The 1,153,433-nt window shown below is 45.4% G+C and overlaps 4 protein-coding genes across 33 annotated transcripts in view; 2 read left to right on the plus strand and 2 right to left on the minus strand.

Moving 5' to 3' along the window:
- snap91a (synaptosome associated protein 91a) overlaps positions 1 to 26,026 on the plus strand; it is a 312,251-nt gene extending 286,225 nt beyond the window's left edge. For 23 of the 26 annotated variants that reach the window (XM_085997458.1, XM_085997464.1, XM_085997457.1 and 20 more), the window contains 8 exons: positions 477 to 611; positions 3,902 to 3,932; positions 5,594 to 5,708; positions 6,796 to 6,819; positions 18,593 to 18,652; positions 18,894 to 18,998; positions 21,279 to 21,377; positions 24,495 to 26,026. In XM_085997458.1, coding sequence (XP_085853584.1) covers positions 477 to 611; positions 3,902 to 3,932; positions 5,594 to 5,708; positions 6,796 to 6,819; positions 18,593 to 18,652; positions 18,894 to 18,998; positions 21,279 to 21,371 — 563 coding nt within the window. In that variant the 3' untranslated portion in view covers positions 21,372 to 21,377; positions 24,495 to 26,026. Of the gene's footprint in view, positions 1 to 476; positions 612 to 3,901; positions 3,933 to 5,593; positions 5,709 to 6,795; positions 6,820 to 8,330; positions 8,421 to 18,592; positions 18,653 to 18,893; positions 18,999 to 21,278; positions 21,378 to 24,494 lie in introns of those variants that run through there. The other 3 variants (XR_015079572.1, XM_085997467.1, XM_085997462.1) reach the window with 3 other exon arrangements.
- An 80,389-nt stretch (positions 26,027 to 106,415) lies between these two features.
- Positions 106,416 to 123,630, minus strand: prss35 (serine protease 35). Of its 2 annotated transcripts, none has more exons than XM_085997484.1 (2): positions 123,162 to 123,630; positions 106,416 to 110,614 (listed from the first exon to the last, which is right to left on the minus strand). In XM_085997484.1, the coding sequence occupies exon 2, from the start codon at positions 110,593 to 110,595 to the stop codon at positions 109,456 to 109,458; it is 1,140 nt and encodes a 379-aa protein (XP_085853610.1). In that variant the 5' UTR covers positions 110,596 to 110,614; positions 123,162 to 123,630; the 3' UTR covers positions 106,416 to 109,455. The 2 variants fall into 2 exon arrangements, with proteins under 2 accessions (XP_085853610.1, XP_085853611.1); XM_085997485.1 differs by lacking the exon at positions 123,162 to 123,630 and adding an exon at positions 121,279 to 121,456.
- A 72,346-nt stretch (positions 123,631 to 195,976) lies between these two features.
- Positions 195,977 to 728,065, plus strand: me1 (malic enzyme 1, NADP(+)-dependent, cytosolic). 4 transcript variants are annotated; one of them, XM_085997488.1, is made up of 15 exons: positions 365,392 to 365,467; positions 374,028 to 374,098; positions 376,090 to 376,160; positions 377,943 to 378,092; positions 423,727 to 423,802; positions 426,739 to 426,900; positions 477,021 to 477,124; positions 562,572 to 562,681; positions 615,395 to 615,492; positions 619,666 to 619,779; positions 639,886 to 639,991; positions 642,430 to 642,572; positions 686,686 to 686,859; positions 723,085 to 723,183; positions 725,950 to 728,065. In XM_085997488.1, the coding sequence occupies exons 4-15, from the start codon at positions 377,956 to 377,958 to the stop codon at positions 726,115 to 726,117; spliced, it is 1,491 nt and encodes a 496-aa protein (XP_085853614.1). In that variant the 5' UTR covers positions 365,392 to 365,467; positions 374,028 to 374,098; positions 376,090 to 376,160; positions 377,943 to 377,955; the 3' UTR covers positions 726,118 to 728,065. The 4 variants fall into 4 exon arrangements, with proteins under 4 accessions (XP_085853612.1, XP_085853613.1, XP_085853614.1 ...); XM_085997486.1 differs by lacking the exons at positions 374,028 to 374,098; positions 376,090 to 376,160 and adding an exon at positions 195,977 to 196,510 and having other exon boundaries at positions 365,334 to 365,467; XM_085997487.1 differs by lacking the exons at positions 374,028 to 374,098; positions 376,090 to 376,160 and adding an exon at positions 295,991 to 296,090 and having other exon boundaries at positions 365,334 to 365,467.
- A 39,186-nt stretch (positions 728,066 to 767,251) lies between these two features.
- Positions 767,252 to 791,499, minus strand: LOC147112820 (G protein-coupled receptor family C group 6 member A-like). Its single transcript, XM_085998225.1, has 6 exons — positions 791,220 to 791,499; positions 776,245 to 776,548; positions 773,095 to 774,057; positions 771,684 to 771,887; positions 770,641 to 770,761; positions 767,252 to 769,692 (listed from the first exon to the last, which is right to left on the minus strand). The coding sequence occupies exons 1-6, from the start codon at positions 791,411 to 791,413 to the stop codon at positions 768,608 to 768,610; spliced, it is 2,871 nt and encodes a 956-aa protein (XP_085854351.1). The 5' UTR covers positions 791,414 to 791,499; the 3' UTR covers positions 767,252 to 768,607.
- Positions 791,500 to 1,153,433: the final 361,934 nt, after the last annotated feature.

Raw genomic sequence — 1,153,433 nt, forward strand, 5'->3', positions numbered from 1 at the left:
ACTCTGTTCTTGTAAGGTACTTTTTAAAATTCAAATTAACATAAAATTTCAAACCAATGCCAGGCTACCTTTTTGCACTGATGTTATCAGAATGACACCAAATGTGCTCGACCCTAAGTTCAAAGCAGTCAGAATATCCATTATAATTTGCCTTTCAGCCCCAAAAGTTCAAGGAGCGATGCTTTGATTAGTGTATCCATCTTGTGCTTGGGTGTAGTGCACAGTGCATATTTGTATAGTGTTTCTGAAAGACAAGTATTTTTAAGATATAAGATTACGGTAGAGTCATATTTTTTCTTTCTGTGATTGGTTTACTATCTAGTCTTAATATGGTGCAGGTGCGTTTCCAGGATTGTATCTATGTTAAGTGGTAGAGCAAAAAGAAATCATATTTATAGATACTGTACTGCTTACTGAGATTTCCACTCCTACATATTAATTCTTTCGTTTTGTTGCCAAAGTTTTTGACGGATTAGGTGACCTTCTTATGCCCACTGTGGCATCACAGAATCAAGCAATACTTTCAGGAATGCCAACAGCAGGTGGAACGCAGCAGCCAACGAAAGGCCTGGGGAGTGATCTTGATTCCTCCCTTGCAAATCTCGTAGGAAGTAAGTTGATCAGTTTTTTGGAATATAGTTTGCAAAACTTTTATTGGCACTACTGTACTTTATACAATCCAACTTGCCTTAGTAGTTCATGCTTTCAAACTGCTATGAAACATAAACATATCAGTAACATCTGAAATTGTGTGACTCTGCGCAAATAATTTTGCCTACAGACAACGCTGGATAACTGGTTACTGCCGATGGTGATTAAAATCTGAAATTGCAAGAAGCTGGATGGTGCTGAACTTTTTACATGGTCCATTATTGTAAAAATGTTTGTTAAATTAAATCAACTGTTGACAGGACTATTTAAAACAGACAAGCATAGATAGAATTTGAGAGAAAATCCAGAAATTGAAAATAACCAGATTTTTCCAATTATTGATTGAATGCAAGTGTTGTAAGTTTGTGGGTAACACTGTTGGGTGCAGTAACCAATATGTGATAATTCAAAGGGATTTTGATAGGCTAGGTCAGCAGGCAGAGAGGTGACAGATAGGGTTTGATATGACTATGTTTTCAAGTAGAGAGATTAGATAGACGTGACAGTGTGTTTTGTGTATGGACCTTCAAAAGGCATTAAAATGCCATATTTTTAGCAAAATTGAAGCCTATGGGATTAAAGGGGCAGCGCCAGCATAGATACAAAATTGGCTAAGAGACTGAAAACAAAGAGAGTAGCAGTGAATGGTTGTTTCAGTCTGGGAGGAAGTAATACAGTAGTGTCCCCCAAGGGTCGCTATGGGGACCACATCTCTTTTTAATGCCCATGGGACTGGGATCTGGCAGACTGCGGGAACCCGTGGGGCTGGGTTCTGGCCGAGTATGGGTAGGCATAGGACTGGGATCTGGCAGAATGTGTGAACCCATGTGTCTGGGATATGGCCGAATGTGGGAACCCGTGGGACTGGGATCTAGTAGAGTGCGGGAACACGTGGGACTGGGATCTGGCAGAGTGTGAGAACCCGAGAGAAGGGTATCAGGCAGAGTACAGGAACCCATGGTATGCGATCTGGCAGAGTGCGGGAACCCATGGGACTAAACTTGGGTATAGGAGGCATAATTTCAAAGTTTGCAGATGAGACAAAATGTGGAAATGTAAATAGTGCGGAAGATAGTAGCAGACTTCAGAACGACATAAACTTGTGATATGGGAAGACACATGGCAGATGAAATTTAACGCAGAGAAGTGTGTAACGTGGTGCATTTTGGAAGGAAGAATGAGGAGAGCCAATATAAACTAAAGGCTGTAACTACTTGTAAAACCAAAGTTCTGATTGGTCCCCTTGGAGGGCAAGACGAGATTTCTGATTCCTCCCGTTGGAGGACAGACGCACCCAGCAGTTTGTCTGGAATATGTAATTGGATCCTGCCTGCCTGAGTAATCGAGTACTTTGCAATGTGTAATATGATCCATTCATTGTGACAGCCCGCTCCAGAGCTCAACAGTGCGGTTAGGAGCACTCACATTGCTGAGATCAGATAGGAAGGGGTGAGCCCATGGAGAAATTTTAACATGATAAACATTTTAAAATCAAGGTGTTGGTGGACAATGTTCCCCCTAATACAAAAGCAAAATACTGTGGATGCTGAAAATCTGAAATAAAAACAGAAATTGCTGAAAATACTCAGCAGGTCAGGCAAGCATCTGTGGGGAGAGAAACAGAGTTAACGTTTCAGGTCGATGACCTTTTGTCAGAGCTGTTCTGATTGGGAGATCGGAGGGGTGAGGAGAGAGGATCCCTGCCCCTACACTTGCTTAAGATCTGTTACATCTCTAACTTTTTCCAATTCTGACGAAAGGTCATCGACCTGAAACGTTAACTCTGTTTCTCTCCTTAGAGCAGAGAAGGCTAAGAGGAGATTTGATTGAGGTATTTCAAATCATGAATGGTCTAGATAGAGTAAATAAAGAGAAACTGTTTCCAATGGCTGATGGGTCGATAACCAGAGAGCACAGATTTAACGTGATTGGTAAAAGAACCAGAGGTGACATGAGGAAAAACTTATTTACACAACGAGTGGTTAGGACTTGGAATGCACTGCCTGATAGGTTACATAGGATATATGGCACGGAAACAGGCCGTTCGGCCCAACCAGTCCATGCCGGCGTTTATGATCCACTTGAGCCTCCTCCTGTCTTTCCTCATCTAACTCTATCAGCATACCCCCCTATTCCCTTCTCCCTCATATGCTTATCTAGTCTCCCCTTAAATGCATCTATACTATTTGCCTCAACCAGTCCCTGTGATAGCGAGTTCCACATTCTCACATTCTCCCCACTCTCTGGGCAAAGAAGTTTCTTCTGAATTTCCTATTTGATTTCTTGGTGACTATCTTATATTAGTGGCCTCTAGTTATGCTCTTCCCCACAAGTGGAAACACTCTCTGTATCTACTCTATCAAAACCTTTCATAATTTTAAAGACTTCAATTAGGTCACCCCTCAGCCTTTTTTCCAAACGAAAAGAGACCCAGCCTTTTCATCCTTTCCTGGTAGGTATACCCTCGCATTTCTGGTATCATCCTTGTAAATCTTCTCTGCACCCTCTCCAGTGCCTCTATTCTTTTTTTTAATATGGTGACCAGAATTGTACGCTTTACTCCAAGTGTGGTCTAACCAAGGTTCGATACAAGTTTAGCATAACGTCACTATTTTTCAATTCTATCCCTCTGGAAATAAACCCTAGTGCCTGGTTTGCTTTTTTAAATGGTCTTGTTAACCTGTGTCGCTACTTTTGTGTATTTGTACTCCACGATCCCTTTGCTCCTCTACCCGACCCAGACTCTCGCCCTCCAAGTAATAAGTGACCTCCCTATTCATCCTACCAAAATGTAATACCTCACATTTATCTGTGTTGAATTCCAACAAGATTGGTGGAAACAGATTGAATAGTAGCTTTCAAAAGGAAAGTGGATAAATACTTGAAAGAGAAAAAATTGCAGGGATATGGGGAAAGAGGCGGTGAGTGTGATTAACTGGATTGCCGAATGGCCTCCTTCTGTCCTGCCCTATTCTATTTCTTGTGCTGAGAATCTTCTATGGCTAAAAGTCTCAAGATGTGCACTTGAGTGGACATTCTCGTAGGATGTAGCAAAGGTGGGTGTTGTGGCTTTATAGAAAAAGTAACAGTGATAGTCACCCTTATTTCCTGGTTCTACTATTGATGTATTTATTATGAGGTATATTTAGATTACTATAGCCAAAGACTTGTCTCTAACAATGCCACATAAAATAATGGTAGTTTAATGTCTGGTCTGGTTAGTCTAATATTTATCTCTTTCTGTTTGTAGACCTGGGCATTTCTCCTGCTCCAGGAAAGAAGTAAGTAAAGTTATAATTAGAAGCTTGTTGACGTACAATATATATATAATGCAGAGTTCTCGGAGGGTTGCTGGAGGAGGTTCAGAGATGGCGAGACCACGAACTGATTTGAACATAAGGATGAGCATGTTAATTTGGAATTTTTGGGGGACTGGGAGGCAATGTAGATCAACAAGCACAGGGGTGATGGGTGAGTGGGACCTGGTGCAGGTTAGGATACGAGGAGCAGAATTTTGGATGAGCTCGAGTTTATGGAGGGTGAAGAATGGGAGGCTGACCAGGAGAGTACCTGTATTGAAATAGTCAAGTCTGGAGGTGACAAAAGCATGAGAGTTTCCATGTGAAATGGGCTGAGACGGGAGATGTTATGGAGGTGGAAGTAGGCGACCTTTGTGATGGATAGGATATGGAGTTGGAGGTTCAGCTCAGGGTCAGATAGGCCCTTGAGGTTGTGAACAGTCTGGGTCAGCCTGAGACAGTGGCCGGGGAGGAAGATGAAATCAGTGGCATGGGTGTATGGCATTTATGGAGGAGGGGGTCAAGTCAGTGGCTTCAGTCTTCCTAATGTTTAACTGGAGGAAAATATGGCTCTTCAGGACAGGATGTCTGACAAGCAGGCTGACAATAGAGATGCAGTGGAGGGGGTCAACAGAGGTGAGGGAGAGGTAGAGCTGGGTGTCGTCGGCACACATGTGGAACCTGACGTCATGTCATCTTATGTCACCGAGGGGGCAGAAGTAAATGTGGAATAGGAGGAGGTCAAGGATAGATCACTCCAGAGGTAATGGCATTTTCCAATTAGTATATCGAGACACGATATGTGTGGCATTATGGTGCACGGCACAAGGCATCTCCATCTTGGCCCTTCATCTGGTGGGAGGGAGCAACTCGAGGGTGATCTCTTCAGTCGCCTTACTGTCTGTCTACACAAGTTAAAGATCCATTCTCTGGTAATTGAAGAAATATGCCACAAGTGAGACTGACTGGATATCGATTTGCTTGTGTCCTTAGAGAATTATCAACTCTCCTGGAAAAGAGACTCATCAGTGTGGAAAAGGGACGACCTATCTTTTTGCTGAAAAGATATGATGCCATCCATGATGAGATGGCAAACTATTAATGTCTGACTTTTTTTCCATGCCTGGTGTTACTCAATTAATTTTTCATTTACACTGTTAACACACCACATAGTCTTGCATTTCAGAAAAATCATTATTGTTCAAGTTTAAAATTGGTATTTATCGAAATCGAAATGAAACCACTTAGCGCAAGTTATTTAAACTGATTTTGCCAATCAATCTGGCTGTGTCATTTGTGCCTTTTTTGTGGGCTGGAAGACTATACATATTATTGAAAATTAAAACTCCTTTTTAAGCCCATCAAACAGACGTTATGCTAGTGCAACTTGTAAAATATATGTTTGGCAATATTTACAACATTACAATATAACTTGTTATTGCAAAATTAACTTAATAAGAAAATTGGAGTTGAGTTTATGCATTTTGTCACGTATGGCTACGTATAGTAAATATAGTTAAACTTTCTGGATTTATTGTCTCAAATATTGAAGAAAAAGGTAAACCATTGTATGTGAATAATCAACACATCCCCAAGAGGAATAACTGAGTTGCATATTTTTAACAAGTTTACTGTAATTATAGGAGTGACCTTCAATGGAATGCCTCTGAAAAGAAGTTGACAGGAGGAGCAAACTGGCAGCCTAAGGTTGCTCCAACTACCGCTTGGTCAGCAGGTGTTCCACCCAGCAATCAAATGGTACTCACATTTTTGCTTTACTAAATAAACTTTCAAGCTTTTTACTGTTTTATGATGATGTTGATTCAACACCGTTTGCTTCTAGAACCCTATGAACTATTCGTGATGTGGGCCTTTCAAACTTGTCCTCACTTTCCTGTTAGAAGTGTAATTAAATAATACATGATCAACCTGTTAGTTATTCAGTATCGCCTACTCATTGAATACGTATATCCGACAAGATTCTAATATGTTTTTGTTGTACCATAATTCACACTTTAAAAAAAAAAAAAAAACCTCCTTTGGTTTTAGCTTTCATTTACAGCATTTTCCAGCCACGAGGGTAGATAGGACACCTGCTCACCGTTCTCTGCCAATGTAACTCTGTAACCAGCCTCTAGAAGATGCACAATAGTATGTCAGGGCAACTTGCCCTGAAACTTTTTTCTCCCTCCCAGGACGTGAGTGACTTTTTTGTGGTACAGTACATTGGTATTTCAAAAGGGTGAGGGTTATTCGTGTTGTGCAGGGAGTATTGATTCCAGAGAAATGAGCTGCAGTGATTCTATCATACCCATTGTTCTGTGTGCACAGGGTTGCTGTTCTGATCTGGAAGAATCCCTCCGTATGATTGAAGTGATTCGAGGACGATACTAGTGTAAATGTCAAGTGATTTGGTGGAAATATGGTGTTAAAACAGTTGAGTTTAGGAACAATCTCTTCCTCCCAGAAACAATATGAAATAACTTATTGAAATTTGTTATTTGGGCCACTCCATTGGCAGAAAGGTAGATTGATGGGTCCAATAAGATGGACACATTTATAGCAGTGCTTGCTGGTATGCTATTTTTATTATAACCACAAGATTGAGTCTTTCAGCTGCTATGACATTGCAAGTGTGAGTAGTTCACTAGCATAATTCAGTAGAAGTGTTCAGTATGTTCGTATGAATCATGCAATTTAATGAGAGATGTTCATTCTTGCATTGTTAATTATTAACTTTTAAATACAACTTTTATTAAGTTATTACATTTATATTGTGTATAGTTATTAGAAATAATCAAATAGTGAGAAGTAATGTATATTTAACTACAATTTTCCTTAACAGAATGGTTGGCCAGTCCCAGGTTATGTAAGTGAGACCTATTCTACGCTACAGCCTTTGACAGCGTTACTAACCATTTTCTTATCGGCATTCTTTAGCAATATTGACTCTGCAAAAAGTGTTAATCTTTCAATTTTAACTGCATGATAGCTGACAGAACTCTTTTCCCCCCCCCCCCCCCCCCCGCTTCAAACTGGTATGAAACGGCTTATTAAGAGACAAAGGTTGTAACACAGGAGGGAGATGGAGGTAGGAGGCAAGAAGTGAAAGAGGGATCAGCTATACAAGACAATAAGGTTTTTCCTGTATGATGTCTAGGAGTGCCATATGTGTTTATCAAGATTCTATTTAAGTAATTCTTAAAAAGAACAGTCACATAGCCTACCAAGGCTTTACGGTGATCAGATCATTTTTACAATCTCAACTCTCCATTTTCATTGCCTGAAATGTTAGATAAAACAAAGTGCTTTTTATAAATTAATTTTACTCAAATATGTAACTGGAAACACATTGGCTCGCCTACTAACCTGCAGTAATACATCTTATTAGCACTTTTGTTACTACTGTTTTATAATTTGGTCAGAATGGTCAACTGGCTGAAAAGTTTGCCTGCCTCTGGCATTCATAGTTGATATAAACCAAATACTTTGTCATTTAATTTTGCACTTTTCCCTTTGCTTGCACTCTGTGCTTGGAAATTAGTTCTCTTTGCAAATGGATAAGATCCTTATTCACATTCATTGTTCTATGCTTGTAATGTTATATGAGGATGGTGGAACTTACATAATTCATCATCAAAAAAGCTATTATGACATCCGTGTGTCACTATCGCAGGGAATGAAATAACTGACATCCATGTCAAAACTCTTGAGCTGAGAACCCAATTAAAGCTAGTAAAAAATTATTATAATATATATAATCGATGTTTAACAGAGGGTTACAGCCACTGAGCTTTGCTGTTAAGCTAACTGCTAGATTTGACCCTTGTAGTTTGTCATCATTTGATCCACTTAACTAATTATTGCTTCATGGTGTACTGAACCAGCATATAGTCTCATGATGGGTAGTTTGTAGTACAGGTTGAGCGCCCTGAATCCGGCAACCTCGGGACCAAGGCCGAGCCAGTTTTCGTGTTTTTCCGGACTTCGGAACGTGTTTCTGATGTCCGAAGTCTGGAAATATCGCAGCCTGGGCTCTGGCGTTTCCAGACATCAGAAACACGTTCTGAGTCCGGAAATGCCTGGGCCCAGGTTGCGGTTTGACAGGGTGTCCGGATTCCGGACGACCCTGCCACCAATCGTCCCGGATTCCAGAACTCCGGATTTTGGACGCTCAATCTGTAGTACTTTTTGTATGGTGTGTAGTGCAGTTCTTCAACCACTTTGTGGATTTGAAATGTTTCTGTGCATTTGAATCTCCAGAGAATGAATTTTCTTAGAAGCAGTTCCAAAAAAGAAGTATGGGTTATGTCTTTGGTTTAAAGATACAATACTGGATCTTAACATTTTCTTTTTACTTGCACCTCTGATTGTTTTCAGATTCCACAGAAGAATTGCTGTGAATTTTGTTCAATTTCTATTTACCAATAATAAATTAATCTGCCCAACAATTCATATTATTGCTGTTCAGTTAAGTTACTCCTCTCTCTGCAGCCTTTGGCATCATATGGCATCCAGCTCTACTAATCTAAGCTAATGAGGAATTCATTTGTATGCTTTGCTCCATCATGGAAATTGTAGCAAAATGGGCTCAAATACAAGAAATATTAACATTTTAAAAGAATCGGATTATGCTCTGTAATATTTAATAATTTTACACAGCTCTTTATTAACCTATTATGAAATGGATATATTTTGCAAACTGGGAAGACATGCTCAATCCTCTAAAGAACCATCAGAACTAACTGTTTTCGTAGATCAGTTTACTCCTTTCCAAAAAATACTACTTGCATTCTAACCAGGAATTTATTTGTCTTCCATTCAAGAAGAATTCAAAACTTACTAGCTGTGCGAGATCCACATTATGCCCCCTCCCATTGTTTCCATGTTGTTCAGATGGCCTTCCTTAATTTGTTTTTTCTTTGCAGTGTTTTGCTGTTGCCATTTTATATATATAATATATATTTATATTATCACATAGCCTTTTTGGAGTAAAGAACATTGAGGATTTTTTTAAATTTTGTTGCCACCTTTTAGTAGACAGTTGGATCCTTTTGCTGAATACAGAAATTACAGAGGAGTTCCAAAAAAGGGAATAAGAGGGGCAAAGAGAGAGTATGAGAATAGATTAGCGTCTAACATAAAAGGGAACCCAAAAGTCTTTTATAAACATATAAATAGTTATAAAAGATAGTCAAAGGAAGGGTGGGACCGATTAAGGACCAAAAAGGAAATCGTCTTGTAGAGGCTGAGGTGCTAAATGAGTACTTTGCATCAATCTTCACTAGAGAAGGGGATGCTGCCAATGTAGCAGCAAAAGAGGAGGTAGTAGTGATATTGGATAAGATAAAAATATATAAAGAGGGGTTATTTTAAAGGTTGGCAGTACTCGAAAAGTTACCTGGTCCAGATGAGATGCATCCTAGGTGACTGAAGGAAATAAGGGTGGGAATTGTGGAGGCTCTGGCCACAATCTTCCAATCCTCCTTAGATATAGGGGTGGTGCCAGCAGACTGGAGGATTTCAAATGTTGCACCTCTGTTCAAAAAAGGGGAGAGGGATAAACCCGGCAATTACAGGCCAGTCAGCCTAATGTTGGTGGTGGGGTAACTTTTAGAGACAATAATCCGGGACAATTAATTGGCACTTTGAACAGCGTGGGCTAATGAATGAAAGTCAGCACGGATTTGTTAAAGGCAAATCATGTTTGATTAACTTGATTGCATTCTTTGATGAAGTAACAGAGGATTAATGAGGGTAGTGCGGTTGTTGTGTCTATGGACTTTCAAAAGGCATTTGATAAAATACCACATAATAGACTTGTTAGCAAAATTAAGTCCATGGGATTAAAGGGCAAGTGACAGCGTGGATACGGAATTGGCTAAGGGACAGAAAGTAGGGAATAGTGGTGAAGTTATTTTCCAGACTGGAGCGAAGTATACAGCGGTGTCCCCCAGGGGTTGGTATTAAGGACCACAGCTCTTTTTGATGTATATAAATGACCTGGACTCAGGTTTACAGGGCATAATTTCAAAGTTTGCAGATAACATAGCACTCAGAAATGTAATGAACAACGAGGAGCACTCGGAAACGTAACGAACAATGAGGAGGTTAGTAACCAACTTCAGGAGGATGTTAAATAAAAACAGAAAATGCTGGAAATACTCAGCAGGTCAGGCAGCATCTGTGGAGAGAGAAACAGAATTAACATTTCGGGTCGACGACCCTTCGTCAGAACTGGAAAAAGCTGGTGATGGGACAGGTTTTTAAGCAAGTGCAGGGGTAGGGAAATGGAGCGGTGGAAAGAACAAAAGGGAAGGTCTGTGATAGGATGGAAGGCAGGAGAGATTAAGAGAAAAAAGGATGATGGTGCAAGGCAAAAGGAGCTGGTAATGGGACAAGTTAAGAAACAAAAGATAGCTCTAGATGAAGTGTAAATGGCACTGGCAGAATGAAAGACAGCTGCCATGTGAGAAAAATGGGGGGGAAAAATTCAGGAGGATGTAGACAGACTGGTGAAATGGGCAGACACATGACAGATTAAATTTAATGCAGAAAAGTGTGAAGTGATGCATTTTGGTAGGAAGAATGAGGAGAGGCAAAATAAACTAAATGGTACAATTTTAAAGGGGATGTAAGAACAGAATGATAACCTAGTTGTTGTCTAAATAAAGGTCTTCCTCTTATTCTCAGTCCCTACTGTGTTGAGGATTATTATTAACATAATTCAGGTGTGCATTTGGCAACCATGTGTAGCCTGCTGTTCTCCTATGGAGAGTAAAACAGTTGATCAACCACTCGAATCGTGGTACACAGAAGATGCATGGCAGCTCAAACCACCAAACTGAAACTTTGTTCTCAACAAATATAGGTTTGCTCTTTTTCAATGTGGTCTAAAATTCTCTCAATTTACCTTATCTCAAGAAATTATGGTGCCATATTTTACCTGACAACCCATTCCTCTAAGATCAAACCTAGATTTCACTAAACTAATATTTAGCAGTACTTGCCTTACTGTTCAGACAGAAACAAGGAAATATGCCAGCCCAGGCGACTGTTTCCTTTGAAAATAAAACTTTAGGTAAACCTGCCTTCATGTATGTTCTAGCATGGGTTGTAGAATGTATTAATTTGTTATTTTGCTGGTCATGAACCATCATGCAGAATAAAAGCTTATTTCACTTGTATGTCCACATTAAACAGATTTTCCTTAGTTTTATTTGCAAGCTGTCTACTTGGAGCAGCCTTGATGTCTTTTCTAATCATTGTTTGGACCTTTCTGCTAAGGAGAGATTACACTTTGAAGCCTCTGGACCCCAAGATGGTCTTAACATTAAAACAAAATGATCCTGTTCCACTTTATGTATCTGGTGTAATCTTTGCATATAGAAAGTAAATGAGGATGAAAATAAAAATACCTTCCTTTGGTGTAGCTATCTGCTCTCTGATTTAAAATGGATCCCCCTGTATATAGCGCTCTCAGACCGAGGCCCCGTCTGCTTTCTCAGGTGGATGTAAAAGATCCCACGGCACTATTTCGAAGAAGAGCCAAGGAGTTATCCTCGGTGTCCTGGCCAATATGTATCCCTCAACCAACCTAACAAAAACAGATTATCTGGTCATTTTAACATTGCTGTTTGTGGGAGCTTGCTGAGTGCAAGTTGGCTGCCGCATTTCCCTGCATTCCAACAGTGACTCCACTTCAAAAGTACTTCATTGGCTGTAAAGCGCTTTGAGACGTCCGGTGGTCGTGAAAGGTGCAATATAAATGCCAGTCTTTCTTTCTTTCTTTCTTTCTTTCTTTCTTTCTTTCTCTCTGTACTGGTCTCACTAGACGTGCTCCTATCTAGTTATCCAGCCAGCTAAACACTCATTCAAATAATTCCTCGACAAGCGGGTTTGCTGTTTTGAAGCTTTACTTGAACAAATTTGTGAAACTGTAAACAAAGACAAAGTATGTTTTGTACATAGAATTGAGTACTATACATTAGATGTTACATAAGATATAAACATATTTATAACAATAGAATAAACTAATTGTATAACTAAATAGCACTGGAGCTAAACTTCTGTAGCTAACAACTAATAACTTCTTCTAAACAAAGTATTGTCAAATACTACACTGACAAAGTTGCTATCATGTTAACAAACAAAGATGCTCACAGACATTGCGTCCTGCCCAACATATAAGATGAGATGCCACAGGATTGAGAATCCCTCATGGGAGATTATCCATTACTCAGTAGGTTCTTTCTGGAATACTACTTCCGGGTTAAAACAGGAACAAAGTCAAATGGCCTACTGAAGTATACTAACACTGCTATACACTAACTACCACTAGAGGGTGCTATCTGCATGTAATAAGTCCAGAACATGCCCCATCTGGGGTCGTTAGCAACTCCACATAATCCTAACTTTACTTGTCACTGGAGTCCTCTGGCGACAAAAGAAGGACCACCTCTGAGAAGTCCGTCTGTGTCGACGATAGGATGCAGCTTCCGTAGACTTCCGAGAGGGGGTAGGTTGCGTTCTTCTGCTATGCACTTCAACTCTTCTGAGTAACACTCATGTTGGACGCTCTTCATCACAAGGATTTTGGCTCTGTTGAGCTCCTCTTCAGAGGGACTCTTAGACAGATGTGCCACCCATGGCAGCTCCTCTCTTGTGTAGACTGGGAGAAGGTACGAGCTATGTGGGTTAGGCGTGCTACTGTCTTTATGAGAGTGTTCCATTTGGAGAAACGCTCGAAGCGTTTGGTGATCATCAGGTCCTTAGAGATTTGAGTAACGTTCGCTGTGACTTGTGGGCGTATCTCAGAGTCAGAAACAGGGTTGAGGAGGTCGAATGACTCATTGAGTTCGGAGGAGTGCAGGGACTGATCCTGAAGAAAAGCAGGTCCTGACAGCCAAGTCGTGCTGCTGAGAAGGGATGCTGTTACAGATCTAGACCCATGGTCAACTGGGTTCAGGTCTGTGGGGACATACCTCCACTGGTCGGGGGATGTGTACTGTCGAATACGTTGGACCCTGTTGTTCACGTATACGTAGAACCGTCTACTTTAGTTATGGATGTATCCTAGTACCACTTTGCTGTCTGAATAATACGTGATGCTGTCGAACTTCAGATCAATCTCCTCTACTATGAACTCTGCAATCTCAGCTGCTAATACTGCTGCGCACGGTTCCAATCTGGGTATGGTGAGGTCTGGCTGGGGTGCCAACTTGGCCTTACCAAAGACGAAGCCGACTTTGCTTAGTCCATCTTGAGTGGTGACCTTCAGATAAGCCACACCTGCGATGGCCTTAGCGGATGCATCTGCAAAGACACAAAGTTCTTTGAATTGGGCATTTGAGGGAGAGAAGGACGTATAGGAGCGAGGTATTCGGAGCTCCTGTAAGTCTTGAAGTGAGTCTGTCCCACTCTGCTTCCATCTCTTCAGGGAGGGGTGAATCCCACTCTTCAGCGCGTGTGGAGAGTTCCCTGAGGAGCAGCCTGCCTTGTATGGTGACGGGCTAAGAAGCCAAGAGGGTCGTATAGGCTGTTGACTGTAGAGAGCACTCCTCTACGTGTGAAGGGTTTCTTGTCATCTAAGGCTTGGAACGTGAACGTGTCTGTTGCTATGTTCCAAGACACTCCTAGGCTACGCTGTAGGGGGAGGTCATCAGTGAAGAGGTCAAGATCCTTGACGTCCTTAGCACGATCTTCAGGGGGGAATGCCTCCATCACTGCTGGTCTGTTAGAGGCTATCTTGTGTAGCCTGAGGTTGGATAGTGCAAGTAGTTCCTGAGCTCGTCCAAGGGTACTGATGGCCTCTGCTTCGGTCGGGAATGACTTCAGTGCATCGTCGACGTAGAACTCTCGTTCGATGAACCCTCTCATCACTGCCAAAGTCGTCGTCTTCTTCCTTGGCAGCCCTCCTTAGTCCGTATATGGCGACAGCAGGGGACGGGCTATTCCCGAAGACATGGACACGCATTCTGTAGTCCACAATGTTTCTGTTGGGGTCGTTGTTGCGATACCACAGGAAGCAAAGGAAATCTCTGTGGTCTTCTCTCACCACAAAGCAGTGAAACATAGAAACATAGAAGATAGGAACAGGAGTAGGCCATTCGGCCCTTCCAGCCTGCTCCGCCATTCAACGAGATCATGGCTGATCATCCAAACCCTAGCACCCGGTCCCTACACCGACAGCCATCCCACCCAAGCCGTAACCCGGTAACCTCACGTATTTAATCCCCCCTAACACTAAGGGCCAATTTTTATCATGGCCAATCAACCTAACCCGCACATCTTTGGACTGTGGGAGGAAACCGGAGCACCCGGAGGAAACCCACGCAAACACGGGGAGAATGTGCAAACTCCACACAGTCACCCGAGGCCGGATTTGAACCCGGGTTCCTGGCGCTGTGAGGCAACAGTGCTAACCACTATGCCACCGTATATCGGCAGTGATGGCGACGGGCTCTTTCCTGAATCTCATGAGTACCCCCAAGAGGCGGCTGTTGAGGTTGGGCCCGAGGAGTATGTCGTTGAGAGATTTCCCTGATATGGTGCACTGGAGTCGAACACCACGCGAATCTGTTCCGGATTTTTGGGGTGATAGACTCCGAAGAAAGGGAGGTACCAACACTCTTGGCCTTCCTGGAGTGGAGGAGCTATCTCTGCATGATCGTTGACAAGCATTTTCTTGACAAACTCTAGGAAGTGTGCTTTCATCTTCGGCTTCTTCTCTAGTGTGTGACGGAGTGAGTTAAGACGATTATAGGCATACTCCCTGTTGTTCGGCAGCCGTCGTCTGGGGTTCTGGAAGGGTAAGGGTGCAACCCAGCTGTTAGAGCTGTCACGAGAGACCTCATTGTCCATAATCTGGAGGAATCTCATGTCGATCGATGGAGCAAGTTTGTGGTCATTGGCGGTGCGACAGAAGACTGACTGACCCGGGTTCTCGCCAGTGAGCGTCATCTGTGTGCTGTTTGTGGAGATCAGCGCTGGGGGGTTCTGAGGCTGGGCTGTATGACTGAACTTCTCTGTCACTCTGATCTGACTACTGCATGGGGTAAGGTAGCTTGGACGACCATTCTCCAAGATGGAAGTCTTGAGTGTGCTCACCTGAGATGGCTTGTGAGTACCCTTGAGACATTCGTCTCCAACAATGACCCAGCCGAGGTCTAGCCTTTGGGCGAAAGGGGCGTCATGTGGACCGTTGATCTGTTTCCTTATCTTATGTACCCTCAGGATGTCCATTCCCAACAACAGAAGTATGTCTGCGTCTGCATCAAGAGGTGGGATCTCGTCTGCAATGCGTCTCAGATGACGGTGGTGATGAGCTGCATTTGGAGTGGGAATCTCAGAATGGTTGTCGAGGACTTGATTACATTCGATGAGTGTAGGAAGGGGGAGACTAATTTTCCTGTCGGCTGACTCAACAACATAACCACAGGCCCTCCTGCCGGCTGTCTCTGAAAGTCCAGCACACGTCTTCAACGTGTAAGGCGACGGACTTCCTTTGACCTTGAAGATGTCGAAGAACTCGGATCTTGCTAGAGAACGATTGCTTTGTTCGTCTAGTATGGCATACATCTTTTCAGATTCCTGGCGACGTCCTACAGGGTACACATTAACGAGGCATATCTTGGAGCATGCTCTTGCGCTCACTCCTTCTCCACACACCTCGGTGCACTTGGATGTAATCTCCAGATCGGCAGCTCTCCCTCTCTCCCCGCCGTGCTCTGAGGCGGGAGGAGGCGACTCTGACTTCCAAGGAGCTGGGCCTGGGTGGAGTGCTGAAATGTGCCGATCACTTTCACATTCTGTGCATTTTGCATCTACCTTGCCGTTCTTGGCGAGATGGTTCGTGGAAGAGCAGCACTTGAAACATAGAGTTCTCTTTGAGATACTGTTTGCGATCTTCCAGGGACATCTCCCTGAAGCCTCTGCACTTCTTTAATGGATGGGGCTTGTTGTGGATGGGGCATTGTTTGCTCATATCCTCAGATTTCTTCTGATCCTTCGTGTTCTCGGTTGAAGACACTTGCACTTTGTGGACAGATATTGGTGTCTTTCCATGTCTGTCAAACTTATCTCTCCTGGCAAGTGCTGTGTGGGAGGAGAAGAGGTTGAAGCTGGGGTCGGTCCTGGCTTTGGCTTCTTTATGGATGAAGTTGGCAAACACAGAGAATGGAGGGAAGGTAACGTCGTGCTTTAGCTTGAACTCTTACCTGAATGATATCCACTTCTGCAGATTGAATGGAAGCTTCTCAATGATGGGACTTACCCCTCTGGAAGTGTCTAAGTACGATAGGCCGGGTACGTAGCCATCCTGCGTTGCGGCTTTGAGTTCCGACAGCAGATCTCCAAGGCCGCGGAGCTTCTGGGGTTCCTTATTTGTCAACTTCGGAAAGTTCTCCAACCTGTCAGAGAGCCCTTTCGATGGCTTCGGGCGAGCCGTAGCTTTCTTCCAGCCTCGCCCAAACCATCTTCAACCCCGCTGGTGGATGTCCCACATTGACCGCTTTTATCCTGCGTGCCTGTCCGGCGGACTCTGGGCTGAGCCATTTGGTAAGGAGGTCGAGCTCTTCTCCTGCAGACAGGTCTAAGCCCGATATGGCACTGTGGAAGGAGGACTTCCAAGCCCGATAATTCTCTGGCCTGTCATCAAACGTGGTTAACCCTGTAGTCACCAGCTGGCTGCGTGCAAGGTATTTGGCAAGGTCGTAGGTGCTGGGACCTGTGTCAAGGTTGCCTTGAATAGGGGCTCTGATGGTCTCAAGGAAACGAAAGGGGGTTTGCTGCTGACTTTCTCTCTTCAGCGTTCTATTCCTCTGCACCGTGCCTTCTGTTTTGCAGCGGAGGATCCTGCGACTTGAGGCACGCTGTCTATTTTGACCTTGGTTGGCGACTTGGGGCATGTTATATGAAGAGATTGCGTCTGTAGAGATGTGCGGGTCTTCATCCCGCTCTCTCGTAAACTGTATGTCGGCTTGGTCACTCACGTAATCTCTGGTGCGCTGTCATCGCCTCTGCCGCGGAACAGGAATTAAAGGTTTGTTAGCTGTCTCAGGATCAGCTTCCACTAAAAATGCCTCGAATACTTGTGCCTCAGCTAATGCAGCATCTATCTCTTTTTGCTGCTTCAGAGCGTCTAATGTTGCTTGGAGATGGGCCTGTTCAGCTTGGCGTCCTACTTGGAGACGGGCCTGTTCAGCTTTGAGACGGGCCTGTTCAACTTTTATTTCTATTTCTCTGTCGGCATGCGCAGCTCTGGCTTGAGCTGCTTCTAACTTAGCCTGTGCTTTGGCGATGGCCATGCTTACCCTAGAACCACCTGATGACCATGAACCAGCTGATGACCGTGAACCAGCCTGCGATCTAGAACCAGCTGATGACCGTGAACCAGCCGATGACCGTGAACCAGCTTGCGATATGTAGTAACCGGAGCTTATAGACCGATTGTCATATTCTACAGTTTCATCTAACTGTTTAAGGTTTTCTACTCGCCGAGTAGCGTTTTCGGTATTATCTTCTGACATGTTGATGTGAGGTAAGTGTGGTGTACAAGGTGAAGACTTAAGCTGGCTCTGTCGTGATGGCCTACTCTGAGTTCCTGCTGCTCCACTCTTCACAGCTAGCCGTATTGCTGTCTTTTCACTGTACTAGTCTCGGTGGACGTGCTCCTACCTAGTTATCCAGCCAGCTAAACACACATTCAAATAATTCCTCGACAAGCAGGTTTGCTGTTTTGAAGCTTTACTTGAACAAATTTGTGAAACTGTAAACAAAGACAAAATATGTTTTGCACATAGAATTGAGTAATATACATTAGATGTTACATAAGATATAAACATATTTATAACAATAGAATAGACTAATTGTATAACTAAATAGCACTGGAGCTAAACTTCTGTAGCTAACAACTTCTTCTAAACAAAGTATTGTCAAATACTACACTGACAAAGTTGCTATCATGTTAACAAACAAAGATGCTCACAGACATTGCGTCCTGCCCAACATATAAGATGAGATGCCACAGGATTGAGAATCCCTCATGGGAGATTCTCCATTACTCAGTAGGTTCTTTCTGGTATACTACTTCCGGGTTAAAACAGGAACAAGGTCAAATGACCTATTGCAGTATACTAACACTGCTATACACTAACTACCACTAGAGGGTGCTATCTGCATGTAATAAGTCCAGAACACACACACTTTCTTTCTCTTTTTCTCTCTCTCTCTCTCTCTTACTTTCTTTCTCTCTCTCTCTCACTTTCTTTCTCTCTCTCTCTCCACTCACTTGGTCTCTGTGCTGCTGTCTGGAAAAGAAAAGAGAGTAGGCTAGAACACAAGACCATTTATTCAGTAAAGGAGCTAGGGAAGCTGTGTGAATATAACAATGCTGGCAGGTTCTGATTTTTTTTTTTTGAATGGATGATCTCGAGGGATTTCCCTATTCTGTACTATGGCTAGTCCTGTTGTACATGATAGATAAATCTCAAAGAATGAGACCCTAGCAAAGGTAGCTAATTGTACTTCCTCATTTTTCATCTTCCAAATAATAAAGATTTATTTTCACTATAAAAGCAAGTTTAAGTCAAAGTAATCTATACCAATATACTCACACCTGTTGTTCTATGAATTGTTCATAGGGAGCTGTTCCACCTGTAGGGCCCCCACCTAATGCTCAACCGGTACCAGGATTTGGGATAGTAAGTAGTAGAAGATTCATGATAACTTAGCGTACTGCTCTGATAGTTAAGTTCTATAAGATTGTTTGTTTTATTTCAACAAGTATTGTTCTAATTTTAAATTCATAATTTATTCTGCCACCTTGCGAAATGTAATCTGATCGGGCAACTTTGCTAAGACTGTAAAAAATCACATTTTCTTTAACACTTTTTTTTAAACGACTAATTCAAGTACTCATGTTAAGTATGCTTTTTGATTAAGCCACCGACAAGTGCAGGTGTACCCATGATGCCGCAGCAGCCAATGATGTATCCTCAGCCCATGATGAGACCAGCATTTGGAGCTGGAGCAGTTCCTGGAGCACCGGTAAGCTTTGTTATAAGAATGTAATATTACTGATCAACAAGATCATTGTTCCTATCCAAAGACTAGTATGAAAAATTTGTTCAAATACGTATAAACAAGACAGCCTGGCATCACTGGGTACTACAAGTTCAAGTCACACTGCTGCCTGGCAGTTGAGCTAGTCACTGCTAGTTGGGTTTACTCCATTCTCAGCCAACGTGAGGCAATGGCCCAGAATTTGCAGTCAGCAGCGAAGCAAAGGCGTCGCTGCTGGCCCCGAAGTACGCTTTGCACAAAGATCGTGCAATCCCTGTGTCGTGAAATTCAGGTTTTCCGACCTTCAATTCGATCAACAAACTATAGTGGGGGATCCCCTTGTGTGAACTGCTGTGACGTCAACAGGCTGTCTAAGCAGCCAATCAAAGCGCAGAATTCTCAGATACGGCGAACAAGGAAGTGGGTAAACCCTTAAAATTCTAACTTTTTAAAATCGTTAGAGAGAGCAGAAGAAAGTTTGGGGCTCTCGCATGGAGGGAAAGGACCCGCCACCGACCCCGGCTGCACCGGACCCGCCGAGGTAGGGGAAATCGTGGCCAGGTCTCCACACTTGAGTCTGATTGGAGCAGCAGTGGAAATTTGTAATAGATCCAGATCGCAAAGGGGCGACATATGGATAATTTTATTTTAAACATAATTCTGTAGGACAGAAAACTTATCCTGTGACCTTTTCAGACAGGAAAGGGAAGAATTGGTGAACGTTTGAGATGCTAGACATTTTATTATTGCAATGAAAGTGATGTAATGGGACGGGGTGGAGAGCTTCAGATAAGCATTTCCCATAATTCTTAGGAAAATTGGCATGACAACCCTGTTGACCTTTTTAACAAAGAGAATAAGAAACGAAGACGTGAACAGAAAGGAATAAAGGGGGTAAAAGTCATCTTGAGAAGTAGCATTGCCGTTTTGTGCTACCGTCCAAGGCGAATTTCAGCCCCCAAAGTATATCTAATAAAAGGGGTTTGGAGTTTAGTTTCCTTTCTTTATACATAATTACAAGCTGCCTCTTTACTACTGTGATTGCTGTAAGCATACTTGTCATTTCTTACTGTAAAGTAAGCTGATGTCTGTCATCATAGGTATAGTTAAATGTTGAGGTAGTGATTACATTTATGATTGAAAGAAATGTAATATATTCCTCCAATGTGTTGTGCAGTTTAGAGGGAATGCTTGCTGGGATTTACAGTTCTACATTATGCACTTTGTGAATTTTTTTGAAAATATAAAAAAAAGTTGGTTTCAAATTCAATTCATATATTGTTATCTCTTGGTGTTTGGTATATCAGAAGAATTGAATCCTGCATCCAAATAGTAGGGATACATCTGATTGCCAGTTGCCTCAACTTAATAAGACACTTTGTTATTTGTTCATTATCGGTGATTTCAGGTAGATGTGGCGTGGGTATGAAATGTACATGACCCTCTGCCATTAAAAGGGTAACGGCACTTATCAGAGTTAAAACAATCCTACATGTTCGAGAATGATTTAGCTATTGTTCCCACATGTTTCAATATTGGGGTTTGTTGGAGAAATATTGTTTTCCACTTGCAACAGTTCAGTTTTTAAATGCAAGTTGTGGGAACACTGGAAGACTGAGCCCTTTTACAAAATATTTACTTTTATAACATTTAGGATTATGTGACATTTCAGATGGCACTTTTAATTATTCAGAAACTTGATTTCTGCTCTGAGGAGCATTAATTCTAATGGTGCCATGAAGAAAAGTTGAAATGAGCAGGACTAGGTTGGCATTAATATTTCTATTCTACCTATTTCTGCTACAGAAGAACTGTTGTCACCAATAATGGTTATGGGTGTAAATAGAATTAGGTTGAAACCATTCTTAGTTAATAAATTGTTATATTTAATCATATAATAATTAAAATGTGAAACTTGAATATATCCCAGACTACAGTCAGCATCTAATTGAGTCTGAATATGGAGGGATTGGTTTTTCTGTGGCGTATTTGAGAAGTATTTCTTTGTGCAGTGTACGGGCTACTGTCCCTTGCCAGAGTCTGTGCTCAGTATTGTTGCTAGCTCTTTCACTTTTCTTGCCTTCATGAATATATTTTAAAAACTAAACTACAAATAAAGCGCATTTTGTGTATTTTATCATGTTTGAGATCAGGTAATTGTTGCATGAGCAGAATGTGCATGTAAAGTATAATTATATCCTTTCTAATCTCTCGGCCTCACTTTGTTGCTGCTTTTTCTGCCTTCTTTGGTCTCTGCTTTGTTAGCTGTCCCCAAGCCCAACGCCTGCCACTCAGAGCCCCAAGAAACCTGCAACAAAGGACCCTCTAGCAGATCTAAACATCAAGGATTTCTTGTAAACAAAGGTACACTCCAGGTTCTATCTGGAAATCATTTTGTGTGCTGAAAGTTAGAATTGCATGGATAGTGTGTGGGCTTGTGAGTGATTGATAGAAATATTAAAGGTAGATTGCACAAGTTTCTACTGGAGGGATTTTCTAACGCAGTGAAGGATATCATAAAGGCTTGGTAAGTCTTCAAAAATGTCAGCTATCTGGCCTGTATATGAAAAGCCAATTGGAATAAGAATAAAACTCTCCTGGAGTTTAAATCCTAACTCAGTTGCTGAATACAGAACAAATAAGGAGGGCTGATTGGTGTTTCACAGCATACAATGAAATCAAACTATCTTTTTACATTCTTTATTACAGGTGTTTTAATTTCTTGCCAATTTCCCCCCCTCTCCTCCTTCTGAATCTGTTGCATTCTTGCTGGCGTGTGATTCCAGAGGTGCTAGCTGCCCTCTGGAGTGGTGCCTAGCCCAAGTGCGTTATTCGTATTGAACTGTAGCAGTGAGCGTAGGGAAGCAATTCGACTGCAGGGGTATTATAGCCGAGCCAGATTCATCCTCGCCAGTTTCCCCACATGCACCTTTCTTATAGCAGTTGCTACAATAGCAGTTAGGAGCAGGTATTCCCTTCTGTACCCGGGAGTGCGGCACCTATTGAGATCAACTCTGCGCAGACTGGGGAATTGAATCTGGGATCTCCACTCACTCCACTCCACACAGCTTCAGGAAAACCATACAAGTATTCTATTAACCAAAAGTATTTAGTTCAAATTGAAACAGTTTTTCATTTCTGTATTTTACTGTATATTTGTTTGCCTTGCCAAAAAAAATATTTTAACACCAGACACTTAAACTACAAGGAGAGACTACAGAAACTAAGTTTGTTTACATTAGAGAAGACTGAGCGGGGATCTTACTGAGGTATTCAAGATTGTTAAAGCTATGACCATGTGAACCTGAGAAAGTTTACCATGGCCACAGGAAATAACACAAGGGGGTATGGGAGGAAGCTCCGAAGAGGGAGATGTCTGGACAGACATCTGGTCGGATATAACTATTTCACACAGATGATTGTGATTGTTTTTTCAAAAAGACAACTCTGGTAGATAGAGGTTGATAAAGTCAGTAATGCTCAGAGGGAGTTAGACGGGCATTTAATGAGATATCAGTTGAGCTGTAGGTAGTTGAACCATATAGGTAGTGAACTGTATACTCTGTTCTTGAATTCTAGGAGTGGTCAGATGGATGGAATTGGTCTCTCTCTGTCCTGTACATTCCTATTTTCCTATCTGAATCTTGCAGTGACCTTTTTGCACATATTGTAACCAAAATGGGCGTCAATTGAAAATGAGTACACTTCTCCAGCGTACATTTTTATTTGAAGCCTGAACCTTGAGCCTAAGCACCATTCCTAAATTAACAAAGGGATCATTAAAATTAATGGGCCATAATTTGCTGTAGCAGGGCAAGGAACGGTGTCCGCTGTTAGTTAAACTTGCCCCTGCACGTTTAGGTTTTTAAATTTTTTGTATGGCATGTTGCTGAACGTGCGAGTTGATAATGTCGCAGCGAGAAACCGGGCATCTGGGACCTGAGTGAACAGGGCAAACAACAATCTGTCTGTTTAATCAATCAGATTGAAGGATTGTGAAATTAACAGCAAAAGGACTGAGGAGGAAGTGTAAATTAGAGTGGGTGAATTCAATGTCAAATCTGGTACAAAAAAAGAAATAAAGGGTTCGGAAAGATTGAATTAAGAGAGAAAAAAGACAAAGGAAAAGTTTTTTTTTAAGTTTAAATTTTACATTTTTAAAATCTCTCAACAGTAAAACCTGAAGGAATGAGACTCCACACTGGTATAGTTAATTTTCAGTGCCAGAGAGGTTGGTTGGCAATAATTAACACTCATTATGTCGTTAAAAGGGTACTTGGACTGAAATGGACAAGACTTTCTATGGCGAGTTTAGTTCGTATCTACCACGCAAATACAGCAACTTCACGACATTCAGTGCATTTTAATGGTGAGGCAGACAGTGGGATGCCATTTTCACAAAGCAAATGGCGGAGCGACGCAACTCAGACAGCAACTTTTGGATTTCCGAGTTTAACTGCGCATCTGCCCTCGCCTGAAGTTGCTGTAGCATTTGCACATAAATAACGGAAAACACCATTAGCCTTGCCATTATTTTGATAGCAAATTATGGCCCATTATCTTCTGTTGCATGCTTTTATCTGTCATGCCTAATACTTTGTGTCAGCCTTGGTTCAGTGGTAGCACTATTGCCTCTGAATGAGGAAGGTGTGAGTTCAAGCAGCGCTCCAGAGACAAGCACATAATCGAGACTGACACACCAGTGCAATAGTGAGGGATGTTGCACTGTTGGAAGTGTCGCCTTTCATTTAAGGTATTAAATCGAGGACCCGGCTGTCCACTTGGGTGGATGTAAAAAAAAAAAGTAAGTGTTCTCCCAGTGTCCTGGCCAACCTTTATCCCACAAATAACATTGCTAAAGCAAATTATCTGGTCATTTATCTTGCTGCTGTTTGTGGAATCTTGCTATGTACAAATTAGCTGCCATGTTTCCCTACATTACCACACTTCAAAAGTACCTCATTGGCTGTGAAGCACTTTGGGACAACTTGAGTTTCTAAAAGGCACGATTTCTTTCCTCACTAAATTTGGCAAGTGGACCATGGCAATATATGTAGTAAATATTGTGAACAAAATGTGTCTGTCTTGATTGTGCTTATTTTCCTTAACATGGACTAATGATAGAAATGCACTTAGTAATTGTTGAAAATATTTCAGTTGACTTTTTTAAAACAAAGCCTCCTCTTTTAAAGCGATTTCTCCCCCCCACCCACCCAATCATTCTGCTGCTATTTTTGCATTTGAAAGAAAAAAGAAAGACTTGCATTTATGTCATACCTTTCGCCACCTCAGGAAGTGCCAGAGCGTTTTACAGCCAATATGCATGTGCAATGTAATCCCTGTTGTAATGTAGGAAATATTAAACACCCCCACCATCACAGCAATAATATTCTTGTTCCTGACTTGGATTAGAGCTCATGAAAATAGCAATTTATTGATAACAGTCTGATGGATCTCATTTATTTATGGCTTACCTTTCAGCTACAGTTCATGCGATGATGGGAACGCTGAAGCTGACAACAGTTGATATTCAATACTCCAAGCAATCCACCAGTCATGTTTCAATGCTTATTCAGACTTCCATATTGTAAAAGGTGTAGCACAACTGTGAAAGTAACCCTTAGAAATGTGTACTTTTTGATGTTATGCCCTAATTTATCAGAAGTTGTGCATTTTGGATTGTGTTTTGCAACTTGAAAGATGGGTGTATGTTACTGATGCCTTTTAGTGCTTCTCTGTACCTAACTTAATAGTTTAGGTTGCAGATTTGCAGCTGTTGTGTGATGAGCCACTTGGAGTAATGTGTTTGTATTCTTGAAAGTGCAAATGTATATAATTTCATTGCAGAGCATAGGATGTCATGTCCGTTCTGTATACCTATTAGCTTATAGTCATGATTCTGATAGCAATTTGCATATAAATGTGCTCACACCCTTCAAATCTTCCAAGTCTGAAGTTCTGTTGTCTGAAACCATTCACAGCTGCAAAAATTGGGTTAAACATGCTATCAAACCATTTTTAAAAGAAAAAATTGTGCATTACATTCAGAATTATTTATAATTCTTTAAAGTAATATAAAATTTGATGTTAAACTTCCATAGTCTGCACTGATCTTGGCTTAAAGAAGGTATTATTTGACAAAAATGTATGCTGTATGCCAAGACAGAAAATGTTATCTAAATAGATCTCATATTTATATCTATCAGTATGTTAAATTGTTGTATTTAATTTCTTTATGTTACGTTATGTATTCTTTGTTTAATGGACCAGCAGTAAAATATTGGACACAGTGTGAGAATGCATATTTTGGAAAAGACAATAATGGATTGATGTTCTCTGATGTGTCTTCACTATAAGGGATCACAAACCAGTCCAAAGCACTTTTTTTGGTCCAGTACCAGCTTTCACATCTCTTATTCCATTCAGCAGCATATCATATTTGGCGTCTGTTTTTAGTTGAAAGTACTTTTGTCATTAAAGTGTTATCAGTAAGTTTTTAATAAGCAAATGGGTAGTCTCAAACGTTGCCCAGAATCTCTTCTACATCCCTCCACCTTTAAAGAAACTACATGTACTGTGTGATTCCCAGGGAAATGTCATATTGTTTGCGCAAACTGCTTGGCAAAAGGTGTAGGCACCAACAAAGGAGGTCACTGTTGATCAGTGGGATTAGTGTTCTCAGGCATGGCAGCTGTTTTGTAAAAATGCTATGCAGTTTGAAAGTGTTTCATTTATGTCTCTTCAGATCTATCAGTATATCTATATATTGTACCATTCCAAGTAAGTGTATCTGGAATTAATGTGGGAAAAATACATTATATTTAAAATATTACTTTTTATTTAAATTTGTTTGATTTTCTGTTTATGATCCAGTGCATGTATGCCCTTTGAGATGCAATAAATGCATTGAACAAAGTAAAGATAGAAATGTTTGTTTTGCTGAAATAATCATGTGTGATGTTTTTGTGTACATTTAAACAGTGAAGTCTCTTAACTAAAGCTGTTGAAAACAACATTTCTTTGCATCTAGTTGAAGTACTGTTTCTCTTGGGTTACATCAGGTCTCTGCCCCCATTGTGCTATCCTGGGAATTCATGGGGCTTCGCCGAGCAATGTAAACTTGACCTTTGTCTGTAGTAGGCACAGGACCAGTGTCGTCATTTAAATGAGGCAGGAGAGGGTGGTTTCTGGCTCCCACCTCATTCTCTACAACCATTTGGTCAGCATCCTATTGAAGAGCCTGTCAAAAGCTAGCACAAGAGCTTGCCCTTAACCCTGTGCTAACCAGAGGGTATGCAGTGGTCCCAGGGGCAGGTTGAAGAATTCACAGGCAAGTGGGGATTTTTTAGCCTCCATCCCAATTTTTGCCATGATTACAGACCTCCGTTACAACCCAAAAAACTAAATGGTATTAATGTCAAATGTATTAAAGTTAAATTACAACATTCTTTTATAAACTTGTCCCTTACCTGAAACACTGCTGCCCTCTTTCCCCCACACACACACAATTATTCCAAGTCAGATTGAATCAAATCCTTTTGTGGAAAGGTTAGCACCAACAGGGTTCAATGTGCTGCATTGAACACCTGCTGAGCAACACTGAATTCCTACCTGCAACTTTGTGATTCTAATCACAGATCACAGAAATCACAGAAACCCCACAGTGCAGATAGAGGCCATTTCGGCCCATCGAGCCTGCACCGACACATATCCCACCCGATCCCCGTAACCCCTACACCAACACATATCCCACCCTATCCCTGTAACCCCACGTATTTAATCCCCCTAACACTAAGGGTCAATTTATCATAGCCAATCAACCTAACCTGCACATCTTTGGACTGTGGGAGGAAACCGGAGCACCCGGAGAAAACCCACGCAAACACGGGGAGAATGTGCAAACTCCACACAGACAGTTGCCCGAGGCCGGATTCGAACCCGGGTCTCTGGCGCTGCGAGGCAACAGTGCTAACCTTTATCAAAAGAAAACTTCCAGTATGCCATGTGCCAATGAAAACCGCCCCCTCCTTAGGGAAATCCACCAAAGTATGGGTTTTAACAATACCCAAAAATATAATTTAGGATGCAAAGGAGCCAATCTATCCATTATATGTTTGGGAGAGTACAATTGCGGCATCTTATCACCTTGTATAAAGGCACTACTCAGCTTCTTCAGATTTATAAACACCTTAGCTAAGACATGACATGGAATTTATTCCGAGAACATTTATTTTGATTTAGTTCCACTCTACTTTCAAAAGGGAGCAGCCTTGATCAGTTCCTCTTGGAGCTGTGAAAACAAAGCTTTAATTTGAAATACAAATCCTTAACATAAAATAAGAGCCAAACATGATTTTATGAGGGGTATATTACAGAAATTAACATTCTGCACAGTTCGAAGGCTTTTTCTACATTCTGATAATACTGCCCTAGAGCTCTCGTAAGCCCAGCTAGTCCACTTGTGTGAAAGCCTGAGCAGAAAAATAGCAGAGCACAATTCATACCAAGGGCTTGAGAATAGGCTGACCCCACCACAAGTTTCAGGGTTAGCCTAACTAACAATAATGGGGCACTCCTGGTGTTAGAAATGCCAATCTTTTGAGAGTTGTCATAGGGTAGAGGGAGGAAGGGAATTAACGTGATGTTGCAGTATTTAAAGGCCTGCAGCAGTTTAAAGGGGCCACAACACACACACAATTTTGAATGTAGAACAGAGTTTTCTCTTGAAGAACATCTAGGATGTTTGCAGGGGTGCCCAGAGCCCACAGATGAATACATTCCGATGCTGAAGTTCATCTGTATGAAGCCAGGTAGCACATATGGGCCCTCCCACCACCTTCCTCCAACATCTGCACCTGGCTGAAAGGGCTGCCCTTTCTAAGTATTTCTGGACACCTATTGTATTCAGCCCTGTTGGAGCAATAAATGTTTGATACCAACATTTGGTTGTATGGTCTGTCTTCAATCTTAAGTCAACTAGGTCACCCCTTTCAGGTTCCAATACAATGCTTATGGATCCCCATAAGAACCACCATCAAGCCATGTGGATCAATTGATAATCCCTATGATATTCTACAACCTAACACAGTGCAATTGCTTTTAAATTGCAGTGTTAAATGTTGTCTGAATACACTCCTGTGAAGCCCCTTGGATGTTTCACTATGTTAAAGGCATTATATAAATGCAAGTTTGTTTAATTCATGAGAAAATTATGAATATATCTCATTTTTAATTTGCGATCAATAAGACCACCACTTTCAAATTAGTTATTAGCCATTCAGTCCATTGTGCCTGTGTCGGCTTTTTGACACAGCTATCCAATTAGTCCCACTCCCCTGCTCTTTGCCCATAACCCTGCAAATTTTTCCTTTTCAGGTATATATCTAATTCCCTTTTGAAAGTTACTATTGAATCTGCTTCCACCACCCTTTCAGGCAGTTCATTCCAGATCATAACTCGATGCATAAAAAAAATTATCATCTCCCTCTGTTCCTTTTGCCAATTAGTCCTCTGGTTACTGGCTCTCCTGCCATTCTATTAAAACCCTTCGTATGGCGATGTTTCCTACTGTATGCCTGCAAGACCTTTTGATCAGAAGTTTTCTAACTTGTTCAGATATTTTAAAACGAGAGAAACGAACAGTCTCCCACTTTTAACAAGCCAAAAATCATAATTTACAGCATGTTTATATTGTGTTAATGACATAAGTAGCTTTTTAACCTCATTTAATTTTATGAACGCTTCTTGGTTATGGCTGGGGTTTTCCATTTCAAAAGGAGTAATAACGCTGGTTTATGAAAGATTTCTGGTAATTTCATGTTTCTGTGGATGCTACATACATGCATGTAACTATGACAATAGGACAAAATGGTTTTGAGTCTTTTACCTTGATACGGTATTTTGTAGCCATTAAGTCTGGCTGCTAGAGTGAGTGATACTGAAAAAGAAACTGTTCAGATGTGATAGCTCTTATTAATGTTTGTGAACAAATAGGTATTGTTATGAGAAGCCAGTTTCAAAAAGCCTCAAGGATAATTATAAATGACAGATCAAATTGTTGATAATTATATTGAAAGTTATAAGAAGTCATATAGCTCAGTTGGCCTGCAAGGAAAAATATTAAATAATTGTTTACAGAAAGAGATTTAGATGTACAGGTTGAGCGTCCAAAATCCGGAGTTCCAGGCTGTCCCAAAATCCGGACTCCTTGACGATTGGTGGCAGGGGTCCGGAATCCGTAAAATGTTCCGGAATCCGGACACCCTGAGGGAGGCTTATCAAAAACCGGAAATATCGCAACCTGGGCCGAGGCATTTCCGGACTCTGAACGTGTTTCTGATATCCGAAGTCCGGAAATATTGCAACCTGGGCTCGGGCGTTTCCGGACTTCGGACATCAGAACACGTTCCGAAGTCCAGAAAAACACGAAAAGCAGCTCGGCCTCGGTCCTGAGATTGCCGGATTCGGGACGCTCAACCTGTACTAAACAGACGATAGAAATTTCATTTTTAAAAATCTACAAAAGAAAGAAGAATCAGGTGGTTGATTTGCTGCGGTATTTTACCACAAGTATTTATAAGATTTAAGGTGCCTTGGCTCAGTCTTGTCTTTGAGACAGAAGGTCATGGTTCAAGCCCCGTCACCCCCTCCAGAGACTTTGAACACATAAGCCAGGGTGACACTTCAGTGCCGTACTGAGAGAGTGGTGCCTGTCTGAGGTGCTGTCTTTGCATGAGACAAACTGAGGTCCTGTCTGCCCTTTCGGTTATGTAAAACATCCCTTGGCACTATGCAAAGAAGAGCAGGGGAGTTCTGATGTCTAGGCTAACATTTATCCCTCAACCAACATTACTAAAAGCAATTATCTGGTAATTTTATCTCATTGTTATTTCTGGACATTGTCCACATTGGCTGCTGTATTTCCCAACATTACAACAGTGACTACACTTCAAAATGACTTAATTTGCTGTGAAGCGCTTTGGGATGTCCTGAGGTCATGGAAAGTACTACATAAATGCAAGCTCTTTTGTTCTATGTCAAATTATTCCTAGAAATAGTATAAATTTTGTACATTGTTGCTTTCAAACATTTTCTGAGGCTATACATTTGTGAGATGTTGAAGTGTAATATATTCAACAATAGATTCAAAATTGTTCCCCTTGGCCAAGGTTTGCTGACTATGGAAGGTCCTGGTATAAGAACTTAACCATGAGCATAAATATCGGGTTTATTCATTTGGCTGCATGACAGTGTTTACTACCGGGTACAGTAGTGTAGTGGTTATGTTACGGGACTAGTATTCCAGAGGCCTGGTCTAGCAATCCTTGATGTAACACTCTTGTCAAATGCTTCCTTGATGTCGAGGGCAAAAGTGAGAGTTCAAATCCCACCATGGCAGTTTGTGAATTTGAATTCAGTTTATTAAAAAATTGCAATTAAATGAATCTGGAATAAAAAAACTAGTATCAGTAATGGTGACCAGGAAGCTATTGGATTGTTGTAAAAACCCAACTGGTTCACTAATGTTCTTTAGGAAAGGAAACCTTACCTGGTCTGGCCTAATTGTGACTCCAGATCCACTCCATGTGATATCGAGAAAGCAGCTGAGCGCACTGGATGCAGTAAAGGCTATGGGCCTGACAACAGCTCGGCTGCAGTGCTGATGACCTGTGCTCTAGAACGAGCTATGCCTCTAGCCAAGTTGTTCCAGTACAGCTACAACACTGGCAACTACCTGACAAACTGGAAAATTGACCAGGTATGTTGTGTCCACAAAAAGTAAAACAAATCCAATCCGGACAATTACCACTCCATCAGACGTCTCAATCATCAGCAAGATGTCAGCGACAGTGCCACTAAGTGCTACTTGCCAATAACCACCTCACCGTGCTCCAGACCTCATTGCAGCCTCGATCCAAACATGGACAAAAGAGCTGAATTCCAGAGGTGAGGTGAAAGTAACTGTGCTTGACATCAAGGCAGTGCTTGACATCAAGGCAGCATTTGACCAAATGTGGTACCAAGGAATCTAAGTAAAACTAAAGTCAATGGGGATCGGGGAAAACTCCACTGGCTAGAGTCATGCCTAGCACAAAGGAAGGTGGTTGTTGGAGGTCAATCATCTCAGCCCTAGGACATCACTGCAGGTGTTCCTCAGGACAGTGTCCTAGGCCCAACCATCTTCAGCTGCTTCATCAATGATCCTCCATCATAAGGTCAGAAGTGGAGATGTTCGCTGCTGCTTGCACAGTGTTCAGTTGCATTTGTAATTCCTTGGATAATGAATGCAGCAAGACCTAGACAACATCCAGACTTGGGCTGATCAGTGACTAATAACATTTGCGCCAAGCAAGTGCTAGGCAATGACCATCTCCAACAAGTGAAAGTCTAACCACCTCCCCTTGACATTCAATGGCATTACCATCATTGAATCCCCCACCATCAACATCCTGGCTGTTACCATTGACCAGAAACTTAAACTGGACTAGCTATGTAAATACTGTGGCTACAAGAGCAAGTTAGAGGCTGGGTATTCTGCAGTGAGTATCTCACCTCCCGACTCCCCAAAGCCTTCCACCACCTACAAGGCACAAGTCAGGGATGTGATGGAATACTCTCCACTTACCTGGGTGAGTGCAGCTCCAACAACACTTGAGAAGCTCGACACCATCCAGGATAAAGCAGTCTGCTTGATTGGCATCCCATCCACCACCTTAAACATTCACTCCCTCCACCATCAGCACACCATGGCTGCAGTGTGAACCATCTACAAGATACACTACAGCAACTTGCCAAGGCTTCTGCGACAGCATCTCCCAAACCAATGACCTCTACCACCTAGAACGACAAGGGCAGCAGCAGCATAGGAACACCACCACCTCCAACTTCCCTTCCAAATCTCACACCATCCTGACTTGGAAGTATATTGCCATTCCTTCATCGTCACTGGGTAAAAATCCTGGAACTCCCTCCTTAACAGCACTGTGGGAGTACCTTCACCTTAAGGACTGCAGCGGTTCAAGAAGATGACTCACCACCACCTTCTCAAGGGCAACTAGGGATGGGCAATACATGCTGGCCTTGCCACCGATGCCCATATCCCATGAATGAATACAATAAAAAAAAAATCTGTATATTTATCCCAGGACTAGCATGTGGATTCAGACTAATGCAATTTATTTTTTTCCACTGTACTCGACTTCAAAGCACATACCAAATGGTAAATGTTGAGAGCATTTTGTGAATAATACCTAGTTGATTTTATGCAGTGGAAGTACACAGGTTAACATGATTCTGAGAGGACTGAACATTGAGCTGCTGACCGTGAACAGAACCTAACAAGCAAAAATTCAGGCAGATCTTTTGGAGCTGAATTTATTGACTATTATGCACTTAAGTGTTTATTTTGATGTTATGTACAGAAGTTATTTGGACTTCAGTATGACTATAGTTTTGAGCAGAAACTCAAACTATATTGGTGTGTGAGACGATCAGATGGTCTGAAGTAACGGGGAGGTTTTTGTCGTAGATTTCAGAAGTCCAAAGAGAGTTTAAAACAAAGCCTTTAGATAGGATTATTAAATTGTTGTCAAGTACAGTTTAGAGAGAAATCCAACAGTGGACATGGTTTTATTAAAAGAAATGTTGTAACAGTATATAGACTTGCAAGGTGCTAACTGTAGTTGGTAGAAGGGATCTGCCAACAAAGCAGGAGGAAAGAGGACTACAGACAACTCAATGAAAATGTACCAAAGAGCTGAATACAGAACACTGCAAAGGACAGTGAAACAGTTTTGACATAGCAGTTAAACAGTCACTAGGTCAAAACAATTATCTGTTTTAGATTATCATCCAACATATAAACTCAAACAAGAGCATGATTGGTACCCATTACCTCACTATATAAACTAAAAAGGCTAACTTTGTCTACTCCATACTGTAATACTCAAAATTGAAAATTACTAATAGGCTACATTAAGTTGAACCAGCTAAGACTAATTCAGAATTGAATTATATGATTAATTTGAACATAAGTTAATACTGTATTTAAAGCCAAGCTATTCAGTTTATAATAATTAATATGATAATTATTCTATCCTTGACTGAACAGAAGTAGTGTAAGAAAATAGCTTATTAGTTGTACCTCAAATTGTTTCTTTCTTACCTCCTTGATTTGTTTTTGGGTGTGGGGGGTGGGGGTTGTCAGCATTAAAAGGCAGCTTAAAATCAAGTCAGTTTACATAGAATTACATAGGCTATACAGCACAGAAACAGGCCATTCGGCCCAACCAGTCCATGCTAGCATTTATGTTCCACTCGAGCCTCTTCTCATCCTTCCTCATCTAACTCTATCAGCATAACCCTCTATTCCCTTCTCCCTCATATGCTTATCTAGCTTCCTCTTAAATGCATCTATACTATTCACCTCAACCACTCCCTGTGGTAGTGAGTTTCACATTATCACTACTCTCTGGGTGAAGAAATGTCTTCTGAATTCCCGAGTTGATTTCTTGGTGACCATCTTATATTGATGGCCTCTCATTTTTCTTTTCCCCACAAGTGGAAATACTCTCTCTGTGTCTACTGTATCAAAACCTTTCATAATTTTAAATACCTCTATTAGGTCACCCCTCGGCCTTTTTTCAAGAGAAGAGAGACCCAGCCTGTTCATCCTTTTCTGATAGGTATAACCTCGCAGTTCTGATATCATCTTTATCTGGTATCATCCTTGTAAACCTTTTTTGCCCTCTCTCCAGTGCCTCTATATTCTTTTTGTTGTGTATGTACCTTTAAGAGAAGAACTGATTCTATACTGCAGTACCGGCAGTGACCACCCCTGTATATAAAGCCATAGCAGGCTTCTGTACTTCAGTCTTAAGTTACCCTCTGTTCAGTAAATACCTGTTATTATTGTTCTCCTGCAGTCCGTGTATTATTGATACTCGGACACTACACTGGCGACGAACAGGTTCGAACTCACCTGCAGTACTGCATCACCTCACGGGGATCTTTCCCTGAGAAGAAGCTTCTTGGAGGTCGAAGTCAGAGCAACGGGCGTCGACCGCGGGCAACCGCCCAAGGATCCATCGGAGTTCGGAGAGTTGCAGGAGAGGCTGTGGAGAGCTGGGCTTGGCTCCCCAGTCAAGGTGTTCCAGCAAATCGTGCTGGTGGCAGGTAGTGCGCTGACCCTTCTGGACTGCGGCGGGCTCGAGCTCGATTGAGCGGCTCTGCAAAGGGGCCGTGCAGCGTCATCGGGAGGAAAAGAGAGAGAGAGAGAGGGTGGAGCGCACAAGAACCGGGCAGCGTAGCAAAAACAAACGAGGGGAAGGAAAAGTGAGACGCGCTGAAGCCACGGGTCACCGCCGTTACCCTGTAGAACGCTAGGAGCAGCGTGGCAGCAAGGGGAAGAAGGAAAAGCGCGGGAGGCCCCATTTTATTCCATTGGGGAAGAAGGAAAAGCGTGGGAGGCGCCATTTTAAATCACCCAAGATGCCAAAAAGTGGCAGTATCACTGCTTTCGACAACGAGGTAGAAGACTGGACCACGTATGTGGAAAGAATTGAAGTGTACTGCAAGGTAAATGAGGTGGCCGATGGAAAGAAGGTGTCGGTATTATTAAATTTGATGGGCGCGAGAACGTACGGCCTATTGCAGAATTTAATTACCCCAGCTAAACCAATGGAGAAAAGTTTTGAAGAGATTGTCAATATCTTACAGGAACATCTAAACCCTACACCGCTGCTGATAGCAGAAAGATTCAAGTTCCATAAAAGAAACCAGCACAAAGATGAGAGCAATGCTGACTATCTTACGGAACTACGCAAGTTACTTCGGAGCAGGACTGGCAGACACCTTACGGGATAAGTTTGTCTGCGGGCTCCAGAGTGAAGGAACCCAGAAACGACTACTTTCGGAAAAGGATCTGACGCTAGAACAGGCTTTCAGCGTGGCAGTGTCCTACGAAGCAGCAGCACGGAGCTGCGGAAATACAACAGAAACCACAAGAATACAGCACTAACGAAATGGCATATGGAGCAGAAAAGTGCTATCGCTGCGGCAGAACAACCCATGATCAGAAGGACTGCTGGTTTAAGGACAAAGTATGCAGGCAATGTGGGAAAATGGGACACATAGCAAGAGTCTGCAGGTCGGGAAAGAAAACCAACACTACAAGAACTACTGAGGAAAAGTACAAGAAAGTAAAGAAATTGACAGACAGTAGTTCGGAAGATCAGGAGAGTGATAATGGCTCTGGGAGCAGGAGACTAAGTTGTCTAAAGTTACACAACGTGATCGCAAAGGAGGATCACCGAACCATTTGGGTCACCCTCATGATAGCCGGGTCCCCAGTAAAGATGGAATTGGACACAGGATCAGCCCTAACTGTCATGAATCGACGAGACTATGAGCGGCTATTCTCACACATACCCTTGAAGGACACGTCCATTGTATTGAAGACATACACGGGGCAAAAAGTCTACCCCAGTGGAAAAATAAGGGTGCCAGTTAAATACAACGGCAAGGAAACGCAGAAACTGTATCTATATATACTACAAGATGGAGGACCACCATTATTGGAATGTGAATGGATCCGAAAAATACAATTGGATTGGCATTCCATTCAGGCGCTAACTGTGACTCACAAAAAGGATGATGACGTCACACCTGGACGACTCAAAAATTCTAACTGACACGAAAGAGGTGTTCCAGCAAGGACTTGGGACACTAAAAGGAGTAACGGCAATGATAAAAATCGAAGATAATGCAAACCCAAAATTTTTTAAGGCCAGACCGGTACCTTACGCGATCCGCCCAGCCGTTGAAGCAGAGCTGGAGAGTCTGGAGCATTCAGGTGTGCTGTCCAAGGTGGATTGGAGCGAGTGGGCCACACCCATCATTCCTGTAATGAAGAAATCATTGAGCAGCACGCCTGGTGAGCCGAAGAAGGTTCGCATCTGTGGGGACTTCAAGGTAACTGTGAACCCAGTCCTGCACACAGTACAATATCCACTTCCATGGATAGAAGATATTTTCGCCTCACTATCTGGAGGGAAACGCTTTACAAAGATTGATCTGGCCCAAGCGTATCTACAAATGGAGGTGGAAGAAGCATCTAGGAAATACCTCACGATAAACACTCACAAAGGCCTTTACCAGTACAATCGACTGGTATTTGGGGTAGCATCAGCCCCGGCTATTTGGCAGAGGGCGATGGAACAAGTCCTGCAAGGGATCCCGGGGACCCAGTGTTATTTGGACGACATCCTGGTTACGGGCGAAAATGACAGTGAACACCTTGCCAACCTGGCGCAGGTGCTCACGAGATTACTGGAATATGGGCTACGAGCCAACCGCCCCAAATGCGAGTTCTTCAGGAGACAAATCTCGTATTGTGGCCACATGATTGATGAGGAAGGGTTGCATAAGTCGCCGGACAAGATTGAGGCTGTAGTCAAGGCTCCAGCACCGGAAAATGTGTCGCAACTGAGGTCGTTCCTCGGATTGGTGAACTACTACCATAAGTTCTTGCTGAATTTATCTACAATTCTGCACCCACTGAATGCCCTGCTGCAAACTGGAGTAACATGGAAATGGAGTGATGAGTGTAAGCGTGCCTTTCAAAAATGTAAATGCCTAATCACTTCAAAAGAAGTATTGGCCCACTACAATCCAACACTACCGATTCGGTTAGCATGTGATGCGTCTCCCTACAGCATCGGAGCGGTGCTGTCACACAACTTCCTTGACGGTTCAGAGAGGCCAATAGCCTTTGCGTCGCGCTCGTTAACCTCAGCCGAGCGTAACTACGCCCAGATTGACAGGCAGGCCCTCAGCCTGGTGTGGGGGTGAAGAAGTTCAATCACTATCTGCACGGGCAGAAATTCACCCTACTGACTGATCATCAGCCCCTGGTCTCCATTTTTAACCCAAAGAAGGGCGTTCCGGTGATGACGGCGCAACGGCTGCAAAGATGGTCACTTTTTCTAGGGGCATATCAGTACGACATAGAGTATAAGGGCACGAAACAGCATGGAAATGCTGATGGGCTGTCGTGCCTACCGTTGCCTACGGTAGAGGAAGCACCTGCAGTGGACCCTGTTGAGATATTCCATGCGACCATAGTCGAATGTCTACCTGTTACAAACTCAAGTATAGAGAAGGAAACCCGAAATGATCCGACACTCTCTCGGGTCTATGATTTGACGGTGAAGGGATGGCCAGCACATGGCGACTCACTGTTGCCAGCATTCTCGCCAAGGAGAGAACAGCTGTCAGTGTGCCGGGGGACCTTGATGTGTGGATCCTGAGTGGTAATTCCACCCAAGTTGAGAGATAGAGTGCTCAATGAGCTTCATGAGGGTCATCTGGGAGGGGTAAAAATGAAGAGCCTAGCCAGGGCGTTTGTGTGGTGGCCGGGAATCGATAAAGAAATCGAGGATATGACCAAGAGATGCACAGGATGCCAGAAGGTCCAAAACGCTCCACCACAGGCCCCGCTACATCCATGGGAGTGGCCCTCATCTCCATGGCAACGGGTACACATTGATTTTGCTGGTCCATTTATGGACTCAATGTTCCTAATCGCCGTGGACGCCCATTCGAAATGGCCAGAGGTCATCAAAATGTCCTCCACCACCACAGAGAAAACTATTGCAGTCCTACGGACCATCTTCGCCAGGAATGGCTTGCCAGAACAGATTTGCTCCAAAAATGGGCCACAGTTTGTGTCTGAGGATTTCCAGAGGTTTCTGAGGAATAATGGGGCGAAACATTACACATCTGCCCCATATCATCCAGCCACAAATGGATTGGCTGAGAGGTTTGTTCAGACCTTTAAAAAGGCAATAAAGGCGATGTATAACAACGACATACCACTACAACACAAGGTGGATAATTTCTTGTTTGCTTACCGGAATGCGACACATGCAGTCACCAACCAAGCTCCAGCCATAATGTTCTTCAACCGAAGGCTAAGATGTCGCCTGGATTTGCTCAAACCAAACATAAGACAGGATGTTGAGGATAAGCAATTCCAGCACATAAATGAGAAGCCAACCAGAAGCTTGAAGATAGGGCAACCAGTCTTGGCCCGCGACTACCGAACAGAAAAATGGCAGCCAGGAACGATATGCACACAGCAGGGACCACTAATGTACACAGTGGATGTTGGAGAGAGCATCGTGAGACGCCATGCTGACCAGATTCTAGAGTCACAGGAACAAGCCAAACCCATACCACGAGCAGGTGCACCTGATAATAAACCCGAAGGACAGATTGCGTCTGCCTCAGAAGCAGTGGTATTGGAAGCTGACGAACCAACCAATGACAATGAGCCAGAATCAACTCTGCCGCCAGAACAGGATACTCGAGAAAGGCACTATCCAGTCAGGATCAGGAAGCCTCCTCAAAGACTGAACTTATAAATGATGATTTCAGTTGATGTATATAGTACAGCGAAAATTGTAATTGTAATTAGTTATTATTTAGTTGTTAAATGAATGTTATGTACTATTTATCTAAAAGGGGAGGAATTGTTGTGTATGTACCTTTAAGAGAAGAACTGATTCTATACTGCAGTACCGGCAGTGACCACCCCTGTATATAAAGCCATAGCAGGCTTCTGTACTTCAGTCTTAAGTTACCCTCTGTTCAGTAAATACCTGTTATTATTGTTCTCCTGCAGTCCATATATTATTGATACTCGGACACCACTTTTTATAATATGGCGAGCAGAACTGTACATAGTACACAGTACCAGAACTCAGCCTCTCTTTTCTCCTTTAAGATGCTCCTTAAAACCTACTTCTTTTCATCCGCCCTAATATCCCCTTATAGAGTTATACAGCACAGAAAGAGCATACAAGTTTAGCATAACTTCTCTACTTTTCAATTCTATCCCTCTAGAAATAAACCCTGATGCTTGGTTTGCTTGTTTTATAGCCGTATTGACCTGTGTCACTACTTTTAGTGATTTGTGTATTTGTACTCCCAGATCCCATTGCTCTGCTACCCCATTTAGATTCTTATTTTCCAAGCAATATGTGACCTCCTTATTTTTCTGACCAAAATGTAATGCCTCACACTTACCTGTATTGAAATTCATTTGCCAATTATATACCCATTCTGCAAGTTTATTATTGTCGTCTTGTAATTTGTCTGAAGTTCTGGTATCCTTGTAAATCTTTTTTGCATCCTCTCCAGTGCCTCTATATCCTTTTTATAATATGGCGACCAGAACTGTACACAGTACCAGAACTCAGCCTCTCTTCTTTTCTCCTTTAAGATGCTCCTTAAAACCTACTTCTTTTCATCCGCCCTAATATCCCCTTATAGAGTTATACAGCACAGAAAGAGGCCCTTCGGCCCATCGTGTCCACGCTGTCCATCAAGCCCTATCCTAATCCCATTTTCCAGCACTTGGTCCGTAGCCTTGTATGCTATGGCGTTTCAAGTGCTCATCTAAATGCTTCTTGAATGTTGTGAGGGTTCCTGCCTCTACCATCCTTTCAGGCAGTGAGTTCCAGATTCCAACCACCCTCTGGGTGAAAAAGGTTTTCCTCAAATCCCCTCTAAACCTCCTGCCCTTTACCTTGAAACTATGCCCCCTGGTTATTGACCCCTCTACTAAGGGGAAAAGTTCCTTTCTATCTACCCTATTTATGCCCCTCAATTTTGTACACCTCAATCAGGTCCCCCCTCAGCCTTCTCTGCTCTAAGGAAAACAACCCCAGCCTGTCCAGTCTCTCTTCATAGCTGAAGCGCTCCATCCCAGGTAACATCCTGGTGAATCTCCTCTGCACCCTCTCCAATGCAATCACATCCTTCCTATAGTGTGGCGACCAGAACTGCACACAGTATTCCCGCTGTGGCCTAACTAGTGTTTTGTACAGCTCCATCATAACCTCCCTGCTCTTATATTCTATGCCTCGGCTAATGAAGGCAAGTATCCCATATGTCTTTTTAACCACCTTATCTACCTGTCCTGCTGCCTTCAGGGATCTATATACATGCACACCAAGGTCCCTCTGATCCTCTGTCCTTCCTAGGGTCCTACCATTCATTGTGTATTCCCTTGCCTTGTTAGTCCTCCCAAAATGCATCACCTCACACTTTTCAGGGTTAAATTATGTGGCAAATTTTGTTTGATAACGCTCCTGTGAAGTGCCTTGGGACATTTTACTACGATAAAGGCGTTATATAAATGCAAGTTATTGTTGTTTGTTGCAGTCTTCTTCAGTATTGATTATCTCCCCCCACCCCCACCCCCAATTTGGTGTCGTCCGCAAATTTAGAAATTGTGTTTTTGATTCCAAAGTCTAAATCGTTAATATAAATTGTGAACAACAGTGGTCCCAGCACTGATACTTGTGGCACCGCCTCTAAATATCTTAAAAATAAACTTAAATCATATTCCATTAACCCATTACAATTCATAAAGGAATCCAAAACTATTATACCATGCAACATAACCCATGGAACATAACCTATAGGGTTCGGGGACGAGAAAAGTGCCTCATGAGGGATTTGTGCTCAATATTCCTGGAATAATTAGAGTGGCCAAAAGCTATGATAAATTAGATTATGGTTGGCTTTGATTGGTTTGGCGTGTTGGCATTCAGAAATGTACAGCAATCTATTTGTACTGTTATGTAATACCGAGGCACTTTCACCTATTGCTTTAATACTTGGTTTACAGATATGTTTGAGAAAATTATTTTTTTTGTCCATTACAAAGCATCACTATCCTTTTAGGAAAGTCGTCATGCAGTGAGTATATAATGCATGTTACCATCAAAAACACAACCCAAAAAGAGAATAAAAAGCCCACAAATTAAAGTACAGTTTTCAAGGGATATTCACAAAATTCTTGGTATATTATTTTGTCATATTTGTAAACAAAATATGCAATGACACCAGTCACATCTGTGCTGAACAGAAGTTTAGTATTTAAAAAAATATATATTGAGTGTTTCCCTCAAAAAAAACAAAATTCAACAATTTAAGCTGCAGCAATTCTCTTTTTTGCCAGCAATCACCATAGCAGCTGTTCTAGAAATTGAGCTTATCCAAGACTGCAGCAATGTTCCTTTGATTATTAACGAAATACAATTTTTATCCCATTGCTGTGGGGACTGAATAATTCACCAACAAAGTTGTGTGAGTTTTCATCAGCCACAAATTAGAATGCAGAGCATAGCGGTAACTTTACGAGGCCCTCCTGCTGGTGGGGAGTCTCACGCACTTGCAAATTAAAATAAATGGTTGGAAAAACATAGCAATGTATGCCTGAATTTCTGATTTGCACTGGCTCTGGGTGAGGCAGCCTGGTAAAGCAGGTTCATAAAATAACACCCACTCCCCCACCCCCCCCCCCCCATCCCATCCCATTGCTCATCAGTTTTACTCATATATTCTATTAATAACATGCTTCATGTAGGAAATGAAAAGATAGATGCAAGTTTTCATTTTAAATGGAAACTAGACAGATTTGTAGATTGAAAATTGCCCCAGCAACACCACTCTGATATGTGTTCTCGCTGGGCCATCTGTTCACAGTTGTTGAGTCATCTTTCTGTAATGCCAAGATGTTTCCTGGAAACATCACACCTCTTTAAATCTGTGCTTCTGTTGATTTTTTAAAAATGAATAATGTGCGAGGATTGCAAAGAAACTGGGCTCCATCAGCAAATATAATTGGAACGGAGAGGCTACTGTGAGTAAGCATAGTCATCAATTGTTGCTACAGCTGCCAGATACTAATCCCTGTGTGGATGCTCGCACCCCAGTTTTTCCACTACATGATTCAACAGAATGTCTTTGTACTAATTGACCTAGTTAGTCAATCTTAAATTTGCCCATCTCTGTAATCATTTTTGTTCAAAAAAGATTGTGAAAGTATCTTATCTGGAGATAAGTGTGGATTTGAGTGCAGGAATCTAGCTCATACATGGTAGGATACCATAATTACAGTCCATAAATTAAAATAAATAACTTGCTACAATGTAGGTTATCATTTTTATATCAAAGTTTTGGGGGGGAGGGGATTACATCTTATAACCTCAAAATGCAATGGTGAGTGCAATTTTACACGCCAGACAGTCGTGTCGTTTTGGCACAAAGGGAGCCCACCAACGTATGGAGGAGGAATTTCGGAGCATTTTGCCACTGTCCCGGGGGAGCCACATTCCAGACAAAAAACAAAGATTTTTTTTTTAATGAGCGAGTTGCCGGTAGCCGGTCTTGACAGTTTCAAGGCATATCTTAATGGTCATAAAGCTTGAAAATGAAGGTGAAAATCCTGGAAACGTTCGTGGGAAAAAAAAATGAATGTTACAATGATGCAATGTAAGCTCTTGCGGGATGGATAAATTGAAGTGGACTGCATGACCTTCCTCATCTGTATTTAGCTTGTAATCTGTTGAGCACTAGCTCCAGAGACGGCACAAGACATATCATTATGGCACGCTTGGCTCTTAGTTACAACAATGGTACAGCTGGTGGGGGAAGTCGCCAAACAAAGCATAAAAAGCAACAGAAGTGTCACTGGATCATTTTTTTTGATAAACAATACAATAGTTATTATTTTAACAAGTCACAAGAAAAATAGAGGAAGGAAAATGTTTATAAATTTCCAATTCTAAGTGATAAAACAATGTCAGTGTTTAACAATAATCCTAAACAGAAAGTCTTAATTGAACTGGGGAATCTAAAAAAAAATTATAATGATAACACACTTATAGGGGCTCGGATTTTGCGGTAGGAATAATGGTGCGGCTATCAGTCCTCACCATTATTAAGGGGTATATCAGACAGCAACTTCTGGTGTCTGCACATGCGCAGTTAAACATGGAAATCAGGCAGTTGCTGTCCGATTCAAGCACAAGAAATTGTGTGAAGTTGAGGTACTTACCCATTAGATACCCACTAAACACACCAGAAAAAGTTAGGGCTTGTCCATTCCAGTGTAAGTGAATTTTTAACAGTGTAATTCTTAATTACTGCCAAACAACCTCTCTGGCACTGCAAATTAACTTTTTTTAATTCATTCACGGGATGTGGTCATCGTTGACAAGGCCAGCATTTATGGCCCATCCCTAATTGTTCTTGAGTGGCTTGCTAGGCCATTTCAGAGGGTAGTTAAGAGTAAACCATATAGCTGTGGGTCTGGAGTCACATATAGGCCAGACATAGAAACATAGAAGATAGGAGCAGGAGTAGGCCATTTGGCCCCTCGAGCCTGTTCCACCAGTTAATGAGATCATGGCTGATCATCCAAATTCAGTACCCTGTCCCTGCTTTCTCCCCATATCCCTTGATCCCTTTAGCCTTAAGAAATATATCTAACTCCTTCTTGAATATATTTAATGAATTGGCCTCAATTGCCTTGTGTGGTAGAGAATTCCACGGGTTCACCACTCTCTGGGTGAAGAAATTCCTCCTCATCTCAGTCCTAAATGGCTTACCCCTTATCCTTAGACTGTGACCCCTGGTTCTGGACTCCCCCGCCATCAGGAACATCCTTCCTGCATCTAGTCTGTCTAGCCCTGTTAAAATGTTATAAGTTTCAATGAGATCCCCTCTCATTCTTCTAAACTCTAGCGAATATAAGCCTAATCGACCCAATCTCTCCTCATACGTCATTCCTGCCATCCCAGGTATCAGTCTGGTGAATCTTCGCTGCACTCTCTCCATGGCAAGAACATCCTCAGATAAGGTGACCAAAACTGCACACAATACTCAAGGTGTGGTCTCACCAAGGCCCTGTACAACTGCAGCAAGACACCCTTGCTCCAGTACTCGAATCCTCTCGCTATGAAGGCCAACATACCATTTGCTTTCTTATCGCCTGCTGCACCTGCATGCTTACCTTCAGCGACTGGTGCACAAGGACACCCAGGTCTCGTTGCACTTCCCCTTTTCCCAATCTATTGCTGTTCAGATAATCTGTCTTTCTGTTTTTGCCACCAAAGTGGATAACCTCGCATTTATCCACATTATACTGCACCTGCCATGCATCTGCCCAATCATCCAACCTGTCCAAATCATACTGGAGTTTCTCAGCATCCTCCTCACAGCACACACGCCCACCCAGCTTTGTGTCGTCTGCAAACTTGGAAATATTACATCTAGCTCCCTCGTCTAGATCATTAATATATATTGTGAACAGCTGGGGTCCTAGAACCGATCCCTGCGGTACCCCACTAGTCACTGCCTGCCACTTGGAAAAAGACCCGTTTATTCCAACTCTTTGCTTCCTGTCTGCCAACCAGTTTTTTATCCAAGTCAGTACCTTACCCCCAATCCCATGTGCTTTAATTTTGCACGCTAATCTCTTATGTGGGACCTTATCGAAAGCCTTCTGAAAGTCCAAATACACCACATCCACTGGTCCTCCCTTATCTATTCTATCAGTTACATCCTCAAAAAATTCCAGTAGTCAAGCACGATTTACCTTTTGTAAATCCATGTTGACTTTGTCCGATCCTGTCACCGTTTTCCAAGTGCTCTGCTATTACATCTTTTATAATGGACTCTAGCATTTACCCCACTACCGATGCCAGGCTTACTGGTCTATAATTACCCATTTTATCTCTACCACCTTTTTTAAATAGTGGAGTTACATTAGCTACCCTCCAATCCATGGGAACTGTTCCAGAGTCTATAGAATTTTGGAAGATGACCAGCAATGCATCTACTATTTCCAGGGCCACTTCCTTAAGTACCCTAGGATGTAGATTATCAGGCCCTGGGGATTTATCGGCCTTCAATCCCATCAATTTCCCTAACACCATTTCCCTACAAATACTGATTTCATTCAATTCCTCCCTCTCATTAGACCCTATGTTCCCCAACATCTCTGGGAGGTTATTTGTGTCCTCCTTTGTGAAGACAGAACCAAAGTATGTATTTAATTGGTCAGCCATTTCTTTGTTCCCCATTATAAATTCCCCTGATTCTGACGGCAAGGGACCTACGCTTGACTTCACCAAGGTAAGGACGGCAGATTTCCTTCCCTGAAGGACATTAATGAACCAAATGGGCTTTTACAACAATCCGATAGTTCCATGGCCACACTAGATTTTTATTCCAGACTTATTTAATTAAATTTAAATTCCCTAGCTGCCGTGGTAGGATTTGAACTCTTGTCTCCAGATTATTAGTCCAGGTCTGTAGGGTTACTAGTCCAGTAACATCACCACTATGCTACTGTTCCCTATGCAATGGAGTCTTATTCATATGATATTCGACACAGAAACAGGCCATTCGGCCCAACCATTCCATGCCGGTAAGTAAGTAGCATGGAGCCCAGTTCAACGGAGTACTGCTTCTACAGAGTACTAAACTCGGAATTTGGTGAGTGAGGGAAATTTAAGGGTTTTAAGGGTCGATCTCTTTCTAATATTTAGTTAAGTTTTGCATTTAGCATTTAACTTAACTTTAACCTTAACTTGTAGTTTCTTTCACAGTGTTTTTTTTTAATTTGAAATTTGAAAATTTTATTTACTGTTAATTACATTACAGAGCTCAAGTCTCAGCTCTTTGTACAAAGTCACAAGCCATCATTCCCTACAAGGCAGGGTCCCAGTCTCTTCAAGTTGGTGATGTGATCTCCAAGCTTCTTGTCTTTCACAGTGTTAGGCAATGGTAAACAAGCTGCCTGCTAATGGCAGTTGCACAGTTAATTAGGTGGCTAGCTAGAACTGGTTACCTGGTAATTACTGTCAGCAGGGGCTGACTCAGGTCTCTGGAATTTCTGCTGGTTTAAATACAGGAGGCTTTTGCTAATATATGCAGTCCAGTTCAACGGAGTACTGCTTCTACAGAGTACGAAACCCGGAATTTGGTGAGCCGAGAGCGGGAGAAGCTGATTTAAAAAGAGCCGAGAGCAGGAGAGGCTGATTTATAAAGAGCCGAGAGCGGGAGAGGCTGATTTAAACCGAGCCGAGAGCGGGAGAGGCTGATTTAAACTGAGCCGAGAGCGGGAGAGGCTGATTTAAAAAGAGCCGAGAGCGGAAGAGGCTGATTTAAAAAGAGCCGAGAGCGGGAGAGGCTGATTTAAACAGAGCCGAGAGCGGGAGAGGCCGATTTAAAAAGAGCCGAGAGTGGGAGAGGCCGATTTAAACAGAGCCGAGAGCGGGAGAGGCCAATTTAAACACAGCCGAGAGCGGGAGAGGCCGATTTAAACAGAGCCGAGAGCGGGAGAGGCCAATTTAAACACAGCCGAGAGCGGGAGAGGCCGATTTAAACAGAGCCGAGAGCGGGAGAGGCTGATTTACACAGAGCGCTGAGCGGGAGAGGCTGATTTAAACAGAGCCGAGAGCGGGAGAGGCTGATTTAAACAGAGCCGAGAGCGGGAGAGGCTGATTTAAACAGAGCCGAGAGCGGGAGAGGCTGATTTACACAGAGCGCTGAGTGGGAGAGGCTGACAGAGCGCTGAGCGGGAGAGGCTGATTTAAACAGAGCCGAGAGCGGGAGAGGCTGATTTAAACAGAGCCGAGAGCGGGAGAGGCTGATTTAAACAGAGCCGAGAGCGGGAGAGGCTGATTTAAACAGAGCCGAGAGCGGGAGAGGCTGATTTAAACAGAGCCGAGAGCGGGAGAGGCTGATTTACACAGAGCCGAGAGCAGGAGAGGCTGATTTAAACAGAGCCGAGAGCAGGAGAGGCTGATTTAAACAGAGCCGAGAGCGGGAGAGGCTGATTTAAACAGAGCCGAGAGCGGGAGAGGCTGATTTAAACAGAGCCGAGAGCGGGAGAGGCTGATTTAAACAGAGCCGAGAGCAGGAGAGGCTGATTTAAACAGAGCCGAGAGCGGGTGAGGCTGATTTAGAGAGAGCGGGAGAGGCTCTCCAAGATTCCTTTGTTCCTCTACCCCACCTAGACTCGCACCCACCAAGTGATGTGACCTCCCTATTCTTCCTACCAAAATGTAATACCTCACATTTATCTGTGTTGAACTTCATTTGCCAATTATATGCCCATTCTGCAAGTTTATTAACGTCTCCTGAAATTGTGTTTTAATTCCAAAGTCTAAATCGTTAATATAAATTGTAAACAGTAGTGGTCCCAGCACTGATCCTTGTGGATTCCTTCAGATTTAAATTATTGTTGGAAATTTTTAAATATTTAAAAAGAAACTTTTTTTTAACTTTTTCTTCCTGTCTCTTTTATCTCTCTCTCTCTCTCTCTCTGAATCCTATCTTTCTTTCCTTCTCTTTATTTCACTTTCTGTACATGATTTTACATTGAATTAAATATTCTAACTTCCTCTTCCTGGTTCAGACTCTGCATGCCGCAGTAAGGATTCTTCAATCTGATTGGTTGAAGAGACACTCTGCTGCTTGGCCTGTTCACACAGCTCTCAGATCCCGCGCAGAGGGCACTGCGCTGTTTTGGCTGATAACTGCAATGTAAAATCTGTGGGCAAGTATAAGCGTAATGAACGGCAAGCACCATTTGTTTGCTGCTGACAGCAAAATCTGGGCCCCTGTAAAATACAAAAGAAGATAGAAAAAATGAAGCAAAGATATAGGGCCAGTAATTCCTGTCCCAACGCGTGAGTACGGTCGGGGTACTCACGCGTCTGGCCGGAGGAAATGCCGGTTTTCAGCATGCACAGCGCATGCGGGGAAAACCGGCATTTCCTGTCCTCTGAACAAAGGGGTTCAGAGGCAGAACACGCGCGACTGCACAGGCAGCGCGTGCGCAGTAAAATTCCTTTTTTTTTTCAAAGTTGCGCACGTGTAAAGGCCTCCGGTCTTTACGCGTGGAAAAACAAGACGTAAAGTACAATGTAGAAATTTTTTTTCCACAAGTTTGTTATTTTTAAAGAATTTACAGGATGGTAAGTTTAGTTTTAGACCCTATTCTTTTTTTTTTAAAATTTCAAAAAATTGATTAATTGTTTAAAACATTTTTTAAAACATTTTTATAGTTATTATAATCAGTGGGATGTTTTTTAACATTTTATTTAAAGTTAAAGTAGTGTTTTGGCAGCCCATGCTTTTCATGAGTTTGACAGCTCTTACTGTCAAACTCATGAATGAGTTTCCCCTCCCCTGATTGGCTGCACAGTGCTCACCTGATCCCAGCCGGCACATCGCACTAACTACGCCGCTGGATCAGGTTAGCACAGCGTGCCGACAGCTGAACCGGGCCTGTGACAGGAAATGCAAGCAGGCCCGAGCTTCAGATGTCGGCGCGCAGGGTGAGTGCAGATCGGGGGCTTGCAAGCGCAGCAAGCCCCCGATCGAATTTCAGGGCCATAGAGAACAAAATAGTCTCTCTGAATCTGAAAACGGACCAAACACATTTACGCTGAATTTCCATTGGCGTTGTCCCAATCTCCAGCCATAACTTTGGTGGGAGATCAGCAAGACCCCAGACAAAATGGCATAAACAGCCGTTTTTGCTGTTTCTTTGGGGATTTCACTGATCTGCAGCTGAAACTACGACAGGACAAACTTTTAAAAAATTCAAGGTTATTGGTACTAATGATAGAAAACAAATCCACTCCAAAGGGATATCTAGAAGGTGTTTAAACTGTTCTTTTAAATCTTTTCCCAGCATGTGGGTGACACTGGCAAGGCTGTATTTATTGTCCATCTCTAGTTTTCCTGAGAACACTTCAGAGGGCATCAAGTGTCAACTATGTAGTGTGGATCAGAAGCACACATACGGCAGATTGGGTGGGGGCAGCACAGAGGTGGGGTCGGAACTCATAACTTCAGGGTTACCAGACAATACTATAACCATTACACAACCCAATCTTTCACAAGGCATTTTGAAATATTAGTGACTTACCTCCACACAGAGCTCTTAACGTCTGTCTGCTTGAATGCAACTAATTCACTGTCCAACCTAAGATCTGCCCATCCATCTCACAAGATGCAACCTTACTTAGCAGCCTCTGGCGTGGCACATTATCAAAGGTGTTTTGAAAATCTACTGGACTTCCATCATTCACCAACCTTGTAATCTTTTCAAAAAATTCAATAAAGTTGGCGAGACAGGACATCTTTTTCCAGGAACCATGCTGGGATTTGCTCTGATTTCTGCTCTTTTTTTCGGCAGTCATTTATTTAACATGCTTCTTTAACAATACCTTCTATCAACTTGACCATGACTGAAGTTAAAATAATGGGCCTGTAGTTTCCTGGTTCTGACGTACTACCAATGTTCCCTTTAAGCCGAGCAGCACTCTGGAAGACCCACGCAGCCAGATCACCGGCTTTTAAATGCAAAAATCGTGCATGTGCGGATTTTTGAATGGGCCACACAGCCTGTTAAAGGGGCCCCGTGGCCCCCCAAAAAATTAGGGAACATTGCTTTTAAATATAAGCACTGCATGGACCTCTCTCCAGTCTAATTATCATAGCAATAGATTGTAAGTATTTAAATACAGGAGTGGTACACAATCCCTTTGGATTGAGCTGAGGAACATTGAGGGGGCAGCCACATTACTGGGAGTACATTCAAGACTGAACCATGGAAATAAAATTGAGGGTGAAATTTGTAGGCACCTGAGAGAGGTATGTGTTAGCAGCAGTTAAAATTTCTTAACATAGAAACATAGAAGATAGGAGCAGGAGTAGGCCATTCGAGCCTGCTCCGCCATTCAATGTGATCATGGCTGATCATCCAAGTTCAGTACCCGGTCCCTGCTTTCTCCCCATACCCCTTGATCCTTTTAGCCTTAAGAAATATATCCAACTCCTTCTTGAATATATTTAATGAATTGGCCTCTACTGCCTTCTGTGGTAGAGAATTCCACAGGTTCACCACTCTCTGGGTGAAGAAATTCCTCCTCATTTCTGCCCTAAAAGGCCTACCCCTTATCCTTAGACTGTGACCCCTGGTTCTGGATTCCCCAGCCATCGGGAACATCCTCCCTGCATCTAGTCTGTCCAGTCCTGCCAGAATTTTATAAGTTTCAATGAGATCTCCTCTCATTCTTCTAAACTCCAGTGAGTACAAGCCCAATCGACCCAATCTCTCCTCATACGTCATTCCTGCCATCCCAGGTATCAGCCTGGTGAATCTTCGCTGAACTCCTTCCATGGCAAGAATATCCTTCCTCAGATAAGGCGACCAAAACTGCACACAATACTCAAGATGTGGTCTCACCAAGGCCCTGTACAACTGCAGCAAGACATCTTTGTTCCTGTACTCAAACCCTCTCGCTATGAAGGCCAACATACCATTTGCCTTCTTAACCACCTGCTGCACCTGCATGCTTACCTTCAGCGACTGGTGCACAAGGACACCCAGGTCTCTTTGCACTTCCCCTTCTCCCAATCTAGTGCCATTCAGATAATAATCTGCCTTCCTGTTTTTGACACCAAAGTGGATAACCTCACATTTATCCACATTATATTGCATCTGCCATGCTTCTGCCCAATCACCCAACCTGTCCAAATCATCCTGTAGTTTCTCGGCTTACTAAAATCTAATCAACATCTTACTAGACATTGTTCATTTCAGAAATAAAAATATTGGATAGGTTCATGCACCTTCATGTGGATCCATAAATGAGGTAGGAGGAGAGAGCATATTAAGCTTGAATTGAGATACTTCAACCACTAGGTTGGAGAATAGTTAGTGGCTGTCAATCTGATGAACCCTGCCTTCCTACCTGACCGGTCACAAAAACTAGACCTGCACTAGTTGTGAAACATGCACTGCAAGATGAAGGTGATAATGAAGGCAAATAAGTGTGGGAGATTAATTGGCAGTCAGTTCTACAAGATGTGAGTCACAGAGTGGAGGGTGTAGAATATGTAAGCATATGTTAGTTTCATGATCTACTAACACTTGCAGATTGGAGATGCCTCATGTATGAGTCACCCCAATAAGTTGAGTTTGAAAGGTGCCTTAAATAATGTATCAGATAAACTGAAGCAAATCTAAAATATCTCTCAAAAGACACTGGCCCGGATTTTGCTGTAATAATAATGGCGAGGCTAACAGTACTCGCCATTATTACAGGGTAAATCTGACAGCAACTTCTGGCATCCACATATGCGCAGTTAAATGGGGAAATCCAGAAGTTGCTGTCAGAGATGCCCTGCTCCTCCACAGGGAGCGCTGTTGTAGTCCTCGCCAAAAGATGTGGCACTGAAATCACTGTAATGGCGTGAACCTAGGATAATTACCGACTAGTTCCGCACTAAAAATGGCTGGAAAAGTTAGGGCTGGTACATTTAGGAGTAAGTGAGTTTTTAATGGTGCAATAAGTGATAATTCCTGCTGAACAACCTCTCTGGCCCTGAAAAATTCATTTTACAAATGTGGTGTCTCATTCCATCAGAAGAAAATTAATGTTGCAGATTTTTAAAAAACAAACTAAAAATTTGTTTAATATTTATATTTTTCTCTTTTATCTTTCTCCCTTAATCCCATGTATATGTCCCAATCTTTATTTCACTTCCGGTACAATGATTTAAATGTAATTTATATTTCCTGTTTTTTTTACTTCCTGGCTTGCAGTCTGCATATCTCAGGGACGATTCTACCATCTGATTGATTGAAGAGCCTCCCTGCTGCTTAGCCTGCTCACATGCACCACAGATCCCCTGTAGAAGGCGCTACACTGGATCAAAAGTGGGATTAGTAGAAATATACACTGACAAGCATGTGAAAAGTCTCTGGGCACTTGTACATGAGGTGAATGGCGGAAGCCATTCCTTCGCCGCTGAGAGGAGAATCCGGGCCATCGGTTTCTTTCATGTGAAAGTATTAAATATTAAATATTTGGGGTTTGATTGCCCTTCCTCTTGATGGAATCCAATTAAAGTGGCAGGGCAAGATAATAAGGCTATTTAAAAAGCACATGGGATCCTTGGCTTTATAAGTAGTGGCATAGAGTACAAAGGAAGGCAATCATGCTAAACCTTTACACATAAGAACATGAGAAACAGGAGCAGGAATAGGCCACTTGGCCCCTCGAGCCTGCTCCGCCATTCAATAAGATCATGGCTGATCTTGGGCTCAAAGCCACTTCCAAGCTTGCTCCCCATAACCCTTCACTCCCTTATCTTGCAAAAATTTGTCTATCTCCACCTTAAATGCATTTAATGACCCAGCCTCCACGGCTCTCTGGGGCAGAGAATTCCACAGATTTATGACCCTCTGAGAGAAGAAATTCCTCCTCATCTCACTTCTAAAAGGGCAACCCTGTAATGTATGTGATGTATATATACCTTAAGGGAGAGAACTACTTTTTACAGCTCCTGTATACTGTAGTACCAGCAGTGACCACACCTGTATATAAACCCTGAGTAGTGATCTGTACAGTTAGTTCTAGAGTAACCCTCATTCAGTAAACACCTGTTGATCATTCCCTGCAGTCTGTTGCCTGATTATTGAAGGACACAACATTAAGATACACGGATATAACATTGGCGACGACGCAGATTCGAACCTACCTGCAACTCTGCATCACCTCCCAGGGATTCGCTCCTGGAGAACAGTGGAAGGAGGTCGAGTCCAGAAGCACGGGCGTCGATCACGGGCAACCGCCCAGTCATCCAGCGGAGATTTGAGCATCGCAGGGGAGGCTGTCGAGAGCCAGGCTTGGCTTTCCAGTCATGGTGGTCCAGCGAAACGGGCTGGCAACAGGTACTGCGCAGACCCTTCCCGGACAGCGGCGGCTAGAGCCGACCAAGCGGCACAGAAAAAGGCCAAGCAGCGTCGACGGGGGAGAGAGAGAGAGGGCAGAGCGCACAGGGCGCAGCCGGTGTTCAGGACCGAGCGGCGTCAACGGGGAGAGAGATGAGAGAGAGCAGAGCGCAGCTGGTGTTCAAGGGCCGAGCAGCGTCAACGGGGGAAGAGAGGCGTGCAGGAAAACGCAAGGCGCTGCCTGTGGTAAACCACTGTTGTTCACTCCACTGTTGTTCACTTCACTGTTGTTCACTCTTGCCCATTGTTGTACCTGTCTGTGCATGCCTCAGCTGGCTCCGCCCCTGGCTCCACCCATATGCCCTGGTATAAAGGCGGCTGCTCTGCAGTTCCCCAGGCATTCAGGACCGGCCGACCACTAGAGGCATGCCTTCGTTCTTTAGCTAATAAAAGCCTGTTTGTTACTCTCTTAACTTCCAGTCTTTCTCAGTAATTGATAGCGCATCAATTTTATTAGCTAAACTTTTTTTTCGATGGAGCAAATCCTCAAACCAGCATGCCTGGAACTAGACCCTCAAGAGGCGGATTCATCTACCAAGTTCGCACACTGGCTGCGATGCTTCGAATTTTTCCTAGAAGCCTCCATCGAAACTGTTCAAAACGATGGCGACAAACTAAAAATTCTGACCTCCAAGGTGAACCACCAAGCTTATTCGCTCATCCAAGATGCAACTACCTACAAGGGTGCTCTCGACCTCCTTAAAGAACAGTACGCACGCCCGATAAATGAGGTTTAAGCCAGACACCTCCTGGGGTCCCGCAAACAGCAACCCGGGGAATCGATGGAGGTATACCTACGGGCGCTGAAGGTGCTCGGCCGGGCCTGCAAATGTAAAGAGGTGTCGGCCGCGGTGTACACGGAGGAACTTGTCCGGGACGCCTTCGTCGCGGGCCTCCGGTCCAACTACACCCGGCAGAGACTGTTGGAGCAGGGCGAACTCGACCTGAAGAAGGCCACGGCCCTCGCACTCTCGCTAGACGTGGCCTACCGGAATATGGACGCCTACTCCCCTGACCGCGTGGCCGCATCGTGGATGGCGCAGGCGCCGCCATCCTGGGACACGGTAGGACCGCCACCCTGCGCTGCGCCACCCCCGTCACATCCCGCCAATGGCCCAACTTCTGCAGCGATGTCCCGGGTCCCGAAGTGTTACTTCTGTGGCCAAGCCAAACACCCCAGAGCGCGCTGCCCGGCGAAAAACGCTACTTGCTCTGGTTGTGGGAAGAAAGAGCACTACGCCAGCGTCTGCAAGGCTAAACCTACCCCAAACTCCAGCAGTGCCGCGTGTGGGCCGAGCGGGCCGCCATCTTGGATGCCGCCATCTTGGACGCCATCTTGTATGCCTCCAGCCGCGCGTGGATCATGGGCGCCGCCATCTTGGATGCCATCTTGGACGCCTTCGACCATGGGTGATCCGTTCCGGCCGCCATTTTTGCAACGGGCCCCCGACTCACCCACCGCCTCACCTGATGACTGCAGCGACATGCCTGACCCTACGCTGGCCTCCGTTACACTGGACCAATCTAGACCTCACCAACTAGCCAGGTCCATGATGGACATTAAGGTAAACGGCCGCGCCACGACCTGCCTTTTCGACTGCGGGAGCACGGAGAGCTTTATCCACCCCGACACGGTGCGGCGTTACTCTCTCCCGGTCCTGCCAGCGCGCCACCGGGTCTCTATGGCCTCCAAGTCCCATTCAGTGGACATCGGCGGCTACTGCGTGGTGACCCGGTCGGTGAGGGGCACAGAGTACAGAAACTTTAAACTGCTTGTCCTGCCCCATCTCTGTGCTGCCGTTCTACTGGGGTTGGATTTTCAGTGCCACCTTAAAAGTGTCACATTAGCGTACGGTGGACGCCTTCCCCCACTCACAGTCTGCAACCAGCAGTTTTCAAATTGCCCGCCGCGCACCTTTTGCAGCCTCTCCATGCTTAAAGTCACCCCCCCCCCCCGCCGTTGTTCGCTAACCTCGCCCACGACTGTAAGCCCATCGCCACCAAAAGCAGGCGATACAGCGCTGGTGACAGAGTTTTTATTAAATCTGAGGTGGAGCGGCTCCTGAAGGAGGGGATTATTGAAGCTAGCACCAGCCCCTGGCGAGCCCAGGTTGTGGTCGTCAAGACCGGCGAGAAGCAGCGCCTGGTCATTGACTACAGCCAAACAATTAATCAATATACCCAACTGGACGCAAACCCCCTCCCCCGCATATCTGATATGGTCAATCAGATCGCACAATACCGCATATTCTCCACCAATGACCTTAAGTCAGCATATCACCAACTCCCTATCCGCTATGAGGACCGGCAGTATACTGCCTTTGAGGCAAACGGCCGGCTCTACCACTTCCTTCGGGTTCCCTTCGGCGTCACCAACGGGGTCTCCGTTTTCCAAAGGGAGATGGACCAGATGGTCGACCAGAATGCGTTGCAGGCCACTTTTCCCTACCTGGACAATGTGACCATCTGCGGCCATGAACTGCAGGACCATGACGCCAACCTCGACAAATTCCTCCGCACTGCCCAACTCCTAAACCTTACGTATAACAAGGAGAAGTGCATATTCCGCACAACCCACCTCGCTATCCTTGGCTATGTTGTGGAACACGGAGTCATCGGCCCCGACCCCGACCGGATGCGTCCCCTTATGGACCTTCCCCTGCCCCACTGCCTCAAGGCCCTGAAGAGATGCCTGGGGTTTTTCTCCTACTACGCCCAGTGGGTCCCTAATTATGCGGACAAAGCCCGTCCACTTATCAAGTCCACCTCTTTTCCCCTGGCGGCAGAGGCCCGCTTAGCCTTCCACCGTATCAAAGAGGACATTGCTAAAGCCACCATGCACGCGGTGGACGAGTCCATCCCTTTCCAGGTGGAGAGCGATGCATCCGACTTTGCCCTGGCCGCTACCCTTAACCAGGCGGGAAGGCCCATGGCCTTCTTTTCACGAACCCTCCAAGGCTCCGAAATCAGACACTCCTCTGTCGAAAAGGAGGCCCAGGCCATTGTGGAAGCTGTGCGACATTGGAGGCATTACCTGGCCGGAAAACGATTCACGCTACTCACTGACCAGCGTTCAGTTGCTTTTATGTTTAATAACAAGCAGAGGGGCAAAATCAAAAACGACAAGATTTTGAGGTGGAGAATTGAACTTTCCACCTACAATTACGATATCTTGTACCGGCCCGGGAAACTCAATGAGCCCCCGGATGCTCTATCGCGAGGTACATGTGCCAACGCACAGGTTGATAGACTGCGGGCCCTCCACAATGACCTCTGCCACCCGGGGGTCACCAGGTTCTTCCATTTCATCAAGGCCCGCAACCTGCCTTACTCCATCGAGGAGGTCAGGACCATGACCAGGAACTGCCAAGTCTGTGCCGAGTGCAAACCGCACTTTTATAGGCCAGACAGAGCACACCTGATAAAAGCCACTCGCCCCTTTGAGCGCCTGAGCGTCGATTTTAAAGGGCCCCTCCCCTCCTCTGACCGCAACGCGTACTTCCTCACTATCATCGACGAGTACTCCCGTTTTCCGTTTGCCATCCCCTGCCCAGACATGACCAGTGCTACGGTCATTAAATGCCTGAACGACCTCTTCGCCTTGTTCGGTTTCCCCAGCTATATCCATAGCGACCGGGGCTCATCGTTTATGAGCGACGAACTCCGCCAGTACCTGCTCGTGAGAGGTATTGCCACGAGCAGGACCACCAGCTACAACCCCCGGGGGAACGGACAGGTAGAAAGAGAGAACGCGACAGTTTGGAAGGCCACCCTGCTAGCCTTAAAATCTAAGGGCCTTCCAACCTCCCGCTGGCAGGATGTCCTCCCCGATGCGCTCCACTCCATTCGGTCACTGCTCTGTACTGCCACTAATGCCACCCCTCACGAAAAAATGTTCGTCTTCCCTAGGAAGTCCACATCGGGGACCTCGCTACCACCATGGCTGATGTCTCCAGGGCCCGTCCTACTTCGGAAGCACGTGAGGACCTATAAAACGGCCCCCCTGGTTGAGACGGTCAACCTCCTCCACGCCAACCCTCAGTATGCCTACGTTGCGTACCCGGACGGGCGGGAGGACACAGTATCCATACGAGACCTCGCACCCTCGGGGGCCCCTGAAATCAACATCACCCACTACCCACTACCATTGCCCTTCACCGCTACCCACAATGCACCGGCGGCAATGGACCCATACCTAACCCCGGTAGACGGCACGCCGTGGCCCCGTGACCCGTCATTGATCACCAACCAACTCAACACCCATGAGGACGACACGCCAGTGCTCCGGCCCACGCGGGACTCGGCGTCGGAAGCTGCACTACCTCAGCCGTCGCCACGACGATCACGACGGCATACAAGACCCCCAGAAAGACTTAATTATACGAACTTTTAATACACTTCACCCCGTCGGACTCATTTCTTAAGCAAGGGGTGAATGTGGTAAACCACTGTTGTTCACTGTTGTTCACTCCACTGTTGTTCACTTCACTGTTGTTCACTCTTGCCCATTGTTGTACCTGTCTGTGCATGCCTCAGCTGGCTCCACCCATATGCCCTGGTATAAAGGCGGCTGCTCTGCAGTTCCCCAGGCATTCAAGACCGGCCGACCACTAGAGGCATGCCTTCGTTCTTTAGCTAATAAAAGCCTGTTTATTACTCTCTTAACTTCCAGTCTTTCTCAGTAATTGATAGCGCATCACTGCCATTGCCACGAGGACCGCAGAGAGCGGCATTGGCAGCAGCGCAGGAGCAGCGCACGAAACCCACAGGGCGTTGCCATTTGCCACGAGGACCGCCGAGAGCGGCGTTGGCAGCAGCGCGGGAGACGCCATTTTAAGCCGCAGCGGGGAAGAAAGGAAAGCGCGGGAGACGCCATTTTAAGCCGCACCGGGGAAGAAAGGAAAGCACGGGAGACGCCATTTTAAGCCAGTCTAACCACACCCAAAAATGCCGAAGAGTGGCAGTATCACAGCGTTCGACAATGAAGTCGAAGATTGGACGACATATGTCGAACGCATAGAAGTATACTGCAAGGCGAATGAAGTGCCAGATGACAAGAGAGCACTGCTATTGTTGAATTCAATGGGTGCAAAAACGTATGGCTTACTACGAAACCTAGTAACCCCAGAGAAGCCAGTAGAAAAGGATTTTGAAAATATAGTGTCAATCCTACAGGACCACTTAAACCCCACACCGCTGCTGATAGCAGAAAGATTTAAGTTTCACAAAAGGAACCAGCATAAAGATGAAAGTAATGCTGAGTATTTAACGGAACTGCGCAAGCTATCGAAACACTGCCAGTTTGGAACGGGACTAGCAGATACTTTAAGGGATAAGTTTGTGTGTGGGCTTCAAAGTGAAGGAACCCAGAAACGGCTTCTATCAGAAAAGGATCTTACGCTGGACAAGGCTTTCAGCATTGCAGTATCACACGAAGCAGCAGCACGGGGCGCTGCAGAGATACAATGGAGACCGCAAGAATATGGCACAAATGAAATGTCATACGGAACAGTGAAGTGCTATCGCTGTGGCAGATCAACACATGACCATAATGATTGCTGGTTCAAGGACAAATTGTGCAGACAGTGGAAAAGTAGGACACATAGCAAGAGTCTGCAGGTCGGGAAAGAAAACCAGCAGCAAGAAATCTCCACAGGAGGAGTACAAGAAGGTACATAAGGTGACGGAGAGTAGTTCAGACGAACAGAAGAGTGATACAGACTCCGGAAGCAAGGAGCTGGGTTGTCTGAAACTACATAATGTGATCAAAACGGAGGATCACCAAACTATCTGGGTCACGCTCAAGATAGGAGTCCAAGTGAAAATGGAATTGGACACAGGATCAGCCCTAACAGTCATAAACCGAAGGGACTACAAGCGGCTATTCTCACATATACCCTTGAGAGATACAAAGATTGTCTTGAAGACGTACACGGGGCAAAAAGTTTACCCCAAAAGAAAAATAAGGGTGAACATTATATATAACGGCAAGGAAACACCAAAAATGGATCTCTATGTATTGCCAGATGGAGGACCACCACTACTAAGACGTGAATGGATCCAGAAGATACAGCTAGATTGGCATTCCATACAAGCACTGACTGTAGATGCCAAAAAGGATGACGACGTCACACCTGGACGACTGTCAAAAATGCTAACTGACGCACAAGAAGTGTTCCAGCAGGGACTCGGAACACTAAAAGGCATAACAGCAACGATCAAAATAGAGGAAAATGCAAGCTCAACGTTTTTTAAGGCCAGACCGGTACCTTATGCGATCCGCCCAGCCGTTGAAGCAGAGCTGGAAGGTTTGGAACGTTCAGGAGTACTGTCCAAAGTGGACTGGAGCGAGTGGGCTACACCCATCGTTCCTGTAATGAAGAGGTCATTGAGTAATACGCCTGGGGAACCAAAGAAGGTTCGCATCTGTGGGGACTTTAAGGTGACAGTGAACCCAATCCTTCACACTGTACAATATCCGCTTCCGCGGATTGAAGATATTTTCGCCTCGCTATCTGGAGGGAAACGCTTCACTAAGATTGATCTGGCCCAGGCGTACCTGCAAATGGAGGTAGAAGAAGCCTCAAAACAGTACCTCACGATCAACACTCATAAAAGTCTCTACCAATACAACCGGCTGGTGTTCGGGGTAGCATCAGCTCCGGCTATTTGGCAAAGAGCAATGGAACAAGTCCTGCAAGGGATTCCAGGGACCCAGTGTTATTTGGACGACATCCTGGTCACGGGCGAAAATGACAGTGATCACCTCGCCAACCTGGAGCAGGTGCTCACTAGATTGAAGGAATATGGGCTCCGAGCTAATCACCACAAATGCGAGTTTTTCCAGAAGCAGATCTCGTATTGTGGCCATGTTATTGATAAAGAGGGGTTACATAAGTCCCCTGAAAAGATTGAGGCAGTAGTCAAGGCTCCAGCACCGGAAAATGTGTCACAACTGAGGTCGTTCCTCAGGCTGGTGAACTACTACCATAAGCTCTTGCCGAATTTGTCTACCGTACTACACCCACTGAACACCCTACTGCAAACGGGGGTACCATGGAAGTGGAGTGACGAAGGTAAACGAGCTTTCCAGAAGAGCAAAGCATTGATCACATCAAAAGAGGTGTTGGCTCATTTCAACCCAGCACTACCAATTCGGTTAGCGTGTGATGCATTACCCTATGGCATTGGAGCGGTGCTGTCGCACAAATTCCCGGATGGCTCGGAGAGGCCAGTAGCCTTTGCGTCTCGGTCACTAACCTCAGCCGAGCGTAACTATGCCCAGATTGACAGGGAGGCCCTCAGCCTAGTGTGGGGAGTGAAAAAGTTCAATCACTATCTGCACGGGCAGAAGTTCACCTTGCTGACTGACCACTAACCACTTGTCTCCATCTTTAATCCAAAGAAGGGCATTCCGGTGATGACTGCGCAACGGCTACAAAGATGGTCCCTTTTTCTAGGGGCGCACCAATATGAAATCGAGTATAAGGGCACAAAACAGCATGGAAACGCTGATGGGCTATCACGCCTGCCACTGCCTACTGTGGAGGAAGCACCAGCAGTGGATCCTGTCGAAATATTTCATTCGACTATAATTGAATGCTTGCCAGTAACTAACGCTGGTATAGAGAAGGAGACCCGAAATGACCCGACACTGTCTCGGGTATATGATTTGACGGTGAAGAGATGGCCAGCACATGGCGACTCACTGTTGCCAGCATTCTCATCCAGAAGAGAACAGCTGTCAGTATGTCAGGGGACCTTGATGTGTGGATCCCGAGTGGTAATTCCACCCAAGTTAAGGGAGAGAGTGCTCAATGAGCTTCACGAAGGTCATCTGGGAGGGGTGAAAATGAAAAGCCTTGCTAGAGCTTATGTGTGGTGGCCGGGGATCGATCAGCAAATCGAGGACCTGACCAAGAGCTGCTCAGGATGCCAGAAGGTCCAAAATGCACCACCACATGCCCCTCTACACCCATGGGAGTGGCCCTCATCTCCATGGCAACGGGTGCATATTGATTTTGCTGGTCCATTCATGGACTCAATGTTTTTAATAGCCATGGATGCGCACTCGAAATGGCCTGAGGTGATCAAAATGTCCTCCACTACCACGGAGAAAACTATTGCAGTCCTACGGACCATTTTTGCCAGGAACGGCTTGCCAGAGCAGATCTGCTCTGATAATGGACCACAGTTTGTGTCCGAAGAGTTTTGAAGATTTATGAAAAGGAATGGGGTAAGGCATTACACATCCGCCCCGTATCATCCAGCCACAAATGGATTGGCTGAGAGGTTCGTACAAACCTTTAAAAAAGCAGTAAAGGCCATGTGCGATGACGACATTCCACTGCAGCATAAGGTGGACAATTTCCTGTTAGCCTACAGAAATGCGACACATGCAGTCACCAACCAGGCCCCGGCCATGATGTTCTTTAACCGAAGGTTGAGATCTCGTCTGGATTTGCTCAGACCAAATGTACGAAGAGATGTTGAGAGTAAGCAATTCCAGCACATCAATGAGGAGCCGACAAGGAGCTTCAATGTAGGGCAACCAATCTTGGCCCGCGACTACCGAACAGAGAAATGGCAACCAGGAACGATATGCACACGGCAGGGGCCACTAATGTACACAGTGAATGTTGGGGAGAACATTGTGAGATGCCATGCTGACCAGATCCTAGAGTCACAGGAACGAGTCAACCCCATGTCTCGGCCATACGCACCTGGTGAGGAACCCAACGTACAGGTCGCATCTACCTCGGAAACAATAGCATTGGAAGCTGATGAATCAACTGACGACAGGGTGCTAGAATCGCCTCCGCACCAAGAGCGAGACACTCGGGAAAGGCGTTATCCAGAAAGAATCAGGAAGCCTCCCCAGAGACTGAATATATGAATGGACTATTTTCATTAAAAATGTTAATTGTTAAATGAGTGTTATGGTACTGTTAATCTAAAAGGGGAGGAATTGTAATGTATGTAATGTATATATACCTTAAGGGAGAGAACTACTTTTTACAGCTCCTGTATACTGTAGTACCGGCAGTGATCACACCTGTATATAAACCCTGAGTAGTGATCTGTACAGTTAGTTCTAGAGTAACCCTCATTCAGTAAACACCTGTTGATCGTTCCCTGCAGTCTGTTGTCTGATTATTGAAGGACACAACATTAAGATGCACGGATATAACAGACCCTTTATTCTGAAACTATGCCCCCGAGTTCTAGATTCCCCCATCTACCTTGTTGTGCCCCCTCAGTATCTTGTATGTTTCAATAAAATCACCTCTCATTCTTCTAAATTCCAATGAGTATAGGCCCAGCCTGCTCAACCTTTCCTCATAAGTCAACCCCCTCATCTCTGGAATTAACCTAGTGAATCGTCTCTGAACTGCCTCCAATGCAAGTATATCCTTCGTTAAATAAGGAGACCAAAACTGTACGCAGTACTCAAGGTGTGGTCTCACCAATACCCTGTACCCTGTAGCAGGACTTCCCTGCTTTTATACTCCAACCCCCTTGAAATAAAGGCCAACATTCCATTTGCCTTTTTGATTACTTGCTGTACCTGCATGCTAACTTTTTGCGTTTCATGCACAAGGGCCCCCAGGTCCCTCTGAACTGTAGCATTTTTTAATCTCTCTCCATTTAAATAATAGTTTGCTTTTTTATTTTTCCTGCCAAAGTGGATAACCTCGCACTTTCCCACATTATACTCCATCTGCCAAATGTTTGCCCACTCACTTAGCCTCTCTATATCCCTTTGCAGATTCTTTGAGTCCTCTGCACAACTTGCTTTCCCACCCATCTTTGTATCATCCACAAACTTGGCTACATTACACTCGGTCCCTTCATCCAAGTCATTAATGTAGATTGTAAATAGTTGGGGCCCCAGCACCGGTCCCTGTGGCACCCCACTAGTTACCATTTGCCAACCAGAAAATGACCCATTTATCCCAACTCTCTGCTTTCTGTTAGTTAGCCAATTCTCTATCCATGCTAATATATTACCCCAAATTCCATGAGCTCTTATCTTATGCAGTAACCTTTTATGTGGCACCTTATCGAACGCCTTCAGGAAATCCAAATGCACCACATCCACTGGCTCACCTTTGTCCACCCTACTCGTTACCTCCTCAAAGAACTCCAGCAAATTTGTTAAACATGATTTCCCTTTCATAAAACCATGCTGACTCTGCTTGACTGCATTATGATTTTCCAAATGCCCTGCTATTGCTTCCTTAATGAAGGACTCCATCACTGGTAACAACTCAACTGGAGTATTGTGTCCAATTCTGGGCACCACACTTTAGGAAGGACATCAAGGCCTGGGTGAGGGTGCAGAGGAGATTTACTAGGGTTGACGAGCTTCAGTTATGTGAAGAGATTGGAGAAGTTGGGATTGTTCTCCTTAGAGCAAAGAAGGGTAAGGGGAGCTTTAATGGAATTATGATAGAGTAGATAAGGAGAAACTGTTTCCACTGGTCGGGGAGTCGATAACCAGAGGACACAGATTTAAGATCATTGGCAAAAGAACCAGAGGGGAGATGACAAAAACATTTTTACAGAGCAAGATGTTATGATCAGGAATGCACCCCCTGAAATGGTGGTAGAAGCAGATTCTGTAGTGTATGTAACCGTTCCACCTTTAAGAGAACTATTTTAAGGGTTGCACTACTTTATCTTGGCTGCTGTATACTGCAATACCGGTGGTGACCACACCGGTATATAAGTGCTGTGTAATGATTTATTGGGCAGTTCCGCCCTGACCTTCAACTAGTAAAGACCTGTTAAAGTTTACTCTTGTGGTCTGTGTAGTAATTCTCAATATAACACACAGACTTAACAGTGGCGACGAGTACGATCTTACCCTGCGGCAGAGATACATCCAAGGCAGTTTAACGGGCGTCGAGAGGAGGCATCCGCCCTCATCATTCTGCTGAGAAAAGACTCGGGTCTGCAGAGCAAAGGAAGAAGTGTGGCGACACGCCACCACTGGACATAATCCGCTCACGGCGGCACGGACAGTCTAAGCAGAAGCCCCCAGCCGGGGGCCCTTTCCTCCAGCAACTTGTTTCCCGCAGGGACAGGCTGCCGGGAGCACTTCCTGTCTGGGAAGTATTTAAGTGGATGCGCGGGCTTTTCTAGTTCCTGTTTACCATGTGGTGAGAATAAAGCAGTTGTGTTTTCAATAGCTCTGGTCTCGACTCCCACGTTTGCCGCGGTATCTCAACACTGGTGACCCCGACGCTCAGGACGAATCCTAAGCTAGCATGGCGGATACAAACGCAGTCATGGTTAAATTACCAGACTTTTGGGAGAACCTCGCTGAAGCCTGGTTCGTTCAAGCTGAGTCCAGATTCCGGCTGAAAGGCATTACAGTCGACGCCACGAAGTACGACTACCTCGTCGCCTCGCTCACCTACGCTACAGTCCCCAAGGTTTGGGCAGCGCTGCAGGATCCACCAACGGATGGCAAGTACGAACATCTGAAGGCTGCGCTACTTAAAACATTTCAAACGTCCTCTTACCAGCGCCACTGCCAACTCCTGGACCTCCCCGGCCTTGGTGACGCTTCACCATCAGACCTGCTCTCCCACATGCTGTCCCTCTCAGACGACAAAAATCCCGTCGCCCTTTTTCGCACGCTTTTCATTCGGCAGCTCCCCGCCAGCATCCGCCCGCTCATTGTGGAGTCTGGCTCCACGGACCTGAATGATATAGCCGAAAAGGCCGACCGGCTGCTCTCTGCACAGGCCGCTCGCGACGTCGCGCCCGACCTCACGGCAACGACCACGCGGTCTTCCCGGCCAGTTAGGCCCGACCGCCCTACCACTCCGGGTCACTGCTACTACCACACCCGTTTTGGTGCTAGGGCTCAACGCTGCACGCCGCCGTGTACCTTCAAAACCCCCCCCGCACCGGCCCCCGCGATGGCCGCGGGGCAGACGGAGCCCCTACTGTAGGTCACTGACGACAGAACCAACCGCCGATTCCTGTGCGACACAGGGGCCCAGCACAGCATCACCCCCGCCTCCGCCCTCGAGATCCAACGCGGCACACGGGGTATCACACTGGCTGCAGCCAATGGCTCTGCCATCCGCACATATGGCACCCGCATGGTCACGCTCGACCTCGCGGGCCGCCGCTACCGCTGGGAGTTCCTCACAGCCAAGGTCCTCTGCCCACTCATCGGCGCCGACTTCCTACGCGCCCACGGCCTCCTCGTCGACATTCCGAGGCACCGCCTCGTCGACATCAACACTATGGCCCCCATCCCTGGCGCCTTTACCCCGGCCCGTTCGGCCGGCCTGACGACCTACTGCCTCGCCAACGCCACGGACGACTACTCGGCACTCCTAGCTGAGTTTCCCGCCCTCACTAACCCGACCTTTTCGGCCAAAGCCGCAAAGCACGGTGTGGAACACTATATCCCCACCACCGGCCCCCCAGTTTCTGCCCACGCCCGCAGACTCAACCCGGCCAAGCTGGAAATCGCGCGGGCCGAGTTCGCCACCATGGAACAACTCGGCATCATCCGCCGCTCCAGCAGCCCTTGGGCCTCGCCCCTCCACATCGCCCCCAAGCCCGGCGGAGGCTGGCGCCCTTGCAGGGACTACCGCCGCCTCAACGACGCCACCACCCCCGATCGATACCCGGTGCCACACATCCAGGACTTCTCGGCCCGACTGGCCGGACGAACCGTCTTTTCCAAAGTCGACCTGGTGCGCGGTTACCACCAAGTCCCCGTACACCCCGCGGACATCCCCAAAACGGCCGTCATCACCCCATTCGGCCTGTTCGAGTTCCTGAGGATGCCCTTCGGCCTCAAGAATGCAGCACAGGCTTTCCAGCGCCTTATGGGCTCAGTCCTCCGGGACCTGAACTTCCTATTCGTCTATCTAGACGACATTCTCGTGGCCAGCTCCTCTAAACAGGAACACCTCGAACACCTTCGCATCCTGTTCGGGCGCCTAGCCCAACACGGGCTCATCCTCAGCCCGGCGAAGTGCCAATTTGGCCTCACCGAGATCGGTTTTCTCGGTCACCACATCACCCCTGCTGGGGCCGTCCCCCTGCCCAACAAGGTGCAGGCCGTCCAGCAATTTCCCCGCCCACAACCATCAAGGGCCTCCAAGAGTTCCTCGGGATGGTGAACTTCTACAACAGGTTCATCCCCAGAGCTGCAGCCCTCATGAAGCCCCTATACGACTCCCTCCGAGGAAAATCCGGCAAGATGGACGTAGCCTGGACCACTGACACGGCAGCCGCCTTCGACGCCACCAAAAACTCGCTCGCCGACGCCACTCTGCTCGCGCACCCGAAGGCCGATGCCCGGGTCGCGCTCACCACAGACGCCTCCGACCACGTGGTCGGGGCCGTGTTCGAGCAGTGGGTCAATGGCGCGTGGCAGCCACTTGCCTTGTACAGCCGCCAACTGCGCCCTCCGGAGGTCAAATACTCCACTTTCGACCGCGAGCTTCTCGCGCTCCACCTGTCGGTCCGCCATTTCAGGTTCCTCCTGGAAGGCCGCCACTTCACCGCGTATGTGGACCACAAGCCACTCACGTACGCGATGGCCAAGCACACCGAACCCTGGTCTGCTAGGCAGCAACGCCAGCTCGCGGCCGTGTCTGAGTTTACTACGGACATCCAGCACGTCTCCGGTAGAGACAACGTGGTCGCCGACTGCCTTTCCCGTCCCGCCGTCTGTGCGAATCACCTCGCGGTCGACTACGCACAACTAGCAGCGGCCCAGCTCACAGACCCAGACCTCCTCTTGGCGGCTACCAGCCTGCCAGGGCTACGCCTAGCCAAGGTCGCGCACGGGCCCGAAGCCATGGCAGTCACTTGCGACGTCTCACTCGGCCAACCCAGGCCGGTCGTCCCTGAGACCTGGCGCCGCCGCGTTTTCGACGCGCTCCACGGGCTCTCTCACCCGGGTTCCCGCGCATCCGTCAAACTCCTCTCCAAGCGCTTCGTCTGGCGCGGCCTCAGCAGAGATGTTCGGACTTGGGCCACCTCCTGCCTCGCCTGCCAACGGGCTAAGGTACAGCTGCACACCAAAGCACCCCTGGGAGACTTCGAGGTACCCAGCCGCCGCTTCGACCACGTACACGTCGACATCGTCGGTCCCCTGCCGCCATCGCAAGGCCAAACTTATCTCCTCACGATGGTCGACCGCTACACACGCTGGCCTGAGGCAGTGCCGCTGACCTCCACCACCACAGCCGACATCGCCAGGGCGTTCGTTAACACCTGGGTTGCGAGGTTCGGCGTACCGGCCGACATAACCTCCGACAGAGGCGCCCAGTTCACCTCCAAACTCTGGACGGCCACAGCACGCAACCTCGGGGTGACGCTCCACCGCACCACGGCGTACCACCCGCAGGCCAACGGGCTTTGTGAACGCTTCCACAGGTCACTCAAGGCCTCACTCCGCGCCGGCCTGCAGGACAGTACCTGGACTGACCGCCTACCGTGGGTGCTACTCGGCCTACGCACCGCGGTCAAGGAAGACCTCCAGTCCTCGGCAGCGGAGTTAGTCTACGGACAACCGCTGCACGTCCCAGGCGAATTCCTCCCGGAGCCTAACAAGCCTTGGTCGGCCGAACAGCAGCGGCTCAACTCTTTCTCTTCCGCTCAGCAGTTTGCCCCACTTCCGGTCAACCGACACGGCGAACTCGCACCTCACGTCCCGCCAAATTTACAGCAGGCGCGCTTCGTCTTCGTGCGACACGACGCGCACCGCGGGCCCCTGCGACCCCCGTACGATGGACCATACGAGGTACTACAAACCGGGGACAAGGTCGTCAAGCTGCGACTCGGCGACAGGGTCGACACAGTCTCCATCGACCGGCTGAAACCAGCACACACAGAACCAGGGGAACAGGTCCCCGTGGCCCAGCCTCCAACTAGAGGCCGTCCCCCCGGCAAGCCAGCACAGCCGGCGGCGAACCGCCCGACCCAACCAACTAGACCGGCGACCACTCAGAGCCGCTGCGGCAGAACCATTAGACCACCGTCACGACTCGTCCACTCCTCCTAAGCGGATTCTGGAGGGAGCTCTGTGGCGACACGCCACCACTGGACATAATCCGCTCACGGCGGCATGGACAGTCTAAGCAGAAGCCCCCAGCCGGGGGCCCTTTCCTCCAGCAACTTGTTTCCCGCAGGGACAGGCTGCCGGGAGCACTTCCTGTCTGGGAAGTATTTAAGTGGATGTGCGGGCTTTTCTAGTTCCTGTTTACCATGTGGTGAGAATAAAGCAGTTGTGTTTTCAATAGCTCTGGTCTCGACTCCCACGTTTGCCGCGGTATCTCAACAGAAGGAAGGATTCTGACACGAAGCCTTCCATCAGCAACAGGCAGTGATCGTCCCTTCTATCACGGTGGTGGGTGAGCCGATCAGCGACGAGCAGCAAGTCGGCCACGTTGACTGTGAGTAGGGGAGAAAAATTTTTAAAAAACGGAGGATATAAGGGCGGAGAACTCGACCACGGCCGGGGACAAGAGCCGGACAGAAGTCGGGGCCAGAGGCGCTGAGACTGGGGCAGCGTAAGGCACGGAAGCCGCGGTGACTGCAAACGCAGCCGGTATGAGAGACCGGGCTGCAAGCGGGCGGGGAGATGCAACAGCGTCGAGAGAGAGCTTGACCGCGACCGGTGAAAAAGGCCGGGCAGCTACCGAGGCCGCGAGGCACAGCGACCGGGACGATCGTAAGGCGCGGGAGAAAATAAAAATAAAAAAAACGCAGAGAACTCAGCCGCAGCCGGGGGGGGAAAGGACCGGACTGCAAGAGGGGCTGGGAGGCACGATTGCAAACCGCTGGGGAGGGCGAACGCAGCAATACGGCAATCGCCATTACAGCCAGCGGGGGAGAAAGGCAAATGCGGGAAGCCGCCATTTTCGTAGGCGGGGGAAGAAGACGAGCACGGGAAGGAGCGCGGGAAGCCGCCATTTTCGTAGGCGGGGGAAGAAGACGAGCGCGGGAAACCGCCATTTTGTGAAGGAAAAAAAAAAGAAAAAATCATTCTTTTGTTTCTCAAGAAGATCGCGAGGATGCCTAAGCGTGGTAACAGCAACGATTTCGATCCCGATGTGGAAGATTGGGCCACGTATGTAGAACGCATAGAGATATATTGTAAGGCAAATAAAATATCAGATGAAGATAAAGCACTAACCTTACTAAACTCAATGGGTGCGAAGACATACGGGCTATTGAAGCATCTTCTAGCACCAGCTAAACCGACGGATCAGACTTTCGCTAATATTGTTGCTGTCCTGAAGAATCATTTGAACCCCACACCGCTGATGTTAGCGGAACGATTTAAATTTTATGCGAGAACGCAACTGAAAGAGGAAAGCAACGCGGAGTATTTAATTGAACTGCGCAAGCTAGCGAAATACTGTCAGTTTGGGGAAAGCCTGACAGAGGCACTGAGAGACAAATTCGTGTGTGGACTGTCGAAAGAAGGAACACAAAAGCGGTTGCTTGAAGAGAATGATCTTACACTTGATAAGGCTGTCACTATTGCAGCATCGCACGAAGCCGCAGCGAGAGGCACCGCGGAAATGCAGCTGAAGGCAGCGGTACTCAGCGTAGCTCAAATGGCTTCGGGTACAACGAAATGTTATCGTTGTGGGAAGACAACACACGATCAGAACCAATGCCGGTTTAAAAACCAGGAATGTAGAAAATGTGGCAAGCTTGGTCACATAGCTAAAGTATGCCGGTCAGGAAAGAAGACCAGCAACAAAAAGTCACCACAGGAAAAGTAGAGAAAGGTACATAAGGTGGCTGAGAAGAGTTCGGATGAACAGAATTCGGATTCAGACTCCAACGGCAAGGAACTGGGTAGTCTGAGAATTCACAACGTGAGTAAGGAAGCTGACCGACAAACTATCTGGGTCACACTGCAGATAGCAGGAGTCCAAGTGAAGATGGAATTGGACACCGGATCGGCGTTGACGGTCATAAATAAGCAAGATTACAAAAAGTTATTCAAACATATTCCCCTACGGGATACGGAGATAGTATTGCAGACATACACGGGGCAAAAAGTATACCCCATCGGAAAGATAAAAGTCAAGGTGATACACAAGGGCAAAGAACACCAAGGAATGGACTTATATGTACTACCTGAGGGAGGTCCACCACTTCTGGGACGGGAGTGGATCAGGAAAATAAATATGGACTGGCACTCCCTAAACGCAATAACGGTAGATTCCGGAAAATAAGATGTCAAACCTGAACGATTGTCCAGAATATTGGATGAGGCTAAAGAGGTGTTCCAACAGGGACTGGGAACACTGAGAGGAATTAAGGCAAAAATCAAGATTGCAGAACATGCAAACCCAAAATTTTTCAAAGCCAGACCGGTACCGTATGCGATACGACCTGCTGTGGAAGCTGAGCTGGAAGGGCTGGAACGTTCAGGAGTACTGTCTAAGGTGGACTGGAGTGAGTGGGCCACGCCCATTGTTCCCGTCATGAAGCGTTCATCGAGTAACAAGCCAGGGGAACCAGGGAAGGTCCGCATCTGTGGAGACTTCAAGATCACAGTTAATCCGGTGCTTCACACGGTGCAATATCCGCTTCCGCGGATTGAGGATATCTTTGCTTCATTGTCTGGTGGGAAAGGCTTCACCAAGATAGACCTGGCGCAAGCGTACTTACAGATGGAAGTTGAGGAAGAGTCGCGCCAGTATCTCACAATCAGCACGCACAGAGGCTTGTATCGATATAATAGACTGGTTTTTGGAGTGGCTTCGGCTCCGGCAATTTGGCAGAGGGCCATGCAGCAGGTATTACAGGGAATTCCAAGCACTCAATGTTACTTGGACGATATCCTGATTACAGGAGATGACGATGAGGAACACCTTGCAAATTTGAAACTGGTGCTCACCAGGTTGAAGGAATATGGCCTTCGAGTTAATCGCCAGAAATGTGAGTTCTTTCAGAAACGGATCTCGTACTGTGGTCATGTCATTGACCAGGAGGGGCTGCACAAGTCACCTGACAAGATCGAAGCTGTTGTGAAGGCTCCCGCTCCGGAAAATGTATCCCAGTTGAGATCGTTCCTAGGGTTGATTAACTATTACCATAAGTTTCTGCCAAATCTATCCACGGTGCTGCACCCGCTGAATGCTCTTTTGCAGAAAGAAGTACCATGGAAGTGGAGCGAGGACTGTAAGAAGGCCTTTCGCAAAAGCAAGACATTGATCACCTCAGAGGAAGTGTTGGCTCACTTCAACCCAACGCTACCTATTCATTTAGCTTGTGATGCTTCCCCTTATGGTATTGGAGCAGTACTCTCACACAAGTTGCCAAATGGCTCGGAAAGGCCAGTCGCATTTGCATCCAGATCATTGACCTCCGCTGAGCGCAACTATGCTCAGATAGATAGGGAGGCTCTCAGCCTGGTGTGGGGAGTAAACAAGTTTCATCATTACCTGCAGGGCCAGAAGTTTACACTGCTGACAGACCACCAGCCGTTGGTATCCATATTCAACCCTAAGAAGGGTGTTTCCATTATGACAGCGCAAAGGCTACAGAGGTGGTCCCTTTTCCTAGGGGCACACCAATATGACATAGAATACAAAGGATCAAAACAGCATGGGAATGCTGACGGTTTATCACGCCTACCGTTGCCAACGGTAGAAGAGGCGCCTACAGTGGACCCAGTGGAGATGTTCCACTCAACCATAGTGGAATGTCTACCAGTAACAAATTCTACGATCGAAAAGGAAACAAGAAATGACCCGACTCTCTCACGAGTCTACGATTTAACGGTGAAGGGATGGCCAGCACATGGCGAAGCACTGTTGCCAGCATTTTCGCAAAGAAGAGAACAGCTGTCAGTGTGCCGAGGAACTTTGATGTGTGGATCCAGAGTGGTGATTCCACCCAAACTCCAGCAAAAAGTGCTAAAGGAGCTTCACGAGGGGCATCTGGGTGGAGTGAAAATGAAGAACCTAGCCACAGCGTTCGTGTGGTGGCCAGGTATCGATGGAGACATCGAAGAAATGACCAAGAGCTGTTTAGGATGCCAGAAGGTCCAAAACGCCCCACCACAAGCTCCTCTGCATCCATGGGAGTGGCCCTCATCTCCATGGCAAAGGGTACATATCGACTTTGCTGGTCCATTTATGGACTCAATGTTCTTAATCGCGGTGGATGCCCACTCCAAGTGGCCGGAGGTAATAAAGATGTCCTCCACCACCACGGAAAAAACCATCACAGTGTTAAGGACCATATTTGCCAGGAATGGGCTGCCGGAACAGATCTGTTCTGATAATGGACCGCAATTTGTGTCCGAAGAATTCAGGAAGTTCTTAAAAAACAATGGGGTTAAGCACTACACGTCCGCCCCATACCATCCCGCCACCAATGGATTAGCTGAAAGGTTTGTCCAGACCTTCAAGAAGGCCATAAAGGCCATGGGTAATGAAGACATTAATCTACAACATAAGGTAGATAACTTCTTGTTGGCGTACAGGAATGCAACACATGCGGTCACAAGCCAAACTCCCGCCATGATGTTTTTCAATAGAAGACTAAGATGCCGGCTGGATTTGATCAAGCCAAACATCAGAAGGGACGTAGAGAACCGGCAATTTCAAGGCATGAATGAAAGGCCAACTAGAACCTTCCAGATAGGTCAACAAGTTTTGGCCCGGGACTACCGTACCGAGAAATGGCAGCCTGGAACTATTTGCACACAACTAGGACCGCTGATGTATACTGTGGACATTGGTGAAAGCATAATAAAGCGCCATGCTGACCAGATCATAGCGTCATCCGAAAAGGGACAACCTACACCACAACTCTATACACCTAATGATGAAGCAGAGATACCCATTGTATCTACCTCCGATCCGGTGATACTGGACCCAGATGAACCCGACACTGACATTCCAGCCGAATCGACCTTGCCAAAAGAACCTACTACACCACCGAGGCGTTATCCGGACCGAGTCAGGAAGCCTCCAGAGAGACTGAATCTGTGAACTGTTTTACATGAAGTTGTGTATATATGTTATGATGTTATGTTTAATGGGAATATATACTGTTAACCTAAAAAGGGAGGATTGTAGTGTATGTAACGGTTCCACCTTTAAGAGAACTATTTTAAGGGTTGCACTACTTTATCTTGGCTGCTGTATACTGCAATACCGGTGGTGACCACACCGGTATATAAGTGCTGTGTAATGATTTATTGGGCAGTTCCGCCCTGACCTTCAACTAGTAAAGACCTGTTAATGTTTACTCTTGTGGTCTGTGTAGTAATTCTCAATATAACACACAGACTTAACAGATTCAACAGTAACTTTCCAAAGGGAATTGGATAATAACTTGTAAAGGAAAAATGTGCAGGGCAATGGGGAATAAGCAGGGAATAAGTAGGTCTAATTGGATAGCTCTTTCGAAGAGCCACCACAGGGACAATATGCTGAATAGCCGCCTTCTGTGCTATATAACTCTGAGTCAATGATATGAGGATATTGTTAAAATTTTAGGAGAAATGAAATGTTGGTATGAATTGTCATTGCCCAGTCTGTGCTATTGATAGAGTCATAAAAGACATGCAACAGATAAAAAAGGAAAAGGGGGTACAGTATTCAAGTTTAAAAGAATCAGGAGGATTATGCAAAATATTTCAGCAAGGGAGGAATGTACTGAGTACTTTGAAAAAGCAAAATATTGAGAAAGAAAGAGAAGACAGAGCAGTTCAGGCGAATTGCGCAGGAAGTATAAATACACAAATTACTAATAGTGAAAAAACCCACCTACAAATATTTACATACCGGTTTCTTCAGGAGTGCTTAAGCTTTTTGTTGCATGGGCTATTTAGGTGAATGCCATGTAACCTCGCAGGTCACGGAGCCTTGTAGACCACATATAAATCAATGTTACCTTTAATATCTCAAGCATGATACTTACAGATATTGGTGGTCTGGTTTAAATTGTATCTATTAATGAGGCAACAGCACCAATGCATCCCTTTCAAAACCTCCACACCTACAAAATCCCAGCAGTGTTAATCAATATTTAAAGATAAATGTTTAAAATGTCTTATGTGGTGGAACACCATTGAAAATAAATGAATGTAGCAATCATAAGAATTTACTCCATTTTAACTCATAAAATCATAGAATGGTTACAGCACAGGAGGAGGCCTGTTGAGCCGGTGCCGGCTCTCTGCAAGAGCACTTCAGCTAGTCCCACTCCCCCACCCTTTCCCTGTAGCCCTGCAAATTGTTTTCCTTCAGGTACTTAGCCAATTCCCTTTTGAAAGCCCTGATTGAATCTGCCTCCACCACCCTCTCAGGCAGTGCATTCCAGATCCAACCACTCGCTGCGTTTCCTCATGTCGCCTTTGGTTCTTCTGCCAATCACCTTAAATCTGTGTCCTCTGGTTCTCGACCCTTTCGCCAATTGGAACAGTTTCTCTCTATCTACTCTGTCCAGGCCCCTCATGATTTTGAACACCTCTATCAAATCTCCTCTCAACCTTCTCCGCTCTAAGGAGAACAACCTCAGTTTCTCCAGTCTATCCACATAACTGAAGTCCCTCATCCCTGGAACCATTCTTGTAAATCTTTTCTGCACCCTCTCTAAGGCCTTCACATCCTTCTTAAAGTGCGGTGTCCAGAATTGGACACAGTACTCCAGTTGTGGCCGAACCAGTGCTTTATAAAGGTTCATCGTAATTTCCTTCCTTTTGTACTCTACACCTCTATTTATGAAGCCCAAGATCCCGTATGCTTTGTTAACCGTTTTCTCGTTGGATCAGGTGGATGCGGGGAGGATGTTCCCGATGATGGGTGAAAATAGAACTAGGGGGCATAGTCTTAGAATAAGGGGCTGCGCTTTCAAAACTGAGATGAGGAGGAACTACTTCACTCAGAGGGTGGTAGGCCCATGGAATATGCTGCCCCAAAAAGCTGTAGAAGCTACATCATTACATAAATTTAAAACAGAAATAGACAGTTTCCTAGAAATAAAGGGAATTCAGGGTTACGGGGAGCGGGCAGGAATTTGGACATGAGTCTAGGTTCGGATCGGACATGGCCCTGTGGGTAGCGGAGCGGGCCCAGGGGCCGTGTAGCCTGATCCTGCTCCTATTTCGTGTGTCTAATTCTGTTAGATTCAGGAGATGGTTCTGTGATAGTAGATTAGCGGTTAGGATCAGATCAGCCATGATCTTATTAAATGGCGGAGCAGGCTCGAGGGGCCGATTGGCCTACTCCTGCTCCTATTTCTTATGTTCTTATGTTCAACCTGCCCTGCCACCTTCAACATATAACCCCTGGTCTCTCTGTTCATGCACCCTTTAGGATTGTACCCTGTAGTTTATATTGCCTCTCCTCATTCCTTCCTACCAAAATGTATCACTTCACACTTTTCTGAGTTGAATTTCATCTGCCACGTGTCCGCCCATTCCACCAGCCTGTCGATGTCCTCTTGAAGTCTATCACTATCCTCATCACTGTTCACTATACTTCCAAGTTTTGTATCATCTGCAAATTTTGAAAATGTGCCCTGTACACCCAAGTCCAAGTCATTAATATATAATCAAGAAAAGCAGTGGCCCTAGTGCCGACCCCTGGGGAACACCACTGTGTACCTTCCTCCAGTCCGATAAACAACCGTTCACCACTACTCTCTGTTTCCTGTCACTTAGCCAATTTCATATCCATGCTGCTACTGTCCCTTTTATTCCATGGGCTTCAACTTTGCTGGCAAGCCTATTATGTGGCACTTTATCCAACATCTTTTGGAAGTCCATGTACACCACGTCAACCACATTGTCCTCATCAACCCTTTCTGTTACCTTATCAAAAAACTCAGTCAAGTTAGTTAAACACGATTTGCCTTTAACAAATTCGTGTTGGCTTTCCTTAATTAATCCACACTTGTCCAAGTGACTGTTAATTTTGTCCCAGATTATCGTTTCTAAAAGCTTCCCCACTACCGAAGTTAAACTGACTGGCCTGTAGTTGCTTACACCCTTGTTCAAAAAAGGTTGTAACATTTGCAATTCTCCAGTCCTCTGACACCACCCCCATATCTAAGGAGGATTGGAAAATTATGGCCAGTACCTCTGCAATTTCCACTTTTACTTCCCTCAGCAACCTAGGATGCATCCATCCGGTCCTGGTGATTTATCTACTTTAAGTACAGCCAGCCTTTCTAGTACCTCCTTCTTATCAATTTTTATCCTATCCAGTATCTCAACTACCTCCTCTTTCACTATGACTTCTTTCTTGGTAAAGACAGATGCAAAGTACTCATTTAGTACCTCAGCCATGCCCTCTGCCTCCATGCGTAGGTCTCCTTTTTGGTCCCTAATCGGCTCCACCCCTCCTCTTACTACCCATTTACTATTTCTATGGCTATAGAAGACTTTTGAATTCCCTTTTATGTTAGCTGCCAATCTATTCTCTTACTCTCTCTTTGCCCCTGTAAAACTATATTCATATTTTTGCTCCCTGGTAGTTTATAAGTTGTACTCGGTTACATTTTGTTTTAGTGAACTGAATTATTGGGCAATAAAACATTGCATTTGATGATGGTCAGAAGAGTTATTTGTGTTTGCTTTTAAAGTTCATACATATATTGGACCCATAAACAACATGTTAATGAGCATGGGCCTTCCTGCAGCCATAAAATCATATAAAAATCACTGCAGACTGAGTCTGTAGCAGTGCCCACACACTAGAGGTTTTATTTTCCTGTTTCAAGTGGCTCCAAATTGGCCCCAGGTCAGTTTGAAGCACTAGGTTCCATCAAAACCAGTGAAGCCTTTCAGGCATGTCGGTTGCCTCCATAACCTGGGAACAGATCAAGCGGGGGGGGAGGCTGTAGAAACCTAAAATGGCAGGACTTCATTAATCTGAATGTAAGATCACAAGGTGAGATATCTCCCAAAAATATTGTGGTGTTATTTTTCAAAGACAAAAGGGAATAATTAGTACTCCCTCAGTCTATCTTGCCCCTTTAAGTACCTGAATAAGCTATATTTGGACACTGAATAAATCCACCAAATCCTTGTATTACAAAGATAGCTTGCAAGAAGGTTTGCTCCACAGTTGAATGCAATTTGCCAGGAACAAAAGGAATTGATACTACATCCACAAAGTGTATTACATATATATAAAAATTTTGAGAGTACCCATCACACTTCAGAGAAAGTCAAAATGATCCCAGTCCGAAAGCTGAAAGATCGCCATTCTCGCTGTTGATATAAATTCTGCGGAATTGAAGGATATCAAAGCTGTGGAGTGATTTCTATTTATTATCCTACCTTTGTTTTTAAAGTTTTCCCTAAGAAAAGATAAAGGGCTAGAAATTCGTCTTGGGCGGTGGCGCAGAGCGGGCGGTATCAGATCGGCCGCCCATTATACGCAGTGACTGATATTCAGTTCTATTGCAGTCAGGTGTATAATGGGCGGCCGATCCAGTACCGCCTGTTTTTCACCACCCGAGACGTATTTCTAGGCCATAGACCATGAAATTTATTGGCACCTAAGCATCCAACATGGAGGGGAGGATGCGTGCACATTCTGCACTAGAAGTGTGCCGCCCGCCATATTGGTAAAGGCTCCTGTATAGGTGCCCAGGGCTCATGCCTGAAACAGTAATTATTCCCGTTGCATATGCAAATAGGGGGGGGCAATGTCTGTTTGAGGACTCCTTCCCAAAATTGGGCTGGCCTGAACGCAACTAGCACCGGGTCTGCTGCATTCAGGATAACAAGGTCTACAGGTGGCATAACCGGCGATCTTTAACAGGACCACTGGAAGCCGCCGCCGGAATGGTAAATTTTGTAAAAGGTACCTGAATGTGGAGCTGGGTGGTGGAGGAGTTCTCCCTGTGGCTCTACAGTGGTCCCAAAGACCATTGTCAGCCTCCTCCCCCATCTCTCAGACCCAACTGAGATTTAAATGTGGCCTGAGGGCCAATTTTGATCGGCCCTCGGGCTTATAAGAACATAAGAAATAGGAGCAGGAGTAGGCCAATCGGTCCCTCGAGCCTGCTCCGCCATTCAATAAGATCATGGCTGATCTGATCCTAACCTCAAATCTACTATCACTCTCCATCCCACCCGAACCCATGTGATCTCCCGGGAGAGGCAAAAAACCAGATAAAAAACCCAATGGCCAATTTGGGAGAAAAAAATCTGGGAAATTCCTCTCCGACCCATCTAGGCAATCGAAACTTGTCCAGGAGATCACTCTGTCCCTGTATTTTCTACAGTACTTACCTTCTGTAAAGGCGATCTCCACCCCTTACCTGTTCCGAAGCAGGGATCATTCCCTTAGTCCAGTTTCTATCCTATTTCTAAGAACAGAATTTACATCTGTTATGTTTTCTATAGGTTTGATGCCAACATCAATTCAAAACTCAAAATTGATATTAACAGGAGGTATCCCAATGATTTTGGCAATTGGTGGGGCACTTGTCACCATATACTGTAGTTTGTACATCAAATAGCTACACTAATATATTGTAACTTATCTGTGTATACTCTGAAATGCCACTGGAGGGCAGACGTGATGTAATTACCATTCCCAATAGCTGCAGTTTACAAGCTAATCTAATACAGTTAACATTTTTTTCCCTAATTTTTAAATAATTAATTCTGGGAATTTGGGTGTTGCTAGCAAGGCCAGCATTTATTGCCCATACCTAGTTGCCCTTTGGGATGGTGGTGATGAGCCGCCTTCTTGAACCGCTGCAGTCCATGTGGTGAAGATATGGTTAGGCAGGGAGTTCCAGGATTTTGACCCAGGAAAGAAGGAATGGCGATATATGGCCAAGTCAGGATGGTGTGTGACTTGGAGGGGAACTTGGAGGTGATGGTGTGAATGCAATTCTATGTTAATTTAATAATTTAACGGTTTTATCCTTTTAGTGCTGGAAGAGAGCAAAACAGACATTGGTGGCATTAACTTGGGAAGTGAGGATCAGTTGATGGACTGTACAAATTGTAACTTGATTGCAGTTTTTTCTCTACTGTATGTTCTGCATTTCTTAACTGACTTTCGGCTACATATTAGGCATATAATTATTATTTTTGTGTAGAAGATACACCTTCAAGGTTGCATGAATTCAGGTAAATCGTGGTCCCATTATTCCCTACCCTTTAATCCCACTTCACCTGAAGCCTACATCTGAGGTTTCCAATTTATACAGTCTTTAATGAACATAACTTTCATATAAACAAATAACCTCATAAAGGACTTAAAACTTCAGCATGTATGAAATTTTCAAGCTTTTATATTTAAAAAATCCTTAAGACTCAGAATGTTTTAACTGAATTTTTAACAGCAATAAATAGTAATCCATTCTGTATAAACAATCATTTTCTTTTCTAATCATCAACAAAAATATTATGATCATGGGTTCTTTTGTTCACATGTGCTTTTCCAGGTAGTGGTTGTCTGTTAGGAGCTCTTAACAGAAAAGCACACTTTGTAATACATTTGTATAAATGTCATTCACTTTCCAGAGGGGAAAAATAGCATTGAGAATTCATTCTCTGGTTCATAAGTCTTTTGGAAAGAGCAAAGCAAGAAACCGTGATCGCAGGTGCTTCTGTTGATGTGTGTTGTTTACAACTATTGTTTATGTATGTCAGCTAACTCTCAAACCCTCACAAGCTGAGAGGACACACCCTTCCAACATTCAACTTCTGCTGGTGCATAGTTTGCAATCTGGGAAGTTCTGCAAACTGTACATGCTCAGAAAACACAGATGTGCTCGAAAGCTCTCTAACTGTCATGGGGAAAATATCTAGTTAAAGCGCAAGCTTTTGAAATAGGCTGAGGCCTTAAAGTAAAAGCTAAAAAACATAAAAGGCAATTCAATTAATAAATTTAATTATGTTAGTGTGGAATATGCATTTTTATTTTATTTTGGGCATTAGATCGTTCAGTTACTGAGAAAAAAATGGCAGACAAAATTTATTTCAGAAAGCATTCTGAATGACTTGAGGGGAAAAAGATAGTCCAACACTACATGGTGGTGTGAGAGAGATGTTTGTCAATATTTGCCATCAGAGGCTGTGCCAATGAGAGAGGCATGTGCGGCTTTTGCATTTAAAAGCCGGCTCACCGGCTGTTCTAGAGCAGCAGCTTAAAGGGAATGTAGCTCACAGTGCATATAAACACTTGGGCGGGGGGGTAAAACTCGATAAGGCCTGAAAACTGGCACGGGGATCACGAGGCGCGAAATTCGTGCTGCCTGCTCATTACCATGATTGCAGCACTGAGCTCTGCGCTAAACGCACTGCTGGTTGGCTCAGTGCTCAACTGGGGCCCAATATCGTGTGGCGTCTGCTCGCTATTTAAAATTTGCCTGTAGAATCAAAGGCTGTTCTGCACTTCTTAAAGGGGAGGTGCTTTGTTACAGAAGTACCTCGTTGTTGCTGGAGCTGGAGCAGTATGTCTCAACAGGGGAGAGCACATGCACCCCATTTCACAGACACAGCACTGGAGGTCTTGGTACAGGGGGTGTACAGGAGGGGACAGGTCCTCTACCCACAGGGCGGCAGGAGGCTTTCCAGACACACTTTGCGAAGGCAGTGGGAGGAAATCGCAAAAGCCGTTAGCACCAACAGTGTCATGGATCCAGTGCCGCAAGAAGTTTAATGATCTCACACGAGTGGTCAAGGTCAGTGAATGCATTTTCAAAGGCCATATTCCACCAACTGCACCACTAGCCTCACACACTGCTCAATGCACCACACCCCCATCACTCACCTACCAACAATCTCTAGGAATCACGACTCATACCTCACAATCATAGCTTCACCTCACCCTCACACACTTACCACTGCTGCAAGTCTCACACCCACATCTCACACCTTGCACACGATGCCAGCTATTCAACCATGACAGATACATCACCCAAACACATTAAACCACACTCACTGACACTCTTCCATTTCTCTTGCAGGCCAAGGTGGCTCATAACAGGAGAGAGCAGGAACAAACAGGCGGGGGCGAGCACAGCTGCATAACCTGACTCAGCTGGAGGAAACTGTGCTGGAGATCATTGGAGGGGCCGTCACTGAGGCCGTAGCACTGCACGAGGCTGAAAGCATTGATGACACTATGCTCATGCCTAATCCTTCTTCTCACATCCCACTTTCCCCTCATCCCACAATCTCTTCTCACTTACAAGCTGCTGATGGTGTAAGCATGCACGTTGTGTTTTCCCCCGTCCCCTCAGCACAACCTGACCCTTGTGCCTTTGTCCTTTCAGATACCCAAGAACTGCCAGCAGCCCAATCTGTGCAGCCAGAAGTAGTGGAGAAGAGTGATGGAGAAGAAGAGGCACCAGCACTCGATCTGACACACCCAGGTACCAGCTCAGAAAATGACACTGTGCGCACTTTAGAGGGTAGTATAGAGGCGGGATCTGAACCTGGTGAGTCACCGGGCACGAGTGGGCTGTGTAAGCTTTTTATTTCGACTGGCATTAAATTGACAGCAAGACCAATTCATTTGAAACAATTTGGAATAAGTTTATTAAACACACACACATGCACATCAAAACAATCAGTCTACTGGTATGATAGCAAAATACTGCAGATGTTGGAAATCCAAAATAACAACAGAAAATGCTGGAAAAACTCGCAGGTCAGGCAACATCCGTGGAGAGAAATTTGAGTTGACGTTTCGGGTCGAACCCTTCTTCAAAACTGGAAAGAAAAGAAATTAGATCGAAGGCAGGGCTGCGATCGGATAAAAGAAGTGAGAGAAACAAAAGAGCTAGACGAGACGGTAATAGGCTGAGATTAGGTGTAAAGTGTACAAGAGGCCCTGCCAGTACACTTTACACCTAATCTCAGCCTATTACCATCTCGTCTAGCTCTTTTGTTTCTTTCACTTCTTTTGTCCGATCGCAGCCCTGCCTTCGATCTAATTTCTTTTCTTTCCAGTTTTGAAGAAGGGTTCGACCCGAAACGTCAACTCAAATTTCTCTCCACGGATGTTGCCAGTCTATTGGTATCCTATGGACTTTACTTGATTACAGCAGGTAAGGTAATGGGTTACAGATTTAAACAGACTTATACTTCCCTTTGAGTCAAGCAATGCATGCGGCCTTCTTCCTTGCTTCTTGGTCTGGTCGGTAGAGGGGGGGCTTCCTGCTTTTCTGCATGGTCATCGAGAGAGAGAGAGAGAGAGAGTATGAGAGAGCGAGAGCCTTTGGGTTCCTTCTTTTATATCTTTTAAAGTCCATTGTCTCTAGTATAAATTGCTAAACCCGCAGGATTAGGTCTTAGTTTCATGGCAGTTCTTGATTGGCTTTCCTTACTCATGTGCCTGTCTGCAGCGGCTGGTGCCATTTCTTGATTAAGTTAATTGTTTGTTAACACCTTTTTAATGGCTTTTGAGTTTCGATGGGTTTTCGATGTTGTCTCTGTGGGGGTTATCTTGTTATGCAGGTTTCTTTTGTTAAGTTTCATGCCGTTGCCTTGAGCTCCGCTCCCAGGGAAGATCCATACACATTAAATTCATCTTTATTACATACATGTTATATTAATAGTCTCGAGTCTATCACACATCATAATTTTGAAAAACATACATTTTTATTCTTACAGATTCAACCAGGCCAGGGGGAAACGGTAGAGCAGGTGCCAGCTCCCTGGAGGGTGAGGACGCACACGAGATCTGCTGCACAGGACTCAGATGAGGACTTCGATGGGGCGGTCTTCAGAAGAAGGGTGATGGGCATGCACACACAAATGCTTAGTGCAATGGCAAGGCTGCCAGAGAGCCTCTTGTCACTATCAAGAAGCATGGAGGAGTCTGGCTTCAACATTGTACGGGGTTTTGTGCAGAGCTTGGAGCCCATGATTTCCAGGATGGAAGTGATGGGTAACTCCATTAGAGAACTTGTGGACCGAACCATGATGCTGGGTGAGATGGGCGATGTCTCAGCTTCCATTGCAGCACAAGCAGAAGCGACCCAACATCGGAGTGCTGCAGTGGAAGCTTAGACTTCTGCCATACAGGCTCAGCTTGCTGCCACGCAAGATCAGACTGCTGCCATCGTGGCTGGCTTTACGAGTGTGGAAAGTGGCTTGCAGGGTCTCAGGAATGCTAAGGCGCCGCCCTGGGGGAGTGGCAATGTCTCCGTGGAGCAAGAACTTGCTGTGCTCTTTCAGGATGACAGCATTCGTACTTCCAGCACTGCCACTCTGCCAGTACCATTGCAGCTACCTGTCAGCCAGCCAGCCCAGACTGCTGCCATCCATGCCAAGATGGTAGTCTATAGTGTTGTGTATGTACCTTTAAGAGAATAACTGGTCTCAGACTGCAATACCGGCAGTGACCACCCCTGTATAAAAGGCGCTAGAGAGCCTCTGTTGGTTAGTTTCGTTTCTGCCTTTCACCAGTAAAGACTTGTTTGTTTCTCTCCTGCTAGTCCGTGTCTCAATCATTCACGGACTTAACACTGGCGACGAGTTAGAAAGAACTTACCTGCAACTCAGCAGCAGCTCCGACGACGTTGAAGGTCGGAAGAAAAAAAAAAAAATAGAGTCCATTGAAACTCGAGGAACGGGCATCGACCGTCAATCATCGGGTTCAAGGCTTTGCAGGAGCGACGTTCCAGAGCCAGGCTGGGTTCCTCGGTCCGTGGTTTCCCAGCTAATTGGGCTGGTGGCAGGTAGTGCTCTGATCCTTCCTGGGCTGCAACGGGGCCGGGCAGCAAGTCAGGAAGCAAGGAGAGAGAGAGAGGGTGGAGCATACAGGGCGCGGCCGGTGTTTCGAAGCTGGGCAGCGTTCGGACCTCAGAACAGGGAGGGAAGTGTTCCAGAGGGTCCGCTCCACGACGGGAAAATAATAAAAGAAAAAGAATACGCGCAAGAAACCGTGGAAAGCAGTGCTAACAACAGCGGGGAAGAAGGAAAAGCGCGGGAGGCGCCATTTTGTTAAATCAGAGAAGAAGGCAAAGCGCGGGAGGCGCCATTTTAGATTTGCAAGATGCCGAAGACTGGCTGTATCACTGCTTTTGATAATACATTAGAGGACTGGACCACGTATGTGGAAAGAGTCGAGGTATATTTCGAGGCAAATGAAATAGCGGAGGGGAAAAAGGCATCAATATTGCTAAACGTAATGGGCGCTAGAACGTACGGCCTATTGCGGGATCTGATTACTCCAGCCAAACCGAAGGCGAAGAGTTTTAACAAAATTGTTGCTGTTCTACAGGAGCACTTAAACCCTGCACCGCTGTTGATAGCAGAAAGATTTAAATTCCACAGGAGAACTCAGCACAAAGATGAGAGCAATGCTGAGTATCTTACGGAACTACGCAAGCTATCAAAGCACTGCCAGTTCGGAGCAGGACTGGCAGATACCCTACGGGACAAATTTGTCTGTGGACTCCTGAGTGAAGGAACACAGAAGAAGTTACTCGCAGAAAAAGAGCTGACGCTAGATAAGGCTTTCAGCGTGGCAGTATCGTATGAAGCAGCAGCCAGGGGAGCTGCAGAAATTCAACAAAAACCACAGGAATACGGCACCCACGAAATGACACGGGGATTTGCAAAATGTTATCGCTGCGGCAGAACTAACCATGACCAGAAGGACTGCTGGTCCAAAGACAAAATATGCAGACAATGCGGGAAGATTGGACACATTGCACGAGTTTGTAGGTCTGGGAAGAAGACCAGCGACAACAAAAAGGCTACTAAGGAACCGTACAAGAAAGTACAAAAGATGACGGACAGTAGTTCCGAAGACCAGATGAGCGATAGTGAATCCGAGAACAGGAGATTAAGCTGTCTCAAACTTCACAATGTAATCGCAAAAGAGGATCACTGAACCATTTGGGTCACCCTCACAATAGCAGGGTCCCAAGTTAAAATGGAATTGGATACAGGATCAGCGCTAACCGTCATGAATCGACGAGACTATGAGCGGCTATTTTCACACATACCCTTGAGAGAGACATCCATCGTCTTGACGACGTATACGGGGCAAAAAGTATACCCCAGATGAAAAATAAGGGTGCCTGTCGAATACAATGGCAAGAAAATACAGAAATTGTATCTCTACATACTGCCAATTGGTGGACCACCGTTATTGGGACGGGAATGGATCAGGAAGATAAACTTAGATTGGCATTCCATTCATGCAATGATGGTGGACGGTAAAAAAGATGAAGACGTCACTCGTGGACGATTGTCAACAATCTTAGCTAACGCCAAAGAGGTATTTCAACAAGAACTGGGCACGCTTAAAGGCGTAACCGCCTCGTTAAAAATAGAAGAGAATGCAGTTCCCAAGTTTTTCAAAGCGAGACCGGTACCATATGCAATTCGTCCAGCCGTCGAGGCAGAGCTGGAGAATCTGGAGAAGGCGGGCGTGTTGTCTAAGGTCGACTGGAGCGAGTGGGCGACACCCATCGTTCCTGTCATGAAAAAAACGTTAAGCAAGAAGTCCGGAGAGCCAAGGAAGATTCGCATCTGTGGGGATTTCAAGGTGACGGTGAACCCTGTCCTTCACACAGTACAATATCCTCTTCCAAGGATAGACGACATCTTCGCCTCACTGTCTGGAGGGAAGCGTTTTACAAAAATTGATCTAGCACAAGCATATTTGCAGATGGAGGTTGAAGAGTCCTCTAGGAAGTATCTCACGATAAACACTCACAAAGATCTTTACCAATATCATCGATTGGTATTCGGAGTAGCATCGGCTCCGGCGATATGGCAAAGAGCGATGGAACAAGTCCTGCAAGGGATTCCGGGGACTCAGTGTTACTTGGACGACATCCTTGTAACAGGTGAAGATGACAGTGAACACCTTAACAACCTAGAACAGGTGCTCACTAGACTACGGGAACATGGGCTGCGAGCCAACCGCCCCAAGTGCGAATTTTTTAAGAAACAGATATCGTATTGTGGCCACGTGATTGATGAAGAGGGGTTACATAAGTCCCCTGACAAAATTGAAGCGGTTGTTAAGGCCCCAGCGCCTGAAAATGTGTCGCAACTGAGGTCATTCCTCGGGTTGGTGAATTACTATCATAAGTTTTTGCCGAATTTGTCGACAATTCTGCATCCACTGAACGCCCTGCTACGAACGGGGGTAGCATGGAAATGGAGCGATGATTGTAAACGTGCTTTTCAGAAGAGTAAGGACTTAATCACTTCGAAGGAAGTATTGGCTCACTACAACCCAGCACTGCCAATCAGGCTGGCGTGTGATGCGTCTCCCTACGGCATTGGGGCGGTACTGTCACATAAATTCCTTGATGGTTTGGAGAGGCCGCTAGCTTTTGCGTCACGCTCGTTAACTTCTGCCGAGCGTAACTACGCCCAGATTGACAGAGAGGCCCTCAGCCTAGTGTGGGGGGTGAAGAAGTTCAATCACTATCTGCACGGTCAAAAATTTACTCTACTAACCGATCACCAACCTCTTGTCTCCATTTTCAACCCTCAGAAGGGCGTACCAATAATGACAGCACAACGGCTGCAGAGATGGTCCCTTTTCCAAAGGGCACACCAATATGACATCGAGTACAGGGGAACTAAACAGCATGGAAATGCTGATGGATTGTCACGTCTACTGTTGCTGACGGTGGAAGAAGAAGACCTTGCAGTGGATCCAATGGAGTTATTCCACTCGACCATAGTCGAATGTCTCCCTGTGACGAATGCAAACATAGAAAAGGAAACACGGAATGACCCGACACTATCACGGGTCTATGATTTAACGGTGAAGGGGTGGCCAGCACATGGCGAACCACTGCTGCCAGCATTTTCGCCAAGAAGAGAACAGCTGTCAGTGTGCAGAGGAACCTTGATGTGTGGATCCAGAGTAGTAATTCCACCTAAGTTGACGGATAGAGTGCTCAATGAGCTTCATGAGGGTCATCTGGGTGGGGTAAAAATGAAGAGCTTAGCCAGAGCGTTTGTGTGGTGGCCGGGAATCGATAGAGAAATCGAAGAGATGACCAAGAGCTGTGCAGGATGCCAGAAGGTCCAAAACGCCCCACCACAAGCTCCTCTGCATCCATGGGAATGGCCCGCATCTCCATGGCAAAGGGTGCACATTGATTTTGCTGGTCCCTTCATGGACTCGATGTTTTTAATTGCGGTGGATGCACATTCAAAGTGGCCAGAGGTAATAAAAATGTCCTCAACCACCACGGAAAAAACTATCGCAGTTTTACGAACCATATTCGCCAGGAATGGGCTGCCTGAACAGATTTGCTCTGACAATGGACCACAGTTTGTGTCTGAAGAGTTCCGGAGGTTCTTAAAGAACAATGGTGTTAAGCATTACACATCTGCCCCATATCATCCAGCCACTAATGAATTGGCCGAGAGGTTCGTTCAAACATTCAAGAAGGCTATCAAGGCAATGTGTAATGAAGATATACCCCTACAACACAAGGTGGACAACTTCTTGTTTGCCTACCGGAATGCGACACATGCGGTTACCAACCAAACTCCAGCCATGATGTTCTTCAATCGAAGACTACGATGCCGCTTGGATTTGGTTAAGCCAAACGTCCGAAGAGATGTGGAGAACAGGCAGTTTCAGAATATGAATGAAAGGCCGACCAGGAGTTTTAAGATAGGTCAACCAGTTTTGGCCCGGGACTACCGCACTGAGAAATGGCAGCCAGGAACGATTTGTACACGACAAGGACCTCTCATGTATACCATGGACGTTGGGGAGAGCATTGTAAGACGCCATGCTGACCAGATTCTAGAGTCACTGGAAAACGTCAACTCCACACCACGATCTGATACACCTGGTAATGAAATCGACGTTCCAATTGCAGCTACCGCAGAACCGGTAATATTGGAAGCAGAGGAACCAAACAACGACATTGATTCCGACTCAACATTGCCAGAAGAACCTGATACTCCAAAGAGGCGTTATCCAGACAGAATCAGGAAGCCTCCTCAAAGACTGAACTTATAATTGCTTAAACTTAACCAATGTATCTAGCAACAGTAATTGTGATTGTAATTAGTTATCATTAGTGTTAAATGAATGTTATGTACTGTTTATCTAAAAGGGGAGGAATTGTTGTGTATGTACCTTTAAGAGAATAACTGGTCTCAGACTGCAATACCGGCAGTGACCACCCCTGCATAAAAGGCGCTAGAGAGCCTCTGTTGGTTAGTTTCGTTTATGCCTTTCACCAGTAAAGACTTGTTTGTTTCTCTCCTGCTAGTCCGTGTCTCAATCATTCACGGACTTAACATATAGCAGGGCCTTCTAGACCCAGAGCTGCTCAAGGTCATCCTACAAGCCCATCTGCAGTCTCCCCCATTGAAAGTCAGCAGCCTTCCACCAGCCATGCTGCAGCCACTGGGGTAGCACTGCAGAGGAGCACTAGAATAGGCAAAGAAACACGAAAGGCAGACAATAAGGGATGCACAAGGATGATTAGTTGACTTTGTAATGTAATATTGGAATTAATCATTCATAAATTATGTTTGGAATGATTGTTTTGTGCTGGCTTTCATTTCAGCATTGTGCCCAAGAGGGCGCTGTGATGTTCTGTGACAGAGGGATGGTAAGGTGGGGAAGTGTTGAGCAATGGGGATTTGATGTTTCAGTCAGGGGAGCTGGAGTCTGATGCTGTGCTCACAGACAGCCCTCTTCCCTTCCTCCTCCTCTTCCTGAGGTGGTTGCGGAACCCGTAGTGACAAGGGCTGCGCTGTTGTGATGGCCAAGTTACGAAGGATGCAGCTGACACCCGCCCCGGCGAGTACTGGAGGGCTCCTCCCGGGCGGTCAAGACAGCAGAACCGTTGCTTCAGCATCCGATCGTCTGCTTGACGAGGTTCTTCGTGGCAATGTGGCTGTCATTATATGAGTGCTGGCCACGAGTGGTGGGGTTGCGGAGGGGAAACATCACCCAGGTATAGAGCTGCTAGCCCTTGGGGGAAAAATTCGGTATCGCCCTGTTTGGGGCGCTAGTATTGGCTGTGCGCAAAGTTTAGCGCCAGGCGCAAATTATCGCCACCTCCAGCGATATTGGGTACCTGCGCCCCTGAAGGTGATTGCGGCACTAAATCAGGCGCTGCACAACAGTCTTAAGGTGCTAACCCGGCGGCGCGACGCAATATCTCCGCGGGCGGGCGCAGCGCAGGTGCTGTCAATTATCGAGTGCAGCCAGACACACTGGCGCCGGACAGCTCTTAAAGGGACGGATCGATCATCATCTCCAGCCGCACCCTGCGCATCGTAGGCCTCAAACTCGGCGGTAACCTATCTGTGGCGTCGACAACTGCCTGAACATGGAGAGGGCCAGGGAGAGAGCACAGCGCTTCAGCGAGGGGGCATTGGATGCTCTGGTTGGCGCGGTGGAGCACAGGTGATCTGTACTCTACCCAGAGAATGGCAGGAGGCCTCAGCACAGCGACTATCGCAGAGCTTGGAGGGAGGTTTTCAACAGAGTCACCTCCAGCAGCATGGTTCCCAGGACTCCTGTGCAATGCAGGAAGAAGTTCAACGACCTCACTCGGGTTGTCAGGGTGAGTGCCTTTTTCAGAATCATCTTCATCCCTCCATCTGGACCTCCCTTTATGGCCAGAGGGTGTGCAAAGCCCCAATTGCCAGCTGTCATCCAGCACCCATGGCCCTTTCTGGAAACACACACGCACATTCAGCTCTGTGCATAATGTAAGGGCTCCTGGACCATGGGAGGCATGTCATCCCAGATCAGGGCAGCATAATGTAAGGGCTAATCGACCATGGGAGGCATGTCATCCCAGATCAGGGCTGCATAATGTAAGGGCTAATCGACCATGGGAGGCATGTCATCCCAGATCAGGGCTGCATAATGTAAGGGCTAATCGACCATGAGAGGCATGTCATCCCAGATCAGGGCTGCATAATGTAAGGGCTAATCGACCATGGGAGGCATGTCATCCCAGATCAGGGCTGCAGGTTTCCTCACACCCCGTCCTTTCTCTTGCAGGCCAAGCTGGCCCATAATAGAAGGCAACAGCATTGGACTGGAGGAGGCCAGCCTCACCTGCAGACCCTCACAGACCTGGAGGAGCGAGTCCATCGGATTGTGGCAAGCCGGATGATTGGCCCCGTCGCCTCTGGAGATGCCGACCCCATTGTGGACAGCAATGGTAAGGTCATCACCTTTTTGACCTCTCTCCTTCCACTTGTTCCCCACATCAGCAAGCTTTTTCACTCTCGAGCCAACTCAGAGCATTGCAGCACTCATGCATCCCTTGCTGCCACCCTGTCTTTTCGCTGAAGCCACTCTTGAACCTCCCTGCTTTCAGATGCTGCATCACCAGCTCGGGAGGCGGGCCCTCAAGCTGCCAGTGCGAGTGACACTGGAGACGAGGAGGAGGAGGAAGCCGGACCATCCGTGCCACCCTGGAGGGGAGCGGGGGGGAATGGTCTGAGGAGGATGCAGCTCCAGGACCCAGCAGCCTGCAGCAACGCGAGGGGGGGTAGGGAAGCTCGGGGGCACGCGTCTCCCCGGAGGGCGAGTTGGGCCATGAGTGCTGCTGCACAGAACGCAGATGAGGTGCGTGCCCTTGCAGAAATGAGCGCCCAGGCTGGACAGAGGCACACTGAGCTCATGGCTACAGTGGCAAGGATGCCCGATTGCATTGAGACACTGGCAAGGTGTGTCCAGGACTTCGGCGCAGCACAGGCAAGGAGTGTGCAGGACTTCGGCGAAGCACTGGCACCTGCCACGCAAGTGCTGAGTGCTGCCACGCAGTCAGTGGCTGACCTCATGCAGACGCAGATTGAGGCCATGCGAGCACTGACTGCTGCCACCCTCGCTGGATCGGGCAGGATTCCCCGGGGCCCTCGCTGCACCACAGCAGGCCAGCAATCTGTGCACCAGCCGATTGCTGCGCATGCTGCGGTGCTGCCCCGTCAGAGTGCCAGTATGTCGGCCGACCAGGGAGCTGCTGTCCGTTCTCAGGATGACAGCATTCCTGATGCCACCACTGGCACTTCTCCACTGCAGCTGCCACCATCTGTAGGACAGACTGCTCCCGCCCATGCAGATTTGGAGCAGTCGGCAGCCGGGCCCTCCAGGCCCAGAGCTGGTCCAGGCCGTACCTCAAGGGCATCTACGGTCTCAGTTTCGGACAGTCAGCAGGCCTCCCCCAGCCTTGCTGCAGCCACTGGGGCCCCATTACGGAGGAGCTGCAGGGCGGGAAGGGGGCAATTCCGCAAGGGAAGCAGATCACCATCGAGGGGCAAAAAGTAGGAGGTGTTGCTAAATTATGTTATTTCTTTCATTCAAGGCCGAGGATGCTGGTCTGAATGTTGGTTATGTTTTGGACATTGTCTCCAGGGTGTGAGAGCCAGTTATGTTTTGGACATTGTCTCCAGGGTGTGAGAGCCAGTTATGTTTTGGACATTGTCTCCAGGGTGTGAGAGCCAGTTATGTGGCAGTCTCTTTGTTTTGGTGTTTGTTTCCATTGCTTTGTCATGCGGGAAGGATACACAATTTGTTAAATAAAGAAGTTTATTTATTCACAATGTCCATGTCTGTTCTTTGCACAAATTGTTGCCTTGACCGGCTTAGGGGTAGCAGAACGGTTCCATTCATGTTCTTGGAATGGCAGAAAGCATTCCCTCAGAGGGGCCTAGAAGCAACTTGCTATAAGCCTCTGACGGACGGCCCTTGCAGTTTGTGCCTCCCTCCCGTCTTGGTGCTGCTCCTCCTCCTCTGCTGGTGCTTCAATGTCTGGTAGCATTGGCTGGGTCCTGAGGATTGCCAGGTTATGCAGCATGCAACACACAACCACGAAGTGGGAGACTCGCTCAGGTGAGTACTGAAGGGCTCCTCCGGAATGGTCCAGACAGCGGAACCGTTGCTTCAGCATGCCGATTGTGTGCTCCACAATGTTCCTGGTCGCTTGATGGCTCTCATTGTACGTTCTTCAGCAGGGGTGCTGGGCGAACGAAGTGGGGTCATCAGCCAGGGGCACAGAGGATAGCCCTTGTCCCCGAGAAGCCAGCCTCGAAAAGATCTGCCACAGAAGCCTGGCACAGGATGAAGGCGTCGTGGCTGCTGCCTGGAAAGTGGGCATTGACAGCGAGTATCAGCTGTCGGTGGTCACAGACCAGCTGCACATTCAAAGAATGGAACCCCTTTCGGTTGTGGAAATCCTCCGCATTCTCTAGAGGCGCCCGCAAAGCCACATGCGTGCAGTCAATGGCGCCCTGCACCATGGGGAAGTCTGCTATCCTTGTGAAGCCCTCTGTGCGCTCTCGCTGCTTGTCCAGGGTCATTGGGAAGGAGATGTACTGCCGTCTCCTTTTAAAGAGGGCATTAGTCACTTGACGGATGCAGCAATGCACCGCGAACTGTGAGATGTTGGCAATGTCCCCAGCAGCGGCCTGAAAGGAGCCGCTGGCATAGAAGTTTAGAGCCACAGTGATCTTCACAGCCACCGACAGAGATGTCCTGCACCTTAGTTGAGGCTGTAGTTCTGGCTGAAGCAGGTGGCAGAGCTCAGTGACCACCTCCTTACTGAAGCACAGCCTTCGGAAACACTGCTCCTCTGACATGTTGATATACGAAAACTGTTGGCAGAAAACCCTGGCAGCGTAAGGTCTCGTGTGCCAACGTCTGTTGGCCCTCCTCCGTCTGGCCATGCCTGCCACTCTATCCCTGCGTCTCTGTGCCCTGTCAATATGATTGAGAAGGACGACGTTCCCATCCAATGCAGCCCTGCGCACTGAAAGTTATGCCGGTTGAGAAGCTTACCAACTGCAAAGTTATGTTCAGAAGGCTAAAGTTCCTCAGGCAGCGCTGGCTCACTGCAGAAATGGCTCTCCGTTTGTCTCTGAGCAACTCTCTCTCCCTCTTACAGAAGGTGTGGTCCAAAAATGGCTACCACTAATAATCCAGGAAGCGTCCCCTTTAAATAGCACCCCCCCAGCCTGACAGTGACTGGGAAACGTTCAAGGTAACCTGTCGTTGGTAGCGACAGGCGGAACGGAGGGGGGCGCCACTGAATTTCCGGTCCGGGGTTCCCCAAGGGCGTTGCACACTGAAATGACGTCATGATCTGCGTGCGCCGGTGAGCGGGCGCTACGGTTTAGCGCTGGTGCTAAATGCCCGCTCAATTTGGGAAGAGGCGCAGGGTTCACTGCGTCCGGGCACTAGTTGGTTAGCGCCCCACTTCTTGACTTCTTTAGATGCTAATGGGTGGCGCGACCAACCAAATTTTTCCCCCCTTGTCTCCGAGTAGCCACCCTCGGGTTTGACGTGGTGGCTGGAAGATTGCTGGCACAACTGATTAGTGCAGGATGAAGGCATCATGACTGCTGCCAGGATATTAGGCATTCACCATCACGATGTACTGGGCGTGGTCGCACACCAACTGCACATTAAGAGAGTGGTACCCTTTGCGGTTATGGTACATCTCAGCATTGATATGTGGCACCTGCAAAGCCATGTGTGTGCAGTCAATGGCGCCCTGCACCATGGGAAGGCCCAATATCCTGGCAAAGCCACATGCATGCTCCTCCTGCTTCTCTCTGTTTAGACAGAAGACAATGAAGTCCCTTCTTCTGGAGTACAGCGCCTCTGTGACCTCCTGGATGCAGTGATGGATGGAAGGATGTTCTTGCCATGGAAGGAGTGCAGCGAAGATTCACCAGGCTGATACCTGGGATGGCAGGAATGACGTATGAGGAGAGATTGGGTCGATTGGGCTTGTACTCGCTGGAGTTTAGAAAAATGAGAGGGGATCTCATCGAAACTTATAAAATTCTAACAGGACTAGATAGACTAGATGCTGGAAGGATGTTCCCGATGGTCGGGGAGTCCAGAACCAGGGGTCACAGTCTAAGGATAAGGGGTAAGCCATTTAGGACAGAGATGAGGAGAAATTTCTTCACCCAGAGAGTGGTGAACCTGTGGAATTCTCTACCAAAGAAGGCAGTAGAGGCCAATTCATTAAATATATTCAAGAAGGAGTTGGATATATTTCTTAAGGCTAAAGGGATCAAGGGATATGGAGAGAAGGCAGGGACAGGGTACTGAATTTGGATGATCAGCCATGATCTCATTGAATGGCGGAGCAGGCTCAAGGGGCCGAATGGCCTACTCCTGCTCCTATCTTCTATGTTTCTATATTTCTATGTGATGGTCACTGAATTGCGATATGTTAGCTATGTCACCTGTTCCAGCTTGGAAGGATCTGCTGGTGAAAAAATTCATGGCCACGGTCACCTTGAGAGCCACTGGCAGCGCAGTCATCGCCCTGCTCTGAGGCTGCAGGTCTGGTTCCAAGAGGTGGCAGAATTCTGTGACCACCTCCTTGGTGAAACAGAGCCTCCAATCGCACTGCTCCTGGCTTAGGTGCAGGTAGGAGAAGTGCTCCCTAAAGACCCTATGTGGGTAAGGCCTTCTGCTGAGAACCCTCCTCCTCCTCCCTCTGTGAACAGCTTGTTTTTGCTGCCTCTGCTCTATCTTCCTGTCATGCTGCAGTGTGAGAGGGACTGAAGTAGAGCCCCCATGGCTGGGAGCAAGTGGTGTAATCAGAGACCTTTCAGTTGCAGCCAACACCTTCCCAACGTGCAGCAGCACTCCCTGCACACTTTAACAAAGTTATAAATGTCTTCCAGCAAGCCAGTATTGATATAAACTCTGCAAGAGCCAGTACAAGAGAAATAATCAACTTACCTGCAAGTTAGATGTTTCCCTTTAAATAGCGTTGGTGTGGGATCCCTCGTGCAGCTGAATGCACGTGTGTGTTTCGGAGAGGGCGTTGATTGGAATGCTGACATCCAAAATGGCAGGTTGTGCATCAAATCAGTTTTGCACGCTGACTGCCATCACAATCTGCTGACTCTGAATACTGCCAGCGCATGCACGTCCCGCCCACGCTATCGCCCTTCCCAAGATGGCGACCAGCGCAGGCTGCGCCGGAAGTGGGCGAAAGCGAGGCAGCCACCATTTTTTGAGTCAAACCGGCCATAACAGCCAGCACAAAGGTGCCAAATTTCGCAGCGTTGCTGTTTATTAGCTCCAATCTCCACCAGCACTCCTTTATATTGATGGAAAACTACTGGAGATGAAAATTCTCTTGAAGCATTATTAACAGCAGTTAAGGCCATCTATATTTTTTGTATAAAGTAAAGAAAAAAGATAAACCATGAACTCAATTTTTCTGAGATCATTTTGAAAATAAAAGGTGAATACGTTCTTGCTGACCTCCCTTAAATACAGTCGATAACTACTGAATGAAAACCAAATACAGGTACAGCTGAGGGCAAAACCAGTGCCTGGGAAAGCACTTGGACAAGAATGACTCACAGCAGATATTTATTGATGTAAGAAAAAGGAGACTTACCATCAAGTAACTTTAAAGTAAGCTTTAAGTAACTTATAAACACAGTATATACACGAGAGGTCTTTACCATGCCTCTGGTAGAAGCCTCTTACAATACTGAACAGACCAGTATTTATACCAGTCCAACAGGAAGTGACATATGACAGGAAGTGAGGTATGTACACAGTTCATAGTTCACAGGAAGTGATGACATAACTTCCCGGAAGTTATCATTTTTATCGCATTTATATTTTGTAATATACTCTAATTAGTTATTATATTCGTTACTGCCTTTCTTAATTTATTTATGCTTAGAAGTCAAAAAGCTATTGATCATAACATAAGAAGTAGGAGCAGGAGTAGGCCATACGGCCCCTCGGGCCTGCTCCGCCATTCAATAAGATCATGGCTGATCCAAACTTAGGCTCACGTCCACTTCCCTGCCCTCTCCCCGTAACCCCTTATTCCCTTATCAGCTAGGAAACTGTCTATCTCCGTTTTAAATTTATTTAATGTTGCAGCTTCCACAACTCTCTGAGGTAGTAAATTCCATAGATTTACTACCCTCTGAGTGAAGAAGTTTCCCCTCATCTCAGTTTTGAAAGGGCAGCCCCTTATTCTAAGATTATGCCCCCTAGTTCTAGTCTCACCCATCAGTGGAAACATCCTCACCGCATCCACCCGATCAAGCCCCCTCACAATCTTATATGTTTCGATAAGATCGCCTCTCATTCTTCTGAATTCCAATGAGTAGAGGCCCAACCTACTCAACCTTTCCTCATAAGTCAACCCCCTCATCTCCGGAATCAACCAAGTGAACTTTCTCTGAACTGCCTCGAGAGCAAGTATATCTTTTCTTAACTATGGAAACCAAAACTGTACACAGTATTCCAGGTGTGGCCTCACCAGTACCCTGTATAACTGCAGCAAGACTTTCCTGCTTTTATACTCCATCCCCCTTGCAATAAAAGCCAAGATTCCATTGGCCTTCCTGATCACTTGCTGTACCTGCATACTAACCTTCTGTGTTTCATGCACCAGGACCCCCAGATCCCTTTGTACTGTAACACTTTGCAGTTTCTCTCCATTTAGACAATAACTTGCTCTTTGATTTTTTCTGCCAAAGTGCAGAACCTCACACTTCCCAACATTATATTCCATTTGCCAAATTTTTGCCCACTCACTTAGCCTGTCTATGTCCTTTTGCAGGTTTTTTATGTCCTCCTCACTCACTGCTTTCCCTCCTATCTTTGTATCGTCGGCAAACTTGGATACGTTGCACTCGGTCCCTTCCTCCAAATCGTTAATATAGATTGTAAAGAGTTGGGGTCCCAGCACTGACCCCTGCAGAACACCACTAGTTACTGATTGCCAACCAGAAAATGAACCATTTATCCCAACTCTCTGTTTTCTGTTAGATAGCCAATCCTCCACCCATGCCAGTACATTGCCCCCAATCCCGTGATTTTTTATCTTGTGCAGTAATCTTTTGTGTGGCACCTTGTCAAATGCCTTTTGGAAGTCCAAATACACCACATCCACTGGTTCCCCTTTATCCACCCTGTTTGTTACGTCCTCAAAGAATTCGAGCAAATTTGTCAAACACAACTTCCCCTTCGTAAAACCATGCTGACTCTGTCCAATTAAATTATGCTTATCCAAATGTCCTGTTACTGCTTCCTTAATAATGGACTCCAACATTTTACCAACCACAGATGTTAGGCTAACTGGTCTATAGTTTCCAGCCTTTTGTCTACTTCCCTTCTTAAATAAGGGTGTTACATTAGCAGTTTTCCAATCTGCTGGGACCTTTCCTGAATCCAGGGAGTTTGGGAAAATTACCACCAATGCATCCACAATCCCTACCGTTACTTCTCTCAAGACCCTAGGATGTAAGCCATCAGGTCATGGGGATTTATCCGCCTTTAGTCCCATTATCTTACCGAGTACCACCTCCTTAGTGATTTTAATCGTGTTTAGCTCCTCCCCCGCTATAGCCCCCTGTTTGTCCAGTGTTGGGATATTTTTAGTGTCCTCTACTGTAAAGACTGATACAAAATATTTGTTCAGCGTCTTTGCCATCTCCATGTTCCCCACTACTAATTTCCCGGTCTCGTCCTCTAAGGGGCCAATATTCACTTTAGCCACCCTTTTCCTTTTCATATAACTGTAGAAACTCTTGCTATCTGTTTTTATATTTTTTGCTAGTTTACTTTCATAATCTATTTTCCCTTCCTTAATTAATTTTTTAGTTATTCTTTGCTGGTTTTTAAATGCTTCCCAATCTTCCATCCTCCCACTAGATTTGACTACTTTATATGCCCTTGTTTTCAGTCGGATACTATCCTTTATTACTTTACTTAGCCACGGATGGCTGTCTTTTCTTTTACGCCCCTTTTTCCTCACTGGAATATATTTTTCTTGAAAGTTGTGAAATATCTCCTTGAATGTACACCACTGCTCATGTACCATCTTACACTTTAATCTATTTTCCCAGTCCACTTTAGTCAACTCTGCTCTCATTCCTTCATAGTCTCCTTTATTTAAGCTTAGTACGCTGGTTTGAGATCCAACCTTCTCACCCTCTAATTGAATATGGAATTCAACCATGTTATGGTCACTCATTCCAAGGGGATCCTTTACTAGGACATTTTTAATTAATCCAGTCTCATTACACAGGACCAGATCTAAGATTGCCTGCCCCCTGGTTGGTTCAGTTACATACTGCTCAAGGAACCCATCCCTAATGCACACTATGACCTCTTCCTCAAGGCTGCCCTGCCCAATTTGATTTGTCCAATCAATATGAAAGTTAAAATCCCCCATGATTATAGCTGTTCCCTTATTACAAGCCCCAACTATTTCCTGGTTTATACTCCGACCAACAGAGTTGCAACTGTTAGGCAGCCTATAGACTACGCCCACTAGTGACTTTTTCCTCTTATTGTTCCTTATCTCCACCCAAACTGTTTCACTATCCTGATCCTTTGACCCAATATCATTTCTCACTATTGCAGTGATTCCATCCTTTATTAACATAGCCACCCCACCTCCCTTTCCTTCCTGTCTGTCCTTCCTAATTGTCAAATACCCCTGGATGTTTAGTTCCCAGTCATGGTCACCTTGCAGCCATGTTTCTGTAATGGCCACCAGATCATACTCATGTGTAGTTATTTGTACCATCAATTCGTCTATTTTGTTACGAATGCTGCGTGCATTCAGATAAAGAACTTTTAAATATGTTTTGTGACAATTTATTCCTGCCTTTACCCCTTTTACTACTCTACCTTTATCTTTATACATTCTGTCCCTTCCTGACATGCTCTGGTTTTTAATTCCCCCACTGCTACCTTGCTCTATTGCCTTCTCCGCTGACATTTTTATTTTTCGCTCTCTTGAAACCTCCCCCCCACTAATTAGTTTAAAGCCCTCTCTACAGCCCTAGTTATTCGATTCGCCAGGATTCTAGTCCCAGCACTGGTCAAGTGAAGTCCGCCCCAATGGAACAGCTTTCTCCTGTCCCAGTACTGGTGCCAGTGTCCCAAGAAGCAAAACCCATTTCTCCCACACCAGTTTTTGAGCCACGCATTTAACTCTCTGATTTTATTTACCCTAGCCAAATTTGCTCATGGCTCAGGTAGTAATCCAGAGATTATTACCCTTGTGGTTCTGCTTTTTAATTTGGCCCCTAGCTGCTCATACTCCCTCAGCAGAACCTCTTTCCTTGTCCTATCTATGTCATTGGTACCAACATGGACCACGACAACTGGATCCTCCCCCTCCCACTCCAAGTTTCTCCCCAGCCCAGAGGAGATGTCCTTAACCCTGGCACCGGGAAGGCAACACAGCCTTCGGGACTCTCGCTCTCGGCTGCAAAGAACCCTATCTATCCCCCTAATGATACTATCCCCTACCACTACAACATTTCTTTTTACTCCCCCCACTTGAATGGCCCCTCATTCCACGGTGCTGTGGCCAGGTTGCTCATCCTCCCTGCAGTCCCTGTTCCCATCCTCACAGGGAGTAAGAGCCTTGAACCTGTTGGACAAGAGCAAGGGCTGCGGCTCCTCCAACACTACCTCCTGGATCCCCGTACCTGCCTCACTCATAGTCACACCTTCCTGTCCCTGACCACGGAATACATCTGAATTAGTTAATCTAATTGGTGTGACTACTTCCTGGAACACAGAGTCCAGATAACTCTCCCCCTCCCTGATGTGTCGCAGTGTTTGAAGCTCGGACTCCAACTCATCAACACGGAGCCGGAGTTCCTCGAGCAGCCAACACTTACTGCAAATGTGATCACTATGAACATCAATGGTGTCCACCAGCTCCCACATATTGCAGCAGTAACACATCACCTGCTTTCCCATTCTATGTAATTAATTAAATTTATTATTATTATTTTTAAATACCCTCTGCCCCGATTCTAGATGATGAATATCGCACCTCTATTTAATTGAACTTACCGACTTATAAAGGTTTAAAAGGGAAGGAAAAGTACTTACCAACCAGCCAATCACGTACCAGCTTGGCTGTGATGTCACTTTTGAATTCTGACCTCCCCTTGGAATGTTGCCTGTGGAGCCTGTTTAGGCTGCCTCGCCTCGCTGCTCCAACTCGGCACCCGCTGCTGCTCCCAGCTGCCTCGACTGGGCAGCGAGCTGCTCCGCCTCTGCGATGTCTGCTAATCCTGAGACTGGCAGGAAAAACAAGGCCAGAAACAAAACAAAAACAGCACCTAACACCCCACTTACCCAAACTCTCAATGGCACTCCATTATATTGTTCATATAAATGAATAGTTCTGGAAGGACTATCAATATTCAAGTTTGGAGGGTGATTCGGAATAAAAATACTGAGTTAAGCATATATTTAAATAAAATGTTTTATATTGTTTTGGAGATATTTGGTAAATAATGAAAGGTACAAATTAGTTTATTGTTTTCTTAAGTTTTATGTATTTCTCTGCATTTTTTGTAGCAATTTATTATTTAAACAGATGGAAGGTAAAATTGAAGAGCTGCTTCTCCATATTATACGCAGAGGTTTGTTTATTAGTCTACTTGCAGGGGTAAGAAAGCTCTGTGGCCCTGAAATTCCATGGGGTTCTCACAATCATTCATCATAACTTTGGCAGAAGATCAACTGTGAAACCCTGGAGAAATTGTGCAAGTGGTTGTTTTCAGTAAGGGTAACATAAGGAAACCCACAAAATGTTAAGCAGTTGTGAATAAAATCTGTAGTCTTACTTATAGAACTTCCCGTACAGTGCTATAAATCCCTGGACAATATTTTCTTTAAGAGACCTGTGCCAAAGACCTGCAGAGGTTTAATTCGGTGTAGTTGGCTGCAGTGCGGATTATTGGATTGGTCTATGCAGATCATTTTTCTGCAAATACATTGGTTCCTCTTGATACGCTGCAGTCATGCTAATCAGTCATTCTCTTCATTTTGGCTCCAAAATGCAGGTTATTGATTTCTGCCTTTTGCATACCATTCACAGAAGACGACCCATTTACAAAGCATGTTGTTGGGTAAGCCCATCCACCAAGAGTACTTGCCAGTTCACATGCTCAATCAACCTGTCTAAATACTTCCTTGTCCACCTCCCTAAAGTGTTTCCTGAGCTGCCTGCTTTCTCTCAAGTATCTCCTGCCCACGACTTGCCCATTATGCCCAAAAATTTCCCAGTCCACCTACTCCCCTGCCTCAAGTGCTTTCCAACTCGGCACTTCCGCCTAAGCAAGTGCTTCCTGATCTACCAAAATATGAAAGGTGAAGGAAATAAAGGAGGAGAGTAAAGGATAGTGGGTATTGGAAGAGAGGAGCAAAAGTAAAAGAAAGCAAGATGTGAATGAGAAAAATCAATGAATTGCAGGAAAGTGAGAAAGAGAAATGAAAGAATCTGCAATTCTATCGCATTGTATCACATCACTCAAGGTGTCCCAATGTGCTTCACATACGATGAACTTTGAACTGCAATTATTGTTGTTATGCAGGTTATGTAACAGCCATTTTGCACAAATATCAATGGGATAAATGGCCAATTGATCTATTTTTAGTAGAGTTGATTAAGGGAAAAATGTGGGCAGGACACTGGGAGTATAGTACCTCGGGATCTTCAGTATAGATTTCTTAGGTATATTTCAGAAAATAATATTTCATATTTTGGGATACAGTATATGAGCACTTTGAGACCTGACCTGTGGTAAGTGTAGCATATTTGGAAGGAAAAAGCTGACTTTAGGTCTATGGTTCCCAAAGCTTTCCACCACTGGGACTTTTCCTTGCCTCATGTCTGGGTCTGTTGTAAACTAATTGTTAGAGATTGATTGGCAGGATTAGTCAACAACTCCATTATCATTGTATCATGCGACTACCAGGATGGTATAAAGCAAATTAAATGGACCTTGGTCTTTTTTCATCTAACGATTCCTATGTTAACATACACTTGAACAGACAAACCGTACCTCAGTTTAAAATCTCATCCAAAGGGTTCATAATGTTTCAGTACTGCACTGAAATATGAGCCTAGATTATTGCCAGGAATTTCTTTACAGCTGCTCTTGCTCCGCTGGGTAAAGTGGTTTTCCGCCGCATTTCCAGCAAAGTAACACCGGCGGAGCGGGAGGAATTCAGAGGAATTTCCCAGCCTGCATTATTAAGTCCTAGAATGGGGATTGAACTGCAATCTTCTCACTATGAGGCAAGGGAGCTGCCAATGACAGTTATGAAGAAAAACAGAAACAAATTGACAGAGAAAGAGAAGACCCTCTTTTGGTAGATTTACCAGTATCAGTATCCTAACTAGAGGGTTATAGGCACCTAAAGTTTTTTGATAAAGTCCAACCCCCAAAAAGTATGAAAAATACTGAATTATAGTTTTTGGTGATATTGTTAGCATGCAGCATCTATCTTGTATTCTTAGCCACTGCTGTGCTCTGTTCCTAGGTTTGGCCACTCCTGAATCTGGCTAATATCTGGTCCTGGCCATCTGTTATCAACTTCTTCCAGACTATATCTATCATGCTTCCAGCCTTTATTTCCTCCCATAATGCTCCTAGACCTTGTATGTGATTCCAATCTCTATCTTATCCCCACTGCACAATGCTCCCAGATTCCCTTTCCGTGCTCCCTACAATCTAATCTCCTTACAGTGCACATAGCCCAGTGCTTCCACACATCAATCCACTCCACTCCACTCTTCCCTTGGCTTTGTGATTCCACATTTCAGCCCCATCCAATGCTCCCCACTCTCCAGTGCTCAAAGCTCCCAATGCCCTAGAACAGACCCCAATGTCTCACAGTTCTTCAGGATCCCCAGCCTCCTGAGACTTTCCAATTTCCAGGCTCCACTTTTATTAATCCCATCCAGACACCAGCCTCCTTCTGCAGTGCTGTTGGACCTTGCAGTGTATGCCATAAATATGTATTCCCATGTTCTAGCAACCACTCCCATGATTGCAGCAAGAGGCCTACTGGCCCCAAGCCCCAGACTGCATTCCCATTGAGTGTTCCCAGATCCCAGCACTCCCAATCCCCATGACTACTTGCATGTCCAGACCTCCTCCAACTCCAAATCTGTGCCCTCTCCCTTCCATCCACACTTCAACCCCTTACTTCCACCTGGCTCCCCCCAATCCCTACTCAAACCCCACCTTTTATGTCAATCTCTGAGGCTGCAACTCTTCAACTTCACCCCCCACCTTTAATCAGGCATATGTTGCCTCCCAATTTCCTGCATATTTTGAGCCTTGAAAAAAAGTAAGAAAAGTACTAAATACATTGGTGAAGGAAACTGTGTGAGTGCCACAGAAACACTGGAAACATGCAGAAGAAAGAGACAGAAGGGAGGGCAGAATTACAGAGAAAGAGTTGGACAGAATGATGAAGACACAATAGTGGGAAAAATATGGGACAGCATGTGAAGTATTCAGACTGGTTGAGTGAGCCTGCAAACTGGCAAGTACTCTTGGTGGCTAGGCTTACAAACAGAGAGGAATAGGGAGAAAAAGATCAGAAAACAAGACAGAGAAACTGATACTTTGGGGGGAATTTATACCTGAAAAAATGGGCGGATTTGGAGCGTGGGGGTAGTTAAATTGTTAAAAATTGGAATCCCGACCTTAACCCACCTCCAACCCGCTCATTTCCGGTTTTAACAGAGGCCACAATGCTTACTTCCTCACTTCCCCCAGCCAGATGATGGCCGGCCATGATTATTCTCACCACCCCCACCCTGCCCTCCACCCCCTGGTCCCTCGACGGCCACGATCGTCCTCACCGCACCCCCCCCCCCAAACCCAGTCCCTTGATGGCCGCGATCATCCTCACCTCCTCCCCCTCCCCGCCGGCCCCCACCCAATCCCTCCCTCCTTCCTCTGTGCGGCCTAGTGCAGCCTACCCGCCTACAGCCAGCCCGCTTCTCCATCCGGCTGGCTGTGGGTGGGGAAACAGAGGCTTCAGATGCAAATCAGGCCCTGCCGTTCTCCCGGGTTTCCCGCCTGCATTGGAGCACCCCCACCCCCAACCCACCTTCCCCATGAAAATCCAGCCATAAGCTTTAAGAATGGGAAACGGGCAGAGACTTACAGGAAACTTCCAGATTACAGGAAAAGAGATATTTTTGGTTATAACTAATGCAGTGAGAGATCAACTATAGTATGTTGTGTGTTACATGTGTTATAAAATAGCACGTCCTTGAGTATTGTGTGCAGTTTTGGTCGCCTTATCTGAGGAAGGATGTTCTTGCCATGGAGGGAGTGCAGCGAAGATTCACCAGACTGATACCTGGAATGGCAGGAATGACATATGAGGAGAGATTGGGTCGATTGGGCTTATATTCGCTGGAGTTTAGAAGAATGAGAGGGGACCTTATTGAAACTTATAAAATTCTAACAGGACTGGACAGACTAGATGCAGGAAGGATGTTCCCGATGGCGGGAGAGTCCAGAACCAGGGGTCACAGTCTAAGGATAAGGGGTAAGCCATTTAGGACAGAGATGAGGAATTTCTTCACCCAGAGAGTGGTGAACCTGTGGAATTCTCTACCGCAGAAGGCAGTGGAGGCCAATTCATTAAATATATTCAAGGAGTTAGATATATTTCTTAAGGCTAAAGGGATCAAGGGATATGGGGAGAAAGCAGGGACAGGGTACTGAATTTGGATGATCAGCCATGATCTCATTAAATGGCAGAGCAGGCTCGAGGGGCCGAATGGCCTACTCCTGCTCCTATCTTCTATGTTTCTATGTCCTCTGACTCACCATGAGCAATGCCATGGGACATGCACTAATCTTGAAGAAAAGCAGGTAATCATCTGCTTTTTATTAAAAGATAACTTTACATGTGCAGAAGTAATCTACTTAAGTTGATTAAAAACATGAGTCAATGTAATTCTTGGAGTTCAAGCCAGATATAGGATGACACTTGAAAGATCTTCAGATTAACTCCAGTGCACTTCCATATTTTAATACAAAAATAAAAGATGAGGAAATTACATATACTTTGAATGAGGAAGAAAAATGGAAATTAATACATTAATGGGAGGTTTAAAGAGAACTTAATAATGACCAGTTTCTTAGACATAACCAAACTAAGCAATCTCCCAAACCCACTATGGTACTGAAACAAACAAACTGGAAGGTCTATTTCTAGTTTGTACTGAGTAGGTTAATCTCAACTGGGGTAGTTTAGACGCACTACAATTGCACTGTTACCCTAGGTTAGGAAGTGGAAAAATCAGCCAGGGTTCTGATTTCTGACTGCTATCCAGTAACACCTGCAGGAAACTGCACATATGTGGGTGTGGGTGAGAAAGGATAGGCTCAGCTGTGATGTCCACATGGCCAAATACTCTGTCGACAGACATTTACACATGAAGAATGGCCACCTTGGCAAGGTTCTGGAGCGATGCCGGCACCCATTGAATCAGAGTCTAATTTTTCTGAGTCCACCTTCGCGGGGAATTTCCAATATGCAGTGGCAGTAGGCAGAGTATGTCACTGTTGTGTAAAATTTACCCCCATGCCTCATGCTGAGACATCCCCATCAGAAACGAAATTGAGAAAATGAGAACACTGGATAAAATAAAATCACACAATCTAATGACGCAAGAGCTGTTGAAAGTGAACTTTAATATGGTCAAGTGCACGTATATTTATTTATTATGTGCAAGTGAATTCCAAGACAACTGAAGAGTTCAGCTGACATCACAAGTTGTGTGAGCATCATTGAAGTGTCAACCTCAACTACTGGATAGTGTGTAATTGCTTTGTAATCATTTCTTCTGATTATCATTTTATATAAAGTTTACTGTACAATATTGGGCCGGACTTAAGTAATAGTGAACGAACAGCATTTGCTGTTAATACCCCTTTGAAACTGACCGCAACTTCAGGATGTAGCGCATACACATCCAAACACGAAAATCCTGAATTTACGGTCAGCCATTTAGTGTTCCGACACTGGCTCCGCTGTGCCCCCCCCCGCCCCCCCCCCCCATAGCCGGCAATCAATGTCATCAGGAAAATCAGTGAAACTGATGATAACTTCGGCTTTTCCGTGATAATATCGCTGTTAAATACCCCATTAAAAGTTAAGAGCCTTTGGATTAGGTGTAACTGGGGTTTTAGCAGTGTATTGACTGCGAAACAGCTGTTATGGCCCTGAAAAACTCATGTTAATTTTGTGGAGTGTCAAATTTATCAATTTTCATAAAAATTACAATTTTTCCAAAACTTTAAAAATTATGTATTGTTAAAAGTTTGTTCATCTTTATTTCAGGTTTGCATTTTCTTCATGTGAGAGCCCCAATCTTTGTTTTGCTCTCTAACATTTTAAAAAAGTTGGAATCAAAGGAGCTTCTTCACTTCCTGGTTTCGCGTCTGTGAGAATTCTGCATTGCGATTGGCTGCTTAGACAGATTGTTGATGTCACAGCAGCTTACGTTAAGTACACTGATTTCAACTGCATGTCGGAAAATTGAACTTCTCGCCACAGAGAGCGCAAGATTTTGTGGGAAGCTGACTTCGGGGCCAACGGCGAACGTCTTTGCTTCGCCGCAGGCCGCAAATTACAGGCCAAATAACTTTTTTACTCCCTTGAGAAACAATCTATCTATCATCAGAGGTCAGCAGATTTGCTTGTGATGATTAGCAGCCATTATAATGCAGGTTGCTGTGTAAGTGATTGCATGAATTATAGAAAATAATTACTATGCTATCTAGATAACTTACAGGATTGTTGTCTGAATAAATGAATGTGATAGTAACTGTGCTTGGATGTAATTGAATACATAGCTGAGCATGTATAATAAGCATCAATAACATATGTATGCAGAATGTGTAACTATTTCCTGTGATAAGAAAAACACAACAGACAACAAAAGACAGAAAAGGTCTGTATTTTTCTGCTGAATATACAGTGAGGTTCAAAGGAGTAGTTCATGTCTTACAGTATACAAGAAATCAGTGAATCTACAAAAACGGCACTTTCCAAACATACGTTTCACAAAATTCTTAAAAACGACAAAAGAGCAAATATGCAAAGCAACCTGTATCCTGCCTGAAGCAAACAAAATGATCAGCGCTCACTTATTTCCCCCTTATATGAATTTTCTTTGATGACCAATGTCAGTCATGATCCAGCCTGGAACATTTTTCTATAGGGATCTATTTGGGTTCAGGGGTTGCACAACTATCCTGGGCAGACATGTACTCTTTATACATTTAAAAGTAATGCAAAATATCAATAATTTTGTTGGAAATTTTTCATCGACGTTACTTTTTAAAAATAAATTTGTGTTTTTTGTGACCCTGTGATTGGCCTAAAAGAATCAGTTTGGTATTACTCTCTATTTTTTAACAATTGTCATCATTTAAACTATGCATCAAAGAATTGCTCAGATTTTCTTGCCACAGCTGCTGTGTTTTATTTGAGTACAGTTACATTTCATTTTAAAGAGTGAAAGATTTGACTAAGCAGAGTGAGCCACTTTACAGTTCTTAACTAAATACTTTTTCTATTCTATCTTTACAGTTCTGATATATGAAAGTTAATTAACATGCAAAGACAGTGAGTGTAGCAGACAGCATAGCACCAGTGCATTTAAAGTGGTAGAACCTTTCTAAAACTCCTCATTTACATAATTTTCTGCTTCACTCAATATATTTGTACTTCCAGTGATTTTAATGCCACTGAAATATATGTTTCAAGACATGCTGGAGTACCAAATAATATGTCAGTGTTTATTTAGGAAAGCATTCTGTAATGCACTTTAAAGAACTGTATTTGCTACTAAATGTTTAGCTCTTAACTTCTCTGCCATAGATATAAGGTCTGAAACATGTTATCGGTTTACTTATACTTTTTTTAAGGCAAGTCTGCAGATCTTAACCATTGCTCTATATATAAATAAGAATTGTATACTGTTAGCACAACAAATGAGTAGACTGGTACTTTAAGCATTAGTTTCTAATTCTATTCAGATGGCTGGATGCAATTGAATAAGATAAGTCTCTGACAACTCACTTTTAAAGAGATTGTTCAGATTTTCTGAAAAGAAAAACTGCTCTTGGTCAGTTATAACATTATTTTCCCACGGGCACTAATGTTCATCACAGTGAAGTAGTTACATTTGTTTTTGACCTATCACTGACTCAGTATTTTTGGGGGGGGGGGGGGGTGAAGAAAGGAGAGGTGGTTGAAATTTGAACATTTTTAACTGGACGAATCACCAAATTTATTTTCTCATTCACAACATCCAATCAATAACCTCTTAATGGTTACACTTAACATTTTAAAGGATTTGTTCTATGAATTCTATAATAATTTGTAACAGAACAACAAACCGCAGCATTTACTTTTCTTTAACTTCACTAAACTTTGTCGCTACTATATTGATGAGAGCCATTACTTTATCTTTGCTGTATTGATGAGCTCTATCATAACAGTTCATTTGTAAAGTGGTATACATTGGTTGAGGTCATCAAAAATGGAACATATCCACAATTCCTTTCAATGGAAACAAGATATGAAGAACGCCCATTATGAACCTCCAATTCCAAATGCTACAATGCTTGATCAGTACAACTGAGACAAATGATAAGACACAACGGGGGAGAAATTTATTATAGCCCCGTTTGGGGCGCTAACTTTTAAAAGTTGAGAAAATTAGCGCCAGGTGCTAATGTTTCTCAACTTAAAAAAAAAATCGGTTTTGCGCTCCAGGAAGGAAGTAGAGCACTAAATCAAGCGCTCCACTTCATTCCTGGAGTGCAACAGGGAGCAGGCGGGGCGGTAGGTGTGCAGCGCTGCTGCATTGGAAGGCTCCTCAGCTCCCTTAAAGGGAAGGGCCATTGCTGCAGGCTCTGCAAGGAAAAAAACGTATCTGGTCCCCGATGGCAGCCGCGATCCCGCCCGATCAGCCCAATGCACTGCAGCAGAGTGCCGGGCTGATCGATCGCTGGCGACCCAAAAAAAACCCCACAAAGAGCATATCAGATTTTTTTTCACCTACCTCGGCCACCTCGCCTTTAAGTCTCGCCCCCGAAGCACCCGGCCTCCCGATCAACGCCTCCTGCAACCGTTGGTGACATTGCCCGGCGATGCTGCAGGGGGCGGAAATGAATTTTGGGTCCGGGGCGATGCACAGCCAGATGACGTCACAATCTCCAGGCGCAGGAGATTGTGGCGCTTGGGGTTAGTGCCGCCGCAAACCGCCAGGTGAATTTCGCAGGCGGCGGTAACATCGCTGCGCCCAGGTGGTAAGTCCTTAGCACCCCGTTATCGCCCCCTGGAGGCGCGAACGACAGGCGCTAAGGCACCAATGTGTAGCCCAACTTCTCTTACACAAACTACACCAAATTCAGTTACAAATGACATGTGTTGATAGCTTTGTATATTTTGTTACTAAAACAAATTGTCATACTTTAATAAGTGAAATTGTTTAAAATCTGGGTGTATATTAGCGTTTATGTATACAGGACAAATAATGAAGTTCTGGAGATCGCAGCAATGTATTTTTCAACCCCTTAAAAATAACTTTAGAAATGAGAATAAGCAAACATTCTCTATTTTAATACATGTATCTTTCAAAATCATTAAGTAGAATACTTATTGGGCTATTAATCAACCTTGAATAATTTGTTCCTGCAGATTAATTATTACAGTATAATACTGAATAACTAAACATTTTGAACAGCAATGTTACCCAGCCAACAATATACTCTGAAAGGCTCCCGTTAATTTTACATTTTATATACTTAAATTAGAGCACCCTGAACAGATTCTTTTAGTCGAGATGAAATTGCACATATCTTTTCAATGTGCCTTGATGGAACACCATCATTCATTTCGTATGTGAAGGACCAATGTCTGCACACAAGTACATAGATGCAGACACGGGTAATATGTTTAATGAATTCCATCAACCATCTCTGCAATCCGCATAGTTCCCATGTATCCAGAAGCATATCTGTGCATATTTAAGTGGAGTAATGCGCACAGCCACATTGTAATCCTGTTGTACGCCATTGATATCCACCCACTGATGACCAGAAAAGACTCCAATGATCTTGCGTTTCCAATTACGCTTGTCTGGCTCCTTAAGACGAATGTAAATACCTGAGCCACTTGATCCAGGCTGAGCATCACAATATTGATAGAATAGATCATTGGATTCATCAGACACAGTGCAGAAACGATATACCAACTTCCCTGGTCTGTCATTATCGAAGCCTGAAAAGTGAATCCGGTTGCTTGGCATATTCTGGACAGGGGGGCTAATTCCTATCTCCATGTACTTGTGTTTCTGAGGTCTCTTTAATTCAAGAATAGCATAATCATAATCCACTGCAATATCATTAGCCACGCCTTTGAACCAGCCCTTTGGTACTTGGGTACGCTTTACTCTTGACCACTGGAAAGATGGCTTATCATTTGTTGACCGTTTATTCCTCTTAGATCCTTTCCTTTTTCCACCCCCCTTGGATCTCATCTTTAAAAATCCTACTCTTAGCCTTTTGGCACCTTTCACATAGTCTTTACCATCATGAATGCAGTGAGCTGCCGTTAGCACATGTTTTCGTGACACTAGAATCCCAGTACATCCTGTGGAGATTTTCACTGCTGTATTAAAAGGGTAGCTAGTTATGAAATGCTTGTTACCAATGCTAAATCTACTGTCCAACCCAAAGACCTGCCTCTTCCTCCTAGAATGGCCTCTTGTCTTAGCAGACTCAAATTCATTTTTCAGCTCAAATTCTCTGACATCTACCTCAGTCAACGTACGTGTCCCATTGTTGTACACTGTTTCATATGAAAGGTAATTCTGAAGGTCAGACACAGTTGGCAGTGGTAGTTTCTTTTGGCAAGCAATCCCACAGGTTGAGTTTATCAATAATTTGGTTTTAGCTTCAAATCTTGGAGGTTCTATGGTTATGGTTCTTCTGTCCAACACTCGGGGTGCTCTTTGTAAGTGCCAGGTATAATCTTCCTCAGTGTCAATCCCAAAGGCAAATGTTAACGTGTTCATGGAGAGTAATAATAAAAGTGGTATAGTTCCCATTGTGAAGCCAGATATTTTTCTGTGAAGAAAAGAAAAAAAATGATTTAATATAAAAATCCTACTTTTAATTCTGCAATTTACATATCAAAATTATTAAAAGTTATCATCTAGATAACATAATAGAACTTGGAACTGTAATATAATTTTGAACCAATATTTACTGCTTGAGAAAGAGAAGATGGACACATTTATAATATAGAATCATGGAATTTTGCAGCACAGGTCATTCAGCCCATTCGCACTATGAAGCACTCGGAAAGAGCCGCCTATTTAGTTCCATTCTCCTGCCCTTTCCTCGCAACCTTTATTTTTTTCTTATTCAAAATAGAATCAGAGAATTGTACGTATGCTTATGAGCTATCTGTAATCTTGTTTCGGAGATCTAGAAGAAACAGTAGTAACAAAACACATTTCCTATGAATGCTGAAGAACGCAAACTATTTTGCAAGATAATTGGGTAGGTCCCACCAGGCCTTTTCTTTACCCATTTCATTTGATGCCAGGAGACTGAGACAGTTCAGGTCATCGACGTTTCCCACTGATAGGAGCTGTGTTGGTAATGGAGAAAAATAAGCCACATCACAAAGATAAGTTAGGGAGGCCATTCATAGAAATGTATGACTAGCTCATCATTCCATAGAAGTGTACGGTCTCTCCCTGCCCTCACCCCCATTATAGAAACTAACTGCCTCTTGATTGATGCCAGAATGTTTACCTTCCACTGCCTTACTTGGAATACGATTCCAGGTATTGATTATTCTTTGTATGAAGAAGTACTTCCAGACGTCAGTGGTAAACTTGCCACAGTGTCAGCCTCAGCTCAGTGGTAGTAGTACTCTCATCGCTGAGTCAGAATGCATGGATTCATGCCCACTTCAGAGACTTAAGCACATAAGTTAGGCTGACACTTCAGTGCAGCACTCGGGGAGAGCTACACCTTCAGAGATGCTGCCTTTCGGATGAGATGTTAATCCGAGGCTCAGTCCGCCCTCTTGTGGTGATTGGGCAGAAACATGGCAAATGCACTATAATGTGGATAAATGTGAGGTTATCCACTTTGGTGGCAAAAACAGGACGGCAGATTATTATTTGAATGGCAATAGATTGGGAGAAGGGGAAGTGCAAAGAGACCTGGGTGTTCTTGTGCACCAGTCGCTGAAGGTAAGCATGCAGGTGCAGCAGGCGGTTAAGAAGGCAAATGGTATGTTGGCCTTCGTAGCAAGAGGGTTCGAGTACAGGAACAAGGATGTCGTGCTGCAGTTGTACAGGGCCTTGGTGAGACCGCACCTTGAGTATTGTGTGCAGTTTTGGTCGCCTTATCGGAGGAAGGATGTTCTTGCCATGGAAGGAGTGCAGCGAAGATTCACCAGGCTAATACCTGGGATGGCAGGGATGAAGTACGAGGAGAGATTGGGTCGATTGGGCTTATACTCACTGGAGTTTAGAAGATTGAGAGGGGATCTCATCGAAACCTATAAAATTCTGTCAGGCCTGGACAGACTAGATGCAGGAAGGATGTTCCCGATGGCCGGGGAGTCCAGAACTAGGGATCATAGTCTAAGGATAAGGGGTAAGCCATTTAGGACTGAGATGAGGAGGAATTTCTTCACCCAGAGAGTGGTGAACCTGTGGAATTCTCTACCACAGAAGGCAGTGGAGGCCAATTCATTAAATATATTCAAGAAGGAGTTGGATATATTTCTTAAGGCTAAAGGGATCAAGGGATATGGGGAGAAGGCAGGAATGGGGTACTGAATTTGGATGATCAGCCATGATCTCATTGAATGGCGGAGCAGGCTCGAGGGGCCGAATGGCCTACTCCTGCTCCTATCTTCTATGTTTCTATGAATGGAAAAGATCCCCGGGCATTTTTTGAAGAAGAGCAGGGAGTTCTCCCACTGTCCTCAACCAACAACACCAATACAGGTTACCTGATCATTTATCCCAATGTTGTTTGTTTGTGGGACCTTGCTTTGTGTCACTTTTCCCCATATTACAACAGTGATTTCATTTCAAAAGTTCTTCATTGGCCTGAGATCATGAAAGGTGCTGTATAAATGCAAGTTATTTCTAACCTGTCTGTGCCTATGTCTCCTACATTCATTTAAGGTACATGCTAATATTTTACTTTGGGCTATATTGTCAAGTGGTAATTTATCATAGGATAATACATGCAAACCCATAGATAAGTATTCATTCTTTCCACATTTACTTGTTTAACAAAACTATGCTCCCCCCGCCCCTCAGGGATCAATGCTAACCTTTTTCAGCACCTGCCTTGTTAAGTGCTGAAAATGCTTAACATGCCCAAGGGCCTGTCTAATCTGCTTAAATTCATAGGGGTAGATTTTTTACTTGCCACTTGGGCAGAAAACTGGTGTTGTGGATTGGCTGCCCATTGCAGATTGACAGTTTTATGCCTGGATGGCAAGTTGAAAATCTACCCCATAATGTCTGGAGAAGGTGGTTGGAAGATGCATGGAGTTAGCACACTGTACTTCCATCTCTACAACCTAGGTCTGCATGTAGCCCAGGCTGATGGGATGGAAGTCTACCCTCTTTGCTGGCTTTAAGAGTCCTATGTGAACTAAGTGTGGCCAACCTCAACCCAATTACTAATGGATGAGGTCACAGAACAAACCTGCATATAGCTCAGCATTAAATAGAACGAAACTGGAAAATCTAGTTCAGAAAGGCCATAAGGCTGACGGAAGCTAAAGTGACACCCACTTTAACCCACCCCCAATAAATCATCAAAAGTGAATTTAATTTCTTTGAAAACAAATCTCAATTAAAGACCTGGGTTCAAATGTTCCTGGAGCTGTGGGATATGCAACTTGGGATACCAGGACAATCGTGTCGACTCCTTTATAACTTGCCCTCTGACAGTCCATGTCTCTGGTCAACATCTCCCTGTGCTCTACCACTGACTTCTTCTCCTGTTCCCATTCTCCATGCCTCTTAAGCATCTCATCCATAATCTTCCTCTTGCCTTTGACATTGCTTGTACATACCTCCAATGAGCCTTGTACTCTTCATGCTTGATACCTTCCCTGTCTATATGCCTATACACTTTTAATGTTCCTCATATATCTAGTCTCATCTTCTTGACTCCACCTCTTGACCTTTCATTGTATCTTCTCTAACCCTAGCCACTCAATGTCTGAGTCTTGATGCTTCCCTTCCTACTTAAAGTGTCCCCATTTACGTCATCTGTACACTTTTTTATTAAATGTCTGTTTCCGCTCTGATCTCACTGACACAGAAAGGTTGTCAGGATACTTTACTGGGGTGGTTGTATTTCAGTTTCCTCTGTGATGCGAAAACAGTATTTCCTTGCAGTAAGGATAAACTAGTTCTACATTACAAGGGAGGTTGTAATAGCCATGCCTCACAACATTCCCCTGACTCTCACTGCAAGAATAGAATTAAACAGATTTATTTAATAGGGAGACAGGAGAAGGATGGATAGAGCTTCCAATACACAATGGGAGAGAATGGAGAACTCAGATTCAGAAACACATTGAGCAGACAGGAGAGGGTCACATTACATGGGCTGCAGGTGAAAGGGAGGAAGATCACCAGTTGCTATTGCAACAGCTTTAGCATGCAGTTGAATAACAATACATGCGACAAAGTGAGAGGAATATTATTCAGCTTCTGTGTACTCAGGTTTGCATAACACAGCAATGGCTACAACAGTACTGACTGACTCAGCTTTAGAAAGATTTGCTTTGTTTATGAACTCGCCAGGTGTTTGATCATTATATGCTGCAATTGTCTGCATGTGGATTTGACTGTATTTAATTAAGGGGTCGTATATCTTTGAAGTTGCTATATATTGTCACCCGTGGTAAATTTCAAAGGATACAAATTTATAATGCAGAAAATTACAAAGTAGAATTAGTTGAGAAGGTAATACAAGTACAACATATACAGACACGCAGCTCCCTTTATTTGGGACAGTCTCTGCACTTTTAAAGATTCGATGTTTACTGTGCTGCAAAATTGCTTCCATTTTCCTCAAATGGTCAATTTTTTTAGAGTAATATAAAAACAGGTTTCATGAGAATAACATGGCATCAATACATGTTCATGTTATTCCTCTCTAAATGTATTACATATTTGAATTTGTTATTTGGCATTACTGGAGTAACTCAAAGACATGGAAAAACAATAATTTTACCTAATTTATTTTTGAAATGTACACAGGAAATTTAATCATATCCATCTTTTGAATGAAATGTTAAACTGAGGCCTCGAGGGGGGGTTTAACATAGGTGAGCGGGTGGGAGTGGGTGTGGGGGGGAGTGGGTGTGGGGGGGTTAAATGGGGGAAAATTGGACGCTCACTCCAACCCGCCAACTGCATTTATTCAGGCGGAACAAGGGTCGGGCAGCCAAGCCGCTCCCAGGAGGCGGGTTGGCTCATTATATATGATAATGAGGCTGAAAGCCTCGGATTTAACCTGCTTTGCAGGTTTTACTGTGGCCGGCCGGGTTTCCTGGGCTTCGGGAATCCCAGCAGCCGCAGCGAGGCGAGGACAGCCTCGGGTAGAACTCCTTGTGGGTCGGAAGAAGCAGGAATGTGTCCTCCCGGCCCACCAAACTCCCCCAGCATCACCCCCCACCCGCATACAAACCTCCGCCCCCACCCCGGGAACGGACCCCCACCGGGGTCGGGGATTGAATTCTAACCCCCCCACCCGGGGTCAGGGTTCGGACCCCCACCACCAGGGTAAGGGATCGGAACCCCCCCAGGGGTCGGGGATCGGGCCTACCTGGTCCTGCGGCCTCCTCTGGAGCGTACCCCACCCGACTGGAAGCCAAACCTGTCAATCAGGCTGACTTCCAGGCGGGAAACCTGTCAATGACGTCAGATGCATGCTGTGGAGTTAAATCTCCACAACATGCTGGGAAACCAAGACTTGCTGGTTTCCTGCACACTACCAAATCCCGCCGCTCCCAGCGTGTCTGCAGATAAAAGTTCTGGCCCTCATCTCCACTCTCGGATGGACGTTAAAGATCCCATGGAACTAGTCGAAGAAGAGCAGGGGAATTTTCCTGCTGTCTTGGCCAACATTTATCCCTCAACCAACATCACTGAAACATATTTTCTGGTCATCCTTATCTGAGGAAGGATGTTCTTGCCATGGAGGGAGTGCAGCGAAGATTCACCAGACTGATACCTGGGATGGCAGGAATGACGTATGGAGAGAGATTGGGTCGATTGGACTTATATTCGCTAGAGTTTAGAAGAATGAGAGGGGATCTCATTGAAACTTATAAAATTCTAACAGGACTAGACAGACTAGATGCAGGAAGGATGTTCCCGATGGCAGGGGAGTCCAGAACCAGGGGTCACAGGCTAAAGATAAGGGGTAAGCCATTTAGGACTGAGATGAGGAGGAATTTCTTCACCCAGAGAGTGGTGAACCTGTGGAATTCTCTACCACAAAAGGCAGTTGAGGCCAATTCATTAAATATATTCAAGAAGGAGTTAGATATATTTCTTAAGGCTAAAGGGATCAAGGGATATGGGGGGGAAACAGGGACAGGGTACTGAATTTGGATGATCAGCCATGATCTCATTAAATGGCGGAGCAGGCTTGAGGGGCCGAATGGCCTACTCCTGCTCCTATCTTCTATGTTTCCCATTGCTCTTTGTGGGATCTTGCTGTGCGTAATTGGCTGTCCCATTTCATTACATTACAACAGTGACTACATTTCTAAAGTTCTTCAATGGTTGTAAAATGCTTTGGGACATCCTGAGGTCGTGAAAGGTGCTATATAAATGTAAGTTATTTCTTTATCTTTCTTACTCAATAAAAAGGATATTTTAATGAGATCAATAAGTGTGCCAGGGCTAATAACTCTTGAGAACCTAATTGAGAGTGGATTATCTTCATTAAGATGAAACAATTTGCTTATGCTTGTATAAGGCACCTGAAGCCTATTGAAGAATTTAGATATATTCAAGAAGGAGTTAGATATATTTCTTAAGGCTAAAGGGATCAAGGGATATGGGGAGAAGGCAGGGACAGGGTACTGAGTTTGGGTGATCAGCCATGATCTCATTGAATGGCGGTGCAGGCTCAAGGGGCCGAATGGCCTACTCCTGCTCCTATCTTCTATGTTTCTATGTTTCTATTAAAGCACTCTAAAACACCATACTATCCCTCATTTCCGAACAATTAGCTTCATTTGTTAACATACATTTACTTATCTCATTATTTATTTAACTGTTATATTTTGTATCAAACAGAATAAATGAAGTTAAAACTTCTGGAGATTTAAAGCAGCTAATGAACACCAACAACTCTGGTTACATCTTTTGCCTTGAGCACTTGGCTAAATGTTTACCCTCATAAAATATTGCTCAAGTGTTTGCGTGGGTTTCCTCCGGGTGCTCCGGTTTCCTCCCACAGTCCAAAGATGTGCGGGTTAGGTTGATTGGCCATGATAAAAAATTGGCCCTTAGTGTTAGGGGGGATTAAATACGTGGGGTTACGGGGTTACAGGGATAGGGCTTGGGTGGGATGGCTGTCGGTGTAGGGATCGGGTGCTAGGGTTTGGATGATCAGCCATGATCTCGTTGAATGGCGGAGCAGGCGCGAAGGGCCGAATGGCCTTCTCCTGCTCCTAGTTTCTATGTTTCTATGTTTCTATGTCTGGAATACAAATAATAAGACTGTCTATCAGTATATCAATTCACAATATACCTATGTTACAGATAGATAGATTCACACTTGGGGTACTGCATATAAGTCTGGTCACCATATTATAAAAAGGATATAGAGGCACAGGAGAGGTTGCAGAGAAGATTTGCAAGGAGGATACAAGAAATGCGAGGGTCTACCTATCAGGAGAGGATGAACAGGCTGGGTCTCTTTTTTCTTGAAAAGAGAAGGCTGAGGGGTGACCTAATAGAGGTCTTTAAAATTATGAAAGACTTTGATAGAGTAGACACAGAGAATGTTTCCACTTGTGGGGAAGAGCAAAACTAGAGGCCATCAATATAAGATAGTCACCAAGAAATCAAATAGGGAACTTGGAAGAAACTTCTTTACCCACAGAGTGGTAAGAATGTAGAACTCGCTAGTGGAGTGGTTGAAGCGAATAGTATAAATGCATTTAAGGGAAGGCTAAATAAGCATATGAGGGAGAAGAGAATAAGAACATAAGAAACAGGAGCAGGAGTAGGCCATTCGGCCCCTCGAGCCTGCTCTGCCATTCAATAAGATCATGGCTGATCTTCTACCTCAACTCCACTTTCCTGCACTATCCCCATATTCCTTGATTCCCTTAATATTCAAAAATCTATCGATCTCTGTCTTGAATATATTCAATGACTGAGCCTCCACAGCCCTCTGGGGTAGAGAATTCCAAAGATTCACCTCCCTCTGAGTGAAGAAATTTCTCCTCATCTCAGTCCTAAATGGCTGACCCCTTATTCTGAGCCTGTGACCCCTGATTCTAGACTCCCCAGCCAGGGAAAACATCCTCCTTGCATCTACCCTGTCAAGCCCTGTAAGAATTTTGTATGTTTCAATGAGATCACCTCTCATTCTTCTAAACTCTAGAGAATAGAGGGTTATGCTGATAGAGTTAGATGAGGAAAGACGGGAGGAGCCTCAAGTGGAGAATAAATGCCAGTATAGACTGGTTGGGCTGAATGGCCTGTTTCTGTGTTGTATATCCTATGTAATATAGATAGATATATAGATAGATAGATATCTAAAATTTAAAAATCTTGCATATGCTTGCACTTCTAGTACACAAACTTTTTTTCCCAGTGGCCATGATTTTTGGTAACAATTTAATGTCAACGTGTAATATTTAAACTGCCTATGTAAATATTTTATAATGGTACATTGCTATGTAAACAGTTGCCTATCATGGTTTGTTGATGAACCAATCAAATCACTCAAAATGTATATGAAAGAATTTTCATCTTGCATTTTTTCCTTAGTATTTGAAATTTATAATGACCAGAATAAGGTTAAAGCAAAATAATATTGTCAAAATATTGCACATTTCCCAAGAACGTGTTTAGAATTACCCAATTTGAATTGTCTTTTGACACCTTTTAATCTTTTACTTCACAATCTCAGTCTCCTTCAAAAGTCTGGACATTTACCGCAGAAATGTTGCTCAGAGCTTCCAACCACATCTGTGCATTCTGAGCACGTACCATTTGTAGAATTCCCCAGAGTGCATTAGTAGGCTCCTAGGTTGAACAGAAAGAGAGTTCTGGTATCCCGTGAATATTTGTGAATTTCTTTGCTTGTTTCAAAAGACTGCCAAATAAACTAGAGACTAAATACTCAAAGATTATTTCAGGTAGTTCTCATGTAAAATATTAACAGCTTTTCTACTATGAAGTGCTCAGTCAGACATATGATTAGCAGCAGTTGTAGTTTTGTTAAAGGTGCTATATAAATACACTTTTCCAACAGTCAACAAAGATTGAATATTGAAAATTGATTTTTTTCCCCTAAATGTTCAGTAAAAAAGTTATTCTCTTCTAAATGATTCTTGGAGTTTAAGGGAAATGTTTTAAATTAATATCTGGGAAAGTGTGTAAACAATGAACTTTTAAGTGTTTTATAAGGTAATTTTGTTTTTTATGAATTTTTTTTATCAAAGACTGTAAGTTGGCAAAATCACTTTTACAGGTACTAATTACTTTAAAACAGAACATAAAGACAGCATGGGAGCAGGTCGCTTGCCTGGCCTCTCAGCACAGGAACTGTGTGTGGTCTGGGAAGGCCTGAAGGTGGCGGAAAAATAAAAAATAAATATTATTGTAAGGCAGCACCAGCACATCTGTGTTTTATGAAGATAATCAACTCGTGTTGCATATCACCAGAGCTCAATAAAATCTCACCGAGGCAGGAGTATCAGGTGCCAATAATGATGTATCAACGTACTTTGGCTCAGTGGAGGCAATCTTATCATTAAATCAGAAGATTGTGCACTCAAGCCCCACTCAGGAGACTTGAACACATAATCTAGGTTGATACCTCACTGCAATACTGAGGGAGTGATGTGCTTTTGGATGAGATGTTAAACCAAGGTCCTGGCTGCTCACTCAGGTGAATGTAAAAGATTCAATTGTCACTACTTGAAGAAGAGCAGTGGAGTTCTCCAGTGTCCTGTCCAACCTTTATGCCTCAACCAACGTCAACAGAATGGATTATCTGATCATTTATCTCACTGCTACATATGGGACCTTGCTGTGGGTAAAGTGACTGCCAATTTCCCCTATGTTACAACAGTGACTACATTTCAAAACTGCTTTGTTGGATGAGAAGTGCTTTGGGACTTCCTGAGGTCTATATATAAATGCAAGTTTCTTGTTTGGGTTTCAAAGTTTCTTAGAGGTATTCTTGTATTAGTTTTTGCTACAGTGAAAATAACAGCAAGCATATTCCAACGGCAACCTGTGGCTCTTTGCAAATATACAGTTTACTTTCCCAGCTCTTGACCTTTGAAAGGCAGGCCACACCTAGATTTCCACCACTGCAGCTAACAAGTTAAACTAGCGAAATGAAAACAGAAAATGCTGGAAATACTCAGCAGGTCAGGCAGCATCTGCGGAAAGAGAAACAGAGTTTACGTTTCAGTCGATGACCTTTCGTCAGAACTGGAAAAAGTTAGAGATGTAACAGATTTTAAGCAAGTACAGAAGCAGGGAAAGGGGGGAGGAGAGGAAAGGACAAAGGGAAGGTCTGTGATAGGGTGGAAGGCAGGAGTTAAACTAGCCTTTCCACCATTTACAAGGCACAAGTAAGGAGTGTGATGGAATACTCTCCACTTGCCTGGATGAGTGCAGCTCCAACAACACTCAAGAAGCTCGACACCATCCAGGACAAAGCAGCCCACTTGATTGGCACCCCATCCACCACCTTAAACATTCACTCCCTCCACCACCGGTGCACCGTGGCTGCAGTGTGTACCATCTACAAGATGCACTGCAGCAACTCGCCAAGGCTTTTTCGGCAGCACCTCCCAAACCCATGGCCTCTACCACCTAGAAGGACATGGGCAGCAGGCGCATGGGAACACCACCACCTCCAAGTTCCACTCAAAGTCACACACCATCCTGACTTAGTATATCGCTGATCCTTCATCGTCGCTGGCTCAAAATCCCTAACTAACAGCACTGTGGGAGTACCTTCACCACACAAACTGCAGAGGTTCAAGAAGATGGCTCACCACCACCTTCTCGAGGGCAATTAGGGATGGGCAATTAATGCTGGGCTTGTCAGCAACGCCCACATCCCATAAACGAATTGAAAAAAAGCTACTGTAATGCTGCGTGTTGTTAACTCGCCACTAGGTGGCAGAACACGACAAGAGAACTTTCACAAGTTCTTAGTCCTGCAATAAACCAAGACACTAAAATACTTTATATTGTTACAAAATACTAAAAATAAAAACATTTGTTTTCTCAATTTGGAATATTTATTGGCAGGTATTTAAATATCAGATACTGACTGTTGCTTTGATAGCTGGTTCTTCGTTTGTTTATATATATAACAAAATAAAGATGTCTTCAAAGTTCAGATCGCTTTATAAGATTTCGAAGTTCCACCGTTATAGCAATCTACTACACCTCACTTGTTAATTATTTTACATTTGTATGTGCAACAAACAGTATGAGGTTTTGCAAACTTACCCGAGGACAGCAGGATTAATCTGGCAGGTCAGAGGGTCTGGGTTAACTCTTGCAGCGTTCTTTATTTACTCCGCACAAAGATTATCTCACGACTTCATATCATTTGAAATAAAATATTCGCGCGATGCCGAGCAGGCGCCACATCATACAATATTCTACAGTATTCCCACCTTTAAGTTGAGACGCCGGCTAATGTGGGGGGGGGGGGGGGGTTGCAGTATTTGTGCTTCGCTCTACCTTGTGCACCCTGACACCAGGGCCCCCGCCAGGAGGATCTCCCCCGGGTCCTAACGACAATAGTTTGATCTCAGATATATGAAAGAGTATCTTTCCATCTCCGATTAATGATAACGGCTTCTTTTAACGTGCACTCCATTCCTCTATTTCCCACTCCTTGAGATGCCATTCGACTTCTTTACATAGGGTGAAACTGTACTGATGAAAAGTCATCGACCTGAAACATTAACCCGTCTCTCTCTCTCTCCCTCCACTGCCTGACCTGCTGAGTGTCTCCAGCATTTTCTGCTTTGATTCTGTATTTCGCTCTCCTCTGATCATTTCCAATTCTGTGAACCCCCCTCCCCCCCACAGCTGACTTGTTTCCCCCGCAATCTCTGCTGAAAGGTCCGCGGTGTCCTCGGCTGTTCCCATCTTATCCAGGTAAAGCTGGTGTTCTTGGATTGTCGGCGCGTTATATTTCAAGAGGTGCGCTGAACAGATTGCTTTTTTAAAATACCTTATGGAATCTGGAATGACTTTCCAAACTGATTAACTGCAATGTTTTTACTTTATTCACACCCACAGTTGAAAAAGCATCTATAATATTTTTAATTCATTTGACTAAGGAGTCTTCAGTGTTTCAGTTTAACGTGTCATCATGGCAATAAAATGAAGCTCAGGAGAGGCAAACGGAGCTGCACAAACTCAAGTGGCAACGGCACATCCCGTGGAATTAAAATTAAATCCTGGAATCCTGCCGAGCATTGTGGTTTTCAGGGAGATGATGGAACCAAACCACGTATTGGCTTGGCGGTGTTAAGACCCTGGGGAAGTGTGTGTCTGTGTGTTTTAAATTGCCTTCAGTCAAGTCATTCAGCCCATGAGCGTTGAGGATTTCACACAAATGAAGGATCGATGGGCCAGGGAGCAGCCGCCGACAAAGGGTTGGGAGCCGCTGAGAGCGCCACCTCCTCAGGGAGCAGCGCAGGTTCCCCCGCACACACTGCCTGGCCGGGAGCTGCAGACCCAGCTCCCCGGCACCACTCCCCTCAGACAGCAACTGCAAGACTCTTCGCCTTATCCTGCTGACCTTGTTTTTAGAACTGTCTCCAGGATCAAAATCAACGGCACACAATAAACAGGAAATCTGGAGATTGGATTTTTATTTCGACATCATTTAAAAATAACGTCCACTCCCAGTAAATACCCGACTTAGAAAAAAAAGTTGTATTTTAACAGACTGGTCTTCACCAGAATTAGATAAAAAGCCGAGCTCCAAATCCAGATATATGAATTAATAATAAATATATATATTATTGTTCTGTGAAGTCAATAGAACCTGGGCAGTGTTAACACTTTGGTATTTGGACAAATAACAGACTTTTGATTAGTTTTGAAATGAAGACTAAACAAAGCTCTCGTTTTGTCAGGTACTTCTCTATAGAAATTGGGAACGCAGTCTTTTTTTACATACTTTCCTATCCGAACCAGCTCAATCCAATCCACTAATCGATTGGCGTTACTGGCCCAGGTTGGCTGCCCTTTGCCTTTCTTTCCAACAAAGCAGCTGGTCTGCTGCAGACGGTCCAATCGCGCAAGTTCCGGTCCCAATGAAGGCTCACCTACAGTGACCCTAACCTGTGTACGCACTGATCATTCCTTACCTGTAACCATCCGACAGGGGAATGCTGCACGACCCCCTCTCTCTCTCAAGGTATCACTCCTGGCCCCTCACATTGCATGAGGGGGCTTGTATCCGTACAGATCCTCTGGCGTTCACATTCGACCTCGAATATCAACGCAACGCTGCCGAGCAAGCCTCGCCTGCACAGTGCACTTGATGCTTTTGAAAGAAAAAAAGCCAAAACCTTCCCGTTTCTTCCCAGCCCAAGGGAACTCGGAGGGGTGTGTCCAATGGGATCAGCAGCCCCGCACGCTCGCCTGCCTTTCTCCCAGCCTGAAACGAACTTTTTGGCAGCTAGTCACATCAGACACTGTACTATTTTGTTTCCAAATTACTGTTTACAAACCGATCTCTACACTAAAAAAAACACAACCAGGCACGACTGGAAACAAAAACCTGTTGCGAACCACCAAGGACTCCTCCCCCGCCCCCAGATCATCTCCTCGTTACTGCTGGAGAGAAAGTTTCAATGTATGTTCCAACATGCCAGAGAGAAGGTGAAACAGAGTGTTAGCAACAACTTATTACACCTGGCGCACTGACATCGCGCGGTAATGTCCCGGGTCTGTACACGGACCGTCTGAACACTGACTCCTGGGCCTCTACACGGACCATGTGAACACTGAGTTCCAGTGTATGAACGTACAGCGCCAAGAATAATCTTCGGAGTCTATATTTTTCTGCCCAATGCATTCTTCTTTTGGCCTTTTAGACAACAAAATGAGCGCCACCAGCAAAAGATACCCACGTTTAAATTGGAACTATTTTTGTAAACTGGGCATTCGCATAATGCCCATCTTTTGGTGTGTTCTTAAATAAACCAGAACATGTGATAGTTTATGCATTCGACTGGCGCAGAATAGTTGGTGCCAGCACGGACATTATTAACAGATCTATTTTTTTAATATTTTGGAGTAATTTCTTATTTGCTTGGAATCGCAAACCATCTTCCCAACTTTGGGAAGCATAAGATTCAAAAGACAAATGTTTTGGAGGGACTTCTAGACCCGAAGAGAAAATGGTGAAAAATAAGACTTCAAGCTTGTGTCTAAGTGACTGGAATATACTTTGACATCTTTCCACACACCAGTACCTGTATGAGAATTAACCCGTGAGCATAAAGGCCAACAGATAGAACCCAATGGCCCAGAATTTGCGGTAGAAATCACGGCGAAACTGTCAGCGTTCGCCGTCATTACAGCTATGAATCTGACAGCAACTTCTGGCGTCCGCACATGCACAGTTAAACACGGAAATCCAGAAGTTACTGTCAGTCAGTCCCTGCTCCTCCACAGGGTACTCTGTTGAAGACCCCTGCAGCCGGCAATCAATTGGAATCACTGAACTGACGAGCACTTCAGCTTTTCCGCTCTAATATCGCTGTAAGAAACCCCCTTGTTCAATGAGGTGTAACGGGGTTTTTTAACAGCATATGATTCTATACTGAGCCATTACTACTGCTGAGCAACCGTTCTGGCCCTTTTCACAACTAATTTTATAGTTGTGGAATGTCAATTTTTTCCATTATGATAAAAATTCCATTGTTTTAATATATTTTTTTTAAGTTTGTTTATGATATTTCAGCTTCTTCCTTAATCCCATGTGTATGTCCCAATCTTTATTTTGCTCTCTGTAAAATTTATAAAAAATGAAGGATAATCAGTGCTTTTTACTTCCTGGTTTGCTGTCTGTGAGAATTCTTTAATGTGATTGGCTGCTTAGCCACCTTGATGACATTACTGTTGCTGGACGCTGGAGATCCCTTATTGATGGTGCCAGAATGAAATTAACATTGGAAGAAGTGAAATCGAGGCCACAGAGATCGTTAGACCTTTGTGGGCAGCTTTCTTCAAGGTCAGTGGCGAACGCCATCACTTTGCTGCTGACCGCAAAATCTGGGCCTTTGTATTTCACATGACACCACCTCAGGAAGGCGATGGCAACAATATGGATGCAATGTAAATCAAAAGAAAAAAACCCAGCAGATTCTGAAAATCTGAGACAAATTTAGAAAATGTTCAAAGCACTCAGCAGATCAGTCAGCATCTGTGGAGTGAACCAATAAATATATAAGCCATGCACAGATCGACCATGAGAGGTGTAGAATAGCAAGAACTACAGCACTGTGACTGTCGAATCTGCTACCTCTTGTGATAGTTAGATAATGGAAGGGCTAAATTACATGTAAGAAAACAGAATGGCAAACAAAGAAGGGGAAAAAAGAAAACATGAAGGGGGAGAAATTCGGTTGGTAGCGCCACCGATTAATGCCTAAAGAGGCCGATAAGTGGGGCGCTAGCCAATTTCCGGGCGGGCGCAGGGTGCCTAGCGCCTTGCCCCATATTGACCATGCATTTAGCGCTGGCGCAAACTCGTAGCGCCCGCTCATGGGCACAGGCAGATTATGACATCATTTCAGTGTGCAACGCCTTTTGGGCGCCCCGGACCGGAAATTCAGTGGCGCCCCCCTCCGTAGCGCCTGGCGCTATTAGTGACAGCTTACAGGGAACATTACCCAATCGCTCTCGGCCTGGGGGGGCGTTATTTAAAGGAGACTGGTGTGGTTTAAAAACGGCAGCCTTTTCTGGAGCACAACTTCCTCGAGAGCTACAAAGAGTTGCTGAGCTGCACACTGAGAGCCATTTGACCACTGAGCCAGCGCAGGCAGACGATCTTCAGCCTTCTGACCATCACCTTGCTGTTGGTGAGCCTTGACAACGGGGAACCTTCCTGTGGGCACTTATTATGGGGGCTGCATTGGAGGGGAACGTCCTGCTGCTGAATCATCTGGAAAGGGCACTGAGACGCTGGGAGAGGGGGGGTGGGCATGGCCAAACGAAGGAGGGCCAACAGACGTCACCACAGCAGACCTTACGCTGGCAGGGTTTTCCGACAGCAGTTTTCCTACATGAACATGTCAGAGGAGCAGTGTGTCAGAAGGCTGCGATTTAGAAAGGAGGTGGTGACTGAGCTGTGCCAGCTGCTTCAGCCAGATCTGCAGCCTCAGATAAAGTGCAGGACATCTCTGTCGGTGGCTGAGAAGATGCCTGCTGGCCTGAACTTCTACGCGAGCGGCTCTTCTCAGGCTGCGTGTCAGAGGCTGATCAGAAGTAGCTTCTAGGCCCCTCTCACGGAATGCTTGCTGCCATTCCAAGAACAGGAATGGAACCGGTCTGATACCCCCAAGCCTGTGAAGGGCAAGATGCATGTAAATAGCAGGCATGGCCATTGTAAATGAAGAAAGTGTTTCATTACACAAAATGTGATTCCTTCAAACATGAGAAAGCTATGGCAACAGAAAGCAAAACTAATACACTGACATATAACTGCCTCTCACACCCGGGAGACTGTCCAAAACATAAATCACATTCCGACCATCTTCCTTGGCCTTGATTCCACTGCACCAACCAAAGCATCCAATGCCCCCATCAGTGAGGCGTTCCGCCCTCTGCCTCACCCTTTCCATGTCTTGCTAGGCTGGTGCGCCACAGGTAGGCTCCCACTGCTTTGAAGGCCTACAAGGCAGTGAGTGTGTCTGGTGATGCCAATTGACCTGCCCCTTTAAGAGCTGGCCGGCGCCAGTGTGTCTCAGGGAAAGTGATTATTGACAGCACCTGCGCTGCGCCCCACCGTCGTTAAATTGGGTTGCGCCGCCGGGTTAGCGCCTTAAGAGCCTCGTGCAGCGCCTGATTTAGCGCCGCAATCACCCTCAGGGGCGCAATGACCCAATATCGCGCCAGGTGGCGCTAAATCGCGACTGGCGCTAGGCTTTGCGCTTCGCCAGAACTAGCGCCCCAAACGGGGCTATACCCAATTTCTCCCCCGAAGAGTTGGTAGGATTAAGAAAAGGAAAGATGCAAGTTTGGGGTAAACTGGGTTGATATTAAGCTGATGATTCAACTTGTGCAAAAATGTTTGAAAAATCTATTCTCATTAGTTTACAAACACAGGCCACAATGACCTAACCCTTTTAATCTATTTCGTTTCCTATGCTTCTTCAGTCTTGACAAAGGGTTTTCACCCAAAACGTTGACTCTATTTTCTCTCCACGGATGTTGCCTGGCCTGCTGAGTTTTTCCAGCATTTTCTGGTGTTATTTTGGATTTCCAGCATCTGCAGTATTTTGCTATCGTACTAGTATTTGGTTCACTGCCACACCTCTTCTAGGAATGCCTACCTTGAAGAAGTTCTGCTCTTCTGTTCGACGGGATCTCCGTTTGGCTCTTCAACCTTGTTCATCTTCATTACTTTCAGTTTCTTCACTTCTCTTTTGTTTTCTCCCAGCCCCCACTGGCCTTTTAATCTATTTCATTTCCTATGCTTCTTCAGTCTTGACAAAGGGTTTTCACCCGAAACGTTGACTCTATTTTCTCTCCGCGGATGTTGCCTGGCCTGCTGAGTTTTTCCAGCATTTTCTGTTGTTATTATGGCCTAACTACCTGTGTGTAATGTCATGATGAAATCAACCCATGCCTTTCTGGCTCTCCTTCCTGAACAAAATTCCACACTTATTAATGAAGATAGGGGGTGGGTTTTTCTGTCCGTTATGCACCATCGCGTGGCATCTCCTGGTGGGGTGGGGGGTGGCGGGTGGAGGACATAATCGGCAAGTTACACCTGAAAGTATGCACATTCGAGTGTCCATTTTGCCGATGTCTATTTACACCCAAATTTCTGGTGAAACTCATTAACATACACCTTACCATAAAAATGGGCTTTAAAACAAACAGAAATCAGCGTAAACAAGTGAGGCCTGAGGAAAACGGCAAACATACACCATTTTACAGCTGTCTGCTATTTACATAGAAACATAGGAATGTACAGGACTGGAACAATCATTGTGCTCTATCTGGCTGGTCCCAGTGTCTAGGACATGTATCCCACAATGTCTCTTATATTTATCATATTTCTAGGCCTTTATACTACAGTTGTATTCAGTCATGTGTACAGCCATATGCAGTGGATATTCAGTGTGGAAATTAAATCTTGAAGGGCTAGGTGAAGTCAAAGTAATGATTTTAAAGGACACTTCACAGGTGGTTTGTGCTCCCCCCCCCTTAGATTTTGGACTCACTAAATTGTTCTGAAGGCTTTGTGCCATGCAATCTGGCACTATTTTAGCAATGTGGATAATGGGATTTCCACAATGTTTATATTTTCTGGAGGAAGAAGAGGAGAAGGACTTCAGGGATTTCAGCTAAGTGAGAACACACCAGCGAAGGGCTGTGGTCACTGCCATTACTTTCCAAACCGCTACTACAAGGAACATATCTCTGCAGGCTAAGAATACTCAGGGAGGCTGTGAGAGAAAGTATGTTAACATTTCAAATCGCCCCGGGCTGGTTTGCTCAAAGCTGCTTGCAGGCTGTCTGTGTTGTTCCAGACCAAGACCCAGTCCTGGACACCCTGGTAGTTTCCAGTTGCGCCCTGTCAATTGATCTCGACATTGATATCTTCCAGGCGCTCAGATTACTGGGCACACAGGAGATTTGGAGATGCTGGAATTCCAGTGGGGGATGCCATCCCATTAGCTACACCTCCTTCCTGATATCCCGGCCTTGTCTGGGGTGGACAGAACTTCTGTCTGCTCCAGCTCCCAGTAGGAATTCCATTCTGTTGACGGTTGGGAGGGAAGCACAGCAATGTCAGGTTCAGTATGGTTTATCACCCCCTCTGACAGCCAGTTTACCCCCGGAGAGCACCCCGAGGAAATTTGAGACCTCTTTCTCATGTTCCATATTTGTTGTGCAAGCCACTACTTTGCCTCAATCGACCTTGAGAAAGGTTTAAGTAGGCATGAAAGATACTGTTAGTCTTTTGGAAGGTTAACACGATTTCCCCCCCATATGCAGCCACTTACCTTTTCATCAGTGAGCAGCCCTTTAAGAGCCAATTCCTGCTCCCATTTGGTGAGTACCCAGCACCAGGCCCCGTTTATTAAAATGATGCTCACCGTGGCGGTTTCGGCTGGGCCAGCCCTCATTCGGACAGGGGGTGCCACTCCCATTGTGCCTGCCAAGTTTGCACACAGACACAAAAATCAGGCTAGTGACTCTTCAAGCAAAGTAAAAGTGTGAAACAATCAACAGAAGAAATTAAAATAAATGTAAGAATATGCCAGACACAGGAAGTAAATGGTAAAGTGAGTTCGCTCATTCACCTTTGGGAGATGAGCTCTAATCCCGCCCATTCCGATGTGATGAAGGTCTCCTCACTCTACTGTCTGTAAAGGTTCTATGTGAAATGGGTTTGCCAGTCTTAACCCAGTATCTAATGAATGTAAACACAACAGCACAAAATGGTCCACAATTTGGTACTGATTGGCACAATATTGGCAATTTAATTCAAAGTGGACGTAAGAGAACATTTTTGCGAAAGCCGTATCAGGGTGCTTTTCTCTGACTGAGTCTAAAGCACATTGTTGTGGCAGAATAAAGGGAGCTTTACTCTGCAGATAGCTGTGCTGTGCGTACTTAATCACGATAATGCTTAATGCTGACACTGGGTGATAAAAGTGGGAAAAGAGTGTTCAACTCCCCAGTACTGACAATGACCAATACAATGTTTTTTTTAAGATTACAGACAGTATATGCTTGCTTATCTCTGTTGAGTTGTTAGACAGTGCCTTGATGTCTGAAAGTTTTCCCAACCAGAGAAATATTCTGCTGCAGACTGACTCTTGTCTGACCTGCTGTAACACAGATAACAATGAAGAGTTAGGAGCTACTGAAAATTTCAGATCAGACAGTGTTTGTCTTTTTAAATGCTTATCAGTGAGTGCCCCCTTTCCAGACATAAAGCCCACTTCAAATATGCACGCGTCAGGTCATTTTGAAGCAAGCAGAGAATTCCAGTGTATCCAAAATACTTTCTATTAATTCTCATTGCATAAACGTTCTGCTTCAGGGATTTTTTTTATGCCTTCATAATAAATATCATGAATATAGTATAGGGTACCTAAGGACAGCAGTGTGTGTTCACTTTTTAATCTTCAGCATATTAAAGAGGGGACTGTCTTCAATGCTGGGGAAGGAAGACTTCAATTTTTATTATGATGATAAATGCAAATGATGATGATGATGTTGCCAATACAATGGTGTGTCCTAACACAAGTCGCATTTGGCAAACAAATGAGAAAAGATTTGCAAATACCTCTATTTGAAGACACTGCTCTGATACTAGTTTCTTGTAGATAATACTTTATAATATACACTGATGCAATTACTTTATAGCATTTGAGTGTTAGTCACTAGACAGGTTTGCAGTGATCACATCAGTCATAAATCCCTAAGTGTAGGTTCACTGCTGATGTCCACTGTTACAGTGACATTCGCATAAAAAACCTAAAACTGAAGACCTTTGAGCTTCATGGTATATATCACAGAAGTATTGGAAAGTGCATGGGATTCTATGGGATTCTCACAGAAAAAAATCTCCCAATTTCCCAGATGGCCAGCCTGCCCTTGTGCTTTGTAATCTCTCTCAGCTATGGACTGTTCTCTATTTAGAAGAGTGAAACATTTCTTTAATTTTAGATTCTGTTGCCGAATGAATTGATTCATGGTTTGAAGAACACATATAGAAATCTGGTCTTCCTATGGACTCTATAGAAATATTCTACAAAAAAAGACACAGCTGTAGATGGGTGGGAGATGGATTCTGTTGGGCACACCCATCAAATGATTAAACGGTGCAGATCATTGGTTGCCCAAAATTATTATTGATGTAAACATTTCAGTTTGATTAAAGGAACACAACCCAGAGTGGTGAAGTTAGTCCTTTCATTACATCGATCACTTGCTTTTCATTTTTACTGCTATACTTTTTGCTGGTGTTTCTTCTTCCAGTGGTCAGAACGCAATGTACTGGCTTCAATAGGCCTTCCCTGTCACTGTGATATTTGTTTCCCTCCTGTGAATTTTAGGTATATGATGTCATTGAGCACTTACATTTTTTGTGTAAAGAATATCTATTACAACTTGAGTTTTAATGCCTGGTTTAGAATGGTTACTGTGAAGGAAAGTCTTTTTACAAGAAGTAAGAGTGCACAGTGACATTATAAACAAGAGCCCATTGATAAAAGAGCAGAAAATGTGTAAAACAACATAAGGACTGACTTCAACACTGATAATTAGATCAAACCCGTCAATATTAACTCATTTGGTTGAAAACAGGTGGTTTTAGAACTCTACTTTATTAGCTGTCATGCTCACAGAAGTATATGTTTAAAAAGTTAATAATGTCATACAGAGCAATCCAGGCTATATGACAAATTGGAGGGATCCATCTGAATATTGGCCCATCCTGAAGTGAGGATCCTGGATCATAATCAAACCTTTCCTGCATACCAAAGATTTTTAACACTGCATTTGATATTTATTTTTTATTTTATGGCCACAAAAGTTAAATGCAGAAAAAAGGAAGCAATAAAATTGTTTTTCTATCTTTCTGAATATTGAGCAAGGAAAATAGTTATACTTGGATGATACTAGCATAATTCATAGTGCCATTTTTTCAACGGCCCCAATCATTGAAAATGACTATAAAGTGCATTTTATATGGGCCTAGAAATTCAGTGGCCTGCGCCACCAGTTTGCGCCCAAAGAGGACTTTTGCGCCACTGTGCAAACCTACCGCGATATTTAGCGGGGCGCTAATGGCGGCGTTAGCCAGTAGCGCTGCGCCGCCACCGATGACGTCATCGGTGTGCGCAGTGCCCCGCTATCGCCCCGCTGGCCATATTTGGTCGCTGCCGCCTCCCCCGCGCCGGCCGCCAACAGCGACCGGTACACGGGGCCTACCTGTGCCGGTAGTGGGGCGAGTTAAGGTGGAGGTGTGGCCGGCCGCTTTTTCGGCGGCCGCCTGCCCGCACCTCCGTCCCCGGCCTCCTACACCCCCCCCCCCGCGGCATTGCCGGCTGTTTCCAGAGAGCCCGGCACTTCTCCTTGGTGCCGGGCTCATTTGCCGGCACTCGCGAGCGGGGATCGCGCTGTTGCAGGCACCGCCCCCTTAAGAGTGAGAGGAAGGCCTGCAGTACCGCAGGCTGCCGTGCCACAGCGGGTGGCGCTGCGGCACTTTGCACGCCGATATTCAGTTTCAGCGCCCCAAGCGGGGCGCCGAAACCCTTGTTTAGCGGCCGGCTTCCACTTGGGGCGCTGAAACTGAATATCCCGCTGGCGCAAGTGGCTCCGCGCGCAGCGGTAATTCCGGCGCCCAGGCGAGCTGGGCACCCCTAACTGAATTTCTAGGCCATAGTGTCTTATCATATCATCAAAATGTCCCAAAGCAGTCTACACAATGAATTACTTTTGGAGTGCAATGACAATTGTTATGTAAGAAAACACGGTAGCCATTCTGAGCCAGCAATTCCCACACACAGCAATGAAATGAATGATCTGTTGATATCGTTTTATGGTGATTTTGGTCAAGAGCAGTCTTTGGTGATGACTTATTCCATCCCAATGGAAGATGCATTGTCGCTGACTATTCAGATTCATATGCCTCAGTTTTAAAATCATTGCAATCTGTAGTTAGCTATAATTGGGACAACTTCTCCTTGTCTTCCCTCATACCCATATATGTATATACAGGAAACTTTTCTTGTAAAATGCAAGACATTCTATGGTTATGGGATAACACAAACCTGAAATCTCATTTAAACTTTCAACCCCATAGAGGTCACATTATTTTCGGAAGCAAATCACTCAAACACAGTGGAGGTTTCCAGCGTGTCTATGATATTAATGCTGCTCTGTGCCGTGCAAGGAATTTATTAAATTACTTTCCCAACACATGACCTCCATTTTCATTTCCATCTAAAATCAGTGGGATATTCCTCTCAGGGTTTTATACAAGCTGTTAGGAATCTCCTGCTTTACAGTCTGAGACAACACTGAGATCAAACAGTTGGAGGTTTTACTCCTAAGCTTGATCAGAGTAAATAATACCAGGGGCCCTCTTCTCTGCTACTACTTTGAGCTAGTGACCACAGCTGACTCTAACCCCAGCAGAGAACAGTGACGTTTGATTTAGTAGCAGCAACGGCTGCTGTGCACGGCCGTTGGAGTTCTCCAATGGCTCCAAATTGGAGCAACAATCTTTAGTGGAATTTATTTTGCTGCAACAGATTTGTTAAGCCCAATTAAGCACTACTTGTTACAGAATTGTTTCCACTAGCATTGCCCTCTGCTTATCGGTGACAAAATACTCCTGACCTTCCTGCCCTCAGTTTCAATTGGAATTGAAATAGTGGCGGTGCAGCTAATGGCATCCAGTTACTAGGGTAAGCAATGTTGCAAACCTTTGTATTTATTGCTTAAGCGCAGGAGACAGAGGGCTGAGAGGGACCAGGGGCCGAGAAATTGGATCGTGCAGCACCCATTTTCAGGCAGAAAACAGGCACTAAAGTGTCCAATATGGCCTGTGCCATGTGCGCTCGTTCCATGCCAGGTATGCACCACAGGTCATATTAGTTAGGGCGCCTGCCTGAAACAGCTGTTGGGCCCATTGCCTTTGCAGACAGAGTGGGGGCTAATGCTTATTTCAGGCCCATTCCTGAAACTGGTAGGCACCTGACCACGCTGCGATCAGTTTCGCAAGGCACAGAGTAGCCAAACCAGTGGACTGTAAAGGGACTGTTGGAGGCTGCCACCAAAAAAAGTAAAAAATGTTTTACTTACCTAAATGTGGAGCCAAAAGGAGCAAGAGTGCATCTTCTGGTTCCACATTAAAACTCCACCTTAAAACTGCAGCTGGCCACCACTCACCCCCTCCTGATCCCCATGTTACTAAACTCACCGTTGCTCCGGCCGATCTTCATCCTTTTCGCAGCCAGCACAATGCTTCTTGGGCATGACTGGGGTCCCCAGCATGCCAGTCACGTCCTGATGACACAAGGGAACCAATGGCTCGTTAGTTTAGGTGCAGCGGTTCGTGTTTACCTCTGGGTTCATGCATGAAGTCAGACACAAACCAATTTCTAAGCCAGGGACTCAATGGAACTCTGGTACATCCTGGGATCACACAAGCATAGGATTGTGTCTTATGGCTCAAAGTCAACTACCTGAATACGTCTGGACACTGGATATCCTCTTTGATCTTGCCTGATGATACCAGTCACCATGACAAACAAGGTAGAGGAGTGTTACAATGACCCCAATGCCAAAATGAGGGTGCTTTAGAGCTGTATTTTCCTCTGTTTGGCCGCCCATTTTTGGCATATTTGGCAGAGGAAAATCCGTGGGAGGAGATGGTTGAGATCCAGGGCTGGATTTTACCAGCCCCAAGGAAGCGGGTATGGAGACGGGACTGCCGGGAAAGTGGCAGAATTTGGGGGCGGCTTCCCGCCTCTGTGCCCTCTTGCCAGGAGGTGGGAAGCCGTCCCACGCCGGGTCCCATCTCCTTGGAGGCGGGAAGGGATTAAAGCCTATTAACTGCTTTTTAATAGGTAGTTAACAAGCAGAAAATAGGATTATCTCCATTTTTCGTCCTGAAGTGCGGGCTTCCCGACCTGGGGGAACCCCGCCGGGGTGTAGGAGGCGAGTAGGAAGTTTGCGGTGGTCTGCGGGGTCTGAAAGTGTGATGTAGAGGTGAGTGATGGGTGCAAGTGTGGAGTGGTAAGTATGTGAGGTGAGTGTAAAGTGTTAGAAAATGTTCACTTACCTTTGTTTCTTCCTATAGCCTTCAGCCGCTGTAGAGCTGGAGTCCATGACATCTCCATTGTAGATATCACAGGCTGGCTGTTGCATCCTCCGATACAACAGCCAGCTGATTTCTGCAAAGTAGAAAGGTTCGATGAGTCCGGAACACAAGGACTCATCAAACTACACAGAATGTCAGTGTTTGGCAGTTTCACAGAGCTGTCAACTGATGACCTTTCTTCTTTCAAAAATTCTTGAAGATGACACGTCATACGTTGACGTTCTCTGTCACTGACTTCCCCCTAATTGGCCTGCTGAGCCCGCTGGGTGGGCATAACAAGACTAATCAGGGGAAAATCCCGCTGGTTGGCCAGAAGCTGATGGAGGCAGGTCTGAAACCTGGCAAGCAGCAGTCCCGCTTCCAACACGTCTCCATTCATAAAATCCAGCCCCCAATGTCAGATCTCCAACCCAAAAACTTATCAGCAGATTTTCCTCAGGTCCTGCTGGGGACAGACATCTTCGTCCACACTCCCTGTTGTATGTAAATGACAGCAGGTGGGCAGAGTTTGCTACAGGGTCACATTTTCCTCAATTACCATCCTGTAGCCACTGGTGGTAGAGAATGCCTCAAGGAAAGAGGTATTGAAGCCAGCTTATGGTGAACAAGCCATAGGGATTTAGTATGGACCATTTTCAACTATTGGACGCCCCTTTTTCACCTGAAAAGTGGGCTGCTAGCAGTTAAACATTGGGGAGGGGGGATCTCAATCGCCCCATTGATGCCCAAGGTCCACCTGATGCAATTTTTAGGCAGACCTGTAAACAGGCAAGCACCAAGACTGCCTGCTTTGTATCAGGCAGTGAGCGGCCTAACCAACTGTCCTTACAGGGACCATTGGTGGCCGCACAGGAAATACTGCAGCCCTCTGCCGGACCATGATTGATCCCCTCTGGGACGGGCTTCCCTTCCTCCCAGGCTTGACCTTCCAGCAAGCTCAGTGTGGGAGCCAGCCGATCTCAGCTGGTAAGCTGAAGTGGGGCACCTGTTTGGTGTCCACACCTTACCGGTGACATTCAAATGAGCCTCGAATCTGAAAATTGAGATTGGGATGGGAACATGTTGTTGGGCCTTGCCACAGGATTTTACTGTTTTGTCTGCTGCTGTACTGCCTAATTTGGGAGCAAGATAGAGGAGGAAAATCCAGCCCATATATGTGCAGTTCAAATGCATGGAATGGTGATAATGTTTGACAGCTTTTACTGCTGGATATTTATTCCAAATAATGGATCAAACTTGAAATATATACAAAGTAGCGTACAGGTAGTTTTCAAAAGTCTATCCAGGATGTTATTGAAATTCCTAGAAGACCATATATGACTTAATGAAACCTATAATACTGATACCTGTGTGTGGTGTCTGGGTCATTAGCATAATACATGTTTCTGAATACATTTTGCTCCTTGCCCTGTAGATTAGAGGAAGTGGTGTGAACAGTTTTGCTGTTTCACAATATGCCACCTCTCTAATCTGCAGAGAGAAGGGAAAAAAAACAATTATGAAACATATTACAAATCATCAATGCATTTGAAATACAATTACTAATAGCCACAAATACCTTTAGTTTTTTTTATAGTTAATGATCCCTCTGCACCCCCTCCTACTAGCCCATATTGGGCAATCTGTGCATTAGAGTAGTTAATCTTTATTTACTCTTGATAAGCACCGCATGGCTGGGAATAGAGTGGTCCAATTTTCATTTATTGTTTTTATACCATACAACAATCTAAGTACATAGGCTTCGTAAAACAAAGTGACTATTCTCGCTTATGTTGGCGCTTTACAGGTGCATAAAACAGCACTACCAAATAAAGTATTTGCTTTTTGTGATCGCGTTAACTTCTTTTGACCGTCATGTTTGCATCAAAGTCATTGCTAACTATAACCTGGACATTCCTGTTTGTGGGCCAAGCGACAGTTACTGAAAGCTTTTGGGAAAATTTCCTCCTCCTGGTTTATTCCCAATTTTCCTTTATTTAGTCTGTGAGTTGAAACTGTGAGAAGACTCTCTCCCACAGTGGGCCAAACACTGATAAGGGAAAAGTACTAAATCATCTAAAGCAGCTGTGAGCTGCAATCAGGAGCCAGTTGAGCACTGGGAACAGCTCAGTATGCAAAGACAGCTGATCACACACCAAACTGCAGATGTGGGTATTATTGACTGAGAAAAAACACTTTGATTGGCCAGGAGCTGCAAACTCTTTTGCAAGAATTCAGACAGACAAGGCACACACTTAAAAGGTCCGATGGCCACCCTCCAAAAACAAGCATAGGAGGATAAGCTTAAAGCCGGCAACACCAGTCAGCCAACATGGTCCCTGAATGTGGATGACTGATATGCAAGGCTCTGGCAGTGAAGAGTGCAGGGAAGTCAAAGATAACCAGAATCCCAGCAGGCTCCCAATGAACCTTGCAGCCAGTCAACACACTCATTTCTTCCACTGAGAAGAAATAATAGGCTGGATGTCAAACATCTGAAATGAGGCACAAGCACTGAGGAGCAGCATCATGCCAACTCAAGTAGTCAACATTCATACATTACACATAGAAACAGGCCATTCAGCCCAACTGGTCCATGTCAGTGTTTATGCTCCATTTGAGCTTCCTCCCACCCTACTTCATCTAATCCATCAACATATCCTATTCTTTTCTCCCTCATGTGTTTATCTAGATTCCCCGCAAATGCATCTATGCCATTCGCCTCAACTACTCCTTGGAGTAGTGAGTTCCACATTCTAACCACTCTCTGGGTAAAGAAGTTCCTCCTGAATTCCGTATTGGATTTACTAGTGACTATCTTATATTTATGGTCTCCCTCACAAGTGGAAACATCTTCTCTACATAAATGGTCCAGATTTTGTGGTAAAAATATCAGTGAGGCTAACAGTGCTCACCGTTATTAAAGTGTAAATCGGACAGCAACTTCCGGAGACCGCACGTGCACAGTTAAATGCGGAAATCTGGAAGTTGCTGTCTGAGTTGCCCTGCTCCTCCAGAAGCTTTGCTATATCGGTAGCTCTTTCGGTAGATTTTCATTATTGTTGGAGATTTAAAAAAATTAAAACATTTAAATAATTTTTTTTTAAATTCTTCCTGTCTCTTTTTTCTCTCTTAGTCTTATCGTTCTTTCCTTCTCTTTATTTTGCTTTCTTTGAATAATTTGGCATTGAATTAACTATTCCAACTTACACTTCCTGGTTCAGACTCAGCGCTCCTAATTAGGAATTCTTCAATCTTATTGGCTAGGGAAACACACAACTGTCCCCGATTCACACATATACCAGATCCCCTGTAGAGGGCGCCGCTGAAATGACTTTCTAATCACAGCAAGTTCCAGTGCAAAAGCCCATAGAAAATCTGTGGGCAAGTGTAAGTGTAATGAACTGCTGGTGCCGTTCGTTTGCCGCTGACCGTGAAATCTGGGCCAATGAAGGAAAAAAAATGCCCTGCATTTGCCTTGAACATTGTGTTAAGCATTTATTTGTCATTGGTTACAATATAGCAGGAGGAACAGGAGTAGGCCATTCGACCCCTCGAGTCTGTTCCACCATTCAATGAGATCATGGCTGATCTGTGATCTAACTCCACATACCCAACTTTGCCCCATATCCCTTAATACCTTTGGTTAAAATTAACAATTGATCTAGCTTCAATTGCCATTTGCAGAAGAGAGTTCCAAACTTCTACCACCCTTTGTGTGTAGAAGTGTTTCCTAATTTCACTCCTGAAAGGTCTGGCTCTGAGTCCTAGAATCCCCAACCAGCAGAAATAGTTTCTCTCTATCGACCCTATCTGTTCCCCTTAATATCCTGAAAACTTTAATCAGATCACCCCTTAACCTTCTAAATTCTAGGGAATACAACCCTAATTTGTGTAATCTCTCCTTGTAACTTAACCCTTGAAGTCCGGGTATCATTCTGCTAAACCTACACTGCACTCCCTCCAAGGCCAATATAACCTTCCTAAGGTGTGGTGCCCAGAACTGCTCACAGTACTCCAGGTGTGGTCTAACCAGGGTTTTGTACACCTGCAGCACAACTTCTACCCCCTTGTACTGTAGTCCTCTAGATATAAAGGCCAGCATTCTATTAGCCTTTTTGATTATTTTCTGTACCTGTTCATGACATTTTAATGATCTTTGGACATCCACTGTTTTTAGCTTTTCACCATTTAGAAAGTACCCTGTTCAATCCTTTTTAGGTCCAAAGTGGATGACCTCACATTTGCTTACATTAAAATCCATTTGTCACAGTTTTGCCCATTCACTTAATCTATCAATATCCCTTTATAATTTTACTAGGCTTTTTTGTAGAATGGCAGTTTGCAGGGCTGCGCGGTTGACAGCTGGCCGCTGCCGCTCCCCCGCTCTGTGTCTCGGGCCGAGCGGTTGTCAGGCCCGGCCCGGCCTGAGTGAGCCCAACTCACCTCCCGCTCCGGCGGGCCGGGATCGGGATACTGTGCCGGAGCCGCAATGTGGGGGTTTGTTGTGCTGGTGCTGTCGCTGTCGGTATTAAAAAAATGGCGGCGGCGTTTTGGGAGGCTGTAGGATTAGGCCCGCCCACACATGGAATGAAACACCCCCCGTGACGCACTGATTGGTCAACCATCAGGTCACTGAACTGTAGGATTGGTCAACCATCACGTCACTCAACGCTAATGAGCGGTAGGATTGGTGAACCACTAATGAGAGGATTTTTGAAAGTTTTTTGTATACTGTCCAAACAATTTTTGTCTGACCAAAAAGTAAATATGCCTATGACACTCCCCTGATCATCAGCTTTCTTTTGATATAACATATGTGTAGGTACGCTCTATAACTTTTAAGTGTATAGCGGACAGACAGACAAACATACAGACAGACGGACAGACACCACTATCTTTTTATATATATACTAGCAGGGGAGCCCCGCGTTGCGAGGGCTTTTTTGGGGCTGGTCGATGTGTGGGCCGGGAGCATGGGACTGGATTTGGGTTGTCGGCAGTTTCCAGGGCTTTTTTGGGCCTGGTGGATGTGTGGGCCGGAAGCCTGGGACTGGATTTGGGCTGTCGGCAGTTGGAGAAGCCTAGGCCCGTTTTGCACTGTTTTTTTAACCTAAACATTTCTAGCTTTTAATACCTTCAAAGATGAAAGTTAAAGTACTTATAAAACATTTTTGGTAAATCTTATTTTTTTTTTAAAAAGAAACTGACCTGGATTACGAAAGTTTTGAGCTGCCCTGGCTGCTGTATAATGGCTGACAGATCCCTGAGATGAAAATGATTAGTCCCGCCCACACACACAACCATCAGGTGACTGAACTGTAGGATTGGTCAATCATCACGGCACAGGATTGGTCGACTTTGACGTCAGTCAATGCTAATGAGTGGATAATGAGTGGAATTTTGAAGTTTTTTTGTATAATGTGTGAACAATTTTTGTCCGACCAAAAAGTAAATACGCTTATGACTGTTCTGGAATCGTAAGCTTTCTTTTGAGGTGACGCACGTGCAGGTACACTCTATAACTTTAGAGTGTATAGCCAGACAGACAGACGGAAGGACAGACAGACAGATCGATCCGTTTATTTATATATATAGATAGATAGATGCTTTCATCAACACTGCTAACAATGCCGCCTATCTTTGTGTCATTGGCAAAGTTGGATATATGACTTTCTATGCCCAGCATGCGAGTTCAGCATAAGGTAGCATTGAAGAACTGTAGGACAAGTGGGAGGCCAGGAACTAATTTTCTGTGCTGCATTACCAGTACTAATGCTCATTCTTCATTGGTATTTTCGCCCTCTTATTCAGCCTTGGCATTGCCATCCTGGTCATCAAGCTGCAGCTGAGGGCTCTTTTTAGGGTGAAGTGGTGGAGCACGCAGCAAACAACAATTATTTTGGAAACCCTGCTCTCTTGGCCCCACAATTATAACTCAATACTTACCTTTTCTGGGTCTCTACAGCTGTATCACCAGTAAAACTGGGCAGAGAGTACACACTGCTCATTCCAACCGTTTTGACATAAAATGGCATAGGACCCCAATGTGCATCCTAAAACAGTCCTCCCGCCTGAAACAGGTGATTGCTTTGGGTGCCCAATGGTAGGCCACTGTAAAAATGGCAGTGCAGTGACATTGGACAACCAAGTCATGCTCCTGGTGCTAGTCAGTTACAAAGGATAGGAAATAACTGTTATGCTGACTGATGCATCAGTTACCTGTTCTATACATCTGTGGAAATCATATTGGCTGATTGTGTAAATGATACCTATGCTGGAGTGGAAGGAGGCCAAGGCAAAAAAGAGGAGTAAACTGGTAATCTTGCCTGTCACTGACAGTGCTGTTCCAAGGTGTAGGTTGGCTACAGGTTGATGCACTATCAATTGCTACAAAAGACTGGAAGTTGAGAAAGTAACAAACAGGCTTTTATTACCAAAGAACAGAGCATGCCTCTTGTGGTTGCCTGGTATCCAAAAGGGCCGGGGGCTGCCGAGCAGCCACCTTTATACCCAGCCATGAGGGTGGAGCCAGGGGCGGAGTCAGCTGAGGCATGCACAGACAAGTACAACAATATGCAAGAGTGAACAACAGTACTAACAGTGAACAACAGTACTAACAACAGTGGTGAACAACAATACTAACAACAGTGGTTTACCACATTCACCCCTTGTTTAGAATTGAGTCCGGCGGGGTGAAGTGCATTAAAAATTCGTGTACTGAAGTCTATCAGGAGGCCTTGTAAGCCGTCCTGAGCGTCGCAGCAGCGGCGGTGATGGTGCAGCATCCAACGTTGAACCCGGTGTCTCGTTCAGAGGAGGTGTAGCAGGTGGCGGACCCTGGGGCTGCTGCATGCCGTCTACAGGGGTCAGAGCACGGGTAATGGGAGGTAGCGATGGTGGTCTCTCAGAGGCACCCGAACGTGCGAGGTCTCGTGCGGGGACTGTGTCCTGGGGGTAGGCAGGAGTAGCGGTGGGTGGCGAAGAGGGTGTTTCAGGAGCACCCGCAGGTGCGAGGTCTCGAATGGAGACTGTGTCCTCCCGCCCGTCCGGGTACACCACGTAAGCATACTGCGGGTTGGCGTGGAGGAGGCTCACCCTCTCGACCAGGGGGTCCGCCTTATGGGTCCTCACGTGCTTCCGCAGTAGGACGGGTCCTGGAGAAGTCAGCCATGTTGGTAGCGAAATCCCCGACGTGGACTTCCTGGGGAAGGAGAACATTCTCTCGTGAGGAGTGGCATTGGTGGGTGTACAGAGCAGCGACCGAATGGAATGGAGCGCCGCAGGGAGGACCTCCTGCCAGCGGGAGGTCAGAAGGCCCTTAGATTTTAAGTTTAAAAGGACTGCCTTCCAGACTGTCGCATTCTCCCTTTCCACCTGGCCGTTACCCCAGGGGTTGTAGCTAGTGGTCCTGCTTGTAGCAATGCCTCTCGCGAGCAGGTACTGCCGAAGTTCGTCGCTCATAAAAGATGAGCCCCTGTCGCTATGGATATAGCTAGGGAAACCGAACAATGCGAAGAGGTCATTCAGACATTTAATGACCGTGGTACTGGTCATGTCCGAGCAAGGGATGGCAAACGGGAAACGGGAGTACTCATCAATTATATTGAGGAAGTACACATTGCGGTCAGAGGAGGGGAGGGGCCCTTTAAAATCGATGCTCAGCTGCTCGAAGGGGCGCGTGGCTTTGATCAGGCTCGCTCTGTCTGGCCTATAAAAATGCGGCTTGCACTCGGCACAGATCTGGCAGTTCCTGGTCATGGTCCTGACCTCCTCGATGGAGTAGGGCAGGTTACGGGATTTGATAAAATGGAAGAACCTGGTGACCCCCGGGTGGCAGAGGTCATTGTGGAGGGTCTGTAATCTATCAACCTGCGCGTTGGCGCACGTACCACGTGATAGGGCATCTGGGGGCTCATTGAGTTTCCCGGGCCGGTACAAGATATCATAATTGTAGGTGGAGAGTTCGATTCTCCACCTTAATATCTTGTCATTCTTGATTTTGCCCCGCTGCTTATTATGAAACATAAAAGCTACTGAACGCTGGTCAGTGAGCAGGGTAAATTGTTTTCTGGCCAGGTAATGCCGCCAATGTCGCACGGCTTCCACAATGGCCTGGGCCTCCTTTTCGACAGAGGAGTGTCGAATCCCGGGGCCCTGGAGGGTCCTTGAGAAAAAGGCCACGGGTCTCCCCGCCTGGTTAAGGGTTGCAGCTAGGGCAAAGTCGGATGCGTCGCTCTCCACTTGAAAAGGGAGGGACTCATCCACAGCGTGCATTGTGGCCTTCGCAATATCGCTTTTTATGAGAGTGAAGGCTGCACAGGCCTCTGCTGTCAGGGGGAAGGAGGCGGACTTGATGAGGGGTCGGGCTTTATCCGCATAGTTGGGCACCCACTGAGCATAGTAAGAGAAAAACCCCAGGCATCTCTTCAGTGCTTTCTGGCAGTGGGGGAGGGGGAGCTCCATAAGAGGGCGCATTCTATCGGGGTCTGGGCCGATGACTCCGTTCTCCACTACGCAGCCAAGAATAGCAAGGCGCTTAGTACGAAACATACATTTGTCTTTGTTGTATGTGAGATTCAGCCGCTGGGCTGTCCGGAGGAATTTCCCTAGATTAACGTCGTGGTCCTGCTGGTCGTGGCCGCAGATGGTGACGTTGTCTAGATATGGGAAAGTGGCCTGGAGCGCGTTCTGGTCAACCATCCGGTCCATCTCCCGTTGGAAGACAGAAACTCCGTTGGTGACGCCGAAGGGAACTCTGAGAAAGTGATAGAGCTGACCGTCAGCTTCAAAAGCTGTGTACTGGCGGTCCTCAGCCCTGATGGAGAGCTGGTGGTATGCCGACTTCAGATCAATCGTCGAGAACACCTGGTATTGTGCTATCTGATTGACCATGTCAGATATGCAGGGGAGTGGGTATGCATCCAACTGGGTGTAGCGATTGATCGTCTGGCTGTAGTCAATAACTAGGCGCTGTTTTCCGCCAGTCTTCACCACCACCACTTGTGCTCGCCATGGGCTATTGCTGCTCTCGATAATCCCTTCCTTCAGGAGTCTCGCTACCTCGGATTTAATGAAACCCCTATCCCCGGCACTGTAACGCCTACTTTTGGTAGCGATGGGCTTACAGTCGCGGGTGAGGTTAGCGAACAAGGAGGGGGGGGAGACTTTAAGGATGGAGAGGCTGCAAATGGCGCGCGGCGGGCGATTTAAAAACTGCTGGCTGCAGACCGTGAGAGGGGGGAGGGGTCCACCGTACGCTAAAGTGACACTCTTAAGGTGGCACTGAAAATCCAACCCCAGTAGGACGGCAGCGCAGAGATCGGGCAGGACCAGAAGTTTAAAATTTTTGTATTCAGTACCCCGCACTGAAAGAGTCACCATACAGTAGCCACCGACTTCCGCTGACTGGGCTTTGGAAGCCATAGAGATGCGATGACGCGTCGGCAGGACCGGGAGAGAGTAACTGCACACCGTGTCGGGGTGTATAAAACTCTCTGTGCTCCCGCTGTCAAAAAGGCAGGTAGTGGCGCGGCCGTTTACCGTAATGTCCATCATGGACCTGGACAGTTGATGCGGGAGAGATTGATCCAGCGTCACGGAAGCCAGCGTATGTTCAAGCGTGTCGATGCGGTCGTCCGATGAGGCGGTGGTGGAGTCCGGGTCCCCCGTAACCGAAGTCGGAGGCGTCCAAGATGGCGGACAAAATGGCGGCGCCCACGGTCCCGATCCCCACGCGGCTGGGGGAGCCCAAGATGGCGGGCAAGATGGCTGCGCCCATGGTTCACATGCGGCGCTGCTGGCGTTAGCGGTCTTCCCTTTGCAGGCACTAACGTAGTGACCTTTCTTCCCGCAGCCGGAGCAGGTAGCATTCTTCGCGGGGCAGCGTGCTCTAGGGTGTTTAGCTTGGCCACAAAAATAGCATTTTTGTGCCTTGGACATCGCTGCAGCAGTCAGAGGTGGCGGTCCCATGGCCCAAGATGGCGGCGTCCACGGCGCGGGGCGATTAGGGGAGAAAGCGTCCATATTTCTGTGGGCCGCGTCGAGCGAGAGCGCGAGGGACACTGCCTTTGTCAGGTCTATTTCACCCTTCTCCAGCAGCCTCTGCCGGGAGTAGTCGGACCTTAGACCCGCAACGAAAGCGTCTCGTATCAGTCCCTCCGCATGTGCCGCGGCCGATACTTCCTTGCAGTCGCAGCCGCGTCCGAGTACCCGCAGTGCCCGTAGGAAGGCCTCCACCGATTCCCCGGGCTGCTGTCTGCGAGATCTTAAAAGGTGCCTGGCATAGACCGTGTTAACCGGGCGTGCATACTGCCCTTTCAGTAGGTCGATAGCCGCCGCGTAGGTCGTCGCATCTTGGATTAAAGTATAGACTTGGTGGCTCACCTTCGAGGCCAGGATTTTCAGTTTATTTTCATCAAGAGTCACGGTCGAGGCTTCCAGATATGCCTCAAAGCAACGCAGCCATTGTGCGAATTTAGTCGACGAACCCGCTTCTTGGGGGTCTAGGTCCAGGCATGTTGGTCTGAGGGCTCGCAGCAGCGCCTGCTGCTCAGCGTTTTGCGCCATCGGTTGATCAGCATTCACAGCCAACATTTAACTTTGGTAATAAAATTGATGCACTATCAATTGCTACAAAAGACTGGAAGTTGAGAAAGTAACAAACAGGCTTTTATTACCAAAGAACAGAGCATGCCTCTTGTGGTTGCCTGGTATCCAAAAGGGCCGGGGGCTGCCGAGCAGCCACCTTTATACCCAGCCATGAGGGTGGAGCCAGGGGCGGAGTCAGCTGAGGCATGCACAGACAAGTACAACAATGTGCAAGAGTGAACAACAGTACTAACAGTGAACAACAGTACTAACAACAGTGGTGAACAACAATACTAACAACAGTGGTTTACCACACAGGTATCCTTGCAACAGGAGGCACAGATCTCCAAGTGCTTGCTTGCTCACTAGGGTGCACTACAGAGCCAAGTCCCCATGGTCATACAAGGTGTTCATGCCATGCCTGCAGGTATAGTTAGTGACATCGTGGTGGGTCTGTGAAACTGGTTTTGGTGCTGCTGACCTCCTTAGTATACCTTCTTTCATTTAGTTCCATTTCAAGCATGACATAACGTGATTGCAGTGCTTTCAAAGCATTCCTGAGTATTATGATAACTGACTTGCCAAAGTGCATTCACTTGTTATACTTTCCAGTTAGATGCCGTGGCACATCCTGGGTGGAATGAATGTTGGTGTTATCCATAACAATAGGTTGAGGTTAAGTTTAATAATAGTAGAATGCTAATTTTTAATTTTCACGTGGCTGGTAATTAATACAATTGCTGGCTGGTTATTTATAACCCAACATAAAAACAGCAGTATGCTCCAGTAAAAGTATTGTAGATAAAGTCTAACATAGTGAATAATGCTAACTTATTAGACCAACTTAAATACACAGTATTACACACCAGGATTGGAAACCATTTGGCCACGTTGTATTAACATAAGAATATTAAGATTAGAAGCAAGAAATGTCTATTTGGCTGAATCATCTCAGTCTGAATAATTTGTTTATTCTGAATAGAATAGTTTAACTCCTCCTGTTAGAAATCAGGGGTGTTCAAAATGTGTATGGTTTTTTGGATAAAACTGTGACGCGAGTAATGGTATACTTGCATGATTGTATTAGAACGAGCGACCGAAAGTCTCTCAGACTAGTCTTAGAATAATTAGATAGATGTGTAGAATCTGCCTGTGTTTTGGTTCCCTGCGGATGTTATAGCATTCTGCAGTGTGACGGTCATAAATAATCTTGTTTACAAGTTAGTATTTCAACCTTGTAACAAGGGCACAGGAGTCATCATGGGTGACTTTAATCTACATATAGATTGGGCTAACCAAATTAGTAACAATACTGTGGAGGAGGAATTCCTAGAGTGTTTAAGGGATGGTTTCCTGGACCAATATGTCGAGGAACCAACCAGAGATCAGGCCATCTTAGACTGGGTATTATGTAATGAGAAAGGATTAATTAGCAATCTTGTTGTACGAGGCCCCTTGAGTTGGAGCGATCATAATATGATCGAATTCTTCATTAAGATGGAGAATGAAGTAGTCGAATCAGAGACTAGGGTCCTAAATTTAAATAAAGGAAACTACGATGGTCTGAGGCGCGAGTTGGGTAGGATTGATTGGGGAATGTCACACAAAGGGTTGACGGTGGATAGGCAATGGCAAACATTCAAAGACCACATGGATGAACTACAGAATTTGTTCATCCCAGTTTGGCATAAAAATAAAACAAAAAAGGTGACTCAACCGTGGCTAACAAGGGAAATTAGGGATAGCATAAGGTCCAAGGAGAGGACATATAAATTGGCCAGAAAAAGCAGTAAACCTGAGGATTGGGAGCAGTTTAGGATTCAACAAAGGCGGACAAAGGGATTAATTAAGAAAGGGAAAATAGAATATGAGAGTAAGCTTGCAGGGAACATAAAAACTGACTGTAAAAGCTTTTATAGATATGTGAAGAGAAAAAGATTGGTGAAGTCAAGCGTAGGTCCCTTGCAGTCAGAATCAGGGGAATTTATAATGGGGAACAAAGAAATGGCAGACCAATTAAATACATATTTTGGTTCTGTCTTCACAAAGGAGGACACAAATAACCTCCCAGAGATGTCGGGGAATATAGGGTCTGATGAAAGGGAGGAACTGAAAGAAATCAGTATTTGTAGGGAAATGGTGTTAGGGAAATTGATGGGATTGAAGGCTGATAAATCCCCAGGGCCTGATAATCTACATCCTAGGGTACTTAAAGAAGTGGCCCTAGAAATAGTTGATGCTTTGCTGATCATCTTCCAGCATTCGATGGAATCTGGAACAGTACCCATGGATTGGAGGGTAGCTAATGTTACCCCACTATTCAAAAAAGGTGGTAGAGGGAAAACGGGGAATTACAGACCGGTAAGCCTGACATCGGTAGTGGGGAAAATGCTAGAGTCCATTATAAAAGATGTAATAGCAGAGCACTTGGAAAACAGTGACAGGATCGGACAAAGTCAACATGGATTTACAAAAGGTAAATCGTGCTTGACTAATCTACTGGAATTTTTTGAGGATGTAACTGGTAAAATAGATAAGGGAGAACCAGTGGATGTGGTGTATTTGGAATTTCAGAAGGCTTTTGATAAGGTCCCGCATAAGAGATTAGCGTGTAAAGTTAAGGCACATGGGATTGGGGGCAAGGTATTGACTTGGATAGAGAACTGGTTGGCAGACAGAAAGCAAAGAGTTGGAATAAACGAGTCTTTTTCCGAGTGGCAAGCAGTGACTAGTGGGGTACCGCAGGGATTGGTCCTTGGGCCCCAGCTATTCACAATATATATTAATGATCTAGACAAGGGAACTAGATGTAATATCTCCAAATTTGCAGACGACACAAAGCTGGGTGGGCGTGTGTGCTGTGAGGAGGATGCCGAGAAACTCCAGGATGATTTGGACAGGTTGGGTGATTGGGCAGAAGCATAGCAGATGCAATATAACGTGGATAAATGCGAGGTTATCCACTTTGGTGGCAAAAACAGGAAGGCAGATTATTATCTGAATGGCAATAGATTGGGAGAAGGGGAAGTGCAACGAGACCTGGGTGTCCTTGTGCACCAGTCGCTGAAGGTAAGCATGCAGGTGCAGCAGGCGGTTAAGAAGGCAAATGGCATGTTGGCCTTCGTAGCGAGAGGGTTTGAGTACAGGAACAAGGATGTCTTGCTGCAGTTATACAGGGCTTGGTGAGACCACATCTTGAGTACTGTGTGCAGTTTTGGTCGCCTTATCTGAGGAAGGATGTTCTTGCCATGGAAGGAGTTCAGCGAAGATTCACCAGGCTGATACCTGGGATGGCAGGAATGACGTATGAGGAGAGATTGGGTCGATTGGGCTTGTACTCGCTGGAGTTTAGAAGAATGAGAGGGGATCTCATTGAAACTTATAAAATTCTGACAGGACTGGACAGACTAGATGCAGGAAGGATGTTCCCGATGGTCGGGGAGTCCAGAACCAGGGGTCACAGTCTAAGGATAAGGGGTAGGCCATTTAGGACAGAAATGAGGAGGAATTTCTTCACCCAGAGAGTGGTGAACCTGTGGAATTCTCTACCACAGAAGGCAGTAGAGGCCAATACATTAAATATATTCAAGAAGGAGTTGGATATCTTTCTTAAGGCTAAAGGGATCAAGGGGTATGGGGAGAAAGCAGGGACTGGGTACTGAATTTGGATGATCAGCCATGATCGCATTGAATGGCGGAGCAGGCTCGAGGGGCCGAATGGCCTACTCCTGCTCCTATCTTCTATATTTCTATGTTTCTTGTTTATGTTTCTCTAATTTGACCAACCAAGGTCCAACGTTATATTTCTACCATTACTGCTAATAACCATATTATAATGCTAAGTTAGGATTTTGACTTTGTTTAACAAAACTGCTTAAAAATGCATAAGTTAACCAGTGTATTAGAATGGAATAGAAGATATCTTTGGGAATTTAATGATTCATTCCATGGTACAATAGTCTGATAATGAAATAGTTAATTTTGCAAGCTAAAGCTTCATGAACAGCATGAACCTAAATAACTGATAACAAGCAGTTATGAACATCTGATGGCCGAGAATGAAATGTCCGACTCCAAACTAGGGAGGATAGAGACAAGCGAGATAAGACATGAATTCCAAAGGAAGAACCTTCAGAAAGATTAAACAATAAGACAAATTGAATGAGGTAATGAGACCCCCTTTTGGGGAGGGCTTTCATCCAAGAACCAAGACAAAGAACTTGAGGTGTCATTGGGTGATGAGATTTTAGAGGAACCTCTATAGGTTAAATGGTCTTGTCAATAACTTGGCCTCAGGCCCACCCCTAAAAAGAGAATAAAAGTGACACCCTGAGTGCTTGTCCACACAGACGGTGGAGGGGAGAGCCAGACAGATGTTGGGCTGGTCGAACGCTCTTTTGAGAGTGATCCCACGCTCACCAACTCGAAGGCCCGAGAGAGAGAGAAAGAGAGAGAGAGGCCGGAAGCCAGAGAACTGTTCACGCACGTCAGCCGTCTGTCCGATCGGGACTGGTACCAGCTGCTTGTCACGGTTGTATGTTTTTGCTGTATAACTAGCATGTTATATTCCATCTTAAACTCTGATTAAACACAATATACCCACCATATTGGTTTGCTGTCGATCTTGATTCTTGTAAAGACTAGAGATAAGCTACTAATTGGCCTAATCTCTACACCCCCTACCCAAAGGCAAGGTTATGTACTTCTCCTTTCTAGCCAACCTTTCCTCCCCTTGGGCAGTATCTCACCTTCACTCAGTGCTTCCCAGAACCACCAAGATGAATTTTGAGTGTGATCTCAGGTCTTACCATAACTTGATTCATTGGTCACCCTCCATTTCTAATTTTAAACACCAATGAGATCATTTGTTTCACAGCCTCCTCTTGGCTGACTACCCTAGCCAATCAGTTATCTTATCCTGCTCGAATTAGCCCAAAACACGTGTAAAACGATGAACTTATTGCTGCCCAAACCTAAATAATAATTCTCTTGATAGGTGGTGTAAGATTCGCAAAATTTCTACATTTTCCCAAAGGTTATTAATAAGAAAAGGGTACCCAAAATGGCATCCGCGCCTCGTGGCAGAAAGCCTGTAAGATTTTAAAATGGACTCTGCAACGCAGACAGCTTGTGGATCGAAACCAAAGCTACGGTTTCTGTGAAGAGAGACTTTGTATTTTGAAACCAGACAGGACTTTGAATTATGTATTAGATCGAATTGGAGACAAATCTAAATTCAGTTAGGCCTATAGTTAAGGCCATCAAGCAGTTTACATATATAATCGACAACAGATTAAGGAAGCCATCGAGGTTGGACAGGCCCATCAAGGTACATTCATGACAATACAAGTCAATTATTGGGCCGGTAGATGTGATTACCGGCCATCTAAAAACAGTTAGTGTGGATTGCTACCATTATTTTAAAAAAGACCGCCAAGATTAAGACAAAGAACTAACCTGATTTGGCGTGCAGATAAGGGTTCTCGAAAGGAGTATAATTGAAGGCCCCGGGTAGCAATCTCTCTCTCTGCTCTGCTCGGCTCTTCCGCCCCTCGCCCTCGTGGCTGTCGCTCTTTCCCCGCCCCGCGCTTACCCCCTGGCCTTTGCCCGTGCCTTTTCCCCACTCCATCTGGAACTTGCCCAGGCACTGCATCGGGCGGACACGGACAATTCAGGCCAAGCGAGGCGGGACGCGACGAAGGGAGGAGGGAAGACCAACTGAAGAAGACCAACTGAGGAGACGAACTGAGGGGAGGCTTCGAATCATCGGGCCTTCAGCCTTAGCCAACCTGCGACTATCTCCATACAAACTTAAACTGTCGGCCAACGACGAAGAATCATCCCTGCAAAGTAAAGTACCCAAACAGAGACTTTAACTTTGGGGTACTCGAACCTGGACAACACCCTTGCAGCACCCAGAGACCATGTGACGACGGCAGGCTCCAGAGACCACCAAGAGCGAACCCCGAACCTCACCGCTGTTTTGAGTCCAACAAACCCTTTTGATTGGTGAGCATGAAGTTCTGACCCCTCATAGCTTGATCTAGTTAGGCACAGGGGGTGGGATAAGGATAAGGGGATTGTTAAGATAGTTTGTTTTCCCTCGATGTGCCGTGTGTTCCCCATTCCCTGTATAAGTATATAGTTATTCTTTCTTTTGTATTTTTGTCTGTAGAAGTGTACACTAGTAATTTTCCATAAGATTGTGTCAATTTTTCCTCTTCAATAAAATCTTGGTTTTTGTTTACATCCAACCACCTGTCTACTCGAGTCTTCTCTGTACCACCGCCTTGTACCTAAGTCCGCTAGAACCAGGGGCGTGGGAGCGATTCAAACCGCTCACAAACAGTCAGAGGCATAACTGGCTGGGCGCACGCGCCACCCCACAGGCCACCCCCTACAGTGGAAAAAAATAGGCATTGAGACGAGTTCTCAATGAAACAAAAATAGGCTTTAAACATGTTATTGTAGTGGTTGTGGCTCTAGAGTTCAAATTCATCCCCACGGAAAGGTGCAAAATTGAATTCAATAGGTCTGATAAAGTGTGGGGTCGCACTAGAAAAAAAGACCATAAAAACTATCAGATTGTCATACAAATTAAATTGATTCGCTACTGCCCTTCAGGGAAGGGAACCTGCTACCCCTACCAAATCTAATCTACACGTGGCTCTAATCCACACGACATCGTTGACCCTTGGGAGTGAATCTCTGCGAGGAGTCTCCCAGTTGTCCACTATAACTTCAATGGAAGAGCTGCAGAATTCCTGGAGAAATGACACAAACCTCCTGAAAGCCTAGAAAGCCAATCATTTGTTAAAAACAATTGATGCACTAGTGGCCTGACAGGTGTGAGCATGCTTCTCTCTTAGGCAGTCCCTCGGAACCGAGGATGACTTGCTTCCACATTAAAAATGAGTTCGCAGGTGACTGATGAGTCCATTGCAGGACTTACAGTCTCTGTCACAAGTGGGGCAGACGGTGGTTGAAGGGGCGGGTGGGTGGGGTGCTTGGGTTGACGTGCGCTCCTTGCGCTGCCTGCGCTTGGCTTCCGCTTGCTCCCGGTGAAGAGACTCAAGGTGTTCGGCGCCTTCCCGGATGCTTCTCCTCCACTTTGTGCGGTCTTGGGCCAGGGATTCCCAGGTGATGGTGGGGATGTTACCCTTTTTCAAGGAGGCTTTGAGGGTGTCCTTGAAGCGTTTCCTCTGCCCACCTGGGGCTCTCTTGCCGTGCCGGAGCTCCGAGTAGAGCGCTTGTTTTGGGAGTCTCGTATTGGGCATGCGGACAATGTGACCCGTCCATCGGAGCTGATTGAGCGCGGTCAGAGCTTCGATGCTGGGGATGTTGGCCTGAGCAAGAACACTGACGTTGGTGCGCCTATCCTGCCAATGGATTTGCAGGATCTTGCGGAGGCAGCATTGGTGGTACCTCTCCAGTGCTTTGAGGTGCCTGCTGTACATGGTCCATGTCTCTGAGGCCTACAGCAGGGCAGGTATCACCGCTGCCATGTAGACCATGAGCTTAGTGCCGGTTTTGAGGTCCTGGTCTTCAAACGCTCTCTTCCTCAGGTGACCAAAGGCTGCACTGGCAGACTGAAGGCGGTGTTGGACTTCGTCGTCGACGTCTGTCCTTGTTGACAGTAGGCTCCCGAGGTATGGAAAGTGATCAACGTTGTCCAAGGCCTTGTCGTGGATTTTGATAATCGGGGGGCAGCATTGTGTGGTGGGGGCAGGTTGGTAGAGGACCTTTGTCTTACGGATGTTTAGTGTAAGGCCCATGCTCTCGTATGCTTCGGTGAAGGTGTTTACGATGGTTTGGAGTTCGACCTCCGAGTGAGCGCAGACGCAAGCATCATCTGCATACTGTAATTCGATGACAGAGGATGGGACGACCTTGGATCTGGACTGGAGGTGACAGAGGTTGAACAGTTTCCCGTTTGTTCTGTAAATTAGCTCCACTCCAGTGGGGAGCTTACTGAGGGTGAGATGGAGCATTGCAGCAAGGAAGATTGAGAAGATCGTTGGTGCGATGACACAGCCTTGCTTGACCCCGGTTTGTACATGAATTGGGTCTGTGGTGGAACCGTTGGTCAGGATCACGGCTTGCATGTCATCGTGAAGCAGGCGGAGGATAGTGATAAACTTTTGAGGGCAGCTGAATTTGAGGAGGACACTCCACAATCCCTCACGGTTGACAGTGTCGAAGGCCTTTGTGAGATCAAAGAAGGCCATGTACAGTGGTTGGTGCTGTTCCCTGCATTTCTCTTGTAATTGACATGTGGTGAAGATCATGTCCATTGTGCCCCTTAGTGGGCGGAATCCGCATTGCGACTCTGGGAGGGGCTCTTCGGCCACTGGGAGAAGGCGATTGAGGAGGATTCTTGATGACTTTCCCTGTGGAAGATAGCAGGGAAACTCCTCTGTAATTACCACAATCGGACTTGTCACCTTTCTTGAAGATGGTCACAATTACGGCATCTCTGAGATCCCCTGGCATGCTCTCCTCCTTCCAGATAAGAGAAATGAGTCCATGAATTTGCGCCAGTAGTGCTTCTCCGCCATGCTTTAGTGCCTCGGCGGGGATTCCATCTGTTCCTGGGGCCTTGTTGTTCTCCAGTTGTCGGATGGCCTTTTCAACCTCATGCCGGGCTGGGGTTGTGCTGAGATGGTGGCGGGTAGCATGCTGTGGGATGGAGTTGAGGACACTCGTGTCGAAGACAGAGTCATGGTTAAGGAGATCTTCAAAGTGCTCCTTCCAGCGGGCACTGACTGCTTCCCTGTCCTTGATGAGTACCTCTCCGTTCTTGGCCCGCAGTGGGGAAGGGCCTTGGGTGCTTGGGCCGTAGATGGTCTTGACTGCGCTAAAGAATCCACGCACGTCGTGGTTGTCGGCTAGCTGCTGGATCTCCTACGCTTTCTCCACCGACCATCTGTTCTTTAGGTCGCGAGTTTTTTGTTGGACCACGGCCTTCAGGCTTCTGCAGAGCTGCTTTCTTGCTCTCGAGTTTGTTGTGTCTGTGTATAATAAGACACAGACTGCAGGAGAATGGTATAACAGGTGTTTACTCAATGTGGCTCACACGGGAACTGATCTGTACAGAATACTACTCAGTGTTATATACAGGTGTGGTCACTGCCGGTACTGCAGTATACATGAGCTGTAAAAGATAGTTCCCCCCTTAAAGGTATATACATTACAATTCCTCCCCTTTTAGATTAACAGTACCATAACACTCATTTAACAATTAAATATCAAACTAATTACAATTAACACCTTTAACATGCAACATTAGCTGAAAATAGTCTACTTATATATTCAGTCTTTGGGGAGGCTTCCTGATCCTTTCTGGATAGTGCCTTTCCCGAGTGTCTTGCTCTTGGTGCGGAGGCGATTCTGGCCCCCTGTCGTCGGTTGGTTCATCAGCTTCCGATGCTACTGTTTCTGGGGTAGATGCAACCTGTACGTCGGGTTCATCACCAGGTACGTATGGGCGAGGCATGGGGTTGACTTGTTCCTGTGACTCTAGGATCTGGTCAGCATGGCGTCTCACGATGCTCTCCCCAACGTCCACTGTGTACATTAGTGGGCCCTGCCGTGTGCATATCATTCCTGGCTGCCATTTTTCTGTTCGGTAGTCGCGGGCCAAGATTGGTTGCCCTACATTGAAGCTCCTTGTTGGCTTCTCATGGATGTGCTGGAATTGCTTACTCTCAACATCTCTTCGTACGTTTGGTCTGAGCAAATCCAGGCGAGATCTTACCCTTCGGTTAAAGAACATCATGGCTGGGGCCTGGTTGGTGACTGCATGTGTCGCATTCCGGTAGGCGAACAGGAAATTGTCCACCTTGTGCTGCAGCGGAATGTTGTCATTGTACATAGCCTTTATTGCCTTCTTAAAGGTTTGTACGAACCTCTCAGCCAATCCATTTGTGGCTGGATGATACGGGGCGGATGTGTAATGCCTTACCCCATTCTTTTTCAAGAACCTCCGGAACTCTTCGGACACAAACTGTGGTCCGTTGTCGGAACAAATCTGTTCTGGCAAGCCATTCCTGGCAAAAATGGTCCGTAGGACTGTAATCATTTTCTCCGTGGTGGTGGAGGACATTTTGATGACCTCAGGCCATTTCGAGTGCGCATCCATGGCTATTAAAAACATTGAGTCCATGAATGGACCAGCAAAATCAATATGCACCCGTTGCCATGGAGATGAGGGCCACTCCCATGGGTGTAGAGGGGCCTGTGGTGGTGCATTTTGGACTTTCTGGCATCCTGAGCAGCTCTTGGTCAGGTCTTCAATTTGTTTATCGATTCCCGGCCACCACACATAAGCCCTGGCTAGGCTTTTCATTTTTACCCCTCTCAGATGACCCTCATGAAGCTCATTGAGCACTCTATCCCTTAACTTGGGTGGAATTACCACTCGGGATCCACACATCAAGGTCCCCCGGCACACTGACAGCTGTTCTCTCCTTGTCGAGAATGCTGGCAACAGTGAGTCGCCATATGCTGGCCATCCCTTCACCATCAAATCATATACCCGAGACAGTGTCGGGTCATTTCGGGTTTCCATTTCGATACAAGCGTTAGTTACCGGTAGGTATTCAACTATAGTCGAATGGAATATTTCGACAGGATCCACTGCTGGTGCTTCCTTCGCAGTAGGCAGTGGCAGGCGTGATAGCCCATCAGCATTTCCATGCTGTTTCGTGCCCTTATATTCAATCTCATAGTGGTGTGCCCCTAGAAAAAGTGACCATCTTTGTAGTCGTTGCGCAGTCATCACCGGAACGCCCTTCTTCGGATTAAAAATGGAGACAAGAGGCTGGTGATCAGTCAGCACGGTGAATTTCTGCCCGTGCAGATAGTGATTGAACTTTTTCACTCCCCACACTAGGCTGAGGGCCTCCCTGTCAATCTGGGCGTAGTTACGCTCGGCTGAGGTTAGTGATCGTGACGCAAAGGCTATTGGCCTCTCTGAGCCGTCCAAGAATTTGTGCGACAGCACCGCTCCAATGCCGTAGGGTGATGCATCACATGCCAACCGAATTGGTAATGCCGGGTTGTAATGGGCCAATACCTCTTTCGATGTGATTAGTGTTTTGCTCTTCTGGAAAGCTCGTCTACATTCGTCACTCCACTTCCATGGCACCCCAGTTTGCAGTAGGGTGTTCAGTGGGTGTAGTATTGTAGACAAGTTGGGCAAGAACTTATGGTAGTAGTTTACCAGCCCAAGGAACGACCTCAGTTGTGACACATTTTCCGGTGCTGGAGCCTTGACTACTGCCTCAATCTTCTCTGGGGACTTATGTAACCCCTCTTTATCGATAACGTGGCCACAATTCGAGATCTGTTTTCTAAAAAACTCGCATTTGGGGCGGTTAGCTCGGAGCCCATATTCCTGCAATCTAGTGAGCACCTGCTCCAGGTTGGCAAGGTGATCACTGTCATTTTCGCCCGTGACCAGGATGTCGTCCAAATAACACTGGGTCCCTGGGATCCCTTGCAGGACTTGTTCCATTGCCCTCTGCCAAATAGCCGGAGCTGATGCTACCCCGAATACCAGCCGGTTGTATTGGTAGAGACCTTTATGGGTGTTGATTGTGAGGTATTTTTTTGATGCTTCTTCTACCTCCATTTGCAGATACGCCTGGGCCAGATCAATCTTAGTGAAGCGTTTCCCTCCAGATAGCGAGGCGAAAATATCTTCAATCCGCCGAAGTGGATATTGTACGGTGTGAAGGACCGGGTTCACTGTTGCCTTAAAGTTCCCACAGATGCGAACCTTCCTTGGTTCCCCAGGTGTGCTGCTCAACGACTTTTTCATCACAGGGACGATGGGTGTAGCCCACTCGCTCCATTCTACCTTGGACAGTACACCTGAATGTTCCAGACTCTCCAGCTCTGCTTCGACGGCTGGGCGGATCGCATAAGAACATAAGAACATAAGAAATAGGAGCAGGAGTAGGCCAATCAGCCCCTCGAGCCTGCTCCGCCATTCAATAAGATCATGGCTGATCTGATCCTAACCGCCAATCCACTATCACAGAACCATCTTCTGAATCTAACAGAATTAGACACACGAAATAGGAGCAGGATCAGGCTACACGGCCCCTGGGCCCGCTCCGCTACCCACAGGGCCATGACCGATCCGAACCTAGACTCATGTCCAAATTCCTGCCCGCTCCCCGTAACCCTTAATTCCCTTTACTTCTAGGAAACTGTCTATTTCTGTTTTAAATTTATGTAATGATGTAGCTTCTACAGCTTTTTGGGGCAGCATATTCCATGGACCTACCACCCTCTGAGTGAAGTAGTTCCTCCTCATCTCAGTTTTGAAAGAGCAGCCCCTTATTCTAAGACTATGCCCCCTAGTTCTAGTTTCACCCATCATCGGGAACATCTTCCCCGCATCCACCCGATCCAACCCCTTCACAATCTTATATGTTTCAATAAGATCGCCTCTCATTCTTCTGAACTCCAATGAGTAGAGTCCCAATCTACTCAACCTCTCCTCATATGTCCATCCCCTCATCCCCAGGATTAACCGAGTGAACCTTCGTTGTACTGACTCAAGAGCAAGTATGTCCTTTCGTAAGTATGGACACCAAAACTGTACGCAGTATTCCAGGTGCGGTCTCACCAATACCTTGTACAACTGAAGCAATACCTCCCTATTTTTATATTCTATCCCCCTAGCAATGAAAGCCAACATTCCATTGGCCTTCTTAATCACTTGCTGCACCTGCATACAAACCTTTTGAGTTTCGTGCACCAGGACCCCCAGATCCCTTTGTACTTCAGTACTTTCCAGTTTCTTGCCATTAAGATAATAACTTGCTCTACGATTTTTCCTGCCAAAGTGCATAACCTCACACTTTCCAGTATTGTATTCCATCTGCCAAATCTCTGCCCACTTACTTAGCCTGTCTATGTCCCCTTGCAGGTTTTTTATGTCCTCCTCACTCACTACTTTCCCTCCCATCTTAGTATCATCTGCAAACTTTGATATGTTACACTCGGTCCCCTCCTCCAAATCGTTAATATAGATTGTAAAGAGTTGGGGACCCAGCACCGACCCCTGTGGAACACCACTAGTTACTGATTGCCAGTCCGAGAATGAACCATTTATCCCAACTCTCTGCCTTCTGTTAGATAGCCAATCCTCTATCCATGCCAGAATATTACCCCCAATCCCGTGATTTTTTATCTTAAGCAATAATCTTTTGTGTGGCACCTTGTGAAATGCCTTTTGGAAGTCTAAATACACTACGTCCACTGGTTCCCCTTTATCCACCCTATATGTTACTTCCTCAAAGAACTCCAGCAAATTTGTCAAACATGACTTCCCCTTCATAAAACCATGCTGACTTTGCCCTATTAAATTATGATTATCCAAATGTCCTGTTACTGTCTCCTTAAAAATGGACTCCAAAATTTTACCTACCACAGATGTTAGGCTAACATATAGTTTCCAGCCTTCTGTCTACTGCCCTTTTTAAATAAGGGTGTTACATTAGCAGTTTTCCAGTCTGCCGGGACCTTTGCCGAGTCCAGGGAGTTTTGGAAAATTATTACCAATGCATCCACAATCCCTACCGCCACTTCCCTCAAGGCCCTAGGATGTAAGCCATCAGGTCCAGGTGATATATCCGCCTTGAGTCCCATTATTTTACCGAGTACCACTTCCTTAGTGATTTTGATCGTGTTTAGCTCCTCCCCCCCTTTAGCCCCCTGTTTGTCCAGTGTTGGGATATTCTTAGTGTCTTCTGGAATTGGACACAGGATCAGCCCTAACAGTTATAAACCGACAGGACTACGAGCAGCTATTCTCACACATACCCTTGAGAGACACAAAAATTATTTTGAAGACGTACACGGGGCAAAAAGTCTACCCCAAAGGAAAAATAAGGGTGACCGTTATATATAACGGTAAGGAAACACCAAAACTAGACCTGTATGTATTGCAAGATGGAGGACCACCATTACTGGGACGTGAATGGATCCGGAAAATACAACTGGATTGGCATTCCATACAGGCACTGACTGTGGCTGACAAAAAGGATGACGACGTCACACCTGGGCGACTGTCAAAGATCCTAACTGACGCGAAAGAAATGTTCCAGCAAGGACTCGGAACACTAAAAGGCATGACAGCGACGATTAAAATTGAAGAAAACGCAAGCCCCAAATTTTTTAAGGCCAGACCGGTACCTTGTAAAATGTCCTAGTAAAGGATCCCCTTGGAATGAGTGACCATAACATGGTTGAATTCCATATTCATTCAGTGTTTTTGCCATCTCCATATTTCCTACCATTAATTTCCCAGTCTCATCCTCTAAGGGACCAACATTTGCTTTAGCCACCCTTTTTCTTTTTATATAACTATAAATACTCTTACTATCTGTTTTTATATTTTTTGCTAATTTACTTTCATAATTTATCTTCCCTTTCTTAATCAATCTTTTTGTTATTTTTTGCTGTCTTTTAAAGTTTTCCCAATCCTCTATCCTCCCACTAGATTTGGCTACCTTATATGCCCTTGTTTTTAGTCGAATACTATCCTTAATTTCTTTACTTAGCCACGGATGGCTGTCTTTTCTTTTACACCCTTTTCTTCTCAGTGGAATATATTTTTTTGGAAGTTGTAAAATAACTCCTTAAATGTACACCACTGATCATGTATCGTCTTACCCTTTAATCTATTTTCCCAATCCACTCTACTCAATTCCGCTCTCATACCTTCATAGTCTCCTTTATTCAAGCTTAGCACGCTTGTTTGAGATCCAACCTTCTCACCCTCTAATTGAATATGGAATTCAACCATGTTATGGTCACTCATTCCCAGGGGATCCTTTACTAGGACATTTTACAAGATACCGGTCTGGCCTTAAAAAATTTTGGGCTTGCGTTTTCTTCAATTTTAATCGTCGCTGTCATGCCTTTTAGTGTTCCGAGTCCTTGCTGGAACACTTCTTTCGCGTCAGTTAGGATCTTTGACAGTCGCCCAGGTGTGACGTCGTCATCCTTTTTGTCAGCCTCAGTCAGTGCCTGTATGGAATGCCAATCCAGTTGTATTTTCCGGATCCATTCACATCCCAGTAATGGTGGTCCTCCATCTTACAATACATACAGGTCTAGTTTTGGTGTTTCCTTACCGTTATATATAACGGTCACCCTTATTTTTCCTTTGGGGTAGATTTTTGCCCCGTGTACGTCTTCAAAATAATTTTTGTGTCACTCAAGGGTATGTGTGAGAATAGCTGCTCGTAGTCCCGTCGGTTTTTAACTGTTAGGGCTGATCCTGTGTCCAATTCCATCTTTACCTGGACTCCTGCTATCTTGAGAGTGACCCAAATGGTTCGGTGATCCTCCGTTGTGATCACATTATGTAGTTTCAGACATCTCAGTTCCCTGCTTTTGGAGTCGTTATCACTCTTTTGTTCGTCTGAACTATTCTCCGTCATCTTATGTACCTTCTTGTACTTTCCTTTGGTAGGTTTCTTATTGCTGGTTTTCTTTCCCGACCTGCAGACTCGTGCTATGTGTCCTGCTTTTCCACACTGTCTGCACACTTTGTCTTTGAACCAGCAATCATTCTGGTCGTGTGTTGTTCTGCTGCAGCGATAGCACTTCTCTGTTCTATATGACATTTCGTTTGTGCCATATTCTTGCGGTCTCTGTTGTATCTCTGCAGCACCCCGTGCTGCTGCTTCATATGATACCGCAATGCTGAAAGCCTTTTCCAGCGTAAGGTCCTTTTCAGATAAAAGCCATTTCTGGGTTCCTTCACTTTGAAGCCCACACACAAACTTGTCCCTTAAGGTATCTGCCAGTCCCGCTCCAAACTGGCAGTGTTTCGATAGTTTGCGCAGTTCTGTTAAATAATCAGCATTGCTTTCATCCTTATGCTGGTTCCGTTTGTGAAACTTGAAACTTTCTGCTATCAGCAGCGGTGTGGGGTTTAAATGTTCCTGTAGTATCGTTACTGTGTCTTCAAAACTCTTTTCCATTGGCTTCGTTGGGGTTACTAGATTTCGTAATAAACCATATGTCTTTGCACCCATTAAATCTAACAATACCGACGCTTTCTTGTCATCTGACACATCATTTGCCTTGCAGTATACCTCTATTCGTTCGACATATGTAGTCCAATCTTCGACTTCATTGTCAAACGCGGTGATACTGCCACTCTTCGGCATTTTGGGTGTGGTTTAAAATGGCGTCTCCCAATGGCTTAAAATGGCGTCTCCCGCGCTTTCCTTCCTTCCCCGCTGCTGCCAACGCCGCTCACGGCGGTTCTCGTGGCAATGGCGGCACCCTGTTGGTTTCACGCGCTTCTCCTGCGCTGCTGCCAATGCCGCTCTCGGCGGTCCTCATGGCAATGGCGGCGCCTCGCGGGTTTCTGCGCGTCTATCTCTCCCTCTCTTCGACGCTGCTCGGCCCCTGAACACCAGCCGCACCCTGTGTGCTCTGCCCTCTCTCTCTCTCTCCCGTCAACGCTGCTCGGCCCTTTGCTGTGCCGCTCGGTCGGGCTCTAGCCCGCCGCTGTCCGGGAAGGGTCTGCGCACTATCTGTTGCCAGCCCGTTTCACTGGACCACCTCGACTGGAAAGCCAAGCCTGGCTCTCGACAGCCTCCCCCGCAATTCTCGAGTCTCTGCTGGATGACTGGGCGGTTGCCCGTGGTCGACGCCCGAGTCTCTGGCCTTGACCTCCAATCCACTGATCTCCAGGAATGAATCCCCGGGAGGTGATGCAGAGTTGCAGGTAGGTTCGAACTTGCCTTGTCGCCAATGTTGTGTCTGTGTATAATAAGACACAGACTGCAGGAGAACGGTATAACTGGTGTTTACTCAACGTGGCTCACACGGGAACTGATTTGTACAGATTACTACTCAGTGTTATATACAGGTGTGGTCACTGCCAGTACTGCAGTATACATGAGCTGTAAAAGATAGTTCCCCACTTAAAGGTATATACATTACAGAGTTCTGTTGCTGTTTCCAGATCAGAAATGCCTTGCGCTTGCAGCTTATTAGCTCCTGGATCTCCTGGTCATTCTCGTCGAACCAGTCTTGGTGTTTCCTGGTCGAGTGACCGAGCGTCTCTTCACAGGTGCTGATTATGGAGGCCTTGAGTGCAGACCAGACGCTGTGGGCACTCTGTGTCTCTGCATCATTGGGAGTCGTCAGGTTGTTTGTGAGGCGCAGGCTGAATAGGGCTTTCTTAGCGGGGTCTTTGAGTGCTCCAGCGTTAATTTTCCTGTGGCATTGTTTCTGTTGCCGCCGCTGTTTTGGGGCTACATTGATGGAGATGACAGAGCGGATTAGGCGGTGGTCTGTGGGGTAACATTAGCTACCCTCCAATCCATGGGTGCCGTTCCTGCTGGTAGTGTAGTCACCAAGGCCAGGCACGGTGAAAGTAAGAAATAGATGGTGTGACTGTAGTTGTTGTGTTAAAATATAAAAATGACAAAAACCTAGGCCACTAGGTCTTTGACTGTCTTTTAAAATTATATCCCTCTCTTCTGTACTTCTTTGTTTTTTATTCTTAATTTCTATTTAATTTGCCACTTCACTTTTGGGCCTAGAAATTCAGTATAGCCACTTTTGGGGCACTAAAGTCGGGCGGCCGCTAAAGTTTGCGCCCGGCGCCAAGTCGCGCCCCCTTCGCCGATATTCAGTCGCATCGCCCCAAGAGGTTGCTGCTGCGCTAAAACAGGCGATGCACGACTATCTTTAGGCGCTAAGCCGGCGGTGCTGAGCGATAGCCCCGAGGCCGGGCGCAGCGCCGGTGCGGCGAGTTCTTGATTGACGGCAGACACTCTGGCGCCGGTCAGCTCTTAAAGGGGGAGGGTCGATTTGTTTGCCTGCCACGCCCTGCACACTGCAGCCCTCAACCTAGGCCTGACCACTTCAGCTTCACCTGCACAACGCCCAGGGCTATGGAGAAGGCCAGGGAGAGAGCGCAACGCTTCAGCGACGGTGACCTGAGGCTGCTGGTTGGCGGAGTGGAGTGCAGGCGCCATGTTCTGTTTCCAGAAGGTGGCAAGAGGCCGCTGCCCAGCACCTACCGGAAAGCCTGGAGGGAGGTCTCCAACAGGGTGTCTTCCAACAGCATGGTTGCCAGGACTCCTGTGCAATGCCGGAAGAAGTTCAACGACCTCACTCGGGTTGTCAGGGTGAGTACCCTTTCCAGTGTCCTCCTCATCCTTGCATGTGCACCTCACTTTATGGGCAAAGGGACCTGAAAGCCCTAATGGCCAGCCCTCATCCAGCAGCTATGGGACTGGCATGAAAATCACTTGCACATTCAGCACTTTACACACTGTACAAGCTCTTCGACCATGGGAGGCATTGCAGACAAGATCAGGGCTACACACTGTACAAGCTATTCGACCATGGGAGGCAGTGCAGACAAGATCAGGGCTACACACTGTACAAGCTATTCGACCATGGGAGGCAGTGCAGACAAGATCAGGGCTACACACTGTACAAGCTATTCGACCATGGGAGGCAGTGCAGACAAGATCAGGGCTACACACTGTACTTAGAGGCCGTCCTTTCTCTTGCAGGCCAAGGTGGCGCACAACCGGCGCAACCGAACTGAGACCGGGGGAGGCCGTCCTGACCTCAAAGAGCTCTCCGACCTCGACCAGCGTGTGGAGCGCATTATGGCAGGCCGGCTGATTGGCCCCGTCGCCAGTGGAGATGCCGACCCTGTTCTGGGCACCAATGGTAAGGGCATCACCTTTTGGACCTCTCTCGTTCCACTTGCGCATGAGATCACCATCCTTTGCCACTGTCCGACCAATGCGGTGAATGGCAGCACTCATGCCTCCCTCGCTGCCGCCCTGTCCTCACTCTAAAGCTACTCTTGTGCCTTCCTGCTTTCAGATGGTGAATCGCCAGGTGAGGAGGCGGGCCCTCAAGCTGCCACTGTCAGCCCTTCGGAAGACGAGGAGGAGGAAGAGGAAGCTGGCCCATCAGTGCCACCCTCAGCCGCGCCAGCCCATGGCGATGTAGGGGACACGTCTTCCCTGGAGGGGAGCCGGGGGGAAGGGTCGGAGGAGAGTGAAGCTCCGGGGCCCAGCGGCCTGCAGCAATGCGGGAGGGGTGGGGAAGCTCGGCGGACTTCTCCCCAGAGGGTGAGTGCGGCCTCCAGTCCTGCGACGGTCAGCGCAGAGGAGGTGTGCCTCCTAGAGGAAATGGCCGTCCAGGCTGAGCACAGGCACACTGAGCTCATGGCTGCAGTGGCAAGGATGCCTGACTCCATAGAGTCTCTGTCAAGGAGTGTGCAGCAATTCGGAGCAGCACAGGCCAGGAGTCTGCAACAATTCAGTGCAGCACAGGCCAGGAGTCTGGAACAATTCAGTGCAGCACAGGCCAGGAGTCTGCAGGACTTCGCGGCAGCACAGTCGGCTTCTAGCCAAGTGCTCAGTCGTGCCGTCCATTCACTGGCTGGTGTCATGCGGACACAGACCAGGGCCACACGGGCACTAACTGCTGCCACCCTCGCTGGATCAGCCAGGCATCGCCAGGGCACCCGCCGCGCAGCAGCAGCCCAGCAGTCTGTCCTTCAGCTGTTTGCTGCGCATGCTGCAGTGCTGGCCCGTGCGAGTGCCACTCTATCAGGCGACCAGCGAGCACCTGCGATCTGCCAGGTTGGCACCATTCCTGCAGCCGACACTGCCACTCTGCCATTGCAGCTGCCACGAGCCGCTGGACAGACTGCTGCCGCCCAGCCAGAGTTGGAGCAGTCAGCAGCCGGCCACTCCAAGGCCAGAGCTGGTGCAGGCCGACCCCCAAGGGCATCTGCCATCTCACCATCTGCCCATCAGCAGCCTTCCCCCAGCCTTGCTGCAGCCACTGGGCTACCATTGAGGAGGAGCTGCAGGGCGGGCAGGGGCCAGGCAAGGATGCGAAAGGCATCGCCCTTGCAGGGCAAAAAGTAGAAGGTATGCTCAAATGCCTGTTGTGTTTTTGTAAGGCCGAGACTGGTGTCTTTCTTTCTTTTTGTAAGGCCGAGACTGGTAGTTTTGTGTTTTTGGAGGGGGCTTCTCCACATGAGGATGTAATGTGGGAAGGGCAGAGGTTTGCAATAAATTATTGTTGTTAAATTGCAGTGTGCATGGTTTTTTGGTTAAGTCCTGGTTGCCCTGCTCGGCTGAGGGCTTGTGGAGCGGCTACATTCATCTGCTGACATTGGCACAAGCCATTCCCTGAGAGGGGGCCTAGAACCGACGTTCAATAAGCCGGCGACGGGCGGCCCTTGCACTTTCTGCCTCCCTCCTGTGCTGGTCCTCCTCCTCCTCCTCCTCCTCCTCCTCCTGAGGTGGTCCTCCAATCTCTGGTGGCAGTGCCTGAGTCCTGCGGATAGCCAGGTTGTGCAGCATGCAGCAAACGACCACGAAATGGGAGACTCGCTCCGGCGAATACTGTAGGGCTCCACCGGAACGATCCAGACAGCGGAACCGTTGCTTCAGGACGCCGATTGTTTATTCGATGATGTTCCTGGTCGCTTGACGGCTCTCGTTGTATCCCTCTTCAGCAGGGGTGCTGGGCACACGGAGCGGGGTCATCAGCCAGGTACACAAAGGATAGCCTTTGTCCCCGATAAGCCATCCTCGTGGGTGAGGCTGTGCCTGGAACATGTCTGCCACAGAAGTCTGTCGCAGGATGAAGGCATCGTGGCTGCTGCCTGGAAAGCGGGCATTGACAGCTAGGATGAGCTGCCTGTGGTCACACACCAGCTGGACGTTCAGCGAATGGTAGCCCTTCCGGTTGCGGTAATCCTCGGCATTCTCCAGAGGTGCCCGCAAAGCCACATGCGTGCAGTCAATGGCGCCCTGCACCATGGGGAAGCCCATGAATGCTGCAAAGCCCATTGCACGCTGTTGCTGCTTGGCAAGGGCCACGGAGAAGGAGATGAACTGACGTCTCCTTTTGAAAAGGGCATTGGTCACCTGGCGGATGCAGCAATGCACGGCGAACTGGGAGATGTTGGCAATGTCCCCAGCAGCGGATTGGAAGGAGCCAGTGGCATAGAAGTTGAGAGCCACCGTCACCTTCACTTCCACCGACAGAGACGTCCTGCTCCTCAGCTGTGGCTGCAGATCACCGCCAAGCAGCTGGCAGATCTCTGTGACCACGTCCCTTCTGAATTGCAGCCTCCGAACACACTGCTCCTCAGACATGTTGAGATAGGAGAACTGCTGGCGGTATACCCTGGGTGGGTAAGGCCTCCTTTCCCGACGCCTGTTGCCCCCTCTCCGTCTAGCCAGGACTGCCACTCTCTCATGGCGTCTGTGAGCCCTTTGGATGTAATTGAGAAAGCCAGCGTTGACACCCATTGCAGCCCCCATAATATGCTGGCAAACAATGAGATGTCAATGAAGGCAAAGACTAGTGGAAAGCTGTGGCCTGAAACAAGAAGTACCTGTCCGAGTGCTGGGCCAATGCAGAAAGCTATCTACCTTGGTCTCTCTCCAAAGATCCGTTTCTCAAGAAGGAGTACTGCGAAATGGCAGCCTTTTATAGTGCAGGAGGAGTGCCCTTTAATTTGTGCCCCCCGCGCCCCGCATCGGCTGAGCACCGTTCCACTCTAACAGTCGCTAGGGGCGCCAGGCGCACAATGGGGCGTTGCCACTGAAGTTCCGGTTCGGGGCACACAAAGGGCGTTGCACGAGGAAATGACGTCATGATCTGCGTGCGCAGCTGAGCGCGCGCAAAGACTTTGCGCCGCCGCTAAATCTCTGGTGAAGTTGGGGCGAGGCGCAGATCGCGCTGCGCCCGGGCGCTAGCCGCCTAGCGCCCGACATCTACTCCTCCTAAGGCGCTAACGGCTGGTGCAACCAACTGAATTTCTAGGCCTTGGTTCCATGAACTTTCATCTTTGCCATATACTTTGCAAGGTGTCTTAACAGATACTTTCTGACAGTCACAGTAAACAATATCAACCACACGTCTTTTATTCAAGAACAATATGCTGCTCACCATGCTGATTGTAAGGTTTGTAAGGAGCTCCTGATATCTGCTGTCTATCTAGTGAGGGGTCAAACTTGCACTTGTCAGTTATCTGACAATCAACTATTGACTGTCCTTGAGGTTGAAGTGGTTTCATGATGACACTCCTGATGGTGGAAATTTGGAACAAAGCCAATCGTCTGATACCTGAACCAGCTAGGTTTGCAGTACTCCAGAGCACTGATGATGAATGGTGAATCAGTCTGGCTCAGTAATAGAACACGGAGGGATAGATTTGTCACTGAGGGCTGAGATTCTTCCCACTGGATAAAGTGGCCTTGGCTGGACATACAGTGGAGAGCTTACCTGTAATCTATACTGGTAAATCATGATTTTAGCTGGTTAATCTCCAGCACACTGGAGGACCTTAAGCCTCGGCTCTGCCAACCTGCACCTAGGCTTTCTGGACTTAGGTAGGTGGGGTATGTCCGAATGGGAAGAGAATGTACAATTTATATCAGGTGAATACAAATTCTACAGTTGTAGCTTGATTCGTGACTCTTGAACACAGTAACAGGTTTTCATACATGTCAGGTACCCAGATGAATAAAAAATACATTGCCTGCATTCTCACAGGTTTGAACAAATAAATCCATACCCACCTTCAACCCCTCCAAACTGATAAGTCTTTAGGGGAGAAATTCGGTGGGCTGCACCACCAGTTAACGCCTAAAGAGAGCACTCAGTGGCTTTAGCGCCACTGGCCACGCCTCCCGCGATATTTAGCTGGGGCGCTAATGGCGGCGTTAGCCTGTTGCGCTGCGCCGCCACCGATGACATCATCGGTGTGCGCAGCGCCCCGATCGCGATATTTGGCAGCGCCCGCCTCTGTAGCGCCGCTCGCTAATCGCGCCCAGTTCACGGGGCCTACCTGTGGCGGTAGTGGCGCAAATTAAGGTGGAGGTGCGGGGCGGCCGTTTCTTTCGGCGGCCGCCTGCCAGCACCTCCATCCCCGGCCTCCTGTTCTCCCCCCGCGGCATTGCCGGCTGTTTTCCGAGAGCCCGGCACTTCTCCTTGGTGCCAGGCTCTTTTGCCGGCACTCGCGATTGCTCATCGCACTGGTGCAGGCCCCTCCCCCTTAAGAATGGGAGGAAGGCCTGCAGTACCGCAGTGCGCCGTGCCGCAGCGTGTGGCGCTGCGGCACATTGCGCTGCGATATTCAGTTTCAGCGCCCTAAGAGGGACGCGGAGCGCCTCGAGCCTTGCCCCGTGTCCCTCTTGGGGCGCTCAAGCTGAATTTCTGGCGATCGCTGCTGCTTCGAGCGCAGTGCAAAATCTGGCGCCCAGGCGAGCTTGGCGCCCCGTTTGCGGCTCAACCCAATTTCTCCCCCTTTGTTTCCCTTGCTTTGCATTTATGTTTGTCTTTTTTTCTCTCTGTATGGCTCTTTTGCACTTTCTCCCATTGTTATCTCTCTGGTTTTCTTTGCTCTTTTCGCACTTTTTCTGTTGGTTTGCCCTTCTCTCGATCTCTTCCCTTTTCTATATGTCTCCTACTTTCTTTGTGTGCCTCTCAGACATTATCATTTACTGAACTGGAACCTTTTTTAAAGATCTGTGCATGCAGAGTGATGACAGCCATTGTGTACCAGTAGAGGCCAAGGCTCCGCAGGGAGAATTCATCTGAGAGTTGCTAAAAATGTGTGGGTGAGACATTGGGCCAGAAATTCCAGGCCAGAAGCGTGAGTACGGTCGGGTTACTCACGCATCTGGCCGTTGGAAATGCCGGCGTTCAGCAGGAACAGCGCATGCGGGGAACGCCGGCATTTCCAGACCCGAGGTCTATTCACAGCGCGTGCGACTGCACAGGCAGCGCTTGCGCAGTGAACTTTGTAGATTTCACTGATGGATTCAGTGAGGGTAAGTCCCTAGAACTTGCACTTAAAAAAAGCAAGTGTAAAGTTGTTCATTGGCTGGGGAAGGAGATATATTTTATGGAGGAGCTTATGAAATGCAATATTTAAGTTTGGGAAAGGGAGGGAAGTTATTTTAAGAAATTTTAACTAAGTTTTAAAATTTAATTTTTTTTTTTTTAAACGGGTTTTCAGAACGGTAGGTAGAAGGAGCAATTGTGGCTGTGTGAATGGAATGTGAGAATGAGTTATGTATGTATGTCCACATATATTCCTTTACGTATATGTATGTATGTTTTATATTCCTTTACTAATGTGTATGAATGTATATTTTTAATTATGATTTTCCAATAAGTTACTTTCTCTGAAAGTCATAATTAAATAATACATTCATACACATAAGTAAAGGAATATATACATAACACGCAAAGGAATATATACAGACATACATACTTTCAGAAGCTCCACGATAAGAAATATCTTCCTCCGCAGCCTCTGGAGCAACTGTACCCATGCTTTTTTCATGTGTAAGTTGTAATGGCTGGACCTCACTGAAAGCATTAATGAAAGCGGCGAATTATACTGCGCACGCGCTGCCTGTGCAGTCGCACGTGTTCTGCCTCTGAACCCCTTCATTCAGAGGACAGGAAATGCCGGTTTTCCCCACATGCACTGTGCATGCTGAAAACCGGCATTTCATCCGGCCAGATGCGTAAGTACCCTGACCGTACTAGTGCATTTGGAAGGGAATTACTGGGCCAACATTTTACATGTCAATAAAATAAAAAATTTAACAATTGCACAACTTGCCCCCTCGCATCTGCGACTGAGGGTCCAAGGAGGTGCATTGCGCAAGAGGTCATCATCGTACGTATCCTCACACTGTTCCCTTTGGGGAACTGTATGAAGTGGTGGAAGGATTTATGGCCGTGATTAACGCTCATTCCGTGACCGTAACCATCTTTGAACCAGCCATTAGGGTGGTTAGTCCTATGGCGGGCGGGTTTTACGGGCTCCCACAACCCATCTGAGGGGGGGGGGCCACCAACACCCACGGACGCAGGCATCCCGCTGGATGTCCACCCAGAATTTAAAGTTGGAGCTCCGACTCCACTTGCCGGGACTGTCTGGAGTGGGGTTCAAAACCCTACTCCTTCTGGCCCAGCGGCGGGGATGCTTACTGCTACGCAAAAGGCCCACTCCGCACAAAAGGTGACACCCATACGTTTCCTGCGCCCTTTCCCTCCCCGTGACTGGAGCCCTATGCTGCCATTTCACGTTGCTAATTGGATTGGGCCTTTGTCATAGCGGTAGGATCCCCGCCGCTGGGCCAGATCAGGGTAGGGTTTCGAACCCTGCTCCAGACAGTCCCGGCAAGTGGAGTCGGAGCTCCGGCTCTAAATTCTGGGTTGACATCCAGTGGGATATTTGCGTCCGTGGGTGTGGGTGGCCCCCCCTCCTTGTATAGCTTGTGGGAGCCCGTAAAACCCTCCCGCCATAGGACTAACCGCCCTAATGGCTGGTTCAAAGATGGTTACGGTCACGGAATGAGCGTTAATCATGGCCATAAATCCTTCCACCACTTCATACAGTTCCCCAAAGGGAACAGTGTGAAGACACGTATGACGACGACATTGCTAAATAAATAAATGGAATTAAAAAAATTCTTTTAGGGCTTTTATAAGTCTTTAAATTGCTTTAATTCTCTTTAAAACTACTTCAGATTACTCAAAATAATGTAAACATTTAAAAAAGTTTATGAAAGTTACCAAAATCTTCAAAAAACTTCCAAAAACCTATTTAAACTGCTGCTTTGCATGTAAAAATGGTTAGCAGCTTGACAGAAACATTGGGGGCGTGTCCAGTGAAACTGAGACCTCAAGGGGCGTGTCTCACTTGCACTGCACGCTCCTGACTTCGCGCTGGCTGCACTCCTGGGCGGCGTGACGTCATACGCTGCCCGGGATTCTTCTTCTGGAAACACCAATTCCAGGCGTCCCTGGAGCTGATCGGCAGTAGCGCGGGGTAAGTGTAAATACGGGGCTTGCACGCGCTGCAAGCCCCGTTCTGGAATTTCTGGGCCATTGAATCATAGTCATGATTAACATTCACTTTAGGTTAGCCATGGGTGTGTTTCAAATCCTGGCTGTGTGTCTGGGGGAAAGAAAGAAAAGAAAGAACTTGCATTTACATAACACCTTTTATATCCATTAGTTTGCCCGAAGTGCTTCATAGGCCGGTATTTTGCCTACCTGGGTAGGTCTGGTGCGGGCGGTGGCCATGGCTGGTCGCGACCCCACTGCTGGCTCCATCCTGCTGCTGAAAATGATTTTCCCTTAACAGGGCCTATTAAGCCCACCCTGCGCATTACCCGGCCCAATTAAATGGTGCGGGTCTGGTGACGTCATCGATGACGTGTTTTCAGCCAGGGTCTTTAAAGGGGTCATGGCCACATTGGATTTGAATATCAATGTAACATAGTGCGGTGAGTGCATTGCAGCAATGGAGTGCTGCAAACACTGACAATGACTGCACAGAGTCAGAGGGCTGCACCCAGGTTCTCCGATGACTCCCTCCATATGCTTATGGAGGGAGTCAGAGCACGCAGGGAGGGCCTCTTCCCTTCCAATGAGCGGAAGAGATCTCCTCAGAACACCAAAACAGGCTGGTTGGAGATTGCGGAGGAGGTCACCAGCAGGGATGTGGTCAGGAGGATCTGGGTACAGTGCCACAAATGTTTCAATTATCTCATTAGATCAGGAAATGTGAGTACAAAGCTACACTCACCTTCATTCTGCTGTGCCTCTCATCACATCCATATCACTCAGCCTTCCCAACCCTATTCCTGCACATCCTTACTCACACCAACATACCTTGCACCTCCACCCATCCCTCTCTCTCTATCTACATTATCACATTCCCATCTGACTCACCACCCCTCACATTCACCCTCATCCTCGTGCAATCCTCGTGCAATCCTCACCAACTAACAACACACAAGGAGGCCACTTGGCTTTGGCACTCCACTCCATCATAGTCACCCTCTAAAGATCTAACCCTTACACTCATTCCATCACTCTCACTCAACCTTCTCTTCTTTCCCTCTTTGCAGGAAAAGAGACCCTAAAATAAGAGGGAGAACCGGTGGTGGCCCTCCATCATTTGCAAACCAGCAGAGGAGGCTGATTTAGAAATATCTGGAGTCGCCGAGCAGCTGGAGGTGTGAGATGGAGAGAGGGGGACATCTCAGCAATCTGGTGACAGAACTACATATTGTAGGAACGGAGGTTCCTAGCTGAAGAATTGAGATCGACGCAGAGAATCAAAAACAATAAAATTTAATGAACAAACGAAGTTAAACAGTAAACTGCTGGATACAATGCAAATAGGTCTGGTCTGGTTGAAAGCCTCTCTAGAACTGCTAGAAGGTTCCGAGCACTGACGTCATGACGTCATCATGTTCTTCCCACCGTTGGGGGAATCACGTGACAGGCGGTATGACGTCATCATGCAGAGTAAAGGAAAGAAGCCATAGTACAGTTAACAGATACATTAAAGGTGCAGCCCCTGGTTCCACTACATTGCTGTTAAAGGAATTATAAACAATTGTCCTGAATCCCCTGGTGGCTGTGCCACATACGCCCCCCCAGAATTGTCTTTAACAGAAAAGGTAAGATGAGAAGGGTGTCTGACGAGTCTGTCCAACCGACTGCGATACTCTGGCAACTGGAACGGAGCGCTAGAAGACGAACTGGCAGCTGGCCGTGGTTGGGATGGTGCCACAGGCGTAGGAGAAGAAGTGGCTGGCTGTGGCTGTACTGGACCGACGGTCGGCGGTGCACGCCCACAACGAGGCGGTTGAGCGGTGATGACTGGCTCGCTCAGATCCAGATGAGCCGGTTTTAACCGGTCGATGGAGATGTGGTCAGGCTTACTGCCGACGTCGACTGTGAAAGACTTGTCACCTGACGAGATGACGCAGAACGGACCAGTGTAAGGCGGTTTGAGTGGGTCTCTGTGAGCATCTTGACGAATGAAAACATATTCGGCGCTCTTAAGCTCCACCGGGACATGGGAGCGCTGCAGGTCGTGATGAGACGTAGGCACTGGGATGAAATTCTTAGCCGCCTCTTGGTGGCTGACGAGCTGCTGAGCTGCGGACCAGGGTTCCGTGTGAGGAGGAAGAAAATCGCCAGGAACTCTGAGTGGTTGGCCGTAAACCAGTGCTGCAGAAGAAGATTGCAGGTCGTCCTTAGGAGCCATGCGAAGACCCAGCAGCACCCAAGGGAGCCTGTCCACCCAACCAGTCCCACGAAGACTAGCATGCAATGCAGCTTTAAGGAACCTGTGAAATCTCTCGCACAAACCGTTTGCCTGTGGATGATAGGCGGTGGTGCGATGAAGCTTGGTACCCAAACCCTGAGCCACGGCATTCCAAAGTTCTGAGGTAAATTGAGGTCCTCGGTCGGAGGAGATGTCGGCCGGTACCCCGAACCGAGCCACCCATGACAAGATGAAGGCTCTGGAAACGTCCGCCGCTGTGGTGACAACCAAAGGAATTGCCTCTGGCCACCGGGTGGTGCGGTCTACCACGGTGAGGAGATGCGTGAAACCACGAGAAGAAGGGAGAGGGCCAACCAGGTCCACGTGAACATGGTCGAAGCGACGCTCTGGAACTGGAAAAGTGGCCACTAGGGCCTTAACATGGCGTTGGATTTTGGACTTCTGGCAACTCACGCAGGTATTGGTCCAGTCACGGACGTCGAGATGCATGCCTTTCCAGACGAACTTCTTTGCCATGAGTCGTTGTGAAGCCCTCATACCAGGGTGTGACAAACCGTGGATTGCGTCGAAAACTCTCCTGCACCATTCGACTGGTACAATTGGTCGGGGGACTCCCATCGAGATGTCGCAAAGGAGTGTGGTCCCTGCGGCCTGAAAACTGACATCAGCCACTTGTAAGCTGGAAGGTGCGGTCCGGTATGCCTGCACTTCAGGGTCTGCCATCTGTTCTTCTGCCAAACCAACATAGTCGATTCCCAGGTGGACTGCATGGACCGGGGCATGGGAGAGACAATCCACCACCAGGTTGTCCTTGCCAGACGCATGTTGTATGTCTGTTGTAAATTCTGATATGAACGTAAGATGACGTTGTTGCCGAGCCGACCATGGTTCCGCTGTCTTGGCCATGGCAAACGTAAGTGGCTTGTGGTCTACGAAAGCCGTGAATGGGCATCCTTCCAGTAAGAAGCGAAAATGGCGGATGGCTAGGAAAAGTGCCAACAACTCCTTATCAAAGGTACTGTATTTGCGTTCATTTTTTCGCAATTGGCAGCTGAAGAAAGCCAGTGGTTGCCACGTGCCATTGACCAATTGCTCCTGCACTGCCCCGATGGCATAGTCAGATGCATCTGTGGTAAGGGCGATGGTTGCACCTGGAAGAGGATGTGCTAACATGGTCGCATCAGCCAAAGCGTCCTTAGTGTTGAGGAACGTCTGGTCCATCTGGGGTGTCCAGCCGATGGGGTCTTTACCCGATTTACCTTTTAGAGCTTCGTACAACAGTTGCATTAACAAGGCCGCCTTGGGGACGAAACGATGATAAAAATTGACCATCCCCAGGAATTCCTGGAGAGCCCTGACGGTCTGAGGATGCGGGAACGAGGTAACTGCCTCCACCTTCATAGCCAGCGGAACGGCGCCTTCTGAGGTGATTCTGTGTCCCAGAAAATCAATGCTTTGTAAGCCAAACTGGCACTTGGCCAGGTTGATAATAAGGCCATGCTGGCTGAGACGAGAAAAAAGGGTACGCAAGTGCGTAATGTGCTCTTTCTTGCTGGTACTGGCGATGAGGATGTCATCGAGGTAGACGAAGATGAACGGCAGATCGCGCAACACAGAATCCATGAGACGCTGGAAGGCTTGCGCTGCGTTCTTCAACCCAAACGGCATACGAAGGAACTCAAAGAGCCCGAAAGGCGTGATGACAGCAGTTTTGGGGACGTCCTGAGGATGAACGGGCACTTGATGATACCCCCGGACAAGGTCTACTTTGGAAAAGATGGAATTCCCTGCCAGGTGGGCCGAAAAATCCTGTATGTGAGGAATCGGGTACCGATCTGGAGTAGTAGCTTCATTCAGGCACCTGTAGTCGCCGCATGGTCGCCATCCGCCGCCTGGTTTAGGAACGATGTGTAATGGTGAAGACCAAGGACTATTCGATCGTCAAATAATTCCCAGGCGCTCCATGGTATGGAACTCCGCCTTTGCGGCTGCGAGTTTACCGGGTTCCAGCCTTCGAGCCCGTGCATAAACTGGGGATCCTGTCATGGTAATGTGGTGCGCCACACCGTGCCTCGCGACTGAAGAAGAAAAAGTGGGCCTGGTGAGCTCCGAAAACTCACCGAGAAGACGAGAGAACTCATCTGGAGATGGGACTGCACAGGCAACTGACCAAGACACAGCGGTGCTGCGGTGCTGCGGTAGCAGGGGACCGAATGAAAGGTGGCTGCATTGATTAACCAGTGTCGACGAGAAAACCATTGGCGCAAAAAAAATCTGCCCCCAGGATGGCCTGTGAGACTTTCGCCGTGATGAACTGCCAAACTAAATGCTGGCCGCCAAAAAGCAACTGGACCCTACGCTTTCCGAACATGCAGATGGCCGCACCATTGGCTGCCTCGAGGGAGGGACCACGACCGCCGGATTGAAGATCGAGCTTCGACGCTGGTAGGATACTGCACCGGGAGCCAGTATCACAGAGAAAACGTCGACCTGACAGGGAGTCTGTGATATAAAGGAGTTTTCCTGCGGAACCGACGGCCATCGCAACTCTGGCATGTCCCTCAGGCCCTGTCGCCCTTCTCAGAAACCGTTGGTTTGAGGTAGGTTTTTTTGGGGGGAAAAACTGCAGGGAGGACGGCAGCATTGGGCTTTCGCGCCAAAACGAGCATGGTATGCACACCAGCCTGCTGGCGGAGGAGTCGGCTTCGCTCTTGTGGGGGATGGGCGCCTCGTGGCCGCACAACATTGTTGTGTGACGGTGAAAATTTTATCTGCTTCTGCAGCGAGTTCAGCCCAGTCCGTGATCGCGGAATTGGCCAAGGCCGCCTGTATTGGCTCTGGCAACTGGCAGAGAAACAACTCCCGGAACAGAAAACATTCCGATTCTGAGCCCAAGAGCGTGAGCATCTGGCTCATGAGCTCTGATGGCTTTGAGTCCCCGAGGCCGGACATGGAGATAAGTCTGCGAGCGCGCTCCGACTTGGACAGACCGAAAACCTGCAGTAACCGTGTTTTTAAAGCTTCGTACTTGCCATCGTCCGGAGGACTCCCGAGGAGGCTGACGACCTGCGAGGCCGTGGCACTGTTGAGGGCGGAGACCACGTAATAATAACGGGTCAAATCCGCTACTACTCCACGGATTGCAAATTGGGCTTCCGCCTGGAAAAACCACGCGGCTGGTTGTTGCTCCCAAAATTGCGGCAGTTTGAGGGTGACGGCGTTCGTGTCCATGATGTAACTTCAACGAAAATTGTTCGAAGAAATCGGGGTCACCAATGTAGGAACGGAGGTTCCTAGCTGAAGAATTGAGATCGACGCACAGAATCAAAAACAATAAAATTTAATGAACAAATGAAGTTAAACAGTAAACTGCTGGATACAATGCAAATAGTTCTGGTCTGGTTGAAAGCCTCTCTAGAACTGCTAGAAGGTTCCGAGCACTGACGTCATGACGTCATCACGTTCTTCCCGCCGTTAGGGGATCACGTGACGGGCGGCATGACGTCATCACGAGGAGTAAAGGAAAGAAGCCATAGTACAGTTAACAGATACATTAAAGGTGCAGCCCCCGGTTGCACTACATTGCTGTTAAAGGAATTATAAACAATTGTCCTGAATCCCCTGGTGGCTCCGCCACAATATCATACAACTATGTGGCATACATCAGTCACTCATATGGGGACTAATATCGGCAGCCACTGAATGGTCATCATGTGCATAATGGTATCTGCACCCATTCTTCATATGACACATCTAACTCATCTCTTTACACTCTCACAGGTCTATTAAGAGGCACCCCCCCCCCCCCCCACTGTCCAGGAGGAAGAGGAAGACGACTCCTCAGAGGAGCCTCCAGCTTCTGAGGGCGTAACATCACCAGACATGAGCGCACCCAGCATCAGCGCAGACACGCACACCTCGGTGGGTCCACCACGAGATAGAGTAGTGTTGTCACCTGGTGTCTCACAACTCACAAGTGAGGAAGAGCAGATGGTGGAGACAGGGACAGCAGTGGAGACTCCTCACTGGAGGGCGCAGGACGCTCCTAGCTCTGCTCAGCTGCATGCAGACACTGAGCCTCGGGGGCCATCCAGAAAGAGGGCTATCCTGGAGGTGCAGGAAGAAGTGACAGGTTTTGGGGGCGTGATGTCTGCAAATGTTTAGAGAATGGAGGAGTCCATCTTCAACATGAGCACCACTGCATCGCAGGCGATGGCGAATGCCGGCTCCTCCATGGATAGGATGGCCACCTACATGGAGCAGCTAATGTGCCACTCACAGGAGCACACGGTCTCTATGGAGAATAGATGGCTATCTATGGAGAATAGATGCCAGAGGTTCATAGACCTCCTCTCTAGGAGGGATGTCAAAGTAGATGTGGGTCCTCATGGCCCCATTAAAGATGCCCTCCAGCTCCTTGGCAGCAGGGAAGTGAGCATGCTGCCTCTACCTCTGCTGAAGCCCCTTGTAGAAGCACGCGGAAGAACAGGATGACACACAGGTAGATTCACAAGGGTAGCCACTTGGGTGTTAAATCGAATGTTTATGTAAAGTTTCCGTTAATGTGCTGTCAAACATGAAAATCTTTATTTTCAACAATTTCCGGTCTTGGACAGATTCGTGTGCACCTTTGGAAGTGGCTTAGTGAGTTGCAGTGAATGGTGAGACATAACAGTACCTCCAGCAATGGTGGTGAGTGTTAAAGGAATGGCTTGGTCATTGCAGGGATGCTTTATGGTGTTGCTGTGGGGTGGTGCTGACTTGGCATATCATGTGACAGCCAGGGTGTACAGCGTCAATTGAAGTAAATCTGGCCATGAAGAGGCCATCCCTGGCCTCCCGGGCAACAATATGATAGGGCGCTGATGCCCTCTGTCCTGTGCCGCATCAGGTGATTGAGGAGAAGGTTGGTGTTGTTGTTGGTGCTGTTGGGGTGCCTGGTGCTGCTGGTGTTGGGGCTCATCGTGGTCAGATTCTGAGGACCAAAGTGAGACACTATAAACGGCATCCATGCTGATGGAATAGATGGCAGGTGAAGTGGAGATGACAGAAGCAATTTGTCAATGGTGAGTGAGGTTCTTCCAATGAGGTGACATTGGATGGAGACTTTGCTAGAAAGACTGCAGCCTGCAGAACCTGTGCTGGGAATGCAGTGAGAAACAGCTTCTGCTGAGGAAAGAGATCATCTGTCAGGTGGGAGCTTTTATAGTACATTTGATGCTGTCAACTAATCAGCTGGAGCAATGGCCACTGAACTCCTGCCTCAGGTTGACAGACGTGGTTCCCGAACAACGTGCTTCCCACAGCCATCCAGTTAAATTTAAAAGGTAAGGTTAAAACCACTCTTAAGGGTCTGACAACTAGCTACTAATAATTTAAATTGGGTTGCCTGCCACTGCCGGTCAGGTCGGATCCGCGCTGACAGATGCGCCTGAGGGAAAGGCGCGTGGGAGTGGGATGACAGCGGGTTCGCAACCTGCTCCCCAAAATAACAACTTTCCCACCCGACCCACCTCGGATCATGCCCGCTACCACCCTGGAAATTTCTGGCCATAGCCAATGAAGTACTTTTGAAGTGTAGTCACTGTTGTAACGTAAGAAAACATGGCAGCGTACAGCAAGGTCCCACAAACAGCAATGTGATAAATGATCAGATAATCTGTTTCAGTAGTGTTGATTAAGGGATAAATGCTGGCCAGTACACCGGGAGAACTCCCCTGCTCTTTTTTGAATAGTGCCATGGGATCTTTTATGTTCACCTCAGAGGGCAGACGGAGCCTCAGTTTAATGTCTCATCTGAAAGATAGAACCTCCGATAGTGTAGCACTCCCTCAGTACTGCACTAAAATGTCAGCCTAGATTACTCTGGAGTGGGGCTTGAAATCAGTACTCAGGTAAGAGTGCTATCACTGAGTCAAGGTTGATACCTAACAAGGGATGAGAAGGGATGGGGAAAAGAAGGGACAGGGAAGAAAGAGAAGGGAAACTATTCATGGATGTGTCCACTTCTACACACCAAGAAGCACATGTATAATTCTGCAAATGGAATTCATATGTAAAATAAAATATTCTAAATACTGTTATATTCTGGTGTAGTCTTTTTAAAAATACAATTATATGTAGGTTATGCTAGATCTTGAAGCGCAAAATTGAGTCTTAAAATGTAATTATTCATGTTCAAATAGAAATTATGATCCAATGTGCAGCAAACAACTGAATTGATGATGTAGCAAAGGATGATATGAAAGACAGGATAGATAATCAGAAAGAATGGCAATAGTATCGTGATGTCATTATTCGCCTAAACTTGGATGCAGGAATTACTGTGAAGTGCAACAATTCTAAATAAGTTTATGTCAATTGATATGTTAATGAAATGAAAAGGCTGAAAAACACCAGATTCTACTATGAAGATAAGGTAAACTTGTTCTGACAGGGAAAGAAATTACTCTGATCAGCGGAATGTAGTACAATTTTCAAACTTGCAATGATGTCATCATCTGAGCAACATGCCTAAATAAAACGACTTTGCCTCTTGTTTTACTTGTGACAGGTATAAAGTAAAGTGACGTGACAGCAACTGAGTTCTTTTCCTTGAAATCAATGAGACCCAAACTTCTGGCACCATTACAGTCCTCTAGTGTACCATTGATATTTTCCCGGTCATGACTTGTATTGTCTCAATTTTTTTGGCAGTCACTAGAGAAAAACACAAATTATAGATTAAGAAGAAAGAAGATGGTAGAGGCAGAAACGCTCATCACATTTAAAAGTACTTGAATATGCACTTGAAGTGCTGTAACTTACAAGGCTACGGACCAAGAGCTGGAAAGTGGGATTAGGCTGGATAGCTCTTTTTTGGCCAGCACAGACACGATGGGCTGGATTTTCCTAAGCCCCTGGAGTCGGGTTGGAGGCGTGCGGGCGATAAAAATCGGAGATCCGGGGGTCCCGACCCCATCCCGCCTCCAACCCGCCTCCATGTCAATTTCATCGGAGTCGGGTTGCCGACAAGTGCTGGAACCCGACTCCCAGAGGCGGGAAGGGATTAAAGGCAATTAAACTGCCTGTTAACAGGCAGGTAGTTTTTTGCCTATTCGCGATTTTTATTGCTGGTTTGTGGGCTTCCCGACAGCTCCAAACCACGAAAAGTTTTCGAGGCGGGACGTGGGTCTGAGGTCTTGGAGGGGTCGAGATGCCCAGTGTTCAGGTGAGTGAGGGGTGCAGGAGTGCAAAGGTAAGTGTTTTGCAAGTGTTTAAAGTGTTTAAATAAGATTAACTTACTTTTACTTACCTTTACAGGAGTCCTGCATTCCGGTGTCGGGAGTCGGCTGCAAGAACCACAGAAGCTCCGATTTTTTAAAAAAAATCAGCTTCTTGGTTTCTGCAGCAAAATGATTTTAAAGTTATCCTGAGAAAGGACTGAGGCTGAATTAGCAGTTTTTCAGTGCTTGACAGCTTCAAACAGCTGTTAAACACTGATATTTCATCTGCCAAAAGCTTTTGACAGATGAAATGTCAATCTCTGACGTCACCTGTTGCCGGGTGGCCCTTAATTGGCCTGCTGAGCCCACAGGGCGGGCTCAACAAGGTCAATCAGAGGAAAGTCCAGTGGGTTGGCCACATCTCCATGGAGGCGGGACAACAAGCCTGAATGTGGGTTTCCCACCTCCAACCCGCCCCCGTAGCAAAATCCAGCCCGATGGGTCGAATGGCCTCCTTCTGTGCTGTAAATTTCTATGATTCTATAAGACAGATGAAATAGGTTTCAAACTAAATGGAAGATAGAATCAGAAATGGAGAAGATTGTTTTCTAACATGTCATCACATACAATCTATGATATGAGATGAATTCATGCAGCAGCCTTTCTCTTAATTTAACATTAACCCATGAGTTTCTTTGCACCAAGCTGTGTGCCCATATGTTCATCTGTGAGTGTCAAGGTTCTTTTATTCAGATGTGATCGGTATCGTTGGTGTTGATCTGGTTTTTTTCTGAGCTGCTGGAATCTTTGCCAGTTTTTTGTACTTCCATTTATATCTGCCTCATTCCCCACCTCCTTCAACTATTCATATGTTCTCTGTATCTCACATATTTCTTACATTTCTTTTATTTTTCTCTCATTATGCCTTTTATTACCTCATGCTAATATAATTTCTGCCATTTAACCAGTTCCTGTTTCCACTTAAGCCCTTTACATGTCATTCTATTTACTTTCTTGTGTGTGTGTATTTCCTCTCTCCCTTCGCTATGTTCTGTCCCTTTATAAATGCTGTTCATTTGTAATATCCTGCAGTTTTGATCAAGGGTCCAGACTCGAAACGTTCACTCGTCCTTTCTCTTCACAGGTGCTGAATGACTTGCTGAGTGTTTCCTGCATTTTCTGTTTTTGTGATGGATGTCTTTTTGATTCATGCAACCAATTTTATATTCTTCTACGTGGTCTTACATGCTGCATTGCATAATGCCAATACCTGCATAAGTTGGAAAGGATTTCACTCTCTAAATTTCAACTCATTTGCAACCATCAGTGTGAGATTATACATGTCAATGGTCTCTTCACAAACAGCTAACACAATGTTTTCATTTTAAGACAGTCTCTGGTCCCACCAGTATTTGACATCCAAAATCAAGTCTCAAGTTGGTGATCAAGGCTATCCTGTGGAGCCATGGGTTATGAGGCACCTATGGTAACCCAAGACACCAGCTGAACAAATATATAATGAGGTGCATGCATTCATCCAAGTAATCATTAAGTATACCTTTGGAATGTTGATGAAACACTTCAGGTGCCTGAACAGATCAGGTTCTTGCAATACAGCCTTACTGAGGTTTCAAGTGTGCTGCATGCTGTACAACATTGTCTTGCAAAGAGGCTTCATCAAGGAGGCCCTAGTGGAAGAAGACGCCTCTCCACAGCAGAGAGACCAGCAGAAGGAGCTGGGGAAGTTGGAGAAGAGAATCTAGTTCCAGCTGTGAGAGCCATACAGCAAGATCTCAAACAGGAGGAATTCTAACATTAAATGCTATCCTGTCTACATTTCTCCCACTAATCAGTATTCATCTTTAGTACCTTAACTACCACTGAACTCCCAAGATTCCCATTGATGCCAGCTACTAAAACTGAACCAAATCATTAGAAAGAATGCTCTCCGTACACAATTCAACTGCAGTGTAACCAACTTTTTTATTACCCTACATGTATCTGAGCTCTACTGTTTTTTTCCTCCAGTGTTTCCCCTTGGTGACAGTGTGTGACACGGACCCTCTTAAACCTTATCTGGTGCTTCATCTTGGTGCTATCTCAGAGGCAGAAGTTTGTGAGGTGGCTGTTTGCTATGTCCATAAGGGCCTCTTTATTTTAAGGTGACTTTGCATGCCATATGATTGAAAATATGTTTTGGATTTACTTTTCTTCTTAGGCAGTATTGGCCCAGAAATTCGGGTCGGGGGCTTCCCGTGGGTGTAAGCCCCCGACCTGCACTTACCTTGCGCGCTGGCCGTTGAGCTGTGGGCCCCCATGGAATTCTGATCCTGGGCCTGCTCCAACTACCGGCACACAGTGCTTGCGTATCCCAGGGGTGCAGTTAGTTCGATGCGTCCCCTGGGATCACGTGGGCCATGGGGAGCAGGGAATGCTTCATTCATAAGTTTGTCAGCACTTCCTGTCAAACTTAGAAATACTACGAGCCCCAAAACATCACTAAATCTTCAAATAAATTTACAAAAAAATCACATTTTTTAAATAAACTATAAATTACATGAAATAACTATTTTAAACAATAATTTAAATTTTTGAAAAAAATAATTTTATTTTCTAACGGGGCTAAAAATAAACTTACATTTCTTTAAAGTATTTAAAAATAATAAACCTGTGGAAAAAATGTTTTAATTTTAATTAATTCACCACTTACCTTGTAAAAAGCAGGCCTTGCGACTGCTTTTTAAATGTCTAACTTCTGGAGACTTACCCTCCCGGGAAAACCTGCAAAAGAAACGTAAGTTCCATGCGCATGCGCAGCCTCTCCTGCGCACGCATTCCACCTCTTAACCCCTTCGTTCAGGGGAACGGAAGTGCCGGTTTCCTGCGCATGCGCAGTGCATGCAGGAAACCGGCACTTCCATTGGGTCTACGGGTGAGTACCCCGTGCGTACTCACCCGTGGAGACCCGAATTTTTGGGCCAAATTAACTTGTTTCAGAATTTTCATAATAATATGAGGGAGCAGAAATTGTAAATGTTCCTAATTTGTATTTTTCTTGGTACAGTCAACTTTTATAAGTGGGAACAAGGTTGACAACTGACATCTCATGAGCAATATGAAGGTTGCTGACTGCTGCCCATAGCCTAAATTGCATTCACCCATCATCCTGTGTTAGCTGACCTACATTGGCTCCTAGTCCGGCAACGCCACAGTTTTAAAATTTACACCCTTGTTTTCAAATCCCTCCATGATGTTGCCCCTCCCTATCTCTATAACCTCCTTCAGCCCTACAACCCTCAGAGATCTCTGCGCTCCTCCAATTCTGGCCTCTTGCGCATCCCCGATTTTAGTCGCCCCATCGTTGGCGGCCTTGCCTTCAGCTGCCTAGGTCCTAAGCGCTGGAATTCCTTTCCTAAACCTCTCTGCCTCTCTACCTCTCCCCTTTTAAAATGCTCCTTAAAACCTACGTCAGTGACCTCCTGCTGATTGCCACCTACCGCCCTCCCTCAGCTGATGAATCAGTACTCCTCCATGTTGAAAACCACTTGGAAGAAGCACTGAGAGTAGCAAGGGCACAGAATGTACTCTGGGTGGGGGACTTCAATGTCCATCACCAAGAGTGGATCAGTAGCACTACTACTGACTGAGCTGGCCAAGTCCCGAAGGATATAGCTGTCAGGCTGGGCCTGTGGCAGGTGGTGAGAGAACCAACACGAGGGAAAAACCTACTTGACCTTATCCTCACCAATCTACCTGTCGCCAATACATCTGTCCATGACAGTATTGGTAGCAGTGACCACCGCACAGTCCTTGTGGAGACAATGTCCTGTCTTCACACTGAGGACACCCTCCATCGTGTTATATGGCACTACCATCGTGCTAAATGGGATAGATTCAGAACAGATCTGGCAACTCAAAATTGGGCATCCATGAGGCACTGTGGGCCTTCAGCAGCAGTAGAATTTTATTCCACCACAATGTGACCTCATGGTCTGGCATATCTCTCACTCTACCATTACCATCAAACCAGGGGACCAACCTTGATTCAATGAGGATTGGAGAAGAGCATGCCAGGAGCAGCACCAGGTGTACCTAAAAATGAGGTGCCTACCTGGGGAAGCTGCATGCTACAGACAGAGCTAAGCGATCCCACAACCAATGGATCTGCAGTTCTGCTACGTCCAGTCGTGAATGGTGGTGGACAATTAAACAACTAACGGGAGGAGGCAGCTCCATGTATATTCCCATCCTCAATGACACGAGTGCAAAAGAGAAGGCCGAAGCATTTGCAACCATCTTCAGCCAGAAGTGCCAAGTGGATGATCCATATTGGCCTCCTGCTGAGGTCCCCACCATCACAGAAGCCAATCTTCAGCCAATTCAATTCACTCCACGTGATATCAAGAAACGGCTGAGCGCACTGGATGCAGCAAAGGCTATGGGTCCTGACAACATTCCGGCTGTCGTACTGAAGACTTGTACTCCAGAACTAGCCATGCCTCTAGCCAAGCTGTTCCAGTACAGCTACAACACTGGCATCTATCTGACAATGTGGAAAACTGCTCAGGTATGCCCTGTCCACAAAAAGCATGACAAATCCAATCCGGCCAATTACCGCCCCATCAATCTACTCTCAATCATCAGCAAAGTGATGGAAGGTGTCATCGACAGTGTTATCAAACAGCACTTACTCGCCAATAACCTGATCACCGATGCTCAGTCTGGGTTCCGTCAGGACCACTCGGCTCCAGACCTCTTTACAGCCTTGGTCCAAACATGGACAAAAGAGCTGAATTCCAGAGGTGAGGTGAGAGTAACTGCCCTTGACATCAAGGCGGCATTTGACCGAATGTGACATCAAGGAGCCCTTGTAAAATTGAAATCAATGGGAATCAGGGGAAAACTCTCCACTGGCTAGAGTCATACCTAGCACAAAGGAAGATGGTTGTGATTGTTGGCGGTCAGTAATCTCAGCCCCAGGATATCGCTGCAGGAGTTCCTCAAGGCAGTGTCTTAGGCCCAACCATCTTCAGCTGCTTCATCAATGATCTTCCCTCCATCATAAGGTCAGAAATGGGGATGTTTGCTGATGACTGCACAATGTTCAGTTCCATTCGCAACTCCTCAGATAATGAAGAAGTCCATGCCCGCATGCAGCAAGACCTGGACGACATTCAGGTTTGGCTGTTAAGTGCCACACAAGTGCCAGGCAATGACAATCTCCAACAAGAGAGAATCTAACCACCGCCCCTTGACATTCAACTGCATTACCATCGCTGAATCTCCCACCATCAATATCCTGCGGGTCACCATTGACCAGAAACTTAGCTGGACCAGCGACATAAATATTGTGGCTACAAGAGCAGGTCAGCGGCTGGGAATTCTGCGGTGAATGTCTCACCTCCTGACTCCCCAAAGCCTTTCCACCATCTACAAGGCACAAGTCAGGAGTGTGATGGAATACTCTCCACTTGCCTGGATGAGTGCAGCTCCAACAACACTCAAGAAGCTGGATACCATCCAGGACAAAGCAGCCCACTTGATTGGCACCCCATCCACCATCTTAAGCGTTCACTCCCTGCACCACCAGCACATTGTGGCTGCAGTGTGTACCATCTACAAGATGCACTGCAGCAACTCACCAAGGCTTCTTCGACAGCACCTCCCAAACCCAAAATCACTACCACCTAGAAGGACAAGGGCAGTAGGCGCATGGGAACACCATCACCTCCAAGTTCCCTTCCAAGTCACACCATCCTGACTTAGAAATATATCGCCGTTCCTTCATCGTCGCACCTGCGAACTCATTTTTAATGTGGAAGCAAGTCATCCTCAGTTCCGAGGGACTGCCTAAGAAGAAGAAGAAGAAGCTGGGTCAAAATCCTGGAACTCCCTTTCTAACAGCATTATGGGAGTACCTACACCCCACGGACTGCAGCAGTTCAAGAAGACGGCTCACCACCACCTTCTCAAGGGCAATTAGGGATGGGCAATAAATGCTGGCCTTGCCAGTGACGCCCACATCCCAGGAGCAAATAAAAAAAACTTTTGGTCAACAGACCTAGGGGGAGAAATTCGGTTGTTAGCGCCACCGATTAACGCCTAAAGAGGCCGAGAAGTGGGGCGCTAGCCAATTTCCGGGCGGGCGCAAGGCGCCTAGCGCCTCGCCCCATATTAGCATGCATTTAGCGCCGGCGCTAAATCTTAGCGCCCGCTCATTGGCGCAGGCTGATTATGACGTCATTTGAGTGTGCAATGCCTTTTGGGCGCCCCGGACCGGAAATTCAGTGGCGCCCCCTTCTGTAGCACCTGGCGCTAATAGTGACAGCTTACCTGGACCTTACCAAGTCGCTCTCGGGCTGGAGGAGCGTTATTTAAAGGGGACTAGTGTGGTTTAAAAGCGGCAGACATTTTTGGAGCACAACTTCCCCGAGAGCTACAAAGAGTTGCTGAGCTGCACACTGAGAGCCATTTGACCACTGAGCCAGCGCAGGCAGACGATCTTCAGCCTTCTGACCATCACCTTGCTGTTGGTGAGCCTTGACAATGGGGAACCTTCCTGTGGGCACTTATTATGGGGGCTGCATTGGAGTGGAATGTCCTGCTGCTGAATCATCTGGAAAGGGCACTGAGATGCTGGGAGAGGGGGGTGGGCATGGCCAGACGGAGGAGGGTTAACAGACGTCGCCACAGCAGACCTTACACTGGCAGGGTTTTCCGACAGCAGTTTTCCTACATGAACATGCCGGAGGAGCAGTGTGTCAGAAGGCTGCAATTTAGAAAGGAGGTGGTGACTGAGCTGTGCCAGCTGCTTCAGCCAGATCTGCATCCTCAGATAAGGTGCAGGACATCTCTGTCGGTGGCTGAGAAGATGCCTGCTGGCCTGAACTTCTACGCGAGCAGCTCTTCTCAGGCTGCGCGTCAGAGGCTGATCAGAAGTAGCTTCTAGGCCCCTCTCACGGAATGCTTGCTGCCATTCCAAGGACAGGAATGGAACCGGTCTAATACCCCCAAGCCTGTGAAGGGCAAGATGCATGTAAATAGCAGGCATGGCCATTGTAAATGAAGAAAGTGTTTCATTAAACAAAATGTGGTTCCTTCAAACATGAGAAAGCTATGGCAACAGAAAGCAAAACTAATACACTGACACATAACTGCCTCTCACACCCGGGAGACTGTCCAAAACATAAATCACATTCCGACCATCTTCCTTGGCCTTGATTCCACTGCGCCAACCAAAGCATCCAATGCCCCATCAGTGAGTCGTTCCGCCCTCTGCCTCACCCTTTCCATGTCTTGCTAGGCTGGTGCGCCACAGGTAGGCTCCCACCGCTTTGAAGGCCTACAAGGCAGTGAGTATGTCTGGTGATGCCAATTGACCTGCCCCTTTAAGAGCTGGCCGGCGCCAGTGTGTCTCAGGGAAAGTGATTATTGACAGCACCCTCGCTGCGCCCCGCCGCCGCGAAATTGGGTTGCGCCGCCGGGTTAGCGCCTTAAGAGTAGCGTGCAGCGCCTGATTTAGCGCCGCAATCACCTTTAGGGGCGCTGCAACCCAATATCGCACAAGATGGCGCTAAATCGCAACTGGCGCTAGGCTTTGCGCTTCGCCAGAACTAGCGCCCCAAACGGGGCTATACCCAATTTCTCCCCCCTAATATCTTCTTATGTGACTCGGTGTCATTTTTTTTTGTTAACACTCCTGTGAAACACCTTGAGATGCTTTACTATGTTAAAGGTGCTATATAAATGCAAGTTGTTGTTGTGGTATGGGTCTTTCATCGTTAAATTTTGGTGTAGTGAGGCTCTTTATCATATTTCCACCATCATTAGTTGAACCAGTGTGTTCATGACATTCTGCTGCCTGTTGTTGTTTAGCATTGTTGCTGCACTGAGAGTGATATCAATTATAGGGTGGAATTGACATCTGCTGAGGAAAGGGAGTTTGGTTACATGGGGTGCTACATCAAAAGAGGAGCACCATTAATTGGAGAATTTTTTTTTTTTGCTGTTACTATCCAGGCAGCTTGCCAGTGCTCTTTATTCGTGTTCACTGCAAACGTCATCTTTCATAGGCAAACCATGAAACAAAACTTTTTCCTATGAATGACATATCTGGGATAATGTGGCACAGAATGAACAATTTTTCTGTGCGGATTCAGACCATGGCCCTGGTGGGGACCATTACTACCACTTGGCGGGTTGGTGCACTTGACCTCACTTGATCCTACATCGGGCCCCTCTGTGGGTCAGCGATGTGGGAACTCCTACGTCGGGAATCCAGTTCCCTCCTACTTCAATGGTCATGCAATGAATAGGCAGAGACTCCACCCCTTCCAAGGCCTCACAGATTCCCCCAAGTAAGGCCAAGACCCAGTGTATCCATGGTCTGACCAAATTTCCGGTCCTTTCGACACAGTCCCACCGAAGTTACGGTGGTATTCTGCAGGAAGAGCCAAAACCTTTTGCCTCCCAAATCTTCAACTTCATTTCAGCACACTGACAAAGATTTTCCAAAAGGTCTGAACTTCATCCTTTTGAAGTTAAGACCTGGAAAAATCAACAACAAAAAAAATCAGTAAATGTACTACATTTGATGGAATCTGGAACAGTACCCATGGATTGGAGGGTAGCTAATGTTACCCCACTATTCAAAAAAGGTGGTAGAGGGAAAATGGGGAATTACAGACCAGTAAGCCTGACATCGGTAGTGGGGAAAATGCTAGAGTCCATTATAAAAGATGTAATAGCAGAGCACTTGGAAAACAGTGACAGGATCGGACAAAGTCAACATGGATTTACAAAAGGTAAATCGTGCTTGACTAATCTACTGGAATTTTTTGAGGATGTAACTAGTAAAATAGATAAGGGAGAACCAGTGGATGTGGTGTATTTGGACTTACAGAGGGCTTTCGATAAGGTCCCACATAAGAGATTAGCATGTAAAGTTAAGGCACATGGGATTGGGGGCAAGGTATTGACTTGGATAGAGAACTGGTTGGCAGATAAAAAGCAAAGAGTTGGAATAAACGGGTCTTTTTCCAAGTGGCAGGCAGTGACTAGTGGGGGTACCGCAGGGATCGGTCCTTGGACCCCAGCTATTCGCAATATATATTAATGATCTAGACAAGGGAACTAGATGTAATATCTCCAAATTTGCAGACGACACAAAGCTGGGTGGGCGTGTGTGCTGTGAGGAGGATGCCGAGAAACTACAGGATGATTTGGACAGGTTGGGTGATTGGGCAGAAGCATGGCAGATGCAATATAACGTGGATAAATGTGAGGTTATCCACTTTGGTGTCAAAAACAGGAAGGCAGATTATCTGAATGGCAATAGATTGGGAGAAGGGGAAGTGCAACGAGACCTGGGCGTCCTTGTGCACCAGTCGCTGAAGGTAAGCATACAGGTGCAGCAGGCGGTTAAGAAGACAAATGGTATGTTGGCCTTCATAGTGAGAGGGTTTGAGTACAAGAACAAGGATGTCTTGCTGCAGTTGTACAGGGCCTTGGTGAGACCACATCTTGAGTATTGTGTGCAGTTTTGGTCGCCTTATCTGAGGAAGGATATTCTTGCAATGGAAGGACTTCAGCAAAGATCCACCAGGCTGATACCTGGGATGGCAGGAATGATGTATGAGGAGAGATTGGGTCGATTGGGCTTGTACTCGCTGGAGTTTAGAAGAATGAGACGGGATCTCATTGAAACTTATAAAATTCTGGCAGGACTGGACAGACTAGATGCAGGGAGGATGTTCCCAATGGTCGGGGAATCCAGAACCAGGGGTCACAGTCTAAGGATAAGGGGTAGGCCTTTTAGGACAGAAATTAGGAGGAATTTCTTCACCCAGAGAGTGGTGAACCTGTGGAATTCTCTACCACAGAAGGCAGTAGAGGCCAATTCATTAAATATATTTAAGAAGGAGTTGGATATATTTCTTAAGGCTAAAGGGATCAAGGGGTATGGGGAGAAAGCAGGGACCGGGTACTGAACTTGGATGATCAGCCATGATCGCATTGAATGGCGGAGCAGGCTCGAGGGGCCGAATGGCCTACTCCTGCTCCTATCTTCTATGTTTCTATGTTTCTAACGAAAACTGATGTCTAGGCTTATATCAAGTGCCATGAAATATTACAGCCCCAAATTATCATTGGGTCAGTGGAGCACTCCTGGCATAAGTTGGCTGGACATGCTGCATGGCTGCGGGAAGATAGGCCAAAATACCTGATTACATCAGGTACCAACCCAGATAACCAGTTTCGGCCACCTCCCCAGAAGCAGGCACCCAAAATGTGACCTTACCAGTGCAGATACCCAGTGACTGAATGTAAATGTACTGGCCCCAGGTATGCTAGTGGGGTTGGGAGAGAAGTTTAAGCAGTCCCCACTCCATTGCACTTACGGCACAGAATGGTGTCATGAATTTTTGTATCAGTGATGATGCAGCTATCCTACACCCAGATAATAATCCAAGTACAAAAGCAAAGAGAGGTAAGATCATAAATGCATTTTATGCATCGTGCTCTTGCTGAACAAATTTTGCCTCTGCTGTGATGAATAAAATATTGATTTGGTATAGGACAGATAATAATCAATGTATGATATTTGCTTGGGTGGTGGTATCATACCTAAAAACTCCTTGCTTATTTCCTCCACAGATTTACAACCAAAAAGGGCAAGGGTCCTCTTCTCAAATTGTGTCAGCTGCTTAAACATGGCTGGCCTGCCTCCTGCCTTGGTGCTATCTCTGTGGTTGTGTGTTGCCTTGATCAGGAAGCACATGAAATTTATAATGATACTACAAGCTGCCTGTGCACCCCAAATGCTACCCGTATGCACAATCTATCGGCAAGCAGATCCCCAATTGCAAACTCGAGGATTTCATCGCAGTGTTGATCAGGAATAGCTGGCTGTCAATGGGACATGGATCTTTGAAAGGCTGGCCACCTCTCATCTCAATTATGCACTGAAGTCCTGTTTGGGGCTTCAACTCACAATCTTCTCAAACAAGGCAAGAGTTATACCAATTTAGCCAAGCCAAGCTGACTTTGAACAGCAGCTTAATTTTTGTCCCAATAACTTGTAGAAGGAAGGATGGCGGTGAACTGTAGTTGCAAGTACCAGATTTGAAATTGTTGGAATGAGGTCAATTAAGTTTGAAATTTGGAAATTGGTTCGCAGTCTGCTTCAAGAAAAGATCATCACATGGAATTAAGGGGGACAAATTCGGTTGCTTTGCACCTCCTAAGAGGGCGCTAACGGGGCGCAAAGCAACTAGTGCCTGGGCGCGGCGCTGCCAAAGCCTCCCTCGAAATTCAGTGGGAGGTTAGCGGCGGCGCTAACCATTAATGCCCCGCGGCACTGTGCCGCCGGCGATGATGTCATTGCCGCGCGCAGAGCCCCAATCACAATCTTCGGTAGTGCCCCTGACTTACCGCCAGACGCTATGTCTGATGGGGTCAGGGGGGCCTATCTGCGGCCGTGGCGGCGCTATTTAAAGGCGAGGTGCCGGGCGGACATTTTTGTTGCTGGCCGCCTGCCAGCACCTGCCTCTGCTCCCGTCCCCGGCCTCCTGACCCGCTCCACCATGGATTGCCAACTGCGCTCCATGAGCCCGGCACTTCTCTTGAGTGCCAGGCTCTTTTGCCGGCACTCTGATCCCCGGTGGCCCAGCTGGGCCCCGGATCGCGCTGCGCAAGGCCCCTCCCATTTAAGAAGGGGAGGAAGGCCTGCAATACCGCGGCGCAACATTCCCTCGCAGCACCCCAAGATGGAGGCAGGGCGCTTCCAGTAGTGCCCTGCTTCCCTCTTGGGCGCTACCACTCAATTTCGGCCATGGGGGCGCTAATTTTTCCGGAGCGCTAGTGCCCCAAAGGGGACGCAACTTAATTTCTCCCCCTAAGTGTTTAAGTTTTCAGTTTAAGATAATTAAATTAATTCATTTTGCCTTTATTTATCAGCTTTAACTTTCTTTAAACTGAGCCTGACAGACAAGAGCTGCAATTTAGCTGTGGATTTGGGTCATCAGACCAACAATGCCATTTCATATTAAAAATAATGCCTTATAATGTATAAAGACTGCAAAGTAGGTTCAATCTCTAAATGAAGGTCACATACTGTAATTGGGCATTTTCAAGTTCCTCGGACAGATGTGAAATAACTAAAACCAGCATAAGCACATTTGGTTGTCATTTTTCTTTAACTTTTTGAAATAATAAATTTTAACAAAGAAAATCTGATAATAACAACAGCCATATTTTGCCTGGCAAGATATAATGCCTGTTGGTCACACGAGAGAAATGCAAACTGATCAGAAGTCTGACATGACAGAACAGACTTTTCTGAGAATATTCAACGCCTGGGACTTGCTGTTTGGGAGGACTGAGTTTTCAGGGTAAACTGGGATTATTTCTATTTTTATTTCTACCATCGTGGAAATGTTTTGTGCAATACACAGATGGATTAACAAAATATTTAGCATTAAACGATCAAGTGGCAATTTAGCTGGTTGAAATGTGCCAAAGGAATTTTGATTGGCTGGTTACTTTCATTACAGCTAATGCATTTGTATTACACATAAATTTTAGCAGCAAAGTTATGCACATCCACTATTTTGTTTTTGTGTTTGCTATTTACCAGAATATATGAGTAATTAAATGTTTATTTGGAAAAAAGAGAATATGCCTCTCAGATAATGTACACAGAGAAACTAACGGAATTGAATTTGTTTTCATTGGAGAAAGGAAAATTGAGAGGAGACATGATACAGGTCTTTAAAGTACTGGGCTATTTATCTTGGATGTAAAGCAAAGCAATAGAGGACACAAGTACAAAATTAACAAGCCTCAAGAGAGACTAATTTTTTTCCGACAGTTAATGTTGTGCTAATGAAGCCTTTAAATAAAAGCTGAATCTGTTAGGAATGGTTTTAAAGATTATAGCGATAAGCATATTGAGATGATCAAATGCTGCACGGAATACAATGTGCTGTTGGGGCCACAAGATTACATCTGTGGAAGGCAACCAGTTTTTTGTGAATAATAGAACTGTAAGCACACATGCTCTGGGGCCCAATTGATACTGTTTCCACTCCAGGGTTTTCCCCGATCCCCTCTTTTCCTGACAATATTAGGGCACACTTTTCTCTTATTCTGCTTGGGTGTAAAGGGTCGCTTAGACACAGTACCTAGAAGAAAATCGGGCAGGATCACATTAACATAATGGAGCCATTCACAACTCCTCAGATAATGAAGCAGTCCATGCCCGCATGCAGCAAGACCTGGACGACATTCAGGCTTGGGCTGATAAGTGGCAGGTAACATTCGCGCCACACAAGTGCCAGGCAATGACTATCTCCAACAAGCGAGCGTCTAACCACTGCCCCTTGACATTCAACAGCATTACCATCACCGAATCCCCCACCATCAATATCTTGAGGGTCATTATTGATCAGAAACTTAACTGGACCAGCCACATAAATACTGTGGCAACAAGAGCAGGTCAGAGGCTGGGTATTCTGCGGCAAGCGTCTCACCTCCTGACTCCCCAAAGGCTTTCCACCATCTACAAGGCACAAGTCAGGAGTGTGATGGCATACACTCCACTTGTCTGGATGAGTGCAGCTCCAACAACACTCAAGAAGCTCGACACCAAGGCAAAGCACCCCGCTTGACTGGCACCCCATCCATCATCTTAAACATTCACTCCCTCCACCACCGATGTACCGTGGCTGCAGTGCGTACCATCTACAAGATGCACTGCAGCAACTCACCAAGGCTTCTTCGGCAGCACCTCCCAAACCCGCGACCTCTACCACCTAGAAGGACAAGGGCAGCAGGCGCATGGGAACACCACCACCTCCAAGTTCCCCACCATCTTGCTGTCCAGAGGAGGCGGGAGTCCCCAATGGAGGGCTCTTTACGTGGGAGTCCTCCCTTTATCTATTGGGCATTCGGCCTGGAGGGTGTTGCACAGAGCAGTCCCTTGCAATAAGTTTTTAAGTAGGTTCACGGACTCCCAGGCCGCCTGCCTTTTCTGCGGCCTGGAAGAGTCCGTGTTCCATGTTTATATGGATTGTGAGAGGTTGCAGTCCCTCTTCCATTATTTGAAGGGGCTGCTCCTCGATTTTTGGCTGCACTTCACTCCTGATCTTTGGTCACCCGGTGCGGGGGCGGAACGGGCTGGTTGGGGGACCTCCTCGTGGGACTGCTCCTGGGCTTGGCCAAAGTAGCCATTAACTGGTCCAGGCAGCGGGCGGTCGAGGGGGTCGTTCGGCCCGACTGCCTGCCCCTCTTCCGCGGACACGTTCGCGCCCGGGTGGCCCTGGAGATGGAGCACGCGGTGTCCACTGGCACACTCAAGGCCTTCCGCGATCGGTGGGCACCGCAGGGACTGGAGTGCATCATCACCCCCGGAAACCAAATTTTAATTTAATTTGTTAAGTTTCATTTGATTTTTGTTAAAGTTACAGTTTTTGTTTATTGATCACACCAAAAGAGCACCTCCAAGTCACACACCATCCTGACTCAGAAGTATATCGCCGTTCCTTCATTGTCGCTGGGTCAAAATCCTGGAACTCCCTCCCTAACAGCACGGTGGGAGTACCTTCACCACACGGACTGCAGCGGTTCAAGAAGGCAGCTCACCACCACCTTCTCAAGGGCAACTAGGGATGGGCAATAAATACAGGCCTTGCCAGCGATGCCTACATCCTATGAACAAATAAAAAAACCATAATGGCGCCAGCCTGATTTTCTGTGCGTTAATTTAAATGGGTGGAAAATCAGGCTGGCTCCCTTCCAAGTATGCACTCCTCCCTGCCCGATTTTCCTCCATGTGCTACTTCCAGGCAATCCTTTATGCATAAGGGAAATACGAGGCTCCACCCTATTGACCCTTTGCTGGGATATAGTTCCACAAACATCAGGTACCAACTGGTCCTTCACCCAGGCGCCAATTTTTCATTTGTGAATCTTGACAGTGAGTGGTTAGGCAAATGGGGGTTGAGGGAGTATCACAGTGGAGTTTGATCCTGTCTTCACCTGACATCCAGACTTCCAGCAGGGGTCACTGCACAACAGTCGGGAGCAGGAACCACTTCCTGTTCTGTGGCTCTTAAGCCAATTATCAAGCCTCTATCACTGCCCCTGCCCCTGCCCAGGCTAACTCAGCCCTGGGCCTTACTGGTCTCTATGGTTCAGCTATTCACTGCTTAAACTCCATCTTGGAGCCATATACTGATGTCTAATCTATACATGAAATATGATATACCTGGCTAGAGCTTCCGATTACCTGAATCTTGCAACATAGTTAAGATTTACCAATATCTGTGGGATGGTTTCGCTGATCATTGATTGCTTAATTGATGCTTTTCTAACCAAGGTTTATAAGCCAGGTTCGGATTGGAACAGTGCTTATATCACTTGCCAATTAAGTTGGACAGCTATACATAGGCTTTGAAGTGGCGGATCTCGCGTTGTGCCTTGGCTGTCTCGCGGTAGAATTTGACCCCGGTTCAGGTTTCTTGAACGAGTTTCATTTTATATCTTCGCCCTCCGACCCAGAATCCTAAAATGGCCAAAAGTTCAACCGGGAACGAATCCCCCACCTGGGAGCTGCAGAGAATGGAGGGCAGCCCCAAAGCGTTGGTTTACACCAGGAGAAGGGGCTATGACATCACCCGGAACCCGCACCTCAACAAGGTAAAGACACCAACGCAGCAGCGGAGGGCGGGGAGGCCAGTCACTGAAGGGGAGGGACAGACAGGAAGACCCGGGATGATCCGGACCCCGGGGGCAGACCAGACAGACCCGGGATGATCCGGGGGCAGACCCGACATATCCCCGGACGCCGGGGGCAGACCCGACATATCCCCGGACGCCGGGGGCAGACCCGACAGACCCCACCCCGGGGGTAGGGAGTCCCGACAGACCCGAGATATCCCCGGACCCCGGGGGTAGGGAGTCCCGACAGACCCGAGATATCCCCGGACCCCGGGGGTAGGGAGTCCCGACAGACTCGGGACAAGCGCCTTGCTTTCAGTGGAAAGGCGGCGTGTTTAGCGAGGAGTCTGCTTGTGCTCCCGGAGCTGGGGGTTGCTTTTTTAGAGACGTTCACTTGTTTATTGTTTTGCTCTCCCGATACGGTGGTGATACAAACTGGCTGATTTTTTTTTAATAACTGAAACGTCCTGGAAGGGAAATCAGTTGGACTGCTTTCAGTGGTTTTTTTTTATATAATAAACTTCCACCGCACTTCAGCAAGGCGAATGACTGGAGTTGTAGCCCGGGCTTGGTGACCCTTTTTTGGGATATAGAGACACTCCCTCCCCGAGGTCAGATCTGTGGCCTGGGCTCTTGGCTGTGGGGAGAGGGTGTGCCTGCACAGGCAGCAACGTGGGAAACATTTTAGTTAGGAGTGACCTTTTTATCAAGCGTGATTGTAAACTCATAAATTCATTGAGATATGGATGTAATTTAAAGCATTCAGGCAGAGTGTAGCCACTGGTTTCAGTTTGGAGTGGGCGGACACGAGTTAATGCTGCAGTGAGGTCCGTCACAAAGCCGTATATGTGCAGAGTTCTGTGACCTAATGTGGCTTATTTTTTTAATGTTGAGTGGATATTAAACCTTCTAGCATTGTGAAATTCAACTTTTTATAAAATGACTAACCGATCTATTGGATCTGCTGGGCACCTTTTTAAATGTAACAGGCTGAAGCTTTAATGTCCTCCGGACTTAAATTGCTGACCTGTTTCCAGTTATACCTACCACACTGCAATTTCTTTGTATGGACGTGAAAGTGATAGTATGACTGCACCTAATGATGTGCATGGGGCAGGTCTGAATTTTTGGAACGTTATACTAGCACCGACTGAATATCTAAATGAGTAATCATGCTTTTCTTGTAATGTGTCTTGGCGGTTTTAACCTTTTTTAAAAATCTTGGGATGGATCTATATTATGAACTCAAAACCGTGCCTGCCCGTGGTTTTGGCCTCCTGGGTTGGCAGGGCGTGCCACACCTCTGCTTGGGAGTTTCTGGAGTTATAAATGATGCCTTAAATCACTGCGCTGAAGATAGTTGCATGTTTTCATTGCTTTGTTTTAAAAAGCTGGTTGCATAGAATTTTGTTTTGATTCTTTTTGTGGCGTACCAAAAGATTTACAAAACAATTAACAAAAAAATGCACCAGTAACTTTCCTTCTGACTTTCTGTCTTCACCTGTTACAGAAAGGGAATAGTTGTCCCTCCAACTCTACAAACTTCTGAACTTTGTTCCTCCAGTTCTGGCCTCTTGTGCATCCCTGACTTCCTTCACCCCACCATTGGTGGCTGTGCCTTCAGCTGTCTAGGCCCTAAACTCTGGAATTGCCTCCATAAATATCTCTACCTCGTCTTCTTAAAACCTGCCTTTCTGACCAAGCTTTTGGTCTTCTGTCCAGATGTCTCTTTCTTTGGCTCGGTCTCAATTTTTGTCTAATTATGCTCCTGTGAAGTGCCTTGGGCTGTTTTACTACATTAAAGGCACTATATAAATGCAAGATGTCATTCTTGATTGACCATATTAAGTTGTAAACTCGGACACACTTTTATTTAGAAATATAAAGATGTGTAAAAGTACTTCATGTTCATTCAAACAGTATTAAAATTAACATATGACAACAGCAGTTTCCAGTTAACTAGAGAGCCCTGAAGATTTTGCAGAGTCAAGTATGCTGAAAATGGTAAATCTGGTCATTTGGATGTATGTTGACCAATTTAACTGTATAAATCTTGATTAAAATTAAATCAATGTTTTTCCTGATGTGTGGTTGCTTTAGGATATTGTGAATGATATATACTGGTCTTGTCTGTAATAAGCATGGCACCTTTGCTTACAATGTAGATTATTTTATATAAATGACTTGCTAAATAAATAATCTACTTCAGCCATTGTTTTTTTTTTAGTCATCAAAATCTGATCTGTATATATTGTAGTTAACTATACAATTTGAATAAGTCATGGGTTCGTAACAGTTATTGTGCTGCGAAGTTTTTTGTTTTAATGCTGTTTGCAGGTGATTATGTAGAACTTTATTCATTTCCATTGTTAGTAGCACTTTGTTCAATTGCATTGGTTGCATCATTATTTCTGCTGACATGGATTTGAGATTGCCAAACACTCTCTTGCAATGAAAGCTTGCTTCCATTCTGCTGTTGAGCAAGGTTTAGTGGAGTCATTTTGGAGGATGAAATTGGACTCCTGACACGAGGTTTTTATGCTGCTTTGCCTGCGTGAACTGTCATTCTAGTATTTGTCAGTTTTGTTGCAAAATAATAGGACTGTTGGCAGAAGCCTTTGATCACACTACATTTGTTTATTGTTGCCCAAAATCATTCTGTACTGAGAAATCCCTTATTTTTCATTTTAAATTCTGTAGTTAAACCAATATTGGGCTGGTCTGTCTGTTCTTTAAGGGCTAGGTAGCATTTCCAGTTGGTGTAAAACTTTAAAAGAAAAGTTACACTTGCTGTTATAGTTGGACAGTTGCTTTATCTTGATTGATTTAACTTGTAGTTCACTTAAGTGCACTGACTGAAGTGGAATGCCAGCTCGGACTTGGGTTTTATGGCTAGATTAATTGCCCATTTTGAAGCTTTTGTTTATAATACTTGGTTAAAATTTAACCATTCATTCCATTGAGATTCTTGGGCAAACCCTGAGCACCTTTTACTTCATTCATCCTAAAGTTCCAATGGTGGCTGTTGAAATCATTGTTTGCACTTTTTAGGCAGTGATCTTTGCGGAGGAAAGATAAACAAATGCAAAGGAAGTGGGGATATTTAATCTGATTTGAAAATAGCTTTCAGATTTTGAAAACCGATAAAATATATTGACTAACTTCCTGAGGAGTACTGTACCTGGATCCTTTTTAATGAGGCAGATTGCATTACGTACAAGGACACCTGAGGTTACTGAAGGTGGTAATACAATTAAGCTCCTGGTAACTTGTTCTCCCTATGCACCCCACTTTAAAATGTTGTGATGTTGCTTAGTATAGTGAGGTATTCTGTAAATCAGAAAATATAAAGGGATAAGCACTGAAACCTTTAATTATTTAGTGCAGCACAGATGAAAGGGCATCAGTGCTTATGATTGTCATTTTTTTTTAGTGTACTTTATTTTATAAACTTGCTGTTCATTTCATGCACCTGCCTTTTGAAGCTATTGTGCAACAGGTTATGGGGTGGCGTGTGCACTGTTTCTTGTGTGTGTTTTCAAAGTGCCTTTCTACTCTTAACTAATTTCAGTGAAATATTTTACTGTAGATTTGATTTTCAAGGTACAGTATCTGTCACCTTGGTCATGCACAACGATTATTGGTTTATCTTAACTAATCGCCATTGTCCAAATGTAATATTTCCAAGTTTGCTGATGACACAAAACTAGGTGGGGTTGTGAGGAAGATGCAAAGAGGCTTCTAGGCAATTTTTAGACAAGTTGAGTGGATGGGCAAATACGTGGCAGATGCAGTATAACGTGGATAAATGTGAAGTTATCCACTTCGGTAGGAAAAACAAAAGTAGTCTTATTGAAATGTTGATGTACAGTGGGACCTGGGTGTCCTTGTACACCAGCCACTGAAAGCAAACATGCAGGTGCAGCAAGCAGTTAGGAAGGCAAATGGTATGCTGGCCTTCATTGCAAGAGTATTTGAGTGCAGGAGCAAGGATGTCTTGCTACAGTTGTACCTTGGCCTTGGTGAGACCACACCTGGAGTACTGTGTGCAGTTTTGGTCTCCTTACCTAAGAAAGGATATACTTGCCATAGAGGGAGTGCAGCAAAGGTTCACCAGACTGATTCCTGGGATGGCAGGACTGTCTTATGGGGAGAGTTTGGGTCGACTAGGCCTGGTATTACTAGAGTTTAAAAGAATGAGAGGGGATCTCATTGAAACGTATAAAATTCTGACAGGGCTAGACAGACTGGATGCAGGGAGGATGTTTCCCTTGGCTGGGGGGGTCTAGAACGAGGGGTCACAGACTCAGGATACAGGGTAGGATATTTAGGACTGAGAAATTTCTTTGCTCAGAGGGTGGTGAACCTGTGGAGTTCTCTACCACAGAAGGCTGTGGAGACCAAGTCACTTAATATATTTGAGGAGATAGATTTCTAGACGGAAAAGGCATCAAGGGGTATGGGGAGAGCGGGAATATGGTATTGAGATAGAGGCTCAGCCATGGTATTGAAAGGCCTACTCCTCTTATTTTTCTGTTTCTAGAACCATCATTCTTTTCTGTGTGTATTCTCTCTCCCCTCTGTTTCATGAGTCTTAATGGTTTTATAACTAATCTGAAATCCACATTGTGTACCCTGATGTAAGAAAACTACTAAGCACTTGATTGGAGTTAAAACAAGGCTTTAATCAACTGTTTCTCTCTCTCTCTCTCCCCTCCCTTTCCCCTTGTTGGCTTTTAGATTTTCAACAGTTGGGTGTGTGGAAGTGGTACACATTGGCTTGCTTATATTATAACATCTGCATGTATTATACAGTGTGGCTGACAAGTTTCATTATCATCAATGAAGTGTTTGATTTCACTCATTTTTCCTAGATTGCTAGCTTATTAAATATATTGTATACTGTACCTGTCAATCTCTTAGAGGTTTGGGTTGGAGGTGGGGTGTGGTCTCGCGGTCTACTCCGCTGTACTGGTCAATTTAAATTTTAGCGAACTTTCTACTATTACAATATTAAGAGGATATCGGTAAGGGAAAGCATTCAGTGGAGACTCTATGGTTAGAATTGAGGAATAAGAGCGGACATAACGGTAATGGGAATTGCAATAATGAAGTGGCAGAATGTATTAATTCAGAGATGAGACCGGCTTGTAGCAAAAGCAGAGTTTAATGGGAGATTTTAATTTTCATAGATTGGGAAGAGCAGTGTAGCTCAAGCCAGAAATGTGAATTTCTGAGTGCATTCAAGATAGTTCTAGAACATATAATTCCAGAAAACTATCAAGAGGGCAGGCCTCTTGTAGATTTAGTAGGGTTGCAAAATTCCAGGAATTTAAGAGGAAACTTTATGGGAATTGAGTTTTTTTGCACACTGATGGTTTTTTGCCTCTGACCCTTATTATCTTCAAAATAGACATACTGTTCCATACAAATAAAAACAGGCTTTCAAAACTTTATTGAACCCCCACAAAAAATACCCATCTTAAAAAAAAAAAAGTCAGCTTAGTTAGCCTGTAATTTGTCCTTATTTTGTCCCTTTTTTGAGTCTTCTACTCATCATTGCTCCTCCTGATACTCTGGCTCTGATGTGTCCATTTCCTCCTCTGTCACTGTCTAGCTGTGTGGTAGACACTTCTGTATCTGGCTCAATAAGTTGTAGGTTTGCCCGGATAGCCACCAGTTTCTCCACTCATCCTCAATTTAAATAAAGGAAACTACGATGGTATGAGGCGCGAGTTGGGTAGGATTGATTGGGGAATGTCACTCAAAGGGTTGACGGTGGATAGGCAATGGCAAACATTCAAAGACCGAATGGATGAGCTACAGAATTTGTTCATCCCAGTTTGGCATAAAAATAAAACAAAAAAGGTGACTCAACTGTGGCTAACAAGGGAAATTAGGGATAGCATAAGATCCAAAGAGAGGACATATAAATTGGCCAGAAAAAGCAATAATCCTGAGGATTGGGAGCAGTTTAGTAGTCAACAAAGGAGGACAAAGGGATTAATTAAGAAAGGGAAAATAGAATGAGAGTAAGCTAGCAGGGAACATAAAAACTGACTGTAAAAGCTTTTATAGATATGTGAAGAGAAAAAGATTGGTGAAGTCGAGCATAGGTCCCTTGCAGTCAGAATCAGGGGAATTTATAATGGGGGACAAAGAAATGGCAGACCAACTAAATACATACTTTGGTTGTGTCTTCACAAAGGAGGACATAAATAACCTCCCCGAGATGCCGGGGAACATAGGGTCTGATGAAAGGGTGGAACTGAAAGAAATCAGTATTTGTAGGGAAATGGTGTTAGGACAATTGATGGGACTGAAGGCTGATAAATCCCCAGGGCCTGATAATCTACATCCCAGGGCACTTAAGGAAGTGGCCCTAGAAATAGCAGATGCATTGCTGGTCATCTTCCAGAACTTGATAGACTCTGAACAGTACCCATGGATTGGAGGGTAGCTAATGTTACCCCACTATTCAAAAAAGGTGGTGGCGAAAAAGCAGGGAATTATAGACCAGTAAGCCTGACATCGGTAGTGGGGAAAATGCTAGAGTCCATTATAAAAGATGTAATCGCAGAGCACTTGGAAAGCAGTGACAGGATCGGACAAAGTCAACATGGATTTACAAAAGGTAAATCATGCTTGACTAATCTACTGGAATTTTTTGAGGATGTAACTGGTAAAATAGATAAGGGAGAACCAGTGGATGTGGTGTATTTGGACTTTCAGAAGGCTTTTGATAAGGTCCCACAAGAGATTAGCGTGCAAAATTAAGGCACATGGGATTGGGGGGCAAGGTATTGACTTGGATAGAGAACTGGTTGGCGGACAGAAAGCAAAGAGTTGGCACAAACGGGTCATTTTCCGAGTGGCAGGCAGTGACTAGTAGGGTACTGCCAGGATCGGTCCTAGGACCCCAGCTGTTCACAATATATATTAATGATCTGGACGAGGGAATTGGATGTAATGTCTCCAGATTTGCAGATGACACAAAGCTGGGTGGGAGGGTAAGCTGTGAGGAGGATGTCGTGAAACTCCAGTATGATTTGGACAGGTTGGGTGATTGGGCAGAAACCTGGCCAATGCACTATAATGTGGCTAAATGTGAGGTTATCCACTTTGGTGGCAAAAACAGGAAGGCAGATTATTATTTGAATGGCAATAGATTGGGAGAAGGGGAAGTGCAGAGACCTGGGTGTTCTTGTACACCAGTCGCTGAAGGTAAGCATGCAGGCGGTTAAGAAGGCAAATGGTATGTTGGCCTTCGTAGCAAGAGGGTTTGAGTACAGGAACAAGGATGTCTTGCTACAGTTGTACAGGGCCTTGGTGAGACCACACCTTGAGTATTGTGTGCAGTTTTGGTCGCCTTACCTGAGGAAGGACTTTCTTGCCATGGAAGGAGTGCAGCGAAGATTCACCAGGCTGATACCTGGGATGGCAGGAATGACGTATGAGGAGAGATTGTGTCGATTGGGCTTATAGTCACTGGAGTTTAGAAGATTGAGGGGATCTCATCGAAACCTATAAAATTCTGTCAGGCCTGGACAGACTAGATGCAGGAAGGATGTTTCTGATGGCTGGGGAGTCCAGAACCAGGGGTCATAGTCTAAGGATAAGGGGTAAGCCATTTAGGACTGAAATGAGGAGGAATTTCTTCACCCAGAGAGTGGTGAACCTGTGGAATTCTCTGCCACAGAGGGCGGTGGAGGCCAGTTCATTAAATATATTCAAGAAAGAGTTGGATATATTTCTTAAGGCTAAAGGGATCAAGGGATATGGGGAGAAGGCAGGGACAGGGTACTGAATTTGGATGATCAGCCATGATCTCATTGAATGGCGGAGCAGGCTTGAAGGGCCGAATGGCCTACTGCTGCTCCTATCTTCTATGTTAGCCTGTTGCGCACCTTTTGTATGTGTATTCCCAAAAAGTGACCAGTTTCGTTCAGAGGCTGCTGATGAAGGTGGGATTTGGAGTATCACCGATGCAATGGGTGACAGGGCCTCAGGTGCACAAAGTCCCTTCCACCAGGTATGTGCACTGATATGCTTGCACGATTCCCATATCCTGTCCCCCATTCCAAAGACCTTGCTTGGTAGAGAACTTTTGCCAGATTCCCAGAACTTTGCCCATGTCCAGATTGAGGTGATGTGAGAGGGTAGAAATCACACTAAGCGCTGTTGATCTGTTCTCCAGAAAGTATTGGTCTCCCAACATGCTTTGGGTCCAGCATGTATGCTGCAGCATGAATCGGCTTGACTCAAAATTCTTGACGCGTCTGTATGAATTGAACAATTGCCTTCTCTGCTTTGAGCAGCAGGGATGTGGGTAGGGCAATGCTGATTTGTTCTTTTAAATCGGCAAAAAGCCTGAACATCTGACAAGACAGTGTCATCTCCTTCAATCTGAGCAATTGCAGATGCTACTAGTGGGAGTAGTTTTAAGGCTGCGAACCACTCTCTCTCCCAAAAGACATCATCTAGTAGTATTTTCTTGATGGTGGTTTGCATATCCCCAGACTGGGATATTGCCATTCCTTGCAGCGACTCCTTACCCTCCAGAAGGCTGTTGTACATGATGACAACGCCACCCCATCTAGTGTTGCTGGGCAGCTTCAGTGTGGTGTTCTTGTTCATTGTTGTTTGCTTGGCGTTGTAGGTTGCTGCAACTACCTGTTTTCCCCTGACCTACTTAACAACTTGCTTGGCTCTCTTGTACAGTGTTTCCATGGTTCTCAAACCCATGATGTCCTTGAGGAGCAGGTTGAGCCCATGAGCTGCACACCCAATAGACATAATATGAGGGTAGGCCTCCTCCACTTGAGCCCAAGCAGTCTTCATATTCGCAGCATTGTCAGTAACTACTGCAAAGACCTTTTGTGATCCAAGATCGTTGATGACTGCTTTCAGCTCATCAGCAATGTATGTGCCTGTGTGTCTGTTGTCCTTCGTGTCTGTGCTCTTGAATACTGGGAGAGAAGTGGAGACGATTTAGTTTATGATGCCCTCCTTGTACATTTGACCACCTATCTGAGATAACTGCAACACAGTCTGCTATCTCTATTGTTTCTTTGAGCTTTCCTTGGACTCTGTTATACTCAGCCTCCAGCAAATAAGTAGGCAAAGCATGTCTGGTGTGAGGACAGTATGCAGGGCGAATAACATTTGAAAAATCTCTTCCAGTACACATTAGCTGTGAGCCTGTCGCATATACAGCTTGAGCAAGGCACTCCTCTGCATTCTTCTGGATATGGTTGTCCATTGTATCAAAGAACCTTCCAAGTGGGCCAGGAGTTGCTGCTGATGAGGAGCCTGATGCTGAATGTGAACTATCATCATCTTGAATGGAAGCAGAGGAACTCTGGGCTGACTGCTGTGAGCTTTGAGTGAAGTTGTTGCATTTGGATAAATGCTGCTGCATCTTTGTGGCATTCTTTACATATGGCTTTGTACAGTGTTTGCACATGTACGCAGTCTTTCCATCTTTAATGCCTGGGGTAAAATGCTTCCACACATCTGACAGTAAACATGGCATTGTTCTATGCAGAGAAATAAAGGGCATTCATCTGTCGAACTGCAGTCGATCAGCATGATTGCAACAGGGTGAGTAAATTTTTCCTGATGCTCCATGTGACAGAAGCATGACCTGTGCACGCATGACACTACATCACCAATAGAGGGAGCTAATAGCTTATCCACTCATCCAACTGATCGGACACATTTGTTCACATCACACACACAACTTGTAATTATTAAAACAAGCCAAGTAAGAGAAACATATATTGATTAAGAAATTCCTTAATAATTTAAGATTCCATCTCTATTACAGGTAGACTATCCTTTATCCGAGCTTCCGAAAACCAAAACCTCAACAGTTTTTTCGTTCAGCGTAAGTCGTGCGCACGACATGACCAGAGTGGCGCACAACTTACGCTGAGCAGGGCAGAGGGTCAGAGTTCCCTCCTGGGTAGGAGATTGCAGGCCGAGCCAGGCAGTGTGAAGGAGGTACTGGGAGAGTGAACCCAACAATACAGCGGCACGTCCGATATTCTCTTCTCTTTTTCCCCCCCGGACCCGAACTGCGGCCCGTCCGATATTCTTTTCTTCCCCCCCCCCCCCCCCCCCCCCCCCACCCGACCTGATTTGCGGGCCAGCTTAGTAGGAGTCAGCCGATATCCGGCTTTCCAGACAAGCAGGAAAGGGAATATGAGACAGAACAGTCGCAAGAGGTAGCCTGAACTTTTAAAATTTATATTAAATACAAATTTCCCAATCTTATAATAATACCTTCTGAATTCCGAAAACCAAAACGCAGCTGGTCCAAAGGCTTTTGGATAAGGGATAGTGTACCTGTAGTAATTTTGAGGTGGAAATGAAAAATGCAATTTTTTTTTTTTTTGGGCAAAATTCCCAAACTTCCCCTTTGCAACCCTAAGATTTAGATTAACAAAGTTTGGTTCATTACTAACAGTAAGTAAGGGAACATTTATCCAATAGTGATCATAATATGATTGAATTTGATGTTGGGTTTGAAAAGGAGAAACATGTTACTAAGATTTTTGGTAAGGCTAACTTTCTAATGGGATGAGATAGAGACTGAGAACAGCAAACTGGTCAAAACTATTACCTGGTAAAGTACAGATGAGCAGTGAGAGGTGTTCAATAAAGAATTTAGCTTAATACAGTACCAGTATATACCCCTAAGGGGCAAGAGCTCTACTCGCAATATGAAACAGCCATAGTCAATAAAAGAAGCGAGAGATGACATGAAATAAAATGAAGGTTCCTGGAATTGAAAGCAAATTATTGACTTGGTTAGGCAGTAGAAGATCAAGTAGGGTTCATGGGTAAGTACTTGAATTAGAAAAATGATTAATGGATCTGTGGTTCCTCAACTATTCACTATTAATGATTTAGATAACAGCTATATTATCCAAGTTAGCTGATGATGCAAAGATAGGTGTAATGTAGACGGGAGCATAACACTACAAAAAGACATTGATTGAGTGGGCAAAACTGACAGATGGATTTCAATGCAAGTAAGTATGAGGTCATCCATTTTGGACATCAGAAAGATAGACAATGGTGACAAGCTAGAAATAGTGGCGGTCCAAAGAGATTTAGGGGTCCATGTACACAGCTCACTAACGTAGTGGTCAAGTACAAGAAAAAAAATCAATAAGGCAAATTTAAAAAAAAAACTTGCATTTATATAGCACCTTTCACAGCCACCGGATGTCTCAAAGTGCTTTACAGCCAATGGAGTACTTTTGAAGTGGCGTCACTGTTGTAATGTGGGAAATGCAGCAGCCAATTTGCACACAGCAAGGTCCCACAAACAGCAATGTGATAATGACCAGATAATCTGTTTTTGTTATGTTGGTTGAGCGATAAATATTGGCCAGGACACCGGGGATAACTCCGGCTAGCCTTCATATCTAAAGGGCTAGAATATAAATGGGAGGAAGTTATGCTACAGCTATACAAAGCCCTTGTTAGACCACATCTGGAGTACTCCGTACAGTTCTGGGCACTGCACCTCCAAAGGATATATTGGCCTTGGAAGGAGTGCAGTGCAGATTCACCAAAATGTTACTAGGGTCCCAAGGGTTAAATTATGATGAGATGCATAAACTAGGCTTGAATTCCCTGGAATATAGATGGTTAAGGGGTGATTTGATTGAGGTTTTAAGGAATTGATGGGGTAGATTGAGAGAAACTTTTCCTGCTAATGGTGGAGTCTAGGACAAGGGAACATAACCTTAAAATTGGAGCCAGGCCATTCAGGAGAGAAGTTAGGAAAGACTTTGTGCAAAGGGTGTTACAAGTGTGGAACACTCCATTAAAAAGCAGTAGATGTTGGCTCAATTAATAATTTTAAATCTGAGATCGGTAGATTTTTGCTAGCCAAGGATATGGCGCCAAGGTGGATGGATAGAGTTAGGAAGCAGATCTGCCATTCAGCAGAACAGGCTCGAGGGGCTGAATGGCCTACTCTTGTTCCTATACCCTTTTTGTAGTTGATCTATTCACACTTGGCACCCATTTCCCAACAGTTGTGTATGTGACTGACTTTCTTTAGTGCCAGTGTATTGCTCCCAATATGCTGGGTGAGTGTGTAGTCCACAAGTGTGGTACGCAAAAGCCTTAGTTTCCATAATAGTGTCAGCTGTGGCTCAGTGGGTGCACTCTTGCCTGAGTCAGAAGATTGTGGGTGCAAGTGCAAGTCCCACTCCAGGGACTTGAGCACAAAAATCTGTGCTGAGGGAGTGCTGCACTGTTGGAGGTGCCATCTTTTGGATGAGCTGTTAAATCGAGGCCCCGTCTGCTCTCAGAAGGATGTAAAAGATCCTATGGCACCATTTTGAAGAGCAGGGGAGTTATCCCCGGTGTCTTGGCCAATATTGATCCCTCAATCAACATAACAGATAATCTGGTCATTCGATTGCTGTTTGTGGGAGCTTGTGTGCAAATTGGCTGCTGTTACCCATGAGACGTCTGGTGGTTGTGGGAGGCGCTATATAAATGCAAGTGTTTCTCTTTTAATAAAAACAGAAAATACTGGAAATACTCAAGTCAGGCAGCATCTGTGGAGGGAGAAACAGACTTAACATTTCAGGTCGATGACCGTTATGAGGAAAGGTCATCGACCTGAAACATTAACTCTGTTTCTCTCTCTACAGATGCTGCCTGACCTGAGTATTTCCAGCATTTTCTGTTTATTACAGATTTCCAGCATCTGCCCTATTTTGCTCTTGTCTTAGTTTCCATAGGTGTCTTTGTCAATTGGCATATTACTCCAGTGTTTGAATGGTACTGCTACAAAAGAGACCCTGCTGCTCACGATGCCCATTCTATTTAAATCTTGTTGTCCAGCTAGATGAAAGTACTGCCCATCAACAAAGGTGGTATATTTTTTTCTGTTCTGAGTTGGCTGCTGATTGATTGAGGCATCATGTTAAATTTTCATATTGTGACTGCTTACTGATCGTGCAGCCAATTTTAAGCAAAGTTGAGAAACAAAACGTCCAGTCCCAATGATATTTCAGACGATGTATGGCACGTCAAAGCAAAGTTCGACAATACAAGATTAAAAAATTTTCAGAGGCAGGACTCTGATCTCTCTGCTCCCTGAGTAGAATACAACCAAGCTGAATACATTTAGGCCTAGAAATTCAGTTGTTAGCGCCAGCCGCCAGCGCCTCAAGAAGGCGAGAAGTGGGGCGTGAAGCGGCGTGATCTGCGCCTCTCTCAAACTTCAGTCAAGATTTAGCGGCGGCGCAAAACCGCAGTGCCTGCTCAGCTGCGCGTGCAGATCCTGACGTCATTTCATGGTGCAACGGCCTTGGTGCGCCCCGAACCGGAACTTCAGTGGTGCCCCCCCCCCCCCCCCCTGCGCCTGATAGAGGGGAACGGTTCCCAGTCGCTGCGGGGGGCGCTATTTAAAGGGGACTCCTCCTGCATTATAAGTGGCAGCGATTTTTGTGCCAATCCTTCTGTTTGAGATATATTTGGAGAGACAAAAGGAGAGAGCTTTCTGCTTTGACTCAGCGCTCGCACAGGTGCTTCAGGCCAGAGCTTTGCACTTGGATTTAACTTTGTGCCATAGCCTAGAGTCGCCACATATAATGGGGGCTGCAATGGGTGGAAACGTTGGCTTTCTGCATTGCATTCAAAGGGCTCCGACGCTGTGAGTGCCAATCATGGCCAGACAGAGAAGGGACAACCGGTGTCGGCACAGGAGGCCTTACCCACCCAGGGTATACTGCCAGCAGTTCATATCTGAACATGTCTGAGGAGCAGTGTGTTCGGAGGCTGCGATTCAGAAGGGCGGTGGTCACAGAGATCTGCCACCTGCTTCGCAGAGATCTGCAGCCACAGCTGAGGAGCAGGACGTCTCTGTTGGTGGCAGTGAAGGTGACAGTGGCTCTCAACTTCTATGCCACCAGCTGCTTCCAATCCGCTACTGGGGACATTGCCAACATCTCCCAGTTTCCAGTACATTGCTGCATCCACCAGGTGACCAATGCCCTTTTCAGAAGGCGATGTCAGTACATCTCCTTCCCCATGGCCCTGGACAAGCAGCAAGAGCGTGCAATGGGATTTGGAAGAATAGCAGGCTTCCCCATGGTCCTGGGTGTTTAACTGTTGAACCAGCAATGGTCAGGGCTGCAGTGTGCAGGGCGTTGCAGCCAAACAAATCGACCCTCCCCCTTTTAAGAGCTGACCGGCGCCAGCGTGTCTGCCTTCAATCAGCAACTCTCCGCACCTGCGCTGCGCCCGCCCTCGGTGTGCTTGCCGGCTTAGCGCCTTATGATAGTCGTGCATCGCCTGCTTTAGCGCAGCAGCAACTTCTTGGGCCGATGCAACTCAATTTCGGCGAAGGTGGCACTAAGTTGCGCCAGGTGCTAAATTTTAGCGAACGCCCGGCTGTAGTGCCCCAAACATGGCGATACTGAATTTCTAGGCTGATGTGCCTCAATAATTCCGAGACTCGATGTTAGCGAAACAAAACAAGGCTTTTATTAACTTAGAAGATAACACGCAGTGGAGAGAGGTATCTTCCATCTGGAGATCTGCAGTACTGGATATGAGGCCAGACTGCTTGCTTACATAGGGGCCAGGTATGGGCGGAGCCCTACACACAATGCATTCCATACATTCCAATATACAATACAATGGTGAGGAGAAACCTGAAACCGACCACAGTCACAGGCAGTGATGAATGGAATATTTCATCACATTCACCCCTTCTATAGATTTAGTCTGTCCGGGGGTTTGGTAGTCCTCTGCGACCGACGTGGCTGATGTGGTGTCGGCTGGGTGTCCCCGGGGGCCTCCTGGGTCTCTGCCGGGGGTGCCGCCAGGGTTGTTGAAGGGGTAGTTGGTGGGGGTGCCGTTGGTTGATGTTCTTCCGGGGGTGATGAAAGAGTAGTGGGTGGGTAAGGGTTGCTGCGATCGTTGTCGCTGCTATCGCCGTGGTTGTTGTAGTTACCGGCTGGGGCGACGTCTTTTATGGACACTGTGTCCTCCCTTCCTTCCGTCGGCATGCCGGACATATGCGTATTGGGGGTTGGCGTGGAGTAGGTACACTGGCTCCACGAGAGGGTCCGTCTTGTGGCCCCTCGCATGCTTTCGCACGAATACCGGACCTGGGGTGGAGAGCCATGACGGCATGGATACGCCTGAGGTGGATTTCCGGGGAAAGACAAACATTCGTTCATGAGGCGTGGCAGTACACAATAGCGACCGTATCGAATGGAGCACATCCGAGAGGACTTTCTGCCAGCGGGAGATAGGGAGGCCCTTGGTCCTTAGAGCTAGAGTGACTGCTTTCCATACTGTCCCGTTCTCTCGCTCCACTTGGCCGTTACCCCGGGGGTTGTAGCTGGTGGTACGGCTCGTGGCGATCCCCCTGGACAGCATGTACTGGCGTAGCTCTTCACTCATGAAGGACGCCCCCCTATCCGTATGGATGTAGCTCGGCATACCGAACAGGCAGAACAGGCTGTTGAGGCATTTAATGACCGTGGCACTGGTCATGTCTGGGCAGGGGAAGGCGAATGGGAACCAGGAGTATTCGTCCACAATGTTCAGGAAGTAAACATTGCGGTCGACGGACGGGAGGGGGCCCTTGAAATCTAAGCTGAGCCGCTCGAAGGGCCGTGTAGCTTTGATTAAGTGGGCTCTATCTGGGCGGTAGAACCGAGGCTTGCACTCAGCGCAAGTGCGGCAGTTCCTGGTCAGAGACCGAACTTCCTCAATCGAGTAGGGTAAGTTACGGGACTTTATGAAGTGGAACAGCCGCATGACCCCTGGGTGGCAGAGGTCGTTGTGGAGGGTCTGTAGCCGATCCCCGGTGGCGCTGGCACACCTCCCTCGTGAGAGGGCGTCAGGGGATTCGTTAAGGGCCCCTGGCCGGTAAATGATGTCATACTCGAAGGTGGAGAGCTCGATCCGCCACCTAAGAATCTTATCATTTTTAATCTTCCCCCTCTATTATTGAACATAAACGCTACCGACCGCTGGTCGGTAAGTAGGGTGAAGCGTTTGCCGGCTAGGTAGTGGTGCCAGTGGTGCACTGCCTCCACGATGGCTTGGGCCTCCTTTTCCACGGAGGAGTGTCTGATCTCGGGCCCTTGGAGGGTCCTCGAGGAAAGCTACGGGTCGCCCCGCCTGGTTGAGGGTGGCCGCCAAGGCAAAGTCAGACGCATCACTTTCCACTTGAAATGGAGTGTTCTCGTCCACTGCCTGTAGCGTGACCCGCTCAATATCCTGCTTAATGCTTTTGAAGGCGGCGTGGGCCTCAGCAGAGAGCGGAAAAGAGGATGCTTTCAAGAGGGGGCGGGCTTTGTCAGAGTAGTTGGGGACCCATTGGGAATAATAAGAAAATAACCCCAGGCACCTTTTCAGGGCTTTGGGAGTGTTGGGCAGGGGCAGCTCCCGTAGGGGGCGCAATCGGTTGGGGTCTGGTCCGATTTCCCCATTCTCCACCACGCTGCCTAGTACGCAGAGGCGCGTGGTGTTGAAAACGCACTTGTCCTCGTTGTAGGTGAGGTTGAGTTTTTGTGCGGTTTCCAGGAACCCCTCGAGGTTCGAGTCGTGATCCTGCTGGTTGTGACCGCAGATGGTGACGTTGTCGAGGTAGGGGAAGGTTGCTTGCAAGTGGTGGTCATCGACCATGCGGTCCATCTCCCTCTGGAAGACCGAGACCCCATTCGTCACCCCAAAGGGGACTCTGAGGAATTGGTAGAGGCGTCCGTTCGCCTCGAAGACGGTGTACGGGCGGTCCTCTGGTCTGATAGGGAGCTGGTGGTACGCTGACTTGAGGTCGATGGTGGAGAACACCCGGTATTGGGCGATTTGGTTCACCATTTCTGATATGCGGGGTAGCGGGTAGGCGTCTAGTTGGGTGTACCTGTTGATCGTTTGGCTGTAGTTGATCACCATCCGTTTCTTCTCGCTACCCCTTACCACTACCACTTGGGCACGCTACGGGCTGTTGCTGCGTTCAATAATGCGCTCTTTCAGGAGCCTGTCTACCTCTGTCGCGATAAACCGCCTGTCCTCCCAGCTGTACCTCCTGCTTTTGGTCGCTATTGGCCGGCAGTTAGGGGTAAGGTTCGCGAATAGCGAAGGCGGCTTTACCTTCAGGGTAGCCAGACCGCACACTTTGAGGGGCGGCTGGGACCCACCGTACTTGAGCGTGATGCTTTGGTGGTTGTACTGGAAATCCAGGCCCAAGATCATGCTCGCACATAGGTTCTTTATGATAATTTTAAAGTATTAATCATGAACAGTTCCGTTAACGGACAATTGTACCGTGCAGTAACCCAGAATGGTCGATGTTTGGGTTTTATCCGCCATAGAGATGGTACCCTGAGTAGGGACCACCTTTAGGGAGAGTTGTTGTGCCAGTTCAGGGTGGATAAAACTCTCCGTGCTTCCACTGTCAATTAAACATTTAACCCTGCACCCGTTTACCTCGATGTCCACCATTGATTTGGATAGCGGGTGCGGCCTGGTCTGGTCCACTGTGACCGATGCCACTGTAGGGCCCTGATCGAGACAAGATGGCGTCCACGCTGTCTGCTCATAAGATGGCGGACCCCACGAGGTCGGGCAAGATGGCCGCTCCCACAGCGCGCACGCGGCGGTGGCGGGTTTTCCGGCGGTTGGTTTTCCGGCGGGGTTCCCTCTGCACACCTTCCCGAAGTGCCCCTTCTTACCGCACTTAAAGCAGGTGGTGCCTTTCGCCGGGCACAGGTTTCTGGTATGCTTTGGCTGCCTGCAGAAGTAGCAGTTGGGTCCCCGACGCGTCGCGGCTGTCGTAGGGCTTCTGGGGGGAGAGCGGGGCCCCGACGCTGCCGGGCGGGGAAGATGCCTTCCAAGATGGCGGCGCCCTTGGTGCACACGTGGCGGCGTGGACGGCACGGGCTGAAGAGTAGGCGTCCGAGTTTCTCTGGGCCACATCCAGGGATCGCGCGGTGTCCGCAGCCTGTTTCAGGTCCAATGCCGTTTTTTCCAGCAGTCTTTGCCGGATGTAAGTGGAGCTGAGGCCTGTGATAAAGGCATCGTGAACAAGCTCGTCGGTGTACACTGCGGCTTTTACATCTCGGCACTTGCAGTCTTTGCCAAGCATTTTCAGGGTGCCGAGGAACTCCTCCACCGATTCCCCAGGTCGCTGTGCGCGAGTGGCGAGCAGATGCCTAGCATACACCTCATTCGTAGGCTGCTGGTAATGCGCCTTTAAGATGTCGCAGGCGGCCAGGTACGTGTCGGCGTCTTGGATGAGGGGGTAAACCCGGTGGCTTACCCAATTCCGCAGAATTCCGAGTTTCATACTCGTAGCGTCTTTGACGGCTGCGGAATTGTCCAGGAAGAATTCCATACAGACAAACCAGTGTCCGAAGCGTGCTGATGCGTCCGGAGCATGCTGATCCAAATCCAAACGTTCGGGTTTCAGGAGTTGATCCATTGTGTTGAAAAATAAGTTAATAAAATTGATGTGCCTCAATAATTCCGAGACTCGATGTTAGCGAAACAAAACAAGGCTTTTATTAACTTAGAAGATAACACGCAGTGGAGAGAGGTATCTTCCATCTGGAGATCTGCAGTACTGGATGAGGCCAGACTGCTTGCTTACATAGGGGCCAGGTATGGGCGGAGCCCTACACACTGCATTCCATACATTCCAATATACAATACAATGGTGAGGAGAAACCTGAAACCGACCACAGTCACAGGCAGTGATGAATGGAATATTTCATCACATAGGCCTTAATCTTTAAACATGTCTTAAGATTCTTTTTTTCAAGATATTTAATTGGCATAGCTTTGTTTTCAGGATATTTTTAAAAATTGGTTTGGTAGACTTGAGGTATAATCTTAACTAGATTATTTAGGAGTGAAATCTTTCTCGCACAGGGTAGTGACTCTAATCACTTCAGTGCCTATGAATAAAACTTTCAGTGCTGCGTGAAAATAACATTGGATGCTGATTGCTGTTAAAATCTGTGCTGCGGTTTACTGAATACTGTGGGGAAAATTAAAATACAAAGTGAGCACAAATCTCCCTATTTCATGGTGTATTTTTTTTTAATGCTGCATAGTCTTGGAAATGGTAAACGTTTGGTAGATGCTCCTCCACCTATCTACATGCCTGCATACATTGGCTGGTACTACTTTGTGTAATAGTGGGTGAAGACATTTTAAACCTGTAATTTAAATTAATGTGAAAGATCATTAATTTTTTATTGCCCTTTTTTTCTTGATTTCAAAATCTGGTGTATGGTTTAAGCCATGCTCATCTAACAATTGCAGTGTTTGTAAAAACATCTTGGGCAGGAACTACTTTTAGATGCTCTAAATGGAAGGCCTTGTGGTGCAGTTATACTGCACTCTTTTGTTGCCGAGGTGAGACCACCCAGAGGAAGCAGTCTTGCGTAGCTTTAGCTTCAAGTTGGTTGTAAATGAAACTGGTGCAAAGCCAACTTTTTCTTGAAAGCACCCGGTGGTCCACTGAGTCTCTCCTCTGGAAACTGACTACCCTGTCAGATCATTGCTAATGCTGAAAATTTCAGACAGTTGACAGACTTGTGCATATGTTGAACTATGTGCTCCGAGCCCTGCTTTCTTTGAGATATTGTATAGTTCAGTGCTGTCCCTAGACTCTACTATTCCACTGCTCTCCTGGCCTGCCTCTCTCCTTGCCTCCTCCGTAAACTTCAGCTGATCCAAAACACTGCCCATTTCCTAATTTGCACTAAGTCCTGTTGACCCATCATCCCTGTGCTCGTTGATTAGCTCCTGGTCTGGCAACTCCTTGGGGTTTTAAAAAAAAAAACTCCTCGTTTTCAAATCCCTCCATGGCCTCACCCCTCCCATAAGAACATAAGAATTAGGAGCTTGAGTAGGCTATACGGCCCCTTGCGCCTGTTCCGCCATTCAGTAAGATCATGGCTGATCTTTGACCAAAAATCTCTCTCTCTCGGCCTTGAATATACTCAACGACTCTGCATCCACAGCCCTTAGAGGGTTGAGAATCTTTGGAATTCTCTACCTCAAAGTGAAATTTTTTTTCCTTATCTCAGTCTTAAAAGACTGACCCATTATCCCGAGACTATGCCCCCTAGCTCTAAACTCTCCAGCCAGGAGAAACAATCTCTCGGCATGTTTCAAATGAGATCACTTCTCATTCTTCTAAATTCCAGAATATATAGACTCACACTCTCTCCTCATAGAACAACCCTCTCATCCCAGGAATCAATCTAGTGAACCTTCATAGCACCACCTCTAAGGCAAGTATATCTTTCCTTTCGTTAAGGAGACCAAAACTGTGCACAGTACTCCGGGTTTGGTCCTGCCAAAGCCCTGTACAATTGGAAACCTAGAAAAATAGGAGCGGGAGTAGGCCATTTGGCCCTTCGAACCTGCTCCGCCATTCAATATGATCATGGCTGATCCTCTATCTCAATACCATATTCCCACTCTCTCCCCATACCCCTTGATGCCTTTTCTGTTTAGAAATCTCTCTACTGTATCTCCTTAAATATATTCAGTGACTTGACCTCCACAGCCTTCTGTGGTAGAGAATGCCACAGGTTCACCACCCTCTGAGTGAAGAAATCTCTTCTCCTCAGTCCTAAATGTCCTACTCTGTATCCTGAGGCTGTGACTCTAATGATATCAGCAAATAGTGATGTTATTTGCCTGTTTGATTATGATGCCTTATCAGCATGTTTGCATGTATTGATTACTTATGCCTGACCAGCAGAGGTCATGTGACCGAGACAAGCAAGGCAGTTCAAGTTAGTTTCAGTTTCGTTCTAGATGGATTACTAGCATCTTGTCTCCTGTAAATGCTGTTAACAAGAGTTGAACAGACTTTAGATTAAAAGACATTCTCTTTCATAAATGTCTCGTCATTGAACCCACAAAGAAATCAATACAGTGACCACCTTCCCCCCCCCCCCCCCCCCCCCCCCAAAAAGCCAGGGGAAACATTCTCCCTGCATCCAGTCTGTCTAGCTCTCAATGTTATATGTTTCAATGAGATACCCTCTCATTCTTCTAAACTCTAGCAATACAGGCCTAGTCGACCCAAACTCTTCTCATACGACAGTCCTGCCATCCCAGGGATCAGTCTGGTGAACCTTCGCTGCACTCCCTCTATGGCAAGTATATCCTTTTCTTCGGTAAAGAGGCCAAAACTGCACACAGTACTCCAGGTGTGGTCTCACCAAGGCCCTGTACAATTGTAGCAAGACATCCTTGCTCCTGTACTCAAATCCTCTTGCAATGAGGCCAACATACTATTTGCCTTCCTAACTGCTTGCTGCACCTGCATGTTTGCTTTCAGTGACTGGTGTACAAGGACACCCAGGTCCCTTTTGTACATCCGCATTTCCCAATCTATCACCATTTAAATAATACTCTACCTTTCTGTTTTTCCTACCAAAGTGGATAACTTGTAGCAAGACTTTTTTTGTTTTATGGGATGTGGGCATTGCTGGCAAAGCCAGCTTTTATTGCCCTTGAGAAGGTGGTGGTGAGCTGCCTTCTTGAACTGCTGCAGTCTGTGTGGTGCAGGTACTCCCACAGTGCTGTTGGGTAGGGAGTTCCAGGATTTTGACCCAGCAACAGTGAAGGATCGGCAATACACTTCTAAGGCAGGATGGTGTGTGACTTGGAGGGGAACTTGGAGGTGGTGTTCCTATGTGCCTGCTGCCCTTGTCCGTCTAGGTGGTAGAGGTCGTGGGTTTGGGAGGTGCTGCTGAAGAAGCCTTGGCAAGTTGCTGCAGTACATCTTGTAGATGGTACACACTGCAGCCATGGTACGCCGGTGGTGGAGGGTGTGACAAGGTGGTGGATGGGGTGCCAATCAAGTGGGCTGCTTTGTCCTAGATGGTGTCGAGCTTCCTTACTCTTGTGTTCCAACCCTTTGCAATAAAGACCAACATGCCATTTGCCTTCCTAATTGCTTGCTGTACCTGCATGCTAACTCTGTTTCCTGTACCAGGACACCTAAAATCTCTCAGAACACCAACATTTAATAGTTTATTACCATTTGAAAAATAGTCTGTTTTTCTATTCTTACCAAAGTGAATAAACTCATTTCCTCACCATTATACTCCATCTGCCACCTTATTGCCCACTCACTTAACCTGTCTATATCCCTTTTCAGGCTGTTTGTCCTCCTCAAAGCTTACTTTCCCACCTAGCTTTGTATTGTCAGCAAACTTGGATACTTTACATTTGGTCCCTTCATCCAAGTCATTAATACAGATTGTAAATAGCTGATGCCCAAGCACTCATCCTTGCAGCACCTCACTTGGTTATAGTCTGCCAACCTGAAAATGACCAGTTTATTCCTACACTTTTTTTTTTTTTTTTTTCCTGTCCATTAACCAATCTTCTATCTGTGCTAATACAATACCCCCCCCCACCCCATGAGCCCTTATCTTGTGTAACAACCTTTTATGTGGTGCCTTATTGAATGCCTTTTGGCAATCCAAATGTACTACATCTGCTGGTTTTGTTTATCTAACCCTGCTAGTTACATCCTCAAATACTAAAATTTGACAGACATGATTTCCCTTTCATTAAACCATGTTGACTGCCTAATCATATGATTTTTCTAAGTACCCTGTTGCAACTTCCTTTAAAAATGGATTCCAGCATTTTCCTGATGTCCAACTAACTGGCCTGTAGTTCTGTTTTCTCTCTTCCCCCTCTAATAGTGGGGTTACATTTGCGACCTTCCAATTCACTGGGACCATCTGGAATCTAGAATTTTGGAAGATCACAACCAATGCATCCATTATCTCTGCAGCCACCTCTTGGAACCCAAGGACGTTGGCCATCAGGTCCAGAGGCTTTGTTGTCTTTTAGTCCCATTAGTTTCTCAGCACTTTCTCTACTAATTAATCACCAAGTTCCTCACTCATTAACCCCTTGGTTCCCCACTATTTTTGGTATGCTTTTTGTGTCTTCTACTGTGAAGACAGATGCAAAATATTTGTTTAAAGTCTCTGCCATTTCCTTGTTCAATATAATTTCTCCTGTCTCTGCCTCTAAGGGACCAATGCTTACTTTTGCTGCTACTCTTCCTTTTTACATACTTATAGAAACTGATCGTCAGAGCTTCTACATTTCTTGCTAGCTTACACTCATTCTATTTTTCTCCCTTATCAATTTTTTTGGTCATCCTTTGTTGGTTTCTAAAGCTCTCAATCCTCAGGCTTACTACTGTTCTTCAACATTATAAGCCTCTTTTAATCTAATACTATCCTTGGCTTTAGTTAGCCACGGATGGATTGCTTTTCCTGTGGATTTTTAATTTCTCAATGGAATGTATACTCGTTGAGAATTTTGAAATATTTGTTTAAATGTTTGCCACTGCTTATCTACTCATACCTTTTTTAATCTAATTGCCCAATCTACCTTCAACTCTCCCCTCATACCTATGTGATAGTCTTAAACTTAAATAAAGCCAAATTTCAGAATTAAGAATGCCACTCAAACTCAATGTGAAATGTTATCATTATGATCACTCTTCTGAGATTACAAATGAACCTTGTCTCATTACAAGATCTAAAATAGCCTGTTCTCTGGCTGATTTCATGATGTATTGTTCTAGGAAACTGTCTTGAATGCATTCCATGAACTCCTCCTCCAGACTACCTTTGCCAATTTGATTTGCCCAGTCTATATGAAGGTTAAAGTCCCCTATAATTATTGCATTACCTTAATTACAAGCTCCTATTATTTCTTGATTTAATACTCTGTCCAATGGTATAGCTACTGTTAGGGCCTACAAACTACTCGCACCAGTGTTTTCTGCTCATAGATTCAGTATGGGTGGAGATAATAAATATCAATCTCCCTATCTGTGTAACTAACTCTGATCTCTGTGTAACTAACTCTGGCCCTTCAACCCTCCCAGATCGCCACTCCTCCAATTCTGACCTTTAGTGCATCCCTGATGCTATGTATTTTTTAAGCTGATTCTAGAACATGACTTGGGTTTTTGTTGGGATCTATGCTGCATAATTAAATCTGGCTCCCCATTGCATGAGACTTTTTTAGTATCTAGCTTTGACCCTCAAATTAGGTAAGTGAGCCAAGTACTGAACTACAGTCCTGAGTTGGCCCAAGGCTCTTGCCTTCCAAGTACCTTTTGCACTCATTGCTCCATATATAAGAAAACTGCTGTTTGCTGTTCCAGTGCATTTTGGCGGTGAGAGTTCCTTGAGTGTGTCCCTTTTTGATGCCCTCCCTGTTCCACCCCACAGAAGTTTGTATACTAATGAGCATCTTGCTTCAGGGCAGAAATAAAAACTCTGGCTTTCCACTCCACTAAAGTAACTAAATAGATATTGAGTTGGTATCTTCATTTCATTTATGTTTTGTAAACTTGCACAGCAACCTTAATATCCTGGGGGCCGGGATCTCATTAGTGGCAATCCAGACTGTCCCAGTATGCTCTCGTTGGCAGGGATGCATGCAGTATGTGTTTAATTGTGAAGGGTGATGTACTGAGAATTGGTTGAATTGATGGAAAAGGAAATGAAGGAAGGGGGGGGAAAATATTAACGCAAAGGAACATTGGGGAAAAATCTAAGATTATAGGTCTGTTTTCCACAGCCCCTCCTGCCCCATGCCCCCCAAAAGTGCAGATTTTTAAATTTAACACTTTTTTTTAAATCTGAGCATAGAATGAACATGGGCATCGGAGAGTGATCAGTTTCTCCAGAAGACTGGGAAGGGGGAAGTGTGCTTGGTGGCAGGATTGTGTTGTAGCTGGCAAAAGATGACCTGATTAATGTGGAGGCTGGTCGAAATGAAGTTGAGATAGGGGGTATCAATGTAGAGACCCAAGAAATGTGGTGGACCTTTTCAAGAGTGGAAACCTTAGCTGAAGGAAAAAGTAGGCTTTTTCCATAAGATCTGAGCTACAACATATATGGCCAGTAGCCAAAGTTTTGTGCAATAGACCATCACCCATAAGGAACTGTGGTTGACTTTTTTTGTTCCTAACTCATTTCTGACAAGATCCTTTACTCCAGTAGAGAGAGGACGTTTTTATCTAATCCAGCTGGACTGGTTTCAAATCCAGGTGTCCGAGGTAAAAGTGTGCAAGGTTGCATTTCCAAAGCACTTTAAGCCATGTTCTGATTTTGCACATGGTAGATGTATTTAACTTGATGCTCTTACGCTGGATTAATTTTTTGGTATAAATTAACTTTTAATACAAGATTTGTTTAGTTATCTAAATGGTAACCAAACTTTGGGCCATATTATGTAGAAGTACATATTGTTGGGCCTCTGCTTGAAGATTATTTGCAATTTTAATTTGTTTTTTATAATTGAATCAAATTCTCTATTTTTGCACAATTCTTTTATAGATATCACTGCTATTTAAAATCAGCACTTCACAAACTTTATCACAAAGAATTTGCATTTATATAGTGCCTTTCATGACCCCTGGATGTTCCAAAGCACTTTACAGACAATTAAGTGCTTTTTGAAGTGTAGTCACTGTTGTAATGTAGCAAGCACAGCAGCCAATTTGTGAACAAGTCCCACAAACAGCAACGAGATAATGACCAGATAATGTTTTTCGTGATGTTTGTTTAGGGTATTCATATTGGCCAGGACAGCAGGGAGAATTTCCCCGCTGTTCTTCAATAATGTCGGGGGATCTTTTACGTCAACCTGAGAGGGCAAACAGGGCCTCGGTTTAACGTCTCATCCGAAAGACAGCACCTCCAGTATTGCACTGGAGTCAGCCCAGATTTTTGTGTTCTGGTCTCTGGAGTGGGATTTGAACCCACAACTTTCTGACTCCGGAGAGTGCTACCACTGAGCCACAGCTGACGCATACTTTTTCATGACATTGCAGCTTGTTTGAATTGTGAAATGTAAGTATTTCTACCTTAAACCAGTGCTGGTGTGTAGGTCTCGCTAGCAACTTTACTGGTCTCATGACTGACTGACAGTAGATGAAACTCCGTTTATCTTGGGTTTCCCAATCTGCTACCAGAAGAATAACCTCTCCCTGCTTGCCTGGTAAATGTTTGGCACTGCACCCAGTGTGTTTGTGTGGTGATGTAAAAGTTGTCATGGAATAAGTCTGCATAATGCAACTGTTTTTGAGGTGGTTTTTTATTTTTTAAATTGCAGAATCCAATTGCCCATTATCCATTGCTCTTCTATAGGCCTACTGGTCTGTTAAGAGGCCAAATTGGGAAAAAGCTGATCTTCTGTACCATGTGTGTACATATTATTTTCAAAATCAGCAAAAATTGTCACTATCCCTATAATTCCAATGGAGTAAATTGTGCAGAGAATAGTGCAGCAAAATTATGCTGCCTGAAGAGAAAACTGTCCAAGAGCAATTGATCAAGCATTAGGTTTGTAACTACCAATGAGTGAGATTTCAATATAATTGCAAAATACTGCGGATGCTGGAAATCTGAAATAACAACAGAAAATGCTGGAAATGCCTGGCCTGCTGAGTATTTCCAGCATTTTCTGTTATTTGAGTGAGATTTCAACTTTGACCTCGTGAATGACATTCATGAGCAGGAATCCTAAAAGGGGGTGTTTTTTGTTGTTGCGCAGGGACCTCTAGAAAACTACCTTGGGAGGAGGGGGTACTTCCTGATGGGTTAGCCAAGGAGCAACTGTGATTGAATCGAAGATGCTGTACACTGATTGGGCCATCCAGCTAGTCTAATAGAGTACGATGATATGGGTGGTGGGGGGGAAAGCAAGCCTAGGAAAATCTGGATTTTTAAATTTAATTTTTGAAGTATGCAGAACCTGTTATAAACTAAAGCTGTACCTTGTTTTTTTGTAAATATTCTTTCAGTATGCTGTAGCCTAAACAATTTGGAAATTTTATCTGAAGGTCGAGTTTACATAGAGCAACAGTCTGAGCTATAGTGTTCTTTGCTACATACATAGACAGTGAGCCAATTGAGCATTCACCAGCTGTGCACACTTGTAGAAGACTAGTTTGTGCTTTTCACATTTTAATCTTGACCTTATAACTCGAGCATTTGAGGGTCATACTTTGGTGTACTTGGAAGAGCTAGAATGTCAATGAGTCTAAGATTAATATATTTTTTAGTTGTGGATGTGCACACTGGTCAATATTCTGGTTTAGTGCTTAGTTTTCATATGGAACCACTTAACTAACCTGCAATTTCCACCATTAGCCTATTTACTGATCTCCTTTGTATACTGGATGACATCTTGTCACAATGCTTGGTGGGTTTTAAAGTTGCAAATCAAACTGTACATTTGGAAAGCTTTTATATAAAGTATTCCACGCACTTGTTTATGGGCCATTTAGGACAGAAATGAAGAATTTCTTCAGAGTGGTGAACCTGTGGAATTCTCTACCACAGAAGGCAGTAGAGGCCAATACATTAAATATATTCAAGAAGGAGTTGGATATCTTTCTTAAGGCTAAAGGGGTATGGGGAGAAAGCAGGGACCGGGTACTGAATTTGGATGATCAGCCATGATCGCATTGAATGGCGGAGCAGGCTCGAGGGGCCGAATGGCCTACTCCTGCTCCTACCTTCTATGTTTTAACTCTGAATGTAATGCAGTTGGTGCCATAGAACATTATAGTGCTAGATTATAATTGGTACTGATGAACCTGTAGGCAATCGTGGCTGAATTGATTGCAAATAAATCCATGAGTGAGATTAGTTTAGTTCTAATTAAATATCAGAAGTCAGGTATTCAGCATTAAATCAATATTCCATTCCGAGGTGCTTCCTTGATGAGGGTAAAGGAATAATCAGAGAAAATGTTACTGGGTTGCTCTTGTGTCATTTTAAGCAGTCTGCTTGACTGCTATTGCAATACTTGACTTCACATTTATACGTGATAAGTGGCTATGTAATGTTTTGCACTGTTCCCTTCAGTGACTGACTTGTGTGGGCAACTACAGCACCCATTGAGCACCAGCAGTATTCCACAGAATGAGATGAATTGGCAGCTGATTTTTTTTTGTGTACGGTATTGGCTGAGGGAGAAATATTGGTAGGGATAATGAACTCCTGCTCTTTGAATAGTGCATGTAGCACCCTTGTCCAAAGGATGGTACCTCCTTATAATGCAGCATTAGCTTTGTGCTTAATTAGTTTGTTGGCATAGATTATGTACTCAAGGTCTGACGTGGTGCTCAAATCCACAATCTTCTTACCTTGAGACAAAGTGCTATCAATTCAGTCATGCTATTGACTAAAGCCTAGGTGCAGATTACCCCATGTGTAATGGTGTGAGCTAGTTGCCCCCTACACTGCTGTTTGGGTGTGTGCTTGCTGGAAGTACCAAAAGGAAGAAATTTAAAAAGAAATAGGCAGGGAATAAGACTGCACCTTGAGTGGTTAACTGACCCTTTTAACTACCTGCATATCTTAAATGTTACCACATTGACTCATTTAGTTCCATTTCATCAATCCTTGGTGGCTAGGCTGTTCAATGTAAAGTTTTACCTCCTGGAAGAGCAAAAAATTGCTTGCAATTTTCAGACTGCACCAGCCATTTCTTCTGTGCTTAGCACAAATTCACAAAGGAATTCCTACTCCCTATGTTGCCTTCTACATGCAATATTTATAAAGTAGTATTGAACTGAACAGGCATGGAAGGAGTGTTAATGCCATGGCCTGTCAAACTGTTAATCAGTTGGTGAATCCTTCTGCTTCCCACTTCCCCAAGGGAACAGCGAGAAGACATGAAAATGATGTTGAACTGAGCACCTCCTGTTTGTAATTTGCTCACTGGAAATGAGACAAGCCGCCTTGTTAGTCTTCGCATGAAGTCTAATGCAAGGATCAACACAGCAGATTCCACTACGCAACAATATTTAACTTGTATAAACATTTCATGGTGAAATATAGTGCTTCACTAATGCCGCTTAACGCCGACCAGCATCTGGCACAAAACTTGGACATGAGTTTTGTGCCTACAACAAGGAGCTGTCGGTATTCACGTTCATGCCAATAAAGGCATTAGTATTGCTGAACCAGCCAAAAGCTGCCAAACGCAGTTCCCTCTCCTCAAAGACACCCTGTGCAACATCCCCCTGCTGTGAGAATCTTGTCCTTAAGTTGAGGTTTTGGAAGCATTAGAGATTGAACTATCGCCCCTCTTTTTTTGTAGAACATAGCTACTCTGACTCAGAAATAATATGTTCCAAAGCATCCAGATCTTTAACATCTTGATGTTGGTCTGGGGAAACAGTGATTTTTCTCATGGGTGCCAGCCCTAACAAAGGGTTTCTCCACTCCCACTCCCTCCCTCCCTCTCTCTCTCTCTCTCTCTCTCTCTCTCCCCCCGCCCCCCTCTCCCAACACCTCCATCTCATGCCATTTCGTGTTGTTTTCTTGATCTTGGATAAACTACCTCTTAACCTAATCTGTTATTTTCAGTTAACTTTGTGCAATTCCCAATGCTTGTTTATGAGGGCTTTTTTCATTATCACTGAGCAAAATCAAAAATGAATTACCTAGTTTTGTGGGATGTAGTTGATGAAATGTGACTTGCACTGGTAGAGTTTGCAATTCCAGTATTCGTTCTTTGTGTTTCAGCAGACTGTTCCACAACCTAGCACAATGTAATAGCCTTTGGAAAGACTTAACTTTCAGCACATGTGGGAATGGCAGATGTGATGTACAATAATGGGAAAGTCTACCATCTGTTTTGGATTTGCAGTTGTTTGCAAGATTGATAAAATTGCTCATTGGCTGCGAGAACTGATGGGGTTCTTGCACATGCAGTTGGAGTTTTAAAAATGGGTTAAAACTTCCACTGTCCTAGGTAATAACACACTATTCACCAGTTGATATAAAAGGAACCTTTTTTATTATTGTACACTTTTTTCTTCCCTGGTTCTGGAGGAAGCTGAGTTAGAGGAACTCGAGCCTTGACAAATGTACCATTTTGGGCTGAAGAGAATGTAATGATGGGATGTGATTGTAATTCTACTTCCTCAGTGAACCCATTTAAGAGTACTGAACAAACGTATGATTTTTAAATTGTGTGACAACTAGCTGCTGAGTGCAGAGGTCTGCACATGGGTTCCAGTTAGACCTTGCCGTGTGCACTAACAATACCGACTATGCATTGCAGCCATTGGATATAATCTGTCTCGGGCCATTAACTGCAATCAGTTATAACTGAAGAATGAGTGCTGACATTTTTAAGTCTAATTCTCTTACAGCATACAAGATGAGAAAACTAATGTGCTGCATGACTTTGATTTTTTAAAAAAAAATTACATGACTTGCTTTAGTTTCTCATTTGTTGCTTAAATGAAAGTAGCATTTTCCAACCTCAATTACTGTACTTGTGGCTTTCTCTCAAGTATCCACTGTGAATGTATGCTTAGAGTTCATGTAACTGTACCACTGCTAAATGTTGTGTTGCCCTGCTCTATTTTTAAACACATTGCTGCTGGCAAGGCTGTCTCAAAACATTTTGTCTGCTGGGAAAGTATTTAAATGTCGCAATTTCAAAAAATATTTGCTTGCTTTGAAAACACAAGGGGCAAAAACCTTAATCTAACCTTAATCTTCGTGAGCGAAGGCGAGCAAGCATTTTCCCAAGAAGTTGCGCTTTTATTTAATGTTGTAGTTGGATCTATTGACTGTACTTCTGCACAATTTATAATTTGTTCAAGTAATTTTTCTAATCCAGAAATTGCTGCCTTGGAAAATTACCTTCCATTAACTATGCTATTGTTGGCCTTTATTGCTAGTCTCCTACCAGATGTATGCAATTTGAGACTGATAAATGTAGACTAAACCATTTTAAAGACCAGTTCAAAGGGGGAGTGTTGTACTTGCAAAAATGCTAGCTCCACCTGTTGCCGATGTAGCATCATTTTCACAGGTGGGACAAATCTACGATGTCTTGTAATACCTCAAACATTTCTCCTAGAATGTAATGTTTTGTTCTGAACTTGGATTTTTTGTAAATGAAGGTTGATCTTATTTGCTTAATGTTTAATACTTCGCAATGATTTTTCTAAATGGAAAAGAAAAAGCATTAATATAGGGCCTTTCCAGACATCCCAAAGCGAATGAAGTACTTTTGTAATGTAGGAAACGCGGCAGCCAATTTGTGCACAGCAACACTCATAGCAATGTGATGATGACCAGATCATCTGTTTGTGATGTTGATTTGAGAGAGAAATACTGGCCAGGACACTGGGGATAACTACCCTGCTCTTCTTCAGAATAGTGCAGTGGGATCTTTTATGTCCACATGAGGGAGCAGGTTTAACATCTTATTCGAAAGATGGCACCTCGACAGTGCTGCACTCCCTCAGCACTGCACTGGAGTGTCAGCCTCGATTTTTTTGTGCTCAAATCTCGAGTGGGATTCTGAACCCACAACCTTCTGACTCTGAGGTGAGAGTGCTTCCAACTGAGCCATAGCTGACACTGAAGGTTGCATCAAGTGCTTCACAACCACTAAACTCAATACTGTTTGCTTTGCAGGTGTTGAGATTCAAACATTGCTGTTACTTTCTTGAAAGATACACTTCTAGTCATTTGATGGGAACATATATTTCAGCAGAAACATTTCTGCTAATATTGTAGACAAGTGGTTACCTAGTGAAAGCCTATTTTCTTTAATTGTTATGACCAAGAGGTTCTCAATTTAGCATTATCACTAGGAGTGAGAGGGGTTAGGAGAAACTTCTTTATTCAATGAGTGCTTTACCACGGGGAGTGGTTGAGGCAGAGACAAAGGCCACGATTTTACAAACTAGCGGGTCCCAACCCCGCTGCTGTCTCCGTCCCAGCCTCAAATAAATTTCCCTTGTTTGGGCTTGTTAAACCTGCCCACTGTTTCCCAGGCCAATTAGAGGAAGCGGGTCTGGTGACATCATTTGATTCGTCATCAGCCGGTTTCCTTAAGACCCTGGCCAACTTTCTTTTGACATTTGTGCTGTCAGTGTTCTACAGCACTGAGGTGCTGCAAACACTGACCATCACTGCAGAGGTGCAGGGCTGCATCCAGGTTCTCCCATGACTCCCTCCATATGCTATGGACAGAGTCACAGCACACAAGGAGGTTCCCTTCCCATGGGTGGAAGGGACCTCCCCAGGAGATCAACACAGCCTGGTTGCACATTGCAGAGGAGGGCACAAGCAGGGATGTGGTCAGAGGACCTGGGTGCAGTGCCGCAAACATTTCAATGATCTCAGTAGATCATGGAATGTTTGTAGAAAGCCACGCTCAACCTCATCCTGCTGTGCCTCTCATCACATCCCCATCACTCTCTGCCTTCCCTACCCTACTCCTGCACATCCTTACTCACACCAACTTACCTTGCACCTATCCTTCTCTATCCACATTATCACTGCCCCATCTCACTAGCCACCCCTCACATTCACCCTCATCCTAGTGCAATCATACCAACTAACAAGGGTAGGCACTTGGGTGCTTTATGCAATGTTCATGTAAAGTTTCTGTTAATGTGGTGTCAAACATTGAAACCTTTTTTTATTTTGAACACTCTGTTCTTGGACAGATTTGTGTGCACCTTTTTGGAAGTGGCTTAGTGAGTTGCAGTGAATGGTGAGACACAATGGTTCCCCTGCAATGATGAGTGTGAAAGGAATGGCTTGGGCATTGTAGGGATGCTTTATGGCATTGGTGTGGGGTGGTGCCAACCTGGCGCATCATGTGGCAGTCAGGGTGTACAGCATCAAGTGAAGTAAATCTGGCCATGGTGATGCCATTGCTGGTCTCCTGTTGGGTGCTGATGCCATGTGTCCTGTGCAGCATCAGTTGATTGTAAAGAAAGGTGTTGGTCTTGGTGCTGCTGGTGTTGGGGCTGATTGTGGTGGTATTTTGAGGACCAAGGTGAGATCATTTCAAGGGCATCAATGCTGATGGAATAGATGGCAGGTGAAGTAGAGATGACAGAAGTGATTTGTCTATGGCGGGCGAGGTAATGAGGTCGATTTGGATGAAGACTTGCAGCATCCTGAATCTGTAGTGGAAATGCAGTTTAGAGAAGCTAGTGGTTAATGGAACAGATCTGGGAGCTTTGACTTGACATTTGAAGCTGTCAACTCATCAGCTGATTCAATGGCCACTGACCTCCCACCTCTGCTTCACAGACGAGGCCTAGGCACAGCGGGAAACTGGTGGGTGACCTGTCAAATTCAAAAAGCTGGTGTAAAAAAGTGTTGTGGCTGTAAACAAGTCACTAATTTTAATTACCTCCCCCTCGGCTGCATGTTGGGTCTGCTCAGCATTGACGGACCGAAAATTTGGTAAAGGCGAAAGGCAGCAGGGTCCCGATCCGGTGGGGTGGGGGGTGGAATTCACTTTCCCATTTGACCCACCACTGACTCCTGCAAAATCTAGCCCATAGATTCAAACAGTCTAGTTGAGCATGAGATGGTAGCTGAGGAGGGTAATTGATAAGGGTATGGAGTTACTGTGGTACACTTGAACGTAACCTTGTATTAGTTCTGTTAATATTTACCAAAGTACCTTTTGTACTCTTGCAGCATGATAACCTGCTGTTAGTTGTGTTATCTTAAAATTTGTTAGTAAATGCTAGTTCATGATTTCATGGTCTGACTTCCTCTTTGATTTTTTTCTTGTTGAAGTCCATCACTCAGGAGCTTGCATGTATTGTACTAGGGTTGGTAGTGTAAATTTTAATATAATTTTAGACTGGTAAGTGTAAGATGGTTCAAGTGAGCCACATTTAGGCTTCTAGTATCTACCTAGACATGATGGAAGATTTTGAGAAGTTAGGGCAAAGGGGTTAAGGAATTGCCTGCTGCCATTTATATATAAAAAAAAAAAAAAAAAAAAAAAAATTGTTTACTTCGTGATCTGTGTTCTTGCATCGTTGCACCTGATAAGTTGCCGAATATGGTTGTACACTCTTGTTTCAGTCTTGCACTTTCTCTTCTAGTTCTGTCAGTTGATTCTCTCCCCTTAACTTTTTTTTTCTTTTGCTTTTCTCTTTTTTTCAGGTGTTGGGGAAACTGGCTGCAGTTGGGGTGGGTGTTGTGTGGAAAGATGTGGCTCCAAGTCTACCTGGCCACATGCAGTCCCTTTCCTACTACCCCTTCTCACTCTCTCTCTCTCTCTCTCTCTCTCTCTCACTGCCCTTATCACTTCCCTTTTGAGCATCCCACTCAACCCCTGTATCCTCTCCTTCCCCTTTGCTCTGCTTTCTCTCTTCTCACCTGTAACCCTTCATTCACTTTTTTTCCCCTCCCACCCCAGGGCGGGTGCTGAAACCAGTTTTTGTCTTTAAAATGTAAATATAAAAATGTATCCTGTTGAATTGGATTTTTTTACAAATGAAATTTTGTTGCATTTTTAAAAAAAAAGGGAACTGGAGCTGTCTATTTTCATGTTGGGTTGCTGGAAGTGGGGGAAAACCTGCTGATCTTTTACCAAAGCAAGTACTCAAAAAGTAAACACTGGCGTTAAGCTCAAGATCTCTGTAGCCAGCATTAACCAAAGTGATCTTGCATAGTGTGTTTTCTTTGTCTCGCAACAAGTTGTGACAAAACATTATTTTAAGCTTGGACCTCGGTTGTGTTTGTAATGATTATCTGGGTGTTGATGTATGCTGCTTTTGTTAAAGATCTTTACATTTGGAGAGAAATGTTTCAACTTGAAAACTGCAAAAAGGAGAAATTGGGCATAGACTTTAAATAGTGATCTAACTTGCAAATTACTCCAACTTTCTAACATTATTCCGTAGTACTTGACAAACCATTTGAGACCATTTGTAAAGCCCTGTTTTTATGCAGAGTTTGTTCCTGAATGTGGCTCAATTCAAATTTGTTACCTCCCATTAGGATTATGAATTTAAAGAATTTTTAATCTGATTCTGAAATTTGAATAACAAACATTCCTTTTACAAGATTACTGCTTGGATTTGTTTTCAACAGCACATGTTTATTACTTGTCCACATCTTGGCTCGGTGCATGTCCTCATGAATGACATTGCTTGCTTGACCAGCTTCATCTGCTCGGTACATAAGCAATTAGATTATAGTCTTAAACACTACACATTAAGTGCACATGAATTTTTTTTTTCTTTGAACAAAAATTTAAAATTTTGCATTGGAGTAAAGCAGAGAACACTGCTGCAGAAATTCAGGAAGATGGATAGTGGTTTTTGGAATATACAGGAAACTTTCTGGTATCCGCCACTGACTGGACCGAGCTGGTGCCATACCATCAAAACTGCTGTAGAAACCAGCGCTAATGTTAAAACTTGTATGGAGCTTTTGAGCTCCGTGTGAATCAACAAACCCTGTTCAAAACAGTCGGCCGCAGCTTAAAAGCGTCTCTGTAGCTAAGCAACAACTTCTTCAGCTAGACCTTGCAGAGCCTGACCTGGGGGGGGGGGGGGGAAAAGCAACGAGAAGTAAAAAAACTTGGAGGAAACGGCTCCTGAATTTTGCCGGTAGATAGAGCGTTCCGGACATTTAACCTCCGGTTAAACGAAAGTTTCCTGTACTGGTAGGGTTCTTGTTTCCAAATTGGGCCGCAGCTGTGACCGCCACCTTAAGATGGACCTAGATTCTAGAAGTTTAGAACCGTGGACATTTACGACACAGAAGGAGGCACCAAAACTACACCATATTCTAGCTGTGGCCTAATTGATGTTTTATACAAACATTTTTTATGTTCTGTATGTGGGCAGTTGTGACCTTGCCAGCATTTATTTCCCATTTCTTGTCCTGAGAAAGTGGCAGTGAGCTGCCTTGAACTGATGCCATGCTTGTTCTGATAGTGTTAGGTAAGGAATTTCAGGATATTGACCCAGTGAAGGAACAGCAATTATATGTTTAAGTTGGGACGGTGTATGTGACTGGAGGTGAATGGTGTTCAACAAGATTGTTGCTTTTGTCCTGGGGGGTGGGTATAGAGGTCACTGGAGAGAGGTGCTATCAAAGTAACCTTGGTGCATTTAGGCCCAAAGCTCTGGGATTCCTCCCTGGACACCACCTCCTTAGACACTCCTCCTTAAAACCTACCTTTTTGACTAAGCTTTTGGTCACCTGCCCTAACGGGCTGTAATTTGAGGCCGCTACGGGTGCGTACGAGGGCCGTGCAAGTTCCAGATTTAGGTATGCGTGAAAGATCGCAAGCTCCAGTTTGTCAAGAATCTTTTAGGGTTAGGGATCTTGACAGATCCAATGCATCCCTGAGAAAAGGGCATCTGCGGGCGGAGGGTTCTGCCCAGCGAATGCCCGTGTAATTGTTACACCGGGTAAAAGCAAACATATGGCCTGCTTTTACCAATGAGTTTTTTTGATTAATTTATACATTTAAAAACGTGAAATAAGGTATGTTTTATTTTTAGCCTCTTTAAAACGAGTACATTTTTCAAAATTAAATCTTTCGTTTTAAATATTTAAATGCCATTTTAATTATTTTTAAATGTGTATATGTATATAGGTATTTTGGGGGGTATTCCCATTCATACTTGTGCGGGTTTCCATACATACAGAATTCCCATAAGCATGAATGGGGATTCTCTTCTGTCATTTGTTGGGCTGGCCCACATGATCCCAGGGACGCTTGTGATCCACCCGAGATACGTGGGCCTCTTCCAGGACTGCGAGTCTCCATACCTCCTGGACCACCAGGTAGGCGTGGATTTTATTTGCGGATCGGAGGCATTTCCCCACTGGAAGCCACCGACCGCAAATTCAGGGCCAATATTTCCTCTTGGCTCAGTGTCAATTTTTGTCTGACTCTCTCCTGTGAAACAGCTTGAGATATTTTGCTACGTTAAGTGCTATACTAAATGCAAGTTGTTTTTGTAAACCAACTTTCTATCTGTGGTGCTACATTTGCTCTTTAACCATTTCCTTGAATTTTTCTAACCTGCATTTTGAGCCACTTTATTGAATGCCTTTTTGAAAATCCATATTCACCACATCTACTGCATTTGTTACCAATCCATATTCATTACATCTTTGAGGGGCGTGGCAGGGGGAGAACTGTCAAAAAATTACTTGCTTGTCACAAATCTCTGCTGGCTGTCCTTGATTAACTATGTATTTCTGAAATATCTTAAGTCTCAATCTAGAAGGCTATGAAGATAATATTGTGGTATGCATTTATCACCATGAGAGTTTCTGGCAATTATATTTGACACTATCTGGCATGATTTAACAGATCAATGTTCAAAGATAATTGATATAACTACTATTGGTGCAAAATTGTTCTTCTACACCTTTTTGAACTTTTCACTAACTCTCTATATATTGAAGTTCTGGATGTACTTCATGCTCCAACTGCAAGTGATTTTTGAACAAATTGGTTTTCTCAGTAAGATAATGGGGTTTCACATTTTACATGTAACTTGCTTAATCATGACAAACTCTACACTTTCCAACTTTAAGCAAAAATTCATTTAAAACCCATTAATTCTGAGGTACCGAGTTCCTGCTGCAGCATTTGAAATGGTTTTTCCAGTGATTGTAGTGTATGGGCAAGGGGGTTAAGTGATCATAATCTACAGGGATGGGTGCCAAAACTTCACCAATTATGATGCATTAATCAGCAAATTTCTTAAGCTCACTGGCTTATCATGGGCAATAGTGATATAAAAATTAAAAAAAAAAAAAAAAAAATTCTTAGCTTTGGCGAGAGACCATTTGAATACTTGTTTAGAAATGCGCAGTGTCAGACCTCGTCAAATCAAGGAAGACGATGGATGATTTTTACCAAATGTAAAAGAGCAGAGATGTGTGACAAAAGCAAACTTATCAGTTGTGGAATAGAAATGCTGCAACCATACATTATGCCTCAGAACATGTCCCTTTCCCATGTCCTCTTCAATCTCCTGCTCCAATCCATCTTTCCTTCATGAAAATTGTGTCTATCCTATCCCCAGGAAAGGTGAATCCCTCTTGTAATTACAGTCTATTAACCTTGATGGGTTGTGTGAGATCCTGGGAACAGCAGTGTAGTGGTTGTTACTGGGCTAGAAATCTAGAGGCCTGGACTAATAACTGAGTGTGAGTTCAAATCAAGTGAACAAAGCAGTGATTGTCATTAAAAACCCAACTGGTTCACGGATGCCCACATTGGTGTGGGACTGTAGTCCATATAAGGGGAGCAGCTTTCCTTCCATTAGTGAACCAGTTGTGTTTTTGCAACAAATTGACAGCTTCATAGTTGCATTTACTGATTACATATTTTTATTCTGCATTTTGCACACTGAATTCAAAGTCTCAAACTACCATGCTGAGACTTGAACTCAAGTTCTCTGGTGTATGTCCAGGCCTCTGGATTACTAGCCCCAGCAACATAATCACGGCACTATTGTACCCTTATTAACTATTTTTGGTGCATCATTTGCCTTTTTGGGCCTGTTCTACATCATCCAAATCTAGTAAATTCATAGTGCTTCACACCACTATCCCTTTTGTGTAATGACTAATCAATTTTTCATTGCTGCCTTCATGCCCTTTAATGGGGAAACAGAAATCTTATTCAATTCTTCGAAGATGCAGTTTCTTGCATGCAAAGCCAACAGCTGCCACCCCAACTTTTGATGTCTCCATTATTAGTCCGACATCATTGACCTTGCTACCTCTTGATCGCAACTGGAGCACCTTCCCTCCTCTCCCTCTTTTGCTGTGCCCAACATGTAGTGTATGTGCCTTTTAAGACAGAACTACTTTTACAACTCCTGTATACTGTAGTACTGGCAGTGACCACACCTGTATATAAGCTTTGCGCATGCCTCTGTGCCCCCAGTCTTGAGACTACCCTCCTCCAGTAAATACCTGTAAGTTACAGCATCCATGTGGTTATTCAATAACAGCATACCCTCAGAATCATGGATCTAACAGTGGCGACGAGTGTCGATTCGAATCTACCTGCAACTAAAAAAAAAAAAGTCGAGGCCAGGAACACGGGCGTCGACCACGAGCAACCGCCCAGTCGTCAGGCAGAGAGTGAACATCGCAAGGGAGGCTGTGGAGAGCCGGGCTTGGTTCCCTAGCCACGACGATCAGCAAGAGACTGACTGGTCTAGTGCAGACCCTTCCCGGGCAGCGGCGGCTGGAGCCGACCGACGGCGGAGAGAAAGCCGCGCAGCGTCGACGGGGTAAGACAGAGGGTGCAGGGCGCAGCTGCGGGTTCAACACCGAGCGGTGTCGAGAAAAAGAAAACAAACTGGAGAGAGGGATCAGCCCTAACAGTCATAAATCAAAGTGACTACAAATGGCTATTTTCACATACCCTTGAAAGCTACAGAGATTGTCTTGAAGATGTATATGGGGCAAAAAGTCTGCCCCAAAGGAAAAATAAGGGTGAAAGTGATATATAAAGGCCAGGAAATACCTAAAATGGATATATATGTATTGCCAGATGGAGGACCACCACTGCTAAGACGTGAATGGATCCGGAAGATACAATTAGATTGGCATTCCATACAGGCACTGAAGGTTGAGGCCAAAAAGGATGACGACGTCACACCTGGACAACTGTCAAAAAATGCTAACTGACGCAAAAGTAGTGTTCCAGGAGGGACTAGGAACGCTATAAAAGGCATAACAGCAACGATTAAAATAGAGGAAAATGCAAGCCCAAAGTTTCTTAAGGCCAGACCAGTGCCTTATGCGATCAGACCAGCTGTCGAAGCAGAGCTGGAAGGGTTGGAACATTCAGGAGTACTGTCCAAAGTGGACTGGAGCAAGTGGGCTACACCCATCGTTCCTGTAATGAAGAGGTCGTTGAGTAATACACCTGGGGAACCAAAGAAGGTCTGCATCTGTGGAGATTTTAAGGTGACCGTGAACCCAGTCCTTCACACGGTACAATATCCGCTTCCACGAATTGAGGATATTTTCGCCTCGCTATCTGGAGGTAAACGCTTCACCAAAACTGATCTAGCCCAGGCGTACTTGCAAATGGAGGTAGAAGAAGCTTCGAAACAATACCTTACGATTAACACTCAAAGGTCTCTATCAATACAACCGGCTGGTGTTCGGAGTAGCCTCGGCTCCAGCTATCTGGCAAAGGGCGATGGATCAGGTCCTGCAAGGGATTCCAGGGACCCAGTGTTATTTGGACGAAATCTTGGTCACGGGCGAAAATGACAGTGATCACCTCGCCAACTTGGAGAAGGTGCTCACCAGATTAAAGGAGTATGGGCTACGAGCTAATCGCCACAAGTGCGAGTTTTTCCAGAAACCGATCTCCTATTGCAGCCACGTCGTCGATGAAGAGGGGTTACATAAGTCCCCTGACAAGATTGAGGCAGTAGTCAAGGCTCCAGCACCGGAAAATGTGTCACAACTGAGGTCGTTCCTTGGGCTGGTAAACTACTACCACAAATTCTTACCAAATTTGTCCACGGTATTACACCCACTGAACACCCTACTGCAAACAGGGGTACCATGGAAGTGGGATGACGAACATAGACGAGCTTTCCAGAAGTGTAAAGAATTGATCACATCCAAAGAGGTGTTGGCCCATTTCAACCCAGCACTACCAATTCGTTTGGCATGTGATGCATCACCCTACGGCATTGGAGCGGTGCTGTCGCACAAATTCCCAGACGGGTTGGAGAGGTCAGTAGCCTTTGCGTCTCGGTCACTAACCTCAGCCGAGCGCAACTACGCCCAGATTGACAGGGAGGCCCTCAGCCTAGTATGGGGAGTAAAAAAATTCAACCACTTTCTGCATGGGCAGAAGTTCAACTTGCTGGCTGACCACTGTGTCTGTGTTGATAGAGACACTGAAGACAGGAGTTGGTTTCATAGGTGTTTACTAAACAAAGTCTGGAGGGGAACTAACGGATACAACACAATATACAGGCTTATATAGCCCGAGTGGCCATTACTGGCATTACAGTACACATGGGGCTCTTAAAGGCACATACACTACAACCACCAACCACTTGTCTCCATCTTTAATCCTAAGAAGGGCGTTCCAGTGATGACTGCACAGCGGTTACAAAGATGGTCCCTGTTTCTAGAGGCGAATCAATATGAAATAGAATATAAAGGCACGAAACAGCATGGGAACGCTGATGGGCTATCGTGCCTGCCACTGCCTACTGTGGAGGAAGCACCAGCAGTGGACCCTATCGAGATATTTTATTCGTCAATAATTGAACGATTGCCAGTAACGAACGCGGATATAGAGAGAGACCCGCAATGATCCGACGCTGTCTCGGGTATATGATTTGACGGTGAGGGGATGGCCAACACATGGCGACTCACTGTTGCCAGCATTCTCATCCAGAAGAGAACAGCTGTCAGTATGCCAGGGGACAGTGATGTGTGGATCCAGAGTGGTGATTCCACCCAAGTTAAGGGAGAGAGTGCTCAATGAGCTACCTGAAGGTCATATGGGGAGAGTGAAAATGAAAAGCCTTGCTAGGGCTTGTGTGTGGTGGCTGGGAATCGATCAACAAATCGAAGACCTAACTAAGCTGCTTAGGATGCCAGAAGGTCCAAAATGCACCACCACATGCCCCTCTACACCCATGGGAGTGGCCCTCCTCTCCATGGCAACGGGTGCATATTGATTTCGCTGGTCCATTCATGGACTCAATGTTCTTAATAGCAGTGGATGCTCATTCAAAGTGGCCTGAGGTGATAGATGTCTTCAACCACTACAGAGAAAACGATTGCAGTCCTACGGACCATATTTGCCAGAAACAGTTTGCCAGAGCAGATTTGCTCTGATAATGGACCACCGTTTGTGTCAGAGTTTCAAAAATTTGAGAAGGAGTGGGGTAAGGCATTACACATCCGCCCCGTATCATCCAGCCACAAATGGATCGGCTGAGGTTTGTACAAACCTTTTAAGAAGGCGATCAAGGCCACGTGCGACGATGAAATTCCACTGCAGCATAAGATGGACAATTTCTTATTAGCCTATCGAAACGCGACGCATGCAGCTACCAACCAGACCCCGGCCATGATCTTTAACCAAAGGTTGAGATCTCTTCTGGACTTGCTCAGACCAAATGTGCGAAGAAATGTTGAGGACAAACAATTCCAGCACGTCAATGAGAAGCTGACAAGGAGCTTCAATGAAGGGCAACCAGTCTTGGCCCATGACTATCGAACAGAGAAATGGCAACCCGGAATGATATGCAAAGTCAGGGGCCATTAATGTACACAGTGGATGTTGGGGAGAATATTGAGACGCCACGTCGATCAGATCTTAGCGTCACAGGAACGCGTCAACCCCATGTCTCGAGTATCTGGGGATGAACCCGACATACCGGTAGCATCTACCTCACTACCAGTAGTAGTAGAACCCGATGAATTACCCGATGGAAAAGGGGTCAGAATCGCCTCTGCACCAAGAACAAGAACCTCCGGAAAGGCGCTATCCCGAAAGGGTCAGGAAGCCGCCCCAGAGACTGAATCTATAAATGGACTATTGTTGTTTAATGTACGTGTTAATCGTTTGAATATTAGGGGTACTACTAATCTAAAAGGGGAGGAATTGTAGTGTATGTGCCTTTAAGTCAGAACTACTTTTACAGCTCCTGTATACTGTAGTACCGGCAGTGACCACACCTGTATATAAGCTTTGTGCATGCCTCTATACCCCCAGTCTTGAGACTACCCTCCAGTAAATACCTGTTTGTTGTTAAGTTACAGCATCCGTGTGGTTATTCAATAACAGCATACCCTCAGAATCACGGATCTAACGCAACAGATTTTAAATTGCCACCCAATCGCTTCCTGAAGGTGCTAATCCATACTTGGATATAGTTCCATGGGCACCAACTGATCGTTAGTGAATCATCAGAGTCATTTACATATATTTAACTTTGAAAGACTTCAGTAAAATTCACTCAATTGCTTTGGAAATTATGGCCAATTAATTCAGTTTAAAATTAGTTAAATGCATCTTAAAGACCTGATCAGGGTGTTTAGTTGGTTATAACAGAATCTAGTTTCTAGTGGCTCATTGGGGTTTTCCACTTCTGCACTTGCCAGCCCACAATTTTGCATCAGTTGAGATGAATGGCTGGCAAGTGCAGCAGCAGAAAACCCTGGGCAGAATGGCAGCAGATGCCATTAATTATATTACAGCTCCGACCCATTCGTCCTCCATCTACAGTCTCTCTCTGTTCTATCTCCCAGCAAATCCAAGCTGAATTCTGAAAACTCTGCCCAAAACTTGCATTGCAAGTTTAGCGTGAATTTTTTTCACCACCATTTGAACACTGAAAACAATTCTAACCATTTTGCAAGGGAACTGGAATGACCAATGTAATGCTGCCAGATGATATCCTTTGCAGCATAATATTTTATTTGCAAAGTTACTTTCAGATTTTGAAGTTTTTTTAAAGTTCTTTGCTACTCCAAACCACACTACTTTTTCTCTTCCAGCACCCTCCCCCTCCCACCCTGACTTCCTGCCCACCAACCTGCATAGGTCACCTAGGGATTCCAGCAGTAACAAAGGCTTCAAGGCATTCAATATGCTAAAGACTGTTCGTTTACTTCACTGTATCCATGCTCTTTGGCTGTAGAACGAACCACAATGGAATTGAAAAATATAATGTTTACCACCATGTAGCTATAAATTTGTATGGATGGAAATCTCAGCAACCCATCTTGCAAAAATATTACATCATACAAACAGATTTGCAGTTTTGCAACAGCTCTTAAAATGTTTTCCTTAATTATGCGATTGAAGTGTCAGTAAATGCAAGTACTGTATTTGGTTTCTGTATGGGTGAGCTCCTCAGCTTAGCTGACTGGAAAGTGAGCTTTTTTATTTTTGGTTTGTACTGAGCAAATTAATGTAATTAGCCTATATTTTTGTAATCAAGATTCTAACTATCCTTGGGGCAATTTACTGTAATATGTTAAAGGTGCTATATAAATGCAAGTTGTGGTATTACAACTTGGATTTCTGGAAACTACTTCTGTTCAACATTTCATTGTAGTTATTATGTCCGTGTATAATTGAGACACTGACTGCAGGAGTTGATTATAACAAGTCTTTACTGAATGGAGACAACCTGGAAACTGAAACTACAGAAGCCTGCTAGGGCCTTTTATACAGGGGTGGTTACTGCAGTCTGAGACCAGTTATTCCCTTAAAGGAACATACACAACAATTCCTCCCCTTTTTAGATACAGTACATAACATTCATTTAACAACTAAATAATAACTAATTACAATTACGGTTGCTAGATACATTGGTTGAAGTTAAGCAATTATAAGTTCAGTCTTTGAGGAGGCTTCCTGATTCTGTCTGGATAACGCCTCTTTGGGGTATCAGGTTCTTCTGGCAAGGTTGAGTTGGGATCAATGTCGTTGTTTGGTTCGTCTGCTTCCAATATCACTGATTCTGCTGTAGATGCAATTGGTACTTTGGTTTCATCGCCAGGTGTATCAGATCGTGGTGTGGAGTTGACGTTTTCCAGTGACTCTAGAATCTGGTCAGCATGGCATCTTACAATGCTCTCGCCAACATCCACGGTATACATTAGGGGTCCTTGCCGTGTACAGATCGTTCCTGGCTGCCATTTCTTTGTGCGGTAGTCCCGGGCCAAAACTGGTTGACCAATTTTAAAACTCCTGGTCGGCCTTTCATTCATATTCTGAAACTGCTTGTTCTCCATCTCTGGACATTTGGCTTAACCAAATCCAAGCGGCATCGTAGTCTTCGATTGAAGAACATCATGGCTGGAGTTTGGTTGGTAACCGCATGTGTCGCATTCTGGTAGGCAAACAAGTTATCCACCTTGTGTTGTAGGGGTATGTCTTCATTACACATTGCCTTGATAGCCTTCTTGAATGTTTGAACAAACCTCTCGGCCAATCCATTAGTGGCTGGATGATATGGGGCGGATGTGTAATGCTTAACACCATTGTTCTTTAAGAACCTCGATCTCTACAGACACAAACTGTGGTCCATTGTCAGAGCAAATCTGCTCAGGCAGCCCATTCCTGGCGAATATGGTTCGTAAGACTGAGTTTTTTTTCTGTGGTGGTTGAGGACATTTTTATTACCTCTGGCCATTTTGTGCATCCACCGCAATTTAAAAACATCGAGTCCATAAAGGGACCAGCAAAATCAATGTGCACCCTTTGCCATGGAGATGAGGGCCACTCCCATGGATGTAGAGGGGCTTTTGGTGGGGTGTTTTGGACCTTCTGGCATCCTGTACAGCTCTTGGTCATCTCTTCGATTTCTCTATCGATTCCTGGCCACCACCACAAACGCTCTGGCTAAGTTCTTCATTTTTACCCCTCCCCAGATGACCCTCATGAAGCTCATTGAGCACTCTATCCTTCAATTTGGGCGGAATTACTACTCTGGATCCACACATCAAGGTTCCTCTGCACACTGACAGCTGTTCTCTTCTCGGCGAGAATGCTGGCAGCAGTGGTTCGCCATGTGCTGGCCATCCCTTCACCGTTAAATCATAGACCTGTGATAGTGTCGGGTCATTTCGTGTTTCCTTTTCTATGTTTGCATTTGTCACGGAGACATTCGACTATAGTCGAGTGGAATAACTCCACTGGATCCACTGCCAGTTCTTCCACCGTCGGCAACGGTAGGCGCGACAATCCATCAGCATTCCCATGCTGTTTAGTTACTTTGTATTCAATGTCATATTGGTGTGCCCCTAGGAAAAGGGACCACCTCTAGCCGTTGTGCCGTCATTATCGGTACGCCCTTCTGAGGGTTGAAAATGGAGACGAGAGGTTGATGATCAGTTAGTAGAGTAAATTTCTGACCGTGCAGGTAGGGATTGAACTTCTTCACCCCCCACACCAGGCTGAGGGCCTCTGTCAATCTGGGCGTAGTTACGCTCGGCTGAAGTTAACGAGCGTGATGCAAAGGCTATCGGCCTCTCTGAAGCATCAAGGAATTTATGCGACAGTATCGCCCCAATGCTGTAGGGAGACTCATCACATGCCAGTCTTATCGGTAGTGATGGGTTGTAGTGAGCCAATACTTCTCGAGTGATTAGGTCCTTACTCTTCTGAAAGGCCCGCTTACATTCATTGCTCCATTTCCAAGCTACTCCCGTTCGTAGTAGGGCGTTCAGTGGATGCAGAATTGTGGACAAATTCGGCAAAAACTTATGGTAGTAATTCACCAATCGGAGGAATGACCTCAGTTGCGACACATTTTCAGGCGCTGGAGCCTTAACTACCGCTTCAATTTTGTCAGGGGGAACTTATGCAACCTCTCCATCAATCACGTGGCCACAATACGATATCTGTTTCTTAAAAAACTCGCACTTGGGGCGATTGGCTCGTAGCCCATGTTCTCTTAGTCTAGTGAGCACCTGCTCTAGGTTGGCAAGGTGTTCACTCATCTTCACCTGTCACTAGGATGTCATCCAAGTAACAGAGTCCCCGGAATCCCTTGCAGGACTTGTTCCATCGCTCTTTGCCATATCGCCGGAGCAGATGCTACTCCGAATACCAGTCGATTATACTGGTAAAGACCTTTGTGTGTTTATCGTGAGATACTTCCTCGAGGATTCTTCAACCTCCATCTGCAAATATGCTTGTGCTAGATCAATTTTTGTAAAATGCTTCCCTCCAGATAGCGAGGCGAAGATATCTTCTATCCTTGGAAGAGGATATTGTACTGTGTGAAGGACTGGGTTCACCATCACCTTGAAGTCCCCACAGATGCGAACCTTCCTTGGCTCCTCAGACTTATTGTTTAACGTTTTCTTCATGACAGGAACGATGGGTGTCGCCCACTCGCTCCAGTCTACCTTGGATAACACGCCGGCATTCTCCAGATTCTCCAGCTCTGCCTCGACGGCTGGGCGAATTGCATATGGCTTGCTTTGAAAAACTTGGGAATTGCATTCTCTATTTTTTATCGAGGCGGTTACGCCTTTAAGCGTGCCCAGTTCTTGTTGAAATACCTCTTTGGCGTCAGCTAAGATTGTTGACAATCATCCAGGAGTGACGTCGTCATCCTTTTACCAGCCACCGTCAGTGCCTGCATATTTTGTCCTTTTGACCAGCAGTCCTTCTGGTCATGGTTTGTTCTGCCGCAGCGATAACATTTTGCAAATCCCCGTGTCATTTCATGGGTGCCATATTCCTGTGGCTTTTGTTGTATTTCCGCAGCTCCCCTTGCTGCTGCTTCGTACGATACTGCCACGCTGAAAGCCTTATCTAGCGTCAGCTCTTTCTGAGTAACCTCTTCTGGGTTCCTTCACTCAGGAGTCCACAGACAAATTTGTCCCATAAGGTATCTGCCAGTCCTGCTCCGAACTGGCAGTGCTTTGATAGCTTGCGTAGTTCCGTAAGGTAATCAGCATTGCTCTCATCTTTATGCTGATTTCTCCTGTGGACTTTAAATCTTTCTGCTATCCGCAGCCGTGTAGGATTTAGGTGTTCCTGTAGGATAGCAACAATTTCGTTAAAACTCTTCGCCTTCAGTTTGGCTGGAGTAATCGGGTCCCGCAATAGGCCGTACGTTCTTGCGCCCATTAAATTTAGCAATACCGATGCCTTTTTCTCATCGGCTATTTCGTTTGCCTCGCAATATACCTCGACTCTTTCCACATACGTGTTCCAGTCTTCTATTGCATTATCGATGGCAGTGATATCGCCAGTCTTTGGCATCTTGAAAATCTAAGATGGCGCCTCCCGCGCTTTGCCTTCGTCCCCGATGGATCAAAATGGCGCCTTCCACGCTTTTCCTTCTTCCCCGCCGAGTTAAGATGGCGCCTCCTGCCGCTGCTGCCAACGCTGTTGCTGGCGATTTATATTTATTTTACTATCCTGTAATGGCGACGCCCTATGGTCTTCGCGCCTCCCCGATCGCTGCTGCCAACGCCGCTCTCCGCGGTATTTTTCTATCGCGCTTCAATATTTGCTCCGTTAATTGAAGAACCGTTCCCGTCGTGGAGCGGACCTTCTGGGACACTTCCCTCCCTCTTGGGTCCAAATGCTGCCCGGCTTCGAAGCACCGGCTGCGCCCTGTGTGCTCCACCCTCTCTTTGCTTCCTGACTAGCTGCCCGGCCCCGTTGCAGAGCCGCCCGATCGAGCTCTAGCCTGCCGCAGCCCAGGAAGGATCAGTGCGCTACCTGCCACCAGCCTGATTAGCTGGGAAACCACAGACTGGAGAACGAAGCCTGGCTCTCGACAGTCTCTCCTGCACTTTTCAATTCGATGATTTGGAGGGCAGTTGCCCACGGTCAACGCCCGTTTCTCGAGTTTCTTTGGATTATTTTTTTTCTTTCTTCTGGCTTCGACTCTCGATAACGTCGTCTGAGGTGCTGCCGAGTTGCAGGTAAGTTCGTTTCTTACTCGTCGCCAGTATTATGTCCGTGTATAATTGAGACACGGACTGCAGGAGTTGATTATAACAAGTCTTTACTGAATGGAGACAAGCTGGAAAATGAAACTACAGAAGCCTGCTAGGGCCTTTTATACAGGGGTGGTCACTGCCGGTACTGCAGTCTGAGACCAGTTATTCCCTTACAGGAACATACACAACAGTAGTCAACATGAAAATTAACTTCAAGATTACTTTCCTTTCAGGCAGAAGTGGTTTTGCATTGTCTTTGGATATTGTTACAGCTGCTGTCCCCTAACTCCTTATTTAGAATTTTTGACTTAACTTTTTAGTCTAGACATTCTGGAAATTATGTATGGAAGTATTAATCTAAAGATATATTATTTTTATAAAGATAATTTGAACCACAAAGACTTCTGAGCTTATATTAAGTGGAGCTTTATTTAAGATGTCTGGTTTAAGAGTGTTGTCAATTTGTTCCACCCAAATATATGTATTGTAAGTGGTTGAATGTGTGTTTTTAAAAATATATATTTAGTCATGACCTTAGCAGCTGTTTCCTGTTCTTCAGATAGTCAGCAACACTGACAACTAATATTTGTTTTATGATTTCAACAATTAATGGAGTTCAGGTTTTCAGTAATGTATTGTGGGTTGTTGCTGAAATGCTGCTGCTTGCTGTCTCAAGTAGTGTTTCCCCCCCCACAAGCTGTAATAAGATAAAATTGGGCTTTCTGCTTTAGATCTTGGATGAATGCTTCTCTGGCACTGTTGTATAAACCATCATTTGGTCAGTAATACATTTTGATGTAAAGAATGTATTCAGAAGTCCACTTAATCTTGTTTGTTTTCTTACTGTGTAGATGCAGAATGATTATTGCAGTTCTTGATAGGAAACTTCAGCCAAAAGCAACACACAAAAATGCAAAATACAAAAATAACCAGAAAGAATTTAGTATAATGGTCTGTAAATCCATCAGCTGTACTTGTGTAGCTGTCTCAAAGCTACCAAATTTCTGCAATAAAAAATGCTGTAAGTAATTATCACAAACTAATATAGTAAAAGCAGTCCAAGGTGGGAATTTTAATGTTGCATTTGTGTTCAGAATTTGCGAAAGAGAAATATATATTTTCCACTCTGTTGGTTTTCCAAATGATTCAGTACCTACAGCATCTCCATTGCATATACCAACTAATTAACCAAATGCTGTTCTTTCCTATCGGTGCACAAGAAATCCATCAAATTTGTTTTTATAGCCTTTAAAAATATAAAGTTTAAGATGGTCTTGATGGGGAAAATAACTTTAGTTTTGCTTTTCTTCATTGACCAGGTGCATACACCATTGTTCATCAAATATCTTTCTGTTCCAATGTTTGTTTTTTTTCCTCCTCTTCCTTTCCTCTTGGACAAGTTCCATGCTGCTAATACACCCTCTTCAGTGCACTGTGTCTCTACTAAAAAGCTATACCCAACAGAAGTCGAGTGGCAGGGTTGACCTGTCTGACCTTTTTGCTCTGAGGAAGCTATGTATTTCTGTTCAACTGCTCAATTATCCTTGAGTGATAACTCACTATCTGGAGAACCCTAGCGAACCCTAGCTCTACAATTCTGATGCAGTATAATATGCCCCTGTTGTGTTTACTTGCCATTGCATACCCAGTTACTCGATGAAACTGCTCCTGATGCATTTGATCAATAATTGGCTAGACCAGAGAGAGAAGTGGGATCCATGTTTGGTTGGGCTGTTGCTGTTTAGTGGGGGAAGGTTTCAAATGGGAAAGGCAAACCAAATAGAGGTACTTAGGCTGGGAAGGTGGACTGATAAATGGCAATTAATGTGGTGAAATTAAAAGTAATGAGACTAGGGAAGAGCAAGAATACAAACTAAGTGTCTGATATTTACAAGTTCTAGACCCAAGGTTTTTGTAAAACCCTTTACGCTAGATTTGTTTGCATCTTGGATCACTCTCCTAGGCGAGTCCTCACCTTTGCCTTTAAGCGTATCTTCACTAGACTTATTGAGGTAATCAACAACAACTTGCATTTATACAGCGCCTTTAATTTAATAACATAGAAGATAAGAGTAGGCCATTTGGCCCCTCGAGCCTGTTCCGCCATTTAATGAGATCATGGCTGATCATCCAAATTCAATACCCCGTCCCTGCTTTCTCCCCATATCCCTTGATCCCTTTAGCCTCAAGAAATATATCTAACTCCTTCTTGAATATATTTAATGAATTGGCCTCAACTGCCTTGTGTGGTAGAGAATTCCACAAGTTCACCACTCTCTGGGTGAAGAAATTCCTCCTCATCTGTCCTAAAATGGCTTATCCCTTATCCTTCGATTGTGACCTCTGGTTCTGGACTCCCCTGCCATCGGGAACATCCTTCCTGTGTCTAGTCCTGTTAGAATTTTATAAGTTTCAATGAGATCCCCTCTCATTCTTCTAAACTCCAGCAAATATAAGCCCAATCGACCCAATCTCTCCTCCTACATCATTTCTGCCATCCCAGGTATCAGTCTGGTGAATCTTCGCTGCACTCTCTCCATGGCAAGAACATCCTTCCTCAGCTAAGGTGACCAAAACTGCGCACAATACTCAATGTGGTCTCACCAAGGCTCTGTACAACTGCAGCAAGATATTCTTGCTCCTGTACTCTCATCCTCTCGCTATGTGTCCCAAGGCACTTCACAGTGCAATCAGACAAAAATTGACACCAAGCCAAAGATGTTGGAACAGGTGACCAAAAGCTTGGTCAATGAGCTTCATTTTAAGGAGGGTCTTGAAAGAGGCGTGACATAGCTTTGGCCTAGACAGCTGAAGTCATGGCTGCCAATGGTGGGGTGAAGAAGTGGGGGATTGACAAGAGGCTGAAGTTGGAGGAAGGCAGAGTTCTGAGGGTTGTCGGACACTGAGGTTCTAGAGCTGGGAAGGGATGAGGCCATGGAGGGAATTGAACACAAGGGTGAGCATTTTAAAATTGAGGCTTTTGGGGACTGGGGGTCAGTGTAGGCCAGTGAGCACAGGTGTGATGGGTGAATGTGATTTGATGAGAGTTGGGACGTGGGCAGTAGTGGTTATGGAGTGTAGAGGATGGCCAGGGGAACATTAGAACAGTTGAGGTACGGAGGTAATCAAAGCATAGATGAGGGTTTCAGCAGCAGATGGGCAGAGGTGGACACTGAGGTTGAAATAGGCGGTCTTGTTGGTATGGGGTCGGAAGCTCAACTGGGGGTGGGGAGGTTGCAAATAGGATGTCCGTTTTGCAAGCAGTCTGGTTCGGCCTGAGACGGTGGCCAGGGAGGAAGATGGAATTTGTGGCTAGGGAGCGGAGTTCATCGTGGGGGGGCCGAAGACCATGGCTTCAGACTTCCCAATGTTTAATTGGAGGAATTTTTGCCTCATCCAGGACTATGTTGGACAAGCAGTCTGACTACAAAACGGTAGTGGTGGGGTCAAGAGGTGATGGGTGATGTAGAGCTGGGTGTTGTTGGCATACTTGTGGAAACTGATGTATTTAAGACTCTGCCCAGGATAATGAACAGTAAATCCTGCTGTTAGTTTAACCTACTAGAATTTTTGTGCCTGCAAGCTAATATCTCTAAATCTCCCAGTGATTGAGCATCACATCAGGCTTTGTTCTAGCTTTTAATGATTAATCATGTACAAGTGAGTATGTAACTGTGTAATATTGAGTTCATTGCTTTATAAATTCCTATATCCAGTTCTGTCGATGGTAAAATACATTGGGCCAGAATTTGCTGTAGCAGTTCCATTCACAACTCCTCAGATGCTGCATGCAGGCATGGACTGCTTCATTAAGACCTGGATGACATTCAGGTTTGGGCTGATAAGTGGAAAGTAACATTTGTGCCACAGAAGTGCCAGGCAATGACCATCTCCAACAAGTGACAGTCTAACCACTGCCCCTTGACATTCACTGCATTACCATTGCTGAATTCCCTCACCGTCAACATCCTGGGGGTTGCCATTGACCTGGAACTTAACTGGACCAGCTACAAGAGCAATACTGAGATTGGGTATTCTGCAGTGTCTCACCTCCTGGCTTCCCAAAGCCTTTCCACCATCTACAAGGCACAAGTAAGGAGTGTGATGGAATACTCCACTTGCTTCGATGAGTGCAGCTCCAACAACACTCGAAGCTCGACACCATACAAGACAAAGCAGCCCGCTTGATTGACACCCCATCCACCACCTTAAACATTCACTCCCTCCACCACTGTGGCTGTAGTGTGTACACGATGCACTGCTGTACCTCCCCAAACCCATGACCTCTACCACCGAGAAGGGCAGCAGGCGTTTGGGAACACCATCACCTGCAAGTTCCTCTCCAAGTTGCACACCATCCTGACTTGGAAATATTTTGCCGTTCCTTCATCGTTGCTGGGTCAAAATCCTGGAGCTCCCTCCCTAACAGTACTGTGGGTGTACCTTCGAACTGCAGAGTTTCAAAAAGGCAGCTCACCACCACCTTCTCAAGGGCAATTGGGGATGGGCAATAAATGCTGGCCTTGCCAGTGCCGGCCACATCCCAGGAACAAATTAAAAAAATAAATAAAATAAATAAATAATTTAAAAAAATCTAACGGCATCTGCCGTTAGTTAAACTTGCCCCTGTACCCTTCAGCTCCAAAAATGTTTGTCCACAAAGTGTGAACTGATAATGGCACAGTGAGGGGGGACAGGGCAACCAACAGGGTATCTCCTTAACCAATGAGATTTAAGGATTGGGAAATAAACGCAGAAAGGATTTAGAAAGGGGATGAATTCCATGTCAAATCAGGTACAGAAAGAAATAATGAGGGGAAAGAGATTGGATTAAGAGTGATAGAAAAGAGACAGGAAAAGTAAGAACTTTGACATTAATAAAATCTCCCTGGGGAAAAAATAAAAGCCAGAAGAAATGAGGCGCCACACTTGTAATTAATTTTTGGCGCCAGCGAGGTGGCTTGGCAGTCATTAATACATCGCATTGTTAAAAGGGTACTTGTAACGACGAGACTTATCTTTCTGTGGTGAGTTTAATGGGCAAATGCAGCAAGTTCCCAAAGGGACGGTTAAGGGCAAGATGCCGTTTTCGCGAAGCTAACAACTCAGACAGCAACTTTTTAGATATTCACATTTAACCATGCATCTGCTCCTTGCCTGAGGTTGCTGTACCATTTAAGCATAAATAATGGCAAGCGCCATTAACCTCACCATTATTTTGACAGTAAATCCTAGCCCATTATTTTGAAGTTTCATCATTTGGATGCAGTAACATTTATACCTGTAGGTGGCCATGTGATTGACATTTGCAGTGCAACTGAGCATTCTGCTCTGGACTAAGTTTACATGACCCACTCCCTTTTATCTATATCCTATATTGATCTCCTTTTGTGGAGTAGGCAAGCCTACTCCATTTTAATGTTTTAACATACAAGCCATTTATTAAAAAAAAAACCTTGTTTCTAAAATTGTAAAATCTAAATTTGGAATCTCGTCTCTTCCACCTGTCTTGTGGATATCCATGTTATAACCAAGGGTTACAGTCTAAGGATAAGGGGTAGGCCATTTAGGACAGAGATGAGGAGGAATTTCTTCACCGAGAGTGGTGAATCTGTGGAATTCTCTACCACACAAGGCAGTTGAGGCCAACTCATTAAATATATTCAAGAAGGAGTTGGATATATTTCTTAAGGCTCAAGGGATATGAGGAGAAAGCAGGGACAGGGTACTGAATTTGGATGATCAGCCATAATCTCATTAAATGGTGGAACAGGCTCGAGGGGCCGAATGGTCTACTCCTGCTCCTATTCTCTAGGTTTCTAAATAATATAGGATTGCTGCATAAATATGTCGCACAACCACTGACCAGCAACCCATGAATCAATTTACGTCCAATCTCTGTTGTCGCGACAGGAATAGGCCATTTCTACTACAATGCTCAATTCCTCTCCTAGAACCAAGATGCACCTTTTTTTCTGGCAACCCCTGTATCTCCCATCAAAGATTAAAACTCTGCCTCATTTCCAGTGCTGGAAATGTAGAGAAAATTCTTTGATCCTAATTGGGTTGAATGTGGTTTTTGTGGTGGTTTCCCATGGCAGTGTATTTTCAAATCCCCACTGCTAAAGGATTTCAATATTTTTCCCATTTTAGAATGTACACCACTAAGCATATGTGGGGAAGATGCACAATTTGGGCTGAATTTCAACAGCAGGACAAAAAAATGACTACACACTAAATGCTGGAAAATACACCAAAAATGTCTCCATTATTTCCTTGGGGAACCATGCAACCAACTCTCACCACCCCCCCCCCCCCCCCCCCCCCCCCCAAAATAAACAAATTTTATACCACCAAGTCTCATTTCTCCCCTGGACCCTTCAGCAGTTTTTAAATATGCTGGTATTTATTTATTTATTTTTTAATTACCTTGTGCACCTTTTTTTTTCCTGCCTGTGTAACTGATGGAATATTGGGTATAGCTGCAGCTTAAGTCACATGTTCATGTCCTGCTGCACTCTCTTCATGTGTCACAATTCAGTTTTTTACAACAAATTGTGGCATATGATCACAAAACTCTTAATCCAGAAATCTAATATTAAATAGAATTTCTTATTCCGTCGTCTTGGTTATAGGCTTTTTATTTTAGATCTGTTTTCAATTGTATGGTTTTGTTGTCGGCTATATTTGGGGCTGTCTGCTTTTTGGAAGCAGTTTGTCAGCTTGTGGGTGTGTACACTTGTACTGATTCTGGAACTTGTGTGCCATTTCTTAATAGGAATTTATCCTGTCTTTAAGAAAAACAACTCTGCCTTAATTTTCTGTTCCATCATGCCCACTGGTAATCTCTTCTACAATCTAAACCCCTTTTTTGCCATTTGGATGGGATAGGTTGTCCACTACTGATGGTGTCCTTCCTCTCTCTGCCCTGAGGAAATTCTTGAATTGGTAGCTGGTCCTGGTGTTTAACTTGTCCCATAATCTAGTGAGGATGGAAAATTGAGGAAAAAGCTGGGAAACCACATCCATGTGAAGATTGAACAGAATCCAGGCTTTGGCTGCAGTCACCACTCTAAACCAGTGTTCCAAACTGTGAGCCTATTACAAATGTGCCACAAAATAACTTTTAAACCCCAAATCTTTGTCCAAGCTATGTTACATAGACTGGAAGTTGCTGAAAGAATGAAAGAAAAAATAAAGGGAAAGAAAGTTTTGGGTGCATCTTGCTTTGCTTTTATTCTAGATTATTTTGATTGTTTCAGTACTGCTTTATTCTTTGCTGTGCAACTTCCCTCCCTCCCCCATTTACCCTTTGCCTTAGTGTGTTGAACTCTTGGGGGCAGTACCATTGTTGGCTACTCAATGCAGTACAACAATGGAATAACTATTATGAGCGCAATGCTTTAGTTTTTATCGGATGTGTTTAAATTGGTAGGCAAAATCCTGTAGGTTAATAAAGGCTGTCATTTTTCAGCCTGTATCTTGGTTTTTATAATAATTGGGAGTTGTGATTAATTACTGGAACTCCTATAGCTGCAGGAATTCTGAAAATTGAGCACGTCCACATAAAAGCTTCTATCATTCTTGCCCAGTTTTCTGCTTAGCCATACACTTGTGCTCACATAGTAAAACTAGACAACAGATTTTTCAATCCAAGTATGTTCATATCACTGAAGTGATGGCTATTTTGCTTTGCTCACCTATTTGATAGAAACCAGTCGCACTATTCGGAGTTCCCTTTTTGTAACTGATACAAATTAACACTAATTCATGCACCGTATCTGCTGGCCTTTTTGTGCTGCTATATTCACAAGCTATTCAGAATTTGCTAAAATTAGTGCATAAGTTGCACATTCAGTGCACTTTTAGCAAGCCTGGGGAGCACATAGATAATTCTGTGATTGGGGAATTGATACCGAGATTGTGACTAGCTCTCTTTTAGTACAAGATCAAAGCCTCCGGTATTAGTGGTAATATATTGAACTGGATTGAGAACTGTCTAGAAGGACGTAGGCAGAAAGTAGTTGTAGATGGATTTCAGTCAGCAGTAGTGTCCCGCAGGGATCAGTGGTGGGACCGTTGCTCTTCATTATTAATGATGTAGATGTTGGGGGCATGAAATGCAAGTTTACAAATGATACTAAGATTTGTGGAAGGTTCAGGACAGTAGACGATGTTTGACTACTTCAGGCAGATCTTGATGCATTGGGCTCGTGACTGGCAAGTGGAATGTTATGCGTATGGGCAGGGTGAATTTTAAACGTGCTTCTTCTTGGGCAGAACCGAAGATGACTTGCTTCCACATTAAAAATGAGTTCTCGGGTGACTGAGTCCAATGCGGGACCTTCAGTCTGTCACAGGTGGGGCAGACGGTGGTTGAAGGGGTGGGTGGGGTGCTTGGGTTGACTTGCGCTTGGCTTCCGCTTGCTCCCGGCGAAGAGACTCAGTGTTCGGCGCCTTCCCGGATGCTTCTCCTCCACTTTTGTACGGTCTTGGGTCAGGGATTCCCAGGTGTCGGTGGGGATGTTGCACTCTTTTCAAGGAGGCTTTGAGGGTGTCCTTGAAGCGTTTCCTCTGCCCACCTGGGGCTCTCGCTGTGTCGGAGCTCTGAGTAGAGCTCTAAACATGCACCCTTCAGGGAAAAGCGTTAAAGCAGGTAGAGAAAGAAATCTAGTTCTGGTGCATAGATCTTTAAAGATTCACAAGCAATGTCCTGAAACGATAGCTAGAGTGAATCAATGTTGAGGAGGTGCATTTATAGGACAATTGACTAAGTTGATGCATACTATTTCTAGAGGGATAGAATTGAAAAGCAGAAGTTTGTTAAACTTGTATAGAACCTTGGTTAGCCCACACTTGGAGCACTGTGAACAGTTATGGTCTTATTATAAGGATATAGAGGCACTGGAGAAGGTTCAAAAAAGATTTGCTAGAATGATACCAGAACTGAGGTAATACCATCAGGAATAATTGAACAGGCAGGGGCTCCTTTTCTCCAGAAAAAAGACTGGGGTGATCTGATAGAGGTTTTTAAGATTATGGAAGAGTTTTATAGGGTAGACATTAAGATGTTTCCACTTGTGGTGGAGACAAAACTAGGGGCCATAAATATAAGAAATACTAATAAATTCAATAGGCAAGTCAGGAGAAACTTCTTTACCCTGAGTGGATAGAATGTGGAACTCTCTACCACAAGGAGTTGTTGAGGCAAATAACATGTATACATTTAAGGGGCAGCTAGATAAGCACATGAGGGAGAAAAGAATAGGAAGATATGTTGATGGGGTGGGAGGAGCCTCGTATGGAGCATAAACACTGGAATAGACCTGTTGGGCCAAACGGCCTGTTTCTATGCTGTAAATAGTTTTGAGATTTGTAATGGTTTCTGTCCTTTAGAAAACCTTGGTCAGGCCTCCGTTAGAATATGGTGTCCAGTTTTGGTAGTCTCACATGGTGGGTGGTATTGAGACTTTGGAAAGCTGCAGGGGAGGGCCACAAGGTTAATTCCCAGTTTGAAGCATCTTCGTAAGATGGCCTCTACACTTTAGCAAAGTGTAGACTTGGGGGTGATTTGATCAAACTTTATGATGATAAAGGGAATGAATTGTGTTCGAGTAGACTGTTCCAATAAAATAGGTTAGGGAGGACCAGTGTTCAGAGTGTATAGGACCAGGTCGAGATTAGATGTCATGAGGTGGGTTTTGAATATTGGATCTCAAACAGGCTGCCAGCTGGTGCGGTGGATGTGGATTTGCTGAATTCGTTCCAGTGAGCTTGACCTGTTGTACAAATATTAGGTACTGCAAGGAATTATTGGGATCCAAGTGGTGATCTGGATTAGTTTTGATTCCCTAAGAGGGTCAGATGAATTTCCCAGATTTTTCTTTGCAAATTGTCCTGGTTTTTCACACCTCCATAGAAACATAGAAGATAGGAGCAGGAGTAGGCCATCGGCCCCTCGAGCCTGCTCGGCCATTTAATGAGATCATGGCTGATCATCCAAATTCACTACCCTGTCCCTGCTTTCTCCCCATATCCCTTTTTAGCCTTAAATATATTGAACTCCTTCTTGGAATATATTTAATGAATTGGCCTCAACTGCCTTTTGTGGGAGAGAATTCCACAGGTTCACCACTCTCTCTTGGTGAAGAAATTCCTCCATCTGTCCTAAATGGCTTACCCCTTATCCTTAGACTGTGACCCCTGGTTCTGGACTCCCCTGCCAACGGGAACCTCCTTCCTGCATCTAGTCTGTCTAGTCCTGTTACAATTTTATAAGTTTCAATGAGATCCCCTCTCATTCTTCTAAACTCCAGCAAATATAAGCCCAATCGACCCAATCTCTCCTCGTATGTCATTCCTGCCATCCCAGGTATTAGTCTGGTGATTCTTCGCTGCACTTCCTCCATGGCAAGAACATCCTTCCTCAGATAAGGCGACCAAAACTGCGCACAATACTCAGTGTGGTCTCACCAAGGCCCTGTACAACTGCAGCAAGACATCCTTGCTCCTGTACGCGAATCCTCTCGCTATGAAGGCCAACGTACCATTTGCCGCCTTAACCGCCTGCATGCTTGCCTTCAGCGACTGGTGCACAAGGACACCCAGGTCTCATTGCACTTCCCCTTCTCCCAATCTATTGCCGTTCAGATAATCTGCCTTCCTGTTTTTTGCCACCAAAGTGGATAACCTTGCATTTATCCACATTATACTGCATCTGCCCAAGAAAAATCTGTCTTTTTTTTCTTTCCCCACCCACCCCACTCTTTAACTCCCATACTTTCCTACCAACTGCTCCTGGCCTGAATACCCCACCCTCCACCACAGTGCTTCCAGGCTCCAGTTCTACCAAGTTACTTAAACCCAGGACAAGTGCACCCCTCCTGACTTCCCACTTTTTCTATTAGTGTGCAACCTATGTGGAACTGTGAACATTTTCCTGTGTATTCTGGACCTTACAAAAGGGCAGATTAAAAAATTTGGCATGATAAAGGGACATGATGATCAAGACCACTCATTTTATTGTTTTTAACTAGGGAAAAGTCTCAAATTTGATCCCAACAGACTGCAATAAATCCTAGAGTAACATACAATAAATATGGAGTTTCACACTCCGGAGCTATAAATCAGTGACCCTAAAAATGCACTTTGTTACATGGCATTAACTGTTCTGTCAAAGAACTGTATTTCCCCCAGTATTTTCCCCCCGAATCGCACGTTTCAAAGGTGCCACACTTGAAATTTTGGCCTGGGGGTGGTTTATTGCATTTCAAACTTTCACAGGGCAAAAAAAAATACTGATTTTAGCTGAAATGTGCACTTAACCTGTTGCTACCAAATATTCGGACTTGAGTAAATGTGCGCAGCTCCTGAATGCACCAGTCCTATATTTTTCTGGCGTTGGTGGGGAACTTGCAGGCAAGCACCTGAAGTTCATGCCATTGTATTGATTTTGGTGCAAAGTCTATTGGCAAGGTACTGTTACAGTGCAATAGAAAATGCTGGAAAAAAAACTCAGCAGGCTAGGCAACATCTGTGGACATGGTGTGGAGATGCTGGAGTTGGACTGGGGTGGACAAATGTAAGAAGTCACACAACACCAGGTTATAGTCCAACTGCTTGTGATTTCAAATAAAGCTGTTGGACTATAACCTGGTGTTGTGTGACTTCTAACATCTGTGGAGAGAGAGAAATAGTCAACATTTCAGGTCAAACCCCTTTGTCAAGACTGTTGCAGTGCATCCTGTAGAGGAGCAGGGTATGTCTGACAACTTCCGGATTTTCACGTTTCTAACTACACCAGTGCGGACCCTGGAACTTGCTGCCTGATTTACTCCATTATAGCGCTGTTAGCCTCGCAGTTATTATCTATTCAAAATCTGGGCCAGTGTTTAGTGTGTCTCCTTGGAAACTCCTTGAAGCAGGCGTCGCATCGTGATATCATCACATGAACATAAATAGGAGCAGGACATATGACATTGTGTATAGCAGGCAGATCGAGGTCACACGAAGGCGCCTGCTATAAGTGGTGGGGACTGTACTGCACGGTTGGCTTGTGAAATATGGCTTACTGAAATTAATCCTCATGTCATTGAACTATATAATCCATTGACCCTTTTAGGCCTCTGGGTTCTTTAGTGCTCTCTCAACTCTATTTATTTTTTCACTAAAATTCCAGTGCAGGGTTGTTCCTCCTGTGCAGCATATAACCCCTTCAAGAATGTTTGGAAAATTCCCCACATAATTAGTACTGAAATGCAAATATAAAAGCAGTCCAACTTGCCTACAATAATGTACTTGAATCCACTTTAATGTCTGACCCTATAAACAGTTTATACTTTACAATTTGAAGAATGAAACAAATTATGTTGGCAATGAATGACAATGCTACAAGTAACTTGGCCTTTACAAAGCAGATGTATGCAGAGAAGGGCTTTCATTTCAAAGTGATCCCTTCCTGAGGTGAACAGGCTGGAATTTAAAGCATTTGTGCTATTTTAAAAACTGAATTTTGTTAGAAATGGGGATCTCTTTCTTCGCATACCCCCACTTTGTGCAATATAAATATGATGGTCTGTTGTCAGCTTTGAATAATGTAACAAAATGGCATGCTGGTATTTAATTATCCTGATTATTGGCTTTTAGTGTTTTTAATGGGTAACCAAGTGCAATGACTTCTAGTAAAGGATTGTCTTGCAGTGCTTCCCATGTTTGAACTACAGTTGGAATTTACGCTAGTTCTTGAAGCAGTTAATTTAAAGAACTGGTATGGTTTTTATCTACGACATTTCAAGCAAGCTGTTTTGTTATTGCCCATCCCATTACAATTCAGTAATTTTCTTTTTTCTTGAGGTGGGATTAAAATTTGAAGATTAACTAAATGTACATTTTGCCCATTAGTTTTGTGGTACTGAATCTTGAGGTTTGAGAAACGGTCACACACACGGTTCTTTTACAAAGGTGTTGGAGATGTTTTGCCTGAGGCATCCATGGAAGAAGAACTTTAAGCCATATTGTTTTGGCAACAGATTTGTTGATTTTGATTCTGACGGTTTGAGTTGGAACTTCTCCTTGGTGTTTGTAAATCTATAATGAAGACTCGATTAACACAAGTGGACAATTATCATGGCAGTTAACAAAAAATCCCTAGTTCTTGAATTCAGAGTCTGTTGGCAGTGATCGAGTTTGTTGTAGACAGCCTGTAAAACAGCTGTATGAGAATACAAAGAAAACCTGTAAAGGTTGAAAATTTGAAATGGAAACAGAAAAGCTGGAAATACACAGCAGTCAGTACCTGAAGAGAAGACAATTGAGACATATTTGGGTGTGTAGCCTTGCAGAACAAACATGGGCATATTGAACCGTTATTCCATTCCAGTGCACAGTGGCCTTGCCTTGCTCCCACATTTCTTGTGCATCTGTTTTTAAAAACTTCTTGTTACGTCTGTGAATAATTGAGACACGGACAGCAGGAGTGAACAAAATAAGTCTTTACTGGTGGAAGTCAATCGTGAAACTAAAAACGGGCTCACTAGTGCCTTTTATACAGGGGGTGGTCACTGCTGGTACTGCAGTCTGAGACCAGTTATTCTCTTTAAAGGTACATACACAACAATTCCTCCCCTTTTTAGATAAACAGTACATAACATTCATTTAACAACTAAATGATAGCTAATTACAATTACTGTTGCTAGATACATTGGTTAAGTTTAAGCAATTATAAGTTCAGTCTTTGAGGAGGCTTCCTGATTCTGTCTGGATAACTCCTCTTTGGGGTATCAGGTTCTTCTGGCAATGTTGAGTTGGGATCAATGTCGTCGTTTGGTTCATCTTCCAATATTACTGGTTCTGCGGTAGCTGCAATTGGAACGTCGATTTCATTACCAGGTGTATCAGATCCTGGTGTGGAGTTGACTTTTTCCAGTGACTCTAGAATCTGGTCAGCATGGCGTCTTACAATGCTCTCTCCAACGTCCATGGTATACATGAGAGGTCCTTGCCGTGTACAAATCGTTCCTGGCTGCCATTTCTCAGTCCCGGGCCAAAACTGGTTGACCTATCTTAAAACTCCTGGTCGGCCTTTCATTCATATTCTGAAACTGCCTGTTCTCCACATCTCTTTGGACGTTTGGCTTAACCAAATCCAAGCGGCATCGTAGTCTTCGATTGAAGAACATCATGGCTGGAGTTTGGTTGGTAACCGCATGTGTCGCATTCCGGTAGGCAAACAAGAAGTTGTCCACCTTGTGTTGTAGGGGTATATCTTCATTACACATTGCCTTGATAGCCTCCTTGAATGTTTGGACAAACCTCTCGGCCAATCCATTAGTGGCTGGATGATATGGGGCAGATGTGTAATGCTTAACACCATTGTTCTTTAAGAACCTCCGGAACTCTTCAGACACAAACTGTGGTCCATTGTCAGAGCAAATCTGTTCAGGCAGCCCATTCCTGGCGAATATGGTTCGTAAAACTGAGTTTTTTCTGTGGTGGTTGAGGACATTTTTATTACCTCTGGCCACTTTGAATGTGCATCCACCGCAATTAAAAACATTGAGTCCATGAAGGGACCAGCAAAATCAATGTGCACCCTTTGCCATGGAGATGAGGGCCACTCCCATGGATGCAGAGGAGCTTGTGGGGAGTTTTGGACCTTCTGGCATCCTGCACAGCTCTTGGTCATCTCTTCGATTTCTCTATCGATTCCTGGCCACCACACAAACGCTCTGGCTAAGCTCTTCATTTTTACCCCACCCAGATGACCCTCATGAAGCTCATTGAGCACTCTATCCGTCAACTTAGGTGGAATTACTACTCTGGATCCACACATCAAGGTTCCTCTGCACACTGACAGCTGTTCTCTTCTCGGCGAGAATGCTGGCAGCAGTGGTTTGCCATGGGCTGGCCATCCCTTCACCGTTAAATCATAGACCCATGATAGTGTCGGGTCATTCCGTGTTTCCTTTTCTATGTTTGCATTTGTCACAGGGAGACATTCGACTAATGGTCGAGTGGAATAACTCCATTGGATCCACTGCAAGGTCGTCGTCTTCCACCGTCGGCAACGGTAGGCGTGACAATCCATCAGCATTTCCATGCTGTTTAGTTCCTTTGTACTCGATGTCATATTGGTGTGCCCCTAGGAAAAGGGACCATCTCTGCAGCCGTTGTGCTGTCATTATCGGTACGCCCTTCTGAGGGTTGAAAATGGAGACAAGAGGTTGATGATCGGTTAGTAGAGTAAATTTTTGACCGTGCAGGTAGTGATTGAACTTCTTCACCCCCCCCCCCCCCCCCCCCCCCCACACTAGGGCGCCTCTCTCAATCTGGGCGTAGTTACGCTCGGCAGAAGTTAACGAGCGTGACGCAAAAGCTATCGGCCTCTCTAAACCATCAAGGAATTTGTGTGACCGTACCGCCCCAATGCCGTAGGGAGACGCATCACACGCCAGCCTGATTGGCAGTGCTGGGTTGTAATGAGCCAATACTTCCTTTGAAGTGATTAAGTCCTTACTCTTCTGAAAAGCACGCTTACAATCATCGCTCCATTTCCATGCTACCCCCGTTCGTAGCCGGGCGTTCAGTGGGTGCAGAATTGTCGACAAATTCGGCAAAAACTTATAGTAATTCACCAATCCGAGGAATGACCTCCGTTGCGACACATTTTCAGGTGCTGGGGCCTTAACCGCTTCAATTTTGTCAGGGGACTTATGCAACCCCTCTTCATCAATCACGTGGCCACAATACGATATCTGTTTCTTAAAAAATTCACACTTGGGGCGGTTGGCTCGTAGCCCATGTTCCCGTAGTCTAGTGAGCACCTGTTCTAGGTTGTTAAGGTGTTCACTGTCATCTTCACCTGTTACAAGGATGTCATCCAAGTAACACTGTCCCCGGAATCCCTTGCAGGACTTGTTCCATCGCTCTTTGCCATATCGCCGGAGCCGATGCTACTCCGAATACCAATCGATGATACTGGTAAAGACCTTTGTGAGTGTTTATCGTGAGATACTTCCTAGAGGACTCTTCAACCTCCATCTGCAAATATGCTTGTGCTAGGTCAATTTTTGTAAAACGCTTCCCTCCAGACAGTGAGGCGAAGATGTCGTCTATCCTTGGAAGAGGATATTGTACTGTGTGAAGGACTGGGTTCACCGTCACCTTGAAATCCCCACAGATGTGAATCTTCCTTGGCTCCCCGGACTTATTGCTTAACGTTTTTTTCATGACAGGAACGATGGGTGTCGCCCACTCGCTCCAGTTGACCTTAGACAACACGCCCGCCTTCTCCAGATTCTCCAGCTCTGCCTCGACGGCTGGGCGAATTGCATATGGTACCGGTCTTGCTTTGAAAAACTTGGGAACTGCGTTCTCTCCTATTTTTAACGAGGCGGTTACGCCTTTAAGCGTGCCCAGTTCTTGTTGAAATACGTCTTTGGCGTTAGCTAAGATTGTTGACAATCGTCCAGGAGTGACGTCTTCATCTTTTTTACCGTCCACCGTCATTGCATGAATGGAATGCCAATCTAAGTTTATCTTCCTGATCCATTCCCGTCCCAATAACGGTGGTCCACCATTTGGCAGTATGTAGAGATACAATTTCCGTATTTTTTTGCCGTTCGACAGGCACCCTTATTTTTCCTCTGGGGTATACTTTTTGCCCCGTATACGTCGTCAAGACGATGGATGTCTCAAGGGTATGTGTGAAAATAGCCGCTCGTAGTCTCGTCGATTCATGACGGTTTGCGCTGATCCTGTGTCCAATTCCATTTTAACTTGGGACCCTGCTATCGTGAGGGTGACCCAAATGGTTCGGTGATCCTCTTTTGCGATTACATTGTGAAGTTTGAGACCGCTTAGTCTCCTGTTCCCAGATTCACTATCGCTCATCTGGTCTTCGGAACTACTGTCCATCATCTTTTGTACTTTCCTGTACTGTTCCTTAGTAGCCTTTTTGTTGTCGTTGATCTTCTTCCCAGACCTGCAAACTCGTGCAATGTGTCCCATCTTCCCGCATTGCCTGCATATTTTGTCTTTGGACCAGCAGTCCTTCTGGTCATGGTTAGTTCTGCTGCAGCGATAACATTTTGCAAATTCCCGTGTCATTTCGTGGGTGCCGTATTCCTGTGGTTTTTGTTGCATTTCTGCAGCTCCCCTGGCTGCTGCTTCATACGATACTGCCACGCTGAAAGCCTCATCTAGCGTGAGCTCTTTCTCCTGAGAGTAACTTCTTCTGTGTTCCTTCACTCGGGAGTCCACAGACCAATTTGTCCCGTAGGGTATCTGCCAGTCCTGCTCCGAACTGGCAGTGCTTTGATAGCTTGTGTAGTTCCGTAAGATACTCAGCATTGCTCTCATCTTTGTGCTGAGTTCTCCTGTGGAATTTAAATCTTTCTGCTATCAACAGCGGTGCAGGGTTTAAATGCTCCTGTAGGGCAGCAACAATTTTGTTAAAACTCTTCACCCTCGGTTTGGCTGGAGTAATCAGGTCCCGCAATAGGCCGTACGTTCTAGCGCCCATTAAGTTTAGCAATATCGATGCCTTTTTCCCCTCTGCTATTTCGTTTGCCTCGAAATATACCTAGACTCTTTCCACATACGTGGTCCAGTCCTCTCTTGTATTATCAAAAGCAGTGATACAGCCAGTCTTCGGCATCTTGCAAATCTAAAATGGCGCCTCCCGCGCTTTGCTGCCTTCCCCGCTGTTGTTAGCGCTGCTTTCCACGGTTTCTTGTGCGTTTAATATTTTTTTTCTTATTATTTTCCCGTCGTGGAGCGGACCCTCTGGGACACTTCCCTCCCTCTTCTGTCCGAACGCTGCCCGGCTTCGAAGCACCGGCCGCGCCCTGTGTGCTCCACCCTCTCTCTCTTTGCTTCCCGACTCGCTGCCCGGCCCTGTTGAAAAGCCACCCGATCGAGCTCTAGCCCGCTGCAGCCCAGGAAGGATCAGTGCACTACCTGCCACCAGCCCGATTAGCTGGGAAACCACAGACCGAGGAACCCAGCCTGGCTCTGGACAGTCTCTCCTGCAAGTTTTCAATCCGACGATTTGGAGGGCGGTTGCCCACGGTCGACGCCCGTTTCTCGAGTTTCTTTGGATTTTATTTTTTTCTTCTGGCTTCAACCTTCAATAACGTCGTCTGAGGTGCTGCCGAGTTGCAGGTAAGTTCGTTTCTTACTCGTCGCCAGTGTTACGTCCGTGAATAATTGAGACACGGACAGCAGGAGTGAACACTGTGGCCTAGAAATTGGGTTCTGGCGTAGGCAGGGCTTTAGCGCCGGAAGTTAGTGCCGGCGCTAAGTCCCCCTGCGCGCGCCAAAAATTCAGTAGTGCCGCGCCCAAACGGCTGCCGGCGCTACTGAAGGGTCGTTGCGGCGGTACATCGGCGCTAACTGCCATTTCGCGCCGCAATTCCGGCGCTGCGGCACCCGATGCGGTGCGGCAGGCTGGGGACGTGCAGGCCTCCTCCTCCCGTTAAGGAGGAGCTGCCTGCACCCGGCCGCGGCCCGCGCAAATCAGCTTAAAAATGAGCCCGGCACCTCGGACAAGTGCCGGGCTTGCATCTGTTCCCGGGGGGGGGGGGGGGGAGAAGTCCGGGGAGGGAGCTGCGGGCAGGCAGCCGGCGGGAAAGTGGCCGGCCGCCACGGGGCCTTTAATGCGCCGGCGCAAACTGGAGTAAGGCACCTCTGACAGAACGTTGCTTGTGGCTGCCACGGGCGAGGCGGCCGCAACTCAATTTCGGAGTTCGGGCGGGTTACCACGGCAACCAGGACGCTGCGCACACCGATGGTCATCGGTGCCGGCGCAGCGCTACCGGTGCATACGCCGATTTAGGGCCCCAGGGAATTTTTAAACTGGCCATAACTGGCGCTAGTCCCTCTAGCGCCTCAAAAGCGGCGCTAAGGCAACTGAATTTCTAGGCCTAAGTCTTTACTGGTGGAAGTCAATAGTGAAACTAAAAAACAGGCTCACTAGCGCCTTTTTATACAGGGGGTGGTCACTGGTACTGCAGTCTGAGACCAGTTATTCTCTTAAAAGTACATACACAACACTTTGAAAATACTTGTGTGTTTGTATTTACATATTTTCTCTACTAGGCATTTTGCGTGTAAGGGATTGGTGTGAAGTTACAATAATGTGTAGACCATCTGTATTGAAGAATAAGTGTGAATGCAGTGGGGGAAAAAATGTAAACTATCCATTGGTTGAATTCTCAGCCGAGTCAGAAGGTGATGGGTTCAAATTCCACTTGAGCACATAATCTAGGCTGAAATGTCAATGGAGTACCGAGGGAGTATGGCATGGTCGGAGGTTCCATCTACTTGTTTTGTGACCATAAATGATCCCTTGGGTTGATTTGAGGAGCACCAGGGATTTCTCCCAGTGCTCAACTAACACCACCAAAAAGAAAGTCACTTATTTCACTTTGTGGGACCTTGCTGTGTGCAAATTGGCTGCTGCATTTGTCATTGCAAGTAATTGCACTTCAAAAATAATTCATTGGTCGTGAAGCATTTTAGGATTTGCTGCAACAAAATTGAAGCATTTTTGTCTACGATGGATTCTTTCCTGGTGCTGATTCCTCAAGCTGCAGACAATACGTACTATCGCTGGTGAAGGAGCTCATGGACTTGATCCAGAAGCTCATGCCTATATCCCAGAGAAAGCAGGAGATTGATTCAACCACACCATTTTTATAAACTGTCGTATAAGCTGGAAACACTGCTAAACACTGGCACGTAGATGTTAATCTATCCAATAGACTGGCTCTCCAAGGCTGTCGGCTATCTAAAGATTTACTCCTTAAAGTAATCTCACCAATTTGTAATAGTCACAGACACTGATCTCCGCTATACTTCAAATGCTCTGCATCTGTTCGTGCTGAATTACAGTGATGCACTGAATTGCATTTATAACCTCTAGCTTATTTTGTTAAGTAGCAGTCTGTCAATTGTTCAAACTGCTGGATGACCCTGATGCCATCTATTAATCATAGCCATTAGTTGCTTGTACATTAAATATTTTACTCAAGTTTGGATTTTTGTAGTGAGTAAAACATTGTTGGTGACTGACTGACTGACTTGTTTTGAATTAACCCTTTAGTGCTAAATCAAAGAAGCTGTTCACTCAGTAACTTGTGGGTATCTTAATTGGGGGTCGTTAAGGTGAACTCCATGAAACTGGGTAATGTTTGATGAGCTGACTCGGGCATCATTCTCTAGGCTTGAGTTTTCCACTGCTTTCTTTGCAGGCCTCAAACTCTCAGCTCATCCAGAACTGCATCACATGCCAATTCCCACTCCGTTGCCATCCCTCTCCTTGCTACTGATCCCCTTTCCCTTTGCACTTATTTCAGAATTTTTGTTTCTCTTCCAAATCTCCCTTCACTCCTCCTCCCAGTTTATCAATTATTGAGCCCAGATTACACTGAATTTTACCCCCCCCCCCCCCACATAATTTGTATTATGTAACTATCATCCACTCACTGCCTTTTGCTGGAGAAATCACTGCTTTTACTGGGAGATGTTGCTGCAGTTTGAGTTCTGTTTGCTGCAGTTTGTGGAAACACTTTTAAATAGACTCTAAATAAACAGTGTATAAATATATTAATAAACACTGTTTGCGATAAGTCCTGCCCCACCTCCAGTCATTGGCTGACAGTGGTGTCAATAGACACTGCACAGAAGTTAGATCTCTGGTGCAAAACTTACATATTTTAAGAACTAATCCCACTAACATTTTTTAAAGTATGCTGATTCTATTTTTTGAGCTTTATAGTGATTTATCCATCGCTCTTGCAGCTTTAAGAGCTTGCTTGGAATTGAATTAGTTTCTGTTGAAATGATCAGTAATGTGATGCGCATTAAGCTGCAGATGTTTTTTATTAAATACTATGTTTTATTCATCTGCTTATGTGGCATCAATACGTAATATAACAAAGGGTCCTTTTCAAAATGTGTTACAATAGGTTTTTGGACTTTGCATGTGATTCTATTGTCTCTGGGCAGTCGACTAATCCTTGGATTTCAGTGTTTAGATTTGATGCTGTCTGCATATGACTTTTCTGCCTTTTGAATTATTATTTGCTGATTGAAATTTATTTTGCATGAGCTTGTGCACACAAGTCTACTTGCTTTTGTCCATTTACTTTGGATAAAAATGAAGAAGAATTAACATTTGTGAAGTTGAAACCTCTTCAATACAGATTAGGAGTTGATCAATTACTGTATAATGGCTTTTGTTTCAAAATTGAAATTTTGCCATTTGAGGAATGCTTTTTAATCCAGACCAGGACCAAAAGTGGGAGAATGTTTCATTCTCTGCTTGGGAGAAGATCAAATTGAAATAACTGGGCTGAATTTTAGTCCTTAAATGTATTTGGTAGATTGTGGGATTTCACTGCCTATTCAACTGCCAATGAATAAAACTGCTTTTTTATTTGAAAGCTAATTTTATTGTACTTGGGTAATTCAAGCCATGCAGTAAAAATCATGATAATGCAGCACTGCTACTAACTTAATGAGCTGGGATTTAACCTTTAACAAGTGTAGTGATGGGACATCCTGAACAATAACCAAGCAGACCAAAGGGATAGATTATATTGAGCCAGAAGTTGATGCACTGCTAATGTACAGGTAGGCAGTCCTGTTTGATATTGTACAGAAGTGTATACTACTGGGGTGTGGCCTAGAGGGTGACTTCAGATAATGCACCTGAGTGGTCCTGCATGAGCGCTCTCAACATGCTTGAATAGAAAGATGTACAGTCACAAAGGAAGAGATTCTGTCTATTGGCAGGTATATGGAGGCACTGGAAGGAGCCTGCCTACTAGCAGTGATTGACTCTCAGCTAATGAAAATGCAGCTTAATTGGTCTCCCTAGAAACTGGAGTATGTAGAGGGAGTTTATATTGGTGACATCACTGATTTTGAAAATTCCATCCACAGATAGAACTCTGCAAAGTATTGCACTACAAATATATAACTCTTAAACTTTCCTTTGTCTCATTTTATATTTGAACATTGCCCAACATATGCATATTTAATCCTACTGATTAGAAATTTGCAACTATTTGAGAATGGAAGTAGTACTTTGTGTAATTTGAATTGTCCCACATAGCTTACTGTAGTTGTGATGTGCAATGCACTATGGGAAATAGTGCATTAAGCAGAAGAGATTCTTCTGGAAGTAAAGATGGCTGTTAACTGAACTCTCTCTCTCTCTCCTGCGTACTCTTATAATTCTTCTACAAGCAAGGTTATAACCTCTTGAGACATACTTGACCTAAATGTCTCCCAGAAACCAGGTATTTACTGCCTGGGTTATGTATTTTAAAAATGGGCAGCCGGCCCACGAAAAGGACAGGTGGCACCTGGGACAGAGGGAGCAAAATCGGAGGGGGATGATCAGTTGGTGAGGCGTTACAGCCTGGTTGTGAGCCATGAGAAAGTGGTCAGTGGGTAAATAAGTGGAGGAAGATATTGGAGCCTGATTTCAAGCTATGATCAGTTATTCTTTCATTCTGTTTGGAAAAGGTGATGGCGGCTAAAATGAATCCCTGGCGTCAATGGCGCTTGCCTTTCTTTGCTCTTCCTCCTACCTACCCACGCACGCACGCACTCGTGAGGACTGTACTGCTCTGTTGGACTCCACAGTATGCCTTGGCTGCTGAGACTCTGCTCTGGCCATGCAATCTCCAAGTTTAATGTCATTCATTCCGACCAATTTATTATCTGTTGATTTTTATCTAATGGGCCTTCTGGACTGCTGGTTCTCTGCTTCGCTGCTCTGTTGGGTCCTGACCAGAAATCTCTTTCTCCTGGGCTGAATCCTGTTTCTTGGCTGGCCTCTGGTTTTAACGTGACCTCCATCCTTGCTGACTTTTTAAAAAAACTGAGATTATTCTCTTGTTGGAATACCTGGCCTGCTCTTGTGGGCTTAGCTTCTGTTCCTCCGCTGGGACTTTTCACTCTACGCTGGGCTAGCGCGGATCTCTCTCTTTTTGTGCTAGTTCCCATCCTGCTCTGGATGCTGCTGAATGATCTTTGCTTTGCTGCTATCTATTTTCTTCCTGTTGCTACAGACTCTGCATTGCTTCCTAAAGCTCATACTACTGCTCCTGACCTTGTGCCCCTTGCCACCTGACAACTGTTCCTCAGACCAACTTCCTCCTCTGCATCAATTCTGTGGATTTACCATTCACCCTCCCTTAGCTCCCTGGTCTTCACTGCTGTGGAATGGTTCTAATCAAAGTCATGACTGATCTTCGGTGACACTGAACCTGGTGCATTATTCCTCCTTGATCTCCATGCAGCTGTTGACGACATGATTGACCACACCACCCTCCTCCAACGCCTCCCTCCATTGTTCAGGTTTGTGGAATTACTCTTGTTTAGCTCACTCTTGCCTTTTCCAATGGTAGGTGGAGCACTTCCACCAATGCGGTCTTCCTACCAGGCATTGCCTCAGAAGCCGCTCCTTTGTCCACCTGTGTGTTGCCTTCTGGTGACCTCTGCAGATATAGGGTCAGCTTCTGCCTGTATGCTGGCACTCTGCTTTGCCACCTCCTGCTTACAGGCTGTTTCTCCAGTGTCCAGTCTTGGATGAGCCACAAGTATCTCCAGGTAAACCTTGAAGACAAAAGCCATAGTCTTCGAGCCCAACCATAAACTCTGTCCTCATCCCCCTCCCCGACCATTGTCTCTGAACCAGACTGTTTGCTGTCTCTGCATTCTGTCTCTCATCCATACCTTTGTTGCCTTCAGGCTCTACTATTCAATGCTCTCCTGGCAAGCCTCCAATCATCCACCATCTATAAACTTCCAATTTATGTAAAATGCCATTGCCCATATCCTGTCTTGCATCCTAATCACCTGTTATCGCTGACCTACATTGGCTTGCAGTCACCCAGAGCATCTCTATCTCTCTAATAACAGAAAATGCTGGAAAAACTCAGCAGGCCCAGCAACATCTGTGAAGAGAAAATAGTAAATGTTTTGGGTCAAACCCTTTGTCAAGACTGGAAAAGCACAGGAAATGAAATGGAGACGCCAGGCTGGGAGAGAAGTGAAGAGACATTAAGAGGTATTCAAAACGAGACGAGATGGTGATAGGACTAGTGGAGACAAAAGACAGCTCTAGATTAGGTGTGAAATGTGCTGGCAGAATGGGAGACAGCTGCCATGTAAGAGGGAAAAAAACAGGGGGGGGGGGCGCAGAAAAGGGCCAAAACACAAGTGTGGATAAAAAATAAGTAAAAATGTAAGGGGGGTGGGGGGGGGGGGGTGGTGAGGTTATGATCTGAAATTGTTGAACTCTATATTGAGTCCGGAAGGCTGTAAAGTGCCTAATCGGAAGATGAGGTGCTGTTCCTCGAGCTTGCGCTGAGCTTCTGTGGAACAATGCAAGAGCCCGAGTACAGCGAGGTCTGAGTGGGAATGGGGCAGCGAATTAAAATGACAGGCGACCGGAAGCTCGGGGTCATCGTTACAAACTGAATGGAGGTGTTCTGCAAAGCGGTCACCCAATCTGCATTTTGTCTCCCCAATGTAGAGGAGACCATATCTTGCAATCTAGTATACTGTATTTGCTGCTCACTAAGCACAAGTAAATTGCTGTTTCACCTGGAAGGGGTGTTTGGGGCCCTGGACAGTGGGAAGGGGGGAGGTGTTGCATCTACTGCGCTTGCACGGGAAGGTGCCAGGGGAAGGGGTGCTGGGGGTGATAGAGGAGTGGACTAGGGTGTCTCGGAGGGAGAGGTCCCTACAGAATGCAGAAAGGGGAGGGGAAGATGCATTTGGTGGTGGGATCACTTTGGAGGTGGTGGAACTGGCAGAGGATGATCCATTGAATGTGGAGGCTGGTGGGGTGAAAGGTGAGGACAAGGGGGAACCCTATTGTGGTTCCGGCAGGGGTGAGGGTAGAAGTGCAGGAGATGGAACCGACACGGTCGAGGGCCGTGTCAACCACGGTAGAGGGGAATCCTCGGTTGAGGAAAAAGGACGACATGTCAGAAGCACTAGTGTGGAAGGTGGATGCGGCAGAGCAGGAGAAACTGAGAATGGAATAGAGTCCTTGCAGGAGGTGGGGTGGGAGGAAGTGTAGTCCAGGTAGCTGTGGGAGTCAGTGGGCTTGTAGTGAATGTTGGTCAATAACCTATCCCCAGAGATGGAGACGGAGAAGTCGAGGAAGGGAAGAGTCGGAGATTGACCATGTGAGGGAAGGGTGGAAATTGGAGGCAAAGTGAATAAAATTGTCTAATTCAGGGCGAGAGCAGGAAATGGCACCGCTACAGTCATCAATGTACTGGGAAAAGAGGTGAGGGAGGGGACCCAAGTAGGACTGGAACGAAGTGTTCCACATATCCCACGAAAAGGCAGGCATAGCTAGGACCCATGCGGGTACCCATAACAACACCTTTGATTTGGAGGAAATGAGTGGCGTTAAAGGAGAAGTTGTTGACTGTGCGAATAAGTTCAGCCAGGCGGAGGAGTGTGGTGGTGAATGGGGACTGGTTGGGCCTCTGTTCAAGGAAGAAGTGGAGTGCCCTTGGGCCATCCTGGTGGGGGATGGTGGTGTGAGGGATTGTACGTCCATAGTGAAAAGGAGGCGGTTGGGGCCAGGAAACTGGAAACTGTTAAAATGGTGGAGGGTGTCCTAAGAGTCGCGGATGTAGGTGGGAAGAAACTGGACAAGGAGAAGAGATAGTTGAGATAGGAAGAGAGAAGTTCGGTGGGGCAAGAACAGGCTGAAACGATGGGTCTACCAGGGCAGTCCTGTTTGTGGATCTTGAAGGAGGTAGAAGCGGGCTGTGCAGGGTTGGGGAACTGAGGTTGGTGGCCGGGGGGGGGGAGCTCCAGAGGAGATGCGGTCAGTGACGGTCTTGGAAACGGTGGTTTGATGTTTGGTAGTGGGGTCATGATCCAGGTGGAGGTGTCTGAGTTGGCGTTCAGCTTTCGCTAGGTAGAGGTCGGTGCGCCAAACAACAGCACCACCCTTGTCAGCAGATTTAATGACAATGTCAGGGTTGGAGCTAAGCGAATGGAGTGCTGCAAGTTCAGAGGGAGGTAGGTTGGAGTGAGTGAGGGGAGCAGAGAAATGGAGACGGCCGATGTCACGGCGGCAGTTAGCGATGAAAAGATCTAGAGAGGCTGAGGGGTCCAGGTAGAACTGGAATTCTAAAGGGGGGAGAAAGGGTCAGCCATGCGGGGGAAGACTCCTGGCCAGAGAAGTGGGCACGGAGATGAAGGCGGCGGAAAAGGAGCTCTACATCGTGCCGAGCTCGCAATTCATTGAGGCGGGGGTGTAAGGGGATGAAGCTCCGGTCTTTGAGGACTGATCGTTCGGGGTCAGAGGGGAAGGTCAGAGGGGATAGTGAAGATGCGGCAGGGGAAGATGCAGATGGGAGAAGGGGGGTCAGAGGAAAGTGAAGGAGGTGGTGGTTCCGGAGGGGCGTTGGTGTTTAAGAGTTGATGAAGCTTACGATCCTTGACATCGGAAAGGAAGAAAAGTTTTTTGTTGAAGCATCGGATGAGTCGAAGGATGAACATCTAACCTACTGCAGCCTTTCCCTCCCCCCCCCCCCCCCCCCCCTATTTCTCTGTTCCTTTAACTCTGGCCTTTTAATTAAAAAAAAAAAAAGTTCTCGCCCCTCTTTTGCCTCACCCTTGGCAACTAGTCCCCATGCTCTGGAATTCCTACCTAAACCACTTCAAATCTACACCTCCCTTTTTTTTTTAAGACACACTTTTTTAAGCCATGTCTTTGACCAAGCTTTTGATTGCCCCGTCTAGTATCGCCTCCTATGGCTGTCCATTTTTCTGCCTTGTGCCATGGAACATTTTTCTACACTAGAGACATTCCTTAAATGTCTGTTGTTAAGCACTAGTTGCATGTGGCTAATTAGACATCCAGATGTGGCCATTTGCATTTCTGATTAAATAAAAAGAATAATAAACTATTGTCTATGTATATGCATTTGTATTTAACCTTTGTGCGTTCACTGGTAAAATGATGAGACAAAAAGCAGAGTGTGCGAGTGTCATTGATCTTTAAGTGCTTTACTTCCTTGGTTACTGAATAGTGATTGATGTTTAAGTAAATATACACGTGAATATTTATTTACATGTATTGAGTGTATGTAAGGGATTTTCTACTAAAATCTGCATGTGGCTAAAACGGTATCGCCATGGTCACACCTGTGGCTAGTGAGCAATTTCTATTGGACAACATTGTTGTAAAAAACTAGCTGCCTTATTGAAAAATATTGACCATTTAATGGCTTGTTATTTCAAATGAGTAATTAAAAAATTTATTTTGTACTTGCTAGATTAATTTATGAAGTAGTTCATTGCCTAAAATATCTTTTACATAATGAAGGGTGGTTGGTATTTAACAAAATCTGGCATCGTTTGATTTGAATGGAATAGAATTGATAGCTCACTCTTGTGCTCTTCTGCTATCTCTCTAGCTCTGAAATATTCACAAACTAAACTTACTGTGTTATTCTTTGACATTCTGTTTGATCAAATTATAACTCAGTGGGGACCAATACTAGAATGGATGAATGTTCATGGTTTTGGGGGGGGGGGGGGGGAAATTTCAGACCTGTTGTCATTTGTACACCTTTGGGATCTTCTGCAATGTAAGAACAACAGAAGAGGAGAATTCATTCAGTAGCAAAATGTCTAATTTGTGCTTGGACTCGAGTAGGCCAGGCCCTTAAAGTGGATCGCATTTGTTCAAAAAGAACTCTAGGAATAATTTCCCACTGGATTAGTCTGAGGATTTTTTCAACTTATTCCTTTTGAACTGGTTTTTAAAATATTTTCCTGTCTCCTCTCCTGAAGATGCTGACTCCTGAGTACCGTACCAAAGACACCACCTGCCATCCAGTACCACAGTCAAATGGACATTCCTAATGGGTTAGCTTTAGTCAGTTCAGCAGGCTAATTAACTGAACCACATCCTGTCTTTCCATTGGCACATGTGTGTACTAGATGGCAGAAGCTGAAACCCTGGGTAATGGGGCACAATGGGAATAAAGTAGTTTGTATTACTTGGCTGTAAACAATAGTGCTATTAACAACGGTGGGGTGGGGAGGAGAAGGAGGTGAAAGAGCTGGCTTTGAAGGACAATAGTACTTTGTAAGTGCATACCTTTATTTACCCTCCCGTGTTCAAATCAACAGCAGGAATTTTCCATTTTCCTGTTGAACAAGTAGTGTGCTGGAGATCCACACATCTGGACTCTTAGCTGGGGGGATAAATAGTGTGCTTGATGTGGTGAATGCATCTTTGGTCAGCTGTCATGTACTGGCACTCTTCCCAGTCTGGGATCTTGGTGCTCAAGTGCAGTTGGAGTTTAGTGCTTACTAGTACTTGAATTCTTATGCATTCACGGGATGTGGGCGTTGCTTGCAAGGCCAGCATTTTATACCCATCTCTAGTTGCCCTTGAGAAGGTGGTGGTGAGCCACCGCCTTGAACTGCTGCAATCCGTGTGGTGAAGGCACTCCCACAGTGTTGTTAGGTAGGGAGTTCCAGGATTTTGACCCAGTGACAATGAAGGGATGACGGTATATGTCCAAGTCTGGGTGGTGTGTGACTTGAAGGTGGTGGTCCCATGTGCCTGCTAGGCACTCGTCCTTCTAGGTGGTAGAAGTTGCAAGTTTGGGAGGTGCTATTCTGTGCTATTAAACTTTTAAGTTATGTTGGCAAAGGTTGTTCTCCTCTCTTCTCACTGACCCCACCCCAAAGCTAGGTCTGTTTTTCCCAGTCTGGGGTTCTGACCTGTCTTGAGGGAGATACTTTCTCATTGTATGATGGTGAATTTCTATTTTTCAATGGGAGAAATTTTAGTTTTTAGTCATTTTGTGCTTATTTATTTCTCTCCTCCTTGTTCTACAGCAGAACATTTCTGAATGGGAACCTGGAAATGCAAATCTATATGGCATTGTATGAACTAGTTATGAAGCCGCCTTGCTTCTGTGCTGTCCCTTGGCTTGAACTCAGGATTCCTGATCAAGAGCTGTTCCCAAGCTCTGTTGGTGTTTACCTGTGATGATTTGAGCTTTGTTTGTAATGGACCAATATAGTGATGTAGGCATTTTACTTCCTTTCTTTCTCAAAGTCAAATGTTTTGCACCTGTGAACTTAACCTGGCAAAAATTTGAAAGACTTAAATCTAGCAGACAATCTTTGGAAACAGAAACTGCAAACCTCTAAGTAAATCTAGTACTGTTGCCACCAGATTGCCAAACTGCCCATTTGTAGAAAATGGAGTTCAATAGAGTGTATTGCTTGTCTGCCAAGTATCTAAGCCTTCAGGGAATGTAGCTTTCCATTTGGAGTCTTGCCTTGGATAGTCTCTTGGCACTGGCCAATATCTAGTTACGTGATTGGGTAATCCGAGGTGTCACCAGTGTGATCTGAACCAGATATCAACTTTTGTACATGATGATTGCCATATGTCTGAAAATAACAGTGTTGAATTTACGCTAGTTGCACCCAACAGGGATGCAATCTGTGCAGCCATTGTGTCCTATACATATTTTATTGCCAAGTCACTTCAACAGTAATCTTTTTAGGAAGTTGAACTTAACCTCACATACATTACCCCAATGTGTGTGTTTTATTGAAACTGTTGGCAAATGTACTATTCAGTCTTTGGGGCAACAGCTTCAATGCCTAGCTCATTAGTATTTTTAACCACCTTTTTTGTTTCTGCTTGTTAAACTGGTGAACACGCTTTTGCTTTTTAAAAACCCAACATTTAAATGCAACTCTTGCAACTGTGGGGAGAAAAATGGTCAGAAAATCCTGAGATGTGGCATATTTTGAAATGCTATTTGTATAGTTCTGGCATTGAGAATATTTAAATATTGTTTCAGATCATGGTCTGTTCTAATGTACTATTATGGGAATTGTGACTGGCAATAAAATACATATAGGACATAATGGCTGCACTGATTGGTTGCACCCAACAGGGATGCATAGTGTAAATTCAAAACTGCTATATTCAGACGTATGGGTCATTATCAAAATATTTTTGGTAGTGTAATCGAAACATTGAGGATGTGGGAAAATGAGTATTGCCGTTCCTTTACACCTTGCAATATTCAGCTCACTTGAAAACTATAATCTGTAGCTGTTTTTTGATTTGTTGCATTGCATACATGCACCTTAAAATATAATATCCTATCTTTTTTGTGTATCTTTTTAATCTTGCAGTGCACACCATGTTAAAACGGGTGTCTAGGTAGACCACTCCTAGTAGTAATATATTGCAACAAAATGGGGGCAAGCCAAGTTGTTTCCAGTCTGGTGCTGGTAAGCAACAAGGTAAACTATAGAAGCAAAAATAAACAATTGATTTAGTAAATCCTTTGAAACCACATTTAATTGCTTCAATTTCAGTTATCAAGCATTTTAGCTACACAGTGTAAGTTAATTGAACCTGTACTCCAACTTCCTTTTAATTAACATGAACAGATGTTAACAAAGTATTTGAAATAAAACAAAACGTTCAAGTCAAAAGCCTTTTGAAGTTATTGGCTTGTTGTGGAGGTTCCCTGAGAAGCAGCTAGGGCACTGGCTGAGTGTTGGTTGCCTTAACTTGGCAACATCCTGGAACATAATTGATGCCAAGTTGTGCTTTCAGATTTGAAAATCTACAGCATTACTGTGAGGGCATCCTTTGCCAAATTCTGCTGAGATGCAAACCGGTACCAGTTACTGGTAAATGCAGCTGTCGTTTTCGTTCAGTTTATTTTTGAGACAATTACAAAGCAAACTAATTAGTGCAACATATGAATCTGTATGTAAACTTCTGAAATTTCTTAGTTGTTTAAGACAACTGAAGCCCAACAAATGAAGCTGCTGGTTTTCCTAGAGTCCAGGACTATGAGGAATGACCATATACATGCATTGACCATGCATAATCCGGACCAGTTTTTAAAATTCCATTTCTTTCTAGACTGGGGTTATGTGGGGGGGGGGCGGGGGCTTCCTTTCAAACAGCTGCTTGATCTTTAAAATGGGACTGTGCTATGAGTCATGGTTTCCTTTATTATTTTAAACTGCAGTTTGTACCAAGTTCTTAATGTTTATGATCCATTCTTAAAAAATGGTTGCATAGAGTGCTTAATGCATTTTTGGACAATGATTCAGATTTTCATTTCGAACTAGGATTAAATGGTTTGTTTAGCTTGGAATCCAGTGTTACAAAAACACAGCAGTACTTATTGCAAAGTTAAATGAACCTTTACAGACCATTTTTAATTAACAGATTGAAACTGTTTTAACAATTGCCTATGTTATGTTAGGATTTTAATGTGAAACTTGCACCGCTACGAGTACAAATCTAGCACAAAATTGTTTTAGAGCAGCAGAATTGTACTGATTTGTCTGTTCTACCTGGGCCAGTAGTCCTCTGGGTATGTTTTTTTTGGAGTGTGATTTTGGTGAAGTAAGATATAGCTGCACACCAATTAGTTTCCTCGTAAACTGAGTACCAAAAGCAATGCATGATACAGCAATTAAGTGTGCTCTAGAAATTTGGTGTCAACAGCGATGTCTGTGTGGCAGGTGGGGGAATAAATAAATATAACTTGGTACAGGTGTAATAAATGTTGCTTCACATTACTTGCACTGAACTCTGCAGAGCTGCATTTGCATTAATGACATTGTATGGCACAGATGTTGACTGAGACCATTCCAAATAAACTTTCTATTAATGTGTGAAACCTCTTTCTACATGCACCTTTTGGATATCCATAGGATACAAGAAAAGGCCATTTGGTCTGCTCCTTCCAGATACCATGTATTATGTCTGTGTAATTGAGACACGGACTGCAGGAGTTGGTTATAACAGGTCTTTACTGAGTGGAGACAAACTGGAACTACTATGCAAAAGTTACTACACAGGCTTATATACAGGGGTGGTCACTACTGATACTGCAGTATACAGGGGCTGCAGAATATAGTTCCTTCTGCAAAGTACATACACTACAATTCCTCCCCTTTTAGCTAAACAGTACATAACATTCAATTAATAAATAAATAACATATTTACAATTACAGTTGCTAGATATATTAGCTGAAGTTAAGCAATTATAAGTTCAGTCTTTGAGGAGGTTTCCTGATTCTGTCTGGATAACGCCTCTTTGGGGTATCAGGTTCTTCTGGCAAAGTTGATTTGGGATCAACGTCGTTGTTTGGTTCGTCTGCTTCCAATATCACCGATTCTGAGGTAGATGCAATTGGTACTTCGGTTTCATCACCAGGTGTATTGGATCGTGGTGTGGAATTGACGTTTTCCAGTGACACTAGAATCTGGTCAGCATGGCGTCTTACAATGCGCTCTCCAATGTCCACGGTATACATTAGGGGTCCTTGCCGTGTACAGATCGTTCCTGGCTGCCATTTCTCTGTGCGGTAGTCCCGGGCCAAAACTGGTTGACCTATCTTAAAACTCCTGGTCGGCCTTTCATTCATATTCTGAAACTGCCTGTTCTCCACATCTCTTCGGACGTTTGGCTTAACCAAATCCAAGCGGCATCGTAGTCTTCGATTGAAGAACATCATGGCTGGAGTTTGGTTGGTAACCGCATGTGTCGCATTCCGGTAGGCAAACAAGAAGTTGTCCACCTTGTGTTGTAGGGGTATATCTTCATTACACATTGCCTTGATAGCCGCCTTGAATGTTTGAACGAACCTCTCAGCCAATCCATTGGTGGCTGGATGATATGGGGCGGATGTGTAATGCTTAACACCATTGTTCTTTAAGAACCTCCGGAACTCTTCAGACACAAACTGTGGTCCATTGTTGGAGCAAATCTGTTCAGGCAGCCCATTTCTGGCGAATATGGTTCGTAAGACTGAGTTTTTTCTGTGGTGGTTGAGGACATTTTTATTACCTCTGGCCACTTTGTGCATCCACCGCAATTAAAAACATCGAGTCCATAAAGGGACCAGCAAAATCAATGTGCACCCTTTGCCATGGAGATGAGGGCCACTCCCATGGATGTAGAGGGGCTTGTGGTGGGGCGTTTTGGACCTTCTGGCATCCTGTACAGCTCTTGGTCATCTCTTCGATTTCTCTATCGATTCCCGGCCACCACACAAACGCTCTGGCTAAGTTCTTCATTTTTACCCCTCCCAGATGACCCTCTTGAAGCTCATTGAGCACTCTATCTTTCAATTTGGGTGGAATTACTACTCTGGATCCACACATCAAGGTTCCTCTGCACACTGACAGCGGTTCTCTTCTCGGCGAGAATGCTGGCAGCAGTGGTTCGCCATGTGCTGGCCATCCCTTCACCGTTAAATCATAGACCCAGGAGAGTGTCGGGTCACTTCGTGTTTCCTTTTCTATGTTTGCATTCGTCACAGGGAGACATTCGACTGGTCGAGTGGAATATCTCCACTGGATCCACTGCCAGTTCTTCTTCCACCGTCGGCAACAGTAGGCGCGACAATCCATCAGCATTCCCATGTTGTTTAGTTCCTTTGTACTCGATGTCATATTGGTGTGCCCCTAGGAAAAGGGACCACCTCTAGCCGTTGTGCTGTCATTATGGGGACGCCCTTCTGAGGGTTGAAAATGGAGACGAGAGGTTGATGATCAGTTAGTAGAGTAAATTTCTGACCGTGCAGGTAGTGATTGAACTTCTTCACCCCCCACACCAGGCTGAGGGCCTCTGTCAATCTGGGCGTAGTTACGCTCGGCTGAAGTTAACGAGCGTGACGCAAAAGCTATCGGCCTCTGAACCATCAAGGAATTTATGTGACCGTACTGCTCCAATGCCGTAGGGAGACTCATCACACGCCAGTCTTATCGGTAGTGATGGGTTGTAGTGAGCCAATACTTCTTGAAGTGATTAGGTCTTTACTCTTCTGAAAGGCCCGCTTACATTCATCGCTCCATTTCCATGCTACTCCAGTTTGTAGTAGGGCGTTCAGTGGGTGCAGAATTGTGGACAAATTCGGCAAAAATTTATGGTGGTAATTCACCAATCCGAGGAATGACCTCAGTTGCGACACATTTTCAGGCGCTGGAGCCTTAACTACCGCTTCAATTTTGTCAGGGGACTTATGCAACCCCTCCATCAATCATGTGGCCACAATACGATATCTGTTTCTTAAAAAAACTTGCACTTGGGGCGATTGGCTCGTAGCCCATGTTCTTAGTCTAGTGAGCACCTGCTCTAGGTTGGCAAGGTGTTCGCTGTCATCTTCACCTGTCACTAGGATGTCGTCCAAGTAACACTGAGTCCCCGGAATCCCTTGCAGGACTTGTTCCATCGCTCTTTGCCATATCGCCGGAGCTGATGCTACTCCGAATACCAGTCGATTATACTGGTAAAGACCTGTGTGAGTGTTTATCGTGAGATACTTCCTCGAGGATTCTTCAACCTCCATCTGCAAATATGCTTGTGCTAGGTCAATTTTTGTAAAACTCTTCCATCCAGATAGTGAGGCGAAAATATCTTCTTCTATCGTATTGTACTGTGTGAAGGACTGGGTTCACCGTCACCTTGAAGTCCCCACAGATGTGAACCTTCCTTGGCTCCTCAGACTTATTGTTTAACATTTTCTTCATGACCGGAACGATGGGTGTCGCCCACTCGCTCCAGTCTACCTTCGATAACATGCCTGCATTCTCCAGCTCTGCCTCGACGGCTGGGCGAATTGCATACGGTACCGGTCTTGCTTTGAAAAACTTGGGAATTGCATTCTCTTCTATTTTTATCGAGGCGGTTACGCCTTTAAGAGTTCCCAGTCCTTGTTGAAATACGTCTTTAGCATTAGCTAAGATTTTTGACAATCGTCCAGGTGTGATGTCGTCATCCTTTTTACCAGCCACCGTCAGTGCCTGAATGGAGTGCCAGTCTAAACTTATCTTTCTGATCCATTCACGTCCCAATAACGGTGGTCCACCATCTTGCAGTATGTACAGATACCATTTCTGTATTTCCTTGCCGTTGTATTCGACAGGCACCCTTATTTTCCCTCTGGGGTATACTTTTTGCCCCGTATACGTCTTCAAGACAATGGATGTGTCTTTCAAGGGTTTGTGAGAATAGCCGCTCATAGTCTCGTCGATTCATGACGGTCAGGGCTGATCCTGTATCCAATTCCATTTTGACTTGGGACCCTGCTATCGTGAGGGTGACCCAAATGGTTTGGTGATCCTCTTTTGCGATTACGTTGTGAAGTTTGAGACAGCTTAGTCTCTTGTTCCCGGATTCACTATCGCTCATCTGGTCTGCGGAACTACTGTCCGTCATCTTTTGTACTTTCCTGTACTGTTCCTTTAGTAGCCTTTTTGTTGTAGTTGGTCGTCTTCCCAGACCTGCAAACTCGTGCAATGTGTCCCATCTTTCCGCATTTCCTCCATATTTTGTCCTTGGACCAGCAGTCCTTCTGGTCATGGGTTGTTCTGCCGCAGCGATAACATTTTTTCAAATCCCCGTGTCATTTCGTGGGTGCCGTATTCCTGTGGCTTTTGCTGTATTTCCGCAGCTCCCCTTGCTGCTGCGTCATACGATACTGCCACGCTGAAAGCCGTATCTAGCGTCGGCTCTTTCTCCGAGAGTAACCTCTTCTGGGTTCCTTCACTCAGGAGTCCACAGACAAATTTGTCCCGTAGGGTATCTGCCAGTCCTGCTCTGAACTGGCAGTGCTTTGATAGCTTGCGTAGTTCCGTAAGGTAATCAGCATTGCTCTCATCTTTATGCTGATTTCTCCTGTGGAATTTAAATCTTTCTGCTATCGGCAGCGGTGTAGGATTTAGGTGTTCCTGTAGGATCTCAACAATTTCGTTAAAACTCTTCGCCATCGGTTTGACTGGAGTGATCCGGTTCCGCAAGAGGCCGTACATTCTTGCGCCCATTAAGTTTAGTAGTACCGATGCCTTTTTCTCATCGGCTACTTCGTTTGCCTCGCAATATACCTCGACTCTTTTCACATACGTGGTCCAGTCTTCTATTGCATTATCGAAGGCAGTGATATTGCCAGTCTTCGGCATCTTGGAAATCTAAGATGGCGCCTCCCCGCGCTTTCCGTCTTCCCTGCTGCTGCTAGCGCTGTTGCTGGCGTTTTATGCCTTGATGGCGACACCCTATGGTCTTTGCGCACTTCCCCCCCCCCCCCCCCCGGCGCTGCTGCTAACGCCGCTCTCCGCGGTTCCCGTGGCAAACTGCAGCTCCTCGCAGCTTTCTGCGCTTCTAATTTATTTTATTTCCCCGTCGTCTGAGTAACCCTGCGGGACACTTTCCTCCCTCATCTCGGGTCTGTACGCTGCCCGGCTTCGTAGCACCGGCCGTGCCCTGTGTGCCCCTCTTTTTTTTTTTTCTCTCTCTCTCTCTCTCTCTCTCTCTTCTCCCTCCTTCTTCTCCTTTTCTCTTTCTCTCTCTCTCCTCTTCCCGACAACGCCGTTGAAAAGCCACCCGATCGAGCTGCAGCCCAGGAAGGATCAGTGTACTACCTGCCACCAGCCCGATTAGCTGGAACACCATCGACAGGATAACCAAGCCCCGCTCTCGATAGCCTCTCCTGCAAATCTTCAACTCCGATGAATCCGAGGCGGTTGCCCACGGTCGACGCCCGTTTCTTCTGTTTGATTTATTTATTTTGCTTCCTTCTGGCCTCGACCTCTGACAACTTCGCTTCAGGGATGGATCCCCATGAGGTGGTGCAGACTGTAGGTAAGTTCGGATCTGCTCGTCGCCAGTATTATGTCCGTGTGTAATTGAGACACGGACTGCAAGAGTTGGTTATAACAGGTCTTTACTGAGTGGAGACAAACTGGAACTATGCAAAAGTTACTACACAGGCTTATATACAGGGGTGGTCACTACTGGTACTGCAGTATACAGGGGCTGCAGAATATTGTTCCTTCTGCAAAGTACATACACTACACCATGTATCCGCCGCTACTTGTTTTATCTTTAGGGAAGTTCCACAGATTTTTTTAACTCTCAAATCAGGTAAAATTCTAGAACCTATTCATCTCTGCTATTGACCCTGTCTAGACCTTTTCCCATAGATGCTATTTCCTTGATTGCAGCAGCAGAGGAATGACCATCCATGGTTCATTTGTGTTGGTGTTCAAATTTTATTCTTGACCAAATATTTCATTTAATCTTTAATGGGGTGCTGATTAACTCTCAATCTTTTTCAGCTTTGCTAATGGAAATTCCTTTGTGTATATTTAAAGTTCCATTTACTGTCATGAAACCATATTAATCACTTTAGCCAGAATGGGCAGTAGCACAATATAAAATCAATTTGTTTTGAGTGTTTAGCTTTCCAGTACCTTAGTGCATGCTTAAACCTTGCTAATGCAGAAACCTGAGACAACTTTTCTAAAATAACTACCTCTGCTTCCTATCTCTTCACTTTTCAGAAGATTAAGGTTAATGTATATAGACAAACATTTTAATACATGCACACAGACACGTTGCAAATATTCTTTGTAAACTATATCCAAACACTGTTGCTTATGAGAAGCATTGGTGATATTTAAGGTATAGTTTACTAACTACAAAAATAAATGTTGGTACATACCATTAAACTGCACAACCAATTCAGAAGCCCAGTGTTTAATGGGGGGGCAGGAGAAAAAGTTATTGTTCTCTTGCACTTGCAGATTGCAGGTGGTGAGGTGGGAAATTTATGCCAGAACATTATACAGCCACTTCATCTAATTGAATAGGCAGGTGTTGACATAAACTACAGGATTCCATTAACCACTGATTGATCAGGATTTTAAATTAACATTTTGCTTTTTAATAAAGTCCTCCTCTGAGCTTCTGCTTGCATAGCCTTGGTCATGAGACTAAGTGTTTGTCATTTGCCTTGTGATTGAAAACATGCTGTCCTTACACAGTCTGACCTTTTTGAAGTCACTCTGTTGTATCAAACTGCTACAATGAATAACCAGCGGTTCGGGAAGGTGGCACACCACCACATTTTTCAGAGCAACTAGGCATGGGAAATCAATGGCAGCTTTTCCAGCAATGTCCACATACTGAGAATAAAAATAAATCTTTCCTGGTCTCTAATGTAAGTATCAGTATGATACTGGTGCATTTTCTGTGAAAGAGGTCCTGATGCTGCAGACCATGAGGTCAACTAGCCCAACCAGACTGGCTCCTTGTGGTGGTTTGTGATGGTTCCTGGTTCCTATAACCAACCATGTGTATATATAATTACTTGTTTTTCTCTAACTTTTACTGAAGTGCAGTAATATTTCATGACATTGAGTGAACCATCTTTATTGCACTACAAGCAAGCTGCACCACTTCCAGCTCCTTGCAGGTATCCTCCTCTGTCTTGGTCTCCTCCAGTGACATCAAATGGAATAATTGTGCACAATTCCAGGTGGGTCAGTGCTCCAGGGTGCCTTGCCATGTAGAGATGGGACATTGGTTCACTCCTGCAGTGAGCTGCAGGCTAAGGTCCTAATCTCTGCCATGATATTAGAAGGGTAGTAGCTAACTGTATCCTAGCAAAGGGAAAATATCAACAAATTTGCTTCAGAATCTCAATTTCCTAGTGACTTGTTCAAATCTAGTCTTGGTGCCCACAAGCAACTGATCAATTGCCTACCCTTTTAGGGATCAGAATGATGCATGCCTTAAAGGGACCAGAATGAGGAGGAGCCTAAAAGGGCAAACCATTAAAAGTAATGTGAATTATAATCTAACATTTTGCAATAAACTTACCAGCAAAAAATCAGTTAGAAATGGGGCTGAAACATGAATTAACCAATTAAACTACAATATTTGGCCTGTTGCATAAATTAGAGAACTGAACTCCACCTACAGTATGAATTTATTTTGAATCCTAGTCTTCGATTTATAATCGCAATTGTGGATTAGTTTTTTGATGGATATTCCAGCTACTGTTGAATGGAAAGCTGTTTTGGGTTCCTTCCTGCACACTACTTCCTGCAAGTGCAATAAAAGTCATACCTTTGGGAGATACCAGCTGGCTATACTGATACCTTTCAGCAGTGAAGATGGTGTACATGGGTGGGACAAGCAGCAAATGGGTGGGGGGGGGAGGAATGCAACAAAAGAAAAAATTGTAATTTAATTGCTTGAATTGAAATAACTAGCTAAGTGTATTCAGAGCTGTGAAACTTTTTAAAATTGTTGAGGCTGTCCATCCATAGACAAACTTTCTTTCTAAATTTAAGCAGGTTACTTTGACAACTGGAAGTACTTGGTCTCCACCCACCCCCCAATCCCAATGGCGTGCAAGGCTCCACCTTTCTTCACAAAGAATGGATCATTTTAGTGACCGACTAGAGCATTGTTGTCTGTTGGACCATAATCTTGTGACCCCACAATTCAGCCTAATGCCCAGCTGCTATACATTTTGCTTATAAAAGTGAATTTTTTGGAAAGACATCAGGGTGGAATTTTAATATGTACTTTTGCACAGGTGCTCATTTTTAATTGACCGGGTGAAAATAATCTGCAGCGTCAATCACTCTGTGCAGCATTTAAAACCTGTACTGATTAAGTACATTGCCTGGAGGATCAACTGTTCCTCCTGGATTAAACCTGGAAGGATGTAGGCAGGAAGGGCAATCCTTGGGGATAAAATGGGGGCAGGAGGAAGCATGGTGATGAATTGTGGGGGAAATAACAACTAGAATGCAGTAGCACTATTGTAATTCTACCCTCTTAATAGATTTACAAACCGGCCCGAAGGAGTGACTTCTAGAGTATTGAAGGCAAATAATGAACAATCAGTTGCTGCAGTGGGTGGATATCAGATCACTGGATGGATGATTTATAAATGGGCCAAATAGCCTTTCTCATTCATAATTAACTTTTGATTTTTAGAATAAAGGCAGATCTAATTGATTTTTAGAAGCTAAATATGTGCAAAAATATTTGTCTACAATATTATTTTGTTTCTGATTTAAGGTGACTGCCAAGTGTTGCTTAAAGAAAGCAATTACTGAGCTGCAGTCTAAAGTTAAAAGGGATGTTTTTAGGTCAACACCATATGTGATCCATCTGGATTATTGCAGTTTTCTACGTTATAACTGAAACTGTATTCAGTTTGGCAATTGTGTACCATATGCGCTTCACATTTCCCTTCAATCTTGCATAGAAGCTAGGAGTAGGCCGTTCGGCCCCTCGAGCCTGCTCCACCATTCAATGAGATCATGGCTGATCATCCAAATTCAGTACCCTGTCCCTGCTTTCTCCCCATATCCCTTGATCCCTTTAGCCTTAAGAAATATATCTAACTCCTTCTTGAATATATTTAATGAACTGTCCTCCACTGCCCTCTGTGGCAGAGAATTCCACAGGTTCACCACTCTCTGGGTGAAGAAATTCCTCCATGTCAGTCCTAAATGGCTTACCCCTTATCCTTAGACTATGACCCCTGCATCTGGGGTCCCCGGCCATCAGAAACATCCTTCCTGCATCTAGTCTGTCCAGGCCTGACAGAATTTTATAGGTTTCGATGAGATCCCCCCTCAATCTTCTAAACTCCAGTGAGTATAAGCCCAATCGACCCAATCTCTCCTCATATGTCATTCCTGCCATCCCAGGTATTGGCCTGGTGAATCTTCGCTGCACTCCTTCCATGGCAAGAATGTCCTTCCTCAGATAAGGTGAACAAAACTGCACACAATACTCAAGGTGCGGTCTCACCAAGGCCCTGTACAACTGCAGCAAGACATCCTTGTTCCTGTACTTGAACCCTCTTGCTACGAAGGCCAACATACATTTGCCGCCTTATACACCTGCATGCTTGCCTTCAGCGACTGGTGCACAAGAACACTCGGGTCTCTTTGCACTCCCCCTTCTCCCAATCTATTGTCATTCAAATAATCTGCCTTCCTGTTTTTGCCACCAAAGTGGATAACCTCACATTTATCCACATCATTTGCCATGTTTCTGCCCAATCACCCAACCTGTCCAAATCATACTGGAGTTTCACGACATCCTCCTCACAGCACACCCTCCCACCCAGCTTTGTGTCGTCTGAAAATTTGGAGATATTCCATCCAATTCTCTCGTCCAGATCATTAATATATATTGTGAACAGCTGGGATCCTAGGACCGATCCTTGCGGTACCCCACTAGTCATTGCCTGCCAGTCGGAAAACAACCCGTTTATTCCAACACTTTGCTTTCTGTCCGCCAACCACTTCTCTATCCAAGTCAATACCTTGCCCCCAATCCCATGTGCCTTAATTTTGCACGCTAATCTCTTGTGGGACCTTATCGAAAGCCTTCTGAAAGTCCAAATACACCATATCCACTGGTTCTCCCTTATCTATTTTACTAGTTACATCCTCAAAAAATTCCAGTAGATTAGTCAAGCATGATTTACCTTTTTGTAAATCCATGTTGACTTTGTCCGATCCTGTCACTGCTTTCCAAGTGCTCTGCTATTGCATCTTTTATAATAGACTCTAGCATTTTCCCCACTACCGATGTCTGTATTGATTTCTTTGTGGGTTCAATGACGAGACATTTATGAACGAGAATGAGTTTTAATCTAAAGTCTGTTCAACTCTTTATACAGCATTTCAGGAGACACCCTGCTAGTGATGCATCTAGAACGAAACTGAAACTAAACTCAACTGCTTGTCTCACATGACCTCTGCTGGTCAGGCATAAGTAATCAATATATGCAACTATGCTGGTAAGGCATGATAATCAAACAGGCAAATAACATCACTATTTGCTGATATCATTACATCTCCCTTAAAACAAAAGTATTTATTTTACTTTTAACTAAACATGTTTTCTTTGTATTAATCTGCATTTTAACTAACACTTAATGAACTTACATTATCATGAGCAAGGTTTTTTAACCTTGCTTTGTGTGTTCACATGAAATATGTCAAAACACTAGAACTTGAAGAAAGAATAAGATAACATTACTTCCTTCTATAACAATAGTCCTTAAATTTGCTCAATGAGTCTCTCTCAGGAGGCTTCACGTGTCTTGAGGATTTTCTGATTGATTGTCCTTGAATCTGAGTTGTTGCCTCAGATGATGTGTTCTCAGCTGTGTGATCAGGTTGTTCAACAGTATCAGTCTCTTGACCTGCTGTGGCTGGTCCCATGAGAAGATCCTGACGATTTCTTCTCAGAACAGCACCCTCATCTGTCTGAATGGTGTATGATCTTGGTTGAACTTCACTCAGGACTGTTCCCTTCTGAGTCCATGTGTTTGTTTTGTCTTTCAACCTTACTTGGTCACCAGTGTGGAGTTCAGGTAGGTTTTGTGTTCCTCTGTCATAGTAATACTTTTGCTTTTCTTTCTGTTGTTCTTTGAACTTCCTCACTTTCTCCCCCTCTTTTTTTGTTTTCAGGAGGTTCTCCGGGATGGGTAGGTTTGACCTTAGCCGACGTCCCATCAGGAGTTGGGCTGGTGACTTACCACACTCGAGCGGCGTTGTGCGGTATACAAGCATGCTCTGGTAGAAGTCAGTTCCACTGTCTTATGCCTTGTACATCAGTCTTTTCACTGTTTGCGGGCTCTCCTGGGTCAACAGCTCTAGACAACGTGTCTGCTGTATACATCAGCTTACCCGGTGTGTACGCAACATTCAGTTCATCATAGACTGTCTCTCCTTTGCTTTCCACAACGAGGACTCTCTTTACCAGGTTCAGTCTCTCGCAGGCTTTTAAACCTAGTATGGCTTGCACATCCTTTGGAACCACGATTAATGCTAGCGTGTGCTCTCTGTCCTTGTGTGTTACTTTGACAATGCATCTTCCTTTCACTGGTATATCAGTACCTGTGTATCCTGTCACTTTCACTTTTATTCCATGTATCTTTGGTCTGGGTCTAATTTTCTTAATCAGTCTCTGATATCACATTAACGTGCTCCAGTATCCAATTTAAATGGAATGTGTATGTCATTCACTTTTAGTGTCAACATCCAGTCTCTTTTTTTGTTTTCAGACACAACATCTACATTGAACTCCTCTATCTCGCTTTCGTCTACTGCATGGACCTTGCTTTGTTGCGCTTGGTTCTTGCAGCAACGGGCATAATGGTTGTTCTTGTTGCAACTATTGCATGTTTTACCATATGCTGGACACTTTCTTGGTGGATGCTGTGTACCGCATCGACTACATGACTTTCGATTGTCCCTTTCATTTTCGTTCGCTGGCCACGCCTCTTTCACATTGGCGCTCTTTTTGTTAAACGGTTTGTGTCCGTTCATTCTCACTGCATCCACGTTGCAGCTATTGTCACTGAACAGCTCCTTTGCCTGCAACTTCACAGTCTCTGTAACCCTACACAGTGCTATGGCTTTTCCCAGGTCTAGATCTTGCTCTCTTAGCAGTCTTTCCCTTAGACCATTATCTGGAATACCACACACCAGTCTGTCTTTTATCAGCGAGTCTGTCAGTCCCCCAAATTCACACGATTTGCTTCGGTTTCTCAGTTCAGTCACATACTGATCAATAGTCTCTCCCGTTTTCTGTACACGTGAAAAATCTGTGCTTCTCAAACGTCACGTTACATTTAGGTATGCAGTAGGCCTCAAATTGTTCCATTATTTTATCTAGTTTCATTTTGTCTCCATTAGCAGCAAATGTGAAGTTATTATACACCTCCAGCGCTTCATCACCCACGACATTTAAGAACAGTGACGATTTCTGTATTACTTTTCTCGTCAGCTCCGATTGCTGATAAATACAACCCCACACGTTGTTTGAATCTCCTCCAATTTTCAGCCACATTACCTGTCAACTGAAGCGTCGCCGGTGGGTGTAAACCTTCCATTTTTTCACTTCGTTAGCTATTCTCCAATGGTAAGCAACGATGTTCTCTTTTGGCTTGCTAATTTGTGGAGAGCTGATTTAACTTCAGATTTTTTCTCCATCTCTTTCAATCCCACTTCTGACACCATGTATTGATTTCTTTGTGGGTTCAATGACGAGACATTTATGAAAGAGAATGAGTTTTAATCTAAAGTCTGTTCAACTCTATACAGCATTTCAGGAGACACCCTGCTAGTGATGCATCTAGAACGGAACTGAAACTAAACTCAACTGCTTGTCTCTCATGACCTCTGCTGGTCAGGCATAAGTAATCAATATATGCAACTATGCTGGTAAGGCATGATAATCAAACAGGCAAATAACATCACTATTTGCTGATATTACAATGTCAGGCTTACCGGTCTATAATTCCCCGCATTTTCTCTACCAACTTTTTTTGAATATTGGGGTAACATGAGCTACCCTCCAATCCATGGGTACTGTTCCAGAGTCTATCAAGTTCTGGAAGGTGACCAGCAGTGCATCTACTATTTATAGGGCCACTTCCTTAAGTACCCTAGGATGGGGATTTATCAGCCTTCAGTCCCATCAATTTCCCTAACACCATTTCCCTACAAATACTGATTTCTTTCAGTTCCACCATTTCATCAGACCCTATGTTCCCCGGCATCTCTGGGAGGTTATTTGTGTCCTCCTTTGAAGACCGAACCAAAATATGTATTTAGTTGGTCTGCCATTTCTTGTTCCCCATTATAAATTCCCCTGATACTGACTGCAAGGGACCTACGCTTGACTTCACCAATCTTTTTCTCTTCACATATCTATAAAAGCTTTTGCTGTCAGTTTTTATGTTCCCTGCAAGCTTACTCTCATTCTATTTTCCCCTTCTTAATTAATCCCTTTGTCCTCCTTTGTTGAATCCTTAAACTGCTCCCAATCCTCAGGATTATTGTTTTTCTGGCCAATTTATATGTCCTCTCCTTGGATCTTATGCTATCCCTAATTTCCCTTGTTAGCCACGGTTGAGTCACTTTCTTGGTTTTTATGCCAAACTGGGATGAACAAATTCTGTAGTTCATCCATGCGATCTTTGATTGTTTGCCATTGCCTATCCACCGTCAACCCTTTGAGTGACATTCCTCAATCTATCCTACCCAGCCCGTGCCTCAGACCATCGTAGTTTCCTTTATTTAAACTTAGGACCCTACTCTGAGTCAACTACTTCATTCTCCATCTTAATGAAGAATTTGATCATATGATCGCTCCGACCCATGGAGCCTCGTACAACAAGATTGCTAATTAATCCTTTCTCGTTACATAATACCCAGTCTAAGATGGCCTGGTCTCTGGTTGGTTCCTCGACATATTGGTCCAGGAAACCATCCCGTAAACACTCCAGGAATTCCTCCTCCACAGTATTGTTACTAATTTGGTTGGCCCAATCTATATGTAGATTAAAGTCACCCATGATGACTGCTGTGCCCTTATTGCACGCTTCTCTAATTTCCCTTTTAATGCCATCCCCAACCTTCACATTGTTTGGAGGTCTATATACCACTCCCACTAACGTTTTCTGCCCCTTTTAGTATTTCTCAATTCTACCCATACAGATTCCACATCAGAGCTAATATCCTTCCTTACAATTGTTAATCCCCCCCCCCCCCCCCTTTTTACTGTGGCCACGTTTGATTTAAACTGTTGATTTCTCTGACCGCCACTTTTGTTTTTCTCCTTCCTATCTTTTGCTTTTATCCTTGTTTCCCTTTCCTCTGTCTCCCTCCTCAGGTTCCCAACCCCCTGCCATTTTAGTTTAAACCCTCCCCCAGAGCACTAGCAAACACTCCCCTAGGACATCGGTTCCAGCCCTGCCCAGGTGCAAACCGTCCAGTTTGTACTGGTCCCACCTCCCCCCCCCCCCCCCCCCCCCCCCCCCCCCCCCCCCCCAGAACCGGTTCCAATGTCCCAGGAATTTGAATCCCTCCCCCTCGCACCATTCCTCTAGACACGTATTCATCTGAAGTATCCTTCTATTTCTACTCTGACTAGCACGTGGCACTGGTAGCAATCCTGAGATTACTACCTTTTGAGGTCCTATTTTTTTAATTTACCTCCTAACTGCCTATATTCCACTTTTAGGACCTCATCCTGTTTTTTACCTAATATCGTTGGTGCCTATATGCACCATGACAACCCTCCCCTTCCAAGATGTTCTGCAGCTGCTCTGAGACATTCTTGACCCTTGCACCAGGGAGGCAACACACTATCCTGGAGTCTCGTTTGCGGCCACAGAAACGCCTATCTATTCCCTATTACTATAGCTCTACCCCTCTTTCCTCCCGTCCTGTGCAGCAGAGCCACCCCTGGTGCCAGGAAGTTGGCTGCTGCTGCTTTCCTCTGATAAGCCAGCCCCTCCCCCCAACAGCACTGTGGTTTATCTGTTTGAGAGGGGGATGTCCACAGGGGACCCCTGCACTACCTGCCTGCGCCTAGTACTCTGCCTGTTGGTCACCCATTCCCTTTCTGCCTGTCCAACCTCTACCTGCGGTGTGTCCAACTCCGTAAACGTGCTATTCACGACATCCCGAGCATCGCAAATGCTCCAGTATGCATCCAATCGCAGTTCCAGTGCTGCAATGCGGTCTCAGTAGCTGCAGCACAGGTGCCACTTTACTGGGTTGCATCTAGTGGAAGGGTCTCGACGGGAAATGCTTGCCTGTCTGTTCCCTTTAGTGCTGGTGGACTTGTTTTTAGAGTGTCTTGCTTTTTATTCCTGTATCATTTGCAATACAAGATTCTAGATCAGAACCATATGCATTCTTCACATCGTAGACCTCTGGTTGACTGTGGTTAAGTTTCTTTTAATGTTCACTACCAGATTTTGTCTCTTAGGTCCAAGTTATTTTAACATTTTTTCTTTCTTTAATCAGTTTTGCTTGTGCAGGGTATTGTACTTGCACCAGGTACAGATATGTAACTATTTCAGCACACATGTTTTCCCCCTGTGGTTGAGTCAAATTGCAACACTTGTTATGGGCCTAAAGTGATTGATCAGAGTTCAGGTGGACTTCCTATTCCATGGCTAGTTCTCTTCAGTGGCTAAGCCAAGAGGTCTGCACTGATCCAAAACTGGGTCCAGCTGCAGGGTCACTTTTCTTTGAGAAGTCGTCTTAGTTTATTCAGACTTGTCCAATAAACTGTCATCTCTATCTGATCTTACAAGGTTGCTTTAGAATGACATGTTGCAAGTTAGGGTTAGGATTTGTACAGGGAATATGCCTAAGGCTTTGACTTTCAAATCAATACAAGAATCCACCATGGTCACTGTTTCTTGGGAAGAAGGGACCAAAATCAGTTCCTCTGGGTAGTGTCTAATGTTGTAATACATTCCCAACTGCAGGACCTGTGCAAGTGCTTTATACGATTAAGGACTTGAAGACCCTGTTACTTCCCATCCCAGTTTTAAACTTATTTTTGGAAAGAAGCTTTGAAGCTGTGCCCTTGTGTAATATGGATTATAACTGGAAACACAATACTCTAAGTCTGACTATTTTGTTTACACAATGATCAATTGCAGTAAATCAGACTGAAATGATTAATGGATCTAAGAGTTCTCTACAGTTGAATAAGCAGTGACCGTTGTCTAAGATTTGACCCGAGTAGGTTGAAACGTAGCTGGAGCTGTGTATCCAGGTAGTTTCTTTTGGGGGAGGGGTCAGAGTAGGGGGTGCGGGGAAGTCTAGATGCAGCGTGCGTTATAAATGTGACCCTATAGGCATATGGAAATAATGAGTTCATACTCACTGCAGACTACAGCATAAGCTTGTTGTCACACTGCACGATTTTTGATGAATTTTCCTTCATGGAAAGGACCTGGGAATGAGCTATGTTAATGTGTTCATTTAAAATGAGGTAATTTTGCACAAGTTTTTTTAAATGGTGGGGGTGAAGATGGAGAAAGGGGGGAAATAGTGAAAGAGAAGGAGGTAACTGGTTTTATTGTTGGGCCTACTGACCACTGCGAGAGGAGGCAGAGGAACAACTCTCCGATTGCCCCTCCTTTTCTGCATAGTCAATCGGTCAGATAGCTAGGGCAGGGGAGAAATTCTTGTCTAGCAACAGGCTCACTCTCCTCCAGCTGATCAGAATCCAAGACTGACCAGGAAAAGTTAAGTGAGCTTGCCAATGGGGGTAGTGTGCTGTTTTTTTTTAAAAAAAAATAAAAAAAATAAAAAAAATCTTGCTTGAGCGTTCTGTAGTGATTTGATTACATCCTTTACGATGTTCGCCAACTCTCTAAAATAAAGTAGCTTAACTATTTATTTGTATCGGATCTTGTCTCCAGTGTTTCAGACCGCCTTCAGAAAGTTTGGCGGAGAGTATGTGTGCGCGACGTGATACTCGGTTCAGATCACAAGGAGGCCCTACTGTTACACTTGGGTTAAGTTTTTGTATAATTAGATATTGGCAGTACGGGTACACTCCAACTCCAGATGCTCTGACCACTTGATGGAGCGACCAGCACCACTGTACTCGACGGAATAGCTGATGCACTCAACTTGCAACTTTTGTACCCCAGATGGATTAAAGGCTGGAAAGCATTCATTAATGTGAGCATTAAGCCAAAGCAAAATTGGTCAATATCCACGCAACAAAGAATCTACTCCTTGTAGAATTGACTTGACTTATTTAATCATTGGAATGTGGATTTCCTTTCCTCTTCCCACCCCCTTTTCCCCCTTCTCACATTTTTGGGAAGGATTTGTCCTTCAGCCATATACTGGGACATTAATTGTAACCTGTTTTGGTTTGTAAAACCAGGCACCTGAAGGTGGCAGCGTATTGGATGTGGGAGAACTTCAGACCTTTTTGGCAGAATGTTCTGTGGACAGGTTCTAAAATTCGCTGCACTTGCTAGTTACCAGTGGAACATGCAGCTGGAATTGTACCTCGAGTATGAGCAACAGCTGAGTGTGCTAGAAATTATGTCCTAAAAAGTTAGCTTTATTCTGACAGTTGGCATTGCTGCTGTAGAAAGGGGTAAACAGAATACAGGGCAGTATTCCCACCTAGGAATGTGCACAGTTTAATTTGCATACTTGTATGTTCAGGTTAGACAACTTTTGTAGACTTTAGCACTAGGTAATGGAGATGGAATTCAGAGGCTGCTGGTGGGTCTACTTTTAACGCTTAAAAATTGCTGGAACGTTGGTAGTAACGCTGTTCTCACTTACTACCAGCTGCAAAGTCTGGTCCCACAGGTTTTAGCCATTCCTGTTCCTAAATTCAAAAGAACTTTTGTAATCGGGGTTTGGACTACTAGGATGAGCAGTTCTGTCAACTGCCCCAGCTAAGTTGCATTATGTGGTTCAGCATATCTTTGTGATGACGAACTGCACAGCTTTAAAGTCGCTTGAATAACTTGATGTATTGACCCAGTGCTGCCATGCTAGGTTCTGTTTACCTTAATGCATTCTGTAATACAGAATGTTTTGCTTTAAGAACTATTTATTGCTTCAGAAGTCTTAAATCCAGGACATTGGATTCTGCAAATGCATTATGGCTTTGGAGGACGACACTACAAACACATTTGTTTGTGTTAAGTACAAGACTGTTCAATTATCGCTGTAAATGTTATATATCTCTTTCTGTAAGATAGACAGGGAAGAAAACATTTCATATTTTGAACAAAAGGTACTGTAGTGCTTGTCTGGATTTAATGAGACACAGCAAGTGGTTAGATGTAGGAAAGGATTGAGTTATGGAAACTTTTTTTTTCAATACATCAAGGGTTATTTGTCTAAGATTAAAATAGTTTATACATGTATTTACCCAATGTTGCCAGGGCAGGGAGTTACTATGTTTTATTGTGGAAATAAAGTGTCAGCCAAGTCGCCCACTAGGAGATGGATATTTCTGGAACTTGCCCAAGCCACATGCATGTGGCTGTACTTGCATGCTGAGGCTGCCAATGTTGCCCACAATTTCCCACACTGAGAATGCCAAGCCATCCTTCAGATTCCCCTGCCTCCTGAATGTGTTCAGACTCTGACATGGGATTTCTGCTCCAGTAAACTCCATTGTCTCTTTTCAAAGAAGATTTAATGACGGTTGGTTTTCCATAAGCCTTGATTACGTGAACACATCCTTTTTAGTAGTGACTAATAAAATAGGGAAAGGACACAAGTTGTTCAGTTCTGCCACCTCGGCATGATCCCGCCACCAAACACATCTTTCCCCTTCCCTTACCTTTCAGCATTCTGTAAGGGCTGTTCCCCTCTATCATGCCCTGGCCCTACCACCCGCAACAGGCTGTTCCCCTTCCCATGGCACCTTCCCGTGCAAGCGCAGGAGATGCAACCTGTGCCTTTTTACATCCACCCTTCCCACTGTCCAGGGCCCCAAACACTCCTTCCAGGTGGAACAGCGCTTTACTTGTACTTTCAATTTAGTATACTGTATTCGCTGCTAATGATGCAGTCTCCTTTTACATTGGGCGAGACCAAACGCAGATTGGGTGACTGCTTTGTGGAACACCTCTGTTCAGTCCGCAAGCGTGACCTTGAGCTCCCAGTCGCCTGTCATTTTAATTCTGACCTCCTCTGTCCTTGGCCTCCAACACTGTTTTGATGAAGCTCAATGTAAGCTTGAACAGCACCTCCTCTTTCTATTGGGCACTTTACAGCCGTCTGGACTCAACATTTGAGTTCCACAATTTCAGATAATAACCCCTGCCCCCATTTTTACCAGACGGCAGCTGTTGCTGATTCTGATATTTCCATTTATACCTCCTCGACCCATCTTTTTGTTTCTTTTACTTGTCCCATTGCCTTCTCCTTGCACCATCATCCCTTTTTGTCATTTCATCTCCCTGCCTTCTATCCTATCGGACACCTTCCCTTTTTTCTTTTCATTTTCCCTCCCCCCGCCCCCCCCCCCCCCCCCCCCCCCCACCATTCCCTACCTCTTCTTCCTGTTACATCTCTAACTTTATCCATTTCTGATGAAAGGCCATCGCCCTGAAACGTTAACTGTTTCTCTCTCCTCGGATGCTGCCTGAACAGCTGAGTATTTCCAGCATTTTCTGTTCTTATTTCAGATTTACAGCATCTGCAGTACTTTGTTTTTGTTCAGAATAAACACGTTCTAAGGACTCTGTTTATAGCTGCAATAAATATTTATATTTTATGAATTTCATTTAGGCCATATCACTGTGTAGCTCCTACCGCTGCTTTCTTTCTATTCCCTCTTCCCCGCTCTTTTCCCCGCCCGCCCCCAACCACCACCACCAAAACACCCTGGTTTAATTTTCCCCCGCCACTGTTCTCCATCAGGCGCTGGACAAAAGTGGAGTTAGCGAATACAGAGACGGTTTCTACACACTGGGATTAGTGGTGGGTGAGGAAGAGTGGCACTCTCTGCTGCTACATGAATAAGGTGAGTGACGGCATTCAAATTTTTTTAATGCAGCAACAACTTGTATTTATGCAATGCCTTTAACATAGTAAAACACCCCAAGGCACTTCACAGGAGTGTTATAAGACAAAGAAAAGTGCAGACGACAGTGGGAGAATGGGATGTTTACTGTCTGCTGCACTGCCACAATGTAAAAGCCCTTTGTGTTTCTGCACCGCAGAGAGTTCCTTGGAGAACCTTTGCCAGCAACAGCAGACCAGCTCTGGCAGAAAAGAGGCATCATTGAAGCATTGTGCAGCAGGGGAAAGTTTTACCTGATAGTTTGAAAGCGGTAAATTAATCCCTTCTGGTTTGTTTCTAGATTTTTTTTTTTTTTTTTAAATCTACATTTCTAGTCCTGTGTATATTTTCTGCAATGAGGAAACTACATGACTTCCAGTGCTGCCAAATGGTGCAATTATTGGCCCTGGATTAAACTATCTTAAACTTGGATCATGAAGGGTACTGTAGCCCATTTGTGAAGAGACTGGTGCAACTTTTTTAAATAGTTAATCAAGTATTCATGCTTGTGTATAAGATAGGCATGAGATGAAGCCAAGTGGATAGAGTTTGTGACTATGTTCCTGGTAAGCTAACCAGTGGAGTGATTTGGCAAGGGATGATGCAACATCTATCAATGATAATCACTACAGCAGAAGAGGGAATAGCAGAGGCAATATGTGTAGAAATTAGTAATAAAGGCAAACGAGACAACTGCTGTCTCGGGGCAGAAGTACAATTATTTTCTGAGTAGTCAATGACTGGGTTTTTATCCTTAAACTGCTGATGGGACTGAGGAAATTCATTTAAATGTTGAACAGGAAACCCTGACGAGCTTCAACTGCAGGTAGCCCATTTGCTCAGATATTAATGCTGGTATCACCAATTCAGAGGCCTTTTTTTGAGGTGCTGGGAAACTGCTTTCCTTCTTTAGAGATCTCATTGGGTTTTCCCTTTTTCTCTGCAGAGTATGTTGATGACATGAGGAGTTCTTGCTCCTAAGATGATTCTTGGGCCCTCTAAGACCTAAGCATTGGTGCACATTTCATTTGAAGTGTCTATTATATTACACCTATGGTCCAAATAGCCACAACACAAGGCATTGACGCACATTCTTTCCAGGTATTGTCCACACACTTCCACAGTGGACTAGTATTGGTTTTTTTGCTCTAAGGAAATCCCCAAAATTGGACACCTCCCTTGAAAGCTGGTCTATATCTTAAAAATGTGAGGTATCATGCGCATAAGATGGTGGTTTGTCCCATTCACCCCTGTGTTTAACATTCAGCTGTTGCATGTTGATTTTTCAAATTTAGTTTGTTTCTGACACTTTGTACTCTGTTCAGTAGTTTACTGTTGGTTCAGCTGTTTTGAGTTGTCTAAATCATGCCTTCAGCACAAAAATGGGTGCTCTTAATGTTGAGATGCATGATTGGTGTTTCTGATGCCTGTTGATGAAGCATACACCATGTAGTGTCAGATGTCTTGACTTCTCCTACAAAATGAGCCCTAAAGTTGATGACTGGTACTACATAGGATGTGCACATACCTGTCAGCTCTGACTGTCATTCCACTTCCACCTTCCCTCCTTTGCATTACCTGTACCTAGCACTCCTCTGCTTTTGAGTCTACTGCAGTACTGACCGAGGCACTGCAAGCCGAAGGATAAAAACCAGTTTTCCAGGCCAACTTCTACCAAGCATCACACTGTCTAAAATGATGAGGGACATAAAGGGTTAAATTATGAAGACATGTTGCATAAACTCTGGTTGTATTCACTTGTTTAGAAGGTTGAGCGGTGATGTAACTCTGGTGTTTATAATTAAAGAAGGGTTTGATAGCGGCAATACACAGAAGCTATTTCCTCTGGTGGGGTAATCCAGAAAAAGGGGACACTGTCTTAAAATTAGCTAGGTCATTCGGGAGTGAAATCAGGAAGCATGTTTTCCACACAAGGAGTGGAAATCTGGAACTCTCTCCTTGGTTCATATCCCTTTGTCGTTGCCTAACAAAAGTAATCAAATTTCACACACATAATGAGAGCCTTCATCCCTCTCCATTGTAGATGGAAAAACAGATGTCAGGACACGCTACAATGGGTCTTTCAACATCTCTGAAAACAATTAGCTACTCTACTCCCTATTAAAATCTATTCTGGTTAAGATGGAAACTTTAGAGAGTAAAAGGAATCAAAGATTTAAAAATAGAGATCTACAACTCGAGCAGAACAATTTAAAAGAAGCTTGAAGTACAACACAATTCTAAGGAATTTGTATAGCCAAAATGCAGATGTCCTAATTCATTTAAACTGTGACTGCTACACTGGATTTTGAAGAATTTCACATCCTATTTTAATGTCTTCCATTTAAAATATTTGAATCGCACTTGCGGAATCCTGCCAGGGAACCTCAGACAGTCAGCACTGCTAAAGACAAAGTTACTTTGGCAATTTAAAAGGCTTTGACAGAGGGAGGAAGGAAGGAGTATATCTTTGGTTATCTTAAAAACTGAACAAAACCATTAAAACTGAAGCTGCCCTCCCTTACTAAGGTTCAAGTGCAGAATCGCAGACACTTTATCCTAATTTGGGTCTTCATGTTCAGAAACCATTCAGCTCCTCAACCCTGTTTTGCTGGCTGATCTGTACCTTAACTCCACATACCCAGCTTTGCTCCATATCCCTTGATACAATTACCTAACAGAAATCTGTTGATTTCCAATTGATCCAGCATCCACAGCCTTTTGGGGAGTGAGTTCCAAATTTCCACTACCTTTTTTTTGTGTGGAAAATGTACTTCCTGATTTCACTTCTGAACCGCCAAGCTCTAGTTTTAAGATTATGCCCCCTTATTTTGCATTTCCTTACTGGAGGAAATTGTATATATCCTATTGAATTCCTGTTATTTTAAAGTCCTTAGTCAGATCAATCCTTAACCTTGTAAACGCAAAGGAATACAAGCCAAGTTTATGGAACTTGTCTTCATAATTTAACCCTTTTAAGCCCTGCTATCATTCTGGTGAATCTGCACTGTATTACCCACCCCACCTCCTGGTCAATATATCCTTCGAGTATTAAAGCTTAAAACTCAACACAGTACTCCAAATGGGATCTAACAACTGGAGCATCAAATCCTCACTTTTTTTTGTTTACTTTTTGTACCTGTGCACTAGCTTTTAGTAATTTGTGTACATGGACACTTCAATCCCTTTGCTGCTCCACAAGACCTAGTCTCTGACCGTTTAAGAAAATATTCTGATTTGTCTTTCTCGGCTCCAAAGTGGCTAATCTCCCACTTCCCCACATTGACATCTGTCTGCCATAGTTTTACCTACTCACTTAATCTATACCCCTTTGTAGCTTCCTGCTCTCATCTGCACAACTTGCTGTGCCTCCTAACTTAGTGTCAGCTGCAAACCTGGATATACAACACTCTTTTATCATTGATATGGTGAAAAGCTGAGGCCCCAGTACAGATCCCTGGGGCTACCACTTCAGTATTGACATTCACTGCTTTCGCAGTCAAAAGTTGCTTTGGTAGCTCAAACCGCTTTAGATGTGATTGATACTGATAGTGACGGACAAAGTCATTGGCGAAAAGAACTATTGAGAAGAATCACTTGCAGCTTCCGACAGAAATTTCTCCTAGCAATATCCAGACATTGGCATGTCCCATTGCCTCACTAGGTGCCAGATCTGCAGGTTTTTTGTTTACTTGAGAAGAAATGGTTAACGTGAAAGTACCACCATTGTAGAAATCATAGCTGTGGCTGTTGAACTTAATTCTGGCAGAACCGTGTTAAGTCTAGGTGAACTGGAATTCATGACGTCCATTTGCAATATCACATCTCAAAGTCTATTGAAAATTCTGCTGCTGGTCAGAATCTAAAATATTGTTCTGAAAAGGGTAACCCCTGATTTCTCTCCAATGTAAGTTTTAAGAAACTTGCAATGTCTTGGCTTATGCCTATTCTGGAAAGACTTTTTTTTAGAAAATGCTACTAGCTCTAGCCTGTTTTGATGGCTTTACTTGACAGTTCCTGTAACCAGTCTTGATCATGGTTTTTCAGTTAGTATATATGTCCCTTTGTCCTACAATCATGGTTCAACTAGAAATACTCCTGGATCAAACTTTTCTATTCCACTTAGTATCTTGTATACATCCTATATTGGGTTCCTCATTTGCCTTTTTGAGCTTGAGCAGCAAATTTTTCTAACTTTCCTTGCAAATTATTTAACTTGGAATCTGTGTGACTGAAGCGGAACACTGTATTGAGCCTTAAATGAGTCAAATTACAGTAACGACTTCCAATTCTCTTCTGCTTTTGGAAATTTCTGTTCACTGAGTCACCATACAGCAGAGTAAAGCACTGATTGGTCAAAATGCTGGCGATTTTAAAATTTCAGGAACATCGGTGCCTAGGTACATTGTGACTTCAAGTCCTGTACAAAAGAGAAAATGATTTTATTTAACCAATACTTAACACCAGACATAGTTCTATAACAATACTTTGAGGAGAAAACTAAATATTGCTTCTAAGCTGTTTAGCAATATACTAATTTTCCCTGTTAACTGCTCCTTAAAGAATTGTTACTGAGCTGATGGCTGTACCTGATTACTTTTCAAAATGAGTTGTGCAAGGAATCCCATAAGATCCCTTGGATCAGATTCTGAATTTTATTTAATAGTGCAATACTTTTTTATTTGGTCTCCGAATGTGGGCAATGCTGGCAAGCTTAATTTACTGCCCAGCTAGTTGCCCTGAGGGCATTGAGTCACGTAGAGTGGGACTGGAGCCACATGTGGGCCAGACTGGATGGGGTGGTCGGTTCCCTTCCTTGACAGACATTAGTGAATCAGGTTTTTTTATGACCATCTGGCAGCTTTCATAATCATTTCATCTCTGGTGGTAGGCCACAAATTACAAGATTTACTGAATTGAATTTCCCAACTTGTCATGGTTGGATTTGAACTCAACCGCTGGCATTCTCGTCCAGTACCATAATCATATAAACTACCTTCACCTATAAACTACTTCTGTCGCTGTATACAAAACATTTGTATTTAGTTTTTTTTTAAAGTAGGGAATGTACCACATTCAAGCTAGGGAGAGTAGATAAACTTCCAATAAGGAACGAAGTATACATGAAAATCAATCCGCCATGGGTCGCCAGCAACCGGTACCAATAAAGGTGAATAAACAAACCATTCCAAATATTTTTTGAAAATCCTTTGGACTCCTAAATTGCTTTCTCCTCTTCAAAGGAAAACTGTTTTCTGAACAGACTACACCTCTTCGCCTGCATCGAGCATATAAAAAAAAAAAAAAATAGAAATTTTTATAATTAACAGCAAGGGTAGTCATTCACAGAACATGCCAGGGCAAGCAATTTGCCATCTCCCCTTTAGTGTGATACATCAATGGAAAATTACTGAGAGCAGAAGCCATTATTGGAAGCATTAACTGCTAATAATGGCTTCTGCTCTCAGTAATTTTCAGTCATTTGAATGTTTTTTGTCTTCAAATTTTAGAGATCTTTAAAAGTATAAAAAATGCACATACTGTATACTAGTTTGGGGATGTCCAACCTTTGAGTGACTGGGTCTATTCAGCCCCTCAAGCCTGTTCCACCATTCGATTTAGATCGTGGCTGATCTGTACCTCCACTCCTTACCTGCCTTTCTTTCATATGCGTTAATATTCTTCCCTAACAAAAATCTGCCTTTTAAAATTTTCTATTGACTAAGTCTTGATAACCTGTCCACTAGCTTTTGTGATTTCTGTACATGGGCCCCGAAATCTCTCTGCTCTTCCACAGTTCCTAGCACATTGCTATTTATAAAATATTCTGATCTATCCAAGTCCAAAGTGTATGACCTCACACTTTCCCCCACATCGACCTCCATCTGCCATAGTTTTGCTCACGCACTTAATCTATCAATGTCACTTTGCAGCTTTCTGCTCCCATCTACACTGCTGTGCCATCAAATTGGAGTGGTATAGATTGTGCACCTTTAAGATTGCAAAGTTTAATTGTTAACACTGGGCTCGCACAAGGTTCAGTTAAGAGGCTTCTGCTATTAAATAAATACTGGATAAGTTCATACAGATGTTAAGACTGTTGAAATATTGGCTTGGGTATTTAGTGTTCCTGGATTTTGTTCATTTTCTGCAATGCACGTCAAAGAAAATTATAGGGTGCAGGAGCAGTCATATCATTTATTATATAGGAAATGTGTGACACATTTGTCTAGTGAATGCAGTGGTCTGTTGCTCTACAGGCTTTGTCTTGAATGCAAAATACATGTCACACTTGCACCTGATCTGAGATCTGATTCAATCAAAATAAGGCAGGAAGTGAGCATACCAAATGAAGCTAGAAAAGTGGTCACTTCTAGTAGCAAACCACTATTGTGGAGCTTCAATCTGGCCGCCTGCTGGCTGCAGACTGATTGATTGGATTAAAGCAATCTTGGATATGTTATTCAAAATCCTTTTTGAAGATGCATTAAAAGCAACTTGCATTCATACAGTACCTTTTTAATACAATAGCAAAATACTGTGGATGCTGGAAATCTGAAATAACAGAAAATGCTGGAAATACTCAGGCTAGGCAGCATCCATGGAGAGAGAAACAGTTAACGTTTCAAGTCTGAGACCCTTCAGAACTGGAACAAGCTGGAGATGTAACATATTAAGCAGGCGCAGAGATGGGGGTGGGGTTTAGGAGGGGAGGAAGGAATTGAAAGAACATACTGTGAAAATGTTAGAGGCAGGAAAGATAAAATGTTGCAAATGGGAATGGCAAAAATCATACAGCATGAAAAATGGGGGCAGGGATTATTATCTGAAATTGTTGAACTCTGAGTCCGGAAGGCTGTAAAGTGCCTAATCGAGAGGCGCTGTTCCTCGAGCTTACGTTGAGCTTCATTGGAACAATGTAATAGGCAGAGGACAGAGATCAGAGTGGGAGTGAAACGGAGAATTAAAGTGACAATCTCAGGGTCCCCCTTATGGACTGAACGGAGGTGTTCTGCAAAGCAGTCACCCAATCTGCATTTGGTCTCTCCAATGTAGAGGAGACCGCATCGTGAGCAGCGAATACAGTATATTAAATTGCAAGAAGTACAAGTAAATCGCTGTTTCACCTGAAAGGGGTGTTTGGGGCCCTCGACAGTAGGAAGGGAGGAGGTAAAAGGACATGTGTTGCATCTCCTGCGCTTGCACGGGAAGGTGCCAGGCGAAGAAGGGCTGTTGGGGGTGATTGAGGAGTGGACCAGGGTGTCGCAGAGGGTGTGGTCCCTTCGGAATGCTGAAAGGAGGTGAGGGGAAGATGTGTTTGGTGGTGGGATCACGTTGGAGGTAGTGGAAATGGTGGAGGATGATCCGTTGAATGTGGAGGCTGGTGGGATGAAAGGTGAAGACAAGGGGAACCCTATTGTGGTTCTGGGAGGGCAGGGAAGGGGTGAGAGCAGAAGTGTGGGAAATGGAACGGACACAGTCAAGGGCTGTGTCAACCACAGTAGAGGGGAATCCTCGGTTGAGGAAAAAGGAAGACATGTCGGAAGCACTAGTATGGAAGGTGGCATCGTCCGAACAGACGCGACGGAGAAACTGGGAGAATGGAATAGAGTCCTTACAGGAAGCGGGGTGGGAGGAAGTGTAGTCCAGGTAGCTGTGGGAGTCAGTGGGATTGTAGTGGCTGTTTTCAAAAGCTGATTGCCAGAAATGGAGACGGAGAAGTCAAAAGGGAAGGGAAGAGTCTGAGATGGACCATGTGAAGGTGAGGGAAGGGTGGAAATTGGAAGTAAAGTGAATGAACTTATCTAGTTCAGGGCAAGAGCAGGAAACGGCACCAATACAGTCATCAGTGTACTGGAAAAAGAGGTGAGGGAGGGGACCTGAGTAGGACTGGAACAAAGAATGTTCCACATATCCCATGAACAGACAGGCATAGCTAGGGCCCATGCGGGTTCCCATAGCAGCACCTTTTAATTTGGAGGAAGTGAGTGGAGAAGTTGTTCAATGTGAGAACCAGTTCAGCCACGCGGAGGAGGAGGGTGGTGGTGGATGGGGACTGGTTGGGCCTCTCCAAGGAAGAAGCGGAGTGCCCTCAGGCCGTCCTGGTGGGGGATGGAGGTGTAGAGGGATTGGATGTCCATAGTGAAGAGGAGATGGTTGGGGCCAGGAAACTGGAAACTGTTAGTGACGGAGGGCGTCTGAAGAGTCACGAATGTAGGTGGGAAGAGACTGGACAAGGGGAGGAAAAAATAGTCGAGATAGGAAGAGCTAAGTTCCGTGGGGCAAGAAGCGGCTGAAACGATGGGTCTATCAGGGCAGTCCTGTTTGTGGATCTTGGGAAGGAGGTAGAAGTGGGATTGGGGGGACTGAGGTTGGTGGCCATGGAGGGGAGATCTCCAGAGGAGATGAGGTCAGTGACAGTCTTAAAAACAATGGCTTGATGTTTGCTGGTGGGGTCATGGTCCAGGCGGAGGTAGGAGCAGGTGTTGGAGAGTTGGCGTTCAGCTTCCGCACAGTAGAGGTCGGTTCGCCAAACAACAACAGCACCACCCTTATCAGCAGGTTTAATAATGTTCGGGTTGGATCAGAGAACGGAGTGCTGCAAGTTCAGAGGGAGGTAGGTTGGAGTGAGAGGGGAGCAGAGAAATTGAGACTGCCGATGGTAACTGCCGATGTGACAATGAAAAGATTTAGAGAAGGCAAGAGGCCAGAAGGCGGGGTCCAGGTAGAACGAGAACTTAGAAAGCGGGAGAAAGGGTCAGGTGTGCGGGGGGGGGGGGGGGGGGAAGACTCCTGGCCAAAGAAGTGGGCACGGAGACAAAGGCGATGGAAAAAGAGCTCTGCATTGTGCCGAGCTTGCAATTCATTGCGATGGGGGCATAAGGGGATGAAGCTTGGGCCTTTGAGGACTGATCGTTCGGGGTCAGAGGGGATAGTGAAAACCTGGCAGAGGTGAGATTGGAAGAAGGGATGGGATCAGAGAGGAAAATTACTAGGAAGGTGGTTCCGGAGGGGTGCTGGTGTCCAAGAGTTGACGAAGCTTGCGATCCTTGACATCAAAGGAAGAAAAGTTTTTTGTTGAAGCGCCGGATGAGTCAAAATGTTTGGTTTTAAAACCAATATCCCAAGGTGCTTTACAAATATGCATAATGAAAATGGACACACAGGAGTGAGAACATTAGAATGAGGTAAACCAAGCAGAGTTGAAGAGATGAGCTTTGAGATTTTTAAAGGTAGATTCACAGAAGCGAAAGGGTTTAGGAAGAGTAGGATTGATATAACTGCAGGTTTTGCCAACAGTGGTGGGGTGAAGGGAGAGGTTTACACAGCGACTAGAGTTTGAAGGATGAGATTTGTGAAACTGAGTAACTGCTGGAGCTGGTTGCAGAGATAAGGTGAGGCAAGGCCATAAATGGATTTATAGATATTTTGAATTGAATGCATTGGGGGACTGGGAGCCATTGTGGGTCGATGGGTGAATGGGAGTTTTAGTGCAGGACAGGATATGTACAGAGTTTTGAACAAGTTGAGTTTCTGGAGTTTGAAGGTGATGGTCCTAATAGGGTTTTGGGAGTGGAGTTGGGCAGTCTTCTGGCATTCACGGCACAAAACAAGGCTATTTGGCCATGGTGTCTATACCAACTCTGTTAATGCAACCATTCACCATTTTTAATAGACATATTTGATTTTGATATCTTTGACTAAATAAAAGTAGTTGTTCTGACGAGGATAATTTATATGGCTAATTGTGTTTTTCTTTGAGTAAGGGAGACTTCTAACGCAATGCTATGAGCTTTGATTTTCTGGTTTTTCAAAAATTTCTAGTCTAGAAAGTGGGTAAGTGACTGTACATTGGCCTAGAATTTGCTGTCCGTGGTGACGCAAAGGAGTTTGCCTTTGTTGACGTGCAAGTGATTTCAGCACAGCATAATGGGAAATCCCTAGTGCAATCTGCTGTGATGCCAACAAGTTGTCTAAGCAGCCAATCACATTGCAGAATTCTCAGATTGGGAACTAGGAAATGAAGCTGCTTTTATTCGGATTTTTAAAAAATGTTAGAGGGCAAAATGAAGATCGGGGCTTTCGCATAGAACTTGAAATATCATGTTACAAACTTTGAACATTTTTTAAAGCTTCTTGTAATTTTTATCATAATGGAGAAATTTCACACTCCACAAAATTAAATGTTTTTCAGGGTCATAATGTTTGTTTAGTGGTCAATACGCTGTTAAAACCCCAGTTACACCTAATCCAACAAGGCCTAACATTTTAATGGGTTATTGATCAACAATATTACCGTGGAAAAGCCCAAGTTTTCATCGGCTTCACTGATTACACTTGCCGGCTATGGGTCACAGCGCAGCCAGTGTCTGAGCAGTGAATGACTGACTGACTGACTGACTGACCACAACTTCAGGATGTCTCTGTGGATGCGCGTGTTACATCCTGGAGTTGCGGTCATTTTCAAAGGGGTAATAACTGAGCGCTGTTCATTCGCTGTTGTTACCCACCCCAAATTCTGGCCCAATATATTAATCATTGTGGCTTATATTTTACTTTTAACAATAGTTAAATAGTTAATTCGATAGACTTTGGAACAATACCCATGGATTGGCGGGTAGCTAATGTTACCCCACTATTCAGAAAAGGTGGTAGAGAGAAAACGGGGAATTATAGACCGGTAAGCCTGACATCGGTAGTGGGGAAATGCTAGAGTCCATTATAAAAGATGTAATAGCAGAGCACTTGGAAAACAGTGACCGGATCGGACAAAGTCAACATGGATTTACAAAAGGTAAATCGTGCTTGACTAATCTACTGGAATTTTTTTGAGGATGTAACTGGTAGAATAGATAAGGGAGAACCAGTGGATGTGGTGTATTTGGACTTTCAGAAGGCTTTCGATAAGGTCCCGCATAAGAGATTAGCGTGTAAAGTTAAGGCACATGGGATTGGGGGCATGGTATTGACTTGGATAGAGAACTGGTTGGCAGACAAGAGTTGGAATAAACTGCTCTTTTTCCGAGTGGCAGGCAGTGACTAGTGGGGTACCGCAGGGATCGGTCCTTGGACTCCAGCTATTCACAATATATATTAATGATCTGGACGAGGGAACTAGATGTAATATCTCCAAGTTTGCAGATGACACAAAGCTGGGTGGGCGTGTGTGCTGTGAGGAGGATGCCGAGAAGGTCCAGTATGGTTTGGATAGGTTGGGTGATTGGGCAGAAGCATGGCAGATGCAATATAATGTGGATAAATGCGAGGTTATCCACTTTGGTGTCAAAAACAGGAAGGCAGATTATTATCTGAATGGCAATAGATTGGGAGAAGGGGGGGGGGGAAAGTGCAACGAGACCTGGGCGTCCTTGTGCACCAGTCGCTGAAAGTAAGCATGCAGGTGCAGCAGGCGGGTAAGAAGGCAAATGGTATGTTGGCCTTCGTAGCAAGAGGGTTTGAGTACAGGAACAAGGATGTCTTGCTGCAGTTGTACAGCGCCTTGGTGAGACCACACCTCGAGTATTGTGTGCAGTTTTGGTCACCTTATCTGCAGAAGGATGTTCTTGCCATGGAAGGAGTGCAGCGAAGATTCACCAGACTGATACCTGGGATGGCAGGAATGACTTATGAGGAGAGATTGGGTCGATTGGGCTTGTACTCGCTGGAGTTTAGAAGAATGAGAGGGGATCTCATTGCAACTTAAAATTCTAACAGGGCTAGATGCAGGAAGGATGTTCTCGATGGTTGGGGAGTCCAGAACCAGGGATCACAGCCTAAGGATAAGGGGTAAGCCATTTAGGACAGAGATGAGGAACTTCTTCACCCAGAGAGTGGTGAACCTGTGGAATTCTCTACCACAGAAGGTAGTAGAGGCCAATTCATTAAGTATATTCAAGGAGGAGTTAGATATATTTCTTAAGGCTAAAGGGATCAAGGGATATGGAGAGAAGACCGGAACAGGGTACTGAATTTGGATGATCAGCCATGATCTCATTGAATGGCGGAGCAGGCTAGAGGGGCCGAATGGCCTACTCCTGCTCCTAGCTTCTATGTTTCCATATTTTGATTTTTGTTTAAGGCTTTAATCACAGTATTTTAAAATACATCCCTGGACTTTTTTAGATATAATTTTCAAAAATATGCTTTTGTTTTTTGGGGCAGGAAAGGACAAGAGCAGCAACTTCCTGTGCGCCTAACTTCCAAGTCTCAGACTTGAATATGTATTGCCTTTCCTTCATCATTGCTGCACCAAAGTTCTGGAATTCCCTCCCTAACACCATTACTACAAGGACTAGAGCAGTTCAGGAAGACCCTTCACCGCCTTTCCAGGGACACCTGGGATGAGCAATAAATTCAACCTTGTCAGGGTCTCCCACATCCAGAGAGCAACTTAAAAAAAAGTAATAATTGGCAGATACTTGTCTGGAGCTATCAAAGTGAGGTTCTTGAACACTACAGTTCTTGCTGGTTTTGGTGTAACATGTAACCTAGCACAGAATGGTATGCTGCATGCATGTATGATCTGCCATACACTTAAAAACCAAGCAAATTAGGTTTTAGTAAGTTGAATATTTGCCTCTAATTATCTAATCTACAGATGCTAAAATGACACTGATTTGATCTCTCCTTGTCGTCTTTTGCTGTTTTGCTCTAGCTGTTCTGCCACATCTTACTCCTTGCATATTAAAAATGTTGAGACTGCACACCTGACAGGATGGGTGAATTGGAGAATTTGGCATGGTGGTCAGCATATCTGATTCATGGTGCTCTGCTGATGTGGGATGACAGACATAAGTGCTTCTGTACCGCAAAACTGATTATCAACTTGATTATTATCTACTATGTAAGTGGTTTTAGCAGCGTGCTTCCAAGCACCATGCTGGAGCTGTCTAACCTGCTTTCAGAACAGTTAGTTTCTGCTCGCCCTCTTTCCATTCCCTTGTATAATGTAAGTTTACTATTTTTTTAAAAATAGGTGGGTGTGGAGGGTGCAATCTTTCATATGCCACCACTGGAGGTTGCTCTTACAGCCGCTTTTCGTCCTACTTGCTTTTGTACATCTTGGCCACATTCCATGGAACATTTCCCAAGTAGCTGCTATGCAAATTGATTTGTGTATGTGAATCATCTTTGATCAGCATGAGAAAGCAAGTTTATTAGTAGAAACCAGCTGTTTGTTATTCTAATCTGGTAATGATGGCTATGTGCACCAATGGAAAAACTGTTGCATCTTAAAGTAAAATCAGAATATGCTGGAAACTCTCGATTTAGGTCAGGCAGCATCTGTGAAGAGAGAGAGTTCAGATTGATGAACCTTCCTTCAGAATTACTTTCTTTCACAGTTTAGGAGCAAAGTATTGAAGTATTTTATACCCCTGTGCATCTGTTTTTAAGTTATGTGAGATCTATGGCTTTCTTTCTGTACTCCAGCAACTCCATGGTTCCATTTTGTGGCATGTGGGTGCTTGACTATTCCAACACACCTGGTCTGCCTCCTATTCTGCACCTCCACCATCACCATTGAGCACCTCTATCGGATGATCATCTAACTTTCTCTGCTCTAACAAAAATGGCCCCCAATTTTTCTAATCTCTTCTTGTAACTTTTTTGGAAGTGTAAGCAGAGGGAATTCTAAACCTACAGAAATCATTACTTAGGCCACATTTAGAATATTGTCAAAGTTTGCTTGCCCTACAAAGATTCCAGGGTCATGCAGAGTGTATAAAAGATTTAGTTATGATACTAGATAGGTAATCTTGCTTCATAAAACATTATGAACAGAACACGACACCATGGAGTAGATTTGATGGAAGAACTATGGCCCCATTATTATCTCTGAGGTGCATTCTGTGTGGGTGGGAGGGGGGGAAAGGAGTTATGGACAGGAAAACCAGAAGTACACTTTTTTTTCCTCCAGGTTTCCAACCCCCACAGCCAGCCTGATTGACTGACTGGCTGCCTGTCGGACGGGGGTGTGGGTGGTGTGTGTCAGATGGTGGTGGGGAGTCTGATCACTTGGGTGGGTGTTTACAAGTAAGCTTGTTGGGCCTGGAGGAAACACTCCTCCTCCTGGCCCACAAGCAGTGCTGCAAAGGCACTTGCCTCATGGATTTAGTCCTTCTCGCCTCCTTTTACCTGCTGGGTTTCCTGAGGCTTGGGAAACCCAGCCAACTGTAGCGGAAAAATAGAAACACTGTTAAAATGGAGGCACACAGCCTCCTTTTAAAAGGTTTCAATGACTGACCTTCCTCCTGCGGGTGGATTGGTTGCCTGCTCCTCATCTTGCCTCAGTTAAAACCGGAAGTGGGGCGTGTTCGAGGCGGGCTAGGTTCCTGTTTCAGATTTTTAATTTTTTAACCTCTCTTGAACCAAACCCGCCTGTGTTGGGGGTTAAAATTATCTCTCATAAATCCACTATGGAAAATAAATGGGAAAGAAAAAAGATCTTAAATGTGTAAATAACAGGAAAGGGAAGGAATGTTGAGGGAAGAATTTAACAAAAAATGAAATACATGTATCTTAAGCAAATAAAGCAAATTTACTATGGAGGCAGAGCAGAAATATTTACAGTATAACTTGCATGTGACTAAGTGGAGAGCTTTGTTTTGAATCATGCATACTATATTCTAATGTGCCATTGTACAAGTTTGTGTCTTGGACTTTGTTGTGATCTCTTTTAAATTGTTTACTGCTGGAAGCAGCCAGTCTAGAAAAATGCCACATTTTATCTGGAGTATGACTCCCACCATGTAGGGCAAGCTCATTCAGTCACATGTACCAGGTTGTAAGAAGATGGTGGGTCAGCAATTTTAAACAATCGGAGTGGAAATCTGTTGTAGCAGGCATTGCCCGGGGTATCTGCTGCTGTTGACGGATAATTCAGAACCTGCCTCACAGAAGTCGGAGTCTATTTCCAGTTTGAAAATTCCCTTGTTTTATACTTCCACATGAGACGAGACAAACTGAGGAGTCTCAGTTTGTCTGTCTTGTAAAATCATTTCATTTAAAGATTGCAAATTGTTTAAAGTACTGCTAAAGATTTTTTTTTTGGAAGTATAGTAATCTAGTGACATTTCTGTTTGCCCTTTTGTTTCTGTTCAATATTATTTAAACTTCATTTAGTTTGTAGCCTGAGGTATGCAGTCTGTCAGCCAGAGCGATCAGGATCTTGTAGTGGTAATCCTTATTTCTATCTGTACCTAATTCATGAAAGGGTTCCTTATTTATCCTGTGGCCTACTATTATACTGATGTGTGAAGTATTGCTACATTGAGGTTGTAGTGGCACCATGGTAAGCATTGAAAATCTGGATAACCTGTGAGCAATGCCAAAGATGATGTATTAGTACGTTAATAAAATAAAAATGGCTTGACACTTCAAAAAAGTGTGCCTTGGCAGTTTAAAAAAAATTAAAACATTATATTTTGAGTAACATGTAGTATTCCCAGTCCCATTTTTCCACATTTGTTATCTTGATGTTTGTGGAAAAATGATTTATTGGTACAGTACTGCAATGACTGTCAGAGAGCCTACATCTATAATGTAGACTGCTTTATAATACAATACATTTCACTTTTTTTAAATTGACAGGTAATTTGAGGAAATCAATGTCATGCTGCATTGTAGATGTACTGTATGTAGTTTAATGCAGGTGACAATGTTGTGTAGATATGTCTAGATAAATGCAGCTTTGAAGAATATCTTTCTAAATTCTGAAAATAAAATGTGACACTAATCCTTACTTGATACAATCCTACAAAATCACTTTGTGAAAATTGCTAACTTTTTGATTTGACAATAAATAAATCACATGATTTAAGTAGGATTTTGAAAGAAAGCTGCAGTACATTATATGCCATCTGAAACTTTAACACATTTTAAATAGATTTCACAAAAGCCTGTTTTGACATGTCTGTAAATTCTCATTCCAGTGTGGCCTTTTTATCAGAGCATCATTCCAGAAGTTTTGAGCTTTGCAAAGCAGCTTTCAACTAATACCAGAAAGTCATGCATATTGCAACATTTTAGTATTTTTTAACCAACATCCATGTCTAAATCAAATTATTTCTTGAATAAAATCAGTATTAAAAAATAATCCTACCTGATTTGGAAGAATGTTGTCTTGTTGCCTATAAAGATTTTCTGCTGCATAAACACCAGATTAAATGACCCAGTTCCTCGACTGCAATATTGGAATTAAATGCTGAGCATTCAGCCCCTGGTTCATGTAGCTTAGCTATACTTAACAGGTATACTTGAAGCCCTTTTACACAGAATAAGAGACAGATGAATTATCTCAGTAATTTGTAATTTTATGAATAAATTGGCTAGAAGTTAATCATTTTGATTAATTACATTTTGGCAATTAGACCTAAAATTTGTATGACTGATTAAATAGATTACTTCACAACCAAACTGCCACAAGTTAAATTTGAAAGCAACATTCATTACACAGATCAAATTTGCTTAGATCTGATTTGCAGATGCACTCAGGAATTTTTGCTGTAATTTGAGATCAAAAGATAAAAACGGGTGAGAAAGACCATTTCGGCCTAACCTTGGTTCAATGATCCATAAAGACCCTACATTTTTCTCTCCTTTCTTTCCCCCCCCCCCCCCCCCCCCCCGCCCCGACAAATCGGTGATTAAGTGATGGGATTCTTACCCCCATGACCCAGAATTCACTGAGTGAAGAACTAATCCCTGAAGGTAGCAGGACAGGTAGATAAGGTGGTTAAGAAGGCATGTGGGATACTTTCCTTTTATTAGCCGAGGCATAGAATATAAGAGCAGGGAGGTTATGCTAGAACTGTATAAAACACTAGTTAGGCCACAGCTAGAGTACTGGGTACAGTTCTGGTCACCACATTACAAGAAGGATGTAATTGCACTAGAGAGGGTACAGAGGAGATTTACAAGGATGTTGCCAGGACTGGAGAATTTTAGCTATGATGAAAGATGGGATAGGCTGGGGTTGTTTTCTATGGAACAGAGGAGGCTGAAGGGAGACTTAATTGAAGTGTATAAAATTATGAAGGGCTGAGGGAGTGGACAGGAAGAGTTCAATAACTAGGGGGCATAGATTTAAAGTAATTGGTAGAAGGATTAGAAGGGAGTTGAGAACTTTTTTTCCACCCAGAGGGTGATGGGGGTCTGGAACTCTCTGCCTGAAAAGGTGGTAAAGGTAGAAACCCTCATCACATTTTAAAAAGTACTTGGATATACACTTGAAGTGCTGTAAACTGCAAGGCTATGGACCAAGAGCTGGAAAGTGGGATTAGGCTGGATAGCTCTTGACTGGCGCAGACATGATTGGCCGAATGGCCTCCTTCTGTGCTGGAAATTTCTATGATAACCGCTTTCCAATGGTCCTAAATTTGCCATTTGCTAGTTTGAACCTGTTTCCACTTGCCCTGTGCTTTTATCTTTAGTTCCTTTTCCATACTGTTTACTAGCTTGGATACCTGTATCATATAATTTCTCAGTCACTTGCTTTTAAGGAAAAGCACAAGTTTCTCCAGTCTTTAATGATAACCCAGCCCTCTGACTAGGGATCAGCTTGAACCACCCCCAGTTCTTTGTCTTGATGATCAGAACTGGACACTATATACATGAGTGGTTTGGCTAGAGCACTCTAGTTTTGGCATGACATCCTTTGACTCGTACTCTACTGTTTTTGTGATATAACTCAGCATTCTGTTTGCTGCTCAACATTTTTGGATATGTTGAGAGTCTACCAGCACCATTAGATCTCTCTTTCAACTTCATCCTTGGCTATTTTCAAATCATTTTATGGAGTACTTGTATTATCTTCTCCCTCCACCCCTGCCCCCCACTCCCCTGCTCGTGTGCTGCACTTTATGCCTCCCCCATATTCTGTCACTTGCCATTGTTTAGCCCATTTATATATTTTGTCTAATTTATTTAGTAATTCTCAAGCCACATCTTCAAATTTAACTGCCCTCCAAGTTTGGTATCCTCTAAGCTTGGCCAGTTTGCATTGCATTAAATTTCTGGAAATGGTGTGGCCATCTTAGAAATGAAGGATAAACTGCTCCATCTATCAGGAGAAAGGTCCATTATTGGATGTACACTTGTGGTTCATGAGAAGGAGGAGGACATGGACAAAGGTGGAAATGAGAGCTCATGAACTGGAAATGCTGGAGGATGTTTAGCTTGTGGTGTGATTGGAATCACTAAATGAACTAAATATATCTGGGATGGTGTGAAGAATTGACATTGAAACAGACGGTTGGTGGTTTTGTTTGAAAAGACATGACCGCCTGCACGTCGTTGACACGGGTGATGAAAAGAAAGATCTGCTCCATAAAGGAAAATTGAAGCCTCTGCAGATCGACCTAATTTCAGATAGTTCTGATCATCAATTTAGTTACTGTGAATTGTAAAGTGTAGAAGCCCTACCATCAATGCCAAAGATATCCTACTCCACGTTGTTTCAGTGACACGACTAACTCCTAACAAGTACCTACTGCTTCTATTTCTAACTATACTAGGTCTGCTTCTGTTGAACTTTGGGCCTTGTATTGAAGCACACCGAATAACTGTGTTGGTCACTAGCTTGCTGTCACCAGTTGCTTGCTTTCCCCACCTTTAATACATAAGTAGGTACAATGCTAAATCGGCTGTTAATTTGTTTAGACAGAATAATGATTAGGATTGTGTGACTAACTTCAAATAAATTTAGTTGTCGGCCTGTATATAAGCAATAGGCATATTTTATGTTCGTTTTACCCCAGTGGTGGTGCCAATTTTGCCACTGATGTTTTACTGCTAGCTGTTTATAGCATACTGACGTACTTGATTGGTGCCATATGGGAACATTGCAGGTTTCTTTTTTACTGTCAAAATTTGTGTGGAATCCAAACCATAATGTCTATAGTACATTCTTTGACACTAAATTGCAAGGTATTGAAATAGTACTTTAAAGAGTGATGGAAACTTTGGGGTTGAGGTTTGTACCAAAGCCAATAATCACCTCCTGACTTGGAAACTTTAACTACAACCATACTGCACAAGTGGGCCTATTATTTTCTAGTATAGTTTAACTCTTAGCATGCTGAACAAAGAAATATTTATGTCCTAGTCTGACCACTTTGGGTAAAAATATTCAAATGATATGGGAATAATTCCCATAATAGCGCTACTCAAATGTCAGGAATAGCTTTATTGCTAGCATTTTATGCTATAAAATACAGTAACAATTGGGAGACGTCCAAGTACTCTCTCTCGCCCTCTCTCGCCGCCGCCATGAGCATTATTTTCAGTTTTGCTGCATGATGGATAAGCTTACTTGTCTGGGCGAAAATATATCTGAGAAGCTGCTGACTTGTTTACTGTTGCATGGTACAAAAACAAAATTTTCCGATTAGGCACTTTACAGCCTTCTGGACTCTATTGAGTTCAACAATTTCAGATCATAACCTCGGCCCCTATTACATTTTTACTTATTTTTTATCCACCCCTGCATTTCGCACCTAATCTAGAGCCGTCTTTTGTCTCCACTAGTCCTATCACCATCTCGTCTCATTTTGAATACCTCTTAATGTCTCCTCTTCTCTTGTTCTCTCCCAGCCTGGCCTCTTAATCTATTTCATTCACTGTGCCTCTTTCGTCCTGATAAAGGGTTCACCTGAAACGTTGACTCTAATTTCTCTCCACGGATGTGGCCCGGCCTGCTGAGTTTTTTCCAGCATTTTCTGTTATTTTGGATTTCCAGCATCTGCAGTATTTTGCTATCATCAAAATATTGTGCATGTTGGAAATCTTAAATTAAAACAGAAAATACTGGAAGTGCTCCTGCTGAGTACTATTGCATGATGATATTGTGTAGCATCGGACACAATCGTATCAATATTCACACTTCTTTTGGCATTAAGTTAAAAACTAGCTTCAAGGATAATTTTTTAATGTCCTAGTCTTGCCACAGTATTTATGTGGCTAGTCCAGTTAAGTTGCTGGTCAATGGTGACCCCCCTCAGGATGTTGATGGTGGGGGATTTAGCGATGGTAATGCCGTTGAATGTCAAAGGGAGGTGGTTAGACTCTCGCTTGTTGGAGATGGTCATTGCCTAGCACTTAAGTGCCAGGTAACATTTGCACCACACATCAGCCCAAGCCTGAACGTCATCCAGGTCTTGCTGCATGTGGGTATGGACTGCTTCATTATCTGAGGAACTACGGATGGCACTGAACACTGCAGTCATCAGCAAACATCTCCACTCCTGATCTTATGGCGGGAAGGTCATTGATGAAGCCGCTTAAGATGGTTGGGCCTAGGACACTACCCTGAGAAACTCTTACAGCAATGTCCTGGGGCTGAGATGATTAACCTCCAACCACCACAAGCAGCTTCCTTTTGTGTTTGGTATGATTCCAGCAAGTGGAGAATCTTTCCTCGCGACCCCCCCTCTTTTTTTTCCGCCCCCCCCCCCCCCCAAAACCGATACCCATTGACTTCAGTTTTACTAGGGCTCCTTGATGCCACACTCTGTTAAATGCTGCTTTGATGTCAAGGGCACTCGCTCTCCCCTCACCTCTGGAATTCAGCTCTTTTGTCCATGTTTGGACCAAAGCTGTAATGATGTCTGGAGCAGAATGGTCCTGGCGGAACCCAAACTGGGCATCAGCGAGCAGGTTATTGGTGAGTCTCCCCACCAGCAGGACAGACCCACCAGGGGCATAAGAACAAAACATAACATAAGAAATAGGAGCAGGAGTAGGCCAATCGGCCCCTCGAGCCTGCTCCACCATTCAATAAGATCATGGCTGATCTGATTCTAACCTCAAATCTACTATCACTCTCCATCCCACCCAAACCCATGTGATCTCCCGGGAGAGGTGAAAAACCAGATTAAAAAAACCCAATTGCCAATTTGAGAGAAAATCTGGGAAATTCCTCTGACCCATCTAGGCGATCAAAACTCATCCAGGAGATAACTCTGTCCCTGTATTTCCTACAGTACTTACCTTCTGTAAGAGGTGATCTCCACCCCAGCCAGGAACAGACCCAATTTACTCTTGAAGGACTCCTAGCTGGCAGCCTGTTCCCGAGGTCTCCACTAATCCCTGTGAATAGAACCACCTCCTAAAATCTAACACCGAATTAGAACACGAGAAGTAGGAGCAGGACCAAGCTACACTGCCCCTGGGCCCGCTCCGCTACCCACAAGGCCATGACCGTTCCGAACCTAAACTCGTCCAATTTCCTGCCCGCTCCCTGTAACCCCTAATTCCCTTTACTTCTAGGAAACTGTCTATTTCTGTTTTAAATTTATTTAATGATGTAGCTTCCACAGCTTTCTGGGGCAGAAAATTCCACAGACCTACTACCCTGAGTGAAGAAGTTTCTCCTCATCTCAGTTTTGAAAGAGCAGCCCCTTATTCTGAGATTATGCCCCCTGGTTCTAGTTTCACCCATCATTGGGAACATCCTCACCGCATCCACCCGATCAAGCCTCTTCACAATCTTATATGTTTCAATAAGATCGCCTCTCATTCTTCTGAACTCCAATGAGTAGAGTCCCAATCTACTCAACCTCTCCTCATATGTCCATCCCCTCATCCCCGGGATTAACCGAGTGAACCTTCTTTGTACTGACTCGAGAGTAAGTATGGACACCAAAACTGTACGCAGTATTCCAGGTGTGGTCTCACCAATACCTTGTAAAGCTGCAGCGATACCTCCGTTTTTATATTCTATCCCCCTAGCAATAAAAGCCAACATTCCATTGGCCTTCTTGATCACTTGCTGCACCTGCATACTAACTTTGAGTTTTGTGCACCAGGACCCCCAGATCCCTTTGTACTACAGTACTTTCCAGTTTCTTGCCATTAAGATAATAACTTGCTCTACGATTTTTCCTGCCAAAGTGCATAACCTCACACTTTCCAGTATTGTATTCCATCTGCCAAATCTCTGCCCACTTACTTTAGCCTGTCTATGTCCCTTTGCAGGTTTTTTATGTCCTCCTCACTCACTACTTTCCCTCCCATCTTTGTATCATCTGCAAACTTTGATATGTTACACTCTGTTCCCTCCTCCAAATCGTTAATATAGATTGTAAAGAGTTGGGGACCCAGCACTGACCCCTGCGGAACACCACTAGGTACTGATTGCGAACAAACCATTTATCCCAACTGTTTTCTGTTTGTTAGCCAATCCTCCACCCATGCCAGAATATTGCCCCCAATCCTGGGATTTTTTTTATCTTAAGCAATAATCTTTTGTGTGGCACCTTGTCAAATGCCTTTTTGGAAGCCTAAATACACTACGTCCACTGGTTCCCCTTTATCCACCCTGTATGTTACTTCCTCAAAAAACTCAAGCAAATTTGTCAAACATGACTTCCCCTTCATAAAACCATGCTGACTTTGTCCTATTAAATTATGTTTATCCAAATATCCTGTTACTGTCTCCTTAATAGACTCTAAAATTTTACCAACCACAGATGTTACACTAACTGGTCTATAGTTTCCAGCCTTCTGCCTACTACCCTTTTTAAATAAGGGTGTTACATTAGCAGTTTTCCAATCTGCCGGGACCTTTGCTGAGTCCAGTGAGTTTTGGAAAATTACCAATGCAACCACAATCCCTACCGCCACTTCCCTCAAGACCCTAGGATGTAATCCATCAGGTCCAGGGGATTTATCCGGCTTAAGTCCCATTATTTTACCGAGTACCACTTCCTTAGTGATTTTAATCGTATTTAGCTCCTCCTCTCTCTTTTTCACCCCCCCCCCCCCCCCCCTGTTTGTCCAGTGTTGGGATATTCTTGGTGTCTTCTACCGTAAAGACTGATACAAAATATTTGTTCAGCGTTTTTGCCATCTCCATGTTTCCCACCATTAATTTCCCGGTCTCATCCTCTAAGGGACCAACATTTACTTTAGCCACCCTTTTTCTTTTTATATAACTAGAAACTTTTGCTATCTTTTCAGATTATGAAAGTAAATTAGCAAAAAATATATCTTCCCTTTCTTAATCTGTTATTTTTTGCTGTCTTTTAAAGACTTCCCAATCTTCTATCCTACCACTAGATTTGGCTACCTTATGCCCTTGTTTTTAGTCGGATACTATCCTTAATTACTTTACTTAGCCACGGATGGCTATCTTTTTACACCCTCTTTTTCCTCTGGCATATTTTTTTGGAAGCTGTAAAATAACTCCTTAAATGTACACCACTGATCATGTACCGTCTTACCCTTTAATCTGTTTTCCCAGTCCACTCTAATCAATTCCGCTCATACCTTCATAGTCTCCTTTATTCAAGCTCAGCATGCTTGTTTGAGATCCAACCTTCTCACCCTCAACATGGTTGAATTCCATATTCAAGTAATGGTCACTCATTTCAAGGGGCTCCTTTACTAGGACATTTTAAATTAATCCTGTCTCATTACACAGGACCAAATCTGGTGTATACAGTCAGGAAGTAGTGGCCCTGGGAGTCCTCAACATTGACTCTGGACCCCATGAAGTCCCATGGCTTCAGGTCAAACATGGGCAAGGAAACCTCCTGCTGATTACTACCTACCGCCCTCCCTTAGCTGATGAATCAGTACTTCTCCATGTTGAACACCACTTGGATGAAGCACCGATAGTAGCAAGGGCACAGAACATACTCTAGGTAGGGGACTTGAATGCCCAAGAGTGGCTTGGTAGCACCACTGCTGACCGAGTTGGCCGAGTCCTGAAGGACATAGCTGCCAGTCTGGACCTGCAACAGGTGGTGAGAACCCACATGAGGGGAAAAACCTGTTTGACCTCTTCTTCACTAATCTCTGTCGTAGATGCATCTGCCCATGTCTGCATTGGTAGCAGTGACCAATAGTCATTGGAGACTAAGTCCCATGTTCACACCGAGGACACCCTCCATGTTGTATGGCACTACCACCGTGCTAAGTGGGATAGATTCAGAACAGATCTAGCAGCTCAAAACTGGGCATCCATGAGGCGCTGTGGGCCATCAGCAGTAGCAGAATTGTATTCTGCCACAAAATGTAACCTCATGGTCTGGCATATCCCTCACTCTACCATCTCCATCAAGCCAGGAGACCAACCCTGGTTCAATAAGGAGTGTAGAAGAGCATGTTAGGAGCAGCACCAGGCATACCTTAAAAATGCAGTGCCAACCTGGGGAAGCTGCAACACAGGACTATATGCATGCTAAAAAGCAGAAGCTGGATGCTATAGACAGCTAAGCAATCCCACAATCAACAGATCAGATTAAAGCTCTGCTGTCCTGCCTCACCCAGTTGTGAATGGTGGTGGACCATTAAACAATTAACTGGAGGAGGAGGCTCCATGAATATCAACATCCTCCATGATGGTGGAGACCAGCACATAAGTGCAAAAGACAAAGCTGAAGTGTTTGCAACCATCTTCAGCCAGAAGTACCGGGTGGATGATCCATAGCGGCCTCCTCCTGAGGTCCCCACCACCACAGAAGCTAGTCTTCAGCCAATTTGATTCACTCCACGTGATATCAAAAAGCAGCTAAGCGCACTGGATACAGCAAAGGCTGTGGGCCCTGACAACATCCTGGCTGTCGTGCTGAAGACTTGTGCCCCAACACTAGCCGCATCTCTAGCCAAGCTGTTCCAGTACAGCTGTAACACTGGCATCTGTCTTATGTGGAAAACTGCCCAGGTATGTTCTGTTCACAAAAAGCAGGATAAATCCAATCCAGCCAATTACCGCCCCATCAGTCTACTCTCAATCATCAGCAAAGTGATGGAAGGTGTAGACGACACCTATCGAGCAGCACTTACTCACTAATATCCAGTTTACCCAGCAACTCTGCAGGAGCTGGCTTTTACACTTTGTATTAACCTAAATAAACAATCTACTTCACCAGAGCAAAGACGAGCCCCTTTTTGAAGTAGATACAAAAGTTAAAGAAGAATGCTGCCATACATACATACATTTTTGCAAGTGATTTACAATTCTCCTTGGTTTTTTAATCATTTTTTCTGTTGCTGTACGTGCCAAAACATGGAACCTCAAACAAACCAACAACACAGGCTATTTACTGAATGTCTGAGCAGCAGCTAGTGCTGCTTTAAACACAAGCAAATGATTGGATGCGGAGGGAATTGCACTTAATGTACCTTCCGTTGGGTGCACCATTTATGGATATCTTAGTGGATGATTCGAAAGGGATTGACTGGGCTGTAGGAGGAGTAACCTATTCACCCTCATAATCGTAGAATTGACATTATGAGGGAGTCTCAACTTTATATCCAACTGTGTTTCAGATTAGTAGATTTATTGTTTGGTTGCTGTTTTCTGATGTGCAACATTTTAAATTCCTACCTACAATGAGGCTTTAAATACAAGTGCAGCAAATTGAATTTAAAGATGCCAAAAAAACAATTTAATAAAACCCAAGACTTCACTGATATCTGACTGATCTTTCCACAGCAGCAGTTTTTTTTCCCCCCTCTAAACATGGGTCCATTTTTGCACACTGAGCTTTAGGGTAGAGATTGTTGTATTTTTGCATTCAGAGCTATTATTTTCACCTTACATTTACAGATCATTGAAACTATTTGACATGCACATAAAGCAGCATTGCACAGGATTTAATTTTGTGCAGTTTGAAAACCTTCAAATCCTATATTAATGTGGTAAATTTTTTTTTTTACTTTTGACTCGCTGCTAGTATTTGTAAAGCTGCCATTTTTATGCGGTTTTAAATTTCTTATTAAGCTTCCCTATAAACTATGCTTTGAGCTGCTTTCAACCAAGAATGTGTATGGTGTGGGAGGAAGAAGAGGGAGGACAGATTGAATTGTAGTTTTGGGCAGTGGTGTGCTTCCTGCTGGTTATACATTGTGTTTCTGTTCTGTTGCGTAAGAGAAGTGTTATTTCCTCCAGAGTTACTTGAGAAAATCTGTTGATGGCCAAACTTGCTGTTTTGAACTCGCTATGGTGATGGGGCTACATACAAATTTTTAGATGTTGGGTGGTCACCTTGTCAGATATGTTATCTAGATTTCTGACCACCTGCATGAAGTATGCAAGAGATGACCAGTAAGATTACCCTGTAACTTTTTTTCTTGCACATGCACAACACCAGCTGCAGTCTTGTGCAATGAGCAAAGGACTTTCAGTGTAATTGTGATGTAAACCTGATGACTGATGAGGCTGACGGCCCTTTATTTTTTGCCATTGACGAGATTGTGGATGAAGAGGGAAAATCAAGTAGTGATCACTTTATTTAAAAAAAATCAACAATGTTACAGTAGCCAAGTTGATAGAATACATTTTTGTAACAATTGCTGCTATTCAGCAATGGGGATACTTGGGTGGGAAATGCAAAGGGTACAACCCAGTAAAGGAAAGAGTATTGACAATGAGGAATCGATGTATAAACTGGAATATTGGATCAAATTTGAAATTTATAACACAATTCAGTGCGTACAGGTCAGATAATAAACAAAAGCCAGGACAGATATATGAAGGATGTATAGGAAAGCTATAAAAAGGGAGATTAGATTGTCTAAGGCAGAGCATGGCGGGGGGCGGGGGGGGTGGGGGGGGCGGAGGATGAAGCAACGAAACAGGAATGGTAATAAATGGCACATGGGTTACATCAGTATAAGATGGTAGTGGTAGGGCTTTCAAACAAAAAAAAATGAATAAGGCAAGATTCTCAGTGAGGGACTGGTAGAGATATTAACTAAGTACTTGGGCTCAGTTTTCAGAGGAGATGGATAACCCAGAGGCCATTATAAGGGATAACATTGGTATTCACTTAGAGTTCTTGGAGAAAACAATGGAGTGTATTGATGAAGAAAAAGCAGTGGATGGATGTCATGCACATAGATGTTGAGGTGTTAAGATGCTGATTAGGAGCCTTGTTAAATTTAAGGCACACTGTATCGAAGGGAAGTGGTAGTATGGAAAAGTCAGTTCCTCTTGATTCTCGCTTCTCTTTCTTTTGCTTTTTTTCATCTCTCTCTCTCTCAAAATATTGCGGATGCTGGAAATACTCAGCAGGCCAGGCAGCATCCGTGGAGAAAGAGTTCATGTTTCAGGTCTGAGACCCTTCCTCAGAACTGGAAATGTAACATATTAAGCAGGTGCAAAGGCGGTGGGGGTGGGGTTTAGGAGGGGAGGAAGAAATTGAAAGAACATACTGTGAAAATGTTGCAAATGGGAATGGCAAAATCATGCAACATGAAAAATGGGGGCAGGGATTATTATCTGAAATTGTTGAACTTTGAGTCCAGAAGGCGGTAAAGTGCCTAATGGAAAGATGAGGTGCTGTTCCTCGAGCTTACATCGAGCTTCATTGGAACAATGTAATAGGCCGAGGACAGAGATCAGAGTGGGAGTGAAGCGGAGAATTAAAGTGACAGGCGACCGGAAGCTCGGGGTCACCCTTATGGACTGAACGGAGGTGTTCCACAAAGCGGTCGCCCAATCTGCGTTTGGTCTCCCCAATGTAGAGGAGACCGCATCGTGAGCAGCGAATACAGTATATTAAATTGCAAGAAGTACAAGTAAATTGCTGTTTCACCTGGAAGGGGTGTTTGGGGCCCTGGACAGTAGGAAGGGAGGAGGTAAAGGGGCGTATGCTGCATCTCCTGCGCTTGCACGCGAAGGTGCCAGGAGAAGGGCTGTTGGGGGTGATTGAGGAGTGGACCAGGGTTTCGCAGAGGGAGCGATCCCTTCGGAATGCTGAAAGGGGAAGATGTATTTGGTGGTGGGATCACGTTGGAGGTGGCGGAAATGGCGAAGGATGATCCGTTTAATGTGGAGGCTGGTGGGGTGAACGGTGAGGATAAGGGGAATCCTATCGTGGTTCTGGGAGGGGAAGGGGTGAGAGCAGAAGTGCAGGAGATAGAATGGACCTGGTCGAGGGCCGTGTCACCCACAGTGGGGTATCCTCGGTTGAGGAAAAAGGAAGACCTGTTGGAAGCCCTGGTATGGAAGGTGGCATCGTCAGAACAGACACGGAGGAGACTGAAAAACTTGGAGAATGGAATAGTCCTTACAGGAAGCTGGGCGGGAGGAAGTGTAGTCCAGGTAGCTGCGGGAGTCTGTGGGCTTGTAGTGGATGTTTGTTGAAAGCCGATCGCCAGAAATGGAGATGGAGAAGTCAAGGAAGGGAAGAGTCGGAGATGGACCATGTGAAGGTGAGGGAAGGGTGGAAATTGGAAGCAGTGAATGAACTTATCTAGTTCAGGGTGAGAGCAGGAAACTACACTGATAGTCATCAATGTACTGGAAAAAGAGGTGAGGGTGGGGACCTGAGTAGGACTGGAACAAAGTGTTCCACATGAACATAGCTAGGGCCCATGCGGGTTCCCATAGCGACACCTTTTAATTTGGAGGAAGTGAGTGGAGTCAGGGGAGAAGTTCAATGTGAGAACAAGTTCAGCCAGGCGGAGGAGGGTGGTGTTCAAGGAAGAAACAGAGCGCCCTAAGGCCGTCCTGGTGGGGGATGGAGGTGTAGAGGGATTGGACATCCATAGTGAAAAGGAGACGGTTGTGGCCAGGAAACTGGAAACTGTTAGTGACGGAGGGCGTCGGAAGAGTCACTAATGTAGGTGGGAAGAGACTGGCCAAGGGGACGAAAAATAGTCGAGATAGGAAGAGAAGTTCCGTGCGGCAAGAACAGGCTGAAACGATGGGTCTACCAGGGCAGTCCTGTTTGTGGATCTTGGGAAGGAGGTAGAAGAGGGCTGTGTGTGGTTGGGGGACTGAGGTTGGTGGCCATGGAGGGAAGATCTCCAGAGGAGACGAGGTCAGTGACAGTCTTGGAAACAATGGCTTGATGTTTGCCAGTGGGGTCATGGTCCAGGCAGAAGTAGGAGGAGGTGTTGGAGAGTTGGCGTTCAGCTTCCGCATGGTAGAAGTCGGTTCGCCAAACAACAGCACCACCCTTATCAGCAGGTTTAATAATTTTAGGGTTGGATCGGAGAGAATGGAGTGCTGCAAGTTCAGAGGGAGGTCTCTGCACCTGCTTAATCTGTTACATTTCCAGCTTTTTCCAGTTCTGATGAAGGGTCCCAGACCTGAAACATTAACTCTTTCTCTCTCCACAGATGCTGCCTGGCCTGCTGAGTATTTCCAGCATTTTTTGTTGTGCTCTCTTTTCCTCTGTCTCTTTTCCCTTCTCTCTCGCCCTCCCCCCCTCTTTCTCTCTCTCTCCACTATATTTTTGCTGTCCTTGCCTCACCCTTTCTCGCCCCCAGTGCCAGTTTGCCCCTGTATAGAAGGATGAGTTGGATGAACTGGTTCGCCCCTCATTTGTACATGTCTTTGTTAATAGAAACCTAGGAACATTCGAGGCAGTGTGGTTTCTGATCACACTTGTGCAACTGTTGGCAGCTGTTTCAGATCCACATTGGCAAAGGTCTGAGAGTATGTTGGTGCCTGTCCTCTGCACTGTAATTGTGGCCTGAGCGGATGCATGAGTGAACTGCATTTCATGCAAACAGTCAGTATTTTGGTGTTGTCTGCTTGTCTATATTTGCAGACTAAAGTTAGAACCACTCCCAGATCCTACCTGCTGCTGCTCCAAGAAATTCACCACTGCTGCACGCAACGTGTGGAAATTCTTGATGGTTTTGTGAGGTCAGGAATTCATGTCCCATGTTCGAACAGTAGCAGCTGCTGTGAGGGGAAGAAAGTGCCAGCATAAAGTGCAAGAAAACTGCCAGCTTTGAACATGGTGGGGCGGGTGAAACACACAGCCAGCTTTGGGGCTGGGAAGGCTGAGGACTGCCTGCTTTGAAGGGAGGGTAGGAGAAGCGTACCTGTAATGAAGTGGCTTTTTAAAAAAAGACTACCATGTTGAACTGAGGTGTGATGTAGGGGCAGAAGAATAATCCCAGTTTAACTTCGGGAGAGAAGTGCCAGCATGAATTGTGGAACCAAAGGAAAAGTGTGCTAATGCGCACTGGGAGGAATAGAAGAGTGCCAATGTGGACGGGGGAAAAGGATAGAAAGGGCGTGCCTCTGTGAATTCAGGAGGAAAGGGGAGAAAAGTGCCCCATATAACTGTACAAACTGTTTGACAAGTACAAACAATTAAAGTCCGATTTGGCAACAGAGTATCAATACATATCCACACTTGCCCACAATTTATTTTTGGAACGTTGGTGATGCTGACGAGGCAGTTTTGATTGCCCATTCCTAGTTTGTGGGCTTTGAGTCAACCACTGTGTGTGATATCCGAGTGGTAAGGTCAGAAACTGAGATAAGCCAGACTTCAGGAACCAAACTCAACTGTTTAATTATACATATGTAGCAGAGAACGTAGCTCTTATAGCTGCAGGCAAACACACTTCCAATTGTTACTGTGTGATCACCAAGATGGAGGATTAACCTCTGAGTCATACCCAGAATGCAATGCCACTACCTTGATAAGTGGTGTGCCAGGACATTACCTTAAACCTTGAAAATGTGATCCCTTAATATTTGTCTCCATCTGGTGGATAACTTAAGCATTACATTCCAGATTACTATAGTGTGGAACTGGAGTCACATGCAGGCCTCCCTGGACCAGTTGGGCTTTTATGACAATCTGGCTGCTTTCAGAGTCTCTCTTTCTGGTGCTAACCCACAAAATACCAGACTAATTCAATGGTAGGATTTGAACTCTGGATTGCTAGTCCTGTACTATAACCCACTAGGTTACTGTGCCATCCAGTCTTCTGCTATACACGTGATGAAATGCTGGATGTATCTGCAACCTAATTAATAGCAAGGTAACGTAACTATATATCTGAGCTATTTTTGAATTGTCTTTTTTTTGGAGGTTTTATTAGGTGTCTGCGCTTCAGTTTTCCTGGTTGGCATGTATGCAGATGTGGGGTTTATATCTTAATTAGCAAGCACCTATTTGTAATTTTCAGTTGCCTGCATGCTGACCTCTTGCAGGAAAAATCAAACTAATTTTCCCTCCAGTTTGATTTGTAATGATACAAATTCATAAAATAGTAAATGGAAATTTAGTAGGAATACAACAGTATGGAAACTGCTCAAGGAACGACTTACTTTTTATCTTTAGGCATAGAAATGATTCACATCAGAATAAAATGAACTGGAGTAGACCATTCAGCCTGTTGAGCCTGTTCCACTGTTCAATTAGATCAAGGTTGCTCTGTACCTCAACTCCATTTACCCTCCTTTGTTCCATGTTACTTAGCCAACAAAAATCATCTCTTTTCCAGCAAATCTAACTTTTGGTAACGGAGTTGATCAAGTGCAGTAGATGTATATAAGGACTTTCAGAAGGCATTCGACAAAGTGCCACACAGGAGGCTTATTAAGATGATGGAATTAAGGGGAAAGTCACGGTATGGATACAAAATTGGCTCTGACAGGAAGCAGAGGGTGACGGTGGATGGATATTTTTCAGACTAGGAGGTGGTTTACAGTGGAGTTCCCCAAGGGTCAGTTTTGGGTCCATTACTCATTGCAATTTTTATAAACCACCTAGACTCTGGTGTAGGGAGCAGCATTATAAAGTTTGCAGATGATATGAAACTTGGCAACATAGTAGATAGTGATAGTTTTATAGGCTTCAGGATGACGGAGGATGGTGAAATGGGTAGAAGTATGGCAGATGGAGTTCAATGAAGTGTGAAGTGATGTACTTTGAGAGGACTAATATGGAAAGACAGTATACTATAAATGGCATGATTTTGAAAAGTGATGAGCAAAGAGACTTTGGTGTCCATATACACAAATCCTTAAAGGTGACAGGACAAGTTGATAAAGTGGTCAAAAAAGCATATAGGCTACTGGGTTTATAAATAGAGGAATAGAATATAAAAACAAAGACCATGCTAGAACTTTATAAATCACTACTCCAGCTGAGGCTGAACCATTGTGTACTATTCTGGGCACCACACTTCAAGAAAGATGTAAAGGCCTTCAAAAGGGTGTGGAGGAGGTTTACCAGGATGTTACCAGGGATGAGAGACTTCAGTTATGAGGAGAGGTTGGAAAAGATGGGACTGTTCTCCTTGGAACAGAGAAGGTTAAAAGGTGACCCAATAGAGATTTTCAAGATGATGGGTTTCAATTCTGAGGAGGAGGAATTCCTGGAATGTTTTTGGGACGGTTATCTGGACCAATATGTCGAGGAGCCGACTCGAGATCAGGCCATTTTAGACTGGGTATTGTGCAATGAGAAGGGACTTATCAGCAATCTTCTTGTACGAGGCCCCTTGGGTCAGAGCGATCATAATATGATCGAGCTCTCAGTCGAGATGGAGAGTGAGGAAATTGAATCAGAGACTAAGGTCCAGAACTTAAATAAAGGGAATTACGAGGGTATGAGACGGGAATTGGGTAAGATTGATTGGGTGGTGTTTCTGGGGGGATTGACAGTGGATAGACAATGGCAAGCATTCAAAGATAGAATGGAAGAATTCCAGAACATGTTTATACCGGTTTGGCATAAAAATAAACCTAAAAAGGTGACTCAACCGTGGATAACGAGGGAAATTAGGGACAGCATAAAATCAAAAAAAAGGGCATATCAACTGGCAAAAAAAAGCACCAGACCGGAAGATTGGGGGCAGTACAGGATACAGCAAAAGAGGACAAAGGGATTAATCAGGAAGGGGAAAATAGAATACGAAAGTAAACTTGCAGCAAACATAAAGACAGACTGCAAAAGCTTTTATCGGTATATCAGGAGGAAAAGACTGGTAAAATCCCAAGTCGGTCCCTTGCAGTCCGATTCGGGAGAATATATAATGGAGAATAAGGAAATGGCAGACCAATTAAACTCATACTTTGGTTCTGTATTCACAAAGGAGGACACAAATAACCTCCCAGGAATATCGGCAAACATAGGGACTAATGAGAGGGAGAAGCTGACAGAAATTAGTATCTCTAGGGATATGGTGTTGGGTAAGTTGAGGGGACTGAAGGCCGACAAATCCCCGGGGCCTGATAAACTACATCCTAGGGTACTTAAGGAGGTGGCCCTGGAGATAGATGCTCTAAGGATCATCTTCCGGAACTCCATTGACTCGGGAACAGTACCCGTGGATTGGAGGGTAGCTAATGTTACCCCAATATTTAAAAAGGGGGGTAGAGAGAAAGCAGGGAATTATAGACCAGTAAGCCTTACATCGGTTGTGGGCAAAATGCTAGAGTCCATTATTAAGGATAAAATAGCGGAGCACTTGACAAATGGGGAAAGGATCGGACAGAGTCAACATGGATTTACAAAGGGTAAATCGTGTTTGACTAATCTGCTGGAATTTTTTGAGGAAGTAACTGGTAAAATAGATGGGGGAGAGCCAGTGGATGTGGTGTACCTTGACTTCCAGAAAGCCTTCGATAAGGTTCCACACAAAAGATTATCATGCAAAATTAAGGCTCATGGGATTGGAGGCAAAGTATTAATGTGGATAGAGAACTGGCTGGCGGATAGAAAACAGAGAGTTGGAATAAACGGCTCGTTTTCGGAGTGGCAGGCAGTGACCAGCGGGGTGCCGCAAGGATCTGTCCTGGGACCCCAGCTGTTCACAATATATATAAATGATCTGGATCAGGGAATTGGATGCAATATTTCCAAATTCGCTGACGACACTAAACTAGGAGGAGGGGTGGGCTCTGATGAGGATGTCAGGAGGCTACAGTGCGATTTGGACAGGTTGGGGGAATGGGCGGATACGTGGCAGATGCACTATAATGTGGATAAATGCGAGGTTATCCACTTTGGGGGTAAAAACAGGAGGGTAGATTATTATCTAAATGGCAATAGATTGGGAGATGGGGAAGTGCAGAGGGACCTGGGTGTTCCTGTGCACCAGTCACTGAAGGAGAGCATGCAGGTGCAACAGGCGATTAAGAAGGCAAATGGTATGTTGGCCTTCATATCAAGGGGGTTCGAGTATAGGAATAGGGATACCTTACTACAGCTGTACAAGGTGCTGGTGAGACCGCATCTGGAGTATTGTGTACAGTTTTGGTCGCCCCATCTGCGGAAGGATGTTCTTGCCATGGAAAGAGTGCAACGGCGATTCACCAGGCTGATACCTGGAATGGCGGGAATGACCTACGAAGAGAGATTAAATAGTTTGGGCTTGTACTCACTGGAGTTTAGAAGATTGAGAGGGGATCTCATCGAAACATATAAAATTGTGGCAGGCCTGGACAGGCTGAATTCAGAGAGAATGTTTCCAATGGCCGGGGAGCACAGAACCAGGGGCCACAGTCTAAAAATAGCGGGCAAATCATTTAAAACAGAGATGAGGAAGAATTTCTTCACTCAGAGTGGTGAGCCTGTGGAATTCCCTGCCACAGAGGGCTGTGAAGGCTAATTCAAGAAATATTTTCAAGAGAGAATTGGATATATTTCTGAAGGCTAAGGGGATTAAAGGTTACGGAGAAAAGGCGGGGACGGGGTACTGAACTGGTAAGATCAGCTATGATCTCATTGAATGGCGGAGCAGGCTCGAAGGGCCGAATGGCCTACTCCTGTTCCTATCTCTATGTTTCTATGTTTCAATCATGTGGATAGAGAAATGATTCTCGCTGGCGTGTGGGCCAATAACTTGAGGTCATAGATTCAAAATCATTAGCAAAAGATCTAGAGGGGAGATGAGATGTTTTAACTCGCCACCACAACAACTACTTGTATTTATATAGCGCCTTAATGTAGTAAAATTTCCCAAGGCGCTTCACCGGAGCATTGGCAAACAAAATATGACCGAGCTACATAAGGAGATATTGGGGCAGATTTGGTCAGTGGTAGGTTTTAAGGAGCGTCTTAAAGGAGGAAGGAGAGGTTTAGGGAGGGCATTCGAGTTTAGAGCCTTGGGAGCTGAAGGCACAGTTGTCACTCGTGGAGTAATTTTTAAAATTGGGGATTTTCAATAGGCCAGAATTGGAGGAGTGCAGATATCTTGGAGTGTTGTAGGGCTGGATGAGATTAGAAATAGGGAGGGGTGAGGCCATGGAGGGATTTGAAAACGAGGTTGAGCATTTTAATAATCAGAGTTGCCAGGATCTGGAACGTGCTCTACCTGAAAAGGTGGTGGAAGCTGATTCCATAAATTTTAAAAGGGCTTTGGACAGGTACTTTATGAACTTGCAGGGTTACGGACAAAAAGCAGGGATGTGGGAATAAGCATGACTGCTGTTTCAAAGAGCCAGAATAGGCGTGACTGGCTGAATTACTTCCTTCTGTGCTGCAAGTTTCTATCATTCTATGATGTCTGTCTTTGAAACTTTCAATCAACCTAGAATCTACAGCCTTTTGGGGGTGAGAGTTCCATATTTCTACTCTCCTTATTTCTACTCTCCTCTTGCGTGAAGTGGCAGCATAAGAAATAGGAGCAGGAGTCGGCCATTCGGCACTTCGAGCTTGCTCTGCCATTTAGTAAAGTCATGGCTGATCTTTTACCTCAACTCTACTTTCCTGCACTATCCCCATATCTCTTGGTTCCCTTAATATCCAAAAATCTATTGATCTCTGCCTTGATTTATACTCAACGACTGAGCATCCACTGCCCTCTGGGGTAGAGAATTCCAAAGATTCACCACCCTGAGTGAAGGAATTTCTCCTTATCTCAGTCCAAAATGGTTGAACCTTTTATTCTGAGACTGACCCCTGGTTCTAGACTCCCCAGCCAGGGGATTCACCCTCGCTGCATCTGCTTTGTCAAGTCCTGTAAGAATTTTGTATGTTTCAGTGAGGTCACCTCATTCTTCTTAACTCCAGTGAATATAGGCCTAGCCTACTCAATCTCTCCTCATAGTACAATTCCTCCATCCCAGGAATCAGTCTAGTGAACCTTTGTTGCATGCCCTCCTAAGGCAAATATATCTTTCTTTCGGTAAGGAGACCAAAACTCTACACAATGCAGGTGTGGTCTCAAGGCCGTATATAATTGCAATAAGACATCTTTACTCTTCTGCTCTAATCCTTTTTGTAGTAAAGGCCCACATACCATTCGCTTTCCTAATTGCTTGCTGTACCTACATGTTAACTTTTTCAGTGATTTGTGTACAAGGACACCCAGGCTGCTCTGAACACCCAACATTTCTCAATCTCTTGCCATTTAAAAAAAAAAAAAAAACTTTGCTTTTCTATTTTTCGTATCAAAGTGGATAACTTCATATTTCTGCACATTATATACCATTTGTCATGTTCTTGCCCGCTCACTTAGTCTGTCTATATCCCCTTGCAACCTCTGCATCCTCCTCACAACTTGCATTCCCACCTAGCTATAGATCAGCAGCAAACTTGGATATATTACATTTGGTTCCCTCATCTAAATCATTGATACCGATTGTGAATAGCTGAGGCCTAAGCACTGATCCTTGTGGTACGCCACTAGTTATAGCCTGCCAATCTGAAAATGGCCTGTTTATGCCTACTCTTTTTTTTGTCTGTTAACCAATCCTCAATCCATGCTAGTATATTAGCAAGAGATTGATTTAAGAGGGGAAAAATAGAGTATGAGAGTGAACTTGTAAAGAACATAAGCAGATTGTAAAAGCTTCTACAAGTATGTAAAAAGAAAAAGATTAGTGAAAACAAATATAGGTCCTTTACAATCAAATGGGAGAATTTATAATGGGGAACAAGGAAATGGCGGAGCAATTAGACAAATACTTCAGTTCCGTCTTCAAGGAAGAGGACACAAATAACTTCCCAGAAATGTTAGGGAACCAAGGGTTTAGTGAGAAGGAGGAATTAAAGGAAATTAGTATTAGTAAAAAAATAGAACTGGAGAAATAAATGGGCCTGAAAGTCGATATATCCCCAGGGCCTGATAATCTGCATCCCAGAGTACTAAGAGGTAGCCATGGAAATGGTGGATGCATTGGTTGTCAACTTCCAAAATTCTATAGATTATGGAACAGTTCCTGCAGATTGGAGGGTGGCAAATGAAACCCCACTATTTAAAAAAGGAGGGAGAGAAAATGGGGAACTACAGACCAGTTAGCCTAACATCAGTAGTAGGTAAAATGCTAGTCTATTATAAAGGCTCTGATAACAGGACACTTAGGGCCAGATTTTCAGTGTGCTGTGAGGCGGGCTTTCAGGCGTGCGGGGGGGGGGCAAAAATCCCGAATTCGGGGGTCCCGACACCATCCCGCCCAAAACCCACCTCCACGTAAGTTTCAAGGGAGGCGGGTACCTGCCCCGCACTGGGACCTGCCGACCCAAGGCGGGATGGGATCAGTGCCAATTAACTGCCTGTTAACAGGTAGTTAACGGGCAGCTTTTAGCCTAATCCCTATTTTGAGGGGCGTCGTGTGGGATTCACGACCGCTCCAAACCACGCCAAGTTAGAGGAGGCGGGCGGTCGGGTTGAAGGACTTGGAGGGGTCATGATGTCGGTGTTCAGTGAGTGGTGGGTGCATGAGTGCAAAGGAAAGTGTGTAAAGAAGTTTTACTTACCTGTACTTGCCTTAACAGCCTTTCTTCCTCTAGGCTGTGGGAGTCCATCACTCAGCTGGAACTGAGCTGAATGGCTACGATCTGTCAAGTGACAGCCTTCAGCTTTCAGTGTCTGACGGTTCTAAATGAGTGTGTAGAAGGACTTGGGTTAGAAGCCAGACTGTCGGTGTTTGACAGCTTCAAACAGCTATGAAACACTGAGATTTCATCTGTCAAAAACTCATGACAGATGAAATTTCAGTCTGTGACGCCACCTGTTGCCGGGTGGCCCTTAATTGGCCTGCTGAGCCCGCTGGCCGGGCTCAACAAGGTCAATCAAGGGAAAATCACGTCGATTGGCCGGACATCGATGGAGGCGGGACTAAAACCCGAGTAGTCCCGCCTCCTTCGCGACAGCTTAAGGAAAATCAACCCCTTAGAAGATATCAACGGGATTAGACAAAGTCGATGTGGATTTATGAAAGGGAAATCATGTTTGACAAACCTAGAGTTTTTTGAGGATGTAACTGGTAGAATAGATAAGGGAGAACCAGTGGATGTTGTGTATTTGGATTTTTAGAAGGCCTTTGATAAAGTCCCACAGAAGAGGTTAGTGTGTAAAATTAAAGCACATGGGATTGGGGGTAATATACTAGCATGGATTGAAAATTGGTTAACGGACAGGAAACGGAAAGAATAACTGGGACTTTTTTGGAGTGGCAGGCGGTGACTAGTGGGGTACCGCAGGGATCAGTGCTTGGGCCCCAGCTATTCACTATCAATGATTTGGATGAGGGAACCAAATGTAATATTTCCAAGTTTGCTGATGACATGAAACTAGGTGGCGTTGTGAGGAGGATGCAAAGCGGCTTCAAGGTGATTTAGACAAGTTGAGTGAGTGGGCAAATTACAATTACAATTTTATTGGTTACAAGAAATGTAATCTAGTCAGTGAAATGTTTTTTTCTTGACTAGCCGAGAGCACCAAGCAGCAAGAACACTTAGCTGCCTGGTACGCACGGAGCTCGCAAGGACGGCAGCCATCTTCATCGGCGCCATCACAAAAAAACACATACCGACATATACACGCATACATACTTTAAATATAAATAAAGCAGACACAAAATAAATAAGACATAAAAAGACAGCACATAAAATGAACAAGCAATAATGTAAAAAAAAGTAATTTCTACAGTAATTACATTGATATTTCTACCCAGGCTTCTAGAATAATCTCTCTGGTTACAGGGTGGCCGCACTGGGAGAGTATCGTGAGGAACTCACAACTTAATTAAATAAATTTAAATAATTAATTAATAAAATGAAATAAAGAAAGTGCCCCCCTCAGTCTTTCTCGATGTTTCCATCTTGGTCTCTCTCAATGTTTCCCCTCTCTCTCTCTCTCTCTCTCTCTCTCTCTCTTTTTCCTCTGTCTTTCTCGATGTTTCCTCTCAGTTTTTCTCGATGTTTCCCCTTGGTTTCTTCCACACACCTGGCCTGCACATTACCCCTGGCTGTCCAACTTGGCGTCCTGGTAACCGGGTTCTGCTCCAGCTCTCGACCTTCAAACTGTCTGCTCCAGCTCTCGACCTTCAAACTGCTCACTCCAGCTCTCGACCTTCAAACTGCTCACTCCAGCTCTCGACCTTCAAACTGTCTCTCCAGCTCTCATCCTTCAAATACATGGCAGATGCAGTATAACATGGGTAAATGTGAAGTATCCACTTTGGTAGGAAAAAACTGAAAGGCAGAGTATTTAAATGGTGGTAGATTGGGAAATGCTGATGTACAAAGGGACCTGGGTGATCTTGTATACCAGTCACTGAAAGCAAACATGCAGGTGCAGCAAGCAGTTAGGAAGGCAAATGGTATGTTGGCCTTCATTGCAAGAGGATTTGAGTACAGGAGCAAGGATGTCTTACTTTACAGTTGTACAGGGCCTTGGTGAGACCACTCCTGGAGTACTGTGTGCAGTTTTGGTCTCCTTACCTAAGAGAGGATATACAGGAAACTCTTTGGTATCTGACACCGACTGGACCGGCGTGTTGCCGGTTGATCAAAAATTCTAGATGACGGAGAGAGTTATCTACCGAGGCTATTTTTAAACAAATAAAAATCAAGAAATGTGCAGTACACAGTAATTGGGTACTCACCTACAGAATGTTGTTAAATGGATGGTGGAAGATGCTTGATTAAGTACAGTACTGCCAGTTGAAGGTAATGCAATGCAATGACTACCAGCAGCGTGGGAGACACACAGTACCCCTGTAAAATGGCGGATCAGAAGAGACTACCGGCAGCGTGGGAGTCCAACTCCTGTTACAGGGTATTGAGGTCTTCTGACAGCGCCAAGAAGCCGAGTAGTGGCAGTTTGGAGAACTACCCCCACTGACCAACTCGGCCAACGCAGGAGACTCGGACTCTGCAACATTGCCGGTTATTGAAGTGTTTTTGGAGTGAGAATTTTGCCGGTTAATAGAGAATTCCAGATATTTAGGTGCCGGTTAAACAAGAGTTTCCTGTAGTTGCCATAAAGGCAGTGCAGCGAAGGTTCACCGAACTGATTCCTGGGATGGCAGGACTGTTGTATGAGGAGAGATTGGGTCAACTAGGCCTGTATTCACTGAAGTTTAGAAGAATGAGGGGATCTCATTGAAACATATAAAATTTTGACAGGGCTAGACAGACTGGATGCAGGGAGGATGTTTCCCTTGGCTGGGGGGGGGGTGTAGAACATGGGGTCACAGTCTCAGGATACAGGGTAGAACATTTAGGACTGCATAGAGTCATAGTCATGAAAGAGGCCCTTCGGCCCATCGTGTCTGCGCTGGCCATCAAGCCCTGTCTATCCTAATCCCATTTTCCAGCACTTGGTCTGTAGCCTTGTATGCTATGGTGTTTCAAGTGCTCATCTAAATGCTTCTTGAATGTTGAGGGTTCCTGCCTCTACCACTCTTTTTCAGGCACTGAGTTCCAGATTCCAACCACCATCTGGGTGAAAGTTTTTCCTCAAATTCCCCTCTAAACCACCTGCCCCTTACCTTGAAACTATGCCCCCTTGTTATTGACCCCTCTACCAAGGGGAAGATTTCCTTTCTATCTAGGCCCCTCATAATTTTGTACAGCTCAATCAGTACCCCCCTCAGCCTTCTCTGCTCTAAGGAAAACAACCCCAGCCTGTTCAGTCTCTCTTCATAGCTAAAACGCTCCAGCCCAGGTAACGTCCTGGTGAATCTTCTCTGCACCCTCTCCAATGCAATCACATCCTTCCTATCGTGTGGCGACCAGAACTGCACACATTATACCAGCTGTGACCTAACTAATGTTTTGTGCAGTTCCATCATAACCTTCCTGCTCTTGCCTTCATTAGCTGAGGCATAGAATATAAGTATCCCATATGCCTCCTTAACCACCTTATCTACCTGTCCTGCTGCCTTCAGGGATTTATGTACATGCACACCAAGGTTCCTCTGTCCTTCCTAGGGTCCTACCATTCATTGTGTATTCCCTTGCCTTGTTAGTCCTCCCAAAATGCATCACCTCACACTTTTCAGGGTTAAATTCCATTTGCCACTGTTCTGCCCATCTAACCAACTCGTCTATCGTCCTGTAGCCTGAGGCTTCCCTCCTCGCTATTTACCACTCCACCAAATTTCGTGTTATCTATGAACTTACTGATCATACCTCCTATATTCAGATTTAAATCATTAATGTACACGACAAACAGCAAGGGACCCAGCACCGATCCCTGCGGCACACCACTGGACACAGGTTTCCAGTCACAAAAACAACTTTCCACCATCACCCTCTGCCACTAAGCCAGTTTTGGATCCAATGTGCCAAATTGCTCTGGATCCCATGGGCTTTTACCTTCTTGACCAGTCTCCCATGTGGGACTTTGTCAAAAGCCTTACTGAAGTCCATGTAGACTGCACTACCCTCATCCACGCACCTAGTCACCCCCTCGCAAAATTCAATCAAATTGGTCAGACGTGATCTCCCCCTGACACAGCCATGCTGACTATCCTTGATTAATCCTTGCCTCTCCAAGTGGAGACTAATTCTGTCCCTTGGAATTTTTTCCCAATTTCCCTACCACTGATGGGCTCACTGGCCTGTAATTCCCTGGTTTATCCCTATTGCCCTTCTTGAATAATGGTACTACGTTAGCTGTCCTCTGGCAGCTCCCTTGTGGCCAGAGGTTCTGAATTTGTGTCCGAGCCCCTGCAATCTCCTCCCTTGCCTCACACAGCAGCCTGGGATACATCTTGTCTGGGCTTGGGGATTTATCCACTTTTAAGCCTGCTAAAACTGCTAGTACCTCCTCTCTCTCAATGCTAATTTGTTCAAGTATATCACAATCCCCCTGCCTGATTTCTATGCCTACATCATCCTTCTCCATAGCGAACACAGATGCAAAATATTCACTTAAAACCTCACCCACATCTTCTGGCTCTACACACAGATTGCCACTTTGGTCCCTAATGAGCCCTACTCTTTCTCTGGTTATCCTCTTGCCCTTAATATACTTATAAAACACCTTGATTTTCCTTTTATTTTGCCCACCAGTGTTTTTTCATGCCCCCTCTTCGCTCTCCTAATTTTTTTAAATACCCCCCTGCACTTTCTATACTCCTAGGGCTTCCACTGTTTTTAGTCCTTTGTATCTGCCAAAAGCCTCCCTTTTTTTCCAAATCCATTCTTGTATATCCCTTGACATCCAGGGTTCCCTGGACTTGTTGGTCCCACCCTTTTATCTTTATGGGAACATGTTGGCGCTGTACTCTTTCCTTTCTGAAAGATTCCCACGGCTCTGATGTGGATTTTCCTACAAGTAGCTTATCCCAGTCCACTTTGGCCAGATCCTGCCTTATCATATTAAAATCAGCCTTCCCCCAATTTTAGAACCTTTATTTCCAGTCCATCTTTGTCCTTTTCCATGACTACCTTAAATCTCACCGAATTATGGTCGCCGTCACCAAAATGCTCTCCTACTGACACTTCTACCACTTGCCCGGCTACATTCATTAGAATTCGGTCCAATACCACCCCATCTCTTGTAGAACTTTCTACATGCTGGCTCAAAAAGCTCTCCTGGATGCACTTTAAGAATTCTGCACCTTCTAAGCCTTTCGCACTCTGACTATCCCAGTTAATATTGGGGAAGTTGAAATCCCCTACTATTATTACCCTATTATTTCCTTCTGAGATTTGCCTACATATCTGTTCCTCTATCTTCCCCCTGACTGGGGGCCTATAGTACACTCCCAGCAAAGTGCTTGTCCCCTTTGTTTTTAAGTTCTACCCATATGGCCTCATTAGAGGAACCTGCCAAGATATCATCCCTCCTTACAGTGGTAATTGACTCCTTGATTAATATTGTGACACCCCCCTCTCTCACCTGAAGATTCTATACCCTGGAATATTGAGCTGCCAGTCCTGCCCCTCCCTCAACCATGTCTCTGTGACAGCAATGATATCATACTCCCATGTGTTCATCACCTTCAATTCATCTGCCTTACTCTCAAGACTCCTTTCATTAAAATAAATGCCATCCAGCCTTGCCATACTCCCTTGTGCTGTTACATATTTGCTCTGCCTTCCAGACTGACTGACTTGTTTTTTCCTCTCTTTGGCTGGGCATCACCCCCTAATATAGCTCCACTCCGTACCCCATTCCCCTGCCAAGTTAGTTTAAACCCCTGCAACAGCAGTAGCAAACCTCCCCACAAGGATGTTGGTTCCAGTTCAGGTGCAACACGTCCGACTTGTACAGGTCCCACCTTCCCCAGAAACTGATCCAGGAAACTAAAGCCCTCCCTCCTGCACCAACGCTAGCCGCGCATTCATCTGCTCTATCCTCCTATTCTTATACTCACTAGCACATGGCACCGGGAGTAACCGAGATTTCAACATTTGAGGTCCTGCTTTTTAATCTGCTACCTACAATTCTTGTTGCAGGACCTCATCCCTCTTTCTACCCATGTCGTTGGTACCAATGTGAACCATGACCTTTGACTGTTCGCCCTCCCCCTTCAGAATGCCCTGCAGCCGTTCAGTGACATCCTTGACCCTGGCACCAGGGAGGCAACATACCATCCTGGAGTCACGTCTGTGGTCGCAGAAACTCCTGTCTGCACCTCTCACTATTGAGTCTCCTACCACTATTGCCCTTCCACTCTTACTCCTGCCCCCTTGCGCAGTTGAGCCACCCACGGTGCCGTGAACTTGGCTCTGGCTGCACTCCCCAGAGGAACTGTCACTTTCACCGTTTTCCAGCACAGAAAAACGGTTGTTGAGTGAGATGCACTCTGCAGCTTTTCTGACTGCCTGCCCCCCTTCTGACTGGTGGTCACCCATTCCCTCTCTGACTGCACTTTCTTAAGCTGCGGGGTGACCACGTCTAAAAACATGCTATCCACTTAACTCTCAGCCCCGTAGATACACTGCAGTGCCTCCAGCTGACGCTCGAGCTCCGAAAACCGGATCTCAAGTTGGCCAAACCGTTGGCACTTACTGCACATATGGTCATCCTGACTGCAAGAAGCGTCTAGGAATTCCCACCTGCTGCAGGCCGTGCAACACATGGGACTGAGGTCCCCTGCCATACTTTTAATTAAAAAACTCTTACCTCAAATTTAAACTCTTGGATTCTCGCTCTCCTGAACTACCTTAACTATGAACTACCTTAAAAGAAATAAACTTAAAATTGAAGAAAAGAAAGTACTCCCCAATCAGCTGCTTCCTCTGCGCCGGCGTCCCTTTCTGTACTGTGACGTCACGCACTCATTCTCCCGCTGCTTGACCTGGTCCTGAAAATCATCCGACCTTTATTTTCTCCCACAACCGCTGCTCCCTCGCAGGAGAAATTTCTTCACTCAGGGTGGTGAACCTGTGGAATTCTCTACCACAGAAGGCTGTGGAGGCCAAGTCACTGAATATATTTAAGAAGGAGATAGATAGATTTCTGGATGGAAAAGGGATCTGGTGAGAGAGCGGGAATATGATATTGAGATAGAGGATCAGCCATGGTGTTAAGGAAGCTAAAGGGATTGAAGGTGGACAAATCCCCAGGGCCTGATAACATGCATCCTAGGGTACTGAAGGAGGTGGCCCTAGAGATAGCGGATGCACTAAGGATGATTTTTCAGAATTCATTAGACTCGGGAACAGTGCCGATGGATTGGAGGGTAGCTAACGTTACCCCACTATTCAAAAAGGGGGGTAGGGAAAAAACAGGTAATTACAGACCTGTAAGCCTTACATCAGTTGTGGGCAAAATGCTGGAGTCCATCATTAAGGATGAAATAGCGGAGCACTTAGCAAATGGGGACAGGATAGGACAGAGTCAACATGGATTTACAAAGGGTAAATCGTGCTTGACTAATCTATTGGAATTTTTTGAGGGAGTAACTGGTAGAATAGATGGGGGAGAGCCAGTAGATGTGGTGTACCTGGACTTCCAAAAGGCCTTCGATAAGGTCCCACATAAAAGATTAGCATGGAAAATTGAGGCTCATGGGATAAAGGGGAAAGTTTTGGCGTGGATAGGGAACTGGCTGTCAGATAGAAAACAGAGAGTTGGAATAAACGGCTCATTTTCTGAATGGCAGGCAGTAACAAGTGGGGTACCACAGGGATCTGTCCTGGGCCCCCAGCTGTTCACAATTTACATTAATGACCTGGATCAGGGAGTCGGATGCAGCATTTCCAAATTTGCAGACGACACTAAACTAGGAGGTGGGGTGGGCTCAGAGGAAGAGACCAGGAAGCTCCAGAGCGATTTGGACAGACTGGGCGATTGGGCGGATAAATGGCAGATGCACTATAATGTGGACAAGTGCGAAGTTATCCACCTTGGGTGCAGGAACGGGAGGGCAAATTATTATTTAAATGGCAATAGATTGGGAGAGGGGGAAGTACAGAGAGACCTGGGTGTTCTTGTACACCAGTCACTGAAGGCGAGCATGCAGGTGCAACAGGCGGTCAAGAAGGCAAACGGTATGCTGGCCTTCATAGCAAAAGGGTTAGAATACAGGAACAGGGATACCTTGCTGCAGCTGTACAGGGCACTGGTGAGACCACACCTCGAGTACTGTGTACAGTTTTGGTCGCCTCATCTGAGGAAGGATGTTCTTGCCATGGAGGGGGTGCAGCGGCGATTCACCAGGCTGATACCAGGAATGGCGGGAATGACCTATGAGGAGAGACTATGTAGTTTAGGGATGTACACACTGGAGTTTAGAAGATTGAGAGGGGACCTCATAGAAGTGTATAAAATTCTGACAGGTCTAGACAGACTGGATGCAGAAGGAATGTTTCCCTTGGCGGGTGAGAACAGAACTAGAGGACATAATTTAAGGATAAGGGCTAAACCATTTAGGACAGAGATGAGGGGGAATTTCTTCACTCAGAGAGTGGTGAACCTGTGGAACTCATTGCCACAGAGGGCAGTGTACGCCAGCTCATTAAATATATTTAAGAGGGAATTAGATATATTTCTACGGGCAAAAGGGGTTAAGGGTTACGGAGAGAAGGCGGGGACGGGATACTGAATTAAAGGATCAGCCATGATCTCATTAAATGGCGGAGCAGGCACGAAGGGCCGAATGGCCTACTCCTGCTCCTATCTTCTATGTATCTATGTATCTATGTATGATCATATTGAATGGCGGAGCAGGCTTGAATGGCCTATGTTTCTATTACCCTCCAATCCCATGAGCCCTAATTTTGTTTAATAACCTCTTGTGTGGCACCTTATCAAATGCCTTCTAAAAATCCAAATACACCACATCACTGGTTTCCCCTTATCTATTCTGTTAGTTGCAACCTCAAAAAACTCCAACAGATTTGTCAACACTATTTCCCTTTCATAAATCTGTATTGACTCTGCCCAATCCTATTATTATTTTCCAAGTGCCCTGTTACCACGTCCTTAATAGATTCTAGCATTTTCCCTACTACTGAATGTCAGGCTAACTGGTCTATAGTTCCCCATTTTCTCTCTCCTGCTTTCTTAAATAGTGGGGTTACATTTGCTACCTTCCAATCTGTGGGAACTGTTCCAGAATTTTGGAACATGACCAATGCATCCACTACCTCTAGCCACCTCTTTTTTAAAAACTGTAGGATGTAGGCCATGTCCAGTGTATTTATTGACTTTCAGTGCCATTTAATTTCCCCAGTACTACTTCCTTACTAATGCTCATTTCTTTCCGTTCCTCATTCTCACTAGACCCTTGGTTCTCCACTATTTCCAGAATGTTTTTTTGCATCTTCTTCCATGAAGACAAACAAAGTATTTGTTTAATTTCTCAGCCATTTCTTCCCCATTATAATTTCTCCTGTCTCAGCCTGTAAGGGACCCATGTTTACTTTTTGCTAATCTTTTCCTTTTTACATACCTAATAAAAGCTTTTACAGTGTGTTTTTGAGTCTCGCTAGTTTGCTCATTCTATATTCTGTTTCTTTAGAATTCAGCAAAGGAAGACCAAGAAATTGATAGTCCTCCCAACCCTCGGGCTTATTATTTTCACAACATTATAAGCCTTTGATCTAATACTATCTTTAGTTTCTCTTGTTAGCCACAGGTGGATCATTTTTCCCATGGTGTTTTTATTCCTTAAGGGAATGTATATTCATTGCAAATTATGAATTATTTCTTTAAATGTTTGCCATTGCTTTTATATTGTCATCTTTTAATCTAGTTTTCCAACCTGCCTTAGCCAACTCTCCTTTCATACCTTCATAGTTTGCTTTGTTCAGATTTAGGAACCTAGTTTTGGACTTCACTAAATCAAACTCGAACACAACATAAAATTCATCATATGATCACTGCTCCCCAGAGGCTCCTTTACTACAAGGTTATTAATTAGCCCTGTCTCATTGCATGGATACAAAATTGGCTAAGTGACAGGAAACCGAGCAGTGGTGAATGATTGATTGTTTTTTGGACTGGAGGAAGGTATACAGTGGTGTTCCCCAGGAGTTGGTACTTTCTTGATCTATATTAATGACTTAGACTTGGGTGTACAGGGCACAATTTCAAAATTTGCAGATGGCACAAAACTTGGAGTATAGTGAACAGTGAGGAGGATAGTGATATACGTCAAGAAGACCTAGACAGGCTGGTGAAATGGGCAGACACGTGGCAGGTGAAATTTAATGCAGAAAAGTGCAAAGTGATACACTTTTTGGTAGGAAGAACAAGGCGAGGCAATATTAACTAAAGGGTACAATTCTAAAGGAGGTGCAGGAACAGAGACACCTTTGGGGGATATGTGTACAAATCATTGAAGGTGCAGGGCAGGTTGAGAAAGTGGTTAAAAATGCATATGGGATCCTGGGCTTTATTAATCGAGGTATAGAGTACAAAAGCAAGAAAGTTATGATGAACTTTATAAAGCACTGGTTTGGCCTCAACTGGAGTATTGTGTCCAGTTCTGGGCACTGCACTTTAGGAAGGATGTGAAGGCCTTTGAGGGGGTGCAGAAAAGATTTACAAGATTGGTTCCAGGGATGAGTGACTTCAGTTACATTGATAGAAACGGGTTGTTCTCCTTTGGAGCAGAGACGTTTGAGAGGAGATTTGATTGAGTTGCTCAATATCATGAGTGGTCTAGACACAGAAGCTATTCCCATTGGCGGAAGAGTCGAGAACCAGAGTTCACCGATTTTAAGGTGGTGGGCAGAAGAACCAAAGGTGACCTGAGGAAAAACCTTTTTTATGCAGCGAGTGGTTATGGTCTGGAATGCACTGCCTGAGAGGGTGGTGGAGGCAGACTCAATCGTGGCTTTCCAAGGAAGTTGGATAAGTACCTGAAGGAAAATAAATTGCAGGACTACGGGGAAAGGGCGGGTGAGTGGGATTAGCTGAAGTGCTCTTGCAGAGAGCCGCACAGGCTCGATGGGCCGAATGGCCTCCTGTGCTGTAACCATGCTATGAAATGCTTCCTCATTTTCATGCCTAAATGAACTAGCTCTAAGATTATGCCTGCTTGTTCTGGATTCCCCCAACAGAGGAAACAGTCTCCGTATCTACCCTATTGAATCCCTTCTTCATTTTAAACCCCTGGGCTGATTCACTGCTCAAACTTCTAAGCTCAAGGGAATGTGATTTTGTGCAACCTGCCCTCATATCATTTAATCTTTTAAAACCTGGTATCATTCCAATGAATCTGCTCTCTGCCTCTTTCAAGGGCAGTGTCTTTCATGAGATTTGGTCCGCAAAATTGAATGCAGCACTCCAGATGGGGTCTGACCAAAGCTCTGTACAACTGAAGCATCACTTCCTCACTCTTGAATTCCACCCCCTTGAGATAAAGGCCAACATTCCATTTAAATATATGTCTAGCTGTTGCATATCTGTCTCGAGTAATACTTGAAATGGTGATGGACATCACCAATATATTTACAATGCCCTAACTCTCTCAAAAGAGGTTCTTTTGTTCCTAAGAGGTGAAAGGCTGATGTCAAACTTCCTAAGCCACCTGTTTTCCTGCTGGGAGTTGTAAGTGGACCTTTGTTTATAGCCATGCAATCGCAAGCACAACCACCTTTTTGTATCTTTAGTGGCATTTTTATGTGCATGGAAGTCTGTTTGCATTTGCTGTACTTGCCTTGCATGTCTGGAAAAAATAAAATTGTTCAGCATAAACAGTGTAGAAGTTGGTAGTGGTCACACATAGAAATACATGGTACAATTTAAGATAATGCATGGCAGGATTGAGAGTAAAATACATTCTACAGCTAAGAACCATACTATTTTAGTGTTTTCTTTTTATCCCTCGGAGACCTGGGGGGGTCGGGGGGCGGGCGCGGGGGTGGGGGCGGGAGCAAATCTATCTTTAGATAAGAAGAGTAAACCATGTATCTAAAGGGAACTAGGAAATGAAAATGTGTCGTGAAAAATCATCCAAAACTGACTGTTTTCTGTTTAAATGCTGAAGGAATTTTTAAGAGAATATAAAAAAAATTCTGGGTTCAGTAAAATGCAGATTAAAATAAGTAACTGCAATGGAATTGGAAATCGGTAAATGAGCAGGTGAAATGGCAATGTGCTAGTTTATTTTTTTTTAAATTGTGCCAAACAATTCAAACAAATTCTTCACTGATGTTCTTAGATTAACAGTGCTGATGAAATCTAGGTGGTGAGTTACTCTGCCACTTTTACTTCAACATAATGTGGTCTTGGTTATGCATCAACACAAGTGGTAGTATAGAGTAACTTGAGAAACCATTCCCAGTGTGGCTTCTAGAGCATTAAAGCCAGGAAGCTCTGGTGTCTATTTGGTGCAGTAAAACTGTAGCCCAAAGCTGCATTTTAAGACCAATAGATTGTCTAGTAACATTTGGAACTTTTTTAATGCTGTACTAAAGTGGGCAATTGGTCAGTGCTTCCCTAACATGAAAAAAGTATTGTCTGCAGAGAAGAGATCTGTCCATGTGTCCAAGGATGGTCTGCTAAGTGTGTATTTTCTATGCACTGATTTTGAGACCATGGACTACAGTAACTGCAGCCCTAAAACTGCAAATAAGTTACCAGGGAAGGTTTTTGAAGTAGACCATATTAATGGACTCAAGACAATTTGGGTATGTTTGTAACGATGGAAGGGATTGAGGGATACAGTGAGAAGATAGTAGGAAAGGGACAGGCTTGTTGGTCCTAATGGTTTTTTTCCTTGTTTAAATTTTCTCATGTATCTTCAGAGGCAATTTTTAAAATTACTTTTCCTTTGAAAAATTTCTTGAATAACAGCTAATTGAGTATGAATGTATCCTTTTTTTTAATGGAAATACACTAAGTAAGAAAGAACTTTTCATTTATATAGCACCTTTTCACAATCTCGGGATGTCCCAAACACTTTACAGCCAATTAAGCACTTTTGAAGTGTTGTAATGTAGTGGCAGTCAATTTGCGTACAGCAAGATCTCACAAACAGCAATGAGATAAATGATCAGATAATCTGTTTTATTGATGTTGGTTGAGGGATAAATATTGGCCAGAACACTGGGGTGAACTCCCCAGCTCTTATTTGAAAAATAATGCCATGGGATTCATTTATGTTCACCTGAGCAGGCAGATGGGGCTTCGGTTTAACGTCTCATCTGAAAGACAGCACCTCTGACAGTGCAGTACGCTCTCAGTATGGCACTGACGTTTCAGCCTCTTATGTGCACAAGTCCCTGGGGTGAGACTTCAATCCAGTCTTCTGACTCCAAGGTAAGAGTACTACCACTGAGCCACAGCTGACCTAGAACAAGGGAGCTTTCCTGGCCATCTATCTTGGACCAAAAAGGACAGATCTGAGTATTTAATTGGTGAAAAGCTAGGAACAGTGAAGGTCCGAAGAGATTTAGAGGTCCATGTACACAGATCACTAAAATTTAGTTGTTGGGTACAAAAGTTAGCCTTTATATCTATATCTAGAGGGCTAGAATATAAAGGAGAGGAAATTTAGCTACAGCTATGCAAAGACCTGGTTAGACCACATCTGGAGTACTGTGTATAGTTTCTTCAAAAGAATATATTGGCCTTGAAAGAAGTGCAGTGCAGATTCACCAGAATGTTACCAAGGCTCTAAAGGTTAGATTATGTTCCTACATTACAACAGTGACATACTTCAAAAAGTACTTCATTGGCTGTAAAGCGCTTTGGGACGTCGGTGGTCATGAAAGCTGCTATAAATGCAAGTCTTTCTTTTATGAGGAGAGATTACATAAACTAGGTTTGTATTCCTGAGGATATAGAAGATGAAGGGGTGATTTGATTGAGGTTTTTTGGATTTTGAAAGGGTAGAAAGAGAGACTTTCTGCTGGTGGGGGAGTCCAGGACAAGGACACATGGGGGTCGATTTTCATTAAGATGTCGGGAAGGAGGCAGGACTACAACTTTCGGGGTTTCGTCCCGCCTACATCGACGTCCAGCCAATCCATGCGATTTTCCCTTGATTGACCTTGTTGAGCCCGCCCAGCAGGCCAATTAAGGGCCACCCAGCAGCAGGTGACGTCAGACTGAAATTTCATCTGTCAAGAGGTCGTGACCGATGAAATATCAGTGTTTCACAGCTGTTTGAAGCTGTCGAACACTGACCGTCTGACTTACATAGAAACATAGAAGATAGGAGTAGGCCATTTGGCCCTTCGAGCCTGCTCCGCCATTCAATGAGATCAAGGCTGATCATCCAAATTCAGTACCTGGTCCCTGCCTTCTCCCCATATCCCTTGATCCCTTTAGCCTTAAGAAATATATCCAACTCTTTCTTGAATATATTTAATGAACTGGCCTCCACTGCCCTCTGTGGCAGAGAATTCCACAGGTTCACCACTCTGGGGGAAGAAATTCCTCCTCATTTCAGTCCTAAATGGCTTACCCCTTATCCTTCGACTATGACCCCTGGTTCTGGACTCCCTGGCCATCAGAAACATCCTTCCTGCATCTAGTCTGTCCAGGCCTGACAGAATTTTATAGGTTTCGATGAGATCCCCTCTCAATCTTCTAAACTCCAGTGACTATAAGCCCAATCGACACAATCTCTCCTCATATGTCATTCCTGCCATCCCAGGTATCAGCCTGGTGAATCTTCGCTGCACTCCTTCCATGGCAAGAATGTCCTTCCTCAGGTAAGGCGACCAAAACTGCACACAATACTCAAGGTGTGGTCTCACCAAGGCCCTGTACAACTGCAGCAAGACATCCTTGTTCTTGTATTCGAACTCTCTTGCTACGAAGGCCAACATACCATTTGCCTTCTTAACAGCCTGCTGCACCTGCATGCTTACCTTCAGCGACTGGTGTACAAGAACACCCAGGTCTCTCTGCACTTCCCCTTCTCCCAATCTATTGCCATTCAAATAATCTGCCTTCCTGTTTTTGCCACCAAAGTGGATAACCTCACATTTATCCACATTATAGTGCATTTGCCATGTTTCTGCCCAATCACCCAACCTGTCCAAATCGTGCTGGAGTTTCACGACATCCTCCTCACAGCATACCCTCCCACCCAGCTTTGTGTCGTCTGCAAATTTGGAGATATTACATCCAATTCCCTCGTCCAGATCATTAGTATATATTGTGAACAGCTGGGGTCCTAGGACCGATCCTTGCGGTACCCCACTAGTCACTGCCTGCCACTCGGAAAACGACCCGTTTATTCCAACTCTTTGCTTTCTGTCCGCCAACCAGTTCTCTATCCAAGTCAATACCTTGCCCCCCAATCCCATGTGCCTTAATTTTGCACGCTAATCTCTTATGCTGCACGCTAATCTCTCAGGACTTCTAACCTGAGTCCTTCTACACACTCAGTTAGAACTCTCACCGGCAATGAAAGCTGAAGGCTGTCGCTTCAGTGCTGGCTGAGTGATGGACTCCTGAAACCTAAAGGAAGAAAGGCTGTTCAGGTAATTTAAACTTCTTTACACACTTCAGTCACACCAAGCGCACTTACCTTTGCACTCATGCACCCATCACTCATCTGAACACCGACACCGTGACCCCTCCAAGTCCTTCAACCCGACGGCCCGCCTGCTCTAACCTGGCGTGGTTTGGAGCTGTCAGGAATCCCACACAACACCCCTCAAAATAGGGATTACGCTAAAAACTGCCTGTTAACTACCTGTTAACAACAGGTAGTTAATTGGTACTAATCCTTTCCCGCCGCGGGTCCCAGTGCGGGGCGGGTACCCGCCTCCTGTGAAACTTGCGTGGAGGCGGGTTTTGGGCGGGATGGTGTCGGGACCTCCGAATTTGGGATTTTTGCCCCCCCGCCCACCTAAAAGCCCGCCTCATGGCACACTGAAAATCTAGGCCGAGATCTTAAAATCAGAGCCAGGCCATTCAGGCGAGAAGTTAGGAAACCCTTCTTCACACACAGGATGGTGGAAGGCAATAGATACTAGCTCAATTAATAATTTAAAATCTCAGATCGATGAATTTTTGCTAGATGAGGGCATCAAAGGATATGTAGCCCAGGCGGGCAGCTGGAGTTAAGATACAGGTCAGCCATGATCTCGCTGATTGGCAGAACCGGCTCTCGGGGCTGAATGGCCTACTCCTGTTCCTATATAACCATTTTACATGGGGCATGGTGAATGTTTGGAATGAGCAGTCCATGGAGACAATAGAAATGACATTGGTTGTTGAAGGTACTGAATGTTACACCAGTGAATTACTTTTGAAGTACAGTCACTGTCTCCCAAAGCAGTCCATGTATGCAAAGCAAGATCCCACAAACTGCAACTGAGATGAGTGGCTAGTTAATCTGTTTTGGTTGGAGACTGGGGGAATTCCCTGCTCTTTGGCTAGTCATTTGGGATATTTTACGCCCACCTAAACAGATGGGGGTTGGGTCTCTGTTTTATGTACATATCATCGGGCATAAATGTTATGCTGAAGCCAAGGAGTGGAGCTTGAACACCTAATCTTTGGATTTGACATTCCAGCTAACTGTCACAGTTTTGAGAAGGAGTTGGACAGACATTTAAGAAAAATCAATTGAACTGCGCATTTGGTTTTTGAACTGGTGCAAGCTGGTTGGTGCTATACATTCTTGTGCATACAGCTCTGATAGCACATGGGGAATTTCTGGAGATTTTTTAAATGTCTTCACATGCTATGAAAACTACACAGCTGATTCGACGTTTTAAAAAAAAAAAGTCGAGCAAAAAGTTTTCATCCCGTAAATGTCATCTTTTGCCACCTGCAGCCCTCCGGGGCTTCCTGATTACTTATAGTTCTGTAACTAAATGCTTTTAGCCTCCACCCTGATCAGCCACATGAACTGAGTGCATAAAGGTGGTTAAAAAAATTTACGTCCTAACCTCTGGATAAATTCCAAAGTACTTAATTTTCATAGCTCACAAAATAACATGTTACATTTACCATGAATAAAACTAGTCTTTAGTTCATTTATATCAGTAAAAGAATTTTGAATGCCACTTACAACAGTAGCAAATTGACTTGATGCATGACTAACAGTAAAACATACAGTAACTGAATTCACTTTTTTGCATTTTTATAGTATGCTGATTACTTCTGGGTCACTTAAAGTGCATGTGGGCTATGGGTGGTTCATTGATTTATGTTTTGCATGTGAGCAGAACTAAATTTGTTTAAAAATTAGATACAGCAGCTTTGAACGTAATTGGAGATGAACACAAAGAAATGCGAAGTTGAGTGGGGGAATGCTGCAGTGATTTACTGTGATCTTTCACATTTGAATGTAAAATTCAATTTTTTTTTACAAGGGGTGAGTCTTTGCAATGTGCTGGGTTAGTGATTCACAAATATGACAAAAGACTTGGTTGGGGGCTGGGGGAGAGATTGGGGCTGCTTTCGTAGCAATAGAGAAGATTAAGGCAGTAGAGAAGATTAAGGAGTGATTTGATGGAGATATTTCAAGTTATGAAGGGATGGGACAACAGATAGAAATTGCTTCCAGCAATTGAGAGGCCAGGAACAAAAGGACATAGATAGATATAAGATGAAATGCATTACTGAACAGGAGAATGTTGGGAGGCTATGGAATGCACTTCGAGTTGGTAATTGAAGCAGAGACCATGTCGATGTTTAAGAGCAATGGTTCTGGGAAAGGCGATAAAAGAATATGGGAACAGAGCGGGCACATGCGATCAGGACTACTAATCCTGTGGAGTATAAACAGAAGTACGGACTGGTTGGGCTGAATGACCTGTTTCTATGGGTAATTCTATGTAATTATGTAAATCAGTAAGTAGGAACGATTGTGTATGCTAATTGCCTGTGATCAGCATTTTGATTCCACTAACTAGAATGCACCATTTATATAAAAAAAAAAAAAAATTCAAAATTGTCTGCGCACATGCCCCCAGGTACGCTCCCTGTAGAAATGTGGCACCAGTTGGTACAGGACTGGGGTGGGTGTATATTTAGAAGGGTTGGATGCAATTATAAAATTGCTGCCTGTGATAGATATATGAAGGGTTTTTTTGCTGCAAGATGATCTTGTCCTGCTACATGCACTGTATAATTGGTGCATAGAAATTTTTCTTATAATTTGGCTTGAACTTTTTTACCACCGTAATACTGACCAGATGAGGTAATCATGAAAAACATACACAGCAAGAGAATATATTTGTATTTAATTGTGGTTTTGGTGGAAAAAATGTCCAAATCTAATATCTACTCCATGTAAAATAACAGTCAGAAATTAAGTGAATTCAGTCTTTTTAGACCATGGGATCTCTGGAGAGTGTGTTTTCAAAGAAGCCTTCCAATAGGCATCTCTTGTACCAGATACATTTAGTGCCAATCTGTACAGTAGGTCCTGGGAGGACAACTGTTCCATTTCAGCCTAAGGCTACCAAAGGTTTTTGAGTGCAAACAGCTGACCGTTTTATGAAGCAGCTTTACTTGTACCCGTAGAATACCATATTTGTGTCAGAAATTGTAAGTGATTGAATTTTGCTCCTCCTTTCTATTGTGATTTATAGTAGTAACTCATTAATATACTAAATGACAATTCTTCAGTTTTAGTGGTGCCGTATAATCCTCTGAAACCAACTCAACCTGAAGTAAACTGTTTCTCTCAATTGTTTTTTAATAATTAGAAACAAATGTTGAAAGTAGTACTTTTTTTTTTTTGAATCCTTGCAGAAGTACAATACATGACTACAAACTTTGCTTTTACAATTATTCAGCAAGTTCGGGTAGTTGAGTTGCAAGTTCTTTCCGGACAGGCAACTGTTCCTACAAAAAACATGTTTGGACTCTTTTTTTAATTACAAACTTTTTTTTTACCATAATGCCAAATAAAATAATGCTTTGTCACTGATTCCTAGAAAGTGAAACATTACTTGAAAGCAGAAGTTGGTTATTTTGCAGAATCCCTTTTACTTTAAACTGCAAAGCTGATCTTTATTAATCCCTGAGGCTATAGTTCTTGGGTGATATTACAGTACTAATTAGAACAAATTGAGAATTTATAAAGTCCAGTACATTCCTGCCCCCAAATTATTTTGAATGTTTAATTTTGAGGTTATCCGGGGAATAATTAAATATGGGATAATTGAGTAGGTAAGAATGTACCAGATGTGGATGCAATCTCAGTATTTTCTACCCAAAGTTTTCACTTTTTAAACTCTCTACAGTTGTGCAGGCTGGAAGGCGTTCAGTGTTTTAGCCAAGTGGCCATTAACGGTGGCCGGTTATTAAGTGGAGCATCCTAGCCAAACTACATGCTATCCATGCCTGACATTTGCACATGTACTTTCCAACATTGGTTACTTGAGATGGTCTAGTACCACTTGGTCGAATTTATTGTGCCATTAGAACGATTCCTTTACTGCAGGTGTAGCTGTGTTGTGTCCATGAAATGCAAATGCTGCTTTTAATTTTTTGCTCGGCTAGTTGAGAAAATGGTGCACCCCAAGAACATGGTGATGTAAAACAAATTGGCTCATGTTCCCCCTCCCCATATTATTGTAATCTTTCCAAAGGGAGCAAGTTTATTGCCCCCTTGCACAGTAGTACAGTATTGGGAGCAACACAGCAGTGCTAAAGTTCATGGAAATGTAAACTTCTGTCTCTCTTTTGTGTAATGTTTTTTCTGGGGTGGGTAGGGAACAGGGCTCAAATAGAGACCCACGAAGTGTGTGATAACCACTAATTAAAAAGTGGTTTCAATCACACGACAACTTATTTGAGATGTTAGTTATGAGATTGACGGACACATTTTGTGTTTTCCAATGGTCTTCTGCAGTGAAGACCAGTTTGGCCGGGGGTGGGCGGGGCAGGGAAATTGTAGGCTTCTAAGCTCTGAACATCACTTCCCAAGATGCAAGGACTATTGACATCTGTTAGTTTACTTTAAGTACATAATGGGCGTTACAGGAAAGAAGCCCATTAGTTCTGGCTGCTTGTTTACAGTTTTGGGCTAAAAGCAACAGGCTCGGTGAGTGAGCTGGAACTCATGATTCACAATTACAACATCTCATCCTGTAGTTTTATGAAGGAAACGAGCTGTGTTTGCATCTGAAAGATCTGATGCTTGTCCGACTAAAACATCTTTTGAAAAGGGTATATTAGCCGCTTCTAAGAATTAATCTACTGATTTGAGCTTTATTGTTTTTAATTCCAATGCTGTTAAAATATATCTTTTTTTTTGCTTCTGTATATTTTACCTGTGAATAAATGGACCAAGTAGTTTTAGCCTGTACACTGTGTTCTGTTGATGTGTTTCCTACATTTTTTGAAGGTGATTGGAGAACTTGGGCATCCCACATGTATGCAGTTTACCCCACTTTAGGGTTAATTATTAAATCTAGTCACGATATACAGGTCATTGCAGCAAATAGATGTAGGTTTCAGTTCATAAGGGACTCTGCCTGGTTCTGCAAAATTCCATCTAGTTATGAATAAATTGTGGGGAAAAGGACCACATGATGACAATTAGCAGGAGCACAGAATGGAGCATGAATGCTCATGGAGTGAGACAGTTGTTTTCATTTTCTTCAGCCACCCTTACTGGAGGTTGAAGTTGGTAGGATAGCTATGCCTGGATGGTACCTTGTATCCCTTGGCAGTGAACTGCAGGGGCTATTGGTGAATCTCTGAGATTGCAATATTGGCAGTAAAGGCCAGGCAGACTGAACAGCCAGTAGAAAAATTACCAGAAACCAATCAAGCTTTATTTCAGTGAACCAAGTGCTCTATCTTTCTGTAACTATCTTCTTGTCTTGTACTCTAATTTATTACCTTTTTGGTTTTCTTCTCATTCTCTCCCTTTCTTTCAATGTATGGCTCTCACTTGCTCTCATTATCTTGGCATCTTGCCAATTGGCTTTCCTTTTGAGATTAAGTAGGGTTGAATCCCTCGTGCCAAAACCTAGTCTGTAGAAGGAGTATGCTTCCCCTCTATTTTGCCCAAGAAGACAGTGATAAAACCCAGTTCTCCTCCATACTCCTGAAATCACTGTGTAGTAAGTCTTTGGTGACTTTCCCTCCAATTTTTTTCCCTCTCTCTCTCTCTCTCTCTCTCTCTCTCTCTCTCTCCCTCTCTCTCTCCCCCTCTCTCTCTCACCCCCCCTCCCTCCCTCCCTTCTGGAGAAGTAATTGGTAAAGCTGTGATCAGTAATTTTCCATGTGGAAAATGCAATTGTAAACCTACATCCTTCAAGTTTAAAATTCTCTCACTTGTGCACCATTATGCTGCATCTGAAATAGCTACATTTTCTGTAAAGCAGGTTATTTTAATTGGAAGAGTTTTCAGATTTTCAAAAATCATGTTAGTAAATGGGAAAGTGAAATTAAAAAAAAAGTGTAATGGAACAATTTACTATATATATAGTTCAGTATAGTAAATTGTTCCATGACCTCTTTAGTGAATTACACTTTTTTAATTTCACTTTCCCATTTACTAACATGATTTTTGAAAATCTGAAAACTCTTCCAATTAAAATAACCTGCTTTACAGAAAATAAAAAATCTGTGCTCCTAAGTGCCAATATTTGATTACGATGAAACCCTAGAGTGTTATGTGTACCTTAGTGCAAATGCCTCATACAGTGATAGGAATGTAATACAGCAATAAATGTGAAGCCATAATGTTGAACTGTTAAAAATAAATAAATAAATTGTGCTGGAGCATTTAAAAAAAAAAAACCTTTCCTGGATGTTTTGCATTGGCATTTTGTCTTATCATTAGAGGGCATTCATTTCAGAAGTGTGCACAATGTTTATTTCTGTGACCCATTTTGTTTAGTACTGAAGAAAGCAGTCTTCTGAGTAAATCTTAAAAAAAAAAAGTTACATTTCTGTCTCCCTCTCCCTATTTCCTGCCACTGTAGTTGAGCTCCACTTTTTTGGGCCACCTCCCACTACATGCCCATCTGTAGTGAGCGGTTCATTGGGTGGTGTGGGCAAAGTATGTTCCTAGTCTACGTGACGTAAGTGACCAAGCAGATGATGCCAATTCTTAATTTGTTACCCTATGATGGGATATTTTCCTTCCATGAGACACTCCATTAAGTGCAGTATTTGATAACTATGGATACTGAGGAAGGAACATTTGTCACAGCCAGACATTGCTAGTCTAATAGCCAACATATTGATCTGCTAACCACGATATGGAAATCAAATTCCTTCGACACTTCGGGTTCTAAGCAGTGCCTTGGCCTTGGTACCAAGAACTGACTCTTGATTTGATTTTCTTATATAATTTGCAGTTTGGGGAAGAAGCTGAACCTTTCCACAGGAGATTAAATTGGTTCTGTGGAACCCATAATGGAGCAGATTGTACATGGCCTGTGGAAGGAATTAGTTTAACAGATTGTGTGGTATTTCCACATTCCATGATTCCTTACGATAACTGATTTCAAAGTGAATATTTTCCACTTGGAGAGCAGACATTAATTACTTTGGAAAATTTTCTGGTATCTAGCACAAAATCTGCTGGATAAAAATACATTTTAAAATAAAAACTGTTAACTAAATTGAAAAGCACAATGTTTTCATTTTGTAACAAAAGTATATAATTGCCAATGATTTAATTTGAACATTTGATGTGTCCTGCAGTTAAATAGTATGATCCAACAATGGGTCACAAGACTAACTTATGTAGGCTTCAAATAGTTTACTTTTGCAAGAAAATTGGAAACACAAACTTTTTAAAATAGGATCCCAATTAGGCTTGCCATGTGCCGATGGCCACCACGACTAATCTATGTCCTGATATTATCTTTAGTTTAAAAAAAAATACTTCAAATGTTACCCCACTTATAACATGCTTCTAGGGGAACCTAGCTGACCCTTAAATTATGCACTTTTTGGTTTGGGGCCAAATTTTCTAAATGCTTGTGCTGGCACTCTCTCCATTTACATGCTTGTTCAGAATGCAGACGACAAAAAAATGTGTTCAAGGGGAACTAATTTCCTTGGGGAAAATTGCATATGTAGTTTGTATGAACATTCAAAATGCACTGGGTGACAGCTTTCCATAAATCAATCTAATTACAGTTCTGCCAATTGTGGATTTTAATGTCTTTTCCAGTTGTGGGATAGATGCCCACTAAACAGCACGATTCTTCATCTTGCTACTGGTCCTTTTTTTAAGTTCACTCGGTGACACCTAGTATAATTGTGCCTACTTTCAGATTTACTGATGCAAATGTACAGTCCAATCACCACAGAATACTGCAGGGTCTTTTTATAAATCTACATTGTAATTAAGAAAAGTTGGGTTACTTTCAAGATATTCTAACTGATTTCTGATATGGCATTTCCCTTTCAAAAGGAATATGACAGACTTTTGCATTTGTAGGGATTTGGGGGTTAAACCTGGAAAATCGGGATCGTATTTATATTCTGCCTTAGTTTGAAAAATTTGAATACAACAAAGGGTTCACTAGGAGGTAAGAAACTTCGGTCTCTTTCCTTCTAGTTTTACAGAACCCCCAAAAATGATCCGTTTCTGAAAGTCAAAAGGATTAGGCAATCAAATTGTGTTTACTAGGATATTCAACGAACAATGCTGTTTCATGGCAATCCACAGTAGGTACTGATCGTAATCAGCTTTGTGTGCCACTGAAATTGTGATGTGGAGAAAATTGAATTAGAAAGTTGCATATTAGAAAATGATGGGACATTAAAAATCCCAAAGGTTATATCGCAAGACAGTAGATGCTGATGTATTTTTAAAAGTGGATTTTGCATGTTTTTTGTAGAAAGCAGTGAAGTGCAGCACATGTATTAACTCTGGCAGGCTTTTAATTACAAGGGCTATTCCAAGTGTTTCAAATTAACATACAGCTTGGGAAGAGCGAATGTCTGCTAATGCATTACACTACTGGTGCAGACTATGATTAATTATTCCTGTCCTATGTAACTCTTATCTTGTTAATTATGGCTGAAATTTCAAAAGGTGCTTTTAATATTAGCCGAAGATTGATCATTTCTTTTAAGGGAAGAAAACGTTTGCTTTCACTAAACCAGGAAACGTGGATGTGCTACCCCTCCTATTTGATAAAACCCTTTGTTTCGGTGTAGCTACTTTGAACCGTAAATTGCTGCAGGTCATGACTTTTTTTCCAATAGATTTATACAACAGACCTTAAGTTACAGATTATTTTGTGATCTGCTTTTCTCTGCATAAGACATTTGTGAGCTATTGAGCAGTGGGGAGTACATTTTGTTGCTTGAATTAGCAATCATTTTTACATAGAGCCAGATCATGATGGCACAATTGAGCCCTGAATCAAATCTGAAATCTAAACTGGACTGGTTTAGATTCTTTTGGGTGGGGGGAAATGCTTTTTGGCACAGGTCAAGCAATGCAGATGGCTTTCCCTATGAAAAATAGCAGCACACGTATACAGTGAAATGCTTGCCACTTTGTTTGCTCTAGATAGGCAGAGCACCATGGATGGCAGGATCTTTATGTTGGAACATCTTTTGGTGGTTAAATGGGAATATGATTTTTTTTGCACCATTTCTCTGGTGTGAGCCTGAAAGATATAGTATCAAGTTACTAAAGCAAAATACTGTGGATGCTGGAAATCTTCAAAAAAAACAGAAAATGCTGGAAATACTCAGCAGGCCAGGCAGCATCTGTGGAGAGAGAAACCGAGTTAACGTTTCAGGTCGATGACCTTCTGTCAGAAACATAGAAACATAGATAGGAGCAGGAGTAGGCCATTCGTCCCCTCGAGCCTGCTCCGCCATTCAATGAGATCATGGCTGATCATCCAAATTCAGTACCCTGTCCCTGCCTTCTCTCCATAAGCCTTGATCCCTTTAGCCTTAAGAAATATATCCAACTCCTTGAATATATTTAATGAATTGGCCTCTACTGCCTTCTGTGGTAGAGAATTCCACAGGTTTACCACTCTCTGGGTGAAGAAATTCCTCCTCATCTCAGTCCTAAATGGCTTACCCCTTATCCTTAGACTGTGATCCCTGGTTCTGGACTCCCCTGCCATCGGGAACATCCTTCCTGCATCTAGTCTGTCTAGTCCTGTTAGAATTTTATAAGTTTCGATGAGATCCCCCCTCATTTTTCTAAACTCCAGCAAGTGTAAGCCCAATCGACCCAGTCTCTCCTCCTATGTCATTCCTGCCATCCCAGGTATCAGCCTGGTGAATCTTCGCTGCACTCCCTCCATGGCAAGAACATCCTTCCTCAGATAAGGCGACCAAAACTGCACAATACTCAAGGTGTGGTCTCACCAAGGCCCTGTACAACTGCAGCAATACATCCTTGTTCCTGTACTCTAATCCTCTCACTACAAAGGCCAACATACCATTTGCCTTCTTAACTGCCTGCTGCACCTGCATGCTTACCTTCAGCGACTGGTGCACAAGGACACCCAGGTCTCGTTGCACTTCCCCTTCTCCCAATCTATTGCCATTGAGATAATCTGCCTTCCTGTTATTGACACCAAAGTGGATAACCTCGCATTTATCCACATTATATTGGGCAGAAGCATGGCAGATGCAATCACCCAACCTGTCCAAATCATCCTGTAGTTTCTCGGCATCCTCCTCACAGCACACACGCCCACCCAGCTTTGTGTCGTCTGCAAACTTGGAGATATTACATCTAGTTCCCTCGTCCAGATCATTAATATATATTGTGAATAGTTGGGGTCCAAGGATCGATCCCTGTGGTACCCCACTAGTCACTGCCTGCCACTCGGAAAAAGAGCCATTTATTCCAACTCTTTGCTTTCTGTCTGCCAACCAGTTCTCTATCCAAGTCAACACCTTGCCCCCAATCCCATGTGCCTTAACTTTACACGCTAATCTCTTATGCGGGACTTTATTGAAAGCCTTTTGAAAGTCCACATCCACTGGTTCTCCCTTATCTATTCTACCAGTTACATCCTCAAAAAATTCCAGTAGATTAGTCAAGCATGATTTACCTTTTTGTAAATCCATGTTGACTTTGTCCGATCCGGTCACTGTTTTCCAAGTGCTCTGCTATTACATCTTTTATAATGCACTCTAGCATTTCCCCACTACCGATGTCAGGCTTACCGGTCTATAATTCCCCGTCTTCTCTCCCACCTTTTTTGAACAGTGGGGTAACATTAGCTACCCTTCAATCCATGGGTACTGTTCCAGAATCTATCGAATGTTGGAAGATGACCAGCAATGCATCTAGTATTTCTAGGGCCACTTCCTTAAGTACCCTAAGATGTAGATTATCAGGCCCTGGGGATTTATCGGCCTTCAATCCCGTCAATTTCCCTAACACCATTTCCCTACAAATACTGATTTCTTTCAGTTCCTCCCTTTCATCAGACCCTATGTTCCCTGACATCTCTGGGAGGTTATTTGTGTCCTCCTTTGTGAAGACAGAACCAAAATATGTATTTAATTGGACTGCCATTTCTTTGTTCCCCATTTATAAATTCCCCTGATTCTGACTGCAAGGGACCTATGCTTGACTTCACCAATCTTTTTCTCTTCACATCTATAAAAGCTTTTACAGTCAGTTTTTATGTTCCCTGCAAGCTTACTCTCCTACTCTATTTCCCCCCTCTTAATTAATCCCTTTGTCCTCCTTTGTTGAATCCTAAACTGCTCCCAATCCTCAAGTTTACTGCTTTTTCTGGTCAATTTTATATGTCCTCTCCGTGAATCTTATGCTATCCCTAATTTCCCTTGTTAGCCACGGTGGAGTCACCTTATTTGTTTTATTTTTATGCCAAACTGGGATGAACAAATTCTGTAGTTCATCCATGCGGTCTTTGAATGTTTGCCATTGCCTATCCACCGTCAACCCTTTGAGTGACATTCCCCAATCAATCCTACCCAACTCGTGCCTCATACCATCGTAGTTTCCTTTATTTATTTAAATTCGGGACCCTAGTCTGAGTCAACTACTCTTCATTCCATCTTAATGAAGAATTCATCGTATTATGATGGCTCCGACCCAAGGGGCCTCGTACAACAAGATTGCTAATTAATCCTTTCTCGTTACATAATACCCAGTCTAAGATGGCCTGATCTGTAGTTGGTTCCTCGACATATTGGTCCAGGAAACCATCCCGTATACACTCCAGGAATTCCTCCTCCACAGTATTGTTACTAATTTGGTTAGCCCAATCTATATGTAGATTAAAGACACCCATGATAACAGCTGTGCTCTTATTGCACACTTCTCTAATTTCCCTTTTAATGCCATCCCCGACCTCCGCATAACTGTTTGGAGGTCAAAATACTGCTCCCATTAACGTTTTCTGCCCCTTGGTATTTCTTAGTTCTACCCATACAGATTCCACATCATCAGAGCTAATATCCTTCCTTACAATTGTGTTAATCCCCTCTTTTTAACCAGCAATGCTACCCCACCTCCTTTTCCTTTTTGCCTATCTTTTCTGAATATTGAATACCCCTGGATAGTGAGTTCCCAGCCTTGGCCACCCTGGAGCCATGTTTTCGTAATCCCAATGATATATTCATTTACTTCTATTTGTGCAGCTAATTCATCCACCTTATTGCGAATGCTCCTCGCATTAAGACACAAAGCGTTCAGGCTTGTTTTTTAACACTCTTGGACCTTTTTAGAATTATTATTTACTGTGGCCATGTTTGATTTAAACCGTTTTCTCTGACTGCCACTTTTGTTTTTCTCCTTCCTGTCTTTTGCTTTTATCCTTGTTTCCCTTTCCTCTGTCTCCCTGCTCAGGTTCCCAACCCCCTGCCATTTTAGTTTAAACCCTCCCCCAGAGTACTAGCGAATACTCCCCCTAGGACATCAGTCCCGGCCCTGCCCAGGTGCAAACTGTCCGGTTTGTACTGGTCCCACCTCCCCCAGAACCGGTTCCAATGTCCCAGGAATTTGAATCCCTCCCCCTTGCACCATTCCTCTAGCCACGTATTCATCTGAAATATCCTCCTATTTCTACTCTGACTTGCATGTGGCACTGGTAGCAATCCTGAGATTACTACCTTTTTTGAGGTCCTATTTTTTAAATTTACCTCAACTCCCTATATTCAGCTTTTAGGACCTTGTCCTGTTTTTTTACCTATATCGTTGGTACCTATATGCACCACGAGAACTGGCTGTTCACCCTCCCCTTCCAAAATGTTCTGCAGCTGCTCTGAGACATCCTTGACCCTTGCACCAGGGAGGCAACACACCATTCTGGAAAAAGCTGGAGATGTAACCGGTTTTAAGCAAGTGTAGGGGCAGGGAAAAGGGGGAGGAGAGGGAAGAACAAAAGGGAAGGTCTGTGCAAGGGTGGCAGCGGGAGAGATTAAATGACAAAAGGGATGATGGTGTCAGACAAAAGGAGATGTTAATGGGACAAGTAAGGCAACAAAAGATGGGTCTAGAGGAGGCATTTTCCCTACCCCTCTCCGCAGTTGCTGCCTGACATGAGTATTTCTAGCATTTTCTGTTATTATAGTAGCAAGCTTATGTTCCCATCATGGTTCAGGATGGGGAGGCCATGGTTTTTTTTGTGGTTGGGGCAGCAGGGGGCATCTGAATTAAGGGTCCACATTAATCCAAAATCTTATGTACACTGTTTTACTTTCATTTTCCTCTCCTGCTGCAGGTGGTAACTTTTTTGAATGGCGTATGGTTCCACAGGTGCTGGTAGCCTTCTGATAATTTTGTGTAGGCTTCATATGGGAACTTAGACATGGAGTGAGGTGGAAGATTAGACAGTGATTGATGTGATATTTGAGGGCAGAGGGGATTTGCAGTCCAGTGAACCAAGTCTGGGATCTTTCTGGACTATATGCCTTCAAGTCACAGCCAGTGAGCCACCGAGGGAGCTAATTAATAATGCTTTTATTTTAAATGTTGTGTCTTGTGCATTCCTAAATCATGTAAGGAAAGAAAGAACGAACGAACTTGTATTTGTATGATTAGCACGAGTTTAAATTCTGCTTAAGGGTTCCCCCACAGAGCTGCCTCTTAAGATCCATCTTAAACACAACATGAGAAGTCAACACCCAGTGTGACTTCTCATCTTCTGCAAAATCAAGTCACTTCTTTAGTTCCATCTCTCTTGGAATAATAACCATCACTAACTTTGCCATGCCCACCTAATGGTGATTCTACAATTTCAGTATTCCTCCTCTGAAAGCTGAAGCAAAGCGCTCCTGCCTCTTGGACTCTTTTTCAGCAGATTAACAATCAATGGCCCCCTCTGCATTTCCTTTCAGAATGTTTGCTCGCTCGTGAACAAGACCCTTGCCATTGATGACCTTATTGTGAACTATTACATTGACACCGTCACAAACTGAAGCCTCCCTGCCTGGTTATACATTCCATCACCTGCTCCACCCAGACTGCTGTGGTGGCAGTGTGGTCCTTACCACCACTCTTCCTTTCTCCCCACTCCAGCACCTTTTTTCTTTCAAGCACCTCATCTTGTTTCAATCCTCTCTTCAAAAAATATCATTCTCCACTATGCCCAACGCGCCCCCCCCCCCCCCCCCCAGCCAAAGCCTTATCCTGAATTTATACCTGAGATTTCCTCCCTCAGCCACTGCACAGAAAGGCTTATTCTTGGTGATTTCAATCTCCATCTCAACTCCCCTTGCCCTGTGACCTCCATTTTGCTGTCCTCCTGTCTTTTTTTAACTTCTCCCTCCATAGGTCCATGTTCCCTCACCAGCAGCTGTGTAATCTTCTGAGACGACAAAAAATTACTGGTGATCATGATGCTTGGTTGCATTGTGACTGTTTGGGACAAGCTCAATGGACCAGCTGGGCTTTTCTTGTCTGTCTTTTTGTATGTTCCTATGTATATGAGGTCGTGCTTCTCCAATCTACCGCCTACAACAGCAACTTGGATTTATATAGTGCCTTTAACATAGTAAAATATCCCAAGGTGCTTCACAGGAATGTTATCAAGAGGCCGGAAATAGAGGAACGCAGATATTCCTGAGGGTTTTGGGGCTGGAGGAGATTATAAAGATTGGGAGGGTGAGGTCATGGAGGGATTTGAAAACGAGGATGAGAAATTTAAAATGGAGGCATTGCTTAACTGGGAGCCAATGTAGGTCAGTGAGCACAGGGGTGATGGGTGAACAAGACTTGGTGTGAGTCAGGACACGGGCAGCAGAGTTTTGCATGACCAAGTTTATGTAGGGTAGAATGTGGGAGGCCAGCCAGGAGTGTGTTGGAATAGTCAAAACTTACAAAAGTGTCAATTTCAACCCCTCTGGTCAAATACTGGAATTGTCACTCTAGCTAGAGCTCTTCCGAATTCTGCTACTTGATCAAATTAAAGGCTTAGTTTCCCCTGCTGGTGGAAAGTGATGTGTGATAATAATGCAATAAGATAGGCTGAGACAAAGTTGAGCAAAACTTAAACCAGTTGGAATTTGCTGTGTCCGAAACCAGGATGTCATTTATGGAATCTATCTGTTTTGTAATTGATCCATTCTGGATTTTTTTCAGCTGAATTGTTGTAAATGATATTGCTAATTAATGTATATAATTTTAAAAATCTCCAATTTTAGATTGATAATTTTGTGCAAGTATATTAAATCCAAAAAGCAGACTACTGCAAGGGATGTAAATAGTGATCTCTTGGGTATGCAGCTTTGTGAGAACAAAATGAAAGAGATGCAGCTCCTGGATCATGGGAGACAAAGCTCACTTACGGTAAAGACTTTTTTATAAAAGCAGTTGAAAGTTTTCAAATTTCCTGGAATACCACATCGTTCCATTTTTTTTTGGGGTGGGTGGTGATTTCTAGGGAGCCCTAATTTTAACAATTAGCAAGCATTATAGTTTAACTCTTTTTCTATGGTACAGTAGAATCTTCATGACACTTTACAGGCCTTGATCTTAAAAACAAACACATATTAACTGACGATCAGAAAGCTGCCGGAAGCTTCCAAGTTCAACAGACCCCAGATATATTTGAACCTGGGCTAAAATTAAGTGAGAACCTGCTGCTTACTTTTAATAATTTTTGTTTTTTGGGCAACTATTTTAAAAAAGAAAATGTAATTAAAACTTTATTCTCCCAAAAATATAATCAGCTGTTAGTAGAATAAAAATCCTAATTAAAATTAATTCCTAATGGTAAAAGAGTAGTTTTCAATGACATTGAGCAAATGCCTTTTCCTATTTAAGATTATTTTTTAAATACAATGGCCCCTGTTCATTGGAGACTCAAATACTGGAAAATGTATGCAATAAAGTGTCAGTCGCCCAAAATTGCCTAGGAATAATTACTATGCCTTCAAAGCTTGTATTTCCCAAAGGCTTTCATGTACTTCTAGTACATTTCCTCTAATAAGAGTTTAAGGAATGTTGGGTACACCAACAGCTATTGATATAGGCCCATGTTCAATTAGACTGAGTGCAAATTCTTGCTTTTGCATGTCATAAGCTTATATTAAGAGTTGTTTCTCAGTTGTCAGACATTCAAGGTTGTAACGGCATTTTTGAAGCTGTTGCTAGTTTTCCAGGCTGACTGTTGGTACCTGAATTTTTTTTAAATTCAAAGTCCTATCTGTGGGATGTGGGTGTCGCTGGCAAGTCCAGCATTTATTGCCCATCCCTAAAGGCCCTTGAAGGTGGTGGCTCAACCACTGCAGTCCGTGTGGTGAAGGTGCTCCCACAGTACTGTTAGGTAGGGAATTCCAGGATTTTGACCCAGCGACGAAGAAGGAACAGTGATATATTTCCAAGTCAGGATGGTGTGTGACTTGGAGGGGAACTTGGAGGTAGTGGTGTTCCCATGCACGCTGCCCTTGTCCTTCTAGGTATTGGTATTCACAGGTTTGGGAGGTGCTGCCGAAGAAGCTTTTACAATAGCAAAGGTGAGAAATCTAACACATCTTGTCACCTTTTTCTAGGGCATGGCCTTCACATTGGAGGAGAGACTACAACTGGGTATCCACGGCCTACTGCCCCCCTGTGTTCTTGGCCAGGATGTTCAGGTTCTTCAGGTGCTGAAGAACTATGCAATGAGGAAAGATGACCTTGACCGGTAAGAATAGCCGAACAAATTTACATATACATTTAGTAAGACTGTGTTGCCTTAAATCTAACCAGACAAAACACGTCCAGTGCCAATTTACATTTCCAGTATTGGGTTGCCTTAATCTTGCAATTAATGTTTTTGAAATTGTAATATTGAAAAATATTGTTGCAACCATACAGAGACCCCTTTATCTAGTAAGATTATTTAGCAAGTTAAAGCTATCCAATGAACAGAGTATGATGAGCATTTAATGCTATTTAGGTATATACACCAGTCAGTAGGCATCTTGTCAATGAGTGGTGCTCGGGGATGCCCATCCTGCGGTCCTGGAACCACATTAAACCTGGGGCCTGGCAATTTGGTCTGAATCACTTAGTCCTATTTGCTTGCATTTCTTATTTGTTGGTTTGCCTTGTTTAGAATTTTATAAGCCAAAAGGGCTGTTTTTAGCACTATTGTCTTGGTGGTGGATAAATCTTAAGCACAATATCAGTAACTTGATGTATGCAAATTAATGGAAATAGTGATTTTAAATGTTACCCTTGAGGCTCAATTTATGCTGGAACAACGTGTGACCGTTCAAGCACCACGCTAACTTCGTGCTACCTACTGATTAATGTGATTGTGGCGTGCAGCCAAAAAAATCGGGCACTACGGAGCCAAATTTCAAGCCATATATTTGAATCCCTTAACCTGCTTTAAAATCTGTTCCTTTTCCTGCTTGTTTCCATTTCTGGCGCAAGGTCATTGACCTGATACGTTAACTCTGTTTCTCTCTCCATGGATGCTGCCTGGCCTGCTGAGTTTTTCCAGCGTTTTCTGTTGTTATTTGAATCCCTTGGTGTCCCTATTCATCCACACCTTGCCTTTCATTCAGCGTTACTTCCATTCTGTGTTAATTTGATTCCTTTTATTTCCTCCCCCAAATGCATTATCTCGCTCTTCTACACATTAAATTGCATCTGCCATCTGTTTGACTATTCCACTAATATGTTTATATACTCCTGAAGTCTTTCATATTTGCCAACCCCCTTCCCCACTTTTCTTTCATCAGTAAATGTCCAAGTTGTGCTCTCTTATGCCCATTTCCAAATTAATATCTCAAAATTGGATTTCCTCATAGCTCATTGTTTACACTTGGTTTTCTCAGACCATTTTCAATAGTTGTCCTTTTGTGGCACGGTGACCAGAACCAAACACTGTCCTCTAAATGTAGTTTGATTAGTGCATTGCAAATCCACATCACTTTTGAAATCCCCGAGAGCATTGAAAGGCAAGTTTTCTTTTGATTAAGTGAACATTTAAAAAAGTAATCCAATGTACTGTTGAGCACATAGATTGAAGTTACGCTTTCTCGTCTAAAAGTTTGTTTCAAAGTGGCAGAAAAAGTTATACATAAAACTAAGTCTAAAGAGATGCTACTCAACTTTACAATTTGAGTGGTTGGCTTTAATCGATCTGCCATGGATTGAAATTCATTGCAAAATCCAGGTCCTCAAAAGACTTGTGTAAATGCAGATGTTCTCAGAGCTTGAAACTTTGACTGCCAAATGCTCCATTAGCTGAAACTACAAAAGTATTCGTGCTGTAACTAAATTTTTGTCCTATTTACTAAACACTGTATCATTGAATGCAGATGCTGTGAAACTAATTGTGCCTAATGGATATCACACAGGGATGGGGTGAAGGAGAAGGAACTCTGGAAGCAGCTGTTTGTGGATTATCTGTATCCGCTTTTTAAAAGTTCAGTCAGGAGTGTGTGCACCAGGCAGCTTTAGTTTCCTCTTTACCATCTTGCAAAGAAATCAGAGTGATGTTATGACTAAGTTGTTAGCCAACACATTGTAGGTCCACACAAATTACTTTGAATTCCTGTCTGTCAGTAATGTACATGCTGCTTTGACAGACATGCTTGAAATGATAATTTTACACACTCCCTATCTTTTTTGTTTGAAAGGATTGTTGTCTTTGAAAGCACGCAGAGGAATGTTTTAACAGTAGCAGTAAGAGTTGAATAAAGATGCAGTTGAATTTTTAAAAAAAAATTCAGTTTCTGGATTAAAAATTAGTACTGTACTTGTAACTAGTTCATCAAATCTACAATCAATGCACAGACTAATTGTAATGTTGCATTGGAGACAGCTGAGTTTAGAGCTCTAATCCTGTTTGAAGAAGGTGGTGGTTTCTACCCTAAAGGAAAGAGGAAACCTTAACATATGACGACTATTTGTGGCAGCCAGTGAATGTGACGTTCAGTTTAGATTGTCTGTCTTGATCTTCACCTCAGTTAAAGGGCTGTACCAATAGCAAATCCTTCTAGACTAGTTTTTGCTGTATAGAATATCAAATTAGTTAAAAGGAGCAAAGCAAAGTGATTGGCGTGCAGCACCAGCATATGAAACATTGTCCCAGCTGTCACTGAAATGAACTAGAAAATGGGGCCACAGGGGTTAGCTGTTGGAAGTGGCTCTTGACCTTGGCACATTGTAAGGTCAGGTCACGTAAATATTTCAATGATGCTCCCATACTGGCCAACTCCATGAGAGCAACATGAGGCACAAAGTGAAAGTGTTGAAAATTGCTGAAAACAATACATGTAGGATTTCCCTGAGCCTTATGACTTTCTGTGAACTTGTATAAAACCATAACTTGCCTGTGTGCTCCTCACAAGTGAAATCCAGCTTTTTTTTTCTTTTTTGATTAGTTTGTAGACCTCCCATTGATGTATGTGCTGGGGCCACTTGGATAAACATCTTAAGAGCCACTGTTTGTGGGACCTTGCTGTGCCCAAACTGGCAGCTGCATTTCCTTACATTGCTTCAAAAGTACTACAGTGGCCTTGAGGCACTTTGGGACATGCTAAGGTTGTGAAAGGCATTATATAAATGCAGGTTTGTGATGGAACCACCAGAGGATTACGGACAATTGTGTATATAATTCCTTTTACAGCAATGTAGTACAGCTGGGGGCTGCACCTTTAATGTATCTGTTAACTGTACGAGGGCTTCTTTCCTGTACTCCGCATGATGACGTCATGCCGTCCGTCAAGTGATGTCATCACGTTCTTCCTGCCGTTGAGGTCATGTCAGAGCTCAGAACCTGCTAGCAGTTGAGCTCGGAACCTGCTAGTAGTTTCCAGAGAGGCTTTCAAGTAGACCAGACCTATTTGCATTGTATCCTACAGTTTCCTGTACAGCTTCGTTTGGTCATTAAATTTGATTGTTTTTTGATTTTCTGAGTTGATCTCAATTCTTTGGCTAGGAACCCCAGTTCCTACATTGGTGACCCCGATTTCTTTGAACAATTTTCGTTGAAGTTACATCATGGACACGAACGCCGTCACCCTCAAACTGCTGCAATTTTGGGAGCAACAACCGGCCGCGTGGTTTTTCCAGGCGGAAGCCCAATTTGCAATCCGGGAGTAGCAGCGGATTTGACCTGTTGTTATTACGTGGTCTCCGCCCTCGACAGCGCCACGGCCTCGCGGGTCGTCCGCCTCCTCGAGAGTCCACCGAACGATGGCAAGTACGAAGCTTTAAAAGCACATTTACTGCAGATTTTCGGCCTGTCCAAGTCGGAGCACGCTCGCAGACTTATCTCCATACCCGGCCTCGGGGACTCAAAACCCTCAGAGCTCATGAGCCAAATGCTCACGCTTTTGGGCTCGGAATCGCAATATTTTCTGTTACGCGAGCTGTTTCTCTGTCAACTACCAGAGCCAGTACAGATGGCCTTGGCCAATTCCGCGATTCCGGATTGTGCTGAACTCGCCACGGAAGCAGATAAAATATTCACCGTCTCGCAACAATCTTGTGCAGCCACGAGGCGCCCACCCCCCCCCCCCCCCCCCCCCCCTACACGAGCGAATCCGACGACGACTCCTGCCGGCTGGTGTGCATACCACGCTCGTTTCGGCGCGAAGGCCAGAAATTGCCATCTGCCCTGCAGTTTCTCACCAAAAAAAAAACCTACCTCAAACCAGCGGTTTCTGAAGATCAATAAGGCCTAAGGGATGCGCTGGAGTTGCGATGGCCGTCGGGTCCGCAGGGAAACTCCTATACATTACAGACTCCTTGTCAGGGAGACGTTTTCTCTGATACTGGCTCCCAGTGCAGTATCCTACCAGTGTCGAAGCTAGATCTTCAATCCGGCGGTCAAGGTCCCCCCCTCGAGGCAGCCAATGGTGCGGCCATTCGCACGTTCGGAAAGCGTAGGGTCCAGTTGAGTTTTGGCGGCCAACGTTTTGTTTGGGAGTTCATCATGGCGAAAGTCTCAGGCCATCCTGGGGGCAGATTTCTTCTGCGCAAACGGGTTTCTCGTTGACGTCCGAAACTGCCGGCTAATCAGTGCCTCCACTTTTCACTCGGTCCCCTGCCACCGAAGCACCACGATGTCTTGGTCAGTTGCCTGTGCTGTCCCATCTCCAAATGCGTTCTCTCGTCTTCTCAGTGAGTTCCCTGAGCTCACCAGACCCCCATTTTCTTCTTCAGTCGTGAGGCACGGTGTGGCGCACTACATTACCACGACAGGATCCCCCGTTTATGCGAGAGCTCGAAGGCTGGAATCCGGTAAACTCGTGGCCGCCAAGGCGGAGTTCCATATAATGGAACGCCTGGGTATTATTCGACGCTTGAATAGTCCTTGGTCCTCGCCTTTACACATTGTTCCTAAGCCGGGCGGTGGATGGTGACCACAGACGCCTGAATGAGGCTACCACACCGGATCGGTACCCAATTCCTCACATTCAGGATTTTTCGGCCCATCTGGCAGGGAATTCCATCTTTTCCAAAGTAGACCTCGTCCGAGGCTACCAAGTGCCCATGCATCCTCGGGATGTCCCCAAAACTGCCGTCATCACACCTTTTCGGGCTTTTTGAGTTCCTTCGTATGCCGTTTGGGCTGAAGAATGCAGCACAAGCCTTCCAACGTCTCATGGATTCAGTGTTGCGCAAACTGCCCTTCATCTTCGTCTACCTAGACGACCTCCTTATTGCCAGCAACAGCATGAAAGAACACATTACCCTTTTTTCTCGTCTCAGCCAACATGGCCTTATTATCAACCCGGCCAAGTGCCAGTTTGGGTTACACAGCATTGATTTCCTGGGACACAGAATCACCTCCGAAGGCGCTGTCCCGCTGGCCACGAAGGTGGAAGCAGTCACCTCGTTTCCTCTTCCTCAGACCGTCGGGGCCCTCCAGGAATTTCTGGGAATGGTCAATTTTTATCATCGGTTTGTCCCCAAGGCGGCATTGTTGATGCAACCTTTGTACGAGGCCCTCGGAGGTAAATCGGGCAAAGACCCGATCGATTGGACACCCCAGATGGACCAGGCTTTCCTCGACACTAAGAACGCTTTGGCTGCTGTGACCATGTTGGCACATCCCCTTCCGGGCACAACCATTGCCGTTACCACCGACGCATCTGATTATGCCGTCGGGGCAGTACAGGAGCAGTGGGTCGACGGCACATGGCAACCACTGGCTTTCTTCAGCCGCCAATTGCGGAAGAACGAACGCAAGTATAGTACTTTTGATAGGGAGTTGTTGGCATTGTTTCTGGCCATCCGCCATTTTCGCTTCCTACTGGAAGGACACCCATTCACGGCTTTTGTAGACCACAAGCCACTTACTTTTGCGATGGCCAAGACAGCAGAACCATGGTCAGCATGGCAACAACGTCATCTTACGTACATATCCGAATTTACAACCGACATACAACATGTCTCGGGCAAAGACAACCTGGTGGCGGATTGTCTCTCCTGCTGCCCAGCTCCACGCAGTACACCTGGGAGTCGACTATGTTGGTTTGGCAAAAGAACAGCAGGCAGACCCTGAAGTGCAGGCATACCGGACCACGCCTTCCAGCTTACAAGTGGTTGATGTCAGTTTCCAGGCCGCAGGGACCACACTCCTGTGACATCTCGATGGGCGTCCCACGTCCAATCGTTCCAGTCGAATGGCGCAGGAGAATTTTTGACCCTATCCACGGGTTGTCACACCCTGGCATGAGAGCATCACAACAACTCATGGCAAAGAAATTCGTCTGGAGGGGCATGCATCTCGACGTTCGTGACTGGACCAATACCTGCGTGAGTTGCCAGAAGTCCAAGATACAATGCCATGTTAAGGCCCCAGTCGCCACTTTTCCGGTTTCGGAGCGTCGATTCGACCATGTGCACGTGGACCTGGTTGGTCCTCCCCCCTTCCTCTCGTGGGTACACTCCCCTCCTTACCGTGGTAGACCGCACCACCAGGTAGCCAGAGGCAATTCCTTTGGTTGCCACCACAGCGGCAGATGTCTCCAGAGCCTTCATCTCGTCGTGGGTAGCTCGGTTCGGGGTACCGGCTGACATCTCCTCCGACCGGGGGCCTCAATTTACCTCTGAGCTTTGGAACGCCGTAGCTCAAGGTTTGGGCACCAAGCTTCATTGTACCACCGCCTACCGTCCACAGGCGAACGGTCTGTGAAAGATTCCACAGGTCCCTTAAAGCCGCACTGCATGCTCGTCTCCGTGGGCCTAGTTGGGTGGACAGGCTCCCTTGGGTGCTGCTAGGTCTTCGCATGGCGCCTAAGGACGACCTGCATTCTTCTTCAGCAGAGCTGGTTTACGGCCAACCACTGAGTGCTTGGCGATTTTCTTCCTCCTTACACGGAACCTTAGTCCCCAGCTCAGCAGCTCGTCTGCCACCAGGAAGCGGCTAGGAATTTCATCCCAGTGCCTACGTCGCATAATGACCTGCAGCGCTTCCATGTCCCGGTGGATCTTAAGAGCGCAGAATACGTGTTCATTCGGCAGGATGCTCGCAAAAACCCGCTCAAAGCACTTTACATGGGTCCATTCCGCGTCAGCTCGTCAGGTGACAAGTCCTTCATAGTCGACGGTGGTAAACCTGACCACATCGACCGGTTGAAACCGGTGCATCTGGATCTGAGCAAACCAGTCGTCGCCGCTCAGCCGCCTCGTCCTGGTCGTCCACCGTCGACTGCCGGTCCAGTACAGCCAGTCATCCGCCGAGTCGCCAGTGCCCGCCTCACCGGGTCGACCACAGCCGGCCTCCTCTTCTCCGCCTGCGGCGTCATCCCAACCACAGCCAACGGCCATTTCGTCTTCTCGCGTTCCGTTCCAGCTGCCGGGGTATCGCAGTTGGTCGGACAGACTCGTCAGACCCCCCTTCTCGCCTTACCTTCTCTGTTAAAAGCAATTCTGGGGGGGCGCATGTGGCGGAACCACCAGAGGATTACGGACAGTTGTATATAATTCCTTTTTACAGCAATGTAGTACAGCTGGGGGCTGCACCTTTTAATGTATCTGTTAACTGTACTAGGGCTTCTTTTCCTGTACTCCGCGTGATGACGTCATGCCGTCCGTCACGTGATCTCTCAACGGCGGGAAGAATGTGATGACGTCAGAGCTCGGAACCTGCTAGCAGTTTCCAGAGAGGCTTTCAAGCAGACCAGACCTATTTGCATTGTATCCTACAGTTTCTTGTACAGCTTCGTTTGTTCATTAAATTTTATTGTTTTTTGATTTTCTGAGTTGAACTCAATTCTTCGGCTTGGAACCCCAGTTCCTACAGGCTCTTCTTTTACCTATAAGTTTCTTGCCCTCTTAAATCTTTCTCTTAGGCTTGGAGCTTGAGTCTTGTAGGTGGGGCTTATTTTGAATCCCCTGCTGTGGCCGCCTTCTGAAATGATGCTCTTGGTTGCTCTCTCTCCCTACTTCAGTATTGCCAAACTGCAGAGTTTTCTCCCCGCCTCCATTGTGGCCTCTGACTCTCCATGAACAAAGCCATAGGAAATTCAAAACTGCACGGAGACTGTATTGCAGCATGACATTGTTTTTTCAATTAGTTCATACTGCTAACGTATAAATGCCGATTTAATTTTTAAAAACTTAGTGATTAACCTTGTACCTCTTCAACCTTGGTGAGTTGATCAGTTTTCTCAATTAAAAGAAAACTTGCGTATTCTTATTAATTTAAATTTATCAAAAGTGTGGTCACTGTTTTAAAGTTTTGGATTCCTTTCCTATATGTATCCGTTGTGATTCTCTTCCCACTCCATCTCCCTGGCTTCCTAAAATTAGGAAGCGAGCTGTCAATGTTCTCCCCCAACCCCCCTATAATTGGCCAACAAGAAATGTCAATTTTCTACCAGACTTTTCCATTCTCCCAGCTTCTGTTATGAAATTATGAAGCACTTGCTAGTAATTGAGGACAAGTGAAATTCAGCTAGTGTATAGTTTTAATGACTGTGTTTAGCTGGGATTTCTATTTGAGCCCAAATTTTAAGCCATTGAAAGTAACTCTTGAAAGGTCCTGCATGTTTCTATTGAGACTTGAGTAGCTTAAAAGTTAATTTTGAGTAAATATAATGGGTCAGAAATTCGGGTCCCCACGGGTGAGTACATGCTGGGTACTCTCACGTAGGCCCAATGAAAGTGCCGGTTTCATGCATGCACTGCGCATGTGCGGGAAACCGGAACTTCCGTTCCCTTAAAGGAAGGGGTTCACGGGTCGAACGCGTGCAGCGCGTATGCCTGGAACTTCTGTTTATTTTTTGCAGGTTTCTCCGGGAGGGTAAGTCTCCAGGAGCTACGCTTTTAAAAAGCAGTCACAAGGCCTGCTTTTAAGAAGGTAAGTGGTGAATTAAGTAAAATTAAAACATTTTTTCCACGTTTATTATTTTTAAATACTTTAAAGAAAGGTAAGTTTATTTTTTGCCCTGTTAGAAACTGTAATTTTTTTCAAATTTAAATTATTGTTTAAAATAGTTATTTTATGTAATTTATAGTTATTTTAAAAATGTGATTTAAAAAAAATTTATTTGAAGTTTGTTATGTTTTGGGGCTGAATTGTATTCATAGATTTGACAGGTCTTCCTGTCAAATCTATGAATACAGATTCCCTGCTACCATTGGCTCTCCAAGGCCCACGTGATCCCAGGGGACACTTTGAACTAACTGCGCCCCTGGGATACGCAAGCACTGCACGCCGGCAGTTGGAGCAGGCCCAGGATCGGAATCCCACGCGGGCCCACAGCACAACGGCTGGCACGCTAGGTAAGTGCAGGTCGGAGGCTTGCACCCGCGGGAAGCCTCCGACCCGAATTTCTGGGCAACAACTTGTATTTATATAGCACCTTTAACGTAGTAAAACGTCCCAAGGCCTTCACAGGAGTGTTGTCAAACAAAATTTGACAGCGAGCCACATAAGATATTAGGGCAGGTGACCAAAAGCTTGGCCAAAGAGGTAGGTTTTAGGAGCGCCTTTAAAGGAGGAAAGAGGTGGAGAGGAGGTTTAGGGAGGAAATTTGAGAACTTGGGTTCTCGGCAGCTGAAGGCACAGCCGCCAAAAGTGGAGTGTTTTTTTTATTTTTTTAAATAAATCGGGGATGTGCAAGAGGCCAGAATTGGAGGAATATAGAGATCTCTGAGTGTTGTAGGGCTGGAGGAGGTTACAGAGGTAGGGAGGGGAGAGGCCATGGATATGTAATACCCACTGGAAATGTTATGTACGCTAAGTATGGTTATCAATCTTTAACTTAGACACTATTATCATTGTTATAAATCCCTGGGTTAAAGTTGCCCATGTGAAGGTACGGCAAGAACTTTTAAGGACACAATGTGACTAAGAGCAGACTTTCCATAATTCTGCACCAGTATCAACTGTTGCAGACAGTGAGGCTGCGCAGTCTCCAGGCAGAAACCCCAGGAGGAAGGGGTGGAGTCGGGTTTTTTCGAGCAGGGAAAAAGGAGCGACTGGAAGAGAAGAGGGCAGGAGTTCTGAAAAGAGGGCTCGGGAGGCAAATGGCTGCCGCATCCCGTCCCGGGTTTCCAAACTCGGCCGCCGCCCTTCGTATTAGTAGCTCTGCATCCAGAACTCAAAGTGGGATTCAGTGATCGTGAAGAGAATTCAATGAAGGGGTTCGGAGTCGTAAGTCTTGCAGACATTATACATACCATGAGCTCCAACTTAAGCGCGCCAACGAAAGAGTGCACTCGAATTTGGACACAGGGACAGATTCTCCTTTGAATCCATGTAAATGGAGAATGTATGTTTATTATGTCTAGATTCATTCTAATGTATGCAAATGTCTAATTTAGATCATTGACCCGTAATCATCTTATACTGTCTGACGTTAAAACTATAAAGTAAGATAATTGGAATTAAGCCATTGTAGTAGTGATCTCCTTACTGGACTATAGAATACTGTCTACAACAGAGACCACATCTCTCATATATCTAGAGAACCGTGAAGGGGTTACAGATAGATTTGAAAACAAGGTTGAGAATTTTTAAATGGAGGCGTTGCTCAACTGGAAGCCCATGTAGGTCAGCGTGTACAGGGGTGACTGGTGAATGGGACTTGGTGCAAGTTAGGATACGGGCAGCAGAATTTTGGATGAGCTTAAGTTTATGGAGGATGGCAGTCTGACCAGGAGTGTGTTGGAAGAGTCAAGTCTAGAGGTAAGAGGCATGGATGAGCGATTCAGCAGCAGATGAGCAGAGGCGGGGGTGGAGTCAGGCAATGTTCTGGAGGTGGAAGTAAGCGGTCTTGATGGCGCAGATATGTAGGTTGACGAGGAATGGTATATTTTTAAAATGTGTGTTTTATTTGCATTCAGGAATAAAAAAAAATACCATTAAACGGATACTCAACTTCAGTTTCAGCCACATGCATAATATTCCATTAGAGGTAGGAAATATTCAGCAATCTTGACTTGTGGTCAAAATCAAAGTTGAAGTGCTTCAATTACAGTGCAGCAAAGCATGTGTATTCTAAATAACTGTTTGTTTGACATCTTCCTTTTATGCCAATTTTGTATTCCAATTTCTAATGAAAATCTTCATGCAACCTTTTGCCAATGTCAGTTGTAAAATCCAAGAACGAAGGAAAATATTGGTCAATGGTGCAGTTGAACACTTGGAGCTTCAAGTTTCTTTTGTTACTTTTTTGGTGAGATTCCATTATGTCCCAAGATACCCAAACTGACCAATTTCAGCTCATTTTTGGTGCTCCTTTTAATGGAGTTTGGGCTCATGCAATGGTATTCTCAAATGAAGAACCAAGCCTCAGATTTACATCTTTGGCACCACATTTTCAGCACAGTAGAATTCACACAAAATGATTTGGCTATAGAATTTACAAAAATGTTAGATTTTTAGTGGAAAGAAGTGTTTATGTACTAAATGGACATTTCTGCATTCTTTGACGATTCGCTTCTCTCTGCATTCATGGCCAAATGCTAAAAGCTCATTCAGCTGGCTTCCATTGTCAACTTCAGAGGAGTACTCCCTTGGCAACCTACTGCAGTAACATTGGAACAATTTCATTATTAGTAATGAAGAGATATACAAGATGGGCAGTGAATCTGTTGTTACTTCCAATATTGTTCTATTCATCCATTTGGGCAGTGGTAGGGAAATGAAGGTAGGTTTCACAGCTGGTCTGAGATATCCTTGCCAGGCATCCACATAAACATATTGCAGAATAACAACTGGGAGTGGAATGAATGTCTCGTTGCTGTTCCAATTAAGATGAACTATTTGAGCGTAAACTAGGGATTGAACGCTGGACTTTACCAGTCTCTGTGCCTTCACTACAGCTTGAACAAAATGGGACGCTGCACAATATCTAAAGTGGCAAAGGCCACAAAGTTCATAGATATTTTGAAGAGACCCACTTTGCTTAAAGGATATCTGTATTCAAAATTAATTTAATGATTTTGAATTTATGATGGCAACATCAGATGAAGTGCAGAATATTGTAGTATAACTCTTGTTGATTGTCATTTAAAAAATTAAAAAAAAAAAAAGTGTTTATGCTCTCGTATAGATGCAAGTTCACATTAGACTTTACTATTGTAGCCTTGGTAGTGAATGCTGCAAGTTAAATGACTGAGATTCATTGTGGGTGATTCCTGCAACTTGTGATTTTTGTTTTCGGTTGACATCTGAAATATTATGGTCATGGAGTAAATGTTTTATTTTGTAATTGGTGAATTTGACTGCTCCTGCTGTGAATGTGTGTCCACCAGGAACAGGAGTAAGCCTCTCCAAACTCACTTTAAAGCTACCATACAATAGACCTGTACCCATAAATATGGGTAGGATTCAAGTCCAGATTCTCGAGTTAAAAATTAAGTGTTCAAATTTACTATGGCAGCCACTTATCAAAAGATAATTGAATTAGATAGTGCACATCTTACAATCTTCCATTTTATATTTAGCTTTTAAAACCTCAGTTGGCAAAACTTTTGTCCATTTTGCACGTAATTACAAGAATAAAGCAATAGAAATTAGAGGAAAATGTTGTCCTAATTGAGTTCACATTCTAGTGCAGCAACAGGTTTAAAAAGAATCACATGGTTTAAAAAATACTAGCATTCTGTTTTTTATAATTGGTATAATAGAATGTTTCAGCTGCTTCGTTTCAGTGCTACAAATTTATTTTTTCTTGTACTACTTTCGTTTTAAGGTACATATTTCTAATGGCCCTTCAAGACCGAAATGAAAAGCTTTTCTACAGAGTGCTGACTTCAGACATTGAGAGATTCATGCCCATTATTTACACGCCAACTGTGGGCCTGGCTTGTCAACAATATGGACTTGCACTTCGCAGACCAAAGTAAGTGACTGTCTTCACAACGGATGTGTGTCGCGGTGCATCAATCGGTCATTCAAACTTAAAACTAAAGAAAATGTATCTACATTTTGCAGTGGCATTCACAATTATAGCTGTTATCAATGTGTGTTGGGCACCAATAAGTTTAATAACAGATCAGTGACTATTTGAGTGCACTATAACAAGTAGATGCATTCTGGTACCAACACTACCTCAGTGTTGCTTGTTAAACCCCCCCAAAAATTATATGGATGTTTTCACACTTCCTAAAACAAACTGGGCCAGATTTTCCGACCCCCCCCCCCCCCCCCCCACAGGTGCGTGCGTAGGGGCCGTGCAAGTGCCAGTTTCAGGCATGCAAAGCGCATGCGCTGAAAACTGGCACTTGCGATCTGTCAAGAATTCTCCGCCCAAGATGAAGTGCCTCTGCGGGTGGAGAGTTGCACTTTTTGCACAACTTCTGCCCACGGACGGACGGACAAACAAAGCATCAAGAGGCACCACCTTCACTCATTTCCCTTCTGAAGACAGGCCCAGCTGAGCCCCAATTCCTTGCCTATACAGCAGAGGAAAGCCTTTGACTGTGACCCTGGGCAGCTTCTTGCTGTTCCTCAGCTGCCAATTCCACCTGCTTCATTGTTTTCACCCAGTACTCATTCCTTAAACCTGCTATCTAAATGCTCCAGTGTGCTTGGATCTATGCTTACGCCAAGTGGTGTGTATGATCAAACCTACTGACTGCCTGACTGCCATCAGATGATGTAAACTTATCTTTGGAATACCCTATAGGAAGAATAAAGGAAAATCACAGAATCCCCACAGTGCAGATAGAGGCCATTTCGGCCCATCGAGCCTACACCGACACATATCCCGCCCTATCCCCGTAACCCCACGTATTTAATCCCCTAACACTAAGGGTCAATTTATCATGGCCAAATCAACCTAACCCGCACATCTTTGGACTGTGGGAGGAAACCGGAGCACCCGGAGGAAACCCACGCAGACACAGGGAGAATGTGCAAACTCCACACAGACAGTCGCCCGAGGCCAGATTTGAACCCGGGTCCCTGGCGCTGTGAGGCAACAGTGCTAACCACTATGCCACCGTGCCCCCCTAATATGTTGCAATGGTTTCAGGATGTAAAATGCCTACATACTGTGTGTCATTCTATTGTGCCATTATTTGCCTTTTTATGTTAGTGAGTATATGCATAAGGTAACAATGTTCAGCTGTTTCATCAAATCTGGACAGCACTCAAATTCAGAGGACCTCGGTGGCATGACACTGCTCCTGAGAGTTCTGTACAGTTTTCGCCTGGAAGCAAGAACTCATCCAGATATTAGAAATTAGCAGAGTAACCAAACAACCATATGTCCAGCAAGTCCACATCCCACCTTTTGTGTACAATCCAATGCATCATATATGTAGGGTTGGATTTTGCCAGCCCTGGGGAGGCGGGTTTGGAGGCTGGACTGCCGGGAAAATGGCAGAATTTGGGGGCAGGTGCCCAACCCACCTCCATGCCATCTTGCCAGGAGGGCAGGTTTTTGGCTAATCCCTATTTTGAGCCCTGAAGTGTGGGCTTCCCGATGGCTCCGAACCTCGCCAGGGTCAGCGAGGCGGGCCGTCAGTCTGCAGGGGTTGGAGGGGTCGAGATGTCCGTTGTGCAGGTGAGTGATGGGTGCATGTGTGCAGAGGTAAGTGTGTGTAAAGTGTTTTAATTTTTACTTACCTTTTACTTCTTCCTGCAGGCTTCCTCCCTTCAGGTCTCGAGTCCCTCCGCTCACCGGCACAGAAAGCAGAATGGCTGCTGAACTGTCAAAAGCTGCACCCTCTGCTTTCTGGTCAGGAAGGCAGATGAAACGGCACTGGCTTTCCCTTAATTGGCCTGCTAAGCCCGCTGGGCGGGCTTAACAAGGTCAATCAAGGAAAAATAGCGTGGGTTGGCCACAAGTCAATGGAGGTGGGACTAGAACCCAACAAGTGGGAGTCCCGCCTCCAATAGCTCCCCATTGACAAAATCCAGCCCGTAGTATCTTGTGGCAGTGCTGCTTCAGAGCACACCTTTTAACATGTCAGTGTAAGCTACTTACGTGCCCCACAGTGTTCTCTTCAGATTTTAGTTATCTAAAACAGTGCATGGAAAAGGGGGGAAGAAAGTGGCTCTGTGCTTTACCTGCTACCTCCTCGAGCATGTTGTGACTTAGAATTTTTTGTTTGTCATGCAGAGTATGTTCTAATTGTTTAAATAAAAAGGCGAAGTTGCATACCTTTTACTTTGGCATTGGCCTGATAAATGTGTAAAAATGCTCAACTGGGGAAAAGCTCATTTCAGTGATTTTAAGAAGGCAATTGCCAGATAAAGCAGCAATGGGGGGCGTTCAGGTACAAACTAGGCATATTCCTTTTGAAGGGAAAAGGTAGAGCATCCAAAGCTAATGCGCCCTGGATGACAAAGGATGTAAAAGTTAAAATAAAACAGAAAAAGGAGGCTTATGGCAAATGCCAGATTCAATTAATAACCAGGAAGATTATGGAAGTACAGGAGGGAATAGAAAAAGTTAATAAGGGAGGTGATGAGGAAAGATTAGCAGGCAACATTAAATTGAACCCTAAAACTTTTCATAAACCTCTAAAGTGTAAGTGGTTTGCTAGGGGAATAAGTTGGGCCTATTAAGGACCAAAGGGAAATCTTCATGTAGAGGCAGAGGACATGGCAAAATTATTAAGTGAGTACTTTGGATCTGCCTTCACAAAGGAAGTGGATGATGTGAAGGTTGCACTAAGAGGAGAGGGAAGTTATGAACAAAATAATAGATAGAAAAGATATGCTAAAGATTAGCATTACTATAAGTTGATAAGTCACCTGGTCCAGCTGGAATACATCTGAGGTTGCTGAAAGAAGCAAAAGTAGAAACAGCTGTGGTATTGGTCATAATCTTTCAATCCTCATTGGCTATAGGAGCAGTGCCAAAGGACTAGAGGGTTGCTAATGTGATCACTATTCTAGAAATGGGAAAATGATAAACCAGGAAACTACAGGCCAGTCATCCTAACATCGGTGGTGGGGAAGTTATTGGAAACCATTATCGGACAAAATTAAACTTTCAATTGGAAAGGCTTGTGTTACTCAGAGCCAGCATGGATTTGTTAAAGGCAAATAGTGCCTGACGAACTTGATTCAATTCTTTGAGGTAACAGAAGGTTGATCAAAGTATTGTAGTAGATGTTCTATATATGGACTTTTGGAAGGCATGCGACAAAGTGCCACACAGGAGGCTAATTAAGATGGAAGTCCATGGAATTAAGGGGAAAGTGGTGGTATAGATGCAAAATTAACTCAGTGACAGGAAGCAGCGGGTGGTGGTGGTGGATGGATGTTTTTCAGACTGGGAGGTGGATTTCTCTGGTGTTCCTCAAGGGTCAGTTTTGGGTCCATTACTCTGCAATTTTTATAAATGACCTAGACTCTGGTGTAGGGAGCAGCATTATAATGTTTGCAGATGATCTGAAACTTGGCAAAGTAGTAGATCATGATGAGTATCATTATAAGTTTCAGGGTGACCTAGACAGGATGGTGAAATGGGCAGAAGTATAGCAGATGGAGTTCAATGTGGAGAAGTGCTTTGGGAGGACTAATATGGAAAGACAGTGTACTGTAAATGGTGTGATTTTGAAAAGTGTAGATGAGCAGAGAGACCTTGGTTTCCGTATACACACATCCTTAGAGGTGGCAGGGCAAGTTCAAAAGCATATGGGCTACTTGTCTTTATAAATGGCGGAATAGAATATAAAAGCTAGAACTTTATAAATCACTGATTAGGTGTCAGCTGGAGTATTGTGGACAATTCTGAGCACCACACTTCAGGAAAGATGGAAAGGCCTTAGAAAGGGTACAGAGGAGGTTACCAGGGATGAGGGACTTCAGTTATGAGGAGAAGTTGGAAAAGTTATGACTGTTCTCCTTGGAACAGAGATGGTTAAGAGGTGACCTAATAGAGGTTTGCAAGATGATGAGATAGTTTGATAGAGTAGATGGGGGAAAATATTCCTTCTGGCGAGTGGGGGAAAATATTCCTTCTGGCGAGTGGGTCAATAACCAGAGGTCCTAGATTCAAAATCATTGGCAAAAGATCTAGAGGGGAGATGAGAATTGTTTTCGCTCCGTTGTAAGGATCTGGAATGCTCTGCCTGAAAAGATGGTGGAAGTTGATTCCATAAATAATTTTAAAATAGAGTTGGACAGGTACTTGATGAAGAACTCGAGTTTGGTCAAAAAGCAGGGATGTGGAACTAAGCGCGACTGGTCTTTCAAAGAGCCAGCACAGGCACGATGGGCTTAATGGTGGCCTCCTGTACTGTAAGGTTCTATGTATTTTATTGTCTTGGCTGAAACTGGTATAGAATCATAGAAATTTCAGCAGAAAAGGAGCCTGTGGCAGTGCTGGTTCTGTATTTCAGCTTTCTGTTCTAATCCCATTTTCCTGCTCTCTCGTGCCTTTTTATAATATTTTACGTCAAATTTTTTATCTAATTCCATCTTAAATGTCATTGACCTGGCTTAAATAGCCATTTATGTTGAGACATTCCAGACTCTCTCTCTTTTGCGTGGATTCTTAATATTGTTACAGTTCGTATTGCCAGAGTAATTTTGGCTGCAAAAAAAGCGGACACGGCAACCAGTATATTTTCTAATGTCCGCTCCAGGGGTAGTCAAATATATAGCTCCCATTTGAACCAATTAGTCGTGACTTATGACTGAACGTGACTTTAGCAGTCCAGGTGGTTTGGGCAGATAATAAATGATGGCAACTTTTTAGTCCAATTATAAATTCACTTAGATTTGTTACATAAATGAAATACTCAAATACAAATAAATACTTTATCCATTTTCCCAATAAATGTTCTGTTGTGACAGATATGTCATCTAGAAGGATCACTTGATTGCCCTTTCTCACGATTCCCTGATTCTTTTATGTTCTTCTGTTGTGAACTGGTATATGTTTATCAAAATTTGACATTACATGTTGACAAGTTGTCGCTAATGAAAGATTAGATTCGCTATGAACCACCAATTGCTAATGTGCATTCTCTAACCAGTGCTATAAATACTTGCCAAGAACTAGCCTTCGACCAGATTGTGAAAGAGCTGGCACTAAAAAATAAAAAATAAAAAAAATAAAAAATAATGAAGTCAATCATTCCTAGTCCTAGGATTCTGGTATCCGTTGAAAATGCATAGGTTTCTTAGCTTAATTACTTGTTTCTCACTAACTAAAAGCTCTACAAATGATGATTAATAGAGTAGTACAGAAGGAGAGAAACACCAATACATATCCATGGCTAAATAGTCAGATGGAATGATGATTAATTCAAACATGAACAATAACCGGCTATATCAACTAAACAGGGATAGAAACATATTGTAACTTTGCAACCTGCTACTGCACACTGTGTTGCTCTTTTGCTAAAAAGCAAACTTCATTCGAATGAATGGATTTTACTTGTGGAACCACCGTAACCGCAGTCCAAGGAGAAAGCCCACTACCACCTCCTCGGCTACTAGGAATGGGCAATAAACACAGCCTTGTCAGAATTGCCCACATCCAAATAGCAATTAAAAAAAAAAAAAAATTTAAAAAAAAAAGTTCCAACGTGCATTACAACAATGAATTATTGTTTAAGTTGTAGGCAAACACAGCAGACAATTTGCACTGCAAGGCCCCACAAATACCACTGAGATAAATGACCAGATCATCTATTTTGATGGTGTTGATTAAGAGATGAATGTTGGCCAGGATGCAGTGAGAATTCCTGTTTTTCCTTCAAATCATGGTGATGGTATCTTTTGAACAGGCAGATGGGGCCACAGTAGGCAAGAAATAGGCTTTGAGTAAATTGCATTTTTTTTCCATGTTCCATTTTGGATGCAAGTAATTTGTAATGCCTTGTAAATCTATTTGTCGGGCAATGCCTCCTTTTGTTGGTATACAATTTCTGCTACAGTAGCAATTTGAGTGGGAGGCATTCCTTTGAGCACTTTTGTAGGTTTCCACCATATCGAGGCCAAATTGGACTCTACAACACAAGGAATTAGCTCTGCAATTTGTGATTGTGAATTGTACAGGGATTTGCTGTTTCACCCCTAATTATGAGCTGAATTGGCTGTTGATCACTGTAGTATAAAGAATTACCACTGGTGATTGACGCCAAGTGGATATCCTGAAGTAGCTGTAAATATAACGAGTGCAATTTTTCCCCAACACTTAATGTTACAGCTAATGCGGAGAGTCAAATATGGTATCTAGAACTCTCGGCATCTGAATTGTTGACCTGTTATGTTCATTGATATTATGCTGGCTTTGCCATCATCGATCCAACATTTTATTCGTTGCAAAAGAAAAAATGCAGACAAATGGAAAAGTAGCATGTTGGAAGAATTTTTTTAAAATGCTACTATAGTTTAACTAAATGGTTGCACAATTTTAGAACTGTTTGCACTGCACAATTCTGAGTATCGTGCAAAGGTAACTTGATCAGGATTTGTTTTCCCAACCTATATTTACAGCATATTGATACTTCAGGATTTATCACGCAAGTTATAAAACTTTATCATGTAAATGAGGAATCTTTAACAAATTATTTCAATTAGGAATTTCAATTCACAATTGTCTTTTCATGAAATTACCAAAAAACAGTGACTCATGGAAAACCATGTATTTAGTACCTTCAAAAGAACTTCCCTTAGAACGTTTTATCTTTATACTTTGGCTAGCTGCATGGAAAATGATCAGCTGAAGCTTTTGTGTATGCACTTCTAAATGTTGTTTAAATTTACAGTTGAGCAGCAGAGTGCTATAATATGTGTCCCTCATCCATGCCTTTTTTACCTCTTGACTATTCCAACGCACTCCTGGCCGGCCTCCCACATTCTACCCTCCGTAAACTTGAGCTCATCCTAAATTCTGCTACCTGTGTCCTAACTCTCACCAAGACACGTTCACCCATCACCCCTGTGCTCGCTGACCTACATTGACTCCTGGTTAAGCAATACCTTTTAAAAAATTCTCACCCTTGTTTTCAAATCCCTCCATGACCTCGCCCCTCCCTATCTCTCATCTCATCTCCAGCCCCACAACCCTCCGCTATCTGCGCTCCTCTAATTCTGGCCTTTTGAACATCCCTGATTTTAATCGCTCAACCATTGGTGGCCATGGCTTCAGCTGCCCAGGCCCTAAGCTCTGGAATTCCTCCCTAAATCTCTCCGCCTCTCCTCCTCCTTTTAAGACGCTACTTAAAACCTACCTCTTTGATCAAGCTTTTGGTCATCTACCCTAATATCTCTATGTAGCTTGGTGTCAAATTTTGTTTGATAATGCTACTGTAAAGCACTTTGGGATATTTTACAATGTTTAAAGGCGCTATATAAATACAAGTTTTACTTTCCTCCTTTCTCTTTTTCCTCTTTTTCTCCCCTCGCTTTTCATCATAAACACTGCTCAGTATGTTACATGAGTATCTGGAGTATAAGAGCACTGTTTTCACCCCCAATTACTTGAACAACTTCATTTGGTTATGTTGACCGGGTATATATATTCCCTTTTTCTGTATTTCCAAGTGAGTTATTCTTCACTGACGAGCCAAGAGTCTCGGCTGTGGTAAGTATTGTTCTTGTAGCAGAAAAAACATTTCTGAAAAGAAAATAATGTATGTGATTTAGCTAGAATTTGTTTTGGTTATAATTTGTAATTATGGATGAGCTCTTGCTTTCAATAACAAAGATGTTCATCTAAAAGCAGGTGGCTGGCCTTGAAATTTCTCAGATCGTGTTCCCGGCATACCTGCCAGGGTGGTGCCATCCAGCACTGCCCTAATCGGAGTTTAGTGGTGATTGGGGAACACCTGACTAGTGTGGGTCAGGTGGGTACAAGCGCCGCTTTAGTTGCATCTCTGACACTGACGCTGCTTGCCTGTGGTTTTTACCTGGGAGGGGTGGCGGTGAGGGGTTGCCAGATGTCCCTTCTGACCCTGGCAATGCTCCTATGACTCATGGAGGAGGCCCAGCTGCAGTGATGAGTGCTTTGATGTCCAGGCCCTGAGTGGACCCACATGCACATTTATGGAGGCCGGTATGTCTCCGCTCACTTGTCACAAAAGCTGGCACTATTACACTGGGTGTACTTTCAGCTCCAGTTGCAGGAACTAAGGGAGATAATTCCCTGAACTCTACCCATTAGCTGCTATTTGCCTCTTAGAAGGCAAAAAGAAAGTTCCAAGACTGACACAACTGGGTCCCTGCCATTTTCCTGGGGGTTTCACTGTTCTCATGCTGGAATTGGGATACGGGATTCCCATGGAATTCTGGACATACTATCACTGGGAATAGTTTCAGTGCAGTGGGCCACATGTTGGGCAATCATGTCCGATTAGAGTTTATAATTGGGTCGTTTCTGGAAGATTGAGAACTATAGTCTGCTGCATTTAATTATAGCTGCTTATCTGTCAAGGCATTAATAGACATATTTACATTAAAAAAAAAAAAAAAATCATGTTCGGATACTGGAATGGAATGGTGAAAGATTTCAGCCAAAAGTTTGTGCTGTATTTCAGTGAAATATTTAATATTTCTGTTTTATTCGTGGCCTTGAAGGTACGTGAACCTGATTTTGGGGGGGTGGTGGTTAATGAACTGCCATATCAGACAACTATGAATGTTGGCTTTGTGAAAAATGTAATCAGTAAGGTGGTCTTAATGTATAAACATTTATTTATAGATTGTACTGATTAAACTTGCATGTTGCTGAAAATAATTGCAACAGATTGATATAAATAAACCACAAAATGATAAATTCATTGTTTATTAAATGGTTTGTAAGAAGCCTGTATGAATTGAGGCTAGTCATAAGTATTTTTGGGAGCTAAATGTTGGGAGCATGGCAATGTTCAATTTTGAAAGGAAAAACTGTTGTATTTCGTGCCCTTGTCAATTGTGTGAATGGTTTATTTTCTATAGTATATGGGGAATGTGGTGGAGTTTAAGCTATTACACACACATTTTAAAGTCAACAGTTGGCATATGTTGTCTGCAAACCAAATTTGCATTTCTCTAGTGTATGTTATATTGAAGCTACAGAGAATTTGCATGTTACATAAATAAATAATTCTGATGACTAATCTACAGCTAGTATTTTGTTTGACATCGTAGGGTACGTCACTCCTGGTTTTTTTTTTTTAACCTGGGGGGTGCAGGTTGTAGGGAGAATGCTTTAAAGAAAATCAGTGAGTATGCATTGTTTTTTTATTCATCCTAACTCGCACCAAGTCCCGTTGGCCCATCGCCCCTGTGCTCGCTGAACTACATTGGCTGCCAGTTAAGCAGCGCATTGATTTCAAAATTCTCATCCTTGTTTTCAAATCCCTCCATGGCCTCGCCCTTTCCTATCTCTGCAATCTCCTCCAGCCCCACCCCCCCCCGAGATATCTGCGCTCCTCTAATTCTGCCCTCTTCAGTATCCCTGTTTATAATCGCTCGACCATTGGTGGCCGTGCCTTCTGTTGCCTCGGCCCTATGCTCTGGAATTCCCTCCCTAAACCTGTCTGCCTCGCTACCTCCCTTTCCTCCTTTAAGACACTCCTTAAAACCTACCTCTTTGACCAAGCCTTTGGTCACCTGCCCTAACTTATCCTTATGTGGCTCTGTGTCTAATTTCTTGTCTTACAACACTCCTGTGCAGCGCCTTGGGACGTTTTACGACGTTAAAGGTGCTATATAAATACATGTTGTCGACAGCCAGCATTTATTGCCCATCCCTAATTGCCCTTGGGAAGGTGGTGGTGAGCTGCCTTGAACCACTGCAGTCTCTGTGGTGAAGGTACTCCCACAGTGCTGTTGGGGAGGGAATTCCAGGATTTTGACCCAGTGATGGTGAGGGAATGGCGATATAGTTCCAAGTCTGGATGGTGTGTGACATGGAGGGGAACTTGGAGGTGATGGCGTTCCATGCGCCAGCTGCCCTTGTTCTTCTAGGTGGAAAAGGTCGTGGGTTTGGGAGGTGCTGTCAAAGTCTTGGCGAGTTGCTGCAGTGCATCTTGTAGATGGTACAGACTGCAGCCACGGTACGCCAGTGGTGGAGGGAGTGAATGTTTAAGGTGGTGGATGGGGTGCCAATCAAGTGGGCTGATTTGTCCTGGATGGTGCTGAGCTTGAGTGTTGTTGGAGCTGCACTCATCCAGGCAAGTGGAGAGTATTCCATCACACTCCTGGCTTGTGCCTTGTAGATGGTGGAAAGGCTTTGGGGAGTCAGGAGGCGAGACACTCGCTGCAGAATAACCAGCCTCTGATTTGCTCTTGTAGCCACGGTATTTATTTGGCTACGTCCAATTAAGTTTCTGGTCAATGGTGACCCCTTCCTCCCCCGCCCCCCCCCCCCCCCAAGGATTTAGCAATGGTAATACTGTTGAATGTCAAGGGGCGGTGGTTTGATGCTCTGTTGTTGGAGATGGTCATTACCTGGCACTTGTGTGGCAAAAAATGTTACTTACCACTTATCAGCCCAAGTCTGAATGTCATCCAGGTCTTGCTGCATGTGGGCATGGACTGCTTCATTCTCAGAGGAGTTGCAAATGGAACTGCATTGCTGATGACATGAGCACAGCAACATGGCAAAACTGAATGACGTTGTTTCCCATATCTCCTTTTTAAAAAAAAAAAAAAAAAAAGTGTGCGCATGCACTCTTATTTCTGGTCTCCAATGTATGGACCACCATTGATGGCTTTTAATGTTGACATGCCCAATTTCAATGCATTCTGCTAGTGTGGTAGTCTTTGCAGTGAATGTAGAACCACTAGTTCATCCATCCCTTGATCCATCCTTCATTTTGAAGAAGGATTGACATTCTTCCTACTCTTGGACTTTAGGTTGTCGTGTTCTAATTTGATTAGTTTTGTACTCTGGCTGATGCTGAATATATTGTGATAAAATGGAGTACAAGGGTCAATCTACAGAACTTGGATGGATGACTGCCCATGCTCAAATTAATGAAAGCTGGCACTGATGGACCTACTGCATACCTCAATAGGCCAGCTGTTTGAGCTAAAACTTAGCATGATTTGTCATTAGCAGACTTCCCAAATAGGCAAATCCTTTTTTAAATAGTCACATTTTTGGGAGGCAGTGCTTCAGATTACAAATATTTTCCCTTTGCTTTTCCCCCTCTTCTCCCCCACAAGAAAATGCATGTGCATACTCACTCGCACCTCCTTTCTAAATGCAGGCTATTTGTGCAAATGACAATATATTATGAAGATCTGATGAGTTTTCGTTGGCCCCAGGTAGAAATTTTTTTGAACATTTTTCCTTAAAATATTTAGCTACAAATCTTAGATTGCTGATCATCTAGCCATAGGGGATATATCACATTTGCTGCATATGCTCTTGCCAAATTTCAAATCTTACAGGAACCTTCTTGAGGAAACCGTTTGATGTAACATATGGGTCGAGTATTATTTGACATTTTAGCTGTTTGTTTTGACAAGTATTCAAATATATCACCGATGTTTAGCATTTGGTTTTGAAATGTTGTGCAAGGAGTTAATCCATTTCCTTTCAGAATAAAAGCTACCATTTTTGACTTTGTAGATAAAACAAAGTTTTTGTTGACATTTTATAGAAGAAATTTTAAACAGTTCTAATGTTCTATCTCGGCTGTACCAAATAAATACTGTAAAGTCAAGAACATCAAACTGAAGCCCTATTATCATTTGAACTCTTTATCCATAGAGTCTCCCAGGGACCTGCATTTTTCCCCACAGGTGGATTGTTAGTGCTATGGTTTTCATTTTGTTAGCATAGCAATGGAATGATCACATTCACTTTTCGTGAAATAGTCATGAAGGATAGTGGTGCTCTTAAATGTCAACAGCAAACCTGAGGACAATTTTTTGCCAACTAATCAAACATAAGGTTGATTTTTGTCAATGGAGGCGGGACTGCTGCTTGTCGGGTTTCAGTCCTGCCTCCATCGACTTGTGGCCAGCCCACGCTATTTTCCCTTGATTTACTTTAAGCCCGCCCAGCGGGCTTGGCTTAGGCCAATTAAGGGGAAGCCGGATACAGAGAACGTCAGCGTATGACGTTTCATCTGTCAAATTTTTGACAGATGAATTGTCATCGTTTGACCGCTCTGTGAAGCTGTCAAACACTGACATTCTATGTTGTTTGAGTCTTTGTATTCAAGACTCCTCTCTTTTTAGCAGAATTTAGATGGTTGTTGCATCGGAGAATGCAGCAGCCATCTGTCATCTCTGCTGCGGAGATGCGAGACTCTCCACATCCCTAACTGTTGAAACCTGCAGGAAGAAACGCTTTCCACTCACCTCTCATACTTATCTTCACAGTGCACTTTTGCACCCCGCAGACCCACTGCTCGCCTTGGTGACCCTGGCGGGGTTTCCCAACATCGGGAAGCCCATGCCTCTGGTGGCAAAATGGGGATAATCCTTTTAACTGCCTGTTAACGGTGGTTGTAATCCCCTTCCTGCCTCCAGGACATGGGACCTGGCGTGGGTTGGCTACTCACCTCCTGGGAAGATGGCATGGAGGCAGGTTGGGGGAGGGATGGATACCCGCCCCCAGATTCTGCCATTTTCCCGGCAGTCCCGCCTCCCCATTTTCCTGGCAGTCCTGCCTCCCCAGGGCAAGATCGTGCCCAAGGACTCGGGTGTTATGTTGGCACTGTAGCAAGAGAACTGGTTTATTTTAAGCATATGATCCATTGTCAAACTTATCCAGTCTTTCAGCACTGAATCTCCTCTATCCCATTCCTTTTTCTTAAAGAATGAGTTGATTATTACTGTTTGACGTGTTGATGAGCCACTTAAACTTGTCTACAATGATTGCAGACATTAAGCAATTTGTTACCTCCTCTCTGGCCTAACAAACCAACCATTTCTATTCATGCAAGTCTAACATGAGGTGTCTGTTGAGGATATCCACGAAAGAAGGGGTCGTGGGTTTAGTTGGCCGGCCTATAAATGCAGGCTGTGGCTCAGTTGGTAGCGCACTCTCCGGAGTCAGAAGGTTGAGGTTCAAGTCTCACTTCTGGGACTTGAGCACATAAAGCTAGGCTGACACTCCAGTGCAATGCTGAGGGAGTGCTGCACTGTTGGAGGTGCCGTCTTTCAGATGAGATGTTAAACCGAGGCCCCGTCTGCGCGCTCAGGTGGCTGTAAAAGATCCCATGGCACTATTTTCGAAGAAGAGCAGGGGAGTTATCCCTGGTGTCCTGGCCAATATTTATCCCTCAACCAACATAACAAAAACAGATTATCTGGTCATTATCACATGCTGTTGGTCACATTGCGTTTCCCACATTACAACAGTGACACCACTTCAAAAGTACGTCATTGACTGTGAAGGGCTGTGGTCGTGAAAGGCGCTATATAAATGCAAGTTCTTTTTTGCTGCGTGTCCCTGTGCAGGCAGGGATTTGGCGTCCCTACCCTTCCACTTCCTGTGAATGGTCAGAGGGGCCCCTCCCATTTCTTATCTACATGTTGCCCCTTGGCGACATCATCTGAAAACCCAGCGTCAGTTTCCACATGCTGACAACACCCAGCTCTACCTCACTACCTCTTCTCTCAACCCCTCCATGGTCTCTAAATTGTCTGACATATAGTTCTGGGTGAGCAGAAATTTTCTCCAATTAAATATTGGGAAGACAGAAGCCATTGTTTTCAGTCCTGCCACAAACTCCGTTCCCTAGCCACTGATTCAGCCCCTCTCCCTAACACCTGTTTGAGGCTGAACCACACTGTTCGCAACCTTGGTGTCATATTTGACCCTGAAATGAGCTTCCAACCACATCCGCAGCATAACAAAAACCGCCTCCTTCCATCCCCATAACATCGCCCGTCTCCGCCCTTGCCTCAGCTCATCCGCTGCTGAAACCCTCATCCATGCCTTTGTTACCTCTAGATTTGACTCTTCCAACGCACTCCTGGCTGGCCTCCCACATTCCACCCTATGTAAACGAGGTCATACAAATCTCGGCTGCCCGTGTCCTAACTCGCACCAAGTCCTGTTTGTCCATCACCCCTGTGCTCACTGACCTACATTGGCTCCTGGTTAAGCAGCTCCTCGATTTCAAAATTCTCATCCTTGTTTTCAAATCCCTCCATGGCCTTGCCCCTCCCTATTTCTGTAATCTCCTTCAGCCCCACAACCCCCCGAGATATCTGCGCTCCTCTAATTCTGCCTTCTTGAGCATCCCTGATTATAATCGCTGAACCATTGGTGGCCGTGCCTTCTGTTGCCTAGGCCCTAAGCTCTGGAATTCCCTGCCTAAACCTCTGCCTCGCTACCCCTCTTTCCTCCTTTTTAAGACGCTCTTTAAAACCTACTTCTTTGGCCAAGCTTTTGGTCACCTGCCCTAATTTATCCTGATGTGGATCGCTGTCAGTTTTTTTTTCTTTTTAAAATACTCCTGTGCAGCGCCTTAGGATATTTTACTATGTTAAAGGCGCTATATAAATAATTGGTGGTGGTTTTAAAACAGTTGATGCGAGGTCCAAACCTGGGCTCAACTGGAAGCAAATATGCAGATCAACAGATTATCACTAAGTTGTTAACAAAGAAAGGTAATAGCAAAGACGGACAAGTCACCTCATGCAAGTGACGGGGTGCATGGTTTGTCTTTTTTCTTTCCAAAGTGAGATTAATTAAAGAAGTGGAACTTTCTTTGTGTAAAGTAAAGCAATTAACAATTTGTGTCTCATTCCTTAATGAAAGAGTGGAGAAGTGCATGTGAAACACATGCAGAAGACTGATCACAAGGAGGTCCTCTTATTACACCCCTGGGTAACGCTATGGTATAATTAGATATTATGCAGTATAAACCACTTCTGAACACGATGCCAGGAGTGCTCATGGGATGACCAGCAATGCTGTAACTAAGAGAATCTCTAAGACAGACCTGAGACTTGTGGCACTTGTGACCATATAGGACTATATACATTCCCTGTATTTTGTGGTCTGACGGGGGGACATCTTGGCTATGTGGATAAGTGTTTGTTTAATATGAAAAAGGATCTATCTTTTTCCTCACAACTTGGTTGTTTAAATAAACATTTAATTTTTAAACGCTAGTATAATTGCTTATAACAAGGTGCTATTGATTATATAGGCTCTCTTCATTGGAAAACATGAATCGGATGAAGTGCAGTGTGTGAAACCACATCACGGTTCACACAATTCAGTAATTAAATGCATTTGTTTCTGGGTGTTCTGTACAATTTTTCATTGTTTTTAAAAAGTAAATTTAACTAAACATTCTACTCTCAGCACACCACCAACCCTTGCACTACCAATTGGAACTGAGGAGACAACAGGACCCAAAAAAGATTCTGCAGTCTCTGGCCAGTGCCATAAACTAATATCCTCAATTTCTTACTCCCTTAAATACTTATCCAATTTGCTCAGGTGTTCCACACTATTTGCCTCCACTGACTCCCTGAGCAGTCAGTTCACATGTTTAGGTAGTTAAATCTAAACCATTCGTACACCTTCCCTTTTGTAAGCTTGAGCCTGTGTCTCCTGGTTCTAGACTTTGTTGCGACTTCAGAACTATTATCCGGACTCCCTTTATCTCCATTTATCTCTTCCCTTAATGATCCTTAATATTACCACCTTCACTCTGCTCTTCTCCAGAATAAACAAGCGCTTCAACCTGTTGCTCAGCTGGAGTAAATATGGGATGCCCCAGTTTTGTCATCTCGGAATACAGACAATTACCAGGTTAAATCTGACATAGGCTGAGACTACTGTCCAGATTTAGTTACAGGTTAAAATTGTATAGAAAATTTGAAGGTTGGTAAAATAAAATTCAGCACAAAAAGTTGCACAATTGCAAATTAAGTTGATGGTTTAAAAACGAAGCCAGCATCAATTATTCTTTCAGCTTCTCTCAACCTGTTCTTAGAAATGCATCCTAGGACTTTTCATGAGATGATTTGAGTTACAATAACCACTAGCTTTCATAAGAGGCAAGGTAAATAGAACACTGGCCCATTACAGGTCCCCAGATTTTAAAGTGTCTTTTACATAGAATGTACAGCACAATAACAGGCCATTTGGCCAAACTGGACCACGCTGGTGTTAATGACTCTCACTTATGGCCCCTAGTTTTGGATTTCCCTACCAGTGGCAGCAACATCTCTACATCTAACCTTTCAAACCCTTTCATAATCTTAAAGATCTCTATCAGGTCACCCTTCAGCCTTCTCATTTTTGCAGGAAACAAGTCCCAGCCTGTTGAATCTTTCTTGATGGTATAACCTCTCAGTTCTGGTATCATCCTTGTAAATCTCTTTGCACCTTATCAAGTACCTCTATATCCTTTTTATAATATAATGTGGCTACCAGAACTGTGCACGATACTCCCCAAGTGTGGTTTATATGGGTTTAACATAACTTCTCTGCTTTTTAATTCTATCCCTCTAGAAATGAACCCCAGTGCTTTGTTTGCTTTTTTTTAATGGCCTTATTAATCTGCATCGCTACTTTAAGTGATTTGTGTATCTGCACCCCTAGATCCCATTGCTCCTCTACCCCATTTAGACTTATTTTCCAAGGAGTGTGTGGCTCCTTATTCTTCCTACCAAAATGCATCACCTCACACTTAATTTTTAAATAAATGGGAAAGTGCCTCTGATATCCCTTCCTAACTTTTAATATGCAAACCATCCGGACTTGGGGTTTTATCCTCTACATTTGGTTAGTTTATTCATTATCTTTCCCCTTTTTATCTTAAATGTCTATCTTTTTTGATCTCTTCTAATGTAATTTCCACCTTGTTAATCTCCCTAACAAAGTAATTATTCAATATTTCTGCCATTTCATGGTCATTGCCTTTTTTCCTTTGACTAACACAGAACCTGTCTTATTGAAGATGGTAATTAATAAACCACATCCAAGCAGGCATCCAATGAGTTAATCATCTGGGAGATGTGTCTCCTCTTGATGTTTTGACCTTCCCAGCTCAATAACTGAGGTTTAAATTTGAGACATCTGTCACCATACATGTGTTCACACAAAGTATCCTTATGGTCCATGGACGCAAAACCGACTGCATTTGGGGTAGCCTGACAAAGAAAACATCTTGAATAAGTTGACCTATTGAATGTGTATTGGCCATCTACACAGCAACTTGGCCATGAAATAGAGAACATCTGACTCAGACATTCCATAGTTGGCTGAAGATTTTTTTTAAAATTTGGATTGACCTGATCTAATCATATAAAATAGACACAACTTCTTATGTTGTCACAATTTTGAAAATGGGGAAGATCTGACCTTTAGTTATTGGACTAATTATAAATGGGCCAAACTCTCAATGTTTGTTGCTTTTCTTTGTACAGCATTAAATAGAGAGACACAAGATTTGCTGTCTAAAAAATTATTGGCTCTGTTTTCTGTTTTTGTTAATTGAAAGCCAGAAGTTCAGAATTCTTTTGTACAATATTCTAGTAGATTAAATTTTTTCCAAAATCAGGCTGTTTAAAATACTCCTCCTGGGACTTTCTGGGAACAATATAATTCCATCAGAGAAAATATTAAATCCGGGAAAAATGTAAGCTCTTTTTACAGAAGAAAAAATAAACAAGGTGACTATGCCTAGAAGCTGGGTTTCATTCTAGCTCCAGACTGATTGTGTTTTATCTTTGCCAGCATTAAAGGCTTGTATGAAATGAGTTTGGACAGTCTTAAACCAGTTCTTAGTGGGTACTGATTTGCCTCATAAACTGTCCATAATTCAGTATTTAATTGGCAGTCATTTTCAGGCCACAAGATTAGCTGGTATGTAAAGAGAAAATTGCTAATGGGAGCAGTAGGAATTTTTAAACTTTGTTTACAAAGTTTCCAGTTTATGGGTTGTATAACTTGCTTTCTATAATCTGCCTACCTTTCTGGATCCTACCACTTATCTTCACTTACAACTACTTTTAGGTATATTTCCATTTACTTTCACTTCCTTCAGCCTTCACTCAGTGGTAACACCCTTGCCTCTGAGTCAGAAGGTTGTGTGTTCCAGACCCACTCCAGAGACTTGAGCACATCGAGATTAACATTTTAGTGCTGCACTGTGAGGTGGATGAGGCATTAAACAGTCTGCCTTCTCAGGTGGATGTAAAAATCCCACGTCACGGCTTCTCTCTCTATTGGTACGCTTTGCTGCCTTAGCATTTTGAATTGGTTGTTTTCATACTTGCCTAAGTTTTTCACTAGAATTGATCATCTTGCTTTTCCCCATGATCGATTTGGTATGTTGACCACCTCTTCAGTTTTGATCTGTTACTATTGTATATTTGAGATTTGAGCCACTCCAGCACAAGTGTGAAGCATACTGTGCATATGAAGTGATACCGAAAGTGTGACGGATGCAGGCAATTCTAGATACAGGTACATTGTTTTAGAAGGGCAGGAACATTATACCATGTAAAGTAGAATGTGGGTGTGTGTTTCTTTTAAGGCTAGGTGTAACTGCTGTAGATTTTTGAAATAAATGCTAAAGTTAGTTATAGGTCAAGCTGCCAATCAGACCCCTGGCTTTGTTTGACGGATCAATTAAGAATTTATAGACCATGTGATGCCAGTATGCTCTGGGAGGGAGCTGAAATCCACAGCACTTTAAGGTGGCTTTGAAATGGTTAAAGGAAGCCACATACAAGAGGCAGATGTTGTAAATTTATAAGAATTTGGAGTTCTACCCCCATTCCTGTCCCCTCTTGCACTGCTGGCTAGAGTGGGCAGAAGTTCCACCCATTACAAGGCTGAGCAGGTAGCCGCTCACAAGGTTAGGCCCTGGCTTGAATTTTGCTTATTTTGGCACACTCCTGCCAGAGTTACAACAGGAGTGTGCTGGAAGAGCTGAGATCTTGGCCCCATCCTTTTTACTGCTCACTTCAGTGACTGACCTACAAATACTTGTTTGTAAATCAGATCTGATGTGGTTAAATATTCTGCTGTCAAGGAGTCTCTAATGGTGTGCAATTGTGGACAACTTTCTCAAGACTGGCTTTTCAATAAGGCTGTAATGAGCACCAAATGGCCTGTTAACTAGCTGCTTGCTAATATTTATTAATTATTTTTGCAGATATAGGAATCCAGACTTGTAAAAAAAAAACTAGCAATAGAGATATAGCTACTTACTGCTTTCTGCTGCAATTCTGCCACTTTAACAACTGTGGTATGTTATAGTGTCTTGACCATGAGAGGAAGGTTGCTCCCTCTTTGTTTTAAGCTGGGCACTCTCCTCATCCCTGCAGAGAGCTGACACCACTTTATCAAAAGAGGAATCCCATGGTGATCTAGTGGATTGATAACTTGGCAAACACGTTGCGCTCCAGGCTTACCGTGTGGTTTTTGGCAGTCTTTCAAGAATGATGCTTAACCATTGCCATTGACCTCTATTATTCATCTGCTAGAATAAATTAATTCTTGTATCTTCTGTTTTCATCAAGTGCTGTTGTTTTGTTATCTGCATTTGCACTTACTTCATACATGTTTCCATATCAACCTGCTGCGATCAGGTCCTGCTTAATCATCAAAAAAGTCTTGCCTGTAAAGTGGAGTTTTTTCTGCACTACTTTGGTGTATTTTGATGGCCATTTGTTAATTTGTAATTATTTCATTGTGGTTTCAATAAAAAATGTTCCATTTGCGTAGTCAAGATTATCTGCTGTGGGTAACATTCATTAATTTGCTCATCTTCGCTATTCCAATAATGTTATACATCAGAATGTTGTCAAATATCAGTTACAACCACACGGGCCATAAATGTTAAGTAAAAGTAGTGCGTACAATGCCATCAGGATCTTGTTATATTGGTTGAGTAGTACACAAATATACTTGTTTCTCAAGTTTTTGAAGATGTATCTGGTAGAATAGATAAGGGAGAACCAGTGGATGTGATGTATTTGGACATTCAGAAGGCTTTCGATAAGGTCCCGTATAAGAGATTAGCATGCAAAGTTAAAGCATATGGGATTGGGGGTAAGGTACTGCCTTGGCTAGAGAACTGCTTGGCAGACAGGAAGCAAAGAGTTGAATAAACGGGTCTTTTTCCGAGTGGCAGGCAGTGACTAGTGGGGTACTGCAGGGATCGGTGCTAGGACCCCAGCTATTCACAATATATATTAATGATCTAGACGAGGGAACTAGATGTAATATTCAAGTGTGCAGACGACACAAAGCTGGATGGGCGTGCGTGCGTGATGCAGAGAAACTCCAGTATGATTTGGACAGGTTGGGTGATTGGGCAGATGCATGGCAGATGCAGTATAATGTGGATAAATGCGAGGTTATCCACTTTGGTGGCAAAAACAGGAAGGCAGATTATTATCTGAACGGCAATAGATTGGGAAAAGGGGGAGTGCAACGAGACCTGGGTGTCCTTGTGCATCAGTCTCTGAAGGTAAGCATGCAGGTGCAGCAGGCGGTTAACAAGGCAAATGGTATGTTGGTCTTCATAGCGAGAGGATTTGTGTACAGGAGCAAGGATGTCTTCAGTTGTACAGGGCCTTGGTGAGACCACACCTTGAGTATTGTGTGCAGTTTTGGTCGTCTTATCTGAGGAAGAATGTTCTTGCCATGGAGGGAGTGCAGCGAAGATTCACCAGACTGAGACCTGGGATGGCAGGAATGACGTTTGAGGAGAGATTGGGTCGATTGGGCTTATATTCACGAGTTTAGAAGAATGAGGGGATCTCATTGAAACATATAAAATTCTAACCGGACTAGACAGACTAGATGCAGGAAGGATGTTCCCGATGGCAGGGGAGTCCAGAACCAGGGGTCACAATCTAAAGATAAGGGGTAAGCCATTTAGGACAGATGAGGAATTTCTTCACCCAGAGAGTGGTGAACCTGTGGAATTCTCTACCACAGAAGGCAGTTGAGGCCAATTCATTAAATATATTCAAGAAGGAGTTAGATATATTTGTTAAGGCTAAAGGGATCAAAGGATATGAGGAGAAGGCAGGGACAGGGTACTGAATTTGGATGATCAGCCATGAGCTCATTAAATGGCAGAGCAGGCTCGAGGGGCCGAATATCCTACTCCTGCTCCTATCTTCTATGTTTCTATGTAATTTGGGGAGGGGGAGTTGACAAGCGGTCACCCTTGTCCTCCAATTAAAAGCAGCAAATTCAAACCATATCTGACCATTTATGTGAGCAATTTTACATTCAGGTAAACATTAAGTTAAGAGACTTCTGACTTGCTTTTCATTTTGGTTGTTCTGTAAAACATTTAGGTGAAAAAGTTAAATGCTTTGGTTTTAATAGAACAGGGGTGTAATTTAAACATTTAAGGAGGTAATTTTTAGGAACATGGAAAAAGCTATTCAGGACGACAACAACAACTTCCAATTCTCAGAGAAACCTCTCTATCTGGCCTTCTCGGCATAAACCTCAATCTTGTCTATTTTGCTCTAGAAATGCATACAATTATCTTATTGGCTGCTTAAATCTCTTCCACTGGTAATTTATTCTGTAACTCCATTAGCCTTTGAGTCCAAAAGTTCTGCCTGACTTCCCTTTATGCTTCTAATTTCCAAAAAATGTTTTGTGCCTTGTGGATGGTGGAAATGTTTTTGGGAGATGGGCAGTGAGTCACTCACCACAGAATACCCAGCCTCTGATCTGCTCTTGTAGCAACAGTATTTATGTGGCTGATCCAGTTAAGTTGCTGGTCAATGATGACTCCAAGATGTTGATGGTGGGTGATGCAACAATGGAAATGCTGTTGAATATCAAGGGGCGGTGGTTAGACTTTCTCTTGTTGAATATAGTCATTGCCTGGCACTTAAGTGGCAAGTAACATTAGCGCCACTTGTCAGCCCAAGCCTGAATGTTGTCCAGGTCTCGCCTGTGGGCATGGACTGCTTCATAATCTGAGGAGTTGAACACTACAATCATCAGTGAACATCCCCACTTCTGAACTTATGAGGGAGGGAAGGTCATTATTGAAGCAGCTGAAGATGGTTGGGCCTAGGACACTGCTGAGGCACTCCTGCAGCAATGTGCTGAGGTGATTGGCCTCTAACAACCACAACCATCTTCCTTTGTGCTAGCTATCACTCCAGCCAGTGGAGAGCTTTCCCCTCTCTCTCTCCCTCCCCCCCCCCGCGTGATTCTCGATTTTACTCTGGCTCCTTGATGCCACACTGTTAAGTGCTGCCTTAATGTCATGCTCTTCTACACTCCTCATTGAACCAGGGTTCATCCCCTGTCTTGATGGTAATGGTACAATTGAGGAATATGCTGGGCCATGAGGTTGCAGATTGTGGTGGAATACAATTCTGCTGATGGCCCACAGCACCTCACGGCTGCCCTGTTTCGAGCTACTAGATCTGTTCTGAATCTAACCCATTTAGCACAACAATGGAGGGTGTCCTCAGTGTGAATTGCCATTGCAGAATCTTATCAAGAGCTTCCTCACAATCTAGGTATCGAGCAGCAGTTGTATTTCGTCTGTCCACTCTCCGTGTCCCTTTGGAAAAACACTAGCTATATAATGAAACACGAGCTCCTTCTCTTGATTCCATGTTGACTGTCTTTTAACAAGTTGTGCATTTCCAAATGTTTTCTCTCTAGGGATAAGAATTCTTCCTACATGTAGTGATATCATACGATAACAAAATACTGCAGATGCTGGAAATCCAAAATAACAGAAAATGCTGGAAAAACTCAGCAGGCCAGGCAACATCTGTGGAGAGAAATTAGAGTCGACGTTTCGGGTCTAACCCTTTTTCAAAACCAGAAAGGAAATGAAATAGATCGAAAGGCAGGGCTGCGAGAGCAGGGTTCTCTTGCAGCCCTGCCTTTCGATCTATTTCATTTCCTTTCCAGTTTTGAAAAAGACCCGAAACGTCGACTCTAATTTCTCTCCACGGATGTTGCCTGGCCTGCTGAGTGTGGTAAACCACTGTTATAGTTATCACTGTATATTGTTCTCACTGTTCTCACTGTCACATCACTACACGAGGTCGCCTCTTGTCGCACTGTTATACCTGGGCTGACCACCTCCGACTCCGCCCATTACCTGCCCAGGTATAAAGGTAGCTGACTGGCTAGTATTCCTCCCTGTTGGATCGGATCACCCACGAGGGTGGGCTCTGTTATTTAGCCAATAAAAACCTTCAGTTACGTTCTTAACTCGTCGCCTTTTATTGGACTAATTGATAGGCATATCAATTTTATTGGCTAAATTTTAAAGATGTCTGATAATGAACAGCAACAGCAAGGAGCTCACCCAGCAGCACAGCAACAGCAGCCTCCAGACAACGGGCCACACCAGCCGGCTTGGCTGCAAGCCTTGAAACCACCATACCTGGATCTAAACCCACAGGCACCAAACTCAGCCAACGACTTCAAACACTGGCTGGACTGCTTCGAATCGTACCTGGAGGAAGCCGTCGTCCCTCAGAGATCCAAACTAAGAGTCCTGAAAGCCCAAGCGAGCCCGAGAGTATATACACTCATCCAGGACATGACTACGTACGACGACGCCATCAACCTACTGAAACAGCAGTACCGGAGCCCGGTAAACTACATGTACACTAGGCATCTCTTAAGATCTCGCCAGCAACAGCCAGGAGAATCGATAGCTGAATTTTCACGAGCGCTGAGACAACTCGGCAGGAACTGTGACTTTAAAGCGGTGACGGCTACTGCGAACATGGAAGACAATGTCCGCGACGCCTTGGTGAGAGGCCTACGTTCCGACTACACACGGCAAAGACTGCTTGAAGCTAAGGACATAGACCTGGACAAGGCCGAAGCCCTCGCCCTCACCCTAGAGGCCACCCAGCAAGACCAGGAAGCGTTTGCCAGGTACTATTCGCGACCCTGGGACTCGGGCCCGACCCCCACCCCACCACCCTTCACAGCGCTGCCCCCGGGACCTACCTCAGCGTCTGCATCACGGATCCGACCGGGCCCGCTAGCCCCGGTACCGGCCCCGACATCAGGCAACCCCGATCGGGCCGCTGGCTGCTTCTTTTGCGGCCAGGAGAAGCATCCGAGGTCGCGCTGCCCAGCCAAAAACTCGACCTGCAAAACCTGCCTCAAGAAAGGCCACTTCTCCAAGGCCTGCAGAAGCAAATCCTCAGAAGCCAGCAGTGCCTCATGCGAACCCTGGGGGCGGCCATCTTTGTGCGGGGCAGCCGAAGCCTGCAGAGCCTCATGGGAAAACCAGGGGCGGCCATCTTTGTGCGGGGCAGCCGAAGCCTGCAGAGCCTCATGGGAAAACCAGGGGCGGCCATCTTTGTGCGGGGCAGCCGAAGCCTGCAGAGCCTCATGGGAACAGCAGGGGCGGCCATCTTTGTGCGGGGCAAACGATTTAAACAGAGCCTCATGTGAACTACGGGGGCCGCCATCTTCGCCGCCATCTTGTCATGACAACGACGCGCTCATCTACACCCTAGCTTCCGTGACCCTGGATCAAGCCCGCCCGCACCACCTGGCCAGCTCAATGATGGACATCAAAGTCAACGGCCACGCCACGACCTGCCTGTTCGACAGCGGAAGCACGGAGAGCTTCATCCACCCAGACACGGTGAGCCACTACTCCCTCCCCGTCCTGCCAACGCGCAGCCGCATCTCGATGGCATCGAGGTCGCACGCCACAGACATCAGCGGCTACTGTGTCGTGACATTGTCGGTTAAAGGGACAGAGTATAAAAATTTTAAACTCCTCGTACTCCCCCAGCTGTGCGCTGCCGTCATACTAGGGCTGGACTTCCAATCCCACCTCCAAAGTGTAACCCTAGCATACGGTGGACCCCTCCCCCCACTCACAGTCGACAACCAGCGAAAGTTAAACCGCCCACCGCGTAACACCTGCAGCCTATCCACCCTCAAGGTACCGCCACCTTCCCTGTTCGCTAACCTCACCCCAGACTGCAAACCTGTCGCTACTAAGAGCAGGCGGTACAGCGCTGGGGACAGAGCCTTCATTAGCTCTGAGGTGCAGCGACTCCTGAAAGAGGGCATTATTGAGGGGAGCAGCAGCCCCTGGCGTGCCCAGGTGGTGGTAGTCAAGACCGGCGACAAAAATCGCCTGGTTATCGACTACAGCCAGACCATAAACAGATACACCCAGCTGGACGCATACCCCCTCCCCCGCATATCGGACATGGTCAATGAGATTGCACAATACCGCGTATTCTCGACCATCGACCTCAAGTCGGCCTACCACCAACTCCCCATCAGCCCGGAGGACAGCCAGTACACCGCCTTCGAGGCGAATGGCCGCCTCTACCAATTCCTTAGGGTCCCCTTTGGTGTCACCAACGGGGTCTCGGTTTTCCAACGGGAGATGGACCGGATGGTTGACCAGAACGGACTACAGGCCACTTTCCCCTATCTCGATAACGTCACCATCTGCGGCCGCAACCGGCAGGACCATGACGTGAATCTGGAGAAATTCCTCCGTACGGCCCAACGGCTGAACCTCACCTACAATAAGGAGAAATGCGTGTTTAACACAGCGCGCCTTGCCATCCTTGGCTGTGTAGTAGAGAACGGAGTCATCGGCCCCGACCCCGAAAGAATGCGCCCCCTCATGGAGCTACCCCTCCCCCACTGTCTAAAAGCACTTAGGAGAACCCTGGGGCTTTTCGCCTACTATGCCCAATGGGTACCCAATTATGCGGACAAAGCCAGACCCCTCCTGAAAACCACATCCTTCCCCCTCACGGAAGAGGCGTGCGCGGCCTTCTCCCTCATTAAGGGAGACATAGCCAAGGCCACAATGCACGCAGTGGATGAGTCAATCCCCTTCCAAGTGGAGAGCGATGCATCCGACTTCGCCCTAGCCGCTACCCTTAACCAGGAGGGTAGGCTGGTAGCCTTCTTCTCAAGGACCCTACAGGGCCCCGAGACCCGACACTCGTCGGTCGAGAAGGAAGCCCAGGCAATTGTGGAGGCAGTACGGCGCTGGAGGCACTACTTGGCAGGCAAACGATTTACCCTCCTCACCGACCAACGCTCGGTTGCCTTCATGTTTAATAACAAGCTGAGGGGCAAGATCAAGAACGACAAAATCTTGAGGTGGAGAATCGAGCTTTCCACCTATGATTATGAGATCTTGTACCGGCCCGGTAAACTGAACGACCCCCCTGATGCTCTTTCACGCATTACATGCGCCAGCGCGCAAAGTGATAGACTTCAGACCCTCCACAATGACCTCTGCCACCCCGGAGTCACCAGACTCTACCATTTCATTAAGGCCCGCAACCTGCCATACTCCATCGAGGAGGTCAGGACCATGACCAGGAACTGCCAGATCTGTGCTGAGTGCAAACCGCACTTCTATAAGCCGGACAGAGCAAGCCTGATCAAGGCCACCCGCCCCTTCGAGCGTCTGAGCATCGACTTCAAGGGGCCCCTACCGTCATCCGACCGTAATGTGTACTTCCTCAACATCGTTGATGAGTACTCCCGTTTCCCCTTTGCCTTCCCCTGCCCAGACATGACCAGTAACACGGTCATTAAATGCCTGAACAAACTCTTCGCCTTGTTCGGGTTCCCGAACTATATACATAGTGACCGGGGCGCCTCCTTCATGAGCGAGGAACTCCGTCAGTTCCTATTGGAGAGGGGTATTGCAGCAAGCAGGACCACCAGCTACAACCCCCGAGGGAACGGCCAGGTGGAAAGAGAGAACGCGACGGTATGGAAGGCCACCCTCTTAGCCTTAAAGTCTAAGGGCCTCCCAACCTCCCGCTGGCAAGAGGTCCTCCCGATTGCGCTGCACTCCATCCGGTCACTACTTTGCACTGCCATTAACACCACCCCCCATGCCCGAATGTTTGTCTTCCCCAGGAAGTCGACTACGGGAACCACCCTACCAACCTGGCTGACCTCTCCGGGACCCGTCTTGCTGCGAAAGCACGTGAGGGCCCATAAAACGGACCCCCTGGTCGAGAAGGTGAACCTCCTGCACGCCAACCCCCAGTACGCCTATGTGGCTTACCCAGACGGACGGGAGGACACTGTCTCCTTACGAGACCTCGCACCCTCACCCCCCCCCTCCCAACCCCCCCGAGTCCAGCCGAGGTAGACGGCATGCCGGAACCCCACGAGCCTTTGCCGACTACGCAGACACCAGCTTTAACACCGGATAATGTAACACCGCCGCTGCGACGATCGGAGAGGCTAACGAAGCCTCCGGACAGACTGACATACCAGAGCTGGTAATACACTTCACCCCGCCGGACTCTAATCTAAACAAGGGGTGAATGTGGTAAACCACTGTTATAGTTATCACTGTATATTGTTCTCACTGTTCTCACTGTCACATCACTACACGAGGTCGCCTCTTGTCGCACTGTTATACCTGGGCTGACCACCTCCGACTCCGCCCATTACCTGCCCAGGTATAAAGGTAGCTGACTGGCTAGTATTCCTCCCTGTTGGATCGGATCACCCACGAGGGTGGGCTCTGTTATTTAGCCAATAAAAACCTTCAGTTACGTTCTTAACTCGTCGCCTTTTATTGGACTAATTGATAGGCATATCACTGAGTTTATCCAGCATTTTCTGCTGTTGGTGATATCATACATTTGACTCAGATTTTGTTCAGTATTTCTGGTGAATATACTTTTTGAAAGGGCATGTTTAAGATTTTCTGAGAAATAATGAACACAGAAAATCTAAAATGCATTTACAACAATGAGAGCAAATTTCATCCCTGGTTCTCTGAACTATTTCAAAACCACTACTGTTTTCATCAATGATTTTTGATTCATAAACCTAGAGCAAAATGGTAATTTTTAAATATCAAACTAGGAGGGGCAGTGGAATTGGAAGAGGCACTTCAAACTACAGACAGAGTTGGACAAAATATGCAAGCAGTAAGAATGATGCAGATGAAATTACTCCCTAGAAAGTGGAGCACAATATATTGCAGTAGAGTTTTACACACATTTGATAATGTTGCGAGCCCAGACATTGAACAGAAACATTTATTACAATATTTAGCTTGCTGGATTTGTCCTGTCCCCCCTCGTGGCATCCGAGAGTTTGAAAAACAGTAGCAGGATCAGGATCTGGCTATAAACTACAGAACAATTCAAGCAGTAACGAAAGACAATGCAACAAACTACAATAGTTAACAGAACTTCACTTACATCACTACTGTAATACAAAAATAAGAAACCATGTGATTCTTTACTAATTCTCTTAATAATACAAGACCTGGATGAAGGTCCATAACAGTACTACTTCAGACCCAAGGAGTTTCAGTTCCTAGCTCGATGGCTTAGAAGAGCTGTAACAAGTGTCTGAAGTGTACTTTAAAGAAAATCACCCATATCTTTTCAAATAAATCAAATAAAGCTGTTGAGATTACATAGAATTGGGGATACACAATGCTGCAATCTGAGAGACTACCTTCTGGCGTGTCAACAGATTCCATCTAATAAGTGTTGGACACTAATCCATTTGTCACCTTGCTGCAAATACCATTTGACTTAACTACCCGTTACTCATTTGTAATACAAAGCAATTGGCTATCCCAAAAGTGTTTGTGATGAAATGAACCTGACTGGTCTCTTTGCAGTCAACTTGTCTGAGTGGATACACCGGCATAATGAAATATTGGCCTGGATTTTACGGGGCCTATGATGCGTACGCTGTGTCATAAGTGCCCCACAAGTTCCGGATTTCTGCACGCGATGCGCAGGCGTGAAAACCGCGATCTGTCAAGTGTTTTAACCTTTAGGTCAATTTTTGTCTGTTAAAAATGTTTAAATTTAGTTTTCAAAAAATTTAGCTTTTGTTTTAAATGTTTAAATGGTATTTTAAGTAATTTTGAACCAGTGATGATTTAATTTTTATTTCAGTGCTGTGAAAATGTATTTTTTTTTTTTTAAGAGGATTCCTATTATGCTTATGGGGATTCTGTATGTAAATGGAATTCCCATAAGCATATTGGGAATCCCGCTTTGTCATTGGGCCGGCCCACGTGATCCCAGGGACGCTTGCGAACCACATGCACCCCTGGGATGCGTGGGCCTTTATGCAGGCCTACGCCTGCAGGCCCAGGACTGCAAGAGTCTGAAGCTCCGGAGGTAGCAGGCAAGTTCGGAGGCATCTCTTCTTTTAGGCAGTCCCTCGGAACCGAGGATGACTTGCTTCCACACTAAAAATGGTTTCGCAGGTGACTGAGTCCAATGCAGGCCCTACAGTCTCTGTCACAGGTGGGGCAGATGGTGGGTGGGTGGGGTGCTTGGGTTGACATGTGCTCCTTGCGCTTGACTTCCGCTTGCTCCCGGCGAAGAGACTTTAAGTGTTCGGCACCTTCCCGGATGCTTCTCCTCCACTTTGTGCGGTCTTGGGCCAGGGATTCCCAGGTGTTGGTGTGGATGTTGCACTTTTTTCCAAGGAGGCTTTGTGGGTGTCCTTGAAGCATTTCTTCTGCCCACCTGGGGCTCTTGCCGTGCCGGAGCTCCGAGTAGAGTGCTTATTTTAGGTGTCCGCATGCCCGATACGAGACTGTGACCCGTCCATCGGAGCTGATCGAGCGTGGTCAAAGCTTCGGGTTTGGCCTGAGCAAGAACACTGATGTTGGTGCGCCTATCCTGCCAATGGATTTGCAGGATCTTGCAGAGGCCGCGTTGGTGGTACCTCTCCAGTGCTTTGAGGTGCCTGCTGTACATGGTCCATGTCTCTGAGGCATACAGCAGGGCGGGTATCACTGCTGCTCTGTAGACCATGAGCTTAGTGCCAGGTTTGAGGTCCTGGTCTTCAAACACACACTTCCTCACTGCTGCACTGGCACACTGAAGGCGGTGTTGGACTTCGTCATCGACGTCTGCCCTTGTTGACTGTAGGCTCCCGAGATATGGAAAGTGGTCCACTTTGTCCAAGGCCTTGTCATTGATTTTGATAATCGGAGGGGGGGGGGGGGGGCAGTACTGTGTGGCGGGGGCAGGTTGGTAGAGGACCTTTGTCTTACGGATGTTTAGCGTAAGGCCCATGTTCTCGTACGCTTTGAAGGTGTTGACGATGGTTTGGAGTTCGACCTCTGAGTGAGCGCGGACGCAAGCATCGTCTGCATACTGTAATTCAAGGACATACGTGGGCGGCAAGCCTCCGACTGCAATTTCCAGCCCATTATATAACTTTCTTTAAAGTATACCTGGTTTTAACTCAAACGACTTTGAAAACAGAATAAAAATACATATGTGACAAAATACACTTGTCACAGGGGAGGGGTGTTGGTGAATTTTTTTTTTCTATGAGGCTTTTTAAATTTTTGTTTGAGGGACTCTAGTGTCGATGTGAATAGTGCACATAGTGTTACTAACATTGAAATCCTGTGATCTTTGGAAAAGTTGGAGTCATGTGGATAATAAAACAAAATCCACAAATTACTGACTCTCCTGAAATTCTCTCCTATGCTTTGCTACTTGAATCCCTGATCATTTAAAGATAGCTCATAATCTGCTTTTTTGACCATGGCTTCACCTTCCCATCCTAGCTTCTCCTTTTGCCATGCTCTATGTCCATTACATCCTTTTTTTCCCTTGTAAAGTGATGAGATATTTTCCTGCACACGAGGAGCACTCTAAATGTAAGTTTGTAGGAATGTCTAGTTCCTATCCAAAAGACTGAGGTCCACTCAGGCGATCAAATAAACGAGGTTTAATGAAAACTAACAGAGTTTAACGGATAACTACTGGAGAACATCGAATATAGGTCTAGTCAGTTCGGAGGCTCCACGAGGACTGCTTGGGCGGTCCCGTGGCTGACGTCATGACGTCGTCATGTTTTTCCCGCTGGTGGGGGATCACGTGATGAACAGTGTGACGTCATCGCGTTTACCCGTGCTATTAAAGTGATCGCGCTCTGTACATGTAAACAGTGAAAACAAAGATACAGACTCAGGCTGTAGCTAACATTATTAAAGGGAATTATATACAATTGATCGGAGTTCCTTAGTGGCTCCGCCACAAGTTGTTGATTTTAGTGAATCGTGAGCCATCTATGAATCGTAAAGTTGAGGTTTCAAGCCTCACTTCAGGGCTTGAGTACAAAATCTGGGCTGAAATTCTATTGCAGTACTATGGGAGTGCTACATTGTTGGAATTAGCGGTGTTGCCTTTCGGATGAGCTGTTAAACCGAGGCCCTATATTCCCTGTTCAGCTAGGCATAAAAGATCCTATGACACTATTGGAAGTGTTGTTTTGGTATCTTGTGCACAATTTGGCTGCTGAGTTTGAATTGTTTGTCTGTAAGGCACATGTGTTATATTCAAGTTCTAATCATGACTTTTTGGAGAACAGTGCACAGTTATTGTCTTGCTACCAAAATGTAACTTCAGAGCATAAATAATGGAAACGATGGGCTAGAATTTGTTGGAGCGGGGCATCTCGTGGCATGTGCCGTTGGTTAGTATTTTTGTGCACCCTACAGCTCAATTTTTTTTTTTGCCCTGTAGTTTGCTGGACGTGTGAGCTGATACACTGTAGCTGTTGCTGCTCAGTTATCTCCTTAACCAATGAGGTTTAAGGACTGAGGAAAAAAGCAGGAAGGACTGAGAAGGAGGATGAATTAGTGGGTGAATTTAATGTCAAATCTGGTATGGAAAGAGATTGGATTGAGAGCGTGGGAGAAGAGGCAGAAAGGAAAAGCAAGATTTTTAAAAAAATGAAAATTTTACATTTTAAAATCTCCCAACAATTCACCACCTGAAGGAATGAGACGCCACAGTTTTAATTGCTCAATTTCTGGGCAAGAGATTGATTGGCAGACATTAACAATTATCACGTTGCTAAAAGGGTACTTGCGCTATTAATTACTAGGCTCAACTTTCTGTGGGGAATTAATGTCCAAATTCAGGAAGTTTTTAAAAATAACGAGGAAGCTAAGTGCGAGATGCTGTTTGCGCAAAGCAAATGGCAGCGCAATGTAAATTGACCACCAACTGGAGATTTGCCATTCTTGCTGTATCTCTTAAACCCCTGAACTTGCTGGCCTACTTGCACATTAACAATGGTGTGTGTCGTATTTTTTCCCAGCAAATTCCAGCCCAATACAAATGCATTAGACATGCACAGTAGTTGTGCAAATGGTGTTTAATTCCTATGTAGAAATATGACACTTTTGAATACCTATTTATATTTGCATCGTACATTATAGAACATAGACTAGTCATCTTCCTTTTTATGGAACATTTCTGTAGTCAGTTCAGGAACCATTATGTTCCACACTGCATTTTCCCCCTGTATCTATACTTTGTTGTAATTCCTAAGCAGATACTTGTCCAGATTTTAAAGGTATTAATTGCACATGTTGCCATGCCTTCTACTGCCAAATACTGCTCGAGGCTGGTGTAACATTTGCATATTCAATTATCATTGGCCCGCAGGCATCTGTAAAGAATACCTATTATTCACATGTGATGACCTGCTGAGTTGTCATTGGCCTGCAGGCATCTGTAAGGACTACTATTGTTTTGAAGACCCAGGCTAGGGGCCCTAATGCCAGGCTTTTCCCCACTGACCAGCTTGGAGTAAGATCAGACCTAATGCTTAATAAGAGTTAAATTGTAATACTCCATTGTCCTGCAATTTATTATTTTTGTACAAAGTGTGCAAAACAAGACATGGTGTCAGAACAGGGATTTGAAATGGACATTGTTGGAGCTCCCTTACCCCGACTGGATTGAGAATCCTTGAACTTAGCTCGAGAATGGCGCAAGTTCATGCAACACGTGGAGTTGATGTTCTCGGGTCCGTTGAAAAGCAAAGGGGAGGAAGAAAGATGCAGCTACCTACTCCTGTGGATCGGAGAAAAAGTGAGACATTTTTAGCACATGGTCTCACCGCGGGTGAAGCAAAGGTACTGAAAAGTTATTTTGACCGTTTTGAATCATATGTGATGCCCAAGACAAATACAATATTCGCTAAGTACAAGTTTCAGGAGAAAGTACAAGGAGCTAGTGAGTCATTTGAACAGTTCGTGACTGAGTTAAAACTGCTGGTAAAAGACTGAATATGCAGATAAAGATGAGATGGTCAGAGACCGCATCGTGTTTGGAATACATTCAGCTGAAGTGAGAGAGAAACTTTTGAATGTTGGGTCCGGGCTAACGCTGGACAAAGCTATGGACATAGCTAGATCGCACGAGATAGCCCAAGCACAGTTGAAAACCATAACCGGCGCCACGAGCAGTTCGTGTGAACAGACAGTGCAAGCAGTTAATAGACACACACCAATGAACACCGCCCAGAGAGCGTGTTTCAGAACAGAAAGAACAGAGTTCTAAAAATGAGCGACAGACATAAAACGCTTCAAAAACTCTGGATATTGTGGAAAAAAGATGCATGGAGAAAAGGAGCAATGCCCTGCCAAAGGAAGGCAATGTGGTAAACTGAACCACTTTGCTGAAGTTTGCAGGACTGTTTTGGAATAGCAGTACACAGTGGGTGACAGCCAAATGCCAGATAGAGAGCCAAATGCAGAGGAACTGTTTATTGATTCTGTGTCACAGAAAAAACAGATTTCAGAGACTGAGCAAGCCTTTGCAGATATTGAGATAGGAAAACAGGGCAAAGAGCTTAAGTTTAAACTAGACACTGGAGCTCAGGTTAATGTAATTCCTCTGAGTGAGTATCGCAGCTTGAAGGATGAGTGTGAGCTACAACCCACCTCACGCAGATTGACCGGCTATGGGGGTGAGCAGCTCATTGAAAAAAGCACATGCGTGATGAAATGCAAGTACAAAAAGTGACGTGATGTTGGACTTTTACATTGTTGACACTCTAGCACCTCCAGTGCTAGGTCTAAAGACATGTTTAGACATGGACCTTGTCAAGCTAGTGCTATCATTGACAGCACCAGTTGAGAAGCAGACAGTCATGGAGGAGTTTGCTGACGTTTACAAAGGAATCTGACTATTCTCAGGTGAATGCACTATTCACCTTGACCCAGCAGCAACCCCTGTGGTTTGCCCACCGAGAAGGATACCCCTTGCTCTATGTAGTCGTCTGAAGGAGGAGCTGCAGAGCATGGAGAATACAGAAATCATCGTCCAGGAAACAGAACCGACAAGAGTGGGTCAACGCGTTAGTAGTGGTTGAGAAACCACGTACAAGCAAGCTGAGCCTGTCTCGACCCCAGAGATTTGAACAAGGCTATCGAATGCCCTCGTACCCTCTACCAACGCTAGATGACGTCACACCCAAGCTAGTGGGAGCACGTTACTTCAGTGTAATGGACGCTTGCAGGCATCTGTAAGGACTACTATTGTTTTGAAGACCCAGGCTAGGGCTCCTAATGCCAGGCTTTTCCCCACTGACCAGCTAGGAGTAAGATCAGACCTAATGCTTAATAAGAGTTAAACTGTAATACTCCGTTGTCCTGCAATTTATTATTTTTGTACAAAGTGTGCAAAACAAGACTGCTGGTACTTGCCATCTAGTCCTCCGCTCGCAGTTGAGTTTGGGGAAACCTCCTTGCATCTTCATCATTGGTGCTTTTCAACCATTTAAAATCTGGATAATGTCCCCTCGGGTCATGACAGGTACTTGCCCTCAGAACAGTTTTCTATTCTATCATGGCACATTTTTTTTACATTTATTAAATTGTTCAATTGGGATGTTCCTACATATAATTAAAAAATAGCAAAGTGGTTAACATTGATCAAACCACTTGCAATTCATCTGACAGCAGCTGTGTTTTCCTGATGCGACCAGCTTTCCTGGATGCTGCAGGAGCATTCCATTGCTTCTTTGTAGCTGAGGATATGTTCTTCTGAAATGTGAAGTCAATCTCTGTAATTCATGCAGTGTTGAGGATACCTAGAACTAGCAGTGAAGGGGTATCGCCACATACTTTAAAAAAAAAAAGAAAAATGCTCCATTCTCCAGTCTTCTAGCCTGTGAGCACTGAAGACCATAAAAGGAAAACAAATCTTGTTGCATAGCTTAGTTCTTACCAGTTCAGTAATTTAATTTGTCAATCTTCTGCTAAAAATACATCATCAAATCCCCCAAACACTGATTGCATTTTGATTTACTTTTCAACCAGCCCTGTCCTCACTCGAGACTTCTCTTTTTATATGTAAGCTGAATTCTACCTACCCACTGACACCTCCTTTATCAGCCAGATTGGATTGCACTACTGGTTCAATATAATTGTTTTTGGGTATGTGAGGGAGTGGCGAGAAAGCATATTAACAAAGAATTTGTTATGGCAGATTTGTGGAACTAGTTGTTCTATTAAGGTGCAGAAGCATCAGTTGCATTTCTTAATATTGAATGAAGGGAGGAAATTTAAAACCTGAAGGAGGAACATGATGTAGGGTGAAGTAGTTTAACAAAGTATGTTTTAGTTTCCTCCTCTGTCTCCATCGCAGGGTAGACATTTGTAGATTTAATTGCTTTTTTTTGTTGCTTTAATTTGAGTGCTCCCATTTTCAATCTCTGCGTTTTAGCCCTGATGAATACTAACTTTAGCTTTGCAGCCCTTCTGGATTGCGTGAAGGTGGGGAAAAGGGAGCTTTGGTCTTGTCTTTCTTTAAAGGTTAAGCTTCAGGCATAAAAGACATGTGTCCAAACAATTCCCCTTTTGTGGTTCAGAATTCCCTAGGCGTGCAACAGCAAAGCTTTCTCTAACTTATGTGCAAGATCTAAGCTGTGAGATGGATTTGTGGCAAAAAGCAAAAATGGTTACAGAGATAGAGGGCTCTGGCCTACAGTGGCTACTATGGAAGGGAAGTCAGCCTCCTGGAGGATAACATCTTTGTTAAATCTCCTCGGTTGGATCAAGCAGTTGGTGCTGAGTGAGCCTGGATCTGAATAACTAGAATATTAAGGCAGCTGGCAAGCTGCCCTCTAAGTTCTTCCACTGCACTGAAGGCAGATATCTGTTGAGCACACCCAGACTTTGAACAGCAGTTGCTTGAAGGTGTTAACTAGAGACTGGATATGAAACGAGCAGCCAATACCTAGTAGCCAATGCCTACCATGATTAAGTTGGAGAGAGCCAAGCAGCTGTTGCTGAAGCTTTAACGCTTCAATTGGTGAGGTATGGTGTGCTTTTGCTGTTACCAAAAGGGTGGTTGCAATGTACTAGTGCAGTTTGTGATGAGTTGTGCTGGTTACTAAAGTGTTCAGGAGATCCTGGTACCTGCTGTCTGCCTAATGAATGCTCAAACCCCTGTCTGACAACTGTCTAGTGGTCAACTGGTGACGGCAGGGGGAAGCAGTGTTTCATTGGGATCAAAGTGACTCCAAGATGACATACCTAATGATGGAATTTTAGAACCAAATTAATCCTCTGTGCCAGATTTCAAAATGATATCTGAGCAAGGCAGATCCGCAATACTCCAGGGCATAATTGATTGACCAGATAGCCTGGCTCACTAATAGGACATGGTGGGGTTGACCTGTTACTCAGCTAGGATTTTTACCAGTGCTCTGCGCTGGTGGGCTGCTTAGTTTTACATAGTTAAAGGCATACTTGAGGCCCCTAGGTCACTGCTCTGCCAACCTACATCAAAGCTCTGTAGAGCTGAGTAAGTGGGGTGTGCTGTACAAAAGTGTACGCTCCATATAGGGCAACCAGAAATGTTATCTGGATTTTGCAGTTGATTGGTTTGTGGAGTCTTAAACATGGCCAATGCTTTGGGCACCTGGCTGACCAAAAAATAAGCATTGGCTCATATGCAGGGGAATCAGCTGATAGTTGTGGGAATGGGTCACTGATTGGCTTGCTTTCTGGTCTCGGTTGCTGGTTTGTAGAGCCTGAATAAACATAAGAACATAAGAAATAAGAGCAGGAGTAGGTCATATGGCTCCTTGAGCCTGCTCTGCCATTCAATACAATCATGGCTGATCATTGACCTTATCTCCAGTTTCCTGCCTGATCTCCATATCCCTTGATTCCGCTAGAGTCCAAAAATCTATCGATTTATCTCAGCCTATACTCAAAGACTCCAGCATGCACAGCCCTCTGGGGCAGAGAATTCCAAAGATTCACAACCCTCTGTGAAGAAATTCCTTTTTATTTCAGTCTTAAATGGCCTACCCCTTATCCTGAGACTATGCCCCCTAGTTCTTGACACTCCAGCCAGGGGAAACAACCTCTCAGCATCTACCCTGTCAATCCCCTTCAGAATCTTGTATGTTTCAATGAGATCACCTCATTCTTCTAAACTCCAGAGAGTATAGGCTCAATCTCTCATCATAAGGCAGCCCTCTCATCACAGGAATCAATCTAGTGAACCTTCGTTGCACCGCTTCCAAGGCAAGTACGGGAAACTTTGTTATATCCGGCACCGACGGGACCGAGCTGTTGCCGATCTACCAAAACTGCCGGACATACAAAGTTAATGTTGAAGCATAGAGGTTTTCATCTCTGTATCTGACAACAAACACTGTTGCTTAGCAACAGCTTGTAAACAGTCGGCCGTACCTTGGAAGCATCTCTGTAGCTTAGCAACAGCTTCAGAGAGACTTTCCAGAGCCCGACTGTTGAAAACAAAGCCACGAGAAGAAAGAAAACCAAGCCACGAGAAGAAAAAAAAAACTAACAAAACGGCTCCTGATTTCTGCCGGTAGATCAAGGTTTCCGGACATACAGGAAACTTTGGTTTATCCAGAGGTTGTATGCCCTTTCTTGGATAAGGAGACCAAAACTGTGCACAGTACTCCAGGTGTGGTCTCACCAAGGCCCTGTACAATTGGAATAATACTTCCTTACTCTTATACTCCAATCCCCTTGCAATAAAGGCCAACATGCCATTTGCCTTCCTTACTGCTTGCTGTACCTGCATGCTAGCTTTCTGCGTTTTTTGCACGAGGACACCCAAATCTCTCTCAACACCAACATTTGAAAGTTTCTCACCATTTTAAAAATGCTAGTTCTCAGCAGCACGTACTGAATTATCCTGGATTGGATGTCTCCTGATCTGCACCCAGGAAGGTGACCAATGCCAGCCAATTTTTCAGAGAAAGGAAACTCAAAATAGAAGCTCCCATAGGGAGGACAAAGAAAACTAATAATTTGCTATAAGAGCAGAAATGTTACCTAGCTAGACAAAGGACATTTTCTTCTCATTGAACGTACATTAGAGTGCACGACATGCAAAGAAAATGGGGCGGGGGGGGGGAAACTGACAGCCCTCTTTCTTCCAGTGGATATACCCTAACACAAGGGGTAATGATGGCTTAATAACAAAATTGAAACATTTTGGCTGCTTTGCTTTTTAAAAAAAACATTCAATTAGAAATCTTGTATCTATGCACTCTTCCTGTCTACAAAATTTTACTTCCTGTTTTAAACACTTTTGTGTTTTTTGCCATTTATAAATTCCTGTATCTACATTTACCATCTATGTTGTCACCCTGTAATTCCACCAGCAACGCTGAAGTACCTTCCTCACAAATCACTTAATGCTTTCATGCACTTTCTGGCTAACTTTTTTTTCTTAGTAATGAAATTTCTAATGATTTTAAACAGTTTATTAAAAAAAAATCAAATGTAATTTGATAATTTTTAAATTTATGAATTGAATGTGTCTTTAAAATGCCTTTTTTGTTAAAGTTTTTACTTGAAGCACTCCATCTCTCCCAAAAGTCTGGCCTTGAACTTAATCATTTTCCTCAACTCTGCTGTGAGCTGAATTTGGATTGTGTAGTCTGAGCATATGTAGTGTAATCTACAGCAGAACCCTTTGGCCAGTTGTACTGGTGGAATATTTTTCTTTAGCATCTAGCAGTTTTGCTCTTTTTCCCCCGTGTAAACAATCTAGATATGAGTTAATCCAAATGATATTTTCAGATAAAGCTTGCTTTTTTAAGGGGTTAGTTTCTCAGGACAGCCCCACATGGTGTGATAAATCCAGTCAGACAAAAGGCGTTTAACCCACGACCTTCTGACTTCGAGGCGAGAGTTCTGCCACGGCTGACCATGCATACCCAAAAGACGGAAATATTCAGCCCTCATCACAAGGGGATGCTATTGTTTGTTCCTTGGGTTACACGATCAAACAGGCATAAATAGGACGGTATGAATCAACTCTCATAAAAGTAAGACACTCAAACTGCATACGGAAGTGTGTGACACTCAACCCAAAAAGGAATCTACGGCAGACACAAATTTGTTAGTGCCTGATTGTTTTTGTTTCTGGCTGCATTTGTATCAATACACATACATACTGCAAATTATATAAGTATTGAGCATCAACTTCTTCCATTTAATAATGCTGTTAAAGATGCTGCTAAACTACTGTACATTAAGAACGATGAAAAATGCTGTGTACACTGTACAATATTGTGCAGTTAAGACTGACATTTTATTGGCAGCGTTTTTCAGCACCAATTGCTGGAACTCCAAGTTGGTTAGGTTAGGTTAAGTTGCCCAATGGATATTAAGACATCTGCACTAACTACCTGTGATGGTAATGTTCTATGATGCACAGAAAGAGGGGTTTCAGTGAGTTCTTGGACAAAGACAGAAGTCTTAATTAAATCTCTTTGACCTTTTCTACTCCAGTATCTCCCGTCTCCTCAATTATAAGTTTCTCACCCCTGAGCGTGTGAATCTATGCTGTATGTCCTCCATAGTTTTATTGTCCTTTCTATAAAGCGTCACCCAAAAATGTCCTATAAGGTACACTCTTACATAAAAAACGAGGGGTAGTTATCTTTGCAATAAGGAGGATGTGGTCAGTATTGGCTGGTGCTCTGTGCCTCTCTAAACCTGTTATGATTCAACAATGCTGCGATTCCAGACCAATATGTGGTCCAGCTCCTTCCTGTTCAATGCCATAGCATTTTATACTCCACATTTTAACACACTTTTATCGTGGATGCATCTGTTCTTTTTGTCAACTATATATAATCATCCATGCATGTCTGTGCACAAACATCAAAATGGAGATTTACTTTTGAGTAATCATAGGATTCTGGACTTGTATAAACCAATTGAGTTTTGCTTTGGTGTTTTATGATGCAATTGGAATTCCTTGATTATGTTGAGCCTCCGAACATGCTACTATCTGTCATAATGGATAAACTATTGTAAATCAAGAGTGATAAAATGCTGTGTACACTGCTGTACAATATTGTGCAATTAAGACTGACATTTTTTGGGCAGCGTTTTATTCCTCAGTTTGTACCACGAAGAATGGTGCTGCGATCTGATATTGAGGATTTAAACACAATTATAAATCTGATTTGTGCTAAAAGTTAAATTGGCACAATCTACTAAAGGGTTTTTCTAGTTAATCTCGCTCTGCTGTAGAGGGCCAGATTAGTTTATTTTTTCCACAGTGCAGGTACTTGTTGGAAATACAAGTATTATAATCTTTCCTTCCTTTTACGTGTTAACGCTCGTTTTCTTGTGGATTGTGTGTCACCTCTATTGCTTTAATTGTGTCATGCTGATTTCCGCAATGGTTCTTTGGAGCTGGTTGAATAATTAGATGATTAATGCAATGAGTACAGATGAGGAAAGTCCATAATAGCAGAAAATGCTGGAAAAACTCAGCAGGCCAGGCCACATCTGTGGAGAGAGAAATAGTCAGCGTTTCAGGTCGAAACCCTTTGTCAGGACTGAAAAAACACAGGAAATGAAACAGATTAAAAGGCCAGTCTGGGGGGCTGGGAAATGGGGATGAAAGAACAAAAGAGAAGTGAAGAGACATTAAGAGGTATTCAAAACGAGACAAGATGGTGATAGGACTAGTAAAGAGATAAAAGACAGCTCTAGATTAGGTGTGAAATGCGCTGGCAGAATGAGACAGCTGGCATGTGGGAGAGATGTGGGGATGGGCATAAAACAAAGGTGTGAATAAAAAATATATATAAAAATGTAATAGGGGCCGAGGTTATGATCTGAAATTGTTGAACTAGATATTGAGCAAAGTCCATGATCCTTACTGAGTTAGCAAATAACCGCTGGTAGGGTTAGAGCACTACAATTGGCTTTAGCATCCCTGGGCTAGGGAGCGTAAATCATACTTGCCAACTGTCAGTTTTTCATGCGCCTACCATCCCTTTGAGGCCTGTGTTTGATCATGTAGTAGTGCGTATGGTCCCTTCTCTTCCCAGTCTTGCTTCTCTCGAGTCCAGTGCCCAAAGGACCAGAACAAGCACAATCTCATCCTAACCCAATATTCATGTATGTGGACCGCCAGCAAGGGTAGCTGAGTAGTGATCAGGAATGGGAACCCTTGACAATTTTCATTACCTGGCAGTCTGGAAAACTAGCAGAAGCTGGCACAGGCCTCAGTAAGCTGACAATGAGTTACGTTTGAAGTACAATGCAAGTGTTTTGTAGGCATACTGGAGCAGCCCTCTGTACCAGAAATATCCCACAAACAGCAGTGTGATGAATTAATTAATAGTCTTGGTTGTGGGAAGAATGTGGCTAGGATGAAAGATAAAAACCAAAAGTGCAAAGATTGGCAATTGGAAATAAAAACAGAATTCACTGAAAATAGACTGAAGGTCTATTTTGATTGGAAAAGAGAAAAGCTGGGTTAACAATTTTGGTGTATGCCCTCCATCAGAACTGGGGGTAATTGTGGTCATCTTCGAATAGTGCCGTCGGATTTTTAATGTCAACTGAAATACTAGAGTAGGCCAGCAGGATTTTGGTTTAATGTCTCATTCGAAGGAAAGGACCGCTGATGTTTCAGCATTCCCTCTGTATTGTACTGAACTGTCAGCCTAGCTTATGCATTCAAGAAGAAGATAAGCTAACTTTTCCTCACCCATGCCCTTGTTAGCTGCACACTTGACTTCCAATAATCTCCTGGCCTTCCTCCTATCCTCCACCCTCCATAAACTTCAGCTCATCTGAAACTCTGCTGCCTGTATCCTAATCGAAGACCCACTTACCCATCACCTCTCTGGTCTACATTGGCTTCCAATCCCACAACACCTCAAATTTAAAATTCTTATCCTTGTATTCAAATCCTTTCACGTATTTGCCCCTCCCTATCTCTAACCTTCTCCAGCCCTAAACCCTTCCAGAACTCTGCATTCTCTTGTACGTCCCCCATTCCCTTCACCCCGCCATTAGCAGCATGCTCTGAGCCATCTAGCCTCAAGCTCTAGAATTCCTTAACTAAATCTTTACACCTCTTCTTCAGCTCCCTCTCCTTTTTAAAACTCACCTTAAAACCCACCTCTTTGACCAAGCTTTTAGTCACTTCCAAATTTCTCCTTCATTTGCTCGGCATCCATTTTTGTCTCTATGCCTTTGTGAAGTGCCTTGATACATATTTTTGACACTAGGTGCGAAGTAAGTGCAAGTTGTTTGAGTAACGCCACAGAAGATCGATACTCACTGGGAGCAATGCCAATGACAATTTAATGTATTCAAATTCATATAGTTGTACTAAACATTTCTAATTTTTATTTGTTACATATCTATATTTAGTCCTTATATAATTTTTAACACCTACTTTATATGGCACTTCAGCCATCACCTCTTACAAGTTTAGAAACTGCTTTGGATGTTCTCTTGGGTATAATGGTGCTGATCACTCCTGTAAGCAGTTTGAGCACTTTATATTTATATTTCCTGCACGTCTCCAATCTTTTTAAAGGCAAATTGAAACAGGCTGGGTACGAATCATTAAGTTACTATTTTTCTACTTCATTGTTGGGATGTGTGCAGTGTAGCCAAAGGTAGCATTTATTGCCCATCTGTAGTTGTCCTAAGTGGTGGTGGGCCTCCTTTATGAACCTGTTGCACTAGCAATTTGATACAACTGACTGTACAGAGACCTCTTCAGCGAGCAGTTAGGTGTTAACCACATTGGTGTGGAAATGGAGTCTCATATAGGCCAGACAGGATATGGATGGCAAGCTTCCTCCCTGAAGGGCATTAGTGAGCCAGTTGGTTTTTTAAAGACAGTCCAATAGCTTTTTGTTTCACTTTTTTATTTCCAGATTTTTTTCTTAACTGAACTCATTCTCAAACTGCCATGGTGAGATTTGGGTTCTCTGGATTATTAGTCTAGACCTCTGGATTACTAGTCCAGTAACATACTCCACTGTCCCCATAGTTGGAGCAAATTCCATTTATTAGCTCAATCTTTTTTCTCTAATTGAAAATACTATGCATCTGACCTCTGACTGACTGACTTGTTTTTACCATTGCCCTTCCTGCCGACTACTACTAACTGCAAAAACTATTGGCCTGTATTGTTAGTCCACTGCGTTGGGCCAAGGGCTGTGTTTCACAATCCTCTATTCAAAACGACTACCTGCCCATTTGTGTCTTTTTTCTCTGTATATAACCAGGAGATGGTTGTGGTTCTTACTTCCTCCCCATTAGTGACTTGCCTGTAGGCTTGTCAATAAAGCTTGGCTCCCTCTCTCCTCCCTCTTTTCCCCCCCCCCCCCCCCCATTGGAATATGGGTTGCAGAAAAACATGTGCTCTCAAAATATTGGGGGTTTTCTTGGCTAATGTGCATGGGATGAGATAGTTGACCTTTTTTTGGATCAGTTTGAAGTAGACTGTAAGCAGTGATCGTTCATGAAATGGTCTGTCTGGTTTCAATGCACATCTTCAATGCATGTCTTCATAATATTCATAAAACATCAGCAAATCACAGTTGGAACAGGGAGGAATGGTCCAATCCCAAATGAGCAAAGGAAGGCTGTATGAAAGCAACCAATCAACAATGGGCAGTTAGCAAAAGCTGCCAAGAAAAATTAAGTTGGTCCAAAGTTTCTTTTTATAAACTTTTTAGTTTCTGTTGACTTACTAAACTGAGAAACTGTTCTTTTTCAAATCTTATTTCCAGTACTAAGACACACAAGGTTATAAAATTTACAAGAAAATAATTAAGCTTACCTATACAGCAGTATTTGTGCATTTAAAATGTGCCTAACGATGCTTTCCATTGGAAGCCTGTGCCTCTGAGAAGCTTAGGACTTGAGTTAATTGGGCTTATCAGAATTATCACTGTAAACTATGTACAAACTCAACCAGGTACAGTACATATAAAACCAAAGTGCAGTGATTTTTTTTTTTTTTACATTCTACAATTCTAGCTGTACCTTAAGTAGAGTGGTGGTGGGGTGTCACTTTTTGCAGAAACACTCTGGGGTTGGGTGAACTGTTCTGCCTTTTGGCAATACTGAAAAGTAAATTCAGCTATTTTATTTTTCTTGGGTAGATTGTAGCTTTGTTTCCTTGAATGTTAAAACTCCTCTTATGCTTATGATGCACTTGAGCCTATCTGAGATGTAGCAAAGCCACGGTCCGTGCTGCTGTTGTACATGACTATCCATAACAACCCAGCTTTCAGAGTCCAAAAATCTCTTCTAGGGAATGCTGATGTGAATCAATGTTTTGCCACTCTGTAATGCAGTGTTCTGATATGACCGCAATTATGTTTACCAATAATTATTTGGAGAGTTTACCCCTTTGGGTAGTAAAGGCATTGACATGGATGTTAGTAACTATGAATAGAATGATTAAAAAATGACTAGCTAAGCTATGACTCTCAATACTGCTTGTTCACTGGAATGGAAAAAATGTGCTGTGAAGCATCTTCAGAAATTAAAAGCAGTTTGTCTCTGGACAATAGAATTTAATTGAGATCAGCAGTCCAAGCATTCCCATTGTGACATGGAAAACTTTAGGTAATTTGACAGTGTTTGAACCTGCAATCCTATCTAGTGAGGCTGGAAGATATTGCCTCTGAAATTCGGCAGGCTTTCATTGGGAGACTGGGGAAACCTCTGTGAAATTTCAGGGTCGCTTTCATTGAATTTAAGCCAGCTTTGTTTGATTTTTATTTTATGTATAATGCTTCATAGTTTCATTTACTGCTGCATATTTTTGGAGGCTATCATGACTTTCTAAAGCATACAACAAATCCATCACACTGTCATTGTAGGTCCACCTCTGTACAAAAGAATGTGCAAGTGAGTATAAATGCTACATTGGCCCTGAAGCAGTTAACTACACTGCATATTGTACTGGCATGTTTCCATATGTCAATGTAATCAACACTTGTGTGTCTTTTAAACAAGTACCAGACACTGGTATGGATTGGATTAATAGAAGTGACTTCTTAAATTAAGTAGTCTGGTCAGCTTGTTGTATCTGGCACAAAGACAGCTCGATCCATGGCACTGTATCTGCTTTTTGAAATATGTTCACATTTTGTGTGCTACCAGGTTCACAACCTTATTTGAACCTCCTTGCTGATTAGAAAAATAAATTACTTACACACATTACATATTTGTTGGGAAATCCTAACAAAAAACTTAACCTGTCTTAGGAAATTAGTGTAGAATACTTGTCTGACAGGTACTATGTAGGTACTGTATGGTGCATGTAAATACATTGTCACTAAAGAACCATGATAGTGTTTGGTCCTATTATTTTTGGATCTGCAACATACCAAAAATAATAATTTTATTGTTTGAACTTGGCAACTTTCTAGGTACATGGTGTACCAATTTATAGTGCTGGAGTCTTCTTCATCTCTTGGGATTGACCTCGCCCTACTTGGATGCTTGCTGGTTAAATTGTGATACAATTTTAATGAAAACCATGTAACAAAACCATTTTTAATCTTTTAGGGGTCTTTTTATTACTATTCATGACCGAGGACACATTGCTACACTACTGAAGTCCTGGCCTGAGAGTGATATTCAGGTATGTTTGAATTGCTATGTGCCTACTGAAACCTTGTGTTCTGTTGGAACATGTGTCAAAATACATTATTTTTGAAATATCATACATGTATACATATTGTCCCCTAGTTTTCTCCTCCTCTGGTTTGCCCAGATGATGCTTCACACAAGGCCAAAAGGTCAGGCAGGCAATCTGTCCCCAGATCTCAGCTAATAATGCAATGTAACACTAAATTCACACAAGGAGAGTGACTTGTCCACTCATTGCCCCTGGTAGGCAGACACTAGGGGCAGGATTTTACCTTAGATCGGAGGTCGAGGCAGGACTGCTGGTTTTCAGGTTTCAGTCCTGCCCCCAGCGACATCTGACAAACAGACGCTATTTTCCCTTGATTGGCTTTGTTATTGATTTCCGACATCGCGAAGCCCACATCAGTAGGCACAAAATGGGAAAAAGCCTCTTGACTTATCTGTTAACTATCTGTTAACAGGCATTTAATTGGCTCTAATCCCATTCCCGCTGCTAGGAGACGGGTCCCTGTGTGAATTGGGGACCCGCCTCCCGAAAGGATCATTGAGGTGGGTTGGGAGCACTATCCCCTTGATTCCCTTAATATCCAAAAATCTATCAATCTCTGTCTTGAATATACTCAATGACTGAGCCTCCACGGCCCTCTAGGGTAGAGAATTCCAAAGATTCACCACCCTCTAAGTGAAGAAATTTCTCCATCTCGGTCCTAAATGGCCAACCCCTTATTCTGAGACTGACACCTGGTTCGAGACTCCCCAGCCAAGGGAAACATCCTCCCTGCATCTACCCTATCAAGCCCTGTAAGAATTTTGTATATTTCAATGAGATCACCTCTCATTCATCTAAACTCTGGAGGATATAGGCCTAGTCTACTCGTCTCTCCTCATAGGACAATCCCAGGAATCAGTCTGGTGAGCCTTCATTGCACTCTCTATGGCAAGTATATCCTTCCTTGGGTAAGGAAACCAAAACTGTACACAATACTCTAGGTGTGGTCTCACCAGGGCCCTAATATAATTGTAGTAAGACGTCTTTACTCTTGTACTCAAATCCACTTGTAATAAAGGCCAACATACCATTTCCTTTTCTAATTGCTTGCTGTACCTGCATGTTAACTTTTTCAGTGATTTGTGTACAAGGACACCCAGGTCCCTCCTGAACACCAGCTTTTCCCAATCTCTCTCCATTTAAAAAAAAAAAAAAGTACTCTGCTTTTCTATTCTTCCCACCAAACCAAAGTTAATAACTTCACATTTCTCCACATTTATATTCCATTTGCCATGTTCTTGCCCACTCACTTAGCCTGTCTATGTCCCTTGAAGCCTCTTTGCATCCTCTTTGCATTCCCACCCAGCTTTGTATCATCAGCAAACTTGGATATATTACATTTGGTCCCCTCATCCAAATCATTGATGTAGATTGTGAATAGCTGAGGCCCAAGCACTGATCCTTGCGGTACCCCACTAGTTACAGCCTGCCAACCTGAAAATGACCCGTTTATTCCTATTGTTTTCTGTCCTCAACCCATGCTACTATATTGCCCCAATCCCATGAGCCCTAATTTTGTTCAATAACCTCTTGTGTGGCACCTTATCGAATGCCTACTGAAAATCCAAATACACCACATCCACTGGTTTCCCCCTTATCTATTCTGCTAGTTACACCCTCAAACAGATTCATCAAACACTATTTCCCTTTCATAAATCCGTGTTGACTTTGCCCAATCCTATTATTATTTAAGTGCCCTGTTTACCACGTCCTTTAATAGATTCTAGCATTTTCTCTACTACTGATGTCAGGAAGTGCAAAATCAGCCAGGATTCTCACTCCTGATCGCGATCCAATGATCCCTGGTGTAAAGCATGTTTGTTTGGACATTGGCTAAGGACGAGATTAGGTTTATAGTGAAACCGTCCCATGATTCAATAGCCTGCTAAAGCTCATTGCCTTTCACACATGAGCCTAAGCTGTCATTCAGATGATGTGCTAGAGGGTTGCTGACCCCTATGGAACTATACCCGAGCGTGAGTTAGCAGCAACTGGGAGGGAAGAGGAAAGTTTATAGAAATTAAATTGAAACTGGAATCCCATAATAGGAAAGTTTGTAGTTTAAAAGTGCACAAAAATCCACGGCCCTAAATTTTTGTAAGTGCTTATTTTAAAATTAAAATTGGATCAGCAACATGGTATTTTAATTAGAAAGTTGATTTAAACTGAGTGTAATAGTCACAAATCCCAAGATAATACCTATTTTTTGATTGCATATCCAGCTTCAAGCACTATTTGAGTAAAATGAACACTCTTCCATAGCTTTGTGCCAACTGTAATGATTTGTGTCAAAGGAATTCAACCACAGGGCTCAACAACTCTATTTTCAATTTTAAAAAAGCATTAATATAAGTTTTCACTTGAGCTATTAACTAAAACTTTGCAAGGTGGGGGGGGGAAAGATTTTTGCAAGCTGAATTACTAAATCACTTTCTACTTTGTTTATCCCCTCACCTAATCTTGGCCCTGAGATTCTTGAGTTGCATCATAACTCCACAGGTCACCACTGGAATTCTCCGGGAAACTGCTGTTTTGAGCTATTTCTAATGGATTCTCCTGGTTCCCTGTCAGTTATGGCAATGGCCCCTGCAGAATTTCGGTGCTTTTTTTTCCCTCCTCTCAATCCTCTTTTCTAAACAGTAAAAGCGCAAGCGCTATCAGCTGAATGTACAGACTTGTTGCCAGCTGCCTCTTCCAGCGTTCGTCAGAGCCAGCAATGACCTGCATTGCTTCTAACTTCCCCTCTCTAACCATATGGCCAAGATCAGGAACTCCGCATGTGGGTAATTTGATATCTTTCCCCTTATTGATGAAGCATTTTGGTGCTGTCTAATTATATGAATCTTGCTGCTGTCTAACCTCTTTGGCATTTTTTTCAGGCTATTGTCGTCACAGATGGGGAACGTATCCTGGGTCTTGGTGACCTTGGGAGTTATGGAATGGGCATTCCAGTGGGTAAACTAGCACTGTACACAGCATGCAGTGGAATGCATCCCCAACAGTGTTTACCAGTGATGCTAGACGTTGGCACTGATAACGAGGTAAAGAAACTGACCCAAGTTCAGGATTTACAACATTACACATTTTTCAGACTTTGCTTTTACCAATGCTCTGCTATCTCTGTCAAATAGTAATAATGCCATTATTTTGTGTGAAACAGTGCAGCAGTATGTCCTTCCCAGGGAAATATTTCCCCCCACCCCCCCCCCCCCCGGCCAAGTGAGATGTGCTTTTTTTTTCAAGCCAGTGTTTTTTGGGGTGCAGCATTCGATTCAGTTTAATAAGAATTTCTCTAATGTACTGTTTAAAGTGGGCAGATGAGCATCGGTGCTCGGCTAGCGAGTCCACCTGAAAGAGGTGCTTGTATCAGTACAGAAGGTGATTTGGCTGCAGTATAATAGATGGCAATGATTTCTGGGTCAAGGGGAAACGAAGGAATCTATAGAAAGCCAGAGTCAGAGGACCACAAGTTATGAGAATGAATGTACAGCTAGAGCAGGTTTCAGAGCTGGGGTGAAATGAGGCAATGGAAACATCTTAAGATGAGGACACAGACTTAAAATTTTCCCTGGCAGCGTGTTATGCTGGGATCAGAGGGGTGGAAGCAGGAGTGTAGCTGCAGGCTTGGGAGGTCTGCGCTCCAGGCCATCACTGCAGTGTAAAGGCCCCATGGCACACAGATGGTGTCAGTTGAGTGAGAAAACAAATTCTGGTGTTCCATTATGCCAGCATGCTCTTTTTTGTAACTAAAAAGTGCTGACTATCTAGTCAATATTTTTCCAATCATTAATCATACTGGCAGGTGGAGGCTGGATGGCAGCTTTCCTTGCACATGTGTGTCTGCCTGCCTGGTCTCTGCTTTCCTCAGCTTCATAGTTGGGGGGAGGGGGGTGGGGGGGGAAACTTAACCCATGTTTGGGTCACAATGAAAATAGAACTGAATTGGCAATTTCTTTGCTAGCTTGTCTGCAGCTCTTCAATCGATTTTTTTTTCAGGTTTATATCTGTGACTTACTAACTTGTCTTTAAGACTCTAATCTGTTAATATGTTGTGCTTCAGCTCATTAGTAGTAACTTGTGTCAAAAGGGATTTGGGAATTCAATGGGACTTGCTTTCAGCTGGGCATTTCCCCCACATTTTTAGATTGTTGTAGTGGGCCAGCAGAGTTCAGAGAAACCAGCTGAGCTTAATGACAATTGGATAATTCTGACTTCTTACAATAGTCCCCCTCTTCCTGCTATTAATAGCTAATGTCTTGTCATTGATAGTGCAGGACTACAGGCAGTCCTTTACTTTGAGAGGTTATTTCTGGTGTACTGTTGGGTTAGATGTTCCCCCAAGGAATATAACCTCGGCAGCATACATTTAGTGTTGACTACCTGAAATCCACTGGCAGTTTAAAAAAGACTTTATATCCTTGACCAGAAAATGCTAGGCATGGAGATTTCTTTATGGAATTGGTAATGTTTTTTATATGCCCATCTATAGGTCCCTACATTACATTATTCAGTAATATTACAATATTAGTGTGACCGATGAAGTATCAGTACAATCACTACTGAAAATCACATGGGTTTTAGTTCCCCACTGTTTCAAGGTACAGGAAACTTTTTTAAATCCGGGACCGATGTGGTGCCGGTTCATCAAAAATTCCGGATAACCGAAAGCTATAGTAAAAGATACGGAGAGCTGAGAGCTCTGTATAAAGCAACAAACCCTGTTGCTTAGCAACAGGTTCAGAACAATGGCCACCAGTTCCAAGTATCTCTGTAGCTTAGCAACAGCTGCAGCCACACCCTTGCACAGCAACAGATCGAGGAAGGCAAGTAGAATATGAAGTAAAACTTACCTGAACCTACTCCTGAATTTTGCCGGTTAACCGAGATTTCCGGTTATTTAGGTGACAGTAAATCGAAAGTTTAATGTACCTAGTTTCAGCCAGTGCATCTTTTGGCAACTTGCCCAAGATCAGAAGCACACGATAAATGACGTTTGCCATTCAGTAAGCAATTAGGAAGGCAAATGGGTATGTTGGCCTTTATTGCAAGCGGGTTAGAGTATAAGAGTAAAGATGTCTTGCTGCAATTATATAGGGCTTTGGTTTGCCCATACCCAGCGTACAATGTATAATTTTGCTCTCCATACCTAAAGAAGGATATACTTGCCTTGGAGGTAGTGCAACAAAGGTTTGCAAAATTGATTCTTGGGGATGAGAGGGTTGTCCTATGAAGAGAAATTGAGTAGAATGGGCCTATATTCTCTGGAGTTTAGAAGAATGAGAGATGATCTCATTCAAACATATAAAATTCTTAAAGGGCTTGACAGTAGATGCTGAGAGGTTGTTTCCCCTGGCTGGAGAGTCTAGAGCTAGCAATCATAGTTTCAGGATAAGGGGTCCGCCATTTCAGACTGAGATGAGAAATTTCTTCATTCAGAGGGTCGTGAATCTTTGATATTCTTTACCCCAGAGGGCTGTGGGTGCTTAGTTCTTGAGTAAATTCAAGAATGAGATTGATAGACTTTTGGACATCAAGGGATAGGGTGGGAAAGTGGATTTGAGGTGGAAGATCAGCCATGATCTTATTGAATGGAGGAGTAGGCTAGAGGGGGCCAGAAACTTGGAGGGGTACAAGTGGGATCTCCAGGCCGCAGTCACAGACAGACAGGCCCCAGAACTGAGACATACATTTTTTGTCCTTGGCCCTCTTACAAAAAGGGGGCAAATTAACTGGATAGCTGCATCTTTTGGTGGGGGCTAATCCATGTGCTGCCCATGTGGCTGTGCAGCAGCGCATCTATCTCCCCTACCTAAACCAGGCACTTGAGATGCACCCATTATTGGTGTAGGCAACCGCCAGGAGTATTTTAACCAGCTTACCTCCATGTATTCCAATGGCACAATGGGTCCACAGATTTTCTGCCCCAGTATTTTTTAAACTAACTCCCATTAAGTAGTGCATATTGCATTGGACACTTCTGAAACTGGTTTAGTTCATATTAAGCTCATCAGAAACAGATGTTAAACAATTATTTAAATTAGTATTTTTTTTTTAAAAGCAGCAATGTGGGAGAATTATATGCAGGTGAAGATAGATGTATCTCATTTTGGGAAATTTGTCTAATGTTTTATAATGTCATTGATATGCATTGGCTGGTTAAAGGGTTAAAAGGTATCGACCTGTATGAGAGTGGCATTGTGCAGTCATAGAGAAGCACTGACCATAGTGTGAAGTTGTTTTTCAGCTTCGTGTCAAATTTTCCTCTACAATAAACTTCACTACTTAAATTCCTGATTGTAAGTCACTAAATCATTTCAGCTTTCTCAGTTGATTAGCAATGATGGATTAAGCAGACAAGGAATGAAAATGTAGCCATTTATCAGTCCTCTATCCTATAAGAACAGCTGGCCTGGCGTGGTGTGGGTGCAACAAGGGTATTCAACATGATCATTGTCTTGAGTTCTAGTTTGCCAAACAAGAATTACCTCCGATCAGAATGTGAATAGAGTTAAAGTACTTTGGAAAGTTACAGCCATGATTGGTTAGGAGCACTACTGTAGCTTCTAACCTTGACCCAGTTTGTAATGTGGTTGCATTCAGTTTCAGAAAGAGACAAAATAAAGTTAAAGTAACTGGAGACCAGCAGCAGACTGAAAAGTATACAGCTGATAGATAAGCAATCATAGCTGTACGATCTGTTTCTGTGGTGTACTTAATCCATTAAAAAAAAAGGCAGTGAGTTTTAAATCCAAAGAAAAAATGTACTTGATTTAACCTGAGGCTGTAAACCACTCTTGTGATTGAAGCAGTAGGATTAGTAATGATTGATTAGTTTTGATCTCTCTAATTATTCCAGGCAGTAATTGGAGATGTTGAAATGCTAGAAAACCGTGGAAATAGGTGTGAAAGTACCCAAACTGTAACTTCCTTTACCTTCCACTTCTCGATAATGTTGTCATGCATTGGCATGGAAATGATTTGGAGTAACTATTACAACTGCACAGCTTGTAAGATGTTATTGTATGCGATTTTTAAGGTTTTCAACTGTTGATTATGGAACTGATGACATGGGAGTTATTATTTTCTTGATATAAAGTTATGAAGAGGAAGTACATCCCGGGAGTGGAAAATTAAGAACAATCCTTATTGTAGGATTAAATGATTTGTGGAGTGTGGGTGTAAAGAAGGTACATTAATTGCATCACCAATGCTTCACTTTCCATAAATCACTGATTAGCTTTTTTAGTTTTAAAAAAAAAAAATCCCAATTTTTTTTTTATCATCTCCTTGAAGGTTTTAATTTGGGGTGGCATCTTTGCTGGGGTATTTGCACCGACCCTGGCCACTTTGTGGCACCAGGGTGATTTGCATATGGGAGATGGGCCACCCAGCTTCTGTCAAGAGTCCAGTCAGTATTGGGGCAGAAATCAGTAATGGTAGGCAGCAGATGCCTGTTGCTGTGTGGGAGTGCCGATGACCTCTGAGCTGCTGGCGAAAGGTTTAAATAAAGGAACAATTTTTGCCCGATTAAAATGTACCTATCTGAGGTAGGTACTTGGAGTAAGCAGTAACACCTTAGATTTAAACCTGCAACTTTGCCTTGCTACTGAACTGCTCTGCTATTTATACAGCAAATTTGGTAAATGTGCCATTATTCCGATGTTGACCACCCCATACGTCTAACCACCTTACAGCCATATGACCAACAGGTTACTGCGGTAGTTTGTAATGAATCAGAAAGGATCTGGTTGATTGCTATCTGTATAAAATCAACATTTTAAAATTGCTAAATTATATTCATGTCAACAGATGATCTTGCATGCCATATTGATGTGAATGTGGTAGTCTGATTGGTATATTAGTATGTTAGCCCTCTGGTTATCAGTGCTGAAAAATGAACTTTTGATGTGTGATGGAGTTGTGGACCTTGGTTTTTTAATGTTAATTGTCTTTATGTTCATACTGTTGGCTAACGTATACTAGTTGATAGTTTTAGAAACTCGCATGGTACTGTATTTAAGATCATGTCTCCTTCAAGCAGCATTTATTGCACTTTCCCTCATAGTACTTGCTTAAGCTGATTTGTTTTTGCCATGGTATCAAGATGGGAATGGATTACATCATCCCCCTCCTTTAAATCCGTGCCGTTTCTTGTAGTAAATCGGTTGGAACTAACAAATCGCATGAATGTTAGCAGCTTTTAGTTGTGTGAACTGACGGGCCTTTCTATAGTCCGATTCTTAAGAATTGCCATGTGATGTGTCCTGCTAGCTGCAGTCCTGCCCCTGTTGATGAAAGGATTGCCACTGGGTTTTCAGGCGTGTGATTAAATATAAATCGCTGAAAATTGTGGTCTTAATGTTCAAGCAGTGTTAATTTTGCAAAGGCTTGCTCACTGACCTCTGTCAGTGATCAGTCATCTTTAGGGGCAGATTAGTTCATTCAGAACTGTGCCGATGAGGTCATTCCTTAGAATTTTAACTCTGCATTTTGGCTAATTCTTTTCAGTCAATTCAGAACTACAATAGGGGGTGTCCTATTTTTTTCCAACAGTTAAATGGTCTGCTAACATACAGAAAACAAATCTGTTATTTGTATTGGCCTAGTCATTAATGATTGCTATTTAGGACAAGGGGTGGAGTAATTAAAATCCATTTCCATTTATTCCTTTAAACTGTAATAATCTGTATCCTGGTGCTGTCGATTTATGAAATACTTTTGATAAACCATCATATTTGTATGCGACCATTTTTGCTATTGTGCAACTTTTTTAGTAACCTCAATGTTTGCTTTTTAGTATGCCATTGTTAGTGATTTTGTTTCTTCACTGTTTTACTTTCCTCCATTTTACTTTCCTCCATTTCTTGTTTCCTCAAAGTAAACTGGAAAAATTGGCAAGGCATGAATTTGCCATTTTTAAACAAAAACGTATTTATACAAATTTAGGTATGGCTATGAACCTGGAAAATGTGGATCTAGCTTGATCTTATACATGATACTTTTAGAATAGCCACAATTCTACTATTGTTCATTCTAAATGGTTCTGTCTTAAATAGTTACAATAGTGGCTTGAAGGGTAAGTGGCTTAAACATTAAAATTAGGTCAAGATTACTTGGTTCCTATGAGTTAAGCTGCATTCAGCTATTGGAGCATAGCATTGCAAAGTCTCTGTTTCCATGGTCACGGAGCAGTGGGAAAATATGTGGCCTGCAGCATGTTAGACTGCTTTAGTCTACAATCCTGATGGTCTCCCAAAGTGTGGGCCTGTTGCTATGTATATAAATCTTATAAATTTGGTATTACTGACTGACCTGATATGCTTGTTTTAGGGTTCTATTCTCTCTAGCTATGGTGTGATTTTAACAAATAAAATCAATACTGTAGTAGAAACTAACCAGACAAGAGGACAGTTAACCTCTGAACCTTGAGCATGTGGTTAAGGTCTGAATGTGAGTTCTGAAGGTCCAGTGAGTTTAACAACACTTGTATGATCCTACTTGGTCTGCAGAGAACTGCCCTCTTCAAAGATCTAGGCCAGAAGCCAAGAAATTAGTTGTACTTTTACTCCCTTGTTTTGTCAGCATTGATTGAAACTTAAAAGACTTGTGCTACAGATATTTTTAGATTGCTTTTCCATGTTTACAACTGAGTCTGGACAGCACTACTAGCTCTTGCAAGTTAAACTTTAAATTATATATAATGTAATATTTTACTACATAGTTTGAAAAATAGTGGGTTCCTGCAGCGTAAAATGGTCTTTGCAAATTCCCACAGTTAATGTGGTGAGGAGGAAAATGTGGTGACAGATGAAGTAAGCAAAGAAGTAATATTTGCATTTAATTAAAAAAAAACACTCCATGGAGTGATGCTGGAAATGATGTCAATCACAGCCCAAAGGACAAGTAGTTTATATCTTCCCACATCAAGCGCTGGAGTATTTTCCTCAATTCACTGTTCCCAGGTTGATGGTTTCATTGTGCTAAATGTCAGTGTGATTCAGACGTTACAAATATATATTGGTGATTCTCGTGGGGGGCTGAATATTTTTTTAACATGTAATGTCACTGCTGCTTATAGTCCCTGGTGACCAGAGAGCTGTTTTAATGTTGGGGATGTAACTCTTAATCATTTCAGCTGTCATCAGTATTGCTTCCAAATTTTTTTTAAAAAAAATGTAATCATTCTAGAGATTGTGCCTGTGTGCTGTTACAGCCTCTTCATCCAGTTCACGTGGTGTTTGTGTGCATTACGTTACAACTGTAGAATTAATGTAGAGCAGTTTCACTTTGCATCGCTACTTAGCAGTTAGTGTAAATGTGGCCTGAATCCATTGTTGAGCCTGATCTCTCCTCTGACTGCGGTGGAATGAGACTCCCTGGAAGAGGATTTGCTTTGGGCCATCACACCTGATTTACACTCACCGATTTACACTCAACAGGTTTAGTATTGTTGCAAAGCCAAAACTGCTTCTCTCTAACGTTGAACTTGTCGTCATTCATTTGCCTTAACGCTCGTTCAACAGCCAATTCCTTCCTTCATGGAAAATCCTTACATAAAGCTTTTTTTAAAAACAAAAACAGATTTCCCCATTAGCCTGTACAAACCTACAAACAGCCAGTGTGCAGTATAATAAGCATTTAATTTTGGGATTCTAAATACTTCAGGAGTGGGTCATGATTGATATGAATTAGTAGAAAGATGAGTACCCATTCAACAGCTGACTCTGATGAAGCCCTTTCTTACCCGTCCCCTCATTCTCCTCCCAAGGATACAATTTTTTGTTGTTGAATTTTTTTTTCAAAATAGTTCTTGGGATGTGGGCATTGCTGGCAAGGCCAGCATTTATTGCCCATCCCTAATTGCCATTGAGAAGGTGGTGATGGTGGTGGTGAGCTGCCTTCTTGAATTGCTGCAGCCCGTGTGGTGAAGGTACTCCCACAGTGCTGTTAGGGAGGGAGTTCCAGGATTTTGACCCAGCGATTACGAAGGAATGGTGCTATATATACAAGTCAGGATGGTGTTCCCATGCGCCTGCTGCCCTTGTCCTTCTTGGTGGTAGAGGTCACGGGTTTGGGGAGATGCTATCTAAGAAGCCTTGGCGAGTCTCTGCAGTGCACCTTGTACGGTTTAAATTCAGTTAATTAAATAAATCTGGAATAAAAAGCTAGTATCAGTAATGGTGACCATGAAACTACCAGATTGTCGTTAAAAAACCCCATCTCGTTCACTAATGTCCTTTAGGGAAGGAAATCTGCCATCTTTACACAGTCTGGCCTATGTGACTCCAGACCCACTGTGGTTGACTCTTAACTGCCCAGCAAGCCACTCAGTTGTATTCAAGAAGGTGGCTCACCATCACCTTCTCGAGGGCAATTAAGGATGGGCAAATAAAGATCCACGGTGCGCTGGTGGTGGAGGGAGTGAATGTTTAAGGTGGTGGATGGGGTGCCAATCAAGTGGGCTGCTTTGTCCTAGATGGTGTCTAGCTTCTTGAGTGCTGTTGGAGCTGCACTCATCCAGGCAAGTGGAGAGTATTCCATCACACTCCTTACTTGTGCCTTGTAGATGGTAGAAAGGCTTTGGGGAGTCGGGAGGTGAGACACTCACCGCAGAATACCTAGCCTCTGACCTGCTCTTGTTGCCACAGTATTTATGTGGCTGGTCCAGTTAAGTTTCTGGTTAATGGTGACCCTCAGGATGTTGATGGTGGGGGATTCGGTGATGGTAATGTCAAGTGCGGTGGTTAGACTCTCGCTTGTTGGAGATAATCATTGGTGCCACAGAAGTGCCAGGCAATGTTACCTGCCACTTATCAGCCCAAGCCTGAATGTTGTCCAGGTCTTTTTGCATATGGGCATGGACTGCTTCATTATCTGAGGAGTTGTGAATGGCACTGAACACTGTGCAGTCATCAGCGAACATTCCTATTTCTGACCTTATGTTGGAGGGAAGGTCATTGATGAAGCAACCTGAAGATGGTTGGGCCTAGGACACTGACCTGAGGAACACCTGCAGCAATGTCCTGGGGCTGTGATGATTGACCTTCAATCACCACAACCGTCTTCCTTTGTGCCAGGTATGACTCCAGCCAGTGGAGAGTTTTCCCATGAATCACATTGTCTTCCATTTTACCAGGGCTCCTTGATGCCACACTCGGTCAAATGCTGCCTTGATGTCCAGGGCAGTCACTCTCACGTCCCCTTGGAATTCAGCTCCTTTGTCCATGTTTGTACTAAGGCTGTAATGAGGTCAGGAGCAGAGTAGTCTTGGCAGAACCCAAACTGGGCATCAGTGAGCAGGTTATTGTGAGCAAGTGCTGCTTGATAGCACTGTCGATGACACCTTCCATCACTTTACTGATGATTGAGAGTAGACTGATGGGGTGGTAATTGGCCGGATTGGATTTGTCCTGCTTTTTGTGAACAGGACATACCTGGGCAGTTTTCCACATTGTCGGATAGATGCCAGTGTTGTAGCTGTACTGGAACAGCTTGGCTAGAAGTGCGGCTAGTTCTGGAGCACAAGTCTTCAGCACGATAGCCGGAATGTTGTCCGGGCCCACAGCCTTTGCTTTATCCAATGCGCTGAGCTGTTTCTTGATATCATGCGGAGTGAATCGAATTGGCTGAAGACTGGCTTCTGTGATGGTGGGGACCTCGGAAGGAGGCCGTTATGGATCATCCACTTGGCACTTCTCGCTGAAGATGTTTGCAAATGCTTCAGCCTTGTCTTTTGCACTCCCGTGCTGGGCTCCACCATCATTAAGGATGGGGATATTCATGGAGCCTCCTCCTCCTGTTAGTTGTTTACTGGTCCACCACCATTCACGACTGGATGTGGCAGGACTGCAGAGCTTTTATCTGATCTGTTGATTGTGGGATCGCTTAGCCCTGTCTATAGCATGCTGCTTCCACTTTTTAGCATGCGTGTTGCAACTTCCCCTGGTTGGCACCTCATTTTTAGGTACACCTGGTGCTGCTCCTGGCATGCTCTTCTACACTCTATTGAACCAGGGTTGGTCCCCTGGCTTGATGGTAATGGTAGCGTGAGGGATATGCCAGGCCATGAGATTACAGATTGTGGTGGAATACAATTCTGCTGCTGCTGATGATCCACAGTGCCTCATGGATGCCCAGTTTTGAGCTGCTAGATCTGTTCTGAATCTATCCCATTTAGCACGGTGGTAATGCTACACAACACGATGGAGGGTGTCCTCAGTGTGAAGACAGTACTTCGTCTCCACAATGACTGTCATGGACAGATGCATCTGCGACAGGTAGATCGGTGAGGACGAGGTCAAGTAGGTTTTTCCCCTCGTGTTGGTGTTCTCACCACCTGTCGCAGGCCCAGACTGGCAGTTATGTCCTTCAGGACTCGGCCAGCTGTCAGTAGTGGTGCTACTGAGCCACTGTTGGCGATGGACATTGAAGTCCCCCACATTCTGTGTCCTTGCTACTCTCAGTGCTTCTTCCAAGTGGTGTTCAACATGGAGTACAGATTCATCAGCTGAGTGAGGGCAGTTGGTGGTAATCAACAGGACATTCCCTTGCCCGTGAGACTTCATGGGGTCCGGATTTGGTGTTGCTGACTCCCAGCGCCACTCCCTCCCGACTGTATACCACTGTGCCTCCACCTCTGGTGGGTCTGTCCTGCCAGTGGGACAGGACATACCAGGAATGGTGATGAAGGAGTTTGGGACATTGGCTGAAAGGTATGATTCTGTGAGTATGACTGTCAGACTGTTGCTTGACTAGTCTGTGGGATAGCTCTCCCAATTTTGGCACAAATCCCCAGATGTTAGTCAGGAGGACTTTGCAGGGTCGACTGGGATGGGTGTGCCATTGTTGTGTCCGTAGCCGGTGCCGAGGTCGATGCCGGGTGGTCCGTCCAGTTTTATTCTTTTTTTACAACTGAGTGGCTTGCTAGGCCATTTCAGAGGGCAGTTAAGAGTCAACCACATTGTTGTGGGTTTGGAGACCAGACCAGGTAAGGAAGGCAGATTTCCTTCCGTAAAGGACATTAATGAACCAGATGGGTTTTTATGACAATCCAGTAGTTTCATGGTCACCATTACTGATGCTGGCTTTTTATTCCAGATTATTTAATTAACTGAATTTAAATTCCACAGCTGCCATGGTGGGATTTGAACTCGCGTCTCTGGATTATTAGTCCAGGCCTCTGTTACTAGTCCAGTAACATAACCACTACGCTACCGCTCAAAGTAGCAGCCTGTTCCTTTTGACAGAATTAACAGCAGTGTAACTTCAAATTCTATCAAATTTTAGCAAAAGGCATTTGGAGAGACTGAGGAGAGGGGGAAAAAATGTGGTTATTTGGGGCATGAGGAAGAGAAAGGAGGAGAGATAATCCCTCCACTCACCAGAATGGTACAATAGCGGTTTCCCTTATACTCTGGGCAAGCCCCTCGTATTTAAATTGCATGGTCAGTATCTATTTTGAATAATACCATTACCTACATTACAACAGTGACTACACTTCAAAAGTACTTCACTGGCTGTAAAGTGATTTTAAAAGTATAGAAAGCAGTTAATAAAGCTTTAAGCCAGTTCCTCAAAAGTGCCAGGAATGTGATTTGTTCAACACAGGTTTAGGCCAGCTTTGGCTTGAGGTCCAATTGGTTTGGGGCAAGGGGAAATCACATCAGTAACAGGAAGGGCAGGCAGCATTGTTTTAGAAGTTATATGGTGAATGGCACTGTGAACATGGCATCTGTATTGGAGATAGAGCTAGGATGTCTGAGGTAAGTTCAAACGGTGCCACCTATCTTGGAGGATTTAAGAGGTTATCTAAACTTATCGATTCCTAACTTTCTTTGGTCTCGATAAAAAGAAATCAACTGGTATGACGGCAAAACTATGATGGCAATGGAATGACAGGAAAGTTTTACTGGATGTGACGTATAGCAAACTTAAATAGTTGCAGGAGTTGGCCATACGGCCCTTCGAGCCTGCTCTGCCATTCAATAAGATCATGGCTGATTTTCGACCTCATTCCACTTTCCCGCCCTATCTCCAAATCCCTTGATTCCCAAAAAAAAAAAAAAAAAAATCTATCGATCTCAATCTTGAATATACTCAACGGCTGTGCATCAACGGCCCTCTGGGGTAGATAATTCCAAAGATTCACAACCAACTGAGTGAAGAAATTTCTCCTCATCCCAGTCCTAAATGTCCGATCCCTTATCCTGATACTATGGTCCTAGTTCTAGACTCTCCAGCCAGGGGCAAACAGTCTCTCGGTATCTACCCTGTCGAGCCCTTTAAGAATTTTATATGTTTCAATGAGACCATCTCTCATTCATCTAAACTTGAGAGTATAGGCCCATTCTACTAAATCTCTTCTCATAGGACAACCCGCTTATTCCAGGAATCAATCTAGTGAATCTTCGTTGCACCCCCTCTAAGGCAAGTTTATCCTTCCTTCGGTAAGGAGACCAAATCTTGTACATAGTACTCCAGGTGGGGTCTCGCCAAAGCCCTATATAATTACAGCAAGACTTCCTTACTCTTATACTTCAATCCCCTTGCAGTAAAGGCTAACATACCATTTTCCTTCCTAATTTCTCCTTGTACATGCATGTTAACTTTTTGTGATTCATGTACAATGACACCAAGTTCTTCTGCATACCAACATTTACTAGACTCTCTCTCTCTCTCTCTCTCTCTCTCTCTCTCTCCCTCCCCCTTTATATAAAAAAAAAATTCTGCTTTTCCATTGTTCCTACCATAGTGGATAATTTCACACTATACTCCGTCTGCCACCTTCTTGCCCACTCACTTAACCTATCTACATCCCTTTGTAGCCTCTGTGTCCTCCTCACATTTTATTTTCCCACCTAGCTTTGTATCGTTAGCAAACTTGGATACATTACACACTGTCCCTTCATCTAAGTCTATGTACATGCACACCAAGGTCCCTCTGACCCTCTGTACTTCCTAGGGTCCTACCACTTATTGTGTACTCCTTGCCTTATTTGTCCGTCCAAAATGCATCACCTCGCACTTTTCAGGGTTAAATTCCATTTGCCACTTTTCCGCCCATCTGACCAACTCGTTTATATCTTCCTGTAGCCTGAGGCTTTCCTCCTCACAATTTACCACCCCACCAATTTTCGTGTCATCTGCGAACTTACTGATCATACCTTTTACATTCTCATCCAAATCATTTATGTAGATCACAAACAGCAAGGGACCCAGCACCGATCCCTGAGGTACCCCACTAGACACAGGCTTCCAGTCACAAAAGCAACCTGCGACCATCACCCTCTGCCTCCTGCCACTCAGCCAGTTTAGGATCCAACGCGCCAAGGCACCCTGGATCCCATGGGCTCTTACCTTCTTGACCAGTCTCCTATGCGGGACTTTGTCAAAAGCTTTACTGAAGTCCATGTAAACCACATCCACAGCATTTCCCTCATCCACACACCTAGTCACCCCCTCGAAAAATTCAATCAGATTTGTCAGACATGATTTACCCTTGACAAAGCCATGCTGACTATCCCCGATTAATCCTTGCCTCTCCAAGTGGAGACTAATTTTGTCCCTCAGAATTTTGTCCAATAATTTCCCTACCACAGATGTTAGGCTCACTGGCCTGTAATTCCCTGGTTTATCCCTGCTACCCTTCTTGAATAATGGTACTACGTTAGCTGTTCTCCAGTCCTCTGGTACATCCCCTGTGGCCAGAGAGGTTCTGAAAATTTGTGTCAGAGCCCCTGCAATCTCCTCCCTTGCCTCACAACAGCCTGGGATACATCTCGTCCGGGCCTGGGGATTTAGCCACTTTTTGGCCTGCTAAAACCGCTAGTACCTCCTCCCTCCCGATGCTAATATGTTCAAGTATGTCACAGTCCCCTTGCCCGATTTCTATGTCTACATCATCTTTCTCCATAGTGAACACAGATGCAAAAAATTCATTTAAAACCCCGCCTACATCATCTGGCTCTACACACAGATTGCCACTTTGGTCCCTAATGGGCCCTACCCTTTCCCTGGTTAACCTCTTGCCCTTAATATACTTATAAAACATCTTAGGATTTTCCTTTATTTTGCTTGCCAGTGTTATTTCATGGCCCCTCCTAATTTCTTTTTTAAGTATGCCCCTGCACTTTTTATACTCCTCTAGGGCTTCCTCTGTCTTTAGTCTTTTGTAACTGCCAAAAGCCCCCCTTTTTTTTCCGAATGCATTTTTGTATATCCCTTGTCATCCAAGGTTCCCTTTGCTTGTTGGTCCCACCCTTGACCTTTACAGGAACATGTTGGCGTTGTACTCTCTTTCCCTTCTGAAAGCCTCCCACTGCTTTGATGTGGATTTTCCTATAAGTAGCTGCTCCCAGTCCACTTTGGCCAGATCCTGCCTTATCATATTAAAATCGGCCATCCCCCAATTTAGAACCCTTATTTCCGGGCCGTCTTTGTCTTTTTCCATGACCACCTTAAATCTCACCGAATTATGGTCACTGTCGCCAAAATGCTCTCCTACTGACACTTCCACCACTTGCCCGGCTACATTCCCTAGAATTAGGTCCAGTACCACCCCCTCTCTTGTAGGACTTTCTACATGTTGGCTCAAAAAGCTCTCCTGGATGCACTTTAAGAATTCTGCACCCTCCAAGCCTTTCACACTCTGACTATCCCAATTAATATTGGGGAAGTTGAAATCCCCCACTATTATTACCCTATTATTTTTGCACTTCTGAGATTTGCCTACATATCTGTTCCTCTATCTCCCCCTGACTGGGGGCCTATAGTACACTCCCAGCAAGGTGCTTGCCCCCTTTTTGTTTTTAATTTCTACCCATATGGCCTCATTAGAGGAACCCGCTAATATATCATCCCTCCTTACAGCAGTAATCGACTCCTTAATTAATATTGCAACACCACTCCCCTTTTACACCCCCCTCTGTCTCTCCTGAAGATTCTATACCCCGGAATATTGAGCTGCCAGTCCTGACCCTCCCTCAACCATGTCTCCGTGATAGCGACAATATCGTACTCCCATGTGTTCAACAACAACTTCAGTTCATCCACCTTATTTGCAAGACTCCTTGCATTAAAATAAATGCCTTCCAGCCTTGCCATATTCCCTTTTGCCCTCACATTTTCTCTGCCTTCCCAGCTGACTTGTTTTTTCCTCTGTATTTGGCTGTAAATCACCCCCTACTATAGCTCCACTCTGTATCCCATCCCCCTGCCAAGTTAGTTTAAACCCCCCCCAGCAGTGCTAGCAAACCTCCCCGCAAGGATATTGGTCCCCCTCTGGTTCAGGTGTAGACCGTCCAACTTGTACAAGTCCCACCTTCCCCAGAAGCAGGCCCAGTGATCCAGGAAACTAAAGCCCTCCCCCCTGCACCATCCCTTTAGCCACGCATTCATCTGTTCTATCTTCCTATTCCTATACTCACTAGCACGTGGCACCGGGAGTAATCCAGAGATTACAACCTTTGAGGTCCTGCTCTTTAATCTTCCACCTAGCTCCCTAAATTCTTGCTGCAGGACCTCATCCCTTTTTTTTTTACCTATGTCGTTGGTACCAATGTGGACCACGACCTCTGCCTGTTCACCCTCCCCCTCCAGAATGCCCTGCAGCCGCTCAGTGACATCCTTGACCCTGGCACCAGGGAGGCAACAAACCATCCTGGATTCACGTCTACGGCCACAGAAACGCCTATCTGTTCCCCTTACTATAGAATCCCCTACCACTATTGCTCTCCCACTCTTTTTCCTCCCTTCCTGGGCAGTAGGAGCACCCCCAGTGCCAGGAAGTTGGCTGCTGCTGCCTTCCCCTGGTGAGTCATCCCCCTCAACAGTATCCAAATCGGTATACCTGTTTGAGAGGGGAATGGTCACAGGGGTCTCCTGCACTACCTGCCTGCTTCTATTGCTCCGCCTGGTGGTCACCCATTTCCTTTCTTCCTGTGCAACCCTTCCCTGCGGTGTGACCAACTCACTAAACGTGCTATCCACGACCCTCTCAGCATCGTGAATGCTCAACAACCCATCCACCCGCAGCTCCAGCACCTCAATGCGGTCTGCTAGTAGATGCAGATGGATGCATTTCCTGCACACGTCATCGGGCAGTGTCCCTGAATTCCCACATAGAGCAAGAGGAGCACATCACGGGGCTGGGCTCTCCTGGCATGACTTACCCTTTAATTAATTTAATTTAAATTAATTAATCACCAATTAAAGATACCTCTAAGGCGCTTGTATAGTCTACCTACAGTCCCTGCTACACCAGAAAAGACCCTAGTCACTATAAACTACAGAGTTAAAGTCTAAAGAAGAGAAATACTCACCAACCAATCACTTACCTGCTCCCTGGTGACGTCACACAGATTACTTTTTACCTCTCTCCTCTGCTGTTGATTTGGTGTGCCTCGCAACTGCCGCCGGTTTTTAAGCTGGGCTCCTCACTGCTCCCTGCTGCTCCGAGTGGTCGGGCCTCGCAACTGCCGCCGGTTTTTAAGCCGGGCTCCTCCTCGCTGCTCCCTGCTGCTCCGAGTGGTCGGGCCTCGCAACTGCCGCCGGTTTTTAAGCTGGGCTCCTCCTCGCTGCTCCGAGTGGTCGGGCCTCGCAACTGCCGCCGGTTTTTAAGCCGGGCTCCTCCTCGCTGCTCCGAGTGCAGCGGAACAGGTAGATAAGGTGGTTAAAAAGGCATATGGGATACTTGCCTTCATTAGCCGAGGCATAGAATATAAGAGCAGGGAGGTTATGATGGAGCTGTACAAAACGCTGGTGAGGCCACAGCTGGAATACTGTGTGCAGTTCTGGTCGCCTCACTATAGGAAGGATGTGATTGCTTTAGAGAGGGTGCAGAGAAGATTCACCAGGCTGTTACCTGGGATGGAGTGCCTCAGCTATGAAGAAAGACTAAACAGGCTGGGGTTGTTTTCATTGGAGCAAAGAAGGCTGAGGGGGGACTTGATTGAGGTGTACAAAATGATGAGGGGCATAGATAGGGTAGATAAAGAGGAACTTTTCCCCTTAGGGGGGTCAATAACAAGGGGGCATAGATTCATGGTAAGGGGCAGGAGATTTAGAGGGGATTTGAGGAGGAACTTTTTCACCCAGAGGGTGGTTGGAATCTGGAACTCTCTGCCTGAAAGGGTGGTAGAGGCAGGAACCCTCAACATTCAAGAAGCATTTGGATGAGCACTTGAAATGCCATTGCATAAAAGGTTATGGACCAAATGCTGGAAAATGGGATTAGACTGGACAGGGATTGATGGACGGCGCAGACACGATGGGCCAAAGGGCCTCTTTCTGTGCTGTAAAACTCTATGACTAATAATGTAGATTGTAAATAACTGAGGCCCAAGCACTGATGGGCACCCCACTAGTTGCAACCTGCCAACCCAAAAGTAACCTGTTTATTCCTACTCTGTTTACTCTCAGTTAACAATCCTCAATCCATGCTAATCTATTACCCCCAATCTCATGAGCCCTAATCTTCTGTAACAACCTCTTGTCTTGAATGGCACCTTATCCGAATAGGTTTTGGAAATCCAAATATACTACATCCACTGGTTCCCCTTTATCTATCCTGCTAGTTATACCCTCAAAACTCAAATAGCTTTGTCAAACACAATTTCCCTTTCATAAAACGTTGTTTACTCTGCCTAATCATATTATGATTTTCGAATTACCCTGCTGCCACATCCCTAAATAGATTCTAGCTTTTCCCTACTACTGATGTCAGGCTAACTTTATGCTTTATGCAGAAATGCATGCTTTATGCAATAGATCCCCTGTAGCGCTGTTCATTGGAAGTCCGAGGATATGCCATTTTCTAAGAATGAGTGTGTTTCTCCACGTAACACACTGTGCAGTGTTATTAGGACTATTCACTCATGATTGAGTTTCTGGGATTTAGCTCAACAAGTGACCATTTATCTGAGAAAATTGTAAATCAATGGACTTGATTATATCTTCTATTACCTTTGTACCCAGTTCTTATTTTGGCACCTTTTTGAAGTGCAGGATTTTAGGGAAGGTGTAGTTGGTTGAAGGTAAGTGCTTGCAGGTCAGGAGCATGGGGGTATTATGGATTATTACACCACCCCCTCTCCCCCCCACTACTGTATGTAGTGGGGGGAAGGATATATTAGACAAATTCATACATAACATCAGCCCATTAACTTCCGAGGAGCATTTTTCGTATGAAGAGAGAAGGCAAACTTCAGATAGTGCCTTATTACGACTCTCTGAAATGCCTCAAAGCACTTTATATAAAGTAGTTATAAAAGTCGATGCAGCAACCATTTTGTGCATAGCAAGACAAAAAGCATAAAAAACTGACAATCCTGATTTGTATAAGGAATGATAATTTCTTCAAATGCCATGTCTTTTACCTAACTTTCCCTTTTGTAATGTAAAGAGAATGATCTTTATCCTGTAACATGCCTGTTTAAGCAAGTTCTTTCACTTATTATAATTTGAGCACTAATTACTTTGCACAGTGAAACTTTATCACTTTTGTTCTAAGAAGTAATTATATTATTTCAGGTGAAATAAATTTGACAGTACAAATTAGAAAGCCAAAATGAGCAGCCTGCCCTAAACAGCTGAAGAGACATGTCCATAAATTTTATCCAACAGTTTTGTTAAAATAAATACAACTTCAAAACTTCAAACAAAAATTATTAAACAGTTGGAGGTCTGGCATAAAATGAATGAGCTGCATGTATAATAAGAAATGATACCATCTGATGAAATGGAAACATTGAGGGGCCTATATGTACATCAAATCCTTCACGTCTATATAATTTCCTGTATAGTATTATACAATTTACTGTCTTGTCAACTGCCAAGTGTGGCAAATCTTGTTTTAATCTTAGCATTATAATACCAGTGGGCTCCAGAGTGCCTCTTTTGAGCTTATGGGAATCAAACGGTTCAAATTTCTCTTTTTTCAGATAGGCAAACATGGCAGCTAATGTGCACATACTAGACCACACAATGGCAAGTGAGATGACTGATTAGTTATTGAAATGAATTTGGCAATTCCAATGTTGTAAGTGTGTATGTCACTAAAATATATTCTCAGACCCCATTGTCTCAAATTGAAGAGGCATGCAAGAAATACAATTCTCAGACACTTTGACCACGATTTTCTCTGGTGCTGGGATGGAGTGGCAGGTCAGCTGGTTTCCGGGTTCCAGTCCCGTCCTCAGCTCTGCAGACGTGATTTTCCCTTGATTGGCCTTGTTAAGCCCATACTGGCCAATTAACAGGAAGCGGGTCTGATGACGTCATTTGCCGGTTTCCTTAAAGGGACCGTGCACTTTTATTTTGACAGTTGATTTTTCAGTGTTTGACAGCATTGAGGTGCTGAAAACACTGACAATCACTGCACAAAGGTAAACTCTTGTACCCAGGCTCTCCAATGACTCCCTCTATATGCTTATGGAGGGAGTCACAGTACGCAGGGAGGTTATCTTCCCTTCCAAGGGCGGAAGAGACCTCCCCAGGACACCAGCTTACCTTGAACCTCCACCCAACCCCCTCTATCTACTTTATCTCTTCCCCATCTCACTAGCCACCCCTTACACTGCCCCTCATTCTACTGCAAGCATACCAACTAACACACAAGGGTGGGTACGTGAGAGGTTTAGCCAATGTCCATATGAAGTTTCTGGTAATGTGTTGTCATACAGTGAAATCTCTTTTTCAAAAAGTGCCCCTTATTGGACAGATATGAGCGCACATTGAGAAGTGTCTTACTGCGTTTCAGTGATTGTTCAGTCATAACTACCCCCCCCACCACCATTATAGTGATGTGTGTGCATGGAATGGCTTGGACATTAAAGGGATGCTTCATGGTGCTGGTGTGGGATGGTGTCAACCTGGCACATCATGTGGCAGCCAGGGTTTACAGCATCAAGTGAAGAAAGTCTGTCCATGGTGATGCCATCGCTGGCCTCCCGGACAGCAATTTTATCAGGGGCTGATGCCTTGTGTCCAGTGCAGCATCAGGTGATGGTGGCGGAGGTTGGTGGTGTTGGGGATGATTGTGGAAGGATTTGGAGGACCAAGGTCTGATTGTTTCATTGGCTCTGATGTTGCTGCAATAAATGGCAGCTGCAGGTGAGATGACAGAAGCGAACTGTCACTGGTGAGAGGTTCTCCCAATGAGGTGGCACTGGACATACAGTTGGATTTAAAAACTTGTAAGCTAAAGAAATCTGTATGTATTAAAAATGCAGTAACCAACATTTTCTTTGCTCTGAAACCCACCATGTGCAACATGGCATCCTTGACACCACTTCTGCAGCTGTCATCTTTTCACAAACATTAGACCAGACTCTCAACATGCCACACTTACCTGGCGTGTTGTCATGACGTCGTAAAACCCAACCCAGAAGCTGGAAAATTGAAAGACCGTGAAAAATGCTCAAGTACCTGTTAATAGGCAGTTAATTGCCTTTAATCTGTTTCCCGCTGCTAGGTGTCAGGTCCATTTGCAAATCGGGGAACGACATTCTGGAAGGTTGTGTGGAGGCGGGATGACGACTGGTTCAGAACCCACCGTCCATCAGAACGACTAACTTCTGACCTGCCCTGAGAGCTGGCAAAATCGCAGCCTTTGGCTGGCTGGCCTCTGGGTCAAACACTGTTTCCTAAATAGCTTGTGTTGCATGGATGTCATCCCTATATGCTGAATTTAACTTAATAGCAACACCTTGATACAAGTTATCCCAACATTCCTTCTCTGTTAAATAGTCAAAAAATCTCTGACAACCCATCTTTTGTAAAACCTAGGACCCCATACAGTTTTATGAACTTTTCCTCCTACTTTTAAATATTTGTGTGTCTGAACCCTTAAGTGTCTCTGCTTTTCTACTTTTTGAAGTGTTATCGTTTAGTAGATATTTCCTCTCCTTGTTCTTCATAAAATGTATCGCCTCACATTCGCTGCTTTACATTTTAAGTAACCTATCTGCCCAATTGACTAACGTGTCTATGTCCTCCTGAAGTTGCTTGGAGTCCTCCTATACCATTGTTAATGCTCCATATTTTTGTATTCACTGCTAATTTTGATACTGTTTACAAATTCTTTGGGGGTGTAGTGAGGGTTTTTGATGAGTGCCCATTCAGTAATAGACACCCTTGCACTTATGCCTTCTGCAATTAAGTAGTCATGCATAACGGAGATGGTTGGATGACCTAGGCCATCACTGCAAGGTGCTGACTGTGGTGGTTGCCCTCATTTCAACTCTGTCTGTAAGCCAAGATCCTGCCATTAGGAGCAGCTTGGCTCGACCACCAACAGAGACTGGGAATTAATCTTGCTGTTTTTTCTCAACAGCACAGTGTATAAATGCTTAATGCTGTTAACATCTTGTAATTATGTTAAAGTGCTCACAAACTTGAAATCAAATTGGATAAATGTTTTGGGCACAGTTGTTGACTGCTCTCTGGTCTGTTAATACACTCTTTCCCTGCTTAACACAACAGCACGTTTAATACTCCATTTGGTATATCAGCTGAAATTATTCAAACTTGTTACTCAAAGAATAGAAGCAAGCCAGTTGATTAATGCAAATTCATGTGCGTAATATTTTCCGGGATGAAATGGAAAAATGGTGACGGAACATCCCGAATACTACATTTACTGAAGTTGTATTTGCACCCGTTGGGAAACTCAGTCAGTATATTGTTAACATTAACAAAGTGACGAGAAATGCAGAGCACTGTGGAAAATTAACCAGAAACTTAAAATGTGCATCAAAATAAAGTACACAATTTCAAATTCTCAGGCATCAAATAAGGCTACAATTTACTTGAAGATATGAGATTAGTGAGAGGGATGCTAAAATTGGCCTTGGCAAATTTTCCCTTCCCAAACCCAGGGATACTAAGATTGCGACTACTGGCTGCTATATAGTAGCCACTGCTAGAAATGGATGTTGAATGAGGACATGATAAAAGTTTGGCTATAATCTCCTACGCACAGCCAAGGCTCTTGCATAATGGACACTTTGGTTGGGTACCAGAGGGTGATTGCTTCTCTGGAATTGGACCTCGTACGGATGTCGGCATCTTCAGGAGTGGAGGAAAGAAAAAAATACATTCCATTGCACTGCCACCAATGGTAAAAGATGGGGTCTGGAGATTGTCCATTGTGATTTGTTGATGTGAATGGCCTTCAGATGGCTTCTATATAGGCGATCACTGAAAGCGGAGAAAATGTTCCAAGGTAATTGTGGATGAATGGTTGATAGATTGAGTGTTTAGCCTGTGTAGTGGAAAGAAAGTGAGACAGAGGAGTATTGTGTAGTAGAAATGCTATAGTGCTATTCAGTGCTTCAAGTACTTCAACTTTGTTACTGAATGCACTAAAGAAATTAGATTTATAACTTAAATTTGACCCAGAATCAGAAAGTAACATTTTATTTGATTTTTTTTTAAGAAAAACGCTTGGTTTCTCATTCAGTTTCCTAACACATTTGGCAACAGTATTGTATCGCCTATATCATGTCATTTTTATCTTTTCAGCAAGATACAAAGGGACCTAAGTTGTACATTTGATTGTTCCCATCACTCTCAGATGCTTGTAAATGCAGCAACATTTTGCTTTCACAGGGAAAGTCTATAGAAGAAAGAGGTTTTCAGGATTGTAAATTGACCACAAACGCACAATGATTTAAAAATAAATTGTACTGCCGTGTTGTTGACATACTATGACTCCGTTCCTGTAGCCAGTTCTTCATGCGTCATTACAAGTAGATGCACTGTATGTTGGCTGGAGACAGATTTATTGTAACAGAGCAGATAATGTGGTTTAGTGTTTATCATTTGAATGCATTTGCATTCCATAAAGCTAATGGTGTCTTTTTTTATTGTGTGAGAATGTTGTATAGAATTTTATATAAAGATTGCAAGATTGTTTTGTACCACTTTATAAATATTTTGGGGACTTTTTTTGCTCATTGCTCTGGGACATAAAGCTCTGTGCAAAGAGGAAAATTGGGTGGGGAGAATCGCACATGTAATGGAGGCCACTGGATATTCTGTCCATTTTAAATGAATAGGTGAAAATTGAGCTGGCTTTGCCTTGGGTGTACAAAACTCGCTTGCCCAGTTTTCCCCTCTGCGCATTGCCCTGGTGATTTAGAGAAAATCTACCCCATTGATTTTTTTGAGCACTGTTGGTGCACCATTTTCCACATTAAGTGTACTCTTACAGCTGAGTCTTAGTTGCACTTCATTTTTCTTGTCCATTTTCTGACAACTGAAATTTATATTGCAGCTGCAATGTTCCTCCCATTTTCTCCCTCCCTCTTGTACTGACTCGTACTGGGTTACAGTTCAGTGTGGTCGTCCACTGCCCTCCCATTGCTTAACCAAGTGCTAGTTCTTCATGTGTGAGCCTAGATAGAGTGCCAGTGGGTTGTTCAACTGTGGAGGGTATCATGGTTCAACCCGATTCTGTTCCTTGCCTCTTGCCCACAGATGCACCCTTTCAGCTGCAGGCAAACAAGTGTGAGAGCCATGGATATTCTTTTTCAGCCTCCCTAGACTATGATTCACTACTCACTGCTAACTCTCCTCCACCCAGAAATCAAACTTTAGATTCTGTAGTCTCTGTGGTTTAAACAAAAAATTTAGATCACTTAGTAGGATTTTTAAGATCATTTTGTTAGATGTACAGATCCATGTGCAGTGTAATGTCTGAATTAAACCCTAGTTTGCAGCCAGAGGCTTGATAATGTAAATGGCACAACATGGGTTTGTGTTTGAACTTCTGATCAGGAAAAAAATAGCATCTTTTGAGAGGAAATAAAATTAAGACTTTCTGCATTGTGAGCGAGGAAGAATTACAAATTGACAGCTCACGGCATATTCACACATCTCCCAGCGACGTGTGCAAGTATGCTGTTAACAGAAACTTGGGAGCAGATCTGCCTGTTGTTTAGGGAATGGTGCAAGCAAGCATAGCTGTCCTTTATTGTGTTTAGGGGTTGGGGGGGGGGGGCATTAAATTGTAAAAAGCAGCAAAAAGAAACCTAAGTTTTAATGAGCAGTATTAAAAAGAAGCAAAATTCCCACAAAGTAATTATTCCCCCTTTGTGCTAATTTGAGCATGATGTTGTAGTTTCAAAGAGTTGGATAGATATTTGTGCCAATTCTATGCAACTTATTTTGTGCTGCTTTTGAAAAGGTTAAATTGGGAATGCGCAAGCGGCCAGAATTGGAGGAGTGCAGAGATCTCAAAGGCTTGTAGGGCTGGAGGAGGTTTAGAAATGGGGAAGGGCGAGACCGTGGAGAGATTTGAAACAAAAGCAAAATACTGTGGATGCTGGAAATCTGAAATAAAAACAGAAAATGCTGGAAATACTCAGCAGGTCAGGCAGCATCTGTGGGGAGAGAAACAGACTTAACGTTTCAGATTGTTGACCTTTCGTCAGGGATTGGGAAAACAAGGATGAGAATTTTAAAATGAAGGTGTTGCCAGACCAGGAGCCAATGTAGGTCAGCGAGCACAGGGGTGATCGCTCAACGGGACTTGGCGTGAGTTAGGATACGGACAGCAGAGTTTTGGATGAGCTCAAGTTTATGTAGAGTGGAAGATGGGCGGCCAGCCAGGCGAGCATTCGAATTGTCAAGTCTAGAGGTAACAAAGGCATGGATGAGGGTTTCGGCAGCAGATGAGCTGAGATGGGGAGGGGTCAAGTGATGTTACGGCGGTGGTAGTAGGCAGTCTTGGTGAAGAAGCGGATATGTGGTCGGAAACTCATCTCTGGGTCAAACACAACACCAAGGTTGCCAACGGTCTGGTTCAACATCAGACGATGGGCCGAATGGCCTCCTTCTGTGCTATATCATTCTATGATCTGGGGATGATCTTTTAGCATCTCCCTCACACTCTTGAATAAGATACAGGAAAAACATCCAGGGCAGGAGTTTCCGCTAAGTTGTGCTGGTTTTTTTCAGTGCAATTCACCTGAAATAGCCCAAACCAGCGCAAAAGATCGAGGAAATTAAAGCATAAATCCGGTCCAGTGCAAGTAGAGTTTCTGTGGTCTTGTGTTTAGTTTAAAAAAAAAAATAATTGGAAGCTGGCCCCGCCCAGAAAACTGACCAAGGCTTCCCAGATCGATGTAATCACCATTGCATGCTTTCGCTGATTACACCCATTTGCGGACCTTCGAGGAGGCTCTTAAAATTGAGCCTTTTTTTTTTAGGTGCAAGGACACTAATAGGCACCTTTTTTTAAAGCTTTAAAAAAAAAAATTTTTTAATTTACTAAAACTGACTACTGTACACCAACGTAACTAGTAGATGGTTTTGTACAGTTTTAAAAAAATTTCAGTTATTTAAAATCTGGTTACTCACGTGGTGGACCAGACACTGATTAAAAATGCTTATTTTTTTGTGATCAACCTATTTTCAGCTGTATTAATAAAACTGCACCTAGTTAGCAACCTTAAATATATCGAATATTTTTTTATTGCAAATTTTTTTCTCTAATTACGTTCTAAAACGCTGCCCGATTGCGTTGGCTCATGGAAGATTTTCCATTCGGGGATATGCAAATGAGTTTGAGGAGAAACCTGAGCAGGAAAAAAAATCACTTAAAACTAGTGCAATTCATGTCTGGATCGCCGATTGTGCCCAAAGTGGAAACTCTTGACCAAGGTCCTTAACCTCTGTCTCTCCATGCAGCCTCTTTTGTCTATCTCTGTTATTGGTGATACTATAGTTAGTGCTTCATTGTACACTCCTTTCTTGTTTCTCTTGAGTACCAAATATGCCATCCAACAAATTCTCCTCTTGTAGATCCTTGCTATGTTAAAATTAAGATTCATTCTTTCCAGGACCTCATTATCCTCCTTCATTTTGTTATGCCCAAAACTAGGTGCCTTGTCTCTTCACCATGTCTCCATTTTTAAAAGATTCCATGCATTATTTCTATAAATATAGAATTTCACATGTTTGGTAATGAGCTTTGTAGTGTATGTAACCTGTACCACCTTAAGAGGATACCTTAAGGGATGGACTACTTTTTGATGGCTCCTGTACATTGTAGTACCGGTGGTGACCACACCGGTGTATATATATAACCCTGTGGAGCAAAGTGTATTCCAGTTCAGCCCTGACCCTCAATTACTAAAGACCTGTTTAATTATTTCTGTAGTCTGTGTCCAGTTATTCAGCATAACTACATTGGGAAACACAGACTCAACAGTGGCGACGAGTCTGATCTTACCTAGCGGCAGTTGCATCAAAGGAAGCTTCGCCTCTGGAACGGGCATCGATCAAGGACATCTACCCTCAACATCCTGCTGGGCACTGCATAGCATGGGAGGCAATCGGGAACCCGGGTTGGTTTCTGGCCACGAAGTCAAACATCAGTGAACATCCCTTCGACGACAGCGGCGGGTAAGCCCGATCGAGCGGCACGGGGGGAAGTCGGCCGAGTTGTCAGTAAGAGAAGGGGAGGGAAATGACAAAGGGCGGAGAACACGACCACAGCCGGTGTCAGGGGCCGGACTGCAATCGGGACAGACGCGCAGCAGCCAGAAAAGCGTTTATGTCCACAAGGACCGCGGTGGGGAACAAGAGCAGCAGCGTAGGGGAAAATGAAGGACCGCTGGGAGGCGAGAACGGCAACAGCGCGGTAATCACCATTTTGAGTCGGCGGGGGAAGAAGACAAGCGCGGGAAAAGCCGCCAAGCGCGGGAAGCCGCCATTTTTTGAAAAAAATAAAATAATAATCATATCCGAAGGAAAGGAAACTCGACAAGGATGCCAAAAACGGGTAACGTCGCTGCTTTTGATAGTGATGTGGAAGATTGGGCCACTTATGTGGAACGTGTCGAAGTTTACTGTACAACGAATGAGGTACCGGAGGATAGGAAAGCACTAACCCTATTAAACTTGATGGGTGCGAAGACGTATGGGTTATTAAGGAACCTTGTAACACCAGATAAACCGGTAGGAAAGAGTTTCGCGGATATTGTTACTATCCTGCAAGAGCATTTAAACCCCACGCCGCTGCTGATAGCGGAACGATTTAAATTCTACAAAAGAATTCAACTTAAAGAAGAAAGCAACGCTGAATTCTTAATCGAACTGCGCAAGTTATCAAAGTACTGTCAGTTCAGTACAGGACTAGCAGACGCACTGAGAGATAAGTTTGTGTGTGGGCTCCTAAGGGAAGGAACCCAGAAGCGACTGCTAGAGGAAAAGGATCTTACACTGGACAAAGCTTTGAGCATTGCAGCATCGCACGAGGCAGCAGCACGAGGCGCTGCAGAGACACAGCAAAGGCCATTGGAATTCAGCACCAATGAAATGGCATTGGGCGCAGTAAAGTGCTATCGTTGCGGAAGGACAACGCATGACCAGAACCAGTGCTGGTTCAAAGATGAAGAATGCAGGCAATGTGGCAAACTTGGTCACATAGCGAGAGTATGCCGGTCAGGAAAGAAGACCAGCAGCAAAAAGTCGCCGCAGGAGAAGTACAAAAAAGTACACAAGGTGACAGAGAACAGTTCGGATGAACAGAAGATGGATTCAGACTCCAGCAGTAAGGAACTGGGTTGTCTAAAAATACATAATGTGGGTAACACAGCAGACCACCAAACTATCTGGGTCATGCTTCGGATAGCAGGAGTCCAAGTGAAGATGGAATTGGACACTGGATCGGCATTGACGGTCATGAATAAGCAAGATTACAAAAGGTTATTCTCGCACATTCCCCTGAGGGATACGAAGATTGTATTGAAAACATACACGGGGCAAATAGTACACCCCATCGGAAAGATAAAAGTAAATGTGGTCTACAATGGTAAAGAAAGTCAGGAAATGGACTTGTATGTGTTACCTGATGGAGGTCCGCCACTACTGGGACGGGAATGGATCCGGAGAATAAATGTGGACTGGCATTCCATACAAGCACTAACTGTAGATTCCTGTAAAGAGGACGACGTCAAACCTAAACGACTGTCCAAAATATTGGAGGATGCTAAGGAGGTGTTCCAACAGGGACTGGGAACACTGAAAGGAAGTACGGCAAACATCAAGGTTGAAGAACATGCAAACCCAAAATTTTTCAAAGCCAGACCGGTTCCTTATGCGATACGACCTGCTGTGGAAGCAGAGCTGGAAGGGCTAGAACGTTCAGGAGTACTGTCCAAGGTGGACTGGAGCGAATGGGCCACACCCATTGTTCCTGTCATGAAGCGTTCGTTGAGCAACAAGCCGGGGGAACCTGGGAAGGTTCGCATCTGTGGCGATTTCAAGATCACTGTTAATCCGGTTCTTCACACGGTGCAATATCCGATTCCGCGGATTGAAGATCGCTTCGCTGTCTGGCGGGAAACACTTCAAGATAGACCTGGCGCAGGCGTACCTACAGATGGAAGTTGATGAAGCGTCACGCCAGTATCTCACGATCAACACACATAAGGGCTTATATCGGTATAATAGACTGGTTTTTGGAGTGGCATCGGCTCCAGCGATTTGGCAAAGGGCCATGGAGCAGGTATTGCAGGGAATTCCAGGCACACAATGCTACCTGGACGACATTCTGATTACAGGAGATGATAAGGATCACCTCGCAAATTTGGAGCAGGTGCTCACCAGATTGAAAGAATATGGGCTCAGTTAATTGCCAGAAATGTGAGTTCTTTCAAAAGCGAATCTCGTACTGCGGCCACGTCATTGACCAGGAGGGGCTCCATAAGTCACCTGACAAGATCGAAGCTGTTGTGAAAGCTCCTGCTCCGGAAAATGTATCCCAGTTGAGGTCGTTCCTTGGGTTGGTTAACTATTACCACAAGTTTCTTCCAAATTTGTCCACGGTGTTACACCCGCTGAACACTCTTTTGCAAATGGGAATACCATGGCAGTGGAGCGATGATTGTAAGCGGGCTTTTCAAACAAGCAAGGCGCTGATCACCTCAGGAAGTGTTGGCTCACTTTAACCCAACGCTGCCTATTCGCTTAGCTTGTGATGCTTCTCCATATGGTATCGGGGCAGTGCTCTCAAGTTTCCAAATGGCTTGGAAAGGCCAGTTGCGTTCGCATCCAGATCATTGACCTCCGCAGAGCGCAACTATGCTCAGATAGATAGGGAGGCTCTCAGCCTCGTGTGGGGAGTTAAGAAATTTAACCATTACCTGCAAGGCCAAAAGTTTACGCTGCTGACAGATCACCAGCCATTGGTTTCCATTTTTAACCCTAAGAAGGGTGTTCCGGTTATGACGGCGCAGAGGCGTCAGAGATGGTCCCTTTTCCTAGGGGCACATCAATATGATATTGAATTCAAAGGTACAAAGCAACATGGTAATGCTGATGGGCTGTCGCGCCTGCCACTACCTACAGCAGAAGAGGCACCGGCAGTTGACCCTGTCGAGATATTTCACTCGACCATCATCGAATGCTTACCAGTCACCAATGCGGGTATTGAGAGAGAGACCCGAAACGACCCGACACTGTCTCGGGTCTACGATTTGACAGTGAAGGGATGGCCAGCACATGGCGACCCACTGTTACCAGCATTCTGAGCCAGACGAGAACAGCTGTCCGTCTGTCAAGGAACATTGATGTATGGAACAAGGGTGATTATTCCTCCTAAATTAAGGGAGAGTGTCCTGAAGGAATTGCATGAAGGTCATCTGGGGGGAGTCAAGATGAAAAGCCTTGCTAGGGCTTGTGTGGTGGCCAGGTATCGACAAACAAATAGAGGATCTGACTAAAAGCTGCTCAGGGTGCCAAAAAGTTCAAAACGCACCTCCAATTGCACCGCTGCATCCGTGGGAATGGCCTTCAACCCCATGGCAACGTGTGCATATCGACTTTGCAGGTCCATTCATGGATTCCATGTTTTTGATAGCAGTAGACGCACATTCTAAATGGCCAGAAGTGATTAAGATGTCGACCACTACCTCTGAGAAGACGATCGCAGTTCTAAGAACCATATTTGCAAGGAATGGGTTGCCGGAACAAATATGTTCAGACAACGGACCACAGTTCGTGTCAGAAGAATTCCAGAAATTCATGAAGAATGGGGTGAAACACTACATCTGCCCCATATCATCCGGCTACAAATGGGTTGGCCGAGAGATTTGTACAAATGTTCAAAAAGGCGATAAAGGCCATGAGCGAAGACCATATTCCACTACAGCACAAGGTGGACAATTTCCTGATGGCATATCGAAACGCCACGCATGCAGTGACAAATCAAAGCCCTGCCATAATGTTCTATAACAGGAGGCTGCGGTCCCGGTTGGATTTGTTAAAAACCCAATGTGCGAAGAAGTCGAAAACAAGCAATTCCAGCACGTAAATAACAAGGCCACTCGGAGTTTCGAAATAGGACAACCAGTGTTGGCCAGGGACTATAGGAATGATAAATGGCAATCCGGAACAATTCGTGCCCGACAAGGACCCTTGATGTACACGGTAGACGTTGGAGAGAACGTAATACGACGTCATGCTGACCAACTTGTGGAATCGAGAACAAGGGTCGGCCCCATGTCTACGGCAGAGACACCAGTTGAAGTTATTGAGCCTGTAGCATCTACCTCAGACTCGAACGTACATGATGATGTTCAATCCATAGGAGATCAAATGGATGAGTCACCCCAGCAACGAGAACCAGAGACCCCTGAAAGGCGTTATCCGGCCCGGATCAGGAGGCCTCCTCAGAGACTGAATCTTTGAACAGTTTTGTGTGAAAGTTGTATATATGTTATCCATGTAATGTTTAAATTGGGGTGTACACTGTTAAGCTAAAAGGGGAGGAATTGTAGTGTATGTAACCTGTACCACCTTAAGAGGATACCTTAAGGGATGGACTACTTTGATGGCTCCTGTACATTGTAGTACCGGTGGTGACCACACCAGTATATATATATAACCCTGTGGAGCAAAGTGTATTCCAGTTCAGCCCTGACCCTCAATTACTAAAGACCTGTTTAATTATTTCTGTAGTCTGTGTCCAGTTATTCAGCATAACTACATTGGGAAACACAGACTCAACAAGCTTGGTGTGTTGCTTTGCAAATCACAATTCCTATTTATCGCCAATCAATTATAAACATGTTATTTTGCCTTGCTGTAAATGACTGCTTAAGTTTTCTTTCCTTCTCTGCTTCTATGTCTCCTCGTGTCAAGAGGGTGAACAGGCTGCTGATGTCTACCAAATCGCAATGTAATTGGCTACATATAGAAATGTCCAGGCAACAGTTTTGTTTCAGTATCTCTAACTGTGGAGAGCTGCCTGATCTCTGATTTGGCATGGTGGAGTTTGGAAATTCACCATGTGGCAGGACTGTGGGCAACCCTTGTCCTATCATGACATAGCATAGTGAGTTGGGGTTCCAATGCCTCTGCCATTGTGAAAGAATTTGTATTCATGTTGCACCTTTCATGTCCTTTGGCTCTGAAGTGCTGTGCGATGAATTACTTTTGACGTGTAGTCACTGTTGCAATGTAGAGAAACACAGTAGCCAATTTGCACCCAACAAGGTCCCACAAACAGCAGTGAGTGGAATAACCAAGTCCACGTGCTTTTGATGATGCTGACTGAAATGTTGACCAAGACACTGGGAGAACTTCCCTGCTCTTCAAATAGTGTTTAGGATCTTTTACGTCCACGTGTGGCCAGATGGCACCTCGATTTAATGTCTTATCTGAAAGACCGCACCTCCAACAGTGCAGCATCCCTCAGTACTGGACTGGGGTGTCGGCCTGGATTATGTGCTCAAGTTCTTAGTGGGGCTTGATCCCAGGACCCTCTGACTTAGAGACATGACTGCTGCCACTGAGCCAAGGCTGACACTACCCAAAACCATCAGGTCTTTTCTTTTGTAACGCAACTTTTGACAGATGGGATGATTTAAATGAAGATTATTAACATCTCTAAGTTGCCAAAAAAAACTATCCGTAATGATTATAAAACAGTGTAGCTATGCTATTTAGATGTAGTAGTCTTGAGAAAATCACAATTTATGTAATTAAAAACAGATTAATGACTTGTATGATTCTATCATTCCTGTCTTCACATAGTTAAGCAGCAGTTGAGAACTGATATCTGGAAAAGCATACACTATCATCTTGTTTTCATTTGCACTGGTGTGAAACTGTTGGAGAATAAATAAGTTAATCTTTCAATGTGTTTGAACAGATTTTTTTTTCTTCCCACCTCAATTCTATTTTGCGTTGGTGATTTAATCGCAGAGCTGAATAACCGGATGATGTGCTTAAGCAGCTTTCTTCGCTTCTCATTGATCCTCCGAATTTGAGATGTGGTACAATTGTTTGCCACTCGTGGCTTTGAAAGAATGACTGTTCTTGTGAGTCACCACACCACAGGACTAATTCGTCTTAGTTCAGCTACCCATTGATTTTCACTCACCAAAAGCAATAGCGGTAACTACCGAAAGAAGTATTAACGCATTTCAGAGAATACAATCCAGTTTGGAGCTTTGTTTGTGAATACAGAAGACTGAGCAATATGGTTACTGAATGTGTGCTATGAAAAGAGGCTGTTGTCATCTGTGAGACACAAATATTCCCTGGTAATTAAATAACAATTAAATTATCTGGTTTGTAGCCACAACAGCTACAAGTGTCTAATTATCCTTTGTTTATGGGAAACCATTCACTTAATATTTACTAAAAGTGTCATGAGTTTCTACTCGGCACTGGAAATCAATAAGTTTTTCCAGCTTGTTTTAGCAGATTATCTTGTACCAACCTGTTCTAATGCAACAATAAATCATGTGCATTGCAGTCGTCTCGTTCTATGTACACAGGGATTTCTGTATTTGGTGAAGGATATCAGTTGAGCACAGGAATGAACAAAACTACAAAATCAACACCATTTTAGGATCCCAATTTCCAATTGGCTGCCTTGTGTTTTTTTTTCAGAATCTAAAATATTACTGTTGGCTGTACACATTATGGCCCCAATTTTGGAGTTCTCTGCCAGGCAGGAATGGGGCAGTAGCACCCTGAAAATCGTAGTTATCACCCCATTCCTGTTCCTGATCCGCTGGCTGCCTTTCCCTCCCCTCCCTCCCTTCCCCCCCCCCCCCAGGTCTTCACTAAGGCAGCCCAGGCACCCACTTGTTTCAGGCCAGAGCCTACTTTTAATATGCAAATCAGGGTTCTACACCAGTTGACGGACCCTGATGCAATTGAGGTACCAATGGGCAAATGTACACTGAGCATGCTCCAACCATTGATACTAGGCATTAAAGGGGCCATGGCAGGCTGCTCGGATAAAGGTAAGTAGAAGTTTTTTCAAAAATATTTGTGCAGCCAGGAGCAGCAAGCATGCTTCACCAGGCCCTACAAAAACCTTCCAGTCTCCGCCCCTCCACCTTGCGATTGTTTAGCCCCCCCCTTAAGTCTCAACTTCTGATGCTGGATTCTTCCTCCCCGCCCCCCTATCTTCTGAGTGGTGAGATGCCAGTGAGAGCTGGTAACATGCTTGGAGTTCATGTATTTGTAGGTCCTGCCCTCAAAATGGCTGGGGTCTCGTGGCAAGAACTTTAGGCGGGCGGTTCATGTGCTCCTCTCACCCAAAGAGCAAATCGGCCCCACATTTCATAGCTAATTCACTGAGCTAGACTTAACAGTTTGATAAATTAAACAATTCTGTATTTTCATATTTCAGTCCAAGAAGAAAAAGAACACTAGGGATGAACAGGAACAATTTAAGAAAAAGCTACAGTGCACGGGAACAGCTTGTTTGTGATCTTAAAACACAAACTGTGACTTCCAAAGTATTTTGATGGGGTTAGTGTATTTACCACTAATATATGTGGGTAGAACAAATGAAGGACAAAGACACCACTTGCTAGCTTATGAGCTTGCTGCACTAGGCCAGAGTGAACTGAGCATGCTCATACTAAACCATGTGACAAACCATGTGATAATACATTACACTGCTTTCCTCTTTAAAAACAATAAATAAAAAATGCACATATTCCCACCCCCCCCCCCCCTCAAATACAACAAAACTATGGTTCCACCTTTCCAAGCATTATATGTAGCACATAATTGTTAGATCCGTGATTCTGAGAGTATGATGTTTTTCAATAACCACACAGATGCTGTAACTTAATCAACAGGTATTTACTGGAGTAGGGTAGTCTTCAGACTGGGGGTACAGAGGCATGCTCAAGGCTTATATACAGGTGTGGTCACTGCTGGTACTACAGTATACAGGAGCTGTAAAAGTAGTTCTCAAAGGTACATACACTACAATAATAAACACTTCTAGCTTATTTTTCTTTTAAATCAGCAACAAATGAGCTACAAATCCAGTTTAATAACAGGTTTGCAGAGCCTTCCTGATCTCCTTACAAAAGGAACCAATCTTCAGGCTGTTGTTCTGGTTCCAAATATGTTTGAACCTGGTACTTCAGTTTCTGAAGTCTGAATGGAGTCAAACTCACGCATGTGTTCATGATCAAGTGGTTCAAGATCACGTCTTGGTTAATCTGTAGCAGAGATCATTTGATCTACATGAACACTTTGGATGTTGTCACCAAATATCTCTTGGTTCCACCAACCTCTCACAGTTCCTATATCCACTTGTGTGAACTCAACTTGCCAGGGGGACTGAACACAAACACACACATTTTTGTCTGAAACTGCGTTATTTCCAATTTTGCTGTCGTAACGTTTCTGACTCAACTGTTTCTGTTCAACTCTTGAGGCCAAATTTGGTTGAACAAGACTCCATTGTGTTCTCAATCTCTTCATCAAGAGTTCTGCTGGGGTATATCCAGTTGTAGTGTGTGGAGTAGTTCTGTACTTCAGGAAATTTGTCAAACGTTGCTTCATGTGGAGTCCTGAACAACCCTGCAACACTTGCTTTTTGAGAGCTGCTTTACTATTCTGACTGACGTTTCGGCTGCTCCATCTGAAGCTGGATGATATGGTGGAATGAGTGTGTTTGATACCGTTCCATTTAATGAACTCTTGGAATACAGCAGAACGGTACAGCGGGCAATTGTCAGAAAGAAGCTCTTCAGGTAAGCCATGACATGCAAAGGTAGACCTCAACTCATCTATGGTATGTTCAGTTGTAGTATTTGGACCCATTTCTACAAGTACCAGGAAATAATCATTTGCTTTCTCACAGAAGTCTACATGTACTCTCTGAAAAGGTCTACTTGGCCATGACCAGGGTTGTAGTGGAGTTTTGGGTGGTTTGTTTCTGCAATTTTGGCAAACACTGCATTTGCTGACAAGTGATTCAAGATCACTGTCCAATCCAGGCCAGTAAACAAAACTTCTTGCAATTGGTTTCATACTGACGATCCCTGGATGTTCAGTATAAAGTTCAGCCAGAATTCTATCAAAGTAGGTACCATCACTCTGTTTCCCCACTTGATACAACCTTGCTCACAAGACAATTCAGAACAACGGTTATGGAATGGTATCAATTCTGTGTCCGTGCACTTATCAGTCCATTCATTCAAGGTGTTTTCATACACTCTTTTCAGTACTGAGTCCTTTTGAGTCTCATCGGCAATCTCAGTTGCATTTAAGGGCAAGTCTTTGTCAACTGCGCATAGCGTGAAAATCGCATGTTCACTCCCAACACGAGTCCTCATGTGGCAACCTGGACAAGGCATTTGTGATTGAATATCGCACTTCAAAGCAAAACAATCATGTCATATTGTGACAACAATACTGCCCAATGTTGCATTCTTGATGCGGCCATTGCAGGGATGACCAATTTGGGCCCCAATATTGCTCGAAGCGGTTTGTGATCGGTTATTAGGGTAAACTTTCTGCCGATCAGGAACTGTTGGAATTTCTTGATTCCAAACACCATGGCGAGTGCTTCCTTTTCAATTTGCGCGTATTTTCTTTCACTTTTTGTGAGGGTTCGTGATGCAAATGCGATTGGTTTCTCTTGGCCATCATTCATTACGTGGCTTATGACAGCTCCCACACCATAGCTAGAAGCATCGCATGCTAACTTAAGCTCACTCTGTGTTGTAGTGCATCACTAGAGAGACTTCTCTTAGAAGTGTCATAAGCTTCCTGTTGTGTTTTTGTGAACTTCCACTGGACATCCTTGAAGAGCTCGTGCAATGGAACTAACATAGTCGCTAACTCAGGTAAGTAACGTGCGTAGTACTGGACCATTCCAAGGGAAGATCTTAACTCAGACACATTCTGTGGCTTTGGAGCATTGATGACAGCATCAACCTTTTTCCTTCACTGGTCGCAAGCCATTTGCATCAACTTTCAGACCAAGGAACACCACTTCGGGCTGCACAAAAGCATATTTGCTCCTTTTCAATTTTACATTGTGGGAATTCAACCTTTTAAAGCACTAAATCTAACGCTTCTAGATGTTCTTCCTCGCTGCTTGTCACGATTAGCACATCATCTTGATTGCATAAGCAATTTGGAGTTTCTTGCAAAATCTTATCCATCGTAGCCTGGATGATTTTGGGGGAGGACTTTACACCATATGGCAGCTTGGTGAATGAGTATAGTCCCTCGTGTGTATTGATAGTGAGATACTGTTGACTCTCTTTGTCAACATTTAACTGAGCGTAAGCGTGCAACAGGTCAAGATTGGAGAAAACCTTTGACCCAGAGAGTGCTGCATACAAATCTTGGGATGTAGGTAATGGGTACTGCTCATTGTCAACTGCTTGGTTGATAGTAATTTTGTAGTCACCGCACAAGTGTACAGTTTTGTCTGCTTTGGGCACTACCGCAATCTGGGTAGCCCATTCACTTGTCAGTTTTTACTAGCACTCTGTTCTCTGTTTCTGTAGGTCTTCCTCCACCTGACTTTTCAACATCTAGGGGTCCGGCCTTGCCTTACAATAGACAGGCTTCGCGTTGGACTTGATGCGGATATGTGCATCATACCCAGTGATGCCCTCATTACTGACTGAGAACATGCTTTTATACTTGTTCAGCATTGTGTCGAGTCGCTTCTTTGAAGCATCTACACTGAAGATGTTTTTCCAGTCTAGTTTCAACTTTCTCAACCAGTCTTTGCCCATGAGGGTTGGCCTGTTGTTGTAGCTCGCTACAATAATAGGCAGCTTTACTGACTGGCCATTGTGCTGAACTGTACATTCCATTTGTCTGGATTTCTCCGGAGTAGGTTTTTAACTCTGCGGTACTCTTTGTAAGTGGCACTTGATTAAACTTACTCTCGTGTCCTTACGCATGATAGAGCAGCCTGCTGCTGTGTCGATACACATCAATATATTGATCATTGATCAAAAGTTTTGTACAGAAGTCTTTCTCCCAACTGCTAGCATTGCTGTTAGTGGCATCGATTCTGTAGATGCCTAGTTCTTCAAATTCAAGTGTGTTCACTTCAATATTGTGAATTTTTCCCTTTTTGTTGTCACTGCTTTGCATTGCCACTAGAATGGTTCTTCCTTCCTGCTTTCGATCTAGCTCTGCAAGTTGTTGAAATATGGTCTTGCTTCTGGCAGTGAAAACACTTCGCATTTCTGTATCGGCAGGTCTGTGGTGAGTGATTTCTATTGCAGTGACAACAATTCACTGAACTGCTCTCACTGACATGCTTTTTGACTTGGTCGCACAGCTTTAGGTTTGGCGATGGCTTTGTGACTGCAGACCTCAGCTGCACTGGTCACGAGTTGGGCAGAGCTATCTAGCATTCTTAGACACCATCTCCATAGATAGGGCAATTTTGCATGCTATACCAAACATTAGGTTTGGAGTGTTCAGTAACTTGGACCGTCCACACACACTTATCGCGCAACGCACAATCCAAAAATGTGCCAAAGTTACAATGTAAAGACAGGTTTTTAAAGAGCTACAATGTACTCACTGATGGTTTTGGGTTTCTGGTACCAAACTTACAGCTCTCTGCTATTTCTAATGGCTTTGGATCGAACTGGTCCTTAAGTTTCTCGGCAATGTCTTCAAATGACACACCCTTCACTTTCCCTGACACGAATAAATTTGCCAACGATCTGTAGACATCTGGCCTGATCTCGGTTAGAAAAATAGCTTTTTTACGTTGACGAATTACTTTATTTTGAGCTTGAACATTCTCATCTGTACCTTCGGTCTCAATGTTACTGGCATTTAAAAAAAAAAAAAAAAAAAAAAAAACCTCCATCCGCTCAATGTAAGAACTGAGCTCTGTCATGCACGCTGAGGCTTCCGATGAATCCCGCAGGCATGGCCATGATTGTCCCGATCCCGTCGAACAGTGACTCGGCACGCTACCTGTGTAGCTGAGAATCAACACCACTGTTGCTGTGTATACGTACACGCAAAGGCAAAGCACAGACAATTCTGCATCCACATGAACAGTAAAACATTGCAAAAAAATTCAGTTTAGGTGTCACAAATTCACCGTAAACTTTTCCACTCTAAGGTTGAACACTCTGTCCTTCCATGATCCCTAAAAATGGCTTTGGGATCCTATCCTCCTCTCCGAAATGTAATATATGTGGGTAGTACAAATGAAAGACACCAGTTGTTAGTTCATGAGCTTGCTTTACTAGGCCAGAGTGAGCTGAGCATGCTCATACTGAACTATGTGACAATACATTACAACCACTTTTTATAGTTCCCTTGGCTGTAGCTCCTTTAATGCTATTTACTTTCATCTTCTCATGGTCGGTGAATAGTTCAAGTGTTTGAATATTTTGAGAAATCCAGCATAAAGTACACACACAATGTTGCTGATAACCTAGTTGAAGTTTGTGCTGTGACAACTGTAGAGTAGGCTGTTAGCTTGCCTGCCTGCCCACAACATACATTGCTAACCGTTCCAAAGCAAATTCCATTTGCAGACAGCTTGATTATTGAGGTTAATTGCATTGGGATTCTTTTCAAAGTATGGAAAATATTTGATTGGAAATTGCCAACAATTGTTCAATTCCAGCATTCTCTCAGAGCAGACCTGCTGGCCATTATTCAGCACTTCTATAGGCTGCTTCAAAGCAAATCTCATCAAAACAGATCTCTCTCCCACATGGCAGCTGTCTCTCATCCTGCCAGTACACTTCACACCTAATCTGAGCCGTCTTTTGTCTCCACTGTCCTATTACCATCTTGTCTGGTTTTGAATACCTCTTAATGTCTCTTTTACTTCTTTTGTTCGATCGCAGCCCTGCCTTCGATCTATTTTATTTCCTTTCCAATTTTGAAAAAGGGTTTTGACCCGAAACTTCAACTCTAATTTCTCTCCATGGATGTTGCCTGGCCTGCTGAGTTTTTCCAGCATTTTCTGTTATTTCTTATCAAAACAGACCTGTTTCAGGCAGCTTATAGAGTTGATAGGCTCACAGTGCTATCTGATAACTGAAAGATAAAATATCTATATGCAACTAAGGATTCCTGTAATATGTGGATCATGTATGGTTTTGTTTCATAGAGCAAAGTAACAACTGGCGTGAAACAACTTCTGCATTTGGCATAGAATAGAAAGCAGCCTTCTGTGTCTCCAGGCACTGAACTGCAAATTGTGATGAGTGAGCAGTGAAACATTTTTGTACTTGTCTTGGTTAAAGCCATGCACCCAAATGGAGGCCAGCACAGGAATCACACTGCCAAATAAATGATTAGAATAATTGGGCAATAGCTTCAGATCTCGCTTGCATTTTTTGTTTGGTGGTGGTGGGGGGGGGTGGAAATTAGTTTTTTTTTTAAAGATGGTTTTTATGCAAAAAGATGGATTATTTATAGAACAAAATATGTCAAGGTAACCTTGTAAACCACAAATAAATGGGTATTCCTTTCACAAAAGCAAAATACTGCAGATGCTAGAAATCTAGCAGAAAATGCAGTATCCGTGGAGGGAGAAACCGTTACCGTTTCAGGTTGATGACCTTTCATCAGAACTTGGAAGTTTATAAGCAAGTACAGAACTAGGAAAAAAGGTGGTGTGGGGAGGGGAAAGAACAAAAGGGGAAAGTCTGATGGGGTGGAGGGCAGGAGTGATTAAATGACTAAAGGGATGATGGTACAAGGCAAAAGGTGGGGTGATAATGGGACAATAATAAACAAAAGATGGGTCCAAAAGAAGGTTCCATTTAAGATAAACAGAAGGGAATTTAAATAAAATACAATGGACAGTAAGGGTCGAACTTTATTCTACGTGCTAATTGAGGAAGCCTTTCAGTGCAGATAGGCTCAGAAATATTCTATTGAATGGCATTAAAGTGCCATCACAGCAGCTCATTAGGGAGACTTGAGCTTTTTTGTGTTGGTGTGGTAGAATTAATACAGGGCGCCAAAGAAGAAGCATTCTCACGTGGTGTAACAGTAAAAAGGTCAATTCTTCCTAGATATGGAAAGTGGCAACCAAAATAAACAAACCAAATGGCACTTACGTCATTTGGAAACCATATCACCCAGACATTTTAAGTAGAATTAATTTTAACTTCTGTTTAGGGTGTTGGGTAAAACTCTCAACTATTATTCCAAACTCTAGAATCTAATGCTGTTGATTTGTCAGCTGCAGATTTCACATGCCATGTGCACTTGTGGTTCCATTTTTAATTTAGTTTTTAAATGTAAAAATGCACCAGTTACTTAAAGTATAATGCCAATTCTTCAAAGCCCATCGATTATTATTTTCTTTCCCCAATTTGTGTTTTTTCATTTCATTTCCACAGAGAACATATGGAGTAGTTTTTTTTTAATGTTTAAAGCCTTTTTCCATGTTTAATCCATTTAATTCCTGAATGCACAGACCACATACAAATTATTAAAATATTCAAAAATGGCGTGATGGATTACATGAGCTGAGGCAAGACTCTGCCAACAGCATAAACTGCATGTGTAAAACCAGGTGCATGACTTCGCTGGCAAGACTGCTTTACTCCTTCCTAAAGGCATTTGGCTGTTATTTAGGGTACAGGTCAAACTTTTTTTGACTGAGCATTTCAAAGAATGGCTGCCAAGTGCTGCCTTTTCCCACAACCATTACTTTTCCTGTGCTACACTTGCATTTAAAGTGCCAAATAGTTTCAGCAATACAATGAGCACCTACAGAAATTGGGAGCGTGGGGCCCACTGTGTCCACTCCCTTACTGATACTTTGGGAGTAATTTTAACCCAACTCTCTGGGCAGGAAACCAGAAGATTGTATGGAACGCTGGTTTTACACAACAGCAAAAACAACTTGCATTTATATAGCACCTTTAACATAGTAAAACATCCCAAGGTGCTTCACAGGAGTGTTACTAAACAAAATTTGACACTGAGCCACATGAGATATTAGGGTAGAGCAGAACTTGGTCAACGAGGTAGGTTTTAAGGAGCATCTTAAAGGAGATAGAGAAGTGGTGAGGTTTATGGAGGGAATTCCATAGCTTAGGGCCTTGGCAGCTGAAGGCACGGCTGCCAAAGGTGGAGTGATTAAAATCAGGGATGCGCAAGGAGCCAGAATTGTGGCAGGCGTGCAGATATCTTGGAGGGTTTTAAGGCTGGAGGTGGGGGGACAGGCAAGGCCATGGAGGGATTTGAAAACGAGGATGTGAATTTTAAAATCGAGGCGTTGCTTAACCGGAGCCAATGTAGGTCAGCGAGCACATGGGTGATGGGGGAACAGCACTTGGTACAAATTGGTATATGGGCAGCAGCGTTTTGGATAACCTTAAGTTTATGGAGGCTGGAAGATGGGAGGCCGGCCAGGCGTGTGTTGGAATAAGAACATAACGTAAGAATTGGGAGCAGGATCCACAGCCCTTTGGAATAGAGAATTCTAAAGATTCACAATCCTGAGTGATGAAATTCCTCCTCATCTCCCTCTTAAATGGCTGACCCCTTATCCTAAGACTATACCTCTAGTTCTAAGCTGTGTTCCTGGGGAACAATTCGAGGAGGCTACATCCTCTTACGGAGTGAAGTAGCTTCGGGGTTGCCTGTCATGGATTCCTTCCAATGGTTATACACGACCTCGGCCTGCAAGCAGAACACCGAGAAAAATGAGTGTGGAACTTTATGGAGCATCTCTGACCACACCGCCTCCCTCGGTACTGCACTGAAGTGTCAGCCTAGAGATTGTGCTCTCGTCTTGAGTGGGACTTGAAGCCGTCACCTTCTGACTCGGGCAAGAATGCTACCTGCTGGGCAAAGCACTTGCATGCCTGCATTCTATCCACTATGATATCACGTTGGACAGAAAGGCAAAAAAAAATGGAGCGGGCTAGGAGCAAACTTTAAACAACGCAACATAGCATCGTGTAGTTCAGAGCATTTGGCATAAAATCGTGTTGGTTATTAGGTTGGGTTGTGTTCCCTTTTAATATTTTGTTTCAAATGGCTCATGGAATAATGTAGCTATGGTTTCATTTTACCAAATATGTGGACAGTCTAATGTGTTCTGAAATATGTCATAATTAAGTTCATGCCTACACACACTGACCTTCATAGTGTACATTAGGCCTAATGGGCTGCTTCATCCAGACTGATGTATGCCATTTTACTATTATGTTTTCTATAACCGAACAAAAGCTGTCTGTTAGGCATGTTAAACTTATTATGGAGAGTTTTAACTTCCTCCACCCAAAACAGTCTGTCTGAGTCACTAGAAAGGTATGCTAATTGCCATACTTTTAACAATTTCACTCTTAAGAAAAAACCTGCATAAGAACATTATAAGATGCACAAGAAAAGCAATAACTAAGTCAACAACTCTCTTTACATAGCTGCTGAGCTGACAAAGAATTTTCAAACTTTAACATTGCTGCCCGAATTCATTAGTAAAAAGGAAATGATATGAAGAGAAGGCAGTAAAGAAAATTTCCTAGATAGTTTTCTTGTTATCTATATTTGAAACCTATTGTAATTTATATCAAGAATAAGAAGCATAAATACAGATTTGGCTTAAATATATAGAAAATTCTAGCCTGAAAAGTGAATTGCATGAAGGAGAAGCACTGGATGATGATTTTGCCAAGTTGGGCACGAGTGAGAAACGAAGTGTTGGTTCAAAAATGTGTTGTGGAATTTGTGGGAAAAACAAATTGCTTTTTAAAGAAAGATTGTCTGTAATACGACCATGACTCGTGTATAAGGAAAGTTGTTCGGACAGTCAGTTTGTAGATTTTTTTTTTTAAATTGAGGGTAATGGCACTTCACCTAAATAAATGTAACTTAATTTAATTAGTATAAAGTTAATAACTATTGCTGAATGATCCATTTGTGTTTGAAGATTTAAGTTCTTTTCCCCCTCCCTTTAATTAACTAAGTATTCCAACATCAATGATCTGTTTTGGCAGCAGTTTTGAGAGAACTGTTGTGTTGATGAAGCAGGTGTAGGTGTTTTCCCCACAAACTATCAATGCAACATGTTCTGTGTCACAAGGCCTGGTGATTCTGTGGAATGGTGCGGTGTGTGTTAGTTATGTGATGAAAGAACCTGCATTTATTTACCACCATTTACATTCTTTGAACGTGCCAGATCACTTCACAGCTAATTAAGGTATTTTTAAAGTGTAGTCACTGTTGTAATGTAGGACAACTTTTATGATGTGCTACACTACAAGATTTTTTTGTTGCCCAAGCAAACCTGAAAGAAAAGTGAGATTTTCTCCCATCCCTGGGCAAAAGGCCAGACAGATTGACTGGCTGTGTTCAGACCTTTGTAGGTCACTCTCACTCTGCAATCCACAATATAGTTTGTGGGAAGCACAGTTATCATTCCTAAAATATCAGATGAAAAAAAAAAAGTACAAATTCTGGAAATGCATGTTAGGTCCATCTATGTTAAGAGAGGTCAATATTTCAGTGTAATCATCGGAACTAAAGAAACAGATTTCCACTAAGGCCAAATTTGCACTTAACGTAGGTTAGATAATGTAAATTATCAGATGATAAGGTAATTTTATATTTCTGCTGCCCTTGCAAAAAAGCTTTTGCTGATGGACTGTATTTTGTTGACACAATACTATAGAGCCTAGTATTTGTTGATCATATAAGAATTCATGCCTTATCAGACCATAATGTTCCCACAATTACTGGTGTAGTCTGGGTTAGGATTGTTGCATATACATACTTGCAATTACTTCCGGTTTTATGATGGGTTGGTCTACTTTTAGAAACCTTTGAAAATATTACACGAGAAGAAAATTCTCCGTGATTCTTCCTCTTGAATTGGAATAGCTATTTGCTAGGGTGAAGTATCTTTGAGAGGCTTGGATTTAGCTCCTTTCTTTCAGGGGGATTCAGACACTTAACATTTAGCCTTCAAGCCCAGATTTTAAGTGATGGTGTAATTTTCCCTCTTATTCTGAGCATGGGGACTAGGAAAGACTTGCTTTATTTCCATAGTTCTTTGAGGATGGTCACAATAAAACCCTCTCGTATTGCACAAAGAATGAAAGCTAATTAGCTATGGACATATTTTTCTTCAGCCTCAGGAGTCTGATTCATATCTAGTACAATGGTTTACTTTTTTCCCAGTTCATTCGGTAACCAAATAGGCCACCATACATTTCTGAGTTATCTTCCCCTTTTTTCTGATGTGCCGTAAAGGGCAACCAGCCTTCATATGTAAATCGCTTCCACAGTACATTTAGTACACAAGTATTCTCTTGATAGTAATGGATAACTTTGCACAGGCTACTGGTAGACCCAAAGGATTCAAGCAGATAGTCAATGTTGGAATACTTTACCTTTTCACCTTGTAGACTAGAGTAGAACTAATGCAAATTAATTTAATTATCCATTGAACCTACTTGTAGCACACATTCTGTCTGGATTAGATTGATGAGACTAATTATGAAAGCAATTTGGGAGTTGGTGAGAAATCTGAATCAATTTTGCTAAATTCATACTAGCCTTGACAAAATAACTCCAATTATGGATCAAGGTGACTTGGCAACCAGAGATTCAGTTGTGAGATTTTAGAGCAGCTTCTTGTTTGCAATGAGCTTTGATTTGATTCACTGATCCTGGTTTACAGTTATTAGGGGTTGATTTTTTTTTAATCCTTCTGATGGATTGGAACAATGTTTTGCTGCTTTACACTCTGAGGATAATGTCACCTGACAAGTCTAGGAAATATAAGCCATGGAGTAACTAGCTGTATGTATAGGGCTCAGAGAACTTAAAAAATGTACCATCAGGGTTAAGTTTAAGGAGATGTTCAACTTTCTTTTTCCTGATCTTGGTCTTTTGAGTTGATGTATTTCAATTGGACTTTTGATACCAGATCATGCTTAACAGATGACTTTTCAACTAACATGGTGTTCAACTTTAAATGCATAATTTCTGGTATTGTAGTGTTGCTGACTGGTTGAGCAGAAATTCTTAATACTGTAATTAGTTTACTGAATTCCCATGCACCCTGTCATCCAGTGTTATCTTAGCTCAGTGGTAGCAAATCAACCTCTTGAATTAGAAGGTTGTGAGTTCCAAGTCTCAGTATAGAAAAATAGGAGCAGGAGTAGGCCATTCGGCTCTTCGAGCCTGCTCCGCCATTCAATATGATCATGGCTGATCCTCTTAACTCAATACCATATTCCTGCTCTCTCCCCATACCCCTTGATACCTTTTGTGTCTAGAAATCTATCTATCTATCTCTTAAATATATGCAGTGACTTGGCCTCTACAGCATTCTGTGGTAGAGAATTCCACAGGTTCACCACCCTCAGTGGAAAAAATTTCTCCTCATCTCAGTCCTAAATGTCCCACCCTATATCCTGAGACTGTGACCCCTCGTACTAGACCCCCCAGCCAGGGGAAACATCCTCCCTGCATCCAGTCTGTCTAGCCCTGTCAGAATTTTATACATTTCAATGAGATCCCCTCTCATTCTTCTAAACTCTAGTGAATACAGGCCTAGTCAGCCCAATCTCTCCTCATACGACAGTCCTGCCATCCCAGGAATCAGTCTGGTGAACCTTCGCTGCACTCCCTCTATGGCAAGTGTATCCTTTCTTGGGTAAGGAGAACAGAACTGCACACAGTACTCCAGGTGTGGTCTCACCAAGGCCCTATTTAACTGTAGCAAGACATCCTTGCTTCTGTACTCACATCCTCTTGCAATGAAGGCCAACATACCATTTGCCTTCCTAACTGCTTGCTGCACCTGCATGTTTGCTTTCAGTGACTGGTGTACAAGGACACCCAGGTCCCTCTGTACATCAACATTTCCCAATCTATCACCATTTAAATAATACACTGCCTTTCTGTTTTTCCTACTGAAGTAGATACCTTCATATTTATCCACGTTATACTGCATCTGCCATGTATTTGCCTACTCACTTAACTTGTCTAAATCGCCTTGAAGCCTCTTTGCATCCTCCTCACAATCCCACATAGTTTCGTGCCGTCCGTAAACTTGGAAATATTACATTTGGTTCCCTCATCCAAATCATTGATATATATTGTAATTAGCTGGGGCCCAAGCATTGATCCCTGCGGTACCCCACTAGTCACTGCCTGCCACCCCGAAAAAGACCCACTTATTCCTACTCTGTTTCCTGTCTGTTAACTAGGCGGTTAAGAAGGCAAATGGTATGTTGGCCTTCGTAGCAAGAGGGTTCGAGTACAGGAACAAGGATGTCTTGCTACAGTTGTACAGGGCCTTGGTGAGACCGCACCTTGAGTACTGTGTGCAGTTTTGGTTGCCTTACCTGAGGAAGGACATTCTTGCCATGGAAGGAGTGCAGCGAAGATTCACCAGGCTGATACCTGGGATGGCAGGAATGACGTATGAGGAGAGATTGTGTCGATTGGGCTTATACTCACTGGAGTTTAGAGGATTGAGAGGGGATCTCATCGAAACCTATAAAATTCTGTCAGGCCTGGACAGACTAGATGCAGGAAGGATGTTTCTGATGGCTGGGGAGTCCAGAACCAGGGGTCATAGTCTAAGGATAAGGGGTAAGCCATTTAGGCCTGAAATGAGGAGGAATTTCGTCACCCAGAGAGTGGTGAACCTGTGGAATTCTCTGCCACAGAGGGCGGTGGAGGCCAGCTCATTAAATATATTCAAGAAAGAGTTGCATATATTTCTTAAGGCTAAAGGGATCAAGGGATATGGGGAGAGGGGAGAAGGCAGGGACAGGGTACTGAATTTGGATGATCAGCCATGATCTCATTGAATGGCGGAGCAGGCTTGAAGGGCCGAATGGCCTACTCCTGCTCCTATCTTCTATGTTTCAATCCATGCCAGTATATTACCCCCAATCCCTTGTGCTTTAATTTTGCACACTAACCTCTTCTGTGGGACTTTATCAAAGGCCTTCTGAAAATCCAAATACACCACATCCACTGGTTCTCCCTTATCTATTCTACCAGTTACATCCTCAAAAAGCTCCAGTAGGTTTGTCAAACATGATTTCACTTTCATAAATCCATGTTGACTTTGTCTAATCCCGTTGATAAAATAAGTGTCCTGTTATCACATCCTTTATAATAGACTCCTAGCATTTTCCCTACTACTGATGAGCTAACTGGTCTGTAGTTCTGGTTTTCTCCCTCCTTTTTTAAATAGTGGGGTTACATTTGCCACCCTCCAATCTGCAGGAACTGTTCCATAATCTATAGAATTTTGGAAGATGACAACCAATGCATCCACTATTTCCATGGCTATCTCTTTTAGTACTCTGGGATGTGGATCATCAGGCCCTGGGGATTTATCGGCTTTCAGTCCCATTAATTTCTCACGCACTTTCTTTTTTACTAATACTAATTTCCTTTAATTCCTCCTCACTAGACCCTTGGTTCCCTAGCATTTCTGGGAAGTTATTTGTGTCCTCTTCTGTGAAGACAGAACCAAAGTATTTGTGTAATTGCTCTGCCATTTCCTTGTTCCCCATTATAAATTCTCCCATTTCTGACTGTAAGGGACCTACATTTCTCTTCACTAATCTTTTTACATACTGGCGCTCATAATCTAAGCTGACCCTTCTGTGCAGTACTGAGGGAGTGCTGCATTCAGATGTGCTGACTTTCAGAAGAGATGTAAGAGAGAAGAATCAGCTTGTTCAGATGGGTTTAAAAGGTCCCATGGCTTTTGCTTGAAGAGTGAAGATTTTTCCTGTGTCCCTGATTTATAATCGCTCAACCATTGGTGGCCGTGCCTTCTGTTGCCTAGGCCCCAAGCTCTGGAATTCGCTGCCTAAACCTCTCCGCTCCTCTACCCCTCTTTCCTCCTTTTAAGATGCTCTTCAAAAGCTTGGTCAAAGAGGTAGTTTTTAGTCACCTGCTCTAACTTCTCCTTATGCGGCTCGGTGTCAATTTTTTTTCTTGAACTCCTGTGAAGCACCTTGGGATGTTTAACTACATTAAAGGTGCTATATAAATGCAATTTGTTGTTGTAACATTTATTCCTCTGCCAACACCACCAAAATAGATAAACTAGTCATTCATCTCATTGCTGTTGTGGGCCCTTGCTGTGCAAATTGGCTGAAAACAGGGAATATTGGAGAAACCAGGTAGCTCTGCCATTCATAAAAGAACAAATTGGCCAATGGATGGGCACAGACACGTATTGATGTTTTCTTTTGAAGGGTTCACATCTGAAGTGTCAACCTGTCCTCTACCCTAGATGTTAAGAGGCCCAACCCACATTACTAGAGCCCCTTACTAAGAAAATGAGTGAGTGCAATGTTAGATATTTGGGTCCAGGAAACTGCAGACATATGTGTATCACGCATGGGGGTACCTGCTAAAGGTACCCGTGCAGCAGGAGCAGGGCCTAGGGGTCATAGTTGATGAATCATTTAATGTCGACAAGGAGTATGATGAGGTCATTGGGAAGTCCGGTTTTTATTTGAGGTGGATATGGGGTGGAGTTCAAGTTACAATGGGCATAGATGATTAACCAGTTAATCTGTTAATTTTGGTAGTGTTGGTTGTGGGAAGAATTGTCATGGGATCCTTTAAATGCACTTGTGCATTCAGAGAGAGTTTCAGTTTAACATCTCAGCAGACAGATAGCACTTCCTTTGATGCAGCTCTCCCTCAGTACCACATTGAAGCGTCAGCCTAGATTATGTGCTCGAGTCCAGGAGTGGAACTTGAAACCCACAAACTTCTAACTCGGGCGAGAGTGCTACCACTCAGCCAGATTGTCATAATAACTACGGCCATTGCTTGCTAACAAAGAAAGATCGAGCTGTTTGTTCCATATGGTTTTGTCACTTTTGCCTTCTCTTGTGGCTGTATTTTTTAGTCTAAATGAAACTGCTAAATATAGAGAAAATACACAGGCAGTGTCTCGACCTGTCTTCTCTCTGTTCAGACCCTACCCTACCTGCCTTTTGTAATTTTAAATAACACAAGTGCGATGTCTTTAATCATTTTGGTTGCCTGCTGTAATATAGATTGCAGTTGTGCAAGACAATATTGCAATAATGTATTTAGAAAAAGACTGAAAATCTGAGGCAAAAACAAAAAACTGCTGAATGCAGGTCGCCCAGCATCTGTAGAGACCTGATGTAGACCCTTTTGCTCTTCACTGAGTGGTGAGAATCTGGAACTTGCTACCACAGGGAATAGTTGAGACGAATAGCATGGATCCATTTATGGGGAAGCTAGATAAGTAAATGAGGGAGAAAGGAATAGAAGGATATATTGATAGGGTGAGATGAAGTAAGGTTGGAGGAGCCTTGTGTGGAGCATAAACACCAGCACAGACCTTTTGGGCCGAATAGCCTGTTTCTGTGCTGTACACTCTGTCGTTCTATGTTCTGACATTTTCTGTTTGATATATATGTTTTAAGATTGTTTTGGCAACAGTATATGTTTTGGCAAAGTTAAGTATTTCCCATTTATTGAGAACATTCTTTTTAAAGGTATATTTTGACCTCAAAGTTTTCCCTTCAGTTAAGGATGATGCATGGTTAGGGAAAATGAGCAATCTGCACCCAGGCCTCGCCCAATGTTTCTGAAATCGGCCGCTAGGCTTTAAAACACTGTGTGGCAAATGCTGCGGAGTTGAAGACCATTTTGTAAAAGCATAAAGCATCTTTGAATCTATTCTTCATGTTCTGAGGGTGCTGAATTTTCAGTAACACCTCAATTCCTTATCACATGTTAGGAGTGCGTACTAAAGAATGGGGATGATCTATTTGTTTGAAGGCATAAGAATGAATATATTGGTTCACAGAAAAGGGCCTGTTGTATTTTATTTTTTAAGTTTTGACTAACTAAAACTCTTATGCTGTCTTTTTGGCAGGAGTTGCTGAAAGATCCTTTGTACATTGGACTAAGACACAAGAGAGTGAGAGGTCAAGCGTATGATGATCTTGTGGAAGAGTTTATGCAGGCTGTGACTGAGAGGTACACACATTTTTGTATATAAACATGCATTTCTTTCCACTTGGTATATGGGGGATTACTGTGCTATAGTGATTTTGTTCCCTCTGTACTGCCTTTCATTAATTTTGGTTATTTCTGGTTAGAAATAGATGTTAGTGTTACTTTTGGGTTTTCTCCTGAAGCTTTCCAGGCATTTTTGGAACCTGTCCAGAATTGGGTGAAAATGTTAGACTTGTGGTTTTTTTCTTCTCCTCTTCATGTAACTTAATCAGTCCTTAGTGGCGTTCTTTCATATGGATCAAATTCCATTATAGTCTGTTTTATGTGTCGGAAAACTTACTCATCCGTCTGTTTTAATGGTCTCACCCACAGATTCCTGTTCATTGTACTGAGATTCAGTTCCTGTGTGGGTGAAAGGGTTTAATGTGATGTTTCAAAAGTGTATTGCAAAATATGCACTGGTTTCCTGATTCTTCAGTTCAGATGGGCCATATTTAAATTTTTTGTTGTACTATTGCAATGACTATTGATTTTCATATTTCATTTCAGGAGCACACAAGTTAAATAATCTGCAAAACGGGGACATTTTCATTTGGAAACCGAGTTTAAAATACTGTACATGGTTTTGTTGTCTTTTGGATTGATTGCAGCTGGCCCATTACTGCAGTTCAAACATTTTCCTACACGGTTTTCTGCTTCAAATGACCTAATGTTAATTTCCATGAGTGCCCCATGCCCCTTTGATCTGAAATCAGCATTTTTCACTTTCATAGCCTGGTTCTAAGCTTTTTAGTGGTGAATAACTTACTGGAATTTACATAGAATTCCCTCAGAAAATCTCACCCTAAACAATTCAACTTCATTTACAATTGAATGAATAATGTACAGGCGCAAAAATAGTAGACACATACTATACAGTACAAGTAGGATTTAGAAATGTATGTATCTAGAATTTTCAGTTAACAATCCAGATATTCAACTTGTCTTAATTTATTGGAGTGGAACAGTCTCTTGGGTTAAGATAGAATATCAAAATTTTTCAACTCTTGGTAAACAGTACTGAGATGGTTCCTTATGTTGACATGTGGAATATGTAAGCCTAAATGCTCATGGACTTAGTGCATCTGACTGGATATTAGCACTCATGCTAGAAGTAAAAAGAACTAGTAGGCCTAGGGTGCATTTGATTCCTTTTTAATATAAAAGCCTTTCTTCTAAAGAAATAAAGCACACTGAATGTTAAAATCACAGTAAGCAAATGGATCATGCCTTGTGACATCTGCAGTCCCCATCTGTGCTTTTGTCACCTCCAGACTCAACTGCTCCAATGCCCTCCTGGCCGGCATCCCATTTATCCACCCTCTTCAGCTCATACAAAGCTCTGCTGCCTGTATTCTATCCTGTACCAAGTCCCTCTCGCTCATCATCCCTGTGCTTGCTTGACCTACTTTGGCTCCCAGCACCCCAAAGCCTCAAAAATGTAAAATTATTATCCTTGTATTTTAATTCCTTCATGGCCTCTCCCCTCTCTCTCGTTGTAACCACCTTCAGCCCTACAACTCCCCGCCCCCCCGAGAACTCTGCGTTCCTCCAACTCTGGCCTCCTTGTGACTCTCTCTCTGATTTTTGCCCCACCATTCAGCTGCCTAGGCCCTAAGCTCTGGAATTCCCTCCCTGCCTCTCCATCTCCCTCTTCTCCTTTAAAACCCATCTCTTTGACCAAGCTTTTAATCACCCTCCTAATATCTCTTTTGGCAAGGTGCTGATTTTGTCTGATTACACGTCTGTGAATAAGCCTTTGGGACGTTTTTCTGTATGAAAGATGCTATATAAAAGCAACTTGTCTTAATGTGTAGTAGCGGTCTAGTTAAAGTGTAATATTTGGAAATTGTGTTTTAGTCTACCATTACAGCAGGATCTATTTAGTCTACCATTACAGCAGGATCTATTTAGTCTACCATTACAGCAGCATCTATTCACATAAACCATCCTGAGGAAGACCCTGTAAATGCTAACTGGAAAGTATACACCCACTGGAATCTTGGCTGCTTTCAGTACTTCGTTGTCTCAACGGCTACCCTGGAAAACCCGCATAAAGCCAATCAACAGCAAAAGTTTTGACTGCTCAAAAACGGTTCTGAACATAAACCCGCAAAATGTGAAGAGACATATTTAGAATGGGAACACAGTGGCAGATGTGCTCGTCATAACCTAAGCTGCAGGTATTAAGTTTCCATCACTTTTATTGCAGAGCACAAGTAGCAGAAATAGTAAATTAGAAATTTCTGAAGGCGCATGAGAATCTCTCTCAATAAGAAAATAGCAGAGACTTTAAACAAATATTTTTCATCTGCCTTCACAGTAGAAGGCACAAAACGCATACCAAAAATAGCGAGGAACCAAGGGGCTAATGAGAGTGAGGAACTTAAAGTAATTAAGATCAGTAGAGAAAAAGTACTTGAGAAACTAATGAAATGAAAAGCTGACTCCTCGATCCGATGCCCTACACACTAGGGTTCTGAAGGAGGTGGCTGCAGAGATCCTGGATGCATGGCTGCGATCTTCCAAAATTCCCTAGATTTTAGAATGGTCCCAGCGGATTAGAGGGTAGCAAATGTAACACCGCTATTCAAGAAAGGAGGGAAGAGGGAAAACAGTTAGCCTGGAAAATGCTGGAATCCATTATTAAGGAAGTGGTAACAAGGCATTTAGAAAATCATATGATTAGGCAGAGTCAACATGATTTTATGAAAGGGAAATAGTGTTTAGCAAACAGAGTATTTTGAGGATGTAACTAACAGTGTAGATAAAGGGAAATCAGTGGATGTAGTATATTTGGATTTCCAAAAGACATTTGATAAGGTACCACAAGGTTGTTACTGAAGATAAGGGCTCATGGGGTTGGGGGTAATATATTAGCATGGACAGAGGATTGGATAAGAGACAGAAAAGAGAGTGGGGATAAACTGGTCATTTTCAGGTTGGTAGGCTGTAACTAGTTGGGTGCCGTAAGGATCAATGTTTGGGCCTCAGCTATTTACAATTTATATTAATGACTTGGATGAAGGGACCGAGGGTAATGTACCAAGTTTGTCGATGATGTGAAGCTAGGTGGGAAAGTAAGCTTTGAGGAGGACACAAGCAGCCTGCAAAGGGATATAGACAGGTTAAGTGAGTGGGCAATAAGGTGGCAGATGGAGCATAATGTGGGGAAATGTGAGGTTATTCACTTTGGTAGGAAGAATAGAAATACAAAATATTTTTTAAATGGTGAGAAACTATTAAATGTTGGTGTTCAGCGAGATATAGGTGTTCTTGTACAAGAAACTGAGTTAGCATGTAGGTACAGGAAGCAATTAATAAGACAAATGGAACATTGGCCTTTATGGCAAGGAGATTGGAGTACAAAAGTAAGGAAGTCTTGCTACAATTGTACAGGGTTTGGTGAGACCATACCTGGAGCACTGAAAAGTTTTAGTCTGCTTATCTGAGGAAGGACATACTTGCCTTAGAGGTGGTGCAATAAAGGTTCACTAGATTGATCCCTGGGATGAGGGTTGTCCTAATGAGAGATTGAGTAGATTGGGCCTATACTCTTGAGTTTAGACGAATAAGAGGTGATCTCCTTGAAACATCCAAGAATGTGAGGGGGATTGATGGGATGGATGTTGAGAGGTGGTTTCCCCTGGCTGGAGAGTCTAGAACTAGGGGGCATAGTCTCAGGATAAGACGTCGGCCATTTAAAACTGAGATGAGAAGGAATTTGATCATTCAGGGTTGTGAATTTATGGAATTCTCTGCCCCAAATGGCTGTGGATGCTGAATTGTTGAGTATATTCAAGACTGAGACACATTGATTTTTGGACTCTCGGGGAATCGAGGGATATGTGGGAATGGGCGGGAAAGTGGAGTCGAGGTAGATGATCAGCCATGATCATCTTGAATTGGAGAGCAGGCTCGAGGGGCCATATCGCTGACTCCTGCTATGTTCTCTCTCTTTCTCAGCCACCTCTCTTCAGCCTCTTTGGCTCCCCCTATGCAGCACATCACTTTAATGAAGCCTGTTGTTAGCCACATCTTCCAAGCTTGCGATATTGACGTTAAAAGTTTAAGGGGTATAAATTTGGTAGGGCCCCCTCCTTTGGGGTGCTACCTTCGCTGGGGCGCTAATTTTAGCACCCTGAAAAAGTTAGCGCCCCCGCCGCCGATTTTCCCAGGTAGCGCCCCGTGAGGGAGGAGGGGTGCTACTGGAAGCAATATCGCGGCACTACGTGCAGCGCTGCGGCACATCGCGCCGCGGTACTGCAGGCCTTCCTCCCCTTATTAAAGGGGAGGGGCCTGGCACAGCACGTCCCGGCGCCCAGCTTGGCCACCAGGGATCCAGAGTGCAGGCAAATGAGCCCGGCACTCAGAATACTGGGCTCACTGAGAGCAGCCGGCACCCCGTGAGGGGGGATTCACAGGGAACGGGGGCAGGTGTTGGCAGGCGGCCGCCACCTCCCCTTTAACTAGTGCTGCCCTGGCCGCAGGTAGGCCCCCCTGAGCCCGGTGGACATAACATCCAGCAGTAAGTTGGGGGGCGCCACCCAACATTACGAGTGGGGCGCTGCGCACGGCGATGACATCGCTGGCGGCTTAGCGCCGCCACTAACCTCCTGAATTTTGCAGGAGGTATTAGCGGTGCCCAGGCGCTAGTTGATATGCGTCCCGTTAGTGCCCTAAGAGGTGCAAATCAACCAAATTTAGCCCCCTAAGTCTTTAAACCTGAGCCTAGGATGCCCCAGCAGCTTTGAAGCATCTGCAAGTTCTCCACGCAAGATCCTTTATAATATGACCATCTACCATCTGATGTAGATGATCAAGGTGTTTTTGAGAGAAATTATTAGACTTGGCAGCTTAGCTCATCAAGTACTTTAGTGTCTGGAACTGTCTTCCCACTTGCTGTCTCTGCCCTATTCTAAATATCAAGTGTGGAAAGAGTTTAGTCTACTCTAATGCCTGCTGTAGGTGGTCCAGGTCTCCCTGCCATACATGAACATGCTCCGATTGCACATTTGGTGGAGCTGCATTTTTAAGTATCCATAATAATTTCCTATTATTCTACACACACATAGTTAATTGGCCGAATGTGGGTGCTACCTTTCTGATGCGAGAGTTTAGCTTGTTATCTACAGGTAAGTTATCTGGTACAGTACATGCTAGGTAGCAGAACTTGTGTAGCATTTCTAGCATGGTGTTGGCTATTGAAACGTCTGGTGCAGTCAACACACCCTCTTAACATGGTCATTGTCTTCTTTAGACTGATGGTTAGTCCAAGCTCATCACAAGCTAGCGAAAAGCTGTTATAAAGTTGTTTAAGCTCCATGTGTAACAAGCGCTGCATTATTGGCAAAAGTTCTCTCTCGTTTCTAAACCATGGCAGCTGCACAGGGAGTGTGACTTGAATTGTCAAATAAAGTCAGTTAATGCATTCACACCAGGGAACATCCACCTTATCGTTTATAAAAAAAAAAAAGCTGCAACCAGTATTGAAGAAAGTAAATTACCAGCCATGCTACAGAAAGTTTAAAGGAAAGAAAAAAAGGCTTTTAGAAACTGCAATTTAGCAGTATATTTGTTATATGTAACTTTTTTTCAGGAGAAACACTCCCATAACTGGAACTATCAGAAACCAAAGACTGATTTATATTTTAAAAAATGCCTCCTGGTTGTGCACAAAAAAGTAAGGTTTGATTAAATCTCGTCCCACCTTGCAACCTATTTGGCTCTGACAGACTCTTGTCTCACCTTCTAAATGATTTGATTGGTTAATACTGACAGTCTCCAATGCCGGTGATTTTTTTTGTATAATGTCAACAAGCTGACATCTGGGTTGAAAATCTTACAGTTGGCAGGTATGTTATCTGCAGGGCAAACAGCAGGAGGCCTGTTGACAACCCCCTCAAGCTAGTTCACAATGATTAAAAGCATGCAACCTAATTCACACACAGATCGAAAGAACTTGAGATTAGATGACTGCATTGCAGACCGAGTGTCTCTTAGCAGCCATTTTTGATTTTATCAAATCAAATGGAATCTGTCTTGGATTTGGGACCACAGCTTTAAAGTATATATACATCTATTTTATTTCATAGACAGATTGATCTACAATATGTACATCAGTTAGCACTAAGGGGCTTCTTTCTGTAAAGATTTGAGTCTTGGGCCTGCCTTGTGTTCTGTGGGTGACAAGGCTGACCTTGTGGTCAGGATTCTGGACTTGGCAAATGGGTGGGGATCTATAACTGCTTTTACTGCAATATTTCAGGCTGTGTGTGTGTCATGTCTGCAGGGGAGTTCCTTAACCTTTTAAGTGCAGGCTATTTATAAAAAAAAAAATAATAATAATAATAATTCTGGCCTTTAATTATTTTAAAAATGAAAGCAGGGATGAACATTTGTGTGCATGCTTTTTGGGAATATTTCTGTTGAACATAGAGTTCTTATAATTTAAACAAATGCTTAGGAGCAGTTATTGACCCCTTTGGTATAAGGGAGGAGAAATAATCATCGGTGGTAGCCATTAATTCCGAGTGCGTTACTGATACTAATTTAGTTAATGAAGTACTGACTGCCACAGTCTCGCCGTTGAGCAAGTTTCCTTTTGATATCCTCACATTTGGTGTTTGAATAAAATTGTATTTTATAAGTTGACTTAATGAAATAAATTCAAGATTATTAAATTTGAAGCTTTTTTTTTGCTACTTAATTCTTTAAAGGACCATTGATGCAGAAACAAGGTTTTGCTGTGTCAGAAATCCAGGAGGAGGTTTCCGACCTGATTTGTTGTGGGCAGAGTGCAGTATAACTCCAGCCTGCCCAAGTTTAGGTAGAGCTGTATGTGACACACTGTACAACCCCTCCATGTGTAAGGAATCACCAAAGACCATAATAGGTCAGGGCAGCAACAAAGTGTTTAAGCAATATTTCTCTAAGAACACATTTATAAAGCTTCCACTGTACCTGCAGAAACTTCATGCAACTGACATGTAGCATGTGTGCATGACCATCCATACTTGCCTGTCTTAACACTCCTGCTTCCGTTATCTGTAAATCAGAAAGAAATCGGGTTCAGTGCTGGGCCAGTATAACTTTCGGCTTGATTACCAATGTGAATCAAAACCAGCACTGTTTCAGACTGATGTGTGTAGTAAAACTGCAGCCTTTGATACTATGTGAAGTACATACATTCAAATAAAATAGCCTATCTCCTATAGCATTGCGCACAGGTATTCTGGGGCCCGAGCACGGTTGTGATCTTTAGCTGCTAGCCTGCTCTGTCTCTTTAAGGCCATTGCTGAGGTGCTCCCTGTGGGGAAGTGGTCTAAACCAGTCCTTGGGTCAACCTGGTAATTGCTGTTTGGTGAATGAAGTTTGCAGATTGCCAGGTGCTTGTAAATTCTGGCTGTCTGCCAGCATAGCTTGCTTTCTTTTTCAATATACTTTTGACACTTTAGAATACGATGGATGTATGCAGATAGTTTTCTTTGCACAATTTTATTACTGTTCCAGAAAGTGTATTGTAATAATTTCTTGCAACACTAATCTGTTTGTATGTCTTTGATTGCTTGGGAGAACAAATGAATGCTTTAAAATCAGCTTCTCCAGTAACTTAAGTGAGGCGTTCATTGTCAGCAGTAAGGCTGTATGCTAGCCCTAACACCTTAATACTCTGGTGAATGTTTATAGTGCCAGAAATTTGAGGTTCGAAGTTCAAATTGACTAATGTAATTTTTTATATAATAAAAATGATGGTTGGGACTCTACCTGCCAATGATTGGATTTTTAGGATCTTGCTTAAAACCAATTTCACATGGGAAACATTAAAACACCTTCTGTTATAATAACCAGGACTAATCTAAAAATTCCACAGTAATATGAGGCAATTGTTCTATTTAATACTGCACATTTAATTTTTACTCATGGGCAGCACAGCACAGTTCATTTGATGTTCTTCACTGGGATGGTAAATTATGAACATACAAAAATGACAGGCAGGAAAAGACCAGCTGGTCTATCAATCCTGCACCACACATGACGGCTGGAGCATCATGACTAGACATTTCCTATCTCCTCTCCCTCTCCCAGCCCACTCCCCAGGGGCATGTAAACTCCTGAGAGAGGTGAAAACCCAGGGCCAATAAGGGAAAAATACTCTTTTGGGGGCAGTGGGGTGGAAAGTCCCCTCGACGACCAAAACCAGTCCAGGAGATCACGTGGACCACGTGTTATCTGTTCATCCATTTACCTTCTATGATGCCACCTCTGCCCCAGTTAAGAACTGGTCCAGCTCCCTCATTCACATTCAGCAACATGCTATTAAGTATTTTCTCTCTTAATGGGCTTGCTTCACCTTTTCCTGAATGTTTTCCCTTTTTTCTCCGCTGAATGCACCAACTCCTGCTGAAGTGTAGTTTCATGGGCACTGGCTGTCCTCCATACAATGATTCACGTGGCCATCTTTCATACATGAGCCTAGATGATGAGTGTAGGCAGCCTATTTGACACTGGAGGGCATCACAGCCAAGACACCTTGCCCTCATCCAGTGTCTTCACATACACACTTTCCACCGTTAAATGCTGAATAGCTGTCAGGAGTGGGAAGTCTTTGTTCATTCCAGAGCACAGGTGCTCAAGCCAATTGGAGCAGATGTTTATAAACACCTTTTCCAGTCAGTTTAGTCCAATTATGTCATACTTTGCTTAATGTACAAAAAGGCTGCGTGATTTGCTTGATGTCTGTTCACACCTGTCGATCAGCTAATTGCAATTGATATAAAGCATTGTCTAAATGTTAGCTTATAATGTCATACTTCCTTAATTACTGTATTTTAATGATTGCTATTCTAAACAAGAATTTTGAATTGTATTTCAAATCGTCAATTTTTGGTGAGTAGGTATGCTTGATGGCCTTCCATCACTTTGATGATTAGGAATAGGATGGTAATTGGCCAGGATTGATTTGGTTATGTTTTTTGTGGCTCTGACATACCTGGGCAATTTTGCATGGTGTCGGGTAGATGACAATGTGGAAAATTGCCCAGCTATACATATTCATGAGCATTTAATGTATTCTGTTCACTCAGTACAGTATCTTACCTGGAATGTTGTAAGGAGCAGTGTGCTCAAGTTAATCTCCTGCGAAATAGGGCCGAACCCTATGAAGAAGTGGCGAACTAAAGCCTTATAATATTTATAATAATGTTACAATTATCAGCCTTACAATTTACGCAGGTTATGTGTTGTATAACTAATCTGGACATGGTGGCGTTTCGAGTATTCTGTTTGGTACAAAGAAATACAGTAGCATTTAAGTAGGTTTCATTGGTTGTAATATTTATAATCAACTGCAGTTGTGGTCTTAAGGTTAAGGATCAAGTGATATTTATTTCATTGAAGTATAAGCTGATGTTTTTCATGCCCTTGTTTTTTTAATGTAAGCTTCTTCTCTGGTTACCATATAATTTAGAAGGATTTGGTATGGAGAAATCCCAAAATGATCTTATTTGCTTGGAAGTATTTGCTAAGTCTCGCAAAATACTAGGTTTCCTTGGCATTATGAAAGCTGGAGATGAAATGTGCATTTATACAAATTCCATAACCATTGCCTCAATCCATCACAAAGCTTCTAGTAAGATGCTGTCTCTGGCAAATAAAAAGCTTGCCCTGAGTCTTAATCTACCACATAAATCACCATCTGTATCATTGCATATACTCCAGTAAATATATTAAAAATGCCATGAACAGTTTTTCGCAAAACCACAAATCACACCACAATTTAAATCTTGACACAAAGGGGTTGATATTAACCCACTCTTTTTTCCGCCCCACCCCCACAACCGATGGGGAGGTGTTAAAAATTTAAAAATTGCGAAACGACCCAATCCACTGCGTGCACGCCTGGCGCCATTTTTACAGTGACAGGTTGCGTGGCATGTCAGTTTCCTGTCTTGGACAGGTAGGATGCTCCAACATATTTTCATCAGCCTCCCACAGTGCAGTGTTGCAGGCAGTGTTTCCCAGCGATCGGGAAACCCTGCAGCTAAATGGAGAATCTGGCTGCTGAAGGCAAGTGATTTTTAGAGCACTGCTTATGAGCCAGGAGGAGCAGGAGTGCCCCCCACCCCAGACACCTCATGCAAACCTTCTGCCAGTCACGGCCTCTCCTCATTGCTGCAATCAGCTGAATTCCCTTCCCCGCAATCCCGGGCCTCACTCCCCATGATCATCTGTCCTGCGATCCCTCTGGATTCCCGGTACACTTCATAGAGTCATAGAGTCAGAGTTTTACAGCACAGAAAGAGGCCCTTCGGCCCATCGTGTCTGCGCCGCCCATCCATCCCTGTCCAGTCTAATCCCATTTTCCAGCATTTGGTCCATAGCCTTGTATGCATTGGCATTCCAAATGCTTCTTGAATGTAACATAGTAACATAGAGATAGGAACAGGAGTAGGCCATTCGGCCCTTCGAGCCTGCTCCGCCATTCAATGAGATCATGGCTGATCCTCGTCTGAGATCATAGCTGATCTTACCAGTTCAGTACCCCGTCCCCGCCTTTTCTCCGTAACCCTTAATCCCCTTAGCCTTCAGAAATATATCCAATTCTCTCTTGAAAATATTTATTGAATTAGCCTTCACAGCCCTCTGGCAGGGAATTCCACAGGCTCACCACTCTTTGAGTGAAGAAATTCTTCCTCATCTCTGTTTTAAATGATTTGCCCGCTATTTTTAGACTGTGGCCCCTGGTTCTGTGCTCCCTGGCCATTGGAAACATTCTCTCTGAATTCAGCCTGTCCAGGCCTGCCATAATTTTATATGTTTCGATGAGATCCCCTCTCAATCTTCTAAACTCCAGTGAGTACAAGCCCAAACTATTTAATCTCTCTTCGTAGGTCATTCCCGCCATTCCAGGTATCAGCCTGGTGAATCGCCGTTGCACTCTTTCCATGGCAAGAACATCCTTCCGCAGATGGGGCGACCAAAACTGTACACAATACTCCAGATGCGGTCTCACCAGCACCTTGTACAGCTGTAGTAAGGTATCCCTATTCCTATACTCGAACCCCCTTGATATGAAGGCCAACATACCATTTGCCTTCTTAATCGCCTGTTGCACCTGCATGCTCTCCTTCAGTGACTGGTGCACAAGAACACCCAGGTCCCTCTGCACTTCCCCATCTCCCAATCTATTGCCATTTAGATAATAATCTACCCTCCTGTTTTTACCCCCAAAGTGGATAACCTCGCATTTATCCACATTATAGTGCATCTGCCACGTATCCGCCCATTCCCCCAACCTGTCCAAATCGCACTGTAGCCTCCTGACATCCTCATCAGAGCCCACCCCTCCTCCTAGTTTAGTGTCGTCAGCGAATTTGGAAATATTGCATCCAATTCCCTGATCCAGATCATTTATATATATTGTGAACAGCTGGGGTCCCAGGACAGATCCTTGCGGCACCCCGCTGGTCACTGCCTGCCACTCTGAAAACGAGCCGTTTATTCCAACTCTCTGTTTTCTATCCGCCAGCCAGTTCTCTATCCACGTTAATACTTTGCCCCCAATCCCATGAGCCTTAATTTTGCATGACAATCTTTTGTGTGGAACCTTATCGAAGGCTTTCTGGAAGTCAAGGTACACCACATCCACTGGCTCTCCCCCATCTATTTTACCAGTTACTTCCTCAAAAAATTCCAGCAGATTAGTCAAACACGATTTACCCTTTGTAAATCCATGTTGACTCTGTCCGATCCTTTCCCCATTTGTCAAGTGCTCCGCTATTTTATCCTTAATAATGGACTCTAGCATTTTGCCCACAACCGATGTAAGGCTTACTGGTCTATAATTCCCTGCTTTCTCTCTACCCCCCTTTTTTAAATATTGGGGTAACATTAGCTACCCTCCAATCCACGGGTACTGTTCCCGAGTCAATGGAGTTCCGGAAGATGATCCTTAGAGCATCTGCTATCTCCAGGGCCACCTCCTTAAGTACCCTAGGATGTAGTTTATCAGGCCCCGGGGATTTGTCGGCCTTCAGTCCCCTCAACTTACCCAACACCATATCCCTAGAGATACTAATTTCTGTCAGCTCCTCCCTCTCATTAGTCCCTATGTTTGCCGATATTCCTGGGAGGTTATTTGTGTCCTCCTTTGTGAATACAGAACCAAAGTATGAGTTTAATTGGTCTGCCATTTCCTTATTCTCCATTATATATTCTCCCGAATCGGACTGCAGGGGACCGACTTGGGATTTTACCAGTCTTTTCCTCCTGATATACCGATAAAAGCTTTTGCAGTCTGTCTTTATTTTTGCTGCAAGTTTACTTTCGTATTCTATTTTCCCCTTCCTGATTAATCCCTTTGTCCTCTTCTGCTGTATCCTGTACTGCCCCCAATCTTCCGGTCTGGTGCTTTTTTTTGCCAGTTGATATGCCCTTTTTTTTGATTTTATGCTGTCCCTAATTTCCCTCGTTATCCACGGTTGAGTCACCTTTTTAGGTTTATTTTTATGCCAAACCGGTATAAACATGTTCTGGAATTCTTCCATTCTATCTTTGAATGCTTGCCATTGTCTATCCACTGTCAATCCCCCCAGAAACACCACCCAATCAATCTTACCCAATTCCCGTCTCATACCCTCGTAATTCCCTTTATTTAAGTTCTGGACCTTAGTCTCTGATTCAATTTCCTCACTCTCCATCTCGACTGAGAGCTCGATCATATTATGATCGCTCTGACCCAAGGGGCCTCGTACAAGAAGATTGGTGATAAGTCCCTTCTCATTGCACAATACCCAGTCTAAAATGGCCTGATCTCGAGTCGGCTCCTCGACATATTGGTCCAGATAACCGTCCCGAAAACATTCCAGGAATTCCTCCTCCTCAGAATTTTTACTAATTTGGGTAGTCCGATCAATATGTAAATTAAAGTCACCCATGATGACAGCTGTGCTCTTATCGCACGCTTCTCTAATTTCCCTTTTTATGCCTTCCCTCACCTCCATATTACTATTTGGAGGCCTATATATCACACCCACTAACGTTTTTCTCCCCTTGCTATTTCTCATTTCTACCCATACAGATTCCGTTTCATCCGAGTTAATATCCTTCCTTTCCATTGCATTAATCCCCTCCTTTACCAGCAATGCTACCCCACCTCCCCTACCTTTTTGCCGATCCTTCCTAAATATTGTATATCCCTGGATGTTAAGTTCCCAGCCTTGCCCACCCTGCAGCCACGTTTCTGTAATCCCAATCAAATCATACTTGTTTACCTCTATTTCCACAACTAATTCATCCACCTTGTTCCTAATGCTTCTAGCATTAAGATACAAAGCCTTCAGGCTTGCTTTTTTCACACTCTCATTATGAATTAGTTTGGCCCTTTGTGTTTCTCTCCTTTGCTTATTGCTTCTCACCTTTCTACCATCTATTTCTGACTTCATATGACTTCCCTCTTTTCCACTACCTAGGTTCCCATCCCCCTGCCAAATTAGTTTAAATCCTCCCGAACCGTCCTAGAAAATATTACCCCGAGGACATCGGCTCCCTCACAGTTCAGGTGTAGACCGTCCCCTTGGTACAGGTCACTCCTCCCCAAGAACTGGTTCCAATGCCTCAAGAATTTAAATCCCTCTCCCTTGCACCACTGCTCAAGCCACGTATTTAGCTTATCTATCTTACTCTCTCTAATCTTATTAGCTCGTGGCACTGGTAGCAATCCAGAGATTACTACCTTTTGTGTGAGGGTTCCTGCCTCTACCACCCTTTTGGGCATTGAGTTCCACATTCCAACCACCCTCTGGGTGAAAAAGTTCCTCCTCAAATCCCCTCTAAATCTCCTGCCCCTTACCCTGAATCTATGCCCCCTTGTTATTGACCCCCCTACTAAGGGGAAAAGTTCCTCTTTGTCTACCCTATCTATGCCCCTCATCATTTTGTATACCTCAATCAGGTCCCCCCTCAGCCTTCTTTGCTCCAAGGAAAACAACCCCAGCCTGTTTAGTCTTTCTTCATAGCTGAGGCGCTCCATCCCAGGTAACTTCCTGGTGAATCTTCTCTGCACCCTCTCCAAAGCAATCACATCCTTCCTATAGTGAGGCGACCAGAACTGCACACAGTACTCCAGCTGTGGCCTCACCAGCGTTTTGTACAGCTCCATCATAACCTCCCTGCTCTTATATTCTATGCCTCGGCTAATGAAGGCAAGTATCCCATATGCCTTTTTAACCACCTTATCTACCTGTTCCGCTGCCTTCAGGGATCTATGTACATGTACACCAAGGTCCCTCTGACCCTCTGTACTTCCTAGGGTCCTACCACTCATTGTGTATTCCCTTGCCTTATTTGTCCGTCCAAAATGCATCACCTCGCACTTTTCAGGGTTAAATTCAAAAGTATTTAATTGGCTGTAATAAGCTTTGGAACTCCCTGATGTCATGAAACGTGCTATATAAACGCAAGTTCTTTCACTTTCTATATGACAACAGCACATTCAATGGGTGTCTCTTCCAGTAAAACAATTGGATCACAGCCTGGAATTGTGATTGCTGCTTCCACGTACTTAGTACTTAAATTGGTTCTTTGGTTGTTGGAATTAGAATTTGCACTAGTCTATCTATTTACCAATTAGACAAATTTTGTATAATAAATTTGACAAAATAATTAGGTTTGTGCTCATTTGGATAATTTTCTGAAATCAAATGTACAGTGATGACTAATTCAATAGAAAATGGCTGGCAGTTCTATCGCTCATGGAAGTCTCAAATAATAGACATTTTCATAGATACTTGTGACATCGTAATAGAAACAAACTGAATTTATGTTTATTTTAATCCTATCATTTAATTTTACGTCGGTCTTGATTCAATTTCTCTCTTAAGCAGTCCCTCTGAACTGAGGATGATTTGATTCCACATTAAAAATGAGTTTGCAGGTGACTGAATCCAATGCGTGACCTACAGTCTCTCTCACAGGCAGGGCAGACGGTGGCCGAAGGGGCGGGTGGGCGGGGCGCCCGGGTTGACGTGTGCCCCCTGCGCTGGGCTTCCGCTTGCTCCCAGCGAAGAGACTCGGTGTTCGGCGCCTTCCCGGATGCTTCTCCTCCACTTTGTGCAGTCTTGGGCCAGGGATTCCCAGGTGTCGGTGGGGATGTTACACTTTTTCAAGGAGGCTTTGAGGGTGTCCTTGAAGCGTTTCCTCTGCCCACTCTGCTCTCTCGCCGTGCCGGAGCTCCGAGTAGAGCGCTTGTTTTGGGAGACTCGTACCGGGCATGCGGACGATCAATTTATAATTTCGGTGACTAGTTTTCTGGATTGCAAAACTAGAGTGTTTGAATTTGGAAAGAGTGGGAATTTCTGGTAAGTACTGTATTGGTAAGTAGAAGCTGTAAAAAGTGAAATTTAGTTTAACTTTTAGATTTTAACCTAGAACTTTAAAAACTAGTTAACAGAAGCTGCCTGCCAGTGGCAGTTAACTGTGAGTCAACTAAGTGTTTGTCTTGAATAGGTGCTAATCACAGGGAGCAGGGAGCCGAGACAACACTTGTAAATCGGGTGAGACTCCTAGGGGGAGAAATTCGGTATTGTCCCGTTCAGGGTGTAATTATCGGCTGGGCGCAAAGTTTAGCGCCTGGCGCTAATTATCGCCTCCGACTGCAAACTTGGCTTCTATCGCTCCTGGAGATGATTGGAGCGCTAAATCAGGCGCCACACACCTCAAGGCGCTAACACCAAGGAGCGAGGCGCTACCTCAGCGCTGGCAAAGCTCATGTGATGTCAGATAGCAATGGAACACAGACACACTGGCGCTGGCCAGTTCTTAAAGGGGAGGGTCGATCTTGCTCTCCATCCACACCTTCCTCATTGCAGCCTTGAATCTCGGCCTGGAGAGACCTGTACATCAATTCTGCTGGAAAGAACAATGGAGAGGCCCAGGGAAAGAGCTCCGAGTGCAGCCCCCATAGCCTCTTCTAAATCGATGCAAGGAAGGTCAAATCAAAATGAACCTGCAAAGTGCTGCTCAGTACCCAACATTCCTTCACACAGCGTTGACTCTCTCCAGAAGTCTGCCTCTGTCTCTGTCGCTCTCTCTCTCAATGCGTGGTGCCAAAATGTCACCGACAAAAAAAGGCAGGAAGCGGCTGCCTTTAAATAGTACTCCCCCAGTCCCTTCCCGACTACAAAACGTTCCCCTCTACCTGTCATTGCTAGTGGCAGACGGAAAGGCAGGGGGTGCCACTCAATATCCGGTCCGGGGCACTACCGGAGCGTTGCACGCTCGACTGATGTCATGATCTGTGGGTGCAGGAGATCGTGGTGGTAGTGTTTAGCACCGCTGCAAAATGGCTGGTCAATTTCACGAGTGGCGCAAACATCACCGCACCTGGGCGTTAGTTGCTTTGCGCCCCATGGGCGCTAACGGGAGGCGCAAAGCAACCTAACTTTTCCCCCCTAGTGTATAAGAATAAACATTTCTGCAGAGTGGGATTAAACGGAGTGGATTTGAACAGAATGTTTTATTTGGAGAAGAGGGGGAAGGAGTTGCTGCTTTTTGCCTCCACTACTTGTAATGCTTTGTGTTACAGGTAGATATATAATTTCAGTACCCATAACTTAATCTAGATCAAGTAAGTAGTCAAAAAACTAAAGTTTAAACTAAGTTACCTAAATACAAATTTAATTTAATTACATAAAACAAGGTCATATAGGGATGGCCGTGCCGATGGTGTGCCAAACCGGAGCTTGTGGAGAGCATTGTGATACCGGACAACCACATTTGCAGTAAGTGCCTGCATCTCGAGATTCAGCTCAGAGTTGTTGAGCTGGAGTCTGAGGTGCAGGACATCAGGGATGGGGCGAGTTACTTGGACACTTTGATCCAGGAGGTAGTCACACCCCTTAGGTTAGGTAGTGGTACAGGTCTGGTTGGTGGTCAGGGACAGGAGGGTGTGACTGCAACTCAGGCAGGTAAGAAGACCCCAGGTATAGTGCTGGAGGAGCCTCGGCCTTTGCCCTTGTCCAACAGGTATGAGGTTCTTGCTGCCTGTGTGGATGAGGGAAAAGCCTGCAGGCTGGATGAGAAAGCTGACCATGGTGCAGGAGGCCATTCAAGTGGGGGGAGTGAAAGGGAATGTAGTTGTGGTAGGGGACAGTGTAGTCAGGGGAATAGGTCCTGTTCTCTGCAGCAGTGACAGAGTTCCGAAGGTTGTTGCCTGCCCAGTGCCAGGGTTAAAGACATCTTCTCGCGGCTGGAGAAGAACTTGGAATGGGAGGCGGAGGATCCAGTTGTCGTGGTCCACGTAGGAATCAACGACATAGGTAGAACTAGGAATGAGGTTTTGCTGAGGGAGTTTGAGGAGTTGGGGTCCAAATTAAAAAGCAGACCCTGAAAGGTAGTAATTTCTGGATTGTTACCTGATCCACGCGCAAATTGGCATAGGGACAAACAGATTAGAGGTTTAAATGCGTGGCACAAAGTGTGGTGTGGGAGGAACGAGTTTTGATTCATGGGGCACTGGCACCAGTATTTGGGAAAGAGGGAGCTGTTCTGTTAGGATGGGCTCCACTTAAACCGGGCTGGAACCAGTGAACCAAATAACTAGGGCAGTAGACAGGGCTTTAAACTAATGAAGGAGGGATGGGAGGATTCAGGAAAGAGTAAATTGAAAAGCAGCAAGAGAAATGTCAAGGCTCTAGAGCAGAGTAGAGTTTGGGGTAAAAAATAAGCAGTGGGTCAAGAAGGGACAGAGAGAGTAACAAAGGTAATAAGGCATCAGTGACTAAGGTGACATCAGGGAAAAATAGAAATAAGTCAAAGCTAAAGGCCCGATATCTGAGTGTGCAAAGCATTTGCAACAAAATAGATGAATTAATAACGCAGATAGAAATGAATAGGTTTGATCTAATAGCCATAATGGAGACGTGGTTGCAATGTGGCCAAGGTTGGGAATGAAATATTCCAGGATACTTAACTTTTAGAAGAGATATGGAAAAGGAGGAGGGGTAGCCCTGATTAGTAAAGGATGGGATAAAAACAGTAGAGAAAGGATCTTGGCTCTCAAAATCAAGAAGTAGAATCAGTTTGGGTGGAGCTAAGAAACAGCAAGGAGCAAAAAACAACATTGGTGGGAGTTGTTTATAGGCCCCCAAACAGTAGTTGTAATGTAGTGCAGAGTATAAATCAGGAAATTAGAGGTGTGTGTAACAAGGGTAATACAGTGATCATGGGGGACTTTAATCTATATATAGACTGGGCAAACCAAATTTGCAGTAATAGTGTGGAGGACAAATTCATGGAATGTATGCAAGATAGTTTTCTAGATCATTATGTTGAGGAACCAACTAGGGAACAGGCTATTTTAGACCTAGTATTGTGCAATGAGAAAGGGTTAATTAATAACCTTGTAGTAAAGGGGCCTTTAGGGAAAAGTGACCATAATACTGTATGATGATAGAATTTTATATTTGAGTTTGAAAGTGACTTCGTTAAATCCGAAACTAGGTCTGAAATCTAAACAAAACAAACTACATAGGTATGAGGGGCGAGTTGGCTATGGTAGATTGGGAAACTACATTAAAAGGTATGACGGTAGACAAGCAATGGCTAGCATTTAAAGAATTAATACATCCCTTTAAGGCACAAAAACCCCACAGAAAAAGTGGTCCAACTGTGGCTAACAACAGAAATTAAATAAAGCATTAGATCAAAGGAAGAGGCTTATAATTTTGCCAAAAAGAATAGTAATCCTGAGGATTGGGAGGATTTTAGAATTCAGCAAAGGAGGACCAAGAAATTGATTTTTTATTTTAAAAGGGAAAATAGAATGAGAGTAAACTAGCGAGAGACATAAAAACAGACTGTGTACATGCTTCTATAAGTATGTAAAAAGGAAGATTAGTGCAAGTAAACATGGGTCCCTTACAAGCTGAGACAGGAGAAATTATAATGAGGAAGAAGGAAATGGCAGAGAAACTAAACAAATAATTTGTGCATGTGTGTCCAAGCAGAGAAATCCCCTGGACCTGATGACTACATCCTGGGGCTTTGAAAGAGGTGGCTATAGAGATAGTGGATGCATTGGTTGTCTTGTTCCAAAATTCCATAGATTCTGGAACCATTCCCATGGATTGGAAATTAGCAAATGTAACCCTACTATTTAAGAAAGGGGGGGAAAGAGAAAACTGGGAACTACAGACCAGTTAGCCTGACATCCGTAGTAGGGAAAATGCTAGAATCTATTAAGGACGTGGTAACAGGGCATTTAGAAAATAATAATAGGATTGGGCAGAGTCAACACTGATTTATGAAAGGGAAATTATGTTTGACGAATCTGTTAGAGATTTTTGAGGTTATAACTTGCAGAATAGATGAGGGGGAAACCAGTGGATGTGGTGTATTTGGATCTTCAGAGGACATTCGATAAGGTACCACACGAGGTTATTAAACAAAATTAGGGCTCATGGGATTGGGGGTAATATACTAGCATGGATTGAGGACAGAAAGCAGAGTAGGAATAAACGGGTCATTTTCGGGTTGGCAGGCTGTAACTAGTGGGATACCGCAAGGATCAGTGCTTGGGCCTCAGCTATTCACAATCTACATCAATGATTTGGATGAGGGGACCAAATGTAATACAGGTAGACTATCCTTTATCCGAAAACCTCGGGACCAGCCGAGTTTCGGATAAAGGAGAATTTCGGATTTCGGCAGGTGGGTCGGGGGGGGGTCGGCGGGGGGTCGTGCGCACGACCTACGCTGACGCTCAGCGTAAGTCAGTCGGGGTCGGCGGGGGCCGGGGGCTGGCGGGGTCCGCGGGGGGGTCGGCGGTTGGCGGGGTCGGCGGTTGTCGGGGCCGGCGGGGTCCGCGGGGGGGGTCGGCGGCTGGCGGGGTCGGCGGTTGTCGGGGCTGGCGGGGTCCGCGGGGGGGGTCGGCGGTTGTCGGGGCTGGCGGGGTCGGGGCTGGCGGGGTCCGCGGGGGGATCGGCGGCTGGCGGGGTCGGCGGTTGTCGGGGCTGGCGGGGTCCGCGGGGGGGTCGGCGGTTGTCGGGGCTGGCGGGGGGTCGTGCGCACGACTTACCCTTTATCCGAACTTCCGGAACCCTCTAAAAACCGAAGGTTTTTTCGTTCAGCTTAAGTCGTACGCACGACTTACGCTGAACGAAAAAACCTTCGGTTTTTAGAGGGTTTCGGTTTTTGGAAGTCCGGATAAAGGGTAGTCTACCTGTATATCCAAGTTTGCTGTTGATACAAAGCCAGGTTGGAATGTAAGTTGTGAGGAGGATGCAAAGAGGCTTCAAGGGGATATCGACAGGCTAAGTGAGTGGGCAAGAAAATGGAATATCATGCTGCGAAATGTGAAGTTATCCGCTTTGGTTGGAAAAATAGAAAAGCAATTTTTTTTAAATGGTGAGTGATTGGGAAATGTTGGTTTTCAGAGGGACCTGGGTGTCTTTGTACATGAATCACTGAAATTAACATGCAGGTACAGCAAGCAATTAGGAAAGGAAATGGTATGTTGACCTTAATTACAAGAAGATATGAGTATAAGTGTAAAGACATCTTACTGCAATTATATAAGGCCTTGGTGATACCACACCTGGAGTATTGTGTACAGTTTTGGTCTCCTTTCCTAAGGAAGGATATACTTGCCATAGAGGGAGTGCAACGAAGGTTCACCAGACTGGTTCCTGGGATGGGGGGGATTGTCCTATGAAGACAGATTGAGTAGACGAGGTCTATATTCTCTAGAGTTTAGAAGAATGAGAGGTGATCTCATTGAAACATACAAAATTCTTACAGGGCTTGACAGATGCAGGGAGGATGTTTCCTTTGGCTGGGGAGTCTAGAATCAGGGTCACAGTCTCAGAATAAGGGGTCGGCCATGTAGGACTGAGATGACGAGAAATGTCTTCACTGAGGGTGGTGAATCTTTGGAATTCTCTACCCCAGAGGGCTGTGGAAGCTCAGTCGTTGAGTATATTCAAGACAGAGATCGATAGATTTTTGGATATTAAGGGAATCGAGGGATATGGGGATAGTGCAGGAAAGTGGAGATGAGGTAGATGATCAGCCATGACCTTATTGAATGATGGAGCAGGCTCGAAGGGCCAAATGGCCTACTCCTCCTATTTCCTTATGTTCTTAAATACTAAACCTAATTAACAAAGTTGTCGATGACTTCTCTTCCCACTCCCGCATCATTACCTCTGGTGTCCCTCCAAGGATCTATCCTTGACATCCTCATATTTGCAACCTACCTGCCCCTTTGCAACAGCATCCGAAAACACAGCATCAGTTTCCACATGTACATTGATGACACCCAGTTCTACCTCACTTACCACTTCTCTCGACCCCTCCACAGTCTCTAAATGCCAGGTCTGGATGAGCAGAAATTTTCTCCAATTAAATATTGGCAAGACTGAAGTCATTGTTTTTGGTCCACGCCACAAACTCCATTCCCTAGCCACTGACTCCATCCCTCTCCTTAACATTTGTCTGGGGCTGATCCACTGTTCACAACCTTGGTGTCATATTTGACCCTGAAATGAGATTCTGACCACATATCTGCGGCATAACTAAGACCGCCTATTTCCAGCTCTGTAACATCACCCACCTCCGTCCTTTCCTCAGCTCATCCGCTGTTGAAATCCTCATCCATGCCTTTGTTACCTCTAGACATGACTATTCCAACACACTCCTGGCTGGCCTCCCACATTCTACCCTACGTAAACTTGAGTTCATCCAAAACTCGGCTACCTGTGTCCTAACTCACACTGTCCCATTCAGCCATCACCCCTGTGCTCACTGACCTACATTGGCTCCTGGCTCAGCAACGCCTCGATTTCAAAATTCTCATCCTTGTTTTCAAATCCCTCCATGGCCTCGCCCCTTCCTATCTCTGATCTCCTTCAGCCCCACAACCCCCCCGAGATATCTGTGCTCCTCTAATTCTACCCTCTTCAACATCCCTGATTATAATCGCCCAACCTTTTGGTGGCCGTGCCTTCTGTTGCCTAGGCCCCAAGCTCTGGAATTCCCTGCCTAAACCGGTCCGCCTCTCTACCTCTTTTTCCTTCTTTAAGACGCTCCTTAAAACCTATCTCTTTGACCAGGTTTTTGGTCACCTGCCCTAATTTCTCCTATGTGGCTTGGTCAAATTTTTTGTCTTCACTCCTGTGAAGCACCTTGGGACATTTTACTATATTAAAGGCACAATATAAATATAAGTTGTTGTTGATAGCAGATTAGTCTCACATGATGCATTTGTGTAAATTGGGCCATTGCAAATGCAGTTCACTTGAGCTTCAATTCCTTTTGGTCAAATCTCACTGGGAAATAATTCTATTTTTACACCTAAACAGTTAAAGAATTGAGAGTAGAAAGCAGAGTAACTTGTCTGCTGAGAACGTAACTTGAGTTGAGGTGCACAGTATGCTGCCATTTCTCTGTTGTTATTGAAGACTGGTCAACTACTTAGTGCAAATACCAGTCGTCTAGCCAGAAGCAGAGAGAATGTGACAGTTTTTTGGACTTCCTGATTAAGAGGTGTAGACTTGTGAAAAGTATTTCAAACTGAATTAAGTTTGCAAATTGTATATATGCATGTTGGTCTCGTGAATAAATTGAAAGCATCATTTTCTGGGGAAGGAGGGTAAGTGGGGAGGGGAGGAAGGTTGCCGGGACCAGTGGGTGGGCAGTTGCTGGGGTGAGAGTTCAGCAGCAGGAAGGGCTTCCAGGTTTTCCTGTAGATGCCCTCCTAACAAAAATAAAATCCAGAAGAGAAGGACTCCTTGGGGGAAGAGGGCAGTAAGCCCAATATGAGGGTGGTCAGAACTTTATAGAGGATGGTTGCAGAGGCAGTCAGTGCAACCTCTACCACCCTACAAGCTGCTATGAGAAGATTAGTCAAGGTAAATGAAGGCACTGTGCCCCAGGTACATTCTGCAGAAACTATACAGGCATGACTCGCCACCTTACCCCTTATGTTCTCTTGATATAATTAATTGGGTCATTTATAGGAAACCTCTGCAAACAATAATATACTGTTAACTTCAAACCACTGAGAGAACTCATTGCCTGCCACAATGAATTTTGTTATCCATAAAAGAGAGATGTTTAACGGGAGCCTGCACCTTCAAGTCTGATAATGGTGTGCACGCAGCCAACATAGGGGTGAAGTAGTATTCTGGCCAGTTACATTCCTTTAACTGTTCTCTTTAAGGAAAAGGTGGTACACTACTAGTACCAAAGAACTGCTACTGGAGGAGGAACAGCATGTTTGAATCCATCTGAGGAAGAAGCTTTGCTGCTTTTAGGAAAGAAAGAATGAACTAATTTCTATTTTTATTATGCCTTTCATAACCTCAGGATGTCCCAAAGCGCTTCATCGCCAATTAAGGACTTTTGAAATGTAGTCACTGTTGTAATGTGAGAATGTGGCAGCCAATTTACACACAGCAAGGTCCCACAAAAGCAATGACCAGATAATCTGTTTCTGGTGGTGTTGGCCAGTACCAAGGTGAATACAAAAAGTATAGAGGAGAACTGAAAAAGGAAATACGAGGGGCAAAGAGAGAGTATGAGAATAGATTAACGGGTAACAAAAAGGGAACCCAAAAGTCTTTTAAACATATAAATTGTAAAAGGGTAGTCAAAGGAAGGGTGGGGCCAATTAGGGACCAAAAAGGAGATCATCTTCTGGAGGCAGAGGGCTTGGCTGAGGTACTAAATGAGTTCATCGTATCTGTCTTCGCTGAAGAAGAGGATGCTGCCAATGTCTCAATAAAGAAGGTAGTAGAGAAATTGGATAGGATTAAAAATAGATAGAGGAGGTACTTAAACAGTTGGCAGTCCTCAAAGTGGATAAGTCATCCGGTCCAGATGGGATGCATCCTAGGTTACTGAGTGAACTAAGGGTGGAAATTGCGGAGGCTGTGGCCACAATCTTCCAGTTCTCCATAGATATTGGAGCGGTGCCAGATGATTGGAGGATTGCAAATGTTACATCCCAATTCAAAAACAGGGAGGGGGATAAACCTGGCAATTACAGGCCAATCAACCAACGTCAGTGGTGGGGAAACCTCAAGACAATAATCCAGGACAAAATTGTCACATGGAAAAATGTGAGTTAATAAATGACGGCCAGAATGTATTTGTTGAAGGCAAATCATGTTTGATTAACATGATTGAGTTTTTAGCTGAAGTAATGGAGAGGGTTGATAAAGGTAGTGCGGTTGATGTTATGTACATAGACTTTCAAAAGGTATTTGGAAAGTATCACATAATAGACTTGGTAGCAAAATTGAAGCACATGGGATTAAAGGGGCTGTGGCAGCATGAATATGTAATTGGCTGAGGCAGAAAGCAGAGAGTAGTGGTGAATGGTTGTTTTTCAGAATGGAAGAAGGTATACAGTGGTGTCCCCCAGGGGTTGGTATTGAGACCGCTGCTCATTTTGATATATTAATGAGCTGAGCTTGGGTATACAGGCATCATTTCAAAGCTTACAGTGACACGAAACTCGGAAGTGTAGTAAACAATGAAGTGGTACAGACTTCGGGAGGACGTGGACTGGTGAAATGGGCAGGCACATTGCAGATACCATTTAATGCAGAGAAGTGTGAAGTGATTAATTTTGGTAGGAAGAATGAAAAGAGGCAATATAAACTAAACAGTACAATGTTAAAGGGGTTGTATGTACACTAATTTTTGACGGTGACAGACCAAGTTGAGGAAGCAGATGGGATCCTTAGCTTTATAAATAGATGCATAGAGTACAAAAGCAAGAAAGTTATGCTGAACTTTTATAAATCACTTTAGGCCTCAGATGGAGTATTGTGTCCAATTCTGACCACCACACTTTAGGAAGAATGTCAAGGCCTTGGAGAAGGTGCAGAGAAGATTTGCTATAATGGTACCGGGGATGTGGGACTTCAGTTGTGTGGAGAGACTAGGGAAGCTGAGGTTGCTCTCTCTAGAGCAGAAAAGGTTAAGGGGAGATTAACTTGTGATGCTCAAAATCATGAAGGGTTTTGATAGTAAATAAGGAGAAACTGTTGCTCGTGGCAGAAGGGTCAGTAACTAGAGGACACATAATTAAGGTAATTGGATAAAGAACTAGAGGTGAGCTGAGGAGAAATGTTATCATTCAGCGAGTTGTTGCGATCTGGAAAGCACTGCCTGAAAGGGTGGTGGAAGCAGATTCAATAATAACTTTCAAAAGGGAATTGGAAAATTATTTAAAGGGAAAACATTTTGCAGGGCTATGGGGAAAGAGCAGCGGAATGAGACTAATTGGATAGCTCTTTCAAAGCCCCAGTACAGGCATGATGGGCCGAATGACCCCCGTGCTGTATCATTCTGTGATTCTATAAGTCATGTATGTACACGTTTCCACTGCTAAACAAGCTTGTGTTGAAATCCTTAGAGGCCACCAGTTCTGATAAACAGCTGGGCTCATCAAAATCGACAACTCTTGCCTGATCCTCAAACTCCATTCAGACCTTAAAAAAAAAAAAAAAAAAAAACATCACCTGGAGCTGGGTACATAATTGGATAACTTTCAAATGTCAGCACTGGCACGATGGACAGAATGGCCTCCTCCTGTGCTGTATGATTCTGAGTTGGGCGATCGCAAGAGATGCTTGGGTCAGAAAAGCAATCTATAGATGCAAGTCTGCCATTTTGAGACTGGGTTCTAAAATTTGAAGGCAAACACCCACTTGGATATTGAGAAAAATGACCAATTATCTGTGATGCCTATAACAAAAATGTTCTTATTGAATTGAAACTGAATTATCTTTATTCAAGTAATCTAATGAGCATTAAGAGATGGGGGAGAGGAGTTTATCCTCTACTGGATCTTGGGTTTCTAAAATGATCTGTCAAATTCAGATATTAAGAAAAAAGACTTGCATTTATATAGCGCCTTTCACTTTGCAACCAATGAAGTACTTTATTGCAGTCATTACTGTAATGCAGGAAACATGGCAGCCAATTTGCGCACTGCAAGGTGCAATGTGATAATGACTAGATCATCTGTTTTAGTATGTTGGCTGAGGGATAAATATTGGACAGGAGAACAGGGAGAACACCCCAGCTCCTCTTCGAAATAGTGCCGTGGAATCTTTTATGCTCACCTCGGAGAGCAGACGGGGCCTCGGTTTAACAGCACTTCTTACAGTGCAGCACTTCTCCAGTACTGCACTGGAGTGTCGGACTAGATTTTATGCTCAAGTCTCTGGAGTGGGGCTTGAGCCCACAACCTTCTGACTCGGAGGTGAGAGTGCTACCAACTGAGCCATGGTTGACACCTGGTAGTATGATTCAGGAGATTGCTTAGCCATGATTGACTCAGTGTTTACTTTCATGTCGACATTCAGCCTCGTTACAATGTTCTTGACATTCCCCTTTTGTCCCAGCCTTAATATTCCCAAAGCATTTTATTTGCAGCCTGCTTCAGCTGCAGTACTTGCATTCTTGTGTACAAAACACTTTCCTACTATTTAATAGCATAATGCATTACACAACTAACTTTTTCCAAACATGTCATTTTCTTCCATCGCCTTTCTTGTATTGTCCCATTGCATGGAACTGTTCTTGCATGGTACCACTCCTACCTGTCTGAATGCAGCCAGCACATCTGCAGTAATTGCTTCTCTTCCTGCCCCTGCAGTGTCACCTCTGGCATCTTCCAAGGACCTATCCTTGGTCACCATCCTCTTCCTCATCTACATGCTGTGCTTTGATGACATCATCCACAGACATAAGATCATGCTATCAACACCAAAGGCATTCATTTTGGCCCCCACCATTAACTCTGCCCCCTAGCCAGTGCCTCCATCCATTCCCTAGCCACCTGCTCAGGCTAAACCAGGCCATATAAAATCTTGGCACCATATTTGACCATGAACTAAGCTTCAAACCTCATTCTATCCATCATGAAGATCATTTCTGCCTCTGCGATGTTGCCTGCCTCCATTGCTACCTTCCACTGATGCTGAAACCCGTATTCAAGCTTTTATCACTTAAATTTAATGTTCCCTTACTGGCATCCTATCCTATTTGCTACCTTGAAAAGGTAGCTGCTTGCATCCTGCTTCACACTAAGTTCCGCTCGCCCATCACTCCTATCCTCACTGAACTACATTTGCTTCTTTTCATTCAATGTATTAATATCCTCATCCGCATCTTCAAATCCCTCAATGCTCTTGCCCCACCTTATTCCTGAAACTTCCTCCAGCCTTGTGCCCTGCCTCTTTTCCCCCCTTCTCCGCCCCATGCCTTGTTGGTGGTAATATGTTCAGCCTCCCTTGTAGGGCTTGATTTTAACTCAGCCATCAGGCGGGCTTTGAGGCGTGTGGGGGGTTAAAATTGCAAATACTGGGGGTCGGGACCCCCCCCCCCCCGGGCCTGGTTCCTGACACCTAGCCATTTTAACCCAGGCGTGTCTGATGGTCCCAAATCAGTCCTGCCTGCAACAGGCGGGACTGGTCTTGAGGCCCCTTAAACAGCACTCATTGGCCTTTACAATGCCATTTTAACAGGCCCTTGCCTGTTTAACCCTTTTCCCACGTAAAACACGCCTGGTGGGGATCACGCCTGTGAAACCTGGCATGAACACTATTTGCTTGCTGACTATCAGCTGCAGGTCAACCATTAAAGAAGAGATTTGATCAGTCATCATTTGCAGGTGGAAGGACTTTTGTTTCAGGCCTGGGGCAACTTTTACCACGCTTAACCACACCTGTGGAAGGTTGGAGCCTCTCATACTTCTCCAGTGTGACCTCCTGCGAAACCCCTCTCGCAAGCCTCACTCAGCACTTCCTCAACAGGCATCTACCAGAAGCATGGGAGGCTTTTTTTTCCTTCCCTTCTTGGCATTAGAGGACCTCCAGCCCCATTCGCGAAATGACACACGCCACAACTGCAGAAGTTGCCATCAGAATTTTTATGCAAAACAAACAACTGATGGCATTTTCACAATACACAACATTTCACCCAAGCGACTACCCTTGTGACTATTTGTGCTTTATTTTCCTCTTGCGCGTGCTCCTACGTAGTGGTTCCCCTGTGGCTTCAGCAGATGTGGAGGCCCGTTGCTCACTTTCCTGCTGCTCCTGTCTCGACACCTTTGACTGGCGTCCTCTGGGGTGGCGAGCCTGTGAGGGCTCGTCAGCAGTCTGCTGCTCCTGCGGCTGTGCAGGAGTTGAGACGTCTATCTCAGTTGGGTGTGGACTCCGGCGGGGCTCTGACCGAGGGCTCTGCAGTGACATGGAAGTGTGAGCGCTTGGAGAGGAGCCCCCACTTCCTTGAGGGTTGCGACCAACACCTCTCATGGGTCAGGTCCCCCTCAGTGCCTGCAAGTGGCTTGAGAGCACCTTGCTGCACATCAGGGGGGCCATGGGGACCCGTATCTGCAGTGGCAGTCCTACTCCGAAGGACTTCCATGAAGGTCTGGTTTCTCTGTTCAATAGATGCCCATCACTCCTCGAGATGTCATTCTATTCTGAACACTCACCATGTTTTCCATACCCTGGCGACTAACCTCCTCCATGGCCATAGCCCCCCTCCTTTACCGTAGCCAGCCTTACCACGGGGGCAGCAATCATTTCCACGTAGGTAGCCATCCTTTCCGTGTTCATGCGCCAATGACTCCACAAAGGCTCTGCTCATGTTCGCTATGGACTCCTCCATTTGCTCCACACTCGCAGCGACCCTAGAGACAAAACCTGCCAGAGACTCCCGCATCTGTGCCTGGAGTTCCATCACCTCTGATCTTACGGATGGACCCAGAGGCAGATGGTCGACATGCAGCTGAGCCGAGCTGGCAGAGTCCTGCGCCCTCCGACGAGGACTCTCCACTGCTGTCCCTGTCTCCACAATCTGCTGATGCTCACTTGTGAGCTGTGATACACCAGGTGACAACTCTACTCTATGTCCCGAAGGCCCCCCGAGGTGTGAGTGTCTGCGCTGGTGCTGGGTGCACTTATTTCTGCTGACGCTGCGACCTCAGAGGTTGCAGATTCCTCTGAGGAGTCTGGCTGCTCAGGCTCTTCCTCCTGCACAGTGGGGATGGGGGCTCTTGATGGTCCTGTGGGGGAGTCAAGGAAAAAGTTAGAGATGTGATGCCAAGGTTACATGCACATTGCATTTTGCAGATGATCATAAGTCCATATGATGTAGCTTCAGAATCATTATCAGCAACTCGAGCAATGCCAATGAGAGAGATGGAAAACTATTCTGTCACCAGCTTGCGGGGATGCACCTGTCTCTCCTTCCCCAACTCCCGCATCTATGTCAGCCCCGACAATCTCCAGGAAGCCTTCCTCCCAGGGGGTGAGCTGGGCTAATGAGGGCGGCCCTCCTCCTGTCCTGGTTCTCGCTCTGCTGTTGTGAGCTCTCTTCTGTAATGAGGGCGACAAGTGGAGGTTAAGTCAGAATGAAGGAGTGAGTGCAGAGATTGCATAGCATAGATACTTAGAAGGAGACAAAGATGGAGTGAGGTTGCAAGACCAAGGGCCCTCCCTGTGTGTTGTCAGTTGTGTTCAAAGCATCAGAGTGAGAGGGAGTGTGAGGGCTGCATGGTGGAATAGTTATGTGAATGTGAGCATAGAGAGAGGGGGAATGGGTAAGGGTGCATGGATGTGACTAGTGGGATGTGGAGGGAAAGATTGCTAAAGCTGAGTGCTGGTGAAGAAAGGCAATGGGGATCAGATTGAGGGTGATGGAAACTTCATACAGTACTTACTTTTCCAGTGCGATGAAGGTCATGGAATCTTTTTCTGCACTGCATCCAGGTGCGCCGTGTGAGCCCCAAGGAGTTGACTTCCCCAGCCACCTGTAGCCACACAGCCTTGGTCTGACTGGGAGGCCTCTTCCTCCCTGAAGAAGGGAACAGGACCTCCCTGTGGGCCCTAGCACCATCCAGCAATGCCTGGAGTGAAGCCTCATCAAATTTGGGGGCAGCTCTTGCCCTCCTGCTGGCCATTGCTCCTGTGCCATCTCGATGGTGAAGTTTGGAAGCCTGCAGAAGAAGCCAGGCTTGCTGTGGGCCCTAAAAGCAGCAGCAATGATGATAATTTCTGCGACTTTGACTGGAAATACTCAATTGCCAAGGCTTCCCACACGTTGGAAATCAATTGGCCAATTGAGTGAAAATTGCATCAATCTCTCAGACCCATTTAGATTCGTGTGGGAAACACCAAATTCGGGGAACCCGCCAATTCCCCGCACTGGAGTTAATATCGAGCCCGTATTACCTGGAACTGCTGATCAAGCCTCTCTGCTTCTCTCTTCCCCTTTTTTAAAAGCCTCGTCAAAACCCATCTTTTTGACTAAGCTTTTGGTCACCTCTCCTAACTTTCTGCACTGAAATGGTATTTTCTATTTACATTATCGTTCTACAACTGCTTTCACATTAATACACCGATGCAAAAGTGCTAGTTCAATTTGGGAGTCGGGGTGACCTCATTTCCGAACGAGTGAAGTCAATAAGTCACACCATAACTTGGCAATCGCCCCTTCAGTTGATTATCTTTTCTACTTCTTTTGCCTTCCATCTTCATCCATGTAAAGCACTGCCAAGTTGTTGTTGTTACTGTTGCTGCTACTGTTGGGTAAACATTAATATATTCATAGCTATAAATGAAGAAATAAAATAATTTCTCCATGATAAGCTCCTACATCATATCCCCATGCATTTTGGACTGCTTTGAGTGGGAGCTTTTCACTGGTGGATTGTTACTTTATTAATTGCAGCTGGATTTTCTAGTGCTATAAAGACATTTTTTTTCTGTAAGGAAAATTATTGTCTGTCTTCCCCGAGTCTGCCAAAGTACCAATATACAGTGCCCGGATATGATCGCTGCTGACGCAGATGGTTATCTGTTTCTTTCCTGCCAGCACTGGGGGGGAAAAAATAATAAATGGTAAGCTGCTGCAGCAACTCCAGAATGCTGACGTTCATTTCATGTGCCAGGCATATCACTGGCAAGCAAATTTGCTGCTGTTGCACTTTGGAATGAAACCACTTTGCTTTGTTTGGACTAAATCAGTACTGTGATAATTTTCCTCACTAGATTTTCTGTGGGAAAAGAACAGAAACTTAACTGTAAATTCACTTGGAAAATGTTTCCCACAAGTGTCGTTCCAACTTCTTTTCCAGTGATTTGATTCCAAGATACAGTATTCCCAATTATGTAGTGTTTTTTTGATATGTTTATTCAAACTACCTATGATTTGTGTCCATGACTGTTCAAGAGCTGATCATTTTAATTGTGTCAAGAGATAGGTAAAATAGATTTAAATCAAAATAGATTGATCAGATTTCATTTTGGTTTTCGAACAGGTTGCTTATTGCACAAGGAATGTAAGGGTGTGTTTACACTATATAATTGTGCAGGGCTTTTGCTTTGTACAAATGCTGCAGTTCGTGTAATGCAGCCTGAATCCCGGGTCAGGGTGCAAAATTACGCTGGAGCAAAGTGGAATGTGACGATGCCCTCTGCTTTACTTTAGTCAGTTCAGAGCTTCGTGCCTGATTTACATTACACAAGTTTGATTTTGGTGTGAAGTTAAAACTGCTTTGCACTGATGCTAAACTTGTAGTGTTAAGTGACTCTGCAACAGTTCGTATCTTGTATTAGTTGGGGTGTTTGTGTTTTCCTCCCTCTTCCTTCTGTGGATTACAAAGAGTTAGTGTCCTGCTGCTCTCTGGTATTATTGAAAGGGGCTTTATTTTTTTTTAAGGATTCCATTGGGCTTTTTGGTGGATGGAATGTCATGGTGGGGGATTAAAAGAAATCAACACTTCTGCAGTTCATTCTGTAGGCGTGCATCGGCAACAACCACAGAGAGTGATTGTATATGAAAATCTTTCTCCGAATACAAGTCAATATTACTAACTGCAATTAAGTATTAACTTTTCATCGTTCCAACATGACATTTCATCCAGTAAACTTTTTAAAAAAAAGAACTAAATCCTCTTGGCGTCATACTACTCTGCAACATTATACGAACATCTCATATTTTCTCACCTGGTAAGTTACACCTGGGCTGTTGGAGAAAGTTCTGAGCACTTTCCCCATAGGAAGGAACAATTTGAGAGTGCGGTGACTCTAGGGTGGGCTTCTCTCGCAACCAGGCACAGAGGGACATTGGCATAACGGCTAAGGGCATGTCGCCTGCTCAGTTTTCTCCCTCTTTCTTTCCGTGTTCCTTTTAGATGATGAAGGATGTGTAAACTCAAAGGAAAGAAGATTTTTTTTTTTTAAAAAGGATTTAAATTGTCATAAATTGAATTCTCTTCAAATCCCTGTCAGCAAAATACAGAAAAACCCTATTGAAAGCACTGCAAAAATACAACTTTTGAGTAATTTTTCTGCTTAAAAGGCAAAACATAAAATGTTAGATTAGAAGTTCACAAAATTGATTAGTAAACTTCATTCAAAAACCTGCAGATACGTTTAGGTACTAATATGCTTGTAAACAATGGAGAGGGTTACACCTTCTTCTGGAAAGGCAAACCCGAAGAAGAACGCTGTCTCCATGGGGGTAGGCTTTGCCATAAAAAATGAACTGGTCGGGCGTCACAGACTCCCCTAGCAGTATAAACGAGCGCCTCATGACTCTTCGACTCGCCCTAGCCCGAAACCAGTGCGCTACGGTCATCAGTGCGTACGCCCCAACACTGGAAACCGCAGACGAGACCAAAGAGGAATTCTACTCCAGCCTCGAACAATCCCTGTCCCGAGTCCCAATGGGCGACAAGCTGATCCTCCTTGGCGACTTCAACGCCAGAGTTGGAAAGGACACAGACCTCTGGAGAGGTGTGATCGGCAGAGAGGGGGGAGGGAAAGCCAACTCCAATGGTACCCTCCTCCTGTCGAAATGCTTAGAACATGGCCTCGTCATAACCAACACCTTGTTCCGTCAGAGAGACAAGTACAAGGCTTCACGGCAGCACCCTCGTTCCAAGCACTGGCATCTGCTGGACAACGTCATCGTCCGAGTGAGGGACCGCAAGGACGTCCGCATCACCCGTGCCATGACGGGAGCTGATGACTGCTGGACAAACCACCGCCTAATCTGCTCTGTCATCTCCATTTAATGTAGCCCCAAAACAGCGGCGGCAACAGAAACAATGCCGCAGGAAAATTAACGCTGGAGCACTAAAAGACCCCACTAAGAGAGCCCTATTCAGCCTGCGCCTCACAAACAACCTGACTACTCCCAGTGATGCAGAGACACAGAGTGCCCACAGCGTCTGGTCTGCATTCAAGGTCTCCATAATCGGCACCTGTGCAGAGACGCTCGGTCACTCGACCAGGAATCACCAAGACTGGTTCGACGAGAATGACCAGGAGATCCAGGAGCTAATAAGCCGCAAGTGCAAGGCATTTCTGATCTGGAAACAGCAACAGAACTCGAGAGCAAGAAAGCAGCTCTACAGAAGCCTGAAAGCAGAAGTCCAACAAAAAACTCGCGACCTAAAGAACAGATGGTGGGTGGAGAAAGCGCAGGAGATCCAGCAGCTAGCCAGCAACCACGACGTGCGTGGATTCTTCAGCGCAGTAAAGACCATCTACGGCCCAAGCACCCAAGGCCCTTCCCCACTGCGGGCCAAGAACGAAGAGGTACTCAAGGACAGGGAAGCAGTCAGTGCCCGCTGGAAGGAGCACTTCGAAAATCTCCTTAACCACGACTCCGTCTTCGACACGAGTGTCCTCAACTCCATCCCACCGCATGCTACCCACCACCATCTCAGCACAACCCCAGCCCGGCATGAGGTTGAAAAGGCCATCCGACAACTGAAGAACAAGGCCTCGGGAGCAGATGGAATCCCTGCCGAGGCACTAAAGCATGGCGGAGAAGCACTACTGGCGCGAATTCATGAACTCATTTCTCTTATCTGGAAGGAGGAGAGCATGCCAGGGGATCTCGGACGCCATAATTGTGACCATCTTCAAGAAAGGTGACGAGTTCGATTGCGGTAATTAGAGGAGTTGCCTTGCTATCTGCCACAGGGAAAGTCATCGCAAGAATCCTCCTCAATCGCCTTCTCCCAGTGGCCGAAGAGCTCCTCCCAGAGTCACAATGCGGATTCTGCCCACTAAGGGGCACAATGGACATGATCTTCACTGCACATCAATTACAAGAGAAATGCAGGGAACAGCACCAACCACTGTACATGGCCGCCTTTTGATCTCACAAAGGCCTCTGACACTGAGGGATTATGGAGTGTCGTCCTCAAATTCGGCTGCCCTCAAGTTTGTCACTATCCTCCGCCTGCTTCACGACGACATGCAAGCTGTGACCCTGACCAACGGTTCCACCACAGACCCAATTCACGTACGAACCGAGGTCAAGCAAGGCTGTGTCATCGCACCAACGCTCTTCTCGATCTTCCTTGCTGCAATGCTCCATCTCACCCTCCGTAAGCTCCCCACTGGAGTGGAGCTAACTTACAGAACAAACTGGAAACTGTTCAACCTCCGTCGCCTCCAGTCCAGATCCAAGGGTCGTCCCATCCTCTGTCGTCGAATTACAGTACGCAGACGATGCTTGCGTCTGCGCTCACTCGGAGGTCGAACTCCAAACCATCGTCAACACCTTCACCGAAGCGTACGAGAGCATAGGCCTTGCACTAAACATCCGTAAGACAAAGGTCCTCTACCAACCTGCCCCCGCCACAGTGCTGCCCCCCCCCGATTATCAAAATCCACAACAAGGCCTTGGACAACGTGGACCACTTTCCACACCTCGGGAGCCTACTGTCAACAAGGGCAGACGTCGACGATGAAGTCCAACACCGCCTTCAGTATGCCAATACAGCCTTCTGTCGCCTGAGGAAGAGTGTTTGAAGACCAGGACCTCAAACCCGGCACTAAGCTCATGGTCTACAGGGCAGCAGTGATACCCGCCCTGCTGTATGCTTCAGAGACATGGACCATGTACAGCAGGCACCTCAAAGCACTGGAGAGGTACCACCAACGCTGCCTCTGCAAGATCCTGCAAATCCATTTGCAGGATAGACGCACCAACGTCAGTGTTCTTGCTCAGGCCAACATCCCCAGCATTGAGCGTGGTCAGAGCTTCAATCAGCTCCGATGGATGGGTCACATTGTCCGCATGCCTGATACGAGACTCCCAAAACAAGTGCTCTACTCTGAGCTCCAGCACGGCAAGAGAGCCCCAGGTGGGCAGAGGAAACGCTTCAAGGACACCCTAAAAGCCTCCTTGGAAAAAGTGTAACATCCCCATGGACACCTGGGAATCCCTGGCCTAAGACTGCACAAAGTGGAGAAGAAGCATCCGGGAAGGCGCCGAGCACCTCGAGTCTCTTCGCCGGGAGCACGCGCAAGGAGCGCACGTCAACCCAAGCACCCCACCCACCCGTCCCTTCAACCACCGTCTGCCCCACCTGTGATGGAGACTGTAGGTCCTACATCAGTCAGTCACCTGAGAACTCATATTTTTAATGTGGAAGCAAGTCACCCTTGGTTCCGAGGGACTGCCTAAGAGAAGAAACAATGGAGGCACAAATACTATAATATGTTTGTTTTATATTCTGGACAACCGCCTTTCTGCTGGGAGTGTTGATGTGATTCTAACAGCATTTGCTTAAATATGAATTACTCAAATGTGAATAGAAAATCTACTTTGACTTTGTAAAAATTAATTCTGATATGGGCATCGTTGGAAAGGCTGGCTTTTATTGCCCATCCCTAGATGCTCAGAGGGTAGTGATGGGCTGCCTTCTTGAACCCCTGCAGTTGTGTGGTGAAGATGCTCCCATGATGCTGTTGGGTAGGGATTTTGACCCAGTGACGATGAAGGCACAGCAATATATGTTCAAGGCAGGATAGTTTGTGACCTGGAGGGGAATTTGGAGGTGATGGGATTCCCATGCACCTGCTGCCCTTGTCCTTCGAGGTGGTTGATTTGGGAGGTACTGCTGAAGAAGCCTTGACGAGTTGCTGCAGTGTAGATAATGCACACTGTAGCCACGGTATGCGGAAGATCGTGGTTGAGGGGGCGGATGCTTAGGCTGGTGGATGAGGTGCTCATCAAATGGACTGCATATCCAGGATAGTGTTAAGCTTCGAGTGTTGTTGCAACTGCACCCATCCAGGCAAGTGGAAAGTAACTGGGCCACGCTGCAAAATACTCAGCCTCTGACCTCTAGTAGCCTTGGCATTTGTGGCTGTTCCAATAAGTTGCTGTTCAGTGGTAACCCCCCAAGATGTTTATGGTGGGAAAAACTTGATGGTAATGCCATTGAATGTCAAGGGGAGAGGGTTAGGTTGTCTCCTGTTGGAGATGGTCATTGCTTGGCACTTGTGCAGCGCAAATCTTACTTGCCACTTATCGGCCCAAGCCTGGATGTTGTCCAGATCTTGCTGCATGTGGGAATTGCAAATAGAGCTGAACACTGTGGAATCATCAGCTAACAGCCCCACTTCTGACTTTGTGATGGAGGCAAGGTCATTGGTGAAGCAGCTGAAGATAGTTGGGCCTAGAACGCTGTTCTGAGGAAGTCCTGTAGCAATGTCCTTGGTTTGAGATGATTTGCCTGCAACAACCACAACCATAGTCATTTGTGCCAGTTATAGAAATTAAAATATTTATTTAATTTGAAATGCATATCTGCTGTGCCAAGAATTTTTCTTTTATGAAGCTCATGCGTCGTGTTCTGTGAATTGTGTATTTTCATAAGGCATGCATTAACTAGCCATGCAAAACCTTTCAAAGTTGACTTGTTTTAGGTGATTAAAATGCAATACAGTTTAAAAACATTTTTTAAATGCATGCAATCATGCATTATTGACACTGGCCTAATCGTTTTGATACTGGACTGGCAAACCAGAGGTTGAGTTCAAATCCCACCATGGCAAGCTATGAAATTGAATTCAATCAATCTGCTATTTTGTGGACTAGCACCAGAAAAATAATTGGGAAAGCGCCCAGATTATCATCCAAAACCTAACTCTTCCACTAAGGTTCTACAGGGAAGGAAGCCTGCTTACCCCTCCCTGGTCTGCCCTACATTAAGTTGATAACCCTTGATGCCCCCGAAATAGCCTAGCAAGCCACTCTGTGGTAAACAATTGCTAATAAATTGACATTCTTATTATGAACACAGCTAGTTTTTGCTAGACACTTTTATTGAGCACATGTGGACTAGGTACAGTATCTGTAGAGGCTTCCATCTTGACTGCTGCCTTGTGGGTAGCCTGGTGCCTCATGGGTAATGTAGTCTTAATATACATACAGCTGGGTAGTGTAGTCTTATACATACAGCTATATACAGCTCTACGGCTCCACCTAGTGTCCACTATAGAATGACATGTTATTGATCATTACATCCCCCTTTGAGGTTTAACAATCAATATCAATCAACTTTCAAGAAAACGATAAAGATAATATCAGTAACACTTGTTAGTGCTCTATAAACATAAACATTTTCAAAACAGTCAACACGTTTTCAAAGCTTTACATTGTACTCAAAGATTAAGTCTATCAGGCTCTTTTACTTCACGTGTGGATCTTCTCAACACGGGTAAGTCTGATGTGTCTTCATGATTGTTCTGGCGGTGAATGACAAGATGCAGTTGCGGCATTGTCATCAATCTGCTCTTGTATAGATCGAGGTCTCCTTGCGATCTTTGCTTGGAGAGGGTTTCAGTGTTTCCTTCACTCTTCATGCCATAACTCTCAATGTAGTCAATGCACTCTCTCAAAACTGCTGGCAGCTGGATCCCATCATACAGCATAGTCCTCTCGGCAGCCTCGGCTAATGGAACACCAAAGATTGGCCTGAGGGCAGAAGGAGTATCCACCGGAACTGCTTCCTGCACTGGTGCAGGCTTTTTCTTTTTCTCTTTCCACTGCTTAACAACACCTGCTGCGGTTATATCTTTGGACTTTTTCTCCTTGTGTTTTTCCTCTTTGTGCTTTTCTTCCTTTGGCTTCTCTTTGACCTTGAAGTCTTTTTCTTTCTTCTTGGAGAAACTAGGCTTTTTGAAGACATGGATACCGTTTGGCCTTTTCATCCTTGATGGGCTCTCTGCTTCATCACCTGAGTCATCTGGTCTGCTTATGGCACAGTTTATACGGTAGACTCTCTTGACCAGTTCTAAGTCTTCACGAGCTTTGTCACCTAGTATCGAATCAAGTCTTTCAGCCACAACAGAAAACATGAGATGATGCACTTTGTCTTTGACTGTCACTAAGCCTGCATACACCTAAGCTATCTATTTTCTGTCCATTATAGTCCTTCAGTAGTACTGACTTTTTCTGTATTTTGGGCTTTTCTTTCATATTGTTAATGTCACTCATACTGATTAAGTTTGCTTTTGCCCCAGTGTCTAGTTTCAAGGTAACTAATGCTCCATTTACCTGCAGTGGGATCATCCATTTGTCCTCTTTTACTGCATTAACTTTATGTTCAGCATTGTCCATTTCTGAGGGCTGCACATTTTCTGTATCCTTTTTGATATTGTCACATGACACCATTCCTACAAAAAATGTCTCGCTTAAATCAGTGTCCTCAATTACATTAACCCATTGCCCTTTCTTAGTTTGTACTTTTGAAAAGCATTGTTTGGCAAAGTGATTCTTTCCATTACACTTTGTGCACATTTTTCCAAACGCTGGGCATTGTCTTAACTGGTGTTTGTAACCACAGCATTTACAATTAAAAATTTCATCCTCCGATTGCTTTTCATTTCTGTTCTGCCCACGTTTCTTCCCCTTGTAGGACACAGCACCGACAGCAGCATTATCACTCATTACAATCGCATCATTATTGATTTCACTGAAATGCTTTCGAGCTAGCTCGCTGGTTTGGCATAGTTTCACCGCATTTTCCAAATTTAGTTCGGTTTCTCTCAACAGACGTTCCCTGACTCTTTTATCATGAATACCAAACGCAATCTGGTCACGAATCATGGATGATTTCAGCTCAGAGAAATTACATGTCTGTGCTTTCAGTTTCAGATCAGTTATAAAGCTATCAAAAGTCTCATTTTGCTGCTGTGTCCTTGAACAGAACATGTATCTTTCATTGCTCTCTCAAAAAGAATGAGACCTATGTGCATCAAATTTTTTTAGCACATCTTCTAATTTTTCTCTCTTCTCCTCTGGATTAAATACAAATGTATTAAATACCTCTATCGCCTGTGGGCCTGCAACCGTAAGCAGCAAAGCTATCTTCCTTGCGTCTGGCTTCGTACCGAATCCGATGGCTGCAATGTAGAGTTCGAATTGTTGTTTAAGAGTCTGCCAATTGTAGTCGATGTTTCCTGTGAGTTTCAAACGCTCTAGTGGCTTCAAATTCTCCATGTCGCTTTTCACAATTTTCAGCAGATCTTCACCATCCTGGTACCATCTTATGTTCATTAATAAATAGACATTCTTATTATGAACACAGCTGGCTTTTGCTAGACACTTTTATTGAGCACATGTGGACTAGGTACAGTATCTGTAGAGGCTTCCATCTTGACTGCTGTCTTGTGGGTAGCCTAGTGCCTCATGGGTAATGTAGTCTTAATATACATACAGCTGGGTAGTGTAGTCTTATACATACAGCTATATGCAGCTCTACGGCTCCACCTAGTGTCCACTATAGAATGACATGTTATTGATCATTACAGAAAGCGCCCAGATTATCATCCAAAACCTAACTGCTTCACTAAGGTTCTACAGGGAAGGAAGCCTGCTTACCCCTACCCCGTCTGCCCTACATTATGTTGATAACTCTTGATGCCCCCTGAAATAGCCTAGCAAGCCACTCCGTGGTAAACAATTGCTACCAAGGAACAAAATCAGATGAACTTGTCAGCAATGATCCAGGCATGATATCAATTAGCACCATGCCAAGTGGGGATAGACTAAGGACAGATCTAGCAGCCCAAAACATGAGGCTATCAGCAGCAGCAGAATTTTATGATCTCAATCTCAAACCAGGCAACCAATCTGGTTCACTGAAGCAGCACCAGGCATACCTTAGAATGAAGTTATGATGAACACCAAAAGCTCAAGGCATAGATGGAGATAAGGAGCCCCACAATCAACAGATCAGAGCATAGCTCTGTAGCCATATCATGTTCAGCCAAGAATATTGGTGGACAACCAGGCAACTATCGAGAGGAGGAGATCCACGAACATCCCTATCCTGGACCATGGTGCTCTCCAGCACATGAGGACAAGAGTTTGCAAGCATTTTCAGCCAAAAGTACCAAGTGAACAGTCTGAATTGCCTCCTTGCCTTCATGGATGCTAATGTCTGGTCAGTTCAGTTCACTCCACATTACATTAAGAAGCAGCTGAGTGCACTGGATGTAGCAAAGGCTATGGGCCCTGACAACATCCAAACTGTAGTGCTCAAGATCTGTACACCAGTGGTAGCCACTCCCCTAGCTAAACTGTTCTTGTACAACAGTGGCACTGGCATCTACACGGCCGTATATCCTATCCACAAAAAACCCAGATAAATATACCTCTCCCTCATTAGTGGAAGCATGTTCACAGGTAATTACTCTAAGAAATCTTGTTCCACTTGAAGTGCTAACTTAAACGGACCAATATCAATTCCTTTGCACCATTTGCATATTTAACAGAAGCCAGTTTCCATACTACACATTGCAATGGCAAAAGTGACCAATAAAAATCCATTGCATTCTTTAATGATGCCAATTGGTCCTTTGAGAGAAGTGGATTTTTCTTTTGGCAACAATGGCTTCCATTTTCAGAGATTGTACAAGTTACTAAGCTTGTATGTGTACATAAACAACAACTTGCCCTTGAATAGCACCTTTAACGTAGTAAAACATCCCAAGGTGCTTCACAGCATTGTCAAAAACAAAATTTGACACCAAGCCTCAAGATATTAAGACAGGTGACCAAAAGTTCGATCAAAGTAGTAGGTTTTAGGGAGTGTCTTAAAGGAGGAGAGGCAGGCAGAGAGGGTTACGGAGGGAATTCCAGAGCTTGGGGTCTAGGCAGCTGAAGGCACAGCCGCCAATGGTGGAGCGATGAAAATCAGATATACACAAGAGGCCAGAATTGGAGGAGCGCAGAGATCTGAGGGTTGTCGGGCTGGAGGAGATTGGAGATGGGGAGGGGTGAGGCCATGGAGGGATTGGAAAACAAGGATGAGAATTTTCAAATTGAGGCGTTGCAGGACCGGGAGCCAATGTACGTCAGCAAGCATGGGGATAATGGGTTAACAGGACTTGATGTGAGTTAGGATAAGGGCAGCTTAGTTTTAGATGAGCTCAAGTCAATGAAACATCTGATCTACCCTTGGTAATTCAGAAATGTAGCAGAAGTTGGACTTCTGAGTTCCCCTGATGTCTCGGCATGATTGTTGAGTGAGTGAGCGAATGCGATCATTCTTGATCTAATGAGAGTTAGCTGACCTTGGGTGCAGTGAAGGTAGGAGCATTGCACTTGGCCTCAGCAGCCCTGATGTAGGAATGGGAAAATTGGGCAGGAATCCCAATCTGATTTCTATCCAGGTGTGTGCCTGTGGATGTCAAATGGTCCCAGGATTGGGATCAGATCTGATGGCCACTTATTGAATAGTCTGCTGGAATTCACAGTTGAAACTCACCATGAATAATAGTCATTTGAAATAGGCAGTGGCGAGCACTTGCCACATATGGAACTGTACCCTATTAAGTAGTCAATGCCTTTTGGAAGGGGAAAAAAAACAGTAGCAATAATAGATTTTGTCAGTAGCTGCTAACTCTTCAGGAACCAAGATAGCATTTGCTATATTGCAATAGGCACCTGCAATGCCTTTTGTTTGCCCCATCAAATTTTTGAAATGCCCCTTTTCAAAAAAAAATAGCAGTAATTCATTAGACTAATATTGGTAGTATGGGGGATAGTGTAGATATTAGTGGTAATTTTACATGTATGTGCTGCCAGTGGGGTGCTTTGCATGCCAGCAGTGCACGTAGCTCTCAACTTTCTGGAAAATTGCCAATACATGCCATTAGCTGGCAAGGCTCCCCAAACACTGGCTTGTAAAATTACACTCATTATGCTTCGTGACTCCTTACTTGCTTCTTAGCTCGCTGATTGTATTGCAGAACCAACTGCACATGATGGAACTACAAAGGATGCCAAAAAATCTTCTGTAGCAACCCCCATCCCAGTCATTTCTTTTATGTAGAACTTTTGAGCAAAACATGATATTACCCATAATTATCCTTTTTTTTTTTTAAAAAAAAAAAAATTTTTTTTTTGCAATAAATGTGCTCAGTTAATTGCCAAATTTCTCACAACACATTTTAGATGCCTGATCACTTACGTAAATATAGATTTGTGCTGAGTATTAATTTACTGGCAGTTTTTATTGTACAGATGGAATTACTGGTTTACCATTACTTCTTTAATCACTCAAAGATGTGAAAAGTAGCTCCTTTATGTATATAGTTTATATAATTGTGATCCAAGTAGAACATTTCTGTACAGACTAGTTGTACATTTATCTAATATTTATCCTTGTGTTGCCCTTCATGAGCTTGAACTAAAGTCTCAGTGGGTTAAGAAAAAGTCTTAACCTTGAATATTATAAAACAAGAAGTTCAAGAAAATTCTTCAAGTTTCTCCACATAATGTGTTCAGAAAGAAGTGATTATGTAGGAAAAATATTTTGGGCTAAGGAATAAATTCTAATTTGAGGCACTGCGTATTGAAACAGGAAATTTGGAATATACAATTCAATGTCCAATAGCAAAGGTAGAAATTGAAGGATATGGATGGGATAATTGGCCACAAAGTATCCAGTCAGTGTTGAACTGTTTAAAAAGTTGATTAAGTACTGCAATATTCTGGGGTATAGAATCTTCAGGCGAGACGGAGGGGGTGTCGCAATATTAATCAAGGAGTCAATTACTGCTGTAAGGAGGGATGATATCTTAGCAGGTTCCCCCTAATGAGGCCATATGGGTAGAACTTAAAAACAAAAAAGGGGCAAGCACTTTGCTGGGAGTGTACTATAGGCCCCCAAACAGTCAGGGGGAGATAGAGGAACAGATATGTAGGCAAATCTCCAGAAGTGTAGAAATACAGGAAACTTTCATTTAACCGGAGGTTAAATGTCTGGAAAGCTCTATCTACCGGCAAAATTCAGGAGCAGTTTCCTATAAGTTTTTTTACTTCTCGTTTCTTTTTTTCCCAGTCAGGCTCTGCAAGGTCTAGCTGAAGCTGTTGCTTAGCTACAGAGACGCTTTTAAGCTGCGGCCGACTGTTTTGAACAACAGGGTTTGTTGATTCACACGGAGCTCAAAAGCTCCATATGTTTTAACATTAGCGCTGGTTTCTATGGCAGTTTTGATGGTACGGCACCAGCTCGGTCCCGTCAGTGCCGGATACCAGAAAGTTTCCTGTAATAGGGTAATAATAGGGGATTTCAACTTCCCCAATATTAATTGGGATAGTCAGTGTGTGAAAGGCTTAGAGGGTGCAGAATTCTTAAAGTGCATCCAGGAGAGCTTTTTGAGCCAGCATGTAGAAAGTCCTATAAGAGAGGGGGCGGTACTGGACCTAATTCTAGGGAATGTAGCTGGGCAAGTGGTAGAAGTGTCAGTAGGAGAGCATTTTGGTGACCGTGACCATAATTCGGTGAGATTTAACGTAGTCATGGAAAAGGACAAAGATGGACTGGAAATAAAGGTTCTAAATTGGGGAAAGGCCGATTTTAATATAAGGTAGGATCTGGCCAAAGTGGACTGGGACAAGCTACTTGTAGGAAAATCCACATCAGAGCAGTGGAAGTCTTTCAGAAAGGAAATAGAGTACAGCACCAACATGTTCCCATAAAGGTCAAGGGTGGGACCAACAAGTCCAGGGAACCTGGATGTCAAGGGATATACAAGAATGGATTAGGGAAAAAAAAAAGGAGGCTTTTGGCAGATACAAAGGACTAAAAACTGTGGAAGCTCTAGAGGAGTATAGAAAGTGCAGGGGGGTACTTAAAAAAGAAATTAGGAGAGTGAAGAAGAGGCATGACAAAACACTGGCGGGCAAAATAAAGGAAAATCCCAAGGTGTTTTATAAGTATATTTAAGGGCAAGAGAATAACCAGGGAAAGAGTAGGGCCCATTAGGGACCAAAGTGGCAATCTGTGTGTAGAGCCGGATGATGTGGGTGAGGTTTTAAATTAATATTTTGCATCTGTGTTCACTATGGAGAAGGACGATGTAGGCATAGAAATCAGGCAGGGGGATTGTGATATACTTGAACAAATTAGTATTGAGGGAGGAGGTACTAGCGGTTTTAGCGGGCTTAAAAGTGGATAAATCCCCAGGCCCAGACGAGATGTATCCCAGGCTGCTGTGAGTCAAGGGAGGAGATTGCAGGGGCTCTGACACACATTTTCAGATCCTCTCTGGCCACAGGGGAGGTGCCAGAGGACTGGAGGACAGCTAACGTAGTACCACTATTCAAGAAGGGTAATGGGGATGAACAAGGGAATTACAGGCCAGTGCGCCTAACATCAGTGGTAGGGAAATTATTGGAAAAAATTCTGAGGGACAGAATTAGTCTCCACTTGGAGAGGCAAGGATTAATCAAGGATAGTCAGCATGGTTTTGTCAGGGGGAGATCATGTCTAACCAATTTGATTGAATTTTTCAAGGGGGTGACTAGATGCGTGCCTGAGGGTAGTGCAGTTGATGTAGTCTACATGGACTTCAGTAAGGCTTTTGACAAAGTCCCGCATGGGAGACTGGTCACTAAGGTAAGAGCCCATGGGATCCCGGGCAATTTGGGGTTAGGGTTGGGGTTTGGATCCAAAATTGGCTTAGTGGCAGGAGGCAGAGGGTGATGGGCGAAGGTTGTTTTTGTGACCGGAAGCTTGTGTCCAGTGGTGTACCGCAGGGATTGGTACTGGGTCCTTTGCTGTTTGTAGTGTACATTAATGATTTGGATATGAATGTAGGAGGCATGATCAGTAAGTTCGCAGATGACACGAAAATTGGTGGCGTAGTAAATAGCGAGGAGGGAAACCTCCGGCCTACAGGACGATCTAGACGGGATGGTCAGATGGGCAGAACAGTGGCAAATGGAATTTAACCCTGAATTTAACCCTGAAAAGTGTGAGGTGATGCATTTTGGGAGGACTAACAAGGCAAGGGAATACACAATGAATGGTAGGACCCTAGGAAGGACAGAGGATCAGAGGGACCTTGGTGTGCATGTACATAGATCCCTGAAGGCAGCGGGACCGGTAGATAAGATGGTTAAAAAGGCATATGGGATACTTGCCTTCATTAGCCAAGGCACAGAATATAAGAGCAGGGGGATTATGTTGGAGCTGTACAAAGCACTTGTTAGGCCACAGCTGGAATACTGTGTGCAGTTCTGGTCGCCACACTATCGGAAGGATGTGATTGCATTGGAGAGGGTGCAGAGGAGATTCACCAGGATGTTACCTGGGCTGGAGTGCTTCAGCTATGAAGAGAGACTGGACAGGCTGGGGTTGTTTTCCTTAGAGCAGAGAAGGCGGAGGGGGGACCTGATTGAGGTGTACAAAATTGAGAGGCATAGATAGGGTAGATAGAAAGGAACTTTTCCCCTTAGTAGAGGGGTCAATAACAAGGGGCATAGTTTCAAGGTGAGGGGCAGGAGGTTTAGAGGGGATCTGAGGAAAAATGTTTTCACCGAGGGTGGTTGGATCTGGAACTCACTGCCTGTAAGGGTGGTAAAGGCAGGAACCCTCACAACATTCAAGAAGGATTTAGATGAGCACTTGAAATGCCATAGTGTAGGAATGGCTAGATTCCTAACTAAAGGGCTGAGGTCGAGTCAGTCTATCAAACAAACGATGTTTAATACTATTGAACAGAGTTTAACACGAAAACACAGGAGAACTAAATTACAGGTCTGTGCTCTTTGCTGGCTCCAGGAGGACTGGGTAGGGCGGCTCCCCAGCCTGACGTCATGACATCATCACGTTTTCCTGCCGCTGGAGGATCACGTGATCAACGTGATGACGTCATCGCGTTTGGTCTCATTCTTAAAGGGACCGTCCTATGTACATGCAATAATATGAACAAAGATACAGATTCATTCTGTAGCTAATAATTTGTTAAAGATAATTATGTACATTAGATCAGAGTCCCCTGGTGGCTCTGCCACAATAGCATATAAGGCTACGGATCAAGTGCTGGAAAATGGGATTAGAATAGACAGGGCTCGATGGCCGGCGCGGACACGATGGGCCGAAGGGCCTCTTTCTGTGCTGTATAACTCTGACTGCAGTGTATTTTTAAGGGTATTTGTCTATAAACTGAAACCAGTTGTCTTAACTTTTGTATAGATATCTAGTGATGCCACCTATGGAAATGTATCTTCAATTTTGCCATCCTACCTTCAAACAATAGGACTGTGATGCTTTGGAGAGAGTTCAAGGAAGTACAACAAAGATGATTCCAGGACTTGGGGCTCAAAATTATGAAGAGCCATTCACAGAATTGAGAAAAGATTGAAAGGGGAGGTGAAACATGTCTTTTAAAATGCTAAGAGGCACTAACATTGCAAGTGTGATGGAATACCCTCCACTTGCCTGGATGAGTGCAGCTCCAACCAACAACACTAGAAGCTCGGCACCATCCAGGACAAAGCAGTCCGCTTGATTGGCACCCCATCCACCACCTTAAACATTCACTCCCTCCACCACCGGCTTACTGTGGCTGCAGTGTATGCCATGTACAAGATGCACTGCAGCAACTCACCAAGGGTTCTTCGGCAGCACCTCCCAAACCCGCAACCTCTACCACCTAGAAGGACAAGGACAGCAGGTGCATGGGAACACCATCGCCTCCAAGTTGCACACCATCCTGACTTGGAAATATATTGCCATTCCTTCATCATCACTGAGTCAAAATCCTGGAACTCCCTACCTAACACACTGCGGGAGTATCTTCACCAGAAGAACTGCAGCAGTTCGAGAAGGCGGCTCGTCACCACCTTCTCGGGGGCAATTAGGGATGGGCAATAAATGTTGGCTTTGCCAGCGAAGCCCACATACCAGGCACAAGTTAAAATAATAAAATTAAATACATCTGCAAGGTTCTTCAACTTGGATTGTGAGCATAGAATTAAAGGGCATAGATTTACAATTAGCAAGGCTCTAGCACCATTAGAGAATAAAACCTTCCCCACAGAACAGTAGATGTGTGGAACAGACTCTCAGAAAATATTATTAATGTTGTTTTGATTGATTCTCAAAGGGCTGGCTAAATATCTAATTAAGGCTGTAATTGGGAGATTTATGGAGTGACCCAGATGATCAAGTACTGTTTGGAGCGTGGCGGTGCCTTTGTTCATCAGTGTCATGGAGGTGTCTATGTGTAATGTCAACAAAGGGCAGCATGTATAAGTCAAAGAGGAGGATACTTTGGGAATTCTAGAGGTGACTGTGGGATCTGGAGTTGAAGCCTTTGCTGGAGATGTACTGGTTGCACAGACCGATATGAGTGGCACCATGCAAAGGTCTCGAAGAGGTGGCGGATGAGGGTACAGTCATAAATCGCAACTTCTACAAGAAGTAACTCAGGAAGTACTACTGGACGGCCAGCTGAGGGTGCCGTCCGAGGAGTATAAATACTCGGGCGTGGGCCCAACTTGGCCAGAGACAATCTGGAAACAGGAAGCTAGTGACTACTAATTAGACCTCTATGTTTTGTTACAAGTTGATTAAAGCCTTGCTTTATGTTCAACCAAGTGCGTAGTGAGTCTTTATTATGTCAGGTACTGTAATTGTCAAACACTAGAGGTCAAAGAGGACAGGGAAGGACATAGTGTCGCGCTTATGTTGTGATTTTGACCAGGCATTCTCAATGCTGTGAGCAGGACAACGATAAGAACAACTTGCATTTGTGGAGCGCCTTTAATGTAGTAAAAACATCCCAAGACGCTTCACAGGAGTGTTATCATACAAAATTTGACATCGAGCCACAAAGAGGGATATTAGGGCAAAAGACCAAAAGCTTGCTCAGAGAGAGAGGTTTGAAGGAGCGACTTAAAGGAGGCGAGGTGGGGAGATTCAGAGGGAATTCCAGAGCTTGGGGCCTAGGCAGTTGAAAGCACAGCCACCAATGGTGGAGTGCTGAAAATAGGGGATGTGCAAAAGGCCAGAATTGGAGGCGTGCATAGGTCTTCGAGGGTTCTAGGGCTGGAGGAGGTTATAGCGATAGGGAAGGGCAAGGCCATGGAGGGATTTGAACACAAGGATAAGAATTTTAAAATTGAGGCTTTGCTGGACTGGGAGCGAATGTAGGTCAGTGAGTACAGGTGTGATGGGTAAATGGGACTTGGTGCGAGTTAGGATACAGGCAGCAGAGTTTAGATGAGCTTAATATTATGTAGGGTAGAATGTGGGAGATCGGCCAGGAGAGCATTGGAATAGACAAGGCTAGAGGTAACAAAGGCCTGGGTGAGTGTTTCAGCAGTGGATGAGCTGAGGCAAGGGCAGAGACAGGCGATGTTACGGAGGTGGAAGTAGGTGGTCTTGGTGATCGAGAGGATGTGAAGTCGCAAGCTCAGCTCGGGTCAAGTAAGAAGCTGATGTTGCGAACAGTTCAATTCAGCCTCAGTGGCCAGGGAGGGGGATAGAGTCTTTGGTTAGGGAACAAAGTTTGTAGCGGGGTATGAAGGCAATTGCTTCGGTGTTCCCAATATTTAATTGGAGGACATTTCTTATCATCCAATACTGGATAGAAATAATGCTGCAGAAATTTGTACAGCGAGTTGAGGGAGAGGTCAGCACAGAGCTAAGAGGTGACCGCACATTCCGGGACCTTGGGAAGGCTAGGTTACAAATAGTGCAATAGTTGGAGAAGATGGATGGGTCAAGAGTTTTTTTTTAAATGGGGTGATGATGGGGGTTTTGAAAGGGAGAATGATGGTTGGGGTTTGGGAGGATGAGGGGGTGGTGGCAAGAGTTGTGGATTTTCTTTACTTTCCAGAATGATGCTGATGTAGTTGGAGGATTTGAAGATTGAAAGGGTTTGGACCCAATTGACATCTTGTCTCTATTGCCGTGGGAACTATACTGGGAAAATGGGACTGATTTAATGGGAATGAGGACATTAAAGGCAGGAATGCAGGAGCTGTTTAACAGGCCAACAACCGCAGCAGCAATGCCATGACTGAGTGCCAGAAGAAGCAGGGTTGGTAGCTAATGTTTTGGAGCAGAAACAGTGGGGGGGGAGGGAGGGAAATGTTTTCCCTGGGCAATGGGAGAGGGTAGTAGGATTGGAGGTAGGCAGGGCTGTCTGGATGGCAAAAGAGAGGAGAAAGTGGTTGAAGATCTCGACATCAATGATCAACACCTCTGAGCTAATGCAGCCACATGAGCTTATGAGGTTGTGGGGCTGACTGTGGGTGGGGAACTTGATGTGACAAGTAAGGTTTAGGGAAGACTGGAAACAAAAGTCAAATGATAGTGAGCAGGGAGAGTTGAGGTGAAGGGTAAGACGAAGTCTAATCAATACATTTTCTGTCGCGTGGCTTTTGGGAATCCATAACCCTGATCTCAAAAGATTCACAATGAAAGGATTTATTAATTTTTAAAAGCTGCATTTGTTTCAAAATGTTACAGGTTAAAGTTCTATTTTCAGATTCGTGGTAAAATTATCAATGACCTGAGATGTTTCCATTCCTTTTTGATTCCTTGTATAGCAAGCACCACTGCCAAGCTGAGAGTGACACCAGGCAGCCACTCCCAAGCCCTGCTGTTGCCTCTCTTTATCTGGCCACGAACGATGCACAAGAAGACATGGGGTGGTGATTTGTTGGTGTCGCTTCCCTATCTGAGGAAGTTGCGAAGTTCTGCCTGACCCAACTGATATCTTGCCCCTCTGGCTCAGCATTGCACAACACCAATGTGCACTCTTTCTATTTCTCTTACTTTCAACGAGATGACCAAATATGTTGCTGATATTTCCGATGCATAGTGTATCAGCATGGTCAGTCCTACTGTTCAGCATTGCCCATTTATGAGTTGTGTGGGGAAACTCATTAATTAAAAAATATTTAAAGAAATCTAATGGCCACCAATAATTAACTAAAAAACAAGCATTTTAAATGATTTGTGTCTTTATCAGAACAAATTCAAATATGTGCAGTGTTTAAGTTGAGAGACTACCAGCCCTACTGTGTGGAGCTCTGAATTATTGGATGTGTAATGTCTGCACAACAAACGTGAGTTGAATCACATTTAACTGCTATGAATGGATGAGCTAAAGGTTTACATTTGACATGCCCTTTGTGACCATTTTAAATTCCCACCATCTACTGTAATTTTACATGGCTCAGAAGCTACTGCTGTTTTCACTAAAGCATTATCACTATGTGGCAGTTTTTTTCCTCCCTTACATATGGATGCCATTTCTGTTCTTGAAATAGAACTAAAAACCTTGTGATGATTCAGTTAAGACATTGCATTACGTATTTTTAGCAATCATTCTAATCTCTGAGAAAATTTGTCCCAACTAAGGGTAATAGTGGCCCGTATTTTGCGGCCCTTATGGAGACGAGGTGCATACGTACCCGTAAGGGCCGCGCAAGTTCTAGATTTTGATGTGCGAAGCGCATGTGCGAAAACACGGAACTTGCGATCTGTCAAGAATCCTCTTGACCGATTCAATGCATCCCTGGGAAAAGGGCATCCGCAGGCAGAGAGTTGGGCTATTTGCCCAACTTCTGCCCAGCGAATGCCCGTGAAATTCTTACACCTGGTAAAAGCAGGCATAAGGCCTGCTTTTATCGGCGTAAGAGTTTAAATGAATATAAAAATACATTTTTCAATTATTTAAACATTAAAAAACCTGTACAATAAGGTAAGGTTATTTTTAGCCCCTTTAAAACATTTAAATTTATTTTTCACAAAATAACATTTCTGTTAAATGGCATTCTAATTAATTTTAAACATGTAATTTTTTTTATCGATTTGATGTGCAGATGTATTTTTGGGGGTATTCCCATACATGCTTCTGAGGTTGCTGGACATACGGAATCCCCATAAGCATGAATAGGGATTTGCTTCTGTCATTCGTTGGGGCAACCCATGTGATCCCAGGGGCGTTTGCGAACCGCCTGCGCCCCTGGGATATATGGGCCTCTACTCACGGGTACCTGGAGAGGCCTAGAACCACGAATCTCCGTACCTTCCAGGCCACCAGGTACGCGGGCATTTTATTTGCGGATTGGAGGCATTTCCCTGTGGGAAGCCTCCGACCGCAAATTCAGGGCCACACTCTTTAAATGTGTTTATAAATCCTCTAAATGTTAAAAGCAAATTCTTTAAATTCATATGTTTCAAATAAAATCATTTGCCAAATCATCCATCTGTACTATTTGATAGCATATTAGAGTTTGTCCAGTGATCGTGGTCCTTTATACATGAAAATGAAGACTCTTGTTGGAAAACGAATCTGTCTAGCTGAATGCATCGATGACTATTCCATGTGTTTCACAATCTGGGGTTGACTGGCTGCTGCTGTTTACATTTTGGCTGTTGTCAATTCTCCTTTTGTGACCAATATGCTGGTGCTCCTATTGGCTGACACTGCTATATATTGCTGCTTGTGTGATTAGCAGTGAGATTCTTCTATCTGTTGCCCTTGATATAAGATGTGCTTGAATTGGGTTCATTCACCATCCTGATTTCATTTGCCCTGTTTCTGTTGATGTACAAGAGCTATTTTGGTATTGCAAAGTCTTCCATGCAGAACACTGCACTGAAAATGCATGATTTGAAATATGTATTGGGAAGACCGAAGCCATTGTTTTCGGTCCCCACCACAAACTCCGTTCCCTAGCCAATGACTCCATCCCTCTCCTTAACATGTGTCTGAGGCTGAACCACACTGTTGGCAACCTTCGTGTCATATTTGAACCTGCAATGAGCTTTCGACCGCACATCCGTGGCATAACTGAGACCACCTATTTCTATCTCTGTAACATCGCCGGTCTCACCCTTGTCTCAGCTCATCCGCTGCTGAAACCCTCATCCATGCCTTTGTTACTTCTAGACTTGACTATTCCAACGCACTCCTGGCTGGCCTCCCACGTTCTACCCTACGTAAACGTGAGGTCATCCAAAACTTGGCTGCCCGTGTCCTAACACTCACCAAGTCCCGTTCGCCCATCTCCCCTGTGCTCGCTGACCTACATTGACTTCCGGTTAAGCAACGCCTCAATTTCAAAATTCTCATCCTTGTTTTCAAATCCCTCCATGGCCTCGCCCCTCCCTATCTCTGTAATCTCCTCCAGCCCCACAACCCTCCCGAGATATCTGCGCTCCTCTAATTCTGCCCTCGAGTAATTTTTGTCTTATAATACGCCTGTGAAGCGCCTTGGGATGATTAACTATGTTAAAGGCACTAGATTAATAAAGTTGTGATTTTTCTGGCAGATTAGAGGTGAGTGGGGTTGCATTTTTGGGCGGGGCTATTCATGCTGGACTCCACCCTGTTAGAGATGCACTGGAATGTCTGGGAAGTAAGCATACAGTGCATAACTGTGGCATAGATGGAGCCTACTAAAAAGGCAAAGGCTGGTATTACCAGTTTAGGGCCTGCTTTAGATATTCTCTCTGGTACAACTGTCCTGAACATTACCATAAATGATCTTAGTATCTTCTGTTTGGAGGCATGCCTATACTGTCCAATATCTAACTATATATGTTAGCATAATCCAGGCTATAACAATAGGACTCCGTTGAGATCTGAACTGGATATCCTGTCTTTTGCACATGCACTTCTCCACCTTTTTTCAAGGCAGACTGAACTCTTGATGAGACAAGGCTAGATATCAAACACTGAGCGGTTTTATTTCAGACAGTAAATAAGTGTAGAGTAACGGTCAAAAGGAAATTCCACTTACTCGGCTTAATCTCACTTCTCCTTCCACACATGGGAATGTGCCCTGTCCCTTTCGTGGGCTAATTTATTTTTGGCATTGCCTTTCTTTCAGACTATCCTAACTGCAAAACCTGCCCACCTGCTTCCAGCTCCAGCCCTTGGCCTTCTTCAAATCTCAACTGGCCATGTGTCCCCAGACAGGGGGAGGACTGAGCTGCTGACTTCCTCCTCAATAATTTGGCAGTAAGCCGGTCAATAAAGCAGCCATCACTCCTTCCCTCTTGGAGTGTGAGTTTTAAAGCAGACGGGATAGATTTCCCAGACTTCCGCCCAGACCCTGCCATAATCCTGGCCCAATTTCCTGAGTTGGGCAGTCATTAGGCATTTATGGCAGTATTCCCACGAGCAAGTATGAGGTCGCCATCAGCTGATGGGAATATTCAGATGGTTGAGCAGAGGCAGAAGCCAAATGTAATGGGCAGTAAAGCCCCATATGTTTCAGTGCATCTCTCACTAAATACCTCAGCTGAGACTGAAGCCTTCAGTAACTAAGTGCTGGGGTTGAATTGATGAGACGAGTCCTCTATTAGGCCCTCTATTTGCCACACGTGGAGCCTTTGCTGCCGCTAACCAGGACCAAACGCCAGATAGTGGTGGGAGTAGAGTTGAATTAGTTGGGAACCTGGGCCCTGCTGCCATTAGCATGCAGCAGGGAAGGAATGGCCAGCAGTAGTCCTGGCAGGGTGAGGGCAGTTGAGTTGTGCAGAAGAAACATAGAAACATAGAAGATAGGAGCAGGAGTAGGCCACTCGAGCCTGCTGCGCCATTCAATGAGATCATGGCTGATCATCCAAACTCGGTACCCTGCCCCTGCCTTCTCCTCATATCCCTTGATCCCTTTAGCCTTAAGAAATATATCTAACTCCTTGAATATATTTAATGAATTGGCCTCAACTGCCTTCTGTGGTAGAGAATTCTACAGGTTCACCACTCTCTGGGTGAAGAAATTCCTCATCATCTCTCTCCTAAATGGCTTACCCCTTATCTTTAGACTGTGACCCCTGGTTCTGGACTCCCCCCGCCATTGGGAACATTCTCCCTGCATCTAGTCTGTCTAGTCCTGTTAAAATTTTATAAGTTTCAATGAGATCCCCTCTCATTCTTCTAAACTCCAGCGCGTATAAGCCCAATCTGCTCATACATCATTCCTGCCATCCCAGGTATCAGTCTGGTGAATCTTCGCTGCACTCCCTCCATGGCAAGAACATCCTTCCTCCGATAAGGTGACCAAAACGGCACACAATACTCAAGGTGTGGTCTCACCAAGGCCCTGTACAACAGCAGCAAGACACCCTTGTTCCTGTACTCTAATCCTCTCGCTACGAAGGCCAACATACCATTTGCCTTCTTAACCGCCTGCTGCACCTGCATGCTCACCTTCAGCGACTGGTGCACAAGGACACCCAGGTCTCGTTGCACTTCCCCTTCTCCCAATCTTGCCGTTCAGATGATCTGCCTTCCTGTTTTTGCCACCAAAGTGGATAACCTCGCATTTATCCACATTATACTGCATCTGCCATACATCTGCCCAATCACCCAACCTGTCCAAATCATACTGGAGTTTATCAGCATCCTCCTCCTCAGCACACACTCCACCCAGCTTTGTGTCGTCTGCAAACTTGGAGATATTACATCTAGTTCCCTCAGGTAGTACATATAAATACATTCCTTGGTGTTCTTTGCCCCTGTCTCTCACCTTGACTTTTATCTTTCCCATGGGGTATACTTTCTGCCCCGTGTGTGTCTGCAATACGATCTTGGTATCTCTCAAGGGTATGTGTGAGAATAGCCGGTTGTAATCCCTTCGATTTATGACTGATAGGGCTGATCCTGTGTCCAATTCCATTTTCACTTGGACTCCGGCTATTTTTAGCATGACCCAGATAGTTTGCAGGTCAGCTTCCTTACTCACATTGTGAATTCTCAGACTACCCAGTTCCTGAACGGTTGGGTCTGAATCCAAATTCTGTTCATCTGAACTCTTCTCAGCCACCTTGTGTACCTTATTGTACTTTTCCTGCGGTGACTTTTTTTTGTTGTTGGTCTTCTTTCCTGACCGGCATACCTTCGCTATGTGACCAAGTTTGCCACATTTTCTACATTCCTGGTTTTTAAACCAGCATTGGTTCTGGTCGTGTGTTGTCTTCCCACAACGATAACATTTCGATGTACCCGAAGTAATTTGATCCACACTGAGTACCGCTGCCTTCAGCTGCATTTCCGCTGTGCCTCTCGCTGCGGCTTCGTGCGATGCTGCAATAAGGACAGCCTTATCAAGTGTGCGATCGTTCTCTTCTAGCAGACGCTTTTGTGTTCCTTCCTTCGACAACCCGCACACGAACTTGTCTCTCAATGCCTCTGTCAGATTTTCCCCAAACTGGCAGTATTTCGCTAGTCTACGCAGTTCGCCCAAGTATTCCGCGTTGCTTTCCTCTTTCCGTTGTGTTCTCGCATAGAATTTGAATCGTTCCGCCAACATCAGTGGTGTGGGGTTCAAATGATCCTTCAGGACAGCAACAATATTAGCGAAAGTCTGATCCGCCGGTTTAGCTGGTGATAGAAGATGCTTCAATAGCCCGTATGTCTTTGCCCCCATTGCGTTTAATAAGGTGAGAGCTTTATCATCATCTGCTATCTTATTGGCCTCACAATATATCTCGATACGTTCTACGTACGTGGCCCAATCTTCCACCTCGGAATCGAAGTTGTTGATGTTACCATGCTTAGGCATCTTCACTATCTCTCTCTATCTTTCTGCGAAACAAACACGAAATTTTCTTTAACTTTTTTTTTCAAAATGGCGGTTTCCCGCGCTTGTCTTCTTCCCCCGCCCACTTTCAAAATGGCGGTTTCCCGCTTCTGTCGTCTTCTCCGCCTACTGGCGGCTTCCCGCGTTTCTTCCCCTGGCGGGAGGGGTAAGCTTTTCCCTCGGGCGACGACCGCTGGCTTTCGGGGTTCGCAGCCTGCGCGTCAGCTTCAGTGCGTTCCTTGTTCCCTTTTCTCGGCAGGGCAACCGGCACTGGGTACAACCCGTTGACGGTGAACAGTTTCAGCCGCTGGGCTGGATCTCGCTCAGTCTCCCTCGCTCGGGCTCTGTTGTTCCCTTTTCTCGGCAGGGCAACCGGCGCTGGGTACAACCCGTTGACGGCGAACAGTTTCAGCTGCTGGCTGGATCTCGCTCAGTCTCCCTCGCTCGGGCTCTGTCTCTCCCGCTCGCTCGGGCTCTGTCTCTCCCTCAGCGGCTTCCAATCGCGCCTCCCAGCCCTCTCGCAGTCCGGTGCTTTCCTCCCCGGCTGCGGCTGAGTTCCCCGTGGTTTATTTATTTTTATATCTTCCCGCGCCTTACGATCCCGGTCGCAGCGCCTCGTGGCCTCGGTAGCTGCCCGGCCTTTTTCGCCGGTCGCGGTCTAGCTGTCTCACGACGCCGTTGCGTCTCCCAGCCCGCTTGTACCGCGGCTTCCGTGCTCCACGCTGCCCCAGTCTCAGCGCCTCTGGGCCCGACTTCTGTCCGGCTCCTTTCCCCCGACCGTGGTCGAGTTCACCGCCCTTATCCTCCGTTTATTTTTTTATTTTCCCTTTACTCACAGTCACCGTGGCCGACTTGCTTCTCGTGCTGATCGGCTCACTCACCGCCGTGGCAGAAGGGACAATCAGTGCCTGTTGCTGATGGAAGGCTTCGTGTCTGAATTCTTCCTTCTTCCTTGCTCTGCAGACTCGAATTTTCTCTCAGAACGACGAGGGCGGGTGCCTCTTCTCGACGCTCGTTCACTGCTTCGGAAGTATTGTTGCCGCAGGGTAAGATCGAACTCGTCGCCACTGTAAAGTCTGTAGGTATTATGGCGAATTAATACACAGACTACAAGAGTAACTTTAACAGGACTTTACTATTCGAAGGTCAGGGCGAATCTGCCCAATAAATCCTGACACAGCACTTATATACCGGTGTGGTCACCGTCTGTATTACAGTATACAGCAGCCAAGATAAAGTAGTGCCACACCTAAAATAGTTCTCTTAAAGGTGAACGGTTACATACAATAGTTCTCTTAAAGGTAGAACAGTTACATACACTACAATTAACATATATTGTGAATAGCTGGGGTCCTAGCACCGATCCCTGCGGTACTCCACTAGTCACTGCCTGCCACTCGGAAAAAGGCCCGTTTATTCCAACTCTTTGCTTCCTGTCTGCCAACCAGTTTTCTATCCAAGTCAGTACCTTGCCTCCAATCCCATGTGCTTTAACTTTACACGCTAATCTCTTATGCGGGACCTTATCAAAAGCCTTTTGGAAGTCCAAATACACCACATCCACTGGTTCTCCCTTATCTATTCTACCAGTTACATCCTCCAAGGCAGCAATAGGCCTCGACACCCAATTTTTTTGTTTCTTCCCTACTGCTGTCGCACCCAATTTTGGACAGGATAGATGAGGAAAATGCGTTCCAACAACTCCTATTCTCGTGTTGAATGTGGGCCATCCTGGCTAACGGACCTGGGATGGGACAGTTGACCCTCACTATCAACAGTGAATTCCACAAATCAGCCTGTCACTTTGCTTTAAAACACAGCTCTTAAACATAACTCGCCCCTAAATAATTTCTGGGAAGAAGAAAAATGATTTTTAAAAAAAAACAAAACCCGCCTGGGTCCAAATCTCTAAATGTGGATTTTGGAATTGCATCATGGTTTTTATTCCCGGAGGGCCAAGGCAAGCCAGAGTGAAAGCAGCCGTCCTGAAAAGGGCTCACTTTTATTTCCTGCATCTACTGCTAGACCAGCTGGCACTGTACTTCAAATTCCTACTCCCCCACCGGGTGGGTGGCAATACTGGCGTGTGTGCCCACCCCATGTATGTTAACGGCCTGACCCCGGGAATTCCGACGGGTCTGACATACAGGTCAGAACACCAATCTGTGATGTTAACGGAGTTCTGCATCACATTATTGGTGGTTGAGGAGAATTGTGGGTTTTTGAGCTGTATGTGCTGTGACACAGCTATGCTATTGCAGCAGAGCTTCAGTGCTGGTGGCCTTGGTGTATTCAGGGATCTTGCATTTGTTAATTTTGCCCGATCACTTTGTACATATGATGAACCTTGGATGTTGGAGGTGGAACAAGTTTGAATGTTATGCCAATACATTCAGGACTATTGTCTGCATAGAAGGGCGTGGTGAATGCCAATAGTGTAGTTGGTTCGGTGTGCAGCACTTTCCCGATGCCACCTGTGAGTGGTGTGAATTTTCCTTTTCGCAACTCGGGCTGGTTGGGATGGGGTTTCCGCCCACCTTCCTGAACCTGCCATGTCCCTGGGCCATTTTTTTGGGTAGGGGCTGTTTCTGTATGGGTGGTCGTCTTGTTGGATCCCTGTCAGCAGGCGGAAGCCTGCCACCCCCAATGAGGGAAATTCCGGTGGTACTGCTGCGTGACTGAGTCAAAGAAAAGGTAGGGGTATTCGGTCTAATGAGAGGGAGAGGTGCCCACTATGCCACCTCTGGTAATTTCCTCTTCAACTCCCAAAATAATCAAACCACGGGAACATAGCTCCTTTATAATCTCAGCTAACTAGCACTTACCTTCCATGACTGATTTGGCTCATTGTGTCTGTGCCGGACCTTTGTTGGAGTAATCCTACTGCTCCGTGCTGTCCCCAGAGTTGTACTATTAAGGCCGAATACAAAATTAAGACTCCTATACTTAGACTGCAAGTAAAGCTCTAGCATGTCTGAGTTTCGGTCCCTGCACAATATTAAATATTTTTTAATGGCATGATATAAACATGTCTGGAGAGAGGGGGGACGTCTGGAAAAAGTATGAGAGGGGACTGCCTGTGTAAATACAGTAGGCTGTAGTTTCCGTTTACACAGTGTACTTGAAAATGTACTAGATTGCATCATTTTACCCGTAAATTCTTTGAATTTTCTGGTGGAGCCGTATCCTGAGCCTTCTAGAAAAATAACCAATTCCTTCATTTGAGAGCGGGGGACACAACAGCCCTTGTAGGGTGCCTCTCCTCACTGATTGTGGTAGAGAACATGGAGCGTTATTCTGCATGTGACCATGTTATTCATCAGGTTGCTTGATGGCAACACCGGAACATAGATTTCCTAATCTGGTCCGCCCAGTCGGAAAATTGTAATATTGGAACTCAATTTTTTTTTCGGCTAGCTGTGTTGTTTGCTGCTGTTTTCAGTGGCTGCAAGAAGCCTGTAAATGAGGTGAACATTGTTATACAACCTACTTCCCATTATTTCCACCTCTTGCACTGGCATCTCTTGCATCCAGGGTTTCTAGTTGCCAGGGAGAAGATGAAAAAGTAAATTGAAAAGCCCAGCATTAGTTCAAGGCTTATTTCTGACACATTTTTAAATTTTTGTTACCAATGACTTTGACATCTGCCATTGTGCAATTTGCTGTGGGGCTACCACCTGTTACTTCACACAGGGAACAATGGGCATTCCATTGGTAATTTCCTGATATCTGTGCTGTTTGGAAGAACAGGAGGTGCAATGCCAGGCAGCACTGGTGACCTGTGGCACCCATCTGCCAGTGCCCTCAATATTTTTAAAAATTCATTTACGGGGATGTGACCGTCACTGGCAAGGCCAGCATTTATTGCCCATCCCTAATTGCCCTTGAGAAGGTGGTGGTGAGCCACCTTCTTGAACCGCTGCAGTCCGTGTGGTGAAGGTACTCCCACAGTGCTGTTAAGTAGGGAGCTCCAGGATTTTGACCCAGTGATGATGAAGGATCGGCGATATACTTCCAAGTTAGGATGATGTGTGACTTGGAGGGGAACGTGCAGGTGGTGGCGTTCCCATGCGCCTGCTGCCCTTGTCCTTCTAGGTGGAAGAGGTCGCGGGTTTGGGAGGTGCTGCCAAAGAAGCCGCGATGAGTTGCTGCAGTGCATCTTGTAGATGGTACACACAGCAGCCACGGTCTCCTCTTAGGCAGTCCCTCGGAACTGAGGATGACTTGTTTCCACATTAAAAATGAGTTAGCAGGTGACTGATGAGTCAATGTGAGACCTACAGTTTCTGTCACAGGTGGGGCAGACGGTGGTTGAAGGGGCAGGTGGGTGGGGTGCTTGGGTTGACGTGTGCTCCTTGCACTGCCTGCGCTTGGCTTCCGGCGAAGAGACTCGGTGTTCGGCGCCTTCCCGGATGCTGCTTCTCCACTTTGTGCGGTCTTAGGCCAGGGATTCCCAGGTGTCGGTGGGGATCTTGCACTTTTTCAAGGAGGCTTTGAGGGTGTCCTCGAAGCATTTCTTCTGCCCACCTGGGGCTCTCTTGCCGTGCCGGAGCTCCGAGTAGAGCGCTTGTTTTGGGAGTTTCGTATTGGGCATGCGGACAATGTGGCCCGTCCATCGGAGCTGATCGAGCGTGGTCAAAGCTTCGATGCTGGGGATGTTGGCCTGAGCAAGAACGCCGGCCACGGTACACCGGTGGTGGAGGGAGTGAATGTTTAAGGTGGTGGATGGGGTGCCAATCAAGCAGGCTGCTTTGTCTTGGATGGTGTCGAGCTTCTTGAGTGTTGTTGGAGCTGCACTCATCCAGGCAAGTGGAGAGTATTCATCACACTCCTTACTTGTGCCTTGTAGATGGTGCAAAGGCTTTGGGGAGTCAGGAGGTGAGACACTGGCTGCAGAATACCCAGCCTCCGACCTGCTCTTATTGCCACAGTATTTATGTGGCTGGTCAATGGTGACCCCAGGATGTTGATAGCGGGGGATTCCAGTACATAACACAATATACAGGCAGAGGTGGCATGTAGCTGTATTTGTCAAAGGAGAAGTACCTGCAAGGGCCTTTGCTTTGTAAAGGAAGCTGTCACCAAGTTATAAATAGAATTTGATAGTAAGTGCACCCATGAGTTCCTGAAATATGTGCTCCCAATGGTTGAGGCTCCCTGCCAGGAGTGCAGTTATGCAGAATCATCCCCAATACAGGTGTGTTCTAAACAAGTACAGCATCGGGTTTTACCCCAACAATATACCCTAAAGCTAAACCTCAGAAGATCATTGCACCATTACGAATATGTCTCCTATCCTTAGATTTAGGCCAAGAATGTGTTGAAGGCTTCTTTTCATAAACTGTTTTTCAATGACGAGCAGAAAGCACTTAACACTGGATTTATATATACTTATGCCAAAAGAAAGATGCCCCTAGTTTATCTGATGCAATGCCTCCTCTTCTGTGCAGGTATATAGCAGTGATGCCAAGTACCTAATATTGCCTGTCACTTACTAAGAGTCTGAATATTGATGTACATAATTTCAATTTTCTTGTCGCATATGAATGAAATACACCCTGCAGGAAAGCTCATCCCATGCCAAGTGTGTAAGAGTTAGAGATTGATGTGCTGTTCTTGGCTTGAGAGTTCTTATTGCTGGAAGACGATATGAAAAGGCATTTTCCAGTATTAGTTTATAACAGTCAGAACTATGGAAATAAAATATTATGTTTCAAAACATAAGACCTTTTATATCTTGGTTCATTAATTTCATTTTTTGCGATCCGCTTCTGTTCACAAACCTGCCTCTTTTCTGCTGAAGGCCACCAACGTTGCTGATTTCCCCCTCTAAAGCATCCTGAAGAAACCTTGCTGAGCACAAATTGGCTGCTGCATATGCCTATAAAACAAAAGTGACCACACTTCAAAAGTAATTTGTTTGCTGTGAAGCACTTTGGCACGTCCACAGGATGTGAAAGGCACTGTACAAGTGCAAGTTTGTTCTTTTAACAATCTTAAACTGATCTGATACCTTACCAGAGACACGGTGTAGACTAAAAGTGGTAAACACAAATAAAACCACCGGTAGAACTTATAAAAGTACTTGTAAATGCCAGCTTGGTTTATTTGGCAGCACGCCTTTTGAGTCATTAAGTTGTGGGTTGAAGTTCAACTCCAGGACGTGAGCACATTAATGTAGGCTGACACGAGTACAGTACTGAGAACACTGCGCTGTTGAAGGTGCCATATTTTAGATGGAACAGTCACGTAAGTCTGTGTTAAAATGGGTGTAAAAGAACCAATGACACTATTCGAAGAAGAGCAAAGTGTTCTTCTGGTGTGCTGGCCAACATTTCTCCTTCAACCGACAGCACCACAAATACAGATTAACTGATCAATCATTTATTTTGCTGTTTGTGGCATTTTGATGTGTGCAAATTGAATATTATGGCCTAGAAATTTGTCTCGGGCAGTGGCACAAAACGAGCAATATCGGATTGGCCGCCCATTATACACAACGCTTGATGTTCAGTTCCATTGCAGTTGTATATTTTTCCAACATAAGTAAAATAACAACACTTCAAAAGTAATTCATTGATTATGAAGCACTTTGGGATACCCTTCGACGTGATATAAATACAAGTTCTTCTTGTACATTTTACTCATCTGTCTTGTAAGGCCCTGAAAAATCCATGGGACAAGATGCTGGCGATTAAGGGAGATCGCACTCGCCAGTACCCTGCTAGGTTTGTGGGGTCCGTGGAAGGGCAGCTCATTTTCACGCACAAGTGCAGCAGTACTCTGTCATCTGCAGCCAGAAGATCTAGCACCTGGCAGCCGTTTTGGGAGTGGGTGGAAAGTGCCCAGGCCTCCCTGTCTCCCTTCCCAGAATCCCATACAAAATTATTGAGGAGTGACTTTGATTTTTATTTTTTTAAACTCGAGGCACTCTTTGGTCCAGTCCAGTTCCTCAACCTAGATCTTAATTCCTACAGTGCCACCCCCCACCTTATCCAGAGGGACTGACTGACACCCATCTGGAGGTTGGTAAACCTCCTTTCACAGCCAGGCAGCTGAAGGTACAAGCACCAAAAGGGGCAAAGGAAGGGGAAGATGCACTAGAGTCAGGAATGATCAACTTTGAGGGGGTTGTAATGCTGGAGAAAGATTCACGTATAGGGAGAAGGAGGCTATTTTGGGGGGGGGGGATTAAAACACAATGAAGTATTGGCCAGCAAAGGTGGGAGTTCATGATGCAGTGCAGGATAGCATACAGGCTGCAGAGGTTTGAATAAGCTGAAATTTATGGAAGATGGGGGCTGGGAGGTCAGTCAGGAAGCAATTGGAATAATAAAATCTGGAGGTGGCAAAGGCATGGATTGGGAATTTAGTAGCTGATGGGCTGAGGTGGGGATAAAGATGGGTGGTGATGTTACAGATTGTAAATGGGCAATATTTATAATTGAGAGAATATGGACTGGAAGTTCAGTTCAGAGTGGAACAGGATGCTGAGGTTGTCAACAGTCTGATTCTACCTGAGACAGTGGCCGGAATGAAGTCAGTGGTGAAGGTACACAGGCTTACAAATCCGCTAAAGCCTAAAACCAGGCGGTGCCATTGTGGGATGAGGTTTGCCCGTTTAAAAAAAAGATCGCAAGCAGCACTGTTATTTTGGCACTGCCTGCTGATTTGAATGATTACAGTGCACAGCCGAGCATGGAAGGCCCTGCTTCAGATTGTGCACTCAGCAGGAGGCCCGATGTAGCGTGGCCATCGCATCACTGGAATGAGGCGGCCTTTTCTTAAAGCTAGGCTGTCATTTTAGAAAGCAGTCTCGAGTCCATAAAGGGGAACTGCCTTCTAAAATGGAAAAAAATTAAAATAATTTTAAAACTAGGCCGTCTTTGGCCCTTGGAGATCAATTGCCTTCTGGGGGAAATTTTTTATTTTTTTATTTTTTTTTTTAAATCCATCATAGCAGTCTTCAGCTCTTAAAGCTGAACTGCCTTCCGCACGTGAAAAAAAATGGCAGAAGAGCTTCAGCACTAACACGCATGGCTCAACAGGCCAGGGAAAGAACACCCAGGATTTTCCACACAGCAATCCAGCTTTGTGCAGGGAGTCAACACTGGAAGCGAGGTCCTCTATCTACAGGGGATCAGGAAGTCCTCCAGAAGGAAGGTTGTGGGACCAGATCGGCGAGGCCGTCACTGCCAGCAGTGTCGTCCCCAGGACCTGGTTCTAGTGCCCTCTGTCATGACTTTAGACGATTGGTCAAGGTCAGTGAATGCATCTTCAACATAGAAACATAGATAGTAGCAGGAGTAGGCCATTCGGCCTCTCGAGCCTGCTCCGCCATTCAATGAGATCATGGATGATCATCCAAATTCAATACCCTGTCTCTGCTTTCTCCCTATATCCCTTGATCCCTTTAGCCTTAAGAAATATATCCAACTCCTTCTTGAATATATTTAATGAATTGGCCTCTACTGCCTTCTGTGGTAGAGAATTCCACAGGTTCACCACTCTCTGGGTGAAGAAATTCCACCTCATTTCTGTCCTAAATGGCTTACCCCTTATCCTTAGACTGTGACCCCTGGTTCTGGACTCCCCGACCATGGAGAACATCCTTCCTGCATCTAGTCTGTCTAGTCCTGTTAGAATGTTATAAGTTTCAATGAGATCCCCTCTCATTCATCTAAACTCCAGCCAGTATGAGCCCAATCGACCCAATCTCTCCTCATACGTCATTCCTGCCATCCCAGGTATCAGCCTGGTGAATCTTCGCTACACTCCCTCCACGGCAAGAACATCCTTCCTCAGATAAGGCGACCAAAACTGCACACAATACTCAAGGTGTAGTCTCACCAAGGTCCTGTACAACTGTAGCAAGACATCCTTGTTCCTGTACTCAAACCCTCTCGCTACGAAGGCCAACATACCATTTGCCGCCTTAACCGCCTGCTGCACCTGCATGCTTACCTTCAGCGACTGGTGCAGCAGGTGGTTAAGAAGGCAAATGGTATTCAAAAGCTGCATCCGTCCATCTGCACCACTAGCCTCATACACTGTTCAATGCAAAACCCCCTCTGCTCTTACCATCCTGCAATCACTCACTTACCAACAATCTTTACCAAGCACGAGGCACACTTCCCATTCCTAGCTTCACCTCGCCCTCTTGGCGATGTTGCTGGCCATTATTGGCAGGGGCATGGCTGAGCCCTTGGCCAACGGCAGGGCTGAAAGAATACAAGATGCTGGTATTCTCGTATGTTAACCTCCTTCTCCCATCCCACTTCCTCCTCATCCCACAATCTCTTCTGATGTACAAGTTGCACATGGTGCAAGCATGCAGCTCTTCCTTTCCTGCCCCCCCCCCCTCACCACAACCCTACCCTTGTGCCTTCCTCATTTCACATACCCAAGAAATCTAGCCTGCCCAGCCAGTGGTTGACCAAGAAGAGGGTCCTTCAATGAAGCAGAAGAAGCAACAACAACACTGTCACTTGATTTGACACTCCCAGCCACCAGCTCTTCAAGGTCATCTTGCAAGGCCACCTGCAGTGTCCCCCACAAAGTCAGCAGCCCTCCACCAGCTGCAGCCACTGGGGTAGCACTGCATAACATCAGTAAGATTGGCAAAGGCACATGCAAGACAGTCACTAAGGGAATGCACAAGGGTGCTTAGTTGATTTCTTGATGTCATATTGGATGCATGTATGGATAAAGTTGGATTGGAACGTTTGCTTTGTGGTGCCTTTTATTTTAGCATTGTGGCCAAGCAAACGCTGCGATGGTCAGTAACAGAAGGAAGGTAAGGTGTGGCACTAATGTTGAAAGGGGAATTGAGGTTGCGGTCACTGGTACTACAGGCATATGTTTCGATCCTGGATATCCCAGCCAGAAAGGGACTGTCTGGGTTGCATCCTTTCTTCCTCTTCCCTCTGCAAGCAACTTGTCCCCTTTGCTGCCTCTGCTTCATCTCCATGTGCCCTCCAAGACTGTGAGCAAGTGGTCTTCTCAGGCAAAATACTGCAGATGCTTGTCATCTGAAATAAAAGCAGAAAATGCTGTAAATACTCAGCAGATCAGGCAGCACCTTGTCCTGAAATGTTAACTCTGTTTCTCTATCCACAGATGCTGCCTGACCAGCTGAGTATTTCCAGCATGTTCTGTCTTCTCGGAGGCCTTCCTTTACCATCCAAAGCTTTGCAAGTGTCCAGCAGCACTCCCTGCACACTAACATTTTAAATGTATTGCACCAAACCACTACTTCAGTAAAATATTTTTTAAAAAGTCCAAAAACTGAAATCCAAACTTAGCGTCCCTTTAAGAAGTGCTGACAGCGTCTCTGCAGTGCTGCTACATGCACATTCTTCCGTGCGTAGTTTGGAGATGTTGTTCTGGCATGTGGCAATGTCAAAAATGGCAGTCATTGCTTCAAATCAGTCACTGCATGCCGATTGATGTCACGATCTGCTTGTTTGAATTTGAGAGGCCAGCGCTGTCAACTGCAGCGCTATGGACCTCACCAAAATGATGGCCACTGTGCCGGAAGCCAGGCAGCCGCCATATTTCTTTTGAAGAAATAAGAACATAACATAAGAAATAGGAGCAGGAGTAGGCCAATCGGCCCCTCGAGCCTGCTCCGCCATTTAATAAGATCATGGCTGATCTGATCCTAACCGCCAACCTACTATCACAGAACCAGCTCCTGAATCTAACAGAATTAGACACACAAAATAGGAGCAGGATCAGGCTACATGGCCGCTGGGCCCGCTCCGCTACCCACAGGGCCATGTCCGATCCGAACCTAGACTCATGTCCAAATTCCTGCCCGCTCCCCGTAACCCTTAATTCCCTTTACTTCTAGGCAACTGTCTATTTCTGTGTTAAATTTATGTAATGATGTAGCTTCTACAGCTTTTTGGGGCAGCATATTCCATGGACCTACCACCCTCTGAGTGAAGTAGTTCCTCCTCATCTCAGTTTTGAAAGAGCAGCCCCTTATTCTAAGACTATGCCCCCTAGTTCTAGTTTCACCCATCATCGGGAACATCCTCCCCGCATCCACCCAATCCAACCCCTTCACAATCTTATATGTTTCAATAAGATCGCCTCTCATTCTTCTGAACTCCAATGAGTAGAGTCCCAATCTACTCAACCTCTCCTCATATGTCCATGCCCTCATCCCCGGGATTAACCGAGTGAACCTTCTTTGTACTGACTCGAGAGCAAGTATGTCCTTTCTTAAGTATGGACACCAAAACTGTATGCAGTATTCCAGGTGCGGTCTCACCAATACCTTGTACAACTGAAGCAATACCTCCCTATTTTTATATTCTATCCCCCTAGCAATGAAAGCCAACATTCCATTGGCCGCCTTAATCACTTGCTGCACCTGCATACTAACCTTCGGAGTTTCGTGCACCAGGACCCCCAGATCCTTTTGTACTTCAGTACTTTCCAGTTTCTTGCCATTAAGATAATAACTTGCTCTACGGTTTTTCCTGCCAAAGTGCATAACCTCACACATTCCAGTATTGTACTCCATCTGCCAAATCTCTGCCCACTTACTTAGCCTGTCTATGTCCCTTTGCAGGTTTTTTATGTCCTCCTCACTCGCTACTTTCCCTCCCATCTTAGTATCATCTGCAAACTTTGATATGTTACACTTGGTCCCCTTCTCCAAATCGTTAATATAGATTGTAAAGAGTTGGGGACCCAGCACTGACCCCTGCGGAACACCACTTCTTACTGATTGCCAGTCTGAGAATGAACCATTTATCCCAACTCTCTGCCTTCTGTTAGATAGCCAATCCTCTATCCATGCCAGAATATTACCCCCAATCCTGTGATTTTTTATCTTAAGCAATAATCTTTTGTGTGGCACCTTGTCAAATGCCTTTTGGAAGTCTAAATACACTACGTCCACTGGTTCCCCTTTATCCACCCTATATGTTACTTCTTCAAAGAACTCCAGCAAATTTGTCAAACATGACTTCCCCTTCATAAAACCATGCTGACTTTGTCCTATTAAATTATGATTATCCAAATGTCCTGTTACTGTCTCCTTAATAATGGACTCCAAAAGTTTACCTACCACAGATGTTAGGCTAACCGGTCTATAGTTTCCAGCCTTCTGTCTACTGCCCTTTTTTAAATAAGGGTGTTACAGTTTTCCAGTCTGCCAGGACCTTTGCTGAGTCCAGGGAGTTTTGGAAAATTATTACCAATGCATCCACAATCCCTACCGCCACTTCCCTCAAGACCCTAGGATGTAAGCCATCAGGTCCAGGGGATGTATCCGCCTTGAGTCCCATTATTTTACCGAGTACCACTTAGTGATTTTGATCGTGTTTAGCTCCTCCCCACCCCCCCTCCCTTTAGCCCCCTGTTTGTCCAGTGTTGGGATATTCTTAGTGTCTTCTACTGTAAAGACTGATACAAAATATTCATTCAGTGTTTTTGCCATCTCCATATTTCCCACCATTAATTTCCCGGTCTCATCTTCTAAGGGACCAACATTTACTTTAGCCACCCTTTTTTCTTTTTATATAACTATAAAAACTCTTACTATCTGTTTTTATATTTTTTGCTAATTTACTTTCATAATCTATCTTCCCTTTCTTAATCAATCTTTTTGTTATTTTTTGCTGTCTTTTAAAGTTTTCCCAATCCTCTATCCTCCCACTAGATTTGGCTACCGTATATGCCCTTGTTTTTAGTCGAATACTACCCTTAATTTCTTTACTTAGCCACGGATGGCTGTCTTTTCTTTTACACCCTTTTCTTCTCAGTGGAATATATATTTTTTGGAAGTTGTAAAATAACTCCTTAAATGTACACCACTGATCATGTATCGTCTTACCCTTTAATCTATTTTCCCAATCCACTCTACTCAATTCTGCTCTCATACCTTCATAGTCTCCTTTATTCAAGCTTAGCACGCTTGTTTGCGATGCAACCTTCTCACCCTCTAATTGAATATGGAATTCAACCATGTTATGGTCACTCATTCCAAGGGGATCTTTTACTAGGACATTTTTAATTAATCCTGTCTCGTTACACAGGACCAGATCTAAGGTTGCTTGCCCCCTGGTCGGTTCAGTTACATACTGCTCAAGAAACCCATCCCTAATACACTCAATGAACTCATCCTCAAGGCAGCCCTGCCCAATTTGATTTGTCCAATTAATATGATGGTTAAAATCCCCCATAATTATAGATGTTCCCTTATTACAAGCCTCAACTATTTCCTGATTGATACTCCGTCCAACAGAGTTGCAACTGTTCGGAGGCCTATAGACTACGCCCACTAGTGTTTTTTTTCCCTTATTATTCCTTACCTCCCCAAACTGTTTCATTATCCTGATCTTTTGACCCAATATCATTTCTCTGCATTACAGTGATTCCTTACTTTATTAACATAGCCACCCCACCTCCCCTTCCTTCCTGCCTGTACTTCCTGATCGTTAAATAACCTGGTATGTTTAATTCCCAGGCATTGTCACCCTGCAGCCACGTTTCTGTAATGGCCACAAGATCATAGCCATATGTAGTTATTTGTGCCATTAACTCGTCTATTTTGTTACGAATGCTACGTGCATTCAGATAGAGAACTTTCAAATATGTTTTGTGACACTTAGTTCCTGCTTTTGCCCTTTTTATTATTTTACCTTTTACTCCATACCTTCTGCCCCTTCCTGACATGCTCTGGTTTTTAATTTCCCCACTGCTACCTAAGTCTATGACCACCTCTGTCATTTTTATTATTTGCTCTCGAGGAACCTTCCCCCCCCCCCCCCCCCCCCACCCACCCCCCACTAGTTAGTTTAAAGCCCTCGCTACAGCCCTAGTTATATGATCCGCCAGGACTCTAGTCCCAGCACCAGCCAAGTGAAGCCCGTCCCAATGGAACAGCTCCCTCCTGCCCCAGTACTGGTGCCAGTGTCCCAGGAAGCAAAACCCATTTCTCCCACACCAGTCTTTGAGCCACGCATTTAACTCTCTAATTTTATTTGTCCTAGCCAAATTCACTCGTGGCTCAGGTAATAATCCAGAGATTATTACCCTTGAGGTTCTGTTTTTTAATTTGACCCCTAGTTGCTCATACTCCTTTAACAGAACCGGCTTCCTGGTCCTATCTACGTTGTTTGTACCAACATGGACCATGACAACTGGATCCACCCCCTCCCACTGCAAGTTTCTTTCCAGCCCAGAGGAGATGTCCTTAACCCTGGCACCGGGTAGGCAACACAGCCTTCGGGACGCTCGCTCTCGGCTGCAGAGAACTCTATCTATCCCCCTAATAATACTATCCCCTACCACTACAACATTTCTATTTACTCCCCCCTCTTGAATGGCACCCCCCCCCCCCTGTTCCACGGTGCTGTGGCCAGGTTGCTCATCCTCCCTGCAGTCCCTGCTCCTGCCCCCACAGGGAGTAAGAACCTCAAACCTGTTGGACAAGAGCAAGGGCTGTGGCTCCTCCAGCTCTACCTCCTGGATCCCCATACCTGCCTCACTCATAGTCACACCGTCCTGTCCCTGACCATGGGCTACATCTGAATTAATTAACTTCATAGGTGTGACCACCTCCTGATAGAGTCCAGGTACTTCTCCCCCTTTCTGATGTGTCGCAGTGTCTGAAGCTCAGACTCCAGCTCATCAACACGGAGCTGGAGTTCCTGTAGCAGCAGACACTTGTGACAAATATGGCGCAAACACACGCCATTAAGGCAGGCAATCTAGGCCATAGTTTGTGGTGGAGACTTAAGACGCTAGCTTTAGTCTTTCCAATATTTAGCTGAAGGGGAGTTACAGCTCATCCAAGACTGGATATCAGATGAGCAGTCTGACACCACAAAGGTAGTGGATGGGTTGGAAGAGGTGGCGGCGAGATACAGTTGAGCATCATCAATGTACATGTGTGGATGATGTGTCAATGGGGTACATTTTCAACTTGAAAATCTGCACCAGTATGTAGATGAGGAAGAGGAGGAGGCCAAGGATGGATCTGTGGGAGTGAGGACAGAAATATTGCTGGAGATTCTCTGGCTACAGTTGGATAGGTAAGAGTGAAACCAAGCAAGGAGATTCTCGTGGAGCTGGAGTGCGGAGGAGAGTCGGAGGAGAATAATGTGGTCAATCGTTTGAAGGCTGGAGAGCGGATAAGAAGGGCTAATGCACCACAGAGAATGCAGTTCATGACTTTCCCTAAGACTGGTTGTGCTGTTTGGTGGAATGGGGCTGGTGGGGACCTATTTGGATTGGAGGGATTCCAGTGGGGAGTTGTGGGCGAGATGAACACAGATCTGAAAAGTGACAACATTTTCAAGGACCTTGGATTGGAAAGGAACATTGGGAGATTGGGTGTTTTTTTGAGGAGGGATTGATGATGGCAGTTTTGAAATGGAGAGTGCCTGAGGAGAGGGAATCATTTACAATATCGGCTAGCATCAGAGCCAGGAAGTGAAGTTTGGTGGCTTAAGAGTTTAGTGGGAATGCGGTCTCTGTAGTTGCGGATGAGATGAACTTGGAAAGGGTGCGGGGAGAAACTAGAGAGATGGGGGGGGGTTCAGGTTTCCCACACTGAGCTTGGCAAAGTTGCTGTGAAGCGGTGCCAAATGGAGGCTTGGGAAAAATTGCAGAGTCTCCATTAGGCCAACTAAGTATAGCATTGGTGGTGGACTGGAACAGGTGACTTTCCTGCCGTTTCTGCTGTATGAGGTGCATAGCATGTGTTGGGTGAGGAAAGAATGGAAGTAGAGGGGAGGGGACGAGGTGGGTCCATGCCTTCTTGAAAGACTTTTCGGCACCACTTTTAACATTATTCCCCATAACTTGGTGATGAGGCTTTCAATGTATTGGCATGATTCTGTAGTGTTTTGTTCCATATTTGAACTACTAGCACATTTCAGGTAACATTGCATGCAGACTGAAGCAGATGTTGGGCTGTGTGTCGGGGAGGGCTAAGTATGGGGGAGGTAGGTCTCGGTCGAGACCAGTGCCAAAGTTTCTGGTGAGAGGCTGCAGGGTTGAAGTTTTGGATTTATAGGGTTGGGTACTGGCAGATTGTTTGATGTATAAAAGATGAAAGTTAAACTCAGCAGTGGAATATAAGCAGATACGGAACAGGGTGCTGGCTTAAATTGATTCTGTCAAATATCGGTGTGCTGTAAATAGAGTTGCAGGTTTGTGCAGGTAATATCTGCCATTTTGTTCCTCAGGGCACATAAACCGCTCGCCTGAGAATCTGCAACATTTACTTTCATTGAAGATTTTCCCCTCCGTCTCTCTCTCTGGGGGTGCAGTGTCATGTGCATTTTTTTTTTCCAGTGCAATGTGAACAAGATTTTTTTTTTGGTGGAATGTGATTGGGGCGGCATTGAAACTAGGGAGCAAAATTTTAACCAAAGGAAATATCCAATTACAAAGGCAGTACAGTTAATACTGTAGGATCAGCAGGTTGGCAATGTAAACGGTGTACTTTTGGTCCACATGTAAATTTTACATGTTTTGAATTGCTTAAAATAATAAAGATGTGTGCTGCACTGCAGAATCTAATTTATATGGAAACCTGTTCAATGTTCACTGTAGTTAGTTTGGAACTGCTTGTATAGCTACAAGATTTAGTTACACAAACTAGACCATCAATAGATTAGCATTTAGAAAGGTGAGATTGCACAACCTTATTGTACACAACAGCAATAGGCTTTTATATTTTTTTTTAAAAAGTGGAAAATGTCAGCTTTTAAGAACTATGCACACACTTAAGGGAGTATAAACATAAGTGGATTTACTGTAATTGGTGTTATTTTCTGTGGTGAAATGCAGGCAGAAAGCCAGGTTGAATCAAGAGTAATTGCGGCTCGGTGAAGCATATTATACTACAAAATATCCCACGTATAATGGTGAAAAAATAAACTATTGAATTACTTGGAATGCGAGAGAGAAACATTGAATGAATGCCAGATTAAAGCTAATTGCAGGCAAACCAAAGATGCACAGTTCTGTTTTTCCAACAAGCTATATGTAGTGTATGTAACCGTCTACCTTTAAGAGACTATTGTATGTAACCGTTCACCTTTAAGAGAACTATTTTAGGTGTGGCACTACTTGTTTGGCTTCTGTATACGGTAATACCGACGGTGACCACACCGGTATATAAGTGCTGTGGCATGATTTATAGGGCAGATTCGCCCTGACCTTCGAATAGTAAAGTCCTGTTGTATGTTACTCCTGAAGTCTGTGTCGTAATTAACTGCACAACCCACAGACTTTACAGTGGCGACGAGTCCGATCGTACCCTGCGGCAACAATATTTTCAAAGCAACGAAAGAGCGTCGAAAAGAGGCAACCGCCCTCCTCATTCGGCTGGGAGAAAACTCAAGGCTGCAGCAATAGAAAGGAGGAAGACTTTAGCGACAAAAACTTCCATCAGCAACAGGCACTGACTGTCCCTTCTGCCACGGTGACTGTGAGTAAGGGAAAGTGAAAAGAATAGCCGGAGGATAAGGGCTGGGCACTCGACCACGGTCGAGGGGGAAAAGGAGCCGGACAAAAAGTCGGGTCCAACGGCGTCGTGAGAGACCGCGACCGGCGGGAAAAGCCGGGTGGTGACCGAAGCCACGAAGCGCTGCGACCGGGAGCGTAGGCGCGGGAAGAGAGAAACTCAGCCGCAGCCGGGGAGAGAAGCACCGGACTGCGAGAGGGCTGGGAGGCGCGATTGGGGTCCGAGCGAGCGGGAGAGGCAGAGCCGACCAAGAGAGACTGCGCGAGAGCCAGTCCAGCGGCTGAACTGTCCTCAGTCAACGGGGTGTAACCAGCGCCGGTAGAGCTGAGCGAGCGGGAGAGAGACAGAGCCGAGCAAGGGGAACTGTGCGAGAGCCAGCCCAGCGGCTGAACCTGTTCGCCGTCAACGGGGTACCCAGAGCCGGTCGCCCTGCCATAAAATTAAAAAAAAAAAAAAAGGGAAAGCCTTGAAGCCGACGCGCAGGCTGTGAACCTGAAAGCCAGCGGCCGTCGCCCGTGGGGAAAGTGTACCCCTCCCGCCAGGGAAGAAACGCGGGAAGCCGCCATTAGGCGGGGAAGAAGACAGAAGCGGGAAACCGCCATTGAAGTGGGCGGGGAGAGAAGATAAGAGCGGGAAACCGCCATTTTCGCGGGAAAACAGCCATCTTAGGGGGAAAAAAAAAAGAAATAATTTAAAGAAATACTTGTGTTGTTCCCAAAGAGAGGAAGATGCCTAAGCGTGGTAACATCAACGATTTTAATTCGGAGATAGAAGACTGGGCCACGTACGTGGAACTCATTGAGATCTATTGTGAGGCCAACAAAATAGAAGAAGACGACAAAGCTATAACCTTGCTAAACTCGATGGGCGCAAAGACATATGGGCTCTTGAAGCATCTTCTATCACCAGCTAAACCGGCGGATCAGACTTTCGATGAGATAGTGGCTGTTCTGAAGGATCACTTGAACCCCACACCGTTGATGTTGGCTGAACGATTCAAATTCTATGCGAGAACGCAACGGAAAGACGAAAGCAACGCGGAATACTTGGTCGAACTGCGTAGACTAGCGAAATACTGCCAGTTTGAAGGGAATCTGACAGAGGCATTGCGAGACAAGTTCGTATGCGGACTGTCCAAGGAAGGGACGCAAAAGCGATTACTCGAAGAGAACGACCTTACACTTGACAGGGCTGTCCTTATAGCAGCATCGCACGAAGCCGCAGCGAAAGGAACTGCGGAAATGCAGCTAAAGGCAGCGGCACTCGGTGTGGACCAAATTACCTCGAGTATAACAAAATGCTATCGCTGTGGGAAGACAACACACGATCAGAACCAATGCTGGTTTAAGAACCAGGAATGTAGGAAATGTGGCAAACTGGGTCACATCGCTAAGGTATGCCGGTCAGGGAAGAAGACCAACAACCAAAGGAAGCCATCACAGGAAAAGTACAACAAGGTACACAAGGTGGCTGAGAAGAGTTCAGACGAACAGAATTCAGACTCAGACCCAAACGGCCAGGAGCTGGGTAGCCTGAGAATTCATAATGTGAGTAAGGAAGCTGACCTACAAACTATCTGGGTCATGCTAAAAATAGCTGGAGTCCAAGTGAAAATGGAGTTGGACACAGGATCAGCTGTATCAGTCATAAATCGAAGGGATTACCACAGGCTATTCTCACATATACCCTTAAGAGATACCAAGTTTGTATTGCAGACATACACGGGGCATAAAGTATACCCCATGGGAAAGATAAGAGTCAAGGTGAGAGATGGGGGTAAAGAACACCCAAGAATGAACTTATACGTACTACCTGAGGGAGGACCACCACTTCTAGGACGGGAGTGGATCAAGAAAATAGACATGGAATGGCACTACCTACAAGCAATGACGAGTGAGGACTCGGTGCAGACAAGCAGCTCAGACTCTGAGCCGGAAGACGATAAGTCCAGCCCAAGTATGAAAAACAAGGTTAACATGAACTCACTGACTAAGGTTGGAAAAATGATGGCGTGTATAAAGACAGAGAATTCTGAGTCTGTTCAAGTTACAGACATATGCATTACGGAGGAACACCGGGCTCGAACTCAACGTTATCTCAAAGTACGACAACAATTAGAACAATTGAGTTACCGTCTCGTACAAGAGATGAAAACAATGAAAAAGTTCTATGACACCGAATGGGAGAGTCTGGAAAGACAACAGAACCTGCTGGCTCAAGCAGAGAGCGACCATAGAGCCATCGTGACCAATTACCGATCACATCTCCCTTATGATGTTCAGGAGTTAGAATATTTGCATGATCTAGAGATACAGCATAAAGGCAAACCACGCTACACTGAGGATTTTGTCCTGCAATTGGAGACGGAGCTAGTGCAGGCAAGGTTAAGAGAAGCTGAATCGCAGTGTGCACTTAGAGATGCAGAAAAAAATCTTGGGCATAGAAAAGAGAAACGCTTCTTTACCTGATGAGAATAATGTGGCCATGTTGCAAGAGGAGCTTATAGGGGCGAAACTGAAAGAAGCTAAGCAAAGGATGTTGGAACTTGAAACACAGAACCAAATCAGCAGTAACCAGCTAGGTCGAACAGAGAAGGAGTGCAATGGTCTACAGGAGAAGGTGCAATATCTCTCAGCCCAGAATAAGGGACTACTCACTCAGTTAAATGAAAGTAAAGGGAAAATGGCTGAGATAGACTGCAAGAATAAAGATGATTTGATGGCAGTGAGACTTCGAGAGGCAGATAGCATAGCAGCCTTGGCTGAACTCCAACAGAAAATTGCGAAAGAAGCAAATGAAGAGGAATCTTCAGGAAGCCAGGATTTTATTCCAGTTCTTCTCTACGACTCTTTACAAGCAGAGTGTGAGAAGTTGAAAGAACAGTATGAACAGGCCCAGGCTACAATTCTGGAGGGGGTTAACTCGGCAACCTCTGAAAAGCTAGTTTCAGTAGAAGCATATGAGCAACTAAAGGTTGAACATGAGCAAGAAGTCCAAAGGCTGCAGGAAATTCTTGATGAGCTCAAGGCCAAGACAGACTCGTCGGTAGAAGTTCCATCCATAGATGAGAAATTAGAGGTGAAAGACATGGCAGAACATGAAAGGCAAGATGTCCAAGAACTCAGAAAATTATTGAAGGAAACCCAAGACAAATATGAGGCGGCAATGACCGAGGTTCAACAACTTGAAGAACAGAGTCAACTGGGAATCCTTTCAGTGGAAGAAAAGGAAACTGTAAGAAACACAGAGACTAAGACATGAGCTAGAGAGCATCATGGCACAACTTCTCTGAGCGCTGAAAGCCAAAGTACAAGAGGAAAAGAAGGTGAAAGCACTGGAGGAAAAGGTGGATGAAATGGAGAAGACTCTGATTCAGTGTGTTCCCGCGGAAGAGTTAACTGTCAGCCAACTCCTTCATACGTTGAGGGACAAGACCCTGCAATGGGAACAATCTGAACACGAGCTTCAATCTTCAGAGGGAAGGAGTTCGGAGCTCTCAAAAGTTACGGATATAGCTGAGGGTGCAACACGGATTTTACTGGGATGCCAAAAGTACGTTGAATCACGTCAATGGGAACAACAATGTTGAAACAGCTGCTCCAGTAGAAGGATTGAATAGCCCGATCAATCAATCCCCGATGGAAGGGGAAGTGTTGAAATCACAAATGAGGTCCTTAGTGAAGGATTTGCAGGAAACCCAGGAAGAGCGGGATGACTATGAACGCATGAAGTCCCTTCAGGAAAGATGTCTAGGGAGGGAACAACGGTCGGCTAACGTCCAGTTGGGCAAGGAAGAAGTAGCAGGCCCTCTCGCTAGACTAGCTCAGGATGACACCGAATATTACCATGACCTGTTGAGTGACACGGAATATTACGAGGACTTGGTCTGCCCAGCTTGTGATGAAAACTCCCAAAGTGCAGAAATCAGGATGAAGCACTTAAAGTCTAAGGAACATAGGGAGATGGTGGCGCTACAGCTGGCAGCTGAGAAGGGAGCCCCGAGAGTCTCCAAGAAGCAAAAAAGGAAAAGACGAAGCCGAAGATGATAACCATCTAAATCATTATCACTTCTAATGGGAAAGTAGGGAAAAATTACGAAGGCAGTCCAGCTGTTTGTAAAAGTCAGCACTGCTGGTTCAGCAGGACGGAAGTTCAAGCTGTTACGTCAAGGGAAAGACTATTGGATGAGTCACGCTAGCAATGTGAACCGGCTACACCACAGAGATGTTGTTCGGACCGAGTCAAGACCAGAGACTGAATCTGTGAACTGTTCCCACAGAGACTGAACCTGTGAACTGTTTTCCGCAGAGACTATATCTGTAAATTGTTTTACATGAAGTTGAATATATGTTATGTTTAATGGGGAATACGTATGTTGTAAGCTAAAAAGGGAGGATTGTAGTGTATGTCACCGTCTACCTTTAAGAGACTATTGTATGTAACCGTTCACCTTTAAGAGAACTATTTTAGGTGTGGCACTACTTGTTTGGCTTCTGTATACGGTAATACCGACGGTGACCACACCGGTATATAAGTGCTGTGGCATGATTTATAGGGCAGATTCGCCCTGACCTTCGAATAGTAAAGTCCTGTTGTATGTTACTCCTGAAGTCTGTGTCGTAATTAACTGCACAACCCACAGACTTTACAGTGGCGACGAGTCCGATCGTACCCTGCGGCAACAATATTTTCAAAGCAACGAAAGAGCGTCGAAAAGAGGCAACCGCCCTCCTCATTCGGCTGGGAGAAAACTCAAGGCTGCAGCAATAGAAAGGAGGAAGACTTTAGCGACAAAAACTTCCATCAGCAACAGGCACTGACTGTCCCTTCTGCCACGGTGACTGTGAGTAAGGGAAAGTGAAAAGAATAGCCGGAGGATAAGGGCTGGGCACTCGACCACGGTCGAGGGGGAAAAGGAGCCGGACAAAAAGTCGGGTCCAACGGCGTCGTGAGAGACCGCGACCGGCGGGAAAAGCCGGGTGGTGACCGAAGCCACGAAGCGCTGCGACCGGGAGCGTAGGCGCGGGAAGAGAGAAACTCAGCCGCAGCCGGGGAGAGAAGCACCGGACTGCGAGAGGGCTGGGAGGCGCGATTGGGGTCCGAGCGAGCGGGAGAGGCAGAGCCGACCAAGAGAGACTGCGCGAGAGCCAGTCCAGCGGCTGAACTGTCCTCAGTCAACGGGGTGTAACCAGCGCCGGTAGAGCTGAGCGAGCGGGAGAGAGACAGAGCCGAGCAAGGGGAACTGTGCGAGAGCCAGCCCAGCGGCTGAACCTGTTCGCCGTCAACGGGGTACCCAGAGCCGGTCGCCCTGCCATAAAATTAAAAAAAAAAAAAAAAAAGGGAAAGCCTTGAAGCCGACGCGCAGGCTGTGAACCTGAAAGCCAGCGGCCGTCGCCCGTGGGGAAAGTGTACCCCTCCCGCCAGGGAAGAAACGCGGGAAGCCGCCATTAGGCGGGGAAGAAGACAGAAGCGGGAAACCGCCATTGAAGTGGGCGGGGAGAGAAGATAAGAGCGGGAAACCGCCATTTTCGCGGGAAAACAGCCATCTTAGGGGGAAAAAAAAAAGAAATAATTTAAAGAAATACTTGTGTTGTTCCCAAAGAGAGGAAGATGCCTAAGCGTGGTAACATCAACGATTTTAATTCGGAGATAGAAGACTGGGCCACGTACGTGGAACTCATTGAGATCTATTGTGAGGCCAACAAAATAGAAGAAGACGACAAAGCTATAACCTTGCTAAACTCGATGGGCGCAAAGACATATGGGCTCTTGAAGCATCTTCTATCACCAGCTAAACCGGCGGATCAGACTTTCGATGAGATAGTGGCTGTTCTGAAGGATCACTTGAACCCCACACCGTTGATGTTGGCTGAACGATTCAAATTCTATGCGAGAACGCAACGGAAAGACGAAAGCAACGCGGAATACTTGGTCGAACTGCGTAGACTAGCGAAATACTGCCAGTTTGAAGGGAATCTGACAGAGGCATTGCGAGACAAGTTCGTATGCGGACTGTCCAAGGAAGGGACGCAAAAGCGATTACTCGAAGAGAACGACCTTACACTTGACAGGGCTGTCCTTATAGCAGCATCGCACGAAGCCGCAGCGAAAGGAACTGCGGAAATGCAGCTAAAGGCAGCGGCACTCGGTGTGGACCAAATTACCTCGAGTATAACAAAATGCTATCGCTGTGGGAAGACAACACACGATCAGAACCAATGCTGGTTTAAGAACCAGGAATGTAGGAAATGTGGCAAACTGGGTCACATCGCTAAGGTATGCCGGTCAGGGAAGAAGACCAACAACCAAAGGAAGCCATCACAGGAAAAGTACAACAAGGTACACAAGGTGGCTGAGAAGAGTTCAGACGAACAGAATTCAGACTCAGACCCAAACGGCCAGGAGCTGGGTAGCCTGAGAATTCATAATGTGAGTAAGGAAGCTGACCTACAAACTATCTGGGTCATGCTAAAAATAGCTGGAGTCCAAGTGAAAATGGAGTTGGACACAGGATCAGCTGTATCAGTCATAAATCGAAGGGATTACCACAGGCTATTCTCACATATACCCTTAAGAGATACCAAGTTTGTATTGCAGACATACACGGGGCATAAAGTATACCCCATGGGAAAGATAAGAGTCAAGGTGAGAGATGGGGGTAAAGAACACCCAAGAATGAACTTATACGTACTACCTGAGGGAGGACCACCACTTCTAGGACGGGAGTGGATCAAGAAAATAGACATGGAATGGCACTACCTACAAGCAATGACGAGTGAGGACTCGGTGCAGACAAGCAGCTCAGACTCTGAGCCGGAAGACGATAAGTCCAGCCCAAGTATGAAAAACAAGGTTAACATGAACTCACTGACTAAGGTTGGAAAAATGATGGCGTGTATAAAGACAGAGAATTCTGAGTCTGTTCAAGTTACAGACATATGCATTACGGAGGAACACCGGGCTCGAACTCAACGTTATCTCAAAGTACGACAACAATTAGAACAATTGAGTTACCGTCTCGTACAAGAGATGAAAACAATGAAAAAGTTCTATGACACCGAATGGGAGAGTCTGGAAAGACAACAGAACCTGCTGGCTCAAGCAGAGAGCGACCATAGAGCCATCGTGACCAATTACCGATCACATCTCCCTTATGATGTTCAGGAGTTAGAATATTTGCATGATCTAGAGATACAGCATAAAGGCAAACCACGCTACACTGAGGATTTTGTCCTGCAATTGGAGACGGAGCTAGTGCAGGCAAGGTTAAGAGAAGCTGAATCGCAGTGTGCACTTAGAGATGCAGAAAAAAATCTTGGGCATAGAAAAGAGAAACGCTTCTTTACCTGATGAGAATAATGTGGCCATGTTGCAAGAGGAGCTTATAGGGGCGAAACTGAAAGAAGCTAAGCAAAGGATGTTGGAACTTGAAACACAGAACCAAATCAGCAGTAACCAGCTAGGTCGAACAGAGAAGGAGTGCAATGGTCTACAGGAGAAGGTGCAATATCTCTCAGCCCAGAATAAGGGACTACTCACTCAGTTAAATGAAAGTAAAGGGAAAATGGCTGAGATAGACTGCAAGAATAAAGATGATTTGATGGCAGTGAGACTTCGAGAGGCAGATAGCATAGCAGCCTTGGCTGAACTCCAACAGAAAATTGCGAAAGAAGCAAATGAAGAGGAATCTTCAGGAAGCCAGGATTTTATTCCAGTTCTTCTCTACGACTCTTTACAAGCAGAGTGTGAGAAGTTGAAAGAACAGTATGAACAGGCCCAGGCTACAATTCTGGAGGGGGTTAACTCGGCAACCTCTGAAAAGCTAGTTTCAGTAGAAGCATATGAGCAACTAAAGGTTGAACATGAGCAAGAAGTCCAAAGGCTGCAGGAAATTCTTGATGAGCTCAAGGCCAAGACAGACTCGTCGGTAGAAGTTCCATCCATAGATGAGAAATTAGAGGTGAAAGACATGGCAGAACATGAAAGGCAAGATGTCCAAGAACTCAGAAAATTATTGAAGGAAACCCAAGACAAATATGAGGCGGCAATGACCGAGGTTCAACAACTTGAAGAACAGAGTCAACTGGGAATCCTTTCAGTGGAAGAAAAGGAAACTGTAAGAAACACAGAGACTAAGACATGAGCTAGAGAGCATCATGGCACAACTTCTCTGAGCGCTGAAAGCCAAAGTACAAGAGGAAAAGAAGGTGAAAGCACTGGAGGAAAAGGTGGATGAAATGGAGAAGACTCTGATTCAGTGTGTTCCCGCGGAAGAGTTAACTGTCAGCCAACTCCTTCATACGTTGAGGGACAAGACCCTGCAATGGGAACAATCTGAACACGAGCTTCAATCTTCAGAGGGAAGGAGTTCGGAGCTCTCAAAAGTTACGGATATAGCTGAGGGTGCAACACGGATTTTACTGGGATGCCAAAAGTACGTTGAATCACGTCAATGGGAACAACAATGTTGAAACAGCTGCTCCAGTAGAAGGATTGAATAGCCCGATCAATCAATCCCCGATGGAAGGGGAAGTGTTGAAATCACAAATGAGGTCCTTAGTGAAGGATTTGCAGGAAACCCAGGAAGAGCGGGATGACTATGAACGCATGAAGTCCCTTCAGGAAAGATGTCTAGGGAGGGAACAACGGTCGGCTAACGTCCAGTTGGGCAAGGAAGAAGTAGCAGGCCCTCTCGCTAGACTAGCTCAGGATGACACCGAATATTACCATGACCTGTTGAGTGACACGGAATATTACGAGGACTTGGTCTGCCCAGCTTGTGATGAAAACTCCCAAAGTGCAGAAATCAGGATGAAGCACTTAAAGTCTAAGGAACATAGGGAGATGGTGGCGCTACAGCTGGCAGCTGAGAAGGGAGCCCCGAGAGTCTCCAAGAAGCAAAAAAGGAAAAGACGAAGCCGAAGATGATAACCATCTAAATCATTATCACTTCTAATGGGAAAGTAGGGAAAAATTACGAAGGCAGTCCAGCTGTTTGTAAAAGTCAGCACTGCTGGTTCAGCAGGACGGAAGTTCAAGCTGTTACGTCAAGGGAAAGACTATTGGATGAGTCACGCTAGCAATGTGAACCGGCTACACCACAGAGATGTTGTTCGGACCGAGTCAAGACCAGAGACTGAATCTGTGAACTGTTCCCACAGAGACTGAACCTGTGAACTGTTTTCCGCAGAGACTATATCTGTAAATTGTTTTACATGAAGTTGAATATATGTTATGTTTAATGGGGAATACGTATGTTGTAAGCTAAAAAGGGAGGATTGTAGTGTATGTCACCGTCTACCTTTAAGAGACTATTGTATGTAACCGTTCACCTTTAAGAGAACTATTTTAGGTGTGGCACTACTTGTTTGGCTTCTGTATACGGTAATACCGACGGTGACCACACCGGTATATAAGTGCTGTGGCATGATTTATAGGGCAGATTCGCCCTGACCTTCGAATAGTAAAGTCCTGTTGTATGTTACTCCTGAAGTCTGTGTCGTAATTAACTGCACAACCCACAGACTTTACACTATACAGCAGAGAAAATTTATAGAATCATGGAAATAGGAGCACAGAATGAGGCCATGTGGCTCAGCATGCTTTGCTGGTGTTGGATCTTCATCTGAACTTACCTAATCCAATTCCCCTGCCATTTCCCCAATTTCTTTTAGTAGTCTTCCTTTTTAAATGTTCATCCATATCCTTTTAAATGGTGTTACAGGCTCAACCTCGAGTCACATGTGGTAACTAAAGCATTCCATGTTCCAGTAAACCTCGGGGGGGGGGGGGGTAAACTTCTAACTTTATCTTTGTTCTTCCAATGGCAATTCAGAGTTTATGCTGCTTCATTATAGATTGGCCAACCAGTAGAAACACACTTGCACTTTTTACCATTGCAAGATCTTAATGTCAAACCTCTATCTTCCCTTTAATTTCTCTGTACCAATGAAAAGAGCTGCAATTTTATGAGCAGTTCTTTGTAAATAACCTTTCACCTCTAGTATAATTTGTGATTTTATTTTTTTTGCTTTAAACTTCCTGCTCTACTAGCCTTCCTATATGGTGCCCAGAACTAAACGTTCCGATGTAATTCTGTAAAGGCTAATTAAATACTAAGTTACATCCCAAGACTTTAATAAGAAAATCCAAAGCGTATTATAATCTTATCTGAGATCATTTGTCGTGGCCATATTTAAGGTGTTGCAGTGCAGTTTTGGGGATCCTAACTTTGAAAGGACGTCGATGCATTGGTAAGGGCTCAGAAGAGACATGGCTTATTCCGGAACTTTTGGGCTATGAGTTGAAAGACTCGAGCTGAATTTGTTTTCAGTGGAGAAGAGAAAATTGAGAGAACAGGAATGATCCGGGTTATTTAAAATACTAAGAGCGTGGATAATGTAGGTGTAAGGACCAAAAGAAATGATACTTAAGCATGACCAGGGATGAGAGGATTGTTTTCCCCCCTATGAAGTAGTTAATGGTGTGTTGATTGGAACCTTTATTTAGAACTGGATAAATATTTGGTTTTAGGAAGAGGAAGTTGTTTCATGAAGAGAATCTTACAAACCCAAACCGGAAAACAGTCAAACAGTTCATAACTAACAATAAATGTATAAGAATGTTTTCCTGACTTAAAGAAAGATTGGACCCTTGTTTGCATATTAATGTTTTTGTAAAAACATGTCTTTTGCAGAAAGTACATTGTTGGCATGGCTGTGCACATTAGAACTGAAGTTTATGGAAGAGTAAATATTTTTGGAAATAAATATGAAATGCAGTAGCTCACGACTTGGAAAGCAATTGATTGCCATTGAAAAAGATAACTTGCGAGGCAGGATAGATATTCTGGATGATCTTTTGGGAGCTGAAAAAAAGTTTGAGAATCTTCCCTCCGGATGTTCAAGAAATGTCAGTCCAAATGATCTTTTTGTTCCATTGCTTGCCCCTGTGTTAAAGTAACACATTCTGTCCAAAACAGCAAATAGCCTGCTTTTTCATTGTTCAATGGATTCTAGTAAGGCTGTTCCACCAGTTACCAAGTGGGTGTTACGCTTCTATTTATGCTACAAAGGTATACAGTATCAATCCCACATAAAGGATCTAAATAATGGACTTGTATCCAAAAAATAAAATCACTGATCCTACAAAAGTTCGACCCATTCACTTCATCCTACACTAATGGCCAACTAATTCTTCGAAAAAGGATCATCAATATTTTTTCTTTTTTTTTCCATATTCCCTTGCCAGTAATTCACAGTATTCATAAGATTAAATTAAAATTCTGTATGTTGTTAAACTGGTAGGTGGTAGCCTGCTGGTGTAGTAAAGTGACGTGCCAATGGACAGTGCTGTGGAAAGGCAAGATGTTTACCCGCTGATTATTCCCACAAGCTGAGTTTTTGGTATTCAACTATTGGGAAATGCATTGCCTCCCTGTAGGGAGGAACAAAACATTATTGAACAAGAGTAAATATTTGGTGTACCTGTTCACTTTTTAACATTCTATTGCAGTGTTGTATTGTTTGGAGTGCAAGTTACCTGGTTTCCCTGTTGGACTAACAATTGTGTGGGGAACTTGAAATAAATCAGAAAAATGTCTCCAGGTTCAGCTAACCTTGAGCAGTTTGCATATGTTTTCATTTTATAGCCCTTGATCTTCGACTATCTAGTAAGCTTCTCTTGCTTTCCCATATTAAAGCTAATATTTTAATATTTAATATGTTTTTGGCAACTATCTCCGTCAGCTGTGGTTCAGTGGGTAGCACTCTCACCTCTGAGTCAGAAGGTTGTGGGTTCAGGTCCCACTCTAGGGACTTGAGCACATAAAGCTAGGCTGACACTCCAGTGCAATGCTGAGGGAGTGCTGCACTGTTGGAGGTGCCATCTTTCGGATGAGACGTTAAACCGAAGTCCCGTCTGCTCTCTCAGGTGGATGTAAAAGATCCCATGGCACTATTTTTGAAGAAGAGCAGGGGAGTTATCCCTGGTGTCCTGGACAATATTTATCCCTCAATCAACATAACCTAAAAACAGATTATCTGGTCATTATCACATTGCTGTTTATGGGAACCTGCTGTGCACAAGTTGGCTGCCGCGTTTCCCACATTACAACAATGACTACACTCCAAAAGTAATTCATTGGCTGTAAAGTGCTTTGAGACGTCCAGTGGTCATGAAAGGCGCGATATAAAAGTCTCTGTCTTTTTTGTAATCACTGAATTTGTTTTTTAGGTATGGCCAGAACTGTCTCATTCAGTTTGAAGATTTTGCTAACACCAATGCATTTCGTCTTCTGAACAAGTATCGCAACAAGTACTGCACCTTCAACGATGATATCCAGGGTATGTACGGTGTTTAAAACTTAGAACTTGCAGCAGTGTGATGATTGACCTTGCCAACTACACATGACCAAAGATAGATTCCACGAAGGTTAATCAGTGGATCCTGTTAAATCCCATCCAGGGGTACTGCCAGGATGATTATCTGTCTGTTTAACCTAGGTTTTGGAATACCTGTCAAAGTTGTTAACTATGGTGCTTCTATCCATAGTTTGTCTTGATGTACCTAGTTTGAATCAGCATTAGAAGAACTGAAATCGCAAGCTTTCTGCTAATTTTGCTACTTTAATACGCATGAATTAAGACTAGATAGAGTTTATTTTCAACATTTTAAGAAAAATAGAGTCAAATCACTTCATGAGAAGGAAATAATGGACACCCTGGTAGTAATGTAGCTTTAAGATTCAGATAACCTTGACACATGGTCAGGGACAGGAGGGTGTGAGGCAGGTATGGGGATCCAGGAGGTAGTATTGCAGGAGCCTCAGTCCCTGCACTTGTCCAATAGATTTGAGGTTCTTGCAACCCTTGTGGACCAGTATGGGGACGATGAGCAAACTGACCATGGCACAGTGGTACAGGAAGCCGTTCAAGTTGGGGGAGTAAAAAGGAAGGTGGTTGTAGTAGGTGACCGTATAGTTAGGGGGATAGACACTGTTCTCTGCAGCCAGCAGCATGAGTCCCGAAGGCTATGTTGTCTACCCGGTGCCAGGGTAAAGGACATCTCTGGGCTGGAAGAAATTGGGAGGGGGAGGATCCAGTTGTTGTGGGTCCACGTAGGTACCAATGACATAGCAGAACCTCTTTCTTTGTCCTACCTGAGAGTTGAGCAGCTAGGGACTAAATTAAAAAGCAGAACCACAAAGGTCATAATCTCTGGATTATTACCAGAGCCACGAGAAAATTGGCATAAGGTCAATAGGATCAGGGAGATGAATGCGTGGCTCAAAGATTGGTATGCGAGAAGTGGGTTTCGATTCATGGGGCACTGGCACCAGTACTGGGAAAAGAGAGCTGTTCCGTTTGGACGGACTACACCTGAATCATGCTGGGACCAGAGTTCTAGTGAACTAAATCTAAACAAAGGAAACTACGATGGTATGAGGAGTGAGTTGGCTGTGATGGATTGGGGAGCTTTGTTAAAAGGCATGGCGGTGGATAGGCAATGGCTAACATTTAAGGAATGAATTGCAACAGTTATACATTCCTTTCTGGTGCAAAAACACAAAAGGAAAAGTGGCCCAACCATGGCTAACAAAAGAAATTAAGGATAGTATTAGATCCCAAGAGGAGTCATATAAAGTTGCCAGAAAAAGTAGCAAGCCTGAGGATTGGGAGCAGTTTAGAGTTCAGCAAAAAAGGACCAAGAGATTAAGAGGAGAAAACTAGAGTATGAGAGTAAACTTGCATGGAACATAAAAGCAGATTGTAAAAGCTTCTACAAGTATGTAAAAAGAAAAAGATTAGTGAAGACAAATGTAGGTCCCTTAGTCAGAAATTGGAGAATTTATAATGGGGAACAAGGAAATGGCAGAGCAATTCAACAAATACTTGCTTCTGTCTTCAGGGAAGAGGACACAAATAACTTCCCAGAAATGCTAGGGAACCAATGGTCTAGTGAGAAGGAGGAATTCAAGGAAATTAGTATTAGTAAAAAAAATAGTGCTGGAGAAATTAATGGGACTGAAAGCTGATAAATCCCCAGGGCCTAATAACCTGCATCCCAGAGTACTAAAGGAAATAGCCATGGAAATAATGGATGCATTGGTTGTCATCATCCAAAATTCTATAGATTATGGAACAGTTCCTGCAGATTGGAGGGTGGCAAATGTAACCCCACTATTTAAAAAAGGAGGGAGAGAAGAGACAGGGAACTACATCAGTAGTTTAACATCAGTAGTAGGGAAAATGCTAGAGTCTATTATAAAGGGTGTGAAAACAGGACACTTGGGAAAATATCAACGGGTTTAGACAAAGTCAACATGGATTTATGAAAGGGAAATAGTGTTTGACAAACTTACTGGAGTTTTTTGAGGATGTAACTGGTAGAATAGATAAGGGAGAACCAGTGGATGTGGTGTATTTGGATTTTCAGAAGGCCTTTGATAAAGTCCCACATAAAGAGGTTAGTGTGCAAAATTAAAGCACATGGGATTGGGGGTAATATACTGGCATAGATTGAAAACTGGTTAACAGACAGGAAACAGAGTAGGAATAAATGGGTCTTTTTCGGGGTGGTAGGCGGTAACTAGTGGGGTACCACAGGTGTAATGATCAATAACATGTCATTCTGGAGTGGTACACTAGATGGAGCCATAGAGCTGTATATTTAGTTGTATGTGTTTAAGACTACATTACCCACGATGCACTAGGCTACCCAGAAGGCAGTAGTCAAGATGGCTGCCTGCACACAGTAGCACACATGCTGAATCTCTACAGAGGCTGTACCTAGAGAACGTGTACTGAATAAATGTCCAGCTAGAAGCTAGCTGTTCATAATAATGTCTAGTTATTAATGAACATAACAGGGATCAGTGCTTGGGCCCCAGCTAGTCACAATATATATGAATGATTTGGATGAGGGATCCAAATGTAATATTTCCAAGTTTGCTGATGACACGAAACTAGGTGGAATTGTGAGTTGTGAGGAGGATGCAAAGAGGCTTCAAGGTGGTTTAGACAAGTTGAGTGAGTGGGCAAATACATGGCAGATGCAGTATAACGTGGATAAATGTGAAGTTATCCACTTCGGTAGGAAAAACTGAAAGGCAGAGTATTATTTAAATGGTGATAGATTGGGAAATGCTGATGTACAAAGAGACCTGGGTGTCCTTGTACACCAGTCACTGAAAGCAAACATGCAGGTGCAGCAAGCAGTTAGGAAGAGGATTTGAGTATAGGAGCAAGGATGTCTTACTACAGTTGTACACACCTGGAGTACTGTGTGCAGTTTTGGTCTCCTTACCCAAGAAAGGATACACTTGCCATAGAGGGAATGCAGCGAAGGTTCACCAGACTGAATCCTGGGATGGCAGGACTGTCTTATGAGGAGAGATTGGGTTGACTAGGCCTGTATTCACTAGAGTTTAGAAGAATGAGGGGATTTCATTGAAACATATAAAATTCTGACAGGGCTAGACAGACTGGATGCAGGGAGGATGTTTCCCCTGGCTGGGGGGGTCTAGAAAGAGGGGTCACAGTCTCAGATACGGGGTAGGACATTTAGGACTGAGATGAGAAGAAATGTCTTCACTCAGGGTGGTGAACCTGTGGAATTCTCTACCACAGAAAGCTGTGGAGGTCAAGTCACTGAATATATTTAAGAAGGAGATAGATAGATAGATTTCTAGACACAAGGCATCAAGGGGTATGGGGAGAGAGCGGGAATATGGTCTTGAGATAGAGGATCAGCCATGATATTGAATGGCGGAGCAGGCTCGAAGGGCCTACTCCTGCTATTTTTCTATGTTTCTAGAAGTCCAATCTGAAGACTGAATAGCTATACTGATCTAATTCAGAGTTTCTAATGTCAAATTAAACGGAGAGCTACAATATGAACCACTCTGTCATATAACTGCTTTTAAATCACTTCAGGCTGTCTGTTCAGAATATAAGCTGTTTATTTTATTTAGATTTTTTTTCCCACTTTGGATTCTCTTTTGCTGCCAGTGTGCTGCACACCATTGCTCTATACTGAGGTCCACAAAGTAAGATTCACTGTCAGCAATAATTTGGAGCGAATTAAAAAGAAAGACTTGGAATTACTAAGGAATAATATGGTGAGAATATATTTTATAGAAAATGACGCATATTTGGCTACAATACAATAACTTCCTTGAAAGTCCGAGATCCTCATGAATGTGTCATTTTCTTTTATGGGGTAATCTTAGCGCTCTATTGATGTCATAATAGTTGAGAGCAAATTTTCAATGGTCTACAGCTATGCTGTCAAACCTGATGAGAGCTCATTGTGATCATTGAGTTGATGGGGATTTCTATTTTGCTTGCTTTGCCCTGCTGGTGATGGGTATCTAGGTGGACATTAAACACAATACTCTGTATTTGATACTCCATTGTGTCCTAACTAAAGGATTATAATTGTGATGTAATTGCTCTAACTGGCAATGAATGTAATCTTCTGTTCAATACCAAAAACAAAGTAACTTGGGCAGTATGTTAATATTGCAATAATTTTCATGTACATGCAGTGATTAAAAACAAAGCTTACATTGTGTGCTTTGAGGGGGAGGTCAATACAACTGCTTAATTTCTATAGCTTTCCTCGTGTGAAGAAAACCTCCTCTGAGCCGTTACACAGTGGAGCAAGTTGGTCACCAAGGAGGAGACAAACTGAAGTTTAGTGGGGGAAGGGAGGGCTGACTACATTGTTGAAGGGAAGGGCTTTTGGGAGACTTTTGAAGGCAGAGTTGGTAGTAATGTGGGAAAATGTAGAGATTTAATTATTTAAATTTAGATAATGCTCCTCATGTAAAGTAAATCCCAGAGTGCTGTAAAAGGATGAGTTGTGGCCACTAAGCAGGAAGTAAAGAAATTAGGGGAGGAATTATGAAGTTACTTTAGTAATTTGTTTTATATTATACGTTAAATTTAGCTATTTGAAAATTAGTTAGCTAAAGTACTGCAGATTAGGTAATGCAGGTTAAGGAGGTGGAGATACCATATTCTCGCCAGAAACTTAACTGGACCAGCCACATAAATACTGTGGCTACAAGAGCAGGTCACAGGCTGGGTATTCTGCGGTGTCTCTCGCCTCCTGACTCCCCAAAGCCTTTCCATCATCTGCAAGGCACAAGTCAGGAGTGCGATGGAATACTCACTACTTGCCTGGATGAGTGCAGCTCCAACAACATTCAAGAAGCTCAACATCATCCAGCACAAAGCAGCCCGCTTGTTTGGCACCCCATCCATCACCTTAAACATTCACTCCCCCACCACCAGTGCAACATGGCTGCACTGCGTATCATCTACAAGATGCACTGCAGCAACTCGCCAAGGCTTATTCGACAGCACCTCCCAAACTCGTGACCTCTACCACCTAGAAGGACATGGGCAGCAGGCGCATGGGAACACTACCACCTCCAAGTTATGCACCATCTTGACTTGGAAATATATCGCAGTTCCTTCATTGTCCAAGTGTTGGAACTCCATCCCTAACAGCATTATGGGAGTACCGTCACCTCACGGACTGCAGCGGTCCAAGAAGATGGCTCACCACCACCTTCTCAAGGGCAATAAATGCTGGCCTTGCCAGTGACGCCAACATCCCATGAATGAATTTTTTTTAAATTTTTTTTATTAAGCTAGATTCCATTGTTTTATAAGCCAGCTTAATAAAATAAGTATATAAAATTACGTGGAAAAAGATCAAGCTATTAAGGGAAGTTATTCTCTCTCTCAGATTCTTTTGGCAGTTCTTCAATTATTTCTCCTGACATTAACATGTCAACACTTGAGACCATCTTAAACATGGAAACCATCCATCCCCCTCTTTCTGGTGGTGATGTTTTCTTTTTGCACCTTTTGTCTTTTGTCCTAAGGAATGTACTGAGCTTTACCCTTATGTTTAACAGCTGTACATGTGCACCACTTTCTGCTGATTCAGTTGCGATAGGAATGAAAAGCTCAGCTCATTGTAAGATACAATGAGAGTGGATAGAGCAGTGATTTGTACTATCTTCATGTGAAACTGGCTGTGAACACCATTAAAGTTGCTTTATTGTTTTAATCTGGATTGGCTTGTTTAGTATGAAAGTTGGCATTCTAAATATTATACACTCATCTGGAGAGAGTGCCAGAACAGGCTCGAGGGGCTGAGTGGCCTATTCCTGTTCTGAGTTTAAAGTGTTAATTGTTGCATCTTGCAACACAGACAATTTTGGTTGTATTTCACTTGCATTCTCAATTGATCTTACTGTGTGTGTGCTCGCAGTCTGAAATCTTATTTGCTGTAACTATGCTGTTTTAGTCCTCCCCTGCCACCTTGCTCACCTCACTACCACTCTCTCCCCTTCGCTACCCCTCTCAACCCCCCTCCCAATTTTCTGAATTTTTAATACGTGCATAACAATCAAATCCATTCAGACATGTCATAGTTATACAATAGCAAAATACTGCGGATGCTGGAAATCTGAAACGACAACAGAAAATGCTGATAACACTCAGCAGGTCAGGCAGCATCGTGGAGAGAGAAACCGAGTTAACGTTTCAGGTTGATGACCCTTCGTCAGAACTGGAAAAAGTTGGAGAAGTAACAGATATTTAAGCAAGTGTGGGGCAGGGAAAGGGGGGAGGGAAGGCAAGAACAGATGGAAGGCAGGAAAGATTAAAAGACAAAAGGGACGATGGTGCAAGGCAAAAGGAGATGGTAATGGGACAAGTTAAGAAAAAAAAGATGACTCAAGATGAGGTGTAAATGAAAATGGCAGAATCATCAACAGCTGCCATGTGCGAGAGGAAAGAAAACATGGGGGCCTGAGGTGATAGTTTGAAATTGTTGAACTCTATGTTGAGTCCAGAAGGCTGTAAAGTGCCTAATCGAAAGATGAGGTGTTGTTCCTCGAGCTTACGTTGAGCTTCATTGGAAGCGGTGAGAGCAGAAGTGCGGGAAATGGAGTGGAGACAGTAGAGGGCCATGTCAACCACGGTAGAGGGGAATCCTTGGTTGAGGAAAAAGGAAGACATATTGGAAGCGTTGGTATGGAAGGTGGCATCGTCTGAACAGATACGGCGGAGACAGAGAAACGGGGAGAATGGAATAGTGTCTTTACAGGAAGCGGAGGTGGGAGGAAGTGTAGTCCAGGTAGCTGTGGGAGTGTCTCTTGTAATCTCTCCTGCCTTCCATCCTATCACAGTCCTTCCCTTTGTTCTTTCCTCCCCTCCCCCCTTTCCCTGCCCCACACTTGCTTAAATATCTGTTACTTCTCCAACTTTTTCCAGCTCTGACGAAGGGCCATCGACTTGAAGCGTTAACTCTGTTTCTCTCTCCACGATGCTGTCTGACCTGCTGAGTGTTTCCAGCATTTTCTGTTGATGTAATAGTTATAGCTGTACTGTGAGATATCTGCAAGCTGCATGTGTAGTCAATATATCTTCACAACTGTCTCAAAATCTTCGAGGAAAGATATGTAGTTTGGCAGAGTGTTATTTGACTTTGTCCTGGATCTAAGCAGGTAGATCCTCACTCATTCCTGTGAAGGGTTACAGTGGGAGCGTTCCCAATGATGAGTTAAGTATAACTGCTTAAAGAAGAGATTTTTGGTGAAGTAGTCTCTTTTTTCCAAATAGAAATTACACTGCACTTGCCATAATTCTAGAAGTTTGCTTGCAGACTGGTAAGGCTCTTGGCTGTATGTTTTCCTCAGTTATTGATTTATTCTTTTCTGGTGTATATCTGTATTTATGGGATATTCACCTTTACAAAATAGTTAACTCGCACCTTTAACTGCTTACATTTTTTACATGATTTTATACCATTTGCTTTAAATATTTCTTGTTCTTAGTGCTTTTGATTTAATGTGGTTTCTTCTAATCCATTTTGTTCATATTCAGTATAGCTGGAATTGTTCCCCTTTTCCATAAAAATGGATTTTCACTCTCTTCACTGATAATTGTGCTAAGATCCATCCCCTCGTAAAAGAAATTAAGCTGGCAGATGGATAATATGTAATTACATAGAATGTACAGCACAGAAACAGGCCATTCAGCCCAACTGGTCCACGCCAGTGTTTATGCTCCTCACAAGTTGCCTCCTACCCTATTTCATCTAACCATATCAACATATCAGAAGATGCTTTTCACCTAAGAAATATTGCACAGATAGATACTGCACTGATTTTCAGAGCTGTAGTAATTTGAGCTGCTATTTTTCCTTCGCCAATTAACCTGTGATCAATGTTAGCAATATTTGTAGGTATACAGCTGTATCATTCATCCATTTAAGGGGGAATAGGTGTACATTGTAAATCCCTTTTTTATAACACACAAGATTACATGACAATTTAGTACAATACATGGACATTATTGGCATGCTTCAGTCCCCTCTTGTTCCTCTTGAGAACTGTTGATTAGGGATCACTTGAGGACTGATATTTTGTGTAGAGCTTTCTTTCCTGTGACATCATGAACTTCTGCTTTAGTAACAGACTGAATCAGTCAGTGGGTTGTGGGCAGTGCTGCCCATTCAGGCAAATCAGTCTTGCCGATGGATAAGGCAACTGCTGCCCTAGCTGAGATAAGTCATCTGAGGTCAGAACCGGGCTGGAAACTGGTCTTTTCTGGTCCATGCGGCTCAGTCCTACCTCGTGCATTTGCACACTGATACCATAGTTCATAGATTTTTGTACTTTCAGTCAATAAGGCACTAATGTGAATTATTCCAATTCCCAGACTTGCCATCCTGTGGCATAGCATAGGGAACTGGCCCGCTATAACTCAAAATTGGTTTCACATTCCATGACCTCATTTCACATAGGACTCTTACAGCTGACCAAGAGATCTCTGATTAATTAAAACCCAGGTTGAAGAACAATGTTGACCCATTCCTTAAAGTGTTGCAATTACATTTGTTAAGCATCCAAATGCCTTTTGTAATTGGAGATTTCTATTGCCTTGTAAGTAATGTAGTGAGAGGTTTACTGTAAGATGCTACATTCAAACAGTAGGCTGGTATGTTTGTGACAATCCCCTTACTAAGTTTTCAGTAAGTCTTCATAAGAACATAAGAAATAGGAGCAGGAATAGGCCATTTGGCTCTTCGAGCCTGCTCTGCCATTCAATAAGATCATGGCTGATCTTCTACCTCAACTCCACTTTCCTGCACTATCCCCATATCCCTTGATTCCCTTAATATCCAAAAATCTATCGATCTCTGTCTTGAATATACTCAACGACTGAGCCTCCACAGCCCTCTGGAGTAGAGAATTCCAAAGATTCACCACCCTCTGAGTAAATAAATTTCTCCTCATCTCAGTCCTAAATGGCCAACCCCTTATTCTGAGCCTGTGACCCCTGGTTCTAGATTCCCCAGCCAGGGGAAACATCCTTTCTACATCTACCCTGTCAAGCCCTGTAAGAATTTTGTATGTTTCAATGAGATCACCTCATTTTTCTAAACTCTAAAGAACATAGGCCTAGTCTACTCGTCTCTCCTCATAGGACAGTCTCCCCATCCCAGGAACCAGTCTGGTGAACCTTCGTTGCACTTCCTCTATGGCAAGCATATACTTCCTTAGGTAAGGTGACAAAAACTGTACACAATACTCCCAGGTGTGGTCTCACTGGGGCCCTATATAATTGCAGTAAAACGTCTTTACTCTTTTATACTCAAATTCTCTAATAATAAAGGCCAACATACCATTTCCTTTCCTAATTGCTTGCTGTACCTGCATGTTTACTTTCAGTGATTTGTGTACAAGGACACCCAGGTCCCTCTGAACACCAACATTTCCCAATCTCTCTCCATTAAAAAAAATACTCTGCTTTTCTATTCTTTCTACCAAAGTAGATAACTGCACATTATATTCCATTTGCCATGTTCTTGCCTACTCAATTAGTCTGTTGATATCCCCTTGAAGTCTCCTTGCATTCTCCTCACAACTTACATTCCCACCCAGCTTTGTATCATCAGCAAACTTGGATATATTACATTTTGGTCCCCTCATCCAAATCATTGATGTAGATTGTAAATAGCTGAGGCCCAAGCACTGATCCTTGCGGTACCCCACTATTTACAGCCTGCCAACCCAAAAATGACCCGTTCATTCCTACTGTTTTCTGTCCGTTAACCAATCCTCAATCCATGCTAATATATTACCCCCAATCCCATGAGCCCTAATTTTGTTTAATAACCTCTTGTGTGGCAACTTATCAAATGCCTTCTGAAAATGATTTGCTTAAAAAAAAATTTTAAATTGTATTTTACAAATCCCTGAGTTGGGCTGGAAGATAACTATGCACATTGGCAATGTTTTATTGATGCACAATTTTGAAAACTTTAAAACTTCATGCTTCAGAAGGATGAGATTTAGCTAAATAAAGCGTAAATCAAAATCCAAGGGGTAAAAGCTTTGAATTGGGCAATACGTTTGTATTCCTTCCTTATCTCTACCCAGACATCTGGCAGATTTGTCAAATTTGAAGGAAAATTTAAGTTATAACACTTCACACAGCACATCACTTGATGGTTTCATACACTTTCAGTAGGTTAGTGCAGTGAATATTATACATATATGTGTGTGTGTGTGTGTCTCTCTCGTCGTACAAATGGAAATAAAGAAATACAGCAGAGACCCTCAATTCACCAGGCCAATCAGAAAGACTTCTTTAAATAGATCATTTTAGCTCTGGGTTGTTTTATATAGATTTGTTCTCCACAATTCAAAATTACAGGGTGGTGACATATTCACTTTAGTAAACATAATTTGTAGCATGACTAAATTCAGATTTCCAGCATCCGCAGTATTTTGCTCTTGTGTTGTTGTAGCATAACTGTTGGAAGGTTTGCAATACATTTTTTTTCCTAAAATATATTTTTTAAAACTCTTCAATTTTGGCAATTTGAATTCAAATGAAACTACAGCAAATATTAGATATACTAATTTTATGCCAATGGTTATTAATGGAAATTATACTTTTTTTAAAATGTCTTCACAGTACAACTTTAACTCTGAGTAAGCATTAAACCCATGTTCTCAATATAAATAGTATATTGATTTTGTATTAGTGTTTGGTTCACTGCCACCTCTCTTCTAGGAATGCCCGCCTTGACTTTTTGCTCTTCTCTGACGGGATTTCCGTTTGTCTCTTCAACCTTGTTCATCTTCATTGCTTTCAGTTTCCCTTCTCATGTTCACAGACCTTCCCTTTTGTTCTTTCATCCCCTCCCCAATGTCCCTGTAACGACGCTGAGGGCGAGAAGAGTCTGGTTCAACCTGAAATGGTGGCTGGGACAGGAGAGGGGCATGCCTCCCAAAACTTAGATAAAACAACAAATAGTCTCTTGTCCCTGCCAACAGTACTTTTTATTAATAAATAGTTGTGGCAGAGCCACCAAGGGACTCTTATATCGATGTACATAATTATCTGTAACAGAATGAATCTGTACCTGTGTTCGTTTTACTGCATGTAAATAGCGTGGTCTCTGTAGGATTAAGACCAAATGCGATGACGTCACCACGTGGGTCACGTGACGTTCCCAACGGCGGGAAACGTGCTGACGTCATGACGTCAGACTGAGGAGCCTTCTCTCTCAGTCCTCGTGCAGTCAGCATTGAGCATAGACCTGTTAGTTCTCCTGCGTTTTGATTGTTACTTCTGCAAAACAGTATTAAACTTCGTTTGGTTGATTGACTGACTCGATCTCAGTCCTTTAGTTAGGAATCTAGCAATTCCTACATAGTGAAATCATTTGGGTTCCCAGTCGCTGTATGGTGTCATGGCAGCACTCAATAATTGTGTGGTAATGTGCCACAGTGATGTATACTCAGGAGAATCCTGTACAGAATCTCTTAGTGAGTGTACTACAAAGAATAGTTTGTTAAAGGTCATGGAATGTCAAAGAACAGTAGCTGACATTGTAATTTTTTTCCTGTCCTCTGGTGCACCATCATCATCACCCACTCAATAAACCCATTTTTGACCTTTCTGTTCTTGCAAACCACTGCCCCAACTCCAACCTCTCTCTTCTCTCCAAAGGTCTTGAATGTGTCGTCGCAAATCTATGTCCATCGCTCCCAAACCCCCATGTTTGAGTTTATGCCTTGCCACAGCTGCAAAACCGTCCTAACCAAAGTCACAAATGACAACATCTGTGACTGTGATAGTGTGCATTATCCCTCCTTGATCTCTCTGTAGCCTTTGACTCGGTCAACCACACCATCCTCCTCCAAAACATCATCTCAGTTATCCAGCTCTGGGGACTACACTCACTTGATTCCACTGTGCACCAATGATGTACAGCTCTACCTCTCCACCAACTCTCTCTTGACCCCTCTACTTCCTTTTTGCTGTCAGACTGCTTATCAGACATCCAGTCTTGGATTAGCTGCAATTTTCTCCAGTTAAACATTGGAAAGACCAAAGCCTCAGCTTTGGCCCCACCATAAACTCCGTACTCTTCTACCCACGCCCCTCTCCCTTCCCAGCCACCATTTCAGGTTGAACCAGACTCTTCTCGACCTCGGCGTCTTATTCGACCCTGAGCTGAGCTTTCATATCATTATCCTCTTTGTCATAAAGACCACGTACTTTCACCTCTATATTGGCCTCCAACTCAGTCGAACTGCAATAACAGAAAATGCTGGAAATACTCAGCAGGCCAGGCAGCATCCGTGGAGAGAGAAACAGAGTTAACGTTTCAGGTCTGGGACCCTTCATCGAACTGCTGTTGATACCCTTATCCAGGCCTTTGCCACTTCCAGGCATTTAATTCCAATGCTCTTCTGGGTGGTCTCCCATACATAACTGTCTGTAAACGTCAATTCTTTCCGAAACTGCAATGCCTGTATCTAATTATGTCCTGTTTTTCTATGTTAAAGGCTTAAATAAATGCAAGTTGTTATCTGCAATGCACCTATTTTTCTAAAACTTTCATGCATTTTCAAAATATAGAATTTCAACCATGTTAAAAGTTGTGCTTTTATTTTCCAAGTGGCATTTTTCTTTAGTACCAAAGCAGCGATTTATTCTTGAAGTTTCAACTACAGATCAACCAACAAAAGCCAGTAGTTTTAGGATTCTTTCTGCAAGGTTGCAGTGTTAAAAGGATATAATTGCAGCAGTCTTTTTAAAAGGACTTGTGTCTTTTGAACTTTTTAAAGGAGGGGTGTACATAAACTAAATGATACTGTACCCAGCTAACACGAAACATCTGTGTAGTACTTAAAACAGCATCTTGCGAGTTCTTGGGGTTGCCACGTAATCATAAATGCAATTGAGAGAGATATTCATAAGTTTACAGATCTAGTCGTCATATACTATTCATTCAAGCACGTCTTCTACGCTGTAAAATGACTAGTCACAAGCAGCCTTGGAGCAGAGATTTTATTGGAATCCAATCCTCAAAGATGTGGATGGTGATAAAAGACAGATAGCATTGAAATAGAATCATCTTGTATCGCCAGTGAGGTGATGAGGCACAAAATGTCTTAGTTTTAAAACCAACACTGGGGATTATTTAGAGGTGGCCAAAATATATCTCTTGACCATAAGCTTGATTTCTAACTCGTCTCTGAATCAGATGTTGAAACGAGTCTCCCTCTGCAGGTTCTAGCAGTTCAAGTAGACGTAAAAGATCACTTTGTAGGAACGGCTAGATTCTTAACTAAAGGACTGAGATCGAGTCAGTCTATTAAACAAACGATGTTTAATACTAATAAACAGAGTTTAACACTAAAACAATGGAAAGATGGATAACCGGTCTGTACTGGTTGCTAGCTCCACGAGGACTGACTAGAGCCCCTCCCTGGTCTGACATCATCACGTTTTTCCGCCGCTGGAGGATCACGTGATCAACGTGATGACATCATCGCGTTGGGTCTCAGTCTTAAAGGGACCGTGCTATGTACATGCGATATGAACAGAGATACAGATTCATTCTGTAGCTAACAATTAGTTAAAGATAATTATGTACATAAGATCAGAGTCCCCTTGGTGGCTCTGCCACATGCGCCCCCCCAGAATTGTCTAACAGTAAAAGTCAATCGACTAGGAGGTCTGACAAGCCTGTCAGAGCAACTCCTGTATTCTCGGAGTGAACGTTGTTGAACAGTGGGCGGGCTGGCGGATGGGAGCCTTCGGACTGGTGCGGGTGCAGCTGGAGGGCGGCCACGGCGTGGCGGCTGTGCAGTCTCTACTGGCCGGTCGATGTCCAGATGCGCCGGTTTGAGACGATCAATGGAGATGTGGTCTGGTTTACCACCCATGTCAACCGAGAAACTCTTGTCGTCTGGCTCTATTACGCAGAATGGTCCTGTGTAGGGAGCCTTGAGCAGATCCCTATGGGCATCATGCCGAATGAATACGAATTCAGCATTTTTTTAGCTCCACTGTAACGTGCGAAGATGGCAGGCCGTGATGCGAAGTCGGAATGGGCGCAAAAGCCTTGGCCATTTCCCGGTGGTTGCTGAGTTGGTCGGCTGCAGACCATGGCGCGGCGGGAAGCGGCAGGAAATCTCCCGGTATGCGGAGCGGCTGACCGTACACGAGCTCTGCGGCAGACGATTGCAGGTCCTCTTTGGGTGCCGTGCGCAGCCCCAACATGACCCATGGAAGCTTATCCACCCAGCCTGCGCCTTAAAGGCATCGCTGAGAGCCAGCCTCCAACGATCGGTGGAAACGTTCGCACAAACGGTTTGCCTGTGGGTGATAGGCCATAGTGCAGTGGAGTTTGGTGCCAAGACCCTGGGCCACAGCGTTCCAGAGCTCGGACGAGAATTGTGGACCGTGGTCTGAAGAAATATCTGCCGAAACGTGCGACCCACGAGGAGAGGAACGCTCTGGCTACATCGGCAGACGTAGTAGATGCCAAAGGTAGTGCCTCGGGCCATCTGGTAGTACGATCGATCATGGTTAGAATGTGTGAGAAACCCTGGGACGGTGGCAGCGGTCCGACGAGATCCACGTTGACGTCGAATTGCTGTTCTGGTACAGCGAACGTGGCCAATGGGGCCCTGACGTGGCGCTGCACCTTAGACTTTTGACAGACGACGCAGGTGTTAGCCCAGTCGCGGATATCCTTACGCATTCCTCTCCAGACAAACTTAGCCAACAGTAATTTTTGGGATGCTTTCACACCCGGGTGCGAAAGCCCATGGATGGCATCGAAGACTTGGCGGCGCCAGGCAGCTGGAACGATCGGGCGAGGGTCCCCCATGGAGACATTGCAGAGCAACGAGGTGCCTGCTGCGTGGAATTGCGCATCGGCCAGTTGGAGGCTAGAGGTGTCGGCCCGATACGACTGTTTCAGGGTCCGATGCTTGGTCGGTGGCCATGAGGGCTTAATTGATGCCCAACTGGACTGCCTGTACGGGCACGCGAGAAAGGCAATCGGCTACCAAATTGTCCTTGCCAGCTACGTGCTGCATGTCTGTCATGAATTCCGAAATGTAAGTTAGCTGTCTCTGCTGTCGGGCCGACCACGGTTGGCAGTCTTGGCCATTGCAAAAGTCAGCGGTTTGTGATCTACAAACGCGGTGAAGGGACGTCCCTCCAACAAGAAACGAAAATGGCGAATGGCCAGGAACAGTGCCAGCAACTCGCGGTCAAAAGTACTATATTTGCGTTCGTTGCGCCGGAGTTGGTGGCTGAAGAACGCCAGTGGCTGCCACGACCCGTTGACCCACTGTGCTTGCACGGCGCCTATGGCATAGTCGGAAGTGTCCGTGGTGAGGGCGATGGTGGCTCCTGGCAGAGGGTGTGCCAACATAGTTGCATTGGCTAGAGCGGTTTTTGTGTTGTTGAAAGTCATCCATTGCCGCCATTCAGTTTATTGCATCCTTTCCCATCTTGCCTTTGAGGGCCTCGTAGAGGGGCAACATGAGTTGTGCTGCCTTCGGCACAAAGCGGTGATAGAAGTTCACCATGCCCAGGAATTCTTGGAGGGCTTTGGTGGACTGTGGCTTTGGGAATGCCGAAATTGCTTCGACCTTTGACTGCAGCGGGATTGCACCCCCCTGGGTAATGCAGTGGCCCAAGAAGTCAATCTGATGTAGGCCGAACTGGCATTTGGCCGGGTTGATTGAGGCCATGCTGGCTGAGGCGCCGAAAAAGGGTGCGGAGATGGTCGACGTGCTCCGCTTTGGTGGAGCTGGCTTTCAGGATATCGTCCAGATAGACAAATAAAAACTGAAGATCCCGCAGGACCGAGTCCATGAGTCGTTGAAAGACCGGCGCGGCGTTCTTGAGCCCAAAAGGCATTCTGAGGAACTCGAACAGTCTAAAGGGAGTAATAACCGCAGTTTTTTGGATGTCCTGCTGGTGTCCGGGGACCTGATGGTAGCCCCGGACGAGGTCGACCTTGGAGAAGATTGAGTTTCCCTCCAAATGGGCGGAAAAGTCTTGAATGTGCGGGATCGGGTACCGATCGGACGTCGTTGCATCATTCAGTCGACGGTAGTCCCCACATGGCCGCCATCCGCCGCCGGGCTTTGGAACGATATGTAGGGGTGAGGACCAGGGACTATTCGACCGGCGAATAATCCCCAGCCGCTCCATCATGGCAAACTCTGCCTTCGCTGCCGTGAGCTTACCGGGTTCCAGTCGCTGAGCTCGTGCGTACACTGGGAAGCCAGTCGTAGTAATGTGGTGTTGGACACCATGCTTAGCTGTCGAGGCGGAGAAAGTGGGCTTGGTCAGCTCCGGGAATTCACTTAGTAGGCGGGTGAATTCGTCCGGCGAGGGTAACACGCAGGAGACCGTATGGGCCGGTGCGGAACTGCGGAAGAATGGAATGGAAGGTAGCCGCGTTGACCAGTCGACAGTTTCGGACATCTACCAAGAAGCTGTTGGCGCATAAGAAATCCGCGCCGAGGATGGCTTGTGAAACTTTGGCTGTGATAAATTCCCACAGAAACCGTTGTCCGCCGAAGCACACCCGGACCTGCCGTTTGCCAAAGGTACGAATGGCCCTGCCATTAGCTGCCTCGAGGGCGGGACCGTGCCTCCCAGACTGGATGTCAAGTGCTGAGGCGGGAAGGATGCTGCACTGCGCCCCGGTGTCGCATAAAAGGTGCTGGCCCGAAAGGGAATCGGTAATGTAGAGGAGCTTCCCGGAATTCCCAATCTCCGCCACGGCCCGTACCTTAAACTCGATCCTCCTTTTCTGGGGCTGCTGCCGGGGTTGCTGTTTTTTTTCAGGCGCGAAACTATAAGGAGGGCGGCAGCTTCTGGCTTTCGCGCCGCAACGGGCGTGGTAAAAACACAAGCCGGGGGATGGAGGCGTCAGGGCGGCGTCCGCGGAGGAGGGCTGTCTTGTGGCGGAGCAATATTGCTGCGTGACCACATAAACCGTGTCTGCCTCTGCAGCCAGTGCTGTGCAATCCACGGTGTCCGATCTAGCAAGAGCGGCTTGAACCTGTTCGGGGAGTTGACTCAGGAATAACTCCCGAAAAAGGAAGCATTGGGGTTCAGAGCCCAGGAGCGTGAGCATCTGGCTCATTAACTCAGATGGCTTGGAATCGCCCAGACTGGGCAGAGCGAGCAGCCGGCGGGCCCGCTCTGCCTTCGTGAGTCCGAAGACCTGTACTAACCGCGCTTTAAGAGCATCATACTTGCTGGCCTCTGGGGGTTTTTTGAGCAGGCTGATGATCCGTGCGGCCGTGGAGCTGTCGAGTGCGAAGACCACGTGGAGGTAGCGGGTCTGATCCGCGGCGATGTTACGGAGTTCGAATTGTGCTTCTGCTTGGACGAACCAGGAGGCAGCGTGTTGTTCCCAAAACTGTGGGAGCTTCAAAGCCACGGCGTGTGCTTCCATGTTTCGTTATGCTTCTTTCGCGGAAATTGTCCACGAAAATTCGGGGTCACCACCGTAGGAACGGCTAGATTCCTAACTAAAGGACTGAGATCGAGTCAGTCTATTAAACTCTGTTTATTAGTATTAAACATCGTTTGTTTAACACAAACAATGGAAAGCTGGATAACAGGTCTGTACTGGTTGCTAGCTCCACGAGGACTGACCAGAGCCCCTCCCTGGTCGGACGTCATGCCATCATCACGTTTTCCCGCCGCTGGAGGATCATGTGATGACATCATCGCGTTGGGTCTCGGTCTTAAAGGGACCGCGCTATGTACATGCGATAATATGAACAGAGATACAGATTCATTCTGTAGCTAACTATTAGTTAAAGATAATTATGTACATAAGATCAGAGTCCCCTTGGTGGCTGCCACAACATGGCACTTTTTGAATTTGTAACAACCATGACTATCCTTCAAAAATAATTCATTGAATGTGAGGCACTTTGATGAGTCTTGAGGATTTGCTAAGGTGCTATATAAATGCAGGTTTGTTCATTCTTTCTGAAATATTTGACAAATTCAGATAAACACATTGGCCCAGTAATTCCGGGCACAACGTGTGAGTACGGACGGGGTACTCGCGTGTGCCCGGAGGAATTGCCGGTTTTCAGCATGCGCTGAAAACCGGCATTTCCTGTCCTCTGACCCAAGGGGTTAAGAGGCAGAACGCGCGCGACTGCACAGGCAGCGCGTGCACAGTGAAATTCCTTTTTTTTTCTTTCCAGAGTTGCGCGCGTGTAAAGGCCTCCGGTCTTTACGTGTGGAAAAACAAGACGTAAGTATTTAGTTTTTCAGGTAAGTGGGCTTTTAGTACAATGTAGAAATTTTTTTTCCACAGGTTTGTTATTTTTAAAGAATTTACAGGATGGTAAGTTTAGTTTTAGACCCTATTTTAAAAAATAAAAAAAATTCAAAAAATTGATTAATTGTTTAAAACATTTTTAAAAACTTATTTATAGTTAATACAATCAGTGGGATGTTTTTTAAAATTTTATTTAAAGTTAAAGTAGTGTTTTGGCAGCCCATACTTTTCATGAGTTTGACAGCTCTTGCTGTCAAACTCATGAATGAGTTTCCCCTCCCCTGATTGGCTGCACAGTGCTCACCTGATCCCAGCCGGCACATCGCACTAACTACGCCGCTGGATCAGGTAAGCACATCGCGCCGACAGCTGAACCGGGCCAGTGACAGGAAATGCAAGCAGGCCCGGGCTTCAGATGTCGGCGCGCAGGGTGAGTGCAGATTGGGGGCTTGCACGCGCGGCAAGCCCCCGATCCTAATTTCAGGGCCATTATAGTTTTAACGCTACCAATGTTGAGAGAGGCCTGTCCACACTGATATCTAGCTTTTTGCACTCCCGAATAAGAAAAGATGAGAAATGCTGAGAATTACTGACCTAGTACTTTGGCGTGTGAGGGAAAGCAAAAGAAAAGGTAAGTGCCATTTGCAACTGGCGCCAGGCTGACTGAAGACCGAAGTAGGAAAAATAGAATAGAAAGTATTGAAAAAAGAACATGAATCAAAAATGCCATCTTTATATTGCACGAAAGGATGAGTATTGTCTGTATTCACAACAGTGCAAGTGAGGGCCATGTTTGAATTGCCTGATTGCAGCGTTGTGAATTTGGGAAAGGCAGAGTTGCATGTGTGGTACTCGAACATGTCCTGAGTACAGCTCACCAGTCTGTTACTGACCGTCATTAAAAATCACACTAACAGCAGGTGACACAATGGTTCTTTTTAATAATTAAAAAACCAATGGTGGTGCGACAGCCCAATAAAGTTGCTTTTAAAGCTTGTGGGTCTAAAATTCAAAGTTTCTTTTGGGGTGGGGGGGGGGGGGGGGGAGGCTAGTGGACTGGAATTTAGGGCATAAGTTGTAAATGCCAGAGTTACACTCATTCTAAAATGCACACTAATTCTGTCAGAAGTGGATGCTGGCAGAAGATGTGCCCTCCTGCAAAATCATGCATGTCAGTAAATGACAGGATAACAAGGGCAAAGACTGCTGTCACAGACTTCCACTATTTTACACCAGAACTGCACTTGACTTTAGTTACGCTCATAGAAAAGAGGGGTAAGTTACCAACAGCATTGCTTGTCAAACCAGAAAGTGATTTATTTCACAGGCTCAGTGGTCTTAAGCTTTGTCTGAAACATCAGCTTTGACTGAAGGGATTAGAAAAAACCTCTTTTCAGCTGTGCTACTAAGAGAGGATTTTTCACACAGAATGAAGCTGCACCAAAGAAGATGACGACTAACGAGGAGTTACCTTTTCACAAGAGTCTACATGGCAAGCCGATTCCTCGATGATTTTTCAGAAGTCTGCTTAAAGAGGCAATGGCTCAGTAAGAAGCTATAAAAGAAAATCCATCTCCTGTTGTAAACTGACCTCCAAACATCCTCCTGATCGCAAATAGCAAAGAACAGATGTACTTCAGAACACTGCACTTCGCATCACACTATGCACAATTATATTTATAGAAATTACTACTTTTTACCATTGTTTACTCTGGTGCTTATCTTGCTGTTCTTAAACTTATCCTGATGCCACGCTGATGTGATACCAGAGGGCCAGAGATACCTGCAATGTTGGGCTGTGCTGTGGTGCCATGAGCTTCTTGGGACTGAAGTGGGCCTCATCTCAGTGCTTCAGAGTACCAGGGAGCCCATTCAGAAAGCAGTGTCACCACTGCAAGTACATGGATGGCCTGGTGCTATATCCCGGTACCTACATAAGCAGGCATCTGAAGAGGCTGGCTAGAAAGATTACGAGGTGGAAGGATGGCAATATGAAGGCATACTCTAGCCACACCACTTTGGGTCCTGGGATCGGAGTGGGAGGGTAGATATGTTGTTATCAGATCCGACAGAATTGGAGAGATGTTGCCCTGAAGCTCTAGGAAATCGCTTTCCATCATTATTTCCAAAAGGTCCCCCACCCTGAAGGCCAGTGGTCAAAGTATCCACTTTAGATGAATTGGCTGGTCTGGAGAGATTTCTGTCAAAGGGGCAGAGAATCGTGGACCCACCACTTGTTCCAGATAGTGCTGCATTGTGTTAGATATTGGCATTGGGGATTGTATTGAACTCGGTCATGATCCCTGCCTTTTATCTCGGGTTCTCCAAGATGGTCTATAGATATGGTGTGAAACCAGTGATTTTTGATAAATAATTGACTCAAAGCTTCTATCCTGTAGTTACTGAGATATGCTATTCAGCTATTCTAACAATAACTGAAGAACATTGGTGACTCTGAATAGCCATTTTATCAGAAATAAGAAACTGTGGCAGAGCCACCAAGAGACACTGAACAACCTGTAATAATTCCTTTAAACACTCTGTAGTGCAGTGGTGGACTGCACCTTTAAGCTTTATGCAGCTTCTTGTATTTTCACGTCATGACGCCGATCACGTGACCCCCAGTTGGCGCGGAAAACGGATGACGTCATGACGTCAGGTTCCAGTATTTAAGGGCAGTCTGATAAAGGCTGGAGACCTTAACAGACCTGCTGACCTCTGCTCTTGTAGTTTAAAAGTTAAAGTATTAAAAGTTGATTACTTCGTTTATCTGCGTTGGAATTCGTTATTTGGATAGGAACTTCTGTTCCTACATTGGTGACCCCGAGCTCGTTGGACAACTTTCTTCGAGATATTCATGATGAATATGAACGCCGTTGCCCTTAAATTGCCGCAGTTCTGGGAACAGCAACCAGAAGCATGGTTTTTTCAAGCAGAAGCCCAGTTTGCTATCCGGGACATTACAGCGGATTCAACCCGCTATTATTACGTGGTTTCTGCTCTGGACAGCGCCACGGCTTCACGCGTCGTCAGCATCCTGGGGAATCCACTGGCAGAGGGCAAGTACTCAGCTTTAAAAGAGCGTTTACTACAAGTGTATGCTTTAACTAAATCGGAACGTGCACGCAAGCTTATTGCAATGCCGGGTCTTGGGGACTCAAAACCATCAGAATTGATGAGCCAAATGCTCACGCTTTTGGGTTCAGAGCCCCAATGTTTTTTATTTCGAGAGCTCTTCCTCTGCCAGCTACCCGAGCCAGTTCAGGCAGTCTTGGCCAGTTCTACGATTACGGACTGTGCCGAGCTGGCTGCGGAGGCAGATAAGTCTTTTATGGTCATACAGCAGAGTTGCGCAGCTACGAGGCGTCTTTCTCCTACACGAGCAAGATCCAGCCCTCCTTCGTCAGGCTTGTGTATGTACCACGCCCGTTTTGGCGTCAGGGCTAGACGCTGCCGTCCACCCTGCAGTTGGGTAGAGAAAAAGTCTCCAGCAGACTCAAGCTTCGAAGAAGACAGAAACTGACAAACATATCCAGTTCACCATGGCAGTCGGTTCAGCAGGAAAACTCCTCTATGTTACTGATTCTGGAACAGGGCGACGATTTTTATGTGATACTGGTTCTCAGTGTAGTATATTGCCAGTTTCAAAGCTGGACCTACAATCCGGCAGTCACGGCCCTTCCCTTGAGGCAGCCAATGGTGCGGCTATTCGCACATTTGGTAAACGGACAGTTAATTTAACTCTTGGAGGTCAACGTTTTGTATGGGAATTTATAACGGCTAAAGTATCACAGGCCATCCTGGGGGCTGATTTTTTTTGTGCCTATGGTTTGCTGGTCGACGTCCAACATTGTCGACTTATTAATGCGTCTACCCTCCATGCAGTGCCTTGTCACCGCAGTACTGCTGTCTCCTGGTCGGTTGCCTGTGCGGTTCCATCGCAAGATGGGTTTAAGCGCCTACTTGGCAAATTCCCAGAGCTCACCAGGCCTATATTCTCGGCAGCAGTTGCGAAGCACGGGGTGGTGCATTATATTACCACAACGGGATCACCCGTGTACGCTCGTGCACGAAGATTGGAACCCGGAAAGCTTATAGCCGCAAAGGCAGAGTTTCGTATTATGGAGCGCCTTGGGATTGTCCGACGCTCCAACAGTCCTTGGTCTTCCCCATTACACATTGTACCCAAACCAGGTGGCGGATGGAGGCCTTGTGGAGATTACAGACGCCTTAATGAAGCCACTAGGCCAGATAGGTATCCAATACCACATATACAGGATTTTTCTGCTCATTTGGCCGGCAAATTGATATTTTCTAAAGTGGATCTCGTTCGTGGATACCATCAAGTTCCTGTACACCCTCAAGACATCCCCAAAACGGCGGTCATCACACCGTTTGGCCTGTTTGAGTTCCTTCGTATGCCGTTTGGATTAAAAAATGCAGCTCAGGCTTTTCAGCGGCTTATGGACTCTGTGTTACGGGACCTTTCTTTCATTTTCATTTACTTGGATGATATACTCATTGCTAGTAAAGATAAGGAAGAGCACATGGCTCATTTACGTACACTCTTTGCCCGTCTCAGCCAACATGGCCTCATTATAAATCTAGCCAAATGCCAGTTTGGGTTAACCAGCATTGACTTTCTCGGGCACAGGATCACCTCAGAAGGCGCTGTCCCACTGGCCACTAAGGTAGAAGCAGTTATGGCATTCCCGCAGCCTCAAACGATTAAATCTCTTCAGGAGTTCCTGGGAATGGTGAATTTTTATCACCGTTTTGTCCCCAAGGCAGCTCAATTAATGCAGCCGCTGTACGAAGCACTTAAAGGGAAGTCGGGTAAAGCTGTTATCATTTGGACACCACAGATGGACCAAGCATTCTTGGACACCAAGGCGGCATTGGCACATGCAACTATGCTTGCACACCCACTTCCGGGCGCAACCATCGCCCTCACTACCGACGCCTCCGATTACGCCATCGGGGCAGTGCAGGAACAATGGGTGGATGGTACGTGGCAGCCATTGGCCTTTTTTAGCCGCCAATTACGTAAAAATGAACGAAAATATAGTACTTTTGATAGAGAGTTGCTGGCCTTGTTTTTGGCCATCCGGCATTTTCGTTTTCTGTTAGAAGGACGTCCTTTTACAGCATTTGTGGACCATAAACCACTTACTTTTGCAATGGCCAAAGCGGCGGAGCCGTGGTCAGCCCGACAACAGCGTCATCTCACATTCATATCTGAATTTACAACGGATTTGCGACACGTGTCTGGCAAAGATAATCTTGTGGCGGATTGCCTGTCACGTGCCCCAGTCCAGACAATTCACCTGGGAATTGATTACGTCGGGTTGGCGAAAGAACAGCAGGCGGACCCTGAAGTTCAGGCGTATCGGACCATGCCTTCTAGCTTGCAGGTAGCCGATGTTATGTTCCAATCAGCAGGAACCACGCTGTTGTGTGACATATCCATGGGAGTGCCCCGACCAATTGTGCCAGGCGAATGGCGTAAGAAGATATTTAATATTATACATGGCTTATCACACCCGGGGATGCGAGCTTCACAACGACTTATGTCCCGTAAGTTTGTTTGGAAGGGGATACATTTAGATGTTCGTGACTGGACAAACAATTGCGTGGACTGTCAAAAGTCAAAGGTTCATCGTCATGTGAAGGCTCCAAGGGCCATCTTTCCAGTGCCTGAACGCCGTTTTGACCATGTACATGTGGACTTGGTGGGCCCCCTCCCCATTTCGTGGGGGTTTATGCATCTCCTGACAATAGTAGACCGTACTACCAGGTGGCCAGAGGCGATTCCCTTAGTTGCTACTACCACAGCAGACGTATCCAGGGCATTTATTTCAGCGTGGGTGGCCCGATTTGGTGTGCCATCTGATATCTCCTCTGACCGTGGTCCTCAATTTACGTCAGAATTATGGAATGCAGTTGCACAGGGCTTGGGTACCAAGCTGCATCGTACCACCGCTTACCATCCGCAAGCAAATGGCTTATGTGAAAGATTTCATCGTTCTTTAAAGGCGTCCCTCCGTGCCAGTTTGCGTTGTTCCAACTGGGTGGATAGACTCCCTTGGGTGATGCTAGGCCTCCGTACAGCCCCTAAAGAAGACCTCCAGGCTTCATCGGCTGAATTAGTATACGGTCAGGTGCTTCGAGTACCCGGGGATTTCCTCCCTCCACATACAGAATCATGGTCGCCTGCTCAGCAGCTTCTTCTGCATCAAGAGGCGGCAAAGAATTTTCTGCCTATTCCAACTTCACATCACGATCTACAGCGGCCTCATGTACCGGCAGAACTTATGAGTTCCGATTATGTTTTCATTCGGCGGGATGCTCATGGAGATACACTCAGACCACCTTATGATGGACCGTTTCGGGTTATTGCAACGGGAGAGAAATATTTTACGATCGAAATAGGAGGTAAATCGGATACCATCTCCATCGACCGACTTAAACCAGCCCATCTGGATCGGAGTGAACCGGTGGTTGTTGCTCAGCCGCCTCGCCGTGGACGACCGCCATTGGCTACTAGACCAATCCTGAAGCGGCCTACTATTAAATTGCCTGCTTCGGTTTCATCCTCATCTACACCTTCTGCTACGGTTTCCTCCACCCCAGATGTATCTCTTCAGACACAGCCGAATGTTGGCCCATCTAACGATCCAGCGTCTGAAGTTCGCAGTCGCTCAGGCAGAATAATTAAACCTCCTGCACGTTTGATGTTGTCTGTTAAAGAGAATTCTGGGGGGGCGCCTGTGGCAGAGCCACCAAGAGACACTGAACAACCTGTAATAATTCCTTTAAACACTCTGTAGTGCAGTGGTGGACTGCACCTTTAAGCTTTATGCAGCTTCTTGTATTTTCACGTGATGACGTCATGACGCCGATCACGTGACCCCCAGTTGGCGCGGAAAACGGATGACGTCATGACATCAGGTTCCAGTATTTAAGGGTAGTCTGATAAAGGCTGGAGACCTTAACAGACCTGCCGACCTCTGCTCTTGTAGTTTAAAAGTTAAAGTATTAAAAGTTGATTACTTCGTTTATCTGCGTTGGAATTCGTTATTTGGATAGGAACTTCTGTTCCTACAAAACAACTTTAATCATTTTGGTTTTTACACAGTGATGCCTTGGGGAGGTGATTGGTTCACAACCAAAAATCTCTCTCCTCGGATTTACCCAGTGTTGATGGCTCTTTGTGTCATGTAGTGTTTTCTGTAAATACTGCTCTCTTTTGTGCATTCAGCAAAAGGTGTATGTGTTCACAACATGTCACAGTGTACTCTGTGAAAGAGCATTTGGATTTCAGTTTAGGATTTGGTGCTATTGTCTTCCTGAACTGAAACCTGAATTCCGAGACTGCAGCTTGCAAGTCAAAATTTCCCCTGAGCCTTGTCGGTGACGAGAGTGCTGGAAGATCCTAAAATAAAATAGAAAATGCTGGCACTATACAGCAGATCGGTTAGCATTTCAAAGAATTAACATTTCAGTTGCAATCCTTTGTGAAATTTTGAGTTTTGATTGGAAGGTCCCTGCAGTAATTTTGGTCCTGGGTGTTTCTTTTAGATGTTGACTGCCCTGTTGGGCTTTTCCAACATTCTTAGTTTTTCTTCTCTCTACTGGATGAATGAAACTGAACCAATTAGCAGTTTGTTTAATGCTCACCCCTGCCATGCAAGGAACCTTCCTATTCAGAGATGTACTGAAATGGCCATTTTCAACTGTTAAATTTACAGGTGACAGCTTTTAATCCATTGGTAGCATCCACTGCTGCTATGTTGACTTAAATTTATGCTGTTTTTCTCATTGACTATTACGTATTTTGCTATTTATCAAATTAATGTGATTAAAATTAAACTTCTGTCCATGCTTCCCTTGGCAACTCTGATATTGTAATAGTGGCAAGTAACATTTGTGCCACACCAGTGCCAGGCAATGACTATTTCCAACGAGAGAGTCTAACCACCTCCCCATGACATTCAATGGCATAGAATCCTCCACCATCAACATCCTGGGGGGTCACCATTGACCAGACACTTAACTGGACCAGCCACAAACATACTGTGGCTACAAGAGCAGGTCAGATGCTGTGTATTCTGTGGCAAGTGACTCGCCTCCTGACTTCTCGAAGCCTTTCCACCATCTACAAGGAACAAGTCAGGAGTGTGATGGAATACTGTCCCACTTGCCTGGATGAGTGCAGCTCCAATAACACTCGAAGTCGACACCATCCAGGACAAAGCAGTCTGCTTGATTGGCACCCCATCCACCACCTTAAACAGTCACTCCCTCCACCACTGGCGTAACATGGCTGCAGTGTGTACCCGCTACAAGGTGCAGTGCAGCAACTCGCCAAGGTTTATTCAACAGCACCTCCTAAACCTGTGACCTCTACCACCTAGAAAGACGAGGGCAGCTGGTGCATGGGAACATCACCACCTTCAAGTTCCCCTCCAAGTCACACACCATCCTGACTTGGAAGTATATCGCCATTCCTTCATTGTCGCTGGGTCAAAATCCTGGAACTCCCTCCCTAACAGCACTGTGGAAGTACCTTCACCACAAGGACTGCAGCAGTTCAAGGCGGCGGCGCACCACCACCTCCTTGAGGGCAATTAGGGATGGGCAATAAATGCTGGCCTTACCAGCGATGCCCACATCCTGTGAATGAATTAAAAAAAATATATTGTGCCTCTTTTAGACACCAACTGTTATTTTAATGTTCAGTTTACAATGTCTTCTTTTCTAATCATGTCTAATGACCTGTAATTACTTTAAGGTTATATGCAACCCAAAGGCATTAAATTACAACTTTCTGAATAACTTCAAGTAAATGTGATAGTTTTACCATCTTATCATTGGAATCTGAAATGTGAGTGAAATTACAAATGAAGTAATGTCACACTCAAACTAGTTTTGGTCAGTCATGCAAAGCCCAGCTGCAAACGCATTATTTCAGGCTGAGTAGAAGGAATTGGCACTGAAGGGCCTATTGAGAGAAATTAATTACTTGGGAATCTTTCTATTTAGTTTACAAAATTTAATCATTGACAGCAACAACTGTTTAAATTTATATAGCACCTTTGACAAAACTTCCCATGGTGTTTCACAGATGATGATTGGGAATGAATGCCGAGCCACCTAGAGTGTGTTTAGCAAATGAGGTAAAACATTTGGCTGAAGAGATGGATTTTGAGAAGAATTTACACGGTGGAAATTAAGATGGAGAGGCAAAGATGCCAGAGAGTAGGACCGGACACCAGAAGACTCTACCAGCACTGGTAGGGTGGGGTGAAGGGAAGGGCGGATGAATGCAATGCCATAATCTGAGGAGCGGAGTGCTCGGGAGGGGTTATAGGGATGGAGGAGCTTGCAGAGATAGGGTGGAGCAAAGCTGTGGAGCGATTTTTAAAAAAGAGAAATGATTTAAAATATATAATGTTGCGGGATAGGGAGCCATAGGAAGTCAGCAAGGGTGGGGCTGATGGCCAAATGCAGGTAAGGTAGTGTAATGGTTATGGCCCTAGACTAGCAACCCAGAGATCATGAATTCAAAATCTCACCATGCAAAGTTGTGATCCTGAATTCAATAAATTAGGCAATATATGGGCTGGCACCAGAAATAGATGATCATCAAAGCTGCTGGATTATCATAAAAACCAAACCAGTTCACTAATGTACTCTAGGGAAGGAAACCTGCTATCCTTAATTTGGTCTGTATATGGCTCCAGTCCCCCACTACGTGGCTGACTCTTAATGACAAGCCAGTTGATTATAAAAGCAATTACTATGATAACTAGGGATAGGTAATAAATGCAGGCACTCCATGGTTCTTTAGCAACACTATTTTGGTATTTGAAGCCTTGTTTGCAATAAAAGCAGGAGATCATCTCTGTCCTAAGCTGTGACTGAATTAATGCTGCAAAAAATGATTTTCTCAAGTTTATGAGGGATACTACTCATTAATGCTATATCATCCAGGATGTCTAATATACACATTGTGGCTATGGAAAAGGTTTGTTCATTATATAGATAATTTCTGAATATGCCCCTCAAAATAACTACTGTGCAAACTCCACCAAAATTGTAGCAAAATAGTTTTCTGCAATACTTTATATTTCTAGAAAGATTCATAAGAACAGAAGAATTAGGATTCTGTTCGAATGTTATGAAGGGGAAAAAAAACCATCAGCCCATATCTGTCTGCAGTTACCTGCTGAATTTTTTATGAACATGTACAGAAATTGGTACATAAAAACTCTGATACAACATTATAAAAGATGATGATGTGACTGCTTAGAAACTATGCTCCTACATATGATATCAATAAACTATTCAGTGAAACCTTTGGGGAGCATTAGCTGATCCTCCTCAGTTTGTCCAGGTAATATCAGAGTTGAAATTTAAAGCCGTTTCATTAGTCATACAGCTGCAAGTTAAACAAACCTGCTATTCTACTCCTGATTCCTTTCGAGTTGAATGGAAAAAAAAAAAAAAATGGCAGGCTGATGACTTGAAGTGGTGACTGAGGGAACTATTGTTGGACTTTATGGTTTCGTTTATGACCCAATAGAACTGTCGGCATACAAATTAGTAGGGGGAATTGAAATGAACATTAATTCCAGGATATGAAAAGTTTGCTGAATGATTGATTACAATAGCTGCAGTTATTCAAGCTAATAAAGAAACATTGCTTTCATTAATATTGAAAGGATACATATTGTATTTTGAATGTGTTTTAAAATGTTGCCCAGTGACAACTGTGGTATATTTGACAGGTTAGTATGTGCCATAGCTCTTTTGCTGAAATAGCTGCTTAATTCAAATATTTACCTGTGAACCAGCTTCATAATTATGTCTTTGTAATATTGCACATATTCCCACCTTTTCAAGCTGATATTTTGCTGTTTTCAGTGTTACAGGTGAACAGTGTGGTTTTGATTGGGGGTTAACTTCCATTTCAGCTTCAGTTTTTAATTGCGTCATCAACTCTGGTGTTGAAGAATTTTGCCAAGGTGGTAACCGGGAGTTGCTTTTAATGCCCAATTCAAGCAACTTTGTAAATTCAAACTGCACCCCCCCCCCCCCCCCCCCCCCCCAACTACACCCCACCTCAAGTTACACCCAAATGTGAAGACAAACTTACTTGACTGTTTCCTTGCCAGTCTTGTATGAGAGAAGACTGGCCTGCACTTGCTGCCTCCCTGGAACAGTGCAGCTGGGATTAGGACCTCACTAGCTGTGCCTCCTATCACTTAGAATCTGTCCTACATTGCATTTTGAGTGATTTGCAAATTATTAATTGATTTACATCAAAACTGCTGCAAAGTAGTCAACTATATTTCAAAGAAAAGTCTCAACTGGATGTATTAGTAAAATGAGTAGTTTGTACAGCTCATTTCAGTTGTAACAATCTGATGGAAATGTGCTGCTAATGAATTACTATTTACATTTAACAGCTGTGGGATAGTGAGCTTGATACAGAAAGCTCAGGCTACATGTCCTTAGCCAGTACATGTACGAAAGACATGATGTCACATCAATACAAATGTCAAGGTCACAACATGGAATGTTATCCCATTCAAATGGATCAGAGACATTTGCCTTGACATTTAATACTATTGAATCAATTTGAATCTGAAGCTTATTGTAAATCTAACTGGGAACAAAACCACATTTTACCCATCTTTATCAATGGAATGTTAATCAAAATGCAAAATTACAGTATATTTTCCTGACTCCCATTTTCATAATGTCCTTTCAAATGAGAAATAAAGCAGAAACTTACATTTATAGGATATATTTGTACATGGTCAATGGTTCCCACTTCCCAGCACCGTTAATGTAAACTAAACTCAAATGTAAAATGGAGGAGTTAGGCCCAATGTGCTGATTGGACCCAGTGACTGATGCAGACACAGCAGTGGAATTGAGGCAACTAGTAGAGCATGATTGGGCAATTGACGCAGACTCTGAGGCTACAGCATTGCTGCATTTTATGTTTCTGCCAATTTTTGCTTCTCCCCTCCATTTCTAAAGAGATTTGCTTCATGATGAGATTTTACATAGATTTACATAGAATGCACAGAAACTGGCCATTCGGCCCAACCAGTCTATGCTGGTGTTTATGCTCCACTCGAGCCTCCTCCTGTCTTTCCTCATCTAAATCTATCAGCGTAACCCTCTATTCTCTTTTCCCTCATGCTTGTCTAGCCTCCCCTTAAATGCATCTATACTATTCACCTCAATCACATTACGGCGCTGGAGCTGAGATTGGATACATACTGGACCATTCGCGATGCTGAGGACGTCGTGGATATCGCGTTTAAGCAGTTGGTCACACCACAGGCAAAGGTTCCACAGGCAGAAAGGGAAGGGGTGACCAACAGACAGAGTAGTAGGTGCAGGCAGGTAGTGCAGGAGTCCCCTGTGGACATTCCCCCTCAAACAGATATACCACTTTGAATACTGTTGAGGGGGGATGGCTTATCAGAGGAACGCAGCAGCAGCCAACTTCCTGGCACCAGGAGTGGCTCTGCTGCACAGGATGGGAGGAAAAAGAGGGGTAGAGCTATAGTAATAGGGGACTCTTACTGTAAGGGGAATAGATAGGCGTTTCTGCGGCCACAAATGAGACTCCAGGATGGTGTGTTGCCTCCCTGGTGCAAGGGTCAACGATGTCTCAGAGCGGCTGCAGAACATTTTGGAAGGGGAGGGTGAACTGCCAGTTGTCGTGCTGCATATAGGTACCAACGATATAGGTAAAAAACAGGATGAGGTCCTAAAAGCTGAATATGGGGAGTTAGGAGGTAAATTTAAAAAAAATAGGACCTCAAAGGTAGTAATCTCAGGATTGCTACCAGTGCCACGTGCTAGTCAGTAGAAATAGAAGGATATTTCAGATGAATACGTGGCTAGAGGAATGGTGCAAGGGGGAGGGATTCAAATTCCTGGGACATTGGAACCGGTTCTGGGGGAGGTGGGACCAGTACAAACCGGACAGTCTGCACCTGGGCAGGGCCGGGACCGATGTCCTAGGGGGAGTGTTTGCTAGTGCTCTGGGGGAGGGTTTAAACTAAAATGGCAGGGGGTTGGGAACCTGAGCAGGGAGACAGAGGAAAGGGAAACAGGGATATAAAAGCAAAAGATAGGAAGGAGAAAAACAAAAGTGGCAGTCAGAGAAATCAACGGTTTAAATCAAACATGGCCACAGTAAATAATAATTCTAATAGGTCTAAGCGTTAAAAAAACAAGCCTGAAGGCTTTGTGTCTTAATGCGAGGAGCATTCTTAATAAGGTGGATGAATTAGCTGCGCAAATAGAGGTAAACGAATATGATTTGATTGGGATTACGGAAACATGGCTCCAGGGTGGCCAAGGTTGGGAACTCAACATCCAGGGGTATTCAATATTCAGCAAAGATAGGCAAAAAGGAAAGGGAGGTGGGGTAGCATTGCTGGTTAGAGGGGATTAACACAATTGTAAGGAAGGATATTAGCTCTGATGATGTGGAATCTGTATGGATAGAACTGAGAAATACCAAGGGGCAGAAAACGTTAGTGGGAGTGGTAGATAGACCTCCAAACAGTAATGTGGAGGTTGGGGATGGCATTAAAAGTGAAATTAGAGAAGCGTGCAATAAGGGCACAGCAGTCATCATGGGTGACTTTAATCTACATATAGATTGGGCTAACCAAATTAGTAACAGTACTGTGGAGGAGGAATTCCTGGAGTGTTTACAGGATGGTTTCCTGGACCAATATGTCAAAGAACCAACCAGAGATCAGGCCATCTTAGACTGGGTATTACGTAATGAGAGAGGATTAATTAGCAATCTTGTTGTACGAGGCCCCTTGGGTCAGAGTGATCATAATATGATCGAATTCTTCATTAAGATGGAGAGTGAAGTAGTTGACTGAGACTAGGTCCTGAATTTAAATAAAGGAAACTACGATGGTATGAGGCGCGAGTTGGGTAGGATTGATTGGGGAATGGCACTCAAAGGGTTGACGGTGGATAGGCAATGGCAAACATTCAAAGACCGAATGGATGAGCTACAGAATTTGTTCATCCCAGTTTGGCATAAAAATAAAACAAAAAAGGTGACTCAACCGTGGCTAACAAGGGAAATTAGGGATAGCATAAGATCCATGGAGAGGACATATAAATTGGCCAGAAAAAGCAGTAAACCTGAGGATTGGGAGCAGTTTAGGATTTAACAAAGGGATTAATTAAGAGGGGGAAAATAGAATATGAGAGTAAGCTTGCAGGGAACATAAAAACTGACAGTAAAAGCTTTTATAGATTGGTGAAGTCAAGCGTAGGTCTCTCGCAGTCAGAATCAGGGGAATTTATAATGGGGAACAAAGAAATGGCAGACCAATTAAATACATATTTTGGTTCTGTCTTCACAAAGGAGGATACAAATAACCTCCCAGAGATGTCGGGGAACATGGGGTCTGATGAAAGGGAGGAACAGAAAGAAATCAGTATTTGTAGGGAAATGGTGTTGGGGAAATTGATGGGATTGAAGGCCGATAAATCCCCAGGGCCTGATAATCTACATCTTAGGGTACTTAAGGAAGTGGCCCTAGAAATAGTAGATGCATTGCTAGTCATCTTCCAACATTCGATTGAATCTGGAACAGTACCCATGGATTGGGGGGTAGCTAATGTTACCCCACTATTCAAAAAAGGTGGTAGAGAGAAAACGGGGAATTACAGACCGGTAAGCCTGACATCGGTAGTGGGGAAAATGCTAGAGTCCATTATAAAAGATGTAATAGCAGAGTACTTGGAAAACAGTGACAGAATCGGACAATGTCAACATGGATTTACAAAAGGTAAATCGTGCTTGACTAATCTACTGGAATTTTTTGAGGATGTAACTGATAAAATAGATAAGGGAGAACCAGTGGATGTGGTGTATTTGGACTTTCAGAAGGCTTTCGATAAGGTCCCGCATAAGAGAATAGCGTGTAAAGTTAAGGCACATGGGATTGGGGGCAAGGTATTGACTTGGATAGAGAACTGGTTGGCAGACAGAAAGCAAAGTGTTGGAATAAACGGGTCTTTTTCCGAGTGGCAGGCAGTGACTAGTGGGGTACCGCAGGGATCGGTCCTTGGACCCCAGCTATTCACAATATACATTAATGATCTAGACAAGGGAACTAGATGTAATAGCTCCAAGTTTGCAGATGAGACAAAGCTGGGTGGTCGTGTGTGCTGTGAGGAGGATGCCGAGAAACTCCAGAAGGCCAATGGAATGTTGGCTTTCATTGCTAGGGGGATAGAATATAAAAATAGGGAGGTATTGCTTCAGTTGTACAAGGTATTGGTGAGACCGCACCTGGAATACTGCATACAGTTTTGGTGTCCATACTTAAGAAAGGACATACTTGCTCTCGAGTCAGTACAAAGAAGGTTCACTCGGTTAATCCCGGGGATGAGGGGATGGACATATGAGGAGAGGTTGAGTAGATTGGGACTCTACTCATTGGAGTTCAGAAGAATGAGAGGCGATCTTATTGAAACATATAAGATTGTGAAGGGGTTGGATTGGGTGGATGCGGGGAGGATGTTCCCGATGATGGGTGAAACTAGAACTAGGGGGCATAGTCTTAGAATAAGGGGCTGCTCTTTCAAAACTGAGATGAGGAGGAACTACTTCACTCAGAGGGTGGTAGGTCCATGGAATATGCTGCCCCAAAAAGCTGTAGAAGCTACATCATTACATAAATTTAAAACAGAAATAGACAGTTTCCTAGAAGTAAAGGGAATTAAGGGTTACGGGGAGCGGGCAGGAATTTGGACATGAGTCTAGGTTCGGATCGGACATGGCCCTGTGGGTAGCGGAGCGGGCCCAGGGGCCATGTAGCCTGATCCTGCTCCTATTTCGTGTGTCTAATTCTGTTAGATTCAGGAGATGGTTCTGTGATAGTAGATTGGCGGTTAGGATCAGATCAGCCATGATCTTATTGAATGGCGGAGCAGGCTCGAGGGGCTGATTGGCCTACTCCTGCTCCTATTTCTTATGTTATGTTCTTATTTGGACTGATTGGGCAGATGCATGGCAGATGCAGTATAATGTGGATAAATGCGAGGTTATCCACTTAGGTGGCAAAAACAGGAAGGCAGATTGTTATTTGAACGGCAATAGATTGGGAAAAGGGGAAGTGCAACGAGACCTGGGTGTCCTTGTGCACCAGTCGCTGAAGGTAAGCATGCAGGTGCAGCAGGCGGTTAAGAAGGCAAATGGTATGTTGGCCTTCATAGCGCGAGGATTCGAGTACAGGAGCAAGGATGTCTTGCTGCAGTTGTACAGGGCCTTGGTGAGACCACACCTTGAGTATTGTGTGCAGTTTTGGTCACCTTATCTGAGGAAGGATGTTCTTGCCATGGAGGGAGTGCAGCGAAGATTCACCAGACTGATACCTGGGATGGCAGGAATGACTTATGAAGAGAGATTGGGTCGATTAGGCTTATATTCGCTAGAGTTTATAAGAATGAGAGGGGATCTAATTGAAACATATAAAATTCTAACAGGACTAGACAGACTAGATGCAGGAAGGATGTTCCCGATGGCGGGGCAGTTCAGAGGATAAGGGGTAAGCCATTTAGGACAGAGATGAGAATTTCTTCACCCAGAGAGTGGTGAACCTGTGGAATTCTCTACCACAGAAGGCAGTGGAGGCCAATTCATTAAATATATTCAAGAAGGAGTTAGATATATTTCTTAAGGCTAAACGGATCAAGGGATATGGGGAGAAAGCAGGGACAGGGTACTGAATTTGGATGATCAGCCATGATCTCATTAAATGGCAGAACAGGCTCGAGGGGCCGAATGGCCTACTCCAGCTCCTATCTTCTATGTTCCTATGAATACTGCAGACAATGCTCCTGAATTTGCGGATGGAGGTGTACCTCGAGTACACCTCTGACCCGCAAAATATTTCAGAGCTTACCTGCTGGCTTCACACTGCGGAGAGTTCCCTTCTCGGGCCTCCAGGCGTACGCCTGCGTAAAGGCCCACAGATTCCTGGGGCGCAGGTGGTTCGGAAACGTCTTTGGGATCATGTGGGCCCGGTCCTGCAATGAGAGAGGAGGATTCCATTGCGGTCATTTCTGAACGGAATTCACGAATGACATGCAATGGAATACCCAAATAATTAAACAATTTAGACAATTCTAATAAAAATAAATGTTCTGATTTTCAAATTTAATTAAAAGTCCCTTAATTACACCAAATACAACAAAAATTTAATTTTTTGAAAAATAATTTTGAACATCTGAATCTTGGCCAATATTTGCATAAACAAATTTTAAGTGCTTGTGCATCATTTAAAAAAAAAAAAAAAAAAAAAAATGTAGTCCAAAATTGATGTTAACTCTTACGCTGGTGAAAGCAGGCCCTGTGCTTGCTTTTACCAGCTGTAAGCATTTCATGGACATTTGCTGGGCAGTTGGGCAAACAGCCCAATTCTGCACCAGTGAAAGTGATTTCTCAGTTGGTTCAGTAGATCTGTGAAGACCTACCTTGATGGATCACAAGTTCTGAGTTTTCGAGCATGTGGAAACCCGGAACTTGCGGGGCCCGTCAGAAGGCATATGATGGCGTACACTCATATACCGTCATCAGGACCGCAAATTCCGGGCCACTGAGACTCTGTGGGTAAACGTGTATATTTTTGATCTAATTGGCTTTCTTCCTGCAGCAAAGCTACCTTACGTTTGAAATAATTAGCTAACGGAATAACATTCTAATTAATCTGGCTCCTAATCTCTTCAATTGGTGTGGTTTCCAAGATGCCATTCTCCACTGTGTTTTGTGATAGCTGGCTGGGATTGAAGTTCCTCAGCAGCACTGTTTTTAATGGGTTTTTAAAGTTACAGTTTTTTAACTGTGGGAATGAAGGGCTTATCTTATGTAGCATTGTACATAATTGCAAGGATTTATACACATTTTTGTTTTGGAATTTTGTGATATATTCCATAAAATGTTTTCCTAATAGTTTAATAAAACACAAGAGACCTTGTGAGAAATGGACCAATTCTGGAACTATTTAATTGCGTCAATGCAGTACCACATGGTAAGTACATATTCATGCAGTAAATTGCCTGGAAAATCATCCTGAATAGAAGCTGTTTTCAGGGGTTTGGAACAAAACAAATGATGCATGGAGTGTGTCTCCTCTAAGCGGGCGCAGTGCTTTAAAGAGAGTCTCAACATCAGGACGCCATTTTAAAATTGAGATCTTTATAAAGCAATATTACTAACACCCTTCTGTTTTTCCCTGATGATTTTTGAAAATCTTTTAAATGCCGGGTTCTAGTCACCTGACTTGTGGGGAAGGGTACTAACTTGTATGGGAATTACAGCCATCGGTGTCAGCCTTGTGCAAAAACCCAAACCTGGTTTAAGGCAGTCATCTGCATCCATCACACACAGCATATCTGTGCTTTACTCCATGTTCATTTTGCTGTTACTACTTGCATGGCTGCTCTCTCACACTGATCATCTTCAGTTATTGTTTGAGTAGCTGAGTCATATCCCCTGATAATTATTGGAAGAGGTGCCATCAGCCAATCACCGTTTGGAAATAATCTGAAACAGGTGGTCTCACAATGGGAAGTGTGGACATTCGGTGCAGTGTGCAAACAGCTGGTGTGAAGCCTTGCCAAGAAAAGTAAGGTTTTGAGGTTGAAACAAATTCTGGTAGCCTGTTGCAATGTCACCGCTCAGATTTTAATGATTGAAAAGAACTATCTTCTCTATCTTCAAACATTAAAAATCACATTAGTGCCAGTGTGCAGCTCTTTTTACATGAATTTGAGTATACCTGTGGAATCTGGACTTTGCCAGATTCACAACAGGGCAAATAGGCCGTGGAAATGTGGCTTTAGCTTGAATTGCTGTGCGATAAAGCCAATTCTATATTATTGATGCTGGAGAAGGAGAGAAAGCAGAACAAAGCTGTGGAGGTGGGGCTATCACAGAAACTCTATTAGAACTAGTTTTAATAGGGGATTATGAATGCTGGGAAAGACCTACTTTCATGGCTTTCTCTGGTTGGGAAGCAAGAAAACAAGAGAGCCACAAAATGGGGATTTACTCGCACAGTGCAAGCGGGAGCTCATTCTCGCCCACCTGAGATTCCTGCCAAATCTTGGAAAATTGGTGGGTCTGGTTACTTAGCCCAAGAGTGTGAGAAAGTTGAGCTAACCTGTACAATCAAATCAGCAAGCTTATTGATGACTGCAGTTCTCCCGGTGGATTATTTTTCTCATTATTCATTTTAGTAATTCCTCTAATCTGTTTCTCTACTCTAATGTCAGTAGTCACTTTTGAATCAGAAATATTAAATAAATGGATTATATTAAATAACATAACAGGTTGTCAGTTAACCAAAATTCTTTGTCATGGTTTGATTTTTTTTTAAAGTGGAGTCATGATCTTAATTTTATTTTGGAGTGCTCACTGAAAGTGAGACTCCTGGAAGTATTTTGCTTCTCCTGCTCTCACCATCCCTGTGGTAGAGGACGGCTGGCTGCTCTGTTTGGCCCTACCTACACTTCTCTGAAACCAAGCAGCAACAATTTTGTAACAGTAGCTGGGGGATTTTCTTCACTGTTTTCCCTTCCCTGTGCAGAAGTGTGTCTCTTGGGCATCTCCTCACAGTGGCACAGTAGAAATTGAGAACTGTGTGAAGATGATCATGGACACAAGCCTTGCATCCCTTTGTTCCATGGTGCAGGTGTGCCGCAATGCCTCTGGTGAGCTTTGCCCGTGCCCTTGTAAACTGAACCGTGCATGGCGCCAGCAGCAACCCAGTTAGAAGTCTCATTCAATTAGATTTTCAGCCGACTTAATTTCTGAGGGCACACTTTAGATGTCAGTGCCTAGTTGGCTGTTGAGCCATTAATGTAATTCCAATCTCGTTAGAGCAGAGAAGGTGAAGGGGAGATTTAATCAAGGTGTTCAAAGTTATGAAGGGTTTCGAGAGTAAATAGGAAGAAACCGTTTCAACTGGCAGGAGGGTTGGTAACCAGAGGGTACAGATTTAAAGCAATTGGCAAAATAACCAGAGGGGAGATGAGAATTTTTTTTTACACTGCGAGTTGTTATGGTCTAGAATGCATTACCTGAAAGGTTGCTGGAAGCAGATTCAATAGTAACTTTCAAAAGGGAATTGAATAAATACTTGAAGGTGAAAAACTTGCATATGCTATGGGGAAAGAGCAGGGGAGTGGTACTAATTGGATAGCTCTTTGAAAGAACCGGCACAAACACGAAGGGCCGAATGGCTTCCTTCTGTGTTGTGTGATTCTGTAATTACCAACTAATGTTAGCTATGTGAACATTTATGCCATTCTCAACCATTTTTAAAGAGACCAAGCCATAACTGCAGGATGTTGTTTCTCCCAGTAACTGCATCAGACAAAGAGCTGTATTTGTTGCCTCATTCGTGCTCCTGTAATTCCGAGGCCATCACTTAACCTTCACTCAGAGGTATTGCAATAACATTACCTCTTCACAGTGCATCACTTACAGTTGCATCACATCAGACTCCTCTTCAAAATGTGCTCCCGGGTATGGAACACTTGCTTGTTGTCTGTCGTCCTAGAGAGTCTGACTCAACTCAGTGAACCCTAAGTGTAGCCTAATTTTTTGCCAGTGCTGCCCACTGCCAAATAGGAATACAACAGGAAATAAATTAATACGGATATAGCCTAGACAGGATATTACCTCTCTCCTAATCATACTTACTGTAATTATAGTACTTTTGAGATTGGAAAGAAAGTTGAAGTTACAGCTGTGGTTTTGTCATTGTTTAAAACGTGAAACTGTCTTGTTTTATCTGTGTCTGGGTTTATGTATATCTCAATATTTGGTTTAAAAAAACACTTGTATTTATAAATATTTTAGAACACTTCCATGAAAAATTCAACAATGGTACGTGGCAGTGAGAAGCTGCATTCAAAGATTTTCAAATTATTTCACTGGTCGAGTTTGTAAATAAATTACTGTGTTTATGGACTTCTGCCTTTTCAATCAAGCAATAACTTGTGTGGCATGTGAACAAATATTCAAAAACGTCAATCTCATTTAAGTGCATTTCCCTTGAGTGTTTTGATCATATCGCTGAAAAAGTGCATATTTATTTCCTAATCTATTTCTTCTATAGCTAACAAAGGGGTTGTTTATCCCTGTATTGAGAGTGTAGTCTCAACTTGTTCAAGTGCAATAAAACTGCAAAGTGATAGCGGAATAACAGCTTCTGAAGGCTTCACAGAACCAGCGATTGCTCTCTGGCCAGGGTGGCCAGCTTTATTGTTGTTTTGAATTAGAAGTGAACTCTGCAACTCTCCACCTCTGGTCTGATGCATGTTTGGCTCAGTCCTTGGTGTTCTATTTTCAGTTCCTTAGTAAATTACGCTATCTTACCTGCTGTGATACCTGGTGGTATAAGGTTGACAGAATGTAAGGCTGCAAGCTCTTGCTTTCTCAATCGGGATTGCCATTTCTGACCTGTAATTTGTGTGTGTGTATTATCTGTAGCATTGCTCTTGGTGAGTCAAAGATATGCTATTTTATAATGACAGGATCAATTATATCCTGTAACACACCATTATTATATAGTTGATCTTTTATGGCATTGTTTACATGCAAAAAGAAAAAATAATTACATCTTTCCATCAGTGTGGAACTGTGATGAGGGGGTGGGTCTGACCAGGCAGGAACATAGCAGTGTTGCTTTGGGGAGGTCAATGGGAGTTGAGAATGGTGGTATTGTGGCGGAGCCACTAAGGAACTCCAATCAATTGTATATAATTCCCTTTAATAATATGTTGGCTACAGCCTGAGTCTCTATCTTTGTTTTCACTGTTTACATGTACAGCGCGCGATCACTTTAATAGCGCGGGTAAACGCGATGACGTCACGCCATTCATCACGTGATCCCCCACCGGCGGGAAAAACGTGATGACGTCAGCCATGGGACCGCCCTAGCAGTCCTCATGGAGCCTCCGAACTGACTAGATCTATATTCGATGTTCTCCTGTAGTTATCTGTTAAACTCTGTTACTTTTCATTAAACCTCGTTTATTTGATCGCCTGAGTGGACCTCAGTCTTTTGGATAGGAACTAAACATTCCTACAGTATGCCGTTTCAGGTTGGGCAAGACCAAGCTGTGAAGGATTTGGGTTGTGGAGTAAGGCAGCAGCAGGCAGGGGTCAAGGGCTCAGAGCCACACCAAAATGCCAGAAAGTGATCAATCAGGAGCACAGACAAGTCGGAGCAAAGTTTGAGCTCCAGACCCCTGACTCAGGCACGCAGTCAGCAAATATAGTAACTGTGGCTTCAGGACATGACTTGATGGCACTGGTATTGCCTGGAGCCCAGGATAGCTCCCTCGCCAATATTGCCAGACCACAATGTACACTTAAATGCAGCCAGACCCTGGGACCTTCCTCCACAGTGCTGCTAGCCCTGTTACCGTCCCACCTCGGTAGGCCCAGACACTGGCAACATGCGCGCACTTATTATGCGCAGGAAGTGCGCCGCCTGCCCTACTGGATCAGGCTCTTCAGACACACTGCCTAGATGCAAACAGAAGTGTTAAAAAGCCTCCAAGTATTAAAATAATGGTACCATGCCTATTGTTTGAAATTGGCCTGTCCTGGCTCCTGACTCACCACATGATAAACTCGCTCAGCAAGGGCCCTGTAGCAGCGCTGCAGAATGCCACTACATGCAGGTTTGTTGCTGGTTTGCCCTTTTAGGATGCTGGTTAACTTCTGCATGTTTGTGGCCTATTTCCTGCCTTCTGAAACTGTTTTATGACTTCTGAGAAGAAGTTCTTGCTGGTGTTGCACTTTTTTTTGCTGCTTTCAAAACCATTTACTGCAGCCATGGGTGGTCTGGTAGGGCTGCATTTGGGGCTGCAAGATGAGGGGGAGCAGCTAAGAAGACATGAGAGAGCAGCAGCATGTAGGAGGAAGAGGGCACTACACTCGCACCCACGGGCTGTCAGGGAGCACTTCTCATACTTCAACTTCACCGAGGAGCAATATACGTTGGATGTCTTTATTTCAACACGGAAGCTGTCACCAAGCTGTGTCACCTGCAGCCATGACTCGAGCCTCAAACCATGGCATGGACAGCACTGCCCGCCACTGTAAAGGTCACTAGGGTGCTTAACCTTGATGTAACCTGCTGCAGCCTGGCATAAGTGATATTTCCCAGCTTACTGTTCACTCTATCAGCAAGGTGACCAAAGTGCTCTATGCCGGGAGGAACATCTACATCTCTTTCCCAATGGATAGGGTGGAGCTGGAGGAGAGAGCACTAGGCTTTGCCTGCATTGCAGGCATCCCCCAGGGTCCACGGTGCACCAACAATGCTTCGCCATCACCATCTTTCTGAATAGAAAGGGGTCCAACTTCCTCAACATCTAGCTTGTTTGCTACCAAAAGCAGCGCATCATGCAGGCCTGTGCCTAGTTTCCTTGCTGTGGAGATGCCGGAGTTGGACTGGGGTGGACAAATGTAAGAAGTCACACAACACCAGGTTATAGTCCAACAGCTTTATTTGAAATCACAAGCTTTCGGAGCGCTGCTCCTTCAGGTGAAGTGGAGAAATGCATAAAGACACAGCTTATATAGTCAGAGAATCATGTCAGATGTTTACAGGTAACCTTTCCAACTGCCATTTATCACACCTCGGCAGAGAGATAATCACAGCAGTCAAAGGTGTGAATGGTGTCCAAACAGGTCAGTCAGGGAAACATTACATCAAAGAACAATGAGGTGGGGTCACAAGGGGTCAAATATTGCAGATGCTGGGGTCTGTATGAAAAACAAAAAAAGACAAAAAACATTTTTTTTGGCTGGAAATCACAGCAGGTCCGGCCGCATCTGTGTAGAGAGAACAAGCCAATGTCGACTCGAGTCTGGATGACCCTGCATCAGGTGGGGTTACATGTAGCGTGACATGAACCCAAGATCTCGGTTGAGGCCGTCCTCATGAGTGCGGAACTTGGCTATCAGTTTCTGCTCGACGATTTTGCGTTGTCGTGTGTCTCGAAGGCCACCTTGGAGAATGCTTACCCGAAGATCGGAGGCTGAATGTCCTTGACTGCTGAAGTGTTCCCCGACTGGGAGGGAACACTCCTGCCTGGTGATTGTTGCGCGGTGTCCGTTCATCCGTTGTCGCAGTGTCTGCATGGTCTCGCCGATGTACCATGCTCCGGGGCATCCTTTCCTGCAACGTATGAGGTAGACAACGTTGGCCGAGTCACATGAGTATGTACCATGTACCTGGTGGGTGGTGTCCTCACGTGTGATGATGGTATCTGTGTTGATGATCTGGCATGTCTTGCAGAGGTTGCTGTGGCAGGGTTGTGTGGTGTCGTGGTCGCTGTTCTCCTGAAAGCTGGGTAATTTGCTGCGAACGATGGTCTGTTTGAGGTTAGGCGGCTGTTTGAAAGCGAGTAGTGGAGGCGTGGGGATGGCCTTAGCGAGGTGTTCGTCGTCATCGATGACATGTTGAAGGCTGCGAAGAACATGGCGTAGTTTCTCCGCTCCGGGGAAGTACTGGACGACGAAGGGTACTCTGTTGGTTGTGTCCCGTGTTTGTCTTCTGAGGAGGTCTATGCGATTTTTCGCTGTGGCCCGTCGGAACTGTCGATAGACGAGTCGAGCGTCATATCCCGTTCTTACAAGGGCGTCTTTCAGTGTCTGTAGGTGTCCATTGCGTTCCTCCTCGTCTGAGCAGATCCTGTGTATTCGCAGGGCTTGTCCATAGGGGATGGCTTCTTCGCCGTGGGTCCGACCACACCCTTCAACCAGACGAAATTGAAGTTCTCAGCCGAGGGCTCAATTTCTGCCCCACCACCAAAATGGACCCCATCGGTCTCGCGGCAGACACAGAGGAATTCATCAGGAGAATGAGGCTCCGGGAATTCTTCCACAAATCCCAAGATGTCAGCAGCGAACCCAATGAGACAATCAATGATCCGGAACAGCAGACAGAGGGATCCGCAGTGCAGCAACCGAAGAAGAAAAAGAGTCAAATTGGACCCCTCCGGAGGGTCGCTGCCCTAAGCTTGACATGTATGCTCAAGCTGTCAGGAGATGCATCAATGCCAGATTCATCAGCCGCACTCACAAGACAGTCCAGAATGTCACCCGAGCACAACGCAATGCCATCCACGCTCTCGAGACCAACCGCAACATCGTCATCAAACCAGCAGACAAAGGAGGTGCCATCGTCATACAGAACAGAACGGACTATTGCAAAGAAGTATACCGACAACTGGACAACCAGGAACACTACAGACAGTTACCCGCAGATCCGACCAAAGAACACACCCGCCAACTCAACAGACTGATCAAAACCTTCGATCCAGACCTTCAAAGCATCCTACATGCTCTCATCCCACGAAAAGACTACACGATAACATCAACAAGTTCCATCCCACCATCAAACTCACCATGGACTACTCCTCAGAATCAGTCTCATTCCTGGACACACGAATCTCCATCAAAGACGGACACCTCAGCACTTCACTCTACCGCAAGCCCACGGACAACCTCACGATGCTTCACTTCTCCAGCTTCCACCCTAACCACGTTAAAGAAGCCATCCCCTATGGACAAGCCCTGCGAATACACAGGATCTGCTCAGACGAGGAGGAACGCGATGGACACCTACAGACACTGAAAGACGCCCTTGTAAGAACGGGATATGACGCTCGACTCGTCTATCGACAGTTCCGACGGGCCACAGCGAAAAATCGCATAGACCTCAGAAGACAAACACGGGACACAACCAACAGAGTACCCTTCGTCGTCCAGTACTTCCCCGGAGCGGAGAAACTACGCCATGTTCTTCGCAGCCTTCAACATGTCATCGATGACGACGAACACCTCGCTAAGGCCATCCCCACGCCTCCACTACTCGCTTTCAAACAGCCGCCTAACCTCAAACAGACCATCGTTCGCAGCAAATTACCCAGCTTTCAGGAGAACAGCGACCACGACACCACACAACCCTGCCACAGCAACCTCTGCAAGACATGCCAGATCATCAACACAGATACCATCATCACACGTGAGGACACCACCCACCAGGTACATGGTACATACTCATGTGACTCGGCCAACGTTGTCTACCTCATACGTTGCAGGAAAGGATGCCCCGGAGCATGGTACATCGGCGAGACCATGCAGACACTGCGACAACGGATGAACGGACACCGCGCAACAATCACCAGGCAGGAGTGTTCCCTCCCAGTCGGGGAACACTTCAGCAGTCAAGGACATTCAGCCTCCGATCTTCGGGTAAGCATTCTCCAAGGTGGCCTTCGAGACACACGACAACGCAAAATCGTCGAGCAGAAACTGATAGCCAAGTTCCGCACTCATGAGGACGGCCTCAACCGAGATCTTGGGTTCATGTCACGCTACATGTAACCCCACCTGATGCAGGGTCATCCAGACTCGAGTCGACATTGGCTTGTTCTCTCTACACAGATGCGGCCGGACCTGCTGTGATTTCCAGCCAAAAAAAATGTTTTTTGTCTTTTTTTGTTTTTCATACAGACCCCAGCATCTGCAATATTTGACCCCTTGTGACCCCACCTCATTGTTCTTTGATGTAATGTTTCCCTGACTGACCTGTTTGGACACCATTCACACCTTTGACTGCTGTGATTATCTCTCTGCCGAGGTGTGATAAATGGCAGTTGGAAAGGTTACCTGTAAACATCTGACATGATTCTCTGACTATATAAGCTGTGTCTTTATGCATTTCTCCACTTCACCTGAAGAAGGAGCAGCGCTCCGAAAGCTTGTGATTTCAAATAAAGCTGTTGGACTATAACCTGGTGTTGTGTGACTTCTTACATGGTTTCCTTGCAGCAGTTATGATTCATTCCTCCTGCGCCAGCCCTCTGCCGCCTTTGTTTCAAGCAGGCAGTCAGTCACATGCTGGCTACTGGGCAGCAGTGGCTATTCCTCTTAGACATGGCTCCCAACTCCTGTCAAGAACCCAGGCACAGCTGCAGAGCTAGCCTACAAAGAGCCATGCCATCGGCAGAATATGATTGAACAGACCGTCTGTGCTCAAGCAACGCTTCCACTGCCTGGACTGTTTGGGAGGAGTTCTGCAGTACAGTCCTGACTGTGTATCCAGACTTGTGGTTGTGTGCTGCATAACTTTGCCATAATGAGGGACCAGCCCTTACCAGCCCCTGGGCAGTAAGTGCAGCAACAGGAGGAGGAAGAGTAGGAGAAGCATTGACCATCAGTGCCCCTAGCTGCCAGATCTCTGAAAGGAACTCATCCAAGAGCGTTTCATGTGAGCCATTCCTCCCATGCCCAATATACTAAAAATCCCCCAATCCTCATCACTACCACCATCCAATTGTCTTCCTTCAGTCCAGCCTTAATGGGCTTGTCCTCACTTCAATACAAATATTAACACCAATACCAAATCCAGAACCAAAAAACAAATAAATTCAATAACTCAATTCTAGCTGTGTATAATGTTTAACAGAAATAATTAAGAATGACCCTTGTGCAACCCTGTCGTGCCTGTCTTGCGTGCTCCTTTACCTATCCTGGTACTCCTATGAAGTGCTTCCCCAGTGGCTACAGCTTGGGAGGTAGAAGGCTGCTGAGCTTCCATTGAGGACATTTCAGACGGCCATGATGGGCGATCTTTAGGAGCTGTGGGCCGTGAGGGCCCGGTTGCAGACTGCAGCATTTTGGCGTGGGCTGGGGAAGTTCGGCTCAGCTGGCTGTGTGGCACCAACAGGGCGTGGGTGGTGGGTGAGCAGGCACGCTATCATCTTGAGAGAAGTGCCTCTCTCATGGAGCCAAGGGACTGGGACTGCACCTCAGCACTCCCATGGGTCTCCATGAGCACGGACTGTAGGAGTGATGTGACCCACTGGAAGTCCTGTCAACATTAGCCTCAGAGGCAAAATGGCAGCCATCTGAGCTTCCATGGCAACAGTGTGAGCTGCCATGGAAGCTGTCTAGCTGTAATCAGAGGCTCCATTGTGGCGGGCGCCACTATCGTGTTCATGAAGCTGACCGCTTGCTCCAAGTTGGACAGAATTGTCTCTCTGCTCGGTGCGAAACCCCTGTCACAAGTTGAAGCCGGACTCCTTGTGCTGAGCTATTGCGTGTAAATGTGTTGACAGGCTGCCCAGTGCACCTTGCATTTCCTAGAACATAGTCTAATGCTGTATTCCCATCAGACTTCTTCGGGAGTTTGGGCCCTCAGTCAGCACCTGAATCCTCTGCAGCAGAGCCTGTATGTGATCTTGCCCTCGGTGAGCTGGCACCTGTGGTGTTGTGTCCCACGCACCAACTCCTGCCGGTGATCCACCACATGCCGACCCCTCCTCTAGGTTCTGGCTGCCTTTTACGTGGCGTCACTGGAGCACGATTACCCGCCCCCCGCCCCCAACCGATAGTGCAGGCTGCATGCCTGGCTGATAATGAGCTGTCGGCACCAATTTATCCTGGTTCCTGTGCCCACGTGAACAGGTGTCGCACTCTGTGCCCATAAAATCGGGAATTGTGCACGATCAAATTTCTAGGCCCGCACATCTGCCGTACCATGATTAATTCTGCAGGAGATCTACTACTTGTACAATACAATGAAACACTCAAATGCAAGTCTGATCCAAAATTTATAACTGAACTTTGCAAATTATAGCTATATTGGGCTACATTTTCTGTTCACTGTGTACTAGTGTATTCCTATTGTGTGCAACCCTCTTTTGTATACAATATTATTTACATTTTCAGTGAATCATTTTTTTTGTCTGTTGTCTATACAGTGGCATTGGTATATAAAGTTGTAAATTGTGTAGTCCGATGCGTTTTGGAAGTTATCAAATATTCCACACTATTGTCTTCACCGGTGAAAGCAATTTAGCATGGGTGTGAATGTAATTTCATAGTTTTCTTGAATTAGCTGTTATATTCAAAATCAAAAATGTATTTATAGGGTAAAAGATTTTGTTCTTCTGTGCAGGTAAGATATTAAATAATGGTGTGTAGGTAGACTTTCAGCATCTACAGCTATTGAAAATCTGACTCCATATGCTTCAGATTTCATTCTTTTGCACCCCTGCTGTCCCACAAGAAAGGCCTTTTGTAGCTCTTCAGATAGTTTTGTTATTGCTGCTGTGGAATTGGTTGAAAGCCTCGACTGAACCATAGCTTATCAGGTTTCAGCCTGCCACGGTTAAACAGCTCACTTTGGCATGTTTCATCTTGCAGAATCAGCTTTCTTGTTCACATTTGATCGCAACTTGAGTCACCAAGTGTTGTTTTTTTTTTTTAAACACGGATTTGAAAATCTTTTAAGATATACGGCACAGAAACAGGCCATTTGGCCCAACCAGTTCATGCCGGCATTTATACTCCCCATTTTGTATTAATGCTGAAAACCATCAGAAACATTTATATAGCGCCTTTCACGACCTCTGGACATCCCAAAGCGTTTTACAACCAATTAAGTACTTTTTGAAGTGTAGTCACTGTTTAATGTAGGAAACGTGGTAGCCTATTGCACACAGCAAGCTCCCACAAACAGCAATGATAATGACCAGATAATCTGTTTTTGTTATGTTGTTTGAGGGACAAATATTGTCCAGGACACTGGGGATAACTCCCCTGCTCTTCCTCAATAGTGCCATGAGATCTTTTATGTCCACCTGAAAGAGCAGACATGGCCTCGGTTTAACGTCTCATCCGAACGGTACCTCCGACAGTGCAGCACTCCCTCAGCACTGCACTGGAGTGGGGTGTCAGCCTAGATTTTTGTGCTCAAGTCCCCGGAGTGGGACTTGAATCCACCACCTTCTGACTCAGAGGCGAGAGTGCTACCCACTGAGCCACGGCTGACACTTGGCGCTGATGCTTTTGATTGTGAACTTTTTATACCCTGATATGTCTGAAACAAAGTTTAATCTGTGGTCAGTGAAACTGTAAAGCCTAACAATGGTAAGTTTATTTTAAATTTATTTAGTTGAATGTGGAGCCGGCAGGACCAGGGATACACTTCCCGACTCCACGTTTAAAGAACGTGGGATGCCGCTACCTCTGACCCAGCCTCCGGTTTCTCTTCGCTTCCACGCCCACCCCCCTCCACCTCCTATCTGCTGGTCCCTGGCTTCACTTACCCCCTGCAATGCTAGCAGCGGCCTGATCTTTGTTTCCTTTTCAGTGCTGGCTATTCGTGCCACACTGCCTCCATTATAATGAAGCCTGAGGCCCAATATTGAGGGTGCCTCGGGCTTCACCATTCAGACACAGAATGAACCTTGTTTCTTTTTCCTCCCCCCCCCCCCCCCCCCCCAAAAACCCAGTGTGTCCAAATTTCTACCTCAGCGTCTCTCTGATTTTGGCCATCTCACATATATACATGGGAACTACAAATAATAAGAGTTAATAAGTGGCATTTGAATAGAACTAAAATGATTGATGGATCTGGTAAGTGAAAAATACTAAGATGAAATTCCTGATAGGAAGCTGGAGGGATCTAATTACTTTGTTTAGCATTGGATAGAACAAGTGAAAGTTTAAATCTAGACGGGTCCCTTTGAGGAATGAGACGAATTGAAATATCATGAAGGACTCTGGAAATGGTGCAACATATTAACCTAATTCTTTATATCAAATTGGACTAATTCCACATGCAGTCAAACCGGCTCATGAATTTCTAACACATGTAGAGGTCAGTAAAACATGTGTTATAAAGCAACTCAAACATTACATGCCAACCTAGAAAACCAGCAGTAGCTGGCTAATGCCATCAAAATGCTGACAACTTGAGTGGTCCTGGTGTGAAAACTAATAATTACATTGGCTTTCTAACTTAAATTGTAGGCAGACACAATATTCCTTCATTTATATTGGAGAGGGGGAGAAAAAATAACATACATGAAAGCCTGAAAGGAAAGAACATGTGCTGAAGGCACAAAATGCATGTTTTCTAGGGGGTCTAGGAGCATGCTTGCTTGGAAAAGTTTGAATTTTTACATTTAAAATGATGCACACTTTTGCACTTTACAATTGATAGAATTTTAATTGAATATAAAGGAAAATCAAAGTGAAAGGGTGGTGGAGGCAGACTCAATCATGACTTTCAAAAGGGAGTTGGATAAGTACCTAAAGGAAAAAAATTGCAAGGCTATGGGGAAAGGGTGGGGGAGTGGGATTAGCTGAAGTGCTCTTGCAGAGAGCCGGCATGGGCTCGATGGGCTAAATGGCCGTCTTCCGTGCTGTATCCATTCTATAATTCTATGACATCCAGCCCCCTCCCCAACCTTGGTTCACACAAGCACTTCACCTCCTCTAGATCCAGTTCACTGAGGAATATTCTTCCCCCATCCAATTACCAACTTTTTTACGGAACCAAACTCTGCTTCCCCAGCCCTCCCGCACTGCTCCCTTTCCTTCTACCGCCCCCCCCCCCCCCCGGCAAAAAAAAAATGTGGAATTGCACTGTTCTTCCCCCTCCAGTGTAGTTCAAGCTGGTACTAATCTGCCACTCTTTCTTCCCCCACCTTAAAGTGCCACGACCAGCTTCTATACCCTTCCCTCTCCCATTTTATTATCATCCATTTTTCTCCTCCCTTCACTTGCTCTCCATACAACACTGCTCCTGCCCAAGTCCTGCTGCTCTTTGAAGTCATTCCAGCCACTGCATACTGTAGGTGGGAATGTCTGTTCTCTCAAGAATGTTCTCCCAGCAACACTGCTCCTACCCAAGTCCTGCTGCTCTTTGAAGTGATTGCAGACACTACATACTGTAGGTGGGAATTTCTGTGTTCTCAACAATTACCACCTGCTTGCAGCTTCTCTGATCACTCCAAATAGCCAGCAGCACTTTGATCATGGTGATGCTGAGAGCAGAGTGGCCCAGATGGTGCTGTATTTTGTCAGAAATGTTGACATATTGACTGGGCCCCAAAAATGTTGACTCCCGGCACAAATTGATCAGTTGGCATCTATGTTTCTGGCATCATTTTGTAAGAACCTGTGCTATCAACACAATCCTAGAAGACACAATTTTGAAGAACTGAATGAGGCGAGGGAACTGGCACGAGTGGACTTCAGAACTATTTAAATGAAGGCTTTTAGGGCCTATGGAGAAGGCATTGACCACAGTGATGGCCTTGCCCATTAAAACTCTGCACCACTGTTCAAACAGGTGAGGCCCTCTTAAAGCTAGTTTGTTTGTTTTTTTGCCTGCATTTCGGAATTGAACTTTTTTTTGCTGTTTGTATTTAAAAAGTTGTACATCTATGTGTGTGCAAAGGAGAGTTTATTTACCTTACCAATTCAGTAAATGGCTGAAAAAAGAAGCGTATGCGCAGGCTGAAGTGTAAAAGACGAAAGATGAGGCAGAGGTCCAGGTGAACTACTGCTGAAGATGCAGTGCTGATCAGGCTTTGTTGAATCTTAAATAGCAAATGGACTCTGGACACTCCTGTTTATACATGTTCTGCCAAGACCAACAATTTAGAGGCACCTGAGATGCTGGTCATGAGAAGATCTTGAACATTGGTCTGTTGTAGTACTGTGCCTTGCTGTAAAATTAAATGTGAAAACTAAAAAAAAAAAACTGAACTGCTCCACAATTCCTTCTATGCATGTGTTCCAAGAACACTTGCCCTTTATTTGCTGCAGCTCTCACAGCAAGGACCTTCAGGGCATTTTTGCCAAAGTGGGAGCATTGCTTCCATTGCTCCTTCCACTCATTCTTCCACACAGCAATTGTTGATCAGATGGGGGTGGGGGAAATGTTTCCCCTTTAAGAGTGAGCAAGCTCTTTTCAGATTCTGCTGGGCTAGCTAGATTTTGCTTCAGTCAGCCAGCTCGCAGGCCTGATATCCCCGCACATGTTTTCCATGTACATGCTTGGACAAAAGCTGGGGGTGGGTGGGTGGGTTGGGCCTTGTCTCACACAATTCAGTGGGATTCGCTACCGTGCTGTGGGCATGGATGTGTCTCCACCACTAGCATGTACAGCCCCAATTTATATGGCATTGTAAAATCGCGACTCGAGTGTCAACAGGATATCTGTAACAGGTGTGATGTACTTTGAGATTAGTGAGAAATAGGTGAAGCTCCTAGCACGAGAAGTGGAAAAATGCTCAAAGTATGTTACATGATACTGTCAGTGTCCCACCAGCACAGAGGCCATAAAAGGGAAGTTAGCTTGGTTTTAGAAATGATAAGTCATGCTTCATGAATTCATTGAAATTCTTTGAGGAGGTAACCAGATTTGTTGAGGGCTATGCAGGGGACATAGTTTCATTGGAATGCCAGAAGGTGTTTTATAAAGTCCCACATGTAGGGCGTTTAACAATGATTGCCATTATTGGAATAATAGCAAATCCGCTAGCTGTACAGTCAACTCCTGTTAATTTGGAGGAGTTGTTTGCTTTGAAATGAGTCAGGAGACTATTTTAGCTTGGGGGTGGGGTGGGGGAAATCAAATTCAGATTATCCAAATTATGGGCCTTTGAATTTAGATGAGTAGACTTCATTGAAAATTAATTCTGCAGTTCAGAGCAGACAATAAATACAACATGCTTGGAGTCAGACAGTAATCAGTGTTGTAATCAGGGTGTCTGTTGTGAGAGCTCTTACACTCCAGTCATATTATTTGAGTACTGTAAAGAATATGTTCAGTAAATTATTAAAGTTGATGATGCTGTGAGCTGATGAATGGATACGTGTGAATTGGACTCAACCTTCCTGTACCTACAGCAATTACCTTTAAACCCTATTTTTGCTAGGGTGCAAAGGGCTTTGTTCATGTACATATAGTGAAGCCCTGAGCATTGGTGGTATACATTCGTATGGTTGTTCTGTAAACCTCAGTAAGCATATTAAGCTGAAAATGAGAGCGCGTCTTTTCTCATTTCTCAAAGCGGCAGTTATAATTTGAAGTCAACAGGAAGATTCTAATTGTAATGTTTTATTGATGGATAGAAAATGTAAAGTTTGGAAAGATTTATACAATTTCTAAGTTAAAATTCAGAATAATCAAAATCTGTGAAAAGTTAGTTTCTTTGAATACCTATGATTGCTGTATATGCTGAGTGGGGTCTTCATTGCTCACATCTGCTGGATGGATTATTTATAACTTTTTGAAGCATTTGCAGCCACACTCTTGGAAAAATATGTAACATAATCACCTAATTTTGCTGAAGTCCTGAAAAAGTGTATAAAGACAGAATAACTTGATAGCCTCAGCTTGCATGCACTTCAAATTCAAACATTTTGATATTTACATAGTATGTTTATTAATAGACATATTTCCATTTAGGAACGGCAGCAGTGGCGGTTGCAGGTCTGCTGGCAGCTCTACGCATCACTAAGAACAAATTGTCAGATCACAAATTCCTGTTTCAAGGAGCTGGAGAGGTAAGTCTGCAGGTGACAGTTGGTAACTAGCAACTTCAATGAATTAACTTCTCAGATTTTATTTGGTGTTTCATTATTCATGGTGAAGATCGTTAAAAGATGAAGCTGGCACAGGCATGATGGGCCGAATGACTGTTGCAAATTTCAGGTCTGCCGTAGATATTTTCCAGGGTCACTCCCGTAAACAGTCGAGCGAATTACATTCATGTGTACCTACATTTCCCAATATCGAATCCTACAAGAGTGTGGCCTAGGGGTGTTGCAATAGTACCCCTTTGTAATCTGAACAGAATCTTGCGTCTTTCTGCCCTCACATGTGCTTCTCTAATCTTTCAATAGTTGGGCTGAAAATACTTGAGACAATGTCAGATATGAATCATTAAGCTGCTTTAATACAGACAGCAAGTGAATGTACACTTAACAGTTATAATCAAATCTCTCTGGGATTCTCAACCTTGGCAGCACACTTGCCTCTGAGTCATAAGGTGTGGGTTCAAGCCTCGCTCCAGAGACTTGAGCACATCAATTAATTGTACTAAATATACACTTCGGTGCAATACTGTGGGAATGCTGCATGTTGATGTGTTTTTTAGATGAGACGTTAAACTGAGACCCTTTTTTCCCCCTCGGATGAATGTAAAAGATCCCATGACACTATTTGTAAAAGAGCAGGGGAGTTCTCACCGGCGTCTTTGCCAATATTTATCCCTAAACCAGCGTCGCTAAAAGACAGATACAGGAAAAGTTCTGATATCCGGCACCGACTGGACCGGCGTGTTGCCAATATATCAAAACTGCCGGACATGCAAAGTTAACGTTGAAGAAAATCTCCATATTTGACAACAAACACTGTTGCTCAGCAACAGCTTGTAAACACTCGGCCCGTACCTTGGAAGCGTCTCTGAAGCTGTTGCTAAGCTACAAAGACGCTTTCCAGAGCCTGTCTGTTAAAAGAATGCTAGGAGAAGAAAAAAAACCTAACCAAAACGGCTGCTGATTTCTGCCGTTAGAGCGAGGTTTCCGGCCATACAACCTCCGGATAAACCAAAGTTTCCTGTATTCTGTTCATTTATCTCATTACAGTTTGGGGACTTCGCTGCATCCAAATTAGTCTCCACATTTCCCTACACTACAACACTGACTACAGTTCAAAAATACTCATAGCCTGTGAAGTGTCATGGCATATCCTGAGGTTGTGAAAAGCACCAAGTTCTTTTCTTTCTTTACCTTAACTAACTTCAAACCTGACCTCCTGACCAAAGAAAATAATAAAAATATGCCACATTATTTCTAATGGTAGGCGCTCTCTCAATTTTTCTAAGTTAGTTGTCTGGTCCTGACTGGCTTGGAGTTTTAGATGACCAAGCTTCCCCTTGTTAGGCTGGGTCATTCCCAGATTTAGCTGGCTGACTTGGTGTTCCTTTGGAAGAAATGGAAAGGTGGGAACTCCAACTACTTTCCTGTCCACGGATTAGTTAACATGGCTGCCAACCAAACTAAGTATCCCTCAACCGAGTATCTTCTCGGCATATACCTAATGCTAGTCTTAACATGACAAGAATCATCCCTGCTGTAATGATGGGGATATTTATTTGGTCAATTGAGATGAAAGAATTTGTTTAATGTTCCTGGTTGCTGTGCAAAATCCTTCAATACCTGATTAGGACCCCAGCTATTCACAATATATATTAATGATCTAGACGAAGGAACTAGATGTAATATCTCCAAGTTTGCAGACGACACAAAGCTGGGTGGGCATGTGTGTTGTGAGGAGGATGCCGAGAAACTCCAGTATGATTTGGACAGGTTGGGTGATTGGGCAGATGCAGTATAATGTGGATAAATGCGAGGTTATCCACTTTGGTGGCAAAAACAGGAAGGCAGATTATTATCTGAACGGCAATAGATTGGGAGAAAGGGAAGTGCAACGAGACCTGGGTGTCCTTGTGCACCAGCCGCTCAAGGTAAGCATGCAGGTGCAGCAGGCGGTTAAGGCGGCAAATGGTATGTTGGCCTTCATAGCGAGAGGGTTTGAGTACAGGAACAAGGATGTCTTGCTGCAGTTGTACAGGGCCTTGGTGAGACCACACTGAGTATTGTGTGCAGTTTTGGTCGCCTTATCTGAGGAAGGAGGGAGTGCAGCGACAATTCACCAGACTGATACCTGGGATGGCAGGAATTACGTATGAGGAGAGATTGGGTCAATTGGGCTTATACTCGCTGGAGTTTAGAAGAATGAGAGGGGATCTCATTGAAACTTATAAAATTCTAACAGGACTAGACAGACTAGATGCAGGAAGGATGTTCCCGATGGCAGGGGAGTCCAGAACCATGGGTCACAGTCTAAAGATGAGGAGTAAGCCATTTAGGACAGAGATGAGGAGGAATTTCTTCACCCAGAGAGTGGTGAACCTGTGGAATTCTCTACCACAGAAGGCAGTTGAGGCCAATTTACTAAATATATTCAAGAAGGAGTTAGATATATTTCTTAAGGCTAAAGGGATCAAGGGATATGGGGAGAAGGCAGGGACAGGGTACTGAGTTTGGATGATCAGCCATGATTTCATTGAATGGCGGAGCAGGCTCGAGGGGCCGAATGGCCTACTCCTGCTCCTATCTTCTATGTTTCTATGACTCATGAACACCTCAACCCTCCCCACCCACCCCACTCAGTGGCTCCAGCCTGTGCCTTTTTAAACCACTGCAAGTTCACCTTATTTTGAAACACAACGCATTAAATATCTCATTTTCAAATCCTTCCTGTGGAATAAAGATCAAAAATCACAAAACACGATGGCTGCTTTCTGTGCTGTGAAACTCTTATTCTATAATTGGCTGTCGATTGTTGGGATGTCCTCTGTCTTCTATTTTAGCAGCACTCGTGTTCCAGAAAGCATTTCATAGCATCCTTATTTGAAGGTGAGATTTCAGTTTTAAAGTAGTTATGATTTCTTTTTGCCTTGTTTCTATTGGTCGTCTTCTGCCATGCACTATCCATGGCCTGCTTTCTGGTAGTCCTCAAAGAAACTATGAAACTAGACACTACAAGCTGCCATTCCATGACTTCTCTAATTCCCTCTGTGCCTGGCTTCTGTTCGCGCCTCCCTACTGAATATGTCGGTGATCTACTTGCAAAAGGTCTCTCAAAACACATGATTTGTAAAATATACTGCCTATTACATACACTTGGGTTTCAAAAGCATTAAGTCAAGTTTTCAGTTTGCTAAAGCTCTTAAGATAAGGCCTGCTGCCCCTCTCCCCAGCCTTCCCCACATACAGTAGCTGGTTTGCTTGAAGGAGTACTTTTTTTTTTAACCTTTTTGTAGAATGTGTAAAATTGAAGTTTTCATGCATTAAAAGTGGCAATTATTAAGATTGTAAAGTCTACAGCTTCAAAGTAAAGTCCCTTTTAAGAAGATCATTCATAGAATAGAAATGTGCTGCTGAGACATCAGTGACCTTCATGAACACCTGTGACATGCCTGGGTTATCGAAGTCTGTGCCTCAAACATTGTGGTCTTTAGTATCCTGTCACCCAAATATTAACATGACATCGAAATCCATTGAATGTGGCTGAGTTCAGAAAAACATAAATATTCATCTCTGCTTGCGAAAGTGTTGATGTACAAGAATACTTTATTACGAAGCACTAGGCCATCAAAATGCAGAAAATTTGTATCCACATCAAAATGGACAAGCTAGTAGTTACAGCTGGACTAAAATAGTAATTACAACAACGATTCACTGAGTGATGTAGTCCATTGGATCTCCGATGTACTGTGCAACAGTAGATGGGATGCAGTTTTTGTAGCCATGATCCACACACGTTGAGACTCTAGTTTCAGCTGTATCACGATCTTGAGTCATAAAGCAGAGGTCAGACATTTCTCCACAGTAAATGAGCAAAGATCAGAGAGAGAATCACCCTGTGCTGTTCTTGCACATCAGCGAGCAGTGGATTTGGAGTGGAATTATTGTAGCAGTTTGCCACTCGTTTTGTCAGCTCTGAGTGGTACGTTGCACAGTGAGGCATGACAAATTGGAAGAGGAGAAAATAATTTAAAAAGCTATATATGTATGTTTGTATACCTGTCTTGCATTTCAGTTAAGGAAAAAGTAGGTTTCAACATTTTTGAAATCTGGTAATTTATATTTTTCTGGCTCCTGATTCAGGCTGCTATGGGGATAGCGAATCTCCTCGTGATGGCTATGGAGAAGCAAGAGACGTCTCAACAGCAGGCTCTTTCTAAGATCTGGATGTTTGACTCTAAAGGCCTCATTGTTCAGGTAAAAACAAAACCTTCATGTAAACATTTTGGTATGAGGGACAAATATTGGATTTTGCCATTGTAATGATGGTAAAACTGTGTAAAACTTGCAACAACTTTTCGGGCGCAGTTAAACACGGAAATCTGGAAGTTTCTGTCAGTGATACCCTGCTCCTCCACAGTCTTGGAAAAACTAATTTTATAAGCGTGGAGTGTCAATCCCTCAGAAAAACATTGGAAAATTGTCTGATTTTTAAAATAATAAATTTTTACTTTTTTTTTTAAAGTGTATGAATTTCAGCTTCTGCCTTAATCCCATGTGTAAGTGCAATCTTAACTTTACTTTCTGTAAAATGATTAAAATGTGAATTATAATCCCTGCTTTGCTGTCTGAGAATTCTTCAATCTGATTGGCTGATCAGCCTGCCTGCTGCCTGCACTGTTGCTGGATGCCACAGATGGCGCCAAATTCAAAGTCATGTCAGAATAGAGGAAATCTTCACTCTAGAACCAACTAAATATTTGTGGGCAGCTTTTGTCGAGGTTAGGCGCGAGCGCCATCCCTTTGTTGCTGACCACAAAATCCAGGCCGTTATGTCTGATGCTGCTTCTATGACCTTGTACACTGTACATTGAACTAGGCTTGGTCCATTGGCTTGATGGTAATGGAGAAGTGAAGGATGTACCAGGTCATGAGGTTACAGGTTGTGGTGGTATACAATTCTGCTGATGAAGGATTACACTGCCTCATGGAAGCCCAGTTTTAGGTTGCTTCCTCCTGTCACACTTAGCACTACATATTGGAGGAGGTCTTCACTATGGAGGCAAGTCTTTGTCTTAAAAAGGTCTTGTGGCAGCCATTCCTGCCAATGCTATTATGACAGATGTATCTGTGGTAGACAGGTTGGTATTCACTAGATCGTGTAGGCTATTCCCTCATATTGGCTCCTTTACCACCTGACACAGGCTCAGTCTAGCACTTATGTCCTTAAGGACTTGGCTACTTCAGTCAGTGGTGGTACTAATGAGCCACCTTGGTTGACATTGAATTCTTCCTCCAAGTACATTCTATGCTTGCTCTTCCCTCAGAGCTTCCTCCAAATTATGATTAACATGTGGTGGGGGTCCTGATGGAGTCTCCCATCAAGTGGCCAGATGAATTTCGGTTGTTGTGGGTGTGCTGATCGGAGGAGAGCCCAATTGTGGGTGCAAATATAGGCCCACACATAGAATTAGAAGCCAGATGAGGCCTATAGATGAGGCGTTTTGTTTTCCAGTCACTTGGCAGTCAGATTTTACAACCTTGTAGCCTCAGATTCATTCAAACAGACGCCATTGTGCTCTAGCGGTGACCTTGTCTTCCCAGCTGTCAGGGTTAACAGTACCCAATTTTAAGATGTGTCTTTATAATCCAGCTCTGCTACAATATCAGGATTGCAGCTCGCTGTAGAAGATGACTTTTAGAATTCCACTATCAGGCATGCGGGCGATGTGTCCAGACCACCGTAACTGGACCATTTTGTATCATGGTCTAGAAGCTAGTTATATTACAGCTCTTGTGAACATTTGTGTTGGGAGTCCCGTTGTGCCACTTGATGCCAGCGATACATTGTCGACAGCGCAAGTGGAAATTGTCATGTTACTTGATGTGACGGTGGCAGATGATCCACAACTCTTCTGATCTATATAATGGGGTAGTGAGGACAACCGCTTGGTATATAGCTACTTTTGTTGACCGACTAACCCCTCATTCCTGCCAGTCTCTGGTCAAGTTTGCCAAAGGCAGAACTGAACCTGTCATTGTGGTGAGTGATGCCATTGTCGATTTTAAAGTGCTCTGAGAGAATTCTACCAAAGTAGCAGAATTTGTCCCAGGCTTTAAATGGCATATTTTTGATCATAACCACAGTGGGTTGTATGGATGAGTAGGTCGTTTTTTTAAGTTGATAGGCCAAAACACTGTGGTACTTGAGCAAAGTAAAGTACTGTAGTCAGATAGCAGTTCGATGTCCTCGCGAGTTTGGGTATGTAACGTGCAATCTTCGACAAAGAGCATATCACGAATGGGGCAATAGGTGGTGATCAGCAAAAGGTTTCTTTGGCCTTATTTGACCTGAAGGCATGAACCTTCATGGGGTCTGGAATTGATAGAGGTCTCCCACAACTACTCCCAGAACTCCACTGTGCTTCTCGTTGGTCTGTCCTACCGATGCTCAATAGTAGTCACTTTAAGGCTATATAGATTTACCTTCTATTCCCTTGCAGACAAATGTTTTTCTGAGAATATTATATATTGGCAAACTTGCACACTCAATTTTATATGCTTTCATAGGAATTACTATTCCCAATTCACTCTGCTGTGTTGTTTCATTTAATTTCTCATTCTTCAAATAAGTTGTGCGACAGTATCCTGGGAGGAAATAAAATGCTTCTCTGGGAGTCCTTGTAATGCTAAAGCTGTTGCAGTCACGCATATTCCAATTACCTGCTCGCGCGCTCCATACTGTGGTGATAATGAAACCATCACCTGGAAAGAAACTGAAATGTTATTAAATGCTACTTGCATGCGCTAACAAGAAAAGAAAGCTTCTAAAGGCAAATTCATAAACAAAATTAAAGGGATATATGGAGGACAGAATAGTCACTGTGCAAAATGGATCTATATTCGAAGACCCATTGCACCACAATATCCTGCTTCTAGTTGAAGATGTCTCTCATTATTAAAATCTTCCCTGAGATTTGAATAGTTAGACAGATGTCAGCAGTTTTTTTTCACCTTTAGAAATGCAATCCAGATGAATTTTCAAAAGTTCATGAAAATAGATCAGACTTCAAATCATAGGAACAGGAGGTAGGCCATTCAGCCCTTCGAGCCTGTTCCGCCATACAATTAGATCGTGGCTGATCTGTTTCTCAACTACATCTACCCGCCTTGGTTCTGTAACCCTAAATACCCTGGCTTAACTAAAAAAGCTATCAATGTCAGTTTTGAAATTTTCAATTGTCCCCCAGCCTCAACAGCTCTCTGGAGAGTGTTCCAGATTTCCACGACCCTTTGTGTGAAGAAGTGCTTCCTGACATCACCCTTGAATGGCCTAGCCCTAATTTTAAGATTGTGCCCCCTTGTGTGAACATACAAACAATGACTGACTGGTGAAGACCCTCTGGTCCATCGAGCCTGTCCCTTACAATTGCGATACCTTGTGTATCACGTTATATACACTCCAGCCCACCCAAAACCATGTGATCTCCTGGGAGAGGCAAATGTGACTATGACGAAGGTAAACTATCCTTCCTCATCCTTCTTGACCTGTCTGCAGCCTTTGACATGGTTGACCACTCCATCCTCCTCCAACGCCTCTCCACTGTTGTCCAGACGGGTGGGGCTGCACTCGCCTGGTTTCATTCTTCATCTAATCATAGCCAGAGAATCACCTGCAATGGCTCCTGCACTGTTGCCTCTGGTAAGGATCTATCCTTGGCTCCCTCCTATTTCTCATCTACATGCTGCCCCTTGGCGACATCATCCGAAAACAGAGCATCAGTTTCCACATGTACGTGGATGACATTCAACTCTACCTTCACCACCACCACCTCTCTCGACCCCTCCACTGTCTCGGAATTGTCAGACTGCTCCAGTACTGGATGAGCAGGAATTTCCTCTAACTAAATATTGGGAAGACTGAAGCCATTGTCTTTGGCCCCCACCACAAACTCAGTTCCATAGCCACCGACTCCTTCCCTCTCCCTGGCAACTGTTTGAGGCTGAACCATACTGTTCACAACCTTGGTGTCATATTTGACCCCGAGATGAGCTTCCGACCACATCTGCCATCGCTAAAACCGCCTGTTTCCACCCGTGGAACATCACCCGACTTCGCCCCTGCCTCAGCTCATCCGCTGCTGAAACCCTCATCCACGCCTTTTTTACCTCTAGACTTGACTATTCCAACGCACTCCTGGCTGGCCTCCCACATTCTACCCTCTGTAAATTTGAGGTCATCCAAAACTCTGCTGCCCCTGTCCTAACTCGCACCAAGTCCCATTCACGCATCACCCCCCTGTGCTTGCTAATCTGCATTAGCTCCCGGTTACGCAATGCCTCGATTTTTAAAATTCTCATCCTTGTTTTCAAATCCCCCCAAGGTTTCGCCGCTCCCTACCTCTAAACTCCTCCAGCCCTGCAACCCTCATATCGGTGCTCCTCTAATTCTGGCATCTTGAGCATCCCCGATTTTTAATTACTCCACCATTGGTGCTGTGCCTTCAGCTACCAATTCCCTTCCTAAACCTATCTGCCTCTCTACCTCTCTTTTCCTCCTTTAAGACGCTCCTTTAAAACCTACCTCTTGTCATCTGCCCTAATCTCCTCATGTGGCTCGGTATCGAATGTTGTTTTGCAGTGCTCCTGGGAAGCTCCTTGACACGTTGGACTGTTAAAGGCACTATATAAGTACAAGTTATTGTTTTGGACTCACCTACCAGAGGAAATAGTTTATCTACCCTATCAAATCCTTCAATCATCTTAAACACCTCAATTAGATCACTCCATAATCTTCTATATTTAAGAGAATACAACTTAGTATATGCAACTTGTTCCTGTAATTTACCTCTTAGCCCCCGTATCATTCTGGTGAATCTGTGCTGCACCCCCTCCAAGGCCAATATATCCATCCTGCGGTTTGGTGCCCAGAACCGAACACTGTATCTAAATGGGGTCTAGCCAGAGCTTTATATAACTAACTAACATATTTTCCATTCCTTTGTATTCCAGCCCTTGAGATAAAGGCCAACATTCCATTAGTCTTTTAAAAAAACATTTTGTACATGTCAGTAGTTTTTAGTGCTTTCTAGACTTGGACCCCTAAATCTCTCTGCTCTTCTTCTTGCTTTTTGCCATTTAGAAAATACTTTGATCTGTTTTTCTTGTGTCCAATGTGGATGACTTCCAATTTCCCCACATTGAACGCTGCCTGCCACAGTTTTGCCCACTCACTTAGTCTATCAATGTCCCTTTGCAACTTTGCTACTATTCTTTGCATTCGTATAAGCAGTAGAATCATACAGCACAGAAGGCGGTCATTCATCCCAACGTGTCTGTGAAAGATCTACCAATTAGTTTCCCTTTTTTTGCGTGTGCGGTCCCTTTAACTGGTTGCGCGGCTCATTCAAATTTTTAGGCATGTGCGGTTTTCTCCATATAAAAGCCAGTGAGTGGCCTCTGCGGGACGGCCAGAATGCTGGGCAGCTGCGCAGCTTAGCGGGAACGTTGCTCCCCTGTTCTTTCCTCATAGCCCTTCAAATGTTTCCTTTTTAAGTGTATATCCAATTCCCTTTCGAAAGTTACAATTGAATCTGCTTCAACCACCCTTTCCAGGCAGTGCATTCCAGATCATCATAACTTGCTGAGTAAAACAAAATTCTCCTGGTCTACCCCTGGCTTTTTAGCCAATTATTTTAAATATGTAAAAAAGCAAAATACTGCAGATGCTGGAAATCTGAAATAAAAAACAGAAAATGCTGGAAATACTCAGCAGGTCAGGCAGCATCTGTAGAGAGAGAAACGAAGGGTCATCGACCTGAAACGTTAATTCCGTTTCTCTTTCTACAGATGCTGCCTGACCGGCTGAGTATTTCCAGCATTTTCTGTTTTTATCTTAAATCTGTGTCCTCCTGCCAGTGGAAACACTTTCTCCCTATCTACTCTTATCAAGACCCTTCATAAATTCGAAATGAACGGAAGAGTTTCATGTTTCGAGCAAAGTGTCAAGTTGCTACAGCAGTCTTCAGTTTGTGCCAGGGAAACAGAAAATGTATTTATTTCTTCATCTAGGAGCACTCAATGCTACAACTTGCCACCAAATAGAGTCCAGTGTTTGTGGTGTGCACAGATGAGCCCTTTTTGCATCTTTGTTTTTGCAGACGATAGTAGATTGGCCTGCCAAGTGTCACTGTAAATATTCCCAGGTCCGCAGGAAGTACAGTCAGAGTCCTAAATGACTAACATTTGGTAGCAGAACAGGAAATAAAACTATCTGCTGAAGATGCTGAGTGATCTGTAGAACATGTTCCAGAAATCTCTTATCTGAACCTTGACGATGTGAAGAGGCAGAAATGCTCAGTGATTTAAGCCAGTAAATTATGGTTGGGATGTGCTTGCAGTAAATAATACTGTGACAGAAAAGGAAGGGGAAACCGTTGCATATATTAAGATGCTCGCCGATGAAAATAAAGCTCATCAATGTCATTTTTGATTCTGGGAAGTCTGTTTGTAATTGCTTGGTTAGGAGCAATTAGCTTTTTTAAAAACATGTCAAACTTTTCCCCCTATTAAGTCAGGTCTTCTCACAGGGCTAGAGTTTTTACTGGCATGCTGTATGTAGAGAAAGCCAGTATGTTTGCATTTGAGCAATGCTACAGTGGTTTTCTGTATTAACAAGAAGGGAGAGGGAAAAGACTCATTCCTGCTTAGCTCGCCTGTAATCCTACCAGCTTACTGGTGTTTGGATCACAAAGTTGATCTCCTGACTTTGTATTTAGCTGAGATATATGGAGCAGCAGACGTTGTTGCCTTCACAGTTCTCAAGCTCAAGATATTTGGTGCATGCAGAGATGACCAAAAGCTCCCATATTTTTGCTCAAGGACAGAGATCATGTTGGTGTGAATGTGAAGGTTGCTGGATGCATTTCCTCCATTGTCCCTTATCCTACAATGGTCTCAAAAGATTTGTGAAGACGGAGCAACATAGGGGCCCTTTTTGACCCTGCAAACTAGGGTTCTTGGTCATTTTGGCAATAAATAGGCAGGATTCTCACAGGCGAGGCCTCTTTTCGCAATTCAAAGTTTAAAAAATTGCAAACTTACGTTGGAGCCATTCTAGTTAACACCCAGTTTTTGAAAAGCAATGATAATTAAATCCATTTTTCCTGTTCTTGGTAGTAAGGCACCTTGAGTAATTCCTGCATGATGTCTACTAATACAGTTTGTATGACCAAATGGAAAAAATATCTGTAATGATTTTCTACGACCAGACAGTCATAGTCCTATTTAACTGATGTGCCTATCTGTTCTGGAATATGTCTGCTATTTATCCGCCATTGTTTGTAAACCTAGCACTGAGCTATGTTGGGATTATTTCTTTCTTGACTGAGAATTTGACTCATTGGGGATCACCTATTGGTGTCCTGTTTGATGCAAGCTCTTTGGAAATTGATCTGTTAGGGCTTTATTGTTTTTTAGTTGCGCCCTTATTTTAATTCTTCCAAGTTAAAGCAGCCACCGTTTGAACCTCTTTGTGAGGTAAAGTTTCTTGCATGGAAAACTATGCTGTCTATATATTTGATTTCAACTCGAGTTTGTGAACTGCAAGCAATTATTTTAAATAAAAACAGAAAATGTTGGAAATAATGAGCAGGTCAGGCAGCATCTGTGGAGCGAGAAACAGAGTTAACGTTTCAGGTCGATGACCTTTCGTCGGAACTGGGGAAAAAAAAGTGAGATGTAACATTTTAAACAAGTGCAGAGGCAGGGGGAGGGGAGGAGGAGACTTGAGACAATTCTAAAATATATAGAGATTTATTAAAAGAACTGACCTGCAATTTACAGTTGATGAATCAGCAACATTAACAGTTCTAAAAAGAGAAAAAGCACAATCTTTTTAAGAGAATCTTACTTTTAAATCTTAACTTCGCTACAGTATTACAGTTTTTAAAATTTTCTATACAGGAGAACCATCAATTTCAAAATACCTTTGATCCCCGAGGTATAAAGAGTGGAAGACCACAGAGCCACCTCTAGTCAAGAATCGCTTTGCCCAATTAAAGCGACTCTGATATCCCATTTGAGACTTCAATATTTATACCCTTTTTCAGTTGTATCCCATAAGGTTTCTGCTGATCCAATTTAATTATCACTATTCATCTTTCTGCTGACCTCTTGCAATTCTTACTGCTACATCAGCAATAGTGATTTATATCACTTATCCAGGGTTGACCATTGTTTTGTTCCCAAAAGGTCAGCCACTGGGAGCCATCCATTCTTCTGTTCCAATAAGGTTATTTATTCAGGGTCAACAACTTGTCCTGTTTCAATAGCCAGAATTCTTTCATAGCTATTTCATAGTTAGGTTTCTAAATTTCCAAACCCAGTTTGTCATGTTTTAAAGAATTTATAAGGTAGAGTTCCTTCTAAGGTACTCTTCCGAGTCAACCACTGTCTTATCTCAACAAGGCCAAAATTCTTTCATAAGGTTGTGTGTTTTTCTGAAAAGGCTATATAGTATATTTTTCTAAAACTGTTAGCTAGTATATTCCTTCAGTGCATGGTGGTGGGATCACGCTGGAGGTGGCGGAAATGGTGGAGGATGATCCGTTGAATGTGGAGGATAAGGGTAATCCTATTGTGGGAGGGAGAGGAAGGGGTGAGAGCAGAAGTGCGGGAAATAGAATGGACACAGTAGCGGGCCCTGTCAACCATGGTCGAGGGAAATCCTCAGCTGAGGAAAAAGGAGGCGATATCGGAAGCACTAGTATGGAAGGTGGCATTGTCAGAACAGATGCGACGGAGATGGAGAAACTAGGAGAATGAAATAGAGTCCTTACAGGAAGCTGGGTGGGAGAAAGTGTAGTCAAGGTAGCTGTGGGAGTCGGTGGGCTTATAGTGGATGTTGGTCGATAGCCTAACCCCAGAAATGGATGCAGAGAAGTCGAGGAAGGGAAGAGTTGGAGATGGACCATGTGAAGGTGAGGGAAGGATGGAAATTGGAAGCAGTGAATTAAATTTTCCAGTTCTGGGTGAGAGCAGGAAACAGCGCCGATACAGTCATCAGTGTATCAGAATAAGAGGTGAGGGAAAGTCCTGAGTAGGACTGGTACAAATAATGTTCCAGATATCCCATGTAAAGGCAGGCATAACTAGGACCCATGCGGATTCCCATAGCAACACCTTTTATTTGGAGGAAGTGAGTGGAGTCGAAGGAGAAGTTGTTTAATGTGAGAACAAGTTCAGCCAGGTGGAGGAGGAGGGTGTGGTGGATGGGGACTAGTTGGGTCTCTGTTCAAGGTAGAAGGTAGTGCCCTCAGGCTGTCCTGGTGGGGGATGGAGGTGTCGAGGGATTGGACATCCATTGAGATTTTTTTTTTCAGAACTGGAAAATGTTAGGGATATTACAGGTTTTAAGCAAGTACAGCGGCAGGGAATTATTTTAGGTCCGCGAGTTTGATTTGGCATTCTGACCAGGCTGTCCAGAGTCCGAGCAGAGTTTTTAATGAAAGTTAGTTTTTCAATTTCCTTTGGGTCAAGAAATTGTCACCTTTATAACATCTTCTCTGCTGCCACACAAGGCAGTTTTAAATGTTGGTCCTGAATTTCTCCGGGCTTTCCTATGTATTCCCACTAAGTTGTGGAAGGCCCACCAATTAGGCGAAAACCTGTATACGCTGAGTCCTGGCCTGTGTTGCAAATTTCCACGAGGCTTTGTTTGGAGTGGAACCTCTCTCCACCCCACGCACGGTTATCTGCGGCAGAAAGGGACGGTCAGGGTTGGTGTCTCCTTGGTCCCAGCCTAGGGTTTGCTGGGCAATTGGTACACTGGGTTAGAGGTCGCACGGGGCTGCTGGTCTAGTTAGAAGTGGTGGCCTCGCTGGAATTTATATTACCCCCCCTGCTGTGATATGTGCCCAAGATGCACCCAGAAGTATTTAAAATAGGGAATCTTCCCCTGACCACGCATACTCTGGCAGGGCGAGAGGCAGAGGCATCAGGAGTGAAGGCCAGCATTGGGACCTGTTGTTTCCATTATTTTTCTACTGCAGAATACTTTAGGCTCTTAACAGTTATTCATTGCCTATAGCTAGGACCCAGGACAAAGACTTAACAGCAAACAGCTAAATAGATGGCGAAGTGAATCCTAATGTTTTATCATCTTGCAGGGAAGAAGCACAGGGAGCAGCTTTTATTTTCTATGGCTACTTCCTAGCGATCTCTCTTTCAAATTCCATCTGATAGCATATGAAGGACTGTCACCTGGAGCAGTCCTCGCATATCTATAAACATTACAGTCTAGATTGAATTGCAGTATGCAACAGGCTCTTTGACAGATCAGTCCTGATGGCATGTACCTATTTAGGGGACTTCCTTTCCTAAATCTGTACCACTTTGGTATGTTCTTATGGTGTATGGAGCATGAGAAATGAAGAAAATGAATGACCTTTGAATGATGTACATTCTCCACATACCACAATCCCATCCATCAGGCCTTATAGGGATTTTGTTTTGGGAGCGTTGGCATTAATTCAAAATGAGCTGCTGCAAGTTCTGGGTCTTTATATGATTGGAAGTCGGAGACCACGAATGGCACCACCAATGCAACATTATTGGCAGTAATTTTATTGTATATATTCAGTATGTGGTTTCCCCAGAACCTATGAAACTAGGTTGCACTCCAATGATTTATGCAGGATGCATATGATTTGAAGACTAAAGACAGCCTAACAAGGTAGATGATCTATTGTTTTAAGTTGCTAAATCTCCAAGTACAAATTACACCTTTAAGTGATTTAATTATTAGGCATTTCTGACACGTTCTTCTGTTGGAGCTCTTGAATTTCTCCTGGCTGCTGGTGTGGTAATTGTTTTAAATGGTGCAGGAAAAATAATTTGTTTCCTTGGAGCATGAGGTTTAAAAACTAATCTTTTTCCTTCACTTTCCTTTATTTATACAGATGTTTTCTCTTTTTAAATTTCTTGCTACTTCTGCTTACCCCCCTTTCTAGACTCATGCTTTGTTTCATTCACTCCGTGGCGCCTCTTTTATTTAAAAAAAAAAGTACTGATAGCATAGTGGAAGAAGTTAAACAACACCCAGGCTTTTGAATCAGGGTCATAAGTAAGAGCCTTTTACCTTTAACACATAGGGCTTAAAATTACACTCTGAATTAGCATTCAAATCCTGAACACATTAGTATGATTTTGCTCTGCCTACCATTTAAACAGGGGGACTAACCCATTCAACTACCAGACAAAGGAATTTCATGCTAACGTTTTAAGCATTCGTACACCAATATTCACAAAGGGCAAGTTAAAGGCCATGGCTTTAGAAGGAAAGTAAGACTTGCATTTATATAGCGCTTATAATGACCTCGGGACATCCCAAAGCCCCTTACAGCCAATGAATTGCTTTTGAAGTGTAATCGTGTTGTAATGTAGGGAACACAGCAGCCAATTTGCACACAGCAAGGTCCCACAGACAGCAATGTGATAATGACCAGATAATCTGTTTTAGTGATGTTGGTTGAGGAATAAATATTGGCCAGGACACCAAAACTGACCTAGTTTAAAACAGCTGCCAAGGAATTTCTAACTGAAACATGGTGAAGCATTTGTAAAAGGTGGCCCAGTGTGCCATGCTGGAATAGTGTCTGGGGAACATTAGTATTGCATTTCACAAGTCGAAATGTAGGAGTCATTATACACACATTAAAAATGCCACACTTGTATACCAAGGTTCTCATACTTTTTCAGCTTGATTCTCTATATTTGCGGCCTGATCCCTTTTGCTCTCCCCAGCACTCCCTTTTTATTGCTGTGTTTGGACACAGTGGGATAAAAGAAAAACAGTGTACTGAGGAACAGAAAATGGTAAAGTTCATCTGTGTGTCATGCTGGAATCAAATTTGACAACAGGCTCCACTCTGCATGCAATTGTGCTGCACAGTTTGCATGAAATAACTATTGTAGTCTACTGCAGATAACTCAAAGTTCCTGATAATTCAAATTTGTTTGAACAAAAAGCAACTTTGAATTATCAGGAATAGACTGCATAGTACAAGAGCTACACAACTGCCCCATTTTTTTTCCAACCTCCACAACCAGGTATATAAAAGCTGAAAAACTTGGCATCTCTCAACTGCAGAACAAAGAGATGGACCTGAGTTTTTAATGATTCCCTGGATTTAACTCAGTTTTATCTGTGAAATAGCATCATGGAGCAGAAATGTTATTTCTTAATTGGTCACAGTCGCAGTAGGAGGCCATTCGGCCCATCGAGTCCGTGCCGGCTCTCTGTAGAGCAATCCAGTCAGTCCCATTCCCCCGCTCTATCCCTGCAAGTTTATTTCCCTCAAGTGCCTATCCAGTCTCCCCTTGAAAACATTGAGTGTCTCCATTTCCACCGCTTCCGTCGGCAGCGAGTTCCAGGTCCTCGCCACTTGCTGTGTAAAAAGTTTTTCCTCACGTCCCCCCTATATCTCTTGTCCAAAACCTTAAATCTGTGTTCCTTAGTCCTTGTACCATCAACTAGTGGGAACAGCTTTTCCCCGTCTAGCCTATCCAAACCCATTGTAATCTTGTACACCTCTATCAAGTCACCCCTCAACCTCCTTTGCTCTAATGAAAACAAATCCAACTTCTCCAACCTGTCCTTGTAGCTAAGATCCCCCACCCCTGGAACCATTCTGGTAAATCTCTGCAACCTCTCGAGGGCCTTCACATCCTTCCTGAAGTGTGGTGACCAGAACTGGACGCAATACTCCAGTTGTGGCCTAACCAGCGCTTTATAAAGGTTCAGCATAACTTCTCTGCTTTTGTTAATACCTCTATTTATGAAGCCCAAGATCCCATATGCTTTGCTAACCACTCTTTCAATATGTCCCACCACCTTCAAGGACCTATGCACATTGACTCCCAGGTCCCTCTGTCCCTGCACACTCTTTAAAACTGTGCCATTAAGTGTATATTGCCTCTCCCTGTTCCTTCTGCCAAGATGCATCACCTCACACTTCTCTCTTAAATTCCACCTGCCACTTGTCTGCCCATTCTGCTAGCCTTTCTATGTCCAGTTGCAGTCGATTGGTATCATCCTCACTGTTTGCCATACCCCCAAGTTTGGTGTCATCGGCAAATTTAGAAATTCTACTCTGTATTCCAATATCCAGGTCATTTATATATTTTTTAAAAAGCAGTGGCCCCAACAGTGACCCTTGGGGAACACCACTGTCTACCATCCTCCAGTCTGGAAAAACAGCCATTTACCACAACTCACTGTTTTCTGTCCTTAAGCCAATTCCTTATCCAAGCTGCCACTGACTCACCTATTCCATGAGTCTCAATTTTGTTAACTAGCCTTCTATGTGGTACTTTGTTAAACGCCTTATTGCTTAATCGGTCACTTTCTTAAGTACATCCTTCTAATGACCAGAAATAAAACCAGAAAACACTGAAAACACTCAGCAGGTCAGGCAGCATCTGTGGAGAGCAAAACCGAGTCAACAAACCAATGACTTGTCAACATTCGCTGCTCAAACTCCCACCTAAACTAGTGTAGTTAGGTTAAGGTACCAGGGGCTACCCCGGAGTCACTGTCTAACTGAGAAGAGGAGAGGATGATGAAAACAATTCGATTCTTTGAAGCGTGCTACTTGACTTCATTCTGTAAAGCTCAGCATTTCTGCAAAGGAATGCAACCATTTGGGGGACATACGATAACAAAATACTGCGGATACTAGAAATCCGAAATAACAACAGGAAACGCTGGAAAAACTCAGCAGGCCAGGCAGCATTGGTGAAGAGAGAAGCAGAGTTAACGTTTCAGGTCGATGACCTTTCTTCAGAACTGGAAAAAAAGCAGGAAATGGAAAGTAAGTTTGGGGCTGGGAAAAGGGGGGGGGGATGAAAGAATAAAAGGGAAGGTCCGTGATAGGATAGAAAGCAGGAGAGATTGAGATATTCAAGGCAAGGGGAGGTGGAAATGGGACAGGTTAAGGAATAAAGGATGGCTCTAGATGGAGGTGTGACAGAAGGAGGTGTGACAGAATGTGACAATGTGCTGGCAGAATGAAGGACAGCTGAAGTGTGGATTAAAAAAAGAAGAAAATATATGTGATAGGGGCAGAGGTTATGATCTGAAATTGTTGAACTCTTATGTTGAGTGTAGAGTGCCTAATCGAAAGATGAGGTGCATGTGGGGGACATTATCAGTCCACACAATGATGTATGACTGGTAGAGATATCATCAAAATACTCGAATAGTCTTCAGAATAATTTGTAACACTTTAGTACACTATTTTGAAGACCCTGTTTAAAATGTTGAAAAGTGCTGGTTTTCAATGTTATTTCATTTACGCGGCACGTTTTGTCAAAACTTTGGATGTTCTGCATGCAGTCACACCTGGTCTAAATTTAACATTCCCATGTCAAAAAAAGAAGCACTATTTTGTAAAGGGAGATGGATTATTTAAAGTGCATTCCTTAAAACTGAAGACTTTTTGAATTGTTTCAAAGTGCAAGAGATTTAAATATTTTCTGGGAAATGGTGCCATCTGCTGGTTAATGAGAAAGCCAGGGTGATTTTAAAATTTCCTGGTCAGTGTTCCTCACAGTTAAGGGGTGATTCTCCAATCTGAGCTCATTTCAGTAAATTGGGGGCTTACGGCCCAGTATTTTTGATTGATTTTAACGAATGGATAATCATCGGCTGCGCACCTGCGATTTCCCAAAATTCATTTTTTGCTGGAACCGCTGGATATCACAATCAGCCTTTGAAAGGCCCTTGACAGGAAACTCTGAAATATAGGAAACAGTGAGGAGGATAATAACAGACTTTAGGAGGACATCGACAGACTGGTGAAATGGGCAGACACATGGCCGATGAAATTTAATGCAGAGAAGTGTGAAATGATATACAATTTTAAAGGGACTGCAGGAACGGAGAGACCTGGGGGTATATGTGCACAAATCTTTGACTGTTGATTTGAAGGACAATTTGAGATGGCTGTTTTAAAAAGAAAAATAAGCATATGAGATCCTTGGCTTTATAAATGGAGGCATCGAGTACAAAAGCAAGGACGTTATGCTAAATTCTGGCCTCTTGAATTTAATCGCTCCACCATTGGCGGCCATGCCTTCAGCTTCCAAGGCCCTAAGCTCTGGAATTCCTTCCCTAAACCTTTCCACCTCTTCCCTCCTTTTAAGATGTTCCTTAAAACCTATCTCTTTGACCATCTGCCCTAATATCTCCTTATGTGGCTTGGTGTCAAATTTTGTTCGATAACGCTCCTTGGGACGTTTTACTATGTTAAAAGGCACTATATAAATACAAGTTATTGTTGTAAACCTTTTAAAACACTGGTTCAGCCTCAGCTGGAGTATTGTGTTCAATTCTGGGCACCACACTTTTGGAAGTATATCAAGGCTATAGAGAGGGTGCAGAAGAGATTTAATAGAATTGTACCAGGAATGAGGGACTTCAGTTATGTGGAGAGACTGGAGAAGTTGGGGTTGTTATCCTTAGAGCAGAGAAGGTTAAGAATAGATTTTAGAGGTGTTGAAATCATGAATGGTTTTGATAGAACAAATAAGGAAAAAGTGTTTCCAGTGGCAGAAGGATTGGTAACCAGAAGAACCAGAGCAGACATGAGGAAAACATTTTTACACAGCGAGTTGTTGTGATCTGGAATGCACTGCCTGAAAGGGTGGTGGAAGCAGATTCTGTAGTGACATTCAAAAGAGAATTGGATAAATACTTGAAGGGAAAACATTTATAGGGCTATCGGGAAAGAGCAGTGGAGTGGGGATAATTGAATAGCGCTACCAAAAAGTTGGTACAGACACAATGGGCCGAATGGCCTCCTCCTGTACGGTATTATTCTTTGATTCTATGAAAGTTGCCTTTAAATGAGCCAACAAATTTTCTTAGAACCAGTAGGTGTACAATACAAGTAACTTGGAATTGGGAGTACAGGGCACAATTTCAAAATTTGCAGATAGCACAAAACTTGGAGGTATAGTGAACAGTGAGGAGGATAGTGATAGACTTCAAGAAGACATAGACAGGCTGGTGAAATGGGCAGACAAGTGGCAGATGAAATTTAACACAGAAAAGTGCAAAGTGAGACATTTTGGTAGGAAGAACGAGGAGAGGCAATATAAACTAAAGGATACAATCCTAAAGGGGGTGCATGAACAGAGACCTGGGGGTATATGTGCACAAATGGTTGAAGGTGGCAGGGCAGGTTGAGAAAGCGGTTAAAAATGCATACAGGATACTGTGCTTCATAAATAGAGGCATAGGGCTGGATTTTCATTCAGAAGTCGGGAAGGAGGCGGGACTACAAGTTTCGGGTTTTAGTCCCGCCTCCATCGAGATGCGGCCAATCCACGCGATTTTCCCTTGCTTGACCTTGTTGAGCCCGCCCAGCGGGCTCAGCAGGCCAATTAAGGGCCACCTGGCAACAGGTGATGTCACAGATTGAAATTTCATCTGTCAAAACGTGTTGACAGATGAAATATCAGTGTTTCACAGCTGTTTGAAGCTGTCAAACACTGACAGTTTTGCTTCTAACCTGAGTCCTTCTACACAGACTCAGTTAGAAATCTCGCCGGCGCTGAAAGCTGTCACTTTTGACAGCTCACGGCCATTCTGCTTTCTGTGCCGGCTGAACGATGGACTCCCGAAGCCTAGAGGAAGGAAGGCTGTGAAGGTAAGTACAAGTAATTTAAACTTCTTAACACACTTTAGACACACCAAACACACTTACCTTTGCACTCATGCACCCATCACTCACCTGGACACCGACCTCTCGACCCCCTCCAAGTCCTTCAACCCGATGGCCCACCTCCTCTAACCTGGTGTGGTTTGGAGCTGTTGGGAATCCCACACGACACCCTTCAAAATAGGGATTAGGCTAAAAACTGCCTGTTAACAGGCAGTTAATTGGCACTAATCCCTTCCCACTTCGGGGGGGCGGGTACCCGCCTCCTTTGAAATTTACGTGGAGGCGGGTTTTGGGTGGGATGGTGTCGGGACCCTCGAATTCGGGATTTTTCCCCCCCCGCACACCTAAAAGCCTGCCTCACGGCACACTGAAAATCAACCCCATAGTGTACAAAAACAAGTAAGTTATGAAGAATCTTAACACTGGCTCGGCATCAACTGGAGTAGTGTGTCCAATTCTGGCACCGCACTTTAGGAAGGATGTGAAGGCCTTGGAGAGGGTGCAGAAAAGATTTACGAGAATGATTCCAGGGATAAGGGACTTCAGTTATGGGTATAGACTAGAGAAGCTGGGGTTGTTTCCCTTAGAGCAGAGAAGGTTGAGAGGAGTTTTGATAGAGGTGTTCAAAATCTAGATAGGGAGAAACTGTTCCCATTGGTAGATGGGACCCGAGGACACAGATTTAAAGTGATTGGCAGAAGAATCAAAGGCAACATGAGGATAAACCGTTTTATGCAGCACTGTCTGAAAGGGTGTTGGAGGCGGACTCAATCATGGCTTTCAAAAGGAAATTGGATAAGTATTGGAAGGAAAAAAATTTGGAGGGCTACGGAGAAAGGGCAGGGGAGTTGTAAGATTAGGATCACAGGCTCACACAGATTACCCAACGGCTTTAGAAGTTGTAAGGCTTTTATTAAAGAGCTACAGTTTTAAGGCATAATCAGATATTACATATGGTTTAAGCTGAGTATAATAGACATACAACCCATGACAGTAGAGAGCGATCTACGACTCCCGAATCGGAATGCCACGACCAGACGGACGGGGAGGCAGTACTGTGATCTCGGATTGGGTGGATTCCTGCAGTCTGCTGCAGTGGTCACTTCCGTTGGGTCATCTCTCAAGCTGTTGGAGCTGTGAGGCCGTCAGCCACCTCAGAGGCTAAACTTGACCAAGGTGTTAGGACGTAGCCACCTTGGGGAAGCCTTCGCCCCTACCTGCCTGATTTCCCCCCTCAGTCGTCTATATTTATAGTTATTTCAGTGGGCTGGTAATCACCTGGTGTCAATCATTTGATCCCCCATCCTATTGTCCAATTGTGAAGCGGGAAGGCATCCCTCGCCGTCCCTTTCTGTATGACTGACCAGGCCTCCCTCTTATCTTTCTGAGGAATGTTTTGTCACGTTTCTTCAAGGGCATTTTATGGCTTCGTGGCTCCTTGTTATCTAGCAGGTGCTATCCTCCCTGTTTCCTTGCATTTTACAATTCCCTTATCACTTCTATTTGTCTTTTGATGCTTGATATTTGACCTTGCTGGCATTTATGCTATCTTTTCCCACTTTCCTGTTGTCAGTCTCTGTTCTAAGAATTAAAACCCATCTTTGAATCTAACAGCTATTTCTTAGAGTGGGACTAGCTGAAGTGCTCTTGAGAGCCAGCACGGGCTCAACGGGCTGAAAGAATCAGAAGGAGGCCAATCATTCTAAATATAAACTATACAAAGCATCTATTCGTGCGTATAATTGTGATCGCAGTTTAGTACAGGAAACTTTGGTTTATCCAGAGGTTGTATGTCCGGAATACTTGATCTAACGGCAAAAATCAGGAGCCGTTTTCTAAAAGTTTTTTTTAGATCTCGTTCTTTTTTTCCCCCCCAGTCAGGCACTGCAAGGTCTGTAGCTATAGCAACAGCTTCAGCTAGAGACGCTTGCAGCTGCAGCCGACTCTTTAGTAGCTGTTGCTAAGCAACAGTGTTTGTTGTCAGATACGGAGATGAAAACCTCCGTATGCTTCAACATTAACTTTGTATGTCAGGCAGTTTTGATAGATCGGCAACACGTCGGTGCCGGATATCACAAAGTTTCCTGTACTCCCTGTTCATCATTTTTACTTCTCATTAAAATTTCTCTGCAGCAACAGCTGTTTATTTTACAGATTTTAAGAGAAACATGCAAGGTGGAATGTGAATAGGAGGTCCACATGCTGTTCAATCAAAGTGAAAATTAAGAGGGTAATTTTAACCTGACCTGCCTGTCGGGAAACAATTTGTGGTCAGATTGACTGCCCGCTTTAAACGCCGCCAGATTTTACTTTCCATTGAAATCAAAGAGCCGAAGGGACTGCATCAGTTTCCCTCCGGGTGTTAGATTAAATTTACCCTCTAACAATATAATGAGAGCTGTCCAAAGCAAAACTTTCTTTTGGTAAGAGGTACTGGGAGACCAAGTACAAAGTATTGTGGTTATCTTTCCTACCGATTTTGAGCTCTGATGTCAAGCTTGTGCACCATATAACGAGAGCAGATCTGTTGTTAACAGCTCCTGGTTGCAATTCTGTGTGCTTAAGGATAGGCTACATCTTCACCATTTGTCCACTTGTATGTATCAGCCCTGTTTATTTGGTTTGTTCAGACAGATTTAGTTTAATACTGATCTTTCAGTTATTAAGCTGTTTGAGGTTTAAAATCAGATTTTTGTATGAATACCGCTCAATTTCTGGGTGGTATTTGGATGGCTGGAAGTACACTCTACACGCTTTGCAAACTGTATTTTCTGGTTGGTGAGATCAACCATGTAGCTGGTGACTGCTTCAAAAGGCTGATGTGCCATTTAACTGCTTAATTGGTGGTGTGTCCATCTTCCACACTATTTCCTGCTGTTCTATAGTGTAGGCTGTCAAAAGTGAATTATACCCATTTGAAATGGGTGTTCAAGGTTGTTAAGTAGTAGTAATTATACAGGAGATCTTGAAATGGTGACAGTAATATGACTGGGTGCAGGGAGTATATTTCAGTCATTTCATGTTTTTTTTTCTTTTGGCTCCTGTAAATTATTTCTTGCCCCAAGCACCATTGCTGACATCAATGCATTTCCCACTGGGAATCCCCCTATCTGTAATGTTTGCAAAAAATTCAGGAGCTATGGATAGATGGATGCTAGACTGCATGAGAGAGGGTCTGTGCTCATCTACTGTCATCTGCACACTCATGGAGGCAAATGGGCTGGCTTCACCTTGTCAACTGTGTGCTGGTGGAGGTTTCTCTTCCCAAAGGAAGTTGGGACAACAGGCCCAATGGCATCACCAACCATACTATTTGATGCTGTCTTGGAAGCAGCCCAATCACACATTGTCATCCTTTCAGAGGCACTGCATGCTGGGCTGAATGGGTCCTACCATGATGCTGCCAGCTATTTCTTCAGAGATTAACACAGCTACTTAAGTATAATCAAAAATATAAAGAGAGGGAGTTATCACTTTTAATATGGCTGGACTTGATTACGAGCACGTGAATGGTATGGTGATGCACCTGAGACACTGTATAGTATTACACACACAAAAAAAGAAAGAAAGGCTTTAAATAGTTTTGTCAGTAACATTTTGCATATTATTATTGATGTTTTCCTTTGTTTTTAAGGGACGAGCCAACCTGTCTCCGCAGAAATTGCAGTTTGCTCACCCACATCCGGAGCTGAGGAACCTGGATGATGCGGTTCGGGATCTCAAACCGACTGCAATTATAGGTATATTGCATTTTCTTACTTTCTGTGCCAACTCCAACACCTATCTGCCTTCTCATTACTGGGATCTCTTGACCACTATCTCAAATGTATCTCTTACAGAATGCCCTAAAACAAATCACATTCTTTAAACCCATTTCATTTTGTTTGGCACTGTCGGTCAACCACCTGGCACGGCCTTTTGCTGCTCCAACTGCTGCCTTTACTCTTGCAACCCTTCTGTCTGTGTCAGTGTAGGTAACTGGTGTCATTCCAGCTGCTGTGGCAGGTTTTGTGCTTCATTCTTCCTCTTCCATCCCAAATTGCCCTACTTTGGACTGCTACATAACTACCTTTTTAAGATATTGATTATTGACCAAAGTAAATTAAACCAACGTACGATAGCAAAATACTGCAGATGCTGGAAATCCAAAATAACAACAGAAAATGCTGGAAAAACTCAGCAGGCCAGGCAACATCTGTGGAGAGAAATTAGAATCGACATTTCGGGTTTTACTCTCTCCTCTCCCTCCTCCCCCTCCCCCTTCCCCCCCCCCCCCCCCTCTCCCCCTCCCCCTGTCTCTCCCGATTCTCTCTCGCTCTCGCTCTCTCCTCCGAGCCCGGACACGGTGAGCCGAAGTCCCCGTGTGCGGATCAGCACCTCCGGGCCGGCTAGTGCGCGGTCGAGCGCTTGAGGCCTGGCCCGACTCGCAGGTCCCGCTCCGTACCGCCGCAGACGTTCACGCGCTCGCTGTCTCCTGCCCCGCCAGCCTTTACCAAGATGGTGGCGATGGCTACGCTCAGCCCCGCCGCGCCAGCCTTTACCAAGATGGCGGCGGTCGTGGGCCGCTGGTTTGGAATCGGGCCCAGCGGGACAGGCGGTGCCTAGCTCGGGCGTGGCTGGCGAGGAGAGTTCAAGGCCTGCAGGCAGCTCATCCACTGCCGAGGGGGGGAAAGCCTGAGTCCCCTTTGCAAAAGGATTTTTTTATCTTTTAAAACCAACTTTTTTTTTTTGCTGGAAATCTATATTTCAAAATAAACACACAAAGTTGGGGGGGGAAAAAAAATCAATAGTTAGGAATCAAGATGGCGGCCACTCACCTCAGCTCAGAAGGATTAGGCCCGCCCCCACACACAATGAAACGCTCCCCGTGATGCACCGATTGGTCAACCATCAGGTCACTCGACTGTAGGATTGGTCAACCATCACGTCACTCAACGCTATCCCCTGTAGGATGGCCCGCCCACACACGCAATGAACACCCCCCCCCCCCACCCCCGTGATGCACCGATTGGTCAACCATCACTTCACTCAACACTATCCCCTGTACAATTGGTCAACCATCACGTCACTCAACGCTAATGAGCGGAATTTTGCCGTTTTTTGAACCTTTTTTGTATACTGTCCGAACAATTTTTGTCTGACCAAAAAGTAAATACACCTATTAGACATATATATATATATATATATATATAATGAGGGTTATGTAATTCACCTGCCTGTAATCTGAATGATATTGTAATGTTTATTCAGAAGCTACAAATTGACAAGTGTTATTTAACAAAGTGTGTTTTTAAGTTGCAAGGAATACTCAACTTTGAGAAAGGGATTCATGTCATTAGGACTCCTTATGAAGATGCACCGTCACGTTTGGTAAACCTTTTCTTTCGGGAGGGAGGAGAAAAACCAGAAGTGCTGTGCATTATTTTTATCCAAATTGTGTACCAGTGATGTGATGTGGTATTTCAACACATTTAATGTAATTTAAGATTGGACAACGTTAATCTGAAACATTGTTTGCAACTTCTATTTGTAATAGCATTTTATTGTTTTAATAATGGTTTGAATAATAATGTGTTAACAGAAACTAACCAACATTGAGGCATTACAGGAAGCTCACTTCTAACCCAATTTAAGTACTGCACATAATGAGCTTTACTTTTTGATAATATAGTCTTGTATTGTTGAGCTCCAGAAATTTGTATTGCAGACTTGTATTGAGTGGAAATTATCTTGAGACAAAAAGTCTATTAGACTTGCAACCCTTGGCAGCAGTCAATGAGTAGAGGCTACCACAGTTTTGCATTCATCTACTCTGCCTAGTCTTGCAGTCTCTTGTGTATTCTGAAACATTGTTTGATTCTCTTGGACACCCGGGCTTCTGCTCCCTATAGTAGTATATAGTGTGTGGAACAGTCGGCACAAATCTGAAACCAAATTTCCTGCTCTCTGGCAAGGTGTGATGTCTAGGCATCTCCTACATGAATCATTCATTTTTTTCAGGGTTTTTTTTTGGGTTGGAATGTGGGAAGTGGGTCATCTTGTAGGTATTTGTTTATGGTACTTGGATGAGTTCTGTCCAGTGTCAGGAACGTGTCCTTGGCTCCCAGTCCTTTGGAGTGTGAACAGGTACATGGAAACAGAATTTTTCGTATTGATTTTATTTGACTCTTTCTTCCAGGAGTTTCTGCAATTGGTGGTGCATTTACTGAACAGATCATCAAGGACATGGCAAGCTTCAATAAGCACCCAATTATATTTGCTTTGAGCAATCCAACCAGCCAAGCAGAGTGCACTGCTGAGCAATGTTACCATCTGACTGAGGTATTGTATCCAATTTATAAATGTAACCTTACTTTCTGATGTAATTAGGAACAGGAGTAGGCCATTTAGTCCTTCGAGCCTGTTCCACCATTCAATGAGATCATGGCTGATCTGCGACCTAACTCCGTATACCTGCCTTTGCCCTATATCCCTTAATACCTTTGGTTAACAAAAAATTATCAATCTCAGATTTTAAATTTATCTAGCATCAATTGCCGTTTGCAGAAGAAAGTTCAAACTTCTACCACCCTTTGTGTGTAGAAGTGTTTGCTAATTTCACTCCTGAACGGTCTGACTCTAATTTTTAGACAATGCCACCTAGTCCCAGACTCTCCAACCAGCGGAAATAGTTTCTCTCTATCTACCCTATCTGTTCCCCTTAATATCTTGAAAACTTCAATCAGATCACCCCTTAACCTTCTAAATTCCAGGGAATACAATCCTTGTCTGTGTAGTCTCTCCTCGTAATTTAATCCCTGGAGTCCGAGTATCATTCTGGTAAACCTACGCTGCACTCCCTCCAAGGCCAATATATCCTTCCTAAGGTGTGGTGCCCAGAACTGCTCACAGTACTCCAGGTGTGGTCTAACCAGGGCTTTGTACAGCTGCAGCAAAACTTCTACCCCCTTGTATTCTAATCCTCTAGATATAAAGGCCAGCATTCTATTAACCTTTTTGAGTATTTTCTGTACCTGTTCATGACATTTTAATGATCTATGTACTTGGGCGCCCCCTCCCCCAAAGTCTCTTTGGACCTCCACTGCTTTTAGCTTTTCACCATTTAGAAAGTATCCTGTTCCACCACAAGCCCATTCACTTAATCTATCAATATCTCTGCAATTTTATGCTTTCATCTACAATGCTGCCTATCTTTGTCATCGGCAAATTTGGATATGTGGCTTTCTATCCCATTATCCAAGTTATTAACAAATACAGGAAACTTTGTGTTATCCGGAGGCGAACCGTCCGGCAAGCTCGAGCCACCGGCAAAAATCGGGAGCCGTTTTTTATTTTATTTTCTTTGCTTTTTTTTAACAATCAAGCTCTGCAACATCTGTAGCTAAGCAACAGCTTCAGCTAGAGACGCTACAGAGATGCTTGCCGACCGTTTAGAGGCTGTTGCTAAGCAACAGGGTTTGTTGATTCATATGGAGATGAAAATCTCCATGTTGCAACGTTAGCTCTGGAGTGTATGGCAGTTTTGAGGGAACGGCAGCAGCTCGGTCCCGTCGGTGCCGGATAGCACAAAGTTTCCTGTACCGTGAATAGTTGAGGTCCCAACACAGATCCCTGTGGGACACCATTAGTCACATCCTGCCAATTTGAGTACCTGCTCATTATCCCTACTTTGTCTCCTGCTGCTCAGCCAATTTCCTAACCAGGTCAATAATTTGCCTTAAATTCCATGAGCTTAGTTAACAGTCTCTTATGAGGGACTTTATCAAATGCCTTCTGGAAGTCCATATAAATAATATCCATAGACATTCCCCTGTCCATTGCTTTAGTCACCTCTTCCAAAGGTTCAATTAGGTTCATCAGGCATGGCCTACCTTTTACAAATCCATGCTGGCTCTCTGATCAGCTGCAATTTTTCAAGATGTTCAGTCACCCTATCCTTAATTATAGACTCTAGCAAATTTCCAAAAGCAGATGTTAGGCTAACTGGTCTATAATTCCCTGGTTTCCCTCTTGCCATTCTTAAATAGCAGAATGACGTGCAATATTCCAATCTAAGGGAATGGTTCCTGAATCGAGAGAACTCTGGAAGATTATAGTTAGGGCATCTGCGATGTGCTCACCTACTTCCTTTAAAACCATGGGATAGAAACCATCTGGTCCTGGGGATTTGCCACACTTCAGTGCCATTATTTTCTTCATTACTGTTATTTTGCTTACAGTAATTTTGTTGAGTCCTTGTCCCTGATTCAATATTCACTTTTTTGGGAGTTCTGGCATGCTGACCTCTTCCTCTACTGTAAATATTAACACACAGTAATTATTCAATATGTCTGCCATTTCCTTATCATTGACCATCACTGTTAACAGTTTAAGGGGCCAACATTGTTCTTGTCGATCCTCTTTTTCCTAATATAATTGTAAACATTTTTTGTTGATTTTGATATCCCTTGGAAGTTTCTTTTCATACTCCTTTTTTTGTAGCTCTTACTATCTGTTTTGTCACCCTTTTGCTTTTTTTGGTATCTTTCCCACTCGCCAGAATCTGCGTTATTTTTTGCATTTTTGTATGCTTTTTCTTTTATGTTGTCCATTACCTCTTTAGTTGTCCATGGCTTTTTTTTTAATGCAAGTAGAGTTCTTGTCCCTTAGGTTCTGTATCACATTAAATTATTTTTTGAACACCTCCCACTGATTTTCTGTCATTTTACTCATTAACAGATATGCCCAGTTTACTGTGGACAGTCTCTGTCTCATCACATTAAAGTCAGTCTTGCCTAAATCTAGAATCTGAGTAGCTGTTTTGTGTTTCTCCCTTTCAAACACTACTTTGAACTTGATCATGTTATGATTGCTATTAGATAAATCTTCACGCACCGTTAGGCTATTAACTAAATCTGGCTCATTATTCATTACTAAATCTAATATGGCATGCCCCCTTGTTGGTTCTAGGATATATTGTTGCAGGAAACTATCCTGGACACACTTGAAATTTACTACCTTTCTGACATGTGCTAGTCTGCTATCCAATCTATATGAAAGTTAAAACAGCTCTGCCTTTACTACATGCTTGTCTAATCTCTGCATTTATACAATCTAGCACTTAAAACTGCTACCAGAGGGCCTATACACAACTCCCAGTACAGTCTTCAATCCTTTCCTATTTCTTAATTCTACCCATAAAGTCTCCACTGCCTGCTTACCTCTCGTTATCTCTTTTATCATTGAAGTGACTTCATCTTTAATCACGGCTACTCCTCCCCCCTCTACCATTTTCCCTATGTTCACTGTAGACCTTATAACCTGGTGTATTTAGTTCCCAGTTGTGACTGTCTTGCAGGCATGTCTCAGTAATGGCTACCATGTCATACCCTCCAAGTTGAATTTGTGTCTGCAGTTCATTCATTTTATTCTTTATATGCCGTGTGTTTGTATAACGAATGTTTATTTGGGCTACACACCCTAACCTGTCCTTCAGCTCTAATGTTTTACTCACATTTTTCTTATTTCTCCATCCTGCTTTAATCACTTTACATTTTTTAGTTTTCCCTTTGCCTGTAGTGCCTAAAGCACAATCTCTGACTGTCACTCTACTCCCCTTTCATTTGGTTTTTAAACTATTATTTATACTACATTTTCCACCTGAGCACCCCACCCCCCCACCAATTACTAGTTTAATGTCCTTGTGACCGCCATATTTATTCTTTCCGCAAGGACCCTGGTCTCACAGGTTCAGGTGGAGCCTGTCCCAATGGTACAGTTCCTTCCTGTCCCAATACTAGTGCCAGTGCCCCATGAAATGGAACCCCACTTTCCCACACCACTCCTTCAGCCACGTGTTCATCTCCCTTATCTATGCCAATTTGCACATGGCTCAGGTAATAATCCAGAGATTATAATCCTTGAGGTCCTGTTCTTTAATTTAGCTCCTAGTTCCTGGTACTCCCCAAACAGGACCTCTTGCCTACTCTTCCCTATGTTGTTGGTCCCAACATGGACCACAATGACTGGATCCTCCCCCTCCCTCTCCAATATCCTTTCAAGCCAGTTCGAGATGTCCCTCACCCTGGCACCAGGTAGGCAACATACCATGTGGGACTCTCAATCTTGCTTACATAGGATGCTATCTGTTGCCCTAATTATTGAATCCCCTACAACTACCACATCACTCCTCCTTGTCCTCTTTCTCACCCCGCCCCCCCCCCCCCCCTTTGGACAGCCTCCTGCTCAAAAATGCCATGGTCTGCATTCTGGCTGTCCTTCTGACCATCTTTATCCTTACCCTCACAGGTAGCAAGTACATTGTACCTTTCAAATAAGATCAGTTTCTGCAGATCCTCATTCTCTATCTCACCTGGGTTCCCCTTACTCTGCACACTGTTGGTCACACCCGTTCTGAACCTGCAGCTCTTTGAGGTGTGACCGAAGTCTGGAGCAAACTGTCCAGATACTGCTCCCACTCCCTTATGTGCCGAAGTGTCTCCAACTCACACTCCAGCTCAATGACTCTAAGCCGGAGAGATTCGCGACCGAGACATCTAGTGCAGATGTGTTCGCTCAGGACAGCCTCACTGTTGACAAACTCCCACATACTGCACTCCAGACACACAACCTGCTCTGCCATATCTTAATCTAGATTATTTGTATTATTTATATCACTAATCTGCACTAAGCACTAAAACACTGGAATTTTTTTTTTTTAAGTTTTACCAGTCTAAAATTACAGTGACAATATCTCGAGTAAACTTGAATGTTTATATAATTGCTGCTAACTCTGTGCACTCATTGCTGATTTTAAAATAACCTTATTTAAATGCTACAACTGTACTGGTTATCGTGATTGGTTTATTTTACAAAATGCACCCCATAAGGAGCACACCAAATTCCAGGGTGAAGATTTGAAAAGTGATGCCTGAAAATGATTGCATTTTATAATTGTTTGTCACTGATTTTATATTGCCCAGGAGGAGAGAATTAATTCTGAGTAACAGACTAATATTTTTTGTTTGATAATGGCATTACTTTGCTGATTGATTGATTGTGTTTAAGTGTACTGAATATTAGCACTTGCTCGGAACTTCAGAGCCAGCAAACTAAATCCCTATTTTGAAAAAGCAACGAAGCTGTGTGATGTTGGTGACATACTCTTGTTGCCAACTGAGTTTTGATTCTAAGGACTAAATTGTCTCAGTTTCTGTGCAGCAAATGTGACACCATTATCTTCCTGAGAACTCTGCAGAATTTCAACACATTGATTCAAATACTTGCTGGAGGTAGATGTAAGTGCCATGGTTAATATTTATTCAGCAGTGCAAACTGAGTTACGTACTGTTGCAGATAAAGGCATAAAGTGAGAGTTCAGGTCTTATTTTTACAAGAAAGCCATTTCTAAGCAAGTAAAGCCTTTTACATGTCAACTGCACATTTCAAACTGTATATTTAGACTCCAGCATTCTTTGTTACTGATTCTTAATGGACAGGAACGTTTTTAACGTTTCGACCACATCTAATAGAATTACAGTAGTATAATTTTGTAGCGTATAAACACTGTTCTTCAGTGAAGTGCCTTCAATGAACATACTTGAAAAGTATATTTTCTGCTGATAATGTTAGTGATGTTACAAAAACACTGGCCTGAATTTTATGGGGCCTATGACCGCATATGCGGTCGTTTGTGCCCCGCAAGTTCTGGGTTTTCGTATGCGATGTGCATGCGCGAAAACCCGGAACTTGCGATCTGTCATGTTTCAGCTTGACTGATCGTACCCATCCGCAGGAAATGGACATTCGCTGGTGGTGAGTTGGGCTATTTGCCCAATTACTGCCCAGCGAATGCCCATGAAACTTGCGTCTGGTAAAAGCAGGCATAGGGCCTACTTTTTCCAGCATACGGTTTTAAATAAATCTTAAAATACATTTTAAAAAAAAAAAAAAAAAAAAAAAAATTTAAACATTCAAAAACATTTAAAATTAGTTTAGGTTATTTTTGGCCCATTTAAAAATCTTTAAATTTATTTTTCAAAAAACTTCTAAAATGCTTCTGGGGATTCTGTACGTAAATGGAATGCCCATAAGCATAATGGGAATCCCCCTTTGTGATTGGTTGGGCCGGCCCACGTGATCCCAGGGATGCTTGTGAACCGCATGCGCTCCTGGGATACGTGGGGCTTTACGGAGGCCTCCGCCTGCAGGCCCAGGACCGCAAGAGTCCGAAGGTACGGGGGCACCAGGTACATTCATTGTTTAAGAAAGAAGATGTGTAGTTAGGTGTTTTTTTAAAATACTCCACAGACAACTTTACTTGTTGAGGTGCACTTGGGCTGTGTCAGCTGCCTTGAGTGTACAACTGTCTGTCAGCAGCTATTCCCGCTTTGTGTGTTTATACAAGTGAAAGATTGACCTGGTTGCATTGTCATTCTTTTCATTTTTGTTTATAATCATGCTGCACCCACCTCTGAAATGGACTGTGGGAGCTAGGAAGCAGAAGAAAATGATGAGCAAAGTAAAAGTTCTCCATGATTCAGACATCTTTCTCACACAGTAGGAGCTTGTCCAATCTTGGTTCTGGGGAATTGCATTTTATTTGACCTAAGCACTTTGCATGTGACTTCCTACTCCCATCTTGTATAAAAACAGCCCATGGCAGACATTTTCTCCTCAATGTAGAACTCTGAGCTCTTGGACCCAGCCTCATAGACACTGTATAATTAGAGCAAGGGACCTCAATGCAACCACTTGGTCCCTGCTATTATGCCCAAGATGTTTGGATTTGAGTGTCCTGGAGATAGTCAACCAAGGGTTACCTCTTCATTTCAAGGTCACTGCCCTGCATTTGTTGGGAGGGTATAGTATTTTAGATCACTTATGGGATACCTTCATTACCAAGAGTTTAGCATCTGAAAAAATAAATCTCATACATTTAGGGGCCATCTAATGTGTACTCCCCAAGGGTAGATACAGGGTCTTGCTTTCATTTACTTCATTGTACCCAAAACATTCAGGCAGCCTGCAACCTATTTTGGATATCAAAAAATTCCTGGACTCTGAGAAATCTAAGTTGGCTACAATCCTGCATATTACAAGGCTACGGGGACAGTGTACAGCAGTGAGATTTATCTCGGATTGCTCTAGCTAAGAGCAGGCACAGAATGGATGGACCAAATGGCAAAATGAGACTTGAGTTCTATCACTGGAGCAATGCATCCCAAGATCCTGTTTATGTTCCCTGCCCCCAACATTAGAGAAAAGCATCTGCACAGTCTAGCTTTATTTCTGGATATTAAGGGGGAAAAATTGGGTTGCTTTGCACCCCCCAGGGGCGCTAACGGGGTGCAAACGGCGGTAGCAGGTAGCGCCCCGTTGTGCCTCCAGCGATGACATCATCGCCGTGCGCAACGCCCTGGCCGCAGACTTTGGCTGCGCCCCCTGACCTATCACTGGACGATATATCTGACAGGGTCAGGGTGACTTTTTTGTAGCCGCAGCAGCGGTATTTAAAGGGGCAGTTGTCAGGCGACACATTTTTTTTCTGGCTGCCTGCCAGCATCTGCCCGCTTCCCCTCTTTTATTCGGGGTGCCGGCCACGATTGCTCAGCCCTGCGCTCAAGGAGGGCTTTTCCAGCACCCCGGCGCACAGCGCTAGGCCCCGCCCCTTTAATCAGGGGAGGGAGGCCTGCAATACTGCGGTGCTACGTGCCGATGCATGTGGCGCTGTTGCACGTATTCAATGGGAGTGCCCCAAGAAGGAGGGGGAGCGCTTCCAGTAGCGCCCCGCCTCCTGCTTAGGGTGTTACCACTGAATTTACGGCGCCCCGGCAAAGTTAGCGCCCCAAAGGGGGGCGCCACCGAATTTTTCCCCCCAAGACTTGCGACAGTTACTACCTGTGTGGTCCCAATGTACATATACTTGAGGAGCTCAGTTAAATTTGTTCAGGCAATGATCCTGTCAGAGTCCTTTTCTCCTACAGGGTTGCCAACTCTAGTTGGACGTATTCCAGGAGGTTTCATCAGATGACCTTCCACCCCCACCTTCCCATCATTGGTCATCTGACTCCTCCATCGTCATGATGTATTGCCTTCCCATGTCCCATGCCAATTGGAAAGTGAACAGACTCTGACATACCCAATTGGATGAATTTTGATTGTCAAAGAGTCTTTTTTTCCCCCTCTCCGTTTTATGCCCCTATGATTTTTCTCCTAGTTGGCTCGCAGTAGTGTCCTGGAGATTTGCAACCCTATTCTTTTATTTGGTTTGTGTGGGCAGGGACATTTTTATTTCCTGTCTCTCTCCATGTGGATCCTGACTTAATGCAACCCCCTAGAACATCCTAATCCTTTATTAATACTGCCATTCCAGCCTCTCTCTCGCTGTCTCTTCTGAAAATGTTATAAGCAGAAATATTAAGTACCATTCCTGTCCAAACTTAACTATAATAAATACCTCTCTATAGTTATTAATGGTTTTTAACTCAATTTATTTTGAATGCTTTGTGCATTTATACACAGTGCATCCTGACTTCGATTTCTTGGGCGACTTGACTCTTTTTTTGGACCAGCTGCTTTTATGTTTTTAGCTTAATGCACTGTGATACTGAAACAACCCCTATCAGCAGTAGGTTTATTTCTGCAATATTAATCCTTAAATACAAAAATAAATATGAACTTGATTAAAAATAAATAAAAATTCAAACATTTTTCTTCACACCTTGTTTTCTCTCCGATATTCTCTCTCCTTTCCCACTTCCTCTTTTTTGTTCTAACTTTTTTTTCCAGATAGGCTCCATTTTGCCTAAAGGATTGCTTATGTTGTAGGGCCTTCATCATTCTTCAAATGAGAACCCCTCACACACCAAAATAACTTGCCCAGTCTTGATTGATTCCAGTGAGTTACGTTTTGATCTTGTGTCATTGGAACTGCCCCTTTGTAACCCTCTGCTCCCAACATAATAAAGGGTCAGGACCTGTGTGATAGCTTGGTTTTTGATCTACACGATCCTAAATACAAATTACTTCAAAAACTCCTTGACCATGAAACAATAATGACCCCAGCTGGCCCCGAGGGGATAGTCACGAGGGATCGTGATGAGAGGGATGCTACAATTCAAAGAATAATGAAGTTTTACAAGGTTCTTGGCCCTTTGGGCATATCTTGTGCATTATTACACTCATAACAAAATAGAACCAATTTAGCTATACAGAGGCTCCAGCAAGGAAGCCCTCATTCCTACTGTTGAAACACATCTGCCAAAAATATTGTCCTGCATGTTAGTCAATTTACCCAGTAGCATCTGGTGCATGTGAGGAATACTCCACATAGCTACCCTACAGGCACTATAAGTGCAAACCTGATTAAGAGAAGCCTAAGAGACTAAGGAACCAGCAGAATGGCTATTAACGGACCTCAAATGTTTACTGGCAAAATGGTAGTGAAGAATACACTCCAAAGCCCGGAGATTGGTAAACATAAAAAACAAAATGGTACTAATAATGCAGTCTTACAGGTAATAAGCTTCAAATAAGAAATTTGAATGAATTTCAAATGGTGGGTCCATGGCTTATGTCTTCCTGTATATCCTGGATTTAAGAAAAACATAACATTCCAGAAATAGGCAAACAAACACAATGATCAAATGAAAATATGGATGTCATCACTAACAAACTCAAATGCTACTAACATTCCCAGAATCCTATGTAACAAAAAGTGTCACTGGCACAGTCAATAGCACTCTCTCCTAAGTCAGAAGGTTGTAGGTTCAAGTCCCATTGCAGACTTGAGTACGTAATCTAAATTGACACGAGTACAGTCCTGGGAATGTACTGAGGAGTGCTGTACTGGGGAGTGCTGTACTGGGAATGTACTGGGGAGTGCTGTATTGGGAATGTACTGGGGAGTGCTGTATTGGGAATGTACTGGGGAGTGCTGTATTGGGAATGTACTGGGGAGTGCTGTATTGGGAATGTACTGGGGAGTGCTGTATTGGGAATGTACTGGGGAGTGCTGTATTGGGAATGTACTGGGGAGTGCTGTATTGGGAATGTACTGGGGAGTGCTGTACTGGGGATGTACTGGGGAGTGCTGCATTGGGAATGTACTGGGGAGTGCTGTACTGGGAATGTACTGGGGAGTGCTGCACTGGGAATGTACTGGGGAGTGCTGCACTGGGAATGTACTGGGGAGTGCTGTACTGGGAATGTACTGGGGAGTGCTGTACTGGGGAGTGCTGTACTGGGAATGTACTGAGGAGTGCTGTATTATTGGAAATGCTGTTTATTGGATGAAACGTTAAACCAAGAACATTAAAAATCTGATGGCATTATTTGAAGAGGAGAGAGTTCCCTTGATGTCATGACCAGCATTCCTCGTTCAATCACCACTACCCACCACTAAAAATAGATTTGCTGGTCATTCATTTGTTTGCTGTTAGTGGGATCTTCCTGTGTGTAAATTGTCAGTGACATTTGGCTAAGAAAACAACAGTGCCTGCACCTCAAAATAATCCATTGGTTGTAAAGCACTTTGGGACATCTTGAGATTGTAATAAGACACTAAATAAATTTATTTATTGGAAAAGCACTATTTCACTTAATCAATCCTACGTCAGTGGCCTTGATAATCTATTATACATAGCATAAGACAGTGGGGGAGAAATTCCCTACCTTAGTGAAGAAAGAGGGGGCCGCTGCTCTTCCACCAGCTGGTGGCGGGTCCTGCGGCATTCTCCATTTTGGATGTTCCGGTAGTGCTGGTGTTCCTAGGTAGCGCCCTGCTGAAAGAACAACAGTGGAGTGGTGATGTCAGTTGGCATGTAATGTCACCACTGCAAACTTTGACCCTTACGCGGAGTTCAGCGCTGGATTCTAAGCACGCCAGGTAAACCTGGTGTGCAAACATAGGCACTGTCAGCACCTCTTAAAGGGACACGCACATTTTTCAGGTAAGTTTGCATTTAAGCTTTTGGACTGTTTTTTAAAAACATTTATTGAAGTAGCGGCTTGCTGCAATAGCTGTTAAGTTTTTTAATTGTGTAGCGAGTGCTGCTGGATGCTTTCAAGGCCTCGGATGGTAAAGGAAGGCGTCCGAGAAGACACAAAATGCTGGAAATACTCAGCAGTCAGGCAACATCCGTGGAGAGAGAAACAGTTTATGGGCAGGATTTTCACTGGGCCATGGAGGTGGGATTGGAGGCATGTGGGGGGTTAAAATCTTGAAATCGGGGGGCACGAACCCAACCCGCCTCCATGCCAGTTTCAAATGAGGCGGATACCCGACCTGTGCTGGGAGCCGCCTCCCCGAGGCAGGAAGGGGATTAGTGCCAATTAACTGGCTGTTAACAGGCAGTTTTTAGCCTAATCTCTCTTTATTCCTGAAGTGTGGGATTCCCGACGGCTCCAAACCACGCCAAGTTAGCGAGGCGGGCTGAAGGGCTTGGAGGGTTCCAGAGGTCCGTTGTTCAGGTGAGTGATGGGTGCATGCGTGCAGAGGTAAGTGTGTTTGATGTGTTTAAAGTGTTTAAATAAGTTTTACTTACCTTTACAGCCTTCCTTCCTTCAGGTCTCTGGAGTCCCTCATCTCACCGGCACAGAAAACAGAATGACCGCGAGCGGTCAAAAGTTGCAGCATTCAGCATTCTGTTCTGGAGAGATCTCTAAATCAGCCTGAGGAAGGAATTAACTTGGAGTACAGATTGTCAGTGTTTGACAGCTTCAAACAGCTGTCAAACGCTGATATTTCATCGGTCAAAAGCTCTTGACAGATGAAATGTCGACCTGTGACTTCACCTGTTGCCGGGTGGCCCTTAATTGGCCTGCTGAGCCCGCTGGGCGGGCTCAACAAGGTCAATCAAGTGAAAATTGCGTGGGTTGGCCACAACTCAATGGAGGCGGGACTACAACCCCGAAAGTTGTAGTCCTGCCTCCTACTCGCCTCCAGTATTAAAATCCAGCCCCATGTCTCAATACCAGATGCTGCTGAGCTCCTGATTATTTCCAGCATTTTATACTGACATTTCAGATTTACAGCATCGACTTGCAGAGGGAAGAGGAGGCTGCCAATGGAAAGATGCATCCCAGACAGCCCCTTTGTGGCCGGGATATCCGGGATGGAATCATCTGCCTGCGGTCCCAGTGACCAGGACCACAATTCTCCTTTCAACATTAGTCCCACACGTTACCTTACTTTCCCTTTGTTACAGACCATCACAGTGTCCACTTGGCCGTGATGCTGAAATAAAAGCCACCACAAAGCAAACTTTTCGATCCAACTTTATACATCTATCCATCTAATATGACATGAAGAAATCAACTCATCACCCTTACGCATTCTCTGTGACTATCTTGTGTGTGCCTTTGCCTATCCTAGTGATGTCACGCAATGCTGCCCCAGTGGCTGCAGCATGGCTGCTGGAAGGCTGCTAACGTTCAGTGGGGGACACTGCATAGAAACATAGAAGATAGGAGCAGGAGTAGGCCATTCGGCCCCTCGAGCCTGCTCCGCCATTCAATGCGATCATGGCTGATCATCCAAATTCAAACGGCCTTGCTGGTCGACCTTGAGGAGCTGGTGGCTGGGAGTGTCAAATCAATCATCATCATGTTCTTCACTCTCCTCTTCCTCTTCTTGGTCACCCACTGGCTGGGCAGGCTGCATTTCTTGGGTGTGTGAAATGAGGAAGGCACAAGGGTGCAGTTATGGTGAGGGGAGGGCGGGGAAGCAAGAGGTGCATGCCAGAAGGAGGGTAACATATGAGGATACCAACACCTTGTATCCTTTCAGCCCCACCTCTGGCCAAGGGCTCAGTCATGCCCCTGCTAAGAATGGCCAGCACCGTCTCCTCCAAGGGGGTGAGGTGAGGCTAGGACTGAGATGTGCCTCGTGATTGGTACAGATTGTTGGTAGGTGAGTGACTGGGGGGGAGGGGCGGAGTCGTCGTGCATTGAGCAGTGTGAGAGGCTAGTGATGCAGTTGGTAGAGGACGGCTTTTGAGGATGCAGTCACTGACCTTGACCACTGGTGTGAGGTCATGAAGCTTCTTTGGGCACTGGAGCCAGATGGTGGGGATGACACTGCTGGCAGTGAAGGCCTCGGCGAGGTGGTCCCACATCGCTTTTTCTGGAGGGCCTCCTGGCCCCTGTGGGTAGAGGATCTCTCCTGCACAAAGCTGGAGTGCTGCGTGTGAGATCCTGGGTGCCCCTTCCCTGACTTGCTGAGCCATTTGCGTTAGTGGTGAAGCACTTTTCCCATTTTTTTTGAGGTTCAGAAGGGAATTCAGCTTTAAGTGATGAAGAATACCATTTGGTACTACTTTTTAATGGTAAATTTTTTATTGAAAAGCAGTAAGGGCTGAAAGCTGCATTTTTTTCACTGCATTGTAATTTTTATTAGTTCTGAATGCATTGCCCCTTTTAATTCATAGCCCCTTTAATTGCCCAAAATGCCTTGCGAACTCGAGGCTACAAAAAGCAGCAACGCCGACTGTATAAGAACTTCGGGTCGGAGGTCCCCAATATCGCCACCACGGGGACGTTGCACATAGAAAGATAGGAGCAGGAGTAGACCATTCGGCCCCTCGAGCCTGCTCCGCCATTCAATGAGATCATGGCTGATCATCCAAACTCAGTACCCTGCCCCTGCCTTCTCCCCATATCCCTTGATCCCTTTAGCCTTAAGAAATATATCTAACTCCTTCTTGAATATATTTAATGAATTGGCCTCAACTGCCTTCTGCGGTAGAGAATTCCACAGGTTCACCACTCTCGGTGAAGAAATTCCTCCTCATCTCTGTCCTAAATGGCTTACCCCTTATCCTTAGACAGTGACCCCTGGTTCTGGACTCCCCCGCCATCGGGAACATCCTTCCAGCATCTAGTCTGTCTAGTCCTGTTAGAATTTTATAAGTTTCAATGAGATCCCCTCTTATTCTTCTAAACTTCAGCGAGTATAAGCCCAATCGACCCAATCTCTCCTCGTACGTCATTCCTGCCATCCCAGGCATCAGTTTGGTGAATCTTCGCTGCACTCCGTCCATGGCAAGAACATCCTTCCTCCGATAACTGCACACAATACTCGAGGTGTGGTCTCACCAAGGCCCTGTACAACTGCAGCAAGACATCTTTGTTCCTGTACTCGAACCCTCTCGCTACGAAGGCCAACATAGCATTTGCCTTCTTAACCGCCTGCTGCACCTGCATGCTTACCTTCAGCGACTGGTGCACAAGGACACCCAGGTCTCGTTGCACTTCACCTTTTCCCAATCTATTGCCGTTCAGATAATAATCTGCCTTGTTTTTGCCACCAAAGTGGATAACCTCGCATTTATCCACATTATACTGCATCTGCCCAATCACCCAACCTGTCCAAATCATACTGGAGTTTCTCGGCATCCTCCTCACAGCACACTCGCCCACCCAGCTTTGCGTTGTCTGCAAACTTGGAGATATTACATCTAGTTCCCTTGTCTAGATCATTAATATATATTGTGAATAGCTGGGGTTCTAGCACCGATCCCTGCAGTACCCCACCAGTCACTGCCTACTACTCGGAAAAAGACCCGTTTATTCCAACTCCTTGCTTCCTGTCTGCCAACGAGTTCTCTATCCAAGTCAGTACCTTGCCCCCAATCCCATGTGCTTTAACTTTGTACGCTAATCTCTTACGCGGGACCTTATCGAAAGCCTTCTGAAAATCCAAATACGCCACATCCACTGGTTCTCCCTTATCTATTCTACCAGTTACATCCTCAAAAAATTCCAGTAGATTAGTCAAGCATGATTTACTTTTTGTAAATCCATGTTGACTTTGTCCGATCTGGTCACTGTTTTCCAAGTGCTCTGCTATTACATCTTTTATAATGGACTCTGCACGCAAGTTAGCGCTGCGCTCCACATTGCCTACCCCAGCGTTAATTTTTTAACAATGCTGCGGCCATTTTCGGCGGCCTTTATCTCGAGTTGCTGGTGACACCGGCAATTCGGTTGCCGCGCACACATTTTCCCCCCAGTATATCCCCTGACTCTCCATGTTATAGATATATATGTGTATATATACTGTTGCATGTTGCTGGAGTTCATGTAGAAAAAAGAAAGACTTGCATTTATATAGCGCCTTTCACAACCACCGGACATCCCAAAGCACTTTACAGCCAATGAAGTTCTTTTGAAGTGTAGTCACTGTTGTAATGTGGGAAACGCGGCAGCCAATTTGCGCACAGCAATGTGATAATGACCAGATAATCTGTTTTTGTTATGTTGGTTGAGGGATAAATATTGGCCAGGACACCGGGGATAACTCCCCTGCTCCCCTTCGAAATAGTGCCATGGGATATTTTACATCCACCTGAGAGAGCAGATGGGACCTCGGTTTAACATAGAAACATAGAAGCTGGGAGCAGGAGTAGGCCATTCGGCCCCTCGAGCCTGCGCCGCCATTTAATGAGATCATGGCTGATCATCCAAATTCAGTACCCTGTCCCTGCTTTCTCCCCAACGTCTCATCCGAAATATGGCACCTCCAACAGTGCAGCACTCCCTCAGCACTGCACTGGAGTGTCAGCCTAGCTTTATGTGCTCAAGTATAAGTAAAAGAGAAAAATAGAGAAGTTGTGGCCCTTAACAAAAAGTTCGTGAAAACAAATTTTCTCTTTCCACTTTCCTCAGGAAAACATTCTTGATGGCTGTGAACATAGATGTTATTTTTAATATAATGACATATTATCGTTGATGAGCATCAAAGAAAATCCCAAGTAATTCTTTCCAACATTACAACAACTTACATTTATATAGCACCTTTAATGTAGAATAACATCCCAAGGCACTTCACAGGCATTATCAAAATATAATGGACTTCAAATCAATGAAGGAGATATTAGGAATCTCAGAATGGTTACAGCACAGAAGGAGGCCATTTCTCGAGGGCAACTAGGGATGAGCGACGCCCACATCCCATGAATGAATAAAAAAAAAATTTGGCCCGTCAAGTCCATGCCGGCTCTCTGCAAGAGCACTTCAGTTCGTTCCACGCCCTGCCCTTTCCACATAGCCCTGCAATTTTTTTTCCTTCAGGTACTTATCCAATTCCCTTTTGAAAGCCACGATTGAATCTGCCTCCACCATCCTTTCAGGCAGTGCATTCCAGATCATAACCACTTGCTGCGTAAAAAGGTGACCAAAAGCTTGGTAATATAGTTGAGTTTTGAAGAGGGCGATAAAGGAGGAGAGGGAGAGGCACAGGGCTTTACAGAGGGAATTCCAAAGCATAGTGCCTAGGCGGCTCAAGGCACAACCTCCTTGTGGTGAAGGGAGGGACATTGAGTTCTCTAGTAAAACTGATGATGAAGAAACATTTTTTCAGATTTTAACATTCATTGTTTTCAGTTTTTTTCTTGTCCTAAAATGTTTTTTTTTTCTGGGCAGGGTTGACTCTCTGGTTTTGTGATTGCAGAAATATAATTAACTATATAGTAAATTTGTAGGAATGTAAGTGGTAGTTTGACTTTTAATAGATTTTTGGGAAGCATCTAGAAATAATTGATGGATGGATGCCATTAAGATCAGTCTAGCAGAATGTGATGTTTATATCTTATTCTGTGAGCAATGAGAAACTTTGTCATAGTGAGGGGGAAGAATTTTCAATTTAAAGTGGTGCCTCCAGAAGTTAAATAAATATTTTCTTGAAGTCTCCTACCTGAAAGCAGTTATTCATATTTGTGCGAGTGGAAAACCGGCCTCACTAAACATGCTGTGAAACCAGATGGCACTCGGCTTGTATTTACTAAACTGCCTAAATGTTGCCAGAGCAGATTGGTTCAGGCTACGGCAAGATAATGCAAATCTTCTCCTCTCCCCTGGTGCATATTCAGGATAGCTATCGTAGTGAAGGAATAAATTTGTCTGTTGCCTTAGCAAATTTGTTTAAGGCAAAAGGGTGACATCAGCACGATAGCTGGATTAATGACGTTAACCACTAATGGCAAATAGAGGAGAGATTGTTTCTTTAATCGATAATGCTGTTGTTCCCTGTTAGTATTAGAGTCTGACTACCACTAAAGTGCTGTGTTTCACTGAGCCTTCATAAGCCATATTAAGAGGCCTTTGTTTAATGTAAGGGGCGTGCTGCATGCCTTATCTGTCTGTCTGTGGCTGACTTTCCAAATAAAAGGGCTGTAGGTTGGGTGAAGATTTTGAGATCTGCATTAATGTGTTGAAAGTTTAGAAGCATATTGTATTTCCCAATTCTTGTAAGACTGCATTTAGCAAAACGTCTATGGCACTTGGCTGAAACCTTGTGTAGGATTACAAAGAAGCAGGAGTCTCTTTATGGGCGATGTTGGCATTTGTCCATTTGCCATGTCACTGTGCTAAAATCTCTCCCTCTAATAGTGATTTATAATGAAATGAACTGTAGACTAACAAACATTTTGTCACAAAAGCACATTTTCTAGCTTCCTTGAGATAACAATCTCTCGCATTATACAATAGAGCTGTGCACACAGAGCTGGGAGAATCTGTTGAATGGAATGGTGACAGGAATTAGTGCAGAGGGCGAAGGAGGTGCTAAGTAATTTAAACCAAGAGGCAACATTTATAAATAATAAATATATAAATCAGAGTAATTAATTAAATCTAAGGGGATAAAATTAAAATTAACTAAGTAGAGGATACCGATAGTAAAGGGATCTGATATACATTAAATAAAAATTTGGTATGCATAAATAATTGAATAATAAATAGGAGTAAGGGGGTACTAATTGAAAAATATATATAACACAAGTAGATAGACTATTAAGTAAAGTGATGGGACAGCTGAGACCTGTTGTCTGCAATGTCTGTGCCATGTAGGAACTCCAGGACGCTTCATGTGCCCTGGATAACCACATATACAGGAAGTGCCTCCAGTTGCTCAAACTCGAGCTCAGGGTTTCTGAGCTTGAGGAGCAGCTGGAGATATGGGAGGCTGAGAATTTCCTGGAGTGCAAGTTCCAGGAGGTGGTCACCCTGCAGCGACAGAGAGTTCAGGAGGATAGTAAGTAGGTGGCCATCCAGCAGGGTAGGAAGAGACGGGCAGTGCAGAAATCCTCCAGGAGTGTGGCACACTCAAACCAGTTTTCAGTGCTGAATACTGGTGAATGTGATGACACCTCGGGAGTGCAGTCTAGAGCACATCCATGGCACTGTGGGGCAAATGATTGCACAGCGAAGTGTTGAAATGCGGTGGCCATAGGGAATTCAATAGTCGGGGATAGACGGGCGTTTCTGCAACTATTGACGTGAGTCCTTCATGGTGCATTGCCTCCCTGGTGCCAGGGTAAAGAATATCACTGAGCGGGAACAGAACATTTTGAGGTGGGAAGGGGAACAGCCAGAAGTCATGGTCTATGTGAGGACCAATGATATAGGAAGGAAAATGGTACGGTCCTGCAGGCAGAGTTTCAGGAGCTCAGGAGGAAATTAAAGAGCCGGACCTAAAAGGTAGTAATCTCTGGATTACTCCCAGTAAGTATAGGAATAGTAGGATTGGGAACATAATATTCCTGACTGCAAGGTATTCAGGAAAAATAGGGAAGGGAAAAAAGAGGGGAAGTGACAGTATTGATCAAGGAAACTATTATAGCACTGGAGAGGGATAATGTATGTGAGGGGTGAGACAGACCCATTGGTTAGAATTGAGGAACAATAGAGGAGTTATTACACTACTGGGTGTATACTATAGGCCACAAAATAGTGGGAAGGAGCTGGAAGAGCAAATTACAGGAAGATGCAAGAACTACAGAGTGGTGATAGAGGGACTTCAATTATCCTAATATAGACTGGGATAATAACAGAGTAAAGGGCAAAGAGGGGGAGGAATTCCTGAAATTCTTGATCAATGTGTTTCCAGCCCAACGAGGAAGGAAGCAGTGTTGGATCTAATTCTGGGGAATGAAGTGGGGTAAGTGGAGCATGTTTCAGTAGGGGAGCATTTGGAGAACAGTGATCATAATATCAGGTTTAGAATAGTTATGGAAAAGGACAAGAAACAATCAAGTGTAAAAATACTTAACTGGAGGAAGACTAACTTCAATGAGTTGGAAAGGGATCTGGCGCAGGTGGATTGGAATCAAAAATTGGTAGGCAAAACAGTAATTGGAACATTGGGAGGCTGTCAAAGAGGAGATAGTTCAGGTACAGAATAGACACATTCACATGAGGGGGAAGGGAAGGGCATCTGAAGCTAGAGCTTCCTGGATGACAAAAGATATGGAGATTAAAATGAGACAGAAAAAGGAGGCTTATGACAAATGTAAGGTACATAATACAATAGAGACCAAGCTGACTAGTAGTGATACTGGATAGGATAAAATAGAGGAGGTACTTAAACCGTTGGTAGCCTCAAAATAGGAAAGCCACCCAGTCCGGATTGCATCCCAGGTTACTGAGGAAAGTAAGGGTTAAAATTGTGGAGGCTCTGGCCACAATCTTCCAATCCTCCTTGGATATGGGCGTGGTGCCATGGGGAGAGGGATAAACCCAGCAATTACAGGCCAGACAGCTTAACGTCAGTGGTGGGGAAACGTTTATAGGGACAATAATCCAGGTCAAAATTAATTGGCATTTGGAAAAGTCTGGGCTAATAAATGAAAGTCAGCACGGATTTGTTAAATGTAAATCGTGTTTGACTAACTTGATTGGTTCTTTGAGGAAGTAACTGAGAAGGTTGATGAGGGTAGGTCGTTAAGGGACAGAAAGTGGAGATTAGTCCAGAATGGTTGTTTTTCAGACTAGAGGGAAGTGTACCGTGGTAGTTCCCAGGGGTTGGTATTTGAACCACTGCTCTTTCCAATATATATTAATGACCCGGACTTTGGTATACAGGGCATAATTTTAAAGTTTGCAGATGACACGAAACTTAGAAATGTCGTAAACAATGAAGAAAATAGTAACAGACTTTAGGAGAACATAGACAGGCTGGTGAAATGAGCAGACATATGTCAGATGAAATTTAATGCAGAGAAGTGTCGTGTGATGATTTTGATAGGAAGAATGAGGAGAGGCAATATAAACGAAATTATACAATGTTAGAGTGTTCAGGGACAGACACACCTGGGGGTGTATGTACACAAATCTTTGAAGGTGGCAGGTCAAGTTGAGAAGGTTGTTGAAAAAGCATATGGAATCCTTGGCTTTATAAATGGAGGAATAGAGTACAAAAGCAAGAAAGCTATGCTAAACCTTTATGAAACAATACAATACAATACAAATCGCTTTATTGGCATGATAAGGTACATCTTATGTTGCCAAAGCATCAAAATACATTTATGGTTGAACACATAAACGCGGTTCCATTCATACAGTGTATAAACAGGTATATCCCTGAGTTTATAAATATACATTCGCCTTGTTTATATATACTCTTGTCTTAGTTTACTGGTTGTCCCTCTGTTCATGGCAAGCTGTAACATAGTGTGCCGCCAGTGTTACACAGCTTCTCTCCTCCCCCAGTAGGAATGGGAGTTTTTGGTTGTCAGTCAGATTTCTGAATTCAGGGCATATTTGTGAGAATTTTTGGTAGAAATTCTCTCAGATGCCCTGATATTTTCCACAGGCTGTGAGGAAGTGCATCTCTGTCTCAACTACTCCCTGACTGCAGTGAGAGCATATCCTGTCTTCTCTTGGCAGCCTGGTCTGCCTGTGTCTGCCTTTTTCGATCGCTAGGCTATGTTCGCTAAGTCTGTACCTTGTCAAGGTTCTTCTCAGTTTGCTATCCTTTACCATGGTCAGGTAATCAGCTATGTTGTATTGTCTGTTTAGGGCCAAGTAGCAATTGAGTTTGCTTTGGGTTTTTGTTGTTTCTGCCCAATATGACAGATATTTTTCCTTTTGCTTAGCGACGATTGTGTTGGGTCGAATTCTTTGTGTTACCCTGTCACTGTCCTGGGACTGGTTATTGTTAGTATTGTTATTAGTTACTTTATTGAGTCCCAGGACTAGTTGACTGAGGGTATTCTTCTTTATGGTCAGCTCTTGGCATTTCAGGGCGTCGTAGTGATAGCATTGGGGGTTGCTCATTTGTAGGTGATTCCAAAATTTGGTGGCTCTTTTTTGGATAGTGATTATTAATGGGTATTGGCCTAGTTCCGCCCTGCATGCGTTGTTTACTGTTTTCCTTTGAGTCCGGAGGATACTTTTACAGAATTCCGCATGTAGGATCTCAATTGGGTGTTTGTCCCATTTTGCAAAATCTTGTTGTGTTAGTGGTCCCCAGACCTCACTGCCATAGAGTGCAATTGGTTCAATTACTGATTTGAAAATTTTGAGCCAAATGCTAATTGGGATTTCTATTTGGATTGATTTTTTGATGGCATAGAAAGCCCTTCTTGCTTTCTCTTTCAGTTCATTCACAGCCAGTTTGAAGTTTCCCGTAGAACTGATTTTTAAGCCCAAGTATGTGTAGTGAGTGGTTTGTTCAATTTTGGTTGTTCCTACTGTGAAATTTATTGTGGGTCCATGTTGTTTGGATCTTTGCTGGAACACAAGGACTTTGGTTTTTTGGGGATTTATTGTCAGGGCCCAAGTCTGGCAGTACGACTCCAGCAGGTCCAGGTTCTGCTGTAGACCCTCCTTAGTTGGTGACAGCAGAACCAGGTCGTCGGCATAGAGGAGGAATTTAACCTTGGATTCATATAGGGTGAGGCCGGGTGCTGTAGATTGTTCAAGTAGTTTTGCCAATCCATTAATGTAAATATTAAAGAGTGTCAGTGAGATTGGCGAGCCCTGCGTCACCCCCCGCCCCTGTGGGAAGTATTTTGTTTGTTTGTCTCCAATTTTAACTGCACATTTATTGTTTGTATACATTGATTTAATTACATCATATGTTTTCCCTCCTACCCCGCTTTCGATAAGTTTCAGGAATAAACCGTCGTGCCAGATGGAGTCGAAAGCCTTCTGGAAATCTACAAAGCATGCATAGATTTTGCTTTTGTTATGGTGAACGTGTTTGTCAATTAGGGTCTGTAGGGTGAAGATATGATCGGATGTTCTATAGTTTGGCAGGAATCCAATTTGGCTTTTACTCAGGACATTGTGCTCTTCAAGGAAGTTTATAAGTCTTTTGTTTATGATGCTACAGAATACCTTCCCCAGGTTACTGTTTACACAGATGCCTCGATAGTTGTTTGGGTCGATTTTGTCCCCACTTTTGTATATGGGTGTTATGAGTCCTTTGTTCCAGATGTCAGGGAAATAACCGACACTCAGAACCAAGTTGAAGAGTTTTAGGATAGCCAGTTTCAGTTTGTCGTCTGCGTGTTTAATCATCTCGTTTAGTATGCCGTCTGTCCCGCAAGCTTTTCCTGGTCGCAGGTCCTTGAGTTTTTCAAGAAGTTCTTTTTCTGTTATTATGGCGTCTAGCGGGTTTTGGTTATCTTTTATGGCCATTTCAAGCTTTTCCAGTTTTTTGCGTATTTGGTGTTGCTCTGGTCTTAGTGTGTTTTTCTGGTATAATTTTTCAAAGTGGTTTACCCATGTGTCCCCATTTTGAATGGACAAATCATCGTGTTGTTTTTTGTGTAGTGTTTTCAAGTTGTCCCAGAAACAATTCGACTCAATGGATTCCTCCATGGAGCTGAGTGTATTCTTAATAAATTGCTCTTTTTTGGTCCTGAGTGTGTTTCTGTATTGTGTTAGCGTCTGACAATAAGTACTGGTTAGGCCTCAGCTGGAGTATTGTGTCCAATTCTGGGCACCGCACTTTAGGAAGGATGTCAACACTTTAGAGAGGGTGCAGAAGAGATTTACTAGAATGGTACCAGGGATGAGGGCCTTCAGTTATGTGAAGCGACTGGAGAAGCTGGGGTTGTTTTCCTTAGAGCAGGGAAGGTTAAGAGGAGATTTGATAGAGCTCAAAATCATGAATGGTTTTGATAGAGTAAATAAGGAAAAAGCATTTCAAGCGGCAGATGGGTCGGTAACCAGAGGACACAGATTTAAGGTGATTGGTAAAGGAAACGGAGGCGACATGAGGAAACTTTTTTTGCACAGCAAGTTGTTGTGATCTGGAATGCACTGCCTGAAAGGGGGATGGAAGCAGATTCAATAACATTCAAAAGGGAATTGGTTAAATACTTGAAGGGAAAAAATTTGCAGGACTATGGGGAAAGAGCGGGGGAATGGGACTAGTTGGATAGCTCTACCAAAGAGCTGGCATGGGCACGATTGGCCAAATGGCCACCTCCTGTGCTCTATCATATTAGGTAAGGTAATTTGTTCTTTCCTTTCTTCCCTGATGGTTCCCCATGTCAAATGTCTTGCTCGACTGAGAATCCAGAATGTAGGCATTCTCCAGGGCTCCACCACTACTGCTGTATCTCTTGCCAATATAAGGTGCACAAAAGCAGCTGGGAACCCCAATGTGTTCTTTCCACTTTTTTTTGTTTTATTTATTTTCCCCATCTCTACATTTCCTGATATTGGGTACCATTGCAGGGCTCAGAGCAAGTAAGCAGCAGACTGGTGACTAGACCTCTGCTGCTACACCTGTTTATTTTTGTCTCTCCTTCTGTGGTTGCAATCAGGAGCTCATCTTATCGGGAAAAAATCCATATCATACCACACACAAGCAACAGTGAACATCCCGTCATACTGTAGCTTGTAGTTGAGCACAGCCAGCTTAAGTGGGGAACTTGTGGTTCACCCATCTGTCTTACCTCAATTTCAAAGTACAGTAAACTCTTGTTTAAATGGCACTTAATCATCCGGAATACTTTAATAACTGGCAAAATAGATAACCAGTAATCTTGCTGAATCCATCCAGCACTCGTTTTGCCGAGTCTGAGTCTCCCGTGGTGGCTGAGTTAGTCAGTGGTTTTTATTTTTGTTAAAAATTGCCTTGGTAGGTATACCTCTCTGTTATCCAGAATTTTTTCATCAACCGGCACCATCCTGGTCCCGTAGGTGCCGGATAAAAAAGAGTTTACTGTACTCTCACATATTAATTAATTCTCATTTCACATCATTTCTAATGCGGTGATAAATTAACTTTGCATTGAAGTGTAAATGTATCATTATATGTTTTTACAGCAGGCCATGGTAGATGTGGCACCATTTCAGTAATTAAATTAATTAATATTGACTCCAATTCTTACTATGTTTATAGTGGAAACATTTTTTAAAGGAGTAAAAAATGATTTAGTACCGTCTAAACTATGCTATCAAAATTAAGGAGGTAATTTTAACCTAAGCCAACTGACTGATTGGATTGGCTGCCCATTTTACGCCTCACCCGATTATACTTTCTGTTGAAGTCAATGGAAAGTAAAATCATGCAGGGTGTAAACAGCTGACCAATCTCCTCCCATCAGTTTACTGCCAGATGTATTGACTGAAAATGTTCCACACCACACTTTTGATGGAACAATACTGCAGCAACAACATTCATTTATTTAAGCACTGCGATCGGGAGCAGCGAGGCTATGTGGGTGGAGGGTGGGGTTGGAATTTAATCAATAGTTGGATTACTGGAACCATGTTGATATTGTGAGTGGGCATGTGGGGGAGCTGTGAACCAACGGTTCAGCTGATGCATCAGGGTGTGTGTTGATCTTTGCCATCTGTTATCTTGCTCGCTGAAATCTGAGCTGCCATCTATGAAATTGACAAGAATAGTTCCCGGTTGACATTTTAACTCTGTAATAAAACAAACCACTAATTCAAATCGCAAGTCACATGGTGAAAAGCTGCCAGTTTAAAATGTACACATTTCTCTCCAGATTAGCTGAATAATAGATGCAGGTCAACATATCTACAAATTACATATCTAATCAGATGTATTAACAAATGTATTCAAGTCGGATGTCTGAAATTGACCAGATCTTTAATTACCTGTCTTGCGTGCTTAAAATTGGCTGACAAATTGTAGGCGTCCTAAGGAAGAAAAACTGGCTTTTGTAGGTCAGGCAGGATCTTGTTTTTGAACTACATCAGTGTTGTCCAGTAGAAATCACTGCTGTGGCTACGGTAACACTGTTTTCATAGAATCATAGAAATTTACGACAGAGTGAGGCCATTTCGGCCCATCGTGTCTGTGCCAGCCGAAAAAGAGCTATCCAGCCTCATACGACTTTCCAGCTCTTGGTCCGTAGCCTTGCAGTTTACAGCACTTCAAGTGCATATCAAAGTACTTTTTAAATGTGATGAGGGTTTCTGCCTCTACCACCCTTTCAGGCAGTGAGTTCCAGACCCCCCATCACCCTGTGGGTGAAAAAAATTCTCCTCCACTCCCCTGTAATCCTTCTACCAATTACTTTAAATCTATTACCCCTGGTTATTGACCTATCTGCTAGGGGAAATAGGTCCTTCCTATCCACTCTAGGCCCCTCATAATTTTATACACCTCAATTAAGTCTCCCCTCAGCCTCCTCTGCTCCAAAGAAAACAACCCCAGTCTATCCAATCTTTCCTCATAGCTAAAATTCCCTAGTCTTGGCAATATCCTTGTAAATCTCCTCTGTACCCTCTCTAGTGCAATCACATCTTTCCTGTAATGTGGTGACCAGAACTGTTTTAGCCACGAGCATTAATTTAGGTAGAAGACGTTTTACCTGTATTGTATGAGTGCATGTAAATAACAACAACAATAACTTATATTTATATAGCGCCTTTAACATAGTAAAACATCCCAAGGCTCTTCACAGGAGTGTTAAAAGACGACAAATTTGACACCAAGCCACATAAGGAGAAATTGGGGCAGGTGACCAAAAGCTTGGTCAGAAGTAGGCTTTAAGGAGTGTCATAAAGGAGGAAAGGGAGGTAGCGAGGTGGAGAGGTTTAGGCAAGGAATTCCACAGCTTAAGGCCTAGGCAACAGAAGGCACGGCCACCAATGGTTGAGCGATTTATAATCAGGGATGCTCAGGAGGGCAGAATTAGAGGAGCGCAGATATCTTTTGCGGAGGGGGTGGTGGGGGGTTTGCTTAACCGGGAGCCAATGTAGTTCAGAGAGCACAGGGGTGATGGGTGAACGGGACTTGGTGTGAGTTAGGACACGGGCAGCCGAGTTTTGGATGATCAAGTTTACGCAGGGTAGAATGTAGGAGGCCAGCCAGCAGTGCATTAGAATAATCAAGTCTGGAGGCAACAAATGCATGGATGAGGGTTTCAGCAGCGGATGAGCTGAGGCAAGGGCAGAGATGGGCAATGTTACGGAGGTGGAAATAGGCAGTCTTAGTTATGCCGCCGTTATGTGGTTGGAAGCTCATTTCAGGGTCAAATATGACACCAAGGTTGCGAACAGTGTGGTTCAGCCTCGGACAGATGTTAGGGAGAGGGATGGAGTTTGTGGCGGGGACTGAAAACAATGGCTTCGGTCCTCCCAATATTTAATTGGAGAATATTTCTGCTCATCCAGAACTGGATGTTGGACAAGCCGTCTCAAAATTTAGAGACCATGGAGGCGTCAAGAGAAGTGACGGTGAGGTAGAGCTGGGTGTCGTCAGCGTACATGTGGAAACTGACGCTGTGTTTTCGGATGATGTCGCCAAGGGGCAGCATGTTGATGAGAAATAGGAGGGGGGCCAAGGATAGATTCTTGGGGGACACCAGAGGTCATGATGTGGGATGTAAAATGTACTTTACCTGTGTATATTTACTTAACGCCTACCACCATTCGGTAACCAAGTAACTAAAGCACTCAACAATCAAAGGACATACTTTCCTTTTTCGTCTGACCATCTTACCAACAAACTCTCAAAAAGGTTAAAGTACGCATGCATACACTCGGAAAAATGAGGATCGTGATCACATGACAAACGATGGTGTCTGCTTGTCATTTTTTACTTTAAGCTCCCTTTGCTCTGCTTGAACAAAGTATCTCAGCCCAAACCAAAAGAGGTAGAAAGGCATGGCTATGCTGTGCCTGACATGGGTGTACTTGATGTTGACGGTGGTTGCCTGAAATGGGAAGAGTTTTTTTTAATTCCCCCCAACACCAGCATCTTTTATTTTGATGTAAAAAAAAAAAAATCTGTAATAATTTTCTGTAATTGATGGAACTAATGACTTGACATAGGCATGTGATTCTGCTGATATTAGGCTGTGGATTATGCCAGCTGTCTCAACAGTTCTAACCAAAGAATTCTCTCTAAATCTGTTTCTTCACTTAGCTCTCCTCCTTTTAAGACCCTCCTTAAAACCCACCTCTTTGACCAAGCCTTTTCTAACCCTTACTAATATCCCCTTCGGCTCAGTGTCCATTTTTTGGTTATATCCTTTCTCTACATTAAAGGCACTATACAAATGCAACTTGTTATTTTACTGCCCTCAGTCCAGTAAAACAACAATATAGTGTAAGAACTGTATTTTCTCGCATGCTACATCCATGCTGGTGCAATTGTGGGGAAATGAAGCACCATCATAGCCAACATGTGCTAATTCATGTAGTTCTACACACCAGAGGATGGCAATTCAAATTTTAAAAAAAAGGCTAAGATGGCGATTTTTATACTGGCATAGTGTAATAGGGCAAGACTGTTAAAGAAAGGGCTTGCATTTATATACTGCCTTTCCGATGTCCCAAGATGCTTCATGTCCAAAGAATTACCATTGAAGTATAGTCACTGTTACAATGTCTGCAAATGCAGCAGCCACTTTGTGCATAACAAGTTCCCACAACCAGTAAATGAGATTAATCTGTTTTTGGTGGTCGTGACTGGGCAAGAATGTTGGGCACGATATTGAGAACTCCCTTGCCTTTCTTCAACAACTTCAAGGGATCATGTATGTCCACCTAAGCAGTCAGACAGGACCTTGATTGACCATCTTATCCAAAACATGGTACCTCTGACCACGCAGCATTCCCTCGGTACTGCACTGAAATGCAAGCCTAGATTGTGCTCAATTCCTGGAGTGAGGCTTGAACCAAAGGTTTTATGATTAAGGTGAGAGTGGTACAACTGAGCCAATGCAACAAATGAATTATAATGAGAAATCTTCTGATGATGGCATCTGTTCTTTTTAGTGTTTGTGGGTCTACAATTCTACCAGTTAGGGAGCCAGATTTAGCAATGTACTGTACATTGGGTAGCAGACACGTGGACGTCAGCCTCCTATGAGCGAATTATTGAAGCCTTTAAATGTAAAAACATCTTTAGTCAGACACCAGAATGGAGCATAACTATCATCTAGAGATGATGCTGTCTCCAGTTTTCCTTCTCTGCACTGGGGAGGGGGCACAACTCTGGGTCCTACTGGTATGACTGGATGTGACCATCCCTCTTTAGATGGACAATGTTCAGGTGTGCCCTACCCTAATAATCCAAAGTTGTTTTGTTCTACTTTAAAAAAAAAAAAATAATAATAATAAAAATAAATAAATAAATTAAAATTAAAAATTAAAAAAAATTAATTATCCAATAATTTAAATTAAACATAAAGATCAAGGCAAAGTTAAAATTTAGTCTTAAAAAGTTGAATTATCAGATCATTTGAATTAAGATAGATTGTAGAGTATGAAACCATTTATGCTGACACCTTCTGTCAAGGTGAGGTAAACGGAAATTATAGCTGGCTGTACAACATTTCCTCAAAGTATATTCCTATAAAAAGGCGAGCAAAGCCTCCAGCTGCACTCAATCAAATTGGGTAATAAAATGTTGGATTTTTAAATTGTTTTTATCGCAATAATTTAAGAGACTTTCGTAAAGATTTTTATGATGGCTGCCATAGGCAAAAAGGCTTATTTTCAATATATGTGTCCAACTCTTTCAAGCAGACCTGGTAGGAAAGGGTGTATAACTGCAATGAATTTATCAAACTGATAGCAATTTTCCCCAGAGTGAATTCTAAATCTTTGCATTATGCAGTTCACAATCCTGTTAAAAAGTGAATAGAGTCTGCTGCTTCTGCACAGGAGGTGCCTCTTGCATCGCACACTATTTCAGAAAGCCATTTCTTTGAGGTCAGGGTAGATTTTTGTCCTTGCCACTTGAGCAGCGACCTGGCAAAGTGAAGTGGATCGCCCGCCCATTGTAAAACCTGCCTGATTTTCATTCCATTTAAATGAGTGAAATAAAAACCGGGTGCTTTCTGCAATGGGCTAGCGATTTTTATTTTATATTCATTCCTGGGATGTGGGCATCGCTGATGAGGCCAGCATTTATTGCCCATCCCTAATTGCCCTTGAGAAGGTGGTGGTGAGCTGCCTTCTTGAGCCACTGCAGTCCTTGTGAAGGTACTCCCACAGTGCTGTTGGGGAGGGAGTTCCAGGATTTTGACCCAGTGATGATGAACGGCGATATATTTCCAAGTCACGATGCTGTGTAACTTGGAGGGGAACTTGCAGGTGGTGGTTTTCCCATGCGCCTGCTGCCTTTGTCCTTCTAGGTGGTAGAGGTTGCGGGTTTGGGAGGTGTTGCCAACGAAGCCTTGGCGAGTTGCTGCAGTGCATCTTGTAGGTGGTACACACTGCAGCCATGGTGTGCCGGTGGTGCAGGGAGTGAATGTTTAAGGTGGTGGATGGGGTGCCAATCAAGCAAACTGCTTTGTCCTGGATGGTGTCGAGCTTCTTGAGTGTTGTTGGAGCTGCACTCATCCAGGCAAGTGGAGAGTATTCCATCACACTCCTTACTTGTGCCTTGTAGATGGTGGAAAGGCTTTGGGGAGTCAGGAGGTGAGACATTCACTGCAGAATACCCAGCCTCTGACCTGCTCTTGTAGCCATAGCATTGATGTGGCTGATCCAGTAAGTTTCTGGTCAATGGTGACACCCAGGATGTTGATGGTGGGAGATTCGCCGATGGTAATGCCGTTGAATGGTAGGAAAGGACTTATAACTGCAATTAATAGATCAAACTGATGGCAATTTTCTCCAGAGGGTAAAAATCTACCCCATTGTGTATTCTTCTTCTTCTTAGGCAGTCCCTCGGAACCGAGGATGACTTGCTTCCACATTAAAAATGAGCTCGCAGGTGACTGATTAGTCCAATGCGGGACCTACAGTCTCTGTCACAGGTGGGGCAGATGGTGGTTGAAGGGGCGGGTGGGTGGGGTGCTTGGGTTGACGTGCGCTGCCTGCGCTTGGCTTCCGCTTGCTCCCGGCGAAGAGACTCGAGGTGTTCGGCGCCTTCCCGGATGCTTCTCTTCCACTTTGTGCGGTCTTGGGCCAGGGATTCCCAGGTGTCGGTGGGGATGTTACACTTTTTCAAGGAGGCTTTGAGTGTGTCCTTGAAGCGTTTCCTCTGCCCACCTGGGGCTCTCTTGCCGTGCCGGAGCTCCGAGTAGAGCACTTGTTTTGGGAGTCTCGTATCGGGCATGCGGACGATGCTTGCATCCGCACTCACTCGGAGGTCGAACTCCAAACCATCGTAAACACCTTCACCGAAGCATACGAGAGCATGGGCCTTACACTAAACATCCGTAAGACAAAGGTCCTCTACCAACCTGCCCTCGCCACACAGTGCTGCCCCCCGATTATCAAAATCCACGACAAGGCCTTGGACAACGTGGACCACTTTCCATACCTCGGGAGCCTACTGTCAACAAGGGCAGACGTCAACGACGAAGTCCAACACCGCCTTCAGTGTGCCAGTGCAGCCTTCGGTCGCCTGAGGAAGAGTGTTTGAAGACCAGGACCTCAAACCCGGCACTACGCTCATGGTTTACAGGGCAGCAGTGATAGCTGCCCTGTTGTATGCCTCAGAGACATGGACCATGTACAGCAGGCACCTCAAAGCACTGGAGAGGTACCACCAACGCTGCCTCCGCAAGATTCTGCAAATCCATTGGCAGGATAGGCGCACCAATGTCGGTGTTCTTGCTCAGGCCAACATCCCCAGCATCGAAGCTCTGACCACGCTCAATCAGCTCCGATGAACGGGTCACATTGTGTATTAGATGGTATATTATAGTCATGAAAATCACAAACAAATGCAAGATTCAAAAAATATTTAGTGCACTGTAGTATGAAAGAGGTTTGTTCCTTCAAGATTTGACTGGTCAATCATAATTGTTGTCACAAACTAGAGTGGAAAGTTGGCATCAAAACCTTGGTTTAATTTTTCTGCACATGAGATTTAGCTTTACAGTCCAAACCCTCATTAAAAACCACAAAAGTTAATCAAAACCTTAGATGGAAATGTTTTATATATTTTCTCGAATGAAACAGTAGTGTTAGTTCATGTGATTAAGGAATGTGATCAGAACTTTGATCCAGAAGTTTATCTTATGTTGTAGAAGTCTGCATAGTGCATGACACCAATAATATAAAGATGTTACACTGAAACAAATCTACCGCCAACATATTTCGGTAATGGGTTTGCTAGCGACGAGAATCAAAAAGGATAGTTCAAGAGGGGAAAAAAATTCTGTTTGTGTGTCACAAATATTTAAGAACATAAGAAATAGGAGCAGGAGTAGGCCACTCGGCCCCTCAAGCCTGCTCTGCCATTCAATAAGGTCATGGCTGATCTTCTGCCTCATCTCCACTTTCCTGCACTATCCCCATTTTCCCTTGATTCCCTTAATATCCAAAAATGTATCGATCTCTGTCTTGAATATACTCAATGACTGAGCTCCCACAGCCCTCTTTGGTAGAGAATTCCAAAGATTAAACACCCTTCGAGTAAAGAAATTTCTCCTCATCGCAGTCCTAAATGGCCGACCCCTTATTCTGACACTGAGACCCCTCGTTCTAAACTCCCCAGCCAGGGGAAATATCCTCCCTGCATCTGCCCTGTAAGAATTTTGTATGTTTCAATGAGATATCCTCTCATTATTCAAAACTCCAGAGAATATAGGTTTAGTCTACTCAATCTCTCATAGGACAAGCCCCCCAATCCCAGGAATCAGTCTGGTGAACCTTCGTTACACTCCCTCTATGGTAAGTATATCCTTCCTTAGGTAAGGAGACCAAAACTGAACACAATACTTCAGGCGTGGTCTGACCAGGGCCCTATATAATTGCAGTAAGACATCTTTACTCTTATACTCAAACCGTCTTGTAATAAAGGCCAACATACCAATTGCTTTCTTAATTGCTTGCTGTACCTGCATGTTAACTTTCAGTGATTTGTGTACAAGGACACCCTGGTCCCCTGAATACCAACATTTCCCAATCTCTCACTTTAAAAAATACTCTGCTTTTCTATTCTTCCAACCAAAGTGGATAACTTCACATTTCTCCACATTATATTCCATTTTCCGTGTTCTTACCCACTCACTTAGCCTGCCTATGTCCCTTGAATCCTCGCTGCATCCTCCTCTCAACTTACATTTCCACCTGTAAAAGTGGACTAAAAGTCAATAAATCCCAAGGATGGGATGACCTACTTCCGAGGATGGCAGGCTGTGACTAGTGGGGTACCACAAGGATCGGTGCTTGGGCCCCAGCTATTCACAATCTACAGGAAACTTTTTTTATCCGGGCCCAGCATGGTGCCGGTTTATCAAAGTCTGGATTACAGAGAGGTATAGTAAAAGGTACGAGAGCCCTATACACGGTCACAGATCCAGGCGTCCCTGTTGCATAGCAACAGGTGCAGGAACCCCGGCCACAGATCCAGGCATCCCTGTTGCATGGCAACAGGTGCAGGAACCCTGGCCACAGATCCAGGCATCCCTGTTGCATAGCAACAGGTGCAGGAACCCCGGTTACACGGCCACAGATCCAGGAACGGCCACTAATATGAAGTAAAACTTACCTGAACCTACTCCTGAATTTTGCCGGTTAACCGAGATTTCCGGTTATTTAGGTGCCGGTAAATCGAGAGTTTCCTGTATATCAATGATTTGGATGAGGGGACTAAATGTAACAGTTCCAAATTTGCTGCTGATACAAAGCTACGTGGGAGTGTCAATTGCAAAGAGGATGTGAAGAGGCTTCAACGGGATCTCGACAGGCTCAGTGAATGGGCGAGAACATGGCAGATGGAATATAATGTGGATAAATGTGAAGTTATCCACTTTGGTAGAAAAAACAGAAAGGCAGAGTATTTCCTAAATGGTGAAAGATTGGGGAATGCAGATGCTCAAAGGGACCTGGTGTCCTTGTACATGAGTCACTGAAAGTGAATGTGCAGGTGCAGCAAGCCATTAGGAAGGCAAATGGTATGCTGGCCTTCATTACAAGAGGATTTGAGTACAGGAGTAAAGAAGTCTTACTCCAATTATATAGGGCCTTGGTGAGACCACACCTGGAGTACTGTGTATAATTTTGGTCTCCTTACCTAAGGAAGGATATACTTGCCATAGAGGGAGTGCCACGAAGGTTCACAAGATTGATTCCTGGGATGGCAGGACTGTCATATGAGAAGAGATTGAGTAAACTAGGCCTGTATTCTCTTGAATTCAGAAGAATGAGAGGGGATCTCATTGAAGCATACAAACTTATTACAGGGCTTGATAGGATGGATGCTGGGAGAATGTTTCCCTTAGCTGGGGAGTCTCGAACCAGGGGCCAGAGCCTCAAGATAAAGGGTAGGCAATTCAGGACAGGCAATTCAGGACAGATGAGGAGAAATTTCTTCAGAGGGTGGTGAATCTTTGGAATTCTCTACCCCAGAGGGCTGTGGAGGCGCAGTCATTGGGTATATTCAAAACAGAAGTCGATAGATTTCTGACTAGCAAGGGCATCAAGGGATATGGCGATTGGGCCGGTGAATGGAGTTAAGGCAGAGGATCAGCCGTGATCTCATTGAATGGCAGAGCAGGCTCGAAGGGCCGAATGGCCTACTCCTGCTCCTATTTTTTCCACCTAGCTTTGTATCATCAGCATACTTGGATATATTACATTTGGTCCCCTCATCCAAATCATTGATATGAATAGCTGAGGCCGAAGCACTGATCCTTGCGGTACCCCACTAGTTACAGCTTGCCAACCCGAAAATGACCCATTTATTCCTACTGTTTTCTGTCCATTAACCAATCCTCAATCCATGCTGGTATATTACCCCCAATCCCATGAGCCCTACTTTTGTTTAATAACCTCTTGTGTGACACCTTATCGAATGCCTTCTGAAAATCCAAATACACTACATCCACTGGTTCCCCCTTATCTATTCTGCTAGCTACAGCCTCAAAAAACTCCAACAGATTCGTCAACACGATTTCCTTTTCATAAATCAGTGTTGACTCTGCCCAATCCTATTTTCTAAGTGCCCTGTTACCATGTCCTTAATGATAGATTCTAGCATTTTCCCTACTGCTGATGTAAAGTTAACTGGTCTGTAGTTCCCTGTTTTCTCTCTCCCTCCTTTCTTAAATAGTGGGGTTACATTTGCTGCCTTCCAAACTGCAGGAACCATTCTAGAATTAATGGAATTTTGGAAGATGACAACCAATGATTCTACTATCTCTATTGCCACCTCTTTCAAAACCCTAGGATGTAGCCCATCGGGTCCAGGGGATTTATCGACTTTTAGTCCCATTAATTTCTCCGGTACTATTTCTTTACTAATACTAATTTCTTTCCGTTCCTCATTCTCGCTAGACCCTTGGTTCTCCACTGTTTCAGGGAGGTTTTTTGCGTCATCTTCCGTGAAGACGGACACAAAGTACTTGTTTAAGTTCTCTGCCATTTTCTTATTCCCCATTATAATCTCTCTTGTCTCAGCCTGTAAGGGACCCACATTTACTTTCGCTAATCTTTTCCTTTTTACATACCTATAGAAGATTTTAGTCTGTTTTTACGGCTCTTGCTAATTTACTCTCATTCTATTTTCCCTTTCTGTATCAAGTTCTTGATCCTCCTTTGCTGAATTCTAAAATCCTCCCAATCCTCGGGCTTACTGCTCTTTTTGGCAACATTATAAGCCTCTTCCTTTGATCTAATATGAACTTTAACTTCTCTTGTTAGCCATGGTTGGACCACTTTTCCTGTGGGGTTTCTGTGCCTTAAAGGAATGTATATTTGTTGTAAATTATGCATTAATTCTTTAAATGCTAGCCATTGCTTGTCTGCTGTAATACCTTTTAATGTAGTTTCCCAATCTACTTTAGCCAACTCTCCCCACATACCTATGTAGTTTGCTTTGTTTAGATTTAAGACTAGTTTTGGATTTAACTAAATCGCTTTCAAACTCAATATAAAATTCTATCATATTATTGTCACTCTTCCCTAAGGGCCCCTTTACTACAAGGTTATTAATTAACCCTTTCTCATTGCACAATACTAGATCTAAAATAGCCCGTTCCCCAGTTGGTTCTTCAACATACTGATCTAGAAAACTACCTTGTATACATTCCATGAATTCATCCTCCACACTATTACTGCAAATTTGGTTTGCCCAGTCTATATATAGATTAAAGTCCCCCATGATTACTGTATTACCCTTGTTACATGCACCCCTAATTTCCTGATTTATACTCTTCCCTACATTGTTTGGGGGCCTATAAACAACTCCCACCAATGTTGTTTTCTGCCCCTTGCTGTATCTTAGCTCCACCCAAACTGATTCTACTTCCTTGGTTTTCGGAGCTAAGATCCTTCCTCTCTACTGTCTTTATCCCATCCTTTATTATCGGGGCTACCCCTCCTCCTTTTCCATTTTGCCTATCTCTTCTAAAAGTTAAGTATCCTGGAATATTTAGTTCCCAACCTTGGTCACTTTGCAACCACGTCTCCATAATGGCTATTGGATCAAACCTATTAAATTCTATCTCTGCTATTAATTCATCTATTTTGTTGTGAATGCTTCGCGCATTCAGATATAGTGCCTTTAGCGTTGAGGTTTTTCTATTTTCCCTGATGTCGCCTTAGTCACTGATGCCTTGTTACCTTTGTTACTCTCTGTCCCTTCCTGACCCACTCTGCTTATTTTTACCCAAAACTCTGCCCTGCTCTAGAGCCTTGACATTTCTCCTGCTGCTTTTAAATTTACTCTTTCCTGAATCCTCCCATCCCTCCTTCATTAGTTTAAAGCCCTGTCTATGCCCTATTTATTCGATTCGCCAGGACACTGGTTCCAGCCTGGTTTAAGTGGAGCCCATCCCAACGGAACAGCTCCCTCTTTCCCCAGTACTGGTGCCAGTGCCCCATGAAGCAAAACCCCTGCCTCCCACACCACTCTTTGAGCCACACATTTAACCTTCTAATCTGCTTATCCTTATACCAATTGGCGCGTGGCTCAGTTAACAATCCAGAGATTATTACCTTTTGAGGTGCTTTTTAATTTGGACCCCAACTCCTCAAACTCTCTCTCAGCAAAACCTCATTCCTAGTTCTACCTATGTTGTTGGTTCCTACGTGGATCACAACTGGGTCCTCACCTTTCCACTTCAAGTTTTTCTCCAGCTGCAAGGAGATGTCTTTAACCCTGGCACCAGGCAGGCAACACAACCTTCGGAACTCCTGGTCGTGGCTGCAGTGAACATTATCTATCCCTCTGACTATACTGTCACCTACCACAACTACATTCCCTTTCACTTCCCCCACTTTAATGACCTCTTGCACCATGGTGCCATGGTCAGCTTGTTCATCCATCCTGCAGGCTTTTCCCTCACCCACACAGGCAGCAAGGACCTGTTGGATAAGGACAAAAGCTGAGGCTCCTCCAACACTTCACCTTACCTGCCTGAGTTGCACACCCTCCTGTCCCTGACCATTAACCAGACCTATACCACTACCTAACCTAAGGGGTGTGACTGCCTCCTGGATCAAAGTGTCCAAGTAACTCTCCCCATCCCTGATGCCCTGCAATGTCTGCACCTCAGACTCCAGGTCAACAACTCTGAGCTGAAGCTCCTCAAGATGCAGGCACTTACTTCAAACGTGGTTGTCCAGGATCAGAATGCTCTCCACAAACTCCCACCTGCACTGCCATCCTCATATGACCTTGTTCTATTTAATTAAATTTTTATTTCAGTAACTTTGTTTACAGTTTAGCTTCTTGATTACCCATAACTTAATCTAGATCAGTTAAGTAATGGAATTAAATATCTACCTGTAACACACAGCACTACAAGTAGTGTAGGCAAAAAGCAGCAACTACTTCCCCCTCTTTTCCAAATTCCCAAATAAAACACTGTAAGTGGACTCTGATGCCACTCTGCAGACCGCTCTGTGCTCTGCAGAACTGTTTACTTTTATACTCTAGGAGCCTCACACAATTTACACTCTAGGAACCTCACCCAATTTACAAGTGTTGACTCCGCTCCCCTGCTCCCTGTGATTAGCGCCTATTCAAGACAAACACTTACAGCTGTCTGACAGTTAACTGCCACTGGCAGGCAGCTTCTGTTAACTAGTTTTTAAAGTTCTAGGTTTAAAACAAAATGTTAAACTAAATTTCGCTATTTACAGCTTATTTACCCAATACTTACCAGAAATTCCTACTCTTTCCAAATTCCCAAATGAAACACTCTGTTTAATTCTGCTCTGTGCAGTTCTTACCTGTCAAATATTTTCAATCTACAATACAAATAGCAATGTTTCAGCACCCAAAAATGTTTTGGTTTTTGACATCCTCTTCATATGAATGTCTCTCAAATTCATCTCTGCTGCTTCAGAAGGGGAAAGACCCAGAAAATAATATTTTTATAACTTGCCACTTTTGAGCACGCATCGGTGCCGATCTTCCTCTCCTGATGCCACTGTCTTCAGCACCCGATCTTCCTGTCAGCGCACTTTATCATGGAAAAGGTACATACCTGAAGCATTTTTGGTTGCACTCTTGGGCATGGGAAAATAATCTAGAGGAAGTCTTGATGCTGCCTAGGTCTTAAAGACAACAGCAACCTTAAAGGGGCAATGGGCACCCCAGGAGAAAATTGAAATAACTTTCAAAGTGAATATATTGGAGCAGTATTTTTATCTGGACAACTTGAGGGATAGTTGTAAGGTTTTTATATCCATTTATGCCTGTCAAAAGCTGTAGTTCAACTCCATTATTTTTGTATCAAGCGATTACCAGCATTACAGGAGTACAGAAACTGGTCATTCGGCCCAACTAGCCTATGCCAGTGTTTATGCGCCACACGAGCGTCCTTCCACCTGACTTCACCTAACCCTATTAGCATATCCTTCTATTCCTTTCTCTCTCGTGTTTATCTAGCTGCTTCTTGAAGGCATCTATGCTATTTGTCTCAACTACTCCATGTGGTAGCAAGTTCCACTCTGAGTAAAGAAACTTCTCCTGAATTCTTTATTGGATTTACTCGTGACTATCTTTATAACCACTAGTTTTGGACTTCCCCATAAGCGGAAACAGCTGCTCTATGTCTACCCTATCAAAACCCTTCATAAATTTAAAGACCTCCATTAGGCCACCCCTCTGCCTTCTCTTTTCTGTTAAAAAAAAAAAAAAAAAAAGAGCTCCAGCCTCTTCAGTCTTGCCTGATGGATGGTAAAAGCTGAATTAGATGGATCTTGCTTTATTTTTCATCTAGCAATTCCTATGTTCCTAAGTTTGCCTGTTGGTGATCTTAGCATTTACTGAAAGATGCCATCCCACGTGAATGTGTACTTGCCGCTATCTCATAACAGAGATGGCAGCAACACCCCAAGCAGTAGATTGGGCACTGCTGCAGTTTGCCTTGCAGGGTGCTGGTAAGAGAGCAGCATTATGGTGCCAAGTATCTGTCTGTCTCTTTTCTCAATTTTTTAGGTGAGTTCTAAATGGGCAAACAGCAGGCCCACCTGAAATAGGCAGGGGCTACCTACAGATGCAAAATGGGGTCACACACCAGTTGTAGGACCCATTTGCAATTTTCAGATTCAAATAGGCAGCGTGTGCGCAGTGCATCATACTTCCATTTGTGCCAGGCAGTGAGCAGCCTAACTACCTTAAAGGAATGCTGGAGGCTGCCACAGGAACGGGTTGGAACTTTCTATGGGGCCAGGAGGTTCAGGAATGCTCCTCCTGGCCCTCCAAAAATACTGCGACTGACTGCTGGGTGAGTCCGCAGTATTTTTGTTGGGTTATTTCTGGGCGTGGCCTCCAATGGTCCCTTTAAGGACTGATGATTGGGCTGCTCACCACCTGGTACAAATGAACATTTTACACCATCAGTCAGGGCAGATGAGTTCCCCTTACCCCCACCGCCCCCCACAGTCTCAATCCTCCACAAATCTGGAAAATAGCTGCTCTCTCCTTTCAGCCCGCTCCCAGTGCTAATGCGAGGTATTGTGACCTCTGTGTACTGTAGGTGAGACAGGAGTTCCTGCCTGCCATATACAAAGGATGCAATCTTTGTCATGAGCACTGGGAGAGGTGATGAAAGGAAAGAGGGGTGACCAGTCGAGTATGTTAGCAGCCAGACTTTGGTAGGAACAGAAGGAATAAATCCCAATAGAGAGTAGGATAATGGATGGTAATGAAGGGGAGAGGAAAGGGGGGTGAACATGGGCGCGTTGCTTTGGAGGAAATCATAAAGCACTTTTCCACATGAAGGTAGTGGAAATAAGGAATTATCTCCCCATAAAGTTTATGGATGCTGGGTTTGATTGAAACCCTCCAAGAATGAGTGTGATTTTTTTTTTGTTATGTAAATGGAGCTGATGTACAGATCAGCCATGATCTTATTGAATGGCATAACAGGCTCAAAGGAATGAATAGCCCACTCCTGTTCCTATGTGAAGAGGGGAGAAAATGGGACTGGCACTTGGAAGTTGGGAGGGAAGAGAGCCAGAAGAAGGGTGCCAGCTTAACTGGGTTAGAGGGGGAGGACAGTGTCCGATTTAATTGAGTGGCAGGAGGCAGAGGGTGATGGTCGAAGGTTGCTTTTGTGACTGGAAGCCTGTGTCTAGTGGGGTACCTCAGGGATCGGTGCTGGGTCCCTTGCTGTTTGTGATCTACATAAATGATTTGGATGAGAATGTAAAAGGTATGATCAGTAAGTTCGCAGATGACACGAAAATTGGTGGGGTGGTAAATTGTGAGGCGGAAAGCCTCAGGCTACAGGAAGATATAAACGAGTTGGTCAGATGGGCGGAAAAGTGGCAAATGGAATTTAACCCTGAAAAGTGCGAGGTGATGCATTTTGGACGGACAAATAAGGCAAGGGAGTACACAATGAGTGGTAGGACCCTAGGAAGTACAGAGGGTCAGAGGGACCTTGGTGTGCATGTACATAGATCCCTGAAGGCAGCGGAACAGGTAGATAAGGTGGTTAAAAAGGCATATGGGATACTTGCCTTCATTAGCCGAGGCATAGAATATAAGAGCAGGGAGGTTATGATGGAGCTGTACAAAACACTGGTGAGGCCACAGCTGGAGTACTGTGTGCAGTTCTGGTCGCCTCACTATAGGAAGGATGTGATTGCTTTAGAGAGGGTGCAGAGAAGATTCACCAGGATGTTACCTGGGATGGAGTGCCTCAGCTATGAAGAAAGACTAAACAGGCTGGGGTTGTTTTCATTGGAGCAAAGAAGGCTGAGGGGGGACCTGATTGAGGTGTACAAAATGATGAGGGGCATAGATAGGGTAGATAAAGAGGAACTTTTCCCCTTAGTAGGGGGGTCAATAACAAGGGGGCATAGATTCAAGGTAAGGGGCAGGAGATTTAGAGGGGATTTGAGGAGGAACTTTTTCACCCAGAGGGTGGTTGGAATCTGGAACTCTCTGCCTGAAAGGGTGGTAGAGGCAGGAACCCTCACAACATTCAAAAAGCATTTGGATGAGCACTTGAAATGCCATTGCATACAAGGCTATGGACCAAATGCTGGAAAATGGGATTAGACTGGACAGGGATTGATGGACGGTGCAGACATGATGGGCCGAAGGGCCTCTTTCTGTGCTGTAAAACTCTGACTCTATGAGTGCCAGTATAAATTGGGAGGGTTGGATGAGAAGGGAGTTGTCCCTCTGATCTGGATCTAGAGGGAGCAGAGTGCCTTTGTAACCTGGAACGGTGGGGTTAGATGTGGGACAATTACTGTCGAGGTACTTTTTAATTAATTGATAATCTGTTTGGTCCAGTGAAATCCAGTTAACACGTTTTTCCTTTTTTTAAGATTAAGAATCTTCTAATTGCAAGTTCTACAAGTGCTTCAAATTAACTAGAATGTTTCACTTTTGTAAAATGCCAACATTTTCTGTGGGACCATATCCCCAGACCCCTAGAAATGCACCAGAAATGTGCTTCAACATTTGCATTTCTCCTCTCCAGCTTTTGGGCCTTTTTCCTCCCGTACAAGTGAAGCAATGTTACATATACAACAATTTAAGTTACAAAGCCTGTATAACTACACGTTTTCATAGTGATGTTCCCCAGGGGTCGGTACTAGGACCACTGCTTTTCTTGATATATATTAATGACTTGGATGTGGGCGTACAGGGCACAATTTAAAAATTTGCAAATGAGACAAAATGTGGAAGTATAGTGAACAGTGAGGAGGATAGTGATAGACTTCAAGAGGACATAGACAGGCTGGTGGACACGTGGCAGATGAAATTTAATGCAGAAAAGTGTGAAGTGATACATTTTGGTAGAATGAATGAGGAGAGGAAATATAAACTAAAGGGTACAATCCTAAAGGGGGTGTATGAACAGAGACACCTGGGGGTATATGTGCACAAATGGTTGAAGGTGACAGGGCAGGTTGAGAAAGCGCTTAAAAAAGCTTATGGGATCCTGTGCTTCATGAATAGAGGTATAGGGGGAAAAATTGGGTGAGTAGCGCCACCTGTTAGCACCTAAAGAGGCAGTCAGTGGCTGTAGCGCCACTGGCTGCGCCTCCCGTGATATTCAGCAGGGGCGCTAATGGTGGCGTTAGCCATTTGCGCTGCGCCGCCACCGATTACTTCATTGTGTGCGCAGCGCCCCATTCGCGATATTTGGTAGCAAACGCCGCAGTTGCGCCGTTTGCTACCCACGCCCGGTTCACGGGGCCTTTTTCGGCGGCCGCCTGCCAGCACCTCCGTCCCCGGCCTCCTGACCCCCCCCCCCGGCATTGCCAGCTGTTTCCCAAGAGCCCAGCACTTCTCCTTGGTGCTGGGCTCGTTTGCCGGCACTCGCGAGCGGGGATCGTGCTGTTGCAGGCCCCTCCCCCTTAACAATGGGAGGAAGGCCTGCAGTACCGCAGCGTGCCGTGCCGCAGCACGTTGCGCTGCGATGTTCAGTTTCAGCGCCCTAAGAGGGACGCAGAGTGCCTCGAGCCTCGCCCCATCTCCCTCTAGGGGCAATGGAACTGAATATCTGACGATCGCTAAAGCCTCGAACGCTGCGCTAAATCCTGCGCTCAGGCGACTTTTGCGTCACTTTGGCGCCCCAACCCAATTTCTAGGCCATAGAGTACAAAAGTGTGGAAATTATGAAGAACCAGTATAAAACACTAGTTCGGCCTCAACTGGAGTATTGTGTCCAATTCTGGGCACCATACTTTTAGGAAGGATGTGCAGGTCTTAAAGCAGAGACAATTAAGAGGAGATTTGATTAAGGTGTTCAAAATCATGAGTGGTCTGGACAGAGTAGATAGAGAGAAACTGTTTCCATTGGCAGAAGGGTTGAGAACCAGTGGACACAGATTTAAGGTGATTGGTAAAAGAACCAAAGGCGGCATAAGAAACTTTTTTACTCAGTGAGTGGTTAGGATCTGGAATGCACTGCCTGAAAGTGTGGTGGAGGCAGACTCGATCACCGCTTTCAAAAGGGAGTTGGATAAGTACCTGAAAGAAAAACATTTGCAGGGCTACGGGGAAAGGGCGGGGGAGTGGGACTAGTTGAGGTGCTCGTGCAGAGCCAGCATGGGCTCGTCTGGCCAAATGGCCGCCTTCCGTGCTGTAACTTTCTATGATTCTATATCAGGGCCAATCTGGAGTTGCCAGCTTTTTGAGGGCTATATCTTTTTTTAACCTATTGCTAGTTTTCTAGATTGTCTCATATGCATTAAGCTGTAGCCAGAAGGTGTTTCATTTAAAAAAGTGCACCGACCTTGCAGGACTACAGAAAAAAACAAGTTGTTCTGTAAAGAGAAAGCAAAGTTTATATCTTCATACAAAAAATGTATTTGGCTGAATGTTCAGTTGCTTATTTTAAACGAGAGACATTTTATGGTAGAATGTATTTTGTGTGGATGAAATCTCTTTTTACGTGTTTCTACATCTGAGCAGCAGAACCAATGTTTTCTATCAGAGCGCATAGATTTCCACATGGTAATATGAGTCATCTGAACTTGCAGGACATATTTTATTCTGAATGTTGGTGGAAAAAGTTGGCTTGCGTATTCAAGGACGAAGCACGCTTTATACTTGAGATAATTGTTTTGTTAACATTAACGAATGAAGGAAAATATACCTCATGATGCCTGGAATTTAGTGACAGATATAATTTAGTGAAACTAGGACTACTGTGCACCTTTATACTTAGCTACAAGTACCATTTTAAATCAATAAACCATAAAAGCTGAGAGCCCTTTGGAGCCCTGTTTTTAAAAGACTGAAATATTGTACTAGTATGGTTGATGCCCTTTACGACTTGTATGGGATGCTCTGGGACTTTTTGTTCCGCTAGAATGTAACTTTTGTAAACTTTGTGTTAGAATTAAGAACAGCACATTAGGTGTGCTTCTGCATGATGCGAGGGTCTGACTGACTGCGGTTTTGTGTCCATGCCAGAACCAAGAGAGTGGGCTCCTCGCAATGCCCGCTGTTGCAGTGAGTTTGTGTATCCACACAGGGATTGGAATGTTTGTGGTTTCAGCAGACTGATGTGCAAGCAACCCATGACCTGTATCTAGACATCCCCTGTCTCCACATTAATTTCCATGACAACGGTCTTTGAAGACTATTGCACTGAAATTTGAGATTGATGGAGAGAGCGGAAAGCCCCAGTTCTGCCAGGAATTTGGGATAGAGCTCAAGTTATGCCGGGATCTACCCCATTTGCCCATTAAATTCTGTTGCTGAGGCAATGAATGGAATTTTCACCTGGCTCCCCTCTGCACATCAATTGGCTACGTCTGGTGGAGTTCCTGGGCTACCCTGGGAATTGCGCACTCTATAAACCTCAATGGAATTCATGCCAGTCAAGAGCTGTTATGAATCCCACTTAAGGTGTGGAGTGACCCCGAACCTTCACGAGCAAAAGGTAATTGTTCCCCTCTGAGATCAATTACCTTCCCCAAGATACTAACTTGTTCCACTGGAAGTAGCAAAGGAAAATTTTCTTTGGGACCTCCTTGGATCTTCTCTCATGGCACCACTCTGACATTCTAGCTGGCGGTATGGGAGTCTTTGCAGGTGCGAAGGACACCCACTCCCCAGCACTCTGGCCATGCAAATGACTCTGTCCCAGGATTTGGGATGGCATCTCTGGTTTGGGGCTACAGTGGCTGGAGATGCCCACACCTATATTAGTAGATTGAACCCTCAAAACTTCAGGGCCTAGATATCTGAAAGAAATAGTCAGTCAGACAAGTATTCATGTGCATCTTGCTTTTCAGGTCTGAAGTTTCTTCTTTGTTTGATTTAAAATGAGAAATGTGATCCAGCCTCTAACATTTAATTTCTGAACCATTTTTCTCTTCCCATTTTGTGTTACAGGGCCAAGCTATATTTGCAAGTGGAAGTCCATTTGACCCAGTTACAATGGCAGACGGACGTGTGTTGTATCCCGGCCAGGGTAACAATGCCTATGTTTTCCCAGGAGTTGCACTTGGGATCATAGCCTGTGGTGTGAGACACATCCACGATGATTTTTTTCTTATTGCAGCAGAGGTAATGTGTATGTTCATAACTCAGATTCCCCATGGTCTGGCTGTTTATAGAGCTTAACATCCGTGCTGTGGAGATGCCAAAATAATTTATGACAAAAGGTGGTTGGTTTGTTGCGTGTACACACTACTGTATCTCCATTCAGCACGTTTGTACTTCCATTATAGTGGAATGCATTTTTAATAAACTGCATTCCTTAATTTGAATAAGTATAATTTGAATAAGTGTAATTGTTCCTCCATACAGTTTTTCCATGTATTTTAAGTAGGTAGCCTTAATTTCATAAAGTGCAGCATTTCTAATTAAAACCTTTTAAGGCCACATTTTGAACATGGGATCAGCAGACTAGAACTATATGTTTCCAAGCCATCTGCAACCTGATTTATTTCTATTGCACGCCACGTGGATAGCGACAAAATTGATGGGTTCACTGCTGCAGCTAGTACTCTGGCTGACCCAGAGCTTTATTCCAAGTGGAATAAGGGTATGTGAGAAAATAATTTCAGCTTAAAAAGGCATGCAGCTTCTTGTACCTGGAAGATAAAGTGTATGATGTAGTATGTCTTATTGCTTCATCCTGTTTTCAGATGGCATTGGAATAGTTTACAGTTTGTGTCTGTGGTTAACAACAGATCCTGATACTCGTGACTACAAACACAGTAATAACAGTTTCACAAATATGTTTTTCTTTCTAATTTGAAATAACTTGGATTATGTTTGCAAATATTATAAACTAGTATTTACTCCCACCACACATATAATCTAGTAATGTGCAAGGTGTTTATCTCTCTCAGCTTTCAATGTGGTGTAATACACTTATGAAGTAGTTATTTCATACTTTAGAACCAAGTAATGTCATTTAGTTTTTTTCAGTGCCTGTGTACAAATATCTCAGTGCATTATCTGAACTGCTTCACTTAACGTCAGCTTCTTCCAAAATAAGCATCGAGCTAATTCTACACAAACAATACACCATGGCATGGTTCCACAGTAAATTGTTTGAATGTTTCCCCTGATGTTTGGTTATTTAAGGGCCATGAGTTCAATATTTCCAAAGCTGGGGTTTTACAGTAGGGTGTCTGTATTCCCAGCCACTCGGATAATGTGAGCACTTGGAGAGCTTGGTGGGACAGACGTTATTTTACTGCTCATTCTCGAGTGTTGCCTGTTTTACTTCTTTTGCTTTATTTATGTGCCTGTTGTTAGCACTGCTTCCTTTGACACCCCCAGGCAGAGAAACTGGGGAATGCAATTAGGAAAGGGGTTATCCAGTTTCCATAGTCTAGGTTTAAACATCTAATAACATTCCTAACTTTCTCTTACTAGAAGAGTGAGGGGGAGCAGCACTGATGGGAGGCAAAAACATGGGGTGGATGGCTGAGGAGAGGAAGGGGAAAATGCAGAAGTCGATGCACAGGAGGGAGGGCCAACAGAGGGGACTGGAACAGCCAGGAAGGAAAAATAATAGTAAATACAGTTGCTTTATTACTTTGAATTTTTCCAATAATTTAAATGCCAGGAGTTATGAAACTGCCTCTTGTTACAGGGGTATATACTTTGAAGTCTTGCACATGAAGGCTTGGATTGAATCTAGTATCTGTGATTAGGGGTTTAGAGAATAGCTGCAGGCACTATATTTGGCACAAGATGTGCACTTTGAGAGACTGGCGTGCAGTGCAGCCTGCCGCTGGAACAGGTGATTGTATCTGAAACCTGGAACATCATTTGTGAATGAAATTTGAAATGGTGGATAATGGCATTTGCTAGTTAAGCTGAGTCAGTTGAAGCTGACATTGTGCATGCCAACCAGCGGTGTTTGGGGCGCCTGGTCCATATGTGTTTGAAACTTAACGTGAACTAACCTCCCTTGCCTCATCTACCCCACTGCCCCCCCCCCCCCCACCCCCCGAGCCATTTTAGGTCTTGCTGAAGCTGTAAGTGATTAAATGCAGCTGCATACTGTGGGTGGGAATTCGTGCAAGATTAGGAATTCCCACCCACAGTATGCAGCCAAGTTCAATCGTTTAACCATTTACAGCAACAGCAGTGATGGAATTGTGTAAATATTTTAGTGCATTATAGAGCAACATTTTTTTTAAAGGGACATTGCCAGGTGAGTAAAATCCCTTTTTGTTGGTATTGTTCCTGAGTGAGTTTTGCTGGGAGAGATTGAAGAACCTGGGTTTAGTAGTGGGGAGGGGGGGGGGGGAGTGGGTGAGGGAGGGAGTGGAAAGTGGGTATAAAGGAAAGGAGACTGCTATTGGGAATGGCAGGAGAATGGGGAGGGAAGAAGGGAAAGGAATAGCCAGTTGGAGTTGGAAAAGGAAGGAGTGTGCCAGGATGAATGGTAGGGGAATTAGAATGTAAGCATGAACAAAGGGAGGGTGGGGAAGAGAGCAATGAGTGTGCCAGCTTGCACTGGTAAGGGGAGTGGAACAAAAGGAAAGTACAGACATTAACTGGGAGGGGGGAAAGGAAATTGCTAGCATGAGCTGGTGGGAAAGTCAGGACAGGAAAAGGAAGTGCCAGCATGAACTGTGGGGGTGGGGGGGGGGGGAGGGAGGAGAGAAGGGTGGGTGGATGGAGGGAACAGAGGGGAAAGAAGAGTGTCAGTATGAACTGGGGAGAGGGAAAGAGAGGTATAGAGCCACCATGAACTGGGGGACAGGAAAGTGCTGGAGCAAGCTAAGGGTAGTGGTGGAGGGCAGAAAGGGCGTGCCAGTGTGAACTGGGGAGGGTGAAGGAGTAAGGAAAATGCCAGCATGAACTGCAGGAGGTAGAGATAAGAATGTGCTAGCATGAACTAGAGGGGGAGGGTGATGGTGGAGGTTTGAGAGGGAAGAAGAGCACTTGCTTTATGGAGTATCAGGGTGGAAGAAGGCGGCCATGCTGAACTGGGTGGGTGGGTGTGAAGAAGAGGACCACACTGAAGTGGGGGGGGGCGAGGGGGGGATGGTTGAAGTAGTGTACCTTTCTATATTGGGATGGGGATCAGAGAAGATGGAGTATCTGAATTGTGGAGCAGTGGTGGGGATAGCATGTCTGAACTGTCGGGGAGGGGGAGATTGCCTGCTGTGGCAGCTTTTAGGGAAGCGATGGTTTGGTTGGTCTGTTGAAAACTCAAATGACTATTTTTAACATAAAAAATCAATCAGTTGTGAAGTAGGAATGTTTAAAATTAACCAAAATGCAGCAGAAGTTTGGATGTGGCAGCACTCAAAGGGAGACCACAATTCTAAATTTGCTGCCGACAACCCTGACTGGAATGGTCAGCAACAAATTTAATTCCAATTGCAGTTACACAATTTATTTTTTAATAAAAAAACTTTTTTTTCTTGGTAATAGATTATCTGCTAATGGGTGAAAGTGTTAAAATATAAAGAAAAATAATAGATTTCCAAATGGCAGAGTACTTTTCAATAACATTGAGGAAATATCCCTATTTTTAGATTTTAAAAAATGCATTGTCCATAGTCATAGAGTTATACAGCACAGAAAGAGGCCCGCCGGCCCATCGTGTTCGCGCCGGCCATCAAGCCCTGTCTATTCTAATCCCATTTTCCAGCACTTGGTCCGTAGCCTTGTATGCTATGGCGTTTCAAGTGCTCATCTAAATCCTTCCTGAATGTTGTGAGGGTTCCTACCTCTACCACCCTTTCAGGCAGTGAGTTCCAGATTCCAACCACCCTCTGGGTGAAAAAGTTTTTCTTCTAAACCTCCTGCCCTTTACCTTGAAACTACGCCCCCTGGTTATTGACCCCTCTACTAAGGGAAAAAGTTCCTTTCTATCTACCCTATCTATGCCTCTCAATTTTGTACACCTCAATCAGGTCCCCCCTCCGCCTTCTCTGCTCTAAGGAAAACAACCCCAGCCTGTCCAGTCTCTCTTCATAGCTGAAGCGCTCCAGCCCAGGTAACATCCTGGTGAATCTCCTCTGCACCCTCTCCAATGCAATCACATCCTTCCTATAGTGTGGCGACCAGAACTGCACACAGTATTCCAGCTGTGGCCTAACAAGTGCTTTGTACAGCTCCAACATAACCCCCCGCTCTTATATTCTGTGCCTTGGCTAATGAAGGCAAGTATCCCATATGCCTTTGTAACCACCTTATCTACCTGTCCCACTGCCTGCAGGGATCTATGTACATGCACACCAAGGTCCCTCTGATCCTCTGTCCTTCCTAGGGTCCTACCATTCATTGTGTATTCCCTTGCCTTGTTAGTCCTCCCAAAATGCATCACCTCACACTTTTCAGTGTTAAATTCCATTTGCCACTGTTCTGCCCATCTGACCAACCCGTCTATATCGTCCTGTAGCCTGTGGCTGCCCTCCTCACTGTTTACCACTCCACCAATTTTCGTGTCATCTGCGAACTTACTGATCATACCTCCTACATTCATATCTAAATCATTAATATACACTTCAAACCATGTTCATTGTGGACTCAAATAGAAGACAATGTACCAAATAAAATATGAAAATCACTATTTTCTGGGGTGGGTGGCCATGTTTGCAGATCTTCTAGAAAATAAATGTTGTGCCTTCAATATTTTCAACCTTTCAGACACTTATAGATTTATTTCCTCCAATACTGGCAATGTTGGCTATACCTACAGCTTAAGTTACAAGTTGTATTTTGTGTAATCACACATGTTTGAGTTTCCAGTTTTTTGTGGCTATTGGTTGTTTTGCAGCTCTTGAGCAGTGCTTGCTAATTTTCTAAGTTGGCATGGATGTGCATAGAATCATAGAATGGTTACAGCACAGAAAGAGGCCATTCGGCCCGTCGAGCCCATGCTGGTTCTCTGCAAGAGCACTTTAACTAGTCCCACTCCCCTGCCCTTTCTCCATAGCCCTGCAATTTTTTTTCTGTCAAGTACTTACCCTTTTGAATGCCATGATTGAATCTGCCTCCACCACCCTTTCAGGCAGTGCATTCCAGATCCTAACCACGTGCTGTGTTTTTAAAAAAAAAAATTAAAAAAAAAAGTTTTTCCTCATGCCGCCTTTGGTTCTTTTGCCAATCACCTTAAATCTGTGTCCTCTGGTTCTCAACCCTTCCACCAATGGGTATAGTTTTCCACTATCTACTCTGTCTAGACCCCTCATGATTTTGAACACCTCTATCCAATCTCCTCCCAACCTTCTCTGCTCTAAAGAGAACAACCCCAGCTTCTAGTCTATCCACATAACTGAAGTCCCTCATCCCTGGAATCATTCTCGTAAATCTTTTCTGCACCCTCTCTAAGGCCTTCACATCCTTCCTAAAATGCGGTACCCATTATTGGACATAATACTCCAGTTGAGGCTGAACTGTTTTATAAAGGTTCGTCATAACTTCCTTGCTTTTGTACTCTCTGCCTCTATTTATGAAGCCCAGTATCATGTATGCTTTTTTAACTGCTTTCTCAACCTGCCCTGCCACCTTCAACAATTTGTGCACACGTATCCCCAGGTCTCTCTGTTCATGCACCCCCTTTAGGATTGTACCCTTTAGTTTATATTGCCGCCTCTTGTTCTTCCTACCAAAATGTATCACTTTGCACTTTACTGCGTTAAATTTCACCTGCCACGTTTCCGCTCATTTCACCAGCCTGTCTGTGTCGTCTTGAAGTCTATCACTATCCTCCTCACTGTTCACCTATACTTCCAAGTTTTGTGTCATCTGCAAATTTTGAAATTGTACCGTGGACTCCCAAGTTGAAGTCATTAATATAGATCAAGAAAAGCAGTGGTCCTACTACTGACCCCTGGGGAACACCACTGTGTACCTTCCTCCAGTCTGGAAAAACAACCATTCAACACTACTCTGTTTCCTGTCACTTAGCCAATTTTGTAACCATGCTGCCACTGTCCCTTTTATTCCATGGGCATAAAACTTGTTGGAGCAATTGCATGAAGGGAATCATCATATGATTGATATTAAGAGCTGCCAATCTATTGTCAAATACTGGCAAAATATGTGATGAATTGAAGTATGTACTAGCAAGTGTCATTAAACTGTGTATTTTCAATACAAGCCCCAGGTGGTTCACTGTGCAGCTCTGGGTCACTTGATCTGACTTCAAACTCCAATTCTGAGAGCGCCAAATTTGTCTCAAATGTATAGGTTCACTAACGATCATCTATACACGTGTAAAGAGAATTCCTCACCCAGCCTCCTGTTAAACTGTTGTAGTCTCTGTTTGTCTATTATTATATTACTGATTATATTATTGAATAGCCTGATTAAGTTAAGGGAACTCTTCTCCTAGCAACATTAATACTCTCTACCAGATAAATGATCAACACCTTTCATTTGCTTTTGATGCCATGCTATGACTTGCACTCGCCGTAATAACAACACACAAGGCTGGGCAAGACATTGGATTTTTGTGTGTCAAAATTATATTCTTGAAAAGTAATAAGAATCGGTTGTTGTAAACAGTTTCAATATAAAGGAGTTCGGGCGCTACGTATTTAGAAACTATTCAGACAATTTACAGTGGCATTCGAAGCCCTTAATTATTTGTAACAAAATAGCAACAAGTTTTGAAAGCAAACCTTTGGGTTATTGCAGTTGAGGTAAGAATTGACTTAATGAGGAACAAACCACAGTGTTGCCTAAAGTCAAAATACCACAGACTTGATTAGACAAGTGGAAGTCAAAAACAAGCCTGAGCACTCTGGGTTTTGGCCTCAATTGTTGATTCTTAATGCAAACTGGAAAGCACTTGACTCAAGTAGAGCCAGTAAATCAGAGTTGAGGTTCCAGTCATCCTCAGTCGCAGGTTAAAATATTGTATGCCGTTGTACTGAGAGGTTTTTTAATCTCGTTAGGTATCTATACCGAATCTAACGTGCATCAACCACAATACAAAGCATTTTTGTTTCTAGTTGATTGCATTTAAAAAGTTACATTTGTGTTAAATAATTGATTTAAGAATCCTGTGCTGGGAGTGTGTTTCCTGTTCAGCTGATATTGCATCTATGGTTTCTGTGTATGTGCCTATCTGTCCATCTGCTTCTCTCCCCTCTCGAAATTAGCGATGTTTAGTCCTGTGTGGTGTCATCTTACATGGCATCAGCACTCTGCAGTCTTTTTATGTATTAATGTTTGGTCCTTGTGAGTTGAGGTTGTTTAGTTTTTTTTGTGTGAATTCAGTTCAAAAATTAGGTGAGATTTCTTGTGAGCAAGTATGTGCTTTTGGTCAAAGGTAAAATAACATATTCGTTGCAAAGGCTGATGACACTGACTTCCTTTGTGAAGGCCCAGTTGCAGCGTCCCTGGAGGTGGTCACACTCTCCCAGGTAGACGGCAGAGTGCGAATGCTGTGCAAAATGACACCACACAGGCTAGAAGCGGATTCCTCCACACTTTCAGTGATGCCGATGAAACTCCTTGACAGGCCTTCCACCACTACTTCGTACTACTGCTTATGTAAAACCAGCAGTTTCCTTTTCATATATAACAACAGAAAATGCTGGAAATACTCAGCAGGCCAGGCAGCATCCGTGGAGAGAGAAACAGAGTTTCCTTTTCATGTCTGGGCCCCTGAAGTCCTCATCCTGTCCTACTCAATAGAGCTGTGGGTGGTCCTCGTCCTGCCGCAAGTTCTCTCCTAGGCTGCCCGTGCCACCAGTATCTACAGCTGCTCGATCGTGCTGGGCATTTGACCACGTGCCAGACCCCTCTGCCTCACTATCTAACCCAGGCAGAGTGCCAATGTCTGTGTTGGTACTTGGGACGGATGGAGTATGTCACAGTGCATCCTCTGAGGTGTTGTCTGCAGGAGGTTCTTGCTGCCGAGAAGGACCTGGAGGAAAGGGAAAAAGGGCAAGATTTAGGATGGCACTGAAAAGCTGGACATTAGCAGGTGACAGTCTTGAGAATGCAACTTGTAGTTGTGAAGCTTGCTGAATACGTGTTGAGGTGAATAAAGGGTTACAAGTAATATGCAGACACCTTGCTCAAGTAAGCCGCCAGCCTCGCTGGCTTTTCACGGTCCACTAATCACCAGGTCTTGCTCCACTTAGATGAGGACTCCCATCCTCTTGTTGGCATTGGGCGCTGTCTTGCCCTGCAGAAAGAAAGTGAGTTTTTGAATGCCTGTTGAAAAGGTAAATGGAGATATGTAGGGCTTGTGAATATAGTGCTTGTGTGGAGAGGTGGAAAAGATGCAAGGTGGAATGAGGATAGAGAGGTGTTGAATGCAAAGCCAAGTGTGTGGCATGTGCAGTGAATGAGTGCTGGGAGGAGCTGGTGATAATGCCGATGCTATGAGAAGACAATGATAGTGTGTGGCATGAAGAGAACAAAGGAAGATTGAGTACATTTGGAATGAGAAAGAGGTGTTGAAGTGTGCCCTTGTGATTGTATGCTGGAGGGAAAGGAATTGTTGAAAGTGATGCGGAAGGGATGAAAAGAGTGTTGTTGAGAGATGAAGAACTAGATGCAGGAAGGATGTTTCTGATGGCCGGGGAGTCCAGAACCAGGGGTCACAGTCTAAGGATAAGGGGTAAGCCATTTAGGACAGAAATGAGGAGGAATTTCTTCACCCAGAGAGTGGTGAACCTGTGGAATTCTCTGCCACAGAGGGTGGTGGAGGCCAGTTCATTAAATATATTCAAGAAAGAGTTGGATATATTTCTTAAGGCTAAGGGGATCAAGGGATATGGGGAGAAAGCAGGGACAGGGTACTGAGTTTGGATGATCAGCCATGATCTCATTGAATGGCGGAGCAAGCTCGAGGGGCCGAATGGCCTACTCCTGCTCCTATCTTCTATGTTTCACCCTTGTTGCTCTTGTGAGGTCATTGAATCTTTTCCTACACTGAAGTCAGTCCTGGCAGTGATGCTGGTGACAATAACCCAGTCAGCCGTCTCTGTCCAGTCCTACACACGGGTGGCCCTAGGGATGTTCCTGAGGCTGCTGTGAAACTTTGCCTCCCTCCTTGCCCTGATATTCTCCACCAAAACCTCTTGGGAGGCATCAGAAAGCCTGGCGGCAGTCCTCCAACTCATCTGCTGCCACAATTGTTTCTAACATTGTTCATCCAAAATGCAAAACGGGGAATGAAACCTCGCTTTGAGGTGCATCGCAGCTTTAAATAAACCTCAGGAGGCCTGCTGGAAATTGTGTCATGTGGGCGGGCTGTCCGCTTCCCGACCCGATTGGGCGAGCAACCTGTCAATATTAAAATAAGGCTTGAGAGTTTAAAATCACCTGGGCCTGATGCTTGTGTCATTTATGGGGTCTCCTGCTCACCCTGCAGCCCCCCCCCCCCCAATCCCAGCCCATTTGCCCGATTTGTGCACCCAGTTAAAATTGGGGCTCCCATCTTTGAATTACAGTTTTGACAATTTAATGTGTTTGATTTTGTTTTTAGTCAAACAAAATTAATCGAGCATTTCATGATGGTGAACGCCTCTATTTCTTCAGAGTGTCTATTGACACCACTGTGTTGGCCGATGAGCTGGAGGTGGGGCAGTACTTATGGAAGAACTCAAAGTCTATTTACTCAGCAAACAAAGTCTATTTAAATTAGCGCACTACAGCAAACAGTCTACAGAGTCTATTGAAAGAGTTTCTACGAAATACAGCAAACCGAACTCTTGACCGAAACCACAGCAACTTCTCCCGACAAAAGCAGTGAGTGGAGGATAGTTACACCGTGTGTGTAAAATAAATCCCAGTCACTTACAGCAGTGTGGTCCCCAGACGTGATTGATGGAGAAATTACCCAATCATCTCCATTCTGGCCGGGAAAAGTGGTGTCACGATATGCAGTCCTATTTCTTAGGGTAGTATTGGGGAAAAAGAAAAAGAAAGACTTAAATTTATATAGCGCCTTTCACGACCACCAGACGTCTCAAAGCACTTTACAGTCAATGAAGTACTTTTGAAGTGGAGTCACTGTTGGAAGAAGGAAAGCAATCTACCACACAAAATAACATTGTTTTGGGTCTGTCATGAAGCAGTGTTAATTGTGGCTATAGATGAGGATTATGGGAACACATTAGACCACAGAAAATCTGTTAATTGCCCTTTGATATTTCAGTGGAACTTTTCCAAATCTTTCCGGCCTCCCAACAATTGTCTGTCAATTCTTGGGATAATTATCTTTGTTACAGTTGCCTGGTTTGCACCCTGTTGTTTTGCCATCTGATGAGCGAGCCCGACTTCCCAGTTAAAGGAAGAACATTGCAGCAAAACACAGTTTTGGTAATTAATGAATAAATAAAATGAATTTAAACAAAAGTTCCCAATGAAATTATCTATGATTTTTATAACATCCATGCACCAATACGTTCTATTTCACAAACTCCCTGCACTGCTGTGTTGAATCAGCAGCTGTTTTGGATTTCTTTATTTTACAAAACCCAACTGTGGAGCTGGCCATGTCCAACAGTCCTGTGGTGAGATATTTATTTGAACTGCTGAGTAAGTTAATGGTATGCAGTTGTATCGGTAACCTATTTAATGCTGATTGTGGGAAGGTTAAGTTGTACCAAACTGACTCTACCGGCCTGATTTTAACTCGGGCCGCCCAGTGGGAATGGGGCGGGCGACGGGTTAAAATGGTGGTTGGGTGCTAGCCGCTGCATTGCCGACGCATTTGTGCCTGCCGCCATTTTAAATCTCAGGTTTTCAGCACCTTCTAGGTTGCCCACTGCAGGCAGACGGGGGCCTCTAATACTGAAATGCCAGGAACTGATGGTATCATTTGGACCCCGACGCAATTTTAACTGCCGATCGCAGCAGTGATGTTCAGTGCCTGGTCTGCCAGTGAAACCTGCTGGCTGGCTGCATCGTGGCCAAAATTAGGAGCCCACCTCCGGGCTCCACAAGGAAGTCAGATCTCTCCCTCTCCTCCCCTCTGACCACGATTTGCTTCAGGATCCCCACCCCTTTTAAAGACTTGCCTTATGCAGGTGGGCTGAATTATTATTGTCTTGTATGGAACATTTAGTCGTCGTGAAATTTTCAAATAGGCATTGACTACTTGCTAGGTTCTAGTTCCTTGGGCAGCAGTTGTCTTCCCGTATCTTGCCAATCTTCATTTGTGAACCTAGTCAATGAGCAGCAGCAGACTATTCAACATGAGTGCTCTGTCTAAACCTGATGTACATCAACAACTTGCATTTATATAGCGCTTTTCACATCGTAAACTGTTCCAAGGTGCGCACACGTGCTTCCGGCAAGGATTGTTAAATAGCAATTGGGAGATAAAACCCTTGTTACTTTTATACCCACTAACCAAGAGGTGTTTAGGGAATTTGAAGTACCCTCAATTACTGCCTACCCAAGTTTGGCTAACTCAATCTGAACCAGGGTCCTTCAAGATCTATTTGGCACACTAAATCACTGCCTTAATCAGTTGAGCTATCTGGTGCATTCATCTGGAAATGCCTGAAATAAGACTTTGGGAGTTATTTTGGTGAAGTGTCAAAACAGGTGCTAATTGGGTGCTGTGCTGCTAAGACACGTCTGTTTGAAAGTCTGGTTTTAGCATGCAGTTTTGGTCCTAATTGCTGATTACATTGACCTGTATTTTCCGATGCCTACGGGTGAGTACGCGCTGTGTACACACCCGTAGGAACATCGGAAATGCCGGTTTCAGGCATGCGAAGTGCATGCGCTGATAACCGGCATCTCCGATCTGTCAAGAATCCTCTTGACGGATCGGACGCCTGCCCTGGAGAAGGGCCTCTGCGGGTGGAGAGTTCCGTTTTCTGGAGAACCTCTGCCCGCTTCAATCACTTAAAAATCGTACGCCTGGTAAAAGCAGGCGTAAGGCCTGCTTTTACCAGCATAAGATTTTTAAAAAGAAATTTTTTTTTTCCCACTCATTTATAATTTAAAAATACTTTTTAAAAAAAGGTAAGTTTATTTTTAGCCCTGTTAAAAAAAAAAAAATTTTTTCAAAAAATTAAATTTTTGTTAAATATTTTAATGTAATTTTAACTCATTTTAAAAAATATGATTTAAAAAAAATGTATTTACTGGTTTTTTTTTCCAGTGAACCCCATTCATACTTTTGACAGCACGGCTGACCCATTCTCCTGCTTTCAGAATTCTCGTTCTACTTGGACCCCCCCTCCCCCTGGCCTCTTACCCTCTCTAGATCTTTTCATTGCAAACTGCCACCGTGACATCGGCTGTCTCCATTTCTCTGCTCCCCTCACTCACTTCAACCTACCTCCCTCTGAACTTGCAGCACTCCATTCTCTCAGATCCAACCCCGACATTGTCATTAAACCTGCTGAAAAGGGTGGTGCTGTTGTTTGACGAACCGACCTCTACCTAGCGGAAGCTGAACGCCAACTCTCCGACACCTCCTCCTACCTCCACCTGGACCTGGACCATGACCCCACTACCGAACATCAAGCCACCATTTCCAAGACTGTCACTGACCTAATCTCCTCTGGAGATCTTCCCCCCCCGCCACACCACCCCCCCCACGGCCGCCAACGTCATAGTTCCCCAACCCCGCACAGCCCGCTTCTACATCTTCCCAAGATCCACAAACAGGACTGCCCTGGTAGACCCATCATTTCAGCCTGTTCTTGCCCCACGGAACTTATCTCTTTCTATCTTGACTCTTTTTTCCCCCCTTGTCCAGTCTCTTCCCACCTACATCTGCAACTCTTCCGATGCCCTCTGCCACTTGAACAGTTTCCAGTTTTCCGGCCCCAACCGCCTCCTTTTCACTGGACATACAATCCCTCTACACCTCCATCCCCCACCAGGATGGCCTGAGGGTGCTCCGCTTCTACCTTGAACAGAGGCCCAACCAGTCCCCATCCACCACCACCCTCCTCCGCCTGGCTGAACTTGTTCTCACATTGAACAACTTTTCCTTTGACTCCACTCATTTCCTCCAAATCAAAGGTGTTGCTATGGGTACCTGCATGGGTCATAGCTATGCCTGCCTTTTCGTGGGATATGTGGAACACTTTTTTCCAGTCCTACTCGGGTCCCCTCCCTCACCTCTTTTCCCAGTACATTGATGACTGTAGCGGTGCCATCTCCTGCTCTCGCCCTGAACTAGAAAATTTCATTCACTTTGCTTCCAATTCCCACCCTTCCCTCACCTTCACATAGTCCATCTCCAACTCTTCCCTTCCTCGACTTCTCTGTCTCCATCTCTGGGGATAGGTTATTGACAAACATTCACTACAAGCCCACTGACTCCCACAGCTACCTGGACTACACTTCCTCCCACCCCGCCTCCTGTAAGGACTCTATTCCATTCTCCCAGTTTCTCCGTCTCCGCCACTTCTGCTCTGACGATGCCACCTTCCACACCAGTGCTTCCGACATGTCTTCCATTTTCCTCAACCGAGGATTCCCCTCTACTGTGGTTGACACGGCCCTCGATCGTGTCCGTTCTATCTCCTGCACTTCTGCCCTCACCCCTGCCCCTCCCTCCCGGAACCACGATAGGGTTCCCCTTGTCCTCACCTTTCACTCCACCAGCCTCCACATTCAACGGATCATCCTCCGCCATTTCCGCCACCTCCAGCGTGATCCCACCACCAAATGCATCTTCCCCTCCCCTCCCCTTTCAGCATTCCGTAGGGACCGCTCCTTCCGCGACACCCTAGTCCACTCCTCTACCACCCCCAGCACCCCTTCGCCCGGCACCTTCCCGTGCAAGCGCAGGAGATGCAACACATGCCCTTATACCTCCCCCCTTCCCACTGTCCAGGGCCCCAAACACCCCTTCCAGGTGAAACAGCGATTTACTTGTACTTCTTGCAATTTAGTATACTGTATTCACTGCTCACGATGTGGTCTCCTCTACATTGGGGAGACCAAATGCAGATTGGGTGACCGCTTTGCAGAACACCTCCGTTCAGTCCGTAAGGGGGACCCCGAGCTCCGAGTGGCCTGTCACTTTAATTCACCGCTCCATTCCCACTCAGACCTCACCATCCTCGGCCTCTTGCATGGTTCCACGGAAGCTCAGCGTAAGCTCGAGGGACAGCACCTCATCTTTCGATTAGGCAACTCTACAGCCCTTTGGACTCAACATAGAGTTCAACAATTTCCGATCATAACCTCTGCCCCTATCAGATATATATATATTTTCTTTTTATTATCCACACTTTTTGTTTGGCCTTTTTTTCTTCGCTCCCACATGGCAGCTGTCCTTCATTCTGCCAGCGCAATTCACACTTCATCTAGAGCCATCCTTTGTTCCTTAACCTGTCCCATTACCACCTCCTCTTACCTTGAATATCTCAATGTCTCTGTGTCTCTTAATCTCTCCTGCTTTCTATCCAATCACTGGCCTTCCCGTTTGTTCTTTCATCCCCTCCCCCTTTTCCCAGCCCCTAAACTTGCTTTCCATTTCCTGCTTTTTTCCAGTTCTGACAAAAGGTCTTCGACCTGAAATGTTAACTCTGTTTCTCTCTCCACGGATGCTGCCTGGCCTGAGTTTTTCCAGCATTTTCTGTTTCATACTTTTGACAAGTCTATCTGTCAAATGTATGAAGGAGGTTTCCCTCCTTTCATTGGCTCGCCTGGCCCACGTGATCCCAGGGACGCTTGCGAACCGCATGTGCCCCTGGGATACGTGGGCCCTGTGCATTTCGACTGGAGAGGCCCAGGATCGGAAGTGTCCGGACCTCGAGAGCCCTCGGGTAAGAGCTTAAATTTTTTTCCGATAGGAGGCATCTGCATGCAGGAAGCCTCCTATCGGAAATTACGGGCCCATAATTTGAACTTGCCTGGAGGTGCTAAAACAGACACCTACAGGTTTAGCACTCCAGCGCCAATCAGACACAATTTTCCTGGAGCAGTATGTGTGGGCGCCGTGCACCCACTTCCACTGAAGGTGTGGAGTGGGTTGGCTGACGCGCAGCGACTGGTTCAGGATGGCTCGGGTCGAGGGAGAGGGCTCACAGGTTCTTGGATGCGGCACGGGAGGTCCTGCTGGAGGAGGTCTAGAGGAGGATGGATGTCCTGTACCCACAGGGGGAAAGGAGTCCACCTCGCACTCCTGTCCCTCTTCTGCAGCAGCTGGTGGTGCTCTGCATAGCCTGATCTCCTCTCCCATTCCACCTGCAGACCAAGAGTGACCTCTAGCAAGATGACCAAGCACTCCCTTTCTCCTGGTGATTTGTATAAGGTGTCCAATAAGGTAGAGTGGCACAGCACTCACTTTTTTTAGGTGAAGTCCTCAGAATTTCTGGAATAAATGTAGATCGAGTGTTGGTGAAGTCTTAGTGTCTCAGAAAGTCTCCCGATGTGTTTCAAAAGTCCTCTTCAAACTTCCAGCAGCAAGTGAACAGTAAAAGGGGATATACCTTTTTAAGCAGTGCTCGAAATCCTCAGCAACGTGGTGTTTACTCCCAGTCAGCTGGTCACTGTTGGGAGAGAGCGTTAGGTCAAGCACTATCCACCAAAATGCAGTGCAACCTCATTAATGAGCGCTAGCAGGCAATTTAAGTGGCAATCAGCCCCTTAACGATCCTCCGGCCCTCTATTCCTAGCGCAAGCTTCAGTTCCTTTACCAAGATGGTGTATGGTGCTAAACGTGGGCTAAACTAATATTTCAGCTCGAGACCCCATCTTGGCCAACTTGGAGGCTCTTTAGTGCCTGAAGAAGCTGTCAAATCGCCCCCTTTATCCAGGTACTTTCAACATGCAATGAAGTGTTACTTTACCTGACTGAGAAGTGTAAGGGAGAAAAAAAACAATAATTTCAGACTTCATTTATTTTCCAGCATGGGCTCTTGTTCCAGAACACAGTGGGTTAAGAGATCTGATGGAGATGTTCAAAATTATGAGGAGTTTTGATGCTGTAAATGGGGAAAAAATTGTTCTGTTGTTTGATCAGTTGCCTCTGTGAAGCACCTTGAGACAATGTTTGGCTTTAAAGGCACTATATAAATGCAAATTGTTTGAGGGCATACATTTCAGATTATCACCCAAGAATGGAGGAAGAAGTTAGAAGGTATTTATGTAGACGGCTGTTAGAACATGGAGTGGTGGAAGCAGAATCCATAATAGTTTTTAAAAGGAAAGTAGATAAACATTTGAAAAATAAAACTGTATGGGGAAGGACAGTGGAATGGGACTAAATAAATATCTGAGAGCTGGTGCAGACCTGATATGCTGTAGAATGCTATGATTCTAACTCCTGTAGCACAAAAATGAAGTTTAAAGGCCAACTTTTTTAGGCTTGAAACATTTAAAACTTTGGGAATGCTGTTCTGGAGTCAGAATTCACCTGCAAACTCTGGATCTCCCAATTAAATCTGGACAATTGAGAGGTACATTCATGGCTACTAGTATCATGAGGTTAGCTTCGTCAGTTCCATTGTGAGCTGCAGTGAATGATCTGAAATAAAAATAGAGTATGGTAAACATGCAGCAAGTGTCCTTGAAAGGAGAAAGGTAGGTCAGAGTTTTGGATGTAGCTTTTGATCAGAACTGGCTAAAATATATAATAAAAACAGAAAATGCTGGAGATACTCAGCAGGTCAGGCAACATCTGTGAAGAGAGAAACAGAGTTAACGTTTCAGGTCGATGACCTTTCGTCAGAACAGGAAAAAAAGCAGGAAATGGAACAGATTTTTAAGCAAGTGTAGGGGCTGGGAAAGGGGGGAGGGGGTGAAAGAACAAAAAGGAAGGTATGTGATAGGATCGAAGGCAGGAGAGGTTAAGAGACATTGAGAGATATTCAAGGCAAAAGGAGATGGTAATGGGACAGGTTAAGAAACACAGGATGGCTCCAGATGAAGTGTAAATTGTGCTGGCAGAATGAAAGATAGTTGCCATGTGGGAGAGAAGAAAAAAAGGTGGATAAAAAATATATATATGATAGGGGCCGAGGTAATGATTTGAAACTGTTGAACTCTATGTTGAGTCCAGAAGGCTGCAAAGTGCCTAATCGAAAGATATAAATTCAAGTAGATGATACGGAGTTAAGCCTACAGATAGTTGGTCAGGAAGAGTTATGGACAGAAGTATTCATACCTGATGCAGCCTGTTAAAATATGCCAAGAAAATAAGCCTGGTAATATTTGCTTTCATGCTGTGTATAAATCATAGCTCAGTGACTCTAGGTATGCATTATAGTCTTAAACATGAATAGATTTATTGAGCACTTAGTGACCTAATATTTCTGCAGTTGTAACCTTACATTTTTCATTTCCCAGTGATCACAGTAAATATGTACATATACATCGTTATACAGATAGCTGCACTGAGTCTAGATTTAAAAGTCTTACGCATGTCTGTGCCCTCGTATAGCCAATGTGTCACATGTCTGAGTAAAAAATAACAATTGGCTCACATAGCCACTATCTGTTAAGTTAACCATGCTAATTGGTTCACATTTAGTCATTTGGATATTTGATCGAAGACCAGTTCCATTCACTGAACACATAGGCAAAGCTACCAATCAATAACCAACAGTGACTGCAAAATAAATCAGATGGCTATTTTATTTTCAAAGCTACTGTTAATGAACCAGAATGTACCACAAAACTGAACAATGAAATCACTCAAACAATTTTTATCAAACTCTCCTGGTGGCCAAGTTTTTGTGTCCATTAGCACTATCATGGGAGATCAATAATGTTATATATGACATTGTGTTACATGGTGCAGTCTACTATTAATTCAAAGTGTTTTTGTGTGAAAAAATGTTAGACCATCCAGTAATTTGAATTAAGGGGAGAGTAGACTGTATATTGTACTCCTAAATAATGCTGTTGTTTCTGAATCACCAGGAACAAGACCATTGGAGATCTGCTAGTCTTTATTACACTTGTGTGTAATTTAAGAGTCTGACAACTTGAAGGCCTGTTAAAGTACTTGAGGATTAGTTGTGGCCTGAATGGTTAGATTTTCAGTTCGAGTCCCAAGAGAACCCAAATATAGTCTGACTCAGCCAGCATGGATACTTCTTTCATCATGTGATCTTGGTGCACAGGGATTTATGAATCTTGTTTAGTTTGGAATGATTTGATGTCATATCGGGTTCCATATCTTATGTTGGTACTGCCAATGCTGAATGCTTTGTAATCACAGCTGTCATCACATAGGAGCTGTTAATGTATAACTTTTCCCTTTTTATTGTTCTGGTTTGTATAGCCTCAGATTTATTTTGACTTATAGAAGTGTTTATTAAAAAATGTTAAAAATGCTACTGTTGCAATAAGTACTGATGTAAACAGATAATTTAATTTTGATGACAGAGCCAATTTCATGAACGCTGGCATGGAACCTCATCCACTGGGGGAACATCTTGGAAAAGTGTGGGTGTATTTCTCACGATTTTCCATCCGCTTAAAATTAATTAACAGAACATTTTGGAAAGCACACCTGCATTCCCTGTGGGCAAGGCTCCATGTTAGGAGCACACACTCATAAAACTGGCCCTAATAAGTGCAAAGTTAATGAGACTGACACGTTATTTCTTTATGAAGATGATGATCACCAGCTGGATTGGGTTGCTGGGAAGAGTGGTTCAAGCTAGGACACTGGGCTCATTTAAGAAACAGCTCAATGATGTAATGGAAAAATGGTTGGGTAGTTATTCTGGAAGGATGAAATCAAATTGACTGAGGGTGTTTTTTCATTCAATTTTTTTTCAATTTTTTATTTTTTATTTGTCATATATGCAGCAGATGTGTGTACTGCACAATGAAATGTTGATTTTTACGAGTCCTCCCAACATTGGAATAAATATGGCATAACAATGATAAAATACTAAGAAATACAGTAATAATAAATAAAACAACTGTAATAAATTATACGTTCATGAGTCTTATGGCTGGGGGTAGAAGCTGTTTCGAAACCTGCTGGTACGAGACCGTATGCTTCGGTATCTCTTACCGGATGGGAGCAGGGTGAAGAGGTTGTGGCTGGGGTGGCTCGCGTCTTTAATGATTCTCGGGGCCTTCCCCCGGCACCTCTCTGGGTAGATATCCTGGACAGCAGGTAGTTTAATTCCTATTGTATGTTGTGCAGCTTTCACCACCATCTGTAGAGCCTTGCGGTCTGTGGCAGTGCAGTTGCCATACCAGGTAGTGATGCAGCCGGACAGGATACTCTCGATGGTGCACCGGTAGAAGTTGGTGAGAATCTGGGGGGCCATTCCAAATTTATTCAGTCTCCTGAGGAAGAACAGGCGTTGGCATGCCTTCTTCGTTACAACGTCGATGTGATGTGACCACGTTAAGTCCTCCGTAATGAATACACCCAGGAATTTGAAGCTGCTGACCCTCTCCACCTCAGCCCCTTCGATGTAGATTGGGGTGTGTCCCTCCCCCTGCCGCTTCCTGTAGTCCACGATCATCTCCTTTGTTTTGCTGATGTTGAGGGAGAGGTTGTTGTACTTGCACCATTCTGCTAGAGCTCTTATCTCCTCCCTGTAGCCTGTCTCGTCGCCATCTGTGATCAGGCCTACAACGGTAGTGTCTAAACTACTTTTGTGATCAGCATTCCCCAGCCCACACAGTAGTGGCTCTGTGGAGCAGACTTTCATAAAAAGTGATTCATTACTTTTTTTTTTTTTTTTAAAAAGAGCTTGATATCTGCTGAATAAGCAGAGTGAAAATGATGAGACTAAGGCCTCAATTCCTGTGACTAGAGGAGCGGACGATGGAACAGAACATTGGGATTCTGTCTCATTTTCTCTGGCCTTTAACATTCTGTCAATGAAACAGAGCCTTCCAAGGAAATTCTACCCTTTGCACCTTTGAGACCCCTCAGCAGAACTCACGCCAACTGAAAGCTACCATGAGTCCCCTTTAGGCCTTCTGAAGGCCCTTGCTAGACTAGATAATCGATCTAGCATGGGATCAGCTACCTTGTCTGCTGGAAAAATTAGAGCTTTAGAGGGATCTTGAGCAGAGTGGAATGCAGCAGCTTCACCTTCCAAGATCATATTAGCTGGGCTGGGCGATGCTGATGTACCCTTGCAGCAATCAACAGCCTGGGACGGGGTCTCCGGCCTGGGGTTGTAGCATGTGAGGGTTCTGCTCTGCTGCACTGTGCTGGCAGCATGGACCACTGGAATGTTTGAGTCCTAAGTTTCTTTATAGTTGATTAAATACTTGATGGAATATGGGTAAATACTGGGGTCATAAGAGGTACCATTTGTGGAATATAACAGCTTAGGTTTTAATTTTCTTTTGAGAAGTTGGATAAATAATTACACTCAATTGTCTGAGGTACAAGACGCAATTTTGTAGATGTTCACCTTCTCTGACTTACCTGTGGTTGGTTAGATCTGTTGAGTTATTACATAAGCATAGTTGTGGCAAAAGAAAATAAGCAATGGCATCAAGAATTTGGGATTAATGTGGTAGCACAAACTCCTAATGAAGTTAACAAATGATCATTTAAGGTAAAGAATTGTGAGGCATAAAGGTAATTGCCTGTTTTCAATGCTGACGTCTTAACCTCCTAGATTTATAACATGCGATCTTCATATTGTCATTTGAGTGTTGTGTGAAAATAATCCCACATATGTTGATATGGAGGAAAAATTGGTCAGATTATTGTGTAGAAACATTATAAATGCATTAATGAAGTATGTGTTTATGATAGCTCAATGCATAGTGATCAGAGCAATTCTTCCCTCATTGTTGGGACTATTTTTCTTTCCCCACCCCTCATATTTGGTTGTTTTATTGCAATAATAGTTCACTTAAGTGTAGAGTGTGGAATGCAAGCCCTGCAAGAATTTTTCATTTCTATACCGTGGCCAGTGCAATATATGAAAAGATGGACAAATGTCTTACTATTGAGCCTATAGCTGTTGGCCCTTAAACTATTGAGTAAAAGTAATTGGTGCATAGACATCTGATTCATTTAGTACTTATCCCATTAGGGGATATTCAAGATGGCACCCAGTTGAGTGTGTCTATAGAGAAATGAGAGGCAGCTCAGATGAAATAATAAAGACGACTCTCTCTTAACCCCTCCCCTTCAAGATTTCCCTCCTTTGCCGAAGGTGGTGACTTGTTCTGGCGTACTCTTCCACTAGTATCAACAGTCTTCTGTGATCTCACCCAAGCTGTCCTTGTGTGAGTTAGAAAGCGAGAGTTGGCAGTTTATTCTTCTGGGAACCAGAGCTGAGCCTGGCTCTCCCCTCGCCCACCGTTCAAGCACGTGCATTTCCAGCAGATGGAGATTATTATAATCCGCACATGTCATGCTCCTCATTAAAACTGAAGATATTTATATAAAAAAGTGAAAAATGATCTCCACATGTTGTTGCATAAATAGAATACAGAATGGGGAACAATGCAAACCACATGAAGGACTAAAATAATTAACCAATTTGAGCCTCAATTAATGAGTCAAAAAAACAAAGTTTTAGTTCATAAATGTAAAACAGTATAATTTGTATAGCATTTAAAATATATTTCTAATTAAAAGTCTTGGGGACATGTAAAACTTTTCAACTTCCTTTTAAAATATCCTTGTGCTCTTCACTTCGTTGTGCCAAATATTGAAAAAATATGTGGTTGGAGGTAATTGGACTCAAAAACGTCCTTAGTAGTTCTTCCCTTCACTAATCTTCCAGTGACTGAGGGAGCTGATAAATGGGTCAGAGATTTCGCTAGCACTTCCAATGAGGTTGCAATCAGTGCTTACCCCTGGAGTGAGATGCTTGGCGTCATAAAGAACCCTACCTAGAAAGCTGGTGGACAGTTGGCAAAACAAATTCCACAAATGGTTGGTTGACTGAAGTGAAACTAACATTAGCTGAGCATTTTGAGACAGCTTGCAATCTTGAAGGATAACAGTTAATGTATATGAAACTGTGTTACAATACAAATTAATATATGCATGCGATAGTGCATCAATTACTATTCCTAGAAAAAAAAAAGCCATGTCAAATTTACCTCTAGTTTCTTACTAACATTATATTAAGTTTATATCGCTGATGCTGGACAGATGTTGTCCCACACTGCTGCAGCAGACCTCCTTTGGATTATGGTATATTGCACTACACAATGCCATAGCCATTATTAAGCAAGAAGCACAGCTGATTGGTTATTAAGTCACACATGTTTCTTCTGAGATTTAATGTTGTCCAGACATGTCCAATTTAATAATAGTACAATCCAAATATGCAAAAGTGATTGCATTTATTTTTCACCACCACAGTTGAGACAGCAAGCTTAACTGTTCAGTAATAAGTGTATAATTTTCCAACCCCTTCTGTGTACATCAGCTAAAACAGGTAGGGGCTCTGATTAATGAACAGTACAGCTTGTGGTATTATGGATTCTAATAGCTACAAATTACATGTAATTTAGTTAGTGAGGATTGGCATTATTTCTCACCTTTTTGGGTTTGCAAAAGCAGCACAGAATCATTTTTGTTAATGCCACTTTGGCATCAGTTAACTTTAACCAGAGTACAGAAGCATCTATCAACTAGAAATGATTTTATAAAGTGTGGTAAACCACTGTTTGTATTCCACTGTGTACATGCCTGGACATGCCTCGGCTGACTCCTCCCACAAGTCCTAGTATAAAGGTGACTGCTCCCCAGCCCTTTGTATTTCTGGACCGGTCGACCACTCGAGGCAGACCTTCATTCTTTTGTTAATAAAAGCCTTTAGTTACTCTCTTAACTCTCAGTCTTTTATGAGTAATTGATAGCGCAACAATTTTATTAACAAAATTTTTATAATGGAGAAGATCCTCACACCAGCATGCCTGGACTTAGATCATCGGGAGGCGGACTCATCCACCAAGTTTACTCACTGGCTTAAGTGTTTCGAAAAATTCCTGACCGCCTCCGCAGCAATCAAATCGGACGAGGACAAACTGGATGTCCTGACCTCCAAAGTGAACCACCGAGTGTACTCGGTCATCCAAGACGCGACCTCGTACGCGGACGCTATCAAGCTCCTCAAGGACCAGTACACGCGCCCAGTGAACGAAGTGTACGCCAGGCACCTTCTGGGGAGTCGTAAACAACAACCTGGGGAATCGACCGTGGAATACCTTCAGGCACTGTCTGTGCTTGGCCGGGCCTGTGGTTGTAAGGATGTAAAGGCCGCCGTGTACACAGAGGAACTTATCCGGGACGCTTTTGTAGCGGGCCACAGATCCAATTACACCCGACAGCGACTGTTGGAGCAGAGTGACCTCGACCTCAACAAGGCCTCTGAACTCGCACTATCATTGGATGCAGCCTACCGGGGCATGGATGCCTACTCCTCTGCACCGTGGACGCCGCGGGGAATGACAGCCTGGGACATGGTAGGACCGCCTCATAGCGCCGTGCCACCCCAGCCACACCCCAGCAACGGCCCAACTACCGCAGCAGTGTCCCAAGGCCAGACAGCAGTGCCCCAAGGCCAGAAATGCTACTTCTGTGGCCAGGCAAAACACCCCAGAGCGCGCTGCCCGGCGAAAAACGCGATCTGCTCGGGCTGCGGGAAGAAGGGACACTACGCTAACGTCTGCAGGGCCAAAGCCACCCCGAACCCCAGCAGCGCCGCATGTGGGCCATGCGGGCCACCATCTTGGGCCTCCCCGGCCATGTGCGAACCACCGGTACAGCAGCCATTTTGGACACCTCCAGCCACATGGGGATCATGGACGCCGCCATCTTGGACGACAGCCGGAATGCAGCAGGCCCCCAACACCGCCTCATCTGATACCCGCAGCGACACACCGACCCCTACGCTGGCATCCGTTACACTGGACCAAGCGAGACCGCACCAGCTGGCCAGTTCCACAATGGACATTAAGGTAAATGGCCACGATACAATCTGCCTTTTTGACTCTGGGAGCACGGAGAGCTTCATCCACCCCGACACGGTGCGGCGTTGCTCTCCCAGTCCTGCCTGCGCACCAGCGGATTTCTATGGCCTCCGAGTCCCAGTCGGCGGACATCGGCGGCTACTGCGTAGTGACACTCGTAGTAGATGGGACCGTGTACGATCATTTTAAACTTCTGGTCCTGCCCGACCTCTGCACTGCCGTCCTGCTGGGGTTAGATTTTCAGTGCCACCTTAAAAGTGTTACGATGGTGTACGGTGGACCCCTACCCCCACTCACAGTCCGCAGCCAGCAGCTCCCAAATTGCCCACCGCGCACCAGGTGCAACCTCTCCACACTCAGAGTCATCCCCCCCCCCACTGTTTGCTAACCTCACCCCCGACTCTAAGCCCATCGCCACAAAGAGCAGGCGATACAGTGCCGGGGACAGGGTTTTCGTTAAAACCGAAGTGGAGCGGCTCCTGAAGGAAGGGATTATTGAGGGCAGCACCAGCCCCTGGCGAGCCCAGGTTGTGGTCGTTAAGACCGGCGAGAAGCAGCACCTGGTCATCGACTACAGCCAGACAATAAATCGCTACACCCTGCTGGACGCCTACCCACTCTCTCGCATAGCTGATATGGTCAACCAGATCGCGCAGTACCGCGTCTTCTCGACCATTGACCTGAAATCAGCGTACCACCAGCTCCCTATCCGCCCTGAGGACCGCCAGTATACTGCCTTTGAGGCAAACGGCCGCCTCTACCACTTCCTTAGGGTTCCCTTTGGCGTCACCAATGGGGTCTCCGTCTTCCAAAGGGAGATGGACCGGATGGTAGATCAAAATGCGTTGCAGGCCACTTTCCCATATCTGGACAATGTGACCATCTGCGGCCGTGACTTGCAGGGCCATGACGCAAACCTCGAAAAATTCCTCCGCACCGCCCAGCTCCTGAACCTGACATATAACAAGGAGAAGTGCATATTCCGCACAAACCGCCTCGCCATCCTTGGCTGTGTTGTGGAACACTGAGCCATCGGCCCCGACCCCGACCGGATGCGTCCCCTTATGGAACTCCCACTGCCCCACTGCCTCAAGGCCCTGAAGAGGTGCCATGGGTTTTTCTCCTATTATGCCCAGTGGGTCCCCTACTATGCGGACGAGGCCCATCCGCTGATCAAGTCCACCTCTTTTCCCTTGACGGCAGAGGCCCGCTTAGCCTTCCGCCGTATCAAGGAAGACATTGCCAAAGCCACCATGCACGCAGTGGACGAATCCATCCCCTTCCAGGTGGAAAGCGACGCGTCGACTTTGCCCTGGCCGCTACCCTCAATCAGGCGGGGAGACCCGTGGCCGCCTTTTCACGAACCCTCCAAGGCCCGGAGACCAGACACTCCGCTGTTGAGAAGGAGGCCCAGGCGATTGTGGAGGCTGTGCGTCATTGGAGGCACTACCTGGCCGGAAAACGATTTACCCTGCTCACTGACCAACGTTCAGTTGCTTTCATGTTTAACAACAAGCAGAGGGGCAAAATCAAAAATGACAAGATCTTGAGGTGGAGAATCGAACTTTCCACCTACAATTACGAGATCTTGTACCGGCCCGGGAAGCTCAATGAACCCCCGGATGCGCTATCGCGTGGCACCTGCGCCAGCGCGCAGATCGATAGACTGCGGGCCCTCCACAATGACCTCTGCCACCCGGGGGGTCACCAGGTTCTTCCACTTCATTAAGGCCCGCAACCTGCCTTACTCTATTGAGGAGGTCAGGACCATGACCAGGAACTGCCAAGTCTGCGCTGAGTGCAAACCGCACTTTTATAGACCAGACAGGGCCCACCTGATAAAAGCCACTCGCCCCTTCGAGCGCCTGAGCGTTGATTTTAAAGGGCCTCACCCCTCCTCCGACCGCAATGTGTACTTCCTCAATATTATTGATGAGTACTCCCGTTTCCCGTTCGCCATCCCCTGCCCGGACATGACCAGTGCCACGGTCATTAAATGTCTGAACGACCTCTTCACCCTGTTCGGTTTCCCCAGCTATATCCATAGCGACCGGGGCTCATCGTTTATGAGCGACGAACTCCGTCAGTACCTGCTAACTAGGGGTATTGCCACAAGCAGGACCACCAGTTACAACCCCCGGGGGAACGGACAGGTGGAAAGAGAAAATGCGACAGTTTGGAAGGCCGCCCTGCTAGCCTTAAAGTCTAGGGGCCTTCCAACCTCCCGCTGGCAGGATGTGCTCCCCGATGCGCTCCACTCTATTCGGTCACTGCTCTGCACTGCCACTAACGCCACCCCCCATGAGAAAATGTTTGTCTTCCCAAGGAAGTCCACGTCGGGGACATCGCTACCCCGCCATGGCTGACGTCCTCAGGGCCGGTCCTACTGAGAAGGCACGTCAGGACCCATAAAACGGACCCCCTGGTCGAGAGGGTCGACCTCAGGGTCGACCTCCTCCACGCCAACCCCCAGTATGCTTACATTGCATACCCGGACGGGCGGGAGGACACAGTCTGCATAAGAGACCTTGCACCCTCAGGGGCCGCAGTAACCCACTACTCACTACCCCCCCCCCCCCCCCCCCCCAAACGATCCGATATCCAGCCCCAGCAGACGGCAGGCCTGGGCCCCGCGACCCGCTCGACATCTACGAGGACGACACGCCTGTGCCACAGCCCACGCAGGACTCGACGCCGGAAGCTCCACTACCCCTGCCGTCGCCACGCCGATCACAGCGGCAGACAAGACCTCCGGAGAGACTCCAATACACTAACTTTTAATACACTTCACCCCGCCGGACTCAATTTTAAACAAGGGGTGAATGTGGTAAACCACTGTTTGTATTCCACTGTGTACATGCCTGGACATGCCTCGGCTGACTCCTCCCACAAGTCCTAGTATAAAAGTGACTGCTCCCCAGCCCTTTGTATTTCTGGACCGGTCGACCACTCGAGGCAGACCTTCATTCTTTTGTTAATAAAAGCCTTTAGTTACTCTCTTAACTCTCAGTCTTTTATGAGTAATTGATAGCGCATCATAAAGGTACTGCACCGTGCCCTTTTGCAAACATTCAGGGGGGAAAATTCGGTATCGTCCATTTTGGAGCACAAAGTTTAGTGCCTGGCACTAATTATCGCCTCCGACTGCAAAATTCGCCTCTATTGCCCCTGAGGTGATTTGAGCGCTAAATCGGGCGCTACACACCTCGAGGCACAAATGTAAGGGAACGAGGCGCTACCTCAGAACGCTACCGAAACTCGGGCGATGTCAGTTACCATAGAAGCCAGGCAGACTGGCGCTGTCCAGTTCTTAAAGGGGAGGGGCCATCTTGCTGGCCAGCGCTCCCTGATCATTGCAGCCTTGAATCTCGGCCTGGAGAGACCTCAAAAGCAATTGTGTTGGAAGCACTAATGGATAGACCCAGGGAAAGAGCTCGGCGCTTAGGAACCTCAAAAGTGGTGCTGAGGGGCAAAACTTAGGACAGCGTTAAAACCAAAAATGTTGCTGACAAAATGCAGGAAGCCTTTAAATAGCGCTCCCCCAGCCCCTTCCCGACTTGAAAACATTCCCCTCTACCTGTCGTTCCTAGCAGCAGGCGCTAAGGCAGGGGGCATGACTCCATATCCGGTCTGGGGCGCTACCGGGGCATTGCATGCTTGACTAATGTCGCGATCTGCGGACGCAGGAGATCGTGGCGGTAGTGTTTAGCGCTGCCGCAAAACGACACGTCAATTTCGTGAGCGGAGCTAAAGTTGCCGCGCTCGGGCGCTAAGTTCCTAGCCCCCCGTTAGTGCCCCCCGGAGGTGCTAACCAACCAAATTTTTCCCCCTAAGTTTAGTTGCCTTTTTAATGTATGAACTGTGCAATTAAAGAAAAACTTAAAAAATGTTTTTACAATGTTTATTTCTTGGATTATGCTTTATTGAACTACATAATACCGTAGTGAATATTAAGCAATTTATATTGTTCTATTGCTTAGAACAGCCTAGGATGACCTAGTCTGACACTATACTCAGTCTAATTTAATTACAGATTTTTTGAACTTATTTACATAGGATAAACATCAACAAAACAGCTTGAACTCCGCAACCTTAAAGGACCAATGTTCCCCCCAGATGGAGGGAAGACAGTTTAGGTTAAAGCTGCCATTAGTACTGACAAGATATCTAAGTATAGAGACAGAAACAAATTGCAGGGATAATTTTCACCTACACTGCTTGGGCAGTAAACTGACGAGTGGATTGCCGCCTATTACAGAGCCAGCTGGATTTCTATTCCATTAAAATCAACGGACAGGCTATCCGCTCTGGCAGCTTACTGTGGTGCGTGTGAAAATTACCCCCCCTCCCTTCCCCCCCCGCCGCCCCCAGTTTTTTTTCTTTCCTCCTCACCTTTTCTTTTAGGTTTGTGTGTACTTCTCCATCCAGTGTCTTTTAACAGGTGGAAAAGGAAAATGATCTGTGTGTGATTATTGATTGCATTCACTAGAAGTTTCCAGTCAGTGGAGCTGTTGCCAATATGCTTAAATACTGAACATATTCAGATAGGATCTGTCTTGATTTGGCCTATAAGTAGAATGAAATTCTTCCTGCTTAGATCATTGGCAAGGCTATTTTTGGAATGACGTGCAATTCTGGGCATCCTACCTTCCAAGAGGAGGAAGTTTGGCAGAGTAACCAGGGAGATTTGAGTAACAAGGAGATTGAGAACTTCAGACTCTGTTATGAGGAAGTTCAGAGCTGAACTTATTTTCATTGTAGAAAAGAAAATTAAGGGGCCAAAATGAGCGTAAGCAAAATAACAGTAATGAAGAAAATAATGCACATAATGTAAGTCAGAAGAAACACTTCTGGAAGTAGTGTTGGCTAGGAGTTTGCTTCACATATCCAATTCTTTAACAAAAATACATTTATACCAATACTTCTGTCTGTTGAATGTGATTACACTTCAAAAGTAATTAATTGGCTTTGAAGCACTATCGTACATCTTGAGGATGTGCAAGGTTCTATATAAATGCAAGCTTGTTTTGTCTTCCTTCATCAAATTTTCCTTGGTGTTAAACAGCTTAGAAACCTGCTACAATAGCAAAATACTGTGGATGCTGGAAATCTGAAATAACAACAGGAAATGCTGGAAACACTCAGCAGGCCAGGCAGCATCCGTGGAGCGAGAAACAGAGTTAACGTTTCAGGTCTGTGAAGGGTCACAGACCTGAACGTTAACTCTGTTTCTCTTTCCACGGATGCTGCCTGGCCTGAGTGTTTCCAGCATTTCCTGTTGTTTTAGAAACCTGCTGCTTTACTGGATGCTGCAATAATGGTGCATAAAATGTTATCGAGGCCAGATGTATAATTAAATGTTTTAGCTGTATCACTGTGTTCCCAAAACTGATTTATGCTTCTGATGGGGCTCCTTGTCTGCAAGATGAACGTTTTCCGGCTATTTCCCCACAGAAGCGCAATCGTGGAAAAAGGATCCCTTATCGTTACAGAATACATACCTGTATAATATATCTCAAGTTTTTTTCCCAAATGTGGTAAGAAGTTAACTTTTTTTAAGAGTTAAAATAATTTTAATGAACTAAAGACATTTTGTCCATAAAATGCTTGAGGGACTTTATTTTAAAAAGGATCAGCTTGACACTAACTATAGACCTCATTCTTGCACACCCAGTCTTCAATCTTATGGAGGATGTTGTGAGGAAGGAAGGAAGGCTGTAACGATTTATTAAACAAAAAAGCACAAATATCCCTTTTTGAGAAAACAAAAATTTGATCTTGATTTGGAAGATTAGAAAATTGGGAATCGCTGAGTATTTTTCTCGATTGACCATGTGTCCGTGTTCTTTTTATTGAAGGTATTTTAGAAAATCTTAAAATAGACTGACGAACTTGTGCTATTGGGAGGGGTAGAAATATTAATAATAGATGTCCTGACAATCCATGTAAGCAGGTTTCTGAGCGCATAAGCACCAACTTGTGTGAAATTTGGAGGATCACAATTTGAAACACTTCCAGTGATAGCGGCCCTACAATTGTCTTGCACTATTTCTATCACTTGGTAGCAAGATACTGGGCTCCTTCAGACAGCCACAGGAAAGTCTTGGGCATTGTTCATTGTGCTCGACACCTGCAGAAACGCAATTCATTTTTTGATTTGAATTTCTAGTGCCCTTAATGGAGTTGCAATAACTGGGCAACCACCCTGGAGCTTGTTCATGTGTTGAATTGTGCAGATTCTACATGTCAAATTCCCTCTGACTTAGCCCCCATGGTTACAAGTCCTGCAGTATTAAATTTCTGACACTGCGGACCACAAGTGTGTTTTTATGAAGTAATTTTGATGGAGAATGGGCTTTTGGTATCATTTTCCTTTTCAGAAAAGTGGTCAGGATAGCTGTTTTAGCTAAACACGTTTCATTATTGATCATGGCAATCAGGCCTCTACTAAAATGGCAAGCATTTTAAACAATCTTCAGTTTTCTAGACTTAATTTGGCACAGTAAACAAATAGATGACATAAGCAACATTTCCCATCAAACTTGCAATGTACCACCTGCAGCATTCCTATGCCCTCTAGTGCAAGAAAATTGTTGCAGCAGAGTACTCAAATTATCAACAAATATATGGCAAAAAAAAAAGTGCAGTTACATTGTTTACTGCAGATTTTACTTGATCGCTACCCAGTAGCTTAAAGTAAATCTTCAGGACAGAGGCTGTTAGGGTAATTTCATTTTGGGGAAAAAATTTACAGCCTTTTAAGGAAGGAAATTTCAGAGACTTGCTTTCCTCATGACCGGTCTGTCGTCATAAAACTGGGCTTGTACTCGCTGGAGTTTAGAAGAATGAGAGGGGATCTCATTGAAACTTATAAAATTCTGACAGGACTGGACAGACTAGATGCAGGAAGAATGTTCCCGATGGTCGGGGAGTCCAGAACCAGGGGTCACAGTCTAAGGATAAGGGGTAAGCCATTTAGGACAGAAATGAGGAGGAATTTCTTCATCGAGAGTGGTGAACCTGTGGAATTCTCTACCACAGAAGGCAGTAGAGGCCAATTCATTAAATATATTCAAGAAGGTGTTGGATATATTTCTCAAGGCTAAAGGGATCAAGGGTATGGGAGAAAGCAGGGACCGGGTACTGAAATTGGATGATCAGCCATGATCGCATTGAATGGCGGAGCAGGCTCGAGGGGCCGAATGGCCTACTCCTGCTCCTATCTTCTATGTTTCTATGAGTCATTGGGCTAAGGCTGTATTCCTTTCTTCAAATAGGGTGGGAAGAAGTATAATCTAGGTAGTTGTAGGAGTCAGTGGGCTTGTTTGTATCTAATCCTGAACAGAGTGAAACTGACCATATAAAGTATCCTGCATTGAAAGATCTATTTGGTATTAAATGTCAACTTTGGTACATGTAGTGCATGTTTCATTGGCACTCCTGTAGATAGTGACGTGACATATATTCTTCAATGTTGAAGGTGTCATGCTGCATGAGACACAATAATTGCTATTTTACAGTGAGAGTATATCACCGTTGTACAATTGGGTTCAAATAGCTCCAAATGTTTTCTTAATTTTGTTTCATCCACTGTTTTTCCTCAGTAACTGAAATATTTAGTATCCAAAATAAGGATTTAACAAAAACAAAATTAAAATTAAAGTTAATCATTTCATAAAACATGATTAAACTTAACCATTAAATTATCTTTTGTGCATTTTTAATGCCTTTATTAAAGTTTTTACTTGAAGGCCTCCGCCTTCCCCAAAAGCCTGGATAGTTTTGCCAAGATCTGTGAGCTGAATTTGGATTGTGCTGTCTGAGCATCTGAAGAGGTACCAAGTTTCCCAAAATGATTCAGTCCCATTCAGTCAGCTATGAACTATGAAAGATTTTTTTCTTTAGCTTCTAGCAGTTTCTGATCAAAACTGTTTCAAAATTATTTGACCAATTTGCACACAGCAAGGTCCCACAAACTGAGGATGAATTTCAATTTACTGAGGTAAAACTCATACTGAGTGTATTGGCTGTGTGAGAAATAAAATCAATAACCGTGTTCACATAGAAGTTACAAAATGGAACAGGCCATTCAACCAACCAGTCTGTGCTGCAGTTTTCCCTCCAGGTGAGCATACAGTATAATCACAATTACACACCTGTGACCATATCTATCTATCCACCTATCCCATCTAATGAGTGTCCGCTGTGGCTCAGTGAGTAGCGCACTCACCTCTGAGCCAGAAGGTTGTGGGTTCAAGTCCCACTCCAGGGACCTTGAGCACATAAAGCTAGGTTGACACTCCTGTGACAGTGCTGCACTGTTGGAGGGGCCGTCTTTCGGATGAGACGTTAAACTGAGGTCCCGTCTGCTCTCAAGTGGACGTAAAAGATCCCACGGTACAGTTTCGAAGAAGAGCAGGGGAGTTATCCCCGGTGTCCTGGCCAATATTTATCCCTCAACTAACACAACAAAAACAGATTATCTGGCCATTATCATATTGCTGTTTGTGGGACCTTTCTGTGTGCAAATTGGCTGCCGCGTTTCCCACATTACAACAGTGACTACACTTCAAAAGTACTTAATTGGCTGTAAAGCGCTTTGAGACTTCCGGTGGTTGTGAAAGGCGCTATATAAATGCAAGTCTTTCTTTCTAATCTTGAATGTTGACGCAGTTTCTGCCTCAACCACTGACAGTGAATTTCACAGCTTCACAACTGTGTAAAGAAGTTTGTTTTGCGCTCTCTTCTAAATCTCTTGCATTTAATCTTGCATCTGTTGTCCCATTCTAGACTCTTCTACTAGAAACAGTCTACTTCTATCTACTTTGTCCCAGCCTTTCATAATTTTAAACAGTTCTATCATATCGTCCCATAATCTGAGTGGTTTTAACAAAAAAGCCCCAATTTTTCAAGTCTGTTTTCATATTTGTATTTCCTCATACCAAGCAGCATCCGACTGAATTTGTATTGTATCCTCTCTAAAGCCCCAATGTACTTCCTACAGTGTCTAGCCCAATATGGCACAAAGTACTCTAAGTGAGGTCGTATTAAGGTTTTATATAGGCTCATTGTTACCTCTTGGCTTTTATATTCTATGTACCTATTGTGATCAAACCTAGAAATCCATTAGCTTTTTTTAGCAGCCTTATCTACCTGTGGTGTCATTTGAACCTGTACCCCCCAAATTCCTTTGTTCTTCCACAGCACTGAGCGCATTTTCAGAGTGCAATTACTGCTGCTATATTTTTTAACCTGAATGTATTATCTCACACTGACACTTTTTAGCCTATTCCCTTATATTAGCAATGTCCCTCTGCTGCTTCCGTTGGTATTCTAAAGAATTAATTATACCTTGTAGTTTGGTATTATCTGCATATTTAAGCCTATATCGACTTCAATGACTTCTATGAAAAGCTAGTTGATTTCCCTTGACATTGGACATGGAGATTCGAGACCAAGTATTCAGATCCAGCAAGGTTAGAGGGCAGGGATTATTGGACCCAGGTGGAGAGGGCAGAAGTGGGAATGAGGAGAAAACAGGTGGGGCGGTAGAGCATAAGGCCCTAATTGGCCTATATCCAAAACATTGATCTGCACAATGAACAGGAGTTGCCTCAGAACAGAAACCATCAGTAAGTTCTGTCTAACTGCGGTGAGTACAAAAAATAGTGTTCACTTTATTTTTCAGGAACCAAAAAATTAATTTACTATCACTGGGAAGATCTCTTACAAACTTATTTCCAAAATATGTCAATAGACACATGCATCACTCCTTCCACCCCCCCCCCCCCCCCCCCAAAAAAAAAAAAACCCCAGCCACCTGTGGAACAGCATAATCCAGGGCTCATTGAGAAATGCCATGGTAGATCTGCTAGTATGTATCTCAAATTGATGTAATTTCCACATTTTCTATTACATTATTAATAATAATAATCAACTTTATTGTCATTGTTAGTGCACAAGTGCAGTACAACGAAATGTAGGCTTGCGGCTCCCGAGAGTGTACATTTAGATTCAGACATTTAAACATTCAACATTCATTTGGCTTGTAATACATTAACATAAACATAACCATAATAAAGTGCATTGGCAGATTTGGGCCTCCATCATTTCACTAGTTATTCAATGCAAATTATGTTTTCGGAACATTTCACCTGTAGAAAATGGGACCAAAGTGATTGTAGCAAACTCTCATTTTGACTTTGGCATTTGATGGTCTTGGAAACAACAGTAAAACATTTTGGATCTTCCTCTATTCCTGAATCATTTCTTGATTATTGGTTCTTCCATCTATTTACTTGTAGTCTTTTCTTAGTTTATTTTCTCTTGTTTCCTCTCTGGTTTTTAGATTATCATTCTGTCAAGTTACCATTATCACATTGTCTCAGAAAAAATTAAATATACCAAGGCCACATTGATGCCACAGAAGTGGAGGAGGGGTCTGGGGTTCGGAGAATGTGCAGTCATTAATATGCCTGGAGTAGGATTAATGAATTGGGAATGTTCATGGAAACTGAAAACGAATAAAATATTTTTTCCAATAATTTAAGTGATTACTTTCCTCGGAACTTCTCCCACTATGCCACCGGAACTTCAGTGGAATCTCCTTTTGCACATAGCACGACGGGACATTTTACTAAGTTAAAGGCGTTTGAAAATACAAGTTGTCGTTGTAAATGGGGTTTTCACTAATCTGTCAAAGTCTTGGGGGCACAGCAGAAGTTTCTTACTATTCACATTCAGCAGAAGAATGAGCAAATTTATTCAATGGAGTTTCTGAAATTGAGTGAAATTGGGGCTGAGGCTGGAAGGGAATGTAGGCATTATGTTTGAGGTTGGCACATAGGATGGCACAGGCAGAGTTTGTATGGGACTGGGAGGTATTGGACATTCCAGGACTTGGAATGAACTGGGGAGTCTGGAGCTGGGCATCACTTTAGGGAAGTGGAGCCAGGTCCTGGCAGCACTTGGGGGTGGGGAGCTGGGGCCTTTCAGTACTGGGGGGTTGGGGGTGAGGAGCTGGGGCCTGTCAGTACTGGGGGTCGGGGGTGGGGAGCTGGGGCCTGTCAGTACTGGGGGTCGGGGGTGGGGAGCTGGGGCCTGTCAGTACTGGGGGTCGTGGGTGAGGAGCTGGGGCCTGTCAGTACTGGGGGTCGGGGGTGGGGAGCTGGGGCCTGTCAGCACTGGGGGTCGTGGGTGAGGAGCTGGGGCCTGTCAGCACTGGGGGTCGGGGGTGAGGAGCTGGGGCCTGTCAGCACTAGGGGTCGTGGGTGAGGAGCTGGGGCCTGTCAGTACTGGGGGTCGGGAGTGAGGAGCTGGGGCCTGTCAGCACTGGGGGTCGGGGGTGAGGAGCTGGGGTCTGTCAGTACTGGGGGTCGGGGGTGAGGAGCTGGGGCCTGTCAGCACTGGGGGTCGGGGGTGAGGAGCTGGGGTCTGTCAGTACTGGGGGTCGGGGGTGAGGAACTGGGGCCTGTCAGTACTGGGGCTCGTAGCTGGGGCCTGGGGGTCAGGAGTGGGGAGCTGGGGCCTGTCAGTACTGGGGGTCAGGGGTGGGGAACTGGGGGTCAGGGGTGGGGAACTGGGGCCTGGGGGTCGGGGGTGGGGAACTGGGGCCTGGGGGTCGGGGGTGGGGAACTGGGGCCTGGGGGTCGGGGGTGGGGAACTGGGGCCTGGGGGTCGGGGGTGGGGAACTGGGGCCTGTCAGTACTGGGGGTCATGGGTGAGGAGCTGGGGCCTGTCAGTACTGTGGGTCGGGGGTGGGGAGCTGGGGCCTGTCAGTACTGGGGGTCATGGGTGGGGAACTGGGGCCTGTCAGAACTGGGCCTGTCAGTATTGGGGGTTGTGGGTGAGGAACTGGGGCCTGTCAGCACTGGGGGTCGTGGGTGAGGAGCTGGGGCCTGTCTGTACTGGGGGTCGGAGGTGGGGAGCTGGGGCCTGTCAGTACTGGGGGTCATGGGTGAGGAGCTGGTGCTTGTCAGTACTGGGGGTCGGGGGTGTGGAGCTGAGGCCGGTCAGTACTAGGGGTCAAAAGTGAGCAGCTGGGGCCTGCTAGCACTGGGGGTCGGAGGTGGGGAGCTGAGGCCGGTCCGTACTGGGGGTCCGGGGTGGGGAGCTGGGGCCTGTCCGTACTGGGGGTGGGTTCTGAGATTTTCTAGCACTTGGCAGAGGAGGTCAGGGGCTAGCAGTGGCTCTGTAGGGTAAGAGAACTCAGGAGAATGTTGTTTGGGGGCCAAAAGCTGATTTTAGCTAGAGAATGGTTGAATTTAATCAGACCCAGTCTCTGCAAACTGAGAGGCAGTAGCCATGAATGAGGGTTTGTACTGTGATTGCACAATGTATTTGTCAGTTGTGCTGCAGTGCTCAATCTATATGTATATATTCAACCTGAAAAATCATTCTTGTATACCACATCAGCAAGAATATTTTATTTTAATACTGTTATGGAATCCTGGATCTTACCTGTGTGCTTTTGCTCTTGTGTTCCAGGCGATAGTTGAACAAGTACTCGAGGAACATTTGGCTGAAGGTCGCTTGTATCCTCCTCTCAACACAATCAGAACTGTTTCCCTAAAGCTGGCTGTGAAGGTAATGAAATTTCCTTTTAAGGGCTAATCAATTTATTATATAACTTTTTTTCAACTAATTCATGCCACATTCACTCTTTTCTCATCAGTAGCAATATAGTACTTTGAGAGATATTCATAACAAAAATATTGTCAGTAGCTGTTTACCACACTGCGTTCTCAATAGTGCATGCTGTTATTAAGGATTCAACTACCAAAAATTACCTGATGACTTCTATAAAAGGCTTGTTGATCTAGCTTGGCATTATACATGCAGACTCAAGATCAAGCATTCAGGTCCAGCAGGGTTAGAGGGCAGGAATAATTGGACCCAGATGGGGTAGGGAGAGGACAGAGGTGGAGTGAGGGGGGGGAAGGAGGATGGAGAGGAGGAAACAGAGAAGGCAGGTAGAGGAGGGAGGGCATAAGGAAGAGGATACAAGGGAAGAGGGAGGGGGAGCAGGGTGGGAGAGAGGAGAGGTGGTGCGTGTGTGGGGCAAAATTAAAGCCCATGGGATAAAAAGGGCAGTAGCAGCATGGATACAAAATTGCGAAGGGATAGAAAACAGAGTTGTGGTGAATGCTGGCTGTTTTTCAGACTGGGCGGAGGTATAGAGTGACGTTCCCCAGGGTTCAGTACTAGGACCATTGCTGTTTTGATATACATTAATGAGGATAGCAATAGACTTCAAGAGGACATAGGCTAATGGTGGACACGTGGCAGATGAAATTCAACGCAGAAAAGTGTGAGGCGGTACATTTTGGTAGGAAGAATGAGGAGAGATAATACAAGCTAAATGGTACAATTTTAAAGGGGGTGCAAGAACAGAGACCTGGGGGTGCTTGTGCACAAATCTTTGGGCAGGACAGGTTAACCAAGCATATGGGATCCTGGGCTTTATAAATAGAGGCATAGAGTACAAAAGCCAGGAGGTTATGTTAATCCTCTATAAAACAATAGTTCGGCCCCAGCTGGAGTATTGTGTCCAATTGTGGCCACCACACTTTAGGAAGGACGTGAAGGCTTTGAGAGGGTACAGAAGAGATTTACTAAACTGGTTCCAGGGATGAGGGATTACACTTATGTGGATAGACTGGAGAAGTTGGGTTGTTCTCCTTCGAGCAGAGAAGGCTGAGAGATTTTATAGAGGTGTTTCAAACCATGAAGAGTTTAGATAGAGGAAATAGAGAAACTGTTCCCAATGGGTGAAGGGTCAATAACCAGAGGGCACAGATTTAAGGTGATTGGCAAGATAACCAGAGGCGACATGAGGAAAAACTTTTTTACGCAGCGAGTGGGTAGGATTTGGAGTGCACTGCCTGACAGGGTGGTGGATACAGATTCAATAGTAGCTTTCAAAAGGGAATTTGATAAATACTTGAAGGAGAAAAAAAATAGAAGGATATGGGGGAAAAAGCCAGGGAGTGGGACTAACTTGATTGCTCTTTGAAAGAGCCGGCACAGACTCGATGAGTCAAATGGCTTCCTTCTGTGCTGTCCTATTCTATGAATGAGGAACAAGTGAGGGAGAACAGGTCAGGAGGAGGAGGAAGCAATGGAGGATATTTGTACAACTCGTGGTGGGAGTTGGGGAACAGTTTCTAGGCCTATTTTGATTCTCTGTGGAGGAGGGGGGCAATGGGCCAGCAACAATCTCCCTGCTCAGTGAGGGGGCTTGAATTGCTTCAATGCGCTGCTCAGTGGGGAGAAGGTGAAGACCGAAATGCTACTTGTAGGGGGAGAAGGCGAGGGGCAAAAAGCCTGGCTTAGGGGGAGCAGACCTGGAGTGCTGCTTAGAATGGGGGTAGCGGGGAGCAAATTATGCTTAGTATGGGGGGGGGCGGGTGTGAAGAAGGTCCAATATGCTGCTGTGGTGGGGGAGGGGCATAAAGGACTGGGCTTTTAGAATGGTTTGTGTTTTAAATACAAGGAAGCTTTCTACAGTTGATCCTTTATCTTGATGCCTTTTGATAGAACCCTCCTTCTGTTATTCTAAATATGTGTTCTATTCTCTGGAAAACCCACAATTAAAAACCTGTTACACCTGTAGCTGACACTATTGGTAAGCATACCAGGCAATTTATATAAACAAGGGTGGGGTTTGTTGCCACCGCTGAATGGAGACAGTTGTGACGTTTGTAGAGAACACGTGAGCTAGCAGCTATGCGCGCAGACTTGTGAGGGTATGTGTTGGCGAGAGGACGGGCAGTCAGCAGGAGAGGGCAGCTGTGGTGAGGCCTGGTGAGCAGGATGGAGCCAAGGTTGAGGTCCAGCACTGTACCTGGCAACAGAGGCACAGTGAAATCCCAGGGGAGAAGGATTGTGGACACCTTTTGCTTGTGAAAAGCCTGTGGCCTGAAGGAATGTTCACAGAGCGAGGGTCTGAAGAAGGAGAATTGGGCAAATGGGTGGATGTGGTGGGAAGCAGTTCAGGAGCCAAAAGAATTATAAAAGTTTTAATTTTATTCAATTCAGATTATAAAAATTGCCTGGTAGGCTTACCAATAGTGTCAGCTACAGGTGTGTCAGGTTTTTATTATGGGTTTTCCACTGAGAATATAGAATGCATATTTAGAATAACAGAAGGAGGGTTCTATCAAAAGGCATCAAGATAAAGGATCAACCGTGGAAAGCTTCCTTTGTATATAAAACACAAAAACCATTCTAAAAGCTGCAGATGGGAATTAGAATAGTTTGGGAGTTTTTGAAAGTCTTGTGCAAGACGTTAATGACTGTGACCCAGTTCCTGCTGTAGGACTGAACCTCCTGTGTCGCTTTTCCTTTCAGATTGCTGAATATGCGTTCAGAAATGGAATGGCATCTATGTACCCGGAGCCGGAAGACAAAGCATCTTTTATCAGTTCCCTGGTTTACAGTACTGATTATGACGAGTTTGTAATTGATTCCTACACCTGGCCAGAAGAAGCCTCAAAGATTCAAACAGTCAAAAAATAAAAGCCTTTTCTCTCAAGTCTAGGCATTAAGTAGAGGTATCTCATCAGTTTAAATCATAATGGAAAATAATCAGTGGATATTCAGGATTATAAATTTTGCAGTGTGATGCAGGTATTTTGCTTTCAGTTTTTGACATAAATATAACTTTTCTGCAACAACATTTTTCTTTTTTGTAACCAAAAATGATTAACCTTTCAATTATAATGTTTCAACTGTGCTGCAGATCTCTGTCTGTGGCTAGGAAGACAGATGTCCATAACATTCATTAATGGCACTCTACGGCTGATTAAATGTGACCCACACTGAATTCCTTTCCTCTGCTCTGCTTGGTGCTGGTGGGATTGGGAGCTGGCCATTTGGGAGGAAGGACCCTGAGTGTTGAGGTTAACTAAGGCTGGCACTTAAACTCTGGCCTTCCAGTCGACGGCATCACTAGGCAACGCCGAAAGTGGTCATTTAAAACATTTTCAACATCGTTTTGCAGACAGTGGTAAGGTGCTTTTGCAATGTCCGTATTGAGATACGGGGGAAACCAGGCTTGGTGGAGGGGGGTAATTAAAATCGAGTGGGTGACTTAACCACTCTGCTCCCACCCCAAAGTGGGTGACTGTAATTGTAAACTGAATGTGGCAAGGGCACATGTCAGAATCTGGCTGGGTCCTTCTTTAAATATGCAGATCGGGCTCCATTGGTATCACGGGACCCGTCTACTACTTTTACCTGAGAGCTGAGCGGGGGAACAGTGATAACTTCTCCGCCAGGTCAGAGCTGCCAGGAGCTGCATCGAGGGCCAGAAAGGGCCCAGTAAGAAAGCTTTTGAAATGTATTTGAAGTTTTCTTATGGGCCAGAAGGAATATGAATGCTCCTCCGGGCTCTGTGAGGAAACCTTGGACCTCCCATTGGCCTGGGCTTTCCTTCCCCCCCCCCCCCCCCCCCACCCCCAACTCCTCTTCCTGACCACAGTTCCTCTGCCGCGTCCCTCTTATCCACTCAACTTGTGCCGGGCACCATTCTCATGGGTCACCGATGGTGGCCTCCATGCTGCCAATTTTAATGGCCGGGCAGCCGCTTCCCAGCAGTTACGGTTGGGAAATCAGCAAGCAGCTTACTAATAAGGTCTGACTGTTAAAATCAGCCAATGCTCCCAGATGTCCTGGCTGCCCTCCTGCCTGGGAGTAAAAATAGAACCCACTATTTTTCTGGTTAAATAGTTTGGATGTTAGATAACTCCAGGAAAAAAAACCCAAATATCTCAATAAAAATTGTTTGTTATTACATGAAAGGGAATATATTACTGGGAATCAGTTACAGTTGCTATATAGAACAGTGATTTATGTTCTAGTTGTACCATAAACTTATACATGTTTACATTGCAACATGGTATTGATTTTTGCTCTGGGACACAAAGCAATGGATACAGTGGCAACTTTGTGTTAGTGCAAAATATGCATATAACATAAGACCCACTGTGTTGCAAACAATTATCAGAAATTAAATGCCTCCCAAGATTTTTCAAAAAAGCATGAAAATGATTGTTCAAGAAAGAAGCCGTTCATTCTTCAAATTGATCATGTTGTGATTTACTTCAGCAAAAGCACAGCCGGAAAATAACTTGAATTTCAAGAGACGGAGCTCATTTAATATGGGAGTTTTCAGCATTAAATCACCAATATCAGATTGGGGGAAATTGAAAAGAGCTGACAAAATAGCTGTGCTTTAAAGTGAGATTTTTGGGTGTGATGTTGCAGCTGTGGCTTTGAACTATCAAACCTCCCCCTCCCACAAAAACTGTAACTTGAAAATGATACAGAAGTCTTTTGAACTATAATCTTGCATTTCACATTAATACAATACTTTCAAATACAATCTAGTCATGAATGGGATGCTGTATTTAGAAAATGCTTGTACGGGTTAGTTTCATGGAAAAAAATAAAGTGACGAATAGAATTTGTGTACTGTTGCATCAGTTATATCCTTTTTCTTTCATTATAAGGCAACTGTGTAACACAACTCAACGTTATTAAAATATAGCAGGAAAGCTGAGTGTTAAGAGAAAAGATACTGGGTAAATCGAGATAAAGTAGAGATATAAAATAAAGTCAATATACATTGTGATGAGAGCACTTTTGTTCTATCAAATTGGGAAAATATGAAGGATTTAGAGACAGTAAATGTGAATTTAAAATTGGCTTCATAGACGAGGTAATGGAAGAAGCCATCCTTTGTCTTTCTGATTGTTGTGGGGGCTACCCAATTCTGATTTTTTTTTAAATGAGCAGACGCAGGCAACCACAAGGCTATTCATCTTGCCCCAATACAGGGTAAAATAATGAATATTAGGAGTAAATTTGAGGATTATCTGTACAATAATATCCTAGTAAACAACAGTCCACATCATTTCAGAAGGGGAACATCTTGTCTTCCCGACCTCCTTGACTTTTGTTTATTAGGATGCAACACATCAAATGGACTGTGGAAAGCCCTAGAATGTGGTATATGAGACTTCTGCGTGACAGGTGACCAGTTAAGCTCAAAGCTGTGGGGGCTCGGATAAACATTTGGAATTAATTAGAAACTATCTAATGGATAGAAAACAGTGGGTAAGGAGTTAGAGGAGTTATTTTGGAGTGAGAAGGGAATAATTGCTCAGTGGGATGACCCAGCGATTAGTATTGGGACTGTTTATTGTTTCTAATTCACATCAGTGACTTGGATTCAGAAGCTCAATCAAATTATTCAAATTTTCTGATTATACCAAACTAGGAGATAACTCATGTAGGGGGTGGTGGGTTTGTCGGCCTTTTAAATTGACCTTGATGGTTTGACTCGTCCCACTCCCTGGTTCTGGGGCTTGGAATTATTTAGGGGATGTGATAGATGTAGGCAGATAACTGTTTGGTGCAAGAACAAATATTTTATTTAGAAATCGCACACCACACGAATTAATCAAACAAAAACGTATACGCAATGGGTACAGAGGTTATGCAGTGAGGGGGAAAAAAACCAAAACAAAATAAAACCACCTCCCACCACTACACTAAGTTAGGCTCTGAAATTACAGGGACTATGCTCACCAAAGGATTTCTCCACAGTTTAGACTAGTTGCACACTGCTTTCTCTCTCCTCAATCTTGTGGACTCCTTGGCTGGTTGTGGTGTCTTCGGTATTAGCACTGGTCGACGTTTTGATGGTAAGCAAGTTTTTCCTAGAGTCAGCGCTGGATGATGGTTGATCTTTCAGTGACTCCAAGGCTTCTGGTTCGGTTTCCTTGTTGCGTTGCTGTAACCTCGTGTGGCAAGTTAGATGTTTCAAAGCCAGAGTCAAAGAGCCCAGAGTCCAAGTGCTTTTCCAACGTGTTCTCGGGTACGTTTCTTCTGCTCCGGTGTGCTGCTGCCTGCCGGCACACTCTCTTCAGTCCGTCTGTTGAGCTCTCTTTAGCTACTAGCAAGCCCCCAGTTATATCTGAGAGGCTGCTTAAACTTTTGCGCCAAAACTCGGGTGCACAATTGATTTTAGATGACTCCCTTTTGTGCGATTTTGGCAGGCTGATCAACTCTGATGTGATCCCTTTGTGAGAATTTTGGTGGGCTGATTGAGCATTAGCATGATACAAGATTCCCAAAGGTGTTGATGGGGTTTTTGAATGGTGCTATTAGAATGTAATCAGGTCTTGATACTGTCCATTGTGTGTTTTGCTGATGCCAGGGTTTTTCTGTATAGCTGTTTTAAGAACTATTAAAATATGTATGTATCTGGGTCCCTGGTAAGTGGGCTTTTGTTAGACTGCTAATGTCTCCCTGGGGGCCTGCCTCCCAGGTGGGTTAGCAGCCCTATAAGGATCCCATTTCCCTGTGCAGACCCAGCATACAATTTAAAATGTCCAAACTCAATCCAGTAGGCCCTAGTTTAGTCGAAAAGGCACCTAATAGTGGGATATTTCTGTCCACATTTCTCCTCCAAAAGGTCCAACACCGTCCCTTTTTAAATTCCAGACACGTCCATTGAGTAGGGGGTCCCGGAATTTTGTGAATCCTACACTCAGGAAATACAAAATGAGTTGGATGAAATGCGTAAGTGGGCAGAATATATAAAGTACTACTCTCCACCTCGCGCGCGCGCTCTCGCCTCCTTTAAGGCCCTCCTTAAAAGTTAACTCTTTCACCAAGCTTTTAGTCACCTGTTCCAATATCTCCTTGGGCTCGGTATCAATTTTTGTATTATTACACTCCTGGGACATTTTCCTACGTTAACAGCACTACATAAATGCCATTCTGGTGACAATATTGCTTTTGTTGAAGGAACAGACAGGAATTTCACGCGCGCACGCGCTCGCACACAATGCTACTTCAACCCCAGGATTCAAGTTCAATGGTCACCATGTTCTATATTTAAAAAAAAAAAAAAAAAAAAATTATTTTGGTGAAGCAATTCATCACATTCAAAGATTTCTTCTTTGCAAATAGTGATTCTACCATCCTGACCAGGTGAAAACAGACACCAGTCATGACATGTGAAAAATAACAGCATTGTCATAACAATCTAAATGGGGCAGAAGAGCAAAGGGATCTCTGAGTACAAATACAGAAATCACTAAAAGTAGCAATGCAGATTTATAAGGCCATAAAAAAGCAAACCAAGCACTAGGGTCTATTTTTAAAGGGATAGAATTGAAAAGTGAAGAAGGTATGTTAAACTTGTATCGAACCTTGGTTGGACCACACTTGAAGTAGAGTGTACAATTCTGGTCGCTATATTATAGAAAGGATATCGAGGCACTGGAGAGGGTGCAGAGAAGATTTACAAGGATGATGCCAGAAACGCGAGGTTAATGCCCATCAGGAAAGGATGAACAGGCTGGGTCTCTTCTCTCTCAAAGTGAAGGCTGAGATGTGACCTAATAGAGGTCTTTAAAATTATGAAAGGGGTTTTGATAGTGTAGACAGAGGGCTGGATTTTCATTTGAGGCGGGACTACAACTTTCGGGGTTGTAGTCCCGCCTCCATCAAGTTATGGCCAGCCCACGCGATTTTCACCCGGCAACAGGTGACGTCACAGATTGACATTTCATCTGTCAAAAGCTTTTGACAGATGAAATATTACCGTTTGACAGCTGTTTGAAGCTGTCAAACACTGACAACCTGTACTCCAAGTTAATTCCCTCCTCTCAGGCTGATTTAGAGATCTCTCCAGAACAGAAAGCTGAAAGCTGCAACTTTTGACAGCTCGTGGCCATTCTGCTTTCTGTGCCGGTGAGATGAGGGACTCCCGAGACCTGAAGGAAGGAAGGCTGTAAAGGTAAGTAAATGTAAGTAAAACTTATTTAAACACTTTACACATACCAAACATACTTACCTCTGCACTCATGCACCCATCACTCACCTGAACACCGGACATCTCGAACCCTTCAGCCCGATGGTCCGCCTCGCTAACTTGGCGTGGTTTGGAGCTGTTGGGAATCCCACACTTCAGGGATTAAAAATAGAGATTAGGCTAAAAACTGCCTGTTAACTACCTGTTAACAGGCAGTTAATTGGCATTAATCCCCTTCCCGCCTCGGGGAGGCGGGTCCCAGCACAGGTCAGGTATCCGCCTCCTTTGAAACTGGCATGGAGACGGGTTGGGGCGGGATGGGTTCATGCCCCCCCCCCCCCGATTTTGAGATTTTAACCCCCCACACGCCTCCAATCCCACCTCCACGGCCCAATGAAAATTCTGCCCAGAGTGTTTCCACTTGTGGGGAAGAGCAAAATCATCTAAAATTTCAATAAACTTTATTAAATATCCTAATTTAACATAAAGACCTCCTTTAAATTCTTTTCATAACTTGTTGCCGGTTAATATTCTAGCTTGACACTCCCTTTCAAATATCTTGCAATTCTACTAATCCCTATCCTAAGGACTCGATCAAACATCAGTAAGCTTAGAGAAAGTAAAGTGAAAAATAAGCAAAATAGAAAATTAAGAGCCACACCCAAACGCTTAGAGCAGTTTTTTTATTATTAGAACTTCATTTTGGAAAGAGAAACATTTTCCATACACCAGTTTTCTTCTTTATATTCTGAAGTGTGTTCCGGAGAACTTCCTTGATCAGTTCATTTCCGGCCCAACAAAGAAGGAGGCATTGCTGGATCTGGTTCTGGGGGATGAGATGGATCAAGTTTCAGTAGGGGAACATTTGGGGAACAGTGATCATAGTATCATAAGGTTTAGGTTAGCTATGGAAAAGGACAAAGAGCAATCTAGAGTCAAAATACTTAACTGGAGGAGGGCCAATTTCAGTGGGTTGAGAACGGAGCTGGCCCAGGTAAATTGGAATCAAAGATTGGCAGGAAAAACCGTAATCAAACAATGGGCTGCTTTTAAAGAGGAGTTTGCTCAGGTACAGTCAAGGTACATTCCCATGAGGGGGAAAGGTGGAGCAACCAAAGCCAGAGCTCCCTGGATGACGAAAGAGAGAGAGTAAGATAAAGCAGATAACAGGGGTGTATGACAGATGTCAGGTTGAGAATACAAGTGAGAACCAAGCTGAATATAGAATGTTCAGAGGGGAAGTGAAAAAGGAAATAAGAGGGACAAAGAGAATATGAGAATAGACTAGCAGCTAACATAAAAAGGAATCCAAAAGTCTTCTATAGGCATATAAATAGTAAATGGGTAGTAAGAGGAGGGGTGGGGCCAATTAAGGAACACAAAAGAGTCCTACGCAGGAGGCAGAGGGCATGGCTGAGGTACTAAATGGATACTTTGCATCTGTCTTTACCAAGGAAGATGATGCTGCCAAAGTCATAGTGAAAGAGGAGGTAGTGGAGAGGTTGGATGGGATAAAAATTGATGGAGGAGGTACTAGAAAGGCTGGCTGTACTTAAAGCAGATAAGTCACCAGGACCAGATGGGATGCATCCTAGGATTCTGAGGGAAGTAAAAGTGAAAATTGCAGAGGTACTGGCCATAATCTTCCAATCCCCCTTGGATACGGGGGTGGTGCCAGAGGACTGGAGAATTGCAAATGTTACACCCTTGTTCAAAAAAGGGCATAAGGATAAACCCAGCAACTACAGGCCAGTCAGCTTAACTTCGGTGGTGGGGAAGCTTTTAGAAATGATAATCCGGGACAAAATTAACAGTCACTTGGACAAGTGTGGATTAATTAAAGGAAGCCAGCATGGATTTGTTAAAGGCAAATCGTGTTTAACCAACTTCACAGAATTTTTTGATGAGGTAATAGAGAAGGTTGATGAGGCCATTGCGGTTGATGTGGTGTACGTGGACTTCCAAAAGGCTTTTGATGAAGTGCCACATAATAGGCTTGCCAGCAAAGTTGAAGCCCATGGAATAAAAGGGACAGTGGCAGCATGGATAAGAAATTGGCTAAGTGACAGGAAACAGAGAGTAGTGGTGAACGGTTGTTTTTCGCACCGGAGGAAGGGTACACAGTGATGTTCCCAGGGATCGATACTAGGACCACTGCTTTTCTTAATATATATTAATGATTTGGACTTGGGTGTACAGGGCACCATTTCAAAATTTGTAGATGGTACAAAACTTGAAGTATAGTGAACAGTGAGGAGGATAGGGATAGTCTTCAAGAAGACATAGAGAGGCTGGTGGAATGGGCGGACACATGGTGAGAATACCAAGGTCAAGGAAATAGAAACAAGAAACTGTGAAGGCAGCAAGAAGTAAAATAAAAAGGCTAAACTGATCTTTGGCTGCTAATATGGCTGGCGCCCACAATGTTACACCTTGCTGTTAGAAACAATGTAAGGCAGAGTGCAGAAGTTATACAGACAATAGGCGATCAGAAAACACATTACCGTGATTGCAAATGCATTACCATAATGTTTAGGTGATCAGGAACCCATTACCAGGATATTTACTTAACTGTAACCCATTCAGTAAAATGTGACGACTTTATTTCAAACTGCCAGGCCAGGAAATCAAATTAACTGTATACGTGCACAGCTCGGGATTGGTGCAGACTGTACGATGTGTTAATGTCTTCTCAAATGCAAGTATAATAATGTAACACACTGTAGGACAAACTGCTTGCTCTGTTGGATTCGCAGACTCTTGCAGGAGTCGGTGTCGATATATCAGAGTAAGACTCTGCGGATAATAAATCATTTGAATTCTCCAGTTGTTCGACTCAGTGTTTACTGAACCAGACTGAGGGTAAAAGAATCCGTTCTATCATTTGGTGTCAGAAGTGGAATCTCAACGGACAGTCACCGAGAGTTTGCGAACTAGGAGCTGAATCGTCTCGGACGTGGAGGGAGGAAATGGGCCCCCGATGTGAGTAATTTTTGTACTGCCTCGGTTTTCCTCCAATTCCGCCAGTCCGACGACGAGTCGGCCAATCGCTAACTCCAGTGTGGTGTCCCGCCGAGATCCAGGTCAGTCTGGCGAATACTGGAAGGGATAGGTGATTAGGTGAGTGATCGGATATCACTGAGGGTCAGTATACATACTGAGGGAATAACTAGGAACTGTGTAAACTTAGAAATAAGCACTTGTGTCAGGTAAAGAGTGTCGACCTTGTATCACTTGGCCCGCCTCGGCTCTGAACAAGTTTAAAATGCGACTGTGTAAAGTTCACAAGGGGAGTAAGATGGGCAACTGTTTAGATACCACGACTGAATCGGGTAGCGCCTTACAGACCCTTTGTGAACAACATCCTGACAAAGCGAAGCAACTCAGACAGTTGTCGGGAGGATTGAATAAGAAATTAGGAAGTGATCAATGGCCACTAGGAGGAACTAAGAATCTAGATGCCGCTAAAAAGGCTCAAGAACTAATTTGGAAAAGTAACGGCACCACTGCCAAAGAACTAATTGCCCTATGGAGACAGTACTGTCAGGAACTGAAAGAAACTTCCTTGCTAGCAAGTTGGCAGGATAATGCCTTAAAATTAGGAATAGCACTTACAGGGGGAGGGGTAGCCAAATCAGTAGAGGCATTGAAAAAGGAATGCGCTCATGAGAAACGCTCAAAACAGGAGTCTGAAAAGACCACGAGCGAGCCTGGAAAGGCTGATAAGAGTGGATTACGTAATCCAATGGTTGGCCTTGCCTTGACAGAGGGAGATGGTGATGATGATTTGGATGAATGGAATCACAGGGCTCAGGTTGTTCCCCACGCTCCCCCCCCCCCCGTACGTTAACATCTATCCCCCGGTGGCACCCGTACCAGCTGCACAAACCCCCGCGCCGACACCAAGTATCTGCCAGTGCCGTTTCCCCGCCGCCGTCAGTCACGGTTCAAGTAAATAATCCCCCGCCGGTCCAGATGGGAGACCAACAACCGGGTCCCCAGTATACCGACCCTGTTGCCTTTAACACCCGACCCAGGACTAAGAATAATCGGCCCCCGATGACACCCTCCCCACCCCAACCCAGTCCATCAAGGTCACGAAAACGGAGAAATCAAAGGCAGATGATTCAAAGTCAGAGACTAGAGAGTCCGAGCCAGTGTACCCTCAAGGCTTTAAGGTCCTTTTTAGAGGGCTGGGACCATAGTGACATTGACGGTGGAGATTCAGGAGACGACTTGTCATCCCTGGAATCAGAATCCGATACCGAGAGACCCGCCAGACATAAACCGACACCCCGGCAGTTGCCGGTGAGGCAAATGCCTAACCCTGCCTTTAACGCAAATATTCCAGTGGCCGCCGATAACCCCCAGACCATAGGTTTCCAGGGGTAGAAGATACCTAACGAGATAATGGCTATCTTAGCCGGGATGCCAGATAGGAAGAAATCCCCCACCTTGTTTGTAGAATTCCTCCGGACTACTATACTCGTCTATAATGCTGAATCAAGAGACTTATGGGCGTTAGTACAGCAGATCTTGAATCCCGCCGAACATGCAAGGTTTTCGGTTAACCTAGGCTTTGAGGACCATGCCACATTAGAGGCTCAACACGCACAGAGTGCTGCTTGTGAACGCGCCATATGGCTTTAACCACCACCCTGCAGAAACCCATTGATATATCCAAGGTGTTGGATACTAAACCACGAAAGGGCGAGGGAGCAGAGGAATTCCTAGAGAGATTCTCTGAGGTGTATCGGAGTCAGTCAGGAGATGCTAATTACCGGAACGGAGCAAACTCGCCGCAATACTGTGCTATCCTGATAAATTGTCTACCAACCTCGGTGTCTGAAGCAATTAAGACTAACAATATGGACTGGTCAGAGAATAGTCCCAGCCAGATGGCCAGGGCAGTGAAATATTATTGGAAAGAGAGTAAGAGTCAGGAGAGTCAGCCCCAGGTCAAGGTCAAGACCGAATATGTGATAAAAAAGGAAGAGCCAAAGCCCACCCAAGATGTAATAGGATATCAGACGGAGCCCCAGTACTGCGTCCCAGGGTGGGTTGATAGACAAGGGTACAGAGATACCAGCCATCCCAACGGACCAACCGTCCCTAATTATGGCCCACCCTACGCTCCCCCAAGACAAAATTTCGGCGATAGAGGAAGAGTAGGGAGGCAAGCAGGGTCAGATACCTGTTTTAATTGTGGCCAGCAAGGCCATTGGAGCAGGGAATGTCCCTCCCGAAGACAAGGAAGAGGGGGCCACATGCAAGGACAACGGGGAGGTTGGCAGGGAAATCGGGGACGAGGAAGATATACAGACTTCTCCCAGAATAATCCGTTTCCCCAGTACTGACTAGCCAACCTCGTGGCGAACGGGTTCCAGTCAGCCAAGGAGCCCCTTTCTATCCCTGCTGATTGAAGGGAGCCGACATACATTTCTGGTAGACACCGGAGCTGCTATGTCATCTGTCCGATCAGAGCTCAATCTCCCTAAATCCAGGGAGACACAAAGCCTGTCCGGATTCCAAGGACAAGTGTGCCAGTACCCGATATCAGAACCAGTTGAAGTAACACTGCGAAATGAGTCTGTGAAACACCAATTCGTGATCACAAATGGGCTGGATTGCAATCTCATGGCCAGAGACCTGTTATGCGCATTTCAATTAAGAAGCATTGTACTACTATCAACCCAGCATGTTTTCTCACCGAACCACCCCTCGAACAAACAGACCCAGGACATGATTGTCTATTTTAATCAAGGAAGATACCTCCATCAGGGAGGATCTATCTGATGCCCCAATGCAGAGTCCTGACACAACCATGTATGTAGATGGAAGTGCGTCCGTCAGTCCCCTTGGGAAAAGACTTTCTGGATATGCAATCGTAGATCAGGACAGTAATACTTTGGAGTCTGCCGCCTTTGAGTTTCCGTATTCCGCCCAACAAGCAGAACTGTTCGCATTAATACGAGCTTGTATCTTAGGGAAGGACTTAAAGGTTAATGTTTATACAGACTCGAGATATGCCTTCGGAGTGGTTCATGATTTCGGACAATTATGGAAAAACAGAGGGTTCCTAACCTCTGCAGGAACACAAATATCTCATCAAAAATTAGTATCTGATTTGCTACAAGCCCTCATGCTACCAAAACAGATCTCCGTGATAAAGTGCTCCGCACACACAGCAGGACAAACCCCAGTAGATATAGGGAATAGATGCGCTGACCAGGGAGCTAGGGAAGCGTCCCAGGAACAACGAGTGGTTGTGCCTAGAATGATGAGCCAGACTAAAAGCTCAAATAAAAGCAAGTCTCCCTCGGAAAAGTCAATGCCAACCATCCAAGACGTCATTAAGTTACAGGAGGACGCTCCTGACCGTGATAAGGGACTGTGGAAACCGCTCGGTTGTACATATGATTGTGTGTCTAAATTATGGGTCACCCCTGCCGAGCAAAACTTGTATGTCAGATGAGCTAGCATTATGGGTTATTGAATGTATACACCTTGCAACTCATTGTGGTGCCAGAGCAACTAGTGAGACGTTATTAGCTACATGGTGGCATCCTAGATTACAAGCTCTGGCTCAAGGTATTAGCAGTCGCTGCCTCATTTGTCAGCAGCATAACCCGGGAAAAGGCATACCTTGTGAAATGGGTAAGACGCCGTTACCCACGGGTCCCTTTGAGACCCTCCAGATGGACTACATTGAGTTAGAAAGGTGTCAGTGTTATAAATATGTACTGGTTATTGTTGATGTATTTAGTAAGTGGATTGAGGCCTACCCGACTACGGATAACAAAGCCTCCACTGTTGTAAAAGTTTTAATGAGAGAAATTATTCCAAGGTACGGAATTCCAAACCGATTAAGTTCAGACAACGGCCCTCACTTCGTGGGTCTGGTAAACAAGGAGTTCTGCACTCAAATGGGCATCCAACAGCAGCTACATTGTGCCTACAGGCCACAGGCCGCCGGACTGGTCGAGCGGGCTAATCAGACCTTGAAAAATAAACTTGCCAAATTACAGGCCGAGACGGGAACTACATGGCTCAAACTACTCCCCGTGGCCCTGTCCCAAATATGCACTACCCCGGCTGGTGCAGCAAGGTTAAGCCCTGCTGAATTCATATATGGCAGACCTCTCAAAACCCCGTGGAACCAGGAAGTCCCAAAGACTGTCCACTTTCACCACATGACGGCAGAAATGACTAACTATATTTTATCGTTAACCAGGGCATTGAGAAGTTTGCACTCCCGGGTATGCGCTGCTTATGTCGACCTCCCTCCTATAGTCAGTCCGTCCCAGGTCGAGCCCGGAGCGTATGTATTAATCAAGAATTGGACGCGAAAAGGATTGGAACCTCGTTGGGAAGGACCCTATCAAGTCCTACTCACCACCCCAACTGCTGCCAAAGTAGACGGAAAGAGTGCTTGGGTTCACCTCCACCACTGTAAAATTGTCAGTAATGCTATGCCTGAAACTTAAAGAATGCTAACCTCTCTTGCTTCCAAGAAATCTCTCCCTAAACAGACGTGCCGCGCCGACCAGCCATGCAGACGTCGCTGTGGATCCCCTCTATCAGCGCCCTGATCACCCTTGGAATAACTCAACGGCCCAGAAGGTGGACATGCTGGCGGAACCAACCCAAGCGGGTACACCACCTATGCCACGGAGACGTGCTTCGGTGCAATGATGATAACCCAGGCGGGTTCGGGAAATGGAACGTGATCAACTGGGACACCTACATTGGGCTTATTAGACAGCCCCACCGCTCGCTAATGCTGAGATACATACACAGAGGAACATTGCCATGCCATTGGACCAAGTGTAAATTTGATTACGTCTGTCGACGCCAGGTGACCAAGTCTGTTACTGCAGGACAATGCAACAGAACTACCGATACCAAAGGACAAAGCTGTTATCCAAAGTCCAACCAAGCAAAGAAATGGACTGCCCCCTATGAGCAGCTTCGACTATTCGAGGGTAGAAGGTATCCTCACAAAGAGACGTGAACGAGATCTCCAACACACTTTCCCTGAAGAAACCCCGACGGGCAACCTATTCCTCCAGACTCACGCAGCCCTATACTCACCAGAGTCAATTGTTTGTTATCTGCCCCTGATATCTGTTGAGGGGGTGTTTGCCCCAACCCCGGTTATTGTTCCCCCGGACTTTCTTTTAGATGCTCACCTTCTCCCTCCCACAACCAATATAACAATACCCTATACCTTAACCCCGCCCGCCAATTGCCTGAAACTAAGCAGGAACCCTGGTGGCTATGAGAATTGTTGGAATGGGACGGGCTATGGTTGTAGGTCAGTATGGGTTAAGCAGAACTACACCTGCTTGGTGACACGCTGCCTCCACCATCAGTGTACGATAGGACCAGACACCGGTAGCTGCACATGTGAGCAATCCATATGTGTGTCAATAACCGAAGGAGTACAAGTTTTATGTGGAGAAGGGGCTGGGACAACTCTGAAGGTAGGGGGGGAAACCTTTATGCTAGTAAAAATAGCTAATACCCAGCCTACTGATACTCGTGAGATCCAAGGTTTTGACTATTTCCTTCCCCCGAGCCATTTAAGCACAAGGCAGAAACACGTATCTGTGATATATACCAAACCAGGCTACTTTTTCTTGAGCCAAGGAAGAGCTACTAATTACATGGTAATAGATACCGCTCCCCGGACGGTAGCCATCGCTACCTTAACCCCTACCACAGTACCCTGCCCCTCCCAATGGACATCCCACCGAAAAATAGTAGTCAGGGCAACCTCGAAAGAGTTTTGCTCCAAGTGGAAAGATCCTGAATCCCTAGGAGGACACGGAACCTCTATAGGATATGGATTTGCTGGCCTGTTCTCTCTAGGCTATATTGGAGCCTATCTGGCCGCCAATAACCGGAACTACCTTATCTGTGGCCTCACCATCCTGGGTAATTCTACCATGGGGGCCCTCGACGCAGTCACTAAAGAATTGTCGGAACTCAAGTTATTCACTATGCAAAACAGATATGCCCTAGACTACCTGCTGGCCCGAGAAGGTGGTGTCTGTGCAATAGTAAGAGGTAAATGCCTTATGGGAGTCCGAGACCAGACAAAGAACATCACCCGCTTTATCACTAAGATAAGGGAACAAATGGATAATATGAAGGAAGCAAGTAACTGGGGAGATTGGGGATTTGGAGGATGGTATGACTGGTTGATAAATATGGCTATGTACCTAGTAGTTGCAATCGCCTGTATTTTTATTGGATTAGCAATCATGAAATGTGTGCTAGGAAGGATGCAGCTAGCTTTGGAAAAAATAGGTAGCCCGAAGATGTTAATGGTAAGACTGACCAATGAATGTGAAATGAAGGAAGTAAAGTACGATGACAATGAAGAATTTGATCGACTAAATAAGATAACCAACCGTTATTCGGTTACGTCTATCATAGAATGATAAAAGGAGGGAATGAGAATACCAAGGTCAAGGAAATAGAAACAAGAAACTGTGAAGGCAGCAAGAAGTAAAATAAAAAGGCTAAACTGATCTTTGGCTGCTAATATGGCTGGCGCCCACAATGTTACACCTTGCTGTTAGAAACAATGTAAGGCAGAGTGCAGAAGTTATACAGACAATAGGCGATCAGAAAACACATTACCGTGATTGCAAACGCATTACCATAATGCTTAGGTGATCGGGAACCCATTACCAGGATATTTACTTAACTGTAACCCATTCAGTAAAATGTGACGACTTTATTTCAAACTGCCAGGCCAGGAAATCAAATTAACTGTATACGTGCACAGCTCGGGATTGGTGCAGACTGTACGATGTGTTAATGTCTTCTCAAATGCAAGTATAATAATGTAACACACTGTAGGACAAACTGCTTGCTCTGTTGGATTCGCAGACTCTTGCAGGAGTCGGTGTCGATATATCAGAGTAAGACTCCGCGGATAATAAATCGTTTGAATTCTCCAGTTGTTCGACTCAGTGTTTACTGAACCAGACTGAGGGTAAAAGAATCCGTTCTATCATTGGCAGATGAAGTTTAATGCAGAAAAGTGCAAAATTATACATTTTGGTAGGAAGAGCGAGGAGAGGTAGTATAAACTAAAGGGTACAATGCTAAAAGGGGTGCAAGAACAGAGAGACCGGGGGTATTTGTGCACAAAACGTTGAAGTTGGCAGGACAGATTGAGAAAGCATACAGGTTCCTGGACTTTATAAATAGAGGCATAGATTACAAAAACAAGGAAGCTATGATGAACCTTATAAAACACTGGTTCAACCACAACTGGAGTATTGTGTCCAATTCTGGGCACCGCACTTTCGGAAGGATGTGAAGGCCTTAGAGAGGGTACAGAAAAGATTTACAAGAATGGTTCCAGGAATGAGGGACTTCAGTTATGTGGATAGACTGGAGAAACTGGGGTTGTTCTCCTTGGAGCGGAGAAGGTTGAGAGGAGATTTGATAACGGTGTTCAAAATCATGAGAGGTCTAGACAGATTAGATAGAGAGAAACTGTTCCCATTGGCGGAAGGGTCGAGAACCAGAAGGGATAGATTTAAGGTGATTGGCAGAAGGTCCAAAGGCGACATGATGTAAAACTTTTTTGCAGCGAGTGGTTAGGATCTGACCTGAACTGCCTGAAAGGGTGGTGGAGGTGGATTCAATCGTGGCTTTTGTTAGATCCGTGGTTCAGTGGATAAATAATCACACGGATGCTGCACATAAACAAATAACAGGTCTTTACTGGAGGAGGGTAATCTCTAGACTGGGGTACAGAGGCATGCGCACAGCTTATATACCGGTGTGGTCACTGCCGGTACTACAGTATGCAGGAGCTGTAAAAAGTAGTTCTGACTTAAAGGCACATACACTACAATTCTTCCCTTTTTAGATTAATAATACCTCCTTAATATTCAAATAACAATTACATTTTTACATATACATTCAATAACAAAAGTCAATTTATAGATTCAGTCTTTGGGGCGGCTTCCTGACCCTTTCGGGATAGCGCCTTTCCAGAGGTTCTTGTTCTTGGTGCAGAGGCGATTCTGACCCCTTTTTATCGGGTAGTTCATCGGGTTCCACTGCTACTGGGTCTGAAGTAGATGCTACCGGTATGTCGGGTTCATCCCCAGGTACTCGAGACATGGGGTTGGCGCATTCCTGTGATGCTAAGATCTGATCGACGTGGCGTCTCACAATGTTCTCCCCGACATCCACGGTGTACATTAATGGCCCCTGCCTTGTACATATCGTTCCGGGTTGCCACTTCTCTGTTCGATAGTCCCGGGCCAAGACTGGTTGCCTTACATTGATGCTCCTTGTCGGCTTCTCGTTGATGTGCTGGAATTGTTTGTCCTCAACATTTCTTCGCACATTTGGTCTGAGCAAGCCCAGACGAGATCTCAACCTTCGGTTAAAGAACATCATGGCCGGGGTCTGGTTGGTAACTGCATGTGTCGCGTTTCGGTAGGCTAATAAGAAATTGTCCATCTTATGCTGTAGTGGAATTTCCTCGTCGCACAAGGCCTTTATCCCCTTCTTAAAGGTTTGTACGAACCTCTCAGCCAATCCATTGGTGGCTGGATGATACGGGGCGGATGTGTAATGCCTTACCCCATTCCTTTTCATGAATTTTTGGAACTCGTCGGACACAAACTGTGGTCCATTATCAGAGCAGATCTGCTCTGGCAAACCGTTTCTGGCAAATATGGGCCGTAGGACTGCAATCGTTTTCTCTGTAATGGTTGAAGACATCTTTATCACCTCAGGCCACTTTGAATGAGCATCCACTGCTATTAAGAACATTGAGTCCATGAATGGACCAGCGAAATCAATGTGCACCCGTTGCCATGGAGAGGAGGGCCACTCCCATGGGTGTAGAGGGGCATGTGGTGGTGCATTTTGGACCTTCTGGCATCCTAAGCAGCTCTTCGTTAGGCCTTCGATTTGTTGATCGATTCCCGGCCACCACACAAGCCCTAGCAAGGCTTTTCATTTTCACTCCCCCCAGATGACCTTCATGTAGCTCTTTTAGCACTCTCTCCCTTAACTTGGGTGGAATCACCACACTGGCTCCACACATCACTGTCCCCTGGCATACTGACAGCTGTTCTCTTCTGGATGAGAATGCTGGCAACAGTGAGTCGCCATGTGTTGGCCATCCCCTCACCGTCAATTCATATACCCGTGACAGCGTCGGATCATTGCGGGTCTCCTTCTCTATATCCGCGTTTGTTACTGGCAATCGTTCAATTATCGACGAATAAAATATCTCGATAAGGTCCACTGCTGGTGCTTCCTCCACCGTAGGCAGTGGCAGGCGTGATAGCCCATCAGCGTTCCCATGCTGTTTCGTGCCTTTATATTCTATTTCATATTGATTCGCCCCTAGAAACAGGGACCATCTTTGTAACCACTGTGCAGTCATTACTGGCACGCCCTTCTTAGGATTAAAGATGGAGACAAGTGGTTGGTGGTCAGTCAGCAAGGTGAACTTCTGCCCATGCAGATAGTGGTTGAATTTTTTTTACTCCCCATACTAGGCTGAGGGCCTCCCTGTCAATCTGGGCGTAGTTGCGCTCGGCTGAGGTTAGTGACCGAGACGCAAAGGCTACTGGCCTCTCCAACCCGTCTGGGAATTTGTGCGACAGCACTGCTCCAATGCCGTAGGGTGATGCATCACATGCCAAACGAATTGGTAGTGCTGGGTTGAAATGGGCCAACACCTCTTTTGATGTGATCAATTCTTTACACTTCTGGAAAGCTCGTCTACGTTCGTCATCCCACTTCCATGGTACCCCTGTTTGCAGTAGGGTGTTCAGCGGGTGTAATACCGTAGACAAATTTGGTAAGAACTTGTGGTAATAGTTTACCAGCCTGAGGAACGACCTCAGTTGTGACACATTTTCCGGTGCTGGAGCCTTGACTACTGCCTCAATCTTGTCAGGGGACTTATGTAACCCCTCTTCATCGATGACGTGGCTGCAATACGAGATCTGTTTCTGGAAAAACTCGCACTTGTGGCGATTAGCTCGTAGCCCATATTCCTTTAAACTGGCGAGCACCTTCTCCAAGTTAGCGAGGTGATCACCGTCATTTTCGCCCGTGACCAAGATGTCGTCCAAATAACACTGGGTCCCTGGAATCCCTTGCAGGACCTGATCCATCACCCTTTGCCAGATAGCCGGAGCCGAGGCTACTCCAAACACCAGCCGGTTGTATTGATCGAGACCTTTATGGGTATTGATCGTAAGGTAATGTTTCGAAGCTGCTTCTACCTCCATTTGCAAGTACGCCTGGGCTAGATCAATTTTGGTGAAGCGTTTACCACCAGATAGCGAGGCGAAAATATCCTCAATTCGTGGAAGCGGATATTGCACCGGGTGAAGGACTGGGTTCACTGTCACCTTAAAATCCCCACAGATGCGGACCTTCTTTGGTTCCCCAGGCGTATTAATCAACGACCTCTTCATTACGGGAACGATGGGTGTAGCCCACTCGCTCCAGTCCACTTTGGACAGTACTCCTGAACGTTCCAACCCTTCCAGCTCTGCTTCAACCGCTGGTCTGATCGCATAAGGCACTGGTCTGGCCTTCAGAAACTTTGGGCTTGCATTTTCCTCTATTTTAATTGATGCTGTTATTCCTTTTAGTGTTCCTAGTCCCTCCTGGAACACTTCTTTTGCGTCAGTTAGCATTTTTGACAGTCGTCCAGGTGTGACGTCGTCATCCTTTTTGGCCTCCACCTTCAGTGCCTGTATGGAATGCCAATCTAAATGTATCTTTCGGATCCATTCACGTCCTAGCAGTGGTGGTCCTCCATTTGGCAATGCATATATATCCATTTTAGGTATTTCCTGACCTTTATATGTCACTTTCACCCTTATTTTCCCTTTGGGGTAGACTTTTTGCCCCGTATACGTCTTCAAGACAATCTCTGTAGCTTTCAAGGGTATGTGTGAAAATAGCCGCTTGTAGTCTCTTTGATTTATGACTGTTGGAGCTGACCGTGTGTCCAATTCCATTTCCACTTGGACTCCGTCTGTCTTGAGTGTAACCCAGACAGTCTGGTGATCCTCCATTTCGGTTACATTATTTAGTTTCAGACAACCCAGCTCCTTGCTTCCGGAGTCTGTGTCACTTTTTTGTTCGTCTGAACCACTGTCCATCACCTGGTGTACCTTTTTGTACTTCTCCTGTGGAGATTTCTTACTGTTGGTTTTCTTCCCAGACCTGCAGACTCTTGCTATGTGTCCTGCTTTCCCACACTGTCTGCACACTTGGTCCTTGAACCAACAATCTTTCTGGTCATGTGTTGTTCTGCCGCAGCGATAGCACTTCCCTGTTCCATAGGTCATTTCATTGGTGCCATATTCTTGCGGTCTCCGTTGTATCTCTGCAGCGCCCCTTGCGGCTGCTTCGTGTGATACTGAAAGCGTTGTCCAGCGTAAGGTCCTTTTCTGATAGAAGCTGTTTCTGGGTTCCTTCACTTTGAAGCCCACACACAAACTTGTCCCTTAACGTGTCTGCTAGTCCCGCTCCAAACTGGCAGTATTTCGATAGCTTGCGCAGTTCCGTTAGGTACTCGGCATTGCTTTCGTCTTTGTGTTGGTTCCTTTTATGGAACTTAAATCGTTCTGCTATCAGCAGCGGTGTGGGGTTTAAGTGGTCCTGTAGGATTTCTACTATGCTTTCAAAATTCTTGTTTACCGGCTTCTCTGGGGTTATTAGATTTCGCAGTAACCCATAAGTTTTTGCACCCATGGAATTTAACAGAACCAGTGCTTTATTAGCATCTGGCACTTCATTCGCCCTGCAGTACACCTCAATACGTTCCACATATGTCCCCCAATCTTCGACTTCATTGTCGAACGTAGAGATACTGCCACTCTTCGGCATCCTTGGTTGTGCGTTAACTATCACCAATGGCGCCTCCCGCGCTTCCCCTTCTTCTCCGCTGGCAAAAAATGGCATCTCCTGCGCTTTCCTTCCTTCCCGCGCTCGCCCTTCTTCTCCGCTGCGGCTTCGCAAAATGGCATCTCCCGCGCTCTTCCTTCTTCTCCGCGGCTCAATGGCACCTCCCGCACTCTCCCTGCTTCTCCGCGGCTCAATGGCGTCTCCCCTTGCTTCGCCCCGCGGACCCTGCTCAGCCCGTGATCCCTGGCTGTGCTCTGTGTGTTCTTCTCTTGATATTTGTCGACGTCGCTCAGTCTAGAACCCGGATGTTTCTTACCCTCTCTCCGGTTTGCAGTATTTTTCCTCGACGCCGCTCGGTCATCAACCCCCGGCTGCGCCCTGCTCTCTTCACCCTCTTACCCCGTCGACGCTGCTCGGCTCTCTCTCTCTCTCTGCCGTCGGTCGGCTCCAGCCGCCGCTGCTCAGGAAGGGTCTGCTCTGGACCTGTCGTCGGTCTCTTACTGTTCGTTGTGGCTGGGGAACAAAGCCCGGCTCTCCACAGCCTCCCCAGCAAAGTTGGATCTCTGCCTGACTGCTGGGCGGTTGCTCGCGGTCGACGCCCGTGTTCCTGGACTCGACTATTTAAAAAAAAAATTTTTTTTTTTAATGTTGCAGGTAGATTCGAATCGACACTCGTCGCCACTGTTAGATCCGTGGTTCAGTGGATAAATAATCACACGGATGCTGTACATTAACAAATAACAGGTCTTTTCTGGAGGAGGGTAATCTCTAGACTGGGGTACAGAGGCATGCGCACAGCTTATATACCGGTGTGGTCACTGCCGGCACTACAGTATACAGGAGCTGTAAAAAGTAGTTCTGACTTAAAGGCACATACACTACAGCTTTCAAAAGGGAATTAGATAAGTACCTGACAGAAAAAAAAATTGCAGGGCTATGGAGAAAGGGCGGGGGAGTGGGACTAGCTGAAGTGCTCTTGCAGAGAGCCGGGTCAGGCCGAATGGCCGCCTAATATGCTATAACTATTCTATGATTTTAAGTGAAGTAAAAATTCCTGTTGGGGAAAGGGAGAAAAATGGCATCAGCTGGAATTTTCTCAAGGGTGGGGGGGCCTCCGAAGCGGGCGGGTTACCCGGGATGCCGGGGCTCCCACAGGTCCCACCGACTGATTTGAATGCGATGCCTCAGATTCCTGCCCGCAGCCAGCCAGATTGAGGGACCGGTCTGGGGGAGGGATCGAGGGAGGAGGATCGGCAATTGGGGGGGCATGGGAAGAGAGCCTCGGCAGGGGCCACGGATCGGGGCGGGGGGGTTGGTGGTCAGCTGGGGATCGCGCCTGGGGTGGGGGAAAAATAAGAGCGCATCGGGGCCGGCCTCCTCCTCCTCCTCATTGGGGGCGGGGGAGTCGGAGGCCTGGGAAGGTGGTCGGAGGCCTGGGAAGGTGTTCGTAGGCCTCGTGAGGGGGGTCTCTGATTGTGGGGGTGGGTATGGTCGGGACCCTGGATCCACGAGGTAGGTATGAAGCCACTTACCTCCTGGATGCAGCAGTCCCCACCTCTCTTTAACTCCTGGGTTTCACGAATTGCGTGAAACACATTCACAGGCAGTTAAACACAAAATAGAGGTGAAAAAAGAGGTTTTCAGCCTCATTACAATATTTAATTGAGGTAACGCCCACTGGCATCGGGTTGGCTGCCCGCCCGCCCCATCCCGCCTCTGGTAAAACCTGTTTTTTGGGGGGGACTATTCCGGCCATTGTCCATGGTAGCTCAAAACATTAATGGCCCAGAAATTCGGGTCCCAACGTGTGAGTACGCACGGGGTACTCGCCCGTAGGCCCAACGAAAGTGCCGGTTTCGTGCATGCGCGGGAAACCGAAACTTCCATTCCCCTGAAAGAAGGGGTTCAGAGGTCGAACACGTGCTCCGGAGAGGCAGCGCGTGCGCCTGGAACTTCTGGGTTTTTTTAAGCTTTCTCCGGGAGGGTAAGTCTCCAGGAGTTACACTTTAAAAAAGCAGGCACAAAACCTGCTTTTAACAAGGTAAGTGGTGAATTAAGTGAAATTTAAATTTTTTTTCCACAGGTTTATTATTTTTAAATATTTTAAAGAAAGGTAAGTTTATTTTTAGCCCCGTTAGAAAATGTAATTAATTTTTTCAAGTTTAAATTATTGTTTAAAATAGCTATTTTATGTAATTTATAGTTATTTTAAAAATGTGATTTTTAAAAATTTATTGCAAGTTTTAGTGATGTTTTGGGGCTTATAGTATTTATAATTTTGACAGCTCTTCCTGTCAATTTTATGAATGGGCAATTCCCTGCTACCATTGGCTCTCCATGGCCCACGTGATCTCGGGGGACGCATCGAACTAACTGCGCCCATGGGATACGCAAGCACTGCGCGCCGGCAGTTGGAGCAGGCCCAGGATCAGAATCCCACGTGGGCCCACAGCTCAACAGCTGGTGCGCAAGGTAAGTGCAGGTCGGAGGCTTGCACCCGCAGGAAGCCTCCGACCCAAATTTCTGGGCCATTGTTACTGGTAATTGGGTTTAATGCCTGCTGTTAGTAGGTTAAAAGCAATACCTTAAAACATCCAAGATAAATATTGGCTAAGACACCACGGATAACTCCCCTACTCTTCTTCGAAATAGTGCCACTGGATCTTTTACATCTACCTGAGAGGGCAGACTGTAATGATCAATAACATATCATTCTATAGTGGACACTAGGTGGAGCCGTAGAGCTGTGTAGAGCTGCATATAGCTGTATGTATAAGACTACACTACCCAGCTGTATGTATATTAAGACTACATTACCCATGAGGCACTAGGCTACCCACAAGGCAGCAGTCAAGATGGAAGCCTCTACAGATACTGTACCTAGTCCACATGTGCTCAATAAAGTAACTAGCAAAAGCTAGCTGTGTTCATAATAAGAATGTCTATTTATTAATGAACATAAGATGGTAGCAGGATGGTGAAGATCTGCTAAAAATTGTGAAAAGCGACATGGAGAATTTGAAGCCACCAGAGCGTTTGAAACTCACAGGAAAAATCGACTACAATTGGCAGACTTTTAAACAACAATTCGAACTCTACATTGCAGCCATCAGATTCGATACAAAGCCAGACGCAAGGAAGATAGCATTGCTGCTTACGGTTGCAGGCCCACGGGCGATAGAGGTATTTAATACATTTGTATTTAATCCAGAGGAGAACAGAGAAAAATTAGAAGATGTGCTAAAAAAATTTGATGCACATTGCTCTCCCAAAAAGAATGAGACCTATGAAAGATACATCTTCTGTTCTCGGACACAGCAGCAAAATGAGACTTTTGATAGCTTTATAACTGATCTGAAACTGAAAGCACAGACATGTAATTTCTCTGAGCTCAAAGCATCCATGATTCGTGACCAGATTGTGTTTGGTATTCATGATAAAAAAAAGTCAGGGAACGTCTGTTGAGAGAAACCGAACTAAATTTGGAAAATGCGGTGAAAATATGCCAAGCCAGCGAGCTAGCTCGAAAGCACGCGAAGACTTTCAGTGAGATCAATAATGATGCGATTGTAATGAGTGATAATGCTGCTGTCGGTGCTGTGTCCTATAAGGGGAAGAAACATGGGCAGAACAGAAATGAAAAACAATCGGAGGATAACATTTTTAATTGTAAACGCTGTGGTTACAAACACCAGTTAAGACAATGCCCAGCATTTGGAAAAATGTGCACAAAGTGTAATGGAAAGAATCACTTTGCCAAACAATGCTTTTCAAAAGTACAAACTAAGAAAGGGCAATGAGCTAATGTAATTGAGGACACTGATTTATGTGAGACATTTTTTGTAGGAATGGTGTCATGTGACAATATCAAAAAGGATACAGAAAATGTGCAGCCCTCGGAAATGGACAATGCTGAACATAAAGTTAATGCAGTAAAAGAGGACAAATGGATGATCCCACTGCAGGTAAATGGAGCATTAGTTACCTTGAAACTAGACACTGGGGCAAAAGCAAACTTAATCAGTATGAGTGACATTAACAATATGAAAGAAAAGCCCAAAATACAGAAAAAGTCAGTACTACTGAAGGACTATAATGGACAGAAAATAGATAGCTTAGGTGTATGCAGACTTAAAGTGACAGTCAAAGACAAAGTGCATCATCTCATGTTTTCTGTTGTGGCTGAAAGGCTTGATTCACTACTGGGTGACAAAGCTTGTGAGGACTTAGAACTGGTCAAGAGAGTCTACCGTATAAACTGTGCCATAAGCAGACCAGATGACTCGGTGGATTCTGTCGTGAATAATTTCCAGGATGTGTTCAAAGGATTTGGAGTGCTACCATTCACTTACAAGATCCAGCTAAAGCAGGATGCTCAGCCAGTGGTACATGCTCCATGAAGAGTTCCAGCACCCCTGCGTGACCGGCTCAAGAATGAACTGGACAGAATGACCACACTAGGAGTCATCAGGAAAGTCGAAGAGCCAACAGACTGGGTTAACTCCATGGTATGTGTAAATAAAAAGAACAATGATCTAAGAATATGCATGGATCCAAAGGACTTAAATGCAAACATAAAACGTGAACACTACCAGATTCCCAAGCGAGAAGAAATCACCAGTGAAATGTCAGGTGCCAGATACTTTACAAAGCTCGATGCCTCACAAGGATTTTGGCAACTAAAACTGGATGAAGAGAGCACCAAATACTGTATCTTCAACACACCATTTGGCAGGTATTGTTTCCTCAGAATGCCTTTCGGGATAATATCTGCATCTGAAATCTTTCATAGAGCGATGGAACACATAATTGAAGGTCTGGAAGGAGTCCGGGTCTATGTTGATGACATCATCATCTGGGGCTCCACACTGAAAGAACACAATAAGAGACTGACTAAAGTGCTACAGAGCATACGCCGGAATGGACTGAAGCTCAACAAAGCCAAGTGTCAGTTTGGCATCCAGGAAGTCACTTTCCTAGGAGATAATCTATCTGGTAAAGGAATAGAGCCAGATATGGAAAAAGTAAACGCCATACTCAAAATGCCCCGACCCACTGACAAAAAAGGAGTGCTACGCATCATGGGGATGATAAACTTCATTGGAAAGTTCATTCCTAACTTGTCAGCCAAGACAGCCTGTCTGCGAGACCTGCTACATAAAACAAATGAGTTCGCATGGACAGAAAGACATGAACAAGAGTGGATAAACCTCAAAACAGTGCTGACAACCACACCTGTACTCACCTTCTTTGACCCAACAAAAAGAATCAAAGTGTCAACGGATGCATCAAAAGATGGCCTAGGTGCGGTCTTGCTACAAGCAGAGGGTGAAGATTGGAAGCCTGTTGCCTATGCCTCCAGGTCTATGACTGATACTGAGTGTCGATACGCCCAGATTGAAAAGGAATGTCTAGGCTTGGTAGTTGGACTAGAAAAGTTTCATGGCTACATATATGGACCTCCCACCTTCACAGTTGAGACAGACCACAGCCCTCTGGTTGCCATCATAAAAAAGAACCTGAATGAGATGTCTCCAAGGATTCAACGACTCATGATGAAGCTGCAAAGATATGACTTTGAACTGATCTACACACCAGGCAAATACATAGTGTTAGCAGATGCACTATCCCGAGCACCCACAATGAGTCATGTGAGCTCTACTGAGGAAGACATGGATGTTCATGTGAGTATGGTCACTGCTGCGCTGCCTGTGTCAGACACAAAATCAAAGCAAATAGCAGAAGAAACAGTAAAAGATACAGTATTACAAACAGTAATAGAGAACATTCATCATGGTTGGCCAAAAGGTTCCTGTCCAAAATATTTTCACAAGGTCAGAATTGAGTGTCGCAAGTGGACTATTACTAAAACAGAACAGAATAGTCATTCCACAGGCTTTACGTCAAGACATGCTCAAAAGGATTCATGAGGGACACCTCGGAATTGAAAAATGGAAAAGGAGAGCAAGAGACACTGTTTATTGGCCTGGCATAAATAAGGACATTGAGAACACGATAGGCAAATGTGAGACATGTCAGAAACAGCAAAACAAACAAGCAAAGGAACCAATGATAGTAGCTGACATACCAACAGCAGCATGACAAAAGGTTGGTATGGACCTTTTTCATTTAAATGGTAAAGACTATCTAATAGTGATTGACTACTATTCTAACTATCCTGAGATGGCGCTGCTCTCAAGCACCACAGCAAGCAGTGTCATAATGCATGTGAAATCCATCTTCGCCAGACATGGAATTCCCAGGATTGCCGTTAGCAACAATGGTCCGTGCTTCAACTGTAAGGAGCGGCAACAGTTTGCAGCACATTATGACTTTCAGCACATCACATCCAGTCCTTTGTATGCTCAGTCAAATGGTAAGGCAGAGAAAGGTGTTCAAGTTCTCAAGCAGCTACTGAAGAAAGCGACAGAAAGCAAGTCTGATCCTTATCTCGCCCTGCTGAGCTACCGAGCCTCACCTTTAGACTGTGGTTCTTCACCTGCTGAACTACTAATGGGTCGCAAGTTGCGCACCACGCTACCCTGCTGTGCAAAAGAACAGCAAAGTGAGGAACTGAGACAGAGACTTCAACTGTTAAAGCTGAAACAGAAATCATACTATGACAAGTCATCCAAAACTCTAAAACCATTGACAAGGGATGATGTTGCCAGGATTGAGGATCCAGATGCATGGAACAGGAAAGCTACAGTTCTTGAGGAAGTAGGACCAAGGTCATACACTGTTAGAACTGAGGAAGGACAGATTCTCAGGAGGAACCGCTGTTCCCTCCTAAAAACACAAGAGACTATTCAAGACCAGATTGATGACAATGCCGCAACTGCATCTTGTCATTCACCGCCAGAACAATCTCATGAAGACACATCAGACTTACCCGTGTTGAGAAGATCCACACGTGAAGTAAAAGAGCCTGATAGACTTAATCTTGGAGTACAATGTAAAGCTTTGAAAACGTGTTGACTGTTTTGAAAATGTTTATGTTTATAGAGCACTAACAAAAGTGTTACTGATATTATCTTTATTGTTTTCTTGAAAGTTGATTGATATTGATTTTGTTAAACCTCAAAGAAAGGGGGATGTAATGATCAATAACATGTCATTCTATAGTGGACACTAGGTGGAGCCGTAGAGCTGCATATAGCTGTATGTATAAGACTACACTACCCAGCTGTATGTATATTAAGACTACATTACCCATGAGGCACTAGGCTACCCACAAGGCAGCAGTCAAGATGGAAGCCTCTACAGATACTGTACCTAGTCCACCTGTGCTCAATAAAATAACTAGCAAAAGCTAGCTGTGTTCATAATAAGAATGTCCATTTATTAATGAACATAAGGGATCTGAGAGGGCAGACGGGGCTTCGTTTTAAGGTCTCATTCAAAAGACAGCGCCTCCGAAGGTGTAGCACACCCTCAGCACTGCACTGGAGTGTCAGCCTAGCTTTATGGGCTCAAGTCTCTGGAGTGGGACTTGAACCCACAACCTTCTGACTCAGAGAGGATGGTGCTACCGACTGAGACAGAGGCTGACACGGTTTTGGTGAGTCTGCATTCTAGGATACTGTCGCAGAGTAGTTCAAAATGGGAAGAAATAGAGGTGAAGAAAGCAGAAGAATTTAATTATCCAATGCACGTTGGTAGCTGCTAAGAAAAATACTTTCCAAAACCAATACAGGCCGTTTGGCCACTTTAATAAAAGGCCCACTGGGGGAAAACACATTTAGTCCCTGATCAACAGTACAGTGTTACAGGTATTGCTGCTAATATCTTTACTTCTGCCTCGTGTACAGAAAGTCTTCAAAGGAATCTAACTGGTTTAGCAGGAAATGTCCTGTCTGACTTAACTATACCGAAACTAGTCACATTGAAGAAGAATTCCCCTCAAGTGTGCCAGTAAGTAGCTGATAAAGACAAAGCTTTGATAATGCTGGGAGTTGAGAGGCAATATTTAATTTCATCAAAACAGAGCAGGAATATAAGTTACATTCATGCATGTATTCTAGCTGGTCTTTATACATATGCATATTTTATATGGTCAATGTACAGTATCTGTTGGGTTATTCCAGGTGATGTGTGTATTTAAAGCATGTACAGCATTTAAGATTCATTTCTTTTCTCTGGTGTTGTATATTATCACCTAGATTTTCTACTCGGCCTTCTAACTGGTGAAAGTGCACTTGGTTTAGTTTTTCACCTGCCACAATCATGTGGTCCTGATCCTGGCTGATTTGCCGAGGTCAGGATCATTTGAACAATTTTGGCAGGCTCCAGGAAGCCCACTTGGGAATGGTGAGAGAATGGCTGGTCAAGCCCTGGGCTTCTGCCACAATATGATGCAGCTGGTGGCCTTAAGACTAATACAAAGTGATGACATTTAATATAGAAAGCACCTTAGCTTTTGTTGGTTTTCTAGGCTGGCAGGTATAACTCCATCATTTTTTGTGGTTCTGCTGTGCTCGATAGAATAAAAGCAAGTTTTAAATAACATAGGTCTAGATTTTCCACTTCAGTTATACCAGCTCCCAAGCATAACTGGACCAGAATGCAGCGGGCAATTCTTCGGGAGCTGCTTGCTCTGACTTTTGACATTTTCTGCTGTAAATGACATTGTGCAATTGATTGCCTAGAATTTCCAGCCCTTTAATTTTTAACTTCCACCCTTCTGCCACCCAAAAATATGCTGGATGCCAAGAATATACCAACTTTCATTACAGTCAGCATTGCTGAGGCAAGTGATGGGAAATGTCATCTGATATATCCCCAACATTTGTATCCAATTATAATGTGCCTGCCCATATTTGGGTGGATCAATTATTTGCCTGACATCGCTTCTGGTTGAAAGTGGGGCACGCAGCTCCTAAAGAATTTACAACACACCTCACTCAAGTTATACTTGGGGCAGCATACTTCAAGCAGAAAATCTTGGCTTACATTTAAACCTTCCTTTAATTGTATAGAGCACACGTGAAGAAACTATGAAGTAGTTTTACATGACAACCTAGAAAACTAACAAAAGCTAACCAACAGCTTCAGAAAAAGCTGACAACTCCAATATGGGATTGAACAAATTATATGAAAACAAGTTATTACACAAAGTGCAGTGTGACTTAAGCTATAAGTATACCCAGCTTTTCTTCACTGGTTGCAGGAAACATATCAATGCTACTTTTAATGAATGTAAGAAGTCACACAACACCAGGTTATAGTCCAACAGTTTTATTTGAAATCACAAGCTTTCGGAGCGCTCCGAAAGCTTGTGATTTCAAATAAAACTGTTGGACTATAACCTGGTGTTGTGTGACTTCTTACATTTGTCCACCCCAGTCCAACACCGGCATCTCCACACCACTTAATGAACACTAAGCAGGTATTCTGAAAAGCTTCCAGTACCTTGACTAAAAGGGAACGATATGGAGTCTGCAACATGGAGCAGGCTCGAGGAATACCCAAGACCTGTGTTGGACATTGTACCACTGTGAAAACTGCGGCACCAGACAGAGAGCTCTCCATTGAAATGGGAACAAAAGCACTAACAATGCTAACTCTTCCCCTCCTAAGGAAGTGACTTGTTCAGCTAAGCACTACAGAGGTGAATTTCCACAGGGATTCACTTAAACATTCACTCCCTCCACCACCGGCGTACCATGGCTGCAGTGTGTACCATCTACAAGATGCACTGCAGCAACTCGCCAAGGCTTCTTCGGCAGCACCTCCCAAACCAGCGACCTCTTCCACCTAGAAGGATTCTCCCGATCACCTGCTGGAGCTTCAGCGGAATAATTGTGGAAATTCCAGAAAAATGGCACATACACTTTGTCATTTTTCTCTGGTTTCTGTGGCTCTTCTGCCAAGGTTGTGGCAGACGATCGGGAGAATCCTCATGGAAATTTACCCAACCCTCCAAGTACTCGAGAAAAGCAAGGCAGGGAGGCGAAGCGCTTGAACCCACACTTGAATAAAATTAGACCTCGGTGACTGATTGGCTAGCGACTAGCCAAGTGCAAAGAAGTTTTTTTTAATTCATGGGATGTGGGGATCGCTGGCAAGGCCAGCATTTATTGCCCATCCCTAATTGCCCTTGAGAAGGTGGTGGTGAACCCCCTTCTTGAACTGCTGCAGTCTGTGAGGTGAAGGTACACCCACAGTGCTGTTAGGGAGTGATTTCCAGGATTTTGACCCAGCGACAATGAAGGCAGGGTGATATATTTCCAAGTCAAGGTGGTGTGTGACTTGGAGGGGAACTTGGAGGTGGTGGTATTCCCATGCGCCTGCTGCCCTTGTCCTTCTAGGTGGAAGAGGTCGCGGGTTTGGGAGGTGCTGCCGAAGAAGCCTTGGCGAGTTGCTGTAGTGCATCTTGTAGATGGTACATACTGCAGCCACGGTACACCGGTGGTGGAGGGAGTGAATGTTTAAGGTGGTGGATAGGGTGCCAATCAAGCCAGCTGCTTTGTCCTGGATGGTGTCGAGCTTCTTGAGTGTTGTTGGAGCTGCACTCATCCAGGCAAGTGGAGAGTATTCCATCACACTCCTTACTTGTGCCTTGTAGATGCTGGAAAGGCTTTGAGGAGTCAGGAGGTGAGTAAAAAGAAAATGCTGGAAATGCAGAGCAGGTTGATTAACACCAGAGAGAGGGAGAAAGAAAAGTTACTTTTTTGGGTATAAATCTTCATCAGAACCAAAAATCTCCTTCAAGGAAAAAGGTGAAGAGGATCTGGGACCACTCACTTGGCTGGGGACTGGAATACACATACACAATGTCAGAAGTTTTATACCCAGTCTCTGTTCTGCTGCTGAATGGAAAAGAAACATGTAGGGAAACATCCTTGATAAAGGGTTTTGACCCAAAATGTTGACTCTAATTTCTCTCCACGGATGTTGCCTGGCCTGCTGAGTTTTTCCAGCATTTTCTGTTGTTATTAGGGAAACATCCTCCTTGGTGGACAAAAAATCAGATACATGAGACAGCTAAGCTGGTGGTACTCGCCAACCCTGCTAGAAACTAGGATCATCAATCTCCCACCCCACCCCCTGCTGGCCATGTGACCTGGGAAAACCTGTGCTTACCAGTAAAAGGGTCCCACCCAGACTGTGTTGCTGGTTGCATTTTGGCCTCTAAATGGAATCAGTCTGACAGTGAGTACTAAATTATGTTTGTGTAACCCAATCATTCGGATAATGTACAGGTGGTCCTTTGTGTTAATGAAATGCTTATTGTACGTTGCTCTTAGATGTCAGGATTACCCACCAGATAGTTTAAGGGGACTTGGCACTTCTTTGCAGCATTAATTAAAGAGATTGCTGGTTAAAAGGCTTATTTTGTATGAGTTCTACAGCAAGGGTTATCCACCTTTTTGCTTCTGAGGCCCCCACGCCCGTGTTTTCAAATTCCACGGCCCCCCTGCTCCCACTGAAATAGCTCTCTTACTGATTATGTAAAACGAGAACGTATTACATAACCTGCGAACGTGTTAATTTCTGCACTTTCAGCATGTAGTAAACAAGCATGAAAAATTACTTTTTTTTTTCTACGCACTCTCTAGTTATTTATGACGCACGCTTTGAAACCTTCTTGTGGACCCCTGGTTGAGAATCCCTGCTCTTACAGCATGATTGCCCTTGGAAATGTGGCATAGCGGGGCAGGACTTCTGCCCATCCACCCACACCACTGCTGACCCAGTCAAAGTTTCTGGGCTCTGGGTCCTAATTTAATACTGTGGGCAAATTTTGGCATGGGGTGGGAAATGGTATGCTGGTGCGGGGTTTAAAGATGATTTAAAAGGATCAGGCACCATCAAAAGTTGCTTTTCTTGCCACCAGAAATTTGCTCAGCTTCTCGGAGGCACCAGTGGAAGTGCTGCAGACCCAAGTAAGGCAAAGGAGGGGAGGCCCTGTTTGGGACTGAGTGGTGAGGCTCCCAGAAGCATATGCTCAGGCCCAGTGAAAGGACGTGGTCATGGCAGTCAGCGCTAATTCAATGACCCCACACATGGTAAATTCAGTGCTGCAAGAAGTTTAATGAGGAAGCTACGAAGAGCGAGCTGCACCTTCCTAGAATTCACTGCACTGAGCATGTCTGCCATTTTCAGCCTCCTTCCCCTCACTGTGTTAAGAGCTTGTCCTGAATGCTAGACGGTAGCGTGAAGCAATGGCCCCGTTAAGCTGTTGGCCGCACAGCGATCTGGAGGTCCCACGCAGGCTGCTCACCAGCTTTTATATGGGGGAAAAACAGCGTATGCGCGAGAATTTGAACGGGTCGTGCAGTCAGTTAAAGGGCCCGCACACCAGTTAAAGGGCCCGCACACCAAAATAAAAAGTAAGAGGGAACATTGGCATGAAGGCCCATATGTCCTTAGCTTTTACCTGCCGGTGTTCCTTTACTCATAGCCTTACATGCATAGACCCCATTAAACTCCTCGTGGTATGTAATTGTTAATCGGAGACAGCTGTTGGCCTGGAGTTTCCGCTCAGTTGCGGAGTTTTTTTTTAGTGCAGTTCGCCCAAAATCGGCATAACTGGTGCAAAACATTGCGGAATTTTAAACACAAATTATGTTCAGCACAACTCGAGTTTCCGCGATCTTTTGCGCTAGTTTAAAAACATTGCACTAGAAACCTGCCACACCCCCAGGGTGAATTAATCACCATTGGGAGTTTCCACTAATTGCTCTCGTTGCAGGCTTTCGAGAAGGCTCTAAAAATTAAGCTGGTTCTTTTGGGTGCAAGAACACTAATAACATTTTAAAAGCTTTTGAGTGTATTTTTTTTTAACTTACTAAGAAGCTAACTACTGTACCCCAATATAACTAACAAATGGTTCTGCATATTTTTAAGTCATTTTTAGTAGTTTAAAATTGGGTTACTCACATTTGGTGGATTGATACTTTTTTTTGTGATAAACCCATTTTCAACTGGATTAATCAAACTACACCTGGTTACAACTCTTAAATATTTTTTAAAGCAACATTTAAAAAAAAAATTACATTTTAAAACACTGCCCAATTGCACAGGTGCATCGCAGAGTTTGCGTTTGCCGATATGCAAATGAGTGAGCGGAAACGCAAAAACATTATTTCTCAAAATGACACAATTTTGGGTAGAATTTGCGCCCGGATCACTGATTGCACCCAAAGCAGAAACTCTACCCCATTTTTTCCAGTTTCCAAACAGTTGGGGCTGCGAGACGGACAAGCATCTTCTAGGGCTTCATTGATTTCACTGGTCTGCATTGGTCTGCTTTACTGCATACAATGCCATTGCCTAGTTCCAGTGGTGAGGAGGCAGAAGAAGTGGACTAGATAAAACCATGCAGTGGCCCAATGTGGTAGACAAGGGATGGTCCCCTGTATCCAATTGAGAGTAATGTATCCTGCAGCTGGCAACAAATTGGTTGTGGTGCTTGAAGGTCAATCATCACAGCCCCAGGACATCGCTGCAGGAGTTCCTCAGGACAGTGTCCTAGGCCCAACCATCTTCAGCTGCTTCATCAATGACCTTCCCTCCAACATAAGGTCATAAGTGGGGATGTTCGCTGATGACTGCACAGTGTTCAACGCCATTCACAACTCCTCAGATGATGAAGCAATCCATGCCTGCATGCAACAAGACCTGGACAATATTCAGGCTTCGGCTGATAATTGGCGGGTAACATTCGCGCCACACAAATACCAGGCAATGACTATCTCCAACAAGCAAGAGTCTAGCCACCGCCCCTTGACATTCAATGGCATTACCATCGCCGAATCCCCCACCATCAACATCCTAAGGCTGGGAATTCTGCAGCGAGTGTCTCGCCTCCTGACTCCCCAAAGCCTTTCCACCATCTACAAGGCACAAGTCAGGAGTGTGATGGAATACTCTCCACTTGCCTGGATGAGTGCAGCTCCAACAACACTCAAGAAGCTCGACACCATTCAGGATAAAGCAGCCCGCTTGATTGGCACTCCATCCACCACCTTCAACATTCGCTCCCTCCACCACCGGCGCACTGTGGCTGCAGTGTGTACCATCTACAAGATGCACTGCAGCAACTTGCCAAAGCTCCTTCAACAGCACCTTCCAAACCCGCGACCTCTACCACTTAGAAAGACAAGGGCAGCAGACGCATGGGAACATCACCACCTACAAGTTCCCCTCCTAGCCACACACCATCCTGACTTGGACCTGTATCGCCGTTCCTTCACTGTCGCTGGACCAAAATCCTGGAACTCCCTTCCTATAACAGCATTGTGGGTGTACCTACACCATATGGACTGCAGCGGTTCAAGAAGGCGGCTCACCACCATCTTCTCGAGGGCAATTAGGAATGGGCACTAAATGCAGGCCTAGCCAGTGACGCCCACATCCCATCAATGAATAAAAAATTTTTTTTTTAATCGCCATTGACCAGAAACTTAACTGGACCAGCCACATAAATACTGTGGCTACAAGAGCAGGTCAGAGGCTAGGTATTCTGCGGCGAGTGTCTCACCTCCTGACTCCCCAAAGCCTTTCCACCATCTACAAGGCACAAGTAAGAAGTGTGATGGAATATTCTCCACTTGCCTGGATGAGTACAGCTCCAACAACACTCAAGAAGCTTGACACCATCCAGGACAAAACAGCTCACTTGATTGGCCCCCCATTCACCACCTTAAACATTCACTTCCTTCACCACCGGCGTACTGTGGCTACAGTGTGTGCCATCAACAAGATGCACTGCAGCAACTCGCCAAGGTTTCTTTGGCAGCACCACCAAAACCCGCGACCTCTTCCACCTAGAAGGACAAGGGCAGCAGGCGCATGGGAACACCACCACCTCCAAATTCCTCTCCAAGTCACACACCATCCTGACTTAGAAGTATATTGCAGATCATTCATCTTCGCTGGGTCAAAATCCTGGAACTCCCTACCTAACAGCACTGTGGGAGTACCTGCACCACAAAAACTGCAGTGGTTCAAGAAGGCAGCTCACCACCACCTTCTCAAAGGCCATTAGGGATGGGCAATAAATGTTGGCCTTGCCAGCGATGCCCACATTCCATAAATGATCCCATCCCATCCTCTTTGCTGCTGCCACTCCCTTGGCTGATCCTCCTGTTGCCAGTTAGAGTTTTCCTCCTTTGGGGCCTCCATGCAGTAGCTCATTTGTAAGCCAAACTTTAGCAGGCAGCATATCACCAGAATCCTTGAGACCCTACCTGGACTTTATTGTAGATAGTTCCCAAACTGATATAGGCAACAGAAGTATGCCTGCAGTATTTCAATCGTGTGCTCTATGTGGAAGAATGAACCTCATTGTAGCAATATTCAGCGTCTGTCTTGGAAATGTACATGTGTCATTAACCAAGCCTGTAGAGCGAGGCATTGATCTCCCAGGATACACCTAGAGATTTGCTTTCTGGCAGCATAAGTTCAGGCACAGTGGGCTGCCTTACAATAAAGGCAGCTGACAGGAAAGTAAAGATTTACATGCATCATCCAGCTGGGTTATAAATGAACTGGACATTGAGAAAGGGGAATCCTTTCATGTTGGTGTACATGATGGGATTGATCAATGAAGCACACGTGACCTCATGGGTGCAATCTAACAAACCCTGGACCTTGCAAAATCCTGTGTATCTGTAAAATTATAGTGATCTTTCATCTAGTTGCCGGTTGTCTGTGAGGAAGTGGATGAACTGACATGCTCTAGCAATTAGTGCGTAATGCACCTATATGCTGTTGCTCCCATTGGCAACCAGAACTGACTGTAGCGTAAAATTTATGTGTTGTTACCTTTACAGCTACGGGCAGTACAGTACAGTGCTGTGGTGGAGATGGGCTGTAGGTTACAGCATGTAGTATAATTGATTGATACCTTTCTTTGTGAAGAGAAGTCTCCAAAAGCATTGCTCCTGAGCCAACTGGAAGCAGAAGGTCCTCCGTCTATATATTTTCTAGTGTGGGGTTACCTATGCGTCAGTGCTTTACCCTCCTGACCAACCTGACCTTCCTCTGTTGTTCCTACTCTTCTTCCACCAAAACCTCCACCCCCCCCCCCTCCACAAAGATATAAAGGAATCCCCTTTAGAATTGAAGGTGAAGCATCGGAGTCCCAGAGCAGAAGGTGGAAAAGCAGATGGTAAAGTAATTAGCAGCAAAAAAAATAACGTAAAAAGTTCCAAATCAGTTGGGAAGAAAGCTTTCTGTGAAACCTTTCAGGTAATTACTGAGCACTTTTCCTTACCACTAAGCAATGCTGGACACCTCTATGAATGAGGCATTAATGATGTTAAATGGGATGTATGATATTACAACATCAATGAATGCCTCATTTAAATAAACTCACCCATTATAGGGCCAGTACTTCCACCTCTAGATGGAAATGATCGTGGAAAATTAGCCATGAACACACAGATGAAAGGGGATCTGGTGGAACATATTCCTGCCCATTTTCACCTTTCCAGAATACTGATTAAAAAATCAAGGGCTACGAAGAGGAAAATTACATTTAAATCCTAATTTGGTTGTATTAAGCAGTGCAGAACTATGCAGAACCTTAATACACAGAAGAACAGGTTTTCACAATTCCTATCTCTCTTCATTTAGCTTAATCATAACATATTTAACTTTAGAAACAAATTAATTCCAAAACAATTAAGGGCATTCTGCTCCTAAATAGCCCAATTAAGAAACAATTGGCAGGAGTTTCTGTAGGGTCCTCCTGATCTACTGCCATAACTTCAGTGGAAAATTGGCGGAGCCCCCAGAGAAACAGTGTGAACAGCTCAAAATGGCCATGTATGCTGCATCTCCAGGTAACAGCTGATCATCTGATGAATTCATTCATGGGATGTGGGCATCGCTGGCAAAGCCACCATTTATTGCCCATCCCTAATGGCCTTTGAGAAGGTGGTGGTGAGCCATCTTCTTGAACCATTGCAGTTCATGTGGTGAAGGTACTCCCACAGTGCTGTTAGGGAGGGAGTTCCAGGATTTTGACCCAGCGATGATAAAGGAATGGCGATATATTTCCAAGTCAGGCTGGTGAGTGACTTGGAGGGGAACTTGGAGGTGGTGGTGTTCCCATGTGCCTGCTGCCTGTGTCCTTCTAGGTGATAGAGGTTGCAGGTTTGGGAGGTGCTGTCAAAGAAGCCTTGGTGAGTTTCTGCAGTGCATCTTGTAGGTGGTACACACGGCAGCCACGGTGTGCCAGTAGTGGAGGGAGTGAATGTTTAAGGTGGTGGATGGGGGTGCCAATCAAGTGGGCTGCTTTGTCCTGGATGGTGTCGAGCTTCTTAAGTGTTATTGGAGCTGCACTCATCCAGGCAAGTGGAGGGTATTCCATCACACTCCTGACTTGTACCTTGTAGATGGTGGAAAGGCTTTGGGGAGGCAGGAGGTGAGATACTTGCAACAGAACACACAACCTCTGACCTGCTCTTGTTGCCACAGTATTTATGTGGCTGGTCCAGTTAAGTTTCTGGTCAATGGTGACCCCCCCCAGGATATTGATGGTGGGGGATTTGGCAATGGTAATCCTGTGGCACATCAAGGGGAGGTGGCTAGATTGTCTCTTGTTGGAGATGGTCATTACCTGGCACTTGTGTGGTGCAAATGTTCCTTGCCACTTATCAGCTCAAGCCTGAATGTTGTCCAGGTCTTGCTGCATGCGGGCATGGACTACTTTAGTATCTGAGGAGTTGAACCCCTGCAGAAATTCTCGCCCAACAAGAATATTAGAACGTACATGATAAATGTTTTTTGGACGTCTATTTCTTGGTGACATTATAAGAGTACAGCACATTGGATCATCAGCAGTGGTTGCCACATCACAATGAGGAAGTGTGAGTAATCTGTGTAAGATTCATTCACTTGCATAAAGAGGCTTGAAGAAGTTTTGTTTCAAAGTATAAAGATTTTATTAAGAAGTTAAGTAATGAAGATGTTAAAATACAAGAGTACAATTATAACATACTAAAAAAGACATTGAGATACAACCTGACAAAGCTTAACACCGACAAGGTTCAAGGTGATCACCCGCGAAGGGATAACACTTGAGCAGTCTAGTCTCACTCCAAGAACATTCTAACATATACGTTTTAAGTCTTGACTTATATACATTTTAATCACCCAGTAGTTCTCACAGGACCTTGAGTCCCCCATCTCCCTTTTTGAGCCCGCACATCAATCATTCTTTCTGTCACATTCCATAAAAAGACAGACACAGACAACTAACGGTTTCCCATGCCATGATCTTATAAACATGAGATAGTAATGGAGACAGGGTGTCTCATTACTTGGACACACCGAGGACGCACCACTATAACAAGACTTAAGCGATTTTTAGGTTGACAATATTTAGTAGAACGCCTGTAAGCTGCTTTTCGTACAGGAAGTATCATGTGGCGTCCAGGTACTTCCATACAAGGACAGAAGAGTAGTAGGAAGGTCATGCACTTGTTGGACCTTGAGGTGGCTGATTCAGATTGCCAGGAATGGAATCCTGGAAGCAGATTGACTATAGCCCTTTTGGGTGCAGGTTTTGCATAGACTCGGCTGACACCAGAGCACAAGGGGGATATAGAGGGAATTTTGCACCAAGACAAAAGGAAATGAAAAAAAAAACATTATGATTCTGTTGTTGTAATATACATTTAATGAATACAACTGCTTTTTTATCTCTCAACATGAGAATCTCATTTGCATTAGGTATCCCAGATGAAATTCATAATACAATGAAGCCAAAGTAAAATCTATAATTCTTCACAGTCACATAGTGATTTAATGAGATTTAAATTACATTGCAATCTAAGAGATTATATAGTCGGATTGCAGTTAAGGGAGCTCCTGCAGTCACAATGTGATGTAATGAGATCTCAGACTCGCACTGCTGCTTTGTGAGATCTTGGATTCACTGCCATTTTATGAAATCTCAAACTTACTAATTTAGTAAGATCTGAGACTCACCTTACTATTTGGTGAGATCTCAGACTCCCACTACTGCTGAATGAGATCTTAGTGTCACTCTAGATTTGATGAGCTCTGAGATTCACAGTGCTGCTATACGAGAGCTCAGACTCGCACTTCTGGAATATCAGAAAATCTCATTGGGGACATTAACCTGAATGTCAATAATAGTGGTACAGGGTACTACCTTAACAAAAGTAGATTCTGCAGTGGTTTGGACTGCCTATACTGTATTTGGCATTGAATCTTGCTAAATCCTTTATATGAATATATAGCAGCTATCCACATTTTTAATTTGTGCTCCTTAGCATAAATTGAACTGCTGTAGGAATATCTAGTTCCTATCCAAAAGACTGAGGTCCACTCAGGCGATCAAATAAACGAGGTTTAATGAAAACTAACAGAGTTTAACGGATAACTACAGGAGAACATCGAATATAGGTCTAGTCAGTTCGGAGGCTCCACGAGGACTGCTTGGGCGGTCCCGTGGCTGACGTCATGACGTCATCATGTTTTTCCTGCCGGCGGGGGATCACGTGATGAACGGCGTGACGTCATCTCGTTTACCCGCGCTATTAAAGTGATCGCGCCCTGTACATGTAAACAGTGAAAACAAAGATACAGACTCAGGCTGTAGCCAACATATTATTAAAGGGAATTATATACAATTGATCGGAGTCCCTTAGTGGCTCCGCCACACTGCTATATATATGCAAAGGGTTATGATCAAGGCTTACCAAAGTTGTAAAAACATAGCAGAATTTTAATGGTGTGCTTTGACTAATTTTAACCTGGCCCAGATGGGCTGGGCGATGAATAATGAAGACTCGGTACATATTATATAGCTTATAAACTGACAGGCATTTCTTGCTGCCAAACTTCAGTAACAGCTTTATCCATTAGGTCTGGTAATTCAAATGTCAAAACATTTCCCAATATTGACAATTTAGGAAGTAAACCACCCAGTACTATCTCACAGAAATATTAATTGAATCAATCAATACTGCTTGAAATTAATTTGATATGTAATGCTTTCACGTAACTAGATTGCTTGAAAAATAGTGTGAAGAATGTATTTAAGGCTTCATTACAAATTGTGAAGAGGAAATCTTCTGCTAGTAGGACTAATTTTCTGAGTACACGCTGGTTGTGAGGAACCTCAGCATATCCAAAGATCATGGGATTTTCCAATTTGGCTGCAGTGAGAGAGGTTCTGCACGCCAAAATGTACTTGGAAAATTACCCCCATATTGTATTTGTTTTATAAGAACAGGAGATACTGTGAGATTCCAGTCATATCTCAGGCCCCATTTTTATTATAGCTGCAAATGGTACAGAATTATTGTCTTTTCTCTTTGCAGGTTCTAGCTGATCTGCTGTGTGTTTGCAGCATTTTCTGTTTTTATTTCAGATTTCCAACCATTGCAGTTTTTCCTTTTCATTTTAAACAATTATTTATTTTGTTTGTAGTTCCAAGTAGCTCTCAGCTTCTATGTTTGAACTGATCTGAGCTGCAAAACATGAAACTAATATAAAAAGCCAATTATAATTCTCCTGTTCTCATCAGGAAAGGAAAATTCAGCAGAGGTGGTGTTTTAATTTTACCAGTGTATCATCTGAATCAGGGTAACTGTAATTTATACTCCAAGTTTAGCATTGGTGTAAAACAATTGTACCACTACTAAACTGGCAGTGTATTTCCACTGTCAAGGCCCAAGATGACTCCAGAATGAAGCAGAGCGAGACTCCCTGGAGGAGGTATCTCACACTGCTTCAATCTGGCACCAAATGGAGTGTAAATCTAGTGAGGTGCCAAAGATGATTTTCAAAATGCTCATGAGGTCCATTGGACCCCCTCGCCCCATCCAAGACACTTTGCAAATCTTGTTTAGAGAGCAGAGATTCACCAATTCCAACTCCCTAAATATTTAAATTTATACATTTTGGGAGACAGCGTTGTGCATGTTTGTATCCAGGTATTCAACAAACTCTCTCCTGAACAGAAGACCTAAATCTCCAACCAGCTAGGAGCCAAGCAGTGGAAACTGGGTTGTTAAGGATGGATCCCGAACTACATCTACCAGTCTCCAACTAGTAGCTGTAGTGTAAGCCCCCTAAGATACCCAGAGACATTTCCTTTGCACCATCTAACTGAAAGCAATCACTTTAGAAAAAAAATGTCTAATTTAGCAGTGAGTCCTTACAGAACTCTTTAAAATATTTTTTTACCTCATACAGTTCTTCATTATGAGGTACTTACATCTTCCATCAGATGGGGATGACAACCAAAGAAATTCAAATCAATTAATCTTTGTAGTAAATACCTGGATTTTGCCCAATTTGGACCTTCTGAGAGATGGTCATGGGTGACTTCTGTCTCACATCCCTTACCAACACATCAATCTCAGCTCCAAAGTTATTTTTTTTCTGGTTTTAGAAAGTAGTAAAGTTAATGGGCTGGAAATTGCAGTCGGAGGCTTCCCACAGGCGAATGCCTCCGAACCGCAAGTAAACTCCACACCGACCTGGTGCCTCTGTAGCTATGAAGACTCACGCTCCTGGGCCTGCAGGCGTATGCCTGCATAATGGCCCAGGCATCCCAGGAGCACAGGCGGTTCGCAAGCGTCCCTGGGGTCATGCAGGCCAGCCCCCAACCAATCACAAAGGGGGATTCCCATTATGCTTATGGATATTCCATTTATGCATGGAATTCCCTTAAGCATAATAGGAATCACATAAAAATACACTTTCACAGCACTTAAAAAAAACTAAATCATCATATGGTCAAAATTAATTAAAATACACTTTAATTAAACATTTAAAACAAAAATTTAATTTTTTGAAAAATAAATTTAAACATTTTTAAAGGGGCCAAAAATAACTAAACTAATTTTAAAGGTTTTGAATGGTTAAATCATTAAAAAAAATTATTTTAATATTTATTTAAACCCTTACACTGGTAAAAGACGGCCCTACCCCTGCTTTTACCAGGCATATGTGTTTGGTGGGTATCTGCTGGGCAGTAGTGGGGCAAATAGCCCAACTCACCGCCAGCGAATGTCCATTTCCTGCAGCTGGTTATGATCTGTCAAGCAGAACCTTGACAGATCGCAAGTTCCGGACTTTCCCGCATGTGCTTCGCATACGGAAACCCGGAACTTCCGGGGCACTTACGACTGCATACGTTGTGCGCTGTGCGTGCATGGTCATAGGCCCCGGAAAATCCGGGCCATTGATTTTCAGGTTCCTAAATGGTCTAGTGTGTCTGAAATCAAAATATCAAAAAAGCCAGAGTCCTCATCCTTATTACCAGGTATTACGCCGATGTTCCACAGAAGGTCGAGTGAGAGTTGGATTATATTCGTGCCTTGGTGTATTTGCAGGAAACTGGAAAAATGGGGGTCCTTGCACACAAGGTGGAGACATTGGTGCAGACCAAATGGATTCACTGACAGCTGAAGCTTGCCAAAACTTGACTCGATCTTTCTGACAATAATGCTTGCGCACAGTCGTCAAGTATCCGTCGATAGTGTTTGCATTTTTCTTGAAACAAATGATATAGCACTTTGGAAAGAAATGGCAACATAAGATGCCATAGTTTGATGCTAAAATTGCAACCACTTCAACTGCTGGGAGATATTGATCATTAGTGTTGACATACACAGGGACAAAAGAGATCCATACAATTAAGTAGATGAGCATGCTGAATGTGATAAACCTGGCCTCATTGTACCTATCTGGCAGCTTCCTGCCCTTGTATGCGAACAGGAAACAAAAAATCGCAAGTACAGCTATATATCCTAACATGACACCAAATGCCACATTAGAGCCTTCTTCACATTTTAGTAAAATTATTTTAGGTACATCATAACTTATTACAGAATGGGGTCCTTTAAGTACCAACCACAGTGTACAAACAATTACTTGAATTACAGTGCACATTACCAGAATTACTAGGGGTTTATACAACTTCTTCATTTGTTTTTGGACAACAGGATCAAACTTAAATGCCAGAATGATCCTAAAAGATTTGATCAGGATCCAAGAAACACAAATAGTAAAGCTTATGCCAAAGAGCGGCTGTCTAATTTTACAGCCATAACCCATTGGTTTACCAATAAAAAACCCAGTACTGACAAAGCTAAAGAACAATGAGAGGAGAATTATATAACAGAACTGACCTCCAGCAGCCTTTACTGCTGGCGTGTTCAAATTCGGCGTGAATATTATAATAACTACAATGATTAAAATAATCCCCAAACAAGCAATAACTTCAAGGACAATCGCAAACCCATTGTTCCATCTAAAGAATTCAATAGTTCTGTCATTGCACTTTGAACTTCCAGCATCAGACCACTGGTCATCTGAGCACTTCAAACAGTTGTTCATATCTGGATAAAATAAAAATCCTTGTTAGGCATCCAGAGCATTCAAATTAATCAAAAAAACTTGCAGAATTGTAATATTTGTAGAAAATAGTCATAAACTGTCTCCATATTTTGTGTACAGGATTTACAAAGTATTTTATACCAATAAATGGTATTTCACAAGACCACAAGATAAATGTAGATGGAGTTGTTCATTAAGTTCACCATAACTCATCCATCTAGTAATCAGGATCATGTCATTTAACCAGGCCTGTAATGAAAGTAAATATTTTTGCTTCCATTGACATGCTTGGTAGATAATTTCAAATATTGACCACTCTTTGTGTGAAGAGGTTTTAAATTGTCTTTTAACCAAATTTAGTCAATGCTCCATTGTTCTACTGTCTTACCTACCTTCAAGTAGTGTCCCACATTTGCCTTCTCTGTATCACTTAATAGACTTACTTATATAATTATATAAGTGACTTGAACATCTAGAACTTTATTCACTAGAAGTTTAGGGGAGATCAAAGAACTGTTTAAAGTTTCGGAAAGGTTTCAGAGAGTAAATAACAAAAGATAATTTCCAATTTGGTGAATCTGCAACAAGGAGGCATTAATTAGAATCTACTAAAATCATAAAGATGGAGGTTGGAAGAAAATGTTCATGCAACTAGTTATTAAAATATGAAATGTATTCCCACAACATTTAAGAGAAAATTGGATAAAAACTTGAAGAGGAAAAATCTTGAAGAGCAGGGAACTGGGATTAGAGCACAAAGTTCTGATGTGGAGTTGATACTGGCACGATGAGCTAAAAGCTCTCCTTTGGTACTGACATTTCTATGATTATGATATTTTGTATAGCTTTATTGCCCCCTTCTTAGTAGCCTCTCTGCTGATACTCGGCATCTGCTTGGTGGCTATTTGGCTCTTATAGCCATGTCACCTGTGACAATTACTAGAACTTACCCCAATCTACAGAGTAGTATCCCTCTGCACAAGGCACACAGTCATAACAGCAGGTGTATGAGGTATGCGAGTTCTTCCTTTGTCCAGGTTTGCAGGACTGTGAGCAGTTAGAAAACACAGCCTAGAGGAAACATAATTAATAATTGATTCTCCCAAACTATCATTAATTTAGTGCGATAGTAGTTGAATTTAAAAGTTATTTACACCTCACCAGTCGCCAAGGCCATTGTTTTGTTAGCTGCACCCTAGAGGAATGGCTACTGTGTTTATTGGTATGTTAAGAGCATTCCTCCCACTCATTCCTTTATTTTTAGAAATAAATGTTATTAATCATATCAGGTCATTTATCTCATTGCTGTTTATGGGACCTTGCTGTGTGCAAATTGCCTGTCACATTTGCCTACACAACAACTGTGATTGCACTTGCAAGTGATTCATTGATTGCAACATTTACTTTGGGACATCCTGGGGATGTGATAAGGCACCATATAAATGCAAGTTCTTTCTTTTATGGAAAGCTAATTAAGAAAGAAATCTTTTGGTGGTCTGGGGTGGCCTCTCCAAATGCACTAAAGATAAGGAAGAAGCAGAGTCACCCTCCTGTGCAGGTTTGCTTCCTCCTGTTCTATGTCACTTTGTCAGCACAGAAGTGGTTTCGAGATGATATACAAATGCCTATGCTGCATCTCAATATGTGTGAGTAAATGAACATGCATCAGTTAACTAGGTTTTATTGGAAACTTGCCATATTGGCACAACGTTTCAGTTTGAAGTTGTAGCTAGATAGTTTACCCTGCTGCAGTACAGGCATGCATGTGAGCTAGGAAAGAAATGTAAGGTTGCTTGACTGCTTTGTATTCAGCCTTAGTCAGGTGGTTCAGGTTGAGAGGACACTTTTTATGGCTTGTTACTTTTTCCATCTACTTTATACAGCTGATATTCTGAAGCTGGCAAAATTTATTGCAACAGTAGAAACCCTAAATTAGTCTTACAACAACAAATTAACTATGATTAACTATGCACATCAAAGAATAAATTCTAACCTTTGTGGTGTTTTTGAAGGTATCATCATAAATGTATATTCTTTTATCCAGAAGTTTGTATTCTCCAACCGGTTTAAACTGTGTAGTTCCATTATTCATCACCCAGTTTATTAAGTCATATCCATTTATGGAATCTCCAGATTTGTCAAAATAAAACTCTCTCCCCGCTTCAGTGAAATTCACCATTTTTAGTGCTTCAAGTAGCTGCAAACAAAAGGATTGATGATTAGGCAAGATTGGGAATTCAAAGGCTAGTTCCAACTAATTTTTGGTTAACTGGGTATCTGACATGTGCAGAGAGCCACTGCCATATGCAAGAGTCCCCAGTTCAGTTACTGAGAAAACTACCTCCACCTATAGAGTTTGTATTTGCCCAGTATAGAGTGCACACTGTTCCCTGTAAGGGCAAATCTCACATTTCTATGTTCAAAGAGCTCAAGTGCACATTGGCTGAGAAAAAGTATTTACACAAAGGCCATAGATATAACAACAGTAAATTAACCATTTTTCCACTTTAGTGCAAAGTAACGGCAACAATTTGCATTTATAATGTGCTTTCAATGTAGAAGATACAAAGCTTTTTTTAAGATTTAGGTAAGGCTTTGCTGAATATTGTGGTGCTACTTTTATTGCATGCCAGTGCTATGCACTGAACCAGCCACCTACATCTAGTCAATGCCTTTTGAATTGGTAATGCTGAGCCTGTGGATAATATAATCATACTAGCTGGGGGGGCCCGGCATTGCCAGGGCAGTTTAGAGGGCTGTGTGGTTGACGGCCGGCCGCTGCCACTCCCCCGCTCTGTTTCTCGGGCCGCGCGGTTGATGGCCGCCCGCTGCCGCTCCCCCGCTCTGTGTCTCAGGCCGAGTGGTTGTGAGGCCCGGCCCAAGTGACCCCAACTCACCTCCCGCTCCGGCGGGCCGACGCAGCTGCCCCGCTCGCTGTTGAGGAAAAGCAGGGGAAAAAATGGCGGCGACGTTTGGGGAGGCTGCAGGATTAGGTCCCGCCCGTGATGCACCGATTGGGCAACTATCAGGTCACTGAACTGTAGGATTGGTCAACCGTCACATCACTCAATGCTAATGAGCGGTCGGATTGGTCAACCGCTAATGAGCAGATTTTTGAACGTTTTTTGTATACTGTCCGAACAATTTTTATCTGACCAAAAAGTAAATATGCCTATGACACTCCCCTGATCGTCAGCTTTCTTTTGATATAACATATGTGTAGGTACGCTCTATAACTTTTGAGTGTATGACAGACAGAGACACACAGACAGAGAGAGAGAGAGAGAGAGACACAATAGTACAGAGTCAATTGATGGAGATTGTTGTCACTCACAAACTAGTCATGTAATGGGTATAAAAGTGAATTTAGTATCAGCATATGTGCACCAGCTCAATTACTGCACTGCTATACAATTACAGGAGCATTGAACAATAACTTTATATTTAAATAAGAATAATTTTCTGCGTATAAACAATAATATCAGAGTAAAACTATTTACCCTCCACGGTGCAAAATCAAGTGTCTTCTGACATGCTCCTTCTTGACATTTTAGGAGGTTCCTCAGAGCATGAGCTATTGATTTAATGGCCAAGTACGTTGCATAAGTGCCACCTAACTCAACATTTCGAACTAAATAATCGTCATCAAAATCTGCAATGGATTTATTTGTTTTGGTACAAGCAAGAGGTGATACCATTTTCAAGGAGTCTGGAAGTGAGCAGGACTGTGAGCTTTCATTGCATGTCTTTGTGTAATTGATATATTCTTCTGAACAAGTAAAACGAAGTTGCTTGTATTGTTCGATGAACTTGTTAAAAGCCCCAGGTCCTGGCCTTAGGTTCTTTAAATGTGTTAGAAAGCCTGTAATGTTTCCATTTTTGAAAGAATAACCAAATATGCTTCCAACTCTTTTGATATTCGGCATCACTGCAACTGCTCTGGATATGGACCAAGCATCACTGGCAATCCATGTTCTAGAAATGTTACGCCGAATGATTTCATTGAACAGTTTAATGACAAGTGGTGGTTTAGTAAAAAGAACAATAACACTTGCATTAGGAGTTGTTTCAATTTTTGAAACCAGGGCCTGTATTCTTTCATCACTTTGTTCATCACCCACATATGATGGAATCAGTTCTTGAAAACCAATACAAATGTCATCGTTCTGCGCGTTTGAAATGAAATCGGTCATTGCAGACTTGCCATAGTCATCATCAGTGGCGACAATCCCAATCCAGTTCCAATGAAAGTTGCTGACAAATCGAGCCAAGGCCTTTGTCTGATGGATGTCACTCGGAACAGTGCGTAAAAATGATGCAAATCTCACCTTGTCACTAAGGATTGCAGCAGATGATGAAAAACTGATCTATAAAACATTCAGAATAAAGGAAAGTTGTTCAATGAAGATTATGTTAAACACACACATTAGACACAACATGGCCTGGATTTTCCTCTGTGATCACATCAGAATTCCACTGCCTGCTTCCTTGACCTGGATTTTCCTCCCCTGTCCCCATCAGGAATACTACTGGCCGCCACATGCATATGTGGGAAAAACCTGGGTTCTAGTCCCATTTCCTCCTGGTTTGCCTCAGTTACCGCTACTCTCTGGGACCTCCTGGTGAAAGGTGGCAGTAGAGAGGGGGGTGGTTAATGATGGTGAAGTCTTTGAAGTTTTCTGATGGAGGGGGGGTGGCTAGTAGAGGCCTCCTCTCCCTTCATTTCAGCTCCCAGCACTTACCCACTGAAGGCCTTGCTCTCAGACAGATTTGCTGCATTCTTCTGCCCCTTTAATGTGGCTCCATCAGTTCCTGCTCCATTACTACCTGCTGCAGCACAGCTGGAATTTCTTTGGGATCACGTGGGCTCCTGATTGCTTTCAGGAATCGCACTGGGATCCCGTCAGGAATAGCTAATGACCCCAATCCAGGAATCTGGGCTGGGTCACGGGGGCTGAGGTGGGGATCGCAAATTCTGCTCCAATCTATTTTGGACTGGAATAGGAGTAACCAACTCACAGTTTCTCTTTCATCAATTTCAGCTTTTTGCTCCCTTAACCTTATTTTAGTTCTGTACATTTTAGAATCGCATTTAACAAAAATTAATATTAAGGTTTCTCAGTTTTGCTCAGAGAGAGAATGAAAGATTGAATTAAGAAAGAGAGAAAAAGAGACAGAAAGGAAAAGTAAGAAAAAGATGCGTGCGCATCTAAATGCGGAATTCCCGAAGTTGTGCCCCCACCACCACCCACCCATTGCTGACAATCTGTGAAATCAGTGGAACTGACGAAAACTTGACCTTTTCTGCGCTAATATAGCTGTTAAATACCCCATTAAATGTTAATCCTTGTTGAAAGAGGTGTAACTGAGGTTTTAACTGCGTATTGACTGAAAACAACCGTTTTGGCCCTGAAAAACACTTTATATTGGTGGAATGTCAAATTTCTCCATTATGATAAAAATTACTCGGTTTAAAAAATGTTATTTTAAAGTTTGTTCATGATATTTGAGCTTCTACCTTAACCCCATGTGTATGTCCCAATCTGAATTTAGTGGGAGTCGTTGGCAGCGCCGCGCCTGGGCGGAAAGTCATTTGCACGCCATTAGCGCTGCCTGGGGGCGCTAATGAGAGGCACAAATGCACCGAATTCCTAGCCTTAAGTGTCTAAATGGGGTAGAGGAACAGAGGGATCTGGGGGTACAGATACACAAAAATTAAATTTAGTGATGCAAGTTAATAAGGCCATAAAACAAGCAAAGCACCAGGGTTCATTTCTAGAGGGATAGAATTGAAAAGCAGAAGTTATGTTAAACTTGTATAGAACATTGGTTAGACCACACTTGGAGTACTGTGAACAGCTCTGATCTCCATATTATAAAAAGGATATAGAGGCACTGTAGAAGGTGCCAAAACGTTTTACTAGAATGATACCAGATCTGAGAGGATATACCTATCAGGAAAGATTGAACAGGCTGGGGCTCCTTTTTCCAGAAGAGAGGGGGTGGCCTGATAGAGGTCTTTAAAAGATTATGAATGGGTTTGATAGGGTAGATGTAAAAAGGATGTTTTCACTTGCGGGCAAGACCAGAACTAGAGGCCATAAATATAAAAGCAAAATACTGTGTGTGCTGGAAATCTGAAATAAAAACAGAAAATGATGGAAATACTCAGCAGGTCAGGGGGCATCTGTATAAATATAAGATAGTCACTAATAAATACAATAGGCAATTTAGGAAAAAACTTCTTTACCCAGAGAGTGGTTAGAATGTGGAACTCGCTACCACAGGGAGCATTTGAGGTGAAGGGTATAGGCACATTTAAGGGGAAGCTAGATAAGCACATGAGGGAGAAAGGAATAGAAGGATATGTTGATGGGGTTAGATGAAGAATGGTGGGAGAATGCTTGAGTGGAGCATAAACACCAGCATGGACCTGTTGTGCCGAATGGCCTGTTTCTGTGCTGTAAATACTTTGCAATACTTGTAAAGAGGAATACAAATATCTTCAAAGACTATAGAACAAAAATGTTGCATAACAGTAATGCTTTACATACCTGAGGCATGAGCATTACATTAAATATTCTTGCGATGGGAATCGACAACTCAGAAAAGGCTTCACCTACAACAGCTTTTGCAATCGGTTGGTAATCGGTGTAATTGCATCGAATTTCCAGACAATTTTCTGAGGTATGTGACTTGGAAAGTAACTTCATTGCAGCCATTACAGCCCTGGTGGCATCTGTACAGGTGTCATATATTTCATATCCAAGTTTAATATTTGGTAGCAGAGTCGAGTTATTTATCATTTCAATGGTGTGTATCATAGCTTGAACCCAGATAAATCTCTGGACATCGAATCTTTAAAAGAAAAAAAAAATAGTGTTCAATCCAAGTTTTTAAAAAGGTTAATTGTTTGACAGCATCATGTTGGCCCCAGAGTTTACTATGATACTTCAGTATGTTAAAAGAAAGTTTTAGCTTTTGAAATAAATTGCTAAACAGTGACGATGTCTATCTAGATTATAAGCATCTATTGTCAATAATTTTTTTGGAAACTAAATTTTTCTCACTTATCAATAAGGGTGCAGGGACACTATGGATGGTATTTCCTAAGCGATGTTAATGCACCGGAAACATGGTGGGGGTGGGGAGAGGAAGAGTACCAGCTGCTCACCTGGCCCGATGCTGACCCCAGGGAATATCTGGGGATCGGACTAATCAACATTTCAATGGTGGGCTCCCCACAGTCTTTCTGCCTGCACTGGAGAACCTGCCCAGGAGGGAGTGGCGAAGTCAATGATGCTGCAGGCCTTGGGCACTTACGACAGTGTTCAAAGGGCCAGCAGTCTCCTGGCCAGTAACACGAAGCTGGCCCTACTGGAATCAGTTAAATTTAGGTGGGTTTTAGAGTGAATCAATCCATTCCTTTGGAGGGAGTTAAAATTTAAAGAGCTATTCCCATCACCTGTAGCAATGCTGGACAGCTGTTGCACACAGGCATACGTGGTGCCCAGCATTGCTGTGGCAGTAATGATGGCGAATGTGACAGAATGTAACACTGTCATTAATACCTTATTGGAATATCCCCTCCCATATTTGGGCAGATGTTTCTGGTGGTCACTATCACTTCTGGTGGAAAATACCAGACGTCACAGCAATCGGCAGGGAGCTGGCATAACAGTTCTCCAGCTGAATTCCCACCCCTGCCTGCCCCAGTACCACACAAAATTGGACAGTAAGACCTTGGAGCATCCAAACCCCCACACGAAGACTACAGTTATAAGGGCCAATTTTACAAATCAGTGATGCTGGCGGGAGTTTTCACTGACTGTGAGCACATCTTGATTAATCACAGGCTTGTTGAGATACCACGGCAAACGTGGGATTCGAGACCAGAGTTGATGGAACACAACTGCTTTAATTTACATCATGGCAAAAAGAGAACTTGAAAAGCCCGCGCAACCACTTAAATACTCTCCAGACAGGAAGTGCTCCCGGCAGCCTGTCCCTGCGGGAAACAAGTTGCCGGAGGAAAGGGCCCCTGGCTGGGGGCGGCTGCTGCCGGCAGTGCGCCTGCGTAAACTGTCCGTGCCGCCGTGAGCGGATTATGTCCAATGGTGGCGTGTCGCCACAGAGCTCCCCCCAGAATCTGCTTAGGAGGAGTGGACGAGTCGTGATGGTGGTCTAATGGTTCTGCCGGAGCGGCTCTGAGTGGCCACCGGTCTAGTTGGTGGGGCCGGGCGGTTCGCCGCCGGCTGTGCTGGCTTGCTGGCGGGACGGCCTCTAGTTGGAGGTCGGGCCACGGGGACCTGTTCCCCTGGTTCTGTGTATGCTGGTTTGAGTCGGTCGATGGAGACTGTTTCGACCCTGTCGCCGAGTCGCAGCTTGAAGACCTTGTCCCCGGTTTGTAGCACCTCGTACGGTCCGTCGTACGGGGGTCGCAGGGGTCCGCGGTGCGCGTCGTGTCGCACGAAGACGAAGCGTGCCTGCTGTAAGTTTGGCAGGACGTGAGGTGCGAGTTCACCGTGTCGGTTGACCGGAGGTGGGGCGAACTGTTGAGCGGAAGAGAAAGAGTTGAGCCGCTGCTGTTCGGCCGACCAAGGCGTGGTAGCCTCCGGGAGGAATTCGCCTGGTACGCGCAGCGGTTGTCCGTAGACTAACTCCGCTGCTGAGGACTGGAGGTCTTCCTTGACCGTGGTGCGTAGGCCTAGTAGCACCCACGGTAGGCGGTCAGTCCAGGTACTGTCCTGCAGGCTGGCGCGGAATGAGGCCTTGAGTGACCTGTGGAAGCGTTCACACAGCCCGTTGGCCTGCGGGTGGTACGCCGTGGTTCGGTGGAACGTCACCCCGAGGTTGCGTGCTGTGGCCGTCCAGAGTTCGGAGGTGAACTGGGCGCCTCTGTCGGAGGTTATGTCGGCCGGTACGCCGAACCTCGCGACCCAGGTGTTAACGAACGCCCTGGCGATGTCGGCTGTGGTGGTGGAGGTCAGCGGCACTGCCTCAGGCCAGCGTGTGTAGCGGTCGACCATCGTGAGGAGATAAGTTTGGCCTTGCGATGGCGGCAGAGGACAGACGATGTCGACGTGTACGTGGTCGAAGCGGCGGCTGGGTACCTCGAAGTCTCCCAGGGGTGCTTTTGTGTGCAGCTGTACCTTAGCCCGTTGGCAGGCGAGGCAGGAGGTGGCCCAAGTCCGAACATCTTTGCTGAGGCCGCGCCAGATGAAGCGCTGGGAGAGGAGTTTGACGGATGCGTGGGAACCCGGATGGGAGAGCCCGTGGAGCACGTCGAAGATGCGGCGGCGCCAGGTTGCAGGGACGACCGGCCTGGGTTGGCCGAGTGAGACGTCGCAAGTGACTGTCGTGGCTTCGGGCCCGTGCGCGACCTTGGCTAGGCATAGCCCTGGCAGGCTGGTAGCCGCCGAGAGGAGGTCTGGGTCCGTGAGCTGGGCCGCTGCTAGTTGCGCGTAGTCGACCGCTAGGTGATTCGCGCAGATGGCGGGACGGGAAAGGCAGTCGGCGACAACGTTGTCTCTACCGGAGACGTGCTGGATGTCCGTGGTAAACTCGGACACGGCCGCGAGCTGGCGTTGCTGCCTAGCGGACCAGGGTTCGGTGTTCTTGGCCATCGCGTATGTGAGCAGCTTGTGGTCCACGTACGCGGTAAAGGGGCGGCCCTCCAGGAGGAACCTGAAATGGCGGACCGACAGGTGGAGCGCGAGGAGCTTGCGTTCGAAAGTAGAGTATTTGACCTCCGGGGGGCGCAGTTGGCGGCTGTAGAAGGCAAGTGGCTGCCACACGCCATTGACCCACTGCTCGAACACGGCTCCGACCGCATGGTCGGAGGCGTCGGTTATGAGCGCGACCCGGGCATCGGCCCTCGGGTGCGCGAGCAGGGTGGCGTCGGCGAGCGCGTTTTTGGTGGCGTCGAAGGCGGCTGACGTGTCAGCGGTCCAGGCTACGGCCATCTTGCCGGATTTACCTCGGAGGGAGTCGTATAGGGGCTTCATGAGGGCTGCAGCTCTGGGGATGAATCTGTTGTAGAAGTTCACCATCCCGAGGAACTCCTGGAGGCCCTTGATGGTTTTGGGGCGGGGGAATTGCTGGATGGCCTGCACCTTGTTGGGCAGGGGGACGGCCCCAGCAGGGGTGATGTGGTGGCCGAGAAAATCGATCTCGGCTAGGCCGAATTGGCACTTCGCCGGGCTGAGGATGAGCCCATGTTGGGCTAGGCGCCCGAACAGGATGCGAAGGTGTTCGAGGTGTTCCTGTTTGGAGGAGCTGGCCATGAGAATGTCGTCTAGATAGACGAATCGGAAGTTCAGGTCCCGGAGGACTGAGTCCATAAGGCGCTGGAAAGCCTGGGCTGCATTCTTGAGGTCGAAGGGCATCCTCAGGAACTCGAACAGGCCGAATGGGGTGAAGACGGCCGTTTTGGGGATGTCCGCGGGGTGTACGGGGACTTGGTGGTAACCGCGCACCAGGTCGACCTTGGAGAAGACGGTTCGTCCGGCCAGTCGGGCCGAGAAGTCCTGGATGTGCGGCACCGGGTATCGGGCGGGAATGGTGGCGTCGTTGAGGTGGCGGTAGTCCCCGCAGGGGCGCCAGCCTCCGCCGGGCTTGGGGGCGATGTGGAGGGGCGAGGCCCAAGGGCTGCTGGAGCGGCGGATGATGCAGAGTTGCTCCATGGTGGTGAACTTGGCCCGCGCGATTTCCAGCTTGGCCAGGTTGAGTCTGCGGGCGTGGGCAGAGACCGGGGGGCCGGTGGTGGGGATATAGTGCTCCACACAGTGTTTGGCGGCTTTGGCCGAAAAGGTCGGGTTAGTGAGGGCGGGAAACTCGGCTAGTAGTGCTGAGTAGTCGTCCGTGGCTCTGGCGAGGCAGTAGGTCGTCATGCCGGCCGAACGGGCCGGGGTGAATGCGCCAGGGATGGGGGCCATAGTGTTGATGTCGACGAGGCGGTGCCTCGGAATGTCGCCAAGGAGGCCGTGGGCACGTAGGAAGTCGGCGCCGATGAGTGGGCAGAGGACCTTGGCTGTGAGGAACTCCCAGCGGTAGCGGTGGCCTGCGAGGTCGAGCGTGACCATGCGGGTGCCGTATGTGCGGATGTCAGAGCCATTGGCTGCGGCCAGCGTGATGCCCCGTGCGCCGCGTTGGATTTCGGGGGCGGAGGCGGGGGTGATGTTGTGCTGGGCTCCTGTGTCGCACAGGAATCGGCGGTTGGTGCTGTCATCGGTGACGTACAGTAGGGGCCCCTTTTGCCCCGCGGCCATCGTGGGGGCCGGTGTGGGGGGGGGGGTTTGAAAGTGCACGGTGGCGTGCAGCGTTGGGCCCTATTGCCAAAACGGGTGTGGTAGTAGAAGTGACCCGGAGTGGAAGGGCGGTCGGGCCTAGTGGGCCGGGGGGGACCGCGTGGTCATTGCCGTGAGGTTGGGCGCGACGTCGCGGGCGGTCTGCGCGGAGAGTAGCCGGTTGGCCTTTTCGGCTATCTCATTCGGGTCCGTGGAGCCAGACTCCACAATGAGCGGGCGGATGCTGGCGGGGAGCTGCCGAATGAAAAGCGTGCGAAAGAGGGCGCCGGGGTTTTTGTCGTCCGAGAGGGACAGCATGTGGGAAAGCAGGTCTGATGGTGAAGCGTCACCAAGGCCTGGGAGGCCGAGGAGTTGGCAGTTGCGCTGGTAAGAGGATGCCTGAAATTTTTTAAGAAGCGCGGCCTTCAGATGTTCGTACTTGTCTTCCTCTGGTGGATCCTGCAGCGCTGCCCAAACCTTGGGGACTGTGGCGCAGGTGAGAGAGGCGACGAGGTAGTCGTACTTCGTGGCGTCGACTGTAATGCTTCTCAGCCGGAATCTGGACTCGGCTTGAACGAACCAGGCCTCGGCCAGGTTCTCCCAAAGGTCCGGTAGTTTAACCGTGACTGCGTTTGTATCCGCCATGCTAGCTTAGGATTCGTCCTGAGCGTCGGGGTCACCAGTGTTGAGATACCGCGGCAAACGTGGGAGTCGAGACCAGAGTTGATGGAACACAACTGCTTTAATTTACATCATGGCAAAAAGAGAACTTGAAAAGCCCGCGCAACCACTTAAATACTCCCCAGACAGGAAGTGATCCCGGCAGCCTGTCCCTGCGGGAAACAAGTTGCCGGAGGAAAAGGCCCCCGGCTGGGGGCGGCTGCTGCCGGCAGTGCGCCTGCGTAAACTGTCCGTGCCGCCGTGAGCGGATTATGTCCAATGGTGGCGTGTCGCCACAGGCTCATTAATTTTAATGAACTAGAAATCGTGGCGAGCATAGCTGTGAGCATCAGTTGTGTGCTCCTGGCATCCAAGGCTCCCCAACAGGTGCATTCATTCATAAATTCAGCCCTGTAGTGTCAATGCAGCATAAATCCAGAATAAAGGTATTGGGCTGGATTTTCATTGAGGAGGCGGGACTACAACTTTCGAGGTTGTAGTCCCACCTCCATTGAGTTCTAACCAACCCACGCGATTTTGACTTGATTGACATTGTTGAGCCTGCCCAGCGGGCTCAGCAGGCCAATTAAGGGCCACCCGGCAACAGGTGACGTCACAGATTGATATTTCATTTGTCAAGACCTTTTGACAGATGAAATATCAGCGTTTCACAGCTGTTTGAAGCTGTCAAACATTGACAATCTGTACTCCAAGTTAATTCCTTCCTCTCAGGATGATTTAGAGATCTCCCCGGAACAGAAAGCTGAATGCTGCAATTTTTGACACATCGCGGCCATTCTGCTTTCTGTGCCGATGAGATGAGGGACTCCCGAGACCTGAAGGAAGGAAGGCTGTAAAGGTAAGTACATGTAAGTAAAACTTCTTCAAACACTTTACACACACCAAACACACTTACCTCTGCACTCATGCACCCATCACTCACCTGAACACCGGACATCTCGACCCCTCCAAGCCCTTCAGCCCGAAGACCCACCTCGCTAACTTGGCGTGGTTTGGAGCCGTCGGGAATCACACATTTCACCAATTAAAATAGGGATTAGGCTAAAAACTGCCTGTTAACTATTACATCCGTGAATGATTGAGACACGGACAGCAGGAGTTGAACAAAACAAGTCTTTACTGATGGAAGTCAATAGTGAAACTGAAAACAACAGAGGCTCTCTAGCACCTTTTATACAGGGGTGGTCATTGCAGTCTGAGACCAGTTATTCTCTTAAAGGTACATACACAACAATTCCTCCCCTTTTAGATGAACAGTACATAACATTCATTTAACAACTAAATGATAACTAATTACAATCACAATTACGGTTGCTAGATACATTGGTTAAGTTTAAGCAATTATAAGTTCAGTCTTTGAGGAGGCTTCCTGATTCTGTCTGGATAACGCCTCTTTGGGGTATCAGGTTCTTCTGGCAATGTTGAGTCGGGATCAATGTCGTTGTTTGGTTCATCTGCTTCCAATATTACCGGTTCTGCGGTAGCTGCAATTGGAACGTCGATTTCATTACCAGGTGTATCAGATCGTGGTGTGGAGTTGACGTTTTCCAGTGACTCTAGAATCTGGTCAGCATGGCGTCTTACAATGCTCTCCCCAATGTCCACGGTATACATGAGAGGTCCTTGTCGTGTACAAATCGTTCCTGGCTGCCATTTCTCAGTGCGGTAGTCCCGGGCCAAAACTGGTTGATCTATCTTAAAACTCCTGGTCGGCCTTTCATTCATATTCTGAAACTGCCTGTTCTCCACATCTCTTCGGACGTTTGGCTTAACCAAATCCAAGCGGCATCGTAGTCTTCGATTGAAGAACATCATGGCTGGAGTTTGGTTGGTAACCGCATGTGTCGCATTCCAGTAGGCAAACAAGAAGTTGTCCACCTTGTGTTGTAGGGGTATATCTTCATTACACATTGCCTTGATAGCCTTCTTGAATGTTTGGACAAACCTCTCGGCCAATCCATTAGTGGCTGGATGATATGGGGCAGATGTGTAATGCTTAACACCATTGTTCTTTAAGAACCTCCAGAACTCTTCAGACACAAACTGTGGTCCATTGTCAGAGCAAATCTGTTCAGGCAGCCCATTCCTGGCGAATATGGTTCGTAAAACTGTGATAGTTTTTTCCGTGGTGGTTGAGGACATTTTTATTACCTCTGGCCACGTTGTGCATCCACCGCAATTAAAAACATCGAGCCAACGAAGGGACCAGCAAAATCAATGTGCACCCTTTGCCATGGAGATGAGGGCCACTCCCATGGATGCAGAGGAGCTTGTGGTGGGGCGTTTTGGACCTTCTGGCATCCTGCACAGCTCTTGGTCATCTCTTCGATTTCTCTATCGATTCCCGGCCACCACACAAACGCTCTGGCTAAGTTCTTCATTTTTACCCCACCCAGATGACCCTCATGAAGCTCATTGAGCACTCTATCCGTCAACTTAGGTGGAATTACTACTCTGGATCCACACATCAAGGTTCCTCTGCACACTGACAGCTGTTCTCTATAGTCTATAGACTATAGTCGAGTGGAATAACTCCACTGGATCCACTGCCAGTTCTCCCACCGTCGGCAACGGTAGGCGTGACAATCCATCAGCATTTCCATGCTGTTTAGTTCCTTTGTACTCGATGTCATATTGGTGTGCCCCTAGGAAAAGGGACCATCTCTGCAGCCGTTGTGCTGTCATTATCGGTACGCCCTTCTGAGGGTTGAAAATGGAGACAAGAGGTTGATGATCGGTTAGTAGAGTAAATTTTTGACCGTGCAGGTAGTGATTGAACTTCTTCACCCCCCACACCAGGCTGAGGGCCTCTCTGTCAATCTGGGCGTAGTTACGCTCGGCAGAAGTTAACGAGCGTGACGCAAAAGCTATCGGCCTCTCCAAACCATCAAGGAATTTATGTGACAGTACCGCCCCAATGCCGTAGGGAGACGCATCACACGCCAGTCTGATCGGCAGTGCTGGGTTGTAGTGAGCCAATACTTCCCTTGAAGTGATTAAGTCCTTACTCTTCTGAAAGGCCAGCTTACAATCATCGCTCCATTTCCATGATACCCCCGTTCGTAGCAGGGCGTTCAGTGGGTGCAGAATTGTCGACAAATTCGGCAAAAACTTATGGTAGTAATTCACCAATCCGAGGAATGACCTCCGTTGCGACATATTTTCAGGTGCTGGGGCCTTAACAACCGCTTCAATTTTGTCAGGGGACTTATGTAACCCCTCTTCATGAATCACGTGGCCACAATACGATATCTGTTTCTTAAAAAATTTGCACTTGGGGCGGTTGGCTCGCAGCCCATGTTCCCGTAGTCTAGTGAGCACCTGTTCTAGGTTGTTAAGGTGTTCACTGTCATCTTCACCTGTCACAAGGATGTCGTCCAAGTAACACTGAGTCCCCGGAATCCCTTGCAGGGCTTGTTCCATCGCTCTTTGCCATATCGCCGGAGCCGATGCTACTCCGAATAAAAATCGATGATACTGGTAAAGACCTTTGTGAGTGTTTATCGTGAGATACTTCCTAGAGGACTCTTCAACCTCCATCTGCAAATATGCTTGTGCTAGGTCAATTTTTGTAAAAGGCTTCCCTCCAGACAGTGAGGCAAAGATGTCTTCTATCCTTGGAAGAGGATATTGTACTGTGTGAAGGACTGGGTTCACCGTCACCTTGAAATCCCCACAGATGCGAATCTTCCTTGGCTCCCCGGACTTATTGCTTAACGTTTTCTTCATGACAGGAACGATGGGTGTCGCCCACTCACTCCATTCGACCTTAGACAACACGCCTGCCTTCTCCAGATTCTCCAGCTCTGCCTCGACGGCTGGGCGAATTGCATATGGTACCAGTCTTGCTTTGAAAAACTTGGGAACTGCATTCTCTCCTATTTTTATCGAGGCGGTTACGCCTTTAAGCGTGCCCAGTTCTTGTTGAAATACCTCTTTGGCGTTAGCTAAGATTGTTGACAATCGTCCAGGAGTGACGTCTTCATCTTTTTTACCGTCCACCATCATTGCATGAATGGAGTGCCAATCTAAGTTTATCTTCCTGATCCATTCCTGTCCCAATAACGGTGGTCCACCATTTGGCAGTATGTAGAGATACAATTTTCGTATTTTCTTGCCGTTGTATTCGACAGGCACCCTTATTTTTCCTCTGGGGTATACTTTTTGCCCCGTATACATCGTCAAGACGATGGATGTCTCTCTCAAGGGTATGTGTGAAAATAGCCGCTCGTAGTCTCGTCGATTCATGATGGTTAGCGCTGATCCTGTATCTTATTCCATTTTAACTTGGGACCCTGCTATCGTGAGGGTGACCCAAATGGTTCGGTGATCCTCTTTTGCGATTACATTGTGAAGTTTGCGACAGCTTAGTCTCCTGTTCCTGGATTCACTATCGCTCATCTGGTCTTCGGAACTACTGTCCGTCATCTTTTGTACTTTCTTGTACGGTTCCTTAGTAGCCTTTTTGTTGTCGCTGGTCTTCTTCCCAGACCTGCAAACTCGTGCAATGTGTCCTATCTTCCCGCATTGCCTGCATATTTTGTCTTTGGACCAGCAGTCCTTCTGGTCATGGTTAGTTCTGCCGCAGCGATAACATTTTGCAAATCCCCGTGTCATTTCGTGGGCGCCATATTCCTGTGGTTTTTGTTGAATTTCTGCAGCTCCCCTGGCTGCTGCTTCATACGATACTGCCACGCTGAAAGCCTTATCTAGCGTCAGCTCTTTCTCCTGAGAGTAACTTCTTCTGTGTTCCTTCACTCAGGAGTCCACAGACAAATTTGTCCCGTAGGTTATCTGCCAGTCCTGCTCCGAACTGGCAGTGCTTTGATAGCTTGTGTAGTTCCGTAAGATACCGCCGCAGCCCAGGAAGGATCAGTGCACTACCTGCCACCACCCCGATTAGCTGAAGCACCGTCGACAGGAACCAGACCCCGCTTCCGACAGCTTCTCCAGCAATCTTCAACTCCGCAACACAGGGCGGATGCCCACGGTCGACGCCCGTTTCTACTGCCTCTTACTTTCTTTTCTTTCTGACCTCGACCTCTGCTCACTTCGCTGTAGGAATGGATCCCAGGAGGTGGTGCAGACTGTAGGTAGGTTCGTATCTGCTCATCGCCAGTATTACGTCCGTGAATGATTGAGACACGGACAGCAGGAGTTGAACAAAACAAGTCTTTACTGATGGAAGTCAATAGTGAAACTGAAAACAACAGAGGCTCACTAGCGCCTTTTATACAGGGGTGGTCACTGCCGGTACTGCAGTCTGAGACCAGTTATTCTCTTAAAGGTACATACGCAACATTAACTACCTGTTAACAGGCAGTTAATTGGCACTAATCCCCTTCCCGCCTCGGGGAGGTGGATCCCAGTACGGGTCGGGTACCCGCCTCCTTTGAAACTGGCATGGAGGCGTGTTGGGGGCGGGATGGCTTTGTGCCCTCGATTTTGGGATTTTAACCCCCCACACGCCTCCAATCCCGCCTCTATGGCCCAATGAAAATCCTGCCCATTGACTCATCACTGGAGCAAAGCAGTGCGAGAGTCCCTACTCCAGTCAGGTCAGACTTTAGCTCCGGATTTACACTACACAAGTTTAGCATTGATGCAAAATGAAAATCACTTCATACTAACTTGTGTGAAATCACCTTTGCTTTGTGCCAGAGTCAGTAGAGTTGTTCACTGACCTGTATGTCTCCTAACATGCCATAGAGGGGTCCATCAGGTAAGAATTGCTCAAAAAAGTAAGAGACCATTAAGCAACTTCAAATTGCTAGACACACAAAGTTCTTTATATTTAAAGTACTTCCTCTCCAGAATACTGGATGGTGCAAGAAGTACAACACTGTCCTTTCACCTCTAGACTCTAATTCAATTTGGACTTATGGGATGTGAGTCTTCTCTTTGCGAGTTCTAAGGGTGCTAATTGAAATTAATTTGGGTAATAGCAAACCAATTTCTAGTGGATGTCAGCCAGTGGTATAAAAAGTCCAACCCACCTCTACATTTTAAGGGTATTAGTCTCTCTTTGGTTACAAACATTCCACCACTTTGATTGGCATTTATAACAGATCCAGACTAATACCAGCACATGGCAAATATGGTTGGAAAAGCTGGTGGAAGGGTAGAAATTGAAAAATCTTAGTGATAAAATACTGCAGTTTTATTTGGTAGGCTGCTGAGAAAACCCAGGGCTACCTTTCCTGTGATTGGTGCCTAAGGAAAGTTTATATCCTGGTGCTAAAAGCAGGATATAGGATTGAAGACTTGTGACACCAGGTTTCTGCCCTCCCTTTACATTACCCCGGAATGTCTGGGGCTTCCCGAGAAGGCAGACGGCCTGCATCTATAATGTAATTCTTCTTTTATTATCGTAAGAACTAAGAGAATATGAGCTTGTGCCATTCCAGTGAACAAGTTCTAATAACAAGGATGCTGTGTTCGACCCTGCAAAATGCTACATTGTCATATATCGGAGTCAGTTCTGTGCTCCCGCATTCTCGGGCAGTCATTCAGCTGAGGCAGAATGGGGCATTCGTGGATCTCCAGCTTCATTTTCCTGTTTCTTCGCCAATTGGTCACCCTTTTTGAGGGGTGCCAAGAAGAAGTGGGCTTCCAGGATCAGAGATGGGCAGGGAGTAGCCCAATGTTAAATCCCTTTTTTGCCTTAAAGGGGTCTTTGGGCCAGGGATTGACTGGAGGTGCTCAGGCTGCTAGTTTTAGACAGCAGCCAGATGATTCCAACCATGGCAATGATTGCCACTGCTTCAGCCCTCTTGCATTTAGTGAGTCAAATAACTTCCTGTAATCAAATTAAATCGATCGTGCTAATCTTTTTCCACTGTTTAATCCTCATTTTTATTAAACCCGATTCATTGTAGGTCACATGATCTAATAACGTGATTTTTTGTTGTTGTAATTCTTCTTTTGTTATCGGAAGAACTAAGAAAACATGAGCTTGTGCCATTTCCAGTGAACAAGTTCTAATAACAAGGATGCTGTGTTCGACCCTGCAAAATGCTCCATTGCCATATATCGGAGTCAGTTCTGGGCTCCCACATTCTCAGGGAGGAGCCATGCTTACCGTGACGGTGGGTTGAAGCTAAAGCAACAAAATTGTAGCCCCTATTCTCCAACCCACTGTCCCTGTGAGTGCACAAGTGCAGAATTACCTCTGCTGTGCGTGTAAGGTCACATTTTGATTGGTAGGGAGCAAGAGCTTGCTTATAGGAGTGGTCCTAGGCACTGAGCACAAGAGGAATATCTGGTACAGTAGGAAAATCATAACAGTGCTCCTGAGGCATGCAACCTCCTGTCAAGTAAGGGTGCGAATTTTGGTAAACAATTGCATATCCTTTACACAAATTAGTTTCCCCAGTTATCTGTTGATTGGGAATTGCATTATGGAAGTAACAGCTGCCAAATGATATGTTAAAGTTTTGGCTTTTAATTTTCACAAATGGTACCGTACATTGCTTTACTTCACAACAACTTGATTTCTTTTTCGTAATTCCAAATGTTATTGCTAAAAAAGTGAAAATTCTTTGTTTTTCTTGATGGATAGGAAGGCCAAAGATATTTACATTATCGTTAAATATCAGGTCAATTTAGTTCCACACTTCTTACATCCCAATCACAAGTACACACAGAACAATAAAAAGCTGTGAGTGAATCGCAAGTTAGCATCTAACTACTAGTTAGACTTTACACACAGAATAAAAATAATTGGTTGGTAGAGAGTGAAAAAGGGTAAATTTTGCAAAGCTCTGTTCATGGCTTGGAGCCTTGCTCAAGGGGAGTGCGGACACAGAGGTCAGTGTGCCTGATTTCCAATGATTAATTGTAATTACCAAAAAATCATGAGTACACAGAATTGGGCACAGTGACCTCTTCACAATTCTCTGATCAATGTTCGTGCTCAACAGGAGCTTTGCCTTGCAACATTTACCCTTTAGTGTTAGACTTCGATTAAACAGTTGTGAAACCATCATGAGCCAGGTGTACTAGCATGCCTGATCCTTGAGAAAGTGGGCCTCATTTTCCCCTGTGACAATCAATTACAGATTGGGGAAAGTGGCCATTAATAAATTAAACTTTGAAATTTTCTTCAAAGATCTTTGGCTATACTAGAATATCACGCCACTTTAAATGTGCTTCTGATGTCAATATAATGGCCCAGAAATTCAGGTCTCCACGGGTGAGTATGCACGGGGTACTCACCCGTAGGCCCAATGGAAGTGCCGGTTTCGTGCATGCATTGCACATGCGCAGGAAACCGGAACTTCCGTTCCTTTGAAAGAAGTGGTTCAGAGGTGGAATGCGTGCGCCGGAGAGGCAGCGCGTGTGCATCGAACTTACATTTTTTTCCCAGGTTTTTCCAGGAGGGTAAGTCTCCAGGAGTTACACATATAAAAAGCAGGCGCAAGGCCTGCTTTTAACAAGGTAAGTGGTGAATTAATTAAAATTAAAACATTTTTTCCACAGGTTTATTATTTTTAAATACTTTAAAGAAAGGTAAGTTTATTTTTAGCCCTGTTAGAAAATGTAATTAATTTTTTAAAATTTAAAAAAGTTATTTTATATAATTTATAGTTATTTTAAAAATGTGATTTAAAAAAAAATGTATTTGAAGTTTTAGTGATTTTTGGAGCTTATAGTATTTATGGTTTTGACAGCTCTTCCTGTCAATTTTATGAATGGGCATTTCCCTGCTACCATTGGCTCTCCATGGTCCACGTGATCCCAGGGGACGCATCGAACTAACTGCGCCCCTGGGATACGCAAGCACTGCGTGCCGGCAGTTGGAGCAGGCCCAGGATCGGAATCCCACGCGGGCCCACAGCTCAACAGCCGGCACACTAGTTAAGTGCAGGTCGGAGTTTTGCACCCGCAGGAAGCCTCCGACCCGAATTTCTGGGCCATTTGATCTTGGAAAAAATTACCTCAGATATTTAACTAAGCAGCTTTCATTGTGTGGGTGGAAATGAATGTGTCAGTGGGACAAACAATCCTGTAACAGATTGTTGATGCTTTAGCGAAGAGGTGGACTCCTAACCTGCTCTTACCTTCCACTCACTGTGATTTCAACATCGACTACAGATTTAATACACAAACAGGAGTGTTCCATTCCTCAATCCTCCATCCTCTTCCCCAGTACTTGTGTTCCTCTTTCGATGAGTACAAAATCCATTGAAAGAGGGCAAAAATAATACGCAACGGCCAGCACACTTACATATGTGCCTATTGATCCAAATAGTCAATACTCAAGCTAATATTGGATTGGTTGTGAAACTGGATATATAGGCAGTAAAATAGCTTTTAGAAAAAACAGATCTGAACAACTAAATGTTTTCTTTTCAAATCTAATAATCAAGTAAAACTGCCTCATTTCCTTTTTTTTCTGCCAGTTTGGATTTCTCACATAACAAAGAAAACTACTTTTACTTGAAATCTAAATTCCAAACCATACCGGATTGAACTAGTCATGTTTAAGTGTGTTCAACATTTCATCCCTCTATTGCAATAATGTAACAGAATAAAGGTCCAAATAATGAAACACTTACCCTGTGCATGTTAGTGGGTCTGGTTTAGATCGAATTGCTAAATTCTCCACTTGTTGATGGACTGGAAAGATTCCACCGATAATAATATCCCCTGGGCTTCTGGCTCCGACAATATCACTAGGTACATCACAAGCTCTCACCGACCCGCAAAGAAAAGCACAGCACCAAACGTAGGCAGCCTTCAAAGTGAACATGATTCCTAGAAATTTTTAGTTATTTCATGTTTTGTACAACTACATAAGAATGTAAATGTAGCAACATAAAACCTTAAGAAGAAGACTTTCCAATACCATAACATTTGCTTATGTGTATTTACTGGTACGTCCAAGAACAGATTAAAACAGCTGCCTCTTTTGATCTTAGACACTTTCAATGCCCTCCTTTTATCTGCTGCGCACTAATGCCACTTTTAAAGTTGCGAAACTTTTATTTTGACAGATAGGCTCATGATAGGAATTTCCCTGCCAGACTAATTAACTCATGGGGAGAATATTAACTTTTTACTCTAAGCTATTCGTACTTCCTGCTTTCACTTTCAGGCTATTTAATTGTTAAAAGGTGTTAGGAGACTTGAATAGTTGGTGATTTTAAAAATTCATTCACGGGATGTGGGCGTCGCTGGCAAGGCCAGCATTTACTACCCATCCCTAATTGCCCTTGAGAAGGCGGTGGTGAGCCATCTTCTTGAACCGCTGCAGTCCGTGTAGTGAAGGTACTCCCAAAGTGCTGTTAGGGAGGGAGTTCCAGGATTTTGTCCCAGTGGCGATGAAGGATCGGTGATATATTTCCAAGTCAGGATGGTGTGTGACTTGGAGGGGAACTTGGAGGTGGTGGTGTTCCCATGTGCCTGCTGACCTTGTCCTTCTAGGTGGTAGAGGTTGCGGGTTTGGGAGGTGCTGTCGAAGAAGCCTTGGCAAGTTGCTGCAGTGCATCTTACAGATGGTACACACTGGAGCCACAGTGCGCCGGTGGTGGAGGGAGTGAATGTTTAAGGTGGTGAATGGGGTGCCAGTCAAGCAAGCTGCTTTGTCCTGGATGGTGTCGAGCTTCTTAAGTGTTATTGAAGCTGCACTCATCCAGGCAAGTGGAGAGTATTCCATCACAATCCTGACTTCCTTTTAGATGGTGGAAAAGATTTGGAAAGTCAGGCGGTGAGTCACTTGCCACAGAATACCCAAACTCTCACCTGCTCTTGTAGCCACAGATTTATGTGGCTGGTCCAGTTAAGTTTCTGGTCAATGGTAACCCCCAGAATGTTGATGGTGGGGGATTCATTGATGAATGTCAAGGGGAGGTGGCTAGACTCTCTCTTGTTGGAGATGGTGATTGCCTGGCACTTGTGTGGCGCGAATGTTACTTGCCACTTATCAGTCCAAGCCTGAATGTTGTCCAGGTCTTGCTGCATGCGGACATGGACTGCTTCATTACCTGAACAGTTGTGAATGGAACTGAACACTGTGCAGTCATCAGTGAACATCCCTACTTCTGACCTTATGATGGAGGGAAGGTCATTGATGAAGCAGCTAAAGATGATTGGGCCTAGGACATTTTCTGAGGAACTCCTGCAGCAATGTCCTGGGCTGTGATGATTAGCCTCCAATAACCACAACCATCTTCCTTTGTGCTAGGTATGACTCCAACCAGTGGAGAGTTTTCCCCCCGATTCCTTTTGACTTCAATTTTACTAGGGCTCCTTGATGCCACATTCAGTCAAATGCTGCCTTGATGTCAAGGGCAGTCACTTTCACCTCACCTCTTGAATTCAGCACTTTTGTTCATGTTTGGACCAAGGCTGTAATGAGGTCTGGAGCCGAGTGGTCCTGGCGGAACCCAAACTGAGCACTGATGAGCAGATTATTGGCAAGTAAGTGCCGCTAAATAGCACTGTTGACAACACCTTCCATCAGATTGAGAATAGGCTGATGGGGCGGTAATTGGCTGGATTGGATTTGTCCTGCTTTTTGTGGACAGGGCAATTTTCCACATTGTTGGGTAGATGCCAGTGTTGTAGCTGTACTGGAACAGTTTGGCTAGAAGTGCAGCTAGTTCTGGAGCACACGTCTTCAGCACTACAGCCGGGATGTTGTTGGGACCCATAGCCTTTGCTGTATGCAGTGTGCTCAATCATTCCTTCATATCCCATGGAGTGAATCGAATTGGCTGAAGACTGGCTTCTGTGTTGGTGAGGACCTCGGGAGGAGGCCGAGATGGATCATTTACTTGGCATGTCTGGCTGAAGATGATTGCCAACAATTCAGCCTTGTCTTTTGCACTCGTGCTGGGCTCCGGCATTATTGAGAATGGGGATGTTCATGGAGCCTCATTCTCCCATTAGCTGTTTAATTGCCCACCACCATTCACGAATGGATGTGGCAGGACTGCAGAGCTTTCATCTGCTCCGTTGGTTGTGGGAACTTAGCTTAGTCTATAACATACCAATTCCACTGTTTAGCATGCTTGTAGTCCTGTGTTGTAGCTGCACCAGGTTGGTACCTCGTTTTTAGGTGTGTCAGGTGCTGCTCCTGGCATGCTCTTCTATGCTCCTCATTAAACCAGAGTTAGTGAGGGATATGCTAGGTCAGAAGGTTACAGATTGTGGTTATAGACAACTCTGCTGCTGCTGATGGCCCACAGTGCCTTATGGATGCCCGGTTTTGAGCTGCTAGATCTGTTCTAAATCTATCCCATTTAGCACGGTTGTAGTGCCACACAATACAATGGAGGGTGTCCTCAGTGTGAAGATGGGACTTTGCCTCCACAAGAACTGTGCGGTGGTCACTCCTACTGTAGATTTCAAAAAAACCCAGTACAATAGCAAAATGCTGGAAGCCTGTTTGGCCCAGTGGTCGGGTCGTGGTGCAGTTGGACCTAGAAGCACAGACACACCTGAGAGTTTCAATTTAACTTTGGAAAAGATATATACTTTGGACAATGAGCGTCTCAATAGGTGATTTAACTTTGGACATTGAGACTTTGTGTTTTAATGGGTTTCGATGGATCTTCAATAAATAAGACAACAATGCCAGTTTTGCTGGAACAATGGACTTCCTGGCCTCAATGAAAAACACTTTAACCTTGGGTAAAACACATCAGCCGTAAGACTAAATCACATCAAATATGTACCACAGGGAGGGGGAGACAAGATTAGGAATTGTCTTCCATTCCCCTTGCCCTGTACATATCCTGTAGTTTGGATTACTAGGTGTGTATTGGAATACAAGAGTTGGGGGAAGGCCCAGACTCTCTCAGGCAGGATGGAAGAGCTGGAAGAAGGAACCACACCCACAGTTCTCTCTCTCTCTCTCGCTCAGAAGCTCTCTCGGAAGCTCTTTCGCTCGGAAGCTAGCTCTGACTACAGCCAGGTGTAAGAAGAATGGGAAGACTGTCATCTCCAGCCCCCCAGCCTGCAATCGACGTTGGCGACGACCAGCCGGACGGCTGATTGTAAGTATCAGTTGACTCTACTCTGTGTAGGCAGCTGTAGTCAGATAAAGGAGGATGGGGACAGGTCATCTCCGATCCAGGCCTACAATCCACAATGGTAACGACCGGCCGTATGGGTGATTGTACGTTTCAGCCAAATCTCAACAGGGTTTTGGCTGTGTTTAGTTGGTTTTAATACAGTAACAGTTTTGGGTTGAACCTAAAACTTTGTGTCGTCTACCATTTTGTTCCTGTAAAACCCAGAGTCAAAGAACCCTTGTAAGGATGAGGAAACCAAACACCTTACACTACCAATACTGTCATGGACAGATGCATCTGCGACAGGCCGATTGGTGTGGATGAGGTCAGGTTTTTCCCCTCGTGCTGGTTCTCTCACCATCTGCTGCAGGCCCACTCTGGCAGCTATGTCCTTCAGGACTTGGCCAGCTCAGTCAGTAGTGGTGCTGCCGAGCCTTTCTTGGTGATGGACATTGAAGTCCCCCACTCAGAGTAATTTCAGGATGGCGAAAGTGCATCAATTCCATGCTCAGCTTTTGTGTATGTGTACGAAACCTAAATATTTACTTGAACGCTGCGTTGTTGAAATTGCATCCTGTGATGTGTAATTAGCTGTGTGGTATATGTCCTGGGCTGTACTGATTGATAATACATACTTCTTGTATCTCAATTATAATACATAGTAACTTAGGCTGAAATTTTACGAGGGGTCAGCAGACACGACTGATGGCGGGTCGGGTGGGAAAGTGTTTTTTTTCCCAGTGGGTCGAGATCCCGCTGCCACGCGCCTTTACCAAATGTCGGGTCTGTGAGCACTGAGCAGACCAGACACGCAGCGGCGTGGGAGCCAATTTAAATGATTAATGGCTTGTTTACAGACATTTAACAATGGTTTTACACTGACCTTCTGAATTTGACAGCTGGCCCACGGGATTCATGCTGTTGCTCGACTATGTCTGTGAAACTGAGGCGGGAGGTCAGTGGCCATTGAATCAGCTGAGGAGTTGACAACTTCAAATGTCAAGTAAAAGCTCCCACCTTACAGAGATATCTTCCCTCAGTCACAAGCTCTTCCTCATTGCATTTCCACAACAGATTCACCATGCTGCAAGTCTTTACACAAGTCTCCATCCAGTCTGACCTCATTACCTCTCTTACCATTGACAGATCACTTCTGTCATCTCTACGTCACCTGCCATCTATTCCATCAGCATGGGTGCCCTTTAGTGTCTCTCACCTTGGTCCTCCGAATCCCACCATGATCAGCCCCAACACCAGCAACACCAGCAGCACCAACAACAACACCAACCTTCTCCGCAATCACCTGATGCTGCACAGGGCAGAGGGCATCAGCACCCAAGCATGTTGCTGCCTGGGAGGCCAGGGATGGCCTCACCATGGCCAGGTTTACTTCACTTGACGTTGTACACCCTGGCTGCCACATGATGCGCCAGGTTGGCACCACCCCACACCAACACCATAAAACATCCCTACAATGCCCAAGCCATTCCTTTCACACTCATCGCCATTGCGGGGGGTACCATTATGTCTCACCATTCACTGCAGCTCACTAAGCCACTTCCAAAGGTATGCACAGATCTGTCCAAGAACACAAAGTATTGAAAATATAGATTTCAATGTTTGACAACACAGTAACAGAAACTTCACATGAACATTGGCTAAAACACCCAAGTGCCTATCCAGCAAGATGAGGTTGAGTATGGCTTGGCAGTAACTTTTCGTGATCTGCTCAGATTATTGAAAGGTTTGCGCCACTGCAGCCTGGTCCTCCTGACGACCTGTGCCCTCCTGTGCAATGTGCAACCAGGCTGCGTTGATCTCTTGGAGAGGTCTCTTCCACCTATGGGAAGGGAAGAGAACCTCCCTGCGTGCTTAAGGAGGGAGTCATGGGAGAGCCTGGGTGCAGCCGTGCACCTTTGTGCAGTGCTTGTCGGTGTTTACAGCATCTCAATGCTGTAGAATACGGACAGCAGAACTGTCAAGATCAATGTGGACATGGCCCCTTTAAAGAAACCGGCTGATAAAGCATCATCAAATGACGTCATGAGACCCGCTTCCTAGTAATTGGCCAGGAACCTCGTAGGCTGGGCTTAACAAGCCCAATCAAGCTTGGAGAGTGCGGGCTGCAGTAGGCAGCGGGCAGGGACCACGACACCGATCCCAGCCGCCCTGGCCCCACCTTGGTCGGTGAAATCGCGGCCAAGGAGTCATATTTACAAATTAAGGACAACAAAAGAAAATAGAAAATGTAGGAAGGACTTTTTTACTAGAAGGGTGGTAAGTATGTGGAACAAATTACCGGCACTGGTGGTGGAACAAGAAACTTTAATGGATTTCAAGAAGGAACTAGGCAGGTTCTTGTCAACAAATGGTATGCCAACGGGGTTCTGACCCCAATGCTGGCTCCAGCCCGCTGTCCAAAATGAATTTCCCCTGATTGGGCTTTTTAAGCCCATCCAGCGCGTTTCCCAGCCAATTAGAGCAAGTGGGTCTGGTGATGTCATTTGATGACACGTCATCAGCCGGTTTCCTTAAAGGGGCCATGTCCAAATTTATTTTGACATTGTGCTGTCAGTGTTTTACAACATTGAGGTGCTGCAAACACTGACAATGACTGCATAGAGGTGCAGGGCTGCACCCAGGCTCTCTCATGACTCCCTCCATATGCTTATGGAGGGAGACACAGCATGCAGGGAGGTCCTCTTCCCTTCCCATGGGCGGAAGAGACCTCCCCAGGAGATCAACACAGCTTGCTTGCACATTGCAGAGGAGGGCACAAGCAGGGATATGATCAGGTAGACCTCCGTAGATCATGAAAAGTTAGTACAAAGCCACATTCTGCTGTGCCCAGGCTGGCAAAATAGTAGTTAACAAGCATTTAACTATCATAAATGCCTCCCCCGCCGCTTGGTGTCGGGTCTGTTCTGAAATCGCAGACCTGACACTTTGGAAACTTACATGGAGGTGGGTTCCCAACCCGCTGCCAATCATTTCAATTTTGACAGCGGACTCACCTCTGAACCCGCACTCTGAGTGCTGGCAAAATCGCGGCCCTTGTGCTTAAATTATCTGCTTTCACTTTTTAATCAATTGTAGTTGTGTTAGTATTTTGGTGGCGTTGTAAATTTTCTTTACGCACTATTTACAAGATCAGACATTGCTATAATGAGCCAATCAGCATAATTGTGGTTAGGATCAGGGTTGCTGCTGGCCTGTTGGGGGCACAGTTGTGCACAGAGACTTCATCTGGGTCTATCATTTGGTTGGATCACTATTCTTGTGGTTTTTAAAAAATCTGTGACCAGCACTCCATTTAAACTTGACTACAGAAAGGGATCTAGGTAGCCCTGGACTGGAAAGATATGCTCAAGGCTAATAACCCTCATTATACCTGCACACATTAGAGATGACAGCCCAAATGAATTTCAAAATGAAAATTCACCTGATTGTACATGGAATGCTAAGTTCCTGCCAGGTATAGGACATGTTGCAATCTCGTTGTTAAGTCACATTTGCATAGTGTTGATGCTGGTTCACAAATCTCACCAACACATCGGTAAACTTTTTACACTGGTGGGCTGAAACATCAAATAGGATTATTAACTTTAGTCATACCGCAAATTCCAAATAATAACATTGCCTATACTACTGGAGTTATAAGTCACTCTCCGACTAAACCTTAATCTACGCCTGTAGAATAGAGTTAACATAATAGAAGTTGACTTTTTAAATCATGCAGAAAACTTCAGTCAAGAGTGCATTGCAATATGTCAAAACGGCCCTAAAACTCCATGGCCATTCTAGTGAACTCCCACTGTAACTACATTGGCAGTATTTTGGGTAGGCTGGAAACTAGGCCAGAACCTGGATACGTCGGGTTTAATTATTTTAATGAGGCTCCCACCTGTTTTGGGTGGGAGTGCTGGCTATCTAACGCAAGGTATGTTCCAAAATCAAATTGGACTATTCCCATTGGTGGAAGGCTCAAGAACCAGAGGACACAGATTTAAAGTGATTGGCAAAAGAACCAAAAGGCGACATGCGGGAAAGCTTTTTTACACAGTGATTAGGATCTGGAATGCACTGCCTGAAAGGGTGGTGGAGGCAGACTCAATTGTGGCTTTCAAAGGGACTTGGATAAGTACCTGAAGGAAATAAATTTGCAGGGCTACAGGGAAAGGGCGGGGTGTGGGATTGGCTGAATCACAGAATCACAGAAACCCCACAGTGCAGATAGAGGCCATTTCGGCCCATCGAGCCTGCACCGACACATATCCCACCCAATCCCCGTAACCCCACGTATTTAATCCCCCTAACACTAAGGGTCAATTTTTATCATAGCCAATCAACCTAACCCGCACATCTTTGGACTGTGGGAGGAAACCGGAGCACCCAGAGGAAACCCACGCAAACACGGGGAGAATGTGCAAACTCCACACAGACAGTCGCCCGAGGCCGGATTCGAACCCGGGTCCCTGGCGCTGTGAGGCAACAGTGCTAACCACTATGCCACCGTGCTCTTGCAGAGAGCCGGCACAGGCTCGACAGGCCAAATGGCCGCCTTCTGTGCTGTAACCGTTCTATGATTTTATTATTCTGTCATGATGCTTGTCAGGTGAATAATTACTGCATCTGGTTGAAGCAAAATAGTAAAAGTTATTTTTTTCAAACTATATAACTATCCAGTTAACCCTGCTCTCTCCCCATAGCCCTGTAAAAATTTTCCCTTCAAGTATTTATCATTCTCTTTTGAATGTTACTATTGATCCTGCTTCCACCACCCTTTCAGGCAGTGCATTCCAGATCACAACGACTAGCTGTGTAAACATTTTTTTTTCTGTATGTCACCTCTGGTACTTTTGCCAATCACCTTAAATCTGTGTCCTCTGGTTCACGACCTTTCTGCCATTGGAATCAGTTTCTCTTTATTTACTCTATCAAAACCATTCATGATTTTAAACACCTCTAACAAATCACCTCTTAACCTTCTCTGCTCTAAGGAGAACAACCCCAGCTTCTCCAGTTTCTCTACATAACTGAAGTTCCTCATCCCTGGTACCATTCTAGTAAATCTCTTTTGCACCCTCTCCAAGGCCTTGACATCCTTCCTAAAGTGTGGTGCCCAGAATTGAACACAATGCTCTAGCTGAGGCCTAACCAGTGTTTAATAAAGGTAAAGCATAACTTCCATGCTTTTGAATGCTATTCCTCTATTAAATAAGCCAAGTATCCCATATGCTTCTTTAACAGCAATCTCAACTTGTCCTGCCACCTTCCAAGATTTGTGTAGATACATCCACAGGTCTCTCTGTTCCTGCACCCCCTTTAAAATTGAACTATTTAGTTTATATTGCCTTTCATCATTCCTCCTACCAAAATGTATCACTTCACACTTCTCTGCTTTAAATTTCATCTACCATGTGTTGGCCCATTTCACCAGTCTGTCTATGCCCTCCTGAAGTCTGTTACTGTCCTCCTCGTTGTTTGCTACATTTCTGAGTTTTGTATCATCTGCAAACTTCGAAATCATGCCCTGTATACCCATGTCTAAGTCATTAATATATATCAAAAAGAGCAGTGGTCCTAGTACTGACCCCTGGTGAACACCACTGTATACTTCCTTCCTGTCTGGAAAAACAACCGTTCACCACTATTCTGTTTCCTGTCACTTAGCCAATTTTGTATCCATGCTGCCACTGTCTCTTTAATCCCATGGGTTTTGCTCTTGCTGTGTGAAAATTGGTTTATGTGTTTCCCTAAAAACAACATAACTACACTTCAAAAGTAATTAATTGGCTGTAAAATGCTTTGAGACATCCTGAGGAAATGAAAGGGTAGAAATTCTTGATTGAAATGGGGCGCAGCGTACGATCCCTGTTCCTGAATGGTGAGGCCCGAGGTGCCCCCAATATTCGGTCTCGGCCCTCATTTCTATTAAGCTGGCACGAAGGGTCCGCCAGCAAAGAGTCAATGAAGATCGGGCCACTGTTCGTATCGGAAGACAGGGAGGTGGGAAAGGGAAACAGAGGCTGGAAGGGAGATCAGAAGACAGGCCGGGGGAACACAGAGGCCGGTGGGAGAGATCGAAGCTAGGCTGGCGGGACCAGTGCTGATCAGGGGGCGGGGAGCGTGGCCAGCGTTCTTTAAACGAGGAGCTAGGAGGAGCACGGCTCCACATTCAGTAAGGATATTTCAAAAACTTAGCTTGCTGGTAACGGGCAGTCCCAAGGCATGTTTTTCACGAGTGCAGCTGGTACTGTCCCTGGCTGCCTGAGAAAAAAATCAATCTTCCAGTGGGGGCCTCAAATAGGTGTTAGGCCCTTTATTGCACATGCTGCCTAACAACTGTTTTAGGGTTGAGCACTGCACGACAATTTGTTTTCCTTTCACAATATGGTGGATGGCGTACTTTGGGCCAGAAATGTGCATGCGCATCTTGCCGGCCATATTGCGGGCTTAGTAGGCTGGTTTGTGCCTGACAAGCAGGCACTGCACGGCTGAATTTCTGGGTTGAAATATAAAATGTAAGTTCTTTCATCCTTTCTTTATTCATTAATATGTCCCTATTAGGTAACTCAATATCAAAGCTACATTTTTCACAAATGTTAAGTTTTGTTTGTTATTTTGATGATTTATTACTACAATTTAAACATTTTTGCACATTTTTCTATCACTTTTTTGTGTGAAATATTATATGGAATCATCTTCTAGTTATTGTATTTTCTGATTTCAGTGCAATCACCTGTGAATTAAAGAAAAGACAAAGTTAGGTGAAGTGGGTTGCTTGCTGCAGGTCAGAAAGAAAGCATAAGTTGCTTTCTTCTGTCATGTCTTTGGTGACAGCTAACAAATCAGTAAGGAAAACCGTGGAAGTGAACAAAGCTGGCTGAACAGCATTCCATTTATTCAGTATCATTGTTTTCGAAATATTACCTGCAAGTAGATGGTAGCAGCTGGCATGCTGGCTGATTTCCCCCTCCCTAGCCTGGGGATAGTGAAGGTAATTATAGCACACCAATACTGTTCTGATTGAGAACAACTAACTTAGCACAGAACAGGGATGAAATCTTAGACATTCCAGATCCATACCTAGTTGACCAGGATCAGCTACCTGTGACACAGAAGAGTACTGGAATAAAGCTGCATCCTTCCTCACCAGCACCTTGATGAAGGGGGAAACCAAACAGGTAGTTGTTTTTTTTGGTCGGCTGGGTGCCTGACACGCATAGAAACCCATCACCGTGCTTAATAGTCTCCAAAGCAAACTAGTGAGAAATTCCCAGAGGAAGAATTATCATTTGATTGATATGGACTGCATACTCTCTCCCTGTAGGGACACATTCCATTTGCCTAAGCTCAGAGAAGGTAGGCAAGATGCACAGCTTAGGGACACTCAAGTGTATGTAGGAATACTGATGAAATTTAACCAGCTAAAACTTTGTAGGTTACCAGCACAGTACATTGGTAATTTTCTGCTGCTTGAAAGAAATAAAGAGAGTCTTGCATTTATATACCACCTTTCACGATCTCAGGATGTCCCAAACTGCTTTACAGCTAATGAAGTTAATGTAGGAATGTGGCAGCCAATTTATGCAGAGCAAGGTCCCACAAACAGCAATGTGATAATGATCAGATAATCTGTTTAGCGATGTTGGTTAAGGGATAAATATTGGCCAGGACACTGTAGAGAACTATCCTGCTCTTTTTCGAAATAGTGCCATGGGATCTTTTACATCCACCTGAGAGAGCAGACAGGGCCTCGGTTTAATATCTCATCCGAAAGACAAAATATACCCTACCCATTGCAGCATTGGACTAACAGATTACCTGGAGCCAAGTGAAAAGAATCCCAGCCTTTAGTTTGCCCCTCTAGATCCTATTAGTGACCCATGCTGATCAACAGTGCCCTAGAGCTCTGGTATTGGTGACTGAGACTACCACAAAGAATTGACTTGGTTCCAATTTCCCATTACCACCAGGCTAATCATCTTGGAGCTAACTTGACCTCAGGGAGGATAGTCATGTATTGGTCATTACACAACTGAGAGGCAGGGGTTTGAGATGGACAACAGGTTCCAGAAATGTCTCCTGAGTGGCATGGTGAGCAGCACAATTGACGATAAAATGTGTTAGTGCATTTACATCACCTTCCTGACCACATCATGGACAGAAGTAGTGGCAGTGGTAGCCAAGCTTTGCCCATAGAGCATCTTTTACTTAATGGAAGAGAAGCACAATGTTGGGTGGGTTTTACCATTCTTCCCCCTGACCTAGCTGGACAAGATGACCAAGTAATTTCAGTGGCAACTGCCAGCTGGAAGAGAAAGCCAGGAGCTTAGAAAAGTTTCGAAGAGCAGAGGAAATAAAACAAGTAGGAACTTCATTGTGAGGGAACAGCCTGAAATAAGACAGCCCTTTAGAAGGAAAGGGCCATTAGTCGGCCCAAGATTGGCTTAATGACCAGCAGCTTGACAGCACTTACCCTGAGATCTTAAAGTGGGACTCAAACCCTAATAAACAAGTACGTCATTAATACGCTAGTAAAATACTGCGGATGCTGGAAATCCAAAACAACAACAGAAAACACTGGAAAAACAGCAGGCCAGGCAACATCCGTGGAGAGAGAAACAGAGTCATTAATATCACTAATATCCTGAAATGATGGTGTCTTCGACAGCCTAAGCTCAACGCATGTACGAAAACCCGGAACTTGTGAACTGTCAAAGTATGCCTTTACAGATCATACCAACCGAAAGTAACATCAGTTTCACTGGCGCAGAGTTGGGCTATTTGCCCAGCAATTGCCACAAAACTCTGATGGCTGGTAAAAGCTGGCGTAGGGCCTGCTTTCATCGGCGTAAGGGTTATTATATCTTAAATTAAACATTTAAAAATAAAAAATGATGCACAAACATGTAAAATTATGCAAATATTGGCCCAGATTAAAATGTTTACTTTTTTTTTAAATTATATTTTTATTGTATTTGGTGCAATGAAGGGAGTTATGAATAAAATTGAAATTCAGAATATTTATATTTATTAGAATTGTCTAAATTGTTTAATTATTTGGGGATTCTGTTGCATGTAAGTATTAGGGGATTCCGTTCCTAAATGATGGCAATGGAATCCTTCTTTCTCATTGGAGGACCTGAACCATCTGCGGCCCTGGGATCAGTGGGCCTTTCCGCTGCCGTACGCATGGCGGCCCGAGGAGGGAACTCTCCGCAGTTTGGACGACAGCAGGTAGGTGTGGAAATGTTTTGCGGGTCGGCGGTGTACTCCGGAGGTACGCTTCCGACCGCAATTTCAGGGCCCATTTATTAAGAAACTCAATTATCTGCATTGTGTTTCTCTGTTGAAAGACTTGTGTTGTAGAAGATCAGATTGGGAAGATTTTACTACATGGGGCTGGTCCCATTAAGCCTTTTTTCTGCTTATACCTCAACCTCACTGTGGCAGTCCAGACACATCTACCACATTCCGGGGTTTCACAAGATAACTTGTGATTTTCTTAGCTCCCACTTGAGGATTGGCATCTCCTTTGTGTATAATCTTTGCTGGTAATTCCTGGCATTTCTCCTGAGATTGCTTTTGCGATGGGGCTATCCCAGCATTGTAGTGATATCATAACACAGCACAGTAGGGGATCATTTGGCCCATCTTGTCTGTGCTAGCTTTTTGCTAGAACAATCCAAAACTGATCCATAGCCCCGCTCTTTCCCCATAAGAAGGAATTTTAACTCCTGGGCAGTCAATCGGCGGAACAAGTGAGCCTGCCGCCCGGGAGATGCTGTGAGAGGCCTGGTCCATTTTAACAGCCAGGCTTCATTTACATTGATATGGTGAACAGCCCGTCTGAAATGTGCACCCAGAGGCAGCTCGCTGAGTTTTGGTTGGCAAATATCATGTGGACCGTACACCACTTGGCCGACACTCAGATAAGTCATTGAGAGGAGGGTGCAGGAGGGTTCCGCGAATGCAGAAGGAGGGAGCCTGAGGCGGCAGTGGCCCAAACTTCTTTTGTGAGGCTGAAAAGAGCACTCCTGCTGCTCCTGGGCCCACAGAAACATAGAAACATAGAAGATAGGAGCAGGAGTAGGCCATTCGGCCCCTCGAGCCTGCTCCGCCATTCAATGAGATCATGGCTGATCATCCAAATTCAGTACCGTGTCCCTGCTTTCTCTCCATATCCCTTGATCCCTTTAGCCTTAAGAAATATATCCAACTCCTTCTTGAATATATTTAATGAATTGGCCTCTACTGCCTTCTTTGGCAAAGAATTCCACAGGTTCACCACTCTCTGGGTGAGGAAGTTCCTCCTCATCTCTGTCCTAAATGGCTTACCCCTTATCCTTGGACTGTGACCCCTGGTTCTGGACTCCCCGACCATCGGGAACATCCTCCCTGCATCTAGTCTGTCTAGAATATTTATTCCACTTAGTATGAAGGCCTCGGCTTCTTGTCTGCCAGATTCTACAGCCGCAATGGACCGTCCATTCAAATAGCTTCAGGGTCCTATGCACGTCATAAGGCCCCGATTTACATGTATTCATGAGGCTCCTGCCTGAGGCAGGTGAGCACCTAAACCGCTCAAGGAAATAACGGCATTAAAATGGTTGTAGGACGGTAAAAGTGTGGTAAGTGTACCACTTGGATATTAACTCCTGTTCCACCTGGTTTCCACCAGACTTGTACTCTCCCGGTTTGTTATTCCCGGAATGGTGTCTTGCTTGACCGGGGCACAAATCATCAAATCAGCATGGTTACCTTTACAACAAATTCTCAATTTTTAGTCTGGGGAAGCAAGGCAGGGAGGAGCTGGGTGGGAACAGATGAGTTGTAGAACTGTTTATAAAAAAAAAAAAAAGTTCTGCTCATTCTTGCTCCTCCGGGTTAGGCTGCTCAGAGGTCAACACCAACTGGCATTTACATAGCGCTTTTAATATAGTAAAATGTCCCAAAGCGCTTCACGAGAGCGTTATCAAGTAAAATTTGACATCGAGCCAGAAAAGGAGATATTAGGATAGGCTTGGTCAAAGAGGTAGGCCTAAAAATTCGATAAAGCCTGAAAACAGGCTGTGCCACCGCGGGCCGAGGTTAACTCCTGCCCGCAGAAAGAACGCAGGCAGCACCGTTATTTTGGTGCTGCCTGCTGATTTAAATGAGCGCAATGCAGAACCTACTGTGCAATGCGCTTTCTCAGGCAGTACGATCAGCAGCAGACCGAAGGTCAGGTCTAAACTATCTGTGCGGCGAAATTTATGAAATTGAAGTAGAATGTTTCTGGTTATGTTTCTCGAGTTTTGTAGGTTGACAGAAAGGCAATGCAAGATAAGTCAAAGCCTAAAAATACACTAACCTGTCAGATTTTAAAGAATGCAACCTGCAGGTTGGCAGAAATCTATGTTTAATTCAACAGTTGAAACACTCACATTTAGCTGGCTTATTTGTCAAGTACAATTATTAATTAACTGATTAAATGAATGCAATTTGAGCGGAATCAATCTAGCAATATGAGGTTCCAAATACTTGAAGATATGAAAACTCATTTTACATATGCCATCAAATTCCTGATTGCATCATCGCGTGCAAACAATGTCAAAATTATTTTAAACCGTGATCAGTTAAGAATTCAAACCTGTCACGGAGCCGGGGTGGGGTGGGGCTGCACATACTCTGCATAGTTATTGAAGACTTCTCAGAGATCTATAGATTGCCTCTGCTTTCTCCCGGGCCTATGCACTGGCAACGGCTGCACGCGTGGGAGTGCTTTGGAGAGGGCGTTAAAAGAAGTGGCGGCGTCCACAATTGCTCAGCATGCATCAATTCGCTGCTGCATGCCGAGTGACGTCACGCTCTTGATCATGAAAATATTTGAGGCGAGCGCAGGCAACGGCAGAGCTGCCGACCTGCCCAATATGGCGGCCACCGTGTTCTGAGCCAGAAGTCGGCAGAAGTGAGGTGGATACCATTTTTTCTTCAAAACCGGCCTTAATGGCTGGCGTTTAAGGTTCCAATTTCCAGGCCATAGATTTTAAGGAGTGCCATAATGGAGGAGGGAGAGGTGGAAAGGTTTAGGGAAGGAATTCAAGAGCTTAGCATCTAGGCAGCTGAAGGTAGGACCGCCAATGGTGGAGCGATGAAAATCGGGGATGCGCAAGAGGCCAGAATTGGAGGAGTGCAGAGACCTTGGAGGATTGTAGGGCTGGAGGAGGTTAGAGTGATAGGTGTAAGCTTTTTATTTCGACTGGCATTAAATTGACAGCAAGACCAATTCTTTTGAAACAATTTTGAATCTGTTTATTAAACACACACACTTACGCACATCAAAACAATAACCTACTGGTATCCTATGGCCTCTACTCGATTACAACAGGTAAGGTAATGGGTTAGATTTAAACAGACTTGTACTTCCCTGAGTCAAGCAATGCACGCGGCCTTTTTCCTTGCTTCTTGGTCTGGTCTGTAGAGGGAGGGCTTCCTGCTTTTCCGTGTGGTCATCCAGAGTGAGAGGGGTCGATTTTCCCGAACCTGTTGGGAAGAAGGCGGGACTTCCCCTTTCGGGTTTTTGACCCGCCTACTTCGACGTCCGGCCAATCTGCGTGATTTTGCCTTGATTGACCTTGTTGAGCCCGCCCAGTGGGCTCAGCAGACCAATTAAGGGGCAACAGGTGACATCACAGACTGCAATTTCATCTGTCAAGAGTTCTTGACAGATGAAATATCAGTGATTCACAGCTGTTTGAAGCTGTCAAACACTGACAGTCCGAGTTCTAACATGAGTCCTTCTGCAAAGACTCAGTTAGAACTCACACCAGCACTCCAAGCTGAAGGCTGTCACTTTGACATCGCAGCCATTCAGCTTTACGTTCCGGCTGAGTGATGGACTCCCAACGGCTACAGGAAGAAAGGCTGTGAAGGTAAGTACAGGTAAGTAAAAGTTCTTTACACACTTTCGACACACCAAACACACTTACCTTTACACTCATGCATCCATCACTCACCTGAGCACCGCCATCGCGACCCCTCCAACTCCTTCAACCCGACGGCCCGCCTGCTCTAACCTGGCGTGGTTTGGATCCGTCGGGAAACCCACACGAAACCCCTCAAAATAGGGATTAGGCTAAAAACTGCCTGTTAACTACCTGTTAACAGGCAGTTAATTGGCACTAATCCCTTCCCGCCTGATTTCGGCGGGTCCCAGTGCGGGGCGGGTGCCCGCTGCCCCTGAAACTTACGTGGGGCGGGGTTTTGGGCAGGATGGTGTCGGGACCCCCAAATTCAGGATTTCCCCCCCCCCCCCCCACGCATGAAACCCCACCTGACAGCTCCACGAAAATCTAGCCCAGAGAGAGCAAGAGCCATTGGGTTCCTTATTTTATATCTTTTTAAGTCCATTGTCTCTAGTCTAAATTGCTAAGACCCCAGGATTGGGTCTTAGTTTCATGGCAGTTCTGATTGACTTTCTTTTGAACATGTGTCTGCAGTGGCTGGTGCCATTTCTTGATTAAGTTAATTGTTTGTTAACACCTTTTAATGGCTCTTGAGTTTCGATGGGTTATCCTGTTATGCAGGTTTCCTTTGTTAAGTTTCGCGCCGTTGCCTTGAGTTCCGCTCCCAGGTAGATCCATACATATCAAATTCATCTTAATTACATACATCTTACATTACTAGTCTCGAGTCCATCACACATACAAAACACATTTTTATTCTTACATAGGGAGGGGTGAGACCATGGAAAGCTTTGAAAACAATCATGAGAATTTTAAAATCGAGGCATTGCCAGACTGGGAACCAATGTAGGTCAGTAAGCACAGCGGTGATGGCTGAATGGTATTTGGCATGAGTTAAGATATGGGCAGCAGAGTTTTGGATGAGCTCAGGTTTATGGAGTGTACAAGGTGGGTGGTCAGCCAGGAGTGCATTGGAATAATCAAGTCTAGAGGTAACAAAGGCATGGATGAGGGTTTCAGCAGCAGATGAGCTGCGGCAGGGTTGGAGACGTGCGATGGTAGGGAGGTGGAAGTAGACGGCCTTGGTGATGGAGAGGATATGGGGTCGGAAGCTCAGCTCGGTCAAATAGGATGCCAAGGTTGCAAACAGTTTGGTTCAGCCTCAGACAGCGGCCAGGGAGAGGGATGGAGTGACTGGCTACAGAACGGGGTTTGTCGTGGAGACCGAAGACAATGGGTGGAGAGTGCACAGTGTATACTTCACCAATTGGTACTGAAAATTGCAAACACGATCCTATAACCAGCGTAGGACTCCATTTTGCATACTGAAGTCAGCTCCTGCCCGTTTTGAGTGGGGAGCGCTGGCTGCTCATTTAACGTTCACTTGAAAATTGCATTGGGCAGGCCCGGGTGGCCAAGAAGCGGGTGATGTTTTAGTAATTTTGGACAGCTGGCTGCCACGTTTTCCAGTGCTAATAGGGCAGGCGGCAGTTGAAAAACGTTGCTCCATGTCACTATTCGATGAAGAACAGTGAAGATCTCCCATTTATCCCTCAACCATCATCATTAAAAGAAGAAATTTGCCTGGAGTTTCCATTGGTGTTCTACTGATTGCCTGCCATAAGATTGGCAGAAACCTGGAAAATGGCGTAAAACGGGCATTTACGCTGTTTCTCCATGGTATCTGCTGAAATTACTGTGGGCGACCAGGAGAACTGCTTTGGAAATTCTACACATTATCTGGTCATTTATCTGATCGCTGTTTTGGGGATCTTGCTGTGCACAAATTGGCTGCCATGTTTGCCTACATTGACTATGGGGAATAATTTTCAGTGTTGGCGCAGGAAGCAAACTGCTGGTTGCGGATCGGTCACCTGTCGTATACTGGTGCCCGATTTTCCGCCAAAAGTAAAAACTAACACCTACATTTCAAAAGTACTCCAGCGCCTGTGAAACGTTTTGGGATGTCCCGAGGATGCGAGTTCTTTCTTTCTTCTTTATAATTGCATGTCATTCTGCTGACTTCAGAATCGTGTGCAAAGAAAATAAAATGGTCGGCATGTTGCACCATTACTGGATGCAGAAAGATTGAGGACGTTAACAACTTCTGTTTTTCAGATGTGTCCTTATTGGAAATCAGCAATTTATTATAAAGTTAAAGATGTGTTGGAGAATGGCAGGCAGTCAAGCTTTTGCAAGCATATGGGTAACAAAGTTAAAATCATATCTAAAAAAAAAACATCAGTCATAAAAATTGTATGGCAACGATATAAATTTTCAACTGAAAACCACAGAAGCAGTTCGATAAAATGGGTACAATTTTAGAAATGATAGATAACAATTCATGTGTGGTGAAATTCTTCAAGCAGTCTACATGAGTGGAAGAGTGACATCCAGTGGATATAACATTGTAAAATTGTTAACATAGGTTGCACTCAGGGCTAATCCTTCATGATTAAAATAAAGCTTTTTTTTGCGAGCGTCGCTGGCAAGACCAGTATTTATTGCTAAAGGACGCTAGTGAACCAGTTAGGTTATTCCAACAATCCGGTAGATTCATGGTCACCATTACTAATACTAGCTTTTTAATTCCCGATTTATTTATTTGAATTTAAATTTCCCCGACTGCCATGGTGGGATTTGAACTCACCTCTCCAGATTACTAGTTCAGTAACATAACCATTATGTTACCGTACCCATGTTATACTGTGCTTGAGGTTAAATGAGTGAGTTTTGAGATAGCGAGTTTGAAGGGGGTCTGTTTGAGTTTTTGCTGTTTTAACACTTCATAAATAATATGGAGGAGGACGTTCTAATCTAGCTCTTAAATTTTGATGATTGTGCCAAGCAATATGGTCAGGTGGTTATTGTAGGTAAGATTGATGCATTCAAAAGAAGTTGGACAAGTTAAGTTGATCGCCCAGGGAATTACCAATGGAATTCAACATGGAAAATTGTAAAGTTATGAACACTAATACAACAGTATGCAATGTGGGTCTTATTTTGTGCAGGTCAAAAGGAATGTTAGACCAGCTAAGTGTCTTCCCTTAAAGGGGGTCAAGGTGCGATTTCTGTATCCGGTGTGTGTGTGTGCGTGCGTGCGTGCGTGCGTGCGTGCGTGCGGTGGGGGAGGGAGGAGGAAGTGTTGCACTGAGAATTTTGCTGAAGAGGGGAGGGATTCATCCAATGTTTGCCTCATCAGCTTCCTCAGTATAAGGGGTGGTGTGGGATTCAGTGTATAGCTTTTGCTTCAGCATATTAGCTACTTCCATGTCTTCACCTGATGGTGTATTGTTGCTTTTATTTGGCTTCTGGATTTCTACCCGGGGGTTGGGGGGTGGTGGGTATTGGGGGTTCTTCAGTCTACCAGATAGGTGGTGCAGAAACTATTAAGTGAGTTGGTGAGCTATAATTTACTCTTAACTTAATTTACTCTTTTATGATATTTGCGTGCCAGTTCTGTTGAGTAGAGGAGACCCTTGGTTAGGCTACTGTAGAAATGGATAAAGTAGTCGGAGTATGCACGGTACATGCTCCGCCACATTTTTCACTAATATTGCAGAAGGGTCCCGAAACAGGTGCAGTGCCCTTCTTTGCATATTTAAATTGAGCCAACTTGCCTTCAGGTGGTTGCCAGGGATGCCTACAGATGGCATGGACTAATATGGTGGCGCCCATGTTGCCAGCGCAGTTAGGCAGCTGAACCATGTACCTCAAAATTGGCGTACGTTTTTCAGCTGTGTGTGTGTTGGGGGGAGAGGAAGTGTTGCACTGAGAATTTTGCTGAAGAAGGGAAGGGTTCATTCAATTTTAGCCTCATCAGGTTCCTCAGCATAAGGGGTGGTGAGGGATTCAGTGTCCAACTTTCTATACGCTGTGTATGCTTGCAGCTCTCTACAAGTGCCATTCAGCTTGTCCCTTATTTGACTTTTTTAATTACTTTCTGAGAGTAAGCAATTTGAAGGTTTTTTTTTTAAGATGCACCTTTTTTTTTCGTTCTTGCTTTGTTGCAAAGGTGAGTTGCTTACTTTTGTTTATGGGTCGCAGTCACACAAAAATATTTCATGTAATGTTATGCTCACAACTCCACCTATAGGTGCAGTATGTTGGATTTCTGGCACAACACATAGGGGGAGAAATTGATATGTGTTATGTCCTTTTTTTCAGGGGTAAAATGGACAAAACATACGCCAATTTTGGGATGCATGTTTCTGCACCCCATTTACTTTGGCAACATGGTCGCTGCCATATTAGCCCATGTCATTTTTAGGCATTCCTGGCAACCACCTGAAAGCAGGTTGTCTCAATTTAAATATGCAAAGACGGGCACTGCACCTGTTTCAGGACCCTTCTGCAATATTCGTGAGAAACGTGGCGGAGCATGTACCATGCTTTATCCAGTTTTACAGTAGCCTAACCAAGGGTTGTTAAAGGGGCTGTGGGGGGGAAAAAAAGTATTTTGGTTAGTTTTTAACTTGCATTGATGTTTTGCTTGGAGGAGCAGGAGTGCTCCTACTTGCTCCATAGCAAGACTGTGGGCCACTGCCAGCCTGGGCTCACCCCTTCTCATTTGCTCCCACACTCCTCCCTGGGCTTACCTGCGGGTCAGCTGGCTGAAAGGCCCGGAGCGGTGAGCTCACTAAGGTATCTGATTGGCTTCCGCAGCTCACTGCTATTATTACAAGGCCTGAGGACCAATTTCTTGGGATCCTTGAACCTCCGCCTTGACGTCAACCAATTTCTACCACAGCATTTTTAATATATAATAGCTAAGTAGAAAAGGTAATGAAAAGAGTTTGATGTGATGCAGCAGTTGTTCTTCTGAGGTTGTTTTCCCCCTATGGTATATCTGAAATGGGGTGCTTGATGTGGACACAGGTTGCCTGCTATAGGATAATGTCCCATTCACAGCAGTAATATTTCATACCTTAATGAGCACAAAATTCAGTGAAGAAACATGATATTATGGGTTATTTTATGAATTGGTGGTACCCGTTGGCAGCCTTACCCACTGGGCGTAGATATCGGGAAATCACGGGCATGCCTAAATTTTCCAAATAATGGAGGGGGTAAGGGTAATCGTAATGTGTTTCCCCTTTTACGATGTGCCGTGTGTTCCCCATTTCCATAGAGTTAAGTTTATAGATATGTGTATGCTTGTAGTTACCTTAATCTGTGCTTATGACATGTATTTCTTAATGCTGCAAACTGTTTAATAATAAAAGCATCCATTTTGTGCTATTCAACCTGGTCTATTGAGTTTTTCTCTGCACTACAGTTCCCTGCACCTAAGTCCAAGGTCTAGAACCGTAGGGGAGAGTGGGTCGAACCACTCAAGGGTAATTATTGCATGAAGCCTGGTAGGAGACCAGAACGAGCAAGAGAAACCCCCTACAGAGATGGCGACCGCGGCAGGACCTTGGCAGCAGGAATGTAGCGTGTCAGATCAAGGTTTGAATAAGCGAAATGTGATGGATGAGACAATAGCGGATTATGTTTTTGGGAAGGTAAACCTTACAAAACAGTGGATATCTGACCTATTGAGAGATAGGCGCCCGCTAGACGCAGCCATCAAGTGGACAGAAAGTAAAGAGCATAAGAAATCGGTAGAAAAGGCGGTCTGGCTGATGTGTTACAAGAAGCAAGTCCAGCTTTTGGACCAGGTCGTTGTGGCACAGACAGCCCAGATCAAAGGGCTGCTTACAGAAGTAGAGGAAAAGGTTGCGGGAGGTCAGAAACTGATTCAATCGCTTAACACGCTGAATCAGGAGCGCCAATCCGCAACTCACCGCCATGAGACCCGGATAGAGTATTTGGAATGTCAGGTCATTGAGGCCAAGGCCAGTGAAGGTAGAATGAAAGAGAGGTGTTTCCGCCTAGCTAAGCAGATAGCGACACAGGAGGAAAGAATCTTGGGGGCTAGGGCAGCTTATAAGATGGCCATGGAGGATAGGTCTGAGAACACCAATCATAGCGCTTGCCACAGGGAGCTAGAGGACCTGAGAACGGCCCTAGCAAAGGCAACCGGCTTGGTGTGTCTCATAAACCCGCCAGCGAGCCAGCTACTGTTAGCCAAGGAATCCAAAAGACCAATTCCACAGGAGGCAGTTAGGGTACCAACCCCCGAGCCCTCAGCACCTCCCGCCTATACCGAGTCTTGGACTCCGGGGGAGGAAACGGAGAAGTCAGACACAGAGGTTCTTGAGGTAGAGCAACACCAGGTAGTAGAGTCGGGGCCGGCGCCGATGTGTCCAACTCGACACCGGAGGCTCGGTCCGAACGAAGACAATGGCGATGACGGACCCCTCGTGAATCAGATCGTAATGCCCCACAGCGCACAACAGCTGAGGGCAATGATAAGTCACATCCCAAAACTCTCCGAGTCAGGAGATCCCTCCGTCCATTTTAGGGACGTGGAGCAAACCGCAGCAGTTAATGACTGCGACGGGGCTGAACAGTCCAAAATGCTGCTGTTCTCCCTGGACAGCTCGCTCCTCCAGTGTCTCCCTGACGAGAGCAAAAGAGGGCGAAAGACGTACGAGGAGATACGGGATGAGATCCTGGAGATTATAGGGGAGGGTGACGGAACTCCGTTCCTCCGATTGGAAAGGACGGTACAGCTAGAGGGAGAACCCCCACGGGTTTTCGCCGGAAGGTTGTGGCCAGTGTACCGGCGCAGCTGCCCGGGAGGACCAGACCGGAACGCGCTAAATGATGACCAAAGGGCTCATTGGCTCCGGTGTCTGGTCGCCAATTGCTTACCGCCGGTGAGGGAGCAGGCCAAAGCATGGTTTGACCCCACTAACCCCCACTCCATGGAGGACGTAGTACTTGATCAGCTCACGATAAGTTACAGGAACAACAAGAGTAGGGATGTGCCTTCCTTAAAGGGAAAGGTGCATGAGGCGAGGCCTGCAGCTCCTGCTAAAAGGGAATGGCATCAGGAGGGGAATCGCGCCCCCCAAGCCAAGAGCAGTTGTTACGGGTGTGGAAAGGAGGGTCATTGGCGCCGAGACTGTAAAAATCCCTGGAGGGATTTAAAGGGAAAAACTTCCCCAGCCCCAGCCCAAGCGCCCGTCCGGGAGAGGGGAGCCGATGTGTCGATCCATCCCGATACGATCGAGTCGGTTTTAGAGGCAATGCGGTCTCTAATGATCTCGCAGGGGAAGGTGGCAGTCGTCAACAGCCCTGTTGCTTCCCCAACCCCAACCGAAGCGCCCAAATGACTGAAGCCCGAGTAGCCCGTCTACCTGTGTCCGCTCCGCTATGACACGTGGAGAAGACCCGTTGTGGAGATGGAGGTGGAGAAGGAAAAGGGTAGTTACCTGTTGGATACGGGAGCATCATGCACCGTGATCCACACAGCTAAGCCTTTTGCCTCACCTCTATCTACCCAGGCTCCATTCTCAGTAGCGGGTTTCACAGGCAGAGAACAGGCTGGCACGTACTCCATCCCGCTCTCCATTCATTTGGGAGCACTCCACACCACATGGACGTGCATCCTATTGAAGTGGAATGAGGGGGGTGGGAAAGGCATCCTCGGGGCTGATTTCTTGGTGGAACCACGGGATCCTCGTGGACCTTAGAAATCACTGTCTCTGGGGAGCCGAGAATGGGTTGGGCAAGGTAGTTGTAATCCCAGGAAGAGGAGAAAAGGGGACCCTGTGCACCATGAAGCCGTCAGGGGGTTACGACCTCGAGCTTCTGGTCGCGGACGTCCCAACGGACTTGCAAGCGTGTGTGTCGGAAAACCTGACCGCGTTTGCCACCCACAAGCACGACTGTGGGAGGGTCACCAGGTTTGAGGTCAGCGTAGACGGGGACCCCATGATCCGACCCCAAAAACAGTATAACTTCCCCAAGGAGGCAGAACCCGACATGGAGACAGCAATATCTTCCTTGGTGCAGCAGGGCGTGTTGAGACCAATAGCCACTCACGTGAACTCCCCATTGTGGCCGGTAAAGAAGCCGGACAATTCGTGGAGGGCCACGGTGGACTACAGAGTCCTCAACAGTAACATCCCAGCCTGCGCGCCCACGGTAGCAGCAGTTGCCGACCTAATAGGGAGTATTCCAGCATCGGCGACCACGTTCACGGTGCTGGATATCTCGAACGGTTTTTGGTCCATTCCGTTGCGGCGGGAGGATCAGTACAAGTTTGCCTTTACTTTTAAAGGGCAACAGTACACTTGGAACTGCTTGCCACAGGGTTTTCACAACAGCCCCAGCATTTTCCATCAATGCATTGCGGGAAGTTTAAAAGAATTTAGCCAGCCCAATCAGATAGTACAGTATGTGGACGACTTACTCCTGTTCACGGACTCAAGGGAGGAGCACGGCCCACTATTAGCCGAATTATTGAAGTTGCTGGAAAGGAAGGGTTTTAAAGTAAACCCAAAGAAAGCACAAATCGGCCAGCAGGAGGTGAAATTCCTGGGGCTGGCCATCCGCGCTGGAAAAAGAGCCTTAGATAAGGCTAGACGGGATCCCTAACACAGTAACGGGTGTAAGGTCCTTTTTGGGGTTGACCGGGTACTGCAGGGATTTCATCAAGGACTATGCAGCCACAGCAGCCCCGCTACTCCGACTCTTACACAAGGGAGTCGAGTGGTCTTGGGATGAGGGGTGTCAGGCAGCATTCGAGAAGTTGAAAAGGGATCTGCAGACCGCGCCAGCCCTAGGGGCCATAGATGGGGGGGAGGAGTTTTTCCTGGAGGTAGCTGCTAGTGGGGACAGCCTGAGTGCCGTGCTGCTCCAGGAGCGACACGGCAGGCTGAGACCAGTAGTCTATTCCTCCAGAGTACTCACGGATGTGGAGAGGAGTTTTTCCAATTGCGAACGGCACCTCCTGGCCACGCATTGGGCTGTGAATAGATCAGTGATCTTCACAGGAACCTCTCCCATCACTCTCCTCACCCATCACACCCCCACAAAGATGCTTCTGGATGGAAGGATTAAGGATGGGACCGTAAGCAGCGCTCGGATTGCGCGCTGGACCCTCCTCCTTTCCCAGATGGATCTCAAAGTTAAAGGTCTCTGCGAGCCAAAGCTCACAGCCAACATGGTATATCCCGGAACAGCCCATCGGTGTTCCGTCGAAGGGGTATGGGAGGTTAACATAGGTTTACGGGCCGGGATACACCCCACAGGCCGCGAGGTCTATGTAGACGGTTCCAGCACGGTATCTGCTGGCGAACGACTCACAGGGTGTAGAGTTTATGACCCTACGGCAAACATTGCCTTGGCAATTAAGCTCCCCAGCACTATGAGCGCACAGCAAGCTGAACTGTCCGCGGTGGCGTACGTGGTTACCCACCCCGAGATCTTCCCAACCCCATACACGATTTGCTCGGACAGCATGTTCACGTGCAATTCGTGTACGGAATACCTCACCATCTGGTCCCGCCGCGGACATACCTCCGCGGGCGGACGGCCTTTAACAGTTAAGCCCTTGCTGGAAAAGATCCTGGCAGCTGTAGGGGAGGAAGGGGAGGTGTTCATCCACAAGGTGAAGGCTCATTCCACCACAGAACCCCGCAGTCAGGGCAACCAGCAGGCGGATGCGCTAGCCAGGGAGGGTGCCCACAATGGCATTTTCTGGGACCCCTATGGACCCGGACCCGTGGCAGCGATCCGAGATGGGGAGAGAACTCCAGGGAACACAGGGGTGACACTACCCCTGGACCTAAAGACCGTCCAAACCCTGGATCCCGCCCTAAAAACAGTCCTCAAAGCCACTACTGAGGGCAAGCAGGTAGAGGGTCCGTACAGTATGGCAGCCCTCGCAGTCAAGGAAGGCATGCTGTTCCGAGAGGAACAGTGGGTTGTGCCGCAGCAGCACCGGAGGGAATTCCTTCAACTGGCCCATGAGGGTCCAGGGGCAGGACACCCCGGGCCTGAGGTTACCTGGCAACGGGTAGAGCAGGCGGGATGGTGGCCGGGACTTAGGGACGATGTCCGCGAGTTCTGTGCGAGCTGTCTTGTGTGCGCTGCAAACAACCCAGACCCCCAGAAAAGGAAGGTGCCCATGGGGCACATCAGGAGGGTAGAGGGACCATGGCAGTCAATTCAGGTCGACTACATAGGGCCCCTGCCCGCCGCCCAAGGCGGCTATAAGTATTGCCTTGTCCTGGTGGATGTGTTCACCAAATGGGTAGAAGCTTTCCCGTGCAGAACAGCTACGGCGCTGGGTACTGCCAAGATCTTGATCCGGGAAGTGTTCTCACGGTGGGGGCTCCCCCGTTTTGTGGAGTCCGACCAAGGGAGTCAGTTCACCAGTCAAGTGATGCAGAACACCCTCATGCTCTTGGGCATTGAAGGGAAGTGGCACGTAGCGTACAATCCCCAGTCATCCGGGATTGTTGAACGCATGAACCGGACCCTCAAGGAAAAGCTGAGGAAAGAGACAATGGGCTCGCCCCAGAAATGGGCGGAGATCCTGCCTCTAGTCCTCATGGGGATCCGGGCCAGCCAGTCCAAAAGTACGGGGTACTCCCCGCACGAATTAATGACTGGAAGGAGCATGCGAACACCCACCCATGTACTAGCCCCGGTGCTCACTGAGGGCCAGCTCCAAGAGGTGAAGCGAGACAAGTTCGTCCAAACCCTTTTTGGAGCACCTGAAACAGATTTATGGGCAGGCGGCTGGGAACATGGGGAGACAGCATCAGGGAAATCGACTGTTGCTGGAACCTCGTAAGCAACAAGAGTGGGAAGTCGGAAACCAGGTCATGGTTAGGAACTATGCCCGGGTGGGGAGTTTTGAACCACTGTACATGGGGCCTTACAGCATTGTAGACAAGGCCAGCCCCATGGTTTATGCAGTGAAGGTGCCCCGACGTACTAAATGGTTTCACATTAACCAGTGCAAACTGTTTAAGTCGGGTGCACAAGGGCCAACAACAGTGGCCAGGTCTGAGGACAAAAATCCTCAGCCTGCGACAGAGTCACAGACCACACAGGCTGGAACAGTGGCCTGCGTGAAGGGAGGAGTCATCCCATTGGAGTGGGAGGTCTCCCCTCTGATTTGGGATTCGGACGGGGAGGAGCCCGAACGGCTCGGCCCCGCCCTTGACCCGATCACGGAGGAGGATGAGTCAGAGGACGAAGATCCCGCCCTCGACTCAAGCTTAGGGGAGGTAGGGATTGAGGGCAGAGACTCACTACCTGTAGGGACAGGTGAGGTGGAGTCGGACGCCACAGATTCCGGCTCCGGGGGGGCGGAGCCTGAGGGAAGGGAGCCGGAGCCGGCAGCTGTGGTGGAACCACAGGCTGTGACGGTGAAAGTCCCAACCCCCGGTCCGTCAGCCCTGGGAGCCTCACCCAAGGCAGCCCCTCGTAGGTCGACTCGAACGCCCCAGCCCAGAAAGCAATGGCCAAATTCTCCCTATCTTCCCCAACCTCGGTCCAGAGCAGCCCAAGAAAGGCACGATTCCCGTTCAGCAGCGACAGGCTGCGGGGGATCAAAGCCAAAGGTCAGTGCAGCCCCGCCACAGGGAGCGGCACGCTGCAGCCCTCACAGGAATTAAGTAGGCCGCCCGGAGGAGGGCGACGCTGTACATAGGTTTAGGTAGTGATGAGTTAAGTTAGGTAATTGTAATGATAGTTTAAGATGTGTAAAGTTTAAGATGATGGGGATGTTTAAAAGGTAGTTTTCGGAGTCTGCCCAGAATGTGTGGTTGTTTGGAAGCGGGGTCAGGGGACCCCAGCGTCCGTTTAATTAAGCCAGCACCTATTGGGAGCCTGGCTACATCATCTTATCGATTACAGAAACCAGAGATACGATGGAGAGGATTCTCGTGATACTCGCGGCGATCGGGTGCGGGCTGGCCTACCGGGGCCGCACCAAGGATGTCATCGTGTTCGGATGTTCCGGGGACACAGCCCCCATCGCGATGGATGGGACGGGGAAGCGAGAGGTTGAGGAAACCGCCACATACTTCCACCAAGGGAGATGGCCAGGTTGGCTGGGAACGAATTCTACGGAATACGCCAGCAATTTCGGTTTCGCCTACCAAGAGACTTCGTTAATGTGCCCTCGGGTGAGGATCCTTGCACCCAGAGTCAGCGTTACCGTGGGAAAGAGGATCTGTTTGGTGTGTAATGGGAACGTACCGTTAAGTAGATGGTGGTGGTTACGAAAGCTGGGGAAGGACATGAAGAACTCTACCATCGAGTGGGAATGACTGGGTAACAATACCCATCGGACAATTACGGGGACCCACGGACAATTACGTGTGTGTTGGGACAAATGGTGGGAACCAGATGAAGGGATATATGTCTGTATGTGGGGTTCGAAACGCGTTTGCCCCAAGGGCGTATCCATCTTTTTCCAGAGGCAGTGGCAAGATGAAGGAAAAGGGATGAGATGGGATGTCAGCACTCGGGCGTGCGGAGCCCCATACTCCCCGATTCCAGTAAACGCCACTGAACTCATCACCCGCCCACGAAAGCCCCTGCCCACGATTCCGGTAGCACTAGCCCAGAAGGAAGGGTGCCCCACCACCACAAAGGGACCCGGGAACGGTCTAGTATTGGTACCCACCGGTCAGGTGCTGTACCAAGGGGTACACTACGCGGTGGCCTCAGTGATTTTAAACCTCACTGAGGTACGATTGCCGGAGTGGTGTCCCAGGGAAACAGAACAGTTGTACCAGGTACTGTTAACCCGAATGTTCAGACAATTTTACGAGTTTGACTTTGCCGACATCGACAAGGCCAAATTATACACCACACCACAGGAAGTTTTGGATCGGGTAGGAAGGCAAAGAAGGGGTACTGTAAATGACATTTTCACTGCTTTTAACACCAGAACGTCTGTTGTCAACGCTCTAGACAACGTGGAGCTGCAGACACAGATCAATGGTTTAAAGGCCCAGTTAAGGAACATATTGACAAGCGAGAATAAGGTAGTGGGTTCTGAGCTACATGAGGACCAAGCCATGACACTACACTTAAAGGAAATAATTGCTGAGCTGGAGAAACACGCTAGAACGGTAAATGCGCTCATTAAGGAGGATCGGAACGCGTCTGATCAGGCTGCGCAGAACGAGGCCTGTGTGCTATACAGGGCGTGGTTACTGGGCGAGGGCCGCAGTAATCTGGAGGATTTAAAACAAGGTTTGGTCCCGTCCTGGATCAGCAACAAGCACTTGCAAGCGCTCCACCCTTTTAAGAACGCATTAAGCCCGTGCTAGCTCAGACTAGCTGCAGAGGCATACCCAGTCCCAGTGGACTGCGGACGCTCAAATCACACTATTATGGGAATAGTGGTAAGGATGCCGGTGTTGGGTCCCACAGCAAAGCCCGCCCCGGTATACAGGGTGGAGAACATTGGAGTCATTCAGGGGGGTGCGCACATTCGTTACGCAGTGGTCCCGCCTTATGTCATCAGATGGGAGCGTACGATGACAGGCACCGACCTCTCGGGGTGTCGTAGCCGGGGAGCACACATCATCCTGTGTCCCCAGCACATGAACGCCTTTTTGAAACCACAGTGTGGGTTCAGAGCCACTAGCGCGAAGCCGATAAATTGCACCATGGAGGCAATGGCAAAGGACCATGTGCCCCCGCAGGTGGCATATATTGGAGGTGGGACATACTGTGTCACCACTGCAGCGCCTCACTACCGCCACGGACAGCACGAGTGGTGTCCGGTCAGTGACAGCAGTTTATGTTTCAAACCCAGGGCTGAAGTTCAAGTGGCACAACAACGGATTGTCCCCATTCCTGCACCCTCCACCGTTCACCTCACTGTAAAAGAGAATTTCATGGACTTGCAGCGATTCGTCACGCATTTTGGTTATGTCATTCCCCCTCTCCCCGAACACCTCACCAAGATTTTAAAAGCCGTTATAGTTTCACAGAAGCATTTCTACACACTGGAGCAGAAGACATTAGAGATAGGGAAGGACATATTGGACATAGTCACCCCACCATGGTGGGACCTGTTCACCAATATAGAGATCCCAGCCTGGATTAGAATAGCATCCCACATCCTAGTAGGGTGTCAGGTTTTAATTGTAATATTTTTATTGTTCGTGCATTGCAAGAGAGGCAAGCGCCTCCAGAGGCACGAGAACACAGGAGAATGGAGAGAACGCTATGTACGAGTGGGGGAAGAGGACACCCCAGTGTAAGCTGCTAAGTATTAAAGGTTAATGCGTTCCTCCACTCTTGGTTTTAGTTACTGTATGTTTTAAGTGTATGAATACTGTTGTGTTATAGCCGTTGGAAAGATTTTCTGTTTTTTTGATTAATAAAAGGTGTATGCAGGTGGTGTAAGGGGTATCGGCCCCTTCACATCTGAAAGATGAATGTGTTATAGTTTAAGATGATACTGCCTATGATTGTCCAACTGTACACAAGGTAATTTTTTCTGAAATGGGAACTGCATGTGTCGTGGGGGCCATAGATAGTTAATTATCGGGAATGTTTGGACATGAGGAATCAGGGAAAATTTGCTCACCAAGGATTATTGATACTTTAAGCAAGCTATCAGTATCACAGCGGGGACTGTAAGATTCGAAATTTTCCAGAATTCAATCACGCAACAAAACAGGGTTGATAAGACAGTTTATTGACCAAGAGAAAGCTTGTACAGAAAAACCTTTGATAAAAAGGGGCATACAAAATGGCCACCGGACCTCGTGATCAGTTTCTGGGACCATTTGATTTCTGTTACTGCAAGCCAGACAGGCTTGTGGATTGAGGACAGTAAGCCCGCGAAAGCCAGTATCGGGAAACCGAAACTCAGGGAACTGAGCATACATATTAATTGGATTCTAAGTACAAGACAGTTTCAGGCAACAGGATGGGGCCCATCAAGAAATGGGCGGACAATTGAATGAACACTTAAACCCATTTACTGTACAAAGGAAAGACCGTTTAACAGCCATCAAGGGCAATCTCCAGACCGATCAATATGCGAACCGAGTTACGGTGACAAAGTAAAAGACATTATCGGCCAGGAAGGCCAGTTAAGCTATCACCGGCTCCCGTTACAAGACAAAGCGCCCCTGCAGAGATTTCTGCCCGCCAAAAATATTACAAAGACTGGACTATGATTTGGCGGGAGATAAGACTGTCCCAAAAAGGTATAACTATGGATTGAAAAGTCCATCAGGAGCTGAACGCAAAAAAGGCTGAACGCTTCAGAACTTCGTCAGGAGCTTCGGAACTCAAACGGTTCTTCTACGGTACGCTTCTTCTGGAATTCAAGCTTCACCTCGGGTTTTCATTTCTTCAACGCACCGGGACAGACTATCCGGTTAAGACAGCACTTCGGTTTCGGGACGTGGTCGATGTTCGGCCAGGCAAGGCTCGGCCACGACGAGAAGACGACAAGGGTGGCCCGGGTACTTTTGTCGGGAGATCATCGACGACCCAGGCCGAAGAAGAAGACACCCTCAGGAAAACCGACGATCCAGGCCGGAGAAAAAGGACATTCCGGGCCTAGCACTCCCGTGCCTCAACATCCCATTCTCAGCTTTCCAGGAATGGACTTTCCCATATGTATCTGGTTCTTCAACAACTTTTAACGGATTCAGTCATGACGAGCGCTCATCGAGGCTGTGTCCGCTGCCTCATCGCCTGAGAGAGAGAAAAACAAGCTGCGCCAGAAGTTTCCAAATCCACGTGACGACGGAAAGCTGTGCCAAAAGGGCTGCGAACCCCCTCTTTTGCAAATCTGAAAGTGGTGAGCATGATTCCGAGTTCCTCAAGTCAAAACTTAGTCTAGGTCTAAGGGAGGGGGTAAGGGTAATCGTAATGTGTTTCCCCTTTTACGATGTGCCGTGTGTTCCCCATTTCCATAGAGTCATAGAGTTATACAGCACGGATAGAGGCCCTTCGGCCCATCGTGTCCGCGCCGGCCATCAAGCCCTGTCTAATCTAATCCCATATTCCAGCATTTGGTCCGTAGCCTTGTATGCTATGGCATTTCAAGTGCTCATCCAAATGCTTCTTGAATGTTGTGAGGGTTCCAGCCTCCACAACCCTTTCAGGCAGTGAGTTCCAGACTCCAACCACCCTCTGGGTGAAAAAGTTCTTTCTCAAATCCCCTCAAACCTCCCGCCCTTTACCTTGAATCTATGCCCCCTAGTTATTGACCCTTCTACTAAGGGAAAAAGCTCCTTAGTATCCATCCTATCTATGCCCCTCATAATTTTGTACACCTCAATCATGTCCCCCCTCAGCCTCCTCTGCTCCAAGGAAAACAAACCCAATCTGCCCAGCCTCTCTTCATAGCTGAAGCGCTCCAGCCCTGGTAACATCCTGGTGAATCTCCTCTGCACCCTCTCCAAAGCTATCACATCCTTCCTGTAGTGTGGCGACCAGAACTGCACACAGTATTCCAGCTGTGGCCTAACCAGTGTTTTATACAGCTCCATCATAACCTCCTTGCTCTTATATTCTATGCCTCGGCTAATGAAGGCAAGTATCCCATATGCCTTTTTTACCACCTTATCCACCTGTTCCGCCGCCTTCAGGGATCTGTGTACTTGCACACCCTCTGACCCTCCGTCTTGCCTAGGGTCTTACCATTCATTGTGTATTCCCTTGCCTTGTTAGTCCCCCCAAAGTGCATCACCTCGCACTTTTCCGGGTTAAATTCCATTTGCCACTGTTCCGCCCATCTGACCAACCCATCTATATCGTCCTGCAGACTGAGACTACCCTCCTCGCTATTTACCACCCTACCAATTTTTGTATCATCCGCGAACTTACTGATCATACCTTTTACATTCATATCCAAGTCATAATGTAGACCACAAACAGCAAGGGACCCAGCACCGATCCCTGTGTTACCCCACTGGTCACAGGCTTCCAGTCACAAAAACAACCTTCGACCATCACCCTCTGCCTTCTGCCACTAAGCCAGTTTTGTATCCAATGTGCCAAGGCACCCTGGATTCCATGGGCTCTTACCTTCTTGACCAGTCTCCTGTGCGGGACTTTATCGAAGGCCTTACTGAAATCCATGTATACCACATCCACTGCGTTACCCTCATCCACACACCTAGTCACCCCCTCAAAAAATTCAATCAAATTAGTCAGACATGATCTTCCCTTGACAAAGCCATGTTGACTATCCCTGATTAATCCTTGCCTCTCCAAGTGGAGACTAATTTTGTCCCTCAGAATTTTTTCCAATAATTTTCCTACCACTGATGTTAGGCTCACTGGCCTGTAGTTCCCCGGTTTTTCCCTACTCCCCTTCTTGAATAATGGTACTACATTAGCGGTTCTCCAGTCCTCTGGCACATCCCCTGTGGCCAGAGAGGTTCTGAATATATGTGTTAGAGCCCCCGCAATCTCTTCCTTTGCCTCACACAGCAGCCTGGGATACATTTCGTCCGGGCCTGGAGATTTATCCATTTTTAGGCCTGCTAAAACCGCCAATACCTCCTCCCTCTCGATGTTAATATGTTCGAGCATATAACAGTCCCCCCGCCCTATTTCTATGTCTACATCGCCCCTCTCCATAGTGAAAACAGATGCAAAAAATTCATTTAGAACCCCTCCTACATCTTCCGGTTCCACACACAGATTGCCACTTTTGTCCCTAATGGGCCCTATTTTTTCCCTAGTTATCCTCTTACCCTTAATATACTTATAAAACATCTTAGGATTTTCCTTTATTTTGCTCGCCAGTGTTATTTCATGGCCCCTCCTTGATCTCCTAATTTAATAGAGTTAAATTTATAGATATGTGTATGCTTGTAGTTACCTTAATCTGTGCTTATGACATGTATTTCTTAATGCTGCAAACTGTTTAATAATAAAAGCATCCATTTCGTGCTATTCAACCTGGTCTATTGAGTTTTTCTCTGCACTACAGTTCCCTGCACCTAAGTCCAAGGTCTAGAACCGTAGGGGAGAGTGGGTCGAACCACTCAAGGGTAATTATTGCATGAAGCCTGGTAGGAGACCAGAACGAGCAAGAGAAACCCCCTACAGTGCTGATGGGAATATTGCATGTGGAGGTTAAAAAACCTTAGCCTAGAAATTCGGTATCCCCCGAAAATGGTCGGGGGGATCGCGATGCGATAGCAACCCCTGCCTGTTCGGAGGACTGCAGATAACATGTAAAATTTGTGCTGCTTGCTAATTAACATGATAGTAGCGTTCAGCCCAGCTCTGAAAGTGCTGCTGAGTGGCTGAATGCTCAGCAGGGGCCCAAGTTCCTGCGAGGCTAGCTCCAATAAAAGCTAGCCTGCACTACTTGAAGGCAGTCTGCACCTCTTAAAGGGGAGGTGCCTTCTGCCTGCAACAGGTGATTGAACTGGCTGAGAGGGCATTGGAGAAGAAAGTTCTAATGATGGCACAACAGGGGAGAGAGCATACACCTAGGTTCTCGGATGCAGCACTGGTGGCCTTGGTCCAAGAGGTCAACTCCAGGAGAGAGGTCCTCTTTCCACAGGGGGCCAGGAGGCCTCCAGGCAACAGACAAGACTGCTGTGGGAGCAGATAGACGATGTGGTCAATGCCAGCAGTATAGCCCCGAAGACCTGGACTCAGTGCAGGGAGACGTTTAATGACCTCATACGAGTGGTCAAGGTCAGTGAATTCATCATCAAATACCATGTCCCACCATCTGCACCACTAGCCTCACACACTGCTCAATGCACCACAGCCCTATCACTCACCTACCAACAATCTCTACCAAAATGACTCATACCTCACAGTCATAGCTTCATCTCACTCTCACACACTTACCACTACTGCAAGCCTCATGACTCACATCTCACAGCTTGCACACACTGTCAGCTATTCAACCATTGACAGGAACACCACCCAAACACATTACACCACACTCACTGACACATTTCCCTTTCTCTTGCAGGAAAAGGTGGCTTACAACCGGCTCCAGCAGACTTTAACAGGCGGGGGACAGGCTCGCCTGCATCACCTCACCCCCTTGGAGGAGGCGGTGCTGGCCATATGTTATCTTCCTTCTCACATCCCACTTCCCCCTCATCCTACAATCTCTTCTGATTTACAAGTTGCATATGTTATAAGCATGCACCTCTTGCTTCCGCCCCCCCCCACCCCCCCGCCATCACCACAACACTATCCTTGTGCCTTTCTCATTTCAGACACCCGAGAAATACAGCCTGCCCAGCCAGTGGTTGAACAAGAAGAGGGAGAGGAGAGTCAAGAAGAAGAAACACCGTCACTTGATGGATATGCACAATGAAATGCTTGGTGCTTTGGCAGGCCTGCCAGAAAGCCTGAATGCAATGTCAAGGAGCATGCTCCAGCTCCAGCCTTGTAAAGGGCTTTGGGCAGAGCTTGGAGCCCATCCTTTCCAGCCTGGAAGGGCTGGGCAGATCCATTAATGCACTTGCGGACCCAACCATCATGCAGTGTCTGATGGCCGAAATCTCAGTTTCCATTGCTGAAGCCGTTCAACGTCTGAGTGCTGCAGTGGAAGCTCAGACTGAAGTCATGAAAGCACAGACTGCTGCCATCATGGCTGGGTTTATCAGTGTTGAAAGGGACTTGCAGGGTGTCACAGCAGTCCAGCAGTCTGTACTCCAGCAGCTAACTAGGATTGCTGAGGCATTGCCCCTGGGGAGTGGCAATGGATCTGTGGAGGATGACCCTGCTGTCCTCTCTCAGGATGACAGCATTCATTCTCCCACCACTGCCACTCGGCCAGTGCCCTTGTTCACAGAATCACAGAATCCCCACAGTGCAGATAGAGGCCATTTCGGCCCATCGAGCCTGCACCGACACATATCCCACCCTATCCCCGTAACCCCACGTATTTAATCCCCTAACACTAAGAGTCAATTTATCATAGCCAAATCAACCTAACCCGCACATCTTTGGACTGTGGGAGGAAACCGGAGCACCCGGAGGAAACCCACGCAGACACAGGGAGAATGTGCAAACTCCACACAGACAGTTGCCCGAGGCCAGATTTGAACCCGGGTCCCTGGCGCTGTGAGGCAACAGTGCTAACCACTATGCCACCGTGCTGCCTATCACGCAGCTAGCCCAGACTGCTGCCGCCCATGCCGAGGTGATGCAGTCCGAAGCTGGGTCTACTAGGCCCAGAGCTCCTCGCGGTCATCCTGCAAGGTCATCAGCAGTCTCCCCCACTGAAAGTCAGCAGCCTTCCACCAGCCATGCTACAGCCACTGGGGTAAACTGTGTAGGAGCACTAGGACAGGCAGAGGCACAAGCAAGACAGTCACAAAGGGAATGCGTAAGGAGGAATTAGTTGATTTTTTTGATGGAATTGGGGTTGTGTTCACTCTTACGCAGGCGGATGATTTGATCCCGGATATCCCGGCCAGCAAGGGGCTGTCTGGGTTGCCTTCTTCCATCTGCTTCCTCCTCCTCCTCCTCCTCCTTCTCCTCTTCCTTCTTCTGAGCTGGTGGCTGTATCCCTGGTGGCAAGGGCTGTGCCCTCATGATGACCAGGTGGTGGAAGATACAGCAGACCACGATGAATCGGGACACGTGCTCCGATGAATACTGTAAGGCTCCTGCAGCACGATCCAGGCAGTGGAACTATTGTTTAAGGATACCAATGGTCTGCTCTATTGTTGTGTCTGTGTATAATAAGACACAGACTGCAGGAGAACGGTACAACAGGTGTTTACTCAACGTGGCTCACACGGGAACTGATGTGTACAGATTACTACTCAGTGCTATATACAGGTGTAGTCACTGCCGGTACTGCAGTATACATGAGCTGTAAAAGATAGTTCCCCCCTTAAATGTATATACATTACATCTATGACGTTTCGTTTGGCCGCATGGCTCTCATTGTATGCATGCTGAGTCGCCCAGTAGCCACCCTCTGGTTTGTCTTGGTGGCTCAAAGACTGACGGAACAGCGAACTGGCACAGAATAAAAGCATCATGACTGCTGTCAGGATACTGGGCATTCACCATCATGATGCATTGAGCATGGTCGCACACCAACTGCACATTCAGTGCGTGATAACCTTTGCGGTTGCAGTACATCTCAACATTTATATATGGTGCCTGTAAGGCCACATGCGTGCAGTCGATGGTGCCCTGCACCATGGGGAAGTCTGCCATCCTGGCAAATCCACGTGCACGTGCCATCTGCTTCTCTCTGGTCGTAGAGAAGACAATGAAGTCCCCTCTCCTGGCAGGAACAGCATCTGTCTCTCTTATGTAAACTGTGAGATGTTACAGTCTGCTCCAGCCTGGAAGGATCCGACGCGAAAAAATTCAGGGCCATGATCGCCTTCACAGCCACTGGCAGTGCTGTCCTTGCCCTGGTGTGAGGCTACAGGTCTGGTCGCAAGAGGTGGTAAAGTTCTGTGATCACCTCCTTCGTAAAGCGCAGGTGCCTCGCACACTGCTCCTGGCTCGGGTTGAGGTAAGAGAATTGCTCTTGGAAGACAGTAGGTAGGTGGGTAAGGCCTCCTGCTGAGAGCACTTCTTCCCCTCCTCCTCCTCCCTCTTCTTTGCTGCTTCTGCTCCATCTCCCTGTCATGCTGCAGGTCAAGTGGGATGACAACTAGAGCATCCATGACTGGGAGCAAGTGGTCTGACCAGAACACTTGAAGTCAGAAGCGAAGCTTTCTCCACTTGCAGCACCACTCCCTGTCACCTCACCAACTTTAAATAACTCTAAAAAGCTCCAAACATTTCCACAAACTTACACAGAGTCAGTAGAAATCAAAAAGCAAGTTACCTGAAAGTTGGTGATGATCCCTTTAAATAGCATTGCTGGGGGGTCCTTCATGCTGCTGAACGAATGTTCAGCTGTGTGAGGTAAAGCGAGGGCATTACCTCCCGCAAAGACGATGAAAATGGCAGCGCTGGTGTCAAATCAGCATTGCATGCTGATTGACATCACAATCTGCCTATTTACCATACTTCTAATGCACACTCCTAATGGCCGCCCTACTGCTCTCGCCAAGATGGCGTCCAGTGCGGACTGCCCCATAAATGTATGCGCACTCTTTGGACGCCATTTTGTTCCCAATTCGGCAGCCAAACAACGGGTGCTACACAACTGAATTTCGAGGCCTTCATGTTAAGCAATCACATATTTGTATAACAAACAGTAATTGCTGAGCTTAGGCACCTAAAATAAGTGTAAAACTTGAGATAAAGAGACAGCATTAAAACTAAAGATATTTCTAGGACTAAAGTAACAGCACCTGCCAGGAAACCTGGTTAGAGGAGTTGTAAAGTGTCTGATTTTGCAGTCAACATCTATCCTCATTATGCACAATATTGTATCTAATAATGTTTGCAATGTTCATTTCTAATTTTGTATGAATCTACAAATTTCAATATGCATACAAGTACATGACAATCTTGTGCAATAGCAAAATACTGCGGATGCATTACGCCCCCACCTCAATGAATTTCGAGTTCGACACGATGTTGAGCTCTTTTTCTGCCGCCTTCGTCTCCGTGCCCACTTCTCTGGCCGGGAGTCTTCCCCCCGCATGGCTGACCCTTTCTCCCGCTTTCAGAATTCTCGTTCTACCTGGACCCCTCCCCCTGGCCTCTTACCCTCTCTAGATCTTTTCATCGCTAACTGCCGCCGTGACATCGGCCGTCTCCATTTCTTTGCTCCCCTCACTCACTCCGACCTACCTCCCTCTGAACTTGCAGCACTCCATTCTCTTAGATCCAACCCTGACATTGTTATTAAACCTGCTGACAAGGGTGGTACTGTTGTTGTTTGGCGCACCGACCTCTACCTAGCGGAAGCTGAACGCCAACTCTCCGAAACCTCCTCCTACCTCCACCTGGACCATGACCCCACTACCGAACATCAAACCACCGTTTTCAAGACTGTCACTGACCTCATCTCCTCTGGAGATCTTCCCCCCGCGGCCACCAACCTCATAGTTCCCCAACCCCGCACAGCCCGCTTCTACCTCCTTCCCAAGATCCACAAACAGGACTGCCCTGGTAGACCCATCGTTTCAGCCTGTTCCTGCCCCACCAAACTTATCTCTTCCTATCTCAACTCTATCTTTTCTCCCCTTGTCCAGTCTCTTCCAACCGACATCCGCGACTCTTCTGACGCCCTCTGCCACTTTAACAGTTTCCAGTTTCCTGGCCCCAACCGCCTCCTTTTCACCACGGACGTACAATCCTTCTACACCTCCATCCCCCACCCGGATGGCCTGAGGGCGCTCCGCTTCTTCCTTGAACAGAGGCCTAACCAGTCCCCATCCACCACTACCCTCCCCTGCCTGGCTGAACTTGTTCTCACATTGAACAACTTCTCCTTTGACTCCACTCATTTCCTCCAAATCAAAGGTGTTTCTATGGGTACCTGCATGGGTCCTAGCTATGCCTGCCTTTTCGTGGGATATGTGGAACACTCTTTGTTCCAGTCCTAATCGGGCCCCCTCCCTTACCTCTTTTTCTGGTACATTGATGACTGTACCGGTGCCGTTTCCTGCTCTCGCCCTGAACTAGACAATTTCATTCACTTTGCCTCCAATTACCACCCTTCCCTCACCTTCACATGGTCCATCTCCAACTCTTCCCTTCCCTTCCTCAACTTCTCCGTCTCCATCTCTGGGGATAGGTTATTGACCAACATTCACTACAAGCCCACTGACTCCCACAGCTACCTGGACTACACTTCCTCCCACACCACGTCCTGTAAGGACTCTATTCCATTCTCCCAGTTTCTCCGTCTCCGCCGCATCTGCTCTGACGATGCCACCTTCCACACCAGTGCTTCCGACATGTCTTCCTTTTTCCTCAACCGAGGATTCCCCTCTACCGTGGTTGACACGGCCCTCGACCGTGTCCGTTCTATCTCCCGCACTTCTGCCCTCACCCCTGCCCCTCCCCCTCGGAACAACGATAGGGTTCCCCTTGTCCTCACCTTTCACCCCACCAGCCTCCACATTCAACGGATCATCCTCCGCCATTTCCGCCACCTCCAAAGTGATCCCACCACCAAACACATCTTCCCCTCCCCTCCCTTTTCAGCATTCTGTAGGGACCGCTCCCTCTGAGACACCCTAGTCCACTCCTCTATCACCCCCCAGCACCCCTTCCCCTTCGCCCGGCACCTTCCCGTGCAAGCACAGGAGATGCAACACCTGCCCTTATACCTCCCCCCTTCCCACTGTCCAGGGCCCCAAACACCCCTTCCAGGTGAAACAGCAATTTACTTGTACTTCTTGCAATCTAGTATATTGTATTCGCTGCTCACGATGTGGTCTCCTCTACATTGGGGAGACCAAACGCAGATTGGGTGACCGCTTTGCGGAACACCTCCGTTCAGTCTGTAAGGGTGACCCCGAGCTTCCGGTCGCCTGTCATTTTAATTCACCGCTCCATTCCCACTCAGACCTCACTGTACTTGGGCTCTTGCATTGTTCCACGGAAGCTCAGCGTAAACTCAAGGAACAGCACCTCATCTTCCGATTAGGCACTTTACAGCCTTCCGGACTCAATATCGAGTTCAACAATTTCAGATCATAACCTCGGCCCCCATTACATTTTTACTTATTTTTTATCCCCACCTTTGTTTTGGCCCTTTCCCCCCACCCCTTTTTTTCCTTTTCTTTTTTCTCTCTCCCACACGGCAGCTGTCTCTCATTCTGCCAGCACATTTCACACCTAATCTAGAGCCGTCTTTTGTCTCCACTAGTCCTATCACCATCTTGTCTCGTTTTGAATACCACTTAATGTCTCTTCATTTCTCTTTTGTTCTCTCCCAGCCTGGCCTTTCAATCTATTTCATTTCCTGTGCCTTTCCAGTCTTGACAAAGAGTTTGACTCGAAATGTTGACTTTATTTTCTCTCCACGGATGTTGCCTGGCCTGCTGAGTTTTTCCAGCATTTTCTGTTGTTATTTCATGACAATCTTGTGTCTTTTTATAAAAAGTGAGTTGGGACAGCCACAGCTCTGGTTCCTCCATGTTGGTCTGATTCTAAATGTGGAAATAATCCAGTTTCAAACAGTGAGGTAGATTTTTGCCTTCACCACCCAAGCGGTAATCTGGTGGAGCGGATCACCCACCCGTTGTAGAACACGCTCGATGTTTATTCCATTGGACCTGGGAGATTTAGTTAATTCTGAAAATATATCTCAACCTCATTATTATTTTCCATTCACACCAGCTCTTCTTTCTTTGATACTCCTTCATAACACTGATAGACTCATCACAGCTTCCCTCATGACCATCAAATTGGGCGATTTTGGCAATGGGAGCGCGTTGGAGGCAGGACTGCTGCTTGTCAGGCCTTAGTCCCGCTTCCATCGACTTGTGGCCAACCCACACTATTTTCCCTTGATTGACCTTGTTAAGCCCCCCCCAGCAGGCTTAGCAGGCCAATTAAGGGGAAGCCGGTTACAGAGAACGTCTTTGACAGATGAATTGTCATCGTTTGACAGCTCTGTGAAGCTGTCAAACACTGACATTCTATGTTGTTGGATGAGTCCTTGTATTCAAGACTCATCAAACCTCTTGTGAGCAGAAATTTGAAGGTTGTTGCATCGGAGAATGCAGCAACCATCTGTCATCTCTGCCGGTGAGATGCAAGACTCTCTGCATCCCCAACTGTTGAAGGCTGCAGGAAGAAACAAAGGTAAGTAAACATTTTCTATCACTTTTCACTCACTTCACATAATTACCTCTCCACGCTTGCACCCATCACTTACCTTCACAGTGCACTTTTGGACCCCCCCAACTCCCGCAGACGCACTGCTCACCTTGGTGACCCTGGCGGGGTTTCCCGACGTCGAGAAGCTCGCGCCTCTGTTGAAAAATGGGGATAATCCTCTTAACTGCCTGTTAACTACCTGTTAACAGGCAGTTAAGTGGCTGTAATCCCCATCCCACCTCCAGGAGGCGGGAGGTCGGCTACCCGCCTCCTGGGAAGATGGCATGGAGGCGGGTTGGGGACGGGATGGGCACCTGCCCCCAGATTCTGCCATTTTCCCGGCAGTCCCGCCTCCCCAGGGCTGGCAAGATCGCACCCAAGGTGACAATCTATCTGTGTATCAAACTGGATGTTCCTGTCTCAATATTGCTCTCTAAGTTCCTCTCATTGTGAGAACAGGAGGGAGCAGTACACAAAAACAAATTAAGACACTAGGAGGGAATATTTGGAGAAACATTGAAAAGCCAAGAAAGACTGGGAGCACAATAAGAAGCAGGAGTGGCATCAGGCTTAATGGTCATGAGGGAAGCTGTGGTGCGAGGAATATCAATGAAAGAAGGGCTGGTAAGAATGGAAAATAATGATAATGTTGAGATATATTTTCCCAATTAACTAAATCCTAAGGTTCAAATGTTGCATTTTGTCACTGTACAACCTAAAGGTACAAACAATTAGATGGCAAAATAATAAGAGGTTGTGCTTCAATCAGCGGAGAGTTTAAGAATAATGTGCAATCATTTTGAATTTGATAGTCAAGGGATGAGTTCTGGTTTCTAAAACCTGTTGAGCACTTGTTTGATGGCCAACTCGCCAAAAATTTATGTTGAGCTCTTGCAGTAAATGAGTTCTGTTCTACAGGAAATCTAAACTGAGAAAAATCTTAGAGCTGAATCAGGTTTCAATTTGTACTACAGGTATTGATTTTAACAGTAATTTCAGGTGTTTTGCGCTGAGTTTAGGTTTGATACAGTCTGTTTAGTTGGAATCTTACAGAAACTTGCAGACTGCTTGATGTGATGCATAAGGGTATGTTCAAGAATGTACCAGTTGTGCCATTTTACTTTGCCCTATGATTTATCACTGATTTAGAAATAAGTAAATTGGGTCACAGCTGCTTGTGCTTATGTAAAAGGCCCTTGGAACCTTAATGATATATTGAAGCAAACAGTAAACAATTTAAGTGAGCATAAATTTCCTTTGTTTGCTATATTCCTAATTCAATTTATTACATTTCACACTGTTATTCTACATTGAAAAGTGTAGGGCTAAATGTAATTGCCATTGTCCTTTACTATATTTCCCAGGATGCTATTTGAATTTTGGTTCGTGGGTGTGATATATTTGTCAGTGTAACCCTATGCTTATTCAATTGTATTTATAAGATGTAACCCTCCCACCCTAAATATAGTCATGAACATTAACTGTTAATAGTCTCAAAACAATTCAAATACTAATTGGAAGCACTTAATATTTTATAATTGCAAAGAGGCACAGTCAATAAATCAAGCTAAAAAGCTTTGACTGCCACCTAGTTTCATTTTGCACCATTTGTGTCATGCCATACAAATGAGCAAGAACCAAAAATACATTTGAAAATAACTTGTTATATCGATGCATTCTCTAGTGGTCTGGATAAATTTGGGTGAGTGAGATTATCTAAATGTGTTTATTGTTTCCAAATTTTGGGATCAACTGTCAGTTGATTTCGATTGCACATACTATGGATTTAACATTGCATATTAAAACATAGTTATCAACTAATTAACCAACTAGTTAAGATAAATTGCATGTGTATTAAGGATAGTTGGCTAAATTAGCAATATGAACATGTAGATCAGGACTGGGCACATTTAATAGATTTAGGATTCAAATGGGGAGGATTAGTATGACTGTATGGATATAATGAATGTGATTGCTGCTTATGTCCGTTGGTCACACCCACTCATCCATATGTGGCGAAGTGAGCTCTGGGTGGGCAGTAATACGCGACTGGTGATCTTATTGTCAGAAACGTTTGGTGGCAACTTCTTGGTGCCACACCACCCCATGTTACGTCATTTTTGTTCTCAGTACCACCCAAAAGCAGGCTGTTTTTCCACAGGGAAATCCAAGGCTCTAACTGTAACCACGAAAAGTGCTCCTTTTACCAAAAAAGTACATAAGATCTTAATCTTTACTTTTGATATTAGGTTACTGAACCTGCTACATGGCAGGAGTACTTAATGTTAGTTTGTTGTGTAGATTGTTTTGGTAAATTATCCTGCTGCAATTTTTTTTTGTTCAGGGGCGATAATAACCCTGCCCACCGGGCAGAAACTGGGCAGGCGGGCTGTTGAACTCGGCCAGGAGACTTACCCGCTGATGTCCTACACTCTTCCTGCAGTCTTCAATTTTAATCTGTTCTTCTGAGTAGGTGGCAATGACATCTGCCTGAAACTGGTGGGGCCCTTCTAGAAATTACATAGGATTACATAGCATATACAGCACAGAAACCAGTCCATTCTGGTGTTTCTGCTCTGCCTGAGCCTCCCACCTTCTTTCCTCATCTAAATCTATCAGCATAACCCTCTATTCCCTTCTCCCTTATGCTATCTAGCCTCCCCTTAAATTAATCTATACTATTCGCCTCAACCACTCCCTGTGGTAGTGAGTTCCACATTCTCACCATTCTCTGGGTAAAGAAGTTTCTTCTGAATTCCCTATTGGATTTCTTGGTGACTATCTTAAATTGATGGCCTCTAGTTTTGCTCTTCTCCACAAGTGGAAACACTCTCTCTGCATCCACTCTATTAAAACCTTTCCTAATTTTAATGACCTCTATTAGGTCACCCGTCAGCCTTCTCTTTTCAAGAGAAAAGAGACCCAGCCTGTTCATCCTTTCCTGATAGGTAGACCCTCACATTTCTGGTACCATCTTTGTACATTTTTTTTGTACCCTCTCCAGTGCCTCTTTATCCTTTTTATAACATGGCGACCAGAATTGTACATGGTACTCCAAGTGTGGCCTAACCAAGGTTCAATACAAGTTTAGCATAACTTCTCTACTTTTCAATTCAATCCCTCTAGAAATAAACCCGAGTGCTTGGTTTGCTTTTTTATGGCCTTGTTAACCTGTGTCGCTACTTTTAGCGATTTGTGTATTTGTACTCTGAGATCCCTTTGCTCTTCTACCCCATTTTGATTTGTATTTTCAAGTAATATATGACTTCCCTATTTTTCTTACCAAAATGTAATACCTCACTTTTATCTGTGCTGAATTTAATTTGCTAATTATATGCCCATTCTGCAAGTTTATTAATGTTGTCTTGTAATCTGTTGTAGTACTCCTCAGTATTGACTATCCCCCCCCCCCTAAATTAGGTGTCATCTGCAAATTTAGAAATTGTGTATTTGATTCCAAAGTCTAAATCGTTAATATAAATTGTGTGAACAACAGTGGTCTCAACACTGATCCTTGTGGAACACCACTTCCCACCTTCTGCCACTGTGACTAGCTACCCTTTACCCTACTCTCTGCTTTTTGTCTTGAAACTAGCTAGTTATACATTCTGCTACTTGTCCCCTGACTCCGCATTCTCTGACCTTATTCATTAGTCTATTGCGTGGTACCTTATTGAAGGCCTTTTGAAAATCTAGATAAATTACATCATCTACATTACCCTTGTCTACTCTCTCTGTTACCTCTTCAAAAAATTCAATGAGGTTGGTCAAGCAAGACTTTCCCTTTTGAAATCCATGCTGACTATTCATTCTTATATTTTTGGTTTCTAGATGTTCTTCTATTTGTCCTTTAGTAGGGATTCCGTTATTTTTCCTACCACTGATGTTAAGCTGACTGGTCTATAATTTCCTGGACATGTTCTATCCCCCTTCTTAAATATCGGTATAATGTTAGCTATCCACCAGTCCTCTGGCACTATACCCTGTTCTAACAAATTATTAAATATGTGTAGTAATGCCTCCGCTATCTCTTCCCTAGATTCTTTTAAAATGCGCAGGTGTAATCCATCTGGACCAGGGGTCTTATCCTCTTTGAGTTTGATTAGTTTATTTAATATTCCTCCTTTTTATTTTAAATGCAGTTATCTCATTTAGGATCTCCTCATCCAATGTCATATCCACCTGTTCTGTCTCCCTGGTAAATACTGAAGCAAAATAATTATTTAATATTTTTGCCATCTCTTTATCACTGTGGTATTATCCTGTCCATCCCTTAGTGGCCCTATTCCCATCCCGACCTTTCTTTTTTTATTCATGTGCCTGTAAAATATTTTACTATTTTGTTTTATGTTCCTGGATAATTTAATTTCATAATTCCTTTTTGCCTTTCTAATTTTTTTTTGACTTCTCTCCTGATCTCTTCATGTTCTCTCTTGTCCTGCTAAATATGCAAATCTGATTACATTATTTTAGGGATAAGGGAATCATTTGAAATAAAGTTGATGAAATATTGCAAAATTTTCAATTTGTATTACAAAAATTTGTATTATCCTGCTTTAGCTTTTTTTAAAAAAAATTCAGGAGTGGGAATGAAACCTCTTTTTCAGAATTGCATGATATAGCTGAGAGGCAAAAAAGATTGTACCAAGGCTAGATTTTAAGCTTTAGTCTGCTGTATATGCTGGAATATCAAAATCTTTGAGTACTTTCATTTATTAGTTATAAAAATATTGGAGTTGGGGGGAAAAAAAAGGCTGTTTTACTAACAGTCAAGATTAATCCAATTGGGTAACAAAGCGAGAAATTTAAGCAGTCAACAAAGGGTGGCTTGGGGTCAGGTGCGTGGTTAAGTTCAGAGAAAAAATAATCACAGCCGACTTCTGGGTTTCACTAAGGCGTGTTTGGCTGTGTGTAAGTAACCTGCTCACCAGATTTGGCATGATCACTAGCGCAGGTGGGTGGCAATGAAGACATCATTTAAGGTGATAATTGAATGCAAATGAAGGCATTTTCACAGGAATTTAACTTTCCTTCGGATTTAATGCCTCCAGCACTGGCTTCTTGGGGCTTGGGAAATTGATCTGTAAAAAGGAGGCGGGTTTCAGGTGCACGTCATGGGGGTCTAATAACTTCAGATAGCCCCAACATCAATAAATACTCATTTCTTACAGCTGCTTTGTCAGTTCTCTTACCAGCGAGTTCTTTTCACCATACAGGTTCTAGGGAAGTTTGGAGGCTTTCAAACAGACACCAGCAGGATGGGAGGAGCCTTGGATGTTTTTGACAATATATCAGAACAGGAAGACAATCACCATCCAAAGCAGCGATGACATGCTGTGGTGGGATCAGCAGGTGCACAGGAGAGAGGTGCACAGGAGAGGGGCCAAGGTTGCAGGAGGCACTACCCATGTCACAATGTTTACAGACAGAGGCTCAGTTTCTTTGACCTCTTGAAAGAGCAGTGCTTCTGCAGGCTGAGGTTGTCACATCAGGTGGTGGCAGACATCTGCCGCCTCCTGGAAGAAAACCTGCTCCCTGCTGGCCACGTATTACCAGTGGCTGTGAAAGTCACCACTATCCTCAATTTCTTTGCCTCTGCTACCTTCCAGGGCATTACCACATATCGAGGGTCTTGCAGTCTGCTGCACGTAAATGCATAAGGCAGGTGACGGATGGAATGTTTGCCAGGGCAGAGAGTTATGTAAACGTCCCCTGTGATGACAATAGCTCCCGGAATGAGTGGACACTCACATTTGCCTCGCTGGCTGGCTTCCCGCAAGTACAGGAAGTGCCATCAATTGCACACACATGGCAGTCCACGCACCACCACAGCAACCAGGAGTTTTTATCAACCGCAAGAGATCTTTTGTTTCCTGTTTGCTTTCTAGCTGCCAGATAGGTACAATGAGGCCAAGTTATCACATTCAGAATACTCATCTTCTGTACTTCCTGTCTCTGTGTATGTTAACACTGATGTTCAGTAATCCAAGTGGTTGCTGTGATGAAATATTCCATTCATCACTGCCTGTGACTGTGGTTGGTTTCAGGTTCCCCCTCACCATTGTATTGCCTGTGACTGTGGTTGGTTTCAGGTTTCTCCTCACCATTGTATTGTGTATTGGAATGTATGGAATGTGTTGTGTGTAGGGCTCCGCCCATACCTGGCCTCTATGTAAGCCAGCTCAGTCTGGCCTCACAGCCAGTACTGCAGACCTCCAGGGAAGATACCTCTCTCCACTGCGTGTTATCTTCTAAGTTAATAAAAGCCTTGTTTTGTTTCGCTAACATCGAGTCTCGGGATTATTGAGGCACATCAATTTTATTAACTTATTTTTCAACACAATGGATCAACTCCTGAAACCCGAATGTTTGGATTTGGATCAGCATGCTCCGGACGCATCAGCACGCTTCGGACACTGGTTTATGTGTATGGAATTCTTCCTGGACAATTCCGCAGCCGTCAAAGACGCTACGGACGCTGCGAGTATGAAACTCGGAATTCTGCGGAATTGGGTAAGCCACCGGGTTTACCCCCTCATCCAAGACGCCGACACATACCTGGCCGCCTGCGACATCTTAAAGGCGCATTACCAGCAGCCTACGAATGAGGTGTATGCTAGGCATCTGCTCGCCACTCGCGCACAGCGACCTGGGGAATCGGTGGAGGAGTTCCTAGGCACCCTGAAAATGCTTGGCAAAGACTGCAAGTGCCGAGATGTAAAAGCCGCAGTGTACACCGACGAGCTTGTTCGCGATGCCTTTATCACAGGCCTCAGCTCCACTTACATCCGGCAAAGACTGCTGGAAAAAACGGGATTGGACCTGAAACAGGCTGCGGACACCGTGCGATCCCTGGATGTGGCCCAGAGAAACTCAGACGCCTACTCTTCAGCCCGCGCTGTCCACGCCGCCACGTGTGCACCAAGGGCGCCGCCATCTTGGAAGGCATCTTCCCCGCCCGGCAGCCCGACACCGTCGGGGCCCCGCTCTCCCCCCAGAAGCCCTACGACAGCCGCGACGCGTCGGGGACCCAACTGCTACTTCTGCGGGCAGCCAAAGCACACCAGAAACCTGTGCCCGGCGAAAGGCACCACCTGCTTTAAGTGCGGTAAGAAGGGGCACTTCGGGAAGGTGTGCAGAGGGAACCCCGCCGGAAAACCCACCACCGCCGCGTGTGCGCCGTGGGAGCGGCCATCTTGGACGCCATCTTGCCCGACCTCGTGGGGTCCGCCATCTTGTGAGCAGACAGCGCGAACGCCATCTTGTCTCGATCAGGGCCCTACAGTGGCATCGGTCACAGTGGACCAGACCAGGCCCCACCCGCTATCCAAATCAATGGTGGACATCGAGGTAAACGGGTGCGGGGTTAAATGTTTAATCTGACAGTGGAAGCACGGAGAGTTTTATCCACCCGGAACTGGCACGACAACTCTCCCTAAAGGTGGTCCCTACTCGGGGTACCATCTCTATGGCTGATAAAACCCAGACATCGACCATTCTGGGTTACTGCACGGTACAATTGTCCATTAACGGGACTGTATACGATAATTTTAAAGTATTAATCATGAAGAATCTATGCGCGAGCGTGATCTTGGGCCTGGATTTCCAGTGCAACCACCAAAGCATCACGCTCAAGTACGGTGGGTCCCAGCCGCCCCTCACAGTGTGCGGCCTGGCTACCCTGAAGGTAAAGCCGCCTTCGCTATTCGCGAACCTTACCCCTAACTGCCGGCCAATAGCGACCAAAAGCAGGAGGTACAGCTGGGAGGACAGGCGGTTTATCGCAACCGAGGTAGACAGGCTCCTGAAAGAGCGCATTATTGAATGCAGCAATAGCCCGTGGCGCGCCCAAGTGGTGGTGGTAAGGGGTAGCGAGAAGAAACGGATGGTGATCGACTATAGCCAAACGATCAACAGGTACACCCAACTAGACGCCTACCCGCTACCCCGCATATCAGAAATGGTGAACCAAATCGCCCAATACCGGGTGTTCTCCACCATCGACCTCAAGTCAGCATACCACCAGCTCCCTATCAGACCAGAGGACCGCCCGTACACCGCCTTCAAGGCGAACGGACGCCTCTACCAATTCCTCAGAGTCCCCTTTGGGGTGACGAATGGGGTCTCGGTCTTCCAGAGGGAGATGGATCGCATGGTCGATGACCACCACTTGCAGGCAACCTTCCCCTACCTCGACAATGTCATCATCTGCGGTCACAACCAGCAGGATCACGACTCGAACCTCGAGAGGTTCCTAAAAACAGCACAAAAACTCAACCTCACCTACAACGAGGACAAGTGCGTTTTCAACACCACGCGCCTCTGCATACTAGGCAGCGTGGTGGAGAATGGGGAAATCGGACCAGACCCCGACCGATTGCGCCCCCTACGGGAGCTGCCCCTGCCCAACACTCCCAAAGCCCTGAAAAGGTGCCTGGGGTTATTTTCTTATTATTCCCAATGGGTCCCCAACTACTCCGACAAAGCCCGCCCCCTCTTGAAAGCATCCTCTTTTCCGCTCTCTGCTGAGGCCCACGCCGCCTTCAAAAGCATTAAGCAGGATATTGAGCGGGCCACGCTACAGGCAGTGGACGAGAACACTCCATTTCAAGTGGAAAGTGATGCGTCTGACTTTGCCTTGGCGGCCACCCTCAACCAGGCGGGGCGGCCCGTAGCTTTCTTCTCGAGGACCCTCCAAGGGCCCGAGATCAGACACTCCTCCGTGGAAAAGGAGGCCCAAGCCATCGTGGAGGCAGTGCGCCACTGGCGCCACTATCTAGCCGGCAAACGCTTCACCCTACTTACCGACCAGCGGTCGGTAGCGTTTATGTTCAATAATAAACAGAGGGGGAAGATCAAAAATGATAAGATTCTTAGGTGGCGGATCGAGCTCTCCACCTTCGAGTATGACATCATTTACCGGCCAGGGGCCCTTAACGAATCCCCAGATGCCCTCTCACGAGGGATGTGTGCCAGCACCACCGGGGATCGGCTACAGACCCTCCACAACGACCTCTGCCACCCAGGGGTCACGCGGCTGTTCCACTTCATAAAGTCCCGCAACTTACCCTACTCGATTGAGGAAGTTCGGTCTCTGACCAGGAACTGCCGCACTTGCGCTGAGTGCAAGCCTCGGTTCTACCACCCTGATAGAGCCCACTTAATCAAAGCTACACGGCCCTTTGAGCGGCTCAGCTTAGATTTCAAGGGCCCCCTCCCGTCCGTCGACCGCAATGTTTACTTCCTGAACATTGTGGACGAATACTCCCGGTTCCCATTCACCTTCCCCTGCCCAGACATGACCAGCGCCACGGTCATTAAATGCCTCAACAGCCTGTTCTGCCTGTTCGGTATGCCGAGCTACATCCACATGGATAGGGGGGCGTCCTTCATGAGCGAAGAGCTACGCCAGTACATGCTGTCCAGGGGTATCGCCACGAGCCGTACCACCAGCTACAACCCCCGGGGTAACAGTCAAGTGGAGCGAGAGAACGGGACAGTATGGAAAGCAGTCACTCTAGCTCTAAGGACCAAGGGCCTCCCTATCTCCCGCTGGCAGGAAGTCCTCCCAGATGTGCTCCATTCGATACGGTCGCTATTGTGTACTGCCACTAATGCCACGCCTCATGAACGAATGTTTAGCTTCCCCCGGAAATCCACCTCAGGCGTATCCATGCCGTCATGGCTCTCCACCCCGGGTCCGGTATTCGTGCGAAGGCATGTGAGGGGCCATAAGACGGACCCTCTCGTGGAGCCAGTGCACCTACTCCACGCCAACCCCCAATACACGTATGTCCGGCACGCCGACGGAAGGGAGGACACCGTGTCAATAAAAGACGTCGCCCCAGCCGGTAACGACAACAACCACGGCAATAGCAGCAACAACGACCGCAGCAACAACGACCACAGCAACTCTTACCCACCCACTACTCTTTCATCACCCCCGGAAGAACATCGACCAACGGCACCCCCACCAACTACCCCTTCAACAACCCTGGCGGCACCCCCGGCAGAGACCCAGGAGGCCACCGGGGACACCCAGCCGACACCCGCGACACCACAACAGCCACGTCGGTCGCAGAGGACTACCAAACCCCCGAACAGACTAAATCTATAGAAGGGGTGAATGTGATGAAATATTCCATTCATCACTGCCTGTGACTGTGGTTGGTTTCAGGTTCCCCCTTACCATTGTATTGCCTGTGACTGTGGTTGGTTTCAGGTTTCTCCTCACCATTGTACTGTGTATTGGAATGTATGGAATGTGTTGTGTGTAGGGCTCCGCCCATACCTGGCCTCTATGTAAGTCAGCTCAGTCTGGCCTCACAGCCAGTACTGCAGACCTCCAGGGAAGCTACCTCTCTCCACTGCGTGTTATCTTCTAAGTTAATAAAAGCCTTGTTTTGTTTCGCTAACATCGAGTCTCGGGATTATTGAGGCACATCAGTTGCAATTTTAGCATCTTATGCCAAAGGCAAATCAGGTGGGGTGGAAAGGAAAATCAGGCGGGGAGTATATCGGGCGTCGATCCATTCCCACCTGCTTTCTGCCACTACTGAAAATGAAAATCTGCCCCAGTGATTTGTGTAAGATCAGATTTGATTGGATGTGTGCGCAAGTGTTGAACCATCCACAGCACAGCTGCAACGATGCTGCCAAGTGCCTATTGTGGGATCTAAGGAGCTGAAATCTTTGCTACAGCTACTGTGCTGTGCACCTGCCTTTAGTGCCTTTCATTCTGATTGATCTACTGAAAATGTGGCAGATCGAATGATCCCAGCCGCAATGGCAACCTTTCGGCTTTTAGTACATAGAATTACAAATTGCAGCCTCCATTGTGTTTATGAGCAAGCACTGCGAGCTATCCATGTGACACGGCGATACAGCTACTGATTCCTGCATTAGGTCAGTAAAGTTTATAAACTATGGGGATGAATTTCTCCCAATTGTTGGCCGTAACTTTGGCGGAAGCGCCACAGAAACCCCAGAAAAACTGATATAAACGGCATTGACACCTTTCCATGGCTCTTCCGCCGAAGTTACAGTGGATGAACGGGAGAAACTCCCGCAGAAATTCACCCTCTATGGAAGATTACATGTCTTGATAGGAGCTGCTCTCACTCCACTGGCGTCACTTCACTGGCACTGCAGCAGAAACACTCTTTAGGGCCCCGCTGCACTGCCCACAAAGCAACAGTTGCCACACAGGAAGGCAGATGAGGAGGAAGAAGATGATGATGAGGAGGAAGGTGGTGGGGAGGAGACTGGCCCCTCAATTACTGGCCCCTTTTTTCAAGCCCCTGTGCTTCTTGCATACTCTTTCTCTCTCACAAGCTCAGAGACTTTCACCAGTTGGAAAAAGATAGTGGGCATGGGGAATTAGCACTAGGAGAGTTGTGATATATGTGGGTAGTACAAATGAAGGACAGAGACACGATGAGTTGCTAGTCCGTGTGCTTGCTTTAATAGGCCAGAGTGAGCTGAGCATGCTCATACCAAACCATGTGATACAACATTATACTGTTTTCCCCTTTAAAAAAAAAGTGTGTATCCCCTCTCAGATACAACAAAACTATGGCCCCACCTTTCCCAGCATTACATGTGCCACATAACAAAAACTCTTGGCTTGCGGAACCTTCCCGATCTCCTTACAGAAGGTTTTGGTGTTGAACCAATTTTTGGGCTGTTTTGTTTTGGTTCCGAACTCAAAGATGATCCTGTTACTACTTATTTGAACCTGGTACTTCAGTTACTGAAGTCTGAACTAAGTGATAATCGTGTATGTGTTCATGATCAAGTGGTTCACGATCATATCTTGGCTCATATCTAGCAGAGATCATTTGATCTACATACACGGTGGCATAGTGGTTAGCACTGTTGCCTCACAGCGCCAGAAACCCGGGTTCGAATCCGGCCTCGGGTGACTGTCTGTGTGGAGTTTGCACATTCTCCCCGTGTTTGCGTGGGTTTCCTCCGGGTGCTCCGGTTTCCTCCCACAGTCCAAAGATGTGCGGGTTAGGTTGATTGGCTATGATAAATTGACCCTTAGTGTTAGGGGGAGTAAATACGTGGGGTTACGGGGATAGGGTGGGATATGTGTTGGTGTAGGGGTTACGGGGATCGGGTGGGATATGTGTCGGTGCAGGCTCGATGGGCCGAAATTCTATCTGCACTGTGGGGTTTCTGTGATTCTGTGAACACTTTGGATTTTGTCACCAATTTCAACCAAATATCTCTTGGTTCCACCAACCTTTACTGTGGTGCCTACATCCCACTTGTGTGAACTCGACTTGCCCAGGGGACTGAAAACATAAACACACTCATTTTGTTTGAAACTGCGTTCTTTCTGATTGGTGTCATAATAACATTTCTGACTCAACTGTTTCTGTTCAATTCTTGAGGCCAAATTCAGTTGAATAAGACTCAATCGTGTTCTCAATCTCCTCGTCATCAAGAGTTCTGCTGGGGTATGTCCAGTTGTAGTGTGAGGAGTAGTTCTGTACTTCAGCAAGAAATTTGCCAAACATTGCTTCATGTGGAGTCCTGAACAACCCTGCAACACTTGCTTTTCGAGAGCTTCTTTCACTAGTCTGACTGACCTTTCGGCTGCTCTGTTTGAAGCTGGATGATATTGTGGAACAAGAGTGAGTTTGATACTGTGCTGTTTCAAGAATTCTTGGAATAGAGCAGAACAGAACTGAGGGCCATTGTCAGAAACAAGCTTGTCAGGTAAGCCATGACATGCAAAGGTAGACCTCAACTCATCCATGGTATGTTCAGTTTTAGTATTTGACCCATGTGTTTCACTTCAATAGACTTTGAGTGACTATCTACAAGTACCAGGAAATAATCATTTGCTTTCTCACAGAAGTCTAAATGTACTCTCTGAAAAGGTCTGCTTGGCCATGACCAGGGTTATAGTGGAGTTTTGGATGGTTTGTTTCTGCAATTTTGGCAAATACTGCATTTGCTGACAAGTGATTCAAGATCACTGTCCAATCCAGGCCAGTAAACAAAGCATCTTGCAATTGGTTTCATACTGACGATCTCTGGATGTTCAGTATGAAGTTCGGCCAGAATTCTATCTCTCAAAGAAATAGGTACCACCACTCTGTTTCCCCACTTGATACAACCTTGCTCACAAGACAATTCAGAACAACGGTTATGGAATGGTATCAATTCTGTGTCCGTGCACTTATCAGTCCATTCATTCAAGGTGTTGTCATACACTCTTTTCAGTACGGAGTCCTTTTGAGTCTCATCTGCAATCTCAGTTGCATTTAAGGGAAAGTCTTTGTCAACTGCACATAGCGTGAAAATCGCACGTTCACTCCCAAAACACGAGTCCTCATGTGGCAACCTGGACAAGGCATCTGCGATTGTGTTTTGCTTTGAAGTGCGATATTCAATCGTGTAGTCATATTGTGACAACAACACTGCCCAATGTTGCATTCTTGATGCGGCCATTGCAGGGATGGCAGATTTGGGCCCCAATATTGCTAGGAGCGGTTTGTGATTGGTTATCAGGGTAAACTTTCTGATGATCAGGCACTGTTGGAATTTCTTGATTCCAAACACTATGGCGAGTGCTTCTTTTTCAATTTGTATGTAGTTTCCTTGCTCTTTGTGAGGGTTTGTGATGCAAACACAATTGGTTTCTCTTGGCCATCATCCATTACGTAGCTTATGACATCTCCCACACTGTAGCTGGAAGCATCACATGCTAACTTAAGCTCACGCTCTGTGTGGTAGTGCAAAAGTAGAGCATCGCTAAAGAGACTTCTCTCACAAACATCATAAGCTTCCTGTGGCACTTTTGTCCACTTCCACTGGAAATCCTTCTTGAGGAGCTCGTGCAATGGAGCTAACATGGTCACTAACTCAGGTAAGAAACGTACGTAGTACTGGACCATTCCAAGGAAAGATCTTAACTCAGACACATTCTGTGGCTTTGGAGCATTGATGACAACATCAACTTTTTCTTTCACTGGTTGCAAACCATTTGCATCAACTTTCAGACCAAGGTACACAATCTCGGGCTGCACAAAAGCACATTTGCTCCTTTTCAATTTTACATTGTGGGAATTCAACCTTTGAAGCACTGAATCTAACACTTCTAGATTTTCTTCCTCACTGCTTGTTGCGATCAGTACATCATCTTGATTGCATAAGCAATTTGGAATTCCTTGAAAAACCTTATCCATCGTGTCATTGGCCTTAAAAAAAAAAAAAAAAAAAAAAAATCTCCATCCACTCAATGCAAGAACTGAATGGTTTGCGAGCTCGGTCATACATGCTGAGGCTTCCGATGAATCCCATAGGCACGGCCATGATTGTCCCGATCCCGTTGAACAGTGAATCAGCACGCTACCCGTGTACCTGTGAGAATCAATGCCGATGTTGCTGTGTATCCATACACATGAAGGCGAAGCACAGACGATTCTGCATGAGCATTAACAGTAAAACATTGCAAAAATTCAGTTTAGTTGTCACAAATTCACCTTAAACTTGTCCACTGGAAGGTTGAGCACTGTGTCCTTCCATGATCCCTAAAAATGGCTTTGGGATCCCATCCTCATCACCAAAATGTAATATATAGGTAGAGCAAATGAAGGACAGAGACACAATGAGAGGAATTTTCCAGGGGGTCAGTGGGCGCGATCGGTGGATGGGTTGGGTGGGATAATTTTTTTTTTGACTGGTTCGGGACCCCGCTGTCAACCTGCTGCCAAGCACCTTTCCCAAATGTTGGCTCTGTCGATGTTGAGCAGACCTGACACGCAGCGGCGGGGGAGCTAATTAAGGTCATTATGACCTTGTTAACAGACCACTAAGAACTATTTTGAGCTCAGCTTCAGAGTTTACCAGGTCGCCCACAGGATCTACACTGCTCGGGGAATCATGTCAGGTAAGCAGGTCAGGAGTTGAATGGCCATGGAATCATCTCATTACTTGACAGCTGCAAATGTGCTATAAAAGCTCTCTTCTCACAGCTGTTCACTTTCCAAGCTCAGAAGCTGTTGCTTCCTGCATTTGGAAGACAGATTGAGCTTTGTGCAGGTGGCAAGTGTTTGGAGTTAACTCTATCCAGTATCACCTCATTGGAAGAACTCTCTCACCGTTGACAGATCGCTTCTGTCATCTCAAGTTCACTTGCCATCTATTACATCAGCATCGGTGCCATTGAAACTCTATCACCTTGGTCCTCAGAATCCCAGCACGTTCAGCCCCAACACCAGTAGCACCAGGCACACCAGCAGCACCAACAACAACACCAACCTTCTCCGCAATCACCTGGTACTGCACAGGACAGGGCATCAGCACCCGACCATATTGCTGCCTGGGACACCAGGGATGGCCTCATCATGGCCAGATTTTCTTCACTTGACGCTGTACACCCTGGCTGCCACATGATGTGCTAGGTTGGCACCACCCCACACCAACACCATAAAGCATCCTTCCAATGCCCAAGCCATTCCTTTCACACTCATCACCATTGCGGGCTGTACCATTATGTCTCACCATTCACTGCAACTCACTAAGACACTTCAAAGGTGCACACAGATGTGTCCAAGAATGCAAAGTGTTAAAAATAAAGATTTCAATGTTTGACAGCACATTAACAAAAACTTCACATGAACATTGTCTAAAACACACAAGTGCCTACCCTTGTGTGTTGTTAATTGGTATGATTGGACTAGGGTGAGTGTGAGGGGTGGCTAGTGAGATGGGGATGTGATAATGTAGATAGAGAGCGATGGGTGGAGGTGCAGGGTAAGTTGGTGTGAGTAAGGATGTGCAGGAGTAGAGTAGGGAAGGCAGAGTAATGGGGATGTGATGAGTGGCGCAGGAGGATGAGGTTGAGTGTGGCTTGGCAGTAACGTTACGTGATCTACTGGGATCATTGAAAGGTTTGCGCCACTACAGCCTGGTCCTCCTGACCACATCCCTGCTTGTGTCCTCCTGTGCAATGTGCAACCAGGCTGCGTTAGTCTCTTGGGGAGGTCTCTTCCACCCATTGGAAGGGAAAAGAACCTCCCTGCTTGCTGTGACTCCCTCTATAAGTATATGGAGGGAGTAATGGGAGAGCTTGGGTGCAGCCGTGCACCTCTGTGCAGTGATTGTCAGTTTTTGCTGTAGAACACTGACAGCACAAATGTCAAAATAAATTTGGCCATGGTCTCTTTAAGGAAACCAGCTGATGGCACATCATCAAATGATGTCATCAGACCTGCTTCCTTCAATTGGCCGGCAAACGTGCTGGGCGGGCTTAACAAGCCCAATCAGGGGAAAATCATTTTGGACAGTGGGCTGGAGCCAGCAACGAGACTGGGACCCACCACTGACATTGCCCACAATGGACCTGCTGCGGTTGGTAATCTGAGTTGCTAGTCCATGTGCTTGCTTTATTAGGCCTGAGCAAACTGAGCATGCTCATACCAAACCATGTCATAATATATTAGTCATAGGCCTAGAAATTCAGTTGGTTGCGCCAGCCGCTAGCGCCTTAGGAGGAGTAGATGTCGGGCGCTAGGCGGCTAGCACCCGGGCGCAGCGTGATCTGCGCCTCGCCCCAACTTCACTAGAGATTTAGCGGCGGCGCAAAGTCTTTGCGCGCGCGCTCAGCTGCGCGCGCAGATCATGACGTCATTTCCTCGTGCAACGCCCTTTGTGCGCCCCCAACCGGAACTTCAGTCGCGCCGCCCCATTGTGCGCCTGGCGCCCCTAGCGACTGTTAGAGTGGAACGGTGCTCAGCCGATGCGGGGCGCGGGGGGCGCAAATTAAAGGGCACTCCTCCTGCACTATAAAAGGCTGCCATTTTGCTGCACTCCTTCTTGACAAACGGATCTTTGGAGAGAGACCAAGGTAGAGAGCTTTCTGCTTTGGCCCAACACTAGGACAGGTACTTCTGGCTTCAGGCCACAGCTTTCCAATTGTCTTTGCCTTCATTGACATCTCATTGTTTGCCAGCACATTATGGGGGCTGCAATGGGTGTCAACGCTGGCTTTCTCAATTACATCCAAAGGGCTCACAGACGCCGTGAGAGAGTGGCAGCCCTGGCTAGACGGAGAGGGGGCAACAGGCGTCGGCAAAGGAGGCCTTACCCACCCAGGGTATACCGCCAGCAGGTCTCCTATCTCAACATGTCTGATGAGCAGTGTGTTTGGAGGCTGCGATTCAGAAGGGACGTGGTCACAGAGATCTGCCAGCTGCTTGGCGGTGATCTGTAGCCACAGCTGAGGAGCAGGACGTCTCTGTCGGTGGCAGTGAAGGTGACGGTGGCTCTCAACTTCTATGCCACCGGCTCCTTCCAATCCGCTACTGGGGACATTGCCAACATCTCCCAGTTCGCCGTGCATTGCTGCATCCGCCAGGTGACCAATGCCCTTTTCAAAAGGAGGCGTCAGTTCATCTCCTTCTCCATGGCCCTTGCCAAGCAGCAACAGCGTGCAATGGGCTTTGCAGCATTCGCGGGCTTCCCCATGGTGCAGGGCGCCATTGACTGCACGCATGTGGCTTTGCGGGCACCTCTGGAGAATGCCGAGGATTACCGCAACCGGAAGGGCTACCATTCGCTGAACGTCCAGCTGGTGTGTGACCACAGGCAGCTCATCCTAGCTGTCAATGCCCGCTTTCCAGGCAGCAGCCACGTTGCCTTCGTCCTGCGACAGACTTCTGTGGCAGACATGTTCCAGGCACAGCCTCACCCACGAGGATGGCTTATCGGGGACAAAGGCTATCCTTTGTGTACCTGGCTGATGACCCCGCACCATGCGCCCAGCACCCCTGCTGAAGAGGGATACAACGAGAGCCATCAAGCGACCAGGAACATCATCGAACAAACAATCGGCGTCCTGAAGCAATGGTTCCGCTGTCTGGATCGTTCCGGTGGAGCCCTACAGTATTCGCCAGAGCGAGTCTCCCATTTCGTGGTCGTTTGCTGCATGCTGCACAACCTGGCTATCCGCAGGACTCAGGCACTGCCACCAGAGATTGGAGGACCACCTCAGGAGGAGGAGGAGGAGGACCAGCACAGGAGGGAGGCACAAAGTGCAAGGGCCGCCCGTCGCCGGCTTATTGAACGTCGGTTCTAGGCACCCTCTCAAGGACTGGCTTGTGCCAATGTCAGCAGATGAATGTAGCCGCTCCACAAGCCCTCAGCCGAGCAGGGCAACCAGGATTTAACCAAAAAACCATGCACACTGCAATTTAACAACAATAATTTATTGAAAACCTCTGCCCTTCCCACATTACATGCTCATGTGGAGAAGCCCCCTCCAAAAACACAAAACTACCAGTCTCGGCCTTACAAAAAGAAAGAAAGACACCAGTCTCGGCCTTACAAAAAGAAAGAAAGACACCAGTCTCGGCCTTACACAAAAACAACTGCACCAATCTCGGCCTTACAACAAGCACCAGGCATTTGTGCATACCTCTACTTTTTGCCCTGCGAGGGCGATGCCTTGCGCATCCTTGCCTGGCCCCTGCCCGCCCTGCTGCTCCTCCTCAATGGGAGCCCAGTGGCTGCAGCAAGGCTGGGGGAAGGCTGCTGAGGGGCAGATGGTGAGACGGCAGATGCCCTTGGGGGTCGGCCTGCACCAGCTCTGGCCTTGGAGTGGCCGGCTGCTGACTGCTCCAACTCTGGCTGGGCGGCAGCAGTCTGTCCAGCAGCTCGTGGCAGCTGCAATGGCGGAGTGGCAGTGTCGGCTGCAGGAATGGTGGCAACCTGGCAGATCGCAGGTGCTCGCTGGTCGCCTGAGACATTGGCACTCGCATGGGCCAGCACTGCAGCATGCGCAGCAAACAGCTGAAGAAAAGACTGCTGGGCTGCTGCAGCGCGGCGGGTGCCCTGGCGATGCCTGGCTGATCCAGCGAGGGTGGCAGCAGTTAGTGCCCGTGTGGCCCTGGTCTGTGTCCACATGACACCAGCCAGTGAATGGACGGCACGACTGAGCACTTGGCTAGAAGCCGACTGTGCTGCCGCGAAGTCCTGCAGACTCCTGGCCTGTGCTGCACTGAATTGTTGCAGACTCCTGGCCTGTGCTGCACTGAATTGTTCCAGACTCCTGGCCTGTGCTGCCCCGAATTCCTGCACACTCCTTGCCAGTGACTCTATGGAGTCAGGCATCCTTGCCACTGCAGCCATGAGCTCAGTGTGCCTGCGTTCAGCCTGTACGGCCATTTCCTCTAGGAGGCGCACCTCCTCTGCGCTCACCGTCGCAGGACTGGAGGCCGCACTCACCCTCTGGGGAGAAGTCCGCCGAGCTTCCCCACCCCTCCCGCGTTGCTGCAGGCCGCTGGGCCCCGGAGCTTCACTCTCCTCCGACCCTTCCCCCCGGCTCCCCTCCAGGGAAGACGTGTCCCCTACATCGCCATGGGCTGGCGCGGCTGAGGGTGGCACTGATGGGCCGGCTTCCTCTTCCTCCTCCTCGTCTTCCGAAGGGCTGACAGTGGCAGCTTGAGGGCCTGCCTCCTCACCTGGCGAGTCACCATCTGAAAGCAGGAAGGCACAAGAATAGCTTTAGAGTGAGGACAGGGCGGCAGCGAGGGAGGCATGAGTGGTGCCATTCACCACATTGGTCGGACAGTGGCAAAGGATGCTGATCTGATGCGCAAGTGGAACGAGAGAGGTCCAAAAGGTGATGCCCTTACCATTGGTGCCCAGAACAGGGTCGGCATCTCCACTGGCGATGGGGCCAATCAGCCGGCCTGCCATAATGTGCTCCACACGCTGGTCGAGGTCGGAGAGCTCTTTGACGTCAGGACGGCCTCCCCCGGTCTCAGTTCGGTTGCGCCGGTTGTGCGCCACCTTGGCCTGCAAGAGAAAGGACGGCCTCCAGGTACAGTGTGAAGCCCTGATCTTGTCTGCACTGCCTCCCATGGTTGAATAGCTTGTACAGTGTGTAGCCCTGATCTTGTCTGCACTGCCTCTCATGGTCGAATAGCTAGTACAGTGTGAAGCCCTGATCTTGTCTGCACTGCCTCCCATGGTCGAATAGCTTGGACAGTGTGTAGCCCTGATCTTGTCTGCACTGCCTCCCATGGTCGAATAGCTAGTACAGTGTGAAGCCCTGATCTTGTCTGCACTGCCTCCCATGGTCGAATAGCTAGTACAGTGTGAAGCCCTGATCTTGTCTGCACTGCCTCCCATGGTCAAATAGCTTGGACAGTGTGTAAAGTGCTGAATGTGCAATTGATTTTCATGCCAGTCCCATAGCTGCTGGATGAGGGCTGGCCATTAGGGCTTTCAGGTCCCTTTGCCCATAATGCGAGGTGCACATGCAGGGATGAGGAGGACACTGGAAAGGGTACTCACCCTGACAACCCGAGTGAGGTCATTGAACTTCTTCCGGCATTGCACAGGAGTCCTGGCAACCACGCTGTTGGAAGACACCCTGTTGGACACCTCCCTCCAGGCTTTCCGGTAGGTGCTGGGCAGCGGCCTCTTGCCACCTTCTGGGAACAAAACATGGCGCCTGCGCTCCACTCCGCCAACCAGCAGCCTCAGGTCACCGTCGCTGAAGCGCTGCGCTCTCTCCCTGGCCTTCTCCATAGTCCTGGGCATTGTACAGGTGAAGCTGAAGTGGTCAGGCCTAGGTTGAGGGCTGCAGTGTGCAGGGCGTGGCAGGCAAACAAATCGACCCTCCCCCTTTAAGAGCTGACCGGCGCCAGAGTGTCTGCCGTCAATCAAGAACTCGCCGCACCTGCGCTGCGCCCGGCCTCGGGAGTATCGCTCAGCACCGCCGGCTTAGCGCCTAAAGATAGTCGTGCATCGCCTGTTTTAGCGCAGCAGCAACCTCTTGGGGCGATGCGACTGAATATCGGCGAAGGGGGCGCGACTTTGCGCCGGGCGCAAACTTTAGCGGCCGCCCGACTTTACCGCCCCAAAAGTGGCTATACTGAATTTCTAGGCTATAGAGCACAAGGGAGATGGAGGAGTGTGTAGTGGAAGAGGGTTTTGCTTTTACTGTGTAGAGATAGCTACCCTTGGCTGAAAAGTCAGGGCACTCAGATCTCATGGACTCTCTTCTGAACAGAAGGAAGTTCAACAAGGATCACACCTATGTGCAGGCACTGAGGTCCCCCTTCCAGGATATGCAGCAGATGGCAGGGATCATGGTGGGGTTCACAGCCCTAGTCTGTGGCATCATCAGAGAAGCATGTTCTTTACTGCAGACATCAAAGGAACATATGGTGGTTTAATTGCCATCTGTAGCCCTTGAGCTCCTGAGGGATAGACTTCAGAGTGCACTGCATTCTGACCTTCAGACACTTGGAGCCAGGTTATAAGAGTCCCTCTCATGGGATTTTCATAATCTAGTGGAACCCATTCAGTCAGCCCTTTTACTGATCAGTGGCCATCCTGAACCTTGGCCCAGTTTGTATGGAGTCCCCCGACATTTAGCAGCTCCCCCTCTCTCGCTCAGGATAGCAGCACATGGTTTGTGAGACCCAAAGACAGATGTCTCCAGAACTCCAGGATGATTTGGACAGGTTGGGTGATTGGGCAGAAGCATGGCAGATGCAATATAACGTGGATAAATGTGAGGTTATCCACTTTGGTGGCAAAAACAGGAAGGCAGATTATTATCTAAATGGCAATAGATTGGGAGAAAGGGAAGTGCAACGAGACCTGGGTGTCCTTGTGCACCAGTCGCTGAAGGTAAGCATGCAGGTGCAGCAGGCGGTTAAGAAGGCAAATGGTATGTTGGCCTTCGTAGCGAGAGGGTTTGAGTACAAGAACAAGGATGTCTTGCTGCAGTTGTACAGGGCCTTGGTGAGACCACATCTTGAGTATTGTGTGCAGTTTTGGTCGCCTTATCTTAGGAAGGATGTTCTTGCCATGGAAGGAGTTCAGCGAAGATTCACCAGGCTGATACCTGGGATGGCAGGAATGACGTATGAGGAGAGATTGTGTCGCTTGGGCTTGTACTCGCTGGAGTTTAGAAGAATGAGAGGGGATCTCATTGAAACTTATAAAATTCTGACAGGACTGGACAGACTAGAAGCAGGAAGGATGTTCCCGATGGCGGGGGAGTCCAGAACCAGAGGCCAGAGTCTAAGGATAAGGGGTAGGCCGTTTAGGATAGAAATGAGGAGGAATTTCTTCACCAGAGAGTGGTGAACCTGTGGAATTCTCTACCACAGAAGGCAGTAGAGGCTAATTCATTAAATATATTCAAGAAGGAGTTGGATATATTTCTTGAGGCTAAAGGGATCAAGGGGTATGGGGAGAAAGCAGGGACAGGGTACTGAAATTGGATGATCAGCCATGATCGCATTGAATGGCGGAGCAGGCTCGAGGGGCCGAATGGCCTACTCCTGCTCCTATCTTCTATGTTTCTATGTTTTTCACGTGAAGGGGTTGGAGTAGCCATGAATGCTGGAGCCGTGATTGGTTTATAGTCAGGAGAATGTCTTAGCAATAATCTGCTTACCTATTTCCCTGGCAGCCGGGAGAAGTAGTCTGCTCTGAAACAAGATCCTCCCGATGTTGACTTCCAGGTCCCTTTGCCATCACAGCACTTGGGCCTTCCTCGTTGAGGTTGTGGAGGGCCCAATACACAACTTCAATGTGAGAGATCCATTCATGTGCAGATGGTAGTGCTCTCCTGAATTATCAAGGCATCGGTACATTCCCAATAGAATCTCAAAAATTCTCTCAATATCCACTCTGGTGGCTGAATCTGCCCTTTTGGACTGATGTTCAGCTGTTGAGGATGGTACTTGAAGTGGAATCATGAACCATGGAAGTTAGGGGTCCATTGTCACCCAGTATACATCCTGCTGCCTGACTGTCTTCCTGGAATAGAGCTAGGAAGCTGAACTATCTCATGACAAATATATCATGACAATTCTCAGCAAATCAGACATTCACAGAGAATTCATTGCTGCTGGTCACAAACAATTTCAATGTTCAGGAAGTGAAAAACTCTATTCTATTCGGGGAATTTCACATTGCAATGTGAGCCCATCTATTGCCCCCTGAACTTTGGGGAATCCAGCAACATTGTAGAACTCAATGGGCCTTTCATGCTGCCCCCTTAGTGTCATTGCAAATGGATGAATTTCACAACTCACCTAAGAGGGCCTCCTTTACCTGGTGAATACACGACTGGACAGCAATGTTACACAGGTCCTCCACTACAGCTTGGGAGGAGCCAGTGGCATAAATTTTTTTGTGACACTAGAAACCTACGGGGGGCGATTTTCAACTGGTGTGCATACTGTTCTAGGAAGCAGTCTTGGATGCATTCGAAAAAGTGTTCTCCACTTTGATCACATGCATTACCTTTATTTCAGTCTTTCTTGAGACAATTAAAATTACCCCATATTATTGCCCTGTTGTTTTTACGGGCCTCTTTGAACTGTCTGCAGATCTCTCTCTCTGTCTGCTGTCTGGCGGCCAGTAATGTATTCTTGGATTTTGGATGATGCAAGTGGGAGACCGTTCAAGGTTTGCTCTAACAGTTCCGATGTTTTAACCTGAATACCTTGATTAGATTACTGCCTCGTAATCAGACCCAGGTATCCAAGTGAATGCGATCCTCCCTTTTAAGTTGATACAAACAGAAAGCTACATTTGGTTCCTTTTATACTGAAAGGCTTACTGGGAATCCAGAAAACAAGAAACTTCTAATTACTTCTGACTGAACTGCAGTTGCATGCTACTGTTCAATAAGGGCCACATGAGGGCGGTAGCGTTCACCTCATGCGATTCCCAGTCCCGGGCTCCAGTGGAATCAGTTCGAAGCAGTCAGTTTCAATGAAACACCAATTTAGAACCGAGCCGTGATTAGAATCAAACCTCCCCGCCCTCAGAAAATCTATCCAACTATTGATTTGCTATTTACTTGAAAGGACAATAAAGTGATAATGAAGTAGGTATGTTTCTTGAAATTCCTAAGTAAAAATCACAATGGACCATAATTAGTAATGAAGACATTTTATTACACAAAATGAATTATGGTGCATTAAAAGAATTAGAAAGTTTCGACAAGAATTAGATTGTAGCATAACATTATATAATGCATGTACGTGTACGAATCCCTTTATTTTCTCTCAGTATCCCTTGATCCCACATGGTCACGCATCTTCTTTTGTGGTGAGCAAGTGACTGTTCACGTGACTCTACCAATGTCTTTTTTCACCCATGACTGGGAGGAATGAGAAAATGACCTAGGGGTGAAAGGGTGAAAACAGGTCCTCAATGGGTGCTGTGCTAATAAGCCAGTTTGAAAGTCTGGATTTAGCAGGCAATTTTGGCCCTAATGGCTGATTACCATAATTTGAACTTGCCTGGAGGAGCTAATTCAGTCACCTGCAGGTTTAGCACTCAAGTGCTGATTAGACACAATTTGCGTGGAGCAGTATGTGTGGGCTCCTCGCACCCACTTCCACTGAAGGTGTGGAGTGGGCTGGCTGACACACAGCGGCTGGTTTCAGGATGGATCTGGGGCGAGTGAGAGCGTGCACAGGTTCTCGGACATGGCACTGGAGGTCCTGGTGGAGGAGATCCAGAGGAGGAGGGATGTCCTGTACCCGCAGGGGGGGAAAGAGACCACCTCGCCCTCCTGTCTCCCTGGCCTCATGTCGTCCTCCCATTCCCCCTGCAGACCAAGGGGGACCCCTAGCAAGGTGCCCATGACCAAGCACTCCCTTTCACTTGGTGATGCCTATAAGGTGTCCAATAAGGTGGAGTAGCACAGCACTCACTCTTTATAGGTGAAGTCCTCAGAGAATTTCCAGAATAAATGTTGATAGAATGTTGGTGAAGTCTTGACAAAGTGTCCCAGAAAGTCTCCTGATGTGTTTCAAAAGTCCGGTTCCAACCTCCAACTGCAAGTGAACAGCAAAAGGTCTAAGTAACGATCAAATCCTCAGCAACGACTTGTTTAATCCCAATCAGCTGATCGCTGTTGGGCGAGGGCATTAGGTCAAGCACGATTCACTAAATTGCCATGCGGCCTCGTTAATGAGCACTAGCAGGCAATTTAAGTGGCAATCAGCCCCATAACGATCCTCCGGGCGGCCATTCCTAATGCAAGCTTCAACTCCTTTACCAAGATGCTAAATACGGGCTAAACCCACGTTTCAGCTCAAGATCCCATCTTGGCCACCCCAGAGGCTCTTTAGTGCCTGAAGAAGCCTTTGAAAATCGCCCCCAACTCTTCTGTTGATTTTCTCTGAATGTGGATATGTTTGGAAACTCAAAGGAACATGGAATTAAACCTTCATACTTCCACTGCAAGGCACTGTGCCAGACATACTACTCCTTCATAAGATCAATTTATACAATAGTCTAGAAATTCTGGGTTGGTTGCAGCATTGCCAGTGATTCATTAGGGCGGAACATCTGCCCACCCGACTCTCCCAGCAATGAGCCCATCCCAGATCCCAGAGGAGGGGGTCATTTTCATGAGAGGGGTAGATGCCAGTGTCCGCATTACTGGGATGCCTGCCCTGCGGGGGCACTGGGATTTTCATAGAATTGTTACAACACAGAAGGAGGCCATTCGGCCCATCGAGCCCGTGCCGGCTCTCCGCAAGAGCACTTCAGCTAGTCCCACTCCCCCGCTCTTTCCCCGTAGCCCTGCAATTTTTTTTCCTTCAGGTACTTATCTAATTCCCTTTTGAAAGCCATGATTGAATCTGCCTCCACCATCCTTTCAGGCAGTGCATTCCAGATCCTAACCACTCGCTGCGTAAAAAAGTTTTTCCTCATGTCGTCTTTGGTTCTTCTGCCAATCACCTTAAATCTGTGTCCTCTGTTTCTTGACCCTTCCGCCAATGGGAACAGTTTCTCTCTATCTATTCTGTCTAGACCCATCATGATTTTGAACACCTCTATCAGATCGCCTCTCAACCTTCTCTGCTTTAAGGAGAACTGTTGAGTCTGTGTGTCCCAGTTATGTTTAGGATCAATCACTGACACAGACAACAAGAATAACTTTTAACAGGTCTTTACTATTCGGAGGTCAGGGCTGAACTGCCCAGCAAATCCTTACACAACACTTATATACCGGTGTGGTCACCACCGGTATTACAGTATACAGCAGCCAAGAGAAAGTAGTACATCTCTTAAAGTAGTTCTCTTAAGGTGGAACAGGTTACATACACCACAATCCTCCCTTTTTAGCTTAACAGTTATATCCCCATTTAACATAACATAATAACATATATACAACTTCATGCAAAACAGTTCAAAGATTCAGTTTCTGAGGAGGCCTCCTGATTCGAGTTGGATAACGCCTTTCAGAGGTCTCTGATTCTCGTTGTTGGGGTGACTCATCTAGTTGGTCTCTTATGGATTGGACATCATCATCAGGTACATTCACTTCTGAGGTAGATGCTTCAGGTTCACTAACTTCTTCCACGGTTGTCTCTGCCGTAACCATGGGTTCGACCCTTGTTCTCGATTCTACCAGTTGGTCAGCATGACGCCGTATTACATTTTCACCAACATCTACCGTGTACATCAGGGGTCCTTGTCTGGCCCGAATTGTTCCAGATTGCCATTTCTCGTTTTTATAATCCCGGGCTAACACTGGTTGTCCTATTTCGAAACTCCGAGTGGTCTTGTTATTTATATGCTGGAACTGTTTGTTTTCAACTTCCCTCCGCACATTTGGTTTTAACAAGTCCAACCTGGACCGCAACCTCCTGTTATAAAACATCATGGCAGGACTTTGGTTTGTCACTGCATGGGTGGCGTTTCGATATGCCAGTAGGAATTTGTCCACCTTGTGTTGTAGTGGAATCTGATCTTTGCTCATGGCCTTTATCGCTTTTTTGAACGTTTGTACAAATCTCTCGGCCAACCCGTTTGTAGCCGGATGATATGGGGCAGAGGTATAATGTTTCACCCCATTCTTCTTCATGAATCTCTGGAATTCTTCTGACACGAACTGCGGTCCGTTGTCTGAACATATTTGTTCTGGCAGTCCATTTCTTGCAAATATCGTTCTTAACACCGCGATCGTCTTTTCCGAGGTAGTGGTAGTCATCTTAATCACTTCTGGCCATTTAGAATGTGCGTCCACCGCAATTAAAAACATGGAGTCCATGAAAGGACCAGCAAAGTCAATATGTACACGTTGCCATGGGGTTGAAGGCCATTCCCATGGATGCAGCGGTGCAATCGGAGGTGCATTTTGCACTTTTTGGCACCCTGAGCAGCTTTTCGTCAGCTCCTCTATCTGTTGGTCGATACCCGGCCACCACACATAAGCCCTAGCAAGGCTTTTCATCTTGACTCCCCCCAGATGACCTTCATGCAGTTCCTTTAGAACTCTCTCTCTTAACTTAGGAGGAATAATCACCCTTGTTCCATACATCAATGTTCCTTGACAGACGGACAGCTGTTCTCGTCTTGCTGAGAATGCCGGTGACAGTGGATCACCATGTGCTGGCCATCCCTTCACTGTCACTTCGTAGACCCTGGACAGTGTCGGGTCGTTCCTGGTTTCTCTTTCAATACTTGCATTGGTGACTGGTAAACATTCGATGATGGTCGAGTGAAATAACTCAACAGGGTCAACCGTCGGTGCCTCCTCCTCTGTAGGTAGTGGCAGGCGCGACAGCCCATCAGCATTACCATGCTGCTTTGTACCTTTGAATTCTATCTGATATTGATGTGCCCCTAGGAAAAGGGACCATCTCTGGAGTCTCTGTGCTGTCATCACCGAAACACCCTTCTTAGGGTTAAAAATGGATACCAACGGCTGGTGGTCTGTCAGAAGCGTAAACTTTTGGCCCTGCAGGTAATGATTAAACTTCTTTACTCCCCACACAAGGCTGAGAGCCTCCCTATCTATCTGAGCATAGTTGCGCTCAGCGGAGGTCAATGATCTGGATGCGAACGCAACTGGCCTCTCCTGGCCATTTGGCAACTTGTGTGAGAGTACTGCCCCAATACCATATGGAGAAGCATCACAAGCCAAACGAATAGGCAGCGTTGGGTTGAAGTGAGCCAACACTTCCTCTGAGGTGATCAATGCCTTGCTTTCGCGAAAGGCCCTCTTACAGTCCTCGCTCCACTTCCATGGTACTCCCTTCTGCAAAAGAGCGTTCAGCGGGTGCAGCACCGTGGATAAATTTGGCAGAAACTTATGGTAATAGTTAACCAACCCTAGAAACGACCTCAATTGGGATACATTATCCGGAGCGGCAGCCTTCACAACAGCTTCGATCTTGTCAGGAGACTTATGAAGCCCCTCCTGGTCAATGACATGACCACAGTACGAGATCCGCTTCTGAAAGAATTCACATTTCTGGCGATTAACTCGAAGACCTTATTCTTTCAATCTGGTGAGCAGCAGTTCCAAGTTTGCAAGGTGTTCCTCGTCATCATCTCCTGTAATCAGAATATCGTCCAGGTAACATTGTGTACCTGGAATTCCCTGTAATACCTGCTCCATGGCCCTCTGCCAAATTGCTGGAGCCGATGCCACTCCAAAAACCAGTCTATTATACCGGTACAAGCCTCTATGCGTGTTGATCGTGAGATACTGGCGTGACTCTTCCTCAACTTCCATCTGTAAGTACGCCTGCGCCAGGTCTATCTTGGTGAAGTGTTTCCCGCCAGACAACGAAGCGAAGATATCCTCAATCCGCGGAAGCGGATACTGCACCGTGTGAAGCACCGGATTAACAGTGATCTTGAAATCTCCACAGATGCGAACCTTCCCCGGTTCCCCTGGCTTGTTGCTCGATGAACGCTTCATAACGGGGATAATGGGCGTGGCCCACTCACTCCAGTCTACCTTAGACAGTACTCCTGAACGTTCTAGCCCTTCCAGCTCAGCTTCCACAGCAGGTCGTATTGCATAAGGTACCGGTCTGGCTTTGAAAAATTTCGGGTTTGCATGTTCTTCAACCTTGATGTTTGCCGTAATTCCTCTCAGTGTTCCCAGTCCCTGTTGGAACACCTCTTTAGCATCGTCCAATATTCTGGACAATCGTTTAGGTTTGACATCTTTTGTACCGGAATCTACCGTTAGTGCTTTTAAGGAATGCCAGTCCATATTTATTTTCCTAATCCACTCCCATCCCAGTAGTGGTGGACCTCCCTCAGGTAGCACATATAAGTCCATTCCTCGGCTTTCTTTGCCCTTGTGGACCACCTTTACCTCTATCTTCCTGATGGGGTATACTCTTTGCCCCGTGTATGTTTTCAATACAATCTCCGTATCCCGTAGGGGAATATGTGGGAATAACCTTTTGTAATCTTTTTTATTCATTACCGTCAATGCCGATCCAGTGTCCAATTCCATCTTCACTTGGACTCCTGCTATCTGAAGTGTGACCCAAATTGTTTGGAGGTCTGCTTCCTTACCAACATTGTGTACTCTTAGACTACCCAGTTCATTACTGCTGGAGTCTGAATCTGACTTCTGTTCGTTCGAACTGTTCTCTGTCACCTTGTGTACCTTTCTGTACGTTTCCTGCGGTGACTTTTTGTTGCTGGTCTTCTTTCCTGACCGGCATACTTTAGCTATGTGACCAAGCCTGCCACATTTTCTGCATTCCTGATTTTTGAACCAGCACTGGTTCCGATCGTGCGTTGTCTTTCCACAACGATAACATTTTACTGTACTCAAGACCATTTGATTGGTGCTGAGTTCCGGTGACCGTAGCTGCATTTCCACAGTGCCTCTCGCTGCGGCTTCGTGCGATGCTGCAATAGTGACAGCTTTATCAAGCGTAAGCTCATTCTCCTCAAGCAGTCGCTTTTGTGTTCCTTCTTTTAACAATCCACACACAAATTTATCTCTCAGCGCATCTGCTAGTCCTGTTCCAAACTGACAGTACTTTGCTAGCTTACGCAGTTCAATTAAAAATTCAGCGTTGCTTTCGTCTTTCAGCTGCGTTCTTCTGTAAAATTTAAATCATTCCGCTATCATCAGCGGTGTGGGGTTTAAATGATCTTTCAGGACAGTAACAATATTCGTGAAAGTCTGATCCGCCGGTTTATTTGGTGATAGAAGGTGCTTCAATAGCCCGTATGTTTTCGCACCCATTGAGCTTAATAAGGTTAGTGCTTTCTCATCATTTGGTACCTTATTTGCTTTACAATACACTTCCATGCGTTCTACATACGTGGTCCAATCTTCGATATCGCTATCAAAGGTATTAATGCTCCCATGTTTAGGCATCCTTGCAATTAAAATTTTTTTTTTTTTTTAAATTTTACTTTTTCTCAAAATGGCGGCTTCCCGCGCTTGTCTTCTTCCCCCGCCTACTAAAATGGCGGCTTGCCGTGCTTGGCGGTCTTTCCCGCGCTTGTCTTCTTCCCCCGCCGACTACAATGGCGGATTCCCGCGTTTGTCTTCTTCCCCCGCTGGCTGCAATGGCGATTGCCTTGCTGCTGCCGTTCTCGCCTCCCCAGCGATTCTCACTCCCCGATGCTGCTTTGCCTCACAGCCCCGCTTGCAGCCCGGTCCTTTACACCGGCTGCGTTTGAATTCTCCGCGGCTCTCGTGCCTTAAGCTTCTCAACTCCCCGACGTTGCTTTGCCTTGCAGCCCGGTCCTGTACACCGGCTGCGTTTGAGTTCTCCGCGGCTCTCGAGCCTTAAGCTACCCCAGTCGCTGCACCTCTCGGCCTCGATTGCAGCCCGGCCCTTTCTACCGGCCGTGGTCGAGCTCTCCGCCCTTATTCCTCCGTTTTCCCTCCCCTACTCCACAGCCAACGCGGCCGACTTTCTGCTCGTGTTGCTGATCGGCTTACCCACCACCATGGTAGAAGGGATGATCACTGCCTGTCGCTGATGGAGAGCTTCGTGGTCAGAATTCTTTTTCTTTTTAACCCGGGTTCTCGATGCCTCCCGTGCGATGGTGCTCAGCAGGATGATGAGGGCGGATGCCTCTTCTCGACGCCCGTTCTGAGGACGAAGCTGCCTTGGATGTAAAACTGCCGCAGGGTAAGATCGGACTCGTCGCCACTGTTGAGTCTGTGTGTCCCAGTTATGTTTAGGATCAATCACTGACACAGACAACAAGAATAACTTTTAACAGGTCTTTACTATTCGGAGGTCAGGGCTGAACTGCCCAGCAAATCCTTACACAACACTTATATACCGGTGTGGTCACCACCGGTATTACAGTATACAGCAGCCAAGAGAAAGAAGTACATCTCTTAAAGTAGTTCTCTTAAGGTGGAACAGGTTACATACACCACAAGAACAACCTCAGCTTCTCCAGTCTATCCATGTAACTGAAGTCCCTCATCCCTGGAATCATTCTCGTAAATCTTTTCTGCACCCTCTCTAAGGCCTTCACATCCTTCCTTGGATTTGGGAGTGGTGCCTTGGCACTCTGTCAGGGAGGGGGGCCCGTGGGCCAGTCTGGATTAGTGTCTGATATGAAAAACGTTTGCTGCTGGCTGCTCCATGTTTGTTGTGCTGCTCAGCTAATGGCAATCGATCCCTCTGGGATATGGCATTCTGGCCATCACTTGTGGCTGCCTTTCTCAGGGAAGTGACCAGAAGAACCGTCCTCCCCCAACCCTTTGGAAATCCATAGCTTGACCAGAAAGGAGTAGAAATCCAGTGGAAATGGATTCTGTCCCAAATTCACCTCTCCCACAAAATAACACCAATTTTGTGCCAAAAACGTACCAGAAGTTCTAGGGGAAATGAGAGAGAATTTCCGCAGGAGTTCTCCCATTCATCTGCCATTTCATCAAAATCGCCATATATTTAACAGTTTACTTACAAACTATTAAAACACTGCAACATACTACTATGTAGCCAATAGTAAAACAAGTGCTGAGGCTGTTTTGGGTATATTAAAGTTAGTTCACATATTCTGATGTAATATCAGATACAAGACATTGATGTAAATGTGATCGCTTTTTACTGTAAAAAGCAAAAGTGTAAAATTTGCACAGTCAAAAAGGTTGCTATTTTCATATCTGCTTTAACCATATCCTTGTAGATTGATCTCCAATCATGCTGTCAGGAAAATGCAGATTTTCGTTTTTATTTTACATACTCTCAGCAATGGTTTTATACAGAGTATTTTTATAGTACATATTTCACAATACCTACAGGCAAATGCAGTGAGGGTCATACATACATAGCTCCACAGTTCTATACATTAGAGTGAAGGGTGTTTAGTGAGAGGGTCAGGGAGTGCTGGGGGCTTGTTGGGAGGGTGGGGGGCAGGGAGATGATGCGCTGGAAGAGGTTATAGCAGTGATGGGTCCTTGTTGGAACTGTACATTGTGGAGACTGTGGGGTGAAACTTAACTCCCCAAAACGGGTGCGTTGGGGTCATTTCAGAGTTTAAAATGCAAAAAATCTGAAACAGGAACCCAACCCGCCACTTCCGGTTTTAACAGAAGTGGAGCGAGGGGCAGACGACCACTTTGCTCGCAGGAGGCGGGTTCATCATTTAAATATTTTAATGAGGCCGCCTGTCTTCATTTTAATAGTCATTCTATTTTTAACTCCCGTCAGCTGGGTTTCCCAGGCCTCTGTGCAAGGAGGCGAGGGGGGCTGAGTCCATGAGATAAGTGCTTTTACAGTGCTGCGGCCTTGTGCTGCAGGCTTCCCGCCGACAGCTCTCCAATGCCCAGGAGAGGCAGTCCACCGGAAGGGGAATCCCCACCTTTAACGCCTTCGCACCTTATGAGAAAGCCATGGAATTCATTGAAGGCACTCAGCTCTTGCCGGGCAAGATGGCAAGGTCATGGGCATATTGCCGACGCTAGGTTAATGACTGAACAGCTGCACCATCATCCCGGATTCCCTGTGTAGCACCACACAGACACAACCTTGCGCTCCCCTATTCATGACACATGACCTGGAGAATATTGTAGACCCTCCTCCCGACCTGTCTAGCAGCTTTAAGACCCTGATGGTCCTCTCGATGACCAATCTCGTTAGAAGCATGTCCCTCGCCCGCACAGACACTGCAGCAAGAAGAAGTGCCAGATTGGGTATTCAAGCACAACACACACACAAACTGTTAGGAAGAGGAAGCTTTGTGGTAGTAGGCAGTATATTCTGAAACACTTCACATTTTGACCAATAGAATTGTTTTGTACAGGAGTTGCAGTGTCTGTAGATGGCTTCATTTGCATGACTGGGGAAAGGCATAGCAGTGAAGAGGTGTAGCGTGACAGTGCAAATGTTGTGGATCATGATTTATTAGCAGGGTATGGGGAAGATGCAAGGAGGACTGGTGATGGGGAATTAGGGGAAAATGTCCGATATCAAGGTTTGCAGCTGCCATAGGTACTTGTGCTGCTACCTCTCCTGGTTCCTCAGGCTTCTCATGTGATGTCCTCTAGTTGCTCTTCAAAGGGCTCCTGCTGCAGCTGCTCCATGTGGATGCCTCTTTGAATTGTGAAGTTGTAGAGAATGCGTCAGACCACAATGATCTGGGAAACTGTGACAGGATTATACTGAGAGATGCTTCCTGACCTGCCAAGGCATTGTAAGCAATGCTTCAGCATGCCTATTATGTGCTCAGTAATGGATATGGTTGAGGCAACTGCCACATTATATCTATGCTGCACTGGTGTCTGGAGATGTCACTCCATGTTTCTTTATTTTCTTAAGTGTAAATCAATGGTGAGGCTAATTCAGGGGCACAACATGTTATTTTGGTTACCCTACCTTAAAAAGGGTTCACAGAACAGGAACCAGACTGATTCCAGGTAACAGTAGACTCAGTTATCAAGGAAGACTCAGGCAGCTTAACTCATTTTTGCTGGAGAAAAGGCTGAGGAAAGACACGATACAGGTCTGTGGAACATCAGATCTCAAAATGTCTTTGATTTATCTGAATTTTTCCCAACTTGCTAACCAGGGATTAGCCTGCAGAGCATGTAGAATGTTTCCATTGATAGATTGAAGTGCAGCCAACAGATGATGTAACTGTTCCTGTACAATAATCCCAGGTGCACACCTCTGAGTTACTGCAATGAGGTTCTGAATTTGCAGCACATTTTTTTTAATCAAACAGCTTCAAACCATAAATTTATATCCAAAACCACCTCTCTACTTGCACCTAACTCCCAGTATTGTAATAGTATATTACAACAACAGCAACTTGTATTTATACAGCACCTTTAACGTAGTAAAACATCCCAAGGCACAGGAGTATTTTAAGACAACAAATTTGACACCGATCCACATAAGGATAAATTAGGGCAGGTGACCAAAAGCTTGGTCAAAGAGGTAGGTTTTAAGGAGCGTCTTAAATGAGAAAGATAGGTGGACAGGTTTAGGGAGAGAATTCCAGAGCTTAGGGCCTAGGCAACAGAAGGCACGACCACCAAAGATTGAGCGATTATATCGGGGATGTACAAGAGGGCAGATTTAAAGGAGCGCAGATATCTTTGGGGGGGGCGGGGGGTGGTTGTGGGGCTGAAGGAGATTATAGAGATAGGAAGGAAAAACCTACTTGGCCTCGTTCTCACCAATCCACCTGTCGCAGATCAATCTGTCCATGACCGCATTGGCAGCAGTGACCACAGCACAGTCATTGTGGAGACGAAGTCCTGTCTCCATCGTGTTGTGTAGCACTACCACCATGCTAAATGGGATAGATTCAGAACAGATCTAGCAGTTCAAAACTGGGCATCCATGAGGCGCTGTGGGCCATCAGCAGCAGCAGAATTGTATTCCACCACAATCCGTAACTTCATGGCCCGGCATATCCCTCACTCTACCATTACCACCAAGCCAGGGGACCAACCCTGGTTCACCAACGAGTGTAGAAGAGCATGCCAGGAGCAGCAGCAGGCATACCTAAAAATGAGGTGCCAACCTGGGGAAGCTGCAACACAGGACTACATGCATACTAAAAAGTGGAAGCAGCATGCTATAGACAGGGCTAAGCAATCCCACAATCAGCAGATCAGATCAAAGCTCTGCAGTCCTGCCACATCCAGTCGTGAATGGTGGTGGACCATTAAACAACTAACGGGAGGAGGAGGCTCCAAGAATATTCCCATCCTTAATGATGGTGGAGCCCAGCACGTGAGTGCAAAAGGCAAGGCTGAAGCATTTGCAACCAACTACATCCAGAACTGCCAAGTGGATGATCCATATCGGCCTACTCCCGAGGTCCCCACCATCACAGAAGCCATTCTTCAGCCAATTCGATTCACTCCACGTGATATCAAGAAACAGCTGAGCGCACTGGATACAGGAAAAGCTATGGGCCCCGACAACATCCCGGCTATCGTGCTGAAGACTTGTGCTCCAGAACTAGCCGCGCCTCTAGCCAAGTTGTTCCAGTACAGCTACAACACTGGCATCTATCCAACAATATGGAAAACTGCCCAGGTATGTCCTGTCCACAAAAAGCAGGACAAATCCAACCCGGTCAATTACCGCCCCATCAGTCTACTCTCAATCATCAGCAAAGTGATGGAAGGTGTCATCGACTGTGCTATCAAGCGACACTGACTCACCAATAACCTGCACACTGATGCCCAGTTTGGGTTCTGCCAAGACCACTCGGCTCCCAACCTCATTACAGCCTTGGTCCAAACATGAACAAAGGAGTTGAATTCCAGAGGTGAGGTGAGAGTGACTGCCCTTGACACCAAGGCAGCATTTGACTGAGTGTGGCATCAAGGAGCCCTAGTAAAACTGAAGTCAATGGGAATCGGGGGGAAAACGCTCCACTGGCTGGATTCACACCTAGCACAAAGGAAGATGGTTGTGGTGGTTGAAGGTCAATTATCACAGCCCCAGGACATCGCTGCAGGTGTTCCTCAGGGCAGTGTCCTAGGCCCAACCATCTTCAGCTGCTTCATCAATGACCTTCCTGCCAACATAAGGTCAGAAATGGGGATGTTCGCTGATGACAGCACAGTGTTCAGCACCATTCACAACTCCTCATAATGAAGCAGTCTATGCCCGCATGCAACAAGACCCGGACGATGTTCAGGCTTGGGCTGATAAGTGGCAGGTAACATTCGCGCCACAGAAGTGCCAGGCAATGACTATCTCCAACAAGCGAGAGTCTAACCACCTCCCCTTGACATTCAACGGCATTACCATCGCCGAATCCCCCACTATCAACAACCTGGGGGTCACCATTAACCAGAAACTTAACTGGACCAGCCGCATAAATGCTGTGGCTACAAGAGCAGGTCAGAGGCTAGGTATTCTGTGGCGAGTTTCTCACCTCCTGACTCCCCAAAGCCTTTCCACCATCTGCAAGGCACAAGTAAGGAGTGTGATGGAATACTCTCCACTTGCCTGGATGAGTGCAGCTCCAACAACACTAAAGAAGCTCAACACCATCCAAGACAAAGCAGCCCGCTTGATTGGCACCCCATCCACCACCTTAAACATTCACTCCCTCCACCACTGGCGTACCGTGGCTGCAGTGTGTATCATCTACAAGATGCACTGCAGCAACTCGCCAAGGCTTCTTCGGCAGCACCTCCCAAACTTGCGACCTCTTCCACCTAGAAGGACAAGGGCAGCAGGCGCATGGGAACACCACCACCTCCAAGTTCCCCTCCAAGTCACGCACCATCCTGACTTGGAAGTATATCGCCGATCCTTCATCGTCTCTGGGTCAAAATCCTGGAACTCCCTACCTAACAGCACTGTGGGAGTACCTGCACCACACGGACTGCAGCAGTTCAAGAAGGCGGCTCACCACCACCTTCTCAAGGGCAACTAGGGATGGGCAATAAATGCTGGCATTGCCAACGACGCCCATAAACGAATAAAAAAATGGGGCGAGGCCATGGAGGGATTTGAAAACAAGGATGAGAATTTTGAAATCGAGGTGCTGCTTAACTGAGAGCCAATGTAGGTCATCGAGCACAGGGGTGATGAGCGAATAGGGCTTGGTGCGGGCTAGGACACGGGCAGCCGAGTTTTGGATGACCTCAAGTTTACGTAGGGTGGCATGTGGGAGGCCAGCCAGGAGTGCATTGGAATAGTCAAGTCTAGAGGCAACAAAGGCATGGATGAGGGTTTCAGCAGTGGATGAGCTGAGGCAAGAGCGGAAACGGGCGATGTTACGGAGGTGGAAGTAGGCGGTCTTTGTTATGCTGAGGATATGTGGTTGGAAGCTCATTTCAGGGTCAAATATGACACTAAGGTTATGAACAGTGTGGTTCAGCCTCAGACAGATGTTCGGGAGAGGGATGGAGTCAGTGGCTAGGGAAAGGAGTTTGTGGCGGGGACCGAAAACAATGGCTTCGGTCTTCCCAATAATAATTGGAGAAAATTTTTGCTCATCCAGAACTGTATGTTGGACAAGTAGTCCGACAATTTAGAGACCGTGGAGGGGTCGAGAGAAGAGGTAGTGAGGTAGAGCTGGGTGTCGTCAGCGTACATGTGGAAACTGACACTGTTTTCGGATGATGTCACCAAGGGGCAACATGTAGATGAGAAATAGAAGTGGGCCAAGGATAGGTCCTTGGGGACACCAGAGGTAACGATACGGGAGCGGGAAGAGAACCCGTTGCAGGTGATTCTCTGGTTCTGATTAAATAGATAAGAATGGAACCAGGCGAGTGCAGTCCCACATAGCTGGACGATGGTGGAGAGGCATTGGAGGAGGATGGAGTGGTCAATTGTGTCAAAGCCTGCAGACAAGGCAAAAAGGAGAAGGAGGGATAGTTTACCTTTGTCACAGTCACAAAGGATGTCATTTGTGACTTTGATGAGAGCTGTTTTGGTACTGTGGCAAGGGCGGAAACCTGATTGGAGGGATTCAAACATGGAATTGCTGGAAAGATGGGCACGGATTTGGGAGGTGACAACACGTTGAAGGACTTTGGAGAGGAAAGGGTGGTTGGATATGCGCGGTAGTTTTCTTGGACGGAGTGATCAAGGTTTGTATTTTTGAGGAGAGGGGTGATGATGGCAGATTTGAGGGAGAGGGGGATGGGACCTGAGGAGCGAGAACCATTAACTATATCAGCTAACATGGGAGCCAGAAAAGGAAGTTGGGTGGTCAGCAGTTTGGTGGGAATAGGGTCGAGGGAGCAGGAGGTGGTCTCATAGACAAGATGAGCGCAGAGAGATCATGAGGGGATATTGGAGAGAAACTGGAGAAATATGTGAGTTCAGGGCTAGGGTAGAGGGGAACCTTAGAGGAAGTTTGGTCCAATGGGCTAGGGGAAGGAAGGGAAGTCGCAGAGGCAGCTGAATGAATGGTCTCAATCTTTGAGACAAAGAAGTCCATGAGCTCCTCACACTTGTTATCGGAGGTGAGGGTGGAGGAGACAGGGGAGAGGGGTTTAAGAAGACGGTTAGCAGTAGAGAATAGGAGCCGGGGTTTATCTTTGGATTCCAGAATGATTTTGGAATAGTGAGCAATTTTGGCAGACGAGAGCAGGTCCTGATAGTACTTCATGTGGTCCAGCCAGAGCTGGCAGTGAATGGCTAAACCAGTTGTCCGCCATATTCGTACTATACTTACTTGTATTAAGTGATGTAATTGAACAATTTGCTTAAAGGATGAAAAACTGTAATGTCATTTCAGCTCTTGTTAACTAAAAAATCCTCTTCAGTAAGTTTTCTTTTGTGCTTGAAAATACCTTTAATGAAAATTGGATCTTATTGCATCTGTTCGCCAAGTGGAAAATGGGGCCAAAAAGGACCAATTTTGTAGCGTTCTGTCTTGCACCCAAAGATGCCAGAAATACATCCCACCCCATTTTGGGTCTGATGTGCCAAATAACTGCCCGAATCCGAAGTTAAAGCTTAAGACTGAAGCCTTTTATTAAATAAGAATCATGGCAGAGTTAACAGAGTCCATCATCGACCGAGCCCTTGGTAGAACATACCAGAAGAGGGGCGGGGCCAGGGAGGAGCATTAGTGGTTCCCCCCGGTGGAACATTCCAGACATTACAAGTACAAGTACAAATATCAGAACACAGAGTTATTTTATCACATTCACCCCCTGCTATAGATTCAGTCTGTCAGGAGGTCTGATAATCCTCTGGGAACGATGTAACTCTTGCTGAGGCTCCTCCCGGAGTACTAACTCCGGTTCATTCGAATTCCCAGAATCATCAGTATTTTCCACACTGAGGGTTTGTGTCTCTGAAGGTCCAATACCACGATTGAAAACTCTACTCTGAGTCGAACTCTTTTTGAGCTCCAGCAGGTGCAAGATCTTTAATAGAGACCGTATCCTCTCGCCCATCCGAATATTGAATATACGCATACTGGGGATTAGCATGGAGGAGTTGTACTTCCTCCACCAGTGGATCAGTCTTGTGGCCTCTCACATGTCTGCGCAACAACACAGGGCCCGTGGTCATCAACCATGTGGGTAACGATACTCCATTAGTAGCTTTTCTTGGAAAACTAAACATCCTTTCATGAGGGGTGGCATTCGTCGCTGTACACAAAAGAGACCTTATGGAATGCAGCACGTCTGGCAGGACATCCTGCCAGCGAGAGGTCGGCAGGCCTCGTGACTTCAGAGACAGTACGATAGCCTTCCACACTGTCGCATTTTCTTTCTCGACCTGCCCATTACCACGAGGGTTATAGCTGGTAGTTCTACTCGTTGCAATCCCCTTCGATAGCAAAAACTGTCGTAATTCTTCGCTCATAAAGGAAGGACCCCTATCACTATGTATATAGTTAGGCATGCCGAACAAGGAAAACAGTTGGCAGAGGCATTTAATTACAACAGCACTAGTCACATCCGGACAGGGGATAACAAAAGGGAACCGAGAGTACTCGTCTATAATATTAAGAAAATAGACATTACGGTCGCTCGATGGCAGGGGACCTTTAAAATCGAGACTCAAACGCTCAAATGGTCGAGTTGCTTTAATAAGATGAGCTGGCTCGGACGGCTTATAGAAGCGGGGTTTGCATTCAGCACAAACATGACAGGTTCTGGTCATTGTCCGGACCTCCTCAATTGAGTAGGGTAGATTGTGGGACTTAATGAAGTGGTTCATTCTGGTAACCCCAGGGTGGCAGAGTGCGTCGTGGAGACTTTGAAGCTTATCTGTACCTAGACTAGCACAATAGCAAAATACTGCAGATGTTGGAAATCCGAAATAACAACAGAAAATGCTGGAAAAACTCAGCAAGTCAGGCAACATCCGTGGAGAGAAATTTGAGTTGACGTTTCGGGTTTGACCCTTCTTCAAAACTCCACGGATGTTGCCTGATTTGCTGAGTTTTTCCAGCATTTTCTGTTGTTATTCCTAGACTAGCACATACTCCTCGTGACAAAGCATCCGATGGCTCATTAAATACTCCAGGCCTGCACTGAATATCATACTCATATGTTGACAGTTCTATTCGCCATCTTAAAATCTTATCATTTTTGATCTTGCCTCTCTGCTTAGTGTTGAACATAAAGGCCACAGATCGCTGGTCAGTAATGAGCGTAAAACGTTGGCCAGCGAGATAATGTCTCCAATACCTGACTGCTTCAATAATTGCCTGTGCCTCCTTTTCCACTGAAGAATGTCAAACTTCTGGTCCTTGCAATGTACGAGAGAAGAAGGCTACTGGTCTACCAGCTTGGTTAAGAGTTGCTGCCAACGCAAAATCAGATGCATCACTTTCCACTTGAAATGGGATCTTCTCATCCACGGCACATAACACTGCCTTCTCAATGTCCCGTTTGATATTAAGGAAAGCCTCCTGAGCTTCCGCCGATAGCGGAAAAGACGTCGACTTTATAAGAGGTCGGACTTTATCTGAGTAGCTAGCCACCCACTGGGCATAGTACGAGAAGAATCCCAGACACCTTCTTAAGGCTTTTACAGTGTGAGGTAAAGGTAATTCCTTAAGTGGGCGTAATCTTTCAGGGTCTGGCCCGATTACCCCATTCTCCACAACGCAACCAAGAATACACAAACATGTAGTATTGAAGGTACACTTGTTTTCGTTGTAGGTCAGGTTTAACCTCTTTGCAGTCTCTAGGAACTTCGCGAGATTTTGATCATGCTTCCATTGGTCACGCCCACAGATGGTAACATTGTCCAGGTACGGGAATGTTGCTTCCAACGTGTATTCATCCACCATACGATCCATCTCCCGTTGGAAGACGGATACCCCATTTGCCACTCCAAAGGGCACCCGAAGGAATTGGAACAGGCGCCCATTAGCTTCGAAGGCCGTATAAGGTCGGTCTTCTATTTTGATGGGGAGTTGATAGTAGGCAGACTTTAAATCAATGGTGGAGAACACGCAGTACTGAGCTATCTGGTTCACCATCTCAGAAATACGAGGCAAAGGATAGGCGTCTAATTGGGTATACAAGTTTATAGTCTGGCTATAATCGACCACAAGTCTTTTCTTCTCATTAGTTTTAACCACCACCACCTGGGCACGCCATGGGCTACCACTGTGTTCGATGATTCCCTCCCGTTGAAGCCTTTCCACTTCCTCTTTTATAAATGTTTTATCTTCTGAACTATACCGTCGACTCTTAGTCGCTATAGGTCTACAATTAGGAGCAAGGTTCACAAACAAAGAAGGCGGGCTTACGTTTAAAGTAGAAAGGCCGCAGGCTGTGAGCGGAGGCTGGGATCCACCATACTTAAGGGTAACGCTCTCATGCTGACACTGGAAGTCCAAGCCTAATATTAAGTTCACACACAACTGAGGTAATATGAGGAGTTTAAAATCCTTATACTCCGTATCCTTAACGGTCAATGTGACTTTACAATATCCAGTTACCTCCGAAGTAAGGGATTTGGACGCCATCACAATTTCACTTCGAGTAGGATACACCTTCAATGAACAGGAGTTAACAAGGTTGGGATGTATAAAACTTTCAGTACTGCCACAGTCTATCAAACACCCAGTAGGACGACCATTAATCTTAATGTCCATCATAGATTTTGACAAGGAACACGGTATGGTCTGGTCAACCGTAGCCGAGGCTAGAGTAAAACGATAGGCGGCAGCAGAGAAGACATCGGGTACAGGATTACCCTTACACACTTTACTAAAATGTCCCCGTTTCTTACATTTAAAACAGGTAGCCTCTCTGGCTGGGCAACTTTGCCTGGGGTGTTTAGATTGGCCACAAAAATAACACTTGGACCCATGGGGCACAGCCGCAACAATAGGATTAAGTGGGGGCTCCATTGGTGTTATGGGTGCCTCCATACTCGGAACACACGAGGCTGAGAGAGATGCATGGGCTGATGCATACACTTCTGAATTCTTCTGGGCTACATCTAACGATCGAGCAGCAGCGACAACCGTTTTTAAAACTAACGAGTCGTTCTCGAGGAGTCTCTGTCTAATATAATTAGATCGGAGGCCAGATATGAAAGAATCGCGGATGGCTTCTTCCTGATACACTATGGCAGAGACAGCCTTGTAGTTGCAACCCTTAGCCAAAGCCTTAAGGTCCTGCAGGAAATCGTCCAGAGATTCCTCGGGTAATTGCCTGCGAGTAGACAGGAGATACCTGGCGTATACTTCGTTAACCGACTTAAGGTACTGGGCTTTAAGAGCTGCGAGGGCCTCTTCATATGTAGTAATATCTTCAATTATAGAGTAAGTTTGATGACTTACCAAGTTGGTTAGAAGACCCAACTTGTTAACCGTCGGATCGGTCGATGATGCGATGAAGTGTTCAAAACATCGGAGCCAATGCGTAAATTTCTTCGACGCATCTGCCGAATGGGGATCGATATCCAGATGCTCTGGTTTCAAAAATCGATCCATCTTCCAAAAGTAGTTATTTAATAAAATTGATGTGCCAAATAACTGCCCGAATCCGAAGTTAAAGTTTAAGACTGAAGCCTTTTATTAAATAAGAATCATGGCAGAGTTAACAGAGTCCATCATCGACCGAGCCCTTGGTAGAACATACCAGAAGAGGGGTGGGGCCAGGGAGGAGCATTAGTGGTTCCCCCTAGTGGAACATTCCAGACATTACAAGTGCAAGTACAAATATCAGAACACAGTTATTTCATCACAGGGTCAGGCGATTTTTCAGGCATCCCTGGCAGTCACCTAAAACAGACATTATATCCTTTGCATATGTTAATGAGGGGCTTAGTGCCTGCTTTCGGACCCCTTCCTGAAATTGGGCTGCCCTGGCCCTGCTTGGCTTGGGTGTTCCTGCTATGGAAGTGACCGCCATCAAAAGGTAAGTTTTATTTGATAAACTTACATGTGGAGCCAGTAGGAAGAGGAGGAGGAGAAGTGCTCCTTCTGACTCCACAGCACTCCTGAGGGTCACTGCCAGCCGTGATGGCCTCTCCCAATCTCCTCTCCCCACCCTGTGACTTACCTGCTGGCCACAGCCTGCGAGACAGATCACCAAAACTGTGTAGATTGAAGGTGACGAGCTGCGTCTGGAGGTGCCTCAGAGACTGGCAGCTCACCCCAATTATTCAGATAAGGCCCAAAGCCCAATTTTGATCAGGCTTTGGACTGACCTCTTAGGCTGCAGGGATCGTTGTCTTCATCCATTTAGCATCAGAGACAATTTTGGCCCTTTTAACTGTTACTAAAACTTGTAGAATAAATTTCATATAAAATGATCTCCTGGTATGTATCTTAAATTGGTTAATGTTGATTTAAAAAATTCACTATGTATAAGTGTGAAGAAGTCAAACTTTTAAAAAGTAGTAAGAATTCACTCTACATACAATTAGAAAAACAAGCATAGCACTCCAAGTGCTACCCATTATTTTGCTTATTTGTTGTTTGATAAAGTTTGCAGTTCATGAGAAAAGTGTTTTCAGAACGACAGCATTCTGTCATGGGAAGGATTTTTAACAATAACAATTTTTGGCAGGCCACTGACATAATCATGGCAGGCATTTCCCATGATGCTTGAACAACTGCTGGCGTTTGTCAACAATCCTGTCACAGAGAAGGAAAAAAAGCCATTGACTTGATAAGCCAGACACTTGGCACTATGCTCTCCTGAGCAATGGCCCAGGTGTTCACTGGGAAACTGGGAAATCCACATACCTATGGTGTCAGGCTGCCAAAAACACAAGAGGAAAATGAGCTGTCATTCTTATTCCCAAGATGCATTGCTGCTTAGCATATCTCCACTGTGCGGCCTGGGCTCTACTGGTCTTTACTCTGACAGATAATTAAGAAGCTGCAGACTGCCAGACTGCTCTGTCTGTCATTTGCATTTTTCGCCAGAGGCGACCAGTTAAGAAAAACATGACTGAAATGCGGCAAGAAGCCAATTAGCCAGATGGATGGAAGGCTGACTGACAGCTCTCCAGTGATATGACATTGCTAAGCATCTCAGTGTGTATAAACAATAGATTTCACTTAATTATATATTACTCATAAGTGTATCAATAAATGAAATTTATACATAACCAGCACAGCAACCATTGCAATTCATTGTTGCATATATCACTGTTACAAAATATAAATATTTCACAGGTTATAAATATAATTAAGTGATTAATTCTGCAGCTATATTCTAGAATATACCATTTAATGGGATCCAGGAAGCAAGGATTAAATTCAAAGAGTTTGAAATTTAACCTCTGGAGAATTGCAGATCCATTTCTGTACACTTTTTTTTAAATGTGCTATATGGTGCAATTTATTTTTAGTTTACTTGAGTGATGTGAAGGAGGAAATGTTCTATCATTCCATAGGTTTTTCTAATTCCACTTTATAACATTCATTTGATATTTGGGGAAAATTGTACAGCATATAAACCGTGATACGATCGAACGATGCGTCAAATGCAAAGGACACGGGGTCCTCAAAGGAAATGAAAAAGGATGTAGGGGGGGAAAAAAAGGAACTTTTACACTATGACATCTGTTATGAAACCCACTGACAGTCTAAAGTGTATTTTGAATCAGACAAACTATTCATGTTTGATGTCAAAAGCTCTAACAGCCTATGGGAAAATGCAACGCATATGTTTTACTGAACAAAATTAACAGTAGATACAAACCAATGACAGAAAATTGAAACATTCAAAGACAATGGCAAGTAAGACAGGGGTTTAGTCTGTGCAACAAATGTAGCTTTTTATGTGATGTCTGTGAAGGTCTCTGTATACTAGACCATTTCCTTTGAAGTGCTTTCACTCAATGGCCTGTACCTACAGCTGTTTCTATCCTCCCCGAGTATGCATTGATTTTTGGGTGTTATTCTCCAGTAATAAGCTACCAGTTCTAGGGATGTGCTACCTCCAAAACAGGCTACAATCATCCAAACGTTTCTTTGATCTGTAAAAAAAAAAAAATGCTGTGTTGGTTGGAAATGAGGAAAACAAAATCCAATATTGATCAATACATGTTTGTATTGGCTTCCAAAGCCTGTTCCAAAAGTCGTGATTTTTCAATAAATCAATGATGAGCAGGTGTCCTAATATCTCTAAGTAGTGTTGAACTCAATGGGTTGAGCTTGAATCCCAGTCATGACTATCTTTCAAATTTAATTCCTCTCAATGGGGGAGTTTGGTGACTAACTCATAGTCGACACACTTCATGGTTGTAAAGTACTCCCACTAAGGGCAAAGAAAAATCTAACAACACCAGTCCTGCTGCATACCAGTGGAGGTCCTGTCAGCTGACAAAACACAACAGCATAAGAAAACATAGGAGAAAAAAAGGACATATCATTTCCATATTTGCAAGAGTCTGTATCATTGTACTCTATCGTTAACTTTATTCAACTCATGTAATATCTGGAGGGAAAATTATGCATTAATATTCCTACATCCCAAAAGGTCAAAATGTAACTCCAGTATATCTTTCCATCATCACATCTCCACTATTCTATCTGGCCAGCTACTCTCGATCGACAACAAGGCCCCCACCTCCGCTATCTCCCTAGTACCAGCTGCTCTTCCACTCATCCAGTGTAAGGTTAGTGGAGGAGGTGCGGAAGCCCTTGACAAACAGTGTAAATGGTGTTTTCACTTTTTATTGGGGTTACAGCAGGCAAGCGGGAGAATCCACATGGAAATTCACCCCATTATGTTCTTTTGAAGTATTCAGCCTCCTAAATCTATACCATAACTTTCTGCTGTAGATATTTATCCATCTGTTTGCTAAATGAATTAATTGAAATATGCTTGATTGCTTTTATTGGGTGTTCTGTGGGAATCAAAATTTCTATGTGGTAATTTTCAACTGTGCTACCTGGTGAAGCGGATCACCAACCCATTGTAGAACCTTGCTGATTTTCATTCCATTGATTTCAAGTTGAAAATTACCCCCAATCTCTAGTCTTAATTGAAGTTTTTAATTTTGAATCTGTGTCCTCCAGTTTTTGGTGTCATCTATGCCTCTCAGCATTTTAAACACCGAGACTACATTTCCAGCCAATCTCATTTTCTTCACTGAAAACAAGTTCAGTCCTGTGAGTCTCCCTTCCTAACTTAGAGCCTCATGTTCTGAAACCAACCTCCTTCCACTTCTCTGAACTTTTCCCAATGCACTGACGCCCTTTTGAAGGTGGGTGACCCTAAACTACTCACAGTAAGGCTGAATCCCTAATTGGGTACTCCCAGTGAGAAATGGTGTTAGCAGGAAGCGTTGATCAGGGAATCATGGTCCTGCAATCCCTGATTTTCCATCCATTTAAACTAAAGGATGGGAAATAAGAAGCTTATGGGCTCATGATATGCCAGCTAGTGCTCCCTGTAAGTACCGTTCTTTGCCAGGAATGCTTGATTGGAGAATCAATCCTATTATTCCAAATATGACCTCACCAGAAAGTTAGAATAAACTTGTAGTGAGTTACAAAGGCTGATTCACCTAAAGCCACTGTGTGTAAGGCCCAAATTGCACACGAGCAGAACAATAATCAAACCTTACTGGATGCTGCCAAGCCAGCTCAGGAATATTATTATTTTATGTTCCTTGCACACTGTAAGCCTTGTGAAGGGAATGGGATGAAGGAGAATTAGTAGAATATTATGTCCATTCGCTGCACATCAAAAGAGCTGCTTCACTCATGGAGATGTCCTTGCTCTCATTCCAAATTGGTGCACAAAGAAAAAGGAGAAAACTTGGTGCAAATAATATAAAATTAGGAACAGGAGGAGGCCATTCAGCCCCTCAAGCCTGTTCTGCCATTCAATTAGATCATGGCTGATCTGTATCTTACAACAACAACAACATCTTGTATTTGTATAGCGCCTTTAACAAAGTAAAATGTCCCAAGGCGCTTCACAGGAGTATTAAAAGACAAAATACTTTGACACCGAGCCGCATAAGGAGAAATTAGGGCAGGTGACCAAAAGCTTGGTCAAAGAGGTAGGTTTTAAGGAGCGTCTTAAAGGAGGAGCGAGAGGTAGTGAGGTGGACAGGTTTAGGCAGGGAATTCCAGAGCTTAGGGTCTAGGCAACAGAAGGCAAGGCCACCAATGGTTGAGCGATTATAATCAGGGATGCTCAAGAAGGCAGAATTAGAGGAGCGTAGATATCTTGGGGGTGGGTGGGGGGTGGGGGGAGGGGTTGTGGGGCTGAAGGAGATTACAGAGATAGGGAGGGGCGAGGCCATGGAGGGATTTGAAAACTAGGATGAGAATTTTGAAATTGAGGCGTTGCCTAACGGGGAGCCAATGTAGGTCAGCGAGCACAGGGGTGATGGGTGAACGGGACTTGGTGCGAGTTATGACATGGGCAGCTGAGTTTTGGATGACCAAGTTTACATAGGGTAGAATGTGGGAGGCCGGCCAGGAGTGCGTTGGAATAGTCAAGTCTAGAGGTAACAATGGCATGGATGAGGATTTCAGCAGCAGATGAGCTGAGGCAAGGGCAGGGACGGGCGATGTTACAGAGGTGGAAAAAGGCGTTCTTAGTTATGCTGCGGATATGTGGTCAGAAGCTCATTTCAGGGTCAAATATGACACCAAGTTTACGAACAGTGTGGTTCAGCCTCAGATAGATGTTAGGGAGAGGGATGGAGTCAGTGGCTAGGGAACGGAGTTTGTGGCGGGGACCAAAAACAATGGCTTCGGTCTTCCCAATATTTAATTGGAGAAAATTTCTGCTCATCCAGAACTGGATGTCGGACAAGCAGTCTGACAATTTAGAGACCGTGGAGGGGTCGAGCGAAGAAGTAGTGAGGTAGAGTTGGGTATCGTCAGCATACATATGGAAACTGATGCTGTGTTTTCAGATGATGTCGCCAAGAGGCAACATGTAAATGAGAAATAGGAGGGGGCCAAGGATAGTTCCTTGGGGGACACCAGAGGTAACGCTGTGGGAGCGGGAAGAGAAGCTGTTCTAGGTGATTCTCTGGTTACGATTAGATAGATAAGAATGCAACCAAGTGAGTGCAGTCCCACCCTGCTGGACGACGGTGGAGATGCGTTGGAGAAGAATGGGGTGGTCAACCGTGTCAAAGCCTGCAGACAAGTCACGAAGGATGAGGAAGGATAGTTTACCTTTGTCACAGTCACAAAGGATGTCATTTGTGACTTTGAGGGCTGTTTCGGTATTGTGGAAGGGTGGAAACCTGATTGGAGGGACTCAAACATGAAATTGTGGGAAAGATGGGCATAGATTTGGGAGGCGACAATGCATTCAAGGTCTTTGGAGAGGAAAGGGAGGTTGGAGATGGGACGGTAGTTGCAAGGACAGAGGGTTCAAGGGTTGCTTTTTTGAGGAAGGGGTGATGACGGCAGATTTGAGGGAGACGGGTACAGTACCTGAGGAGAGAGAACCATTAACAATGTCAGCTAACATGGGAGCCAGAAAAGAAAGTTGGGTGGTCAGCAGTTTGGTGGGAATAAGGTCGAGGGAGCAGTAAGTGGGTCTCATGGACAAGATGAACGTAGAGAGGTTATGAGGGGAGATCAGAGATAAACTGGAGAAAGATGTGAGTTCAGGGCTAGGGCAGGGGGGAACCTTAGAGGAAGTTTAACCTGGTGGGCTAGGGGAAGGAATGGAAGTGGCAGAGGCAGCTGAACGGATGGTCTCAATTTTAGAGACAAAGAAGTTCATGAGCTCCTCATACTTGTTGTCATTAACTCCACCTTGGTTCCATAGCCCTTAATACCCTGCCCTAACAAAAATCTATCAATCTCAGTTTTGAATTTTTCAATTGACCTGCAGCCTCAACAGCTTTTTGGGGGAGAGAGTTCCAGATTTCCACTACCCTTTGTGTGAAGAAGTGCTTCCTGACATAACTCCTGAACTGCCGAGCTCTAATATTAAGGTTATGCCCTCTTGTTCTGGACTCCCCCACCAGAAGAAATATTTTCTCCCTATTTACCCTATCAAATCCTTTAATAATTTTAAACGCCTCAATTAGATCACCTTTTAATCTTCTATATTCAGGCCTGTCCTCATAATTTAACCCTTTTAGCCCCGGTATCATTCTGGTGAATCTGCGCTGAACCCCTCCGAGGTCAATATATCCTTCCTGAGGTGTGGTGCCCAGAACTGAATCCGGTACCCAAGGTTGGGTCTAACCATAGCTCTGTGCAACTGTAACATAACACCCCTTTTGTATTCCAGCCCCTTTAAGATAAACACCAACATTCAATTCGCCTTTTAAATTATTTTTTGTACGTGTTCACTAACTTTTAGTGATTTCTTTACTTGGACTCCTGAATCTCTCTGTGCATCCACAGTTCGTAGCTTCTCACCATTTAGAAAATACTCAGATCTATCTTTCTTAGGTCCAAAGTGGATGATACACTTTCCTACATTGAACTCCATCTGCCACAGTTTTGCCCACTCAATGTCCCTTTGTAACTTTCTGCTCCCATCTACACTATTTACTGTGTCACCTAACTTAGTGTCATCAGCAAACTTAGATATACAACACTCTATTCCTTCATCCAAGTCATTTATAAATATAGTGCAAAGCTGTGGCCCCAGTACAGATCCCTGGGGGACACTCATCACATCCTGCCAATTTGAGTACATACCCATTAACTCTACTCTCTGTCTCATAACCAATTCCTTATCCAAGCTAATAGGCTGCCTCCAATTCCCAGTGTTCTCATTTTTGTTAACAGTCTTTTAAGTGGAACCTTGTCAAATGTCTTCCAGAAGTCAATATAAAAAAAATACATTGACACTCCCTTATCTACCACAATAGTTAACTCCTCAAAAAATTCAATTTGATATCAAGGCAGCATTTGAACGAGTGTGGCATCAAGGAGCCCTAGTAAAACTGAAGTCAATGGGAATCAGGGCGAAAATGCTCCACTGGCTGGAGTCATACCTAGCACAAATGAAGATGGTTGTGGTGGTTGAAGGTCAATCATCACAGCCCCAGGCCATCGCTGCAGGAGTTCCTCAGGGCAGGGCCCTAGGCCCAACTATATTCAGCTGCTTCATCAATGACCTTCCCTCCAACACAAGGTCAGAAATGGGGATGTTTGCTGATGACTGCACGGTGTTCAGCGCCATTCACAACTCCTCAGATAATGAAGCAGTCCATGCCCTCATGCAACAAGACCTGGATGACTTTCAGGCTTGGGCTGATAAGTGGCAAGTAACATTCGCACCACAGAAGTGCCAGGCAATGACTATCTCCAACAAGCGAGAGTCTAACCACCTCCCCTTGACATTCAATGGCATTACCATCGCTGAATCCCACTATCAACATCCTGAGGGTCACCATTGACCAGAAACTTAACTGGACCAGCCACAATAAATACTGTGGCAACAAGAGCAGGTCAGAGGCTGGGTATTCTTTGGCGAGTGTCTCACCTCCTGACTCCCCAAAGCCTTTCCACCATCTACAAGGCACAAGTCAGGAGTGTGATGGAATACTCTCCACTTGCCTGGATGAGTGCAGCTCCAACAACACTCAAGAAGCTCGACACCATCAAGACGAAGCAGCCCACTTGATTGGCACCCCTTCCACCACCTTAAACATTCACTCCCTCCACCACCGGCGTACCGTGGCTGCAGTGTGTACCATCTACAAGATGTACTGCAGCAACTCGCCAAGGCTTCTTCAGCAGCACCTCCCAAACCCGTGACCTCTTCCACCTAGAAGGACAAGGGCAGCAGGCGCATGGGAACACCACCACCTCCAAGTTCCCCTCCAAGTCACGCACCATCCTGACTTAGAAGTATATCATCGATATTTCATCGTCGCTGGATCAAAATCCTGGAACTCGCTACCTAACAGCACTGTGGGAGTACCTTCACCACATGGACTGCAGCGGTTCAAGAAGGCAGCTCACCACCACCTTCTCAAGGGCAATTAGGGATGGGCAATAAATGCTGGCCTTGCTAGCGATGCCCACATCCCATAAACGAATAAAAAAAAATTAAGTTCGTTACAGATGACTTACCTTTGCAAATCCATGCTGGCTTTCTCTGATCAGCTCATATTTGTCCAAATGCTTAGTCACTTTGCCCCTAATAACTGATTCTAGTAACTTCCTCACAGCTGACGTTAAACTAATAGACCTATAATTTCCTAGTTTATCCCTCCTACCCATCTAAAATAACGGAGTGACATTGGCAGTTTTCCAATCCAATGGGACAATTCCTGAATTAAGAGCGTTTTGGAAGATCATGACTGACGCATCAATAATTTTCTCACCTACTTCTTTTAATACTCTGGGGTGGAAACCATCAGGTCCTGCAGATTTGTCCATCTTCTCATTAGCTTCTCCATCACCATTTGTTTAACTTCTATTGAATCTAGTTAGTTCTGCCCCTTGATTTATTTTTAGTTTTCCTTGTATCTCTGGTACTTTATCCTCATCCTCTAATGTGAAGACCGATACAAAGTAACTATTTAATAAGTGTGCCATTTCTTGATTTCCAATTACAATATTGCATGTGTTTATCATTAAGGGGTCTTGCTAGGCATTCATTTAAAAGTTTTTGCTTCAAAACTATGTGGCTCTGTGGTGCAATGGATAGAGCATTGCACTTCTAGTCAATGGAAAATAAGATATTCAGAGGTTGTGGGTTCGAGTCACACCAGAGTGAGAAGTTGGGGTTGTTCTCCTTAGCGCAGAGAAAGATGAGGATATTTGATCAAGATGTTTAAAATCATGAAGGATTTAGATAGAGTAAATAAAGAGAGACTCTTTCCAATGGCTGATTGGGTCGATAACCAGAGAGCACAGATTTAAGGTGATTGGCAAAAGTGCCAGAGGCGACTTGAGGAAAAACTTTTTTACACAACGAGTGGTTAGGATTTGGAATGCACTGCCTGATAGGGTGGTGGATAGAGATTCAATAGTAGCCTTCAAATGGGAATTGGATAAATACTTGAAGGAGAAAAAGTTGCAAGGATATGGGGAAAGAGGCGGGGAGTGGGACGAACTGGATTGCTCTTCGAAAGAGCCGGCGCAGACTCGATGGGCAGAATGGTCTCCTTCTGTGCCGTACTATTCTATGATAAATATGGACCTTCATGAGGCCCAAAGCATAAACTGAGCACAAGCTTTTCAGCTTGATAAATGCAAAAGACTACTGAATTTCAACCATAGGAAATTGTCACAGGGCATGCTCTCCTAAATCTGAGCTCCCTTTGCACCAGTCACTCACTTATTTTCTGGTGTATAGAACACTGAACCTGTCCCATGGTCAAAAGCCCTGAAGATTGTTGACAGTAGTTTCACATTGATTGGAAATTTTAAGTGAATGATCAATAGGCACCTCAAGGTTTATTTTTCTCTTTTATGCTTTGATACCCTTCATTTTGTGCAAGATTCTTATAACGCATTATCTTAAGTTTATATGCATTGAGATCCATCTAACTAAGAAAGGCCTAACCTCTGGCAACAAACTGTTGGGGAATCTGACATAGGCTGAAAATTCAGTGGATCCAGGCTATGCCTCTGCTGGAATTGCACCAAATTTCCTCCCCCCGCCTACCAGAATTGCCAGGCTCCGATATCTAACTCAATCTGGTGCATCTTGCTTTTCCAGCTTACTGTGTTTTCTCAGCTTTAAAAATAGTAAGGAATAAAAATTAAATACTTTGGTACAGATATATGTAAAGACCACTCATTTACAGTTTTCACAAAAAAATGGACAGAATTGTAGAATTCAGTCCGCAAATAGCAGTGATATCCAACAGTACCATCTAATAAAATTTGATTTATTCAGTCATCGTAAGTCAGTAACCCCGATAACACATTGTGCACTACATGACATAACATCCTTATTATTATGATGAAGCAGCAATGCCACGAGAGATCTGCTAGCATGTTATAATAATATGGTGACTTGTACATCTCATTCAGTTTTAGACGTTAATCTCTAATCCAACTTGAGTTCAAATGACGGCCATAAACTGCTCTCTTGCAATACCATCTGTAACCCTTAATTGGATTAAAATCTTGTAAGTCACTGAAAGGTATCTATGTATGTATCAGTGGCAACTTTGTGCCTCTGCTTTGTGCTAAAGATTCATTGATGTGGTCATGTGTGGTCTGCTACGTGTGTAAAATATAATGGAGAACTAGGTCCACACTTAAAGCGAATGATATGCATGACCTAATGAAAACAGAATAAAATTATCTCGATTGTTATTTCACTGCTCCCGAAGGTGATAACATTGCAGTGAACACATAAGTGATAATCCATATCTGTGTGTTTATAAATTAACAGTGTGATCTGCATATTTTGTAAATCTGACCTGAGCAATAACCACAATGTACAGAAAATCTATCACAAGAGAAAATGCCTTCTGCTGTGATTGCATTTGGGGGCGGGGGGGAAACTTTTCTAGTTAGCAATGGAGCTTTGCATCCATGAATAAAGGTTAGCATCACACCATCCACTGACATCCTGTACACAAGCTAACTCTATTACAGCTTTCATCCCTTGAGCATTTCAAGGCGATTTTTTCCCCTCCTTTTAACTTCTCATTCCCATCATTAGGTATTTCTTGTGCCACACACCGAGGGCAGAGAGGCCAGCTATTTCTTGGCCTCTGTCAATAATTCTTTGTAGCTAGACGCAGATTACAACAACAACAATAACGGTAGCATAGTGGTAATGTCACTGGGCTAGTAATCCAGAGGCTTGGACTAATGATCCAGAGACGTGAGTTCAAATCCCACCACGGCAGCTGGGGAATTTAAATTCAGTTAATTAAATAAATCTGGAATAAAAAGCTAATATCAGTAATGGTAACCATGAAACTATCAGATTGTCGTAAAAACCCATCTGGTTCACTAATGTCCTTTACCTGATTTGGCCTATAGGCGACTCCAGATCCACAGCAATGTGGTTGACTCTTAACTGCCCTCTGAAATGGCCTAGCAAGTCACTCAGTTGTAACTAACTGCTACGAAACAAAATAATAAAAATGAAACCGGACAGACCACCCGACATCGACCTCGGCACCGGCTACGGACACGGCAATGGCACACCCAGCCTAGTCAACCCTGCAAAGTCCTCCTCACCAACATCTGGGGGCTTGTGCCAAAATTGGGAGAGCTGTCCCACAGACTAGTCAAGCAAACAGCCTGACATAGTCATACTCACAGAATCATACCTTTCAACCAATGTTCCAAACCCCTCCATCACCATCCCTGGCTATGTCCTGTCCCACCGGCAGGACAGACCCGCCAGGGGTGGTGGCACAGTGGTATACAGTCGGGAAGGAGTGGCCCTGGGAGTCCTTAACATTGACTCCGGACCCCATGAAGTCCCATGGCTTCAGGTCAAGCATGCGTAAGGAAACCTCCTGCTGATTACCACCTACCGCCCACACTCAGCTGATGAATCAGTACTCCTCCATTTTGAACACCACTTGGAAGAAGCACTGAGAGTAGCAAGGGCACAGAATGTACTCTGGGTGGGGGACTTCAATGCCCATCACCAAGAATGGCTCAGTAGCACCACTACTGGCCGAGCTGGCTGAGACCTGAAGGACTGGCCAGTCTGGACCTGCAACAGGTGGTGAGAGAACCAACACGAGGGAAAAACCTACTTGACCTCCTCCTCACCAATCTAACTGTCGCAGATGCATCTGTCCATGATGGTATTGGTAGCAGTGACCCCCGCACAGTCATTGTGGAGACGAAGTCCCGTTTTCACGCTGAGGACACCCTCTATCGTGATGTGTGGCACTACCACCGTGCTAAAAGGGATAGATTCAGAACAAATCTAGCATCTCAAAACTGGGCATCAATGAGGTGCTGTGGGCCAGCAGCAGCAGAATTATATTCCATCACAATCTGTAACTTCATGGCCCGGCATATCCCTCACTCTATCATTACCATCAAGCCAGGGGACCAACCCCGGTTCAATAAGGAGTGTTGAAGAGCATAAGAAATAGGAGCAGGAGTAGGCCATTTGGCCCTTCGAGCTTGCTCTGTCATTCAATGAGATCATGGCTGATCTTCTGCCTCAACTCCATTCAGCGGCCCTATCACCATATCCCTTGTTGCCCTTACTAGTCAGAAATCTATCGACTTCTGTTTTGAATATACCCAATGACTGAGCCTCCATAGCCCTCTGGGGTAGAGAATTCCAAAGTTTCACCATCCTCTGTGTGAAGAAATTTCTTCTCATCTCAGTCCTGAATGGCCTACCCTTTATCTTGAGGCTGTGGCCCCTGGTTCTAGACTCCCCAGCCAAGGGAACCATTCTCCCAACATCCACCCTATCAAGCCCTGTAATAATTTTGTATGCTTCAATGAGATCCCCTCTCATTCTTCTGAATTCAAGAGAATACAGGCCTAGTTTACTCAATCTCTTCTCATACGACAGTCCTGCCATCCCAGGAACCAATCTCGTGAACTTTCGTTGTACTCCCTCTATGGCAAATATATCCTTCCTTAGGTAAGGAGACTAAAATTGTACACAGTACTCCAGGTGTGGTCTCACCAAGGCCCCATATAATTGGAGGAAGAATTCTTTACTCCTGTACTCAAATCCTCTTGTAATGAAGGCCAGCATACCATTTGCCTTCCTAATGGCTTGCTGCACCTGCACATCCACTTTCAGTGACTCGTACAAGGACACCCAGGTCCCTTTGAGCATCTGCATTCCCCAATCTTTCACCATTTAGGAAATACTCTGCCTTTCTGTTTTTTCTACCAAAGTGGATAACTTCACATTTATCCACATTATATTCCATCTGTCATGTTCTTGCCCACTCACTGAATCTGTCGAGATCCCGTTGAAGCCTCTTCACATCCTCTTCACAACTGCCACTGCCACCTAGCTTTGTATCAGCAGCAAATTTGGAAATGTTACATTTTGTCCCCTCATCCAAATTATTGATATAGATTGTGAATAGCTGGGGCCCAAGCACTGATCCTTGCGGCACCCCACTAATCACAGCCTGCCATGCTGAAAAAGACCCGTTTACCCCTACTCTTTACATAAGAACATAAGAAATAGGAGCAGGAATAGGCCACTTGGCCCCTCGAGCCTGCTCCGCCATTCAGTAAGATCATGGCTGATCTTGGGCTCAAAGTCACTTCCCTGCCTGCTCCCCATAATCCTTCACTCCCTTATCTTGCAAAAATTTGTCTATCTCCATCTTAAATGTATTTAATGACCCAGCCTCCACAGCTCTCTGGGGCAGAGAATCCCATAGATTTATGACCCTCTGAGAGAAGAAATTCCTCCTCATCTCAGTTCTAAAAGGGCGACCCTTAAAAGGGCGACCCTTTATTCTAAAACTGTGCCCCCGCATTCTAGATTTCCCCACGAGGGGAGGCATCCTCTCTGCATCTATCTTGTCGTGCCCCCTCGGTATCTTTTATGTTTCAATAAGATCACCTCTCATTCTTCTAAATTCCAATGAGCATAGGCCCAGCCTCCTCATCTCTGGAATTAACCAGATGAATCGTCTCTGAACTACCTCCAATGCAAGTATATCCTTCCTTAAATAAGGAGATCAAAACTGTATGCAGTACTCAAGGTGTGGTCTCACCAATACCCTGTGCAGTTGTAGCAGGACTTCCCTGCTTTTATACTCCAACCCCTTTGAAATAAGGGCCAACATTCCATTTGCCGTTTTGATTACTTGCTGTACCTGCATGCTAACTTTTTGTGTTTCATGCACAAGGACTCCCAGGTCCCTCTGAACTGTAGTATTTTGTAGTCTTTCTCCATTTAAATAATTTCCTTTTTTATTTTTCCTGCCAAAGTGTATAACCTCGCAATTTCCCACATTATACTCCATCTGCCAAATGGTTGCCCACTCACTTAGCCTGTCTTATATCCCTTTGCAGGTTCTTTGAGTCCTCTGCACAGCTTGCTTTCCCACCCATCTTTGTATCATCCGCAAACTTGGCTATATTACACTCTGTCCCTTCATCCAAGTCATTAGTGTAGATTGTAAATAGTTGAGGCCCCAGCACCGATCCCTGTGGCACCCGACTAGTTACCGTTTGCCAACCGGAAAATGACCCATTTATCCTAACTCTCTGCTTTCTGTTAGTTAACCAATTCTCTATCCATGCCAATATATTACCCCCAATTCCATGAGCTCTTATCTTATGTAGTAACCTTTTATGTGGCACCTTATCGAATGCCTTCTGGAAATCCAAATATACCACATCCACTGGTTCACCTTTGTCCACCCTGCTCGTTACCTCCTCAAAAAACTCCAGCAAGTTTGTTAAACATGATTTCCCTTTCATAAAACCATGCTGACTCTGCTTGACTGCATTATGATTTTCCAAATGCCCTGCTATTGCTTCCTTAATGAAGGACTCCAGCATTTTCCCAATGACAGCTGTTAGGCTAACTGGTCTATAGTTTCCTGCTTTCTGTCTCCCTCCTTTCTTAAATAGGGGTGTTACATTAGCGGTTTTCCAATCCGCTGGGACATCTCCAGAGTACAGGGAATTTTGGTACAGTATATTGCAACCAATGCATCCACTATCTCTGTAGCCACTTCTTTTAAGACCCTGGGATGCAAGCCATCTGATCCAGGGAACTTGTCATCTTTTAGTCCCATTATTTTACCAAGTACTATTTCCTTAGTGATAGTGATTCTCTTTAGTTCCCCCCTCCCTTTGGCCCCTTGATTATCCATTATTGGGATGTTGTTAGTGTCTTCTACCGTGAAGACAGATACAAAATATTTGTTCAGAGTCCCTGCCATTTCCCCGTTCCCCATTATTAATTCCCCAGTCTCATCCTCTAAGGGACCAACATTTACTTTAGCTACCCTCTTCCTTGTTATATACCTGTAGAAGCTCTTACTATCTGTTTTAATGTATCTTACCAGTTTATCTCCTTAAATGTCCGCCACTGCATTTTAACTGTCTTACCATTTAATTAATTTTTCCAGTCCAATTTAGCCAATTCTGCCCTCATGCCACTGTAATTGCCTTTGTTTAAGATCAGGACACTGGTTTGAAATACAACTTTCTCACCCTCCAACTGAATTTGAAAATCAACCATGCTATGAACACTTTCCTAGAGGTTCCTTTACTATGAGATCATTTATTAATTCTGTCTCATTACATAGTACCAGATCCAAGATAGCCTGCTCCCTGGTTAGTTCCATTACATACTGTTGTAGGAAACCATCCCGGATGCACTCTATGAACTCCTCCTCCAGGCTACCATGGCTAATTTGATTTGTCCAATCAATATGGAGATTAAAATCACCCATGATTATTACTGTACCTTTTTTACAGGCCTCCATTATTTGTTGATTTATACTCTGTCCAACAGTATTGCTACTGTTCGGAGGCCTGTAGACTACGCCCACCAGCGACTTTTTCCCTTTCTTATTTTTTATCTCCACCCAAACCAATTCTACATTTTGATCTTCTGAGCCAATATCACTTCTCATCACTGCACTGATCCCACCTTTACCAACAAAGCCACCCCACCTCCCTTTCCTTTCTGTCTATCCTTCCGAATTGTCAAATACCCTGGAATATTCAGTTCCCAGCCCTGGTCACCTTGCAACCATGTCTCTGTAATGGCGATCAGATCATACCCATTTGTACCTATTTGTGCCATCAACTCATCCATCTTGTTACGAATGCTTCGTGCATTCAGATATAGAGCTTTTAACTTTGTCTTTTTACCATTCCTCCTTGTTTTGGCCCCATTTTCTGTTGCACTCTTATTTTTAAACATTCTGGCCTAGAAATTCAGTATAGCCACGTTTGGGGCGCTACAGCATGGCGTTCACTAACTTTTGCACCCGGCATAACTTAGCGTCACCTTCGCCGATATTCAGTTGCATCACCCCAAGAGGTTGCTGCTGCGCTAAAGCAGGTGATGCACGACTATAATTAGGCGCTAAGCCGGCGATCCAGGGTGCAAACACCGAAGGCAGGCGCAGCGCAGGTGCGGCGAGTTGCTTATTGAGGGCAGACAGTCAGGCGCCGGTCAGCACTTAAAGGGGGAGGGTGGAATTGTTTGGCTGCCACGCCCTGCACCCTGCAGCCCTAAGGCAAGGCCTGAACACTGCTTCTGGAACTGCTCCACGCCCAGGAGAATGGAGAAGGCCAGGGAGAGAGCGCAGTGCTTCGGCGAGGGTGACCTGAGGCGGCTGGTTGGCGCAGTGGACCGTAGGCGCCATATCCTCTTCCCTGAGGGTGGCAGGAGGCCGCTGCCTGCCGAATATCAGAAAGCATGGAGGGATGTGGCAAACAGGGTCACGGCCAGCAGCGTGGTTGGTAGGACACCAACCCAATGCCGGAAAAAATTCAATGACCTCACTCGGGTTGTCAGGGTGAGTACCCTTTCCAGTATCCTCCTCATCCCTGCATGTGCACCTCACTTTATGGCCAAAGGGGCCTGAAAGCCCTAATGGCCAGCCCTCATCCAGCAGCTATGGGACTGTCATGAAAAGCACTTGCACATTCAGGACTTTACACACTGTCAGGGCTAATCGACCATGGGAGGCAGTGCGGGCGAGATCAGGGCTTGACACTGTCAGGGCTAATCGACCATGGGAGGCAGTGCGGGCAAGATCAGGGCTTGACACTGTCAGGGCTAATTGACCATGGGAGGCAGTGCGGGCGAGATCAGGGCTTGACACTGTCAGGGCTAATTGACCATGGGAGGCAGTGCGGGCGAGATCAGGGCTTGACACTGTCAGGGCTAATCGACCATGGGAGGCAGTGCGGGCGAGATCAGGGCTTGACACTGTCAGGGCTAATTGACCATGGGAGGCAGTGCGGGCGAGATCAGGGCTCGACACTGTCAGGGCTAATTGACCATGGGAGGCAGTGCGGGCGAGATCAGGGCTTGACACTGTCAGGGCTAATCGACCATGGGAGGCAGTGCGGGCGAGATCAGGGCTTGACACTCAGGGCTAATCGACCATGGGAGGCAGTGCGGGCGAGATCAGGGCTTGACACTGTCCGGGCTAATCGACCATGGGAGGCAGTGCGGGCGAGATCAGGGCTTGACACTGTACTTAGAGGCTGTCCTTTCTCTTGCAGGCCAAGCTGGCGCATAACAGAAGACAGCAGCGACAGACTGGGGGGGCCATCCTGACCTGAAACAGCTGAGCGACCTCGAGCAGCGAGTGGAGCGGATCATGGCAGGCCGGCTGAGTGGCCCCGTCGCCACTGGAGATGCTGACCCTGTTCTGGGCACCAATGGTAAGGTCATCACCTTTTTGATCTCTCTCTTTCCACTTGCGCCTCACACCAGCATCCTTTGCCACTATCGAACCAATGCAGTGCACAGCAGCACTCATGCCTCCCTTGCTGCCGCCCTGTCCTCACTCTAAAGCAACTCTTGTGCCTCCCTGCTTTCAGATGGTGACTCGCCAGGTGAGGAGGCGGCCCCTCAAGCTGGCACTGTGTCCGAGTCAGACATAGAGGAGGAGGAAGAGGAAGCCAGCCCATCAGGGACACCCTCAGCCGAGGCAGCCCATGGCCGTGATGGTGACACGTCTTCCCTGGAGGGGAGCAGGGGGGAAGGGTCGGAGGATAGTGAAGCTCCGGGGACCAGCGGGCTGCACAAACGCAGGAGGGGTGGGGAAGCTTGGCAGCCTTCTCCCCGGAGGGTGAGTGCGGCCTCCAGTCCTGCTACGGTGAGCGCAGAGGAGGTGCGGCTCCTAGCGGAAATGGGCGCCCAGGCTGAGCGCAGGCACACTGAGCTCATGGCTGCAGTGGCAAGGATGCCTGACTCCATAGAGTCACTGGCAAGGAGTGTGCAGGAATTCGGGGCAGCACAGGCCAGGAGTCTGCAGGACATCGCGGCAGCACAGGCCAGGAGTCTGCAACAATTCAGTGCAGCACAGGCCAGGAGTCTGCAGGACGTTGCGGCAGCACAGGCTAGGAGTCAGCAGGACTTCGCTGCATCACAGGCGGCTTCTTGCCAAGTGCTCAGTCGTGCCGTGCATTCACTGGCTGCTGCCATGCAGACACAGACCAGGGCCACACGGGCACTAACTGCTGCCACACTCGCTGGATCGCCTAGGCATCGCCGGGGCACTCGCCGTGCCGCAGCAGCCCAGCAGTCTGTGCCTCAGCAGATTGCTGCGCATGCTGCAGTGCTGGCCCGTGCGAGTGCCAATGTATCAGCCGACCAGGGAGTGCCTGTGATCTGTCAGGTTGGCAGCATTCCTGCAGCCAACACTGTCACTCCTCCATTGCAGCTGCCACCAGCCATTGGACAGACTGCTGCCGCCCAAGCAGAGTTGGAGCAGTCAGCAGCCGGCCCCTCCAGGCCCAGAGCTGGTCCAGGCCGACCCCCAAGGGCATCTGCCGTCTCACCATCTGACCCTCAGCAGCCTTCCCCCAGCCTTGCTGCAGCCACTGGGGTCCCATTGAGGAGGAGCTGCAGCGCGGGTAGGGGCCAGTCACGGCAGCGAAACGGATCACCCTCGCAGGGGGAAAAAGTAGAAGGTGTGGCCAATTGTTTTGTTTCATATATAAAGGCCGAGACTGCTGTATTTGTTTTATATTTAAAGGCCGAGACTGGTATATTTGTTTTACTTATAAAGGCCGAGACTAGTGTATTTTTGTTTTTGGGGGGGGTTTCTCTCCATTAGTTTGTCATGTGGGAAGGGCACAGAGGTATCACAGCAAAAAATTTTCCTAAATCGCACTGTCCATGTTTTCTTTTGGAAGTCCTGGTTGCCCTGCTCGGCTGAGGGCTTGTGGAGCGGCTACATTCATCTTCTGCCATTGGCACAAGCCATTCCCTGAGAGGGGGCCTAGAACCGAGTTGCAATAAGCCGCCGATGGGCGGCCCTTGCACTTTCTGCCTCCCTCCCGTGCTGGTCCTCCTCCTCCTCCTCCTCCTCCTCTGGTGGTCCTCCAATGTCTACTGGCAGTGGCTGAGTCCTGCGGATAGCCAGGTTGTGCAGCATGCAGCACACGACAACGAAATGTGAGCCTCGCTCAGGCGAGTACTGTAGGGCTCCCCCGGAATGATCCAGACAGTGTAACCGTTGCTTCAGCACGCCGATTGTTTGCTCAATGATGTTCCTGGTTGCTTGATGGCTGTCATTGTATCCCTCTTCAGCGGGGGTGCTGGGCGCACGGAGCGGGGTCAGCAGCCAGGTGCACAAAGGATAGCCTTTGTCCCCGAGAAGCCATCCTCGTGGGTGAGGCTGGGCCTCGAACATGTCTGCCACAGAAGTCTGGCGCAGGATGAAGGCATCGTGGCTGCTGCCTGGAAAGTGGGCATTGACAGCTAGGATGAGCTGCCTGTGGTCACACACCAACTGCACGTTGAGCGAATGGTAGCCCTTCCGGTTGCGGTAATCCTCGGCATTCTGTAGAGGTGCCCGCGAAGCCACATGCGTGCAGTCAATGGCGCCCTGCACCATGGGGAAGCCCGCTAAAGCTGCAAAGCCCATTGCACGCTCTTGCTGCTTGTCCAGGGTCATGGGGAAGGAGATGAACTGAAAAGGGCATTGGTCACCTGGTGGATGCAGCAATGTACCGCGAACTGGGAGATGTTGGAAATGTCCCCAGTAGCGGATTGGAAGGAGCCGGTGGCATAGAAGTTGAGAGCCACCATCACCTTCACTGCCACCGACAGAGACGTCCTGCTCCTCAGCTGTGGCTGCAGATCTCCACGAAGCAGGTGGCAGATCTCAGTGACCACCGTCCTTCTGAATCGCAGCCTCCGAACACACTGCTCCTCAGACATGTTCAGATATGAGAACTGCTGGCGGTATACCCTGGGTGGGTAAGGCCTCCTTTGTCGATGCCTGTTGGCCCTTCTCCATCTGGCCATGACTGGCACTCTCTCACGGCGTCTCTGAGCCCTTTGAATGCAATGGAGAAGCCCAACGTTTCCACCCATTGCAGCCCCCATTATATGTTTCCAATCAATGCTGTGACACTGAAGTTAAAGACAAGTGCAAAGCTCTGGCCTGAAGCCACAAGTACCTGTGCGAGTGTTGAGCCAAACCAGAAAGCTCTCTACCTTTGTCTCTCTCCAAAGATCCGTCTCTCACAAAGAAGGAGTGGTGCAAAATGGCTGCCATTTATACTGCAGGAGGAGTCCCCTTTAATTAGCGCACCCCGCAGCGACTGGGAACCGTTCCCCTCTACCAGTCGCTAGGGGCGCCAGGCGCACAATAGGCCGGCGCCACTGAATTTCCGGTTCGGGGCGCACAAAGGGCGTTGCACCATGAAATGACGTCAGGATCTGTGCGCGCAGCTGAGCGCGTGCAAAGGTTTTGCGCCGCCGCTAAATCTTAACTGAAGTTCGCGAGACGCGCAGCTCGTGCCGCGCCCGGGCGCTAGCCGCTTAGCGCCCCACTTCTGCTCCTCCTAAGGCGCTAGCGGCTGGCGCAAACAACTGAATTTCTAGGCCTCTGTCCCTTCCTGTCACACTCTGGTTATTATTTCCCCCATCTCTATCCTGCTCTATTGCTTTGTCATTTCCCATTGACTTTTTAAATTCCCGCTCACCTGGATCCTCCCCCCCACTATTTAGTTTAAAGCCTTCTCTACAGCCCTAGTTATTCGATTCGCCAGGACTCTAGCCCCAGCATGGTTCAAGTGAAGCCCGTCCAAACGGAACAGCTGCCTCTTATCCCAGTACTGGTGCCAGTGCCCCACAAATCGAAACCCATTTCTCCCACATCAGTCTTTGAGCCACTCGTTCATTTCTCTGATCTTATTTACCCTATGCAAATTCGCTCATGGCTTAGGTAGTAATCCAGAGATTATTACCTTTGTGGTTCTGCTTTTAAATTTAGCCCCTAGCTGCTCATACTCTCTCAGCAGAACCTCTTTCTTTGTCCTTCATATGTCATTGGTACCTACGTGGACCATGACAACTGGATCTTCCCCCTCCCACTCCAAGTTTCTCTCTAGCCCAGAGGAGATGTCCTTAACCCTGGCACTGGGCAAGCAACACAGCCTTCGGGACTCACGCTCTCGGCTGTAGAGAACAGTGTCTATCCCCCTAACTATGCTATCCCCTATCACTACAACATTTCTTTTTACTCACCCCACTTGACTGGCTCCCTGTACCACGGTGCTGTGGTCAGATTGCTCATCCACCCTGCAGTCCCTGCCCTCGTCCACACAGGGAGCAAGAATCTCGTACCTGTTAAACAAGGCCAAGGGCTGAGGCTCCTCCATCACTACCTCCTGGATCCCAATACCTGCCTCGCTTGTAGTCACACCCTCCTGTCCCTGACCATGGGCCAGATTGGAAGTAATTACTCTAGTGGGTGTGACTGCCTCCTGGAACTTAGTATCCAGGTAACGCTGCCCCTCCCTAATGTGTTGCAGTGTCTGAATCACGAACTCCAGCTCATCAACTCTGAGCCGAAGTCCCTCGAGCAGCCAACATTTGCTGCAGATGTGGTGCCTTGGACCTCAATGGTGTCCACCAGCTCCCACATGCAACAACAACAACACATTGCCTGGTCTCCCATCTCAATTAATTAATTTAGTTAAAAAATTTGGAACACGTATATCTTTTAATCTACACCAAGGCACTTAAATTTAGACGCCCAAGTTTGGGGAAAAAAGCGATGAATGTAGAAATACTCGCCAACCAATCACTTACCTGCTTTCTGATGATGTCATATTCGATTACTTTTTACTTCTTTACACTCACCGGTCAGTTGTAGCCGCTCTCTCCTGGGTCCCCGCTGTTTCTGTAGCTCCGAGCTCTCGCTCTCTCCTGGGTCCCCGCTGTTTCTGTAGCTCCGAACTCTCGCTCTCTCCTGGGTCCCCGCTGTTTCTGTAGCTCCAAACTCTCGCTCTCTCCTGGGTCCCTGCTGTTTCTGTAGCTCCGAACTCTCACTCTCTCCTGGGTCCCTGCTGTTTTAGTAGCTCCGAACTCTCGCTCTCTCCTGGGTCCCCGCTGTTTCTGTAGCTCCGAACTCTCGCTCTCTCCTGGGTCCCCGCTGTTTCTGTAGCTCCGAACTCTCGCCCTCCTGGGTCCCCGCTGTTTCTGTAGCTCTGAACTCTCGCTCTCTCCTGGGCCCCCGCTGTTTTAGTAGCTCCGAACTCTCGCTCTCCTGGGTCCCCGCTGTTTTAGTAGCTCCGAACTCGCACTCTCTCCTGGGTCCCCGCTGTTTCTGTAGCTCCGAACTCTCGCTCTCCTGGGTTCCCGCTGTTTCTTTAGCTCCGAATTCTCGCTCTCTCCTGGGTCCCCGCTGTTTCTATAGCTCCGAACTCTCACTCTCTCCTGGGCCCCCGCTGTTTCTGTAGCTCCGAACTCTCGCTCTCTCCTGGGTCCCCGCTGTTTTAGTAGCTCCGAACTCTCGCTCTCTCCAGGGTCCCTGCTGTTTCTGTAGCTCCGAACTCTCGCTCTCTCCTGGGCCCCCGCTGTTTCAGTAGCTCTGAACTCTCGCTCTCTCCTGGGTCCCCGCTGTTTCTGTAGCTCTGAACTCTCGCTCTCTCCTGGGTCCCCGCTGTTTCTGTAGCTCTGAACTCTCGCTGTCTCCTGGGCCCCCGCTGTTTCTGCAGCTCCGAACTCTCGCTCTCTCCTGGGTCCCCGCTGTTTCTGTAGCTCCGAACTCTCGCTCTCTCCTGGGTCCCCGCTGTTTCTGTAGCTCCGAACTCTCGCTCTCTCCTGGGCTCCCACTGTTTCTGTAGCTCCGAACTCTCACTCTCTCCTGGGTCCCCGCTGTTTCTGTAGCTCCGAACTCTCGCTCTCTCCTGGGCTCCTGCTGTTTCTGTAGCTCCGAACTCTCGCTCTCTCCTGGGTCCCCGCTGTTTCTGTAGCTCTGAACTCTCGCTCTCTCCTGGGTCCCCGCTGTTTCTGTAGCTCCGAACTCTCGCTCTCTCCTGGGTCCCTGCTGTTTCTGTAGCTCCGAACTCTCGCTCTCTCCTGGGTCCCTGCTGTTTCTGTAGCTCCGAACTCTCGCTCTCTCCTGGGTCCCTGCTGTTTCTGTAGCTCCGAACTCTCGCTCACTCCTGGGTCCCCGCTGTTTCTGTAGCTCTGAACTCTCGCTCTCTCCTGGGTCCCCGCTGTTTCTGTAGCTCCGAACTCTCGCTCTCTCCTGGGTCCCTGCTGTTTCTGTAGCTCCGAACTCTCACTCTCTCCTGGGTCCCCGCTGTTTCTGTAGCTCTGAACTCTCGCTCTCTCCTGGGTCCCCGCTGTTTCTGTAGCTCCGAGCTCTCGCTCTCTCCTGGGTCCCCGCTGTTTCTGTAGCTCCGAACTCTCGCTCTCCTGGGTCCCCGCTGTTTCTGTAGCTCCGAACTCGCGCTCTCTCCTGGGTCCCTGCTGTTTTTGTAGCTCTGAACTCTCGCTCTCTCCTGGGTCTCCGCTGTTTCTGTAGCTCCGAAATCTCGCTCTCTCCTGGGTCCCCGCTGTTTTAGTAGCTCCGAACTCTCGCTCTCTCCTGGGTCCCCGCTGTTTTAGTAGCTCCGAACACTCGCTCTCTCCTGGGTCCCCGCTGTTTTAGTAGCTCCGAACTCTCGCTCTCTCCTGGGTCCCTGCTGTTTCTGTAGCTCCGAACTCTCGCTCTCTCCTGGGCCCCCGCTGTTTCTGTAGCTCTGAATTCTCGCTCTCTCCTGGGTCCCTGCTGTTTTAGTAGCTCCGAACTCTCGCTCTCTCCTGGGTCCCCGCTGTTTCTGTAGCTCTGAACTCTCGCTCTCTCCTGGGTCCCTGCTGTTTCTGTAGCTCCGAACTCTCGCTCTCTCCTGGGTCCCCGCTGTTTCTGTAGCTCTGAACTCTCGCTGTCTCCTGGGCCCCCGCTGTTTCTGTAGCTCTGAACTCTCGCTCTCTCCTGGGTCCCTGCTGTTTCTGTAGCTCCGAACTCTCGCTCTCTCCTGGGTCCCCGCTGTTTCTGTAGCTCTGAACTCTTGCTGTCTCCTGGGCCCCCGCTGTTTCTGTAGCTCTGAACTCTCGCTCTCTCCTGGGTCCCCGCTGTTTCTGTAGCTCCGAACTCTCGCTCTCTCCTGGGTCCCCGCTGTTTCTGTAGCTCTGAACTCTCGCTCTCTCCTGGGTCCCCGCTGTTTCTGTAGCTCCGAGCTCTCGCTCTCTCCTGGGTCCCCGCTGTTTCTGTAGCTCCGAACTCTCGCTCTCTCCTGGGTGCCTGCTGTTTCTGTAGCTCCGAAGTCTCGCTCTCTCCTGGGTCCCCGCTGTTTCTGTAGCTCCGAACTCTCGCTCTCTCCTGGGTCCCCGCTGTTTCTGTAGCTCCGAGCTCTCGCTCTCTCCTGGGTCCCCGCTGTTTCTGTAGCTCTGAACTCTCGCTCTCTCCTGGGTGCCTGCTGTTTCTGTAGCTCCGAAGTCTCGCTCTCTCCTGGGTCCCCGCTGTTTCTGTAGCTCCGAGCTCTCGCTCTCTCCTGGGTCCCCGCTGTTTCTGTAGCTCCGAACTCTCGCTCTCTCCTGGGTGCCTGCTGTTTCTGTAGCTCCGAACTCTCGCTCTCTCCTGGGTCCCCGCTGTTTCTGTAGCTCCGAACTCTCGCTCACTCCTGGGTCCCTGCTGTTTCTGTAGCTCCGAACTCTCGCTCACTCCTGGGTCCCCGCTGTTTCTGTAGCTCTGAACTCTCGCTCTCTCCTGGGTCCCCGCTGTTTCTGTAGCTCTGAATTCTCGCTCTCTCCTGGGTCCCTGCTGTTTCTGTAGCTCCGAACTCTCGCTCAATCCTGGGTCCCTGCTGTTTCTGTAGCTCCGAACTCTCGCTCTCTCCTGGGTCCCTGCTGTTTCTGTAGCTCTGAACTCTCGCTCTCTCCTGGGTCCCCGCTGTTTCTGTAGCTCCGAACTCTCGCTCTCTCCTGGGTCCCCGCTGTTTCTGTAGCTCCGAAGTCTCGCTCTCTCCTGGGTCCCTGCTGTTTCTGTAGCTCTGAACTCTCGCTCTCTCCTGGGTCCCCGCTGTTTCTGTAGCTCCGAACTCTCGCTCTCTCCTGGGTCCCCGCTGTTTCTGTAGCTCCGAACTCTCGCTCTCTCCTGGGTCCCCGCTGTTTCTGTAGCTCTGAACTCTCGCTCTCTCCTGGGTCCCTGCTGTTTCTGTAGCTTCGAACTCTCGCTCTCTCCTGGGTCCCCGCTGTTTCTGTAGCTCCGAAGTCTCGCTCTCTCCTGGGTCCCCGCTGTTTCTGTAGCTCTGAACTCTCGCTCTCTCCTGGGTCCCCGCTGTTTCTGTAGCTCCGAACTCTCGCTCTCTCCTGGGTCCCCGCTGTTTCTGTAGCTCTGAGCTCTCGCTCTCTCCTGGGTCCCCGCTGTTTCTGTAGCTCCGAACTCTCGCTCGCTCCTGGGTCCCCGCTGTTTCTGTAGCTCCAAACTCTCGCTCTCTCCTGGGTCCCCGCTGTTTCTGTAGCTCCGAACCCTCGCTCTCTCCTGGGTCCCCGCTGTTTCTGTAGCTCCGAACTCTCGCTCTCTCCTGGGTCCCCGCTGTTTCTGTAGCTCTGAACTCTCGCTCTCTCCTGGGTCCCCGCTGTTTCTGTAGCTCCGAACTTTCGCTCACTCCTGGGTCCCCACTGTTTCTGTAGCTCCGAACTCTCGCTCTCTCCTGGGTCCCCGCTGTTTCTGTAGCTCCGAACTCTCACTCTCTCCTGGGCCCCCGCTGTTTCTGTAGCTCCGAACTCTCGCTCTCCTGGTTCCCCGCTGTTTTAGTAGCTCCAAACCCTCGCTCTCTCCTGGGCCCCCGCTGTTTCTGGAGCTCCGAACTCTCGCTCTCTCCTGGGTCCCCGCTGTTTCTGTAGCTCCGAACCCTCGCTCTCTCCTGGGTCCCTGCTGTTTCTGTAGCTCCGAACTCTCGCTCTCTCCTGGGTCCCCGCTGTTTCTGTAGCTCCGAACTCTCGCTCTCTCCTGGGTCCCCGCTTTTTCTGTAGCTCCGAACTCTCGCTGTCTCCTGGGTCCCCACTGTTTCTGTAGCTCTGAACTCTCGCTCTCTCCTGGGTCCCTGCTGTTTCTGTAGCTCCGAACTCTTGCTCACTCCTGGGCCCCCGCTCTTTTAGTAGCTCTGAACTCTCGCTGTCTCCTGGGCTCCCGCTGTTTTAGTAGTTCCGAACTCTCGCTCACCTGAGCCCCCGCTGGTTTTAGTACCGCCGAATTCTCACTCACCTGGGCTCCCACTGGTTTTAGTACCGCCAAACTCTCGCTCACCTGGGCTCCCGCTGGTTTTAGTACTGCTGAACTCTTGCTCTCCTGAGCTCCCATTGTTTTAGTAGCTCCGAATTCTCGCTCTCCTGAGCTCCCGGTGTTTTTGTAGCTCCGAAATCCCTTAACCAATTCTCAATCCATGCTAATATATTACCCCCAATTCCATGTGTCCGAATTTTGTTCGTGAACCTCTTGTGTGGGACCTTATCGAAGGCCTTTTGAAAATCCAAATACACCACAACTACCGGTTCCCCTTTGTCTACTCCACTAGTTACATCCTCAAACAACTCCAATAGGTTTGTTAAACAGGATTTCTCTTTCATAAATCCATGTTGACTCTGCCAAATCTTACTAAGTGCCCAGTTGTTGCATCCTTTATAATAGATTCCAGCAATTTCCCAACTACTGATGTGAGGGTAACAGGTCTGCAGATCCCTGTTTTCTCTCTCACTCCTTTCTTAAATAGCAGGGTTACATTTGCTATTCTTCAATCTGCAGGAACCATTCCAGAATTTATAGGGGGAGAAATTCAGTTGGTTGCACCACCCGTTAGTGCCTTAAGAGGGCGATAAGTGGGGCGCGAGCCAGCTAGCGCCCGGGCGCGGCGAGACCTGCGCCTCTCACGAAATTGAGCGGACATTTAGCGCTGGTGCTAAACCGCAACACCCGCTCAGCTGTGCACGCAGATCCTGACTTCATTTCAGAGTGCAACGCCCTTGGGGCGCCCCAGACCGGAAATTCGGTGGCGCCCCCCTCCTTTCCGCCTGTCGCTCCCAACGACTGGTTGACTGGAACGGTTTCCAGTCGCTGTGCGGCTGGGGGATGCTATTTAAAGGGGGCCCTTCCTGGCTTCTTTGTGGTAGCTGTGATGAAATATGCCATTCATCAGGCACTCTGTATTCTCTGTGTTTGATTGTGCCTGTGACTGTGACAAGCAGGGGAGTTTAGTTTCAGTTTCATTTCCTTACCTGTATTGTATTGTGTGTCGGGCTCCGCCCATACCTGGCCCCTACTTAAGCAGGCCCCAGCGTGTCTCACAGGCAGTACAGCAGATCTCTGGATGAGAGACACTTCTCCACTGTGTATTACTTTCTGAGTTAATAAAAGCCTTGCTTTGCTCCGTTAACGTCGAGTCTCGGATTCATTGAGGCACATCAATTTTATTAACTCAATTTTCAACGCAATGGATCAACTCTTGAAACCCGAACGTTTGGATTTGGACCCGCATGCTTCGGACGCATCGGCACGATTCGGACACTGGTTTAAGTGTATGGAATTCTTCCTGGACAATTCCGCAGCCATCACAGATGCTACAGACGCTGAAAGTATGAAACTCGGAATCCTGCGGAATTGGGTAAGCCACCGGGTTTACCCCCTCATCCAAGACGCCAACACTTACCCGGTTGCCTGCGACATCCTAAAGGCGCATTACCAGCAGCCTACGAACGAGGTGTACGCTAGGCATCTGCTCGCTACTCGCACACAGCGACCCGGGGAATCGCTGGATGAGTTCCTAGTCACCCTGAAAACGCTTGGCAAAGATTGCAAGTGCCAAGATGTAAAAGCCGCAGTGTACACTGACGAGCTTGTTCGTGATGCCTTTATCACAGGCCTCAGCTCCACTTACATCCGGCAGAGACTACTGGAAAAAACGGGATTGGACCTGAAACAGGCTGTGGACACAGCGCGATCCCTGGATGTGGCCCAGAGAAACTCGGACGCCTACTCTTCAGCCCGCGCCGCCCACGCCGCCACGTGTGCACCAAGGGCGCCGCCATCTTGGAAGGCATCTTCCCCGCCCGGCAGCCCGACACCGTTGGGGCCCCGCTCTCCCCCCAGAAGCCCTACGACAGCCGTGACGCGTCGGGGCCCCAACTGCTACTTCTGCGGGCAGCCGAAGCACACCAGAAACCTGTGCCCGGCGAAAGGCACCACCTGCTTTAAGTGTGGTAAGAAGGGGCACTTCGGGAAGGTGTGCAGAGGGAACCCCGCTGGAAAACCCGCCACCGCCGCGTGTGCGCCGTGGGAGCGGCCATCTTGGATGCCATCTTGCCCGACCTCGTGGGGTCCGCCATCTTGTGAGCAGACAGCGTGGATGCCATCTTGTCTCGATCAGGGCCCTACAGTGGCATCGGTCACCGTGGACCAGACCAGACCGCACCCGCTATCCAAATCAATGGTGGACATCGAGGTAAACGGGTGCGGGGTTAAATGTTTAATTGACAGTGGAAGCACGGAGAGTTTTATCCACCCTGAACTAGCACAACAACTCTCTCTAACGGTGGTCCCTGCTCGGGGCAGCATCTCTATGGCTGATAAAACCCAGACATCGACCATTATGGGTTACTGCGCGGTACAATTGTCCGTTAATGGAACTGTATACGATAATTTTAAATTACTAATCATGAAGAGTCTATGTGTGAGCGTGATCTTGGGCCTGGATTTCCAGTGCCACCACCAAAGCATCGCGCTCAATTACGGTGGGTCCCAGCCGCCCCTCACAGTGTGCGGTCTGGCTACCCTGAAGGTAAAGCCGCCTTCGCTATTTGCGAACCTTACTCCCAACTGCCGGCCAATAGCGACCAAAAGCAGGAGGTACAGCTGGGAGGACAGGCGGTTTATCGCGACCGAGGTGGACAGGCTGCTGAGGGAGCGCGTTATTGAATGCAGCAACAGCCCGTGGCGTGCCCAAGTGGTGGTGGTGAGGGGTAGCGAGAAGAAATGGATGGTGATCGACTATAGCCAAACGATCAACATGTACACCCAACTAGACGCCTACCCGCTACCCCGCATATCAGAAATGGTGAACCAAATTGCCCAATACCGGGTGTTCTCCACCATCGACCTCAAGTCAGCGTACCACCAGCTCCCTATCAGACCAGAGGACCGCCCGTACACCGCCTTTGAGGTGAACGGACGCCTCTACCAATTCCTCAGAGTCCCCTTTGGGGTGACGAATGGGGTCTCGGTCTTCCAGAGGGAGATGGACCACATGGTCGATGACCACCACTTGCAGGCAACCTTCCCCTACCTCGACAACGTCACTATCTGCGGTCACAACCAGCAGGATCACGACTCGAACCTCGAGAGGTTCCTGAAAACCGCACAAAAACTCAACCTCACTTACAACGAGGACAAGTGCGTTTTCAACACCACGCGCCTCTGCATACTAGGCAGCGTGGTGGAGAATGGGGAAATCGGACCAGACTCCGACCGACTGCGCCCCCTACAGGAGCTGTCCCTGCCCAACACTCCCAAAGCCCTGAAAAGGTGCCTGGGGTTATTTTCTTATTATTCCCAATGGGTCCCCAACTACTCCGACAAAGCCCGCCCCCTCTTGAAAGCATCCTCTTTTCCGCTCTCTGCTGAGGCCCACGCCGCCTTCAAAAGCATTAAGTGGGATATCGAGCGGGCCACGCTACAGGCAGTGGAAGAGAACACTCCCTTTCAAGTGGAAAGTGATGCGTCTGACTTTGCCTTGACGGCCACCCTCAACCAGGCGGGGCGGCCCATAGCTTTCTTCTCGAGGACCCTCCAAGGGCCCGAGATCAGACACTCCTCCGTGGAAAAGGAGGCCCAAGCCATCGTGGAGGCAGTGCGCCACTGGCGCCACTACCTAGCCGGCAAACGCTTCACCCTACTTACCGACCAGCGGTCGGTAGCGTTTATGTTTAATAATAAACAGAAGGGGAAGATTAAAAATGATAAGATTCTCAGGTGGCGGATCGAGCTCTCCACCTTCGAGTATGACATCATTTACCGGCCAGGGGCCATTAACGAATCCCCCGACGCCCTCTCACGAGGGATGTGTGCCAGCGCCACCGGGGATCGGCTACAGACCCTCCACAACGACCTCTGCCACCCAGGGGTCACACGGCTGTTCCACTTCATAAAGTCCCGCAACTTACCCTACTCGATTGAGGAAGTTCGGTCTCTGACCAGGAACTGCCGCACTTGCGCTGAGTGCAAGCCTCGGTTCTACCGCCCAGATAGAGCCCACTTAATCAAAGCTACACGGCCCTTTGAGCGGCTCAGCTTAGATTTCAAGGGCCCCCTCCCATCAGTCGACCGCAATGTTTACTTCCTGAACATTGTGGATGAATACTCCCGTTTCCCATTCGCCTTCCCCTGCCCAGACATGACCAGCGCCACGGTCATTAAATGCCTCAACAGCCTGTTCTGCCTGTTCGGTATGCCGAGCTACATCCATACGGATAGGGGGGCGTCCTTCATGAGTGAAGAGCTACGCCAGTACATGCTGTCCAGGGGGATCGCCACGAGCCGTACCACCAGCTACAACCCCCAGGGTAACAGCCAGGTGGAGCGAGAGAACGGGACAGTATGGAAAGCAGTCACTCTAGCTCTAAGGACCAAGGGCCTCCCTATCTCCCGCTGGCAGGAAGTCCTCCCAGATGTGCTCCATTCGATACGGTCGCTATTGTGTACTGCCACTAATGCCACGCCTCATGAACGAATGTTTGTCTTTCCCCGGAAATCCACCTCGGGCGTATCCATGCCGTCATGGCTCTCCACCCCAGGTCCGGTATTTGTACGAAGGCATGTGAGGGGCCACAAGACGGACCCTCTCGTGGAGTCAGTGCACCTACTCCACGCCAACCCCCAATACGCGTATGTCCGGCATGCCGACGGAAGGGAGGACACCGTGTCCATAAAAGACGTCGCCCCAGCCGGTAACGACGACAACAACAGCAACAACGATCACAGCAACTCTTACCCACCCACTATCCTTTCATCACCCCCGGAAGAACATCGACCAACGGTGCCCCCACCAACTACCCCTTCAACAACCCTGGCGGCGCCACCGGCAGAGACCCAGGAGGCCACCGGGGACACCCAGCCGACACCCGCGGCACCACAACAGCTACATCGGTCACAGAGGACTATCAAACCCCCGAACAGACTAAATCTGTAGAAGGGGTGAATGTGATGAAATATGCCATTCATCAGGCACTCTGTATTCTCTGTGTTTGATTGTGCCTGTGACAAGCAAGGGAGTTTAGTTTCAGTTTCATTTCCTTACCTGTATTGTATTGTGTGTAGGGCTCCGCCCATACCTGGCCCCTACTTAAGCAGGCCCCAGCGTGTCTCACAGGCAGTACAGCAGATCTCTGGATGAGAGACACTTCTCCACTGTGTATTACTTTCTGAGTTAATAAAAGCCTTGCTTTGCTCCGTTAACGTTGAGTCTCGGATTCATTGAGGCACATCAGTAGCCATTTTTGGACCACTCCTTCTGAGAGAGAGAGAGAGAGAGAGATTTGCAGAGAGACAAAGGGAGAGAGATTTCTGCATTGAGTAAGCGCTTGCTGAGGTACTTTTGGCTTCTGACCAGAACTTTGTAGTTGCTTTGCTTTTTCACCGGCATAACTTTGAGTGGCCACATACAATGGGGGCTGCAATGGATGGGAACGCTGGGCTTCTCCATTACATTGAGAGGGCACAGAGACGCAGAGAGAGAGTGCCAATCATGGCCAGATGGAGGAGGGCCAACAGGCGTCGGCACACGAGACCTTACTGTCCCAGGGTTTCCACCAACAGTTCTCATACCTCAATATACCTGAGGAGCAGTGTTTTCGGAGGCTGCGATTCAGCAAGGAGGTGGTCACTGAGCTCTGCCACCTGCTTCAGCCAGATCTGCAGCCTCAACTGAGGAGCAGGACGTCTCTGTCGGTGGCAGTGAAGGTAACAGTGGCTCGCAACTTCTATGCCACCGGCTCCTTTCAATCCGCTACTGGGGACATTGCCAATATCTCCCAGGTCGCGGTGCATTGCTGCATCCGTCAAGACATGAATGCCCTCTTTAAAAGGAGACATCAGTACATCTCCTTCCCCATGATCCTGGACAAGCATGGGCGCCATTGACTGCACGCATGTGGCTTTGCGGGCGCCGCAAGAGAATGCCGAGGATTACCGCAACCGGAAGGAGTTCCATTCGTTGAACGTCCAGTTGGTCTGTGACCACAGACAGCTGATAGTCGCTGTCAATGCCCGCTTTCCAGGCAGCAGCCACGACGCCTTCATCTTGTGGAAGACTTCTGTGGCAGACCTTTACGAGGCCCCGGCTCACCCAGGAGGCTGGCTTCTCAGGGACAAGGGCTATCCTCTGTGCACCTGGCTGATGACCCCGCTCCGTGCGTCCAGCACCCCTGCTGAAGAACGATACAATGAGAGCCATCAAGCTACCAGGAACATCATTGAGCACACAATCGGCGTGCTCAAGCAACGGTTCCGCTGTCTGGACCATTCCGGAGGAGCCCTTCAGTACTCACCTGAGCGAGTCTCCCATTTCGTTGTTGTGTGCTGCATGCTGCATAACCTGGCAATCCTCAGGCCTCAGCCACTGCCACCAGACATTGGAGCACCAGCAGAGGAGGAGGAGGAGGAGGAGGAGGAGGAGCAGCAGCACCAAGACAGGAGGGAGGCACAAAGTGCAAGGGCCGTCCGTCAGCGGCTTATAGCAAGTTGCTTCTAGGCCCCCTCTGAGGGAATGGCTTTTGCCATTCAAAGAACATGAATGGAACCGTGCCGTAACCCCTAAGCCGGTCAAGGCAACAATCAATTCAAAGAGCAAACATGCACATTCTGAATAAAGATACTTCTTTATTTAACAAACTATGTGCCCTTCCCGCATGACAAAGTAACAGAGAGAAACCCCCAAAAAAACAGTCAGTCACATAACTGGCTCTCACAACCTGGAGACAATGACCAAAACAGTAACAAAAATATGACCACGATCCTTGGTCTTCAATTAAACAATTAACAACATTTTGCCACACCTCCTCCTTTTTGCCCTTCGAGGGTGATCTGCTTCGCTTGCGAGATTGTCCCCTTCCCACCCTGCAGCTCCTCCACAATGGGACCCCAGTGGCTGCAGCAAGGCTGGGGGAAGGCTGCTGCGTGTCAGAAACGGAGTCAGCAGATGCCCTTGGGGGACGGCCTGGACCAGCTCTGGGCCTGGAGGGCCCAGCTGCTGACTGCTCCAACTCTGCATGGGCGGCACCAGTCTGTCCTACAGGTGGTGGCAGCTGCAGTGGAGAAGTGACAGTGCTGGCAGCAGGAATGCTGTCATCGTGAGAGAGGACAGCAACTCCCTGTTCGGCCGACACACTGGCACTCCCACGGGGCAGCACTGCAGCATGCGGAGCAATCTGCTGAAGCACAGATTGCTGGCCTGCTGCGGCGCGATGAGGGCCCCGGCGAATCCTGCCCGATCCAGCGAGGGTGGCAGCAGTCAGTGCTCGTGTGGACTTAATCTGCGTCTGCATGAGACCAGCCACTGACTGCATTGCAGCACTAAGCAATTGCGTGGCAGCCATCTGTGCTGCGCCGAAGTCCTGGAGACTCCTTACCTGTGCTGCGCTGAAGTCCTGGACTCTTCTTGCCAGTGACTTGATGGATTTGGGCATCCTTGCCACTGCAGCCATGAGCTCAGTCTGCCTGTGCTCCGCCTGGGCGCTCATTTCAGCGAGGAGCCGCACCTCTTCTGCGCTCACTGTAGCAGGACTCAAGGCCAGACTCTCCCTCCAGGATGAAGGCCGCCAAGCTTCCCTATCCTCCTCGCATTGCTGCAGCCCGCTGGGTCCTGGAGCTTCACCCTCATCAGACCATTCCCCCCCCTGCTCCCCTCCAGGGAAGACGAGTCCCCATTATGGCCATGGGCTGCCTCGGCTGAGCATGGCACTGATGGTCCGGCTTCCTCCTCATCGTCGCCTTCAGAATCACTCACTGTGGCATCTTGAGGGCCCGCCTCCTCACCTGGCGAATCAGCATCTGAAAGCAGGGAGGTACAAGAGTGGCTTTAGCGTGAGGACAGGGTGGCAGCAAGGGAGGCATGAGTGCTGCAATGTATTGATTTGGCTCGAATGTGGCAAAGGATGCTGGTGTGAGGAACAAGTGGAAGGAGAGAGGTCAAAAAGGTGATGACCTTACCATTGCTGTCCATAACGGGGTCGGCATCTCCAGTGGCGACGGGGCCAATCATCCGGCCTGCCATAATCCGCTGGACTCGCTGCTCCAGATCAGTCAGGGCTTGAAGGTGAGGCCGGCCTCCCCCGGTCCATTGCTGCTGCCTCCTGTTATGTGCCAGCTTGCCCTACAAGAGAAAGGACGGGGTCTGAGTACAGTGTGCAGCCCTGATCTTGGCTGCTATGCCTCCCATGGTGGAATAGCCCTTACAGTGTGCAGCCCTGATCTTGGCTGCAATGCCTCCCATGGTGGAGTAGCCCTTACAGTGTGCAGCCCTGATCTTGGCTGCAATGCCTCCCATGGTCGAATAGCCCTTACAGTGTGTAAAGTGTTGAATGTGCATGTGAGTTTCCTGAAAGGGCCATAGCTGCTGGATGAGGGCTGGGCATTGGGGCTTTCAGGACCCTTTGGTCATAAAGTGAGGTCGACATGCAGGGATGAAGAGGATTCTGAAAAGGGCACTCACCCTGACGACCCGAGTGAGGTCGTTGAACTTCTTCCTGCATTGCACAGGGGTCCTAGGCACCATGCTGCTGGAGGTCACTCTGTGAGCCACCTCCCTCCAAGCTTTTTGATATTCGCTGGGCAGCGGCCTCCTGCCACTGTCTGGGTACAGGAGAGATCGCCTGCGCTCCACCGCACCAACCAGACACTCCAAGGCCCCCTCGCTGAACTGCTGTGCTCGCTCCCTGGCCCTCTCCATGGTCCTTGGCTTAAGGATGTGGCAACAGGTCTGTCCAGGCCGAGATTCAGGGCTCCGATGCGTAGGGTGTGGCTGCAATTCCAGATCGACCCTCCCCTTTAAGAGCTGACCGGCGCCAGTGTGTCTGTGTCCAATCGCTAACTGGCCGCACCTGCGCTGCGCCCGCCCTCGGAGGTAGCGCCTCGCTCCTCCGGCTTAGTGTCTTAAGACAGTCGTGCAGCGCCTGTTTTAGCGCTCCAAGCACCTCCTGGGGTGAAGCAGGCCAATTTACCAGTAGGTGGCGATAATTTGCGCCGGGCGCAAAATTTCGCGCCCGGCCGATACTTATGCCCCAAACGGGGCGATACCGAATTTCTCCCCCATAGAATTTTAGAAGATGACAACCAATGCATCCACTATCCCAATGGCCACCTCTTTCAAAACCCGAGGATGTAGGTCATCTGGTCCTTGGGATTTATCGACTTTTAGTCCCATTAATTTTGCTAGTACTGTTTTTTTTACTAATAATTTCTTTAAGTTCCTCATTCTTGCCACACCCTTGGTTTTCTTGTATTTCTGGGAGGTGTCTTGTGTCTTCCTCCGTGAAGACAGAAACAAAGTATTTATTTAATTTCTCTGCCATTTCCTCATTCCCCATTATAAATTCTCCCGTCTCTGACTGTAAAGGACCTACATTTACCTTCGCCAGTCTTTTCCTTTTCACATACCTATAGAAGCTTTTACAATCCGTTTTTATATTTTTCGCTAGTTTGTGCTCATATTCCATTTTCCCTTTCTTTATCAATTTCTTGGTCCCCCTTTGCTGATTTCTAAAAAGATCCCAATCCTCAGGCTGACCACTTTTTCTAGCAACTTTATAAGCTTCCTCCTTTGACTTAATACTAGCTTTAATTTCTTTTGATATCCATGGTTGGATCACTTTTCCTTTTGGGTTTTTATGCCCTAGAGGAATATATGTTTGTTGCAAATTATGCATTATTTCCTTGAATGTTAGCCATTGTATGTAAACCTTCATACCTTTAGCATGCCAGGAGTAGCACTAGGCGTATCTAAAAATGAGGTGTCAACCTGGGGAAGCTGCAACACAGAACTACATGCATGCTAAAAAGTGGAAGCAGCATGCTATAGACAGGGCTAAGCGATCCTCAATCAACGGATCAGCTAAAGGTTCTGCAGTCTTGCTACATCCAGTTGTGAACAGTGGCGGACCATTAAACAACTAATGGGAGGAAGAGGCGCCATGAACATCCCCATCCTCAATGATGGTGTAGCCAAGCACGTGAGTGCAAAAGACTTTGGCCAGAAGCGCCAAGTGGGTGATCCATATCGGCCTACTCCTGAGGTCCCCACCATCACAGAAGCCAGTCGTCAGCCAATTTGATTCACTCCACGTGATATCAAGAAATGGCTGAGTGCATTGGATACAGCAAAGGCTATGGGCCCGGACAACATCCCGGCTATCGTGCTGAAGACTTGTGCTCCAGAACTAGCTGCACCTCTAGCCAAACTGTTCCAGTACAGCTACAACACTGGCATCTATCCGACAATGTGGAAAACTGCCCAGGTATGCCCTGTCCACAAAAAGCAGGACAAATCCAATCTGGCTAATTACCGTCCCATCAGTATACTCTCAATCATCAGCAAAGTGATGGAAGGTGTCATTGACAGTGTTATCAAGCGGCACTTACTCATCAATAACCTGCTCACTGATGACCAGCCCAGTTTGGGTTCCGCCAAGACTACTTTGCTCCCGACCTCAATACAGCCTTGGTCCAAACATGGACAAAGGAGTTGAATTCCAGAGAAGTGAGAGTGACTGCCCTTGACATCAAGGCAGCATTTGACCGAGTGTGGCATTAAGGAGCCCTAGTAAAACTGAAGTTAATGGGAATAGGGGGGAAAACTCTCCACTGGCTAGAGTCATACCTAGCACAAAGGAAGGTCAATCATCACAGCCCCAGGACATCACTGCTGGAGTTCCTCAGGGCAGTGTCCTAGGCCCAACCATCCTCAACTGCTTCATCAATGACCTTCCCTCCAACATAAGGTCAGAAATGGGGATGTTCGCTGATGACTGCACAGTGTTCAGCACCATTCGCAACTCCACAGGTAACGAAACGGTCCATGCCCGCATGCAACAAGACCTGGATGACATTCAGGCTTGGACTAAGAAATGGCAGGTAACATTCGCACCACAGAAGTGCCAGGCAATGAATATCTCTAACAAACGAGAGTCTAACCACCTCACCTTGACATTCAATGGCATTCCCATTGCCGAATCGTCCACCATCAACGTCCTGGGGGTCACCGTTGACCAGAAACTTAACTGGACCAACCACATAAATACTGTGGCAACAAGAGCAGGTCAGAGGCTAGGTATTCTGCAGCAAGTGTCTCACCTACTGACTCCCACATGTTTTATAGCCCACCAAATTTTGAAGTCAGTGGAAAGTAAAATCAGGTGGGTATAAACAGGCGGCCGAACTGATCCTGCCAGTTTCCCGTTGGACAGATTAGGTTAAAATTACCCACTTAGTATTTCTGCCCAGAGCTGTAATTCTGTCAGCTACACTGTTGGAATATTTTCCTTTAGATTCGAGCACCTCCTGCTTAGTAAATAATTCTGAATTACAAAAGGATAAAGCCCAAAAAGATGTATTGAGGTAAAATTTATATTGTGTTTTTTTTAAACAGAGAGACTGTGGCTGGAACTTTTCCATTGCCGAGCGTGCAGGATTGGGGGCGGATCAGCAGTAAAAATCCAGGAAAAGCGACTTGTTGGGAACCCTCCGTCATCCTGCCGCCTCGCACATTTAATTCAGGCGGCTTTGAAGGTGCGACATGGACCTGATCGGCAGAGGCGGGCGACCTCATTGAAGTCATTTAATGCTTGTTGAGAGACCCTTAAAAGTGTTTTTAATAAGAACATAAGAACATAAGAAACAGGAGCAGGAGTAGGCCAACGGCCCCTCGAGCCTGCCCCGCCATTCAATAAGATCATGGCTGATCCAATCTTGTCCTCAACACCACTTTCCCGCTCTCTCCCCATACCCCTTGACTCCCTTGTAGTTCAAATGTCTGTCAATCTCCACCTTGAATATATTCAATGACTCCGCCTCCACAGCTCTCTGGGGTAGAGAATTCCAAAGATTCACGACCCTCTGAGAGAAGAAATTCCTTCTCATCTCCGTCTTAAATGGGTGACCCCTTATTCTGAAACTATGCCCCCTAGTTCTAGATACCCCCACTAGGGGAAACATCCTCTCAGTATCTACCCTGTCAAGCCTCCTCAGAATCTTATATGTTTCAATAAGATCACCTCTCATTCTTCTAAACTCCAATGAGTATAGGCCCAACCTGCTCAACCTTTTGTCATACGTCAACCCCTTCATCCCAGGAATCAACCTAGTGAACCTTCTCTGTACTGCCTCCAATGCAAGCATATCCTTCCTTAAATATGGAGACCACAACTGTACGCAGTACTCCAGGTGTGGTCTCACCAGCACCCTGTAAAGTTGCATCAAAACTTTCCTACTTTTATAGTCCATACCCCTTGCAATAAAGGCCAACATTCCATTAGCCTTCCTAATTACTTGCTGTACCTGCATGCCAAATTTTTGTGTTTCATGTACTAGGACCCCCAGATCCTTTTGTACCGCAGCATTTTGTAGTCTTGCTCCATTTAAATAATTTCCTTTTTCAATCTTCCTTCCAAAGTGGATAACCTCACATTTTCTCACATTATACTCCATCTGCCAAATTTTTGCCCACTCACTTAACCTACCTATATCCCTTTGCGGACTCTTTGGCCCCGATTTTCGGCTTGTGTGGAAAATGGTCGGATTTCCCCGAATGTGGGGTTTCTGACACACCTAAAAAAGTGTCAGCCAGCCCCACGCAATTTTCCCTCAATTGGCCAATTAATTCCCAGCATGTGGGAAGCCTTGCTAATTGTCCAATTCGAGTCAGAAATCCCCACAGTATGATGTCATCATTCGTGGTGCTTTCAAGGTCCATGGCAAGCACTGCATCCTCCGAAGGCTTCCAAACGAACCATACAGGATGACAGAGGAGCCTGCAGCAGCTGTGGGCAGTGCCAGACCCCGAGCTGCCTCCAAATTCGACGAGGCTTCACTGCAGGCATTATTGGATGGGGTTAGGGCCCACAGGGAGGTCCTCTTCCCTAGGTCAGGGAGGAAAAGGCCTCCCACTGAGACCAATGTTGCATGGATGCAGGTGTCAGCAGATGCCATCTCGCTGGGAGTCACCAGAAGAACCTTGGCATTACATCTCTATCTCCTTCCTTTACTCCCCCACAGTACCATCCAGAGCCCCCGTTCTCACTGTGGAGGAGGAAGAGGCTGTGCAGCCAGACTCCTCAGAGGAGGCTCCAACCTCTGAGGGCGTAGCGTCAGCAGAAGTAAGCGCACCCAGCACCAGCGCAGACACTCACACCTCGGGGGGACCTTCGGGACATAGAGTAGTGTTGTCACCCGGTGTTTCACAGCTCACAAGTGAGCCTCAGCAGATTCTGGAGACAGGGACAGCAGTGGAGAGTCCTCGTCAGAGGGCGCAGGGCTCTGCCAGCTCAGCTCAGCTGCGCTGTATGTCGACCCTCTGCCTCTGGGTCCATCCGCAAGAGAAGAGATGATGGATCTCCATGCACAGATGCAGGAGTCTCTGGCAGGTTTTGTCTCCAGGGTCGCTGCGAGTGTGGAGCGAATGGAGGAGTCCATAGCGACCATGAGCAGAGCCTTTGTGGAGTCATTGGCGCATGAACGCATCACCATGGAAAGGTTGGCAACCTCCATGGAGGAGTTAACTCGCCAGGGTACGGAAAACATGGTGAGTGCTCATAAGAGAATGACATCTCTTGAGGAGCGTTGGCCATCTGTTGAACAGAGAAACCAGATCTTCATGGAAGTCCTTCTGAGTAGGACTGCCAGTGCAGAAACGGGTCCCACTGGCCCCCTAAAGCGCAGCAAGGTGCTCTGAAGCCACTTCCAAGCGCTGGCCCCTTCTGGCTTGTGCAGCTTCAGGTGAGTGAGCAGCAGCCTGGTGCTCCTGGTGCTCATCCTGCTGTTCCTGGTTCTGCTGCTGCCACCTCTGCTGTTGGAGATCCTCTAATGCCAGGAAGGGAAGGTGCCAAAGGTCTCCCATGCTTCTAGCAGATGCCTCGGTTGAGGATGTCCTGAGCTAGGGTGGTGAGAGGGGCTTCCCAGGAGCTCACACTGAAGAAGTGTGTGAGGCTCCAACTTTCTGCAGCTGCTCCTAAGGCTTCAAATAGTTCCCCTAAGCCTTGATCAACAAGGTCCTGCAGCCTGCAAATGCTGCCTCTTTAAATATCTTCAGCCCTCAGCGACCTGCTGCTGCAAGCAAGCAAGCCAGCTGTTTTCACGCCAGCTCTCATCGGCGGGGTTCTCCGCAGGCGGGTTTCAGGTGGGGAAAGCCCCAAAGTCGCAACGGCACGGGAAAATCCACTTCAACAAGCAGATAATTGCTTGTTAGTGCTCCAACGAGCAGTCCCGCCAGCGGCGGGCGGGACTGAAGCGGGGCGCGTGAAAACGGCAGTCCGAAAGTCGGACGGGGCGGGGAATCAGGCGGGGGGGGGTCCCGACCCGCCTTTTCCGCGATTTTCGGAGCACGGCCGCATGAAAAGCCGCCCGACAGCTGCCCGAAAATCAGGGCCTTTGTGTCCTCCTCACAACTTGCTAACCTACCTATCTTTGTATCATCATCAAATCTGGTTACAGTACACTTGGTCCCTTCATCCAAGTCATTAATTTATATTGTTAATAGTTGAGGCCCCAGTGCTGATCCCTGTGGCACTCCACTAGTTACTGGTTGCCAATGGAAAATGACCCATTTATCCCGACTCTCTGTTTTCTGTTAGTTAGCCAATCCCCTATCCATGCCAAAATATTACCCCCAACCCCGTGCGCTCTTATCTTGTGCAGTAACCTTTTATGTGGGACCTTATCAAATGCCTTCTGGAAATCCAAATACACCACATCCACTGGTTCCTCTTTATCCACTCTGTTTGTTACATCCTCAAAGAACTCCAGCAAATTTGTCAAGCACGATTTCCCTTTCATAAAACCATGTTAACTCTGCTTGATTGTCTTATGATTTTCTAAATGTCCTGTTATTACCTCATTAATAATGGATTCCAGCATTTTCCCAATGACAGATATTAGGCTAACTGGCCTATAGTTTCCTGCTTTCTGTCTCCCTCCTTTCTTGAATAGTGGCATTACATTTGCCAGTTTTTGACTTTTACTGCAGGAGCATGGGATTCATGGTGCTTGGGTGCCTCCCCTGTGAAGGGGAGGCGGCAGCTCAGTGGCCATTGGCGAGTTCATTCATTGAGAACTAGGAAAAGCACATAAATACAGCAACATTAACCTCCTTACTTACCTCATGGAAAGGCTCTTGCTCACTCCATTTTGTCCACAGATTTGGCTGTCAAAAGTTTGCAGGTCATTTCTGAAACCTCGGAAGCCACTCTCACTATATTACTACTCACTATCACAACATTGAGAGATTGGCCCTCTGATCTCCACTTTACCTGCCATCTATTACATCAGCATGGGTGCCGCTTATACTATCTCACCTTGGTCCTCAGAATCAGACCAAGATGAGCCCCACCACCAACAACTCCAGCCACACCAGCAGCAGCAGCAGCAACCACAACAGCAGCCTTCTCAATGACCTGATGCTCCACAGGAGAGAGGGGGGCACCACAGGGCTGCAGCGCATCAGAGGTGATATCCGAAACACAGGGTATACAGGCAGAGGATGAGCTTCCTCAACATCGTGCCAGGTCATCACAGACACTTGTAGCTTGCTGCACCAAGACCTGCAGCCCAGAGGTCCTGGTGAATACTCCTTACCAGTGGCTGTCAAAGTCACCACCGCCCTCAACTCCTTCACCTCAGGCTCATTCCAGGGATCTGCAGCAGACATTTGCGGGATCTCGCAGTCGACCGTCCATAGATGTATCACCCAGGTGACCAATGCCATGTTTCACAAGTCAGCCAATTATATCTACTTTGCCACTGATGAGGCCAGTGTTACTGAGTGGGTGCTTGGCTTTGCGGCTCTGACTGACATCCCACAGGTGCAGGTCTTCATTGACTGTACACATGTGACCATCAAGTCACCCCATCATCACCCAGAAGTGTTTGTGAACTGCAAGGGCTTCCACTCCCTCAATGTGCATCTCACCTGCAACCATAAAAAGATCATCATGCATGTGTGTGCCAGATTCCCTGGCCGCTGTCATGACTCTTTCGTTCTGCGCCAGTCCTCCCTCCCTCAGCTCGTCACACCTCCAAACAGACCTATCGGCTGGCTGCTTGGAGACAAGGGCTATCCACTGAAGACGTGACTAACGCTACCCTTGAGCATGCCAAGTACTGAGGCAAAGGACCGTTATAATGAGAGCCACATGTCCATCAGATGTGTCATAGAGCAAACAAAAGGCATGCTGAAGATGCCTTGACAGATTTGGAGGAGCCCTTCAGTACGCAGCAGCCAGGTTCTCTAGAATCATCGTTGCCTGTTGCCCACTGCACAACACAGCATAGCAGCGAGGATTGTAGCTGCAGAAGGAGCAAGGCGGAGTGCACAGCCTCTTCGGCGGAGGAGGAGGAGGATGAACCTAAGGTGGAGATGGAACCAGCAGTGGTACACATTGCTGCCAGGAAGGCCCAGGATGGCCTCATCATGGCCAGATTTACTTAACTTACTCCAATGCAGCCACATGGCTGCCACATGCTGTACTAAGTTCCGCCCCCCAACAACACCGTAAAGCAAATGCAAAATACTGCAGACGCTAGAAATCTGAAATAAAAAGAGCAAATGCTGGAAATACTCAGCAGGTCAGGCAGCATCTGTGGAGAAAGAAACAGATTTAACATTTCTGGTTGATGACCCTTCGTCAGAAATTCTGACGAGAGGTCATCGACCTGAAACGTTAACACTATTTCCAGTATTTTCTATTTTAACACCCCAAAGCATTCCTACAATGACCAAGCCATTCCTCGTACCCAAAGCCCCAATGCTCAAGGTTAAGTAATGTCTCACCATTCACTCTTAAGTGACAAAACCACTTTCAAGGTAGCAGGCAAAAATGGACAAGACCGGAAAGTGGGGCAAAGAAAAACATTTATTTGTGTCATTAAAATAACTGAAACTTAATACTAACATTTTTTCATACACCCATGTGCATACCTGTGTGCATCTACTTTTGTGTCATTTTTCTTTTCCGAGTGCTTCTACCCTAACCCTAACCCTAACCCTAAATGCAACCCCTGTGGCTTCAGCAGAAGCAGAGGCAGGCTGCTCACTTCCCTGCTGCAACTCGTTAGACACATTTGGCGGACGTCCTCTGGGTTTTGGAGCCTGTGAGGGCCCAGCCAAAGTCTGCTCCTTTTGCAACTGTGCCGGGGCAGACTCAGCCATTGGGATCCGAGGCAGCATGTGGGGCTCTGACTGAGGGGGAGGCAATGGGAGAGAAGTGGGGACGCTTTGAGCAGAGCCCCACTTCCATGTCCCTCCTCACCATCATCCCTCTCATGGGCCACCTGCACATCCCTGCTAGCAAAGAGCTGGGGAGGACCTTGCTGTACAACAGTGGGGCGATGAACGCCCAAGTCTATGTTTATATCCCTCCTAGAGAGGAGCTCTATGAGTGCCTGCTATCTGTTGTCCACAGCTAGCATGTGCTCATTCGACTGGCGCATTTGCTGCTCCATGCAGGTGGCCATCCCTTACATGGAACAGCATATATCGCCATCGCCTGCGACATGTTGGAGATGGACTCCTCCATTCTCTGCATATTTGCAGACATCGCAGCTGCAAAAGCTGCCAGAGCCTCCTGCAATTGTTGCTGCCCCCCCCAGGATCGCCCTCTTTCTCGACGGCCCCCGAGGCTCAGCGTCTGCATGCAGCTCAGCAGAGCTTGGAGAGTCCTGCGCCCTCCGACGAGGAATCTGCACCGCTTGTAGGATTCGCAAAATTGAACATTGTCCTATAAGGGTCTATTGGCAGAAAAGGCCTTAATTTTAAAGACTGTTTTAAAAGAAGCCCAGAAAAAAAGGGGCACACAAAATGGCCACCAGACCCCGTGACCAGCTTTTTGGGACATTTTAAAATGGTTCCTGCAGTCCACAGACAGCTTTTGTGGATTCAGCCCACAGTAAGTTCTGGAATGCAATTTCAGAGAATGCGAAACCAGACAGAACCCCATACATGTGGATTGGATGCAGATCCAATCAGTTTGGCCTGTAGGTAAAGGCCATCAAAATGTTTACCCAGACAAATTTAATAAGAAAACTGGGCCCAGATCGAAACATAGAAACATAGAACATAGGAGCAGGAGTAGGCCATTCGGCCCCTCGAGCTGGGCTCCCTGACACAGGTAGGTATGCCATCAACAGCCTGCCCAAATTATGGAAATGAGACTGAGCTCAGAGGAGTTCACTCCAACACCCTCTCTTCCATGGGCGGACCACAGGGCCTTTACTGCCATTTTCCTGGAGTCTGCTGCTTCTTTCCATATGGTGGTCCTGGGAAGCGACAACGACGGGCCAATAGGAGGGAGATCCACTGGTGGGATCCAGGCCCCACCCTTTGACTGGCATGTTCATGCAGCAGCTGGGTGTGGCGTGCCAGCAGCAGTCCTGGAGGGGGCAGGGGGTGGGGGGGAGGGGAATGCAGGGTGGGTGGTGAGGCGCCGGTGGGCCTCAATGCCTGAATTTTCCATCAATCACCGTCGCTGGCCCACCAAATTTCCAGTGGAATCACAGAAGAGAACACAGCCCTAGTGTTTGTGAGACACTGTTGCCCAGTCAATCATACTTGTGCTATCGTGGGAACTATGTAGCTGCTACCACAAAAAAGCAGGCAGCCATTTCATCACAGTAATGCAGGGCATTTTCCATCTTCCATTGCATATGGAACCTATGGCATAAGTATAAACCCAACTGCAACTTGAAGGGGATGTCTATTCATCTGGATTGCCTCATAAACCTAAAGGTTCTAAGATTAATTAGTGTCTGTGCCTGATACCTCTTGGTTTCTCCTTCTAGTAGTATATTATGCTTTTAAACTGCTGATTAGAGTAGTCTGAGAGGAAACTCTCCCAGAACTGGATATCATGATGCTCCCCTCTAGTGACACCAGGCATAGCACTCTGTTTTCTTGGTATCACAACAGAAACCCTACTATTACAATCTGAGTTTCTCCACTAGATGTCAGTATTTCCTCAGCTGAACAGCAACTCCAGCAAATATACCATGTATAATATTCTATCAACAGGACAATAAGTAAAGTATTAAATGCATCAACGTACAAATAATAACCTTGATGTAAAAACCGAATCAGTGACAGAGATTGTTCAGTTCTATTGTATTTGTACTTTGGCTGGTGGAAGGCTGCTGACTTTTAGTGGAGGAGACTACAGATGGCCTTGCACGACAACCTCGACCAGCTGTGGGCCTAGAAGGCCCGGCTGTAGACTGCACCACCTTGGCATGGGCGGCAGCAGTCTGGGAGGGGACAGCAGGTTCCTGATCCACAGACCCACTGCCACTCCTCTAAGGTGGCACCTCAGCATTCCTAGCAATCTGTTGGAGGACAGATTGCTGGCCTGCTGCGACATCCTTTCAAGACTTGTAAACCCAGTGACGATGGCAGCAGTCTGAGCTTCCACTGCAGCAGTGAGACATTGGGTTGCCGGTGCTGCAATGGAAGCCGCGACATCGTCCATCACATGCAGCATCATGGATGGGCCCATTAGGTCTCTCCTGGAGTTGTCCATCATTTCCATCCTAGAAATCATAGGCTCCAAACTCTGCACAAAGCCCCGTCCAATGTTGGAGCCGGACTCCTCCTTGACACTGACAAGAGGCTCTCTGACAGGCTTGCCATTGCACCTAGGATTTCCGTGTGCCCATCCATCACGCTTCTACTGAAGGCCACGAACTCACCTTCCGGGGAGCTAGTCCCTGAGCCACCCTTTCCCCCTGGCCTCACCATGTGCTGATCCCGCACCTATACTACCCTCTACATTCCGCGCAGTACCAGTTTCTGAGCTGGTATCTGTGAATGTCAGATGCAGTGACAGTGTGTCTTCGTCATCTCTACTCTCCTCCATGACTTCAGGGACAGGCTGGTCTGCTGGCAGTTCTTGGTTATCTGAAAGCAGAAAGGCACAAGAGTCGGGTTGTGGTGAGGGGAGGGGATGGGGGAAGCATATCCATGCATATACCATCAGCTGCTATTGAGATGAAGAATAGATTTGCCTTTCTAATCTAGGCTTTATTAACTTAAAAATCCTGTAGCACATCTTCAACACCCAGTCCCAACTAAAGGCTGGAAAGAACTGAATTTAAGATGGCCACCACAAATCACATGACATCAACTACCAATGAGATTACAGCATATATCCCAAGGCAGGAAACAAACAACCAATCACAATACTTCTTACTAAACATAAAGAATAATCACCACATTCACCCCTCCTTTAAAATATACTCCAACCTAAATAACCTTTACAATTTATAATTAATTATTTACAACTAAAACTATGCACAGACAAAATAAAACTATTCAACATGACACAATACTAAGTGAGCAACAACAAATAGTAACATTGCACATAAGTATTAAGTATCTCTCAACTAAAACAATATAATATAATATTTCAACAATTTTAAAACATTACTATCAATTTAAAAGTCCATTTTCAATCGGTCGACCGGATATCTTGTTCGTGTCGACCTTCTTAACCTTGGTGAAATTCCTTGCCCTCCCACACCAGGAGACACAGAAGTATCTTCTGCAGGAAGGCTATCCATATCCCGATTTTCAACGGTTTCCGGATTAGAAATCCCATCAGGAGGTAAACTGGGACGGTCATGAACATCCATCGAGGGCTGACTAATAGAAGTATAATTATCTGCAGTCGGATTGGAAATATTCGTAGTATCTGTAACAGCATCCACATTATCTGAATCATGACTGTTGTTAATATCCTCAGAAGAGGGCTGGCCACCATAAGGAGCCAAGTCTTTAATTGAAACGGTACTTTCTTTCCCATCTTGGAATCGAATATGAGCATATTGGGAATTTGCCTCCAAGAGCTCCACCTCCTCCACTAAAGGATCATATTTTGACAATCTAACATGGCGTTGAAGCAGCACAGGTCCCTGCATAGTAAGCCATGAAGGTACCGAATATCCCGTAGTAGATCTCCGCAGATAGTTAAAGAGCCTTTCATGGGGGGTCACATTAGTAGCCGTTGAAAGCAATGATCTAATGGAATGCAGGGCATCAGGCAGTACCATTTCCCACTGTGTATTCTTAAGGTTCCGGGATGTCAAAGCCAACATAACTGCCTTCCAGATCACCCCATTGTATCGTTCGCACTGTCCATTACCCTGGGGATTATACGGGGTAGTTCTGCTAGTAGAAATTCCCCGACTCTGAAGGTATTCCTTCAACTGGGAAGACATAAAAGAAATTCCCTGATCCGAATGGATATAAGCAGGCATCCCAAAGATGACAAAAAGTTGAGTCAGACATTTGATAACTGTAGCAGCTGATACATCTGCGCAAGGAAAAGCAAAAGGGAACCTTGAAAACTCATCCACAACAGTAAATATATATCGGTTTTGAGTAGTTGAAGGAAGAGGCCCCTTAAAATCGACGCTCAAACGTTCAAAAGGAGAAGTAGCCTTTATAAGATGAGCTCGTTGAGGCTTAAAGAAATTCGGTTTACACCGAGCACAGATAGAATATGATGAAGTCATCCGCTTGACGTCTTCAACTGAAAAGGGCAAATTCTTACTGCGTACGAAGTGTATCATCCTTATAACCCCAGGATGGCATAAGGCATTGTGAAGATTAATAAGCGTATCTCCGTGAATCACAGAACAATAAGCCCTCGACAGCGCATCAGCAGCAACATTATCCTTCCCCGGACGATAAACTATATCAAAATGGTAACATGCCAACTCAATCCTCCACCTCATTATTTTATCATTCTTAATCTTTCCAAAATATTTGACATCAAACATAAAGGACACAGACTTTTGATCAGTTACCAACGTAAAATGTCACCCCGATAAATAATTGAAATAAAGAATAGATTGGCCTTCCAAAGCTAGGCTTTATTAACTTTAAAATCAGCAGCATATCTTTCCACATCCAGTCCCAACTAAAGCTAGAAAAGGACTGAATTTAAGGAAGCCACAACACAGCATGTGATCATCAACTACCAATGAGATTACAACACATATCCCAAGGCAGTTAACAAACAACGAATCACAATACTTTCACTAATCAAGGAATAATCACCACATTCACCCCTCCTTTTAAAATATACTCCAACCTAATAACTTTTACAATTTAATTAATTATTTACAACTAAACTATGCACGAGAATAAAACTATTTACATAACACAATACTAAATGAACAACAACAAATAATAACATTACGCATAAGTATTAAGTATCTCTCAACTAAAACAATATACTATAATATTTCAACAATTTTTAAAACATTACTATCAATTTAAAAGTCCATTTTCAATCAGTCGACCGGATATCTTGTTCGTGTCGACCTTCTTAACCTTGGTGAAATTCCTTGCCCTCCCATGCCAGAAGGCACAGAAGTATCTTCAACAGGAAGGCAATCCATATCCCGATTCTCAACGGTTTCCGGATTAGAAATCCCATCAGAAGATGAACTGGGATGGTCATAAACATCTATCAAAGGCTGACTAATAGAAGTATGATTATCTGCAATCGGATTGGAAATATTCGTAGTATCTGTAACAGCATCCACATTATCCGAATCATGACCATTATTAATATCCTCAGAAGAGGGCTGGCCCCCACAAGGAGCCAAGTCTTTAATTGAAACAGTACTTTCTTTCCCATCTTGGAATCGAATATGAGCATATTGGGAATTTGCCTCCAACAGCTCCACCTCCTCCACCAAGGGGTCATATTTTGACAATCTAACATGGCGTTGAAGCAACACAGGTCCCTGCATAGTAAGCCATGAAGGTACCGAATATCCCGTAGTAGATCTCCGCGGATAGTTAAAGAGCCTTTCATGGGGGGTCACATTAGTAGCCGTTGAAAGCAATGATCTAATGGAATGCAGGGCATCAGGCAGCACCATTTCCCACTGTGTATTCTTAAGGTTCCGGGATGTCAACGCCAACATAACTGCCTTCCAGATCACCCCATTGTATCGTTCACACTGTCCATTACCCTGGGGATTATACGGGATAGTTCTACTAGTAGAAATTCCCCGACTCTGAAGGTATTCCTTCAACTGGGAAGACATAAAAGAACTTCCCTGATCCGAATGGATATACGCAGGCATCCCAAAGATGACAAAAAGTTGAGTCAAACATTTAATAACTGTAGCAGCTGATACATCTGCACAAGGAAAAGCAAAAGGGAACCTTGAAAACTCGTCCACAACAGTAAATATATATCGGTTTTGAGTAGTTGAAGGAAGAGGTCCCTTAAAATCGACACTCAAACGTTCAAAAGGAGAAGTAGCCTTTATAAGATGAGCTCGTTGAGGCTTAAAGAAATTCGGTTTACACCGAGCACAGATAGAACATGATGAAGTCATCTGCTTGACGTCTTCAACTGAAAAAGGCAAGTTCTTACTGCGTACAAAGTGTATCATCCTCGTAACCCCAGGATGACATAAGGCATTGTGAAGATTAATAAGCGTATCTCCGTGAATCACAGAACAATAAGCCCTTGACAGTGCATCAGCAGCAACATTATCCTTCCCCGGACGATAAACTATATCAAAATGGTAACATGCCAACTCAATCCTCCATCTCATTATTTTATCATTTTTAATCTTTCCAAAATGTTTAACATCAAACATAAAGGACACAGATTTTTGATCAGTTACCAACGTGAAATGTCGCCCCGATAAATAATGTCTCCATTTACGCAATGCTTCTACTATTGCGTATGCCTCTTTTTCTATTGAGGAATGTCTTTTTTCACTATTATTCAAAGTACGTGAGAAAAAGGCCACAGGTCTTCCATTTTGGTTCAAAGTAGCCCCAATTGCAAAATCCGAAGCACCCGTCTCAATCACAAAGGGAAGCTGCTCATCAATGGAATGCACAACTGCTCCTAAAATATCCTTTTTAAAATTCTCAAAACATGTCCTGGCCTCCCATGATAGAGGATATGTCGTAACCCGAATAAGAGGCCGGATCTTCCATGAAAAATTTGCAATCCAATTAGAATAATAAGAAAACAATCCAACAACTCGTTGCAAAGCCTTAGAATTAGTAGGACAAGGTAAATCGATCAATGGTCGCAGACGTTCTGGATCTGGTTTAATCTTATTTCCCGAAATAATATACCCCAATAGATTTACCTCAGTAGTCGAAAAGATACATTTCTCTTTGTTAAAAGTTAAACCAACTTTTTCCGCAGCTTGAAGGAATCTTTTAAAATTAGAATCATGCTCCACCCTTGATTTGCCACACACTGTGATGTCATCTAAGTATGAAAAGGTGTCAGAGAGGGAGTTATCACTTATAAAAGCATCCATTGCCCGTTGAAAACAAGCAACACCATTAGTAACACCAAATGGTATTCGGCAAAACTGATACAGCTTTCCACCAGCCTCAAAGGCCGTATATGGTTGATCCTTCTTAACAATAGGAATCTGATGATAAGCACTCTTTTAATCAATAGTGCTAAAAACTTTATACCGAGATACTTTATTGATAAGCTCATCAATCTTAGGCAAAGGGTACGCATCTAATTGAGTATACCTATTAATAGTTTGGGAATAGTCTATCACCTTTCGTTTCTTGTGTCTCTCATTAGTCGTGACAACTACCTGTGCTCGCCAAGGCGAACAACTAGGTTCAATGATTCCTTCCAATAAGAGACGTTGAACTTCAGAATTAATAAATTCTCTATCCTGACTACTATATCTTCTTGACTTGGTAGCAATTGGCTTACAATCCGACATCAAATTGGAAAAAAGTGATAATGGAGGAATAGATAAAGAGGTTAATCCACAAATAGATAAAGGTGGCTTAGTCCCTCCAAATGAAAGACTAAGAGACTCGTGTAACTGAAGCACATCATGTCCAATCAAAATATCCACACAGAGATTAGGCAAAACAGATAGGCGTATATCAGTATACGTATTACCTAGAAGAACCATTTTCACAACCAGCTATTTGTGAAGTAAGGGTCGTCTGAGCCATACACACCTGATACGTAACAGGCGAAATTTTCAAATGCTTCTCCTTCGCAAACTGAAGACTTATAAAACTCTCAGTACTGCCCGTATCTATAAGGGCCTTCACTTCCAACCCATTAACTTGAGCCGTAACTATAGCTTTGTTTAGGCCATGAGCAAATGCAGCAGAAATTGATGCAATAAACGCCCTATCTAAAGGCTGAATAGTCACAGAAGAGGTAGTGGAGGAAGACCCTCCCACACCAGGAGAAGGGAAGGTAATTGAACCTGATGATTTGCACACACGTGCATAATGACCTCTCTTGCCGCATTTACTACACACAGCCTCCCGAGCAGGACACTTCAGACGAGGGTGCCGGATATTCCCACAAAAATAACACTTCTGAATCCTAGAGGCAACGGCCGCCGAAGTAGAAACTGTTTCAAAATCTAGTAAACCACTCCCATTAAGTCCACATAATTCCTTTTCATCCGAAACTGCCGAAACCATAGTCGCAGGCCGATTAAAAAGAGCATAAGAATCCGAACTTCTCTGAGCCACATCCAATGTAGAAGCTTGCTCAAAAGCACTTTTAAGATCCAGAGTCTTATTTTCTAACAACCGCTGACGAATTGATCTAGACAGTAATCCATTAATAAAAGCATCCCGTTCCGATTCGTCCTTATATTCTTCAGCCGTCACAGCCTTATAATTACAGTCAACACTAAGGCACCGAAGTGCTTGTAAATAAGTATCCAAAGATTCTCCCACCTGCTGCCTACGGGCAGATAGAAGATGACGTGCAAATACCTCATTCTTTGGTTTAACAAAAATCTTTTCCAATGTAGAAATAGCCTCTTCATAAGTTTTACAGTGCAAAATATATTTATATACATCCGGGTCAATGTAGTTGATCAGCATATTCAGCTTATTTAGAGCCTCTTGATCCAACACGCCCAAAAAGTTTTTAAATGTACAATACCAATGTTTCCATTTATCATCCACTCCAGCAGAATTGGGGTCAGCCTTGAATCGTTCTGGTTGAAGATATCGCTCCATTCTAACATAAAGTTAATAAATTGAAATAAAGAATAGATTGGCCTACCAAAGCTAGGCTTTATTAACTTTAAAATCAGCAGCATATCTTTCCACATCCAGTCCCAACTAAAGCTAGAAAAGGACTGAATTTAAGGTAGCCACAACACAGCATGTGATCATCAACTACCAATGAGATTACAACACATATCCCAAGGCAGTTAACAAACAACGAATCACAATACTTTTACTAATCAAGGAATAATCACCACATTAATGTCTCCATTTACGCAGTGCTTCTACTATTGCATACGCCTCTTTCTCTATTGAAGAATGCCTTTTTTCACTATTGTTCAAGGTACGTGAGAAAAAGGCCACAGGTCTTCCATTTTGGTTCAGAGTAGCCCCAATTGCAAAATCAGAAGTGTCCGTCTCAATCACAAAAGGAACCTGCTCATCAATAGAATGCACAACTGCTCCAAGGATATCCTTTTTAAAATGATCAAAACATGTCCTGGCCTCCCATGATAGAGGATATGTCGTAACCCGAATATGAGGCCGGATCTTCTGTGAAAAATTTGCAATCCAATTAGAATAGTAAGAAAACAGTCCAACAACTCGTTGCAAAGCCTTAGAATTAGTAGGACAAGGTAAATCAATCAATGGTCGCAGACGTTCTGGGTCTGGTTTAATCTTGTTTCCTGAGATAATGTACCCCAGTAGATTTACCTCAGTGGTCGAAAAGGTACACTTCTCTTTATTGAACGTTAAACCAACTTTTTCCGCAGCTTGAAGGAATCTTTCTAAATTAGAATCATGCTCCACCCTTGATTTGCCACACACCGTGATGTCATCTAAGTATGAAAAGGTGTCAGAGAGAGAGTTATCACTAATAAAAGCATCCATTGCCTGTTGAAAACAAGCAACACCATTAGTAACACCAAATGGTATTCGGCAAAACTGATACAGCTTTCCACCAGCCTCAAAGGCCGTATATGGTTGATCCTTCTTAACAATAGGAATCTGATGATAAGCAATCTTTAGGTCAATAGTGCTAAAAACCTTATACTGAGATACTTTATTGATAAGCTCATCAATCTTAGGCAAAGGGTACGCATCTAATTGAGTATACCTATTAATAGTTTGGGAATAGTCTATCACCATTCGTTTCTTATGTCTCTCGTTAGTCGTGACAACTACCTGTGCCCGCCAAGGCGAACAACTAGGTTCAATGATTCCTTCCAATAAGAGACGTTGAACTTCAGAATTAATAAATTCTCTATCCTGACTGCTATACCTTCTTGACTTGGTAGCAATTGGCTTACAATCCGGCATCAAATTGGAAAAAAGTGATAATGGAGAAATGGATAAAGAGGTTAATCCACAAATAGATAAAGGTGGCTTAGTCCCTCCAAATGAAAGACTGAGAGACTTGTGTAACTGAAGCACATCATGACCAATCAAAATATCCACACAGAGATTAGGCAAAACAGATAGGCGCATATCAGTATACGTATTACCTAGAAGAATCAATTTCACAAGGCAACAACCAGCTACTTGTGAAGCGAGAGTCGTCTGAGCCATACACACCTGGTAGGAAACAGGCGAAATTTTCAAATGCTTCTCCTTTGCAAACTGAAGACTTATAAAACTCTCGGTACTGCCCGTATCTATAAGGGCCTTCACTTCCAACCCATTAACTTGGGCCGTAACTATAGCTTTGTTTAGGCCATGAGCAAATGCAGCAGAAATTGATGCAATAAACGCCCTATCTAAAGGCTGAATAGTCACAGAGGAGGTAATTGAACCTGATGATTTACACACACGTGCGTAATGACCTCTCTTGCCGCATTTACTACACACAGCCTCCTGAGCAGAACACTTCAGACGAGGGTGCCGGATGTTCCCACAAAAATAACACTTCTGAATCCTAGAGGCAACAGCCGCTGAAGTAGAAACTGTTTCAGAATTTAGTAAACCACTCCTATTAAGTCCACATAATTCCTTTTCATCCGGAACTGCTGAAACCACAGTCACAGGCCGATTAAAAAGAGCATAAGAATCCGAACTTCTCTGAGCCACATCCAATGTAGAAGCTTGCTCAAAAGCACTCTTAAGATCCAAAGTCTTATTTTCTAACAACCGCTGACGAATTGATCTAGACAGTAATCCATTAATAAAAGCATCCCGTACCGATTCTTCCTTATATTCTTCAGCCGTCACGGCCGTATAATTACAGTTAACACTAAGGCACCGAAGTGCTTGTAAATAAGTATCCAGAGATTCTCCCACCTGCTGCCTACGGGCAGATAGAAGGTGACGTGCAAATACCTCATTCTTTGGTTTAACAAAAATCTTTTCCAATGTAGAAATAGCCACTTCGTAAGTTTTACAGTCCAAAATATACTTATACACATCCGGAGCAATGTAGTTGATCAGCATATTCAGCTTATTTAGAGACTCTTGATCCAACACACCCAAAAAGTTTTTAAATGTACAATACCAGTGTTTCCATTTATCATCCACTCCTGCAGAATTAGGGTCAGCATTGAATCGTTCTGGTTGAAGATATCGCTCCATTCTGACATAAAGTTAATAAATTGAGATGAAGAATAGATTTGCCTTTCTAATCTAGGCTTTATTAACTTAAAAATCCTGTAGCACATCTTCAACACCCAGTCCCAACTAAAGGCTGGAAAGAACTGAATTTAAGATGGCCACCACAAATCACATGACATCAACTACCAATGAGATTACAGCATATATCCCAAGGCAGGAAACAAACAACCAATCACAATACTTCTTACTAAACATAAAGAATAATCACCACAGCTTGTAAGTTAGAAGAGATTGTGGGATGAGGGGAAGTGGGATGTGATAAGAAGGATTAGGAATGACGGTACCATTATTGTCCCTAAGGGCTTCAACTTCAGCCATTGCCACGGCCTCAGTGGCTTCCCCTCCAATGATGTCGAGCACCGTCTCCTCCAGTTGGCTCAAGGTCTAAAGCGGCTTGGCTACCTCCCGTCTGCTGCTGTGCCTGGCGGTTGTGAGCCTCCTTGGCCTGCAAGAGAAAAGGAAGTGTGTCAGTGAGTGTAGTGCAATGTGTTTGCATGATGTGCCTGCCATAGTTGAATAGCTGTCAGTGCGTGCAAGGTGTGAGATGTGGGTGTGAAAGGTTGTGAGGGTAAAGTGAAGCTATGATTTTGAGGTGTGCGTGGTGAGTGGTGATTGGTAGAGATTGTTGGTAGGTGAGTGATGGGGGTATGGTGCATTTAGCAGTATGTGAGGCTTATGGTGCAGATGGTGGGAAATGGCATTTGCTGAAGCCTTCACTCACCTTGACCTTCCGTGTTAGGTCATTAAACTTCTTTTGGCACTGGATCCAGGTCCGTGGCACGACACTGTTGGCCGTGACTTAGGCTGCTATCTCTTGCCAGAGCCTTCTACAAGTGGGCTTTGATGGCTTCCTGCCACCCTGCGGGAACAGCTCCAGGAGCGTCTAACCACCTCACCTTGATATTCAATGGCGATTACCATCACCGAATCCCTCACCATCAACATCCTGGGGGGTCACCATTGACCAGAAACTTAACTGGACCAGCCACATAAATACTGTGGCAACTAGAGCAGGTCAGAGGCTAAGTATTCTGTGGCGAGTGTCTCATATCCTGACTCCCCAAAGCCTTTCCACCATCTACATGGCACAAGTCAGGATGGAATACTCTCCACTTGCCTGGATGAGTGCAGCTCCAACAACACTCAAGAAGCTCGACACCATCCAGGACAAAGCAGCCTGCTTGATTGGCACCCCATCCACCACCTTAAACATTCACTCCCTCCACCACTGGCATACCGTGGCTGCAGCATGTACCATCTACAAGATGCACTGCAGCAACTTGCCAAGGCTTCTTCGGCAGCACCTCCCAAACCCGCGATCTCTTTCACCTAGAAGGACAAGGGCAACAGGCGCATGGAAACATCACCACCTCCAAGTTCCCCTCCAAATCACACACCACCCTGACTTAGAAGTATATTGCCGATCCTTCATCGTCGCTGGGTCAAAATCCTGGAACTCCCTCTCTAACAGCACTGTGGGAGTACCTTCACCACACGGACTGCAGCGGTTCAAGAAGGCGGCTCACCACCACCTTCTCAAGGGCAATTAGGGATGGACAATAAATACTGGCCTTGCTAGCGACGCCCACATCCCATAAATTAATTCAAAATAACAGGACACCCTCCACTGCCATGACCACTACCTCAAGAATCTTGTGGCTCGTTCTCTGTGCTGCTGAGCCATGTCTTCAAACTTCAATGACAATGGCCTAGAAATTCGATGCCTTAACACCAGTCATTAAGGCCAGTTTTGTAGAAAAAATGGCGGCTGCCTTGCTTCTGGTGTGGAATGCGGCAACCACCATATTGGGCAGCGCTGCCGTTGCCTGCGCTCGATGCAAGTAGTTTAGTTAGCAGGAGCATGGTGTCAATCAGCGTGCAATGCCGAATCAACGCAGGCTTATCCATTTTGAAGCTCCCTGCTCCTCTTGCCGCCCTCACCAAAGCACGCCCATTCACGCAGCCATTGACAGCATGTAGTGGCGGGAGAAAGCGGCGGTGAGCTATAACCCATACAGTAAACAGCTGCCGAGATAACTGGTAACTATGGAGAGCTCAGACTATGTAATTGGAGTGAAAACTGCTTCCAATGAGATGCATCAAATCTCCTCCTGGTCAGTCAAACACTCCAGGAGATAAATACTTTAAAAATAAATAATACTGTGCCGGATAAGAGGCATAGGGAGTTGGGAGCAGCAGTGATTGGAGGGAGTCGAGAGCAATGGTGGGTTCCCTTAAACTGCCTGCTTACCTTGTAGGTCGCAGGTGGTCCCAAAGTCTGGTTTTATGCAAAGCGTCTAACACCTGTTTCAGATGTGGGCCCTGGACGTCTAATTATTTTCTATCACAATATTGCAGGCAGCACACTTCCAGACGGAAATGTGCATGTGCTTCCTGCCCGATATATTGTGGGCTTAGTAGACCAGTTAACGCCTGTAAAATGGGTTCTGCACGGCCAAATTTATAGATCATTAACCATAGGCAGTGCTTTCCTTATCCTGAAACAGAAAACCATTCTACATCACTTGCCAATATTTTGTGTGATTGGATGCACTGGAGAATGTAATTAGAATCAGGGGAAAGTTTTGAATCAGCAGAAGAGAGTTGTGTAAGAAATTCTTTCTGATGTAATTTAGAAATTATTTTCATGCATGTGTTCAAACTTGGAAAAGACAATTGGCTTCTCACCTAAAGGATGAATACTGGAATCAGACCTCCTTTTGTGGTAAGCATAAGTAATTGAATCATGCTTATTAATAGAGCTGTAGTACTGAAGACCTGTGCATGAGAGCTACTGCTCCCATTGCCAAGCTGTTCCAGTGTAGCTATGACACTGACAGTACAACAATATAGAAGATTGCCCAGGTATGTTCAATGCACAGAAAAACAGAATAAATCTAACTTGGCCAATTACCACACTAATAGCTTCCTCCCGGTTATCAGCAAAGCGATGGCAAGATTAATTAATAGTGTCATCAAGCGACATTTACTTACCAATAATTTGCTCACCAACACTCAGTTTGGGTTTTGTTAGAGCCACTCAGCTCCAGTCCTCATCACTTCCTTGATTGAGTCAAGGATGCGAGAGCTAAATACCAGAGGAGACATGAGAGCAGCTGTGCTCGACATCAAGAATATGGCACCTAGGAGCCCTAGCAAAATTGAAGCCAATGGGGATCAAGGGGAAAATCCTCCACTGGCTGGAGTCACACCTGACACAAAGGTAGTTTTGATTGTTGGAGTCCAGTCATTATGGCCACAGAACAGGAGTTCCTGAGGGAAGCATTCTTGGCCCAACCATTTTCAGTTGCTTCATCAATTACTTTGCCTACATCATGAGGTAAGAAGTTCGGCTGTTCGCTGATGATTCTATGGACTTCAGCTCCATTCACAACTCCTCCGATAATGAAGTCATCCATGCCAGCCTGGATAACATCCAAGCTTGGGCTAAGAAGTGGCAGGTAACATTCACCCAATTTAAGTAATGACCATCTTGAAAAAGAGAAATCCTAGCTATCGCACTTGATCTTAAAAGGCACCACCATCATTGATGTCTGTCGTTTCCTGGCATCCAGCGTTCCTAAAGCCAATGGAGTGGAAAGGTGTGGGGAGGTGGAACTTGAAAATTTAAAGCCTGGTTTGGCAATGCAGCCAATTGCAGGGTGATCAACTGCATTTCCAAATCCACAGTGCAGAGAAGGAAGCACAGCTGAATGTTAAAATGTTAATTCATCACCAGAGCTCCATGGGCCCACTAATGTTTTTCCAAGGAACCACAGCAAAATTCCTCCCTCTCCCCGAGGGTGTCTACTCAAATCGGCCTGACCCCAGGATTTTGGACAGTGTCAGGGACAAAATCAGTGAATGGACTGCCCCAGGAATTACAGAGCTATCCTTTCAGAAGTAGTTTGTTAAACACTTTGCCAAACATAAAAGGGCAGAAATTATTGTTGGTGATAATAGCGGACAAATGCCTAATGCATCCATATGACATTCTTTTGTCTGCGTTGTTAGTGCCTTGTTAGCTTTAGCACAGTGGCATATATGCTTAATGTAAACTTCTGCTCAGCTTTTGTTTCGTGCTGTAGTTTATAATGTGCTAAATTTCTCTAGTATTTTGTGGTGCTAGTAAACAATACCAGTGATGGTATTAAAACCAATAAATACATTAATGGAACAACATAGTGTTAACATCACCACCTGTTTTATTTTCCCTTTGACCATTCAACACTGACACCTCCTACTGCCAGTTCAACTAACTTCCAGTTGCTGTTATTAAGTAATGCCTGGGCCAGATAAAGTAGCCCAATTGCTTTGCAGCAACACATCCTGACAATGGAAGATTTAGCTGCCAAGATGGAGGGGGAATGGAGTGGTGTACTTTAGAAAATGTATATTGCTGGAATTTCCTTAATCTTAGACAAAGAAGATACAGGTTTTGAAATGAGTAGGCCAACTTTGATTGATATATTTGCTGATTTTCAAGAGGATTTGCAACTGGAGTCTATAGATAGACCTGCCTTGCCTATCTGTCAAGTTGCATGTGATGGCCAATATCCACCATACTTTACTGATTCTCTATTCCCTAATTTGGAGATCTGTAGTTTGACTCAATGGGCAATGTGAAATTTTAAAAACTATATAGCACCAGATGTAATTGCATTGTTGCATGACTAATTTTCAGAATGCACTTGTCTTTAATCAGACTTTAATGGGGCAGAAATTGCTCCCCAAACACGTGAGTATGGAAGGGGTACTCACGCGTCTGGCCGGAGGAAATGCCGGTTTTCAGCATGCACAGCGCATGCGCTGAAAACCGGCATTTCCTCTCCTCCAACCCAAGAGTTGAAGAGGCTAGCACGTGCACTGTAGGGGGCAGCGTGTGTGTCTTGGATTTCCTCTGTTTTGGGGGATTTGCGCATGTGTAAAGGCCTCCGGTCTTTACGCTTGTAAAAAGCACACGTAAGTATTTATTTTTACAGGTAAGTGGTGTTTTAGTGTAATTTAGAATTTTTTTTCCCACAGGTTTATTATTTTAAAGAATCTACAATAAGGTAAGTTTAGTTTTAGATCCTTTTTATTAAAAATTTATTTTTTTCAAAAAAAAAAATTATTGTTTAAATTATTTTTTAAAACTTATTTATACTTAATTTAATGATTGGGATGTTTTTAAAATTTTTATTTAAAGTTTAAATAGTGTTTTGGGCCCCCGTAGTTTTCATGAGTTTGACAGTTCTTACTCTCAAACTCATGAATGAACCTTCCCCTCCCCTGATTGGTTGTACAGTGCTCACCTGATCCCAGCCGGCACATCGCACTAACTATGCCGCTGGATCAGGTAAGCACTGCGCGCTGACATCTGAACCGGGTCAGGGGCAGGAAATGCAAGCAGGCCCGGGCTTCAGATGTCAGCGCGCAGGGTGAGTGCAGATCGGGGGCTTGCACCCGCGGGAAGCCCCCGACCCGAATTTTTGGCCCAACATATTAACAGCCTGTCCTTTAATGTGATGTAGAGAAAAAAATGGAAGAGAAACTGAAATATTTAGCAGTCCTAACAGTTTCATGGAACAAGTGCATGAAAACCTGGGCCCTGAATTTACCAATGCTTTTGGGTGAGTTTAGGGCTTAAAAGTAACCTACTGCCCTGGCAAATTCATGGGTGGATTCAGAGGCAGGACTCGCTTTTACTAGGTTTCCAACCCGTAATCTCTGTGCTGTAGTTTGTGATGCAATCTGGCTCTTTCTATATGTGTGCACTCGCCGTTGCTGCTGGGAGCTCATTAGCAAATTTATAATGAGGAGGAATGGCTTTGGAGAGTCCCCAAATCCCATGACTTGTGCTCCCGTTCCACCAAGGGTAACTTAGAATGAAACAAAAGCAGCAAACCTGCTGCCAGTATCAGCTGATAGCAGTGGAAGTGTTTACTTTGGAGCCTGCAGTCTGAAGATTGCTGGAGCTGCAGAAGAGCTTGTAAAGTATTTTCTTCTTGCCTTGGACTTGGATTGAACTTAACATAAAACAGAAATAGGAGCGGGAGTAGGCCACTTGGCCCCTCGAGCCTGCTCTGCCATTTAATGAGATCATGGCTGATCTGATCTTGGGCTCAGCTCCATTTCCCTGCCCGCTCCCCATAACCCTTCACTCCTGTATTGTTCAAACATAGAAACATAGATACATAGAAGATAGGAGCAGGAGTAGGCCATTTGGCCCCTCGAGCCTGCTCCGCCATTCAATGCGATCATGGCTGGTCATCCAAATTCAGTACCCTGTCCCTGCTTTCTCCCCATATCCCTTGATCCCTTTAGCCTTAAGAAATATATCTAACTCCTTCTTGAATATATTTAATGAATTGGCATCTACTGCCTTCTGTGGTAGATAATTCCATAGGTTCACCACTCTCTGGGTGAAGAAATTCCTCCTCATCTCTGTCCTAAATGGCTTACCCCTTATCCTTAGACTGTAACCCCTAGTTCTGGACTCCGCGACCATCGGGAACACCCTTCCTGCATCTAGTCTGTCTAGTCCTGTTAGAATTTTATAAGTTTCAATGAGATCCCCTCTCATTCTTCTAAACTCCAGCGAGTACAAGCCCAATCGACCCAATCTCTCCTCATACATCATTCCTGCCTTCCCAGGTATCAGCCTAGTGAATCTTCGCTGCACTCCTTCCATGGCAAGAACATCCTTCCTCAGATAAGGCGACCAAAACTGCACACAATACTCAAGATGTGGTCTCACCAAGGCCCTGTACAACTGCAGCAAGACATCCTTGTTCCTGTACTCAAACCCTCTCACTACGAAGGCCAACATACCATTTGCCTTCTTAACCGCCGGCTGCACCTGCATGCTTACCTTCAGCGACTGGTGCACAAGGATGCCCAGGTCTCGTTGCACTTCCCCTTCTCCCAATCTATTGCCATTCAGATAATAATCTGCCTTCTTGTTTTTGCCACCAAAGTGGATAACCTCGCAATTATCCACGTTATATTGCATCTGCCATGCTTCTGCCCAATCACCCAACCTGTCCAAATCATACTGGAGTTTCTCGGTATCCTCCTCACAGCACACACGCCCACCCAGCTTTGTGTCATCTGCAAACTTGGAGATATTACATCTAGTTCCCTCGTCCAGATCATTAATATATATTGTGAATAGCTGGGGTCCAAGGACCGATCTCTGCATTACCCCACTAGTCACTGCCTGCCACTCGGAAAAAGAGCTGTTTATTCCAACTCTTTGCTTTCTGTCTGCCAACCAGTTCTCTATCCAAGTCAATACCTTGCCCCCAATCCCATGTGCCTTAACTTTACATGCTAATCTCTAATGTGGGACCTTATCGAAAGCCTTTTGAAAGTCCAAATACACCACATCCACTGGTTCTCCCTTATCTATTTTACCAGTTACATCCTCAAAAAATTCCAGTAGATTAGTCAAGCACGATTTACCTTTTGTAAATCCATGTTGACCTTGTCTGATCCGGTCACTGTTTTCCAAGTGCTCTGCTATTACAGGTACACTATCCCTTATCCGAAAGCCTTGGGACCAGCTGAGTTTAGGTTTTCGGAATTTTTCGGATTTCAGAAGGTATTATAAGACTGGGAAATTTGTATTTAATATAAATTTTAAAAGTTCAGGTTATCTCTTGTGACTGTTCCGTGTCTCATTCCCCTTCCTGCTTCTCTGGAAAGCCGGATATCGGCTGACTCCTACTAAGCTGGCCCGCAAATCAGGTCGGGTGGGGGGGGAGAAAGAATATTGGACGGGCCGCGGTTCAGGTCGGGGTCGGGGGGGTCCGGGGGGGCTCGGGGTTGGGGGGGTTTGGGGTCGGGGGGGTTGGGGGGGGTCCAGGGCCGGGGGGTGTTCCGGGGTTGGGGGGGGGTCCGGGGTCTGGGGGGGGTCGGGGGGGGTCCGGGGTCGGGGGGGGTCCGGTGGGGGTCCGGGGGGGGTCCGAGGTCGGGGGGGGGTCTGGGGGGGGGGGTCGGTGTCAGGGGGGGGGTCCGGCGTGGGTCAGGGGGGAGAAAAGAATATCGGACGGGCCGCGGTTCGGGTCGGGTCGGGAGAAAAGAATATCGGACGGGTCGGGGGTCAGGTCGGGTCGGGTCGGGTCGGGTGGGGGGGGAGAAAAGAATATCGGACGGGCCGCGGGTCGGGTCGGGTCGGGTCGGGGGGAGAAAAGAATATCGGATGGGCTGCTGCAGCTATCGGACCGGCCGCTGTATTGTTGGGTTGGCTCTCCCGGTACCTCCTGCACACTGCCCGGCTTGGCCTGCAATCTCCTACCCAGGAGGGAACTCTGTGACCCTCTGCCCTGCTCAGCGTAAGTCGTGCGCCACTCTGGTCATGTCGTGCGCACGACTTACGCTGAACGAAAAAACTTTCGGTTTTTAGAGGTTTTCGGTTTTCGGAAGTTCGGATAAAGGACTCTAGCATTTTCCCCACTATCGATGTCAGGCTTACCGGTCTGTAATTCCCCGCTTTTTCTCTACCACCTTTTTTTGAATAGTGGGGTAACATTAGCTACCCGCCAATCCATGGGTACTTTTCCAGAGTCTATTGAATTTTGGAGGATGACCAGCAATGCATCTACTATTTCTAGGGTCACTTCCTTAAGTACCCTAGGATGGTGGTCACAGAATCACAAGTGCAGATAGAGGCCATTTCGACCCATCGAGCCTGCACCGACACATATCCCACCCTATCCCCGTAACCCCACATATTTAATCCCCTAACACTAAGGGTCAATTTATCATAGCCAAATCAACCTAACCTGCACATCTTTGGACTGTGGGAGGAAACCGGAGCACCCAGAGGAAACCCACGCAGACACAGGGAGAATGTGCAAACTCCACACAGACAGTCGCCCGAGGCCAGATTTGAACCCGGGTCCCTGGCGCTGTGAGGCAACAGTGCTAACCACTATGCCACCGTGCCTGATGTAGATTATCAGGCCCTGGGGATTTATTGGCCTTCAATCCCGTCAATTTCTCTAACACCATTTCCCTACAAATACTGATTTCTATCAGTTCCTCCCTTTCATTAGCTCCTATGTTCCTCTTTCTATCTCCACCTTAAATACAGTAATCCCTCCCCAACTGTGGGGGATACGTCCCTGAAAACCCCTGTAAAACCGCGGTTGGCAAATACAGTATAAATGTTCAAATAACACAATAAAAAAGAATATAAAAGCAATAAAATCATGTTATTTACCTTAATCCTAAATTAAAAACCGCGTATACGCAAAATTCACTGCCGTGGTTAGCAAAAGTTGTCACAGAGAGGAAACCGTGTATACTTGAAATCCGTGTATGGCAAAACCGCGGTTGGGGCGGGATTCCTGTATATTCAATGACCCAGCCTCCACAGCTCTCTGGAGCAGAGAATTCCACAGATTTACAACCCTCTGAAAGAAGGAATTCCTCCTCATCTCATTTTTAAATGGGCGACCCCTTATTCTGAAACTATGCCCCCTAGTTCTAGATTCCCCCACGAGAGGAAACATCTTCTCTGCATCTACCTTGTCGAGCCCCCTCAGTATCTTATATATTTCCATAAGATCACCTCTCATTCTTCTAAAATCCAATGAGTATAGGTCCTATTATGTCCGTGTATAATTGAGACACGGACTGCAGGAGTTGATTATAACAAGCCTTTACTGAATGGAGACAACCTGGAAACTGAAACTACAGAAGCCTGCTAGGGCCTTTTATACAGGGGTGGTCACTGCCGGTACTGCAGTCTGAGACCAGTTATTCCCTTAAAGGTACATACACAACAATTCCTCCTCTTTTAGATAAACAGTGCATAACATTCATTTAACAACTAAATAATAACTAATTACAATTACGGTTGCTAGATACATTGGTTGAAGTTAAGCAATTATAAGTTCAGTCTTTGAGGAGGCTTCCTGATTCTGTCTGGATAACGCCTCTTTGGAATATCAGGTTCTTCTGGCAAGGTTGAGTCGGGATCAATGTTGTTGTTTGGTTCGTCTGCTTCCAATATCACCGATTCTGCGGTAGATGCAATTGGTACTTCGGTTTCATCGCCAGGTGTATCAGATCGTGGTGTGGAGTTGACGTTTTCCAGTGACTCTAGAATCTGGTCAGCATGGCGTCTTACAATGCTCTCTCCAACGTCCACGGTATATATTAGAGGTCCTTGCCGTGTACAGATCGTTCCTGGCTGCCATTTCTCAGTGCGGTAGTCCCAGGCCAAAACTGGTTGACCAATCTTAAAACTCCTGGTCGGCCTTTCATTCATATTCTGAAACTGCCTGTTCTCCACATCTCTTCGGACTTTTGGCTTAACCAAATCCAAGCGGCATCGTAGTCTTCGATTGAAGAACATCATGGCTGGAGTTTGGTTGGTAACCGCATGTGTCGCATTCCGGTAGGCAAACAAGAAGTTATCCACCTTGTGTTGTAGGGGTATATCTTCATTACACATTGCCTTGATAGCCTTCTTGAATGTTTGAACAAACCACTCGGCCAATCCATTAGCGGCTGGATGATATGGGGCGGATGTGTAATGCTTAACACCATTGTTCTTTAAGAACCTCCGGAACTCTTCAGACACAAACTGTGGTCCATTGTCAGAGCAAATCTGTTCAGGCAGCCCATTCCTGGTGAATATGGTTCGTAAGACTGTGATAGTTTTTTCTGTGGTGGTTGAGGACATTTTTATTACCTCTGGCCACTTTGAATGTGCATCCACTGCAATTAAAAACATCGAGTCCATAAAGGGACCAGCAAAATCAATGTGCACCCTTTGCCATGGAGATGAGGGCCACTCCCATGGATGTAGAGGGGCTTGTGGTGGGGCGTTTTGGACCTTCTGGCATCCTGTACAGCTCTTGGTCATCTCTTCGATTTCTCTATCGATTCCCGGCCACCACACAAACGCTCTGGCTAAGTTCTTCATTTTTACCCCTCCCAGATGACCCTCATGAAGCTCATTGAGCACTCTATCCTTCAATTTGGGTGGAATTACTACTCTGGATCCACACATCAAGGTTCCTCTGCACACTGACAGCTGTTCTCTTCTCGGCGAGAATGCTGGCAGCAGTGGTTCGCCATGTGCTGGCCATCCCTTCACCGTTAAATCATAGACCCAGGAGAGTGTCGTGTCATTTCATGTTTCCTTTTCTATGTTTGCATTCGTCACAGGGAGACATTCGACTATAGTCGAGTGGAATAACTCCACTGGATCCACTGCCAGTTCTTCTTCCACCGTCGGCAACGGTAGGCGCGACAATCCATCAGCATTCCCATGCTGTTTAGTTCCTTTGTACTCGATGTCATATTGGTGTGCCCCTAGGAAAAGGGACCACCTCTGTAGCCGTTGTGCCGTCATTATCGGTACGCCCTTCTGAGGGTTGAAAATGGAGATGAGAGGTTGATGATCAGTTAGTAGTGTAAATTTCTGACCGTGCAGGTAGTGATTGAACTTCTTCACCCTCCACACCAGGCTGAGGGCCTCTCTGTCAATCTGGGCATAGTTACGCTCGGCTGAAGTTAACGAGCGTGACGCAAAAGCTATCGGCCTCTTTGAACCATCAAGGAATTTACGTGACAGTACCGCCCCAATACCGTAGGGAGACGCATCACACGCCAGTCTTATCGGTAGTGATGGGTTGTAGTGAGCCAATACTTCTCTTGAAGTGATTAGGTCCTTACTCGTCTGAAAGGCCCGCTTACATTCATCGCTCCATTTCCATGCTACTCCCGTTCGTAGTAGGGCGTTCAGTGGATGCAGAATTGTGGACAAATTCGGCAAAAACTTATGGTAGTAATTCACCAATCTGAGGAATGACCTCAGTTGCGACACATTTTCAGGCGCTGGAGCCTTAACTACCGCTTCAATTTTGTCAGGGGACTTATGCAACCCCTCTTCATCAATCACGTGGCCACAATACGATATCTGTTTCTTAAAAAACTCGCACTTAGGGCGATTGGCTCGTAGCCCATGTTCACGTAGTCTAGTGAGCACCTGCTCTAGGTTGGCAAGGTGTTCACTGTCATCTTCACCTGTCACTAGGATGTCGTCCAAGTAACACTGAGTCCCCGGAATCCCTTGCAGGACTTGTTCCATCGCTCTTTGCCATATCGCCGGAGCTGATGCTACTCTGAATACCAGTCGATTATACTGGTAAAGACCTTTGTGAGTGTTTATCGTGAGATACTTCCTAGAGGATTCTTCAACCTCCATCTACAAATATGCTTGAGCTAGGTCAATTTTTGTAAAACGCTTCCCTTCAGATAGCGAGGCGAAGATATCTTCTATCCTTGGAAGAGGATATTGTACTGTGTGAAGGACTGGGTTCACCGTCACCTTGAAGTCCCCACAGATGCGAACCTTCCTTGGCTCCTCAGACTTATTGTTTAACGTTTTCTTCATGACAGGAACAATGGGTGTCGCCCACTCGCTCCAGTCTACCTTAGATAACATGCCTGCATTCTCTAGATTCTCCAGCTCTGCCTCGATGGCTGGGCGAATTGCATATGGTACCGGTCTTGCTTTGAAAAACTTGGGAATTGCATTCTCCTCTATTTTTATCGAGGCGGTTACGCCTTTAAGAGTGCCCAGTTCTTGTTGAAATACCTCTTTGGCGTCAGCTAAGATTGTTGACAATCGTCCAGGAGTGACGTCGTCATCCTTTTTACCAGCCACCGTCAGTGCCTGAATGGAGTGCCAGTCTAAACTTATCTTTCTGATCCATTCACGTCCCAATAACGGTGGTCTACCATCTTGCAGAATGTAGAGATACAATTTCCGTATTTTCTTGCCGTTGTATTCGACAGGCGCCCTTATTTTTCCTCTGGGGTATACTTTTTGCCCCGTATACATCCTCAAGACAATGGATGTCTCTCTCAAGGGTATATGTGAGAATAGCCGCTCGTAGTCTCATCGATTCATGACGGTTAGAGCTGATCCTGTATCCAATTCCATTTTGACTTGGGACCCTGCTATCGTGAGGGTGACCCAAATGGTTTGGTGATCCTCTTTTGCGATTACGTTGTGAAGTTTGAGACAGCTTAGTCTCTTGTTCCCGGATTCACTATCGCTCATCTGGTCTTCGGAACTACTGTCCGTCATCTTTTGTACTTTCCTGTACGGTTCCTTAGTAGCCTTTTTGTTGTCGTTGGTCTTCTTCCCAGACCTGCAAACTCGTGCAATGTGTCCCATCTTTCCGCATTGCCTGCATATTTTGTCCTTGGACCAGCAGTCCTTCTGGTCATGGTTTGTTCTGCCGCAGCGATAACATTTTGCAAATCCCCGTGTCATTTTGTGGGTGCCGTATTCCTGTGGCTTTTGTTTTATTTCCGCAGCTCCCCTTGCTGCTGCTTCGTACGATACTGCCACGCTGAAAGCCTTATCTAGCATCAGCTCTTTCTCTGAGAGTAACCTCTTCTGTGTTCCTTCACTCAGGAGTCCACAGGCAAATTTGTCCCGTAAGGTATCTGCCAGTCCTGCTCCGAACTGGCAGTGCTTTGATAGCTTGCGTAGTTCCATAAGGTAATCAGCATTGCTCTCATTTTTATGCTGATTTCTCCTGTGGAATTTAAATCTTTCTGCTATCAGCAGCGGTGTAGGATTTAGGTGTTCCTGTAGGATAGCAACAATTTCGTTAAAACTCTTCGCCTTCGGTTTGGCTGGAGTAATCAGGTCCCGCAATAGGCCGTACGTTCTTGCGCCCATTAAATTTAGCAATACCGATGCCTTTTTCTCATCGGCTATTTCGTTTGCCTCACAATATACCTCGACTCTTTCCACATACGTGGTCCAGTCTTCTATTGCATTATCGAAGGCAGTGATATCGCCAGTCTTTGGCATCTTGAAAATCTAAGATGGTGCCTCCCGCGCTTTGCCTTCATCCCCGATGGATCAAAATGGCGCCTCCCGCGCTTTTCCTTCTTCTCCGCCGAGTTAAGATGGCGCCTCCCGCGCTTTCCTGCCGCTGCCACTGCAGCCAACGCTGTTGCTGGCGATTATATTTATTTTACTATCCTGTAATGGCGACACCCTATGGTCTTCGCGCCTCCCCGATCGCTGCTGCCAACGCCGCTCTCCGCGGTATTTTTATTTTTCTATCGCGCTTCAATATTTGCTCCGTTAATTGAAGAAACGTTCCCGTCATGGAGCGGACCCTCTGGGACACTTCCCTCCCTCTTCTTAGGTCCGAACGCTGCCCGGCTGCGAAGCACCGGCCGCGCCCTCTATGCTCCACCCTCTCTCTCTCTCTTTGCTTCCCGACTCGCTGCCCGGCCCCATTGCAGAGCCACCCGATCGAGCTCTAGCCCGCCGCAGCCCAGGAAGGATCAGTGCACTACCTGCCACCAGCCCGATTAGCTGGGAAACCACAGACTGGAGAACGAAGCCTGGCTCTCGACAGTCTCTCCTGCACTTTTCAATTCGATGATTTGGAGGGCGGTTGCCCATGGTCGACGCCCGTTTCTCGAGTTTTTTGGATTATTATTTTTTTTTTTCTTTCTTCTGGCTTCGACCTTCAATAACGTCGTCTGAGGTGCTGCCGAGTTGCAGGTAAGTTCGTTTCTTACTCGTCGCCAGTATTATGTCCGTGTATAATTGAGACACGGACTATAGGAGTTGATTATAACAAGTCTTTACTGAATGGAGACAACCTGGAAACTGAAACTACAGAAGCCTGCTAGGGCCTTTTATACAGGGGTGGTCACTACCGGTACTGCAGTCTGAGACCAGTTATTCCCTTAAAGGTACATACACAACAGGTCCAACTTGCTGGACCTTTCTTCATAAGTCAATCCCCTCATCTCAAGAATCAACCTCGTGAACCTTCTCTGACCTTTTTTTTACCATCTCGCATGACAAGAGGTTTTGAATACCAGGTATTGGATTCACAATTACTTTTAATTTTAATGGAGGAGAATGAGCAATGCAGGATGGAGGAAAGGAGAGTGAGTCAGCATTTCAGGAGGCAATGCCCTCCAAGATATTAAGACCCCAAAAGACTTTACAGGACACTGAGATCTTATGAAAACCTTCGTGAGGAACTAGACCACCTACTTCCACCTTTGTAATATCACCTGACGCCACCCCGCCTCAGCCCAACTGCTGCTGAAGCCCTCTCCTGGCCGGCCTCCCACCTTCCACCCTCCCTTAACTTAAGCTCATCCAAAACTCTGCTGCCCGTATCCTAGTCACACTCGGACAAAAACAGTACATACTTGAATGAGCTGGCCCCACCATATACGGCGGGCTCAATGCTGGGGAGGATCGTTGGGCAGAAGTCAGGCTTCTAGGGTGCAACACCACCATAAATGGCCCTGTGGAATTTTGGGGTCGTGGTCTTCTTATGGTGGGCGACTGCAGTTCACTTCTGAAACCTAAGCTGGTGATTTCCATTTTTAATCAGCATAGTTTTTTCTCGAAGGAAATCATTATCTGCAATGGTTTCCTGTGTAATTGCGAGGACCATTGGCATCCTTTAGGTTTCTCAGCTAGTTAAAGGATTCACTACTGTACAATTCTTGGAAAGTCGGTCACAACTTTTTAACCTGTTAAGCCCTCCACAAAACTGCCACTTCTGACAGGTCAGGTTTATAGAAGAAAGTGAATACATCCTCAAAAACAGAACGCTGAATGCATGTGCATGCTATGGTTACAAAAGCTGCTGACAGAGTCAGGGGAAATAGGGTTGATTGATCTAACAGTATCTTTCTCAAATCTCCCAGTAGCTGTTTTCTGAAAAATGGCCTCCTCCCCTGTGGTCTTAAGCCTCTCCAAAGAAAGGACATAATCAGGTTCTAAACACAGTTTAAAAAAAAAAGTTTGTTAGAAAAAGTACTGAAAATATATATAAAATGCAGTTACATTGCCATAATTTTATTTCCTATCTATCCTGAGGTTTAAATAATTGGCAAGGATGTGGATCCATGATCATTTTTTTCATCATTTGACTTTAGGAAAAATGGAGTAAAGGTTGGTGCTTCCATAGGCCAAAGAGCTGATAAATCCCACTGCTCCCATGCAGAATCTTGGTAATTTTGGGGGAAAGATATGGACCAGGTGAATTGTCGGAACTGACAAACTGCACCTCAGTGATTTCAATTTCCATCTTCGTTCACCTTGGTCTCTCTCCTCCATCATCCATAAACCACTCTCTCCATATAAGCTCCCTTAACCTTATTCATGGCCACCCCCTCCACTTTGGTGAGATGGATGGAGACGCTCCAGGTAAGTGAAAACATTTCCTTTGTGGAACGAGCGGTCCTCAGGGTTCCACAAGTAAAGTCATGGCCACCCCTTCCCTGGACTCTGCTCCCACCTCCCCACAAGACCATCCTAATAACAATAATAATTATTCAACTTTATTGTCATTGCACAAGTACATGAACAACGAAATGTGATCTTGCAAGCTCCCATGACTGGGAGAAGCAAAGCCACTGCGTCGGTGCGCGCCGCCATTCCATTTCCACCATTTCTCTTGTCCGACAATCTTCAGCCCACCGCCCGGGCCTGCTCACCAGCCGCTCCTCCCGTGGCCTTCTCACCAACCGCCCCTCCTCAGGGCTCCTTCTGTGACCTTCTGCACCTGGTCTATTCCCTGATGGTCACCCCTCCAGGTACTAACCAGGCCTGGCTCATGCTTAGCTTCCAAGCCTTGCCAGTGACCCTGTCCCTAGTCCCAGGAACCCACTCCCTGCCACTTACCTGCAAGGGGACGAATGGCCACCTGAACTTTCCCTGCTGGCAGCCAATCTGAACCCTCTTCACGACTGTTCCGACAGAAAGTGGACCAGCAGCATTTAAATGAGGCCTGGGCGTTAAAATACCTTGGGCTTGAAACATAGCCCAGCAAGTGTGTTTCGCCGCACCGGGTTAAATTCGACCAGAGATAGGGAGGGACAAGGCCGCAAAGGGATTTGAACAGGCCGATGAGAATTTTAAATTACATTTTTTAGGGATTAGATTGGACAGGGGGATGGCGGAAAAGGGATTGAAAGAATCTGGGAACAAGGTGGGTAAATGTGATTCGAACTATTTGCTGGTTTGGAGGGTAAAGGCTGACATGGACTGGTTGGACCAAAAGGCTGGTTTAAGCATTGCAGCTTCTATACATTTCTATATTTCTATGTAATATTGGAGGATGTAACAAAGGTCTGAAGTTACTAAAAGCAGTATTCAAAGGACTGCAACTTGCCCAGGAGAAGGATGAGATACTGTTCTTGCAGATTGCATTGAGCCTGGTTTAGGAGGAAAAAGAGGTGGGAATTAAACCAGCAAAGCACAGGAAGGTTATGGCCACAATTACAAACAGGCGTTAGTGATATGATCATATCTAATAGAAGAAGAAGTCAGAGTGGGTGCCTGAGTAGGATTGGAACCAATAGTATCCTACTAAAGGACCAGCATAGCAGAGACTGCAACAGAGTTCAGTCCCCAAGCCTCTTCAGTTTTATGTCACTAGTAATAAACTTTATGGGGGAAAAATTGGGTGGTGCCTCTTTTGGGGCGCTAACGTCACCTGGGCACTAAGTTAGCACCCCTCCGCTGGAAATTCAGTTGTAGCATCCCAAGCAGGAGGTGGAGCATTACTGGAAGTGCCTCACCTCCTTCTTGGGGCGCTACAACTGAAGATCGCGGCACTACATGCAACAGCGCCACACGTGTCGGCACGTAGCGCTGCATCATTACAGGCTTCCTCCCCTGATTAAAGGGGAGGGGCCTAGCGCTGCATGCACCGGGGCGCGGCTAGGCCATCGGGGAGCGGGGTGCTGTGAAAACAGCCCGGCACTCAAGAGGAGTGCCGGACTGAGCAATCGCGGCCGGCATCCCGAGAAAAAAAGGGAAAGGGGCAGGTGCTGGCAGTCGGCCCAAAAAAATTGGCTGCCCAACACCTGCCCCTTTTACTAGCGCCGCCGCCGCTGCAAAAACACCCCCCCCGACCCTGTCGGACATATTGTCCAGTGATAGGTCAGGGGGCGCAAGGGAAGTTTGCGACTGGGGCGTAAGCAGGGCGCTGCGCACAGCGATGACGTCATCGCCGGTGGCACAGTGCACAGCGATGACGTCATCGCCGGTGGCGCAGTGCCGCGGGGCGCTACCTCCCGCTGAATTTCACGGGAGGTGTTAACGGTACCGCGCCTGGGCCCTAGGGGATTTGCGTCCCAACGACAGGCGCAAATCAACCCAATTTTTCCCCCTATGACTCTGCACGTTGTCCAGTGCTTGAATGAATCCCTTGTTTTTTGGCAATCAGAACCTGATACAGTACTCAAGCTGCAGTCTGAGCAGAGCATTGTGCAGTTTGATCATTTTCTCTTTTGACTTGTACTCTACAGTCTTGGCTTTACAGTTTAATATTTTATTGGCATTGTTGATTGTTGCTGTGAATTTAGTTGGACATGTTGAGCACCGAGTATACTAAGTCGCCTAGGTCTCTTTTAGCTTTATCCTTTGCTATTTCAACACCATTCACAGAGTATGTCAGTCACCCACTTGCCCTGCCCATGTGGAGTAATGTATATTTGTCTGTCTTAAATTTCATCTGCTAGTGTTTGGCCCACTCACATATTTTGTTTAACTCGTTCTGTAAATTCTGAGCTGCCTCCTTCATTTCCACTGTCCCTTGCATTGAGATTATGGCCGCAAAATTCAGCTCCTTTGTGCCTGCCGTTAGCGCCTGTGGGGATTGCTAATGGGGCGCAAAGGGCTTATCACCTGGGGGGGCAGCGCCTCCCGAGAAATTTGGCGGGGCACTGCTGAGGCACTACCCGACAGCACTGCGCCCCTGCCGGTAGTGCCCCAGACGGCTGTGCCGCTGGCGATGATGTCATTGGCATGCGGCGCGACCACTTACCGCCCCACCGTAGCCCCTTACTGCCCTGCGGCTGAAATTTGGCTGCGCCCTGCGAGGCTGCCACGGGCAATGTCAGCGCCAGCCTCGTGGGTCGCGAACTGGGCTGTACTCCGCTGTCGGGGTCGTATTTAAAGGTGAGGTGCGGCTGTGACCCGCGCTGCCATTTTCATCTTTTGACCGACCTCCAGGTCGGCCCCCCATGTCGGCCCTTGGCGTGGTCTGTGGCCACCATTGCGTAGCCCAGCACCGTGTCTAGGTGCCGGGCTGCAGCCACGACACCACGCCACCCTGGTGGGCTAGTGTGGGCCATCGGAGGCCCTGCAGAGCTCACAGTGTACGTCCCCTTTAATGGAAGGGGAGGGGTGGCGAAACGCATTAGCGCTACACGTAGCGGCCGCATAGCGCTCCGGCGTTACTGCACTTTGCGCCCCCGACACACCCCCCCGAGAGGAAGTGAAGCACCCAAGATAACGCTCCACTTCCTCGCTGGGGTAGTAAGCCGAATTTAGCGGCCGGGGCGGTACTTCTGTGCCTGGCGCTAAATCTCCAGCGCTAATTCGGTTACCACCCCCAAACAGGTCGTAACTGAATTCCGCGCCCTTTAAGTCACTGATGTAAATTAGAAGCAGTGGTGGTTCCAACACAACCGCGATGCACACCACGCAGGACCTCTCCCCACTCTGACAAGACCCTTCTGACCACTACCTGTCGTCTGAAGGGTACACTCCCAAAATGTCAACTTGTCTTTTGGCTTTACAGATGCTGACTGTCCTGCTGTGTATTTCAAGGCTTTTCTATTTTTATTCCTGGCTGCATCACTGCTCATCTTTCCCACAGCCTGACTGGACCAAGCACTGCAGCAGCTCTATTCCAGACTGGATGACATCCATTCCAGGAGAGAATTCGATCATTAACACAGGGGCGCCAGGTGGGCTCCACCGCACAGTACCTCCCAGTGCTTTCCAGTGCCTCAAGCTATTGTTTTTGTTCTCTACACTGCCAAATAAGTATTAATTTGGCAATTTGCATTGATTTCTGCCAGGTTCTTATGTCAGCATGCTGGAGCAGTGCTGAGAAAGAAACAGCTTTACACAGTGCAGAGTAATTACTGAGGCCATTTTGTTTCTGACACAATAAAGGAAAAATAAAATTACAATTGTTTCAGGGCACCTTGCCTTAGGATTGAGGTAATTTCACTGCAGTACATGAATATAATCAAAGCGAATTCCATTTCAATCAGGTGGTACTCCTGCTGTGATTATTTTATATCACAAGACTGATTTTTTATAGGCATACCTGATGTCATGAGAAAAATAATTTTCAGATTTATACTTTTCATGCTGTGCATGTCGTTTTGTGAGAGGTTTTTTCCCCCAGCATAAAACAACAGCAACTTGAATTTATAAGCACCCTTAATGTAGAAAAACATCCCAAGGCACTTCTCAAAGGCGTATTTAGAAGGAAGTGCATGCCGAGCCAAAGAAGGTGCTATTTGGAGTGACTGAAAGCTTGGTCAAAGAGATGTGTTTTAAGGAAGGTCTTAAAGGAAGAGTGCAGTTGGAGAGGCAGAGGGGTTGAGGGAGGGTGGGACCTAGGTGGTACAAGGCATGGCCACCAATGGTGTGGTCAAGGGAGGAAGGAGATGCACAAGAAGCCAGATCGATAGCATATAGACAGAGCTAAGCGATCCCAGAACTAACGGCTCAGATCAAAGCTCTGCAGTCCTGTCACATCCAGTCATGAATGCTGGTGCAAAATTAAACAACTAACGGGAGGAGGCGGCTCCAAGGATATCCCCATCCTCAATGATGGTGGAGCCCAGCACGTGAGTGCAAAAGACTAGGCTGAAGCATTTGCAATCACCTTCAGCCAGTAGGGCCGAGCGGATGATTCATCTCGGCCTACTCCCGAGGTCCCCACTGTCACAGAAGCCAGTCTTCAGCCAATTCAATTCACTCCACGTGATATCAAGAAACGGCTGAGCGCACTGGGTACAGCAAAGGCTATGGGCCCCGACAACATCCCGGCAGCAGTGCTGAAGACTTGTACTCTAGAACTAGCCGCGCCTCTAGCCAAGCTGTTCCAGTACAGCTACAACACTGGTATCTACCTGGCAAAGTGGAAAATTACCCAGGTTTGTCCTGTCCACAAAAAGCAAGACAAATCCAATCCATTTACTGCCCCATCAGCCTACTCTCAATCATCAGCAAAGTGATGGAAGATGTCATCGACAGTGCTATCAAGTGGCACATACTCATCAATAACCAGCTCACCAATGCTCAGTTTGTGTTCTGCCAGGACCACTCGGGTCCAGACCTCATTACAGCCTTGGTCCAAACATGGACAAAAGAACTGAATTCCAGAGGTAAGGTGAGAGTGACTGCCCTTGACATCAAGGCAGCATTTGACCGAGTGTGGAATCAAGCAGCCCTAGTAATATTGAAGTCAATAGGAATCAGGTGGGGGTGGTGGGGAAACTCTAGTCATACCTAGCACAAAGGAAGATAGTTGTGGTTGTTGGAGGCCAATCATCTCAGCCCCAGGACATCACTGCAAAAGGTCCTCAGGGCAGTGTCCTAGGCCCAACCATCTTCAGCTGCTTCATCAATGACCTTCTCTCCATCATAAGTTCAGAAGTGGGGATGTTCGCTGATGATTGTACAGTGTTCAGTTCCATTCGCAACTCCTCAGATAATGAAACAGTCCATGCCCGCATGCAGCAAGACCTGGACAACATTCAGGCTTGGGCTGAAAAGTGGCAAGCAGCATTCGTGCCACACAAGTGCCAAGCAATGACTTTCTCCATTAAGAGAGAGTCTAACCACCTCCCCTTGATATTCAATGGCATTACCATCGTTGAATCCCTCACCATCAATAGCCTGGGGGCCACCATTGACTAGAAACCTAACTAGACCAGCTACATAAATACTGTGGCTACAAGAGCAGGTCAGAGGCTGGGTATTCTGTGGTGAGTGTCTCACCTCCTGACTCCCCAAAGCCTTTCTACCATCTAAAAGGCACAAGTCAGGAGTATGACGGAATAATCTCCACTTGCCTGGGCGAGTGCAGCTCCAACAATACTCAAGAAGCTCAAAACCATCCAGGGCAAAGCAAATTGATTGAGACCCCATCCACCACCTTAAACATTCACTCCCTCCACCACCAGCGTACCCTGGCTGCAGTGTGTATTATCTACAAGATGCACTGCAGCAACTTGCCACGGCTTCTTCAACAGCACCTCCCAAACCCGCGACCTCTTCCACCTAGAAGGACAAGGGCAGCAGGCGCTTGCGAACACCACCATCTCCAAGTTCTGCTCCAAGCCACACACCATCCTGACTTGGAAATATATCGTCGTCGCTGGGTCAAAATCCCGGAACTCCTTACCTAACAGCACTGTGGGACCAAAAGAGGAACAGCACTGTTGGAGTACCTTCACCACATGGACTGCAGCGGTTCAAGAAGGCGGCTCAACACCACCTTCTCAAGGGCAATTATGGATGGGCAATAAACGCTGGCCTTGCCAGCGACACCCATATCTTGTGAATGAATTTTTAAAAAGCCAGCTGAGTAAAAATAGATCGTCCTTGCGATCTGACCCAGATATTCTTTAAGTCAATTGAAATAGAAAATCGGGAGAGACGTATGACAGATAGCTGATCCAATCGTGTCCATTTTATACTACTGCCCAAAGACAAAATTACCCCCCATGAGTGCACTAATGGTGTAAGCACACTACAGACTCCTGTCTTCAGCATAACTGTGAGAGATAAATGCAGCTTTGCAAATAAGCAATCAGGGGCTTTGACGGACTTAAGATTTATACTGTTAAAAAGATCAAAGAAACTTCCATTTAACGCAATAACAGTTTAAACGTACCCAACTATCTCTATCTTTTCAGCCAATAACGGCGTAACTATGGCACAAGTGCTAAAGACAATGTGAAAATTCAGGGCCCTTGTCTTCATATAATAATACAAAGATAATGAACACAATGGCCTAGAAATTCAGTGGGCTGCGCCACCAGTTAGCGCCCAAAGAAGGCACTCAGTGGCTTTAGCGCCAGTGGCCACGCCTCCTGCGATATTTAGCGGGGCGCTAATGGCGGCATTAGCTTGTAGCGCTGCGCCGCCACCGATGACGTCATTGGTGTGCGCAGCGCCCCGCTCCCGCCCCGATCGCGATATTTGGTCGCGCCCGCCTCTGTAACGCCGGTCGCAAATCGCGACCGGTTCACAGGGCCTACCTGTGGCGGTAGTGGCGCAAATTAAGGTGGAGGTGCGGGGCGGCCATTTTTTCCGGTGGTCGCCTGCCAGCACCTCCTCGCGCCACCCTCCCCGGCCTCCTGATCCACCCCCCGGGCAGTGCCGGCTGTGTCCCAAAAGCCCGGCACTTCTCCTCGGTGTCGGGCTCTTTTGCTGGCACTCGCAATCGGTGATCGCGCTGGTGCAGGCCCCTCCCCCTTAAGAAGGGGAGGAAGGCCTGCAGTACAGCAGCGCGCCGTGCCACAGCATGTGGCGCTGTGGCACGTAGTGCGGCGATATTCTGTTTGAGCGCCCCAAGCGGGACGCGGGGAGCCTCGAGCAGCGCCCCGAGTCCCTCTTGGGGCGCTCCCACTGAATATCGGGAGGGCGCAAGCGGCTCTGGCCGGAGCACAAATTCCGGCGGCCAGGCGAGCTTGGCGCCCCAAACGCGGCGCCACCGAATTTTTAGCCCATAATCCTTCCCTACATCAGTGGGTCGTCTTGCTTGACCTAACTACCCACCTGCATTCTTCTTCTGAGCCTGGCCAACCGCGTCCTCGCGGCTTCGGCCCAATTTTAACTCTCCCCATCATGATGTCATTGGGACCCGGTCTGTCATTTTAGTTGGAGGCCCGAGCGGGGGAACAGTGACGGATTCCCCTTCAGGTCAGACCTGCCACGAGGTGGATCTTGTGCCAGAAGAGCCCCAGGCAGGTAAGTAATTAAATTAAATTTCAGGTTTCCCTGTGGGCCAGGAGGATCAGAAGAAGAATCCGCACCAGGCCTGCAGCACAGCCCCTTGTTGATTTCTGGCAAGCATCGGCTTATGCCAGTTATCAATAGTACGTCACCTATGGCATTGGCTTGTCTCACTTCTCAGAATAAAGTGTTCAGCAATAGGTCTGAATCAACTGATAACCATCTCGCTAGAAACACCCGTAGTGATTTGTGGATGGCTCATTACAAGAGATATGCATCTGCCCATATTGCCTTCACAATTATCAAAATAGAACACTCGCCTGACACCTGTTGGATAAGTGTATGCTTTCTAAAAATGAAACTTGAACTGTACTGACGTGTTTTATTTGGTAGCAAACATCCTGGAGGAGCCTCGTCGGTTTCTCCCATTTTCTTTCTATTCATGATAATGTTGGGCATTTCACACTGATATATTATAGCCAGTAGCTCTTTTTAGCAATTTTGCCAATAGGCTGGGATGCACATATATTTCTTGCTGGTGAGAGGTAACTTAATTATACATAGCATATGTCATCACCATGGAACTGCAGCTTTTCAAGATGTAAACAGAAATCAGGATCCAGTGATAAAAAGATCTTCATGTTTATTAAAAACAGTTAATAAAGATGGGTGTGAATTAAAACCTGTGATGTAACTTGAAATACTCATACCTTTTATGAAGAATAATTGGTGCATTTTGTACATATAAAATAATAATAATAATAATCAACTTTATTGTCATTGTTAGTGCACAAGTGCAGTACAATGAAATGTAGGCTTGCGGCTCCCGAGAGTGTACATTTTGATTAAGACATTTAACATTCAACATTCATTTGGCTTGTAATACATAAACATAAACATAATAAAGTGCATTGGCAGATGTGCAGGCTTTAGAGTTTATTTGTAGAGTTCAGTAGGATGACAGCCCTGGGAAAGAAGCTGTTCCTAAATCTGGTCGTTCGGGTGTGAATGCATCTGTAGCGTCTCCCAGATGGCAGGGGGGTGAACAAACTGTGGCTGGGGTGGGTAGGGTCTTTGATGATGGTCAGTGACCTCCGTAAACAGCGTTTCTGGTAGATGTTCTCTATGGTCGGTAGCCGGGTGCCGGTAATGCGTTGGGCAGTTTTGACTACCCGCTGCAGGGCTTTCTGGTCATAGGAGCTACAGCTGCCATACCATACTGTGATACAGTTCATCAGGATGCTCTCTATTGTGCAGCGGTAAAAGTTAGAGAGGATCAGGGGTGACAGGTTACATCCCTTCAGCCTCCTTAGGAACTGATTGATACTTACCAAAAAATATACCTAGAAAGCAAAACGCTAGATATGGTTATTTTGCACAGTTTAATTTCCCATATATGTCTTTTTTGGATAATTGCACTTTCTCGACAAGCACACACACACTCTTAATTAACTGAATGGATGGAGATAGCTGATCAAAATAATCAAACTTTCATTCAGGATGCATAATAGCTTGAGTAGTGCATTAAACTAAAAAGAGTTGCTCAGCGTTTTATTTAGATGTTTTGTAATTAAAATTATCTATATTTTTATAAATTATAAATAAACCTAGAAAGAAAATTAAGATACATCACAAACACACATGTTAGCTTATATTCTCATGGGTGGGAATTACCAAAGATCTGAGATGTCAAGCTTATTTCAATGAATAGCTATATCACAGTAGCCTCGAATTGACACTGTGCAATATTATCATACATTGGTTCACTGCTTCACATAGTCACATCAAATCCCTCTGTCTGCTATTTTAATGTAACCTTTACCTTATATTCATTTTAAACAGGTACATTAATACTGCAGTATCATTTTTAGGCTAATATTTTGTAATTCTTTATGAACTGGCATGATGGGCTGAATGGCCTCCTGTGCTATATTATATATCTATTTTAATACTATATCTAAGAATGTATGCTCAAAGTTTCATTGCTTTAGAAAATCTAGCAGATAACTTATTAGGGGCCTGTTCTGTAGTTGGGCTAAAAAATGGCCCACAATCCCACACTGCTCGAGAGGAAGCCAACCCAGGCAAATGTTTACTATTTTTCTCAGGATGTGGGCAATACAGGCAAGGATGCATTTATTTTCAATTCCTAGTTGCTCTGAGAAAGCAGTGGTGGACCTTCTCCTTGAACTGCTGCAGTGCTTGTGCTGATAGTGTCCCCACAATGGTGTTAGGTAGAGAATTCCGGGAATTTGACCCAGATACGATGAAAGAATGGCCAAGTCAGGGCGGTGTGTGACTTGGAGGTGAACTTGGAGATAATGATGTTCCCATGATCTTGCTGCCCTTGTCCTTCTTTATGCTAGAGGTGGCAGTTCTTGTCGAAGTAAGCTCAGTGAGTTGCTGCAGTGCTGCCTGTAGAAAGTACAAACCGCAGCCACAGTGCACTAGTGGCGGAGGGAGTTGATACTGAGTCCAGTGACAAGGGCGTCAATGAAGCAGACTCCTCTGTCGTGGATGGTGTCAGGCTTCGGTGTTGTAGCTGCACCCATCCAGGCAAGTGGTAAGTGTTCCATTACTCTCTTGTGTACACTGAAATATTTTCGGTGGTGGCTGGTTACTGGGCTGCAGACACGGCAGGTGAAACTGAGTGGAGCAATCTGGGTGCCCGCTACTGTCCTCAGGACACCAATTTCCCGAGAAATACTAAAGCAAACGTTAGGCCCCTTTATTTTGGATCAGACGTCTTTCAGGCCACAGAACATTGGTCCCCAAAATTGGGTCTTGTTGCGCCCATTTCACACCAGTAAAATGAGTGCAATGAGGTACAATTTCTACCACACTACCCCTTTAAGGTCTATGATGACAGCAAAGGGGTTTTCTCACTAACTAACGCTCCTGCCCCCAGAATTCTTGTGGCTCAGGCCTCACAGTGCTCAAGGTGTTTTAAATTATTGCTACTGCTTCCTTTTCTTGTGGGCAGCTGGCACACAACAGGAAATTGGGACAGAGGTTGTTCTGACATCACAAATGCAACCAAACTGATTCCTCTGAATACCTGAACCTCCTGCAGGTGCTGTGCTGTGAGGACCTTCTCAGCTGAGGGCAGGGAGTTTGTAGGCAGCCCACTGGGAGTGGAAACTGGCATGATGGGCCTTTGCTCATCTTTCTGGGTGGCTGCATCTCCTGTCCAGGTGCTCCTGGAGCATTACACCTAGGAAAAATCAGCTCTATTGGCCATTGGAAGAAGAAATAACATTTCTTTGACACTTCATCTGCTGCAAACATAGCATCTATTTTTTGGAACATCCGTTTATACCTGTCTCATGTATAAAATGTACTTGTCACTAACTAAAAATGATTTGAGCAGTACCCAACACAAGACTGTCAGTACTGGTGTCACTAAAAACTTCACGATGTCTCACTCTATGACAACACCTCTTCAAGAGTTTCAAAGAGAGCATTTCTATATTGGGAGACTTATGTACTAAACATATCCGTAGTTTTTTGACCCTATCATTAATAAGAATGTCAATGTGTTTGTCAAGACTGTGCCAAATACTCATGTCTTACACAGATTTAAATGCTTCTCAGATGCAAACTATCACCTACATATTTCTATCTATCTCTTAAATAATCAATTTTCTGTGGTATTTGATCAATTTGAATAAAGGAATTGTCAATAATCTCGATCCACGTTCCTATCATGCATATATCTGCAGTAAGTAGAGGTGGAGCGTCAGCAGTATTTATGTGTCAGTGAAGAATGTGCATTCTGAAAGAATGTACAGTACATGCATTTGATGCCAACATCTCTAGACAGGCTGTACCAGTATGCTGTAACTTTAGTCTTTGCATTGCAGACTTTATGGGCAGGATTTTCCTTGGGCCGTGGAGGTGGGATTGGAGGCGTGTGGGGGTTTAAAATTGCGAAATCGGGGGGCACGAACCCACCCCGCCCCCGACCCACCTCCATGCCAGTTTAAAAGGAGGCGGATACCCGACCTGTGCTGGGAGCCGCCTCCCCGAGGCGGGAAGGGGATTAGTGCCAATTAACTGCCTGTTAACAGGTAGTTAACAGGCAGTTTTTAGCCTAAACCCTATTTTTATCCCTGAAGTGTGGGATTCCCGACAGCTCCAAACAACGCCAAGTTAGCGAGGCGGACCGTCGGGCTGAAGGGCTTGGAGGGTTCGAAATGTCCGGTGTTCAGGTGAGTGATGGGTGCATGAGTGCAGAGGTAAGTGTGTTTGGTGTGTGTAATGTGTTTAAAGAAGTTTTACTTACCTTTACAGCCTTCCTTCCTTCAGGTCTCGGGAGTCCCTCATCTTATCGGCACAGAAAGCAGAATGGCCGCGCGCTGTCAAAATCTGCAGCATTCAGCTTTCTGTTCTGGAGAGATCTCTAAATCAGCCTGAGAGGAAGGAATTAACTTGGAGTACAGATTGTCAGTGTTTGACAGCTTCAAAGAGCTGTCAAATGCTGATATTTCATCTGTCAAAAGCTCTTGACAGATGAAATGTCAATCTGTGACATCACCTGTTGCTGGGTGGCCCTTAATTGGCCTGCTGAGCCCGCTGGGCGGCTCAACAAGGTCAATCAAGTGAAAATCGAGTGGGTTGGCCACAGCTCGATGGAGGCGGGACTACTACCCCAAAAGTTGTAGTCCCGCCTCCTACACGCCTCCAGTATCAAAATCCAGCCCTATATATCACTACACAGATGGTGATCATTGAGGGCAGACATTGGCAATAATGAACAATTCAGTAGCACTTCTGACTCAGCCACAGGCGATACACAAATTACATCTTTTACCACCTTGAAAATGACAACCGTACTACTCGAATATATGCCACCCTGCCCTTTGTTGAGTGCAGCAGCTCCAGAGATGACCACTGGAAATTACTTCCTCAGTACTTGCAAGATGTGTTGTGCCAATGGCCAGAAAATTGGGACAGTCGCAAGTTGGGCATGCTGACCTCACTGCTGATTCTCCAACCTGAACTGAGCTGTTGAGCTTGACTCCATGCCAGGAGTGGGGTCTTGCAATTTTAAGGCTGATTTCTATAGCATTAGAAAGAAAGCATATTGTTGAGTGTGGTGTCCTGAATTGAACTGTGTAATAATAAGGGCTCTGCAACAATATTGTGTGCTCACTATCATACAGTGAGCAAGAAACAGAAAATTTTGACAATTTAGAGAAGTTTGCAAAAGTAATAAGGCCAGTGGAATACAACGTGCAATCAGTAGACCAGAGTTATACTGTTAACATGCACATTGCTGCAGGTCAAACAGATCAGTAACAAAAGCGCTCTGTACATGTTTACTTCATACTGGGCTAGAGTTATAATCCACCCAATGCAGTCTTAAAGCACTCTGAGAGTTTCCTAGATGGGATCTGACATCTCCTGATTTGGGAATCAGATCAGGGCCTGAACCTCGATTTGAAGGGCTGGATTCTCCTCCGTGGCAGGATAACAGTAAAGAATTCAGGCAGTGAGGCCTAATACTGCCTCACTACCCGCTGCCTTCGCTGGGGCCCCCATTGGCCTCTCCTTCCCCACCTGCTACATGCAAAGGGCAGCGGTAGTGTGGGTTCTGGGTCCCCAGTGGATATTCCTCCTGTCCACCCGTGTCACCACTGCTTCCACGTCTGCCATTGGGGAAGGCAGCTGTAGGTCCTGGGGAGCAACGGTAACAGCCCTGAGGTCCTACAATGGAGGGAAAGGCTCTTGTAGTATCATTCACTCCATCCAGTCTGAACTGCAATGACTTATCTGTGTAGGCTGCAGGACGCTTCTGTCCCTTTAAGGTCAATCCCACCTCTTGCGATGCTGCAGTCTTTCCCTTGAGGCCCCTGGTGGAATCCCTCTTGGCAACAGATGTAAATGTATTAGACCTGCATTTGATTCAACTAAATTGTTATTAGCTGCCTAGGCCCTAAGCTCTAGAATTCCCTCCCTAAACCTCTCCGCCTCACTACCTCTCTTTCCTCCTTTAAGTCGCTCCTTAAAACCGACATCTTTGACCAAGCTTTTGGTCATCTGCCCTAATGCCTCTTTATGTGGCTTGGTGTCAGATCTAGACTGGTAACACTTCTGTGAAGCACCTTGGGTTGTTTTACTACGTTAAAGGCGCTATATAGATGCAAGTTGTTGTGATTGCTGTTGTAAATAGCACTAGCTTGCAATGTACTGAAAGAATCAGACAAGTGGAACTGATTTAATCTGCACATGCATTCTGTTCTATTAATGATCCTTTTAGACATATGCTGCATGAGGAAAAAATACATATCCCACAAAATGATTGCCTCATATATGCACCCAAATGCAATTATATCATGTTGAAGATAATATTTACATCACTACATTCACATTCTTTTGCCCATTCTTTCTCACACAGTTACAGTAAAATACACAGTCTAGGTTCACATGCACAGAGACACACCTACATAAATAAGCTTCCTTTGCAGGCGGTTCACTGAAACATAAGGACTGATGTTTGAATACAGTGTAACAATGATGATCAAGGCAGCTGACAAATACATTTCAGCATGCTGTAGTAATCCTGAGATGTAAGAGACATAACCTTAAGAGATCAAGAAATGCCTTCCTTTACATGGCAATTTACATCTGTATGAAAATACTACAATAGTTAAAAACCCACACTGCTTCAAACCATCTTTGAGACTGAGAGCAGCAGTGCTGCCACAAGAGGGAGCTGTAGTCTATTTGTAAAAGTTAGCGCTGGTAGTGGTCGAAAATCTTTTTCTCCTAATTTCCCTCTTGCATAACACTACTTTTGGCAACTTCATGCTGCCCTCCCTCAAGCATAATGGTGAGCCAGTCGGGACAGCAGACATTTCCATGTCTGTGTGATTGCCTGACAGGAGATGCTGGGGGTGAAATTAATTTTGGGCGGTATCGCAAAACGGGAAAGCGCATTGACATGCAAATTGGGCGGAGTGTAAGACGGGCTGCCGAGGCGCTATTGTCCAATTTGCACCACCACCCAAATCAAATTTCAACTCCCTTGTTCTCCGCAGTTCCTGACCATTTTTCCTGTCCCTTGAAATCAAGCTGCCTGTCGAACACACTCCATAATATACAGAAGCCTACCCTGACGTCCTGATTGGATTAACTCTATCCCAGGGCCCTAATGATTTGCTTCAAGATATCCGAGTGTCCTGCTTTTAATTCATGTAAATAACTTGTTAAAATAAAAATCAATCACTCCCGGCAGGTACCAAGCCCTGAAGTCTTGCATCCCAGAATGTCGAGGGAAGTCAGTGGAGAAATATCATAGGTTCCGACCACAATCTTTAAAAGAAAAGAAAGACTCGCATTTATATAGCGCCTTTCACAACCTCCGGACGTCCCAAAGCGCTTTACAGCCAATTAAATACTTTTTAAGTGTAGTCACGTGGCAGCCAATTTGCGCATAGCAAGCTCCCACAAACAGCAATGTGATAATGACCAAATAATCTGTTTTTTTAGTAATGTTGATTGAGGGATAAATATTGGCCAGGACACCAGGGATAACTCCCCTGCTTTTCTTCAAAATAGTGCTATAGGATCTTTTACATCCACCTGAGAGCGCAGACCCGGTCTCGGTTTAATGTCTTATCCGAAAGACGCACCATCAGACAGTGCAGCACTCCCTCAGTACTGCACTTGATTTTTGTGCTCAAGTCTCATGAGGTGGGACTTGAACCCACAACCTTCTTGAATCAGAGGCAAGAGTGCTGCCAACTGAGCTACAGCTGACACTTCAAACACCCTTGGATTTGGATGTTGCACCAGGGGACAGAAGGCTGCCAATGTAACACCTCTGTCCAAGAAGGGATAAACTGGTAACCATAGTGCACTTAGCCTAATATGTGTAGTGTAGTTTCTAAAGGCCATGTTATGGCATAACATTAATATTGTCTTACAAGGATATCAGGGTACCAAAAATCCGCAGGGGGATGCTCCCTGATTTAACTGCTGGGATGTACTAGCCTGGGAGCTGTACTGTTGACTCTGCCAAAGTTCACAGAGTCAGGGGAGATCCCTTAATTACCACGCCAATGGCAGATGCTCACACCATGAGGGGCGCATCTAGGGTACCCGTCTACCAGGGAAAAAAGCTACAGGACACTCATCGGTCTTTGTCAGGGGACCACATTTATATCATTTAAAAAAAAACTTTTTTCTTCAGCATTCAAGGCCATGATCCCAGCTGACCACCACACCCCCCATACCCCCACCCCACCCCAAGTTGGCTCTACGTACACCATTTGGTAGCCTGGTATTCTGGTAAAGGGTAAGCAGAGCCTCTGCCCCTTACAAGGCCCCACAGAATCCTTGACAGAAATGTTGGGTCCTGGCCCAGCTTATGTTCATCCCAGTATACTGCCTCCAGACTCATGTGGAAGTGCGCCAGAATGGCTGCGGATTTTCGAATCCAGATTAACTAAGTATGTGCCAGCGTAGATTTTTACATTTCAAATTGTGCCTGACAAATTTAATAGAGTTTCTTGTTAAAATAATGAAGTGCATTGATAAAGGAAATGTGATGGATGTATGCCTATGGATTTTCAGAAGCTGTTTGATAAGGTGCCAGATAAGAGGCTTGAGGATAAAATTGCAGTATTAAAGGGAATGTGTTAGCATGGATAAGAAGCTGGCTAACGGACAAAAACGGAGTAGTGGATAATAGATGTTTTCTGACTGGAGAGATGTAAACAGTGGAATCCCTCAGGTGATCAGTGTCAGGACCATCGCTCTTCTCAAAATAGCTGACTTGGGTACAGGGTCCACAATATCAAAATTTGCAGACACCAAAATAGGCAGTGTGGCTAACTGTGAAGAGGACTGTAAATGATTTAAATTTAAGCCCCACTTGAGGACTTGTACTGTTGAAGTGCTGCACTGTCAGAGGTGCCATCGTTCAGATGAGACTTTAAACTTAGACCCCCTGTGCCTCTTCAGGAAGGTGTAAAAGATTTCATTGCGCTATTTGAAGAACAGCAGAAAGTTTCCCTGGTGTTCTGGCCACCATTCCTCATTTGTTGTTTATGGAACCTCGATGTGCACAAGTTGGCTGCCACATTTCTCTAAATAACAACGGTGACAAAACTTCAAAAGTAATTCATTTTGAAGCACTTTGAGATGTCTCGAGGGCATGAAAGGTGCTATATAAAGAGAAGTTTCTTTCTTTCTGAAGAACATAGACAGATTAGTAAATTGGAAAGATGGATGTCAGATGAAATTTAAAGCAAAGAAGGGGTGAAGTGATATATTTGGGGGAGGCGGAAGAGTGAGAAGACATGTACACTAAATGGTAAAACTTTAAAGGGAATAAAAGAGGAGAGACACTTAAAGGTGCAGATACACACATCTTTATAAATAGGCAAGAAAGTTGATAAAGCTGTGAAAAAAAGCAGTGAAAAAGATCCTGCCTTTTATAAATAGGGATATAGAGTACAAACAGCAGGGAGGTAATGCTCATGCTAAACATAGGTTAGGCCACAGTTAGAATATTGTGTCCAGCTTTGGGCACCCTATTTTTGGAAGGATATTAAGGCCATAGAAAGGGTACAAGAGAGTTTTACAAACATGATACCAGATATGAGAGACATTAATTATGAGGAGAGACTAGAAAAATGGAGACTCTTTCACGAGAATAGATAAGTTTAAGAGGAACTCTGATGGAGTAGTTCAAAATTATAAAGATTTTTGAAAAGATAAATAGGGAAATTTATTTCCACTGGCCAGCAAGTTGCTAACTAAAGGGAGAGATTAGGAGATTTCTTTTATACACAGTGGCTTGTTAGGACAGTGGTGGAAGCAAAGTCCATACCAGCATTTTAAAGGGAGCTGGATAAATTTTTGAAAAAGAAAAATTAAAAAAGGTATGAGTAAAACACATTCAGGGAGCAAAGTCATGATGGACCAAATAGCTTACTTCTGTACTGTAAATCCGATGATTGTATGATTCTACATGCATATGAGTATCAATCTTGGAACATAAACAGTACCAGCCTGCTAACCCTTCTGTATATTTTTGAAAACTCATTTCATAATAAGTAAAAGTCCACTCCTTCTCCCTTAACCTGGCCTCCAATTAGTTTTGAAAAATAAACGTTCTACTTTTGCAAATATTAAATCTGATTGGCTATTGTTTCATGACCGATGTTGGTATGTGTAAGCAGGTTTAATATGGGAGCTGCATTCACTGTTTGAACAAGAGATGTATGTCATTTATGCACAACCTGTGCCTATTTGAAATAAAATTGAATGAACTTGCATTTGACAGCAGAACAAATACCTTACTTCTGTACTGTAAAATCCACTGATTGTATAATTGTATTGGTGACAGAGGAGATTGTGCCATGCTTGTCCAACATTTGAAATGGGTACAGCAAGTCGTAACAAGTGGTATAATGGTATCCATTTTCTGTACATATGATGTTCATCTTTACACAGTACATCTACTGTACATATGTATAGTACACTGTGGTCTGCTAATGAATTAAAATGAAACAATTTTAACTACATAATAACTATTATTTGATATTTATTAATAAGCAAGGCTACTTGGCCCAGTGCAGTGGTGGATGGAATGCTGGCTCAGATCCCCATTTTGGTGGGTTATCAATTTGACAGGTGCTAGTGTTGAAGGCCTGACACCTACTCCTCGGTATGTCAAGTGCACAGGATACATAGCGATCCCAGTGCAAAATACTGAAGTTTAAAAATCAGCAACAAAGCTGACCTATTGGTTCCAAAGATCAAAAAAATAAATACAACTGTAAGTTTAGGAAGTCACTGTGGGAGAATAGGGTGATGGCCATTTTTAGCCACTCTGAGTGAAAGCCGCTTATATGATAATATTTCTGTAAGGAGCATTTTTATTTGAATCACAGAATCAGGGCCAATGGCATAGTTCTGCAAAATTTTCTTAATTCAGTCTGAAATAACCAGCCTGTTATCTTGCACTGCCATCATATAACAATTTTAAATTGTGCTATTATAAACTATAAAAAATGTAAAGAAATATTTGCGAATGTAATAAAAATGCAATGACTTCTGTGAGGTTGAAGATTGTTCCTGTTCTAACAGGATGCTTCTCTGACAACTCAAGGATAATAGAACTTGCTCATTTCCTGCTTGTTTTGACGTAAGAAGTGCTTTTAGCAAACTAAGCTTTTATTTCTATGCCTCAAGCACAAAAAGAGCTGCACAGCAAGCCACTGGATTTCATGTCAGCTGTAGAATAGAATCCTGTGTCATTAGGTGCATAGGTTAAATATTTGCTCAGAAGAAAGGCATGTTTTCAAAGGGTGAGAGACTTTTTCCAGAGGTAAACAAAAACTGGGTGATCTCGAACCCCGGCTGGCTTTTGCAACTGATGTTAAAATAAAAGCTGCAGTAAAAATGTTGGAGGTTGTTATTTATTCTGCTTCCTAGGGATGATTGAATTGCAAATGTGCATGGCAGGTGGCTTCTGAAACTGCTATTGTCTTTTCCTGTTTTATTTGAATAATAAAGTAGCTGGTTTGCAGCTAATTAGGCAGGATAACATTACATGTATGCCAAAAACATTCACATGATTTACTGTTTGTCCTAATGATGCTCAGTAGATCCACAGGATATAATCGCAATCTTACAGGTTTAACCATTTATTATTCTATGGGATCCTGTAGACCTAGACGGCAAAATCTGTGAAGGTAAATCCTTTTTGGCCCAGGATAGCTTAATGTGCTTACTTTACAACTGTTGTGGTCACAGTGTTATAGTGTGCATTTTCATTGAAATTCATAATGCATTAGGAATGTAGCAAACTATGGTGCATGCTGTGATCTGTAGTGGGGGGGGGGGGCACGGGGGGGGTGGTTTACAGGAAACATGTATTTGTTACAAGGGGAGAAATTGGACTTGTGCTCAAAAGGAGCGGAAGTTCAGCGGTGCGATTGTTTCATGCATTGGTCCATGCCAGCCTGAGGCCTGAGCGGAATTCGGCATTGGCCTTCATTTGAATGGGAGCAGCGAGCTGTGGGCACCAAATGGGCACCACGGTGATGTTCACCGGTCGGGGCCTCCTAAATTCTGGCCGGCTCCAATGCCAAGCCGACCCGCAGGTAGGTCTGTGGGTGGGGGGGGGGGGGGGGGGGGCGGGGCGGGGCGGGCGGGCAGTGGCGATACCAAAGGATGGGTGAGGTGCTCTCTAGTTCCTTCTGGCTCCACAAAAATATACCTTGGAAAAAGCTGTTTTTGAGCGGCTTCCAGTGGTTCTAGAGTCGACACAGGACCACGATTTGCAGAGTAAAGCAGCCGTATGCCTGTTTCAGGTGGTGGGTTGCTCGGACTATTTACAGGCCTACCTGAATAAGGCATCAGCAGGGCCTTGGATGTGGGTGTTCCCCCGATTTTCAACTCCTGGTGCAAAATGGATGGCCCTGAGTTGAATTTCTCCACCACAGTCATTTCAGCAGAAAGCTAATTCTTTCGCTTTGTTTCAGAAGCCTCAGCAGACAGTGTTACCTTGATCAGAAAATGCAAATAACAAGACAGCCGCCTTAAACACGGGAAGTCCTTCTCAACAGCACGCACAGGGTTTGAGAACAGAAAGGGCAGAGACAGACAATTAAAGTACATATTATCAGCTTCCTTACTAAGAATGCCATGGGAAATTAAGTCGTACCAGCACTAATGGATTCATTGACATTCTCCTCTTACTTTGTTTTAAGAAGCAAGTAAGAAACTGTATTTTTTGGTGCATAATTTCCTAGGTAAAACCTCTATTAAATAATGGTAGATTTTGATGCAGTAGATTATATTTTGGCCTTTCATTCTGGTATCTGAATTTAAATCACGTCCATACAGATGAAATGAAAGAATTCCTTGTTTACTCACTTAAGATTCCCATGTGGCTACTAGGCACCAAACTACCTCACCAATCTCTCTCTGAGAGGCCATAGGATGACTTATATGGAAAATGTCACATGATGCCTCCTCTGAGGCTGTTGTCAAAGCTCAGTGTTGGGCACAGCAGAGAAACATACATCAGAAATTCCTCTTCTGGCCACCTGGGGATAGATCTGTGGCAATCATGGTTGCACCCCTGACCCTGTCTCAAGTCCTGAGGTCAGGATAATTAGTATAATGTGGCAGCTACCTGCACTACAAGGCAACTTGTCTTGGTAGGGAGGATGTGGGAGGGATTCTGATCTGGTACTGTGCTGGCCAAAATCTAACATTGTTTTTAAACAGTTACTTTCAAATTTGCTGCTTTTCCAATGGTGATTGTTCTCAATGATAGTGGTGGGAAACCATCATTGAAAATCAGGTGAAGAGGCCTGTGCACCCATAATGGTGTCCACCCAATTTTCTACCTCTTTAAATCAATTAACAGATTTAAACAGGTGCAATCTCAGCCGCTTGACTTTCTTCTGTGCGCTGTGCTCATGTAATCCTTTGTGCCCAAGTGCAAGGGAAATAAAATCTGCCCCATCATTTCTCAGTACCAGCATCTCAGCTTCATCATCTAGGCACATAAATGGGGTTTTCGCTTCCAGTGACGTTACGACAGCAGAGCGGGAGCAGCTCCGAGGAAATTCTCGGCCCATGTTTTTTGCATTATGTCTGTGAAGAGCACCTTTAAAAATGGTCAGTGTTGGTGTAATGTGAACCTGGATTACTGGGATAACATTCTCACCTTCTGCTGTGTGATTTAACCAATAAATTATTAACAGAAGAACATGTTGGCTCTTGTGAAAAGATCCTGTGAGGGTGAAGGGAAAACAATTAAAATCATAATACATCAAAACTGTTCCGGTGTAAACTGGGCACTGCTCACAAAATCTATAGTTGAAATACTCTAATGATAGACTATCAATGGAACCTTTTGCTATACCTAGTTATTGATATATTTTTATGCTTCAAAGATTGACTTGATTACTAATATGGAATCTGGGCTTTGATTGACTGCAAAACTGGGGAAAAAACTTCTGCGGCCTTCCCAGTGCACTCTTGCCATAAGTTCAGCTGGAGTGTGGCTAGGGCTGCAGCTTTCTCTGCCATTTTCTATGGCACCTTGTTTGGGTCAGAGCCCACTCCACCCTACCTAAACATGGTCACCTGTGTCAGGGTATGATCAGGGAAAGGGACTCCCAGGCTGGAATTTTGTCGTCTTTTTACTCACCGGCTGGCCAGTACGTTCAGTGAAAGTAGGCATATAGGCCAGCCAACCCATGTATATAGGTCCCTCCTGGAAGTACAGGCCTCGGTTGTGATCTGGACTGTGAAAGGTTTTTAACATTTTTAAAGTATTTTTCAGCCCCCTTAGTGGTGGGAAACCATCATTGACAGATAAACAAGAGGACCTCCTTCTGACGCAAAATATTCTGGAGGAGTCAGTGCCAAAGGTTCCTGGCAGGGGAATCCCGCTACTTACACTGGTATGTTGCTCCCATGGAGTTTTGCGGCCCTGATCTTGATAGTTAGCTTTCAGTCAATGAAAACACGTAAATAAAAACTCCACATGGGTGGTGAGAACAGGGAGTAGGATAAATGAAAATGTTTAAACTTATAAGATATTAGAAAAGAGGGTTAGAATAAGATGAATATCTATAACTGTAGAAAAGTCTTGCCTCTGGCATACATGCATCACACTCCAGATGTCACACTTTATTAAAAAAAAGAAAGACTAGCTGAGTTCTTTTTACCTGCAGCCTGAAAACTACAAGCAATTTACTGACTTCTAATTCACCTCAGCATATTTACAAGCAGCTATAATTACCTGTATCCCTACAGGGAGCATTTGAGAAATGGCCTGAAAGGGACAGGCCAATTCTGCAGCAGAACATCCCAATAGTGGTCCAGGCTCCAGAAAGTATCACAGGAGATCTGTTAGCTATCAAAAGAGTAAAATCAAGTTAAAGTAAATAACACTAATATTGTAATAGTGAAACAAAACAAACAGGATTAGTTAATTAATGCCTAAAACACAATGGCCCTGTACTTCCACAGAGTTCTCTCAATGTCCCGCCATAGCTTTGGTCATAGATCGGTAAAAACACTGGAAAATTGGCTTAATGGCTGTTTTCACTCATTTACCTAATTTCCCTGGGGACTCTGCCAATCTCCCACTAGAGAACCCACATGGACATTCTAAAGTCTCCAGAGGACTGGAGAATTGCAAATGTTACACCCTTGTTCAAAAAAGAGTGTAAGGTTAAACCCAGCAACTGCAGGCCAGTCAGTTTAACCTCGGAAGTGGGGAAGCTTTTAGAAATGATAATCCGGGCCAAAATTAACAGTCACTTGGACAAGTGTGGATTAAGTAAGGAAAACCAGCACGGATTTGTTAAAGGCAAATTGTGTTTAACTAACTTGCTAGAGTTTTTTGATGAAGTAACAGAGAGGGTTGATGAGGGCAATACGGTTGATGTGGTGTACATGGACTTTCAAAAGGCGTTTGATAAAGTGCCACATAATAGGCTTGCCAGCAAAGTTAAAGCCCATGGAATAAAAGGGACAGTGGCAGCATGGTTATGAAATTGGCTAACTGACAGGAAACAGAGAGTAGTGGTGAACGGTAGTTTGTTGGACTAGAGGAAGGTACACAGTGGTGTTCCCCAGGGGTCAATACTAGGACCACTGCTTTTCTTGATGTAAATCAATGACTTGGACTTGGGTGTACAGGGCACAATTTCAAAATTTGCAGATGACACTAAACTTGGAAGTATAGTGAACAGTGAGGAGGATAGTGATAGACTTCAAGAGGACATAGACAGGTTGGCGGAATGGGTGGACACATGGCAGATGAAATTTAACACAGAAAAGTGCGAAGTGATACATTTTGGTAGAAAGAATGAAGAGAGGGAATATAAACTAAAGGGTACAATTCTAAAGGGGGTGCATGAACAGAGAGACTGGGGATATTTGTGCTCAAATTGTTGAAGGTGGCAGGGTAGGTTGCGAAAGTGGTTAAAAAAGCATACGGGATCCTGGGCTTCATAAATAGAGGCATAGGGCTGGATTTTCCAAGCCCCGAGGAGGCGGGCATGCAGGCGGGACAGCCGGTAAATTCGGAGAAAGTGGGGATGGATGGCAAAGCCACCCCCATCCCGCCTCCATGCCCTTTTGCCAGGAGACGGGAGATGTGCAGCTTCGGGTCCTGTCTCCTGGAGGCGGGAAAGGCATTTAATCCTTTTAACTGCCTGTTAACAGGTAGTTAACAGGCAGAAAAAAAGATTAGTGCCATTTTACCTTCACAGGTGAAGGCTTCCTGACCTCGGAGAATCCCGGCAGATTGGTGGAGACATAGAGGAGGTCTGGGGCGGTCGGAGGCACCTGGAAGATGTAGAGGTGAGTGATGGGTGCTAGTGTGGAGTGGTAAGTATGCAAGGTGAGTGATAAGTTTTAAAAAGTGTTCACTTACCTTGTTTTCTTTCTACAGCCTTCAGCCACGGTGGATCAGGAGAGTCGACATCCTCCTTGTCAATTTCATAGACTGGCTGTTGGAACCTCTGTACCAACAGCCATGTGAAATTTACAAATTTGAAAGGTTTGATGAGTCCTGAACACAACGACTCATCAAACTAAAGAGAATGTCAGTGTTTGACAGCTTCACAGAGCTGTCAAACGCTGACATTTCATCTTTCAAGAAGCCTTGACAGATAGCACGTCTAACATTGACGTGCTCTGTCAGTGACTTCCTCTCTAATTGGCCTGCCGAGCCCGCAGGGCAGGCTTAAGAAGCTCAATCAGGGGAAAATCCCTCTGGTTGGTCAGGCGAGGATGGAGGCGGGACATTGACATGACAAGCAGCTGTCCTGCCTCCAACTTGCCTCCATTCACAAAATCCAGCCCATAGAGTACAAAAGCAAGGAAGTTATGATGAACCTTTATAAAACACTGGTTTGGCCTCAACTGGCGTATTGTGTCCAATTCTGGGCACTACAATTTAGGAAGGATGTGAAAGCCTTAGAGAGGGTGCAGAAAAGATCTACAAGAATGGTTCCAGGGATGAGGGACTTCAGTTACGTGGATAGACTGGAGAAGCTGGGGTTGTTTTCCTTAGAGCAGAGAAGTTTGAGAGGAGATTTGATAGAGGTGTTCAAATTCATGAGGGGTCTGGACAGAGTAGATAGAGAGAAACTGTTCCCATTGACGGAAGGTTCGAGAACCAGAAGATACAGATTTAAGGTGATTGGCAGAAGAACCAGAGACAACATGAGGAAAAACTTTTTTATGCAGCGAGTGGTTAGGATCTGGAATGCACTGCCTGAAAGGGTGGTGGAGGCAGATCCAATCATGGCTTTCAAAAGGGAAATGGATAAGTACTTGAAGGAAAAAAATTTGCAGGGCTACAGGGAAAGGACAGGGGTGTGGGACGAGCTGAAGTGCTCTTGCAGAGAGCCGGCACGGACTCGACAGGCCAAATGGCCTCCTTCTCTGCTGTAATCATTCTATGATTCTACAAAAATTATGTTTGAAGTGTTAAGTTAGTAGGTTACCATTAATATTACTTAAATGCAGCAATCTTGATGTTTGAGCGGCTTTATTACTGTAATTCTGTGTTTTATTCTCCCCTCCTGGCTGATGTCGATTTTCCTTACACCTATCTGCGAAGAACCTTGGGGATTTTCTTTATGGTAAAAGCAGTATATAAATGCAAGTTGTTATATTCAATGTCACAGAGCTGACTCAAACAGAACCAATTGGCCAGGAAGACAGGAGTTTCCCTTAACCTGCACGTTGTCTAAAGGTTAACACATTAATGGTTCAAGCTAGAAGTAGGTATAACATTGGAGTGGGAAAGCATTCAGGCCTTGTGTTTGAAGTGGCACCATCTGATACAAACAAGGCCAATTCAGATGAAGCACAAGCTAAAATATGTGGGAAAGATTTAAAATCTACTTTGGACTTCTACTTGTAGCAATAAGTATTATCATCTTCATAAAGGTGGGGACAGAGATAAGCAGGAATATTCATGCTAAAATGGACGTTAGAGAAAAGGAAGCTGTCAGAACTACTGTTATAATAGACATTATAACGAGAGATGTGTTGGGGCTTGGGACACTTCGGTCAATACTGAAACAGAGCTCACAACAATTCTGCAGACTATTTTGACAAGACATATCTATCAATAGAGGAGTGTACGAATAAATCCCAACACACAAAAGAGACAAGAAAGGAAAAAAATGAAACAGACAACGTATAGTCCTGCAGTTGTTTCCTGAGAATCTCCTTTTTCAACCTTTTGTTGTAACAGGATCTTTAACAGGAGACAGCATTAATAAAACTACTGTATACTTAGCAAGCATTACTAATTCCGTTGAAAATTCTGTCATTAGAGTTTTTTCTAGCAACAGTTCAAATATTTTTTTTCTAAATGAACACTGGTCCATTAGACGCAGACTTTTACATTTACCAACAGGTCAATGAAAGCAATCTGTGAGTAGTCTAATGGACCAATGAATGCATTCCTCTGTCCCCCAATCTCTGTTCTGTGCAAACCTCCGAGGTGGACAGAAAGGTTCTTGTATGCACATAGGATCACAGGAGTTGCTAGACGAAAAAAGACTAAGGTCCATCTCGTTTGCCTGCTACCACCCTGGTAGTCGCATGATACAAAGATAATGGAATTGTTGACTAATCATAGCAATCAATCTCTATCAATTAGTCTACAACAGACCCAGAAATGACATGAGGAAAACCTCAGTGGTGGAGAGCTTTGGGAACCAGAGGTCCAACATTACCTTTTTCCGCCCAAACATGCTACACTTTTTGCTCAAATGCCTCAATTTACTCATATACTATATTCCAAAATGTTATTTTCTGCAAGAAATCTATTTAATTTGCATTTGAATTAATCAATACTATCTGCTACCCCGTCTTGTTGGGGAGACTGTTCCATAGACTGACCACTCCCTCACTGAATTATTGTATCCGGAGATTTGTTTTCAATTTACCACCCTTCAAGCGCAGGCCTTGTCCTCTGGTTCCACTTTTCTGGACAAGGTGAAACAACTTGTCAGAAACAATATTATCCTTTAGAATCCTAAAAATAGCAAACATATTACCTCTCAACCTCTTTTCCAGTGAGAACACTCATTTACTAAGAGCTTCCAATGAACAACTGACTGCATGGGAAGAATTGTCACATGGTCACTGTGTGTAGCAACATTATAAATACATTCCAAAAGAACGTTGTACCAGAGCAATTTCCCCCCGCCACCCCCTGTGGGTAAAAGAAACGTGTAGTTCCAATGGCCATGATGTTTGTTATAAGCTGTGGACCATTGACTTTTGTCAGTTGCTGGTCTTAATGTCTTGTATTCTGAAGCCTTAATGGTAGAAACTGTGACTAAAATGTATTTACTTTTCTCTCTTGCCCAGGACAAGCATTTTGAATTTGCATTAGTGGTATATTTTTAGTGACAAATACACCTATGCATACTTGTACTGACAATCCAGAAATGGTCTGTTTGAAACAAGCAAGAAAAATATGATCAAGGCCAAGGAATTTTGAGAATTCACAGCCATACAACCTGTCACACAAATGAATGGTGTCTACTCTGCCATGGTTTCATTTCTCCTCCTTGGTTTCTCAGTAAAAGAATTGGAAATGTAATACTGTGCAATTTTGACACTGACAGGTTCTGTTGTTCTTTCAGTTTAGCTTAAAGAAGAAACCCTTTTATTTTACTTAAAAAAAAATACACACACACACACAATGCAAAATGTTAGTCGCAGCGGGAGGTTTTGTCTTTCATGTGATAAAAATTACTTTGAATATTTTAATCGCGATTTATTTAATCTAGCGTTTTCTGTGATTAAATGCTTGGGATGCATTTTCTCCAATAAGTACTTGAGAACGAGTGGATAAAATATTTGTACTTTATAGAAGGCATAGAAAAAGGATAGGATTTATTTTATATGGCAAAATGATCTTGAATAATTTATCTTAATCCTGTTATTGAAGTCATTTAAGCTATTCCATATCCATATGTCTTTCTACAGAGTTCTACAGAGTTAGGCAATGGAATGTAACAATAATATTCGAGATCAATGGGATTCCAGGGATGCTGCCTATCAACTCCACAGTTTTTGACAATCAACTGAATGCAGTTGTATTCCCATTAACCTAGTGTTTGCCATTTCTATTTTAGGACTTAGTTAAAGGCATTAGCATAGACTGAGATGATCAAATATTCGATTTGGCATGATGGTTCTTAAATTACTGAGCTTGATGGAGCATGGGGGACTGTACCTATGAATAGCAGTCTGTCAGGATTGAATATTGGAGGTACTGTAGATATTCTGGAGTCTGGCTTGCTTTTTTTTAGAATCAGTGACTTTTTATTCCATGCTATCTTACCCTCTATTCCTTTGTAGAATTAACATCGTTCACCAACCACAAATTTAGGAAGTATGGCGCTGCATCTCTCTTTGTATAAATACATTTGAAATAGCTGGGATCCGTGCACTGCGATCCTGCTATCTTTAGGGTACTGTGATTTCTGTTGATGCAGGGATCATTATCCATTGCAACATTCATATTTGCCAGTTACAATGTGTTGCCGATCTCTTTTACACTTTTTGGAGACACATTTTATTTATTTTTGTAATGGTCTAAAACAATTTGTGGTTGCAATAATAGGATCCATTGTTTTATCTTGGCTGGTAGTGTTGCAACAGGATGTGTAACCATGGGCCAGAAAATTGGACTAGGATCCCTATTGCTAGATCTCCATATCACCAGACTGCCACCATTCTGTAATGCACACACCTCTTAGGCTCGACTGAATTGGTCTTGTACAATTAAATATTCTAACATATTTAAATTAAGTATTGCATGATTTACATGGAGTACCAAAGTAAGGAAATAATGGCTCAAAAATTGCTGTGGCAGGCCAATGAGCGACGCCCGCCTTTAGTTAGACTTGGCCCTTGCTCGTTTAATGTTGATGATATTTTGGGCTGCAAGTAGCTGAAAGTGCGAGATGGAACCAGCGCGGCACCCTCTACAAGGCATGTGGGACATGACTGAACAGGGAAAGCAACTGTGTGACTCATTAACCAATCAGATTGAAGGATTCTGAAATTAACAGTGCAAAGACTGAGAAGGAAGTATAAATTAGATTGGGTGAATTCAATGTCAAATTAGGTACAGAAGGAGAAATAAAGAGAGGGAAAGAAAGATTGGATTAAGAGAAAGAGAAAAAAGAGACAGAAAGAAAAAGTTCTGAAAAAAAGTTTAATTGTTTTTAAAATCTCCAACAACAATTAAAACCTGAAGGAATGAGGTCCCACACTTGTCATAGTTAATTTTTAGTGCCCAAGAGGTTGACTGGCAGTAATTAACACTTATCACGTTGTTAAAAGTGTACTTAGACTTGACTTCCTGTGGCGAGTTTACTTCATATTTTTATTTTCTTTATTTGTTCATGGGATGTGGGTGTCACTGGCAAGGCCATCATTTATTGCCCATCCCTAACATGCCCTTGAGAAGGTGGTGGTGAGCTGTCATTTCAGAGGACAGTTAAGAGTCAACCACATTGCTGTGGGTCTGGAGTCACATATACGTCAGACCAGGTAAGGACGGCAGATTTCTTTCCCTAAATGACATTAGTGAACCAGATGGGTTTTTACGTCAATCCAGTAGTTTCATGGTCACCATTACTGATACTGGCTTTTTATTTAATTAACTGAATTTAAATTCCTCAGCTGCCGTGGTGGGATTTGATTCATGTCTCCAGATAATTAGTCCAGACCTCTGGATTACTCGTCTAGTAACATAACCACTATGCTACCATACCTCGTGTCTACCAAATAAGTAAAGGAACTTCACGCCACTCAATGCATTTGAATAGGGAGCTAGTCAGCGAGATGCCATTTTCACAAAGTTAATGGCGGAGCAACGCATCTCTGACAGCAACTTTCTGATCTCTGCATTTAATTGCACATCTGCCCTCACCTGAAGTTGCTATGGCATTTGCACATAAATAACGTTATTAGCCTTGCCCTTATTTTGACAGTAATCTTTTGGCCAATGATAAATTTGTACATAACATAGGTAAGGACACAGTGAGTAGTTTTGGGAATAGAAAGGACATTAAAGCCATACAGAGTGTGCAGATTCACCATGATGATGCCAGGGATGGAAAACTATAGTTATGAGGAGATAGTTGAGATATGGCTTCCTTCTTGTACACTTAGTATGGAATTGTACTGTGCAAACATTTGCATATCTCAAATGGGCCTGATGGAAGCTTTGTGTACAAGGGAACTAATAAAGATTCTGAGGGGGATTGACAGGGTAGATGCTGAGAGGTAGTTTCCTCTGGCTGGAGATTCTAGGACTAGGGGGCTCAGGAAAAGGGGTCGGCCATTTACGACTGAGATGAGGAGGAATTCTTCACTCAGAGGGGTATGAATCTTTGGAATTCTTTACCCCAGAGGGCTGTGCATGCTGAGTGGTTGAGTATATTCAAGGCTGAGAGAGATAGATTTTTAGACTCTAGGGAAATCAAGGGATAAGGAGATAGGGCAGGAAAGTGGAGTTGAGGTCGATGATCAGCCATGATCTTATTGAATGGCGGAGCAGGCTCGAGGGGCCGTATGGCCGACTCATGCTCATAATTCTTATGTTCTTATTTCTTATGTAAAGGAGAAGAGGGTTTTTAGCCATTTTTTTATTTCCAGTTTTACAGTACATTTTTGGTACAGTACTGGTTTTTGATACTTTTTTGGTATTTTTAGATTTGTTAATGTCCTTTTAAAGAATAAAGCTGCTAAAAGAGGTAAAATCAAATAGGAGCTCTTACAATACAAACTTTCATGGAAGCTCAGAGAGTGATAAGGCATTTAGGTGCAAACTGCAGAGTCCCCTTGTAGCTGATGAGTCAAGTTAAAATTAATGAAGGGCTTAGTTTTGAAGCTCCCAGTGGAGTGAAAAATCCGCAGATGAGATATGGCCAATGCAAGTCCCCGGATGCACCCAACCAGGACCTCTGCCACTGACCCTGCCAGAGTTCACAGGGTCAGAGGAAGTTTCCACTTTTGCTCAGGAAGGGTACCTGTGCCAGTAGAATGATATCTAGGGAGAAAAACTGCCCCCACAGTCTGCAATTTGTAATGTAACTTATAGGTTCTGGGGAGGGGGGTGGCTGCCTTTGTAAGGAGGCCACATTTAGCAATTTAAAAAACCTTACTCGCTTTCAGGGGTCCAGAGCATGATCTCAGCTTGGACCCCAAGGTGGGCCCACTACCGTCATTCAGTGAGATGGTACGCTTGGACTGCCAGCACTGAGAATTCCCGTCTCCCTGGCCTCCTGATTGGCAGTGATACACCTCAGCCAATTTTATGAATGAGTACTCCTTATGTGGAGCCTCACCCACCGGGAATGCATATCGGGGAATCACGGGAATGCTCCTCAAGATTTTTCACCCACAGTTTCTAATTATGCACTCCTGGCTGGTCAGTCTCCATACCGGGAGCAAGCATCATCCTTGATATGAGTAAACTAGTTAGCAAAGCCGACAATAGATGTTTCTTCTGTTATTAGCACTATTCTTATTTTTGATCACAGTATGAATTGGGTGTGCAGGTTTGAAGAAGAAAATTTAGATCCATTCTTATGGAATCAGGATGGAGAAAAAGACCATTGCAACTTAACACAAAAACATGACCTGACATGGGTTATATATTTAAGGGTAAATATTTGAGGTGGATTTTATGGAAGGCATGGTCTGTTTTAAAGAGATAGATTAAAACAAAATGTACATGGGGTGGGAATAGAAAATTCCAATGTACATCGATTGAGAAATATTTAAAGTAGAAACATGGGGAAGGGTTCAAAGAAAGTTTTAAATGGAGAAAAATATAATCTTAGAGGAAATAGCTCCGACGAGGGACATGAATTGTTAAGAAACTAAGGGGAAAAAATTCACTATCGCCCCATTTAGGGCGCTAATTTTTAAAGGCTTGAAAAGTTAGCGCTATTTGTGCCCCAAGAAGGATGTGGAGCGCTAAATCAAGTGCTCCACTTCCTTCTTGGAGCGCACTCGGCAGCAGGTGGGGCCGTGCTGCCGTGTTCAGAGGCTCCTTCCCTCCCTTAAAGGGAAGGGCCATCGCTGCAGGCTCTGCAATAGTAAAAATATCTACCTGGACCACCAAGGCAACCGCGATCCAGCGCGATCAACCCAGCACTCAAGCAGAGTACTGGGCTGATCGATCGCGGGCAGGAACCCACGAAAAAAACTGGAACAAGAAATGTAAGTTATTTTTTACTTAACACAGCCAGCTCGCCTTTAATCATCGCCCCCGAAATGGCTGGCTGCCTGATGCATGCCTCCTGCAGCTGTCGGTGTTTTCGGCCGGTGCTGCTCAGGCGGCAGAAGTCAATTTCGGGTCTGGGGCGCTACCGGGGCGATGCGCACGGCGATGATGTAACGATCTCCAGGCGAAGGAGATCGGGGCGCAATGCCGTAGCGCCACCACAAACCTCCCGCCTAATATGGCAGGAGTCGATGTCAGCGCCGCGCCTGGTCGCAAAGCCACTTGTGTCTCATTAGCGGCGCCTGGGGCGCTAACGGGAGGCGCAAAGGCACCCAATTTCACCCCCTAAGAAGTAAAATAATGGCTGGGAAGTTCCTTGGAGCTGCTCTGGCTTCACCACCATACCTTGTCCAGAAATGCAGCAGAAACCCCATCTCTGCACGTAAACAGAATTTCTGCTACACTTCTGGACAATTTATGGCAGTGGAGCCAGAGCAGCCCCAGGAATTTCTTGGCCCTTGTCTGAGAATATTTTATAAAAGGGAGAAAAAAATGCCAAGCATTTGAAATCTCAAGGGTACTTAGGGATGGGCAATAAATGCTGGCCTTGCCAGCAATGCCCACATCCCATAAACGAATAAAAAAAAGTGAAGGAATTTAGAGGAAGGATTTTAGGAGGCTTGTCACCAGATGGATTTGGACAAAGAAGAGCCCTTGACCGAATTACTCTCATCCCTCCAGATTGCCGTAGAATTTTACAGCACAGAAACTGGCCTATGTAGGTGTTTATGTTCCACACGAGCCACCTCCCACCTTACTTCATCTCACCATATCAACAAATCCTTCTATTCCTTTCTCCCTCATGTACTTATCTATCTTCCCTTTAAATACATCCACGTGAATCGCCTCAACCACTCCATGTAGTAACGAGTTCCACATTCTCATCACTCTGAGTAAGTTCCACATTCACACCACACTCTGATTAACCTTTCCAGTAAATAGCAGGCAGAGGATCATTATAGGGTTGCGTTTAGAGCTCGCCCTCTATTATCGCCAAGAGTAATTTTCAGCCTCAACTATTTTAAGGTATTAAAAACAGTAAATGTATGAAATGTGCAGCAGATTGATCAGATGGGCCTGAAAATTTGCAATCCCTGCGTCTGAATGGTGAGACTCCGAGCTGCACTCGATATTGCGCCTCGGGCCTCATTTCCATGGAGCCGGTGATCAGTGGAGAGTAGCAAGCAGGTCACTAGTGAAGTGTGGTTGAAATCGGGATGTTATGGCCGTCACAGCGGTCCTCAGGTGTGTAAGGAAGGGGGCAATCAGGTCGGGAAGGGGGACGATCGGGTCTTGAAGGGGGTGATCAGGGGGAAAGGGAGCGATCAGGTCGGAAAAGGGGACGATCAGGTCGGGAAGGGGGCGTTCAGGTCAGGAAGAGGGGCGATCAGGTCGGGAAGAGGGGTGATTGGGTCGGAAAGGGAGTTATCAGTTTGGGACGGGGCGATAGGATCGGGAGGGAGTCGCAGTGATCGGGGGCAGGGGGAGTGGCTGGCAGCGGTCCGCGTTTTTTGAATGTGGAATCGGGAGGGTCACTCCTGTTCCTCCCAACTTAAAGTTCAGGTACATATATTTTTAAAAGTAACCTTGTTGGTTGCAGCCAGGCGGTCCCTTTAAGGAATGCTTGTTTGGCTGGGTTTTCCTAAGTGCAGCTGGCATTCCTCATTCCTACTCCTCCGGGCCCCACAAAGGAAAGCAAAAACTTACCTTTAATGGTCTTTTCTGCTTCCCTCCTCTTCTCACTTGACTTTACTTGGCGGGAAAATTGCAGTGGCTTCTGTGCTTAATTTGGAGTTCAAATCTCGGTCGGGGCCTGATGATATCTTCGGAAACCAATCTGCATATTTAAAGTGCCTTAACCACCTGCTCAGAAGAGCAGGTTAAGATTGAAGATGGGGGAATCAAGGCTGGACATCAGTGGGTAAGTCACCTGGCCGATTTTAACAACTTACCCTTCCGATTTGTGCTGGGTGGGTAGGGTTAAAATTAACCCCAGAATTACAAAATGCAGGAAAATGTGTTAAGTGAAGTATCAAAAATCATTCACACCTTCTGCATTCACAAGCACCTTCAGTAATTTCTAAATCCACCAGTCCTGCAAAGTGCATCTTTGCGTACTTTAGGTTTTTTCCCCAGGTGATAAAAATTATGAATGGTAAATGGACCAAAGCTCATGGGGAGCATACCTGTGATTTTCCAATATGCTCTGCTAGCATCGGCAGCACACAGTCAGAAAATCGGCCCATATATCTGCTGTCTCACTTGCAGTACAATCATTACGTTGTAGGAATTAACGAATTCCTACGAATAACTGAGATCGACGCAGGAGAGCAATTAAACAGGTCTTTACTCAAAGGAGATGCCAGAGGGACTGCCAGGGCAGCCCTGTGGTTTGTGACGTGACATCATCGCGTTTGCCCGCGTTTTCCCACGCTCTTAAAGGGGCCACGCCCCGTATATGCAAACTCTATATTCAAAACACAGTAATGCCTAACACAATGGTACAGGTTTAGGCTGGTGTTAGAACATCGTTAAAGAGAATTATATACAGTTATCCAGAGTCATTCAGTGGTTCTGCCACATGCGGCCCCCCAGAATTCGCTTTAACGGACAAAGTCAAACGGTGAGGGGGTCTGACAAGCCTGTCAGAACGACTCCTGTACTCTCGAGGCAGAGGCTGCTGGGCGGCTGGCGGTTTGGCGGGCGGTCGCACTTGATCTGCCGTAACGATGATGGGTGGTCGACCCCGTCTCGGCAGTTGTGCTGTCTCGACGGGACAGTCGAGGTCTAAATGTGCTGGCTTTAAGTGGTCGACCGAAATGTGGTCCGGTTTACCACCGACATCTACCGTGAAGGTTTTGTCCCCTGCTTCCAACACACGGAAGGGACCGGTATATGGGGCCTTGAGCGGATCCCTATGTGCATCATGGCGAATAAAAACGTACTCCGCCTTGTGAAGCTCCGTGGGAACGTGTGACCTCTGCAGCCCGTGGTGCGAAGTGGGCACCGATGCGAAACATCTGGCCGCCTCTTGGTGACTAGCAAGCTGGGCAGACGCGGACCATGGCTCCGTCGATGTTGGTAGGAAGTCCCCTGGGAGTCGCAGCGACTGACCATACACAAGCTCCGCTGATGAAGAGTGAAGGTCTTCTTTGGGGGCCGTGCGAAGGCCCAACAGGACCCACGGTAGCTTGTCTGCCCATCCAGCGTCCTGGAGGCTGGCCCTCAGGGCAGCTTTCATTGAACGGTGGAAGCGTTCGCAGAGGCCATTCGCCTGTGGGTGGTAGGCTGTGGTGCAGTGTAATTTGACACCGAGTCCTTGGGCCACTGCATTCCAGAGTTCGGAGGAGAACTGCGGTCCCCTGTCCGACAAAATATCTGCGGGCACTCCGAAACGGGCAATCCAGGAGGAAATGAACGCCCTGGCCATGTCCGCCGAAGTAGTGGATGACAGGGGGGCTGCCTCTGGCCATCTGGTGGTGCAGTCAACCATGGTCAGGATGTGTGAAAAACCATGGGAGGGTGGGAGTGGTCCTACCAGGTCCACGTTGACATGGTCAAAACGTCGCTCCGGAACTGTGAAGGCGGCCAATGGAGCTTTGATGTGGCACTGTACCTTAGCCTTTTGGCAGACCACGCAGGTGTTGGCCCAGTCGCGGACATCTTTGTGCATGCCATGCCATACGAATTTTGCTGACATCAGTTTCTGAGAGGCCTTCATTCCAGGGTGTGACAACCCATGTATGGCGTCGAACACTTTGTGGCGCCAGACGACCGGCACGACAGGGCGAGGATCCTGTACGTAGACGTCTCACAACAGCGTGGTACCTGCCGAATGGAATTGACATCGGTCAACTGGAGGCCAGTGATGGGCATTCTGTAAGCCTGGACTTCCTGGTCTGAGGCTTGGTCCGCTGCCATGAGGGCGTAGTCGATGCCCAAATGAACCGTATTGACGATCGCGCGGGAGAGGCAGTCTGCCACCAGGTTGTCCTTACCGGCCACGTGCCGTATATCCGTGGTGAATTCGGATATGTAGGTCAGTTGACGCTGCTGTCGGGCTGACCATGGTTCGGCGGTCTTGGACATGGCAAAGGTCAGCGGCTTATGGTCCACAAAGGCGGTGAAAGGACGTCCTTCCAGAAGGAACTGAAAATGGCGGATGGCCAGAAAAAGGGCGAGCAACTCCCGGTCGAACATGCTGTATGCTCTCTCGTTCTGCCGTAGTTGACGGCTGAAGAATGCCAACGGCTGCCACATCCCGTTCACCCACTGCTGTTGCACGGCACCGACTGCGTAGTCTGACGCGTCGGTGGTGAGGGCGATGGTGGCTCCTGGCAGCGGGTGCGCCAGCATAGTCGCGTTGGCTAAGGCGCTTTTGGTGTTGGCGAACGCTCGGGCCATGTCATCTGTCCAGTCTACCGGGTTCTTGCCAGTCTTGCCCTTGAGGGCCTCGTACAGGGGCTGCATGAGTAGTGCCGCCTTAAGCACGAAACGGTGGTAAAAGTTTACCATGCCTAGGAATTCTTGCAGGGCCTTTATGTTCTGCGGGCGTGGAAAGGATGTCACCGCCTCTAGCTTCGAAGGTAAAGGAACTGCTCCCTCTGAGGTAATGCGATGCCCCAGGAAATCAATTTGGTGCAGGCCAAACTGACACTTGGCCGGGTTGATAATCAGACCGTGTTGGCTGAGGCATCGAAAAAGGGTGCGTAGGTGACAGGTATGTTCTTCCTTAGTAGGACTGACAATTAGAATGTCATCTAAGTAGATGAAGAGGAACTTCAGGTCCTGCAGCACGGAGTCCATCAGGCGTTGGAAAGCCTGGGCGGCGTTCTTTAACCCAAACGGCACTTGTAGAAACACGAAGAGGCTGAATGGGGTGATGACTGCAGTCTTCTGGACGTCTTCTGGATGAACTGGGACCTGGTGGTAGCCCCGGACGAGGTCGACTTTAGAGAACACGTTGTTCCTGTAGTGTATGTACCTTTAAGAGAGAACTACTTTTACAGCTCCTGTATACTGTAGTACCGGCAGTGACCACACCTGTATATAAGCCTTGAGCAGGCATCTGTACTGTTACCCTTCTCCAGTAAACACCTGTTGATTGTTAATTTACAGCCTCCGGAAAACACCATACTTTAAGAATCACGGATTCAAGTGGCGACGAGGTCGATTCCAATCTACCTGCAACTCTGCATTTCCTTTCAAGGATTCGCTCCGGGAGGACGGTGGAAGAAAGTCGAGGACAGAAGCACGGGCGTCGACCACGAGCAACCGCCCAGTCATCCGGCAGAGAGTGAACATCGCAGGGGAGGCTGTTGAGAGCTGGGCTTGGTTCTCCAGCCACGACGATCCAGCAACAGACTGGCAACAGGTACAGTGCAGACCCTTCCCGGACAGCGGCGGCTGGAGCCGACTGACGGCACAGAAAAGGCCGAGCAGCGTCGACAGGGTAAGAGAGAGGGTGAAGCGCACAGGGCGCAGCTGGGGGTTGAAGATCGAGCGGCGTCGACGGAAAACAAAAAAGAGAGAGAGGGTAAAGCACAGCCGGGGTTCAGGACTGAGCGGCGGCAACGAGAGAGGCGCACAGGAGAATGCGCAGAGCGCAGCCAGGGCTCAAGGGCTGAGCAGCGTCCGCGGGGAAAGAAAGGAGAGCGTGTGAGACGCCATTTTAGAAGCCGCAGCGGAGAAGAAGGGCGAGCGCGGGTAGAAAGGAAAGCGCGAGAGACGCCATTTTGAGCCAGCGGAGAAGAAGGGAGAGTGCGGGAGATGCCATTTTAGACAGTTTAACCACAGCCAGGGATGCCGAAGAGTGGCAGTGTCACTGCGTTCGACAATGAAGTCGAAGATTGGGCGACATATGTGGAACGCATTGAGGTGTACTGCAAGGCGAATGAAGTGCCAGATGCTAGGAAAGCACTGGTTTTGTTGAATTCCATGGGTGCAAAAACTTATGGCTTACTGCGAAACCTAATAACCCAGAGAAGCCAGTGGATAAGGATTTCAAAAGCATAGTGGAAATCCTACAGGACCACTTAAACCCCACACCACTGCTGATAGCAGAAAGATTTAAGTTCCACAAAAGGAACCAGCATAAAGACGAAAGTAATGCTGAGTACTTAACGGAACTGCGCAAGCTATCAAAACACTGCCAGTTTGGATTGGGACTAGCAGATACATTAAGGGACAAGTTTGTGTGTGGGCTTCAAAGTGAAGGAACCCAGAAACGGCTTCTATCAGAAAAGGATCTTACGCTGGACAAGGCTTTCAGCATGGCAGTATCACACGAAGCAGCCGCACGGGGTGCTGCAGAGATACAACGGAGACCGCAAGAATATGGCACCAATGAAATGTCATATGGAGCAGGGAAGTGTTATCACTGCGGCAGAACAACACACGACCAGAAGGATTGTTGGTTCAAGGACCAAGTGTGCAGACAGTGTGGAAAAGCAGGACACATAGCAAGAGTCTGCAGGTCAGGGAAGAAAACCAGCAGCAAGAAATCTCCACAGGAGAAGTACAAAAAGGTACATAAGGTGATGGACAGTAGTTCAGACAAACAGAAAAGTGATACAGACTCCGGAAGCAAGGAGCTGGGTTGTCTGAAACTACATAAGGTAATCAAAATGGAGGATCACCAGACTATCTGGGTCACGCTCAAGATAGACGGAGTCCAAGTGAAAATGGAATTGGGCACAGGATCAGCCCTAACAGTCATAAACCGAAGGGACTACAAGCGGCTATTTTCACATATACCCTTGAAAGCTACAGAGATTGTCTTGAAGACGTACACGGGGCAAAAAGTCTACCCCAAAGGAAAAATAAGGGTGAACGTGATATACAAAGGCCAGGAAATACCCAAAATGGACCTATATATATTGCCAGATGGAGGACCACCACTACTAGGACGTGAATGGATCCGGAAGATACAATTAGATTGGCATTCCATACAGGCACTGAAGGTTGAGGCCAAAAAGGATGACGACGTCACACCTGGACGACTGTCAAAAATGCTAACTGACGTACAAGAAGTGTTCCAGGAGGGACTCGGAACACTAAAAGGCATAATAGCGACAATTAAAATAGAGGAAAATGCAAGCCCAACGTTTTTTAAGGTCAGACCGGTGCCTTATGCGATCCGACCAGCCGTTGAAGCAGAGCTGGAAGGTTTGGAACGTTCAGGAGTACTGTCCAAAGTGGACTGGAGCGAGTGGGCTACACCCATTGTTCCTGTAATGAAGAGGTCGTTGAGTAATATGCCTGGGGAACCAAAAAAGGTCCGCATCTGTGGTGATTTTAAGGTGACAGTGAACCCAGTCCTCCACCACTACAGAGAAAACGATTGCAGTCCTACGGACCATATTTGCCAGGAACGGCTTGCCAGAGCAGATTTGCTCTGATAACGGACCACAGTTTGTGTTAAGTCTGTGTGTTCTAGTTATTGTTAATAAGAATCACTGCACACAGACCACAAGAATAAATTCAACAGGTCTTTACTAGTCGAAGGTCAGGCTGAACTGCCCAATAAATCATTACACAGCCCTTATAGACCGGTGTGGTCACCACCGGTATTACAGTATACAGCAGCCAAGATAAAGTAGTGCATCTCTTAAAATAGTTCTCTTAAAGGTGGAACGGTTACATACACCACAATCCTCCCTTTTTAGCTTAACAGTATATATTCCCCATTTAACATAACATAATAACATATATACACAACTTCATGTAAAAACAGTTCACAGATTCAGTTTCTGAGGAGGCCTCCTGATCCGAGACGGATAACGCCTTTCAGGGGTCTCTGGTTCTCGTTGCTGGGGTGACTCATCTAGTTGATCCCCTATGGATAGGACATCATCATCAGGTATATTCACTTCTGAGGTAGATGCTTCAGGTTCACTAACTTCCTCCACGGTTGTCTCTGTCGTAACCATGGGCTCGACCCTTGTTCTCGATCCCACCAGTTGGTCAGCATGACGTCGCATTACGTTTTCACCAACATCTACCGTGTACATCAGGGGTCCTTGTCTGGCCCGAATTGTTCCAGATTGCCATTTCTCGTTTTTATAGTCCCTGGCTAACACCGGTTGTCCTATTTCAAAACTCCGAGTGGGCTTGTTATTGATATGCTGGAACTGTTTGTTTTCGACTTCTCTCCGCACATTTGGTTTTAACAAGTCCAACCTGGACCGCAACCTCCTGTTATGGAACATCATGGCAGGACTTTGGTTTGTTGTTGCATGGGTGGCGTTTCGATATGCCAGTAGGAAATTGTCCACCTTGTGTTGCAGTGGAATCTAATCTTCGCTCATGGCCTTTATTGCCTTTTTGAACGTCTGTACAAACCTCTCGGCCAGCCCATTTGTAGCCGGATGATATGGGGCAGAGGTATAATGTTTCACCCCATTCTTCTTCAGGAATTTCTGGAATTCCTCTGACACGAACTGTGGTCCGTTGTCTGAACATATTTGCTCTGGCAATCCATTTCTTGCAAATATCGTTCTTAGCACCGCGATCGTCTTCGCCGAGGTAGTGGTAGTCATTTTAATCACTTCTGGCCATTTAGAATGTGCGTCCACCGCAATTAAAAACATGGAGTCCATGAATGGACCAGCAAAGTCAATATGTACACGTTGCCATGGGGTTGAAGGCCATTCCCATGGATGCAGCGGTGCAATTGGAGGTGCATTTTGGACTTTTTGGCACCCTGAGCAGCTTTTCGTCAGATCCTCTATCTGTTGGTCGATACCCGGCCACCACACATAAGCCCTAGCAAGGCTTTTCATCTTGACTCCCCCCAGATGACCTTCATGTAGTTCTTTTAGAACTCTCTCTCTTAACTTAGGAGTGATAATCACCCTTGTTCCATACATCAATGTTCCCTGACAGATGGACAGCTGTTCTCGTCTTGCTGAGAATGCCGGTAACAGTGGATCACCATGGGCTGGCCATCCCTTTACTGTCAATTCGTAGACCCGGGACAGTGTCGGGTCATTCCTAGTCTCCCTTTCAATATTTGCATTGGTGACAGGTAAACATTCGATGATGGTCGAGTGAAATAACTCCACCGGGTCAACCGTCGGTGCCTCCTCCTCAGTAGGTAGTGGCAGTCGCGACAGCCCATCAGCATTACCATGCTGCTTTGTACCTTTGAATTCTATCTGATATTGATGTGCCCCTAGGAAAAGGGACCATCTCTGGAGCCTCTGTGCTGTCATCACCAAAACACCCTTCTTAGGGTTAAAAATGGATACCAATGGCTGGTGGTCTGTCAGCAGTGTAAACTTCTGGCCCTGCAGGTAATGATTAAACTTCTTTACTCCCCACACAAGGCTGAGAGCCTCCCTATCTATCTGAGCATAGTTGCGCTCAGCGGAGGTCAATGATCTGGATGCAAATGCGACTGGCCTTTCCAAGCCATTTGGCAACTTGTGTGAGAGTACTGCTCCAATACCATAAGGAGAAGCATCACAAGCTAAACGAATAGGTAGCGTTGGGTTGAAGTGAGCCAACACTTCCTCTGAGGTGATCAATGCCTTGCTTTTGCGAAAGGCCTTATTACAGTCCTCGCTCCACTTCCATGGCACTTCTTTCTGCAAAAGAGCATTCAGCGGGTGCAGCACCGTGGATAGATTTGGCAGAAACTTATGGTAATAGTTAATCAAACCTAGGAACGACCTCAACTGGGATACATTTTCCGGAGCGGGAGCCTTCACAACAGCTTCGATCTTGTCAGGTGACTTGTGCAGCCCCTCCTGGTCAATGACATGACCACAGTACGAGATCCGTTTCTGAAAGAACTCACATTTCTGGCGATTAACTCAAAGTCCATATTCCTTCAATCTGGTGAGCACCAGTTTCAAATTTGCAAGGTGTTCCTCATCGTCATCTCCTGTAATCAGGATATCGTCCAAGTAACATTGAGTGCTTGGAATTCCCTGTAATACCTGCTCCATGGCCCTCTGCCAAATTGCTGGAGCCGAAGCCACTCCAAAAACCAGTCTATTATATCGATACAAGCCTCTGTGCGTGTTGATTGTGAGATACTGGCGCGACTCTTCCTCAACTTCCATCTGTAAGTACGCTTGCGCCAGGTCTATCTTGGTGAAGTGTTTCCCGCCAGACAATGAAGCAAAGATATCCTCAATCCGCGGAGGCGGATATTGCACCGTGTGAAGCACCGGATTAACCGTGATCTTGAAGTCTCCACAGATGCGGACCTTCCCCGGTTCCCCTGGCTTGTTACTCGATGAACGCTTCATGACGGGAACAATGGGCGTGGCCCACTCACTCCAGTCCACCTTAGACAGTACTCCTGAACGTTCTAGCCCTTCCAGCTCAGCTTCCACAGCAGGTCGTATCGCATAAGGTACCGGTCTGGCTTTGAAAAATTTTGGGTTTGCATGTTCTGCAATCTTGATTTTTGCCGTAATTCCTCTCAGTGTTCCCAGTCCCTGTTGGAACACCTATTTAGCCTCATCCAATATTCTGGACAATCGTTCAGGTTTGACATCTTTTTTTCCGGAATCTACCGTTATTGCTTTTAGGGAGTGCCAGTCCATATTTATTTTCCTGATCCACTCCCGTCCCAGAAGTGGTGGACCTCCCTCAGGTAGTACATATAAGTCCATTCCTTGGTGTTCTTTGCCCTTGTGTACCACCTTGACTTTTATCTTCCCGATGGGGTATACTCTTTGCCCCGTGTATGTCTGCAATACTATCTCCGTATCCCATAGGGGAATATGTGTGAATAACCTTTTGTAATCTTGCTTATTCATGACCGTCAACGCCGATCCGGTGTCCAATTCCATCTTCACTTGGACTCCTGCTATCTGAAGTGTGACCCAGATAGTTTGTAGGTCAGCTTCCTTACTCACATTGTGAATTCTCAGACTACCCAGTTCCTTGCTGTTGGAGTCTGAATCCGAATTCTGTTCATCCGAACTCTTCTCAGCCAACTTATGTACCTTTCTGCACTTTTCCTGCGGTGACTTTTTGTTGCTGGTCTTCTTTCCTGACCGGCATACTTTAGCTATGTGACCAAGCTTGCCACATTTTCTACATTCCTGATTTTTAAACCAGCATTGGTTCTGATCGTGTGTTGTCTTTCCACAACGATAACATTTCGCTGTACCCAAAGCCATTTGATCTACGCTGAGTACCGCTGCCTTCAGCTGCATTTCCACAGTGCCTCTCGCTGCGGCTTCGTGCGATGCTGCAATAGTGACAGCCTTATCAAGTGTAAGATCATTCTCTTCAAGCAGCCGCTTTTGTGTTCCTTCTTTCGACAATCCACACACGAATTTGTCTCTCAGTGCCTCTGTCAGTCTTTCCCCAAACTGACAGTATTTCGCTAGCTTACGCAGTTCAATTAAATACTCCACGTTGCTTTCCTCTTTCAGTTGCGTTCTCGCATAAAATTTAAATCGTTCCACTAACATCAGCGGTGTGGGGTTCAAATGATTTCTCAGGACAGCAACAATATTAGCGAAAGCCTGATCCGCCGGTTTAGCTGGTGATAGAAGATGCTTCAATAGCCCGTATGTCTTCGCACCCATTGAGTTTAGTAAGGTTAGTGCTTTATCTTCATCTGATATTTTATTTGCCTTACAATAAATCTCTATGCATTCTACATACGTGGCCCAATCTTCAACATTGGCATTGAAATCATTGATGTTACCACGCTTAGGCACCCTCGCAATCTTCTTGAGAAACAAAAAGAAATTTTTCTTTTATTTTTTTTTTTCAAAATGGCGGTTTCCCGCGCTTGTCTTCTTCCCCCGCCTATGAAAATGGCGGCTTCCCGCGTTTGCCTTTCTCCCCCGCTGGCTGTAATGGCGATTGCCATATTGCTGCGTTCGCCCTCCCCAGCGGTTCTCAAATCGTGCCTCCCAGCCCCTCTTGCAGTCCGGTCCTTTCCCCCGGCTGCGGCTGAGTTCTCCGCATTTTTAAAAAAAAAATTATTTTTATTTTCTCCCGCGCCTCGCGGCCTCGGTAGCTGCCCGGCCTTTTTCCCCGGTCGCGGTCGAGCTCTCTCTCGACGCTGTTGCGTCTCCCAGCCTGCTTGCAGCCCGGTCTTTTACACCGGCTGCGTTTGCATTCACCGCGGCTCCCGTGCCTTACGCTGCCGCAGTCTCAGCGCCTCTGGCCCCGACTTCTGTCCGGCTCTTTTCCCCGGCCGTGGTCGAGTTCTCCGCCCTTATATCCTCCGTTTTTCCCTCCCCTACTTCACAGCCAACGTGGCCGACTTGCTGCTCGTCGCTGATCGGCTTACCCACCACCGTGATAGAAGGGATGCTCACTGCCTGTTGCTGATGGAAGGCTTCGTGTCAGGATTCTTCCTTGCTCTTCAGACCCGAGTCTTTTCTCAGCAGGATGATGAGGGCGGATGCCTCTTCTCGACGCCCGTTAAACTGCCTTGGATATATGTCTGCCGCAGGGTAAGACCGTCATCGTTGCCACTGTTAAGTCTGTGTGTTCTAGTTATTGTTAATAAGAATCACTGCACACAGACCACAAGAATAAATTTAACAGGTCTTTACTAGTCGAAGGTCAGGCTGAACTGCCCAATAAATCATTACACAGCATTTATATACCGGTGTGGTCACCACCGGTATTACAGTATACAGCAGCCAAGATAAAGTAGTGCATCTCTTAAAATAGTTCTCTTAAAGGTGGAACGGTTACATACACCACAGTTTGTGTCCGAAGAGTTTCGGAAATTTATGAGAAGGAATGGGGTAAGGCATTACACATCCGCCCCGTATCATCCAGCCACAAATGGATTGGCTGAGAGGTTCGTACAAACCTTTAAAAAGGCAGTAAGGGCCATGTGCGATGATGACATTCCACTACAGAATAAGGTGGACAATTTCCTGTTAGCCTACAGAAATGCGACACATGCAGTTACCAACCAGACCCCGGCCATGATGTTCTTTAACAGAAGGTTGAGATCTCGTCTGGATTTGCTCAGGTCAAATGTGCGAAGAAATGTTGAGGATAAGCAATTCCAGCACATCAATGAGAAGCCGACAAGGAGCTTCAATGTAGGACAACCAGTCTTGGCTCGCGACTACCGAACAGAGAAATGGCAACCCGGAATGATATGCACACGGCAGGGGCCACTAATGTACACAGTGGATGTCGGGGAGAACATTGAGACGCCACGTCGACCAGATCTTAGCGTCACAGGAACGAGTCAACCCCATGTCTTGCGTACCTGGGGATGAACCCGACGTACCGGTAGCATCTACCCCAGAAACAGTAGCAGCGGAAACTGATGAACTAACCGACGAAAGGGGGCCAGAATTGCCTCCGCACCAAGAACAAGACACTCAGGAAAGGCGCTATCCAGAAAGGATCAGGAAGCCGCCCCAAAGACTGAATCTATAAATGGACTATTTCAGTTAAATGTGCATGTTAAAGTGTTAACTGTTATTTGAATGTTATGGGTACTGTTAATCTAAAAGGGGAGGAATTGTCGTGTATGTACCTTTAAGAGAGAACTACTTTTACAGCTCCTGTATACTGTAGTACCGGCAGTGACCACACCTGTATATAAGCCTTGAGCAGGCATCTGTACTGTTAGTCTTTAGACTACCCTCCTCCAGTAAACACCTGTTGATTGTTAATTTACAGCCTCTGTCTAGTTATTGGAAAACACCATACTTTAAGAATCACGGATTCAACAGTTCCCAGCCAAATGGGCAGAGAAATCCTGGATATGGGGTATCGGGTACCGATCAGGAGTGGTGGCGTCGTTTAGGCGTCGATAGTCGCCGCATGGCCGCCATCCGCCGCCAGGCTTTAGGACGATATGGAGGGGTGAAGACCAGGGACTATTCGACCGGCGAATAATCCCTAACCGTTCCATGGTTGCGAACTCCGCCTTTGCGACCGCCAGCTTGCCAGGTTTCAGGCGCTGGGCCCGCGCATAGACCGGGGGGCTGTTGGTGGTGATGTGTTGTTCCACACCATGTTTCGTGGCTGTGGAGGAGAACGTGGGTCTTGTCAGGTCGGGGAATTCGCTGAGCAGGCGAGTGAACTCATCAGGAGTCGGGAATGCACAGGAGACGGTGCATGACGTAGTGTTACTGCGGTAGCATGGAAGAGAATTAAAAGTTGCTGCGTTGATCAGCCGCCAGTTCCTAACATCGACCAGGAGGGTGTTGGCACACAGGAAATCCGCGCCGAGGAGGGGCTGGGAAACTTTGGCCGTAACAAACTCCCAGTGAAAACGTTGCCCCCCGAGGCACAACTCCACTCGCCGTCTGCCGAAGGTCCGAATAGTTCCGCCATTGGCCACTTCAAGGGCGGGGCCGTGATTCCCCGTCTGCACATCGAGGGCGGATGCGGGTAAAATGCTGCACTTTGCTCCATTGTCGCACAGAAAACGACGACCGGAGAGAGTATCGGTGATGAACAGCAATTTTCCCGCGTTGCCGACCGCCATCGCGGCCGCGGGGTGCCCGTTAGACCCGTTCCTCGGTGGTCGCAGTGTCAGATGTTTTTTTTGGGGAAACTGCAGGGAGGGCGGCAATGCTTCGCCTTCGCGCCGAACTGCGCATGGTAGAAACACAGCCCAGCAGGCTGATGAGCTGGGGCGGCGTCTGCGGGGGATGGGTGCCTCGTGGCGGCGCAGTACTGCCGAGTTACAGCGAAACTGTTGTCAGCCTCCGCAGCGAGTGTTGCGCAGTCTTCTATTTCAGATCTGGCCAGGGCAGCTTGTACCTGTTCAGGCAGTTGGCTGAGGAAAATCTCGCGGAATAGAAAACATTCCCGTTCTGAGCCCAGGAGTGTGAGCATTTGGCTCATCAACTCTGAAGGCTTGGAGTCCCCGAGCCCGGGCATAGCGAGTAGTCGACGGGCGCGCTCCGATTTTGTGAGCCCGAAAACCTGCAGTAACCGCGCTTTGAGGCGGTAGAGCTGTCGAGTGCGGAGACCACATAAAGATATTTGGTCTGATCTGCATCGATGTTCCTCAGGGCGAACTGGGCCTCGACCTGAATAAACCACAATGGCGCTTGCTGCTCCCAGAACTGCGGTAGCTTTAGTGAAACGACGTTTGCTTCCATGCTGTGCTCTTCTTTTGTGAAAACGTTCACAAAAACGGGGTCACCAATGTAGGAATTAACGAATTCCTACGAATAACTGAGATCGACGCAGGAGAGCAATTAAACAGGTCTTTACTCAAAGGAGATGCCACAGGGACTGCCAGGGCAGCCCCGTGGTTTGCGACGTGACGGCATCGCGTTTGCCCGTGTTTTCCCACGCTCTTAAAGGGGCCACGCCCCGTACATGCAAACTCTATATACAAAACACAGTAATGCCTAACACAATGGTACAGGTTTAGGCTGGTGTTAGAACATCGTTAAAGAGAATTATATACAGTTATCCAGAGTCATTCAGTGGTTTTGCCACAACGTATAATTCCAAATATTATTAATACAACTTCTTGAGTCCAACAATAACCACACATAAATACCCTCTGCAAAATGAGAAGTAGCAAGCACCTTGAATTCCAGGTATGATGCTTTTGTCATAGTGATAGCCGCCCATACATTTGCACTATTTCCACCTCATGTTGCTGCATTTGGATTCTGTACACTATTATGCTATTTTTCTTTGACTGCCTGAATCTGAACTTTGAACTTTTGATTTCTGAACAGTACAATTCATTTTACAAGCAGCCTCTGGCTATACTTGTCACATCACCTGTCACCACACATTCCCTGGAATGTGCAGAGGTGCTGGCCAAATTTTTTAATTGATTCAAACTAGGCTAGTTTAGAACAAATTGAGCCAATTTGGATTTGTAACTGACTATGAAGCTTATCTGTCAGAGCTTTATCCTGGAATGAAACTTGTAATGCTGTGCAGACAGAGCACACTGCAGCAATACCGGTTCGGAAATGTATCTCTTTCCCCCATGGGGCCACACCAGAGTGGCTTTGCACTCTTCTTCTGTTCTGCGATGCTTGCATCTAAGCAGCAGGAGGAGATTTTTGTGCAGGCACTCAACTGTTTGTTTATATTATGTGAAGCTGAAAAGTGGGAGCAATTCAAACTAGGATCAAACCCGAATACAAAAGAATACAATTGCTTAATGGAGAATATAGGCCCTATTTTGCAAGAGTGGCAACAATAGGATTGAGCTGACTCTTGGTACAGTTACAGCTGTACTGGCAGCTCTGGGAGTTGGCTGTACCAAATTTACCAGCGTAAGACATCTTTTACTACTTGATGCTTGGTATAAAAGTCCTGGGTGCGACTAGTTGCTGTTTACATTATCATTTCAAATAATATCCTAACCTAGGTTGTGAACTATTCAGAGACCCCACATTACCAGTGCAGTGGGAAGTTTAATGAAAAATCGTGGTGCAATGTCTATGAGTAGATGAAATCTCAGGAAATTTTGCTCACTAGTTATTGTGCTGGGGAAGGTGTGTTCAAAAAGTGGAGAAATAAAATATAACCATTATAGATGTGACTGATTTATGGCAATCTTGTGCAATTAGTAAAGTAAAATGAATTTTGTGTTTATTTGCTGGGTGCCCTTTAAAATGCACCGTGCTGTGCAGAATCTTAGGTGATAAGTGTAGTGTCCGAGGATCAATAATACTCAGACTGCAGGAGAACAATAAAACAGGTATTTACTGAACAGAGAGTAATTCAAGACTGACGTACAGAAGCCTGCTATGGCTTTATAGACAGGGGTGGTCACTGCCGGTACTGCAGTATAGAATCAGTTCTTCTCTTAAAGGTACATACTTAACAATAAGTAACTCCAGCTTTTGATATTTTTACAAAGCACTTTACAACCAATAAATTACTTTTGAAGTGGAATCACTGTTGTTATGTAGGCAATTACAGCAGGCAATTTACACATGCAAATCCCACAAATATAGTAAATGCAATGAATGACCAAATAATCTGTTTTTGGCGATGGTTGAGAAATGTTGGCCAGGATACCAAATACCCAGTTCTGATGAAAGGTCATCGACCTGAAATGTTAACTTTGTTTCCCTCTCTACAGATGCTGCCTGACCTGCTGAATATTTACAGCATTTTCTGTTCTTGTACCAGGAGAACAGCCTGCTCCTTTTCAAATAGTGCCATGGGCTCTTTTATGTCCACCTAAGCTGGCAGACGGGGCCTCGGTCTCACATCTAATTCATAAGACAGCACCTCTGACAATGTAGCACCTCTGACAATGTAGCACTTCTTCAGTACTGCACTGAAGTGTCAGCCCAGATTAGGTGGGCTTGTAGCCGGGGCTTGAACCCACAATCTTCTGACTCAGAAGAAAGGGTGCTACAAGTTGAGCCAAGCTGACACTTATTTACAGAGCCATTTTGTCCCCAAGTACTGTAACTTCCATGAGTGGCTCGTGAAGCTACTGTGAGTATTTAGCTCTGTTGCTCCCTACAAATAGGAAGATATGTTGCCATATCTGAAAAGGAAGAACAGGCAGTTTTTAGCAGTTATGTGGTATTACCACTGTCAACTGCCTGAATATAACAGTGATTGTAGAGGATAAATTAGAACTGGCATTCCATTGGATAAACTTTGTGCCATGCCACAAGACATTAATATTGGAGATCATCTCAGTTAAGTTATTTCAACAGTGGTGGCATGAAAATGATCTGTTGTATTTATTTAGTGTATGTCATTTAAAAAGTAAATGACTATAATTTATACCCCAGGTTTGCAAGTCACAAACATCTCCGTGAGTTACGCAGTGGGTTTTACTAGAATGCATTTAATTTTATTGATGTTCTGGCACAGTACGATATTTGTGCTTTTCCTTTATTTCTGTGAATTTAATTAAAATTGTTGAGGCGGACTTCTCATTTCATAATGTTGAAGATAAAAGTTCGTACTACAGACTAAATATCAGTATTTTTCACCCCAGCAAAAATATTAGCACTTGATTGTACCCATATTATCTCAAATTATAATGACTTTTTTTTTTAATCCAGCAGTCCCGTTGATCTTGTAAAAGAAAAAAAAATCACTTTTGACATATGTGGTCAGGTTATCAATTCATTTTACTTTACTAATCTCCTGTCTTTTTATTCTGTCTACTCTCCTTTTTTTCTTGAATTCTCTCTGCTGTCTCTTTCTCTTTTCCCCAAAGGTCACCATGAGGTCTGTGTGACTCGTTAATGGAAGAGTACAGCTTGCTAACAGCCCTGTCAGTGCCGTCATACCACAGCCACTCAGCCCCTACATCAAGGAGCTTTCTCTGTTTCTCTGCCTGCAAAATGACTCTGAGGAGCCAGCCCGGATGATATTTTTTTAACAGCGCTCATTTTATTTGAACTGCGCTCCCCGAGAGTGCTTGGGGCTGCCACGCACCGCTCGCCGCCTACCTGCTGAACTGCGGGGAAACAAGCTTCTGAAGGCTTTAATGGGATTTTGCCCGAGGCTATTTTATTAAGATGTCGGCTTTCTGCTGCCTATGCAGCTGACACCATTCCCTGTCAGCTGGCCTTCAACAATGCACTGAATTACTCGCTTCAATTAACATTCATGGCTTGGTGCAGGGAAATGAGGGGGAAAGAGCTTTGCAGGCCAGATGAGCCATGGTTATAAAGGTTAAAAAGACACTATTCCGCTTAGGTGGGGCTTTGAAAAAAAACAGTATTGTTTTTTATGCAGGCTGCATTTGAATCTGTTTAATCAGAATTGCTTTCCTTCTTTTATCCTATGCTATGTATTCTGTTAAAACCATTCAACAAGGCAAGCACGGATAAGTTTAAGTACCTAGTTTATATGAAAGCGTGTGCAGACACATATTTACTCACATTTTAAATTGTATATATATAATCATTTTAGAGATGAAGGTCCCAAATTTGACTCCATATAAAATCAGTTTTAGAATCAGGTTATAATCCTAGATTTAAAAAAAAATGAATAAAGTTGTAGTGCTAACATAAGTAAGTCTGTGTAGATAAGTTTAGAGTTGAAGTGCCTTTTCATGCATTTGGGTAGAAAATCAAAAAAGTTATCCTTTTTACAGAACCTGCAGATTGACCACAGATTGTATGATCCCTCAGGTTTTATCACTTTGAACTATTTCCTTTAGCACTTTGAACTATTTCCTTTAGCACTTTGAACTATTTCCTTTAGCACTTTGAACTATTTCCTTTAGCACTATGAACTATTCCCTTGACCTTGATTTCAAGAAGTCCTCAAACTCCAGTTATATACACAAGAGTATCCTCTGTGAACATTTTTAAACAGAAAGATTCACAAAATAGTTGCTCAAATTGTTACCGCTTTGTGATTATAAACCTATATTTTGGTCTGAAAAATAAACCTCTAGGACAGCATTAACCTATATTGAGGATTGAGCTGCTATTTTCATTTTTTTGTACAATCTGTAAAATGTCAATTCTTCATGTGTTTCTTTAAAACAGATATACATAAAACAGGTGCAATTCAATGAAGATTTTGTTTAAATTAAACCAGATATCATGTGCACTAAATGTCTGTTTTCTAGTGTAATTATGTACTGGGAGATGTTCTCTATGTCCTTTCCTCTTCTTTTACTGTTTGAAAATAACTGAATGTTTTGAAACATTTTTAAGGTTTGTGTCCTGTTCCCTTTATTTTTCCTCCACCATCCTTGCTGTCTTCCTTGGTTAGGAGGTTGAAATTCTCCAGCCTGCAGACATATGCTGTTCTTCGCTTGACCTGCTAGGAAGTGTGCATGAGTTGTACAGTAAGGGATGCTTCTCTGCTTAGTTCCCCTTCCCTCCCCCAGATGAACCAACTCAGACTGGCAAATTGCACTCCAGGGAGTGCCAGAGTGCGAATGTCAATCAAGACTGGGATTGGAACTGAGTTCTCCGAGCTGAGAATCCAACGTGCTAGCACTGCAACTACTGGGATGGCATACCAATAAACTATTATTTTAAAAGATTAATGATTTTTCAACATGGTGGGCGATGTCACATAAAAAGCTCTGCAAGAAACACATTGATCAGTAAAATGCTTGAAACTGTTAACAGGTCTACAGACCATTTTTCCAACTGTGTTTAAAGTTGAATACATATGGCTTTTTTCTCATACTTTTGTAATGATGTTCGTTGTTTTGCACTAAAACAATAAAATTGGTTGATTAAAGCTTTACAAAACTGAAAGGAAGAATACATAATTGGTAAAATAGTTATGATATGAAATAATTTCCTTTATTTATAGCACTGCAATCACTACAGCCGTGATTAGTGCAGAGAAGGAAAGCAGTAAGTATACTGATACACATCAGAATCCAAAAAAGTCATAGAAATGAGCCTCAATTTTCAATTTCCATCTGCTCAATTTTCCTATTTGGAGTTCAAGACATTCCACTTTAAGAGAGAAATAAACTGGCATTCTTTGTATCCTTGTGCAGTGCTGGCATACCTCCTAGAAGTAAGCAGTCATGTTGAGAAAAAGGAGAGACTTATTGTAAAACAATACTTTGGAATAGCTTATAATGTATTTGCTAAAGCCTAAAAGAAGTGATGCTGTTCCTTTAAGAATCCAATATATGGATGTACACTTTAAGTTCATCAAAAAATTAAGATAAAAATATCAAATACTGAATTTTCTCAGATTTCCACCATCCACGTTTTTCTTGTTATCCTCCCAAATTTAAAATGTTTACTGAGATTGTGTCCTGCGCTATCAGATGTACAGAATAGATCAAGAAAAAATACATTTTGCTTATAACTACCAAGTATTGACCTTGTGAAATACTGTAATGTGCGGAAAATACTGACACCTGTACAATCAATTCCTGATAAGGGAGCAGTCTATTGGGGAAATTTACCAACCTCTCAAATCCAGCGGAGGCCCTTGTTTGCAGGAAGCATGGGTAAGAGATAAGGCTCCAATTCTTCAACCTGTTATTCCATTGAGTGTGGCTTCCTGCTGAGAGTGTGGGATTGGTGAATTTATCTAATGTGTCATACAATTGAGGAAAAAAAAAGGATGGCCACTAAAATATTCCAGAAATTACTGAAAAAATAAATATCCACGAAGTTGGATTAAACATGATTTCATGAAACAGGGAACAATGATGCTTGATAGATCCAAACAAAATTAGATAGTTGGGTAACAAAAGACAGGAATGTTATTGAAGGAGTGCCCAACTGCAAAGACTCTAGTAAAGATTTGGCTCCCACTGCTGGTGTGGCTAAAGACTGTAGTAACACCCAACGGCTAGAAATTCCCCTTGTGCCCCATTTGGGGCGCTAAATCAGAAAAGCTAGAAAAGTTAGTGCCTGGCGCGAACCTCCTCCAGCCTTTCTAAAATTCCCACATTTTGCTCCAAGAGAGAAGTGGAGTGCTAAATCAGCGTGGGGCCCTTCCCTTTAATTCAAAGAGCCCCTGCAATGCGTCAGCGCCACGCGGCCCTGTGCGTGGCACTGCTGAGCCGTGTCCCCTGGGTGGCAGCAATATTATGAATGCATCACAACAAGTTAGATTTTATTATAATTTACCATAGTGGTTCCTGACCAAACAACTTTTTCTCAAAACCTGAGGATCCGCATGGCTGGACAAGAATCTCTGCCAAGCAATATTTACATGATAAACCCATCTAACTAAAGAAGCTAATGATTTATTCAGTACATTAAACAGCTCTAAAGCTGCTCACTATTTGGTTTGTCTGTTGTAATCCTAAATCATATAGCGAATAAATATTTTATCCTCTAATAAAGCTACTTAACTGCTAATTAAAACATGTTTAAATATCAACATTTCTAGAATATCAGGTCAAGTATCGCTGCCTTATAAAAGAAGTGAAAATAAATGTGATCTGAATGGTTACAGGCCTATTTCAATTTTGCTCTCTACATCTAAAATGCTAGAGAGGGTGACACTTGAAAAGCTTCATTATCATCCAGAGGCAAATGCCTTGTTATATGTCAGCTAATGTGACTCTTATAGTGCAAGCACACTAAATATTCCTCATGGCTCACATTATCGTTTCAAAATCTTTGACTCATTTTTAATCATTGTTTAATATTTAAGTTGATTTCAATCAGGAACATTTACACTATTCATCCTCACACATACAGTTACTGTAAAGGTGCCTTCAGGCGAATTCAGGTAAATGATTATAAAAAGTGCCTTGAATAAGTGTAACACATGTAATAAGTAAACTGTTTGCATGTCTATGGAAAAACCTGTTCAAATATTTTAACAAAATAAATTAACTGCATTAAACTGAATTTTTCAGAAGCAATCACTCAACAGCAATTGACCTAGTAGTACAAGATGCAATTTTCATTTTCAAATATTTTAGGTACAATATAATGACTTCTAAAACATAAACCATCTTGTGACATATCAAATTTTGTAGCTTGTTTTGTGTTGGCAGCAACTTTGAATCATAATTACTGCAGGAGGCATACAAGACATAATTCTGAACATTGGTTGGCTTGAACAGGAAGCTGGAGTTAGGCACTAACGGTTCACTTTAGTTGCATTTATACAAAACAGGATGTTGCTACCAGAGGAATAAATTCTCCAAAAACGTCAACTATGTTTAAGCTTTAGGAGGGAGCAACGAGCACTGCTAACAATGTCAGCTGTAATTGATAGCATTTTTACTATGTATTTCATCTGGAAGATTCAGGGTTAACACTTCATGCCAATCTTCTGTGTATTGAGGTCAAGAAAGCCGACTCAAGTGCAACAGATCTGTAACAGTTTTCTTTGCATTTCACACTCATATTTTTGATCTGTGTACCAATTAGTCCCACACAATTGACCCAGTTCAACTGTTGGGCCAATGAGATCAAAACCAATAAGCTGTTGCATTCTTCTATCAGAGTGCTGGATTGGGTTTTTCAATTCCTAAAATGATACAATTTGTTCTGTATTCTTCTGGTTTTCTTTCACTCTGTCTCTCATTTCTGTTTAGGATTTAACCTGGGTCACTGCCACTCTCTTTTATCTCCAGGGACCCTTCTGCAATACCAGTAACACTTCTTCCAGGCTGATTTGCAATGCTAAAGACACAGTATAGTTCATGTTATACCGTGAGTAGTGAGAATATGTCAAATGTGATAATTATGTGTTAACTCAGCTGGTAGACCTTGCTGCTGAAAACACCTAACAAATAATTTATGTCACATCGCATTCAACCCTTAGGAGGCCTACTTAATATTTGTAAGATTAACTTGCTATTGATACAATCACTAAATAATAATTAAGGCATGAAATGTTTGCATTTTTTACAGGAAAGCTACAGTGATTAGACTGTGAGATTAGGTTTAGGGTTTTCAAGGAAAAATAAATGATAAGATGGTTTTATTGGTTTCCTTATTCAAAATTATGCAAAAAATCCTTCACTTTATGTAATGAAATTACAAATGCTGAGCAGAATTTTCCCTCGGGTGAGCAGTAATAGGTTTGCTCATAGAATTTTTTGCAGAATTTTTATGTATATTTTGTGTTTTATTTTTACTCATCAAGGTCAATGCTGGGAGATGGAACACTTATTCCACTTTTTGTACCCAGTATTAATATCTCAATTCCAATTTGAAAAAAGCACCCTGTACAATAGCAGGGTGATATTTTCCAAGAAAGTTGTATTTGTGGCCTCTCTGATGACCTATCAATTTCCACTACGGACTTGTATGTTCCAGGAACTGGGCTGAAACTTCCTGAGCTCATTTCACCTCAGGACCAGACAGAAGACAAATTTTCCCCGTAAACCTAAGTTCTAGAGGCGAACGAACTCTGTTCTAATGCAATATATCACCCTGTGTCGGTGGAAATAATGGGGCTGATAATACAATAACAGGCACCTGAAGCACTGATATGCATCTGGTGCTAGCTCCCTATGTTATCAGATGCAAAGCCCTGAGGCCTGCTATGTGCCAGATAGACATAACATACCACAATGCAACCCTGAAGCACTTTGAATTCTTCGAGCAAACACATATGTGAAGCTTGATACATCCTACAATTTTATGTTAATGAGAGGTCCTCTCCATTGTCTGATCTGGAGCAGCACTCAATAGTCTGAGCACTTGTATGAAACAGGGATGTCTGTTCCGTTCAGTTGGGTGCTTGTTAAAGGTACATTACTGTTATTGGTGCGTCTAGTAACAATTGGTTGTGTCTGCACTCTTTTGGTCTTATTGGACAAATTAAGTTATGAAAAATTGTTGGAGCTTTTCTGATTGCTATTTAAAGCTGTACTGCATCTTTTGTCAATGATTGTTTCTCCAGCTGTAGTTGTCAGAGAGCTCATTAGGATCCAGCTATATGAATCCCTATGGACATTGCTTTGCAGGTTCTGGAGTAGCAGTGGTGGAGCTAGTTTCAGCCAATTAAGGGGAAGGGGACATTTGGACAACCTGGCGGGAAGAGGATTGAGCTGGGAACTGCGGAATGCTGACATACTTAGTACAAATGCCAAATTACAAACTACTCAGGCTTTCAGACTGAACCTCGAGTCCAAAGAAGGATGACATTGGTTCCTGGGAGCAAAATGGAGGCAGTCCTCCAAAGCCACATTGGCTGACCTCAAAATGATTGGGTGTGTTATCCCCCTCTACCGACTACCCACTGGCAACGCCACTGTGGAGTAGTAGGAGGTGAAGGAGGAAGTCGCTCAGAAGAGATATGCTAAAGTACTGAGATTGCATCTTGGATGGTTCAATTCGGAAGTATCTTTATGCTGACATTTGTGTCTATCTGTACCTGTCTGAAGAAACCAGTGCAAACTACAATTCCCAAAAGAAGCCGTCACTGGATTCTGCACCATCCTGCAGTCAGACTTAGATGACAGTTCCTGCAAAGGATTAGCTCAGTCAGTGGCCATCAAGGTTATAGCTTTGAACTTTTATGTGGCAGGCTCCTTCCAGAAAAGTGCAAGAAAAGTGCAAGAGATCTTTGTCACATTTCCCAAGCTTTAGTGCACAACTGTATCAAGCAGGTATTTGATGCATTGTTTGCCACAGTCAGGAATGTCATCATATTTCCTGTGGAAAGCAGACAGCAGCAAGAAAGAGCCCCCCACCTCTACCATGTGGCAGGATTCACATAAGTGCAAGGCAACTGAATGTACTTATGTAGCCATGTATCTCCAAGCTCTAATATACTGTTATTCATAAATAGAAAAGGCATCCATTCCATTAACGTACAGGTGATCTGTGACCACAGGAGCAGAATTGTGCATGTGAGTGCGCATTATCCTGGCAGCCCCATTTGTAAGTTATTCGAAGGGCCAGAAAGACTCTTGCGGTAGCTTTTGGGGACTGAACATATGTCCTGTAGGTGTGACTTATGACATCACTGTAGTACTCGAGGATAATACCTCAGGAGAGGTACAATATGGTTCCACCAGGGTTATAGTGGAAGACACTTTTCTCATCCTCAAACAGTGATTCCATTGCTTGGACCAATGAGGAAGAGTGATACAGCATAGCCTAGTCAAAGTTGCTAAGATTATTACTGTCTGCTGTGCTTTCCACAACTTTGTATAGAAAAGGAGCCTGAAATAAGAGCGGGCAGGAGAAGAAAGGCAACAAGAAGCTGAAGAAGACAAGACTGATCAGGAGGGAGAAGAATTCCTTGTTGAACGAGTTATTCAGAGTACTGCAACCTTCAGGCAGGATCACACAGCCTTTAATTATTAGCCTTTTCCCACCAGTGCATGAGTCCTCCTCACGTGTCCAATCACCATAATGAAATAAAGCTTTCTCTTCATTGAGCCCAGCTGTACAACAACTTGCATTTATATAACGCCTTTAACATAGTAAAACATCCCAAGCCACTTCACAGGAGCGTTATCAAACAAAATTTAACACCAAGCCACACAAGGAGATATCAGGGCAGGTGAGGTAGGTTTTAAGGAGCGTCTTAAAGGAGGAGAGCAAGGTAGAGAGGCAGAGTGGTTTAGGAAGGGAATTCCAGAGCTCAGGACCAAGGCCACTGAAGGCATGGCCACCAATGGTGGGGCGATGAAAATCAGGGATGAGCAAGAGGCCAGAATTGGAGGAGTACAGAGATCTGGGAGGGTTGTAGGGCTGGAGGAGCTTACACAGATAGGGAGGGGTGAGGCCATGAAAGGATTTGAAAACAAGGATGAGAATTTTAAAATTGAGGTGTTACTGGACCTGGAGCCAATGTAGGTCAGCAAGCACAGAGGTGATGGGTGAACAGGACTTGATGCGAGTTAGGATATGGTCACCAGAGTTATGGATGAGCTCAAGTTTACATCCGCATTTATCAATTGAAATCTAATTTTTCCACTACAAGCTGAGTGGGCTTCATAGCAAAAGAACTGTCAGGGCACATTCCAGTATCAGACAATACAACTTTTATTAATCCTTTCAGTATATGGTGCTGCTGTGTGTTCCTCAATGGTTCCCCTTTGTTAAAGTGTATGATAAGTGTCTTCTACTTCCTAACACTGTGCTCCTTCTAACTTTCCTCTTAGTGGGGGGAGGAGATGAGGTGGATAGCCGTTGGGTGTCATCATTTATTGCTTGGGCTGGAGGTGGCCCAATCCCTCCTTCTGCTGAATCTGAACATGGCCCTTCAATTGATGTTGATAAAGTGACTGCCAGGGCGTGTAAGTCTTGACTGCACTGTAGTCATTTGAGTGCGGTAGCAGGGAGGTTGTGATGTGGAGAGACAGCTTCATCATCCATGCAAATTTCTGCCATTCTGCTGCCGCTGAGCACTCCCTCAGTATGGCAGAAATCTGTGTGAGAGCAGATCTCTTGGCAGCAATGAGGTAGTTAAAGCACTGCACTACAGTTGTCTCAATCAAATTTAAATGGCAAAGAAAATGGTCAGGTTGCTCGATCCCGATATTTTAACTCCTGCCCATTGGGGGTTAAAATCAAGGCCTATATATCTATGATAGTGCCTATGACAGTAGGAGTGGGCAGTACAGGGTGCTGCAAGATCTTAGGTTGAGGCTATACAGTTGATTTGGTTGTCCCTCCTCAAGCAGAGGAGCAGAAGGACATTCTTTACAATGCTTGTAGCATATGGCAAGAGTTTGCAGTTTGTTATAATCAAATACAACCATTTGGGCCTATGCATGAGGAAATGAATAAGTGAGTAAATAAAAAGATAAGCAATGAAAACCAAAGGATATTAGCCATCAGCCCATGACTTCACCATCCCCCACTCCCTCTATTGCCTCCAGAATCTCGATCCTATTCCAACAACAACAACAACTTGTACTTATATAGCACCTTTAACGTAGTAAAACATCCCAAGGCACTTCACAGGAGTATTGTTAAGACAAAAAATTTGACACCGAGCCACATAAGGATAAATTAGAGCAGGTGACCAAAAGCTTGGTCAAAGAGGTAGCTTTTAAGGAGTGTCTTAAAGGAGGAAAGAGAGGTAGTGAGGCAGAGTGCTTTAGGCAGGGAATTCCAGAGCTTAGGGCCTAGGCAACAGAAGGCACGGCCACCAATGGTTAAGTGATTATAATCAGAGATGCTCAAGAGGGCAGAATTAGAGGAGCGCAGATATCTCGGGGGTTGTGGGGCTGAAGGAGATTACAGAGGCCATGGAGGGATTTGAAAACAAGGATGAGAATTTTGAAATCGAGGCACCGCTTAACCGGGAGCCAATGTAGGTCAGCGAGCACAGGGGAGATGGGCGAACGGCACTTGGTGCGAGTTAGGAGATGGGCAGCCGAGTTTTGGATGACCTCAAGTTTACGTAGGGTGGAACGTGGGAAGGCCAGCCAGGAGTGCGTTGGAATAGTCAAGTCTAGCAGCGGATGAATTGAGACAAGGGCGGAGACGGGCGATGTTACGGAGGTGGAAGTAGGCAGTCTTTGTTATGCTGCGGATATGTGGTCGGAAGCTCATTTCAGGATCAAACATGACACCAAGGTTGCGAACAGTGTGGTTCAGCCTCAGACAGATGTTAGGGAGAGGGATGGAGTCAGTGGCTAGGGAACGGAATTTGTGGCGGGGACCGAAAACAATGGCTTCGGTCTTCCCAATATTTAATTGGAGAAAATGCTTGCTCATCCAGAACTGTATGTCGGACAAGCAGTCTGACAATTTAGAGACCGTGGAGGGGTCGAGAGAAGAGGTAGTGAGGTAGAGCTGGGTGTCGTCAGCGTACATGTGGAAACTGACGCTGTGTTTTTGGATGATGTCGCCAAAGGGCAGCATGTCGATGAAAAATAGGAGGGGACCAAGGAGAGATCCTTTTGGGACACCAGAGGTAACGATGCGGGAGTGGGAAGAGAAGCCATTGCAGGGGATTCTCTGGCTATGATTAGATAGATAAGAATGGAACCTTCATAAGAAGTCATTGGGTATAGCTTTGGTGAACCACTTCTGTATACACATCATCTGCCTCCTGTTAGGTGCAGATTTTTTTCCAACAAGGAGAAATAAAAGCGACTCATTTAGAAAGATGAGGTGAGAGATGATGAGTTCTACCAAGTGCCCCAGGACAACAGCCACCTTTTCTCTGATCCATTGGTTATGGGATCACTTAGTTCTGCCTATAGTGTGGTGCTTTTGGTGTTCAGCATGTAGGTAGCCTGTATAGTCCCTTCGCTTATTTCATACCTCATTCTAATGTATATCTGATACTGTGCCTGGCATGCAATTCTACACTTCCCATTGAACCAGGATTGGTGACCTGGCTTGTTGGTGATCAAGGATTCAAGGATCTTCTGGGCCATGAGCTTACAGATTGTGGTGATACACAATTCTGCTCCTGCTGTCTCACAGCACTTCATGCCTAGTTGTGGGCTACTGGATATGTCCTTATTCGATCCACTTAGTCTGTGCAGTGGTCACTTCTACCAATGCTATCCTAGACAGACGTGTCTACGATAAGTAGGCTGATGAGGATGCGGTCAAGTGAGTTACTTTCTCATGTTAGTTCCTTCACCAGATATCGACCCTGTCTGGCACTTTCAGGACTTGGCTAGCTCAGTCAGGTGTGGTACTACTCATTCACCCACCCAGAGTATATTCTGTGCAGTTGCTTCCCTCAAAGCTTCTTCCAAGTGATGCTTAATTTGAAAGTAGTCTGATTTGTCAGTAACGGGCCATGGTAGATGGCAATCAGCAAGAGTTGTGCATCACTCTTGTAGTTTACATGTTACCTATACAGTCATGTTGGAGGTGTGCCCCAAATCCACAAAAGCAGTAGATCTGGGCCCATGTTTCACATCAGGCTGAATTTCATGGCCAATGTCTTTATAAAACAGTGCATTCTCTCACTTACCATGAGCAATAACAAAGGAAATTTGCTAGTAAATGTAAATTTTGAGACCTCTCCATCACACATGAAAATATCATGCCTCAAAAAAATATATAAAAAAGGGAAAGAATTACAGTATTTCCTGATGGTTCCTTCTGACCTTAGGAAGGAGCCAGAAATTTACAAGAACCAGCCATCTACTGAAAAAACGCCCCCAGCAACATAAACTATCCTCTAGTTGACCTCAGGATTTGCCTAAGAGCAATTCCTTGCTAATTGCTCTCAACATGTGCTCACTTACAGCTATTAGACTGTTATAAATTCAGGTCTGCTGCAGGTATCTACTGGGTTCAGTGGTGTCAGTTGCTCCCTTAAGCTTTTCTGGTTGCTTGCCCTTTTATGGAAATTGACTCCCACTGTCCTGTATCTGCGAGCATGGTAGTGGGACCCAGGAGTGTAACAATGAAACTCCCTGATGATCTGGGCTTGAGCTATATGTTTTAAGCACATGTATTTCTTTAATCTTTCCAAGGATGGACCAAATTAACACCAGACAAGGCATCCTTTGGTTCAGTTTGTAAGCTGTTTTATTCCACAGTAGACAAGCAGAACACCAAGTATGATAGTAGTCACTTAGTACAATCAGTTCGACTCCTGCTTGTGTACCGTTACAATAATAAAGAATATGTGTACACTAGTCTACTTGGGAGGATTCTTACTTAACATTGAAGATGAATTTTTTAAAAAGCAGGACAAGTCCAACTGGGCCAATTACCATCCTATCAGCCTATCATGCCTCTCAATCATCAGCAAAGTAATGGAAGGAACCATCAATAGTGCTATCAAGCAGCGCTTACTCACGGAGGCTCAATTTGGGTTCCACTCTACTGGACCACTCGGCACCAGATCTCATTACATCCTTGATCGAGACATGGACACAAGAGCTGACTTCGAGAGGTGAGGTGAGAGTCACTGCCTTTGACATCAGGGCAGCATTCAATTGAGTGTGGCATCAAGGAGCCTGAGTAAAACTGAAGTCAATGGGATGATGCCCATATCCCGAGAGTGAATAAAATAAAAACTCCGCTATCTGTCGTACCAACAGTGTGGAGATTAGAACTCCCTTCACAACCTTTCTGCTTCTTTACTCCTTTCACAGCTTTTTTGCTATCTTGACTGACTTTCATAACCTTAGTGCTACCTTAGCTGACTGACTTCAGCTATCTGTGCTGATTCTTATAAAGCTTCAAGACGTGCAGAAATCAAAGAAATTTGTACACACCCAGGTGCTAGATGTCCCCTGAATGACCAGACATTGCTAAAGAATGGCCCATTGTTTTTGATCCGTGCAAAACAACTGCCCATCCTGGATTTCAATCACCACTGGTCTGTCTATGGTTGGCCAACCCAGCATGAGGCTGTCTGGGAAAACGACTCCCTTTCAGGCAAGCTTCTTCCCAAAATACATAACACTTACTGTAAGGCTCGCAAAATTACACAATTTCCCCCAAAGTAAGAAAGAAGAGATATTGGACTGTTTGAAGGAAATATAGGGCCAAAGGGATTTAAAAATCAAAGCCCCAGGAAGATTTGGCTGGTTTAAAAGGCATGTTCAGACCTGTGAAAAAACTGACAAAAGGGAGGTGGGATGGGCCCCCAAAACAGACAGTTTGAGTATTGGGCCATCTGGGAATGTTCTGGGCCACCCCAGCCTTTACATAAAGACAATAAAAACTGTTCCCGCCGAAACTCACAGAGCCACTAAGTACATGAATAAAACAGTACATGCCCACAGCCAAACAAAAGAAAGAACATGGCCCAGCAGGAAACAACAATCAAACAGCTGTTCAAAACCAATCAGAGAGATTTCCAAAAGTTCTTACATTTTATACTGGTTTCAGGGCAATCCCAAAACCAGTTAAAGGCCAATTAAGTTAGATGGACCATCCCCGAAGCTCGTTAAAGTTTTAAAACATATTAAAAATAACGAGCCCGCCAAAATGTAACAAAGGAACCAGAGATTTGGCGGTCAGATAAGCCAGGCCTCAAACCAGTATAATTGAGGCCTGCATGTCCAGTGAATCAGTTCAGTTCAGTTCAGTCAGCCAACAGTAAGATCAGTCAGTAAGATCAGAGAAGGAGTTCAGTACAGTTCGAGTAAGATCAGAGCACGAGTCCAGTACAGGAGAGAAAGTACAGTTCAGGAAAATATATCATTACCGTACTTAGTCGGAGAATCGGAGACTTGAAGAAAGAAGAAGAAAAGGAAAGTCGCGGCAACCAAAGGCCTCAAGAAACCAACAACTACCAATATTACCACCAACCAGGTAATATTGGGCCATCGCGACCAACAAGAAACCAACCACCGAAAATTCAAAAATCCAAACTTGTTTCCACTCTACAGGCTAGTCTGACTTACCCCTTGGTAAGACTTTGACACAAAAGACCCTAAAAACTTTACCTAGCCAAAGAAAATTGGGTACTCACCCGATACATCCAACTACGCAGCTAACCACATCAGCGGACAAACCCAAACTGAAGACCCAACGCAGGTGCAGTCTTCTACCTAGTTAGGATAGTGGGGTTGGGAGGGTAAGGGATTTTTGTCTATTGTAATTCTCCCTCGCATATTCCGAGTGTTCCCCACCCTTTTAGAGTATAAGTTTTATTGTATTATATATTTTCCTGTCTCAAAATAAAGATCTCAATTCTTTTGACCAACCCAGGTGTCTGTTGCAATTTCAATACAACCACCAAATAAGTCCAAAGTCTAGAACCAAAGCAGTGGGAGTGATTTGAACCGCTCAGGGAGTCAGAGGTGAAGCTGACCACACACACCACCCCTTACATTACGTCCAAGCCTTTCTCGTGGAAAAAATGACCACAGATTTCCAAAGCAGGACACAGACCATGTGGCTTTAAAAGGACACATCAAGTTACAGACAGCTGCACCATAGCACCTTTATACCTTATAATGTTCCTGTCCTTATAAAGCAATGAATCTTGACTTATCCTGAGCAATGCCGCAAGAAATCTGCTAGAGTGGACAGTTCAAAGTAGGTATAATCAAAGGGTTCAATGATATCCATAAAATACTCAAATATTGATTTATAAGATCATCTGATCAAGAACTATGATTAAATCCTGGCAGTATCACTCCCTGTCAACCATCCGCAGTTTCACATAATATTTGTGCAGTGCCTTAAGCACTTAAGAAAATATTGGATACTTCCTTTGTCAATGTTATCAGGAACAAGGTTGGTTAAAGTATTTTTAATGCTTTGGACAAGAGTGATGTGATATTTGAATACCTTGTATGATATATTTATATTGTATTACATCAGTATGTAGTTAATTAAAATGGGCCATTCTAATTGGTTGACCAGTAGGCACTAATTCCCAGTAGGGCCCAAGGGGGAGAAATTCGGTTGGTTAGAGCTTCCCATTAGTGCCTGGCGGGGGCACAAACGAGGTGCTAATGAAGTAGGGCTGGGGCGAGCCAAACTTAGCGCCACCACATAGCGCTAGCAGTTAGCACCTGGCGCTTTAACACCAGGCAGATTGGGCATGCTCACTGAGCGCCTGATCTGCCAAGCTGATGATCTCCCCCTGCCTTAGCACTTCACCCTGACAACGATAGGAAGAGGAGGTGGATGGTGGCCCCAGGGGCAATATTTAAAGGGACCAGTCATAGCTGTCAGGATGGTGTTGTTTCACTGCTTCCTTGTCTGTTTGCGATTGTGCAAGAGTTTAATTCAGTCATTTAAGGGTTCTTTAGTATCAGGAGTGTTGTGGCTACTAAAAATTTATTACATTTATCCTGACAAAATTTCAAAGTGCTACGCATAATTACATTAATGGGGGCTGTACTGGCAGTCAACCTTGCCCTCTAGGAACTACTGCGGAGGGAGCAGAGGCAGCAAGATAGAATGCAAGATGTGGCCAGAGGGAGGAGAAGGGCCATCAGGGCTCTCAACAGGAGGCCTTACCCGCCGAGGGTATTCTGAGAGCAATTCGTCTACCTCCAATTAAGCAAGGAGCAGTGCATTAGAAGGCTCTGCTTCACCAAGGAGATGGTCACAGAACTCTGCTACCTCCTGCAACCAGACCTCGAAAATCAGATCAGGGCGGCCACGGTGTGGTAAACCACTGTTATACCTGTCTGTATGTGTATGTGTATTCCACTAGGTACAGGTCTGGACATGCCTCGGCTGACTCCTCCCACTATTCCAGGTACATAAGTGACTACCTCCCAGTCCCTTAGTATTCTGGACGGGTCGACCACTCGAGACTAGACCTTCATTCTTTAGTTAATAAAAGCCTGGTTGTTACTCGCTTAACCTCAGTCTTTTGAGTAATTGATGGCGCATCAATTTTATTAACTAAATTTTTTATAATGGAGAAGATCCTCACACCAGCATGCCTGGACCTGGACAGTCGGGAAGCGGACGCCTCCACCAAGTTTGCTCACTGGCTCATGTGCTTCGAGGCATTCCTGACTGCCTCCACTGCGGTTGTAACGGATGCGAACAAACTGTCTGTCCTGATCTCCAAGGTGAACCACCGAGTGTACTCAGTCATCCAGGACGCGACCTCGTACACAGTCGCCCTCCAGCTCCTCAAGACCCAGTACACGCGCCCTGTGAACGAAGTTTATGCCAGGCACCTCCTGGGGAGTCGCAAGCAACAACCTGGGGAATCGACTGAGGAATACCTCCAAGCACTGTCCGTGCTTGGCCGGGCCTGTGGGTGTAAGGCGGTAACGTCCACTAAGTACACGGAGGAACTGATCCGGGATGCCTTCATAGCGGGCCACAGGTCCAACTACACCCGACAGCGACTGCTGGAGCAGAGTGACCTCACCCTCGACAAAGCCTCCGAAATCGCACTAACGCTGGACGCAGCCTACCGGGGCATGGATGCCTACTCCTCTGCACCGTGGACGCCGCGGGGAACGACAACCTGGGACACGGTAGGACAGCCCCATAGCACCGTGCCACCCCAGCCACAGCCCAACAACGGCCCAACCACCGCAGCAGTGTCCCAAAGCCAGACAGCAGTATCCCAAGGCCAGAAATGCTACTTCTGTGGCCAGGCCAAACACCCCAGAGCGCGCTGCCCGGCGAAGAATGCAACCTGCTCGGGCTGCGGGAAAAAGGGACACTACGCTAGCGTCTGCAAGGCCAAAGCCACCCCGAACGCCAGCAGCGCCGCGTGTGGGCCGTGCGAGCCACCATCTTGGGCCCCCGACAGCGCCGCATGTGGGCCGTGCGGGCCGCCATCTTGGGCCTTCCCAGCCATGTGCGAACCACCGCAGCAGCAGCCATCTTGGACGACCCCAGCCACATGGGAATCATGGACGCCGCCATCTTGGACACCAGCCGGGACGCAGCAGGCCGCCAACCCCCCCCCATCTGATACCCGCAGCGACACACCGACCCCTACGCTGGCCTCGGTTACGCTGGACCAAACGAGACCGCACCAACTAGCTCGGTCCAAAATGGACGTTAAGGTAAACGGCCATGCAATAAACAGCCTTTTTGACTCCGGGAGCACAGAGAGCTTCATCCACCCCGACACGGTGCGGCGTTGCTCTCTCCCAGTCCTGCCTGCGCACCAGCGGATTTCTATGGCCGCCGAGTCCCAGTCAGCGGACATTGGCGGCTACTGCGTGGTGACACTAGTAGTAGACGGGACTGTGTTCAATAATTTTAAACTCCTGGTCCTGCCCCAACTTTGCACTGCCGTTCTACTGGGGCTGGATTTCCAGTGCCACCTCAAAAGCGTTACGATCGCGTACGGTGGCCCCCTCCCCCCACTCACAGTCCGCAGCCAGCAGCCTCCAAATTGCCCGCCGCGCACCAGATGCAACCTCTCCACACTCAGAGTCCCACCGCCCCCACTGTTTGCTAACCTCACCCCCGACTGTAAGCCCATCGCCACAAAGAGCAGGCGATACAGTGCCAGGGACAGGGTTTTCATCAAAACCGAAGTGGAGCGGCTCCTGAAGGAGGAGATTATTGAGGGCAGCTCCAGCCCCTGGCGAGCCCAGGTTGTGGTCGTTAAGACCGGCGAGAAACAACGCCTGGTCATCGACTACAGCCAAACAATAAACCGCTACACCCTGCTGGATGCCTACCCACTCCCCTGCATAGCTGACATGGTCAACCAGATCGCGCAGTACCACGTCTTTTCGACCATTGACCTGAAATCAGCGTACCACCAGCTCCCCATCCGCCCCGAAGACCGCCAGTATACTGCTTTTGAGGCAAACGGCCGCCTCTATCACTTCCTTAGGGTTCCCTTTGGCATTACCAACGGGGTCTCCGTCTTCCAAAGGGAGATGGACCGGATGGTCGATCAAAACGCGCTGCAGGCCACTTTCCCTTACCTAGACAATGTGACCATCTGCGGCCATGACTTGCAGGACCATGACGCAAACCTCGAGAAATTCCTCCGCACCGCCCAACTCCTGAACCTGACATATAACAAGGAGAAGTGCATATTCCGCACAGACCGCCTCGCCATCCTTGGCTGTGTTGTGGAACACGGGGTCATCGGTCCCGACCCAGACCGGATGTGCCCCCTTATGGAACTCCCACTGCCCCACTGCCTAAAAGCTCTGAAGAGGTGCCTAGGGTTTTTTTCCTACTACGCCCAGTGGGTCCCCTACTATGCAGACAAAGCCCGTCCGCTGATCAAATCCACCTCTTTTCCCCTGATGGCAGAGGCCCGCTCGGCCTTCCACCGTATCAAGGAGGACATTGCCAAAGCCACCATGCACGCAGTGGACGAATCCATCCCCTTCCAGGTGGAAAGTGATGCGTCCGACTTCGCTCTGGCCGCCACCCTTAATCAGGCGGGGAGACCTGTGGCATTCTTCTCACGAACCCTCCAGGGCCTGGAGACCAGACATTCCGCGGTCGAGAAGGAGGCCCAGGCTATTGTGGAGGCTGTGCGTCATTGGAGGCACTACCTGGCCGGAAAACGATTTACCCTGCTCACTGACCAGCGTTCAGTTGCTTTTATGTTCAACAACAAGCAGAGGGGCAAAATCAAAAATGACAAGATCTTGAGGTGGAGAATCGAACTTTCCACCTACAATTACGAGATCTTGTACCGGCCTGGGAAGCTCAATGAACCCCCAGATGCCCTATCGCGTGGCACCTGCGCCAGCGCGCAGATCGATAGGCTGAGGGCCCTCCACAATGACCTCTGCCACCCGGGGGTCACCAGGTTCTTCCACTTCATCAAGGCCCGCAACCTGCCTTACTCCATTGAGGAGGTCAGGACCATGACCAAGAACTGCCAAGTCTGCGCTGAGTGCAAACCGCACTTTTATGGACCAGACAGAGCCCACCTGATAAAAACCACTCGCCCTTTCGAATGCCTGAGCGTCGATTTTAAAGGGCCTCTCCCCTCCTCCGACCGCAATGTGTACTTCCTCAACATCATTGACGAGTACTCCCGTTTCCCGTTCGCTATCCCCTGCCCGGACATGACCAGTGCCACGGTCATTAAATGTCTGAACAGCCTCTTCACCCTGTTCGGTTTCCCCAGCTATATCCATAGCGACCGGGGCTCATCGCCAGTACCTGCTCGCTAGGGGTATAGCCACAAGCAGGACTACCAGTTACAACCCCCGGGGGAACGGACAGGTGGAAAGAGAGAATGCAACAGTTTGGAAGGCCGCCCTACTAGCCTTAAAGTCTAGGGGCCTTCCGACCTCCCGCTGGCAGGAGGTGCTCCCCGATGCGCTCCACTCGATTCGGTCACTGCTCTGCACTGCCACCAATGCCACCCCTCACGAGAAAATGTTTGTCTTCCGAAGGAAGTCCACATCGGGGACAGCATTACCACCATGGCTGACGTCCCCAGGGCCGGTACTACTGAGAAGACACGTGAGGACCAATAAAACGGACCCCCTGGTCGAGAGGGTCGACCTCCTCCACGCCAACCCCCAGTACGCTTACATTGCGTACCCGGACGGGCGGGAGGACACAGTCTCCATACGAGACCTCGCACCCTCGGGGACCGCTGTAACCCACTACCCATTACCACCCCCCCCCCACGACACCCTCGGGGACCGCTGTAACCCACTACCCATTACCACCCCCCCCCACGACCCGATATCCAACCCCAGCAGCCGGCTCGCCTTGGACCGTCACCCACGAGGACTACACTCCAGTGCCCCAGCCTACACGGGACGCGACGCCGGAAGCTCCACCACCCCTGCCGTCGCCACGTCGATCACAGCGGCAGACAAGACCTCCGGAGAGACTCCAATACACGAACTTTTAAATACACTTCACCCCGCCGGACTCATTTTTAAACAAGGGGTGAATGTGGTAAACCACTGTTATACCTGTCTGTATGTGTATGTGTATTCCACTAGGTACAGGTCTGGACATGCCTCGGCTGACTCCTCCCACTATTCCAGGTATATAAGTGACTACCTCCCAGTCCCTTAGTATTCTGGACGGGTCGACCACTCGAGACTAGACCTTCATTCTTTAGTTAATAAAAGCCTGGTTGTTACTCGCTTAACCTCAGTCTTTTGAGTAATTGATGGCGCGTCACACGGCTCTCTCTGTGGCAGTCAAGGTCACCGCAAAGATCACCGCCGCCCTCAATTTCTTCGGCAGAGTTTCCTTCCAGTCTGCAACAGGAGATATAGCGAACAGCTTGCAGTTCGCCATCCATCACTGCATCCGGGAGACCACAGAGGCTCCAAACAGTAGGAGAAGGGACTACATAGAAACATAGAAGACAGGAGCAGGAGTAGGCCATTCAGCCCCTCGAGCCTGTTCCACCATTTAATGAGACCATGGCTGATCATCCAAATTCAGTACCCTGTCCCTGCTTTCTCCCCATATCCCTTGATCCCTTTAGCGTTAAGAAATATATCTAACTCCTTCTTGAATATATTTAATGAATGGCCTCAACTGCCTTCTGTGGTAGAGAATTCCGCAAGTTCACCACTCTCTGGGTGAAGAAATTCCTCCTCATCTCAGTCGTAAATGGCTTACCCCTTGTCCTTAGACTGTGACCCCTGGTTCTGGACTCCCCCGCCATCGGGAACATCCTTCCTGCATCTAGTCTGTCTAGTCCTGTTAGAATTTTATAAGTTTCAATGAGATCCCCTCTCATTCTTCTAAACTCTAGTGAATACAAGCCCAATCGACCCAATCTCTCTTCATACGTCATTCCTGCCATCCCAGGTATCAGTCTGGTGAATTTTTGCTGCACTCCCTCCATGGCAAGAATATCCTTCCTCAGATAAGGCGACCAAAACTGCACACAATACTCAAGGTGTGGTCTCACCAAGGCCCTGTACAGCTGCAGCAAGACATCCTTGCTCCTGTACTCGAATCCTCTCGCTATGAAGGCCAACATACCATTTGCCTTCTTAACCACCTGCTGCACCTGCATGCTTACCTTCAGCGACTGGTGCACAAGGACACCCAGGTCTCGTTGCACTTCCCCCTCTCCCAATCTATTGCCATTCAGATAACCTCGCATTTATCCACATTATACTGCATCTGCCATGCATCTGCCCAATCACCCAACCTGTCCAAATCACACAGGATTTTCTCTGCATCCTCCTCACAGCACACACGCCCACCCAGCTTTGTGTCGTCTGCAAACTTGGAGATATTACATCTAGTTCCCTCATCTAGATCATTAATATATATTGTGAGTAACTGGGCTTCCTAGCACTGATCCCTGCGGTACCCCACTAGTCACTGCCTGCCACTCGGAAAAAGACCCGTTTATTTCAACTCTTTGCTTCCTGTCTGCCAACCAGTTCTCTATCCAAGTCAGTACCTTACCCCCAATCCCATGTGCTTTAACTTTGCACGCTAATCTCTTATGCGGGACCTTATTGAAAGCATTCTGAAAGTTCAAATACACAACATCCGCTGGTTCTCCTTTATCTATTTTACCAGTTACATCCTCAAAAAATTCCAGTAGATTAGTCAAGCATGATTTACCTTTTGTAAATCCATGTTGACTTTGTTCGATCCTGTCACTGTTTTCCAAGTGCTCTGCTATTACATCTTTTATAATGGACTCTAGCATCTTCCCCACTACCGATGTCAGGTTTACTGGTCTATAATTCCCTGTTTTCTCTCTACCACCTTTTTTAAATAGTGGTGTTACATTAGCTACCCTCCAATCCATGGGGACTGTTCCAGAGTCTATCGAATTTTGGAAGATGACCAACAATGCATCTACTATTTCTCGGGCCACTTCCTTAAGTACCCTAGGATGTAGATTATCAGGCCCTGGGGATTTATCGGCCTTCAATCCCGTCAATTTCCCTAACACCATTTCCCTACAAATACTGATTTCATTCAGTTCCTCCCTCTCATTAGACCTTATGTTCCCCAACATCTCTGGGAGGTTATTTGTGCCCTCCTTTGTGAAGACAGAACCAAAGTATGTATTAAAATTGGTCTGCCATTTCTTTGTTCCCCATTATAAATTCTCCTGATTCTGACTGCAAGGGACCTATGCTTGACTTCACCAATCTTTTTCTCTTCACATATCTATAGAAGCTTTTACAGTCAGTTTTTATGTTCCCTGCAAGCTTACTCTCAGTCTATTTCCCCCCTCTTAATTAATCCCTTTGTCCTCCTTTGCTGAATCCTAAAGTGCTCCCAATCCTCAGGTTTGCTGCTTTTTCTGGCCAATTTATATGTCCTCTCCTTGGATCTTATGCTATCCCTAATTTCCCTTGTTAGCCAGGTTGAGACATTTCCTTCCCCATCACCAGAGAGAAGCATGACATATGTACATGTGGCTTTGCCAGGATAGCGGGCTTCCCCATGGTGCAGGGCGCCATTGACTACACCCATGTGGCTTTGCGGGCACCGCATAACAATCCTGAGGTCTTCCGTAACCGCAAAGGCTACCACTCACTTAATGTGCAGTTGGTGTGCGACCACAGACAGCGAATCCTCAATGTGAATGCCTACTATCCTGGCAGCAGCCATGATGCTTTCATCCTGTGCCAGCACTCTTCCAGCCACCACATGAAGCTCGGAGACAAGAGCTATCCGCTCTCCACCTGTCTCATGACATCCCTTCGCAATCCCAGCACTGCTGCTCAGCACTCATCGGGGTGCTCAAGTAATGGTTCCGCTGCCTTGACCGCTCGGGAGGAGCCCTCCAGTATTCACTGGAGCGGGTGTTCCATTTCCTGGTGGTCTGCTGCATGCTCCACAACTTGGCCAGCATGAGGGTCAAGCCCTTGCCACTTCAGGAGGAGGAAGAGGGAGAGGAGGAAGAGGATGACGACAATGAGGAAGGGGAAGATGAGGAGGAGCAGGAGGAGGAAGAGGAGGAGGAGGAGGAACAGGAGCGAGCGAGGAGGCAGCCACTCAATCACCCTTCTGGAAGGGCGGTTCGTGACCGCTTCATCAGACTGCGGTTCCAATAAATTAAACCCCAGATCCCCGTTGCTCACCACATCCCCATCATTCCATCCCTGTCACAGGCCATATCACAGTGCAAAGCTGAAATGAGAGGCACCACAAAATCATCCAAAGCCAATTAATAAATTTATCAATAATCAGTGAACACATATTTCCAACAACAATATTAGCTATTCACTCTTGTGCAATCCTTGAGTGCCCCTCCTTACAGTGCCTTTGCCTACTCTAGTGTTCCTACAAAGTGTTGGCCCAGTGGCTGCAGCATGGCGGGTGGAAGGCTGCTGAGTTTCCGTGCGGGAGACTTCAGATGGCCTTGCAGGATGCCCTCGACCAGCTCTGGGCCTGAAAGGCCCGGCTGTAGACTGCACCACCTTAGCATGGGCAGCAGCAGTCTGGGCTGGCTGAATGACAGGCAGCGACAAAGGCAATGGCGGAGTGCCAGTGGTGGGAGCAGGAATGCTGTCATCCTGAGAGGATAGCAGCTTCCTGCTCCACTGACCCACTGGCACTCCTCTAGGGCAGCACCTCAGCATCACTACCAATCTGCTAGAGCACAGATTGCTGACCTGCTGCGACACCGTGAAAGCCCCGGTGGACTGTGGTCAACCCAGCCACGATGCCAGCAGTCAGAGCTTGCATGGCATCAAGCTGAGACTGCAGGAGAGCAGTCTGAGATTGAATGGCACCAACCATATAATGCATTACAGCACTGAGACGTTGCGTGGCTCCCACCTGTGCTGCATTGGAAGCTGCGATATCACCCATCATACATGGCGTGAGGTCTGGTTCACTACGGTCTCTCTGGGAGTCCACCATCATTTGCAGACTGCTGTTGACGTAGTGTACATTGATTTCTAAAAGGCGTTCGACAAAGTGCCACATAATAGGCTTGCCAACAAAGTTGAAGCCCATGGAATAAAAGGGACAGTGGCAGCATGGATATGAAATTGGCTAAGTGACAGGAAACAGAGAGTAATGGTGAACAGCTGTTTTTCAGACAGGAGGAAGGTATACAGTGGTGTTCCCCAGGGGCCGGTACTAGGACCACTGCTTTTCTTGACCTTTGATGACTTGCACGTGGGTGTACAGGGCACAATTTCAAAATTTGCAGATGACACAAAACTTGGAAGTATAGTGAACAGTGAGGAGGATAGTGATAGACTTCAGGAAGACAGACAGGGCAGTGAAATGGGCAGACACGTGGCAGATGAAATTTTACACAGAAAAAGTGTGAAGTGATACATTTTGATAGAAAGAATGAGGAGAGGAAATATAAACTAAATGGTACAATCCTAAAGGGGGTGCACAAACAGAGAGACCTGGGGGCATGTGTGCACAAATCGTTGAAGGTGGCAGGGCAGGTTGAGAAAGCAGTTAAAAAGGCTTATGGGATCCTGGGTTTCATGAATAGAGGTATAGAGTACAAAAGCGTGGAAATTATGATGAACCTGTAAAAAGCACTGGTTCGGCCCCAACTGGAGGATTATGTCCAATTCTGGGCACCAAACTTTGGGAAGAACGTGAAGGCCTTAGAGAGGGTGCAGAAAAGATTTAAAAAAAAAGAAAGACTTACATTTATTTAGTACCTTTCATGACCACTGGACGTCTCAAAGCACTTTACAGCCAATGAAGTACATTTACAAGAATGATTCCAGGAATGAGGGACTTCAGTTACTTTGATAGACTGGAGAAGCAGGGGTTGTTCTCCTTAGAGCAGAGACGATTGAGAGGAGATTTGATAGAGGTATTCAAAATCATGAGGGGTTGGGACAGAGTAAAAAGAGAGGAACTGTTCCCATTGGCAGAAGGGTCTAGAACCAATGGACACAGATTTAAGGTAATTGGCAAAAGAATCAAAGACGACGTAAGAAAAAACTTTTTTATGCACCGAGTGGTTAAGATCTGGAATGCACCGTTTGAAAGGGTGGTGGAGGCAGACTCAATCTTATCTTTCAAAAGGGAGCTGGATAAGTATCTGAAGGAAAAAAATTTGCAGGGCTACGGGGAAAGGGCAGAGGAGTGGGACTAGCTGAGAGTCGGCACGGGCTTGACGGGCCGAATGGCCTTCTTCCATGCTGTAACCATTCTATTATTTTATGATTCTAAGTGTAAGATTCGCAAAATTTCTACATTTCCCAAAGGTTATTAATAAGAAAAGGGACCCTGCATGGACATTTTAATGAAAAGGAGTACCCAAGATGGCGTCCGCACCTTGTGGCCAAAAGCCTGCAAGATTTTAAAAGCTTGGACTCTGGGGCACACGCAGTTTTTGGGAAATCGAAACCCAGGCTGCAGTTTCTGTGAAGAGAGACTTTTGTGTTTTGAAAGCAGACAGGACTTTGAATTATGCATTAAGTCAAATCGGAGACAGATCAAAACCAGTGAGGCCTATACTTAAGGCCATCAAGTTGTTTGCATAAATAATCGGAAACAGCTTAGGGAAACCATCGAGGCTGGGCAGGCCGATTAAGATGTATTAATAACAAAAGCAAATCAGGAATCGGGCCAGTAGGTGCGATTACCGGCCATCTAAAAACAGTTAGTTTAAATTGCTACAATTATTTAAACTAGCCCGCCAAGATTGGGACAATGAACCAACCTGATTTGGCACGCAGATAAGGGTTTTTGTAAGGAGTATAACTGCAGGCTCCAGGTAGCAATCGCTCTCTTGACTCTTGCTCTTGCCCTTGACTCTGCTCTCGTGGCTCCGGCCTCTTAGGCTGCCGCTCGTACTCGTGCCCTGGCCTCGTGGTGGGTTCTCGCCCCGGAGCAGATTTTCAGTAGCCAGTGACACCATACCAACTGCTAGGAAGGGGAGCGAGGCCCAAGTCCATAACCATCCAGGACGCCCAGGCCGCAGGAAGGGGTGAGACGAAGTTGAGCAGGTAGCCCAGGACTTGTATGGTAGTCCGATGAGACGAGACGAGTGGAGATGAAGAAGACGGTAATAACTCAATAAGGGCAGAGCAGGGCAGTGAAAAACATATCGAGAAGTAAACCAAGCGCCTAGTTATAAGCTGACGCTTGGAGAAGAAAATCCTTGTGGATGGTGAAGACAAACACCTTGTTAAACACTGTGAGAACGCAGGTGTCTACGTCGCAACGAATATACAGGCGTTTGATGCATGGCTAGTAAAATCTAAACGGTAACGACTGATGACTGTTCGATAAATATAACGTTACCGCCGACGACCGCCCGAGGGAGAAGAAGAGGAGAACCCATCGAGACGAGACGATGACGGTAGCAGAGGGGAGAAGGTGTGTCACAGTTGCAGACCCAGCACCGCGCCCTTGAAGACCACGTGGTGACGGGGTACCTAGAAGGACCAGAGACCAGACTTCAAAACCCGCACTCGTTAACAGTTGGCTTTTACTTTGGATTGGTGAGCATGAATTCTGGCCCCTCATAGCTTAATCTAGTTAGGTATAGGGGGTGGGATAAGGATAAGGGGATTGTTAAGATAGTTTGTTTTCCCTCGATGTGCCGTGTGTTCCCCATTCCCTGTATAAGTATAGTTATTTTGTATTTGCCTATAAATTTTATACTAGTAACTTTTCATAAGATTGTGTAATTTCCTTTTCAATAAAAATCCTGGTTTTGCTTACATCCAAACCACCTGTCTACCCGAGTCTTTTCTGTATCGCCGCCTGTACCTAAGTCCGGTGTCTAGAACCCAGAGGCGTGGGAGCGATTGGAACCGCTCATAAACAGTCAGAGGCATAACTGATTGGGCGTACGCGCCACCACACCACCACCCCCTACATAAGTGATGGGCTCTATGGTATGCACAGAGCTCTGTGCAATGTTGGAGGCGGACTCCTCCATGCTCCTTATGATTGTAGAGAGGCTCACGGGCACCCTTGCCATTGCACCTATCAATTCCGTGTGCATGCCCATCACCCTTCTTCTAAAGGCTTCCCCACCGAGGTCCTCGTCTGAGACCTGTGCAGCAGAACTCGCTCTCGAACTTGCCCTCCGGGGAGCTGACTCCCGAAATATCCATTCCCCCTGACCTTGCTGCAGCCCGCTCATCCCCGGTGCATCACCCTGTGCAGATCCCGCTACTATATTAGCCTCTAAAGATCGCGTAGTGCCAGTATCTGAGTTGGTGCCTGCGGGTGAGATATGCAGTGACGTGGTGTGTTCTTCGTTCTCCTCTTCTTCCGCCTCGCTCTCTATGGTGCCCTCAGGGTCAGGCTGCTCAGCTGCTTGCTGGTTATCTGAAGGCATAAAAACACAAGAGTTGGGTTAAGGTGAGGGGAGGTGGGCAGGAAGGGAGAAAGGCAAGCATGCTTTCAGCATGATTAGCTGGAAAGTGGGAAACGCTTGTGGGTGAGGGGGAAGTGGGATGTGAGAAGAAGGAGTAGGGATGAACATACCGTTGTTGTCCCCAAGGGGGTCAATGTCGCTGGTGGCCACGGCGCCCACCACCTGTTGCCCAATGATTTGCAGCACTCTTTCCTCCAGCTCAGAAAGTGGTTGTGTGTCAGGTTGTCCCCTGCCTTTGCGCTACTGCTCCCTCCTGTTGTGAGCAACCTTGGTTTGCAAGAGAAAGGAAAGTGTGTCAGTCAGTGTGGAGCAATGTGTTTGGGAAAACAAAAATATGAGCACTCGTGGTTTAATCTGGTCGCGCATGTGCATTACCAAACTGTGTAGCGGGTATGGCTTGCACCGCCACACTTCCCTCGGCTCCGTGTGGAAAAGATCAGGGGATTGAAGGGTGGGAGGGAAGAGAAGGGATTAAAGGGGGGCGAGGAGAGGGGATTGAAAGGGAGGGAGAAGAATGGTTTGAAATGGGGGGAGAGGAGAGGGAATTGAAGGGGGAGAGGAGAAGGGATTGAAGGGGGGTGAGGAGAGGGGTACGAAAGGGGGATGAAGAAAGGGGATTGAATGGGGAAGGGAGGAGAAGAGATGGAAGGGAGAGAGAGAGGAGAGGGGATCAAAGGGGGGAGAGGGGATCGAAAGCGTAGCCTTGGGGAGCACTCAAATTTGGTTCTAATTGCCGATCACACAACGAGCAGGTGGGAGTTCTGGGTGGCGGTGGGCCCGAACACTTGCAGAGGAAAATGATATTGGGAGGCGAAAACTTTGACTGCCTTCCTTGGTTGAATGGTGGGCATCCGTGCGTTTGCCTCAAATATTGTAGCTCTGTAACCAGGGCTCGAAAGAACAAGAGAATAATGATTCAAAGCAGCTCTTCAGCGGTGCTGTTTTTCCAGCAAATATCTTATGCAGCCATAACTGAAACCCAACAGGAGTTTGTAATCCCAGTCAGATCTGCAATATCAGAGGAGAGGGGTTCGATGGGGGGAGAAGAGAGGGGATTGGAGGGACAGGGCAGAGGAGCTCAAAGAGGGTGAAGAAGGTCAAAGCTCGGTGCTGGGTGCAGGGGATCTTAATTTTTGGAGCCTCTTTGAAGGTCTGCAAACGAGCGCAATTATCAGAAACTCCCATTGGTGATTAATTCATCCTGGGGGCGTGGCCAGTTTTGCAGGCAGGGTCTTGCTTCTAGCGCGATATTTTTAAATTGCAGAAACTCTATTTGCGTTGAAGCAATTTGTGCTTAAAATTCCACAATCTTTTGCGCTGATATCGAGCGAATTGTGCTGAAAAAAACAGTGCAATAGAGTGGAAACTCCAGGCCTGGATATTATATTTGTATGTAATTTGGTTCAAAATTTACATTTGACTTATCTGGAAGAGTAAAATATAACAGGACACATCAAATCAAGACGTGCTAGGTATTGCATCTTGACCGAACAGTAATGAATAGAGGAGACGGAATGAACCTTTTACTATTTACTGAGTAAGTGGGTGGACATTACAGCACATTGTCTGCAAGGCAGAACCCGAAACTGAAAGTGAAAGTCAAAGTAAAACCGAGCCCCCCAGCACCCCCTTCAGGTAACACCTGGGAACTCGGACAAACAGAGCTCCCAGCCCGTATGGTGAGGCATCACACACCAACACCAATGGCTTGTTTTCATCATAGTGTGCCAGAACCTTATCTGCTTGTAGCAGTTCCTTTGCCTGTCTGTAGGCTGTTTCATGAGCTGAGGTCCAGTTCCACACTGTTGCTTGGTCTAACAGCCTGTGCAGTGGCTCTAAGATTTGCCCTTGAGAAAACAACTGTAGAAGTTTAACAGTCCGAGGAATGCCTGCAGTTCGGTCTTGTTCTTGGGGGTGGGAGCGCTCCTGATAGCCTCCACCTTCTCCGTAGTCAGATGCACACCGTCTTTGTCCACTCGGAATCCCAAGAACTCCACCCCATTGGCAGCAAATACACATTTCTCCTTCTGAAGGCGTAGTCCTACCTCAGCCAGCCGGCGTAGTACTTCCTGCAGCCGCTCATCATGGGCTTCCTGTGTCCTGCCTGTAATAAGTATGTCATCCAAGTAAGGCTGAACTCCCGGAACACCAGCCAACAGGGTGTCCATGAACCTCTGAAAGATTGCCACAGCCGTAGACACCCCAAACTGCAGCCTTGTGGCTCGGAAAAGTCCTCTGTGGGTGTTGATTGTCAACAGCTTGGCTGACTCTTCATCCAGGACCAGTTGCTGGTATGCTTGCTTGAGATCCAGCTTGGCAAACAGAGTGCCTCCAGCCAGTGTTGAAAACAGCTCTGTAACTGTTGGTAACACAGCAGTATTAACTGTACATCTGTAATCTCCACAGATTCGCAGGCCCCCATCCTTCTTTGCAATGGGCACGATAGGGGTGGCCCAACAGGAGTTGTTCACTGGCAAGAGAACCCCTTGGTTCACCAGCTTATCCAGGGCCTCATCCACCTTCTTGCGCAACGCAAAAGGAACTGGTCGCGCCTTGAAGAACTTAGGCGCTACCCCTGGGTCCACTTCGATTGAGACTGGCGGTCCCCGACAGGCCCCGAACTCACCAAAAACCTCTTCATAGTTCTCCAACATAGGCATTATGGGCTGTCGCTGTACCGTGTGTACTCCTGTCACTTCAATACCGAGGGGCTCAAACCAATCTCTGCCCAGCAGGCTTGTGCCCTGCCCCGCCACCACATAAAGTGGAAGTGTGTCCTTGACTGCCTGATACTTAACTTCCACATGAATCATACCCAGCACCTGGAGTTGAGCTTGGGACCACTGCCGTAGCACGCCACTGACCTGAGCCATCGCCGGGGGTTCACTTGGCCACAGCCTATTGTAAGTCTCTTCACTTATCAACGAACACGCTGAGCCTGAATCCACCTCCATGCAGAGTGGTGCCCCATTCATAATCACATTTGCCGTGTATCCCCACTGTCCGTGGGGTAGCTGCTCAGCTTCCGTGGTATACACTGTGTACTCATCGTTGTCCTCCAGTGTCAGGGTGTGTGTCTGCGATGCTTGTGTTGGCTCTGCTGCAGCAGCCTGAGCTTTCTTCATGCAGGCACGAGCTATGTGTCCTCTTTTCTTACAGAAATGACATACCGCTGACACAAATTTGCATGTAGTGGAACCATGGAGAGCCCCACAGCGGAAACATTTTCTTCCTGTCTCTTTAGTTGCCTCCATGTCTCTCGCAGCAGCAGCTGCGTGTGTGGTCTTGTGCACCTCCTCGGTGGCCTGAGATGGTGCTGCCTCTGTACGGAGCATACGTGTGTTCATCGATGCAGCCTCTGCTGCTAAAGCCTTCTCCTCGGCCAGTCGGAATGTCAGGGCCTTCTCCGCTAACAGCTGTCTCTGCAATGCCGAGTCCAGCACCCCACACACAATCCAATCACGGAGCATATTGTCCAAATGGTCACCAAAATTACAATGTAATGAGCGTTTCCTCAACTCAGCAATGTAACTTGAAATAGATTGTCCAGGCTGTTGTTTACAATTGTGAAAATGGAAACGCTGCACAATCTCTGAGGGTTTTGGGTTAAAATGTTTCTGCAGCTTCTCAATCAAATCAGCATAATCCACCTCACTAGGTTTACAAGGAGCCACCAATGAACGCAGGATGGAGTAAGTAGCAGCTCCGCATACACTTAGCAACACTGAGCGCTTCTTCTCTTCTTTGTCAATATTATTGGCCTCCAAGAAACACCCCAGTCTTTCTGCGTATTGCTCCCATGAACTGTCCTTATCCCCAGAGAACTCTTCAATATGTCCCAAGGTCATCATAGTTTTAATGTGCACTGTCCCTTTAAGATCCACGGAATTTTTTCTTTTAAAAAAAAAATTCTTTTTCTCCTCCGGCCAGAGTTATGGTAGCTACACTCACGGTAGTTGCCTGGCCCGCACAATACTCTGTCCGCCGTCTACGTCACAGCTAGCCAACTATCAAAATGCCGTTGATGTTGCTAGCTGAGTGGCCCGCTCGTCGCAATTTCCAATATCACGGCTGTAGGTTCGCATGTCTATCTCCGTCCTTCTAGAGTTCAACAGCCGCCTTGTCGCCAGTATTGCATCTTGACCGAACAGTAATGAATAGAGGAGACGGAATGAACCTTTTACTATTTACTGAGTAAGTGGGTGGACATTACAGCACATTGTCTGCAAGGCAGAACCCGAAACTGAAAGTGAAAGTCAAAGTAAAACCGAGCCCCCCAGCACCCCCTTCAGGTAACACCCGGGAACTCGGACAAACTTCATTGAAGCAAAACTCAAAACACAACACTAGGAATGTAAAATAAATTTAAAAATTAGGGGTAGAGTTTCTGCTCGTTTACACCAGTAATATCAGCGCAATCCAGCAGAATCGGACGAGCTAGCGCAGAAAATTGGGGAATTTAAAATATAAATGAAATACATCCAAAACCACTTATGTTCCTGTTTTCCGCGATCTTTTACATTGGTTCAAGGATCAATTCACCCAAATCAGGCTCGCCCACAAATCTGGCCACAGCCAAAACTGCGAGATTCTGATGATTGTGCTGGTTCGGGAAGACTCTTCAAATTGAATGCCCCAAAGCCTGGGACTCGATTTAAACCGCCCGACCCAAAACAGCCCTGGCAAAGCCGGGCTCCCCCAGCTAGTGGAGCTATAAAATGGTTCAATATAGCAATATAGTTTTTTTAAAGTCATTTTCAGTGATTTTAAATCAGGTTACTCACAGATGGAGGACAGGTCAGCCTTATTGAAAATGCTTATTTTTGGTGATAAACCCATTTTCAGCTGAATTAATAAAATTGCACCAGGTTACCACTATTAAATATAATCAAGGAATACTTTTTAATTGCAAGAAAGAAAAGAAACAATTACGTTCTATCAGGCTGCCTGACTGCACTGGTTCATGGCAGATTTTAGGTTTGTGATTATGCAAATTAATTTTAGTGGAAATTTGAACGGGAACCTAACCAGCGCAATTTCAAGCGCATTTTCAGTATAATTTCCCAATTGTGCTCAAGGCAGAAACTCTAGCCCCTGATGTTTAATGAAGTGCTAATCCTGCGACCTTGAAGCAAAATAGCTAAATGAGCTAAAAATTCAGGAAAAATGAAGTGGTTTAAACCCCCTGTTAATATTTATCACAGCATTAAACAAATCTGATCCTTAAAATTAAACTAACTATTTAATTTTGCATTTTTAAAACCTAATTTTTTTAAATTTTGAAACAAACATTTTCATATGAGTTATTATGATTAGCATGATTTTTTTTCCTGCTTTATCTTCCTATCTTTCTCCTGGGTTAGGGTTCTACTTCCCTTTGGTACCTCACCTGTATAACTGTTCTTTTTTAAAATTTGTTTATGGGATCAGGACATCGCTGGCAATGCCAGCATTTATTGCCCATCCCTATTTGCCCTTGAGAAGGTGGTGGTGAGCCGGCTTCTTGAACCGCTGCAGTCCATGTGGTGAAGGTACTCTCACAATGCTGTTAAGGAGTTCTAGGATTTTGACCCAGCGACGATGAAGGATTGGTGATATATTTCTAAGTCAGAATGGTGTGTGACTTGGAGGGGAACTTGGAGGTGGTGGTTTTCCCATGCACCTGCTGCCCTTGTCCTTCTAGGTGGAAGAGGTTGCAGGTTTGGGAGGTGCTGCCAAAGAAGCCTTGGTGAGTTGCTGCAGTGCATCTTGTAAATGGTACACACTGCAGCCACGGTACGCCGGTGGTGGAGGGAATGAATGTTTAAGGTGGTAGATGAGGTGCCAATCAAGCGGGCTGCTTTGTCCTGGATGGTGTCGAGCTTCTTGAGTGTTGTTGGAGCTGCACTCATCCAGGCAAGTGGAGAGTATTTGTTCTGGACCGATTGACTATTTTATGTGCAGATAGCACCCTCTGGTGGTGGTTATGTGTTAGCAGTGTGTTTGTATGAAACAGAGGTCATTTCTTCCTGTGTGGGGTCATTTGACCTTTGTTCCTTTCTTCCTGTGAGAGGTCATTTGACCTTCGTACCTTTCTCCCTGTGTATCCCAGGAAGTAGAATTCCAGGAAGAACCTGGCAGTAATGGAGGATTCCATAAGGGTTTCACAATCCAATGTAATCTGATTTCATATGTTAGGCCAAGCGCAATATCTATGAGTATCTTTGTTTGTTAGCATAATAGCAACATTGTCAGAGTAGTATTTTGACAATAATATGTTTATAAAAGGTTAATATTTGATAGTTACAGAAGTTAGTCCAAATGTTAGTTAGTTATACAATTAGTCTATTCTACTGTTGTAAATATGTTTATATCTTATGTAATATCGAATGTATAGTACTCAGTTTATGTACAAAACATACTTTATCTTTGTTTACAGTTTCACAAATTTGTTCAAGTAAAACTTCAAAACAGCAAACGGCTTCACGAAGAATTATTTTTGAATAAGTGTTTAACTTGCTGGATAACTAGATAGGAGTACATCTAGCGCGGCCAGCACAGTATTCCATCACACTCCTAACTTGTGCCTTGTAGATGGTGGAAAGGCTTTGAGGAGTCAGGAGGTGAGACACTCGCCTCAGAATACCTAGCCTCTGACCTGCTCTTGTTGCCACAGTATTGGTGTGGCTGGTCCAGTTAAGTTTCTGGTTCTGGTTCTTCATATGTGTGTATTGACAATATCTGGTAGTATATTTGACTGGGGTCATTGTTGAATCTAACCCCAGCCTCACCAGGTACCTTTACACCTGCACACACAGATTACTGCTTTACATGTTACTGGATAGCAATCAGGAGTGGAGCACTAGCTGATTTTTCCATCTCTAGCTCATAGGCGCTCTAGCTAACTGTAGCCTTCTAATGTCTGCCTTGTCAGAGGAAGAAATCATTTGCATTTATGTAGTGCTTCACAGCCAATCAATTTACTTTTGAAGTATAGTCACTGTTACATGGGAAAAAGTGGCAATCAATTTCTGCACAAAAGAATGAATTACCAGACAATCTCTTTTTGGTGGTATTGGTTGAGGGAGGAATGTTGGCCAAGACACAGGGGAAACTCTCTGCCTTCTTCAAGTAGTAGCATTGGTATTTTTTTACAACTGCCCTCTCTAACAAGTTGCACTGGCTTCCTGTGGGGAGGAAGAGGAATCTGGGCAGAGTCATCAAACGTTACATTGGCACCAGAAAGCCTGAGATGGCTCGGGGTGGTGGGGGGTCGGTTGTAGATCAGATTAGTAATAGGAGACTCAATAGTTATTCAGGTGGATACTGTCTTTTGAAGTCCAGACCAAGAGTTATAAGAAAAATGACCTGCAAATTGCATGAACAGGCTACAGGCGTGCTCCTTTCATGTTTCTCAGGTATGGTTTCGGCCTAGCAAGTTGTTGCCATCAAAAAGGTAGTTTTTTTTTTAAGCTGGATGTGGAGCCAGGAGGAGGCGGAATGCTCCACCCAGCTCCACAGCACTCCCGAGGGCTACTGCAGGCCTATTTCTCCCCCTCCCGCCACACCACCCCAGGATCTACCTCTGCAAACAGGATGATAGAAAGGAATGGAAATAGTGACATTCATTCTGTTAAAATGGGCATGCTGCTTCTGGAGGTCCACGGCTCAATTTCGGGTCAGCCTCGGGTTTTCCCGGTTGGAATGTGTGCTCCATGCATCGTACTCAATTCAAGCTTGAAAACGGTACTAAAGGAATTCCCACCCCAAAAGCACTTAGCTGCAAATTGGACAGGAATAGAAAATAAACATGTTACGTTATAATATTTTTAGGAGGGACAGAATAGGTAGGAAAGGAGGAATAGTAATATTGGTGAAGTAGGGAATACCTGCTGTTTAAAGGACTGATGTACACAACAAAGAGGTTCAGAAGAAAAAGAAAGAAAGGCTTTCATTTACATAGCACCTTTCAGGATGTCCCAAACCACTTTACAGCCAATGAAGTACTTTTAAAGTGTAGTCACTGTTGATATGTAGGAAAATGGTTCAAGTTCAAAGATAAAAAAGGATTGCTACATTAGTACTACAACCCCTTAAATTGTGGGAGGGAAATGGAAGAGAAAATGTATTGACAGATTAGGCAGAGTGGGAATAACAAATTTATTGTTCGAGGAGAATTTAATTACCCACTCATTGGGACAGAGAGTGAGTAAATGGAGAATAAGGAATTGAATTCCTAAAATCTGTGCAGCACTCCTTCCTGAAGCAATACGTTCATAAAAGGGAAGAGGCATTGGTAGATCTAGAGGCGGGTTGGCAATTTAAATATGATAATGAAGCCTGAAGCCTTTACTTTAACCTGCTTTGCAGGTTTAACTGCAGGCGGTCGGGGAATCCCCGGGCTCGGGATTCCCGGTGACTGCAACGAGGCAGCCTCAGCTTCGGGGAGCCTTACTTGTGAGCTGGGAAGAGCAGGAGTGCTTCCTCCCGGTCCCCCAAGCTCCCCCACCAGCAGCCCGCATCCCCTGGGGTCGGGGTTCTGACCCACCCCGGGATCGGACCCCCCCACCACCAGGGCCTGGGACACAATTCCACAAGGTCTCTTAAAACATTATGCAGGAGAAATTGGCTAACCTCCGAAAATGGGCGTGGGGATCACGGTGCACGATTAACCCGCACCCGTACATTGTGTTGCAGGTAGCACGGTAAATTTGTGCCGCCTGTTGCTTTACAGGATTGCTGCTAACCGTTCTGCTCATTTGCTGCATGCATCAGCAGAGGGCCCGATATCGCGAGCCGCTAGCACTACGTAAAAGCAGCCTGCAACTCTTAAAGGGGAGGTGCACTGTGGCAGCAAGAAGTGATGGGAGTCATTTGAAAACTGAATCTGTACTCTGATACTTTGATTAATGGCTGAACATGTGCATAATGTGCACCAAAGTTTTCAGACTCTGCACTGGAGTTCTTGGTGTAACAGGTGGAGAGAAGGAGAGATGTCCTCTATCCACAGGGGGGTAGGAGGCAGTGGGAAGAAGTAGTGGTAGAGGTCAATGCCAGGAGTGTTGCTCCAAGAACATGGATGCAGCGCAGGAAAAAGTTTAACGACCTCATATGAGTTGTCAAGGTGGGTGAGTTAGAATATAAGAACATAAGAAATAGGAGCAGGAGTAGGCCAATCGGCCCCTCGAGCCTGCTCCGCCATTCAATAAGATCATGGCTGATCTGATCCTAACCGTCAATCTACTATCACAGAACCATCTCCTGAATCTAACAGAATTAGACACACAAAATAAGAGCAGGATCAGGCTACACGGCCCCTGGGCCCGCTCCGCTACCCACAGGGCCATGTCCGATCCGAACCTAGACTCATGTCCAAATTCCTGCCCGCTCCCCGTAACCCTTAATTCCCTTTACTTCTAGGAAACTGTCTATTTCTGTTTTAAATTTATGTAATGATGTAGCTTCTACAGCTTTTTGGGGCAGCACATTCCATGGACCTACCACCCTCTGAGTGAAGTAGTTCCTCCTCATCTCAGTTTTGAAAGAGCAGCCCCTTATTCTAAGACTATGCCCCCTAGTTCTAGTTTCACCCATCATCGGGAACATCCTCCCCACATCCACCTGATCCAACCCCTTCACAATCTTATATGTTTCAATAAGATCGCCTCTCATTCTTCTGAACTCCAATGAGTAGAGTCCCAATCTACTCAACCTCTCCTCATATGTCCATCCCCTCATCCCCGGGATTAACCGAGTGAACCTTCTTTGTACTGACTCGCGAGCAAGTATGTCTTTTCTTAAGTATGGACACCAAAACTGTATGCAGTATTCCAGGTGCGGTCTCACCAATACCTTGTACAACTGAAGCAATACCTCCCTATTTTTATATTCTATCCCCCGAGCAATGAAAGCCAACATTCCATTGGCCTTCTTAATCACTTGCTGCACCTGCATACTAACCTTTTGAGTTTCGTGCACCAGGACCCCCAGATCCCTTTGTACTTCAGTACTTTCCAGTTTCTTGCCATTAAGATAATAACTTGCTCCACGGTTTTTCCTGCCAAAGTGCATAACCTCACACTTTCCAGTATTGTATTCCATCTGCCAAATCTCTGCCCACTTACTTAGCCTGTCTATGTCCCCTTGCAGGTTTTTTATGTCCTCCTCACTCACTACTTTCCCTCCCATCTTAGAATCATCTGCAAACTTTGATATGTTACACTCGGTCCCCTCCTCCAAATCGTTAATATAGATTGTAAAGTGTTGGGGACCCAGCACTGACCCCTGCGGAACACCACTAGTTACTGATTGCCAGTCTGAGAATGAACCATTTATCCCAACTCTCTGCCTTCTGTTAGATAGCCAATCCTCTATCCATGCCAGGATATTACCCCCAATCCCGTGATTTTTTATCTTAAGCAATAATCTTTTGTGTGGCACCTTGTCAAATGCCTTTTGGAAGTCTAAATACACTACGTCCACTGGTTCCCCTTTATCCACCCTATATGTTACTTCCTCAAAGAACTCCAGCAAATTTGTCAAACATGACTTCCCCTTCATAAAACCATGCTGACTTTGTCCTATTAAATTATGATTATCCAAATGTCCTGTTACTGTCTCCTTAATAATGGACTCCAAAATTTTACCTACCACAGATGTTAGGCTAACCGGTCTATAGTTTCCAGCCTTCTGTCTACTGCCCTTTTTAAATAAGGGTGTTACATTAGCAGTTTTCCAGTCTGCCGGGACCTTTGCTGAGTCCAGGGAGTTTTGGAAAATTATTACTAATGCATCCACAATCCCTACCGCCACTTCCCTCAAGACCCTAGGATGTAAGCCATCAGGTCCAGGTGATTTATCCGCCTTGAGTCCCATTATTTTACCGAGTACCACTTCCTTAGTGATTTTGATCGTGTTTAGCTCCTCCCCCCCTATAGACCCCTGTTTGTCCAGTGTTGGGATATTCTTAGTGTCCTCTACTGTAAAGACTGATACAAAATATTCATTCAGTGTTTCTGCCATCTCCATATTTCCCACCATTAATTTCCCGGTCTCATCCTCTAAGGGACCAACATTTACTTTAGCCACCCTTTTTCTTTTTATATAACTATAAAAACTCTTACTATCTGTTTTTATATTTTTTGCTAATTTACTTTCATTATCTATCTTCCCTTTCTTAATCAATCTTTTTGTTATTTTTTGCTGTCTTTTAAAGTTTTCCCAATCCTCTATCCTCCCACTAGATTTGGCTACCTTATATGCCCTTGTTTTTAGTCGAATACTATCCTTAATTTCTTTACTTAGCCACGGATGGCTGTCTTTTCTTTTATACCCTTTTCTTCTCAGTGGAATATATATTTTTTGGAAGTTGTAAAATAACTCCTTAAATGTACATCACTGATCATGTATCGTCTTACCCTTTAATCTATTTTCCCAATCCACTCTACTCAATTCCGCTCTCATACCTTCATAGTCTCCTTTATTCAAGCTTAGCATGCTTGTTTGAGATCCAACCTTCTCACCCTCTAATTGAATATGGAATTCAACCATGTTATGGTCACTCATTCCAAGGGGATCCTTTACTAGGACATTTTTAATTAATCCTGTCTCGTTACACAGGACCAGATCTAAGGTTGCTTGCCCCCTGGTCGGTTCAGTTACATACTGCTCAAGAAACCCATCCCTAATACACTCAATGAACTCATCCTCAAGGCAGCCCTGCCCAATTTGATTTGTCCAATTAATATGATAGTTAAAATCCCCCATAATTATAGATGTTCCCTTATTACAAGCCTCAACTATTTCCTGATTGATACTCCGTCCAACAGAGTTGCAACTGTTCGGAGGCCTATAGACTACGCCCACTAGTGTTTTTTCCCCCTATTATTCCTTATCTCCACCCAAACTGTTTCATTATCCTGATCTTTTGACCCAATATCATTTCTCTGTATTACAGTGATTCCTTCCTTTATTAACATAGCCACCCCACCTCCCCTTCCTTCCTGCCTGTCCTTCCTGATCATTAAATAACCTGGTATGTTTAATTCCCAGGCATTGTCACCCTGCAGCCATGTTTCTGTAATGGCCACAAGATCATACCCATATATAGTTATTTGTGCCATTAACTCGTCTATTTTGTTACGAATGCTACGTGCATTCAGATAGAGAACTTTCAAATATGTTTTGTGACACTTAGTTCCTGCTTTTGCCCTTTTTATTACTTTACCTTTTACTCCATACCTTCTGTCCCTTCCTGACACGCTCTGGTTTTTAATTTCCCCACTGCTACCTAAGCCTATGACCTTCTCTGTTGTCATTTTTATTATTTGCTCTCTAGGAACCTCCCCCCCACTAGTTAGTTTAAAGCCCTCTCTACAGCCCTAGTTATATGATCCGCCAGGACTCTAGTCCCAGCACTGGCCAAGTGAAGCCCGTCCCAACGGAACAGCTCCCTCCTGCCCCAGTACTGGTGCCAGTGTCCCAGGAAGCAAAACCCATTTCTCCCACACCAGTCTTTGAGCCACTCATTTAACTCTCTAATTTTATTTGTCCTCGCCAAATTCGCTCGTGGCTCAGGTAATAATCCAGAGATTATTACCCTTGAGGTTCTGTTTTTTAATTTGACCCCTAGCTGCTCATACTCCTTTAACAGAACCGGCTTCCTAGTCCTATCTACGTCGTTTGTACCAACATGGACCACGACAACTGGATCCACCCCCTCCCACTGCAAGTTTCTTTCCAGCCCAGAGGAGATGTCCTTAACCCTGGCACCGGGTAGGCAACACAGCCGTCGGGACTCTCACTCTCGGCTGCAGAGAACTCTATCTATCCCCCTAATAATACTATCCCCTACCACTACTTGTGTTCATCTTCAAATGGCACATCCTACCAACTGCACCACTAGCCTCATTCACTGCTCAATTCACTACACCCCCACCACCCTCCTACCAACAATCTCTTTCAATCAGGACTCATACCCATCATTCATATGCTTTACATCATGCTCACACACTTAGAATTGTTGCAAGCTTCACACCCACAACTCACAGATCACACACACTGGCAGCTATTCAATCATGACAGCCACATCACCCAAATATATTGCACGACACTCACTGACAAACTTCCCTCTTTCTTGCAGGAGAAGGTGGTGCATAACAGCAGGCAGCAGCAAAGAACTGGAGGAGGACAAACGCACCTGCATGTTTTAACCCTATGGAGGAGACAGTGCTGGCCATTATGGGAAGGGGCATCACTGAGGCCGTGGCCACTGGCGGGACTGAAGCGATCAATGATGAGGGTATCTGCATACGTAATCCTCCTTCTCTCATCCCACTTCTCCCTCATCCCTCAATATCACAGAAATCACAGAAACCCCACAGTGCAGATAGAGGCCATTTCGGCCCATCGAGCCTGCACCGACACATATCCCACCCGATCCCCATAACCCCTACACCAACACATATCCCACCCTATCCCCGTAACCCCACGTATTTAATCCCCCTAACACTAAGGGTCAATTTATCATAGCCAATCAACCTAACCTGCACATCTTTGGACTGTGGGAGGAAACCGGAGCACCCGGAGGAAACCCACGCAAACACGGGGAGAATGTGCAAACTCCACACAGACAGTCACCCGAGGCCGGATTCGAACCCGGGTCCCTGGCGCTGTGAGGCAACAGTGCTAACCACTATGCCACCGTGCTGCCCTTCTTCTGACGTAGAAGGTGTAAGCATGCACTTCTTACTGTCTCCACTCCCCTCACCACAACCTCACCCATGCCCCTATTTCATTTCAGATACTCAAGATCTGGAACCTTCCCAGTCAGTGGAGGAAGAAGATGAAGCCAGTGAAGATGAAGCGATACCGTCACTCGATCTTACACTCGCAGCTTCCAGCTCAGATACTGACACTGCACATATTTTACAGGCTAGGCTAGAGGAGGGATCTGCATGTGGTGAGACACCGGGCACAAGTGCGCAAGACCCAAGGTGGGGGGTAAAGGATAGTGCAGGTGCCAGCTCACTGGAAGGCAAGGTCACACACTAGTTCTGCTGCAGAGGGCTCAGATGAGGTTGCTGGGCCAGGCTATAGAAGAAGGTTGAGAGGTGTATGCATCAAATATTTGGTGTACTGGAAAGTCTGCCAGAAATCCTGCACTAATGTCAAGGAGCATGGATGAGTCTAGCACTGTAATGTATTATCACATGGTTTATCACATAGTTTGTCACAGGGTTTAGTATGAGCATGCTCAGTTCGCTCTGGCCTAATAAACAAGCACATTGAAGAGCAACTCATCGTGCCTCTGTCCTTCATTTGTTCTACGCACATATATTACATTTTGACGATGAGAATGGGATTTCAAAGCCATTTTTAGGGATCATGGAAGGACACAGTGTTCAACCTTCGAGTGGAAAAGTTTAAGGTACACAGGTAGCGTGCTGATTCACTGTTCAATGGGATCGGGACAATCATGGCCATGCCTACGGGATTCATCGGAAGTCTCGGCATGTATGACCGAGCTCGCAAACCATTCAGTTCTTACATTGAGTGGATGGAGATGTTTTTTAAGGCAAATAACAATATTGTGACGGAAGGTGCAGATGAGAATGTTCAAGCTCAAAGTAACATAATTCGTGCACGTAAAAATGCAATTTTTCTAACGGAGATCGGGCCAGATGTCTACAGAATGTTGGCAAACCTACTTACGTCAGGAAAGGCGAAGGGTGTGTCGTTTGAAGGCATTGTTGAGAAACTCGAGGACCATTTTGACCAAAAGCCCTTAGAAATTGCAGAGAGCTATAAGTTTGGTACCAGAAGCCAAAAATAAAGTGAAACCATCAGTGAGTACATTGTAGCCTTTAAGAACCTGTCTTTGCATTGTAACTTCGGCACATTTTTGGATCGTGCGTTGCGAGATAAGTTTGTGTGTCGATTGGTAGATGAGTGCACACAGTCCAAATTACTGAACACTCTGGGCTAAAAATTCGGTATCGCCGCGCCAGGTCTTTAGCGCCCGAAATTTAGTGCTCGCCCGGATTCCCGTAGTGCCCGCCTGAAATTCAGTTGCGGCGGCCCAAGACGGAGGCGGGCGCTATTGCAGGGTTTGGCCGCCTCGCTTAGGGCGATGAAAGTCAGTTTCAGGCGTCCAGCTGCCGCTGCGGCACCCGATGCGGAGCGGCAGGCTGGGGCACTGCAGGCCTCCTCCTTCTCTTAAGGAGGAGCTGCCTGCAGCCGTGAGATCGCCGCTGGATTCCCCCGGCAAATGAGCCCGGCACCACGGAGAAGTGCCGGGCTCGCGGGAGTCAGACACCAATGCCGTGGGGGGGTGGTGCAGGAGTCCGGGGAGGGAGGTGCGGCCAGGTGGCCGCCGGGAAAGCGGCTGGCCGCCCCTCCACCCTTATGCGCTGGCCTCTCGGAGCTGCAAGGCACCGTTTTTCAAACGCTGTTTGCGGCCGGCGCGGGCGAGGCGGCCGCAACTGAATTTGGCGGTCGGCACGGAATCGCATTGGAACCGGGGCGCTGCGCACACCGATGACGTCATCGGTGCCGGCGCAGCGCTACCGGCTAACGCTGGTGTTAGGGACCAACTGAATTTCGGGCGCTAAAAAACTTCCGGCGCAAACCACTCTATAGCCAATAAGTGGGCGCAAACGCGACTGAATTTCTAGGCCTCTGAGCCTAATATTTAACATAGCATGCAAAATTGCCCTATCTATGGAGATGGCGTCTAAACCTAAACCGCGATATGAGATTGGGCCAAAAACATGTCGGTGAGAGCAGTTCAGTGAATTGTTATTGCTATAATGGAAATCACTCACCACAGTCCTGCCTATAGAGAAATGCAAAGTGTTTTCACTGCCAGGAGCAAGGCCATATTCCAACAGCTTGCAGAGCTAGATCGAAAGCAGGAAGTAAGAACCATTCTAGTGGCAATGCAAAGCAGCAACAACAAAAGGGAGGAGTTCATAATATTGAAGCGAACACACCTGATGTTGAAGAACTATGCATCTACAGTATCTATGTCACTAGCGGCAATGCTAGCAGTCGTGAGAAAGACTTCCGTGCAAAACTTTTGATCAACGAGCAATATATTGATCTGTGTATCGACATGGCAGCGGACTGCTCTATCAAGAGCAAGGACACATGAGAGTAAGTTTAATCAAATACCACTTAAAAAGAGTACCGTAGAGTTAAAAACCTACTTCGGAGAAATCCTCGAGACATGTGGACAAATGAAATTTACAGTTCAACACAATGGCCATTCAATAAAGCTGCCTACTGTTGTTGCAGTGAGCTACAACAACAGACCAACCCTCATGGGCAAAGATTGGTTAAGAAAGTTAAAATTAGACTGGAAAAACATCTTCAGTGTAGATGCTTCAAAGACACAGTGTTGAAGAAGTACGAAAGCACGTTCACAGACAGTTATGAGGGCATCACTGGGTATGACGCACATAGCCTTATCAAGTCCAACGTGAAGCCGGTCTATTGTAAGGCAAGGCTGGTCCCCTATGCGTTGAAAAGTCAGGTAGAGGAAGAGCTAGAGAAACTGAGAGAGAACAGAGTGCTAGTAAAAACTGACAGAAGTGAATGGGCTACCGCGATTGTGGTAGTGCCCAAAGCAGACCAAACTGTACGCTTGTGTGGTGACTACAAAGTTACTATCAACCAAGCGGTTGACAATGAACACTACCTGTTACCTACATCATAAGATTTGCATGCAACACACTCTGGGTCAAAGGTTTTCTCCAAGCTTGACCTGTTGCATGATAACACTCCGCTGAATGTTGACAAAGAGAGTCCACAGTATCTCACCATCAACACACACAAGGGACTGTACTCATACCCCAAGCTGCCATATGGTGTAAAGTTCTCCCCCAAAATCTTCCAGGCTACAATGGATAAGATTTTGCAAGGAGTTCTAACTTGCTTATGCAATCAAAACAATGTGCTGATTGCAACAAGCAGCGAGGAAGAAAATCTAGAAGTGTTAGATTTAGTGCTTCAAAGGTTGAATTTCCACAATGTCAAATTGAAAAGGAGCAAATGTGCGTTTGTGCAGCCCGAGGTTGTGTACTTTGGTTTGAAAGTTGATGCCAATGGCTTGCAACCAGTGAAGAAAAAGGTTGATGCTGTCATCAATGCTCCAAAGTCACAGAATGTGTCTGAATTAAGAACATAAGAACATAAGAAATAGAAGCAGGAGTAGCCCATACAGCTCCTCAAGCCTGCTCCACCATTCAATAAGATCATGGCTGATCATCGACCTCAACTCCACTTTCTAGCCCAATCTCCATATCCCTTGATTCCCCTAGAGTCCAAAAATCTACCTATCTCAGCCTTGAATATACTCAAAGACTCAGCATCCACAGCCCTCTGGGGCAGTGAATTTAAAAGATTCACAACCCTCTCGGTCTTAAATGGCCTATCCCTTATCCTGAGACTATGCCCCCTAGTTCTAGACACTCCAGCCAGAGGAAACAACCTTTCAGCATCTACCCTGTCAATCCCCTTCAGAAAATTGTATGTTTCAATGAGATCACCTCTCATCCTTCTAAACTCCAGAGAGTATAGGCCCAATCTCTCATCATAGGACAGCCCTCTCATCACAGGAATCAATCTAGTGAACCTTCATTGCACCACCTCCAAGGCAAGTATATCCTTCCTTAGAGAAGGAGACCAAAACTGTGCATAGTACTCCAGGTGTGGTCTCACCAAGGCCCTGTAAATTTGTAGCAAGACGTCCTTACTCTTATACTCCAAACCCCCTTGCAATAAAAGTCAACATGCCATTTGCCTTCCTTATTTCTTGCTGTACCTGCATGCTAGGTTTCTTTGTTTCTTGCATGAGGACACCCAAATCTCTCTGAACACCAACATTTAAAAGTTTCTCATCATTTAAAAAATATTCTGTTTTTCTATTTTTCCTACCAAAGTGAATAACCTCACATTTCCCTACATTATACTCCATCTGTCACCTTACTGCCCACTCACTTAGTCTATCTATATCCCTTTGCAGACTCTGCGTTCTCCTCACAGCTCACTGTCTCACCTAGCTTTGTATCATCAGCAAACTTGGATACATTACACTTGGTCCCTTCATCTTGGTCATTAATATAGATTGTAAATAGCTGAGGCCCCAACACTGATCCTTGCGATACTCCACTAGTTACAGCCTGCCAACCTGAAAAAGACCCGTTTATCCCTACCCTCTGTTTTCTGTCTGATAACCAATTCTCGATCCATACTATTATATTACCCCCAACCCCATGAGCCCTTATCTTGTGTAATAACCTTTTATGTGGCACCTTATTGAATGCCTTTTGGAAATCCAAGTACAATACATCCACTGGTTCCCCTTTATCTACCCTGCTAGTTACATCCTCAAAAAACTCTAATAAATTTGTCAAACACGATTTCCTTTTCATAAAACCATTAAGATCTTTCCTTGGAATGGTCCAGAACTACGCATGTTTCTTACCTGCGTTAGCAACCATGTTAGCTCCATTGCACGAGCTCCTCAAGAAGGATGTCCAGTGGAATTGTACGAAAGCACAACAGGAAGCTTACAACGCTTGTAAGAGAAGTCTCTCTAGCGATGCTCTACTTGTGCACTATGACACAGAGCATGAGCTTAAGTTAGCGTGTGATGCTTCCAGCTATGGTGTGGGAGCTGTCATAAGCCATGTAATGGGTGATGGCCAAGAGAAACCAATCGCATTTGCATTGCGAACCCTCACAAAGAGCAAAAAAAAACTACACGCAAATTGAAAAGGAAGCACTCGCCAGTGTTTGGTATCAAGAAATTCCAACAGTTCCTGATCGACAGAAAGTTTACGCTGATAACCGATCACAAACCGCTCCTTGCAATATTAGGGCCCAAATTTGCCATCCCTGCATCAAAAATGCAACATTGGGCAGTGTTGTTGTCACAATATGACTACACAATTGAATATCGCACTTCAAAGCAAAATGCAATCGCAGGTACCTTGTCCAGGTTGCCACATGAGGACTCATGTGTTGGGAGTGAGGTGCTATTTTCACTCTAGGTGCAGTTTGTTGTGTATGTAATATGTATGCTGCTTTAAACCTATGGCCAGGGCAGCACTACTTTGTAGGGCGTAGTGATACCGTAGTACCACTCCTGGCCATAGGGGTATAAATAGTACTGCGGGTACTGATCTCCCCTCAGTTCCCGCCTGTGGGTATGAAGTAAAGACCTAAGTTAAACCCTTCCAAGCTGTCTCTTCCTTTTTGTATCAAGTATATGCGCATACTTTACACTGGCGACTAGGAACGTTCGAACTCACCAGTACAAGGTGCAACAAAGGATCGGTAGCAGTACGGGGAGAGAAGCTTCTTACCAGCCTGCAGAGTCCAGCGTCGACCGAAGGAGGCCGCCCAGTTCAGGAGGAGCGGCAGCAACGGAGCGAGAGAGAGAGGTTCCAGCGGAGGCTGCGGCAGCTGAGAGAAGAGGCTGAACGGGCGTTCCGGCCACGGGGCAAAAGTCCACCCAGGGTCAGGTAAAGTGCAATCCTTCCCGGGGAACTCGAGCTGCAAGGGCCAGAACGGGCAGGCGATCTGGGGAACAAACGGAGCCACGAGGACTAGCGGGCCACGAGAGGGGAAGGTCGTTGTAATAGCGGCGGTGGCAATAACGGGAGCTGCAAGAAAAAAAAAATAACGAACCTGGAGAGACGTCGTTGACAGCAGAGGGAGAAAAGGCGGGAAAAGCGCCATCTAGTGGACAAAGGGGAAAGTTTTTCTCTTCAGCAGTTTAAAATGAACAGCTCCATCTAGTGGACAAAAGGGGGAAAGTTTTTCTCTTAGAAAAAAAAATAACAGCGCCATCTAGTGGAAAAAGGCGGGAAAACCTCTTCAGTAGTTTTAAAAATGGCTAAAGAAGCTCGGTTGTCAGAATTTGTTGCCGACATAGAAGATTGGGACGCATATGTAGAAAGGCATGAGCTTTATTGCATAGTAAACAAGGTGAAAGATGACGAAAAGGCAGCAACCTTATTAAATTCTATGGGGGCAAAAACATACGGTCTGCTGAGGAATCTTCTTACTCCAGAAAAGCCAGCAGATAAAACGTATGCCCAAATTGTTGATACGTTAAAGGAACATTTAAACCCTAAGCCACCATTTATAGCGGAAAGGTACCGCTTTTACAGACGCGACCAAAGGAATGATGAGTCGCAGGCAGCCTATTTAGCTGAGCTCAGACGGTTGTCCAAACATTGCCAGTTTGGAGCCTTTTTGGCGGAAGCGATCAGAGACAGATTTGTCTGTGGCATGTTAAATGAGAGTACACGAAAACGGTTGCTGGCCAAGAAACAGCTCAGCCTAGATCAGGCGATAGAAATAGCATTGGCACATGAAGCAGCAGCACAGGGTGCTGCCCAAATACGACAAAATACAACCGGCTATGACACCCATGAGGTGACATTTCACAAAGGTAAATGCTACCGTTGTGGCAAAACCACCCACGACCAAAGTAATTGTTGGTTTCGTGATAAAATATGCCGGCAGTGTGGGAAAAAGGGGCATATAGCGAAAGTTTGTCGGTCGGGTACGAAACCCAATAGTGGGGGCAATCCGAGCAGTACCAAGGCAAGGACAAAAATACATAAGATATCTGACAGTAGCTCAGACGAGTCACAGGAAGGCACAAAAGCAGAGCCTAAAGGTCTGGGATGTCTCAAGTTATATGGTGTAGACAAAACGGAGGACCACAGCACAATGTGGGTTAAAATGAAGGTAGCAGGCGTCGAAGTTAATATGGAGCTGGACACGGGTTCAGCCCTATCAGTAATTAATGAACAAGATTATAACAGGCTGTTCAAACGCATTCCCTTAAAGGATACCGAAATCAAATTAAAAACATATACGGGACAAAAAGTTTACCCGAAGGGAAAAATGCAAGTAACAGTTAAATACAATGGCAGAAAAGTGCCAGGACTTTATTTATACGTCCTACCAAACGGCGGACCACCACTTTTGGGTAGGGAATGGATAAGAAAAATCCATTTCGACTGGAAGTCGATACACGAGATAAAAGTAGAGACCACCAAGGATGATGCAACCATTACAAGCAGGCTGTCGAAAATATTGGCAAAAACGCCAGAGGTGTTCCAACAAGGGCTGGGGACCTTAAAGGACATTAGAGCAAAAATAACTATTGCTCAAGACGCAAACCCCAAGTTTTGTAAGGCCAGACCGGTGCCTTACGCCATCCGGCCAGCTGTGGAAGCAGAACTGGATGCCTTAGAGAGTGCAGGTGTCCTTACAAAGATTGAGTGGAGCGAGTGGGCCACGCCCATTGTCCCAGTTATAAAGAAATCTGCAAATAACACGCCGGGGGAACCAAAGAAGGTTCGCATTTGCGGGGATTTTAAAATAACTATTAACCCAGTCCTGCACACGGTACAGTATCCGCTGCCGCGGATAGAGGACATCTTCGCATCGTTAGCTGGGGGTAGACACTTTACGAAGATTGACCTTTGTCAAGCTTATTTACAGATGGAGGTGGAGCAGGACTCGAAAAAGCTCCTAACGATTAACACCCACAAGGGATTGTACCAGTACAATCGCCTGGTATTTGGTGTGGCGTCCGCCCCAGCCATATGGCAGAGGACCATGGAACAGGTCCTACAGGGCATTCCAGGAACGCAGTGCTACCTGGATGACATCCTGGTGACAGGACAAACGGATAACGACCACCTCGCTAACCTGGAGCGAGTACTTCTGCGGTTGCAACAATACGGACTCAGGGCGAACAAGCAGAAATGTGAGTTTTTCCAGGAACGTATCTCATACTGTGGTCACATTATAGATAAGGAAGGCCTGCATAAGTCCCCAGAAAAGATCGAGGCAGTAGTGAAGGCCCCGCCCCCTGAGAATGTATCTCAGTTACGATCATTCTTAGGCCTTATAAACTATTACCATAAGTTCCTCCCGAACTTATCGTCCATTTTACATCCACTAAATTCATTGCTGCAAAAGGGAGTCTCCTGGAATTGGGACGAAGCGTGTGAGGCTGCTTTTAAAAAGGGTAAACAACTCATTACATCAAAGGAAGTGCTCGCACACTTTGACCCAAAAATGCCAATGAGGTTGGCATGTGACGCCTCCCCGTATGGTATAGGGGCAGTGTTGTCACACAAATTTCCCAATGGGACGGAGAGGCCAATAGCATTTGCCTCAAGGTCGTTAACTACAGCCGAAAGAAACTATGCGCAAATCGACAGGGAGGCCCTCAGTCTGGTGTGGGGTGTAAAAAAATTCCACCACTATCTACATGGACAACGTTTCACACTACTGACGGATCATCAACCGTTGGTGTCCATATTTAATCCAACAAAAGGGGTGCCCCTGATGACGGCCCAAAGGCTACAGAGATGGTCACTGTTCTTAGGAGCACACCAGTACCTTATCGAATATAAGGGTACCAAACAGCATGGCAATGCGGATGGCCTGTCGCGGCTACCATTGCCTGCAGAGATCGAAGAGATAGTACAGGACCCCGTGGAAATATATCATACGGCTGTTATGGAACACTTGCCCATCACCAGCCAATGTATCGAGCGGGAAACACAGAATGACCCGACACTGGCAAGGGTTTACGAATTAACCGTGAAAGGCTGGCCGGCGCAGGGTGACGCATCATTGCCGGTGTTTTCGGCAAGGAAGGACCAGTTGTCCGTATGCCGGGGCACATTGATGTGCGGAGCCAGGGTGGTGGTCCCTCAAAAATTACAACATAAAGTGTTGCGGGACTTACACGAAGGTCATCTGGGGGGTGTCAAAATGAAAAGCCTCGCCAGAGCCTACGTCTGGTGGCCCGGCATTGACAGGGACATCGAGGAAGTAGCAAAAGCATGCCAAGGGTGCCAGATGGTACAGAACGTACCACCCCAAGCCCCACTACATCCGTGGGAGTGGCCCTCAACGCCGTGGCAAAGGATCCACGTGGACTTCGCTGGGCCCTTCATGGATGCGATGTTCCTTATTGTAGTGGACGCCCACTCAAAATGGCCGGAGGTCATAAAGATGTCATCAACGACAGCCGAAAAGACGGTCGCAGCCTTAAGGACCATTTTTGCCCGAAATGGGGTGCCCGAGCAAGTCTGTTCGGACAATGGGCCACAATTTGTGGCAGAAGAATTTCAAGCATTCCTAAAAAGGAATGGAGTGCGACATTATACGTCCGCACCATATCATCCGTCTACAAATGGGCTGGCAGAGCGCTTTGTACAGACTTTTAAAAAGGCCATCAAGGCGATGGGGGAGGAAAGGTTGCCACTACAACACAAGGTGGACAATTTCCTATTCGCGTACCGTAATGCTGCACATACGGTGACCAACCAGGCCCCCGCCGTCATGTTCTTTAATAGAAGGTTAAGGTCTCGCCTCGAATTGCTCAGACCAAACATCCGGAGAGATGTGGAAAACCGAGTATTTCGTAGGGCTCCTGACAGACAGACACGGAGCTTCGAGGTGGGGCAGCAAGTGTTGGCCCGTGATTATAGAAATGAAAAGTGGCGGTCTGGTACGATAAAGGCCCGCCAGGGACCTTTGATGTACACAGTGGAGACAGGGGACGGCATAATCAGACGACATGCTGATCAACTTGTGGAGTCCAGAAACCCAACTGATTCACTACCTCAAACGTCTCAGCACATTGTTCCAGCGGAATCACGGCCCAGCTCGTCGCTACAGAAGTCTCAGGATGGCGAGGAGTTCAGCACTCCAGTGAGCTCCACGGCACAGGATGTGCCATCAGACACCGACGACTCCAGCGATGAAGTGGTGACGGAAGTACCGCCGCCTACACCGAGACCGACTAGAGAAAGACGTTATCCTAGTCGAGACAGGAGGCCTCCTCAGAGACTGAATCTATAACATGTTTCTTTTTATATATATATAGGTAGACAACTCTGATGTAAATATGTTATGTATGTTGTGTTACCAAATGTTATTAGCCCTAGTTATGGTGCATCTGTTGACTTAATTGCACGGGTACGTTTTAATTAAAAGGGGAGGAATGTTGTGTATGTAATATGTATGCTACTTTAAACCTATGGCCAGGGCAGCACTACTTTGTAGGGCGTAGTGATACCGTAGTACCACTCCTGGCCATAGGGGTATAAATAGTACTGCGGGTACTGATCTCCCCTCAGTTCCCGCCTGTGGGTATGAAGTAAAGACCTAAGTTAAACCCTTCCAAGCTGTCTCTTCCTTTTTGTATCAAGTATATGTGCATACTTTACACAGTTGACAAAGACTTTCCCGTAAATGCAACTGAGATTGCAGATGAGACTCAAAAGGACTCTGAAAAGACGGAAAAGAGAGTATGAAAACACCTTGAATGGATGGACTTATCAGTGTCCGGACACAGAGTTGAAACCATTCCATAACCGTCGTACTGAATTGTCTTGTGAGCAAGGTTGTATCAAGTGGGGAAACAGAGCGGTGGTACCTACTTCTTTAAGTTCGGAACCAAAACAAAACAGCCCGAAAATTGGTTCAACACCAAAACCTTTTGTAAGGAGATCAGGAAGGCTCCGTAAACCTGTTATTAAACTGGATTTGTAGTTCATTAAAAAAAAAGCCAGGAGTTTTTGTTATTTGGTACATGAGAGGGGATTACACACTTTTTTTTAAGGGAAAAGCAGTGTAATGTATTATCACATGGTTTGTCACATGGTTTAGTATGAGCATGCTCAATCCATTCTGGCTTAGCAAGCAAGCACATTGGCTAGCGACTCATCATGTCTCTGTCCTTCATTTGTTCCACCCACATATATAGATTACACCAACTTGGCATAGGCTTTTGAGCAGAGCTTGGAGCCCATCCTTTCCAACATGGAACAGGTGGTCATCTCCATCAGCACACCTGTGGAACCAACGCTGATGCAGTGTCTGATGGCCGATGTCACAAATTCCATTGGAGCACAATCGACTTCCATTAAATGTCTGTGTGCTGCAGTGGACGCTCAGACTGCTGCCTTGCAAGCTTAGACTGCTGCCACCATGGCTCTGGATACCAAAGGGACTTCCAGGGTGTCATAGCAGTCCATCAATCTGTTCTCCAGCAGATCAGTAGGATTGCTGAGGTGCCGGTCCGGGAGGTTGGCAGCACGAACCTGCTTTCCTCTCTCAGGATGACAGCATTCCTGCTCCCACCACTGCCACACTGCAGTGCCCCTGCGGTTGCCTATCAACCAACCCGCCCAGACTGCTGCAGCCCAGGACGCAATGTTGCAGCCTGAAGCCAGACCTTCTAGGCCTAGAGCAGCTTGTGGTCACACTCCAAGGCCATCTGCAGTCTCCTTAATTGAAGCCTTCCACCAGCCATGCTTCTGCCATTGGGGAAGAACCTTGAAGGAACACGGGGACAGGCAAAGGCACATGGAAGACAGGCACTAGGGGAATGTACAAGGGTGATTAGTTTATTTTTGTATGCATCATATCAAGATTGAATTTATAAATTTGGATTGGAATGTGCATTTTCTGGTGTTTTTTACTTTTGTATTGGTGGAAAGAGGGCGATGTGATGGTCAGTGATCGAGGAAAGGAAAGGAACAGGGACTGTTGGTGAGTGGGGAGGTGTGGTTGAGGTTACTGGCATTGCTCATGAATTATTTAATCACATAGAGCCCGAGCAGATAGGGTAGACACCCTTCCTCTTCTACTTCCTCTTCCTCCTCCTCCTCTTCTTTGTGCTCCTGCTCCATAGCTTCTTGCAGGATAGGCAATGTTCCCTTTAAGTGTAGGGGGTGGCGTGTGCCCAGTCAGCTCTGCCCCTGACTGTCTCTGAGCGGTTCGAATTGCTCCCACACCCCTGGGTTCTAGACACCGAACTTAGGTACAGGCGGCGATACAGAAATAGAGTAGACAATTGGTTTGGTACAAGAAAACCGTAATTTTATTAAAAGGCACAACAATATTATAATACTGGAAAAATCACTAGAATAATTACAGGCATATAAAGTTACACTTAGTTGGGAATGGGGAACACACGGCACAACGAGGGAACAATCACGTTAATAATCCCCCTACCCTTGTCCCACCCCCAATACCTAACTAGATTGAGCAAAGAGGGGCCAGGGATTTATGCTCACCAGTGGGGTTTCCTTGACAGTTCGAAGCCTGTCGATTAAGCTGGTTGTGGTTTTGGGGTTCGCTCTTTGTGTCCTTTGGGGCCTGCCGTCGTCACGTGGTCCCAGGGTGCGGCGGTGGAGTCGTCCGAGTAAAGTACCCCCTTTTTCCTCAGTTTAAAGAGTAAAGTCTTTGTTGGGTACTTTACCTTGCAGAATGGTTGTTCTTCTGGTGGTGGTCTGGTTTGAAGGTTTTGTTGTGGTTGGGTTTTGGTTGGTGTTCTAGTTTGTTACCGCGGTGCTCATGGTCATCAGATGCCTCTTCCACCCATGCATCGAACGTCAGCTTACTGGGGTTTGTGCCCGCTCGTCCCCAATGCTTCTTTGTCGCTGCCCTTCTATGCCTATCGGCCTTGCCGTTCGTCTCGTCTTGCCTGCCCGTGTATTGCCCCCGTGTGTCCTGTGTGTGTTGAGTCGGGTCCCGTTCTCCTCCCGCGTATGGCCCCTGGTGTTGCAATGGGCGTCCTCGGTGTTAGAGCAGGAAGAGAAGAGCAAGCGGGAAGAGAGCGAAGAGAGACCTTGGCTACTGGTGGGCCTGTAATTATACCGGTTCTGCAAATCCCTTATCTGCGCGCCAAATCAGGTCAATTCTTTGTTTAATTTTGGCAGGCTCATCTAAAGTGATTACAGTCATCCACTTTAGCTGCTTTTGGGGCGGTTGTTGTTGAATCCGTGATTCTTAAAGTATGATGTTTTCCAATAACTAGACGGAGGCTGTAAATTAACAATCAACAGGTGTTTACTGGAGGAGGGTAGTCCAAAGACTAACAGTACAGAGGCATGCTCAAGGCTTATATACAGGTGTGGTCGCTGCCGGTACTACAGCATACAGGAGCTGTAAAAGTAGTTCTCTCTTAAAGGTACATACATTACAATTCCTCCCCTTTTAGATTAACAGTACCCATAACATTCAAATAACAGTTAACACTTTAACATGCACATTAAACTGAAATAGTCCATTTATAGATTCAGTCTTTGGTGTGGCTTCCTGATCCTTTCTGGATAGCGCCTTTCCTGAGGTTCTTGTTCTTGGTGCGGAGGCGATTCTGGCCCCCTTTCGTCGGTTAGTTCATCAGTTTCCGCTGCTACTGTTTCTGAGGTAGATGCTACCGGTATGTCGGGTTCATCCCCAGGTACGCGAGACATGGGGTTGACTCGTTCCTGTGACGCTAGGACCTGGTCGACGTGGCGTCTCACAATGTTCTCCCCGACATCCACTGTGTACATTAGTGGCCCCTGCCGTGTGCATATCGTTCTGGGTTGCCATTTCTCTGTTCGGTAGTCGCGGGCCAAGACTGGTTGTCCTACATTGAAGCTCCTTGTCAGCTTCTCATTGATGTGCTGGAATTGCTTATCCTCAACATTCCTTCGCACATTTGGTCTGAGCAAATCCAGACGAGATCTCAACCTTCGGTTAAAGAACATCATGGCCGGGGTCTGGTTGGTAACTGCATGTGTCGTATTTCTGTAGGCTAACAGGAAATTGTCCACCTTATGCTGTAGTGGAATGTCATCGTCACACATGGCCCTTACTGCCTTTTTAAAGGTTTGTACGAACCTCTCAGCCAATCCATTTGTGGCTGGATGATACGGGGCGGATGTATAATGTCTTACCCCATTCCTTCTCATAAATTTCCGAAACTCTTCGGACACAAACTGTGGTCCGTTATCAGAGCAAATCTGCTCTGGCAAGCCGTTCCTGGCAAATATGGTCTGCAGGACTGCAATCGTTTTCTCTGTAGTGGTGGAGGACATTTTGATCACCTCAGGCCATTTCGAGTGCGCATCCACTGCTATTAAGAACATTGAGTCCATGAATGGACCAGCAAAATCAATATGCACCCATTGCCATGGTGAGGAGGGCCACTCCTATGGGTGTAGGGGGGCATGTGGTGGTGCATTTTGGACCTTCTGGCATCCTGAGCAGCTCTTTGTTAGGTCCTCGATTTGTTGATCGATCACCGGTCACCACACATAAGCCCTAGCAAGGCTTTTCATTTTCACCCCTCCCAGATGGCCTTCGTGAAGCTCATTGAGCACTCTCTCCCTTAACTTGGGTGGAATTACCACTCGGGATCCACACATCACTGTCCCCTGGCATACTGACAGCTGTTCTCTTCTGGATGAGAATGCTGGCAACAGCGAGTCGCCATGTGTTGGCCATCCTTTCACCGTCAAATCATATACCCGAGACAGTGTCGGATCATTTCGGGTCTCCTTCTCTATATCCGCGTTAGTTACTGGCAAGCGTTCAATTATCGACGAATAAAATATTTCGATAGGGTCCACTGCTGGTGCTTCCTCCGCAGTAGGCAGTGGCAGGCGTGATAGCCCATCAGCGTTTCCATGCTGTTTCGTGCCCTTATACTCTATTTCATATTGGTTCGCCCCTAGAAAAAGGGATCATCTTTGTAGCTGTTGTGCAGTCATCACCGGAACGCCCTCCTTTGGATTAAAGATGGAGACAAGTGGTTGGTGGTCAGTCAGCAAGGTGAACTTCTGCCCATGCAGATAGTGGTTGAATTTTTTTACTCCCCATACTAGGCTGAGGGCCTCCCTGTCAATCTGGGCGTAGTTGCGCTCGGCTGAGGTTAGTGACCGAGACGCAAAGGCTACTGGCCTCTCCAACCCGTCTGGGAACTTGTGCGATAGCACCGCTCCAATACCATAGGGTAATGCATCACACGCCAACCGAATTGGTAGTGCTGGGTTGAAATGGGCCAACACCTCTTTTGATGTGATCAATTCTTTGCACTTCTGGAAAGCTCATTTACATTCGTCATTCCACTTCCATGGTACCCCCATTTGCAGTAGGGTGTTCAGTGGGTGTAATACTGTAGACAAATTTGGTAAGAACTTATGGTAGTAGTTCACCAGCCTGAGGAACGACCTCAGTTGTGACACATTTTCTGGTGCTGGAGCCTTGACTACTGCCTCAACCTTTTCAGGGGGCTTATGTAACCCCTTTTCATCAATGACATGGCCACAATACGAGACCTGCTTCTGGAAAAACTCACACTTGTGGCGATTAGCTCGTAGCCCATATTCCTTTAATCTAGTGAGCACCTTCTCCAGGTTGGCGAGGTGATCACTGTCATTTTCGCCCGTGACCAGGATGTCGTCCAAATAACACTGGGTCCCTGGAATCCCTTGCAGGACTTGATCCATTGCCCTTTGCCAAATAGCCGGAGCCGATGCTACCCCGAACACCAGCCGGTTGTATTGGTAGAGACCTTTATGAGTGTTGATCGTGAGGTATTGTTTCAAGGCTTCTTCTACCTCCATTTGCAGGTACGCCTGGGCCAGATCAATCATAGTGAAGCGTTTACCTCCAGATAGTGAGGCGAAAATATCCTCAATCCGTGGAAGCGGATATTGTACCGTGTGAAGGACTGGGTTCACTGTCACCTTAAAATCCCCACAGATGCGGACCTTCTTTGGTTCCCCAGGCGTATTACTCAATGACCTCTTCATTTCAGGAACGATGGGCGTAGCCCACTCGCTCCAGTCTACTTTGGACAGTACTCCTGAACGTTCCAAACCTACCAGCTCTGCTTCAACGGCTGGTCGGATCGCATAAGGCACCGGTCTGGCCTTAAAATCTTTGGGCTTGCATTTTCCTCTATTTTAATCATCGCTGTTATGCCTTTTAGTGTTCCGATCCCTCCTGGAACACTTCTTGTGTGTCAGTTAGCATTTTTGACAGTCGTCCAGGTGTGACGTCGTCATCCTTTTTGGCCTCAACCTTCAGTGCCTGTATGGAATGCCAATCTAATTGTATCTTCCGGATCCATTCACGTCCTAGTAGTGGTGGTCCTCCATCTGGCAATACATATTGGTCCATTTTTGGTATTTCCTGGCCTTTGTATAAGAACATAAGAACATAAGAAATAGGAGCAGGAGTAGGCCAATCGGCCCCTCGAGCCTGCTCCACCATTCAATAAGATCATGGCTGATCTGATCCTAACCTCAAATCTTCTATCACTGTGCATCCACCCGAACCCATGTGATCTCCCGGGAGAGGCGAAAAACCAGATAAAGACCCAATGGCCAATTTGGGAGAAAAAAATCTGGGAAATTCCTCTCCGACCCATCTAGGCGATCGACATTCTTCCAGGAGATCACTCTGTCCCTATATTTTCTACAGTACTTACCTTATGTAAAGGCGATCTCCACCCCAGCCAGGAACAGGAATAAAACCATCTCCTGAAATCTAACACAGAATCAGAACACAGTAGGAGCAGAACCAGGCTACACGGCCCCTGGGCCCACTCCACTACCCACAGGGCCATGACCATTCCGAACCTAGACTCATGTCCAATTTCCTGCCCGCTCCCCGTAACCCTTAATTCCCTTTACTTCTAGGAAACCAGCTATTTCTGTTTTAAATTTATTTAATGATGTAGCTTCCACAGCTTTCTGGGGCAGCAAATTCCACACGTTCACCCTTATTTTTCCTTTGGGGTAGACTTTTTTGCCCCGTGTACGTCTTCAAGACAAGCTCTGTAGCTTTCAATGGTATATGTGAGAATAGCCGCTTGTAGTCCCTTTTGTTTATGACTGTTAGGGCTGATCCTGTGCCAAATCCACTTTCACTTGGACTCCGTCTATCTTGAGCGTGACCCAGATAGTCTGGTGTTTCTCCATTTTGATTACCTTATGTAGTTTCAGACAACCCAGCTCCTTGCTTCCGGAGTCTGTATCACTTTTCTGTTCATCTGAACTACTGTCCATCACCTTATGCACCTTTTTGTACTTCTCCTGTGGAGATTTCTTGCTGCTGGTTTTCTTCCCTGACCTGCAGACTCTTGCTATGTGTCCTGCTTTTCCACACTGTCTGCACACTTGGTCCTTGAACCAACAATCCTTCTGGTCGTGTGTTGTTCTGCCGCAGCAATAACACTTCCCTGCTCCATATGACATTTCATTGGTGCCATATTCTTGCGGTCTCCGTTGTATCTCTGCAGCACCCCATGCGGCTGCTTCGTGTGATACTGCCATGCTGAAAGCCTTGTCCAGCGTAAGATCCTTTTCTGATAGAAGCCGTTTCTGGGTTCCTTCACTTTGAAGCCCACACACAAACCTGTCCCTTAACGTATCTGCTAGTCCCAATCCAAACTGGCAGTGTTTCGATAGCTTGCGCAGTTCCGTTAAGTACTCAGCATTACTTTCGTCTTTATGCTGGTTCCTTTTGTGGAACTTAAATCTTTCTGCTATCAGCAGCAGTGTGGGGTTTAAATGGTCCTGTAGGATTTCCACTATGCTTTCGAAATCCTTATCCTGGCTTCTCTGGGGTTATTAGGTTTCGCAGTAAGCCATAAGTTTTTGCACCCATGGAATTCAACAGTGCTTTCCTAGCATCTGGCACTTCATTCGCCTTGCAGTACACCTCAATGCGTTCCACATATGTTGCCCAATCTTCGACTTCATTGTCGAACGCAGTGACACTGCCACTCTTCGGCATCCCTGGGTGTGGTTAAACTGTCTAAAATGGCATCTCCCGCGCTCTCCCTTCTTCTCCGCTTGCTTAAAATGGCATCTCCCGCGCTTTCCTTTCTTCCTGCGCACGCCCTTCTTCTCCGCTGCGGCTTCTAAAATGGCGTCTCCCGCGCTCTCCCTTCTTCTCCGTGGCTCAATGTCGTCTCCTGCGCTTCCTTTCTTTCCCTGCAGACGCCGCTCAGCCCTTGAGCCCTGGCTGCGCTCTGCGCGTTCTCCTGTGCGCCTCTCTCGTTGCCGCCGCTCGGTCCTGAACCCCGGCTGTGCTTTACCCTCTCTCTCTTTTTTGTTTTCCGTCGACGCCGCTTGGTCTTCAACCCCCGGCTGCGCCCTGTGCGCTTCACCCTCTCTCTTACCCCGTCGACGCTGCTCGGCCTTTTCTGTGCCGTCGGTCGGCTACAGCCGCCGCTGTCCGGGAAGGGTCTGCGCTGTACCTGTTGCCAGTCTGTTGCTGGATCGTCGTGGCTGGAGAACCAAGCCCAGCTCTCAACAGCCTCCCCTGCGATGTTCACTCTCTGCCGGATGACTGGGCGGTTGCTCATGGTCGACGCCCGTGCTTCTGGCCTCGACTTTCTTCCACCGTCCTCCCGGAGCGAATCCTTGAAAGGAAATGCAGAGTTGCAGGTAGATTCGAATGGACTTCATCGCCACTGTTGAATCCGTGATTCTTAAAGTATGATGTTTTCCAATAACTAGACGGAGGCTGTAAATTAACAATCAACAGGTGTTTACTGGAGGAGGGTAGTCTAAAGACTAATAGTACAGAGGCATGCTCAAGGCTTATATACAGGTGTGGTCACTGCCAGTACTACAGTATACAGGAGCTGTAAAAGTAGTTCTCTCTTAAAGGTACATACACTACAGTTGTCTCCTTGTTTAACGGCTTCAATATCCTGGCTGTTTGCCATTTATGAATGTTTAATCGTCTTTTCCTGACTTGGTGGCTCCTTTGACAGTTACCGATTATGTATGCAAAAAGTTAGTGGCCTCAAAATTACGTCTATCCTGAGTTAACTGTTTCGCGATGAAGGATGCATATTCTGTGTTTACACAGCTGTCTGGCTTTAGAAAATGACAAAGTCTTCCACACAGATACATGCATGTTAGGTTTTGTTTCAGGATTTGAATGGGCCTGCCTTTTGTAGGGCCTTGCTTTTTAAAATCCTGCAGGCCTCGGTCACGAGGTTTCAGAAGCCATTTTCTTTGGGTACCCTTTTTAATAACTTGTTCATACAGGGTTCCTTTTATTGATAACTTTTGGGGAATGTTGGAATTTTGAGAACCCTACACTAGCTGCGTGGCTGTGCAGTGCTCTGCAGCTCCCGCACTGCTGGCTCACCAGCTTTAACATGGGAAAAATGAGCATGCGCAGAATTTTAATGGGCCACGCAGCCCGTTAAAGGGGCTGTGCAGCCCCCCCAAAAAATTAGAGGGAACATTGCTGATAGGTGGTGGCAAGGGCTGTTTCCTCATAATGGCCAGGTTGTGCAGCATGCAGCATACTACTGCAAATCTTGATAGCCGCTCAGCTGAGAACTGCAGGGCTCCTCCAGAGTGGTCCAGGCAGTGGAAGCGTTGCTTGAGGATGCCAATGGTATGCTCTGTAATGTTCCTTGTGGCAGAATGGCTCTCATTGTATGCCTGCAGTGCATGTGTGCGTGGGTTCTGGACTGGAGTCATGAGCCATATCGTTAGTGGATATCCCTTGTTGCCCAGTATCTAGCCTTTGACGTGCCGTGGTGGGTCAAATACAGTTGGCACAAGAGGACTGCTGCAGAATGGAGGAATCGTGACTACTGCCAGGATAACGGGTATTCACCTGCGTGATGCGCTGCCTGTGGTTGCACACCAGCTGCACATTGAGGGAATGGATACATTGCGGTTCATGAAAATTGCCAAGTTGACATGAGGCACATGTAAGGCAATGTGCTTGCAGTCAATGGCACCCTGCACCATGGGGAAACCTACAATCTGTGCAAACCCTTGTGTTCACTCCGCCTGCTTGTCTCTTGCAAGAGAGAATGAGATGAAGCTGCATAGAGAGCCTCAGTGACCTCCTTTATGCAGAAGTGCACTTCAAACTGTGAGCTGTTGCTTATATCTCCAGCAGCAGCCTGCAAGGAGCCAGATGTATAAAGGTTAAGAGCCCCAGTCACCTTGACAGCCACAGGCAATGTGGTCCTTGCCCTGCTTTGAGTTTGGAGTTGCGGCTGCAGCAGTTGGCAGACTTCAGTCACAACCTCTTTAGTGAAGCGAAGATGTCTCAAGCATTATTCCTCGCTGAAGTTGAGGTAAGAGAATTGCTTCCTGCTGCGAGTCCTTCTCCCCATCCTCCTCCCTCTTCTAGCAGCTTGTCCTGCTCTGCGTGGCCTCTGTTCATTCTCCCAGTCATGCTCAATTCCAATAGGAAGGCCTACCAGGCCACCCATGTCTGGAAGCAAAAGTACTTCAGCACCAGCCAGGCCACTCTCTGTAGACTATTGAAACTTTAGGCAACTATCAGAAAGCTCCAAAAAGGCATGCAATTGCACCAGCAGATAGAAGAAATAATCCAGCAACTAACCTGTAAGTAGTTCATGATCCCTTTAACTAGCACTGGTGGGGGGTCCTACATATTGTTTAACGTCGAGTTCACCAGTGTGAGGTTAAGAGAGGGCATAGGCAGATGTGTGGCGTCACACACTGATTGACGTCATAATCTGCCTGCACTGCAGGCTGCTGATGTTCATTAGGTGCGGCGCGTGCCACCCCCTCCACTAAGCTGGTGTCCAGCGCACTGCCCGCCCATAGTGTGCGTGCGCTCTCAGATGCCATTTTCGAGTGTTAGGAGGCTGTGTAGTGCCTAAAAAACGGGCGCTACAGAGATGAATTTCTCCCCCTATATAATTTAATTGTGATTTTCACAGACTCTGCAACTCATGAAAAATGTATAATTCTGATTATGCATGCTATAATAAAGTTGCAGTGTACCTTTAAAGGCGCCACAGTAGAATACTGCGGATGGAAAATGTATTCGAATTTTTATATGGGCAGCTAGCTTATATATTCCCCATATATGCACTTAAGTGAAATCGCCTATATTTTCTAATCCCTAAAGAATATCTTTCCAGACTTTACAGCTGACTGTCAAAGAGCACTGGAAATAGACTGCGCTCATACAAAAACCTCAAAAATCCATCAGGAATTAGGTGTTTCATCATGGTAGGAGAAACCAGGTTGTGATCTACTTTTCTGTGCTAAAATGTCAAGAGAAGTGTCTTGCTCCTTTTCCTTAATAATGCATTCAATTATATTTCAACATTTTCTCCATAATGCAAATGGTCCAGGTGGATTTAAGAGAAAGGTCTGGGGGAGGGGGTGATTTACAAGTGAACACACTGCAGTGAATGCAAGAAGCATGTTGGTTTTAGGCTAAACAGTGTAGTTGTGTTCCCCATGGCATGTCAATCATAACTCTGCAAGGAGAGAGAGGGAAAAGCACTAAGCCCAATGTCCCTAGAGAGAGTGAATGATAGAGAAAGAGAAAGAAAGACTTGAGAGAGAGAGAAAGAGAGAGCGAGCGAGACCACAAGCAAAAAGTACCTATTGACTAAACATGAGACACAGTTCTTTTTAAAAGTTTAACTCCTTCACACTTAAAAGTAGTAGGTGATTGTCTGGTCCAAATGGCCTTGAGTCCTACAGTTTCCTCCCAATCAAACTCATGAACTACAACTCTCTTCTCCCTTCTCACCCCTCCCCAACCCCCAAATAAATTTTATTTATATTTCACTTTCATAGGAACAACATAGGAAAGCATAGGAGCTGAGAAATCACTGCAGTCCATCTGGCTGGTCCTAATAATTAATCTCTCAATTATCCATCCGCTTAAATACCTGTCAATTGAGGCTTAGATGTTTCCACTCATTCACCAGCCCCTGTGTAAAGTAATTAAATCTAAACTGACTGTTCCTCACCCTTTTCTAAGTTTGAATCTGCGTCTCCTGTTTCTGTAGTCAGTGGCAATTTTGAACATATTGTTAGGGTTCAGTTTATCAATTCCCTTTGGAATCTTGAAAGCTTGAATAATATCCTCTGTGAGCATTATCTTCTCCACAGTAAACAATCCCACTCACTTCAACTTCTCTTGATAGCTCAGATGCCTTAAGCTAGGCATCAGTTTGGTTGCCCTTTTCTGAACTGACCCCATGGGGTTGATATTAACCTCCACACAACAGACGGGAGAGGGTCGGGGGGTGGGGGCGTGGCTAAAAATTAAAACTCATGTCTTGCAACCCCACCCCTCCGTGTATGCACCTGCTGCCATTTTTACGGCGGCGAGTTGCGTGCCGTGTCTGTGTCCCATTCTCAAGAGGCGGGACATTTCATTACAATATTTAAATCAGGTTCCCATGATGCAGTTGGGAGTCTGATTCATATTTAATTCTGAAAGGCTGGGTTTCCCAGGGCTCGGGAAACCTGGCAACTAAGTGGAGATGGGAGCAGCCAGATCCAGCAGGTAGGTGCTGTTCATAACACTGCTTGTGAGCTAGGACGAGCAGGTAAGAGCTCCCTCCAGACCCTCAAGGAGATCTTCTGCCGCAATTGGCCAACAATCCCCTTTCTCCAAACCCGCGACCCTGAGCTATCTGCCCCACAATCTCTCCCTCCCGATTGCCAGTCCGTCCCCCACCCCCACCCTCCCTTCTGCCCCACAATCTCCCCCTCCCGATTGCGAGTCCGATCCCCACCCCCACCCTCCCTCTGCCCCACAATCTCTCCCTCCCGATTGCCAGTCCGATCCCCACCCCCACCCTCCCCTCTGCCCCACAATCTCCCCCTCCCGATTGCCAGTCTGTCCCCCACCCTCCCTTCTGCCCCACTGGCCTTCCTGCCCAGCGCCAGGCCAGATTGCCAGGGAAACGGAATTAAAAAATGATAATGAGGTTCTGCTGTTAAATTCAGCAGGATATCTGCATTCCTGGGACTTCCAGGATTCCCCCTGTAACCGCACTCCTCTGCTCCCTCCATGCCTCCCCGTAAATATCGGGGCCCATACCTAGATATCCTTGTTGCAGTACGGTAATCAGATCATGACCGTACAATAGCTTTGTACAAACTCATTGGGGTAGATTTTCCCTCTGGGCTGGCAAGAGACCCACTTTATTTTGAGGGACAGCCCTCATTAAAATATGAATGGCAAGCTAGGAGCAAGAAAGGGATGGCCTTTTCGCTCTGGGTATTCGCAATGTCAGGCGGCCTGCCTCCAGTCTGAAGAAAGGCAGGCATGTGGGAGTGGCGAGGTGGTGTGATCTCACAAGGGGGACCCAGTGTGGCAGTGACCCAGGTTGTTTTGTGGAGCCCAGATGATCACTTTAGCTCGAGGCTCATAACTTTACTTTGGATTGTTCTTTTGTCAAAATTATTTTGCTCTTTATTTGGAAGTCTCCATGGATACTGTGGCCGAAAATTTAATGGAGAGGGCGGGATGGTGGTGGGGGAGCTGGTTTCCGGTCCCGTTCCCATCTGCAGCCGCTCTGTAGATGTGATTTTCCCTTGATTGTCCTTGTTAAGCCTGCCCTGCGGGCTTCCCGGCCAATTAACAGGAAGCGGGTCTGATGACGTCATTTGATAACGTGTCATCAGCCGGTTTCCTTCAAGGGACCACGTCCACATGGAGTTTGACAGTTGTTCTGTCAGTGTTTGACAGCATTGAGGTGCTGCAAACACTGACAAGCACTGCACAAAGGTGAATGCTTGCACCCAGGCTCTCCAATGACTCCCTCCATATGCTTATGGAGGGAGTCATTGCACGCAGGGAGGTTCTCTTCCCTCCCAAGGGCAGAAGAGACCTCCCCAGGACACCAATGCAGCCTGGTTGCACATTGCACAGGAGGGCAAAAGCAGGGATATCGTCAGAGGCCCCTGGCTGCAGTGGTGCCAACCTTTCAATGATTTCAGTGGATCACGAAACGCTACCACAAAGCCACACTCAATCTCACCCTGCTGTGCCACTCAACACACTCCCATCACTCTGCCTTCCATACCCTTCTGTAAGGGGTTTTAGGTCGCAGAGGTTTCTCTTTCTAGAGGCCTCTCTCTCTTGCACAGGAAAACCGTGAGTGGTTCGACCCACTCGCCCCTTAGATTCTGTACTTTGGACTTGGGGACAGGAACTACAATGTAGAGAAAACTCTTATAGACCAAGTTTCATGAAACGAAATGGAATTTTATTGCATAATGTAGAACAAATCAGGATGCAAGCAAATAAGAGGGTACATGGGAGGGGAAAACACAAACAAATCATAACGACACAGTACTAACTAAAGCAAATACAGGCATATTATACCCTACAAAGATCATCATGAAATGGGGAAAACACACGGAACATCGAGGGACAACAACTCATGTTAATTATACCCTTAAATGTCCACCCCCTTAAACCTATCTAGATCTGATTATGAAGGGCCAGAAACATGCTCACCAATCCAACTAGGAAGCGTAAGGTTTTGAAACAGGTCTGCGTTTGATCCTTTCAGGCGTCCCGTCTCCACGTGGTTGTTGGAGCCCCAGCGAACTGTGCCACACCTCTCTCCTGAGGTGGGGGTTGGGGACGGCTGGACACCGGCTGGTCTGGATGTCGGCGGGGTCGGGGAGCATTTGTTCGACCCCAGTCAGAGGAGCCTTAGGCTGGCCCCCATCATCTTTTCTGTCGTTTTCTCTTAGCTCTTCTCCTGAGCCGGAGCGGGTCGATGGCCTCTTGTTTCGTCAACGGCCCGGGGTTGGTCGATGATCTCCCAATGTTTTACCCTGGGGCGGGACGCCGGCATGAACCGTCTTCCTCTCCGATGATGGCCGCTCCGTTTATGGCTTCCTCCCACTTTTCACGATGCTTCCCTTGATGATTTCTTTCTACCTCTGGGTTCCCAGATATACTTCTCATCAGAAGCCCTTATCTCGCGCCAAATCAGGTTAGTCTTTTGTTTTAATTTTGGCGGGCTGGGAGCACAACGGGGTAGTTATTATATTTTAAACTGTTCTTAGATGGCCAGTGACGGGCCATCTCTGGTCTGGAATGACCTTCATTGTTTTTAATGTCCTGGTGATGTCCTTAACGGGCCCTTGATGCTCTTCTCATGAATATGAAACTGTTCCCTTTTGTCTGGTTAAACATTTAGATGGCCTTTACCGACAGGCCGATCTTGACTGGATCTGCATCCAATCTATATGTATATGTGGGTGTCTGGTTTCGTTCTCTCAGAAACGGCTTCCAGAACTTACTGTGGGCTGAATCCACAAAGCTGTCTGAGGACCATTTTAAAGTGTCCCAAAAAGTTGGTCACGGGGTCTGGCGGCCATTTTGAATGCCCCTTTTTCCTAGGCTTCTTTTAAAATAGTCTTTAAAATCATGGCCTCTCCTGCCATTCGACCCTTTACAATATAAAGTTCAATTTTGCGAATCCTACACTCCCCCCTGATGATACTGTAAATTGCTTGAAGTATCATAATTCTGGGTGAGCATAATTTTCTGACTTTCCATAATCAAACCATCCCCAGCATTTACCTATCTATGACCCCACGACACTTGCATTTCCCATTTCAGAAAAACCTAGTGTACATTAAGCATCTATAGATGGCAATACTTCAGATGTGAAATTTGACATACTCACTTCCAGGCGTGGAGGGGGGCCTAATACCCCTACATCACCTGGTGCATACACACTATCTTTTAATAATAACAACACATCTAATAAACGTCAAGAATAAAAATAAAGTACACACACACAAAATCAAATGCACATGAATACATATCAAAATGATACAGAGGAGGGAGGGAAAACTTTAACTTTATATAGAGCAGCAAAAATCTAAACAGGTGTCTCTTCTTCTACCCGCACATAATGCTCCCTCCATTGCCCTCTGTTCTCATACTTTTGCGAATGTTTGACCTTTTTACAGTGTACAAACAGTAAATAAACTACAATGATAACCTGGCACACTACAAGAATGTGGGAGGCTATCCTAATCCAAGAAGGGACTTCTATACTAGTGAACAGGTCCCACCATGGTGGGGTCACTATATCCAATATGTCTGCCCCATCTCTAAAGTCTTCTGCTCCAGTGTATAGAAATGTTTCTGTGAAAGAACAACAGCTTTTAATATCTTAGTGAGGTGTTCAGGGAGAGGGGGAATGATATATCCAAAATGTGCAACGAATCGCTACAGATCGGTGAAATTCTCTTTAACAGTGATGTGAACCATGGAAGGTTCAGGAATGGGGACAATTCGCTCTTGGGCCACTTGAACTTCTGCCCTGGGCTTGAAACAGAAGCTGCTGTCACTAACCGGACACCAATCGTGCTGGCCATGTTGGTAGTGGGGCGCTGCAGTGGTGACACAGTATGTCCCACCTCCTATATATGCCACCTGCGGGGGCACATGGCCTTGTGCCATTGCCTCCATGGTGCAATTTATAGGCTCCACGCCAGCAGTTCTGAACCCGCACTGTGGTTTTGAATGGGCATTCAAGTGCTGGGGACACAGGATGATGTGTGCTCCCCGGCTCTGGCACCCCAAGAGGTCGGTACCTGTCATTGCATGCTCCCATCGAAGGACGTAAGGTGGGACCCCCGTGTAGCGAATGTGCGCACCCCCCTGAATGACTCCAATGTTCTCCACCCTGTATACTGGGGTGGGTTTAGCTGTCTTTCCCATCACCGGCATTCTTACCACTATACCCATAATGGTGTGATTAGACCGTCCACAGTCCACTGGGACTGGGTAGGCTTCTGAAGCTAGTCTGAGCTGGCACGGACTCAATGCATTCTCAAAAGGGTGGAGGGCTGCGAGGTGCTTGTTGCTGATCCAGGAGGGGAAAAAACCTTGTTTCAAATCCTCCAGGTTACTGCGGCCCTCGCCCAGTAACCACGCCCCGTACAGTACACAAGCTTCGTTCTGCGCCGCCTGATCGGACGCATTCCGATCCTCCCTGATGAGAGCATTTACCATTCTGGCGTGTTTTTCCAGCTCAGCTATAATTTCCTTTAGGTGTAGTGTCATGGCCTGGTCCTCATGTAACTCAGAACCCACTACCTTGTTCTCGTCAGTCAGTATCTTTCTTAACTGTGTTTTCAAACCATTGATCCAGTGTGTTGATGACGGAAGTTCCTGTATTAAAAGCTGTGAAAATATCATTTACTGCACCCCTTCTTTGCCTCCCTATCCTGTCCAAGACCTCATGTGGTCTGTCTGTGTGGAGTTTGCACATTCTCCCCGTGTTTGCGTGGGTTTTCTCCGGGTGCTCCGGTTTCCTCCCACAGTCCAAAGATGTGCGGGTTAGGTTGATTGGCCATGATAAAAAATTGGCCCTTAGTGTTAGGGGGGATTAAATATGTGGGGTTACAGGGTTACGGGGATAGGGCTTGGGTGGGATGGCTGTCGGTGTAGGGACCGGGTGTTGGATGATCAGCCATGATCTCGTTGAATGGCGGAGCAGGCTCGAAGGGCCGAATGGCCTACTCCTGCTCCTATCTTCTATGTTTCTATGTTTCTATGTGGTGTGGTGTACAATTCGGCTCTGTCGACGTCGGCAAATTCGAATTCGTGTTTAAACATGTTTGTTAACAGGACCTGGTACAATTGTTCCATTTCCTTGGGGCACCACTCAGGCAAGCGCACCTCGGTGAGGTTTAAAATCACCGAAGCCACCACGTAGTGTACCCCTTGGTACAGCACCTGACCTGTGGGTACTAATACCAATCCGTTCCCGGGTCCCCTGGTAGTGGTGGGGCACCCTTCCTTGCGGGCTTTGGCTACCGGAATCGTGGGCAGGGGCTTGCGGGGGCGGGTGATGAGCTCAGTGGCATTTACTGGGATCTGAGAGTATGGAACTCCACACGCCCGTGTACTGACGTCCCACCTCATTCCTCTCCCGGCATCTTGCCACTGCCTTTGGAAAAAGATGGAGACGCCTGTGGGGCAAGCACGTTCTGAACCCCACATACAGATATAGATCCCCTCATCTGGTTCCCACCATTTGTCCCAACAGACACTCAACCCCCCATGAGTCCCCGTAATAGTCCAATGGGTGTTGTTACCCAATCTTTCCCACTCGACTGTGGAGTTCTTCATGGTGCTGCTCAACTTGCGCAGCCACCACCAGCGATTCAAAGGTACATGTCCCAGACAGTTCAAACAAAATCTTTTCCCAACGGTGACGCTGATTCTTGGTGCGATGATCCTCACCCTGGGGCACATCAGAGACGTTTCTCTGTATGCGAACCCCGTCTGGCTGGAGTATTCAGTAGAGTTCGACCCCAGCCAGCCTGGCCATCTCCCTTCATGGAAGTAGGCAGCAGTCTCTTCAGCGTCCTGTGGGCCGGTTCCGTCAATCGCGATGGGGCCTCTGTCGCCAGAGCACCCATACACCGTGGAGTCCTTAGTGCGGCCCCGATAGGCCACACTGTACCCGATCACCACGGCCACGACAAGGATCCTGCTCATCTTTCTCCTGGTTCCTGCAACAAAATTAAACAATGCCGCCAGGCTCCCGAGAGATTCTGGCTTAGATGAAGACATGATCGGGTCTTCCGACCTCGATCCAAACAAACACATGTACTGGGCAGATTCCAAACTACTTATAACTCTAATTACTTTAATATATACACAACTTAACTTAAAACTTAAACTTATTAGGCGGCTTGCCTAATCCCTGATTGGACCGCAGCTTGCCGCTCCCTGTGGCGGGGCTGCAGTGACCTGTGGCTTGGGTTCCTCATAGCCTTTTGCTGTCAACTGGGGACTGCGTTCTGCCAGGGGTTTCCCAAGCCTGTGTTTACTGAAGATGGGTGAATCGGGCCAGGGCTTCCTTGGCTGGGGCGCTCGAGGCGACCTGCGAGGAGGTGCCTTTGGTGAGGCTCCCGTAGCGAGTGGACCTTTGGGTGGGACCTTGGCTGTCACAGCCCGTAGCTCCTCCACAACTGCCGGCTTTGGCTCCCTTCCCTCAGGCTCCGCCCCTTTGGGATTTGGGTCTGTGGTAGACAACTCCTCCTCACCTGTCCCTAAAGGTGGAGGATCGCCGCCTCCAATTTCTACCTCCCCCAAACTTGAGTCGAGGGCGGGATCTCCATCCTCCAACTCCACCTCCTCCAGAATCGTATCAAGGGCGTGGCCCAGCTGTTCGGGCTCCTCGGCTCCGATAGCGTTCGGATCAGGGGGAGGGCCTTGATCTTCGGGCTCCTCCTCGTCCGAGTCCCAGGCCATAGGGGAAACCTCCCGCCAGGTGGGCGGGACAGCTTCTCCTTCCAAGCAGGCTACAAGGCCAGCCTGGGTGGTCTGTGACTTTTTGCACGCCTCAGGCTGAGGATCTTTACCCTCAGACCTGGCTTCGGTTGCTGGTACTCTTCCACCTGGCTTAAATAGTTTGCACTGGCCATGAACCATTTTACAAACCCTTAGCTGACCCTCTAAACTGCCAGCCCTCGCTGTTAACCTAGCGTTCTCCTCCCTTAAAACCTGCTCAACTAACTGAGCCTCCGCAACATGGCACTGCAGGTATTCCTCCATTTTACAGGAGGTCTCTTCCTGTGTGTGTCTTTCTAGAGGACACAGGTCGACAGGCTGCGCTGGCTCTAGTCATTTGGGCACAGCGGTCGGGGTTTCGGGAATGACAAGACCAGTAGTGACAGCTATCTTCCCCTTCACGATCATCAGAGACCGCATTGTCTCTGTTGTGTCTGTGTGTTGATAGAGACACTGAAGACAGGAGTTGGTTTCATAGGTGTTTACTAAACAAAGTCTGGAGGGGAACTAACGGATACAACACAATATACAGGCCTATATAGCCCGAGTGGCCATCACCGGCATTACAGTACACATGGGGCTCTTAAAGGCACATACACTACAATTCCTCCCCTTTTAGCCAAACAGTACATAATATTTTAAGTAATTATTAATTACATGTTACAAGAAAAATAATCTACACATTGCTGCAGTTAATTAATTATAAGTCAGTCTCTCTGGAGGCTTCCGGACTCGGTCCGGATAACGCCTCGGTGGTGTAGTAGTTTCTGGTGGTGTAGTAGGTTCTTTTGGCAAGGCTGATTCGGCATGAATGCCAGTGTCGGGTTCATCGGGTTCCAGTATCACCGGATCGGAGGTAGATATGGGTATCTCTACTTCATCGTTAGGCGTATAGAGTTGTGGTGTAGGTTGTCCCTTTTCAGATGACTCTATGATTTGGTCAGCATGGCGCCTTATTATGCTTTCTCCGATGTCCATGGTATACATCAGTGGTCCTAGTCGTGTGCAGATAGTTCCAGGCTGCCATTTCTTGGTACGGTAGGCCCGGGCCAAAACTTGTTGATCTATCTGGAAGGTTCTAGTTGGCCTTTCATTCATGCCTTGAAATTGCCGGTTCTCCACGTCCCTTCTGATGTTGGGCTTGATCAAATCCAGCTGGCACCTTAGGCTTCTATTGAAGAACATCATGGCGGGAGTTTGGTTTGTAACCATATGTGTTGCATTCCTGTATGCGAACAAGAAGTTATCCACCTTGTGCTGAAGTTTTATGTCTTCATTACCCATGGCCTTTATGGCCTTCTTGAAGGTCTGGACAAACCTTTCAGCCAATCCATTGGTGGCGGGATGGTATGGGGCGGACGTGTAGTGCTTAACCCCATTGTTTTTTAAGAACTTCCTGAATTCTTCGGACACAAATTGCGGTCCATTATCAGAACAGATCTGTTCCGGCAGCCCATTCCTGGCAAATATGGTCCTTAATACTGTGATGGTTTTTTCCGTGGTGGTGGAGGACATTTTTATTACCTCCGGCCACTTGGAGTGTGCATCAACCGCGATTAAGAACATTGAGTCCATAAATGGACCAGCAAATTCGATGTGCACCCTTTGCCAGGGAGATGAGGGCCACTCCCATGGATGTAGAGGGGCTTGGGGTGGAGCGTTTTGGACCTTCTGGCATCCTAGGCAGCTCTTGGTCATTTCTTCGATGTCTCCATCGATACCTGGCCACCATACAAATGCCCTGGCTAGGTTCTTCATTTTCACTCCACCCAGATGCCCCTCGTGAAGCTCCTTTAGAACTTTATCCTGGAGTTTGGGTGGAATCACCACTCTGGATCCACAGATCAAGGTTCCTCGGCACACTGACAGCTGTTCTCTTCTTTGTGAGAATGCTGGCAACAGTGGTTCGCCATGTGCTGGCCATCCCTTCACTGTTAAATCGTAGACTCGTGAGAGAGTCGGGTCATTTCTAGTTTCCCTTTCAATGGCAGAATTTGTTACTGGTAGACATTCGACTATGGTAGAGTGGAAAACCTCCACTGGGTCTACGGTAGGTGCTTCTTCTACCGTTGGCAACGGTAGGCGTGCTAACCCATCAGCATTCCCATGCTGTTTTGATCCTTTGTATTCTATGTTGTATTGGTGTGCCCCTAGAAAAAGGGACCACCTCTGTAGCCTTTGCGCTGTCATAATGGGAACACCCTTTTTAGGGTTGAATATGGAGATGAGGGGTTGATGGTCAGTCAACAAGGTAAATTTTTGTCCGTGTAGGTAATGGTTGAATTTCTTCACTCCCCATACCAGGCTGAGTGCTTCCCTGTCGATTTGGGCATAGTTACGCTCAGCTGAGTTCAATGAGCGTGATGCAAAAGCTATCGGCCGTTCCGAGCCATCAGGGAATTTATGCAATAATACTGCTCCTACGCCATACGGGGATGCATCGCACGCCAGTCTGATTGGCAGTGATGGGTTGTAATGAGCCAAAACTTCTTTAGACGTGATTAAGTCCTTGCATTTATGGAAGGCACGTTTACAGTCTTCGCTCCATTTCCAAATTACTCCTGTTTGTAGCAGTTCATTAAGAGGGTGTAGAAGAGTTGATAAGTTCGGTAAAAATTTATGATAGTAATTTATTAATCCCAGGAATGACCTTAATTGTGAAACATTTTCAGGTGCTGGGGCTTTTATGACTACTTCAATTTTTTCAGGTGACTTATGCAACCCTTCCTTATTAATTATGTGGCCACAATATGATATTTGATTTTGGAAAAATTTGCACTTGGGGCGATTTGCTTGTAGGCCCCGTTCTCTCAGCCTAGTGAGCACCTGCTCCAAATTGGCAAGGTGCTCGTTGTCGTTTTCTCCTGTTACAAGGATGTCGTCTAGGTAGCATTGAGTCCCCGGAATCCCTTGGAGGACTTGCTCCATAGCTCTTTGCCAGATAGCTGGAGCGGATGCTACTCCGAAAACCAGTCGATTGTACTGGTACAGACCTTTGTGTGTATTTATCGTGAGATTTTTTTTTGAGGCCGCTTCAACCTCCATCTGTAGATATGCCTGTGCCAAGTCAATTTTGGTGAAATGTTTCCCTCCGGATAGTGAGGTGAAAATATCTTCTATCCTCGGAAGAGGATACTGTACCATGTGAAGGACCGGGTTTACAGTCACCTTGAAGTCTCCACAGATGCGAATTTTTCTCTGTTCTTCAGATTTATCATTATTCAATGCTTTCTTCATGACTGGAACGATGGGTGTTGCCCACTCGCTCCAATCTATTTTGGATAATACGCCTGCCTTTTCCAAATTTTCCAGCTCTGCCTCGACTGCTGGACGAATTGCGTATGGCACCAGTCTTGCCTTAAAAAACTTGGGAATTGCTGCATCTTCCACTTTTATTGAGGCGGTGATGCCTTTCAAGGTTCCTAGTTTCTCTTGAAACACTTCTTTGGCGTTGGCCAAGATGTCTTTTAATCGTTCAGGTATGACGTCATCATCGTTTTTTTTCTTACTGGTCACCGTCAGTGCCTGAATGGAGTGCCAGTCTAAATGTATTTTCCTGATCCATTCACGTCCCAACAGCGGTGGGCCACCATCTTGTAGAATGTATAAATACAACTTCTGTATTTCCTTGCCGTTGTATACAACAGGCACCCTTATTTTTCCTTTGGGGTATACTTTCTGCCCCGTATATGTTTTCAAGATAATGGATGTGTCTTTTAAAGGTATATGCGGAAATAGCCGCTCGTAATCCCGTCGATTTATGACGGTCAGAGCTGATCCTGTATCTAGCTCCAATTTAACTGGGGACCCTGCTATCGTGAGGGTAACCCAAATGGTCTGGTAATCATCTTTGGCAATTACATTATGTAATTTGAGACAGCTTAGTCTCTTGTTCTCGGAGTCGCTATCGCTCTTCTGGTCTTCGGAGCTACTGTCCGTCATCATTTGTACCTTTCTGTACTTTTCTTTATTGATTTTTTTTTTCCTGTCTGTGGATTTTTTTTTTGTCCAGATCGGCATACCCGTGCAATGTGTCCAATCTTTCCGCATTGCCTGCATGCTTTGTCCTTGAACCAGCAGTCCCTCTGGTCATGGGTGGATCTGCCGCAGCGATAACATCTCTCGAAACCCTGTGTTATTTCATGGGTGCCGAAGTCCTGTGTCTTTTGTTGTATCTCTGCAGCTCCTCTTGCGGCTGCTTCGTATGATACAGCCATACTGAAAGCCTTGTCCAGTGTTAAATCCTTTTCAGAAAGCAGCCTTTTCTGTGTTCCTTCACTTAAGAGACCGCAGACGAATTTGTCTTGAAGATAATCTGCTAGTCCTGCCCTGAATTGGCAGTGTTTTGATAGCTTTCTTAATTCGGTGAGGTAATCAGCGTTACTTTCATTCTTGTGTTGATTTCTCTTGAAGAATTTGAATCGTTCCGCTATCAGCAGCGGTGTTGGGTTTAAGTGCTCCTGTAGGGTATCAACAATTTCTTTAAAATTCTTGTCCTTTGGTTTGGCTGGAGTGATTAAATTTCGTAACAGCCCGTATGTCTTTGCGCCCATTAGATTTAGCAGTACTGAAGCTTTTTTTTCATCTTCTATTCCATTTGCGGTGCAATATACCTCCACTCTTTCCACATATGTGGTCCAATCCTCTATCTCGTTATCAAAGCATCAATATTGCCAGACTTAGGAATCCTAGAAAAAAAATGGCGCTTCCTGCGCTTTTCTTTCTTTTCTGCAGAAAAGATATGGCGCTTCCCGCGCTTCCCCGCTGCTGCTGCCGATGACAACGCTGTTTCCCGCAGTTTCCATTCTTTTTTATTTATTTATTTACAGTTGGAGACTCGTTCCCGCTGGACTCTCTATCTCAGTCTGAACGCCGACCTGCTTGCAGCGCCGGCCATCTCCCGAGTGCTCCCTCCCCGTCTGTTACTGCTTGCCTCCACTTTCGCTGCTTGGCCTAGCTGTAGAGCCAGCTGCTGGAGCCCCAGCCCGACGCCCAGGAAGGATTATTGCAGTACCTGCCACCAGCTTGGCTAGCTGGTAAAACCACAGCTTTTTCACTTTCTTGATTTTTCTTCAACTTTGGACGCCAGAGGAATCGATGTCCTTGAGGTGCTGCCGAATTGCAGGTAAGTCCGTTTCCAATTCGTCGCCACTGTTGTGTCTGTGTGTTGATAGAGACACTGAAGACAGGAGTTGGTTTCATAGGTGTTTACTAAACAAAGTCTGGAGGGGAACTAACGGATACAACACAATATACAGGCCTATATAGCCCGAGTGGCCATCACCGGCATTACAGTACACATGGGGCTCGTAAAGGCAAATACACTACAGTCTCTATGATTGATTTAATCGCAGCGGGATCAATAGCTGCACCAACTCCTTGTGCTGGGGCAGGAGCTATGGCTTGGGTTTGGGCTGGTGCTGGGGCGGCGGTCTGGGCTTGGGCTTGGGCTGCGGGAAATTTTCCCTTATTATCTTTCCACGGATTTCTACAGTCCTTGCGCCAATATCCATCCTTCCCACACCCGTAGCAATTGAGCTTGGCTTGGGCAGGGCGATTCCCCTCCTGACGCCACTCCTTCTTGCTCGGGGCTGCGGGTTTTGCCTCATGCACCTTTCCCTTCTGGGGAGGTGTTTCCTGACCTCTACAATTCTTATACGCAACGTTGAGCTGGCGGAGTACCGTCTCCTCCGTGACACCGGGACCTTGGGGATCAAACCAAGATCTGGCTAGGGCCCATATCTGCGGCAAGCTGTTGGTGACCAAGCAACGGAGCCAATGAACCCGCTGTTCGTCGCTCATTGCAGCCCAGTCAGGCATGCCCGGACAGCTGCGCCGATACACTGGCCACAGCCTTTCTGCGAAAACCCGTGGGGGTTCTCCAGATAGCTGCACAGTCCCTTCCACACGGTCGAATGGACTACCATCGTCCACTCCCATTACTTCTAAAACTTCCTCCCTGAGATCCGCATACCCTTTCCGTCCCCTTTTATTCTCATCTGAGAGGCACTGAAGGATTGTGCAATCCAGGGAGAAAAGCAACATTTTTGCCTGTTCCTGATCATCACAGTCATTAATGGCTGCTGTCTCCTCTATCTCCCTGAAATGAATCGAGGGATCTCCCTTTACTGTGAGTCTTGCGAGGTGGCTCACCATGGACCCTAATTGCTGGGTAGCGTAGGGCACCACGAGCTGGTTCTGATGGGGTCCGGCATCGCCATTGGCGGCGTTGGGACCGAACCTCTGGTGCCGAGCAGGACACATTGGTGCCGGCTCCGGCTTTGCTACCAGTGGCTGTTCTTCCTCACATTCCACCTCGGCTACCTCCTCTTTTACCACCCCCTGATTTTCCGACCAAGCCTCACTATAGCTCGGCGGTGCTGAGGGCTCGGTGGCTGGAACCACAACTACTTCGGCTGGAATCGGCTGTTTCGACTCCTTTAAAAAGTCCATGTGACTGGCTTTCGGGCTGACGAGACACACCATGCTTTTTGCCTTAACCAGGGCCGTTCTCAGGTCCTCTATGATCTTTTGGCAGGGGCCATGGTCTGTGCTCTCAAACCTGTGCTCGAGGGCTAGCTTGTAAGCTGCCTTAACCTCCACTACTCTCTCCTCCTGCACTCTTAGCTGTTGTGCGAGGCAGGCGTTTTTCTCCCGTATCCTCGTTTCATTGATCTTTGCCTCAGTAACCTGGCATTCCAGGTACTCTATTCTAGCCTGATGTTGACTAGCTACCACTTGGCGTTCCTGATTCAGCGCGTGAAGCGCTGTGATGAGTTTTTCCCCACCCATGGCCTTTTCCTCTATCTCTGCTGCCTGTGCAGTGATCCTGGCTGCCTGTGCTGCAACGACTCGGTCCAAGATCTGGACTTGCTTCTTGTAACACATTAGCCACACTGCCTTTTCCACTGACTTCTTATGCTCTTTGCTCTCTGTCCACCTGATGGCTGTGTCCACCAGGCGCCCATCCAGTAAGAGACCGGAAATCCACTGCTTAGTGAGATTTACCTTGCCAAAGACATAATCTGCTATCCTCTCATCCATTGCATTTCGGCCATTCCAGCTTGGATCTACTACATTGCAATCCTGCTGCCAGAGTCCTGCCGCGGTCGCCATTTTCTGTAAGTGGTTTTAGATTGCAGAGGTTTCTCTCTCTAGAGGCCTCTCTCTCTTGCACAGGAAAACCGTGAGTGGTTCGACCCACTTGCCCCTTAGATTCTGTACTCTGGACTTGGGGGCAGGAACTACAATGTAGAGAAAACTCTTATAGACCAAGTTTGATGAAACGAAATGGAATTTTATTGCATAATGTAGAACAAATCAGGATGCAAGCAAATAAGAGGGTACATGGGAGGGGAAAACACAAACAAATCATAACGACAAGGTATTGGTGAGACCTCACCTGGAATACTGCATACAGTTTTGGTGTCCATACTTAAGAAAGGACATACTTGCTCTCGAGTCAGTACAAAGAAGGTTCACTCGATTAATCCCGGGGATGAGGGGATGGACATATGAGGAGAGGTTGAGTAGATTGGGACTCTACTCATTGGAGTTCAGAAGAATGAGAGGCGATCTTATTGAAACATATAAGATTATGAAGGGGTTGGATCGGGTGGATGCAGGGAGGATGTTCCAGATGATGGGTGAAACTAGAACTAGGGGGCATAGTCTTAGAATAAGGGGCTGCTCTTTCAAAACTGAGATGAGGAGGAACTACTTCACTCAGAGGGTGGTAGGTCCATGGAATATGCTGCCCCAAAAAGCTGTCGAAGCTACATCATTACATAAATTTAAAACAGAAATAGACAGTTTCCTAGTAGAAAAGGGAATTAAGGGTTACGGGGAGCGGGCAGGAATTTGGACATGAGTCTAGGTTCGGATAGGTCATGGCCCTGTGGGTAGCGGAGCGGGCCCAGGGGCCGTGTAGCCTGATCCTGCTCCTGTTTTCGTGTGTCTAATGCTGTTAGATTCAGGAGATAGTCCTGTCATAGTGGATTGGCGGTTAGGATCAGATCAGCCATGATCTTATTGAATGGCGGAGCAGGCTCGAGGGGCCAATTGGCCTACTCCTGCTCCTATTTCTTATGTTCTTATGTTCTTATGACACAGTACTAACTAAAGCAAATACAGGCATATTATACTCTACAAAGATCATCGTGAAATGGGGAAAACACACGGAACATCGAGGGACAACAACTCATGTTAATTATACCCTTAAATGTCCACCCCCTTAAACCTATCTAGATCTGATTATGAAGGGCCAGAAACATGCTCACCAATCCAACTAGGAAGTGCAAGGTTTTGAAACAGGTCTGCGTTTGATCCTTTCAGGCGTCCCGTCTCCACGTGGTTGTTGGAGCCCCAGCGAACTGCGCCACACCTCTCTCCTGAGGTGGGGGTCGGGGACGGCTGGACACCGGCTGGTCTGGATGTCGGCGGGGTCGGGGATCATTTGTTCGACCCCGGTCAGAGGAGCCTTGGGCTGGCCCCCATCATCTTTTCTGTCGTTTTTTCTTATCTCATCTCCCGAGCCGGAGCGGGTCGATGGCCTCTCGTTTCATCAACGGCCCGGGGTTGGTCGATGATATCCCGATGTTTTACCCCGGGGTGGGACGCCGGCTTGAACCGTCTTCCTCTCCGATGATGGCCGCTCCGTTTATGGCTTCCTCCCATTTTTCACGATGCTTCCCTCGATGACTTCTTTCTACCTCTGGGTTCCCAGATATACTTCTCATCAGAAGCCCTTATCTCGCGCCAAATCAGGTTAGTTTTTGTTTTCATTTTGGTGGGCTGGGAGCACAACGGGGTAGTTATTATATTTTAAACTGTTCTTGGATGGCCGGTAACAGGCCATCTCTGGTCTGGAATTACCTTCATTGTTTTTAATGTCCTGGTGATGTCCTTAATGGGCCCTTGATGCTCTTCTCATGAATATGAAACTGTTCCCTTTTGTCTGGTTAAACATTTAGATGGCCTTTATCTGCAGGCTGATCTTGACTGGATCTGCATCCAATCTATATGTATATGTGGGTGTCTGGTTTCGTTCTCTCAGAAACGGCTTCCAGAACTTACTGTGGGCTGAATCCACAAAGCTGTCTGAGGACTGCAGGAACCATTTTAAAGTGTCCCAATAAGTTGGTTGTAGTGTATGTACCTTTAAGGGGAGAACTACTTTTTACAGCTCCTGTATACTGTAGTACCGGTAGTGACCACACCTGTATATAAACCCTGAGTATGGATCTGTACTTTTAGTTTTAGAGTAACCCTCATCCAGTAAACACCTGTTGATTGTTCCCTGCAGTCTCGTGTCTAGTTATTGAAGGACACACAACATCAAAATACACAGATCTAACATTGGTCACGGGGTCTGGCGGCCATTTTGAATGCCCCTTTTTCCTAGGCTTCTTTTAAAACAGTCTTTAAAATCATGGCCTCTTCTGCCATTCGACCCTTTATAATATAAAGTTCAATTTTGCGAACCCTACACTTCTCCTGCACATTGTTACTCACACCAACTTACCTTGCAACTACACCCAACCCTCTCTATCTACTTTATCACTTCCCCATCTCATTAGCCACCCCTCACACTCACCCTCATCCTACTGCAAGCATACCAACTAACAAAACACAAGGGTAGGCACTTGAGACGTTTAGCCAATGTCCATGTGAAGTTTCTGGTAATGTGTTGTCATACAGTGAAATTTATTTTTCCAAAAGTGCCTCTTATTGGGCCAATCTGAGCGCACCTTGAGAAGTGTCTTACTGAGTTCCAGTGATTGTTCAGTCGTAATTTCTCACCACCCACCCCCGCCGCCTCAATGTGATGTGTGTGCATGGAATGGCTTGGACATTAAAGGGATGCGTCACGGTGCTGTTGTGGGATGGTGTCAACCTGGCACATCATGTGGCAGTCAGGGTTTACAGCATCAAGTGAAGAAAATCTGGCCATGGTGATGCCAACGCTTGCCTCCCAGGCAGCAATGTTGTCAGGGGCTGATGCCCTGTGCCCAGTGCAGCATCAGGTGATGGCAGAGAAGGTTGGTGATGTTGTTGGTGATGTTGGTGTACCTGGTGATGTTGGTGTTGGGGCTGAGCGTGGAAGGATTCAAAGGACCAAGGTCTGATTGTTTCAATGGCTTCGATTTTGCTGCAATAGATGGCAGCTGCAGGTGAGATGACAGAAGTGGTCTGTCAATGGTGAGAGAGGTTCTCCCAGTGAGGTGGCACTGAACATACAGTTGGATCTAAAAACTTGTAAGCTAAAGTAATCTGTATATGTATTAAAAATGCAGTAACCAACATTTTCTGCGCTCTGAAACTCATCATCTGCAACATGGCACCCTTGACACCACTTCTGCAGCTGTCAGCTTTTCACAAACATCAGAGCAGACTCAAAACATGCCAGGTTGAGCTGGCGTATTCCCCGAACAGCAGGTAACCCGTGGGGGAGCATGTAAAATTAGAAGTAAGCCTCAAAATAGTCTTAAATTGGCTCTTAACAAGCCATTTAACAAGCTGAATTGTATCCCCCGCCGCTTGGTGTTGGGTCAGATCTCTGCTGACAGACCCGACACATGGGTGACTCGCGAGGAGGCAGGTTGACAGCGGGTTTCCTACCCGCTGTCAATCTTTGCTATTTTGACAGCCGACCGCCTCCAAACCCGCCCCCTAAGCGCTATTAAATACGCGGCCACATCTTGTTTGGGGGAAGTACTTTCCCCGCAAAGACCCACATTTTTATCATTTATTTACTGGAGCAGGAAGAGAAGGAGGCACAGTAGGCAGCCTGGGAAACCAAACTTATAAGACAGCACTGCAGTGCGAGACCCTCCTGCAAATACCCAATCACCAGGATTATGCAAATTGCCTGCCACATTTGCCGACAAAAGAGCAATGACTATAAAGTGAAACCTGTACAAACGGACACTCCCAACAAATGGACCCCAGCAAAAAATGGACATTATTTGACAGTCCAAAATAACTTATATTATAACAGATATAAGCTGTAAGAAGTCACACGACACCAGGTTATAGTCCAACAGCTTTATTTGAAATCACAAGCTTTCGGAGCGCTGCTCCTTCTTCAGGTGAAGTGGAGAAATGCATAAAGACACAGCTTATATAGTCAGAGAATCATGTCAGATGTTTACAGGTAACCTTTCCAACTGCCACTTATCACACCTCGGCAGAGAGATAATCACAGCAGTCAAAGGTGTGAATGGTGTCCAAACAGGTCAGTCAGGGAAACATTACATCAAAGAACAATGAGGTGGGGTCACAAGGGGTCAAATATTGCAGATGCTGGGGTCTGTATGAAAAACAAAAAAAGACAAAAAACATTTTTTTTGGCTGGAAATCACAGCAGGTCCGGCCGCATCTGTGTAGAGAGAACAAGCCAATGTCGACTCGAGTCTGGATGACCCTGCATCAGGTGGGGTTACATGTAGCGTGACATGAACCCAAGATCTCGGTTAAGGCTGTCCTCATGGGTGCGGAACTTGGCTATCAGTTTCTGCTCGACGATTTTGCGTTGTCGTGTGTCTCGAAGGCCACCTTGGAGAATGCTTACCCGAAGATCGGAGGCTGAATGTCCTTGACTGCTGAAGTGTTCCCCGACTGGGAGGGAACACTCCTGCCTGGTGATTGTTGCGCGGTGTCCGTTCATCCGTTGTCGCAGTGTCTGCATGGTCACGCCGATGTACCATGCTCCGGGGCATCCTTTCCTGCAACGTATGAGGTAGACAATGTTGGCCGAGTCACATGAGTATGTACCATGTACCTGGTGGGTGGTGTCCTCACGTGTGATGATGGTATCTGTGTTGATGATCTGGCATGTCTTGCAGAGGTTGCTGTGGCAGGGTTGTGTGGTGTCGTGGTCGCTTTTCTCCTGAAAGCTGGGTAATTTGCTGCGAACGATGGTCTGTTTGAGGTTAGGCGGCTGTTTGAAAGCGAGTAGTGGAGGCGTGGGGATGGCCTTAGCGAGGTGTTCATCGTCATCGATGACATGTTGAAGGCTGCGAAGAACATGGCGTAGTTTCTCCGCTCCGGGGAAGTACTGGACGACGAAGGGTACTCTGTTGGTTGTGTCCCGTGTTTGTCTTCTGAGGAGGTCTATGCGATTTTTCGCTGTGGCCCGTCGGAACTGTCGATCGACGAGTCGAGCGTCATATCCCGTTCTTACAAGGGCGTCTTTCAGTGTCTGTAGATGTCCATTGCGTTCCTCCTCGTCTGAGCAGATCCTGTGTATTCGCAGGGCTTGTCCATAGGGGATGGCTTCTTTAACGTGGTTAGGGTGGAAGCTGGAGAAGTGAAGCATCGTGAGGTTGTCCGTGGGCTTGCGGTAGAGTGAAGTGCTGAGGTGTCCGTCTTTGATGGAGATTCGTGTGTCCAGGAATGAGACTGATTCTGAGGAGTAGTCCATGGTGAGTTTGATGGTGGGATGGAACTTGTTGATGTTATCGTGTAGTCTTTTCAGTGATTCTTCGCCGTGGGTCCATAGGAAGAAAATGTCGTCGATGTATCTGGTGTATAGCGTTGGTTGGAGATCCTGTGCAGCGAAGAAGTCTTGCTCGAACTTGTGCATGAAGATGTTTGCGTATTGGGGTGCGAATTTGGTCCCCATGGCTGTTCCGTGTGTTTGGGTAAAGAACTGGTTGTCGAAGGTGAAGACATTGTGGTCAAGGATGAAGCGGATGAGTTGTAGGATGGCGTCTGGAGATTGGCTGTTGTTGGTGTTGAGTACTGAGGCTGTCGCAGCGATGCCGTCATCGTGGGGGATACTGGTGTAGAGTGCCGAGATGTCCATCATGGCGAGGAGTGTTCCTGGTTCAACTGGTCCGTGGGTGCTGAGCTTCTGTAAGAAGTCTGTAGTGTCGCGACAGAAGCTGGGGGTTCCCTGTACGATGGGTTTCAGGATGCCCTCGACATATCCAGAGAGGTTCTCACACAGGGTTCCGTTGCCTGATGCAATAGGACGTCCAGGTGTGTTGGCTTTGTGTATCTTTGGGAGGCAGTAGAAGTCTCCCACGCGGGGAGTACGTGGGATGAGAGCATGTAGGATGCTTTGAAGGTCTGGATCGAAGGTTTTGATCAGTCTGTTGAGTTGGCGGGTGTGTTCTTTGGTCGGATCTGCGGGTAACTGTCTGTAGTGTTCCTGGTTGTCCAGTTGTTGGTATACTTCTTTGCAATAGTCCGTTCTGTTCTGTATGACGATGGCACCTCCTTTGTCTGCTGGTTTGATGACGATGTTGCGGTTGGTCTTGAGAGCGTGGATGGCATTGCGTTGTGCTCGGGTGACATTCTGGACTGTCTTGTGAGTGCGGCTGATGAATCTGGCATTGATGCATCTCCTGACAGCTTGAGCATACATGTCAAGCTTAGGGCAGCGACCCTCCGGAGGGGTCCAATTTGACTCTTTCTTCTTCGGTTGCTGCACTGCGGATCCCTCTGTCTGCTGTTCCAGATCATTGATTGTCTCATTGGGTTCGCTGCTGACATCTTGGGATTTGTGGAAGAATTCCCGGAGCCTCATTCTCCTGATGAATTCCTCTGTGCCTGATGCGAGACCGATGGGGTCCATTTTGGTGGTGGGGCAGAAATTGAGCCCTCGGCTGAGAACTTCAATTTCGTCTGGTTGAAGGGTGTGGTCGGACAGGTTGACGATGGATTTCCCTGTGGTTTCAACCGTGCTACCGGGGGAGGCTTGGTTGCTGCTGCTGGTGATGCCAAGTTTCTCAAGCTTCCTGTTCTTGGTGTGCATGTAGGTAGCGTAGTTCCGTTGCCTTGTTTGTTTGGCGGTGTCTTGTAGCTGGTCTGCTGCGTCCTGAGCACAGGCTGAGAACATGGACTCCATCTCGGTTTCGAGGTTGCGGCGTCTGCTGTAGAGCTGGTGTACGAGATGGTTGAGGAGTGTGCGAGAGGTACGACGGCAAAGTCTCTCAGCGTAGTCTGTGTTGTAGGTCGACTTGAGTGGGTTAGTGATCTGTAGTCCTTTCGGGATCTTGTCTGCTTTCCTGCATCTCTGTAGAAACTTGATGTCTGTGTCGATATGCGCGATCTTCTTGGAGATCCTCTCCACTTTGAGCCGGCAGTTTGTGGTGTCGATAGCCATGGTGTGGAGATGCCGGAGTTGGACTGGGGTGGACAAATGTAAGAAGTCACACAACACCAGGTTATAGTCCAACAGCTTTATTTGAAATCACAAGCTTTCGGAGCGCTGCTCCTTCTTCAGGTGAAGTGGAGAAATGCATAAAGACACAGCTTATATAGTCAGAGAATCATGTCAGATGTTTACAGGTAACCTTTCCAACTACCACTTATCACACCTCGGCAGAGAGATAATCACAGCAGTCAAAGGTGTGAATGGTGTCCAAACAGGTCAGTCAGGGAAACATTACATCAAAGAACAATGAGGTGGGGTCACAAGGGGTCAAATATTGCAGATGCTGGGGTCTGTATGAAAAACAAAAAAAGACAAAAAACATTTTTTTTGGCTGGAAATCACAGCAGGTCCGGCCGCATCTGTGTAGAGAGAACAAGCCAATGTCGACTCGAGTCTGGATGACCCTGCATCAGGTGGGGTTACATGTAGCGTGACATGAACCCAAGATCTCGGTTAAGGCCGTCCTCATGGGTGCGGAACTTGGCTATCAGTTGCTGCTCGACGATTTTGCGTTGTCGTGTGTCTCGAAGGCCACCTTGGAGAATGCTTACCCGAAGATCGGAGGCTGAATGTCCTTGACTGCTGAAGTGTTCCCCGACTGGGCACCTACAGACACTGAAAGACGCCCTTGTAAGAACGGGATATGATGCTCGACTCGTCGATCGACAGTTCCGACGGGCCACAGCGAAAAATCGCATAGACCTCCTCAGAAGACAAACACGGGACACAACCAACAGAGTACCCTTCGTCGTCCAGTACTTCCCCGGAGCGGAGAAACTATGCCATGTTCTTCGCAGCCTTCAACATGTCATCGATGACGATGAACACCTCGCTAAGGCCATCCCCACGCCTCCACTACTCGCTTTCAAACAGCCGCCTAACCTCAAACAGACCATCGTTCGCAGCAAATTACCCAGCTTTCAGGAGAAAAGCGACCACGACACCACACAACCCTGCCACAGCAACCTCTGCAAGACATGCCAGATCATCAACACAGATACCATCATCACACGTGAGGACACCACCCACCAGGTACATGGTACATACTCATGTGACTCGGCCAACGCTGTCTACCTCATACGTTGCAGGAAAGGATGCCCCGGAGCATGGTACATCGGCGTGACCATGCAGACACTGCGACAACGGATGAATGGACACCGCGCAACAATCACCAGGCAGGAGTGTTCCCTCCCAGTCGGGGAACACTTCAGCAGTCAAGGACATTCAGCCTCCGATCTTCGGGTAAGCATTCTCCAAGGTGGCCTTCGAGACACACGACAACGCAAAATCGTCGAGCAGAAACTGATAGCCAAGTTCCGCACCCATGAGGACGGCCTTAACCGAGATCTTGGGTTCATGTCACGCTACATGTAACCCCACCTGATGCAGGGTCATCCAGACTCGAGTCGACATTGGCTTGTTCTCTCTACACAGATGCGGCCGGACCTGCTGTGATTTCCAGCCAAAAAAAATGTTTTTTGTCTTTTTTTGTTTTTCATACAGACCCCAGCATCTGCAATATTTGACCCCTTGTGACCCCACCTCATTGTTCTTTGATGTAATGTTTCCCTGACTGACCTGTTTGGACACCATTCACACCTTTGACTGCTGTGATTATCTCTCTGCCGAGGTGTGATAAGTGGCAGTTGGAAAGGTTACCTGTAAACATCTGACATGATTCTCTGACTATATAAGCTGTGTCTTTATGCATTTCTCCACTTCACCTGAAGAAGGAGCAGCGCTCCGAAAGCTTGTGATTTCAAATAAAGCTGTTGGACTATAACCTGGTGTCGTGTGACTTCTTACATTTGTCCACCCCAGTCCAACTCCGGCATCTCCACACCACAGATATAAGCTGCACCTTGAAACCACGAACACTCGCAAATTACGAACTATGGAATTTCCATGCAACGTAATAGCATGTCTGTTTACAACTTAAAACACGGAACACGCACGTCAATGCGAGACGACAGCGGGTGAAAGAAACGGCTTCTGTGGAATGGGGAACTCTTTACCCAGCATCCATAGCAGCTGGGATTGAATTCTTGCATGGCTCGATCCCAGGGATAGAGCAGTTTCTCTGCTGCGATGGATGCTGGCTAATGAACTTCCCCATTCGTCAAAAGCTGGGAAGTACATCGGACAACACCACATCTCACTCCACCATTATGTCAGGTACTGATGAGCTGCTAACAGCCCCCTATCCATCCCCCAGCACTTCGAACATTAGCAGCTGCAGTACACGGAGGGAGGGAGGGGTAACAGGACAGGGGCCTACAGGACATAAATTCCCCAAATTTGGCTGGGATCTCCCAGGCACTCCGGCCCTACAGCAGCCACCTCGCCCTGTGCAGGCTGCCAACATAGCAGATTCCCAGATCACAACATCCCTCCCTCAATGGAAAAGGACCCCAGGATGGCAATGAACTGGGGAACCTAATTAACAGAAAATAGAACTGAATTCACATCCTGCTGGCAGGGCTCCAGAATTAGGCAATATCCCAAGTGAGGGTGAAAAAAAGAAGGAACTGCTGTAGGACATACAGCCAATCCCAGGATATTTGGCTCATCTAGTTTACTGTTTGTACAATGACCATTTTGAAAATAAGGACACCTACAAAAAAAGGACAGTTGATGCCAGTCCCTAAGGTGTCTGTCATTTATGGGTTTCACTGTATTTCAAAAGTAATTTATTGGCTGTGAAGCACTTTGGGATGTCCTGAGGATGTGAACGCTGCTGTATAAATGCAAGATATTGCTTTCTTTAAAAGGGCCAATAAAGAGTTTCCTTCAACGGGTTTTTAAGCTACTTCTGGCTTGTCTTTCTTAATGTTTTGGGGGATATTGTGCCGACACTGAGGGCAGGATTTTCCCTGCGGAGGCGGGATGGCGGCGGGTGAGTTGGTTGGCGGGTTCCAGTCCCGTTCCCATCTGCAGCTGCTCTCTGAAAATGATTTTCCATAGATTGGGCTTGTTAAACCCACCCTGTGGGGCACCCGGCCAATTCATAGGAAGCGGGTCTGATGATGTCATTTGATGATGCGTCATCAGCCGGTTTCCTTAAAGGTACCATGGCCACATTGATTTTGACAGTTGTGCTGTCAGTGTTCTGCAGCATTGAGGTGCAGCAAACACTGACAAGCACTGCACAAAGGTGCACGGCTGCACCCAGGCTCTCCCATTACTCCCTCCATATGCAGGGAAGTTCTCTTCCCTTCCCATGTGCGGAAGAGACCTCCCCCGGACACCAACACAGCCTGGTTGCACATTGCACAGGAGGGCATAAGCAGGGATGTCATCAGGAGTGCCTGGCTGCAGTGGCACAAACCTTTCAATGCAAAGTCACACTCAACCTCATCCTCCTGTGCCACTCATCACATCCCCATCACTCTGCCTTCCCTACCCTACTCCTGCACCTCCTTACTCACACCAAATTATCTTGCACCTCCATCCATCCCTCTCTATCTACATTATCACTTCCCCATCTCACTAGCTACCCCTCACACTGACCCTCATCCTAGTGCAATCATATCAACTAACAACACACAAGGGTAGGCACTTGGTTGTTTTATGCAATGTTCATGTAAAGTTTCTGTTAATGTGGTGTCAAACATTGAAACCTTAATTTTGAACACTTTGCATTTTTGGACAGATTTGTGTGTACCTTTGGAAGTGGCTTAGTGAATTGCAGTGAATGGTGAGACATAACAGTACCCCTTGCAATGGTGATGAGTGTGAAAGCAATGGCTTGGGCATTGTAGGGATGCTTTATGGTGTTGGTGTGGGCTGGTGCCAACCTGGCGCATCATGTGGTAGCCAGGGTGTACAGCGTCAAGTGAAGTAAATCTATCATCGTGAGACCATCCCTGGCCTCCTGGGTAGCAATGTGGTCGGGTGCTGATACCCTGTGTCCTGTGCAGTATCAGGTGATTGCGGAGAAGGTTGGTGTTGTTGTTGTTGGTGATGTTGGTATGCCTGGTGATGTTGGTGTTGGGGCTGATCGTGGAGGGATTCAGAGGACCAAGGTGAGATTTTTTCAAGGACACCAATGTTGCTGGAATAGATGGCAGCTGAAGTTGAGATGGCAGAAGCGATCTGTCAATGGTGAGAGAGCTTGCTCCAAGGACGTGACAGTGCATATAGAGTTAACACCACACACTTACAGCTTCCAGACAGATCAAATGTGTCATCCAAATCCTGAAATCAGACACCTCTGACATTTGAAATTGAACAGATATGAGAGTTTAGCTTTTATACTGCAGTTGCAGCTGTGAACTATGCAGCTTGCTGCTACTCCTGACATACTTACCTGACGTGATCTCCGAACATCATGAAACCCGTTTAACATGCGGGAAAATAGGAAAAGACTGTCCAAATAGCAATTAACAAGCACTTAACAAGGAGTTAAGTCTTAAATCCCTCACCTGCCGCTTGATGTCGGGTCTATTCTGAGATCGCAGACCCGACACTCTTGAAACTCACATGGAGGCGGGATCGTGGCGGGTTGACCCGCCACCAATCATTTTGAATTTAACAGCTGACCCGCCTCCAAACACGCCCTCTGAGCACCGGCAAAATCACTGCCTTAGGTTCTCATGAGCCTTAATGGCAATTGCTTAATTTATTTTTTGCTCACAGAACCATTACCAGCACCAATAGATATCCCAGTGGGAATCATTCAACTGATGTGCTTTGAAGAAGAAGGCTGCAGGAGAGGTGCTCTGTGCCCACCCACCAGCACCCACACCTTGGCTCTGCAATCAGAGGTGAACGTACCTTACTTTTTTCAGATGGATTCAGAGGCTCCAGCCCTCAAGTTAAATTGTGACATCAGGCCAGATAGCACAGATATATGTGAAGGGATGACTCACTGGTATGCTGAATAATTTTTTGGAAGCACGCTAGCCATAACATGCTTTGCTTTTACTTTTACTTCATGAAAGAAGTTATGCCAGGGTGATCATCAACCTGTTTAGTTGTACCAGAAACCATAATTGCAGGCATTGTCACATCAAGCTGGCAATAACTACCTTCACAGATTCCAGGTCAGCCATGAGGCCAAATGGAGTAAGTGCACTTGCTACTGACATGTACCATAGGGCTGGTACATTCAGTGATAGTACCAGTCAACTACATCATCAAGTCTGCCTCCTCCTCTTTCCAGGCATGCTGCAATGCAGTCTTATGAACACGGTGCAGGGGGCAACCGTCCATGTGGTCATGTCGTAAAGCACCAATTCTGCTTTAGCAGCCATCAGAAGGGTTGGCCACTCGATTGCTCTGTTATTTGCCTGCAGACAGATGTCTGCACCTTGGGCTTCCTATCCCTTTGTTTTTGCCCATCACTTCTTCATCTTTTGCCCCTTCAGCCTTGACAAAGGCTGCTAATGGGTTGAGGCACTCGTTGAGGCTTTCTAAAGGCTTTCAGAATTTTTGTCAGCCTATTGTGCCAATCCCCTTTATTTGTCTCCATCCATCTAAATTTCACTTAATTGCAAGTTTCTGCCTCCACTCATCCAAATTTAACCGTAGATCTGTCAATAATTATGCAAAAGGCCTGACCCATGAAATTTCAGTGCTATTATCACATTAGCATTCTGATAAGATTAGCACTGGTTCTTAACCATTTGGAACTGACATACGCCATTAGAGAAAAATTGGCCTTCGAGGTTCTACTCAAACCCTTCTAACTGTATCCTTCAACACTGAAGAAAACCAGCAAGTGAAGACCCGTCACAATTCCTCAGTTCAGAGCATTTTCTTAAAACTTGTTTTTACAATATAAGGGTTGAATTTCTGCGGGGGTTTTGCCTGATTACTTACTGTAACTTCAGCGGAAATTCAGGCAAAACGGCATAAATGGCATTTAGGCCATTTATCCAGGATTTCCGCGGCTCCTCCATCAAAGTTCAGGTAGACGAGCAGGAAACCCCCCTGAGAAATTTACCCCCATAGTGAGAGCATATTGGGTGCAAAGACGACTGACACAGATACTGGAGAGACAAGTGGATATGTACACATCATTGGAGCAGTAACTCTTCACAGATTTCACTGAAAAGACAAAAAATAAAATTGTTTTATTTTGGCTAGCATTGAAATTTGGCCCTTGCAGATTACAGTTATTACTAGACTCATTCATAGGTTCCAGCAGCACATCAGCTGTCAAAAAAGGGGTCTGGTATTTCTATGTCAATGCTTTGTCAATTATCTTCTGGAAGCAAAAACAAAAATTTAAAAAAAACTGAGATGCATAATGACATGTTAGGCAGGACATCACTTACGGTTGGCTAGTCACAATCGTCAAGGTTCAGTTCCATTTAGCTGTGTGTTGGTGAAAGAACTTTTCATTTGGGGATATGTGAAGCATTCTACCACTGCTGCCTGCCCCCAGGCTACCCCTGAGTGCCAGTCTTGTCACTGGGTTTCTTATCTGATGCTCTGTTGAAATTAACTGCATATGCTGGCTGGCCTAAACATTAGAGACAGGCTTTAAATCAACCATTTACCAACAGTTAACATATCCAAAATGTCACCAAGCCCAATGCCTTCACTTTTAACTCTTTCAGTGATGTCACTGCTTTCTGTATCTTGGTGGAAAAGTATATGCTATGTCTCAAATGCTTTTAATTCACTCCCTGAATATGAATCCAGTAATGTAAATAATAGATTAATATTGCTTATTATTCCATTATTGAAATAAATAGAAAGCATCCCTTTCTGGTGTAGGCAAAGGGCATCCTTTGTTCCATAGTGGAAAATTTACAACTATTTACAAATTAACCTTTTTACTAATGCTGATTTTTTTACTTTCCAAAACACACAGCTTTTAGCTATCTTTTCAAGTGGGAGTAAAGGAGTTTTCTTATGCTATTATGAACTTCATTTAGACGATAAGGCCAACGATATTTCTTAATTCATAGTTTCATTGATGAAACTGGAACACTTTCATTTTATTGCACTTCTGATTTTGGTAGAGTAATGTCACTGGACTCCTACAAATCATGCTAGCAATGATCTTTTTAATTTCTGTATTGTTATTCCTTCAGGAGCTTAAATAATTGTACTGCCATACAAACGCTCAAATGTTGTGAAATTCCATTTATATAATGGAGATATTGGGGCTGAAAATCCATGGACCCAACATCCAGGCGTAAGTGTCAAGACACACCTGCTAGGAACCTTCATGGCTGTCTCCGCTGGACTTTCTGAGGTCATCGGGAGTTTCCCTCATCAGCATTTCAACGGGTAGGTGCCTGCACCACTGCGGGCAGAGCTTGGGCACTGGCAAAAGAAGGAGAGCGGGAAATGTGGCTCTGCCTAACTGCTCACTGACTTGCCAGCATCCAGCCCATAAGAGGGCAAAGATTAGCCCTATCACACTGGCTTACCAGTGGATCACAGGCCAGGGCCAAGGAAACTACAGGCCTGGAGGTCCCCGCACCCCAGCCACACATCCTCTGATGCAGGTGACCTGTTTGGGGTGGTAGAGCCCCTGCAGAAACCTTCGTTGAAGGCTGGCACCAGGTCTATTTCCCAAGCCTTCTGCCGCACCAATAATGAGAGTGCGTCAGAAGGCAAAGCTTTTTTTTCTGTATTTACCAAACGTTGATATAAAGACAATTTGCATCATAATAAGGCATTGCATTGGAAAAATGTCATTGTGTCATTGTAACTTGATTGTGATGGAAACACGTGCATTCGCTTTGGCTGCGCCCATCCCTGTTGACTGCCACTTTGAAACTTCTAATCCACTTACGGTATATCCGAATGCAATAATACTTCTGTTAAAATGAAATTACTACCTACATATAATGAAAGTGTTCCTCTGTTTAGTCTGTGAGGAATAATGGAATGCAGTTCACTCATCGATAGAAACTGTTGCCTCCAGTGCACTTCAATACCATGGGTAATGCATGCCATGAGACATCTACAAGTATGTATAAAATATGTGCAATGCAATGCATAATGTTTAATGACACTGCCTGAAATTAAATATTGAAATGTGAAATTGGTAAAGTAATGTAAAACTTAGCTCTATGTGTCATAACTAGAATATTTTGCTTTTTTGTTTTGCTATGTTAAGTATTCTGCACTATTTATTGTGTATTAAATTCTTGTACTTTTTTAATTAAAAGCAATTTCTTTGTAATTCATTGATAAATACGCAACAGTCTGTAGATGTTTGACTAAATTTGAAATGTTTCAAGTTTCAGCAATACTGTTCCAACCACATTGGTGGTTCCCAAAAGTAAGCATTTTGTTCTTGGTGCCTAAAAGTAAACTTGCAATTTTGTAAATTGTTTTATAAATACTCGTAAGGTCACTCTGGTGAATTTAGCTTACTGCGGTGTGTCTGCAATGGATGCCGTTTTCCTTTGTCCATGACCTGAATGGAGTGGGAGACAAGTAATTTGAATAGATCAGGTTGCTTCCTCCCAGTAACTGTAGCAATAAATTTCAATAGTTACAACCAACTTCTAATTTGATGTCCTTAAAAACTATTGTGGCAACATTTGTGCTGCCACAGTGTATGATTCAGTAGGTACTGTTGGGTGAATTTTTCCAATCAAAAAATCTGTCAGAAGTGCCTTTCGGCCTGTAATCTGGAAGATGTTCATCTTTAATAGTCAACTTTTATCTGTATGCTTTTCTGACTGCTTGCATTGTCTAAAATTCCTCTATTTATCATCTCTACTTGTATGCAACTTTCAATTCAGTGAACTTGGCTTAATCTTTGATTTTGTCATATTGCTTCTCAGACGAATGCATTTTAATATAATTTCTTTTCTTTCCAAAATTATGACATTTTATGACATTTCTTCTTAGTTGTTTCACTTCCAATGCACTTTTTCACTTTATACGCTTAGTCCCCACCAAATAATATTCTATTTTGTTGTTCTGAGATTAGGTACTTTAATTTTATTGTTATCAATGTCTACTTTTATTAATGTGGCAAATCTAATAATATTATGATCAATTGAGTCTAAATCATGTCCTACGCCTAGGTTAGTGATTATTTTTAACATGCTGCTAAATATTAAATCTAATGTGACATGTGCCTTGGTGCACTGATTCACATATTCTTTCAAAAAAAAATTTGCACTATCAGAATACATATATTTTCTCCCCCCCAGGGTGACTCTGTTCTGCTCACTTAATTCCCAGATAATTAAATCATCCATGATCACAACTGTACATTTTTCTGCAGCCTCCCTTATTTGTCCACACAGTTCAATGTCAGCTTGCTCACTTTACCCTAGTGGTCTATAACAGTTATCCATAATCATTTTTCTGCTATCCCTGGGTTCTACCTAAATAGATTCTCACAGATTGGGCTGGATTTTCATTGAGGAGGCATGTAGGAGGTGGAACTACAACTTTTGGGGTTGTAGTCCCGCCTCCATCGAGTTGTAGCCAACCCACGCAATTTTGACTTGATTGACCTTGTTGAGCCCACCCAGCGGGCTCAGCGGGCCAATTAAGGGCCACCCGGCAACTAGTGACATCACAAATTGATATTTCATCTGTCAAGACCTTTTGACAGATGAAATATCAGCGTTCAACAGCTGTTTGAAGCTGCCAAACACTGACAATCTGTACTCCAAGTTAATTCCTTCCTCTCAGGGTGATTTAGAGATCTCTCCGGAACAGAAAGCTGAATGCTGCAATTTTTGACAGATCATGGCCATTCTGCTCTCTGTGCCAATGAGATGAGGGACTCCCGAGACCTGAAGGAAGGAAGGCTGTAAATGTAAGTAAAACTTCTTTAAACACTTTAAACACACCAAACACACTTACCTCTGCACCCATGCACCCATCACTTACCTGAACACCGGACATCTCGATCCCTCCTAGCCCTTCAGCCTGACGGCCCGCTTCGCTAACTTGGCATGGTTTGGAGCCATCGGGAATCCCACACTTCAAGAATGAAAATAGAGATTAGGCTAAAAACTGCCTGTTAACTACCTGCTAACAGGCAGTTAATTGGCACTAATCTCCTTCCCGCCTCGGAGAGGTGGGTCCCAGTGCAGGTCGGGTACCCGCCTCCTTTGAAACTGGCATGGAGGCGGGTTGGGGGCAGGATGGGTTCGTGCCCCCCGATTTCGGGATTTTAACCCCCCACATGCCTCCAATCCCGCATCCAAGGCCCAATGAAAATCCTGCCCATTCTCTTCCAGGAGAAGGTCTTCTTTGTTATATATCATTAATTGATTGGTGACCATGAAAGCTAGTCCTTTTTCTATTATTTCTAAACTTTTTGAACAGTCTAAAACATACTGCAATGAACATATCCAATTTGGTCAGTGATGTCTACACGTTCATTATCTGAGTAAGCTTTTAGCCCTGATGTTCTTTGCACGTCTTTTTCACACTTGTAGAGATCCTATCAACTGCATCCATGTCAACTTTGTCAGGAGAGGAAAATTGAAGTCAATGGAAAGGAAAAAAATGGGCAGGGTGTATAACAGGTGGTCGATCACTAATGAATTGGCCGGCCATTATGCAACCTTCCCGATTTTCCCTACATTGGGGGAAATGAAAATCAGGCGGGGCCTATAATGGGTGACCAATTTGATAGCTCCCATTTTGTACTGACTGGCAGTGTGTTTCCATTATTATTTTCTTTCTGTTTTAGCGGTAAAGAATATAGCTGTTTTTTGCAGCCAGAGTTTGTCTGAAATTAGGGTAAGATAAATTCAGTCTTCTGATCTCAGAAAACAGCAGCCTTTCATCTCAAAAAGGCATTAAATGCAGAGAAACTCCTCCTAGACCAATAAGGATTAATACAGTAGAGGCATAGCCCCTTAAGCTTCCAGGGAAATTGATACTAACTGTATCACCATCACATTTCAACACGTTGCCCAGAGTAGCTGTACATAACAGCAGAAAAATAAGTTAAAATAAATGCAAAGCTAAATAATTCAATTTTAATGCATTACAAATTTGTGCAGAAACATGGAAAGCAAAAAGCTGTAAAATGCTTTAGTTACATCATTGTCAATGTTGCATTATGCAGGTACAGATTGTGTAGAAACCAGCAAAATGTCTCACTGTGGAAACATATGCCATCCATAATTTGGATTTTTAAAATTATCCGAATTGGTTAAATTAGGATTGATTTGGGGATTGTATCCAACATGCACCAAACACAGCCTGTGAATGCTTTTCCCTTTAAGCCCTCGTTGTTGCCTCTAACCAAAATCAGAAAGTGCTGGAAATACACAGCAGGTCAGTTAGCTATAAAGTAAAAGATAATTTATCCTATCGGGAGTAGACCCTCAGGTGTTGGCTCCAATTGCTATGAATCTTTTCTCAGTCAGAAACGGGTTGGGAAGATGGCCAGGGCCACAGATTGTTCGATAATCACGATTAACACCATTCTGATTGAAACTCCTAAAAGCCGTGAAGGATTGGTCCCATCATCACAAACTGACCCAACTAGTAGACTGTCAAACTTGGCCAGTGAAGGAAGATGCATCTGAATGCCAGTTAAGGTTGGTGATTGATCTTACGACCTTCTGGCTAAAAACTGAAACCTCCAACTTGCTTAGTTTGAAATTTTTGGGATATAATTTTTGAAAAGCTAGTTGTTAATTTGCTCAAACTTTCATTACTGCTATTGCACAGAAACCTTAAAAATAATCCCCATAATTAAATTCAAACCTTGTAAGACTGTCTTTGGTTTAGGGTAGAGATCAGAAACAAATTATAGAAAAGCAGGTTCCTCTTGAAGTTTTTTTTTTAATTAATAAAAATATGAACTTTTCTCTGACTGAATAAATTCTTTAGTAAATTTACATTGGAAACACAGCCTTTGTTCTGTATTTTTTTTCTGTGTGGCTTTTACATGAGAAAGAAATTAATTGCAGTGCTAAACTCTAAAAAAAAAATTTAATACGCAAAAATCAAGAAGATAAAAAAAAAAGCTGATTTATCTTATATTGGTCGGACTCCCTTCAAAAGATGACCTTGAAACATAATCACCCTAATGAGCCAAAATATTCACTTTCACGAATGAAACAGTGATCAAATCAGTTTCAAAAAGCACCATTAATGAGCTTTCCCTTTGATTGGGACACGTCCTGATATATTAATCTACAGGAGGTTTGTTCTCGCTGAGACCACCCCATGCCAGCTCATTAGCTGACCTAGCAAGAGACTAATTTGAATGTTTTTGATAAAAAATTTCAAGGAATTTTCACTTCAGCAGGGTTTCAGCCAATACCAGCAACTTCTATACAAGTAAATTGTACTTTTTGTAAAGTTAATTAGTAGATTTTGAGGATCATTGCACTGAAAAATAGTCAAGAAGCATCCCTAAAAGCAACTCCACCTTAATATAATCATAGATGTACTGAATGGTAATTTTTATTATCAGACTGCTTTTTTGACAGGTGTATTTATTATACAAGTAACAGTTTGAGACTGCTATCTGATTAGAGCAACACAGAACTACCAGAGCAAGTTACACTGGGATCGGCCAGATAGACTACTCTGATCTTTTTCAGTACTGTACTATCAGCACCTTGCAATTCCATGACCAGCAAAAACGGAGGTTCACTCAATGACATGGTTAAGTTTTACTCTTAAAACGGAGCAATCAGGAACTTGGAATTGTAAAGAGATTTTGAAGGGTAGGGGCTAAAAATTCAGTATCGCCCCAATTGGGGCGCCAAAATTAAAAAAGTTGAAGAATTAGCAGCAGGCGCTAATTGGCGACTCCCGTGAAATTTGGTGTTAGCGCTCCAGGAAGGAAGTGGAACGCTAAATCAAGCATCCCACTTCCTTCCTGGAACGCTAAAGGACGCAGGTGGGGCGGTAGAGGTGCATCGCTGCACAATGGCCTGTGCAGCGCTGCCGAGATCCTAGGCTCCTTCCCTCCCTTAAAGGGAAGGGCCATCGCTACAGGCTCTGCATTGGGACCAGTTAGCTGGTCCACAATGGCAGCTGCGATCCGGCCTGATTAGCGCCATGCACTCCAGCAGAGTGCCGGGCTGATCGATGGCGGATGAAGAAAAATGGGAAAAATTGAAATCATGCATTGCAACAATTTTTCTACCAACATCCCCTTTAACTTGCAGCCCCAAAGCGCCCGGCCTCCCGAGCAACGCCTCCTGCAGCTGTCGGTCCGGTGATGCTGCAGGGGGCGGAACCGAAGTTCGGATGCGGGGCGCTACCAGGGCGATGCGCAGGACAATGATGTCACGATCTCCTGGTGCAGGAGATCATGGCGCAATGTGTTACCGTCGCTGCTGCAAACCTCTCGGCCAATTTAGGGGGAGTCGTTCATTTTGCCGCGCCCGGTCGGTAAGTCGTTAGCACCCCGTTATCGCCCCCAGAGCCGATAACAGGAGGTGCTAAGGAGGCCAATTTCTAGGCCAGAGAAACTATTTCAAGGGGTAAGGCGAAAAAGCAGGTAAATCGAGTTGACGTACAGATCAGCCATGCTCTGATTGAACTGCAGGACAGGCTTGAGAAGTTGAATGCCCTACTTCCAATGTCCCATATGAGGAATTCAGGTGAAAGCTCACCATTTAAATGAATTGATGAAAACATGTGGGGGACATGTGCCCAAATGTGTTCCTGGCAAGTGAAGCACACTGCTGAGAACATCATTCTGTAAAATTACCTCTAATGCAATCTTCAGTTGGCCCTCTTGCGTTCTGCAGTAGATGTTTGTTGTGGTAAGGTGTGTTTCTCTACTTTCTCCATTCTTCCCCTGTTAACTGGAGGCTTACTCCCAGGCTTCTATAAGGTTATTTCTCATTGTCTTCAGGATCGACTATGCGTTCACGTTACATCTGTAACTGTGTTAGATTTCCTTGTCGGCCGGGGGGGGGGGGAAACAGGACAGACGGACGTGGTTTGCATCTGTGTGGGAAATGCATAGGTCATGTGCTGACTCTATACAATAGTTCTTTCGACTGGCATATGTCCCACAGAAGTGGAAGCATACAAGGGACAAAGAGCGGAGATGTCTTTATAGTGTTTTTATGAAGTGCAGGTATAATTCTTTGGAGGGTTGGCACACATCTCTGGAGCGTGGCTGAAACCTGGAGGAGATGCTTATTTTGGAGATAACAGAAAAGGTAATGCTGGGTGATGCATGACCTATCTGCCAGCTGTTGTAAGAGCAAACTCTGGCTTTATCAAGGCAATTACCTATTCTGCTGATTCTTTTGTCATACCAAGTTTGAAGGACACCTATTATGCCAGATTAGGGAAAGAATCTTGAGGGATTTTCAAGGAGATACGGATCTTTATCTAGGTAGATAATGTTGCTGTTATTGTCAGATCGACACATTTACAAGGTGGCAATGAAGAACAAGCTATGCAGGGGAATTGGCTGGGAGCCCATATTTTCCATGTCCAAGGATTATGCTGTATTCTTCAGAGTCGGACTGCGCAATAAAGGTACCTGGAGTTGGGAAGTTTAGGCCTCATTCATCTTTTGGGAGCTGCAGACAACGGAAACAGTTTCTTGCCTCCCCATAGAAATTTGGAGATGCAGATGTCGAGGTCTTGGAACAGCCACATCGAGACCTTCACTATTAGAAGCTGATATAGGTAGAGGAGGTGAGGAAGTACATTCATTTTACTGTGCTTGTCCTCCTGAAGAGCAATATGGAAATTGCCCATGAACTTCATCTCTCCCTGGGGGATGAATGCTGAAGGGGCTATGATCAGAGGGCTAATGCACAAGTTCTTGTCCTCTGGCCCCTCATTCTGCAGAGATCATGAGAAGCTTCGTGATCATTGTGGCTGCCGGGCATACGCACTAGTGAGCACCTTGGCTCACCTCACAGCACCAGGCTAACACAATTGTTGCTGCTTGCCATAAAATGATGCATCCGTCCACCTTGGTGAAGCAGAACCCACCAAGCAACAAACATGTGGGTGAAACTTCTGTGGGACATATGCCAGTCGAAAGAACTATTGTATGGAGTCAGCACATGACCTATGCATTTCCCACACAGATGCAAGCCACGGCCGTCCGTCCCGTCCCCCCCCCACCCCCGGCCGACAAGGAAATCTAACACAGTTACAGATGTAATGTGAACGCATAGTCGATCCTGAAGACAATGAGAAATTATTGTTTTGTTTTCTCAATTTGAGCACCTGAAAAAAATCTGTGAGTTTATTGATTGAAATTGGTAAAAATAAAATTTCATGATCCCTGCTTATCCCTCAAAGCACCAAGCCTCCCTGCTGTCAATGTGTACTCAGAAATGTATCTTCTCTGCCAACTTTTCATGCAGTTAAAAAGATTATTTGGCTCCCTCTTGATGCTTTGTCATCTGAAATCCTCCTTTATTTGTCCTCTTACTGTTTCTAATAGTACTTATTATCCTCAACTGACTTTAGAATGATTCCAAGTCCTCGCTACTTGTTCGTTGTATCTTTTAACACAATTCTGCTTAGCATTTAACTTTCCTTTGACTTTATATGCAGCCACTTGCAGCCTTGGCCTTGATAAAGCATTGGGTTAATGCTTCCTTTCTACATTCTTTAAAAGGGTCTTTAAAAAAATCAATTTTCTCTGTTATTTTATTCCGAGTTCTACTTCCTGCTCAATCCGCTTTAGAGCTCCTCTCATTGTTTGGCGTTTGCTCTTCCAGAAACGTAACCTTATTTTTCTAAACTTCTGTCTTCAGCGTTTATTACAGTTTTGAATCTAATAGTTTGAGAACCCAAATGATCTACCAATTTTGTTCCTAATTAGTTGGAATAGGCTGTTAAATTCTAATCTCATATAATGTCACCAGTACTCTGCTTCATGAGTTGTGTTAAGACTTAGGGGGAAATTTTAACCCCAAAAAATGGGTGGGTTGGGGTCAGGTAGGAGGCTAAGGGCTAGATTTTCAGTTGCTTGCGCCAGCAGTTAGCGCCTTAAGAGAAGTGATTTTCGGGCGCTATGCATGTAGCGCCCGGGCGCAGCGCAGTTTGCGCCCCGCCCCAAATTAAGTTGCCCGTTAGCGCCGGCGCAAAGTTTAGCGGCCGCCCGGATGCGCGCGCAGAAAATGACGTCACATCCTCGTGCAACGCCCTTTGGCCGCCCCGAATCCAAACTTCAGTCGGACCGCCCCATTGTGCGGCTGGCGTCCAGAGCGTTTGTAAAATGGAACGCAACACACCCTGGGGAGCGCAAATTAAAGGGCACTCCTCCTGCACTATAAAAGGCAGTCTGCATGTGTTGTGTGGAAGGATCCAGTGTGTTGTTGTGAATGGTGTATTTATGTTTCCGGCCACCACCACCTCCACCTCCTCCTCCTCCTCCTCCTCCTCCTCCACCTCCTCCACCTCCTCCTCCTCCTCCTGTTTTCCCCCCCAGACTCTGCCTTTGAAAAAAACACATGCACCCGTCCCCTTTAAGAGCTCACTGGCGCCAGAGTGTCTGCCGTGCGCTGCGCCCGAGCTCGGGTGTTGCGCTCTGCACCGCCGGCTTAGCGCCTAAAGACAGTAGTGGAACGCCTCTTTTAGCGCTCCACCAACCTCTTAGGGCGAAGCCACTGAATTTCCGGCAACGGGGCGCTACTTTGGGGCGGGCGCTAACATCGGGCTGCGCTAAGGTTAGCGCCCCAAAACTGTCTATACTGAAAATCTAGCCCTAAAGATTTAAAAATCTGAATCCCGACCCCAACCCACCTCCAACCTGCCCACTTCCAGTTTTAACGGAGCTGGGATGGGGGGCGGGCAGCCAACCCGCTCGCAGAAGGCGGGTTGGCATTCTAAATATTATAATGAGGCTGCTTGCCTGATGGTGATCCACCATTTTAAATTTAACTATGGGCGGCCGGGTTTCCCTGGCCTTGGGGAATCCGCCAACTAAAGAAAGAAAGAAAGACTTGCATTTATATAGCGCCTTTCACAACCACCGGATGTCTCAAAGTGCTTTACAACGAATGAAGTACTTTTGGAATGTAGTCACTGTTGTAATGTGGGATACGTGGCAGCCAATTTGCGGACAGCAAGCTCCCACAAATAGCAATGTGATAATGACCAGATAATCTGTTTTTGTAATGTTGATTGAGAGATAAATATTGGCCATGACACCGGGGATTACTCCCCTGGGAGGCGAGGACTGCTGGATCCAGCAGGTATCTGTCTTTCCACTTACCTGCTGGATCCAGCGTTCCTACCTCACCAACTCCCCACAATCAGACACCCCCCTGACCCTTCCGATCACCCCCCCCCATGAGGCCTCCGATCTCCAATTTCCCCTTCTGACCCCTGATCCCCGATCTGGCCGTCGATTGCCCCTCCGGCCTTCCAGCCTTCTAACCTCCGGCCCCCGATGCCTCCTCCGCCTTCCAACCTCCCCTCTCTGGCCCCCAATCACCTATGGCTTTCCGACCTCCCCATTCCAGCCCCTGATCCCCCTCCAGCCTTCCGACCTCCCATCATCGGCCCCCGATCACCCCTACGGCCTTCCAACCTCCCCTCTCCAGCCCCCGATCCCCCTCCGGCCTTCCGACCACCCCTCTCCGGCCCCCGATCCCCCTCCGGCCTCCAATCACCCCCTGATCCCTCCCTCCCTTCCACCTGTCTGTGGCCTAATGCCACAGGCCTACCCACATGCAGCCAGCCAGCTTCTCCATCTGGCTCCCTGCAGGTGGGAAACAGTGATTTCAAATGCTAATCAGGCCCGGCCATTAAATTCGGCAGGGCCTGTGGGAAACCTGTTCTCCCGGGTTTCCCGACCGCATTCCAGCCCCCCTGCTCCTTCCCCAATCCAAATTAAAGTTCCAGCCTTAGTCACTGATTAACTCCATTCGGTAAATTTTCACCTTCAGCACTCCCACCACAGAGCTTCATGCACCGGGAGCACACATTGGGAATAAAATTAATGTAAAAAAAATTATAGTGGGCACACATCTAAATTCCCAATATTAACTTCCCACAAAGCAGCCTTACCACACAATTAACCCACATGATGCCATTTCATTTAGTAGCACACAACTTCCCAACCTCTCAGCATTACTTCTCAGTTTCCAGAATAAAGCATGTCTGAACCAGAGGATGAACCCTGACAATTTAAAACCCTTCACTCTGGATGAACAGGCCACACTTGATATGGTCATGCCAGAGAACATAGAGGGGATGGGCAAGCTAGAGGTTCCACCAAAAAGAGGGTTAGTACAATCCTTTTCTAACTTTACTTCATTCACTCACTCACTCACTCACTCACTCACTCACTCACATACATATAGTGCACAAACCACCATGACACATATTAGTAGCTAAATACGTTCAGTTTAAGGGGATGCTTTTCAAGGAACCATTGGAACATATTCTTCTGTTTCTATGGGTGTGCCCAAAGAGAAAGCTATAAACCCATTCAGCAGCCCCAAAACCAAAACCAGCACCTCACAGCACTCAGCATCACTCACTGCACCTGGAGCAGGCACCAGCACCAGTCCATCAAACCGTGGGTTTGAGCTGGATTCACCAGGTGGAGCAGTGAGCATGATTGAGGGGAGGCAGAGGAGAAACTGGAAGCTGCTGACAACATTCTCAGCTGCAGAACCCTGGGATCTAGATCTCATGGGGTCTGTATTTAAAAGTCATTAGAGTGCCCCGAGCACCTGCAAATTCTGCGGCTGACTGCGGAGAAGTCCACTACCCGCAACTACACACTCATGGATGAAGTCTTCTCATTGCTGCAGATCACCATGGAGCAAGTGGCATCTCCAAGGCCATATTCAGCGGAGTGCCCAGTGTCTGAAAACCCAGCCATATAACTTCCTTGACTACTTAGGAGCTATAGAGATATTGGGGGTGAAAACCTGTGATCCTGCTCTGCTATCCTAATGAAAACAGAGTGGGACTTCCCCTGCACTGGGCATTTGGGAGCCTGACCTCATCAAAATTCCTGGAGTTAGGCAACTTAAAGAAAGTGGGTGGGAGCCTGTGCCACTATTGGTGTAGTCGGGGCATCTACTAGGTGGGGCGTGATGAAAATGATAGCATTGTTCAGGCACTGGAGCTGAGTGCCGGCAGGTCCATCCAAAGAAAGAAGCTTTAAAAAGTTCTCCCTTTTTCTGGAAGACCATTTTCCTTACAGTAGTTGATTACTTTGAGGCTGGCTACTCCAAGGAAAGTAGCCTTTTCTAATTCTGCGTTGGGGAGGACAAGTGAGAATTCCAGTGTACATGTCATCCCTCCGATCCTGCCTCTTTTTTGATGAATGGAAGAAGTGCCCATCTCAATGTCTGAGAAAACCTCTGGTGCAGGTAGAATGGGCTGGAGATCTGGCATAACTGGTCCGGCCCCAATTTCTGCCCCCTCTAGTCTCCAACTGGTCCATAAAAGCTGCCACTTCACCAAAAACCCAGAGGAAATTCGGAGTGCTTGCTTTCTAATGTTTCCCAGGGGCTATTGCCTGGTTTCACCATGCTGGGTGATCATATGTAGCCAGCCACTGCGCACATTGCTGCCCAGAGTCCTACTCCCGCACAAATCACTGGACACGCTGAGGGACAGCCCTGCAGCAGGATCATGCCTGGAACAGCCACGAATAAGGCTGCTGCCTGTCAGGCAATGTAACATCAAACCCCCCCAGCCACCCTCCCCAAATGGGAGTATATATGACAGAAAGTATGCAAGACAAAGCAGCCACCGCAGCAGCAGTCACAGAAACATAGAAGACAGGAGCAGGAGTAGGCCATTCAGCCCCTCGAGCCTGTTCCGCCATTTAATGAGATCATGGCTGATCGTCCAAATTCAGTACCCTGTCCGTGCTTTCTCCCCATATCCCTTGATCCCTTTAGCCTTAAGAAATATATCTAACTCCTTCTTGAATATATTTAATGAATTGGCCTCAACTGCCTTCTGTGGTAGAGAACTCCACAGGTTCACCACTCTTTGGGTGAAGAAATTCCTCCTCATCTCAGTCCTAAATGGCTTACCCCTTATCCTTAGACTGTGACCCCTGGTTCTGGACTCCCCCGCCATCGCGAACATCCTTCCTGCATCTCGTCTGTCTAGTCCTGTTAGAATTTTATAAGTTTCAATGAGATCCCCTCTCATTCTTCTAAACTCTAGCGAATATAAGCCTAATCGACTCAATCTCTCTTCATACATCATTCTTGCCATCCCAGGTATCAGTCAAGGCAGAGCAGTTGCAGTGCCATTTCATGGCAGCAAAATGAGGTAGAGGACCATCTCAATTTCTAAAGGCTCCCATTGAGACCTTTAGCCAGCCACTTCACTAACTTCTGTCATTGGGGGAGCATCGAGAAGGAGCATTAGGTTACATTCTAGAGTACGCAAATCATGCATGTCACCAAGGGAAGCACCGAGGTTAAGAAAAACACTACCCATGCACATTAATCGCTTTTAGGGAGTTAAATTTGGTTCCACTTTATTTCAATTGTCTCCAGAGAGTTTTCTTTGGATGTTGTGGAATAAGGATTTAGCAGATGAAAAAAATGGAATCCATGGTAAGCGAGTTTGCACAGAAGCTAATGTTGGTGAAGGCGTATTTGGCCATTGCATGTTGCATATGTGGAGCGGACAGTTAATACATTGGGTGGATGGGGTGCTAATATGAAGGCCTTGCCAATGAGAACCTGCTGTATGGCTTTAGCTGCTTGCAAAGATGGTTCAACAGAAATATCTTCTAGCTCCTTGCCTTCAACTTGCTTGGCTTTTTGCTGTGGGAGGGTGTTTACTTCTGTTATCTGTATTCTTAAGCCACTTTGCATGTCAAAATTGTGTAGCATAATCGGAGACCCATGCATAGCTATATGGTAGAATGTTTCTCTGATCTGTCTAAGCATTTGAAGTATTGCTTGAAGATGCCTATTGTGTTCAGTTATGTTCCTGGTTGCTGTGTCACCATTGCTCTATTGTTGTTCATGGCTATCTTCGATGTGTCAATAGTCAGGGCTCACGAGAGTATCCTAGGTCTTCTACAAGCCAACTTTGCGCTATTCTTTGTGGCTTGAATAATCCAGGAAAAATGGACTGTCTTAAAATGAAGGCATCATGACTGCTCAGTTAGGAATTGGCATTCATTTTCAATGTTCCATTTTGATGGTTACAGGCAACCTACATGTATGTTGATGGAGTGAAAGCCCTTGTGGTTCATTAAGGTAATGGGACTGTGTGTATGGGTTTGTACTGCAACATCGATGCCACTAAAGAAATCCTGAACTTTTGGATTTTGCCCTTTCATTTTGTTGCTGTTTGTCCTTAGAAAAAGTAATGATATTGGTTACCGTGCCAAACACGGTAAGTGTACTCTAAGTGAAGTGCAGCCTGCAAAGAACATTTTCCTCAGATAAACCAAGGTAGGCCTGCCTCCTCATGTAGATTTCAGTTTGTTGGTAATGGTGGGTATGGGCAGCCTACCTCATATGAATTCTGATATGTCTCACATCCATCCTTTCTTCATTCAAATAACACAAAAGTCATAGGTCTAGAAATTCCATGCCATTTCTAGCACTGCCCGAAACTATTCACAGTGCTCTACTTATTACTACTACTGATCACCTACTCTGCCAATGGAAGTGCGGTGGTGTGTGTATGACGTTTCCGTCTTTATCTGTCTTGCGCATATTGCCATGCAGTGTAAATGCCTGACTTGAGCTTTTTTAAGTTCTGCATGACTTCATCGGTCCAAATGGTTCTCGGCTGGCCTTGAAGTCTGAACCAATCTGGAGGGAATCTTGATTAGGACACCTGAGCGCTGTCTTCACGTTAAAGTTCACATCTGACCGGGCGATATGCTCGAATAGTTGCAGCCGTTGGAGACTGATGGTTTCGGAGACAGCCTTTTCTGCATTCCTGATGTAGTTATACCAGCGGCCTCCACACCGTCTTGATTAGTCACAAACTGTAGGAACCAATGAGGTAGAGTTTCCGCCTTGGGCACAATCGAGAAATTGCACCCAAAATGCGCTTAAAATTGCATTGTTTAGGTTATGCATCAAGTTTCTGATAAAACTCATTTGCATAATCACAAACGTAAAATCTTCCATAATCCAGCGCAATTGGGAAGCTTAATAGAACATAATTGTTTCTTTTGTTTTTCTTTTCATTAAGCAGTATGCCTTGATGTATTTAAGCGTGGTAACCTGGTGCAGTTTTATTAATACAGCTGAAATGGGTTTATCACAAAAAATAAGCATTTTTAATAAGAGTGTCCAGTCCTCCATCTGTGAGTAACCTAATTTAAAAACACGAAAATCACTTAAGAAAACACTATACTGAACCATTTAGTAGTTGCATTGGTGTACACTAGTTAATTTCCTAGTAAATTAAATACTTTATGATATGATAAAACTTTTAAAATGTGCCTACTAGCAGCTTGTGTGCCTAAGAATGTAAGCAGAATTTGAAGAGCCTTCCCTAACTAGCATAATCGGCTGAATTTCGCCATTTTGATCTGGAGGCATGGCCAGTTTTAAGGAGGGGCTGAATTCAAGCAATTTGAACCTTGAACCAGTGTAAAAGATCATGGGAAAACAGGAGTGTAAGTGGTTTTGGGCATAACTCACCTACCTTTTAAATCCCCCGATCCTTTGCTCTGGTTTGGCCAATTCCTCCCAGATTGCGCTGGAATCTGTGCGCAAAACTACAGAGGAAACAAGAGGAAACTTCCCCCAATGTGTGTACTCCATATATCAAGACCGGGGTAACAACACAGTTGTATAATCTGAGATTGGTTGCTAGTTGGATTCTTGCCTTCCACGCGTTCTTGTCAAGAGATCGCATAACACTTCCAATTGCAGCCTGACTAATATTTTATATTATCTTGGAATGTTAAATTTACATGCTGCGGTACCTGGAATACTGACCACAAAATCTCAGGTTCAATCCCTGATTTCAGAGACTGCAACTGACTTTAGTTTCTAAGGCTAGGAAAAGTAAAATTAGCCAGGGTACCCCACTCCTGGTCACTATCCAGTGACCCCTAATAAAAAGTGCTCAGAGATGGATACTGATGAGAGCAAATCAGGCTTGATTGTGATGCACTTCTATGATTTAATAACCTGCCAACACTTAACTGTTTTTGGTCATATATGCAGATGACCACTTGAAGTGCTGGAAGGCTGCTGGTAACCATAAAGCTGGACCCCAGCATGAGTCACAGTCTTCAGAAGAGGAGAGTGTGATGAAATATTCCACTCATCGCTCATCAGTATTTCTCTGCCTGTGACTGTGGTTGGTTTCAGTTTCATTTCCATTGTATTGTACTGTGTGTAGGGCTCCGCCCATACCTGGCTCCTATGTAAGCTGGCCCAGCCTGCAGCACATCCAGTACGGCAGACCTCTGGATGGAAGATACATTCTCCTCTGTGTGTTACCTTCTAAGTCAATAAAAGCCTTGTTTTGTTTCGCTAACATCGAGTCTCGGATTTATTGAGGCACATCAGAGAGGAAAAATGAGAAAAAGAAAAGCTTATGGCCTAGAAATTCAGTTGGCGCCGCGCCAGGGCTTTAGCGCCGGAAAGTTAGCGCCGGCGCTAAGTCCCCCTGCGCGCGCCAAAAATTCAGTAGCGCAGCGCCCAAACGGCTGCCGGCGCTACTGAAGGGTGTTTGCGCCTGAAAATGGGCGCTACCTGCCGCATTACGGCGCTATTCCGGCGCTGCGGCGCCCGATGCGGTGCGGCAGGCTCGGGAAGTGCAGGCCTCCTCCTTCAGTTAAGGAGGAGCTGCCTGCACCCGCCCGCTGGCCGGTAAAATCTTCACAAAAATGAGCCCGGCACCTCGGGGAAGTGCCGGGCTCGCAGCCCAGAAGCATCTGTTCCGCGGGGGGGGGGTGGAGGAGTCCGGGGAGGGAGGTGCGGGCAGGCGGCCGGCGGGAAAGCGGCCGGCCGCCGCGCGACCTTAATGCGCCGGCGCAAACTCCTGTAAGACTCGGTTGCCAGAGTCTTAGTTGCGGCTGCCACGGGCGAGGCGGCCGCAACTCAATTTCGGCGCTGGGGCCCGTCACCACAGCAACCGGGACACTGCGCACACTGATGACGTCATCGGTGCCGGCGCAGCGCAACCGGTCTACCGCCGATGGTAGGGCCCCAGGGAATTTCTGAACCGGCTGTAAGTCCAGCGCAATGACCTCTAGCACCGCAAAATGGGCGCAAAGCCCACTCAATTTCTAGGCCTATAACTTTAAACTTTTATTCTTGCAAGTTAGAAAGGCATCTACTAGACAGAAGATTCAATGAAAGCAACGCCATTAAAAAATAAACGCAATTCAGTGTTTCCGAGACCAGAGCTATGATACAGCAATATTATGCTCAACGATATACACATTACAATAGCAAAATTGTTGCTAAAAATTAAGAAGCTGAGAGCACTGTGAAACCATCTGCAACAACCATTACTTGTATTGATTTACACTTTCAGAACCAGAAAACTTTCACGCTATTCACCAAAAGACAAACAATTGTTAGGGATGGGCAATAAATGCTGGCCTTGCCAGCGATGCCCACATCCCATGAACGAATAAGAAAAAAAATTGGTATTGAGTCATCAAATTAAATTGGTTTCTGCCTGCAATCTGATAACCATTTGCCAACCTGTAGCTCTTTCCAGGTTAGCATTTAGGAAAGTTGTTTTGGTCTAAAAAATATTGCAAATACACATACTTGATGAATCGCATGTTGTGGTTGTCTGATTTGAATGATTAAAAAAGAATTTCTATACTACTGTATGCACAAGTGTAATTTTTCCGATTGCAACTGCTACCTCCCATAATATCTGTACTTTTAATTTAATATGCCCTACATTTGGAATCAAAAGGGATGCTGTCCCTTTTATAAATTCTCAGGTACTGGAGGGTCACTTAGCACAAGTTGTAAAAAAACAGATTGTGCCTGAAGACTTAATTATCTCTATTCTCTGAGATGCATCTGTTAGCAATATGGGATTATACATGTCAAAATGACAGATAGGAGTTGAATTTGTGCAAATGTGTCTAACCAGGATCATCTACATATCAGACATTTGAAAATCTCGGACGGGCTGACATTAGGAATATTAAGGTTGCAATTAATTATTGCTGAGATGAATCATAATTTTCTTTCACCTTAAGTACACCTCAGAAAAAACGGAACTGTTAGTTTCACTTGTACTTTAACGAAAAAGTACTAGGCACAAAAACTTTTCCTTTACATTTGCAGCTAATTACTGGTTTCCAATTAATAGGCTTCAGCATTTAACCTTTGGAGGATGAGATCTTTCCAAGTTAATTTGCATATATTAATATGCAGATGGTAATTATACCTCCAGAGAAGGTATGTTCTGTATGGTGACTAAAGGCCATGTCTTTAATTTCTTTTTAATTTGAGGCTGCAGGTTCAGGTCTATCACTGTGACTTGCAACTCTCGATGATTATTATTTAAAGAGACAAATTCTTTTTTTGGTCAGTCAATCAAGCTTGCTGCTCTAAAGCGACAGAATTCTTTGTTGGTATGTGTAGGTCTCCATTTTCACAGATGCATTGTAAATGTCCCATGTTCTACCACATAATTTAATGGCTTTACCGGAGAAAAGTAGAATTTGTTGAATGTATAGATAGGTTATTTGGAAATTTGGTAAAAACAGTAAAGTTGGTAAATTATGGGATATAATTCCTTGACATTATTCTAAATTAACTTGGCAAAAATTGATTGACAAGGAATAGAATTATACACTGTGAATGAATAATTCATCTCAATAATTTTTTTGGCTGGAATAATTTGACAAAGACTCAAGATCCACATGTATTGTACATCTATTTATTCCAGTCATTTTATGATTATCTAACACGTTGAACTAATTTAACTTAATTAAAAAAGAATAATTATTTAACTGATAATTTGTTTGCTGTTAAATAATACATTATTTGTTGTGAAATAGATGATTTGGTACATTTTCGATTACATTTTTTGAATCACTGGTGTTTTCTTCTTTTACATATTTCAGGACTAATGTTAAATTTAATTATAAGGGAGTGAATTGTGAACGTGTCCAGAACACCCTTCTTAATGACAAGTTGGAGGTCATATGGAGGGTACCTAGTCCTTTTTCATTCTTTTGTGAAAGTTGCTTATAAACGTAGGATTTAATTGTACTATTCTGTAGTGAGTATAAACAACTGTTGCTCAGAATGATCTCGTCACTCGTGTGGTGAAAGGTAAAAGATGGTTGGCTGTAAGCTGTAAGGAAATAATTCAATAAAATGGGTCTGATTATACCACATTATAAAAATCAGTGGTACCTTGAAATTGAATTACTGCCTTAAGTAGGCAGAGTATTCTATTGTCACACAAACCTAGAAGTTATAAATGGAGATATCTACACCCTTATTGGTACCTCTCTTGTACCAGATTACATACATGCTCATAATTTCAGTGCTATCTTAATTACTTTGTAGGACATTGTGGGACCGGGGGCGGGGGTGGTGGGAGGTGGGGGATGGGCTGGTGGGGGGAAGAACACATCGGGGCTGGCCACCGGAGGATCGTGGCCGACCACCGGAGGATCGTGGGTGAGGGGGTGGGGGAGGGCTGGGAAGGCGATCGGAGGCCTCGTAGGCAGGTTTCTGATCGTGGGGGGTGTGAGCTAGGCAGGGACCCTGGATCAGGAGGTAGGTATAAAAGCCAATTACTTCCTGGATGCAGCAGTCCCCGCCTTGCTGTAACTGCCAGGCTTTACCGAGAGTGTGAAACCCGTCCAGCTGCCGATAAAAACAAAAATGGAGGTTAAAAATTAGGTTTCTAGCTTCATTGTAATATTTAAGTTGACCTCATGCTTCCTGGCAGCAGGTTGGCTGCCCGCCTCCCGTACTGGCTCCCGCCCCGCCTCCATTAAAACCAGGAGTGGGCGGGTTGGAAGTGGGCTCTGTAGTGTATGTACCTTTAAGAGAGAACTACTTTTGCAGCTCCTGTATACTGTAGTACCGGCAGTGACCACACCTGTATATAAGCCTTGAGCATGCCTCTGTACCCCAGTCTTGAGACTACTCTACTCCAGTAAACACCTGTTGATTGTTAAGTTACAGCCTCCGGCCTAGAAATTGAGTTTGCCTCCGCCAGGGCTGTAGCGCCCGAAATTTAGCGCCAGCGTTAATTGCCGCTGCGCCCGCCAAAAATTCAGCTGCGCCGCGCCCAGACGGCTGCGGGCGCTAATGGAGGGTGTCAGCACCTCGCAATGGGCGCTGAATGCAGGATTGCGGCGCTAATCCCCTGCTGCGGCACCCGATGCGGTGTGGCAGGCTGGGGTACTGCAGGCCTCCTCCTTCTGTTAAGGAGGAGCTGCCTGCAGCCGACCGCTGGCCGGTGGAATCGCACGAAAAATGAGCCCGGCACCTCGGAGAAGTGCCGGGCTCGAGGCCCACACACATCTGTGCCGCGGGGGGGTGGTGGAGGAGTCCGGGGAGGGAGGTGCGGGCAGGCGGCCGCCGGGAAAGTGGCCGGCCGCCGCGCCACCTTAATGCGCCAGCGCTAAGTCCAGCAAGAAACTTTTGAAAAATCGTTGGTTGCGGCTGCCACGGGCGAGGCGGCCGCAACTGAATTTTGGCGTCCGGCCGCGTTACCACGGCAACCGGGACGCTGCGCACACCGATGATGTCATCGGTGCCGGCGCAGCGCTACCGGCTAACGCCGATGGTAGGGCCCAAATCAATTTCCGATGCGGCTATAATTCCGGCGCAAGGCCCTCTAGCGCCTCTAATTGGGCGCTAACCCCACTCAATTTCTAGGCCTCCGTGTAGTTATTGGAAAACATCCTACTTTAAGAATCACGGATCTAACAGTGGCGATGAGGTCGATTCGAATCTGCCTGCAACTCTGCATTTCCCTTCAAGGATTCGCTCCGGGAGGACGGTGGAAGAAAGTCGAGGTCAGAAGCACGGGTGTCGACCACGAGCAACCGCCCAGTCATCCGGCAGAGAGTAAACATCGCAGGGGAGGCTGTTGAGAGCCGGGTTTGGTTCCCCAGCCACGACGATCCAACAACAGACTGGCAACAGGTACAGCGCAGACCCTTCCCGGACAGCGGCGGCTGGAACCGACCGACGGCATAGAAAAAGCCGAGCAGCGTCGACGGGGTAAGAGAGAGGGTGAAGTGCACAGGGCGCGGCCGGGGGTTGAAAACCGAGTGGTGTCGAGGAAAAACAAACAGTGAGAGAGAGAGGGTGAAGCAGCAGCCGGGTTCAGGACTGAGCGACGGCAACGGGAAAGGCGCACAGGAGAACGCGCAGAGCACAGCCAGGGCTCAAGGGCTGAACCGCGTCCGCGGGGAGAAGAAGGGAGAGTGCGGGAGACGCCATTGAGCCGCGGAGAAGAAGGGAGAGCGCGGGAGATGCCATTTTTAGAAACTGCAGCGGAGAAGAAGGGCGAGCGCGGGAAGAAAGGAAAGCGCGGGAGACACCATTTTGTGCCAGCGGAGAAGAAGGGAGAGCACAGGAGACGCCATTTTAGACAGTTAAATCACACCCAGGGATGTCGAAGAGTGGCAGTATCACTGCGTTCGACAATGAAGTCGAAGATTGGGCGACATATGTGGAACGCATTGAGGTGTACTGCAGGGCGAATGAAGTGCCAGATGCTAGAAAAGCACTGGTTTTGTTAAATTCCATAGGTGCAAAAACGTATGGCTTACTGCAAAACCTAATTACCCCAGAGAAGCCCGTGGATAAGAATTTCGAAAGCATAGTAGAAATCCTACAGGACCACTTAAACCCCACACCACTGCTGATAGCAGAAAGATTTAAGTTCCACAAAAGGAACCAGCATAAAGACGAAAGTAATGCTGAGTACTTAACAGAACTGCGCAAGCTATCGAAACACTGCCAGTTTGGAGTGGAAGTATCAGATACGTTAAGGGACAAGTTTGTGTGTGGGCTTCAAAGTGAAGGAACCCAGAAACGGCTTCTATCAGAAAAGGATCTTACGCTGGACAAGGCTTTCAGCATGGCAGTATCACACGAAGCAGCCGCACGGGGCGCTGCAGAGATACAACGGAGACCACAAGAATATGGCACCAATGAAATGTCATATGGAGCAGGGAAGTGTTATCGCTGCGGCAGAACAACACATGACCAGAAGGGTTGTTGGTTCAAGGACCAAGTGTGCAGACAGTGTGGAAAAGCAGGACACATAGCAAGAGTCTGCAGGTCAGGGAAGAAAACCAACAGCAAGAAATCTCCACAGGAGAAGTACAAAAAGGTACATAAGGTGATGGACAGTAGTTCAGACGAATAGAAAAGTGATACAGACTCCGGAAGCAAGGAGCTGGGTTGTCTGAAACTACATAAGGTAACCAAAATGGAGGATCACCAGACTATCTGGGTCACACTCAAGATAGACGGAGTCCAAGTGAAAATGGAATTGGACACTGGATCAGCCCTAACAGTCATAAACCAAAGGGACTACAAGCGGCTATTTTCACATATACCCTTGAAAGCTACAGAGATTGTCTTGAAGACGTACACGGGGCAAAAAGTCTACCCCAAAGGAAAAATAAGGGTGAAAGTGATATACAAAGGCCAGGAAATACCTAAAATGGACCTAAATGTATTGCCAGATGGGGGACCACCACTACTAGGATGGGAATGGATCCGGAAGATACAATTAGATTGGCATTCTATACAGGCACTGAAGGTTGAGGCCAAAAAGGATGACGACGTCACACCTGGACGACTGTCAAAAATGCTAACTGACGCACAAGAAGTGTTCCAGGAGGGACTCGGAACACTAAAAGGCATAACAGCAATGATTAAAATAGAGGAAAATGCAAGCCCAAAGTTTTTTAAGGCCAGACCGGTGTCTTATGCGATCCGACCAGCCGTCGAAGCAGAGCTGGAAGGGTTGGAACATTCAGGAATACTGTCCAAAGTCGACTGGAGCGAGTGGGCTACACCCATCGTTCCTGTAATGAAGAGGTCGTTGAGTAATACGCCTGGCGAACCAAAGAAGGTCCGCATCTGTGGGGATTTTAAGGTGACAGTGAACCCAGTCATTCACATGGTACAATATCCGCTTCCACGGATTGAGGATATTTTCGCCTCGCTATCTGGAGGTAAACGCTTCACCAAAATTGATCTGGCCCAGGTGTACTTGCAAATGGAGGTAGAAGAAGCCTCGAAACAATACCTCACGATTAACACTCATAAAGGTCTCTACCAATACAACCGGCTGGTGTTCGGGGTAGCATCGGCTCCGGCTATTTGGCAAAGGGCAATGGATCAAGTCCTGCAAGGGATTCCAGGGACCCAGTGTTATTTGGATGACATCCTGGTCATGGGTGAAAATGACAGTGATCACCTCGCCAACCTGGAGAGGGTGCTCACTAGATTAAAGGAATATGGGCTACGAGCTAATCGCCACAAGTGCGAGTTTTTCCAGAAGCAGTTCTCGTATTGTGGCCACGTTATTGATGAAGAGGGGTTACATAAGTCCCCTGAAAAGATTGAGGCAGTAGTCAAGGCTCCAGCACCAGAAAATGTGTCACAACTGAGGTCGTTCCTCGGGCTGGTGAACTACTACCATAAGTTCTTGCCAAATTTGTCTACAGTATTACACCCACTGAACACCCTACTGCAAACGGGGGTACTATGGAAGTGGAATGACAAATGTAAACGAGCTTTCCAGAAGTGCAAAGAATTGATCACATCAAAAGAGGTGTTGGCCCATTTCAACCCAGCACTACCAATCCGGTTGGCATGTGATGCATCACCCTATGGTATTGGAGCGGTGCTGTCGCACAAATTCCCAGACGGGTTGGAGAGGCCAGTTACCTTTGCGTCTCGGTCACTAACCTCAGCCGAGCGCAACTACGCCCAGATCGACAGGGAGGCCCTCAGCCTAGTAAGGGGAGTGAAAAAATTCAACCACTATCTGCATGGGCAGAAGTTCACCTTGCTGACTGACCACCAACCACTTCTCTCCATCTTTAATCCAAAGAAGGGCGTTCCGGTGATGACTGCACAACGGTTACAAAGATGGTCCCTTTTTCTAGCTGCGAACCAATATGAAATAGAATATAAAGGCACGAAACAGCATGGAAACGCTGATGGGCTATCACGCTTGCCACTGCCTACTGTGGAGGAAGCAGCAGCAGTGGACCCTATCGAGATATTTTATTCGGCAATAATTGAACGATTGCCAGTAACTAACGCGGATATAGAGAAGGAGACCCGCAATGATCCGACACTGTCTCGGGTGTATGATTTGACGGTGAGGGGATGGCCAACACTTGGCGACTCACTGTTGCCAGCATTCTCATCCAGAAGAGAACAGCTGTCAGTGTGCCAGGGGACAGTGATGTGTGGATCCCAAGTGGTAATTCCACCCAAGTTAAGGGAGAGAGTGCTCAATGAGCTTCGCGAAGGTTATCTGGGAGGGGTGAAAATGAAAAGCCTTGCTAGGGCTTATGTGTGGTGGCCGGGGATTGATCAACAAATCGAGGACCTAACAAAGAGCTGCTCAGGATGCCAGAAGGTCCAAAATGCACCACCACATGCCCCTCTACACCCATAGGAGTGGCCCGCCTCTCCATGGCAAAAGTTGCATATTGATTTTGCTGTTCCATTCATGGACTCAATGTTTTTAATAGCAGTGGATGCGCACTCGGAATGGCCTGAGGTGATAAAAATGTCCTCAACCACTACAGAGAAAACGATTGCAGTCCTACGGACCATATTTGCCAGAAACAGCTTGCCAGAGCAGATTTGCTCTGATAACGGGCCACAGTTTGTGTCCGAAGAGTTTCGGAAATTTATGAGAAGGAATGGGGTAAGGCATTACACATCCGCCCCGTATCATCCAGCCACAAATGGATTGGCTGAGAGGTTCGTACAAACCTTTAAAAAGGCAATAAAGGCCATGTGCGATGATGAAATTCCACTACAGCATAAGGTGGACAATTTCCTGTTAGCCTACAGAAATGCGACACATGCAGTTACCAACCAGACCCCGGTCATGATGTTCTTTAACCGAAGGTTGAGATCTCGTCTGGATTTGCTCAGACCAAATGTGCGAAGAAATGTTGAGGATAAACAATTCCAGCACATCAATGAGAAGCCGACAAAGAGCTTCAACGTAGGACAACCAGTCTTGGCCCGTGACTACCGAACAGAGAAATGGCAACCCGGAACGATATGCACACGGCAGGGGCCATTAATGTACACAGTGGATGTCGGGGAGAACATTGTGAGACACCACGTCGACCAGATCTTAGCGTCACAGGAATGAGTCAACTCCAGGTCTTGCGTACCTGGGGATGAACCCGACATACCGGTAGCATCTACCTCAGAAATAGTGGCAGTGGAAACCGATGAAATGGGGCCAGAATCACCTCCGCACCAAGAACAAGAACCTCAGGAAAGGCGCTATCCAGAAAGGATCAGGAAGCCACCCCAAAGACTGAATCTATAAATGGACTATTTCTGTTCAATGTGCATGTTAAAGTGTTAATTGTTATTTGCATATTATGGGTACTGCTAATCTAAAAGGGGAGGAATTGTCGTGTATGTACCTTTAAGAGAGAGCTACTTTTGCAGCTCCTGTATACTGTAGTACCGGCAGTGACCACACCTGTCTATAAGCCTTGAGCATGCCTCTGTACTCCCAGTCTTGAGACTACTCTACTCCAGTAAACACCTGTTGGTTGTTAAGTTACAGCCTCCGTGTAGTTATTGGAAAACATCCTACTTTAAGAATCACGGGTCTAACAGGCTCAGGTCGGGAATCCGATTTTTAACAATGTAACTACCCACACGTTCCAAAACCACCCTTTTTTTTAGGTTAAAGTTCCCCCCAAGATATTGAAATTCCAGCCACGTGCTTATGTGTTTATATGGAAGAGGTAGCTATTACTTATTATATCTATAAATGTGGTTGGATCTTCATAATGGTTCTGAAGTTCAGTTGAAAGTTTACAGGCCACTTTGAAAGAATAGGATAGGTCACAAATAAGGTTGCATAGCTCTATTTATACAAGAGGATATAGCTGAGATAGAGAGGGAGAAATAAAAACAGAACATGCTGGAAATACTCAGCAGGTCAGGCAGCATCTGTGGAGAGAGAAACAGAGTTAGAGGGAGAAATTCAGTATCGCCCATGTTACATTGTTATAGTATCACATTGTTAAATGGAACTACTTTGGTATGGAACTACTTTGGTATGATGTAGTTATATTGCTATGTGGCACACTGTGCACGGGCAGTGCACAGTGCAGCATCGGATATCTTGTATCACTCTACACCATGCGGCAGCACAGAAACAAAGCAGGAATACAGCTAAGTAAAAGCAGTAACTAAAATGAGCTAAAAGTGTCTGTATTATTTATAGTATAAGAACACAAGGAGACACCGGTGAAACAGCTGACAATTTCCTGACAAGGCTGAGAAATGAAGCCAGCAAGTGTAAATTTAAGGAAATGGAGGAAAGGCTTGTGGACCAACTGATATGGGGGTCAGCGCATGTAGAGGTACAAAAAGCCCTGACAGGAAAAGAAAAGCTCGGAATAACAGAGGCTATAAATACTGCGAGAGCTCATGAAGCCTTGAAGCAGCAAATGAAAACGTTGATTTCTCAAACGGCTGACATGCGGACGGCTTCTGAGACGGACAACAGAGTGGATGCAGTGAGAGAAAAGTACAACACACAAAGACATGCACATGACAACGGGGGAAACATGTGCAGAAACTGTGGAAGACCGCATGATTACACAGACAAGAGGAAATGTCCAGCATATGGAATAAGCTTCAATGCATGTGGCAAGCTAAACCACTGGGAAAAGAGGTGTAGAACGAAGAAAGAAGGAACATACATCAAAAACAAAGGCGGACAGCAGAACCAAGGAAAGAAACACAATATCCATGCCATGGATGAGCAGGATGATGATGATGATCACGACAATGCACGAAACGTCGAAACCATAAAGATACAGCTTCACGAGATGTCCAGAGCAGAAAATACTCCAAGGAGAGAATTGCACACCATCATCCAAATCAAAAAAAAGGTCAACGGTCGGCCCACAACCATCAACTTAAAGTTGAAGCTGGACACAAGGGCTCAGAGCAACATTCTCCCATTGAGACTGTACCAGCAGATCTTTCCCGAAAACCTGAGAGAAGATGGCTACCCGAAAAAGGGTTGTTTAAAGGCAAGTAATGTCATGCTGACAGCATACGGGGGGAGTGAGATTTAACAACTCGGAATAACCTTTATCAAAGGGACACATAAAAGAAAGAACATCAACTGCATGGTCTATGTCACCGACACTGAGGGGCCAGCGATCCTGGGATTAAACAGCTGCGAGAAGTTGAGATTGATCTCAGTGCATCACGAGCTGACGGAAACGTCACTGAAGATAGACAGCAACACCCCACTGGAGAACCGCCCACAAATCAAGAGTAAAAAAGACTTGATAGACATGTATCCGGAATGTTTCGATGATACAGTGGGATGTTTCAGAGATTTCCAATACCACATCACCATCGATCCAGAGGCAAAGCCCGTTATCCATGCTCCACGAAAATACCCATCGAGCTGAAGACAAAACTTGAAAGAGAGCTAAAGGAGATGGAAGAAAAGGGAGTGATCGTAAAGGTCACTGAACCCACAGACTGGGTAAACTCAATTGTGGTACGAGAAAAGCCAAATGGGCGTCTCAGAATATGTTTGGACCCCAAAGATCTAAACCAGGCGATAAACAGGGACCACTATCCCACCCTTAAAACCGGCGGATTCAGCAGAGGCGAGGTCAGAGAGCTTGGACCTGTGGGAGAGCGGCAGCGCGACCGGCGGCACTTAAAACCGGCGGATTCAGCAGAGGCGAGGTCAGAGAGCTTGGACCTGTGGGAGAGCAGCAGCGCGACCGGCGGCACTTAAAACCGGCGGATTCAGCAGAGGCGAGGTCAGAGAGCTTGGACCTGTGGGAGAGCAGCAGCGCGACCGGCGGCACTTAAAACCGGCGGATTCAGCAGAGGCGAGGTCAGAGAGCTTGGACCTGTGGGAGAGCAGCAGCGCGACCGGCGGCACTTAAAACCGACGGATTCAGCAGAGGCGTACCAATTCAACAGCAGAGGAGAGAGGTAAAAAGTAATCCAAGGGTGACGTCACCAGGAAGCAGGTAAGTGATTGGTTGGTGAGTATTTCTTTTATTACAAGCTTAAATTCTGCGGTTTATATTTTCTTGGGTCTCTGTGGTGTAGTGGGGACAGTTGGTAAATAAGCGCCCTAGAGTATATCTTTAACTGGTGGTATTGAATTAATTTAAATTAATTAAAGGGGTAAGTCATGCCAGGAGAGCCCAGCCCCGTGTTATGCTCCTCTTGCTCTATGTGGGAATTCAGGGACGCTGCCAGTGTCCCTGATGACCACGTGTGCCAGAAATGCATCCAGCTGCAGCTACTAACGGGCCGTATTGAGGCACTGGAGCTGCGGATGGATGGGTTGTGGAGCATTCACGATGCTGAGAGGGTCGTGGATTACACATTTGATGAGTTGGTCACGCCGCAGGGTAGGGCTGCACAGGCAGAAGGGAAATGGGTGACCACCAGGCGGAGCAGTAGAAGCAGGCAGGTAGTGCAGGAGACCCCTGTGGCCATCCCCCTTTCAAACAGGTATACCAATTTGGATACTGTTGAGGGGGATGACTCACCAGAGGAAGGCAGCAGCAGCCAACTTCCTAGCACCGGGGGTGTTGCTGCTGCTCAGGAAGGGAGGAAAAAGAGTGGGAGAGCAATAGTGGTAGGGGATTCTATCGTAAGGGGAACAGATAGACGGTTCTGTGGCCACAGACGTGACTCCAGGATGGTTTGTTGCCTCCCTGGTGCCAGGGTCAAGGATGTCACTGAACGGCTGCAGGGCATTCTCAAGGGGGAGGGTGAACAGGCAGAGGTCGTGGTTCACATTGGGACCAACGACATAGGTAGGAAGAGGGATGAGGTCCTGCAACAAGAATTTAGGGAGCTAGGTAGCAGATTAAAGAGCAGGACCTCAAAGGTTGTAATCTCTGGATTACTCCCGGTGCCACGTGCTAGTGAGTATAGGAATAGGAGGATAGAGCAGATGAATGCGTGGCTAAAGAGTTGGTGCAGGAGGGAGGGCTTTAGTTTTCTGGATCACTGGGCCTGCTTCTGGGAAAGGTGGGACTTGTACAAGTCGGATGGGTTGCACCTGAACCAGAGCGGGACAAATATCCTTGCGGGGAGGTTTGCTAGCACTGTTCGGGGGGGTTTAAACTAAAATGGCAGGGGGTTGGGAACCTGAGCAGGGAGACAGAGGAAAGGAAAACAGGGATAAAAGCAAAAGATAGGAAGGAGAAAAACAAATGTGGCAGTCAGAGAAATCAACGATTTAAATCAAACGTGGCCACAGTAAATAATAATTCTAATAAGTTTAAGAGCGTTAAAAAAACAAGCCTGAAGGCTTTGGGCTAGAAATTCAGTAGGCTTTGCGCCCAGTTTTCGCCCAAAGAGGGCTTTTGCGCCACTTGCTGAGCTTTCGCCGATATTCAGCGCTGCGGTAATGGCGGCATTAGCCAGTAGTGCTGCGCCGCCACCGATGACGTCATCGGTGTGCGCAGTGCCCTGCTACCGCCCCGCTACCGGCCCGACCGCCATATTGAGTTGCGGCCGCCTCTTCCACAGCGGCCGCAAACAGCGATCAGAAAACGGGGCCGTACTGTAGTGTTAGTGGGGCGAGTTAAGGCGGAGGTGCGGCCGGCCGCTTTTTCGGCGGCCGCCTGCCCGCACCTCCTTCCCCGGCCTCCTCCACCCACCCCCCGTGGCATTGCCAGCTGTTTTACGGGAGCCCGACACTTCTCCGTGGTGCCGGGCTCATTTGCCGGCACTAGCGAGCGGCGATCTCGCTGTTGCAGGCACCTCCCCCTTAAGAGAGGGAGGAAGGCCTGCAGTACCGCAGCCTGCCGCTCCGCAGCGGGTGGCGCTGCGGCACCTAGCGCGCCGATATTCAGTTTCAGCGCCCCAAGCGGGGGCGCCGAAACCCTTGAATAGCGGCCGGCTTCGACTTGGGGGGCTGAAACTGAATTTCCGGCGGGCGCAAGTGGCTCCGCGCGCAACGGTAACTTCTGGGCGCAAGCGAGCTGGCAGGCCCAAACTGAATTTCTAGGCCTTTGTGTCTTAATGCGAGGAGCATTTGTAATAAGGTGGATGAATTGGCTGCGCAAATAGAGGTAAACGAATATGATTTGGTTGGGATTACAGAAACGTGGCTCAAAGATGGCCAAGACTGGGAACTCAACATCCAGGGGTATTCAATATTCAGGAAAGATAGGCAAAAAGGAAAGGGAGGTGGGGTAGCATTACTGGTTAAAGAAGGGATTAATACAATTGTAATGAAGGATATTAACTCTGATGATGTGGAATCTGTATGGGTAGAATTGAGAAATACTAAGGGGAAAAAAACATTAGTGGGAGTGGTATATAGACCTCCAAACAGTAAGGTGGAGGTTGGGGATGTCATTAAAAGGGAAATTAAAGAAGCGTGCAATAAGGGCACAGCAGTCATCATGGGTGACTTTAATCTACATATAGATTGGGCCAACCAAATTAGTAACAATACTGTGGAGGAGGAATTCCTGGAGTGTTTACGGGATGGTTTCCTGGACCAATATGTCAAGGAACCAACCAGAGATCAGGCCATCTTAGACTGGGTATTATGTAACGAGAAAGGATTAATTAGCAATCTTGTTGTATGAGGCCCCTTGGGTCAGAGCGATCATAATATGATCGAATTCTTCATTAAGATGGAGAATGAAGTAGTTGACTCAGAGACAAGGGTCCTCAATTTAAATAAAGGAAACTACGATGGTCTGAGGAGCGAGTTGGGTAGGATTGAGTGGGGAATGGCGCTCAAAGGGTTGACGGTGGATAGGCAATGGCAAACATTCAAAGACCAAATGGATGAGCTACAGAATTTGTTCATCCCAGTTTGGCATAAAAATAAAACAAAAAAGGTGACTCAACCGTGGCTAACAAGGGAAATTAGGGATAGCATAAGATCCAAGGAGAGGAAATACAAATTGGCTAGAAAAAGCAATAATCCTGAGGATTGGGAGCAGTTTAGGAGTCAACAAAGGAGGACAAAGGGATTAATTAAGAAAGGGAAAATAGGATATGAGAGTAAGCTAGCAGGGAACATAAAAACTGACTGTAAAAGCTTTTATAAATATGTGAAGAGAAAAAGATTAGTGAAGTCAAGCGTAGGTCCCTTACAGTCAGAATCAGGGGAATTTATAATGGGAAACAAGGAAATGGCAGACCAACTAAATGCATACTTTGGTTCTGTCTTCACAAAGGAGGACACAAATAACCTCCCAGAGATGCCGGGGAACATAGGGTCGGATGAAAGCGAAGAACTGAAAGAAATCAGTATTTGTAGGAAAATGGTGTTAGGAAAATTGATGGGACTGAAGGCCGATAAATCCCCAGGGCCTGATGGTCTACATCCCAGGGTACTTAAGGAAGTGGCCCTAGAGATAGTAGATGCATTACTGATCATCTTCCAGAACTCGATAGACTCTGGAACGGTACCCATGGATTGGAGGGTAGCTAATGTTACCCCACTATTCAAAAAAGGTGGTAGAGAAAAAGCAGGGAATTATAGACCGGTAAGCCTGACATCGATAGTGGGGAAAATGCTAGAGTCTATTATAAAAGATGTAATAGCAGAGCACTTGGAAAGCAGTGACAGGATCGGACAAAGTCAACATGGATTTACAAAAGGTAAATCATGCTTGACTAATCTACTGGAATTTTTTGAGGGTGTAACTGGTAAAATAGATAAGGGAGAACCAGTGGATGTGGTGTATTTGGACTTTCAGAAGGCTTTCGATAAGGTCCCACACAAGAGATTAGCGTGCAAAATTAAGGCACATGGGATTGGGGGCAAGGTATTGACTTGGATAGAGAACTGGTTGGCAGACAGAAAGCAAAGAGTTGGAATAAATGGGTCGTTTTCCGAGTGGCAGGCAGTGACTAGTGGGGTACCGCAAGGATCGGTTCTAGGACCCCAGCTGTTCACAATATATATTAATGATCTGGACGAGGGAATTGGATGTAATATCTCCAAATTTGCAGACGACACAAAGCTGGGCGGGAGGGTAAGCTGCAAGAAGGATGTCGGGAAACTCCAGTACGATTTGGACAGGTTGGGTGATTGGGCAGAAACATGGCAAATGCACTATAATGTGGATAAATGTGAGGTTATCCACTTTGGTGGCAAAAACAGGAAGGCAGATTATTATTTGAATGGCAATAGATTGGGAGAAGGGGAAGTGCAAAGAGACCTGGGGGTCCTTGTGCACCAGTCGCTGAAGGTAAGCATGCAGGTGCAGCAGGCGGTTAAGATGGCAAATGGTATGTTGGCCTTCATAGCAAGAGAGTTCGAGTACAGGAACAAGGATGTCTTGCTACAGTTGTACAGGGCCTTGGTGAGACCGCACCTTGAGTATTGTGTGCAGTTTTGGTCACCTTACCTGAGGAAGGACGTTCTTGCCATGGAGGGAGTGCAGCAAAGATTCACCAGGCTGATACCTGGGATGGCAGGAATGGCGTATGAGGAGAGATTGTGTCAATTGGGCTTATACTCACTGGTGTTTAGAAGATTGAGAGGGGATCTCATCGAAACCTATAAAATTCTGTCAGGTCTGGACAGACTAGATGCAGGAAGGATGTTTCTGATGGCCGGGGAGTCCAGAACCAGGGGTCATAGTCTAAGGATAAGGGGTAAGCCATTTCGGACTGAAATGAGGAGGAATTTCTTCACCCAGAGAGTGGTGAACCTGTGGAATTCTCTGCCACAGAGGGCGGTGGAGGCCAGTTCATTAAATATATTCAAGAAAGAATTGGATATATTTCTTGAGGCTAAAGGGATCAAGGGATATGGGGAAAAGGCAGGGACAGGGTACTGAATTTGGATGATCAGCCATGATCACATTGAATGGCGGAGCAGGCTTGAAGGGCCGAATGGCCTACTCCTGCTCCTATCTTCTATGTTTCTATGTACCCCAACGCTAGAGGAGATTATGCCATCACTGGCAGGAGCCAAGGTTTTCTCAAAACTAGATGCCAGAAATGGATATTGGAACGTGAAGTTGGATGAGGAATCAACAACACTGACAACATTCAACACACCATTTGGGCATTACAAATTCCTGAGGCTACCATTCAGGTTAAAGGTCAGTCAAGATATCTTTCAACAGAAAGTAGACGAGACATACAGAGGCTGTGAAGGAGCTATAGGAATAGCTGATGATATTCAGATCTATGGAGCAGATGAAAGAGACCATGACATGCACCTACATGAGGCCATGGAGCATACCAGAAAGGCTGGCATCAAGTTAAATGCAGATAAGTGCATAGTTAAAGTCAAGGATTGCCAATTCTTCAGTATGATTTATACACCAGAGGGAGTCAAGCCAAGTCCAGAGAAGATTGCGGCGATTGCTGAAATTAAACCACCCAAAGATAAGAAAGAGCTGAGGAGTTACCTCGACTTGGTCCAATACATGAGGGCCTAGAAATTCATTAAGGCGCCGGCAGCTTTGCGGCCAGTTACCGCCTAAAGAGGGCTTCTGCGCCAATACAGGAGTTTGCGCTGATATTCAGCGCAGCGGTAATGGCGGCGGTAGCCGTTAGCGCTGCGCCGGCACCGATGACGTCATCGGTGTGCGCAGTGCCCCGGTTCCGCCCCGATACCGGCCCGATCCCCATATTTAGTTGCGGCCGCCTCTTCCGCAGCGGCCGCAAACAGCGACCAGAAAACGGGGCCGTACTGTAGCCTTAGTGGGGCGCTTTAAGGTGGAGGTGCGGCCGGACGCTTTTTCGGCGGCCGCCTGCCCGCACCTCCTTCCCCGGCCTCCTCCACCCCCCCCCACGGCATTGCCGGCTGCTTTCCACGAACCCGGCACTTCTCCGTGGTGCCGGGCTCATTTGCCGGCACTATCCAGCGGCGATCTCCCCGTGGCAGGTACCTCCCCCTTAAGAGAAGGAGGAGGCCTGCAGTACCGCAGCCTGCCGCTCCGCAGCGGGTGGCGCAGTGGTGCCTAGAGCGCTGAAATTCAGTTTCAGCGCCCCAAGCGTGGGCGGGCACACCCTGGAATAGCGCCCGGTTCCGACTTGGGGCGCAAAAACTGAATATCTGACGGTCGCAACTGGCTCCGCGCCCAGCGCTAACTTTTGGGCGCTAGCCAGCTGGCGGGGCCATAGTGAATTTCTAGGCCGAGTTCTTTCATCCCACACATGTCGGAACATACAACAAATCTCAGAGAGCTATTGAAAGAAGACGCCGAATACCAGTGGTCTGAATCACACGAAAGGAATTTCAAACAACTTAAAGAACTATTGTGCAAAGAAACAAGCCTGTCATATTATGACAGAAGAAAACCAGTCACTCTGCAAGCAGACGCTTCTACCAGAGGACTAGGGGCAGCTCTGGTGCAGGAAGGAAAGCCGATAGCTTTTGCATCAAAGGCCTTGACGTCAGCCGAGACAAGATACGCCAACATAGAAAGAGAACTATTAGCAGTAGTGTACGGATGCGAGAAATTCCATACATACCTGTATGGCAGGCGATTTCCAATAGAGAGTGACCATCGTCCACTAGAACAGATCTGTAGGAAGAATCTGTGCAAAGCGCCTGCAAGACTGCAAAGACTACTTCTAAGGATCCAAAGCTATGACTTCACGCTTAAATATAAGCCAGGAAAGGAAATGGTGCTAGCAGATGCGTTGTCTCGATTGTCACCATATGAGAAACATGAGGTGGAAGGCCTATCAGTAAAAATCCACCACCTATTGAATGTTACCCCTACAAAGCTCAGTCAAATCAGAGATGAGACTAGCAAAGATGAGGAATTGCAACTACTCACACAAGTAATACAGGGGTGGCCGGAGAGAATCCAGCAGGTACAGGCGACAATTCGTCAATACTGGACGATTAAAGACGATATTGCAGTAGAAGATGGTATTCTCCATGCTGGATCGAGGATCATCGTGCCAAAGACAATGCAGACACTGTTAGATCCGTGGTTCAGTGGATAAAGAATTACACGGATGCTGTACTTAAACAAACAACAGCTCTTTACTGGAGGAGGGTCATCTCTAGACTGGAGTACAGAGGCATGCGCACAGCTTATATACCGGTGTGGTTACTGCCGGTACTACAGTATACAGGAGCTGTAAAAAGTAGTTCTGACTTAAAGCACATACACTACAGACACAACTTCTCCATCTCATACATGAAGGCCACATGGGAATGGAGAAATGCAAGCTGAGAGCCAGATCAGCTGTATACTGGATAGGCATGTACAAAAATATCGAACAGATGGTCTCTGCATGTGGTATATGCCAGAAATACAGAAATGCACAACAGAAAGAGGAGATGATACCTAGTGAAATACCGTCAAGACCATGGCATACCATTGGGGCAGATCTCTTCATGTGCAATCAAGAATGGTATCTCATAGTGGCAGATTACTATTCCAAGTTTCCTTTTGTGAGAAGGATGAAAGACTTGAGAGCCACAACTACCACCAGGATTTGTAAGGGGTTTTCGATCGCAGAGGTTTCTCTCTCTAGAGGCCTCTCTCTCTTGCACAGTAAAAACCTTGAGTGGTTCGACCCACTCGCCCCTTAGGTTCTATACACTGGACTTTGAGGCAGGAACTACAATGCAGAGAATACTCTATAGATCAGGTTTAATGAAAACAAAATGACATTTTATTGCATAAAGGAACAAATTGAATGTAAGCCAATAAGGTACATGGGAGGGAAAAACATATCATAACACAGTACTAACCAACATATGTACAGGCATGTTATACTTTACAAAAGTCATCTCGAAATAGGGAAACACACGGAACATCGAGGGACAGCAACTCATAATTAATTATACCCAAAATGCCCACCCCCTAAGCCTAGCTAGATCAGATTATGAGGGGCCAGAAACATGCTCACCAATCCAATGAGAAAGTATAAGATTTTGAAAGGTCTGCGTTTTGATCCTCTCAGGCGTCCTGTCTCCACGTGGTCAACGCAGCAGGCTGCGACACGCTCTCTTCTTCCTCGAGGTGAAGGTCACGGACAGGCTGGATGCTGGCAGGCCTGGACGTCGGCGGGGATGGAGACCAACTGTTTGACCATGGTTAGACAGGTTTCTTCGCAGAGCCCAGCTGGTTTACCATTTTCAGATAGGTTTCTTCTGGAGGGCTACTGTCCTTTGTCTCGTCAACGGCCCGGGGTTTGTCGATGATCTCCCGATGGTTACCCCGGGGCGGGATGCAGACTCGAATCACCTTCTTGGCTGGTCTCCGGACTGACGTTCCTCCACGGCTCTCGAAAAAGCAAGCTAGCTCAAAAAGCTACCGATAAAGCTCCCGATGGCTACCCCGGGACTCCAGTTATACTTATCTCCCGCCAGATCAAGGTTAGTCTTTGTTTAACTTTTGGCGGGCTTGTAGCACAGCGGGGTAGTCTTTGTTTTTTAAAGTATCTTCGGGATGGCCGGTAACTGCCATCTCTGGTCTGGGACGACCCTGTATTGTCTTTAATGTCCTTCTGATGTCTTAAAACGGTGCTTGATGTTCCCCCTATGAATATGAAACTGTTTCCCTTTGTCTGGGTAAACATTTTGATGGCCTTTATCTACAGGGCGATCTGATCGGATCTGCATCCAATCTATATGTATGGGGCTCTGTCTGGTTTCGTTTTCCCTGAAACTGCCTTCCAGAACCTACTGTGGGCTGAATCCACAAAACGCTGTCTGGGGACTGCAGGAACCATTTTAAAGTGTCCCAAAAGCTGGTCACGGGGTCTGGCGGCCATTTTGTGTGTCCCTTTTTCTGGGCTTCTTTTAAAACAGTCTTTAAAAGTTAAGGCCTTTTCTGCCAATAGACCCTTATTGGACAATATTCAATTTTGCGAATTCTACAGATTGCAAAGAGCTTGTTTGCTGAACAAGGAATCCCGGAAAAGGTAATCTGTGACAATGGAACCCAGTTCACATCAAGTGAATTCAGAGCTCTGGCAGAAATGTATGGGTTCAAAATAGTAACCTCATCCCCACATTTCCCAAGGGGACATGGGTTCATCGAAAGACAGATCCAGACTGTCAAGAGAACTCTCATCAAAAGTAGTGAGATGGGGGAAGACCAAAACCTTGCCCTCCTATCACTCAGATCAACACCACTGAAAGCAGACATGAAATCACCTGCGGAATTGCTGAATGGGAGGAAGTTTAAGACTACCCTACCATCAAAAATACATCCTCCCCAGGACCAGGAGGACTTCAGAAAAAAGCTGGCAGAAGCACAAATCGTAGGAAGCAAACATTACGATAAACATGCAAAGACGCTAACAGAATTGCTGAATGGACAATCAGTGCATGTGCAAGGCCCGGTGTTGAAAACCTGGAATCCAGCCAAGGTCATTGGAAAAGCTGATACTCCAAGATCCTACTTCGTAGAGACTGAACCTAGTAACCAATACAGACGGAACAGACTCCACATCAGACCTTCACCTGAACTGGATAAGCAGCAGACAACATCAGCAACATTGACAACACTAGCTACCACAAGCAGTACAACACCAGAAACAAGCGCTACAAATCAAACAACCACGAGCATGCACACTCCAACTCCAAAGGCGACAGCAACAACAACAACGAGAGCGGAACACACCAAAACACCGCAGAGAGGAATGGTCACCACCAAATCCACAAGATGGAGGGACAACATCCAACCACCTGAGCGATATCGCGAATAAAAAAAACCTCATGATTCTTTGTAGTTGATAATAATAGTTTAGATATAATGGCCTAGAAATTCAGTAAGGCGCTGCCAGCTTTGCGGCCAGTTACCGCCCAAAGAGGGCTTCTGCGCCAATAGAGGAGTTTGCGCTGATATTCAGCGCAGCGGTAATGGCGGCGGTAGCTGTTAGCGCTGCGCCGGCACTGATGACATCATCGGTGTGCGCAGTGCCCCGCTACCGCCCCGCTACCGGCCCGACCCCCATATTGAGTTGCGGCCGCCTCTTCCGCAGCAGCCGCAAACAACGATCAGAAAACGGGGCCGTACTGTAGCCTTAGTGGGGCGCTTTAAGGTGGAGGTGCGGCCGGCTGCTTTTTCGGCGGCCGCCTGCCCGCACCTCCTTCCCCGGCCTCCTCCACCCCCCCCCAACGGCATTGCCGGCTGCTTTCCACGAACCCGGCACTTCTCCGTGGTGCCGGGCTCATTTGCTGGCACAATCCAACGGCGATCTCCCCGTGGCAGGCACCTCCCCCTTAAGAGAAGGAGGATGCCTGCAGTACCGCAGCCTGCCGCTCCGCAGCGGGTGGCGCAGCGGCGCGTAGAGCGCTGAAATTCAGTTTCAGCGCCCCAAGCGGGGGCGGGCACACCCTGGAATAGCGCCCGGTTCCGACTTGGGGCGCAAAAACTGAATATCTGACGGTCGCAACTGGCTCCGCGCTCAGCGCTAACTTTTGGGTGCACGCCAGCTGGCGGGCCCAAAGTGAATTTCTAGGCCAATATTTGTTAATTTAAATTGTTAAATTTCATGTTTTAGTTTTTAGAGAAAGAGGGATGTTACATTGTTATAGTATCACATCGTTAAATGGAACTACTTTGGTATGGAACTACTTTGGTATGGTGTAGTTATATTGCTATGTGGCACACTGTGCACGGGCAGTGCACAGTGCAGCGTCGGACATCTTGTATCACTCCGCACCATGCGGCAGCACAGAAACAAAGCAGAAATACAGCTAAGTAAAAGCAGTAACTAAAATGAGCTAAAAGTGTCTGTATTATTTACAGTATAAGTACACAAGGAGACACAACAGCCCATTTTGGGGCGCTAACATCGGCCGGGTGTAACCTAACGTCGGGGAGCGGGGTGCTACCTCAGAGTACAGCCCAAGGCCAGGCGCTGTGAATCGCACCTAATCAGACATACCGGAACCTTCCAGTTCTTAAAGGGGAGGTTCAAGCATCCTGCACAGCCGCACCCTTCTCATTGCTGCTTGTGACCTGGTCCTGGAGCGAGCCTCAAACCTTGCACTGAGACAGTGAGTGCATTGCAGAGGCCCAGGGAGAGAGCCCACTGCTTCAGTGACCAGGCATTACAGAGGGCCAGGGAGAGAGCCCACTGCTTGAGTGACCAGGCATTACAGAGGGCCAGGGAGAGAGCCCACTGCTTCAGTGACCAGGCATTACAGAGGGCCAGGGAGAGAGCCCACTGCTTCAGTGACCAGGCATTGCAGAGGGCCAGGGAGAGAGCCCAATGCTTCAGTGACCAGACATTGCAGAGGCCCAGGGAGAGAGCCCACTGCTTCAGTGACCAGGCATTACAGAGGGCCAGGGAGAGAGCCCACCGCTTCAGTGACCAGGCATTGCAGAGGCCCAGGGAGGGAGCCCACTGCTTCAGTGACCAGGCATTACAGAGGGCCAGGGAGAGAGCCCACCATGTCAGTGACCAGGCATTGCAGAGGTCCAGGGAGAGAGCCCACCGCTTCAGTGACCAGGCACTGCAGAGGCCCAGGGAGAGAGCCCAATGCTTCAGTGACCAGGCACTGCAGAGGCCCAGGGAGGGAGCCCACTGCTTCAGTGACCAGGCATTGCAGAGGACCAGGGAGAGAGCCCACCGCTTCAGTGACCAGGCATTGCAGAGGCCCAGGGAGGGAGCCCACTGCTTCAGTGACCAGGCATTGCAGAGGACCAGGGAGAGAGCCCACCGTTTCAGTGACCAGGCATTGCAGATGCCCAGGGAGAGAGCCCACCGCTTCAGTGACCACGCATTGGAGGCTCTGGTTGTGGCAGTCGAATGGCGACGGGCACTGCTGTTCCCACACACTGGCAGGAGGCCATTGCCCTGGGAATTTTCAAGGCTGAGGGGTGAGGTGGCCCAGTATGTCTCCTCCAGAAGTGTGGTGGGAAGGAGTTCAACGATCTCACTCGGGTGGTCAGGGTGAGTACATGCTTCAAAAACCTCTTCATTCCACCATCCCACCATCCCAACCCCACTGTGTGCACAGACTGTATACACTGCCACATCCCCAAAGCACACCCACCAACTATGCCCACCTACTAAATGTTACATCCACAACTCACACCCCACAGACATTAATGGCTATTCAACTATGGTGGGCACATGTGGCAAACACATGGCTGCAGAATCACTCACACGTTGTCCTTTCTCTTGCAGGCCAAGCTGGCTCACAACAGGAGGGAGCAGCAGTGCAGGGGAGGTGGGCAGGCGGAGCGGCGGCCGCTCACACAGCTCGAGGAATGAGTGCGGAGCATTGTCACGAGCCATGTCGTGGGTGCTGTGGTGATTGGAGAGGTCGACCCCCTTGGGGACAGCAATGGTATGTTCATCACCTCTCCCTCCTCTCTCATACCACTTCCCCCTCACAACACAAGCCTTTCCCACTTTTCATCTAATTATACTGTCTCCATTCCTCGCTCCCTTCCTGACCCCTCCCCTCATGTTAAACCCACTCTTGTGCCTTCCTGCTTTCAGACAGTGAGCCAGCATCTGACCAGCCTGTCCCTCAGCCTGCCAGTGTCCGCGAGGCCGGAGACGAGGAGGAAGACAAACTCAGAACCTCAGCGCCTGCATCTCCCGAGCCCGAGACTTCGGGCACCGGGGCCACGCGGTCACTCGAGGGGAACATGTGAATGGGCTCTGATGTGTTTGAAGCTCCGGGACCCAGTGGCCTGCAGCAACGCCTTGGGGAAAGGGAAGCTCAGGGGCCATCTCCCTGGAGGGTGAGTGCACGCACGAGTTCTGCTGCACAGGACTCGGATGAGGGCCCCGACATCGCGGCCATGAATACGCAGACGATGAGCCTGCACACTGAGCTCATGGGTGCAATGGCAAGGGTGCCCGAGTGTATGGGTACACTGGCTAGGAGTGTGGAGGAGTCCACCGCCAGCACAACTGTCATTTGTGTGCAAACCCTTGATCCCATCCTTGCAACTTTGCAGAGGATGGTTGAATTGCTGGAGGACTGTGAGGACCCAGACGCCATGCCACGTGCAATGGGTGAGGTGGCAGCATCTATTGCAGCACAGGCCGAGGCAACGCAATGGCTTAGTTCTGGAATAGAGACCTTGGCTGGTGCCATCCAATCTCAGACTGCTCTCGTGCAGTCTCAGATTGAGGTCACGCAAGTGCTGACTGCTGCAATCGTAGCTGGGTCACCCACTATCCACTGGGAATCTCATGGTGCCACAGCAGGCCAGCAATCTGTGCTCCAGCAGATTGCTGCGGATGCTGAGGTTCTGCCCCAGGGGAGTAGCAGCGTGTTGGTCGAGCAGGAAGGTGCTGTCCTCTCTCAGGATGACAGTATTCCTGCTCCCTCCAGTGCCACTCCGCCATTGCATTTGCCGCAGCCTGTAACCCAGCCATCTCAGACTGCAGCCACCCATGGAGAGTTGGTGCAGTCTGCAGCCGGGACCTCCAGGCCCAGAGCTGGTCGAGGGCATCCTGCAAGGCCTTTCGCAGTCTCTGTCTCATAGATTCAGCAGCCTTCCACCATCCTTGCTGCAGCCACGGGGGCCATATTACGGAGGAGCAGTAGGGTTGGTAGGGGTGAAGTGCGGAGGGATGGAGATCACCGAGGAAGGCCCAATAACTGAAATGTTTGCATTAACTGGGGGGAGTGTTTCTTAAGACATTTGATTGTGTTTGTAAATATGTTGATCAATCTGTTACAAGTTCTTGCGCGTGCTAAGCACCAGTTCTGTTTGTAAATAAATTGTATTGTTTGTCTGTTACCAGTTGTAGCTAATAGGATACAGTTGTTCACATTAATAAAAGTGTTTGTCTCCATGTTACAAGTCTAATCACCTTTGCCATTGCAAGCTTGGCTGCTCACAGAGGCTGAGGCGTGGCTGCGACGATGTGGCTGTGGAACCTCAGTGCCATGTGCTGCCTCAGTCATGAGAAGCGCTTTCTGATCAGGCCTTCATGCACGGCCCTTGCAGAGGCAACGATGCGCAGACCCCTCCCACATTGTTGCGGCTCACCCTCCTCTTCCTCGTCCCCCTCGTCCTCCTCTCCCTCTTCCTCCTCCTGAAGAGGTCCAGCTATCCCTGGTGGCAATGGATGGGTCCGGAGAATGGCGAGGTTGTGCAGCATGCAGCAGATGACTATGAACAGCGACACTTGATCGGGGGAGTACTGCAGGGCTCCTCCAGAGTGGTCAAGACACTGGAACCGTTGCTTCAGCAAGCCGATGGCCTGCTCAATGAGGTTCCTGGTGGCGCTATGGCTTTCATTGTAGGCGAGCTCTCCAGCTGTGTTGGGGTTATGGAGCGATGTCATCAGCCAGGTGGAGAGTGGATATCCCTTATCTGCGAGGAGCCAGCCACGAGCTTGATGCGGGGGTTCAAACAGTGCTGGGACACCAGTCTGGCGCAGGATGAAGGCATCATGGCTGCTGCCAGGATAATGGGAATTCACGGCGAGGAAGCACTGTTGGTGGTTGCACACCAACTGAACATTCAGGGAGTGGCAGCCCTTCCAGTTATGGAACACCTCTGCATGTTCATGAGGTGCCCGTAGTGCCACGTGGGTGCAGTCAATGGTGCCCTGAACCATGGGGAAGCCCGCTATCCTAGCAAAGCCACATGTGCATTCGTGCTGTTTCTCTCATCTCATGGGGAATGAGATGTACTCCCTTCTCCTTCTGTACAAAGCATCAGTAACCTCCCAGATGCAGCAATGGACTGTGATCTGGGAGATCTTCACAATATCCCCTGTCGATGCCTAGAAGGTGCCACTGGCATAGAAATTGAGAGCCACTGTCACCTTTGGACTTTCAAAAGGCTCTCGATAAGGTCCCGCATAAGAGATTAGTGTGTAAAGTTAAGGCACATGGGATTGGGGGCAAGGTATTGACTTGGATAGAGAACTGGTTGGCAGACAGAAAGCAAAGAGTTGGAATAAACGGCTCTTTTTCCGAGTGGCAGGCAATGACTAGTGGGGTACCGCAGGGATCGGTCCTTGAACCCCAGCTATTCACAGTATATGTTAATGATCTGGACGAGGGAACTAGATGTAATATCTCCAAGTTTGCAGTCGACACAAAGCTGGGTGGGTGTGTGTGCTGTGAGGAGGATGCTGAGAAACTCCAGTATGATTTGGACAGGTTGGGTGATTGGGCAGAAGCATGGCAGATGCAATATCATGTGGATAAATGCGAGGTTATCCACTTTGGTGTCAAAAACAAGAAGGCAGATTATTATCTGAATGGCAATAGATTGGGAGAAGGGGAAGTGCAACAAGACCTGGGCATCCTTGTGCACCAGTCGCTGAAGGTAAGCATGCAGGTGCAGCAGGCGGTTAAGAAGGCAAATGGTATGTTGTCCTTCGTAGCGAGAGGGTTTGAGTACAGGAACAAGGATGTCTTGCTGCAGTTGTACAGGGCCTTGGTGAGACCACATCTTGTGTATTGTGTGCAGTTTTGGTTGCCTTATCTGAGGAAGGATGTTCTTGCCACGGAAGGAGTGCAGCGAAGATTCACCAGGCTGATACCTGGGATGGCAGGAATGATGTATGAGGAGAGATTGAGTCGATTGGGCTTGTACTCGCTGGAGTTTAGAAGAATGAGAGGGGATCTCATTGAAACTTATAAAATTCTAACAGGACTAGACAGACTAGATGCAGGAAGGATGTTTCTGATGGTCGGGGAGTCCAGAACCAGGGGTCACAGTCTAAGGATAAGGGGTAAGCCATTTAGGACAGAGATGAGGAAGAATTTCTTCACCCAGAGAGTGGTGAACCTGTGGAATTCTGTACCACAGAAGGCAGTTGAGGCCAATTCATTAAATATATTCAAGAAGGAGTTGGATATATTTCTTAAGGCTAAAGGGATCAAGGGATATGGGGAGAAAGCAGGGACAGGGTACTGAATTTGGATGATCAGCCATGATCGCATTGAATGGCGGAGCAGGCTCAAGGGGCCGAATGGCCTACTCCTGCTCCTATCTTCTATGTTTCTATGTTTCACTGCTACCGACAGAGATGTTCTGGTCCTGAGCCGAGGCTCGAGCTCTGGCTGCAAGAGGTGGCAGAGCTCTGTGACCACCTCCTTGCTGAATTGCAGCCTCCGGATACACTGCTCCTCTGAGAGATGGATACATGAGAATTGTTGTCTGAATATCCTGGGAGCGTAAGGTCTTGAGTGGAGAGGCCTATTGGCCCTCCTCCCTCTGCCTACATTTTGCACTCTCTCTCTCCGCCTCCACTGCCTCCGATGATGAAGCTGGAGTTCGAGCCCCCGTGCCATTACAGCCCCCATTAAAGCTTCAAAGTGTTGCTACAGCAAAGGTAACAGGAATGGGAACCTGATAAGTTTCTCTGCCGACCAACAGTCCCTGAAGTGTGGAAGCGTGAAGTCCCTCCAAACGCGTCTCTCCCTCTCCGAGCGTGCGTAGGCAGAATAGTTTGCCAACGGGAAAACACAGGAAGTACGCGCCTTTAAATAGCGCTCCCCCAGCTCCCAGCCGACTGTGCGGCATCCCCCTGTAGCTGTTGTTCCTGCCGCCAGGCACTGGAGCAAAGGGTGAGACCCAATTTCGCGTCCGGGGCGCTGCGCAGATGGATGACATCAGGATCTCCGGGCACAGGAGAACGTGGCGCTACTGTTTAGTGCCGCCGCTAACCGGCGGCCGAATATCGCAAGCGGCGCTACAATCGCTGCGCTGGGGCAGTAAGTGGTTAGTGCCCCGTTAGTGCACCCCGGAGGCGCTAACGGGCAGCGCTAACCAAACGAATTTCGTCCCCTTAACGTTTCAGGTCGATAAGCTTTCATCAAAACGTTCTGACAAAAGGTCATCGACCTGAAATGTTGACTCTGTTTCCCCCCAGATGCTGCCTGACCTGCTGAGTGTTTCCAGCATTTTCTGTTTTGATTTCCAGCATCCGCAGTATTTCACTTTTGTTATAGCGAGGAAGGATATCAGTTAACAGAGTGGAGCTAAAACTATATTGGGTACAGCTGGCTCAATAAGTTGGTCCAAAGTTAATCTTTGGTACCTACTATAGGAACTCAACTAGAAGGGCAGAAGAATGGGGTAGTGTTGTTATTATCGGGAATTATTAAGTGGACTGATCAGTCTAAAGGGAGGCAAAAAATAAATATTTGTTGATCCTGTCAGAGATTGCTTTCTTAACATGCTTGGGAGAATACTAACAAATATATCTATTGGATGTATACCTTAGCAGTGACCCTGGCATCATATCCAGTCATCATGTAAGAGAACATCTGGGCATAGTGATCATTGTATTACTAGATTTCAGTTGGTGAAACAAATTACCGTTGCAGATAATTTAATGTTTGTTTCAGATTTCAGGAGCACTCAATTTTCAAGAATGAGGGAAGATTTGGGAATGGTAGACTGGGGTAGAAGGCAAGGCATCTACCTTGTAATACAGTTATACTTACGATACAGAACTGTGATACAGAAAATACATATTTTTAAATCTATATTTATGGATAGGAAAACCTTGTGTGTTCCTCAGATAAAAAAGAGGAGATATGATAAAGTGAAATGTAATAGCTAACCGGAGAAGTTAATTGGGAAATCAACCTCAAATGAAATGTTTCACTTGCTATAAAGTGAATAACTGTCAATAGAATAGGTAGCTGAGAATAAATAAATCCGCTTTTATAAATACCAAAAGGCATTAGAAAAAAAATTCTGGATAGGTGTAGTAGCGATGATAATGCCAGAAAATGACTAAGAATAGCATAGGGCTTTGGGAAATTAAGCAGGGCAGGTTTGGTTTGAGGACTAGGATATCACTAAGGTGCTAAATGGATAAAACTGTTTTCCTGATTGAAGACAGACCAGCTGCTAAGGTGCTAGTGGTGCTAAATAAGGGTGGTTCTAAAATTAATTCTATAGCAGTAAATGGAGAAATGGTCTTAGCTGGGATGAAGATACTCAAGGTTGATTGGGTTGCTGGACCTGATGCTATTTACCCCAGAGTGCTGAAGGAAATGGAAGATGTGTTATGTGAACCATTAGCTCATATATTTAATAGCTTTTTGAGGTCTGGGCTAGTTCCAAGGGACTAAAGGGAAGATCATTTGGTCCCGGTATTTAAGCAAGAAAAAAAATCAGACCTTTGGAATTATAGGCCTGTTAGATTGATGTCACTTGGAGGGAGGATGCTGGAAGGCATTATAAAGGATATAATTTATGATTAACTGGAGAGTGGCAGTTATTAGAAAATCGCAGCATGGCTTCAGAAAATGGAGGTGTTGCCTCACTAATCTGTTTGCGCTCTTTGAGGAAGTGACTAAATTTACAGTTCGGTGAATGTTGTATACCTCGAGAGGGAGAAAGGAGAATCTCAAACCAAGGTTTTAAGTTTAACTAAACAAACTTTGATGGGATGAGAAATGCATTGACGACAGTAATCTCGGCTGAACTGTTAATGGGTAAACCTACAAAGAGTGGGAAGTATTCAAAGATGTATTTGGTATGATACAAAACTAGTACAGTAAATACCCCTGAAAGGCAAAAACTCCACTTATGTAATTAAACAACCGCGATCAACAAATGAGGTAAAAGAAAAGGTTTACTCAACTGCAAGGAAAAGTGCAAATCCAGCAGACTAAGAAGGCGATAAGAAGCAACAAAGGTTTAGAAAGAATGTATTATGGAAGTTAGTTGAAGAAATTGCAGATGCTTCAGTCATAGTTTTCCAAAGTTCTCTAGATTTAGGAATTGTGCCTATGTATTGGAAAATTGCAAATGCCAATCGATTATTTAAGAAGATAGGGAGGGAAAAACCAGGTTACTACTGAGCTATCAGTTTAACATCAGTTGTGGGGACGTTACTGGAATCTATCATCAGGAACAGAGTGACTGAGCACTTGGACAAGTATGAGCTGAGTAAAGAGAGTCAGCATGGACTTGTGAAGGGTAGGTCATATCTGACTTAGATAGTTCAATTTTTTGAGGAGATCCCTAGCATGGTGGATAGGGGAATGCCTATGGATGTTGTCTATATGGACTTTCAGAAGGCATTTGATAAGGTTTTGCGCAAGCATATGGAATTGGAGGTAATCTTATAATATGTTCTTTATTTTGCATTATTACACAAAGACATGTTGTACTGATTGAATCAAGTCAGTCTGATCAAAACTGTTACAATAGCAAAATACTGCGGATGCTGGAAATCTGAAATAACAACAGAAAATGCTGGAAATGCTCAGCAGGCCAGGCAGCATCCGTGGAGAGAGAAACAGAGTTAACGTATCAGGTCTGGGACTTCTCATCAGAACTGGAAAAAGCTGGAGATGTAACAGATATTCAGCAGGTGCAGAGGCAGGGGGGGCGGGGGGGTGGTGTTAGGAGGGGAGGAAGGAATTGAAAGAACATACTGTACTTTTGTAAGAGGCAGGAAAGATAGAGGGCTCGAATTTCAAAGCCCTGAGGAGGCGGGTTTGGAGGCGGGAGTGGTGGGAAAATTGCAGAATCGGGGGGCAGGAACCCATCCTGCCCCCAACCCACCTCTGTGCCAATGTCCCAGGAGACGGGGACCCGACCTGTGCTGGGAGCCGCCTCCCCGAGGCGGGAAAGGGATCAGTGCCAATTAACTGCCTGTTAACAGGTAGTTAACAGGCAGTTTTTTGCCTAATCCCTATTTTTAGCCCTGAAGTGTGGGCTTCCCGACGGCTCCGAACCATGCCAAATTAGCAGGGCAGACCGTCGGTCTGAAGGGGTTGGGGGGGTCGAGATGTCCATTGTGCAGGTGAGTGATGGGTGCATGTGTACAGAGGTAAGTGTGGTGTATGTAACCTGTTCCACCTTAAGAGAACTTAAGCCTGTTCCACCTTAAGAGATGTACTACTTTCTCTGGCTGCTGTATACGTAACACCGGTGGTGACCACCGGTATATAAGTACTGTGTAGTGATATTGCTGTTAGTATAGCCCTGACCTCCAACTAGTAAAGACCTGTTGAAACGTTATTCTTGTAGTCTGTGTCAGTAATTAATCTTAAATACAACTAGAACACACAGACTTAACAGTGGCGACGAGTCCGATTCTTACCCTGCGGCAGTTTATATCCACGGCGGCTTCGTCCACAGAACGGGCGTCGAAGAGAGGCATCCACCCTCATCACCCTGCTGGAAGACACGTCGCGCGGCAGGCATCGAGAACCCGGAGTGCAGAAGATATCCTGAACTCGAAGCCTCCATTAGCGGCAGTCAGCTATCTTCCTTCTACCTCAGTGGTGGGTAAGCCGGTCAGCGACGCGAGCAGAAAGTCGGCCGCGTTGGCTGTACAGACGGGGAGGGAAGATGGAGGAATAAGGGCGGTGAGATCGATCGCGACCGGAGATAAGGGCCGGGCCGCATTGGGGCCAAAAGGCGCAGCGCTGGGACATCGATCGCGGCTGGTGATAAGGGCCGGGCCGCATTCGGGCCAAAAAGGCGCAGCGTCTGGGGCAACTGAAGGCGCGAGAGCCACGGTGAAGGCGAACGCAGCCGGTGCTAATAACTGGGCTGCAAGAAGGGCTGCGAGGCGCGACATCGGGGAAGCGCGAATGCCCGAGGGAGCCGCGGTGAAGCGGAGACAGCGTCGGGGGAGTTACTAACCGCTGGGAAAGGGGAGCAGCAGCGGCACGCCAAACGCCATTGCAGCCAGCGGGTGAAGAAGGCGAGCGCGGGAAAGACCGCCAAGCACGGGAAACCGCCATTTTGTAGGCGGAGGACGAAGACAAGAGCGGGAAGCCGCCATCTTGGAAAAAGGGAAATCACTAAAAAAAATTGCAACGATGCCTAAACATGGGAACATTAATACCTTTGATAGCGACATCGAAGATTGGGCCACGTATGTAGAACGCATACAAAATTATTGTAAAGCAAATAAAATCCCAGATGATGAGAAAGCACTAACTTTATTAAACTTACTGGGTGCGAAGACATACGGGCAATTGAAACACCTTTTATCACCAGATGAACCGGCGGAGAAGATGTTCGAGGAGATTGTTACTGTCCTGAGAAATCATCTAAACCCCACGCCGCTGATGCTAGCGGAACGATTCAAATTTTACAGCAGAAAGCAGCTGAAAGATGAAAGCAATGCTGAATATTTAATGGAATTGCGTAAGCTAGCAAAGTACTGTCAGTTTGGAACGGGACTAACAGATGCGCTAAGAGATAAATTTGTGTGTGGATTATTAAAAGAAGATACACAAAAGCGACTGCTCGAGGAGAATGAGCTGACGCTTGAGAAAGCGGTCACTATGGCAGCATCACATGAAGCCGCAGCGAGAGGCACGGCAGTAATGCAGCTACGGTCACCGGAACTCAGTACAAATCAATTGGTTTTGAGTACTGTAAAATGTTATCGTTGTGGAAAGACAACGCACGATCAGAACCAGTGTTGGTTTAAAAACCAAGAATGCAGAACGTGTGGCAGGCTTGGCCACATAGCTAAAGTATGCCGGTCAGGAAAGAAGATCAGCAACAAAAAGTCACCGCAAGGAAAATACATAAAGGTACACAAGGTGACAAAGAACAGTTCGAACGAACAGAAGTCAGATTCAGATGCCAGCAGTAATGAACTGGGTAGCTTAAGAGTACACAACGTTGGTAAGGATGCAGATCTCCAGACAATTTGGGTCACTCTTCAGATAGCAGGAGTCCAAGTAAAGATGGAATTGGACACTGGATCGGCATTGACGGTCATGAATAAGAAAGATTACAAAAGATTATTCCAACATATTCCCCTACGGGATACGGAGATTATATTGAAAACATACACGGGGCAAAGAGTGTACCCCATCGGAAAGATAGAGGTAAAAGTGGTCCACAAGGGCAAAGAAAGCCAAGTAATGGACTTATATGTGCTACCTGAAGGAGGTCCACCACTACTGGGACGGGAGTGGATTAGGAAAATGAATATGGACTGGCACTCCTTGAAAGCACTAACGGTAGATTCCGGGGAAACAGATGTCAAACCTAAATGATTGTCCAGAATATTGGATGATGCTAAAGAGGTGTTCCAGCAGGGACTGGGAACACTGACAGGAATTACGGCAAACATCAAGATTGATGAACATGCACACCCAAAATTTTTTAAAGCCAGACCGGTACCCTATGCAATACGACCTGCTGTAGAAGCGGAACTGGAAGTGCTAGAACGTTCAGGTGTACTGTCTAAGGTAGATTGGAGTGAGTGGGCTACGCCCATTGTTCCCGTTATGAAACGTCCTTCGAGCAACAAGCCAGGAGAACCAGGGAAGGTTCGCATCTGTGGAGACTTCAAGATCACCGTTAATCCGGTGCTTCACACGGTGCAGTATCCGCTTCCATGGATTGAGGATATTTTTGCTTCGTTGTCTGGCGGGAAACACTTCACCAAGATAGACCTGGCGCAGGCGTACTTGCAGATGGAGGTTGAAGAAGAGTCACGCCAGTACCTCACGATCAACACGCATAGAGGTTTGTACCGGTATAATAGGCTGGTTTTTGGAGTGGCATCGGCTCCAGCAATTTGGCAGAGGGCCATGGAGCAGGTATTACAGGGAATTCCAGGCACACAATGTTACCTGGACGATATTCTGATTACAGGAGATGGTGATGAAGAACACCTCGCAAACTTGGAGCTGGTGCTCAACAGGCTGAAAGAATATGGACTTCGAGTTAATCGGCAGAAATGTGAGTTCTTTCAGAAGCGGATCTCATACTGTGGTCATGTCATTGACCGGGAGGGGCTTCATAAGTCTCCTGACAAGATAGAGACAGTTGTAAAGGCTCCCGCTCCGGATAATGTCTCTCAGTTGAGGTCGTTTCTAGGATTGATTAACTATTACCATAAGTTTCTACCGAATCTATCCATGGTACTGCACCCGCTGAACGCTCTTTTACAGAAGGGGGTACCATGGGAATGGAGCGAAAACTGTAAGAAGGCATTTCGCAAAAGCAAAGAATTGATCACCTCAGAGGAAGTGTTGGCTCACTTCAACCCGACACTGCCTATTCGGTTGGCTTGTGATGCTTCTCCATATGGTATTGGGGCAGTACTCTCACACAAGTTGCCAAATGGCACGGAAAGGCCAGTCGCGTTTGCATCCAGATCATTGACCTCCGCTGAGCGCAACTATGCGCAGATCGATAGGGAGGCTCTCAGCCTTGTGTGGGGAGTGAAGAAGTTTAATCATTACCTGCAGGGCCAAAAATTCACACTTCTGACAGACCATCAGCCGTTGGTATCCATTTTTAACCCTAAGAAGGGTGTTTCGGTGATGACAGCACAGAGACTCCAGAGATGGTCCCTTTTCCTAGGGGCACATCAATATCAAATAGAATTCAAAGGTACAAAGCAGCATGGCAATGCTGATGGGCTGTTGCGCCTGCCACTACCTGAAGAAGAAGAGACGACGAAAGTTGACCCTGTTGAGTTATTTCATTCGACCATCATCGAGTGTTTACCAGTCACCAATGCAAGTATTGAAAGAGAAACCAGGAACGACCCGACACTGTCCCGAGTCTACGAGGTGACAGTGAAGGGATGGCCAACACATGGTGATCCTCTGTTACCGGCATTCTCGGCAAGGCGAGACCAGCTGTCCATCTGCCATGGTACTTTGATGTACGGGACAAGAGTGATTATTCCTCCCAAGTTAAGGGAAAGAGTTCTAAAGGAACTGCATGAAGGTCATCTGGGGGGAGTTAAGATGAAAAGTCTTGCTAGGGCTTATGTATGGTGGCCGGGTATTGACCAACAGATAGAGGAGTTGACGAAAAGCTGCACTGGGTGCCAAAAAGTGCAAAATGCACCTCCGATCGCACCGCTACACCCATGGGGATGGCCTTCAGCCCCATGGCAACGCGTACATATTGACTTTGCTGGTCCATTCATGGACTCCATGTTCCTAATTGCGGTGGACGCACATTCCAAATGGCCAGAAGTGATCAAGATGAATACCACTACTTCAGAAAAGACAATTGCGGTGTTAAGAACAATATTCACAAGGAACGGATTGCCAGAACAGATATGTTCGGACAACGGACCACAGTTCGTGTCGGAAGAATTCCAAAAATTCTTAAAGAAGAATGGGGTGAAACATTATACCTCTGCCCCATATCATCCGGCGACAAACGGGTTGGCCGAGAGATTTGTCCAAACATTCAAAAAGACAATAAAGGCCATGAACGATGATCAGATTCCGTTACAACACAAGGTGGATAATTCCCTAATGGCATATCGAAACGCCGCTCATGCAGTAACTAACCAAAGCCCTGCCATGATATTTTATAACAGGAGGTTGCGGTCCAGGTTGGACTTGTTAAAACCAAATGTGCGGAGGGAAGTGGAAAACAAACAGTTCCGGCATATTAATAACAAGACCACTCGAAGTTTCGACGTAGGACAACCAGTGTTGGCAAGGGACTATGGAAACGAAAAATGGCAGTCTGGAACAATTCGGGCCAGACAAGGACCTCTGATGTACACAGTAGATATTGGTAACAATGTGATAAGGCGTCATGCGGATCAACTGGTAGAATCGAGAGCAAGGGTCGAACCCATGGTTGCGACAGAGACAACTGTGGAAGACGTTAATGAACCTGAAGCATCTACCTCGGCAGGGAATGTACCTGATGATGATGTCCAATACATAGGAAACCAACTAGAGGAGTCACCTCAGCAACAAGAATCAGAGACCACTGAAAGGTGTTATCCAACCCGAATCAGAAGGCCTCCTGAGAGACTGAACCTTTGAACTGTTTATACCTGAAGTTATATATGTATATATGTTATTATGTTATGTTAAATGGGGATATGACTGTTAAGCTAAAAAGGGAGGATTGTGGTGTATGTAACCTGTTCCACCTTAAGAGAACTTAAGCCTGTTCCACCTTAAGAGATGTACTACTTTCTCTGGCTGCTGTATACGTAACACCGGTGGTGACCACCGGTATATAAGTACTGTGTAGTGATATTGCTGTTAGTATAGCCCTGACCTCCAACTAGTAAAGACCTGTTGAAACGTTATTCTTGTAGTCTGTGTCAGTAATTAATCTTAAATACAACTAGAACACACAGACTTAACAGTAAGTGTGTGAGATAAGTGTAAAGTGTTTTAATAAGTTTTACTTACCTTTACTTTCTCCTGCAGGCTTCCTTCCTTCAGTTCTCGGGAGTCCCTCAGCTCACCGGCACAGAAAGCAGAATGACCGCTGAACTGTCCAAAGTTGCAGCCTCTGCTTTCTGGTCTGGAGAGCTCTGTAACTGAGTCTGAGTAGAAGGACTCAAGTTAGAAGACAGATTGTCCGTGTTTGACAGCTTCACAGAGCAGTCAAACGCTGATTTTTCATCTGTCAAAAGCTCTTGACAGATGAAATGTCAATCGCTGATGTCACCAGTAACCAGGTGTCCCTTAATTGGCCTGCTGAGTCCGCTGGGTGGGCTTAACAAGGTCAATCAAGGGAAAATAGCGTGGGTTGGCCACAAGTCGATGGAGGCGGGACTACAACCCAAAAAGTGGGAGTCCCGCCTCCAAAAGCTACCCATTGACAAAATCGAGCCCAAAATGTAGCAAATGGGAATGGCAAAAATCATACAGCATAAAAAATGGGGGCAGGGATTATTATCTGAAATTGTTGAACTCGATGTTGCGTCCAGAAGGCTGTAAAGTGCCTAATCGAAAGATGAGGTGCTGTTCCTCGAGCTTACGTTGAGGTTCATTGGAACACGGTGAGCAGGGCGAGCACGGTGGCATAGTGGTTAGCACTGTTGCCTCACAGCGCCAGGGACCCGGGTTCGAATCCGCCCTCGGGCGACTGTCTGTGTGGAGTTTGCACATTCTCTCCGTGTTTGCGTGGGTTTCCTCCGGGTGCTCCGGTTTCCTCCCACAGTCCAAAGATGTGCAAGTTAGGTTGATTGGCTATGATAAATTGACCCTTAGTGTTAGGGGGATTAAATACGTGGGGTTACGGGGATAGGGTGGGATATGTGTTGGTATAGGGGTTACGGGGATCGGGTGGGATATGTGTCGGTGCAGGCTCGATGGGCCGAAATGGCCTCTATCTGCACTGTGGGGTTTCTGTGATTCTGTGATTCTGTGAATGCAATAGCCCGAGGACAGAGAGATCAGAGTGGGAGTGAAGCGGAGAATTAAACTGACAGGCGACCGAAAGCTCAGGGTCAACCTTACGGACTGAACGGAGGTGTTCCGCAAAGCGGTCGCCCAATCTGCGTTTGGTCTCCCCAATGTAGAGGAGACCACATCATGAGCAGCGAATACAGTATACTAAATTGCAAGAAGTACAAGTAAATCGCTGTTTCACCTGGAAGGGGTGTTTGGGGCCCTGGACAGTGGGAAGGGAGGGGTTAAAGGGCATGTGTTGCATCTCCTGCGCTTGCATGGGAAGGTGCCAGGAGAAGGAGAAGGGCTATTAGGGGTGATTGAGGAGTGGAGCAGGGTGTCGCGGAGGGAGTGGTCCCTTCAGAATGCTGAAAGGGGAGGTGAGGGGAAGATGTGTTTGGTGGAATCACGTTGGAGGTGGCGGAAATGGCGGAGGATGATACGCTGAATGTGGAGGCTGGTGGAGTGAAAGGTGAGGACAAGGGGAACCCTGTCGTGGTTCTGGGAGGGAGGGGAAGGGGTGAGAGCAGAAGTGCGGGAAATGGAACGGACACGGTCAAGGGCCGTGTCAACTACAGTAGAGGGGAATCCTCGGTTGAGAAAAAAGGAAGACATGTCGGAAGCATTGGTATGGAAGGTGGCATCGTCAGAACAGATGTGGCGGAGACGGGAATTTGGGAGAATGGAATAGAGTCCTTACAGGAAGCGGGGTGGGAGGAAGTGTAGTCCAGGTAGCTGTGGGAGTCAGTGGGCTTGTAGTGGATGTTTGTCGAAAGCCGATCGCCAGAAATGGAGACTGAGAAGTCAAGGAAGGGAAGGGAAGAGTCAGAGATGGGCCATGTGAAGGTGAGGGAAGGATGGAAATTGGAAGTAAAGTGAATGAACTTATCAAGTTAAGGGCAAGAGCAGGAAATGGCACCAATACAGTCATCGATGTACCGGAAAAAGAGGTGACGGAGGGAACCTGAGTAGGACTGGAGCAAAGAATGTTCCACATATCCCATGAACAGGCAGGCATAGCTAGGGCCCATGCAGGTTCCCATAGCAACTCCTTTAATTTGGAGGAAGTGAGTGGAGTCAGCGGAGAAGTTATTCAATGTGAGAACAAGTTCAGCCAGGCGGAGGAGGGTAGTGGTGGATGGGGACTGGTTAGGCCTCTGTTCAAGGAAGAAGCGGAGCGCCCTCAGGCCGTCCTGGTGGGGGATGGAGGTGTAGAGGGATTGTACGTCCATAGTGAAAAGGAGACGGTTGGGGCCAGGAAACTGGAAACTGTTAAATTGACAGAGGGTGTCGGAAGAGTCCGGAATGTAGGTGGGAAGAGACAAGACAAGGGGAGAAAAAATAGAGTCGAGATAGGAAGAGTTAAGTTCCGTGGGTCAAGAACAGGCTGAAACGATGGGTCTACCAGGACAGTCCTGTTTGTGGATCTTGGGAAGGAGGTAAAAGCGGGCTGTGCAGGGTTGGGGGTCTATGAGGTTGGCGGCCATGGAGGGAAGATCTCCAGAGGAGATGAGGTCAGTGACAGTCTTGGAAACGGTGGTTTGATGTTTGCTAGTGGGGTCATGGTCCAGGTGGAGGTAGGAGGAGGTGTCGGAGAGTTGGCATTCAGCTTCCGCATGGTAGAGGTCGGTTTGCCAAACAACAACAGCACCACCCTTATCAGCAGGTTTAATGATAATGTTAGGGTTGCATCAGAGAGAACGGAGTGCTGCAAGTTCAGAGGGAGGTAGGTTGGAGTGAGAGAGGGGAGCAGAGAAATTGAGACGGTCGATGTCACGTCGGCAGTTAGCAATGAAAAGATCTAGAGAGGGTAAGAGGCCAGAGGGAGGGGTCCAAGTAGAACGAGAATTTAGAAAGCGGGAGAAATGGTCAGCTGTACGGGGGGGACTCCTGGCCATTGCTTTCAGTTTCCCTTCTCGTGTTTGATCAGGTATCTGCCAAGACTCCACAGCCACATCTCCTTCCTCAGTAACTGTCTCCGGTTCCGAGTTATTCCACGTGGATTCTGTTGTGTATGTCCCTTTAAGGGAATAATTGGTCTTAGACTGCAGTACCGGCAGTGACCACCCCTGTATAAAAGGCCCTAGCAGGCTTCTGTAGTTTCAGTTTCAAGCTGCCTCTTGTCCAGTAAAGTACCTGTTAAACTGTTCTCCCGAAGTCCGTGTATTATTGAGGCGCGGATTTTACAGTGGCGACGAGTAAGTTCGAACTCACCTGCAGTGTGGCATCATCTCACGGGGATCCGCCTGAAAGGAAGGTCCTGGAAGGTCGTAGTCTGAGCAACGGGCGTCGACCGAGGGCAACCGCCCAAAGAATCCATCGGTGTTTGGAGAATTGCGGGAGAGACTGTGGTTCCAGCGAATCGTGCTGGTAGCAGGTAGCGCGCTGACATTTTCGGACTGCGGCGGGCTCAAGCTCGATCGAGCGGCTCTACAAATCGGGCCGCGCAGCGTCGCCGGGAAAAGAAAACAAGAGAGAGAGGGTGGAGCGCACAGGGCGCGGTCGGTACTCGAGAACAGGACAGCGGAGAGAAACTAAACGGGGGGGAAGGAAAGCGAGACGCGCCGAAGCTGCGGGTCGCCGCCATTACCCCGTAGAACGCTAGGAGCAGCGTGGCAGTAAGGGGAAGAAGCAAAAGTGCGGGAGGCGCCATTTTATCCCATTGGGGAAGAAGCAAAAGCGCGGGAGGCACCATTTCATTCCATTGGGGAAGAAGCAAAAGCGCAGGAGGCGCCATTTTAAATCGCCCAAGATGCCGAAAAGTGGCAGTATCACTGCTTTCGACAATGAGGTAGAAGACTGGACACGTATGTGGAAAGAATTGAAGTGTACTGCAAGGCAAATGAGGTGGCTGATGGAAAGAGGGCGTCGGTATTATTAAATCTGATGGGTGCGAGAACGTACGGCCTATTGCGGAATTTAATTACCCCAGCTAAACCAATGGAGAAAAGTTTTGAGGAGATTGTTCATATCTTACAGGAACATCTAAGCCCTACACCACTGCTGATAGCAGAAAGATTCAAGTTCCATAAAAGAAACCAGCACAAAGATGAGAGCAATGCTGACTATCTTACGGAACTACGCAAATTATCAAAGCACTGCCAGTTCGGAGCAGGACTGGCAGACACCTTACGGGATAAGTTTGTCTGCGGGCTCCAGAGTGAAGGAACCCAGAAACGACTACTTTCAAAAAAGGACCTGACGCTAGAACAGGCTTTCAGCGTGGCAGTATCCTACGAAGCATCAGCACGGGGAGCTGCGGAAATACAACAGAAACCACAAGAATACAGCACTAATGAAATGGCGTATGGAGCCGAAAAGTGCTATCGCTGCGGCAGAACAACCCATGAGCAGAAGGACTGCTGGTTTAAAGACAAAATATGCAGGCAATGTGGGAAAATGGGACATATAGCAAGAGTGTGCAGGTCGGGAAAGAAGACCAACACGACAAGAACTACTAAGGAACAGTACAGGAAAGTAAAGAAACTGACAGATAGTAGTTCAGAAGATCAGGAGAGTGATAAGGACTCCGGGAGCAGGCGACTAAGTTGTTTAAAGTTACACAACGTGATCGCAAAAGAAGATCACCGAACCATTTGGGTCACCCTCATGATAGCAGGGTCCCCAGTGAAGATGAAATTGGACACAGGATCAGCCCTAACTGTCATGAATCGACGAGACTATGAGCGGCTATTCTCACACATACCCTTAAAGGACACGTCCATTGTATTGAAGACATACACGGGGCAAAAGTATTACCCCAAATGAAAAATAAGGGTGCCAGTTGAATATAACGGAAAGGAAACACAGAAACTATACATGTATATACTACGAGATGGAGGACCACCATTATTGGGACGTGAATGGATCCGAAGACTACAATTGGATTGGCATTCCATTCTGGCACTAACTGTGACTGACAAAAAAGATGATGACGTCGCACCTGGACGTCTGTCACAAATTCTATCTGACGCGGAAGAGGTGTTCCAACAAGGACTTGGAACTCTAAAAGGAGTAAAGGCAACCATAAAGATTGAGGATAACGCAACCCCAAAATTTTTCAAGGCCAGACCGGTGCCATACGCGATACGCCCAGCTGTGGAAGCTGAACTGGAGAGTCTGGAGCGTTCGGGGGTGTGGTCTAAGGTGGACTGGAGCGAGTGGGCCACACCCATCATTCCTGTAATGAAGAAAGCATGGAGCAGCACGCCTGGGGAGCCAAGGAAGGTTCGCATCTGTGGGGACTTCAAGGTGACTGTGAACCCAGTCCTGCACACAGTACAGTACCTGCTTCCGCGGATAGAAGATATTTTCGCCTCACTATCTGGAGGGAAACGTTTTAAAAAAGATTGACCTGGCTCAAGCATATCTACAAATGGAGGTAGAAGAAGCATCTAGGAAATACATCACGATAAACACTCACAAAGGCCTTTACCAGTACAATCGACTGGTATTTGGGGTAGCATCGGCCCCGGCTATGTGGCAGAGGGCAATGGAACAAGTCCTGCAAGGGATCCCGGGGACCCAGTATTATTTGGACGACATCCTGGTTACGGGCGAAAATGACAATGAACACCTTGCCAACCTGGAACAGGTGCTCACGAGATTGCAGGAATATGGGCTACGAGCCAACCGTCCCAAATGCGAGTTCTTCAGGAGACAAATCTCGTATTGTGGCCACATGATTGATGAGGAAGGGTTGCATAAGTCGCTGGACAAGATTGAGGCTGTAGTCAAGGCTCCAGCACCAGAAAATGTGTTGCAACTGAGGTCGTTCCTCGGGTTGTTGAACTACTACCATAAGTTCTTGCCGAATTTATCTACAATTCTGCACCCACTGAACGCCCTCCTTCAAACTGGTGTAACATGGAAATGGAGTGATGAGTGTAAGCATGCCTTTCAGGAATGTAAATGCCAAATCAGTTCAAAAGAAGTATTGGCCCACTACAACCCAACACTACCGATTCGGTTGGCATGTGATGCGTCACCTTACAGCATTGGAGAGGTGCTGTCACACAAATTCCGTGACGGTTCAGAGAGGCCAATAGCCTTTGCATCGCGCTCGCTAACCTCAGCCGAGCATAACTACGCCCAGATTGACAGGGAGGTCCTCAGCCTGGTGTGGGGGGTGAAGAAGTTCAATCACGATCTGCACGGGCAGAAATTCACCCTACTGACTGATCATCAACCCCTGGTCTCAATTTTTAACCCAAAGAAAGGCATTCCGGTGATGACGGCGCAATGGCTGCAAAGATGGTCACTTTTTCTAGGGGCACATCAGTATGACATAGAGTACAAAGGTACGAAACAACATGGAAACGCTAATGGGCTGTCGCGCCTACCGTTGCCTACGGCGGAAGAAGCACCTGCAGTGGACCCGGTGGAGATATTCCATATGACCATAGTCGAATGTTTGCCTGTTACAAACGCAAGTATTGAGAAGGAAATCCGAAATGACCCGACACTCTCTCGGGTCTATGATTTGACGGTGAAGGGATGGCCAGCATATGGCGACTCACTGTTGCCAGCATTCTCGCCAAGGAGGGAACAGCTGTCAGTGTGCCAGGGAACCTTGATGTGTGGATCCCGAGTGTTAATTCCACCCAAGTTGAGAGATAGAGTACTCAATGAGCTTCACGAGGGTCATCTGGGAGGGGTAAAAATGAAGAGCCTAGCCAGGGCGTTTGTGTGGTGGCCAGGAATCGATAAAGAAATCGAGGATATGACCAAGAGATGCACAGGATGCCAGATGGTCCAAAACGCTCCACCACAGGCCCCGCTACATCCATGGGAGTGGCCCTCATCTCCATGGCAACGGGTACACATTGATTTCGCTGGACCATTTATGGACTCAATGTTTCTAATCGCTGTGGACGCCCATTCGAAATGGCCAGAGGTCATTAAAATGTCCTCCACCACCACGGAGAAAACTATTGCAGTCCTAAGGACCATCTTCGCCAGGAATGGGTTGCCAGAACAGATCTGTTCCGACAATGGCCCACAGTTTGTGTCTGAGGATTTCCGGAGGTTCCTGAAGAATAATGGGGTGAAACATTACACATCTGCCCCTTATCATCCAGCCACAAATGGATTGGCTGAGAGGTTTGTTCAGACCTTTAAAAAGGCCATAAAGGCAATGTATAATGATGACATACCACTGCAACACAAGGTGGATAACTTCCTGTTTGCTTACCGGAATGCGACACATGCAGTAACCAACCAAACTCCAGCCATACTGTTTTTCAACCGGAGACTAAGATGTCGCTTGGATTTGCTCAAACCAAACATAAGACGAGATGTTGAGGATAAGCAGTTCCAGCACATAAATGAGAAGCCAACCAGGAGCTTCAAGATAGGGCAACCAGTCTTGGCCCGCGACTACCGAACAGAAAAATGGCAGCCAGGCACGATATGCACACAGCAGGGACCACTAATGTACACAGTGGACGTTGGAGAGAGCATCGTGAGATGCCATGCTGACCAGATTCTAGAGTCACAGGAACAAGCCAAACTTGTACCACAAGCATGTGCACCTGGTAATGAGCCGGAAGTACAGATTGCGTCTACCTCAGAAGCAGGGGTATTGGAAGCTGACGAACCAACCAATGACAATGAGCCAGAATTGACTCCACCGCCAGAACAGGATACTCGAGAAAGGTGCTATCCAGTCCGGATCAGGAAGCCTCCTCAAAGATTGAACTTATAAATGACTATTCCAGTTGATGTATATATTACTGAGAAAATTGTAATTGTAATTAGTTATTATTTAGTTGTTAAATGAATGTTATGTACTGTTTATCTAAAAGGAGAGGAATTGTTGTGTATGTCCCTTTAAGGGAATAACTGGTCTTAGACTGCAGTACCGGCAGTGACCACCCCTGTATAAAAGGCCCTAGTAGACTTCTGTAGTTTCAGTTTCAAGCTGCCTCTTGTTCAGTAAAGTACCTGTTAAACTGTTCTCCCGAAGTCCGTGTATTATTGAGGTGCAGATTTTACAGATTCCAACTGAACGTCCACCCTTCATGTTTCGGATCCATCCAGGATTACAAATATCTCCTCGATATTTATCGTTCCTCGCACTACTGCTCTCGCCGCATCTTGAGATCCACGGTCAATGCCATGCACCGCCACATGTACACTCTCGACCTCTCTCTTCAGCAGCACCGACGCACTCTATCTCAAAGCTGTCCGGGTCCACACTTCCATTTCATCCTTCGACTCATCCGACGCTTCAACAAAAAACTTTTTTTCTTCCTTTCTGATGTCAAGGATCGCAAGCTTCATCAACTCTTGGACACCAACGCCCCTCCGGATTCTTCTTCCCCATCACTTTCCTCTGATCCCATCCCTTCTTCCAATCTCACCCCTTGCCGTGTTTTCACTATCCCCTCTGACCTTCCCCTCTCTGACCCCGAACAATCAGTCCTCAGCAAAGACCTGAGCTTCATCCCCTTACGCCCCCATCTCAATGAATTTCGAGCTCGGCATGATGCTGAGCTCTTTTTCCGTCGCCTTCATCTCCGTGCCCACTTCTTTGTCCAGCAGTCTTCCCCCCGCACAGCTGACCCTTTCTCCCGCTTTCTAAATTCTCGTTCTACTTGGACCCCTCCCTCTGGCCTCTTACTCTCTCTAGATCTTTTCGTTGCTAACTGCCGACGTGACATCGACCGTCTCAATTTCTCTGCTCACCTCTCTCACTCCAACCTACCTCCCTCTGAACTTCCAGCACTCCATTCTCTCCGATCCAACCCTAACATTATCACTAAACCTGCTGATAAGGGTGGTGCTGTTGTTGTTTGGTGAACCAACCTCTACCGTGCGGAAGCTGAATGCCAACTCTCCGACACCTCCTCCTACCTCCACCTGGACCATGACCCCACTAGCAAACATCAAGCCATTGTTTCCAAGACTGTCACTGACCTCATCTCCTCTGGAGATCTTCCCTCCATGGCCGCCAACCTCATAGTCCCCAACCCCGCACAGCCCGCTTCTACCTCCTTCCCAAGGTCCACAAACAGGACTGCCCTGGTAGACCCATCGTTTCAGCCTATTCTTGCCCCACGGAACTTATCTCTTCCTATCTCAACTCTATTTTTCCTCCCCTTGTCTTGTCTCTTCCCACCTACATTCCGGACTCTTCCGACGTCCTCCGTCACTTTAACAGTTTCCAGTTTCCTGGCCCCAACCATCTCCTTTTCATTATGGACGTACAATCCCTCTACACCTCCATCCCCCACCAGGACGGCCTGAGGGTGCTCCGCTTCTTCCTTGAACAAAGGCCCAACCAGTCCCCATCCACCACCACCCACCTCCGCCTGGCTGAACTTGTTCTCACATTGAACAACTTCTCCTCTGACTCCACTCACTTCCTCCAAATTAAAGGTGTTGCTATGGGAACCCGCATAGGTCCTAGCTATGCCTGCCTGTTCATGGGATATGTGGAACATTCTTTGTTTCAGTCCTACTCAGGTCCCCTCCAGCACCTCTTTTTCCGGTACACCGATGATTGTATCAGTGCCATTTCCTGCTCTCGCCCTGAACTAGATAAGTTCATTCACTTTGCTGCCAATTTTCACACTTCCCTCACCTTCACATGGTACAGCTCCGAATCTTCCCTTCCCTTCCTTGACTTTTCCATCTCCATTTCTGGCAATCGGCTTTCGACAAACATCCGCTACAAGCCCACTGACTCCCACAGCTACCTGGACAACGCTTCCTCCCACCCTGCTTCCTGTAAAGACTCTAGTCCATTCTCGCAGTTTCTCCGTCTCCACCGCGTCTGTTCTGACGATGCCACTGTAAGCGGTTTTTGATTCTAGCCCAATTGCTAGACGGATGGTTCGAATCGCCCCCGCCTTATGAACATTCTATGCCCGGGAATTATTATTCAGAGTGTAAATGAAATAAGTCATGGACAGGAATGCTTCGGTGAAAAATCAAACTTCTATTTATTTGGTCTAACATACACTGGCTAAAACATGCACTACTAAACGAAATCACTGTTTGTGTGGAGAATAAAATCCAGGTTACAAGCAACATACATACAGTACAAAACTGGGGACTATAACAAGCAGTAATTCCCTTGTTGCTATGGTGGACTCTAATTCCACCCCATCAACGAATTACCCAGTCGCATAAGCCCCTTCGCCTGGCTGAACCAAATGAAGCTCCCACCCTCGGAATAGCCCAAAAACTTTACTTCTGAGAAAAACCCTGAGCCCCTTCCACCTCACCCAGCTTGCCTGGGATATCTGGTTACCGGCTTGGCTCAATCGCTTCGCTCAGTGGCTTCTTCCTCTGGTACTTCTTGTTAATTCGATCTTGGTGGAGCGAGGAAGCGAGAGAGAGAGAAAGAATGGTGGAAAAGAATCTATCTTTTATAGGAGCCTGGCTACCCCTACCTTTCCCGCCAATCTTTAAAATCCTTTTGTTTCTAAACACTCCGGTGCTTAATCAGTGATGGGTCATCCTCAGACCCATGAGTATTCTATGATTGGATTAATGGCCCTAAGTCTGGGACATATCTTTCGGTCTTTGTGTTGGGAAAAAAACTGGCTCCTTTTCGGCTGGCTGAGGCCAGTGGGTTCATTGTTCTGCTTCTCTTCTGAGATGAAGGTGAGAAGTGCTTTTGCATATTAGAGTGGCCTTTCTAATAAGTTCAAGTTCAATGGCCCCTTTCCTTTTTCCAGGACTGTCGGGCGAACCCATACATTCTGGATGACTGACAGTTCTTTTGTCACAGCCAACTGCCATGCATTCTCTGGAATTTTAACAAACCAGTCCCCCATGCATCTACACAGGGTGATCCCACCACAGGGAAATCACCCTCTGCCCATAAAGTCCACAAAAAATACTCTCGACTGAGTCCATTCTTCAAACAGAGACTTTGCGATCTCTTCAGTCCCCCGTTTGATGCTTTTCTTTCCACAAAGCATCGCTCGACGAGAGAGCAAAGGCCAAAGTCTCCCACAAGTGAAGCTGTTTCCTTGATTTTATGTTTTAAAACCCCGGAACTGTACCCCTTACTGCATGTCATAGTTCCCTTCTACCGAGTCAAAACATCAGCGAAGCGGCTTCTTAACACGTTCAAACGGCTGGGTTCCAATTCCCACCGACAAATTTCAAGTCAAAATACAGAACATTAATAAGATCCACAGGACGTTACCAAAAAGTCACTGCGCACATCACACAGTACAGCATTGACAGGTGGTAACACATTACAAAAATGCAAAAGCGCACATTGCGCAATACAGAGTGCAAAACTATAACCAGAATACAATACACTTGCTTACACAACTTTGGTACATTACAAGTTTTGCAGGGAGAAACCATCATCAACACAAATCGATTACACCTTTCCGGATCAATCTAACACTCCTTGCCACCGCACTTGGAGCATCTGGCTCCTTCGCCTGCAGCTGGTGTAAAACAAGTAGCTTATAAGAAAGCTGTTCTTTCTCCACATTTCCATAGTCCAGTTCATAAAATTCCTGAAACATCGCTTTTAACAGAGCTTCATAAAGCTTCCCCATCTTCCTTGGACACCACACAGGCAGGTGGACTTCAGACAGGTTCAGGATCACGGATGCCACGGCGTAGTGCACGTTCTGAAACAACCCATTCCCTGGACCCCTGGTGGTGGTGGGACACCCATCTACAGTCGTCTGTACTGTCGGGGCTATGGGCGGGAGCTTCCTGGTGTATGAGATGAGCTCTGTGGCGTGATGGTGTTGGGGGGTTTTGGGATTACACAGGAGTCCACACTCCGATCCCAACCGATCCCACCCCCAGCGTCCTGCCATCGCCTGCTAAATGCGATTGACACACCCGCTGGGCATATCTTTTCTGACCCCCACATACACACATAAATCCCTTCCTCAGATTCCCACCACTTATCCCAACACACATTCACTCCTCCCTGAGAACCTGTGATCATCCGGTACGCGTCATTACTTAAGTCTTTCCCAGTCAGCTGCCTGGTCCCCTGTATCCGTGGTCAGTTTCCTGAGCCACCACCATCTTCCCAGTGGAATGTGTCCCCTACAGCTAAGGCACACCCATTTACCCTCTGTTACCCTAACCCGAGAGGTGGTAACCC

This window comes from Somniosus microcephalus, chromosome 9 (assembly GCF_052327205.1).
Source record: "Somniosus microcephalus isolate GS21.2 chromosome 9, FLI_Smic_1.0, whole genome shotgun sequence".
NCBI lineage: Eukaryota > Metazoa > Chordata > Chondrichthyes > Squaliformes > Somniosidae > Somniosus > Somniosus microcephalus.

Coding starts and splice junctions, on each gene's coding strand:
- prss35 (XM_085997484.1), bottom strand. CDS start 110,595: ATGGGAACTATACCACTTTTATTATTACTCTCCATGAACACGTTAACA.
- me1 (XM_085997486.1), top strand. CDS start 196,382: ATGGCCAAAAGTTCAACCGGGAACGAATCCCCCACCTGGGAGCTGCAG. Junction 562,682..615,394: donor CTTCAACGATGATATCCAGG/GTATGTACGGTG, acceptor ATTTCCATTTAG/GAACGGCAGCAGTGGCGGTT. Junction 619,780..639,885: donor CTAAAGGCCTCATTGTTCAG/GTAAAAACAAAA, acceptor TTTGTTTTTAAG/GGACGAGCCAACCTGTCTCC.
- LOC147112820 (XM_085998225.1), bottom strand. CDS start 791,413: ATGTTCACTTTGAAGGCTGCCTACGTTTGGTGCTGTGCTTTTCTTTGC. Junction 771,888..773,094: donor GCTCCTGTAATTGTATAGCA/GTGCAGTAATTG, acceptor TTTTGTTTGCAG/CTACTTGAAGCACTAAAAAT. Junction 770,762..771,683: donor CCTTCAAAAACACCACAAAG/GTTAGAATTTAT, acceptor TGTTTCCTCTAG/GCTGTGTTTTCTAACTGCTC.